Below are 1,153,433 nucleotides of genomic sequence, written 5' to 3' on the forward strand. Positions count from 1 at the left end.
GTCATAAATAAAGAAAATCTTTTTTTAAAAGAAGAATAAGATTAAATTAAAGACATTTTAAGACAAATATATTACCACTAACAGTCCAGCTCAGAGACTTTCTAGATGTTCTTCTAGAAGCAGCAAGATACAAGAAAGAACCATTAGCAAAGTAACTTGGAAGGAAGTGTCTAAATTTAAACAAATAGTGACTACATAAGTGTAAAAAATATAAATAATAATGGTGATGAATAATGGGAGTCTAAAAACCAACAATAATAATTACCATTTTAGGGAGAAATAAAATACTGGAAAACAACAACAAATGGGAGAGAGGAATTGGAGTTAAGGCATTCTAAAGACTTTGTGATGTTCAAAAGGAGAGTAAAGATAACGATTCACTTGTTGTTTTTCTTTTTTTGAGTAATGCACATTAAAATTTTAAAGTAAACCACTGAAGGTATAGAAATGAAATTTTTAACATTTGAATCAGTTATGGGAATAAAGGAGAACCAGCAAGTACTTGTTCAGTCCACTGGGAAGTTTAAAAAAATAAAAGAAAAGAGCCAGAGAAAATCAGAATAAATAAAAATCACACACATACACCCAAAGATTGTAGAAATTATATATATATATATATATATATCAGAAAGCAAAAAAACTGTAATTGAACCTACCTATAGAAGCACAGAGATAACCAGAATGGGGGAAAAAAAAATCCAGCCATATTTCTTACAACACTGTCAAGACTTAAAAATTTGAAAATAAAAGATTGAGAAAACATGTATTATACAGATACCTATCAAAAGAAAACTGAAGAAGCCAGATTAAGCCCCTTAAAGAAATCAGTGCTGTAAGATATAAAAGAAAGTAAGCATCCAATAATTAAAGGAACAAATAACCATGAAAATTTAAAAAAAATTTATGTACCCAGTAGTAATATAGCCTCACATATATGTATTAAAAATTAACAGAATCATGTGGAAAATTGACAAATCCACAATCATCATAGTTGATCATAGCACATATCTCTATTGAAAGATTAAGCAAATGAAAAATTAAAAAGAATGAAAGATTTGAACACAATTAATAGGCTTGATCAAGTGTGTGTGTATGCGTGTGTGTGTATCCCTACACCCAACAATTATGAAACAAGCACTCTATTCAGGCACATAATTTACCAAAAGTGGTAATGAACTAAGCCACAGAGCAGGTCTCAACACACAAAATCCCATATTTACTAGGTGGTTGCCCTGTGCCAGGTGCTGGTTAAATGCTTTAGTGCTTCACATGTATTCGTTTGTTTAATCCTCAGAACAACCCTACTTGAGTATGTAACTATTTTTATCCCTGTTTTTAAGATGAGGAAACTCAGGCTAAAAAAAATTTAGAAAATTGTCCCAGCTCAAATGACAAATTGGAGGACTGGAGTACAAAATAATGCGGTCTGTAGACATGCACGTTTTTTCCTTTAGAGAGAAAATTTTATAAGACACACACAAGCACACATTCTTAACACCCCAAATTAATAAGTTTTGCAATTTGGTCATATTTCTTTTATTATTTTCCTTTTTTCTAAAAAGGACAGTATACTTAAACAGTTAGTCTCCTTTAACAACAACTCAGTTTGGGACGCCCAGGTGGCTCATTCAATTAAGCACTGACTCAGGTCAAGATCTCAGCACCTTGATCTCAGGGTTATGAGTTCAAACTCTGCATTGGGTTCCATGCTGGGTGTGGAGCCTACTTAACACGTAATACTAATAAAATAAATAAAAGAACAATATAACAACTCAGTTTGATTCCCTGCCTCTTTTCCACGATAGAGAGGTTTCCTTCCAGTTTGTATTTTATATACTCATAATGGCCAATACTTGTGATTATTCAAAATGTTTTGTTTTGGTGAGGATGCATATGCAAAAGTGCACACATACATGGGAATCCATTTTAATAGTTATTTGGAGAAGGAAGGAAAGGGCATTTTGTTTGTATGTGTGCATGTATGTGTGTTTGTGTGTGCGTGTGTGTGTGTTTAGATTTTATTTATTTGTTCGAGAGTGAGAAAGCTTGAGTGGGGGGAGGCACAAAGGGAGATGGAGAGGTAGAAGCAGACTCCCGACCAAGCAGGGAGCCTGACACGGGACTCGATCACCAGGACCCCAGGATCATGACCTGAGCTGAAAGCAGATGCCCAACTGACTGAGCCACCCAGGCACCCAGGAAAGGGCATTTTGATGAGGAAACAATGGCTAATGGCAAACCAAAAACAGTGAAAAACTTAATGAGGCCAGAACATGAGCCGTAAGAGAGAAAGTGACTAAAGATATAAATTGTGACCAGCTTTGAAGCATTTTTTTTATGCCACAGGAATGAATTTGGATTTCATCCTGTAGGAAATAAATCAGAACAGTTGTCTTTTTCTTTCCAAAGAAGAAAGTGGTAGGTTTAGATATTTTAAAGTAAAACAGAGACATTACAATGTTTCCCTCCAAATAATTTTCCTGCATGACCCCAATACAATTATTATTACCAATAAAAATTAACAGTAATTCCCTTACTACCAGTGAAGACTCCATACAGTAACAATACTCTATTTTTTAAGTAAGCTCTATGGCCAAGGTGGGCTCAAACTCACAACACCAAGATCAAAAGTCACATGCTCTACTGCCTGAGCCAGCCAGGAGCCCCTTAGTACCCTACTGATAACATCATTTTCCTGATTGTCAACAGTATGTCTTTTACAACTTGCTTATTCAAACCAAGATCTAACCAAAGACCACACATCACTGCATTGCATTTTCTGGGTCTCTTTTAGTCTCTAATTTTAATAAAGCTCTTTCATCACTTTTCTCATGTCATTAAAATGCTCAAGATACTTATGCAATACCTCACTTCTAGATTTGCCCAATTCTTCCCTTTAATATGGTTTTTAACTTTTCCTTCTGCCCTTTGTGTTTCCTAAAAACCAGAATTTAGGTGTAAAACTTGTTCAGATTCAGGTTAAACATTCTTAGCAAGCATATTTCATAGGTGATGCTGTGTGCTTCACATCGTAACACATAGAGGAAGCCCATAATGTCTGGGTGTTGACTAAAAATGGACATTAAGATTAATCCCTGAGTTAAAGGGGTGACATTCAGTTTTCACTCTTGCAATACTATGGTTTACCTTTTTCTCCCAACAAATAATAGACAGGGTGACATCATGGCAACGGATACATTGTCATCTTGTCTCCTATCATCATGTGACCTAATGATTTCAACATCCATGGATGATCCTAGTTTCAATCAGTAATTTCAGCTGTCATTCTTTTGTAAAGAAGAGTCTTTTCTCAGTAGCTAGGATTATGTAGTTGCCCTGATATATACAGCTCTTACTGAAAATGGCTTCATTATAGGACATACACTCTTACCAACCATGATTCCTTGCCTTGCCAAAAAATCAAGATCAAGCTTTCTGATAATAATGCAATTAAATGTTAAATCATTAATAAGATATAACTAAAATATAACTAAAATAATATATATTATGTATATTAAGGAATTTAAAATAGTTTCTAAATAAATTGTGGGTCAGAATTGTATTAAATATGAAAATTAACAGACATTTATAACAATGATCATTTAAAATCTACTAATCAAACATGAGGGATGGTGCTAAAGTAGCAAAATGCCAGATAAACAACTAGTAGGAGACAGCAAGGAAAAAAGGTAAGGGGAAACACCTGTAAGCAATTTTAAGGCAAGAAACAAAAAATGTAGTTAAAATATACAATTTTTGTAGGAAAAACATTATTTGCCAAGAACAAGTAGAAAACCTGGATGTAACCATCGAACAAATTGAAGAAGAGGTTTAAAATGTTCCTCCAAAAAATACTCTCCTCCAAGCTCTGAAAGATTTATAAGAGAGTGCTACCAAACAATCCAAGAACAAATAATCCCTGTTTTATACAAACTGTTCCAGAAAATAGAAAACAAGGAAATAACTCACAACTATTTTATGAGGACAATAAACTTTATCCTAAAACCAGAAAAGGGCAGTGTAGAAAGAAGAAAGAAAGAAAAAGAAAGAAAGAAGGAAAGAAAGAAAGAAATTAATTTAAAGGCATTAGACTGCTAAGTATCCACCAAAACTATTCTTTCCTTTTTTAGGTGCTCAGACAGACTAGAACTCCCAACCTCACTAGCATTTGGGCATGGGAATACAATTGTGTTCCCCAGAGTGGAATCAAAATGGAAGCGATGTATGTCACTGCCACACATGAAGAATAAAAAATCTTAAGCATAGTCCTCCTTACTCTTTTCTTTTATGACTAACTGTAATGGTAACCCTCAGGGCCCCTGCAGGGAGCACAAACTCAAGATGGCAGAACCCCTGTCAGCCTGGACCCCCAAGAGACTGCATATAGCAGGTGAGATGTTTGCATCTCTTATAACTGACAAAGTATTAGTGTCCAGAATATATAAACAACCCCTATATGTGAATAAGAGAAAAACAAAACAAAACAAAACAGTCCATTCGGGGGAAAAAAAGGCAAGGATAGTGATCAGACAATTTGACAGAAGCAGAAAAACAAACTGCCAATGAACAGCTGACAAAATGCTCACTCTTACTACTAGTAAGTGAAATCCAAATTAATACCACAATAAAATATACTTGCATGACCTTCATATTGCCAACAAAATTTAAATCTAACAGTAGCAGATGTTGGTGAGAACATGAAGCAACGAGAACACTCTTGTCTTACTCATTGCTGATAGAACAGTAAGCTGGAGAACAGTTTAGTAATACTAAATAATAGTAATAAAATAGTAATAAAGGTAACAATAAAGTTGAAAATGCATGTTTCTTATAATCCAGCGATTCCTTAGTATGCATTCTGGAAAACAATCACACATGTACACAAGGAAACATTAACAAGAATCTTTGCAGAAGGGGCGCCTGGGTGGCTCAGTGGTTTGGGCCTCTGCCTTCAGCTCAGGTCATGATCTCAGGGTCCTGGGATCAAGCCCCGCATCGGGCTCTCTGCTCAGTGGGGAGCCTGTTTCTCCCTCTCTCTCTGCCTGCCTCTCTGCCTACTTGTGACCTCTCTCTCTCTGTCAAATAAATAAATAAAATATTTAAAAATAATAATAATAAAAAAAATAAAAATAAGAATGTAAAAAATTGGATGCCAATGTAACAAAATGTTAAGATTTGACAAGGCTGGAGGATGCATGGCAAGCTGTTTTAATACTAATACAATTGGTCATTACTATTTGCAGATTCATATTTGTGAATTTCCCTCCTCCCTAAAATGTATTTTTTGCCCCCAGATCAACACATGTAGTGCTGCTGGGTATTTTGCAGACACGTGCAGTGTTGCAAAATTGGAGTCACCTGGTACACATATTCCCAAGGTAGAACAGGGGAACACTCAACCTGTTTGTTTCAGCTTTATACAGTAAGAAGTGTCGCTTTCATGGTCTGTCTCGTGCCTCCTGTTTTGCATCTTTATGCTTTCTATTGATACTTCCACTGTTTAAAATGGCCTCAGATGGAGTACTGAATACTGTCCAGTGTCCTAAGCTGGCTAAGACTGTGATGGGTCTCAGGGAGAAAGAGAGCATGTGTTACAGAAGCTGCCTTTAGGCATGAGTTACAGTGCTGCTGGTCATGAGCTCAGTGTTAACGAGTAAACAGTAGATATTAAATAAGGAGTCATTAGAGAGATACATACATAAAACAAGATTATGTATTGATGGGTTGGTGAAAACTCTGTGACCAAAGGCTCGGAGGAAACTAAATCTGAATTTCTCCTGGAAGGAATGGCTCCTACTTCAGTGTTTGCTAATTCACCAACTCACTAAAACTAATTCACAAATTCATTAAAACACTAATTTAGTGTTTGCAGATACAGTACAGACAATAACTACCATGAATAATAAGAATCAACTATATTTAATTGAAAATATATATGTATTTCTAAGAAAGATGCAGGCTATGGTATCTCCCTAATAAATTTGAAAAAAAAAAAAAGAAAAGAAAAAATGTTAATGTTAGAAAAGACAGTGTTTAGAATGGACCTAATTTAACTATGGAGTGATCTGGACTATGTTATTCATAACCCTTTCTCTTGTTCTAAGATATATTTTTATATTGCACTTTTTACACTTTTGAAACTGGGATGCACCCTATTGTCTATGTGTTTGTTTATGTGGAACTATTCTTTTGATACCCAAGCAGGGGGAGAGGCAGAGGGAGAAGCAGGCACCTCACGGAGCAGGGAGCCCAATCCCAGGACTCTGGGATCATGACCTGAGTGGAATGCAGATGCTTAACACTGAGCCACCCAGGTGCCCAGTGATGTTTTATAGTATAGTAAATATGGTGCATTTAAGTAATTCTGATAAACTTTATTGACATCCAGTGATTTCAAGGAGAGGTGGGTATGTGGCTGGTGGTCAGGGACACACCCTGTATCTTCTATCTGAAACCTCTACCAGCCTCTGCCCTATTTAGGTGGTGGATGTCACTAACCTTTATCATTGTATTTCCCTCTCTCCTGATGGAAGACATGAGAGGAAAGAGGGAACAACCTTGAAGAATAACCATCTCAGGTAAGAGAGGCTGAGGGATGTAACAGCCATGGGGAGTGTTGGCAGATTACAGAAAGGTGGAGTTCTTAAAGGGAAGAAAAAGAACAGGAAGGTGAGATGGTGTGAAAACCAAATCTTGCAAGGTACCTGGTTAATAATTTTTTTTATTTTGGAACCGTGTAAATGCTTTGCATAACTAAAAACAAAGCAAAAGTTTTTAATATTTAATAAAAAAATTCCTAAAAATCAAAAACTAACAAAAAGGAATACAGGAATCCTCTGTACTCCCTTTACAACTCTTCTGTAAGTCTAAAATTATTTTGAAACAAAATTTTAAAAAAAGATGAACCGAAATAAATAATCTTAATTATATATCAAGTTGGTGGCACAATGATAGGAGAAATATCCAGTGTCCATATGGTAGGCAGAACAGCAGCCCCTCATAGATGCCCTCACTCGAACATCTGAAACCTTCAGGATGTTACATTAAAATGGCCAAAGAGATTTTGAGGGTGTGATGAAGATTATGGACCTTATACTCAGGACATTTTCCTGGATTATTTGGTGGGTCCAGTCTAATCCCACAAACCCTTAAAAGCAGAGGACTTCCTCTGCTGGAAACAGGAGAGGTGGAGCAGAAAGGATGTCAGAGAGATTGCAAGCATGACAAGGATTCAACATATTTTTGGGGGGCACCGACACGGAAAGACACATGTGCACGAATGGAATAGAGGCTTTAGGAATCAAGAGTGGCCCCATGCCTGCAACTAGCAAAGAAGTGGGGGACCTCAGTCCTATATTCACAAGGAACCAATTTGTTCAACTGGGATATGGTTGGAAGTGAATTCTTCTTCTCCAGAGCCCCTAGATAAGAGTCCATGCTGTCCAGCATCTCGATTTTGGCCTTGTGAAACCCGAAGCAGAGAAACCAGCTCAACCAAACTGGACTTCTGACCGACAGAACTGTGAGATGAGAAATTTATGTTATTTTAACCTGCTAAATTTGTGGCGATAGGCGATACGTTATGGCAGCAATAGAAAAGTCATGCAGTATAAAACACTATCCTTTGGCTGTATATTCCTGGAGGGATATGTTGTTAGGACAGAAAGAAGTACAATAAACCTCAGACTGGGTAGTCCTATTTTTAGTAATTACATTGGCACTATTAGCTAGAAACTATTAACAGATACATTGGTCATGGTTCTGACAAAAAAGAGTCTTAAACTGGGCTAATTTGAGGAGAGTTTAATGAAAATACTACAGAGATGTGGGCAGATTGTAAGGAAGCACACAAGGACTGGAGCAGGAACCCATCACCTCTAGACAGGAAGGGGCAAGGGAGTCATTCCCAGAATCTGTAAGGAGAGAGCTATGAAGGAAGTTACCTGATAAAAGGAGTAAATATTGGTTGAATGAAGGAATGAACTGGTTTCATTATTTAGAGGGTCTGGGGAAAAAAACAAAAACAAAACCAAAACCAAAAAACCTGCCCCTGTCAAATACATAAGCAGAAAAATAGAACTCTGGGGATCTAGTGTGTTTCTCTAACCTGTCTCTGACTCCATCTCTATGCCCACAGTTTTTTAAATCGGGCCTATTGTCCCAGTTACTCGTTCCCCTCTAATAAAAATAGACATTCACCCCTTTTCCACCTACCTCTGAAATGTCCTCTCTCCATGAGCAGAATGTACTTACTGTCTCACTGATATGATCACAGGCTTTAAAGGTGTCTCCATGGTATGGGGTTAGTCTCTTGCACATTTGTGACTCACCAATCACTGGGAGCTGCAGGTTCAGAGAGAATGTGGAGACGTGTGGAGTAAACCTGAACTCAGCTTGCATTCTGGAATCTGGAGCCTCTCTAAAGTGCTAAGAGAAGGGCTCCTGGGTGGCTCAGTGGATTAAGCCTCTGCCTTTGGCTCAGGTCATATTCTCAGGGTCCTGGGATCGAGCCCTGCATCGGGCTCTCTGCTCAGCAGGGAGCCTGCTTCTCCCTCTCTCTCTGCCTGCCTCTCTGCCTACTTGTGATCTCCCTCTCTGTCAAATAAATAAATAAAATAAAATAAAAAATAATAAGGTGCTAAGAGATAGCTAAACCCAGCTGAATCCAACTGAGCCCAGCCAAGCACAACCAAACTAAAGCCCGAAGCAGAGCCTCCCAGTCAACCCACAGGCTCACTCACGCTGACCCAGAAACCTTGTGCTAGTGGTTCTAGCCAGAACAATTAGGCCAGAATAAGCAATAAAAGGCATCTGGATTGGAAAGAAAGAAATAAAAACATGTCTATCCACAGATGACACCGTCTTTTATATAGAATAAGGTGTCCACTAATAAATTATCAGAACTAATAAGTTTAGAAAATTTGCAGAATTCTATATCAATGTATAAGAATCAATTGTATTTCTATACACTAGTGTTGAGCAATCAAAAAATGAAACTAATAAAATAACTTCATTTACAGTAGCATCAAAAAGAATAAATAGGAATAAATTTAACAACAAAACAGGACAAGATCTGGGGTGCCTGGGTGGCTCAGTGGGTTAAGACCTCTGCCTTCAGGTCATGGTCCTGGGGTCTTGGGATCTAGCCCCACATCGGGCTCCCTGCTTAGTGGGAACCTGCTTCCTCCTCTCCCTCTCTGCCTACTTGTGATCTCTGTCTGTCAAATGAATAAATAAAAATCTTAAAAAAAAAAAAAAGGACAAGATTTATACACCCAAAACTATAAGACGTGGGGTGCCTGGGTGGCTCAGTGGGTTAAGCCTCTGCCTTTGGCTCAGGTCATGATCCTAGGGTCCTGGGATCGAGCCCCACATCGGGCTACCTGCTCAGTGGGGAGCCTGCTTCCCCCTCTCCTTCCACCTGCTTCTCTGCCTACTTGCAATCTCTCTCTGTCAAATAAATAAATAAATAAATAAATAATCTTTAAAAAAAAAAACTATAAGACGTTACAGAAAAAATCTTAAGGAAGACCTAAACAAACAAAAAGACATCAATCCATTAGAAGACAATATTGGGCAATATTCTCCAAATTAATCTGCACATTCGATGTGATGCCTAAGAAAATCCCAGCAGTCTCTTTCATAGATTTTCCAGGTAATCATAAAATTAATATGGAAATGTAAGGGATCCAGAATAGCAAAGCAATTCTGAGAAGAAAAACAAATTTGGAGGAGTTACATTTCCCAGTTTCAAAGCTTACTGCAAAACTACATTAATCAAGACAAGATGATATAGCCATAAAAACAGACCTGTAGGTCAACAGAAGAGAATTATGGGTCCAGAAATAAACACTTACATGTATAGTTAGCTGGTTTTCAACAAGGGTTCCAAGATGATTCAATATGGGGAAAAAAAAATGTCTTTTCTATGAATGGTGCTGGGACAACAGGATATCCATAGGTAAAAGAATGAAGTTGAAATGCTCCTTCACACCACATAGAAAAATTAACTGAAAATGGGTCACAGACCTAAATGTAGGGATTAAAACTATAACACTCCTTGAAGGGAACATCTTCATGAGTTTGGGTTAGGCATCGGTTTCTTAGACATGACAACAAAAGCCCAAGTGACATTAAAAAAAAAATAGAAAAGCTGAAATTCATTAAAATTAAAGCTTTTGTGCCTTAAAAGACACCATCAAAGAAATGCAAGTTATAAGAAGAGAAATTACTGGCACATCACATATTTGATAATGGAAGGCATCTAGAATATGTAAAGAACTCTTACTATTCAATAATAAAAAGGAATCATTCAATTTAAAAATGAGCAAAAGGATAAAGGGAAGAGCAGCAACATGGCAGCACTTGGGAACTGGTGACCCTGTGGATGCTCGGAATGGAATGTCCCCGCTGGCCCAACTGGGACAAGCTGACCTCCGAGGAGTTTGTGCATCAGGTGCAGCTGGCCAGTGACAGGAGACTGCCATGGCAGCAAACTGCAACATGGTAACCCTCATGGGCACCCAGCCCTGGTGTTCGCTATTCATGTTTATGCCTTTTATTCTGTGTCCCAGGAGAGTTTCCTAGATGAGCTGGAGGATGAGGCCCAAAACTGCTCAAGCCCGAGCCCTGGCAAGAGCATCAGGACCCTGAACCAGATGGGCCCTGTGCATCTCCAACCTGCCAGAGCCGGTCACGTCATGGATGATGCCATGACCCTGTGGAAATCAAAGCATTGCTAGCCTCAACCTTGGATGATGATGGAGCCCAAGAAGCCAGGGATTTATGCATTTGGCCACGTCCAGGGAATACTGGCCTCCTCACACTCACTGTGTCCAATCAATGAGCCCTTCTTAAGGAAACAAGTTTCCTTGTTTGAGAGCTGTACGACCTTGGCTTTTCACAGGCCTTCTCCCTTTACAGTTTACCCCCTTCACCTCCCAGGGGCTTCGCTGTTATGGCAGGGATCTGGGGGAGGGTGGGGGTGGGTGGCAGCTCTGTGTAGTGTTGGAGCCGAAAGTGGGAAAGATGGGGTCAGGTTGAGAATCATCACCTGAGTCCCCTCTCTCAGGGAAAAAAATGAGCAAAGGATTTGAACAGATATATCACCAAAGAACATATACAAATATCTAATAGCACGTGGGAAGATGGTCGATATCATTAGCCATTAGGGAATTGCAAATCAGAATTTGAGATAGTATATTACACCATTGAAAAAGAAAGAAAAACAGACATTATCAAGTGTTGTGGAGGCAGTGGAGAAATTGGAACTTTCATACATTGCTGGATGGATTGTAAAATTGGCAGCCTCTCTGGAGAACAGGTTGGAAGTTTCTCAAAATGTTAAAATAGAGTTACTATGTTACCCAGTAATTTCATTTCTAGGGATATATCCAAGAGAATTGAAAACATCTGTCCATATAGAAATTTGGATGCAAATGTTCATAACAGTATTATTCATGACAGCCAAAAAGTTGGAACAACACAAATGTCAAAGAACTAATGAGTGGGTAAATAAATGTGGTATATCCTTATAATGATTATTATTCAGCCATTAAAAGGAATAAAATAAAATAAAAAGACATGTTACAACATGGGTGAGCCTTGAAAACATTTTGCTAACTGAAAGGAGCCTGACAGAAAAGGCACACATTGTATGATTCCAATTCTATGAAACATCCAGAATAGGGATATCTACAGAGATAGAAAGTAGATTAGTGGTTTCCAAGAACTTGGGGGAGAGAAATAGAGATGACTGTAATGACTATTGTTTAAGGCCACATCTACAAAAATGAAAGCTTCACAGTTGTTTGTGCAAATGCATATTATCATGGAAAACCAAAGATCACAAAGCAGGGTCTACTAAAATTAAGTGGCATCTCATCCAGGTTTATTACTCTATCTTCCCTCTCTTGCTTCTTTCCATCCTCCCTTCCTTCCCTCCTTTCTCTTACTTTGAACTTTTCACTTTTTGAAAAAGATTTAAAACAGGGATACATGGGTGGCTTAGTTGGTTAAGCATCTGCCTAGCTCGGGTCATGATCCTGAGTTCCTGGGATCGAGCTCCACGATGGACTTCCTGCTCAGTGTGGGTCAGCTTCTCTCTCTCCCTCTGCCCCTCCCATCCACTAGTACTCTCTCTCTCTCTCAAATAAATAAAATCTTAAAAGAAAGATTTAAAATAGGCAGCACAATGGACTTCCTATTTGTATGATAGTACACAGATAGTCAGATATACCCATCACCTACCTTCAATAGTTATCCATACAGAGGCATTTTTCTCACACGGAGCTCTTTGATCGCTGTGTTAGGTTTGGTACTCCAAGAAGTAAATGCGAAGACAGGATAAGATAGACAAGAGATTTATTGGGGAAAATACCTCTGGGGGAAGGGAGACAGAGGAGACTAGGAGAACTGTAAGACTGCAGTGCAAGGTCTAACCTCTGTGGAGAAGAGAAAGGAAGAAGGAAGTTTGGGTACGAAAAGTTTTAGACCTCACTGTGGTTTTAAGAAACCCTCGGCAAAGCTGATGAAGAATTCTTGAGCCAAAGTAACATGTTAAATGAATCCCCCATCTCCTAGGAATGGACCTGCCTTAGATCTCTGCAGCACGTAGTCACTGGCTGGCTATGCTCCATGGGAATCACAGCCGCAGTGTAAACTGGCGAGGAGTCGATTTCAGAGTTCACATGAGCTGGAAACAGTTTTCTGCATTTACTTAGTATTTTCACAGACAAAATTACACATAAGCAAATGCAAAACTTGATTTTGCTTAAATCATCCCCTAATAAATCAATTGCACTGGAATAATTCGAAGTTTCAAACCAAGCACTATAGAAGAACTGACAGGATAACAAAGGAAATCTCCACCTCCCCTTCAAGAAGCACTGAAAAAAGGCATCGTGAGGTTGTGGAAGCCTGGTACGTCATTGGACTCACTCCCCACTCTAGGAAAGATTATGGACCGTGGATGTTCCTGCGCTGGATATCAATCTCATTTCCTTGATTGTGTATGAATTGATCACATTCCACGTGTTTCAAAGAATGATGTAGAATCAAACATGTCTTTGATATTAATCTTCTGTGGTCAAAACTGAAAGGGAATTCTCTAGAGAAATTTGTGCCATCTGAAGAATTGCCTTTTTCCTTTGATTTTTCAGGTTGTTCACTGTGGGCACTTAATTTTTTTTTTCTTCCTCTTTCCCCCACAGATGGTCAATTTGAAAGAAATTCTAAGTTTCTCAGGAATGGTTAACCACTTAGGAATACATTTCTTTTGTCCTTGAAGACCTTGAGTCCCCTATTCTCCACAGGAAAATAAAAATGATAAAACATTTATAATGTTGGCCATATGGGTGAAGTATCTCCTTAGTGCGGCAAATTTCTGAAGAAAATGTCTTCATATTTCTGTAATTTGGGAAGGAATGGGGCAGTATAGGAAAAGGTGCCAAATGGGCATAAGAGATTGGGTTATGCAGGTTTTGTTATTATTTTATTGTGATATATGTATAACTTTAGGTCTTACAACACTCCCTGGAATGAATACTTACCGGAGCCAATTCCAAAGTAAATTTTAGAGACTGTAGATGCTTCTGCACTAAAATGTTAATTTTTTTTAACTATGTGATCAATTATTTAAGAAATATTAGTTCTCCTTTTAACCTTCATATATGTATTTTATTTTCCTTCACAACTCCTTGTGATTTGGCTTTTTAAGTATGACTGCACTGAACTATATAAAAGGAAAATAAATGTAATATAATTTTATGGCTAATAATTTCACATTTTTGCAAATAAACCTTAATTTGTTGCAATTGATTGTTCGTTTCTTTAATGAAGGATATTCTAACATGGTTCTTAAAGTAATGTTTGCTGCAGTAATATATGATAATTAGTTATTAGTCAGTCAATTATTGCTTTTTGAAACTGTTGTTGAAGATGGTGAATTTTCAGTTTAATTCCTATGTAATGACATAGGAATTACAGAAATAAATTGCATTTTATAGATGGTAATTAAAATTCTGTTTTCCTCTTCTTTCTCCAAGAAGATTAGAGAGTTTCTTGCTTTTAGTTTTGAGAATTTTTACTCTATTTCAAAGAGTAGAAACTTCTTAATAAAAACCATTAAAAATCCTCATTTTTTTTAATTAGAGGGAAAGAATTAAGCATTTACTGTGCCTTTTTAGAAAGAAGTGTAGTTCAGTGCTTGTTAATGAGGACAAATGCTCCTTTACAAAAGAATATCAGCTAATAAATGTAAAAAAGATAATATAATTAGAAAGTCAGAATTCTGTGTCCCCCTGTTCCATGAGATCATTGATGTAGGCAAGAGTCGTCAATAGTTGCTAAATAATTGAGTGGAAAGTTGTTAAAAAACAGAATACTCTCACGATGACAAAGCTTTTCCCCCAGATAAAGGCAAAAAGTATCTTTACTTTGAAGCAACCTGACAGTCATCACCTTAACCCAGTCATCAAATTTAGAAATATAAATAGTAGGCTGTTTAGTAATTGCCTGCAATATGACATGCACAGTGCCATCTATGAAATATATATGCCACAAATGTTTAACCCGAACTGAACTAAGTCTTTAGATCTGAATTTCCAGTTTATAAATACAAGTAAGAGAGAATCAAGTTGAACACACTGTAAGAAAACCATAGATCAAATCTGGAAGCTAGGACATTCTACCACACAACTGCCTGATCTCATAAAAAACTCAACATCATCAAAGATGAGTTGAAACAACATTCTATATTAAAAATATGTGAGAGGTGGCGCCTGGGTGGCTCAGTGGGTTAAAGCCTCTGCCTTCAGCTTGGATCGTGGTCCCAGGGTCCCGGGATGGAGCCCCACATCGGGCTCTCTGCTCAGCGGGGAGCCTGCTTCCTCCTCTCTCTCTGCCTGCCTCTCCACCTACTTGTGATCTCTGTCAAATAAGTAAATAAAATCTTCCCAAAAAATTTAAAAAATAAAAAATAAAAATATGTGAGAGATGTAACAGCCAGTGCACTGGATAGACTTGACTGGATCTTATTTGAAAAAATCAAGTATGGAAGATTTTATGGAATTGTTAGAGAAATTTGAATTTTGACTGGGTATTGGATGATCTTAGAGATTTGGTGTTATTTTTTACATACGATAATGGCTTTGCAGTTGTGTAGGATTTTTTATTTTTATTTTTAGGAAATGCAGATTGAGATATTTAGAGATAAACTGATAGGTTGTCTGCAACTTCTTTTCAAATGGTTTAGTGAAAAGAAATATATATACAAATGTGCATGTAAAAAATATTTTTAAAGGGTAAAATGTTTAAAATTTTTTTTATATATAAATGGTTGGTGTGTGGGTGATTATAGTACTATTCTTTTTCGTTTTGTTTTGTTTTGTTTTAGAGAGAGAGAGTGCGAGCAAAGGGTGGGATGGGGGGAGAAAGGAAAGGGCAGAGGGACAGGGAGAGAATCTCAAGCAGACTCGGTGCTGAGCCCAGAGTCCAACCTCATGACCCTGAGGTCATGACCTGAACCGACATCAAGAGTCAGACACTTAACTGACTGAGCCACCGAAGCACTCCTGTACTATTCTTTCAACCTCCTGCATTTAAAAAGTTTTTCATAATAAAAACATAAGTGAGACACCTAACACTTCAATTTTTATTTGTTAGCCTGCCATTATTTCCTACAATTTATAAAGCCATATCTAAGACTTAAGAATATGTAGGAACTCAGCAGCCCAGAGAAGTGGAAAGGAGGTAAAAGCTTTAGTCTTCGCAGCATCACACACTCTACGGACCAAGCTCCTTGCATAGAAGCGGAAGTCTTATTTGGACTCAGGTACTCTGTGGAGTCCTGCACAGGGCAGTTGCTTATGGAATGAAAAATAATTCTTCAGCATGCTAAAATTATCCAAGAATATAAATACAAATAGACAGGAAGGAAAGACATGCTCAAGACTGAGATGCCACGCTCAAATTGATTCTATTGTCATAGTGCTTGCTCAATTACATAAATACTGAGAATCCTGGTCAGTACTGAGTTGAGAGACCCATAGACGTCATGGTAGCTTACTGAATCCTAGAATGAAGAGATCTTTTTTTTTTTTTTTTTTTTAAGTAGGCCCCACACCCAATGTGGAGCTCAGCGTGGGCTTGAACTCACAACTCTGAGACCGAGACCTGAGCTGAGCTCGAGTCAGATGTTTAATGAACTGAGCCACCATAGTGAAGAGATCTTTTTTTTTTTTTTTAAGATTCATTTATTTATTTATTTGACAGAGAGAGATCACAGGTAGGCAGAGAGTCAGGCAGAGAGAGAGGAGGAAGCAGTCTCCCTGCTGAGCAGAGAGCCCGATGTGGGGCTCGATCCCAGGACCCTGAGATCATGACCTGAGCTGAAGGCAGAGGCTTAACCCACTGAGCCACCCAGGCGCCCCCCATAGTGAAGAGATCTTAAAAATATTAGTTTACAAGTTTTATGAAATTGCTGATGTGTGACCATTTCTGACCAATAAAAATACAAATTCGATGTGGTTGAGCTTATTACTTGACTCTTCTCTACGTCAACAGAGGATCACCCAGTCTTTTCACAATGGAAAGATTATGGAAACCTATTTTATTTTCAGACATCTATCTATCTTTCTTTCTTCCTTTTTTTTTTTTAAGATTTTATTTATTTATTTGACACAGAGAGAAAGAGAGAGATCACAAGTAGGCAGAGAGGCAGGTAGAGAGAGAGGGAAGCAGGCTCCCTGCTGAGCAGGGAGTCTGATGCGGGGCTCCATCCCAGGACTCTGGGATCATGACCTGAGCGGAAGGCAGAGGCTTAACGCACTGAGCCACCCAGGGGCCCCTTCAGACACCTTCCTTAGGATAGTCTTTCTTTAATCCAGATGAAATTTGCCACTCTGTTTGTACCACTCTCTTTCCATGATCCAGCATGGCCCTTGGTTCTCTTCAGATTTTCAAAAGCAGTTCTCAGGCTCTCCCAAGTTTTCTTCTTCTCCATGTTAAACAGTTGTGGCTCCTTCAGCCATTCCCCATGTGCACTATTTCAAGGATTTTTATTATCTTCTTCGAATTTCCTCTGGAGTAGCTTTTGTTCTTCAGTGGCCCAGAGTTCATCAATCTTGGAACTGCTGACATTTGGAATCAGGTAGTTCTTTGCTGTGGGGGACTTGATGTTGGAAACAAAGGCAGAAAAAATTATAAAAGTTCTTTACTACCTACAAGTCCTTTGACAGGTCCTTGAAACAGGCAGAGTGACATTCCTCTAGGGACTCAACTGCCTTGATGTTGACACTTTGCTAAGGGCAAAAGGCAATCCTAACCCTCGTCCCAACCCAGGATCCTGTAAGCCTACTTTATTTTTACTTTTTAAAAAGATTTTATTTATTTATTTGACAGAAAGAGACACAGCAAGAGAGGGACCCCAGCAAAGGGAGTGGGAGAGGGAGAAGCAGGCTTCCCGCGGAGCAGGGAGCCCGATGCAGGACTCGATTCTAGGACTCTGGGATCATGACCTGAGCCAAAGGCAGACTCCTAACAACTGAGCCACCGAGGTGCCCAAGCCTACTTTAACATATAAGAGTTCTTTTGGAAACTTCCTTTATCTCTAAACCCCCAAGATACATGTGTAACCATCCCCCAAGCGTATGGCCCACTGATATACATCTGAAGGGTCTCATGACTAAGGTTTTAGTAGATGGTAATAAATGATCTTTTCCTACAAATGTCCCTTGGGGACAAAATTGCTCTTGGCTGAGAACTACTACTGGTTTAGCCACCCACCCGAACAAACAAATATGAAATTCCAAATATAACAAAGACTTAAACTTCCTATTTGAAAAACAAAAGATCCTACCTGGGGAAGAGCTGATTGCTCACCATAATAAAGGAAGGATTATTTGTAGTTCAGAAGGGAGAAGATGAAGATGAGAGCAGGGAGAGGAAGGGTGTTAAGAAGCAAAATTCAACTCAGTAAATGTGAAGATCTCATTGGCTTTATTCGACGACTCATAAATCAGGCAGCATTCCATCTAACAATTAGAAAGAAGGAGCTGTACAAAATGGAATGCTTTTATAGTCAGAAACTAGGTGGGATGAGGAAGGTTTTCCTAAAAGAAAAGAAAGGATTGTTTCTGACAAGGTTACCTTCTTTTGCGGGAGGGGCAAGGGGGGTTCTATCATGTAAATTACCTCACCAGTGCTGATCGGGGAAATTCCGGATTGACTGGTTATAGGTCACATTCCTCCAATTAAGTCTTGGTTTGCTGTTGAGGTGGTGGTGAGAGAATTCATTTGGGGCCTGGTTGGTTTGTGCGTTTGTTAGTTTTTAACAAAGCTTATGCCAGGTCCTGGTGTTTTCTGCCTGAAGGAATTTCAGTACAGAATAGTCCAATGTGTGATTTTTATTTATTTTTTTTCAAAGACTTTTATTTATTTATTTGACAGAGATCACAAATATGCAGAGAGGCAGGCAGAGAGAAAGAGGAGGAAGCAGGTTCCCTGCTGAGCAGAGAGCCTGATGCAGGGCTCAATCCCAGGACCCTGAGATCATGACCCAGGCCGAAGGCAGAGGCTTAACCCACTGAGCCTCCCAGGCACCCCTAAATGTGTGATTTTAGACCCTGGGGCCTTGTTTACTCCATGACAGACAAGTGACATTTACTATACCCTGGAAAGCTTTGGGTCAGGTTGTATGATTTGTGACCTTAAGAAACGGACTCAGCTCCTCATCTGGGTTGATGTAGCCCAAAATACAGTCTGCGCACAACAGAAGCTTGGAGACAGTGGCATCTACGGAACTCTTGGGAAGGGACTTCCACCTTCCTTCCGATGTAGACTACAGATTCAGCCCCCGCTAACCAAGCTCCTCAGGACCTGGGCAAGGCCAGCTGCAACCTGTGCATTAAGTTGGTGTGGCTCCTAGCCACCAGGGCAGGAGAGGACTAGACTCTCTCTTGTCTGGGACATCTATTAATGTACCCTAGATTTTTTCTCCCAGCCATACATATTACACTGATGATTCATCTCTCTGTGTGTGTGTGTGTGTGTGTGTGTGTGTGTGTATTAGTAAATAGTTGAAAGCACTGACTCTAGGATTAGATTGCTTGAATTCAAATCCTGGCAGAGTCACTGTACCTCTGCGTTTTACTGCGTTACTTTTAAGCTTCAATGTTCTTATTCTCAGATAGGAATAATAATGCTATCTCATGGGGTTACCTGTGAGAATTAAATGAGCCTGTGTACATAGCACATATCAGAATCTGTAAACGCATAAACCATTAACAAGGGTTCGCTACAGGTTTTTAGTCCTTACCCATCTAAAAACATGTTTCCTTCCACACATGCTAACTCGTACACTTCTCCCATCACGGCCTTACGTATTTGTTGTTGTTTCGCTCTAAGTGCAGGAATTCACATTCGTCTCTCCTTAATTTCTTCTTGACGAGAGCATGGCACCCGGAATCAGATAACTTTGGTTTCAATGTCAAATCAACCTGCCTCTTGGGGCGCCTGGGTGGCTCAGTGGGTTAAAGCCTCTGCCTTCGGCTCAGGTCATGATCCCAGGGTCCTGGGATCGAGCCTTGCAGAGGGCTCTCTGCTCAGCAGAGATCCTGCTTCCTTCTTTCTCTCTCTGCCTGCCTCTCTGCCTACTTGTGACCTCTGTCTGTCAAATAAATAAATAAAATCCTTAAAAAAAAAATCAACCAGCCTCTTATCAGCATTATGAGAATTAAGTAAAAACGACTGTGGCAAGAGACTAAATCAGAGGTTCTCGGCTGGGGGTGATTTTGCCTCCCAGGTGACATTTGGCCATGTCTGCAAATATATTTTTGGTTGTCACACCTTGAGCCTGTTACTAACACCTAGTGCGTAGAGGTTTAGTGATGCTGCTAAACATCCTACAATGCAGAACAGCTCCTCACGACAAAGATTTAATGGCCCAAAATATTAATAGTACTGAGGCTGAGAAACCACGCATTAAATTGCAAAATCAGTTGTTAACTGTTTTAGCACCAAACAAACCTGTTGAAATAATTTTGAGCCCATCTCTGATCTCTAACACCATAGCTTCTCCCTGCTTTAGATTATGACATTTGATCAGCACGCCATCTATACCGTTATCCAAATTACTAATAAAAATTGATGGTATAGGATAGGATAAGGACAGAGTAATCAGATTACTGTTGAGGGAGGATGCATGGCAGTTACATGTGAGTGCACTGATATGAAATCTGTTGGAGTTCAAGTCCTAGCTCCATGATAACTAGCTGTGTGACCTTGGAAGTTATTTAACTAATATGCGCTTCGTCTTCCTCATTTGTAAATCAGAGAGTAATATTTCCGTAGAGTTGCGGTGAGGATTAAATGGTATTACCAGGTAAAGTGTTTAGTCTGGTGACTAGTTCATAGGAAGTGTTTGTGTTAACCAATCATCAACACTAACGGAGTAATATTGTTTAGGTGTACTTGTTCAAGAAGTTATATGTTCCCTGCTCTGTACCCCAATACAAACCACATTTTGCCGTTTTATCAACATAGTATTATAATACAACTTGTCGTCTATTTTGTCGAAATCCTCACATTACAAGCATTTTTATTTAAAAAATTAGCTCTAATAATTGTTTTTTACCGAAACCACTGCTGTGCGTCAGAAACAGACCGTGTCAGGCCTATATGTTTATTCACGTGTGTGGGCTGGGGGGCGGGTCTTCCCAAGATGGGCCACTTTGGCGTGAAAAAAAAAAAAAAGCTATCCAAGGCCAGCAGATTCAGAAAAAGCTCTTTACCTCAACTGCCTGCTAGTACCAGGAAGACAGCTGTCCACAGAGATTCCTCTTTACCGAAGAAACTTATCTACCAAAGGAAAAAAAAAAAAAAGAAAAGAAAGAAAGAAAGAAGGAAACTTATCTACATAATAGGGCAATCTTTGTTTCTCAAACCTCTCCTCTCACCTTCCTGATAATGGCCTTCCTTCTGTTCGTATCCTCTGACCTTTATTCCTCTCCTTAGCTCATATAAGTGTCATGTTGCTTGACTGTCCTTGGAATTTCCATGTCTATGTAGAGTCCCTGTGCATATGCTATTAAATTTTTATGCTATTAAATTTGATTTTCTCTTGTTAATCTGTCTCGTGTCAATTTGATTCTTAGTTCCAGCTAGAAGGACCTTGACGGGCAAGAAAATTCTTCCTCCCTGACAGCAGGGAGATGAGGGAAACTGATTATGCCACCTTTATGGCATTGAAAGGATTTTGGATTTTATTTTGAATGAGATAGGAAGTCGTTGGAGGGTTTAAACAAGGTTCCATTGCAGTGGGGAGAAAGTGGATGGGGATAAGGAGAAACAAGAATGACCATGCATTGATACTTAATTGTTGAAGCTGAATGATGAGCAGGTACAGGGTTTTGCTATGTTCTTCTTTCTTCTTTTGTATTTGTTTAAAACTTCCCTTAATAAAAATGAAAGAAATGGAAAAGAACCCTTTAGCTGCTGTGTTAAAAGTAGATGGAAGAGGGGCAAATGTAGAAGCAAAGGGGACCAGTTAGAAGGCTCCTGCACTTATCTGGGGAGAATTGATAGTGGCTTGGGATGGTTAAGGTGAAGAGGTAGAGAAGTAGGTAAGTTCTGGATATATTCTGGAGGGAAGGTAGAAAGAATTGGTTAATGGATGTGGAGGTGGAGTGGGAGAGAAACCAGAATCAAGGATGACTAAAGGACTAGAAAAACAGAGTTCTTATTAACTGAGATGAAAAAGAGTGATGGATGCAGGGAAGAGCTGATGTTCAGCTGTACCTTTTACAGGTTTAGGTGCATATTAAAGTAAGTGTAGATGCCATGTAAATGGTTGGATATAAGAATCTGAGGTTTGGGGCAGTAAGGATCAGAGGTATGAATTTGGGAGTAGGAGTGTATAGATAGCGTTGACGGCCATGAGAGATTACATGAGAACACTGACTACAATTCTGTAATAGTCTGTGATTCTTTTGAAAAATAGCCCTGGGTGGCTTAGTCAGTCTGACTCTTGGTTTGGCTCAGGTCATGATCTCAGGGTCATGGGATCAAACCCCACCTCAAGCTCCCACTCAGCAGAGAATCTCCTTAGGACTCCCTCTCCTTTCTCTGCCCCTCACCTCAAAAAAAAAAAAAAAAAAAAAAGAATAAGTATTGAAAAACAGCCCTTCCTCCTACAAAGCTCAGACACACTCAGGTTGGTTCTCTGAATGTAGGAACAATGGACTATCTGAAAAATGACTATACTCAGTGCTCTGAGTGCACACATATTAATCACTTTTATGAGGACTTCCAAGTATCATTTAATAAATTGTATGGTCCTCGGCCACATTAAATGGAGTCCACTTGTTCTGGCAGCATGAAGAGAAATAATTTTACATCTTGAGGGGCACAATGAACGATAAATTCAGTCATTCTCTTTTTCAATGTCAGCAATCTCAGCGGTTTATCAAGTATCAATTGTTTGGTTTATTCCTATGCTGATCAGTCACCCTTCTAATGATCTGCCAATGAAAATGCCCACAATTATTTAAGCCACAAACCAGTGATGAGGGCTAGAAGAGTAAGATTGTGCTTTCTCAGTCTGGGCCTGCTAATCAAATGTTCCGTGGGGTCTCCTAGATGTTCTCCCACAGATATTTACAGTGCTTTCCCAACAGGTTGATCATTATAATCACCAGCGGGGATTGTCAGGGCCCCACCTTTGGAAACTCTGAGTCAATACGTCTGGGGCGGAGCGCAGGTATTTGTATTTCTAACTAGTGCCCATGTTTGGGAAAGACTGCTAAGCAGTTTCAAGAAGCATTTTATTTCTTCTTTCTTTACCAGTGTGCTTCCCAGGCCCCACCGACCCGCCCTCTTACAAGGTCTTTCTTAAGTCTGATTGTTTCTTGCAGCTAGCAGCAAGGAACCAGAATCTGAGGTCAGTTGGAGCCGGTTATGGAAGTATGGGGTTTGAGTTGCAAGGATTCTTTGGCCCTGACTCCACAGTCCCTCGTAATCTGCTCACTTTCATTTTTTGAATCTAAGCCTTTTAAGTTAGTAGGACTGCAGGGGGTTCAGATGGAAATACTCCCCTAACAGAAAAATGAAAAACTGAAAGAAGAGACTTCCTGTCAAACTGAGATCCTGGGGCCCCTGGGTGGCTCAGTGGGTTAAGCCTCTGCCTTTGGCCTAGGTCATGATCTCAGGGTCTTGGGATGGAGGCCCGCATCAGGCCCTCTGCTCAGGGAGCCTGCTTCTCTCTCTCTGCCTACTTGTGATCTCACTCAAATAAATAGATAAAATCTTAAAAACAAAAACAAAAAAAAAACAAAACGGAGATCCTTCCACTAGGGCGCTGGGGAAACCAGAGAGGATCATTTTGATATTCCAGGAACCGAAACTGGAGAATAAACACAATAGGATAATTTTGAGATGTTTACTCTCCACAGGGTCTGGGCCAGGTGGTTTTCTCCCTTTCAAGGTATAAACCCCTTGAATTCTATCTGTGGGCTGCTTGGGCATGTCTGTAGACCTCCTGTTGGGAATCTCAGCTCTAAATATACTTTCCACAGTAAAGCCAGAGTGAAAATTTTAAAAATACAGATTAGAGGGCGCCTGGGTGGCTCAGTGGTTTAGGCCACTGTCTTCGGCTCAGGTCATGATCTCAGGGTCCTGGGATCGAGTCCCGCATCGGGCTCTCTGCTCGGCAGGGAGCCTGCTTCCCTCTCACTCTCTCTGCTTGCCTCTCTGCCTACTTGTGATCTCTCTCTGTCAAATAAATAAATAAAATCTTTAAAAAAAAAAATACAGATTAGAGGTTGTCATTTCCTTGTTAAAACTCTTCAGTGGCTTCCTGGACTTAAAGGCGAGACTCTGTTGACAGTCTCCTCCCCAAAAGCTCTCTGCGTTGTGTCCCAGGCTCACCCTTCCAACCTCTTAACTCCCGCCCTACCCGCCTCCATGCTAAAGATCCACACCGGCTTTCTTTCTGTATCGACCACAGGGCCTTTCCCCGTACTCTTTGTACTTGCAGTGTTTTCCCTCAGTCCTCTGGGCTGATTTTATCTTCACAGTCTAGTTTCAGACACAATAGTGCCATCTTATTTTCTGTATAACATTTATTACCAGCAAGTGTTTTCCTGTTTGTTCGTTTGTTTACTGGTTTCTTATAGGTGTTCTGCTACTACAATGTAACCCATGGGAATAGAGATCTTATCAGATTTATTTAGCTGTGAAAAGGCTACATTTAGAATAGTGCTTCGCTCAAGGTGCTACTCCATATATTTTTGCTAAATCAATAAATGAATAAGCAAGAGAGAAATTGGCAAGGCTGATAAGGACTAAATTGATGAAGGTGGTTATCTCAGGCATGGGGTTGCTGAGAGTGCAGGGGAGGCGGAAAAGGCTTGCATGTTTTTCTTTATACTCTTTCACACCATAAATGGAGAAAAATGACTAAGGGTGATTTTAAGTTTCCTCTCTATGTTTTTATGTATTTTCCCAATTTTCTAAAATAAATATGTTTTACTCAGAAGTCAGAAAAGTGAAATAAAATGTAAACAGCAATTATAGTTCTTTATCAACTTTTGCATTTTCAGAGAACTCTGGCCTTCACATTCTTGCACAAACACCATTGCTTTCGTTTTCTACCAAGGACTTAATCATCTATCTTGGTGTAAAGCCATATATTAGAATATTTTCTGAGTAGTTATCAGTCTGACTTTTCTTGGACATCATTAAGGAAAAGCACAAGATTTAGATGGTCTCCATGGTAACTAACTCAGGGCCAAGACTGATCCTTGAGGCGAACAACAGTGGTTATTCCAGCACAGGAACATTTTTTGGATTTACCCCAGGTTGGGAAGGACCCTGTATGTTTAGTTATCTGAGCACCAGTCTCTGGAACGTTCTTTAGCCAAAGACTGCCTTACAAATGCAATCTTTTTTTTTTTTTAAAGATTTTTATTTATTTATTTGACAGAGAGAGATCACAAGTAGGCAGAGAGGCAGGCAGAGAGAGAGAAAGGGAAGCAGGCGCCCCGCTGAGCAGAGAGCCCGATGCGGGGCTCGATCCCAGGACGGTGAGATCATGACCCGAGCCGAAGGCAGAGGCTTTAACCCACTGAGCCACCCAGGCGCCCCTACAAATGCAATCTTTGCTCATCTTTACTCATCTTTGCTCCCCCAGTAAGAAGTTAACTCTTCGATGAAGTGAAACCCGCCTTCTATATACCCCGTGTGAGCCCTGGTTCATTCTGCCTTACAAGTAGGAACTCTACATGGTTATTCTGCCCCTGGTTTATTGATGGCAAAGACCAGGGCAGGCAGAGAAACATTAAGAAATGTGATGGTTAATTTTCTGTATCACCTTGACTGGGCCTCAGGGTACCCAGACATTTGGTTAAACATTCTTTAGGATGTTTCTGTTGGGGGTGTTTCTGGATGAGGTCAATGTCTGAACTGGTGGACTGAGTAAAGCAGATTACCTTCCCTAATGTGGTGGGATCCCATCCAGTCAGTTGAAGGCTGAATAGAACAAAAACGCTGAGTAAGAACACTTCTTGCCTGACTGCTTTCAAGCTGGGACATCAGTTTTTTTTCCTGCCTTTGGACTTAATCTGAAACATTGGCTCTTCCTGGGTTTTAAGCCTACTGACATTTGGACTAGAACTACACCATTAGCTACCCTGGTCATTCCTAGCCTTCTCCACTGAGACTGGAACCATACTATCAGGTTTCCTGTGCCTCCAGCTATAGATTTTTATATGTATACACACACACACACAACACACACAAACATATATATACACATATACATATGTATCTCCTGACTAATACAATGAACTCAATTCTATTACGTGTCAGACCCTGGGCTCAGAGGTGAGTTCCCCCTCTCTCTAGCATAAAAGGAGATAATAGACTTACTTCAATGTGGTAAGAGCTTTCAGCTGAATTGCCTACCTACAAGACGTTGTGCGAGCACAGAAGGAGGGCCTACCTGCATAAGGAAATGAGAGGGCTTCCCTAAAGAGGTGACAAGAGCAACATTGTGGAAAATGACCCTGTATTGAGAAGACTGAAGAACTTGAACTCCTAATACATCCACCAACATGGATGAATTTCAGTCACAATTTTGCGTGGATCAAAAAAAATCAGACACGGGGCGCCTGGGTGGCTCAGTGGGTTAAAGCCTCTGCCTTCGGCTCAGGTCATGATCCCAGGGTCCTGGGATCGAGCCCCGCATCGCAGGGTTCTCTGCTCAGCAGGGAGCCTGCTTCCTCTGCTCTCTCTCTGCCTGCCTCTCTGCCTACTTGAGATCTCTGTCTGTCAAATAAATAAATAAAATCTTTAAAAAAATAAAAATAAAAAAAATAAAAATAAATAAAAAAATCAGACACAAAGAGGACATATGAAGATTCTGTGGGCATCCTTAAAACCCAAGCCCTGATACTGAATTTGGGAGGACAGTATCCAAAATGTCATCATTGGTGGTGATTACCTAATGTACAGACAACAACTGAAGAATGTCATTTGTCTTCTTGACAGGACAACATTTTTTTCAACAACAATAATGCAATAAGGAGTAAAACTAATTATTTTTTTTATTGGTCTTTAGGTTAAAAAACAATGAACAATTTAAAAAGAACACATTTCAGCTCTATTGAAATTTAATAAATATTTCATTTATGAACGAAAATTCACCCTTCAAAAAAATTGTACCTCACAGTTTCCAGAGGTTCATTGTGTTAAATTTTAAACACATATAAAAGCTCCAAATGGTCACATGGAATTACAGAATTGAAGCAACTTGAACTCTTTTTGTCTTTATTATGATTACTGCTCTATCGTGTTATTTTGAATCCACTCTTTAAATGTAGGAATATGTGTTTCCACAGAGGTGGAGACAAGAACTATGCATGAAGCAAGCTTGAATGATTCTGAATTAAGAACTTACTCTGTAAAATGAATGCATGTAGCTGAGTCTGTGTATATTTGGCTAATTGTAGAAATGAAGTTCTCTAAGGATGTCTGGGTAGCTCAGTTGGTTAAGTATCTGCCTTAGGCTCAGGTAGGATCCTGGGAGTCCCAGGATCGAGTCCTACGCTGGGCTCTTACCTCGGAGGTGAGCCTGCTTCTCCCTCTGCCTGCTGCTCCCCCTGCCTGTGCGGGCTCTCTCTCTCTTTGACATAGATAAATAAAACCTTTCAAAAAGGAAAAAGTGAAGTTCTTTGAACTAGCTTCCACAACAAATAAAATGCTTATTACAGCAAAAGTTATAATGGTATGCTAACTTGATACTTACATGTAATACTAAAATTCAGCAATAGTAGTTACTGTTGTTCAGAATAACAGTGCTCAAACTTTTTGGTCTCAGGGGAATAAAAAAATCTTTTTGTTCTTAGGATGTTACTGCATTCTTACAAATTGTTGAGCCCTCTGCTTTTGTTTGTGTGTTACATCTATTGATATTCACCTTGTTAGAAATTAAAACTGAAAAAATTTAAATATTTCTTTTTAAACTAAATTTCCATCTTAAAAATGCATAATTCACTGCTTATTAACATACATAATACAAATTTATAAAAAATAATTTTCCAAAACCAAACAAAAATTTTTGATGAGAATGACATCCTCTCATATTTACACAGCTGCAGTCTCATATGTGCTTCTGCATCTAATTTGTTGCAATATGTTATTCCAGTTAAAGTATATGAAAAGAATCTGGCCTCATAAGTATGTAGTTGGAGAAGGGAGGGTCTTTAATAGCCTATGAAATAATTAAAGATATCAAAGACTTGATGCTATACTAAAACTTGACAGTAAATAGTTTCTTACAGGTTAGTTGTAATGTGTTCTGAAACCACATAAACTTTCCATACTCTGTTACATTAAAATCTGTTGGCTTATCTTACATCCCGAGTGCATCTTTTTTCTCATGCATGACTTTGTAACAGTGGGCATTGGTGATTTGGAAAATATTATTTCCTTGAATCAATGCAACTTTTCTAAATGTTGACACATTTCTTTTTATAATAGCAAAAAGTTCACATTTTTTTTTAAGATTTTATTTATTTATTTGACAGACAGAGATCACAAGTAGGCAGAGAGGCAGGCAGGGGTGGGTGGGGGCAGGTGGGGGGTGGGGGAAGCAGGCTCCCTGCTGAGCAGAGAGCCTGAAGCGGGGCTCCATCCCAGGACTCTGAGATCATGACCTGAGCTAAAGGCAGAGGCTTAACCCACCGAGCCACCCAGGTGGCCCATGATCAAATTTGTTAATTTCACCATTGATCTCATCAGAAAAGTGTATGTTTATGGAAGCTTTTAGCTCGCAATAGCAGATACAGATTTCCAACATTCAATTTCGGTTTGAAAGCTCAAATTTTAGGTAATGAATATTTAAGTTGTTTTCTTTGATAATGTTAGGCTTACTTAGATCACTTTTGAGATAATAGTACTAAATAACCAGGTCTGAATAACTATAGTCTATCAGCTATATCTGTCGATATATATATATATATAATTTCTTTATTTTCAGCGTAACAGTGTTCATTGGTTTTTGCACCACACCCAGTGCTCCATGCCGTACGTGCCCTCCCTATTACCCACCACCCGGTTCCTCAACTTCCCACCACCCCTGTCCCTTCAAAACCCTCTGGTTGTTTTTCAGAGTCCATAGTCTCTCATGGTTCATCTCCCCTTCCAGTTTCCCTCAACTCCCTCTTCTCTCCATCTCCCCATGTCCACCGTGTTCTTTGTTATGCTCCACAAATAAGTGAGACCATATGATACTTGACTCTCTCTGCTTGACTTATTTCGCTCAGCATAATCTCTTCCAGTCCCGTCCATGTTGCTACAAAAGTTGGGTATTCATCCTTTCTGATGGAGGCATAATACTCCATTGTGTATATGGACCACATCTTCCTTATCCATGTCGATATATATATTTTAAGTGGGCTCTACACCCAGCATGGAGCCCAGTGTGGGTCTCGAACTCAAGACTCTGAGATCAAAACCTCAGCTGAGACCAAGAGTCAGACACTTGACCAACTGAGTCATCCAGGCGCCCCATCAGATATATTTTTTTTAAACTCAAAATGGTGTCCCATAGAAGTGGCTGGATCAGCTCTCAATTGAAATAATCACTGCAGTGCTCCTCCTTGGGTCAGCAGAGTGCTTTAGGCTTCATTACTCAAAAAAGATGGGTGCTCCCAAACTACTAGAACTCATACAGCAATTCAGTAACGTGGCAGGATACAAAGTCAATGTACAGAAATCAGTGGCTTTCTTATACACTAACAATGAAAATACAGAAAGGGAAATTAGAGAATCGATTCCATTTACTATAGCACCAAGAACCATAAGATACCTGGGAATAAACCTAACCAAAGAGGTAAAGGACTGTACTCGAGGAACTACAGAACACTCATGAAAGAAACTGAAGAAGACACAAAAAGATGGAAGACTGTTCCATGCTCTTGGATTGGAAGTATAAACATTGTTAAAATGTCTATACTGCCTAGAGCAATCTATACTTTTAATGCCATTCCGATCAAAATTCCACCAGTATTTTTCAAAGAGCTGGAGCAAATAATCCTAAAATTTGTATGGAATCAGAAGAGACCCCAAATTGCTAAGGAAATGTTGAAAAACAAAAACAAAACTGGCGGCATCACGTTACCCCGATTTCAAGCTTTACTACAAAGCTGTGATCACCAAGACAGCGTGGTACTGGCATAAAAACAGACACATAGACCAGTGGAACAGAGTGGAGAGCCCAGATATGGACCCTCAACTCTATGGTCAAATAATCTTCGACAAAACAGGAAAAAATATTCAATGGAAAAAAGACAGTCTCTTCAATAAATGGTGCTGGGAAAACTGGACAGCGATATGTAGAAGAATGAAACTCGACCATTCTCTTACACCGTACACAAAGATAAACTCAAAATGGATAAAAGACCTCAACGTGAGACAGCAATCTATCAGAATCCTAGAGGAGAACATAGGCAGTAACCTCTTCGATATCAGCCACAGCAACTTCTTTCAAGATATGTCTCCAAAGGCCAAGGAAACAAAAGCGAAAATGAACTTTTGGGACTTCATCAAGATCAAAAGCTTCTGCACAGCAGAGGAAACAGTCAGCAAAACAAAAAGGCAACCCACGGAATGGAGAAGATATTTGCAAATGACAGTACAGACAAAAGGTTGATATCCAGGATCTATAAAGAACTTCTCAAACTCAACACACACAAAACAGATAATCACATCAAAAAATGGGCAGAAGATATGAACAGACACTTCTCCAATGAAGACATACAAATGGCTATCAGACACATGAAAAAATGTTCATCATCACTAGTCATCAGGGAGATTCAAATTAAAACAACATTGAGATACCACCTGACACCAGTTAGAATGGCCAAAATTAGCAAGACAGGAAACAACGTGTGTTGGAGAGGATGTGGAGAAAGGGGAACCCTCTTACACTGTTGGTGGGAATGCAAGTTAGTGCAGCCACTTTGGAGAACAGTGTGGAGACTCCTGCAGAAATTAAGAATAGAGCTTCCCTATGACCCTGCAATTGCACTGCTGGGTATTTACCCCAAAGATACAGATGTAGTGAAAAGAAGGGCCATCTGTACCCCAATGTTTATTGCAGCAATGGCTACGGTCGCCAAACTGTGGAAAGAACCAAGATGCCCTTCAACGGATGAATGGATAAGGAAGATGTGGTCCATATACACAATGGAGTATTATGCCTCCATCAGAAAGGATGAATACCCAACTTTTGTAGCAACATGGACGGGACTGGAAGAAATTATGCTGAGCGAAATAAGTCAAGCAGAGAGAGTCAAGTATCATATGGTCTCACTTATTTGTGGAGCATAACAAATAACATGGAGGACATGGGGAGATGGAGAGGAGAGGGAGTTGAGGGAAACTGGAAGGGGAGATGAACCATGAGAGACTATGGACTCTGAAAAACAACCAGAGGGTTTTGAAGGGGCGGGGGGGGGAGGTTGAGGAACCAGGTGGTGGGTAATAGGGAGGGCACGTAGGGCATGGAGCACTGGGTGTGATGCCAAAACAATGAACACTGTTATGCTGTAAATAAACAAAAAAAACAAAAAAAAAAAAGAAAAACTCAAAAAAAAAAAAAGATGGGTGCTCAAGGGTTGAGATGTAATAAATTCTTTATTGTTTCATTAGGGACATTCTCAAGTAACACTAGGTTTTTGTTAACTGTGAGTGTCTAGTGGTGAAGAATGAGATGTGTACCAGCACGATTCGTGCCCCTCCCTCATTGCGGAGTGAGCAGCTGTACTCACCATTGTTTCTGGACCACCAGGACACGTAGTCGACACAATGAGAAGGCAGAGAATGTTTTATGTTATTATGAAAATATTTTTACCCCATAGACTCTCTGAAAGGATTTCAGGTTACTTTAGGTCTGTGGATCATATTTCAGGGTTAGAACTTACACCAACAAATGATGTTTTTTCCTAGATGAGTATTTCATTATGACATTGTTTAGCATTTCCAGCCCGTGGTAGTAAAGCACATACCGGCTTTTAGTCAGTTTTATTATTGCTTTCACATTCTTCACAGACAATACGATCTTTTATTGTCTGCACCCAGGGCACACTTTTCTATTGCTCTGCCCTTGGTACACCAATGGATGTTATGTGTGTGTGTGTGTGTGTGTGTGTGTGTGTGTGTGATATGATATGTATATGTGTATATATGTATACATGTATATATGTACTTTTCTTTTAGAATTGATTTCTTTATTAATGTATTTATTACAAACACTTCCTCTCAGTCAGCGGTTTAAGGATGTCTTTTGATGAATATAAATCCTTTTTTAATTTTTAATAAATTTTGATTTTTAGAATAGCTTTATTTTTTAAAATTTATTTTTAAAGATTTTTATTTAGTTGAGAGAGATAAAGAAAGCAGAAAAGAGCATAGACGGTGGGGAGGAACTGGGGGCTTGAGTGGGAAAGCAGACTCCCTGCTGAGTGGGAAGCCTGATGTGGGACTCGATCTCGGAACCCTGAGATCATGACGTTTAACTGACTGAGCCACCCAGGGGCCCCTAGAATAGATTTAGAGTTACAAGAGAGTTGCAATGTGATAGAATTCCTGTCTATCTATAACCCAGTTTCCCCTAAGGTTAGTGTCTTATATTACCATGCGCATTTGTCACAACTAGCAATCGAACACTGACATATTACAATGAACTAAATTCTTGATTTTCTTTTCATTTCACTCATTTTTCTCATACTTAATTAACATAAAACACTAATGTCCCTTTTCAGTTTTAGAATTCAGTTTGGGATACCACACTGAATTTGGTTATCCTGTCTTCTCATATCCCCCGTTCTGTGACAAATTCTTAGTCTTTCCATGTTTTGGATGACTTTGACAGCTTTGAAAGGTACTATTCTGATATTTTGTATAATGTCCCTCAATTTGGGATTGTCTGATGTTTTTGTCATGGTTAGATGGGAGTTACAAGTTTAGTGTGGAAGGTCTCAAAGGTGAAGTATCTTTCTCAAATTTAAAATGTGTATGCTTGCTATTAATGAAATTATATTGGCTTTCATTAGACTTAGTTTTTTAATCCCCTTGTACATATTTTCATACTTTTCTTTTTTTAAAGTTTGTGTAAACATTGAGGTATAATTGACATATATAACATTATATTAATTCCAGGTATACAACATAACGATTTGCTGCTATTTGTATATATTATGAAATGACCACCACGATAAGTCAGGTGATGGGTAACATCCATTACCATACATACTTGTAATTTTTTTTCTTGTGATAAGAATTTTTAAGATTTACTCTCTTAGCAACTTTCAAATATGCAATACAGTAGTGTTAAGTGTAGTCACCATGCATACATTACAGTCCCATGAGTTATTTATTTTATTTTATTTTATTTTTTTTAAAGATTTATTTATTTGACAGACAGAGAGTGAGCACAAGTAGGTAGAGCAGCAGGGAGAGGGAGAAGCAGGCTCCCCGCTGAGCAGGGAGCCCGATGCGGGACTCAATCCCAGGACCCTGGGATCAGGACCTGAGCTGAAGGCAGACACTTAACGACTGAGCCACCCAGGTGCCCCAATTATTTATTTTATAATTGGAAATTTGTACCTTCTGATCTCTCCACCCATTTCACCCTCCCCAGTACTCCTCCGCTGGCAAACTTCAGTCTGTTCTCCTAATTCATGAGCTTTTGGTTTTTTGTGTTTTTTTCTTGAATTTACTTTTTAAAATTTAGATTCTACATTTAATGAGATCATATGGTATTTGTCTTTCTCTATCTCTATTTCAATTGGCAGAATGCCCTCAGGGTCTATCCATGTTGTCACAGGCGGCAAGATTTCATTCTTTTTCATGGCTGAATAATACTCACTTGAATACATAACCATAATTTCTTTATCCATTCATCCATCGATGGACACCTATGTTGTTTCCATATCTTAGCTATTGTAAATAATGCCACAGTGAACATGAGGGTGTGATATCTTTTTGAGCTAGTGTTTCTGTTTGCTTCAGATAAGTCCCCAGGTGTGGGATCGCTGGATCATACGGTAGGTCAATTTTCAATTCTTTGAGGAAACTTCATACTGTTTTCCATAGTAGCTGTACTCCACCAAACAGTGCACAACGGTTTCCTTTTCTCTCTGTCCTCACCAATGCTTGCTATTTCTTGTCTTTTATTTTATTTATTTATTTTTTTTATAATTTTTTTTAAAGATTTTATTCATTTGCTACAGAGAGAGAGATCATAAGTAGGCAGAGAGACAGGGGGAAGCAGGCTCCCTGCTGAGCAGAGAGCCCGATGCGGGGCTCGATCCCAGGACCCTGAGATCATGACCTGAGCCGAAGGCAGAGGCTTAACCCACTGAGCCACCCAGGCGCCCCGTATTTCTTGTCTTTTAGATTCAGAAATACTTAATTTTTTGACATGAAATCTAATTTAACAGTCTTTTACAATATGTTCTTTTATGCTTATTCCAGGATTGCATTCCTGGCATGAATTACACTTGGTCATAATATTTTTATTATCTTTTTTATACAAAGGAGAAAACGCATATAATCATCTCAATAGACACAGAAAGAAAAGTTGATAAAATTTAGCAAGCCTTCATGAACTTTTAGTAATCTAGAAATAGAAGGAAACTGATGTTATGCTGATCTTATAAAATGAATTGAATCTATTCTCACCTCTTTTCTACTCTGTGGGAGAGGTTTTTTGTTTGGTTGATTAGTTTGTTTTGTTTTAAATACTGTGTGTTTTTTTCCTTAAATGATCAGAAGAATTCACTACTAAAGCTATTTTGACTTTAGGTTTTCTTTGCGGGACATTTTTTAAGTAAGGGACGCAATGTCACTGACATTTAATTTCATTCACATTTTTTATTTCTCCTTGTATTAGCTTTGGTAAGTTGTGTTTTTCAAAGCATTTGTCCGCTTCAACTACATTTTTTCATAGCTTTATTGAGATATAATGAATATGCCATTAAATACTCCCATTTAAAATGTAAAATTAAAAATTTTTAGTATATTTTCCAAGTCCTGCAACTACCACCACAACCTAATTTTAGAACATTTCCATCCACCAAACAGAAACTTCATGCCAGTTTGCAATCACACCCATGTCCAACCCCAGGCCTAGGTAACCACTAATTTACTTTCTGTCTCTATAAATTTGCCTTGTCATTTCAAATAAATGGAATCATATATGATGTGGTGTTTTATATTTGACTTCTTTCATTTACTATATGTTTTCATGAAACTTATTTTTTTTAAGTTCACGTGTATTACAGCATGTGTCAGTACTTTTAATTTTTTTAAGCTTTTATTTATTCGCCACAGAGAGAGTGAGAGAGCACAGGTAGGGGGAGCAGCAGAGGGAGAGGAAGAAGCACACTCCACTGAGCAGGGAGCCCAATGAGGGGCTCAATCCCAAGACCCTGAGATCATGACCTGAGCCGAAGGCAGACGCTTAACCAACTGAGCACTCAGGTGTCCCTCTTTTTTTTTTCTTTTTAAAATAAATTTTGATTGAAAAGTATAACCTATTTACAGAAAAATGCACATATTTTTAAAAAATGGAATTTTTTATAATAAAACACTTTCATGAAACCACCAGACACATCAAGAACTAGGGGCGCCTGAATGGCTCAATGAGTTAAAGCCTCTGCCTTCGGCTCAGGTCATGATCCCAGGGTCCTGGGATGGAGCCCCGCATCGCATTGCATCGGGCTCTCTGCTCAGCGGGGAGCCTGCTTCCTTCTCTCTCTGCCTGCCTCTCTCCCTACTTGTGATCTCTGTTAAATAAATAAAATCTTAAAAAAAAAAGAAACCAATATCCTTGGTAATATCACAGAAATTAGTTTAGAATAAAAATGGAATCATGTAGAATGCATTATTCTGTATCTGCTCTAAATCAGCTATATACATTTTTAAAAACTTTAAAAAAATATTTTATTTATTTATTTGAGAGAAAAAGAGAGCAGAAGCAGGGAGAGGCGCAGAGGGACAAACAGAGGGACAAGCAGGCTCATCAATGAATGGGGAGCCTGATGCAGGGCGCAATTCCAGGACCCTGAGATCATGATCTGAGCCAAAATCAAGAGCTGGCTGCTTAACTGACTGAACCACCCAGGCACTCCTGTATTTTTGAAAACTTTTAAGAGCACGTTCACAACATCGTTGAGAGGAAGACAGAGATTTCGCATATACTTCTTGCCCCTACACATACATAACCTTGCCCATTAACAACATCACTCATCAGAGTAGTGTGTTACCAAGAATGAACCTACACTGACACATAATCAATCACCCAAAGTCCATGGTTAACCTTAGGGTTTCACATTTGGTACATACTATGGGTTTGGATAAGTGTGTAATGACATATCTCCATCATTATAATATCATCCAGAGTATTTTCACTGGCCTAAAAATCTACTCGGGGTTTTAAAATTGTTGAATGTCATTACACTGTATAGTTATATACCACACTTTGTTTATCCACTCATCAGTTGATAGACAGTTGGGTTGTTTCCACCTTGGGGCTATTATGAATAATGCTGGTAGGAACAAATATAAGTGTAAGTCTCTGTACAGACGTTCATTTCTCTTGTGTTGATACGTAGGAATGGAATTGCTGAGTCATACGGAAACTCTGTGTTTAACATCTTGAAAGATTTTTCAAAAGCGGTTTGCACCACCTTTTTTTGTATTTTATTGTGTCATATATATGAGGGTGGCAATATATAAGGGTTCCAGTTTTTCAACATTTTTGCCCACAAAATGGGGCAAATGTGTTTTCCCCCAAGTTATAGCCACCTTAGTGTCTGTGACAATCATCTCATTGTGATTTTGATTTGCATTTTCCTGAAGAATACTGATGTTGAGCCTCTTTTTTAGTTTATTAACTAATTTGCATGTTTTCTTTGGAGAAATGTTTATTGAAATCTGTTGTCTATTTGTCTTTTTTTAATTTTCTAAAGTGTATTTATTAGATCCCTTTGGTTGCATGTGACAGAAACCTCTACCTTAGATGAAAGAACAGAATGTACTTTGAGGACAGTGTTGGGGAGAGATATTCATGTTATGCAGTGAAACACCGGAAAGACTGGACACAGACCCCAGGGACTGTAGGATACCCAGGCAATCCTCTACCCATTGTTTATCTCTCCTTCCCAGTTGTTTCATTCCCATCTCTCATAGGGTTTGTCCTTCCACTCTCAGGTCACATGGCAAGACAGAGTTATTGAGAATTATTCCTAGGCTCCCCTCTCTCCATTTTAAAAGCCCAATCAGATATCTCTTAGTCATATTCTGATTTTCTGGGGAAGAGATTCTAATTACCCCAGCTTGGTTTATTTAGCCACCCTTAGAAGAAATAGCTGTGACCCAGAGGGTGGTAGCCCAGATGATAACCATGTAGATTCAGGGCAGTTGTTTACAATTACAGCTCTCTGGCACCTGATGTGTGTGTGTGTGTGTGTGTGTGTGTGTGTGTGCACGTTGAGCGGAGAAGTATTTTTGCATTTTTAAAAAGCTGGGGGTAGGGTGGGGTACTAGCAAAGAAGAATATGTAACAGGGATATATGTGGTCAGAAAAGTATAAATATTGGGGCTCCTGGGTAGCTCAGTCTGTTAAGCACCCAACCTTGATTTGGGCTCCTCATGACCTCAGGGCTGTGAGATTGAGCCTTGCGTTGGGCTCAACTTTAGGCAAGGAGCCTGCTCAAGATTCTCTATGCCTCGGGATGCCTGGGTGGCTCAGTTGGTTAAGCATCCACCTTCGGCTCAAGTCCTAGAATCAAGTCCCGAATCAGGCTCCTTGCTCAGCAGTGAGCCTGCTTCTCCCCCTGCCTGCCATTCCCACTGCTTGTGCTCTCTCTCTCTCTCTTTCTCCCTCTGACAAATAAATAATAAAATCTTAAAGAAAAAAAAAAAAGATTCTCTACCTCTCCCTCTGCCCCTTTCCCCACCTCTCTCCCTATTTTTTTTAAAGGTATATATATTTATTATCTGAACCATTGCAGAAAAAAAATTGCTGATCCCAATGTAGGGGGAGGGGAATAACTTCTCCAAAAGAAGGGTGAGATATACTGATCTGCCAACTAAAAGAAATCTATAGGTTATTCATTCCACAGCATATTAAAATGATCCCATGTTCCATCTGCTTGGGAAACCAGATAGCAAAATTAAAAGGACTTCTGTGTTGCAAGACTTCTCATAGTATTTGATATGTTAGAAAACATTATGAATCTTCAATAATCCTTTTTTTTTTTTTTAAAGTGGGCTCCACATTGGGGAGCTCAATGTGGGGCTTGAACTAACAACCCTCAGATCAAGACCTGAGCTGAGATCAGGAGTCAGATGCTTAACCAACCAAGCCATCCAGGTGTCCATTCAATAATCTTTAAAAGGAAGACACAATGTTTTTTCCCATATATATTTGACCATAGAACTTAATTTCCTCTTAGTTCCAAGGAAATAGTGTTTCATGGAACACACTTTGAGTAAACTTTTATAAAAGAGCTCCTGCATGCTCTAATGTGGCCTTCCAGTCATCCTTCAAGTTGAGTTCAACAATGACTTTGTAGCAGGCAGGGATGCTATGTGTAACGGGGGCCCACAATGAACAACGCATTCTCTGTCTTCAGGGAACTTTTAGTCTAGTGGAGAAGACTGATAAAAAAGATAACCTATTATAAGGCGCTGAAGAGGGTCTTAAAGGATAACAGAGTATCTAGAAACACAGAGAAGTGACACCACCTCAGCCTCATGGAGTAGAGGTGGGAACATCAGGAAAGTCTTTCATGAAGGCATGGTGACTGAGTCGAACCTCAAAGATCAACCAGCAGAAGTTTACCAGGTGAAAAGGAAGAACAAAAGGTGAGTTTTTGCACAGAGGCAGATAAAGGCAGTGGCATTAGATAGAATTGGATCATTTTAAGAGTAACTGAGTAGGACTCAGTCACTGATTACGTACAGCATATGAAAGAAGGGATGGCACAGAAGATAACGTTCAAGGTTAGGAGTTGGACAGTTGGGTGGAAGCCCATAATGAATTCAGTTTTGGATCTTTGGAGTTTGGATTCAGTTTTGGATCTTTGGATCTTTGGAGTCCTATCAGCCATCCTACTGGAGATAGCCTGCAAGGTTGGACATAAGAGGCTAGAGCTCAAGAGAAAGATCTGGACTGGATTACAGATGAAGTCATTGTCATACAGATGATAGTTGAAACTGTTTCCTTATTTTAAAATTAGGTTATTTGTGTTAATATTGAGTTATAAGATTTCTTTACATATTCTGGATACAAGTTCCTTACCAGATAGAGTTTTGCAAATATTTCCTATAAGCTGTGGGTTCTCTTTCAGTTGGTTGATGGTATTTTTTGACATCCAGGCATCAGTGGCTTTGAAAGCTGTCCATGTAATTCCTATATTTATCCGAAGTTGAGAGCTACTGTGCTGGACATCATTTCATTCATTCGTTAATTTAACAAACACTCATTGAAGATTGGCTGAGTTCTAGACACACTGTCAGGTGTTGGGTATTTAAAGGTCAATAAGACAAAAATAGTCTCTGCTTAAAATCTAGCAGGGAGACAGATGCTAAACAAAACATATGAATAATCATTTACTGCAACTGTTTAGTGTTTAAGTGTTTAGTAGATATCTCTGTTCAGATTTCCCAAGTTCATTGTGTCAAAAACTGAACTCCTAATCACTCTGTCCAAATCATTTCATCCTTGTATAGTCTCTAACCTGGTAATGTCCATTTCAGTCATCCAAGCCTTGATATTTACCTCTCTCCTTTATGTTTCTCATTCAAACAGTGCCCATTGCCCCCAATCGGTCATGAATGTAACCAATTCTTCTCTCATTCCCCCTTGCTGATATCTCAGGGCAGGTCCTCACATCTCATGCCTAGATGACTAGTTATCTACACCAATTCTAGAATGGTTCCCTTCCAATCCAGTCTCCATTATATCATCGGAATGATTATGCTCGAATGCAAGTATTTAATGGATCCTCAATACTTAAAAGATAAAATCCAGCTCTTTGCATGTCCCTCTAGGATCTGACAATTTTTGAGGCCTTATCTCCAACACAAAAACTACTCTCCTCTTACGCTCATTGCTTTGGTTATGTTGTTTGCTTATGTATTGCTACATAACAAACCATCTCAAAACCAAGTGACATAAAACAATAACTGTTTATGACCTAAGAATCCCAGAATATAATTTCTACAGTATTTTATTAATGAGGCAAGTCACTAAGGCCAATCCAGGGTGGAGGAATTAGATCCCACCTCTCACTAGGAGTAGCAAAGAATTGGTCATAGCGAGGAATCTGCCATACCAAGGGTACCATTTAGTGAACCATAGGTCTTTTTTTTTCTTTTTTCTCTTCCTTTTTTTTTTTAAAGATATATAAATACATATTTTTTTCTTTCTTTTCTCTCTCTTTCTTTTTTTATCAGGTCTATTTTTTTCTAATACTATTCCGTTTGCCTTTCCCCAGTTTCTCAGCTTGGCAGCCATATGCTCTTCCAGACTTGACTTCAGTGTCACAAAGTCTTTCTTGAGAGACAGGACAACTGCATGAGGTTTTTTCAATGACTTAGCATTTACTGAGTACAAGGCAACATGCCCCCAAAAAGAATAAACCAAGCCCTGGCCTCTGGGGCCTCTGGGATCACCCAGGCAGAGCTGATCCTTCTCCCTTTTCTGCCATGACTGTATATTGTATTTCTGCCTACATCACATTTGTTTCATGGTTATAAATATGATTGCTCTGCTACTACAGGGACCTCCTCAAATTCTCTGGTTTCATCTAAATTCTCTCCATTGCAGGTAATTGAAATCATTGTAAGAAAAAAGAAAAAGTAGGTATGGGAGGAGGACAGTATTGATTATCTGAGGATTATGAAATTGATTTTTTTTTAAAGGGAGGGATGGTGCTGGTATCTGGCATGACGATCCAGGCAGAAAATAATACCAAGTGGTCTTACTCTTACTCCCATTACTCTTTCCCTCTCTTCCTTCCTCTCTCTACTCTTCTCTCTTCTTCTCTTCCTTTATCCCTCACACGCCTTCAGTCTGTGTAGTGGCTTCCTTCACTCCTACTGTAGGCATTGTTCCCCCACATGATGAATCGTCTGGCTATGATGGTACTAGGTTTTCACAATGGTGTCCCCAGAGGTAAATGACAGTCTTTGCTATTAGTCCCAGAAGAAAATTCTTGAAAGGCAAGTCACTAAGGCCGGGGGAATGGAGCACTGCAGTTGGCCAATGCTGCCATGCTGGGGAAGGGCTGGTCTCTTATCAAAAATGTGGTAGAGAATTGTCTCAGGTCAAAAACCACTGGTTACCTCGCTTTCATCTCTGTTTCCCCACAGCTCTGCAGTTATTGACACATAGCAGGAGCTTCCTAAATCTTTATTGCAGGAAATGAATGAATGGAGGTGTTGATGAATGAGTGAATGAACCCTTGACTTGAAACGTTTTCCTCTCTGCACCAAAATCCTAATTCTGTGAAACTCTCTCAGACATTTCTCGCTGACTACAGAAGAAGTCAGGAATTCTGCTGTTTAACCAGTTCATGACCACTCTGTGTGAACCTGCCTTATAGGTACTGACACATGAAAGAACATGACTAAAATACCAAATTGCTAGGCTTTATTTTGTTTCATCTTTAGTCTGGGATTTTGTTTTTTTTTTTCCCCACACAGACTGCTCATTTATTAGCACTGGCGCTACAACACAAGGGTTTCCAGTGAAGACGCTGAGCGGCGTGGAGGTGGCAGAACAAGGTGAGGTTCAGATGAGTGAGTGGTGGACTCCTAGTTCTTCTACTCATCCTTGTCGTAGTCCCACTTGGCTGAGAAGCCCTGAATCAGGCTGACCTTTGTGTCGAGCATCCTCTTGGTGGCTTGGCCACCCACTCCTCTTCAAAGGTGTGCAGGATGGGGCCCTACACATAGTGCTTCCCCCAAATCAAAATCAGAGTGGCGAAGCCGATAAAGAACATGGTTTTGCCCGCAACTGCCTTCTACTCATTCGTGTTCCTCTTCATTTCAGTAAAGCTCTCCTTGAACTTGATGCAGTCCCATTCAACTTTTTCATCAATGGAGAGGCCACTCCAGGGACCCTTCTCCTTCTCTTACAAGACCTCTTCTCCTTCTGGCTGGCAGAGAAATTCTTGGCGTGGGCCACATAAGGCAGAGAATAGTCACGCCAGTCAATGTAATTCAGGAGAGCATAGTTTTCACTCTTCATGACATCTCCATGTGCTCCAACACACACTGAGGTGGAAATTGCTCACTTGCCAATTAGGCTAAACACTCTGGTAGCCAAAGTCCTGCCATTGCCACCTGCCATTGTCCACTGCGACCGCTGTGACCACCCTCTGTGCCCTACTCTGGGTTTTTTAGATGAGGAAAAGTTTGGTAAGTGTGGTATGTCCCTGTGAAAGATCCTCCAGGAAATCAGAGAGCTTCCAGGGGAGTCAGTACCGGGGTTAGAGCTCAGACGCAGCTGTGGGTGTCAGCAGCGTCTCATTACCAGCATCATGAGCTTACCTGGAAAGTTGCTGCAGTTTCTGGAGACCTCCTCACAGGCAGCCATCAATCCATAGCTTCTCTCAAAGGTTGGTGACTGAGCAGCAAGCTTTTGAAACTTCTTCCTGAGATCTTTCATTCACATTCACTGTGTTCCGAGAGATGAGAGAAAGTGGGAGACTGCTCATGATTTCATTCTCACCAGAGGTTTTTCTTTGGCCACTAGTTAGAAGAGACAGTCAGAATCTTACGGAGGAAGAGAAAGAAAGGCTAAATGCTTTCAGTAGCTCTCCGACCTTCTCAGAGTAGGTCTAAGCTCGTCCACAGGTCGTGTTTTTGTTTTTGTTTTTTCAGGACATGCTGGTTGCACTCAGTAAGTGCTAAGTCATAGGAAAAACAACATGTAATACCCTCAACATGTAATAGTCAAAGAAACACTATGCCACTGGTATTATCATTGGGCTCTCACCTCAAGAGCCCAGATTCCCTGATTCATCAAGACACTAGGATAGTGATAAATAAGCCAAGTCTTTGCATTTGGTAGCCCTTTTTTTTCTGGTGGAGGACACAATCAAAGCTAGAAACAATTATGTGGAAATAAGTACCCTGGTGAGATGGTTCCAGCTAATGATAAATGCTTTAAACATGTGATTTATAATGTGTTGAATAGAATAGGATTTAGGGCGGACTTTAGGGTTGATGGCTAGAGAAAATTCTCTGAAGAAGTAACTTTTGAGTAGTGAGAACGGAATGAGAAGAAGGAGTCAATTATGTGAAGACCCGCTGAAGAAGGAAGAACAGATGTCAGAGAGGCTGAATTTGATGTATTCAAGAGACATGAAGAAGGTCCTTGCACTGAGCTAGGGGAAGAGAGTAGGTAGGCCAGACCACGAGAGACCTTGTAAGCCAGGTAGAAACTTTGTATTTTATCTTAATTGTAGTGGAGGATTTTCAACAGGCAAGTTACATAATTAGACTCATGCCCTTTATCTGTGTCATCCAATATAGTAGCCACTAGACTTATGTGGTTATTCAAATTTAAATCAATTAAAATGAACTAAAATTTAGTTCCCAAGTTACACCAGATACATTTCAAATAGCTACATGTGATTACTGGCAGCTGTATTGGAAGTGTAGGCATAGAATACTTCCACTGGAAGTGTAGGCATAGAACATTTCCATCATTGCAAAAAGTTACTGTTCTAGAGAGAGTGGAAGCAGTTAGAGGCTACAGCTAGTTCAAGTTAAAGACATTGATATCTTAGACAAGGGGTTGTAATAGCCGAGATAGTGAGCAGCGTTGTACTTGGGGTAGAGTTGGAAGGTAAAGTCCATAGGACTTCCCAAAGAATTGTTTATGAGGGAATGAATGGAAGAGATGAATTAGCTATATTTACAGGTCTACTTTGACAAAGTTAGGAGGATTAGAAATATTTACATGTGGGGGCGCCTGGGTGGTTCAGTGGGTTAAAGCCTCTGCCTTCGGCTCAGGTCGTCATCCCAGGCTCCTGGGATCGAGCCCCGCATAGGGCTCTCTGCTCCGTGGGGAGCCTGCTTCCTCCTCTCTCTCTGCCTGCCTCTCTGCCTACTTGTGATCTCTGTCAAATAAATAAATAAAATATTTAATAAAAAAAGAGAAATATTTATATGTGGAAGAAATAGATCTCTGTTGGCTCAATGGAATAGAACTCATCCTTCAGGGGCACTTGGGTGGCTCAGTGGTTTGAGCCGCTGCCTTCGGCTCAGGTCATGATCTCAGGATCCTGGGATCGAGTCCCGCATCGGGCTCTCTGCTCGGCAGGGAGCCTGCTTCCCTCTCACTCTCTCTGCCTGCCTCTCTGCCTACTTGTGATCTCTGTCTGTCAAATAAATAAATAAAATCTTAAAAAAAAAATTCATCCTTCAACTGGGAGAGAGCAAGAACTTTTAAAAATCATGGAGATACATGCATGACCAAAAATATGGTTGCAGATATTGGTGAGGAACTAGTAGATTTTGAAAGTTGTAGATACTTGTGATTGACAGGTCAGTGGGGTCTATCACTAAATTAGTAGAACTCATTCTCAGGGAATTTTGATCACTGTTGATGGATGCCCTACAAATCTCATTTCTGATTTCAAAGAGATCATCTTTTTCAAGTCTTCAACAAAACAAAACAGAACAAACAAAACAAAACAACAACTAGGATTTTTTTTTTGCCATTAAAAAAATTACTTTTCTCTAAAGTTCAACTTGATGCTACAGGTACTAAAGGTCATTAACAAGAAATACTTGGGGGGTGCCTGGGTGGCTCAGTTGGTTAAGAGTCTGTCTTCAGCTCAGGTCATGATCCGAGGGCCCTGGGATCCAGCCCCCTGTTGGGCTTCCTGCACAGTGGGGAGTCTGCTTCTCTCTCTGGTCCCTCCCCGGCTTGTGCCCGCTCTCAAATAAATAAACAAAATCATAAAATAAAAAAGAAATACTAGGGCACTGGGTGCCTGATGATGCGCTTTACTGGGAAATTAGTAAATTAAAAACCGTAGGAGCAGATATTCCACTGTGGTTCCTATTCCTATTCATAAAAGGATTTATTTGTGGAGAATAGGCCTCCACTGGAGAAGGATTTACAAGGTCGAATCTGAAATGCTCAGTTGACTCCTTAAGGACTCTGTGATACCAGACAAATTATTTACCACCTTTGGGCCTTCATTTCCTCACCTATGAAATGAGATTAGAAATCTCTGCTGCCTTTTATAAATATTATGAGATTAAAATTAGATGAAGAAGTCATAACACCATTTGACATTTATTCAGTACTTACTATGTGCCAGGTGCTGTGTTAAGCAGTGTGATGAAGCTGTGACACTGGGCTAAACTTAGTAGCTTAAAACAACCACCATTTATTTACTCATGATTCTGTGAGTCAGCAATTTGGGATGGACTTCACTGAACGGTTTTTCTGCTTTTCTTGCCGGTGGTTATGTGGCTGCAAATTAATCTGGCAGCTCTGATAGCCTAACTTGTCCCCTCTCCTATGTCTGGCAATTGGTGGTAGCTGTTAGCCGCTGGGTATAAGGGCCCGCCACTAGGACAGATTGTCTCTCCTTCACGGACCTCTTATCCTCTAGTAGCCAGGCCAGGCTTCTTCATCTAGAGGTTCCAGGGCAGAATTCCAAGAAGTAAGAGCAGAAGCTGCAAGGATCATTGGATTCTAAGCTTAGAAATGCCACATATCACTCCCATGACATTCTACCTATCAAAGCAAATTATAGGTGGACCCAGATCCAAGGGTAGGGTAATAAACTGTATGCTTTTATGGAGGGAGAGGAAAAATCATGGTGCAGATGGGCAGGCGTAGTCATCTCTGTGAACAATCTACTGTGCTTGTCAACATACAACCTCATCTAAGCTGCACAGCAATACCGCTTTCCTCATTGGACAGATGAGGAAATAGGCACAATGAAGTTGAGTAACTTGCTCAAAGTGACATAGTCAGTCAGTGCCTAAGGTGGGATACAAGCCCAGGCAGCCAGACTCTGGAGGCCATGCTCTTTTATTAAGTTCTTACAATGGCATTCACATTATGATAGAGACTACTTGTGTTTCCTTTGTCCAGTTCCTTCCTTCAGGGACACAGGATAGACTACACTTCCCACCCCCTTATAGTTTAAGTGAGGTCACATGACCGGTTCTGGGCCAATGGAGGCATTTAAGAGCAGGTATAAATTCTTTATTCTCCTTTATCCTTTACCTCTATGACTCTAGAAACCAAGGGTTGAAGTGATGGAACTGTAAGAAGTAGATCCAATTGCTGAGTTATGATTCAAAAGGAAGCTGCCAAATCTGCAGCAGAAAAGAAAATTGCATGTGTTAAGCCACTGAGTTTTTGAGATTTATTATTGTAGTGAAGCCAATTCTCTCCTGATTAATACAAGCCTCACTGTATTTTCTACTTGTAAAGCAAAGCCATAATCTTATAAAAAATTTAATTAAACAGGAAAGAATAAAGAAAAATTTAAAAATCTTTCCAAGTTCTACAACCCAGGGTCAACAATTCTCCATCTCCTTGTGAATATCATGAAAGATAATTCTCTATGTATAAGAATATACGCACAATTTATATAAATAAGTTCTTTTGTCATCAATGTAATTTCAGAATTGTTCTTGGTCAAATTAATAGTCACCTATGTAGGAAGCTCTTTAAAATGTGTAACATACAAGAGAAAGGTGTTTGAGAATACACAGTCTAGGGGTTAAGAGTGTGGGTTCTACATCTTGAGTGCTTGACTTCAAATCCTCACCCCACCACTGACTTTGAGAAATGTACTTACTCTTTCTATCCCTCAATGTCTTCACCTGTAAAAGGGGGGGATGATAATAGTACTTATTATACAGTGATTTGTACATTGCACCTAGATGTGCAAAGAAAATATAGTTTCTTTACTTTCTGTAAGAGATCTTTCTCATAACCACTGCTAGATAGCAGAGGGCTGTTTTGAGGGGGTGGAAGAAACCACGTTACTGTCTTCTGGTTTTGAAAGACTTCCAAGGAAGTATTTAGCCAGTCAAAAATCCATCTTCATAATGGAGCTATTGCCCCCCTTCCCTTATATTTTCCCAAAGGAGGTATAAAGAAAACCTGTCTTCCTCTTACGATTCTTTTTTCCTCTCAGGTTGCTGCCTGACTCACAACACCTCTGCCACAGCTGTGTGGGAGTTTTCCTTCACCAAGCAGTTCTCTCAACATCACCTGGATGTCCTATAATTTAACTAGCTGGGACACTATCCACCTGGAGGTAGAATCAGATCTTACAGGTTAAGGGCTCAGCCCTGCAACTGTCCCGACACTGCCTCACACACCACTCGAAAGCCCAGGTTGTCACCTGTACTTGACCCACCCGCTCCAAACCAGAAGTTCTCACAGCCCCCTCCTTGGGTTCAATTAATTTGCTAGAGTGGTTCACAGAACTCAGGAAAACAGTTTACTTCCTGGTTACCAGTTTATTATAAAAGGATATGATAAAAGATGCAGATGGACATCCAGATGAAGGAGAGGCATGTGTAGGACAAGGTATGTGGGAAGGAGCATGGCGTTTCCATGCCCTCTCTGGCCAGCCACTCTTCCAGGACCTCTATGTGCTCTTCACACCCCATGCTTTTGGGATTTTTATGGAGGCTTCCCCAGGTGAGGAATGATTGATCATTAACTCCATTTTCAGCTCATCTCCCCTATCTGGAGAAAGTGGGGTGGGACACAAAATTCTAAGCTTCTTATCATGGCTTGGTCTTTCTGGTGATGAACTACCCATTCAAGAGCCCATCAAGAGTCACCTCGTTAGAACAAAAGACATTCACCTAGAAAATTCCAAGGGATTTAGGAGCCCTGTGTTAGGTATCGGGTCAAAGACCAAAGACCAAACATTAGAACAAAAGATACTCCTAGTGCTCTTTTTTTTTTTTTTTTAAAGATTTTATTTATTTATTTGAGAGAGAGTGAGAGAGCATGAGTAGAGGGAAGGGGCAGAAGGAGAAGCAGGCTCTGTGCTGAGCTGGGAGCCAGATCCAGGACTCAATCCCAGGACCCTGGAATCATGACTTGAGCCAAAAGCAGACGCTTAACCAACTAAGCCACCCAGGTGTCCCATCTTTCTGGATTATTTGCACACCATGCGCACACTGTAGGGAACAAGGAGCACTGTCTTTTCTTCTACTTTCACTCAACCCACCCATTTGAACACTTTGCCAGAGGTTGGCAGAGTCCTTTGCATAGAGGTCTCATTCTAATATTCCAGTTGGGGAGTGTGTCAAAAACTTCGTTTGATTTTGGTTTTTTAGTCCAACCTATATAATAATCTTTTGCTCCCAGACCAGTCTGTTCACATGGCAAATAGTTTACTTTGCTTCCCCACTCTTACCCCTGATTTCCAGGTACTGAGAAGAACAGGCTTTCTCCTTCCTCCTCTTTTCTACGGGGACTGCATTTATGCCACTCAACCTCCTTGCTCAATTGAATGGCAGAAAGGAAAATTTTTTAAAAGATTTTATTTATGTGACACAGAGAGAGAAATCACAAGTGGGCAGAAAGGCAGGCAGAGAGAGATGGGGAAGCAGGCTTCCCAATGAGCAGAGAGCCTGATGCGGGGCTCAGTCCCAGGACCCCGAGATCATGGCCTGAGCTGAAGGCAGAGGCTTAACCCACTGAGCCACCCAGGCACCCCAGAAAGGTAATCTTTACACTATGTGGTTCTTGGTATGACAGTGATAAGTCAGTCGGGAGCTAGAGTTAACTGTGACTAGAAATACATTTATTTAATAATCTCAAATACTCTACCATTAGAGTGTTCTCATCATCACATCACATCATCATCATATAGGAAGTGCTAATTTCTCCTTCAGTGCCCTTCCACTCAAGGCTTTACATTGCCCACCAAATTTTGGAATTTGTAGCGGTTTTGCCTGTTAGGCGGTCGGAAGGCAGTCCACCTGCTGTCTGCTTCGAATGCAGAAATGAGCATCGTACCATATGGGATCCTTAACGCCCACCCACACGGCCCAAGACACAAGCAGCAGATCCTTGGCAACTGTAAGCCAGACACCGCTGGGGTGGCTGCTGTGCTTGGGAATGACAGATCTAAAAAATCTTCTTAATTATATTTTTATCCCACAGCTATACATTAATTTTTGGTCTTTGGTTGTCTGTAAACCAACCCGGGCTGTATGCATAGCCTACAAATGACCAGCATACGTTTACATCAGTGGCAGTTGCATCATCAGCACTCTCCACCCGCAATGCTTGTCTCACACGGATTGAATCAAAAGCCTGTCGAGGAGTGAGGTCGGGGGCTGTCCCAGGACCTCTCCCACTAAGTGTCAAAGCCCCAAATATCACACTTTGGCATTTATTTCTTAGAGTGAAGACATGGTTTTTGTATCTTTCTATCAGTGGATTTACCAGACCATATAAGAACCCGAGGGTTCTGGATAAATCTCACTTTTAACAAGGCCTCCAGGTAATTAAGGGGATTAAATTGAATTGCAGTTCTTCTTGGTGACTGCATATTATTTAAAAACAAAAACTAAACCTGTTACTCATTTGCTTCCTCTTTAAGCTTCAATCATCCCAAGTGAGTCCAATTAAGGAGGCCTCGTGGGTATCTCTTTAAGCTATGGCCAGAAAGAGCCAATGAAAATCTATGGCATCTTTGAGCTCTTTTCTGTGACTTCATTTTATCTGAAGTTTTGCCAAAATAAAAAATTAAGACCTGTTTCTTGGGGCAGAGTTACAGAACTACAACGTGACTCTTGGTTTTCATGCGAGACAACTAGACTACCTTGGTCATCCATGTATTCAAGCACCACAGGTGGGAGTGTGTGGGAGTCAAAGCCAGAAGTTGCCCCTCCTCCTCACCCTCCCAGCCCTGGTGAGATGTGTGCAGTTGGTGTGATCCCCATTGCCCGGCTTCCTGAACCTTCTTTTCCCAGAGACTTGTCGAAAGCAGCCTCCAGGTGCAAGTTCCCAGACAAGATTTATCTACTTTCTTTTGAGTTGGTGAGGACTGCCCTGAGAAGTAGAGTTAGATTACTTCTAACCAGGGGAGAGTGGATTCCATGCCCTCCAAATTGGCAGTGAACGGGTAGCGAATTTCAGTGGAGAGCGTGAATGGCGTATTCTATGTGGTGAGTGCCGGCGCTCCTCCTCTACCTCCAAGTTGTCCCTCTCTGTGTGTTTAAAGTCAGCTACGCTTTCTCTCAAATGCTCTTTGCTATGCTTTCTCTCAAATGCTCTTTGTTCAGTGGTTTTGTTTTGTTTTGTTTTGGTTAATGTGCTACCAGAGGTTAAAATGGTGAGTGGAAAAAAAATGTCAAGCTGCACTTCCAGTAACTAAGTATCATTTGGGGCAGCTAGGAGGGCCTGTTGCCTGCAGTTTCTTTAAAGTAGGGTTTTCTAGGGCCATGTGGGTGGCTCAGTTGGTGAAGCATCTGCTTTCAGCTCAAGGCATGATCCCTGGAGGTCAGATCAAGTCCCGCATAAGGCTTCCTGCTCGGCAGGGAATTGGCTTCTCCTTCTACCCTTCCTCTCTCACTCTCTCTCTCTCAAATAAATAAATAAAATCTTAAAGAAAAAACACAAAGTAGAGTTTTCTAGTCTCATGATACTGAGCTATGTCTTGGGGTCATCAGAAAAGGGGAGTGTTTATGCGTGACGGTGTACCGTGTGTGCACGCTGGGTGGGGGCGGGCTGCATAGATCTTGGAAATGATAGGCTCTGTAAAGTGCAAAGCGCCATCTCACTTTGTCTTCCCACCTCCTCAGCTTTGTCATCTTGCATTTCATTTCTTTATGTTAGCTTTGAAAACTCACCGTAATTTTCGTTATATAAATTATATTTATTAGTTTAATTATTTACTGTTTATTTGTCTGCCCTCTCTTGTTCACCTCTGAAAGTGTATGTTTCCAGAGGGCAAGGACATTTATGCATCACTGAATTTCTAATGCCTAATAGATACTCAGTAAAAATTTGTTGAATGAATGAAGGGTTGAATGTACTAAGCATTTCACATATATTACCTTCAATACTCTTGTAGAATAATTTTAGAATAATTTTCTGTTAGAAATAGTCTTTTTCTAATTTTTTTTTTTTTTTTTTTTTTTTGCTGTTATATATACTTAACAAAATCCTATGGGTGAATTGTAGAAATCCAAGAGTTTAGAGTATGGCATTTGGAATATAATCATCATAGAACCTGCTGTGTACTTTTATGAAAACTACATACTCTCATAAACAAGCAAGGAGTTGAAAATAGTCTATCAAGTTTGCATGCAAGCTATTTTAGGGCTGCTCAGCTTTGCAGTCTGACCACAACTGTTTAAATGTGTCAGTCATTTCAGTCTTCATTGTCCTAAGCCTAGCCCAGAGCTGTGCCTCATTCTTGGCAGAATTCCAGAGTTAAAGATTGTTCCAGGGTCCTCTTCAAGGGCCACATAGCCCACCTCAGACTGTTACTGCTTCCTGAGGAAGCACCCTGTAGATTCACAGTTTGGATACTTGTCTTAAGGACAGATTCACAAAGGGAAGGTAGATACGTCAAGTATCAGAAAAGCCTGGGATATTTTCGAACGGTATTGATTCATAAATATTGACCTTTCTTCGTTGTGACTCTGTAAAACCTCTCAAATGAAATCTCTAGGTTTTGCCTCCTCTGACTCTTACCTTCTGTCTTTCATCAGGTATACCTGTTTTTTGGTGGAGTATAAAATGACAGATTCACATCTTTTTTTAAATTTTATTTATTTATTTTTTTTGACAGAGATCACAAGTAGGCAGAGAGGCAGGCAGAGAGAGAGGAGGGAGGAAGCAGGCTCCCTGCTGAGCAGAGAGCCCAATGTGGGACTGTATCCCGGGACCCTGGGATCATGACCTGAGCAGAAGGCAGAGGCTTTAACCCACCGAGCCACCCAGGCACCCCTTGCATCTTTGTTTTAATGCCTTTAATACCAGCCTTTACTGGTAGGATAGCATGTCCATGCAAGATTACATTCTTCTCTGTAAGTTACAATGTCTAAAACAGGGGAAAGAACTATAAATATATATATTAATAGTGCTAACTTTCAAAAGATCTAGAAACAGAAAAATTACACACTTGGAAGCTTTCATTTTTCTCTTAAGTCTTACTTATTCCTTCTGAAATTCAGATTTTAACTTATATGATATCCACTAAGGTAACATGTAATACCTATTATATAAGAAAAAGAGAAATAAGACGATAGTACCAAAGACAGGATCTCCTGCATGTTAAGTGAAATGTCCATACACATGTACCCACAGTTGGCTGGTAGAGTGACTTGGAATAATTCTTTTGTGAATGGATTTTATATAATACACAGCAAGAGTTGTTCATAGATTTTTGACCCAATAATCCCACTTTCCATTGGGAAAAATTAAAATGTCTGTGGCTCAATAATATGAATTATGAATATCATGTAAATTATATATCTATTGGAAGGAATAGATAGAATTAAAACTACATTTCTGTTTACAGTTCCATTGTATTACTTATATAGCTATTAAATTACATTTATGAAGACCAGGCATGGAGAAAAGCTTTTATTTTCAATACAAGTGACAAAGCAGACAATTAAATCACTGGGATTCCACATGCGGAAAAAATAGAGATACATCAGACGCAACTCTTTATTCCTCACTAGGGCTGTGGCTGGAGTGGCTTTGGTGCTAGTCTCTCTGAGCCATCCAGCTCCATCCTTGTTGCCACAGGGACACCTGATGTTGCCACTGCCATGACTAAGCAGATGACACTTTGTGGTACCCTCAAGAGCCACAATGGCTGGTTGACATGGATTCTCGTTCCTTCCCAGTTCCTGGACATGATACCATCTGCCTCTCGAGAGAAGACCATCATCATGTAGAAGCTGACATGTAGAGGAGACTAACTAGGGCATCCACAGCGGGCTTCCCAGGGTCATCTCCTCGGATGGCCAGTTTGCCCTCTCAGACTCTTGTGGTGGAACACTTCGACTTTGGGATCCACAATGGGTACCACTACACACAGATTTGTAGGTCATACCAAGGATGTGCTTAGTGGGGCCTTAACCTCTGATAACCCCGCAAATTGTCTCTGGCTCCGTAGACAACCATCGAGTGGTAGAATACTCTGGGTGTATGCAAATGTACTGTCCAGGATGAGAGCCATTCGGAGTGGGTGACTTTTATCTGCTTCTCATCCAGTAGCAGCGACCCCATCACTGCCTGCTACGGCTGGGATAAGTTGGTCAATGTATGGAACGAGGCAAACTACAAGCTGAAGACTAATCACTTCAGCTGCACAGGGTACTTGGACATTGTGACTGTGTCTCTGGATGGATCCCTCTGCTTCTGGAGGCACGGGGGGAAGACCATGCTGTGGGACCTCAGCATAGGCAAGCGTCTTTATACTCCAGATGGTGGGGATATCATCAGTGTCCTGGGCTTCAGTCCTAACAGATATGGGCTCTATGTGCCCACGGGCCCCAGCATCAAGATCTGGGACTCAGAAGGCAAGATCACTGTAGACGAACTGAAGCAGGAAGTTATCAGTACCAGCAGCAAGGCAGAAACACCACAGTGTACCTCTCTGACCTGGTCTGCTGATGGCCAGACTCTGTTTGCCGGCTATAGGGACCTCATAGAGCCAGTGACCATCGGTACCTGCTAAAAATCTATGGCAGAGCTTTAGGAAAGAAAAAAAAAAAAGGTTTTCGGACTTTTAAAATAAAAAAAAAGAAATACATTAGGTGCAAACTGGAAGGAAATATTTATTTTAGAAAGGTAGAATTAGGGGCCCCTTGGTGGCTCAGTTGGTTAAGCATCTGCCTTCAGCTCGGATCATGATCCCTGGGTCTTGGGATCAAGTCTCTCACTGGGCTCCTTGTTCAGTGGACAGTTTGCATTTCCCTCTCCCTCTGTCCCCAACCCCTCTCCCCTGCTTGTGCCTGTGCTTGTGCTCAGGTATGCTCTCTCTCTCAAATGAATAAATAAAAAATATTTTTAAAAAAGAAAGGTAGAATTCAATGTGGTTTCTCCCTCTCTCTCTTTTCTTTTTTTATTGTCCCCCCGCTTGTAATAAAATGTAAAAAAAAAAAATCTAAAAAGATCCTAGAAGGTCATCTAATTTCTGGGAAATGACTACACAAACTACATTGAAATAAAGTTGGCAAAAACCTTAGCTCAAACCTGAAATTAAATAAACAAATGCCCATTGGGTACCCATAGTACTCCACTGTTCAACTTCACTCTACCAATGCAAGTATTTGCAACCCAGCTCTGGGGACCTTCACGGTGTATGTCCACTGTTTTCAAAAACTGCTGAGAAATATCTGGAATTCTGTGTAGTACTGTTCAAGGTGTATCCAACAACACAGGAAGAAAATAAAGATCCACATCACATAATTAGGAAGGGATGCTGCACCTAGAAGTATAGCATTCCCCCTTCAGAGGCCAGCTTCAGGGAGAGAAAGCTGACCTGGGGAACCAGCCAGTCTTACTCCTGGAGCTGCCTTTGGAAGACAAGGACCTGAGGAGAGAGGTCACTACTCTGGGAAACCAGGTGGATGCCTGCTGAGTGGACAGGGAGAGACAAACCAGGAAGTGAACCAGTGGGTCCTAGAATGAAACTCTTCTAGGGTTTTTGTTTAGAAGAGACAAAAAACACAGTTCAGAGTATCTTAAGTACATCAAGACTGTATTGGGTTGTGTAACTAGGAAGTCCATAATTTCTAGGAGTTCAAATGACTTCAGCAGGATTTTCCCCCCTTCTCTTTCTCTGTGTCTGTTTCCTTATACATTTTCCAAACCTTATACATTTTCTCTTTGTCTGTTGGCTTCTCTTTCTTTGGTTGGCCTTCCTCCAGGGGATAGACTTTGCTGAGAACTGTCTCAAGTCTATGTCATCCATCTTAGAGATCCCCAAGTAAGAACTCCAGGGGGCTCCTTTCCATTGCATTACACATAAAAGTGGTGATTGGGTTTCCTACACATGGTGGCTGTGAATTAGACTTACAAGGGAATGTCCCTTGCTCCAGACACTGCCTATGGTGCTGACTACCTATTGTGGTTCGTAGGAAATCAGGGCAATCTTTCTATCTGATTAAAAATATTGACATTAAAAAATAAACCCACTGACATTAAGAATCTCTCATATCATTAGTGAAAAATTAGCCTGAAAGTAATAGAAGATTACAAAAACTCCCATTGGGAGAAGTTGTTTTTTTAAAAAGCCCTGCTTCCTAACCATGGCTCTCTATAATACAGAATTTCAGGCAGTAAAACAGAGTTAAGTGAATTGGTTGGGAAAAAAAGCTATTCTTGTCTCAATTTTTCCCTTATATTTTGAACCCCCTGATTGTATAACATCTTCATTTTCGCCCGCTTCCGGCACCTAGTGGTGCCCATGACAACAGCAGCTTCCTGGGTTGGGGCCAGGGCAGGACAGTAATGTGTGTCTGGGTCATTTGTAAGTTGAGTGTTTATAAGGTGGAAACTCTCTGTCCTGCGTTAGTCATTCAGATCTCAGCTTTTAAGCAGGTCAGTTGTCTCTTCTCTAATGAGGAAGTACTTGTTCTCGTAACATTCTGGCAACATTCTGTTTGCTTATTTTTTCCCTGTCCGAGTTATCTCAATGAATAAGTCCATCTTTTGACCTTCAGGTGCTGTATGCAGCAGAAGGAAACCTTGCGGATGGAAAGGAGAAACAAACAGGTGGGAGTGACGAGCAGGAAAGAGCCAGACGAAGGCAGCCAAGGTCTGTGAAGAACGTGAGTAGTTCTGGAGTGTTTCAGTAATGCAGAGTACACGCATGAGCATTACCACCCTCAGTCAGGTTCCGTAGGAAAGGACAATGAACAACGGTCCTCTATTCTAAAAGTTCTTCTAGCAGGCTGTTAGAGGGGCCTTGACAACCTCATTAGTTAGTATTCCTTGGGGTGAAGACATGGAGGATTTCTTTTTGAAAAGGTCATGTCTCACTCATGTTGTACCAGGTCCAGTGCCCTATAAATGTTGAGTAAATGACATGACCAACATTATCAGCTAAGAATAGCTCATAGTCAGTATTTTTAGCCGACTAATTATAGTCATTCATTTAATCATTCATTCAGCACACATTCTTTACTGATGAAGATTGTAAAAATAACTTATTTTGCATGGGCCATAACTTAGGCACTGAGCTAAGTGCTTTATGTCCATTATCTCAATGGACATAGTTGCTATTAGTATTTACCTATTTTATAGGTAAAGAAGCCTGAGCTTGAAGAGGTTAAATTAATTTCTCCATGCAAATGGCTGATAAATGGCAGAGGCAGTATTTGTCTCTAAGACACACTGATGCTTAAAGTCTGAACTTTAAACCCCAGTGCTACTGAGTATTAGGAGATAATCCTTCATGGGTGTCTTGCATTTTTTTCATGCATTAAAGAAACTGGGATGTTTGTTCTGTAAAATTTTCCAGAGTCTGGGTTTTTCTCTTTCTTTATTTCTTTTTTTGATTCTGGGACCCTTTTTTTTTAATTTTTAAATTTTTTAATAATGTATTATTAGCACCAGGGGAACAGGGTTGTGAATCGCCAGGTTTACACACTTCACAGCACTCATCATAGCACATACCCTCCCCAGTGTCCATACCCCACCACCCTCTCCCTACCCTCCTCCCCCCGGCCTCCCTCAGTTTGTTTTGTGACATTAAAAGTCTCTTATGGTTTCATTTATTCTTCTCCTATCCCTCTAACCCCCCATGTTGCATCTCCTCGTCCTCATATCAGGGAGATCATATGATAGTTGTCTTTCTCCGATTGACTTATTTCACTAAGCATGATACCCTCTAGTCCCATCCACGTTGTGGCAAACGGCAAGATTTCATTTCTTTTGATGGCTGCATAGTATTCCATTGTGTATATACACCACATCTTCTTTATCCATTCATCTGTTGATGGACATCTAGGTTCTTTCCATAGTTTGGCTATTGTAGACATTGCTGCTATAAACATTCGGGTGCACGTGCCCCTTCAGATCACTACATTTGTATCTTTAGGGTAAATACCCAGTAGTGCAATTGCTGGGTCATAGGGTAGTTCTATTTTCAACATTTTGAGGAAACTCCATGCTGTTTTCAAGAGTGGTTGCACCAGCTTGCATTCCCACCAACAGTGTAGGAGGGTTCCCCTTTCTCCGCATCCTCACCAGCATCTGTCATTTCCTGACTTGTTAATTTTAGCCATTCTGACTGGTGTGAGGTGATAGCTCATTGTGGTTTTGATTTGTATTTCCCTGATGCCGAGTGATGTGGAGCACTTTTTCATGTGTCTGTTTGCCATCTGGATGTCTTCTTTGCAGAAATGTCTGTTCATGTCCTCTGCCCATTTCTTGATTGGATTATTTGTTCTTTGGGTGTTGAGTTTGCTAAGTTCCTTGTAGATTTTGGATACTAGCCCTTTATCTGATATGTCGTTTGCAAATATCTTCTCCCATTCTGTCAGTTGTCTTTTGGTTTTGTTAACTGTTTCCTTTGCTGTGCAAAAGCTTTTGATCTTGATGAAATCCCAATAGTTCATTTTTGCCCTTGCTTCCCTTGCCATTGCCGATGTTCCTAGGAAGATGTTGCTGTGGCTGAGGTCGAAGAGGTTGCCTGTGTTCTCTTCAAGGATTTTGAATAAATGAAACAAGATGGGATTGGGAGGGAGACAAACCATAAGTGACTCTTAATCTCACAAAACAAACGGGGAGTTGCTGGGGGGAGGTGGGGCTGGGAGAGGGGGAGGGAGGTTATGGACATTGGGGAGGGTATGTGTTATGGTGAGTGCTGTGAAGTGTGTAAACCTGGCGATTCACAGACCTGTACCCCTGGGATAAAAATACACTATATGTTTATAGAAAAAATAAGAAATAAATAAAAAATTTAAATGGAAAAAAAATTAAAAAAAAAAGTCTCTTATGGTTTGTCTCCCTCCCGATCCCATCTTGTTTCATTTATTCTTTTCCTACCCCCCAAACCCCCACCGTTGCATCTCCATTTCCTCATATCATGGAGATCATATGACAGTTGTCTTTCTCTGATTGACTTCTTTTGCTAAGCATAATACCCTTTAGTTCCATCCACGTCGTCGCAAATGGCAAGATTTCATTTCTTTTGATGGCTGCATAGTATTCCATTGTAGATATATACCACACCTTCTTTATCCATTCATCTGTTGATGGACATCTAGGTTCTTTCCATAGTTTGGCTATTGTAGACATTGCTGCTATAAACATTCGGGTGCACGTGCCCCTTTGGATCACTATATTTGTATCTTTAGGGTAAATACCCAATAGTGCAATTGCTGGGTTATAAGGTAGCTCTATTTTCAACTTTTTGAGGACCCTCCATGCTGTTTTCAAGAGTGGTTGCACCAGCTTGCATTCCCAACAGCAGTGTAGGAGGGTTCCCCTTTCTCCGCATCCTCGCCAGCATCTGTCATTTCCTGACTTGTTAATTTTAGCCATTTTGACTGGTGTGAGGTGGTATCTCGTTGTGGTTTTGATTTATATTTCCCTGATGTCGAGTGATGTGGAGCACTTTTTCATGTGTCTGTTTGCCATCTGGATGTCTTCTTTGCAGAAATGTCTGTTCATGTCCTCTGCCCATTTCTTGATTGGATTATTTGTTCTTGGCTGTTGAGTTTGCTAAGCTCTTTATAGATTTTGGATACTAGCCCTTAATCTGATATGTCGTTTGCAAATATCTTCTCGAGTCTGGGTTTTTCTGATTGCATCCTTAAAGTATCATTTAACATTTTCACCTTTACTCTGTATTTTCTGTCAAGTGGTAGATATAGAAGCCTGATCAAGTTTCAGCTCAATTTTGGGGGGCAAACCTGCTAGATAAGTAGTATTGTGTTCCTTCATAGGCCAGGAGACCTGTAATGTGATGTCTCTCTTTTCTACAACGCTAACAGCCATTCATATTGAGTATCTGGCTCAACTAGTTTTTTGAGTTTGCAGAATAGTGATTTCCTATTATCAATTTTATACATATGTAGTGTTGTGTACATAAGAAACTCTTTTTACTTATTAGCTAGAATACTTCTGTACAAAGAAACTTTCCCTTATCCATTATTTGGTTACTTAGCAGTATACTTTGTTAGGGATGGCAGGAAGAACACTTGACTCTTTCCTGTTACTCATATATTTTCAAAATAATGAGCTAATTCCCAAGCATTTTCCCTGGTTATCAATTAATTGTTTTTATTATAATTATGAGCTCAAGGATTTAAATATATTTGATGGTTTTTAATGTATTGCAGTTCTTCTTGTTGATGACAAAATCAGCTCATTTTTTATACATCCGGCTCCTGAGTCATTTGGCTTTAACAATCAAAGTTAAAGAAATTGATAACTTCTTTACTATCGTGCATGACAAGATGTCCCAGCTCATCTTTTTTTTTTTTTTAAAGATTTTATTTATTTATTTGACAGAGAGAGATCACAAGTAGGCAGAGAGGTAGGCAGAAAGAGAGGAGGAAGCAGGCTGCCCACTGAGCAGGAAGCCCAACGCAGGGCTCGATCCCAGGACTCTGGGATCATGACCTGAGCCAAAGTCAGAGGCTTTAACCCACTGAGCCACCCAGGCGCCCCATCCCAGCTCATCTTTTAAAATTTCCTGCCCCAACTTAGAACTGTCATTTCTCTAAAAGAATCTTGGTTCTCCTACATGGAAAATAGTATCTGGAGACCCCCAGTTTTTATACTGGCAACTAATTAAAGAAAGAATCATGTCTCTGGCCTTCATTCAGCCTGTGGCTAGTCTGTTGTTGACCCCTGGCCAGACTTTAGTAATAGTAGTGAGAATTAAGAGAAAGAGATGGATTATAAAGAGATTTTTTCCAAGTTTTTTTTTTATTGTGATAAAATACACACGACAAAATTTACCATCCTAACAATTTTAATTGTACAGTTCAGTGGCATTAAATATGTTCATAATGTGCAACCATCACCACCATCCATCTCTATGACTCCTTCATAGAGAGTGTAGAGTTCTACACTCATTAAACAATAACCTCGCTTTTCCCCGACAACGACATTCTTCATTCTTTCTCTATGATTTTTACTAATCTAGGTATCTTGTATAAGTGGAATCAATCAGTGTTTGTCTTTTTGTGATTGTCTTACTTTACTTAGCATAATGTTCTCAAGGTTTATCCATGTTGTAGATGTATCAGAATATTCTTCATTTAAGGCTGAATAATATTCCATTGTATGAATTATATCACATTTTGTTTATCTATTTGTCCTTCAGTGGACACTTGGCTTGCTTCCACATTTTAGCTATTGTGAGTAACACTGTTATGAATATGAGTATATCAGTATATTTTGAGACCTGCTTTCAATTCTTTTTGGTATATTCTACAAGTAGAATTGCTGGGTCTGTGGTCGTTTTATTATTAATTTTTTGAGGCACTTCCATTCTGGTTTTCATAGCATTGACACTCCTTTTTATTCCCATCAAAAATGTACAATGGTTTCGATCTCTCCACATTCTCACCAACACTTGTTATTTTCTATTTTTTTTGCTGTTGTTGTTTGTTTGTTTTCTTGATAGTAGCCAAAACATAGTAATTGGTGTGAGATGGTATCTCATTGGAGGCTTTTTTAATTTTAATTTTAATTTTAATTCTAGTACATTTAACATAGTGTTATATTAGTGATTCAACAGTTCTATACATTACTCAGTGCTCATCCCAACACCTGCCCTCTTTAATCCCATCACCTACTTAACCCATCCCCCCACCACCTCCCCTCTGGTAAATGTCCTTTTGTTCTCTACAGTTAAGAGTCTGGGTTGGTTTTTTGTTGTTCTTGTTGTTTTTTGTTTGTTTTTGTTTAAAGAGAATTTTTTAAAAAAATATTTTGTTTGTTTTATTTAGAGAAAGAGAGAGAGAGTAGTGAGAGAGATGGAAGGAGAGGGAGAGAGAGAATCTCAAGCAGACTCAGCACTCAGCATGGAGCCCAATGTGGGGCTCAATTTCACAAACCTGAAATCATGAACTGAGCTGAAATCAAGAGTCAGATGCTTAATTGACTGAGCCATCCAGGTGCCCAGAGTCTGTTTTTTTGGTTTGTTGTTTTCCTTTGTCCATTTGTTTCTTAATTTCCACATATCCATGAGATCATATGGTATTTGTCTTTCTCTGACTAACTTGTTTCATTTAGCATTATACTCTCTAGAGCCATCCTTGTTTTTGCAAATGAAAAAATTTCATTCTCTGTGTGCCTGTGTAATATTCTGTCACACACACACAAACATGCACACACACTTTCTTTCTTTTTTTTTTTTTTTTTAATAAATCTACCCCCAACATGTAGGTTGAACTCATGACTGTGAAATCAAGAGTTGCATGCCATGCCAACTGAGCCAGCCAGGTGCTCCATATCACATCTTCTTTATTCATTTATGTACCAGTGGACACGTGGGCTCCTTCCATAACTTGGCTATTATCAATGATCCTGCAATAAACATAGGGGTGCGGATATCTTTTTGAATTAGTGTTTTCATATTCTTTGGGTAAGTATCCATTAGTGGAATTACTTGATCATATGTTAGTTCAATTTTCAATTTTTTGAGGAACCTCCGTACTGTTTTCCATAGTGGCTGCACCAGTTTGCATTTCCACCAATAGTGTAAGAGGGTTCCTTTCTTTCCACATCCTTTTCAATGCTTCTTATTTCTTGTGTTTTTTATTTTAACCATTCTGACATGTGGGAGGTGATATCTCATTGTGGTTTGTTTTGCATCTCCCTGATGATGAGTGATGTTGAGCATCTTTTCCTGTGTCTGTTGACCATCTGTATGTCTTTCTTGGGGAAATGTCTGTTCAAGTCTTCTGCTCATTTTTAATAGGATTATTATTTGCAGGGGGGTGTTGAGTTAGAAGTTCCTTATATGTTTTGATACTAACCTTTTATCAGATATGTCCTTTGCAAATATCTTCTCCTATTGCAAAGGTTGCATTTTGGTTTTGTTGATTGTTTCCTTTGCTGTGCAGAAGTTTTCTATTTTGATGTAGTCCCAGTAGTTCATTTTGCTTTTGTTTCCCTTGCCTCACGGGACCTATCTAGAAAAAGTTGCTCCCGCTGATGTCAGAGAAATTACTGCCTGTGTTCTCTTCTAGGACTTTAATGGTTTTAGATCTCACATTTTGGCCTTTAACCCATTTTGAATTTATTTTTATGGATGGTGTAAGAAAGTGGTCCAGTTTCCTTCTTTCGCATGTTGCTGTTCTGTTTTTCCAACACCATTTGTTGAAGAGACTGTTTTTTTTCCCCTCACTGAATATTCTTTCCTGCTTTGTCAGAGATGAATTGACCATATCATTGTGGGTTTATTTCTGGATTGCCTATTCAGTTCTATTGATCTGTGTCTGTTTTTGTGCCAATACCATACTATTTTGATCACTACAGCTTTGTAATATAACTTGAAGTCCTTAATTGTGATGTCTTGAGCTTTGCTTTTCTTTTTCAAGATTGTTTTTGTGATTTGGGTCTTTTGTGTTTCCATACAAATGTTAGGATTGTTTGTTCTAGTTCTGTGAAAAATGCTGTTGGTATTTTGATGGGGATTGCACTAAATGTGTAGACTGCAAGGGGCAGGGAGGGAGGGAATAAGGATGCTGGGCCTGCTGCCTCCCCCAACACCAGAACTTTCAGGGGCCAGAGCTAGAGGGAGCCAGGGAACGGCAGGACTTTAGGGGCTGTCACTGAGTCTTCTGTGGAGGTCACTAATTCCGAGGCAACACACTCTAGGAGTAGTCTGAGGTGTGCACAGGATCCTCCATCCACATTTCTTCCCTGTGCCCTCTTCTCAGGAGCATGTTCTCCAGTGTCCTGGCTGCCAGGGCCCTTGGGCATCGAGGCGGTGGCCTCGTGGCTGGACTCACCAACACACCAGCTACAGTCTTCACTGCCACCCCCACTGATCCTGGCACAAGGGCTATTTGCTCTGAAATTATTCTGAGGCAAGAAGTTCTAAAAGATGGTTCCCACAGTGAAATTTGGAGAAGATACTGAGCACTTACAGCACTTACAGACCTGCTGACTTGATTAAACAGTACATCCTGACAGGACATTTCATGAATCCATATGAGTTGGCTTCATTTCAAGAGAGAAACATGACAGAGCAGTGATGGTTTCAGAACACTTTAACATAGAAGTTCCCAATTACTTGCCCAAGGAACCTAAAATTCCAGTTTGTGCCAGACAAGATTCACAGTGCGTTGTTTCTAAGCTTTTTTTTTTTGCCTGTGCGCTACTGCTATCATCTGTCACAGAATAAAGATGAGGAAACATTTACTGTGGTCAAGAACCCTGATTTGGGGGCACCTGGGTGGCAGAGTGGGTTAAGCCGCTGCCTTCAGCTCAGGTCATGATCTCAGGGTCCTGGGATCAAGCCCCGCATCAGGCTCTCTGTTCAGCAAGAAGCAGGCTGAGATCATGACCCAAGCTGAAGGCAGAGGCTTAACCCACTGAGCCACCCAGGCGCCCTTCCCTGTAAGTTTTATGGAGTTAAAAGCTTTCTATGAACTTTCTCCTCATTTCAGTTAAGAAAATGAGTACTTTATTATTAGAGACAAATTCTTTTCATTTTGTAAATAAAAACATTTTAATTTCAGTTAAAAATTGAGAAAATCGTTATAAATAAGAATAAAATAATTTGGATGAAAAATGTATAGATTGTTTTGGGTAGTATAGACATTTTAACAATATTTTTTCTTCCAGTCCATGAGCATGGAATGTCTTTCCATTCTTTGTGTCGTATTCAGTTTCTTTCATCAGCATTTTATAGTTTTCATAGTACAGGAGTTTTACCTTTTCGGTGAGGCTTATTTCTAGATATCTTATTATTTTTGTTGCAATTGTAAGTGAGATTTTTTTTTCTTAATTTCTTTTCCTGCTGCTTCATTATTGGTGTATAGAAATGCAACAGATTTCTATATGTTGATTTTGTGTCCTGTGACTTTACAGAATTCGTTTATCAGTTCTAGGAGTGTTTTGGTGGTGTCTTTCAGGTTTTCTATATATAGTTTCATGCATCTGCAAAGAGTGAAGTTTTTACTTCTTTTTTACTGATTTGAATGCCTTTTATTTCTTTTCGTTGTCTTATTGCTGTGGCTAAGACTTAGAGTTGAATGATATGTTTAATAGAAGTGGTGAGAATGGATACCTGTGTCTTGCTCCTGACCTTAGGGGAAAGGTCCTCAGTTTTTCCCCATCGAGGATGATGGTAGTTATGAATTTTTCACTAATGGTCTTTATTATGTTTCCTATAAATCTACTTTGTTGAGGGTTTTTATTATGAATGGGTGTTGTACTTTGTTAAATGCTTTTTTATGTCTATTGAAATAATCATATGATTCTTATCCTTTCTTTGATTGATGTATCACATTGACTGATTACAAATATTGACCCATTCTTGCAACCTAGGAATAAATTCCATTTGGTTGTGATGAATGATTTTTTTAAAATGTATTGTTAGATTTGGTTTGTGGTATTTTGTTGAGGATTTTTGCATCTGTGTTCATCAGAGATATTTGGCCTGTAGTTCTCTCTTTTTGTGGTGTCTTTATCTGGTTTTGGTATCTGGGTAATGTTGGCCTCATAGAATGAATTTTGAAGTTTTCTTTCTTTTTCTGTTTTTGTAATAGTTTGAGAGGAATAGGTGTTAAATCTTCTTTAAATGTTTGCTAGAATTTTCCTGTGAAGGTGTCTAGTCCTGGACTTTCGTTTGTTAGGAGTTTTGATTACTGATTCAATTTCTTTGCTGGTAATCAGTCTATTCAAATTTTCTATTTCTTCCTGTTTCTGTTTGGTAGGTTATATGTTTCTAGAAATTTATCCATTTCCTCTAGATTGTTCAACTTGTTAGCATACAGTTTTTCATAATATTTTCTTATAATGTTTTGTATTTCTGTGGCATCTGTTGTTATTTCTTCTCTCTCATTTGTGATTTTCTTTATTTGAGTCTTTCAAATAAAGTCTTTCCTTTTTTCTTGATAAGTCTGGCTAGAGGCTTATCAATTTTATTGATTTTTTTCCCCCCAAAGTACCAGCTCCTGATTTCATTACTCATCTGTTCTGTTGGATTTTTTTTGTTTGTTTCTATATCTTTAATTTCTGCTCCAATCTTTATTATTTCCTTCCTTCTGCTGGTTTTAGGTTTTGTTTGCTGTTCTTTTTCTAACTCTTTTAGTTGTAAGGTTAAGTCATTTATTTGAGATTTTTCTTGTTTCTTGAGGTAGGCCTGTATTGCTATGTACTTCCTCTTAGAGCCAGCTTTGCTGCATCCCAAATGTTTTGAACTGTTGTTTTCATTTTCATTTGTTTCCATGTACTTTTGGATTTCTTCTTTGATTTCTTGGTTGACCCATTCATTGTTTAGTTACTTAACCTCCATATATTTGTGGTCTTTCCAGATCTTTTCTTGTGGTTGACTTCTAGTTTCATGGCATTGTGGTCAGAAAAGATGCCTGGTATGATATGAATCTTTTTGAATTTATTGAGGCTTGTTTTGTGGCCAAATATTGGAGCTATTCACATATTCCATGGGTGTTCCATGTGCACTTGAAAAGGATGTGTATTTTGCTGTTATAGAATGGGAAATTCTGAATATCTGTTAAATTAATCTATTTCACTGTGTCATTCAAAGCCATTGTTTTCTTACTGATTTCCTGTTTAGATAATCTGTCCATTGATATAAGTGGGGTGTTAAACACACCTACTATCTTTGTATTATTAATTAGTTCCCTGATGTTTGTTATTAACTGTTTTATATATTTGGGTGCTCCCATGTTGGGTGCATAAATAGTTACAATTGTTATATCTTCTTGTTGGATTTTACCTTTTATCATATATTGCCCTTTCTTGTCTCTTGTTTTAGTCTTTGTTTTAAAGTTTATTTTGTCTGATATAAGTATTGCTACTTTGGTTTCTTTTGACATTCCCTCACTTTCAGTCTGCAGGTGTGTTTAGGTCTAATATGAATCTCTTATAGGTTATAGGCAGGTCTCTTTTTTTTTTTTTTAATCCATTCTGTCACCCGTGTCTTTTGATTGGAGCGTTCTGTTCATTTACAATCAAAGTCATTATTGATGTATTTATTGTGATTTTATTACCTGTTTTGTAGTTATTTCTGAACATATTCTCTGATCCTTTTTTGTTTTCTCTCTTTCACGGTTCGCTGGTTTTCTTTAGTGCCATAATTAGACTTCTTTCTCTTTATTCTTTGCATATTTATTAGTGTTTTTAAAAAATTTGTAGTTACCATTAAAAAACATCTTCTGCATATAGCAGTCTATATTAAGTTGATGGTCATTTAAATTTGAACCCATTCTTTGCTTCTTTCATCCCCACATTTTAGGTATATGGTATCATATTTTATACCCTTTTATTTTATAAATCCTTGACTGATTTTTTACAAAAATATTAATTTTACTGCTTTTGGGTTTACTACTTTCATACTGTCATTTTTGGTTTTTCCTTTCCACTCAAAGTGTGCCCTTTAATATTTCTTGCAGGCTGGTTTAGTGGTCATCAACTCCTTTAGTTTTTATTTATTGGGAAACTATCTCTCCTTCTATTCTGAATGATGGCCTTGCTGGATAAAATATTCTTGACTACAGATTTTTGCCATTCAGCACTCTGAATATATTATGCCCATCCTTTCTGGCTCAGAAAGTTTCTTTTCATTTATTTGTTTGTTTGTTTTTATTTTTATTTTTGGTCAGAAAGTTTTTTTTTTAAGATTTTATTTTTTTCAGAGAGAGAAAGAGAGAGGGAAAAAAAGAGAGCATGAGCATGAGGAGGGCGGGAAGAGACATAGGAAGAGGCAGAAGAAGACCACCCTGTTTAGCAGGAAGCCAGATGCATGGCTCGATCCCAGGACCCCTGAGATCATGACCTTGCGCAAAAGTTTCTGTTGAAAATACGCTGATAGCCTTATGTGGGGGATATATATATACACATATATATGTATATATATGTATATGTATATATATGTATATATGTATATATATGTGTATATATATATGTATATATATATGTATATGTATATATATATATATGACTGTCTTCTTTTGTTGCTTTTAATATTTTTTTCTTTATCACTGTATTTTGCCATTTCAATTACAGTATGCCTTGGTGTGGATCTGCCCTTGTTGGGAGCTTCCTGTGCCTCCTGCATCTGCAGATCTATTCCCTCCCCCAGATTAGAGAAGTTTTCAACTATTATTTCTTCAAATAAATTCTCTGCCCTTTTCTATCTCTTCTTCTGAGACTCCTACAACATGAATATTATTACGTTTAATGGAGTCACTGAGTTCCCTATGTCTATTCTCATTTTCCATAATTCTTTTTTCTCTCTTTTGGCCAGCTTGATTACTTCCCATTACTCTGTTAGGTCATTAATTCATTCCTCTGCTTCTTCCAGCCTGAACTTCATTCCATCAAGTGTGTTTCCCATTTTGTTTATCGAGCTCTTTATCTCTGCTATGTTATTCTTTGTCTCGGTGTTAATGGTATCACTGATGTCCTCTACTCTTTTCTCAAGTCCATTGAGTACTCTTGTGATCATTGTTTCCCATTTTGTTTATCGAGCTCTTTATCTCTGCTATGTTATTCTTTGTCTCAGTGTTAATGGTATCACTGATGTCCTCTACTCTTTTCTCAAGTCCATTGAGTACTCTTGTGATCATCATTGTCTTATTATTTTTGGCCATTCTAACTGGTGTGATATGGTATCTCAATGTGGTTTTGATTTGAATTTCCCTGATGGCTAATGATTATTCATTTTCTCATCAGGCATGTTACTTATATCTGTTTTGCTTAGATCTCCAGCCATGGCTTTGTCCTCCTCTTTCATTTAGGACATATTATCCCGTCTTCTGATTTTTTCTAAATTTCTGTCCCTATTTCTCTATGTTCGGAAAGTCAGCTATGTCTCCTGTTCTTGAGGGTAATGGTTTTATTTTTTATATTTTATTTTTAAATTTTATTTTATTTTTTCAGTGTTCCAAGATTCATTGTTTATATACCACACCCAGTGTTCCATGCAATACGGGCCTCCTTAATACCCATCACCAGGCTCACCCATCCCCCCCATCCACCTCCCTTCCAAAACCCTCAGTTTGTTTCTCAGAGTCCACAGTCTTTTATGCATCGTCTCCACCTCTGATTTCCCCCAATTCACTTTTCCTTTCCTTCTCCTAATGTTCTCCCTGTTATTCCTTATGCTCCACAAGTGAAACCATATGATAATTGACTCTCTCTGCCTGACTTATTTCTCTCAGCATAATCTCCTCCAGTCACTGCCATGTTGATACAAAAGTTGGGTATTCATCCTTTCTGATGGAGGCATAATATTCCATTGAATATATGGACTACATCTTTATCCATTTGTCTGTTGAAGGGCATGTTGGGTCTTTCCACAGTTTGGTGGTTGTGGCCATTGCTGCTATGAACATTGGAGTACAGATGGCCCTTCTTTTTACTACATCTGTATCTTTGGCAGTAAATACCCAGTAGTGCAATTGGTAGCACTGTTTTTAATTTTTTTGAGGAATCTCCACACTGTTTTCCAAAGTGACTGCACCAACTTGCATTCCCACCAAAAGTGTAAGAGGGTTCCCCTTTCTCCACGTCCTCTCCAACACTTGTTGTTTCCTGTCTTATTATTTTTGGCCATTCTAACTGGTGTGATATGGTATCTCAATGTGGTTTTGATTTGAATTTCCCTGATGGCTAATGATTATTCATTTTCTCATGTGTCTGATACCCAACTGTATGTCTTCTTTGGAGAAGTGTCTGTTCATGTCTTCTGCCCATTTTTTGACATGATTATCTGTTTTTTGGGTGTTGAGTTTGAGATCTTTATAGATCGTGGATATCAACACTTTGTAATATCATTTGTGAATATCTTCTCCCTTTCTGTGTGTTGTCTCTTTGTTTTGTTGACTGTTTCCTTTGCTGTGCAGAAGCTTTTTATCTTGATGAAGTCCCAAAGTTCAGTTTTGCTTTTGTTTCCTTTGCCTTTGGAGACATGTCTTGAAAGAAGTTGTTATGGCTGATGTCAAAGAGGTTACTGCCTATGTTCTTCTCTAGGATTTTGATAGATTCCTGGCTCATGTTGAGGTCTTCTATCTATTTCAAGTTTATCTTTGTGTACAGTGTAAGAGAATGGTCGAGTTTCATTCTTCTATACATAGCTATCCAGTTTTCCCAGCACCATTTATTGAAGATACTGTCTTTTTTTCCCCTGGATATTTTTTCCTGCTTTGTTGAAGATTATTTGACCATAGAGTTGTGTATCCATATCTGGACTCTCTACTCTGTTCCATTGGTCAATGTGTCTGTTTTTATGCCAGTACCATGCTGTCTTGGTGATCACAGCTTTGTAGTAAAACTTGAAATCAAGCAACGTGATGCCCCAGATTTGTTTTTCTTTTTCAACATTTCCTTAGCAATTCAGGATCTTTTCTGTTTCCATACAAATTTTAGGATTGTTTGTTCCAGCACTTTGAAAAATGCCAGTGGAATTTTGATCGGGATGGAATTGAAAGTATAGATTGCTCTGGGCAGTGTAGACATTTTAACAATGTTTATTGTTTTATAATGTGTATTTTTTTTTAATAAAGAGTAACGGTTTTATAAAAAAAGAGGTCCTATAATGCCCTGTTCTTCAGGGCCTGGTGCTTTTAGGAGAGGCTCTAATGTGTGCTACATACACTCTACTGTTGTGCCCTATCTACTTATCCTTCAGGCCAGTTGTCTTCAGGGGCTTTTTTTTTGCTTGTGGGCAATGTTTGGTGGCACATTTCAACTAGAGGTGCTCTGGTCTGCTTGCAAAATGAGTCCCATTACTGCTGCCACCAGAACTGAGACCTCGCAAAACTCTCTGGTCAGGAGATGGTCATTGGCAGGTGTTTGAGCAGGTCTTCTTGGGAGGGGCCAGAATCACTGGAATAAAGGCAAGGGTGACTGGGATGAGTGGTTTCATTAGACCATGGGAAGGGGGAGCAGGGCTTGGTGTAAGCAAGATAGGTAGCAAGTTCCAGCAGGTGGCTCTGTGTTTATGCTGAGGAAAGGAGAAGGGAAATGGCTCTGGCCAGTTTCCTTCCTTCCCAGAGAGGTCTAGTTATGAACTCTGCCTCCCTGGGACAAGCTCCACGATGAGCAACTAACCTCCCCACTCTGTCACAGGTGCTCTTCAGATCACTGTTTCTGTGCTATGTGTACACAGGTTGTTTGCCCTGTTTTCTCCAAGAGCATTCCCATTGTCCTCTAAGTTCTCTCAGAGCCAAACACACAGACCTTTAACACTCCAGGCCTTAAGCCCTGCTTGTTGTAAGAACTCAAGAAATTTAGGTCCTTTTGCTTTCCATTGCCATGTGGAATCATTTTCCCCATGTACCCTTCTCTGTGTTAATTTGTCTGTCGCCCTTCTCTGTGACCATAATTCCCTCCCCACTGCAGCAGCCAAGATCCTTTTCTCTCCCAAACTGTGTCTCTGCAACTTCCTACCTTCTTTGATGTGGCCTCTTCTCTACTTTAGTTGTGGAGTTTGTTTTGCCAGACTTCTGGTTGACTGCTGGGGTACTTAAGATAATTTGACAGTTATCTAGCTCTGTTCATGGGATGAGGTGAGCCAAGGTTCCTCCTACCCTGCTGTCATCTTCCAACCTCTTCTCAGTCCCTTTTGAAGTACAGTTTTGAGGGATATAGGATATTAGCCCATTGCTTTTTGGTCTCCCAAGTTTATGATGAGAAATCTGCTTATCATCTTATGGAAGATTCCTTGTATGTGAGGAGTTGCTCCTATTGCTGCTTTCAAGATACTCTCTTAGTCTTTTTAAAGTTTAATTATATGCATATCAGTGTGACTCTCTGATATCATCTTATTTGGAGTTCATTAAATATCTTGGATGCTTATAGTCATGACTTTCATCAAATTTGAGAAGTTTTCAGCTGCTATTTTTTTCAAATATTCTCTCTGCCTCTTTCTCTCTTCTCTTCTGGCACTCTCATAATGCAGATGGTGTTCAAAAGGTCTCTTAAGCTCTGTTTGTTTTTCTTCAAACATTTTTCTTTCTGTTTCTTAGACTCCATTATTTTCATTACTTTGTCTTCAAGTTCACTGATGTTTTTCTTCTGCCTGTTAAAATCTGCCTTTGAATCCTTCTAATGATTTTTCATTTCAGTTATCTTACTTTCAGCTCCAGAATTTCTTTTTAACTTCTTTTTAGGTTTTCTCTGTTGCTATTTCAATTTTGTTCATCATTTACTTGACTTTTTCCATGTCTTCCTTTAGTTGTTTGAGCATCTTTATGATGGTGGTTTTAAAAATCTTCCTCTGGTAGATCAGCCATCAGGTCTTTTTCAGAGAATGTTTCTGTTGACTTTCATTTTTCCTTTGAATGGGCAATACTTCCTGTTGTTTTGTTCATTTTTTAAAAATTATGCCTTGTGATTCTTTTGTTGTTGTTGAAAGCTGGACACTTGAATCTAAAAATGTGGTAACTTGAGAAACCAGATTCTCTACCTCAGGGCTTGCTGTGTTTGTTCTCTTGATTGTGATAGGCTGTCTCTGTGCCAAAGATCAGCCTGAGGTGTAAGCTTAAAGTCTTCTCAGGTCTTTTCTGAGCCTGTGACTTTTGCTGGGTGTGCACACTTACTAATTTTCCCCATATATGCAGTTGTTTTTGAATGTCTTCATCTTTAATGTCTGCCTCCCCAAAGAGGGGGGAAAATGCAGCATGTGGATGTGTTCCAGTCCTTTAAATTCCCTGGCAGTTATGTCAGTTAGAAGGGGAGTTGCAACAACAGTGGTTGTTTTCCTCTTTGCTCCTCTGTGATCAGAAGTAGCAATCAGTGGTTGGAGCATAGATCCCTGATATTTGGAGAATAAGATTGTTTGTTGCTGGGTTTTTTTTTTTTTTTAAGATTTTATTTATTTATTTACTTTAGAGAGAGAGAGAGCATATGAGTGGGGAGAGGGCCAGAGGGAAAAGGAGAGAATCCCAAGCAGGTTCTGTGCTGACTGCAGAGCCTGTTGCAGGGCTTAATCTAAAGACCCTGAGATCATGACCTGAGCTGAAACAGATGTTTAACTGATGGAGCTACCCAGGTGCCCCAAGAATAGGGTTTCTTAGGCCCACCTTGACTCCTGCAAGCTGTATGCAAGCTGCTCTAGGAGCATGTGCACAGCTGTCTGCCATGGGGGTGGGGAAGTATGTACTCTGCTAACAGCTAAAATTGACCAAAATTAACCACAATGTACAGATTAAGTTTTCCTCTGGAATTTCATGCCTTCCATAGACTCCAGACTTCTAAAATTGTTAGACAAATTCTGCCAGTGCAATTGTTGTCTAGATGGGAAGGCAGATTCCTATTGCTTCCTACTCTGCTATCTTCCTATAATCTTCTGATTAAGATATTTTGCACTTAGAAATGTAGGAAGGAAAGAACATCTGATGTTTTAAGTGAGAAAATTGTAACTTTTTTAAAGCTATCATAACTGGAAACCTTATGATGACTACTTAATATTAATCATTAATTAATATTAATTAATTAATTACATTAATTAATTACATTAATTAATTAATGTAATTAATTAATGTAATCCTTGCAATAGCACTGAAAGAGAGGTATTATTCCTTTTTCTAGATGTAGAAATCAGGCACAGAGTAGGGGTGTGTGTGTGTGTGTGTGTGTGTGTGTGTGTGTGTGACTTCTGAGGAGGTCTTCTTGTGCTTTCCTTTCTCTTCTTGCCCATACTACTTGGGATATTGGTTTGACCACTTTACAGAGTCAAAATAACAGGGACTCAGTCAGAATTAAAGTTTATTTCTCTCTCACAGTGATGTGATGGTAGGCAGATGGTCCTGGGTTTACAGGAAAGTTTGTTCCTTGAGGACATCCGGGGACCTGGGTTCCTTCGGTTTTGTTGTTCCTCATTCCCTGGGTTTTACCCTCATCCATGTATTTGAAACTGGCTTACCAGTCCCTATGGAAGGGGAAAAGGGGAGTGGAGTCCTGATGACTCACTTTCTAAAAATTTTTTTTAAGATTTTATTTGTTCATTTGACACAGAGAGAGAGAGCAGAAGCACGGGGTGCAGCAGAGGGATAAGAAGGGAGCCCGATGTAGGGCTCCACCCCAGGACGCTGGGATCATGACCTGAGACAAAGTCAGAAGCTTAATAGACTGAGCCACCCAGCCATCCCTGATGACCCACTTTTAAGAAGTTGCATACATTACTCCTGCTTATGTTGTGCTATATCATTTGTAGCTAGCAGGGGAGTTATATTACAAAAATATAGAAAGAGTGAATGGGTTTTGGGGAGACATTTAGCAATATCTTTTATTCTTTCAGTTCATACCTCTCCTCAAAAACATGCCCGTGCACGCTCTCTACTTAAGGGAGAAAAGAAAGTCTTTGTTGTACAAAAAGAGAGAGCCACATCAGACTGTGCAAGGAGGTGATGTTAACAGTCGTGGGGTGGGTCTGAAGGTGCACATCCTTGGAACAATATGTAAGTCCTAGGAACACACCTGGAGGCAGGAGAGGGAGGTAAGCTGGAGGGGTGCTGACAGCAAGATTTGGTCGCTTCACAGGGAACTGTCAAGAACAAGTCCTTTGTCTAAGCCCTGGTTTATCTAGCTCAAAGACTAAAACCATTGTGTCAAAAACATTTAGTCTTCTCTCTAAGATTATAAACAGTTCTAGTCAGTGCAAATGTCCTTATTATGCAGGGATGAGTACATTTTTTTACAAATGACATTGTGCTTCGGAAAGCAAGTTCTACTCCGATGTTTGCCAAGGTAAATAGTTCATTTATTAGAAATAAAGGTCCAATATATCTCATCCTTTGCTGAATTTAAGTGAAGTAAGATGAAATTCCTTTGTTCTTGACAGGGCATTGATACGTATTTTTGTCTCCTTTTTTGTGCTATGGATAGTTTGAGTGTGTGGAATCTTCAAACTTGTTTACTCTTGCCAGTGGAGTCTGAAGCAATTAAGCACATTACTCCTCTATTAATCTTTCACGTATGGGGAGAACAAGAAATCTAGAGAACATTTTCATTTCTTGGGAGCTTTATTTCTAGAGCCCTTATTTTCCATCTGGAAGAAAGCTCTTTGATGTCCTCTACATCAAAAAGAACCAAAGTACGAAGTTTTGTCCAGGATTGAGGTGCTGCTAAAGCTCCTATAAGCTTGAGAACAGACATCGGGAAAGAGTACTGACTTGTCTGGGTTTGATTCTGACTTGGTTGCTTTTATTAATTATGTGAATTTGGGTTAGCCACTTGACCTCTTTGAGGCTCGTGGTCCTTTTTGGAAAAGTAGGCAAAATCATCTGCCTCCCTTTGGGTTGTTATTAGAGAGCTGTGTTGCCTTCATTAAAAGCTGAAGCTTTTCATGTCTCAATGTCCTCATCCATAAAATGGGGGTAATAATAGTACCTACCATGGAAGGTTTTTGAGAAGCACTTGGAATTGTGCCTGGGCTACAGTAAGCTCCATAGAAATGTTAGCTGTTGTTGCTCTTCTGTGACTAGTTAATAGCCACCCATGAACACTGGACTTGGTTGGGACATTGACAAGACTGCAAAGGAAGCCAGTCTCCAGTCTGGATGTTCATCGCAGGCTGGAATTCTTACGGGCTCCTGTGTTTGCAGGGAACAGTATGGAAGCTGCTCAGAGGCCAGACCTACAATAATCTTTCAAGATAGCTACTGCTGATGCATCTGAGAGAGCACAGTGCCACAGAATTTTGCTAAAAAGGGAAAAAAAAAATCTTATAATGAAAATATATTCTTCAGGGCAAAATGCCACAAGTGTGTAGATAGGAGTAATCCCAGAAATAGATTCTAGTGAAAGTCATCCAGTGATGTTTTCTTTCTTTTTAAACATTCTTTAATTATTTTGTTTATTATTATTGTTTTGAGTTTTATTCCTTATAGCCCTTTTTAATGTCAGCCCTGTCTTCCTCTTCATGTGTGTGATTTACTCAGCTTTGCATGTAAGCAGGAAATAGCAGATAACATGTTTCACAGCAGATTCTTTTCACCTCTCTCTCGGGGAGATTTCATTCAATAGGCTGCCTAGATATGCACAATTCTTCTACACTTCCCCCTTTCCCACTCAGTATTCCCTACTTTTCAAATTCAACATCTTCAGAGACGTTTAGTTCAGGAAACAGGCGCAGCATCTGATTTTGGAAGACATGCATTTTTCAGCTCTCAAAACTGTGTTGTCATTTTTCTTCTAGCTTTCTTTACGTTCTTTCCTTGATCCTGGAAGAAGGTGGAGATTTACAATCACATTTTATTGGTACTTTTCTCCATCACACGGATGATAAATTATTGAGAAGCCATTTGGTCTATAAAAATGAAATACAAGGCCCATCCCCTTCCAGCATGTGGCCTGGACCGGCTCCAGCAGCTGTGAGCGGCTAGGGCCCTGCAGTCGGAAAAACAAAGCAAATCCCTTACACATTTTAGGCTTGGTCCTTTGTAGGGGGGATAGAGAGGGACAATGACCTAGTGGACTGTTGGTTCTCTGGATGCTACTGAAGGTCACAGAGTCAGCTCTTTTACCACTCCCGAAGGGTCGTTTGTTCTTCTGAGTTTGGAGTTCAGAGATTTTGTGCCTATATTTTAGCTAATTCTTATTTTAGGCTCCAGTCAGTGACAGTCTCAGCTTCCAATAATGGCCAAGGTTTTATTTTTTAAATTTTGTTATATTTTATTTTTTAAAAGATTTTTTACTCATTTATTTGACAGACAGAGATGACAAGTAGGCAGAGTGGCGGGCAGAGGGCGGGGGGAGGAGCAGGCTCCCTGCGGAGCAGAGAGCCCAATGCGGGGAATCGATCCCAGGACCCTGAGATCATGACCTGAGCTGAAGGCAGAGGCTTAATCCACTGAGCCACACAGGCACCCCCCAATAATGGCCAAGGTTTTAAATTTTTCTCAGACTTTACTACAGTTGGTTTTAACAACCTTGTTCGGGTCACATGCTTCTCTGAGAATCATGTGATGAGCTTCTCTGAATCTCCTCTCACCAACCGCACTCATGGACAAACACACGGAAGACTTCAAAGCGTTCACACATCCCCTGAGCCTCTAACTCCTCAACTCTGTACAGGTCCACGAACCTCACTTACTCAATTCTGTTTTCTCTATGGTTTTTAAGAGCATTTGTTTGATGATAATATAATTTCTTTCTCTCTCTTTCAAAAATAGCAGGCTTATTATTTCAGTGTGACCTTATCTTTTATGTGATGGTCATCTCAACTGAGTTTTTTTGTTTTGTTTTTTTTTTAAATAAGATTGAATTTTAATTTTGTTTTAGGATACCTGTCTTTCTGGAATCTTAGTATTTTGAAACTCAGATTTAGAATCAGACACATGTCAATCTATATGAATTTCTGTAAACTAAAATCTAGGGCATTCCAGGATTAGTCTAGTTTTTCTCCAACTTAAATTTGAATATACTGTTAACAAATCCGCTTGTTGTGTAATATACTGCCAATTATTCTGTCCACCTAATTATCTTCTAGAGCGACATTGAAAGTTTTATAAGAACCATAACAATTCGGATATTTTTGATGGAAAGTTTTTTTTTATATTTTTCAATGAAATTTTTTATTTTAATAACACTATATGAACATAAGCCCTTTTAGATATTTTTTAAAAAGTTCTATTCCTATGTATCAGTATAAGGAGTTTTACAGTAATGCAAATACAGAAACATAGAAATACACTGGTTTGATGGAAATTTTTGTTGCTAACTTGTTTGAACTGGAGATTTGAAGGATCCCTTACCCACCCGTTATCTTCTACACGCATCTGGTGACACCGACATCATCAGTATGGTTTCTAGAAGGGGCTTTGTCACTGGCGGGCACTTGTGGCCGTCTAAATCTTGCTTCTCATTACCAGGCGGGAAATAATTAGCCTCATAAGTGTTCCACGTCGGTGATTCCCTCTTAGACTCCATGTTTTATGCCTGAATCTCATCCACCTGGCTGCCTTCGAACGCCAGACCCCATCATGAAGCTCGGCATCTGCTCTTTGCTACTGCTCTGTTGATCCGTTCCAGGCCATCATTTCCTGCTCTGTCCTTGCCGAGAAGAGTGTTACCGGCTTATCGACAGAGCCAATGAGGCCTAATCCTTGAGTGCATGATCGTTATAAATCTAACAATCAGCACTCTCTTGACACAGTCAGGGTCTCCGAATCAGCCGCTGGAGCAACTGTACTTTGGGTGATACCAATCTGATAAAATTCCAGTTTTCTGCGAGCTAAGGTTGTCTGCCTTTTTGTGTTTGAGCTGATCTAGTAAGTCCGTGGCCTGAGATCCTGGGCTTTGGACCTAAGTAGATGTGAGTTTAAATCTCAGCTGTAACACCAAATAATTCTGTGTGGGGCTCATAATACCTCTTTTGCTGGGTTATTCTAAGATTTGAGATAGTGTCTGTAAAGCACATCTTAGTGCTTAATACATGGTAGGTTCTCACTCTGTGATCTCCTAGTCATAATCCCTACCTCTGTAATGCTGAAGGGAATCAAAAGCTTTTTCTGTTTGATTTGTACAACTGGGAACTGGCAACGTATTTGATGTTGTACTGGGAGAGCCCATCATGGAAAGTGTGAGGGAAGACAAAGGCCTCTGTCCATTGTGAATGCGGTTCTTATTTTGGAACAGTGACTCTTTGGAAACACACAGTACAGGCTTTTAAGGGCTAGATCATCCAAGGTGAATGTTTCTGCTACTCAGAAAAATGCAGGTGAGGTCAGGAGATCATTCACTGAGAGCGGAAGTTCTCACTGGTACAAGAAAAATTTAAAAAGCTCCGATCAAATTATACCCATGAGTACAAATAAACTGCCATTGGTGGATACAGTTAGGGAGAAAATGATTTCTGAATATTTTGCTGTTTCACAGAATAAAGAAGAAAAATGGGTTTTTAGTCTTTCTGTGTGGGGGGAAAAAAACAGCACGCTTACCAGAATGGTGCTCTAATGGAGGTTTAAGGGCAATTACTGGGTCTTTGAGACTCTCTGCTTGGGGAAGGTAGAGATAATCTCTCTGTACTTCCCACAAGGAACAGTTGGTGAACAACGTCCTGTATCTCGGCCTCACCGAACACGCTCTTCCTACCATGGAGGGTGGACCCAGTCTCAGGCCTGCAGAGATTTTGGGCAATTCATTCTGAATTTTCACTGTGTCCCATATCTGGAAGGGAAAGGGCCAGCACGGAATCCTGAGGGTTTAAATAAGGCCCCAAACTCTGACGCTACCCCACATTTAAACTACCTGATTTTTATTCATCATAAATGGACTCAATAGCATGATTGCCAAAAATCCAGACGCCTTCTTGAGGAGCAGCTGTTTTAGTCAGTGTTTGATCAACTTAATCCCCTTGGGAAAGAAAATGCACAGGGACTCAGAGTGGGGTGGACTGTTCTGCCAACTTTGGTTGTGACCTCGGCCCCACCCTCAGCTCAGAGGACCCGGACAATGTGGTTCACACGGACAACTCAGCAGCTCATTTCCGAAGATCTGAAAGGCTAAAGGTTCTTGCCGTGTAAGCTGTTGCACAGAGCTTCTTTCTCCTCACCCCTCTCTGGAGCTCCCACAGGTACGGGAGCTTTTTGGACAGTAGGGTCCAGAGATGTGAATGTGCGTTAGCTGGTTAGTGAGTGTGTGCTGGGACGTGCAGGTGGAAAAGGCATAACCCCAGGGAGTGCTGTCCACACAACTGAGTGGGTTTGGTGCCCCTGGGGGTGGGCACTGCACTTCTGGACAAAGAAGCACCAATATCTGCTTTAAATGCGGAGTGGCAGGCGTCTGGGACTCTCTTTCTGACAGTAATTGCATTATAGAAGTTGGCTTACTTTGGCAAAAAAGGGTGGTCTGGTCCTTAATTTCTACAGAATAGCAGCAGTCAGGTCTGCTCTAAAAATTCTCGGAATTGTACTGTATCTCTGTGTCTCACACCTGGTTCCTGGAGACCTGGATCCATCAGCCACAGGACGGCCTGGGCTCAGGGCCAACCTGCTGAGATGCTGCAAGCTTCCTCACATGATCTTCCGACTTACCCCCTCGGGGAGCTGGAGGGAAAGGCCCCTAACCTCCTGGTTGTCTGAGTGGGTGGGAGGCACACCTGGAGATCGTGTTCAGAGCTGGCTCCGGGCAAGGCTGCGGAAACTGGTTTACTTCTAATACCTCTCCAACCTGCTGTTTCAGGCCAGGCTTTTAGGATAGAGGAGACGGAAAACCACTTTGAATGGCCGCAGTGTAAGTAAAGAGGCTCTGTTGGCCCATTTTATTGAAAAATGCCTGAGTGTGGCTTCAGGTACATGAATGACACCATGACCAACTCGTCTCTCCCCTTCTTCTCTTGTCCTCTGCCCTCTTCCGCATCTCTCAGTGCTGCTTTCCTGGCTCTGAGGCCGGGCTTCTGCAGTGGGTGACCTGTAGGCTTAGTGATTCCAGAGAGGAAGAACCAAAAGCTCTAAAGAACAAAACAAAACAAAAACAAAGTCCCACACTCTGCCCCTCCCCAACAACAAAACCCAGAAAACCAGCTCCCACTAAACCAAACCAAACCAAACCAACCTGAATATGTGAAAAACACACAGAGGACTGTGTGTTCATGGTCTGGTTTGGGTTAGGCTCCTCACTGAAACCATTGTTGTGGCCAAGAGAATGGAATCCTCTGACCAGGCCTGGGTCTTGTGTCCATATGGTGGTTACATTCCCAGCCAAGTCAATTCTGGGGGATGGAAGATTAGGTCTCTAAAGGGAAATCTAGATGTTGCTGGAGGGAAGAGTGTGTGTCTGGGTGCAAAATAGGAGTTATCTGGTCACTTCTACCTCTCCTTTTCTGCATCTACTGTGTGGGCCAGTGGTCCTCTTCATCATGGCCTCTACTAGCCTGTCCTCCTGGGGTGCCTGGGTGGCTCAGTTGGTTGAGGTCATGGTCCCAGGGATCCTGGGATCAAGCCCTACATTGGGCTTCTTGCTTAGCTGGGAACCTGTTTCTCACACTCCCTTTGCTGTTTCCCTCACTTGTGCTCTCTGGCTCTCTCTCTGTCCAATAAATACATAAAATCTTAAAACAACGACAGCAGCATAACTCTGTCCTCTTCTGAGATACATTTCCCTGTTTTAGGGTAATCCCTACCATTCCTTAAATTGGCTTGCATTGATTTTACCAAAACATCCGAAAGCGTTACAAATGTCAGCCAGACATGTTTCTGCCTCTAAGTTAACTTGACGTTTCCATAACATTTCACACTGGTGATATTCATGTCCCTTTAAAATGGTCTCTTCTATTGACTTTCATGACATTGTGGTGTCCTTGTTGTTTTTCTACCTCGTTGATCCTATAGATCTCTTTCAATGGCAGAACATTTAACACTAGGTTAACTCACAGATTTTTTAAAAAGATTTATTTATTTATTTATGTATTTTGAGAAAGAGAGTGTGCACATGAGCAAGGGGAGGGGCAGAGGAAGAGAGAGAATATCAAGCAGATTTCCTGCTGAGCATGGAGCCTGACATGGGGCCCAATCTCACAACCCCCAGATTATGACCTGAGGTGAAATCGAGAGTCAGATGCTTAACTTACTGTGCCTTCCACACGCCTCAGCTCACAGATTTTTCTTTTTAATTTTATTTATTTATTTGACAGTCAGAGATCACAAGTAGGCTGAGATGCAGGCAGAGAGAGAGAGAGAGAGAGAGAGGAGGAAGCAGGCTCCCTGCTGAGCAAAGAGTCTGACTCGGGACCCATCCCAGGACCCTGGGATCATGACCTGAGCTGAAGGCAGAGGCTTTAACCCACTGAGCCACCCAGGTGCCCTCACAGATTTTTTTTAAGCCACTGGTTTTTCTCAGCCTTACTTCCTTGATTGTCCTTAGATCAAGTGTCTGTCTCCGCAGCCACTTCACTTAGGGCCTCATCATCTGTCACCTGTGGTGCTGCCATCCCTTCTACTAACTCTCTTCATTTGCAGTTTTCCACTTCTCAAATCTATCCACTCCACTGCTTCCCAACCCTCTCATTTTCCTGTAGGAAACCATCTGTTGTTCCCCACTTGCCTATAAGAGGTCATAATAGGTGTTCCACTCATTGTCCCTAATCTCTCTCTCTAATCTCATTTCTTTCTGGCTTCCTTCGGTTTTCCACACTCCAAACATCTTGTAGATCCCACCACACACTTAAGTTCCAATCCTACAATCTTTGCCCAGGATACTCACTTTGCCTCAGCTGCGCTTCTCCCACTTACCTGCCTCAGAGCCTCCTTTTGGTCTTTCAAACCCTCTTTAGATGTCATCTTCTCTTGGGAATGTAACACCCTGACACCCCATGCTGAACAAATCTTTCTTTTCTGTATTAACTTATATACACTATATTACATTCAGTATTCTGTATTTAAGTATTTATTTACATATATGCCCTTTTAAATTTCTTCTTTTTTTTTTAAACAGACGACGCTTTTAGGTAGGACTTGTGCAGAGCACCTTCCCCAGTCAATACTGATACAAAAACAGCTTCTTCACTTGTCTGTTCTGCTCACTGACAGCTTCTTGAGGGTAGTAATCTTGTGTCTTATTCAGGCTTGTCATATAGTAAGTGCTCAATGGATAAATAAATAAATGGATAGACGGATGACTACAGTTGTCTGGAATCACCTCAACTTTTGTACATAGTCTTTTGTCACTCCAGCCATGTTGAATACCAAGATGGAGGTTAGGGGGACTTCCTGTGGTCATCTAATCTGTAAAAGGTGAAACCTTGGGCTGGAATATGTTTTTTTTTAATGACTCAAGCTAAGGTTCATCTTACCATAGCACCTGAATTCAACCACTCTCGTGTCTTGGAGAGATTTGGAGGATTTTGCTTTTAGTAATGGCCAGTGATGTGCCAGGATTTTCAACATTGTATACAGGATTTTTTTTTTTTTTTTAAGATCTTATTTATTTCAGGGCGGGGGGGAAGAGAGAGAGAGAGAGCGCAAACATGAGTGAGGGGAGATGGGAGAGGAAGAAACAGACTCCCTGCTGAGCAGAGAACCCTTTTGGGGCTCAATCCCAGGAATCTGGGTATATGACCTGAGCTGAAGGCAGACACTCAACCAGCTGAGGCACCCAGGTGCCCACTATTGTGCTTTTCCTTTAAACCTCAAGAAAACTGATCCAGGAAGACAGAAGAACAAGTTCTAGAAGCCCTGTGGTCTGGGAATGTCCTCCTATACCTTTTCACATTCCTGAGAATGAAAGAAAATTCATCGAAGAGAGGGGGAAAGAAAAACATAGGAAGAAGAATGTGAGGGGAAAATGTAACAGAAATAATAGGGTACATATTTTTTCTTACTTCTTCTAGCATCCCTCTGCCCCAATCTGCTAAGTCCTTTCTAGCCTTGTTCCAGGGCTTCTAAATACCTTTCCTTTATTTTCATATATCCGTTGAATCCGTACCTTTTACTGCTAGCCTCTTTAAATCTTCTCTGAAGGTAGAAAGAGTATATAAACCATAAATGCAAAAGAACGTTTTCTGAGGGGGAACTTTGTACTTTTTTGGGGGGGGGGGATGGCTGCTCCACATCTAAGCCTCCTTCTGTTTGATGAATCTGGTAAGAGGTGGGGATTTTGCCTCCAACTGTGGAAGTTGAAAAGGCTGGATTCTTTTGGCCCCTGGCCGCTAGGTTGCAGCCCAGTTTAGCCTGTCAGACCATCCCACCTGAAATTCTGTGACTAGAATGAGTGTCACGACAAAGCCAGCACAGTGGTAGCGTTGAGCGTGGCTGGCATTTGCAAGGTCTCCTTAGCCGAGCTTTTCTTGTGACATGACTCTGGCTACACTTCAGCATCCCAGTTTCTCTTGGCTTGTGTTTGTTTTCCAAAGCTTTAACCTTTTCCATGATCCTGTGAGCTGCTTGACATTCTTTCATTATTCTTCTTCTTCTTTTTTTTTTTTTTTTTTGCTCAAGTTAGCCAGGTGGATTCCTTTGTTTTCAGCCAAGGACCTGGACTGGTTATCAGCATTAGAAAAGTACAGAGAAGTAATATGCAGCCTAATCTGTGGCATTTCTTATCTAAGTCCCCCTCACTCGCTGGTTTTATTCTTATCTTTCTTCTGCTCCTCCTCCTCCTTGTCATTCTGGAACTATCAATGCCTCCTTTCAACTCCATTTCATTTCAAGCTGGTGGATTAATCATGCCAGATGTTTCAGATATCATATACCTCATATGAATCCTGGATAATCAGCTTTCTTCTATATGGGATTGGCAAATGTGACAAATACTGGAAATCTCTTGACGAGGAATACAAACACACCTCATATATGATGCACAGGGAATGCATTTCCATGACAACAGGATGTTTAGGATTTAAGACAAATAAAGGGATAGAAATACACTTAGAGCCATTTTTTTTCCCCCACTACAGCACAGGCAATAAGCATACTTCTGATTTAATATCAGCCCACGGAGCTCATTTTTGGAAGTCAAGATAATATACTTAATAATGAGTTATCTTAAGCATTATGTATTTTCCTAAGATGAAAGCAAGTTTTTTTTTCTTCCCTTTGGGGGAGGAGATAAAGGTAGACATTTTTAGTTTCATTTGTGAAGAATGAAAAGACCTTTCTCTCTCTCGCTCTCTCTTTTTTAAAAAAAATATTTTAATTTATCCCAAACAATGTGAAATTTGTGTCTTTAGTTCAAAGAGTTTTCAGAACAGTTATAACAGGGCATATTTAAAGATAAAGAACGTTTTTGACTTGCAATCCACTTGTTCCCTGCTCCTCACGTATCCCTTCCATTTGTTACTATCCAGCCGTGTGGCCGTCCGGCCACATCTTTAGAATGATTCATTTGCTATGTGCATGGTGTTCAACCCGACACTGTCAGGGAATGATCACTGAATTCCTGGTCAATATTCTGTCTATGATTGGGGTGCCTGGGTGGCTCAATGGGTTAAAGCCTTTGCCTTCAGCTCAGGTCATGATCCCAGGGTCCTGGGATCGAGCCCCACATCGGGCTCTCTGCTTAGCAGGAAGCCTGCTTCCTCCTCTCTCTCTCTCTCTTTCTCTGCCTGCCTCTCTGCCTACTTGTGATCTCTGTCTGTCAAATAAATAAATAAAATCTTTAAAAAAAATATTCTGCCTGTGATTAAAATAATGCCATTACCAGATAAGAACTTTTGCATACATTATCTTGAATCCCCAAATATCCTTGCAAGGTAGGGTTAGTATTCCATGTATATATGGAAAGATCATTTCCCCAAGATCATAGGGAGTCAGGATTCCAATATGTCCAAATATGTCATACTTGTCATACATACCAATACAATCCAAATATGTCATACTGAAAAGCCCGTGACTATTCTGTTTCTCCATATGGCCTTCACTTGCTTGATGTATTCAGATTTTTAAAAATTGGGATAGAGTTGACATAAAACATCTTAGTGTCAGATGTACAACATGATTTATATAGCTTGCAAAATGATCACAGTAAGTCCAGTTCGTATCACCTCCACATTTCTTGCAATGAGAACTTCCAAGAGCTACTCTCTTAGCAACTTCCAAGTATACAATTCAGTGTTACTAACTATAGTCACCATGCGGTACATTACAGCATCAGGAACTACTTGTTTTATAACTGGAAGTCAGTACTTTTTGGCCCCCTTCACCCATTTTGCCCATCCCCCACCTTTGGCAAGGTGAGTTCTCTGTGAGTTTGGTTTTTATTTGCTTCCAGAAGTAAGTTATCTCTGGCTTATCTCACTTAGCGTAAGCCCTCAAGGTCTATCCGGGTTGTTGCAAATGGAAGGATTTCCTTGTGGTTCTTTGGTTTGTTTGTTTGTTTGTCTTCATGGGTAAAACATACGCCATGTTTCCATTCATCCACTGACGGATACTTAGGTTGCTTCTGTGTCTTGGCTATTGTGAACGATGCAGTGATGAACACAGGAGTGCATGTATCTTTTTGAGTTAGCATTTTCATTTCCTTCAGATAAATACCCAAGAGTGGAATTGCTGGATCACATGGCAGTTCAGTCTTTAATTTTTTGAGGAAACTTCATATCGTTTTCCAAAGTGGCTGCAACCAAATTACATTCATACCAAGGTGTATGAGGGTTCCCTTTTCTCTACACCTTGCCAACATTGGTTCCTTCTTGTCTTTCCTATAATGTGCAATCTGAGAGGTGTGAAGTGATATCACATTGGCTTCTATTTCCATTTCCTGCTGATGAGTGACGTTGAGCACCTTTTCACATACCTGTTTGCCCATCTGTATGTCTTCATGTCTTTTTTGGAAAAATGTCGATTCAGATTCTTTGCCCATTTTTAAATTGGATTGTCTGGGGAATTTTCTTTTGCTTTTGAGTGGTATGAGTTCTTTATATCCTTATCAGATATATGATTTGCAAATATTTTCTCCCATTTGGTAGGTTGCTTTTTTTTTTTTTTTTTTTTCAGATTTTATTTATTTTGAGAGAGAGAGTACATAGGCAAGAGGAGGTGCAGAGACAGAGAGAGGGAGAGAAAGACCTAAGCAGCCTCCAAGCTCAGCACAGAGCCTTAGGACCCCAAGATAATGCCATGAGCCAAAATCAAGACTCAGATGCTTAACTGACTGAGCCACCCAGGTGCACTGGTAGGTTGCTTTTTCAGTTTGTTAATGGTTTCTTTCGCTGTGCGGTAGACTTTTATGGCAACAGAACAAGTTCCCTTTAACCAGTATTTACATTTTATCACGATGTTGTTTTTAAACAGACTTAAGCCCCCAAAACAAGGAAAACTTGCAGCACTTGGCATGTTAGAGAAATCAGGAGAATACAACCTGTGTTCTTGAGGTACTTTGTAAAGGACTGACATCTGAGGCAGGCGGTGCCTCATGATGTTGCTGGAATGAAAGCCGCCACATTTGAAGGTGGTAAGATAGAAATGGGCTCAAGCAACAGGGAAAGCATTTGACAGTAATTGTGAATCCAATTTCCTGACTCACCTCCTATCCCAGCTGCCTGGTCACCAAACTCATCTTTGCTTCTGGATTACTGCTTTTGAAAGCCTCCCTGCATCTTCATGAGACACCCCTCCCCCCCCCCCCCCAAAGTTCTGACTGTGGCCCTGGCTTCGCTGCTGGGACCACGGATCTTTGGTGCCTGGTCTCTCCTGTAGCTCAGTTGGCTCCTGGTTTGGATCGCTGCCCAGCCTGCACATGGAAGAGGCAGCTCTCCATTCTAACAGCCTATTTGATTTTTGTAGGGCATTCACTCTCATTTATGACTTGGTAAGCTTTGAATTTTAGTGTGATTGTGGATGATGAAGAGGTCGATAAATCAAAGAATCAAAATCTTGTCATTGTAATCTCTTGGTGTAACTGTGGGCCCAAGTCAGAAAAAAAACCAGGTTCTGGATACAAGTTTCTCATAACTCTACCTCCACTCCTCACCCCAGATACACATTTCACGCCTCTGTGAACAACAAAAAAGTACTTCTCTTTTCTCATGGAGCAGAGGAAGTGAACTTAGAGAAACAAGAATGAGATCAGAGACGACTGTGTCAAGAGGGGATCTTCTTGCCTTGGAGTGGGAGTTAGTGACTGACTAAGGGGGTGGGACAGCAGCTGGTGATGGTGGGGGAGGGAGGGGAGGTACACTGGTGGTTTCCTGGAAGGAGGCTCACTTTTTGTCTATGGGTGGGGGATGGAGGCCTACCTGTCCAGGGGCAAGGGTGGGAAAGAGCGGGCTGCCGGGGCCTTGGAGGGTGATGGGGCTTGGGCTAGACTGCATAGCCCCAGAGTAGGTGACCATCCCCTGGTCTCTGGAGCCACATGGAGCATCCCAGACATGAAAGGCTGTGTTATGGGCCTCCCGCCTACAATACGACTCACAAACCACAGAGGCCCGGGCAAGGCATTTTCCTCTCTTTCACCTCTCAGCATAATACACCCCCACAAATAATAAAAAAAATAGGTAACATTTATGGAGCACTTTCCTCTCCGTCAGATACTTTTTGAAGTGTTTTACTTGAATGATCTCATTTCCACTATTTGCGGTTGATAAAACTACCACCCCCATTTTCCAGGTGAGGAAATATAAAGGTTAAGTAACTTGTCTGAGGCCATTTAACTAGTACGGCGTGATATAAATTATGTAAAAGCATGTAAAGGGGCGCCTGGGTGATTCAGTTGTTAAGCGTCTGCCTTCGGCTCATGTCATGGTCCCAGGGTCCTGGGATAGAGCCCCGCATCGGGCTCCCTGCTCAGCGGGGAGCCTGCTTCTCCCTCTCCCACTCCCCCGTTGTGTTTCCTCTCTTGCTTTGTCTCTCTCTATCAAATAAATAAAATGTTTAAAAAAAAATAAAAGCATGTAAGCACATGAAACATTCTCCAGTTCCTAAACATCTACAATTTGGGACTGCTCTTAAGAACTCGTCTCTCTTTTGGCTCATTTGGTCGATTGTCACATGCACCATCTAGCAGGCTGTGCCCAGCGGGCTTCACGAGGCGTTCAGGTGCCTGTTGCGGTCCACACGGGATCTGTGCGGGCCGTCCGAGCTCTCCTGCTGAGTGTCTCCTTCCACTCTGGCCTCCTGTGCTTTCTCCTGACGTTCTGACCCAAACCAGCTCTGCTCCCGCTTCAGGGATGCGTTTATCCTTCTAGCCTCTTTGTTCCTTTAGTCCCAGCCTCCTTTCTTGACATGTTGAAATTCCGCTCGTTTCTCAAGTCCCAGCCTCTTCTCCCAGCAGTCTGCCCTTCAGCGGGTGTTTACTGAGCGCCCGACCTGTGCAGGCTCTGCCTGGCCTTCTCAGGTCACTTTGTCCAGGATGATCCTGCGATCATGGTTGTCAGAATAATGTAATCATACTTTTAATGCTCATAACAACCATCGTCGGAGCTGACAGTTGCGGCATTTCCTGTGTGTCAGGACCATCAGTGGGCTCCACACACACTCACTTATTTAATACAAAGCCCTCCCCATATCGTCTTGTGTTCTAAGAACATACCTTGCTTTTCTGACAAGGTTAAAGCCTCCTGAGTCTATGGATTCCAGTTCTTGTTCTTCTTCATTTTTGAGAAATGGCTCTATCTAGGATATATAAGGATATCTAGGACAGTGACTTGGACATAGCATGGGCGAGATAAATAGCGTTGGAGTTGGGTCTGTTAGATACTATACTCCGATGTATCCCTATCCCACTGCCTTCTTCTCATTTAGATTCCAGTGTCTCTTGAAAAAACCGGAAGTGCTGACAAAAGCTGGGCCTGCCTTCCTGCATGGTTAAACAGTTCTTGTGAGCACTCACCTGCGGTTTTAACTGGGGCTTGTGTTCTCAGGCCCTATCCCTTCTCACACCTTGCACCAGGCCCTGTAGCATCTGATTTTTTAACCACGTGAAGCCCTGGGAGAATTCAGATTCCAGTTGTAGGTTGGCCCCACCAGGGTAGGGAGAGTGGTAGCCATTATACAACGTGGTCCCTCAGCTGTGTGAGCAGCCATTTTCCATTTTTGTCCCACCAGCAAGACTCTTGCTTCATCCGGGAAGATGGCTCATTTGTCTAGTACCAGTTTAACAGGGGCTGTGCTGTGCGTTTGGGTGATTCACAGAGTCACTGGAAGATCTGATGCTGTGACACACACCCGATGACTCTAACAATCTTCCCATCACGTCCTCAGCGCAGGACGGAAAAACACCATGATGACACCTGACGGTCTGCAACAAAGCTCTCATAAAATGCTGTAGAGGGGAAGCTGAGTTATAAAACTCTTCTCAGCGAGTCTTCACTGGGTGTGGAGCACAGTCACCCTCAAAGGCCAGCCGAAGTCTTTCTGATCCTTCACAATGAGTCACGGCAGGTGTCGCCGTCTTTCCTTATCACATACTGATGTGTAGGGAATGTTGTACTGCCCTCTGTCCCTTGTCTATTTATTCAACAAATGTCTGAGCGCTGCTAGCACGAGGTCTTGGCATTGGATGCTTTGGAGAGAGCGAAGGATGCGGACAGGAAACTAGTCTACAGAGGAAAGTGTGATCTGAGTGGTGATGTGATGAGGATAATAAATATGGCGTTGTGACGGGGTAACAGGGGAGCCAGAGAGGGGTGCAGGGAAGGCCTGAGGAGGCGACATTTGAGGATTGAAATGAGAGGTTCCCTGGCAGAGGACAAATGGGATGGGAAGGAGATGAGGAGGAACTTGGCACTTTTGAGGAACAGAAAAGAAAGCTGGCGTTGCCAGAGCTGTGCGACGCAGAGCATCAATCTGCAACAAGGAACTTGCACCAGATTGTAAATCTGTGCACCGCTTCCTTCTCAAAAAAAGCCTTGCTGCATGGTAAAAAAGAAAAAAAAAAAGTCAGCTGAAGTAAAGCTTAGTAACACAGTTGGTTTACATTCTGGATCTGGCGTCCTATGTGACTGGGCAGGCAACAGAGAATTCTCAGACGAAGAGTGGTCATGGATACACTTTCTCGCTGGTCTGCGGGGACCTGAGAGGGAAGGTTGGATGGACAGAGTGTGGCCGTGGAGGGGGGCAGGAGCCCCCTCAGGCCCAGATGCACAAGGGAAGATCAGCTCTTCCCTAACAGGCAATAAAATGAGGGTTAAAAAGCCACGGGAACTCCTATAGACCCTTAATGAGAGTGTTAGCACTTGAAAGGTACTTAGAGCACACCCGAGCTGCTCTGAGGTGGGGATGTTAGGTAATCCCTCAGACTGACTCAGGAATTAAATTACTTGCTTATGTGCACCAACTTTATAGTGTATAATTAAAAATCACACGGCAATAAATTTATATAGTGTGATCCAGGTGCACGTCTGTTCTACAAATGCCAAGAGTCAGTTGTAGAGGTAGAGAGCGGTGGCTCACAGGGATGTTTGGTTTGACCTGCGCAATATGGGAAAAAATCAAATTAATTGCTAACATTTTATTCTATTTTATATATATATATATTTTTTAAAGATTTATCTATTTATTTGACAGAGCATGCGTGCAGGCGCACAAACAGGGGGAGTGGGGGAAGGAGAAGCATGCTCCCCACTGAGCAGTAATTCCCCAATGCAACACTGGGATCACGACCTGAGTCAACGGCAGATGTTTAAACAGCTGAACCACCCAGGTGCCCCAACTGCTAACATTTTGAAAACTTAGAAGGGGAATATGCTTACCTGGTACTCAACACCCCTTAAAGTCTTCTCCCTGACTTGTGTATTAATTCCAGGTCATGCTGTGGTCACAGATGACTGACAAATCTCAGACTCTTACTAGAAAGGTCTATTTCTTGCTCATATCGCTTGTCCATTGTGGGGCAACTGTGCCTCAGTTCCACATCACCTTCACTCCAGTACCGGGTCTGGAAGAAGCCTGTCTGGGGGACCATCCCTGGTATTGAACTAGGAGGAGAGGGAGCATGAAGAAGAAAGCACTAGCTCTTAGAGCGCCTGCTCCTCTTTCATTGGCCAAAGCAAGTTGCACAGTTAAGGTGAAAGTGATGGGGCTGGAGGGTAGTTGCCTGCAGGAAGAGGCAGACAATAACTTATATATAACACAGTCTACCATGACCTCTTTGTCTAATTTAGATGACCTGCCTAGGTGCCCACAGATATTTGAGAGTATGACCACTTTGGGCTATGGAACTTGAGTACTCAAAGTTTTACTGAAGCCAGAAGCAGGATAGTTATTCTAAAGTTAGCCATGCTCAGCTACCACCACTCCATCCACCCATCCATCCATCTATCCATCATCTACCATCTACCTCCCTGCCGACATTGGATAGCCTTGACCTTCAAGATTAAAGTTCCACAGGCTTTTTCTTAGATACCGTTTATACACTTCTTCCTTTAGGTTCTATGCAGACAGGTCACACTGACTATGGCACGGTGTTAGCAAGTCGAGCTGAGAGGCAGCTCTACCTCTGCCCTTGACTGTACCCAAGCACTGACTTCTGGAGGCCGGGATGTGTACCCCTACTGAGCCAGCAGTGTGCACTGCCGCAGAGTTGAATCTGCCGAGACTTCATCACAGAGAACTAGTAAATAATTAGAAATGCAAAGCTGAGTATTTATTACTGTGTGTCCATGTCTGCTCCTGGGATGTGGAGAATAGAGTCCTTGTTCTTGAAGAGCAAGACACTCAGAGAAACTGTCAAGGTAGGACTTGAGTGCGGAATCATGGGATACCCATTTAGTTTACTGGAGTTGCCATTGTGGGCTGGCATCAACAGGGGAGGCTTTGTGAAGAGGTCTGAGCTAGGAAGAACTTCATAGACGGAAGTTGAAAAACATCATACATGAATTTAAAGTTTCTACTAATTTCACCTAAATCCAGACTCCCTGGAAGTCCAATAGGCTTGTATTCTCTTATAGAGTTGATCAAATAACTTTGAGGTGTGTTTAAGGTTTTCTGTTGAGGGGCGCCCAGGTGGCTCAGTCGGTTAAGTGTCTGCCTTCAGCTCAGGTCATGATCCCAGGATCCTGGAATTGAGCCCTAGGTCAGGCTCCCTGCTCGGTGCAGAGTCTGCTTCTCCTCCTCCCTCTGCTCCTCCCCCTGCTCCTTCTGTCTCTCTCTCTCACTCAAATAAATAAATAAAATCTTAAAAAAAAAAATAAATAATAAAGTTTTCTGCTGAATTGCTATTTTCATCAGCCCTTGAGTCTCCTTGGATTATGACCAGCAGGCGTGATATGAAAGCGCCGTGGCCATGCTCAGTGGCCACAGGGCTGTTCTCTCCCTCTACATGGTCTCTCCTCATCCTCCAGCATGCGCTCCTTACAGGGTCCTACACCAATTTCATTGCCACAAGTCATCATAGGGTTTTTTTCCTGAGGGGGTTTCCATTTTGACTGCACACAGAGGCTGTTTTTGTACTCCTTTGAAGGTGGGGGCAGAGAACTGCGGAGTCCTGCACCCAGGAGAGCTCCTGGAAAGTGGCCAGTACAGAATTCCTGTTGCTGAGCAAGATGGCTGTCTGGGCGGGTGTGGAGAGCCACGTGACCCCTCTTTCTCTTCACAGTTCCTCATGCCCTTATTCCATCATCCTTCACTAGGAACTGAGAGGATGAAAATGAGGTAGGTGTTTGGTTTGCCAAAAACAAAGGAAGAATTTAAGCAGGATAACATCAATTTGCTTTCTCCTTCCTCCAGTGAGATCTAACTGAGACTGAATAGACAAGAATAAAGTTCACTGGGTCTAGAGACAATAGGACAAGGAAGGGCTATGGTGAGCGTTTGTGAAGCACATGCCTGTCCAAAGGTGGTATGTGCACTTTTGCTCAAGGTGGTTGTTAGAAGGAATTTCAGAAATAGCATTCACTTCTTTAGATTTTAAAGAGAACTCACAATTCATTTCTCATTTAAAATTTCCTGATTTAAAAAAAAAATTATTTTAAGAGAGAGTGTGTGCAAGTGTGTGAGCGGTAGGAGGGGTAGAGGGAGAAGCAGAGACAGAAGCCGAAGCAGACTCCCTGCAGAGCATGAAGCCTGACGCAGGGCTCGATCCTATGACCCCAAGATCATTATTCGAGCCCAAATCAAGAGGTAGTCGCTTAACCCACTGAGCTACCCAGGTGCCCTTAAAATCTGATTTTTAAGAAATGCTGGTCATCTTTTTTCAAACTTCATGTAATCCAAACAAAATCTCTGCAAACTGGATATGGCCCCAGGATTTCTAGGGTATAGTTTCTGGACCTTCTGGGCCTTTACCAGCCCAGCAAATACAACAGCAGTAGGGTAGGAATTTGAGGTAGCGAGACTTTTTAAAAATCTGATTATTGCATCTGAAAGAGAGGAGACCAAGCTACCTTTCACAGAAACAAGGGTTCATGATGGGTTCTCCACACTCATGGCAGGTTTCTTGGTGGCCTATTCGTGATAAGAACAAGGATGATACTTCTGGCCATGGGAAAGACAGCCAGCTCAGCGTTTGTGCAGGGGGTACGGGTATACTTGAGTCTAATTCTTTAAGTCTTTGGGGCTAATAAGGGCATGGTGCAACTGGAAAGAGCAGATTTGTCTTTTTTTTTTTTTTAAGATTTTATTCATGTATTTGACAGAGACAGTGAGAGAGGGAATACAAAGCAGGAGGAGCGGGAGAGGGAGAAGCAGGATTCCCGTTGAGGAGCTTGCCCAAAGTGGGGCTTGATCCTAGGACCCTGGGATCATGACCCAAGCCAAAGGCAGATGCTTAATGACTGAGCCACCCAGGTGCCCCCGAGCAGGTTAGTCCTTGGTGAATGAAATCAGGAGAATCGAAAGCTATGCTTTCCTTCAATCTCAAACTTGGTTGAACCTGTATAGAAAATAGTGCACAAGATGGTGCATGGAGTAACAACTCCTGTTTACTGTTATGGGACCTCTGATGTGTTGTGGATTCATTCATTCAGGCACTCAACCTACCTGTGGGGTGTCAAGCAGTATTCTGTGTGCTGTGGATACAGCAGAGAACAAAACTGGATCCTTGCCCCAGGAAGTGCAGTCTGGCATGAGGACCCACTGGGACTGGGTCTTTTTAAAAATCCAGTAAATCAGGGGCTCCTGGGTGGCTCAGTCAGTTAAGTGTCTGCCTTCGGCTCAGGTCATGATCTCACTGTCCTGGGATCCAGTCCCAGCCACTTCGAGCACCCTGCTCAGTGGGGAGCCTGCTTCTCCTTCTCCCTATGCTGTTCCCCCTGCTTATTCTCTCACTATCTTACATAAATAAATAATATCTTTAAAAAAAAATCTGGTAAATCACTGTTCTTTCCCAGTTCCCAGAGTTATGCCCTTGCTTGACTTAGGGGTCAGAAGGGAAGTGGCAACTGAGGATGTCAGGGGAAAGGAGATAGGGAGAGCACTTCTGGGATATCAACAAGAAGTTCTGACATAGTCTTGGACCAAAAGTCTTGGCAGGTGGATGCCTGGGTGGCTTAGTTGGTTAAGGAGCTATCTTTGGCTCAGGTCATGATCCAGGGTCCTGGTGATCGAGTCCCATATCAGGCTCCCTGCTCAGCGGAGAGTCTGCTTCTCCCTCTCCCCCTTTCCTCTGCTTATGCTCTCTCTCAAATAAATAAGTAAAATCTTTAAAAAAAAAAAAAAAGGTCCTGGCAGATTTTCCTTCCTGGGTGCCTCTTACAGCCTAGGGGTTCCCACCGGCCTTTAGAATTATGCCCTATTTTGAACTGTCTGCATTTAATCCTTTTAAAGAAGTAAAGACTACTGGACTGACTACCAAGGGTGTTCCTCAGAGTCTGTTCTGTTCTTAATTTTGTATTGGTACATTGTCAGCCACGTTACCACATAAGTAAATTACACCATCGCTTCTTGTCACCATTATTGAAAGAAGTCTTTTGAAGTTTGACTCGTGGCTCAATGTCAAAAATATTTGCTTATGGACCATTTGGTCCTGACTTCATGAAAGAGAAGCAGTGCCATGTGACAAGGGTAAAATTATACACCCTTGGCTCAGTGGTTTAAGCCTCTGCCTTCGGCTCAGTCATGATCTCAGGGTCCTGGGATCAACTCCCGCATCGGGCTTCTGCTCAGTGGAGAGCCTGTTTCTCCCTCTCTCTCTCTGCCTGCCTCTCTGCCTACTTGTGACCGCTCTCTGTCAAATAAATAAATAAAATATTTTTTAAAAAATTATACACCCTTCCCTCTCTTAGGGCCTCCTTAACAAACCAAAAATACGAAGACTTATCCAGATAGGAAGTTAGGTTTTGGATTCTGGTTTCTTCAGAGACTCAAGGAATGAGTTATTATTTCTGTGATTTCTATTTCTGGACTTGCCACATATCCCTGCTGCACAGCCAAATGTGACCTGATGCTCATAATAATAAAGGAAATGAGCACTTTTTTATATGTCCTGGAGAAACACAGATGCTTATGTGTTTGGTGAAGTGGATCCCTCTTAGAAATGGTGAAAGAACCATGCACAGTACATTGCTATAACTTGGCAATACAATATGATAATACACTTCAGTTTAACAAACTCAGGAATTTGCTAAGAATATAAAATGAAACACAGAGCAAATATCAGAAATCTATTGTTTTTTGTTTTTTTTTTTAAACAGCAAAGTCAGTCAAGAAAAAGCTTAAATACATTTTTATAAACCTGCAGGCCAAAGACTAGTAGGAATATATAAGGTATATATTCAATCAATGCACACATGTAAATATATACATACACACATATAAATGCAAATTAAATCTTTATTTTCCTATTTTGGACACTTCTGAGCTCAAATGAACTTTTTCTTGAACTGCAGTCAAATTTTTCACTATATAAGTATAATATCAATAATTACTTAATACAGATAAGTATACTTCATTGAGTTTCCAATTCGGGATAAATGTGTAAGTGTCAAGGACGGGGAGTCAGAAATCCATAATTCTTAGATGGGAAGTTAGAATATCTGAATTCCGATCTCAGTTTTACAAAGAGAAGCTTTGGGGGCATCTTTTTTTTTTTAACCTTCTCAGGGGGCTGAGTTTGTTCCTCATAAGACGATCTTGGTGCAGATGTAGAGGCACTTTCCGTTTGTTTGGGATGTCATGCAAATGCGGTCTAGCCCCATTATTCAGGCAGAGTAGGCTCTCTGTACATGTGTTCTGCACTGATACTGAATCTTTTTTGGAAACAACTCATCTGACTCAGCATTTTTTTTTTTTTAACGTAAATTCTACCCACAATATGGGGCTCAAACTCACCACCCCCAGATCAACAGTCACATGCTTCACTGACTGAGCCAGCCAGGCGTCCCATCGGCAATCATCTTTAGTGGACAGAACTATGGGATGCTGTCAAATGGCTCCAGGCACCCATGTAATATTGGTATGGGGCCAACTACTACCAGACACTGTACCTACCTCATAAGGTGGTTAGGAGGACTGAGCTTCTCGAAGCAGTGTTCTTCTGCAGCCGAGCATGTGGTGAGGGTTCCAACTTTAGCAGTGAGAATTGCTAGTATCACCATGACAACGTGCCAGTTTCTGGGCTAGAATGCCAATTAAAACAGCCACGGTCTCTGCCCCTGTTGAATTTATCATGTAGGGTCTGATTGCAAATTTCAGTATGCACCAGGCCGGTCAGGGCCCACAAACATAAGAGGTGGCGGCTTCCCTGTCACCTGGACCCCACACATCTGGTTGATGCCATCTGGAAATGAGGGCTGTTGTCAAATCTTGCATCTTAGGAGAAGCTGGGAATCTGGGTTATCATGTGAAATGTCCGTACTTACAAGCACCGACAATGAATGTCAGCGGCAAACAAACGAGTGCTTTAGAGGCTAAAAGCAAGGGCATACTGGATGCTGGCTGGAAGGGTCTGCGTACAACTTCCCGACATGCGGTTGCAATAGTCCCAATTCCCCACTATTCTGGGGACAGCACAAACCAGACGAGGGCAAAGATCAGTTAATCTTTAATTCCTGGCCCCTCCGCGAAATGCACAGAATTTCTGTAAGCTGGGAGTTTGCAGGGCACTACTGAACGTTAGGGACTCTAGTGACCCCAGAGGCAGAGGCTGGAACAGGAGCGGGGAGGAGGCTGGGGTGGCCAGACGCCCAGGAGTCAGCCGGTTACCTTTTGCCAGAGAACACAAGGACACTGCAGAGCACAGATGGGTGAAGAGTTTAACACAATTTATTTTATGCTTAAATAATCGACTAGGTCATCCAGTGTATGGTTTTTCATACATATGTCATTAGAGCTATGTGTCAATGAATGCTGATTTTATATGAATATAATCAACAAATTAAAGGATTTCACCAAAACCCAAATAAAAATGCCCTTGAAAACACAGCAGCCTTAGTAACCTAATATGACACTGCTAGAATGGTTACAAATGATTGCCTTATTCAAAGGTGTCTACGTCTTATAGCCAGTACACGATACAGTAGGAATTGTACAGCGTGCTGCCATTCTACTAGCTACGAATTCCGGTTCAGTCCATTTAAAATTTTACCCCCAACTGGGGCCTCTTATGAGCACCATCCACCTCTAAAGCGGCAAGCATTACCCCCTTTTAAGCACTAACAGCACCCCCCCCAAAGCAACTACCATATAGGGTTTTTTTTTTTTCATTTTTAGGTCATTTCATTGAAAAATTGGCAATAGCAACAAATATTAGATGAAGGGCTTTGTGTTTACAGATAAAATCTTCTGTGTTGCAGTATACTGTAGTGTTTGCAAAATTGGAAAAGATTTAATCAAAATAAGGTGATACACATGCATCAAAATATTAGTATTCTGAAGAAAAAATTTTTTCACAGAACTACAGAATTCCTCATTTGGGGAATTATTTAAATTGCAGCAGATTTTAAAGATTTGTTGTTTTTCTTTTTTTAAAATCAAGCTAGCAGGTTTGCATATACAAACATTATAATTGCTAATATACAAGAATCAGTGAATATTCCCCCCACCCGAAACCCCTCCCCCATCTTCTAGGGTGGTCACTTGAGACCCCTAGTACGTTAAATGCATTTGCAATATTCTGTTTGTGTTCTAAGAGGCAGTGCCTTATCAACATTTATTCTATTTTTCTGTTAGAATTTATACAGTGTTATTATTTACAGCAAAACTATAGATGTTTTAAAAAAGAAACAAATAGTGTTTATACCCTGACAGTTGGGTCCAAGAAAAATAAGGCGAGCTGTTGTGGAGTTAGTAATTTTAGTGTTTTTCTGGGATTTCATCGTCCCGTCTTCTGTCCCTTCTGTTGGCAGGAATTTCTTCCTTTTGTAAATGACACCAAATTACTTAAGATAAACTGTTAACAGCATGGCTTCTTGTATATACACTGCATTGCTAATTGCACACGGGCCAATCCTGGGAACGAAAGTGAATTTCCATGCTCTGTAAATTGCCTCATGCTAAACTAAAATGTGCGTAGTTTTCTTTTTTTTTTCTTTTTGCATAAAAAAAAAATCATGCCATTAATGTGTGGAAGCAGCAAACACACACACCCTTCTCCGTGAATTGTTACTTCCTGCTGACATATCTTCCATGAATTTCTCAATACTGGCAGTAAAAACACATGATCCTGTGGAAAGAGAGACAACGGGTAGTGAGTTTAGCTTGCTTGCTTGCCTTCCGTTTTTGTTTTGTTTTTTAAAGAATTTGCCTAAGCCTTCCTGCCATTCAACAGAAAAGGCTGAGAGAACCGGGCGGGGCGTCCACTTTCTAATGTGGGGGGTTTCACAAGATTCTTTTAACCAAGGAGATCTGCTAGGACAAAGCTCTGAGGTGTACCTGAGAGCCCTTTGAAAGCAGTGACATTTTCTAGGTAACCCCATGCCCTCCACAGCACACTGCTCCCTGGATTTGCTGTTTTGTCGGAAAAGACCCTCTTCAGGGCTGCCATCTCTGATCAGGTCATCAGGTACTTGGGAAAGCCACTTCCAGCCCGTTGGACCTTGTCTTAGCGATAAAATGAAAAGACTGACAGAGGTGCTGTATGGGATTTCCAACAACATCAAAATATCAGGGGTTTGGGGTTCTCATGAGCATAAAGGACTAGGGATACGGACTCCAGATAGATTATTTCAGTAACATCCGTATGTTTTATAGTAAGTGTTCACTCCCCAAAGTGCAACTCATCTTTCAAAAAGGGAGAACAGCATCATTCCTTCATTACTCTGAAATTGCTTTTCCATCCACAAATTAAAATTAAAGACAGTCTCGCGCTGCTGCAAAGAATACTTTCCCTCCTCCTGCCCCCACATCAGTCACGACAAGATCGACTCATTGTATTTGAGCTTCTTTATGGGGCTGATAACATCTTGTCTTACTGGATAATCATGGCATAAAGTATCCGTGTTTTACCACCAGTCAGTATGGTCAAAATAAACCAACAATTTTTGCTCTGCACTCTTTCTTCATAAAACAAAGGTTTCCTAAGTATAGTCCTTTCTCCTATTTCAGTGTGAAAAGGTGACATGCCTGAATGCTGGCCTGAGAACAAATTCTAACCCCAAGAAAAAATCTGAGTAAGACAAGAACAGTGTTGGGAACAGCCATGCTCACTCATTAGTAAGGAACAGACTATTTCTACAGTGTAGGGACGTCTTCAGAAACTTGCTTCTGTTGGGGCCTTTGTGTCCTCGGTGACCTTGAGGTTATTTACTTACTCCAGACAAGTTTCTTTTCCTTTAAGATGGATCACCCAGGATACCTTGGCTTAGGTCAACATGTTAGTACAGCACTTCCTCTGTCTGTTCTACTAGGTTCTTGCTTCCCTTTTTTGTATGAAAACTGCTACTAACCTCCATGCCCCAGGTCACTAATGCTTGGAGCCAAGAACATCAGAGTGTCAATCAATTCCTTCTGGGGTGATTTCTCTATTGGCCCCCTCCTCCCATGACTCTGCCGAGGTAGTAGAGAAGGAAAGTGACTCATTTGGCCAGACTGTGTCCCAGAAAGTGGGCAAATCCTAGTAAAATCAGGATTTTCACCCCTGTTAATACCACTTACTCCTTAACTTCTGGGCACCAGGGTTCTTAGATGGCCCTATGATAAGGTTACCACAGTGTTCTTCCTAGGGAGGATCCTCAACAATCTTCTCTAGTTGAAGCCCTCCCCGTGCTGCCCACACTCTGTGCAGCTTAACTGATATATAATTTATATGCCATACAATTTATCTATTGTAAATATAGTCTGATAATTTTTTTTAAAGATTTTATTTATTTATTTGACAGAGAGAGATCACAAGTAGGCAGAGAGGCAGGCAGAGAGAGAGGAGGAAGCAGGCTCCCCACTGAGCAAAGAGCCTGATGCAAGGCTTGATCCCAGGACCCTGGGATCATGACCTGAGCCAAAGGCAGAGGCTTTAACCCACTGAGCCACCAAGGTGCCCCTGTAGTCTGATAATTTTTAGGAAATTTATGTAATGCAACCATTACAACCCAGTTGAACTTGTTTTGCATCCTGTCTTCCAAAAGCCAATCCAGTTTCCCAGGTTAATCTTGCAATAACAAGCAAGGTCTTCCTCTTATCACCTTAAGGCAGGCAAATTTTATGTTTTATAGAAATATTGGCTATGTTCCTATACTTTTTAAAATGCTATTCATTATACCCATTTATATTCCAGTAGGATTTAGGTGATAGTTCAAAAGAAAAAAAAAGGTTGAGAGTGAGTTCCCCTTGTAAATCACTCTTGTTCTTGGTCATGCAATCAGAGTGTGGAAGGTCATTGATTGGACAAAAGAATTTATACCAAGTACAGCGGTCTACAAAAAGGATGAGTACCTTTTTGTGACGAGAGCGCCATCTGATGGGAAAGTGAGGGGGCAGAAGCCACCGAAATAGAATTTGAGTCCTTTTCCCTTTGTGGGTTTAGGTAATAAATCTGAGACAGAAGCCTCTGCATTTAGGAATCTGTCTTTGGGTTTTGCATGTTTTTCAAACCCAAAGATAGTAGAAACCAACTCAGAAAATAACTTTAGTCATTTCACTATAATTTCTTTTTTAATTTTAAGAAATATTTTTCATGTATAGAAAAACAGCTATGCAGTGGATTTTCATGGCAGTTTACATTTCACAGATGGAATGTTGTGCTTCCCATACCCATTTTCAAGTCAGGCATTTGCTTGAGCTTACAACCACCATTTCTTTCCTTCTTTTTTCTTTTTTTTAAATTTTATTTATTTATTTGACAGAGAGAGAGATCACAAGTAGGCAGAGAGGCAGACAGAGAAGGGGAAGCAGGCTCCCTGCTGAGCAGGTAGCCCAATAAGGGACTCCATCCCAGGACCCTGGATCATGACCTGAGCCGAAGGCAGAGGCTTAACCCACTGAACCACTCAAGGCACCGAGAACCACCATTTCCTTGTGGTTTCTTTGGCCCCTAGTCCCCATCTGAAAAACACAAATCACCCATCTTAGCTTGATACAGGAAGCTCTTGGCAGTTCAGCCCAATCAGCCTCAGTGCCTACGAATCTTCAGTGAAAAGCTTTGTTTCACGATTTCCAGTGGTTCTCAAACTTGGGTGAATGTTAGAATGAGGCTTTAAAACAAAAACAAAAACAAAAAACCCCAGTAGCCAGGGCACATCCCATGCCAATTTATTTGGAGTTTCTTGGGGTGGAGCCCAACATCAAAAAGCACTGAAAAAACTCTCTAGATTATCTCAATGTTCAAACAAGTTTAAGACCTAGTGATCTATTCTAGAACACTGCTTCTCAAAGCTTAATTTCCTCATGTATCACTGAAGGGATCTTCAAACGTGGATTCTGATTCAGGAGGTCAGAGTAAACCCAGACACGCTGCATTTCTAACACGACTTCCGGGGGGGGGGGGGGGGGGGTCGATACTCCACAGACCACACTAGGAGGAGCTAGACTGTATGCCAAGCATCAACACACTGGTTTCCAACTTCCTTTTCTTTGCTCCTGATTTTGTATCCACCTGGACTTGTACTTCTCTTCCCTAATCTCCGCCTGTATCTAACTCCTCTCTATCCTTCAAGTTTGTGTCAAATGTCATCTCCGTGCAAGTGCAGACTGTGCTCTCCCTAAGGAGATCGCTTTGTCAGGGTAACTCTTACTCATCTTTACTTCGCTTGTCACGGCTTTAGGAAAGAAAGCCTTTCCTGATACGCCTTCCTTAGAGCCTACTGAGAACAGATTTGTTACTCTAGTCCTTCTCTTCCAACCCATCTCTCTTCCCTTCCCTTCTCTTTGTCTCTTATTACAGAAGTCATGCGGCTATGAACATTTCTTTCCCAAGCACTAATTCTAGTTACTTCATGTAATCTTAATAAACTACAGTGCAATTTAAAAATAATTCCAAGTTTCCTTTAGATTTGTTCAACTACTACCAATAAGTGGGGCTTTTTTGAGTTTTTTTTTTTTTTTTTCTAGTGACTTGTGATTTTTAAAATAGGGCCAGTTAAAAAAAAATGCAGGGAAAATATTGATCTGTATTCTGGTTGTAAAAAACATAAAGCACTAATAAAGTTGTACAGCTATTCTTATTAAGTGTTATAGGCTAGGCACTGTTGTAGAGTGGCTTAGCTCATTTAATATTAATAACAATAAGGTACTATTATATCCTCCATTTTACTGATAAGGAAATAGAGCTCAGTGCTATAAAACATACACAAGTTTGCACACTTAGTACACATTACAGCCAGAAACAGAAGACAAGACACCTGACTCCAGAACCCTTGCTCTTCACGTCAAAGCCAAGGCTTTTGGTTAATGAGGGATTTTTTTAAACGGTAAGAAAAATAAAAACATGGGGTGCCTGGGTGGCTCTGTCGTTCCCAGGGTCCTGGGATTGAGCCCTGCATCGGGCTCCCTGCTCAGAAGGAAGCCGGCTTCTCCCTTTCCCACTCCCCCTGCTTGTGTTCTCTCTCTCCCTGCCTCTCTCTGTCAAATAAATAAATAAAATCTTTAAAAAAAAAAAAGAAAAACAAAACTATATCAAATATATCTATGCCAAATAAATTCAGGGAAAATCTTTAGGAGTGAAGAAATTCAGGCTGCATCTCGGACTTCTGGAAAGCAGAATCAGGAGAATCTGCTGGGTTAAAATCCAGACCTGTCATTGACTATGACCACCAGGGTTTTGTCTCTCTCTCTTCATTTGTTAGTAAAGAGGAATGAGAATGCTGGTCTTACTAATTTCCCCAGGAATTTCTCTGCATGGGATGTTAGTTTATACTTCAGAATACTTTCAGTTATCCCTGGTTTCTCAGAGAATGTCAGTGATGCTGCTGTTCCGACTTCTCCCAACGTTCCCTCCAGGGACCCCTCACATTGTTGTCTACCTGCTGCTGATCCAGGCTGGTCAAGGTGCTGTTCCAGGCTGTCTTAATTCTACTAACAGCTGAACTTACCCAGTGCTTATATGGCTTGCCTGTAGCTATTTGAAGTGATTTACTTGTATTAACTCAGTTAATGCTCCCAACAACTCCTCGAGGTATGTTATTCTTATCCCAGTAGAGGTGAGGAGATTAAGGCACAGAACCTGGCTAAGTTCACGTGGCTCGTAAGCTCCCTGGCAATTCCCTCCACTCAGGCCAATTCACTTCTCACCCAAATACCAAACACGACCGCACTATGATCTCTAGCTCAGAGTCCTCTCCCTAACCATTGACGAGTGTCAAGGGTCCTGCGTGCTGACCATCTACAAAGCTACTTCATCACCCAGGCTACATCAAGCCCTAATTTTGTTTTTGCAGTCTTAGGTTCTATGGTTTTGTTAAATGATTACCTACGTACAAGCAACCCTGTTGTCGTCAACTCCCACCCTTCCCTCCCAACACAGCACTCATCTAGTTCCTCAAATCTGTTCTCTCCGTTTCATTCTCTCTGCCCCAGTTCAGGCCCTCCTCGGTGTCTCAGAACCGAGGCCCTTGTGTTCCGACTCCATTCTCCCTCTATTACTGCTAGGGTTACCTACGTCTCATCTGACCATACTATTCTCCTACACAAAGCCTCCAGAAGTGCCCCACTGTATCCAGGACAAGGGCCAAACTCCTGAGTGAAGCTCGCATGACCCTCCACACCGCCCTGTACCAAATGCTATTCTTTCTACAAAAACTAGTTCAAATACGCCCTTCCAAGAAACTTTAGAAGATCTCCTCTCTTGGAGGTAACTGTATCTTCCAGTGGATGCCCTGAGCATGTTGTTTCTATCTTTTATTACATTTATGTATTTCGATTGGTGTGACTTATGGTCCTGGGTGCCCCTTGGACTAGACTGTAAAGTTACAACGGGCAGGAGTTCTCTCAGATGATAACGTCAAACTGGAGAAAATGTCCTACAGCCTTGTACCCTCCCTACCACTTACACAGTGTGTCACAAGCCTTTCCACCTAGTGCTAAGAAGTAAAGGGGCTCTAAATGCACATGGTCACCTATTATAAAAGCTTGTTAGCTCATCTACATTATAGGAACATTTCTCTCATCCATTGCCATGGAACTGCATGGACTGAGGGATCCTGAGGTAAAACCAAGCAAGGATGCTGGAGGGCTGTCGGCGATCTTAGATGAGAGGATATAGAAGAGTCTGGAGATTTCTATAGCAGAAGAAGTCAGGACAACCTCTTAAGTCCTATTCCTCTTCAAAATCTTACTCCTTGGGACTCAGTCCTGAGCTTCTCCTTTGCTCCCCTTGACCCCCTCCCTGGATGATCACGTCTGTTCTATGGTATTCCACACTTCTCTCTTCAGGGAGCACTCTCACGATTTTTAGAGATCCGGCCCCAACCTTTCTTCAGAGCTCCAGATTTGTGTACCTAACACAGTACTTGGATGGCTCCCAGGCACCTTCAGACCCAAGTCCAGCCTGAAAGCTTGATGTTCTTTTTTTTTTTTTTTTTAAGATTTTATTTATTTATTCGACAGAGAGAGATCACAAGTAGGCAGAGAGGCAGGCAGAGAGAGAGGAGGAAGCAGGCTCCCTGCCAAGCAGAGAGCCCGATGCGGGACTCGATCCCAGGACCCTGAGATCATGACCTGAGCCGAAGGCAGTGGCTTAACCCACTGAGCCACCCAGGCGCCCCTTGATGTTCTTTTTAAAACCCATTCTGCTTCTGTTCCTTTCTCTCCTACCTGAATCCTGGGAGTCATTCTTTTTTTAAAAATTATTTCCTTTTCTTTTTTTCTGGGAGTCATTCTTTTTTTTTTTTTTAATTTATTTATTTGACAGACAGAGATCACAGGTAGGCAGAGAGGCAGGCAGAGAGAGAGAGGAGGAAGCAGGCTCCCTGCTGAGCACAGAGCCAGATGCGGGGCTCGATCCCAGGACCCTGGGATCATGACCTGAGCGGAAGGCAGGGGCTTTAACCCACTGAGCCACCCAGGTACCCCTCTGGGAGTCATTCTTGACTCACCCTTCTTCTCATCCTCCTGTCAAGCTAATCCACCTGTTGATTTTCCTAAAAGTACTGCTCAGGTCCTAGCCCTGGGCTTATGGCCTAGGGGGCCTGACCAGTCACCTTCGGTTTATCCTTGTTCCCCTCCAACCCATTCTTGACATTGCCTACGGGCTTAGAAAAACAGTCTGCTCAGGCTCTGGATTATAACCCTTCAGGGGCTTCACATTCTTTTAGAATGACATCAAAAGCCTGTCCTCTGGCCTGTGATGATGCATCCCTCCCTTACGTCATCTCGCGCCTGCCCCAGCCACCACCAGCTCACGGGGCGCTGGGGTGCATATCTTCTTATGTTTCCTCAACTGTGCTGGGCCTTCCCCCCCCCCCCCACCCCCGTCAAGGGCCCTGCACACGTTTTAACCTTCGTTTGGATACTCTTCCGCCTTCTCTTCATGGTTGGTCCCACCTACGAAGTCTCCGTTTAAATGACTTTTTTTTTTTTTTAAGATTTTATTTTTAAGTAATCTCTACACCCAATGTAGGGCTTGAACTTGTAACTCTGAAATCGAGTCACGTGCTGCATGGAGAGAGCCAGCCAGGTGCTCTAAATGTCATGATTTCTGAGTGACCTTCCCCAGCTACCAAAGGTCTAACTAGGTTTCTGCATTACTCTTTTACTGGATCTTGGATTTTATATTTTCAGCCCTCCAACATCTGTCCCATCTAGCTCCCCCTTGCAGGCTGAGACATTAGGAAGGACATCGTACATCTCCCTTTCCACTTTCAGACAGGTGGAAGCTCCCATATTTTTTGAAGGAATGAAAAAAATGAGTCACTTCTGGCTCAAAAGTGTTAAGTAGGGGCCCTGTTGTCACACTCAGCTTCCAGATGGCTGTGAGACGCTGAGCATTTCCCCCAAAAGAGGTTCGGGATACAGCTGTTCCACAGTCCTTGACAGTTTACACCTGGGGACCTTCCCTTGTTACAACCTTACTAATCAGCCTTCTACTGGTGTTCATGAAATAAACATTTGGAGATTATGGCTACCTTAAAAATGAAGTTCTGCTTTATTTTTAAAAAGAACAAAAATGAGTATTTTCATTGTGTAAGATATGAAGACATTTATTACCGTTTGCCTATGGACATCTGTTTGATTCAAATTTGCTTTTAGGTCTTTAATCATCATCAAATACTATTTAACTATGAATATGAGTAATAGTTAAGAACTTAGGTTCTGGATAAGTTCAAGTTTCATTCTTTTGTTCATCAGCCCTGTAGGACTTTGAGTAAATCATTTAACTTTTCTAAATCTCAGTCTCCTCATTAATAAAAAAGAGGTAGTAGTACCTACCTTATAGCATTGTTTGGGGGATTATATGGTGATGTATGTAATGATTTTACCTAGTACCTGGCATAAGTAATCATTTGCTAGAACATGACTATTATTCATAAATAATTTTAGAGTTATTTATCTCTAAATAAATAGAGATATTTATTTAGATATATAAGTGCCACAGAAAGGGCAGGAGGTAGAGTATCAGTCATCTTGAGTTTAAGTCCTAGATCTACCAATCAAGCTGTGTGACAGTAGAAATGTCCTTGACCTCTCTGAGTCCTCAAATATCTCTCTATAGAAAGTAGCAAAAAAATTGGCCTGATCTCTCTAGAGGCATGTTTGAAGGATTAAATAAGACAAAAATGTAAAAGTACTTTGTAAAACTATAAATCACTACATACTATGTACAAATCTGTATAGCGATTGTAAGCCATTTACTTTTCCCTTACATTAAAAACAGGATGGCTGTGACTCAGTATTAAAGAAAAGTGGGTGCAGGGTTCTGATAGCTCTAAATAAAACTGGTTCTAAAATGGAAAAATAGAAATTTTGATGTCACCATCTGAGACTCAGTGAAACTGGGCAGCATTCCATTTGCTTAGTTGTTTTGTTATTAAAAAAATAGGCAGGCAGCAGAGCTATACAAACTCTCAATATATTTGCAAATTGATTTTTCCAGAGCACACGTTCAGTCTCCTGAAATTCCAGGTGGTTTTCTTGCACTCATTTCCTCAGTTCACTTCGGGAAGGTTAATAATCACCCTGGAGAGTAACATGAGGCTTACAGTCAAATCCCTGCGCTTTCTCTCTGACGCATGAAGTTTGCCTTAGGCTGCAGTTATTTTCACATTCCTGTGACTTCTACCTGAATTTCTCTCTCCTTGAGTGGGGGGCAAGTGAGCCAAATCCCTGACAGCTTCTTCACAGGGTAGGTTATTTGTCATTTGAAGGGCTCTTGTACATTTAGTGACCATGTCCTGTCTGTATTCATTTACTCAGAAGGACCTAGAAGAACTGCACGGATGTATTTTTTGGGCATCATTTACTCATAGATATGGGCACACGTGGCTCTGGAAAAATGGCTCAGCGGGTGGGGGCTATCTTTTTGGTTCTTTCCCAGCCAGCATCTGAGGCGGACTGATGCAGCTGGTGAACTCTGAGGTGCATCTTGGAGCTGACTGAACTCTCTTCTAGATTCATTCCACGTATTGCTCACAAGGGCTTATGGAGACTAACTCAAGACCACAGACTGGCGCTCCATGTTTTAGGCAGCTCCTGTGTATGTGTGTGTGTCTGGCCCCAGGCTGGGCCGTAAGGCATGAAGAAGTGGGTTCATTCCAGATGCTGTGGCACTGATGCCGGGGGTCACCTCCTCTCTCACCCTGCGTGAAAAGCAAGCCATGTCGATGGCTCCTGACTCAGCCTGCCTCTTACCATCCTCACAGCCCAAGCCAGTGTCCACAAGAGCTTCGTATTCGGTTTTCTGCCCGTTCGCTCTTGCCACCTCCAGTTCATTCTCTGCTTGCTGCTAGAGCGAGTGATGCTGGACGTACATTCAGTCACACCCTCCCCCCCCAACCCGAGACTTTGCACAACTTTCCTTCTGCCTTTAGTGACAGACCAGAATCCTACAGAGAGGCTCAGGAGGCTTGAAAACTCCTGCCTCTCCTACCTCTGCAGACCCAAGGGCCCAGCTCTCTGCCAGTGGCACTGACGGGTTGTCACAGCTCCTCCTTTTCGGTCCTCCCCTCCCCATCTAGCCTTTGCACAGTGCTCCTGGCTGCCTAGAAGGTGGCCCCAGACACCATCTAACTCCCCTCCTCCACCCTGTCACATCCTGAGCGGTCTTTTACACTGAGCTCAAACATCACCTTCTCAAGGGTGCCCTGTCACCTCAGACCCTGTCACATCTCCCGTCAACATGGTTGAGAGTGTTGGCTCTAGTGGAAGGTTGGTATCCTATTTCTGCCACTTTTCATCTATGTGACATTGGGCAATTTGGGCCCTGTTTCCTCCCCTCTGACATGGGGGTGATAAAGCCATTTCTCCAAAAGGGCTGGCTGTGAGAATTAAATGAAGAGCAGGATGGAACACCTGGGTAATATGTAGTAAATATTATTGTTTCCAGAATGTTCCACAGTTCTTGGTAGTTGTCTCAGTGCCAGTAAATATGGATGTGACCAGTTAGGACTGGTTAATATTAAATCTCCACAACGTAAGCTCAGTGAGGGTAAGTACCACATGAATTTGTTCAATAAGAGTTTCTCAGTACCTATGCAGAAAGCCTCATGAAAGGAAGTGAAATAAATCTTGGAATGAATAAACACATGGTAAGGTTTTTTGAGAGGAAGGGGTTAGGAATTTATCTGGGCCTGCAATATTAGGCACATGCCCTCACCCTAATCTTAAATCTGAGGAAAAAAAAAAAAAGATGTGGTATCTATATACACAATGGACTATTACTCATTCATAAAAAAATGTTTTAAGTCTTGTCATCTGCAACAACATGGAGCTAGAGAGTATTATGCTAAGCAAAATAAGCCAGAGAAACACAAATACCCTATGATTTTACTCATATGTGGAATCTAAGAAATAAAACAAATGAGCAAGTAAAACAAACAAACAAAAAACAAAAGAGAGAGGCAAACTGGAATCTATTTGTTCTTTTCATTGGACCAATAGGGCTGAGACAACTGTTGTACGCAGCCCTCAAGAAATCATGCTACTTCACTTCACAGACTTAGGGAGAAGTTTTCAAATTTCAAAGCTCCATCTGCTTTTTCACCCCAAGTTACCTTTACTAATTGTAACCATGTAGAAAATAATAGGATAACGTAAAACTCAGAAAACAATGTTAAGGAAAATACCCTCATCTATGAAGAAAAGTTCAGACAAATTCACACAAAGCATACCAAACATTTAACTTAAAAAAAAAAAAAAAAGTAGTCCATTAACCTCCTATTTAATTTGCTTTGGTTTATATAAGATACACCAAGTAGTATATAGGGATCCCAGTCATTTCATTTAAATTTGGCAACCGCTCTATTTCACCAAAATTAAATTGTCAGATGCCATTGTGCTAAAATAGTGAAAGGCTCGATCTACACACATCTGAGAGCACATCTGTCAGAATTCTTTGTTGCCAGAAGTTTTCCTGTTAGGTTATAGAACGCTACCACATTGCACTCTTCGAGGGGACTCAAATGTCACCATTTACATTTGCTTCTGCAAACACTATTTACATTTAAATTCCTGACTAATTTGTGAGGAGGAAGTTTATCGGCTGTGAACTGAGTTTTACTGTGCTTAATTCCAACAGCTTCACACTGGGTATTCAAAGCTGGAACTCAGTGAAAAAGAGAGGGAGAGGGATGGGGAGATCTGAATCACTCATCCAGTGAAATGAGAGTTTTCGCAGGAAGTTAAGGCCAACTGTTGCCGATATGAGCACACCTATCGCCTTGACTAACCGTTTACTGTTATGAATGGCTCTTCTTTTCCACATGCCGGATTTCCTTCTTTGTTGTCTTCACCTTATAACCTTCTCCCTGCTGTAAAAAGGAATATACGCATTAAGATTTCATAGTAAAAGAGTTTTAGTTATACAGCGGTTCCCATTCTGGTCCCTTGAGGCTGGATTAAGGTAAGTGAAACACAGTTGAAAGCACTTTGTCACCTCATGTCCCAAAATACACACAATCCATTTGGCTTAACCACACAGCCTAGCGTCATGGAGGCAAGCTAGAAAGTGCCATCAGAATGAATACAGTAACAGAACTATGCTTCACAAGAACTCAATAGGTTAGTAATAAATCAAAGGTTAGTGATAATAAAAATAAATAGTAATAAACAAATTTTTAAAAATGGTTAGTGATAAAGAAAAAAAATAAGTAGCCTGTTCACTTCTTGTAGTGATCATCACCAAAGCCCTCAAGGCACCCAAACCCCAATTCTAAAAAAATTAGTAAATTATAATTTATTTCTTCTCAAGCCAACAGAATTTTAAGGGATCTGTTGTGTCGAGACTAAAATTCCTCAGGAAAGCACTAATCATGAACTAAACACCATGGAAATGTTGCTGATCTGATGAAAATTTTTTTTTTTTTTAATCTGTGGAATCACCAACCCTCTCCTCTTACTCCAGATCAAGAGGACATCCATTGTCCATAAAACAATACCTCTCTTCACTGAGCACCAGCGACACTTTTCTCTGAGAGCAAAGTTGTACAGATCCTCCATGTTCTCCTGCTTTGTTACTGAAACGCAGTAGCCTTTCCACTTTTCTGAGTTAGTCTTGAGAAATTTTCAGTTCACTTTTTCTTAAGTAAACACAGGCTATTGGAGTTTCTACTTTCAGAATGAAAGGGTTGTAAAGATCAGAGAAAAGGAACGAAAGGACTAGTAGCCAGAGATGTTTTGTCTGAGATGGAGACACATTTGCCGAGCTACACTGCCCGGCGGCGAGTTTAGTTCTTTCACCAGCCGCCGGAAATGGGCTGTTATAAACCCAAAGAGGAGAACCTTCCTCAGGTTAAGATGAGGGAATTCCGATTTCCCTGTAGAACAAACTGGAAAGGGAAAATGTTTAGATTTGATGTAAGGATCTTGAACTGGGCTTTTGGCCATTCTAACATTTAAGTCCTGCACCTTTGCTGGAAGTAAGCGCCCTCCATCCTCATCGCCGGTAGGTGGCAGGTAAGGTGGAGGCAGAGGCACTGGGGCCCTGCTCAGGGGGCTGGTGCTGAGAGAGGGTTTGTGTTTTATTCCTCTTACGTGCTCAAACCAGCACATTCTACCCTCCAAAAATGAACTTATCCCTGTGAAAACTCTAAAGACAGTAAAAAATATTTAAGGAATGTTAAGTCCTTTCCCTTCATCCTGATCAAATGCACAGGGTGTCAAAAGCAGTAAATGCTTCAAGCTGCCACACTGCAGACGCCAGCCTGTTAGCAGCATGTTCTAGAAAGTTCACACAGCGTTTATCCTCTACTTTTTCTTTGGCAGCCCCTCTCCATTACCATGTCATCATGCTTTCTCGCTTGTGGGAGAGCAATTCGTCTTATCACTTTCCGAGTGATCTGTAGGAAGGAATAGTGAGAAGTAGAGATTTTGCTGTTTTCTATTTTAAGAGGGGGCGCTACAGCAAACAAACAATAGAAAATCTAAATTCCAAGAGAAGCATAAAATCCCAAGGATGATTACTTTTCTGGTGATGAGGTTGCCTTCTTCATCAGTAAATTGTTCTTCTGTGACAGATTCACCAGGAATGCTCTTTGCTTCCTCTCCCTAAAGGATGTGGCATAGAGATTAGCAGCGTACTAGATGGACAGACGTCCACACCACTCCATACATCACACACATGCTCTGTGGACTTTTAGAAAAAGAAAGTATAAATCCTACTTGTTACTCCGGGGCAAGGGGGAAAGGTGGACTCCTCTGATGGTTACTTAGTAGCCAACAACATTCAAAGCACTAAACCTTACGTATGTACAAGAAAGATGGTTAGCATCTGCTAACCAGAAAGATGGTTAGCAACTCTAAGAAGGAAGAATGATAAAACACAGTTGCACATGGATATACAAACCAAAAGGATTCATTTGTTGAAAAAAAATTGGCCAATGATCAGAGCTCTGATTAGATCATCTCATTTTGAGTACAGTGTCCCTTGATTAGTCCTGCCAAATCTCTCAAATAATTTTTGGGTTGCATTGTGCTAATCTAAACTAAGATGGTACCTTAGTTGGGGTGTTATTTATTGCCCTTGTCAGGTTTTTTTTTTTCATTTAAAAATTCATTTACTAAGGCTAACATAGACATTTTTTTATAAGCAAAGTTCAGAGTACAGAGAAAACCTTTTTATTTTTCTTTAAAACTGAGCCTTTTGTGGGTCTTCAAATAAATGGGAATGACTCGGATGAAGTACGTAGTTTCTGACTACTATGTTCAAGGGAAGGGGTCTTATGTGATGATAGATCATCTAATCTCTATGGCTACAGACAAAGAAAGTATCAGTACTAAAGGAATTTAAGATGATGTTATCTTTCCGCTAGTGACAGCTAACTGATTTAGAAAGGGAAACTGTCTAAGATCTTCCTCTGGTGACTTTCAAAATGTGGAATAAAGTCTTAACTCCCCATGGAAGGGGCTATTTTCCAGCTTGGTGGATTTGAATGGTTCCTTAATCTTTCCCTACTGGCTCTTATGATTGTATAAGAAAAACCACTCAGCCAAAGTAGGGCCGTATTTGCAATATATTACCTTCTTCACTGATATTCAGCTTTCAGTTAGTGCCACATATAGTTTGGGGGAACAGGGACAAACAGTGCAGACCTAGTCTAGGGACTTAGTGACCTGCTAGTCAGACTTCTTGCTGAAAGGGTGGCCTGGATAATGCTAAAGAATCATGTTCTGCAGTTGTTCCCCTGCTGCTGTTTCAGGGGAAATGGCGGATCACAGAGACAACCGCTACATTTCTGGGAGAGCCAGGATTCTAACTCTTTTAGTGTCGTTGGTGTAGAAAAGGTAGTAGTTCTGATCATTTAGTTAGTACCAGCCAGTAGTTAGAAAGTTCTGTGACTGTTTTATGTCACAGCCAGTAGAAAGGTGCACTGTTATACAATGACAGAGTAAAGACTAAAACATTATCTTGTTTGGCTAACAAAATTCTGTTTTCATTCTTTTCTTCTTACAAAGTGACTTTATATACTTAGAGATTGTAGGTCATGACTGGATAAGTCATGGACTCATTTTCCTCACTGTGGTATAGAAAAATAAGATGTGGGATGCCTGGGTAGCTCAGTCGGTAGCACAGTTAAGAGGGCAAAGGGAACTGGAAAAATGTAGAGGGCTCATGCTTAAATGCACTAAAATCTGCAACAAGTTTTTATGGGAGTGTTATTTATATTTCCTGTGGTTGTGAAAAAAAAAAACAACAAATTTTATTTTATTTTAAAAGTAAAGGGAGGGGCACCTGGGTGGCTCAGTCAGTTAAGCTCTACCTTCGCTCAGGTCAGGATCGCAGCGTCCTGGGATCAAGCATCGAGCTCTCTGCTCAGCAGGGAGCCTGCTTCTCCCTCTCTCTCTGCCTGCCTCTCTGCCTACTTGTGATCTCTCTCTCTCTCTTTCTCTGTCAAATAAATAAATAAAATCTTTTAAAAAAATTAAAAAAAAAAGTAAAGGCATAGGGTGCCTGCTGTTTCAGTTAGTTAAGCATCCGACTCTTGATCTAAGTTCGTCTTAATCTCATGGTCATGAGTTCAAGCCCCACATTAAGCTCCAAACTGAGTGTGGCACCTACAAAAAAAGGAAAGGCATAAAGACATCAGAAAAGCCAATAAAGGGTCAGAAATATTTCCTTCTAATTTAAAAATGAATAAATGAGATATTTTTCAGCTAACTCTGGGAAATGTCCAGCTCTTTGCCTGTTAGCTAATTTGAGGATCCCAGGAAAATCCAGTAAAATAAAGTCCTACTGGATAAGTTATGAATGGACTCTTTAGTGGGGAATGATGCCAGTTAACTGTTCGCATGGTTGCTAAGAGGAATGTGAAATAAGGCATATTTATAAACATAGAGAATATGTGAAGAATTTTTATTTATATTAATAGCCTTAGAAAAAAGCAAAGCCTTATTTATAAATAACAAGTCATATAAGTTGTTGAGGTCTACTCTGGCATGTGGGGCATTTTCATGCTTCCTACTTAAAATTCATACTGTTTGTGTACAGCTAAAGATAAAGATACCTCTCTTAATCTTCAGTGGCCATTTTTTATTTTTATTTTTAATTTTTTTTTAAAGATTTTATTTATTTATTTGACAGACAGAGATCACAAGTAGGCAGAGAGGTGGGCAGAGAGAGGAGGAAGCAGACTCCCTGCTGAGCAGAGAGCCCAATATGGGGCTCGATCCCAGGACCCTGAGATCATGACCTGAGCCGAAGGCAGAGGCTTTAACCCTCTGAGCCACCCAGGGGCCCCAGTGGCCATTTTTAAAAAAGATTTTTATTTATTTATTTGACAGAGAGATAGAGAGCACAAGTAGGCACAAAGAGAGGGAGAAGCAGGCTCTCTGCTGAGCAGGGAGCCTGATGCGGGACTTGATCCCAGGACCCTGAGATCATGACCTGAGGTGAAGGCAGCCGCTTAACTGACTGAGCCACCCAGGCACCCTTCAGTGGCCATTAAATACAGTCAATTAGTGCTTTAATAAGGCCAAAGTAAGTGGTGTGGTGATGTGAAAACTCACTAAACTGGGGGATCGGATTAGTTAGGAGCTGATTAGATGAAGAGGGAAGACAGTAAGGAGTCAGGAAACATGTTCTAAAAAAATAATCCATCTTTAATTCCGTCAAATATATTAGAGACCAAGTGTTTCCAAGGGGAGGTCTTTTGGGGGCCTTTCTTTAATGACAGAAATGACAGAAAATCATCTCTAATTAGTTCCTAAAGTTCTAGAAAACAGTTTGTACTTTTAACTGAGCAAAACTTCCCCCCAGGTCTTGTTGATGACATTATTTTTGGCAACACCTCCCCGCCCTTTCTTCTTTCCTATTTCAAAGGAAAATTACAGCACATACGGTGTCACAGTAGCATTCTGGGGGCCACCTTAACGAGGACTAGCTGTTCTTCCCTTTGGTCCTCTGCTGGAAGCACTGCGTTTCATAATTGTTATTCCTCTGTCCTTGAATAAAAGGAGGGAATAACAGCACGAGATGTACCAATTTGCTCTGATGTTTACAACATCAGGACTTAAACTCCCCCCCCCCCCATGGGATGGATATCACAGTTGTGACATATCTAACTTAGCAGGTTATTAAGCAGTATGTGATGGCGTAAGCCATTTTTATATTCTGAGAAACCCATTTGCTGGGGGTGTGTGTGCATGCGCGTGCACGGAAAGTATACGGACAGTTTATACATGTGTCAACACATATACATAAAAAGAATCTGAAACTCATAAACAGTGGTTACCTCTGGGAAATGGAATGAGCAGATCAAACTTTATATGCTTTTGATTGCTTGATTTGGGGAAAATATATATGTAAACTTTTAATTCAAAAGTTAGAAAAAAATATTCAGAAGTAGAAATAAAAATACCGTTGAATTATATAATAATAACTCAGTTATTTGAATCTTACCAAACTCCATAATAGTTTGGCTGTGAGTTAAAGTTTTTCCTTTTGTAATCACTGACTTTGCTAAGCAATACTATATAAAAAGCTCAAAGGACTAGTTAATTTGCTGGTTACTAATTCAAATCCTTCTAAGCATTTGAAACCATTGCGATTTCTCAAATTATAGAAATAAATGGATGTGCTTATAATATCTAAAAATCCCCCAACTGGAAGAGTTTGTTCACTTGACTCATTCCTTAGGGACTTGAAAATAGTCAGTGTAAAAAAAAGAGTCAATGTAAAAAAAAAAAATGTAAATGTAAATTATATGTAATGTAAAATGTAAAGAAAGATGTAAAAAATAGGCAGTGTAAAAAAATAATAATAAAAATGAACTTGATAAGAAGTGGATATGTAATTAAAGAAAAAAAATTATAAAATTATACTTATACTCCCTCGGTTGTACAAACTGAATGGCTAAGACAGATTGGCCTTGACTTGCAGTCATGAGGCCCTGAGCACATCCCCTGCTGGTGTGGACACTGCAGCCCAAGATAGTTGGGGGAGGGAAGGAACAACCCCAAAGTAGTTTTCAACTCTGAGAGCCTATATGCTAGAGGGATGACTACAGCAAACAGTATAAACATGCTGGTTCAGCCCATGGCTAGACAATCTCCATGAAGAAGGCCAAATTCTCAGCATTCCAGTCCTATCAGATAATTTCCAGGAGAGATAGCCCATGACTGCCCTGTTCCATGCCACTGGATACATTTAAAAGGCCAAGTGCCTAATTTGGTCTAGGAAAACTTATTCCTTTATAATTTGTTCTAGAAGAGAAGGAAGGTAGCATTGAGGGATAGGTAGGTAGAAGGCAGTACACTGGAAGGCTAGAGGTCAGATTCTGGGGTTCCAGACTACTTGCTGCTCTCCTGTCTGGTTTTGGGTAAGCCAACTGTTCTCCAGTCCCTCGGTTTTTGTCATCTCAGAAAAGAAGTGATTTTAGTATCAATGATCCCTTTCCATTATAACATTCTCCTTCTATGTTTTTGGCAGAGGCGGTTCCCATGTCACAAGTACCATATACTACAGTAATTTCAAGCTCTTTTAACATTAGAAAGATACCAACACATAGAGTGAAGAGAAATGCAGCAGAAGTGTGATCCTTTCCAAAAGCCCCAAATATCTTCAGAAAAAGTGTAACCAGATTCTTATGTATGTAATTTGTAATGATTTTCTATCATACCTATAGCCTTCAATTCTAATTATAGCTACTTTTTCTAGCTTTTGGTTTCTCCAAGTTTGTTGATTCTATTGTTTATACAGTGCTCTCCTCACTTACAAACCTATGCTCTGATCATTCCACTCAACCTCCCTAAAATTACACCAACTTCAAGAAGTGGGGATTTGGGGAGAACAGACTCCTCTGTTTTATGAAGCCATTGTAGTATAATTTTGTCTTTTAAACTTAAGCTCTTAATAAAAATGTTTATATATTTCACATAATTATATGTTAAGTTCAAATATATAAATAACACATTCTGATAAAATTACTTAAAAGCTAACTTGCTAATACACGTCTAGAATTCTAGAAGACCAAAAGAAATAACCCTCATTGATTTGGTGGGTTTTGTGTTTTTATTGTTTTGTTTTTGTATTCTTCAGAGTAAAACTTCTTTACCCTCTACCTCTCACTTTTTTTTTTTTTTTTGCAGAATTATGTTTTTTTTTTGCAGGATTATTTTCTTCTGCCCTATATAGAGAAGATTCAACTTTTATAATGAGCAGCTTTTACAAGGAATGCATAGATTTGGATGCAACATGAGTATGACGCATGTTAGGCAGAAAAGCACTTTATAAGATGATATGTCTGGTGCACTTTTTCGGATGTTTCACTTTAAAATACCATTTCTTGAAGACCTTGATTCTGGAAAGGGCAAAGCCTGCCTGAGCAAAGAGTATAGCTTTAACTCCTTCAGAAAACCTGTATTAAGTATTTCTTTCCCCTAATCCCAGTGAATGTGTGGGAGGTGACTATGAGGATTTTATAAGCAGGGTGAATAATTGCAAATATGCTGGATACCAATAAGTAATTTGGCTTGCCTACATGGAATTGTCAAAGAAGTGATTCATGCCTTTTTTTTTTTTTTTTAATTTTAAAGCTGTCTATTGATTGATTGGGGGATGGTTTAAGATTTAGACAAGGACTTGCTTTCTTCTCTTATGCTTCCAGACCCTGAGAAAACCTACACTAGAGCAAATTTGGCAGATTTTCTGCTCTTCTTTCTCCGTGAAAAGTACAAACAGGGGGATTAAGAAGTTTTAGCTGCCTAAGTCAACTTCTCCACTCTCTAGGAGGTCTCCTGACATTTTGGAAAGGGATGATGAATCTGATAAATGCTTTTCAACAGATATTTCTCTTCCTTTCCTTCTCTCCAGAGCTGTTCACCAAGGAGCCTCAAGTTACTTGGACCATGTTCAAAGGCCCGTGTGTTGAAAATGGCTTCCGGGTTTCTGCAGTCAGTTATCCTAACATCAAGAAACCTTTCTCTAAAGATAGTAATGAAGACAAGCAGCAGACAGTGGGAAGCATTGGGCTGGACCTGACCAGGCATACAAAGTCAGGGCTTCCAAATGCCTTCGTGGGGGAAATGAAGGTTTATTCCTTGCATTAAACTGTGCTGCAACAGGGGGGAATAATATTTTTCACTTCCAGTAAAAAATGGTTCTTATACTTAAAAATACAGCCTGATTTTCTGTATGTTCGTCAAGTTAAAGCCTTTTTCAGAAGGTTTTGTCTGATTTTGTTTTTGTCACCGATATCCATGCCAGGTTATAACTCCAAATTCTCCGCTACTGATTGGTAATAAAGAACTGATTTTTACTCAAGATCTGTTCAGGCAGTACGAATTTGAGACTGAGGAGAGGGCCTTTTCATTATTTCATCGTCCTTCTCCATCTGACCTCATACCTCACTGTGGCCTCTGACGTTTCCACTGAACATTGCATTTGATACGAACTGTTCTCTCACCAAGATAAAATCTTTGTTCACATACAACGCTTTTTCAGGGAAAACAGGATACAAATGCCAAGCATTCTTAGACAAAATTACAGCTGCCACAAGTCAGACACAGGCCTGGACAGAACACTCACTACCATGCAACATGACCGTTTCCTCTTGGTGGTTGTTCTTACAAGCTTTCAAATGTGCAAAGAAACATATAGAGAACTGCTTAGTTATCAAGCATGCTGAATTTTCAAGACCAAAAGGAAGGACTTTCTAATCCCAGAGCAATGCCCCATCACAATCTGGCTACAGGATACCTTTATAATCAAACGCCGGCGAATAACGCGGGTAGTGACTCTCCGTTCTTCCTCTGAGCTCGAATCACTCTCACTGTCTTTCAAGTCCTGATAAATGCATTTTTAAGTATAATTTTACCATCACATTTAAAAATAAAAGACATTCTGAGAAGGGAAATCAAAAAAGAATTACTTTCACTTGCTGGTTTTCCCTGCTAAGAACATCACGGTATGTATTTGTGAGAATCTTAAAAAAAATGTAAGTGGAAGAAAATTCTGAGCAGCATCCTCAATGAAATGACTCTGTATATGTATTCATATATGTGTGTATGTATATTAATACATATATTTAATTACATTGATCTTTATGTTCATATATATAGTAAAGATCAATGTAATTACATGAATTAAAAAATAATTATGAGACATTTTGGTATCAGAAACTACATGCTACTCATTATTAGTTTGAAAAAACATTAATATTCATTTAAAACTTGTTTTAAATCTCTATACATTTGAGACCTGAATGGCCATGCTTCACTCGATCAACAGAAACAGTTAGGATTTCTGATTTTTGTGAAATCAAAGTAAAGAACTGACATGAGTAGAATCTGTCACATATATTTATATCAGGAGGTTTTTAGCAGCATAACTTTCTCCTAACACACAATAGGTGCTCAGTAAGAGTTTATGCAAATGAACGACGGAATAATGTAAAACATGTAAAAACTTGGAGTTTTATTTTAAGGATCTGACATGAAATGAGGACAGAAAAAACATCTGATAGACAAGAAGATGGTAGACGCAAGAATACAGGAAGTACACAAAATTTTAATTTTTGGACAGTAAGGATGAGACAAAGGAAAACTACCACACAGTTCACAACTCAAAGGGACAAATATCTCTGGCTTCTTCTTAACTGTCATGGGGAAGACTATTTACTGAATGATTTTATCTCTAAATTTTAAAGGTGGAATTCTGAAAATAGTTCTGGCATTTTATTTTCTAAATTTGGTAGTTGCCCCAAATCTGAGAGTCCCAGAGATAGAAACTGCAGTTCATATCCATTGGAAAAATCACTGGCAGTGTTGGTAAAAATAGGGGGGAATAAAGTAAAATTGTTACAGGAGGTACAAGTATTGGCTAAAGTGATTATGAAATGTTGCCAAAAAGATAATAAAGTAGGTCACTATTCACCCAAGTACCACTTAACAAATACTTTAAAATATAACATCAACCTTAACTTTGTAAGAAATTTCACCTGAACAAAATACCCTACTGAATGATATGGTATTAAAAGGGAAGAGTTTTCAAGTTTCTTATTCCATGCAAAGATACTGGCTACTAAGTTCCCTCATCCTGTTCAAATGTTTTAGAAAAGATTATAAAATTCAGAAAATGTACAGGGATCCCAGTATTGTGAAAGGAGGCACTGAAACAGCTCAGAAAGTCAGAAAAAGAGGAATTCATGTTGTGAAAGAAAAGAATTCCCAGTCAGCATTTAGGAATCAACAGATTAGATGAGGCAAAAGCGAAAATTCAATCTGAATTATTCATACACAGAATTGTAAACTGGGGAGAGGTTTTCACTTGGGTAAATTGAAAAGCAGAACATATGTGCATACAAACACGACCAAACCTAGACATGAATTGCATTATAATCCTCTCAAGAATCCTCTGAGACTAGTCCCTTACAGAAAGAAAAATGGCCATTTGGCCAATGTTTCAGTTTCTACTCTCTGCTAATCTGAAGGTGAAAGGCGGAGAGAAGATCCTAGTAGAATCTTGATCACGAATCCTTTTAGAGAATTCTCGAGAACTGGCGAAGAGGGTAACTAGTAGACAGACAAACGGGGTTGTTTCAGTACATTTTACTATGGGTCACTGCATGGACAGAGGTGGAAAAGAGCAGAAGTTTACCTTGTAACAGCAGGCAGTCATCCGTGTAAGAGCCGCACCCGGACTTTTGACCTGATTTTTCAGGGGACAAAAAGGGCGCTGTTTTCTGAGATCGTACATCAGATGACTTACTTGGTTACTACTACTCCACTACCGTCTAGCCACAAAGGACACAACCTGAACATGTTTGGATCATGGGAGATCAGAAACTCCCAGAAACTTTAACTCCGTTAAGAACTTTTATTCTCAAGAAAACTTTTTGGGCATTAGAATAGGACTAGTGACAATACCAAAAGCACAATCTCATAAGCAATTTGAAAACATTTTCTAAGAGTAATTATATTCCAGTACTGATGAGTAATTATGTTCCAGTACTGATGGACTCAGCTGAGCTTCCATTCAGGGTTAAGACTTTCCTTTCAAACCCTCTTTTGCCTTCTCCCTGGTTCCCCAGTGGTCAATATGTCCACATACACAACTGCTTATTTATATTTAGATGATAATTTGATTTCAGAACTTCTCTATGGATTTTTAATTGTAAACTTTCATAGTTAAGACATCACAATGCTATTGCTTCTTTCTGTATTCTGTGGACTCATTTCAAAAGGGAACATCTAAGGTCATACTGCTTAAATATGCTAAGAATTAACTGAAAGAAATCAATACTCAAAACCCATTTGTCAGGAAGTGAAAGGAAGGCCTGAGAACTTCACTTCCTCTCCCATACCCTCCTAACACGTGGGAAAATGGTCAGCAGCTAGCCTGCGGAAGGAACCAGGAAAGGACATGATTAGTTGATCAGCTAGCTTATCATTAGCTTCTCAGTGACTGGGAGTTTACGAATAAAGTTTTTGTAAACCACAACTTCATCATGGACTTGCTATCTTTCAAAAGAATTTTTGTTTTGTTTCTTTTAAATCCCAAACACTGCAGGAGATCTTAAGCACCACTGGATGTTTTAGGGAAAACTGCAAGTGTTACTATTCCAAGAAGTCCACGTCTTGGCCTATGCCTACTGCATGGTTCGGGAAAAGACAAGACCGAGAGAGCAAAAAGCAATAAAAAATGTAGGAAATGGAACTAACTTTTCTTTTCTTTTATCCATCTATGAGTTATAAATTTCAGTTCAAAATTTTTTAATATCTAAAAGTGGTAAACCTCAAAGAATGAAAAAAAAAATCTACCACAAACATACGTTCAAGTACAAAGCGAAAGCAAATAATTCTAGGACACTAAGGCTTCAAAATTACGAAAAACAAATATTAAGATAATTATCAACTTAGATATAAAAATGACTAAAATGATACATCCAACTTCAAATTTCTCAACGCAGTCAAGCAACAGTGGTATACGCCCACCTCATTTCAGGCTTGGGCACTGGGTTTCTTTAATTTTTAAAACACACTTTCAGACAAGAGCCTTTATAGGGTAGAACCCTTAGGTGGGTCACATCTATAAACTCTTTAAGTTATGCAGAAGAACCAGGAAAAGCCAGAATAATTATCCTCTTTCCATAAGACAGATGAGTAGGTTGGGAGTTAGGAAGCCCAAATCCAAATCCTAGACAAAAATTGCCACTGGACCTTAAGCATAACATCTCTGTAGTTCTTTTTTTCTCCTGAGAAATGGCTGAAGGCATGCATATTCCTTTTTCCTACTCAGTGAATGAAAATATAATCAAATAGCATGTGTTCTACCTAGTTCTTTCTTCACCCCCACCATTAGTGTTAGCACTGATAATTGGGAAATAGCAAAGAACCAGCGTTACAAGATTGATTAAAGGACGGGAAGCATCAGTACTCTTGGTTTAACTGACAGTGTATCAGATAACCAGACTGCATACCTTTTGCTCAGACCCACTGGACCCCTCTTCTTCGTGCACGTTAAGCCTTGGCTTGCCATCTGCCGGAGGAGTCCTACTCATCTTTTTCATACTGACAGGCACACAGGGTTTAGGTTCTTCTATTACAAACTTGCTGGTTTCTTCTAGAGCTTTCTGATAGGCTGCTAGCGATGATGCCGGTTCCTCCACACGAACAGATCCATGTATTTTTGGTTTCAGAGTTTCCTTAGCACTCTGTTTCCCTATATCATTTTGGGATTCTGCAAAGTAGGATTTTGTCTTTGCCTCCGGAGTGACTTCTGCATGGCTCCCATTTGCTTCAAATTTTCCAGGTTCTCCTTTGAGATATGAGGTAATAGAATCTCGACACTGATCAGGGCTGCAAAAGACAAAATGTGGAAATTTACGATGGAAATACATGGCTGAAGATGGGCTTCAGAAGCTCTAAATTTTTAACAACCACGTTTGAAGCCACTTTTATAGGCATGAAATAGAAAAGCATGAAAAAATCTAATATGTGAAGGGTGATCGTGGGTTTGGGTTTGGGGCTGAGGCCCCAGGCTTTCCCCACACCCCAATTCCCAAACTGTCTAGCTATGCTGCCCTTGTTTCTGTTTTGTTTTCTTTAATTGCATTGCTACAGCTACTTGGATTTGAGATTTTAAAAAGTCATCCTGAGAGGTTCACGGAGAATTCCAGACCCACCAATGCAAATGAGGAGGATATTGCAAAAGGCTTTCACATTGCCAGTGGAAAAAACTGCTGGCAGAGAATCAAACGCATTCCTGTGATGAGAGCTCTGGCATCCCCAAGTACTGACACTCCAGTCTTTGGATGGGTTTCCAGTTGTGAATCCTGCCATCCTGATTTTGCAACCCTGACACCCTTAACTTGGGTCTCCTCCTTCCCCTCCCCTCATCTCTGCTGACTCCCGCTGGTGAGCGGGTGCTGGTGTTCACCGGTCACTTCTCAGTTCTGTGAGGACTATTTTCCTTTCAACTGTTAACAATCTTTCTCTTCCAATAGTTTCTTTTAAATTGATTTCCAATTTTTATTAGTATCAGTATAGACTTTTATTTTCTAGCTTGCGCACTGTTTTTACTGTCTTTATTACCTGCAGAATTCTGAAGGTGAAAACTAGCACAATATTTTATATGCATGATATATATTTATATCAATATCATATATATATCTATATCATGCATATGTAAGTAGGTGTGTATTCTTATAAATCAAATTCTGATTCTATATAAACAATCCCCAATCAACAGCACACCTTATCCATATGTGTGAGGACAAATGGTCCCAGTGCAGTGTGAAGACACTATAAGCTAAATGTATCTATTTCCTGCTATGCAACTACAGATTATGTTATTACATTAGAACACAGACATCAAAAATAATACTATTTGTTGTCTTTGCAACAGTCTGGTAGGCTGAGTACAGAATTCTTTGGTCTTATTATTCTTCTAAAGGAATCTTGTAGACACCTTTTTGCAAAATGTTATCAACTCCCTCTTTGGGAATTTTTATTGAGCAAGAAGCTTATCAGTAATATGAAAATATTAAATACGGTTATGAAAGAAACAAGTTGGATGCAAAAAACCCTGAGGTTATCCCTAGTTGCTACTGAAGTACAATATATTTTAATCTGATGTATGCATAAGCAAAAACGATAACAACTATTATTGAGAGACTATTTGTACCAGTCATGTCTACAGCCATTCTACACTCCAGCCATTCTACAGGCTTTCTTTTTTAATCTGTTAACCTGCTTGAGGTTCCAGTTTTTAAAGCTGATTAGACGGACATTCTTAGAGTTTAGGAATTCATCCAGAGCCACAAAATGCAAACCTAATTCTGTGGGATATGAACCAATGTCTGAAGGGCCCTAGATTCTCACCTTCCTAGAGTTAAGTCCACTGCAAAAAAGAACCAGATTGGGGCGCCTGGGTGGCTCAGTGGGTTAAAGCCTCTGCCTTCGGCTCAGGTCATGATCCCAAGGTCCTGGGATCGAGCCCCGCATCAGGCTTTCTGCTCAGCGGGGAGCCTGCTTCCCTTCCTCTCTCTCTGGCTGCCTCTCTGCCTATCTGTGATCTCTGTCTGTCAAATAAACAAATAAAAAAAAAAAAATTGCTGATCCTCTCATAAAAAAAAAAAAAAAAAAAGAACCAGATTCATGATTAGGGAATTATTTTGATTGTAATCAAATCTCCACCATGGCAATATTATCTGGAGTGAAGAATTACATATGCAATGTTGCAAATCACATAAAATGTTCATGTAGGAAAAAAGAAGGATATACAATGTTATGTATTTTCTTAGTACGGTAGGAGGACCGATGACTTGACTTTTTGCTTGTCTGCATTTTCTACATTAAGACATTTAGAAAGGTATATGTAAAAGAAATCCACCCAAATTTTAATGGTGGTTATTGCTAGATGATGGGGTTTTGATTTCTTAAATCTGTATTTTAAAGTTTGCCTAATAAGCATCTTACGTTTGAGGTCAGGAAACAATAGAAATGTTCATATTTCTAAAAGACATGGGGTTTCATTTATTACACTATTTTGAAAGCTAATTACTTATTGGCTTTGTGAAAAGACTAATACAAGTAATGAACTAGAAAAGAGCAGTTTTCTAAAGTAAACATAAACATCTTTGGCATGAATGTAAAACTGCATTTTACTTCAGGCTAACAGTAGTTGTTTTTTTAAAGATTTTATTATTATTATTTATTTGAGAGAGAGAGAGCATGAGCAGGGGGAGGGGCAGAGGGAGAAGCAGACTTCCTGTCAAGCAGGGAGCCCGAAGTGGGACTCGATCCCAGGACCCTGGGATCACAACCTGAGATGAAGGCAGATGCTCAACTGACTGAGCCACCCTGACTCCCTTGTTTTGTTTTGTTTTAAGTAGGGTCCACACCCAGGGTGGAGCCCAGCACCGGGTTGGAACTCATGACCATGACTTCAAGAACTGAGCCAAGTTCTAGTCAGATGTCATGTAACTTTCCCTCTCTGGATAAGCAGAATGAACCAACCTTAGAGGCAGGTATTATCCCCAAACTGGAATGGTGATTTAGCAAAAGAGTAATTGCTTAAAAAGCAGGTACTTAAAACAAATGATTCACTAACACGTAAGCGGTGATTCGCTCTTCTTTTTTCTGAAAGGGAGCCATACCTGTCATCCAGCCGTTCTAGTAACCCACCGGTTATTCTTCGAGCCTGAGCAGGGGCCTCTAGGTTTCCACTTGATGTCTCGTTCTGCCAACCTGAAATTGAAGACATTTCCAGTTCTGCTTGCTGAACACGTTTAAGAATAGCCTGTACTTTTTCTTCTGTCATCTCCTCAGACTCTACTCCTTCTTCAAGTTGAACGTCCTCAAATAGAGATTTGAGTTTCTCTTCCGTCATCTCCTCATCAGGACCAGATTTTCCTTTCTCTTGCTGCTCAGAGCATACTCCTACTTTACTAGGCTGTTTCAAGGGCTTTGCTGGTTTACCATCTTTTGGGACCCCAGACATACTTCCGAGGTATTGAGGATACTCACTCAGACAGACATTCTCCAAATGGCTCTCATCTATATCCACTGCGTCAGGCATTTCTGTTAAAGGCATTGAGTCTTCGAGTTTGCTGTCTTCTAAGGAAGTGTCTTCTGCAGTTACCACGGGAGGTCCATCTGCTGAATGTTCTATGTTCCCCTGGGAAGGCACTAGCCCATCACTCAGTCTACTGGGGGTCCTAAGGGGAGACTCTATGCTAGAGATATCGCTAAAATAATCATCTTGCTGGAAAGGGGTGGGTGGTGTGTAGTGCAACCCTGTGGGAGTTTCCAGTTCCACTTGAAGGGAAGGATAACCTATGGAAGACAGTACATTCGGACTGACTGGAATGAATTAGAGCACAGCAAACAAAACACATGGAATGAATTAAATTATATCAGGTATGAAAATGTATGATGAGTTACAGAATAATGTTCATAAATTTATTGGTTTAGTTTAATTAAATGTAATACAATGAAATAAAAGACTAGTGCAAACTATAATAAAACAATACTAATTAAGATATAAATGATATCTATCAATTTTGATAATTTTAATACAGTAACTTAAATACACAGACTAATTCAATGCAATACAAAGTTAGCTCTCGTTATATAAGATATACTTATTCCATGCCAAATTTATTATCTACTTTTAGCATGCAAAATCCATATTGTGGTGGACTGCATACAGTAAGCCGCAAGAAACCAATTTTTATAATAAGTCACTTAAAACTTATTTTAAGAGCTTTACATATGAACAATGCTATCCAACTCTAATTCTTACTTTTTTCACTTCAAATTTAACATGAAGAAAAATAAATTGAATCTTTGGAAGGAAATTATTATTATATCTTAGAGCAGTAGCACTGGGGAAGAAAATCTAAAATGATGTTAGGAAAAGGATTTGAAAGGCAGATAAAGTAGAAAAGATTCCAAGGAAAATTTTCAGGTGTCATAATATGACAGAGATGAAAGGTTTGCGGTGTATATGAAGGTCTTAGTGAACTTGGTGATAGGGGTCCACTCAGAATCACAAAGCAAATAAAGAGAAAAAAAATGATACACAACAGAGACAGGAAGAAAGCCCTTTGCAAAGAGCTCTCTGAATATTCACGACAATACTGTGAAACACGGAGGTTTATTTACCAGCCTACTGAGAGGGGAAGTAGGGAACAATTTCTTTGTTTTAACCTTTGCTGTGGGGACAAAGGGAATATTTTTCTCGTTCAGCAGAGAGAGAAGTCAACAATGGTCTGGTCATGGTGAGGAAAGGAGGTTTCATAAAAGTTCAACGAAGAGGAGAGACAGGAAAAAAAGGCAGCCAAGCACATTTTCTGAATTAATGGTCTACAAAACTACAGCCTAATTTTCCCATCAGTCCATGACAAATACCAACTTAGTTTTGTTGTACATTCAAACTGCTATAGGTAAGTATAGTCACCTATAAACCAGAATGTTGTTGAAAAGCTGGCTGAGATTAGCTGAGGTTGATAATCTGCCTAAGCGAAATTTACTTCATACACACCTTCCTAAAGTTCCCTATGAATTTTTAAAATAAGAAATAAAAAATATTAAGATGTGACCATGAAAAACTCTTGTGAATTTATTTAATATTCTGCTTTTAAAATGTTAAAAATAAATAAAGCTTTCAGTTCTATTGACTATTTCCATTATTTTCTGGTTATTGTGCTTGTTAATTATTTTCCTTCTTTTTTTCCTCCTTCTTAGCTATTTTCTTCATTTTTTCCCAAAGAAGAATATTAAAAGATTCCATAAACTATAACTTGGCAATAATTCAGAATTTGATATAACAATGGTCTACTGCTAGTGCAAAACGAGACTGGCTACCATTACATGGCCTCACCTGCAAGATGAGGGCTTGAAGAGAGCTTTTTTCCAAGGTTCTGTGGCCTTTATAAGTTTAAAATGAAATGAATTTTGACATTATTCCCCATCACCTTAATGTTATGTGGATAATAAGGTATGCTCTAAATTTTCTGTTGACTTTAACTTTAGCAAGCAGAAACTTTTTAAAGAATTTGACAACTTTGCTACATAATATATAATATAATATAATATAATATAATATAATATAATATAATATATGTAGAACTAGAAGTTGTTAAGTTAAGCTAACTCTGCCAGTTTAAAAATGGGGGAAAAAAACACCATTTTTCCAAAACTGAGTAGAAAAATATCCCAAGCTCTTCTTTCTACCTCCACACCATCATCATTTTTTGCTCAAAATTCATTATAGGAATAAATTTCCATTTGTAAAGGAAGACAAGCACCTTGAAAAACATAGCAAGATATTTGTTATACTTTACTTGATACTTTGATTAAAAAAAAAGCCCGAATTTACACAATGAAGAAAAGATGACAATATTATTATATAAATTAAGCTAATGTAGAAAAGGACTTACTATGTTATTAGTGACATCTGTGATCACTGAGTTAGAAAGACACGGACTTTTATACATAACAGATCAGGCAGGATTTTTCCAAACAATAAATGGAACCATATAAAGTTAAAATAATGCTAAATAAGTAAAAAAATGCTTTTGAGTGATCCACTAGACTTTTTCAGTACTTGCTTAAATACTGGGCCCCAGAACAGGAACTCACCATTTTATTTAACAATGTGTACACTATAGGCTTAAACTTGACCCAGTAATTTGGTTGTTTGATCAAAGATAGCTTAGAGTTTGGTCTTATCACTATGTGAATAAAAGAGTTCACTAGTTTTTTAGGTTAATGTGAAAATGACAAAAACAATGCATTCTCTAGACATTAAATTTTCTTCCACTTGGTCATGTAAAATATTTGAAATATCAACTCTTTCAATTAATTTATGCTTTTGTACCCCATTATTTGTATTTTCTGTAACAGACATTTATTAAGTTTGTTCTAGCAGAGTGTTTATTTGCAGACTCTAGCAGAGAAAGAGCTGTGAAAATGAGAAATTAAGTCAAGCAAATCACAATTTAGTTAGTTTTAAGCGACTGCCTCGTCCTACACACTTTCGAATTTTATCAAATGATTAAGTAAATAGGAACATTAAATTCAATTACCATCAACAGGGTCATGGAAAACATTGTTCTCATCTGCAAAACTTCTGGTGCCTGAAATATTTCCATAATCAAATATTGGTCCTTCTAAGAGAGTCACTATATCTATTCGATTAATTTTTGTCAAGACCGAAGTTAAGGCATCAGCTGAAAAAGGAGAAAACAGGGTTGAAACCCGATTAAATTATTTTCTGCCGTCACCACAATATCCACACAAAAGCACAGCGATCTCTACCCTCCTAGAGTTTTAGCTCCTCCTCCCCGCAGCTCTGCCAAGTCACCATCCGGAGGGCTCGGAAAGCGCACCATTACAGGGAAGTCCCGTCAGGGTCTTAAGAATCACTTGGTGAAGCTGTGTGGGGTGACAGCAACATCCATTCCACTGTAGGATGCTGAGCAGATGGGCCTCAAAGTAGCCAGACTCTTTTTAGTTACAAGGGGATCTATTAAAATTTTAAACATGTTCTTCTCCTTTTAGACTGTCAAAATAGATCACCCTCATATTTGACGCTTGGCATTTTAATGACTTACTAAGGTCAGGCTGACACAGGCAAACCCCGCAATAACTTATTCCACACTGTGGTGGGTTGGCACTTGTCATAGTACGGCTACTCTCCCCACCCCCCACCCCAACACCATCAAACCAAAATGAACCCCAAAATATTGGAGACCTCTCTGCAGCACAGATGAAGCTGAACAAAATGATGTGACCCTATCCTCCTTTCTTTCTCTCCCTGTGCATCTAGCTCTGGCCTCTCAGTGCTTCTGACTACTACCCCAGGCTTTAGCAGCTAGAATTCGATTTTCACTTTTGATGGTCATGGAGAGAACTAAAGACAAAAATGCAAAAAATTCACTACCACTTGCTTTCTTAAGAAGCTTCCCAAAGACAGGTGTTTAAAATACTAGTGCTAAATTAAACAAGTACAACTTCAAAAGACTTATTACTTTATGATTACTCTGGTTTATTAACAGTAGGCTTATCTAACATACTGAATATAGGCAGTTTTGAAAGTCAAAGTAATATAACGTCAGCATACTTGTAGCATTTTTTCCGTCTCTGGTAACCCATTTTTTTAATAACATGAAGCTCTGAGAAATTAAAGAATTTGGATTTTCCACACGTATTTGATTGATTTCATCCACTGAAAAATTCAGTTCCCTTGCCAGTTCTGTAGAAAAGAAAAAGAGTTACTAAGATTTCACATTCTGCTTTCATCACCTATGTTTCATTAAATGTAATGCTCAACTGCTACATACACACAAAAAGGAACTGCATTGTAAAACCCAGTCCAGCCTCGAGCATGACTCGTTACATGCTTGCTTTTACAGGGAACAGTGATGACTCACCAGCTGCGACCTCACTCTCCTGACCTAACTGCTTAGCTACAATTACATTCCCTTTCGAGAGATTCTTTTATAAAGATTCTTGAACTGTACAAAGAGGATGTTGCTGGATTCTTTTCATTCAGCCAAACTATTCTTTGTACTTTGTTCAAGCCTCATGTAAGATGGACTGGGATACGCACCCACGGACAGGGCACAAGAGATGCCGGGAGTGTGCCTTCAGGAATTCCCCGTGGGAGGTTAAATAAGGACCACAGTCCAGATTGCTGTCTACACTATGCAGCCACATGTATAACAAAGAAAAAGGAAATAGCTCTGTGTCCATCTAAATGTCTATGCCCATACACTCAACCTTGTTAATCAGAGTGTCTTTGGCAAGAAACGTGTGATAATCAGTGGCTGCCTTGGCAGAGGGAAACCAGGAGTCAAAGATGAGAAGGAGCCTCACTTTTCACTGTATATTACCTGTATAGTTAAAAAAAAGTCCTCAGGTAATTACTTTAAGTGATTCTAGAAATAAATGGGGGGGAAAAACCCTCCCAGGGAAAAGGAATTGGTTAAGATACTACCTGGCTTAACTATTTCTAGCATTTGGGGAAATGCATTCAGAGGCTCAAAAAACTCAAGTGATTTCACTCTAGGAACTATCGTGATGATACATTGGGTTGGGCACAATGCTTTACACACATGAGTGTTTATCTCAGGCTTGTACTACTAAAAAACGGAAAACAATCCAAGTGTTGAACAAAAGAAGAGTTCATTGAGTTAACACAGCAGCTTGTGAGCTGTTCTGATCATAGCCTGCAGTTAGATGTACATTGTAGAGGGCAATGTTTATATAAATGAAACCAGATCTTCAAGAAGCAAAACTTAGCCTTAATACACATGAGACAGACATTTCTCCCCATTCTATTCTATTAAAAACAAAACCAAAGTATGTATTGATTTCATGACTCAGGAGTGCATTGTGACCCAAAGTTAGAAAAACACCATTATAAAATATGTATACTGGATGTTATTTATCCGTGAAAACCAAGATCATAGACTATGCCATTTTGTGGAAACTAGGTAATAACAAAAAAAACAAAAAATTACATGGTGTATATAACATTTTAAAGCTTTTTATACAAAAATCAAGGTACACGAAGATGTTCACAGTGGTTTTGAGGGACAGGATTAAATTTTGCTCTTCTAAATTATAATTTTAATGGTAATCTTCACTGAGCAGATAGTAATTTGAATTATAAAAGTTAATCTTCTTTTTAAGATCTTCATCCCTTTGTACTTTAAGAGACAATACTGCTTACTGCCCAACAAGCCCTTTATGACCCAACTGTATCCTTTGTCTAGTGAGCCAGTGACAAGCAAAGACACACTGTCGCTAAGATTTTTACAGTTTAACAGCTTTATGTCACATCTTCTCCAAAAATTTGCTCTGACAGACTTAATGACTGGATTTGTCTAAGGTAAGTAATCTAATAGTACGGGCATATAACACTGCAAAACCAACATTTGCTCCAATATATTTTCAGATCATAATGTCTGATGTTAAAATATAATTATTATTAATTTTATGTTAGCAAATATTTATACATAACGAATTGCTATTGAGTCTCAACAAGTTGCTAAGGATGACCAACTACTTGTCTTCTCAGAGTACCACTAGGCTCCTGGTCGTTAGCAGTGTGCCTGAGAGCCTGGGTGGAAGGAGACAGGAAGTTGGGGGTGAGGGCAGGACTTAGGCCATTTAAAGGAAGGAAATGTAGCTGACCTTGTTTGCCATTATCTGGCTTCATGTTCTCCCTTTTAATAACAGAGATAATCACTTCCCTGAGCATAGAATATCATGGAGGGTATACAAGATGACTGAGGTATGACAATGTTTAATCTTTGTATTTTAAGCTATTTTGTTTTTTGGGCTATGTATTAAAAACATACACTCAACCTCTAGAACTTGAAATTTCTCTGATTTGTGTGACGTAGGATTTTGGAGGCCCAGTTAACGTGAAATCTACAAAGCAGAATTGTCCAAATGACACAGAATCTTATCTTCATCTGTAATGAAGTGAAATCAAGCTAAATATTCCTTTTCTACACACGGATTATAAATAGTTTCATTCATCTCACCAAACCCAATGACTTTTGTAAACTGAATGGGTTTCTGTACGTGTATTCTATTTAAAAAATTGTAATTCAGATTTTCAACTTCCTCTCATTCCCTTGTTTTCTTGTTTATGTAGTTATTGAAAACGATCTTTGTTTTCCTTTAGCAAAGAGGTAAGATTTCCTTTTAAATAAATCTTTGGGCATAAGAGTGAGTCCACTTAAAGGAAAGTTTCAGGTAGATAAACATACAGATAGTCTGTGTATATCATAAAAACCATGAAGATGACTCAAGAGCAATTAACATTTGGGAAGCACAGGCATTGGTTAATTGAATGGTTTCCTAAGAGAGCTGCTCTAAGGGAATACACCATGTTTAAAACTTTGGATTATTTAAAAGTCATAGGCCTTAGTTGTGTTTTTCTTGACCCCAGAAAATAAATTTACTACTAGGTAAAATGTTACCTTCTATTACCAGAAATGGCAGTGTGAAGAAAGTGCCTACATTTAAGGTAAAGGAAGATTTAAATTTCTATTCTTTCGTGTATATGCATCGAAAAAGCTTTGAAAAACACAGGGTGTAAGGTACTATCGATAATTTTCTCTGGGTAGGTACAATCATGGAAGATAAAAATGTTTCGTTTTGTTTTCTATTTGTTGCTTGTTTCTCTTTTTTATAACGAACCCCTTGTGAGTCAGACAAAGAAATTAAGAAACGGTATTCGTTTCACTCAGGAGCGCACACACTTACCTGTCCAACTAAGTCCCAGGTGATCAGCTACTATTGCCATCCTGATATCTGTCCGTTCACATGGACTCTGTGGACCTACGATTTACAATTTCTTAATTAAAATAATCATCAAGAAAGACACGATACTGGAAAATTGTTTTTTTAGCAGTACTCAGATTTTTACAGAGAGACTAATGCTAACACTGTACACTTACATGTGTCCTAGTCACCTACATGAACACTTGTCTTTGCACATGGCTCCCTTGATTGTCACCTGCCCCGGCCAGATGTGAGACTACATGGATGCTCAATGTGATGGAATCGAACATGCTGACGAGCTAGCTACTGGACAACGGTTACAGAATCATCGCGTCGGTGAAAACACCATGATGGGATTTCAGCATCTGAGCTTTGACTTTGACAGAATCATTAGTACATTAAAAAAAGGAAAAAAAAGCTGCTTATCTTGAATGACACCAATGTCTTCAGCATGCTTCCCTAGCTGCCTACGGTGTCGTTTGGTTAAAAGGGAGAGAGAAGAGTGTAGAGACAGCACACACAGATGACAATGACAGAATGAGAAACTACAGTTAAGTCACCGCACAGGCAATCACGACAGTGCATGCACTAGGCTCTACGAGTCGGAAAGTGTTTACGAACTACGCTCGTTCTCCAGGATGTGAGCAAAGAGTGCTCGAGAGACCTGACTGCCTTCGTCCTCACCAGTCCTCCTACTGCTCCTTCTCTCACTGCCGGCCTTTTCACTCTTTGATTTTAAAGGTGCTGCCTCTGTTTTCTTATCTCTAGCGGACTTCGTTGTAATTGAAGGCGGGCCACCCCGGGAAGTCTCGGACAACGACGTGTTTCTTGAGGTACTGTCTTCCTCATCGGACAACTCGGACTGCATCTTTTTGTCTTCTTCTGAGAGGCGGTCCACAAGCTTTAAGGTCTCACCACTAATTCCCTTAAAATATTCAATGGAGTGTTTACATACTTCCTTAAGCTGACTTTTCCTAACTTTTACTGTGGTGCTGGTGGTGCTGGTGGTGCTGGTGGTGCTGGTGACACAGGTGGGTCTTACCTTTACTGGCAACTTGGACGGAAGCTGTTTGGCCTTGCCTTTCTCGGGCTGCCCTTGCTTTTGTGTGGCACATGCTCTCCTAACTGCGTTATCCCTGTGTGTGTCTTTTACTGGAATTCTGGACTTTACGTCTACACGTGAAGAAGCAATAAGGGTTCTGGTTTTCTCAGATTGACTGACCTGCTTCGTTTTACTCACTTTCATGTTTGGCATATGACTTGGTGGGCAGATATCTTTTGGTGAGGTGGCCTTTATGGGAAGTTTGGATTTTCGCCTAATCCCTATCGGTTCCTTGGTCTTTTGCTGCTCTCCAAGAACCTTCTGCTTATTATCTCTTACACAGTGTCCTTGCAGTACCCCTGTCTTTTTTCCTGATGAGATTTTCACTGGATTAGCTTTCTCTGTGGTACAAGTGGGTGCAGAATGTTCTGTCAGAACTATATTACTTGTAATGTTATCTGTCTGTATAGTGGAAGAATCCAAATTGTTGTTGTTATTAAAGTTATCTTTCTGGAAATCGTGTTTTTCCTGGGGCCTAGTGCCCATGTGGCTATTGGCTGTACTTGGAATCACTGTGATAGTTTCATTCTCTAGTCCCTGACAACTGGTCATCACAGCTTCTATCTTATCTGTCACTTCTCCAGAGCCTTCTTTCTTCATGGTCATGGTGGATGCAGAAATTCCCATTTTTATAGGCGTGCGCGACTTGGGGTCAACTTTAGAGGCGCCAGTGGCTGCTGCCGATCTCTCCAGGGAGCCACTACCGGCTGCGCCTTCCTGACACTCTCCGCTGGTCGGGCTGCTGGGGTTGGGTTCGACTGGAGGTGCCTCTACATTTCTCTCTAGATTGGTTTCTACAGTGGTGTCCCCTGACTGTGGCTGTGGTGTGGCAGTGACCATATTTTTATCCCCTTCCCCCTGGTCCCCTGACTTCCCTTCAGAAGTATGCTCACCAATCTGGAAAAATTGGAGCCTCTCTTCAACAAAATCCCTCTTGCTCATGTCAATTGCACCACTGCGAGTCATCTCAAACATTTTCCCTTCGTGAAATGGGAAGGGGTTAGGCTCACTAGTTGGGGTACTTTCGTCAGTTGGCGTTCGGGCGGGCGTTGTATCAGGGGTTGTTGCTGGAGAGCGGTCTTCCACAGCCAGACCAAAGGGCTTAGTTTCATCTTCCCGTGATTTACCGTCAAAAACTTCATCATCCCCTCGGTTATTAGACCAAGGATCAAAATCTAGACCTTTGGTAGCTACTGTTTTGAAAGGAGTGGCAAATTCTTCATCTACTTTGTAACTGAAGTAAGTATCAGGAAACACTGATCTGTCAGGATGTCTGCCTTCTAGGGTGAAAAACTGGGCCCCCGATTTCTGCTCAGTCTTATCAGGAGTCTTTTCAGATGAGGAACTTTTAGAAGGTGGCTTGTCTTCGTCGGGTCCCACCCTTCCTTCCTCCTCGATAACTTCAAGTTTACTTTGGCTAAAGGAGCGATCGGCTGGCTTCAGAATGCCCTCCGTGTTCCAGACATCTTTCTTAATTTCCATGGTTTGACTTGGGAGTTTCGAATCACTCTCCGTCAAGCCGTCGTCTTCATCCTGTAGGTCGTAGCCATCCAGAGAGTCGATCTCTGTGGCGTCGGTGTCATGAGAAAACTCGGCCGTGGTGGCGATGGAACACTCCGTGACGGACTGGTCGTTGTTTCCATTCTGGGCGGTTTCGTTCTGAGGTGAATCAAGGCCAAGGCCAAATTCGTGGTCTTTTCCAGATCCATTCGTTTCTAGTTCCTTCTGACCGGAAGGCTTGTCAGAAGGAGCTTTGGATTTTGTCATTTCCTTTTGTTCGTCGTCCACTTCCTTCAATTTGAAGGTGTATTTCTTAACGGGGACGGGCTGATAGATGGACTCGTCATCGCTCGAATCACTGACGTCGGCCCCCGGGGGAACTGGCGAGGGCGGCTGTACTCGGATGACGGGTTCGGTCAGCTGGTACTTGTCATGCTCATCCTGCAGACTGACTTCGATCATGTCCACCTCTCTTTCGGGGAGATAATGAGGTTTCTTATCCGGCTCCATCTGGTCTGCATCCAGTGGTGGAGGAGGGGGAAATTCAATATAGGCAACTCGATTACTTTTGGGTCTTTGGTTAGAGTCTTTGCTGACATCGGTAGGCGTTTCGCGGTCAACGGTTGCTTCCTCCACGGTAGTCTGCTTTAAGGAGGCTGACTTGGCCTGCTCCTCCTCCTCAGACTCCTCAGAAACCTCGGGAATTGGGCTGGGTTTGCCTGGTATGTAAGCTATGAGCGAGTCTGGTGTCTTTGACGTAAATTCATAACTCACTTCCTCTGAACTGGGCGTTTCTGGGGTTAAAGGGCTTTTCCCAGAGCTGTCTAGAAAGGAAACTTGCTCTAGAGTGTCGTCTTCTGGACTACCTTGGGGAGAAGGAGGCTGCTTTTGCTGCCTAGTTGTATAAAAGGTCCCCCTGGTCTCTTGTACTGTCTTACACTCCTGACTTATGATCTTTTTTATACTTCCTTGTTGTATCTCCTTTTCATATTGCTTCCCCACCTGTACAAAACTGACATACACGGGTAAGGTTTTTATGTCTTTCCCTCCCTCTGTCTGGGCTAGTGGAGAAACTCTTTCTAATCCGTCAAGGGGACTGTGGTCGAACACATCACTAGAGGGAGATTCCTTTCCTGGGCTAAACTCTAAGGAATCAGGAGATTTGGTGGGAGAGGTTTCGGTTTCATCGAGAGGAGGGCATAAGCCTACGTAACTCTGACGTTTGGAAACCTTGCTGATTTCTGAATAGGTAACTTTTTCGTCTTCTATAGAATTAAAGTGCTGTGCCTCAACCGTCTCTTTACTCATACTGGACCGGGGCAACTTTTGCGATAGTTCATGTTGGGGGAATGTCGACTGCTCGCAAAAGCCATCGGGGATATCAGATGACAGCATCCTCCTTCCCTCCGCAGCTCTGACCGGGATGTGCGACACCGCTGAGCTCTCACTCCTCCTCGGAGCTTGTTCCAGAGGCCCACCCGGCCGTTCCCCTTCTTTCACAACATATTCCCTATATAAGACCTTTTTGGAGGGAGATTTTACAGTCATTTCCTTAATTTCTGAGAGAGAGCCATTTGTTAACAACTTGTGTTCTCTCTCAGTCACAGACATAAACTCATTCCTCTGATCAACAATCTTACTGTCAGGGTGACCAACGTGATTCTCTCTTACATCGTGAACAAGTACATGAGAGAGTTTTTCTTTCTGAGACTTATTGTTAGTGGCTCCAGAACTTTCCCATGTTCTAAAGACCTTTTTGTCCCATGGTCCCTTAGTTGCTACATCTGAGGTCACATGACATGCCAAGTCTTTAGCCTGTTGCTCAGAAAAATAGTCAGGCATGGCTTTACTTGACATTTCAGTCCTCTGTGTTTTCACATCCTCGGAGCCAGAATCATTTACAACAAGCTCGCTGCTCTGCGCGTGCTCATCTTTAGCTCTGAGAACCATCAGATCGTTCTGCACGGATACACTTTCGTCCGAGAGGTCTACGGCCTTCAGCTGCTTTTCTCTAGCAAACACTTGGTAGACGGGCAGCTTGCTCTCCTGGATTTTTTTAACGGGGATTCTCGACTGGCCCTCTGGCTTTCCGTCTTCTTGAGACACGTCCTTGCTTTTTGCCTGTGCGCCTTGTTCAAATTTTAATCTAATGGAACTGAGCTTGGATTGTTTGAGCTGAAACCCAGACTGGGGCCCTTCTGGTGCCTTGCTCTGTGAAACGCTCTCTTGGGTCTCCTCTGTGGGCTTGCTGTCGTCGGGCTGTGGGGACAGAACCTTCTTTTCCGGGCTGCTGGGCGGACTGGCTGCTTTCTGCTCATCGGCTGTGGGGACGCCTTGTCCGTCATGGCCATGCTGCCTTGACTTAACCCACTCGTCACTGGATGCCAACACTTCTGTCAGCAGGACCTTCTCGGGGCTGCTCCCGGTAGAGCTCTGAGAAGAGTACTCTTTGCCATTTCGAGGGCGTGGCTTTTTCTCTGGGGACTGCAGTTCATCATTTAGCTTTTCGGTTTTGTCACGAAAAAACTGTGACACTTCAGTCAGTTTTTCTTCAGCTTCCTTCACAGTCCTGTCCACCCTATCTTCATATATCAACTTCTCTCTACCTCTGTCTAATCTGTCCTCAGTAAAGCGCATCCACATGGCATGTTTTGGACTACTAACATCGCCAGAATAGTGCAACACTGTCACTTTATCAAAATGCTCATCTTTAGACACTTTACCTACACCATTTTCAGACACATCTTTATAGATTTTGGAGAGGATTTCTTTTTTGGGGGCAGTGACTACTTTTTCTCTGGACCGCTTATCAGACCCCTGTAACTCTGAGCTAGGGGGTCCTGCATGGTCTGTAACCGATTCCTCGGTATCAGAATGAGACACATCTAGCTTTTCTGACAGAAGCATTTTCTCAGCAAACCTGTAAGACTCCCCTCTTAGTTCTGACAACTCATCGTCATGGTATTCTATGGAGTGTTGACTCAAAAGCTTCAGTGTTTTATAAGAGTCATCAGATATGAGTTGAGCAGAACTAGGGCGACTATCTTCTTCTTGGGACACAGGAGTGTTCACTCTGGAAGACTCCAGATAAGAAGGCAATGACTCTTCGGCAGTAAGCTCTTCTTCTTCTTGCTGACCCTGCTCCTCTGGACAAGGAAAAGCATCGTGTTTTTCTGGCAGAAAATCTTTTAGGTTAATATCTCCCCGGGATAAGTCTTTCTGATATACATACATTTCCTTCTCTGGATGCTTTTTGGTTTCTCTAATAATGACTTCAGTGGGCTCAGCTTGGTTACCTTTTTCGATGTGGACTTCTATTATACGCTCCAGTTTGGGTTTCATTTGGTTGTCCTTCTCTGCATGCTGGGCTGGGGTTTCAGCCGCAGACTTGTGAACGTCTGGAGGCACGGCCGACTTATGCTCAAACAGACCTGCCAGTTCTTTGGAAGGGTCCCGCCCGGACTGAAAGGCCTTCATGATGTCATGAACTGACATGGTTTCCTCGATTCTTTCCGAGGCACCTTCGCTGCCTGGTGGGGAATGATAGACCATTCTGGTGGTTGTGGTTATGTGGGTCTCTTCTTTAACACGCATGCCTTTGCTCAAAACTCGGCTGTGGTCGTCGTCTTCACCATTGGCTTTCATTTGGAACGCCTTAACTTTCTCCTTAATACTAGAGGTGGTGGGCTTTGGTTCCAGTTCCGTAAAAGTAGGCGACGGTTTCGGTGACACGGGCTCCTCCGGTGGGCCCGGGGGAGCATCTCCCGCTGAGGGCTCGTAGCTCCTGATAACATGCACCACTTCAGTTCTTGTTTCTGTGATGACAGGAGGGATGGGGACTTCGTGAAAGAGTGGCTTAGGACCAGTGCTCTCAGCGCTCTGTGGGGCTGAAGGCGTTTTCTCACTTCTTGTTTCAAAGCCACTGTCAGACAGGGGGCTTTTGTCCTGATCGTGTTGAGAAAAGTCATCCGGAGACTCTAAAATAGTATCTGTTCCGAAAAAGGAGTCGGCCATTTTACACAACTCTTTCTCAGAGGTGGAGGGCCTCATGGAGGCTGGCGGCATTTTGAGTTTGTGTTCCTGCAAAGCGATCGCTGGCTTCAAGATCCTTTTCTGTCGCTCTTCACCATCCTTCTTTGCGTCCTCAAACTTGTACTTTAAATTTGTCAACGAACTACTCCCAATATCGTTTGTTAAGTAATCAATAACTTTGGTCAAGTTATAATCCTTCTCAGAGGCCGCTTTTGCTTTCACTTGCACTCTCTCCGGTAGAGAGGGAGAATGGCTCGCCGCGGCTTGCTGCCTCGCCTCCCTTATTTCTTCCGAACTAAACTCTATCCAGTCGTCTTCGGGAGAGAGTCCTTTGTCACTCTTTGGCGATTTGGGCGGTCCTTTGTTATCTACACACACATCTTTCTTAAGGATTTCGCTCACTTTCACTAAGTCTTCCTTTACTTTCTCAACGATTTTGAAAGGTTCTTCATCGTCGATTCTCCCTTCTTTGGGGAGCTCGGGTTGGAATGGCTTCTCCTCAGGCACGTCTGTTTGTAGGATCGCAGTCATCCGCATGAGGTCTTCTTTCATTTCGGCCACATCTTTTAATATCTCCTGACTGGAAGATAAAGAGGATGGTGTAGACAGCTTAAGGGCAGACGGTGCAAGGAACAAAGACGACTTAACTGGAGATGAAGTTCGATTGAAATGGGGCTGAGGACGTGTCTCCGTAGTCAATGTTTTAATGGGGGACAGCAAGGCTGCTGCTGATTTTGTAAGTGAACTAGAGTCTGGAAGTTTCTTTAATGCTGGTTCCGGCAAAACATTGACTACAGAGTATACTGGCACTGTTATTATTGATGAAGTTACAGATGAGGTAGTTGCAGATATCGACGACCCAAGGGATGTATAGAGTGCACTTGCGGAAGGAGTTCTTAGAGACTGAAAAGCTGATGGTGTCGAAGAAACGTATGACCTGAGTGGGGAAAATGGCATTGCTGTTGTGGTAGAAAACACTTTCTCAACTGTGTCAGTGGCTGCATTAACCACAGAGCTCACAGAGTTTGTAGCTGTAGAAATTTTTTCCTGTAACGTGGCAGTGGCTTTGCATCCGTTAATTAACGTTGACGATGACGGATACTTGAGAGGGGAAATAGAGCCGTTGACCAATGCTACCTCTGCGTGTCCGGGCATCTGTTTCACAGGTGATGAGAGAGAAGAGGCCATCGTGACTTTCGCTGATGAAATGACATCAACTGCTGATTTAGCTGGAGACACCACTGACTTTAGAGGCGAAGATATTAGCGGTGCTGCTGATGTAATAATTGACTTAAATGGCAAACTTGAGGAATACATATTAATGTTTGACTTGGGGGAGGCAGGGGGTGTCATAGTAATGGACGACCTCTCCAGAAGAGACCCTGCTGTAGTCACTGGAGAGGTGCGGGAGGAAAACGTAGAACTGGATGCCAGCCCTTTTAAAGGCGAGGCCTCTGGGACTGTGGGAGCTCTAACGAGGTTACCAGAGGAAACTTGGATATTGTATGGAGATTGTGACACCACTGTTTTTATCGGTGAAGACATTGTCCGAAAGGATCTAATTGGAGATGCCACATCACTAATGGATTTAACTGAAGATGTAGTTGATGCACCTAACGTGGATTTGATTGGAGAAGGAGTCGAAACAGACCATATTGATTTTAACGGAGAAGCTGATGGCGTGTTAGAGGAAGAGCTTGATAAGGAAGTGAAGCCTGACTTGGCCGGCCCAGGCACTGTAACCGGAGCTGTTGTCCAGGACTGGTATGGTCTTGTAGAAAAGAATGGCTTGTATGAGTAAGTGGTGGGGAGGGATCTTGTTGCTCCTGCACTCCGTTCAACTGTTTCTTAAATTTTAAAATGAAATCAAACACAAAAATCAACAAAAATGGTTGAGAAACAGAGAGACCAGAGAAAAAAATTGGTCAGTAAACTTTGAAATATTACAAAAGCAAGTACAATTGTTTGCATGATTTAGAATGGAAGAGGCAAAAGGAACAATTAAAGTAAAAGAGGAAAAAAAAATTCCACGGACACAACGCATCCAAAGTTAAAAAATAAACAAACAAACAAAGAAAAAACAGAGCAATGTGAAATGAAAGACAGAAAAAGCACATTGCAACCAAAGAGGCCAACAATGAGAAACAGAAAACATGAGGAAAGAATTAATGATGAGAAAAATAACCACCATGGAAAACCGTTCCCTTACTTCCTATTGACTTTCTTATGTGCTGGTTTTGAAATATCAGCAGCCACTCTGCTTTGCCTGTATAGGTACAAGTTCGTTTTGTGCAACCGTATAACTTTCATTTTAGCAATGTCTAACGTTCCCTCTGCTCGAACCTTTCGGTGATACTGATTGCATCTACTTAGAACCGTATCGATGTGTCACTATACGTTAAATATCTAGAACTCTTTTTTAGAAAACTACTCAAGCCTATTTCATGCAGAATCCAAGTTAACTTTTAGGTGACAGGCAACTGATGTGCAAACTGTGAAGCCACTGGATTTTAAATCTGTACCTTCCATGCACAATTCGGTTATGCTTCACACCCATAAAAAGCCAATAAGAGCAAGAAATTTTCTGAGTCAGAAGTTTAAAAGAAAAAAAAAACAAAACAAAGAAAAGGAATGTTTGCATTTATTGTTTCCATGCAGCATATTCCTTTTGGTGAGGAAAAAAGAAAATGGAATATGAAATGATTTAAAAATGCATGTGTACATACACACAAAGGGGAAAAAAAGCAGAAAATATGGGTCATGGTTACCATAAGCAAGCAAAGCAACTGAAAACATTTTATCATGCGCAATATATCATGGCAAACAAGCCAATGAAGTAATACAATTTTTATGCCATATTATGCACAATATATAAACTTTAAAAATACTTCCACAAGAGCATTTAGAAAGAAGAGTACACTTTTTCCATGAGATGCAAAGTCTTGGTACCTTTTGAGACTTTAGGAAAATATTTAATACTGCCTATTAAAAACATATCTGCAACTAAATGTGTCCACATCTGGAGTTCTCTTCATTATGGATAAAAGCACATAGTTTATTTTGGATATTTTTTTTTCCACAATTTTCACAATTACTTTGAATTCTCAAAAGGTATCATGGGAAAAATCTAAAAAAGCAGTCATATTTTTAACACCCCACATTTAAGTATCTGCAGTGGGATACGGCATATATCTGTATACGTTTTTATCCATGGCAAAGGTACAAATTCTGGTGCCTTTCCAGAATGTTCATGGGACTCATAGATACCCCAAACACCGGAGCAACCATGAGGCAGACCACCCACTAGGAAAGATGGGTTTAATACCAGCATTCATCTGGCAATGGGACGAGAAACACACAAATGAGGTAAGCACACTCGCCGGGGGAGAGCAAGCACGCACTTGGTCCTCTCTACTTCTACAGCTCTAGCAAACAAACCGAGTTGGTCACAGAGATTTGGAATGCCTGCCAAGGGCTAGCGGTCTATGTCAGAGTTGAGTACAGTTTCGCTCCCAGAAAGCACTGGTGCAGAATAATAGTGACACGCGAAGAGGAAATGAGAATCTGCTTCATCTTTTATGCTCCTCTTCATGCCATGCCCGGGCCAGTGCTATAATCCAGTCCTTGGATTAGCAGCTACTCCCACAAGGGTGAAGATTTTCATTCCTAGTGTACATTTAAATTCAGACATTCAGAACATGTCCTCTTCTAAGCTTACATATTATTCTAAAGGAATGTGGAAGAACTGAGGAAAAACTCACCCGCTTGTTACCCCCTCCTGGTCATAATTCTCAACATTATATTGCTTAACTTTTTTGGAAACACCACAGTGCAAATGGAAGGTTTGGAGATTCCTTCAATTCAGTGACTTGGGCTCAGTTCAACGTCTCATGAGAATTTATTTTCATAACGAACAGAACCTGGCACAGCATCTCACCTTTACCACTGAAGGCTGGCTCCATTAAGCAAAGAAGTCCTCTGGACCACATGTATGGTTTTATACGTCTCATGAAGCCACCAATTTACTGAGCAGTTACACATTTTATGCTTTAATGACACATACTCTGGGATGCCCTTTATAACAAAGAAAATTTCTGGGAGCTTCTGGATGTCAGGCACTGAACTACACCAGACTCTTTCTTTATTTGGGGGGTGGTGTGGTTTGAAAGGGCACTGAGGGAAAATCTGCATCACTTGGAGTTCTAACACCAATTAAGGGGCCATAGCATTTCCTTAGTTTCCTTACAGTCCCATCTTAGTTCTTTCCATTCCTCTGTTTACCACCATTATGCTCCCTTTCACGAAACAGCGAAAAGGACCCTCTTCCTTCTATCAAAAGTCAAGGAAGATAAGCCACGTATTTTACTATAACTGAAACTAACTAAAAAATAGCAATACTTCCACAAGTGGGAAAAATTCAGTTGACTTAGTGTAGACCTCACCTTCAACCCATATATCCCCCCCAGATATCTTAGGGACCAGAATCACATGGGAGCTCACTTGCCCAGAGGTGCCTTGGACCTAAAGGAGCTGGTCATGGAGATTGTTCAAATCTTAAGGACATTGTCTAGGAGTCCCAACCAGCTACCCTGAGAGCCTTAGCTCGGAGGCAAAATAGTATTCCCAAGAAAACTTCTACCTAGCACATAGAGTCATACTGAAAAAACCACTTAGTTATACATATATACTGTCCCTGCTTTGTGATAATAGGGGTTATACTTAGCCTTTGTGGTTCTGGAAGGATTTAGACATTTATGCTAGAGGCAAAAACTGAGATCTGGAAGAACATTCATGAGTGTGGTAGCATTTCATTTCTCTTATGCTTTCCATTTTGTGTCTGAATATAAAAGTTTCCCTAGTATCAAGGAGCTAGACTCAGAAGATTATACTAAGACCTCTAAACTAAGTCTTTCTGCTGCACATTTAATGTGCTATCTTGGCCCACCGAAACAAGAATTCAGGGAAGGTGGGAAAAACCAAAGTTGTGGCTCTTCCTGGTGAATTTCCAATCTCTCCTGAACTCAAGTTAATGGTGAAAAATGAAAAGTAGCTAGAAATCGTCTGCTAACTTAACAATAATTTTTGTAAAAATCCTCTTCTGATGGATCAAACACGGTGCTGCTCTCAGCATTCTTAGCTCCTGCTGGGGGAGGGATTCACTGGAGGGCTGAGGGAACAGGAAAAGATGAGTGGAGAGGGAGACAGATGAATGAGTATGACTGAGTGGATTTATACCTTGATACTTGCAAGCCAGTTAACAATGAACCAAAACAATCACTGAGAGGAGAAAAGGACTTAGCCAGTCTAGTGAAGACTAGCCTTGGAACGGGTTTAATAAAGGGCAGTGGGGGAGGGGTTGGGGTGAGAGGAAGGAGGAAATAAGGAATCAGTATAGAAGTGCTACCTCAAGACGGTAGGAAAATCTAATTCTTGCAAACTGGGAAGAAGGAGAATCAGGACTAAGATATAATGATCTACCTATATTAAGAAAAATGAGATGACAATCAAAGTTACTTTATCATTCATTCTACCATCCCACATATATAAAAATGAGTATTTCCCTTTTGAGAATCTGAAGCAATATTTAGATCTGAATCAATATTGGCCCGTTATCTCCTAGTTAACACACAAAGGGAAATCAAGATTTCTAAAGACAAGTAACGCATAGATGTTTCTAATTTAAAAAAGAGATAGTGCTTTTAAAAAAAACATTTTGAACTTATGAGCTAAGGGAGTTTCTACTTCATATTTTGAACTATGTACAAAAAAAAATCACTTCGATTTCATGATGAAATTTTCCTGCAGGCAATTTTTCTTTTGTCACTGGGTTTTCAAATGACCCCAAATTCAGTTTGTACAGAAAAAATGCCTCTTCTTATAAAAACCCACGTAGATTAGTAGAACGTGTTAGGAAACTCACTCATTCCGGGCTCAGTCAAGTAGCTGTAGCGCTTACGTAAAGCTAAAGATGCGAAGCTCTGTCGTCGATCTGCTTTCTCGGCCTGGAAAGGGAGAAGGGAAAAGACTGTCCAACTTCCTTGGGGCATTTTCACAGTTTTGAAACATTTTGTAGGATGGCATGTGGATACCTCGTTTATCTTTATTTTTCTTCTGATGGATTTTCCTCATGAAAATGTTCATTTCCTATTGTGGGTCTACAACCCCACCCCGATGTCCCAACCAAATTACCATCACTTGGCAAATGTAAGAGCATCAACACAGCAGACTACAGGGGACTACAAATACAAGACGAGCGTTACAGAGACTTCTGATGCTGAGCAGTAAATCTCCCCAAATCTACTGGTATTGAAAGCACATATATCACGATGTACAGTCACTCTATGTGAGTACATTCAAGGAAAAGGGGTACACGGGGTCTCGTTCCGGTTACTGCTGTTGTTTCTACATGTTAGAAGGCATAGAGTGTAGGTGAGGATAAAAAAAGCTTAATGGTTTTGTTAGAAATAAGGATTCTATTTATTACTACCAAGGTGGGAGTTTTAAAAATCCAATTATCCTATAGCTTGGGGAAATAGCAGGAGATGCCTTTGCAAGGAAAAAATTCATTCAAAACCAAATGGAACCACTACACCCTTAAAAATGGCCAGGATAATTTTCTTTAAATAGAATACCAAGTATTTATCAGTAGCCACGAGACACATATTTTGTAGTAAATAGAACAACTTGTTTTATACACTAAAGTTTCCTGTTACTCAGGATCTTGATTTAAATGTTACGCAAGGTGGATATGAGGCAAAAATACAAACAAATGTGTATTTATACATGCCACGCTACTACATTTTAAAAATGTTGGAAGAATGCTAGCTCCTCTTTTTAAATCATTAGCTGGATTATCTTCCTTAATGCCCTGAATTATTCTCGTATATGTGGCAGAGGAGCAAACCATTCTTGACAAAAAATGTATACCCTTCAGCTCACTTGCGCTAAGATCTGCAAAAATAGCATACGGTTCCCACACTTCAGCCCTCTGCAACTTCTTTTATACAGACTTAATTTCTATTCTATCTCTGAGAGAGTAAAAGCAGAAGTGTTCATATTACCTCATCATCTTGATCTGACTCTGTCTCCTTTTGGTTCCAAGATGCATTGCAGAGACAAGGAATATTATAATGGACAGCAGGGAAAAGAATATCAGGATATGAAAAGGACTGAGTAGGGAGCACAAAATGCAAGCTGAATCAAGAAAGCAAAGCAAATCAAACGAAGCCAACACAAAATATCAAGAACTGTACATCCACGGCAATTTCACGTGTGACGTTATTCGAAATCAAGAATCTACGAGCTAGCGGCAGGAGCAGGAGCGATATACAGAGGACTCCACCGTACAGACCGTAAGAATCTGACACCACAGTAACAAGACTCAATCTACACAGAAAGACTAATTAAACTCGAGCTTCAAGAACTTTAATCATGTGACAAAGCATTCCTTAATTGCATACCGAGGGCCCACTTCTCCAAGACTAGGGGAACTTACAATAAACCGGTATTAAAAGATACCTTTTTATGTGCTGGCAGAGTGATATTTAAGTTGCAGACAGCTGTTTGAGGCAGTCCTTTTGTTGTCTTTGGTTCTTTCAGAAAAGATAGACGACCACAGGGCTCTTGGCTGGTGTCTCTAACCTAGAAAAATTTAGGTGGTTGACAGTTATAGAAAGAGACTTTTCTGAGGACTCCCGTGTGTACAAGAGTTAAACAGGTTTATCTGACAGAGCCCTTCCAGAGGCAGGCAGAGTAAAGGGAAAAGATGGCGGTAACCACTACGGATCAACGGTGGTGGTCACGTGTGAACTCAGCGGGATTTAGAATGCCCGACTCCGAGATCAGACCCAGGACGGCTATGCCTACTTGTTTCCCTGGCATTCTGCTGCACAGTCTGGGTTATATGCATTTGCTTCCTGTCCAATAATTTGTTTTCCTCAAGGCCTTGGTTTTAGCAATGATAATAACAGCAAATAACCATCACACTAAACAGTTGTCCCATGTCCTTCTGTTCTCTGAGGAGGGGGAAGGTATCTCCAGAATGTCCTTGGGCTCCATCAGAAATGAAGATGGAACTTAAATACTGAGTTTGGATTTCATACATTATTTGATTACTGGGCATCAACCAGGTATGATGCATTTTACTATTCTAGATTGTTTGGTCTTACAAACATCTGCTTGAACATAAATGATCATTGAGATGTTTAAAAGGTAAAGACTCTTTGTTACCAATTATGAAGCTTTCCTGGCTCAAAAATACACTTGGGACAAAATCTGACCTTGTTGCTCTGAATTCAAGTTTGGTGGGATATTTCAAAATGAATTAATCACTAGACTCTTCTGTTTTTATTCTCTAAGAGCATTTTTTTCTTTTTCAAAATTCAGAGTCTCTGTTGATGATTTACCTTGATGGAAAATGGCAGTCTATTTTCTTTGAAAGCATAAAAGTTAAAAACAAGTTGCTGTCCTCCTTTGGTAAGTGGGGCCAGATTTCCATAACAATCAACATAAATAGGTTTTCCTTCCAGAACCTTTTAGAATAAAAGAAATACATAATTTAATGTTAAATTAAATTGAAAGAATTTTGAGATTTTTAAGTCACATAATATTAAAAGACTGATGTATTTCTATGTCACACTTGTCTCCTTATTAGGAAACTACTTCTATGGTGTTATTTGCTACAAAAATAACTCTGTTGGCTCACAATTCAACTACTGTGATTGGAAACCAGAGCATGCACATGTACGACAGAATTACACATTCAGTTCTATTCTAGCAACTTCAGACGTCTTTGAGAAAGTGCTGACATCACTTCTTCATACAGACTCTGAAAGGGTTTTTTTGTTTGTTTGTTTTTTCACTCAGATACTTTCACTGGGTTTAAAAAAGGAAAATCATAGTAATGTGTAAAAGACGGTGACCATAAAAATAAGAGAACTCAAGTCACCACAGAGAAGTGTAGACCATCATGTGGATTCCTTAGTACTACACTATAACCAAGATAACCTCAAAGATACAAATAATTTGAGAATAAATCTATATCAGATTGTTATATCAAAACCTGAAATCAAGAATGGGCTTGATATTTTTGGTGAGTGCCGTGACGACCTCAAAAATAAAACCCCAGATCTGGGGAATGTAATGGAATGGACTTGTGTAAACAAGGTACCTCAATATCTTTGCTTCTGGCAACTTCCTCAAAATTCTCCTGCTGCTCTAAGGTTTTGTCCACTTTGTCATCTGTCATGCAGAAACAGCGCAGGCAGGATTCTACGGGGTCATTCATTTTGGCAAAAACAACGAACTTGGCCATATATGGAACACATATTAATTCTCTGTACAGTTGTGTGGCTAACCCCACGGTTTCTAAAACTTGATGGCAGTCTGCGAGCCAAAATCTGACAAAAACAAAAACAAAACAGGGATGACAATGAGGTGATTTAAAAGCCAAATCTTAAAGAAAATTATACCATTAAAATGCTGGGGCATATAAGGGAACTGCACCAAAACATTACCTTGTTCATTTAAAGAAACAACAAAGATGTTTACTCTGTTTACAGAAGGTCTATGTTTATTATTTGTTACAATTTTGCTAAGGAAAGGCTGAAGGTTCTTTTCTCTCTCTCTTTTCCTTCCCTTAAGATTCTGTTCCCCACCTTCTTATATTTAGTCATGATCAGCCTTCCTTTCCACTCCTGCTTTAGAGTTTAATGTCTTACTTTACACTAGATGGAGAAAGAATTTTATGAAATGGAAATTCTATCAGTCTTTTTTCCTTGAAAGCGTAACAGTTAAAAACATATTGCCGTCCTCCTTTAATACTTGGGGACAGACTTCCGTAACGTCAATAGAAATAGGTTTTTACAAACTGCTAAGAACTAGAAGAAGCAAGTCTAGCACCGTATAGCTCCTTGTGAGAACTGGAGAAGATGACTTATGCCCGTCAATTTTAAATTTCTGAGTTAGGTCCAATTTTGCCATCAAAATTAAAAAAAAAATAATCATACTAGTATTGAGCACAAAAACTTTCACCTTCCACAAGGTAGTATAATGAATTCCTTAGTGCTTTTTGGAATCCTTTATTCCCATACCTGGCTGAAACGTTGGTTGTAAAAGAGACACAGTCCTTTATGAAGGTCAGGGGAGTCGTTCCCGTGATGTCTTCCCACTGAGCAGGTGAGGTGCCCCCTGGGAGAACAGAGCAGATATGTTGACTTCATCATGGGAGGGGCTCCTGGTAAAGTCTGCATTATCATCCTGTTCTTCCGGCACTGCCGAGAACTTGCAAACTTCAGCGTGTTCAATCAATGGCAGGCTCTACGGTTGGTCCTCCTCTCTACTCTCCTTCTGTGCTTTTACTGCCTTATGGTAATCTCCTTGTAAGACGTTATAGTTTTAAAAAATTACTTTTTGGTTTGTCTGGCTATTAATGGATGGTTTAAACAGACAATCACAGGCTATCAAGTGCATTTTGTAAGTGCAATTTTAAGTGCAAAGAATTGTTGTTCAGAAAGACAATATAATTCTTTCTATTTTTTTATTTTTTAAAAAAAGACAAGAACTATCAAGAAAGTTAAGCAGCAGCGGATTTTGTACTGCCTAAATCATTTAATTTTCCAGGGTAAAAAGAGGAATCGGCCATTAAAACTACTCATAAAAACAAAACAAAGAAAAACAATCTTAATTTAGGACTTTCTGTTAAAAATCGTATTAAGTTGACCAAATGAACTAAGCTCTATTCCAGGTGCTCATCACAAAATGTGTTCTCCTGTCCCTGCAGATTTGGTCTATTGGATTAAACTCGGGAACTGAGTGGTGAGAATCATGTCCTCTGCTCTGCCTGCACCTGGTGCTGTGTGGGGGCTTGTCTTCTCCAAAGTCTATCCAACTTCCTTTAGTCTAAAGGGTGTTACAAGGTCCACCACCTCTCTCTAGGTCCCTGAGAAATGACCTAGATGCTCTAGTAGATTCCATATTATTTCAATAACCTCAAAAGAGCACTATTATTAATACTACTACTGAGTCATGATCTCAGCATCTTAAAGGAAGGTACAGGGATAATGCAGATGAGGTGATGGACAAGTCAAATGCTTTATTTTCTTTCCTAGTCTCATAAAGTGGGCACAGAGGCTTCAAAGGCTTTACGTCTCTGTACAGAATCACTGCAAGTTGCTAGCCTCAGCAGCAGGTGCCGTGACAAGGGGACCCCACCTGTGATGCTACAGAGCAGACGCAGGTTAGGTGTGGTGTCCCCCTTGTACCCATTGGCTACGCCTTCACCCGAGGGCGGGGGTACTGGAATGGTCATTGTAATTGGCTTATGGAATTTCCTTCTTCTTGGTTCCACAGTGACGATTGGGCTAAATGTTGCTTTGTTTCCAAGGATCTTTTTCACAATTTCATCAGGAACAGGCTGGGCCTAAAGACAGAGAAAGGACCTTAGGTGGAAGTTAACATTTTCTCTCATTGGAAAATTGACTTTTTAAGTGAGGAGGAAAAAAAATAAAAACAGACTCCCCCTTCAAAAAAAAAAAAAAAAGTCTGTCTCCCTCATCCTTTCTCACTACTTCAGGAGGGTGTAAAAAAAGAACAAACCACCTTACACTGCAGCAGAAACTGGTCAGTGTATTTCCCCAACAGAATATGGACAACACGAGCTTGTCTGACAGAGAGGCAGTTAAATCTCACAACGGAGAAGTCTTTCAGACTAATCCAAATAAATATCAGCAAATACTGAGTCTAGTGTATCTTAAACCTATGCGGGATATCCAGTAAAAACATCACAGAGGAGATTTGTGCCCAGGTAAGAATTGAGGTGACTTCAGAAGTAAGTAACAAAAGGGCATTTAAGATTTCAGTTCGAGATTACCAAACCTAATGTCTTCCTTTTGGCTTCTTTGCTATTTGGCAAGATACTCAATTTGGGAGACAGCTGAAGGGAACTTTCCGGCACTGAACTATAAGGCAGTCTCCTTAGCTCTGAGTGGGAACTGAAGACCTTCCCAGCGCTTACAGTACTCCACTCTAAAAAATCTCACAAGAAGAACCTCAAACTATTAATTACTATATTAATTGACACAAATTAAATTACTTTCCTTATTATTTTCTTTTTTCAGTAGGTTTAACTGAAACAAATAAATATAAGAAAGACAACTCTTGCCAGGATGTTTAGTTAGCTTTCCAAACCCAAACAAGTTCCAACTGGGTTTGGATAAAACCCAGTATTTATGATGTACTTCCATCAAAATCTGAAAGCTTCCAAGTTTCCTTATTACTGATTTTTATGAAATGGCATCTTTCTTATAAACCAAGTCAAATGTGGTTTGTTTCTTTAATGGTGTATTTGCTCTTTGGAGCTCCTGTCACTCCAAATACCAATAACGTATGGTTAACAGAACAATCTTTCATCAGAACCAAGTGATACTTTTAAAAGAAAAACCCTGAAATACGCACCTTTATTGAATAAGCCACCAAGCTTACTTTATACTTAACACTTTTCATTTCGAAATAGGTTAATGAATCCCCAAATGGCCCAGGGCTTTGATTAGCAATACCATCAGGATGAGTTACAACAACTGTTTTCTGAGTGGAGCAAATACACGCTCTCACACATTTAGCACACGTTACCTGGAGGCCCACTCGAATCCTTTTGGTTAAAGCCCCCTCTGGGAAAGAAGCTTGGACGAGGGGCACAGTGGTACTGCTCAGAATTCCGCCTTCGGGACCAATCTGGTTGCTTTCCTGCTTAATCCGGGAAACCACGGCAAAATACTGGGGGAAGTCCTTCGTAATAATCCTGCAGATCCGCTTCTTCCCCAGCTCTTCTGGGCTGTCAAGTTCTGAAAAGACAAATGAATGAAAAAGCCATGAGAGTAAGCCTATCTTAAGACACCTTAAGATAAACTGGTGTGCAATTTTGGTAGATAAAACGACACATTCAGTAGTCTCAGCGGAGTTTCAAGGATGGAGAGAAAGTGACAGTGACTTTAAAAATAATATAAAGATTTGTAAAGATACTATAAAAGCTACTCATATATAGTATTGTAGAAAAGTGTTTCTACTGAAGAGGGACGAACGTCTTCAAAAACTGAAATTTCACCTCCTATGAACAGACCTCTCTACTCTTTAAGAAGAGAGACCTCCTTCTGTGATGACTTACAATAATATACCCTCAAACGGCCAAAGTAGGAGTGAGAAAAAACAGGGACTCACAAGAAAGTAAGAACTTAAGGATGTCCAAAAGGCTCTAGAACTTTATTTGAAAACTCTTTAAGATATTTTTTAAATTGCCCAAACGATTAATATCGTCATCACCCATCTCTGTCTACCCACCGACAACCCTCATGCATCAAACTCAACCTGGCCCCAAATGGACATGTCTTTCCTTCTGCCCACTTCCAAACTTACTTCTTCCCCTTTGTCCTAACTCTGGTAACGGGCTTAGTTTGTCTAGTTCTCCTGTCTAACAGTTCGACTCACTTTCCTGGATACTTCACACTGAAAGATGGAAGTCCAGCTGATTCCACGGCAATGGCTTGTTCTCTTGCCAGTCCCCATCTGAGCCCTCTTTGCCTTGCCCGGATCACTGAGTCGCCTCCTAACCATCTCCCTGGCACTCGCCTCTCCTTACTCCAACTCATCCCCTACACTGCAGCCCGATGGGTCCTCTTCCGAAAGCCAGATTTTATGTATAATGCTGGTCAGTTTAACTGAAATAAGTGGTTTTTAAAATCATATGAAGTAATAGCCATTTGAGACTAGCCAAGAGTATTTGGGAAAAATAGCTTTGCAAGGGAGAGTTTATCTTGTAAGATTTAAAAACTTATCTAGAAGTATCATAATAAAAGTTATATGGACAGACATAAAAATTTAAGAAATACATGTATATAAGATTAGACAAATAGGTCAGAGGGATAAGGACAGAGCAAGAAATAGATTTAAATTTATATATATATATATATACACACACATATGGTATATATGTAAGTCCATATATATCTACTTCTATATATATAATGTATTTAAAATGAATATATTTAAATCAAAGCCATATATTTAAACTTCAAATCAGTGGGGGAAAGAGGTCTTATTTAAGATGGCATTGACACAAATGAAAATCTATTTGCAGAACAGAGCTAAATCACAATATCTTAGTATGTATAAATATAAATTCCCACTGGATAAGAGACTTAACTACTTAAAAAAATTAAAGTGTTACCATAAAACAATCGAGAGAATGTTTCAGCCACAGTTAGGAGAAATTTTTGTATTCAAAACTGGAAACCCAGAAGCCTAAAAGGTCGTTTTGACTGTAAATATGTAAAGTTTTCCATGGCAAAAATAGTTAGCTTGAAAGACAAAAGGGAAACGAGGAAAAATAAGACCACATTCAACACATCATGGATCGAATGGCTCAATCCCCACGGCGGCTCCTGAGTTGTCAGAGATGACAGATGAGCCAACAGAAAATGGCAAAACACTGTAAATGGGTGATTCACAGAAACTGAAAACTGGTCAGAAAAACATAAAAAGATCAAACTGATAATTTGCATGGAAGTACTGACTTAAACAAGATATGACATAAATATTTGAGACTAGGCAAGGGTATTTTTGGAAAAATAAACTTGTAAGGGAGAACTGGAAGTATGATAAAAAAAGTTCTATGGGGACATCATGGGGGCGGGGAGGGAGAAGTTATTTTAACATGATGATCGGGAAACATGTCTCTGAAGACGTAATAATAGGTGAAAAATGCGAAGGAAGGAGGGAGCCAGGCGGGTAGTGACTGACTGGTACAAAGCATAGAAAGTGAGGAAAGAAGAAGATGCAGAGCAAAATGCATAGTCTGATCCTTTTCAGGGAAAAATGTAATCTGCACATTTGTGTATTTTTATAGAAATTTGCAGAAGAGACATTCTAAGCCCATTAGCAACTGGCCACTTCGGAGGGATGGGCAAAAGGGAGGTGAAGATGTGAGAAGACAGTGGGTTTCCATAGTTGGGGTGGGTTTGTTACAAAATTAAGGGAAAATTCCCAAATTTCAGAGAGGGAGGTTGGTGTCGTTTTTGTTGTTACCCATAACAGCCCTCTCTTCAAACCTCTGACACATACAGTATACGTCCTACCGTTTTTTAACTATGAACATGTTTGCCTCCTTCGTCATAGGACTGAGATCATGGCTTATTTCGAATAGCAATTTATAAAAAGATAAGACGGATGGCTAGATAATTGAATCGTGACATGTTCTCATCTTATAGATTAACCATCAAACTCTGAGGTGGGAACACCAAATTAATTGGCAAATGGGAGAAACAGGGTTCCACCCATATCAGAATGGAACTAGAATTTGGTCTATTTTGTTTCATGACCATCTGCTTCTCCTCTGCTCTGTCCAAAACCAAATACTGCGTTCTTAGTGAAAGAAAATAAAACAAAGGCAAATAATTAAAAAAACAAAAAAGGTTACTATAGAAAGACAGGAAGGAAACAAAGATTTGCTCAGGAAAATATTCTGGGGAAGTTTTCACCTATTCAGCAATGGACAAAATCAAAGTTTTCCATACAGAGCAGATGTATTTCCCTCCCCATGGTTTGGCTTATTTTAAAAAGTCTGAGTTCCCAGAGTTCATAATTCACGCTGCATAATTCACTATCAGAACCGAGAGAGTTCTGATCATGTTTCAGCTGCTGTGTATCCCATCAGCCTCAGCTAAGCAGACATTTTTATTTTTTACCTCAGCCTCAAACTTATGATTATCTTCTCCTTTAGAAATAGTTTCGGACTCCACATAGCGCAACCAGTTTAGGAAGACGCTGCCGTGAAATTACATCCTTCAAACAAGACAAATTTCCTGACTCTGTGTGTAACATGCTGCGTATCCTGAATATGACATTTCCTCAACATCAGTCTGCACCCACCAGGGGCAGCGAGGCACCTTCTGAGGAACTTGGAGCAATACATCCTTCTTAGCTCTGTGTGTGTATGTGTGTGTGTGTGTGTGTGTGTTGCATGTAAAACTGTGCAGAGTTAAGGGGGAGACAGCCGTATCACCCCGGAAACTCTAATAGCTAAGGACTGGGAAGAGTGGCCCCTTTGTGTCATGGGGGCACCCAGGCCACGCCTCTGCTCTATTGCCTTTGATAAAGCATTAAAACCACTGCAAATAGAAAGCGAGCATGTCCATCTCAGACGCAGCAGATGAGTGGGAAATGGGGCTTGGGGTTCTAATTCCGCACCTGACTTTTAACGTCATTTAGGATTTGCCAGTGGTTCTGGGACACTCTGTGTTGTACCCACTCTATTTTAAACCTTCTAGCAATCTCTCTGTCACCATTAAAATTTGCATAATTATTGATCTTCAATGATGTCTTTCAACAGTTTTTTTTTAAAAGATTTATTTATTTATTTAAGGGAGAGCAAGCCCGTGAGCAGGAGGAGGGGCAGATGGAGAAGGAGAGATCCTCAAGGAGACTCGGAGCTCCACACAGGGCTCGATCCCACAACCCATGAGATCACGACCTAAGCTGAAACCAAGAGTCCGACGCTCAACTGACCCACCCAGGAGCCCCTTTTAACAGGTATTTTATTAACAGGTATTTTAAAGATAAGCCTCAATCCAAAGAAGCAACTACTGTGTGAATTTCGGACACTGGAATCCCCAAGCACCATTCTTTACACAGTGGGATACACACATCAGCTTCTTCTATTACTCAGATTCCCAGGCCTCTGCCTGATGAAATGGAGAAATACCTTCCCTCAACCAGGTTACATTCTGTTTCTATGTGTACTTATTTTTAACTTTTTTTCTGAGACTAGAAGTCAATACAAATGTAAAAATTACAAAAAGTATTGGTTTATAAGAAGCATAATCTCTTTAACAACTAGAGAGGAAGCCTGGGCTATTATGCACGGGGAAAGCTGTGAAAGTAAGACATTGATGCAGACAGCAGAGAAACGTGAGAGGCAAAAGCCTGAAGGGAAAACCAGGCAATAAGATTATCATGGAATTCTTACGACCTGAAAACCTATCACAAGATCTTACTGGTCATCATACAGGACAAAGGTTAAATAAATTATGATATATTCATACTACGGAACACTGTGCAGTATTAAAAAGAATGGGGTAGAAGTGTACATTTTAATATGTAAATCTCCAGCCCATATTAAATGGAAAAGTTGCAAAAAAAAATGTGATCACAATCAACTAATCCCATCTTTACATGTCTCTGTATAAATTCATACAATTCATACAAAATTTTGGGGAAGGGGAAAGAAGAGGAAAATTATAATGACTGCATACATGTGTATTACTACATGGGTAAGAATACTAATACTAGTATTTAATAGTATGATGTACATAAATATAATAAATGATATAGCAGAGTATTAATACTTTATAGGTTCAACTCAAGCAATTTTTTCTCTATTTCTTGCTTTAAAAAAAGGAAACTGAAACAGAGTTATGACATGATCTTAGCTGTGTGTTTCAGGTAACTAACAACCCAGCTGACTAGGGGAGCCTGCAGGAGGGATGAGTGCTCTCTACACTCAGCTACTGGGAAACCCTGACCCCTGGCCACATCCCCCATCGTGAGCACCTTATCATGAGGCTTTTTATTCTATTTATAATTTTGATAAACTTTGAATGTATGTTAAAATCAGATTTTATTTTCAGAAAATGTGAAGTGACCAGTTAAATTACACTAAATTAACTGATGCCTGATTGAGGCCTGGTACCTTGTAGGTATTCAACTAGTCTCCACTGAACAAAGACCTCACTGGGAATCAATGAGACTCACACTTTTTTACCAAAGAACACATAATTCTTTAAATCTTGCTTTAAAATATATGTAGTAGTAGAGACCGGTTACCATTTGCTCTTTTAATAGTTTTTTTTTTTTTTTAAATTGTATGTGGAAAGTGACTCTTGTCTTTCTACTTTTTAATTCACAGTAAATTTTATTACATCCATGTATTTATAAGAGAAATTACTGTTGACTTAATGGATGTTTACCCAAAGGGTGTCAGAAACTTAGAAGAATATAAAACTCTTTTGAAAGTTCTATGTTGCAAACTACAAAGGTATGCAGAAAAGTCAGACTTCCAGGCAAAGTGATAAAGTCTGATAATGTAAAAATGAACAATGCCAATATTCTTTCCAGGACTGAATTTATTTGTATTCAGATTTTAAAATGGTTTATTACTTAGGTCAGAGAGCAGGAATGTATTACCAAGGATCTTTGCTTTGCTCCCACTCTTGACATAGATAAACCCCCAAAAATATTCTACAAATGTGATACCTGTGTCCCATTCATCCCCAAAGGGAACTCAGCTTGTGTGTGCCCCAAACTGGCTAGATTATGAGCAACACCAATGATATCTATTAAAGGCACAGATTCCCAGCCTTCTCTTGTGGAGATTCTGACTTGGTAGGCCAGGGTGGGGGAGGGGGCACCTGGAAAGCTACTTTTCACACTCAATTCAGGAAACTTTCTGACTTGATACATGTGGGAGATGAAGTCTTAGTAGACTCTCACCAGTATCTGTCCTTAAAAACTCAGAACCCAAATTATTAAAAACATGACAAGAGGGTCCTATGAAAAACATCTCAAGGATGGTTCACTGTGAGAAGAAAAGCTTATGGGGCAATAATGTCCATTAGTTTTAAACGGCTTTGCTTTTTAAAAAAATTTTTCTATACCCTTTGGTAGCTATAGAATTAAAGGAGAAAATGACATAAAAATAGAGAGCTTCTTACCTGGGGTAATCGATAATGCCATAGACTACAAAAGGACCCTGAATCCCCCTCTGTTTAATCTGCTACTGTTTTCACAAGAAAATAAGATTAAAGAGAAAAGAAAGAGGTACATTTGAAACAGGCAGTTTTGGTCAGGCAGAATGTTAAAATTTACACTTACTGAATGTCTACTTTGTGGCAGGTGAGTTACTATTTCGCCCACATAGCAGTTGGGAAAGAGGATGTCTAAAGTTCCAAGAAAGGAAGTGACTTGCCCAAAGTGACCTGTCTGCTTTAGAGCTTAGAAGCTAGGTCCAGGAAGAGGGTGGGGGAGAAGGGGCGAAGTCACACAGACATGAACTTCACCCAGTATTTAACACAGTGTCTTTGCTGACCAGCTAGCACGGGGTGGTGGTTGATAAGTGGATGAGTAATGGACAGATACACAGATATCCTGGTCCAGAAGGTGACACGGCTTCTTACTAGCCCACTCTATGAGCAGAAAGCCCTGATTATAGTGGCATTTTCTGCTGTGCAAGAAATGGAAGCTAATGTCCTGTAGTTTCCTTAACTTACTGATTAATGATACATTTCTTAAGCGCCTTATATCTCATTTGGTTTCTTCATAGGCAAAAAGTGGGGCAGCTCTCTCTGTAACTGAGATTTTGCAACAGAGCAATAAGAATAAAAAAATGCTTTGCAAATATAAATGGCTATGGAGATCATAATACAATGAAGCATAAATAACAGGACAGAAATCATGTTCCCACTAAATGAGTTAATCTTTCAAATGATCATCCTTGATCAGCTTTGCCTCACCTTACCTGCACATGATTAAATGTCTCAATAACTTCCTCGAATGGGACCATGGTTTTTTTCTTAGATCAAATTTGTTTTCTGAAGGCTGTTTGTGAGTGTGAAGGTCAGGTTTGAGTCTGAATAGCCTGAAGAAGAAATACAACCTCAAGTCTTCACAAAGGATGACTTCTATACCTAGAGTTCAATTTCTTTTTTCTTTTTTTTTTTTAAGATTTTTTAAATTTATTTGACAGAGGTCACAAGCAGGCAGAGAGGCGGGCAGAGAGAGGGGAAGGGAAGCAGGCTCCCCGCTCAGCAGAGAGCCCGATGCGGGGCTCGATTCCAGGACTCTGGGAGTGGAAGGCAGAGGCTTTAACCCACTGAGCCACCCAGGCACCCTACAGTTCAGTTTATAGTTAGGTGAATATTCTGCGCAGCTTGCTCCTCTGAAGAGGAGTATTTGATATGGGGAGTGGGGGAAAACAGAGTCCTAGAATGTTAGAAATCAAAAGGGCGAACTAGTCAGTCTAGGTCTGTGGAAGTCAGTGGAGACAGGTGCCTTTGGTTCAGATCTAGCCCTCAACCCCTGAGCTTAGACTTTGGACAAGTTCCTGACCTTTGAAGCTTATGTTCTTTGTCTCTAAGCTGAGGACAAGAAAAGTTTCCTCTGGGGTAGATAAATCATAGAAAATCACCAGCACAATTCTGTTCATGTAATAATTTAGGTTAAATATTCTTTCCAAGGTCACACTGTTTTAGAGTGGAGAAGAACAAGAAAACCACTCTATGGCAGATCTAAGGTTGGATTAAAACAAAACAAACCCCCATATTACTTACCTCTGTATTTCTACAGTATATAAATATATAAAAATTTTAAAAAAACATGTTACCTTAACTCTGTATTTCTACAGCATATAAATCTTGATTGATATCATTTTAATTTTCATTCCGTTTTTCAAAAGAAAGTTTCACCAATTACAGAAAATTAAGTATAAGAATTTATAGATTAATTGGGGGAAATGAAGGAAATAACTCTGGCTATCGAATATGGGGAAGAGTAGAACACTTATAACATTGTCATTCAATATTTCAGAATATTTCAGAAAATTGCAGACATTGATCTCCATGGAATTCAAGTTCAGGTTCACCTAAATATGCAATTTTGTAACAAGTCTGTCCAAGATGTTGCAGGAAAAAAAACCCAAAACCAAGTGGTACAATTGACCCTTCTTCCTTAATGTAAACGTAATAGAAATCTTTTCAATTTTGCTCAACTTTTATTTTGAAATAATTATAGAGTCATGGAAAGTTGCAAAGAGTACAGAGAGGTCTCACGCATCTATAATTTGAGTAATTTTTTAAAAAGATTTAATGTATTTATTAGAGAGACAGAAAGCAGGGGAAGGCCCAGAAGGAGAAAGAGAATCCCTAGTGCCGTGCGTATGGAGCTCAATCCCAAGACCCTGAAATCACACATGACCTGAGCTGAAACCAAGAGCCAGACACTCAACTGACTGAGCCTCCCAGGCACCCCTACAATCTTAGTAACTTAACTTATATTCTTATTCGGTTCTGGCATCTGCTTTATGCCTGCCTGGATCAGCATGATTTTACATCTTTAACTATGCAAGAAGATGCAACATCTTCGTTACTCAGATTTGTACAATGTATTGAGTGTTAATGATGAAGCATGTCTAGAAACAATGATGTATCTATGTGTTTTCCCCTCCAGTTTTAGCAATCTATGTAATTTCTGACAATCCTATTTCTTGTAAGTATTTTTAAATGAAATTTTAAAAAAGATTTTATTTATTTGACAGAGAGAGATCACAAGTAGGCAGAGAGGCAGGTAGAGAGAGAGGGAGAAGCAGGATCCCCACTGAGCAGAGAGCCCAATGTGGGACTCGATCCCAGGACCCTGGGATCACAACCTGAGCGGAAGGCAGATGTTTTAACCCACTGAGTCACCCAGGTGCCCCTAAACTAATTTCTAATCATTATTTGCCCTTTCCCTGCCACCCAGACCTCTTCTTCTCATTTGGCTGTATCCCTTCCTTTAGGAAGTTGCATTCTTTCTTGGGTATGGGTCACTGAATTATTAAGAAAATGTATTGTTGAAAGTGGGGACAGATGCCTGGATACAAAGCATTCATGTTTCCATTCATTCAACGTGGTGAGATGACAGTCCTGCCCTAAGAGCTGTCCCAGGCACGGGGCATATGGTCAACAAGTAAGAGCCCGTCGCTCTCCACAGGGACTTCACAGCGTATCAAGGAAGACAGCAAAATTCAAAGTTGCTTGTTACAGAAGATGACCGGCCAGGAGTCATGGCCGTATTTACCGGGTGGATCTCACTTACTCTGGGGTTTAGGGAAGGCTTTCTGGGAGAGAAGTCAGGGAACAGGTATCTGGTCATGTCAGAATAATCATTCCAAGGTTTTTCTCCAGGATTGCGGAAACCTTACATTCTCTGCATCTGCTTCTCCATGTGTATTTTCCAGGACAATGTTCTTCCATATTTGCTTACTTTTCCACTTAGATAAATAAAAAAGCATGACTTTCAGGCAATTAGCTCCCTTATGTCACTTTCTTCAACCTTTTGTTTAAACCACTACTAGTATATCCAGGAAGACAAACCATATAATCTTGCATTCAAAATCAGGATCATATATAATGTTTGAAAGCTGAACACCATAAATCAGTAACAGTGTGCCCAGCAGATACAGAAACACACTGAGCTCCAGGGGGCCTACACTTGCTGTCTGGCATACTGGCCACCAGCCACATCCACACTGAAGTAGTAAGGCTTACACCCAATCTCTCAGACTTGCTTCCCAGGACCCCCTTCTGTCTGACTTGTGGGCCAGGGGTTTGATGTCATTGTTTTGACGCACAAATGTTTCATAAAGACATGTAAATGTTGGCAAGTTCACATACACAGGCATCCATAGAACGGCCATTATTAATGCTCATTTGCTTTGGTCCCATTCTCATTTCCCGGCCAGTCGGTGTGGGAAACTGTTCTAGCACAGGTTCCTTTCCTTTCGCAACGTGGTAGGGGTCAAGCAACTGATTTAAACGGAGTTTCAGGGCCACAGATAGAAAGTCAGTCAGTATTTTGTCATAGTTTACCCGGCACTATTTTGTATGCACTGATCCCTCCCCGCCCGTAACACAATTTTGATTTGGTTAAGTTCAATTTTACTTTTTCCTTCAGAATTTTTCAAGTTTGTTAACAGATCTGTCCAACAGATGGTGCTGTGCACAACATTAAACTAGGCATTTCACTTCTCGGGGCTCAGCTATTGCTAAAATCGGGACTTGGGGCTGTAAGGTTACTCTTTGTCTCCTGGCTGATAAATTAAAAACAAGTTCAACCGAGATGAACCAAAATAGCAATTTTTAACTGAGAAGTGTGTGTTTTCTGTAGTTACTGTTGCTACAGTTAGGTAATAAATTATGGAAAATTTGTTTTCTGGTAACATAACATTATAGCTACCAATTTCTCTTTCCCGCTCCAATTTACAAAAAGAAAGAGCATAATTATTTCATCTGAAGTGTATTATTTTTATTTTTTTTAAGATTATTTATTTATTTATTTGACAGACACAAGTAGGCAGAGAGGCAGGCAGAGAGAGAGGAGGAAGCAGGACCTGATGCGGGGCTCGATCCCAGGACTCTGGGATCATGACCTGAGCCGAAGGCAGAGGCTTTAAACCACTGAGCCACCCAGGTGCCCCTCTGAAGTGTATTATTTTAAACTTTCACTCGGTCTCATGGGAAAGTGAAGCAATAACAACAGCAAGGAAACATTTTCCTGGCATTTGTAGCATTGTTTGGGGACTTCCATCCACACTTGATTCCAATACAGTGGCTGGGGTTTTAAAATAACAGCATAATCCTTATATCCTCAAAGCTTTCTTGTGAGGCTGAGGTAGCAATGATCTTGATTTTAAAACCTTATAAATGTGGCTACATGAGTCTACACACTGTCCAGAGGAGCACTATCTTAAAAAAAATATAATGCAAGCCACATTTGTAAATTTAAATATCCTTATAGCCACACTGGAAAAATAAAAAGGAACAGATAAAATTAATTTTAATACTATTTTTTATTTAGCCCAGAATATCTAAAATATTGCCACTTCAACATGTAACTAAAGTAAAAATTATTAATCAGATAGAGATTTGTGGGGGGGGGATATACTTTGTATATCGGCTGTCTTCCGCTCACAGCACATCTCTGTGTATAGTTCCGCGTGCTCTGAGCCACACGCAGCTAGTGGTGACCATAGTGATGGTGCAGGATGGGAGCACTTCTTGAGCTCTGCAATTCTGAGACCTCCAAGGATGAGGGATTCTTCTGCTAGTCAATACTCCTGGTTCCAGCAAAACCGCAAACTACAAAACACCCCTTGGGATCTAACATTGGAGGCACAATTTTAAACACGTTCAACAGAACTCCATGAGTTTAATTAACTGAAGGTTTTAAACAAACTTATTACGAAGTGGATCCAACTTGGTGCCCTTTAAAGATGATGTTTTGGGGGGAGCAGAATGAATATTTCGTGTGTTGCACTATCTTTTTCTCAGCAGAGACATGACAAGTGCTTGAACAAGACCTCTGTCTGCTGTCAAAGAGAAAAGTTGTTCTTGCCACGTGATATCCTAGCGGTAACAGCAGGTTCATCACACCCAGACCACCTGTCTTCTGTCATTCTATCTCTTACTTCAGTAGGCGCTTTGCTAACACACCTGCTTTATTAGAGTAAACATCAATACGCTTTTGTCTCTGGGCTCGCCAGTGGCAGAAATAAATCTTAATTCCACTGTATTTTGCAATGACAGTTTTTTCCTGAATGCATCTCATCTCCTTTTGAGTCACAGAAGAACTAAGATGGTACCTTGATGAGTCACGGAAATTTTAAATAGCAGCTAACATTTATGTAACATTTTTACTCCACACAGAACACTTTCAGAGACATCCTTCATTTGAGAACACAGAAAGGCAAAGGAGTATTACAGAGAAACAGCTAAATTTGGAGTCAGAAGTCTGGATTTTAGAAGTCTAGATCTAGATCTTTTTATATTTCCTGACTGGGTGGTGGTGATGGGGAGGTAAGAACCAGGACCAGGGCTTCCGCTAGCCTTATGTGACCTGGGAGAGGCAGCCGTGGGGGCAGACACCGCCCTGCTGGTAAATGACTTGGGAACATTAAGAGACTTTGTCCTGCAGCCACTGTTGGAACAAATGGCTTGGGAGGGGAAGAGTCAGGATTTTAGCTCCGACCTGCTCTCCTGCACAACTGTACATAGCAGCGGCAATGAATCCTAACATGGACTGAGCGTTTCTCATGTATTGCACCTTGGGTGAAGAACTTTATATACATTAGCTTGTCACTTTCCCCTTCTCTGTGAGGGACCCTCACTTTACAGACTGAAACTAAAGTTTAGGGAGATTGAGAGCTTGATTAGGGTCGCACCGGATCAGGATGGGAATTCCAGTCTACGGGATGTCCGCAGATCTGATCCTAACCACATTACACCAGGGAAATTATCCTCTTCCTCCAACCTGTCTTGCCCCGAAGTAGCTCTGACTACCAAGTTATTCTAACTCCTCAATTCTAACTACTAAATTGTGCGTTTGGAAAGCTTTGCACGTTCTGAAATACTATAGAACCATAACCTCATCTTCATGATCGTGTCTAGTCAAAATCTGTTATCAAAATATTAGTTAAGGGGCGCCTGGGTGGCTCAGTGGGTTAAAGCCTCTGCCTTTGGCTCGGGTCATGTTCCCAGGGTCCTGGGATGGAGCCCCACATCGGACTCTCTGCTCGGCGGGGAGCCTGCTTCCTCCTCTCTCTCTGCCTGCTTCTCTGTCTACTTGTGATTTCTGTCAAATGAATAAATAAAATCTTAAAAAAAAATTAGTTAAGATGATTTTTAAATATTTGGGTTTTAAGATTAGTTATAAAGTTATAGTTATATTAGTTATAAAGCAGGATTCATTTATGTAAGAGGGTTAAAAAGGAGACATTTATGAAGGGCAACTGGGTGGTTCAGTCCGTTAAATGTCTGCCTTTGGTTCAGGTCATGATCTTGGGGTCCTGGGTCTTGGTCTCTCTGCTTGGCGGGGAGTCTGCTTCTCCCTATCCCTCTGCCCCTCCCCACTGCTCATGCATGTGTTCTCTCTCTCTCTCTCAAATAAAAAAAAATATTTAAAAAAATAAGTAAAATCGTAGCAAAGAAACTCTTTCTACTATTTCCAAGATAGTACACAGAATCTGGGATGGAGGGTTAAATCATCATTTCTTTTAAATATCTGAGAGAGGCCCTGAGTTTGGCGGCACTGGGGGCATCACTGACGAAGCAAAGACAGGACTAATTCCTATCTGAAAATTGGTTTATTCAAAACAAAATGAACACAAGTCAGCATGAGATCATGGAAGTCCATTCCATAAATAAACCTTAAGAATTAAAAAAAAAAAATCTACGTGTGACTGTTAGGACATACTATAATCTATATTCAAAAACAAAGGAGAACATATTAGAACTCAGTGTCTTTGCTAGAACGACAGTGTCCGATGAGGTAGTGAGCGGCGATGTTTGGCTATCTGAAATTAACGAAACAAAATTAAAGATTACCCTCCTCAGCGGCACTAGTCACATTTGCAGTACTCCCAAATCACATGACTAGCAATTACTGTTGGACGGCACGCATATAGAGTATTTCCACCATCGTATAAAGTTCTCTCGGACGGCGCTATTTTAGAATGTTCAGGATTCTTCCTAGAATATTGCTACTTTCTCAAAACTTTCCTTAAAGTAAATCCTCCTCTTTAATTTTTTTTTTCCTGGAGTTTAACATTAATGATGTTTGGAGTAGAGGAAATAGACTAATAAGAATTTTCCTCCAGAGAGCTAAATAATTTTAAGGAGGTTCTTCTTCCTGCCCCTCACCGGCAATGGTGGGGGAGCCTAAATCAGTGCAGTGTCTGATACTGGGGGTTCAAAGGTGGTTAAGACACGTGCCCTAGGGGCGCCTGGTTGGCTCAGTGGGTTAAGCCGCTGCCTTCGGCTCAGGTCATGATCTCAGGGTCCTGGGATCGAGTCCCACATCGGGCTCTCTGCTCAGCAGGGAGCCTGCTTCCCTCTCTCTCTCCCTGCCTCTCTGTCTACTTGTGATCTCTCTCTGTCAAATAAATAAATAAAATCTTTAAAAAAAAAATCTCAATTTACCTGCAAAGGGCTCACTTTAAAAAAAAAACAAAAAAAAGACACGTGCCCTATCCTCAGGAGGTTACAGTATTAAGGTAGCTATCCATTAAAAAGAAAAAAAAAATCCTTGTGTAACAAAGGCTACATTTCAAATAACCAGTGATCTATGAAGCTGGCATTTAAGAAACACTAAAAACATGGGAGCATCTGGGTGGTTCAGTCAGTTGAGCAACCAACTCCTGGTTTCAGCTCAGGTCATGGTCTCAGGGTTGTGGGATCGAGCCCTGCATCAGGCTCCACGTTCAGGGGGGAGTCTGCTTAACATTCTCTCTATCCCTCTCCCTCGGCCGCTCCCCCTGCTTATGTTCTCTCTCTCTCTCTCAAATAAAGAAATAGGTAAGTAAAATCTTTAAAAAAAAAAAAACACTGGAAACATGAAAATATTTATATACTCTATTGTCCTTAAATCAAAATAACTACCTTCTCTGGAAGACCTACTTCTCCTCTTCTCTCCATTTTAAATCCTGACTCATCTATATTCTTTTACTATTTTCAAAATGCTAATTCAATTCATTCTCTAGGATGTATTCTTTTCAAAACTTTTAATTGTGTTTTCTTATCAATTTCCTTATAAGAGAATGTCTACACTTCATGCTTCAAATTAAGTAATAAAAATTAGAAATCTTAATTACCACTGCATGTTCTTGTTAGAAATCATTTGAAGTTATAGATGGCAAGTGATCTAAATGTCAATATCATATACAAATACGACTATTCTTCTGGACCTTAAATCTAGGGTTTTGTAGGAATTTTCCTCTTTAAGTTTATTTTCTTCTCCACAGGACACACATTTTTTTTTTTAAGGTTTTATTTATTTATTTGACAGACAGAGGTCACAAGTAGGCAGAGAGGCAGGCAGAGAGAGAGGGGGAATCAGGCTCCCCGCCAAGCAGAGAGCCCGATGTGGGGCTCGATACCAGCAGCCTGGGATCATGACCGGAGCCAACGGCAGAGGCCTTAACCCACTGAGCCACCCAAGCGCCCCATGGACACACATTTCTAAAACCAGTGGGGTATGGTTACGTCTTTGAAAACAAGGTAGAACAAGAAAGATTTCAATGCCAGCATTGCTACTCAGAAATTCAGTTCCCTCACATGTAAGTGTGATTAAAATTACCTACTTTATAGTACCATATTTTTAAGTTTTCATATAAAAAGGAATTTATCACTGCCTCACAAATGGTAAAAACTCAACAACTGTAAGTTTCCTTCTACCCCATTGTAAAAACATCTTTAAATTCCTGGTTGGCTGCGATGAACCGCGTCATATACAGAACCTCAGGCAGGGCAATTCTCCCCTCTAGAATGAATAGTGACAACAGCTGATATTTGCTGACGGCTTATGGAGCATCGAAGGCTGTGTTTCACCAAGTGCTTCACAGAATTTTTTTTTCCCAGTCACAACCTTACAAAGGAAGGAAGGCGACCTCCATTTTACAGAAATGGAAGAAGTTTGCCGGGACCAAAGAATTTGCCCACGGTCATCCCTCCAATACCCGAGTCGGTCCAGCTCCTTTGTCCTTTGTTTGAAACCAGGAGACTATGCAGATGCCTTCCAAAAGCAGTACATTCAATGCTAAGACAGTGAATTTTATGGTATGTGAATTATATCTCCAATAAAGCTGTTCTTTAGAACTGCTGAATTTGTAGTGATTAGGAACTCAGTATAAAGATTCACTCTGCAGTGAACTTGGTCTCTGATTGCCTTTGACCTTTTTAAAGGAAACCTTGCATCAAGTACCTAGTCTCAAAACAAGTCTATTCCCAACGTCTAGTCAGAAAACCTGCTTGGTTCTGAGGGTCAGACAGCTGAGGGAGGTGACATGCTCCGATGACGGTGACAAGCTCAGCCACGTGGGCTTACTAGGAGTCACAGAACACCACCCAGACTCCAATAACTAGCCTGCAACTTATTTTTTTTCCGTGATGATTGCCCAACAGAAATTAAAAATTCGCAAAGAATGTTGAAATCTTCAGGGACAAAACGGAGATACAGGAAAGGATCCGGAAATAATAATTCCAAAAATAAAATGCAAACGTATTTCCTTAAAACTGTCCTGCATGCTTTGCATACCTTCCATTATTATTAACCTCCCCCTTACGCGTCTTGCACTTAGAAGACTCTCTTGGGTTTCGGGAAGATGAACACATTTGACTAAAGGCCGAAAGAATCATCAATGTAATATCTGTACTTTAGTATTGTGAGAAAAAAAGCCTGTCGGATTTAAAGGAGCTTCCTGCCTGAGCTTCAGAAAGCAGCAACAAACGCGGGGGCTGCAGACTCCCAGGTCAGAACACAGCCTTCAAGTGGCATGAACTTCAGCGCGGCCAGGCCTTTGATCATCACCTGCTGACATTTACAGAGACAAGGAGTCGTCATAATTACCTTCGTCCATGCCATTCAGTAGTTCGGTTAAATCTTCGTTTTTACTGTCAAACTGATGCTCCTTCCACGTCTCACCATTTTCACTTCGAAGAACAATGAGTTCTCTCTCTTTTCCTCGCATAGACCCAAAGTGAGGGATTTCCACTATGACAGGGCTGGAAGAAAAATCCACATTATTCTGCGATCAAATGAAATACATTTGTAGTATCCTACTTTCAAAAACAGTGTCATCAACAGTATTCATTTGAAAATCAGAGGTGCCACTAAGGTTGGGAATAACTTCAAAGCTGCAGAATCATTTGCTAATTAAATAATATGTTAGAAGCCTGAGAACATGCCATCATTCATTCACTCACCAACAATTCGTAAGGGCCTACTGCCAGTTAGGCATTTTGATTTAATAAGGGGAAAATATTCAGCACATATAAACAGGATTTTTGAATCAAGGAATTGAAAGTTATAAAAACAGACCATAAGAAAGTCGGTCCATTTTTAAAAACACAATAGCTATATTATATTATGCAAAAGAGCTAATGATTTAAAAGGACACAGTCATTTCTTTGAAAAAGAAATTCTGTAGATTTCCTGCTTTGAAAGATCACAGGTGTTTGTCCCTTAGCAAGCAAATGATCAATCGACATAGTCGTTCACGCCCTCCAACAGTGACTTCCTTTCTCTCGTTTTTAATTTGTGAAATGGTAGTGGGCAACTTAATTTCCTAACTCTAGTATAACCTGCACAGGAAGATTTAAACTTCTGAAAAAGCACTTGTTGGCTTGACATTGTAATATAGCCATACATTAATTTTTGACAGTGTCCTTTTGCCAAAGAATGTGGAAAGGATGGCTGCAAATTGAAGACAGCCAGTCGAGCACAGGAATAATTTTGTTAACTTTTAAAATAGGATAAATGCTAAAAAAGATGGATGGAAGTAAGCAGACCACAATCACACACAGTTTATGTAGTTGGATTGTGCAGCTTTATTTTATGACATTTAAGTAGACAGTATCATTATTCTCCTACAGAGTTTGTATGTAACCTCACCTCTTAACCTATGTGTTTAAGTACATGTGATAATAGGAGACACGGGTTTAAATAGGTAAGAGCATATAAAGGGAGAGGCATTGCAATGATCCAATAACATAAGAATATAGGAGCATTTCATTTATTACAAAAGAATTCACTTAAAGTGGGATGATAAATACAATCTCTCTTTTGGCAAAATAATTACAATTAATTCAAATTAAGGATTTAAAAATTTATATATATATATTTTATTTATTTATATAATTTTAAATGAATTTATATATAAGGATTTAAAAATTTTTATTTTTTGATAGAAACAAAATCAAGTATTCCTGAGAGTGTTAGTAATTTCAAGAGTTAAGATATTTAACATACTTTTAACCATGTCTGATTTGACATTAATTTTTTTTTTTGGAAAACTAGATACAATCTTTGCAGGTTAATGTATCAGATACTGTCTCTGTAAATATTTAAAGAATGTGGCTTTGTGTAGGACATTCAACAATACTGGAGAGAAGGTATGAACCAGGGCCTTTGACCAAGGTGAAAGCCAAGCATAACTTTTCATAACAGGTCTCTTCATGCAGACTGCCAAGGCAAATCCACCAATCAGACAGACAAGCAAACAAACAACAAATACCAACACATTTCAGCTTAAACAAAACAAAACAAGACAATTTAATAACTTCAGTAGAATATTCTATCTGCTGCCTCGTTGGCTTTCTTTACGCATCTTCTATCCCCAACATTTAATCAAATTCAGTTTATTTCTTGAGGACTTTGGTTTCTCAAAGCCCAGAAAGATTATTTAGTATGTATAAGTACGTACTTTTAAAAGTAACTCCAGACACGTACATATATGTATATATATATATGTACACACATATATATTCACACGTATATATCCTTTACAACAAATGTTGATTCAAAGCCTCCAAATACCTTCTCTTAACGCTGCGTTGAAATTAGATCATCAGTCTGTCTTAAAGACTATCATAACCAGTTGAAACATTTCAAAATAAAGAAAGGTTTACAGAAGCACAGAGTTATGAAGCGGAGGGCTCGCAGTGAATTCCACATGCTCGGGAAGCACAGGGGAGGGAGCAGTGCTACAGCTAAGTCAAGCCACTATGGTTCCTGTTTCTTTCAGTGACACACATCAACTGAAAGCATTAAAAACTGAAAAGATAAAAATAAAATTCAGACAAGAAGAAGACCATGGGTGTGACAGAAAAAAATTGAAAATGGAAAAAAGAATTGTAGACATTCTGTATCTTGTCTATAAAGATCCTACCCAATAAATTTTGTTCCTTGAGGCCCAAGCTGCAGGATTCGGCTAACCAAGCTCTCGCCCTCATTTACAGGGGGAGGATTGGTAGGAAGATGCAGTTTACTGAATAACATCCATGCAGCAGGAAGAGAAACGAGAAGGGGAAATCGTGAACACACTGTCCGTCACGACAGAGCCTGCCTCATTTGCACCCAAGTGCCACCTCAGAAAATGAATTCATTTGTTTTCTTTTTTGCAAAAGCCCATATCACCATGGATGATGTTCCCTCAAAAGTATCTTTAAAAAAGACATGTACCCATAGTAGTCATTTATTCAACGTGGTGAGAGAGTTCCGCCATCTATATTTTTCCCTAAGAATGGTGCCTTGACTTCCACGGGGGGCCGCTGGGGTTCCGTGCACTCACTGAGCAGAGAACATGCTTCGTGGTTAGTAAAAGCTTTGACCAGCAAACTGAGTTAAGGAAGTATCAGCCTACTAGCTTTTCAGAGAAGGACACAGCTTTTGGGACCTTTGACACTCCACGAAAGGTGTACTCCATCGCATCGGTCCAACTAAGTAGTTTTAAGAGTTAACTACTTGAGTTTTTCAAAAGGGCAAAGAGGGGCGCCTGGGTGGCTCAGTGGGTTAAAGCCTCTGCCTTCAGCTCGGGTCATGATCCCAGAGTCCTGGGATCGAGCCCCGCATCGGGCTCTCTGCTCTGCAGGGAGCCTGCTTCCTCCTCTCTCTCTGCCTGCCTCTCTGCCTAGTTGTGATTTCTCTCTGTCAAATAAATAAAAAGTATTTAAAAAAAAAAAAAAAAAAAAAAAAAAAAGAAAAAGGGCAAAGAAAATCAAATGTATCACACAAGGGCCAAGACAAAAATCGATCAAATGACTTACCCTAAAAATTGTGCCCCTGCAGGACCCATTTCTACCAGCCTACTGGCTAATCCCTCTCCTTCCACCATGGGGGGTGGGTTGGCCAGTTTATGTCTCTTTACCAAGCGGCAGGTGATGCGGGTGGGCGCCGTACACTTGCGCGGAGGGATGATGATTCTCATCCCGTGGTGACGGCTCCCTCTCATGGAGCCGCCTCTTGCATCCACCATAAAGCTAACCAGGAACCTGCGGGGAGAAGACCGGAGGTGAAGTCAAGGAGGGAAACATGCCATCTTCACAGGAGATTTTGAGATTAGACGTTAGGGTTTAAAACGACAGACAATGTAGCTATCATTTCCTCTCTTTCAAAATACATTGGAAATAAATACGGTGGAGTCACATCAAACATGCATTCGACGTGTGAACTGGGCAGAAAGCGGGGTGTGAGAACTTAGTTTTGGTGGGATGCTGGCCTCCTCACAGAAGCCAGCCACTTTGTCGAAAGCTCGGATTGAGGAACAGTGAACGTTTCAAAGCTGGGATTAAAAACTGGCTCTTACAGGAGTGTCGTGCATGTAAAAACCCGAACTGAGACCGCTCTACGTGGCCTCTGTGAATGCCTTCAGCTGTATTCAAGCGTCATTTTAACTATCGGTGGGTTTAGCCAGATGCTGACTATGGAATTTCTTTTCCTGACAAGTCAGATGAAACTCCACGGTATGTCTTAACATGTACAACTCATAAAATAGATATATACTTAATCATACCGCACACTCTAATTTTTACTACCACAAAGCAGAATATAAGAATAAAAGCAGATGGCTAGTTTTGCTCAGGCAATTTTGATGGAAAGGGATTTAGTCTTTTCCGTATAAACTTGGCATTAATACTGTTTAAAATAGCCTCCACTTGAGTATCTGTACAGCCATTCAGAACTGAACAGCCTTTTAGAAAATGTCTCTAAATGACAGACTATAATTCTGTCATTGGTCTTTCTATTAAAGCTAATGGAAAAAATTTTTTGTCTGCATGTAGACATGAAAGTGCAAGGAAATTAACAGTATCTTATCTGGGTTATAGCATATCCTAATTCCTGATTCTTATCACATGCTCTGAGAGTATCTTCCTTGATTCTCTGGTATTACAAAGCACTCCGGTGAATGTGCACCAATGAGTCCAACACACAGAAGAGTGTAAGTCAGACAGGAGAACATCTGTCCCTCTGCATTCCAGCGTTCACATGTGAAAATACGCTTACTACCGGAGCAGCACCACATGTTGATAAGTAGAAAATTATCTGAATAGCTATAGTATTGGGGGAGGGAATAATCCTCTCCATCAAAATCTTCTACTAAATATATCTCATCTAAAGGCAGTTCTAACATCCTGCAAACAGATTTTAGGACTTTGCATGGAGGTCCTAGCTGGGGACCCTTTTCCTTAAGAGTGATGCTTCTGGACCTCGGAAGAGGAACCTCTCCAACAAAGCAAACTGGCCTGACATTCCCGTGGAGAAAGGCAATAGCACGGGGCTCATTTTTTAGCCAATCAGATGTTCAGAACCAACTCTGGTCATGAGTTAGGTGGAATCATTTTCACACTCTTCTGCTGATTTTAGATTAAGCCATTTTCCTCTGGATTACTTTTTTTTTTTTTTTTTTAAACATTAGACCTACTTTGAGAGGCTGGAACCAGTATCATATTCGAAGTAAGAGGGGAAGAGACTGACCTCCTCCAAAACAAACCAAACACACAGCTCCCAAGTCAAAGACCGAGATCTTTGTTCACTTGTGCAAGTGTCCACACGAATTGCCTCCAGTGCCAAATGGTAACAAGACTCACTTGAAACTGCTCTGGTGAGCCCACATTGTCTTAGACATACACATACTGAGCAGCTACCTTTCCTCAGTAATGAAGACAACAGGACAACTTTATAAAGAAGCCCAAGACAAAACCTGATGCTTCCAAGCAGTCAGTACTGAAAATCAACTCCTGCCTGGGAGTGAAAGCAACAGAATGGATTAGACATGATTCAAGACAAACTCTGGGGGCCACGTGGCTGGCTCAGTTGGTGGATTATGTGACTCTTGATCTTGGGGTCATGAGTTTGAGCCCCACGCTGGGTGCAGAGATCATTTAAATAAAACTTCAAAAAAATAAACTCTGGGTTGGAAAATTTGGTTGTATTAGTACAAATAAACACTGGAGTGTTTACACTACAGCTGATGCCAACCATATAGATGGTAACTTAGATCAGGCCTGTCTTGTTCCCTGCCTGACCTACAGAACTGAGCACAGTTCCCAAATACAGTAAGCACATGATAAATGCTTACTGAGTGATCCACTGAACAAAAACTCTTGTGTTAAGGGTGCTTAGGAACTGCCTAGGTCAGACAAGGTTACTAATACTAAAAATATATCTATATGAAAAAGATCTATATAAATACACTTGTAGCTGAGCAGTCTGAAGGTCATATAAGAAGGTCATCCATGTCAATATAAAATTATCCAAAGTACAGGGGCGCCTGGGTGGTTAAGCCTCTGTCTTCGGCTCAGGTCGTGATCTCAGGGTCCTGGGATGGAGTCCCACATCGGGCTCTCTGCTCAGCAGGGGGCCTGCTTCCCTCTCTCTCTCTCTCTCTCTCTCTCTGCCTACTTGTGATCTCTCTCTGTCATATAAATAAATAAGATCTGTAAAAAAAAAAAAAAAAAATCCAAAGTACAAGGAATATCAGAACCCACTGGAAAAAACAGGTCTTAGACAATTTTAACAACAAATTAGAAGAAGCTCTTTCTCTGGGTTCCCCATAGCACCCACTGCCTCACTGGTATTCATTAGCAATCATTTATTGTTCTAAGGTTTTCAACTTTAAGAGCCAGTTGACTGAGGAGAGGTGAGAATAAATGTTAAGTTAAGCAGGACAGAATCCTATTATTCAGTAACAATCATGAAATACAGTGATTTGTTTTCCAAACTCATTCCTTACATATTCTGTGCAAAATAAAATCTCATGCAAACTAACTTCTTAGCAACAAATCAAAAGGTGATGTTTAATCATATTGATTGCATCTTATTAGTACTTACACTAAAGCAGGAATTCTACAAATGATCCTAAAACTAACACATGAATGATTCTAGTTATAAGAACAGCGGGATGATGAAAGCGAATATACTACAGACATCGACACATCTAACTGCGGGAAAACTTCACATAAATTAAAAATACGAAAAAGGATGGTTCACATCAAAGACGCAGTTATCACCTTGAATCATACTGAGGAAGTGGAGAAGAATAGCTGCAAAATAATTTAGAAGCAAATGGGAAAAATTAATGTAAGATAATTAGAAGCAGGCAACAGAAAATGTCAATGATAAGCAAAGGAAAAATAAAAACCATCAGAGAGTGAAACCAAGGCATCTGGCATTTGTGGGATAACCTGGAGAAATATTTGCTTTACGTGGCTACAGAAGCTACTCCCCAGACCTGGCATTAGGGAATCCTTTCCGAGTGTATGCCACGTCTGTAGTTTCCTTTTCAAATACGCCCACACTAACTGCCATTATTTTTGCTCTCCCGGACATGGCCACTGTCTTCAATAAATTCAAGAAGGAGAGAGAATGTGCGTATTCAAATATTTCATTGTTTCCAGTGTATGGGAAAGTTTACTTCTGATTTTATTATTCTGTGCTCCCTCAACTCCTCCTTGAAGTTCAAACCATCATTTGAAGCAAAGCACAAGGGCTGACTGAATGGGACCCTAGTACTTTTCTTTGCTGTGTGGAGAATACAAGACGCTGGTTCTAGGTCTTTGAGACATGGCAGCAATTCACCAAGCTTGATACAAGGAACTCTTGAACATGCTGCTCATGGAGTGTTCCCCGGTATTTTTTATTTTCCTTCTCAACTGATTTTTTTTTTCTTTTTTCTTTTTTTTTGCTTTTGCAATGTTAGATCCATAAACATCTAACATCAGTGTTGTAAATATTTAAAGCAATTAAAAATTAACATTATTATAATTAAGATTTTTCTGATTGAGTTCAAGAAATGCAATGTTAATGAGTCAAAGACCACCATGTAGTTTATAGTTTATAAAGCCCTTTCATGTCAATTATTTCCATTTGAATGATACTGCAAGTCCTATGCTATAAGCCACAATTCTGTAAGAATGCTTTAAATAACCTGCAGCATCACCCTGGTCTGACTTTTCGTCTACGGAATGGGGGTAATGAGTAAAACCTATCTCACAGTGTCATTTCAAGGTTCAAACAGAAATTAAGTAAGATAATACATGTAAAACATTTAACACAATGCCAGGCACATACAAAGGTAAACATTAGCTGTTACATTTATTTTAATTAAAAGCAGCAGAAATACTTCATGAAATACATACAGCATTTCAGAAATGTTAATTATTGTTAATTTATTTAATTGCAAGCTAATCCACCCTTGTTCTTGGTCACAACTAATTTATGGCCTAAATGCCAGTTTCAGAAGTGATACACCTGGATGTTTTTCATCATCTCAAATATTTGCATTCCATTTGTGGAGATTCAATTACCCCATGTTTTAATTACCAAAACGCAAAGAATCCTACATCAAAATATACAGTGATGATCAGTTCAGCAGTTGGAGCAAGTCACCTCCCACCACCTACCCCAGATTCCGCCAACCAGTGGGACAGCAGGGAGGAGCCTGTCCCATGTGGTTTTTACCACTGTGCCCCTGGGGTACAAACATTGGTACCTTCACTTTTTAAAAGTGAATTCCTTTCTTTCCATTATAAAATTAATTTCTCTTCTTCTAGTTATAATTTAATACAACTTAAGCATAATCTTATTTTAGGAATACAGAAGGAACCAAACTTGATCTGGAGATTTCAGACTCCATTTTCATGCAAAGCATGAAAGCAGTCAGCGAGATAAATGATCAGACAGACCTACATATTGAATTTTTCATTAGAAAGGAAAATCAGGTACTCAGAAATAAAACTTCATTTCAATAAGGTAAAATTAAGGGAAATGACTAGATTTAATTTTTTTTAATTGAAAAGAAAAATTAAAGACCTGGGAATAGCACCAGAAAGGCAAGAAATTTTTATGTACCAATACTCTAATTCTCTTCCTCTCTAACACTGTGCTTTCTTCAACAAAAAACAGATATACCATTTTGCTCAGAGGAAAAAAAAAAATGACTAATGACTTACAAATATACATCACATATACTCACTAATGAAGTCTTCAGAAGACCAGGATTTCATACATATGAAGCTTGTTGATATGAATTTATAAGTCCAAATAATAAATGTAATGTTCATTTAACAGGATAAAGAAAAGTGAGTTTTAGATTACATACCCAGAATGAACAGGACTTGAGACAAGATTGACATTGTCCAAGGTATCTGCAGCCCAGCTATAATGTCTCAGAGAATCTGAATCAAATTCTCTTGTGAATGTTAGATGCTGCAAAATAAAATGATATATGGCATCAACAACCCACACAAGACACTGTTTCTCTGTACCTACAAATATACCTGTATGTCTGTCTAAGTCCAGAGAGTGAAAATAAACAATTTGTACTCTAGGTCTATAGGTCTACATTGAAGTTTCAAGAGCAGGAACCAAAGCTTATTGATATGTTGTATTATTTCAATCTTTTAAGAAAGCATCCTGAGTAACTGGCATGACAAAAGGAATATCACAGATTTCAAACCGGAAGTAGACATAAAGCATGCCTGCTGATTACTAAAGTATGATCATCGGCTGGAAGAAAGGCATTTGAGATGTAACCTGAGAAGCGACTTTTCCATGAAACACAGTATATATGTACAGTATATGCAAATAGTATATAGTATAGTAATGCAAAACTGATAATTTTGACTTCGGTTTTGACATTATTTTCTTGAGAATGAACAGTTTAAGTCTGCCAGTTCAAGGAGAGTAACTGATGGGTTAGTTGTTAATGATAAAATCCGAGGTTTCAAGCAAAAATTAGAATTTCAGAAACCTTATGTCCACGTCTAATGAGCTCAGTGGTGATTAATGAATGTGATATATTACTTTTGGATAAGAAATGTGTGCCAACAATATAAAGATTTGCATTAATTAGTAAAGCAGTATTTTCCGAATCACCAATGAATGATGTTCTATGGGCAAAAGGTACATCAATGTGGAAATGCTAACTATGATTTTAATGACTTGAACATACCTCCCAATTAATCTTACAATTATAAAATTCTTTCCCATATTAAAAAAAAAAAATCGATCTTGAGGACTTTTGTTTTTCCAAGGGGGGCAGAGCCTGGAGTAGAGAAGCCCACTGTGGCTGCCACACCAGATAGTTACAGAAATGGGCTCAGAGTGCAGCGAGCGCAGCTGAGGGAGGGGAAGACCTTGAAGAGCTGCATGGACTTTCTGTCGCCATTTTTAACTTGGGTGCCTTTGTCGATGATCCATACAGACAGAACTGGGGCTTTGTACCGACGGGCTACTACTGGGGAATAGAAGAACCAAGGGGGTTTCTGTGGAGATTTGGGCAGCCTTGAGCATGTTGCAGATTTCTGTGAAGAACATTTGCTCAATTCTGGGGCTGTGCAGAACAGGAAGCTCAAAACCTAACCAGAAAATCTCTAAAAGGCACACTGTCGCTTCTGGGCAGTTTGATGAGGAAAAGATTGAGTTGGGACTCGTCAGAGGAGGGGATCACACAAGATTCTCACATAAGGATCCTCACAAAGACCAGGAACAAAGCCGGGGGAGTCTGAGTTTACCAGGGCTGCAAATGGTTTTGCCTCATTGCAGAGGAACCTTGACTGGGATTGAAATAATCAGCCACCACTCTGCCCAGCAGAGGCAGGGAGCGCACTCTGTGGAGAATGACATCATCATCGGGTGTGTCCTGCCTATGACTTTTTATATACCATGTCCCGCTTGCAGTGAGAAATGCCAAGCATGGGCAGAGCACATGAACAAAAACAAAATAAAACAGACTCCCAGGTCATCCTACATTTTGAAGTAAGCAAGTAAGAACTTCACAATGGCTATGATTAGTTTGTTAAAGAAAACAGGGAAAAACATAGGAAAGAAATTAAAAGGGGGCTGATTTTTTTTTTTTTTTAAGATTTCATTTATTTGACAGAGAGAGAGAGACAGTAAGAGAGCGAACACAAGCAGGGGGAGTGAGAGAGGGAGAAGCAGGCTTCCTGTGGAGCAGGGAGACCCATGTGGGGTTCAATCCCATGATTCTGGGATCATGACCCAAGCCGAAGGCAGCCCCTTAACCACTGAGCCACCCAGGCACCCTGAAAGGTGGCTGATTTAATAGAGCCCTGGAATACATGTAAGAAAGAATCAAATGGGCATTTGTTCACTTGTAAATACAATTCAGTTCTTGATGAGATACAACAGAAACAGGGTTAGAAAACTGGAAGTGTAAATGGAAAAATGTACAAAAGAAAGGATTTAATAAAAGAACGGAAACTACAGAAAATCATTCGAGTGACCTATGGAACATGGTGAATGGTTTTCCCACGTGTAACTGGACTCTGGGAAGAGGAGAGTAAGGCAGAAGCTACATGAAGAGGGAAAAGCCTTCCTTTACTGCTTCTGACAGGGACAGAGCCTCCAGGCAGAAACTGGGAAGTCTTCACTGGGATTTCCCAGTGACTTAGGATTCACTGAGAATTGGGATTTCCCAGTAAAATGTCCCTGGCTCCTCACTTGAGTAGAAATCATGGATGGCAAGCTCTCCACCATGGAGAGAGCTCCCACTGAGCTCAGTGGTGATCAAAGAGCCAAAAGTCACTGCACGGTTGAGAAGTATATAATATGAGGAATAAAATAAACAAATAAGCAAATGGAACAAGAGCAAATTGGAAGAAATAGAGGGATTTCAGGGAGAAGAAAGCTTAAAATTTTTCACTGATGTCCAGAGAGAGATGAGATCTTCTTATACTTATAAAGCAATAAAATACTAAAAACAAACAAAAAACCCATAAGAAAAAATAACTCATAGAAAGTAACAAATATGACAGCACAGAAGTTGAAAAAGATATCTAGAAGTTAGGGGAATATCTTCAAATGTAGAAAACAGAAGAACATACAAGAAAGCAGAGGATCATTTCAGGAATTTCAAACCTATTTCCTACTCCCCCCCCAAAAAAAAGTTCCAGAAAGAGAAAACAGTGAAATAGAGGAGAAGAAATCAAGGAAATAACTCAAGAAACTTCCCTGGAGCAAAAGCCCTGAGTTCCCAGAGTAAAAGGACCCACTTGACTGACTAGTACTATGAATGTGAACGCAGTATAGCCCACCATCTGAAATTTCAGGACCCGGAGACAAAGAAAGAGCCTATAGATTTACAGAGGAAAAATGATTACAGATGACAGACTTCCATCACACTTTTAACAGCAAAAACCGAAGTTTAGGGCAATGGCGCAATTCCTTCAATGTTCGGAGAGGAAATGGTTTTCCACGCAGAATTCTAAAACCAGCCCACCCTCCCAAAAAGTATGAAAACAGAACTAAGATATTTTCAGAAATATAAACTCCCTCCCCCAAATATATTTCTCATGAACCCTGTAAGGGAACTATTGGAAGATGTACTCCATCAAAATGAAGGATTAAACCAAGAAGATGGAAGACACAGTCTAATGGAAGAACACAGGGAATTTTCCTGGTGACAGCGAAGGAAGACCCAGGGGACATCCATGCAGTGGGCCTACACAGAGCCTGATCAGTAAGAAAGCTCAAAGAGAGAGGAATTAAGCAGATGCAATTTATAGAACAGCTGATGAGTGTGAACATATTAGAGGAGATTGGTACAACTGGGGAGGGGTTTGGGGGCTGGACTAGGGATACATACAGAGAACACCAAGTAAATGAAAAACATCTAGGGAAAGCAAAATATTGTGCCCAAGAGAAAATACAATCATAACACACTTCACATCTGCGGATAACATTTATATAGATTTAATACTAGAAGCACTAAATACTGGCACAGCCAAAATAAAACACAACTGTTTTGGGAAAATGGGGGGATGGAAAGTATGCGTGGTGGGAGGGAAGAGGTATCCAAACAGTTAAAACTTCATCTTCCATTTTGGGAAGTCGATAAATAATTCCTGAAATGGGCAAAAGCCAACAGGAGGCCACATATACATATTATTTGGAGACACAGAAGCACATAACAAGATTGTTCGAAAGGTACTTTGAGGAGTTGTCTCTGGAGAGGAGAAACTGGAGGCTGAAGGTGTATGTGGAGATTCTTTCTCTTTCTTAATGAATACATCTTATAAAATGACATGGCTTATTTGTTTGTATAACTTTGATAACAAAACATAAATTTGGGGGTGCCTGGATGGCTCAGTCGTTAAGTATCAGCCTTTGGCTCAGGGCATGGTCCCAGGGTCCTGGGATCGAGCCCTGCCATTGGGCTCCCTGCTCAGCAGGAAGCCTGCTTCTCCCTCCCCACTCCCCCAGCGTGTGCTCCCTCTCTTGCTATGTCTCTCTCTGTCAAATAAATAAATAAAATCTTTAAAAACAAAACCATAAATTTAAAAACTTACTGTGAATTACAAAGTTGCTTTTTTTTTAAAGCCCTGAAATCAAATTGGAAAAGAGTAAGAGACCACAACAGCAAGGTCCTAACCCCAAAAGAATAACACATCATCACTTTAGAAAGTTCCCCAATTCTACATGGATTGACTAAAGGTTATGTGTTGGTGTCAGTCTGGCCTTATTTACCATTTTACTGACTTTTGGAGACCCCAACCAACTAACCTTCAGAATAGGGCAAATAAAAAATGGGGAGTGATGCTCACTGTATTTAATTTTTTAGCAAACTATAATTCCTATCTTTGGGGTCCCGAGGTCATTTTTCACAAAGGACCCATTTTTTTTTTCAAAGTTCTAATAAATAAGTAATACCATTCCTCTTCGGTAATTACAGTAAATTATTTACCTTTGGTACTCTTAGCCACATGCACTGGCAACATTAATTATTGAAACAATGAATTATACCATGCAAGAAGGTATCACCACCATCATGTACTATTTATGGAGGTGAAAGCGTGCCAGCACTTGGATCCCAAGTCCCTGTCAGTCCTTCCTGACTCCTGTACTGTCCAAGCTCTCTGCCACTCATCAAAACGTATCATAATACAAATGAACAAATGTATAATGAACAGATATACTTGGTCAGAAGAATGACCTGTATATCCCAATATTTGTCCCAGTTTTTTTTCCCCCAGAGAGGTTTGCTTAGGCTTATGACCAGACTTACCAATTTTAATAAGCTAAACACAAAAACGTGCTCTTCCTCTGCGGCATCCATAGAGACACAAAATAAGGCAACTGGACGGAACCTCTATTTTTTTATAGAAAGACACTGAATTTGTAGCTTCACTTTAGAGCTCCCTGTCTCCAAATACTTATTTCTACAGATGAGCACTTACTTAAAACTGAAATTTAATTAATTAATTAATTTATTTATTTGACAGAGATCACAAGTAGGCAGAGAGGCAGGTAAGCATAGAGAGAGGAGGAAGCAGGCTCCCTGCTGAGCAGAGAGCCCGATGCGGGACTCGATCCCAGGACCCTGAGATCATGACCTGAGCCGAAGGCAGAGGCTTAACCCACTGAGCTACCCAGGTGCCCCTCTTTTATTTATTTTAATAAACAATATAAATTCCAGAAGGTTCTGGCATGTTACTGTGGATGGCACTATGGTACCAACGAAAAGCTTTCCCTCTATCTGGTTATGGAACGAATAGACATTTAAAATGATAAACAGGATATCACATTATGGTGATGGTTAAAAAGATGAACTAGACTGGCTCTTAAGTCTCCCACAGCAAGTAGGGGTGTTCCCAGGGTTTAGTGGAAAAAGTCGGCAAACTTAGATTTAAAAATTGCCTTTGCTACTTCTTAATGGAGAACACTTCATTCCCTCTCCTGAGTTTTCCACTTTGGCAAGGTAACTCAGTTGTGTAACTACGGGCCTCTTCCTATCCCTTTACATTCACTTGGGCCCTGGAGAGGTGGAGTGATTTATTTGGTTGGTAGATCTGGGAAAGGTAGCTGGGAAGGCTCTGCTCAAAGCTAGTGTTCACTCTCCTGGGCTTGAGCTTGGTCCCAGAGAGCGCACATGCCCCTCAAGAAAGGAAGTTTACTTCCTTGAAGGGTATGCCTGCCCCAGCGTTGGCAATGTGGGCCACCAGAGAGGCTACGTGTCTGTTTCAGGGGTTCAGTTAGCACGCCTACCTGCCTCAGACACTAAGCCAGCCCTCAACCTGGCCTCCAGCAGGAATAAAGGAAATATTTTGCCTTTGACCTTTCCTTATCTTTCTTTATTGAAAGCCCTTTTGGAGATGCTCCAACATGGCTTCCTGGCTTCATGATCCAAAGGGTATTTCTTAGCTTTTCTTAGTCTTAGTTTCCTCATTTGCAAACTGAGGGTTGGTTGCTGTGGAGATTAAATACAAATGTACACCAAAAATCTGGCACCAAGGCCAGGGCTGGCATGGAATCATATTAATGTTTCTTTACATGTGTAGTCATTTCTGCTTTTCAAAGGGCTTTCATTTATATTAGCTCATTTGGTAGAATGTGATAATTTGGGGAAAACACAGTAAAAACAAAAATGTTCCAGAGCCAGCACCGGCCTTTTACAGTTAGATACACAGAACGCTTACATCAAATCAGTGGCGCCCATTCAATTAGAAAAATGCATCTTGTAAATGTGTAGGACTTACTTATTGATTCGAAAATCCTTCAATTCCCATGTTGACAATAGCAACACCAAAACTTACTGTGTGTCAGCTCAGGGTCAAGCCCCGTCCCAGAACTTTACATTCATTTATTCTCCGAGTCCTCGGAACCTAGTGGCACTAGGAGTCATATGATACCCATTTCACAGATGAGGAAACTGAAGTTCGGAGAGAAACTTCAAAAATTTGATGACACAAAATCAACCCCCTGCACTGGGCAGCTTTAGTAGGACACTGTGTTAAGGAAAGATTCACACTGACTTAATAAGACCTTCTACTCCCACATCAAAAATGGTATGAATAATAAGCACACTATTTTTCATCTTGGAAGTGATGTCAAGGACCCTATTAGAATCAAAATGCGTGTTATTCAATAGAGTCCAAAGCCTGACTAATGATGATATCACTGTCTCCATGAGCTTAATACTTTCCAAAAATAGTTTCTCACTAGCCCTATTCATCAGCAGAAAGAGAAGAGCAAGTACACACTGGCTTTACAAGACGACACACCCAAATGCCCAGGTCTGGAAATAAATGTCCCAGCACAGAAGAAAAGAGGCACGGGCCCAGAAAGTATATATGCAAGGAAAAGAAAGAACCACTCAGTTCCCTTCAGTATTAGATACTTTTCCAGGCTGCCAACTGTCAAACCCCAGTACTGGATGACACCTCTGTCAGCTCTGCTGTCCCTGGGAGCCAGCAGAAGGGAGTCCTGTAGATGAACTGGTAGCGCTGATGAGTTATGGTTAATGGCACCAGGTAGACCTCACACTATCAGGTCACATAAAAACCCAGTGCATTTAATCTGAAAAATTCTAAACAGAGTTCACTTGAAAAACAGTTAACTGATGGCATGAGACTAGGAGCCCATGAAAGGAAAGGCTTGCAAGGATAACGTTACCCCTTGGCCACACACTGCATATGACCAGAACAGGGGAACCCATGTGGGTGTCAATTCCCTTAGACCAAGAGTACATGACTTGAGTTCGACTTTGGCTATAGCACTTCACTGCCCAGACAGGGACAAGTCAAACACCTCAATGACCCTCCACTGCTGCATGGGGGTAACCGGCAGATGAGACTACTTGTCCCGATTCACTGTGAGGATGGAATGACCTAAGTACTGTGAAAGTGATCTGAAAATTCGAGGAACAGTGTGGAGGACCACAGGGGAAGGGAGGGAAAACGGAATGGGAAGAAGTCAGGGAGGGAGGCGAAGCGTGAGAAATTCAGGACTCCGGAAAACAAACTGAGGGTTACAGAAGTGGGGTGGGGTGGGGGACTGGTGATGCGTAGCCAGGTGATGGGTATTAAGGAGGGCATGTGTGGTGATGAGTCCTGGGTGTTTATATGCAACTAACGAATCGTTGAACATTACATCAAAAACTAATGTCGTATTATATGTTGGCTAACATAAAAAAAAAGTGAACATTCTAAAATGTAATGCGAACAGAAACACAGATTATAATAATCCTAAACTTTACCTAGAGATTTTATAAGTGGAGATAATTAATCTCTTAAATTGATAGAACATTACAGCCCTCTATGGAGTTTTTAGGAGAGCATCGTCTTATCAGACAGCACGAAGCAGCCTACTAGATTCACCAACAGTGGTGGGGTTTGGTCTGTGACAAATACTTGTGTAAATACCGACTGTTCCCATGGTGAACATGCTCTGCCAGGTTGGCCACGCTTGGTGTATTAGAGCGGCAGCCTAGTGGTCAGCCACAGAACTGGTCAAGTAGCCACCGGACCTAAATTCTAGTCCCTGCTCTGTTATTTAGTGACACTGGGCAAATGAAATACTGCTCTCTGCCCCAGCTTCTTTGTCTGCAAGTGCTAACGGTCGTGCCGAGACCGCAATGAAGCTGAAAGCAGGATGTGAGAGGATCCATCAGTAAAATGCTGTGGCAGGGCCTACAATCAGTATTCCAAGTGTCGTGATCCACAGACACTGAGTGAACCGGCAAACTGCTAGGGGTCTGTTTGGACATGTCGTGCAACTAGTTGGAAATATTCTCTTAAGGAACGGATTCCATCTTAGAAAAAAAAAAAAAAGGTTTAATCCATAGTAACTGGCAATAGAATGGGGGTTCCCAGAGGCTGGAGGGTAGAGGAAGTGGAGGCATTTGACCAGAGGGCACAAACTTGCAGCTGCAAGATTAGTAAGTTCCGGAAACCTAATGTACAGCACGGGGACTGTAGTTAAAAATAACATATTATGGGGCACCTGGGTGGCTCAGTGGGTGAAGCCTCTGTCTTCAGCTCAGGTCATGATCTCAGGGTCCTGGGATCGAGCCCCATATCGGGCTCTCTGCTCGGCAGGGAGCCTGCTTCCCTCTCTCTCTCTGCCTGCCTCTCTGCCTACTTGTGATCTCTCTCTCTCTCTATCAAATAAATAAATAAAATCTTCTTAAAAAAATAACGTATTATATTCTTGAAATTTGCTAAGAGAGATCTCAACTGTTCTTCCTATATACACAAAAATGGTGAGTATAGGAGGTGATGGATATGTTAATTAGCTTAATTATGGAAACCATCTTACAATACATACATCCATCAAAACATCATGTTGTACAACTAGAAAAAATGGGTTCCACAAAAGAAAACCTGATTTAAGCAGAAAATAACAATTAAAGGCTGATTAAAGCAGGTCTTTTTTTTCCCCAAAAGCATTTCTTTTCTTGAAGTCAACTATTATCATGCTTAAGATTTATTTGAGACTAAAATGCAAACCATAGAAGCGGAGTTCTTTGGGATTTCTAAAACCTGGTTGATTTCAAAATAATTTAGCTACCAACTTCCACAAAAGAAGGTGAATCAAGGTCAGCATGAAAGCTGTTAACACAGCATCCAGCTCAAGACATCTAAACTGTCCTACCTTAAGTAAGTTGCAACACCAGCCCGTCTGCCTTGAAAAAAAAAAAATGTGTAATCTTACTGACCAATCTGTGAGAGGTGTTGAATGGATCACCTGAGTAATGCTGGCAAAGCACTCTGAACAGAAAAAGCAGCATATTAAATGTCACCAGTCAAAGGTGTTTATCTTCTAGGGGACTATCTCTAGCAAATCTTTCATCCCAGGCTGGCTACCTTCTACCACCAGGCACATTTCTGAGAACCCTTAGAATTACCTTCACCACAAGAAACAGGAGTGCTAATCTGCTGATGTGGGGAAAGGGAAGCTTGCAGAAGGAGATGGAGTGAGGGGCACAGAAGGAAAAAAGGAGCGTTACCGGCCTTTGGGATTAGGCATTCTTATTTTCTATTACTGAGATAAGTGGAAACGGCCTTGGTCTTAAAGCGACAGACATGCAATTTCTCCTGAGGAACCCTCCTATTTACATATGACTTGCTAATACATCAAGCAGTACATAGCACTTTATACGACTAAGCATACATGAGGTCATCCTTAGCCTAAAAAAGGCGATCTAACCCAAAGGATCTGGAGTCCTGGGCTATGAGATAAATGAGAGAGTTACAAGGTGGAAAGTATGACGGCTGCCTCCGGGTAGGCTCCAGGTATGGGGAGGCTCGAATAAGGCCTCCAACAGTGAAGACAGAATGACCCCATTCAAACAGCCAATGCAACCCTTCCCATACTACTTTAGTTAAACCTTCTAACCTGGTCAGTATTAGAAGTCCTGCCAGTCATCCCAAGATGTAAACCATGTAGGCAAATCTGATCTGAGAGGGGAAGGCTGCAAAATGAAAGCAACCTCCTAAGCCTCCTAAAAGAGGGACAGGGCCTCAAAGCTGCCCCTTTTCTCGTGTCCATGGATGCACTGCCCCTATAGCAATGGAACTGAAAGGAAGTGGAAGGCACTCACTGCTTAGTAATCAATCAGCAAAGAATGGTTTTCTAAAAGTTTTTGCTTAGAACACCCAAATTTATAGATTCTTTTTTTAAATTTTATTTATTTATTTGAGAGAGAGATCACAGATAGGCAGAGAGGCAGGCAGAGAGAGGGAGGAAGCAGGCTCCCTGCTGAGCAGAGAGCCGGATGAGGGGCTTGATCCCAGGACCCTGAGACCATGACCTGAGCCAAAGGCAGAGGCTTAACCCACGGAGCCACCCAGGCGCCCCTATAGCTATTCTCTTAAGCCATAGCTCCGTTCCTTATTTTGTTAAGATTACATTTATTTAGATCTAGAGAGAAAGCATAAAACAGAATCTCAAGACTGAACGGAACTTTAAGATGCTAGAAGACTTTGTGTTGCCCTTGATAGGCGGTTGTTCATGTCAGGTTTGACCACCACCAAGATAAGCATGTTAATGAGGACCCAAACCCCAATTAAACTGGCTTAAGACACTTCCCCCCACCTCCCAGTGTGATTGAATTGACTGAGATCAATTCACCAGTTTATATTGCAAGAAAGTCTGGGAGAGACCAACTTCGGGCATGACTGAATCCAGACATGGCTCATGGTAGGAATCTCGTTTTCATGCTCTATCCCTAGCAGCTTCGGGCTGACATCATCCTTAGAGCTTAGCAACCCCAACAGGCTACAGAAAGTCTCAAATCTGAGTCCATTAGGCTGGCTTAGATTTTGCATTTTAACCTAAAATAAACACTGTAACCCAGGAAAAGAATGCTCTGAAAGGCCAAGTTTGAGGCCCATCATTGGAGGAGAGGAAGGGATTTCTGACCCTTCTAAACGACATTGAGAAATGGACAGGAGTCCTGGTTTGACCATCAGATCCTGTCTGCCAGCTAAGAAAGTACATAAGCAAAACAAACCCATGTCCCTAAGTGATTCCTGTTCTTCTCTTATTTTTGGGTAACTACCAGAAATCATACTGAATTAAATGTTTCTGCTTGCTGTATACATACAGCCCTTGGTCTTACAAATACTTGTAGGGTCATTCAAAGGAAGTGTAATTAATTGGTTAGCCTGCAAAACAATTTTAGACCACTATCGTGCCTTCTACCTCATATCTATGTGAAGGTCAAGTATTTCCATTTCTTTGATGATGCCTTACATGCCATGACTTTTAGCATAATAATTTTCTCCATAATTTTCATAACTTATTGATGAATGTAAGTTGTCAGTTCCTTTTAAGTCACATTAAATATGAAATTTATTATTAGAATTTGGCATAAGCAAAATAGAGAGCACAACTCTAAATATAATCTTTCATGCTAAAAAATAGATTAAAATGCGGCACCTGGGTGGCTCAGTAGGTTAAGCATCTGCTTTCGGCTCAGGTCATGATCCCAGGGTTCTGGGATCGAGTCCTGAACTGAACTGCCTGCTCAGCTGGGGAGTCTGCTTTTTCCTCTCCCTCTGCCCCTGCCCCCTGCTCTCTCACTCTCAAATAAATAAAATCTTTTAAAAAAATTAAAAAAGGATAAAGATGGTATCACATCCATATTAAAAATACTAACAAGCGTGAGGTTTGAAAGGACAGAGTATGAAGTGTGAGAGCTCTCCGATGGCTCTTTTCCCACACAGGGCAATGTAGATGGACAGCTTCTGAGGAAGCAGCCTGGAACCACATGGCCCGTGGCTCTGCACTCCCTGGGGTGAGATACTTAAACTGACTGTGCCTCAGTTTCTTCATCTTCTTAAAGGTCTCAAAGGGTTTTTGTGAAATGTAAATGAGCTGATACTGATAAAACACTTAGAACCGGTTTTACACACAGTAGGAGCTCCATGAACTGTTTTCATCACTATCACCATACGCATCACCACACCTCCTGACACAGTCAGTGTCTCCTGAATGTTATTCCATTTAGATCACGAGGACTGGCTGGTGTGGATCATGCACAGCAATTACATAAGCCATGCCAGACGTGGCTTTCAGGAATTATGTCAGAAGAAATGAAAGAACCAGTCTATTATATTCATCCTAGACAAGCCGGTTTCAGGTTGCAATCATCCCTTGTCTTTGTTACCTTCTATTTGGAAAAGAATGTTTCTAAGCACAGATCTTGTTCCAAAGACAGTCTGACACGCACAAATCAGAGCTTATAAAACAAATACATTAAATGTTGAATAATCGGTATATGAAAAGATCCTAGCCAGAGTGCTTTAAATCAGTGAGTCCTAGCCAGAGATGCATCCCAGAATCACCTGTGGAGCTTTAAGAAATGCACGTGCCAACCAGACATCCCTTCGCCCAGTTAAGAATTCTCACTAGGGGGTCGCCTGAGTGGCTCAGTGGGTTAAAGCCTCTGCCTTCAGCTTGGGTCATGATCCCAGGGTCCTAGGATCGAGCCCCGTATCGGGCTCTCTGCTCCGCGGGGAGCCTGCTCCCTCCTCTCTCTGCCTGCCTCTCTGCCTAGTTGTGATTTTTCTCTGTCAAATAAATAAAATATTTAAAAAAAAAAAGAATTCTCACTAGGAATCAGGAGTTTTCAGTTCTGGGTGCATTAAAAAATTCTACGCCTAGGCCGCCCAGTCACTGGGCAATTGTGTTTGTTTATTTTTAAGTTTTTATTCTAATTCCAGTTACTCAAAATAGAGCCTTATGAGTTTCAGGTGTATGATATAATGATTCAATACTGGCACACGTAACCCAGTGTTCATCACCCGAGAGCTCACTCCTTAATCTCTGATTCACCCATCCCCCGCCCGCCTCCCCTCTGATAACCATCTGTTTGTTCTCTATAACCAAGAGTCTGTTTCTTGATTTGTCTCTTTCTTTTCTTTTGTTTTGTTTCTTAAATTCTGCCTATGAGTGAAATCATGCTGGGAGCAATAGTGTTTTAGTCATTGCTTTAAATAATAAAACCTGACAAATGCAAGGCATGACTGACTTACATATATATTTTCAGAGGCATAGCTACAGGTGACTCTTGATTACAAGGTAAAGGGAAGGCAAAAGTATAGGGAGTTCATGGATAACCTAGTATCACAGTAAAAAGAGTCCACTCTTGATTATCCAAGGGGGGGATTAAGTGGTTTACAGACTGATCATGATTAAGGCTCCGCAGGGCAAGAGGATGGGCTCACTTCTCCCAACTCCCTTCCCAGCCTCCACACCTGCCTTCAACAACACAGGATCTTGGGAATTATCCCGAGCGTTAGCTGCACTTTAACTGTGGTTAACGTGCAAACTGCTTCATTGGCGGCACAGTAATAAAGAGGCAACTAATTATGCTTTGTATTGGTGAAGTCTCTGCTTGTTGAAAACGACCAGCATGTGGAGAGTTCATTTTTATTCATTTTCCACCTTTATGTGTCAATGCAACTTTAACTGGGGGATGAGAGGGCAGTTTTAAATCTGATAAGTCATGTATCACTGCCTTAAGAATTCTAAATATTTTAAGGCTTCTTGCATGCTTTCAGACAAAATCAATACTGTGGAGGAACTCTGATTTGAAGTGTATAAATACAGATTTAGAGGCATGATGGATATAAACTAATGTTTGCCACTTAATTCTAATCTGCCACTTAATAAAGTCTGTGCTTTACATGAAGCATACTTCTCAAGAAAATGCTCCTCATTCGTCTTGCATAGTGTAACTGGACCCTTCTCTCATCAAGCCTCCCTGTGAGGAATTAGTCTCTTCCCTCTTCTGTAATAAATGAGACACTAGAGACTAAAGAAGTCAACACACCTCTTTAGCAGTTTATCTTCCCCTTTCTTCCAAGTTTTTATTTTGAAGGAGTTCAAACAAATAAAGACGTTGAAAAAACTTTATAAGAAATAACCCATATAATACTTCACCTAGATTCAACATTAACATTTCGTGGCATCTGGGTGGCTCAGTTGGTTGAGCGTCTGCCTTCGGCTCGGGTCATGATCTTGGGGTCCTGGGACCAAATCCCACACTGGGCTCTCTTCTCAGTGGGGACTCTACTTCTCCCCTCCCCCATGCTGGTGTACATGCACTCTCTCTCCAATAAATACCTAAAATCTTTCTAAAAAATTAACATTTTGCCATATTTACGCTCGCACGAGCTCTCTCCACACACACACATAACGTCTTTTGGCTCATTTGAAAAGAAGCAGCTGACTTAATGATTACTTCATTGCTGAAAACTGCCACGTGCCTACCCCCTGGAATGGAGATATTCCCCTATATAGCTTTAATAATGTTGTCACTGTTAACAGAACTAACAGTACTTTCCTAACAATATAGCCAGTATGTGTTCAAGCATCCTCAATTTTCCCTAAAATGTCTTTATGTCATTCATACATCTTTTTTCAAATCTCCAGTGAATTTATCATGAAGTTATGTGCCCATGAATAACTGTGTTCATTAAACATGCTAGTTCTACATGGAACACCTATCAGACCATGTGATTCCCTGTGGCCCCTGAAGAAAGCAACTTCCCACCTCTGCAGTTATCAACTTAAAGATTTATTTGTAAAGGTTTCGAGATGTCCTAAGCTCTTCTTTCCCCTGACTACTCTCCAGAGATATCTGTGATGGCCACAGAGGTGCTTTTTGAATTTAAGCAGCAACAAACTCAACTAGAGGACATCAGTTTTACCTTTGAAGTTCTCTTTATTCTTTCTTTCTTTTCAGAAATCATTCATTCTGATTAAAGCTGCCCCTTCCAGCCCACCCGAGTAAGCGGGTCTTGGCAGTAGCTAACAGGTAATGGTGTGAGAACCCTCAGAAGACTGTTGCAGCCTTGCGGCATGGAAAACACTTATATTTTTTAGGCTGACAGGCAGAAATTGAAAGGTAGTGTAACAATGGCCATGGGAGTGGCAGTGATGGTGAGGTCATGGTGCCGATGCTGGTGGTGGTCCCAATTTCAGACCCATGTCCCAAAGTAAATATACATCCAGAAATATAAACCATAATTAGGTTCAGTCAAGCATTTGAGACCCCATTCTAGAACCAGACACACGTTTTATAGATGACTCAAGTGTTACTAATGCCCAAGGAAGCTCCTACCACCGGTGGTTTTGTAAGTTTTGTGGGGTTTCCTTTGTCCTGGAGAATGACAGGTATGTCTACACTTGTGTCTTCATTATAGCCACCAATATCTCATTTTAATTGGGAACCTGAAGAGATCAGGATTACCTGACCAGGATAATGACCACAGCCAACCAACCAATAAAACCAACACAGCCAACCAGGGACAGCTCCTCAGAAAACCTCAACCAATACCTGGGCAACACCTTAGACCCAAACGCTTAGCTTCACTAGTGGACACAAGTGCTTTCTGTAGTGCTAACCCCCCCTTAAACCATGACATGCTATCGCACCAATCATTATTCTACAAAGGGTGCTTATGTCTGACCAAACACTGAACAGCCACTGTATTCACCTCTGTAAAATCTGCTTGCAAAGAATGTTCTAGAGAGTGCAAAGTAGTAAAATATTTATTGCAGGTTCTTGTGAAATACAATGTATATCTGTACGTCTGGAAGTCAGCATCTCTAAACACAGAGGAGTCCCCAAAAATCTGACTACCAGCTTCTTCAACCTCTACCTCGGCGACACTGTTCCTATCACCTGTTCGTCTGATCCGCTGTACCCGCATTGTTCAGTGAATAGGTACGTCTAGCAGAATTTCTCCAATTATTGACATTGGTTAAATATGGTAAGCCACCTTCGAAATTAGTTTTATGGCCTAGGCAGTTTCATCCATTGTTAGCTGCTGACTGTGCGCATTTAAACGAGGTGCTGTGTGTATCTAGAAGAATGAACCACCCCGAGCCCACAGGCGGCAGGACTATGTTGCTGGAACTTCCTGCATTAAACCAGTATCTTTTCAGCCACAATTCCTGAAAAGCAGAAACGGCATGAGCACCAGCAGAGGTTCTGGTAGAAAACAAAATACCGTCACGTCTCGGGAAGGCCCATCACAGGCAGCTTTGATGCTAAGGGATCAAAAACCTGACCAATCTCATCTTTAATCACATGCTAAAAACAATTCTAGCAAATTCCAACATGCACCCAGTATGTTCAAGAAAATAAGACACCCATGTGGGTGATGTCAGCAACTTCAACTACCAATTATTATTAACTCTTTAAAAAAATTGAAATAGATTTGACCTCGAAGTGAGAAAGTGACCCATGTCTTTATAGGACTTCGAGTTCCTCTCTGTGGCCTGTTAGGGATAACCCTGAAGATGAGGAGGCTATTTCTGTATATGGCGCAATTGATATATTTTCTTTTTTTTTTTCCTTTTTTTCCCCTTTTTTAACAAATGATTTTTTCCTTTGTCCCTGGCAGTACAGGTCGATTTATGAATGCAAAGTCAAACGTGTAGAAATGCTGTTTTTGTCACAGGACAAAGAGCTCGACTCAATCATAGCCACGGAAGTTCAACAATCCAAGAATATTTGAAGGAGAGCACGTACCTGCTCTTTGGACGGTACGAGGAGCTCTTCAATCATCATGCTGTCCCGTGCGTAGGAGCTTCTGTTCAAGGTGTACGACCTATCCGAACTGAAGGAGCGGAGGCTGTTGTATTTACAGTTAACCATTCAAGAGTGGTGGATGATGATGAGATGAATAAAATAAAATTAATGCATGCAACTATGAAAACAGGCAAGATGGCTAAAAATATCAACAGAAGTTGTTCTTGAAAAGACATCACCGAAAATAAAATCCCTTATATTTGAGGAAATCTCTTTAGCTTGGACAATCTCATGATCAGATTTTGTTTAAAATTAGACCAAATGGTGTTAAATCTGTGGGAATATGAAATGCATGAACACTTTAGATGTCTCACTATGACAGGTGAACCAACACGGCAATTGAGAAGAACCGGATGCCTCTTGATAATCTGATAATTTGAGAGATTTTTCTATGGTTAAGACCACATGTTAGAGTCTCCTTTATCTCTGGTCCATATCTGTTTACCTTGCACTATTGAATGGGATTCTGTCTGCGGCAAATGGGTCTGTTCATAAGTCTCTGGAAACCAGATATGGGTTTAACCTAGTAAGAGCTCTGGTTTTCAGCTGGACTCATGGAAAACATAAAAAAGGTAGTGTGACAAATAGACCTTACATGATCTTTGCCATCTTTCTGGCCTTGAAAAATTCAAATTTCATTTATGGTTACTTAGTCTTTCCTTGCTCTCCTCCTTCCTTCCTTGTGCCGTACACTGTTCTTCTCTCAAGCCTCTCTTTTTTTTTTTTTTAAAGATTTTATTTATTTATTTATTTGACAGAGAGATCACAAGTAGACAGAGAGGCAGGCAGAGAGAGAGAGAGAGAAATAGGAAAGTAGGCTCCCTGCTGAGCAGAGAGCCCAATGTGGGACTCGATCCCAGGACCCTGAGATCATGACCTGAGCCGAAGACAGTGGCTTAACCCACTGAGCCACCCAGGCACCCCTCTCAAGCGTCTCTTAAATCCTCAGACAGTCCCTGAGTTTCCCAGAGTGTAAGACCCCCAATGTCCTGAAATGCCACTCACACACTGACCTTGAAACTAAGAACCAGCAGAGGGTTGGGGGAGGGGGTGGCAGGGCAGGAGAAGTGGGCCAAGATCGTCCAAAGGTATGAACTTCCAGTTATAAAATAAGTCAGTCCTGGGGATGCAGTATACATATGGGGACTTAGCTAATAATATTATACTGAGTATTTAAACGCTGATAAGAAAGTAGATCTCAAAAGTTCTCATCACAAGAAAAAAAAATTTGTAATTATGGTGGTGATGGATGTTAACGTGCCTTATCGTGGCGATCATTATTTTGTATACCTGAAACTAACATGTTCTATGTCAATTACATCAACTTAAAAAAAAAACCCACAACAATAGAGTAAAAGGGATGCTTGAAAGCCGGCACATGTAGGTACATAGGACATGCAGGCTGACTGGGATTGCCCCTAATCTGAGCCTTGGCAAAACACCTTGGGATTAATCCTCCGGAAACAGAGGACAGGTTTATGAGAAGCTGCTCAGAGGTCATCTCTGTCTCGCCTCCCTATCTGACCTATCATGATAGGCTGTCATAAGGTAACCTAGCATCACCTCTTATTTTGAACGAGGTCTGATACTTCCTGCCCTGCTCTCTTTGGGACAGAGCTTCAGAACAGGAAACCGCTTAGCTGCAGTCCCCACAATGCAGGATCCCACAACTACCATGGGAGGTAGACAGCCCCTTTCATTTCAGTGGCATCCTTACTTATATGGAGGACAAGGACGGTGGGAAGTTGCCACGATCACTGCCCATGTCTGGATCTAAATGTGGCTGCTTGAATCTTTACCAATAGAATGAGACCTTGGTCTTGCCTTGTATGTGTGTGAAGGGAAAAGAGCAAAGAGGTACATAAGAAATGCCTCCTTGCTTTGCACAAAATGACTTCTTTTCTCCCTGCTCACTACTAAAGATTACCCAAGGTGGGTATTTTTATATCAAGATACAGAGGCCCCTGATTGACAGGAATAATTCTAAGGGTCTACACAAATAAATGAGTAGATGCATTCTTCTCGGATTAGAGCCTGGCCTTCCACCAGAATCTCGAGGGGATCTTTAACCTCAAAATAACCACCATTCTCTACTGTATTCAGCAAATATATACTGACTCTTAGAGGTAAGACACAAATATTAGAGACTGGACAGAGAAGCAAGAACAAACCCAGAAAGAACGAAGTCTTATTTCTGCACAGAGTTACCTAGTAAGCCACGGGCCTAGCCACTTGCATGGGCGGGCCTTCCAGGCCCAGTCACACAACACATAACTTCATTTTTTTTTTTCCTGCTTCAGTGGCAAACATTTTTTCCCCTGTTACTCCTGTTTCTAGCCTCTTCCCTTCTCTCAAATACAATATAAATTTCCTAGAAGCAGATACTGTCTTTCTACTCTCTAACTCAACACAGTCCAACGGAATCTTTGGCACTGATGGGCACGTTTTACCTGCACCACCCAAGACAGGTGTGGCTAGTGTGACTGAAGAATTGAACTGAATTTTATTTAATTTTTACTAATTTTCATTAAATAGTCTTTTGTGGCTAGGGGCCACATCATCAGTGTAACTTCTAGCACTCATGGCAAGGCTCCATTTGCCCCCATGATGAGGCACTGGGAAGCCCCACTCTCTGCACTGCACATTCATTTCTAGAAATTGCGTATGCTAACACTGCTTGTCGGTAAGGGCCAATTTATATATATATATATATATATATAGTATATATATATATTTATATAGTATATGGAACAAACACTTAAATGTTTAAAAAATTTATTACCTATTCATTTTAACTTCAGTTTTTAAATATATCTAAAATGTGTTAATATTTTTAAAATATCCTCTTTAACTTCTGTATGAGCTCCAACTGAAGAACAGAGCCTAGAGACTGGGTGCTGTCAATGGAAAAGCCTAAAGATGTCTTCATTTTATATAGTGTCTAAGTTCTTTACTATTCCCAACCAAGTTACATTAGACAGATGGAGCTCATTATGTCCATCAAACTTTGCTCTGAATCCTTAATACATCGGAGCCCTTTCAGCTACTAAAACTAGATATTATTTGCATGGGGATCTGGAAAGCATTAAATTGTTTATAACTAAGGTCAACTATATTATTTGTAGCCATCGCTATACCCTAAGTGTTAAATACAGGAAGTGTTAGAAAAACACATGCCTCAGAAGTCTAAAATCATACTAACGTACCTAGCACAAAGTCAGATAAAACAGTCACCAGCAAACAGACTGCTTTTCAAATCAAGACTTTTTCTTCAAACCCAATCAAAGTTTTCTAGTTACTTCATGCACTATTCAAACTTTGTTAAATAGAAGAAGTTCCTTAAGGAGTCAATTTTGCATTAGTCACACCTCTTGTCATACATTCAGTTACTTGCTAAGTTTCTCAGAATTACAAAAGTGATTTTCTAACACTGAGCAGGAAAAAAAAGAAAAAAGCACATCGCAGCATAGCACAGCACAGCACAATGCTAAGGAAAATAAAAATGAGAATGAGTCATGGAAGGGCAGAAAAACACCGTAAAAGGGACATATCTTCTTACCTGATCTTGGGACTAATTTAAAGTATTTTTAGAAAAACACAGGAGAAGTGGAAAGCAAAAAAATCAGACAGGGAAGAAAGAAAAAAATGTTATGGTTGAATGAATTACACATTGAATGTATTCCTTTTAAATGTTACACTCAGAATATTATATTTGGTAATACTCTAAAATACTTAAAAAAATAAATTGGTTTTACAGATTTTTTTTGCAGATTTGCCTCTGAGCATAACATGAGTTGCCAATGTAAAAAAATGAGTTACATATAGTAGCAACAAATCATAATGGTGCAATCAAGACCAGAAGTGTGGAAGCCTTAGAACTGTCTTGAGAAAAATTATGAAAAAATATATACTGGTTTCATCTCTCACTGGATGTCGGCTTCTACAATTTTCTATATACAAATGATTGGTTCATAAAATGTAGCTTTTACATATTATCTGAGGAAGAGAACCAGCTAGTTATTGGATCGTAAAACCTATTAAGCCTCGAAATAGAATTTTCTCTTGAGATCCTTTGAGATTCTGGCTATTTTCAGTTGTAGCTTGTGGCTCTGTGTGCTTACCTGAGACACTAGGTATTTTTAAAAAGTTATTTTCCCCTTATTAATGATACCTGCTACAAGAAGCTTTTAAGGACTTTTATAAATTTATCAAACAAAAACTCTATGGAGTTACATGTCGTTCCAAATTCCACTAATAAAAAGACTAACTGGAAGGTAAGTCAGTTCAGTATCTGAACTGGCCACATCAGCAACACTGAGAATAAACTCCCAGGCTTTACTTTGTGGGAAGTGCCATTTACTATTAGACAATGAAACTTTTTACAAGAGAGCCTTAAACTATAGGAAAATGTCCTCAGGGTTCTGGCTTAGAAAGTTTAATTATTAGCTTTAAAATAACTTGACTGTCAGCAAACATGCTGTTAAACCAACCAGGGAAAACAAGTCCCCAAATTCTGGACAAGGTCCTGTTTCTTTCAATCAGCGTCAGGTAAGTATGAGCCAAGGTTTTTCACATGCAAAAGTTTTTTACACTTCAGTTTTAAGGATTAAATTTGCTCCCATTCCTGTCCGTGACTTGAAGTAAGTCTGGTAACATTCTTGGTGCATCTCTTTGTAAACAAAGTAATGGCATAGTTTTAGAAGAGATACCCAAACACTTGGTAGACAATTCTAATAAACTATACGTAATTTTTTTTTCAAGAATGCTCTCTTTCTCAGTCTCAATCATGACTGAATTTTGAAACACGGAGACCACACAGGCTCTCCCAGTTCCGTCAGTGGGCCTTCTACTATCACGCTTGAAGCATGGCAGACAGCAAGCTGGGAACAAACCAACACGTGACATGTTCAATCACAGAAAATCAAGGACTGAAAAACCACGAAAGAAGATGGCAGAGCACGGACACTGGCGTTGAGAACATTCTACTCTACCAAATTCACACCCTCATCCAAAGAGGACACCGGAGGGTCATGTGAAACATGAAAATGACTTTGGTTGATGACAAATCATGGTTGGATTAAATAAACTGTGAAAAACGGCAACGATAAAATACCTGGCAGAACGGGCCCCAAGACTAAAGCCCATGTAGCCCTCGGCGGGGAGAGAGTCGTCGCCCAGCTCCTTCAGGTCCTGCGGCCCGAGATACTTGTCCGTGTCCCCTGTCATGGCATCTTCACCTGCCGATGGACAAAACAAGCCAGAATCAGAAGCTTCCCTTTCGAAAACAGGTCTGTTGTGGAGAAAACCACTCTTTTGGTCATCCGCAAACCACCCAGGTTTCTCACTCACTTTCCCCTACCCCCTGGGTAATACGTGTTACTGCCGCTTAAGGAAAAAACAGAGGTGAGGTTAGTTCATAATTTCAAGAATGAATGTAAGTAGCGAAAGGGCTCCTGGCGTTAAGCACCACTTTTAAAACTTTCCCCGAACTCCTTCTCACCCTCAAGCCCTGGCTGACGAGAAAAGTGGAACTTTTTTTTGTCAATGGGCTTCCCACGCCTCACCACGAGGAGGGCAGCTTGTCCGAATGGACGTGGATTGCAAAATAAGAACCACCTCGCCATGACTACTCCAGAAATTATACCTGGGAAGGGAGGGGACCTTTTTTTTTTTTAATGGTCTTCTCACACACAGGATTTCAGTTTGGGGCTTCTGTAAGAAACCAGCAAGTCATTTAATCTGAACTATTACTTCTTCACTAGAGAACCTTTGAAACACATCAATTTTGAACTGTTTCTATACCTATCACATAAACAGCTCGGTCCAGCTGCCCCAAGGACTGAAACGCTGCTTGGGGAGGAGCGCTACCTTCTGTAGAGACCAAATGCAGAGACCAGCAGTTTGAAGGAAGGACTGTATAAAGTGCTCTTGGCTCACCAGTACAAAGAGTTAATTCTGTAAAACTTTTACTAGCTGCACATGCATAACATGACCTCACGGAAAAACCACATTCCAAGAGTGACAGAGCAGGTTTTTCAAATGCCTTTTGCCCTCTGGGACGGTTCCCATCCTTTTCAAAACGTAGCACAGTCCGTGGAAAAGTTCGTTCTGCAAAGCAGGCAAACCTATTTCCTTTTTATGACTCTCCTTACCCTTGCCGGACACAAGAAATTTCAAAAGTGTGCACGTTATGTTTTCTCAAAGGTAAGTGATTCATCTGTTCCAGCTCTATTTTCCAATTCCTTCATTCAGTACCGTTTATAATTTCCATTCATTTAAACCCAGGAAACCGCAAGAGCTTAGCTTTTAAACTACCAATCAAGTCTAAAAATACACTGTCAACTACTGTTTTTGCAAATATAAAAAAGAAACAGATCTGCTTTCTACTACTACCCAGGACCCAGAGAGATTATTTTAAGTAACTACTCACAGCTGGGCTATTTGCACAACCACTGCATACGAAACAAAAACAGCACACACCAAGCACGACTTAAAGAAAGAGCTTACTCTGTGGTAAAGCCATTTCCACAAGGCGGGGCAGATCAAATGTTTTCCTGATGTTTCCAGGAATTCCTTAAGCAGTGATTTAGAGTGTACCTCGGAATCAGCCCAAACAAACCGACCCCTGGGCTGTATTCACCGTCTTCACCGCCGCTGGGGTCTGCTCAGCATCTTCTTCTCCTCGTAGGCAGTTGAAGAAGGGCACATCTTTTCTCTAACTTGTCAGAGTTCAGAGATTTTCGATATTCCAAATCAGAAAAAAAAAATACACGAAAAAAGAGCAAAAGCTGCCTACCCTTAATTGAGAAGACCCTTTCGATCACTCTGCAGACATCCTTTTAAAGCTCTTTCTGATTGGACCAAAAACTCCGCTGGCAAGCCTCTAGCAGGACCGAATGGTGACATAAATGCAAGCCCCTGAGTTATTTGTATGTAAATATGAGGACTGCTCCAGTGTAGACTTTCGGTAATTTGATACCAATGGCCGGTGCCTCACCGGGGAACCGAGGCAGCCTTACATCCAGGGAGAGCCAGGGAGCGGGGTGCTGCGCTCAGTTACGAGGTGACTCTTCTCCAGCATGAATGAAGAAACGGCCAACCCAGGTAGAGGAAAAACAGAAGAAAACAAAGAAGTTGGCCCTGGCGGGGAGTGGCAGGGAGCTCCAGGCAAACTTTCAACTTTGTTCTCGGCTGGGAACACCAGGAGCCCTGGTTATTTATGGTCCCTGTCAGGTGGAAGGAGGGGGAACAAGGAGCCGGAGGGAGGGCCTGCCCTTGAGCCGAGGTGCTGAAAGTGTGGGGCCGAGGGGAGTCGCAGGGATTCCCGAATCTCTGGAAGCAGCGCTGGAGGACACGCAAATCCCCACTGCTTTTTATCAAGAGTTGGAAGAGAGGAGCAGAAGTGAGACGGGCTGGAAAAAGCAAGTGGATGTCTGCTCCACTTTCTGGCACAAGTTCTTTCGGCTCTTCCCCACCCTCACAGGAGCTCACTGGTTCTCCCTCCTTGAGGTGGCTCTGCAGAGAGCGCCCAAGTGGAGGCGAAGGGGATTTTGCTGCAAAGGGCAGGACGCAGCCCAGAGGAGGTGCTTCTGTCACTTTGCTCTGGTCCGTTGTTTCCCTCTCTCCGGGACTCCTGGCCTCCCTTTGGAGCTGCTCCACCCTGTTTGTGTTGGCAGGGGAGGAGAAAACTAGCAGGACTTCTGCATCCTCCATCTGGGCACGCTCGAGAGGCAATGTCAATGGCTCGTTTCTCAGAAGAGCTGGAAAGTTACGCCAGATACTAAGTACAGGGCTCTGAACCATCTTGCTGAAGTCAGTGGTTTCCAGCACTTTTCCGTGGGTGTGTCTATCTCCTCGAAATCTTCATTGTAGAACCCCGAAGTGGGGAACACATTTGCTTCTCCTGGATCAATGAAAGCACGACTCATCGAATAGTACGATGATAGGAGACCCAGGGCTTTAATTGGAGCAGCCTGACTGTAATCAACATGGTACATATGCAGGAATAGAAGGGAAGCCGTTTATAATGCCCAGTATGTATTGAAAAATATTCCCAAGCAAAAGAATAATTCCCAACTTTGTAAAGAAGGGAAGGGGAAGTCGTGGTTCAAATGGATAAAATGACTAAACATTAATCTGTTTTCCACATCTGCCCTTACACTGCAAACTGCTTAGCAAAGCCTTATTCAATGACTGCTGCTCCTTCCTCTTGACTTATCAGTTGGCCTTTCTCTGGCCAGTCTGCACAACTGCACAGTCCTGCACATCTGCTGTCCTTCTGTTATACGGGATTATGTCAGTCCCCAGAATTCCAGAAACTCTTTAGACTTTGAACCATTACATAGGGTGCACTCTTGATGGGACCTTTATCCCTCTTCTTCACCTGTGTAATCTCTCCAAACTTTGACACGAAAATTCCTCCCATCCTGGACTCACCATCTCAAGTTAGTGGTTCTTCATGTGGGCTTCCCTTATCAGAGCGTCCTATCAGGGAAAATGTCTGTTTAGTCTCTCCCACTGGAGGGTGAGATCCACGCTAGATTAGGAACCAAATTCTTCCTGAACCTGGCATATTGCAAGTGCCGCATACTTTTGGATTTCATCATCGCTTTCATTAAAGAGGATGGTAAAAACAAAAACAAAACAAAACAAAGAAAACCAGACTTAAACACAGAGAACAAACTGGTGGTTGCCAGAGGGAAGGTGAGGAAGGAGATAGGGGAGAAAAAACACAAAGAGGCTGGTGGTTGTGCTTTTCTCTGCCTCTACTGGCGGCCGCAGCAACTTAGCACTCTCCGGCATGCCAAGTTGATGACTGGGACATAGGAAACTGTTAATAAAGTTAAGTTTCTATTCTTCTTTACCCATCCTTCTAGACTTCTGAAATGGTCACCGTGAAACCAAAAGATGCCCAGAGTTGAAATGGGGGTGAGAGCTGTCAAAATAGTTGGCCAAAGATTAATTAAAATAGCCTCATGACATGGTGAAGACATTTCTTACAAGGCATGGAAAGCAGAAACCCAGGCAATGTTAGTATTTTAAGGCCATTCTGCATAATTGGTGCTCTTGATTCAAATCCTGGCTTCATTAGTGACCAGTTAAGTGACTTTCGGAACACTGTTTACTCTGAGTCACAGTTCCCACCTCTCTGAAACTGGGATAATAACTCGGCCTCTAAGCTCAGTCCTCTCCAGAGATTCAGTGAAATAATGCATAGAATAAGGGCTTCTTCAGCACGGTTGGTGTTATTCTGTAACACTTTAATACAGGTGTTATTCTGTAACTCATACAGTTAGAATTTCAGTTGCTACTGTTGATACTGGTAAAGGCAAAATCCAGCCATGGCAGCAAATGTCTCTGCTCTCCATTGCCTACAATGCCTAATGCAAGGCCTGGCTCACAGCTACTCAATAAATATTTGTTGACTGACTGACAGACTGAATAATAATAGACCAACTCTCACTCTCCTTTCAATAAACAAAATATTCTATAATTTTGTAGAGCACAACACACTATTACACCAAAAATTAGAAAGGAATGACATGAATTATGTTGTGCAGCTTGTTAACAGCCTCTAATCCATGCTGTAACTCAAAAATATTTTATTAGTAGTAGCTTCTCACCAATAGGCCCAAAGGTAGGTAAGCCAACAAAGATAATTCTATGACTGGACAACTCTGATACAATATCATATATATTTAGTTAAAATATTACATATTGTATATATATGTTTATATATAATTGTTTAATATATTGTATATAATATATTGTTTAATATAATATTATGCTTATATATAAACAAGAACCACACATTCTCACTAAGAAGCACTTGTGTGGGTTTATATTTCTGAGAAGTGTTTGGTGGAGTATTATAACAGTTGTGTTCTAGATAACTCTGAGCATTTTGTGGTGAAGAGGCTGTGGTAGCTAGTGTTTAAAGAAACTTTCTCCCCAGCCCCACCCCCACCACGAACCACATCTCTTTAATTAAATGTGGGCTGGTTCAATTTTTGAACAATAAAATGCAGGGGAAGTGATTTTGTGTGACTTTTCAGCGTTGGTTCCAAGAAATCTTGCAGTTTCTCCTCGGTTCTCTTTCAAACACTAGTTTGGGGGAAGCCAGTCCCCATGAAGATACTTGACTACCATGAACCTCCATGCTGTAAAGAAGGCCAAAGGAGCCATATGGAGAGGCTGCGTGGAAAGAGAGAGATGTCCGGCTCCCCCTCAGCTGTTTCAGGGCCGTCCGAGTGAGGCTGACAGACCTCTAACTGAAGATATCACATCGAACATTCTGCCATATTACTCCCATCCCAGCTGCTACCCGACTGTAATCTCAGCAAAGAGCTCAAGAATCCAGCTGAACCCAGTTAACTCACACAACCGTGGGAGATAATAATAGATTAATCCACTGCGTTTAGAGGTGTGTCATCGCAGCGCAGTGAGTAGTGGGAACAGAGAGGAATGAGAAATGACAAGGTCTAAAAGCAGGCCAAAGAGGTCATGTGCTGATTGCTTAATGCATGCCCCAGTGAATTAAGAGTGAGCTCTGCAGAGTGCTACCTGATTAGTGCAGAACAAGCCCAGGAAGAGTACCCCAGTGAGTGCCACTACGGAAGCCTCATCTATTTAGTATTGACTTTATGTCTCTTAAAATCACGAGCACTGCCGTTCTCACTGTTAATCCATTTCTGATAATAAAGTACCAGACGCTGGAAACTGTTTAAAGGAGAACACAAAACACCCCAGTCTACCTTGATCCCTCCATTCACCAAATAATAAAACTGTTCAGAGTCATTTCACTTCAATTTTCCAGCTATCCCTCTTCCTGGTCCTCCTATCGTGACTAGGGTAAGAGATTTCTCGTACCACAATCAACCTTTCGAAGATCCATACCCTTTGACTAACAGGAAATCACGCAAAATAGAATCAAGAACAAAGGAGACAAAGAAAGAGAATATATGAAATGATTATCAGGACTGTCGCTGGTCAGATAGCTATGCCCTAGGTCCTTTGTACTTACTTATTTTTAGATTTTAAAGTAATCTCTACACTCAATATGGGGCTCGAACTCAAAACCCCAAGACCAAGCATTGCCTGCTGTAGAGGGATCCCAGCCCTCATTCCTTTTTACATTCTGTGTCAACGGCCAGTTGTCAAGATGTGGTGGAATGTACCTAACCCAGCTTCCCCGTGATCTTTCATTGTGCCCACTGATAAGCCTCTTTATGCTCAACAGAGGAAACTGTTCTCGGCTAATATTTAAAAGCGTTTTCATGCCCTAGGAGTACTTTCTTTTTTGCATGTCGTTTTTTTCTAATGTTTTCCATCATCACCAAGGAATACTTCTGTTGCTTTCCTAGGGGTTGAAAGTTGTTTTCCCCTCTGTCTGGAGGCAAGAATCATAAAGAAAGTTCCATAATGTAACCATACCAAGTTATATTTTCTGAAACTTTGCTCAAAAGTGCTTTATTCCTCTGCTACAAAATGCACAATCTTCTTCCCAAGGTATATACTTTGTAACATTATGGAGTCGCAGTTAAAAATACATTACACCTTCAAACGAATTAATAGTAGAAAACCTTCAAATTATGCAGGATTTTTTTTAAAAAAGGCTAGATTAGAAAGAATACAGAGGAACATAGGATCTAAACTCTAGTGATTTATTAAGCATTGCTTTCTTACTAGAACTCAGCAAATAGTCTTATAGACAAATAGTTAATGATTGAAACTTAGTTCCATTTAGTGTGCTTGTTCTGAAAAAAGTGATTGTTTGACCACCACACAGCAAAGGGAATAAAAATGGCTGGGAAAGTAAATCCTTCAAGCATTTCTAGTCTACATTACAGAACAGCAGGATGAGAGCACACCATTATAATCATCACCAGAATCTACTGAGCATTTACAATGTTCTGGGCACGGCGTGGTGCTTTGTAAGTCTTATCTGATACGATTCTTGGAAGAACCTTCTGAAATAGAATTGTCTCGATTTCAGTATAAAGAAAATCCAGTTCAGAGTGGAAGATAACCCAGGATCACTCAGAAACTGGGTAAGAATGGAATCAAAATCAGTTGGTGTGACTACAGAGCCCCGCCTCTACATACTGTCATATGCGATGTTGTCGAACAAATACTTTAAGAAAGGTAAGCTCCATGGTGACCCAAATGTGAGCTCCGTGAGGGCTGAGGTTTTTGTCTGTTTGGTTCCAGATCTAGTGCCCAGAACAGTGCCCAGCACATGGTAGATGCTCAATAAACGTGTGCAGTGAAAATTCAGTGATTGCCTTTGGAGGCAGCAACTACATTACTGGAGTGAGGAGAAGGAGGGAGACTTACTTTTCACTGTAAACTCTTGTACCTTGGGAATTCTATACCATGTGCACCTATCACCTATTCAAAAAATGAATATAATTAACAAAATAAAACAAGATAGAGGGACTGCAGAGAAGTCATACAGGCTGTGTTCCGTACACCAGGTCAAGTGTTTGACTTACACAGGTCTGCCAGGACGTGCTAAGGTGTGTATGTGCACCAGCAAATACTTAGCAAACATGGAGAGGAAACTCAATTCTTTGCGCGGTTTGACCTCACTATTTAAGCAATGAACAGCAGGAATAAGACCACAAGGCAGGAAGGAGATGCACATTATTTGCACTTCTAATAACTACCCATTGTTCTAAAGTGCTGGTTCTGAACCTGGATGTTGCATTAAAATCCCCTAAAAATTTGTATTTCTACAGGTTCCCAAGGGAGTCTGCTGCTTCGGGTCCAAGAACCACACTGTGATAAGCATTGGCTTACGGGATCCTTACAAGTAAGTGACAGTTATCTAATGGCAGTGTTGATTTGAGGGAATTAAGTATCTATTTTCCTGGTAGGAATTACAAGAATAATTAAAATCACTTCAGAAACTGAATTCAGCGAATGGAGCACACGATTTCTAAATTTCCAGGCGTACGCTTGTGTCATCTGAGAACCCTGTTAAACCATAGACGCTGACTCCACGGGTCTGAGGCCGGCCCTGAGATTCTCTGCGTGGGATGAGCTCCCAGGGGATTGCAACCCACACTTCGAGCAGTGAGACAGTAGGGCACTGGACTAGGCTCTGCTCCGAGTACAGCCGACGATTGCCTTAGACGCATTTTGTCTCCAGTAAAGACCAGGACACAAACACTGATATACTGTACTATGTCTCCTGCTGGTTATGATTTGCTTAATGCTTGGCATGTGTGAGACACTGTGCCGAGCACTTTCTATATACATCTCGTTCACTCTTCAACCCCAGGGAGCAAGTACCCTCGTTTCCCTTTTCTAGACGAAGACACAGATTCAGAGAGGTTCAGTCATTGTTCAGAGCTCACGTGCCTCGTCGGTGGTAGAGTCTGGGAAAGCCCAAGGTCTTGGCCACCACCCTCGTGCCACGGGATATGTAAGAGAAATCACAGAAGTATGCAAGAGCTCCCAGGAAGAGGGCATCCCTTTCGATCGAGGCGGTGGGGCAGATGTTGAACAGAGTGGGTGAGTTAAGACAGGCAGAGAGGAGTGGAAGCGGGAAGTGAGCCATCCCCAGCCAGCCACAGGACGTGGCACGAGAAGGAAAGAATGGGACTATCTTGAGAACGGCAAGCAGCCAGCTTTCCTAAAGTGACAGGCAACTGAGCTGTGGGAAGTGAGGGCCATGCCGGGCCATGTTTATAGAGAAGCTGTTTTCTAGTATAACAACTACCATCCCAGTGACAAGCGACATATGTCTGTCAGTGGGTGAAAACACTTTGATTTTTTTGACCCATAGATATCTATGTATATACATATATAGTACACACACACACGCGCGTGCGCACATACACACACTCACTGAAGACCTAAACCTTCAAAGCTCTCCCTCTTCCTCTCACGTTCTTCCACCCAATTCTAATCCCGCAAGAAGCAGAATCCACAGAGAGTTGCCTCTGTCTAACAGCTGCCGCCTATTGAGCACCTGCTCTATGCTGGTCGCCGTTCTAAATGCTTTGGTGTGTTATGTCTTTTCATCTTCTTGGCAGTTCCATGTGGTATAATGAACCCGTTTAGAGAAGAGACAAATAAGACTCAGCACATTTTATTTTTTGAAGGTTCAAATCAGGGACATAAAAATACAGATAACTCTGAAAACATTTTCCATCAATTCAAAGCATTCGTCAAAAGATGTCTCTCTCCCCTAATGTTTAGATGATACATTTCCAGCCTGGAGAACCCACACAACAGTGTTTATTCGTGAGTCTTCTCCCTCCATGCCCCGGTACTTTGATTCTCAGAAAAGCGAGGGAGCGGGAACTGGATAGACGGGGAGCACGGTCACCTTACCAGCCTGACGCTCTCGGACCTCTGTTCTAAGGGTCTGATTCTGCCCTACAGTTGCACAAACAAAGCTCCTCAGATTCCAGATCTGCACGTACTGCAGTTTGGAGCAAGAGCTCGGATTAAGCAAGGTTTCCTGCGGCCGTCTGAGGGACTGATCAAAGGAGGAGGTGACTGGCGGCTGACGGAATTGCACCACCTCGTTCAAGAGTTCCTGCGTGTAGCACAGGCTCTTTAGTGTCGGGCTGGAGGCCCAGGGCGGCCTTCTGGGAGAGTGGAGGCTCAGAGCAAGGCTGCCCATCCCCCCACCCTGGGGCCAGGTGAAGGAGGAAGCAAGCTCCCTCAGCCAGGAAGGAACAGATACGAGGCCTTCAGAAGAACCTGCTGTTTTCTAGCTCCTCCTGACAGCGGTGGTTCTTTCCAACAGCTCGCTAACTACATTCTGGAATATAGTGTTTTCTTGCTTCCCTTCTCAATGAGAACAATGGGGTAAGTTGAGGAAATAGATGAGCCGTGGGTGAGATGGGTGGTCTTAAGGAGGCTAAGGAAGTATGTGTCAGTAAGGGTTGTAAGCACCTCATGCGGGAGGCCATAGCCCATGCTCTCCCTTCCCCCCTCCCCTTCCCTCTAGGGGCTCCCAAGAGCCAGCCCTCCTGCATGGCCAAAAGGAATCGGACTGGACTGGCAAAGTTTGCCCATCTCGTAACCAACGTGGACAAGTTGCTGTTCTCCCACAGAACAAATGCCTCTTTCTGCTCGGGCTAGATTTTTTTTTTTTAAGAGCAAACAAAGTCCATTTGATTCTTTACTCTCGAACATTTATTCTAGTCTTTGTGGCTAGATGTGCTTCTTTTTAAAAAATGGGATCACAGTTTTTAAACTGCTCCTTAATCCAGGCTAGATATAGTTTCTAAATAAGCATGCATGACTCAGGCTTGGAACTCTTCCAGATGTAGCAATGGAAAATGTCCCCTGGGATCTTGGTTGGGTTAATAAACAAACTCATCCCAGAAAGGAAAACGATTTCAGTGTCCTTCCTGTGAAGAGGTAGAAAAAGACAATGTTGGGACAGATGCTATAACTTTTTCATATTCTTATCATTCTTATCAATACACCTTCACCCTCATCCAGAAATTGCCCTCGGGCATCTAAGTCAGATTACCCTGACTTGGTCACATGAACACCTGAGACTCCAGACAGAACGCAGGTAGAAAGAGGACAAAGTTATGCACACTGTTCTCCTTATCTAAAATCTGTGCCACTCCTGAAATAGACTAGACAACGAATGCACTACCAGCCACAGGCCAGCCCTGGGAGATCAGGCACTGACATGGTGGTTCTTACTGAAAGAGAAATGGGGTAGCTTAATTCAAGGCAGTAGTGTGCTCATTAATTCTTCTAATTATTCACTGTTAGCTACTTTTGTCTAGCTTCAACCCCAAATCCAGACCTCGTTAGCCTCGGCTCCTCCTTACACATGCATATAAGGATGGTGTGTGCTCAGCAAGAAGATGTTCCCCACCCCTGGGTGTGCAGGAATATCAGGATCCCACGGGCTTCTGTGGGCAAGCATTTGGCCTCTTCCTAATGTTATACCCAAGTTGCCTTTCCTTGTGTAGCCAACAAACATGCGCTTGTTGGTTTGCTACGTTACCTACCTCTACCTAAAAGATGTGTGCTTACTAGGTGAAGACGGGGGGGGGCTCTGCTGCCAGTTAGCCTCCCTGTGGTTCTGGCCTAGCGGGTCACACCACCCCTTCCTTCTGCAACGTCTTCCCTGCTTCTCTGACCCCTCCTGTTCCTGGCCCTCGCACTCCCCTGCCACCCCCATCTCCACTCATCCCCAGTGCTGATGCTCCACTGTCTTCTCCCTGCAGCAAGAATCCCAACGTGAAGGGAAAGGGTTAGGGGTGGTCAGACTAGGACCCACTTCCACATGAAGCAGGTCAGACCTCCAGGTAGGGGGGCAGGCATGAAAATAACTGGAGGGTGAGGGGTGGGGGGAGGAAGCATATTCAAATTATGATTGTTTTGGGCAAATGGAAAAACCACGTATTGTCCTTCATCAATAAACATGCTTCATTCCCTGCAATCCCTTAAGACAATCCCTGTGTCCATTTATCCCCCCCAACTGCTCTAGCTACTCATTCTGTCACAGCTTCTTGGGGAAAACACACACATACACGCACACACACACACACACAGACTACAATGAGAACTGCTCTATTCTATGTCTATGTCTCCATCACGTCATGGACGTGGCAGCTTCCCAAGATCACCAGGGAGTGCAGACCGCCTGCGCTCCGCTGACTGGACCCTGTCAGGGCTCCTCCCCTGGCTTCTGCTAGAACCCACTCTTCTTTCTGGTTTTCTTCCTCTATTGTTCACCACTCCCCCTCCATGTCCTTTGCCATTCCTCTTCCTCTGTACGTGTCAGTGTTCCCAGACTTTTCTAGAACCGCTTCTCATCCTTCCTATGCCCTTTCCTGGGGTCCCCATTCAGGGTGGTGCTCAGTTTTTCCAGCTCCTGTGTGCCGAGCACTTCTGCGGGGTCACCTGCTTTTCTGTCTGTCTGTCTCTCTCCCTTTGAAGTTTTATTTATGTAAGTAACCTTTATACCCCACCGGGAGTGGAGCTCAAACTCATGACTGCGAGATCAAGAGTCACATGCTCTCCACGGAGCCTACCAGGCACCCCATCTCTGACACTTTCTGAACTTGGAACACTTCTTTCCACCTTCCCAAATCTTGGCTTCTCCACGTTCTATCTATTCCTTGCAATACATCCTTTCTGAGGCCTTCAGTAATCTCCCCTTTTTCTGAATTTCCTTGTCACTTTTATTTATTCTTCTTTACCGCATCTCCTTTAAGTAGAAAAGTTGGAGTGAGAAACCTAATTCAAATTCCAGTTGCCTTGACGAGGTGAACCTGGGCAGCAAATATCTTAAACCCATTGAGCCTCAATTCCTTAATGTAAATTAGAACTAACAGGACTTTATGTCAGGGCTTTAGGTGGAGAATAAATGTAGATTGGAGTGATAATAGTAACAATAATTCTCTCGACTATTTGGAAAAAATTCAGGAAGATAAGGTACCTTGTAACTTCACTGAGCTCTCTGGGCTAAACCCCCTATATAGGATCTCATTTAAAACTTGCAACAATCTAACCTCTGTGAGACTAAATTATCTAAATTACCAGGCACCAGAGAGGCCAGAGCAAAGGTTAAGGGCAGGGATTTGCGCATAATCCCTGGCACCGATCTGCGTAATCTTGATCAAGGTCCTTTAACCTTGCTGGAACTAATTTTTCACATCTATAAAATGGGCATACATTTTCGATGGCTCTAACTCAGAGCTCACTGTGAAGGTCAAATGACATAATGCAGGAAATGTAGATAGATTCATGCCTGGCACAGAGAAAGGGCTCAATAAAGGGTATGTACCTTGTTTACGATGTTTTAAGAGTTCATTTATATGGAATCCCGTCAGGGGACAGACACAAGTAAATGTGTGGATTTAAACCTGTGGATACACTCGCCCATGGGAGAGTGGTATTTGTATACATCCTAAATACCGTGACAGGGATAAAGGCAGAGCTATCAGTCTACTTTAAAAGAAAATGAACAAAATTAATCACAAATTGGCAAACTGCAGTCTGTGGGCTGAATCCGCCTCCCACCAACTTTTTAAGCCAACTTGTTTTATTTTATTTTATTATTTTTTAAAGATTTAATTTATTTATTTGACAGAGAGAGAGAGAGAGAGTGAGCTAGCACACAAGCAGGGTGAGGGACAGAGGGAGAAGCAGGTTTCCTGCTGAGCAGGGAGCCTGATTCGGGGCTCGATCCCAGGACCCTGGAATCATGACCCGAGCCAAAGGCACACACTTAACCGACTGAGCCACCCAGGAGTCCCTTAAATCAATGACTGTCACACAGCCGAGCCCATTTGTTCAGGTCTTGTCTCGTGCTGCTGTTATATCACAAAGGCAGAGTTGAACAGTTGGGCTGGAGAACTACATGGTGTGAAAATCTGAAAATATTTACCATTGACCCGTTACAGAAAAAAAACGTGCTACTCTTGGAAATTAATGGCTAGTACCTCAAGATGAGTATTAGGATGAAATTAAAAAGCGTGGACAGAGAGGACAGTGGAAAATCAGTAGCCAGAGCCACATCACACAGAACCTACCAACCATGGAAGGGCCAGACTTTTAAGCCAAGTGTGACATAAAGCCTCAGGAGGTTTTTATCTTAGTTCAGTATTTACACTCTATGTTATTTGGAGGGAGTGGCTACTTTTATCATGAAATATAGCAACCACACAGATGAGTACAGAAAATGTAAAAGTACGTTTTCACAAACTTACAAAATAAACAGCATCCAGGTCAAGAACTAGAACATCACCATAGAAGCCTCCCTCATCCCATCCCAATCACAGCGTCCTCCTCCCTCCCTCACAGTAATCACTTAATGACATTCTTCCCTTTGCCCTTCTTTTATAGCCTCACTATCTAATTTTATAATCCTAGTTTAGTGTTACCGAGTTTTGATGAGTTCTGTTGTCTCTGCATGATCTACAACCCAGTGACTACAGTCTTTGGTGTGTACCCTATAGAAATATAGGCATACATGTACTTGGGGCAGATAGAAGGTTTGTAGCCGCTTCGTCTGCAGGAGCCCCAAAGTGGAAACCAGCTACATTTCCATGTCCAAGTGGCACGGATAACTTACTTCTGGTAGAGGCGGACAACAGAATATCACAGTGAAATGAAAAGGAAGGAGCTACGCTTATAGGCAACACCATGAAGGAATTTTAAAAAACAGGACTCTAAGCTTTGGGGGGTTTTAAGCTTGGAAATGGGATGATATGATCCAATATTTGTAAAAGACCGCTGGGATGCCGGGTAGAAATCCGAGTCTGCAGAGAAAGAAGTGGACAGAGTGCAGAAGCTCCCGCAGCGGTCCAGGGCAGAACCATAAGGAGTCCGCAGGTGGGACTGGCTTGGGCGGTGGCAGTGGGGCGTGGGGAGGCAGAGAAGGGGGATGTGAGATGAGTTCTGGAAGACTGAACATGAGTGCTAAGAAAAGGGAGATTACACATAACCTCGGGGCTGGCTTTTGTGACGGAGCCACTCACTAGGATGAGGAGCCTGGAGGGAGACACTGTTTGGAGCCGGGGCTCAGGGCATGACGAGATGTCTGCGAGACTCTAGAGGGAAACGGCAGGTATGTGCTGGGTAGGTGGACAGCGTGGATCAAAATCACTCAACAATTCCAAAACCAAAGACAGGATAGCAAGGAGAGGATGGACTGTGTTTTAGGATAAAGGGCTCTGCCCCAGTTCACTGATCTTTTTCTTCTGTTGGAAATTCTTTTAAATTCGTGAACTAGTCTTTGAGACATGGATACACCTTAGGAGAGTCATAATAAAGCTGTTTATTGATGCAATCCACAGTCTAGGTCTGTCTCAGTGGGAAGGTGTCTATTGGAAGGAAGATGGACATGGCAAGCAAATTTTCTCTAATCTGCCTCTTCTCAGAAACTGGTAAAACGTGCTTTTCCTTGAGTCTCCCTCCACTGCAACGGAATCGCCTAAACACAATGAGGATCTCCTGTGTACCAGGCACTGTGCTAGGCTCTTGGTCTCTGCTTCTGGCATTTCATTTTCACTTTATCATTGAGAGAAGCATGTAATTAGGTAATGTCTATTCGGAAGGTCAATTGTAATCAGAGACATATCAGGCAAAAGGCTAGATGTTATGACTGAACAGGTATTTGCAAAATGATAACTTTTCAGGTGAAGAACAATTTCTGCAAAACTACAGCCGCTCCCGGACCACCTGGGGCAGGCTAGTATTCAAGGCTTCCTTCCAGACCTAGAAAGCTAAACACCTTCTAGCCTGATTTATTTATTAGCATGCCCAGGGGATTAGGAGCAGGATAGTCCTAGGCATTTGTGAGAAGGGGTCCTAAAAGTACATCTTCCTGGTAGTTTCCTTGATGCCCATTTTCATGTCTCCCAAAGTAATTTCCCCTATTTTTTTTTTTGAGTTTTAGATTATGCCATTCAAATTCTACTTATTCTTTCCTAATTGAGAAGACTCAGATATGTTTACTAAAACTACTTACTTTGGGTTCTTAAGATCTATTCTAAATTATGTTTATATTTATTTTCCTGGAATTTGCATCTTGGTCTGCATATTTCTTTTACCAAGATGGTCAGAAAAAAGTATACTATTTCTACCATAGTCTTATCAAGGTCATTAAAAGATAATTATTATCTTGTGATAATTTCCAAGAGCATGATCTGCTCCTTTTCCTAAACTTTCCCTTTTTTAAAGCTTAAAAAACAATATATTCTTGGGTTCTGTATATAAGAGAACAGATCACGTTAGAGTAGCAACGAAAGAGAAGGGCTAGACCCAGACTGTCCGATCTGTCTTCCTGTTCAGCTCTGCTGCTAACCTGGTTGGGTAAGCTACTCAACATTTATTTGGGCTTTGCTACCTCATCAGCATAGTGGACAGCGTGGGCTACATGATGCCAGGTCAGTTCACTGGGCACTGAATTTGGCACAAAGGTGACTGAGCACGACTCTCCTCGTGCCTCACACCATTCTAACGTTTGGTGAAATTTTATTGCTTTATTATAGCTCAAACCTCTACCTATCTGATTTTTTTAAAGATTTCATTTATTTATTTGACACAGAGAGAAAAAGATCACAAGTAGGCAACGAGGCAGGCAGAGAAGGGGGGAAGCAGGCTTCCTGCTGAGCAGAGAGCCCGATGCAGCCGAAGGCAGAGGCTTAACCCACTGAGCCACACAGGCACCCCAAACCTCTACCTGGTAACTATTTCGTGTGTACTTAGCCTCTTACTTTTTTTTCCTTTTAACAGCATTGTCTGCATTTGATCCTGAGTGAGATTTTGTAGCCTTATCAAATTGTGAGTAGCTGAGAATTAAATAATTCTCAGTCTCACCCAGTTGTCTCCCAACCCTGTTCAGTAGAGTCTTATTTCTCAGAGCTATCTTTGGTTTTTACTTCCCATGGCTTAATTCCATTTCCCATATTTTAAATCTGTCACTATAACGCCACCTCTTAGAATTCTGCAAGCTAAAACATGTTCTACGTTATTTAAAAATTTACAAAATATACAAAAAAAATTACAAAATATATCTTTTAAAGTCAGCATTGAACCAAACCAACTCTAAAAATCTCTTGGGAGGGGGACTCAAAATAGAAGACAGATGGAACCCTCACCTCAATTTTGTTCTTTCTTTTCTTCTTTCCTCTCTCTCTTCTTTCTCTTTCCTCCCTCCCTTCTTCATCTTTCTTTCTTTTAAATTGCAAAGTGAATTGCAAAACATAAGAATGTAACTGGCACCAGAACCAACATTAATTTTGTACGGATATTAATTTGACATGTATGAGACATACTTTTTGGGAAAGAAGACAAGTGGGGCATTAAGATATCTGTGGATGAGTCTGGCCCTCTCGGAGCTCTGTTTAACCCCCCCCCAGATAATATGTGGCTTAGATAAGGCTGCTTTATCGCCTTTCCTTCTACAGTTCTACTTTGCTGATACTTCAGCCTTCCTTCTGCTCTGTAACCTGGCTCCATTGTTCCTCTAGGTCATTAGTTGATAACATTGTCTAGACTTGTTGATTTTTTAGTGTGTGAAATTAATGCAAACATTTTTTACCTATGTTAGTTTCTCCTAATAGACGAAAGAAAGAGAAGGAGAAAGTAAAGAAGATAAAGGAGGACAAGAAAGACTACTCTCAGTACCATTCCCTTAATATTTACTCAATTTTTATAATATGGTATTAAAATTATATTTTTCCATATTACAAACTCATTCTTCTTTTTCTTTCTTTCTTTCAATTTTTTTTATAAGGTCCTATTTATATATTTGACAGAAAGAGACACAGTGAGAATGGGAATACAAGCAGGGAGAGTGAGAGGGAGAAATGGGCTTCCCACTGAGCAGGGACCCCGATGTGGGCCTCGATCCCAGGACCCTGGGATCATGACCTGAGCCGAAGGCAGATGCTTAACCACTGAGCCACCCAGGCACCCTGTTCTTTCTTGAGAAAAACTGGCAGCATATATTGCTTTTCATTTTTATATGCTTTTAAAAGCTGCTGAGCTCCTCCGTACCCTAGGATACCAGTGTGGTGATCTCTTACTGGTTCATTAGAGACAGATATTCACAACATCCTTGTGGTTACGTGGAAATAAACATTTGCCCCAGTCTGCGAGGGCTTACCGAAAGAAGCAGCTCCAAATCCAACTAAAGTAGCAAAGTGCTGGCAAGACTCTAAGGCAAATGAGTCAGAAGTAAAAGCTATCATTAAAGTTGTAGGAGTCCCTTTAGAATTAAAATTGTGGGGGGGGGAGGATTTGGAGTAATATAGAAATGCTAGTTTATTCATGATAGGGCAGACGTGGCTTACTGGTGCTCACGTAAGCAGTTTAGGAACGTCAGCTGACAGTGATATTAATAGGAGTCAAATTAAATGGATATTATAACCTCAGAATCATCTTAATCTTCAATAGGAGATTCGTAATATCGTCCATGGACAAAGCAATGGCCCTGCCTTCCTCTGCTCTGATCAGACTACACCTGGAATACTGTGTTCAGTTCTGAGGTAGAAACTGACACCCTGAAATGTGCACAGGAGACAATGGTGAGGGAACCACCGTGGTGAGGGAGGGGGTAATACGCCCTGAGAAAAACAGACTCAGGAGAAATACAAGAGGCAGGTTTTGTGTTAAACAGTGCCAAATGTGTCAGAGCCCGAATCAATGAGCAGCAGCTTGAATCATTGAGAAGGACACATTGCGAAATGAAGAATTTTTAAAGTCAGAGCTGTTCATAGCACAGTAAGTGGGCTGGGAATTAGGGAATTTCTGTCATTAAGGCATTTGGGCAAAAGACCTCCTCAGAGAGGATTTTATAGAGATGACTCTAGCATAGATGGCTGAAGTGACCTTTTAGGAACCCCTCCCAACATTAAATTCTACAGCTTTATGAAATCAATAGCCATTTGATTCTCACAGCCTGTGGACACACCCATAAGGCAAGGGCCAGAAAGTTTAAAGAAAGACAAATAAAATGAGAATCAAAACTTACTAATTTCAAACTCCCAAGCCCAGAGAAATCCATAAGAAATCAATGTCATTTCTAGTTAAATGGCTAGATGAATTATCTTCAATGAAACGATTAAAATTTTCTTTTTGGGAAATCATTCAGTTATTCATGTATATAAAGCTGTTATATGGTCCATTCAAACTTGGCCTCTCATCAATGCAACTACTTTGGATATTCTGTCCCAAACTAGCAAATTCTTAGGTCTGTGATTGTCATATTTCATGAAATCGCATTTGAAAATCTATTTTTGACATGATTTGTGTGCATACACTCAATGTGAGAACACTTTCCTTTTGTCTTCTGCCCACAAGAGATTACTCTGCAAACTTTACATAAGAAGGCATTAAAATATAGTATGACAGCAAGGCACATTAAAGATTAAAGATGATACAAATATCCAATCAGGGATAAAACAGAAGTAAATACATAGCTGATGATGTAGACAAAAGGAAAGAAAAATGAGTAAACACCTTTAACATTTACGAAAACAACATTTACAAACAATGAGACAGCTCGGTGCAGGTTCCTAAATGACCATCAAGGCATTAGCTGTTCTAGCTATGTATTCTCCTAGCCAGAGTGCACTTGCAAGAGGCACTCACTGGATGCCAGAAAAGTTAAAGGGACTTTGGATTCTGTAGGCTTCCCACTATTTAGGTGTTCATTTAAATGAGTGCAACTCAAAGGAGAGACTAGTAATTAAAATAGGGACGATTACCTAAACACAGAGAAAGACTAACAACATTGAGTCTGCTCTGTGCGGAAAATACACGAGAGGTGGCAAATACAGGGAGCGAGAAGATAGAAGTCATTTGGGAGAGTCAGGTGGTGCAAGAAAGAACCATAAATATGCTGGAAATTCTCCTATAAGTACACATTTCTTTACTCCAGCAAAATTCCAAAATTTGCCACCTTGATAATATTTATTTACTGTAAAAATGTTAATTTTCCAATGAAACTTTTAAAGATATCATTCATTAGTATAACGATACGCCATGAGCTGGGCAAATGTACTGATTTTTAAAATAGAGCAGAAAACAAGTCGTTTCTTTTAAGCAAATGAAGTATAGCTATAAGAATTTATATTTTGATCTCTGTCAGAGATCAATATTGAAAATTTATATTCTGAAAGCAATTTTGTTCAGGTTGAGTTTTCATTATTGGTTCAAGTTCAAAAGCTGCTTTTTTACTACAAAGCTTAGAGTAAGCCTTACAACGAGCATTTAGCTCTTTACATACAAGATACCTTCTCTTATTTTGGAAAATATTTTAGCTGTAAACAATAATCAGATTTTCTCTTCTAGATTTTCAAATATAAACAATAAAAATCAATTTTCTGCTTAATAGAAACAAATATAACGCAATCCATATCATTAGTGATGCTTGTACTTTCAAGTTGGAAAACGGATTCAAGGAGAGGGGCTTTAAAGCAACCACTAATACCAAAGATACATCTTTTAAATGGTACATAAATTAATAGTTGGAAGTTAGGTGAAGAGTTAGTAATTCAAGGAAGTGTTATATTTTGAAGATAAGAAATGGAAGATAAAGCTGGTAGTTAAAGTTCCATCACAGTAAAAAGTTACAAGTACCTTCTTCAACATCTGAGATATATTCACCATCACTGAGCATTTCAGGGGCGTTGGCTTTACGAACTGCATGATTTAAGTGAACAATGTAAGTGTGTGGAAAGTCACATATTCTTTATATGACAACAAAACACATTAACACTTCTAAACACATTTTTGCAATAAACACATTTCAGGAAACAGATACACAGTCACTCTTAACTATTATGAATACAAATGTGGTTTTCATACCTTCATCGTCAGACATATCAAGAACTTCATTCATCGTTTCTGGAACATTCATTTTGTGCTTCTCTATGATAGTCTAGTAACAACAACAACAAAAAAGCAGTCACTTTAAGGAACGAGATTATTCATTTCCTTCTAAATTAGTATTTATTATGGGACTGATGTGCTGAATATCATGAAGCTCTCACATACAAAATGGCATTAAAATTTTCCCTTAGCATTAAGGTCTCCAGCATATATACTGCTAAGAAGATAAGGTGAAAGAATTCTAGTGGTAAAGCAAACCAGCTTAAAAGATTTAGGTCCCTAATGAGGCCTTTCAAAGGAAAGAGAAGAGAGATATCGCCTCTCCCAGTCCATTGTTACACTTTTTTCATGGTCTGTGGAACGGCCACCTCATTCCACTAAAAGTCTCTGCTGAAGATAAGCCAAATGAACAGCAAGTATTGTCTTTATTGCTTGTGCCAAGCCAGCCATTAATTCTGTCTTCCCCTTCTATACGTACATTTTAATTCCTAGGATAAATATAAAATATGGAGATTGCATAAACTATGTAATTTTGGCAACTATGCCACGCTGAAAATATTTCAGTCATGCATTTACAAGATCATCTTCACCTTCACACAGTTTTAAAGAACTGTATATTACAGAGCAAAGGCCTTAGTGAATTTTTTACTTGTTTTTTGGTGACTTTTTACCTATATAGCTTGTATCCATCCAAAGGACACTGACAACTTTTTAACAATATTAATGACTTAACGTTTCAGACTTAAAACAACTCCTCTTTATTCTGAGCATACGAAATGCTAATGGTAAAAGGGAACACAAGTACTTAAATAAGGCAACTGGAAAAAAAAAAGCTCGGTTGTTAAAACTATGGTACATTTGTCGTAATTGATGAATCAGTACTCACATATTACTATTAATTAAAGTCTATATTTTATTCAGATTTCCTTAATTTTTTACCAAATGTCCCTTTTCTATTCTAGGTTCCCATCTAGGATACCACATTATCTTTACCTGTCATGCCCCCTTCGGCTCCTACGGTTGTGACAGTTTCTCAGACTTGTCTTGCTTCTAATGACTTTCACACTTTGTTTACAGATTCCATTCATTTACTTGAGAGAGAGAGAAAGCACACAAGCGAGGGAAAGGGCAGAGCAGCTGACTCCCCACTCCCGCGGAGCAGAGAGCCCGATGTGGGACTTGAACTCATGACCCTGGCATCACGACGTGAGTCGAAGCCAGACACTTAACTGACTGAGCTACCCAGGCACCTCACCTTCACTGTTTAGAAGTGAACTGGTCAGGTATTTTGTAGAATGTCCCTCAATTGGGATTCATCTCATGTTCTTCTCATGATTAGACTGGGTTACATGTTTCAGAGAGGAAGACCACAGACGTAAAGTGCTATTTTCATCACATAGGATCAAGGCTCCATACTTTCAACAGGATATACCAGTGTTGATGTTGGCCATGGTTGCCTGGCTGAGGAAGTATTCCTTAGGTTGCTCTGCCATACAGTTAGTCTATTTCCCCCCATGTCCCTTTCCATACTGTTTCCTTTGTAGGGAAGCCACTATACTCAGCCCACATGTAAGCAGTGGGGGAATTACATTCTATACCTCCCTTGAGGGTGAGTATTTTTTATAATTTGTTTGGAAATTTTTTTGCCTGATTTTCCTCTTCTTTGCTATTTATTCAGTTGTTTATTTATATCACTAGGATTCATGGAAATTTTTTTTTTAAGATTTTATTTATTTATTTGACAGAGAGAGATCATGAGTAGGCAGAGAGGCAGGCAGAGAGAGAGGGGGAAGCACACTCCCGGCTGGGCAGAAAGCCCCATGCAGGACTCGATCCCAGGACCCTAGGATCACGACCTGAGCCGAAGGCAGGGACTTAACCCAATGAGCCACCCAGGCACCCGGAAATTTGTTTTATACTTTGCGCTACACTCCAATTCTCTCTTCCTTCCTTCTTTCCTTCCTTTTCTTTACTATCTATATGTCTGTCTGTCTTAATTGTTCCGCCTTTGGCCACTGGGTCAGTTGACTCCTGTGTCGACACAGCCCGATAACTGTGTGTACGCATGCTGGTTTACTTACTTGACAGGAGAGATACTCCCTTACTTTCTGGCACCATAAGATGTTCCAGGGTCATCGTGCATATATCCTGCCCCAGATCTAGACTCAGCTATTTCTTGAAGAAGCCCTGATTCCCTTTATTACAGAACAGTATTAGAAACCAGTATCTGAGAGAGAGACAGAGAGGTGTCTTCTGTTCTTTGTAAACGAGGGAACTGAATATTTTAAACAATGCAATTTAAATGCTGAATTCATCTTTTGCATGTCAGCTTCTAGCTCTTCAGTTTCCTACTCTGCCATGATTGCAATGTCACTAACTCAAGCATCTTTTTCAGAATTGCCTTGTCATACATCATACTCACAGGGAAGACGAATCTTTTTAGGGTTTTTTAAAAACCCGTGTCTGCTTATGAACTCACGGGCTGCTGGGACCCCAGCAAGGGGCCGCACAGAGACCCACCCGCCGTGCAGACTGCACTACAGTCAGTGAGCTCAAGATCACGGACTCCACCCTGAACTCTGTCAGCCTTCATCCATGCCAGGTTACACGTAACTGCTAGAGCACAGCTGGCAAGGTGGTGTCTGGGCTTGAAAGAAGGTCTCAAATACCACAATGCTGGACTAAGTCTTGGGGATTCCAATGGACGCTTCTCTCACCTCTGTGAGCACTTCATTTGGGAGAAACCTGATGTACTTCATTAGGCAAACTGGATCGTTCTGTTAGCATGAGTCCTATCTTCTCTCTCTTGCAGAAATTACCAGCCAACTCAGCTGATGACACTGAGGGAAATGGCCTGACTCTCATACTCATTCTGTCTTTCACTTGGAACCAGGGCCTTGAAACCCTTCTCAGGCTATAACTTTAACTCCTCTGCCTTTCACTTTATTTTCTCCTCAAGTTTTTGTTTGTTATTTTGTTTGTTTGTTTTCAAGAATCTCTACATCCCATACGGGGTTTGACCCCATAACCTTGAGGTCGAGAGTCACACCCTCTACCACCTGAGCCAGCCAGGCGCCCCTCCTCAAGCATTTTTGATATTCAAGAGACATTCCGAACTTTCCCAATGGGTGAGAAAATAATTTATATTCAATAAGCAAGATTTACAGGGATGCCTGGGTGACTCAGTCGGTTAAGTGTCTGCCTTCAGCTCAGGGTCATAAGCCCAGGGTCCTGGGATCAAGTCCCTCATCGGGCTCCCTGTTCAGCAGAGAGCCTGCTTCTGCCTCTGCCTGCCTCTCCAACTGCTCACACACGCTCTCTCTGACCAATAAACAAATAAAATCTTTAAAAAACATAAGCAAGATTTATATTTTGAATGATCATATAGGTTTTACATATTTGCTGCAGTGATTTCAAATCTTTTATAGCATTGTGGCACTTCACCACTGTTTAATATCTTGTTCTTCTTCCTCTTTTTTTCCCCACTCTAGAGAAAACTAAATGGAATATCTGTAAGATTAAGGTCAATAAATATTATTTGTTTAAACTCTTTTCTCAAGAACTTAATAACAGATTTTAAAATCATGAAATACTCAAGCGGTATACATAAAAGCAATGTGTAGTAGTTTATCTCTATACAAACTATACCTCGAAGTTAGAAACATGCCCTGGTTGATAACCATTGCCCTAGCCCATTAAAGCTACTGCTTTCTTTCCTGCAAAGTGCATATTTTCTCTCTTGCCATCAGCAGGTTATTTTTTTGTTTTGTTTTGGGGATTTTTTTGTACTTTTGGTTTTTTTTTTTTTTTTTTTTAGCTTTAAAGCCGTACATTGCTAAATAACTCAACCAGTAGGTTGCTACAGAGTCCCTCAACCCATTTTTTAAAAAAATACGAAGCACTGTGTATACAAACTGTTTGCAGATGCTAATTATGCCTCCCTTCATGTCAGAAAGTGGTGGTTGAGAAATGGAGGCAGAGCTGATAATGCCCAGTGTTCCAGAGTAAAGAGCAATCTCAGGCATGTGTGTTGAGTCATGGAGTTAGGAGTAACTCCAGTAAGCCTCTGATATGGTGCAATATCTGCTCATGATTCCACGGTTACCAAACTCCACTGCAGTTCAAAGGCTCCAGATGGTGCTAATAAGAAATGACTTATCCTAGAGGCTGCAGCTTGTAAAAATGTATTTGACGCAATGAGGCCTTCTGGTAAAGATTTATTTATAATTTTAACAAAACATCCTATTGTTTTTCCTACGAAAACTCCAATAGCTGAACGGAAGAGCAGTGAGAGTAGTGACAAAAACCCATTCTGATTCTCTTTCTGAGGTCTTATTTTGACACTGTAAAAAACGCATTTACAATAATGACAACAATGTATCCATTATCATTTGTGAGTTATAACATTTCCAAGAACTATCTTATCTTCCACTTCCTCCCACTGTCACAGGTGGATATTAAAATATTTCTGCCTCCATTTCATTAAAATGTTTTTATAGCAAAACAAATAAGTGCATACGTTTAGCCTTCTTATGGAACAAAACACTCCATAGCTACTAATGCAACTTTTAAGAAGGTATTTTTTAATGTTTAGCATCTCAATATCAGAAATGAGAGTGGCTATGCTGACCGTCGGCAACGAGATGACAGCATTTGGACACATGGTGCTTAGTCTATGAATGGGAGGAAAGTGGGTTCATCTCCCAAAGGCCCCAGAAAATCAACAGCGTGAGAGCAGGCACTCAGGGTGACGAGGTCCGGCGTCTGCTACTTACAGTTGTGGTCATGGTTTCCTCAGTCACTACTTTCAGGGTGTCGACCACTGAGATGTAGCCAAGCCTCCGGGCAATGGCCAGCGCAGTGTTCCCATTCTGGCAAGAGGGAAACGAGGACAAGGAATTAAGAAGTCATTCCCCGTGTCTTGGTGACTGTGTGTTCCCACACGTTTCATCCATACTAAACAGAGGGTGAGTGTCTCATTGGTCCCACCCACTGTCCTACACAAAACACTACTTCATTAGAGAAGTACCTTGCACAAAACCCATCTAACCTGTTCCCCCTCACACAGCAGACACTTGGCTGCTGCCTATGGAATCCAAGAGGCTTTTTAACATTCTAAGTCATCAAGGAGACAATTTTTTTTCTATATGTATTTCCTACTAGGTGGCAGGGGATTTGTAGTTTTTTATTTTCTTTCTTTTTTTAAAGGTTTTATTTATTTATTTATTTGAGACAGTGAGAGAGTGCACACAAGCAGGGGGAGTGAGAGAGGGAGAAGCAGTCTCCCCACTGAGCAGGGAGCCTGATGCAGGGCTCTATCCCAGGACCCCAGGATCATGACCTGAGCCGAAGGCAGACGCTGAATGACTGAGCCACCCAGGCGCCCCAGGATTTGTAGTTTTTAAGTGTGAAACACTAATCACATCTCTCTGGACAGCTCACAATATAGCTACTGTCCTTTGGCCTGAATTCTACTGAATATTCCATTTATACCTTTTAATGAAAACAGCGACCTTGGTGCATGAAAAAAATGTAAGAAGATTCCAGCATCCAGGTCCATCTCCTCCCTCTTCCCTTAGCCTCCCTCTTCCCTTCCCTTCACTCTTACCACAGTGAGTTCGTTGGGGGAAGCATTGTTCTGAAGCAAGACATTTATTATATGCGTGTGTCCCTGCTGAGCGGCTTGATGTAACGGCGTATACCCATTCTGCAGAAGGAAGATGGAAGAAATGACTCTTACTTCCTTGGACACAAAATCAATGACTTTGGTGGTGGATACAAAGGAGAAAAGAGTTTACCTTTGTTTTGGCATTAACTTTTGCAGAATGCTGGAGCAGGAAATTAACAATCTTGATGTTTCCATAGTGGCAGCCCACATGTAAAGGTGTATATCCCATCTGTAATTACATTTTTCAGAAAAGAAACCTCATAAGTATACTTTCAGAAACATTACTATCCTAAATAGAAGCAAAAGTATTATTTAACCTGTCTGTCTGAGCTGGTATAGTTTTTTTTTTCCCCCTACATATATATATATATATATATGATGCCCTTGATATTTCTGAGAGCTAGTGTTTGATATAAAAATTAATACCATGTCACATGTAAGGAGTTATTGAACGTCCCAAAGTGTTCTCTTCTGCATCAGCTCAATTTATTTTTTTTAAATATTTTATTTATTTATTTGACAGGCAGAGATCACAAGTAGGCAGAGAGGCAGGCAGAGAGAGTGAGAGGGAAGCAGGCTCCCTGCTGAGCAGAGAGCCCAATGCGGGACTGGATCCCAGGACCCTGAGATCATGACCTGAGCCGAAGGCAGCGGCTTAACCCACTGAGCCACCCAGGCGCCCCTCAGCTCAATTTATTCTTACACGAACTTTTATTTCTTTTCTTTTTTTTAAAAAGATTTTATTTATGTATCTGACAGACAGAGAGAGATAGTGAGAGAGGGAACACAAGCAGGGGAGTGGGAGAGGGAAAAGCAGGCTCCCCGCCAAGCAGGGCTCGAGCCCAGGACCTCATGACCTGAGCTGAAGACAGATGCTCAGTGATTGAGCCACCCAGGCACTCCTCACAGCAACTTTTCAAGGTAAGAAGGAAACATGGCACAGTCAGCAGCCTGGACAGAGTGATTCAGTGGCTTCTTGTCAAGGGACAGAAAGAATGTTCTGTGGGCAGATGTGGACTAGGATTTATTGAATATTCTATTCTCTAAAAGCATAAAATGGTGGTAGAAAAAACAAAACCATGAAGTGGCTAAATGATAATGCCAGGTACTAGATGATTGTCAGAACACATGGCGGAGATGGGAAGTCGGAAACACTAAAGCAGAAGAGGCTGGTGGCAGTTCAAGAGGTCGGAGAAGTGTGAACTTGATCCAGTATACAAGCTGGAGTTAAAGTCTCCTGCTTACATAGCTAGGGTCTGATAATTTGAAAACAGCTGATTCAGACAAGACAGTAAGATGCTATTTCCACTGACCCCTGAGGAACTATAAGTTGTATCCATTAAAAATATATCTTCCATATATATAATTATATACATATATATGTGTGTATATAATTATTTTTTAAAATAAGGATATTCCAGATATCCTTTCTAGATGGCCACATTGTAACAGACAGCACCATGCAATTTCAGCACTGACAATGAATTTCTGTTTATGAGGACACTAGCAGCACCATACTGACAAAAGGGAGAGGACTGAGTTTTAAAAACATTCTCATTCTCAGTGTGTGGGGGGCAAAGGGGAATCCATGTTTTCAAGGGTCTGTAGCTATTGTATCTTTATGGTGACTCTATGCTATAGACAGAATGTTTGTTCCTCCTCAGATTCCTATCCTGAAACCCCAACCCCCAGTATGACGATATTTGGAGAGGAGGTCTTTGGGAGGTAATTAGGTCATAGGTAATTAGATGGAACCCCCCATAAATGGGATTAGTGCTCTTATAAGAAGAGATAGGAGACAGCTTGTCTCTCCTCTCTGCTCTCTGCCATGTGAAGGTACAATAAGAAGGTACAAGGTGGCCACGTGCAAACCAGCATGAGGTCCCTCGCCAGATAAGGGATCAGCTGGCATTTTAATCTAGGAATTCCCAATCTTCAGAACTGTGAGAAACTAGAGTCTGGTCACTCTCTGCTATTCTTGTCATAGCAGCTCGAACCGACTAAGACGTGCTCGCAAATGGGTCATATCTGAATTTGAAAAGAATGTGCCCGGACCACAGCTGATGGTGGAAGGTGAAGACATCTCAGCAGGATGTGCTATCCTAAAGAATTTTACTCTGGTCAGATTCTGTCCCGCAAACTGAATGGTCAGTGCTGCCTGGACGCCCACTGCTAAAGCTCGTCATAACCGTGTACGTGAGTCTGACTTATGGTCCCTGAAGCTGCTCCACGCGTGGCGAAGGAGATCCCGGCTTGGTAACCAGAATCGACTGGCCAAACTTTGCAGGCTTCTTTCTTGATACTAAGGAACTCAGGATATTGCATTAGGGATCAGAATGCTGCTTAGTGGAAGAGGCATGAAAATAGTTTTCTCCAATCAGTTCTCAGTACACCTAGATTAACTGAAGTAACATTATTCCCAACTTTTGGGGTACAGGATTAACCCCCAGCTAAAAACATAGAGAAAATATTTTTGAAATCTAAATATTAAGAAACTTCTCAGATTTTTAGGGGTGCCTGGGTGGCTGAGGTGATTAAGTTCCTGCCTTTGGCTCAGGTCATGATCCCAGGGTCTTGGGATCGTGTCCCACAGCGGGCTCCCTGCTCAGTGTGAGTCCGCTTCTCCCTCTGCTGCTCCCCCTGCTTGTGTTATCTCTCTTTCTCTGGCAAATAAATAAATAAAATCTTTAAAAAAATAAAAAAGAAATAAAAATTAAAAAAAGAAACTTTTCAGGATTTCAGTCAGTGTGCCTAATTAAGCAATGATGCAACAGTTTCAAAAGGCTGTTGTGCTAAGTATACTAATTAGATTTTTTAAAGATATTGAATCATGTTAAGAATCTTAATGCACAGTTTCTACTCATCCTCAAAGCTTTCCATCTCATTCGTAGTAAAACCCTAAGTCATTATCATGGACTATGGGCCCTGTCCTATCTGGTCCCTTTTCTATACACCCTGCGCATTAACTCTCTGAGCTCATTCCTACTAATCTCTTTCTTGTTTGTTGCACTTGAGGACACTAGTCTTCTTGCAATTCCACAGGCATTAAAGTATTTTATTAAAAAATACATGTGCACAGCCAAGAAGATTCAGCTGGCATTTAGAGAAATGAAATTGGGGCTCTTTCATTCATTGAGGGCTAGAAAATTCCCACATTAAATGGCACCTTGCACATATATGCTCATAGAGATGTGACTTGAGAAATTCTTTCCAGCTAGCAGCAGTCAATTTTGCGAAAGACCAACTCTTCTTTCTGGAGTGATTAGGAAATAGTACTTGATAATACGGCAGGTAAAGATCGATAGAAAATTGTAAGATATTCTCTCAAATAACTTTTTCAAAATTTTAGTTTGGTATAACTAATTGAAATTGAAAAAGTGCATTTCATAACAAACAGGAATTTTCCCCTAGAGAATAAACTCTCCAAAAATAAACTCTCAGTTTAAAGGTAGTATAGTCGAAGGTAGTATAGTCGAAAATCTCAACATACCAAAAGAAAAAAAGAGTTGAACATTTTCCCCTATAGTTTCTTGTTTTATTGTTTACCTCCAAAATCAATGCGGGAATAAACTGGGGGAGAAAAACAAGCAAAATATCTCAGATATTATAGAAGAGTCCAAGTGAATGAATATTTTCAAAATGATAGGAGAAAAATAAGTAAATGGCCATCTCTATCTCTAATGTAGTTTATCCCACTTCTGATGCGTCTTGTCATTTAACCTCTTCTCTTTCTCCGGGCACCCTCCTCCCAGCCGACAAATACGTTTACGTATTTCCAGTCTTAAAAAACAAAAACACCTCTTCCAAATATTTGTCTCTTTTTCTAGGTCTAGATCCTTCCAAAGCGAAGCTTCTTGAAAGAAGGCATCTTCACTCACTCTTCCCTCCCTACCCCCTCCTCCCATATTCCAGGGGACCTGCTTTCCGATCACCCCCGTGCCAACCCAGTGACATGCTTTAGTACTTCTCTCTCCCGATGCACCCTCCTGGTTCATGACCTGGCGTCCACGTCATATTCTTTCCTGATCACCTTCCTACGCTTCGTTAGGCCTGCTTCTACCTCCTTCATCCACTTTAAAATATTATTGATCCCAGGGGGCTGGGCTTTGATTTCCTCCACGCTGTTTCTCAATGATCACACATCTGCATTCCCAGCATCAATTAATACAACCATTCTGACAACTAACAAACCAGGAGCTGTAGTCCAGACCTCCATTCTATACCCTAGAGCCAAAACTTTAGTCATGTACTGGATTTTTCTACCTAGACAGCCCCTATATCATCTGACATACAACACACCCAATATGGAACTCTTGGTCTCCTTTTCCTAGCTAGCTTCTCTCCTTTATGTCCAGTCTCCTTGACTGGTACCTGTGCTCCCCCAGTCACAGGGCTCCATCCTTAGATTCATCTGAATTTCCCACTTCTACTCATGTCTTATTGTTCATACTTCTTTAAGTAGTATTTCTCCAATTTCTCTCTTGTTCACCAATTTCCCATCTGCCCCTAAATTAAAGCCTTCTTTATTCTCCGTCTGGACCTTGGCAGTAGCCTTCAATGAACGGCCCCTGCTCCAAACTCCTTTGACCGACTCGGTCTCTGCACAGTCTCCTAGGATCTTTCGAAACTGGATGTCTGACCTTATCATGCTTCTGTTTAAAACCTTCCAAGGGTTCCCAGTGCAAACAGAATGAAAAGCTGAACGTGCTCAGACTGGCACATTAAGGCCCTCTGAAATCTTAATTTTCTAGCATGCCCCCTACCGTTTTCTCTTGTTTCTACGATACTGAACCAGTTATACCTCCCTTCTATACTCCCCACCTTTGTAAAATAATTCAGTTCATGCCAATATTTCTTAAAATTATTTATTTATATATGGGGTCAAAGTCAGATTTTGTACCAGTTCACTGTGTGACCTTGTACAAGTAACTACTTTCTGTACCTCCATTTCCTGATTGGTAAGATGGGGATACCAACTTCACCCACCTTCTAGGGTTGTTGTAAGGATTAAACCAATGAATAAAGGTAAAGCATGCAATACCTGACACAGAGAAGATGGGTAATATACTTTGCTATTATTATATTATTTGATTATCTTTATTGTCACATATCTTCCTTTCTAGACTATAAGTACTATGAGGGCAAGGGGAAAATCACCCTGTTAAGAATTTGGCAACTAGCAGGAGCTCTAAAAATGAATATGAAATGAGTATCAAATTTTTTTTTATTATTTTATACACATTTAAAGAAATACAACTTAACTATTAATTTGTAATCAGTACCACTGAGAATCAATGTATTTTGGGTGTCTAAATTAACCTTCTAAAAACCAAAAGGAGTAGCTTTATTTCAGTGGAACCACACTGAATATTAAACCCTGTGGCCCAGGACAATTTAGTCTGATCTGATTCAGCAAAACTCAAATACAGAGTTGTAGGTGTAGAAGGTCAGCAAGCGAGTGGGAAGGCTGAGAAAGCTGTTAGCAGGATTTTCTGGTCTTTTCCCCACAACAGAGAAGAGCTCTCAATGTTCTCATGATGGCTATGCTTCAATTTAAGCCAATGAATTGGACAGTACCATATATTACACCTGTAGGCGGCTCAGAGATCATCTTCACCAGTAAGAATCTGGAAGTTCATAGAACATAATAAACTCCTTATTCACAAGATTAGAAAGCAAGCCCCAAACCCCATCTCTTGCCCTTCTGCTCTTCTCAGCAAGGAGACAACCACAGCCTCAGTTTTTTGGATGCTATGATCTTTGCTGAGATGAGAAAGAAAGAGAAAAGAATTTGTTAAGAGACCGGTACTTTGCAAAGTGCATCACTTGTCAAGGGCAGGAAAGGGAACACGCTTCATAAATGCTACACCGAGGAAATGCTGGTAGAGTCCCAAGACTCTTAAGCCCAAGGGCCCTGCACGTAAGAAGGCTCACAGCGCCATGTCCTGCCTCCCAACATGCCCTGGAGGACCGGTGCCATACTTCCTGACTGAATGACGGGGTACGCCTCCGATGTGCAGGGTCAGAGACGAACCAAGAAACCTAACCCTGTTTAGGAGTCCCAGAATTTTTAATCTATAAAGGGAAAGGTAACAACAACAAAAAAATGTGTTTAAGTCTGTGTTTGTGTGTGTAAATGAAACAACACAAGGTGAATATATTTACCTTTAATAAAATAAGGAAGAAGAAAAATCTAAATTCAGTCTGTTTCTTCTTTTTTTTTGGAGAGAGCATGAGGGAGGGACAGAGAATCTTAAGGAGGCTCTAGCACAAAGCCTGACGCGGGGCTCAATCCCACGACCCTGAGACCATGATCTGAGCCAAAATCAAGAGTCAGACACTCAACCAACTGAGCCTCCCAGGTGCCCGTAGTCTGATTCTTTCTTCAGAATTAAAAATGCTTTTATTTTCAAAATGGAAAGTAACAAGAAACCACTCAGCTGCTACCAGGGCTTTTACTGCGAAATACTCAGCTACCTAGGGAAGCAGTCAAGGCTAAGCACAATGAGATTTTTTTTTTTTTTTTTAATGTGGAGAAAACAGAGTGAAGGTACTGCTGAGCATTCTGGCTACAGAGTGAGGCCATGGAAACTGCAAGGGCACAGAAATTCCAGAAAGGGAATTACCTATCCCCCATCCCCGTTCTACCTAGGGCTGTCCTGGCCAGGGACAATGACACTTGCTTTACCATTTTCACACAGAATTTAAAGCACGAAAGGATCGTGCCTGGTCAGCTCTCCTTCAGGCAGCTCCTTCTCAACAGAACACAGTAGGGGTGGAGGAGCCGCAGCCCCAGAGAGCCGAGCAATGGATGTCCTGGGGTGTAGTCTACTCGGGCTGCTCCCTCTGTTTGTCCGGTAAGTCCAGTCTGACTTTGATGTCTGAATACCTTCTTACTCGGCGAATTCCTAGTGATACTTCTGTATTTGTTAATATCTTCAGTATCAATAACCATAGGACACCCAAGATGTTGCATGTATAGTATTTAATAAGCATTCATTTTTGTCAAAAATATGACACAGAGAAGGAAAAGAGAGTTCTATTTTAGAGTAGATAAAACAAGTTTGCTATGAAGTACCAAAAGAAAATGCTTAGAGAAAGGAGATTAATATGAAGTCCATCTCTGATGAAGACATAAAACATCCATTTTTCTTATCTGAGTTTGAAATTGTGGCATTATAGGATATTAACAAGTATTTTTTTTTCTTTTTGAAGAGAGCTATTTGTCTGAGAGAAAGATGCTCACAACCACACAGGCCATAAGGAATTTAGCAAGTGAATAATAATTGAATAAAACTTACTTTATCCTTTTTTATAGATTATATCCGAAGAAAGTCAAAGGTCACAAATCACTGATAAATTTCTCTGTATGCATTAAGTCAGTTACAAAAGCCAAGAAAGGAACAAGATTTTACACTCTGCCCTTAAAGGACAGATCTGTTGTAGCAACATCAACAGTGCTAACACGGATGGGTATCTACAGGCAGCTAGGATAAAGAGCCTAGGCCACCAAAGATAAAAGCATTTGGGACACTGTCACCAGAGACTTCAGTGTCCCTTGCACAGATGTATGTTTGAAATACTACATATAAGAGATAGGATGGAAAATTTGTCTTCCCCCTACCCGCCCCTATCAAATTGTTTCTGTTTCCATATAGAGTCACTAAGTGACACTTTACAGGAGCACATTCTTTTTGTATACCTTTGTCTGGGCATCCACGTTTGCCCCTTGGTTTACGAGGACTTCGGCCACATTCACTCTATCTTCTTGAGCAGCCAAGTGGAGCGGGGTCAGGCCACTCTGCGAAAGAGTCAAAGTACAGTCATCTTAGAGAGCGGAGTGTGGCACACACAGGCATGTTTGAGCAACAATTTAGGAGTTCTAGGAGAGGATACCTAGAATTTGCATGCTAAATAATTCTGCAGGATGCGCTTACATATTAGCACTGGGCAACACTGTTACCTGCAGGCTTCATGAAAAATTTCAGACACCCTCAGAAGTGGAGCGGTGGCCGGAACCTTGTGTCCTCATCACAAACTCAGCAATTATCAAGGTTTTCCTACATTTGCTTCATCCAGCCCTACTTCCTGTTCATTCTTTTCTTTGTGGAAGCATTTGAAGGCAAATCCCAGATATTATATCATTTTCCTACTACATACTACAGTGTTCGTTTTTTAAAACTAGAGTCTTTTTAAAAAATGATATAAAATGATATAATGTCTGGAATTTGCCTTAACATACTTTCACAAAGGAAAAAAAAACTTAAATGAAGAAACAAACGAAAAGCAGAATCAGGCCTGTAAATACAGAAAACCAACTGCTGATCGCCAGAAGGAAGGGGGATGGAGGGCTGGAAGACATGGGTGAAGGCGAGGGGAGGTACAGGCTTCCAGTTATGGAAGGAGTAAGTCATGGGGATAGAGCGATGATAATGTCACAGTGATGTGACGGGACAGAGATGGACAAGTTCACTACACTTGCAGTGAACACAGCACAATGGATAAAGTTGTCAAATCACTAAGCTGCACACCTGAAAGCAATGTAAGACTGTATGTCAACTATACTCAAAAAATAAGTAAGTAAATAAGTATTTAGCAACCCCCCTCACTGGAGACGTTTTTTGCAAAATTATGCAGGAATTCAAGACATTACCATTGGTACAGGCATTAACAGAAATGATTAAATGAAAAATTAGTTATAAATTAAATATGGCAATAATATATTAATGTTAATATATTAGTTATAAATTAAATATGATAAATTAATATGTGATGATAACATTTTCTCCATCAAATATTAATGCTCAAAGCTTATAAATATGTTCTGTATGTTGCTTCTGGGTAGGAAAGATGGCCTGGGAAATGCAAAAATGAATGCTATCTCATGAGAATTTCCAGGTCACTTAGATGGTGTACGTGTTTACTGAGACTGAATATTTGAAACTGAGTCTACCACAGAGTAAGCAGGCTACCTGGTTGTTCCAATGGCCAAGGAAATAATCACCAAGACTGTACTCTGTTTTAAAAATCTTCTGTTGGGCGCCTGGGTGGCTCAGTGGGTTAAAGCCTCTGCCTTTGGCTCAGGTCATGATCTCAGGGTCTGGGATCGAGCCCCGCATCGGGCTCTCTGCTTGGCAGGGAGTCTGCTTCCTCCTCTCTCTCTCTTTCTGCCTGCCTCTCTGCCTACTTGTGATCTCTGTCTGTCAAATAAATAAAAAAAATCTTTAAAAAAATCTGTTGCTGTTAAAGTGTCTTTTCGTGAATAATACTTAAGAGAAAGAAACTTGGTGTTGGTGCTTCCAGATTGTTTTCTTTCCCCTAATCTGAGCACAGAAGTGAATCTCTGTGTCCCAGAGGCCTCTGTCTCCTCCTGGAGCATCCGTGCAGTGAGCGCCTCAGCTGTCCTATCTGTCAGAGGACAGGAGTGTATCAGACGCAGCAGCGAGGGCACAGAGCTCTCGCGCTGCAGAACGTTATTTCGTCAGGGGCCGTCCTTCCATCTGACGGATCCCAGGACTCAGGAAGAGTCACTTGCTCTTGACTTTTTAATAATGTTTACAGGGTTAGGGAGGAAGCCCACTCAAACTGAAAAAAAAAAAGAGAGAAAATATGGAAAGGAGGACTGATACATTCGACTGAAATCCAAGAAAAATAAGCTGGGACCAAACCGGTATCACACAAACGCTGACATAATCTGAGAGTCATGTCCCCTATTCTACTTCATTGGTTTATTAAGTTTTTATTTCACTTCCAGTTAGCTAACAGTGTTCCATTAGTTTCAGGTGCACAAGTTACCGATTCAACACGTCCACGCATCAGGTGGTTCTCATCATGACAAGGGCGCTCCGCAATCCCCACCCTTAGGTCCCCCCATCCCTCCACCCCATCCATGTTCTATTTTAGAGGCAACAAACATTTTTAGCCCTAATATTTTGTAAAAGCATCATGGTCACCTAATCTAAGTCAAAGACTTTCCAAAACTTCTGAAGATTCTTTACTGAGTGGTTCTCAGCAAAGTTTGGGGATGTCTTCTGGCATGTGACCTACACTCTTGCGTCCCCCGTCTGTGTTCACTCTGCCCCATGAGCCCCCCACTCGATCTGTGGCACGGAGGCACTCACAGCTCTCTGGGCCTCTCTCTCCTTCCTCGCCTCTCAAAGGGCTCATTGTTCCATTTATGTGCATGCCTTCTATGTGCTCACCTCTATTAAGAGCATCATAACCCTGCATTGAAATTCTGTTTTCTTGTCTGTCTCCCTCAAACCACTATGAGCTTGTTGAGGCAAAGTTGTACCTTTAAACTTCACATAACTAGTGTCTAGCATCCAGCCCATACTAGGATCTACTAAATAATTAAATCAGAAGAAAGAGCAATCACCTTTAGGTACTTTTGTTTATCTTCATGTTTCCATTAAGAAGACTTTAAAAAATAGTGTGATGGTTAAAACAACCCCATTTGACTTCTGAAGCTACCTGTTAACCTTTTATAAGGTTTCAACCATTGCTCGTTTTAAAAAATGACATTTACTTGGAACAAGAGATCACCACCAACTCAGAATATCATCAGGCCTGTTCAATATTCCATTAACAGGACAAAGGAATGGAGCTACTTGTGGTCTGCAAAATCCAAGCGGGAAGGTAGGTAAGAACATCAAAAGCAAAAACAAATCAAATCAAATGCTAACACTTTGGCAGTAATTGGGGTTCATGGCCTCTTTTCCTTAAAGTGACCAGGAACTCCTGGTGACCAATAATAAGAAAGGAAGAAAGTGAAAACAATGAACTGTTTGGTTCACATCAACTTTCACAAAAGCTCTATCTTTAATATTTATTTTTTAGCAAGGGCATGGAGTCTAGTGTTGAGTGGGAGTTGGGATGGGCAGGTGTTTATTTTTTTTTATTTTTATTTTTTAAAGATTTTATTTATTTATTTGACGCAGAGAGATCACAAGTAGGCAGAGAGGCAGGCAGAGAGAGAGAGAGGAGGAAGCAGGGTCCCTGCGGAGCAGAGAGCCTGATGCGGGGCTCGATCCCAGGACCCTGAGATCATGACCTGAGCCGAAGGCAGCGGCTTAATCCACTGAGCCACCCAGGCGCCCCTGGGCAGGTGTTTAAAACTCGGGCAGTTCGGGACAAATTGACAGAGAATTCTCTGAGTTCCTTATTGCACAATGAAGTCCTACTCGTGTTCTGTTTTCACCTCAAGGCTTATTTAATACTTTCTAGAGCACATGGCAACAGAGAAAGGAAGCAAAGATTTACAAACGCCTTCCCATTAGATCATTTCTAGGTGCTGTGACGTTCTTGCACGTTCCTCGAGCACAGTGCACTCATGGGAAGCCGCCTGATCCACTTTTTAAAACTTCCCTGGAAGGATTTCTGCTGATGTCACGTTTTTTCAGGAAGGTGGCTGACAAGGTGCAAGTTGCCCTGGTTACCCACGTCACCTGGGCCTCAGAATTCCCTCACTAATGTCCAGTCTCCCAAAGCAAATGCTGAGAAATGCTGAAGTATTTTCAGTCTAAAAATTTCTATGATTCTAAGGCTGGATATACACTGCAACTAGCTGACTGGAGTATTTTATTTATTTCTTTATTTATTTATTTTGACTGGAGGATTTTAAGGGAAAAGAAAAGTCACATTGAACTTTGGTATCAAATCTAAACATTTACCTATGAACCAATTATTAAGGCCTACATTGTCTCTGAGAGAATTAGTGAGCTATAGTATTGGGGGCTCTTAAAATAAACTCAGTGGATGACAGAATGTACTTCAATTGGAGAAGACCAGGTCTTCTATCTCATTAAAACAAGTTGAATTTTGTAGGAGATTACTGTAAGCCTGGTCTCTATGTTAGTATTCGAACACTCAAAACTCAAAAGCTCAAAAAAAAAAAAAAAAAAAATCCTGCTAATGACTATTTGAAATTGTTCTGTGATTCTTATTAGTGCAGAGACATGCTCTCCTAAAAGGAATGTTTGAAAAGAAAGCTATGAGAAAATCAAATTGTCACACCAGAGAAATATGAAAAAATGTGTTTGCTCTGCGATGATCGCAAAGGATTTTCAAGACACTGAAACTGAAAAAAAAGGTTTCTCTGTTCTCTCATGTATGTCTTTTCAGCTAAAGGATGTGTTAATTTCCAACCTTGGGAATTCAGATTCGTGCAGAATAAGCTTTTCCCCAAACTGTGAGAAGTCCAAAATTAAAGACAACTATTCTTTTTCTGCTTAAGAAGAAAGTGCTGAATGTTATCTCAATCTTTGTGGCATCTCGGTGAGGTAAATATTTTGTCTTCATTTACAAGAGGACAAAACTGAGCTCAGTGAGGTCATATGACTTGTCCAATCAAGTAAGAGTCAGACTTAGGATTCACACCCAGGAGATTTAAAGCCTTTGTGATTCCAAAACACAGGCCACATACTGGGGGGAAAATAAGTTACTTTTTATTTGTCATCATAAAACTCTTGCTATCTTGAAACTCTCCTCCAGTATCTAAGCTACAGTTGTGTCATCATCACTGGTAGAGAAGAAGCTAGGGAGTTTGGATTATCAAGAATTTGGGGGCACTCTTGCAGGCTTTCATGTTATCTGAAGGGAAGACTTAGAAACATCTGTTCTGTATTTTGAGCAGATCTCGGACTTAGATATTGATAAACAGTTCGGTAAACTCTGTATATGCAATGAGAGGTTGTAGCTTCATTAACATGTCTCTGGCCACTTGTGGGCTGGACTTCTGTTTTGTTTCACAAAATTCTTCACAAAGATTCAGGATGTCAACTACGAAGGCAGGGGAATTTGAAAAATTTGGGGAACAGAGGCTTCATGCGTTCCTTGAAATTGCCAATTCACATACAAAGACTAACAACCTTTCTAATCTGTGAATAAAATAGCTAGTCTTAATTTCTGTTAATGAACTCTCTGAAGGAAGCACTGTTTCCAATATCTGTAATCTCTGACTTAAAACCAGGACAGGCAAGGAGGAGGTGCCCCCAAAATGTTTGCAGACTAAGTCAACGGATGCAATTTACAACTTACTATTTGCTAGGTTCTGGTATGGCAACAATGTTGCTCTTTGAATTAACATTCTAACAAAATTTCATAGAATTCAGAAAAACTTTGTGGACTTCATTTTTAGGGCTCTATGTTATTTAATCCCAAGACTTTCCAATTATTGATTTACCATTCTCTTACTGCTTAACCATATTTTCTCAAAGTTTTTGCTATAATAAATATTTTGGCAAACATCTTTGTGCAATATTATACTTTAAAGATCGATTTGACCTGGATTCTTCATGCTTCTTAGTGATCTTTCTGACAGGTAAGGTTCTGCTGAAGGCTTTGTAGAGAAAAAGGAAGGTTACCTTATTGCTCAGGTTCACGTTCGCATTTCTGCCGAGGAGCAGGGACACCATGTCCACGTGTCCTTCCTGAGCTGCAAGATGGACGGAAGCAATTCCTTGCCGGGTAACCGCATTTGCATCAGCACCATATTCCAGCAGAGTCGTCGCTATGTCCATCTGGTTCTTTTTGGCAGCGATGTGCAGCGGCGTATAACCGTTCTGTCAACACAAATCACTTGGTCACATGCCCAGGAAAGAGATAAAAATGCGTACAGTGCACTCTCAAATAGTATGCTTCCCTTTCTAGTGATTTTCTTCAATGGTTTAAAAACTCAGAATCACATAAGCAAACTGATAAATCGAGCTGTGCCATTAAAGTATTGCCCTCATCCCCCACATTCCTGAATCAGGAAATTATACTGTGGACAGTTTAATGCAAGCAAAACAGAGTGCCACTGGTTTTATAAAAGGAATGTAGAGTTCTTTCCTACCATGTTGGTAGGTGCTCAATAATTACTTGCTTTATTCAATTTGATAATGAGAAGAAACCCAAGTAGGAAACAATAAACACTATGGGCATGTTCAGAGCTGTTATTCTGTCTTCCAATTTTAGTATATGTGCTGCCGAAGCGAGCACTTATTCTGTCTTTAAAATATCCATAATGGTTATTTGTTGCTAACAAGCTGAAAAACGTAATGTTCATGGTAGTCCAGATGCTATTATCTACTCTCAGAGCCCTTTTGTTTTATTATTATTTCTTTTTGAGCAGGTTCCCAATGCAGGGCTCGAACTCATGACCCTGAGATCAAGACCTGAGCTGAGATCAAGAGTTGGATGCTTAACCGACTGCACCACCCAGGCACCCTCCTCTCATAGCCCCTTTGATTGCCTCCTTTACAAAACCCTAGTTTCTACGTTATGCTTCGGCTGAACTGGTTTCCCAAATAAGATACAGCTCATGTTTCTGTTTTTCGCCTCCCTCTTTCAAGAATGTTTATCCCCCACCAGGTCCTCAGGGCCAGCATTTTCCAGCCGAAGCTTCAGCTCAAGGGTCATATTCTCATGAAGTGTTTCTACACCCACTGAGCCTGACTGACTCTAATCAAAGTCTTGGAGATATTTAGTGGTGCTCTTTCCTTTCCACACTTGTGTCCTCTTCCTAAAACACAAATTTGTTGAGGGCAGGTATTGTGTCATATCCGTCTTTCTATCTCTATTAATGCCTCACGGTGACTGGTGAATCTTAGAATGTGAGTCAGACTTACTAGAACTTTCGGAACATTCTGGGATCCTCATCTTGGCTGACCCTTGGTGCTCAAGGTAGCGGTGACCTAAATTTCTTCAGCAAACTGTTAATTAGCTGTGTTTCAGGGTCCTTTAGAGTCCTTTGCTCTGAGAAAGAAAGGTCCCCTGTGCTAGGGAGGGGACCTTGTCCTGCCTTACAGTATTTTAAGAGAAACACGTGATTATATTTTGACTTGGGCATGACTATATATAATACAAAATATTATAAAATATGCAAATGAAAAGTTAGAATGACTTTTTTATAGAAAAGAAGGTTTAGAGAAAAAAAGATAGAATTTGTGGATTTATACTTGGGAAAATGATCCAAATCTAGACAACTATCAGTCGCACTCTTTCCAAGCAATACAGATGGGTCAGAATCAACACAGAGGACACTGGGGGCTGCGGAACCACTCACAGGCTAGCCTCTGCAATCAACCCTCATATTTTAAGTCACTAACATGTCCTAGGAGGACCGTGTTTCTCACTTGACAGACACTCTTCTTCTAATCAGTTGTAGAGGATTTAAGCTGTTGGGTATCAACCCATGTGAGTGGAAATGTGGCTTCCAGACTCTTCTGAAACCACCCTCTGCCAAATGGGATAGGCCAGGGTAGAAGATTTTATATCCCTATTTTTAGTTTGGACTTAGTGCCATCTGGAAACCCCAGCTGACCTGGGAAGCATTTGTCCCTCTGCACAGACACACCCTAAAGAAATTGCCTTCAGAGCCAAATGAAGGGCTTTGGACTGAGCCCAACTCTACAGCGAGTGACAGGAGGGGGAGGTCTGTTTCACTCCCATCCCCACCCCTGCCTAAAAGACAAAATTCACAAAACAGTGCTAAAATAGGACATCTGATTAGTCAATATGTCTAACACTGGCTAAACAGAGCGGTGACAGCAAGATAGTCTCAGTTTAGCTTCTTACCGAGCATCTTATTTCTATTTGCTTTTGCACGGACATAACCTTCACATTAGCCACTTTTCAAAAATTGAAGGCAGGTCAGTGTCCTCTGAGAGGTGATAATCATCTTGATTACTTTTAATTCCACCCCAAAATCCTAGGTTCTAAAGAACACTAATCAAGGGAAGCTCTGGCATTTCTGTAATGCATGTTGATTGCAGACAAGCTACTCATTACTACTGAGGGTTTTATTCTGAGCTCCATACCTGAGCTACAAAGTAAAGTATAAAGCATGGGGGAAACAACTGATGGTATTATTTTAGAAGGGGAAGTTCATGTCAGAAAGACTTAAAATGTGTTTCAAATAATAAACAAATAGTTCACCTTGAGACCTATAAGAAATTTTCTAAATTTCCTAAGTGCTTTCTAATTTCTGGAAAGCCAAATGATTCTTACTTGTCACGCTAAAGGGGACAGATACATTTATCAGAAAAGAAATAGAGATCCAACTACAGAATCATCTTAGATATTTTTTCCTCTTGATACAGAGGACAAAATGCTTGCCAAGTGTGCTTTTGCATTTCAAGATGAAAACAAAAGGAAATGTAATTTTAAATGACCCAAAGTAATATATATGATGCTTTATATTTTTTCTAAGAATTTTCACCATCTCTACAGTTCCACATCAATAGATGCATCGCACATTTTATGGAAGAGAAATCCGACAGATAACAAGCTGTGGCTCACTATCCCTTCCACAGGTGCCCAGGTTATGCCTGAATTCACTCCAATCCTCCTCCTAGTGCAGGGTCCTGCCTCAGGAAACAGATCTGGCTAAAATGGATTACACAAGCCTATCTCCTTTTCCAGCACCTTCCTATCTCTCCCATTACAAGATCACATTGTGTTTCTAAACACGTGTGTGTAAGAAAATATGTTGGCAACTCTACAAAAGAGAAGAAAAGGCAAGAAAACGTCACATATCCTAAGGACCAAGCCCATGAATGGAGGAAGAATTCACACACCGCAGTCACTACTGCCTCAGGCTCAAATCAAGCCTTACTGAAACTTTGTTCCTCCTTCTGCACCTCTACCAGATTCAGAAATGCTAAAGCTTCCCTGGGGTATGGGAGGCTATTTGCTGACCCTATATCATTCTCCCTTCCTTTACAAAAGCGCCTTGGTGCTATGCTGGGCTGAAAAACTACATTTCCCAGCTTCCCTTGCAGGAAGAGGCGGCCAATGGGAGGTAAGGAGAAAGGGCTGTATGGAGCTTCTGAGAATGCCCTGTAGTCTAACTTCTTTCCAGTTTATGGCTTAAAAGAAGGCCTGGCAATCTAGGCAACAACAAACTCTCAAAGGAAAGTAAAAAAAAAAAAAAAAAAAAAAGAAAAAAGAAAAAATCTGGAAACACTGACCCAACATCAACAACTGCCCATCTCCAGACTGCTTATAACCTGAGAAAAATAGAGCCACATCCATTTAAACCAGTCTCTTCCAGTCGATGAAGCCAATCCCTACCTGACAGAACAGGCTTTGCTCAGGCTCACTGCCCAGAAGAAGCTCCCGACAAGGATTGCTGCGGAGGAAAGTGGGTGGACACAGGGCAGAGCTACGCCTAAGGCTAACGGGCTACTAGAACTCTTCGCCGCTCTCTGTTAAAGATGTTCTGCAGACACGGAAACATGGAGGCTTGTTTGGCAAATACAAAGCAGGAGCCCAACGGAAATATACCAACTACTGACCTATTTCAGAGTTATTCGTGGACGGAAAGACAGAATGGATGGATGGAAGGGTGGACTGCACACATTTTGATTCATGTACTACTTTATGAATCTTGTCAATCCTAAACTGCCTGGCACAAGTTGTGTCAAAGCTATGACTCTCATGTGAGCACTGAATCGTTTGCTTATTAATTATTGACAGATTGACCACCAAGAAACTGTTTATTTTTTAATTATAATAAAAGTGGTCTGGGTTGAAAAGGATATTAAAATATACTGAAATGAAATAATCATTAAATTACACTGTAATTTTTTTCATTTTTTTCATTGGGATAAAATATACATTACATAAAACCTACCCTTGTCACCATTTTTAAGTGCATAGTCAATGGCATTAAGTACATTTCACATGGTTTTCCAAGCATTACCACCGTTCATCTTCAGATGAAAACGCTATCCATTAAATACCAACTCCCTGTTTCTTCTTCCCTTTGGTTGCTGGCAACTAACATTCTACTTTCTGTCTCTACATGACTGAAATCAGGCAATACTTGTCCTTTTGTGTGACTGGTTTATTTTACTCAGTATCGTGTCTTTGAGGCTCATTCACGCTGCAGCCTGGGCCAGAATTTCCTCCCTTCTTAAGGCTGAATAATATTCCACTGTATGTATACACCACATTTTATCTACCCATTCATTCTTCAATGGATAATTCCATTCCTTCCATCTTTTGGCTCTTGGGAATAATGCTATTCTTTCTTTCTTTCTTTCTTTTTTTTTTTTCCACTGTATTTTTTTTTCCATTTTATTTATTTTTTTCAGCGTAACAGTATTCATTCTTTTTGCACAACACCCATTGCTCCATGCAAAACGTGCCCTCCCCATTACCCACCACCTGTTCCCCCAACCTCCCACCCCTGACCCTTCAAAACCCTCAGGTTGTTTTTCAGAGTCCATAGTCTCTTATGGTTCGCCTCCCCTCCCCAATGTCCATAGCCCGCTCCCCCTCTCCCAATCCCACCTCCCCCCAGCAACCCCCAGTTTGTTTTGTGAGATTAAGAGTCATTTATGGTTTGTCTCCCTCCCAATCCCATCTTGTTTCATTTATTCTTCTCCTATCCCCCTACCCCCCCCATGTTGCTTCTCCATGTCCTCATATCAGGGAGATCATATGATAGTTGTCTTTCTCCGATTGACTTATTTCACTAAGCATGATACGCTCTAGTTCCATCCACGTCGTCGCAAATGGCAAGATTTCATTTCTTTTGATGGCTGCATAGTATTCCATTGTGTATATATACCACATCTTCTTTATCCATTCATCTGTTGATGGACATCTAGGTTCTTTCCATAGTCTGGCTATTGTAGACATTGCTGCTATAAACATTCGGGTACACGTGCCCCTTCGGATCACTATGTTTGTATCTTTAGGGTAAATACCCAGTACTGCAATTGCTGGGTCATAGGGTAGTTCTATTTTCAACATTTTGAGGAACCTCCATGCTGTTTTCCAGAGTGGTTGGACCAGCTTGCATTCCCACCAACAGTGGAGGAGGGTTCCCCTTTCTCCACATCCTCTCCAGCATCTGTCATTTCCTGACTTGTTAATTTTAGCCATTCTGACTGGTGTGAGGTGATATCTCATTGTGGTTTTGATTTGTATTTCCCTGATGCCGAGTGACGTGGAGCACTTTTTCATGTGTCTGTTGGCCATCTGGATGTCTTCTTTGCAGAACTGTCTGTTCATGTCCTCTGCCCATTTCTTGATTGGATTGTTTGTTCTTTGGGTGTTGAGTTTGCTAAGTTCCTTATAGATTTTGGATACTAGCCCTTTATCTGATATGTCGTTTGCAAATATCTTCTCCCATTCTGTCAGCTGTCTTTTGGTTTTGTTAACTGTTTCCTTTGCTGTGCAAAAGCTTTTGATCTTGATGAAATCCCAATAGTTCATTTTTGCCCTTGCTTCCCTTGCCTTTGCCGTTGTTCCTAGGAAGATGTTGCTGCGGCTGAGGTCGAAGAGGTTGCTGCCTGCATTCTCCTCAAGGATTTTGATGGATTCCTTTCTCACATTGAGGTCCTTCATCCATTTGGAGTCTATTTTCGTGTGTGGTGTAAGGAAGTGGTCCAATTTCATTTTTCTGCATGTGGCTGTCCAATTTTCCCAGCACCATTTATTGAAGAGGCTGTCTTTTTTCCATTGGACATTCTTTCCTGCTTTGTCGAAGATGAGTTGGCCATAGAGTTGAGGGTCGATTTCTGGGCTCTCTATTCTGTTCCACTGATCTATGTGTCTGTTTTTGTGCCAGTACCATGCTGTCTTGATGATGACAGCTTTGTAATAGAGCTTGAAGTCCGGAATTGTGATGCCACCAACTTTGGCTTTGTTCTTCAATATTCCTTTGGCTATTCGAGGTCTTTTCTGGTTCCATATAAATTTTAGGATTATTTGTTCCATTTCTTTGAAAAAAATGGATGGTATTTTGATAGGGATTGCATTAAATGTGTAGATTGCTTTAGGTAGCATAGACATTTTCACAATATTTATTCTTCCAATCCAGGAGCATGGAACATTTTTCCATTTTTTGGTGTCTTCCTCAATTTCTTTCATGAGTACTTTATAATTTTCTGTGTATAGATTCTTAGTCTCTTTGGTTAGGTTTATTCCTAGGTATCTTATAGTTTTGGGTACAATTGTGAATGGGATTGACTCCTTAATTTCTCTTTCTTCAGTCTTGTTGTTGGTGTACAGAAATGCAACTGATTTCTGTGCATTGATTTTATATCCTGACACTTTACTGAATTCCTGGACAAGTTCTAGCAGTTTTGGAGTGGAGTCTTTTGGGTTTTCCACATATAGTATCATATCATCTGCGAAGAGTGATAGTTTGACTTCTTCTTTACCAATTTGGATGCATTTAATTTCTTTTTGTTGTCTGATTGCTGAGGCTAGGACTTCTAATACTATGTTGAATAGCAGTGGTGATAATGGACATCCCTGCCGTGTTCCTGACCTTAATGGAAAAGCTTTCAGTTTTTCTCCATTGAGAATGATATTTGCGGTGGGTTTTTCATAGATGGCTTTGATAATATTGAGGTATGTGCCCTCTATCCCTACACTTTGAAGAGTTTTGATCAGGAAGGGATGCTGTACTTTGTCAAATGCTTTTTCAGCATCTATTGAGAGTATCATATGGTTCTTGTTCTTTCTTTTATTAATGTGTTCTATCACATTGATTGATTTGCGGATGTTGAACCAACCCTGCAGCCCTGGAATAAATCCCACTTGATCGTGGTGAATAATCCTTTTAATGTACTGTTGAATCCTATTGGCTAGTATTTTGGCGAGAATTTTTGCGTCTGTGTTCATCAAGGATATTGGTCTGTAGTTCTCTTTTTTGGTGGGATCCTTGTCTGGTTTTGGGATCAAGGTGATGCTGGCCTCATAGAATGAGTTTGGAAGTTTTCCTTCCATTTCTATTTTTTGGAACAGTTTCAGGAGAATAGGAATGAGTTCTTCTTTAAATGTTTGGTAGAATTCCCCTGGGAAGCCGTCTGGCCCTGGGCTTTTGTTTGTTTGGAGATTTTTGATGACTGTTTCAATCTCCTTACTGGTTATGGGCCTGTTCAGGTTTTCTATTTCTTCCTGGTTCAGTTGTGGTAGTTTATATGTCTCTAGGAATGCATCCATTTCTTCCAGATTGTCCAATTTGTTGGCGTAGAGTTGCTAATAGTATGTTCTTATAATTGTCTGTATTTCTTTGGTGTTAGTTGTGATCTCTCCTCTTTCATTCATGATTTTATTGATTTGGGTCCTTTCTCTTTTCTTTTTGATGAGTCTGGCCAGGGGTTTATCAATCCTATTGATTCTTTCAAAGAACCAGCTCCTAGTTTCATTGATTTTTTCTATTGTTTTTTTGGTTTCTATTTCATTGATATCTGCTCTGATCTTTATGATTTCTCTTCTCCTGCTGGGTTTAGGGTTTCTTTCTTGTTCTTTCTCCAGCTCCTTTACGCATAGGGTTAGGTTGTGTACTTGAGACCTTTCTTGTTTCTTGAGAAAGGCTTGTACCGCTATATATTTTCCTCTCAGGACTGCCTTTGCTGTGTCCCACAGATTTTGAACTGTTGTGTTTTCATTATCATTTGTTTCCATGAATTTTTTCAATTCTTCTTTAATTTCCTGGTTAGCCCATTCATTCTTTAGAAGGATGCTGTTTAGTCTCCATGTATTTGGGTTCTTTCCAGCTTTCGTCTTGTGATTGAGTTCTAGCATCAGAGCATTGTGGTCTGAAAATATGCAGGGAATAATCCTAATCTTTTGATACCGGTTGAGACCTGATTTGTGACCCAGGATGTGATCTATTCTGGAGAAGGTTCCATGTGCACTAGAGAAGAATGTGTATTCTGTTGCTTTGGGATGAAATGTTCTGAATATATCTGTGATGTCCATCTGGCCCAGTGTGTCATTTAAGGCCTTTATTTCCTTGTTGATCTTTTGCTTGGATGATCTGTCCATTTCAGTGAGGGGAGTGTTAAAGTCCCCTACTATTATTGTATTATTATTGATGTGTTTCTTTGATTTTGTTATTAATTGGTTGATATAGTTGGCTGCTCCCACGTTAGGGGCATAGATATTTAAAATTGTTAGATCTTCTTGTTGGACAGACCCTTTGAGTAGGATATAGTGTCCTTCCTCATCTCTTATTATAGTCTTTGGCTTAAAATCTAATTGATCTGATATAAGGATTGCCACCCCAACTTTCTTCTGATGCCCATTAGCATGGTAAATTGTTTTCCACCCCCTCACTTTAAATCTGGAGGTGTCTTCGTGTCTAAAATGAGTTTCTTGTAGGTAACATACTGATGGGTTTTGTTTTTTTATCCATTCTGATACCCTGTGTCTTTTGATTGGGGCATTTAGCCCATTAACATTCAGGGTAACTATTGAGAGATATGAATTTAGTGCCATTAGTAGCCTGTAAGGTGACTGTTACTGTATATTGTCTCTGTACCTTTCTGATCTACTACTTTTAGGCTCTCTCTTTGCTTAGAGGACCCCTTTCAATATTTCCTATAGAGCTGGTTTGGTGTTTGCAAATTCTTTCAGTTTTTGTTTGTCCTGGAAGATTTTGACCTCTCCTTCTATTTTCAATGATAGCCTAGCTGGATAGAGTATTCTTGGCTGCATGTTTTTCTCGTTGAGTGCTCTGAATATATCATGCCAGCTCTTCCTGGCCTGCCAGGTCTCTGTGGATAAGTCTGCTGCCAATCTAATATTTTTACCATTGTATGTTACAGACTTCTTTTCTCGGGCTGCTTTCAGGATTTTCTCTTTGTCACTAAGACTTGTAAATTTTACTATTAGGTGACGGGGTGTGGACCTATTCTTGTTGACTTTGAGGGGGGTTCTCTGCATCTCCTGGATTTTGATGCTTGTTCCCTTTGCCATATTAGGGAAATTCTCTCCAATGATTCTCTCCAATAGACCTTCTGCTCCCCTCTCTGTTTCTTCTTCTTCTGGAATCCCAATTATTCTAATGTTGTTTCGTCTTATGGTGTCACTTATCTCTCGAATTCTCCCCTCATGGTCCAGTAGCTGTTTGTCCCTCTTTTGCTCGGCTTCCTTATTCTCTGTCATTTGGTCTTCTATATCACTAATTCTTTCTTCTGCCTCATTTATCCTAGCAGTGAGAGCCTCCATTTTTGATTGCACCTCATTAATAGCTTTTTTGATTTCAACTTGGTTAGATTTTAGTTCTTTAATTTCTCCAGAAAGGGCTTTAATATCTCCAGAGAGGGTTTCTCTAATATCTTCCATGCCTTTTTCGAGCCCGGCTAGAATGTTCAGAATCGTCATTCTGAACTCTTGATCTGACATAGTACCAATGTCTGTGTTGATTAGGTCCCTAGCCTTCGGTACTGTCTCTTGTTCTTTTGTTTGTGGTGATTTTTTCCGCCTTGTCATTTTGTCCAGATAAGAGGATATGAAGGAGCAAATAAACTACTAATAGGGTGGCAAAGACCCTGGAAAAATGCGCTGTAACCAAATCAGAAGAGACCCCAAATTGTGGGGGGGAGAAAGGGGATAAAAAACAGGTTCTGAAAAAAAAAAGAAAAAAAAAAAAAAAGAAAAGAAAAAAATTTAAAAAATAAAACAAATAAAAAAATATAAAAAAGAAAGAAAAAATATATATATTTAGATGAACTAGTCAAAAAACGTTAAAAAAGAAAAGGGTAAAAGTTTTAAAAAATTTAGCAGAAGAAGAAAAAAGAAAAAAGAAAAAAAAATTGAAAAAGAAAAAAAAATTGAAAAAAGAAAAAAAAATTGAAGTAGCCGCAAGACTAAAGAATCATGGGGAGAAAGCCATGAGTTCCGTGCTTTGCTTTCTCCTCCTCTGGAATTGCTCTGCTGTCTTAGGAATTGAATCTGCTTTCTCCTTGATAGACGAACTTCGTCCTGGCTGGATATTTTGTTGATCTTCTGGGGGAGGGGCCTGTTGTAGTGACTCTCAAGTGTCTTTGCCCGAGGCGGGATTGCACCGCCCTTACCGGCGGCCGGACTAAGTAATCGGCTCGGGTTCGCTTTTGGGAGCTTCTGTTCCCTGAACGCTTTCCGTAGAGTTCCGGAGGACGGGAATGAAAATGGCGGCCTCCCAGTCTCCGGCCCGGAGGAGCCGAGAGCCTGGGGCCCCACTCCTCAGTGCGCCCCCAGAGGACAGCACCCAATCACTCCCGTATCCCCAGCCTCTAGCCACGCTCCGAGCTCACCCAGCCCGCGACCAGTTCAAGGTAACCCCGAGCTGAGAGTTCAGTCCTCGGCTCTGTCTTTGCAGCCGGTTTCTCCGTTCTAATACCTGCGAGCTCTCCGACACTCCGACACCCCCGATCCTTCTGTGACCTTGCGGGGCCTGGGGCCACGCTGGCCCCACGTGGGCTTCACCCCGGTTTAGCCCCTGGAGCAATGTCCCTCAGTGGAACAGACTTTTAAAAGTCCTGATTTTGTGCTCCGTTCCTCCGCCGCTTGCCGGGAGCCGGCCCCTCCCCCCGCGGTCTATCTTCCCGTCGTTTTAGATTCACTTCTCCGCCAGTCCTACCTTTCAGAAAGTGGTTGATTTTCTGTTTCTAGAGTTGCTGTTCTTCTTCTCTTCGCTCTCCCGTTGGATTTGTAGGTGTTTGCAATGTTTAGATAAGCTATCGAGCTGATCTCCTGTTACCTGATGTAGTCTCAGGCTGCTACTTCTCCGCCATCTTCTTCACTGTATTTCTTTTTTTTTTTTTTTTTTTTTTTTTGAAGATTAAGTCTCTACCAGAAGTCAAGGCATGGCTTTATGATGGGGAAAAATGTTTGTCAGGATCAGAAACTATGGGGGGAAGCCACATTTAGATGAAAAGCAAATTTAGGGGTATGATTTTGAATTCTAGACCTCACCAGGTACAATTCTGGAGAGGATGGGATAGGAGATAATTAAGACATATAGGTGAAGAGTTTCTGAGGAGAAATATCTGTCAAAGTTAACCTACTCCCTAAAAGAAGGTACCTAAAAACTTTCTCTTTTAAAATCTCCAAAGCATTCTGGAACATCCCCATTCAGATCTGATCACAACCCATTTGATTGAAACACTAAGGTTAACAGAGAGCCCTAAAGATGCCCCAAAATAGCAGAGTCAAAAAACCCCCAAAACGTAAAATGCTTTAAAATGCTAAAAGTTCCTTCAACAGCAGCGTTTAGGAAAAGCACTGGGCAGCATTATGTAGCGGCATCATTCTAGTTTTCTTAGATCGTAGTCGTCTGCTCAACAACAGAGAGCCTATTAAACCAATAGCACTCAATTAACCTATCTTTAAGTAAACTCTTCTTTATGATTTGCTTCCCAAATCAGCATGTCCGGCTAATTAGAAAGCCACACGCCCTACGTAGCTCTTTTCTGAGAAATGTAGGTTGTGTACTAGTCAGAAATGCTCTAACAAGAGGAATAAAGATTCCCCTTAGGAATAATAAAAATAGATAAATAAAACTCCCAACCTATTTTATTAAACAGAAACAAACAACTTGGAGGCAATGTTTCACGGCCAGGAAAATATAAGGCGTATTTTATAACTTTGACAACTCAGACTTTCTTATTCCCTCAGGCCATGCTGATGTTTTTAATCTGACTGAAGAGTACCTCAACTTCTTTTCCTCCACAGGCCCCAGGATGTCCTGGATTTTTAAGGAAAATCTACCGGCAAGTGAGTATTTATTGAGCATCTGCCACATTACTGACCAAATAGCTGAAGGCACAGAGTTCTGGAGGCCCTTCTATGTCTGTGGCTTTTCCGTGATGTCTAAGGTGGAGAGTGCACCATGAGCAGCAAAAGGGATGGACGACAGAGACCAGCGGACCCCGCCCGCCAGCCTCCCCAGGCAGGCCAATCCCAGGTACCTTTGCGGCCGCGTGAGGTGAGGCTCCTTGGTCCAAAAGCAGGAGGGCCACTTTCTGGTTATCGTAATGTGCAGCCACATGCAGTGGAGTTAGCCCGCTCTGAAAACACGTGCAGAAACAACAACCACGGTCAAAAGTGTCTTAACACCAGAGGCCTAGATGTGGGAGATGGGATTAGTATGGGTTCAACACGGAGTGCAATTTACATGCCAGATTCCACAATGCTTGGACCCCGGCATTCACCTTCCTATATCCAAAGGGCTCTTCATCCTATGAGACTTAATTAACTCGGGACTAGTCATAATTTGGGTGGCTGTTGGTGAAGGAGCAAAGGCTGGTTTGGTTACCCTGGAAGTGGCCTGAGGGCAGTCGGCTCCATACCTTCCCAGCAGCGTCTGGAGAGGCACTTTTCTGTAGCAGGAGGTTGGCTACTTCCAGCTTCCCATACTTTGCTGCCACATGAAGGGGAGTAAATCCTTTCTGAAAGAAGAACCATAAAAATAATGAACAACAGAAATGACACAAAGGCGTTGCTTTCCTGGAACCAATAAATTATTCTAACAATGAAGCACAGTTAAGCCTGCATTGACGGACCCGCACAGGACGATGACAGCCCGGGTCCCTTTATCAACAAGGAGGATCAGGAGTTTTCATCTTCTTGACTGAGCCACCACATGCCACTAACTCTGGGACTTCTGAGGCATCTGACCAGGACGATGGTGGAGAGCTGGGTCTGGGGTGTACTCCTGCTTGTGTTTTAGGGTTTCACATTTTGGGAAGAATAGGTTACTGGGTCTCAGGCCCAGTTTGGATTTGGAGGGCTTGGGAAAATCCAGGACAAGTCTGGACCTCCTGTGATCTCACGTCACCAGACTGGAGCCTTTTGCGTCCACTTCTTCAATTTCTGCGTGTATACACATTGTCTTTTGCTCTGCCCCAGTCCTCAGGAGTCAGAGATTCTCGAATCTTAGCTACCACAGGTGGACTGAGTAACAACACATGGTTCCAGCCCAGTAAATCTGCCAGAGTTGGGTACTGAGAATTGAGTACCTGCTCTTGCTTGCTACCTGCTCCCACAAGGATCTGGAGATCCACCAGTCCATCAGCATGCGCTGCTATGGAGGGTCCCAAGCATGAGTCAGAGACTGGAGGGTCATCAGCACATCTGACCTCATGAGACTAAAGCTGACTAGAGCCAACGGGCAGCTGGCACACTGGAAGGTCTGGGGCACTCAAAACCTAATCCCCACTCACTCTGTTTCACATATTAAATGATATCCAGAAACTGTGCATCTCAGTTCTACTGAGGAGCCTAAAGAATTATAGGGGTAAAGTTGGAGGCAGTCTTCGTTTATTCAGATAGTTTTCCAAGGACTGACGATTACTGTAATTGGCGTGTGTATAGATCACACTTCTCTGCATCCAAACAGGAGAGTGAAACACCCATTTCTAGCTTTCTCAGACATGCCATAGGCCAATTCATCTATCAGACTCGCTAGGTTTACATAGCGCCACCAAAATGTTAGCTCTAAATTTTGCAACCTGCACCCGCAGAGCGACTGAGTGATAGGTTATTGCTCGAAGGCATCGGAGTGGAGATTTTAAACATCAGACCATTAATCACACAAGACAACAGCAACAAAAGAGTAACAACAAACAAAAAGGACCCAAGAGATACCCACCTTCTGATCTGAAAGTGGTTTAGATATGTGGCCTCAGTTGTAAGGAGGATGGCTTTTGGGAGACACAGCAGGATTCCAAGACTCACTTTCCTACCTTTGTTGTTATGGAGAGAGATGCGCCATGATCCAGAAGGAATGCAGCTACATCCTCATGTCCCTCCCGGGCCGAGAGGTGGAGCGGGGTGTACCCAGAAGTCGTGGCTGCATTTGGAGATGCTCCTTGCTGTAACAGCTGTTGCACGATATCTGCCTTCCCCAGTCGGGCGGAAATGTGCAGTGGGGTTTGGTCATCCTTAAGTGGCAAGGCAGAAAAACAAGGCTGATTAGTTGAGAAAACAATGGTGACATTGTGAAACATTCAGAAAACTTTGCTTGGTATCAGAGGCTACCTTCAATGCCTTTCGAGTAACCTATTAGTTTGAAAACTGTGAGAAGCAGTTCTGTCTGTAAATTAACCCACTACCACCTGCCACACTTTACCAAAATTTTAACCTCCAATGGTTCCGTTTTGGGGAGAGAAGGGAATGAATCCTAGTAAAACTCAAATAACTGAGAAGGTATTTTGCCTCCGCCAGCTGTTAGGCCCTCAAATGGAGTGAATTCTTGTATTGGTGCCACCCTGTCATAGTCAAAAGTAGAGGGGGTGGGGTGGGCAGCACAGGGTTGTGCAGGCAGATCTGCACAAAGGCTCCCTGCCAAGGGGGCTGAACGCCAGCCCACCCTCTGCTTGTCAAGTGGTACATTCAGGGCATGGGCGGGATCTGCCTCCCGTAGAAGGGCCCCTTATTATAATTCACCCCCAGGCAAGAGGCACCAAATCTTGCACCCTTAGGATCTTATCCCCAAGGGGGAGAGGTGTCTTTTTTTAGTTTGCCCAATGATGCCCTGTGGGGCCATCGTTTTTCCACTGGCCATCCCATCTCCAAAAGGAAATCCCACACTTGAATGGGAAAAAAGTTCAGGTAAGTGCTTCCTGTAGGGAAGGTGGACAGAAGAGGCTGGAGCACAGGAGACGGCTTTGAAGAGAAAAGTAAGATGAGAGTCAAGGCCAAAGCAAGAGGGTCTATGTAGGAAGTGGAAGAGGAATTGGGGCACCACAGGAAGAAGAGTACTGAAACCAGAACAAGATAATTGCTGCAGAAAGATCTCCCATAATTCTCCTTTGGCCGCCACCACCACTGCACATTTGCTGAGCATCTATATGTCCCAGGCTCTGTGCTAAGTACTCCACCTACATTCATTCATTCATCATCACACCAATCTTATCACCAGCAACTATCAGGATTCTCAGTTTCTGTATGAAGAAACTCGGAAAAGAAATGTGCCATGGAGATGTTAATTCATTGCCCAACATTACAGGGCTGGGAGGTGGTGGATCAAGATTCAAACCCAGGCAGTCTGGCTGAGGAAGTCAGGTTCTTAATCATGATACATACTGCCTCCTTATTGAAATCATCACTATGAATTCTGTCCTCCATTTCAGCTTGTGGGTTAACCATTCTCTGGGTACAATGCTTGGTATGGAACCAACAACACTCAGAAAATGTGAGGTTTCTTATAATCCGTGGTAGAGTATAGCCTTTCTTATCCATGGCTCTTTATTGATGAAGCAGATTGAACCAATCTCTTTAGATCAGGGGTGAGAAACTACAACCCAGGGGCCAGATCCAGTTGCTGCCTGTGTTTATAAATAAAGTTTTATTGGAAACAGACACGCCCATCTGCTTATATAGTATTGCCTATGGCTGCTTTTTGCTCTAGAATGTCAGAGCTGAGCAGCTGTGGCTGAGATGGTGCATCTGGCAAAGCCTAAAATATTTACTCTCGTCCCTTTAACAGAAAAGGTCTCCAGATCCTCTGTAAAATGCACCAAGTGGCACCCCAGTCTATTGGACACTCAGAGTGTGTGTCTGCTGCTCAGAATGTTACAACCTTTGTGCTCATCTGCAGATTTCATGCTTACAATGATCTAGTTGTGTTTGTTCCCACACTAGTATGTTTGTACTAGTCACTTTACTACTTTGTGCTACATTTGCACTAATTAATTATACAATCACAATATGTTAGCAGGTAAAATATGAGTATGAAAGGGAAGGCTCAATTTTTCCCTAAGAATACTAAGTTGAAAGCTTTGGAGAGTGTTGATAGAAGTTGAGAAAAAACAACTGTGATCAAATCAGATGCAGGTGAGACAGCTAAATACACTGGGGGAATATTATAAAAGTATAGAAATATTCTGCATACAAACTGCTTCATGCATGTCTTGGTTTTCTCTCTACCTAACCTGAAACTGGAAACCATAGACCATGCAAATAAATGGCAAATAAATGTACATTTATATACGAAGGTTAAATTAAGCGGTTAAGGAATTTATGTATTTATTTACGATTCCTGACCTGAATTGCCATCTTGATAACCAGACCAAGTGACAGGTAGTGGGTGACAGGTAAGTGGGTTTCTTCTAGAAGTTAAACACCAGGCAGAGAATGAAGCACTCAAACTCAAATTCTTCTATGTAAAGGCCCATCCCTGAAACTATTCCGATTTAAGTCTCAAGGTTTATGGCTTCACAAATTATGAAGAAAAAGTAAAAACTTCCTTTTTTCCTTTTATGACTGTGACCAGTGACACAGAAGTCAACCAAAAGATTTCAGTCGCGCTTCTGAACTGTGCTTGTTCTAGAAGCTTTGGGCCTAAGCCTTTCTCTATGGAGTGTGAAGAACTCTGGACCAAGTCTCAGTTTGGTTCCAAATCTACTAGGGGCTAACAATATGCCAAGGACACAGAGTTCTTTCTGGCACAAAGTTCTTGTTCCATTTAATTTTGTCAAATAATTGAATGGACAAATGTGTTGGGATTTTTCTTTTTCTTTTCTTTCTTTTTCTTTTTTTTTTTTACAATATCACATGGATAGAACTTTCGTCCTTACTTTATAAAAGTATTCCTGGAAGAAAGCATGCATGCGTTTAAAGGCTGTAATAAAATCAGGGTTTTTTTCCCTCAACAGCACATGCTTTCATGGGTTGCACGTACCTTGGCTTTAGCTTCTACCTGAGCTCCGTCTTGCACCAGATACCTCACGACTTCAGCTTGACCAGATCGCGCCGCCATGTGCAATGCCGTTTCTCCTCTCTGGAGAACAGGAGCCAAAGGTAATTAACTACAGCTCTCGAGAAGGGTGGCATATTTTATTTGCATAAAGCTTATGATGGAGGGTTTTTTCTTTTCTTTCTTTCTTTCTTTTTTTTTTTTTTTTGGTAAAAAATAGTCCCAAGTACTTCCTTATCGAAAATGAGGAAGGACAGGAAATTGAATACTCAAGAAGTTCACATCCACCTGATTCATGATGGAAGGGCTGCTGTAACAGTGGGGAGCCCAGTCTCTGGCAGTATCAGCAGTGTTGCTCCGTGTGGCCCCCAGAGGGCTTGACAGGTGAATGCTCACCAGAGCCAAGCACGAGAGGAAATGAGCGAAGGCGGCAGCCAGGGACTGCTCCACGACAGAGCCCCCCCCCACACCCACCCCTTGCCCACGGCGGTGGGGGGGGTGGGGCACTGCTGCCTGACACGTGGAAGGCTTTGGTAGCCGGTAGCCGAGCAGGATGCCAACCCTGGCAGGCCACATCTTCCTCTTTTTCAAAAGCAGTGGTAGTTTGGATATTTGCGTATACTTCTTAAGCCTGGCCCCCCAAATCAGAATTGCAGAACAAAACAAAACAAAAACCCAAATCTGCAAGGGCACTATAGACACACCTTAGGGCCAGACTCAGTTGCAGGCTGTTGGTTTGCTCTCTCTGCTTTACCTCAGCACAACAATATCCTAGTCTGCACATTATCCCACGGGGCCCTCCTTGTCACTGGACTCCTCCAACCCAACCATTCCCCCATTTTCACCAAAAGAACCGAATTCAGATCATCTGTTCATTTATTTAATAAACAATGAAAATATTTTTAAAAAATGGATAGATAGAAACAAATAGTCATAGAAATCAAATGATTCTGGCACCCACCCACAAATTCCTTTTCTAAATCAAGCCTTGCTTTACAGGATAGCCACCTCCCTAGCAGGATATACAAAGACACATTCACGTGTAACTTGTTACTGTGTTTACTGGAAAGGCATCCGGGATAGAGTTTACTGTATTATCCAGGGTCCTCTTAATGAAGGGAAATCTTCTCTCTCTGGCATTAGTTACAGAAAAGATTACCTGTCAGCTGAGAAGCTGGTCTGTATCTTGTGCATGTGCTGATGTGGGCTCCGGAAGACAGAGAGCCTTACTGGAAGCCCACCGTCAGCGGGAGCGTGTGGACCTTGTGGCTGGCCCTCGCTGTGCCAGCGTGTGGTTTATTTGACTGTTAATGCTGTGGTGCTCATGAGTCCAACCAGGTTCTTAGGCTTGTGGTCTGTTATGCTAATAACACTATGGTGTCTAACTTAAAGTCCTGTAAGATAATGTTAAATGCCACACGCAGATCTAGGGTCAGAAGTCACTTCTCTGATACTTACTCTGAAATGAGTCTTATGGTTCTGCAGAGCAATGATTAGTGTGGAAAAACAATACCATCCAATGATCTATGAACATGGATTTGCTGTAACCGTGGCTTTGCTATAACATGGTCAAGAACACTAATGAGAAAAATCATTTTGATTTACTTGCAATTATGATAACGGAGATTTGAGGTGCTTCCTCAAGATGAAACACTAAATGCTTCTATTGTTAAAAAGACAAAAAAAATCTTCCGCTCTACTAAAGCTATTTTTTAGAGTATAATATCCAATAGTAACATATCTGTGAGGTCAATGCACACAACCCATAAATCTTAATGTTTTGCGATCAGCTAGCGATTGAACAGATCTTGCCTTCGAAATAAAGGAACGCACAGGTATTCTTAAATTTTGTCTTTTAAGCAGTAAATAGTAATTAGCAAATAGTAATTAACCTATTATAATAAAAATAAGTAAATAAGAACAATCTTCACCAGTTTCTGAAATACTCATAATTGGACCTTCTTTCTTGGAAGGATACTTACCACATTGGTGGTGTTTGGAGAGGCTCCATGATGCATTAGTTGTGATACGATATTTACATGCCCCATGAAGGCAGCAACATGGATTGGGGTAAGGCCCGACTAGGAAGAAAAGAGGGAAATGCTGGTTTGTGATCTTATCATAAAAAGGTTTTGTCTGCCTGCCTCCCTGCGGCCCTCCACCCACCCACCTTAATAGAACCACTTGAGTGTTCAGATCAAAGACACCAGGGCCCTGCCTATTATTGGCACAGATTCAATAAGATAAACATATCAGGACACGATCATCTTTTCCTTAAAGCAGGTTCGGTGATTATGAAAGACCTACGTCATATCCACTAAAGAAGAAAAAATTCATATATTTTATAAAGATCAATGAGAAAAAATTAGAGAAAAATGACTTAAAGTTTTTTTTCCCTTTGCTACCAAACCTTCTTTATCCATATAACTGTGTGTGTGTGTGTGTGTGTCTAAGGGGGGTACTTAATGCTTGTTCTAATAAACAAGCAAATCAGCATTAAATCTTTAATCAATTTTTTAATTTTATGAATATTATAAATTAAGGTGACATAATTAAGGCAAATAATACAAAGGTCACTAGACTAGACTTTAAATGTTGTTTGTCTCTAATCCTACACACACACACACAGCCATAACACTCGTGCTTTGTATGTGAAATGATGCCACTTACAATTTTTTAGAATTTCATTCCACTTGCAACATGCACAGAGTCATTTGGTAAAAATATTTAACATGGCTAGAAAAAGCTTTTTTTTTTTTTAAAGAGAGTGAGAAGGAGATACCAATCTCAAGAGAAATTTGAGAAATGTAAAAAAAAAATATGTGAAAGGAACTCTGCCTAATAATAGTGAGAAAAAAGGCAGAAGAGAAATAATTCTGGTTGTCCCACCTTCAGAGAGTGGCAACCGAGGGAACCAGGGAAAATCTTTGTGTTGTAATTTGGCACTTTTCTCCATCAGCAGGGGGAGTCCTTAGAACACGTGCAGGGCCAAGCCCTCATCTCAGTCTGCCCTGCCTTTGGGAGCTCTGCGGAAGTACAGGACTGGCAAGAGCCCCTTCTCAGGGGCTGACATCTCTGGATATTTATTCAAACATCAGTCCAAAAAATTTGATCGCAGAACGCACTCTGACTTTAAAAATGGTTGCTGCGCACTGAGAATAAGCTTTTAAAATCACAGGTGCCATAATGAAGCCGTAAGAGTGAAGAAAGAATAAAGCAGTAATAACATTTTCAACCATTTAATCATGTTAAAATTGTGTCACAAATCAAGGCAAGTATTTCATTTGCAGATAAGAAACTCAGGCAAGCAACAGTCACTAAGATAGATCTCAAACTTTCTATTTGCTTCCAATGCTACAGTCTTTACTGATGCATTCAACAAACCTTTACTAAACGCCCTACACTGTGTTGCTGGCATCTACAGACCAGTGGGGATCAGCCTGTGCCCATGGAGCCTAGACTCTCTGGGGGCAGGAGAGCAGCTAGGTCATACATGCTTTGCTGGGAGAAGGCAGTCTGCAGGGGAGCTCCTAGACTAGGCCAGCGGTGAGGGATTTCCTGGAGAAGGTGGCCCCCGACCCATCCTGGCGGGTGTGCAGGATTGGCCGAGCAAAGCAGGGGTGACACATGGAGGGTGCAGAGATAGGGAGGTGAATGAAAGGGTGTCCAGTCTAAGGAATTGTCATGGCTGGCATCTGGGGAGACCAGAGCACTGGGGGTGGAGTAGGGATGGGGAGTCCGGCGGGGGCAGGGGTGGCCAAGCCTGGTTTGCTGTCTTGCAGGCTCAGCACTGGTCCTGGTGGAACATTCCTCTGAGTTCCATGTCAGTTGGTACAACAGAAACCTAAAGCTAGTCCTTTATTAACTTCAGCAACTCTGCATGTCATTCATTCTGAATTTGGAGAGAGAGAAGTGTTCAGTTTACAAACACCCAGAAGTTGGAGTATACCTTGGCAAAGTTGACATTATGCACCAGATAATTCTTTGTGGCAGAAGGCTGGCCTGTATACACTGTCAACTATTCAGTGGCATCTGGCCTCTAGTAGCACCATGTGGCCGTCACCACTGAAAATACCTCCAGATATTGTCAGCTGCCCCCTGGGGGGCAAAATCACCCCCACTGAGAAGCGCTGCATGACAGGATTTCATGGAAATTACGCTTTCACTGATGGTGCCACTCACCCCTGAGCATGAAGCCTATGTTTTGGATGATGTGTTTGTACCCACCCCCCAGACTTCTGTCTGTTCTCCTCCGGACTGGCAGCCCCTTGGGTGAAGGGTTTACAAGGTCATCAGTGGCAATCACACACACAGCACAACTAGCTGTTCGCTGAGGGTGGCTCTGGGACTCCAGTTGTGAAGGTATACTCTGGATACCCGGAGAAGCCTAGAAATCCTACTCGCCTCACCTCGGTTACGGCTTGGATGGATGCACCGTGTTTCAGAAGGAGTTCCATGACTTTAATTCGATTCTTCTTGCAGGCAATATGAAGAGGAGTGAAGCCGTTCTGAAAGGGACAAAGGCACAGATGTACATGACCGCATTCTATGGAGATACAATTCCTCCGAGTGTGGTAAAATGTTTGCGAAATGATGTTCTGTAAGGGTTTGGAAGTAAATGATGCGATGAGGGGTTAAACAGAACACAGATTCTTCCCTGGAAGCGTAGGTAGTCTAGCTGCTCCTAGAAATCCACAGTACTCTGCTGATCACGAACAGGAAGTGAATCACAGCCTCTTGGTAGCTGAGGCAAAATGGCCATGCATTTTTTTAGATTATTTTATTTTGGAATTCACTCTTCCAAATAATATGTCCCTCCCTCCTCCATCTCATTTCAAATACAGACTAAAAACAGCTGGGCCCAAACATTTGTCCTCACAGCCCAAACTCTGCCAATGCCATTCAGCATTCTCTGCTGAATTTTAGGACAACTACAAGACTGGTTCTAGAATGTTTTTGTCCCTTCCAGTTTTAAGGTTCAAATAGGTGTTTACTCCAAGGAAGCAGGAAACACCCAGCATTATTTGGATCATTTGGTTTCACATTTTATCTAATAAAGGAGTCTGCTTTTTCACAAATTAGCTCCAAATCATACCGCTTGATCATTGAGACCACAGAGCATTTTTTCAGTCGCCATAGAGAACTATAAAGTATCAGGGTCCACTATAAAAGCTTACGTCAAAGTCACCATAGGTGTTTCCATAGCCATTCTGAGACCGTTTACCTGGCCATAGTCCATCCCAGGATGATTGGCTCTAACCTCCACATATTGTGAAATCTTCCAAGTCAGAGGAAAATGAGAGTGAATGCACACACCCTGTTTTAAGGCTTTTTTTTTTCTTGTATGGAAAAATGAGTCATGACTGCTAATTTCTTTTCCTCCCTTCTCAGAATTCAAAGATATGTTTGATATACTGGGCAGGTCAACAGCTTTTGAAACGCTATTCGGTAAAAGCTTTTAGTAACAAAGACAGGCTGGGGTCAGAGTGCTCCTCAGTCCTCATGCTTCCTGCCCCCAGAGCAGCATATGCACTGGGGGTCTGTTCGGACAGGGAGACAACACCAGTTGGAAAGGAACAGTGACCCTTTCTAAATCAGTTGATCAGATGACAGCCTTTACCTTAAAATTGCTAGTCAATTTACGTGTCTTCCCTAGCATTTGGTGAGTGATTTTTTTCCTTAAACATGGGTGCTTATTCTGAACTAAATTTAAACAGCTTACCAAATTGGGATTATTTATTTTCCCAAAGACAAAAACCCTATCTCATCAAGAAAATCAATTTATAATACAGCTAGAGGTTAAAATAACAGATCATTTTAGGAGTTAAGACTACAAATGAGACCAAATTTTCATTTTTATCGATAGGAAAAGGAGATGACTGGCCATATGTTAGCTTACATGGTAAACATAACACAAAATTTTAGCTCACAAATTCCTAGACCACTGATGTGTAAGAGAAAGTTTTTTGACCACTTCTCCTCATGTTTTTAGATCTTGGAAAAAAAATTTTTAACTCATATAATTATAACTATACCCTCAGTAAGATAAGTGTGATCACCTCAGTCTTTTTTACACCGACAGTCTTTGGGTCTTATCTATGTGAGAGATTCGCCCGCACAACCATAAAGAGGTTAATGATTTAGCCCATCAGCCTTGTTCACATCAGAAATAGGTTGTTTCTTTAAAGGATATTTGAAAAAAGTTGAGGGGAAGTACACTTTACTTAACTGGACCTTCTATTTTTACCTCCTCAAAGTAATCTCTTCTCATGCGGAGGTCGCATGTCATCAGCAAGACAACATGGACTGGAGCTGTTGGCTTAGCCACTCACCAGGGCTTTGGCATTGGGGTTCGCTTTCTTGTCCAGGAGGACCTTGGCGACTTTGTAATGCCCACAGTGGGCAGCCACATGGAGGGCAGTCAGGTAGTCATTGGTGACGTCGTCCACGGGCACGTTATGCTGGAGGAGAAGCTGGACACAGTTCAAGTGATCCCCTTGTGTGGCCATGTGCAATGGAGACAATCCATTCTGGAACACATAAGAAAATCAGAGTTTATTGTTTTACCTTTTAAATACAAATGCCCAGAACATAAAATACAGCACAAATATGAGAAGAGGAAAACCTAGTTTTCCACAAAGAAATACCTTTTCTTTTTTAAAAGGCTTTTTTAAAAGTTTTATTATCTAAATTCCAAGTAGTTAACATGTCATATTACCTTTAATTTTAAGTAAACTCTATACGACACACGAGATCAAAGATCAAAGTCACATGTTCCACCAACTGAGCCAGCCAGGCACCCTCTTTTTAAAAGGTTTTGATGATAGTTTTGAACTATAGCTACTTTTAAATCTGGTCCTCTCACTTCTTTCATCAGCTGAAAACAATTTTTTCAAGATAATTTCTTTTCTGGTTTTAAAAATGGCATGAATTGGGGTACCTGGGTGGCTCAGTCAGTTAAACATTCAACTATTGATCTCAGCTCAGGTCTTGATCTTGGGGTTGTGAGTTCAAGGCCCATGCTGGGCTCCATGCTGGACATAGAGCCTACTTTTTAAAAAAATGTGAATTGTACTAACGTCCATTATTTATCTTATTCCCAGGGAACTAAAATTCTTTTTTTTCCTTTTTTTTTTTTTTTTAAGACTTTTAAGCAATCTCCATTCCCAACATGGGCCTTAAAGCCACAATCCTGAGATCAAAAGTTGTATGCTCCACGGACTAAGCCAGACAGGCATCCCTGGAATTCTTAATATTTAAGAGTGAAAAGGATTTAAAAAAAAAAAAAAAAAGCAAAAGTAGATTGGTATTCATTGACTGGCTTTTATTTTTCCTTACAAGTTACTAACACTTGATATTCATATATTGATTTGATTAATAAAAAAAGATCTGACTGGGACGCCTGGGTGGCTCAGTGGGTTAAGCGCTGCCTTCAGCTCAGGTCATGATCTCAGGATCCTGGGATCGAGTCCCACATCGGGCTCTCTGCTCAGCAGAGAGCCTGCTTCCCTTCCTCTCTCTCTGCCTGCCTCTCTTGTGATTTCTCTCTGTCAAATAAATAAATAAAATCTTAAAAAAAAAAAAGATCTGACTAAAACAACACATTTCATTTCCTATCAATGTAGAAAGGAAAATTTTCCTCTTCCATCAGTCTGGTGCCCCCCTGTGTCTATGATGAGGAAAGGCAAGGCACTGACCAACTCATCAACTAACGCCTGCCTCCGTTTAAATCAACTGGGATCAATGACACAGTTAATCATGCATGGTAGGAATAAGTCAAAAATTCTTTAAAGAGTTGTGAGAAGAAACGAAGAGGCTCAAAGGTAAGTAGAGCCTTAAAAGCAGGTTGGAGGGACATGTAGCAACCGGTACTTATTTCCCAGTGAAGACAAAAATAAGGCATTAAGATGTCAGTCCTTCCGCGCATGCTTCCTTCAAATATGGAGGCAAAGTGGAGGAGCCTGGGAAATTTCTAGAGAATCCAATTGTCAAGAAAGGCTCTGTTCATTACTGTAACATAGTTTAACATATCTGGGGGTGGGCAGGAATCAAGTGGAAATTCAGTTTCCAAAACACGTGTCATTGGTGAACTTTGAAAATAATGATGTATTAAATAGGCACTGATGACTCCAGGATTTCTGAATCCTCTGGGCCAACTTATTTCCCGTAATTTATCTATTAATGACATAAAATAGTAGATCAAGATAGAAACAGTGCAAGCCTTCCTCTAGCCGCTTTCATGGTACCATTCACCCACTGTGATATATTTCAACACAACACTAGTTGTGTTCCTTGCGAGTAAAATTTCATAGATTATAATTTCCCCAGATTGTGCAGCATATATAGAAAAAGAAATATTCATGTAACTTTAAAGACTTCATACATGGTCAATTAGAATATTTCTGCCTAGGGGTGCCTGGGTGGCTCAGTGGGTTGGGCCTCTGCCTTTGGCTCAGGTCATGATCTCAGGGTCCTGGGATAGAGCCCCACATCGGGCTCTCTGCTCAGCAGGGAGCCTGCTTCCCCCACCCCCCGCCCACCTGCCTCTCTGCCTACTTATGATCTCTCTCTCTCTCTCTCTCTGTCAAATAAATAAATAAAATCTTTTAAAAAAAGAATATTTTTGCCTAAAAAACTCCACTCTAACATTCTTTTTTTTTATTTCTTTTCAGCGTAACAGTATTCATTGTTTTTGCACCACAACCAGTGCTCCATGCACTACGTGCCCTCCTTAATACCCACCACCTTGTTCCCCCAACCTTCCACCCCCCACCCCTTCAAGACCCTCAGGTTGTTTTTCAGAGTCCATAGTCTTTCATGATTCACCTCCCCTTCCAATTTCCCTCAACTCCCTTCTCCTCTCCATCTTCCCATGTCCTCCATGTTATTTGTTATGCTCCACAAATAAGTGAAACCGTATGATACTTGACTCTCTCTGCTTGACTTATTTCACTCAGCATAATCTCTTCCAGTCCCATCCATGTTGCTACAAAAGTTGGGGATTCATCCTTTCTGATGGAGGCATAATACTCCATGGTGTATATGGACCACATCTTCCTTATCCATTCATCCGTTGAAGGGCATCTTGGTTCTTTCCACAGTTTGGCAACCATGGCCATTGCTGCTATAAACATTGAGGTACAGATGGCCCTTCTTTTCACTACATCTGTATCTTTGGGGTAAATACCCAGTAGTGCAATTGCAGGGTCATAGGGAAGCTCTATTTTAATTTCTTGAGGAATCTCCACACCGTTCTCCAGAGTGGCTGCACCAACTTACATTCCCACCAATAGTGGAAGAGGGTTCCCCCACTCTAACGTTCTAAATCAAAGTAGACACTAACGTGCAACAAAGGACAGGGGCATTTCTCAATTTGAGAGCCTGCCACCCACGAGTACAAGTACATCTCCTTTCCTCCCTGCCAAAACATTCCTTTGCTTTATGTTCTGAATGGTGAAATAAACAAAGAAACAAAATCTCAGAGATCAAATGACAGTCGTGGAGAATAGAAATGGGAGGCAGTGCCAACAAGATAAGAAAATTCTCTAACGATACACAAAATAATACATGAGTAGATAAGTTATAGGTCATTGGAGAAGGAGGAGAAGAAAGTAAAGACCGTCTGCCCTAGGAAGAGGGGTCTTATTGCAGACTGCCTCCTCATAAAGCTGAACACACAGATCCAACATGACGGCTTTTCTTAGCTCAGAAAGATGAAAGCCTTTGAGGAATTAGACAGATGGCCTTAAAAGTCAGTAACGCATTCATTCACTTAACATTCATTCAGGAAATGTTTCTGGGAGGTCTACTATGTGCCAGACACTAATTTAGGGGCTTGGGATACCACACCAAAGGAGGCAAAGTCCTTGTTTTCATTTTACCAAGGAGAGAGATAAGTACATAGGAAGAGAAGCTAACAAGGAGGCCTCTGTGAGAACAAAGCACTGGAATTAGAAAATGGGTGGAGACCGCGGAGATCTGGGACAAGCTGAGGGAACTCCATCTACCGGCACAGGACGTGAGCGTAAACCTGGTACATTCTGGAAAGCGGAAGCAGGCCAGCTGGCTGGAAGATGGTAGGGAGCAGAACAAGAGGAAAGGCAGGGAGGTGGTCAGATGCTGGTCAGGAATTTATTAGGGCAGGAGGCTACTTCTGAGCAAACATGGTAGATGTGACCCATACGTATCCATCCTTTCCCAAACTCCGAAGCAATTTAAAAGATAAATTCCACAAGGGCATGTGTGCACACACCCTCAAAACACAGAGGAAAGGAAATAAAAACAGAGGTGTGATGTCTATATATTTTAGAATGTGAAAAGAAGGTTTAGTGTGTTACCACATCCAGTGGAAGAGAGAAGGTAGAATGCTAAGTGTCTGTGGAAGGGTACGTCAGCAGTGTTACTGGTTAATGTTTAACAATGACAGCTCTTCAAAAAAGAAAAACCCTAATATGTGGCATTTGCCAATCCCCCTGGTGCTAAGAACCCTACTATGACTGATATCGAGCCATCAACATGATGTCACCGAATATAGAACTGGAAAAAGATGTACACAATAGGCTCAATGATGTGGCTCCAACACACTGGGTAAAATAGAGACAGGTCATTGATTTCTCAGATGCCCCAAAGGCAGGGCAGATGGAAACACGACACAATTGGAAGATAAAGATGAGGCTTGGAGTCAAAAGTAGGATTGGTTCACCTGTGTATGGAGCTGTCACATTTCCAGGTCCTTTGGACCCAGCAAAGCAAGAGAATTGCCCCCTGTTTTGTATAGGGAGTCAGGAGTTTCATCTCCGGAGAAATTGAAGCAGAGTGAATCTGGGTGCAGGAGCCCGGGCGCTGGCAGAGGTGAGGCTCTGGACTGACACCAGGTGCTCACAGAAAAAGGAAGGCTGCATGGGTGTCAAGAGTGTGATCTCTCCAATTAGACTGCCTGGGTTCAAATCCTTGTTCTGCCATGAGCTGAGCTCTCCTAAGAAAGTTATTTTAACTCTTTGGGTCTCAGTCGCCTCATCTATAAAAAGGGCCTAACCGTAAAATTGGTGCCTCGTTGTGAGGATTCAATGGGTCCATATATGTAAAGTGCTTAGAGCAATGTAAGTATTCGTTATCACTATCGTGATTGATGTATGCAGAGAGAACCAGGAGAATGACAGCCCCCTTTCCTTTTTCTTACTCAGAATGTACTGACACAGCTTCTATACTGCAAAACATTGGCAGATTCGTCTCTCAAAAAAACTGAACTTGCCAGAAAAGAAGGGCAACTAACCGTGACATGGGGGGACGTGTACGGCCCACCACTAGTGGAGCCCTGCCTACACTTGCATAGTGTTCCCACTCAAATGGTAGTGCCTGACATTGACGGTGGGGTACAGACATCTGTGGGAAACCCCAACATGAAAGAGAGAGCCAAAACCAACACAGAGAAAAAAGAAATTGTAGGAATGAAAGACAGAAGAGAGGCAGGAGAAAATTAAAGGGAAATTATCTGGGGTGTTCTCAGAAAGGTAACAGACTATATTACATCCAGTAAACAAGAACTGGATGCTTTAAGAAAAGAAGTTATCAGAGAACAAGAAAATGTTCTTGCCCATTAAAAACACAGAAGAAAAAAAATCAAGGAAATATCTTGGAAAGAAAGAAAAGACAATGAGATGAGCAAAAGGGAGAAAAAGACTGAGACAGCAATTTTATTTTTAGCTATGCCTTTGATGAAATGAAAATTGATTTTGATGAGAAAAGGGGTTTTTAGGCAGGAGGTGACATGGTTTGGTTGACATGATTTGGCTACTTTGACTGTTGTGCACTGGGAATGGGGCTGGAGAGGACCACGGCGGGACGGGCGCACCAGTAAGGAAGCTGTTCCAGGATCCAGCTAGTGGTGGATCCTTTTCGGAAGAAAGCAATAGAGGTGGAAAAAAGATAGATACAGACTTCTTGAAAGGACAAAGCAGAACCGGAAGGGCTTAGATGAGAAGTACTCAAAAGGCCAAGGTGTCATCACATACAATGAAATACCGTGGCTGTTTCATACTGTTGGTAACATCTCGCTTGTTTACTAAAGTAAACCCTGCATTTCAAATGAGTGAGGAAATTGTTTAGACCACTTCGATCCTGGTCCATCTCCACTAGGGCTGTTGAGGAAACACCGACCATAGTACTCGCGAAGAGGAGTAACATGTGTTTTTGTTGTTTTGATGACATTTAGAAGTAAGACTCTTCATAAAGCTTAATGCAGCTTCCAAAAATCACTGATAGGATTAATAAAAATTGTGGGACCTTGGTATTTTGTATGTTTCAAAATTTATTTATAAATATTCTCTTATTAAATAGTGTCAAAGGCTTTATCATAAAAATCCAGAAGACATTTTTTAAGACATTGGTTTTGGGCAATCATCGTGCATTCTTTTTGCATATGTCAACTTTGCCAAAGGCCCAAGCAAGATGCCATCTTTCCAAAGTTTCCAGCCTTTATCAGTTAAACGATATCCTCTTTAATAATCTGTAAGCCCTCAAGAAATAAACCAAAGGGTGGGACAAAGAGAGCCAGCCCCCAGATTTTCAAGACTATAGATCTTTTATTTTCTTTCACAAATAAGCAATCATTGATGAGCTATGGAAATTTCACAGAATAAGATCAAGCAGTGAGTGTTTCCGAAATAAAGCAAAAACAAGCAACTCACACAAAGATGACTTTGTGGCAGGGTGCACTCCATCAAAAGGCTTCATAAACCCAAACTAATATTAAGGTCCTCCAAAGACCTGAACTAGGCTACTCTTCACTGCTATGTTGGAACGGTATCATTTTTCTATGATTCAAAGACAGTTAAATAAGCTCAACAGGCAGTAAAGCCATGTAAAGTGAATTACAGTCCACGTCCAAAAGCTTGGGGAAGAAATTACCTTGGTTTTTGAAAGAATGGGGGCCGCTCGGTCAAGGAGCATTTCCACCACCTGCTCATGGCCGCTCCTTGCTCCACAGTGCAGGGGCGTCAGACCGTCCTGAGGAACAAAGGCAACATCTTCAGTTAGATTCGATGGGAAACTCCATAAATGCAGTGTACTTCTTCAGGATTCGGTGCGACTTCCAACATGTGGTGGACCTGGGACTTTCAACATTTAGTCACATGTCTCAAAATAATTTCCTATTCCTAAGTAGAGAACTAAATTTTTCAAAAGTTTAGGCAGTTGTAAAATGTATAATTTCTCACATATTAGAATGCTCACCATTAAAACTATGATTGTTTCACTACTCTTTCCATATCCAATGGAATTGACATACCATAAGTAATTTGATAACTACCATTTAAGAGTAAAAAATAAACTTTTATTATAGGAATTTGTTTTTTTTAAGATCAACCTCATTTTCTTTTCTTTTAAATTTAAGTTCAATTAGCCAACATATAGTACATCATTAGTTTCAGATGTAGAGTTCAATAATTCATCAGTTGCATGTAACTCCCACTCTCATCACATCACGTGCCCTCGTTAATGTCCATCACCCAACTACCCCATCCCTCACACCGCCCCTCCAGCAATCCTCGGTTTGTTTCCTATAGTTAAGAATTTATCATGATTTGTCTCCCTCTCAGGTTGCTTCCCATTCAGTTTTCCCTCCCCTTTCCTGTGATCCACTGCACTATTTCTTATATTCCACATATGAATGAAACCATATGATAACTGTCTTTCTCTGACTGAATTATTTCCCTCAGCATAATACCCTCCAATTCCATCCACGTCAATGTAAAAGGTAAGTATTCATCCTTTCTGATGGCTGAGTAATATTCCATTGTATATATGGACCACATCTTTTTATCCATTCATCTGTCAACGGACATCAAGGTTCTTTCCATAGTTTGGCTATTGTGGACACTACTGTTACAAATATTGAAGTGCATGTGCCTCTTTGGATCTTTACATTTGTATCTTTGGGGTAAATATCTAGTAGTAAAATTGCTGGGTAGTAGGATAACTGTTTTTAACCTCTTGAGGAAACACCACAGTTTTCCAGAGTGGCCACAACAGTCTGCATTCCCACCAACAGTGTTGAAGGGTTTCTTTTCCTCCACACCCTCACCAACAATTGTCTCTTTGTGTTTTTGATTCTAGCCATTCTGACAGGTGTGAGGTGATATCTCATTGTAGTTGTGATTTGCATTTTCCTGATGATGAGTGTTGAGCATCTTTTCGTGTGTCTGTTGGCCAACTGGATGTCTTCTTTGTAGAAATGTCTGTTCATGTCTTCTCCCATTTTTTACTTGTATTATTTGTTTTCTGGTGTTGAGGTATACATTCTTTGTATATTTTGGATACTATCCCTTGATCAGAGGTGCCATTTATATTTTCTCCCATTCATTAGGTTGACTTTTAGTTTTGTTGTTTACTTTTCTATGCAGAAGCTTGTAATTTTGATGCAGTTCTAACAGTTTATTTTTGTTCTTTTTTTCCTTGCCCAGGTGATGTATCTAGAAAAATGTTGCTATGGCCAATGTTGGAGAAATTATTGCCTGTGCTCTCTTCCAAGTTTCCATGGTTCCAGGTCTCACATTTGTGTCCTTAATTTTTGAGTTTATTTCTGTGTATGGTATAAGAAAGTAGTCCAGGTTCATTCTTCTGCATGTAGCTGTCCAGTTTTTCCAACACTATTTGTTGAAGAGATTTTTCCCATTGCATATTCTTGCTCCCTTTGTCAAAGATGAATTGACCATATAATTATGGGTTTATTTCTGGGCTCTCTGTTCTGTTCCATTGATATATGTGTCTATCTTGGTGCCAGTATCATACAGTTGTGATTACTACAGCTTTGTAGAATATGTTGAAATCTGGGATTGTGATGCCTCTATTTTTTTTTTTTTTCCAAGATTACTTTGGCTATTCGAAATCTTCTGTGGTTCTAGACAAATGTTAGGATTGTTTGCTTTAGTGAAAAATGCTGTTGGTATCTTGATAGGTACTGCATTAAACATGTAGATTGCTTTGGGTAATAAGGACATTTTAACAATATTTGTTCTTCCAATCCATGAGCATGGAATATCTTTCCATTTATTTCTGTTGTCTTCAATTTATTTCATCCGTGTTTTATAGTTTTCAGAGTACAGATCTTTCACCTTCTTGGTTAAGTTTATCCCCAGGCATTTTATTATTTTTGGTACAAACACCATCCCAATGTTTGTTTTTACCAATGTTAGTGCTGAGACATCTAATTTGCATAAGTAAGTAGACAGACTTTGTTAAAGCAGCGTCACTAATTCTTTGCCCAGCGTCACTGGGCAACTCCTGAATTACATGCCAAAATCACCTAATCATCTTTCACTGAAGATATTTTTCAATGATGCATCATAATACAACTCCTTTAGGTCCTTCATTTTTGTTAGCAGCAGCAGGATTTCTAACCATCCAATGAGTGGAAGAATTTGTTATTCAGTCATTAGAGTCACACCGTTGTAAACATGACACTGATATCCTGAACTCTTTGCCTTGCTCCACTCTGTCCCCCTTTGTCCCTAGGTTTTGCACCCTGGGGCCAGGTGTGTGAGAGTTAGGTCTTTCTTCAGTGCTAGGGTAGAACGACTGTTGTACTACAGGTTCGGTGGGAAAGGAGAATTAGCGGGGAGCTGAGGAGTGGAAAGTTATTCACTCAAAACTATCTAAGTGCCCCCAAACTCTATGGAGAGTTTTTACACACCCACCTTACTTGTTCCCCAACTTAAAGATTCCCATGGTTGACAATGCCTACCCAAAAGACAGCCACATTTTAAGGTACATCAGAATGTAATTCAGTGTGTCCAAATCACTTTCTAGATTGTATGAACAGATCTTGAAAATAACCGTAATTATCCTAATGTATATTTGGTGAGGTACAATCCTATTTCTAACCTACCAGCCACATCCCAGAATTAACAGTCCTTAAAAAATGAAATTTGAATCACAAGCATTGCATGACCTCATCTGATCATGCTGTGAGCATGTTTAAATATTCTGCCTTTTATGCTGATTTAAAACATTTGCTCTTATAAACCAAAGTAAAGCAATGTATAGACTTTTAAGTTGGAAACAGCATTTTGCTAATAAAAACAGATTAAAAAAATAAAAATCACTATAATGTCCAAGTGTCTTCCTAGTAATGTAAAACCTGAAAATATCTGAAGGAGAATTAATAATTACCTCTGTCCTCTACCACACACACAGAAGCATCCCACACAGACCCAGTCATATTGTCTTTCATGAACTGAAAGGTCAAATCTGTTTCTTTCATTTTCGCATAAGTAGATTCTAAGACACAAGAGGTGACAGAATCTGTGCAGACGTGTTCAAACTAAGGTCACACAGAAGAAATAATTCTTTTAGCCCAACTCATTTATCCTTGAAGATTACTTTCCCCCAAACAAACTCCTACACACTGAACGCAAAGTGTCTGGCTCGTTAAGTGCAAAATCTTGACTCCTCGATCCTTTGAAACATACTGTTCCTTACAGATGTACATTTTTGCCCATTTCATTTTTTTTTTAAGTTTTATTTATGGAAAATTTCAAACCTATTTTAGACTAAAGCAGACTGAATGGGGTAATGAGCCTCTTGGTGTGTGGTGCTCGGCGTCAGCCGTTACCTCCTGATCAAGCTTGATTCCTCCACGTCCCTGACCTTTTCTCTTCTCTCAGATCATTGTGAAGCCAATCCCAGCTTGAAACCATCTGATCCTCACAACTACCCCGATACAGAAAGCACAATCTTCATGTGATACATGAAGACTCGAAGGGTTCCAACAGGTTCAATGACTCATCCAAGGCGGCACAGGCTGACTGCAGAACTAGGCCACACGGTGTGGGGCAGACAAGGCATGTCTTGGGAGGAGTTATTACGACAAAGCCCCTCGGCTCAAACTTTCAGCCACCCTGAACCTTCCTTTATCTACATTCTGCAGCTGCTGCCTCTGATCTCTGGTGTTTATTTATTAAAAACTCATCCACTCCAGAGACGCGGCTGGGGAAGGTAATTTTTTCATCAGCACAAGCGCTGTGAAGGGCCATTGTCCCCACCCATTGTTCCTGTTATCACCTGGTTTCAATGATCAAGTCAGCTGCTTCCCCAGGGTTGAGATCTTCAGTTCCCAGCTAACTGCAAAGACCGACCTGAAGCACGGCTCTTTTCAACTGGACTTTGACTTGCAGTATTTTTAACATTGATCGTGAGTAGCTGACTCCTTTGGATCTTCTGCAAATTTGCTCTGCAACTTTTCAAAAGTGCAGGATTTCAAACAGCCAGGATCCCGGCGGGAGAGTGCCTCATCAGGGAGCTGTACGAGATGTCATGACTGCCCGGCCTGGCTGCGGGGACATTCACAGGTCAGTGGAGAGCTGGTGCCCAGAGTTAATGCAAGGTCTTCAGCGTCACGGCGTTTACAGTGACAAAGAAGACAGCTGCCGGGCCAGGCTGCAGTGAGACTGAAGGGTATCTGCCATGTACTGCTTCACACTTAGTTCACAGTTTAAAAAAAAAAAAAAAGGAAAATTAGCCAGCACTGACTTGACTTAATACCTATATTTTGGACAAAAATTAAATATTTAAATTTCCAGGGCACCTGGGTGGCTCAGTAGCTGAAGCAGCTGCCTTTGGCTCAGATCATGATCCCAGGGTCCTGGGATCCAGCCCTGTGTCGGGCTCTCTGCTCAGCGGAGAGCCTGCTTCTCCTCCCTCTGCCCTTCCCCTCTCTTGTGCTATCTTTCTCAAATAAATGGTCTTTAAAAAAAATTTTAATTTCAAACTAATTTCTTTTGCTTGGAAATGGGTGAGGTTTATCATTCACGTTTCTGGAGCCCTGCGTTCGGGGATCATCCATAACTGCCACTTGTTCCCCCGCCAAGCCTCAGTTCCCCGGGTTAACAGGGACAGCCTTCCCCGAGTGCCCCTCCTTCCCACCCCGTCCACAAACCCTCTGTAGCTCCTTGTCTTCTTGCTTCTCTGCACTGCCCACACGGGGTACCTGCACAGACTCCCCTTCCCATTTTCTCCAAGATCCCAGTGTGTACCGTTTGAAAGTCCCGTGTTCTTAGGAGGCTTTTCCAAAACAGGACACAAGCATCCCATTTGCAGGGCATCTGCCTTATTTTATCTGTACTTCTTTTGAGGAACCTCGAACTTTTTGCTGAGTCTTAGTCCTTTGTGAACAGGCATTATCCTTTCAACGAGTCTGCTTCTGAGCACAAGGCCACTTAGTTTAAGGGATATTTGACCATCACAGAGAAGGTAACTCAGTACTGTTTCGGTGAAAGCGGCTTAATGGAAATGAGCGAATGAACGCATGGAGAAACCAAGTAAATGGGTTTGGGCGCTAGTCTTTCAAAAAAAGGTTTTCTAGTTAGCTGGTTAAAAATTCCTTTCCTTTTTGTTTAAGACTAGACTTACCTTGTACTTCAGGAGTGATATATTTTGTTTTTCTTTCCAGAAAAATAAAACTCTCAATAAATAAATGATTTTAAAATGTGAAGAAAGACTGTGATGAGTCTTTCTCACTCTCAGAGTAAGAAAAATATCAGAGGAGTTGTTCTAAATAAGGTATTTTCCTCTTACTTAGAATACTACAAGCTTAACAAAGGGAGCTCCTGTGGATCCCGTGGTTTGGAACACAGTGGCCATCCGGTGTACTCCTTTCCCTGAAACTAGAGCAGTGCTTTTTCCCAATACAAAATGAGGAATCTAACCTACTCCCAGCACAGTGTTACTTAGAATGGGTCCGGGGCCAAAAAGCAGTTCTTCAACTGCATATGACAGTGCCGACCTCCAGATGTCAAATGCTTGACAAAGGCAATTCCGGGGGCGCCAGGGAGGCCATCTCACAAATGGCAGCATGTGCGCATGGAGAGCAGAGAGGGAGAGAGGGATGCCGAGTTGCCATAGTAACGTTATGGTAGGGAAGGGAAATTGCATGGGGTTAGGCTTTTTTTTTTTTTTTTTTTTCCCAATTCCCCTGATTTTTAAAGCACTAACATAATGAACAAGTATTCCCTTGGGGAGAATTCTGAAGCAAAGCCAACTGGCTCATCCAGATCTCATATTTCACCTCGGTGACAGTAATCCTATTACTGAGGTGGGAAACTGCACCTTACTAGCGGGACAAAACGCTCTCTCATGTGAGCCTGAGAGCAAAACCTTGCACACTCAAAGATCAAAAAGGCTTTCTTTCAGGTCCTGTTTTGCCGAAAAGCATGGGACAGGGCATGAAGGCATCACTTCTAAGAACACTGCACCCAGAGTATGTTTTTTTTTTTTTTTAATTTATTTATTTTTATTTGCTTATTTACAGCATAACAGTGTTCATTGTTTTGGCCTCACACCCAGTGCTCCATGCAGTACGTGCCCTCCCTATTACCCACCACCTGGTTCCTCAACCTCCCACCCCACCCCACCCCCCACCCCCCCCGCCGCCCCTTCATAACCCTCTGGTTGTTTTTCAGAGTCCATAGTCTCTCATGGTTCATCTCCCCTTCTAGTTTCCCTCAACTCCCTCTCCTCTCCATCTCCCCATGTCCTCCATGTTATTTGTTATGCTCCACAAATAAGTGAGACCATATGTTACTTGACTCTCTCTGCTTGACTTATTTCGCTCAGCATAATTTCTTCCAGTCCTGTCCATGTTGCTACAAAAGTTGGGTATTCGTCCTTTCTGATGGAGGCATAATACTCCATTGTGTATATGGACCACATCTTCCTTATCCATTCATCCGTTGAAGGGCATCTTGGTTCTTTCCACAGTTTGGCGACCGTAGCCATTGCTGCAATAAACATTGGGGTACAGATGGCCCTTCTTTTCACTACATCTGTATCTTTAGGGTAAATACCCAGTAGTGCAATTGCAGGGTCATAGGGAAGCTCTATTTTTAATTTCTTCAGGAATCTCCACACTGTTCTCCAAAGTGGCTGCACTAACTTGCATTCCCACCAACAGTGAAAGAGGGTTCCCCTTTCTCCACATCCTCTCCAGCACACATTGTTTCCTGTCTTGCTAATTTTGGCCATTCTAACTGGTGTTAGGTGGTATCTCAATGTTGTTTTAATTTGAATCTCCCTGATGGCTAGTGATGATGAACATTTTTTCATGTGTCTGATAGCCATTTGTATGTCTTCATTGGAGAAGTGTCTGTTCATATCTTCTGCCCATTTTTTGATATGATTATCTGTTTTGTGTGTGTTGAGTTTGAGAAGTTCTTTGTAGATCCTGGATATCAACCTTTTGTCTGTACTGTCATTTACAAATATCTTCTCCCATTCTGTGGGTTGCCTCTTTGTTTTGTTGACTGTCTCCTTTGCTGTGCAGAAGCTTTTGATCTTGATGAAGTCCCAAAAGTTCATTTTTGCTTTTGTTTCCTTGGCCTTTGGAGACATATCTTGAAAGAAGTTGCTGTGGCTGATATCGAAGAAGTTACTGCCTATGTTCTCCTCTAGGATTCTGATAGATTCCTGTCTCACGTTGAGGTCTTTTATCCATTTTGAGTTTATCTTTGTGAACGGTGTAAGAGAATGGTCGAGTTTCATTCTTCTACATATCGCTGTCCAGTTTTCCCAGCACCATTTATTGAAGAGACTGTCTTTTTTCCATTGAATATTTTTTCCTGTTTTGTCGAAGATTATTTGACCATAGAGTTGAGGGTCCATATCTGGGCTCTCCACTCTGTTCCACTGGTCTATGTGTCTGTTTTTATGCCAGTACCACGCTGTCTTGGTGATCACAGCTTTGTAGTAAAGCTTGAAATCGGGTAACGTGATGCCACCAGTTTTGTTTTTGTTTTTCAACATTTCCTTAGCAATTCGGGGTCTCTTCTGACTCCATACAAATTTTAGGATTATTTGCTCCAGCTCTTTGAAAAATATCGGTGGAATTTTGATCGGAATGGCATTAAAAGTATAGATTGCTCTAGGCAGTATAGACATTTTAACAATGTTTATTCTTCCAATCCAAGAGCATGGAACAGTCTTCCATCTTTTTGTGTCTTCTTCAATTTCTTTCATGAGTGTTCTGTAGTTCCTCGAGTACAGGTCCTTTACCTCTTTGGTTAGGTTTATGCCCAGGTATCTTATGGTTCTTGGTGCTATAGTAAATGGAATCGATTCTCTAATTTCCCTTTCTGTATTTTCATTGTTAGTGTATAAGAAAGCCACTGATTTCTGTACATTGACTTTGTATCCTGCCACGTTACTGAATTGCTGTATGAGTTCTAGTAGTTTGGGGGTGGAGTCTTTGGGGTTTTCCATATAAAGAATCATGTCATCTGCGAAGAGAGAGAGTTTGACTTCTTCCTTGCCAATTTGGATACCTTTTATTTCTCTTTGTTGTCTGATTGCTGTTGCTAGAACTTCTAATACTATGTTGAACAAGAGTGGTGAGAGTGGGCATCCTTGTCGTGTTCCTGATCTCAATGGGAAGGCTGCAAGCTTTTTCCCATTGAGGATGATATTTGCTGTGGGTCTTTCATAGATAGATTTTATGAAGTTCAGGAATGTTCCCTCTATCCCTATACTTTCAAGCGTTTTCATCAGGAACGGATGCTGGATTTTGTCAAATGCTTTTTCTGCATCAATTGAGAGGACCATGTGGTTCTTCTCTCTTCTCTTATTGATGTGTTCTATCACACTGATTGATTTGCGAATGTTGAACCAACCTTGCAACCCAGGGATGAATCCCACCTGGTCATGGTGGATAATCTTTTTAATGTGCTGCTGGATCCTGTTTGCTAGGATCTTGTTGAGAATCTTTGCATCCATATTCATCAGTGATATTGGTCTGAAATTCTCCTTTTTGGTAGGGTCTTTGCCTGGTTTGGGGATCAGGGTAATGCTGGCTTCATAAAAAGAGTCTGGAAGTTTTCCTTCTGCTTCAATTTTTTGGAACAGCTTCAGGAGAATTGGTGTTATTTCTTCTTTGAAAGTTTGGTAGAATTCCCCAGGGAATCCATCAGGTCCTGGGCTCTTGTTTTTTGGGAGGTTTTTGATCACTGCTTCAATCTCATTACTAGATATCGGTCTATTCAGGTTGTCAATTTCTTCCTGGTTCAATTTTGGGAGTTTGTAGCTTTCCAGGAATGCATCCATTTCATCTAGGTTGCTTAGCTTATTGGCATATAACTGTTGGTAATAATTTCTGATGATTGTTTCTACTTCCTTGGTGTTAGTTGTGATCTCTCCCTTTTCATTCATAATTTTATTAATTTGGGCTTTCTCTCTTTTCTTTTGGATTAGTGTGGCCAATGTTTTATCAATCTTATTGATTCTTTCAAAAAACCAGCTTCTAGTTTCATTGATACGTTCCAGAGTATGTTCTTAACAAGCTGAACTTGCTCAAAGCCAATACTGAAGTGATACAAATTCTTGACTTGGGAAGTACTTTTTAAAATGGACATTTATTTTGACTTATATTCTGTAGGTTCCTTTCTTTCCTTCTCTCTAAGCAATAAATAAATAAATATCCTCTCTAAGAAAAAAAAACAAAACCAAAAACCAAAAAAAAAAAAAACCCACAAACCAACCTCACTCTAGAGAAGAAAAAGGAAATCAAGCAGAGAGAACTCTTCCTATATTATGGATGTGATATTTCACTGAAAACTGAAAACAATGAAACACAAAGCAGGTACTTCTCCGGGAGGCGAGAGCTGTAACACGGCCAGAGAGAAGTCAAAGGGCAGCAAATGCCGTCCAACAGTAATGCTCTTCTCATATCTGTATTTTTTACCAAAACTTCTGACTGTGTGTTCATTGTGTGTGTGTTCAGTGATGTAGATTGGACCAAGGAGGGAGTGTTATACCATTTTTTGAAAACCCCTGTTGTTACAGGCACACTGTACTTGTGATCTTACTGAATCTTTACGACTCATGAGAAAGACACCAGAGTTCCACTGGTGTGGAACTCTCTGTAGATAGGAAAGCTACTCCAGAGGGCGAAGGTACCTAATCAAGGTCTCTGAGCCTACTCGAGGTCACACACAAGCGAATGGCTGTACTCTTCATTTATACTTCGCCTCGCCTCCAGCTGAGGGATTGGATTCCCTCTACTGTAAAACAATTCTCCTTTCATGATCTAGAATTCATTTCTGCCATTTATGTATAGGAGAGAGAAGTATCTCTTCCTAATTCCATCCTGCTGTCCCTGTCATTCATTCTGTATGTTTAAATTAAACTAAAATAAGGCAAAATCCTTCTGTTGTTCTCTCTGCTTAGAAAACCATAGCTTTCTTTCTGAGCCTAGAACACACACCCTTATGGTATTTGCTGTGTATTTTCCCACTCTGTTCTTTGTGGGGTTTTTTGTCCCTCCTTTTCTGTCTTCCTTTGGGTTAATTGAGCATTATTTAGTATTCTAATCATTGAATCATTACACATATCATTGGCTATCTCCTCCTTTGGCTTTTAAAATCTATCTTTTTTCTTTTTCTTTTAGTGGTTGCCCTAGGCATTACAATATATATCCTTAATTTAACAGGTCTACATAATATTGTTATCAATCATGTATCACATAGTAATATTATATATGATGTATTGAATTAATATTATATAACTTCACATATAATATGAAATTCTGCTATATTTCCATTTACACTATTAGTTTTATCTTTTGTGCTATAAATATTAGATAATTAACCTCTTCTACAAACCAAATAGATTGATATTTTTCTTTAATCAAATTTTAAAGAATTTCTAAAAAGCAAAAACGTTCTCTATATTGATCTGCTTATGTATTACTTCCAACTTTTCTTTCCATTTTTTAGATCCACATTTCCATTTGCTATCCTTTCCCTTCAGAATGAACAACTTCCTTTAGTATTTCTTTTAGTGTGGGTTTGATGGTAACACGTTTTCTCAAGTATTGCTTATCTGAAACTGTATTTTGCTCTTATTATGAAGTTGTTTACAGGATATAAGTTCTAGGTTAACAGAAAAATGTTCCATTGCCTTTTGGCCTCCAGTGTTTCTTTTTCTCTTTTTTAAAGATTTTATTTATTTATTTGAAAGACAGAGTGAGAAAGCATGAGTAGGGGAGGGGCAGAGGGAGAAGTACTCACCCTTAAGCAGGGAGCCCAATGTGGGACTCACTCGATCGCCGGACCCTGGGATCATGACTTGAGCTGAAGGCAGAGGCTTAACCGACTGAGCCACCCAGACATCCCTGGCCTCCAGTATTTCAGATAATAAATTTGATTACAGTCTCATCATTATTTTTCCATTTATAATGTGTCTTCTTCTCTGGCTGTCTACATTTTTTCCCCTATCTTTTATATTTAGCAGCTTTGGTATGATGTGCCTCTGTGTGGTTTTTGTCGTATCTATCCTCCATGGGGTGTGCTATGCCTCCTGGGTCCAGGGCTTGCAGTTTATGATTGAAGTGGAAATCTTTTCTACTCCATTCTCTTTCTCCTCTGCTTCTTGGGCTGATCATATGTATGTAGTCAGCTTGCTAGCATTCCACAGGTTGTTGACATGGTGTTAACCTGATTTTTAACCCTTTTGCTTTCCGTTCTACAGTTTGGATGATTTTTATAACTTGACTTCAAGTTCACCAATTCTTTCTCACTTTACCTTCAATCTGTTCTTTATCCCATCCAGTGATTTTTTAAAAAATTTTAGATATTGTTTTTTTTAGTTCTAAGATTTCTTTATTTCTCCTGAAATTTTTTTCTTTTTTTGCCTTACTGATTTTATCTATCTTTTCCTTCAGATCTTTAACATATTTATCATAGTTATTTTAAAGTCTAGTAAATCCAACATCTGAGTCATCTATGGGTTTATTTTTATTACCTAACTTTTCCTTTGGACTGCAAGTCAGATTTTGTTTTTCCTCTTATGTGTACTAGTAATTTTAAATTATATGTCAAATTTAAATTAAATACTGGATATTATGAGTAATATGCTACAAAGACTCTGATCTTATAGGGACACGGTTTTAGGTTTTCAATGGCAAGTCTGTTTCAGTTTTGTCCTTATTCCAAGAGTAATCCCTTTAGACTTGGGACACAGCTGTAACTTCTAAGATGCAGTTCTTGTAGAGTTAATAAAAAGCCAAAGATGTTTACCAAGCCTCCCTGATGTGGTGATTGTCTTCCTTGTGACAGGCACTGCTGAACTTTCCTCTCAGCTTTTGATTTTTTTACCCGTTATTTCCCTCTGGCCTCCTTGGTGTTTCAACACCCTCTCCCCTGCAAACACACATAGTTCAGGGCACAGCTAAGGATTGTGGAGAGTTGTTAGATTGACTTCAGTGCTTTATTTGTGGTTCCCTCCTTTCAATGATTCATCCCTGAATATCCAGCCACTCTTACAGCCCCTCTGACCTCAAGACAGTAACATTGTGACTGTCTCCATGAACTGTATGACAGCACCTGCCTTATAAATAGAGATCCCATCTTACGTTATTTAGTTGTTTCAAAAGTTGAATTCACTCCAATTTATGCCAAGTTTGGATTACTTTTCAGTGCCTTCCAAAGACGTTTTAAAAACTATTTTTCCAGAGTTTATGATTTTTACTAGCAGGTTTAGTTTAGTTCAATATAAAATACTCCATCATTACTTCAAGTCAAAACTCTAATAGAGTTGAGTAAGAACATGAAAACGTGACTTCTACACACTCTGCCATCACAGTTTATATTTGTTTCTATCACACACTACTTCAGGAATATTCTTTCTGTAAATAGGTAAGAGACTTCTTGAATTTTCAGCAGGTAGAAAACAAATACCTTATTGTAAACTATGACTTTAAATATATCCAGTTGCTTTTTATATAGTCCTTAGAAGATGTTACATGGAAAAAATTCAAATTAAAGTTGACGCTTTAAAAAACAATAATGACTTATTTATCTTATCTTTCCTTTGGGAAGGAGGATAATTAAAGATACTTACTGTTGATTAACTATAGAGTTCTTGTGTGCCTAATGGATGTAGAGTTATTTAAAAGAAATAAGGTTACTGGGCATTACTGACTTACATCACAGGAAAATAGGAGAAAGAGTAGAGTACTTGCTGGGCACCAGCACTTAGAACCACAGCAATTAATGAAAATAACACCTGTCCTGAGCCTGCTCTGTAGATTCTTCACGACAGTCTGGCTTCAGGGGCACCCCAAATTTACCCAATACTTTTATATCTCTAATTTCGTAAGGGAAATGGGGTTTCCAATATGCTGTAAAATCATTAGGGGAGAGAGAAATAGAGAGACACAGAGCGGGAGAACATGCTCCTGTCATGACCTCAGAACTCTTTGCAACTCTCAAAAGCATTCTTTCCTTTAAAGAGATTTTCATGTTTTGAAAGCTAAGAGCATTTCATGATTACTTGTACTTTCTTTTTTTTTTTTTAATATTAAGACCTAATTTTTTTAGAGCACTCTAAGGTTTACAGCAACATTTAGATGTCATTATGGTTCTTTGAATTCAAATAAATTTTAATTAACTTTTAATATTTGTGATGTAAAAGTTAAAAATTAATCTACTTTCAAATGACATAAATATTTTCAAATTCTTCTTGATTAATGTTCAAACACAGAATATTTTTGTGCTATTTCACATGCTCTTATCAACATGTCCATGTTGGAACTCTAAGGAGAAAGTATTGTATTGGGATGGAGACTATTTTATGACCATAAAATATTTAATATTTTCTTTAAGGATTTATTTTTAGGCAGGGCAATACACTTCTGGAAATAAAATAGAAAGCAAACATCAATAAAAATATTACTTTTTTCTTTGTATTTAACCTGCAAAATAGAACCAGTTGCATTTCTGGGAAAGGACAGGCTAAAATTACAGGGCACCCAAGTGTCCCCTGACACCTTCCCAGAATAGTAAGAATTTAACAACCAACAGATTTGAGGTATTTTGAAAACCCTTTATCGGGGCGCCTGGGTGGCTCAATGGGTTAACCCTCTGTTTTCAGCTTAGGTCATGATCCCAGGGTCCTGGGATTGAGCCCCACATCGGGCTCTCTGCTCCGCAGGGAGCCTGCTTCCCCCCTTCTCTGCCTGCCTCTCTGCCTACTTGTGATCTCCCTCTGTCAAATAAATTAAGAAAAAAATATGAAAAAAAAAAGAAAGAAAACCCTTTAACTACTTGCACACAAATCTGTCTGCATTCTTATAAATCAACTGGAAGTCATTAACTTCAGGGAGCAAAATTACATCATCAAAGGATCAGTATAAAGTCAAGAAAATTAAGACTTTTTGGCAAATTAACACTAAGGAGAGTATCTTTTATTTTTATATATTCAGTGAATACTTATTAAACACCTGGGGTAGGGGCACCTGGGTGGCTCAATGGGTTAAGCCTCTGCCTTCGGCTCAGGTCATGGTCTCAGGGTCCTGGGATCGAGCCACACATCGGGCTTTCTGCTCAGCAGGGAACCTATTCCCCCCTCTGTCTCTGCCTCCCTCTCTGCCTACTTGTGATCTCTTTCTCTGTGTGTCAAATAAATAAAATCTTAAAAAAATTAAAAATAGACACCTGGGGTATGCCAGGAAGTATGCTAAGTGCTACAGGTACTAAGATGAATGTGTGCATCTGAGGGTCAGGGTGGAGCCTTGGATGTGATGTGGTCGCAATGGGACTGTATGTGGACGCCGACAGTGGCACCGGCTAGCACAACTGGAAGCTGGCAGAAGTGTGACCAGAGCAGCGTTCTCGGAGCACTGGCCTTACTGACTCTACCTGGCACTCCGCCATCTTTTCGGAAGCACTAAATACAAGCAGAGCTGCCTTTATTATCAGGTACAGAAGAGCCAGGGAAAAGAGAGAACTCAGAAGATGATACAAAGCCTTAAAATGGTTCTGATTCGGGTCCCCGTTGAGCTTTTGATTTGGCTGCGAGTTGATGCAAAGGAAAAGGAAAATGACAAGACACCACCCCATTGATTGCAAAGTGTCTTCCGTCAAGAAACATGTATGCTCAGCTTTACACAGAGCTAGAGTTAAATGGAAAAAAAAAAACCAAAACCAGCAGGCTATCACGAGTAGCCATTCTTTGCAAAGCATTTTAGTCTATAAATCAAGCTATTAAAATCTTGTTGAAAACAATGAACACATTTCAAAAATTATTTAAAATTAGGATCTGTATATAGACCAGAGTGGAAAAATCTGCCTTGATATTTGTTCATATCTCAGCACATCTGCCGCCATTATTACAGAGATACTCAACGTACTTCTTCTTGTCTATTCTGCGGGCGAATAAGATAACAAGCCAGTTGACATTGGCAGCATTAAGAGGCTGAGAAAATAGGAAAAGCTTTCTTGAAAGGAATTAAATGGAAAAAGGACCACAGGCTTTGTGGCTCATCAGCTCCTAGCTAAACTCTTTCAGGAACATTCGTGTATAAGCCTCTTCCCCAGTGTGTCCCAACTTTACTGAAATAAAATGGACCTGGAACACTGTGCAAGTTTCGGTTATATCCATGATGATCTGATCGCTCTATCTACCTACCTATACATATATGTATACATGTATGTATGTATGTGTACACACACATGCACACACACACACACACACACACACACACACAGAGTGAAATGCTTTCCATTTCATTTCAACCTTTCCATTTCATTTCATTCAACCTTTTCCATTAAGGTTCCTTAACACATTCTTCACCTTACATAAACCTTGCTGTTGTTATGGTCAAGACACTAAAGGTCTACTTTCACAGCAACTTTTGCATAGACAGTACAGGATGGTTCACTATAGTCACCAAGATCAATCTTGGATAACTGAATAACACCCTGTAACTGGTACCCTGTCTGCTCTGGTCAACATCTCCCCATTTCCTCTACCCCTCAGCCTCTGGCAACCACCTTTCTACTGTTTCTGTGGGTGTGATATTTTTAGGTTCCACATCTAAGTGACGACATGTAGTATTTGTCTTTGTCTGACTTATTTCACCTCCTATAATGCACTGAAGGTCCACTCAAGTTGTTGCAAGAGGTACAATTTCTCTTTATGTTTATGGCTGAATAATATTCCACATCCCGGAAATGCAACTTAAATGCTGTATTAAACCTTTATCAATTAATCAATAAAATGCTAGTGACTTTTTTTTTTGCATAAAACCACTGGCTACTTTTTCTTTCATATTTTTTCTTAAAAAAATCCAATTTCTGTTCCCAGGGGCACCTGTTTCTTTGTCTAATTTCTTCCACCTCCTGACCCCTACAACTCTCCAAATTTGTTTGGACTTAATATGTTAAGTCCTCAGTAAGTTGCTCTTCTCCTTCTGGGACTCAACAACGGGTAGATTGTTTTCACATAGTGGTGCCTTTTTAGTCTTGCAGGTTTTCGTCATTCCTTTTCATTCTTTTCCCTTTTGCTCCTCTGCCTGGATAAGTGCAAAGACCCTTGCTTCTGCTTGGTCTGGTCTGCTGATGGAACCCTCTATTGTGGTCTTTGGTTCCATCACTGTCTTCTTCAGCTTCAAATTACTGCTTGGTTCTCTTTTTATATTTTCTATCTCTGTTGAACTTTCCATGTTGTTCTTGTATTTTTGCCCCTAATTTCATTAAATTGTTTTACTATGTTTTCTTGTAGCTCTCTGAGCATCTTTACAACAATTATTTTGAATCATTTGTCAGGTAATTCCTGCATTGCCATTTCTCTGGGGTCCATTCTAGAAGTTTCCTGTGCTCCTTTGGTGGTGTTGTGTTGTCCTGATTCTTCAAGATCCCTGTAGCCTTGTATACAGATGTCTGCACATTTAAAGAACCAGTCACCTCTTCCAGACTTTATGCGTTGACTCTGCTATGGAAAGATCTTCACCTGTGGGTAGGGACATGGTGGAATGTGCGATGAGCCCAGCGCTAGGGTGTACAGTGCCAAATGCCAGGTGTGTCCCAGGGGTATATGATGTCTCATCTGCTCAGGCCACTCAGGTCCACAACACTGACAACTGTGTGGTTCCTGGCGAGCACTGTGGGGGGTCCTCAGTGGCACCTCTGGAGTCAGTGGCTGGGACCTGGGGTGGGCAGGGATGGGGGCCAGAGCTGGTGGTGTGCACACAGCGGTAGGGGCCAGCTGTGAGTCTAGGTAGTGGCAGGGGCTGGTTTCAAACATACACAGAGTGGTGGGGACCAGGCCTAGCTCCAAAGGCCTGGGCCAGCTGCAGGTGTACCAGTAGCTGTGGGGACCATGGTTGTCGGTGTGTCTTACTGGGGCTGCCAGGCCTCCCCACGGTGGGCACCCTGCAGAGGAGACTGGCGTGGGGGGTCAGTTAAGGGGCAGGCAGGTACACAGCTTGAAAGACCGGCTGCAGGTGAGCTGAGTGGCACAGGCCAGTGATGGGAGACAGGGCCAGATCCAGCCCTCAAACAGCTGTGGGGGCCCTGCCCTTAGCGTGCACCCCTGTGGCTATGGGTGTCCCCACAGGTGTGTGCCTTGTTTGGATGCCACCAATGAGGGTTTGGTTGGGGCACACAGGTGCACAGCTAGAAAGTTCCCTGAACGTGTGCCAAGTGGTGAAAGGCAGTGACTGGAGCAGAGACAAATTCAGCCCCACAAACTGCTGTGAGGCCCTGACTAGTTGGGATCTGCCATAGGCATGTGGACAGCAGTGAAGGCCGGGGTAGGGGTCAGGTCAGTGTGGGGAGGGGCTAGCACCAAGTGTACACATGGTGATGTGGGTCCACACGGGGGTCTAGGCCGCCATCTTATACTTGTGCAGCCCCAGAAGCCTGGGCTGGCTGCTGGTGTGGACCCCTGGCTCCAGCAGCAGGGGGTGGAGGCAGGTGGGGGTGGGGTTTGGGCAGGGAGCAGGGAAGGGAGGACTCAGGAGTCTGGAGACTGTGAATGTGAATAAAACCCAGGGAAATCTACAGGGGCCTGCAGCAGTGAGAAAGCTGCTAAGGTCTTCGCAAAGCATGTCACTGGGAGCCAGTCACTCCTGCTGCATGGCTCGTCCTGAAGCCCCTACGTTTCCTTGTTCCTTCCTCTCATTGGACTCTCCCTTTCCTGGTGAGGGAAGCTCTCTCAGGCCGAGGCATTCCCAGGCTGGCTCGGATGATGATGCAGGCAAAATGAAGCTGGTCTTCCTTCCCTTCTTATGCAATTATTCTCAGGGTCCATCCCCCGACCCCGACCCCCTCACCTCCCCACGACTGAGTCACTGGAGATTCTGAAGTGGACTCCTTAAGCTCTCTGCTTTTCTTTGTGGATAGCTGCCTAAATGCTGATCTTTGCTGGGGGATGGAGGCTGAGGTCTCTTACTTTACCATGTTGGTAACACCAACCTAACACAACCATCTTGAATTTGACAGTAACTAATTATTCTTACAGGTGCAATATCCAGCGTCCTTCCATATGGGAGAACTTGTAAAATCATCTGGAACAACTCCTCACCGTGGCGGGACAGAAACTAAGACTCAGGAGGGTGAACTTGCCTAAGGTCACAATTTGACTTGCAAGTCACACTTAAGACTCAAGATCAGGTCACTGAGGTAAAATAAAATCACTCTCACTTGCTTTTCCAGCTGCTAAGACCTTGCGCAGGTCCGAGCTAAACTACTCTGACCATAATTCACGTTTACTTGCTTGAATAAAAGGGCTATAAGAGTCTGCCTTTAATCTGAGTCCTTTAACAGGTCAGCAGCCCACGCAGGGGACAGAGGGAGCAAACCAGGTCCCAGGGAGGGCCGGCCCCTGACGTGAAATCCGGAGATGTTTTCCTGTCTCTAAACGTGGGGGCTTGTCTAAACAGGGTAGACTGTTGCTGGAACAAGGTTGCCACAACCGGAGTGAGGCCTGGTAGGAGGTAGATCAGTAGATAACAATATTTATGCTCCCAAGAGCTATTGGCTTGAGTAGTTAAAACTTGCATTTATGAACAATTTTCTGTTTTTAGGCTCGTCCCCAGCGCTTTCTGACATTTCGGCTGGCTCCCTCCCTTCACCCACACACCCAAGCACTACTCAGTCATTTCAGCCAGAGAGAAGGGAAGCTTTGATGAGAAGAACACAAAATTGTTTACATACTTGGGGTATGTACTACACTTTCTTCCATACAGTCTGCCAGGAATTCAGCCTGTGCCCGACGGACATCCCACCCTCCCCCCACTCCCTGGGAGACAACAACACAAGCAGGACAGGCTTCTCTGTTTTCTGTTTCTGTCTCCTTCATGTTCACACGCCACTCACAGAGCACAGGAGAAAAGAAAATTCCAGCAAAAACTGAATGGATGGGAGAAAGGAGCCTGCGTCTTATTCAAAATGGGACGGCCTTTCAGAACAGGGAGGCAAAGCGGCAGAGAAATCGAGTTGCATCTTGAATTTGCACAGCGTGTAAAGTTGCATTCTACATTATTCCCTATCTCTGATCGTTTCATCCAGAAGAGTTTTTATGTTTTTTCACTCTGGTGCCACTAGATGCCCCATAAACCTGGGGTCTGAGTTCCCCAGATACCCTTTTCTCCTCTCACTGTATTAAAACAGCAAGTGAGTGTTTGGTAAACGATGCAAAATGACCAAAAAGGAATGTTGTCGGGCATTGATGATTTTATCGAGGGGGAAATAAGCGAATTTCTAATCCACTTACCCACTAAAAACCTAGCTAGATATCAGGGTATATCCCTTCAAGCTCCTCTTTCCCGCTTGGCTCTAGGATTCCTCATTTTTCTTCATAAAAATGCTCTCTACTTAAGATGATCCTGTAGCTCTCCACGGTAATCAAGGGGCATAAGCACTGATTCGGTTTTATTCCTTACAACCTCTTTAAATGGCCTGTATGAGCGGAAGACCTCTGCCATTTAAAGCGGCAGCTCTTGCCTACTGGTTATGGCTTCTTATTAAATAATGCAAAGCCAATTCAAAAAGAGCTCTGTTCAATTTACTTGCCAGTCAGACAGTCCTCTGGGGTCAAACTTCATCATTCTTCACTCCTCCTCTCTAGAAAGCTTGTTTCTTTTAAGGCACAGACACAGTTATCAGGTCAATAGTTATCAGGAAAAAGCAGCTTGGATCTCCTGCTGAGCACCTAGAGCGGGACATCTGCAGGTCAGAGGACAGGGGACACACTGCCCATCGGCCTCACGAGGGTAGGGACAGTGTCTTGCCATCTTGCTCTACGGCCTCGCCATGTCTGTCCCACAACAGGCACCTCCGTATTGGTTGGATGGACAAACGCAGTGAGAAAGTGAATCAGTAAATCAAGGAGCTGCAGGAATCAAATTCAGTTTATCTGGCCAGTTTTGGAAACACCAAGATCAGGATTCTTGCACAGAGCAAAAACAGGACTGCGGGGGGCCACAAACTATCCCCCTTGGAAAGGGGGCTGTGTACAGCGAGATCACCTTTTTGTTAGTCTTTGATACCCACTCTTGCTCACACCTTATAACAAACACATGAAATGTCGACAACGATAATTCCTTGTTTAGAAGTTGGGCGCTCGTTGGACCTCTGAATGATCCCAGCAATGACTGGGACTTATTTCTGGCCGACTTCATGCCAACCCAGTTTACAAACATTAACTTGATCATTGCAGCAACGCTTTAAGGTGGTCATTAATTTTCTTCAATTTCAGATAGAGAAATTGCAAACAGAAGATGAGACAGCCTACCGAAGTCAACGGGCTAAGGTCCGCATCTGAGACTTGAGCTTGCTTCTGGGACTCAACTCCTTCCCCACCCACAACGTATGTCACCGAATCAGGCAACGTGCCAGACACCTAGCCAAACAGATTTGTGTGTGTGTGTTTGTTTTTCAATTTCTAACCGGCGGCAAAAAAGCACTATAAAATTTACTCTCTTTACCATTTTTAAGTATACATTTTTGTAATGTTAACTGTATTTACATGGTTAGGTAACACCTCTAGAAATTTTTCATCTTGTAAAATTCACTCTATACCTGTTAAACAACACTTTCCATTCCTCTGTCCCCAAAGCCCCAGGAAAGCAGCATTCTGCTTCCATTTCTAGTTCTGACCACTCTAGATACCCCATAGAAGTGGAATCCTACAGTATTTTACTTTTGTGACTGGCCTCTTTCACTCAGGATAACGTCCCTAAGATCCATTCATGTTGTGCAATATGACAGGATTCCATCCCTTTTCAGGCAGAATAATACTCCACAGCATGTACGCATTACATTTTCTTCATCCATTCATCTGTTGACGGACACTCGGGTGGCTACCATCTCTTGGCTATTGTGAATAAGGCTACAGTTGAACACAAGTGGGCAAATACTGCTTCAAGATCCTGCTTTCGATACTTTCGAGTAAATACCCAGCAGAGGAACTGTTGGATGGTAGGGTGGTTCTATTTTCTGCTTTTCGAGGAAGCTCCATACGATTTTCCGTAGTAGCTGCACCATTTTACATTTCTACCAGCAGTCTGCAAAAGCAGACAGACTTATTTTTAAATAGAAACACTGTAGGTTTTAATATCAAACTGACCAAAGAGCCCAGCCTGTAGCGTTAAGCAGTGACTGAATTCTTACAAATCAAACTCAGCTAAACCTCTAGACCGTAGGCCTCAGTTTTTATAATTAAAGCCACACACCACTTACGCATGCACTGCAGATCTATAAACAGGGACCAGTATCCCATTTTAGGACACATCGGTCTTTCAGTCATTTTCTCAGAGACCACAGCAAATGAAGTCAAAGGTAAAGCCCGCGTTGAACCAGCATGAAGGTATCAGAAGGATTCTTACTTCCTGAGAAGAAGTAGGAGCGTGTACACAAATTGCACTCTTACCCTCGTTTTGGCATCGATTTTAGCTCCTCGGTCAAGCAATAGTTTTACCATATTGGCATTTCCTCTTTTTGATGCAACGTGTAAAGGCGTGATGTCATTCTGTAGAAGAACAGAAAAAAAAATAGTTTAGAATCTTCAGTTCAGCCAAAGCACCGTTTCCTCAACTTCCCCCAACATATTCTCACTTTCTAATTTTTTTTGAACAGTCACTGTGAACAGAATGCTTCCCAAAATTTTGGACAGTAATTTTACTAAGGGGGATTCCCCTCCCCCTCCAAGGGATGAATTTTAAGGGACATAGTCTGTGGGGTTGGGAGCAACTTTCTTTCATTTGAGTAGGTGACTGATGGATGAGATGGCTTTTTTTTTTCCCCTCTAAAATCCTGCAGTGTTAAGCCGCTGTGTCGTCCTACAAGCTTGTGTGATCCGTACTGGCTAACGAGCGGTTGACTAAGTGGCTGATGACGTCTGCTGAGACTGTGAAAGGAGGATCATGTTACTCAAAGCCATCTCTGGGTTCATCTGAGCACAAGATATCAGAGCGACAAGAGCAAATCCAAGTGGGAAATTGGACAGTACCGAAGTCACAGGACTGCCCATGCACGTGGGGCTTTTTTAAAATGTGTTTACAGGCATTCATTAGCAACATCACAGAAAACTGTTTTTGGATTTCCCGTTGAGGAATACACATCTTGTTATGACAATCTGAAATTCCAGCTCACGACCCCGCAATACCACAGGTCTTCTCTCCCATCTTACAGGCGCTAGTTTACTGTGTTTCTAGACTGTCGGGGAAATATATGTATACAGTGAAAACATGATCTATTTGGGCTTCTTATGCCTATGTAGCAGCAATAGGGATTTCAGTCTAAGGCAATTATAGGACGCATAGTGTCGGCTCGTAAGCGGTTACGTCTTTGTCTTTTGATAGCATCACAGCTCCCAGGTCCTGCCTGTTCCCGTGTGTTAGGCACTGTGCTTAGCTCTTTACTATCTCATTTAATTCTCATAATCTTCCCAACATCATAAACAATCTGACTTATAATATCCATTTTACTAATAAACAAATAGCTGGCCAAACCAGGATTCAAATTAAAATACGACTCAACTTGGGATTTTTAGAAAACAATTTATGATGAGAATTTTTAAACAGATTTTTAAACAGGTCTGAGAGAAAGGCAGGAGCTTCATGTACTCCTCACTCTGGTTCAATACCTACCAACTTTTTGGCGACATTACTTGTTCTATGCTCCCGCTATTTTTTCGTGTGTGCAGAAATTTAAGAGAAGGAAGAGAAAATCCTAGGGATCATTTATTTCATCCACAAATACTGCAATTTAGCTCTATCTAACAGATAAGGATTTTTTTTAAACAAGTAATCACAACACCATGATCATATTTAACAAACTAAAAATAATTCCTTCATCACACCGAGACCCTGTCAGTGTTCAAATTCTCGCATTGTGTCCAGTCAGCTCAGCAGTGTTGTTCAAATTAGAAGAGCCACACCTGCATTACTTTGAAATGTCTCCTACGTCTCAATCTCCATAGGTGCCCAACTCTGCCTTCTTTTGTCCATGACTATTTATGTATTGAAAAAACTGAGTAATTCACTGTGTAGACTTTTCTAACATCCAGATGTAACTGCTTTCATCCTCATAGAGGGTTGTCGGACACGACAACGTCGTTTTCCCTGTGTTTTCTACAAACTTTTCTAAAATTATAAACTATAATGCTCCTAGCACTACACTCTCCTATCTGAACAACTCTTGTCCTCATCATTCTTAGGTGCCAAAGTATCAACTGGTTCATTACATGAAAGAAGAAGACAGACCCCGGGAAACCAAATTTGTGGGGAGTACATAGGATAAACATTATTGCTCTAGACCAGGGTAGACAAACTTTTTCTGCATAGGGCCAGAGAGCAAATATTTTCAGCTTTGCAAGCCATACAAGTTTTATTGCAACTGTTCAGTTCTGCCATTGTAGGGCTAAAGCAGCCGTATGACATATGTAAAGAAATGGGAATGCTTGTGTTCCCATAAAACTTTGTTTACAAAAACAGGCGGTGGGCCAGATATGGCCTGGGGATGGTAGTTTGCTGACCCTGCTCTAGATTAACCAGGCTATGGCTAAAGGTTTCAACTATGTGGAACAGTTTGCAAAAAGAGGAAGTAGAGCTATATGCTGTCCATTGTGTGTGCTCTGGCCCCTTTGGTGTGGACTATTTTTGGTGTGAATGAGCGTGGGCAGAAGGAAACAAAATTCCTGATGACTTTGTAATTGTCTTGCTTGTCTCCACTGTCCAAGAGCAGGTGTGGACCCAAGCATTATAGTGGGTGAATTCTCGACCTGAGACAACAGGTGGAGGGGCAGGCGAAGTCTGTAGGAAACATGGTCTAACAGGCAGCTTACTGAGCCCAGAGTGGGAGATGGTGCAAAGAGCTCATCCTTCCCCAGTGGAAGTCAGCATTTACATGTGATTTCCCTTTAAAACCGTGCCCTTGCCTGGCTGAGAAGGACTTAATTAACCTCCATTACAAGTAGGCTAATTTTAGGGAGAGGAAGACTCTACATCTAATTTTGCTCTTTTCCATATTCATGTACTCTCTCATGCGGTGATGCATAGATGTCAAAAGGTGCCTTAAAATTTTAACTCTCACGTTTTTCTACACCTTTCTGACCCTAGAGGAATACTTTATATTTCTATAGTGCTTAAAAAGTGTTGTCAAGGGCTTATGCTTACATAATTTCATTTTATCTTCACCACACTCTATTGAAATAAATCACTAATCCTATGTGACAGATAAACTGGGGAATAGAACTGGTCAGCAATTTGTATATTAAAAGACAGTGAATCAGAGGCAGAATCGGGATTTGAACTCGAGTTTTATAGACCCTTGGGCAGTGGTCTAGAAACAGCTATTTCTTTCCTTCTCTGTTAAATGGAGCTTCTGAAAGAAATACATACTTTCGCGTTCCTGACTCTGGTAGTGACTGCTTCTGTCAATGAGGAATGAATCAAAATGAAAGTGGTGCCTATGGACCACTCAACGGGACATTTATAGTCTGATTCCTCGGTTAACCAATAAAAATGTTTCATGCCCTATGATGCACAAACCCAGGGTTACACTTCCACTGTATAAGTGAGGAACAAAAATATGGAATCCCAGCATATCAAAAGAGACTAGTGATGCTCCAGACGAAAATGCATGCTTCAGAGAACCCTCTTTGCTGCTCATGAAACGCAGGCTTATGCATGCTTCTGGGATGCAGTGTGGCAGTATATGTGAAAAGCCTTCAAACCTAAAAGCACAGATACAAAGCAGAGGTTGACTGCCATAGTCAAAGGGGTAGGAATGTTGAGAGCCAGCCCTGAGGCCTAGGCACAGTCTCTAAGGCCACCGCTGAGCCAGAATAGAAGACCGTCAGTCCCAGCACAAGCCTAGCACAGAGTAAGAGCAACAGTAGCCAGGGGACAAGATCAGATAGGAGCTTAGTGAGAGACCTCCTCCAAACTTCATGTGTGCAGGGAGAACTGAGGGTGGAGCACCAACACCACCAAACACTCCCCTTCCCCCTTCACGGTGCCCCCCAGCCACTACCCTGAGCAGGAGGCAGTGTAGCCCTCCTGTAGAGGGAGCTGAAGTCCCCTCAAACAAGACGTAAGCTCTGCTAACTCTTGTCTACACTGGCTCTGCCTTCCACAGGTATGGCCTGACAGACAAGTATGAGGTATGCCCATTTTTAGACAAAGTTAGTGTTTACCTCATCTCTCTTGCATTCTGTCCAGTGGAACAAGAAAGCTACAGGCATCGAAATTTAGGGAATTTTACCAAAGATACGGGATTTCAGTCAAATAGAAACCCTCGGTAAGAAAAATCACAATTTAAGAAACATAGAATTCCTTAGATGGGCCCATCACCAGACTTCATACAGCTGAAAAAAGCATCAGTGAGCTTAAAGACATGTCTGTATAAATGACTGAAACACAAAGAAAAAAAAAAAGGGTGGAAAAGAAAGAGCAGAGTCTAAGTTTCAGGGGACAGTATGAAACCAAGGACTGGAGTTTCATAAGAAGAGAGGAGGTGGGGCAGGAGAAATGCCAGGAGAGACAATGTTCAAGAATTATCTCAAAATCATGAAATGTATGAAGCCACCTATCCCAGAAGCTTGGAGAACTTTGAGCAAGATAAACTACAAACAACCAAATGTTATAGTCAGACACATCAATCCAATTGCTGAAAATGAAAGATAAAGGAAAAATCATGAAGGTCACCAGAGGGGAAAAGGACATATTTATATAGAGAACAAGGACAAAAATGACAGTCTTAGAAACTACACAATGCTGACAATGAAGTGGTATCTTCAAACACTGAAAAATTAACATCTGTCAGATAAGACTTCTATAGCCAGTGAAAATATCTTTTAAGAAACTGAGGAGAAATAAAGATTTCTTTTTTAAAGATTTTATTTATTTATTTGACAGAGATCACAAGTAGGCAGAGAGGCAGGCAGAGAGAGAGGAGGAAGCAGGCTCCCCGCTGAGCAGAGAGCCCGATGCTGCGGGGCTTGATCCCAGGACCCTGAGATCATGACCTGAGCAGAAGGCAGAGGCTTTAACCCACTGAGCCACCCAGGTGCCCCAAGATTTTTTTTTTTTTTTTAAGATAAATGGAAACTGGGAGACTCCATTATCATCCGACTTAAAATCTAAAAAAAAATATGATACCAGTCGAAAGCTTAGACCCATACAGAGAAACACAGAAATGGCAAAAGTGAAGGCAAATATAAAGATAATTGATTACTTAAAACAGAAACAGTAACAGTGAACTGGGGGCTTTACAAGATATGTGAAAGTAAAATGCCCACCACCCACACATAGACGGAAGAGTGAGACCGACCCTGTTGTCAGTTCTCACACTAGCTGTAAAGTGACATAACTCTGAAGGTACACTGTGATAAATTAACAACATACAAAATATATATGATTAGATAAAAATGTGCCGTCACATTTATGCATAAGTATATGTATACCTACTTTCTAAAAAAGCCGTCAAACTCTGGACGCTCATGTTAATCACCTATCCCTCGCTACTGAGATCATAGATGACATTTGACTTCTTCATGCTTTCCTAAATAACTTCTACTACATTCATTTGTACAATGTACAGTGTAAAATGGTTGTATTTCTTTGTTGTCGTTACCTAATTTACAGCCCGTCATCGCCAGCTCTGTCCTGGCTTGTACCGATTGCATTCCCCACTCTGATAGCCAAGGAGAAGTTTTACCTACCCATCAACTTGCCTCAAAAGGGACCGTGTTAAGCCTAGAGGTATCCTGAAGGTACCTATTTATTACTAACGTAGAAAATTATGCATGGCTAGGGTTAATGGTCTACCTGTTCTTCCTAAGAAGAAACCTGCATTAAAACTTGGATAAAAACACATTCAACCTAGAGTTTTGAAGCTGACCTGAATTTAGTGCGAACAAGAGTAAATGGTACTCGAAGCTTGTGTAAAGTAGCTTATTATTTAAATAAATAAATAAAGTGGCTTATTAGCGGAATTTTTTTTCTTATGCCAAAGGTGCAACATTCAATGTAATAGACTACATTAGTGTTTTGGAAAATTTTGTTAACTGATGAGTGTGTCTGATTTGGTCTAATCACCTATTTTATAGACAAGGAGGAGGCCGGGGAGGGTAAGAGGTTGCCGGGAGTCACAGAGCTGGAGGCTTGGTCATGACTCCGGGTTTCCCGATCCCCAGACACTGCCCTTTCCATCTCACTAAGTTCTCTAGGCTTATTTAAAAATCACTATTTTCATCTCCAGTACAACAGCATCCTATTCCACTAAGCTTTTCCATTAAACTAGTCAATGTAATAATTATTCAATCTAAAAAAAAAGGGGGGGGGTAAATCTGATTAGCTAGTGTCTTTCTTTTTCTGGCATTTACTTCTCCTCAACCCTTTATGGAAGATGGTGGGTAAAGACAACAAAGCAATCACATCACATATATACACATATGTTTAGTAAAACAAACAAACAAAGGAAATTGGCTGTAAAAGTATTTATGAAAACATTAACAGGATTTGGGTGAATATTTAGAATTTTGACTAAAGAAAATTACAGTACTCAGCGGTTTAATTTTCTCAGATTTCTCAGCGAATAACCTGATCAGGTACCTAACAAAGCAACATGGATCATGACTGTATCTGTTCATGTGTGGGCGTGTGTTCTCACCACGGTGTGGCTGCTGGCCTTTTCAGTCATTCATGTTCTTCTACACTAATCTTCTTTTATCTTGATTTTTCAGTAAGACTCCTCACCTACAGCATACCCTTCTTGAAGACAAGCAACCACTGGAGTTAGGGAGTAAAAATCTCAACCCTGAAAAACAGGTTTTGCCTTCCACTTTTAGGGAAAAGAGGGGACTCCTTACAAATTCAGTATATTTCGTCATATACTCACAAGTATTCCATATTACTTACTTAACCCGCACGCCAACTCTAGAAACAGGTACTCTCTAATTCTTGTCTTTATTCTACAGATGAGGAAACTAGAACAAAAAATCATTTTGATTTTTGCGAAGAGTCACAAAGCTGCCATAATTTGTCTGCCCGAAAGTTTATGCTTTCTTCACTAGACCAGCCCATGTTGTTCCTGAGCTTCTAAACAGTTCAGATATAACCAAGTCTCACTATTGGCGCGTTCCTGTACGAGGAGATACAGAAAGCACTGGGGTCAAATACTACGGTAGTTAAGAGCTAATACTCTAGAGCCAGACCTCTTAGCTTCAAACCCCAAATCATCCCAGACTACCTGCCTAACCTTGGGTGAGTTTATTTCTTTGTACCCCAGACTTCTTATCTGTAAAATGAGGCCAATAATAGTATCCATATTATAGACCCATCATGAGGATGAAATGAGTTAACAAGGATAGTCTTAAGAATGTTTCTTGGCATTTAGTAAACAGGATACAAATGTCAGCTATTACTGTTCTTTTTCTTATTTCTCAGATGGATGTTTAAAAATGGATGGCATGGGGCCTCTGGGTGGTTTAGCCGGTTAACTGCCCGCCTTCAGCTCAGGTCATGATCCTGGAGTTCCAGGATTAAGTCCCGCATCAGGCCCCCTGCTGAACGGGGAGTCTGCTTCTCCCTCTGTCCCTCACCCTGCTCATGTTCTCATTCTCTCTGTCCCTCTCTCAAATAAATAAAAAAAAGTCTTTAAAAAAATGGATGACATGATCGCATCTCACAAAGACATTATTATGAGATAGTTTGGGTAGAAAAGACATGAGAGAGCTGAAGTAATGAGTGAACTCTAAGAAGGTCCTAAAGGGGGCATTTCTTAGGAAGGATGCAAACGGTGTTCAATCCGTGTCTGCTTAGCACAGCTCAGCCTGTGAAAAGCTCAGCAGGGGTGTGCTGGGGTGAGTCGTGGTGGAGAGGAAGGGAAGAGGGGCAGAGCGGTGGCTGACTGAACATGATATGTGTGACAAAATGTAATACAAACGTGGAAAGGCATCTTTTTTTTTTTAACTTCCAGGGACTTGGAAGAAACAGCTAGCTCTCCTGGGAAATGGTGGAATTGTTGGCTTCTTTCTTTCTTCTCAGCTGTTTCTGAAAAACCCAGGTTGGGTAGTAGCCAAGGCCCTTTATGAAATTGTCACCATGGCCAGATTTTTTCTGCAACTTCCTAAAGTGAAATCAGGGCCACTTCCAACCTCACCTGTGATAAATAGCAGACGTGTCGTCCCATTTGAATATACAAAGGGCAGCTGACTTCTGATTCCCTGTTCCCTTTTCTCTCTCTCCTTTTCTTTAAAAACATCTCAGAGGTTATTACCAGGTAGAAGAGTAGGTGTGATCACACTCAAGTCTTTCAGGTAATGAAAAAATTAAACAATATGACTATTTTCATTTAGGTTCTTGATATGGTCCCAATTGAGTACCAATTCTAAAATAATTAAATGTTAAATTGAGAGGGAATCTGGTATCTTCTGCTAATTCTCACACTTGTTACTACTATGGTTTTGAAAGTTTGTTGAAATGGCAAAACAAGATATCTGAAAATGAAGTGTTTGATGTATTAATGGCTTGCATTTAAAACACACCCAATTCAAGATTTGTACGTGTCCTTCTGCTAGTCTCTTTATTCAATTCACTATCCCTAGTGTAAGTAGAAATAGAAAAACGGTTATTAAGTAAGTTCACAGAGTGAGCCCTGGGAAGACTTTTAAGCAAGGCCTACTGGCCTTGTCCACCTCTTAGACATTTATTTTTTTAAAAGTCTTACAGCGTCTGAGAGGAGGACTGAAGGAGATCAGAGTATGCTAGCCCACAATATGCCACTTGAGCAGAAAGGCTGTTTTGAGCTTTCCGTCTAAAAGCAAAGCACAGATTTCCTTTTGGGTAGGTGTTTCCCTCTCCTAGGCCAGGAATAAGATACCTCTGAGTGTCTCATCAATGGAGAAGGCACAGCTGGGATCTGCAGCTTAGCATCTATTAGCTTCCCCACCCATATGTTTACTTTTCCCAAATTTACAACCTCTGGAAGCCCAACTTCCCTTTCCTTTGCCGTCACACTTCTCCAGAAAGGTATCACCCTTTGTTAAAATGGTACGTAAGCCCCTGGTGGCTAACTGCCACCAGATGTCGGTCTTCACATCTTTTCTATGAAAGACTCTGTATGCATTGTAAACCTTTCTCCTGTTTATCTGTCTTTTGTTGGTTAAATTTGCAAGACCCTAGGAAATAAACCGAAGAGAGTAGAGGAGAAAGTTTTTTCTTCTACCACAAAGTCATACGTGCCAATTTCCAAACAATATATGCTTGGTCAGTGATATTTTACGGTTACATAGATTTTGCTACAATGTAGAAAAAACAGAATTGAATTCCTGCTCGCTTTCATTTCCTCGAGAGTATAAAAACATGTTCTTTTTAGGACGACTTTTATTGCTTTCCACTGCAAGTCTTCTCCAGTGGTTTATTTTTATAACAGGCTTATTGAGATATAATTTACATATGATAAAATTGGCCATTTTATAGTATACGATTCAGTGGCTTTTAGAATATTCACAAAATTGTGCAACCATAATCAGTATCTATTTAGAATAGCTTATCATCCCCCAAAGAAACCCCATCCCAAGAAGCAGTTACTTCCCACTCTTCTGTCCATCCCTCAGCCCCTGGCAATCACTATTCCATTTTCTTTCTCTCACACATTTGCCTGTTCTAGACAATTCACATACAGGGAACCACACAACATACGGCCTTTTGGGTCTGTCTTGTTTCACTCAGCACGATGTTTTCAAGGTTCACCCATGCTGAAGCACGTCTCAGTACCTCATTTCTTTTCAAGAGGATGCCTGATTTTTTTAATACCTTAAAAAATCCACAAAATATAGGCAAACAAATAATGCTTTCAGTGATAAGGATTTGAGATTTCAAGGACATACCCAGGAGAATTTCAAATATTGGAATCTAAGATAATATTCCAGCTTTCCCAGTCTGACCCATAGTAGGGTTTTTCTTTAAAAAAAAAAAACAATTCAAACTTAGATGGTCTATTATGAACAATAAAAACAAAATAAGCTCAAACTTCCTTCATACTACAGCAATCATTATGAAGATGGCCACCAATGTTAGTAAAAGCTCGTTTTCCTTCTCCTTCGTGATTTAATGAAATGAGATGGGTCTTTTTAGGTGAAGTCTTCTCCTCTTCTCCAGTTTTACTAACTGCTGACTTGATTCTATAGCAGCTTTTCTCTGTCTGTGCTTCCTAGATAAGGAGAGTAAGTCCACCCAGTCCTGCTGAGACTGACGAAAACGCTGATGCCACGGGCACTCCCACCTCACTCCCTTCCCACAGAGACTGACCAGATCCTACTGGATTAGACCCCGGCTGGTGCCGCTGCCTGGCTGTTTGATGTCTGCCGTGGAGCTGAGCTCTGTGTATTTGGATCTGTTCTGCTCTAAAAGCTTCAGGCAATTTATTTATTTTCTTTTAAGGATAAAATGAGACTGTTTATCACTCAAACTTGAATTAATAGCAGGTCTCTTATCAACAATTCAGATAAGGCTCTGCCAGGTCTCTCTCGCTAGCTCCTCAACTCCTTTTGTTTAAACTTTGTTTAACATTCTGATTACTCAATTATCTCTTAATGGACACGGGTTGCTTCTAGAATAATGCTGCTATGAAACGTGGGTGTATAAATTTAACCTCAAGCCGTTGCCTTCAATTCTTTTGTAGACAGACCCAGGCCTGGAACTGCTGGGTCACATGGTGACTCCACACAGCACACTTTGAGTAACCTCCAAAGCTCTTTTCCATAGTGGTTGAACCGATTTACATTTATCCCACAAACAGAGCACAAGGGTTCCAGTTTCTCTAAAACCTCACTAACACTTGTTCTCTCTCCTTTTTTTTTTCTTGATACTAGCCATCCTAATGGGTGTTCAATGTGTGTGTGTGTTTAAAGACTCTTTATTTTGAGAGAGAGAGAGAGAGAAAGTGTGTGTGTGTGTGTGTGTGAGAGAGAGAGAGAGAGAGAGAGAGAGAGCGAGCAGGAGGAGGGGCAGATGGAGAGGGAGAGAATCTCTAGCAGATGCCCCACTGAGTGCAGAGCCTGACTCAGGGCTTAATCGCACGACCCTGAAATCATGACCTGAGCCAAAATAGACAGTCGGTTGCTCTACTGACTGAGCCACGCAGACACACACAATATGTGCCTTTAAAATGTAACTTTCAAGGGCACCTAGGTGGCTCAGTTGGTTAAGCGACTGCCTTCAGCTCAGGTCATGATCCCAGGGTCCTGGGATCAAGACCTGCTTAGGGCTCCCTGCTTAGAGGGGAGTTTGCTTCTCCCTCTGACCTTCCCCTCTCATGTTCTCTCTCTCTCTCTCAAATAGATAAATAAATTAAAAATCTTAAAAATATGTGTGTGTGTGTGTGTATATATATATATATTTTTTTAAAGATTATTTATTTATTTGACAGAGAGAGATCACAACTAGGCAGAGAGGCAGGCAGAGAGAGAGGAAGGGAAGCAGGCTCCCCGCCGAGCAGAGAGCCCAATGCGGGGCTCGATCCCAGGACCCCAGGATCATGACCTGAGCCGAAGGCAGAGGCTTTAACCCACTGAGCCACCCAGGTGCCCCTATATATATATTTTAATGTATTTTAAATATGTATATATCTTTCAGGATACATTTCAGAGTTTCCATAATTCCATAAACAATGACGAATTTTTGACCACTGAACGCCTTTCATCCTATAAGAATGTGTTAGAAAAAAGAATTCTGCTAAAGAAATTGACACCTCTTGACTTAGACCAAGCAAGTCTTTGTTTTGCAGAACAAATGTAATTAAAATGAACAAAAGAAGCTATAAATTATTAGACTCTTATTTTTGCTGGTTCTATGAGCTAGATCTCATTTAATCTCCGTAACAATCCATAAAATAGAAGCTGTTTACTCAAGTTCACAGGTAAGCAAGGTGAAGCTGGAAGGAGCCTCGGGTCCCATGGCTAGAAAATGCCGGAGCCAGGATTAACCTCAATTGTCTGATTCTAAAAGCTGTGCTTGCCCTTTCTATACAGTCTCTTCTTAACTTGGGGAAACATCCATCTGCTCTAGCTCTGAATCCAAGTAGCAGTCTCCATACTAAAAACGCTGCTGGCATACAGCTTCCAACCAAAAGGAAACAGCGTATCTCAAAGCTAATAAAAATATGCAGAGTTAAAAGAGGAACTAGTCCAGCTCTGTCATTTTAAATAAGAAGAACTCATGGCTTTCAGATTTCCTTAAAGGTGTAACTATTAGTGCTCATTCAAAAGTAGCCTGCTCTGTATTACAGTAAGTAATAAAGCCCCTCCCAGCTTGAAATATCTGAGTAGAGAGGCATATAGTAATTGAACTCTACAGCGTATCAACAATTCCATTACAGAGTATCAGCTGCTTTCTGTACATTGAGGAAAGTTGTTTTGAAATTATGTAATTCTTTAAAATGAGTTAACCTAGCAATGTTAGATTTCCTGGTATGTTTCTACCGAATGCTGTCGCTCTAATCAAAGAGTCCACTCCTTTTTCTCATGTTTCACCATCCCAACTGTGAAAAACAAAAATATGAAGGGGCTTTACAGGCACACATTTTCCACACTCCTGTATCATTTCTGATAAATCTGGAATGAAATGCATTTCTGGGTTAAAATAATTTTCTTTCCCATCCAAAAAGTCAATCACTCGCATAGGTTTCTGAGATGTCAGTTACCTTGAAATTGTTAGTTTCTCAAGTATCCTGCCCTCATTTGGTCTTTGGACAAATCAGATCCTTGAGTGGATAAATTAGATCCTTGCTCAAGTTTTAAACGTGTTAAGAAATGAAAACAAGGTCTATCAAGTTTTTAAAGAAAAATGATTTGGGGGGTGGAAAAAAGGTAGTTCTGGTGCAAATGGCCTTCTCTGCAGCGCACTTGTCCTGAGGAGATGGTACTGCTCTTCCGGGGACCACGATGACCTCAGCTACTCAGTGGCCAGTGCCACACACACCCGCAGCTGCCATCTGGGCACCACGGGCGCCGCTGATGGTCACGCATGAGGCACAATAAAATGGGGTAGAAGGTCTAGATCTAAGTCCCTGTTATTCTGTTTTACTCTCAGTAGGATCTGGGACAAATGACTTCTTGGGATCTCGGTTTGCTCATCTGTAAAAATGTCCATTCTGTGGTCTCAAGTGATGCACCGTAGGGAAGTGTTTTGTAAACTGCGCATATAATGTGAGTTCAAGGTCACATTATTAAGGAGTTATAAGGCCAAGCAGCTATGAAGACTCTTATGACTCGCGGCGCCTGCGTGGTGTAGTCAGTTAAGCGTCTGACTCTTGGTTTTGGCTCCGGCCATGAGACTGAGCCCTGCCACGGGACACATGCTCAGTGCAGGGTCTGCTCAAGGGTGTCCTCTCCTTCTCCTCTCCCCTTCTCCTCATATTCTCTCTCTCTCAAATAAATAGTAAATAAAACTTAAAAAAAAAAGACTCCTGTGGTTCAACTTTGGACAATTTACATGACGATTTTCACAGCATGGCCTCAGAGAGTGTTTTCTAATGGTGTCTGATCAGAAGAATCATCCGAGGACCTTGTTAAAAATGCAGATTGCAAAGTCCTGCCCCAAAGGTACTGAATCCGAGAGCAAGGGAATGGGGGGCTGCCGGCCAGCTGGGGAAACTGGCTTCAAGGTTCTGATGAGGTGAGGACAAAGCGGCTTTTAATTTTCAAACCCAGAGGAACTCGCTCCTTGTAGAGACAAGCCTGTCTTCTATTTCTTCTTACCAGAAAATAGGTATTATACATTTTGTCATAAGGCCATTATATTTCTGAATATAAGAGTTCATTTCAAACCATGATCTTTAGGGATTCAAAAACGCACAAGTGAGAGAGAGAACCAAAACGTGGGGGATGAGAATGCGCTATATTTTAGTAGGAATTTGATCATTTGTTAGTTTTTAGGTTTCCAATCTTCCAGTTTAACTGTTCTTAAGTGTGTAATGGGATTTCCTAGTATTTTTTTAATGTCCTTTAAAACCCTTTTTAAAAAAGCATTTAATTCACTTTGCAATCCTGGCACGGGCAGAGAACAATCACCAGCTGGTGCGAGAGAGGCTGCTGTCAGTTCTGGTTTTCCTGGGATAGTCCCGTGTTTGGTGTGAAGCCTGGACACGCTGCCTCCAATGTTCAAATGTTATTAACAAGACAGTCTGAGTGTAGCTTATTTTTTGGTCTGATTTCATTTCATTCACTTTACTGCTTCTTAGCCCCAGCTCCCCCACCTTAAAGCTGTGGGACTTTGCCCAAGAGATACAGCTTCTTGCTTCCTCGTGGAAAATGGAAATCGAACCCACACCTCACAGGATTCCCGAGAGGAATACATGAAACAACATATAGGGAATTTATCACAGTGCCTCATACTAGTAATACATGAAAGCTGTTACCTAAATTAGTTTGAACTTTGTGTACATTTTGTCCACCTCATTTTTGAAACTTTCAGTAATAAGAGCTGAAAGGAACCTTTGGGTCTTCTGGCCCACCCACCCACAGGGGTACGTCACTGGGGGAAACTCAATGCTCTGCCTGAGGATGAACTTCAGGGCCCCTCTTCTGCATCCTGGGATATCCCACCTCCCCACCTTAGCTATAAAGAGCTGTTCGATCTGGCATTCTCAGGGGGCATTGCTGGAGTCTTGGTTGGGATACTGTGATTTGCATGGGTCTGTCCCACACATCGAAGTCCTATCCCACTATGTGCCAGCCATGATGACAACCAAAAATGCCTCTGCAAATTTCCAAATCCTCTATGGAGAATGATGATGCCCCTTCTGCTACTGAGAAACTGTTACTATAGCAAGACTGTAGAGAAGTCATCTCTGAAGAAAGAGCATCATACCAGGGGTTCGACAAGCTTCTCCTTGAGCACAGTTCTTTTCCCTCTGTGACCGGAGCCTGACACAGTTCACAGCCAAGTCCCCTAATTTCCCCTTCATTATGTATGTCCTAATACATTTTAAACACCACTGCCACTATCCCACTTCTCCAGTTTAAGACCAGCAACGACTTGTAGACACAGATCAGAATGGTGGGTACCAGGGGTTGGCAGGCTGGCAACTAGGGAGATGTTCCTTAAGGGCACAAACCTGCAAGTGTAGATAAATGAGTTCTAGAGCGCTACGGAACAGTCTGGTGATTTTGGTCACCAATATTTGTCTCCAGTCTCATTTCACATTGGCAAGTGCGCTAAGCCTCCATTATTTGGACTTGATTCTAATCCCCGTGTTTCCAGTACAACTTACCCTTCAATTTTTTCCCCAACAAGGCTAGTTTATGCTCATCTCCTGCCTGAACTTGTCTCCTTGAACCTCCTGCAATGACTTGGGAGAGAGCCAGTGAGTGACTGTTCATGTTTCTCAAGTTCACCCTTCGCAACCTTTTGGTTCTGCCCAGTCCTAACCTCATTCCGCTAGGTGCCCCTTCACCCTTCTGGAACATTCTTCAAACCACCAGAGGAGGAAGGGAAAGATTTCAGCATGCAAGGATATGCAGGGCTCAGGGGCAGACCAGGGTGCCTCTGGGCTGCTCCAAACGCACTATCTGATGGCAGCGTGGATAGGGCTCTGAACGCCCAGCAGAGGTACACAGGAGCCTTTGCCGCTGTTGGCACTCGCTGGAGGAAATGGACATTCTATAGCTGATGAATAATTCTCTTTTAAAGTGCAGATGAATAAAGTAAGCTCTGCCAATTCCTACCTTAATGGAACCTTATTTCACGGAATTTCAAAACAGGACTTATTTGGGATGTAAAAACGTTCTCAGAGCAACAAGAGTCCTGGAGCAGCAGCAGTGCAGGAAGCAGGGCACATGCCAAAGAGGAAAAGCGAACAAAGAGAAACGCGCACCTTCCAATGCTGATGACTTAATTAGAAGAAGGCTTACTGTCTCGAACAATGCCACAGTAATTGTTTCTTTTTTTTTTTAAAGATTTTTATCCATTTATTTATTTAATTGACAGAGAGAGAGATCACAAGTAGGCAGAGAGGCAGGCAGAGAGAGAGGAGGAAGCAGGCTCCCTGCAGAGCAGAGAGCCCGATGCGGGGCTCGATCCCAGGACCCTGAGACTATGACCTGAGCCGAAGGCAGCGGCTTAATCCACTGAGCCACCCAGGCGCCCCACAGTAATTGTTTCTTAAAGGCCGACCTTCTCATGCTGATAAACAGCACCGCAGACGGTGTCAATCCAACATTCTGGGAAGCCGCATTTCCGGCTCTCGCTAGGTGTCCTCTGGAGAGCTGCCATGACACACTTGCTTGACTGACAAACGTCACCTTCTCCGGCATTGTGGTTACAGAGACGGGTCTCCTCCCAGAAGCAAGCAGTAGTAACCACCTCCACCACGAGCACGGCTGGGGCCCCTGCCCATGTGTTGTGGCCTAAGCAATGGAGGCAGACTCCCTCTTTCAGTCACAAAATGACGTTACACATGAGGTACTCTTACTGGACCCATTTTATGGATGAGAAAGCTGAAGCATAACTGACTTGCCCACCAGTACACAAAGTAAGCCACAGCGCCAGAGTGGGGGCCCAGCAGGCTGGCAGAGATGCTGTTCACTGTGACACTGTCCAAGACCTACCATGAAAGGAGAGGGGAAATGGCTGCCACCACCGTCACACGAGGCGGTGACGCAAAAGCGAAAGGCTTGTGACTGACTGCTGTCTCTCTCATCGGGCTGTTAGGAAAGCCACAGGCCCCAGGATGAGGAGACTTGCCCTGGACCATATCAGTGACAGATGATGGCGCAGAAAGCAAGCCAGGGGTCCAGCACAAATCTGAGGACTCCTTCTCTATGCCGCTACAACCTGCAAACGTCACTTTGTCAGAAGACAACACAGATCCTGTGCCACACGGCAAGACATCAGTAAGACCCAGTGTACTCAGGATTTAAGAGAAAAATGTTCCTTTAACAAATTAAATGGGGGGGGGGGGGTAGGACGCCTGGCTGGCTCAGCTGGAAGCACATGCAACCCTTGATCTCGGGGTAAGTTCGAGTCCCATGTTGTATATAGAGATTACTTAAAAATAAAATCTTAAAAAAATTTGTTTAAAAATTATATACAAGGTTCTCCTTTGATGTGCATTCAGGAAATGAAATGAAAAAGGCAGGAAAGAGATCGTATAGCATGCTAAGAGCAACTCTGTAAGAGGTATATCTCCCACCACTCTGCCCCTGGTTTACTGGTTTTGTTCTTCCTGATGTGTTAATGTCACCATGGCAACAACCTCCCGGCTGAAGCAGTAGCCACTTGGCTACTTTCCCATAACTCACATTCCTTTGCTAATGCTCCCACATCTCCATTTTCATTCCAAACGTGGTTTTTTGTGTTTTTTTTTTTTTTTAAAGTCTTGGTCTCTAATGCTGTAGAGCCTGTACTAGGAACTAAATCTAATTTACTCTACCTTTGAAAATATGGAACAACAGAAATGAATGTGTTTATGTGTGTGTCTTTGGTCTTTGGAAAGAAAGATATTTAATGTTGAAAAAGTTCATAGGACGGTTATGGGGCTTTTTCTTTTCTTTCATTTGCTTTCTTGTATTTTATTTTCAAAACAGATTGTATAGTGCAGGGAAAATATATCAAAAATATATTTTCCTTGGCCCCTCCACCCAAACCAAAGTAGGGTCTTCAGAAGTGCTGCGTCCTTACAACCATTACAAGAGTCCCACTCCTACTGACATCACACGCGCCCTTCTTTGTGGAGCAGCTGCTGTCTTTTCTAGCACCATCTGGTGGTAGCCTTGATTGGGACTTGACAGTCTAGAACCTGAGGCCCTGTTTTTTATTTTATTTTATTTTATTTATTTATTTAAGATTTTATTTATTTATTTGACAGAGCGAGATCACAAGCAGACAGAGAGGCAGGCAGAGAGAGAGAGAGGGAAGCAGGCTCGCTGCTGAGCAGAGAGCCCCATGCAGGACTCGATCCCAGGACCCTGAGATCATGACCTGAGCCGAAGGCAGCGGCTTAACCCACTGAGCCACCCAGGCGCCCGAAGCCCTGTTTTTTAATAAACCATCCTGAATGGAACAAAGCTTGGTAACAGCCATGCGTGACTGGCCCTTTGTTCTAGCCTTCTTGTCTTCCAAGGTCACCTACACTGTCGAATCACAAATCTTCCTGCGCTCAAATAAACTTGCCTCTCAGCACCTGATGTTCAATCTGTGGGTTAGGTACACTCGCTTAAAATCCCAGTATTAGAATCCTGTGGATTTCCCATCTCCCTTCATGCGCTGATGTCAGTTTGGGAAACAGTCCCCTACCACCAGGTGAGTTTCTGTTTGAAATCTGGAGACTAGGGAGAGGGCTATGGCTGGAGGAAAGTGGATTTACACAGGGGTTGTCCGCCCAGGAGTCGGGGCACGGATGCCTGCAAGTTATTGGTTCATTTACTCTCAAATTCAATAAATATATATTGAGTCCTTCCCAGTACTAAGTGCTGAACTATCCCTGAGGGATTCCAAAATGAGTACTAATACACAGGTCTGTCTCCCCCACCCCCAAGCTTTTATTTATTTATTTATTTGACAGAGAGACACACAGCGAGAGAGGGAACACAAGAAGGGGGAGTGGGAGAGGGAGAAGCAGGCTTCCCATTGAGCAGGGAGCCCAATGCAGAGCTCGATCCCAGGACCCTGGGATCATGACCTGAACTGAAGGCAGATGCTTAACGACTAAGCCATCCAGGCATTCCTACACAGGTCTGTCTTTGAGAAATTCAAAGTCTTGCAAGTGTAAGGATGTGGGAACTGCATTTCATTTCACCCGTACTTGGGCCCGCATAGGATTGTGGAGATGGTACACGCCAACTGCTTAACAAAAGAGCTGAAACTGACTACTCAATAAATTGTAACTATTTTAAAAAATCATGATTACTACAAATTTCACCAATAGAAGAAAGGAAGGAAACAAGCATCTACTGAGCCCTTATTCTGCAACAAGCAGGGTCCCACACGCTTTCATGTTGTAACCCCCTGGCTGAATGGGGTGCAGCTGTTTGCCAATGTACCATTTCATCTGAAGCAGCTACAGGGCTCTCAGACAGGAAAAAAAGAGGGGGGGAGGGGAAAGTCCTGCCTTCTTACAGTACAACAACTGAGGAATGGTTCTCTGAAATAAAATACCTACCTCTCCTAAAAAAATTCTACACAGCAAATAGGTGGCTGAGTTCTTCGCTGGAGGATGGAAAAGACGAACTTAATGTGACAGTGTGGTGATCACGGCGCTCAGCACGTGGTGAGTCCTGGGGGAGAGGAGGTCTACCGGGGGGAAGACTCTGTTCCAGGTGAGGCGCTCAGCAGGGAGGGGGATGAGGCATCTTTGCTCCCAAGGGGCTTAGCTGACAAGCAGCGTGAGCCAGACACACCTTAGCGTACACACGAAAGGGTATGCAACGTCTACCGTGCGAGAGCGAGTCAGAGTGTGAGGAGCACGTCTAGGGACGCGACAGGGGTAGCAACTTACTTCAGGGAGTCAGAGAAAGCATCCTGGAGGAATAGGATGCAAGCAGCCTTCACACAGATGGAAAAACTGAGGTTTTCACAAGCGAGGCAACCGTGTGGCAAAATCTCTGGCAACTGGAGACCTCTCTTGAGATTTACCTCATTTCTAATTCTTCTGAAATTCACATAGCGTGAGTTGGGGAGAAATCAGGACTTTAAAGCTTCTAGGAATTTTTATTTCTCTTTTGCAAAAACATTTCAGTTTTATTTTTGGCGGTGGTGTCGATGGTGATTTCTCGTTACATAATGAGAAAGGCAAAATATTCCCTTGGAGCAAAAAAGGGCAAGTCCATCAGGAGGAAAATTGCTCTGCATAACTATTTAAGGGATCATTTTCCTTGGAGGAGGGGGTTACATTTACAGATAATTATTATGTGGATGGGAAGAAGGACCTGAGACTAACAGTATCTCAACTTTGTTCTAAAGAACTTTCTGTGCTGATGGAAGTGTTAGGTATTTTGTGTTAATACATAGCCACAAGCTACAGGTGGCTATTGAGCACTGGAAACATGGTTATTGAGAATGAGAAATAGAATTCTGAATTTAAATTTAATTTAATTTAAAACTACTTCCACTAGATGGTGGCTCCTGAATTAAGATGTCCCAGGTGTAGAGAAAACAGGGTTTTGTCTGTCATTGGACCCAGAGACTAGGTTAAGGTCTTGAGGTCCAGCTGGAAGAGAGATGATAAAAGGGGTTTCTGCTGCGGTGGAGCAAGATAGACTCTGCCTCTGGGGGTTGAAGAAGGGACCCAGAGCTACCCTGGGGAAATGGGTCATAGCCTATGGACTTTTGGGGCAGTGATGTCCAGAACCAGTCCTTCAACTTTGCTTTTCTGATCTGAGCAGTCTCTGCATTTTTAGAAAAGTCATGTTTGGTATTATAGCCTAGACTCTGCCGTACTTTGGGGAGTTAAGAGAGAGGCTATGTTGTATCATTTAGCACTTCAGAGCCTAAACAGATTAGTAGAGTAAGGGCAGTAGGTCCCTCAAGTCTGAATCTCCAGATCCAGCCCATAACAGGAGCTCTTAATGTTTGCTAGTTGAATTCAATTGAGAAAGGAAATGTCCAGATGATGTTTGTCCGTGGGCATTGCTTTGCTCATGAACATGCTGAATCATATTGATCTCTTACGCAGGTAGAGTCTAAGTCTGACACTTTCATATTTTCAACAACAGGTTTAGAGGTTCACTTATGTAAAGTAAAGTAACCTTTCGTACGACTTAATTGAGTTCCAAATATGGCCTGGGACCTGCCAAAATCTTGTTCTAAATATCTGATATTTGAGAAAGGCAGTCCCATGGGCATGTGAACCAGTCAGTGATCTGTGACACACATGCCAAGTTCTATCACATATAATTAGTACATCATCAAGCTAAGGACCTGGGTGACAGTCCCTCAGCCTCCCTGGGCCAGGTGCCTTCGCAGACAGACAGACAGGACGGGGCAGCTGGAATAGAGCTTTTTGAAATATAGTCATTAAAGGTATTGTCAGCTATGAACCTCACTGTCCTTAATAGAAGAATTCACGTGATAAAAATCATATTTGAATTATTCTGCATACACAAAAAATGGTCTCTATAGATAACTGTAAGATCTTCTTTGTCAACAAATGAAAACCATATCATCCATGCTTCCCTTTCTACTGCATATATCAAAGCCCTTAAGGCCTAAACTTATCCTCCAGTTGTATTCACTGGTTCATTCCAGCTGCATGGTAACATTCGCTTTTTCTGTTTCATCCTCAGATGTCTTCATGTGTATACACTTAATCTGCAAATACCTGAAATCCTCTTGGAAACAAATGAAGTACAACACTCAGACCCATAAATCCCTAATTCCTCCCAGAGATCAAAACCAAAAAGTACTAAATGGCAGGACCGAGATGAGGATATTTTATTCAATTATCCTCCCCGGATGGGGAGTTGGATAATCATTTACGGGAGAAAAGTCAATGACACGAGGGAAGATTAAGTTGGGTGGTCCATTATATTTGATGGGAGAAAAACTCTGAGCCAGCAAAGTATTAATCTATCTCAGTCTGTAAAAGGAACTTTGCAGGCATCCACATACTAATTTGGCCTGCAGTTACCCCAGCGCAAAAGGCTCTTTCTGGAATGAGAATCGCTAGCAGCACTCGTGTGTCTTAGCTACATTCTCCTCCCCAGGAGAGCTAGAATGATTTGCTAAGAGAACAGGGTCATGCATCCATTTGGACCGTGTCAATGCCACGTCAGCAGACTCATTTCGCAGGATGAAGAACGCCAAGGCTGCACTGCGGCGTGAAGCAGCCCCTCCACGGACTTCCCACAGTGGACCCATGAGGTTGACCAGGTCTTCATGCAAAATCCAAACGGAAATATTTGGGGTATCTTCCATACCGATCGCAAAAGCATAATACAAAAATCACAACTGACAATATCATATGAATCAAGGGAAGGTGGTAAGCAGGCCAGCACGCTCTAAGCGGTGACCAGAATTGCAGCTCCTAGGTACACGGCTGCCACTGGCGAGGCTCTGCTTTCCTGCTGCATGAATCAGCGAGCCCTGCAGAGAAGCCCAGAAAGCAATCTGCTCTGCGTACTCCCCTCAGCGACACCGCGTTTGTTTCTGCCTCGTATCTGCTTGGGAAACACGTATCTACCGCATGTACGAAATGATTCCAGAAGAGCTGTCCTTGCTCCTGCTCCCCAGCTCTCTGCCTACAGGGAGCCATCGTCTAGGTCATGTCCTCAGCCCACAGAGAGCTACGGAGACTGTATCTGCCTTTCTCCGGGGATCTGTCACAGCCAGCGAGCAGGAATCACAACCCCCTAAGACAAGGGCTGCTGTTGCTTTTTAATTTACCTCTAACCATCTAATCAATATCTCGTTCAGAGCCAGTGCCTGACGCACGTGATTTATGGTTATGATGTGCAGCTAGCTCTTAGCATGTAGGGCTAAATGATCCTTCCTGTATTGTTCTGACCAGGTAAAATCTGTTCCCATCTGCGTTCTGGGGCGGTCTTACTCTCAGCTGCTGTTTCTGCCATACCCTCAAGGGGCATGTGACGCAGAAATTGCCCACTGAAACTGGGCAAGGAGAGGCCCCGGTCCCAAAGTGCAGATGCCGGGTTACTAGATAATAGAACTGTTAGAGATTTGGAAGCAAAAATGAGTTTCTTGAAGCTGTCTACAAAGACTAGTTCATCTCAGACATCCTAAAGCGAGTCATTAATCACCCACGGCAGAGGGGAGCCTAGTGTTGGTGTGTAAGCGACCACGCAGGCCTCCTACGAAGTACAATCAAATTAAACCACAGCCTTCAGCTTAGAGTGCTGGTAGGCCTCATTAATTAGGATGACTGGAGAAAATGCTTCTGTAAATCAGTCAAAAGTCTCAATTTTAATATATATTAAACAAAACACAATGTGATTATTTTAAACAAGAGACACGGTTAAGGGCAACATGGATCTGAGATCTCCATTGATCTTTAATCGATAAATAAGCATTCATTTGTAATTAGCACATTCATTGTCTTAATGTAAATGGATGGTTTGGAACTGCTCGAAGGAGTCTGAAAATACTGTAATTTGTCCTCTTAAATCCCTTAAACATTGCCCCAGTCTTATTTTCAGCAGCATCAGGAGGTTTCTGAACAATGGCGCAAAGACAAACTTCAAACACTACCCTGCCATAAATTTCCCTAATGTCCTAATTAGAAGATGTGACTTAATGAGGTTTTCATTATACTGTGAATTACAGAAATAAAGCCAGAAGAATGCATCTTCAAGACAAGGACTTCAGTTTTCGCACTCACATGCCCCTGTGAAAAAGGTGCTTAACTTTGTCCTTCAAAATGTCAAAGTAGGCTTCAGGACAGCCACGTCACTGACCCAGGGACACCCTCCATGCAGTAAGAACGTAGCTCTGCGGCGACACAAGCTAGTGGGCACTCCTGAGTCATTTAAACCGATAAAGGCTTCCAGCAAGCCGATGACAGAGGGTAGAAAATAGCTTTTTATACTAGTATAATCTGAGTTCTTATTAATTTTTTTTAGAAGAATTTGTTTATTTATTTGACAGGGAGAGACAGTGAGAGAGGGAGCACAAGCAGGGGGAAAGGGAGAGGAAGTAGCAGGCTTCCCACTGAGCAGGAAGCCCGATGTGGGGCTTGATCGCAGGACCTTGGGATTATGACCTGAGCCAAAGGCAGACACTTAACAACTGAGCCACCCAGGTGCTCCAGTTCTTATTAAATTTATAGAACTAATGAGTTATTAGAGAAGAGGGAGAAATGAAAACCTAGACTCTAGAAAACCTAGAGTCACGTAAGGGAAACAGAAGGCTGGAGTGCTTAGGAGCGTTGGGGCTGAAATCCTGCCTTTCCTAATATGCTGGCTCTGGGATCCTGGACCAGCCACTTCTTATTGCTAAGTTTTGGTCTCCTCTTCTCTAAAACATAGATAAATAATACTTTTCTTGATACTGGAATAAATGAGATAAACACACGTAGCCTCACAGGAGTGACCTCAAAGACAGTGTTACTTCTACTGCTATTGCTAAAGGTAGCCCCAGTAAATGGCCTCTCTCCCGTCTCATCTAATCCCCTTTTCCTCCCACGAGTAAGGTTCTAGCAAAAACACCACCTCACATGCTATGTTCGAAATCCCAGTGCCGATGCCATCCTCGCTGATGACGTGTTGGACCCTGTGCCCCATGCTTTGCGTGCACTCCCTCTTTAGTCACCCAGTGCGGGAGTGGTGATATTTTATTGCTATCATTCAATTTCATAATTCACACCATTTCGTCTTACCAATGAGAAAACTGATGGACACTAAGGAAATTTAAAGCCAAAATCGGAACCCAAGGAGTCTGAATCCCAAGCTCACACTTTTGGACTACTCCTCTATCCTGCTTCCTCCTTCCTTTCTGTTTTCGACAATGAGGTGTCTCAGGAGCAGGCCTGGCCCCAGACTGATGTTGACACTCAGAACACGACTACTCTGGACGGATGAGTTGCTATCCAGGGGTACACATGATACTGCAACTCCTTTCTCCAGGAATATGAACTTACTCAGGGTATGGACTCCTGCTACTCATTATGAAAGTCTGTCCAGGAACAGAGGATGAAAGCAAAAGACGGTCTCTGTGTTTTGGGTTCTGAAGTTTGGGTCTCATCCGCATCGTCCACCCTCTTCCCATCTGCAAGGTCAAGACCGTGCCAGCCAAAGCACTATTCGTACCATCTCATCCATTTCTAAGAGTCTCAGAGATTTCTGCTTGGGGAAGCATTTGTACTTTGCAGTCACAATTCCTCGATTCACATCTTCTACATGTTCAGGTCTGTATGTATCCATCCCCGCCTCCCTGTCCCCCATGATCATGGCTTATTCTTCCTATTAGGAAACGACATGCCTGCATAAAAGCAAGAACATGTGGTAGGAGAAGTCGAAAAGCACAGCTTTCGCTGACTGGCAGGCAGGACCCGTAGAGGTCAGCGGTCCCACCCCCCTCCTCGTGCTGGGCAAGGAGGGCTCGGAATGGTTTCACTTGCTTTCAGGGCGGGGCACAGCACCCTGCTCTTACCCTCGCAGTGAAGTCCACAGCAGCCGCCCGGTTTAACAGCAGTGTGGCTACGTTGATATTTCCATAGTGAGCAGCTATGTGGAGTGGAGTGAAGCCACTCTGCAAAGAAAACAGAGCCGACATTCAGCGGATTCCGGCCGGCCCCTTGTCTGACCCGTTAATACCGTAACCCTGCCCCAATCAAAGTGAGGAAGCAAAATATGCTGAGGTCCACATTCCATTCTGTGCTAGGTTTCTTTCAATGACTGCCAATTGTTCGTGGGGCTTCAAATAAATGCCAGACTCATAGGCAGAGGAAAAGCCAGGAAGGAACCAAGGGTGCAGACTGAATAATTTTAGTAATCCAGCAGCAGGACTATACAGAAGCCAACGTTTCAAAACACCAGAATGGGGATGACAAGAGAAATCTATTGCTCACAGAAGGTTTGGTTAGTAGCACTGTTTTGTTATCGATGATAGAATTGTCCATTGAAACTCCCTGTCGAAATTCAATTTGCTTAATATATTCAATATAGAGTAAGTGCCAATTTTAATGACAAAAGCAATTTGGGGGAAGAGAACTACAATTGGTCTTGTATGATGGGTGACTGCATTTTTAGAAAGAATCCACAAGCTGGTCTCTTCATTAGCAAACGCCTATTCGATCACACATTTTTTTCTAGCTTAGTCACACCAAGGTCATTTTACTTCCTTGAAAAATGCTAAAACATGCAGCGATTCACTTAGTCCCCAAAGATTGAAACCTTATAGGAACTAGATGCATTTCTAAGTCGTTAGCAAGCTTCTTAGCCATGCTAGCTATCTTACTGAGTCTTGTGGGAAGGGTGGGAACATTGGCACCATTCAGAGGTAACTTTCATTTTGCTGACACCAATGAGGCTAAGTGTCATGCAGAACTTGGAAGAATCGGTCCTGGACGAGTAGAATGACAGGGTTGTCTGCAGCTTTAGGTAGAGCTGATAAGCATCTAAAGAGTCAAAACTCTTCATCTCACCCAACTCTACTGCGATATCCTTCAGTCTCAAGGATTCCTCGTTCTTCCTTTCCAACACCAGGTTCAGCTGCAGAAAGCCCTGGTAATCAAACTACTATCTTCTCTGGCACATGCTACTTTGGGGGCGGGGGCATAAAGCAGGTATCTAGCCTACAGAGGCGATGCAAAGAAGGAGGGAAAGAAATGAGGCAGCAGCACTAGGTAATGGGAAAATGATGATGCAGGTACAGATTATATGCATATGTTTATAGATATATATATATATACCTCTGTTGTTCTATTCACCACCATCTAGGTTAACACATTTGGAAGCAAAGAGGAGGAAAAAATGAACGGTTAGTTTGCTCTCGGTGACATGGACAGCAGCAAGCTCGTGGCAGCTCAGTGATGAGGATGGAAGTTATGGCGGGAGCACAAGAGGCACAAGAAAGCTAGACCGAATGAAGGGCTACACGATGGCCTGTTCCAAACACCACATTTCCTTCACAGAGACATTCAGGTCATACATGTCAAGGCAATGGGAATGTTCGGCTGGGACTCTGGCTGCCGGCATGCTTTCCACAACTGACCAACACTCAGTGCATTGCCTCTCATCTTAGATACCGATCAAAGGTTGGTTTGCGCACATTGTTGCTAGCGTTTTGTAATTTTCCACCCTGGTGTTTGAGCTGAAGAGTTAGATACGTTCAAAATATACGTTAGAAGGAAGGAAAAACCAGGTGCCTCTAGATTGAGCTTGGACGCACCTCCCCGTTAGCATGCACGGGGCGGCATCCACAGCTGCGTCCTAGCTTGCAACGCTACCGGGGCTGCGGCTTCCCTGGGCTGACTTGGACACGCATTGTCATTCCTCCCAGTGAGGTTAAGGGTTCGGTGTGAGCTTGCCAAAAGGGAGACTGGGCATTCTTAGAGCGTGGGTGCCTACAGGAGAGCGCGTGACCAGCTTCCCTCCTTCGCGCCTTACCTTCGACTCCACGTCGGCGTTGTTGTCATTCTGCAGCAGCAGGGCCGCGGCCTTCGTGTCGTCTTTTCGGGCGGCAATATGAAGAGCTGGAAGACGCACTTTTCCTTTAGTGTCATTTTCTAGCAGGAGGGAAACTACTTGATCATGACCTTGTTGCAAAGCTACCGCCAACGGTGTGAAGCCATCCTGCAAACAAATGGAGGCATCAAGATCGCCCCTAGCGTTCTTTTTGATGAACAAATAGGCTTGCGACCACGTGACCAATTTTTGTTTGAGCTGTTAAGGCTACCATGTTCAAGTAGACAGATACGTGAAAAGATGATACGTGTGTGTGTGTGTGAATACACACATACATATATGTCTTTTATATATATGTCTATATATGTATAGTCTATAAATATTTATGTTTATATATTTACCAAAGCAGAAAATAATAAAAAAAATTTGTAACAAGTTTATGGGTTTTTTTTCCATCCAAAAGTAATACACATTAATTGGGTGAATTTTGAAAATACATAGAAGTACCACATAAAGAGGAAAAAGATACCATAATTTCAATATCCAAAAAATAATCGCCGTGAAGACAATAATATTTCAGGTTAAATCCAGGCAAATTTCCAAAGGATCTTATTCAAGTAAGCTATAAAAATTTCCCCTGATATTTCAAAACTGGGGGAGAGGCCTGTCTGCCTCCTCACTGTGCCTTGTTGCCTAACATGTATCTGGTGGTCAGTCCATATATGTTAATTGATGAACCACAGTAACTGCTGTTTTAAAAAAGGTCTTTATGAAACACTCTTGGATTCTCTGCCCAACGAAGGGAGAAGACACAGGGATCATGCAAAACAGGACTAGAATAAACAGAGATATACACTCAGGTCTCTGCACTTTGTGTCTTCCCACTGTATTGCCCTGGGACTTGACGGGAAGACAGCTACCGATTTCACTGTGGTTAGTAATTTGTGGATGATCTAGAGTTGCTGACAGTGGAACCAAGAGCACAGAATAGAAAATCCTAAGACTGGCTCAAGTTTGAATTCTTCTATACTTTTATTGCCATGCACTCAAAAGAACATGTATATGTTGTTTTTATTAGAGAACTGGCAAGTAAGTTATTTACTTTATTTGGTCATGATATTTTATATTGGTAAGCCTAGTGCTGCAAGTAGAGGGCTACTTCCAGTGGAAGTGCGTTCACACAGGAGAAAGAGCAAATCTAGTGAGTTGCACACTAATGTCTTGTTGGTGTGCCTACAAGATCACCTTCATCATTCTTCTTATTGCTAGTAAACCAGACAAAGACTCCTACCATTTTTTTGACAGAATGCATATCGATGTATTTATATTTAAGGATGTGCAAAATATTGGCTCCAAACCCCAAGGGACAACATTGCCCAAATTCTTCTCATATAAATCCTTTCCTGAAGTCTTCTTATTAACTGTAGTGTGCAAACTATTTCTACCCTGGCTTCTATACTGACACCATGTTCCCCACCCTGAAATGTCCCCCTCCTCACTCTACGTATACAGATTCCATCTACTCTTTATGCTTCGAGATCTGCTGAAGTTCCATCTGCTCCTTTCAACTTTTCCAAGGAGACCCAAAAGAGGGAAAGGATGATCATTAACATAACTAGAAGGACTTTCCCTGCAGCCTTAAGAAAGATAAGAAAGGCTGGATACAACCAAGACATTACCAAAAGAACATCACAGGTTTACACTTCAGGGCATAAAGTTTCGAATGCAATTTAATGTTATGAGAAAAGTAATCCACATAACTGTGTAAATATATAACCTCATTTTCATAAAGATAAATACGTATGTTGTGTACATATACCAAAAGGTCTTAACGAATAAACAAAATGTTATCTCTGGGAAAATTAACAGTGGCTTTTCTTCTTTTAGCTTTTCACTGTACTTTCTGGTTTATGTAATCTACTACTTTTACAAAACAAAAGAAAAATACATGTTTTAAAGGATAGAATGGTAAAAGGAAAATTGTGTGCTAAGAGTGAACGTGGCATCTCATTTTTTTAAAATGTGGACAAAATCTAAGGGGTAAAAATTACAGCCCGCTTCTCGTTCTGGCTATATTTTCTGCCAATACGAACTTCTAAACTCATAGGGCCTTATATATAAAGGCCCTATGCAAACTACTTTGCACCAGAAAATACACTGCAACAGAAACCATCGGCACCCACAAGAATGTGCTTCCTGCAATAAGCCAATTAAAGAGACAAAGATAACAGCTCTAAGGTGTCAATAGCTAAAATTAGCAGCTCCTGATTTTGGGTCCAAACCTAGTTTAAACAGTTTTGTTCGCTCTGTGCAGTTATTCTTAAAAAATACATGGGGCGCCTGGTGGCTCAGTCAGTTAAGCAACCAGCTCTTGATTTCAGCTCAGGTCATGATCCCAGGGTCCTGAGATAGAGGCCCGCGTCAGGAGCTGTGCTCAGCGGGGACTCTGCCTGAGATTCCCTCCCTCCACCGCTCCCCCTGCTTGTGTGTTCTCTCTAAAATAAATAAATAAATCTTTAAAAAAAAAGATGAAATCTACAAGCCCAAGGGAAACATGACTGAAGCCCCATGAGAACCTCCACCCCGTGTGCAGAATCTGGCACACAATAGGGACTTAGTAATTACTCGTGGGGGTAAATGAACAAATACTTTTACCTCATGTTTCAGAATCTTAATTACTACAATAAGGAAGATACACAGAAAGGTTCTAAAAACCACAATCATACCAAAGACTTAGCAGTAAGTTGGACTTAACGTCTGCTTCTAAAGAAGAGAGACTCAGTGATCTGTACATCACAGTCTAAAAAGAATAGTACCTTTTCCTTCACAGGCCAAAAAAGTACTATGAAATCACTTTCATTGGGATATTTATATTATTTAGTATTTCTATCCAAAAATGGGAATGGATTTTTCTCTTATCCGTCAAGTAAGCACTGTTCCATGCCTACCAGATGCGTGTTCTTTTCTTATTTACCAGTAGTTACTTCTTATCTACCCTTAGAACTATTACAAAAACAATATTCTCATGATAAAAATCTTCAACAGTATGGAAGGGTATAAAGTAAAAAGTATATCTCTCTCCCGCTACTCAGAATAAGCCACTGAGAACAATACATTATGATTTTCGTTTATCGGTGCCTATAGTTTTGCCTCATTTTTGGTAATGCTGAATAGCATTTTATTGTGTGAGTATCGCAATATTATCAAACAGCCTTCCTACTGGTGCACATCTAGGTTTATTCTAGTTCTTAAAAAATTGTATTAATTCTGTTGATGAACTTCCTGGATACTGTTTTCGTATCCCCCTCTATCACATCTGTAATATAAATTCTTAGAAGCAGAATTGCTAAGTAAAAAGGTACGTAAACACTACCTTTTGATAGTTACTGCTAAATGTTCTGCAAAAGTGTTACAACCAATGATCGACTTTGCCAACACTATAGGAAAGTTCCCATTTCTTCTACTCTTCAAACTCTTTTTCTCATCTCCTGGGCGAAAGACTGGATCTCATTTTTAAACTGATTAATAAATTAATATTTCTTTGACTATGAGTGAGGATGTGATATTTTCATACATTTATGGTCATTTGTATTTCTTTTTGTGAGAACTGCCTCTTCATTTATTTAGTGGATTCTCCAGAGGGCACGATCTCAAAACCTAGGTGAAGTTATGCAATTCCTCTATCACGAGTTTTCTTGTGCCATTTGGAAAACTTGTCAGAATTTAAAAGGAGCAGTATGATGACAGGATAATCCTGTATCTGTTTTCATTATTTTGTTAAAAATAGAGAATACTCAAATGTTGATCTTTTAATATTAGCAATAGATTTCTAGCGATACACTTCACAAGGGAGCACAATCTTCCATCCAGTTTAGTTTAAAAAATAAAAACTGTGTTATGTAGGACAGTCCCAAATTACTTTAGTAACTTTATTCTAAAACAACTATTCAAGACTGTAAAACTCTCTTCACTACCATGTTTACCCAACATTTAAAAGCATATAATAGTTTTGTTGAAAAGTGTGAATTAAATCTAGTTAACTGAAATATGTAAATTCAATCATTATCATTACAGTAACATATTTGGAAAAAAGAGATTTCAAACTTGTCTTACTACAAACATATTTCAAAACAGTGGATTCTTTTGAGGCAAGATTATAATAGATGGAAAAGTGTTCTAAAGCAAATACATAGATGTTAAACAAATAGCTCAACTATAAGGCAGAGCCAGGCATTTAAGAGCAGAAAGGGTATCTGTGCAATGGAAGATTCTTTAAAGATTGAAAATTGACTTTCTAGTATATTTCATAAACATTGAAGAATCCTCACTAGGACTGTGTCTATGACTGTAACTAAAACTCTAGTGGGACAGATTCCCCATGTTATAACTCCAGGCTTACAAAACGCCCTGCAAGCATGTGAACTCACCCACAGAAAGAACCAACATGTCTTACCTCTGTGGCTAGGCTCTGGCTCGCACCATTGTCAAGAAGAAACTTCACAACTTCCAAGTGGTTTTCCTGGGCTGCCATATACAATGGCGTGAAACCATTCTGCAAAAGAAAAATGAAATGCTTGTCTGTGGCTTTATTATAGCACCAATCTAGTTTTCCACGGTACTGATATTATATGTTCTAGAAAATGCGTGTGTATAATAATTTTAATGATACTTTCATGCAGAGATTCATTTTTATTAGAAAGCCTAAGCAGGACAGTTTAAGCAGAATTTATAATTCAGAATTATAGTTCATAGTTTATAACTTAAGTGTAGCTCATAGTTAATAATGTATAATTCACACCAATAGATCCACTTTAAATAAATAGGTACATTTGTTTAATCATCAGCCTCTTACTGAGCGCCTACCAGGAGTAAAGGAATTTCTAGATGATAAGAGGATATGAAGAAAAATACATTTGGTCAGGTCCCAGTGAGGTTTTTTTCCCCATGCCAATAATTACCTATTTTTAATAAAAGATGTATACTTTCACATAAAATTAAGTTTCTGGAATAGTTCCTAATTTGGAAGGAATTTATATTAATTTAAATAGCTTCAAATTAATCCAGGTGAGGTGGCTTGGAGCAAAGGAAAGAACACCAATATGGTAAAGGGTATATACTTCAATTTCAAAATAGAATTTAATTAGTAGCTTATTTTTTGTAAGTTTCCTGCTTTGCATTTTTTTTTGCAAACACATGGTATTTTCATGTTCAGAATACATACACACATGCATCCATAAATACATATATGTACACACATACTCTCTATATGTGTGCATTTATGTCTCTCTGAAATGTGGCCAGCTGCCCAAGAACCAGTATTCAAATACATGAATGTGTACACTGCATCTTAAGCTTTTTATTAAAATATGTTGCAGGGGCACCTAGGGGCGGCTCAATCCATTAAGCCTCTGCCTTGGGCTTAGGTCATAATCCCAGGATCCTGGGATTGAGCCCCACAACGGGCTCCCTGTTCCTTGGTGAAGTTAAGGAAATGAAAAAATAGGTATGTCTGTCTCCCTCTGCTTGGGCTGTCTCTCTCTCTCTCTCTCTCTCTCAAGTAAATAAAATCTTCAAAAAAAATATGTTGCATATGTGTGATTGCTCTCTAGAACAATTTATTTCACATCTATGAAATATTTTCATATGTAATATTTTAAAATCTTATTGCAAAACATACACATTAAAACATATTTTTCAAACTACAGCAAATTTTCTTTGAATAAATTTTTCAGAATACAGTTCCATTTAACTGAATGTTCTGGAAATTTTATTGTATACATTATATAACTGGACAGAATAAAAGTAAATATATTCTAAATAAAATGTACCAAATATTACTCAAACTTTTGTGACTCAGAAGGTTTAGGTTCATCATTATAAATACCATTTATGATACGATTACCTTACTTATCTATAATTCAGCCTCTGGAAATGCATGTTTTTGGCTTCAGCAAATAATTTAAAAGTAAGTTGAAAAGATCCTTGAGCTGATAAAAGTGAAGTCACGTAACAAATCTGCCATACTTTATTCATCAGAGAGTTCCTCTATTCTGCTTACTCAATTTTACACATAATTATAACAAGCTACGTTATCCAGTTGTAAAGCTCAAAATTACAGACACGAAATTAGAGGAAGGAGAATATGATACAGCATTCAAGCTACTTCCCTTTAAATTAGCCACCTACTAACATCACTGAAGTTCATCGTTATTCTGTTCTACCATGAAAGGTTTTATCAATAATAAACATAGAACATGGAATAATTGTGACACAGTGTATATGTACATATGTGTGTGTGTGCACCTTTGTGTGTATGTCCTGGCATGTTTCATCTCTGTTACTCTGCCCAGACCTACGAGGAAAACTGAAAGGTAGTTTAGGATTACCCTTACATAGCTATTTTTTCATTTCCTTAATTTGACCAAAATGGAAGATCATTTTATCCTTGGTTGAGTTAAATATCCTTTAAAAACCAAAACAAGAAAAAAAAAAAACCTGTTAAAAATATTAAGATAGAAGAGAAAGAAAAAAACCAGGGTAGATTTTGCGATCATTCAGGATCTGTCTTTCCTCATCAGCTGAAATTTCTAGATGGAAGGTTCAGATTTTAGGAGCAAAGTTCTTCAGAAAATTTTTGAAAATGGATGTTATTCTCTCAACTTCCGGACAGAGTTTTGCTGTAATTGACGATTACCTAAGGAACACTAGTCTACCCACCATCTGGCTCCTGGCCCCATGGAGGTAGGCTGTTCTTGAGTTGACCTTCCAGAACCAAACCTTTCATGACCCAGGAAGATAATCCAAAACCAGGTACTGAGGTTTAAAAGATGCTGTTCTTACAGACCTAGAGCTTCCAAAGAGTGATTCTTAGGAATTGCAACTTTTAAATCATCCCATATGCCCTTTCCACAACAGCAGAGTGTGAACTGTGTGGAACTGGAATTACTCAAAAAGAATATGTCGACAAGGATCACAACAAGATTAAGCCCTATAATTCATGGTTTTTCACAATCGCTCCCTCTCTCTCTCTCTCTCTCTCTCTTTTTTTGGAGTGCTTGCCATTGTCATTTTTGGAATGGTCACTTCTTTTACACTTTTTCATTTTTATAAATTTTTATTGATATATAATTCACATACCGTAAAATTCACCCACTTAAAGTGTACAATTTAGTGGGTTTTAGTATATTCACAAACTTGGGCAACTATCCCCACTATCTAATTCCAGAATATTTTCATCACTGCAAAAAAGGAACTCTGTACCATCAGTATTCACTCCCATTCACCCCTCCCTGAGGCCTCTGGCAATCAGTCACCTCCCTTCTATCTCTATGGACCTGCCTCTTCCGAACATTTCATATAAATGGAATCACACAATATATGGTACGATATATTGATATATATTGAATACTGCTGAATGGTCTCATTTTATTTCTGGGTTCATAGTGATAGGATGTTTCTGGAGTTTTTGTTTTTTCCTCTATAATGGAAATTTCCATTTTATAGGGGGTATGTATAGGCTTGTGTGTTTATTTTGTTTTGCTTCAGTTTGGGTCACCAAGCATCTGTTTCCCCTTCTAGCAAAATTGTTCCAATTTTCTTTAAGGGACCTATCTCTTCCCCTGAAATGCAGGTAGCGCATGTCTTGGCCATCTTTGAGACAAATTAGCCTGCCCTTTTTCAGCCACAGGGTGGGCATAGGTGCAAGAAATCTCCTGTTTGCTTTTCCAGGTCTACTCTCTAGCTTTCTCAATTCTGTTTTCTGACAAATCCCTCCTTCCCCCCCTCCTTGAGCTGGTCTGTAAAGACAACATTGAAGGGCCACTTTACCGCATAGCTTCTGATTACTCTCTCACCCCAACTATCTAGTTTTCAAAGCATTCCAAAAGGTTTCTTTAGCTTTCTATACTATGTATTCTCCACATAATTTCAATAAATTCCCTTTTCCGTTCACGTTAGTGTTTATTGTTTTAATCCCAATAACACCAACTAATACAAATCTCATCTATCAAGAAAGGATCAACGTAGCATGAGAACACATAGAACACATATCCACTATTTAGTTATGGTTCTAGGGAGTAATTATGAGCATCCTTTGGGAAGACTGAATAAAAATATTACCATTACTCTCTTGTACAGAGAGGCTTAAAGCACCAATAATTCAATGTGTTGTCACTGCACAACCTACGGCTGAAATGATTTTTTATAAAAGAGCATCTGGATTGGGAGAATGGTCCAATTTTAGAAAGAATGTTATTTTTCTTTTAAAAGAAAAAAATACACCACTTTTTTTTTTTAATTAATTTCCTAACTTAGGAAATTTCCAAAACAAAGAGCTGGCCAAAATGGAACATATGGGTGCCCAATTTACATTTTTTTTTCCTGTAGCAACAATAGATTTAATTTTCAAAAGGCAGAACAGCTCAAAATTGAGAAAGTATGCTTTTTGATACCTGATTTTACCCATTATCTTCAACACCTTCTACTTGGAACATTTACTGTGGTGTTATCAAAAGCATACAAAGATGCAGACCTATAATTTTATAGATCATTCTGAAGCATGCTGCCTAATATCCACCCAAATAAAATAAAATAGAAAGCCCTCCTGTTATTCCATTTAAGTAAGGGTTGACATTTCATTCATGTACTTTTATTATCCATCCTAGGTTCCTACAGGCAGCCTGTGCACATCATAACTGCTCCTCTGAATTTAAACTGTAAGGGCAGGGGACGGACCTGCACTGACTAACATCTGATATTGATTTTTTATGACCGTTGGTTAGAAAATATGTGTGCTATAAAGTCAAAAGACAGAGAGGCTCTATCTGACCTCCCCACCAAAGAAAATATTGAAAAACACAGAAAGACCAAGGAGGCACTGGTTTAATCAAAGGGTCTTGTCCTTTCTGAAACAGATCCACAGAAACTCAGTCCCTGGTTCACCCTTGGGTGGAGATGGGTGGGGACTGAGCAGACGGGGGTTGGGAGTAGGAGGAGGACCTCCACTTTGTCTTTCCATGCATTTTGATGGTAGAACCCTGTGAAGGTATTACCTATTCAGAATTTAAATACACACAATACAAAAAAAACCCACAAAAACCCAAAGGGTCTTAGTCTTTGTTCATACTACTATGAAAAATTATCCACTTAGAATACTTTGATAGTTATGGTAAATATTATTGGAAACAGACTTTGCTTCTTGATAAACACAGTTTGTGCCTTATATTACAGAATAAAGACAGAAGGAGAAAAGTGAGGACTGTCATCTGATGGGGCAGTTTGAGATTTTCCAATTGCAAACGCTACTAATCCTTGTTGCCGTATTTAGTACAAAGTATGAAGGACTTAATCATAGTAGAGTTCTTTATAATCACAATTTAATTATCTAACCTAATTTCTTTCTCAAGGTAGGCCTAAATCATCTCTGGAATGTTAAGTAATATAAGAAAGAGTTAACTAACTTATTAAGACATAAGATCAAGAAAATGTCAAAAATTAACTTAAAGTAACATCTTAAAAATTCTTAGCTTATAGATCCTCAGTTTATAAGATCAGAACTTGATATCGTCCAATTCCATTCTCATTTTCAAGACAAGGAGAACTTTTATGCTTAAGGAAGATGAGGGACTCTCTTTACACTAGTTTTGTTGGCTACTACGTATTACCCATTTGGTTAAAACTTCACTCAGACAGGGATGCTGTCTTTCTCGAACATTAATATTAATACTCCTGTGATGTTTTCTGTGCTGACGCCTAAACGGAATTTAATCTCACGGCATTATTGCTTATCGTTTCTTTGTAAAAGCTCCTATTGAAAAGCTACTACCAGGAGTTACCATGGAAACCCCAGTGTGCTGCCCGGACAGCTCGTTACTTCTTCTGTGCATGGGATGATGCAGCTCAGTAGGCACATGGGGGCACGTGTCCAGACGAGGGGGTGCTCTACTACGAACTGTGGGGGCAGAACATGCCAAGCACAGCTGCAGGGAACAGGGAATTCTGCAGCCCATGTTCTCCGTCACTTCATCATCACTAAGGAATGTGTATAAACTGAAATTTGATTTCAACTGTGGATTCTCTCCGACATCATCAAGGAGGTTTAAAATTACGGCAGCTCTAAACATCAGTCAAGAATGTATGAAATGTTTAAAAGAAGGAGGTTTATTTCCTCTCCCTTGGGGGGATAAAGGAAATGAAAATGGATTAAAGGGTTCTCTCACTCTCTCAGAGCTTAACACTTTTACTTTCCAGTAAAAAGATGTTTTAAAAGCATGATGTTTTGCTTATTATAGTCGGCTGGTCTCTATCTCTCTCAAGGGACTATACTTGTCAATATTCAATTTGATATCATTCCCTTCTGGAAAAGCATCATTACTCTGAGAGAATCAGCATAAGTGGACCACATATCAGAGGTCCAACCACAAGGAACCAGAAAAGAATCAGATCCGATGTACAAGAAATCACACGTCTGGAAGCGCGGTGCGGTTGCTCCTCCATGACCCTGATATATAACAGCATCAGCACCACGTTCCTATGGCGTGGCAACCATGGAGGAAGCCACCCCAATGCCACGGACCCACAAAATATAGGAGGCTCCTGTTAGCCAGAGAGAATCAGTACTGAAGATGGTTGTGGAAATCGAGTACACTTGAAACTTGAAATCAAAAGGCCAGAGTAAATAATGAAAAAGGTTAGATTGAGACTTTCTTCTAAAAGACAAAACTAGAAACCATAAAAGCAAGTTTAGGAGTTAACAAAATATTGGTTATAACCGAAATTCCTGTATGAGTTCTCACAATGAACAAAGACTAAACTAAAAAGGATTTCTGCAGAGGAACGTGTAATTTTTCCGACAGAATTCTGACAGCCTGATGTCCTTCACTTTTTATTCTCACAGTGTAAGTAAACAGACAGCCTTTTTGCAAATGGATTCGCTAACCAAAGACCTCACCTATTTATTTATTTATTTTTTGGTCATTTAATCTTTTGATTTTCAACTCATTCTCATTTGAAACACATACCAAGAAATCATCCTAATTCTTCACACATTGCTAGAAAACCACAACCTAAGCTTAGTTGTGAAGCCAGGGTTCCCCAGCACCCTCCCCCTAACTTCAGGCCATCCCGTGTCTTTTGCAAAACTTGCGGTTTTGTTCCGCAATCCATTTGTTCAGTATCCAACTGCCTGGGGTGCAGATGGACAAACAGAAGGAGTACATGAAGGCATCCACTGAGAAGGAACGCTTGAGTAGGGACCAGTTCTAAAAATCGTCAGGTTCTTAGCAGTTATTTCTGTGTTATGATGATGTTTGCTTTCCTATACAACCTCATTTCTGCGGGAAGTGCAATGATGAAAAATTCGGATTATGAGGACCGATTTTTAAACCTATTTTAAAGTAAATTCTCTTACACTAAAAGCCTACCAAACCATAATCTAATGGTGTTCTTTTTAGAACCTCATGCAAGACTCAGAGCACACAGGACGTCCTACTGAATGAATGATTAGCATATATCCAAATGAAAGAATCTGGAAATTTTAGTTTGGGGAATTTTAAAGTTTATTCTGTTATTTTCTTTTAATCTGTTTCAGGGAACAACAGTGAGGCCTTAGTTGCTAAACAGGAATTAAGCAGCGTCTTCCCTTTTTCAACTAGATAAAGCACTGAAACATAATGGACCTATAAGAGGCATTTCCTCATTTATAGGCATTCTCATCTCCTTTGTAAGTTAATAGGTACGAGATTGGACCTGAGCTAGCATCACAAAGTAGTATAAGACTCTGCATTACAGACAGTCCCCGAACATTTGTGTCTATGAGTGCCAGCCCAGTTTCAAAGACGGATGACTCTAAAAAATCTCTTTCACATGTAACAGAACATATACGAATTTAAATAATTTGCAACAATGTAGCTATTCATTGACTTGTATTCTTAGAGGATACAGGACTTGACCCCCAAAACATCTATCAGTTACAACACTTACTGGCAACAGAGTTGTAGGTTTACCTGAGATTGTGCATTGACATTGGCTCCATTTGTAACCAAGACCTTTACCACCTCTGCTTGCCCAGCCAAAGATGCTATATGCAAGGCTGTGTTTCCTTTCTGTAAAATGAAAAGATACATCAACTCACCCTCTTTATTTCTCTGTTTTAACATTTTATAAAATATGGAATCCCTCTATGTTTGTAAGTTTCCCAAAGAGAACATGGTTGGCAAGTATCTCATGAGATGCTTGCCCTGATTCTTATTGAGGGCTGAATCCTCATTGAATCTGTCAAGTGACACAAAAAGCATTCAAGATGGGATACTGACCTTCGTAGCTGCATCCACATTGGCTTCTCTCTGTAGCAGTTCAGAAACAACTTCTACATGGCCTTCTTTGGAAGCAAGATGGAGAGCGTTCAACCCATTCTGATTAAGAGTGAAGGGAAAGCTTTACTTAGCATGTTGAGAAAAGAGCAACAAACAGTCTACTTAGAATTCTTAAGATCATATCCCACCAACAATCACTTGTATGTGTACAGTGTAGAAACTTGAATTACAAATAAAGGTACTTAAAAGTTAGGTGGGTTGTTCTGGTATCATTAGTTACTAAATTTTAGGAATTATTAAAGGATGCCTACCTACATTTCTGGATGCTTCTTTAACAAAGCAGAGTCATTTGAAAATCTAAGCTGATGACATTTAACCAACTGAACAAACAAACAAAACAAAACAACAAAATAACAGGGGTGCCCGAGTGGCTCAGTTGTTCAGCAGCTGCCTTCAGCTCAGGTCATGATCCCAGGGTTCTGGGATCAGGCTCCATATCGGGCTCCCTGTTCAGAGGGAAGCCTGCTTCTCCCTCTCCTACTCCCCCTGCTTGTGTTCCCTCTCTCACTAGGTCTCTCTCCGTCAAATAAATAAAACCTTTAAAAAACAAACCAACAAAAACAAAAACACCACCAAACTGGCAAAAAGAGAGAGTCTTGGCAATAACTAATGAAAGATTCAAGGAGTTCCACATAGTCTGGATGTTTAAAATCTTCAGTAAAAAATTAAATAGCATCAATAACCACAACTAACCTGATTGCAAATGTTGATGTCAACCCCATTTTTTATGTAGTCAAGGGCCTTTTCCAGGTGTCCAGCTCGAGCTGCTCTTAGGTAACTGGCATTGGCATCAGACTAAAATAAAAAAGAAAGACATTTTGATGAAAAACAAAACTCATAGAATGTTAGAACTATTCAACTTACAGTCCAAACTAAAAGGAAGATTTTTAAATTGAACTATTATATTTCTAACATGAAAATACTCTTAAAGGTCTTTGTAAAGTCACTAGGGAAAGGAGAAATTCTTGAAAAGTTGCTTTCAAGTATACAAAGTTACCCCTTATGTGATGTCCTAATTGATCCTGAACTGGAAGAGAAAATTCCCCATACTATGTAGGTACTTTAAATCAACATACAGTTCCTAGAGAGTAAAGAGAAACCCCATAACTTCCTGTTGGTCTCATTATGAAAATCTCACTCTTTTATTTTGTCAGAAACTTCACATCTATCCCATTCTTTCACATTAAACTATTACAACCAATTTTTCAATTCATAGTTTCACAAATACATTTAACATTGTTATACTAGTTTAAGAGGAATTTGGAGGATGTTCTCTTGGATTTTTCCTACAGCACATAGCCATGTGCTGGAACACTGAATGTATCTGAAAAGCATCTATAAATGTCTATCCAAATTATGAAGCATACTTCCCATATATTTTCAAGTAAGCTAAGGCCACCACCTGAGTATTAGCAGGAGCAAATAAATAAATGCATATGAATTTAAAAACAACAAAAACCAAATCTGTGATACATTCACCAAAAGCTTACAACTCTGCCTCTCTGCTAAACTCGAGTACCCACGATTATGGGGTTGAAACCACCTACTAGTGAAGTCTTTAACAGAAAGACAGTGAGAGGAAAAACTTCAAAGTCAGGTCTGTTCAATTGGGAAAGGAGTTCTGCTCCGTGTAGAACACCACAGAAGCAGGTTTCTCAAAGGAGAGCCCAAACCATCTCGTCACTGGTTATCAAAGCAATCGTGCCGCATATGGCTTAAATAACAGAGGAGAGTGTCTTCTGTCAGCCATTTGGCAAATGCCTTCGAAGCCCTTGTTCACAGCCCACCTCATCTGGAAAGTCTTCCCAGACCTCCCAGGCAGAGATGCGTTGCTCGGTGCTCCCCGAGCATTAATTTCATTAAGCCCTCTTGGTGTTTCTCACACAGGCATTAGAGTTTTGGGTTTACCTGTCCTTCTTCCTCCCTAAATTGTAAGCCCCTTAAGGACAAGCAGAGGCAGATCAAGGGGTAGACAACTGGAAAGCGGACAAGACACCAAGCTTTGAGGAATGCTGATTCATCCCTGGAAATGTAATTGAGCTGAAGCGTCTTTGGTTCTGGTTGGGCCAATTTAGCTAGGATTCAACTTGCTCAGGTCCTCAAAGGAGAGCCCACCATCTCTACAGTGTCCATCCTTCTCATGTATGCCTCTCTGAAGGAGTATCCCTTTTCCTCTAAAACAGGCCTTCCCAATCTCAGCACTACTGGCATTTCTTTTTTAAGATTTTACTTTTTTTTTTTTTAATAATTATTCCTGTCGTGTTTTTTTTTAAAAGATTTTATTTATTTATTTGACAGAGAGAGATCACAAGTAGGCAGAGAGGCAGGCAGAGAGAGTGAGAGGGAAGAAGGCTCCCTGCCGAGCAGAGAGCCCGATGTGGGACTCGATCCCAGGACCCTGAGATCATGACCTGAGCCGAAGGCAGCGGCTTAAACCACTGAGCCACCCAGGCACCTAAGATTTTACTTTAAGTAATCTCTACACCCAACGTGGGGCTCAAACCCACAACCCAGAGATCAAGAGTCACATGTTCCATGGAGTAAGCCAGTTGGGAGCCCCTACTGGCATTTTGATTCAGATAATTCTTTGATGTGGGAGATACTCCTGTTCAGTGTCAATGTTTACTAGTATCCCTGGCCTTTACCAACTATTCCCTAGCATGACTAGTAAAAATGTATCCTCAGTTGCCAAATTTCCCTTGCCGGCAGGGGAGGGAGGGACTTCTCCAGCTGAGAACCACTGCTCTGAATGAGGGGTAAGCTAATTTATTTACAGATTATAGGGTTCATAGGCTTCACTCTTTGGCCTGAGTTACCACATGCCTAGACTTACCACAAGGCAGTGACTAGAGCATAACATTCATCTTTCTGTTTTCCCTGCAATTAGAAGCATCCTGGCCCATTAGCAGGTGCTTAAAAATGTTTTGTGAATGAATGAACCAATAAATAAGTAAATTGTGTGGAAGTAACTGTATTAATTAAAATATCGCCTGCAACAATACAGGAAGGTTTCTTCACAATAACAGTAGCTATTTCAATGGAGAAGCCGCTAGAATACCAAGCTGACTGCCAGAAATGATAAAGGAAGCCACTGAGTCAGGTATCTGGGAACACACGCAGCTGTTGCCAAAATAAAACTGGGACTGGAGTCAAGCATGCAAATCATTTAATCAGAGCTTCAAATACGACAAAGGACAAACCGAAGTTTCCAGGAATTTTAAGAAAAATGAAATACGATTTTTAAAGAGGCTCCCTACTTTGAGATGGTTAGGTTTTTTTTGTTGTTGTTGTTTGGTTGGTTGGTTTTTTCTTTTTGGGTTTTTTCTTGGTCTGGTTTAAAGTTCAGTTAGAAATAAATTAGCTAAGCAAGGATGGTTCATTGTACCATAAAATATCATCTCCTTTGTGCCTGCTCAATGACTTATCAGTGAATTTGCCCAGAAGGGCTCTGATGCCATTCTGGGAACAAATGACATCAGTCTGTCTGGATATTTCAACTGCCAGAGATAACAACTGTGAGTAAGGCATCCCCAGTTCTGACTTAAAAGTGCATAAAAACAGCAGCTAACGAAGTTCAAATAAAGGTATCATGATTCAAGAAAAGCTTCTGCATTCATTCCACATCTGAAAAGTTTGGTGATTGTATATACTGTCCATTTACCTCTTGGAATTTCCCTACCAGACTCCCTAAAGCAAAGCCAAATACAAACAACATAAGCCACATTTTCTAATTCAGTGGTTCTCTACCTATTTGGAGTTCAGATTCTTTTGAGATTAACAAAAATTACAAGGAAATATTTTTCCTTTAACAGTTGCACATGGATGCATCCATACACCAAATCTGTACATACATATCAAATCTGCAGGCACACACATAATTTGCACACTAACGTCATGTGGTTCAGGATTGCCAAGACTTCTCATGGATTCATGTTTAAGGACACCTACTCCAATGATGAAGGGCTTTCTGGTGGATACCTTCATCATATCTATTTCACCCTGTGACCCTGGTACCAGATAATCCTCTGAGGTAGGTAGTTTACCACCTGAGAACTTTAAGAACAAGAGAAAAAACAAAACTTGTTTTTCTTCACTTTTCTCGGCCCTCTGTTACATACAGGTATGCTTATCACACAAATACATAACAATCAGCCACCTTATCCTTCAAAGAAAGAGTATGAAGGGAGAAACAGGGAGGAAAATATAAAGAAAAAGCAAGAGGAAGAACATGAAATCTGCCTGGAAGAAAAATGACGTCTTAGGAAGTGAAGTTATTCATGGCTACAGAAAAGGAGCCAAGAAGATCCTCCATTTTTTCTTAACCACCAGCAAGCAATGCAGCCACATCTTCCTTCCACGGACATTTGTTGAATATTGATGGTGCACTAAGCATGCTGACATCTGGGTGTGCGGCAGCAAACGCAACAGAGCAGCACAAATGAAGACTCACTTGCTTTCACCTCAGTCTTAAGCTTTTCCAAATCATGTTGCTTAGGCAGCAGGGAAATAATGGATTCTTCACTATTTTTTTTTTTCAAATTTTGTCCACAGTACCTTTACAATGTTCTTTATTTCCTCAATGCTAAAATATATATAAGATTTTGTATTTGGCTCAATATCAGTGTATTGCATCTCTCAGCTGGCATTTCTTTAGAAACTAAGGAGTTACTCTTACCACAGGCTACAGCCTGCTTTTTCATCTTAAATGTTCTATCATAACAATGCCCCAGGCTAGTTGTAGACACAGCACTACAGAAGGACATCAGGTCTCCTGAGAAGCTGAGCTCTGCCACATGAAAAGTCCTACAGAGGAGGTCACCCTTAAGGAGTCAACTGACATAAAATGAATGTAAGCAGATTGGTCAGCATTTTTTTCCCCTAGATGATCAAAATCTGAAAGAAGCATCTGGAAAATGATAATATCTTTCATCACCACTTCATGTCTTGTCTACTTAGTCATTTTCCTAGACAGGAAAGAAATATGAACCATGGATGTTTTTCAAGGAAACAGCTTCAAGGATAGAGTCAAGCATTATTATGAATTAACCTAATAACTCAGCATTCCCACCAATACTGGAATATTGATATTATTCAGCAGAAAGCAGTGATTGGAATGAATAAGCATTTCCCAACTCAGTAACCTCAGTAATAAGCCAACACTTCATACCTCTGACTACATGCTAGACACTGTTGTGTGTACTTATAACTTCATTATATTAGTCACTTAATATTCTATATATTAATTGCATGAGTCATTATATTAAGTTAGCCCTTATAATATTTCCATGAAGTAGTGCAGTGAGTTAAACAGTATCTTCCCAAAATTCATGTCCACTTGCAAACTCAGGACATAAACATTATTTGGACATAGGATCTTTGCAGATATAATTAGCTAAGATGAGGTCAGACTGCATTCAAATGGGCCCTAAATACAATGACTGATGTCTTTGGAAGAAGAAAAGATATAGAAGTATAACGTCATTATGTTGTACACCTCAAACTAATATAATGTTGCATGTCAACTATGCCTCAAAGAAAAAGAAAAGAAAAGAAGAGACACACAGATACATAATAGAGAACATGTAAAGATATAGGAAGAGACTGGAAGTAGTTGACAATAAGATACACAATGCCAGGAGCCACCAGAAGCTGGAAGAGTCAAAGAAGAATAACACACCAGAGCCTTTGGAAGGAGTAGGGCCCTGTGGACACCTCGATTTTGGACTTTTGGCCTCCAGAACTATCAATCAATTCATTTCTATTGTTGTAAGTCACCAGGTTTGTGGTGGTTTGCTACGGTGACCCTAAGAACCATTACTAGCTCCATTTTACAGATGAGGAAAAGCAAGAGAAAGAATGCCTGATTTCCCCAGGGACACACAGCTTATGAATGGCAGGAATGCAAATCCAGACAGTCTGACTCCAGAATGCAAGCTGTTCATCACTACTTTAAGAAAAGGCTTAAGGTACCTGGGTGGCTCAGTCAGTTGAGTGTCCAGTTCTTGGATTTCCGCCCAGGTCATGATCTCAGGGTCCTGGGATCAAGCCCCGCGTCACACTCCAGCCTGCTTAAGATTCTCTCTCCGTCTTCCTCCGCCCCTCGAGCACCCACGCAAGCATGCATGTGTGCACCCCCCCTCTCTCTCAAGAAAGGGGGGGCTTAATAAGTGTTTGCTTAATAAGTGTTTGCTCCATAGTTTATGCTTGGAGACTCTCGCTTCACTCGTTCATTCATCTTCTATCCATCTCAGTCCATTCAATCATTAAATTAACTATGTAAGTACTTTCAGGTACAACGAACATTCCCGAGAACATATAATGCATCTGCCACTGCAACTAGGTACTAATGTTAGAGATGTGGGTCATAAATTCCTTTGATTTTCTTATTTTGATCTGAAGATCCCCAAATTTCCTAGCCACTCAGGTATACAACTTTGGTGTAAACCTTTTAACTGAGGTGTAATTGACATATCACATTAGTTTCAGGCATCCAAGGTCATGCTTGATATTTATATATATTGTAAAGGGATCACCACAAGAGTCTAGTTAACAATGGTCTCCATACACAGCTACAGATCATGTGTGTGTGCCTGTGTGAGAAATGAGAGATGTGAATCCTTGATTTCTTGTTTCTTCTTTATTTTCTCCCTCAGACTCTCTTCCAGAAAATGATGTGTATGCTTTCTATCAAATATTCTGTCTCCAGGGGGCTTTTATAGCTTTTATTTCCCCTTAAAAAGTATTTATCAGGGCACCTGGGTGGCTCAGTTGGTTGAGCATCTGACTTTGATTTCAGCTCAGGTCACGATCTCAGGGTTGTGAGATGGAGCCCTGAGTGGGGACCACATTCAGCAGGAGATCTGCTTGAGATTCTCTCTCTCCCTCTGTACCTCCCCCAACTCTTTCTCTAAAAACAATTTTTTTTTAAAGTACTTATCATAATAAGTATCATACATACAAAAGAATGCACGAAACATATATGAACGGTTTAGAGAAAAATAAGGAAAGAAACGCCGGCACACCCGGAAAACTCAAGAATGAAATTTACAAGCAGCTCTACGGACTTCGGATCAGTCCTTCCTTGACCAGCTCTCCAAAGGCATCCTCTGTTCCAGCTAATCATTCTCACAACTTTCCTCATAGTTTTCACATCCATGTAAACCTCTCTAACCAAAATACTATGTAGCTGACTGTCTCTGCATTCTCTGTAGGAGGAATCATACATTTGGATCCTTCTGTGACATGCCTCCTTTGTGTACTGTTCTATTTCTTGGAATCCTCCTTGCTGACATGTGTAACTGCAGCCCATTTATCACGGCGGCTGCAGAGGATTCCATTACGTGATTGTAACACAATCTATTTATCCACTGTGGGGTTGATGAATGTTTGAGTTGTTTCCAGTTTGGGTCTCCTACGAAGTGTGTTGCCGTGAACATTCTGGCCCCAGTCCCGGTGCACACAGGCCAGAATTTTTAAGGCATATACCTAGTATCGTAAATGCTGTGTCATTTGGTATGCATTAACTCAACTTTACTAGTTAAAGGCAAACTGTTTTTCAAAGTGATTGTACCAGGTTACACTTTCTGTGGTTGTGATTATTGATCATTTCATATTCCTTAGGAATTAATCTTTGGGGATTCTTTCAGGCCTGGGTTAACGATGCCACGCTCTGAAAAGGACTTTATGATTGCTCCTTCCAGTCGCCTCGAGGCACTATCAACCCAAGATTATTTTTAAAATAAATGCTTGCCTTGAGCGTTTTTTGCCTTTGTTTTAAAAGACTACACAGATAAATTTAGACTTCCAACTGGTATGGATAGGAGGGATACCTTGTGGTTACAAATTCTCAGGGAAGATTTTTTCCCCCCTTCCAGATGGTGATAAATTGAGACAGGGAAGTTTTTGCTACACTTTCTATGGTGTGGGTTTATTTCCTATCCACCTTTATATTGGGAGCTACACCCTTTGGGGCCCAGTTTATTAGGGGATCTCGTATTAAACTGTGCACTTTGGGCATGTTCGAGGCTTTATCTTCTGTACCCTGTGTTTATGCAGACAAGAGAAACTGGTTCTTGCTTTCATGTCATTTTACCTCTATAGAGCCCTTACTTTCTTTGTGTCAGCTTACAAATACATTTCAAAGGACTTACTTTTATCATTATCCTAACATCTTAGCTTTCCTTACAGCTGGAAGTACACTTAATGTTTTTTTAAGATTTTATTTGTTAGAGTGATAGACAGCACAAGCAGGCAGAGCAGCAGAGGGAGAGGGAGAAGCAGGTTCTCCACTGAGCAGGGAGCCTGATGTCAGGCTCAATCCCAGGACCCTGGGATCATGACCTGAGCCAAAGGCAGAGGCTTAACAGACTGAGCCACCCAGGTGCCCCCGCTTAACATTTTTCCCCATTCACCCTGCTCTAATTGCTCAGTTCAGACTCTAGCCTTGTAATGCCCAGATCATTCTAAAAACCTCTAGGAGGTTGTAGGCAGAACACGCCCCCTAGCTGAATATTCCAGAAGCACTGAACACTGTTCAGGAGCCACTGGGGATTCTGAGAAAATCATGACGAGAGATGCCAATTAAGAGACTTCACTAAGCATTTTATGTATGTAATTTTTATACATGCATTTTTAGTGTTTATTTCTTAAAAATTCAGTCAGGATAGGCAACTTCATGACAGAGGTGAAAAACTAACTTCTTAAAAGTAAGTGGCCTGCCCAAGGTCACATAGCTAATAAGTAAACAGCCAGAACTGAAAGCCATTACTACTTGAGAAAAGCCCAACCTCTCCCCTCTACGCCAGTGGCTCTGTGTGGCCCTAGAAGTAAAAAATCCTGAGATCAAGAGCGAGGCCGATTTCCTTATGCCTGTCTACAGCTTCACCCCAGGTAGATACACTGTTATCTGCTTTATCTGTAGATGTTTGAGGGCATGCTTCATTTGTAAGAATGCTTCTGCTCTTAAACCACAATATGCAACTGCTCTGGGATGGTCTGGGAGGCCCTTTAAAACCAGAGGCGAACAAGCACTTCCAGATTGAACTAAAAACACGAATGCTGATCTTGAAGGCAACCTAGACAGCTTTTTACCCCCCAAGGACTTATTATTTGTAGACAGGCCCCATAATTTCCTGGCACTGTGATGTCAGGCAGCGCATCCCTTTGCCAGTAATGCTGAGCACCAGCCCTCGGATCCCCTCCCCCATTAATAGACTCAGCGACTCAATCCTAGGCCCAGCTCCAATGTCACTTCACCTGTGCAATCCTCCTCCACAAACGCCACACGATCTCCCTCTCGGGGCTCCTACAGCACTTGGTCTGTTCTGCTCGGGTACAAGCTGTTTATCGAGATGGACTGTGATCTCTTGTAGGATAGGTCCTCGTCTTGTTAAGGGCTGCGTTCTACATAACAGAATCCCAGTAAATGCTGAATGAAGAAATGCTGACCCTTGTATGGACCAAGGCTCTCACCACTCCCCGAGGAGCAAACACCTACAGCAACTTAACTCGGAACCCAAACCGTCTGCTCTTTCTTACTATCGCTCCATTTCACCCGAAAAAGGTTAAGGGTCCAGGGACAGACCTGGGTTCTTCACACTTAAAGAGACGATAAAGGGGGCAGTGCTCAACGGGTCTGAGATTACTCTGGTTCCCTAATTCACCCTGGGCAGAGCACCCGATTTCTGTGATGCTTGCTGGGATCACCTGCAGAGGAATGTTGTTTGTTTTCCCGATTTCTGTGATGCTTGCTGGGATCACCTGCAGAGGAATGTTGTTTGTTTTAGCGATACCTGTCAGAAAGTTCGTGCAGGTGAGGTCTGCAATCTACTGTACTTTGTGACTCAGAAGACACTGAAGTGGCCTGGTATCTAAGAACATGGTCTCATGACCAACAACGATTGGACACCTATAATCTGTGGGGCATTTTCCATAGATTGCCCCAAATTCCTCTCACAGGGATGGGAAGTCTGCGTTCCCATCATCCACATTTACAAATCAGAAAGTCGGGTTAGGTAACTTACCCAAGGGCATTTTTCTAGAAACCGGCAGAGGCAAGATTCGAATTCATGTCTCCCTGGTTTTAGAACTCTGCCCTTAATCCCCACTCTTTCAGGCTTCCTTGGCTACATGCTCTAGAGTAATATAAAAAGGAAGAAGAACTTACATTCGTTGAGTAAAGAAGGAAAGAAAGAGCAAGAACATTTACTTAGAGTCATCAGAGTGACAGGTACTCTGTTAGGTTCTTTCTGGGTCCTGCTGGAGTGTGGTCATTGTTCTAACTGACATCTGTCCCTCACCTTTCCTTTTGTCAACACAGGATGGTGCTGGAATACAGACGCCCCCGCTCCGGCTGGTAATCAGTTGTGGTTTTCTTCCCACATGTTTATGCCAGTGGTCCTGGTTGTTGTAATTATGTCATTTAATTACATACTATTTAAAGTATAAAATAGTGTAGAGACAGGATATTTTTATGAAAACTAAATTAAATGCTTTGGAAAGACTTATTAGAAAGAAGTTTCCTAAAAATATTCCTGCTGAATCAGATATGAATGGGATGACGGTAAGAGACTAAAATAACAAGCAGAAGAATCCAGAAAGATTCTGTACTCACATTACTTCACCAATTGCTTTAATCTCAAGCTTTCCTTCGAAGAGACTGAAACCGGGACTCCTAGAAAGAGCATTTATGATATAGAAGGCCAAAGAGAGTTAACAGTCAGGGGATTCATGCTCAGAGAAAAACCTTCATCTTTATATCCACTTTGGGCAAATGGATGTATTTTCCTGTGACTCAGGGCAACAGTCAAATATTTATGAAATATACATACCTTTTAGCATTCCTGACTGATATTTAGTTTTTTAAAGTTAGCCAAATAACTACTGATACAAGTTTTGCTGAATAAAAGGCCTTCTGGTAATCATGCTTTCTACTTCTCAAGAAGTTAATTTCAAGAGGGTTCTCAGACACCTTTAATAAAGCTTCTAATAAACACCTCCGGAAGCATCATCGGCGGGGGCAGATCTAACAGACCAGAAGCATCACCAGGGGCGGGGCAGATCTAACAGACGTGTTGCCTGGCCATGCCTCAGAAAATACGGCCCAGGAGGAGCGCCGCTGTTACGATCTTCTCACACTGGGCGCCTGATTCAGATGTGAATGGCAGCACCAGCTACACAGACACGCCAGAAAATGGGTAAATCTGTTTACTTAAACCCACATTCTTAACTTCACTGTGGGCTTGTGCTAAAAGTGAAATCACAAGTCTGGATCTTCAAGGAGTCAATTATGTAGCTCTCCTGAGCAGTAAAACAGATCCTCAAAGTGGCTCTTGCATTTACTCCATCACTAGGACTGGGAGTTCGTAATCTGCACAGGGTTCGACATCGGGCAGCTCCGCAGTGATGTCAATTTGGCCTTGACTCTGAGGATACAGTTACTGCTTTCAGTGATCGTACAGTCTGGCCGTGCAGGCTGGAGCCGGCATGTGGGATGAGATTTTATGGTAGCAGAACCTACAGAAGACGATGAAGTCCACAGACGCTATTGAGAAAAGCCATTTCTACATACTGAATATGGCTGAACGGCTAAGAGGAGGAGAGGCAGGAATTCTAGAAGGGCCCCAGGAAGGGGGGGAAAGCAGAAAGGAGGGGCCCCTGGGCGGCTCAGTCAGTTAAGCATGAGTTAAGCTCAGGTCCTGATCCCAAGCATGGAGCTCCCCACACAGCTGGAAGGAAGCCTGCTTCTTCCTCTCCCTCTGACCATCTCCCTGGCTGGTGCTCTCGCTCTCTCTCTTAAATGAATAAATAAAATAAGAAGAAGGAGGAGGGGGAGGGGAAGCAGGAGGAGGGGGAGGAGGAGGAGGAGGAGGAGGAGGAGGAGGAGGGAGAAGAAAGGAAAAGTGAGCAGAGATATATAGAAATGGCAAGGTTTCAGGAATGGCAAATAAACAATTTCTACCGGAAAGGGGAGGCCCCTGGAAAGAATGGTAAAGGAGGGGTTCCTAGAAGGTTTGGAATGGCACTTAAATCCGACTTAACTTCATCATAAAGATATCAGTAGCCAGAGAAGGGTTTTGCAGAGTGGGAAGAAATCATTAGATCTATATTTTAGCCCAATTAATTGATAGCAGATTCATGTTGGAGAAAATGGAGACAAAAGGAGCTGTGGACCAATGCTTGTCAATCTATGATGCCTCAAGGATCTCCAGGGGAATATTTAAACAAATAAACAAACAAATAGACACTCAGGCCCCTACCTCCCAGAGGTTCCAGTGGTCTGAGATGGGACATTTTAATAGCTCAAATGAATCTAATGTGCCACCAGATGTGAGTGCCACTGAATTCGGTCACAATAAAATCATGGCTCTGTGTGACAAAGAAAGACAAGTAACATATGATTTCACTTATATGGAGCATCTAAAAACAGACGAACAAAGAAACAAACAAACAAAAACCAGACTCTTGAATACAGAGAAGAAACTGGTGGTTGCCAAGGGGGCATGTGGAGGGAATGGCAAATAGATAACGGGGACAAAGAGGTACAGACTTCCAGTTGCGGAATAAATGTTACAGCGATGGAAAGTATAGGCCTAGGAAATACAGTCAATAGTACTGTAATAACATTGTATGGTGACAGATGGTGACTATATTTATCTTGGTGAGCATAGCGTAATGGATAGAATTGGGGAATCAGTACGTTGTACACCTGAAGCTAATACAATATTGTATGTTAATTATACTTTGATTAAAAAAAGAAAAAATAGGGGCGCCTGGGTGGCTCAGTGGGTTAAAGCCTCTGCCTTCAGCTCAGGTCATGATCCCAGGGTCCCGGGATCGAGCCCCACGTAGGGCTCTCTGCTCAGCAGGGAGCCTGCTTCCCTTCCTCTCTCTCTGGCTGCCTCTCTGCCTACCTGTGATCTCTGTCTGTCAAATAAATAAATACATCTTTAAAAAAAGAAAAAAGAAAAACTATGGCTCTATGCGATATGGATATCTGGGGGCAACAGCAGGTGGAATGGCAAAGAAAGGAATGACGCGAGAGGCATTCTGAAGGTCTGCTGCCAGATTTTTAATTTCACTAAGACAATGTCTCAGATCTGCGTGCCAGATTTTTAAAATTTTGGCTTTCATGTTTGCCTCCCTCCCCTCCTTCTTACTCTTCTATACCCCCCGTTGAAAGCAAACTTTTATACCCAGAAACTACAGATGTCAGGCTGTTCTTGGTAGTATCAGACAGTAACTATTAGTGAATAAAGTAATACAGATTTGTAAATTATTCTCAGGCAGGAGGGGGATTTATAGAGCATGGGGGCTGCTTTTCAAAATCCCAAAGTCCTCTGTGCCACTGCTCCTTAGTCACTGATTTAATGTCAAGTACAGTTTTGAAATACAAGTGGAGCTGTTTCGCAGAATTTCTCAAAATCTAAGACTGATATGTTTATCTGGGATAAAACAATTTTGGACAGAAAAAAGTGGCTCAAGAGTCACATTCTTCCGAATGTTAGGCTTTGAGAGTAGACACAAAGCCATGGGGGTACCCAAGCATATGGGGGGAGGGGAGTGGTAACAAAGGAGGGATTTTTATTTTTTATTTATATTCTTACCCACTAGAGTAGAGCAGAATCGCAGTTTATACCTTGAGACATGGCCATTCAGATAGTTCCCAATCAAAGTTTCCAGATATTTGAGAGTAAGATATTATGTGCTGATATTTTATAGATCTCTTGCACAGTGACCTAATTCCTGACCAATTTCAAAAGAATGTGACGTATTGCGCAACCCACAACAACTGTGACATTCATGCAACAATCTGCCTCCTGTCATTAACAACCACAGATCCTTTGGTACTGGTTTTCTCCCCCACCCCCTCCCCCATGCCTCCAAGGGGTATTAGTTATCTCAGCAAGTAAGTCCTTTTTAGGTGTGTGTTTTGGGGGTGGGGTGCAGAGATCCTAAAAGGGAATTTTGTCTGTCAAGTGCTTGAAAAAAACTCGAACTGTTTTAGTTAGGGAAGATCTTGAGTTCCTAAGGTTTCTTTGTTACCTAGTTACTGGAGATACACCAGGGTTCTCCATCCATAAGTCAGCACTGGGAGGGGTGGGGGAGTTGGGGAGGGCTCAACAAGGCAGGAAAATGCTTCTAAAGGCTATCTGTGTTTGTCATCATCCCTATCAAAACCACCTGAAGGACCAGGGACTGTCTCCACAGATTCCTTCCCATTGCTACAAGGCTGCCTTTGTTTGTAAGGGCTTCGCTTGGAACTAACCTTAGTTCATCCCTGAAAATGAGGTCACTGTCCCTAACACATGTTAAGCATGGTTAGCATCTTTCCACCGGGCCCTTGGCCAGAAAGGCCCCTGCTGGTGCATATTTCAAATCTGCCAGGGCTCCTCTAACGCTGAAAGGCAAAACAACATTTCCATCTTTATCTTTACATAGAGGGGACTGGGAACCAGTTAAAAAAAATAAATACAGTGTTGGACGGCTTTTGTTTTCATAAAGACAGTGTTTTTAAGAGATTTACTTGGCTGTGCCGATAACAAATCCACTCTCGTCAAGTCTGTCCACTACGTTCTGGTTTACATCAAAAGGAAGACCCAGAATCCAGACCCCTTATAGTGTCTTTTCTCACCCAGAATTCAGAGACCTAAAAATTCTCTTGAAGACTGATTAGAAATAAAAATAAATACTGAGACGAAAGAGGTTTCCTATAGGGAGGGAAAAAAAGAAAGCAAACCAACACATGGAGTGTTGGTGGTGGGTGGGGAATTTCTAATACTCCTCAATGTGAAGTTGATTTGATTCAGCTGCAAAACAGGATTTATTTGGGTTTATCTGAAATTTTCTGGGACCATAAAATAAGATTATAACTTCCGTCTCAGGGGACACAAGACCATTTGTATCAGGGGAGGAGAGTTTTGTATATCCTAATATTTTGTGGTCAATAGAATAATCTTATGTTCTGATTCGTGGTAGCCTGGGACAGAATTTCAAACCAATTTCACTTACAACTTTCGTTTAAAAAACTTTCCTTACAGTATAGAATTTTAAGGTATCTTAGTGGGCTATGGGCACAGATTATGTCCTAACACTATTGTATATTAGGCAGAATGCTATAAATGATGTTAGGACTAGATAGTTTAGAACAGTTCAACTAAGTGACGAGTAAAGTCCTCCCTTTCCTAAAAGCTCCCTGATAATGGTGCAACGTGAAAGTACTCTTAGAGCTAAAAACAAGTAGCTTATTCCAAAATGAATAAAAATGGAAAAGTGTTAATAAAAGTTTCATTCTAGCCAGGGTGCTGAACATAAGACGTAGAAAGAGGTGTAGCTCCTTATCCAAAATATTCCTGAAGTTTAAAATGAAAACAAAATGAACTCTTCCCTTACTCCATTTTAGGACATTTTAGTATGGGGTGAGTTTGTCTTGGCAGAAGACTTGTAGGAGAATGCAATTATAGAGCCGGGACCCAGTAACCTTAAAATTCATAAACCATTTATCTTTTGTTACTCTGAAATACAAAGATCCAACAGAAATAAGTAAGCCTGGAAGACAGCCAGAGATGGAGAAATTATTTCTGAAATGTAGGTTTTCCAGGTGGATTCATTAACAGGCATGTTTAAAAACTCTGCTGTGTTTGGACATGTTTCTGGTTATCTCTTGGGATGAGAAAGCACAAGAGAAACGGTAATACGCTGTTTTGGAAAAAACAAGTCTATCCACAGCTCTCTCAGTGCTCAGCAACTCAACATAGAACAGCCCTGGAGAATTTTCCTTTTTTTTTTTTTTTTTTTTCTCTCCATCTTAAGCCACAAAGATGGACTATTAACACGAGGAAGATTTAACTCTTCTGAACATTTTAGTCATTTCCATTTCAGAGAATTATTGTCCCCATTGAATTAAAACAAGGATATAGCTGAATGTTGCATAAAGTAGTTAGAAGTTATTGTTGGTTCGTAATGTGTAAATGTTGTAGTTGCCAGGCTCTCCAAAACATATGACTGAAAGCCTTTTCCATTTGTCAGGCAAAAGGCTAGCGCTGAACAAAAAAAAAAAAAAAAAGGAGAGCCTCTAGCCTCTAGGGTCTTCCACCTTCTCATTATCAGTCATCCCTTCTCTTTTCTTGCTCTGCTTCATCTAGCCTGTCCGTCTCAATTATTTCCCACATGAACATGTCCTTTAAGAAATTCTTTCTTGCTTTCCCATGAGCGAGGCTGCCTATGAGATACTGGCGCCCGAACCTGTACTCCATTGCTCCCCCGGGGAAGTGGCTGTCTTACGAGAACAGGCTCTCTCACCCCTGGAAGGATCACTTGACCTGTACACCCCAACATGTCTTCATTTATAATTGTTAGAGCTGGGAGAGTAATTTAGGTAAGTGCCTTTGACTCACCTCAACGATATGTATTAAATAATCTCAAGAGACATAGCCCTGACCTAGTCAACTGGTAGGTAAAGATTCAATATAGTAATGATTGAATCTTAGTCTTAAAATATAGCTTTGTTTTGTATTATCAAAAAATTGTGCCTTTTAATTTTTCTAAAACACATTTTGGTTTTGGAGGGAGGATGAGGTTACCGCATCATCTCTATTGCAATAAATAAGAAACTGAAGCAAAAAGAGGTAGGATTTGCTTAACTACTTAGGAAATTGCTGAACACAGCAATCAGGATTCCTGGATTTTATGCTCTTCTCCCTACCTCATGGTACAAGAAGAAGGGACTGGTCAACAATCTTATGGTTTGAACTAGTATAAGGACTTGGCTGGAGATTCTCCTGCCAGACTCCAGTAAAAAATGAGACCTCCAAGGTGTGTGCACTGGTTCACCCTTCCTTTCCCCGAACTGTCTTCCATGTTGCAGCTCTCTACACAGTCATCTTGAGCATCCTGGGGCACGGAGATGAATCCACATGCCGTGAGTCCTGCCGCACAGATGAAGAGGGCTACGAGCAGCCAGCGTTGTCCCTTCAGCCATCAAATGAAACTGTTCTGAGCCCCCATGGGATAGTATTATGCAGCCGAAATTTGGGAGTCTGTGCGCACCTTTGTTTTGAAAACAAAAGGCGGGCCGTTGATGTATACCAGGCCCAACCACAACAAAGAACTGCGGAGTCCCTTAGAAACGCTCCTTGTAATAAGAAGGTACTGCGACTTATCACTTAGGAAATACAGAGCAGTTACTTCTGGCATTACGCATGGTGGGTTATATAAGACACATCAACTGTTTGGGATTTTTCCATTTATTTGGTATGTTATGAATCAGAACAGGGCTTCATGCCTAAGGATTCTTATTATGTAGGAGGCATTGGCGTGAGTCCTAAAATATTTAATCCAGCGAACTATTCACATCTTAAATATAGCAACTGAAAACAGTGATAAGCTAAAATTGGTCTAGGTATCAGGAGAAAAGAGAAAGTGTTTACTTGAATACATGAACATTTTTTTTACTTCCTTTTTCTTTCTGAGATTAGAAAATAAATAGCTTGGTTTTTAGTGTGGATAGACTTAATATTGTGAACATATGTAGTTTCTTCCACTGCACAAATATACTTTATGGGGTGGGGATCAGCCAGGCAATCACAATACACTGGACTTAGCTTCCTGGTCAGATAATTAGAGGTCCAGGGCTAAAAGCCCAGAGGAATTAAAGGGTGAGGCCCATGGCATCAGAGGGAGATGAAAGATTCTTGAATGTGTCATCCTAAAATGTTGTGTGCCAGCTGCTGTGGCCGGAACCTTGCTGGTATAGGAAACTATCTGCCTTCTTTGGGGGGCTCATGTGGAACACGGTTCCATATGGACTCTTATCAACATCGAGATACCAAAATGCTATGGCGCCTTCCATTTTAACTTTTCACTGCTACTCACATCTGTCATCAACAAAGGGATTTTAGAAGCCCTTGGCAAAAATATAGCTAAATAAGTTCTTACCCAAATGAATAAAAAATTTATTTTAAAATCAGTTTTGTTCACCAGTGGAGTCAGAGGTAGATGGGTAGGTTTACAGATAGGATGATTTTGGAATATTAAATAATCTCCAGGTGACATTTACATTTTCCTGGACAAGATTTGTAACTAGGAGACTTAACATCTTTACACTGAATGGAATAAAATGGAAGAGAGAGAGAAAAAGCACACAATGCCCAGACGTGCAAGAGGTCTCTTAAAAAGTACAATGAAAACACGTGGTAAAGATAAAGAAGGATGTTATTTTTTATTACTTAAAGTTTCACACAGAAGAGTAGACTTTATCTCAAAGTTAAGGTAACCACGGGAATGTGCAGTTGTAAGTAGTTACAAGGTGGCGGCTGACTTTGAAATGCCTGACTCTATTATAATCAGACGGCTAAGACGTACTGCAGGGATCACGGGAACAGAGAGTCATCTTTAAGAAGCTGCCCTTCATGTATGAAGACGAAGGTGCTAACTCAGGGGTAGAATATCATTTTAAGTTTTTGGAGATAGATCTAATCAATCAGTTTCTCTAATGATCTCAGAGTTCAAACTCTGAGGCCAAAATTCCTCCATTCAAAACAAGTCTCTACAATTTACAAACTGGGTATCTTTGGATAAGAGACTTAAACGCACTGTAGCTTGATTTACTCATCGTAAATGAGAAGAGCAGTAAAATTTACCATGTACAACTCTTGATAAAACTAAGGGAGTTAATATATGCAAAGCGCTAGAAATGGCCTGGCACACAGCTGACCTTTAATTAATACTATCTATTATTATCACCTTAAACATTTCTATTTTTTTTTTAAGAATTTTATTTATTTATTTGACAGACAGAGCTCACAAGTAGGCAGAGAGGCAGGCAGAGAGAGAGAGGAGGAAGCAGGCTCCCCGCTTGAGCAGAGAACCGACGCAGGGCTCGATCCCAGGACCCTGAGACCATGACCTGAGCCGAAGGCATCGGCTTTAACCCACTGAGCCACCCAGGCGCCCCTCACCTTAAACATTTCTTAAGTTAATTTTTTTTAGCTTGCTTGGCTATGGCTATTACCATAAAGAGTCAAGTGCACATAACTGATCACACAGGGACTGAACATATGAACTTGACCTTATTTGACCAATGCTTTCAGCAACTATGCTAGGCATACAAACCAGGCCAGAGAAGGTTCACGCCACATTCCGTCTAGATTAATGGTTCACAAACTTGTCTGTCTCAGGGTCCCTTTACACTCTTAAATACTATGGAGGATCTCCAAAGAGCTTTTGAATAAGAGTCTTATAACAATTGCTATTTACCGCCTTGGAGCATAAAACTAAGAATTAAACAAATATTTATTTTAAAATAATAACACACGCTTCTTTATATAACATAAAACATATATCTTATGGAAAATAGTGATATCTTCCAAACCAAACACAAAATGTGAGAAGATTGGTATTGTTTTACAGTTTGGCAATAATGCTTGACAATAGAAGATACTTAGATTCTTGAATTTACGTCTTCATTCAATCTCTGGCCATATGTTGTTTTGGTTGAAGTATGGGAAGGACGTACAGTCTCAGACAGATAATGTTGTGAGAACAGGAAGGACCTCCTAGGTACTCTGGGAGGGTCTCGGACCACACTTTGAGAGTGGCTGGTCTACAGCAAAGCTGTCACACCTACTTCACGGCACTAAGGCTGATTACCTTCCAACAGAAGAATTTAGGCAACAGGATTGAGTAGGAAGACAAAGTGGAAGGAAATGCAATGCTGCTATTTTTGCAAAGTACAGACCAGAAATTCTCTAACTGCTATCTATTTACTGTTTTTACTGTCAATAAAACTATGGATTCCCCCAACAGTTAAATATGCATTCATTGCCTCTTCACTACCTTGCTTTAACCTTCTTCCTATATAGGCTCTTTCCAAGTGTCCATGTCTACATGCACCAAATACTCTGACACTATGACACGTCTATGGTGGATAACGCCGTCCTCAGAACATCAACTGAACGCTCTTGGAAATGACACGTGAGAAATAAACAACCCATCTCATCGCAAGTCATGCTGCCATATCAGAAAAGATAACATGAAAATTCTTTATAGATAATTTGTCATTATTGTGTAAACACAATTATAGACACGAATCCTGTATTCTGGGAAACTTCTAGCCTGAAAATAATAATCTAATTTTAGTCCCTAAAATGCAAAGTTAGCTAGTACGGTTTCCTGTTTAAAATATTTTGGAATATTCAAATATTTAGAAACATTGTGCCTTATTGTAAGACTAAATGGTGACTAGAAGGCCAACATTTTTAAAATCTAGTTTACTAAATATTTTTTGCTTCTTTTTAGCCATATAGTATCACTTTATTTTCAATTTAATTCAAATATACTGTTGATGAGATGCTTAACATACTCTTTTGAGCAATTACTCTTGATGACAGGCTCTACTCTTCAGAGATAAGGATTCACTTAAAAATTTTTAACAAATACTTATTGAATGCTCAGTATGTGCCAGATTCTGATGATCAAAAGATGAGTAAGACACAGCCTGTGTTTAAAAAGCTACAGTATTCAAAGTATAATTTATCTTATTGACACAAGTATTTTCAAAATACAACAGAATAACTACTGAATTATTGAAACATATAAATCAATAATATATCAGAGTGATGCAGAATTAGAACACAATATAATCAAGAAGTTAAGACTATAATCTGACACATACCCAGATTTTACAAAACAATTTTTAACATTATTGACTTCTACTTTTTAAATTAGCTGCTTCACTCACTTGTCATTTGACCAAAGAAAAATACATTCACTTCTGGAAATGAATATCTATCTGAATGTCTACACAGACCTGTATTTCACGTGAGAGCAAAAAACTTTCCTAAAATAAAAGAATTAAATTCTTTACAGATTTTTATGCTTAATAAATGACTAATTAGCAATTGCAGATATTTACCTAATATGCTATGAAATTTGTGTTGTGTTGTCTAATACTTATTAACAGTATAATTCAAAAACATGATTTAATTCTTACTACTAGCCTTTGCAATATTTTGGGGATGTAGTAAAAACATATAACACATAAATATTTACTTTAGAATAAAGAGTTGGCAAATATATATCCTAATTTGTGACTAAAACTAAAACTAAAACTGTCTTTGTATTATAAAGAGAGTGACTGTTAAAAAGACAGGACACTTAGATTTTTAATTTGCCTTTGTCTTATAAATGTTGCTTAGAGTTGATTATCACCCAAATTTATAACTGAGAGGAAGTAGTATCTTCACACAGAAGAAAGCACACTTAGTTGGTAAATAAATACCATACTTATTGCATAAATAAATGTTTCCATTTTAAAACAAGAAACTATAGAGAAGTCTCAACACCAAAAGACAGGTTTTGTGACTCCTTTCTTGAGTTTGACTCTATGAATTTTCCCACTTGTCCTAAGCTTCCTAATGTGAAAATCATCAATAATAAAACTGCGGATTCTCACAACAGTCCAGTATGTATTTACTAATGAATTATTAAAACACCAGACATATAAAGCAGAACCCCACTGAAATGAAGATAGAACAGAAAGTGATACCAAGAACTTCTATTTGGTAGGATACAGTAAATTTAAAGGCTTTAAAAATAATTCACAGCTATGAAAGATCTTATCATTAGCTGCCTCTGAAACGCACATTCAAATTGTAAAATTTTGGGCTTTGCTCAATATTTGAGTCAAGCTTCTTTCTTTTTTCTTTTGCCTAATCATTATTTAAGAGTTCAAGTTTAAGAGTTAACTTTTCATCAGTCATTTATGGCAAAACTAGTTCTTTCATAAAGGCTTGATCAGCAACCCATGAGAATATCTAAAACTGGCAGAGGCACACACACTATGCCTTTCTAGAAGATTTGGGCTATAAATGTTTCACAATTAAAGGCTGTAAAATCACGGAAAGTTTCTCCCAAAACAGACTAAGCAATCCTGTAGAAAATCTCTAAACAATACTACAGAAATTACAAGCCAAACACAAGTAGCAGGAAGTATTAATGATCATTTGTAAAAATGTAATTATCTACTATACCCTGTTTGCAAGGATTTTATCCATAGTTCAGCTCATGCAGACAAACTGTTCAGTCCTCCATTCAAGGCAGAGATGAAACCAGGAGATGAATAATTCTTATTCATTGTCCAGCTAAACCCAGGACAGCAATAGTATATGCTACACTCTACTGTGATGGGACTTCTGTGTGATCTGTGTCGGGTCAGTACCCTTCCAGAGTCACTGCTTAGGGCAAGATAATTTCAAATTCAGTCTGTCATTTTATTACACGTTTTTTAAACAGCATGCCCACCAAAACAGAAAATGCTGCACATATGGGCTGAGATCAAATGCTCTCATCATGTAGTTGATATATTCTGACACGAGGCAGAAACAAGATGGTCTGCTTTCATTTGAGCTTTCCTTTTGGCTTTTGGATCTTTTCTTTCTTTCTTTCTTTCTTTTTTTAATTAACTCATTAATTCATAAGAGGTCAAAGCTTTTCAAGTACATTCTTTAAGATTTGTTATATTTGCACTTGGCTTGAACCTTCTTAGCAATTAATATCAAAGCTAAGCCTCACTAGGTCATCAGCAAATGTCATTCTGATTATATGTAAAGTGTTCAGTTCCCCAACTAATAGAACAGAATGCACATCTGAAATTCAAGCTCCAATACAGCTTGCAATTTTTGAGGGGGGAATTGATTATTTTTAGGGTGACATAATGTGATTTTTAGGATTCACCTGTCAACATGCTTATGCTACTAGCAAATTATCCTTAATGTCTGGAATTCATGAACAATATTTACATCTTTATGATGAATCTCAAGTTTAATTTGAAAAGGCCTTTCTCTGAGGTACACAGGATATTTGCAAAGTGTCACTGAGATTAAAATTTCATAAATGTCTATGGTAGAACAGAGCAATATTCAGTAAAGGTCATGAAAGAATATTCTTTGCGAAAAGATTAACCTATTTCCAAGAATACAAAGATTAAAACTGAATCCATCTGAAATAAGGTTCAAAATGGTGAGTTCTCTGAATTGTTGTTGTTTTGTTTTTTTTTTTGGTAACACTATGAAATGACAGTTCTTTTCTCAAAACCATTAGCCTGTCTTCCTACTCGATGTTAGAACTAGCACCAACATCCTTGCCTTTCTGATGTCTTCCACTAGACATTACGACCACCCCAGACAAAATATTCATTCAGGACTTAACATACTGTATTAATAGCAAAGTACATGTGTGAGTGCATGTGTGTTCTCAGAAGTAGATAAACTGGTACTAACTGAAAAGACATAAAGAGAAGGAAGAGATCACATGAAATCTTAAACTATGCCATAATCAAAATAGCATTTTATGATTCCCTCAGAATCAAATATTCAAAATTTTATACACATAAAGCAAGTATTTACCTCCTTTCCCCATATGTAACCCTTAAGGGGACAATGGCTTACGATGCTAATTCTTTAACATTATTAAATGAGATTAACGTATTAGGTCTATGTGCAATTCTACTGACACAAAAAATAAAATTACACTCTCCAGTTTCCAGATACAGCCCATCCCCCAACCTACCATTTATAAGAGTTTCAAAAATGAACTTTAACTCCACAGTGTTTTCTCCCCCCACTGTAAAATTCTATTCTCCCCCTTGTCGTTAATAATCCAAACATAGCTGAGTTGTAAAGCTCTCACATTTCTCTTGAGAAAAATGTGAACATTTAATCCTTACGTTCTTGGGTTCACTAGGCCCTTCCCAGACCCCGCGCTGCCCGAAGTCTTTTTGCATTTCATTAAGCATCTTCTTCAGACACTCCTGAGCCCAGCACACTCCAAAGTACATCAAAGGCAAAACATACCTAGGGTCCAGCTGCGAGCAAAACAGAAAGGACAGTGCATTGTCCCACACAGACTGAGCTCAGGCGACCCGTGGTACGCACAGGCTAGCTTCCTTCCCATCTGGCAACACGTATTTTGTAAAAGACGCAACTATTCAGGCCCAAACAGCACTTCTATAAGAAAAATGCATTTCATTCGGAAACTGTAAAGGCTTACTTGCTCTGGGAAGCTCTCTCCCTCTTCCACTGCCATTCTCTGTGGCCAAGTATGAAACCTGATAACTCAATTAGTTAACACTTTGGATTGAGCATCGAGTCTAAAAATATCTGCCCTGGGAAACATAAAGGTTTCCCCTGTGTCCTAGTAAGAAGGTAGGAGCTGGTCAGAATTTTCTTCACTACTGAATTAGGGAGAGGGGAGGGGCAGACAAGAGCAGGTAGGTGCCTTGGTCCTTACAAATGCTAGAGTAGCTCCCAGAATTCCCCACTGACTTACCATATTTGTGGCCTCCAGTCAAGCTCTGTGTATTTAGTCATGATATGTGGAATACCGAAAATAGCAGGGCAATCAGCTGGGAGTGTACCCTTGCTGCTGGAATCACTCATGAAACCGGCTTTTGTCATTCTGCTTATCAGCACTTTCCTCTGTGTGCGGACTACTCTGACATTCCTCCGAAAGACAATACCACCATTTTCTCCTCTGTCTCTGGAATCCAGGCAGGCCTGCCCTTTATGATTTTAATTTCTTTCACTGCATTAGCTTTACTAATGAATATATGGATACATGTACAAGCCCACAGGCGTGCAGACACACACACACACCCCATACTGTGCTGCCAAGGAGAATTCTCTTCCAAACCGAATTCCCTCTTATCCAAGGGCAAAGGCAGTGCATCTTTTTAGAAATACAACATCATATAGAGCTCAGGTGTTTGCCAAGAAAAACAAAGCAAAATAAAACAAAATGAAACAAAATTTCACCGAAAGCTTTTGGGCAGTTTATTTTTATTTTTTTTTTTTCAATTTAGGTGTTTCTATTTCTACAATTCACTGAATTCAGTTTTTCAGATTTGGGACAGGTAATATTCGTGCAACTTTTCACTAGTCTTACGTTACACTTGAGCTCAAGAATCAAAGCCCTAAAAAACCCATCATCATAAGGTGACAATCATCCTTTATGTTTTATTTGGAACAGTTCTAAATCAATAGCTTCCTCAAACCTGTAAGGCCTGAAAGAATGTTTGTGGGGGACTGAATTCAACTCTGGGAAGGCCAGTGTGCAAGTCCATTTGACACATTTTCATAGAGAGCTTTCTACATAATTCTAGGTGCTGAGTGAGGTGGATAGAGAAAGACAATGAACGAGATACAGAACATCTCTGCCTTACATGAAGCTTATATACCAGCCGAGTTGGGGTAGACTATAAACCATAAATATAATAAGTTATTGAGTATAATCAACAGGATAAGTGTTATGGGAAAAACAGAATAGAGGATGGGGGATTGTTAAGTATGTGTTTAAGGAGTAAGTAGGTCAACTTAACATTGATAATAATGGTAAAATAATAATTTTATTATATCTATATATAGTGAATAGGTATATATAGGTATATAGGGTAGGATCTTATTATTATGCCAAACCATAGGAGATTATCCATTTATTTTTAAGATTTACTTATTTATGAAAGAAAGAGAGCGGGGGAGGGGCAGAGGGAGAAGGAGAGACAGAATCTCTAGCAGACTCCCCACTGAGCGTGGAGCCCGATGCAGGGCCCGATCCCACAACCTTGATACCCTAACCCCAACAGAAATCAAGAGTCGGATGCCCAACTGACTGAGCCACCCAGATGCTCCCAAATTGCCATTTATAGGTTAAATCCATGTGTATTCCAGGAACTTCATATAGTTCAATTTAATTTAATAACATAATCAAGGCCATCATTATTATTTAATAATTATTGAGTTCTCTACATGCAAGGTGCTATATTGTTTTAAGATTTTATTTATTTATTTGACAGAGAAAGAGAGATCACAAGTAGGCAGAGCAGCAGGCAGAGAGAGAGAAGGGGAAGCAAGCTCCCTGCTGAGCACAGATCCCTATGTGGGGCTCAATCCCAGGACCCTGAGACCATGACCTGAGCTGAAGGCAGAGGCTTAACCCACTGAGGCACCCAGGAGCTCCTATACTATATTAATTTCTTACCTATGTTCTTTTAGTCCTCATAGCTATGCTGTGAAGCAATCTTCTTCATTTGTGAGAGAGAAATTAGAATTCAGAAAGGTTAAATAACTAGCCAAAGCCACTGGTGACTAAAGAGTCAAAATTTGAACCTAATCCCATATTATTCTACAGGAAAGTTCACACCAGTGTCAAAATAACGAATACAGGTTTTCCTGGCTCTCACTGTGTTTTAAAAAATATTTTAGTGGCCAATCTATCAAAATTGATTAATTTCACATCAAAATCTAGAGTTCTTGTTTTTAAAAAAGTAAAAATGCAAGGATCAGGCAACTCTGGGCTCATGTTTGCACTAGGCTAGTTTCCAGGGATTGAGTGACGGCTTTCCACCTCAGCCCTCAGTATTTCCCCCATCTTACCTTGCTTTGCTTCCCTCCTTGGGGACTAAGCTATCCAGAGGCATTTGAATTTGGGCCTTTGCCCTAAAACCTGTGCTTCTGATCACAGCACTAGGGATTCCCAAGGGACTGTAACAGCCCAGGGGGGCACATGACCCCCGAGGGAGGGTGACAGTCTGGGAAGGGATGACTCTGAGATATCTGGAGGAGTCTGTTTACTACTGACTATACATTTCTTTCTTCCCTCCCTCCTGGGTTCACCACGTACAGGGTGGGCACCTAACATGCTTGAAAATATGCATCGGTGGGGAAAACCAGGAAAACCATCACCTTCTCACTCTGTACCTATTGCCGGATGGACACAAAGTCAGGTAAGGTCGGTATCGTCTCCGAACATAGCAAATCTGATCTGCCTGTGACAGGCACAAGAAGGGTGGGTGACAGACTTAGACAGGAGAAAGGTCCCCTTAGCTGATGTTCTAAAGATGGTGAGGGTAGCACAAGAAATCCTCACCATCCTCAGGTCAAGCACTGCTTAGTTGAGGGCAAACTCCATCAAACCCCAGCCACATCCCCAAGCCCAGCTCTTTCCTCTGGAGCTGCAAACACACATCCTTCTGATAATATTTGTTCTATTTCTTGTTCTCTTCCAGGGTCTTCTTTATGTCTGCGTTAACCACGTCTGGTTTATCAGAATGCTGGGGGCCTACGAGTCCATGCCTGTGACTCTGTCTCCTAAATCTTACGGGCAGTCCCTAGTGTCTGCAACAGAAATCAGAGAGCAAGGTGCCTGGGTCCAGGCAAGGCATCCAAGACCCCTGTCCACCCAGACCTGTCCAGAAGAAACTCACATTGGTGTTTGATCATGCTTACTGGCAAAGAAGTATTCCTCACATCTAAGTTAGACCTCTCCCGCCAACCTCTTCATCCTCTGTCTTCAGTGAGAAGACAGGACACTTGGTTAGCACCTTCCAGATATTTCAGCCTATTACTGAGTTATGCCCTTCCCTCCAGTCTTCTCTTCCCTAGGATAAATAATCCCAACTGATTCAACTTCTTCAGAGAAAAACGCTCTATAATTATACTAAGTAAGAAGAGTAATAATTCCCATAATTGCGTCTTTCAACCCACCCCCTGGCCAGGACATTTTGTCTCCCAAACTAACGCTGCTCATCTCACAGACACTGCAGCTGCAGAAAGGGAAGCAGGGATGGGAGCGAACACCCCCACATGGTGAGTCCGGACTGACGCGCGAGGCTGGCGTAGCCTGACCTGGGAGTCCGGCGGGTCTGCTGAAAATACTAAACGCTCCATGCTGGGATATGAGCCCCAGGTTTTACCACGTCTTTTTTTTTTTTTTTAAGATTTTATTTATTTGACAAAGAGAGAGATCACAAGTAGGCAGAGAGGCAGACAGAGAGAGAGGAGGAAGCAGGCTCCCCGCTGAGCAGAGAGTCCAATGCGGGGCTCGATCCCAGGACCCTGGGATCATGACCTGAGCCGAAGGCAGTGGCTTAACCCACTGAGCCACCCAGGTGCCCCAGCTTTTACCACGTCTTATGAGGACAACTGTGCCCTACCTCAAGGAAACCCAATGTTGAAAAACATATTTTGAAACAAAAGATAAACAGAAGAGTAAATCGCATAATCTCAGGGACTATTTAATCAAACCCCATCATTTTAAAGATAAAGGAATGGAAGCCCAGGAGTAGTTCTTGGTGGCGTACTGTGACTCAAAGACGTTCTAGTGCCTAGTGCTCATGATGGGATCCCTATAACAAGCATAAAGACTTAGGGTATTTACACAGGGATTTAATTTGCAAAATGAGATTTAACTTGTGATTTCAAAGTACACTAATACTGCTCTACAAAAGCAATGCTCCTGAAGAATGATTGTGTGAGCATCGCTTCTGGTATCTGTCATCTGGGGTCACACAAAGGGACAGAAACTCACATCAGGCTGTGTATGGAGAGAGCTACCAGCTCAGAGCAGAGCCTGGTAATACGTTTCTGGATGGATCTTTAAAACACAGAGCAACTCGGGGTGCCTGGGTGATTCAGTGGGTTAAGGCCTCTGCCTTTGGCTCAGGTCATGATCTCAGGGTCCTGGGATTGAGCCCCACATCAGGCTCTCTGCTCAGCGGGTAGCCTGCTTCTTCATCTCTCTACCTGCCTCTCTGCCTACTTGAGACCGCCGTCTGTCAAAGAAATAAAATCTTTTAAAAAATAAAATAAAATACAGAGCAACTGAGAAGTTATGGTCTTTCCCACCAACCCAGGTTCCCAACTAGAAGCCAAGGGTTCAGTGTCTGAGAATGGCAAGCAACCCTAAATCATGAGTCCTCCAGCCAGGACTGGCTCTCAAAGTTCTCCCTGGGAGCAGACCATGAGGTCTGGGTGGGCAGCGTGGAGGGCGATGCTTCTTTCCAACAGGCTGCTCGCCCTGGGTGGGAGCCTCCACGCAGCTCTCTGAGCCTGCTGCAGCCTGTGAGCACTCACGGGCTGCTTGTGTCTTTGCGTCCCCAACCTCTAACCAAGGGCTCCACACAAAGTGTGCCCAACCAATGTTTCAGCAACGTGGGAAGAGGCAGATAGGAACCGAGGAGAGGTCGGTAGCATCTGCAAATTCAGTGGATTTCAGAGATGGTCCCCAGTGTGAGAACCATTTCGAGTAAGGGGAAGAAGGTTTTGTGGCTGTGCTGGAAGTTCCTGAAACCCTTCCCACTTCACAGGTCCTTTGGAGACACAGCAAAATGTCTGGAGAGCGGCCTTCTCCCACGTGTCCATCCTGAAAGCGGGGCCCCCACATACCAACTTCTTCACTGTGAAGATCGGTTTGTCTTGAGATAAGGGTTCTTCAAACCCAGATTGACCTGCTACCTGTTTTGGTATAGCCCTGAACTAAAACTGGCTTTTATATTTTGGCTGAAATAAATGAAAAGAACAATAATATTCCATGACACGTGGAGATCATATGCAATTCAAATTTTAGTGTTCACAAATAAAGTTTTATTCCAGTATGTGGGAGACTGTATGGCCAAAAAAAGCCTAAAATACTCGCTATCTGCCCATTGTCAGAAAAGTCATTAACCCTTAATCTGGAGCCAGGGGTTTGGAGGTTGTGTTCTTATGATGCTTTTCTCTTTCTTTCTTTTCTTTTCTTTTTTTTTTAAGTAGGCTCCACACCCAATGTGGGGCTTGATCTCATAACCTTGAGATCAAGACCTGAAATCCAGAGTCAGACCTTCGACTGACTGAGCCACCAGGTTCCCCACTATGATGCAATTTTGAGAGGCAGGGGAGAATCCTGTGTACTTAGCATGCTATCTAATCTCTGAGATTGGAAAATGGCAGAAACTCCTTATAATCCAGTAGAATGTAGTCACCCGTTAGCTTAATATAACAGAAAACAGCAATATCTTTTTGAAAAGTAATTTAAAATACTAATAATATTCTCTATCCTCTGTGTGTGTGTCAAACGCAAAATATTGAGCACTAGGACCTAGATCCTGCATTATTTTCTCTGTTCAATACTGAACAAAAACATACCATGTTTTCAAAAAGGAAAAAATCATGATAACAGCATTTACATCACAACATGACTCCTGCAAAAGTGTAGTAACAAAGTGCACTCTCTCTTTTCCTTGTTTTTCCCTTCTTTCAAGCTGAGACCATGACATAGGCATTGTTCACAGGGAACACATGGAAAAAGTAGCTCATTGAGCCTGTAAGAGGGCAAATGATCTAATCTACAAGGGAGCTTTTAAACAGCAAAGTAATCTGGATTGGCTGTATTCAACATTTTCCATATCTTCATCAGGGCACATTCTACTCTCCTTTCTGAGCAGAGAAACAGACAAGATAAAGGATAAAAGAAAAGTTGAGAGACCCAGATTAGTCAGGAGACCCCTGATTTTGGAGGGGCCTGGTTTGGGATGGCTCCCGTGGGGCCATGGGGTCAGGAACTCAACGTGGTGAGGGTGGAGAGGCGGCAAAGTGGTCAGTGAGGTGATTCTACCTCCCTTTCTCTCCATTCCCAGGGCCTCAAGCCTCCACCATCCCAAAGCCAGTGATTAGGTCAGGACACACAAAGTAACAATGGGTTACTTTTACTAAAGCAAGGGATTCTATGGTACGAATGAGCGATTCATCAAACCCACAGGAGACTTGCAGAAAGGATACACACATTCCTACAAATTCCTCTCACACCGGATGTCTGGGAGACCTCTGCCTCCCACTGAGTTCACAGCTTCCTACCCTTACCCAGCCATCCCTTGCTGCCTAACCCTGCTCCCACACTCCCTCAAAACCTTGGATGCCAGGAGAAACGATAGGCACAGACTGGACATACTCTCCTTCCTTCCTTTTGCAAATGGTTTTATGTGCAAATGAGGCTGTAGAATAAAAAGGGGGTCCCCTCAGCAAAGGGACAAGAGAAAGAATGCTGTATGGTTACACACTGCCACCAGCCCTTCACATACGCGCATTCCCAACACCTGCATACTTCACAGCAAACAGATTATGAGACGTGCTCTTCACTAACAACAAAGGTACCCTGGTTGTTATGCCCAAGTTGCATTAGGAAAGCCAGGTTATTTCTGGACTTCCAAGGCTGTGTTCAGTGTAGCCTGAAGAAACAGATTAGCAAGACACCTCTGCACTGTGTCATATGCCATTTAATACATAAACATGAAGCATGCAAAATTCAAAACTGATTTTGAAATGATCACTTTCTTCCTCCCCTTTTTTGAAGGTCTCCATTGAGTGTAGTCTTCGCTGGATGAAACGGACTGAGTTTCTGCTGTTGTGCATAATCAAGGCTTGAGATATAGAAACCATAATGAACTCTAGGGGCTTTGAATAGCCCAAGAACAACACCTTTAAAGATGATGAGCTCACAGCTGTGCAATCTCGACACTGACACACCGTTCCAGTCAGGTGTCCATAAATTGTGACATGATACACATTTCCGGAAATGAATTTGAAGGCTGGGATAACTTGCATCGGTAGCTTCCTCTGCCTTCGGAACACTAACATACTCAGTTTAACACTTGAAAGCAAAGGGAAAACAGAAAGAGACCAACTCCTTAAAATATTCTCTATTTGAACCATCAGAACAGGAGAAACCAAAGGTAAGAAAGAGAGAAACTGGACTTAGGTCTGCGAAATCAGTCACCCCACAAGTCAGCCCTTAGCAGCTGTCTAAATTGTGCTTTATGAGGCAGAAGTCGGTGTGCCCCATTTCTTTACAAATCTTAGAAAGTTAAAATGCAGGTGTGCACACATACAGATGCCCACAATGATCTAGGTTTCCAGGAATCTTCCAATGGTTATTCAACTCTAATTGCAACGCTCTCATTCTGGGTCTGATTTATGGATGTCAGATTAATATTCCACAAGTGAAAGGAAGAAGCTAAAACACTGTTTCCAGGCACGGCTTTTGTAATGAACACGCACACACACACACGTATTCTATGAGACGTGTTAAATGTGGATAATTCTTTAAAGAAAATTGCCTCTCTTTTACGAGTGGGGAAACATTTGCTGTATTCCAGAAAATTGTTCCTTGCAAGAAATTACACATGATTTGGCTATATGAGGGAGAAGAGTAAGTAATGGTTTAATACAAAGAACTAAAAATGCATTCATCAACAAAAGTACAGGAGACAGAGAACAATTTAATAAACCAGTGTGACAAGTTGTTAGGAAGCAACTCTAGACTCAGGAGACCCAGCACCTATCAGATATGGACCTGCCATCTGATTGCTATCACACTGAGTCCCCGATCCTAACACAAGTAATGCCCGATGTCTGAAATGGGTATAAAAGATAGAATTACTGAAGCTAGCTGCTTTCTGCTGAAAAGCATTCTTCCCCTAGAAATTCAAAAAGGGGCAGAACTAAATATCTTCATACATCATTCTTCCCGCAATGTTCTCTTCTTCAACTCTGGAACTCAAAAGATCAAGTGGGGCAAGTCACATGACGGTTGGCTGCTCCGCAGAGAGGACTGGCGGGTGTCATGTGCTTTGTTCTAAGGGGTGAGAACACTTAATGTCTCTGGCCAGCATTCCAGCCATCTCTCTCTCTCAGGAGACAGAGGGTGAAGGGGGCTGGGAAGCAGCAGTTATCAGAGAGGGGAATAAGCACACCTCTTCTCAGAGTGCCAGACTTGGTAGAGAAAGGCCATCTTGTGGTGGTGGTGGTTTAATTACAAAGATTTGTGGAAACATCTCAGCTTCTTTATCTCCTAAACCAGATGGAGGTCTGTTGGCTACTGGCTCAGAAGCAACGTGCAGACAAAACAGCACATGGGTGAACTGGGAAGAAAGGGAAGATCATTTGTCCTCACATTCGCATGCTCAAGTAGCAGTTGGACAAGAACACACCCCTTCAGACCTCCTGGGCTACTAGACACACCCATTCTGAATACTCCTAAGTCAAACCACACTGAGAGCAACAGGGTGATACAGAAGACAAAAAAGAGACCAGTCCAATTCGTTAAGGAAATGACACTCCAGCTGGGGGAAAAGAAAATGTATGTGCATAAAATAATTTTTAAGCGTGTATACCTAAACAAATTCTCTGATATCACTTATTATCTTTCTCTGCTCCTCCCAATTTAGGTTTTAGCCACAAAGACTTCCTTTACATTCCTCCCAATGCTAGTTTTATTCCTGCCCCAGGGCCTTTCCACTTGCCATTTCCTCTATGTAGAATGCTCCCTTCTGCCAGGTCTTCCATGGCTAGTTCTAGAATTTTACTTGGTCAAAGCACAGCTGTGTCTGTCTTGTTCACGGGTAGAACAAGACCAGGCATATAGTAGGTGCTCAACAAATATTTTTAAATGAATGAGAATAAGCAGAGTTCAGAGTTTGCAGCCAGAAGTGAAAGAGGGCTGACTTGAGCTGGCTTCCGAGGGTACTTAAAATTGCTTACGAAGATGAGCAGATCCTAGGTTGAGGGGAAAAAGTCAAGCACACAAGAGTTCTGGAAGAATCCTCCATAGAGACAGCCTCGGAAGGTGGAGAGGAAATCTAACAATTATGGAGCTGTTACTCTGAGCCCAGTACTGGGCTAAGTGTCCCGTGTTTCAGAGTTGGAAAGAATAAACCTCTTTATCCATATAAAGAAGCCTAAATGATGGTGCCTGGCACAGGGCTTGGCACAGAGCAAGCCCTCAGTAAGTGTCTGTTTAATGTTGAAAGTGTCTCCTCCCTATTGGTATACTCACTAATGGTCCAGAAAGGCAGGGGCGTTGGAATGCTGTTTCTGCACTTTATAAAGGGACATATGTGGGAAAGGTGGACACAGACCCATAACCTACTGACCTTGTCATACCACAGCAATGCAGCTGTGCCCCCAGAGGCAAACAGGGAATTTTAGGACTGGAAGGGGTCTCACAGACAATGGGACCCAATTTTCCTGAGGTAACAAACCCATAGAGGAAAATGACTTGTCCGAAGTCACAATGCTCATTAGCGGTTTCTCCATCTTCCTTCTTGAAGGCATTCATTCAGGATTAAAAACAACTTTTTAAAAACTCTTATGCCAAAGTTCCCAAAGAAAGAGATTCACACAGAAAGCCGGATTTCTGCCTCTTCTTTAAAAAAAATCAGAAGCTTTGGCAAAACGAGCCCTCCTTCCCATATGGTAACCACTGGCTCTAAAGGAGCCCAAGCCATGCCCTTCAGCTGAACCCCTCCCTTGCAGTGTGATCCAGCTCCCCAGACTGGCCTCACCCGGCGGCTCCATGATGGGGCCATCCACAAGGTCCCCCTGAAAACACCCGGGGCCTCCCCACAACAGACATGGCAAGGCTCTCGCAAAGAAGATCAGGCTTGTAGTGGTTAATCTCCAAGGACAGGTGGCCTATCCCCCTCTGCACCTCTTTTGCTTAGCACAACACCTGAGAGTGAACAGACTGGAACACAAGAGAGCCTGCCCGCTCTGGAAACAGCACCCACTCCCAGGGCTGCAGGGCTGACACGGGCTACGGCTTTGCCGGGGTTAACATGACTGGGAGAGAAATATCCTCAACAGAGTTTGCAGTCTCAAAGTTATAGGAAACGAGTGACTTTTGAGTAATATATGACTCAGAGGAAAACAAATAAGCATATTTTGGTGCAACAACCATACAGATAAAGTAATACGCTACAAGGGAATCAGGATTGAGGGAAAAAAAACGAGCCTCTTGGGGGTTAACATTTTATGCACAGTTGGAAAAACTGCTGACTTGCCTTTATCATTAGTTGTCTCTACCATAGAAAAGGGTAAGCTGGGATATTTAGGTTTTCCTCAGTCTGTCCAGCGCTTATCTCTTTGCCTGCCCTTCGGAAGCCCTTCATTTCCTCCTGAACTTCTTTAACCATCAATCACCTCATTGTCTCCAGTCTTGGGCTGGTCTAGCTTTGACCTTGGCTCTTCCCCAGCAGGTCAGAACCTCCATCAAGTATTTCTTCTTCTACTTTCAAACTGTGTTCGTTAAACTCAGCTAGCGTACCATGTTCTGTGTTTACAGAAACGTGTCTGCAAACAGGAAGTCTCAGATAAACACAGGAATACATAATTCAACAGACGACACTGATCGAGTTTATAATTCACCTCTCATTGATCAGAGCACTCGGTTTCACCTTCTCAGAGATGCCTATCTTACACATTCTAGCTAAATGCCACTTGAAGCCCACCCCACCCATTACTCCAGCCCCTGACTCTGTTTTGATTTTTTTTAAAGTAATCTCTGCACCAAAGTAGGGTTCAGACTCATGACCCCGAGTTCAAGGGCTGCGTGCTCTACCGACGGAGCCAGCCAGGCACCCCCGTTTTCAGCCAGGCACCCCCGTTTTACTTTTCTTACTGGCTCTTAGGTCTATGTGAATTAATATGTCCTCTATTGCTTACTGTCTATCTCCTTGCTAAAGTGTGAAATCCTCCAGGACAAGAACCTGCATGTTCATTAATATAGCCCCTCCCCCTATATCTTGAACAGTGCCTAATAGTAAATCATTTCTGAGCAATTGCATAAATAACAGTTATCTTTGTGGAGATTCTGAAGGGGGAAAGTTTGAGAAAATCAGGTTAAAGAGCCAAAATAATCAAAATTTTCTTTCTTTCTTCTTGTTCTTCTTCTTCTTTTCTTTAAAGATTTTATTTGTCAGAAAGAGTGAGAGAGAGAGAAGCAGGTTCCCTGCTGAGCAAGGATCCTGATGTGGGACTCAATCCCATGACCTTGGGATCATGACCTGAGCCGAAGGCAGATGCTTAAGGGACTGAGCCACCCAGGCGTCCCCAAATTATCAAAATTTCAAATTAGATCATTTTCATCAGATTTTGTGCAGTTAATGTGTTTACTACAGGCAGACCATTTAATGCTAGTGATATTAACTAAACACTTACGATCTATTCCAGATTCCTCATGGGACACCATGCGTTCATTTTCCCAGTTATTTTTCGTAACATTATAGGAAGTCCCTGCTGCTCTGTCAGTGAACGGTGCAAGGCGTCTTTACTGCTGTGTCATTCTGGAGAGAGAAGAATCTCCAGAGCACTACGTCCAACAGGAGTTAACCAAATTAACCCTTAAAATAGCAATTTTTCAACTGTGTTATGTAAATAAGGCCAGGTCTGAACCAGACAAGTCTCAGAAATATATGTCATATGACTAATATGTGACTCACCAGAAAAGGAATAAGCATATTCCTGTGAAACAGTCACATGAATATAAAACTGTAAAATCATAACCAGGGCTGAAAACAGGAGCCTCCCTTTCCCTGGGTAAGTAACATTTCATGCAGGAACCGTAGGCCTCACTGGTGGGAGGGGGGTTACAGGCGCATGTGAATGGGGCAGGGCCCACCCAGCTCCAGCCCATAGGGAGCTGGTGCTTCTCCACCATCAGGGAGCCACACAATAGGTGGGTCTTCTCATATTTCAAGAAAGGATGTGAATCTGAATGTTTTTAAGTGCAATTTCTCCATTTTTTAAAACTTGGCAGCTAATTTAAAAATTGGAAATACATGATAAAGGACTGATGTGAAGGAGAGCACCCATGTCCCAGATGAGGGGCGTGTATGAAAGTTACGTGAGTTGACTTTGAAGGTAAAGCTTTTCTGCTAGCTGTAACTTCTGATACCACACAATTCTAGAAACGCAGAGGAAATGATGCCACAACTCACTTATTTTTTTTTTGTGGTGTTTTTTTTTTTGTTTGTTTGTTTTTTTCCATTTTATTTATTTTTTCAGCGTAACAGTATTCATTCTTTTTGCACAACTCCCAGTGCTCCATGCAAAACATGCCCTCCCCATTACCCACCACCTGTTCCCCCAACCTCCCACCCCTGACCCTTCAAAACCCTCAGGTTGCCCCAACCTCCCACCCCTGACCCTTCAAAACCCTCAGGTTGTTTTTCAGAGTCCATAGTCTCTTATGGTTCGCCTCCCCTCCCCAATGTCCATAGCCCGCTCCCCCTCTCCCAATCCCACCTCCCCCCAGCAACCCCCAGTTTGTTTTGTGAGATTAAGAGTCATTTATGGTTTGTCTCCCTCCCAATCCCATCTTGTTTCATTTATTCTTCTCCTATCACTTATTAAGGGTAACTTACATTAAAGCAGAATTTCCCAGTTTATAAAGCCTATTATCCATCCTATTCCTGTACCCTTGCATCACGGCCTGGCACTGTGTAAGGTGGTGGAAGGTGGGGGTGGGCACATAAGAATTTCAAACGGTCACAATCACTGAGGCCAGAGGAAGAGGGGAGACAAGACATCAGTGCACGAAAAAGTTAAGTAATATCTTTGAGTTCTTTGATAAACAGAATGGACCCCCTACTTGGCATTGCTTTTATTAATACTTCCTAGGATATTACCTTGTTTTTATTTAAATCTGTCATGAAAGTGTTTATATATTATGGTGTTTTAAAAACCCATTGTTTCACTAGGGTGTGCAAATAAAATACACAAGATGATTGCTTGTGTGACCTGAAAAATCTGAGGACCTTCTAAGAACCCCAAAATTCTGGCGCTGAACCCCAGTTGGAGTCCACTAAGATTGCAATAATCCTAATATATATTAATGAAAATGTAAAAACACATTCCAGAATCCCTGTGATTTTTGCCAACATCACTGTCAGAAATGAGTCATTTGTGAAAACACTAGTAATGAAAATGGACACGAAGGAAGTTGTCTAATCTCTCCACCTGTCACTGTGGAAAGAATGTTTGGTACAATTTAATTTGGAGATTTCGTTTCACTGGTTTAAATTTGTTCCACGGTATTTGGGAACATTCTAAAATAAAAATAATACACTGTTACCTCCCCCTAGCTTCCCTTCTTAGATGAGCAATCCACAGCAGTTTTACCGAGCTCGGGGTGAGCTGGCTCCTTTTACCAACCATCCTCTCCCTAACTAGTAAGTTAAGGATTATTTGAGGTGTTCCAGCAAAATTCTACCAGTAGATATTATGAGCAAGAAGGTGATAAAATAGACTATTCCAATGGTGATACTTCAGGAGTGTTGGAAACCTCCCCAGCTTTCACTCTGTATGGTAAGGGAGGCTAATTCTGGTGGAAACGTAAAGAAAAGATTTTGATTTTTCTAATTTACTCAAGTCAGCACAGTAGATAGGATTTCCACAGACTGAGGACTCCCTTGGCATCAGAAGCTGAACAAAATCAAGGTCCCCAGCCACAGCCTCTGTGGAACTCCGGGGGATTCGCGAATTGTCCTGGCTTGGTGGGCTGCAGGGAAACAGAGAATCTGGATTCTTCCAAGTTGCCATTAAGGCAGGTTCTGGGCAGCTGGACTTCACCTAGGGAAAACTGCTAACTGTGAGGAAGGAGAAACAGAACAAGAAATGCTATGTAAATGTATGATTCCTTAACGAACTAGATGTCTTCATAAAGACGTAGTGGCCGCAAGTGTCATGGTTCAGTGAGGTTCAAAGGTCTGACTGACAACCTGGCTTTAAAATTTGCTCTGCTCCTTCTTACTTCTTAATTTTGAATAAGTTACTCAGCCTCTTATTTCTTGGGGTTTTTTTTAAATCTTAAAATGAAGATGATAACAGTTTTACTTTATAGGGGTTTTCTTTTTAAAGATTTTAATTTATTTATTTGACAGAGGGAGAGAGATCACAAGTAGGCAGAGCAGCAGGCAGAGAGAGTGGGGGAAGCAGGCTCCTCACCAACCAGAGAGCCTGATGCGAGGCTCGATACCAGGACCCTGAGATCATTACCTGGGCTGAAGGCAGAGGCTTAACCCACTGAGCCACCCAGGAGCCCCTATAGGGTTTTTATAAGAAATGTTACATATGTAAATATATGTAACATATACAAAGAGGTTGGTTAATATATTTACAGTAGGTATTCAACAAATATATTACAATCACCACTACTAATGTTTACAGAAAGAGAAAATCCTTTTATAATTATCTGATTAAAAACAACAGAACCGGGCGCCTGGGTGGCTCAGTGGGTTAAGCCGCTGCCTTCGGCTCAGGTCATGATCTCGGGGTCCTGGGATCAAGTCCCACATAGGGCTCTCTGCTCAGAAGGGAGCCTGCTTCCCTCTCTCTCTCTCTCTGCCTGCCTCTCTATCTACTTGTGATCTGTCTCTGTCAAATAAAAGAAAAAAAAAAAAAACAACAGAACCCTGTCTCATTCACATCCGTATCATAAATATAGTCCATCCATCCATCCATCCATCCATCCATCCATCCATCCATCTCCATGTAATATAGGGATTTTCACACTGCAGGGGCAAATCTCATCCATACACGTGCATGTCCACCTTTATTGAACACCTGATGTGTACCAAGTAGTTTGCCTCCTCAAGACAGTCTTACCTAGACCATTTAACCAACCGCACGCCTAGTATCCCCCATCCTCCTTAGCCTGCATTCTTTTTCTATGGCATCTGTCACCTTCTTCCATAGTATATAACTTACTTTTTTACATGTGTACTCAAAAAATCATTCATTGAATAAAGTTTGACTTAATACTCACAGAATTTCTACAAAGTAGGTATTACTGTCCCTATCCAATAAATGAGTTAACTGAGGTGAAAAATGTTGACTGAAGGGGCACCAAGCTGGCTCAGTCAATGGAGTACGCAACTCGTGATCTCAAGTTGTAAGTTCAAGCCCCATGTTGGGTGTAGAGATTACCTAAAAATAAAATCTTAAAAAAAAAAGTGACCTGAGCCTCTGCGTTCGGCTCAGGTCATGATCCCAGCGTCCTGGGATTGAGCCCCACATCAGACTCTCTGCTCAGCAGGGAGCCTGCTTCCCTTCCTCTCTCTCTGCCTCTCTGCCTACTTGTGATCTCTCTCTGTCAAATAAATAAAAAATGAAAAAAAAAAGTGACCTGATATAATATCATCAGCTACATACGATGCTATAGTTATGGCCCCAAACATCAGCTCATAAAAGAATTCTGACATATTCATGAGGTCATAAAAATATACAACATCTTTAAAGAAATGTCATTTACCATGTGAAGTTCCCACAAATAATTTACCTTTATCTGGATTACTTGAACCTCTTTCACATATATATATATTTTTAATTTAAAGATCTTACTGGTTTTATTCAGTGACTCATGAATCGGACATCATCCAATCTAGTAGATACAAAGGAGCTCAGAAAAGTTATACAGAGTAAAACAAAGAGCTAGCTGTACATGCAGAAGGGAACAGGAACAGGGAAGTTATATTAGGCAAAAAACAAAACAAAACATAACACCAGACTGGTTATTGCAAGGTTGCTGTTTACTTTCCCTGAGGGATTAGCAGGGGTTTATCAGGTAGATGACCTAACTAGTGTTGATCAAAAGATTCCCGATTGGGGTGTTTAAGACTCCATTTCTGGGAGAGCTAAAACCATAACTACGTCTTGGTGACTTGGGGCTTAGGTTAAGCAATTCCATTTTGGGCCTGTTGTCTTGATTTTTGTTTTGTTTTGTTTTTATTTTTTTACTATTTTTGAATTTAAATTTAATTAATTAACATAAAATATATTATTAGTTTCAGAGACTATTTCATATCTTTAAATCCTATCTACTGAATATCCAATTTTATAAATATCTTTCTAAGTGCTTTCTTTATAATTTACATCACATTATACCCATATAAAGATTTACAGCCTAAAATTTAAATTTCTAAGTTCAGACTCTCAAATCAATGACAACAGATAATGGGATCAACTATCTCACAACCCTAAGCCAGCAGAGCTCTGAGTTACTGTATATCCTTTAGGATAATACCTGCATTGTCTCAAAGAGAAATTCTTTGGTAATATACCAGACCAGGGTTGTAGTGGCTTTCTGAATGCTGAAAAATACGATGCAAATTCTGTTTTTGTGTTTTTGCATATGGGTATTGGGAAGGGGTTCACAACTCAAAAAAACTAAGAACCACAACTCCAGAATGTCAGGAAGAAGAAAAAGTTGTCCCCCTCCCCTTCCAAAATGCTGATACTTAAGTACTTGGTTCAGAAAACTATCAAATACTGTGATAATCTATAGAAGAAAATGGTCCTCCATCTAAGAAACACTGACAATTACCCCAAGCTCTCACGGCAGTTAAGATCAGCGTGCTCCTAAGTGGAAAGCCATTGAATTCCCCCAAGTTCTATAGAAGAATGCAATAATCGGCAACGTGGCCTCACAGAACTTAAGTACTTGGTCATCAAGGCTTACACACTCTCCTTCAGCCATGCAGCAGGCCGGTGAGCTGGGGTTCTGAATACAAGTGACCACCAAGTCCTTCAAAATACTACCAGACTGTATAGTAAATCCCTGCCTTTGAAAACAAAGCACTATATAGAGGCTGTTACAATAGTTACACATTTGCAGAGGGCTGTTAATAGTTTCCAAGGCTTTGTGACATTTACTATTTCATTTATCATCACTAGTACCTGGGATAGGCAGTCCTCTGTGCAGCTGTTATAATCCTTCTTTAATAACAAGGAAACCAATCCTTAGGGAAATTAGCAACCTTTCCCCAAATCAGGTGGCTGGACTGGATCCGAGTGGACTAGGTTAGGTCTTTTAATTTCTAATATCTGCTATTAACATAGTCTCCCATCATTACAATGGAGACAAAACAATGCAACAAATGCCAGGTTGGGGAAAAACAACTGGACGGCGATGTAGAATTTATTACAATGGAATATGTCTTCCATTCTATTCCTAATATTTAGTATATTAATATATATTTTGCTTAACTTTCCAGCTTACTCTAACATGCATTTCTTTATTGATTCAACAAATACATAACAATCATTTGCTAGGTGTCAGGCATCGTGCTCAGAGCTGGGCTAGACAGTAAATGGAGCCTTGTTTCCAAGGAGCTTACATTTTGGGGGGATATATTCCATCCATGGTTAAGTGGCAAAGTCCTTGGAGACATAGATACTATACTATGAAGAAATCTTTCTCTACTTGACTACAAATAGCTATGGTCTTCAGATTTCCTAGATTTCTAGGAAAAAGTCCAAGAGTTCTACCTCTCTGTCGTCTGTATACCATACCTATTCATTACTGACGTTGATTAATTATAATGTGACTCTTCTATATTCTCTTCCTCCTTCACTCCAACTCCCTTTACTACTCTGGACCAAGTGTTTCTCAATCTGGTGCTAGAGGAATTTCTAGAGAAAATCAACAGCATTTTCCTTCAGCCTTTGAAGCTTCCTCTGCATATGGCTCTCCTTCCTTAAATGCCTTAAAGTGAGTTTCTCCCCAGTTCGGCCACTTTCTTTCCTGGGCTAACAAAGGAGCTAGGCTCTGTGGCTACCTTAGTGGCTGTGGCCCTACTACATCTACAGTTTCCCTTTGGGATGGCCTGGAACCATGTGTGTGACTTTAACTCAACTCTGTCCCTTATTTCACCCACTCTGGATACCCTTCAGCAGAGAAACACGAGACTGGATAAAGATCAGAAGTGTACACTGCAGCCCTCCTTGGGCTTGGATTCAAAGCATCATTTGTCTCAAGTCTGCTGCGTGCAGAGCACTGGAGAGTCTCAGTGATTGCGAAGATCCGAAGGGAACAGACAGGATATGGCAAAATCTAGAGGTGGCATTCCTTGTCTATTCTGGGGAGGGCAGTGTGAGTTGAGAGAAAGGGTCTATTTGTTGCACACTTGTGAAATACCACTGAACAGGGTGTACTCAATCCGTGGGACACAAGCCCTCCCATCCTGTTTGTTGTTACTGTTGTTGTTTAGAGATTTTATTTATTTATTTATTTTTGACAGAGAGAGGGAGAGAGAGAGGAGAGAGAGAACAAACAGGGGGAGCAGCAGAGGGAGAGGGAGAGGGATAAGCAGACTCCCTGCTGAGCAGAGAGACCAAAGCAGGGCTCCATCCCAGGACTCTAGGACCATGACCTGAGCCAAAGGCTTAACCGACTGCACCACCCAGGCACCCCTCCTCATCCTATTTGTAAGAGTGGTTTCCTGTGGCAGGAATTCAGAATCTCTAGTGGGCATGTACAGGGTGACAAGATCCTCCCAGCATGCTCCTCTGCAATGTCCCCAGGCTTACTGTAATACCCTATTACAGAAAAACCTTCCGTGCTTCTTACTGAAAGCAGGATCATACATAATCTCCTGATTACAGAGGTATTAGTTTGAATATTAAATGTGGAAAGCATTTAAAAAATAGAGGAAGCAGTATACGAACATAGTAATGATGCTATGACAAAGCACAGCTTACGTCTTAGAAGCTACAGAATAGTCTGGGACATACGAGAGGTAAATATACAGCCCGACCAGAGCAGGAGATTTCACACTTACTCGGGCCTCACTCTGCACCGGGCACTCTGCTCTGTGTTCTGCATGTCTTAGCCCACTTAACCCTCGCAGTGATCTCATTAGCTAGGCACTGCTATTTCGCAAGGCAGAAAGTGACATTAATGAGGTCACGGCGCGCTGCCCATGGCGGTGCTGCGGATGAGCTGCAGAGCTGGCACTGAAGTCAGCGGGCTGAACTCAGAGCCCAGGCCCTCACCTTTACCCTCCCACCCCCCCGCCTTACTGGTTGCCCCTCGTGTACCATCAGGAGCATGATGCCAGCTCAATTACCCTGATGGTAATTTTGCTTCTCAAAGTGGCCCTGGCAATTGCAAATTTGTTCTCAAAATACCTACAAGAACAAGTGCGTTCCTATAAAGCTGATCATGTACAAGTGCTGGGGTGGGGGTGAGGTAGAAAGAGGCAGACTTCTGGATGAAAAATGATCCATTAGAATTTCTCTCCATCTTTGTATCAGAGCATCCTACTGCGGTAAGCTCCCGTAGCATAGACCAGAGGTCTTTGAAATCCTTAGACAGCTTCTTCCTAATTGTACAAGTATTTGAATAACAAAAATGTTTGGTTTGGAGAACAAGTGCATTCATCATCTCCATGAATGCTATGGAGTGCCCTTTCACACCTTCACCCCCAACACCTTCCCTCATGAACCTTTTTTTTTTCCCCATCTATGCAGCTCATTCAGCAAATATTTTTTGAAGGTTGACTATATTACCAGACTCTTTTCTAGGCACTGAGGATACAAGGGCAAACAAACAAAGGAACATGTCATTCCTCATGGAAGTACATTTAACTGTCTGAAGACGATTTTAAAATGTTGAATGTTATACTATGCCAGAGTGCAGTCCTTTGGACAAAAAACAAGTGGATGAATTTTGAAGGCAGATCTGTTGACTAGTTGGGTATGAGGTGTGAGAAAAAGACATGTGTCAAGGTTTTTGACCACCAGTACCCAGCCGAATTCCTCATTTACAGAGGCAGGCAAGACCGTGAGAAGAGAGGGCAAAGATCTGAGGTAAAGATCTTGAGCATGATTTAGGACATGGTAGAGTTGAGATACCTATTTCACTTCTGTCTTAGTTTGGGCTTCCCCACAAGCAGAGCCCGAGACAAGTATTTGAGTATAAGTAGTTTATTTGGGACACAATCCCAGAAAACACTGTAGGGGACTGAAGAAATGTGACAAGCACAGGATGGGCTCCCCGTAGATCATACCACCAGCCAGTTGGCGCCATGGGTAAATGGAGCTCGATCTCTGGAAACCCTGGGAAACAGAACACACCACTAGGCAGGGGCACAGAGGTCCCTAAGGTGAGGGAGTAGAGCATTCACAGATCAACCCCTGTTAGTCACTGGTTGAAGGGTACTTTGAGAGAGAGTTAACGCAGCCTCATACATGCGCCAAGTAGGCCACAGAGACTCTAGCAGATGAGAAAATCTTCTGGCAAAGTCATAGATGTTTGCAATTAGAAGTCAAGCTGTATGTTAACTAACTTGAATTTAAATAAAATCTTGGATGGGAAAAAAAAAAGAAAGAAAGAAATCAGGTCAAAATGTATAGTTCTGAGAAACTATGGAGGGGCAACAACATTGTCTATCCCAACAGGCAAATGGAGATTTTGAGTAGGCTATTGGATATATACACCTGGATTTTCAGGGAGATGTCCAAACATAAATTTGAGAATTATCAATCATCGAAAGATTTTTTAAAGCCATAAGACTGGATGGGATGACCAAGGAAGGAAGGTAAATGGAAAAGAGATGTTATCTAAGGACCGAGCTTGGACATATGCCAATACTTAGAAGTTGAAGAGAGGGGGCGCCTGGGTGGCTCTGTGGGTTAAGCCGCTGCCTTCGGCTCAGGTCATGATCTCAGGATCCTGGGATCAAGTCCCGCATCGGGCTCTCTGCTCAGCAGGGAGCCTGCTTCCCCCTCTCTCTCTCTCTGCCTGCCTCTCTGTCTACTTGTGATCTCTCTCTGTCAAATAAATAAATAAATAAATAAATAAATAAATAAAATCTTTAAAAAAAAAAGAAGAAGAAGAAGTTGAAGAGAGGAGGAGCCATCAGCGCAGAGAATGAGAAGAGGTAGCTAGTGAGGTAGGATGAAAACCAGCAGAGAAGTTTCCTAGAAGCGAAGAAAGTGTCTTAAAGAGAAGGAAGTGATCAGATGTGTCAAATGTCAGGTCAAATAAGATGAGGACTGCAGACCGTAGGACTTCACCATGTAGAGATGTGTGTGTTCTTGTAAGAGCAGCAGTGCGCCAGTGGAGGGGTTTCATGCAGGAGGGACAGGGAGGCTTCGTTCGGGAACAGCTCTTTAGGAGAGCTTAGCGGTGATGGTGGGCGGGGGGAACAGAGAAATGAGGCAGACACTAGAGGAAGGCAGGGGGCAAAGAGTGGTTTTTTGTTGTTTTTTGTTTTTTGTTTTTTAATGAAAGAAGAAATTACACACAGGAGTGCTAATTTGAAGTACCCACAAAGGAGAGGAAAACTAACAGAAGGAGAAGGGAGAATGCTGGATTGGGGACCAACTGTTGGGAAGACCAAAAGGATCTAGTGCACACATCAAGAGGAGAGCCTTAGATAGGAATATGGACAGTTCCTGCCAGGACGGAAGACAGCGGAAGCAGCAGGTGCATAGATGTCGTGGGAGGGACTCCTGAGTATGGTCAGAAACTGACAGTGTTCATCCGGTTCTCCAGCTTGGAACTCTCCTCCAGGTACACTCTGGTGTCCCCAGTTGCCGGGAGGAAATGTCTTCTTCATGATAATAATGTTGCCCCAATTCCCTCATCCCGTGTCTGTTTCCCAGTGACAACTCAGCTTTATGGGACTGTCATTAAGTCACTGAACTTTTGAGCTGGAAGGGCCCTAAGCAAAGCATGTCCCCCATCTCCTTCTCCTCACATAGACTATGCAATCACTCTACAACATTTACAAGAAGTGGCCAGTCAGCTTCGGTTTGCAATCTTGCAATGCAAAGGCCCTGAAGTCTTCTAAAACCTTCTTCTTTTCTTCTCTTTGCAGAAGTCTCACTTTGTCTTCCCACCCATATAACCTTTTTCTATCCCCACAATTCCAGAAGATTGTCCACACCACCAAATAATTTATCAACTATGATTATTTGACCACCAAAAATGTAAGCTCAGTGAACAGGAAAACTTTGTCTCTTGTGCCCACTGCTAGATCCATGGTTCTTAGAAGAGCACATAGTAGGCGCTTCGTAAATATTTGATGAATACCGAAATGAGAGGCTTCCTGGTAACGTCTCCATTGAGGTAGGTATTTCTGCTGTTCAGTGAACACCTCATACGCATATTATAGGCTCCTTTCTTGCACCTTGATCCTCTCTTGGGTTAGCTTTCACCTGTTGTTACTGCCCACGGCTGTGCCCTGCCTACCCAGGTAAAATGGGAAGCACTCAAACCAAGCTGAGCCCGACAGATGCCTTCTCCTAGACATGTGACTCTTAAAGACAGTGACAGAGAGTCGTGATCCATTCCAGCAGAAGCACCTAAAGAGGAGCATCTAAGACAAAGGTTCCTATCGCTCCTGACGCCTGCGTCCTGTTTCCTGCCCATCACAGAGGCACTGAATGCACGCCTATATCTGGTTTTCCTCTCTGTGCTTGTAAGAGGATATTATCTCCATGGATTGTGGGTGGAAATTGCAAGTCATTTTCTGGCTGGAGCACTTAATCACCAGGAGCAGACCCTGCAGGGCTTTCTTTCCCTGCTGCCACAAACCATAAGCATTGGTTAGATGGTCTGAAATAACTCTGAGGGGCAGGTTTTCACACTCTCTCCCCTGACATGTAACAAGGATGACAGACTTTGCATTTTCTGTGGTTTTCCAGTCTTTCCTCAAAGAGAGCTCAGGTATTTTCCAGTAAGTTCCCTATTGCTTAAGAAAGCCAAAGCTCACGTCAGTTTGCTGCAAAAGCTTCCATGTGTCATTTCAGTTAAGATTAAGGGTCAAGTTCTGCTTCTGGCCTTGGAAAGCTTCCACTAGGAGCCTGTACTTTACCTACCTACTTTTATTTCCAGATCTTTCTCTACCCTGAGGTGGGAACCTATCCTTGCTTTTTCCTACTTTGTGATGTTTAAATATTTGGACTTGAGAAGGCATTTTTTCCTCTCTGGTCTCTAATATCACACCGCTCTTCTCCATTCAGTCACAGACAGGGCTCCCCAGAAATTCTCCTATCGTCATCACTTGTGATGTAAGGATCAGCCAATCACAGAATGATCTACCCTCTCCCCGACCTTCCCGCTGCCGCTGTTCAGTGGTTTATATGAACAGGTAGATGTGGACGGCTTCACTGTTTTCACACCCATATTAAAAAGTAACTTTCCTTGGGGCAGAGACTGAATACATTTATTTTTATCTGTGCATATAGCTTTCATACAAATACTCATGGAAGGGGAGGGAGAGAGGAGTAGCCACATCAAGTGATTTAACTATGGAGTTAACGGAATGTGGGCTGTACAGTCATGCCCTCTCTCATGTGCCCATTCTCTAATAGGTGCTCATGGTTCTCATATTCAGTGCATGCAACGGGTTTAACAAATAAATATTTAGAGGGACTGGCCTCTCTCTAGAGTAACAGTCCCTCTCTAGGGAGGGGGCAAATAATTTTCTCTTAGGTAGGACAGCAAGCTCTATTCTTTGTTTTTCTAAGTGGTTAGATACAATACATGTTAGTGTGTAAATTTAGAACAGTGGGAAGGTTGGTAAACACTGCCTTATACAAAATCTTTTTTTTTTTTTTTTTTTTTGGTACTGACTCCCACATCCTACCAATCTTTTTTTCCCTCCACATAGTGAAGCAAAACAGTCCATAAGGGCTACACAACCTTTCAGATCCAGAGTCCCTCTTTGTCCTCTTTAAAGTTCCAGAAAAGAACAGGGGTGAGGATCAAGGGGAATACCATGGGACTTCTTAGAAGTAAGAGAAAAGCTCAAAGGCTGTGCAACCTTACGTCACAGAGTCTCCTGGCTCTTCACGCCTCCTTCCTTTTGTCTGATGTCTTTTTAAATCTAATGAGCATCACAGGATAAAGGCTGAAAGATGTCCTTGGCTCTACAGCTCTCTAATCTGGCCCATCGTCAAAATCAACTGGTCAGATTTAAAAAAAAATACCAATGTTCCAGGACCACCTCTTGTCTCCTGGGACCCAGTGGGCCTAGTAAATGGTATCGTTAAAACATCGTTCAGGGAGCTGGCTCCTCGGGTTTGCCAACAGCTACTTTAGAGTCTAATGATCGATTTTCAGAAAGATGTGTGTGTACACTGAAGTTGAATTTGGTCCTATTTTAAACACACTTTAACCATAATTACATGAACGCTTTAGTGAATCCTTTCTTTTAAAAGAATTCTTTCTAAAACGTGTGCAGTGAAGGACAGTGAGAGGTACAGGCCTCCAGTTATGAAATGAGTAAGTCAGAGATATCAAAGGCACAGCATAGGGAAGAGAGTTTGAAGTGTTGTAACAGCATCATATGGCTACAGGTGGTAGTCACCCCTGTCAAGAGCATAGGGTAACATACAGAGTTGTCAAATCACTATGTTGTATACCTGAAACCAATGTAACATTGTGTCTCAACGCACTTCAAGTGAAAATAAATAAAAGGTGTGCAGTCGTCTTTCGTCTTTAAATCTACCTGTTTTATCTACTTGAATTTAGACTTAACTCATTTAAAGTAGTTATTTCCAAGTCCATGAAGCTATGGTACTTCTCAGAGACAACTGATGAAACAAGGTAAGTGACTACAACAAGAAATAAAATTCTCCGTGACATGTTTAACCCCATATACTTCTCCTATAGTCTCATGTAGGCTTATGAAATCAATTTTAAGGCGGTATCAGTTTTAGACCGTGAGACAAAGATGGAGTTAAAAGTACTATGGCTAAAGAAATTATATTAAATGCAGACAAAGATTTGCCAGTAAATGTTCATTGCAACATTATTCGCGGTAAGGAACAATTAGAAGCAATGTCTAACAATAGAGTGGTGGTTAAATAAAAGAACTATATCCCCGTGATGGAATATGTTACAGGCGTTAAGTCAATTATTTCCAAAAATGAAAATAATTACTTCTTTAAGTTTTGTAACAGTTAAAATGTCAGGAGAGGAAAATCCCACTGTAAAGTTAAACCAGGCTCATTTAGGGAAAAAAGAAACAAACAAAGAAAGAAAGAACAGAAAAGTCACTGTAGCCACTACACAGGGTCATTCACCAGTCTTGCCTGTGAACCAGAATTTGTTTTCTGCTACCCTCTCTTCCACCAGGTGGACCCACACAACTCATCCCTTCTGATAAACGCATTAGCCTGTCCTTGAGTTAGCAGGAACTAAGAAATAAGCCTGATTTTTTTCAGGAGATTTCAAAAATAAAGTTCATATTCTACATTAAAATATACTGTTTTATCCTATCAGTTAAAACTCAGGAGTGACCTGATTTCATTCAGATATGAATACTGAACGCACCTCACTTCTGCAGAGAAACCACCTGAGCCATAGTATAGAGAAAGAAGAAGGAAATTGGCTCATCTCCCCCTTCATCACAGATAGGGTCACCACCTTCTTCCTTTGTAAACCACATTTTCAAGTCTCTTAATAACTCATCAGAACAATTCATAGCATCAGGAAATGCATCCGTATAGGTAACTCAATTTCTTCTTGTTGCAGCCTAAGCTCATTTTCCATTGTGTTGAGCTCAGCGTAGATGGACATCATCTAGTTACCATTCATCTCATGATTAAAACTAATTAAGACACTCCTCCATCTCTGCCATGATAAGCACATGCAAATGGGCCCGTTTCCTTAATGCTCTGCTTCCAAATTGAAAAAAAAAAAAAAAAGATAAAGAAGCAATTTGGGGCTTTATTCAGAATGACTAGGGATTTCCTGTTGTAGACATATGCAGCTTAATTATATGCAAAATACTTTAATACAATGTGGAGAGAAAGTGATGCAGTTCTTTTCCTTTACAAATCTACCTTCAATCAAATACATTTAATTCCAAGTACGGAATTTCGCAAAGGCTGTGTCTACAGGCAGATGTTGGCCTGGTACGTACCGTGTGTGTTCTTTTCTGACTTCTAGAATATCTAGTCATTCCTGCCAGTTGCCCCTTCTTTGCAGTCACCTCATAGTTGGCCCAGCTAAAGGGACACATGGAGGGGGAACAGAAGGGAAGGGCAAGGCTGCTTAAAGTGGCAACTGTCAGTATTGCCACATTTGCTTGGCAGTAGCTACTGAGAGGGGGAAAAAGGAACACAGGCAGACGCCCAGGAAAGACCCAATACAGATACAGAAATAAAAGCACTCTTTTCTAAATTCTAAACCATATTAAATAGAGGCATCGTTCTATTTTGATAATTGCCTTCTGCAAGGACGAGTTGGAGGCTGCGGGCGGTGTGCTGCCTCTGGGGTTTCTGCAGAGGCCGTTTCATTCCCACCCTTCCGAGAATCAGAGCTTTAAGATAGTATCAGAGGAATCACCGAACTGTGAAAAGTGATTACAACACAAAGAGAATGGAGCTGTTGGGAGAAATAAGGAAAAACCACACCATTCTAGTGTTATAACTCAGAGCAAATTTGAGGCTCATTCCGGCAGGGTCTATTTAAAGTACGTATACACATCTATACCCCTTTCAGGATCTGAAGCATAAAAAATTAGACCCAGAGATATTTTTTAAAGGCTTTTTAAATCTTCTAATTCTGAAAAAGAACTCTAAAATGGGGTCATGTGGAGATACATCTGCAGTCCCCAAATCTCCATAGGGTATTTAAAGTAAATTTTCTTTTCTTTTCTACAGAAAAGGCCAAAAAGACAAAGATGTTCTGTTATATTCTTTTTTTTTTTTAAGTTATTTATTTACTTATTTGACAGAGACAGAGAGATCGATCACAAGTGGGCAGAGAGGCAGGCAGAGAGAGCAGGGAAGCAGGCTCCCTGCCGAGCAGAGAGCTCAATGCAGGGCTCGATGCCAGGACCCCGAGACCACCATCCGAGCCAAAGGCAGAAGTCTAACCCACTGAGCCACCCAGGTGCCCCTGTTCTGCTGTATTCTGAATCTGGAATATTATTTAATTTCTAATTATATTGCTCTTTTCTTTATTTCCACCAGTTGCCCACTAATGATGTATAATATATACTGTTTAGCTGTGTTTTGTTTCATTCCCTTAGCTCAGAGCTCAGTGAATTTCAAGAGAGGGTGGAAATTAACACTAACCTATGAAAGGTTAAAAAAAGCAGGTGATAGCAATTAGGTTAATTTCTATTCGTATTCATAGCTCTTACACAATGTTTGCAGTTTGGGGGGTGCTGGGTACCAATTATCTTGTACTTTTTTTTTTTTTAAAGATTTTATTTATTCATTTGACAGAGAGAGAGATCACAAGTAGGCAGAGAGGCAGGCAGAGAGAGGAGGAAGCAGGCTCCCTGCGGAGCAGAGAGCCCGATGCGGAGCTCGATCCCAGGACCCTGAGATCATGACCTGAGCCGAAGGCAGCGGCTTAATCCACTAAGCCACCCAGGCGCCCCTATCTTGTACTTTTTGTCACCTAATAAAGATTTTACCAACACTCAACCCAATTTACATGGCTTCACATATTTAGTTTGACCACATTAATAATTTTATAAATTATTTAATTTTAAAGTGTATGGCAGTGAAAAAGATGTCCCCTGATAAAAATGATCTACATAAAATAGCATCCCAAGGTCACTAGAATTCTCCCCTCCCCTTTTACTTCACAAGATATGTATTTGTGTAGTTAAACTTTTCATCCTTAGCGATCCCGCTTCCTTTCCCTGGTTTCATGAGCCATAAGCCCACTAGGAGTCCAAAAGGTAAAACGAGGTGGCCAGTTCAGAGCAGGGGGAGGTTCTTTCCTTGGGAAGGTCTCTAATGAGTCTGTAAGGTGCTGGCCCAGGGCCTCCCTGGCTCCAGGACGTGCAAAGGAAAGTAATGACCTTGCATGTTCTTAATGCTGGATGATGGATTTCAGAAGTCTTTTATGATCCAGTAAAATTGTTCTGATCTAATTTAACAAGGGAAAGTGAGAAGGGCTTTATCTTAAAAATGAAAACAAGGCCAAGGACTGTTCCCTTCTAGTGATAAAGACATGGGCAAGTCAACATTTTATGAGCATAGAAATAATCATCTAAACTCAAGGTTTTTACTTATTACCTTGGACTCCCTAGGCCAAAGTCAGGAAATTATTGACCTTCCCCCCAAAAATATGTGTCTATAGATATAGATATGGGGATGGAAGGCAGAGTCTGTCACTCTCATCAGATACTCAGAGATCTGAAATGCTGGCCTTATATACCCTTAAATTCCCACTATTAATGTCATTTTCAAGGAGACATTTGGATTTTTATTAAAGTTCAATAATAAAATAATAATAATAAAAAATAAGTCTGGAGACTTTATGCCACTTTGAGGGAAGGAAACATCTGGCAAGGGTTATCTGTGTGTGTGCCTGAGGGCTATTGAGGAAAAAGCACATTCTGGGGTATGAGATGTTTCCCAAGTCGGCAGTAGGGGTCCCTGGACACCCAGGATCAGGCATGAGGTTGTGGGTGATAGGGGAATGTGAGGGCTACAAGTATGAGTCTGAAAGTCAAACTTGTCTACTTTACATCTAACCTCTAAGCAGTTCCAAAAAAGAAACATTTTTGTTTTCTCAAAGGAATAATGCTACTGTCTGATATAATTCATACACATACATATGAACAATTTCTCCAAGAGCGGGAGTTTTTTGTTCGGAGCTCAAAAAATATATTTTGATAGCAGCTCAAAAAAAGGAGTTGTTTTTTATTATTTCTTGTTTGTTTGTTTCAAGTTTTTATTTTTTCAAATGCATTTAAATGTAATTTACACACACACAAATTATATACAATTACACACACTCACACTCTATAGAACAAATGATTTCTGCAAAGCAGAGGATCTATTTTTGGCAGCACTTAACCTGAAAGATGTTCTCTTCCAGGTTCTCCTCCCCGCCAAGGAGAAAAGTCAGACCTGGACCACTTCTCTATGGCAGGGAGAATGAGGAAAGACAGCCCATCTAAATTCTAGCCTTTAGACACAGCTACAGGATAGCAAATAAGGGTAGAGTCAAAACTGTATAACAGAGGCAATGAAGACAGCTCTTGCAAGTTTGACCTTTGAACAATCGTGGATGATGTGATCAGAGTTTTAATGAACGCACCTGTCTTCATTCAACTTTACCACCGTGAAATAAGCAGGTAGAGGAAGACATCAGCACTTTGCAAGTTTTTATAAGTAATTCTATTTCTTGTGGTACTTTGTAAGTAATTTGCAAGTTTTTGTTCATTCAATCCCAATAAAAATCTTATGCGGTAGGTTCTATTATTATCCCTAATTTACAGGTGAGTCAAATAAAGCACAAGGAGGTTGAGACATTTGCCCCAAGTTGCACGGCTACTTCTAGGCGGCAGAGATAGAGTGTCAACTCAGGCTCGGTCACACAGGCCACGAAGACTAGAATTTTAAGGAGCAATAATCCTAAATGACAACTACAGCAGAAAAGCCCCACCAGAAAATATTCTTGGGATTTTGAAGTTTTATGATCACTGGTACATTACTCAGAATATTTTAAATCCAGTTTAGGAGGACAGGGAAACTTGGGGACAGAGATCAGGCAAAAGTCCCATGCAACAGGTTGGGAAGTAAGGCTGCTTCTAGACCAAGGTTGCAAACAAGTGAGGTCTTATTAGAAGGGAGGGGGAGGCACTGGATAGGGGATCCTGGGATGACCCAGGCTTAATTGGAAGAGAACCCAGGCTAGACTGGAAGAGAACTGGGCATATCTGCAGGAGGACAGGAAAGAATTTAGGAGAAAAATTAAAAATGCAAGCATGAGAAGGAAGCCTTAAAAACCAGGGATCTCACTTCCGCGTAATGTATCCCTTGATTCACGAAATGACAGAAACTGATAACTGCCAACAGAGAACAGGAAGTATAAGACCAATACACTGTCCCACCAATGCATTTTCCTGAAGAAATGAATTTACTTCTGCTAGGACACAAACACACAATGCCAAGATGGTGACCGTTATTTCTGGTTTGGTGAGATTTGGGGAAATTTTTATGTTCTTTCTCTCTCTCTCTCTCTCTCTCTCTCTTTTAAGATTTATTTATTTTAGAGAGGTGGAGGGGCAGAGGGAGAGAGAGAGAGAGAGAGACTCTCCGGCAGACTCCCCAGTGAGTGAGGGGTCTGAGGTGGGTCTCGATCCCACAACCCTGAGATCATGACCTGCACCGAAATCAAGAGTCGGACACTCGATTGACTGAGCCACGTAGGTGCCTCAATTTTTATGTTCTTTTTGCTTACCTACATTTTCTAAAATTAACATACATTTTAAGGAAAAAAGTAACACCAGAGTATTAAAAAAGAAATTTTAAATTGCATTTTAAGACAATTGTAAAAGAATAGCTTGCGTATCTACAGATACAAGCTGATGCTTTTGACCCCACAGCTCAGGCCCAGCTGCGGCCCTGGGAATTGGCCGAGAGCACGTCCCAAGCACGGACCATGTATTCAGTGAGGAAAGCACTCAGTGCTGAGACAAAGAAAAGGAAGCCTTCCTTGACCCAGTTTGCCTCATATCAGGTAGATGGCAAGGGCCCCTGAGGGAGGCCCCTGATTCTGGGGCCCACTGGTCCTTCCCTCTTGGTTTCCAGGAACACATTTCACAAGGCTGAAGAAAGGAACCGCTGCTCAGGGGCTTGACATCAAGAGAAGCCTCTAAAAACCAATTGAAGAGAAACAATCTGTCTTGCTAAAGACAAAAATATCCAGCGGGGGCTCTCAGGGAAGATGGTAAGGCAGTTGTGGGGACACTAACAGATGGCTTCATTGTGTGAGCTGGACTTTCCTTTGATGATGAAACAGTGAGACAACAATGAACTCTAAAGTCCTTAAGTCTAGCTGACCAAATAAAATATAAAATTCTCACTCCCACCCCCTCCCCCATGCCTTCTAGATTCTCTCCTACTGCCCATGGCATTCTGATTCTTCTATCCAGTCTTTTCTTGGCTGCCCCCATCTTGCCCCATCCTGTTTTCTGAATGCTCTGTTCTTGTCAAACGCTACAATGAGTTCTCCCCTTCACACACAACACTTTCCTTTTCCTCCAAACACCAAATTTTCCCACCATTTTCTTTCCTTTTTTAAAATCCAGATTCATACTTCCAATCACAGCCTTTTCTCTTTTTGGCTTCCACTAAATATTTTCCCCGTTAACTTCCATGCTTCTCCTCTGACCCCATGATTTCTTAAGTTTTTCTCTCATTTGTGTTCATTGTCTGTTTTCCCTTCAGGTGGTGACGTCATACTTGGCAAGCATGTGACTCCCCCTAGACAGAGTGCCTGCTTCAGTTCCCCGGGTAGCCACTGAATACGAACATGACCTGAGAAATACAGTAGATTCCATTCCAGGCCACCCATGAATGATTTCACAATAAAGTGAGTCAAATGAATTTTTGGTTTTCCAGCACATGAAAAAGTTATGTTTATACTATGCTATAGTCTAGTAACATCTTTTAAAAACCAACATGTACATCTTAATTTAAAAAAATCACTAAAAAAAAGCTAACCATCATCTGAGCTTTGGAGGGTCTCCCCTCAATGTTAATGGCTGTTGATCAATCAGGGTTGCTGAAGGTTGGGATGACTGTGGCAATTTCTTAAAATGAGACAACAGGGAAGTCTGGTGCTTCGACTGAGTCTTCCTTTCATGAATGGTTTCTCTGTAGCATGCGATGCTATTTGATAGCATTTTACCCACAGTGGAACTTCTTTCAAAATCGGAGTCAACTGTATCAAACCTGTTGTTGCGTTATCAACTAAGTTTATGTGATAGTCTAAATCCTTTGTTGTCATTTCAACAGTCTTCACAACATCGTCACCAGGAGTAGATTCCATTTCAAGAAACTACTTTCTTTGTTCATCCATACAAATCAACTCCCCAACCTTCTAAGTTTTATTATGAAATTGCAGCAATTCAGTCACATCTTCAGTCTCCATTTCTAATTCTTGTTCTGTTATTATTTCCACAACATCTGCAGTTACTTCCTCCCCTGAAGACCCGAACCCCTGAAAGTCATCAGTGAAAGCTACAATCAACTTCTTCCAAATTCTGATTAATGAAGATATTTTGACCTTTTCCAATGAATCATGAATATCCTTTTTCTTTCCTTAAAAAAAAATGTTTTAAGTAACATTCACACCACACATGGGGTTCAAACTCACAACTGCGAACAGAGCCATAAGTGAGCAAGCGCTATTGGAGAAATGGCATGAGTGGACTTGCTCGATGCAGGCTTCCCACAAACCTCCTACTGGTAAAATGAAGTATCTATGAAGGGCACCGAAGGAAAGCACAATAAACCAAGGTGCACCCGTACTTCCCACATATCGGGCATATACTAGGGACACCAAAAATTAATAAAGCACGGTATTCTCCGTCTTCACAGCATTGTGGACATATGTGAACAAGTAATTCCCAAGCATCCTGGTAAAGCCTAGTGCAGAAAGACGTATTCCTGAAGGGGCACAGTAGCTAAAAGCAGGTTGCTCGTAACTGTCAATAAAGTAGCACTTCATTTGGCCCCTGACCTGCCTTTATACTTGACTTCCTGTATCCTACTTTGTCTTGCCCCATTTTTCAACCTCCGTCCCACAGCTCAAAAATGCCTGAAGCGCTGCAGTGAACTGGTAGGAGACGGACCTCTTCTACCTGCATTGTGAGGTCTGCGCACCTGCTCCCTCGTTTTTCTCTCCATTGCTGATTTTTCCCTGAATCTTGGATTCCACTTCTCTGCACACTAAGTACGATCAAACAGAGTTAACTAGTATGGTGAAGGGACAACAGGCTATAATAAGCCTTCACCCACCCAGGAGGCACATCAACAGTACTCAGGTTAACTCAACATTAGACCAATAGTTCTCAAATGTCTGTCTGCCTCAGAATCACCCAGAACTCGTTTAGCAAACAGACTCCTGGGCACCTGTCTCAGGTTTGGATTCAGTAAGCTTGGACTGGGGTTTAAGATTGTCATTTCTGGGGGCACCTGGGTGGCTCAGTGGGTTAAAGCCTCTGCCTTCAGCTCAAGTCATGATCCCAGGGTCCTGGGATCGAGCCCCACATCAGCTCTCTGCTCAGTGGGGAGCCTGCTTCCCCCTCTCTCTCTGCCTGCCTCTCTGCCTACTTGTGATTTCTGTCTGTTAAATAAATAAATAAAATCTTTATAAAAAAAGGATTGTCATTTCTGGGGTACCTGGATGGTTCAGTCGGTTAAGCGTCTGACTATGGATTTCAGCTCAGACGCTTAACCGACTGAACCATCCAGGTACCCCAGAAATGACAATCCTTTTTTTATAAAGATTTTATTTATTTATTTAACAGACAGAAATCACAAGTAGGCAGAGAGGCAGGCAGAGAGAGAGGGGGAAGCAGGCTCCCCACTGAGCAGAGAGCTGATGTGGGGCTCGATCCCAGGACCCTGGGATCATGACTTGAGCTGAAGACTATGGATTTCAGCTCAGATCATGATCTCAGGATCATGAGATCAAGCCCCACGTCAGGCTCCACGCTGGGCATGGAAGCCTGCTTAAGATTCTTTCTCCCTCCCTCTTCCTCTGCCCTCCACTAAAAAAAAAAAAAAAAAAAAAAAATGTGATTTCTAACAAATTCCCAGATGATGATGATGATGCTGGTCTAGGGAGCACACATAGAGAATTGATATGGAAAGAAAAATACACATGAAAGTCACCTGCCCAGTTGAATAGCACGTCAAATCACTTTGTTATTGTTGTTATGCAATGTCAGTTGCATCAGGGCATAGATCGGACATGTCAACATGAGCCAGCAATGGGAATACAGTGGTGTTTTCCCAGTCCTGGTGGGGTCCACGCCACCCTGAGTTTCAGGTTCTACTTTTCGTGAAGTTGTAAGGTAGGGAGACTGGGATGAAAGTTCCCTGTCCTTTAGTAAGATCTTTATGTTGCTTTTCTAAATAAATCCCTGATAGAGGTTTGCTTTCTGACCCTTCCTAGAAGAAATTTCCCCTAGGGTTTTAATGCAGAAAAATTTGAAGGCTTTGTTTGTTTGGTGTTTGTCCCCAAATATGTGGCAGTTGTATTTAAGTATGAAACCACCAAATCTAAGAGATTCGAAGCTTCACAGATGCTTGGTGAATTTCCAAAGAGAAAGTCAGTATATATTCCAAGAGCAGAGCGAAACAGAATTGTGTGCTTGTTTCTTTCCTTTGTTAGTACAAAAATAGATTTTTGTTTATTTGCTAGAAAAAAATTTCTAGCATGATTAAAAGGTTCAGACATTAAGTGGTACATTTTGAAAGTGCTGTGCTATATGGCTTCCATTAACATCTGTGGGAGTGAAATCCTCCGCATTGCTATGAAAATGTAATCTACTCAGAGGCCAAGATTATTTCTAGGCTGCAGAATAAAATCAAAACACATCAGAGAGCTAAAACATCAGTGAGCCTTCTCCGAATCCCGCAGCCTCTCCCTCGGGGAATGAAGGACCCCCTGTGACTTCTACCTGAACAGGCGAATGGGAGTTCCTCAGTGGCCACAAATAGATTATAAACGTGCCACCATTTCACAGTCACATCCTTACTTGACCACACTCCTTTCACATGGTATTTGAGTCCGTTCTCCCTGTCACTTAAAGCGAGGATGGACATTTCATCTGGGCAGGTAATATGTGTGTTAACGGAAAACAAACAAACAAACGAACATGCAGACCGTGGTTTAGATTCCAGCTTTATCACTCCAGGGCCATGGGCTCTTCAGCGAGAAGCAGAATAGTTTCATCTACGAAATGCAAAACACAGTGTTTATTCTACGTGGTTTTTGAAAATATTAGATGAGATCATAAAACCAGAGAGACTCTTCTGACTTGTCCAGACAACCTTCTCCTTCCGGGGCAGGGGGCAGGGCTCTGGGAGCAGGGAATGGGGAGATAAAACACGAGGGGTCCCGGGGCGGTGACAACAGCAGCGGTGCCCGCTGGTACTTCACATGCACGCACAATGCTGACAAACACGAGGACTGCGGGTATCGGGAGGCTGTGCTCCTTCTTCAAGGCAACGTACTAGTAACTGTACTTATCTGTGCGGACGAGGAGGCACCGACTCCTTCTGGAGGTGGGCAATGCATACATCGCAGGACAGTAGGCTGAGCCCCAGAGAAGCACTCTGCACGCTTATCTCATTCACCTCTCACCAAAAAAGCCCAGGCAGAGGTACTGTTCTCACCCTCCTTCCCAGGAGGGGTAGCGGTAAACACGGAGGCAATCCTGAGCCGCCAGCTTCCACGAAGCCTTTGGCGCCAGCAAACCCCGCGCGGCACGCCTCACGCACAATATTTCGTCTCATCCTCACGGCAACCCTGTAGAGTCCATTGCTGCCCCATCTTACTGATAAGAAAACTGAGGCTTGGGAGATTACAAAACTGGCCCAAGATTACAAAATGAGCAAAGCCGTAGACTGGGACTCAAATTCAGGATTAATTAGAACAGAAATTCCAAATCACTTCTCTATTCTGGCTGCCTCTTACCCCTTCCAGCATCTGCTCAAAGCCCCTTGGAACCTGACTACTTCCTCAGTCAGGAACTCTGGTCCCAACGACCCGACCTTCCTTTTCTCACAAGCCTTGGCATGGGCTCCTCAGCTCTACATGCTTAGTACTTTTATTCTTAAGCATCTGGGACATGATGCGTCTGATTTCATGAGAAGGTGTCAAAGACCAATGGAAACCAGTAAGGAGATTTTTTGAAATGCAAATCTATTCATCTGGTGATTAATCATGTTCTGCTCTATGACAGCTCATATCTTTTGGTTACCTCTTCAATTATGACCCCAATTTTTGCATTCATGGCTTGTCTCCTGATCTAGTGTTTCAAACCAGGCACAAACCAGGTTTTAAGCTTCTTTATATTCCACCATCTACCAGTTAGGATGCGACATCAATGCACTGGATAATATCACAGGTTCCACGAAAACAACCTAAAGATGGTTATTATTTGCATTCAGAGCACTCCACATCGCCAGCAGGACTGTACTCTTGGTTCTGTTGCATGGTAAGTCTCTGCTTTGCGTTTCACATACCTGTGTGTATGCCTGATGCTCCCCAGTTAAGCAGTGAGCATCTGAGGGCAAGGGTAATGCCTTGCTCGTCTTTCTGTTCTGCTCTTCGCTTGGCAGAGAGCTTCAAACAGAGTGCGCACACAGTGACTGGTTTTTTGAATGAATGGTTACACAGAATACTCAATTTAGTCAAAGGAAACAGGAAGTGCTAATTTTAGTTTAAAAATATCTAGATGGGTTTTTAAGAATCTCATGACTGAGTTAATCCACATGAGACAAAGGTTTCATCTGAAAATGTCAGGTTCCACGGGAGTGTGGTCAGTTTTACAAAACAAAGCATTCTTAGAGGTGTTCAGTCGGGACAATTTCCAGAAAGAAAAACATAAACTTGTTTTCTCTTGAGGAAGAAATAACACATTCATGATGGGGGGTGGGGGGAGAAATTCAAATTGTAGGAACAAAGGAAGGAAGCTTTCATTTATTCAAAATTAATACATATTTTTATTAAACATCTACTCCATGTCCATTTACTGTACTTGCCTAAACTCTCTGATATGACAAGGTCTTTGTCCTGAAGAATGGGATAATTTATTCCTAAAGCATGAATCAGACTGAAATGAAATGTTCTGCTACACTGTCATATTCCAAAACACTCCTTTTCAAAATAAAGGATCTTTTTATTTAAGTAGTAAGAATTCAGATATTGAAACATGAAATCTTGAGTCAATTTGTTTTATTGTTAGATGACTCTGTTTTTTAGAAAGAAAATATCCTCTAAGTAGGCTAGTTAAGGTCACTATCTCTAGGATAAGTTGGGGGGGAAAAAAAAGGAAAGAAAAGAAAGCACGCATTTAGAAATCACACAAATCACAATCATAGTATCTCGTAAAAGAAAATCAGTGAACAAGCACCTTGGCAGGCAAAATGGCGCCCGGCAGAGACCTGACTACAGCAGAGAGCCTACGCACGTAGCTGTTAGAGGCCAGTAATGGCCGCTGAGAGGATAAGAACATTCTCAGATCCAGCAAGCCAGGACGAGGACCTCAGGGAACAATAATTTAATAAGTCTGAGAATCAAACCAGACAGATCAGGGAATAGGCAGGATGCAGAATCTAGGCAGAAAGATCGTGTGGAGCAAGAGGCTTCCAGACCACACAGGGCAGCACTCTCCACAGGATGCTTTACATTAGCCTAATTCCTTGAGATGCTTTATGAAAAAAGGGGTTCCATCTGGAAAATGCTGTATACCAATCCCTCTCTTGAGGACTAATGATTTTCATCAGAAATCAAGGGCTTTGAAGAGTCCTAAAGTAGTGTGTTTAACTTTACCTGAGTGTTTCCCGACTGAGTGTTTGCCACATTTTTCCTTAATGTCTACAGAAAATACTTTGGGAAATCTTGTCATGAGATAAGGTACGACTGTGAATCAAACCCAGGTTAGCAATCAAGGAGGTGACATGCACTGGTGGGCAAGGCATTACATCAAAGACCAATCATACTTCTTCATTCTGCAGTGAATAATGTTTTACATAACCATGCTGTTGCAAACACTATTTCTAATTTTCAAAAGCAATGTCTAAACAAATTAACTATGCAATAATAATGCAACACAGTAAAAGAGAAATGTTGACAATCTAAAATCACTTCGAAGAGAGAGGGAGAAAGGATGGGGTGGGAAAGGAGATGTCAATTTCTTTACTTTACACAGTGCTAAGTTCATTGAGCAAAGACTCAAGAATTGAAGTATGTCATTTAAAGTTATGAAGGTAATACCTGGAAGAACCAAAAAAAAAAAGTAAGAGATGAACATGTTGGAGGAGGCAGGGGAGAGGCAAGAGAGTATAACTAAATCCTTATCTCTCAAAGAAGGTAGCCATAAATACATCTTAATACGTCCTTAAAGAACATATTTTCAATTATGAGAAGCACTACTAACATACCTGAACAGGAAATGGCCAAAAATGGTTCCTCTGAGGAGTCGGAGTGGAGGTAGATCTACGGTACTTTCCTCTCAAGTGTGAACTTGGGTTTTACGTATTATGCCATCATAACAACAGAAAGGATATGCTCGTGGGCAACGTTTCTGTCTTGTAACAGTTGTGGCTGTTAACCTAGAGCACACTTCACAATCCCTGGAGATCTGGAAGAAGCAGACCACTGGACCCACCCAGAGTCCCCGCTTCAGGGTGTCTGGTGTGGTGCCTGGGAATCGGCATTTCTCCTAAGCCTCAAGGTGCTGCTGGTGCTGCTGGTCCAGGGACAACACTGGGAGAACCACTGCTCTAGGGCAAGGGCCAGTTCTGCATCCCCACAGACCTGGGTCTGCTGGAGAGGTTGCTCCACACTGAACAAGCGAAAAGGGCTGAGGTAGAGGCAGATCCTGGTGACCACCTAGTTATAAACCAACACCACAGAAGCTGACACTGCCTGGCTTCCCCACCATTGCCACCAAATCACCGGCTTTCCATATCCCAAGTCCAACAGGTCCACTATTTGTACAGATGGAGAGAAGGCATTCAAAGCAATTGGTGAACTGCCTTCAGGTATGTAACACACATCCATAGCTTCGTTCTCCTCAGGGAAGCCAAGGCAAATATCACTCGGAAAGTGTAGAGACAGAAAAATCAAGGTGAAATATAGCTAATATAGCTATTAAGCTGATGCCAAAGATGCTATGTGTGAGCCCAGATTCGACGGGAGAAGAGAGGAATAGAGATAACAGCTCAACGGGTACCGTCTGAGAGACACTGCACAAGCACACAGAAAACAGACCGAGAGAGCTGTACCCCATGCTAATCTCAATGGCACCGCCTATTACAAAAAAACATTCTCCTCTTAAAAATGTCATCACTCCCTCCTCCTCAACCCTGAACATTTATCTATTACATTTGCCACTGGGTACTAAATACAGAACTTAGAAACTCTTCAGAAATTTTTAGATAACGAACACATAGCTAGAATATTTGAGAAGATGATTTTCCTAAGTCATACAACTCTGAAAACAGAGTTAAGACATGGATAATCAGTGGGAGGTAGTTCACTCCTTCCTATTCCATAGCTGAGAAAGAATTTACAGGTAACTGCAAAAATCTGATTTACTATGTGTTTCATACATTTAAGTTAAGCACTGGGTTAATGCTGAAAGATGAAAGAGACTGCAATACATAGGTTGGGTCTGTACACAAAGAACAGAAAGTAAACATGACTTGGGGACCTCCTCACTTTCCCAAGACTAGCAGAACTTTTGACGTTTGTATAGGTGGGGTTCCAAAGAAGTACCCTGCTTATAGATGTCATTTGGTTTCAGCCATTTCTCATTGCATAAAGCCCTAAAATGCTGAATCAGCAGCCAGTACTGTGAAACAATGCCCAGCTAAGGGTCCTGTATATGTGCCTGTGCCTCAGTCCAGCATTAATTATATTTGCCATGCAATTTATTACTATCCACACACTCCGCCGAGAGTCGCTGCGGGTTCCTGCTTCAACAGTGCTTGGACGGAACCCGGCGCTCGTCCCTTCGCCCTGGCCGGCCGCTCGAGCCTGCCCTCCGCCATCTCCTCACAGCACCCTCGGACCGCTCCAAGGCCTTTATAAACATTTGAAACATTTGAATTATAAACATTTGAAAAATGGAGTGGAGTCCAACGCATCACTCCCAGCACAACCAATCATTTTGATGTTGTTCATTCTAGGCTCTTACCATAAATGCCTATGTGCACTATTTTGTCTATAGTTGGTCTACTATATCCAGATTTTGCTTTTAAGTTATTTTTTCAGTAATTTATTTTATTGTCCATTTTGGTTACTTGCTATCGGTCTCTCCTGATATAATGTTACTATGAGAATTTTTATGCAAGTAATTTACAGCCTCCTCTTTGATTTCTTTCCTTTGGTTAGATTCTTAGAGGTTAAAGATTATGTTCAAGTTTTATGCCTTTTGACATGTTGTACCAAATCCAAAATAGCTGAATCATACCCATGAGGTGTATTACTTCTTTATCTGGATGAAACGTTAATCTTTTAGACAGTGAGAAACAAAGTTAGTATGATAATACCAAAGCACCTATTCATTTATTCAAACACATCTATTCAGAATCTATTCCTCTTCTAGACATTGCTCTAGACCCTCCTAGATCTTACGCTCTTGGAGAATCTATCATTAAAAATCATGAATCTCATATTCTTGATGAAAATACCCTTTAATAATCTTTACATCTCCCTCTTTTTCTGTAAAACACTAGAGGCGGTATTCATAGAAAGCTGCTTTAACAAGTGTGGTCCCTAATTAACTAGCAAGTCTAGAAACATAGACTAATCTGGGGGAAGATATCAAAAAGCCCAAAAAGTGGTTCAAATGTAATGAAACCACTCAAGTAAATTTGGAAGATTAATATGTAACAGAGGTGGCACCTGAAGTCACTGGATTATTTATAATGATAGAGTCTCAAGTACTTGGGTGGCCACTACAAGAAAAAAGTGAAGCTAGATCCCTTCCCCACTCTTTACATGAAATAAAACTTAAATTTGTCAAAAATATGGGATTGGGAGGGAGACAAACCATAAATGACTCTTAATCTCACAAAACAAACTGGGGGTTGCTGGAGGGAGGTGGGATTGGGCGAGGGGGAGCGGGTTATGGACATTGGGGAGGGGAGGCGAACCATAAGAGACTATGGACTCTGAAAAACAACCTGAGGGTTTTGAAGGGTCAGGGGTGGGAGGTTGGGGCAACCTGAGGGTTTTGAAGGGTCAGGGGTGGGAGGTTGGGGGAACAGGTGGTGGGTAATGGGGAGGGCACGTTTTGCACGGAGCACTGGGTGTTGTGCAAAAAGAATGAATACTGTTACGCTGAAAAAATAAATAAAATGGAAAAAAATATATATGTATACAAAAATAAGCCTATAAAACAACTAGTTGAAAACATGGGCAGAGATTTTAATAGTTGTGAAGCATGGAATTCTAAGTAGAAAACGAAATCCCAAAGTCATAGAGAACAGCGTTTATACATTTGTGTATACGAAAATGTAACACTGCTATATGGCACACCAAACTGTAAGATTAAAAAAAGGACGAACAGCAAGAAATATATGCAGCCCATACCCCAAAGGGCTGCCATCTGTATAGTACAAAGAATTTTTATAAAGAAGAAAAGCCTCTTCTGAAAGATAATGGGCAACTGACATAAACAGAAAATAAGCATATGAAAAATCACTCGAACTTATGCAACTTTCAATAAATAGAGCCAAAATAATAAAATATTATATTGCCTACTGAATCGGTACAGATTAAGAATATTGGTAATAGATCTCTGGGGGACAACAAGGAGCCACAAAGACCATCAGACACTGTTCGAGAATGTGTAACTGGACACATAGGAGGCGACTCAGCAATTATTGCTGTGGTTTTACAGGCACATAACTACACTCACTACATGGAAATACATATGCAAGGGGACATACGTACTCTCTCGCTCTCTCACACACATACACTCAGAGTAAGCTATGCCTCATGCCTCTTTGCCCCGGGTCCAGGGTAATAAACTTCAATTTGCTGGATCATACAGATTTATTCTTCCGGAAAACACTCGTGGGTTGAATTACTTATAGGGAATGATGTTCTGACCCTCATTGATCTCACCCTCTGCTCAGCCACTGTTACATCACAGAGGCCCTGATATTCCTTTATTGTTTTCTAATGATTTCATACAAAGAACCTTTTCAGTAACTTGAGACTACCCATTATTTTTTCAGTTTTTCCCCAGTACTTGATACAGTGCTGTACACACTAGACACATGTTTACCAAGTGAATTTGTATGCTAGCTGGTGTTCAGAAGCCTTGTGGGTTTGAAATATAACCACTTACATAGTGTTCCATGTTTATAAAATGTAGGCAAAAGCCTGTGTGTCTAATCTTTTTACCTTATCCCTTGTTGAGAAGGATTTATATGGATTTTTTTTTTTAAAGAACAAGGGAACATTAGTTTGATTCACCCTCTGTTGAAAAGATTAATTTTACTACTATGAATACAAGTATATAGAGACAGAAGGGTTGTAGGGTTTTCTGATTTTTGCTGTGCCTCTGTCTTCTTGCTTGGCTGTGAGCTCCTTGGGATGCAGTATTTTGTCTCATTCTCCAAGCATGTGTCCAGAAACTTGGGTTAAATCCCAAGACAGTACACGCTATGTAATGTGGGACCAGTACCTAACACCTCTGAACCTCTGTTGCCTCATCTGTAAAACAGAGACAAGAGCATCCCCACAGGATCGGAAGGGATGAAACAGAGTGATATCTGTCAACGTGCTTGACAATGAACGGTGAATGCATAAATAGTCAAGTACCAGATAGGTTTAGTGAGACCATGATAAACCAATTCCTTCTGCTTGCTTCACCAGATCAACTTGCAAGGGTGAACCAAGGGAACATTAATCCAGTGGCTGTCACACCATACTGTGCATCAGAATTTCCTTGTTAAAGCACAGGCTGCTGGGACTCAGCTCCTGAACTTCTGATTTTGTGGATGTGGGATGTAGCGTGAGAATCTGTATTTTTATCACATTCCCAGATGATGCCGATCCTGCTGGCCTAGGTACCAAGCTTCGAGAACCACTGCCCTTAAACATTTAAAAATAAGTGACTACTTTGAAACACAGCTTCTTTTTTGTGACTTTTTTGATTTTGTGATTTTTTTTTGGTGTGCTTTTTAAGTGAAAAATAGGCTCTACGGCTTCAGGTGTAACCTTGAATCTCTAAGTCCTGTTCCCTCAGCCCCTTCGCCACCACCATGCTTTGCTTTGCTTGCTTCCCTTACCCTGGAGGTGTCAGCCAAGAAATGGCTTTGTTTCCTACACTGATGTAGGGCTCTACATCTTTCTTAGCCTTATTAGCAACAGAGCAAGGATGAACTACAAATCCTACAAAAGACGAAAGGGGCTCCTCTGTCTTACTTGGTGCTATTCTCCAAGCAAACTCTTGAGTATTAAGTCTTTGTCATCCCAGCTGGCCCATCCCAAGCTGGGTGGTATGAAAACCTGGATCTGTCACCAGCTCCATCCCACGCCCTGGCCTTCGCTGCCCACCTGCTTACGCTCACTACCCTTTGTCTTACAGTATCCCCTAAGCTCTTCTTTCTACTCTCCTCTTGACTTGGGGCAAACGAAACCTGAAACCAGCCGGCAGGTGATGACCACTGCCCTGACAAGACCTGCCAAGGCCCAGACCACCCCTCACACCTGCACAGATGGGCGATGGAGTGACCTCTGGAATGACCCACAATTACCTTTCCCTCACTATCATACCAAAATCTCCGCCCAAGGAGGAACTTCAGCCTCATTTACATGACACACATTGTATATGCAGGCGCATGTACGACCTTCTGCCCATCTCCACCTAGGATGACAAGGTTTCCCTAACGAAATATCCAACCTAAGCCTAAATAAAAGGAACCCATTCACCCTCTCATGAGGAGTCACGGCTTTGGAAGCCACTCCCTGCAATCTCCTTATTTGCTGCAAATAAATAAAAGTTTTCCTTGTGTGACAACAAACCTCGGGCAGTTTCTGACTCACCAAGAAATGAACTCACATCAGTTCCATCACAGTTCCTTGGGCTTCGATTATTCATGCACCTGCCTTCTCTGTTGTATGAAAGAAAAGCTCAGAACCAGTCAGAAATGTAACTGGCTGATTCAGGAAGTATTGGCATCTGACAATCTCCAGAAAATGTAGGAGGTAGTGACTAAAGACACAGACTCAGTGGTAAAACAGATTTGGGTTTGAATTACGCTCTGAGATACATGAGCTGTGTAACCCAGAACAAATAACCGTGAGCCTCGGGCTTCCCAGCTGTTAAAGTGAAGAGATACAGTAGGAATTTCAGAAGGCTGAAATGCTTAAATGGGATACTATACTTCAAGGATTTATAATAGTCCGTGGCATAAAGTCCTTGCTAGTAGTAGTAGTCGTAATAGTAGTAGTAACAATCATGAGATAGTATATTCTACTTTATAGAAGGGGCGTCTCTACAAGAAAATGAGTTGATTTCATAAGCCATACAAGAAATGAACTCCTAGTTTCAATAGATGGTAACTGGCTTACAAGGCCTGGAACCATGTAAGACGCGTGTGATCAGCTCTCCATAACTGCCTGGTGAGTGAAAAGGACCCCAGATAAAGCTAAAAGATCTATCTCTAAAGACAGGAGGGAGGCCGCAGTCACATGTTCACTGTCCACATGAATGTAGAGCTCTCCAGGGTCATTTCCATTTTCCCAGCACAAACTGGTTTCTGGAGAAGGCTTGCTCCAGGGCTGAGTAAGTGATGACAAGCCGGGCTCATGAGAGAAACATGGGAAAGGACGAAATGCCAACACAGCTTTGTGGAGCAAGAGTTGCTCTAAAAGACAAGTGGAACATTTTCAGTGCAAACTGTTTTGGTCTGACACTCGGCCTTTTATTTGCTACTTGAACTTCAACCCTTCATTGTGATCTCATGAATTCAACCAGAGAAGTCAGAAGGAGACCCATTTCTGCAGGATGTCTGTGCAGTCTGAATGTTGGATTTCCCAGCTCCTGGAGAAAGGAGTGCAAAGGCTTCGTGTGTCACAGCTTTGGGGTGAATCCAAACTGAAGGAACTGTCCTTCTGTTCTCATAAAGACGGGGAGCAGAGAGCAGTTAGGGAGAACTGCTTCCTGTGTGATGCTGAGGAGGATAAATGCTTAAGAAACCCATCCATGAAATATTCAGGGCATTTAAAAATCTACCCCCCACACTTTTTTTTAACATACTAAAAAACTCCAAAATATACGAAAATCTTAATCCTTCCTCTTCACTTATAATCATTGCTTCACATAAAAATGGACTCCACGCAAGTTCTTTGAGTACAATTAACTCACTTTGCCTGCTAAAATATCATGTGAACCCTAATTCTTTCTAAATACAAGGAAAAAGAGAATAAACTATAGAGATAATAGCAACACTGGAACAGAAGCTCACATGAGGGTGGAAAGAATCTCTCCTGCTCTGTTCTCCCTTCTAAGAGGCATAAATATTCATGGTAAAATAAGAAACTTCTAAGTAGCAAGGGTCTGTGGACAAATCACATCTTCCCAGAGGTAAGTAAGACAACATAGAGGGAACAGGTGATACGACAAGAATATAGCAATAGGGCAGGGGGGAGAGCCTTATATAGTCTATACAGTTAATAAGCATTTTTCTGGAAACTAATGGAATAGGACACAATGGCGCTGAGCCTACACGCCTAATAACTAACATATCTATTATTTACATTGTTTTCAAATCGATTAAAAACCACAGTGCCGGCCACATTTATTCAGCACTCCCTATGAGCAAGGCACTATTCTAGGGAGAGTCAAAGAAGGAAAATGTCTTGTCTTGGACTTTATGGGGGAGATAAGACAATGTACACAAATATCTATAAAATAATATGCATACTATGGTATATAGTAAACATCCAGTGAATGTACACTAATTAATTATGGAGCATAGATGGCAGCTAAAGGTTCTGGCTTTAAGAAGAGACTGAATGGGCATGAGGGAGGAGCCATGCAGTAGGGAAGGAGCAGCAGAAAGGAACAGAAGATAAGAAAGAGCCCTAAGAGCACCCAGTGAACATGGTCAAAGAACTTTAGAGAGTGAACAGATCTTCACTGCGCCATGAGCAACCAACATGGGGTCTTCTCACTCATGGCATGTGACAAATGTGGGGGGGGGGTGTGGACAGGAAGATATTAAGTAATTTGTGGAAGTTATTCCACCTTTGTCTGAGTAGATGAAGCAGGTCCCTTGAGTTGCTCAGGCCAATCCTCTCAATCCTTTTCCTCTAAGAAAGAGACTTAAGAAATCTAACACCAGGAGACTCTTAAGCCCCAGCTCCTATCTCTAAAGGAAAAATAACTGTAACTGTTACCAAGAAAAAAGGGAAAGAAGGTTGGATAAACAGGAAGAGGAGAAACAGTACAGTGTGAGCACAATTAGGAGAAACCATACAGTGTGAGCTTAATTTACAGTGTGTCCTGAGGAACAGGCTCCGGGCAGAAGTGTTGGAACAGCTGAGCTCATCCCTCAGGATCTTGAGGGTTGCAGCAGCCCTTCACTCACCGGAGATGGGGGACAAGACTCTGCTGCCCCACCGGTGAGTTCCCTGGGCCCTGCCACTCTTCCCAGGCCTTTCACCGGGCTATCTTCCACGGAAAATAATTAAGCTCTAATTACTTAAACTGCTTTATTGGTTTCACATAGAAAAATCCCTTAAATCTACTTTCAAAAAGCAGACAATGCCACTAAGAGGGCACAAACGCATTTCCTCAAATGCTTTTCTCTTAGAAACAATTATAATTTAAACAATGAAAGAGGCCAAGCTGACTTCTCTCAATTCCAAGTGGAAAACCTCCAATCTGAAGGCTTCCCACAGTTAACAGGACCACAAGCATTTAAATATAAAGGTTCATTTAAGGATTCAGACTCAGAAGGTTTTTCTTTGGGGACAATCAGAAAATAAAACAATGAGGGGGAAAGTCCGTGGTACCCCCCTCCCCACTCTCCATCCCTAAGTCTGTCAATAACCACTAAATGACTCCCCAGATGCACGGTAATGGCACTCTCCCAGAATGTACATCTGCTGCGTTTATGAGACTTGCTCTGACATACAACTGCCAAATACAGAAGTATTCACTTCAGTGCTATCACAGACTGCTCCATACATGGGGCAGGGGCATTTGGGAAGTTCCCTATTTAAACAGAGGAAAGAAAAGACCACTTATTTACATTTTTAGTCCACGTTCTCTTCCAAAAATATGCAAGCTCTACAGACCACGTTAATTTTTATTTTGAACTTTATTGCCTTGAGACCTTAGGGGGAAACTGTATGGCAGGATAAGGTGAAGAGAATGCTAACGATAATTCAGGCTGTACAAAGATCTGGGTGAGCTGCAGGGAACTTAAAGGGGCACAGGCAGTCAGAGACAGGCAAGGACAGCTGTTGAAGCTGGCAGGACCCCAGAGAACATCTCAGCAAGCATCATGAATGAAAAGGTACATCCCTATTACTTTAAAAATTGCTTTCTAACAAGGATTATAAAGCAAAAAAGTTCAGAAGCCAATGCATTAAAGGCATCCAGAAATGCATTTAAAATGAAAAAAAAAAACAACACAACTCTACTATTTTATACTTAATGTCTAGGTGCACAGTGGCAATTGACGTCTCCTGTTTATTTGAATCATGACTTCAAGTACACAGCAAATGGAAAAAGGGAGCCTGGGTATTTAACTCTCCCACACCTGATAATAAAGCCCTCACTGAAGGTTTGCCTTTGGACTTCATTCACACACCTACACAGATACCAGTTAGTGAACTAGCTGGAGGAAATGCCCACATTTACACACATGCTGAGTTTTAATTTCACAGTAACTCCTGGACCTAGAGGCAAGCAAGTGAGAGCTGTGCAAGTGTGGCACCAAAGGCCAGGACCCTTCAGTGATGGCATGTGTGGGTAAAAATCATGGACTGAGAGCACAGGTAAGAATCTTATTCCCATAAGTTTCTTGTGGAATGACACCCCTCCCCACCTTTGAATTGCTCCAACTCTTTCAACACTTGTTTCTCCCTTCTTCCTTTTCTTTCCAAAAGAAAAGAGGGTGGGTTATCAGCAACATTTGTTCACCAAACGTTTGCTCTTTTTCATGTTCCTGTGAACTGTACTCCCTCCCTTCAAAGTCCCAGACCCTTACCCCCTTCTCTTTACCTTGGGGTGACTGACATCCCTCACTTGCCTGTCTTTGGAATTTCCATGTCTGTATGGTTAATTCCCCATATGTACAAAATTAAATCTGATTTTCACCTGTTAAGCTCTCATGTCAGTTTGATTCTTAGTCCAACCAGAAGGACCATGAAGGGCAGAGGAATTTCTTCCTCCCTGACAAAGCTTATGAACCACCTACTTTCCCATTTAGCTAAGGTTTCTAAAACTCAGGGATGGTAAATGTTGTGTTGTTGTATGTATACACGGACATGCCAGCTGAATGAGAATCATGTTTAGCTTAAGTAAGTCAAATGGGACTCTCTTGGTAGAGGGAGGAAGAAAGGGATGAAGAGAGGAAAAGAAAATATGAATGAATGAGGGGAAAATAGAAGCTGTGAATCCTAGGTCCTTAACTCCTTTAGTCCATGAGCTCCCTATAACTATTATTATGCTACAGTAAGCTGGGATTGGAACACTGTCTGATTTAATACCTATTTTCATTTATTTCACTATAAGCTTCCCTGTAAAGATTTCCTTGATTATCCCTGATCAACACATCTCCTTGGATTCTCATACTATTTACTCTCTACAGGATTTCCTGCCACACAATCTCCCTTTTTATCATTAATTTTGTTGATTGATGAGTACAAATTTTGTTCATTGATGAGACTACTCCTGTGTGAGGGAGTTATCTGGTTTGAAGATGCGTGACTGAAACCTTTAGGCAATGGCCTCCATGAGCAGCACAGGCAGAACGTGAGCATCCCTTGTTCTGTTTTGTATGTATGTCCCTGCTTGATCTGGGGGGAAAGTAAGGTCAGGAACATTCCACAACCACTGACAGCACAAAGGTCACTGGGGTGATTTTTAGAATAATGACCACTGCTAAAATAAACACTGCCCCAGAAACCTGTTGTTTCACCCCCATGAACCTTTGCACTTATTCATTGTCTCAGGATTTTCCAGGGAGATCCCAGCCTGTTAATTTTTCCCAGTGGAGGTCAGCAGGCAGGGCCAGAGAGCCATGTGCACTGTTGTCATCATGGGCTTGGCCTGGGACCAGGCACCAAGTGGCTGTGCTTGGCTGGGGCATCTCCATGCCCACGTGCAGTCCATGATGTCATGAACATCGTTGTCTCCAGCAGAGTATTGTATCCAGTCGATCAAACTCTAATCAACAGTCCCATTTTCAGCTCCATCCCACCTTCTACAATCAGCTAGACTTGATCACTGAATACTTTGTGAATTGTGAATTGTTCCATGATTGTGAAAATAAGCAGTTGGGATTTAAGCCATTCTTTGCCTCCCCCAAGACAGATGATATATTCCTTAGAAGAGATGTGAAAAGATCTGAGAAACCCTTGAGATGACAGTGAGTCAAGCCTTCTAGATAACAAGTGGTTCTCCTGAAGGTATAGGCGTCTTTAGTGACGAGAGATGGAACATGTCTCTGCTTGTTGGAAAAACTGTTCTCACTAGTAAACTGCATTCATTGCCACAAAAAAGTCAGACATTATCTTCAAACTCAATAGAAAAACTGAATTTGATATTGGTTGCCAAATCCTTAATGAAAAATAACTAGAACCAGCATCATTCTTTAATAACACATTCCAAATAAGCTGGAGTTAAGAACAGCTGTCAGGAAACTCTCTGCCATCTTTTCTCCTGTAAACCCCAGAGATAAAGAACATATAATACAAAAATAGCTCCTTGCCCCAGTTCTTCTTGGCTTTTGCCCGGATACTGATCAAGAGAAGGGACGATGGTGCAAGTCAAGTGTTTAATGTCATTTTTTTTGCATTTTTTCCTCTTTTATAGGCGTTCTCTCCTAAAATGTGGTTGTACCAAAAAATGTAAACTTTTATTGTAATACAAGTTTATCTTCGCTTATGGAGCTTTAAATTAAAAAATACCTTTCCTTTTATACTAAGTTTTAGATACTGATGGTTTTGTGTTCTCTAAAGAGAGAATTCCACATTTTATACTTTTGCTAAAGAAACAGCCCTGAATCAGATCATCTTCATAATTAATTTTAGAAGTGTAAGATCTTGTATTTTGTAGCTTAATCTAAGAACAGACTTCAAATTTATTTTTATCAAGACTGTTTAGAGAATATAACTTAGCTCCCTAAAAAATTGGGGCATGGAAAAAAAGAGTAGAAGAAAATATGCTACAATATTAATAATGGTGAATCCTGGGTGTTAAGACTTCTCATGATTGCTATTTTTGTGTTTCTATAATCTGTATTTTTCATAATCTCAAGAATTACAATTTTCAAGATTTTTGCAAATAAATTAAAAAAAAAAAAAAACAACTACTCTTGTCACAAAGTTTAACTGAAACTAAGCCTTATCAAGAAGTCAACATCCTTGCTTTTCCCTCAAGGCATTAAAGGGGAGGAAATCAATGATTTTTCTCCTTCTTCTTATTCTACTTCTCCTTCTTCAATTCAAGGCTGGCTTTTGTGCTGCTGTCTTGAATAGCATGTTTTCGCGGGGCTTTACTGGCATAACTAGTTCTTACTTAGATTGGCATTGCCCATGCTCTCAGGGAATGAGACTTTGTCAAATGGAGCCTAGATACTGGCAAAATATGCTCCTAAAACTTCATCACATTTAATCTCTGTGAGGCATTTGAGGCCAAAGAGAGTTCAGAAAACATTGCTCTAACTGAGATAAAGGAAAATCCAGCCAGACACCCCCCTGAAGTTTCATCTTCTACATGCCCACAAAAGGCCAGAAAGTACCTCTACACCCCCATAGTAATAGTAAAATATTTCTTTCTTCAATGGATTATAGATTTTAAGACTGTTTCCAACACCTCCTTCTGGCCCCTTCCTTTATATGGCTAAATTGAGTCAATATCATCTTGTCCTCTGATAACTTTAAAGTTTTACATTTCAGACAGAAGTGGGAAAATGAGACCTAGGAGGGTCCCCTTCCTTCTTTTATTTCTGCTTCCTGCCTCCTCCCAGAAAGGACAAAGGAGGAACGGAAAGGAGACATTTCAGAGTGCTCGTCAGGCACTGTAATGTGGATATCATGCTATGGTTCAGACACAGCCTTGCCTTCAAAGATCTTACAGTCTAGCAACAACAAAACATACGTTAAAAAGGTCCCAACAGAGAGTGAAATGCATGTCGGGCTGCTGGTGTGGGAGCCCAGAGAAGCAGCAGTGAGGAGAATGCACTTCCTCAATAGAAATGGTCTCAAGGATGGTGAGCATCGTCATCTCCTTAGAACTCTGGTTTACCCATCTTGTGCATGAACCGTCTTCACGGACTTGCCTGAGAATTTAATACCTTCCACTGTTATAATTGTCACAGGAAATTATTCTGAGTTCACATATATGACTTATAATTCTCTGAAATCATGGGAGTTGAGTATTCATGCTTCTCAGCATGTATTTACACAACGGATCCAGTCTACATATATAGTCAGTGGTACTCCTGCAGCCACGAGGTAGATCAGATGCCCAGAGAGTTCCTCTCGCTGCATGTTTCCAGCAGGTACAGCATCCACCAGCATCTACAGTTCCTCCCTTGGGTACCACCATCTCAGGAAGCTCCTAATAGTGTGGCTCCCTGAAGAAATCCCTGCCCAACTCCTATGTCCAGTGGCTGGGGGACAGAACGTCCGTACGGTGGCCCCAGCTAAATGCTCTGCATTGAGGGGCTACAACCTTCTCTGAGAGACTTCCAGGTGCAGTCCCATCCCACCTCATATCCATGCCACCAGACTCACTATCTGAGTTCAAGTGCCCCAGACACTGTGCACTTTCTGAATGCCCTATATTCTAGCAGAAATGGGCTGTGTCCCTCAGATACTGTGTAACCCTCTCATGTGAAGTCTGTTTTACTTCGATCCTCATGTAATTCAGCACCTGGCAGTGGGAGCAGGTGTCCTTCCTGCTCTCTTTTGCAGCTCTCAAGTCATTTCTCCTTCCTCTTTCAAAAACCCAGATCCTCTGAAGCACCAGTTATCAGCTTATTAGTCTTGCTTGTGTTCATCTGTTCGCCCACTGAAATCCTCCTCACACCCCCTTCACCACGGATGACAGCATCCTATGGCCTGACATCTTTTTCTCTATCACAGTTCCCAGCAGATTTCTTAGCAGTTTCAGCACTGTGGCTATTTCCAAGGCTCTGGCCTCTCAGGTCCTTACCCTCCTTCAGGCCAATCCCCTTCAGCCACATACACACATGGCCATAGGCCATACTTTATGACCAGCTGCTGCATCACATCCAAAATACACAGTGTAAGGTTCTCGCACATCCACTTTTTCACTTCCTGTTACCCCTATCTTGTCTTTAATGTCCTCCATATCAGCTTATATTCCATGCCCTGGCATTACAATCACTCCCTTTATATACAACGGCCTTTCAAACATACCCTTCTGGAAAACCCTAAATAGGTTTAAGCAAACCCAGTTGCACCCTGATCTGATCAGTTAAAGAATCCCGGAGAAAACCACCTGACCCTGCAGGCTAGACTCACTTGAAATTCACTGCCATTTGCCTTGAATGGACTCCATGGTGCCAGGAAGCCTTATGAAACTTCCCTGGCAAATCTGCTTTCGTCCAAGAAAAGATGTCATTCCCAGTCCTTCCTCTTCCTTCTCCCAAACCTCCTTCTGTCCTTCACTTTCAACTGCTGCATCTTCCACAGAGAAGACAGATGTAAGAGGATGAGTACTAAGTCAGCTTCTCGCCGCCACCCCCAGCAACCTTCCTGAATCTGTGGCAGGTGCTCTGGTTCCTCTCCTTCTACAAAAGAAGTGGTGTCCTGGCTCCTCTGTGCAGCCAACCCTCCCATGTGGGCACCGGCTCCCTCGTATCTTTCAGGGCTTGTCCTGACTTCCTAAGAACAACTTAGCTACTGTCATCCTCCCCTCTCTCTTTAGCACTGTCCATTGCTTCATCTATACAATCTTCTTCCCATCCTGAAGATGTCTTCCCCATCTTTCCCATGCTAATGAAACAAAATGAAGAATGTCCAAACCCCAAACACTTTCCCGGGGCTCCATTTCTCTTCCAGCTATTCCCTCACTTCTTTAATCTCTTTCATGAGAAATTGTCTCAATGTAATATCCTTTTGCTTCCCATTCTCTCTTCTTCCTTTAACCCCCTTAGCTCACCAGTAACCTGCATCTTACAAAGTCAGTTGTCAATTTCCGATTTAACACTACAGAGCACCTAACATGCTTGGCCACATCCTCCTCTACAAAGAGCTTTCTTCCCCAAACAACCATGCAGGTGTACCTGGTCGTCTGATCTCAGTATATGTTGCTTCTCAGTCTCTCTTCTGGTTCCTCCTCCTCTTCTAAATCTCTAAACACTGAGGATGGCCCAGAGCTCTGTGTTTGGTCATCCTCCGTTCTTTAGTTGCCCCCAATCAAGTTCCATTAGACAGATGACTGTCTCAGGTCTCAGGTGTGGACCCCTATCACCAAACCTGCACATCTGACTGTCCTGCTGATGTATCTACAGCTGGCTAGAGAGCCAGCATATTAAGGGTTCAGTTTAGCTCTACTTTCTACCCTTCTTCTTCAGTTGACTTTATTCTTGGGATTTGGGTCACCTTTAGGAGAATAGGGCATGCCAGTGGAGACTTCCCCAGGGGCTTTGCACCTACTGTTCCTTCCACTTGATAAACTCCTCGGGGGGAAAAAGAACCTTCTCCTTTTAATAATTCAGATCACAAGTCAGATGTCATCTCCCCGAGTGGTTTCTTCCATCACCCTATAGAGAGCAGCTTCCCCAGTCACTACCTACACATCTTGGCCACACTGACCTTCTTCACAGCGTTTGTCTGGAAAGGAAATTGTCCTCTTTGCTTGCATATTTATTATTTGATTCCCTTCACAAGATGCAAGCTCCAACCTCTGAGCGTCTCAGGCTGTCTCATTCACTGTTGTGTCCCTGATACTTAGAAAGGTGTCTGCACAAGGGAACTGCTCAGGGAGGATCAGAGATTTGATACTTGCCAGATCTACCCGAATGGTAATGAGGATGAAAATCAGTTCATACAGTGTTTTGACTGTATGCTCTTTTGTAAGAACCCGCTACCCTCATTTTCACAATGTGGTTGACAACCCAGTGATCCCAGTGGCCCCCATGGCACTCTTCTCTAGCTGGAACACATGTACCACTTTGACCGAAAGTGCTAGTCAAAAGAGCTCCCTGAGAACAATTTCTCTCTGCAAATATAACCAAGGCTTAATGTGGTGAAGAGCTGATAGCACCCTTTCAAATCAGACTTAAATGAACTACCACTTCTTATCAATGCGTGTACCCTATATTGATCAGTTTGAGGGGCTTGACTCATGCTTTTTTTTTTTTTTTAATTTATTTGACAGAGAGAGATCACAAGTAGGCAGAGAGGCAGGCAGAGAGAGAGGAGGAAGCAGGCTCCCTGCCGAGCAGAGAGCCTGATGTGGGACTCGATCCCAGGACCCTAAGATCATGACCTGAGCCGAAGGCAGAGGCTTAACCCACTGAGCCACCCAGGCGCCCTTGACTCATGCATTCTTAACCCCTGAATTCACTTTGTTAGTGTGATTGATGCTTTCCTTAAATTGATCTTTTTTAGATCCCTTTAATCACAAAGCTAGTTTGAATCAAGAACTCAACCATTCCACCTGAGAGTTTAAAATTCTTAGTGATAATGCCAACAAATCCAATTTGACCAAATTTGGAAGGTTAAGCACAGATCTACTATTTATTTCTAAAATCTCTATTTTATCAGTATTAATAGTACTCTATTACTAGCACTAAATGGTATTAGTAGTAGTAATTGTCTCCGTATTTTTTTTTAATTTATTTATTTGGCAGATAGAGATCACAAGTAGGGAGAGAGGCAGGCATAGAGAGAGAGAGAAGAGGAAGCAGGCTCCCTGCCAAGCAGAGAGCCCGATGCGGGGCTCGATCCCAGGACCCCGGGATCATGACCTGAGCCGAAGGCAGAGGCTTTAACCCACTGAGCCACCCAGGCACCCCTTGTCTCCGTATTTTTGAGCGGTAACAAAGAGACAATAAATTAACTGACAAAGGTCCAAAACAACTAGTTTTTCCAGAATTGAAAAAGCAGTTTTGATACAGGTTTGTTTTTTGTTTTTTAAAGATTTTATTTATTTATTTATTTGTCAGAGAGAGAGAGAGAGAGAGAGCGTGAGAGAGCACAAGCAGGCAGAGGCAGAGAGAGAAGCAGGCTCCCTGCGGAGCAAGGAGCCCGATGCCGGACTTGATCCCAGGACCCTGGGATCATGACCTGAGCTGAAGGCAGTGGCTCAACCGACTGAGCCACCCAGGAGTCCCTTGATAGAGTTTTGTTTTTTTTTTAAGATTTTATTTATTTATTTGACAGAGAGAAATCACAAGAGAAGCAGGCAGAGAGAGAGGAAGGGAAGCAGGCTCTCCGTTGAGCAGAGAGCCCAATGCGGGACTCGATCCCAGGACCCTAAGATCATGACTTGAGTCGAAGGCAGCGGCTTAACCCACTGAGCCACCCAGGCGCCCCCTTGATAGAGTTTTTAATACAGGTTTAAGTCTCAGTGTGTTTGGCACTGCATGTGTGCATGTGTGTGTGTGTGTGTGTGTGACATGAGGGGAGACAACTGCATCTTTAGGCTTACGGTATTTACTTTTTTTTTTTTTTTAAAGATTTTATTTATTTGTTTGACAGAGAGAGAGATCACAAGTAGGCAGAGAGGCAGGCAGAGAGAGAGGAGGAAGCAGGCTCCCTGCAGAGCAGAGAGCCCGATGCGGGACTCGATCCCAGAACCCTGAGATCATGACCTGAGCCGAAGGCAGTGGCTTAATCCACTGAGCCACCCAGGCGCCCCACGGTATTTACCTATTTTGAAAAGACCCTAAAGAATTAGGCACAGACCTAATTTTACTAGAAAGAATTGTTTTATTCCAGGTTGCTGAATGAACATGACTACTCAGCTAAGATTAGGTCAAGAAATGTCGAGTGTGATATTTGTTTCATTCTGTTTTAATAAAGTAGATGTGAAATATTTCTTACCATGTAAGGAGCAAATCAAGGGTACTATCTACAACATTCTTTTCCTTTTCAGTAACAGGAGACCCAAGGAGACAGCTGGATTTATTGAAGCTAAGAGAAATCTTTTGGATGAAAAATCAATTTTAACTTTTGAATCTAATATTACAAAACCTTTATCTAAAAAGAGTAGCTCCTGGTTATTTTTCTTGATTTCTACCTATGATCTATTCAGAAAAGAAAAAAGGAAGTTGCCATTTACAGAGAGAGATTGTTTCTAAGTGGTTCTTCCTAGAAAGATAGATAAAAATGGAAAATACTGTACCTGCTGAAACTATTAATTAAAAACAAAGTCCAGATAGGTCTATTTTATTAAGTAATACAAATTCAAATCTTTAGTCTTAAGCCTGAAAACTGTATGGTCACTTGTAGGCTTTTAAGAAAAGAAAACCACTGATAATGCACATACTCTAGAATTAAAACATTAGATCAATTCTGTTTTTTGTAAAATCTTTCTTCTGGGGCCATCTTTTCTTTCCCAAGCACCTAAGGAAATTATTCAGTATTCTGCAGAACTGATGTGTGCTTGAATCTTTTCTAGTATATTTTCCACCCGAGTCAGAATTTTGTTACTAATAATTAAACTACTGAGGAAAAAAACCAGGACAGTAGAATCATGTAAGTGAGCCACTCTTGGAAGTTTCACCTATAGCCTTTAGTGGCCCTTAATAATTGTAATTTGAGATACTGGAATTTCAAAGAGGAATTTTTAAATCACTTCTTCAAACTTCCTATGGTGAACATCTTGTTAATTGGAGTGTTCAGAGAATGGAATATGAATTTAATTTTTGGTCTAACTCAAGACTTTCTGGCAAATACTTTTTGTTTAGCCCTTAATGTTGAAAATATTTCATAAATGCATTATTAGCTCACTTGTGTTTCACACTGTTCAGCCCCTTGTTCAGTAAGAAAGGAACTAGCAGGAGTTCACAGTTATGGATAATACTCATTGTAGTAGAATAAGGTACTGCGAGAAATGGAGGAGATAAATTCTAAGACATATTTTGACAACTATTATTTACAGTAGGTTCCTGGTTATGGTTTATTTTGTCCTGATTTCTCCCTGTTGTGAACATTTTTAAAAAAGGTCTGTTAATAAAGGTTTCTTACTCTTAGTTTGGTTCCACTTAGTGGAATTTTCTTCCACTATTCTTCCATTAACCTAAAGTGTATTTTTGTGAAAACTACATTTTCTGATTGTACAACCAAGGTACACATTATTTAAAAAATTAAGTCTATGAAGATAGACTTAAGCGCTGTCTACCCTTTTGGTGAAAAAGACATTCATATCTGCATGGAGCACAGCTTTCTAAACTGAGAGGGGATGACGCCTCATAGCCACATAGCCTACTTCATATCCCAGGTAGCATTTCGATGCTATTAGAATATCCTACAGGGTCATTTTTAATGTTTCCATAGTATTCCATTATCTATTTAACCCAGCTCCTAGTGATGAGTTGGAATGCTCCCTAATTTTATTGTAAAACACTGCTACAACCCCACCCCCCCAATCTTGCAGACATAGCTCTGCACACTTTTTTCATCATTCTCTCAGGACAAATTCCAGAAACTATACACTATATTTTAAATTACATGTCTACTCTGGCACAACCAGGAATATTTCCTATGAATAGATAGTTTGTAGACTGTCTCAATTCCAAGAGCTGTACTGATTATTATGCTGAGCTAAGATTTATAACATCAAGAGACCAAATGACGATAACTATTTAAAACTGTGTATAAAATTTCTAGGAAGGTAGAAAGTCTAGTGTCCCAAACTAGAATGTCTCTATCACATATAAGCCAGCAGGACTTTGGCAAAAAGCTCCCCATAGTACCTTAATGAATACAAGTGGTCAGGGTTGCGGTTTCACATTTCACCAAGGGAATGCCCAGGGACAAGGATGGAATGTCAGGTGCAAGTGAGAGTTCCTCATTCAGCATTCTGCATTTGCCTCCAGCTGCTGGCTTTGGACAACATTCAGGGATCCACACACCCCTTGCATTCATTCATTCTTTCAGCAAACCTCACTGAGCACCGTCTCTCAGGTACCATGTGTGGCCATGCGGTCCTTGCCCAGGGAGCACACTTAGTCTAACTGATGACAACTTCAGGGCCAGCTGGACCCACAGGGAAATACTCTGCCTGAGCAAATCAGGACAGTCTTCACACAGGGGCATCAGAGCTGGTTCCGGGGGTGGGGTGGTGGTGAATGGACTGGGTTACCTGGGACAGAAGCAGACTTGTTCTCTCATCACCCACTGAATGACCTGAGCCCCTCCTTCTTTTGTTACCTCCTAAGAAAGGCCAGCTACTCCTTTTTCCAGCCTCCCTTGTCATTGGTGGGAGCTAGAAGAGGCAGTTCTGGCCAGTAGAGAGAAGCTGGCTAGGGACTGCTGGAAAGGCATCTTCTTTTTCCGATAAAGGCACCGCAGAGCTCTATCCTTTACCTCTTTTTGCCTTAACTGAGTATCTGAGGCAGGAAGCAAGGAGTGAAGGTCAACATCACTAAATCTCCCAACTAGCACAGACAGCTCATTTTGTGGGGGAACAGGAACCTCTCTCTGTTTACACCATTTGGAGTCGGACGTACTGCTATTTGCAGCTGAAGGCATTCAGCTTCAATCAATGTATCATTTCTCCAACTAAGACTGTGTCTGGATAGAGGCAAGAATAAGGGGCCAAGATGGGACAAAACAGGGAACAGCTTTCACAACGAGCACCTTCAATGCTGATGCTCTCAAAACATGGCCCTTTCAAGCTCAGGAGGCATAGCTAAGTATACAGGGCGACATTTCTCCTAAGTGTGAAAGCCTGAGAGTGTGTATTTATTAGAAAAATAGGATGACACTCTCTGATAATGAATTTGAAACATGGTTTCTTTGAGATGCAACAACTTCAAAAGTACCAAAAGTAAAACAAACAAATCCTAACATGAATTATAGAATCAACAAGTAAATATAATGTAGAAATAAGAAATGAGAGTACAAAAGGCAGTACGTATATATGTCCTTTCTGCATCCATTTTCTTCTGGCAGAAACTTTAGGAGTTTATGTGAAAACATAAGGCAAAATTTTAAAAAAGCTAACAGACAAAACATTACCAGCACAATGGAGTTAAAAGAAAGTAGCTGGTGTGTGTGTGTGTGTGTGTGTGTGTGTGTGTGTGTGTGTGTGTTAATTTAAAGATCAAAGAAAACAACAGCATCTAGACTATCGTGAATTTGGGCCAAATGAACAGCCTAAGAGATTACTCAAGCCTGCTGAAGATCATAGACATCATGTAAAGAGGGGTCTATGGGAAGAAAGATCTAATGATAAAAATGTGTATAATGAGTCAGAAAAATAAGACAAGGAATATGCACACTGTTGTCCTAACAAACCCAACAGCCCACAAAACTCTTTCCCAAAGTCTGAGAAAATAAGCCAATCATTCTGAATGTGGACAATTTACAAAACCATAAGTAAAGGGGGAGGAACCATGTGTTTTAAAGGAAAGAACAATAAGCACAAGGAAATCTAAATAGGCAGACATTTTCTGTATTCCCAAAGGCCGAGGGACACCGTCCAATATGGCACTGTTTTGTGGATCTATTTCTCTGAAAGCAAACCACCTAAAATCACCACACATCTGAGTGTGAAATAAAAAATGTGTAATAAATTTCAAGGTATGAAAAACATAGGCCTTAAAATCTAAGACACCAAGATGCTGACTCTTATTTACCACAATCTGTTGGCATCCCGCATGATACTTGATAAGTAGGTGTTCAAATATTTGAGGGAAAAAAGAGAAGGAAAAGAGAAGAAAGTAGGAAACTTCCTAAATGAGCAAGATGTCCTTTACAAAGAATACTTTTCCGAGTGGCAGAAGTATCATTCAGTATAAAATACACATAAGTTGCAAAACGATCTTAAGGAAATAAACAACACAGGATACATTCTTATGAGGTAGTTAGAGAGGAACACTTCAAATCGCCCTCTCAAATTGCATCCTCAATTCCATTAATCAAAACCTGGTAGGTAATACGTGTCACCCCTTCACTGAACAGTGTTCAAATATTTGTCGTAGACTACGTCTCTAAAACAACAAAGGGTAACCTGCTCTTAACGGGAAGACTGAATTATACTGAATGAGGTTACAAGCATTTACCACTTGGAGTATTTCTTTCTCGGCTGCCTAAATGCTTAAGAAATACCTTCTGTTGGCTAATATGAGAAATCTCTCTGTGAAACTCTCAGTCAAGAGTTAATCTGAAGTATGTGCTTTACTGGGACAATGAGAAAGCCCTGGATATTTACTGAGCACCTCTGAAACACTTCAGGTTGACCATCCCAGGAGATTGTCCCAACAATCATCTTGAGACAAGGATTCTTGATATCGGTGTTTTGTAGACAACCGAACAGACTTCGTGAGGTGAATTAACTAACTCAAGGCCACACAGGTGAGTAAGGGATAGAGATGAGACTCACAGAGAAACTGGTTGCAGAGCCGAGTCCTGATGACTGTGATGAACTGAAATTGCATCCGTGGTGGTGACAGAGATAATGATAATTGATAATAATACAAATACAGGCATACTTCATTTTAGTGTGTTTCCCTTCTTCATACTTCACAGACACTGTGGTTTTTAACCAATCAAAAGACCATGGCAACCCTACGTCAGGCAAGTCTACTGGCACCATTTTTCCACAGCATTTGCTCACTTCATGTCTCTGTGTCACATCTGGTAAATCTCGCTGTTTTCCAGCCTTCTTGCTGTTATTGTATTTGTTACAGGGATCTGTGGTCCGTGATCTTTGATGTTGCCATTGTAACGGCGAACTTAATTGGTGAATGTTGTGTGTGTTCTGACTGTTGCACCGCCCAGCCGTTCCTCCATCTTTCTCCCTCTCCCCAGGCTCCCTACTTCCTGAGGCGAGCAATATTAAAACAAATGCAGTGAATAACCCTACAATGGCTTCTAAGTGTTTAAGTGAAAGGAAGAGTCCACCGATGCGGCAACCTTCAGTGTTGTCCCACATTAAGAAATTGCCAGAGCCAGCCCAACTTTTTTTTTTTTTTTCAGATTCTTTTTTTTTTTTCCATTTTATTTATTTTTTCAGCGTAACAGTATTCATTCTTTTTGCACAACACCCAGTGCTCCATGCAAAACGTGCCCTCCCCATTACCCACCACCTGTTCCCCCAACCTCCCACCCCTGACCCTTCAAAACCCTCAGGTTGTTTTTCAGAGTCCATAGTCTCTTATGGTTCGCCTCCCCTCCCCAATGTCCATAGCCCGCTCCCCCTCTCCCAATCCCACCTCCCCCCAGGAACCCCCAGTTTGTTTTGTGAGATTACACCATCACCCCAATGAGGCAATACCCACCAACATCAAGGCAAGACTCTCCACCAACAAAAAGACTACGGCTTGCTGAAAGTTCAGATGATCTTTACCAATAAAGCATTTTTAATTAAGGTATGCATGTTTTTTAAGACAATACTAGTATATAGTAACTCTTAGGTGCCCTGGGAAACCAAAAATTCATTAAACTCGCTTCTTACAATATCTGTTTTACTACGGTGGTTTGCAATTGAACCCACTATCTCTGAGGTATGTCTGTAATAAATTACCATACACATAGTTGCTGGAACAATTTCCCCCATATATAATCTTGGTAAGATATATCAAACCTCAGTTGTCTCTTTCCTGCCAAGAGCAAACATGCTTATTTTTTAAGACCAAAGTATTAAATCACTGTACTTGGAAATTCTTTATCAAAAAAAAAAAACAACAACTGTTTTTCCACCCTTTTTACCTCAATTGCTCATGACCCTGCCAGGGAAGGAAACATTTTTTAGCATCTCCCCCGCCCTCTGGGATATGATCTGGACAGGGCTAGATCTTTCTTCACTGGTTTTCTTCTGGTTATATGTCTGAAATTGTTATGTGTCAGTAGTTGTGACCCTGGATGTAGTAGGTATTGTATTTTTAAGTTTGGTGCCAGAGAGAAAATGAATAGCTACTCCAACTCTATTCTCAGTGTAGATTTAAGAGATACTATCTTTCTAATATAAATTATATGGAAACAACAAAACAGATGTGTTCATTCACTCGGCTTACACAAATTCTGGGAGCTGTTCTCCATGTAGCATGTTATGCTGTGGGTCCAAATTTTGTGTTTCCTGTCCTATTTGAAATATTAAAAACCAGTACCTTCTGGGTTTCTAAAATTCTAGTCCATTAATTAGGGAATTTCTTACTTAAAAAGAGACCTTAACTTTAACATTTTCTGTTGATATGAGCTCAATCTCTACATGTTTATGGCATGTTACAATAATATCAGCACCACATGACTGGCCTTCCTAGTTCCTTCTGAACTCAAAGACAGGCATTATTAAAGATAAAGGACAGGGCGCCTGGGTGGCTCAGTGGGTTAGGCCGCTGCCTTTGGCTCAGGTCATGATCTCAGGGTCCTGGGATTGAGTCCCACAACGGGCTCTCTGCTCAGCAGCGAGCCTGCTTCCCTCTCTCTCTCTGCCTGCCTCTCTGTCTACTTGTGATCTCTCTCTGTCAAATAAATAAATAAAATCTTAAAAAAAAAAAGATAAAGGACAGCTGCAGGATATACGTAAGTTATAGGAGCAGGCAATCCAGAAATGATAAAAGCCAATGGCTACCAAATACATCAAAAAATAGTCATTTGCACTAATAATAAAATACTGCAAATTGAAACAATGATAACAAGACCACTGTTCAACTGTGAAATTGGTGAAGAAAACAAAAAGCTAACACTTAATGCTGGAAAGGGGATAATGAGGTCAACACGTTGCAGAGGTCTATACTGGTTCAAATGGTACAGAAAGCATCTTGATGGCATGCTTCTCAGGCATGAAAATTTCTTTTACTCTCCAGTTTTTGTCTCAAAGAGGACACACACACACACACACACACACACACACAATTTATATTTTAAATCTGGGGCCAAGTACTACTCCTTTGTTTCAAGGCTTGTGCTGTTATCCAGAAAAACACTAGAACATAAGGAGGCCAGTCTGCTTGGCCCGAGACCACCCATGTTTAGATGAGGACATTCTATGCTCTAGCATGTTCAGGGAAGAAAGGAAGAGAGGAGGGAAGGAGAGAGAATACCATCCAGGATACAAAGTAACTTGGTAGCTCATTGACCTTGAACAAAGTAATAGACCTTCTTGAAAATGAGAGTATCCTTTTCACAGAATTATAAGGATCAAATGTGATAATGTATAAGAAGGTGCTTCATAAGTACCAAATCAATACACACCTTTTAAGATTTCAAAATTTTTATTTGTTCAGTTTTTCTTTTCAGTGTCCTCTGATGCCCCTCTCAAAACACTATAGCATCTTAGCCCTTCCTTCCTACTTTATATCTGCTTTACCATCACTTCTCTTCTTACTAAATTATATCACCGTATGGACATTGCATTGCACCCTTTGGGTAAGGACACCCCACACCTACCCTGGCCAATGTCATCCTAATGGAGTAACATTATTAAAATTTTCTATTACACTTCAGTTAACTGAGCCAGAAATGCCATAAAGGTGAAGTCTCTCAGGGAGGGGCAAGAAAGCACTGGAACCCCATATTCACGATAGATGTCTGTCTACCCCTCAGATGGATGGCACAACCAGCCTTACATAACCGTTCTTACCAAAGGGAAGCTTGGTGAGACATCTGACAGAAACTCGCTCCTAAAAGAGTGTGCTTAAATTTTTTATCAGACTGCCTTTATAAAAAATTGAAACAAGAGTATTCTCCAAGCAGGGCAACAGTTTGCTTAAAAGATCAGAACTTACAATTACCTTTTAAACCATAGTTTTAGAACTCTATGCTTTCTATGCCTAAAATGCCAAGGAAGTGTTTGGCTTTGAAATCAGGGAAAGAAAGAATGAATTCTCCCTCAAGCCCGAGAACGCCTTTCACTCTTACACGCCCTGGTGGCAATTTCCCACTATTAAAAGCCTTTGTCCTTCAGGCAATGGAGAAAAATGTGCTCAAACGACAATGGGTGCCTCACGTCTGGGCTGATTATCAGCACACCGTGTAAAAATGCCTTTTGCTTTCATTTTCAAGGTGAGGAGGCTGGTGAGGTGATGAAAGCAGAACGACATCAGAATCACCATGCCCGGAGCCCAAGCGTTTCCTTCTGCTGCACTGCAGATCCTTTGCGACCCAACTCCCCTGTCCTCAGTGACATTTACCTACAGAAGGTGTGCTTGCCCTTTAAATCGGACGCAGTAATCTAAGAGAACAGATGAGGAGCTCAGGTCGGGTCGTCGCTGTTAGAAATTAAATACTACGATTCTGTCAGTCTCTAATACTGAAATGTTTCACTCCTGGGTGTTTTAGAGACAAGGGGTTTGGTGGGGGGGAATCTGTATTTTGGATGGTGGGAGCCTGCTGTGAATACAGATGGAAATTTTATGGCTTGTTTAATGCTTGTCTATTTTAATAAAAAGGACTACATTCCAGCAGCAGCACAATTTCCTTGTATACTCCATGGGCTGCAATACTGAAAGAAAAGTTGCCCACCATCCTGGAACCTTTCATCTCTGCAGTGTTCAGTTTACTCCAACCCTGCCTCCGACATGTATTTAGGAAGAAGAGCACATTAGCTAAAAGGGGGGAAAGAAAAATCTCTAGAGATAATATGGAATGCTCAACACATACATTTTTTCTCTCTCTCTCTGTCTCCGTCCATCCGTCTGTCTGTCCAAGAGAGATGTCTGTCTCTCTCCAAGGGAGAGAACAGAAGTACTCTTTGTCTGGTTACAATGAGAACCAAATGACAGAGCATCACCTTGGAGGCAATGGCATATAGTCACGGAGGGGAAGGAGATGTGAAGTGTATATAACTTGTTTTATCACCCTCCAGAGGTTGAGAGGACACCAAGAGCAAAGCCTGCTTCTCTACATTTAAGGAATTATGCCGAACTTGGCAGCTTCACCCATGGCATTCATTGTTCATTCTCACTAAATTTCCATTAATGGGTTATTTATTCCACCCTACAGAAGGGTGAACACAGTCCACAAAGCACTGCTGGTAATTATTACCAGAAGTGGAAATTGATGGAGACAAATTAGAATACAACAAGAAATCAAATTGCTTGACATCTTTTTTGACAGGCTGGAAAGGGACCAGCCCCTCCTTCAGTAACAATTTGACACTTAAGGTACACTCATGTGTTTTGGAAGCACTACACTGAAATTCTACATGGCCAAGTTTTCGATCCCCATTCTTGGCCTTTGTGTGTACTTATGAATCACCACTCCCCCTTAGTGGGGGAAACCTCTCTGAAAGGAAAACATACTATATGCTGGCTAATTGAACATAATAAAAATAAATAAATAAAATAAAAGGAAAATGTAGTTTTAAAGATCTTTCTTTGACAGAGGAGCCTCTAAGAATTAACTTTAAGGTTCAACAATGGTGCTGGGGATCCTAACCCTGGCTGCTTCCAGCGGAGGATGGACACTAACTGGCAAATGGCAGAAAGAAGCTCCCGGGGGCGATGAAATGCAATCCGTCTCATTGGGGGAATGGGATAAACAACGGTGCATCTGTCAAAACTGATTAAATATGTACTCAGGATCATTGCATTTGACTCATGTAAATTAGATCTGAGTTAAAAAAAACTCTTCCTGGAACCATTAAACAACAATTAAGATTCTTCTAAGCACAGGGTTTCAGAATTTTCTGGACATATCATTGTAAGTCCAATAAACAGAACGCCTTTTGCTGAACATTTACGCAAAAGCTGAGGGACTCCTGGGGCCACACGTCTCCGCTTCAGCGCCATGCTTTCCTGAGACATTACCATGAAGATTTTATTGTTACGAGATGAAAGCAAATATCGCTGAGAATGCAATTAAACGCTCTACATTAAATTGCAAGTGCAAGCTAAAAGTCTAGGCTGGGCATTCCTGCCACATTCCCCATGATGACACAAGGGACCTTGGGACTTCCCAGTCACATCTGAAGCAAATGTCCCAGCTGTGGTCCATGGCACAGAACCATAAGTGTAGGAAGGCCTCTCTTGAAAGAATATGTGTGCACCTCATTTTATGATAATTGGATAGCGGACCTCAAACAGATACATCAAGACCCAATTACTCTAATATAAAAGGATCCCTTTCCATTGTCCAGTGCCACCATGTACCTTGCATTGCTCCATCCAGCGAACTTCCTGTTTAACATAACTACCTATAGCACTGACCAGTAGATATAGGTTTTATCTGTAACAAGCCAACAAGTTGTTTTCTCTTGTCTGCTTCGACTCTCCTCTAAGTTCAAGTCTTTCATCAAATTTGATGTCTCTTTACTTGGGCTAGAATTAATAGCTGGAAATACTGATATATAGTTGTCAAGCTAATGAAATTAAAAAATACAGAAAGATATACAAACACACATGAACACAAACATACAAACAGCATTAGAAAAAAATCATCTCACGAATATTGGGGTGATGACATTCCTTACTGGTTATTTGGGCTTTAATATTAAAGCAACATTTTTCATCAAAATACTACGTATGTTTCCCCAAAAGGGTTTTACAAAAGGCCAACTGAGTGCAATTTAATATCCTTGCAGAATTTAAAACCAACTTCAAACTTGAACACTTTTTTTTTTCCAGTAAAAGTAGCACATTTCAGGAAGGTTAAATCTAGTGCATGTTCTCAGAATTCATTTCAGAGCATTCTTACATCTCGCATGTAATCAAGCTTATAAGAATTAATGAACATATTTCTAAGAAAGCCATTCTATTGTTTTTCAAGATATATTCTTCTTCATTTCTCTAAACTCCTGAAAATTAAACCTTTCAAGTTGTGATGTGGAAGAAGTGGATTAAATTGATCCTGCAGTTTATTGCAGATGATTTTCTCCTATTTTTTCACTTCCCTCCTTTAAAAATCACTGTAAATACTTTGCTCACAAAATGGAAAAATACATTAAAACATGCCACTGTTCTAAAAGGTTTACTGGAAATACAGCAAATACTTATACTGGAGGGGAGAACAAGACCGGAACATCACAGTTCTTATCCTAAAGACTGTCATAATCTAAATCTGAAAGGCCTTTCAACTAGCATTTCCAAATTCATCATGCCTGATGAATGACAGCCTAGACAGAAACCAATGGTTTCCATCTTTCTCAAAACAATTCAGTAATTATTCTCCAGGCTTTTCATGTAGCAGCTCAGTGGGTCTCTGCTCTTTCAGGTGTCCCAAGTGCAGAACTTCATACTGAAAACCCAAGTTAAAAGTCAACATAATATTTTTTTGCAAAATAAAAATTATTAAGGATTGACAGGAATCAGGGAAAGCAGGAGAAGGGGCACATCCTACACACGTGTAAGCCAATCCCTCTGCATTCTTTTCTTTAAAAAAAAAGCATTTATTTTTTAATTTGACAGAGAGAGAGAGACAGCATGAGAAGGGGGAGGGGCAGAGGGAGAGCAGCAGAGAGAGGGAGAAGCAGGCTCCCCACTGAGCTCACAAAATGAAAGAATACATACATACAGCCCCATGCAGGACTCAATCCCAGGACCCTGAGATCACGACCTGAAGCAAAGGCAGTGGCTCAACCCACTGAGTCAATCAGATGCCCCTCCACATTTCTTTTTTAACACAAGGTATAACTAGCCTCTCAGATGCTCACATTTTTTAAAAAAAATTTTATTTCTTATTCATTTGACAAAGAGAGCAGGTAGAGGGACAAGCAGGCTCCATGCTGAGCAAGGAGCCTGATGTGGACTCAATCCCAGGACCCTGGGATCCATGACCTGAGCCGAAAGCAGCTGCTTAACCAACTGAGCCACCCAGGCACCCTACATACCCTAACATTTGACAGTTCCTACACATTCTTTTTGGCTCCTTCCTTTCTCTTGCACTCCACATTAAGCCATCCTGTCTGATCAGTCCTACCTCCTTCTACAAGTTTTCTAGCTGTGCTCACACTTATCAGTGTAGAGACCCAGCTTCAATGTCCACCTCTCCCTACCCTCTTCCCTGTAGCCATGCCCTCTCACATGGCCACCATCTCACTTTATACACTTTCTGTGTCAACTGTAAGACTATCTTAATTCTCTCCAACTTGCCCATCTGCCTTACTAAACTACCAGTTCCTAAAGGCCTAGAAGTACATCTTTTTTTCCTTTGGATTCCTAAAGTATATAAATATTTGTTGACGTAAAGTGCTATTGAATCAAAAACAATATGTATTTCATATTCACTGCACTACACAACTATTTCAGAATTTTTTACTTTTACGTCCAAATTAATTTGGCTAATTATTCCATCAAAATAGTTTCACCTAACTTCAGTGTCTAAGGAGTCAGTCCGTAAAAGTCTCTAAGAAGCCAACAGTTTACCTATTAAATTGGTTAACCTGAAATATGAAAAATCAACCTGTGATAAAGCTTAACACATCACATTATTTGTTCCTCTCTTGTATCCAGCGGATATTGAACTATCTGCATCTGGTCTAAGTGAATTTTAGTGAAAACTCTTATGTTTAAAGAAGAAAGCGGAAACAAGAAGAGGAGGGCAGAAGCCAAGTAAAAGAGAGAGAAAGGACCATGCAGGATGTGTGGTTGGTACTTACTAATGACTTAGGACTAGAGCAATGGGAGACCAGACAATGGAAAATACAGAAGGCAAAGTATTGATGGGGACAAGGCTTTTGTATCTTTATAAATCTGTACTTAGCTGCTGTTTATAAATGTCCCAGTGTGTTCATACGTCAGTCAGACGTATGTGTTTCAAAGCCAGCAGAGAGACAAAGCAAAAAGTGAAAGAGGAAGGAGAAAACCCACGTGCAGAACAGCAACAAAGTTCCTGTGAAAAGGGGCTGTACAGATGCTCAATTGTCTTCTCCCTAAAATGACTGTGACCTTGGCCTCTTTTACATAGAGAGGCCACAGTGGAGGCCGAGCTGTGTCAACACAGAATGAGCTGGACGGTCTCCATGCAGAAGACTGTCAGCTCGGGGTGGCATGTGATGGCTCCTGGGGGAAGAATGGGGTCTTGCCACCACATCTCATGAGGACTGGCTGGGGAAATAGGGAGCATTTCACTGGGAGAGAAGACACAGCACCAACACATCACTATCTTCCTCTATATAAATAACTGCCATATGGGTGGACAGAGCAGGGTGCGAGATTGAGTCTCAAAATAAGAGAGCATATTCTAACAATTAGAACTGCCCAGAAATGGGGTGGACTATGTTTAGAGGTAGGACGTTTCCAGTCACAGGCGATTCCTAAGCAGAGTCTGACAAGCAATTCACAGAGCCATCCTCAAGGACAGGCAGGCTCTGCAGGGACCCTGGCTCCGTGACCTCAAAGGTCCCTTCTACCTCCAAGATTCCAAGACTCTCGACACTCTGTGGGGATTTTCCACACAACGCTGCCCTTCAAAACTGATGTGGCTGTCCTTTACGTAAGTCCTATAGGTTTGAATTCAGACTTCGACAGTAGCTCTTCTTTTCACTGAATGAAATTATTCATTGACTCATCCTAACAAAGTAACCGAATCCTGTTTTAATCTGCAGTCCATAAATGTCACTACTAATCCATTAAATACAATTTGAGTGACTGGTATGAAAGTGGGGACAGGATAAATGGCTTTTTTTCCTTACCGAGGTATCACTGTAAAACAGTCTGAAGTCATGTTTGTTATCTCAATCATGTAAATTTAAGTAAAACGTGAGTCTCTTGCATAGACAACACTGTAGTTACGTGGCTTTGTGGTAGGCTGCATCAAAACATTTTCTAATAAAATAACGGCAGGTTCCTTCTGATGAAGACATGAGAAACTAAATGAGAACTAGGTTAGGGGGTAGTAAAGTTCTTTATTGTGTCCAGTCCCCCACGACCTAGTGGAAGGAGGCACCCAGGCTAGGGACTGCTCCCAGGGAGAGAAGGTGGGGTAAAGGCTGATGTCTCTGACCCTTGGTTCAGGAGGCATGGGTGGAGGAGGAGACAGCTTTGGCAAGTCCAAGTTGGGAATGACAAAAATGAGGTGATGGTGGTAGGGTTCTCATCACCTTGCCTCCATTGTAACGCTTTCCTTTGCCCCGAGCTATTTCCCCAAAATCTAAAGAATGTATAAAACTAACAACAAAAACAAAAATCCCTGTAGTTACTGTATAATTTAAATTTGAGTGGTGGTAAAAATAAATTTAAACAAAAGATGCCCCAAAAAGAAAAAAATAAGTAAAACACGTGATCCAAGGCATTGAAGAGCCCATGAAATAAAAGTAAAGCAAAAGCATCTGGGTCCTACTCTGAAAAACAACCTGAGGGTTTTGAAGGGGCAGGGGTGGGAGGTTGGGGGAACCAGGTGGTGGGTAATAGGGAGGGCACATATTGCATGGAGCACTGGGTGTTGTGCAAAAACAATGAGTACTGTTATGCTGAAAAAATAAATAAATAAAAATTAAAAAAAAAAAAAAGCATCTGGGTCCTAGATGAGACCCTTTATGATGAAAGCAGGAGTGGCCCAAAGCTGGGTGTTGAGTACTTCCCCGTACGTGCTATGGCTTGGCATGCAGAAGGGTCCACTGTGCTTGAATGCTTGAGAGAGAAGAGAAATATTTAGGAAGACGTAACACCCACTGATGACACAGGAAATTGTAAAAATGGGTAACAGACTCCTGGAGGAGGACTGTCCTCATAATCAGGGATGGAAGGCAAGCCCCTCAAAGTTAGCAAAGCCAAGAGAGTTTTAGAAGCAGGGAGTACAGAGGACCTCTTCCTTGCTCTATGATCTGTCCTAGCCCCACCACAAGCCACCAGTTCTAATATGTCCTTGGGGTTGTCCCAGTTTTGTCACTGAAAGTGTCCTATCCTGGGAAATCCCCCATCCCCGGACAATGAAGGCTTGCTGCTCACACTGACACCTTCCCCCACTCCCCGGTGTATAAGGCAGAGCCTCTTCTCTTGCCAGTTGAGAGCCACAAGCCTCCAACAATCTGGAGAAAAAGCACAGAGCCCTGGGTGGAGAGCTGTGTGACCACTGCCATTTATACCTTGAGCAGGACAGAGCCAAGGGGGCCTGGAAGAAGACACATCAGGAATTGGGAGGAAGCCTGCTCCAAGGAATCGGTGGTCCAGAATGAGCACAAAGGAACCGCTGGAGCCTCACCACGCACATGTCAGGATCCTCAACAAGTAACAGCCGAGGAAAGAGCAGCTGAAGGTGCAAACTTAGGGGCCATGCCAAGATTCGAAATTGAGACTTAGGAGTCTACGGCCATACCACGCTGAACGCGCCTGATCTCGTCCGAAATCGAGACTTAGGACTTTTTTCATCTAGAGACCTTCATACACAAAGGACTATAGTTCCGTATGGGTTACTAAGAAATAAAAAGCGTTGTAGCAGACAAGAGGAAAGAAACGACCTCCAGCAGGAGGAGAAGGGGGGAGGGTGGGTCCTGCTGTCAGCCAAGCACAAACCCCGGGTGGGACAGCGGGGGTATGTGTGCTCTAGGAAAGGGAAAGGCCATCCCTCCAAAGACAAATAAGGTCAACTAGTGTACTTGTGGAAAACGAGGTGGTGCCTGGGGCTCTGGCTTCAGAATGAAGGACCAAGAGTGCTTGGCTAAGGAGTCACCAGAAATAAGGAGAGCAGAAAGTGAGAACCCTTCAGTTGTGGAAAAAGATGAAGCCCTAATGTCCTTTGCACCACTTTTCACAATAACAAAAACTGAAAGGAACCAAATATGCAAAAATAAGGTATTAGTTGGATATATTTTGGTTCATCCATAAAGCGGAATACCATAGACCCATTAAAAGCCTTACAAAGTTATACTTACAGACATGAACATAATGTTCAAATTATATTGTTTCATGGGAAAAAATGAGGCAAAAAAAGAGAAGGTGACACCATCATCTCCATTAATTTGGGGGTGGGGGAAGAGGAGGAAACAGACAGAAAGGAAGAAAACAGAAGGCAAGCGAAGGAGACATTAAGTATATGCATGCTTAGAAAAATATTGGAAAAACCTATTTCAAAGGGGTAACAGTAATGCTTTCTCTGGGTGACCTTAGCCTCCCTGTGTGGCATGCTGCGTCTACAATGTACATCAATTATTCACATGGTGGGAAAGAGGAAGGTAAGAGGACTGCCAGAATGCCCTAGGATATGACAAGTAATCAAGCAGGGGGTAGAGGTGGCAAACAGGTATTAAATGCTGTCAAAGACTCTAGAAGAAGTCTTCTCTGATTGGACAGTAATATTTAGCAAGCACACCTATCTGCCCACGTTTTGTCTACTTCTGTGCAATCGTCCCGAGGAAACAAATGTCACAGACGGTCTCTGAAGCCCTCTCCCGAGAGCCGCTGAAACAGAACTTTCGCTGACTAGCTTCCTCCAAGTAGAGTTCACTCTGGGAGTCAACGAGCAGCTGCCAGAGGGAGACCTTTAATGCAGAGGTAAATCCATTAAGGTGTACCCAGGGGGAAAAGGACTGGCTCACTCAGTGTAGAAAAGCTGCGGAGATACCTGCATTGGAGGCGGGCGCTGCTGAAGGATCCCCAGCCACACTGAGCCACCCTGGCAGAGCCTTCCCACCTGCCCAGAACCCAAGTGTTCCTATAACCCCCACCACGTTCACTGTTCTCTCCAGAAAGCCCATTTCTTTCTAATAGAAAGTAATCGCAATTTGGCTTTGGATTTAACCACCTTCTATAGAATATATACAAATAATAAATATTTGGAATATATCCAATATATGCACACACACACACATAAATGCACATGTTTGTATAATTCTTAATATTGCATTTTACATAAATGTCTTTTTCTCCACATAACACACATGCATTTATTTACTTTTTACTCTGCTTGGAATGACCTTCAGTGAATTTACTTTCCTCATTTTAACTGACAACTCTCCCTAAATAAACTCAGCATAAAATAAACTCATTTCTTCCAAGTGGACGAGGGGAAGAGGAAAAGAGCAGGGAAGTGGGAGGAATTAACATTGGTTGAATCACTGCCCTGTGCCAGGCACTTCATGTTCAATTTAATTTTGTCCTCACAACATCTCTTTGCACTTGGTGTTATTGTGGATGAGGGCACAGAGGCTCAGAGAGGTTAAGTAACCGACTGGAGACCACGCAGCAAAGAAGGGACAGTGAGGAGACTCAAACCCAAGCCTTCACGACTCCAGGGCTCACACCCAGGCCCATTCCTCATTCCACGCAGTCTCCAAAAATCAATTTTCCTATTATTTCAGAGATCCCCAGCAGCACTTAAAAAAAAAAAAAGCTGGATTAAGCCATATATGCAGATACAGCACAGATCGCATTAATAATTTAGGTCCCGCTAAAGCTGCAAAGCAGCTCTAGGAAAGCAGGTCAAAGCCGAGAATGCCAAATGCACCTAAGAACACTCTCCCTTCCCAACACTGCAAACAAAACCCTAACTAATCCACCAGAAAACAAAAAGATAATACCTATCAGATGCCAAATGGGTGGATATGTAATTATTTTAATCTGATCCCACAGAAAATCCACTGAAACATGTTATGTAAAATCAAGTTACAACCAACCAGGGGAGACAAGCTTTCCAGTGGAGAGCTCGGACAAAGCCCAGGAACTGGATCCACACACGGTGGAGTGGGAGGAAGTGAGACTGCCTTAAATTAAGGACACTGAGCATCTGTGGAAGACCAGACTCCTGTTAGCCGGGTCACAACACAGGCAGCAGGGAAAACACCTGTTTTGATGGATCCGTGGTCCCCCTCAAACACCTAATTTCAGCAGAGGTGCGGTACAATCCAAACCTTTTGAAATGAATCACAGACTGGAATTGGGGAGGATTACAGGCTCGTTAATTCCACACTAATGAAGACGAGTGAATGTGTGAGATTCATATGCCTGGATCACCGGTATTAATATATCAATTCTCTTTGGAATAAATGTGGCTAGAATGAATGTGTACAACAAAACCATTTATTTTTAGATGGCGAAGAAGGATTCCAGCTGAAGAGGCAGAGTGAAGCAGGGATCCTTAACAATGGCCATTCTTCAAAGGAAAAAAATTAACAGCCTTCAGCATTTTTCAACATCAATATGATTATCTTCTTCTTATTTCAAGGAGGGCGAATGTATTTTGAGTGTTGACAGAGCTAAGTAAATACACTCATTATGTTACTGAATCGGGTTGCAGTGACCAAACCACTGCCAGAGGGATAGCAGGTCCTTACAGAACAGGCGGGGGGGGGGGGGGGGGGGGGGGGATGGTGTGGGGATTCGGTGACCTCAGAACCTTCTGGCACATTCTCTCTCATTCACCCCTAAGCAGCTAGGTCATAAAAATGTGGCTAGGAATGACAAGATTGGGCATTTTGGGGACTAATAGAAAACAAAATGCATTGTTCACGATTATGGCTTTGACAACAGCTGCCTCCCTAAACAATGGTAAATCCACAGTACCGAGGTCAATTATGATTTTTTCTGATTCAAAATTGCTCTGTGCTTTGTAGTAATATTTAACATCCCCATGTAACATCTGAAGATGAAAATACAGGTTTAAGTCATACATCATTATTTAAAAAGTACTTCTTATCTAGTATTTGTCACATAAAACAAATGAACAATAACACTGGTAATGGGGAAGCATAAAAATGATTTAACAACTGATTAGAAAATAATGAAAAATATAAGTAAAAGCTTTCTCCAAATGTAAGAATCTGACATGAACAGTGAATAATCTATAAACAGAATAGTGAAAGGGGGAAGGGGGTTCAAATTCTGCCTCTGTCTGTTCACGATTACTGTTAAATTCAGTTTCAGAGTCTCAATCTGCTCATCTGGAAAAGGAGAATACAGCTATCTAACTCAGAGGTTCATGAAGTGTTAACTGAGAGAACAGCCTTTCGCACCTGCCAATTATTTTATCAGTAAGTGGAGCCTAACTTTGCAAGCAGGGTCCCTATTGATTCAAACTCAAGTGTGCTAGTAAAGCCTAAAATCATCTTTTCCAAACAATCAATCCATTTTTATTTGAGATTCCAGTTTTTGCCTACTCCCTTTCCCAAATTTGAGCTTTCTACTCACTGCCCTTACCGTCAAGGAAATAGAAGAAGAAAGAGTATCACATGTAAGGCCAAAGTGGTCTTTGCTCCTGGTTGAGAATCTGGCGGTGCCCACAGTGACTCACTTCCAACGTGTGTCCGTGTCATCAGCTCTAGGAGGGTTTCTGTTTGTTTGTTTGTTTTAATGTTAGTGCTAATTTCTTACCATTCTACAAATTATTTTTTAATTCTAATTTAGCCTCTGAAAATAAGTCTGCTTTGAGTCCCTGAGTGAGTTCTTTAAAACCAGTTTCTTCAACAGCTTTCTTATAAAAACAGTAAGCATGAAACACATCAGGAATATACTCATTTCAAAAACCACAACATCAGCCAACACAAAATGATTTCACATTTACCTTCAAAAAATACCAACATTTTGGGAATGAACTGTATTCACATTTATTTTACCATTAATATAACTATGATTCTGTTGAGGTAGAATGCGTTTCAAGTAAATGTATGACGTGAAAGTCAAATTATTTATCCATAATTATTACCCTCCCGCCGTCCATCCCTCACTGTGTCCTTTTCTTTGGGGAGAGGGACTAGCATCTCATGGTCCAGGAAAAAGTCATCTCACGGAGCCCAGTGTTCTGGGAAAATGGTGCTCTCAGTGGTGTGTTGGAAGTGATCCACCATCTGTTAGGGAATGGTGGGGTGAGAGGTGAGGGAGTAATAAGCACAGGGATGGGAGAACCAGACCCACCTGGGTCTGAACGCCAGATTTACTCTTACTAACCTTGGGCTTGCTGAAATGTTCAAGCATGGGCCTTCCGTAATCCAGAGAACTAGGATAATACCACGCATGCATGAAAATGAAACAGAGGGGCGCCTGGGTGGCTCAGTGGGTTAAAGCCTCTGCCTTTGGCTCAGGTCATGGTCCCAGGGTCTTGGGCTTGAGCCCCACATCAGGCTCTGCTCCACTGGGAGCCTGCTTCCTCCTCTCTCTCTGCCTGCCTCTCTGCCTGCTTGTGATCTCTGTCTGTCAAAGGGATGGGTAAAATTTAAAAAAAAAAGAAAGAAAGAAAGAAAGAAAATGAGGCAGAGTCATAATCTACTGAAAGCATTCCAGAGAACGCCTGGCCCACTCTAGTTCCTCAATAATTTCCAGCTCAATAAAAGAAAGAAAAGAAAAGGTAAATTCCTCTCCATATACTTTTGCTGTTAGGTATCGCTCTGTACTGCCCTTCTCTGAAAAGTGAAAAATCGCTGAGAGTCTACCACAAAAATGTCTAGTGAGAAAGGTCCAGGTTTCAGGTTCCATTTTTTCTCTTTGGCTTAGGGCAAAGAGGGGTGTCTGAACACACTGGTAATTCTAAGTGGCAGTTACCGACATGGGCCGATTTGGTCCAGGGCAGGCTAACATGCTGTGTTTGATTGCAAACTGCCGAGGCCATCAGAATTGGCAGTCTGCGAGACGGAGAGAGACGGGGGTGCGCTGGAAAGGAAGACAGTCCACAGGCTGCTCTGGAATCTGAAACCAGGTACAAACGGTGATAATTCCACATTGGCCAGATCATTCACTCTTCCCTAGGTCCCCAACGACCCTGAAACTGTGCCATACCTCTGGTGGCCACAGAAGATAGCGGGGGTGAAGAACTGACTGGTACTGAAGTGTAGAGATCTTACAGACGTCTTGCATAGCTAATGTTTTTGTTTCAATAAATATATAAACTACCCAGGGAAGACCGCTTTCATTCAGCCCCCGTCAAATACTTTTTCTCCCTCTAAATATTTCAACATTTATGCCCAAGTCTGCAAAATAATGTTCGTTTGTTCAAAGAATCATCTGATACTTCCTCTATCTGTATGATTCTTAAGCTTTCTCTAATATCTACCTAGCCTAGCACTGAACTACTGAGAGCAGCTAATTAATAATAGTGTTAATGAATGGAAAAATGTATTTAACATGTGAGTCTTTGGCAGTATTTCTCAAAATGACAGATTTAATTCCCTGAGGGCTGTAAAAAAAAAAAAATGTCTGCAAAGAACTGAACTGCAGGGCTCAAATGACTTTTCGAGGATACCAGTTGATTAGTAAAAGTTCATCCATCAAATACTTTTCTGAGTGCTTGCTAGGTATAAAAGTCCTTGAAAGCATTCCCTCGTCTATTCAGCTCGTCCATTTGCTTCTTGGTTCCGGTGACCGGTTGACATGTGAGAGCCCAGGCTCCACGGAAGGGAGGTTGGAAGCTCTTGCTAACTTCACCCTTTATGCCAGGAACCTGGCAAAACGCCTTTATAGCATTTCTACTCTTTACAGTATGTACGCAAGTAAAGGACTAACATCCTGGTTTGAACAATGTGGAAACTGAAGCCCAAAGAAATTCAGTTCAAGGCCACGGAGCTAATGAGTGGCACCTGTGATACAAATTCTTATGGAGGCCCAAAGCTCATTCTTTCCATCACTGTGGCTTGTAACCCTTACCTATCCCCACAGCTTTCTCCTTATTACTTACCTGCTCTATTTTTTTTAATCCTCTACTTAACAAAATTTACCATATTTTCCTACCCTCTTCAATTGTATAGGCCTCTTAGAAAACTGTACTTCACTAGGATAAAATAATGCTGTTGGTAGTAATGAAAACTACGAAGTTTTGGGGGATACCTGCATGTAGCTTATGAACATTTTAGTGTCACTGGCTTCCAATTGGACTTACTTCCAACCCTCTATGGACACATTCTCTGTTCCCAATCTTTTCCACACAGTCCATATATCCTTCCTGTCCCATGGTGATGGTACCGGTTGGCTTTCGTTCTGCTGAAGGGCAAGGTGTGGAGCTGGGACGTAAGAACGTTAGTGTCTATCCATCCTAATGAGCTTCATGTAAAGTCAGACAGAACTGATGACATGATCCTAATTCGTAGAAAGTCACCTATAACTGAGAAATAATTTACTGGACCCAGCTAAATCTAAATTGTAATCTACACATTTTACAGGCAGCTCCTAGATTTGACAATGATGGGCCATTCTTTTTCATGATCCCACTTTGGGTCCAGGACAACATAATCTTCAATGAAGGGGATAAGCACCAGAAAAAAATCTGAACTATACGTAAAAGGTCTAGGTTCGTTTCTATTAATTTGCTTTCAATTCTTCCTCCTTTAACTTAGACAAACTAGAAACACCACAGCCTGGGTAAAACTACAGCAGACTCCTTGTTTTCAAATGTTACCTTTCTATGCGAGTATTTTCTTTTTTTTCTTTTTTTATTTGACAGAGAGAGTTCACAAGTAGGCAGAGAAGTAGGCAGAGAGAGAGAGAGGAAGGGAAGCAGGTTCCCCGCCAAGCAGAGAGCCCGATGCGGGGCTCGATCCTAGGACCCCGGGATCATGACCCAAGCCAAAGGCAGAGGCCCCAACCCACTGAGCCACCCAGGTGCCCCATGCAAGTATTTTCTTTTTTTTTTTTTTTTAAGATTTTATTTATTTATTTGACAGAGATCATAAGTAGGCAGAGAGGCAGGCAGAGAGAGAGAGAGGGGGAAGCAGGCTCCCTGCCGAGCAGAGAGCCCGATGTGGGACTCGATCCCAGGACCCTGAGATCATGACCTGAGCCGAAGGCAGCGGCTTAAACCACTGAGCCACCCAGGCGCCCCCATGCAAGTATTTTCTTTAGGATACTATTTGGATTATACAACTGACAGTGTAACATAGTATTTAGACATCATCAGTCAACGTTTAACCTATTCATCAATTGACAGATAGAAGTGAACATTTCTTTGTTTCAATGACTGGACTCCTCTTAAGTTATTTTAAATGCACACTAATTTTGGGCACCTGGGTGGCTCAGTCAGTTAAGTGTCTGCCTTCCCCTCAGGGTCCTGGGATCTGGCCCCGTGTCAGGCTCCTTGCTCAACAGGAAGCCTGCTTCCCCCTTCACCCTTCCCCTCTGCTCCCCCCTTTACCCTTCCCCTCTGCTCCAGATCTGTCTCTCACTGTATCTATCTCTCTTAAATAAATAAATACAATCTTTAAAATAAATAATCACTAATTTAAATGTACATTAATTTAAGTATAATGATTCAGACAATATTTACATTTTGCAGTGAAAGATAATTTATAAAATTTCAGCTACTAAATAACTTTTAACATTCCAACAGTGATTATTGTTCTCACCACATGAGAATTCACTGCTGTGTGAATTAGATGTGTATTAGTAAGAACTTCCCTTTAAAAAAATCTATCCTACAGAGGTTCTGATAGCCCAAGCAAGGACTTAGAACCACGCAGAGCTTGATTCCAAGACCAGTTATTTCTGTGACCGAAGCAAGTTACATAACAAACTTCAGTTCAGGCTAAAGCCTCTAAACATGTGGATAACACTCTGGCATAGTGTTAGCATAACCCAGCCCCCTAAAATCTTTTTTTCCCCCCAGTCCTTCACCCCTACCTGTGTCATGTAGTACAAGCAGAATATAAAAGATCAGGAGGGAGACAAACCATAAGAGACTCTTAATCTCACCAAAGAAACTGAGGGTTGCCGGGGACAGGGGGTAGGGATAGTGTGGCTGGGTTATGGACATTGGGGAGGGTATGTGCTATGGTGAGTGCTGAGAAGTGTGTAAGATTGATGATTCCAGACTTGTACCACTGGGACAAATAATACATTATATGTTAGGGGCGCCTGGGTGGCTCAGTGGGTTGAGCCTCTGCCCTTGGCTCGGGTCATGATCTTGGGGTCCTGGGATCAAGACCCACATCAGGCTCTCTGCTCAGCAGGGAGCCTGCTTCCCCCTCTCTCTCTGCCTGCCTCTCTGCCTACTTGTGCTCTATCTGTCAAATAAATAAATAAAATCTTTAAAAAGAAAAAAAAAACAGGTAGGGGTGCCTGGGTGGCTCAGTTGGTTAAGCATCTGCCTGCAGCTCGGGTCATTGTCCCAGGGTCCTGGGATCGAGCCCCACATCAGGCTCCCTGCTGAGAGACTACTTTTCTCCCACCCTTTCCCCCTTCTTCCCTCTCATGCTCTCTTTCTCTCTTAAATAAATAAATAAAATCTCCAAAAAAAACAAAAAGAGTATGTAGATGGGCCTACAGGTCCTTTACATTACCAGTCCCCAGCATGGTGACAGGCACAATGTAGGTACACAGTACATTTTTATTAAATGAATAGATACTGGTAAAATATGATACGATTGATGAATTTTTCTAATAATATAAATACAAAAATTATAAAGCACTACCAAATCCTCTTTATCCATAAGCATACCTATTGAAAACAAACTTTTTCCATACTGAGTTTCAATAGAACACACATACACACAGAACTCTATCACCTTGTCAAAGGCAAATCAAGAGACAGAAAGACCACGAACCTGAAGAGTATGACGAAACTGTTCAATAGCTATAGAATGTTGCTGACAAAACTACAAAATCTTAAATAATATATTCAGACATTAATAATGTATAATTTAGACTAACATGGTCTTGCACTGATTATAATGGTAATTGATCAAGAACAAGAAAGGTTAGTAAGTTTTTTTTAAATGAACATATGAGTTTGAGAATTAAAAAATGTATCATGATAGGAACAGAGAGCACAGAGAACCAATCAGCTGACAAGTTTTATTCAATTGTTTCCTTATTCCTAAATGCCATGGAATGTGAACGGACAAAGGCTTACAACTCTTCTATGAGTTCTATCCATCCTCTTCCAGATGGAGGAAGCATGGAGATGGGGCAGCAGCTGCTTGTGCTCCTAGGGAGCTGACCTGCGTGGTTTCAGTGAAATGACTTGGCACAATCTCTAAAGGCTCAGGTTAGAAACAGTCCATTCACTCTCCTGTTCCTTATGAATATCAATAACAAAAGCAACAACTACAACTATATGGCCCTTCCTTCTGCCAAGCACCATTCTAATCCTAATTCACTGAAATCTCATCGCAACCCTGTGACAGAAGTATGTACTATTTTTATATTCATTTTGCAGGTGAAAAGACTGGGGCACTGAAAGGTTAAATAACTTCCCCAAGGTCACACTGGCTACCAGCGCTAGCACCTGAACTCAGACACTCTTACTCTACCGTCCATGCTCTTAGTCACTGGGTGATACTGCCTCTCATCTCCACCTCCCTCCCGTCCACTACCTACTCCACAAGCCCCAGTAGTAGGTGATATGATGCCACCGCTGCACTCAGGGGGCTCACAGTCTCCTGGGCGAGACATATGGGAGCTCATGATTATAGTGCAGAATATCAAGGATGCTGACAGACAAATTAGACTCTGTAGACATCTGGACTCCACATACTCAGCAAAGCAGGAAACAGAGTAGGCTCCCTTTATCTAATACAGGTCCACACAATCCTCTCCCTCAAAGGTCCAGTCACTTTAGTCCCAAACCTCCCCCTGCCTGGCATCTTGCATCATGGGTGCCATAGCTGCATTGAGAAGGCACTGAGAAGGCCTGTAAATGTCAGGAGGCACCAAGCATCTATAGCAAGAGGTAAGACTCAATTGTTTATGTCTCCTGAAATTCATCCTCAAATCTCTACATTGTTTCAATCCTAAAAGAGACCGCCAGATTTTTATTATAATAAACCCAGTGGTGGGGCACCTGGGTAGCTCAGTCGTTATGTGTCTGTCTTTGGCTCAGGTCATGATCGTGGGGTTCTGGGATTGAGCCCCACATCAGGCTCCCTGCTCTGCAGGGAGCCTGCTTCTCCCTCTTCCATTCCCTCTTCTGTGTCCCCTCTCTCACGGTGTCTCTCTCTGTCAAATAAATAAATAAAATCTTTTAAAAAACAAAACAGTAAACCCAGTGGTTAAATACAGATTCCAAATGGGGCCTATGACCCAAGATTAAGTGTAGACCCAACAGGTATGAGCCGTATGACCATAGGCAAGTTATTTATTCTCTTGAAGTCTTCATTTAGCTATTAAAAAAATAGGGATGAAAATAATGCCAGTCTCATAAAGAAGCTGTGAGGAAAAAATAGTAGAACAATCCACAGGACTCACCCCACACATCACTGGGTATACAGTAAGCACCTAAGACACTGCTAGGCTATAGCAACGTGTCTTTGAGGATGTGAAGTCCTGGTGTTGGTGACTGTCCATTTATTTTCAAAATTTAAAGGAGAAATTATTCAGATAAAACACTAAAATCTAGTGCAGGGATGGGGGGCACCTGGGTAGCACTGTCGGTTAAGCATCTGACTCTTGATTTTGGCTCAGGTCGTGATTGCATATGGTCGTGGGACTGAGCCGGGGCCAGCCTCCATGCTCAGCAGGGTGTCTGCTGGAGGTTCTCTCTCTCCCCTCTTCCTGTGTCCCTCCCCCTGTTCGTGTTCTCCCCTCCCCATCTCTCAAATAAATAAATCTTTCTAAAAAGTCTATTAACAGAGGAGAAGAAAACCAGACACACTGCTCATACTGCAGTGGGTTAGTTAGAGATATAACGCTTGTTATTTGAGGTTCCCAGTGTCTAGGAAGTAGCTGATCGCTTAGAAGATTCTCTGAATCAAGTCCATTTTGATACACAGCTGTGAAAACACTAATTACATATGCTGTTTTGTGTTGTATGTTAGAGCATGAGCTAGAGTTAGATGTTCCACGCTGGAACCTTAGATGTACCACTAGGCAGTACAGGAACAGCTTAATGGGCTCATGCCTCAGTTTCCTCATTTGTAAAACGGGGATGATAAAAATACTTTCTTTGTAGGGTTGTGTAAAGATTAAGTGAGCCTCTACTTACAAAGCAATTTAAAATCCTACCTGGTACATTTTAAGTGGTCAATAAATGTCCTGGGAGAAAAGACATGAATCCAGGAAATTTAATTATTCATCTTCCGCTTCAAGCCAGGAACTTGGCAGTTACACTAGAATCCGATCTCTCCCTCTCACATCCTACGTCCAGTCCACTGCCAAGTTCTGTTGAGTCTTCCCCTAAATATCTCTTGGATGCAACACCCCCTCTCCACTGTCAAGTCTCTGCCCTGGTTCAGCCCCTCAGCCTCTCTCACTCCTGAATCACCACCAGCACTTCCGGACGGCCGGCCCGCCGGCTGTCTGCGGCACGGCCACCCGAGGGATGGTTCTAAACCATGCAGCTGTTGGTTTCCCTGCCTACCACCACCATTCAAGTTGGTTCAAGTCCCTCTCCTTCAAGAGGGTGATTTCCAGCCCCAGACAAAGTCTTCAGGACCTGGCTTTGGGCTATTTTTCCTGCCTTACACGCCTGTCCTCTTTGCTCCTTATTTATGTTTTTTCTCACACACCCCGACGTTCCCTCTTACTTCCGCCACTTTGGGCATGGGGCTCCTGCTTGCCTATCTTGCTCACTCCTCCTCTAAGGTTCAGCTTCGCCAAGAACCTTCTCTGAACCCATTCGGGTTGAATTGGGAGTCTTCCCGTGGGCTCCTGTGGCTCCCTTTCCATATGTTATGTAGGGGGATTAATGGTGCTCAGATCTTTCTCCTCTCTCTGCAGAGAGTTACTAGACTGTTGCCTCTCTGGCTCCTTTAGCTTTGCCTCCACCACTGGATGCCATGCCAGACCCACAGAAGTCACCCAATAAACGTCTGCATGCTTCCAAAAATGAAGCTATGAATATCCATTCCTGTTTTACCACTGAGTAGCTGTAGGAGTCTGACACCAGTAATTAGAAAAGATATTAATCATAAAATTAACTGTCACTTTATCCCAGTATATATTATCCTATGTTGGTGATACGTATATGTATGTTTTTTCCTTTTTTAGTGTACATATCCTTAGATCACCTCAAAGTTGTTTGTTTGCTTTTTTATAGGGTATATACATACAAGCATACTGGTGAACATTAAGAAGACTATTGAATAAGTTAAGGTCAATTCTCATAACATCCCACATTACTGAAATGTACTTTATAGTTTACACGGACAGAAGGCAAAATGCGTAGGTAATTCCCCATCAGAGGCAATAAGGGAAGTGTGGGCCTGAGAGCATTTGTGACTTCTAGCCCTCATGAACCCATGGTAGTAGCTTGGGTCACCTACTGACCACCACGCGTGGGCCAGGACCTTGCTCAGTGCCGGGGATATAAAGAGTTCCTCTCTGCAACTTGCTCAGCCAGGGCATGGAGCCAATATGAACACACCCAAAGGCCTTCCATCTACCTTGGGCACGCCACCCATTCATGGCCAGCTTCAGCAGCCCATCAGGAGAAGAGAGGGAAGGGGAAAATCTATCAGAGAAGAGCAATGGGAAAGTCTGCATCAGGGAGATTCGTAATTGTAGTAAGAAGAAACTTTTAAACAAAATACGCATGAAAAGATTTTGGGATTATTTTTATCATTATTATAATTTTTTTTTGCTTTAAGTCAGAAAAACCGGTGATAAAAAGATTAAGGGTTGATCCATTCAGGTATATCCTTTAACAAGTAGGAAGATCTTTTTCTTGACACTAAACTTGTTATAGCAAGAATAAAACACATCCTTATTAAAATGAAAGTCATTATAAATTCCTAGAAGTTTCCTATTTTTTGATTGGTAATCACTTATTCATGGTTATCCACATTCTTAACAGACCAAAGGTGGGTTAAAAAAAAAAAAAACACTGATGAAATGTGAATGCAGTGTTGATTTTATGCATGTATTATGATTTGATTATAATACTTAGTAATATCCCATACTGTGTGATGTCATGCCATATGGACAGAATCAGGAAAGGTTCACCCTGAGCTTGCTCAGACCTGAACAGCATGGGTACCAAGAACCAAATTCCTTATTTTACAAATTAGATACTCTTTATGTTTTTCTTAAGCTTTCCTATTTTGTGATTTTAGGAGACTACTCACTATTACTTTAATGTAATTAAAAGGTCCTACAGGATATTCTACATATGAGTGACAGCAACGAATCCCATAATAACCTGCAAAGTATATAAAAGCAGCTTTTCCAATTGACATGGGACCTATAATACGGAGCAAAGTAACCCAAGACCTTAATTAGGATCTTTAGGAAAAAAAAGAAAAAGGAAAGCCCAAGTCAAAACAATTCACTTTATAGAGAGTAAGTGGTAGATTTGCTCTACAACAGAAAAAAGAATCTAGATTATGTCTTCAAAGTCACACAATCTTGACTTTATATTTTGAAAGTAGTCCCTGAAATCACTAGACAGGGAATATTTAAATCTCCCAAAATACATGTATCTTTGAGAGGGAATATACATATCATACTATGTCATGAATCTAGCAGTACAACAGCAATGAAAGTGTTATCCCCGAGCCACTTTCTGGATCAACTCTGTGACTGTCCTGAGAACAAAACATTAAAACACATTGACATAGCGATATTGATATTTCTCCATGTTCCCTTCTGGTTGCTAAGAGATTTACATTAGACAGACTCTGTTGTACTCATAACAAAGCACTTTGGTCCACAAAGCATTTGCTTCAGCTCCGTGAGTCCAGAAGCTCCCTTTGCCTTACTCCTTTCCGATTTTGCTTCCAAGTCAAACAGGGGCCCAGGGCCCAAGGCAGCAGGCCTGTCATCACCACAGGAAACGGTGCTGCATGAGGCTGGCTCAGCCAACAACTCTTACAGAGTGTGAACGGCAACGGTGACGTTGTATCTTTATACAAATACACCTACCCTCCCCCATGGTTCTTAGAAGCCAGTGTGCCACTGTGGGAGTGGGCAAAGATGGGCGGAGAGGGGGCACTCGACAGTGACCTACCCACAGACAACCTGGCACGGTACAATTCGACCAGAACCTAGCCAAATTTGGCAATTCCATAACTCTGCTGTGCAAGGCTTTGAAACATGCACCCTGAGTCTGTACTTTTGTGAAAACGCAGTCAAGAAGTTTATTTACAAGAATATTGAAGGGGGAATGTTCTATATTTACCACCTTGCAGCAAAGCAACTGTAGCCCTCCAAACCCGATCTCGTCAAATCTGCCACGTAACAAAAGGCACAGAGGCTCCTTTTCCAGATCCTAACCCTGAAGAAAATGGCAAAGGCCCCAAAAATATACCCCATCACCCCTGAGGAGAGGTACATGTGGTGGATGAAATCTGCATGTCATTTACAAAGCACATGCATCACTGCTCAGAGCAAATTAAGATTATCTTTCCCTTGGGAATTCTCACAAAGAGACATAAAAATGCTTTATGACCCGACTTTCGTATTCAGATCACAGAGTTTTAGTCAATTTTTATTAATTGCCATGGAGGGAAAGTGCTTTGGGCCCTCACTCCCCACAGGGTACCTAGGAGTCATATTTAAGGGCACAGCCACTAAACACTCAGTAAGTACTTTCAGGTGGTAATAAAACACCACTGACCTAGAATATTCCTCCTCCTCCCCACCACCGCCACCTTAGAATATCAGCTGGGGAGGATCCATGCCTAAGCTTTAATCAGAAGCAATCAGCTAGGAAGGCTTCAGGTCCCTGCTGGGCCACGGGAATTCCTGCATTCAGGATGAGCCCTCTCCCCCAGCCGAGAAAAACAAACCTCAGTGATTTTAGCTTCATGTAACAAAAGAAAGTTATTTCTGGCAGCTTATTTCCATTGCACCAGCTAACTAGGAGCACCTTACAGAAATAAGAGGCAAGAGGAAAGAAAGAAGGTGGGGGGGGGGGCGAAGCGAAGCAGGAAATGACTTTTCTGCTCCGTCTTTAAGGTCACAGATCTGCCCGCGAAACGCACACAAGTGACAGTAGTTCTAGCACCAAACGCTCCTTTTCCACGAGCAAGACCTCTAACAAGTCCAAAAACCGGCTCTCCGGCCTCTCCCTCAAACTCAAGTCCCCCAAGTCCGTTTAACCTTGACGGGGCCAGGAAGAAAGTACTTTTAACTCCCTGGCAACACCTTTCTGTGTCATGCCGGCGTGCCCCAGCCCCTGCGAGCAGGAGGCGCACCTTCCGCATCAGCCCTGCAATCACCCCCACCCGGCATGCAGCCGTCCCCCTGCCTCGCCTGTCCTGCGGCCGGGGTCCACCGGTGGGCTTCATCATCTGTTCCCAATTTATCCCCTACACAGCCAGTGAAAACAGCCCTTCATGCCTCCAACAGACGCCAGGAGGAGATTAAAACAAAAAGAAGCCAGGCAAGATAAATGCTCTGGCAGAGACCACTACCTTTTTCTTCCGATCCCGGGACCGTTTGCGGTGTTTCCTTTTTTTCTCAGTCTCTTCTTCAGCATTGATTTCTAAATCCCTGTTTTTCTTTAACTGGGAGGCTGCATGAGCCATAATGCATTTAAAAAGAGCTTCTCAAGCACGCAGGGCTTCCTCGTAGAAGGTGATCTCCTCAGGCACCTTTAGCCAGGCTTACGGCAGCATTCCAATCACTGGAGAGAAACCTTTGACCAGAAGCAGGAAGACATGCAAAATGCAAAAGATGCTGTAGAAGCTGAAGCTTTTAAAAACCCCAAAGACGGTTCCCAGACTTCATCCTCCACCTTCCTGCACCTGAACCTTTACACGAGAGTGCGGCCATCGTAATGCATTTATCGTAGTGAGAAAGACAGCTGGGACAGAGGAAGCTGTATTATGGCTGTGTCCCCTGCCACCAGCTGGAAGTGTCTAAGTGATTCCTCGGAAGGGGGAATGCTGCAAAGGATGCTTCTCTGAAGGGAAAAAATCCAGAGTCACCACACATGCAGGAGCGAAAATCCAGTACTAATTCTGAAAACCTATTTTAGAATCCTTCGAAAAAAAGACAGGGCTGCAATTTATACATCACCACTAGTTCTGCACCGAGCATAATTTAACCCGTAATAGAATGGAGCCGTTCCTACTTGAGTTTTAACTGCTGATGGGGACAAAACACATAAAATAAGATTTCACAAAATGCACTACATTTCGCTATGGAGATCCTGACCACATTACAGGGGAAAACAATGCATGCATTGCTGGTCTCAACAGTGCATCCTTTATGCTGAACTATGGGCCTAAATGCATTTTGTGGGAGAGGACTACAGAAGGGCCTGTTGTCTTTTAAAAACAACACGCTGATTACAACACATCATACAGAAAGACGTGAGCATGTTGGTGTGTGGAACAGATGCCCGATTCAGAGGAGTTCCCCAGGACTCTCCTCTCATGTGGTCCATGGGTCGGAGGATGGGCAATCTGGGCAGAGATCAGGGTTTCGGAGACACTGACATGGAGATCTGGCTTTCATGTTAGGGTTTGCCTCAATCACCTTACTATTTCTGCCACCTGAGTCCTTGCTGACTGCAGCCTCTGAATATTCATGATGTGAAGTGAAGCAGCAGTGGTTCTCCGGGCCTGCTGAGGTGGCTTCTGCCAAGGTAGCTTCTGCCAGGACACACACCGGAAGAAACGGCCTAAGTCAGGAATCATGTATACACACAGGAGATTCACACGGGTTTAGCAAGAAATGGCTGAATTGAATGGTACACTGGAGGGACCTAAAACACTTGAGCCCTGGTAGGAAACCCTAAATGCACCAGGAAAATGAGCAGGGTCAGTGGCGGTTGGAATGGGGGGCGGTGCAGATGGAGATAATGTTCCACTGGAAAGACTTAGTATGTTTGCTTCCAGTACCATGAGGCCGTGTGCTTCTTCCAATTCAAGAAGTCTGGAACTTTAGAGATTGGTCCTTTTGGTTTTGCAGGGCTGACGGCTAATGCACGTGAGAGCTGGAGCACAAAGGCCAAAGGCGCCGCTTGAAGAGCTGGCTGGCGTTCTCTGGAGCGGATGTTCGACTGCTTAATAAAGAACTTCCAGGGTGAGCTCCTGCAAACAACAGCCACTCACTACATCTCGGACTTGGAGATCAAAAATCTTCCTCCCCATCCTCCTGTAGGGGGCTTCTTGACCCTCTGGTGGGCAGTGATAGGCAATGGGAAGAGAAAGTTGGCGGGCGCATGGCTTTCCAGCCCTGCTGTGAGTAGATGGCACACTCCTCTCCCTGTGACTCCCTGTGAACCGCTTGAAAATCGCGTGGGTCAAACCATTTCCAGAGGCCTACTGCGTGCGCTGGCGGCCTACTGCATGCACTGATGTTCATGGGCTGTTTCCCCACACAAACCATGTCCAGGAAGAAAGATGTCTGGAAAGGTTCTCCCTTGCCTACCAAACCATCGGCTGACAAAACAGAGGAGAAAATGAAGGAGGGGAATGAAATGAGACTTGGATCCAAAAGTGATAAACCACACTTGGATCTTAGTAATAAAAATAAGTGAATGAAATGAGACTTGGATCCAAAAGTCATAAACCACACTTGGATCTTAGTAATAAAAATAAGTGGCTTTTCTACCAGAATAATTTTTTTATTGTAATAGGAATAGGTGGGATGGAGGAAAAAAAATAAAAATTAGAACTTTTGTATAGTCTCTCCTTACATAAAATATCCTGTACTTTTGAGGAAAATTCATACAATTTTCTTTCCTTATTTTCAGCAAGTTGAAGAGAACAGCCAGCTACAGAACTGGCTGGTTTCCCACCAGTTCCTGGACCTTTTTTTCTTCCTTTATAGACACTAATGATACTTTAAAATATATTTATAAGTATCCCTGATCAGAGTAACCTCTTTGGCTGGGGTTATAAAGCTACACCTTCCCATTGATCTCTATCAGCCAAAGCCTTGTTGGAAATTAGGAAAACAGGCCACAGGTGTTTTTTAAAACTAGAATCATTCTTTGTTTCCCCCAAATTACTCAGAAGTTGAGAATCCATCACAACTTTAAGGCTGCCATAACATACATTTTGTGCTATGCTGGATTTTGGAGTATCTCATTAAGTTGTTAACCCATCAAAAATAAATTCTAAGGCTTGTTTAGATTTTCTTTCTTACAGAATATGTGGGCTTTTGTCTTCCATTTCTAAGCCAGAAGAACTTTAAACAGCAATACCACCAAGGAAAGCAGCCCTGTGGGTCTGTGATTTTGACTGTTATACTGCTAATGTCTTAGTTCTTTTCTCCCTGCCCAGCCTACACCCTGACAGGTGACTCTCCAGCTTCTTGTGCCCTTATTCTCCACACGAAGGCATTTATGCATGACAGCCACAAATACTAGGTGTTTTCCTTCCCAACCTGAATTGACAGAGTTCTATCAATAATTCTAGAAAGCAAGCTATTTATAAGAGCTGAAAATGAAACACGAAAAGAACTTTTAAAAACTTGAGTCTCTGGTTGAAGATTCATAAAACTTTTCCACTTAAGTTTCAAGAGTTTGCTCTCTTCTACAAGGTTACAGAATGCAGGAGTCTTCCAATGAAAACAGAGGGCACAGCGGGTACAAGAGTGTGTCTCTGAGCAGGGTGGCCAGTGTCTGAGAACAGGAAGGAAATGCAGGATTCAGTTGTATCAATTACCACCCACATACAGGGGAACTGCTGCAGTCCCACTCCTTGACATTGGCCTTGAGGACATACTAGACAGAACTTACACAGGATGAGGATGGCCTGGGCATGGAATGTCAAAGCTGTTGAAAGTTAAAGAAAGACTATTCTTAAGACACCTCTCCAGGGAAGCGGGGGAGGGGAATCTGTTCTGGTTTAATACAAGTTCCAGCTACAGGAATTCCTAAAGCATCCTTTCAAAAATAAAGTAAAAGTGATCTTTCAAACTTATTAGCAGCAGAAATCCTTCTTTGACTATGTCCTATAGGAAAGGCAATGATATTTAACATAGCAGCTAGCCATTTGGTGGAACTGAAGGCATGGCATCCTAGCGTCCGGCTTTATGTCCCCCACCCTTCCTGCGGAAGGCAGCTTGGCGGAGCAATCTGAAAACCCAGCATCCTGCAGCAAGGAGGAGTCCTGGCCTTTTCCTTGCTTGGAACTTGGTTACCAGAACTTACGTCAAAAACTCTCCTTACGGGCGCCTGGGTGGCTCAGTGGGTTAAGCCGCTGCCTTCGGCTCAGGTCATGATCTCAGGGTCCTGGGATCGAGTCCCGCATCGGGCTCTCTGCTCGGCAGCAAGCCTGCTTCCCTCTCTCTCTCTCTCTGCCTGCCTCTCTGTCTGCTTGTGATCTCTCTCTGTCAAATAAATAAATAAAATCTTTAAAAAAAAAAAAAACTCTCCTTACAATTCTGCCCCAAATAATTCCTGATTTCTTACCAGAAGTGACAAATTTTATTCAGAGCATTACAGCATAAAACTAGTACAAAGAAGTAAAAATCACTTTCTAGCTTGGTGGCAGGAATAACATTTAGATCCCAAATAATTTCTAATCCGGGAACCAAAAATCTGTGACTGACTGAAATCTCACTGAAAACAAAATCAAGTCAACTCATTAGGATGTTTTACAGGCTTGAGAAGTGAGGGGGATTTTCTAAGTGAAGTTCCTTACACCTTGCCAGGATTTTGAGACCAACTCTATTACTTCAGCCAATTAGTAACCTGACCCCTCTGGCTGTCATTCTATATCGTGTCTCCACAGTGGTGAGCTGGGTGGACACACGAACAATGTACACAATTTCTATGAAGAGGATACTGTCTCTTGGTCATTCTGAAGTTACAGTAAAAGTGCCCTTTGGAAAAAATGTTACACGGTGATGTGGAGAAGGGGAAGATGGGGAGTGTAAAGAAAAACGGAGGACGGGAAACAAAGAAAACAGATGAAGAGAGTGTTCTCCCCTGCAGGGAGGCTGTACCTTCCCAAACCCAGCCTGAGTTCTCGGTAATGAGTGAAATGTGCGTTTCGATGGAACGAAAACGGTTCATGCTGCACCCACTTCCGTCTTCTCAGCAGAGCAGGCTCACCGTACGAGTCAAAATATTTTTCCTTCACAAAGAAAAATGGATCCGTTGTCATTTCATTAATTTTGGCATCCTAGATAAAGATGATGTCAAGAGACCTTGAGCAGGTTCTGAACAACGTGGGGAACAAGGAAGAAAACAAGCACTAAACCTGTCAATGGTTACACATGACAAAAAAGCACCCTGGAAAATTCTCAACTCATAGTCACAGATTCGTCTTCATTTTCAGATTAGACACATGAAGTGAGAAAGAGAGAAAGAAAGAAAGAAAGAGAAAAAAGAAAGAAAGGAAGGAAGGAAGGAAGGACGGACGGACTTGCTGGACCACACTGAAAGACTGGTGGTCCTTCCCACACCCTCATGGGGTGGCATCTTCACATCTGTGAGTGCTGGCCTCGGGCCTGTCCGTGTCCATGCTCCGTCTGCCCTCTGTCGTCCCTGGAGGAGACGGTCCGGCCAGCTCACTGGCTTGACCTCAGTGCTGCAGAGCCGGCTGGCCCTAGGCTGCCAGCTGCTTCCGCCACCACACACGTGCAATAGGGACAGGCTTCCCCAGGTGTCTCCGCCACAGCCACATTGGCTGGCAGGGAGGAGGGGATCCCTCATTCTGCATGGAAGAGCCATGCGGGTACATCCCTGCGCCCTCTCTGACCAGAGGAGTAGACCGGCGGTGCCAGGGAGAGCACTGAGCGGTAAGCAAACGAAGCATACTGAACAAGCCACTTCCTCTCGGGGCCCCTGTTCGTACAGAAGGAGGTGGCTGGACCAAAGGACTTCAAACCCGCCCTCTCACGAACCCAAAATGCTAGGACTTGAAGGGGACAGAAGGTTGTCGGTGTGTGGAAATAAAGGGAGATGCAGAGGAAAGGTACACCGAAGAAGAGTTTGTGATCTGTGCTGGTCCACACAGTGGCCACCAGCCGTATGTGGCGAGTGAAGCAGGACTAGTATGTCTGGAGAACTGAGTTATAAATTTAAAAACATACTCAATTCAGATACACACTGCAGCGTGTTTGGAACAATCTGGATACGGGAATCTGCTTTTCTAACTTTAACTTTTATTGGAAAAATACAGATCAAGTATTTCCAATAATTTAGCACCCAAATTAAGAGATAAACTAACACTGGATTGTAAGACTTAATACTAGAAAAAGCAATGTAAAATTCCTCAGTAATAACTGTATACATTGAGTCGTGTTGAAATGGAGCTATTTTGGATATATTTAATAAAATACATTAAAATAAATTTAACTTCCTGAAAAGATCTTTCAATGTGGCTATTAGGAATTTGAAATTATATGTGAGGCTCACGCTACAGTGTTTGTCTATATAAAGAGCTTATACTAGCAAAAAGAGCCCAATTTGTCAGACATGATCTTCCCAAAGGCAGATACTTCTGCAAACGAGCGGGAGAAGACACTCAACAGTCAGGCATTATGCTTTCCGTTTGGAAAGGCGAAGCACAAAGAGGTAGTATGTTCCCAGGTGCCTGTGCTAAAAGAACCATTCATGCACTCGTGGACTCGCCCATTCACCTGTTGGTCACTGTGTTCAGCACCTGGGACACACAGTTGAATGGGACTGGTTCCTGTTCTCACGTAGTCGATGGGAGACAGAGAAGTCACCCAGCAATCCCGGCACGCGTACGGATGTTGTAGAAGCAGAGATGGGCATGTAAAATAGAGCACAAAGATCAGCTCTCATAAGACTACCATCTTGGCCAGGCAAGACGTCTCTCTTCGCCATTGACAGAGCGTACAATTTCACGATTTGGTCCCTCACGCTCTCGACACAGAGCCGACGGCCCGTGCACTGAGCAGGTCATGTGGGATTCCCTTTGCGGTCCAGGAACTGGTGATACCAATGCAGAGTAAGACCGAGGAGGCCTGAAACTCTGCAGCTTTCACTCTTGTGAGTATGGGACAGGAGGGTCAACAGGCAAGCAGATGCCTGAAGAAGAGAATTTCAGAGAGGAACAACACGTGTTGTGAAGAAAATAAAGTCGTGCGACCAAATTCCAAGTGACTAGGTGGGGAGCAACTGCGCATGCTCTGCTTCTTTCCATCTTAGACTCTCCAGGGAAAACAAATCACGATGGTGAAGAGACAACAGAGATGAGTCTTGCACTCTATTAGGGTAGTGATTCCCCAAAATAAGCTCTAAACTAAGACACCGACTGTGGTGGCTGACGGCAAACGTGATGCTTTCTCAAGGACTGTGTGCACTTCAGATATATTCACTACTAAAGATAAGCAACAGATATGCTCTCATATCGCTTATCCCCTACACCATCTGGATAATCATAGCTTCCATCACCTTTTATTAACTTATGATTCAATAACTATTCCAATAAGATTGAAGGCGTATGTAATCCACTCTGTAATAAATTTTCCCATGCTTCTTACAGAGATAAATTTCATTTCGTAGCCAAACATAACATTCTAGAAAAGGAAATTCTTTAGATATTGTTATTTAATGTTTATACATAATCATATTTGAAGTGGCCCAAAGGAAAGATAATGCAAGCAAGCAAAGCAAAACAGCTCCTACCCTAACTGTGCTACATAGAGTTGTAAGACCTTAGAGAAGTCCCTTATCCTTCCTCAGGATTCCCAACCCATAATAAAGGGAAAGGAATTCTAGGGGTGCCTGGGTGGCTCAGTGGGTTAAAGCCTCTGCCTTTGGATCAGGTCATGATCCCAGGGTCCTGGGATAGAGCCCCACATCGGGCTCTCTGCTCAGCAGGGAGCCTGCTTCCTCTTCTCTCTCTGCCTGCCTGTCTACTTGTGATCTCTGTCAAATAAATAAACAAATAAAATAACATCTAAAAAAAGGGGAAAGGAATTCTAAAGTCTCTCTCCCAGACTCTGTGATGACAAAATACAATTACAATAAGGACGCCATGATGGACTGATGTGTGCTTCTACCGTGAGTGTGTTCTGGTCGAGATGTCAGGAAAGTAAGTCTACTTTCAAAACATTTCTCTGAAGAGGAAACTAAAGGTCAAGGTATGAAAGAGATAGGATTTGAAAATTCAGGAATCTGCTGGCCTACCCCATGATCATTTGCTAACAGTCTCTATGAGGGATGGAGTGGCACACAAGAGGAAGCAAAGGTTCTTACTTCTGGAAAATTTTTCATTGACTCATGAGGCCATATACAATGGCCAAGGGTAGTATAGTAACAGCTAAGCACTATGCCAGATGTTGTAAAGGAAATCAGTCAACTATTTACACTACAACTCACGCCATCATTTATCATACTGTGGACCATATCAATCATGCAGAGATTTCTACCTGACAAAAAAGAAAAAAAAATACTTACTTTCTTGGATTTGGCACTGACTTACTGCCGTAGAAAGAGCTACATGCAAAGTCTATAGCCTTTTCCTCTTGTAAGATGAAAATAACAGCATCTGCTTCTTAACTAGTATTTTTCAATAGCTAGCGTTTATGAAAAAATATGATCATCACAGAAGACAAAAACAGTTACATGTAAACACAAGGCATTACACAGGGGCTCCAAGTGCATTTAGGATTTGTCCTCTTCCCACCTGTCCTACATCTTGGTAAGTCTTGGTAGGTTTTCCCTCTCATGTTGCTTCAGAAAGCCAATTATAAATTAGACTAATTAAACTTCCTGTTTAATTACAATGTTTCAAAACATTGTAGCTTTTTACCTGTCCTTTATTATATCATGTTAGGGTATCATCACAAGGGTTAGTAAAGTCTGAAAAAACAAACAAATAGATTCATAAATACAGAGAATGGCCACAGGGGAGAAGGAGGGGGATGGGTAAAATAGGTGAAGGGCATTAACAGGTACAAACTTCCAGTTATAAAATAAATAAATCATGGGGATAAAAAGTGTAGCATAGGGAATATAATCAATAATATGGTAATAATTCTGCTTGGTGACAGATGGTAACTAGACTTATGGGGGGAGTACTTTGCAACGGAGATACAGTTGACCCTTCAACAACATGGGGGTTGGGGTGCCAACCCCCTGCACGGTTGAAAAATCCACCTAGAACTTTTGGCTCCCTCCAAACTTAACTACTAACAGCCTAGTATTGATGAGAAGCCCTACCAATAACAGTAAAAGTGGATTAACACGTATTTGGTATAGGTATTACATACTGTATCTAACAATGAAGTAAGCTAGAGAAAAGACTGTGAAGAAACTCATAAGGAAGAAAAATACATCTACAGTACTGCATTGTCTTTATCAAAGTCTGTGAGTGGACCCACGCGGTTCAGACCGGTGTTGTGCAAGGGGCGACTGCGACAGCTGAATGACCATGTTGCACCCCTGAAGCTAACAGAATAACTGTCATGCTAACTGTACTTTAATTTTTTAAAAAGTGAAGCTTGGATATTCAAAATATTACGTTTAAGATCTAGGGTTGTATGTATGGAGAAAATAAGTTATGAGGCCTTTTTAAAAAAGATCAAAGTTGAAAACAATTTTCTTATCCTTTTCCAATTTCTCTTTTAAAAAAAAGGGCGGCAGGGTAGAGGATAGATCTTTTCAAATATGAGGAGGTGTGTGTTCAGGCAGATTTCCTCCTACTCGTTTTTTGTATTTTCCAAGGTAGGGGTCGGCAAACGTTTTCGTAAAAGGCCAGATAGTAAATATTTTGGGTTCTGCGGGCCAGATGGTCTCTGTTGTAGTTACTTGACTTTGCTATTGGAATGCAAAAGCAGCCAGAGACCACAGGTAAATACGGGAATGTGGCTAGGATCCAATAAAACCTGACTTATGGATACTGTAATTGGAATTTCACATAATTTTCACGTGTTGCCAAGGATTGCTCTTCTTTTGAATTGTTTTCAACCATTTAAACAGGTAAATACCATTCTTAGCTTATAGGTGGATCAAAAACAAGGTTGGATTTGACCCAAGGTCCTCAGTTTCCTGACCTCCCCCCTCTTCCAAGGCATCATGCTGCTCGTGACATACTGTTCTGAGGGTTTCTGAAAAAAGAGTGAATGGACACTACTCTTCAAACCTGATACACATAAATACACATATTTATGTGTATATACATGTACATACATATACGTGTGACCGTGTGTATATTTGCAAAAGTACTCATGGGAATCTACCCTTTGTATCTGAACATAGTTACTGTCATTTGAGTCACAGAAAGACATATTACTATTGGCTTTTCTAACCCATGTACAGACAAGTCAAATTTCTTTATTAATTCACTCACTGCCAATTATTTTTTGGTACCCCTCTTCCTGAAGTAGCATCGCCCTCCACATGTCTTTATGACACCCAAACTCAACAAGTGCTCAGTAGTATGAGAGAGAGAACAATTTTAAGTAGAACAACGGACCTCATATGTACTTCCATTTGAGGAGCACTTACCCTAGAGCGAGGCTTCAAAGAGACCCAAACCATGATATTCTCCCTGTAATGTGTAGGCCACATGGTTCACTATCTGCATTCTAGTTCCTCCCCAGGGTAGGGGCAGGGCAGAGGAAGTTTCATGTTTTATTTGTAATTTACTATTGTAGTCTATGTATTCCCTACCAACTGACTTCAATTCATTTGTAGAGCAGGAATAAACAAATATTTATGGAGTCTCTGCTTTATTTCTAATACTCTACGAAAACCTAACAGAAAATGCATAATTTTTTGTTTTTAATATCCAAATCACGATTACAGATGTACACGCTTCTTTTTGGCATCATTGCACTAAAGGAACTAAACTTGGACATTTGTCAATAGTTAATGAATGGTGTGATTTTCAAACAATTAGCTGGCAAACATGTGGACGCTGTGGATGATTAGCTTAGAGCTATGATCTCTGAGGACTTCTATCTGCTCTGAAAGAGAGTGGATTGTCCTTTAAGAAACTTATGATAGGTCTGTTCCTCTTCCAGCCCCAACCTCCTCCTTCCCCCCAACATACACACTCAACTGTTTCTCAGAGAAAGGGAAAGGCCAGATGGTTTTGGGGATTAGCACTGAGGAAAGGCCCAAGTTTCACCTCACGGTTGTTATTAAATTCTACTGCGGACTGGCAGGGATACAGAATTCAGGCCATCTGAGAGCTCTCGGGGAGTCTTGGTCTGTTTCCTAATGAGCAGGTGTTGAAACGGAAAAAGCTACCTATACAAGAGCACGGCAGGCACAGAGCCGCTCTGGGTCCCAACGTATGCAGAAGCTTCCCCAGAAATCCTCCCACCCCAGAAACCATGGACTTGACTCCGCACACCCAGATGTGTTTGGGGCCTGCCCACGGCATACGAGATACAACACCTCCGTAATGTTTTTTGAACTGTGGTCTATCCTGCAGAGGGGGTGAATTCACAACACTTGGCCTTACTTTAAAAATTCTCTCGAGCACATATTTAATGTAAATCTAATTTAATTTGGGTCCCACAAAATTTTAATACCCCCGGTAGACATGTTGGTGTATTACAGATGGCATGCTGCATTAACTATTTCCTAGATGGAAACTGGTCCCAATAGTCTAGTCAATGAAAATAAAATATATATCAAAATCTTCAATATAGAGGGGTTTTTTTGGTTTGGTTTGGTTTTGTAACCATGGTACTAAAATCTAGTAAAGTTTAGCCAATCAGCGCTAATAGGGAGATTTACTAAGTAGAAATACCAATTTACCTTGTCAGGTTGCTGAGCAGTTAGATTGGAAGGAAAAGCACAGAATTATGGCTAGCAGTTTAACACAGATCCAATACCTGTGTCTATTTTTAACTATGACTTTCCAGCCAACTGAATTTTTTTAAAGACCTGGGAAGCCATGAATACTGATTTATGAGAAAGGAATATGAATGCTGATTCTGCTTCCAACCAAAATGTTTTTGTTATATATTCTTCTATGTCTTTTTTTATGCCTACAAGTATTTACATGTAAGTAATCTTAACAAAAATACAATCCCACAAATAGCTTCATCATCTACTTTTAAATATATCAACTAACTATATATGATGAATATCCAAACAGGTCACTAAATACTCTTCTGTAACTTTCAAATGGTTTTATAGTATTTCTCATGATAAATCATCATATTTTAAAAAATCAACCCCATTCCATTAGACATTTAGATCACCTCCAATTTTTCCGTGAGAAAAACAATGCTATCAATGACTACTCTTTTCATTGGCTGAGTTCACACATACATAAGTAATGCAGGCTAAATTTCCAAAAAGGTAAAACAAATGTGACTTAACAGCAAGATGTAAATATATACTCAGAGACTGGTAGAATTAAACTGTACTTGCATTACCACATGCCCTACTCTATTTCCATTTTCTGTGTCCAAGAATCACTCTATTGACAGACAAGATGAGAAACCCAGAGAAATGTATTTCTGTGCTAAGATAAACTGCTTACCTTTCATACTACCCACAGTTTATCTTTAGCTGAGAAATATCTAAGACTTAACCTATTTTTAAGCCCCAAATCAATATATCCATGATAATTTTCACCACTGCCACACTTTGAATTCTTTAAGTATTATGGACCAAAAAATAGCTTGAAACGTCACTGGTTTGGGGTTGTGCTGATAACCAAAATATGTAATTATGTATAAAACAAAAACACATAAACAATCACAATCTTTCTATGTGTTAATGGGAGAAAAGACATTGCTTTAGATTAGACACCAAAAAACTTAACGTTCTGTAAATTTCAGAAGGATGCATGAAGATTGTTGTATCGCAATACTGATAAGACAACTACTCACATAAAATTTGCCCATAGTAGTATACCATAATATGTAATAAATGGTCAAAATGTTGCTAATTCTCCCCTGCCCAACATTCATTTGGAATTGAGGGTGAAGTCTATTTTTCAACCTTGTAAATCTGGGTTGTTCTTGTGACTTACTTTGGTCAGAAAAAATGTGGATAAAAAGCAATTCTGTCGTATCCCAAGACTAGTCCTCAAGAGAACTTGCACATTTCTATTCTGTCCAGGAACACTGCTGAGCCAGTATACAGGCCTGGCTTAGCCTGGTAGATGATGAGAGAGGTGTGGTGCATTAGCCACATTTCCCAGCCAACAGCCACCCAACCCCCAGAGGCAGAGGGCCTCTCTGTGAACCTGCCTGGACTCTAAGAACTTCCTAGATGATCCTAGCTTGAAAGGCCTACTCATAGATAAATAAATGGTTATTATTTTAATTTACTAATGTTGCGGTGACTTGTTACGTAGCACAAATAATTGATACCAAAAAAGTCAGAGAATACAATTTACAAATACTATGAATAATTACTAGGGACTAGATGTTCAAAGATAAGTGAATATTATGAATAACTTTGTGCCTATAAATTGAAAATTTAGATGAAGTGGACAAATTCCTCAAAAAAAATTGCAACTTACACAAAACTGACAAAAGATAAAAAGGGAAATCTTTAGTTATTTTTAAAGAAACTAAAATCATATAAAATCATACTACAATAGAAACTCCACACCCATATGGTTTCACTGATGAGTTTTATCGAATTTTTAGGAAAGAAGTATCAATATTATACCAACTCTAGAAAATCTGAACAGACCAATAACTAATAACAAAATTGAATCAGAAATTTAAAAACTCAACAAACAAAAGCCCTAGACCAAATGGATTCACAAGCAAATTCTACCAAATATTTAAAGAAGAGTTAATACCCACTCTTCTCAAACTATACCAAGAGATAGAAGAGGAAGGAAAGCTTTCGAGTACATTCTACAAGGCTGGCATTACCCTATGAAAACAAAGACACTACGAAAGAGAAAACTACAGGCCAATATCCTTCATGAACATAGACACAAAAATCCTCCACAAAATATAAACAAACTGCATTCAATAATACATTAAAAAGATCATTCACCATGATCAAGTGGGATTTATTACAGGGATGCAAGGATAGTGCAAAATTTACAAAGCAAAATGGTACACCACATCAACAGAGAATATTCATGGGGAAGACAGTCTCTTCAAAACATGGTACTGGGAAAACTGGATAACTACATGCAAAAGAATGAAACTGGACCACTTTCTTTTTTTTTTTTTAACTTGTAGGTTTATTATTATTATTATTAACATATAATGTATTATTTGTTTCAGGGGTACAGGTCTGTGATTCATCAGTCTTACACAATTCACAGGACTCACCATAGCACATACCCTCCCCAGTGTCCATCACCCAACCATCCCATCCCTCCCAGCCCCCTCTGCACTCCAGCAATCCTCAGTTTGTTTCCTGAGATTAAGAGTCTTTTATGGTTTGTCTCCCGCTCTGGTTTCATCTTATTTCATTTTTCCCTCCCTTCCCATATGATCCTCTGTCTTGTTTCTCAAATTCCTCATGTTAGTGAGATCATATGGTAACTTGTAGAGTTTTTTTTTTCAATTTTTTTTATTAACATATAATGTATTATTTGTCCCAGGGGTACAGGTCTGTGAGAAACTGGACCACTTTCTTACACCACACACAAAAATAAACTCAAGATGGATTAGAGACCTGAAACAATAAAACTCCTAGAAATGAACCTAGGCAGTAATCTCTTTGACACTGGCTTTAGCAACATTCTTCTAGATAGGTATCCTCAGTCAAGGGAAACAAAAGCAAAAAATAAATCATTGGGACTAGCCCAAAATAAAAAGCTTTTTCATAGCAAATAAAACCATCACTAAAATGAAAAGGTAACCTAGTGAATGGAAGATGATATTCACAAATAATATGTCTAATATGGAGTTAATACCCAAAATATATAAAGAACTTACATAGCTCAACACCAAAAAAAGTCCAAATAATCCAATTAAAAAAACAGGAAAAGGACCTGTATAGACACTTTTCCAAATAAGACATCCAGATAGTCAACAAACACATGAAAAGATGTTCAACATCACCCACAATCAGGGAAATGCACTTCAAAAATACTATGACATATCACCCTACATGTGTCAGGATGGCTAGAATCAAAAAGACAAGAAATAACAAGTGCTGGAAAGTGCTGGAGAAAAAGGAACACTCGCACACTGTTGGTAGGAATCTAAGCTGGTGCAGCCACTGTGGAAAACAGAACTACCATAAAATCCAATAATCCCACTACTTGGTATTTACTCAAATAATAGAAAAACACTAATTCAAAAAAATTACTATGATTACTGCAGTATTATTTACAAGAGCCAAGATATGGAAGCAATTCAAATGTCCATCAATAGATGAATGAATAAAGAAGATGTAAAATATACACACATACACACACCTACCCCTAGGGCATTATGCTAAATGAAAAAAGTCAGAGAAAGACAAATACTATATGGCTTCGCTTATATGTGGAATCTAATCAACAAATCAAGTGAGTAAAGAAATAAAAAAGCAGAAACAGACCCATAAAAACAGGGAACTGACAACGGCCAGAGGGGAAAGGAGTCAGGGGATGGGCGAAATGGGTGAAGGGGAGTTGGAGATACAGGCTTTCGGTTATGGGATGAATAAGTCATGGGAATAAAAGGTAAAGCACAGGTTATATAGTCAACGGTATTGTAATAGTGTTGTATGGTAACAGGTGGGAGCTACATTTGTGAACACAGAATAATGTACAGACTTGTTCAAACATTGTTATACTCCTGAAACTAATGTAACACTGTGCGTCAACTATATTTCAATAAATATACATACATATCACACCAAGTGTTTCGGAAAATAGAGGAGGTAGAGACACTCTGACTCATTTTATGAGGCCAGCATAATCTTAATAACAAAGTCTAACTGAAATTAACAACAAGAAATACACAAAATGATCGCTCTCACCAAGATATATGCAAAAATGATTTAGAAGATATTAGCCAGATCAAATTTAGCCATAGAATGAGTTTACTGCAAGAATGCAAACCTTTACAAAAGCCAATGAAGACAATGCATCACAATAGCCAATAAGGAAAAAAAAATCAGATGACTATTTCAACAAATATAGACAATTCATTTTATAAAATTAAACCCCCTTATGATATTTTTTAAAAATTCATGAAGTTAGGAATTAGAAGAAAATTGTCCCAATCTGATTTAAAAAAAAAAAAGTCTATGAAAGACTTACAAAAGCTATTATATATAATGGTAAAATACTGAATGCTTTCCTACTAAGAATAAGAACAAAGTAAGCATGTTCACTCTCACCACTTCTATTCAACATCATACCGGAGATCTTAGCCAATGTAAATAGTCAGAGAAAAGAAATCAAGTCATCAAGATTGGAATGGAAGCATAAAATGGACTCTTCAAAGATGACATGATTGTTTCCATAGAAAGATCCTTGTACAGATCTTTTTTTTTTTTTTTTTTTTTTGTACAGCTAGAAAGATCTAGCTGTACAAAACAGCTAGAACTAATAAGTGACTTGAGCTTGGTTTCAGGATAAAAGATCTATAAACAAAAATCAACTGTATTTTATATGCTGGCTGCAAACAATTGGAAAATAAAATTCAAGAAAAAAAAAGAAAGAAAAAAGAAGAATCCTACCTTTGAAAGCACCAAAAATCACCAAATACTTCAGAATAATTTTTTAAAGATTACTCTACACTCAACATGGGGCATGAACGCACAACCCCAAGGTCCAGAGTCACATGCTTCACCGACTGAGCCAACCAGGAGCCCATACTTAGGAATAAATTTAATGAAAGACATGCAAGACCTCCATATTTAAACTATATTGAAATCATTGCTGAGAGAAATTAAAGAAGATCTAGATAAATGTAGACATATACCACATTCATGCGTTAGAAGTCCCAACATTGTTCAAATACCTATTTTCCTCAGATCTATAGGTTCAATGAATTTCCAGTTACAACTTCACCAGTTTTTAATAGCCAAGCTTACTCAAAAATTCATAATAGAATAGAAAGGACCTAAAATATCCAAAGCCATCTTGAAAAATAAAAACAAAGTTGGAAGACTTACCCTACCACCTTAATGTAAGATTTACTATAAAACCACAATAATTAATAGAGTAGTACTGGTGCTAAGGTAGACAGAGAGATCAATGGAACAGAAATAAACCTACATTCACATCTTTGACTTATTTATAATAAAGGTACAAAGCAATTCAATTGAGAGAAGTCTTTTGAACAATCTGCAAACTGCATACCCATATGGATAATAATGAACCTCTATTCCACTTTACCCTATATGCTAGAAATAACTTAACTTTACCAGATACTTATAAATGGCCAACACATACAAGGCTGCTTGTCATTATTAGTTATCAGCGCAATACAAATTAAATCCACCATGAGATACCAATACCATCCAGCTGGAAAGGGTAAAGTTAAAAAGACAGACGCAAACCAAATGCTTGCAAGAATGTGAAACCACCAGAACTCTAATAACCTATTGGGGGATGGAAGAGAGGGGGTGAAATGTACAACTACTTCGGCAGTTTTTTGTAAGACCACACTATGACTCAACAATTTCAGTCCCAGAAGTTTACACAAGAGATAAGAAGGCATATGTTCATAAAAGACTTGTATAATAACGTTCACAGATTTAGTCATAACAACTCAAAACCAGGGACAGCCTAGGTGTGGATCAACAGATGAATGAATAAACAAACTGATGCATTCATACAATTCATGTTACTCAGCAACAAAAAGCAACCAACCGCTGTTATATAAAACAACACACGGAATCTCAAACCCATTACACTGAGGGAGAAATGCCTGTTGGGAGTGGGGTGAGATGGGAAATGACTGAGAAGGGGCATGAGGGAGTTTTCTGGGGTGATCATAATGTCTTATATCTCAACCAGGGTCCCTAGTAAAATCATCAAAGGGTACACTCAAGTTTATACATTCCACGGTATGTACATTTTACCTAAAAAAAATAAAAATAAACACGTATTGATTGCCAGGTAATTAAACTGGTGTGCACACCTTACTTTGAAACACATAAAAAATAAGATGGATTAATGGGTGGAGAGAGATTGGTAGAGAGATACACAGGTAATAAAACATAGAAAAATGTTAATTGTGGGCTCTAGGCGGTAGGAATATGCTGATTGTACAGTTCTTTCAGCTTTTTTATACATTTGAGAATTCTCTTCATAGCATGTTGGGGAAAAAAACTAAAACAGATACCACAAGGTAGAGAGATCACTATACAATTTCTACACAATTTTCATATATAAGAGATTACTTTCTTACAACTCTGCAAATACATATGAGGCCAGCATCAACTGTGTTTTACAACTTAAGATGCTGTCTCATAAGGGACCTTGCCCAAAGTGTCAGGGTAGTCAACAGTAAACTAGTAGATATTTTCATAAAGGGCCAGACAGCAAGTATCTTAGGCCATACAGTCAATGCCACAACTAGTGCACCCTGCTTTTTGTAGTGTGAAAGCGATCAGAGGCGATTTGTTAATAAATGGGCATGGCTATGTCCCAATAAAACTTTATTTACAAAAACAGGCAGGAGCCCCAGGTTTGGCTGGGAGTTATAGTTAGCTGATCCCTAGATGATAATCCAAGTTTTTTCATTATAGAAAAGGATTTGATTTTAGAGTCAGATTGACCTTGTTTCATATATCCCAGGGTTATAATGACACTTCAGTTAGGTAACTCTTATAAAGTAACTAGCATAGAACCTGTTTTAAAGCAGGTATTTAACATGTTTTTTCATTACCTTGTCTTTTTCTCATTTGTTATTTTTGCCACCATACTTCATGTCCTGGATGAATTACAGCAAGAAAAACAAGCTGCTTAATGTTCGACCAAATTAATAAACCATAGTAGACTTTTTGTTCAGTAAATCTCTAAATGGTTGCGCTGTCAGTGAAAATGCATGATTGTTCCTGCATTTTCTATGTTAATTTTCAGATAGAAATTCAATGAGACCCTCCAGATTTTCTAACCCGTTATATCAGATGGAGGTCTCAGTCACTCTCCCCCATTCCACACTTGAGTAAACAAATAAGTTAAACTGCTTTCTCTCGGGCTACTTCTCTAACCTGCATGACTTCATTTGCTCCCTGGTGCTAAGCTGTGTGTCCCTCCTATAAAAAATCCCACTGAAAACAGAACTTCTTAAGCGTGTGGTGCCTCCCTCTTATCTTTTGGCTTCTCTTCAAACACCTTGAAGCAACTGAGGCAGCAAAATGCTAATTCAAATTTATTCCCTTCTATAGAACTGTGAGGATGTAAGTTACCCAGCCATCTCTTACTCAGTATGTCAGTGGGCAAAGTTGCAAGGGTATAGCCAAACATTAGGTTACAATGTTTCCTCCACTTTCACTAATGGCTGCCTAAATAATACCACAGTAGAGACCCATTAAATGAGCCTTTATTATGTGCCAGACAGTCTGTTAACTGTTCTATTCCTCCATGCACAAATTCATTAGTATGTATGAAATATTCACCATGGGGCAGGATAACATAAATTATCTAATGAATCTATACCAAAGTCATGTGAGGTAGGTGTCATAATTCCTGTTTTCCAAACTGAGTAAATTAAGGTTGAAGAGTAATTGGTTTCCCAATGCCCCTTGGCTGGGGAGTGGCCCAGCTGCCATCTAGCCGGGAACTCGCCCTCTGGAGTCATAACAGGTATCGGGAGGGCATATCTGAAGTCACCTGGTTTGTGTGTTTCTGTGTTGCTTTGCCCTTTTCCAGCATAGTCGTCCTGTCTCTGTAAAGACCGGGTCCAGGAGGCGCCCTCCCTATGACTGCCCCCCATTCCTCCCACGCTGCTCTTCGAGCCGTGGAAGACCAATACTTTCTGTTGCCTCTAACCCGCAGCCCCCACCACCATCTGTGCAGTCAACTCATTTCCCAGCACACCCCCTGCAGGATGGTTTTTTGGGTTTTTTTTTTTTTTTTTTTTTTTTTTTTTGGTTTTTGTTTTTCACTTTATTCCCAGCTTCTCTAGAATTCATCTGCGGAAGGCAAGAGACTCGGGGACTCCCCCTCTTATGAAACACTCCCGCTGCGTGCTACTTCGCCATGACACTTGAGCAAGCAGCTGTGCGGCTCGGATGAGGCAGGGCTCTGCAGGAGCGGCGCCGAAGGAACGAAGGCATCAGCCTATGAGCTCCTTCCGAGAACGAAGCGCAGTCTGGTGCGCCCTCTCCGCCCCGTGCGCCCAGTGCGCAAGCAGAACGCGCCAGGCGCCGGGGCGGACCGTGGTGCAGTGCTCCTGCAGCCCGCGCGGCTTCTCTTGCTTTCTTCCCTTCTGCCCCCCAGCCAGGCTTTGGCACTAACTGGGGTGCTTCTGGGCAGACTCCACCTTCTCAGATGTGCTTCTGAGATCAGCTAATAACACTGGGTACATTAACTAATTAGCGACAATGACGAGTTCAGAAAACAAATAGGCACGGAGCAATGCTATTATTACGTGGCTTCTGCCCGACACTGCTGTCCTCATTAAGCAGGCAGCGATGTCAATATATCTACGAAGGAAGGCAAAGTAAAATCCTACTGCAAGTTGCCAGCTGGGCTCAAATCCCTTTTTCCTGAAACGAGACATGGCTGCAGCTGCGGGGAGCACTGCAGCTGATGTCTCCCCGCCCCCACCCGCCAGTTTCTGAGTTTGATGTTTTTTTTTAAGGCTCTCTTCCCTCTTGTAGCCATGTAGCCTCATTTTGCATTGCCTGAGAGTTAAGTTGATGAAACTTCCCAAATAGCAACTTCTCCCGTTCTAGAAAGACCAAGAGAAAAACCACAGTATGATTTTAACCTCTCTCATCAATTGGATGCACGGTTCTTTTTTGAAAGGAACCCGGAGCAAACATCCCTCATATATCACACTGCAGGTAATACTGGCCAGCTGGGGTGCTACTTGCTAAAATCAACAACTGAGTTCTCTCCTGCTTAAGTAAAAGATGAACACAGAATGGCCTTGGCTGCTTTACTCGCTATTGGTCCTCTCCCTCTTCCCCCCTCTCCCTCCCACTCTCTCCCTCTATCTGACTCTTCCCTTGGATGTCTTAATAACGTCCGAAAGTCAACACATGATGTGCCCGCTCTCCCTCACCGGTCTACCACTGTTTCTTAGCTATGGGAAGGGCACCAGCACCCACAAGACAGAAGCTTCTCTCACCAGCCTTTCGTCATGGGCCATGTGCTCTGACCCCCACCTTGCTGTCGCCCTTCCCTCCACCCTTCGGCTGGATGATGCCTCCTCATCCTTCAGGAGTCAGGATATGGGAAGATACCCTAAAGTTCCATATCCTAAAGTTCCTGATATCCACTGCTGGTTTCAGAGCATCACACACCTCCCTTCAAAGGACTAAGTCTGACGTCCTTACACCAGGTTGTAAATTCCACAGAAGGGGCAATGTGTGTGTGTGTTGTGTGTGTGTGTTTGTTTGTGTGTGTTTTCACAACTGTATTCCACAGAGCTTAGAGTGCTTGACACTTAATAGAAGGCTCTCACTAAATATTTGTTGGAAGGAAGGCAGGGAAGGAGAACAAAAAGGGAAAAACAAAAAACTTTTTTGCTTAGCGAAATAAGTTAATCGGAGAAAGACAACTATCATATGATCTCCCTGATATGAGGAAGTGGAGATGCAATGTGGGGGGTTTGGGAGGTAGAAAAAGAATAAATGAAACAAGATGGGATCGGGAGGGAGACAAACCGTAAGAGACTCTTAATCTCACAAAACAAACTGAGGGTTGCTGGGGGGAAGGGGGTCGGGAGAGGGGGGTGGGGTTATGGACATTGGGGAGGGTATGTGCTATGGCGAGTGCTGTGAAGTGTGAAAACCTGGCGATTCACAGACCTGTACCCCTGGGGCTAATAATCCATTATATGTTTATAAAAAAATTAAAAAATTATAAAAAAATAAAATCTTTAAAAAAATTTTTTTTGAATATCAGACTTTGGTTGGTGCGGCAGACACAGCCCAATGATTCTCCACACAATGTCCATTCTCCTGTCGGCTGCACACCTTGACTTCATTTCCCAGCCTCCATGCAGCTAGGTGAAGCAATGTCACTGGAGTTGGAAAGGGACACAACCGATGTGACATATGGCAGCTCAAAGCCTGGCCCTTAGAAACTTCCACACAACCTCTGTCCCTCTCCCTCCATCCCTCTCTTCTAATAGCCATTAGACCAGTTACGAAGGCACTGTCCAGTTACCAAGGATCCACTAAAGGACTCCAAGGGCCTGGGAGAGATGGAGCTCCAAACCGGAAAGGGCCTAACTCCAAGTAACTGTACAGCCCCTCCCCCAGGCCACACTGGACTGTGATGCGAACCAGAAGTAAACCTTTCCTGGGTCAAATTCAGGAGTTGTTTTAGCCAGTAGACTACACCCACTTGCAGAGTTCAGCAGAGACAAGATAAAGCAGTTATCACCCTCTGTGAATTTTCTTTTTTTTTTTTTAAGATTTTATTTATTTATTTGACAGAGAGAAATCGTAAGAGAGGCAGGCAGAGAGAGAGGAAGGGAAGCAGGCTCTCCACTGAGCAGAGAGCCCGATGTGGAACTCGATCCCAGGACCCTGAGACCATGACCTGAGCCGAAGGCAGCGGCTTAACCCACTGAGCCACCCAGGCGCCCCCCTCTGTGAATTTTCTTACACAGACTATTTTGTTTCTCTAACCTAGAAAAGAGAGACCGTTACACTGTGTTTACGGTTCAAAGTAAAACAGGCTTCGATCTGAAAAATACAGCTGGTGAGCCACAACTGTACCTTCCAGTCGAGGCATCCTAAACAGAAAAATGCTAAGAGAAAATGTGCTGGAGAAAGTCGTTGGGCTATTAAGGGTGCATTCTGCTTTCTCACTGGTTCTTGGGGTGGGGGGACAAGAAGAAGAACTATCAGCACAAAAGCAGCCCTTCTAATAGAGCAGTCTTGGGGAGAAAGGGTCAGTTTGGAAGTGGTCTGCCTGGAGCAGTCAGAAATGGTGGGCATGGGGACCCCGGAAGACAGCCAGACCCCGTTTGGGGGAGGGGCACCTGCGTGCCCACCTTTCCAACCTTGGTTCCAACCTTTCCAACCTTGGTTAATTCTCAACGCAAATGAATTCAGAAGTGGAAGCAGCTAAGAGAATAGCTCTAACAGGTCTTGTCAGGAGAAAAAAAAAATTGTTTTTAACTATAAGAGGTGATGGAGGTTAACAACTTGTGGCAAACATTTCATAATATATTCATAGGTCAAATCATGTTGTATGCCTTACATATAATACAAAATTATATGTCAGTTATAGTTCAGTAAAACTGAAGGAAAAAAAAAGAGAGAGAGAGAGAGATGTCATGGAGTACTAGAGACAAGCCCAAACTCCAGATCCAGACTGCATGGGCTTGATTCCGGCGACCACTTGCTAGAAGAATGGCCTCATACAAGTGACCTGGGCACCTCTCTGTGTCTCAGTTTCCACAGTTCTAAAATGTAGAAATGAGGACAAAGAAGAAACCACTCGTGAGGTTCTTATGGAGATGAGTTAATATTCGTGGAAGGTTTTTTTTTCAGTAAGTACTATATAAGTTACTGATTAAAAAAAAAAAGACTATGAGAGCAAGGGCAATTAATCTCAGCTGTGTACTGTCCACTTTTAATGGGTCCTACAACTTTATTAAAGAGAAACTATTTTGAATCTCTAAAAGGCTTCTAAACACCAGAGAAGACCCACGAGAGAAAAAAGCCTGAAAAATGACGCCGGTGAGAAAGCACGTGAGAAGGGCGACTCCTCTTGGCTGCTAGTCAGGAAGCCTTTGGAGAAGTTATTGCAGCCACCAGGTCGATGAACTGTGCAAGTGTGAAAGGTCTCACTGGGCATTACTACCCAACTACAGGCGAGGTTAAGCCAGAGCAGCATGGGCACCGTCCACGCCTCTCACTGTGGTGTCCTCATGGCTAACGACGGCACGCAGCACAGAGGGAATGTGCCACAAACATGCACTTGATTGACTTTACCTTTCTAATGACTACCAAGACTTTCTATTTAGGATTCTGATTTCTTTTAATGTGCACGTTATTATTTCTCTGTAAGGTCACTTGAGGACAGATTCCATACTTCATTTATCTTTTATTCCCACCCAACACAGTATCTTGTACCTAACAGAAACACAATAAAAAATGGAAAGAATTAATGAATCAATAAAAGGATGGATCATCCACTAAGTGTCCTCATTAATCATCTTTCTCCTCAGTTTGTAGAAGAGTAAAATCTGAGTTTACAAAACTGAAATGTGACGCACAAAATAATGACCACCTTCCGATGGTACTAATCTTAAACCCTTTTGTAAGAGGGGGTAGAGCAATTTTAGCCACTTCTTTCTCACTAAAATTTTATGACCTTGAATGAAAGCTTTGTTTTGGTCCATTTAGTAGAAAGTATACTGAGTTCATGAAAGACGTCTATTTCCTCTTGTGATGCTGTGCAACGTGGCACACAAGTGAAGAACTCGTGGCTGCCATGTTGCTTTATGTCAGTACCTGTTACACTTCTGTGCCGAGTGCCTGAGGTAAAGCTCTACAGAACAAGTTTTGAAAAGATACAGATAAAAATCTTTATTACTCTGACAAATTTCTAATCTAGTTCTCACCATAGTCATGAAGTAATATCTCTTCTCTATGGAGACAATATAAAAATCTGTAAGACCCATCACTTGAATTCCAAAACAGTATCATTTACCATGAACTATCCCATTAACTTAAGGGAAATCTAGAAGGTTCTGCAAATGAAATAAGCATATAATCCTGCAAAAGTATAAAAGCAAAACAAGAGCGATAGAAATCTCTTATTTGGAATGATGCAAGAGTATTTTAGGGATATTTAATAAATAAACTAAAATATACTCTCAGGTGCTATGTAATTCATAATAAAATTGAGCACAAAAGGATAATAAGCATTATTATCTTGCCCCAATTTTGAAAACATTTGCAATTTGAAAAAGATGGTTTCCATTATTCCTACAGCACAAGAAAAAAAAAATGGCATTTTAGCTCAACAACATTTACGTTCATCATGTAAAAACATGCCTACAAGAGACCTGTTCTGCTAAAGACAGTCAGTCGGTTCTCAGCAAATCCCCACATCTAACCCCTGCTGGCAGGGAGGCACTGTCCTGGAGCCCTGAGTTCAGCTGTGGAATGCACTCCTCATTGGCAGGCGGTGTAGACTCCAGCACATAACGGGAATATACAACTCCTGAGTGTTTCTCAGAAGCATACAAGGTTATTTATATAATCATCGATCTTCGGTGCAATTCAACAAACACAAGACATACTCGCCAATTACTACAGTAAAAGATCTCATAAGTAATTACAAATAGAAAAGGTGGTGCACACAAGGAGCCATACGATTTCTGGGGGAGATGACCTTTTGAGATCAAGGAAGGAAGCCACTGTGAAGGAATGGGTTTGGGAAGGCCGGTAGCGTTGAAATGAATCTGCTTTTTCTTCTATACAGGATGGACCGCAAGAGAAAGGTCAAGGGTGTAATGCTGCCAAAATCATATGCGTGTTTCACAGGATGTTAAAATGAGACTGCTTCAATCTCCCTTTTGGCTGAGGGCCTAAAAAGCCGGGGGCAAGCGTGTCCACCTTGCAGAGCGAGGTATCAGATGCCGCAGCAGCATTTGCAAAAGCGCTGTCTGGGAGCCAGTTCTGTGACCTCGGTTTACTGCTCACCTCAGAGCATGAGAGCTTAGAGGAGCTGACAGGAGACAGCTGCAGCCTAGACAGGAATCACCCCAGACGTCAGTGTGCTCCGAGTACCCCCGCCGCCCCCACCCATGACTTCGAGAGCAGAGTCAAGGAATTTCCTCAGAGGTCTGGGGTTCCAGAAGCAGCGTGCATCTCCACGCAAGTGACAGGAGGTGGCAGGCAGGGGAAAGAGGGAACCGAACAGCGTGGCAGCTGCCTACAATTCCCCAGGGCACCTGCAGCAGATCCGAAGTGCCCAGGTGTTGCTCGTGATCGGCTGTGAGCCCCAGGAGTGAAAACAGTCTGTCTGCAGCTACCCAACAGCCAATCCAAGAGAGCCTCCAAAATTCCCAGAGGCTGGGGGAATCAAAAAAATGGGAAGCCAGGCTGTGTCAGGGGAAGTATAGCTGAGTGTTTTCAGAAGGGACCCCTAAAAACTGCAAACGGACGCAGCAGCTTTAACCATGTGCAAAGCACGAGGAGAACTTGTCAATTCCTTAGCAGCCAGAGGGGACCATCTCCAGATGACATCAGCTATCAGTCCGGCCTCTGCTCCCTCTACCTGCTGTAACTGCAGAGGGACAGGAGGCTGGATTAGCTAGTGGGGGAGGAAGGCTAAATCCCCAGTGAGAAAGTGGGACCCAAATTCTACACTTCTGTCACCGGCCACAAGCTTCCAGTTGGGCTCAAGCTGGAAGGAGAGGAAAGGCTTGAACCTTCTATGAAGTTCCAAGTTGTTGCTGTTTTTATTATTATTATACTTGAACGAACCTGTTAATTTACTAAATGAGAATCTTGTGACAGAGTGACCAGAAGCTTTTTGTTACTGTGAGAGTGACCAAAACAAGTTGTGGGGTGAGCCCTAATACTTTGCCTGGGCAGCAAAGAAAACTGAACCTCAGCAAGATTACCATGGGCAACAGGGGCACTGACTACAGCTGTTTCTGATGCTGAAATCCTGCTCATGCAAATACTAGGCACGTAGATTACATGGGCTACTGTAACAGTAATTTACATTTAGGTTTCTACTATGATGGAAAATACGTAGAAATGAACTACTATCACATGCAATTACATACGGATGAATTTTAAAACATTATGTTGAGCAAAAGAAGCCAGACCCACATATATCTCGGAATATAGTAGAAACCACTGAATTGTATATTTTCAGTATGCATGTTGTGTGGTATGTGAATTATAGGTCAATAAAACTGTTTTTTAAAAGCCAGACATAAAAGAAGGCAAGCAACTAGATTGATTTATATGACGTTCTAAATAAGAAAATTCGGCATCAGTGGCACTTGCTGAGTGGAGCTGGGAGGGGGTGCACTGGAAAGAGGAACTAGGGAAGTCTGGGGGTGATGGAAGTCTCACATCTGAGCTGTGCAGTACAGTACCGTCTCTCTACGTGGCCATTTAACCATACACTAAAATTTTTAAAATTTACAAAACTAGAGGTTCATTTTCTCAGCCACACCACCCACATTTCAAATGTTCAACAGCAGCATGTGGCGACTTTACTGGACAGTACAGAATAGAAGGTCTCCATGCTGACCTTATTACCTAACTTTTTCTTTTTTTTTTTCTTTTTTAGTTTTTTTTTATTTATTTGAGAGAGAGAAAGCACAAGCAGGGGGTAGGGGCAGAGAGAGGGGAGATGCAGGCTCTCTGCTGAGCATGGAGCCCGATGCGGAGCTCGATCCCAGGACCTCAGGATCATAACCTGAGCCGAAGGCAGATGCTTAACCGACTGAGCCACCCAGGAGCCCCTAGAACCCTTTTCCTTGTTGTCAAAAGCCTTATCAGGCAGTAAAGTTCTATATCCATATCTTGATTTCACCAGTGGTTTATATGTACGCACACACACGCACATGTGCTAAAATACCCAAATAAAATGGACTTGAAAATAGTTTTTGAGGGGCGCCTGGGTGGCTCAGTGGATTAAGCCGCTGCCTTCGGCTCAGGTCATGATCTCAGGGTCCTGGGACTGAGCCCCGCATCGGGCTCTCTGCTCCGTGGGGAGCCTGCTTTCTCCTCTCTCTCTGCCTGCCTCTCTGCCTACTTGTGATCTCTCTCTGTCAAATAAATAAATAAAATCTTTAAAAAAAAATAGTTTTTGAGACAAAACAGCCCTGACAATAGACTGCTGTCTGAGGTTCAGAGAAGTATAAAGGGAAGTGGATGGTGGTAGAGAGGACATTTGAGAAAAGCAGGAAGACTGGGCAGGTCTCTAGAGGAGGCAGGAAGATCTGATGGAGGACATTTTTGTAGTGTACAGCCGAATGAAAAGAACTGCATTAACTGGACAGAGATGAGTGGGCAAGAAAAAGCTTGAGATCTGAAAGAGACCTCTAGAGAACAAGGACATCCAGGGGGAATGAAGGTCCTGGAAAAGAGGTATTTGACATAAAGGTTCTGGGAGGTATCTGAGACCAAAATGTGGCCAGGATTCAGGTGATTTGAGGAAAAGCAACTTCACTGGGGCCAGCAGAGAAAAACCAAATGCCCAAGGGTTAGGGAAAAAGTCATAAATCCGGCCAAGATCTGAAAACCTGGTATAAAAACAGGTGTAGAAGAGCTGACATGCTTGTCCATCTGGTTTCATGGTGCAGGCCTGTGTCCTGGGAACACGGGAATTCTGTGCAAAGTCGGGGTTTCATGGAATGGTTTTTGAACTTAAAAACAGATGTCTGAGCATGCACTGTTTCGAGGAGGGGGCAGCCGAACAATGGATCCAGAAAGATTTCAGTGAAAGATTGATGTGTCACGTACAAAATGGTCAGCATCCTGCAGAAAGAGTGGAGGGAAACCTGTGTGAGCTTCTGCGGTTTTCATGGAAGGCTTACTGGTACCAGAGGGGAACAAAATGACAGGTGGATGAGGCCACAAGGACCAACAGAGGTAAATTAGACCCTACACCCTAAAGAGAATTTTGAGGAAGGAACATTAAGAAAATGAGAACCACTGTCTTTTTCTTAGACCATTCTTTTCTACCTGGTAAATAGGTATGTATGTGTGTGTGATCAAGGTCATTATATATATACACACACACATATATATACATATATATACACACACACATATATATATACACATACATATATACACACACACATATATATATATGTATGTGTGTATATATATGTGTGTGTATATATATGGGTATATATAATGACCTTAATCACACACACATATATATATGTGTGTGTATGTGTATGTATATATATATATATATATGAACAAGATAATCATCTGAAGGAAAATTAATACATCTATTAATTACCATGGAAAGGTCTTTTAACAACTGCATGCCCTTCTTCCACATACACAAGTCTACTGTCCTGAAGTGAAAGGACCGATGTAGCTGTTGCCTGCTATTTGGGATGTCCACATCTAATCAGCAAGCAAGGACTGGTGATTTTGATCTCTGGAACCTTTGGTTTGGTCTGTTTCTTCTCCTTCAATTATCATAACCCTGGTTCTGACTCATGATGTCCAAGGTGGACTACTGCAGTAGTCTCCATGCTGACCTTCTTACCACCAATGCCGTCCTCCTGAAATGCTCCTTCCAGGTCATGCCAGCATGGTGTGTCTGAAGCCCGACTCTAACCAGGCTTAGCATTCTCTCCACTCTCTCTCTCGCTAGACCCTCAGTGTGTACACACCATGCTCACTCATGCCTCGTACTGTCCACTGCTGCCACTGCGAGCCCAGGAATCGCTCCTTGTGGAAGCTTTCCCTGGACTGCGGGGCTTTGCCCTTAGAGCTGCACTTAGCACAACAGTAACACTTTCTGTTCAGGACTGCTCTCAATGCCTTCAGGAGAAGAGGTATTTTATTCAGTTGTGATACCTTGTACCTAAACTGGGGATGATCTAAATAAATATGAAAATCTTCTCAGTGATCAAAAACCTCCCAAAAAACAAGAGTCCAGGGTCTGATGGATTCCCTGCAGAATTCTACCAAACATTCAAAGAGAAATAATACTTATTCTCCTAAAGCTGTTTCAAAAAGTAGAAATAGAAGGAACTTCCAGACTCTATAGGGCCAGCATTACCTTGATCCTAAAACCAGGTAAAGGCCCCATCAAAAAGGAGAATTTCAGATCAATATCCCTGATGAATATGGATGCCAAAATTCTCAACAAGATCCTGGGTAATAGAATCCAACACTACATTAAAAGGATTATCCATCACGACCAAGTGGGATTTATCTCTGAGATGCAAGTGTGGTTTAACATTCACAAATCAATCAATGTGCTAGAACACATCAATAACAGAAGAGAGAAGAACCACATGGTCCTCTCAATTGATGCAGAAAAAGCATTTGACAAAATACAGCATCTTTTCCTGATTAAAACCCTTCAGAGTATAGGGATATAGGGAACATTCTTCAACTTCATAAAATCCATCTATGAAAAACCCACAGTGAATAACATTCTCAATGGGGAAAAGCTGAGAGCCTTCCTGTTGAGATCAGGAACATAACAAGGATGCCCACTCTCATCATTATTGTTTAAGATAGTACTAGAAATCCTAGCAACAGCAATCAGACAACAAAAAGAAATAAAAAGTATTCAAATTGGCAAAGAAGAAGTCAAACTCTCTCTCATTGCAGATGACATGATACTCTATGTGGAAAACCCAAAAGTATCCACCCCCAAATTACTAGAACTCATATAGCAATTCAGTAATGTGGCAGGACACAAAAGCTATGCACAGAAATCAGTTGCTTTCTTATACACTAGCAGTGAAACTGTAGGAAGAGAAATTAGAGAATTGATTCCATTTACAATAGCACCAAAACCCATCAGATACTTTGGAATAAACCTAACCAAAGAGGTAAAGGATCTGTACTCGAGGAACTACAAACCACTTACGAAAGAAATTGAAGGAGACACAAAAAGATGGAAAAACATTCCATACTCATGGATCAGAAGAATAAACATCATTAAAATGGCTATGCTGCCCAGAGAAATCTATACTTTCAAAACCACCCCAACCAAAATACTAATGGCATTTTTCAAAATGCTGGAATAAGGAATCCTAAAATTTGTATGGAACCAAAAAAGACCCCAAATCACCAAGGAAATGTTGAAAAAGAAAAACAAAGCTGGGGGCATCACGTTGTCTGATTTTAAGATATATTACCAAGATGTGATTACTAAGACAGCATGGTACTGGCTCAAAAATAGACACATAGATCAGTGGAACAGAATAGAGAGCCCATATATGGACCCTCAACTCTATGGTCAGCTAATCTTTGACAAAGCAGAAAAAAATATATAATATTATACAAAAATATACAAAGAGAAAGACAGTCTCTTGAATAAATGGTGTTGGGAAAACTAGAAAGCTATATACAGAAGAATGAAACTGGACCATTCTCTTACACCATACACAAAGATAAACTCGAAATGGATATAGGACCTCAATGTGAGACAGGAATCCATCAAAATTCTAGAGAAGAACATAGGCAGTAACCTTTTCGAAATCAGCCACAGCAAATTCTTTCAAGACACGTCTCCAAGGGCAAGGGAAACAAAAGTGAAAATGAACTTTTGGCACTTCATCAAGATAAAAACCTTCTGCACAGCAAAGGAAACAGTCAACAAAACAAAGAGGCAACCCACAGAAAGGAAAGATATCTGCAAATGACACTACACACAAAGAGCTGATATCCAAGATCTATAAAGAACTTCTCAAACTCAACACCCGAAAAACAGATAATCAAGTCAAAAATTAGGCAAAAGACATGGGCAGACACTTCTCCAGAGAAGACATACAAATGACTAACAGACACATGAAAAAGTCTTCATCACCATTAGCCATCAGGGAAATTCAAATCAAAACCACACTGACATACCATCTTACACCAGTTAGAATGGCAAAAATTGACAAGGCAAGAAACAACCAATGTTGTAGAAGTTGTGGAGAAAGGGGAATCCTCTTACACTGTTGGTGGGAATGCAAATTGGTGCAGCCACTTTGGAAAACAGTGTGGAGGTTCCTCAAAAAATGATAATAGAGCTACCTATAACCCAGCAATTGCACTACTGGGTATTTACCCCAAAGATATAGATTGAGTGAAAAGAAGGACCATATGCAACCCAATGTTCACAGCAGCAATGTCCACAAGAGCCAAAATGTGGAAAGAGCCAAGATGCCCTTCAACAGATGAATGGATAAAGAAGATGTGGTCCATATACACAATGGAATATTACTCAGCCATCAGAAAGGATGAATAACCAACTTTTATATCAGCTTGGATGGGACTGGAGGAGATTATGCTAAGTGAAATAAGTCAAACAGAGAATGTCAATTACCATATGGTTTCACTTCTTTGTGGAACATAAGAAACAGCATGGAGGACACTAAGAGAAGGGAAAAATGATGGGAGATGAACCGTGAGAGACTATGGACTCCAGGAAACAGAGAGTTACAGAAGGGAGGAGTGGGGGAAAGGGTAAGCCAGGTGATGGGTATTAAGGAGGGCACGGACTGCATAGAGCACTGGGTGTTATACACAAACAATGAATCATGGAACACTACATCAAAAACTAATGATGTACTATATGGTGACTAACATAACACAACTTAAAAAATCTTCTAAAAAGATATTGTCAAAAATTAGATATACAATAGAAATAAGGTTGCCAAATTTAGCAAATAATATATAGTTAAATCTGAATATCAGGTATATAATAAATTTTTAGTATAAGTCCCAAATATTACATAGACATTTTTATACTAGAAAAAATTGTTTTTTCTGTTTATCTGAAATTCAAATTTAACTGAGCATTCTGTATTAACCTATCAACTCTAAATAGAAATTTTCAATACTTTAAAAAATTATTTTATTCCTCTTTACTTAGAGCAACACTTTCAGAGATAAAAAGTACTCTGGGTTTCATAAAATTTCATATTCTTAAACTGATCCAAACCCAGGCTCTATATCCTTATTTTTATTAAATTTTTTAAAGGTAAGAATGTTAGAGCTGTATTTACAATCTACTTCAGGAGAGAAGAATTCTCTTCCAAGTGTTTTTATTTCTTTTTTTTTTTTTTAAAGATTTATTTTTTTGACAGATAGAGATTACAAGTAGGCAGAGAGGCAGGCAGAGAGAGAGAGAGGAGGAAGCAGGCTCCCAGCCAAGCAGAGAGCCCGATGCGGGGCTCGATCCCAGGACCCTGGGATCATGACCTGAGCAGAAGACAGAGGCTTAACTCACCGAGCCACCCAGGCGCCCCAAGTGTTTTTATTTCTAAACAATAAAACTTTTAGATTAAAATAAAAATTCTTAATTTGATTATTTTGAGGAGCCAATTTGTGAATTCAATCTTCTGTGGGATATAAACATCTGTATTCTCAAATGAAACATCTATAAATGCTCCACGAGTCTAACACACATTCCTTGAGAAGAGATGAATTTAATATAAAAGTAGTGGGCCAGGAGTTTGGAGACATAATTTCAGCCCCACCTCAGTCAGTAGCTTGAAATGTGAATTTGGGCATGGCACATTCTCATCTATAAAAGGAAGAGGGTTTTTATATGATCTCAGTGGCCCTGGTCTCCAACTCTGACAGCCCATAAATGCAGGAAGCCAAAGCTATGGGACCCAGTGGGAAGGAATGAGCACAGGCGGTGAGTCAGTGGACCTGGACCCACTCCCGTGTCTTCCGGCAACTTTCGTATAAAGGGTGCTCGCCTTCCAGTACAGTTCCTGGTGAACTTAGTGTATGAATACAGTTACATTCCGCCCAGAACAGAGAAAGTGCATGTTCCATAAAGTGAACAAATATGAAGAAAATATTTCCAGGACAACAGTGTATTCTGGATCTGGATCTATTCTGTTGTCTGAATCTAAATGAATTGCTATCTAGGTGACACTTGCCCCTTCTGCCCCCCCCAAACGAGCAGTGCTTATACATAAGATACAGATCCTGAGATACAAATAAAACCATAGCAAAGCTCTAATAACGCATCTGGTCATCTCCAGAGTTGGGGAGAAAAGGAGATGATCCCTTTCCCAAAAGGGAACAAATACAAGGTTACAGTTTCATGGTTCCTCAGAAAGTGAAACATAGAATTATGATACGGCCCAGAGATGCCACTGCCGGGCATGTACCCAAAGGAAAGTGAAAATGGGTTCAAAGAAATACACGCATGTGACATGTTCACTGCAGCTTTATTCCCAACAGCCAAGGGGTGAAAAGAACCTATGCCCATCAATAGATGAACGGATGGACAAAACGTGATACAGACGTGCAGTGGAATACCGTTGGGCTGCCACAAAGAATGAAGTTCTGCTTCATGCTACACGAAGTATCTAAAGTAAGCAGATTCATAAAAATAGAGAATGGAGGTTAGCTGGGATTGGAGGGAGAGGAGACTAGGGAGTAATCGCTTCATAGAAGAGAGGTTATGTTTCCAGTGATGCAAGGGTTTTGGAAATAAATCACAGAGACGTTATAAACATTGTGAATATAATTAATGTCACCTAAAAGTGGTTACAAGTGCAAATTTTACGTTATATATACTTTACCACAATAAAAAAAAAAGGGGGGGGTGGGGAAAAGAGGAAAGTCTTCTTTAGTAAGCGTGGGTTTCCGGAGAAGACAACCTCTCAGCACACCCGGCAAACTACAAGGACGCTGTCAAAAGTAAGGAGGGGCCATTTGCGCCACCTACCAACCTGTGGGATTAGAGCGATCAGGTACTGATCCTTGGGAGGAAATCAAGTAAGGAGCGATGAGTAGAGGGAGTGCATTTCCACCAACAGAGTCTGCAGCTATGACAACTCCTTCCTTCCTCTCCTTCCTCCCCCCAGCTGTTCCCCTGAAGCTCTCGTTCTAAGGGGATAACCAACTGAAACCCTAGCCCTCTCTTGGGTAGATAAGCACTCAAGGAAAGTGCTAACCAGGCACAAATAATCTCAACAGACCTTTTAACATCTATTGTTAAAAATCCAACCATACTCTGATATTGTAAACATAGCATTTGTGCTGAAATTCAAACTTGGTCATTGTAATCAAGTTGCATCAGTCAGGTCTATATTTACAACCCACAGGCTTCAATTATTTTAGGGGACACTCTGGTGGCCGAAAGGAGAAAGTCTGTTGAAATGTGGCTTTTGTTGGAGGGCCCAGACCCCAAAACGGATTGTTAGAACTAGGTAGTATAAACATATAGAAGGGCTTGGACAGAAGTTCAGTGCAGACATTATGTAGCAGGGTTGTGGAAATGGGTTGGGTTTGAGGGATGAAGAAATCATCTATTTTCAGACTTTAATCTATGCTTGGGGTGTCTGTAAATGTTGACTTTGTCTTGTCTTTTAATTTTAAATAACTTCCACCAAAGTTCTCCCCCAAACAATTCTACCTTTGATTACGCTTGGCTGTGGCTTACGGCCATGGATCTTGGCTAATAAAACCCACAGGAAACATTCATTCATTCACTTATTCATTCATACAAATGTCAACAAATATCGGTTGAGCATCTACCTACAAAATTATTCCCTTTCACATGTGATTAGCAGTGTAAATTTTAATTGAGAACGACTGCTCTAAACTCTGGGTGATTTGCCAAGAGACCCAGACCCTGTACTGCTATTTGAGGTTTTTTTTTTTAAGGTTTTATTTATTTATCTGACAGAGATCACAAGTAGGCAGAGAGGCAGGCAGAGAGAGAGAGAGGAAAGCAGGCTCCCTTCTGCACAGAGAGCCCGATGTGGGGCTCGATCCCAGGATCCTGAGATCATGACCTGAGCTGAAAGCAGAGGCTTAACCCACTGAGCCACAGAGGCGCCCCTGCTCTTTGAGTTTTAGTTAATCATAAACATCTACCTAACATCTAAGCAAGAAGTAGGATATCTTTTTATAAGATTTTTTTCTGTTATATTTCAGCTCAGTTTGGATTCAGCAACACGTTATTTCATTCCTTTCTAGGCACAAAGCTTAGGCAAAACATTTTCCTTTTGCCTTTCATTAATTTGGTTCATAAATATGGTCTCCTTTTTTTCTTCTATTCTGTAATGGCCTTTGTATAGCTGTTGCAGTGAGGGCAATTTTAAAATGCAAATAGACAGCAGGTAGATTGCAAAAGGGAATAGTGTTAGTTCTGCCAAATATTTTTTTTTATATTTTTTATTTATTTATTTGACAGAGAGAGAGATCACAAGTAGGCAGAGAGGCAGGCAGAGAGAGAGGAGGAAGCAGGCTCCCTGCGGAGCAGAGAGCCCGATGCGGGGCTCGATCCCAGGACCCTGAGATCATGACCTGAGCCGAAGGCAGCGGCTTAATCCACTGAGCCACCCAGGTGCCCCTGCCAAATATTTTTTAAAATATTGTCAAATACTCACATCAACTAACAATAAAAATGTCAATGAAGAGTAATTTTCAGTGACCTTAAAGCCTAAAGACTTTGTTTCACCATTCACACATATGAAGAAAACAGAATATATGCTATCTGAATCAGGAATATATACTCTCCAAGCGTTGCACAAAAGGGCACTACTGACATATGGGAAAGGACAATTCTTTATAGTACAGGGCAATTCTATGCATTGACGGGTGAAGGGTTCATATTCTCCCTGACCTCCACCCAACTAATGTCAATGGTGTCCCTCTAGTTGCTGTAGCCATCAACACACCTCCAAATAATTCCCAAAGACTTCTAAGGAGGTCATATTAGTCCCGATGAAAATCCATCTAGTGAAATTCTCCAACGGTTTATGTCCTAAATATATCTGTAGGGCAAGAGGAGAATCAAAGAAGATAAACTTAACTCAACTGAGTCAGAAGAACTTGTCTGTGGTCTATTTCCAACTCGAGTATCTGCACATGACCTTTCTTTTATTATTGACAAAGCTGGCTAAAAAAAAAAAGAAAAAAGAATATTCACAGCTGCCTCTGAGCCAAAATAATCTTATACAAGGTAGAATAGAGCAGTAGGGAATTCCTCTCCGCAGTAGCATTTCCCAGTCCTTCTGTTTTCACAGCACACTGTAGTCTAGCTCCCAGAACTACTAGCAATCAAACGACAGCAGAAACACTGGCTAACAGTGTCTCTGATACCATCCGTAGTTGTCCCAATCTCTGCGTGGATACACTTCTGGCCAGAGTGACTATTGAAGACAACTGCCTTGACCGCATCTCTTACATACCAACAAAGCAAACCTCTTGTATATTCCAAGAAAAACACTGTATTTGCCAATGGCTTCATGTTGCCAAATACTTTATCTTTTAACTGAGAATCAGTTGGTCCCTCTCCTCGATTGCATTTCATGACCCATTACATCAGACAGGATGTCAACAGACAGGCGTTCTAGAGAAGGCATGAAGACCAAGAATACACATTTTACATGATGATCCAGATTTGGCAGTGTTCCCATAAAAGGGTTACAGCACACTAGAGGTCCGTAGCTCTGGTTGCAAACAACTCTCCTAACCATCCTTTCTTAAAAATGACCTCTACTGTATGATCTTACTGATATGTGGAATTTAAGAAATAAGGCATGGGGAAGAAAAGAAAAAAAATGAAATGAGATGAAACTAGAGAGGGAGATAAACCATAAGAGCCTTTTAATCATAGGAAACAAACTCAGAGTTGCTAGAGGGGAGGACGGTGGACAGATGGGGTAACTGGAGGATGGAGACACTGGGGAGGGTATGTTTGTAATGAGTACTGGATATTATGTAAGACTGATGAATCACAGACCTGTACCCTAGAAATAAATAATAAAGTATATGTTAATTAATTGAATTTAAAATTTAAAAACTTGTTTAAATTTAAAAAGAATTTTTAAAAGAATGAAAGGCTAAAAAATCCCCCAAACAATGAAAGCCTATATGCTGTTGTAAATAAAGGTGCTATATATAGTTGTATAGTATTAAATACACTATATTATAAACTATTATTTCTTTTATTAACTTTATATCAATGTAGTTTTCTTGGCTAAATAATTTTATTAAATTTCATTAATAACTCGAAAAAAGTACCTCTAGTGGTGGTTTTGCAGAAAATAAACCTTGAGGTACATGCAAGCATAGTGATATTAGTAAGAACGTATGAATGCCTTGACTGTCCCAGATTTCTTCCAGGAATTTTACATTTTGAGAAGGTGTGCTAGACTCCCAGGACTGTTCTACAATATGGGAAACTCAGAAGAGAACACAAGTCTGGTTTAAGGGCCTGGTCCAAAGCACTGGATTAAATCTCTCCTTTCTGTGATGCATCACACTCACGGTGACCACACAAGCTGGTTCGCCCAGGACAGTCCCAGTTGTGTCTCCTCTCCTGACGTAATTATTAACAACATTCCCTTTTATTCTCAAAAAATGTGATCAGTTATGTTGATCACTTCCATTATACCTAGAGTCAATGGAGATAGATAATAAAGTCACCAAGAAGAGGATCTAGAAAGCTAATTTTAGGGGGAAAAGAAACGAATCAAGTTGTTTGAATGTTTGTAAGCCATAAATTAGTGTATAGGGTCTCTTTAGCATATACACATAGGTAGAGATGGGTCCGATATCCAAAATAAAACTAATCAAAAGGGACAGAACAAGAGAATTCAAGTCAATCCCACTGAACATTATTGAGCACCTCCTATACTGGGCTGCAGGGAATGAGAACAAAAAGTTATCATTCCTGTATTTGACCTTCAATTCTGTCCTTAAGACTGGATGGAGCAGACAGAAATTAAAGCATAAATTTGGTATACAGTATGGCTCAGCAGTTCCTTCCCCCATTTCCAAGCTGTGAACCTTAGTAAAGTTAGTGAATCATTTTGAAAATGAGTTTTATCATAGGAAAAATCTAGATAATACTTCTTATAGGCATCGATTCTATTCAACAGCCTTACCTGATTGCTTCCTATGTGCCAAGTGTGAGGTGGTTACAGAGATTGGAGAGAAATTAACCGTGATGACACGTGGTAAACAATGACGTTTATGGACACATATTACTATTTCAGTGTACCATGTCCATGACAGAACAGTGCATGCAAAGGGATATATGATCCCCAAAGAGGGGCTGAGGCCAGCTAGAGACAGGAAAGAGGTCGAGTTCAGGATGACTCCTCAGACCAGCGGCACCTCAGCTGAATCCTGAAGGAGGAGGAAAAGCTGGTCATGCTCGTAAGAGAGAGAACAGATACCCCAGCAGAAAGTCAACAGAAGGAGATATGAAAAGGTGATGTTCCACAGGGGACTGGTGGAAATACAAGTGAGGTGCATTTCCAAGTAGGTGAGTGGCGAGAAGGGAAGCTGGACGGCTGGGTGGAGGCCACATGGTAGGTCTTTGTACATCCAGCTAGAAACTTTGGGTTGTTCCTGTAGGAACTACTGAAGGATTTTAGTGGATAAATGACATGGTCAGACTCATACATCTGGCAGTAGCAGAAAGACGGATTTGAGTTCAAAGGATAATAACGGAGGGCGGGAAAAAGAGTCCGTAGACTACCACATTGATAACACTACACAATAAGTATTGGGAAGTAACATTAGAACGAGTAGTGATTCTGTTTCCTCTTCCACATCTATTTTCAAGTCCTGTGTGTTGAAATAATAGATTCCTTGAAGCACTTACAGTCACTGGTCAGTAGGAGAGGTTCTACCTTTCATTTCACCCTGGGAGCCTTGTTCATTCACCACCGTGCTCTTCATCACCTGTCTTTAACCTGGACGAAAGCCTTCGTTTAAGTAACCAACCCTAACCATAGAGTCATACCCTGAGTGGAAGCTCTTCTTCCTGAGGCAGGCTGTGGCCTTGGTGAAAAGCTCCACAGCAAGCAGATCATGAAAGATTAATGAAGTTAGGGTGGACCCCTGTGGCAGGCCAGGGAATGACTGAGGTAAATCAGCAAAGCCCACATTAAGAACTGGGTCTTGGGTTTCAGTTAAAACTAGCTTAGAGATGATAAGAAGGGTAGGATAGTGAGTGCAAGTTACCAGAGAACCAGCAGATATTAAGTGTGTTGAGTATTCACGCTACTACTTACCATGTGACCTTGAGAGAGCCTCATCTTTCCCATCTGTTAAAATAGGTACAATCTTAATCATCTGAAGAAGAAAAAGGGAAAGGGGACAACAACAACAAAAGAGCAGACTCCTTTGCTGGGCTAAGAAAAAGTCTTAGAGGTTATACAGGGAAATAAAAATACTTTGAAAAATCTTCAGTGGTATGCAAATGTAGACCAATTCCAAACTGGTTTTCTCGCTCTTCAGTTGATTCGTATTTTAACCTTTGCAGCTCTAACCATCTCCAACATTCTCTAACCTTCTCCTCTTACTTCCTGCTTCCAGTGCGGCCAATAACACCTGCACTGTATCACCAATGCTTTACTATCTAACATAAATCAATCTAGTTCCCCCTCTCACCGCCTTGCTCCTATAGAAGTCTGGGCTGTATCCCCCCTGCTCCCACAGCTGGCATGTCCCTATATTTATCTCCAGTGGTGACAATACCGTCTTCCACTTTTCCTAATTTCAAGACCATACAAAGCCTCCCAAAGTTCTCTGTCTTGTCTCATGATGCTATATCCTATTACAACAACCACTCCAAAGCCAGGATCTTGCCTTCTAATTTCTTTAAATCCCACCAACTTTGATTTACTTACGGGAAGAACACATAGTGGGGCATTCAACAAAGCCTTGTTCAAAGTTCTGTTCCTCCAGATGATGAAGTCTGTCCCTATAGTTCCATGAGGATATCAAAGATGAATGTGCTAGTACGTAAGAGGTGCTTTTAGCTCTTGCAGGAAAGAAATTCTATCAATCCAAGAGATTATTATTTCAGCTGAAAGGCCATCAAGCATCTTCCCACAATTACTTATTTATAGCCTGAGAAGCTTTTAGCAAAGCAAAAAATCAGCATGTTCAATTAGGTCACCCAAGTCCTACATTTATGAAGGAAGGAAGACAGTATGTAAAGAACAGTTGATGGGAATTAGGACTGTGAAAACTGTAGGTGTCGTGTGACTATCGTAAGGGATAAACTGCAGTTTGAGCAAAATCATAATAACCAATTCACAGAGAGCTTCACTGGGAATGAAGTCGGAAGCCTGCGTTTTCTCATCTGCAAAACCAGAGGGCTGGATCTGACGCTCTGACTTCCAGTCCAGCTCTAACATTCTGTGCAACCAGACAAGCAAAGTAAGGGAGAAAGGAGACATTACCACATGGGAAGCTAACAGAGCATTTGACAAAGGTCATTCTGAGAATTGCCCGTAGACTCAGAGCAACAGTTGTAGCCCACATTCCAAAGCAGGTAACCAGGTGGATGAAACAGTACATTTACATCAAGAAAGTGATCAGAGATTATCCAAGATGACAGCAGTCAACATTTCTAGAAACTACAGAAAGGTCTCGAGAGAGGCAGACAGACCCATCCTGACGCTGGCCTGTATGGGTGCTGGCATCTTACGGGAGAGCCCAGGGCAGTTCATACCCAGAAAAAAGTGAAGAGTAAAGTGAGTTTTCTTGACATTTTTGTTGATGAACCGTGAAGATAAGAAACACACACACACACACACAGAGTGATTGTTTTAAAAGCATTTTTGTATCAATAGGTCTTATGACATAGGATGTAGGGTTTTAAGCCTTCAGAAACCTCTGGAGTTCAAACTTGGGAAGTGAAAGGAATGGTGTATCAGAATTGAGTCTGTTAAGTATCTTTCAAAAATAACCTATTCAATATGATAGTGTTTTGATTGTACTTACCATGGGCATTTTGTGATTTAAAAAAACACAAGGGCATGAAATTTTAATGTTTTTAAAAGGGTTCATGGCTTAATAAAAGAAAAAGAGCAGAAAAATACTGATGGTGTCCCATCTTCAGATCCAGCGCAGCAAAGTGACTTTCCCAAGGTCATCAGATTAGTCAGTGGCCTCGATGTAGAGCCAGACTGGAGCCCAGATCCTTTCTAAGTTCAAGGAATAGGTGGATACCATCCACGTTCCTTCCGAGAAGCACATGGTTACGTGCGCAGTTCGACAATATGGTTACTGGGGAGCATCTCAGGCTTCTACTTTGGCAGGCACCCTTGTCTTCCTTCCTTGAGGAGATAGTGAGCCCTGATTCAGAGAATGCAATCAGCACCATGCCCTCTCTAGAGCCGGAGCCCACATCAGCAGTGACCAGCTAGATCTCTTCTCCCAAGTGCTTCCTCAGGTACCCAGTTCTGAATGGCTAATTGAGTTGCATTTTCAGGCAGTGAATTTAGACAGCGAACTCTTCAAAGCTGTTTATAAAGTCCCCCAAAAGCCCGTTTGGACCATCACTGAATTAAGCAAGCACATCAAAAACTGAGGCTCAAACAATGAAGCTGTCCGAAACACAGCCAAGTGGAGTACAGTTCTATCGAAGCCTGAGTGTGGAGCCATTGCTCAGCCCTGGGTCCAGCAGTCCTCTGAAACACGGTTAGCTTCTCTGAACACAACTCATCGTTTTTCAGGGTGCACTGACTTGCTCTGCTGGCTCTGTATCCAGACAGACAAAGCCTAAGAAGATATTTATCTAAAATATTCCCCAAACAAGCTGCTCTCCACCATTCTCCTGTTGCTCACAATTAACTTTTAAGTGACTTGACTGCCTCATCACTATACTGTGACATCATTCCCTGTGGTGCCAGAATTGTAAAAATGACACCACCACCCTGAGAACATGGATTTACTGGCAACGCCATGTGACACTTCTGTTTCCAGAAACTCCATCAGCATTGAAATCACTTCCCAAGACTTAAGAAAGGGCTGGATATGAGACGTGCTGAGTTTCCCTAAATAAATCAATACTATCCTCTCCCCATAAATTCAATAGAAAGAGCTGGGTGGTTTCCAACCTTGCTCCCATGGGGACAGAGTAGACTCTGACATTCATGGAAACAGCACCTACTTGCACTAATATGCAAAAGCAATGGAGAAACTCTATCAGGGAGATTATCCCTGTTTGGGAGGAAGAGGACGTCTTAATTCGCCTTCCATGTTGTGACAAAGACAATTCAATACCACTCCCAATCCAATCCCCAGGAATAAGCACTTCTCTTTATACTGAGACTTCCATGTTTTATCGGATAATAATAACAACTGAGGCGCTGGCGGCCCAAATGTTCAGTATTAAAATCTGGCTGTAATTCTACCACCAAAATTTAATGTGACTACAGGCCCCAAGGTCCCCACCTTCGGATATGGAGTCATGTGGTTTTGAAGGTATGATCCTGAATCCTTGTTTTCCACCAGATCCAACTAAGTGACAATCGTTAGTCACTTGTAAACAACATAACTCGAGGTGCTTTTTGTTGCTTCTTCCAAGGAGCGCATATTCCTACCTTCTCTAAAACATTAGGAGAAAATAAGGGAGGAGGTGATAAAGGCTTATGTAACGAGACGCTGAATAGAAGGGAGACGCAAGGTGGGCACAAAAGGGTGTAACCACTCCAAAAAGAAAAGGTACCACTCCAGATAGAGTGGGTATTACTTTCCCCAGAAAATTCTTTATAGATTATTGCTTTACATTTCGTAGGAAAAAAAAAAAAAAACCCAGTAAGTGAATATAACCCAAGTAAGCATGATTTTTAAGCTTTTGGGTCAACATACCAATGAAATGGAAATGAAGAGTCAGGGGTTTCTTTGGTTTGATGGGAGAGACTGGTCTGGGAGGACAGTTTCCAGTTTGGGCCTTGACTTTATTTCCAACTGGTAGAAAGTCACTTAGACTCTCCCCAGCACAGGTGCTTCCTCTATAAAAATAGATAAAATTTCCTATCCTACTTTAATCACAGGAGTATTGGAGGATCAAATAAGGTAATAAATGCAAAACATCTTTGGAAAAACCAGAGCACCATATGCAAATAGGTTATTAATAGTATACATTATCTAATATTTCATCACTTATGAGTTAAAATATAGGATAGTGAAACTAAAAAAACCCCACTACTTTGATCTTCATATGCTTTCCCCAAAGGCAAAACAAAAATTTAGAAACTGCTCGTCCTACTTGATTGATTATGCTGACTGGTGAGAGTATCTATTTATCCAATGCGGTTCCAGATTTGCTCATGTACAAGTCCTAAACAACTGTGTGAAGTTGTAGGAAATCGTAGGAAGTTTTTGGAAATTTTACTCGAGCATCTCATCTGGCCCATAAGATTATAATGCCATTAGGAAAGCCATTATTTAAAGTTTTTCCGACCACTGCACTGAACTCATACCCTTGCGTGGCCAATGTCTCAGGAGCTTGGAAGTCTGAAAGAAAGTTTTGACCTTGACAGAAGTACGAGTGCCAAGAAAATCAGGAAGGGAGAACCGTGCTGTTTAAATACAGGAGGGCAAGTGAAGACCAGCCCAGAATTCACTGATATGCAGTGCATAGCATCTAGACTCAAGACGGTTCAATGACCAAAAGTTGTCACTACTATCAAGATGACTGCCGTGGGGTGGAACGGGTGGTCCACAGGAAAGCAAGAGAGATGGCTACCATGTGCTTCTCGACTCCAAACTGACAGGTCATCTCTCTTCTCAGATCTGCTCTGACAGAAATGAGGTTATACACAGGGTGACCAGCTAATTTGTTGTCCAAATCGAGGCACCACTGAGAGTGGAAGGGGGTGCTTACCAATCATTACATCAGGGCAGCAGACGCGAGCAGAGTTCACCCCTGGCAATCCTTGGGTAGTTCTCCTAATGACCTGTATTATTGTTATGGACTGAATGTTTGTGTCCTTGTCGAACTCATATGTTAAATCCTTCCCCCTAATGTGATGGTATTAGGAGTTAGGACCCTTGGAAGGTGATTAGGTCATGAGGGTGAAGCCCTAATACGAAGAGGCCAGAGAGCTAACTAGCTTCTGCTCTGCCACTGAGGACACAGCAAGAAGGTGGGAGTCTAAAACCTGAAAGAGAACTCACACCAAAATGTGACCACACTGGCACCCGGCTCACAGACTTCCCGCCTCCAGAAGTATGAGACATCATTTCTGTCGTTTATAAGCCACACAGTCTAAGATATTTAATTAGGACAGACTTAAATAAGACATGTTGTCTCCCCAAGAATTTATTAGGGTAGAATATAGTCAATCAACTTGGAGGAAATGAGAGAAAAATCATGAACTCTTATTCCCCCATATCGTAGAAGAATCAGTTTTCTAGAGTTTCAAAAACATCTTTCATAACTCAAATCATAAGTTTGGAATCAAAGATTTGAATTGGAATTCTAAGTCTATATACAGCAGTGTGACTTAGGCTGAAGGACTTAACCTCTCTGAGCCTTAGTGCCCTCATGTGTGAACAAAGGAGGAAAAAATGTGTGCCTTACAGGTCTGTTTTGAGAATTAAATGAGTTTATGCATGGAATGGATTTATCATAGGGCCTAGAATATAACAAATGTTAACCTGTAATATTATTATCATGAAGTATAAATTCTGGAACAATATTTGGCCCCAAAATGTCCCCTCTCCAACCATCTACTTCTCAGTGAGGCTTCTTGTGTCTCTACGTTCCTGACACACCTTACCCATTCCTGTCAGCCTGTTTTCCAAGCCACCTGGACCACGAGCCATCTCCACACCATACTCTATCCTCCCTATCTTATGGATTATAGTAAACATTCAGAATATTCAAAGAAGCCCACACTATGTTGAAAGAGATCATCAGTAAGCACTCTTCTGGTGGCTGTTTGCAAAGTGGGTATTGATAACTTCACAGCAAGTAGGCCTAATGTTCACACAAGGCGGAGCGACTGCTCCTCAGGGCAGGGCTCCAAGGCCGCCATCTTCTCAAATGGGGAGATGGTGTGACAATTACTATGACCACACAGATGCTGATTTTTCTTAAAAACCGGCTTTTCGGGGGAGCGGGCTATGGACATTGGGGAGGGGAGGCGAACCATAAGAGACTATGGACTCTGAAAAACAACCTGAGGGTTTTGAAGGGTCAGGGGTGGGAGGTTGGGGGAACAGGTGGTGGGTGATGGGGAGGGCACGTTTTGCATGGAGCACTGGGTGTTGTGCAAAAAGAATGAATACTGTTACACTGAAAAAATTAATAAAAAGGGAAAAAAAAAAAAAAAAACAAAAACCGGCTTTTCTCCTGCTTTATATGAAGGCCTTAAGAGGTAAGTGCCCTAATTGCCTAGGAGAAAGCTGGTCTAGGTTTTTTGTATTTCCTTGAGAATGAATTTTGCAAAGATTTCCTGTGGAGGGTACCAGGCTGAGAGGATCTAGTACTCTGTAACCAGCACCTCCTAGGCCCCTCCTTTGATGCAGGCTGACAGAACACGTGCCCACACCCACGAACTTAACCATCTTCACTGCACTCTTCATTCCAGGACATTTATTTTATCCCTTTTTAACTCTGGGAATTGACTAGACATGGAAGAAGATGGAATACAGTATTTTCCTTCTCATATAACTATGAAAATGGACAACTTTTTTAAAAATCTGAAAAAGCGGAACGAGAAAAAGTTGAATAAGCATAACATCAAATATTACAGTTCCTGGAGATGAAGTTTGAGGCCTGGGAGGAGGCCCTGCATGGGTTCAGGAATCAACCTGTTATCAGCATTATTCTAAAATCTTACAGTAATGAAGAGCACAGCGAGTTCTTGCCAAGTGAAATCATCCCAGGGAGGCTCCTCCACCTTTCTGAGAAAGTCATTTACAGGATGAACTATCACAGCTTACAAACAAGTTGAAAATCTTCCCCAGCCCTTTCTTCCTGCGTCAGGCCAACTCCACCATCAAAAATCCCCTCCCATTCCCAGCTTCCGCCAATAGCTGGCCATGGAGATGAAGCTTCCGTTGAGACAGTGTGATAAGGACAAGAGACACTAGCCCCAACGCTCTAGAACATCACCCACCAGAAGGCTGTGTGTATATGAGGACAGCGAGCACGTAGAAGATCTCTGTACGTTCTCCTCAAGTTTGCTGTGAACCTAAAACTGCTCTAAAAAATAAGGCCTCAGGGCGCCTGGGTGGCTCAGTGGGTTAAAGTCTCTGCCTTCGGCTCAGGTCATGATCCCAGGGTCCTGGGATTGAGTCCCGCATCGGGCTCTCTGTTCCGCGGGGAGCCTGCTTCCTCCTCTCTCTCTGCCTGCTTCTCTGCCTACTTGTGATCTCTCTCTGTCAAATATATAAAATATTTAAAAATAAATAAATAATAAGGTCTCTTCATAAATTTAAAAAAGCTTTAATACCCCATTTCTGGAACGGATCGTAGCCTAAATGGCCAGAAACTGTATGTAAAAAAGAAACTTAAAAAAAAGACAAGTGAAGAATACTGAAAATGGAAATGTAATCAGTGGAAATGAATCCTTGAGCATCCTGGGGGCGGTAAGGTGGGTGGAGGATGAGGGATGGAGGGTGGGGGTCAGGTGGGTGGGGCTGGGGGGCTCAGCTGTGTGGAGGGTGAGGTAAGTGGAGGATGGGGGGGTGAGGTGGGAGGTGAGACAGATGGAGGGTAGGGAGTGAGACAGGTGAAGGGTTGGGGCTGAGGTCGGGGGAGGGTGGGAGGTGGGAGGTGGATAGCAGGGAAAGAACCAGGAAAAAGGTTTGGGATTATTTGATAGCCCTTACGGAATGTTTTGGAAAAACGTTCTTACTACATCACTGATAGATGTAGATGTAGAGCACATTCAAGCTCTTGATCTGTTTCCAGATCCTGAGTACACATCACACGGAGCTCAGACGAGCACTGCTTTCCTTGGGCAGTCATGCCAGCAGCATAGGCATGGGCTGCAGAATAACCCTACATCTCTCTCACCACACATTATCCCAGCTGATAAAACTTTCTGGACTGGATATGTAACAACTGAGTTTTTTTTTTTTTTTTAAGATTTATTTATTTGACAGAGATTACAAGTAGGCAGAGAGGCAGGCAGAGAGAGAGAGAGGAGGAAGCAGGCTCCCTGCCAAGCAGGGAGCCCGATGCGGGGCTCGATCCCAGGACTCTGGGATCATGACCTGAGCTGAAGGCAGAGGCTTTAACCCGCTGAGCCACCCAGGCGCCCCACAACTGGGTTTTGAAATTCACAGCAAGTATCGGATACATTTATTGCTCAGTAACTTAAAAACAAAGTCAAATGTTTTATAAAAGTAAGGCAAATAAGAGTATACAAGCAAAACTCTGTACGATAAGGAAGGTCTTGGTTAAGCATTCAAAATCTCTGAGCACTTTTGTGCTCACTCATATTTTTTTATTAAATAATATACTTTTACCTTTACTTGTGAATGTTCATCCTAATTTCAACACAATGTATAGATACTTGTAAGAGCCTATAACGTTGGTTTTCAAAATTTATTTTCATTTATGTGACTCTATCACAGCCACATTTGTAACATTGAGAGCCAATATAGTCTCATTGTGCAATGGAGTTATTGGCATGGGGCATGTAAATCAAATCACAGGAACTCACTGTGTGAATGAATATCTGTGGGCTAAAATGAGAACAAAATAAAGCCAAAAGAAATCTGTGATGTGATTCACCTTCCATCTTGAGTTTTATTTTAAAAATTGACTCTAGTGTAAGATCAACCCCTAGTTCAGAAAACAGGCTTTTCATAGGTAGGAAGCCTTAAATTCTTCAGCAGGGCCAAAGTATGTACCAGAATGTTCAGCCCGAATACAATTTCTAACAGTCTATGGCTTTCCTGCACTGCCACCTTGTGGAAAATTCAGAGAAGACAATCAGACCCGAAAATAAATAAATAAATAAATAAATAAATAAATAAATAAGGATAACTTGATAGAAACGCCAGCACTACTCACACTCCCCTGCCCCCCCAATACTTGACTTTGCATTATTTAGTACAGTACATGCATTTTCACAGAAGCTCAAATCAAATGGTTTCAGAATGTATGTATCTGTAATGATTTGGCACTCTGGAATTTTTCACTGTGCATTCTGAGTACCTGAAAACTGACTGATGTTCCATTCTTGATTAATGTAAAAAAAAAATCAGCTTCATGTGAACTTGGATTTCTTTTCAACGTGTTCACTCAACGTGTTCACTGTGTTTCCAAATCAGAATTTATGTAAATCTCTGGACAAATGGAAGAAGTAGCTGAGAGAGTGCAGGAGGCAATAAACTAGAGTTAAATCTTATCTGAGAGGAGACTGAGGTCAGAGATCACACAAACAGTCACCTATTTCCATGGTCCAAACTCAATCCAGAGAACTACCATAATTTTTATACAAGTGATAACTGAAATAGCACAAGAAACAAGGGACTTTTCACAATCGAAAGGAACAGAATGCTGAGACACACTACAGTGTGTACATACGATGCACCTTGGGATATTATGCCCAGGGAAATAAGCCAGACACAGAAGGACAAATACTACATGGTTCCCTTAACAGCAAATGGTCAGGATAGGTCAATCCTGAGACAGAAAGTAGATTAGTGGTTGACAAGGGCTGGCAGTGGCAGAAATGGGAGCAACTGCTGCCCGTAGGCCTGGCACATTTCTTTGGAGTGATGGAATGTTCTGGAATTAGATGATGGCAGTGACTGCACAGCTTCGTAAATATATACAACAGGCTCTTTGCCAAGTGATCTGCAAACCTATTTCCCCTTCTGTGGACTGTCTTTTCATCTTCTTGATGGTGTCTCTTGAGGCACACAGTTAAGGTTGATAAGTCCAGTCAATCTAGTTTTACTTTGGTTACTTGTATTTTTGGTGTCATATCAATACAATCCATCTTAATTCACAAATATTGTCTTGGACTCAGAACAACAATAGACATAACCACAGCATTGCAGAGAATTCATATCACAGTATCTAGTCTGCATCCAGTCAGATGTAGAGTGGGGTCAGAGTGCACAGTCTTCATCAGCACTCTATACTTCCTTCCTTAGCACATGCTATCCCCGCCTGGCACCTGGAACAGTGCTCCTTCTACCAGAGTGAGCGACGGCCTCACAGAGCTACAGCGGACTCCCGAGTGTGTTGAGACATTTGTTTAGGCATTAAAAATTCACAATAACCACCTAAAAGCAGCTGAAAGCAAATGCAGTCTTTAAAGGCATCATGCCAGGCAGACAGTCTTAATCAGAGGAAGTCAAGGCCTTACTTGCATTAGCCAAACAGTAGGTGGGACAGGGTTTCCAGGTGCCATATTTCAAGGAAAATAAAAAATAGAAATGTAACCAGATGCTGGTGGACAGGACAGCGAGGAGGCTACAGACCACAGAAGACACTTCCTACAAGAAAAGAAGCATGGAAGACACTAGGATTATCCTTACCCAGCCAACCGGCTGCCACGTGGGAAACTTGCATTGTTGTGGGGATGAGAAGAGGGGCTCTCAGAGCAGAATTTATAGGAATAGTGACTCTGAATTTGATATAAAGAGCAATGTTTCGCTCAAGAAGGGGCCAATACCTATGACCGAATACAAGAATGAATAAACACATGCAAGGACCCAAAGTAGCAAATGTTGTCCAAAGAATTAATGAGTTCCTTGTTTCTGGAAAGAATTCCCAGAGGAGGCATAATAAAGGCAGGCAGGACAGAAAAGTGAATGTATTTATCTCTTGACCCAGAACAAATACTCATAACAAGCTTGCACGTTAGATGTCTTCATCCTGACTGCTGTGTCAGATGAAGAAACAGATTTAAAAAGGATTGTGTGTCTCATCTGGGACTACGTAGCAAGTCAGGTTTGATTTGAAGTTTGCCCCCAGAATGCGTATCTTTCCATCTCAGCCCACTGTCATGAGTTAGCCCTGAGGTTCTTGTGAACTGCACGATTCTGTGCTCCTAGGACATTTCTGACAGTCATTAAATAACAAAACACCACTTTTTCAAAATGGAAAATCTGAGTTGTCTGCCAAAGCTGAGAGGAGACAGAAACATCTTCTCCAGAAATGCACAATGACTCCTAAGTGTGGTTACTGTGCAGGCTTCTCCACTCTAATTCTCACATTAACCACTGTTTTATCATCATATCTAACTGAAAATAACTTCTGATGTGCCAGGTTCTTCTCCTCCAAAGTTACATGCATGCGCATGTGATCTTGAGAAGGTGAGGCCGGGCGAGGCTGGGATGGGCAAACATGAAAACAGAACAAAACAAAACACCCCCAAACTCTCCTTTCTGGAAAAGTGGGCTCCCAACTGTGCCAGCCATGAGACCTCCATTTGAAGGACAGGATACAAGGCTCCTACCCCCTCCCAACCCCCTCCTCCTCGACTGTATCCCTATGAGCACCTACCCTAGTTCCTGATGTTCCAGCATCTGGTGCTCTGCTTCTTCCATTAAAGCCATAAAAAGCCTAGTCTAAAATGCAAAGTAGGGGAAGGAAGATGGCTAATGTGAACTGGTGAGCCATTGGGAGCCATTAATGACCTCATGGTGATGGGTCTATTAGGTTAAGGGGAGCACATTTTAAGAGAGGAAGACCAAGTAGGTCCCGAGAACCACACCTCCAGGGTCTTGAGCAGCCAGAAATAACTACTCAGGGAAGGAACTGCTGAAGAGTAACAATGTGCTCTCTATAATTCACCGTGAGGAAAACTGGAGCAGAGCTGTGGGATCCTTCCCTGATAACACTTTGCTTCTCATTCCCCTCAAGAGCAAATGACTTAGTCCCTTGCGCTGGGAGTAAGCGAGAAAGAAGCATAGAAATGAGGAAAATCCCTTTGGCCCTGCCACAGAATGAGCGTGATTCCCAAGCCCCCCCCCCCCCCCCATCAAGTGAGCGGGAGTCTATCGAGCCCTCCGAAGGCTTCAGGATCTTGAGGATGTGGGAACCCTTCTGATTCTAGTGTCAAAAATTGTATTTTTTTTCCCCCTCATAACACCATCCTCAAACACAAACCAACTAATTCCATGGAAGAAACAAAGACCTACTCCCAAGCTGGAGGGAAAATCAGTATTATTGAAACAGAGAGATGACAGGTTATCTAAGTGCTTTTCCAGGCACATTTTGACATGCCTCGGCTTTTAGCTCTTAGCCACTGAGTAGGATGTGATGTTTGAGTAAAGAGGATTCAATGTGCTACAATCTGTTGTTCCAAATTCCCCTTGAAACACACACACACACACACACACATATAAACACATGGTTATAATACATTGGTTTGAGAACACAGAGTTGGGGTTGTGAAACCCTGAAACCAGGGAGCTAAATGGTAAACCCTATAAGCCTCAGGGATGCCATCTAATCCAGGTTCAGAACACAGTAGACAGAGGTGGTACCCTGGGGTGAAGTTCAAGTTCTGGATCTGACTCTGACCATAACTTGCTGAGTGGCTTGGACTGGATACTACACCTCTCTGGGCTGTAGTTCACTTCTCCATGAAATAAGAACATTGGTTCCAGTGATCTTCTCCGAAGTTCTCACAGCTCTGACGCTTCATGATTACACTTTAATTTTGTCCTAAATTCCCACCTTAGTTGGATATCCCTCCTTCCAGCAGCTGAATAAACTGTGTGAAAACCTAAACAAATTGTAGCGAAGTTCACTTCCCTGAAAAAAATCAGTAATTAACACATTCCACACACTGCCTTTTTCAATCTGTACAAAATACATTTCCCTATGCCCTTCCCTGCTCAGGGCCCCCAGAAACGTTGTATGTTAACAAAGACTCAAGCTGTCAGGTGGTATTCACAAGCTTGGCTGCTCCAACAATGTATGCAAAACAAAATGAAACAAAACAAATTGAAAATGAAACAAAATTCAGGGTGAGTGGGAGGAAGAGAAAGAGAGTAACAACTTCATCCATATTTACCTGCTTGCCCTTGACTTTGTGTGGAGTTTCACCAACCTGAAGCTTGGGGCCAGCTGTACCAATTACTTGGGGTGGGGGGTGGGCTGGGAACCAACACAGATTCCTGATCTGCTCACCCAAAGATCCCCTGATTTGGGCTTTCCAGAAGTGGGGACCGGGAATTTGCATTTCATCTCGCTCCCTGAGGATTCCTTTGCACTATAGGAGAGGTCCCAATGTTTGAGGGACTAAATGGTAAAAAGGACCCTGAATTTATTCCAGTAGCCTAAATGAATGTTGGACACACATAGTAGGAGTCTGGCAGATTGCCTCACCAATTGGAACCAATATTAGAGACAGCGTACGTGAAAAAATTAAAAAGAAATCGTTCTCTATAACTGGTTTTAAAATAGTATGGATTTTGAAGAGCCTGTGTGACATTCATGTGGACTCAGGAGACAGATTTGAGTTGGTAATGTGGATTTAGGGTTTACTGCCTATAGGCAGGAAGGTGCGGAAGAGGGATGGGTCCAAGCCACTAGGCAAGTTATGGTCAGAGTCAGAAGACAGGAAAAAATTTAGAAAGATATTCACCAAAACATTAGTAGTAGCCATGTCTAGGTAGTAAAAGAATTGTGGACCATTTCTATTCTCTTTATAATATCGTTACTCTTACATTGTTTGAATTTGCTTTTCAATGAGCATTACTATTTTTGTAATCGTTAATCAAATTATCCCATGCCTGATATTACAGAGATCGGAAAAACTGCTGCAAATAGCCTGAAAACAAATAACTTCTTGAGAACTTACAATCCAGGATCGCAATATGAGCATACCTAAAAAACAAACAAACTTTCTAAATCAAAGCATGAGTTTTATTAAGGTACCATGAGTTAGTATACAGTGAAACCTCAAATTCATGTTCTTAAAAGATTCTTTTTCCCTCTGTATCTTTTGCTAATAAATGAAGTTTCTACAGTTGAATCTCTGCTTCCTAAATTTAACATTTTTCTTTCAGAAATGCTCTATGTAGGTCCCTCACATGTACAACAGCAATTACGTCAGCAGAAATTCCTATAAAAATCTGTTTGGTACTTAATTTATTCAGGCTTAGAAAGTAGTTATATCTAACATAAGTAAATAAAATATTTTACCAGTACAATAAAATCTCCATTATAAATTCCTTCCTGTGTTCTTTTGCTATTTGCAACACTCCCCCCTAGTGTCCAACTGGAGGAAAGGCATAGAGGTGGGGAAACAAAGGAGGCAGGTTAGAGGGAAGCATTTTATATGTGCGCCTGCGTGTTGGACTAGGGGAGGAAGCCAGGTGAGGATGGATCCTTGCTGTCTGATGGCCTAGATGAAATGCTTAGCTTTTTTCTGGCCTGCTTCTGATTCCTCACTAGGACGCCAAGACAATGATGAAAGTGAAAAAAAGATTTTGCACAAGCCTTTCAAAGATAACAAACCACAAACTTCCAAAATTGCCCAATCACATCGTTCAATGCTCACTTCCAACCGTAACTCCTTCATTTCAGCATGCCCAACGTTATCCATCACATTTCGCCCAATTTATTTCAAGTAAAAACATATCCCTTCTGGGAGAAATTGGACTAAAGAGAAGATTAAAAATAAAAGCCTTTGAAATTTTCAAGGACAGTGCCCCAGTGAGATCCCAATAGACCCTGGGGGCACACAAAGGAGATGTCCCTCTTGGGTTAGTACGTCACGAAAGCTCTAATCTACAAAATTCTGATTTAATAGTGAGACTACCCGATTCATTCAGCAAACAGTTAGTTAGTGATTTCCTGATGGTTGTCAGGCAAGGTGGCAGACACTATTTACTTGGAGCCCACATCCATCTCAGCTGCACATACATCAGAATTAGCTCAACCCAGCATTTTACCCCCACATCTTATGCCCTTGAACTCACCTTCAGGCCACCGGAGAGCCACCCCAATGCTGCTGCTGAACAGACATTTGGCATGAAAATGGCAGTATTCTTCATTTAAAAAATGATAAAAGATACATCTGTAGGTCAAATATTAACACTAATATTTCTGAATAGTGGGATTGTGTTTATTTTCTTTTGGTAGTATTTTTTTTTCTACTTTTACCTTATATCCATTTATTGTGCATGCCAAGTACTGAAATTCTGGCCAGTGATTACAGTACCAGAACTAAAATATGTAATCCTAACTAAAGAGCACCGAGTATTACTGAAGTTGAAAATGGGGAAATAACTCCAAAATCAATCTGCAAGCTTGTACATTTGAACCTCTTCACATGACCTAATACTTCTCAAAAAAAAAGAAAGAAAGAAAACAAACAAACAAAAAAAGAAGGTAAAAACTAAATAAAAGGAGAGACGGATTGGACTATTAACACTTAAAAACAGAAATCATTTCCTACTCGCCCTTTTTTTTTTCACATTTCAATCTACTGATTCTTTTTTTAAAATATTTTATTTATTTATATATTTGACACAGAGAGATCACAAGTAGGCAGAGAGGCAGGCAGAGAGAGAGAGAGAGAGGAGGAAGCAGGCTCCCTGCTGAGCAGAGAGCCCGATGTGGGGCTCTATCCCAGGACCCTGAGATCATGACCTGAGCTGAAGGCAGAGGCTTAACCCACTGAGCCCCCCCAGGGACCCCTCAATCTACTGGTTTTAGTCATAACTCATGTTTCCTCTGAAACACAGGGCTTTCCTTCCAAGGCATTTGGAATATTAACCTAATGGCATTTCATTGCTAATTTATGATTCGTCACTAGAGGGCGTGGTGGTCCTTTTTTTCTTTTTAAATAAGTTTTTTTAAAGTTGCTCAGAAAAAACATTCTTATTTTTTCTTTAATGAGTTTAACACACATTTAAGCTTTGAAATGTGACTATGTCATAAAGGTCATGTGCTATCAGGACCTTCTAATTTTCTGCATTGATTTGGTTGTAGTTATTTTGTAGTTACGTCAACCAAATCCAGTATATTGTTGATAAATTAAATCTCATCATATATAAGGTTTTCTAGCATTTACACTGTTTTAAAAATGAAACTCTCCTGTGAGTATCACAATGATATAGCTTGAAAGTGAGAGTATGATAAGAACAAGTCTGTTTATAGAACTAGTTTTTTCTTTAATAAACTTGATTTTCAAGTAATTTTTAGGTAAAACACGGTGGTCCAGATTAGAAGAAAAAATTCATTTGTAATTCTGTGTTTAGGAAAAAGGTAACACGTGGTCCTTGGCACAAACTAGGATCTCAATAACTAAATTAATAATTCAGCTGAAATCACTGATTTAAAGAAAATTCAGTGGTGTGTCCCTTCTACCTTACTGTAAAATGAAAATTAAAATTCAGATGTAACCACCACTCTTGGTTTTACAAGTCTCACTATCAAACAGCAGGATTCCCACATCATCAAGCACAATTTCACAAGTTACTACAGTAACAGCTTCAAACAAGAATTTCTGGATAACTTCCAATCGAAACAGTAACCTAAACAATGCACCAAATTTCTCAAGCCTTGTGGCCCACCAAGTTATCAGAGAAATTTCTAAGGGGCTGATGCAAGGTTAGCTACATCTTCTTTACCAGGCTTGTCAGCAACAGATTTCATCAATGACAAAAATACAGACACTGGGAAGGGGAGAGAACACAAATCCTGAAAGCTAATGTGTTTGCTAACTGCCCGAGGCAAACAGGGACATTTATCCTCAACATTTTTCTCTATTAATGCTGCTCTTGAAATTACAACCTGTTTGTTCAGAGGAACAAGGAGGAAGGGAAGGCAGAGGCAATCAGGACCTGCTAATAAATACCCAAGGAGAGCACAGCAAGCCCCGTGCCTGGATGCTTTGATGTCTTGGTACTCTTGACGACAGCTAGCCATTTGGAATTTTAAACCATGGAGGGTTTTGTATTTCTCAACCATGAAGAGGTATATTTTAAGGAGCAATTTTTCTTGCCTGTGGTGAAGGAAAACACTCCCAGGAAGCAAATATCTCATCCATCAGAAGGGAATGCATCCATCCAACGCCAACTGAATTTGAGAAAATTGCATCACTTGGTGCACCTCCAAGACTTAAGCAGCTTGAGTCCATGCACAGTACTAATTTTGGGTAGCCCCTGATACGCTCTGTGTGCTCCTCTACCCTCTCCATCCTTCCCGCTTACAGTTAGTGTGAATTCATAGGAGTTCCCAGTCTGTAGATGAATTCAAGGTTTAGAGACTTGGGAGGGGAGGCTTCTTTGGGTTTGGAATGATGACATTTGGTGACAGAGCTTTATCAAAACATTTTATTCTCCTTTCTCTCCCTCATTTGTTCTTTTGAGCTTTTCTACACAGCCAAAGTAACATGTGCAGGCTCTCGAGTTTGATCCTGTTTTTTCAAATAGCAATGGCAAAGTTGTTTTAAAAGCATCTTCAACTTCAAAGGTTAATCTGGAGGCTTCTCTATGGGAACAAGACTAGGTTACAGTAAGGTTTTTTTTTTTTTTTTAATTAATAAAAACAAATGAAGCCTTGCTCAAAACTACCATAACTAATGAAAACACCTTTGAAAAAAGTCATAAGATGGCACCCAAAAGGTGTCTGGAGGTAAAGTGCCATTTGAGATGAATGTACTTAGTGATTTAGTCATTCTGTTTGATCCTTGGGTTACTCTGGGTCTTGTACGTGAGTAGCTCTGCGGAAGCAGGAAGTCTGCTTAAAATACAAACCCACAGGGGTTAGCAAAGGTGATTGGAAACAAATCCCACAAGTGACAGGAAATACCCGGGGAGTGTGAGACCGGGTGCTGTCCCAGTGCCCACCGGTGCTGCCAAAATGCCACCCAGACACATCACAGGTGGCCGGGTGCCGTGCTTCCTCCAGGAGGGAAAAGGGAGATGTTGTGTTCAAAGACTAGGGGGCTTCCCCTAGGTAGAAGAGACCAGGAAGAAAATGAGGCGTTTTACTTTAAAGCATTCTAAAAATGTAGCAGTCTGTGACCCAGGGGGGATCAGGACAAAGGGAGAGCAGAGACCAAGTATCAGCATGAGGGTGGGGAAGGTGCGGGGAGGGGACGGTGCCAGTGCAGGAAAGGCAAAAACAGAAGCATTTCTATCGCTGCTGGAGAAGTAATTCACCCCAAGGAAACATACTTTTTGAAGGATCCTCAAGTTCACGTTTTCCCTCTTTAAGAGGAGAAAAGCCAGCTCCTCTCCAGGAGCAGCCCCTCCGTTCCTGTCATCTGCATGAACAGAAACAAACAAGCTCTGCCCGTGAAACGGAGGCAGCTAGGAATTCCAAAGTCACTGTGAGACTAGGTGTTCCCTGGGCCGAATACATCATGCACACGTTTTCGCATTTTATGCCAAAAACGGACAGTCACATTTGTTTCTGACCTTGATTTAAAAGTAGGATACTGTCATCCAGTTTATTCCTGTGACTGCAATGAGGGCTTCCTGGCATGGTGGGGAGGGGGCGAGGCTAGGAGCACCAGGACCTACGCACATGACCCTGCTAGAGGACCGAACCTGGTCAGCTCGTGAACTTTAAAAATTAGGGAGCAATGAGATGACTTGAAGAATCTTTACCATCTCTGAAGCTGTTATGGTTTTGTTCTTAGAGGAATGGTATTAACAGATACGGGAGACCCCTGAAACTCACAAGGGGCTCTGTAAATGAAGCAGGGGCAGGGGGGTCCCTGCCCTGCCAGAGGAGATCCCCCTGCCAGCCTTCACAAAGCCCCGCTCATTCCCAGCAGAGGAGTGTACACAGGACTCCGTTCCATGTCCAGGGGGAACCTGGAGAAGACGGGAGGGAAACGCCCCCTACAGCGTTCTGCAGCTGCTAGTCAGAGACCACACCACTGTCAACCTCGCAGCTCCGGCGCAAATGGCCAGGCTCCTTGCCTGAAAGACCAGTGAGATTCACGAGGCTTCCCGGGCTTGACAGAGAAACTCAGAACCCCAAACAAAAATCCAAAATAATTACATGAAACTGCAGCACTCTGGAGAAACATAAAAATGTCATCCCGGCATCTTCAGAATTTATTTCTTCATTAGAAAGGAAGGAAAATGAGGGCTCCAATATCTCTTTCCTCTGACTCAGACTGGAGCGTGTGAGAACTCCCCTGGCAGAGAAACAGAAATGCAGGGAGGCCAGTGGATTCTTCTGACTGACATCTACTGGTGTTTCCTTTTCTCTTTTCCAAAGGATTTGACCTATTTACACAAATCATACATCTCCCTTCCTTCCTGTTTGCCTCCTGTGATAACCTGGTGGGGAAAGAATGGCTCAGTCTTAGTTACTTGCTTTTGTCTCTTTTCTCCACTCTTCTGTTTGGAAGTGACTGCCCATCGCTATGACCTCAACCTGCTAGCTGGGAAGAGCTGTGGCATTCTAGCATGGCTTATTTTGTGCTTACGGGAAGCAGCTTCCTGCCCTCTAAAGGAAGAGAGGAATTGATTACTAATTCCTTTGAAATATCTTCTTTGGAGCTGTGGCTCCCCTCCAACCGAGCAGACACAAGATTTATTGTAACCGATACTCACAGATTATTTGGAGATAATACTTAGGCCAATGGCTCCAACCTTGTTCCCTGACTCCCTGGATGCCTGACCTTTCCCCAAAATGCCAATGTGACTGAGGCACTGCCCTTTATCCCTTTATCCCTAGCAAATGCCTCTGTATCAAAGGGTCAGGGCAAAGACCAAAAGCAAATTCCGAAGGAAGTTAGAGCCCTGTGGACTAGTCTCTGAATGATCAAGTCTTGGCCCTACCTAGGGAGACATCTCTGGGTATAAAAATGCTACAGAGCAATGCAGCAGCTAAAGCCATGTCCCAGGTCCCGGGAAAGTGCTATCTCTATCTCTACATAAATATAACGAAGCCACATGTATTGTTACAATTGTCTAGCAGTCACATTAAAGAAGGAAAATTTTATTTGACCCCAAATACCTCACTATGAAATATTACTATTTTAACATTTCAATAGTTAATATTCATTTTTTCTCCACTAAGTCTTGGATATCTGGTGCTTTGTACTTCAAAATTCAGACAGCCACGTCTCAATGGCTCAACAGCCACATGTGGCTATGGCTACCCTACTGGATGGTGCAGGTCTGGGACAGGAAATTCATCAGATTCAAGAACACATGTGATACAGTGTTTAAGAATTAGTCTATCCAGGGGTCCCCGGTGTGGCTCAGTGGGTTAAGCCTCTGCCTTCAGCTCAGGTCATGATCTCAGGGTCCTGGGATAGAGCCCCACATCGGGCTCTCTGCTCAGCAGGGAGCCTGCTTCCCTCCCCCTTTCTCTGCTTCCCTCTCTGCTTACTTGTGATCTCTGTCTGTCAAATAAATAAATAAAAATCTTAAAAAAAAAAAGAATTAGTCTATCCAATCAGACTTTGGGCAAACTACTGACATTTCTAAGCCTCAGTGACCATCTATAAAACGGGTCTATTAATGGTACTTGCTTTACAGAGTTTCTAGTGTCTCTTCTTATAAGGACCCCACCTTTAGGATGGTACTGGACCTTAGTGACCTCATGATATGTCCTGTCTCCTCCAAATATAGTCACACCGGGGGTTAAGGCTTCAACACATTCACTCTGGGAAACACCAGTCCAGAGCAGGTACTGTGACATAAGACAACTCTGCAGAATAAAGCATATTTCTTTGGTCTCAAAGAACCCAAAATCTACCAAGCTTATGACTATTCCCATAGTTAAGAATAGACAGATCATGTTTAAGAAGCTAAAAGGGGGGCAAAAACAACATGCAACGGAGGTGCAGAGAAGGGGAAGATTCACTGGTGTGGGCTAGGAAAGAGAAAGAAAATGCTCTCCTTTGAGGCACTTGCCAATTTCCATGATGGAAACCCTCCTACTGTGGCTGAATTCAAGCTGCCAGAGCTTTACTGAATATTTAACCATCAGCACTGGGCTCTCTCTAGGCAGTGTGAGCTAGCTTCAGTACATCCCTGGAGAAATTTCAACTTCAGGGAAGAGTCAGCCAAGGAAGTGGGCTATCAGCCCAGCCCTGAAAGATAAGGAGGAGAGAAAAGTGAGTGCGAAGTGAGGGGGCAGGAGAAGCGGGGGAAATTAAGAGGGTGATGTGCGGAGAAGTCAAAAAATAAGAAATCTTCTGAGGCCAGAGGGTAAGATGCTGTAGGGAACGTGGTAGGAAACAAATCTCTGGAAAGATCCAGCTCAGGATCAGCTCCTAATGGCAACGGCATACAAGGACAGGGGAGCAAAATGGGGGGCATTCTCAGCGGCCTCTGAGCCGAACAGTGACAAGAATAAAATGTAGCACTTGACCGCTCATAAAATGCTCCCGTGAGGGGTAGCTCCCTGTCCCCTAACACGAACCTGTGCAGCAGGAGACACTGCCACGCCTGTAGTGGTTTGGACACAGAACAAGGTATGTCCACTGGGACCTTCAGAATGGGACCTTCTTCGGAAGCAGGGTCTTTGCAACGTAATGAAGGTTGGGATCTTGAGATGAGATTGTCCTGGATGAGAGTGGGCTCTGCCTCCAGTGAAGAGCATCCTTCCAAGGGACAGAAAAGGAGACATACGGAGATGCACGGAGGGAAAGGCTACGTAAGGACAGAGGCAGAGATGGGAATGGTGGGACAATCGTCCAAGGCAGGCCGAGGGTCACCAACAACCTCCTAGGAGAAGGGTGTGGAATAGATTCTCCCGTGCAAGTCACCAAGCTTGCCAATGCCGTTATTTCCAACTTCTTGCCTCCAGAACTGTGAGAGAATAAATTTGTGTTGTTTAAGCCACCCACTCTGGTAATTTGTTACGGCAGCCCTAGAAAATGCCTAAAACCTCTGAGAGGAGAGGAGTGTTAAGTCAAAGCTGCAGAGAGGTGAGGTTATTTGTCCGAAACCACTGGTGTAGAACTCGGTGAGGCTGGAACTGGGCCCCACAAAGCTGGGCCACTGGTCTAGTTCGCCGCCTGTTGTTTGACAAGGCGTCGCCTTCCACAGGACACATGGGGGTCCAGGAAAGTCCAAAAGCTGCACGAGGGGAGAGGGAGAAGCAAGAGGGAAACTTCACCCTCTGCCCAGAATACTGAATCATGCTTTTGTTCCGGTCTTTTCCGAATGTCCCCAATTGCCTGTACACACGACTGTGTTTCTAAGCACCCAGACCTGGGCCATCTGCGGGTTCCTCGGCAGGATTAGTTGGCCTTGTGGTGTCCTCGGGCCTTCAGGCGGCTCCAAGTGCAGCTGTCTCTGGGCTGTTTGTTCTCCCAGCTCCCACTCTGCTGGTGTGTGTGGAGTCAACCATTAGCCTTGCCTGAGAGAGAGAAGTCGCTTAAGGAATGCAGTGATTTTTGCCATCACTGAAGGATCTGACAAGTATTCCCCAAGGGATTCTACCATCTTCTAGGACACTGAACACACACTGGGGGCCCAGGGGCAAGGTTGCACTGGAAAACAGAGCGGAGTCACCAGCACACAGGTGTCCGTTAGACCCTCTCTGTCTTGCTTCATAAACTCTGCCCAAGGACTTTGTCCTCTAGGGAGGAAAACAAAAACAGCCTGGCACGTTCCTGCAAATTCACTGAACATGTTCTCTTTAAACTTGAAATCTTGCTAGGTGTGGGGTAAGAGAGGGGACATCCGTCCCCTAGCAGAGCACAGCACGAGCCCGCAGAGTGGACAGATCAATCACCGTGACACTTTTAGCTACCTTCTTCCAGGGACAAACTTCAAGGAACTGTTTCCCTGCCGGTCACATTGCCAAAAACGTGCCCTTATTGATCTCCGCGCAACCACACGGCTGCAGCACCACGGATCGCCTATGTGGTTTCCTCTCAGCAACCAGTGGTGTTCCTTTGGGATGAAGGTCTGGCAGGATACAAGCATGGCTGCTCACTGGCAGCAGCCACGGTGAGGGGCACCTGGGTGGCTCAGTTGGTTAAGAGTCTGCCTTCAGCTCAGGTCACGATCTCGGGTTCTGGGATTGAACCCCACATCGGGCTCCCTGCCCAGAGGGGAGTCTGCTTCTCCCTCTGCCTCTGCCCTCACCCCACCCCGCCCAGGTGTGCTCTCTATCGAATGAATAAAATCCTAAAAAAAAGAGCCACACTGATCTTGTTCTTCCAACAAGGTCTCTGGTGTGCAAATAACATCAGGCAGCCCAGAATTTCCTCTCCTTGTGCACAAGACTCTCCCATAGACACAGGCAAGCTGATAGAAGCACCAACAAGAAGGGGCAACCTAGAGCCTGCAGAGGGGAATGCAGGAATGGCAAAGTCACTCCAAAGGAATAAAGCAATGGCGAAAGAAACAAAAACAGTGAAAACAACCCTCAGGGGAAAATCACCCATTATACTCTTTTAGTGTTAGGGAATATTCATCCTGCCTGCCATGTCTTGAAAGTCTTAAAAGGACGAAGAGCCCTTGTAATGAGCCTGCCTAACACCACCAAAGAGTGATGCATGCCAAATATAATTCACAAAGTGAATTTTCTGATTGTAAGTTCTTCAGAATTTTATGGATACCCAGAAATTCAAGCTCAATTTGATTATACAGGGTTTTATTTTTTTAATGAGGTTCTCAAAGATAATACCTTTGATCTAAATTACATACAGGTTGCCCACAGAATTTGGATATCTCTTTTAACTTGTCCTTTTACAGGTCTTTTTTGGGGGGGGAAGAATGTTTCTTATAGGACTAAAGGAAAGCTTAACATAAGCTGAATGAATTCAAGAAATTCACATGTTCACAGCTTTGGGGAGAGGATGGCCTCACATATCCCTGGACACAAACCACCTGGACACATTCCCGTGGCACCTGGGGACCTGAGGACATGTCAGTGAGAGGTCTGTTTCGTGGCACACAGCAGCATGGGCCGGAAGAAACTCAGCAAGTCAATTTTGTCTTTGGCCTCACAGAAAAGGTAACTTAGGAATAGGATCTCTAGAGGAAATGGCATAGCGGAGCACTTTTAGAAACCCAAAGATTTGAATTAGAATCTTGGCTCCAGCATTTGCTAGCTGTGAAAACCTGGGTGAAGTGCTCAGCCTGAGAGTCTGCCTCACTCCTACATCAAGTTCATTAGTAACATGGAAGCTACGAAGTAGTTGTGGAGACTGAACACACACACACACACACACACACACACACACACACACACACACACACGCCGGGCAGAATGCCAACACGTGGCAGGCGCTCCCTTCCCTCCCTTCCCTCTTCCCCTGCCCCCCCATCCCCCCTCCCGCCCCCAGCACTTTGCAGATACTTTCTGGAGAATAAAATCCTCTGACCCATTTCCATAAACCATTCCAGCTCCTTCAAGTTAAGAGTTTGCGCTTTAATTTGAATACATTTTCCAGCCATTTGAATTGTTCTCATGATGTTCTGTTCTCAAAGGAAATTAAAATATATCTCCAGTTATCTCTCTGTAAGTGCTGCCACCAAATTCCCCATGTCTTAGAGACTGCAAAGACAAACAGTAAAAGGCCTTGGGATTTGGATGGGATCTAGAAGACATCAAGGACAATGGCAAATAAATGTCTGAGAATGTTGAACTCCCCTTCACATTTTCCCTTGTTCTCCCTCTAATTCTGACAGACGATGGACCTTTTGTGACACTAGACCCAACCAACGGGAAACAGAAAAAGAAAATTAAATGGGAATTTCCCAGGTTGTTCTTGTTTCTGAAGTAGTTATAATTTCTGAAAATTTACACCTAAATATTAGCAATTACCTGGGATATTCCCATTAGCAGGAATTTATAAGAATCTGGTTGTTATTGGTAACCAGACACTGCACACAAATGAAATATAAATTTACAGCCAGACTGAACATGACTGGTTTATGGGTTTCTCATCATTTAAGTCTAACAATGAATCAAACACCTGGCACGTTTTCTTCCTAACACGCAAACTCGGTCTTTTTAAAGCCATCTTTTAATCCACTGCGCTCTTCCCTTCTATTCTGAAAGTGTGGATTTAAATTCACAAGAAACTGGATGCATCCTTTGTATTTTTGTTCCATCTACAAAATCATAATAGCAGTTGGAATTATAACTACTGAACTGTCATGCTGATTCAGAGTAGAAATCTCTCAAGGACTGTATCTTTTGATAACCTCGTTCTTGGTCCTCTCTGACATTAAAATGTTCTGTTTTGTATATGCTGCAAAATGAGAGGGGGAGAAAAAGCACAATCCACAGAAAGCCAGTAGAAGCACAATCTAGAATGACACTTTTTTCCTTCTCTTTTCCTACCCACAGAATGCCCTGAGACACTTTCCTTCGGTTTCTATTAATGCCAGCACAGGCTCTTAGGATCTCTCACGGGTCTCGTGGCTTCAGCGTCCCCCCTTGAAATTGTAACCCCAACACTGATGAGGACAGGAAGAGCACTTCCTTTGTAACAGGGAAGAAGGCCAAGGAGGTTGGTTTACAGGATGGCCCCTGTCACAGAGAAGCCCCATTCAATGTGCTGGGATGAAAATAGGCCACCCTCTGGCTATCCTAAAGTAGGACATCCTGGGGTGATGTTTTTATTGAATACACAAAAATGGTTCCTCTGTTCTGCTGGACTCTACCTGAAAATCACAGATAAAGTAATCTCCCTCCATACTTGAAGTTGTCGGATTCACAAATAAGCTTGCTGGGCCTGACACACTAATGCAAGGGGTTTTTACTAAGAAAATCGAGCCACAAAAGAATCTAATGTTAAGACAGTAAAACTTCATATATGTTCACAAATTATTTTTTAACCACTCAAAATATATTGAATACTTGGGAAGGGAAGGCTGCATTCTCAAATTTGGAAAAGTTGTAATTGTAATAATTGTGAAAACTACCTTTCTGGATCATAATATGCAGCATTAAGTAGTGTTCTTTGGTGTGTGTGTGTGTGTCTAAACATTTGTTGTGAAAATGTTTTTAAAGTAACCGTTTTCAAACAAAATCTTAATAAGAAACCCTCAATGCAGAGAACAGACAAGAGGTTTTTAATTATTAAGAAATATTTCATCAAATCTAATTTTTCTACCAAATTTGCTTACTCTAAAGTTGATTAATGAGAATAATGGTGTTACTAGATTTGTCTCCAAATTTCAAACTGAGCATTATGGATCATATCTGTTTCAGCATTCACATTAGGTCCATGTTTTCTTTTGGGGTGCGCAGCACTGAAAAATGTGCAATTAATACTGACAAGCTGTTTCAAATAATACTGTTTTTTACTTTGAGTCACGATATTTTTGAGTTAAACAGAGATGATGATATAAGCTTTATTCAAAGTATGTACAAAATAATTCAACCAGGCAACAGAAGTTAATGCACTGAGAGGCTGCAATGTGCTAACATACTGTACTGCCTTGCAGTTATAAGTAGCTTATAGTTGGTTACTTTAAAACCATTATGTCTATTGTTTAAACACAATTTAAAATGTATTCCCTTTACTTTGCCTATAAATGTAAACCATTTGTCTACATGCATTCCAAAATTACTTTGACTTTAATAAAATGTTAACTCTGATTTTAGTTCCATGCCTGCCTCATTATATATCCTTCTGGTTCCCTACGTTTGAAGCACTGTGACTCCACCAACAGGTTGTCCCTGTTGCAGGTTCCTTCTTGGCCTTCATCAGGCAACGTCTGAACTCCGTCTTGGCTGCTGGTTTAAGAACAAATTACTTCTTAGGTCTGATGGTGTCCATCCTCTTTCCACTCTAACTTTAAGAGTCACTCCTCTTGGGAGACATGATGATGATATATGGCGAGAGCATCTGCAAAAAGATTTTTAAAATAGTTTCCTCCTTGGGGCACCTGGCCAGCTCAGCGGGAAGAGCATGCAACCCTTGATCTCGGGGTTGTGAGTTTGAGCCCCACGTTGGATGTAGAGATTACTGTAAAACAAATAAACTTTAAAAAATAAAAAAATAATAAATAGGTCCCTCCTCTCTCTATCTAAGTCCTCTTTGGTTAAAGGTGCTTCTGTCTTGGACCCTCTTAGGCATGGAATGCTAAGTCTTCACAGCTGGCTTGTCTCAGTGTGTCATCTTTTTAAAATGTCATGCATGCAACATAATTTGGAGATCCATCTATATTCAAAGACTGAATCACTAATCCAATTAGCGGAGGACACCTGCCAGGGGTTCCTTCTGAGAGCAAACCCTCATTTCCTGAGTCTAACCAAGGAAGTAAATGCATGTCAGGAGTTGTCAAAAAATTCCAGTTAAGAGCCAAGCCACCAGTGCCCTCTGTGAATAAACAAAATTAGCTCACCTTCTCCAGAAGATTCTGATTCACTTCCTTGGAGTGTATCACTGTATTCCCTACCACTAGCCCAAAAGATCCCATGGAGCTTTAGTTTCCATACCCTGTATTATAAAAACAATAGGGCTGCCTTCCCCCCTGAGTAAAAAAAAGTTAAAACACTGATCAGTATTTCTTTTCTTTTTTTTTTAAGATTTTATTTATTGATTTGACAGACAGAGATCACAGGTAAGCAGAGAGGCAGACAGAGAGAGAGGAAGGGAAGCAGGCTTCCTGCTGACAGAGCGCCCAATGCGGGGCTCGATCCCAGGACCCTGGGATCATGACCGGAGCTGAAGGAAGAGGCTTTAACCCACTGAGCCATCCAGGCACCCCTGATCAGTATTTCTTTTCAGATACCTACCCCCTAGCCTGATCTCACAGAGCGCAGAAATACACCCTTCCCAGCACAACCTCCATCTTCCCACCGTCTCCCCTATGACTCACCTACCTGAAGAACCAGTGATCAGACTATAATGTGATAAGGTGTAGGAACGAAAGTAACCGTAGTAATCTCGGCTACATGTCTGTCTCCTTACCCTGGTCCCGTCCCTCTGACTCCTTACATCGAGGCACTGTGATCTTCAACAGATGACATGTAGCAGGCTCGGGTACCACCCCTGGCGCTCATCAGCCAACATCAACTCAGTCTAGCTGCAGCCCTTGCTTTAATCTGCTACCCAAGTTCCTCCAAAACTCAAGTCTTACGTTGTGAGAGTTAACTCAGGGATTGCTGTCTGACCCCAAAGCCCCGTCTGTAGGTCTAGGTCTGTACTTCCTGTCAAATTCCTGGTGCTAACCAACCTCAGCCCTACTGCCTTACTGCCCTCTACCACTAACTAGGATTCACTGACTCACTATGCTAATGTACACTGGATAATGGATATTGAAGGAAATGGGCAGAAAGGAAAGCCAGGTGAAACAGAAGCCTGAAATTTAAGGACTGCCTTGCTAACAGGTTTTAAAAGTGTGTTTTTATCAGTTTTGTTCTCCTGTGGCATCTAGCAAGTTCCAGCAGTTTCTGCTATGTTAATGGAACCGAAGGAGGGCATCATCTCACATCATCCCTTAAGTCATAGGATAAAAAGATCATCAGTGTCTCCCTGAGGCAGGGAGGTGGCTGAGAAACAGGAAGGAAGAAGCCCTGTGGAGAAGGTGAAACTGGAAGGAAAAGAGTGAGTGCCTCAGGGTGTCCTGCAGAGAATCTCCTTAAGAGTTCTGGTTTCTGGGGGCGCCTGGGTGGCTCAGTGGATTAAGCCGCTGCCTTCGGCTCAGGTCATGATCTCAGGGTCCTGGGATCGAGCCCCGCATCAGGCTCTCTGCTCCGCGGGGACCCTGCTTCCTCCTCTCTCTCTGCCTGCCTCTCTGCCTACTTGTGATCTCTCTGTGTCAAATAAATAAATAAAATCTTTAAAAAAAAAAAAGAGTTCTGGTTTCTGTCTTATTATTTTAAAAAGCAGCTTTCCCTCCACATCTGCCTAATCTCTGGGTCCTCACTCTTCCTAGCCTCGTGAATCCTGGCAGCAAGGGTTGAGTCTGAGAGAGAGAATCAGTGGCGGAGTGAGGTGGGAGGCGGGGTCACATAGATAGGAGGACGTGATCCGGATCAGAAACAGGCTCAGTCGTGGGTCTCTTGTGCTCTTTCTAGCGTGGTCTTAGGTAATAACCCCTCTCTATATTCTCACATACAGAAGAATACACAATCTTTTTCATAAAGTTATAAAGATTAAAAGAGGTAAGGGATAGAAAGTATCTTTGAAAATATCTAGTACATAGCATGAACGAAAATCACTGGTTGCTATTATTTCCTATATGCAAAAATTTTCCAGGCAAGTTGTGCTATTCTGTGCAAAAATCATCTTCACTGAATTGGCACCCTATTGGTAAGGAAGGGAATTTCTTGGAAATGAAACTATACTCTCTTCTGTCATGGTCTTCCATTTCAAACTACTTTCTTCCAATGATCTCATATTGCTATCAAAGTAACTTGAGAAAATGAAATTTGCTAGCAGCCCACATGCTCCATATTCCATAATTATGTCCCATAACTCCCCTTAAAGGAAGATACAATTCAACATTTCTTATGGTCCTACCATGTGTTTGGTACAGCTTAGGGCACTGTGAATGATAAGAAGATATTCACTCCCTCAAAAAAGGAGTTCATAGTCTAGAGAAAGAAAGGGACAAATGCCAGCTGACTATGACATCACACACAACAGTTGTAGGTGACAAGAGCTGTACTGAGAAAATTCAACAAGAACCTGCTGGAGAAGGAGATTTGCTCTATCCTTTGGGAGAAGAGGAGATTAAAACAGAAAGGTTATCTTTCCTTATGAACTTGTAGTATTATTTTGGAGTAAATGAAAGAAAAACAGAGAAAAATAAGCTTACCTAAAAATATCTGCCACACAGCAATGTGCAGTGTAAAGGATAGTAACAGAACAAAACTATTCGGCCAGACTTATATGAAACTCCCAGTTTTTTCAGTGGAGTTCTGCCTGCATGAAGAAGGGAAACTGGTCTCATAGTTTAGGGTCTACAAATAATGCAATTAAAGTAAGAAGGACAGGTAAGTTATTCATATCCCCCCAAAACAGAGACTGTGGATATGCATTTCCTTTATCAAAGGGGATTGGATTGGCCTTAATGCTACTGGAGGGGAAAAAAAAAAAAGTAGATGACATATTTATTCTATTTAAAATAAGGGTGAGGTTTTTTTAAACGAAATGAAAGGCAAATTAAAAAGTACCACAAAATACAGTGATCAAAACAAGCGACGGCACCTATATCATAAAGAGCCTCAGCTGAAAAATCCTTGGGACAACTGGTTTACAAGAACAAGCCTAGTCATTTTTTAAAGGACAGATGTGCTATATAAACCGTGTGATATTCTGTCCCTGTGACATCTAATAGACTTTTAAATCATTTGGTCTGAGAGTCGAAAGTTTTTGCCAATATTTTCAGTGTTTCCTTTACATAAAAGCTGTCCACATCTTCAACAAACAGCACATCGGCCTGTCTCTTGCCATATACCCCACTGTCAGAACCTGTAAGAGCTGGCAGGTTGGAGAAACAGGCGCTGGGTCCTGCACTAACGAGAAGCTTCTACTAGACAATCATAAACCTGGTGAGATGAATGAATGAGGTACTGTGGACTCCTCCAGACCCTGCAGCTGTAGCTGGTTTTACCCTTGCCTGGGACCCTCCTCTGCCTTATCTGCTTTCAACGTTGAAGAACTGTTCTAGGCCTTTTCTCTTTCTGATTGCTGGCTTTGTCAGCTCTAATTAATGATGCATAATGATGTTTCAAACTGTTTCCATAAAGCTTTCCCAGTCTTCATCGCCCAGAAAGTAAAATGCAGCCACTTTGTGGAGTATGACCTTAAGTAACCCGAGTGATCTCAGATCCATCACCCTGATTTTCCTCAGACTGTCCAGGTGAGGACATCTCCAGTAATTTATTGCTTCTGGCACCTACACACTCTCTTGGATATGTTTCTAGTTGGTCTCTATAAACCCCTCTGCACCTGTGTCTCTGAAATATACAACACACCTGGTGGCAGGAGCGTCACAAGCAGAGCCAGGTATATGAGCCTGGGGCCACAAGAAACCCTCCGCTCGAAAGGGGCAGATGGCAGAATGATTTTATCACCAATACCCTCTGACATCTGAAACAAGGTCTGAAGAGAAGAGCCAGAGAAGAGCCTGTCACCAATTCCTTTGGGCCCATCCACCTTGAAATCGGCTCTTCCTAAGCTTGGCTATGTACTTGCTCTGAACAACTGTGATTTATCAAGAAAGGAGCCCAAGAGCAGAAACACCTAAGCTGCTAATATGTAGGCAATCACTTCTCAGCAGGGGTGAATCCTCTGGGAAATAACCACATGTCTCCCAGAAGCATAGGCAATGATTCAGCAAACTAAAGAAGCCAGAAAAGCAATATTAAGAAAGCAAAAATCATTAGAAACTCAGGGAGAAAATATAACTTTGCATGGTACTTACCTAAGCAATTTAAAGGCACAAAAAGATCATTACCATAAAGTACTGCATTGGAACAAAAAAACAAACATATCCGGTCCAGAAAAGGTACTGTTTTTGAGAATTATTTTAAAACAACAGCAATAACAACCATCACCACCACCAAACAAACAAAAAAACAAAGCATATCTGGGTCATTTTGTCAGTTGTCCTGTTGGATATGACCAATTCAAACTCTTAATTTTCATGGAATTAAAATTGGCAGCCACCCGGGCTGTAGGAAGCTGTTGTTCAAAATGCAATATGAATCAAGCAGTTTCAACAGAGACATCATCTCATTTTTCCTATATCCTTGGATATTTCATAAAAAAAAAAAATGAGTTGTCTCCTTAGGCACTTACATTAGACTGACTAGTGTTTTCAGGGCTTTCTGAAGGGCACTGTTCCAATTTTATCCAATCGAGTTATCTATTTGTATTATTTGATACCTGTATGTTAAAATTTACTTTCTCACTAATATTTTGAAATGTCTAAGTACTTAAAGGTGGCGGTGGGAGGGCAAATGTTTTCATTCTCCTGATTTTGAAAGTATTACAATTCCCAAAAAAACATACCGAGAGTCCCAATTAGGCCCAAAACCCTAAGAATTTATTTTCTTTTCCATGTAAAGATGCCAATAAGACCATGTAAGAAGAACAGCAAATTTGTAAGTATACATAATTACTCCTAAGTCTTATTAACATATAATATGGCATAATACTATTAATTAGTGGGATATGGCTTTATAATGATAATACCACAGAGGTTTCTGAGTGACAAGAGATTGTAGAATTATTCTGGTCAAATATTCTCATTTTACAAAGACACGAGTTTCCAGAAAAGTTGTGGCTTCTAGTCATTGACCCGTCAGAAGCAGGGACACGATCTGAGCATGGTTCACAGAATTCTCCGTGCACGTCCGTCTTTAACTACGCATAAATCCACTCTGAATGCTCTCACTGGTTTTTCACGTGTGGCCCCTCCTTAGCAACATCTCCTTTCACTGCCTGCTAACATTTCATTAAAATGAAGGCCCTGATTTCTGGCCCATTCCCTCATGGAGCAGGCATTCTTACTCAGGTACTACACCTAAGGAAACTCTTTTCTCAAATCTGAACAAAAATCAGTGAGTGCTACTTCTTTACCCTGACAAACAATAATGAAAATAATACATGTTAATAATGCATGACAGTTGTTAAAATAGTCACCATAAAAGTAACCAAATCAAAATGATAATTTCAGTGCACAGACTCATTGCTAATGGATAGGAATGTCTAAACATCTGTTATAGAGAATTTCACCTGCTGATGTTGTAGACACCAGAAGGCACAATAAAGACTGTCAGCCCAGGAGCGCCTGGGTGGCTCAGTGGGTTAAAGAATCCGCCTTCAAATAAATGAAACAAGATGGGATTGGGAGGGAGACAAACCATAAATGACTCTTAAGCTCACAAAACAAACTGGGGGTTGCTGGGGGGAGGTGGGATTGGGAGAGGGGGAGCGGGCTATGGACATTGGGGAGGGGAGGCGAACCATAAGAGACTATGGACTCTGAAAAACAACCTGAGGGTTTTGAAGGGTCAGGGGTGGGAGGTTGGGGGAACAGGTGGTGGGTAATGGGGAGGGCACGTTTTGCATGGAGCACTGGGTGTTGTGCAAAAAGAATGAATACTGTTACACTGAAAAAATAAATAAAATGGAAAAAAAAAAAAAAAAAAAAAAAAAAGAATCCGCCTTCAGCTCAGGTCATGATCCCAGGGTCCTGGAATCGAGCTCCGCATCAGGCTCTCCGCTCGGCAGGGAGCCTGCTTCCTCTTCTCTCTCTGCCTGCCTCTCTGCCTACTTGAGATCTCTGTCTGTCAAATAAATAAATAAAATCTTAAAAAAAAAAAGACTGTCAGCCCAGATGGGTCCAAAAATACATTCTTTCAGGTGCACTCTGTGTATGTTAGACTCGGCTAGGCTGCTTAGTCTAGGTATACACTCAGACTCCAGCACCCCATCAAAAATCGCAGCAAAAATGTCCTCAGGAAAGGGCTATCAGTGACTTGAGGCCAAGTTAATAACAGGGCAAATATAACTGTCATTCAAGTGGCTGAATATCAACACAAGTGTTCGAAAGGACTCCCTTGCAAGCTTAGACTGGGCAAGGTCAAGAATCATGCAATCCAATATCAATTCACACATTTCAATTCTGACAGAGTAAAGAGATTGAAGTGAAAATAACCTCTTCTCACAATCTTCCCCCTTCTGTCCTCACCACACCAGTCCAAGCTGCCTACCTCAAGATGGAAGAGAAAAGGGGAGGTTCCTGAGAATATGGCTCAGATGTGAAAGAAGCACTCAGCGGTCTGGGTGCCCAAGGGAACTCAAGTGTTCTCAGAGAAGACCTACGTCTTTCCACCATTTTCATCTTGTTCTTCCCTTTTTTCCTGTAATACTCTAAATACGGTCTTACTAAGCAAGAAAAATTTAGGTTTTTAAGAGAGGTGGATGGTCACATCTGTTACTTCCTAGCCAGCTTTATAATCTGCCTACATAATAAACTCCATTGCTCTCTACCTTGGATGCACAATAAAATCACCAGGGGAGGCTTCTAAACACACCAATACCTGCACCCCATCCCCAGAGACTCTGCCTTAATTGGCTAGAGTGATGCCCAGGTATTGGCATTTTTTAAAAAGCTTCCCAGATACCCACCACACGATCTGAATGTGTAACCAAAGCTGAAAACTTCTGCCCTACATTTTTCCCTGAGGTTCCACAGCTAAGAAATTTCTCTTTTCTTTTGGCCTGGTTCCACAGATTCTCTTGAACCTTACATTTATGCCCATTAAGATTCATCTCGTTGATCCACTTTCCAGATCTGGTTATAATATTTTTTGTCAAGCAGCATTCTGTTTACACTTTATCCTGGCCACGGACAAAAATGGTGGTTAGGTCAAGACCCAAGACAGAACCCTGTGGCATGTTTTTATAAAACTCCCTGTCATCTTTTGGTGGGATCATTCAGCTGTTTGCCATTCTTTGTCTTCCTAAAATTTCTCCATCTCTCCCTTAAGAATGCCAAGGGTGATCTTAGCCAACACAGACTGAATTTTCCTGATCTACCAGGCTAGCTACCCTGTCAAAGGAGCAGCGAAGGAAATTCTGGCATCATCATTTCCTGGTAGACAGTTATATTTGCCCTGTTAAGAAACACCAAAGACCCAAGAACTTTCCAGATTCGAGACAGTTGACTGGGAAGTATTCAGAAAGTCTTTTATCTTTTTCTGAACCTAAATTTAATGAACATCATAAATTAGCCTCAATTCTTCCTCCTCTAGGAAGATTTTGTATTTGTTTGGAGGAGAGTATCTAGTGCTCCCTGGGGAGTGATGGCTTCATTCCCTCAAGGAGACATTTTAATTCTCTGCTAGGGAACGAAAGATTCCTTCTTCTTGGCTAAGAAAGGCACTCCACTCTAACTTTAAAATGATCCAGAAACACAGAGAAGATTAGCTATTGCTTAACATGGAGAATTGATCTCCAGACTGTGTTAAACTTTGCACTTCCCATGTGGGAACTCTAGGCACTAACATTAAGGAAGAAACAGCTAAATGTCTACCAGGAAATGATGATGCTAGAGGTTGCTAATTGGTACTTTTTCACCATACATTAGAACAGCCTGCACGATGGATCTACTCAAGGGGTACACACAATCCGAATGACTTATTTGGGAAAGAAAAATTCTATAAATGAAGTTATTGAGGGTTTTTTCCTTCAGTTTTTACATTTTTAACTACAAACACTGTTGTTCAGTTCTTGCTTTAAAATGTGGTGCTTCAAATCAACAAATAGTTTTACCTTAACTAATTTTTCTGGAAACCAGGTAATAGTGGACAATGATATAACGTCTAATTATTACAAGATTTCTGCCATAATTTGTCAGATTCATAAAGTTTTGTTTTATGAGGGTAGGGAGATAGGCAGTCTTTTCTGACTAAAACTTCTTAAACATTATCTAAAAGTGATCCCCTCACAGACTGTACTGAGAACTACTATTTGCCAGTGTCTTTGTTTCTCTCCTTTAGCATATGAAGGTGGGACATTTTTTTTTATTTATTTGACAGAGATCACAAGTAAGCAGAGAGGCAGGCAGAAAGAGAGGAGGAAGCAGGCTCCCTGCTGAGCAGAGAGCCCGATGCGGGGCTCAATCCCAGGACCCTGGGATCGTGACCTGAGCTGAAGGCAGAGGCTTTAACCCACTGAGCCACCCAGGCGCCCCCCCCCCTTTTTTAAAGATTTTCTAGAACTAATTTTATACCCACAGTATTTAAAAATGCAAGATCTCCACCCTAAAACATTAAAAAAATATAATGCTTTCAAAAACATTTCCTTCACCTGCTGCAGTCTGTTCTCTATCTAGAAATCAGTGAACCACACACTATTATCTCTAGGGCTCTTCAAAGCAAATGGAAAAGAGCTCTATTTTCTTACCATGTTTCTATGGTAAACTAGATTATCATGAGAAGTTCTTTTTTTTTTTTCATTTTATTTATTTTTTCAGTGTAACAGTATTCATTCTTTTTGCACAACACCCAGTGCTCCATGCAAAACGTGCCCTCCCCATTACCCACCACCTGTTCCCCCAACCTCCCACCCCTGACCCTTCAAAACCCTCAGGTTGCCCCAACCTCCCACCCCTGAGTTCTTAATTTCCTATTGAGACCAGGACAGGAGTTCTACTAGTGAATTACAAAATTCCAAGAAGTATTTGAAGGAGTGTTTGTTTCCCTTGGGTCTAATAGGGAAGACACTCAGAATTTCTGGAGTCTATGTGGACCATGAAAATTCCTATATACCTGCACAAAACTGCAGGGCAATTTTTATGGTTTCCAAGTTACTTGGGGTAACGTAAATCTACACCTACCTTCTCAAGGTCCAGTGAAATATATTCCTGACTAATCATCAGTCATTGTGTCCACAGGGCAAGAAACTGTTGAGTGCAGAGGAAAAGACATTGCTCTAGAAGAATTCAGGGTATAATTAAATGAAACTCAAATGAGCAAAAGAGTGAGATCAGAGGGAGAGAAAGAAATGAGGCTGCTTCTGCCTCATTATGCCAGGATTCTTCTATTAGAATGCAGGAAAACTTCTTCTCAAATGAACTCTGGATTCTGGCATTCGACAGCAAAACTTGACAAAATGCTCTACAACAATGGAAAGGTATTTCATTTGGAAGAGTCCACATGTGTAGATTGAAGCTATCTTTTGTGTGTGTGACTATATTAAAATCAAAATGTCAAGTAGAGCTGAAAGTGATCCTAGGGACCATCTCATCTGAATCCTTGTTTTGCAGTGTTGCTGAGTAATAATTCAAGGACTGATAGCGGCAGAGACGGAAGCTGGTTCTAGACAAGAGTTCTCACCCTTTCATCACAGTGAAGGTCAGGTCATTCACTCTTTGGTCCTCTTGAAAGCTTCTGTAATTATATAAGAATACATGTGTCCATGTATGTACAAGGTAAACCTAACAGAGGAAGGCTGAGTTTGTTCAGATAAGGTCTTTAGTTACCATAACCGTCTTCCAGTATCCAAAGGGCTACTTTTGGTGGAGGTACTAGGTTCACTGTTTCTCTTCGGCTGATTTTTTCTGGCTCAAGGTAAGAGAGGTCTTTCTAGGGATGACAAGCCAAAGAAGGACACATTTACTGAGCCCTCACCCTGTGCATCAAAAGCACCCTAAACCACATCACATATGTTGCCTTATTTAATCTTCACAACATTTGTGGAATAGGCCCTATTATTCCATTGTACAGATATGAGAATCCTATCCACTGTGGACAGGAATATAAAATGGTACATTTGCTTTAGAAAAGCCTGGGAGTTCCTCTAAAGATTCAGTACAGAATTATCACATGACCTCGCCATTCTACCCCTCAATATATACCCAAAATAATTGAAAACTTGTCCTTGGGCATGAATGTTCACAGCAGTATATTTTTAAGAAGTAGAAACATTCGTGGAAACATCAAATGTCCATCAATTGATGAAGAGATAAACAAAAGGTAGTACAGCCGAACAATGAAATATTATTTGGCCAATTAAAGAGTAAAGTACTGATACACACTGTAACGTGGATGAAACTGGAAAGCATTATGCTAGGTAAAGGAAACCAGGCACAAAAGGCCACAGAATGCATGATTCCCCTTATATGAAATGTCCAAAACAGAAAAACCTTCAGAGTCAGAAATTAGATCAGTGGTTGCCTAAGGGGATCATCATGAGATATACAGAGAAGTATGGTTCCGTTCCTTATAAGATTTCAAAAGTGACTGCCAAACAGGTTTGTGTTGGTCACATTTAAATATCAATTATCAGTGAATGTATATTTTTTAAATTTATTTATTTACTTTTTCAGCACAGTATTCATTGTTTTTGCACAACACCCAGTGCTCCATGCAATACGTGCCCTCCCTATTACCCACCACCTAGTTCCCCCAACCTCCCACCCCCGCCCCTTCAAAACCCTCAGGTTGTTTTTCAGAGTCCATAGTCTCTTATGGTTCGCCTCCCCTTCCAATTTCCCTCAACTTCCTTCTTCTCTCCATCTCTCTATGTCCTCCGTGTCATTTGTTATGCTCCACAAATAAGTGAAACCATATGATACTTGTCAGTGAATGTATATTTAGCTGTAGCTGGGCATTACTAATCTTTCTTGAGAATTTTTCACCTAAATATTTATAAGAAACTTTTAAGACACATATATTCAATTTTTGCATAGCTTGAGTAAAAATGGTCCAATTATTTTATATCATTTTTTAAACCAAAAGTATTTCCCAGGAAATGTAAAGTATCTATTCCTATTGTTTCCTCATAGCAGAGAGAATAGGTATAGGAACAGGAATCCAGTTTAGAAAGAAAAATCAAATGGTAATTTTATTCCTTTAAATTTTTATTTATTTTTAATATTTTATTTATTTGACAGAGAGAAATCACAACTAGGCAGAGAGGCAGGCAGAGAGAGAGGAGGAAGAAGGCTCCCCGCGGAGCAGAGAACCCGATGCGGGGCTCGATCCCAGGACCCTGAGATCATGATCTGAGCCGAAGGCAGAGGCTTTAACCCACTGAGCCACCCAGGTGCCCCAATTCCTTCAAATTTTTAAAGGCTATTTGTTAATAAATGAGTTGGGGGAAGCTACAGAGTGGCAAATCAATGAGATAAACTAACTGAATTCACGTATTACATGACCCTGAAGTTAGTAACACAAAATTAAAGCAATTATAGATAAAATGGGAAATATATATAACATTTTTTTTTAAAGATTTTATTTATTCATTTGACAGACAGAGATCACAAGTAGGCAGAGAAGCAGGCAGAGAGAGAGGAAGGGAAGCAGGCTCCCCGCTGAACAGAGAGCCTGATGCGGGGCTTGATCCCAGGACCCTGGGATCATGACCTGAGCCGAAGGCAGTGGCTTAACCCACTGAGCCACCCAGGCGCCCCTATAACATTTTTAATATATGTAATCTAACACTATATGTACTTAAAATGGACCATGCCCATAAGGTTGTAGAGAAACACATTAATGAATTAAACAAAACAGATTTTAACATACTGTATTTCTGAAAGAAAAAGGAATAGCAATAATTTGGCTCTACTCATTTAAGTATGGGTATCTGATATTCCACAAATGTGCATTTCAAGTAAAACAGCAAAACATCATCATATAGGTCAGACTGTCTCTCTTCATAGTCAGTTCCCAGTAGTCCTCCAACCAATTTCTTGCTTACTATGCTTATCAATTCATCCACAGAACATTCTAGCCTGGCTCAAATCCTAGCTCTGCCACTTACCAGCTGGGTGAACTTCGGCAGACTTCTTTACCTTTTAAAATGGAGTTAAAGACAAAGCTGACATGAAGCTGAGAATAAACGGGAAATCGCAGTTCAACTAAAGCACATGACACCTTCCGTGACTCAGTGAACACTGGTTAGTATTATTTGTTATTACATGAATATGCAATCTTTTTTTTAAAGATTTTATTTATTTATTTGACAGAGAGAGATCACAAGTAGGCAGAGAGGCAGGCAGAGAAAGAGAGCCCGATGTGGAACTTGATCCCAGGACCCACTGAGCCACCCAGGCACCCCTATAAACAAGCAATCTTTAAAGATAATGCTACAATGAAATTCTAGACAGTCTTGTCTTGATCGATATTGTTTTTAATATTTCTTGGAGGTCATCATCCCATATACTACTAAGAACTCACATTGAATGTGAACCAGTCTTTCTTTTACAATTGTGTACTTTTATTACATTTAACACTGGGTATATTTAAGAACTGGCTATAAACTCATTGTCGATGAGTCAGTCGCATCCTTTCATTTACTAGACTGGGGAAATACCTGTGCCCAAGCAACCAATTCTCAGACCTAAGCGAGGGTGACACCTATATGGGACTGGGACACACTAGGCATCGAGCTTTACAAGCTAGATTGAAGAGTCACAGATAAATTCTATGATAACCTATTTATTCATGTGGAATTTCTTTCCCTAAGCTCTTAACTTTTGCCTTAGTGACAGAGAAAAGCCAACGGGGACCAAAATCAGAGTTGAATACTATTTCCCTTGTGTAGATAAGGATATATTTATAACAATCCCCCATATTAGTATGCAAAGTACTTGAGATTTTCTTTGCTTTCCCAGTCAAGTGAAAAAAAAAAAAAAAAACTCACAGAAATGGTAGGATATTAAGCACTTGAGCATCGAGAATTGTGAAGTAACACAGCACAAGTATGCATTTTATAGCTCGGTGTTGTTCAACTGGATAAGGATTAGTCAGTTTGGGTAACTGCAGGCCTCAGCTGTTCATTTATACAATTGCATAGTAGGAGAGCTATGTTTGGTAAGTTAATCATGACAAAAAATAAACCCCAATGATATCTTGCAAATCAATATTTTCTTCTACCATGCACTATTTCACATTTTCTGAAATACCAATAAAGTATCATGATCATGCAATTTCACAGCCAGTAAAAAAGAAATCCAGCAATTTATGTCTCCTAATATAAGGCTAGACGACATCAGAATTTGTTGATTTAATAAGGATAAGTACAGGGGCGCCTGGGCAGTGCAGTCTGTTAAGCACCCGAAGCTTGGTTTCAGCTCAGGTTGTGATCTCAGGATTGTGAGATCGAGGCTCCACAGGGCTCTGAGCTCAGCACAGAGTCTGCTTAAATTTCCGTCTCCCTCTCCCTCCATCTCTACCGCTCGCTCTCTCTCTCTAAAATAAATCTTTTTTAAAAATTACGAAAATACAAGTACACATTTCAGGAAGTTTGAAAGTCAGGCTGCTGGAAGGCATCAACCCTGTGGCCGGCCAGTGGCAAGGGCTTGAAGGCAGCTGATGCCAACACCCAAATCCCTGCTCATCCCTGTGGTCTGAAGGTCAAGTGAGCACAGCCAAGAGCCACATGGACCCACGACCGAGAGTGGGAGGAAAATATATCAGCACAGAGTAGAGATGGAATCCAATAATAAAGAAACCAAAGAATAAGGTCGAAACACAACTACAAATGCATAAGATGTGCAGAGAGAACGAAACTTTAAAGTGAAGAAACTGTAGTTAGTAAAGCTTTTTTTTTTTTTCTTTAAAAAAGAAAGCCACCTTCCCCTGAACTTCCCAAACAAATCTTTCTTCTCAAATCTCCTCCCTGATTTCCACCCCTGATTTTCCATGGCATGTTCTCTCTCATCTCCTGTGTCCCTTATTATTTCAAAATAACACTGATTTTTAAAAACTGCATTGAAATTATCAATGTAATACTGCTCTAGGTTTATTTACATGTATTATCTCATTACCAAAAAGACCCCAAATCACACCATACAGAGAACTCCCATGGACAAAACAAAACAGTAATAAATGCGATGAGTTAAGAATTTCAAACATAAAAAAAATGTAAAAAGCAGAAGACAAAACCCCTAGTCTCTATGCCCAAAAGAAACATAGCCAACAGTTCCTGTGTGTAGTTCTTCAAAACAAAACAAAAACCAGAAAACCTATATACACACATACACGAATGTGTGGTATATATATATGTGTGTGTGTGTATGTATGTATAACTTTTTTGTGTTATTACTTTTAACTAAAAGGCATCACTCTGTACAAGCCACTCAGCATCTGGCTTTTGCCCACTTAGTATTATCTGCTAGAAATTTTCCCATGCAGATATAGTTATACTTCTTAATGGCTGCCTGGTATTCAGATGCATGGATGTAACGACATTTTTTTTAATTTATTGAACTTTTTTAATACCTTACAGGAAGACAGAGCTGAAATGATTCCTTGTACTTGACCTAGGGCTTTCTTTCTAAAAGGATGTTCAGTAGAGAAATTCCTAACAGTTTAATTGTTCAGTCAAAACCAGTATACATTTTACTGCCTCTCCAGGATATGGGAATAACTTAAAACTCCCATCAACAGGGGCACCTGAGTGGCTCAGTGGGTTAAGCTTCTGCCTTCGGCTCAGGTCATGATCCCGGGGTCATGGGATCAAGCCCCGCATAGGGCTCTCTGCTCGGTGGGAAGCCTGCTTCCCCCTCTCTCTCTGCCTGCTTCCCCCTCTCTCTCTGCCTGCTTCCCCTTCTCTCTCTGCCTGCCTCCCCTTCTCTCTCTGCCTGCTTGTGATCTCTGTCAAATAAATAAATAAAATTAAAAAAAAAAAACTCCCATCAACAGTATAAGAAACTACCAATTTCCTTATACTTTGTTTCAGATGCATCAAAATACATTTTTTACTTATGGCCTGACAACAGGTTATATCTCTGAAATACTGCACAAGAAGGGTATATTGAATAAGCCAGCAGAGAAGGAAATTTGGCTTATAAATACCATCAGTGTTGCTTTCACTAAATAGTGCCATCCCTGGGTGATGGAGCTGGTGTGCACCGCTGTTAAAGGCTCTTGAGAGAAGAGTTACAAAAGAAGCCAAAAGCAGATTAATAATAATATTAATATTTGATAAGAAGTCATTATCAGTGAAAGCCCTTGTACGCTTGGAATTTATTTCAGAGATATTTAATAGAAAAAGTTTTAGAGAAGGAGATTTTATCACATCAAGTGGTTTCCAATTTAGCATTTCAAGTCATGCTATGACAGATATCAAATAAACTTAGAAAGAGGTCTTCAGAGATTCGAGGCAGAATATAATCGAACTATCTTCAAGTAGACACACGTAGCTAAGCCCCACAGCAGTGTTCTGTAATTATCAAGCAATGCTAACATCTCAGGATAGCACTTTGGCATTGATGGTCTTTATGCTACAATTTGAGACAACTCAAGACAAGGAAGAATGGCCATTGGTAATTTATACCCCCCATTGATTTTTCCAATAACAACCCAACCTCCAGACCTAAAACAAATAAATGACTTCATAAACAAATAGAAACAATCACACAAAAAATATAATGTGGTGCTAAGTGATTTACCACACTCATGAAGAAAATTTAAGAGAACCCTAGAGTGATGGGATAACGATTTTTGTGGGTAGATTCAGTAAGTAAAATGCTTTATTTAATAAAGCTAGCTATCGGGGTGTTTTCCCCCTGCGAGCTTGCTTAAGGACTTCATAAGCTCTGTAAGCCTGCAAGAGTAAGACATAGTTGCAACATTTTGCAAACTTAGCAGGTCGATGAATTTTCTCCCCTTAAAATACTCAGGCACTGTTACTTTCCACAGTGATTCAGTCCAGCAACTGCAAACTTCTGAGGCTAGGACTGTGTCTCTTTCCTGCTCTACTGCTCACACATTCCCTGGCAGGTAGTGGAAGCTCAAGAAATAATCTGGTGAAAGGATAACTCTTCATTGTAAAGAAAACCAAACTTTTGAATTTACCCCGCATCTGTGAGATCATAGCACTCATTGCCAGTGAGGGCATTGTATCTTCAGCAGCAAGCACACAAAACTTCCAGAAAGCAACCTGAAAATGTTTTGAAAATGGAAGCAACAACCATTTACCTAGCCTTCCACATACCTTTCATAAGACTGTCCCACCCTCTCCCCACATAGAGCTGTAAGACAGGTATTACTTAATATTTAAGTAATCAGGTACACAATTGAGAATATTTTCAGCACAACTGAGGAACATTTAATGATACCAATGAATGCTCACAATACAGCAAATAAAAAGCAGAAGACAAATATAAACATAAAACATGATTACCATTTTGCAGCACTCACAAACATGTCTATACACACCCACAGACATTCACACTCATCTCTGAATGGAAAAAATTTCTGGAAGGAAATGCCAAAGAACGTGATTTTTTTTTGGTCTCAGTGATGGGATTGACACTAATTTTCTTTTTATTTCTATTTCCTACATTTTTACAAATAATTACATTGAAAGTCTATATTTATCCATTTATAAAGAAAAACTAGGATACAAATCTACTTGCCAATGCTCCAAAATTTCCAGATGCCTAAATATTCTTTGTCTACGTATTAATTCCACCTTCAAACACAGAAACGTAACTTGAGGGTTTTGTATTTACTAACATGGCTCCAAAAGTATTGAGGCAATGATGCTCTTGTCTCAAATGTGACCTACCTTCAGAATAACAGAAAGGGTGAGAGCATGAAGGTTCTCTTAAGGACGGGCGTCACTTTTCCCCACATGTTCACACAGGAAGAGCAGGTGCTGGACGTAAATGAATGAATGTCTTTCGGGGCCTCTCAGCCTCACGCTGGAGGTAAGGAGACTGGAGTATAACAACCCAGGGGTGAATGTGGACATCTCCCTGGAGGGCCTGTTTAATCAAGGGAGGAGTGGGCGGTGAAGGCTGGGCATCCTCTCCTTCCATCAGAACAAATGTTGACTTATGACAGGCCGCCAAGCTCATACTTCTAACGTAAAAGAAAAATTTCCAAAACATCCCAAGGAATGTCAAGCTTGTTGCAGTTCGGTACAGCTAAGAACTCAGTGCCCTCTAACAATTCTCCAGAAAGTCTGGGGAGCGCGGGAAGGGGAAATGAATACACACCCACAACAGATGGTGAGAAACTAACTTCTGTAAGGGGACTGGTCTCCCCATCCCCCCATGCACAGGCAGTGTTCGAGCTCTTTCAGGCATTCCAGTGCCGGCGGGGAGAGCCAAAATCTCTCCAGATTGCTTATGTCCGTCTGAAGAGAAGGCAACCAGCCAGGGAGAGTGGGCTCAAGCTGGCTTTGCTTCTCTCCGCGAGCTGGAGGGTCCGTGACAGGAGCAGCAGGGTCATCAAATGAAACATTGTTTCCCAGCTTTACATAAAAACCACAGGGGTGTGCAATGGAACAGGAAGACTGAATGATTTCAGGGTCTGGGAGTTCACACTTTGGCTTTGGCCCCCAGCAATCATGACTTTGCAGAGGGCTTAGACATGAATTTTTCTTTTGATTAAAAAAGAATAGGACTTCTCAGGGATGTAAAGTACAGCATAGGGAATACAGTCACTAATAACGTAATAAGTACGTGGTGACAGATGGGAACTGTACTGTATTGTGGTGAACACATCACAGTCTACATAACTATCAAATCACTATGTTGTACACCTGAAACTAATGCAATCAGGAAGGAAGGAAGGAATAAACAAGACTTAATGAGAAGCTCTGTAGGATTCAGGGGATTTTCCAGCATGAATCTAAAATCTAATTATTATGTATGCAATTATACTGTCTTTAAAATAGTCCATGCTTATTTTGAAAGAAATACATGCATGTCTGTGTGTGCACCTCTTGAGCACATATCCTACGATGTGACTAGCAGTTTTTTCAAAATGGGGGGTTGGGGAAGATTTTTATTTTCTTCATATTTTTCTACATTTAAATTTTTTTCTATAAGGTTTTTATATCTAAAGCATGAAAAAGCGAATCTGGCTATTATACATACATGTACCTAAGATCTAAATATTCCTTTGTTCAATAATCCCAAACTGTTACTGCCTTATGTGCTGAATTCAGAAGCTCCCACACAAATCTAGTCAGAAATTAAAAGACTCATATCACTTGCGGGCAGCAGGGACTCATTTGGAAGCGCTGAGGCACGTGGACTGCCATAGACTAGTGCTACTGAACGAAAATGAAACCTTGAACACAAATCTTAACCTCTTCTTCATTAAAAGCAAACGGACCCCACTGATAACCACGTCTACTGACCACAATCCTTATCAGAAAAACATACACGGGTAAGTCATGACAAGACAAGCTTTGCCATCTCTCTGTGTTACACAAATTCAAGCTGGAAACAACAGTCACGCTGCACCTATGGCTACCAACTGTAGGTAAGACTTGCACTTCCTGGTTACTGGTGTCAGCCGTGCCCACCAATTTGGGCTTCAGTCTGTTGCACCGCTGTACAGATCTGGTTTAGTCCTATTCCAGAATTAACAACAGAACTCATCTTACATATTCAAGAGAGAAAGTGTACACATTTTTCCTGGTCTAAATGCATCTGGAAACTGTTTTCCAAAAGGAGGCCATATAGTTTAATTCTGAAATAGTCTCCCAGCTCTGTAAGCAAAGCCCAGTTTTTAAAGTTTACAATGATCTCTTCTTCCTTGAAAAAGAGAAAACTTTTAGCAAGTGACCCTCACTCCCAATTACACACAGATGCATTCTCACAGGTCCGAGAGCCTGACTCAAAGACCAGCCACGTGCCCGACAGTGTGCCTGTCCACTCTGCCACCACATTCACGCTGCTCTCAGGACATGCAAGTGCTTTTTTTTAAACTCTGGTTCTGGAGTAGCCAAGAAGCACTGCAGACTCACACAGCCTGCCAACAGATGTTCTAGCTCAGCCTATAAGCAGGAGCTTTAAAAGTAAGCATTTATAATCCCAAACATCTCATCTCTGACCAAGGTGCAGAGAAAAAAAAAAAAAAACAAGTAAAAGAAAATTTCTCCATTAATTCAAAACAATTGGACTGAACAGAGACCACATCTTCCTGGTTTGTGGTTGTGTCACTATTCGGTCTTCAGCTGTGGGGCCAAAAATTGAGAAATAACATGATACCTAGAGGTTTGTTATAAATGTGGATCTCACAGTGAAAGATAAATAAAACATCTTCAAGCGGGAACTTGAAGAAGAACAAGAGGACAGTGAAGATCTAAATGTGCTCTCCAGAGTAGTTTTCACAGCGAAGAGGAAGAGAGGGAGTAGAGTTGAGGGAACAAAGGGAATAACCCTAAGAGCCATCAACATTCAAAGCACAGGATAGCCCCCACGTGAATGGATAATGAGAACTGTATCGTTCGAGGATAAGAAATACTGTAATTTCTCCAGGCACTGATGATTATGACCTCAACTCTTTAAATGCCTTCACTTATTCAAGAAACAATGAAAAGGATGTAGAAAGCAGTTTTGTTCAAACTAACAAAGGACTTCATATAAAACTATAAGCTCACAAGGGTAGTTACTCTGCTATTTTAAACCAGCTTATGCAATGCCAAAAATTATATAGACTCACCATATGCTAAGTTTAAAGGGGCAATTTTCAAAATTGTAACTCTTCTCCGCTGGTGAGAATAGGTTTATACTCAAAAGTCTAGATTTGAATCTTGGCTCTGTTATTTAAAGGCTACCTCAGCCTGAATCAGTCAGTGAAGTTCCGGGGAATTCAGTTCTTTCATCTAGAAAAGAAGGTCCTCACTTTATTTTTTTTAAAAAGATTTTATTTATTTGACAGACAGAGATCACAAGTAGGCAGAGAGGCAGGCAGAGAGAGAAGGGGAAGCAGGTTCCCTGCTGAGCAGAAAGCCCTATGCGGGACTCAATTCCAGGACTCTGGGATCATGACCTGAGCCGAAGGCAGAGGCTTTAACCCACTGAGCCACCCAGGTGCCCCCTCACTTTAAAGTTAAATTAGATTATAGATACAAAATGAAAAACAGCAGTCATCCAACTCTAGTTGGAAACCCAAGATTACCACGAATGGGACATTTGCTTTTCCTCCTAAGTTACCATGAAAGGTTGTTGGTGAGCATTTTTCAGCTTCGGGATTGCTAATGATAGCACACTCTAGGATACCAGGCCCACAAATATTCTTTCAGAACACTCAGCAAAAAAAGCTCATTTCTAGCCTTCAGGTGACTCCCCTTTATAAAGCATACGCAATTCCACAATCTTGAAAGCCTCAGAAAATTATTTCTTAAAATACACATTTTAATTGAAAGAATTGGGGGGTAGGAATAGGTAGGGGTAAGTGGGTAACAGAGGGCCTTTGATGTTCCCAACTTTGAAAATAAACTTTTCCCCCTGGAGACTTCATAATTATGGGATTTAGTGTGCAGCAAAGAAATATGGCAACAATTGAAAAGCATAAGGAAATTAAATGAAAGAATTACAGAAATCATTTTCCTGTACTACTGGGTCCTTAACGATACTCTAACTTCATATATTTTTTATAGAAACAAACAGGTCTTGGGGATATAAAGTATAGGTGAATGCAAAGCAAGAAGTACAAGCCTGCACACACACACACCCCAGAGAGCAGAACACACGAAGTGTTATAGGACTTCTACACCTACAAGAACACTAAGATACTGCATCCAGGATGGTCACTTCAAGCTAGGAGCTAGAAATGCGTAAATAGAAATAGAAATACCTTAGACATTCGTTAAACTATCACATAAAAATTATCAAAATGACTAAGGAAACAGATAAGCAAAAAAGATGGATTCTGAAAACCATTTAGAGAAGGGTATTCTTCCCATAGTTCAAGAACAATATTGAGAGACCGGTTGAAAACGGACAATCTGAATGGACATTTTCATGTAATTTTTAATTATCCCATAGAAAGGACATCTCAGAATAATACAAAAGTGAGTTGTAAAGTTTAAAATTCATACTTGATAATTCTGTAAGATTTTCATTTACTGAGAAAAGAAATACAGTCTTCATTTGGGGAAAGAGATTGGGGATGAATAATGAATTCGTCCTCCCCCACCAAGAGAGGAGTGTCTCTCTTCTGACACAACACTTAGGGCAGGAAATTTTCCAAAGAATCCATCTGTAGAATAACCAATACTCAACCTTTTTAGCAAATGAACCTGGGTAGGTCACGACCCTGAGCCCATGGGGTCCTTTTCATGGTCCTATTAAAAATATAGATTTTAACTTTAGAAAATTGCCATTTTCTCATATTTCTGTTTCTGTTGATAAGGGTCGTGCATTTTCAGCAATGCTAAAAAAAAATTCTATAGCTATATTAGCAGGTTATACGGCAGAGAATTTTATACAGTGGTAAAAATGAAAATCGAACAGAATGAGGACTAATGGCACTTCACAAAATTACCATTACAGCTCCACATTTCTAATCTGACATCAGCATTTAAAATAATTGATGATGGAATAAAAGGTATTTTTTTCAAGTATATACAGATCATTTTTAATATGAGCAAATTCTGAGAACAAAGAAAAACTACAAGAAGGATATAAGTTTCTGATAATTTAACCCACTTGACAATAATTGTTAGTTACGATAAGCATAAGGAAGGTAAGAGGAGAACATTATGTTTTAGAGCTAATGATTGTCATTGATGGAATCAATAAAAGAAGCAAAACTTAATAGATACATTTCATTAACACAAATCATGGAAAACCAAATAGCAGAGCGTTAGCAGTTAAGAGCACAAATGTTAGGGTCAAAAGTTGTGCAAAAAGAATGAATACTGTTACGCTGAAAAAATTAATAAAAAGGGGAAAAAAAAAAAAAGAAAAAGAAAAAAAAAAAGACCTGGATCACAACTGACCTGAAACTTAATTTTCTCATTTATAAAATAAAGATTATAAAACCTGTTATGAAGTCTCAATAGGGTAGCACATGAAGAATACATACTATTCTTGGCACATGAAAACAGTGTTATTATTATCAAAATTGTTAGTTTTTAAAGAAAACAGCTGTTCCTAAACCAATATCTCACCTATATTAATCAAGTATCTTTAGATATATGCAAGTAAGGCCATTTCCAAGATTTACATTATTTTATTCACCATTTTTTAACAAGTTGAACTAAAATTGTGACTAGTTATACTGGGAATTGGTTAAAATACAGGTCATAACAGATCATCGCAATTGAATGATTTTTTTTCCCCTTAAGAAACAAAAGTGTACATAGAAAGGATATGCTATCTACTTCATTTCTGGGTTTTGATGGTTTTAGAAAACACAGGATCAAATTACAGAACTACATATCCACTAAATATTTTTCAAAGTCATCAAGTAAAATAATGTCCTTCCTACTAGGCAAAAAATTCGTTAACTATTTAGTACATTTGAAGGTCAGTCAGAAATACAAAAGGTGGCAGGCACAACTTGGGTGAAATAAACATTTGTGTAGGAAACATGGCTACTTTCCAACACTGACACACCAGGATTAATTAGATGTATACACAGAGAGGGATTAAGAATTATTCCTGGGTTCCAACATGAGCACCTGAGCCATAACTAAAGTGGGAAAGTTTTAGAGGAGGACATTTTTTGGGTGGCTATCAAGTGTTCACTGTGATCATGTTCAGTTTAAAGTGGCCATTAGAGCTCAAGACCTATAAGCAATAGAAATCATCAGCTTTTGGGGGCACCTGGGTGGCTCAGTGAGTTAAGCCTCTGCCTTCAGCTTGGGTCATGATCTCAGGGTCCTGGGATGGAGCCCCGAATCGGGCTCTCTGCTCAGCAGGGAGCCTGCTTCCCTCTCTCTCTGTGTCTGCCTCTCTGCCTGCTTGTGAACTCTCTCTCTCTGTCAAATAAATTAAATATTTAAAAAAAAAAAGAAAGACAGAAATCATCAACATTTTAAAGGTATTTAAAAACCACGGGAACAGAAAAATTTATGTAGAGAGAATGTTTAGAAGAAAGAGAATGGGAGGCACCTGGGTGGCTCAGTCAGTTAAGCAACTGCCTTGGGCTCAGGTCATGATCCCAGGGTTCTGGAATCGGCCCCACATCAGGCTCCCTGCTCAGTGGGGAGCCTGCTTCTCCTTCTCCCAATCCCCCTGCTTGTGTTCCCTCTCTCACTGTGTCTCTCTTTGTCAAGTAAATAAATAAAATCTTAAAAAAAAAAAAGAAAGAATGAAACTTGAAATAATTCACACCTAATAGACAAGATAACATAGAAATCCAATTTGTGGCCCAGAAATGTGGGAACATTCAATTCCAAACAGAAGAGACAAAAGAAAAAGTGCTGTGAGAACTAAAATAAAACAGATTATTATTCAATTTCAACAAAATTCAAATCACCTACCAATTCATTCAATAATTCAGCAAATATGTGATAAGCACTTCACTAGAAATGGAAATACAATGGTAAGACAGAGTTCATATAAATGACGAACACAGAAACAGGGCAGGGGAAAATGATCACAGGCAGTTCCCTGGTCAGTCAGCTTGGATACCCAGTGCTTTGGATAGATTTGTGCCTGAACTAGATAATCACAACTTAATGATACTGGCCAAGGAAGTCATTCAACTACGTCTCCAAACTCTGTGCAAACTCTGATAATAATGACCTGTCCAGGTAAATTTTCATTTGGACAGAAAACAGTTGGCAAAATTTTTGAATCTATTCATAAGTTTCATTGTAAATCATCATTTTGGTTTATACATCAGCATCTTGTAGATTTTTATTTGTCAGGAGCAGTTTCCCTGAATTACACTGTCAACAAATGCACTGGCAAATGATGCTTTTGGACACTCAGACTAAACTCCTGATTTTAGAAGCTAATGACCTTGTTAGAATACTGTTGTTTCGTGAAGCTCTGCCAGAGTTATGAAACCTTCCTCTAAAGTTTGCTCGAAGTGACCTTAAAATGGCTGAACAACAGAGATTACTTACAAAGAGTGGCAAAGAATACTTTACTGTTACATACTGATCTTTCTACCTGTCTGTGTCCAATCCCAGATGGTCGCGATGAGGATTTTTGGAAATTCTTCAAAGGATTGGCATCAGGCAACATAAGCAACATGTTTTAAAGTGATTTTGTCCTATCTGCCAGTATGACTAATATCAAGCCCTCCAGCAAAAGCCACATCTTACATTCGGCTGCCTGGCTACCGAGTGCAATTCCGTGGTTCATACTGGCTGTCAACACAAGCCACATTTTTTTTTTTTAAAGATTTATTTATTTGACAGAGAGAGATCACGAGTAAGCAGAGAGGCAAGCAGAGAGAGAGGAGGAAGCAGGCTCCCCGCTGAGCAGAGAGCCCAATGTGGGGCTCGATCCCAGGACCCCGGGATCATGACCTGAGCTGAAGGCAGAGGCTTAACCCACTGAGCCACCCAGGTGCCCCCACAAGCCACATATTTGAAGCTCTGATTAAACCTAAGAGCAAAAGCCATCACACCATACTTCTGTTTGCATCCTGCCACAGACAGCAGAACCCACGATCTTTCTCTCCAATGAGCTGTAAAGAGCTGGAGTTTCCCCAGAACTGGGGTTTATAGGCTACATACTGAATACTGCATTAAAAAACAAAAAACAAAAAACATGTATCAGAGATAATAGTGGACACTGCTAGAAAATTCCTGGTACTGCTCTCCTTTTCTGTTCTTTAATTCTCTGACTTCCTCCCACTCCCCATACTGCTCCCTTCATTCTGAAAAGTAATGCCTTCTGTCATCTCCTGGTGTTCTTTCGTTCCCAACTCCCACCCATAAGCCTTGCTCCTGGGTTGCTCTTTCTCATTCAGATGATGAGCTCTACCTTCCCAGCGATAATCACAGGATGTGCCAATGGAAAACACCTGTACCATCACCTATTCCAAACCCCTCCTTCCTAACAGAGGACAGTGGTGTCCAGAGAGATGAAGGAAATGGCCCGAAATCACCAAAGTGGTTCGGGGCAGTACCGAAAGTACCTCCAGTCTTTCCTTCATCTAATCCCCAACCATTCTAAAATAAAATCTCCTTCATCCAATTTGCAAGTGTTCTCAGAAACCCAATCAAAACCATCACAATCATTCTGCCAATATCTAGAAGGTCTCACTTATCAAAGCAAAGGAAAATAAAAATACAATTTACTCAAGATAAGTGACTCTGGTCCCAAGGAAAACAACAACAAAACACATGGTACAACCCATTATGTAACAGAACCATGCTCACTGAGAAAAGTTAAAGAAAGAATCACATTGTCCTAAGGCTTGATTATCCAGGAAGAACATGTGATGGCCATGTCTTTTTGGTGTTTCATATGGATGTGTTAGCACTAGTCTCTATTAGGTAAATCTTCTGTATAATTCTTACAACAATTTATAGTATTTTCTCTATACTTTGTATGTGGAATAAACAGAAACTTGGCAAAGGTGTCTATTTTATCAGTCCTGAGAAATGTTTCAAATCCCAGCTCTGCCACTTGCTAACAAAGTCTGTTGGACCCCAGGACCTAATCTTCCAATCACTCTAAAATGCATTTCTCCTGGCAAAAGAATACCGAAAATCATGATTCATAGTAAGCAAAATGACTTCTGCTTCTAACATCTCTATCACAAAACATTAATTTTGAAAACGAAAATACCTAAATAACGTTTCCAAAGTATTTTTACATGCAGTATTCCATAGAATCTTCAAATTTATAGTTATGGCAGCCCAAGTTTGTAAACAACAGTATGACCCCCCACACACACACAGAGAGATTTTGCCCATTTTCTCCCTCCTTCATGCTCGTGTTCCTTCAAAGATATTTTTCAGCATGGTGAGAAATGGAATGAAACATGACTTCGATTTAATGGACTTCATTCACCTCTTTTTTTTATGCTTTCAAAAGGTAACTAGTATCTTTTTCTTCCTTTATCTTTGCTTTTATATCGATATGTCATAGCAATTTGAAAATAACAGAATACATTTTGTTATGCCTCTGATTTTAATGATGTAATAGTTTTTTTGTTTTTTTTTTAATCTAAATGCTTCACTGCTGATTTCTCCCTTTGGCCCCCAGAAACTATTATGGATGGATATGTTGTAACCATGGACCCTGTCAAATACACCATCTGCATTTTCTATCCCCTGACAAAGAACTCAGAAGACAAAGAGAATTTTTCATTATTCATCCTGGAGTTTAGGTGAAATATAACTTGTATACACTTGCAAAAGCACATATAATAGGACATGAACAATGGCCAATGACTGTTCACATATCACAAGTAGAGACTCAAAGTGACTAAGAGAATTGCCTGGGTTACCACCATTAGAGTAAAACTAAGGTAAAGACCCTAGACTTTTACCTCCTGACACTACATACTACTTCTAGAGATACCCTTTTTTTTTTCTTATTAAACTAACATCCTAAGAAAGCAATAAAGTATAGCTAACACTCACCATCAACAGTAGTTAAAAAGGAAGGTACTAAATATATATATATTATTCAATAAGATGTAAGATGGGCAGACTGAGAAAGAGAGAGAGACCACAAGGAAAACAAAATTAGTGAGGAAAAGACAATGAGGAATATTGCAGGGGATGTGGGTGGCTGCCAGGCTTAGGATGCAGTGAGAGTGAAGCCTTATCAAATTAATAAAAGCAGAAAGCCAGTCTAAGGGATTCACTATTTAAATCTTCAAATCCAATCTTAGAAGTTTGATTGGATGGATATTAGAGGATATCAAAGAATTATTTTTTATACAAAATAATGTTTTTTTAAAAAAATACTTTAAGTCCATATCTATTACACATGTATTATTTACAGATAAAATAATATGATGTTTGGGGGTTGTTTTAAAGTACTCCTTGATCAGTAAATGTGTGATGAGAGAAACAAATGAACTAAGAATGGCAATGAATTGATAACTGAAAAGTTGGATGAAAGGTAAGAGGGAAGTTCATAGCAACATAGGCCTACCTCTAAAAACAAGAGAAATCTCAATTTAAGTTTATACTTACAGGAACTAGAAGAACAAAAAAACCTGAAGTAGAAGGATGGAGATAATAAAGACCACAATGGAAATAAAATAGAGACTAAAGGGGCACCTGTGTGGCTCAGTGGGTTAAGCCTCTGCCTTAGGCTCAGGTCATGATCTCAGGGTCCTGGGATTGAGCCCTGCATCCATCTCTCTGCTCAGCGGGGAGCCTGCTTCCTGCCCCCCCCCACCCCGCCTGCCTCTCTGCCTACTTGTGTTCTTTCTCTCTCTGTCAAATAAATAAATAAAATCTTAAAAAAAAAAAAAAAGAAAGAAAGAGAGACTAAAAAGTCAATAGAAAAGATGAAATCAAGAGCTGGGTTTTTTCTAAACAAAATTAACAAACCTTCAGCCAGACTCATCTAGAAAAAAAAAAAAAGGGGGAGAGCCCAAATAAAATCAGAAATGAAAGAGGACAAGTTGCAACTGATACCGCTGAAACACAAATCATAAGAAATTATGAACAACTGTGCACCAACAAATTGCACAACCTAGAAAAAATAAAGTCCAAGAAACATAATCTTCCAGGCTGAATCATGAGCAAATAAAAAATCTGAATAGACTGACTACCAGGAAGGGAGATAGAATCAGTAATCAAAAACCTCCCAACAAACAGAAATCCAGGCTCAGACAGTTTCCCTGGTGAACTGTACCAAACATTCAAAGCTTTCATATTTACCCTTCTCAAGCTCTTTCAAAAAATTTAAGAGAAAGAAACACTTTCAAACTCTTTTTGTAAGGCCGGCATTACTCTGATACCAAAGACAGGAATACCACACACACACACACACACACACACACACACACACTATTACAGGCCATTACTGCTGATGAGCATACGTGCAAAAAACCCTCTCGACAAAATATTAGCAAACTGAATTCAACAATACTTTAAAAGATCATAAATCAAGTGAGATTTATTCCAGGGATGCATGGATCCATTAAAAAAAATCAAAGAAATAAATTACATCAAGATGAAAGATAAACATCATATATTCATCTCAATATATACAGAAAAAGCATTTGACAAAATTCACTACCCATTTATGATTAAAAACTCAACGAAGTGGGTATAAAGAAAATGCAACTAAACATAACTAAGGCCATATATGACAAAACCACAACTAGTATTGTACTCAATGGTGAGAAGCTAAACATTTTTCCTTTGAAACCAAGAACAAGATAAGGATGCCCCTCTTGTCACTTTTACCCAACACAGTATTAGAAATCCTAGCCAAAGCAATTAGAAAATATAAAGAAATAAAAGTCATCAATTTGGAAAGGAAGAAGTAAAACTGTCACTATTTGCAGATGACACGATACTATATATAGAAAACCTTAAAAACTCTACCAAAAGAACTGTTAAGACTAAAACACAAATTCAGTAAAGTTGCAGGATAAAAAATTAATATACAAAAAGTTGTTACAAAACTAGACACTAATAACAAACTATCAGGAAGACAAATCAAGAAAACAGTCTTTTACCATTGCATCGAAAGGAGTGAAATACTTAGAAATAAATATACCTAAGGAGGTAAAAGACCTATACACTGAAAATCCTAAAACATTAATTTAAAAAAATGGAACACACAGATAAATGGAAAGATAATCTTCTGTGCTCATGGATTGGAAGAACCAATATTGTTAGAATGTCCATACTACCCAAATCAATACACACAATCCGTAGCAAAATTCAATAGCATTTTTCACTGAACTAGAACATATAATGCTAAACTTTGTATGGAAACACAAAAGACCTAGTAGTCAAAGCAATCTTGAGAAAGAAGAACAATGCTGGAGGTATCCCGCACCCTGATTTTAAATTATACTGCAAGGGTACCATAATCAAAACAGTCCAGTATTGGTTAAAAAAAAAAAAAAAGACACATACATCAATAGAACAGAATAGAGAGCCCAGAAGTAAACCCATGAATATACAGTAAAAGGTGGCAAGAATGTACAATGGCGGAAGGACCGTCTCTTCAATAAATGCTGTGGGGAAAACTGAGCAGCTACATGCAAAAGAATGAAACTGAACCACTACCTCACACCATACACAAAAATTAACTCAAAGTGGATTAGACTTGAAGGTAAGATCTGAAACCATTAAACTCCTGGAAGAAAACAAACAGTAAACTTCTTGACATTGGTCTTAGCAAAGTAGTTCTGGATCAGACTCCAAAGATAAGGGCAACAAAAGCAAAAAACAATAAATGGGACTAGATCAAACCAAAAAGCTTCTACACAGCAAAGGAAGCCATCAACAAAGCTAAAAGGCAACTGAACAGAAGAGGATTTTGCAAATTATATATCTGATAAGGGGTTAATATATGAAGAACTCCTGTAACTCAACATCAAAAAAAATCTGATTTTAAAAATTGGCAGAGGATCTGAGTAGACAGCTTTTTCAAAGACAGAGGGACATGGGATATATATATATATATAAAGATATATAACATCACTGAACATCAGGAAATGCAAATCAAAACCACAATGAGCTATCACCTTATACCCATTATGAAGGCTGCTATCAAAAAAGTAGAAAATTACAAATGAGGTGAGAATGGGAAGGAATCAGACACTTGCGATGGTGGGTGAGAATGTAAAATGGGACAGCCACAACAGAAAAGAGTGTGAAGTTCCTCAAAAAAATTAAAAATAGGGCACCTGGGTGGCTCAGTCAGTTGAGCGTACAACTCTTCTTCTTCTTCTTCTTTTTTTAAGATTTTATTTATTAGGGGCACTTATGTGGTTTAGTGGGCTAAGCATCTGACTCATGGACCTCAGGCTTGTGAGTTCAAGTCCCAGCATGGAGCCTACTTTAAAAATAAATAAATAAATAAATATTTTTTTTAAAAAATAAAGATTTTATTTATTTGAGAGAGAGAGAGAGCACATGAGAGGGGAGAGGTCAGAGGGAGAAGTAGACTCTCCGTGGAGCTGGGAGCCCAATGTGGGACTCAATTCCAGGACTCATGACCTGAGCTGACAGCAGTTGCTTAACCAACTGAGCCACTCTGCCACCTGAGCATACAACTCTTTATTTCATCTCAGATCATGATCTTGGGGTCATAGGATCAAGCCCTATGGTGCACTCTGTGCTGGCATGGAGCCTACCTGAGATTCTTTCTCTCCCTCCACCCTTCCCCGCTCCCCACTTGTGCTCACTCCCTTTCTCTCTCTCAAAAAAAATCAAATAAATTAAAAAAAGACAACTATCATATGATCAAGCAATTTCAGTACTGGGTATTCATTTGAAGGAAATGAAAACACTAATTTGAAAAGATATGTGCACGCCTATGTTCCCTGCAGCATTATTTACTAAGTGTCCATTGATGGCACGACTGGATAAAGAGGACATGGTATATATGCACAATGGAATACCATCCAACCACAAAAAAAGAAGAAAAACTTGACATTTGCATAGACATGGATGAACCTTGAGGATATTGTGCTAAATGAAATTAGAGAAATAAATACTGCCAGACTTCACTTACAAGTAGAATCTAAAACAAAATAAAATAAAACCTAGACTTCTAGATACAAAGGACAAACTGGTGGTTTCCGGAAGGGAAGAGAGCGGGCTAGAGAGACAAAAGGAATACAGGAGATCAAGAGGTACAAACGTATTATTATAAAAAAACACAAGTCATGGGGATGTACAGTACAGCATCAGGAATATAATCAGTAATAGGGCATGAACACTGAATGGTGACAAGTGGTAACTTGACACGAGTAAGGATCATTTCACAATGTATACAAAGATCAAATCACTATGCTGTGCACCTGAAACTAATATAATATTGTAGGTCAATTATACCTCAATAAAAAAAAATTGAGAATTTTCCATTTCTAACTCTGAGTTAAACTTTTTAGGAAAAAAAAAATACTAGTTCAAAGGGATACAGGCCCCCGATGTTTACAGCAGCATTATCTACAATAGCCAAATTATAGAAATAGCCCAACGGTCCATCAACTCATGAACAGATGAAGAAGAGGTAGTACATATACAGTGCAATATTACTGAGCCATAAAAGAAGAATGAAATCTTGCCATTTGCAATGACATGGATGGAGCTGGAGAGTATTATGCTAAGGGATATCAGTCACTCAAAGAAAGACAAATCCCACATAATTTCACCCATTTGTGGAATTTAAGAAACAAAGCAAATGAGCAAAGGAAAGAAAAGAGAGAAAGAGAAAGAGAGAGGCAAACCAAGAAAAAGATTCAACTATAGAGAATAAACTGATGGTGATTAGAGGGGAGATGTGTGGAAGGTGGGGCAGGACGGGTGAAACAGGTCACGGGGATCAAGGATTGCTCCTCTGATGAGCACTGGGTGACGTATGGAAGTACTGAATCATGATATTTGACACTTGAAACTAATATTACACTGTATGTTATCTAACTGGAATTTAAATACTTAAAAATATATATAAGAAATTATTACATGGTTACATCTAATAAATTTAAGATGACCCCAAATTTACTTTCCCCTTTACATCAAGTACAATAATGATTTTTGAAACTATACATACACATGTATATTTTGCATTTATAAAAATGGCATTTAACTGTATAACAGTGGTATAGTTAAATCTGGGGATATAACACATGAAGCTCACCAAAGAAAAACAGTAAAAGGCCACTACTTTCAGAAAGCAGTATGGTCAGAAAAAAGAGCACTGGAGGAAACAAAGAATTAAGAGACGTAGGTACTATGCTGAACCAAGGCAATTCACTTGGCTCAGGAATCCCAGACTCATCATCTGCCCTGTGACTGGGTTCTGTTCCATGCCATCCAAGGTTCCCTGGGTTCTAACATCCTACATGCTGCAATCTGTTTCTCTTTATGTCTACACCTGTTCAGGAACTCAGTGCTCACCACAGATTATGACACCTCCCATTCTAGAAAGGCTCCACGTCTCAACACATCTGCCTGAAGGAACAGCAAAGAGAAGTCTATTTCTGGTCTTTCTCATCCGATGTGAATGAAGCCATGCAAACAGGCAGGGAACCTTAGAGTCCCAGTCACGGGGAAGGGATTATCCTTATAATTTGCTCAGTTCTGTGACAGAGTTTTGTATAAAGGGGTTCTAGGAAGACCAACAAGATACCCACGACTTCTGGGGGAGACGGAGGGAGGTGGGCAGGTGGGGAGGGTGCTGCCGGTAAAGCTCTCCCATGGTGGGTTAGATGTCCCCCACCTATGTTCCCACAGTCCCGTGAACAAATCTAAGCATTTGTCACATGGATTTATAATTAGCTGTGTGAGCTGTTGGGGCAGAGCCTGTGGCTTTCTGATTCATAGTGTATCTTCAGCATTCAGAAATTTCTGGCATTCTTCACTTGTGTTTGCTGGGAGAGTAAGGATAACCTGAAATGGCATGGGAAATATGAACATGAGAGTCACGTTGAGAACATTCTACCTAAAGTAGATGTAAATTTTAAGCAGTACATTTAAAAACGGGCTTTTGGATACTAAAAAGGGAGGGATCAGGAAAGGTATAATTCAAGAGAACATAGAAGAATGAGTTGGCAAAATGAAGGAGAAAAAAAGGAACCCATGAAGCAGGAAGGCGGCTCTTGAAAAGGAAAACTTAACTCAAACAGGACAGAATCTATCCTGTAGGCGGGATGTGCCAGGTGTCAGTCATGCGTGTCAGCATGCTGGCAGCAAGCCCTCGGAACCGGAGTTCCTGGCCGTGTTCCAAGTACATGCGATGGGAAGAATTTATTAATCACAATATAAGTGAGAATTAACCAAAAAAATAGCAAGAGTTGTTTATCAGATTTAATGAAAATATTAAACCTCCATTAAAATGTATGGTTATTAATAAAAGTATGACCCAGTCTTATAAGCCTACTTGAATTTCAAGCTTTGATTTTATTTTGTAATCTATCTGCAGTTGATACTTTTAAAACTCCAAGCCATGGAAAGTTAAGATAAAAGTTCTTTAACAATATATATTAAAATAAATTAATAATTTCTCTTATTGATTTATTCCCATAAACACAATAAATGGGTCTCTCCAACTTTTAGTAGCATATGCAGTAATACTTATAAAAGATGTTTTTCGGGGCACCTGGGTGGCTCAGCAGGTTAAGCCTCTGCCTTCAGCTCCGGTCGTGACCTCAGGGTCCTTGGGATCAAGCCCCTCGTAGGGCTCTCTGCTCAGCAGGGACCCTGCTTCCCTTCCTCTCTCTCTGCCTGCTCTGTCTACTTGTGATCTCTGTCTCCGTCAAAGAAATAAATAAAGTCTTTTTAAAAATTTAAATAAATAAATAAAAATAAAAATAAATAAAAGATGCTTTTCAGATTAGACTAATTCCTAAAAGTTATGTGGCAAATGTTAGTCTGTATTCTAGTCTTAAAAACAAAATTCAATATTTTAAATTAAATTTCCATGTTATTTATGCTTAAAGCTAAATTTTTAAGCTGAGGAGTTACATTTTTTCCCAAATTTAATAATGCAAATATATTAGTTCTATAAGTTATAGCTCTGAGCAGTTATGTGGCAGGGTGGGATGATTTATTTAAAAAAAAAAAATGACTAGGGCACCTGGATGTCTCAGTCGGTTAAGTGACTGCCTTCAGCTCAGGTCATGATCACAGGGTCCTGGGTTCAAGTCCCATATTGGGCTCCCTGCTAGCGGAGACTCTGCTTCTTCTCAGAACCCTGGGATCATGACCTGAGCCGAAGGCAGAGGCTTTAACCCACTGAGCCACCCAGGCGCCCCAAGACCAAATTTTTTTAGAGGGGAAATGAAACTCAAACATGTAGTGAGAAATCTACACCATAAGTCTCTGAAGACATCAACTAAATTTTATACATCCCGGAATACTCAGAATATCCCGTATTCAGAACATATCACCTAGAATCACCCAATACATTGTATAAAAGAAAAGAAACAGGGAGAGGTAGAAAGGAAGTAGAGGGGGAAAAGTGCAAGCAGTCTTCAAGAGCAATTCAAATGTATCTCAGATAAGCATTTTGCCTATGATCGATAGACAGTGTTTTTAATAAATTTGTAGTGATTTTCAATTTTAGTGTACATAAGGGGGGGGCAGGCAGAGAGAGGACTACATGGTAAAATGCATATTTCCAGGTGCCAGCTGATCAATTCTGATTTGTAAAGTATATTTGGTGACCCCCCCCCAAAATCTCTGGAAATTGGATTTAGGGTCTCCATTTTTAAATTCCCCAGATAATTTCGATGCTGTTGGTTCGTGGGTTATCCTTTGAATCCTTGGGCATCTGATCATAATTTATTATGAGAAAAAAATATACCTACGAATAGACTTCAGGTTGAGGGTGTTTTCTATTACACCAGAAAAAATTAAAGCACAGGGGAAAAACGATGTGTGGGAGAGAGCAGAGAATCTGAAACAAGTTTTAAAGTGTTTAATTACAAGCGATAGATACCATCTGGATTTTCTCTGCTTATCAGCTAATTAAAATGTTTGCCAAAAGTAACTCTGTTTAAGAAAGTCCCTTAGGCCAAGTTCTCTTTCACTTCTCTTTCTACTTCAAAGTATAAATGCTCAGATCAGTTTACACATGCCACAGAAGGGTGGGAAGGTGGGGGGGGGGGCCACGGGAAGGGGGGGGGGGGTGTTTGAATGGAAGTCTTTCCCGGTGCTGTAAATTGGTCATCCAGGGAAGATAAAGATGCACCAAACCTTACACGAAAAGCTCTTCAAGACTCTGAGACTTGTGTAATCATTTCTGTGACAGTATTTATTGAAATATAATTCACATACCATACAATTCACCCATTTGAAATGTACAATTTAACCATTTCAGCGTATTCAGTGCTGTTCATTTTTAGAATTTATCACCCCAAAAAGAAACCTCCACCCATCAGTTAATACCCCTGATTAGCCCCCTCCACTCCCAGCCCTAGGGAACCATGCATGAATCTACTTTGTCTTGATTGATTTCCCTAATCTGGACAGTCCACAGAAATGGAATAATATGTTAAGTCTTTTGTGTCTGGTTTCTCTCACTTAGTGTAAGTTTTCAAGGTTCATCCACATTGTAGAATGTAGCATGCACTTCATTCCTTTCTACTGCCAAAAAAAAAAATGTATTTTTAAACCAAATGTTTATAAAAGAAGAACCCTTATAACAGCTCTTGCTTTTTCATGCATCAGACTAACATAATGTCAGTGGCTACGTTGTCTAAATCAGAGTTGATCCTATTTGATATAATCTGACATTACCAGGCATATACTTGGCATTCCTTTGCTCATACTTAGGAACAGACTCCCACCATATATATACGTTACATATTTTTTACTAAAAAATGCACTTAATAATTTATTCTAGGCAAAATTACAGCACTTTCATTCTTAACATGGTTGCCTTTGTAACAAATAACTTCTCCAGGGGCCATAGCCCATAACCTCAAAAAACATGAATAACGGTACTTCAAACGAAAATATTAAAGTGCGACTAGCTTATTCTGAAATATCCACTAGGAACAAGAGCTTCACTGAGATGCAGGGAGCTTAATCATTAATGTTCGAATGTATAAACTCTACAAGAACAGGAACATTTCACTTGTTTACTTTTGGATAATATCGCAAAAACCCAAGCTCCCAAGCCAGTGAACTAAACAAAAATATTAATTTCATTTTTGTTTAATTATTATGTTACATGTTATAGGTTATTGCATTAGTTATTATAAATACTTTTTAAAATAAATTTCTTATGAAAATAATTTATACTCAATTGAAAGAGATGAAAAAACATGGAAAGACTAAATCATCATCTGTGGTCACACTACTTAGAGAAAAGCCACAGTTGTATTTAGCATATCACCTTTTAGCCTTTTCTCTATATAAACAGTATATTAATTATTGGTGTGTGTATGTGTGTGTGTGTCTATATAAATATATAAATATAAATATATATATAATTTTTTTAAGACTTTACCTATTTATTTGACAGAGACAGACACAGCAAGAGAGGGAACACAAGCAGGGGGAGTGGGAAAGGGAGAAGCAGGCTTCCCGCCAAGCAGGCAGCCCGATGCGGGGCTCGATCCCAGGACCCTGGGATCATGATCCAAGCCAAAGGTAAATGCTTAACAACTGAGCCACGCAGGTCCCTACTGGATATATCTACTGTGTCAATTTCACTATTGCTGTTCAATAGAACTTCAATATGTATGTTCATAAAATTTAAAAGGCCTTTAAATATTTCATGAGTATTTTCACAATCATATTCACATGATCTTACTTACAACATGCATGATATATAATACATACACTGGGTCCAAAGGAAAGCATGTGTTTACAAATGAAATCCCAGCCTTCTTAAGAAAACAGAACATTATTTCCATCAATAAACTTTCTAAAATTTTCCTCATAGGTAGAAAGGAAAACAAAGTGCTCTTAAGATCTGAAGTTATGCTCCTGTATACTGAACAGGACAAATTCATTTTTTTTGCCCACATTTATTCATCGAGGCACAGTAAACCAAGGTGACCTCGGTTTAGCAAGATTCACTTTGGTAATCCCAGCTTCTCCCTTCTCCACCTGTCTCTCCTGGTACCCACCCTTCTTCACCTGTGGCACCCACTGCTCTCCACCACTCCCCTTTCGGAAGCCAGACAGGGCGGTACTACGGTGATCCTGAGCTGGAGGCAGGGGCCTTCTTCCTTGTCACAGTTCTAGCACCGGAGATGAACTGGTTTGCGACTGAAAGCAGTACTGTCTCTGCAACGAAAGGGAGAGCTCTCTTCCATGGTTCTCAAGGCCACAGTCTTATCGAGATCTCTCTAAAAACTTGTCGGCCCATTCTCAGAGCGTTTCCCAGTCCTAGTGAACCAGAAACTCCGGGGCAGGGGCCAGCGAATTAGTTTTAACATGCATCGTGCTTCTGACAGAAGTCTGATGACACTGCTCTGCACTCCAGCTCCCAGCATCTCCTCCAAGACCCTCACCGTGAACTGCTGTTCTGGCTTCTGACTTCTGAGAAAAATCAAGCAGAGACTCACGTGGACTCAGAACAACACAACCAAGCGTCCCCCACGATCTGCGGCTACAGACCGCAGCTCATCTCTATCCCTTTCTAAAGCTAGTCCCTCGCCTGTGCACTCACCCCACGCTCTGTCCTATCCAAGCACATCACTTCAAGTATTTAGCAGTATTTTTCCCTTCAACTTTACCATATTAGCATATAAACTTGCTATTATCCACTCCCCCCAAATAAATCCTTTTGATCTCCATTTCCCTTGCTAGCTACTTACGCCATCTTTTTAAAATTTTTATTTTATTTCTTTACTTATTTATGTATTTGAGAGAGGACATGATAAAGAGCATGAGCTGGAGGGATAAGTAGCGGGAGAGGAAGGAGCAAACTCCCTACAGAGTGGGGAGCCCAATGCAGGACTCAATCGTGGAAGAGTCCTTGGACCGTGACCTGAGCCAAAGACAGATGCCCAACCAACTGAGCCACGCTGGTGCCCCTACTTCCACCATCTTTTAAAATTGAAGTATGATTAACACACAGGAAGATGCACATTCTAAGGGTTTGGGTTTGAACGTCGTCATAACTGTCTAAACCCATGTAAACACCACCCAGACAAATTGTAAAGCATTTCCATCACCCAATTGAAAGTTCCTTCCTGCCCCTTTTCAATCAATTCCACTTTACCCACTCAGGCCACCACTGATCTGATTTATAGAACTAGGGGTAATTATGCGTCTTCTATAGCTTCATAGAAATGGAGTCATCTAGAACATTCTGCTGTATCTGGCTTCTTTTGCTCAATATATTAGATATTCACCCATGTTGTTGCACGATACTGGTTGTTCACGCCTTTTTATTCTTTATCGTAATATTTCATTATGTGACTCTACATTCTGTTTATCTGTTCGCCTGTCGGTAGATACACAGACCGGCTTCCGTTTATATTATGACCAAGGCCACATGTAAGTCTTTCTTGAGACTGGTTTGTGTTGGATAAACATACTCACTGAGGGAATCTGGGTTATGTGCCCTGAAAAAGTCATCTGTTTTTAAGTTTCAGAATCAGCAAAAATGCAGGAATACCTTTGCCCTAAGGACATTAAACTGTTCAATCAATGCCCTGCCACTAGGAATGCAAAGCTCTTTACAGCTCTGAAGTGTTTGGGAGAAGTGCAGAACTCCTTTCTTGATCTCTAAATATGACACCAAACAAACATTCTTTCCATTCTTTCCTATCCTCACCCTAATAACACTCTGTGCCTACTGTGTTTGGGACTGGGTGTGCGTAAGAATTGCTCAGGGAACTTCTAGCATAGAAGTGGAAATTAGACAGGAAGGACAGTGCAGTACAATACTTATAGTGCAAGAATAAAAATATGTCCCAAGTAAAACGCTGCCTGAGAAAAAGTGGACCAAATGACTGAGACACAGGAAGGCACAGTGACTAAGAGCACAGACCCAAGGGCCACACAAAGGTCAAATCCCAAGGTCATTGCTTACAGCCCTTGGGCAGGTGACTGCATGCATCTCTGTGGTTAGATCTCCTCTGGAAATAGAGATCGGAGTGTCGACTCATAGTGTTTTTGTACTGCTCCATGTGTACAAAGCACTCAGAACGGTGTTTATACAACTTACGTGCATACTTTATTTCCCTATGCTGAGATATTAGTTGTCGTTATTAATCATCATTGCCCACAACACCATCGCCGCCTCCTCTGTTCTCCTGGAGATAGAAAGGGAGTCGAAGAATTCTGAAGTCTTTAAAAAGGGGATAATGATTGCGTGGAGACATGAAAGTAAATGAAACAGCAGGAACACGGGCACAATGAAGAAGAGCCAGCATTGCATGTTTGAGGGAAAAGTCAGAAAAGCAAACTGAAATACAAGGCACGAGACAAGGCTGGGACACAGCAGAGGCTGACAGGTCATGGAGAGGAATCTCACTTGACAAAGGGGCGCGGCGGACAGCAAGTTAGACATGATGAGCTGTATTTGGGGGCAGGTGACTGAGCACAGGGGAAGACATGGCAAGGGGCTGTAGCATGGATGGAGACAGAGGAGTTAATGACCAGCAATGGTAAGATCTCAAAAGGGCGGCCGCAGAAATTGGGAAAAGAGCAGGAAGAGGTCAAACCAAGAGAAAATAATGAAGAATCGACAGATTTGGTTATTAATGAATTGAGTGGTCAAATAGGACTCCCGGGGTTTCAGGTTAAGTGACCTGTCAGGTTAAGAGTACAGAAGTTGGAATTTTTAGGTAAAGACCTTCAGCTCCATTTTGGACTGTATGGATTTGATACTTTGTTGGCAGTTTCAGGTTGAGCTTTCCAGGAATTAACTAGATGTACAGACAGAAAAATCTAAAACTACTTTGGGTTGAGCGTATAGATGTGGGAAATATTTTCACACACCAAGGTGGTAGTTAAGCCATGGGGATTGATAAAATTACACACACCGATTATACAGTAAGACTAGATTCTCAAACACAAAGCTGGGGAATATAAAATTTTAAAGTTGGCAGAGAAAGAGGACAGTGGACCCTGATAACCCACCATCCATTGTGTTACCATAAATGATCAGCATATGCCAGTCATAATTCTTGTTCTCTTCTAAACTGGATATTCACGGACCCAACTAAGGGAGAAGTATGGTAGGAGAGTTCTGGGAAGTTTTTCCTTATTTGAGGAGAGGAAAGTACCTGACCTTTAATGAAATTGCTGAACTAATGCATCAACCAGATCAGAGGAGTGTACAGCTTCTAGACTTCAAGTTAGGTGAGAAAATAGCGGTTTTTAATGTGTGAGCCAGACTGAGTCAGGGTTTCTGTTATTTGAAGTAGAGAACACCCAGACTGATAAAAGGTATCACTGGAGATGGAAGGAAATCATTAGAATGAAAATAGGAAGAGTGTGCTGTTATTGAAACCAAGAGGGGGAAAAAAGCCTCCGTATGGAAAGACAAGCACAAGAAATATGATCTGATCCATGAATCATTTGTACATTTGATTATCTTATCGATATATATTTCTATATACATCAACATAGGCGCTCTTCCTCTTTTGATCATTGTATTTTATCAAAACATTAATAAGAATAATAAAAATTCCAAATATTTATTCATTCTCTCCCTAAAGTCTAACCTGATGCCTGTTGTTATCTAAGTTTGCAGTAGGATAAATAAAAATTGGTTCCAATGAAGTGTGTAATTTTAGGCTCCATTTTAAAAATCTGATCACTTATATTTTTAATTAGTTACTACAGGAGATGGCCACTTGATTACCTTCAAAAGAGACATACTTTAAAATGTAGGAAGCTTGGGGCGCCTGGGTGACTCAGTTGGCTAAGTGTCCGACTCCTGGTTTTGGCTCAGGTCGTGATCTCAGAGTCATTAAGATCAAGCCCCGTATTGGGCTCTGTGTTCAGTGCAGAGTCTGCTTGAGACTGTTTGAGACTCTCTGGCCCCTCTTCATTCGCCCCTCCCACCCCACGCATTCTCTCTAAATAAATAAATCTTTAAAAAATAATAAAGTTGGGGCGCCTGGGTGGCTCAGTGGTTAAAGCCGCTGCCTTCGGCTCAGGTCATGATCTCAGGGTCCTGGGATCGAGTCCCGCATCAGGCTCTCTGCTCAGCAGCAAGCCTGCTTCCCTCTCTCTCTGCCTGCCTCTCTGCCTACTTGTGATCTCTCTCTGTCAAATAAGTAAATAAAAAATCTTTAAAAAAAAAAAATTTTAAAAATAATAAAGTGAAATGCGGGAATCTTGCCACTTGGGTCACAATTTCATATTTCTAAGTACTCCTACTTAAAGTTAAAGTTATGTATAACTTAGTTTGACATCATAAATACATAGATAGCCTAATGCAAACAGTGACCTTACCATTCTAAAACATCACCACAGAAAAAGATTAATTCTACTGGGATGAGCAACGGTACTTACAAGCCTAGATTCATCTAGCTTTAAAAGAACTGAGAAATCTTAATGCTTTGTCCAAAAAGTCAGAAATAGCAGAAAGCAGAAAGAAACCTGTTCCTCGTTCTTTCGTAAGAGAGAGAAACCACTATTTCCTATAAGAAGTATCCGCAACGTGGCAAAAGGTTCATATCAACAGCGAATTGCAATGGTCTTATAGTACAGACTGATGGGGCAATTTTAAGAAGTTCTATCTAAAGCTTTACAAGCCAAAACTAACACTGCAATGTCAATTCCTATAAAACTATATTAAAACCCCTAAGGTTAAGATTTATGCCATGGTTGTAGAACCTTACTATTCAAAGTGTGGTCCATGGACCAGCACCATTGACACTGCCTAGGAGTGGTGGAAAAGGGTATCTGTGGGCTCCAATCAGACCTATGGAAGCAGAATCTGTATACTGACAAGATCCTTAAATGCTGGTAGACACATGACAGCTTAAGAAGCGTAATTCTGGAATATTCTCCATTCAACCTCTTGCTTGAGTTCTCATGGAAATAATATGGAGGCCCATGACTCACAATAACTCATCTAAAATTCTAGTGCAGTGCTCAGTTGTTCATTGTGCATGAGGGGTTCCAGCAAAAAGCAAAAGTCCAACAGTCTGATTCAAAATCAAACGATAATAGGACAGCTAACTTCTTAGGAAGTACTCTGAAAAACACTGGGTGTGATTTTTAATACTCAGATTAAAAGAGAAATCCTATCATCTTACTGCAAATTCCAATATGGTAGAGGGTGGAAAAGGAAAAATATGTTTGCAATTGTGTAATTATAACATGCAGTGGGGCAAAGACTGTTAAGACTCAAACAGAGAGATGGGGCACCTGGGTGGCTCAGTGGATTAAGCTGCTGCCTTCGGCTCAGGTCATGATCTCAGCGTCCTGGATCCTGCTTCCCTCTCACTCTCTCTGCCTGCCTCTTTGCCTACTTATGATCTCTCTCTGTCAAATAAATAAATAAAATCTTTAAAAAAAAAAAAAAACGTTTAAAAAAAAAAAGGACTCAAACAGAGAAGTAACCATTAGTTATGACTCTCTAGAAGACTCCAGAGGCTTGCCTTTAATAATTAACTTATCTTTGCAAATCCCTGTTCCAAAAGGCCTTTAATAGGTGTTCTTATAACTGATGTAATCTAAATTGAGGACAGATCCCCCAGTGTATCCCTGTTTCACTTTTTTTCCCTTTCTTCCCCACCTCTCAGCCCTATGATTTCAATAGCAAAATTGCCTGCTCCTATTTAAAAAAAAAAAAAAAAATTAAGCAAACTCCACCCCCCCAGCTCAAAACAAATCATCATTAAAAACAAGCAAGGCAAAATTAAAGGTATTCTACTCCCTACTTCTTTATAATTATGATATCTTCACAATTAGAAACCTGTACCATATTCCATCTCTGGGGAAATCTAATCTGCTCACTTTTCTCCAAAATGACTTTAAGAAGGAAATCTTTCATATGAACATTAGCTTTCCTTTTTTATTGTAGCTCAATTTATTCAATTTTAGTTACTCTAAAAGCAAGACAATCTTCCTTCCAAAATAAAAGACATGTTGCACTTCTACTTGATATCTCTTGTACAGTATCTTGACACAAAAAAAAAAAGAAAAAAAAGATCATCCTAATTTACAAGGGAGAAAAACGCAAGGCAAAGCAAGGCTGAACTGTTTGGCTAGCAGATAGCTCAGACGTAGACGAGGAATGAGGTCTGGGTCTCCAATTTCTCGTCCGTTTGTACCACATCTTTCCTCGCCATTTACAAACATTTAGAGAGACTACCACAATGTTCTCTTCTGAGAAAGGACTTCACAAAGGAAAAATGTGTTTCTCTTTGAATACAACACAGGCTTTGGAGAAAAAAAGAAAAATTGTCCGAGTGATTTGAAATAAATGTGCCTCTGGTATCAGTTCTCTCGATGGCATTTTCAGAGTGGTTGGTGGTCGCCCTCGTATTTACTTACACTTAAAAATGCTCAGTCCCAAAGGCCAACAATAGATAACCTACAAAACGCAGTCCTAGGAAGCCCCGTGGACAGAGTTTGCTCTTCTGAGTTTGTGATCAAAATAAACATAACCACGCATAAAGCAAAATCCTAGAGGGGGACTCAACACATCCATGACCAATCTTTTAAACTTTGAGGGGTTTTTTGTTTTGTTTTGTTTTGCTTTGCTTTGCTTTGCTTTGGTATTCCTACACACAGCTCTCAAGGTTCTTCTAAAGAACAATAACAAGGCTCCTTTGCTTGGGATTTTGTGTCATAATATTCATTAGCACGGCAGCTGTCGATTTTAAATTCCAAAGTTCAGGTCCCCTTCACAGCTTGAACAAACTACCCAGGTGGTTCTGCTGCCAGGCCTCAAATCACAATACAGGGGTCAAGATGTACCAGGCAAAGCACAACAAACTCAGCGAGACAAAATATGGGTGCCCTAAGGGAGCAGGAAGATTCCACCCCCTGGAGCTCAGACAACAGAAACTTCAGCAGCTCTCAGTAAAACAAAAGAAAATTTTAAAGATTTTATTTATTTGACAGAGAGACAACAAGAGAGGGAAAAGCAGACTCCCTGCTGAGCAGGGAGCCCAACACGGGGCTCGATCCAGGACCCCAGGATCATGACCTGAGCAGAAAGCAGAAATTTAACTACTGAGCCACCCAGGCTCCCCAATAAAACAAAGTATTTTTTAGAGGTTTTATCTGCGGTTGTGTCTTCCCCTCAAGGGAGCATTTGTTATCACCATCAGACTCCTGACAATCCCCCTACAACCTCCTACCTCCAAACCGTCTCTCGATCCCTTTGCTCCTCCAGTTTTTTCCTAAGCTTCTTGCCCATCTTCACCTCTCTTCATCCTCACCTCCTCTGTCCTTGAACTGTCGGGCATGTCTAGTCTCCATGTGGGATTCGGACAGCTGCTCCTCCACTCCTGAGCTATTGTAGCTCAAGGAGAATTTCCTAAGAAAATACTATTTACAAAGCACTGTTTGTGATGTGCAACTCTTTAAATATGTTGAATCTGGGTATATTACTGTTTTGCAGAGAGAATGTGGGAATAAAACCACAAATCTGAGGTTATCTTATTTTCATATTTAACAATAAATTTTGCAATGCACACATAAACTCTTATTCAACATTCTAGCCCATTCCATTTTCTTTAACCGACTTGCCTGATTTTGCCAGGTAGACTGTCATTCAAAAAACTAGTTATCACTGTATGCTATTAAAATACCAAATTTCAATGTGGCCAATAAAATATATTTATAGAAAGACCACTATAGCCATGTTAAGGATAAAGAGTAGAAGCATTTCACACTAACCCAATGAGAATGATGGATTTCAATGCACATATGCTTGCCACAGCAAGTGTTGTCAACAATCTAGCCACGTTATCTTCTCAGTCACAGCAGAGCAGAGTGGCAGGACTTTTGACGACTGCTCATTTATTCATTGTTATAGTCCAAGTCCCTGTTACATGGTCTTCCAGGACGTTGCAAGTGAGGCAGATTAAGACACATTCCTGCCCTCACAGGGTCCAACGGCCCAGATATGTTTATAAAAATTAATTAGTCAGGATCCCAGTTACCTGACAAAAATAAATAGTCTCCTTCAAAAAGGTCATGAATAAAGCCAACCAAATTATTTCTGCGAAGTTACAGGACTCTTAGACCATGCAAAAGGAAATTTAGTTAGCTCCTGCCCATGAGCAGCATTTAACAGTCTTCCATACAGAATATCATAGGACTTCGTGTTCTAGTTATGTACACGTTTCTATACACACGTTTTCACAAAGAGAAAGGAAAAGATACTAAAAAGTTCACCTCTTAAAAACCTTACAATTCATTAGACACCAGACATGTCCTAATCAAGGAGTCAAACAAATACCCAAATTGTATCAATTTGGATTGACCTTTTCGGTCCAGATTAAAGCGTAAGAGACATGGAGGAAAAACACCAGTTTAATAAAGGCTACTTAAAACAAAATGTTCCCCCAAGGCTGGTACGTCTTGCTCCCCTGTGTTCAGCCTGCAGCGCGCAAGCGTGGTCTGTAGAAGCCCAGTTCTTGAGAGCATCTGAATGCTACAGTTCTGAGGGACTAGTTCAAAGACAGTAAAACTTGGAGCTTGGTCCAATTAAGTGGAATATTTTAAGCTCAATTTATTGTCTTATTAGTAAAAAGAAAAAATCTCAAACACACATAGTATTTAGTGAAGCTAAGAATTGGGCGCACTGTGGTCACCAACAGAAAAACACTCTCGTTTGGGCCACACTGCTCACAATCCCTCCCACAAGGACACCCACTGAATTAGTTTAAAGAAATCAGAAGCATCTTTCAGAAGCATCTAGGTTAACTAAAGGCCACCTGTTATAAAACAGACAACTGTATCATTAATCAAAAATAAGAGAGCTTGACTAGATTACCCAAGTTGCTGCTGCATCCCTGATGGACGGAAAAATCTACCCTGTTCTTTGATTTACCTGCTGGTAACACAGCATTACAGAAAAGAAAGGAAGGTCAAGTCTTGCATTGTGCAATCAGAGTAGTCCCCAGAAGAATGATCCCGAACCCCCACTCTCCTGTCCACCCCCCGTGCCTGTCTCCCAAATCTGTCTTGTGAACTAAATTTTCACCATGAGTGTTATTCATCTGGGTTTGGTAAACTGAACTTGGGGAGGGAGGAGACACATCAAGCAGCTGCCAATCACATGTATCGAACCTCTAACGAATCTTATAGCTTTTTTTGGAGACCACTAGCTAAGCATGATAAAGAAACAAGAGTTTTGATGTGTGGGAAGGAATTGGGAATATATTTGAAACACAGATAAACTGAGGATACCAGATACCTTGTGCACAGAAAAAAAGTTGGGGGGAGGGGGTGGAAATACAGAAGTGGTGGGAGAGCTCCAAAAGCTACTCAGGTGTTCACCATCCCCCAGGCCCAACCAGCACAGGAAGTGCAGGCACTGGTAACTTACACCTGAAAACAGAGCAGGCCCAGAGCATTCCCACAGATGGTAAGGGGATTCCCAGCACTGACACAACTGGGATAGTTTGCAACACAGAGCCCCAGGCCCTGCCCCATACCCATTCAATCGAATCTCTACCGGTGAGTTCAAGGAATCTGCATTTTATAACAAGTACTTCAGGCAATTCCTATAGTGCGGAAGTCCGAAAACCACTGCTCTAGAAGGTTTTAGCACCTTTTCTTGAAGGACTAATAGAGTCAACTTGAAGGCTCTCTGCACACATATGTAATATAGCACCTCTCAATTAGATAATTGACTGCGGCAATTTTATCCCTTTACTAAGCAAATATTACTATTTGAAAATGCTATCTACCTTGAGAGATGCAAAGACTATATAAATATTTTGCCTTCCAGGACTTTACATTCTCAATTTAATTATGTAATCATTTGGGGTCACTATGAAGAGGCAATGAAGAACACCATTTTTTAAAAAAAGTAACATTCAAAATTATTCTTTATCAATACATGAATTCTCTGCAAGTCAAGATCAATACACTTCTGAGACCTCTGACTTTTCAGTAAGCCAAGGGGAAAGGGGTTGGGGAGGGCAGGGTGCTGAGAGCAGGCAGGAGATGGGAGGAGAGGACAGAGTTTCGATATCAATGCCGAACACTCCTTCTAATCTACATCTTAGAAGACTGCCAACTGTATTACAGGGAACTCCCTTTCTCAAGGAGAGTGCGTTCTTCTTTCCATATCCTAAACCTTAGTGCTGTCAAACGAGGATATAGTTCTTCACCGAAGGGGCAGCATTTCAAAATGAAGAGTAGTCCTTTAGAAGAGGACACGTTTCAGATGTTGTCCTGGATGACTAGAGAAGATCTTAACTCCACCAAAATGATAAACAGAAAATGGTTATCTAGAACTTTTGGCTAGCTCGGAAGATTCAAGCATGAGCTGTCCACAAACCAAGTACCAGAGCTGAGTTCAAGCCAGCCATAATCAAAATGCTCCGACCACAAGATGCAAACACTTATTCTTCCTTCGTTAGAACATACCACTCTAGCAAAGAGAAGGCAAGAAGAACCCTCTAAATTCACAACAGGTTCTGAAAAGTGGAGAGTTCATACAGAAGAGAACACAGAGCTCCAGAGTTACACAGACCTAACATATCCTGTATCTTCCCTCTTCTAGTAGCGTGACCTTGGGCTGCAGTATCTTCATCTGCGAAATGGGATAATAATGGCACACACTACACAAATATCTACATAAACTATTTGGCAGAATAGTTGGCCCTAAAGAAGGCTCTCTGTTAACTAATATAACTGCAACCTTACTGTTTCATCACAAATATTTATTAGAAATTACATAGGCATGCTTAAGTATGTAGCCTTGTATATGTAACTTTATATATTTAGAAGTTCATATCCATTTTTACTCATGTGTTAGACAGTCTGCAAAGAGGCTGATTGAATTTTGCTGACATGTTGCTCTTCAAACTTATTAAATTTCATTTTTATTATTAGAGGTCTTTGACATACAAAGAGCACATTTTTGAATAAATAACTATCATTGTCAAAGAAACCAAAAAACAAGGGAGTCCAACTTATAGATCTGACAGAATTCACTATGAAGGTTTTAAAAGGAGCAACTAGTTACCATCAATAGTGAAAGAGCAGTGATGACATCTTTGATCATTTCCTACATATGAGAACTATGAAAGCACTTATGGGAACAGCCTCACTAAATCCTCATAACAATTAAGGTCTATTATCACCATTTTACAGATCAGGAAACTAGGGCTTCTCACAAAGTCATGCAAATTTTCTGAGATCACATGCAAGAACAGCAATCTGGAGCTACCCAATGTGAAGCTGAAGCCTGTGTTCCTGACTAGCAAGCTATACTGCTTAGACTTAGAAACTGAAGCTCCCTATCTCCAAATCTACTGCTCATTCCATGTGCTATGGAGCCCAGGATAGGCACTATCAATGTAATGCAGCTTATTAGAAACTAGAGTCAAAAGCTTCCCATTCTCCTTTTAAAGTCTCCCCACTTCTACTATGAGACTAGTCCATCATAAGGGTCTAGTGACGTTTCCCTTGTCCCCCAAGTGTCCAGTGCCCCACGCATTATTTCCAGATGAGATGCCCATCTAAGGTTAAAACATTCCTCTGACGGTATCCACTGGAACTATCATTTGGTTGGGTGACAGTGAGTCTTCTGTTATCCTTCCCAGATAATGGGATCCTTTCATTCCATTCTATTACACATTTTGAAAAAGCCCATAAAGAATGATCCTGAAAGTGAGAATTTCATACTTTATGACTAGAAGTAGAAGAGATACTGAATTAAAATGTCAAAATAAGGGCAACAGAATGGATGTACCAGAGTTTGGAAGCAAACCAAATACTCATCATGTTTTCTTGTGATCTATTTTATTCCTAAGTGATATGTTTTAGATATTCATCCAAAACCTGAACACATGAACTTTAAATGTAGCAATGGTAGAAAAACCTTGATGAACCAAGATCCGAGTGGCAACTGCATGTCACTCAAAGCTCTCTATAGTGTGAAGATATCTGCTCACAACGTGGCAGTGTGTGGGCAGCAGTTTCCATCTGACGGGTCATTTACAGTTTATGACAAATATGGGGAGCACAGTTTTCTTTATGCATGGTCAAACTGAGAGGCATTAAGGGTCCACTCTGCTTCACATATTTCAGGCATCAATTAATTGAAGTTGACTACTCCCTCTAAAGGATTTAATTACAATAAAGACATAATGAGAAGGAAAAGGCAATTTTTTTTTTTTCTGAAAAGACTGCTTTTAAATATACACAGTAAGTTAGAGAACAAATCGATGGTTACCAGAAGGGAGGTGGGTAGAGATATGGATAAAATAGGTGATGGGGACTAAGGGGTGCACTTATCATGATAAGCCCTGGGTGATGTATGAAATTGTTGAATCACTATTTTGAGTACCAGAAATTAACACTATATTATTGATGCTGGAATTAAAATTAAAGCTTTAAAAAATTATAGTAGGATGTCCACTTGAAGAATGGACTGAAATAAAGTTAGTTACTAAACAAGTGTGGTTGAGATACTGAGAGGATCTACCAAGACATCACCTATGAAGTATTCTCACTGGAAATATTGAAAGTGAATGTAGTCAATCCTTTAGATCCAACTTTTAGTTTACAAGTATTGGGGGAATAGAGGGACTAAAGTAAAGGACACCAGCAAAAAGAAACCAGAAAAATGGAGAGTACAGAATGTTCTATAGGATGCTTGACAAGTTTCGTCAACAAGTCAATGGCAAGAAAAAGTAAGAGGAAAGAGGAGGTGAAATTATTCTGAATTTTAAAAAACTTTGAGTGATAAAACCAAATGCAATGAGTGGGAACTGGTTTGAACCAGATTCAAACAAACTAGCAACAGAAAGTCATTTTGAGCTATATGAGAAATCTGGATATAGACTATGGTATTAGAGTCTATGAAGGAATGATTATGAAGTTTCCAGGTGTGATAGATAATATATTAGTTATGTAAGCAAAGGTCCCCTTTCCTTGACATGCATGTTGAAGTAGTTAGGAGCAAATGACAGGTCTAAAATTTTTTTTTAAATAGGTCATCAAACTCCTCCAAAGATAGTACAGCAAATTACAGTAAAATGCTTGCAACTAACAAATCTGTAATGATGATATTTAGAAAATTCTCTTTTGTTTATGATGAAATTCATAGTGAGAACTTTTACTTAAAGAGACTCTAAGAATGCTAGATGTATAAAACTATTATATACTGTTTTGAATTGCCATGAATTATAAAATACATTGTTGAAAATTTTAACAGGAAAGACATTAAAATTATGCTTTTGAAAGAACTGACATTTTACTCAAATTTATATCATTTATATCATTTGATTAAAAGTTTGTTAAATGTAAATTACTTGTTTTGCCCACCAAGATATATTTTCCTTTAGTTTGTCTTCAACATTTTAATACATGAGGTTTAAGTATTAGCTATTTTTCTGGAACACTACAAGGGAAATGCAACTAAAAGTTATTGTCATGATTATGAATTAAACCTTCATTTACTGACATTTCCAAACTCAGAGGTAGCTTTTGCTATGCCATATATATAGTTACTGAGGATGAAAATCTGTCACAGTTAGAGTCAAGGCCCAGATGTACAGTAAATGTCCTAATTATCTCCCAACTCCAACTCACTCACAATCTTTCAGTTTCTTTTAGATGCCAAGATTCAATATGTACATCGGAAAACTCTGAAATGACTTAGAATTTCTAGAAAAAAAAATTCTTCCAATTTAACGAAATTTTAACTTCGTGTGTTCCAACCACAGCTGAAAAAATATATTCTAATTCCAAACAGATCAAGTAATCTATCTTGGCATACACAGTGAAAAGCTGACGATCACTTGGAATAGGTTCACACCTGTCCAGTCAGCCCTCAAAAACAAACTGCTTCTACAGCCCCCTGGCTCAAGTTTCTTCATCCAATTAAGTAATTATTCTATTCAGAGTAGACCCTAAAATCTATTCCTCAGAGGGCACAGCAGAGCATAAAAGAAAATGGGTTATTACTTCAGGTTTCCAAACGTAAACACTAAAACTGATGAGAATGCTCACTGACCTAGCAAAAATTCAAATATAATTATTTCCTTCTCAGCCAGTGGCATTATTTGAATGATAAAGGAAGTCACTGTCCCACCATAAAGGCCACCAAAATGATTCAGCTCCTACAGAAGAGTCAATGGGTCACCATCAGAACCATTTACGGAAGAAGCAGCACACTGCAGACAAAAGTCACTCCAGGAGATTTCAGAGTGGCTCTGGAAAGCTCCCCCAACATCAGTAACTTGGGCTATTCCCGAATTTCTAATAAAGAGAAAGACACAGACGGTGCATTGCTAGGACATAAGATGATACAGTACGAACCATACACTCCAAACAAACACAATTTACTGAGATTTTAAGGTATCTCCAAGCTGCTTGGAGGGTTCTAAAGAACACTTGATTTCCCCAAAGTCCAAAGGCTCTGGATTTCTGCGGCTCAGTGAAGCAGACATGATTCTGCTTCTAATCAGAACTGAAAACTTTTGACCAGGCAGGAATGCCCTAGTGAAATCCATGAGAGTAGCAACGGATCTATGACATTTATGGGTCCAAGCATAATGTCGTTTGAGACTGATTTCTGATAAACAAAATATTAATAAAATTTACAACATACAAGATGAAAGGTTTCAGAAGTCTGAGATTCGTGACTAATTCAAGGCTTCATTTGTCAAAGTTCCATTTTTAGGTCCTATTTTTTTTTTTCAAGGATATTTCTCATTACTACTAAAATAAGTTACATTGTCCATGGTAAGATAATATTCTACTTATTTACAAAGCAGAGGTCTCGTATTTGTGACATGTAAAAGATAACATCTCATGGAGAACATAACCGCCATTAGAAAAATGAGATGTATTCTCACATCCATCTAGCATTTAGAAATTGGGTGGTTGAAGTGTCAGATGTACAAAACTCGGTGCTTTCAGAGATTTATTTTCTCCTAAAGTAATCAACCCCAAAGATTAATGTCACAGCAGCATAACATCTAAGAATTACTAGGAATCATTTTCAAATAGCTATCATCTAAACATACCCTTCTAGACAAAAAAATAGAACTGATCAGCATTTGCAATCCTTTTAATGTTAAGCCCCACTGGAATAAAATTTCTAAAGGTAATGATAATATTTCTATTCTCTTATTCCTGATGAAGCTGTAAAACGACCAATAAATTCAGGTACTTTCCATGTCAACGTGAAAATACACTTATGCCTATCTCTGGAAAAAAATCTGTATGGACTATTTGTTTTCTCATGATAAAAACAGAATAACCCACCAAGAATTTATATTTAAATAACTTTTTTTGTCTAATTTTAGTCAGAGTGAAAAAATAATTAATTCTCAACAAAAAGAAATGGCCAGCAAGTGAACTGAACCACAAATTTCCAAAAAAAAACCTCGGAGGTATCACTAGACTTGTAACTCTTAGAAATTAACAATGGAAATATATAAAGGATTTAGCTATAACGGTCTTATAATATTAAAAAGCTATTTAATGCTCCAAAGGTCTTAAATGACAGTATATCTTTGCAATAGTGAATCGAAGAGAAATTCATATTCCTATTCAGCTTAAAATGCCTTTAGATTCCTTTCTAAATATAGAACTAATATTCAAACATCTACCTAGTAAATACAGTCTTCAAATATTTAAAAAGAAAGCTCCAATTATACTTCTTTGATTTAGAACTCTGAGTTCCAAAAAAGGAATCTAATAATACTCTAGTCCTCAGGCAGCTATTAATTTAGTGTTTTACTTTGGCTGGGACTTTAGACCCTTCTGTCAGGCTAGAGTTTCGTTTCTTGAGCTACGCAGACCATCCAGTACATTACATTACCGTAGCATCACGATACTCTAAATTTCATTCCAACCTGGCCATAGATGAAATACAATGCACAGTGATAGAGATTCATTTAAAATACCAACACCACCGAATGATTTTAGGGTTTTTTTTGTGTTGTTTTTTTCTCAGTTGTCGTCCAGAAAGCACATCCGAGAGGCCTGCAACGTCAGTCTCATTTTTCACTCTTTTAGCAGTGCCAACTAGAGATGCTTGTTAAACCAACGCAGCCACTCTTGTTAGGAGGGGGAACGGAAGAGGGTCCCCAGCTTGGTATCAGGAGGGATGGTTAAAATGAACACCACACACTTACCATCTCTCTCAGAACATACACTCCAAGAGTATCCACAGTACCTGCATCTCAGTATTTTTTTTTTTTTCTTAACTGCCTCGTTGAGGTTTAGTCCATAAACTGACAGCACGAGGAAAAGCCAGATGGGAAGCATAATGAGCAACGCCCAATGCCACGTTCACTTACCTACAAAAAGAAAGAGCAAAGGTTTAAAAGTCTCTAATCACAACTATCTTCCCACATGTCTACTAATTAGCTTTGACTTAAAGCAGATTATGCGATAGAGAAAAAGACAAATATAACCTTGAGGCCTTTAATAACAACATTTGAAAACGGATGGTCCCTCCTCCCATGGACAAACTAGGACTTCTTTAGCAGACACGAGACGATTGCATACAGAAGTGGAGTCATTATTTTATGATGAGTCGGTAAGTCAATTCCTCTACGGTGTGGTGACGAGCAGATATGGCATTAGAACTGTGAGAGACACAGCAATCGCTCGAGATCTGGAGGGTGTCTCCCCAGGCAGACTCTAATGATTATTACTAGATCAGTTGCAGCTCTCTCTTCATAGGATAAAATGGTGCTAGTTATTGCTAGGATTTTGCCAATGATCTCCTAGGCAACTGACAGCTTAAAAAGCCATAAATAGAGCAGCAAACACCATCACTTTGCCCTTATCCACTTCAGGGTGCACATTTGCAGGGGCACGTTTTAGCAGGAGCCCTCATCTTGACCTGAAGCATAGGGAACGTCTAAAATATGGATGCACCAAGGACACCGAGCTAGCAGGGGGGAAAAGGAACCTAAATAAATGAGCTAGATAGAGATCCCTGAACCGTAGTAACAGCTAATATCTGGGCTAGTCTCACGTGCCAAGTACCAAAGCATTGTACAGGCACAAACTCATTTTATTTTTTAAAACAAGTCTTTGAGGGAAGAACTGGTATTAATCTCATTTCCTGTCCATCAGTAAGTTAAGAAACAAGAAATTTCAAAAACTTGCTCAAAGCCGCATGGCCAGGAGTGACAAAGCTAGAATAAAGAGATGTATTTTATCGACTCAGATTTCACAGATTTCTGAGTCAAGACATCAAGTTCTTTCCCTCCTGGGATTCATTTTGACATGTTACTGAAAGAATGGGGAAGTCTGTAATTGTGCGCGTCAGAAAACATCACAATGACAATACGGTTTTACAGCTGTTTTCTGTAAGATAAAGAACATCATTCCCTTAGAATAAAGTATTAACAATATAAGCTTGATAGAAATAAAATGCTTCCACGGATCAAAGTTTGCAAGTATCAAATCATTATCTGTCCTTGGACAGGTTCTGTAAAACTGGCCTCACGAAATGCCTTCAGGGATTGTTCACAGAATTGACACTTGGTATATTAAATGGCACATAAGAGATCCATAACAGGAGGGGCGCCTGGGTGGCTCAGTGGGTTAAGTCTCTGCCTTCAGCTCAGGTCATGGTCTCAGGGTCCTGGGATGGAGACCCGCATTGGGCTCTCTGCTCAGTGGGGAGCCTACTTCCCAACCCCCCCCCCCCCCCCCGCCTACTTGTGATCTCTGTCAAATAAATAAATAAAATCTTTTAAAATACATATATATATAGAGAGAGATATATCTCCATAACAGGACCTTTCTTAGTCAAAGGTGTCTTACTTCCTTTCAAAGCACCCTATGTGCTTCCCCCACTGCGATAGCTACTCCTCTATTTTTAGAACCCTTTTTTTTTTTTTTTTTTTTTTTTTTTTTAAAGATTTTATTTATTTATTTGACAGTGAGAGAGAGAGATCACAAGTAGGCAGAGAGGCAGACAGAGAGAGAGAGAGAGAGGGAAGCAGGCTCCCTGCCGAGCAGAAAGCCCGATGTGGGACTCGATCCCAGGACCCTGAGATCATGACCTGAGCCGAAGGCAGCGGCTCAACCCACTGAGCCACCCAGGCGCCCTAGAACCCTTTTTTGAAGTTCTGTCAGACATAGGAAATCTACAAGACAATGGTCTCATTACTTTAAGGTAACATTTTTTACTACAAACCGTATTACTTGATGGGAATAGTCCTTTACCTAGTGCCAAAGAACATTTTCAAAAATGAAATCCACCCTTACAAAGTATGCCCATTCTCTGAAGTTATCACCCAGATAAACAGGCAGGTAGGCAGACGATAATTAGAGCTGTACACATGCATCTAGATATCAAGGCAAGTTATCTCTGGGACATGCACAGTACTTTCTAGAGTGAAGATTATGAAGGCAAAATAGGTCTTTGAACGTTCTAGTGTGCATGTGGTTTTCTCCTCCACTAACGTCCTTCTCATTCAGGCCAGTCACAGAAAGGACCTAATTCAATTGGTAGTCATTGATTACCTACCATGTGCCAAGTATGAGGCTAAGCATTTTTATACATCAACCGAATGTCCCTTGGCAAAAATCCTCTTTACAAAATGATTCTTATTTCACAGCTAAGGAAAGAGAGACTTAGAAATGTAGAATGAAAGGCTAAAAGCCAACATGGCCATTCACTGGGATTTAACCCCAGGTGTCTAGACCATGAGATATTCTCTGGACCACCTTCCTCCATCTAGCTGCAGGACTGACCATCTGCTCTTTATAAGACAATGTGAGACACGGGTCTATTGAGTGGGAACACTTTTCACTAAAAGGGAGAAAATAACATTCATCAGGCCTAGTCACCTTCTGTCTTAGGAGTTGTATTTTAGATCTCTGTCCTACTCAGATTTCTATTCTGGATACTACCTGAATGGTCTGGAGAGAATTTAGACCTGTATGCTCACATGCCACTTCTATTTGAAACAGAAATGATCGAAATTGTCCCAACTTTATCTTGTCTCTTTTGTGCCCTAAATTTGTTAGCAAGAGAAAGCCAGCGACCGACAAAAGTCTGGGGTGGGTATTTTGTCACTATGGCTCTAACTTCCACTACTGGGGAATTAGAGTGGGAATCAGACAGAAAAAGGAGTCAGACTAAGGAATAAAAAAAGCAGCTCCAAAAGTTGTGTTTTTCACGAATTCCACAAGACTAGAAGGTAATTGTTGTGATACAAGAATAGCACTAATGACACCTGTGCCTTGCTGTGCTAAAAAAATGTTCCATTCTGGAATTGCATAATAAAAGCCATTAGCAGCTAGAAGATGGAGGTTTAGTGCATCTTATAGAGATTATCTTTAATACAGGCGTGGTTTTATGCAAATTGCTATTCATGTGTCTCAGAACCTTATTTTCAAAGCATTTGCAGATGGCGACACATGGCGTCAGCTCCTTATGCACATTCAGAAGACCTCAAATCTGCAGACTATTGGAATGATAGACCCCGCCGGCCCCAGGGCCAGACTGCTTCCCTGCTTTTTACCTGCCACTTCCTCTGCCGTTCACACAATCATCGGCAGCACAGAGGTGAAGAACTTTTTTTTTTTTTTCTTAACAGCAGGAGACTGTGCAATTTGAGTAGTGTACAGACTGGTTTCCATTCTAAACAAGGATTCAAGTGTTCCTGGTAGTGACATCATTTCTGAGATACTTGAAGGTCTTGACCCTGAGTGTAAAGAAATCTTGGGCACAGACCTACTGAGTCAAGACTGAAACAGCCAGCCTGGAGTGCTCTGTGCTCTGGAAGCATTAGCAGCACCCCAGGCAGAGCAGAGCGCGTCCGTCTTCATTGTGGGTGACACCGGGGGCGCTCACCCTTCACGCGCAGAGACACAAGTCACTGGTTTCAGAGAACTTTCGCCTTTGCCAACAGTTCAAGTAAGGACCCCATGCAGACATCAGTCTGAGTCCTTCCCTGTGTAGAAAAAGGTCATCTTCACCCCCATAGAGACAGGGCCGTAAATAAAGACCAAAAAATGAAAAAACAAGAATCGAATAGGGTTGTTTTGCTCCAGTTTTCTTAGTGTAGTGATTAGAAACCAACACGCACTCTGATCTTGAGCTCTTTTTGCCCCCAACATCAAGCAGTGCAATATTTCTTGGAATTTTTTTTAACTAAAGAATAAAAAATTCTGAAAGGAAATATTTATCCAATTAATGAAAAAACCCTACTGGTTTTAAATGTTAAAGTTACCCCCAAGTGGGGAAGTGTCATACCGTATATGCCAGGGGTTATTTTCACACTGAGGAAATAGCAAAAAGATCTTTCCATGGGAGAAAGGAAAATTCTTAAGCAAAATCAATTATTCATTGCAACACAAGGAAAACGATTTTGCTGCTGGCCTAGGATGCTATCAATAATTTCCTAGCTGTAGACACTCTTAGTCTCCTAATTTAATGGGAAGATGATTCTTTCAAAGACTTCTAACAATCTAGAAGAACGGTTCTTTAGGGAACTGAATTTTATATAACAATATTACTGACTACAGTTTTGATGCAAATAAGAGAAATATTAGACTTAAGAAAACTGTTATTTGGGACACATGGATGGCTCAGTCGGTTAAGCGTCTGCCTTCAGCTCAGGTTACGATACCAGGGTCCTGGGCTCCAGTCCTGCACTGGGCTCCTTGCTCAACAGAGACCCTGCTTCTCCTCTCCCTCTGCCTGCCACTCCCCCTGCTTGTGCATGTTCTCTCTCTCTTTCTCTCTGACAAATAAATAAAATCTTTTTTTTTTATTTTTTTATTTATTTATTTGACAGACAGAAATCACAAGTAGGCAGAGAGGCAGGCAGAGAGAGAGAAAGAGGAGGAAGCAGGCTCCCCGTGGAGCAGAAAGCCCGATGCGGGGCTCAATCCCAGAACCCTGGGATCATGACCTGAGCCAAAAGCAGAGGCCCTAACCCACTGAGCCACCCAGGCGCCCCATCTTTTAAAAAAAGAGAGAGAGGGGCACCTGGGTGGCTCAGTGGGTTAAAGCCTCTGCCTTTGGCTCAGGTCATGATCCCAAGGTCCTGGGATTGAGCCCCACATCGGACTTCCTGCTCTGTGGGGAGCCTGCTTCCGCCCCCCCTCTCGGCCTGCCTCTCTGCCTACTTGTAATCTCTGTCTGTCAAATAATAAATAAAATCTTTAAAAGAGAGAGAGAGAGAGAGAGAGAGAGGGAGAGGGAAAAAAGAAAACTGCTATTTGGATTTCATATATATATATATATGTTAATGACCAGGTAGAGTGAAGTATTGTGGGCACAGCTGGGAAACAGCAGTCATGGTGGACTGGCTGTATTAGAGGAGATCTGGGCAATTCACCTGAGATAAACTAAAAATAGAAACAAGGAGGAACAATTATTTCCTTAATTTAAGTAATTCATATTTACTACTTTGTTAAAAAATTTTATTTATTTATTTATTTACGAGAGAGAGAGAGAGAGAGAGAGAGAGAACACCAGCAGGGGGTGGGGCAGAGGGAGAGGGAGAAGCAGACTCCTTGCTAAGTAGGAGCGAGCCTGACATGGGGCTTCATCCTAGGACTCTGAGATCATGACCTAAGCAGAAGGCGGATGCCCGACCGACTGAGCCACCCGGGTGCCCCCACACTTACTACTTTTCATGGCAAACATAAACTGAGGAGTTTTCTCATGACAGACTTTAGTGTTAAAAAGAATAGCTGTGTCTCAACTCATGACATAAGAACTTAAACATCAAAGAAATCTGAACTTGTTTCAAGAGGGTGCGCACATACCTCTATTAATGTCTAAGCTAGAGGTCTGTCTCCCTCAGGAAACTGCCGATCATGGCTGGAGAGCAGCTTGTTCACCTTTTGTCTGTGGTGTCTCAAGCAACACTTGGCCCACAGGGTGTGTTCCGTTAAGTGAACAAACACACATCTAGGTGTGAGGTGCTATCATGGGCACAAAGATGATAAGATACAGCTACTACTCTCAAAACTTTTAAACTAGTTGGGGAGGGGTGCCTGTCTGCCTGTCTGGCTCGGTCAGTGGATCATGTCATTCTAGATCTCAGGGTTGTGAGTTTGAGCCCCATGCTGGGGGTAATTAAAAAAAAAAAAAAAAAGCTAGTCAGGGGTAATAAAGCATAAAAAGCCAACTACCAGTCAGGATTCTACTTTGTAAGCGGTTAACCGCTCTGATGATAAGCGCTATCATCTGAGTGTTCAGACCAGGAAGAGACCACACTCTTCTGGCTGAAGAAACCTGGAAGGTTTCTTTGAGAAAGTGAAATTCAAAGGAGATAAAAGGGGACAAGTCTTCAGAAGCTGAAGGATGTGTGGCTAAAATGGGGGTTAGTGTTAAGAAGGAGGGGGTGGTGAAAATGAAAAATGGGTCCAAATGTTAAAGTCAAATGACTTCAAACTGGTAACATACCAACCTCCCCCTAAATATGCTTTCCTGTTTGCCTTCTACCGTGAAAAATTAGAAACTCCATCTGTATAATATTTTAAAAGTAGTGCATAGCATTCACGGAAGGGGAAACATTTGTTTTTTAACAGATGATCTTATGTATAGCACCAACTCAAGTAGTAGTAAGAAGTGATTATTATAGAATTAGAATAGTCTTAAAAAGTATATCTAGACTAGTCAGCAGATTGACATAATAAAAATCATTCCCCCCCCCCCAAAAAAAATGCTCACCAGGGATGATATTCAAAATTTAATTAGCTGTAAGGTTCAGGCATGAAGCAATCAAAATGGCCCCCAGAGCATCAGAACGGGGCCTGGGCTTCATTCACCTGGTGGATTATCACCCAATTCTAGCACAGCTTTGCTCAAAATTGCCCACTATCAGATGCAAGATCAATTCAAAAAACATTTCACACACACACACACACACACACACACACACAATCAAAAAAGGACCTCTAGTGCTCTGCCTGACTGCGCACATCTGTGCATACAGACATCGGTGCAGCTGTACAGTGACCAGGGAACCGGAACTCCATGTCTGCCAGGCATACTGGTCTGGCCTGACACCATCACCTCCCACATTTGAACCTACTTCGTCACCCACCAATCAGAATATAGATATGCAGCCCACACCAAAGCTCTGAGCACTCACAGAGATACTATATAGGAACATTCTGTGTAATTTGCAGCATCCTATTCAAACATAAATTTTCAAAGACTAAAAATTACCAAAACTTAACCAACAATGCTGATCTTTGCCTCTTTGTGCCCATATTTCAGAAAGATCTCCTTCCACCCCAGGCCCTCCTGGAAAGGTGGGCCTGGACAGCCATATTTGTCCCAGATGCCCCAAAACCTACCCAGAGGTGACTGGAACCAAAGGGATATGTGCTCCATGCTAACCCAACTTGAGCTAAAAATGTTGAGACCAAGTCAGTCCACCACTGGAGGAGGAGGTGTCCATTATGGGAGGCTATATATGGGGCCCTGTGGAAGTGGGTGAGTGAGAAGAAAAGTCTATCCAAAAAAAAAAACCAAAAAAACAAAAAACAAAAAACAAAACAACAACCACAAAGCAGAGGAACAGAGGAAGGTTGAGACCGAGATTATGCAGCTCAGAGAGACAACAGAGCCACCTGACAGTTTCCCTGTTTGTCAGGGAGACAGTGCTATTTTCTTGCAGTTCAGTTCCCCAGTATCCATTCCTTTAGTGCTTTGAAAATAAGTTCCTTCCTATCTGAGCTTTCTTGAGTGGGTTTCTCCTCGTTGAAGCCCAAAATGAACAGAGAAAACACAAAGCAAATTGAGGTCCTTTTCTCTCTCCCTCGCTGTCCATCAACCTTGCTCTGTGATGGTCCTTTCTTCTCTGAGATCACCCCTAAACAGCTCTCCAAAGGATGAAGTATGTCACTAGTCTAGATGTAGGTTTCTAAGTTGCTTACAACTATGTCAACCTCACTGAATCAGAAATTTAACAACAAAAACAGCAAATAAATACATGAAAGGTACATCTAACAAGCTACTTCTCCCAGATATTTCATATAAAATGTCAAAATGTACTGTAAGGAATTGTATGCTTGGTTGAGGACCCTAAGCGATCTTTAAACAGGCTCTAAAACAACAAGACTTAATTTTTTTAAAAGAGAAGAAGACTACTCTCATTAAATAATTGTAAATATGTTGCACTTCCAGCTAAACAGGTTTAATAATAAATGAGAATGCCAGACCACCACTATTTATTTATTCAAAACATTCGGACCAGGAGCCCACAATAGGTAACGTATCGTGCTAGACATTCTGGGGTGATACAGATATGAAGATATCCAGAAAGCAGCTGATATCATAGGCCAAACAAGGACAAAATGATTAAACTGCTCTCCAGTTCTCTTATTACTTAGGGAATCAAGTGCAAGTGCAGGAAGCATTGGCCATAAATGCTCCCTGGCAGGTCCAGCCTTTGCACATTAAACAGGGTCTAGCCTGGCCTGGCTTAAGATGAAGGTGAAGTTAAGATTTTACAAGAAAGCAATATATCCCCAAAGAGGATGGATCATCATGCTCACCTAGGACCGTTCCTGGACCACCAGAAGAACAGAAGATAATTTTTCCAAAATAAATGAGTGCTAGGTTTACTAGACTAACGCTTCCTTAGTTCAGTAGTAGAGTACTTTGATAGAATCATAAATCATAATTAAAATGGCAGCGCCTTAGAGTTCTAGGAGGCTGTCTGTATCCAGGGGTTCACAACCAGCAGGGCATTTCAGAACCACCAGTGTCTCTTAACAAGGCCAAGTTCTATTCTCAAAGGAAAGAGCTACAGGATTCATGGCTATAGCAATGACACAGGAGAAAGCCCTCTTTCCTCCTATTCTGTTTTGCTTAGAGTTAGAAGTCACAGTAAGCAGCTAAACAGAAAGCTAGAAGCAAACCAACTGTCAAACGCAGACCAGTAATACTGTGTCATTATACTGGGAGAGAGGATTGGGCCCCACAATGTGCCAGCAGAGTGCTCATGCTGGATGAACACCAGGGAATAAAGTAAATATGTCCTCTGCCTTCAGGGAGCAAGAAGCTAATATACATGCCAGTCAGGAGTGACTAGTCAGTGCTCACAGTGAGGCTCGCTAGGGCAGGGGTAATGTGATACATAGGGAACCAGAATCCAGATTAATGGGGAACCCCTTGGGAGCAACTACTTAAGGTAGCCAAGGAGGAGGTGAAATGTACAAGGTCACCTTTATCCAACAAAGGACTTAATTCCACAACCCTGAAGAAGACCCGTTTCCATAAAAGCATAGAGTGTTGGCGCGCCTGGGTGGCTCAGTGGGTTAAGGCCTCTGCCTTCGGCTCAGGTCATGATCTCAGGGTCCTGGGATTGAACCCCGCATCGGGCTCTCTGCTCAGCTGGGAGCCTGCTTCCCCCCGCCCCTGCCTACTTGTGATCTCTCTCTGTGTGTCAAATAAATAAATAAATAAAATCTTAAAAAAAAAAAAAAAAGCGTAGAGTATTGCTTTATCTTGAGCCAGATGTTTGTAAGGGTGGATCTGGAAAGGAGAAAATATCAAGCACCCTTTGCCCAAAGAGGAGGAAAAACTACTTCTCACGTAGTTTCATATGACTAAGGGGCTAAGTATTGAGAGCCACAGGACCCGTTCTACTAAATCTCACTTCATCTTCACAATCCTACCAGTTTCACAAGTGAGGAAACTGAGGGTCAGAGTGGATCAGAGAACTTTGCCCAAGATTACACACAGCTGGGGGACTCAAAGCCTGGGGATGCTCTATCCCAAAGCTCGTTCCACTGACCACATTTTCCCAAGATCTGGAATCATTACAGAGCTCGAAGAACAGCATTATTCCTTCTCACATCTTTTTTTAGGAAGAAAAACTCTTCATTGTGATATATTTGGGTGATCGCTAAATTGGCAGGTTGGCACATTGGTGCCTGGTGGCAGTGGGTAGAGATGGTGAGAAAAGATTTGGCAAAGCAAGAAGAGCCACATTATTTTATTGATAGGAATACTTTGTTACAGTCCTTCAAACTATAGGCCCTCGACTCATCGAAATCCAACTTTGCAGTGACAAGTCCAGACAGGAGGTTACCCAGAGCTCCGCCGGCAGAGACCTACAGAGCAGCGGGGGAGCCATAAGACTGGGGTTAGCAGAGTTGGTTTCCAGCCCCAGATTTACCCCTGGGGAAGGAAACAGGGTGCTGGGAATGCAGACCCATAAAAATGCATCTTGTACCCTGGGTATATGTTAGCTATACCAAAAGCTTAACTAAGTTTTTATTAAAAAGAGACAACAGAACATGACCCTGGACAAGTCATTACCGCTTTAAGAGTCTGCTTTTCCTTACACAGCTGGTCTCTCAAGATAGCTGGGAATCACACAAAATTTGACATTTGGAAGTACTTTGTAAGATGTAAAATATACGCCAGTCCAGAACAGGGTTTTTCACAAGAAACAAAGAGAAATGCATTCTGGGTAAGAACAATTAAGATGACTCCCAAGGGTACCCGGGGACCAACCACTGGAGATTCCCTCTTTAGTGTGCAGGGGAGAGTACTGGCTAAGGGCAAGGCTGAGTCAGAGAACCACATTAGCTAGCTGGGTAACTGCCGACCAGCTGCTCAACCTCTCTGAGCCCCCATGTCCAGCCCAGCCTAAGAATACTGCTACGTCTCAGGGATGTCTTGAAGCCTAAGTGGCACGATTTATTTACTTAGCAAAGTCCTAGAACATAGCAAAATATGATAAATATTTGCTATTAATTAGAATAGCCAAAACACCTTAGCCAAATGCCACACCACCCTAGAGGGCCCCTGAGTCAAATCTCCATCTAAAGCCTGGGATAAGAAAGAAATCATGGAAGAAATTATTTCACTGTCGCCAGAAGTTTCTGGTATAGTCATCAAATAATTTATGTAAAATTCACTTACTTTCCTATCTGCAAATAACACGGTGCGTACCAGCAAATGTCAAGAGCGAAAAAATAGCAAGCTCCTATTCCCTAAAAAATGAGACACGCAGGGCGACTTCTAAAAGAGCTAAACGGTTGCTGTTCCAGGCTCCATCCCAGTCACAGGCTCTCCGGCACGACATACTTTAAAGACCCAGGCAGAGGCACTTAGCAAGGTTCTGCACACTTACTGCTTTGTAAGAATCACCTGGGGCACTTGTTAAAAATCCAGGTTCCCATCCCTACCGCAGAATCCCTGAATCTGAATCTCCAGGGGAGAGGCCTGAGAATGTGTGCCCCAAAGGAGTCTCACGGTCCTCCTGCCTGTTGGGGACATGCGGCACACAGTGGCCTCGCTGACTGCTAGAGACTAGTCAGTATTTGGTTTCCACTTTCCCCTCCCTTCCAAACCTCAGTCTCACTGTGTGGGAAACCATTCTCTCCAGCTTCCTCAACAAACACACAATACTAGTTAACCCCAATGATAGGAAGACTATTTTCACCTGAAGACTACCAATGGGTTGAATACAAATTTGTTGATTGGAAACAGCTTTTAATTATCCAAGTCAACGTGCAAATCTGGTTTACGATACCTGTAGGCATTTTGATAATTCGCAACTGATCCAAAAGGATAAAAGGACCCAGCCCCAGTTTTGCTGGGAAGTATTGGATGGCTTCCCAATCCCCTCCTTGGCTCACTTCCCAGCCTCCTTTTGACCTGGTTCCCTCTTGCCTCAGGGATAGGAAATTAAATTTCTTCCCTCACCTCCCCATCATAATAAGCCTTTCCTGTAGATGCTAGAGAATACAGTAAGAGAATCTTGCCTTTGCCTCCCTCCTTGCTGTAGGCATAAGAAGAATAAAGAAAAGCAAGGTTGCCATATCTAGGGAACTGAGAGGAGCCCTTGGTCCAGACCCAATGCCCTGGGTGAGACATTAAATGACAGGCTCCAGCAAAGAGGCTGACAAAGTTGTGTGTGTGTCTCCGGGCTTCTTGTAATACAGACAAGGTCCATCCAGAAACTCACTTACAACCTCCCAGACTGTCTCACCTATCTAAGGCTCCGGGCAGGTGCTACAGGGAATGCCATCCATGTTGCAGAACCTGAAGGCCAACCACGGCTGAACAACTCATCAAAGGGAAGGATAAACGGAGGTTTGTTCCAGAGGGTTGGAGGAGGGGGATCACTTCCCACTCGCCAAAGTGCTAAACACTGGAGAAACCTATCTTGCTGTGGCCCCTCATGTTACCAATAGGAAAGGTGCCTCTCTGAATTCTGCTATCTTTAAAGGGATCCTCAGAGAGGATGCGACTTGACCATCAGCTAAGAACAAGCCTGGGCATTCATCCCAGGTAGTCTACTTCTATATAAGCCAACAAACGTACATGCAACACCTCCGGTGTTCTGGGTACCGGGATGCACGGTGAAAAGGACTGAATCACTGCCTTCAAAGAGCTTACTCTCATGTTAATTTCATTATACCCACCAAGGTCCAAACAAAGGCCTGGAATCAGAAACATAACGCTAGGAAATGTGAATGCCCTCAAAGCCCCAGGCGTATGCAGGAGCAGGATGATAGGTTAAAGGGGCAATCAGTGATGAGAAATCTCTTTGTCGTGAAGTGAGACGGTGTTGCGTTCTGATTGTGGGTCTCCACTTCAGCACTTTTGTCGGCCCAAAATCACAGAACTCAACAACAGAAAACGGTGGGCCAAGTTTCAAGCCCAGGTCAATGGATTTCAAATCCCATTCCCATTCTGACCTGCACAGGGATTAAAAAAGAAATTATGAAATCAAGAGGCATTTCAACGAAGTAAAACAAAGGTGAGAGGGCCCCTGGGTGGCTCAGTGGGTTAAGCCTCTGCCTTCAGCTCAGGTCATGATCCTGGAGTCCTGGGATGGAGCCCCGCATCGGGCTCTCTGCTCAGCAGGGAGCCTGCTTCCCCCTCTCTCTCTGCCTGCTTCTCTGCCTACTTGTGATCTGTCTGTCAAATAAATAAATAAAGTCTTAAAAAAAAAAAAAGGTGAGAAAAATTTTCAACCAAGACATCTTTAGAAGCCTGCCCAATGTGTATACAATTTCCAATATGCTAATAATATTGTAATACTTTGTCCTCTGAATTTTTTGTCCATTTTTTCTGCCTTGCCATCAAGGTCATAAACTACTCCAGTAAAAGCACAGATTTTTCTATTTTTTGTATTACTCCCCGAGTACTTATACCGTTTCTGCCCACTGCTGTCACTTAAATCATACTGACTGGCAAACAGAAAAGTTGTCCTTCTCAAAACTTGTATGAAATGACCCCTTAGCGAAGGTAAAAATCAAAAACAGTTTTTAGATATTAATAGACCAATTACACATAGAATGGCATGTTCCAAATTCTCCTAATTTGTACCTGACCAAAAAGTTGATTATTTTTCTACTTTGCAATTTTGTAATTTTTTTCTAATTCGCTTCAATTTCTTTTGTTCTTCAAAATTTGATTCACAGAGCAGCTAAACACTATATCACGAGCACTATGTTTCAGCAGCACACCAGCCATTATGTTCTACAAAATGCATTATTTCAAATTTTAAAGTATAAAAAGTGGTAAGGGGTGTCTAGGTGGCTCAGTCAATTGAGCGACAGACTCTAGATTTCAGTTCAGGTCATGATCTCAGGGTCACAAGATGGAGCCCAGTGCTGGGCTCTAGGGTCAGCTTGGGATTCTCCCTCTGGTCCCCCACTCCCACCATTCACAGGGCCATGTATGCTTTTTTTCTTGAAAATGAAAAAATAAAAATAAGTAAAAAGTAAATAGATAAAAATTTTAAAATGAAAGCCCTTTGGTGAGTATAGCCAAGTTTCATCTATTTGGGGGAAATATAAATCATGCCTGTGAATAATGAACTTCTTACCACCTTCTTCATAGATCAGCTGTAAAAAAATTATTTTTTTCTTTGTAGGAGACCACCAGTAAGTTTACATCTCCTGAGTTCTAATGAATCTGCCTCATGATTGAAGTCACAGCATATTATTTTAAGAATGAATTATATCCTGCAACAGACAACTTTTTAAAAATATCTCATCCAGAGACTTCCATCATTTGTATTATACAATATGTAATGTGAAAAGCTAATGTGTCTAATTAGATTCTTGATTAGAGAAGATGGGGGGGCGGGGATCATACTTGTATTAAATATCTTAGAGTTTAAATAAAGCCTGGAGTTCTGAGCAGAGGTTAAGATCTGGGCACAAAGAATAATGAGTAAATTCCTGACAGATCTGATTAAAGTTCATTTGTAATCATGATGAGTTACCTTTGCAAGATCTCCCAGATAAAATTAGAGATGAATGCAAAACAGTGACTGCATCACCAGACGATGGTATGGAACAAAGCACCCAAATTACTTTAACATCGCACATTTTAAACAGTTTCTTACAAGCCATGCTGGGCCTACTCTGGAATCACTTTTTCCCCCCTTTGAATAGAATCGATCAAAGCTGTGAGGAGGACTGCCTTAATCTGAAGATGGTCCTACCCAAAAAAGTAATTACAAAATTTCCACATTTCCTGATCACTTCCAAAACATCATCAGTTCCTGGGTCTTTGCAGCCGAAACACTGAACCTATGAAACCATGAAAGCTACCAAAACACCGAACCTCCTTCCACATTAGAACGGGAGCGAACACAACTTCAGGAATAATTTCAAGTGGGAAAGCAAAACCCACAAAAGCAAAGACCAGGTAATGTTGCTACCATCAAGAACAGTTTGGCTGGAGAAGTTTTTTTTACTCTGAACACAGTTTGATTCATCAGAGCGGCAAGAAAATGTCAGCTCCATGGGGATTTGGGGAATGTATGCAGTTTTCTGAAAGAAACCACATGGCTAAAAATCAATGCAATTCCTTGCAGCTGAGCCCAGCTGAAGGCCATTGTCCCCATCTCCTTTGCAGGAGACCCTGCCGGCCTCCCCCATCTCCACAACCAGCTCCCTCCCTGGGCCAGGTGCTTCCAATTTTATGCTTAGTTTAAATACCCAGGCTGGAGTTGTTTCCTGCTGACACAGGGCCACAAAGGGACTGCTAAGGCTCAAGACATTTTTTTTGGAAGCAATGCATGCTTTTTGGCCAGGTTTCTGCTTGGATCAAGAGTCAAACTTTTCAGCTAATCTGCCCTATATTCTACAACTATTGTTTGTTTTAATCTTTGACCCTTGACTTTCCATCCTTGACGCAGGTTTTGGATTTCTGCGTCCTGTCTGGCTGTGGCAGGAGCCTCCATACTAAACAGCTTAGCTCCAGATCCCGTGGTCCAGCACAACCAGAAGCTCCTCAGTACTCATCCAGATCATCTGGGCAATTCACGGTTCCTAATTCCATCCACTGGCTAAAATTTCCCCATCTGTTCAACAGAGATAATAATGCCCATAAGGCTTAGTAAGAATAATAGAAGCTAAAGGATAATCTTTTTAAAGGTTAACATGATGCTTCTTACACGAATATAAAAAGAACAGCTTTTAAGGGTTTTATGGAAGCCATTAAATTAACGAAGGAACCAGGAGGCTGCTTCAACCATATCAAAGAGCAGACACATTCGTGAGCAATTTGGAATGCTAAGACTAATTAGTAGATACCAAGCCAGCCTCTTCCACCAAGAAGATGGGTGGTGTCAACTGCGTCTCTGTGAGACAAAAATTATTTGCCTTACTATCAGTTTTCTACAACCCGTGTCAAAGCTAAGGAAAGACGGAGACCTCTAGAGAATTACAGGACTTGGAAGAACACAGTAGATATCACCTAATTTTCCCCTGAAAAGACACCTTGTAATCTTTTTAAAAATTTTTTTCCCATTTCAAAGTACTTTACAACTGTGCCTGGCATATACAGAAGTAGACAGCTTTGCATATTAAAATAGTTGATCATTAAAAGTAAATTGTCAGAGACCTGCCTTTTCTAGATAAGTAATCTAGTACATGATTTCTGAATGGATTCTTTCTGTCACCACCATAAGAAAAAGCTGCTGTAGCATTAAATGAGACGGCATCTAGGACCTCCTGGGTGCTTACCCCTTTCTTTCTCCCACTCCTCCTATCTGGGTTATCTCTAGGTCTACCAACCGCCTGCTCTGGGCATGGTGGTACAGCTAATGGGTCATACACCGTGATGACCCCAGACTATCTTCTGGGCTAACTAAAATCTTGTCTCCGAGAAAAGGTCTTGGGAATTTTAATCAGACATCCCAGGTAATTTGAACGATCGGGTAGGCGGAAGAAACACTCGATCAGGCACCATCCTGGAGCGTGGCGACAAAGCAGGTCGTCCACAGAAGAGCAGAAACCAAGCCGCTTCGGGCTGAATCAAAAACCATACAAGCAAGCAAAACTGAGATTGGGGTCAAGCGAAATTCTATTAGTCTCAAACTCTTGTGAGAGCACAGTCTCAAGGCTGAAGGACCAAATCACCTCGAGAGTAATGCAAGTCCACATCGTACAGCTCACGTGATGAACTAAACCCACAAAGTGTGATGTTTTGCAATGTAGTTAAAGCTGAATCAACAAAGCAAACAGTGTCTTTTGTAGTGTTCATTCATTTAAAGCATTGTGATATTCAACACCAAAATACATATAATTCAAATACATTATTTTCCCTCTAATAATTCCATCTGACACGAATTTCTTTGTAGAAACCCCACCCCAGGGCGCCTGGGTGGCTCAGTGGGTTGGGCCGCTGCCTTCGGCTCAGGTCATGATCTCAGAGTCCTGGGATCGAGTCCCATATCGGGATCTCTGCTCGGCGGGGAGCCTGCTTCCCTCTCTCTCTCCCTCTGCCTACTTGTGATCTCTCTCTCGCTGTCAAATAAATAAATAAAATCTTTAAAAAAAAAAAAAAAAAGAAACCCCACCCCAAAGAACAAATACTGTAATGGGAAGTTGTAGGAGGAATTGTTTAAGTATAAAATGATAACAAAGTTTACATATGTAAACAGAAGCTTCCCATTTGAGGAAAAATGTCAGGAGATTCTATTATAAACATTCATCTTGAGAAGAAGACGTTACCACTGTCACTCCCAGAAACCATGTAAAAATTTTAACACATACTGTTTATTGAGATAAATGCAAGGTGCATCAGGAAAAATCAAAGCACACACTGTTTCGGGAACAGACAAAAACTAGAAACATTCAAGAAAACGCTTAGGACCTTTTTAAAGAAAGAGAACATGACCTTAAAAGAGCTCAACATTAGATATCTTTGGAAAGAGAGAACATACTAAATGCTTTCCGAAAGCCTACTGTGTGCCCTGAACTTCGGTGCTTACCAAAATTAGAGACGTAGGTTTTATCCTTTGTAGTTGCAATTCTTTTTGGGTGGAGACAGATTCGATTTTGTTAAATGCCAGAGCCAACAAAAAGGGATTTCTTTGCCCCTTAGTATGTGTTTTGGTTCTATCTGTATAAACTGTGTGGATTTTTATCATCATTTAGCTTCCTGTGCCCCACGTGCAAGTGGGAGAGAACAGAAAGCTTCCATCATTAGTGCTGTTGCAGGGAAAAATGGAACAATGCATTTTGTAAATAATCAGGCACCTCACAAAGGCTAGTTACTGTCCATTCAATTATTCTCCACAGCTGTGGCTCAGTCGGTTAAGCGTCTGTCTTCGGCTCCCCATCGTGATCTCTGAGTCCAGGGATCAAGCCTCACATCAGGCTTTCTGCTCCGTGGGGAGTCTGCTTCTCCCTCTCCCTTTGTGCACTCTCTGGCTTTCACTCTCTCTCAAGTAAAATGAATAAAATCTTAAAAATAAAAGGGGGGGATGGGGTGGACCGGGTCCAGACTACCTGACGCTGGGGGTCAAGGAAGACCAGGCCAAAATGGTCAAGTTATTTCAGAGACTTCAAAGAAAGGATATTTGAATCTCAAAGAGCAAAGAGCTACTCCGGATAGATGGGATTTGTCAGAAGCTCTGACTGCTCAGGACAATATGAAACAAGTCAGCCATGAAAAAACCTGCCATCCTAATGGTATTTTTTCACTTGTAAACCTTCCTTAGTGCAATCAAATACACTCATCATTCTATACAGAGTGACAAAAATTAGAAGGGCTTTCTGAAACGTTAGTTTTTTGATTAGACAATAGATGTATTTAATTGACTGTTCTCAGAATTCCGTAGAATGAATTCTTGAGAATGATTCCTAAGTGTTACTGGAACAGTGAAATCAGTACAACTTTAAAGACACTATCCATCTCTCTGAGGCAACTGTAATATATAACATTATTCTTGATACCCTGATTCCACACATTGGAGTCCCTTTTATTGTGCATTCCATCAGAGAGACATTCTTTGAATTTTGCAGTGACTCATAAAAATGTCAGTAGTGATTACTGCAGACCATTGTGATAAAACAGCTCTTTGATATAACATGCTTGGCCATAAAGAATTTGAAACAAAAAATGCATTGTGTTAGGAAAACATTAGAATCTTTCTGAAGAGACTATTAGGAGACATATAATCAGCTTTTTCTCAATGCCAAATTAATATTTTCTTCAATAGATTTCTGAAAAAATAATGTCAGTTCAGTAGAAAAGGAATGAGAGACCTATGACAGAGTCCTTAGGAAAAAACTAATATGAAGAAACAAAAAATGTAGATTGGTGGGAGTGCTATTGTTGTTTTGCTCTTGCTTTAAAAAAAAAAATATGCTCATGGGAGAATGTGCAAACTGAACAATTAATGTCTCTTCCACACACACACCCACGTATACACATTTATATCCGTACCAGGATTTTTTTCCCACTTGAATATATAGATATTGAAGACCTTTTACATAAAGTGCTAGATAGACAATTGTATTAAAAAAGAAGTTGCAGGGCACAACTGATATCTAACTTCTAAATCAGTGTCTCTCAGCTCTAACTGAAAGCTAGAATCACCTATGGACCATTTAAAAGTAGACTAATGTTAGAGACCTACCCCAAATCTGGTGTCTTCATTTTTTTAAAAAAAGCTCCCTATTGTTGATCCATTGCTGGTGTGCTACGATGATATGCACTGAATTTCTCCAACATGCTTTATAGGATCAATGCACACCATGTGACCATATGCAGAATCCTTTTGTTTTTGCTAATCCATATTCATTGCAGGGAAGTTAAGAAAACAAAGACAGACGGGGGATTCAGAAACACCCACACCCACATGAGCGCTTAATAAATACCACCTGATAAACCTACCAAGTAAAAATAGCATGTAAACCTCCATAAGAACCTTGGGAAAATCTTTTTTCAAAAGATGGTATTAAGAGGAAAAAACTCTCCTCTATTCAAAGTACTTCTCTACTCAAGTAGAACATCCTGTGGAAATCATGCAGAAGAGTGTTTATTGAGCAGCTACTATGTGCTATGTACTGAGGATGCAGAGAAAGAAGATAGTCCCTGCACCTCAGAAGGTCACTGTCCAGTGCAGTGGTTTATAGAGTGTAATTTTGCCTACTAAACCTTCTCCTCAAATGCAATTTACATGGAAGTTCAAGATCTAAGCCATTGCTAAGAAGAGATGCTCTGCTTAAGGGGGCAAAAAGGATGAGAGCCCAGATTTCTGTCGCTCTGCCCTCCAAGAAGCAGCCAGTCACTCCAGACATCACGAGAGAACTCCTAATTACACCAAAGGGCACCATGGAAGACACTCTAGCCTAGTAAATAAATCAACGGCAGTCACATCAAACTCGAGATCAAACTGAAGTCTAGAGCAGTATTCTCCAAGGTGGAGTATATGCAAAATTATCTACAGGGACATAAGAAGAAAATATTAACACTCTCTGTTTCAATAGCCTCTTCAAAAGACACTATTCTGTGAATTTTATTTTGTAAATAATTTATTGATAGCGTAGTTCATTAGTGTGATTTATAATTATACCTATTACGGTGAAATGTATGAAACTGGCATTTTTAAGTACAAGCGAATAAAATGTTAGCAGTTTCATATGGTTCGACCTATACGTATAATTAGAAGTTGTGTGCCATTTGATATAGTTCAACCCGTATATCAGCATCGCTCAACCTCAACAATACTGGCATTTTAGTCCCAACAAGCTCTCTTTCGGGAGGATGTCCTATGCATTTAGTATTTACCAGCATCCTTGGCCTCCACCTACTAAACATCAGTATACCCTCTCCCCAGCTGTAACAAACAGAATGTCTCCAGACATTGGCAATTGTTCCCCAGGGGGGGCAAAACCATCCCCTGTTGAAAACCACTCCAATATAAGGGCACATGTTGATTTTTTACTAATGAAATAAATGATCAAAATAGTGTGGACACCACTGGCCTAGAGAACAGAGACGACCGTCATTAACATTTATAATAACGCCAAGATGCTAACTCTGTATCAACATTTCCACGAGTTCCCCATGTGAGCCATCTGTTAAAAATAAGACAGGTTTGGTATTGCCATGAATGTTATGACCTATCAACCCACTGATGATGTTCATGGGAGCACCATGAAACGTACAGAAGGCTCGTGCAAAGACCCGTTCATGAGTGAACGGTGACGCAGCTGCTCTCCCAAGCTAAACTAGGGATAGATGGTAAAGGTGAGAGAAAGCCTATCTGTGAAGCACCGAAAACAACAGTCACAGATAAGCCAGCCTCCCACACAGTCACCAGGCCTGGGTATGCTTTTCCCAAGCAAATGCTTTCAGAAGGGTCTGAACACCAGATCACAAAATGTTCTCAACTGCCTAGTCATAAACACAATGAGAGTCGCAATCAGGAGCCAAAGGACTGTCTTCCCAGATGCACACAATGGAAGAGGCTGGCTGTTAGTCACAAACCAATCTCTCATGCCACCCCCACACATCGATGGAGGTCTAACCAATACGATTTATTTTCGAAAATTAAAATTGATAAAATACAGGTTCATGCGCGCACTCTGGGATACGTACATAGAAAATGTGGTCTAGCCGAGCTCCCTTTTCTCCCATCCAAAGCAAAAATGGTGAAGTTTAAATGTTCACTTACTCACGATAGCCAAACTGTGGAAAGAGCCACGATGCCCTTCAATGGACGAATGGATAAGGAAGATGTGGTACATATACACGATGGAGTATTATGCTTCCATCAGAAAGGATGAATACCCAACTTTTGTAGCAACATGGACGGGACTGGAAGAGATTATGCTGAGTGAAATAAGTCAAGCAGAGAGAGTCAAGTATCATATGGTTTCACTTATTTGTGGAGCATAACAAAGAACATGGAGGACATGGGGAGATGGAGAGGAGAAGGGAGTTGAGGGAAAATGGAAGGGGAGATGAACCATGAGAGACTATGGACTCTGAAAAACAACCTGAGGGTTTTGAAGGGGCAGGGGGTGGGAGGTTGGGGAACCAGGTGGTGGGTAATAGGGAGGGCACGTATTGCATGGAGCACTGGGTGTGGTGCAAAAACAATGAATACTGTTACACTGAAAATAAATAAATAAATAAATAAATAAATAAGAAAAAAATGTCCACTTACTCATGCCGTCTGAAGGCACGTTCATTCTTGAAGAAAAAAACGTGCCTTAAAATATCAATTAGACAGCTTTCAATCATGAATCAGTTAATCTTGGTTCCCAATGGCATATATAAGATAAAACAGCAATCAGACATCATCACTATCTATACACGAACACCAGCCTCATTATTTCTTAAACAACTTACAAATATATAAAAACACATGACAGACATTTTTGAAGTACTTATTGAAAAGCCTTAGAATTCAATTTATTTCTCAAGCATTAATATTTTTGGGTATTGAGTGGGAGGAAGTGTGGGAAGGAGGGAATTCTCAAAAGGAACTGAATAAAAGCTGGCATTAAATCAGAGTTGGGATTCCCCCATCCCACCTCCTGCCTCGAAAGGGGGAAGAAAACAGAACTTGAGTCACAAGAAAGCTGGCCTCTGGCTTGACCCCTGGGCAGGCCACTCTTTCCCAGAGTCCTGCCATCCCACCCCATGCCCTCGACACAGAAGCCAGCTCCGTGCCCAGACAGTGGTCTGTTGGGGAGAGCATTAGAAGCTGATGACTTTAAAGGAGATGTCAGGATCCTCCTGTGTGAGTTAGGTCATGAAAGCAAGCGCATAAAGAGCTATAAAAATATTCCTTTGTTCTTTTTAAAACCAGTTTTTAGCTTGCAAAGTCCCAGTTACTGAAGCAGGATTATGACTGTTCTATGTAAGTGAATAATTAAGAAACTGAATTTTAATGATAACTAACTTGAACTTACTGTAGGCCTGGCACACTTTTAAGTACTTCATGTGTGTAAACTCCACTAATCCTCATTTAGGAAAACAAACAAACAACAACCACCAAAAAAAACCAACTCTATGGAGTAGGTGTGATTTATATCCCCATTTTGTAGATAAGGAAACTAAGGCACAGGGTCTGACATACGAGGGCATCTGCGCATGACTCCGAGAGTGAGCTTCTCCTTCAATCTTGCGTCTCAGGGGCTTCATCTCACTCGAGAACCAGCTCTATCCGAGGGGCTCCTGGGCCACACAGTGGGAGTGCTGGGTCTGGGATCGAATCCCCATGGTCTCCGGCACACCACCAAACTGAAGATAGTCACGAGGGAAAAACAGGGTGCAGGCATTCGTAACAAGTGAGTTAACTAGCTCCACTATTTACCAGCTGCAAACCTTAATTTCTCTGAGCCATGGGCTACTTCTGTGAAAAAACAGGATAATATCTATTGAAGTGTTGCCTTCTAATGACTGAGTATGAGACTATGTTACCGAAAAAGCCTGGCCCCCAAGGTGTACACAATAAATACGACTCTCTACTCTTCATTTCCCAGTAAAAGTCTTCGTTTAATATTTTAATGGCAATTTTTAAAAATTATATTCCATGCTGATCAAAACTAAACTTTGTTCTTGTTTACCTAAAATCAATGGGAATATAATTATCGGACAAGGCCCAAAGTCATCTCTTCAGGGGCTAATGGAGAGTATAAGGCAATTTGCTCAAAGAGGAGGTTTTGGGACTTTGGATGTCTGCTCCTTGGTTTACTTGTGGACTGCATGACTGGAAACCCAATTACGTCCATCAAGAGGAGACTGTTTAAATAGATTATGGGCAGTCACACGATAAGTCTTACATAGCCGCCCCAGAGAAACAGGGAGTCCTCCATGTACGAAGGAAAGATTCACACGACGCATCAGGGGAGAAAAGCAAGGTACAGAGCAATGAATGCTAGCATTTTAATGAAAAAGGAGGTTCGTCTTGCGTACACTCATCTATGTATGTCCGTAAAAACACAAATGTCACTGGAAAGATACATAATTCACTACTAATGCTACTAGCTCTGGAGAGGAAAAATCAGTGGCTGTGGACCCACTATATATCCTTTTATACTTAAAAATTCTCTTATTTATATGAATATACTTCTATTTCAAAACTGAAAAAAAAAAGTCAAAATAAATAGAAGGCTTGGAGGGGACAGCTACAACTTAGAGACAAGCTCACGGAAGTCAAGTATGATGCCTACTTGGGATCTGGACGTCCCTGTCACAGCATTCTAGACCGGTGCTGTGGGCCAGAACCAGCATCACCTGAGTATCTGTCAGAAAAGCAAACTCTGTGTCCCATTCCAGATCTACTGAACAGGAAGCTCTGGGAGTGTGGCCAGGGAGCTGGTTAAAGGAGACTTCCAGGTGATTCTAACGCCCCCTCAGAAGCCCAGCAGCCAGAGCAGTAATTCACCATCACTTTGCAGACCGGTTGTCTGTTGAAAACAGGCTCCCAGGCCCCAGCTTGGACTGAATTACAATATCCTGGATGAAACACAAGAATGTGTATCGTTTAATAGTCTGAATCTGACACGCAGCCAGAGTTTGAGAATCACTTCCTAAAACCAAAGTCTGTTGTGATCAATCCAAATGCTTTCCTGAGATTAATTTGCACATGGCAGACCAAAGAGACCCAGTCCCATGCCTGCTTCCCCCAGTTAAGTGCATGGATGGAAATAATTCTTGTTGTATAATGGATCCCAAACTTCAGTGCACATCAGAATGACCCAGACAGCTTGTTAAAACACATATTGCATTATCCCAACTGCAGAGGTTTTCATTCAGCAGAACAGGGGGTGGGGGTGGGGGGGACGACTGATAATTTGCATGTCTAACAAGTTCCAGCTGATATTGCTACTGGTACTGTTGGTCTGAGGCCCCTGGGAACCACTTCTCTCTCTAGTTCACTGGTTCTCAGCCAGGGTGCCACAGGCCCTTTCCAAGCATGCTCCCAAATATGGTCCCTGCGTACAATAATTTTTGCATTCACGGAAGATGCAAAATTTGATGGGAGTAAGTGTGAGACCAAATTTTGAGCTGAGCAGGTCGTGCTGTGCAATGTTGGGTAGGAAACACTTCAGTAATAAGAGGCAGGTACCTGTTTATCAGGTACTCTCAGGAGTATCTACAAAAGCCTGGTAAAGGCTACAGACAGTTCTTATCCAGCTGAAAAGTAATAACATAGAGTGTAACATGTAGGAATGCAATGACATCTTTTAAGGTGTTTCCCCAGCATTTCTTATATGTGAAACCGATCCTTGAACTTTAAAGGCTGAGAACCACTGCTCCCATCAGCAGTCTGTCCTGACAAGCTGGCTGCCCATCTGAACGGGGCGACGCAACCCAATGCAGACGGCGTCAGGCCCTAGGTCATACAGTGGCTTCCGGGTTGCATAAATGATGGAGTGACTCAAGATCAACAGAATTTACCAAGACTCACAATTTTAGGAGCTGAACTGTATCTGTGCAATCCAGGAAAATCCCACCACCGTCCAGCAGAGCAACCAATGAACCACAGGAGATGAGGCGCTCGGCCACTCCGCAAGGGTCAGTGAGAGCCCATTTTCCCTCCAGGGTGGGGGCTCCACGTTCTCTACGCTCCACATTCTCTATGCTGGGCTCTTCTGCATAGGGTTCTTATTCTCTTCTCCTTTTCTAATCCACAAAAACCCTCTCAAACATGTCGATAAGGGCTTCACAGGGACAAAAGATAAAAGAGCATATTATGGCTTAGTGGCATCCCAGAAGGTGGAGTTAAGAAGACTTTTCTGTGGGTTTGGGGGGGGGGGTATCTGTGACATTGGAAAGAGCAACAAGAGTGGGGGTGGGCATGAGGGGGAACAAAGCGCAGTGCCACACAGAACTCGTTTCCGACCCCACTATTTCTAATGCAAGTTATTTTTGTCATGAGCTGGCTAAGTTAGGTTTAGAAAGGGTTGTTTCATGTTCCAAAGGTAAATTTATAATGTAAAAAGATTGGGGCACCTGGGTGGCTCAGTGGGTTAAAGCCTCTGCCTTCGGCTCAGGTCATGATCCCAGGGTCCTGGGATCGAGCCCCATATTGGGCTCTCTGCTCTGTGGGGAGCCTGCTTCCTCCTCTCTCTCTGCCTGCCTCTCTGCCTACTTGTGATTTCTGTCAAATAAATAAAATATTTAAAAAAAAAAAAAGATTAGCTGGTAGGAGAGAAAATTAGAGAGGAGGAGAGAGAGATTGCCCCTTTAGACCATACTACTTTATCTAATTGCAAGGACTTATTTAAAAAGTCATTCCACATTCCGCCATCTAAATATCTTCTTACCGCATGGTAACACTATCTATATGAAAATATTTAAAAAGAAATTACGGAGTTTTGTTTCTATTATTGTATTTTTTTTAAAGATTTTATTTATTTATTTTGACAGAGAGAGATCACAAGTAGGCAGAGAGGCAGTCAGAGAGAGAGAGAGAGGGAAGCAGGCTCCCTGCCGAGCAGAGAGCCCGATGTGGGACTCGATCCCAGGACCCTGAGATCATGACCTGAGCCGAAGGCAGCAGCTTAAACCACTGAGCCACCCAGGCGCCCTCTATTATTGTATTTCAAGCCTCCTTCAAGTGGGTTGCCTTTCTGCCCTGACACACCTGAGGTGTTGCCACAACCCCATCGCTACAGAAGTGATTCTCAGGAGGCCTGTTGGAATCTGCAGCTGGTGGCAAGAATCACTGCTCCACAATTACCAAAGAGTAACAATTACAACAGAGTGCTGATACGTACGATTAGAAGAGCAAGAGACATCTGTCGCTCCCCAAAGTACAGGGATCCCACCCGCATATAATTTCCTCCACACATGTAAGCAACAAAGAGTACAGGACAGGACAATGGAGGTACAGGGGCCGTGGACCCGGAATGGATGGATGAACTTGCTCACTAAGTCCCTTGCTTCTGCACCCCAGACTTCTGGAACTCTGCACACATCCAACTCTCAGCAAAATTACAGATTACTCCGGGATGGTGCTGTTAAATTTGCAAGGGTCGAAGGTCAGCTATACAATAACAAAAGATAAATGAGTGTTCTAAATTGCAGTAACAAGTCAAAGAAGTCTTTAAGATATATATCTTTTACTACTTGAAACTGGTTCAAAGAGTCCTACATATAAATTATAGAAGCACTCACGAAAAATAATACATCTCATTACAGTACCTTAGGGCATTAAATTTACAACAACCTAAATTTCCCCTAGGGTATATATAAAGTTTCCATTTCTCAGAAGCTTATCAGTTCTACCTGAGAGTGTGATTATTTAAAAAATTCTAAATTAGAGCTATTAGGATAAGTGAGAAAACCATAATTAGTCTGAAATCACAGCCATAAGCCAGCTGTAACAGTTCAAATGACAACTCCCAATCTTCAAGTATGGGGGAAATGCGTGTGTCTTTTTACTGCAATTGGTGAACTCCTGGCTTGTGGCAAAAGTCCCAAGGCTGTAGGATGGAAAAATACTTCCCTGGCCTTTCAGCAAGGAACAAACTCGCAGCAGGATCAACCAGTGTCAATTAGCCTCCAGTGTTAAGCCTCACAGACCCTCCAACCCAAACCCCATTTCATCCCAGCTGGGAAAACAGCCCCACAGCGGCTGGAGGCTGGCAGCGCGCACAGTAGCTAGGGCTGCAGAGCTGCAACCTCGAGACACATTCTCCTTTTTGTCAAATCGCGGACCCTTAACCTAGGAGGATAGGCGGGTGACCTGACACCGCTGCTTCTGGAGGTTTGAAAACAACGAAACTTTACCTGGGCTCTGATGTTTGCAGTGATGTCATCACTCAGCATCAGTGGGCTTTGAGATTTAGCCCAGATATTAAATTAAGGTACTACGTGAGCCAAATCCAGACTGGGAAATTCCTTACTTTTCACCCCTCTAGTTTCTTAGCAGTAGAAGAAAATAAGGTCATCTGAAATTTCTGAGTCAGTGGCATCCAGCCAAATGAGTCCTCTCTGGGTACAGGATCCCCTTACTTCAGAAGACTCTGAAAGCCCCTTTATCTGAGGAGACCGTCATTATTTCCCCTTTGAGTCCTAAGTTGCAAATACTAATTAGCTCTATGTAGTGAAATAATATGACAAGGATGCCTCCTGTTGCAAGAAAACTAGGTATCCTCCACTTTACAATAAAGACAAGGGGCCGTGATTTCTTGGCTTAACACTGATCTTATTTAGGACTGAGTGGGGTCCACCTTACTTTTTTTTTTTTTTTTAATTTACTTATTTGGCAGAGAGAGAGCACAAGCAGTCGGAGAGGGGGAAGCAGGCTCTGCTGAGCAGAGAGCCCGATGCAGGGCTCTATCCCAGGACCCCGAGATCATGACCTGAGCCGAAGACAGAGGCCTTAACCCACTGAGCCACCCAGACACCCCTGAGTGGGGTCCACTTTAGACCACGTATTCTCAATGGTGCAATACTGGCACCCACAAAAAAAATACTGGGTCTTGTGGATGCAGGGCAGGCGGCAGAGGGAGGTAAAATGACCTTAGACATTACACGTTATTTATAAAGATTATGCACAGATAGAAATATAGTATATACAGAGTATATGGAGATATGCAGTATATCTATCATATTAAAATTTCATTGAGGGGATCTTTTTAAAAAGTCTAAAGAGATTCCTAAGGTAGGAAATAATGCTTGAGAAACAATATTCTAGATATTGTCAAAGCAAATGCTTGAAGCCTCCAACCAAAATGATCACAATTATTATTCTGGAAATAACAATTCATTATTTAAATTCAAGCTTTCAATAAAATCAAATAATTTTCTTTTTGCAGATAATCACTGTAAATTGCAATAAAGCAGGAAAGAATTCTATATGTTACAAACATTTTTTTTAAAGATTTTATTTATTTGACAGAGAGAGAGATCACAGGTAGGCAGAGAAGCAGGCAGAGAGAGGGGAAGGGAAGCAGGCTCCCTGCTAATCAGAGAGCCCGATGTGTGGCTCCATCCCAGGACCCTGAGATCATGACCTGAGCCAAAGGCAGAGGCTTTAACCCAATGAGCCACCCAGGTGCCTCATATTACAAACATTTTTTTAAAAAGCTGTGACCTCGTTATGAATTACTAAAAACTACTAACAAGTTGATCATATCATTTTTCAAGAATTCATATTTCTCTTATTAAGCCTATAGTAATATCTTCCATCCAAATCCTAATCACAAATAATTTTTAAATTGCTGATGAAAAATTAACAGTCTTATTTTTTAACAATCTTATTTCAAAGATGTAACAAACTGCATCCCTTCTTTAGACTCCAGAAAGCTGCTTTGCAGAATAACGCACAATTTAAAAAACATGCATAACAAATTAACAAGCCCTGTACTGTTACGATGATGTAATAGCAAGAAATGAGACAAATGCCACCTGCAATTCATCCACTTTTCCCCAAAAAATTCAAATAGCACTCTATGAGCTAATCATAAAAATAATTTCCTCATTCTTTTCCCTTTTTTTAATTTAATTTCAACTAACATGGCATCTGATACTTTCCTCACTTTAAAAAATTAGTAATTGTGTAAGTTTCTACAACATTTCACATTCAAGGAGAGGAACAGTCTTTTCTAAACATCCTGAAATAAATGCAAAATAAGTTTATGCATAAAATCCTTTTTCCTGGGATCTTCTCAAGCCACTTCAAAAAAGACTAGTTTTATAAACAACAAAAAATGGTCATTTCTGCATTAAAAGGAAGGGTAAGAGTCTTCCAACCAGTAAACTGTGGGTCTTTTGGTGACAAAGATTTCCACCACTGAATCTGTCTCATCTCTAATGATAAGTCATGTCTTCTTTTTCCAGTTCCTTCTTCTTGAAGTAATAGTGCATCCAAGAATTTAAAAGCCAAGAAGACAGGTCTGCTGGCCATAAAAACTTTTAATTTGATTTATGTAAGAATAAATCACGCTCACAAAAGGGACTGGCACTTTTCTAAATTAAAGTAATCCCAATAATTACAATCAAAGTTCTTCAGTTGACAGAAACAAAGCCAACAGCAGCATTAACCAAAATGTCTGCTTCAGCAAGGGCCAGAAAATGCTAATGTTGACATTCAGCTCCAAAAAAAAAAATTATACAGGGAAAATAATGGCATACAAAAATATCACATATTGGTGAAAGGACTTAGAAGAAACGAAAATCTGGGGAAAGGATTTTAAATTCTATAACCAACTAAATATGAATTTTGTTTTCATTAGGGGACTGCCATTTTGTAGAATGAAAACAGTTATCTGATTTTCTGAAATGGCATTATTTTAGCTCTTTAGCTTTTTAATGATTGATGTAAGATTTGGAGAAAAAATTAAAAAGGGATGTGGTAAACATTTCAGCCATTTCAGTGTGATGTAAATCTAGTTTTAGATTTTCCACGTATCTTTTGAAACATAGTAATTATTTTAAGACCATGATATAAAAATGCTTTTAAGGAGAACAATGGAGATCCTTTTCAGTCGAGAACCTCAAAGTGCCACACGGGTTTCACGCACACAAAACAAAAGAAGGGATGGCACGGAGTAACACTTCCACCACAGAAACCACCAGATTCATCAGTTATTCTTCATATACATTGCTGTATTTCATGAATATGTATGTAGTATGATAACTTCATAACATCCCAAGCCCCTGAAAAGTTTGCTTTTGAAATTACAGAAGAAAATGGAGAGTAGTAGATGTTACGGAAATGAAGTGAGGTTGCAACTTTTTGTATTGCGAAAATAAAGAATTGATCAAATGGAATAAACGGAATGACTAAATAGAATAACCATTACTAAGCAGGCCTATTTCACAGAAATAAAATTTCATATTTGATTTTCAAAAAATGTGAGGGAAGTGTCACCGTATTAGCCATATGATACAACCTCAAACAAAATCTGTACTGTAAGTCATACTTAGTACTGTGTAACAAACAAGGTGACATCCCATTGTCTTTCGTGTCACCATTTCATTCGTGTACAATGACTAAGAGGCTCCTATAATGTGTGATTCATGATGACTCATTCTTATACGGGAATAAAGTGAAATGGTATTAGCGTAATGAATAAATTCTAACCTCGTTTTTAAAATAACTAAGGAATCTGAGTGCATCAAAAATACTTTCAGTTAAACATCATTTCACTTTGAGCAGGGTAAGTGTGGTTATACTTAATTCTGTGTTATTCTTTAACCATGAAGCCATGGTTCACCAGTCCTGGTCTTGTTAGACCACATGTCCTTGGATGGGTTGGGTTAGATCACATGTCCTTGGATGGTTGTTTTTAGAAGCCCAGTAGATATTTCAGAATCATGGTTGAAATTGAATAAGGCAAAAGAAAAGGAACCAGTGGTGAACAAGAATAACAAGTAAGGGGAAGTTTACTCCATAGATTTCCAAATTAAAACAACTTACTATAAGCTACTTAAGAAAAGTCTTGTACGCTAGGCTCATCCTATTGTCTATCCAATAATCTAGTATACAAGATTCTGAAAGGCCAGCAGCTCACACATAATGTGTCTGTCAGCAAGTTTATGTCACAGTACATGATCTTTTGTTTCCTTGGAAGAAGAAATCATTACTCATATTCATTCCTCATGCCTAAAATACCCCCAGTCTAGCCCCTGGATTGCCTATGAAAAGCTGACACCTTCCTCAGCCTTTTCCTTTAAACACTCTGCTTGGAAGTGTGTTCGATTATTCGGTTATTCATTTATTTAGTCATTCAACAGACATCTACATGGTCTATTCTATATACTATGGAATCCGCTAGATACTACATCAAATATGAAGAAGGAATGTTCATATACAATTAACATATAATGTAAATTCTTCAATTAGTTTTTAAATGTAACTTTTCCTTCTACATTTAAAACTTCCAATAGCAGGGGCTCTTTCATCCTGTACAGAAAGTAGTAAATAAATCTTTACTGCTGGATGGGACACACACCAATGAACTACTTTTACACATCCTCAGAAGAAGTGATTTGTTTAAAATTATAATCTCTGTTATAGTCGCTGGAAAAATATTTTCTAATAGAATTACTTGGCATATGCATTTCAATTCAGTGTTTATCTTTGGTTTTATACATTTCACTGATTCAAGTTGTGTCCATAGAGTTCCTTAGACATAGCACACAGCAGTCTGTCAACAGCAAGCAAAGCTAAATGAAGGAGAAAGCCAGTATCTCAGCCTTTGTTCTTTGGTAATACATCTTCAGAGATCCTTAAACAAGGGAAGCATAAAATAGGCCATCAATACAAACATATTAACACTCTGCAATTAAAATGTTGCAATTATATTGACATGATATTAAAAAAATTATGAAAATGACTCTTACAATTAGAAATTTCATGTTTATAAAATGATTCCACAGAATTTTTATTTTAAAAAGGTATATAATACCATTGATTTTTAAAAATATTTTATTTGTTTATTTTGAGAGTGAGGATGAGAGAGCGAGCACACAGAAGGAGAGGGAGAGCTGACTCCCTGCTGAGCAAGGAGCCTGATGTGGGGCTTGATCCCAGGACCTTGGGATCATGACCTGAGCTGACAGCAGACATGGAACTGACTGAGTCACCCAGGTGCCCTCATTGATTTTTTTTATATGGTACCTTGCTTTACCTTATTAAGAAATAGCACCTTTGAGTCTGAACTAAAAACTCCTCATTAACTCCACATCATGAATTCTAAAGCTAGGAATTACTGAGATTAACGCTAGTATAGGAATCAGGAGACCTGGGTTCTAAGATCCATTATCTCCCAGTTGTTCAGTTTTGAATCAAGTGTGCAATCCTCCAACATCTCAATTAATGCTTCTACCAAAAAAATGATACCTACTTTCTCATCCAGTCCAGGAAACCATCTAGCAAACCCTATTTAAAATCGGAGGTACTGAAATACATAGTTCTTTTAAATAAGAAGAGTAGTCAAAAACACATATAGAAGAAAACACCTCTCAGAGAAGTTGAAATGTACAATTTCACTACCACTAAAAGTCCCCAAGGCACAGCTTACGCAAGATAGAGGAATTTCATCTAGGTCTGCCCATCTGTGTCTTCATTCAACATGTATTTATTGAGTGCCCACTGTGCACCAGACACCCTTCTAGGCGCTGGAATTATAGCAATGACTATAATCAATATGTTCCCTTATGCCACAAAGCTAATATTCTAATGAGGGAAAAAGACAAAAAATAAGTAGCTCAAGATTAAGTGCCATAATCATGCATAATCACGAGAGGGAAAGTCACCACGCAAGGGGCGTATTTTGGGTGGGTGACAAAGCAATGATACAGTAACATCCAAGAAGGAGGAAGTGAATGCCAAGAAGAAACCATCAGCCATGTTGATGCTCCTTTACCTAATACCCTCTCCCAGGGACAGACGCATTGACTAAGCCAATCAATAAAAGATTCTATCCTAGGAATGTGGAATCAGAACTCCAAGAATACTCTCTTTTAAAAGGTTTGAACCAGCGAGTGATGTAAAAATGCCATTTTTTTTCTTTCTGTCTTATGTCTGTTCAGTGGGCAAGACCACTGATTATCTGAAAAATGGAGATGGGCACAAATGAGTAGAGATCAGAAACCACGCGGTCCTGGGGAGGTGGAGGGACATTTCCAGCTCCTGGTCCTAGTCTCTTTTTGAGCTACAATTGTGTCTTAAGCTGATGAGGTCCATGAGGTCCAAATGGATCCTTCAGGTAATTTTCCAAATGGGTGTAGCTTTCTAAAACATGGTTACGACAACTAGATTAAATACTATCGTGGCTCCATTTGGAAGCACATTATATACGAATGAATTTATCGAATTCATACTAAATACTGTCTACTAAGAGAAAGTGCGGTATGGTGGGAGGGGTACATGGGATAAAGATGCAATGACAGTGAGTCAAGGGACACCATGGTGAGATCTCCACAGAGATATTTAAAGAAGAGCTTAGAATGTCTCTAAAGCTCAAAAGAGTTCCTGCATGGTGGTACCTTGAATGGCATCTTGGATTGACAGGACCTATCACCAATGTGGCCATGGTTTTAGGCTCTAAAAGAACCCCACCTTTGAGAAAACTGTCATGACAGTGCCAATTTGCTCACTTAAAGTCTTCAGTTTTTTTAATGTATGTGTCAAAGTTCCACTCCAGGGGCACCTGGGTGGCTCAATGGGTTAAAGCCTCTGCCTTCGGCTCAGGTCATGATCCCAGCATCCTGGGATCGAGCCCCACATTGGGCTCTCTGCTTCACAGGGAGCCTGCTTCCTCCTCTATCTCTGCCTGCCTCTCTGCCTACTTGTGATCTCTGTCTGTCAAATAAGTAATAAAAAAATAAAAATCTTTAAAAAAATATTCCACTCCAAACAGAGCAATATTTACATGAGTACGCGTTCCTACCTGTACAAGGATGTTGACTGCAGCAGTCTCTAAAGTGATCACATAAATCTACCAAACAACAATTGGGTTTACTAAAATATGGCATACTCCTAAGCAGACATCAAATACTTAAAAACTAACTAGGTAATTCAACATGCACTGGCATGCATTGATAATCAAAATACGCTGGCAAATGGAAAAAAGCAATGACTCAGGAAAGAACATGTAGTATTGTCTGAGGTTCAAAAAGAAGCAAAGATGTGTGTACGCTTCGACATGTAATGAGATATGCCAAGAAAAGTTTGTCGGGCTCTCCTTCAAACTCTTCATGAGGAGATTTGGTCAGATTGGGATTCAAGGGGCATTTTCATTTCCACACCTGCCGTTTCCTGTGTTGTTACATTTTCACAAGTACGCACACCCCGCTGTTCTAATCAGCGGGCCAAGGGAGGTATGTCACTCAGCCCATGCCTGTGCAGAGAACGAAAAAATGTTCAACTCTATGAAAACTGTCAGCAAGCCCACAGATTTAGAAATGTGCGGGAAGAGAAACTTTCTTTCTTTCTCTTTTTTTAACTGCACTACAGATCCGTAAAGAGAGAAACCTAGTGATTTTACATCTTGCTCACAGAAGCCGGCGGTTTTAGAAAGGCGCAAAGTGCGGCAAGTACTAAAAATACCCCCTGTGCCACCACAGCACCCAGCTTTCATTTAACTCTCTTTGCTATAAATAGTGTACGAATAACACCCATACTCCCTAGAGTACTCCCAACAGTGTGGCTAGAGAGGAAGTCACACTACTTTCTAGGCTAGACTATGGCTTTGGCAAAGGAGGGAGCTCCTTTGGGGAGGAAAAATAGGGTTGTCATGGCACCCTGACAGGCTTTCCCCAAAAGGCTAAATTGGGAGATGCTTGGGTTAAAAATAAAGCAGAGACTTTTCCTCAGAAACAGGTGACTGGAGTTTTGCCTTCTTTGTGAGGTTTCTCTCATCTGGCACAGCCAGCAAAGCTCCTTGTGGGAGCCTTCCACTTGTGAGCACGCAACCACCCTTGGGACTGAGGTGCCATGGACTAGTGTGCTCTTAATTGGTAAACACATGTGTAGTTTATTTAGAAATATGACAGTCATGCCAAGAAACGTCCTCTCACTTTCCCTCATACTTGTGAATACCACACACCAATTACCAACTGCCTGGCTGTAATTTTTTTAAAATTTCTTTTCTCCTCTTCCTGCGAATTTTGGACTCAATTTGATGTTGTTAGAAAAAAATACAAAAGTTCCCATCCCAGCAATAGTCTGTTTCCTGTATCATGTCTGAGGTCCACACCACAGTTATGAAATTTACCCTAAAATCCCCCCCTTAATCGTACTTACTCGGGGGAGATGGGCGGGGGGCAGCATTTCCTTCACAACATGAAAAATGCTAAGTATGTTTGGACTGGCTGTATTCTACCTTGAATGAGGTTTCTTTTTCGTTTTCTTTTTTTAACTAAAAAGATAAATCCTACAGCTATATTAAGTTTCAAAATGCCTCACAGCAGGCGTGGATAAAAAGGGGCCGGGGAGCGGGGGAATCACACAAAGAAACCCAGAGCCAGAGGCACCTGGGTGGCTCAGTTGTTAAGTGGCGGCCTTCGGCTCAGGTCATAATCCCAGGGTCCTGGGATCCAGCCCTGCATCGGGCTCCCTACTCTGCGGGAAGCCTGCTTGTCCCTCTCCCACCCCCTCTGCTTGTGTTCCCTCTCTCTCTTCCCTGTCAAATAAATAAAAATTAAAAAAAAAAAAAAAAAAGAAAGAAACCCAGAGCCATTTTATCTATAAAATACATTTATGATTTCTGGACATCATGGGTAATATAAGGCATGTTCCTTAGTTCTGTCCTAGACTGCTATTTGGGTGGAGAGAATTAAAATAATTAGGTGACCAGAAAATAAAATCAGAACAGGAGGTGTGTCTTCTCAACCTTTGAAATCTAACCTGTCTAAAGGTTAGGATTCCAGCTCACTCACTGGGTCAATTATCCAGCCAGTCAAGCCCACTCAGGGTCAGGTTGAAGTCTGAAACACTACATTTCCTTTTACTGGTTTTAATGGCGTTTAAAACTGTGGAAGCCAGAAAAATGTAGAAGTAATTTGCTGCCCACATACCCACAACACAGAGACAATTTGTCCCCCGCATACCCAACATGATTCAGCTTGCCCTTAGCTTGACTTTTTTAGCTATTACTGAGACCTTAACCAATGAGTAATCCTTCTAGTAAAAAATTTACTGCAAATCTTTTTCAAATGTCCTGTTTTAAATAGTCCATGAGAAAACATGCTATTTATATTACTTAAGATCTGTTGAAACTAAGAAGTGCAAATTTAACTCCAGTGACATACATTTTCACCTTTCATATTGAAAAGTATCCAAAAGTCTTGACAATGTTCTGACATTGGCTTCCCTCACAGGGAAGCCAGGAAACACAAATCCCATACATTATTGATAGGCAAATATGGGATAAAATGGGAGATACTCTGTGGAGGGAAATTTGGCAATACCTACACATTGACAACGTCTTTTGCTCCCAGAACTCCATGTCTAGGAATGTATCCCACAAACCCACTGACACATACACACAAAGATAAATGGGCAAGATATTCAGTGCTGCAGCATTTGAAAGAGCTAAAGATTAAAACTAAGCCAAATGTCTCTCAGTAGGTAAGGTGTTGAGGCCCCTCAAATATACACTTCCAAATAATGGAATGGGCTGAAGCAAAGAACAAGGTAACACTGTTTGGAAAAAGTTGGAAACAGGATTAAAAAAAACACAGACAGCTTGATAGATGGATCGAGACAAACACACACACATTTGAGTACACACAGACTGTCTCTGGAAAGAAAACTGGTGCGAGTGATCCTTCCCTGCAGGAGACTGTCTTGTCACCATGTATATACTCACTATTTTTACACTTTGATTTCCTTACCATGTACATGTAGGGCTTATTCTGAAGGAAAGAACTATGTTTCCTAAAATCTCACAAAATCTTATCTAAAATTTTTAATTGCTAACTCAACATGCAAATACCAAAATAATGTAAAATAAATACGTTTTTTAACCATTTGCCCTTCATTTATAAGGCTGTCTTGATCATTTTGTGTTAATCTATAGCATTGCTTATGGACATTTTAAGAAGACTAAAGACTAAAGACTCATCAAATTTAGAAATTTCCATATTGCTTGTCTCAACAGATAATATTTTAACACACTTCATTTAAAATTCTTTCTTTTTTAAAGATTTTATTTTTAAGAGATCTCTACATCCAACATGGGGCTCGAATTTAACAACTCTGAAGTCCAGAGTCACATGCTCCACCAACTGAGCCAGCCAGATGCCCCCATTTAAAATTCCTAAGGAATGTAGTGCCAGATACAGAGTTATCTGATTTTTGTAGTGAACTCAGCTTTATGAGGCTCAGATAATGTTTTGGAAAATGGAAGAAAGCACCCCCTTATTTTGGCTGAGATTGGCTCTTCTTGATTTTTCCCTGGAAGTTTCTCTTAATTTACCTGCAAAGATCAATGCTCTTAAAAAAAAAAAAATTAAACCATAATAAGTATGAAAGATATATTAATGATAATAATAATGAAATAATAAATTTAAAAAGAAATACACATAAAATAGGAAGATCACTCTTGTGATGAAACATGATGGTATTAGGGTGGGAAACACAGCAATCAGAGTGCTGAAGAATGACCAGCAAGGTCCGACCAACAAGAGAAGAGTTGGGAACTCAGCACTACAGGAAGGGATGTTATAGGAAAGAAGAGGAAAGTGAGATTAAAGAACTGGCAGCCTCAGAAATTATCTGACCAGGGACAGCAATTTTATCTTCTGGTCCAGCCATGAGTCTCAGGAGAGAGTACTAGTGTCTTTTATTGAACTAAAATTTTTTTTTCTAGGTACTTCCAAACTGAGGTTCTAGGGTTCTGAGTCAGATGAAGAAAAAAACAGTTCGCGTTAACCAGGATTTCCAGTCAGTTCTATGCCAGCAGGTGTTACAGAGCTTGGTTCAAAACGCAAAAAACAAATATTCAAGGAGCCTTTATACCTGCCAAGTATGATGATGGCAAGAGATGTTCTCACGATTCTCATGAATGTGTAAGATTTTCAAGGAACTGAAAGAAACACTGTCTTTAGCTTAAAGCATTCTCAAGTCAAAGCAAAAGATCTTGTGTGTCCAGAGAGAGCCCACAAAGTCAGAGATCACGAAGGAAATATGGAGGGCACTATAAATTAAGAACTGGCGATATGATACTTACTATTTCCTCAAATTAAGGGCATTGCACAATAGCAATATTATCTCAGTTTGTCATTAAAATTTTATGATGGGCACAATCCTAGATCCGTGTCATTATCCACTTAGAAGACCAGACGATACCATCATGAGTTTTCATAAAGAGGCTTCAGCCCAGAGGGACTGAGAGATAAACAGCTCTGTAAACCAACATGTGAGGCCTCGAAGTTTCTTCTAGAAAGCAGATCTCCCCGACATTTCAGTTATCACACAGTATCACGGCGATCATTCTGCTTCTTCTTCCCAAAGAAACTGTATTTCTCTACTTGAGAGCCTCTCTCTGAATGTAAGAGGATCCACAAAAATAACCAAGGTAAACAGAAGGAGATTTGTGTGACTTCAGGGGAAACTATTATGTTCTGGTGTAGTCTGTATGAACCATAACTTTGCAATAACCCCCACTCCATTCCATTCAACTGCCTAGTTACTCCTGCATTGTCTTTATTTCCTTCAAGAAAGGCTCTCTTCTATTCAAACTTGAAAAAAGGGTAATAAGGATTAAAAGACTTTAGGAACCAGAAGCAATCAGGAAGAGTGAGTCCATCTCAACTTCACCACCCTAGGTTTGATCTAATTTCTAAAGAAAAAGAAAACAGTATACAAAAAGGATATTTTTAAAAAGAAATTTAAATAAACTCTACTCCCAACATAGGGCTCGAACTCACGACCCCAAGATCAAGAGTCGCATATTCTACCGAGTAGGCCAGCCAGGTACCCATAAAAAGGAAATTATAAAATTACAAGCCACCACAAAGGGAACAGAGGAGTCTGAAATGGCATAATGAGCACCAATTGCCCTGTGGGAAGTTTCTAATTATTTTCTCCCAAAGAGGAAAACTTCCCAAAGTAAGTATTTAAGAACAGTCACAGAGGACATTCACAATATCCAGTAATAATACATAGTTTCAGAAAATATCAAACCATCTGTTTTATATAACCAATGTGTCTCAAATCCATTTTTATATGGCTCCCAAATAACCTTAAGTCTGACGGTTAAAAATGAGGGCTAGGCCTTGATTCATTAACATCCTTACTTATGTACTGAAATAGTTAAACTAGGTAACTAGGTCCCATTGACTGTAGAAGTTTATTATTCCATTTCTCATAAATAGGTACTTCTTAAAATACAGTAGTATAGGATTATTATGGAAACTTTCATTTGTTCATTCATTCAATTATTCACTTCTAAATATTTTATTGTTAAGTAATCTCTATACCCAACATGGGGCTCCAACTCACAAACCCAGGGACCAGAAGTCACATGCCCTAAGGAGGGAGCCAGCCAGGCACCCCTAGAAACCTATATTTATACTCTTGTTCTACATTATAAACCAGAGAACATGTCCACATATACGGTCTCACTTCATTCTTAAAACACTCTCATGAGGGGATACCTGGGTGGCTCAGTCGGTTGGGTGTCTGCCTTCAGCTCAGGTCACTATCCCAGGGTCCTGGGATGGAGTCCCACATCAGGCTCCTTGTTCAGCAGGGAACCTACTTCTCCCTCTGCCTGCCTCTCCCCCTACTTGTGTGTGTGCGCGCTCTCTCTCTCTCTGGGTGGCTCAGTGGTTTAAAGCCTCTGCCTTCAGCTCGGGTCGTGATTCCGGGGTCCTGGGATCGAGCCCCGCGTCGGGCTCTCTGCTCGGCGGGGAGCCTGCTTCCTCCTCTCTCTGCCTGTCTCTGCCTACTTGTGATCTCTGTCTGTCGGATAAATAAATAAAATCTTAAAAAAAAAAAAAAAAGAAGCATTCACAAGTCATATAAGACATCATCTTATCCCTATTTTTGCAGATCAGGAAACTGAAAGTGACTGGAGACTCAGGGCATTCTACAACCAGATTTTGTAACTTCTGCTCACTTAATATACAATTTAAACCCTACAAAAGCCAAATCACACACTTAACAGGAAGTATCATTGTCAAATTCACTAACTGCAATCCATGCATATTCTAATTCTAAAAAAAATTGAATGATAAACTAAGTCCTTATTACCAGAGCTTCCAAATAATGCAAGTCTCTAGGAAACCAAGCTAATCAGACATTGCCACGCATATAATCCAGAGAGAAGGGGCTGTTCCAAACACACACACACACACACACACACACACACGGTGACTGACATGCATGCAAAAACACCATGGTTTTCCAAGAGATGTTATACACCACGAGTCTGAAATATTTAACCACTTTGAAATAGGTTTCAAAAATGACAGTTTAATAATAATGGCTTACAACTCAATAATGTTACCCTCATCTGAAAGTCCTTAAAATATTGTTTCTACTACTAATTTATTATGGTTTAACATTTTGTTCTTGTATAATAATGCAGCATTTCTCTTACAACTAATGCAAGTAATACTCAAAGACCCTGATTCTTATTTCTTCTTTGGAGAAAAGATCTAATAATACTTCTCCCTAAAGTTCATAATTAGTTGAACTAGTGCTTACAATGTATTTTAAATTCATTTAAACTTTATTCCGTGCACAAAGTAGACTAATCTGCCCAAAATTTTAAGCAATTTGGCCATTAAACTTAGATTTTACTGAGGACTATCACATTTCTTATTAGATCAGGTGGAAGGAAATTATATGTTGAAATTTCTTTTACATACAACCCAAATATTCTTATCATAATTGAAATTTGAGAATACAAATAAAAGAGAAGATCCAAAGCAACATGTATATAGGTGACATTCAAAAGCAGTTTGATAAAGACCTATACTGTGAAATGGCTTTAATGCATGCTGGATTGTTGACTGAAAATTGTGAATTCTTAATGGGGTCACTAGGTGGCATATTACTCTAGGTTGTCTGAACAGGTACCTAATAAGGAGCTTGTTATCAAAGAGATTGGTAGTGGACCAAAAAAATAAGAAGAGTACTTACCATACTTTCATATAGAACCTCTGTTTGTGTTGACATGAACTACAATTATTCCAACTAAAACAACACAATTATTCAAGAATCTGCCATATCTTGTGAAAAAGGAAATTACTGAAATTAATTTCACACCAGTTAAAATCATAGGTGAATTGTCCCATAACTAACATTTGTCTAAATAATTACACGACTTTAAAACAGTATACATATATATAAATATTTTATGTAATATTTATATGTTATATATAAATCTACCTTATATATTTATATGTTACACATTTATATTTTATTTAAAACATTCTTGTGTGCTAGGGATAAATGGGTTTGATTAAGGTAAGATATAGGAGCAGCTTTTATTTTTATCATTAAGTAGCTTTTAATTGTATCATTAACAGATTTCTTTCTTGTAAGTAACAGAATTAAGAGGCATTTACTTGGTATAAATGTAGTCTAAAAAATTTCAAGCTAGTATACACCCATTTTACACAAAGGGAAAATCCATGTGTTTAGAATTTTCTAAATAGTCCAAAAACGATGAGAATTTCTATAAAGTCTAAAATATGCAACTGAATTTTCAAAATGTTTACATAGCTTTCTTCTATTTTTTGCTGTTTTTTATTTTCTGGTATTTCTAAGACAAACGGTATGCTTAAAAGACAATAAAATATATTCTCTACAAGATAAACATAAAACAAAATGGCAGACGGACAAACAAGAATATAAAGGCTTCTATGTCCAGCAGAAAAGCAGGAACACAGAGTGTTGTAGCAGCTGATCTATCTTTGGACAAGCATTGCTATCATGCCGTGAAGTTTTCTTTATAGTTCTCTGATGTTTTCATAAACTAACAAGGTTTTTGGTTTGTCCTTTTCAATTTACCTCTGCATGAAATATTATGCCTTTTTATACTTTTGATTACTACACCAACCACATCATTGCAATACTGTTCAGTGTCTCTTCAGAAGTGAAGTGACATCACTTCAGTACATCCGCAGTTCCAGAGAAGATTAAGTAGTGTTCTTGTCGACTTGTCTACACATCAAGTTAAATTAAACATTCCCATGTATTACCAACACCATGACAATATATCATACAGCAGAATGCCCATTTGGATCTTTTGTTGTCTTGAGCTTTCAACTTAACAATATCTAATATATAAATTTAGAAACTGAAACTGAGTATTTAAGGACATCTAGTGCTGTCATACTTTATGTGTGCCTTATACTAGGTGTTATACGTAAGTTATACGTAACTAGGTGTTATACTAAATTCTACTCCTGAAAACAATTATTACACTATATGTTACCTAACTAGAATCTAAATAAAAATTTAAAAGAAAAAATAAACCACAACCTCACAAACACAATTTATTTCTCCATTCACCTGTTGATGGACTTTGGACTACTTCCAGTTTGAGACAATGATAAATAAGGTGCTATAAACATTTTTCAAAAGGTATGCTTTAAAAATGAAAATGTATGGCCAATTCAGTCAACAACAGATTAAAATAAACTGTATTTTCCAAAGTAAGAATGAGATTAAAAAGAAAAGAAAGGCTATTATTGGTGAAATATATTTACTGAGGGAATTACAGTGAGAACCAACTAACTTCCAGGATGTCCAATTATGTTTTCACATTTGATTTGGTCTTATTTACAAGCTGAAGTTGGTACATATACACCGCAGACTCCTGAGCTGCCATTTACAAAGCAGGATGAAAGAACTTGAAAAGAAGATGTGCACAGTCCCTATCTTTATTTTGACTTTAATTTAACTTTGAAGAAAAATATTGTTTTCCAGCACTAAATAGCATTTTAAAGATCATAATTTGGAATCACAGTATTATGACTGCACCAAACGACACTTCACACCATGAAGTTTCTAATTTTAGTCCTAAAAACGCAAGCTATTTCTGAGCTCTGACTTTTAATTTGGAAAGTCAGTTTTTCACTATTGTATTTCATCAATTTAGGATGCCATTGATCCTGAGATGTGCCATTTTGAATGTAACATAAAGAAAGAAAAATGCTGTCATGAAATTGTGACACAAAGCATTATCACAGGAACTTTCAAATTTATCCTTTTTGAAAATAATTACTTACACTCACTTATACATAAACTTGTATCATGAGTGGCCTTTATACATACAAAAATACGAAGATACAAGTGAAATAAACTGGTTAAGGCATTCTTAAAACTTCACGCATTCAGCTCTTAACTCTCCTTATCCTGAGGATGAGGTTGGTTGTTGGGGCACCATTGAGTCTTCTATACATGATACATTTCTGTGTGTCAGGATGGTGGTTGACAAAGCATTTCTTAAAATGCTCCACCTCTACCTCCAGGATATTCTTCCAACCCAACTGTCACCCTTTCTGCAAATTCCTCCCTCAAAGGATCCTTAAGCACCTTGCTGACTGAAACCTTGAGGCACTGCAGTCACGTCACCCGGAATAACAACCAGGTTTGCACATTCAGCCCATGGCAATTACATCTTGGCTGCTGTCTGGACGACAGCAGAGATGAGAATTCCTGGGTTGTGAAATGCACCCCAGTTCAGGGAGATTTAAATGTGTAAGGTAGTTTGCCATGTACAACTGAGGAAAGACAATATTCATATTCATTTCTCACTAATCAGCCATTAGAAATAGGAGTCTTCGTACAACTCCTATCCTATAATCATAAAATCTAAGCTAATTATTGTGCTCTCAACTAAGTACTTAATAAGGCTGAATACACAACGCTTTTTAAATATCCATGCCTGAGCTTTCACAACCAACTAAAATATGTTAAAATATGTTGGGTTTCAACAAAATGCTTTTTATTACAACAGTAAGTATAAACATCACTGGCATTAAATTTTACAGTGTGACCACACAGTACAAACACATGTCTTTGCTAAGAACCCTGTATACCCATACCTTGTGAATTTGGTACAGATTTTAGTGAAAATGGGTTTCTTTGCTACAACTGTACATCTACCAGTCCTGAGCTCTAACTATATGAGATCTGAGTTGTGTTCATGAATCTAGATTGCTACAGGATCCAAAATTTGCTGTTTGTAGTAATAAAGCATAAAAAATTAAATTATTTTGCTAAATCTATGAAGGCAGGTATTTCTACTGCTTTTCCCCTGGGTTGGGGATGGGGCAAAATCTGATCTGAGTATCTGAACGATCAAGAGTAAAACAAAGTTTTTTTTAACCAATAAAATAAAGGAAAATAGATTTACATTGGATAAATGTTTACCACAGAGATTCTCTAGAGACCCAGGAACTCAGTTCTAAAGTTCTATCCAGAGAGAACTGGAGACAGTGGCCAACACAGCTAAAAACAAAGGTACAAACTAGGAGTCCCAGAGACTGTCCTGGTTGGGTGCCTGTTTGCTTGTTTTGGCCACAAATGAGTTTTTTCAAAAAATACTATTAATTACTTTCAATATTTCAATATCAAGAGATTTAACCTAGAAATCTAGACTTCTGGCTCTTCTTACAAAATTATAGAATCTCCAGTGCCCCCCATTTATTCATTTAAATTACTTCTCTGGCTTTTTCGTTGTGAGCTTGCTGCCCTGGTTCAAACAAGCTCTCTCCAGACAACTTTTACCCCTGAACACCAAGTCACATACAATAGTATAAAATACACTCTTAAGTCTGTGTTCTTATTTTTTAGGTTATCTTTTTATTTTTTAAATGTTATTACCTTTTCAAACTGTATCACTCAGAGCTCCTTCTCCAAATAAACCTCTAAATGTGGTTGCCCCGTGAGAGGACAACTCCCCAGAGGGCAGGACAGCACCCACAGAGCCCAGGACGTGTGCCTCACCTGACTGCAGGTGTCCACGGCTCTTTCTGCTGGGCTCTAACCTGCTGGCAGCTCACGGAAGAGACCTGATGTGCTTAACACCAAGCCATTCTTTCCCAGAGCATCTTTCGACAAATGAGATCTGCTGACTGCTGACCAGCTTCAAAAAGATGAAGACACAAACTGCAATGATTTGAGTTTTCAGAGTCCAGTCAAAGGGAGTCAATGACGTTTTAAAGTATATGAGACGACAAGAACCACTGTGAACATCATTTAAAAATCCAAAACCCACCCAACAGACATGGACATCATCAATGACAGGTGTCAAGGTATATTCCCAGGTGGACTTTCTCCTACGTCTCTGTGTTAGTAAGCATATTTTCCTGTAAGATCAACCATACCTTACCATCACCAAAACTTCTAGATGAGTCTCCCAGCAGGAATATTTCCAACATTTTAGTTTTGTATTTCTTCCCTTTTTAAATAAGACCTGAATCCAAAATTCTTACAGAAAAGGGTATGGAATAAAAAGAAGGAAATAAAAATAGAAATTGTTAAGATTTCCAGTTATAAAAAATTTAAAGCAAGACATTTTAAGAAGACAGGAAGATAAAGAGGCTACATTTTAATGGAATGTATCCTCTTAGAATTGAAATTTATAAAAATTTTCTAGTATAAATAAATTTAAAGAAAGAAAAAAATTTTAAAGCATTCAAGTAGTAAGGCTACATTGTATTCTGTATCTGAAGACCACACAGCAGACTTTGAATGCCTTTCCTGAATACTTCATTCTAAATCTTCAATATGTAACACATGTCAGGACCAGAAAGTACTCTCTGGGGTAACCCCAGTTTTGCTCAGCAGAGTGTGGAATAACTTGACTAACCGCATATTTTCATGAGGTTGGGTATCACCCAAAAAGAAAGAAAAACAACAAACTACCCCACCTAGAAAAAAGCTCAGAACCTAATATTTTAGGACTCTTCCTGCTTCTTCTGTAAAGATCATGCAACCCATACATAAGTCAATGTTTTCCTGATACTTTTTTTTTTTTTTTTTTTTTAGTGTTTACTGCAAAGCAAAGCAGTTAATACCTGTTTGTGGTGACGTGATTACAGTCTACATATTCAGAAGCTCAGGAGGAAGGCTCAGTGCGGCAGCCCACCTCATTTTACCCACAAAACAGGAACCAAAATAGTGGCTACCATTGTCAGTTACGATCAACTTGGCTCAGAAACTTCTCTGTGACTTTCGCCCAGGAGCATATTCTCACTTTAAATATTAAAAGAGAAACAAATGAGAAAGACTGATGCTATACTATGAGATAAGAATTATATAGTATTTGCTCCACAGTAAAGTTAACCACAAACATATGCAACAAAGAGGACATCTGATACTTTAAGCCTCTAACTTTCTTCTCTCTGGAGAAACCTTACTCCAGGTGCCGCTAAACGCACCAACTCTTTTTCTGGCCTAGTGCTAAGAACAGAGTCCATTTCATGCCCTTTGTTCTGGGATAGTCAATAGCTTGTGCTCGGGGAGAGAACACAAACTGCTGTCTTCTTGGTTCTGCCCCTGTTCAAAATTTCAGCTTCAAGTAAAAGTTCCCATCAGGAACGTTACCCCAAGAATTGTACTTGTCTCCTATGCTCAGATCTACCTGCAGCCATTCACGAAAGCTCACGAGGGGCTCCTATCTCTATTTATCTCAGGGTCACAGTCTCTCCACAAACCCCTTCCCACCACCACCATCTCTCTATGATGAATAGACATAAAATTTCACTATATTTTACTCCTTAAAAAAACCTCACAAGTAAGAAGTGACTAGATAAGTAATAAGATACAGAAATACGACTACAACAGAAATCAAACTATAAAAAAATCATAGAAGAAAATCTCCTGGCAAGTTCTTCAATAATTTTTGTGTTTATGGAATTATTACATGACCGAAGAATTCCACTCTTTGGGATAGACAGGTGTTCATATAAAAACCTGTCCAGAAAAGTTTGTTGCAGCTCTACTCACAATAGTCAAAAGATAGAACAACCCAAATGTCCTCCGACAGATGAAGAGATAGACAAAATAGGGACTATCCATACAATAGAGTATTATTCAGCTAAAAAAAGGAATAAAGCACTGATACATGTTACAGCATGGGTCAACCCTGAAAACAGGCCAACTGGAGGAAGCCAGACCCAACAGGATACATATCATATAAACCACAAACCATCAGATGAAATGCACATTATGGGCAAAACCCACAGAGACAGAAAGCAAAGTGGCTGTCAGGGGTAGGGGAGGAGGGAATATGGAGTGACTTCCCCGTGAGTACAGGGTTTCCATTTCGGGCGATGAAAAAGTACTGGAACTAGATAGCGGTGACAGTTGCACAACACTGTGAATGTGGTTAATGCCACTGAGTTGCATTTTAAAATGACCACAATGCTACGTTTTATGAGTATTTTACCAGAGTCAAAACAAAAACCAAAAAATGCCAAAATCATCTGTGCTCTAGATGTGAACAATGTACAAACTGTCCCTGAGGGGACATCTACGAAAGGCCCAGGAATGAAAGAACCCAAGGACCGGCTTTGCCATTAAATAGGGTGTTCTCTCTAAAACGACTTCAGATCCCATACATAAATTTAGAATGTTTTATGTGGTGGTGGTGTAAAATATAATCGCAGAAGGGCAGCTGGGATTCTATGCAAAAGGTGAAAAGATCAGTAACCATTCCTTGTGTTCTTTATACTTCAGTTATGAAAATACAAAAACTAGAATGCAAATTAGTAAATGAGGCGGCTAGGTCGTTAGGGACAAAATCATCTAGCGGTGCTGAAGGTGACGACTACACAGAGGAGGTCCTCTTAGGCTTCTGTCCTCTTCAGCAAACACACAGCACTGTTCCAGACCTCACCCATTATACTACCGCTTTCAAAGTATGGATTCAATATTGTTGCTAGAAAATGGTGTCTTAAAAGCCACAAGCGTCATAGGTATCAACTGTTAGAACTACATTTCAGAGATGAGAAAAGGGGGGTTTCAGTTCAATGTCACAGTGGTAAACACAATGAACGCTTTGATATTTTCACATGAATTGTCTTAAACATCTTCAATGTAATTACCAGCTGATTTTGAATCTTACGTTCCTTCCACTACACTTCCTCGTGCTGCTGTTTTATGAGTCGAGAAGAAAACCCACAATGCGTTATTCTTTCTGATACACCACCGTGTTGGTATATGCTAATATGCCAACCTGTTCCCTCATTCTAAATGGTTAAATACAATACAAAGTGCAAGGATTTTTCAAGCACAGTTACTAGAGTAAAATATCCACTACCATGCTAATAGACGAATGCTAATAATCTAAATCTTATCTGACATGTACCATTAGAAATTGACATAATGCCAATTTTTACTATTAAAAGGCAGTATATTCCATAAATCTGTTCCTAAATCAGAATTTCACTAGAGGTAAATATGCAATTTTCTAAAACAATTCAAAATATAATTTTTATACAGACTGTTATATCTGGATGATAAATTTCTAAGTTTTTTATTAATGAGCAAGGAAGTCAACATTATAAATAAATTTAACCATCGGGGAACAGGCTATTCTGATTTACAAAGAAGAAAAGAGAACAAGTCATATGAAAATGATACACAAAAATTCTGATTTAGGGAGACAATGAACTTAGGGCACATAAATTCTGCTTTTCTTCAGAGGCAATAAGTAGTACCAAATCTAATCTTCTGCAAGCAATGCTTTTAACACTAAGGACAACAACAGCTACTCTATGACGTACGCCTACTTTTGGCCAAGAGCTGCACCAGGCACTTGACATACATATACAGTTTGTAATCCTGACATTAAACCTCTACATAAGCAATATATCCTCATTTTAAAGAGCAGGAAACCAGGGGGCGCCTGGGTGGCCCAATGGGTTGAGCCCTCTGCGTTCAGCTCAGGTCATGATCACGGGGTCCTGAGATCAAGCCCCACATCAGGCTCTCCACTCAGCAGGGAGCCTGCTTTCCTCCCTCTCTCTGCCTGCCTCTCTGCCTACTTGTGATCTCTCTCTGTGTGTCAAATAAATAAATAAAATCACTTAAAAAAAAAAAAAGACTAGGAAACCAGAACTTAAGACATGTAGGCAACCTGACAAACTTTGCATAAGGATTAAGATGCACAACAAGGATTTAAACTCTGGTGTATGTGATTACATTCTTTCCTTGACCAAAGCCCATGATCATAATATTTTTCAGAGAACCTCTCCTTTAAAGATTACAGAAACGCTTTAAAAGCAGAAGATAAAAGGCACATATTGACACATTAGTTTAAGGCAGCTACATTAGTACATCTACTTTCTAAAGACAAACACTAGAATTGGCATGTTTATAATTTACATGAAGCGCCATAGCATAATGCCAGAAGTTTAACCCCTAAAAGACCTTTAGACAGAGATGAAAGACTAACATTAAAAGCACTTTCAGCAGGTGAACTAAGGAGAGAAAATGTATCATTAAATCTAAGCATTTAAAATTGCTGTTTTGTAGGTTTTACACTTTGAAAATGCAGAAGACAGTTCCTTTTTAGTTTTGCTCTAGAGATTCCCTAAAATAGCAAAAATCAGTGAAAGACAGCAAAAACTTCACAAGCACCCATGTGTTGCTGCAAGTTCCTAGCACCTCTTTCAAGCACACTCACATAACTGAATTCATCAAAAGTCGCATCTAACAAATTCTTAAAAAGGAAGTCTGGAATTCTGGAACCTATTAATTGCTACCCTCACTTCATAAATAGTCTGTATTTTTTTTCTAATTTGAAGACATAAAGAACAATTGAGGAAGATGAGCCCTGCTTCATGGATCAGAAAAGGGAATTTCAATATCTGAAACCAAGCTGTTTCTTGTGCTTCTCAATTTGTCCAAAACAACAGACTAAGTGAAATAATCCCACATGTGTGGTAGGAGGCCGTCCATTAAATTTCTGATAAACATCTCTGTGGGGGCCGTGGGGTGGGAATTCCTGAAATCATAACCATGGTTGCTTTTGTTTTTAAAAAGAAACTTTGAAGTTATTCATAAATATTTACTTGAACACATGATTCACTTAATTACCTGTAATTACACAGAAAATCTTTTTCATTAATATTCAGACGACCGTGGTTCCACTTCTGTATGTGGTTTTGATGTTGCATCTATGTGAAAATGACTGAGATTTACAAATGGTGGAAACGGTATTTAAGATAGCACGATAAGGTTCCAAAGAGATTTTCCAATTTTGTACAATGCCAAGGTAAAGTGGTGAAGTCACTGCAAGTAAAGACTGAATAAACCAGCATCGTGAAAATAACAAAGGAAAATTACACAATGTTCCCAGATAAATTATCTAGAGGTTAAGCATCATGTCAAGGAATTAACTTGGTTTGCTATAATTACCATTTAATTTTTCATTAAGTACTCACAAAACACGGACATTAAATATGACACTAATGCTCAGAATTAGGAAACCTATATTGTAAGACAAGGGATATTTCATACGCCTTATTTGCAAAAAGTACTATGCACAATCCTCATATCAAGGTTTATCAAGTTTAGTTTCTGATGTGTGTCTTTATTTGTACTTCTAACTTATTATAGTGATAAATTAGTAGACTGTGGCTAAGTGGGGGGGTGCAGGTAGTGTTAATTAGAGGCTCAAGAGATAATGGGTTTCTGTAAGTCTCTAAATTCCTCTCTGTACTTGTCACAACAGTTAATGAGCAGCAGTGAAGGGAAAGTGAAAAGTAGGATAAAAGTTCATCATTCTTTCAAGTTCACTGGGTGCTACCCTGCAGAGGTTCCATATGTCATCAGCTGACTCCCTCAAATCTTGCTCTTTATCCTTAAAACTCGGAAAACATTGATCGAATTCCAGGAGGAAAAAGACATTTGAGAGCAGTGTATAGAAGTCTTTAAAGTTCATGCCAGCTGGGAGAGTCCATTAAAGTGTTCCTTCCTTGGGACCCAAACACGACAGAGGTTCCCCCCAAGCATTTCCTTCCACCTAAAATGTCCTCTTCAGAGCTGATAGAGTCCCTATCAGGACTGAGCTCACTGATCAAGGATCCCCACTGTGAGGCCTTCCCTGCTACCTCCCCTCTGTGTTTTCAGTTTCTTCCCTGGCGACAATGGTCACCTCCTCTCTGAAGACTAGTTTTTCTCTGGAGTAGAGGCCTCTTGTGGACTTTTCACACTGAGTTATGACTAGTTCCCACTTTGTATGTTTACTGCTAATCTTGTTCCCCGGTGACTGCCTCGTACCTAGAATACTAGAATAGTGAGTGCTCAAGAAATGTTGGTTGCAAGAACAAATGGTATGGTATCAAGGCAGAATCAAAATAGCTTGACGTGATGATAGTTTGGTTTAAGACACACACACACACACACACACACACACACACACACCAGTAGAAATGTGAGGCCAGCATAACTCATGTGCTGTGAAAAATAATTTAAAAGACTAGTGAGTTGGGAATGAAAGATATAGGGCAGTGAGCATTCAGTAAACTGCTTAACAAGGCTCTGAGTTTTATGAGCATTAAAACTTCAGATATGATTTAGAATTTTGGCTTTCTTAAGGACATTGTTAAAGCAAGTTATCTCCAATAGTATTAATGACATGCCTTGTGACAGCACGTTTCCATTAATTCCCTGGTAGTGGGAGAACTGATAGATTTCAAGGACCAAACTTATACAATTCATAGGAGAGTAAGTTGAGAAAAGCATCTAGATTTTCAACTGTTAATACACCCATGTAATAAATTACTTTATACTTCCATTTATGTGTAACTGTACGGAAAAAATGGAATGAAAAGTTTTTAAAAGTAAGTTGCATAATATATACATAATTGAGTTGTATAACATACCCATAAATGGAAATTTTTATGTAAGATGGATGACAGAGAAAGACATTTTATGTGCTAATTGTGGGGAATTAATTATCCCTATATAATTATCATTGTTTTCTCTGCAAGTAGACACAACGATCCGATCAAACAATAATTTACCCCAAATCCAAATCTCTATTTTTTCTTCTACAGAACATATATATACCAGTTATTTTTCATGACCTAATCAAATGGTCATGAACAACAATAAAAACCCAAGAATTTCCTAAACGATATATTAAGACTTTTTTTCTTCTTTTTGGTAAGTCACAATTCATTGCTTAAAAACAAACAAAACAATGACGACGACAAAAAGGCTTTATAAATATCATCTTCAAAACCACCCTGTCAAAAGGTTCAGATTTACTGCCAAACAAGCTAAAGTCTGTTAGACTGCACCTGGAAATAATTGAGGGAACTTTGGTATTGTGCCCAGCCTTACAAAACGCCACGTTTTCTGGAAGTGATTAAGGAAAGAAAGGAGCCCCTTCCTCCTCACTGCAAGCTAACATTTTGTCATGCTGGCTCATCACCACTCCCAGCTGGGCACTCAGTGTGGATTCACAATCCCTCCTCTCAAGTACCTGCAGCCAGGAAAGCTCTGGAATTCAGAACTTGTCAAATTTTAGAAAGGGATGTACCAATATTACAAGCTCCTCCCCCACAGTATCCCCCAAGCAAAGAATTTTTACTTCTGTAGCAGAACATATGAAGGTTCCTACAAAGGTAGATAAATAAAGACTATAAATAGCTTCACATAAGGTCAGAACGTTTTCCTGCCACATGAGTTCAGGTCGGGTCAGATTTTGTCGCCAAAGAAGCTAGAAAATATTTTCGGTTTTCATTTTGAATCTTGAAATTACGGAGAAAGGCCTTTGGACCTGTGGAGTATCACAGCCTCTCTTTATGGGTCATGTTCAGTCTATGCCCCAAGCCTGCTACATATACAATAAATTTATGCCAAGTCTCTGCTGGTCTTTTTCTAACATGAAAGAAAATCTCCAAATAAATGTACCTCACTAAATCTGATTTTTAAAAGGTGGTATTAAATTGAGGGGTTTTTCCCATGAAATTCTGATATAACGAAGTAACCTGTCAGGTTCTCTTAATTCATTCAATCTCTCCCTGAAAAAAGAAAGTTTCAAAAGTACAAAAACTGTAGGCCAAGATAACATAGAAATTTGCGCGCTGAAATGAGCAAACTCCAACACAAAGTTCGAGAAAATACCATCACAAATTCATTACTGGAGGTGTCAAAATTTCTGATTCATGGATATGGATGCACAAGATACTTAAATATTTTAAATGTTTTTTAACTACGAAGTTGATAGTACTTGTGAAAATAGGAGTAACAGTCAAGAGAAAAATGATTAAGAAAATAAAAAGTGTTCCAAATTTTCTATTTATACAAGAATAAGAGAAGAAATATCTGATAGTAACACATATAGTGAAATGGAAAAGGATATAAAAGCTTTCAGCATGCCATGTATGTTGGCCCCCAGGAGTTACAAAGCACTGGATACGTGATTGTGTTCAGTGAGCCATAACTCAACTCACGCCACTCATCGACGAAAGACTTTGAGAGGTTCTGTGCTTATAGAGCAGTAGTGGGCAATGTCCAAAAACACAAATGAAAATTACAGGTCAACAGAGATGCCATGTGTTCAATGTGCCCACAGGCCATCACCTCAGTTTAGAGGGAACTTGGTATTCAAGGCATCCTGATCAAAGACCCTACAACCGAAAGACAAAACAAAAATTCCAACAATGAAAACTCCAGCATTAGGAATAATGGATGAAATTCAGAAATGGACATTCCCTTGACTCTCCCTCAAAAAAAAAAATTATACACATTTGGATAATTTAAGCGTCATGAGACAAGTACAGCTCTCACACATAAGGCAAGCACATGGGGAAAAAAAGAGTAGAAAAGAAGAAAGTTATGCAGTCCACCCTCAGAAGAAACACAAACTGTCAAAACTAACTTAAAGTAAGTTATTTTGGATTCTTAAGATGGAAAAGGCAACTGAACTAAAATGGTGAAAATCCTTTACTGAAGTTCCCTAGAAAACAAGCAAACTCATTGCAATGGAACTCATTACCAAGTGGAGTCTAAATATCTAAGTGTTTTTTCTAATCTGCCACTAGGAAGGAAGGAACGAACGAAGGAACGAACGAAGGAAGGAAGGAAGGAAGGGGAAGGCGGGAGGAAGGAAGAAAAGAGAAGAGGAAAGAGGAAAGGGAAAAGGGGAAGGGGAGGGAAAGAAAAAGGAAAAGGAAAAAAAGCAAAAGAAAAGGAGAAGAAAAAAGAGAAAATTCATTCAATGAAACACTCAAGAAACTAAGTTTTTGGTAATCATCAGCAGTGAAATATATGACCTATATTTCTACCAGATGGGATGTCAGTGTAAAATAAAGACCTAGCACTTCCACCAAATACTAAGGATGTTTTTCTAAAAACTAAATCTGATTTCAGTCGTCATCTGCTCAAAGCCTTTTGGTGAACCCCAGGACAAAAAAGAGACCCATAGCTCAAAGTTCGTGAGTTGGCCCTTTTCTTTTTTTACATCTTTATATCTTGCAATGACACGTCCCTGTGCACTGCACTCCAACTACACAAAACAATGTTTAGATTCCTAAGCAGGAATCAGGCTGCTTCGAATGCTTTTCTCTCTTTCATCCTACACTCTATCTGGAAGGCTCTGACCCTCTTGGGGAGCACCTGGAAACACGTATCTTCTTAATATCAACTTAAGCATGCCTTTCTCTATCTCTCCTTTCCTAACCTCAGCCCCAGATGGAATTTCCCCCTCCCTCATTCTGCCACCAATAGAACCTGAATTCACATTTATTTGGTACCCTTAACACTTCCAGCATAGATTGGTTTTCCATAGCTGGCTCTGGCCCAGTATTTGAAGGTCTTCTACTACACAGCATCTGCTGAATAAATAAATTAATTGAAAGGACTTCAATCACCATCATATGTTTTATTAAGCATATCTACGTTGGGAATCTGGACAACACAGCCTCCTCTGGACGCTCCTATGGACTGAACCGCACCCCTCCCAAACTCCCAATGTTAATTATTTGGAGATAGGGCTTTTGAGGGGTAATCCGAGTTAAATAAGGTCATGAGGGTGCAATGCTTACCCAACAGGATTGATGGTCCTACAAGAAAGAGAGAGATATCAATCTCTCCCTCCCCACCCCCACGTTCACTTGCACATGGCCAGGAAAGGCTATGTGAGCGCACGGAGAGAAGGCAGCACTGGAAGTCAGGAGGAGCCCTCCTTACCAGACCCCACCACGCGGACACTCTGACTGCAGACTTACATCCTCCACAACACCGAGAAAACACATTTCTGTTATTTAAACCATGCAGTCGATGGCATTTTGTTATGACAGCTTAGGCTGATGAAATGCAGATGCTAAATAAATTAAGTCCCTGACGGACACCTTTCACACTTATTCTTTGGCGGCTGACAAAGCTAAGCCCTTCTGGCCGTCGGTATAATATTACAGGGGTAATACAGCCTTCTCTGTCATTTCTTCTTTAGAATCAGTTATTCTATAGCAAGTTTGAAATTCTACCGTGACAACCACTTTGAGTTTAAGTGTTGTCATTTTTAAAATCTCTTGAAAATATGGCCCTAGTGGTTATTTTTATTTTACTCTCATAATATCCCTGATGGTTCTGTCAGGCACATGGATTCCATTTTCTAGTGAGAAGGTTTGATTGTTCTATCCAAGACAGGTTAGAAGGTTAGAAGCTGGGCTATATAGGAACCCAGTCTCCTGACTTTCAGTAAATCCTTCTCCTGTAAGCAGCACAAGGAGAGATAAATAGCTACAGGATATGGATACACACACACACACACACACACACACACGCACATTCCCTCTTCACATTCAGAACAAAATATACAAATTATTAGAAAAAAGCATTTCCTAACATCAGTTTGAATCCCTATATTCCTGAGCAAAATAGGAAAACACTTGCTATGTGCTAACAAAGGAATAATATAATGATTCCATTACATTTATCTTGCTGACTCCAATATTAAATATGTCTCCTGAGACACTTTATACCCAAATGCCCTTAAGCATGTGATCTGTTCTGAAAACACTCAACAACAACACATAATTTTTAAGGCCATTTTGAGACATATCCCTATATAAGAAGGATTTCACACTGAAGTTTATATTAAAATAATTCCCTAAGTAACTAGGAAATAGTTCAAATATTTGAGGAGCTTGTTGCAACAGAATTTTGGCAGTTTGCATATATTTCCCACCTGAAATGCTGTCATTTGACCACACCCACCAATGCTGCAGTGTAGGTCATCTAGAACACCCGGAAACCTTCTAGAATATTTGGCTCAGAAGGAAATGGCACACACACACACACACACACACACACACACACACGCCTGCACATACGCAGGTGTGTATATACATACACATTTTCTTTAAGAAAACAAAAACTATTTTATTTTTTACCCAGAAAAATTTGGGGAGAAAAGGCCTGTTCATTAAAAAGATATCTCCTACTTGATATGTGTCTGCTCTGATACTGAACATTCTTGATGAACTCTGGTCAGTAAATGAGAGAGCTATTTCAATGGGACATTTATTTAGTGTCAGCTGCACATAAGGAACATGCTGAGGGCCTCCTGAGGTGAATACCAGTAGTTCAATGTGGACAAGAGAACAGAACAGGTACACGGTAACTTGAGAAGGCAGCAGAATGTATTACGTTAAGTAGAAGGTACGGTGTCAATCCAGAAGACTGAATGACTTCTAAGTAGGGTGAACTGAAAGATTTCAGGGAGAAGGCAAGAGCTGGCTTGGACCTTGAAGGATGGGTAGGATTTCACCAAGTGGGCTGGCACAGAAATGCCTTCTCCATGGACAAAGGACAAGAATCAGATGAAGGGAATTAATTCAGGGGCTAGTCAGATCTCCAGTTTGGATGGAGTCAAACATGAAAGAAGTAAATGGTGGAGGGGAAAAAAGCCTGGGAGATGCAGGTGCAGACCAGACTGGGAAAGGCCTCAAGCTCTGTGGTCAGGAATCTGGACTTCACTAAACAGGCCGGAGGGAGTCTGGAAGGTCCTGGGGCAGAGTGTGATGATGAAGGCTTCATAAAGGGTACCCTGGCAGCCCCGGGGAGAGGGCAGCATGTACAGGAGAAGGATTCAAAGCAAATGACTTCATACTGTCTCTAAGGATAACCTCAGATGAGGAGAAGCGGGACACAGCTGGGAAAATTTCAAGGAAGAGAGAAAAAAATGCCCACGTTAAAGGATTCCACATAAAAGCTCAATGATTTACAATGGACCCAGCCACTGCTCACTTTAATTTGGATTGCACTGTCGTGGCTCATGTCTGTCTGGGCTCTCCATGACACTCCATGTTCGGAATCATGGTGGAGCCTGTCAGACACTTCAGGCCACATCTCATAAACATGAGCCAAGCCGACAGCTTTCCTTGAGACCAGCACCGCTATGCCAAGCATTAAACAAATCGTTTGTGCTGTGCAGCTGCAACCAGCTCCCTTAGGAAATCAGAACAGCACCTTCGCACCGTCATCAGCCCCTGCGGACACAACGGACCAGAAGTCCAGGCTGACTTCATGACAGAGAGTAGTCTGCTGATACTAGCTCCTTTAAGAGCACCATATCCCAATGAATCTTTTCATAAATAATAGACAGACTGTGAAAAAAATTTTACATGCTGACAATTCAATGAGGACTTGAAATCTTTATCCTCTCTTCTATAACCATCCCTTCTCTATGGACCCATTGGCTGAGCAGACATTACACTGGGTCAAGGAAGCATTTTAAAGAGTCACTATTATATATAACAGTCCTAGTAATTAATACACAGTAGCTGAAGATTTTGATTGTAGATTTAAAAAATGAAGGACACATTTTCCTTAAAAAGCTATAAACTATAATCCTATTTTAGGACCTGTTTTTCTTTGTTACAGATATACAGCTGGCTTTTCCATTGCTGGCACACCCTATGGAAGCCCATTTATTAACCACAATGGATCAAAAGCAAATGCTGGACCTAGGGAATTACCTCCCCCACCTCCAACCCCCAATTTCAAAATGTACCAAAAAGTTCGGAGCACATTTTAAGATACCCACATTCGAGACAACCAAAATGAATCTACAGGTTTACAATAATCATCTATCAATATGTGGAAGATTCCTCACTTTACACGGAAGACAAAACTGATTTTATAAATGAGGCATACGGCTGTGCAACTGCAGGGTCTGTTGCAAATTGAGATTTGTCAGCCATAAGCTGATCAATAATTAAAATGGAGTTCACCTCCATGCTGTAATTTTAAAGAGTGACTACAGGTTTCCCTAAGTTTGCCTGAAATATGTGTTAAAGCTAAACATCTATACCATAATAATATTCATTAGTAACTGTACCCTGTTGATTAACAAGCATTCTGGAGAATTTAAGGGGGGGGAAAGCACACACACACACACCCACATAATTAGGACATGTGTTTACTTAATAATCCTGAATATCACTATGAAAAACACACCACTTCAGTGAAATCTAAATGACTATATTTAACCGTTAAAATATTTTCGCAATGTATCCGAGTTGTGATGTTTTTCTCCAGCACAGAACACACCCATTATTAATAGACCAGAAAAACAAAAGCAATCTGATTCTAGCAGCTTCTTAAAATCCAGTCTCTTAAAAAAATCCAGCCTGAAGATCACTTCCTCCCCAGAGCCAGGGAACAATACAGAGAACATGTTGCTTATTCATTTCTTACCTTTTTTCCTTTCCTTTTCCTATGAGCAGGTTTTGCATTTTTCTCCTTTGGTTCTTCACTCATCTTTCCTTTAAATCAGGTGAGTTTATAAAAGACAAGGGATCACCGCCCGTATTCCAACATCCAAAACCACGACAAAGAGTCAAAGCATTGAGACCAAAGTCCATTTACGAGAGCTCCCTAGGCAGGCGGTGGCCGTTTCCACCCAGCCCTCGCCGCTGGGAGTGTGCCACTGCTCAGCTCTCCTCGGGAAGAAACCGGGTGTTCTCTACATCCAACAGTCAATTATTCTCACAACGAAAATCAATGTTTTAGTCTTTCATTTTTAACTGATCATTACCCTGAGATAAAATCTTGACAACACTTTGTTGCTTGTTCCTCCACAGTGATTCCAGCCTGTAAATGGTGAGCCAGAGAACGAGAGAGGGAGACACACACACACACACACACACCCCCTCACACATACAGAAATAAGCTACAGACTGCTGACAAGTCTCCCGGAGCCTTCCCTGAGGCTGATTTGCTGCTTCTCACAGGCTGCGAAGCCGAATGTAAATTGCTCTGAGTGCTGCTAGCCTCCCATTCGAACACATGTGTTGAATGCATCAGGGCATACCAGCGGAGGAGGCGGTCCAGGGAGTGATAAAAGATCAGGTTACCGGTTCTCAAAAAAAAAAAAAAAAAAAAAAACACTCAATGATTCAGACAATAAAAGAGATCTACTACTACCGGAGAAACCAAAGGTTACACTTTCTCCATGATTACTTTTCTTTTTTTAATGGGATAAGCAAACGGACGGGCAAATTGCCAATCTTCAGCTCAAGATTTCTAAAGAAGGGCTCATTACAGAAGGCCCCACACCTAATGTGCCATCATTCGTATTTAATCATTGTTTTCCTGCCATCAACCCGTCAACCAACCAACACTAGCAGTGTTGGAATATTCAGGAAACATGAAGGGCAAGGCTGCGGTCTGCCACATTTAGGGTAGTGTTGCTCTCAGATCACATCACACACTCCATGCAGCACACGAGCATACCCGAGGCTTCCGGGGTGTTTTCTGGGTACCTGGGGGGGCTTCACGCCTAAGTAGAAACTCCCTCTCCCTGCTCTCCATCCATTTAAACATAGCTGAATTACCAGCAGAAACTGTCACGTGAGCATCTCTTTGAAGAGTGTCAGTTACATTCTGATTTGGGAAGGAACGAAGTTCTGAGCCCTGCCGGCCACCACTAAGATCGAAACAGGTCTCTGGAAGCAGATACCTTATCCAGGGGTAGGGTAAAGACAGGAAGAGTGGACAAGGGAGGAGAAGGAGATGGACAGCAGGGTCAGAGTCATCCTTAGGGGTCCAGGAGCCAGAAATCAATCATTTCCTTGCTCACGCTAACATTTTTCATTCAGGAGAAACTGGATTAACATTAACATCTTCATTCACGCAAACTTAAAATGATATAAAGCCCAGCAATATAGGGGAAAACATATCAAAAGGGCTAATTTCCAGTGTTGTGCGGGGGAAGATTTAGTGCTGGTTTGAGGAAATGATGCTAAAACATTGAACCTAAAGGGCAGGTATTTATATTAAAATATTCCCTCGTTCTTTACCTATCCTAGAAAGGGGGTTTGTATTTATGTGCAACAAACATTTCTTCTGCCCCATCTTGAACAACCACTCCCCCAGCCTGAGTGTGAGGGGCGCTTGAGAGGGTCCCCCATGGCAAAGCTGGTGGGGGACAGGGGTGCAAATGACCCTTCCAAGAACGACATGAATTTTATAAACCATGGGTTAGCTGCTGGAGCTACTTTTTTACTGTGAGGTTTCATAGTATTTAATCACAATAACGTACATCTTAGTAAGTCTGGTGTGGCCAGAATTCTGAATGGTGTCAGGCACGTAATCCCACGTGGCAAGTTTCTTCTCAGACTTTGAACTGCTACCTATCCGTAGTCCCCACTTTCTAAAGCTGCCATTTCTCACGATCCTTCTTATCACACAATAAAAGGTAAAAATTCCTATTATGGCAGAATAAGCCTTTCGACCTCTTCCCCAGATCAGCCCTTCCTCATCTTCAAAACACAGGGAAACCCAGGGACCGGGCAGTTTCTGACTGCTTCTCTCCTTCATATACTTCAACTGGATAAGCCTAGGTTTGTTACTTGTGGACCTCTTGAGGGACAAGGGTGAGGTAGGTGCTTTATACAAATTCTGTATAAACTAGAGGATATAAGCAGGTGGACGGAAGTCAGACTATCTAAATCCTTACATTTTCACTAGTTAAGCAAAAGAGATAATGCATCCATTTATAGTGGAATCCTGACATTTTGACTCCTAGTATCAAAAGAAATACTGAGTTGAATCTCTTTCCAAAAAAGTCGTTGTCACTAATTATTTACCTAGTATCCAGAGTAAAGCCTCCTTAAAAAAAAGAAAAAGAAAAATCAAAGGTGTACAGAAATTGAGAACATTTGTGGGAAATTTTACAAATTAATTAGGACTATCAAATATATAGAATAAAACTAACATGAATATTTCTGGTCAAGTAAATAGCACAAGAATGTGTTTGGGGTAAAATGTCATTATAATCATTTTTTAAACTATGAAACTGTGTTTCAATGTGATGAAAATTTTAGGAAATTGATGGGTTACACTGGAAATGACAGGAAAGAATGAGGTTGTGAGTGATGACAATTGCCCATTTCTTTGATAAATCATGATCTTGACTCTTCACTTAAATATTCAATGCTCATGTTACAAGCTAAAGTGCTCTCTGCTGGTTAGATGGGAAAAAAACAGGACTTTTAAAGATAAAATTACATAGCCAAAATCTATAAAAGATCACTTTAGGAAGGAATTATCCTTACGGATAAGGAATTCATAAATCTGATTGAATAATATTTCCAGGTGTCACAATGTATAATCACATCTGCAAGAAAGCCCAGTTTCAAAAATTAACTTTAAAATATGTAAAAATGTATACTTAAGTAACAAAATGTATTAAGCTATAGTTTAATAATAACAGTATGTGATGTATATAACATGTTTTATGTTCATTTTCTGGAACTTGTTAAGTTCAAGACCTTTTAGAAAGAATAAATCTCTAAAAATCTGTAAGGCAAAAAAAGTTTCCATGTTAAAATTAAGGCTGTAAAACATCACAAAATCAACAGTAATTTAATTCCTCACAATACAAAATATTTCACTTCATAAAATCAGATAAATTTCACTTAAAGGTTGAAAAATTAAAACTTAGATATAATAAATAGGAAAATTGTTCCTTCTTATTGGTTAATGGTCTTTTCTACACTTGTACTCTAGAAATATGCATTCACAGAAATACTGGTTGTTTTTAATAAGTCCAAAGTTGTACCAATGCATATTAAATTAAAATTGCTCTGGGTAAAAGAGTCATTTGATTGATCTAAAACCAGTCTAGGCATGATTCCTTGTTCCAAAAATGTTAAATGTTAACTACTTTCTAATGGTAATCTGTTTGCATCCAAATTATAAAATTCCCCCAACCCTTGAGGAAATTAAAATTAGCCTAAGAAAAAATTATAAGCTAAACACAACATAAAATTATCAACTTGGAAGCAAAGCTCTGTTAGATCACCAAAGAGGAAAGCGTAACTGGAGAGCATTGCGCCCAAACATGACCCGAAGAACTGCCTGCCTAATTAGAGCTTCCTCTAGATAGAAACGATCCTAAACTGGTTGATACAGATCTACTGAGACAGTTCTATTTTTAAATTAAATAACTCGCATAAGAGGACAACAACCAGGGCCAAGTTAAGTGTCGTAGAACAGATCTATTTTTAAAATGAAAGTGGCTTACCATAGGAGAAATCATGGGGCCGGGGCTATTAGGAAGCAAATGTTTTATGCTATATTCTGCATAAAATTCACTTGAAAACACGGACACTGATACAGTTTCTTGCCTAAAATCAAAGTGCATCAAATTAAAAGTAAACAAATGAGACTTTCCATGTAAGTCCAGCAGAAACACCTATATGAAGAGACTAATTTTATTTTTAAGGCTGGGACATCATGTACTTACTGTAGTCACACTGCTGATTGGCAAGCTAAAGTAGCTGCTAAATCTTACTAATAGCATCCCGCTGATACCGTTCATTAGTCCTCAATGTTTACGATGCTGGTAAAGCTAAAGACAAAACTACAGGCAAATAAGCTATTTTCTGAAAACCCTAGGATCTTTAGAGCTGAGTGAAACAGGGTAGTGATGTCCTCTCTCCCCCCCCACCAGCGGCCTGACACGTTTTCCCTGAGGTCCACTCTGCCAGTTAAGAGCAGAACTGGGAGCAGAGGTAGTTCTATCAACTCCTCCACGAAGGGCTTTCTTTCCACTACACCGGTGTCTCCCAGAGAGAGTAAAGTGAACCCACAGTGCGATCTGCGAGCATCTTCAGTGGTAAGCAAATGTGCCTTCAACAGTGATGCATGTACTTTAAATTAAAACACACATGCTTGTGCATGCACACACACGCGCACACACACACACACACACACACACACACACCAAATGTTTGTTGGAAGCTTCTCTGTGAGGTTCTGGTATTTACCTTGCCCTATTTGGGATGAGTGCCAGGAGAGAAGAAACAGGAGAAAAAGGACGACAGAAACAGTGGTCACTTCGTAAGTCACACTGGTCACTCTCCTTCTCTAAGATTTGGGGTTACCTCAGGCAAATTTCAGGCTGAGGCTGCTCCCACCATGACCACCACTGCCTCATCTTTCCACACGTCCTCGAGCCCCTGAACTTCTCGGCTGTCCCTAGAGATGATTTATCAATATAAAATGTATCACAGAGAAATTTTATGTATCAAAACCATTATTGTTACACAATGTCTCGATATTTCTATTGTGACTGAAAACATCCGAAGGAACACACTCTGCATTAAGCCGCTAGTCTTCTGTGAGTCTCCATGTCATACAATGACACACAGTGACATCCCTACGTTCGCTCAGAGCATTCAGGCAGGCGTGGCATGAGCTGAAGGAGGATGAGAGCGTGGATTGAGTCTCAGTTTTCAGCCCCTTCTCAACGACCACCATGATTTCTGCCAGATCCAACAGCCATCTGTATTACTCATTAGTGCTTTTTTGTTTCAAATAAAATTCTTTAAACCTCGCTTTGCTCTAAGCAACATTGTCTGTGAAATTATCATTTTGATATACTAGCCCCATTTTTGACAATACATCAGAACCCCTCAGGCAGCTTCAGAGCAGGAGTAGCCTGTTTTGTTCCGCATATTCTTTCTTTCCTGATTATTTAGTAATGTGCCCATTAAAATAAAATGACATAATCAAAGTGGATTAGTGAAACAGGGAGAGACAGAATGTTCCAAAAAGATAGAGGCTATAAATGAGAGGTTTGGATTTTGTTTGTTTTCTTCCCTGAACTTCTGCATTTCCATTGGCGTGATTTTCTGAGCAGGGCAATCGTCTTGCAACAGGCTAACAATCTGGAGGCCTCATAGTGTTTACATGCCAGATACCCCTCCTTTCAGGAGGTGAGGACTGATGAGTCATTCCTGTGATCTTCCCTAAATCCGTGTGTTTTATTTAGTAACAATAGAGATCCTAAGTGATTTTAAAAGAACCATGGTGACAGAGTCTAAAGAAATTCCCTTGCTTTGTACAAGATAATCCCTAGCAATGCAAATATTACAACAATTAAGAACTATGGATGCTTATGTTTGGGTCCACACCCAAATGGGGTCAGAGATTCTGCTGGGTTTTCTTTCATTGCTGGGAAAATCTACACAAAAGACGACCAGGGGCACCTGGGTGGCTCAGTGGGTTAAAGCCTCTGCCTTCGGCTCCGGTCATGGTCCCAGGGTCCTGGGATCGAGCCCCGGGGCAGGTTCTCTGCTCAGTGGGGAACCTGCTTCCTCCTCTCTCTGCCTGCCTCTCTGTCTGCTTGTGATCTCTGTCTGTCAAATAAATAGATAAATAAATCTTAAAAAAAAAAAAAAAAAGACGACCAGATACAGCTCTAGGGGTGCCCTTCCCCATCAAATGTCCACCCGAGACTGCTTCTCACTCTTCATATTCCAAACAACATTGTAATATGGAGATGCTTACTCTTTCAGTGGCTGAAATAAAAGGGTTTAGAAAGAGATTTTGATCTTTAGAAACTATGACTTAAGCAATATCTCATGGTAGCTTAAAAGCTTTTACTAACTTAATGCTGCCTTTACCAAAACTATCATGATATAGTGACAACTTTGTCTACACCTGTTACTTGATATTTCATTTGGCTTAATAATTTTTGGCACAAATGCTTGAAATCATTTTGTCATGGACTAGGAGAAGAAACGGGTTTGAGATTTTATTAAAAAAATATAAATAAAGGAGGAACTACAATAAAAGAGGGATTGGTTATTGAAGCAGAGAGCCTGTGACACGAAGATCATGACTGCTGCTCAAGGAGCTTCCTGCAGACCTGTACCCACACGTGTGAAACCAGGACGCCGTTTCATTTAACCACATTTAACCACACGGTCCAGGGTAATGTTGGAACTAACGCCAGGCCGAGACTCCAGCCAATAATGCTTTCATCGTGTCATGCGTGGCTAATCTTCAGATTCGTTACAAGAATTACAAAATTAAGGTAATACCTTTAATTTTACAATACATGTATATCGAATGCCACACAGTACACTCTGTATCATGGCATCTGACCCATATTCCTCCAAGCAAATAAGTGAAAAACATGAACTCTTCATGAAGTGAAGGATTCCAGAGAATATCAATGCTTTTCTTATTTTTCTTATTGACACTTTTGACACAAAATTATGAAATTAGGTCTCTAGTTTTATTTTTTAGGATTTTATTTACTTCTTTGTCAGAGAGAAAGGGAGAGAGAGAGGGAGAGTGAGAACAAGCAGGGGAAGCAGCAGGCAGAGGGAGAAGCAGGCTCCCCACTGAGCAAAGAAAGGAGCCCAGTGCGGGACTCCGTCCCGGACCCTGGGATCGCAACCTGAGCCAAAGGCAGAGGCTTAAACTGACTGAGCCACCCAGGCATCCCTATGCCTCTAACTTTAAATAATTTACACATACAAGACACTGTAAGGGGCGCCTGGGTGGCTCAGTGGTTTAAGCCTCTGCCTTCAGCTCAGGTCATGATCTCAGAGTCCTGGGATCGAGCCCCGCGTTGGGCTTTCTGCTCAGTGGGGAGCCTGTTTCTCCCCCTCTCTCTCTCTGCCTGCCTCTCTGCCTACTTGTGACCTCTCTCTCTGTCAAATAAATAAATAAAATATTAAAAAAAAAAAAAAGACACTGTAAGGTGGCTTAGAAAATCACCTCAGGATAAGCAGTAAGAGAAACATTCACCCAAAACATATCATTCGGAACCAATCAACAACTCCTCCGTGATGTATAAATATGCATGTTTACTGATACCATTGCCAACGTAACCCAGCATTGGTCTTTTATATTATTTGCCAAATTGACAAGGGAAAAATATTATCCTGCTGGGTTGTAATTTGAATTTCTTTGGTTGGTAGAGACCTTGAATCTCTTTACATTTATTAATCGCCATCATTTCTTATTCTGTGAATTCTACTGTTGTGACTGTACCCAAGTCTGTTAGGATAATCAGTAAAGGTGAACTTACTTCTGGGCCTGAGAATCTGAGGACTAAGAGACCCACAGTTTTGGGGCACCTGGGTGGCTCAGTGGGTTAAAGCCTCTGCCTTTGGCTCAGGTCATGATTCCAGGGTCCTGGGATCGAGTCCCACATTGGGCTCCTTGCTCAGCAGGGAACCTGCTTCTCTCTCTGCCTCTGCCTGCTTGTGTGCTTGCTCTCTCTTGCTCTCTCTCTCTCTCTCTGACAAATAAATAAATAAATAAAATCTTAAAAAAAAAAAAAATGAGAAGGGAGGAAATGACCAGGGAACCACAACTGCTACCTAAATCAGCTTTTCTAAAAAGTCCCATTTGATGACAGACAGACAGACAGACAGACACACACACACACACAGAGGCAGCATTTTCTGGCACACTGTCTTTTAGTTAACTCAAAGTGTGCACTGCAATAATAGACATATCCAAGTTCTGCTCCTGCCTCACCCTCGCTACAAAAGGTTTTTTAAAGAACAAAAATTTTTTCCATGTAAATTAAGGTCAGCTCGATATAATTGATCTTTACAGTAAGATTCTGTTTTAAAATGTAATTATTCTCTAGATTACTCACTACAACAGCTTACAAAGTTATTAAAAAGCGCTCCAAACAATTAACCCAAGTATGAAAGCAATCTTCGTTATTCAACTTGTGTAACAGAGTCTGTAAAAAAAAATATTCACAAAAGGAAATGCAATGTTTACACTTAGATGTAAATACCACAGATATGCTCATCTAGAAACTGAAAACATCCCCCAAATAAATGCAAAGAACACCTTCACAGGGAATCTGTTCTATACTATCTGACCAGGACTTTTTCAGGCTTGAAGGACAGAAAAAATTCCCCAAGAAATGAACTACAGGCTTCCCTTCTCTACCTACATGGGAGTAGACAGAGCACGGACAGGCCTCATCTTACTGCCCTTCACTTTTTTAAGCTTTGCAAATATTGCATTTCTTACACATTGAAGGTCTGTGGCAACCAACCGTGCCTTGAGCAAGTCTGCCAAAGCCATTTTTCCATTAACATCTGTTCCTTCCATGTGTCTGGATCCCATTTTGGTAATTCTCACAGTATTTCTAACTTTTTCATGATTATTATATTTGTTCTGCTGATCTGTGATCAGTGATCTTTGCGTTGACTACTGCAATTATTTGGGGGTGCCACAAAACACACCCCTATAACATATCAACCTTAGCTGATGAATGTGCGTCTTCTGACTGCCCTACTGATTGGCCATTATCCTGTCCTACACCCTCTCCTCAGGCTTCCCTTTTTCCTGAGACACAATGATACTGATATGAGGCCAAATATAAACCCCAACATGGCCCCTAAGTGTTCAAAAGAAAAGAAGAGTTGCATGTCTCTCACTTTAAACAAAAGCTAGAAATGATTAAGCTTAGTAAAAAGATACATCAAAAGCCAACACAGGCCAAAAGCTAGACTTCGTATGCCAAAGAACCAAGTTCTGGATGCAAAGGAAAAGTTCTTGAAGAAAATTAAAAGTGCTATTCCAGTGAACATATGAATGATAAGAAAGTGAAACAGCCATGGGCGCTGCCTTTGGCTCAGGTCATGATGCAGGCGTCCTGGGATGAGCCCCATATCTGGCTGCCTGGTCAGTGGGGAACCTGCTTCTCCCTCTCCCTTTGCTCCTTCCCCCTGGCTTGTGCTCTCTTGCACTCACTCACTCTCTCTCTCTCAAATGAATAAATAAAATCTTTAAAAAAAAAAAAGTGAAACACGTGGTCTAGATAAACAACCAAACCAATCAAAACATCCCCTTAAACCAAAGCCTAATCCAGAGCAAGGCCCTGACTCTCTTCAGTTCCGTGAAGGCTGAGGGAGGTGAGGAAGATGCCCAAGAAAAGTCTGAAGCCGACAGAGGTTGGTTCATGAACTTTAAGGGAACAAGCCATCTCCAGAACATACAAGCACAAGGGGAAGCAGCAGGTGGTGATACAGAAGCCACAGCAAGTTATCCAGGAGATCTCGCTAAGACAACAAGGCAGGTGGCCACACTCCACAACAGATTTGCACGGCAGACAAACAACAGCCTTCTAGTGGAAGAAGACATCATCTAGGACTTCCACAGCCACGCAGAAGGCAATGCCTGGCTTCAAAGCTCCCACAACAGGCTGACTCTCCTGTTAGAGCCTAACACAGCTGGTGACTTCAAGTTGAAGCCAACGCTCACGGACCCTTCATTCTGAAAATCCTACGGCCCTTAAGAATTACACTCAGTAGAGGAGAACATAGGCAGTAACCTCTTCGATATCAGCCACAGCAACTTCTTTCAAGATATGTCTCCAAAGGCCAAGGAAACAAAAGCGAAAATGAACTTTTGGGACTTCATCAAGATCAAAAGCTTCTGCACAGCAAAGGAAACAGTCAACAAAACAAAAAGACAACCCACGGAATGGGAGAAGATATTTGCAAATGACAGTACAGACAAAGGTTGATATCCAGGATCTATAAAGAACTTCTCAAACTCAACACACACAAAACAGATAATCACATCAAAAAATGAGCAGAAGATATGAACAGACACTTCTCCAATGAAGACATACAAATGGCTATCAGACACATGAAAAAATGTTCATCATCACTAGCCATCAGGGAGATTCAAATTAAAACAACATTGAGATATCACCTGATACCAGTTAGAATGGCCAAAATTAGCAAGACAGGAAACAACGTGTGTTGGAGAGGATGTGGAGAAAGGGGAACCCTCTTACACTGTTGGTGTGAATGCAAGTTAGTGCAGCCACTTTGGAGAACAGTGTGGAGATTCCTCAAGAAATTAAGAATAGAGCTTCCCTAGGACCCTGCAATTGCACTGCTGGGTATTTACCCCAAAGATACAGATGTAGTAAAAAGAAGGGCCATCTGTACCCCAATGTTTATTGCAGCAATGGCCACGGCTGCCAAACTGTGGAAAGAACCAAGATGCCCTTCAACGGATGAATGGATAAGGAAGATGTGGTATATATACACGGTGGAGTATTATGCTTCCATCAGAAAGGATGAATACCCAACTTTTGTAGCAACATGGACGGGACTGGAAGAAATTATGCTGAGCAAAATAAGTCAAGCAGAGAAAGTCAAGTATCATATGGTCTCACTTATTGTGGGGCATAACAAAGAACACGGAGGACATGGGGAGATGGAGAGGAGAGGGAGTTGAGGGAAACCGGAAGGGGAGATGAATCATGAAAGACTATGGACCCTGAAAAACAACCTGAGGGTTTTGAAGGGGCGGGAGGGTGGGAGGTTGAGGAACCAGGTGGTGGGTAATAGGGAGGGCACGTACTGCATGGAGCACTGGGTGTGGTGCAAAAACAATGAACACTGTTATGCTGAAAATAAACAAATAAAAATTAAAAAAAAAAAAGAATTACACTCAGTCTTTCTGCACAGGCTCTGAAAGTGGAACAACAAAGCCTGGAGGACAGCACGTTTGTTTACAACACAGTTTACTGAATATTTTAAGCCCACTGCTAAGACCTACTGCTCAGCAAAAAGATTCCTTTCAAAATATTACTGCTCATTGACAATGTAGCTGGTCACCCAAGAGCTCTGACGAAATGCATAGTGAGATTAATGTTTCCTGGCAGCTAACACACCATCCATTCTGCAGTCCATGGATCAAAGAGTAATTCTGATTTTCAAGTCTTACTATTTAAGAAATTTATTTCATGGGGCACCGGCGTGGCTCAGTCAGTGAAGTGTCTGCCTTCGGCTCAGGTCATGATCCCAGGGTCCTGAGATTGAGCCCTGCATGGGGTTCCTTGCTCAGCGGGGCACCTGCTTCTCCCTCTCCTGCTGCCCCTCCCCCCAGTCATGCACACACTTGCTCACTCTCTCTCAAAAATATATAAATGACATCTTTAAAAAAAGAAAAATATTTCATAAGGCTATTGGGGCCATACATGGGGATTCCTCTGATGGATCTGGGCAAAATCAGGGCAAAACCTTCTGGAAAACATTCACCACTCTAGATGCCATTCAGAACATTCATGATTCACTGAAAGAGGTCAAAATATTAACATCCACAGGATTTTCGTAGAAGTAGATTCCAACCCTCATGGATGACTGTGAGGGGTTTGATATTTCCATGGAGGAAGAAACTGCAGGTGTGGTGGAAACAGCAAGAGAACCAGAATTAGAAGCAGAGCCTGGAGATGGGACGGTGGGGCTGCAATCTCATGACCAGACTTGAACAGCTAAGAATTGCATCTTACTGATGTGCAAAGAAAGTGTTTTCTTGGGGCGCCTGGGTGGCTCAGTGGGTTAAAGCCTCTGCCTTCCGCTCAGGTCATGATCCCAGAGTCCTGGGATCGAGCCCCACATCCGGCTCTCTGCTCTGCGGAGAGCCTGCTTCCTCCTCTCTCTCTCTCTCTCTCTGCCTGCCTCTCTGCCTACTTGTGATTTCTGTCTGTGAAATAAATAAATAAAATCTTTAAAAAAAAAAAAAAAAGAAAGTGTTTTCTTGAGATGGAATCTACTCCTGGTGAAAATGCCATGAAGCGTGTTGAAATGACAACAAAGGATAGAGAATACCACATAAACTTGGTTGATAAAAGCAAGAGCAGGGCTTAAGAGGCTTGACTCGATGCTGTGAAGTGTGTAAACCTGGTGATTCACAGACCTGTACCCCTGGGGATAAAAATACATTATATGTTTATAAATATATATATATATATGCTGAGTGAAATAAGTCAAGCAGAGTCAAGTATCATATGGTTTCACTTATTTGTGGAGCATAACAAATGACATGGAGGACATAGGGAGATGGAGAGGAGAAGGAAGTTGAGAGAAATTGGAAGGGGAGGCGAACCATGAGAGACTATGGACTCTGAAAGACAACCTGAGGGTTTTGAAGGGGCAGGGGTGGGAGGTTGGGGGAACCAGGTGGTAGGTAATAGAGAGGGCACGTATTGCATGGAGCACTGGGTGTTGTGCAAAAACAATGAAACTGTTACGCTGAAAAAATAAATTAATTAATTAAGTAAAAAAAAATAGAAGTAAAGAACCCATGGGTGCTATGTATGTGTGCCTAACTTACAGAGACATGCACACATACAAATATCTCCGAGGATATCTACTTCACCTTCTATAGGTTCTCCCCCCACCCCAAGCTTTATTGAGATATAACTGGCATATAATATTTTTAAGTTTGAGGTGAACAACATGTTGATTTGATGCACTTATTTATTGCAAATGATTACCACCTAGCAAAAGCTAACACCTCTATCCCATCACATAATTAACATGCCTTGTTTGTAGTGAAAACCTTTAAGATCTACTCTCATAGCAACATTAAAATATATAATACCACATCATTATCTATAATCTTTGTGGGTTCTTTTGATACCAGTTTGAAAAATATTGTCTCACTTTTGATCATTATAAATATGTACTGATCACCTAATAGATGCCAGATGGACTCTGGGAGGGGCTGGTGATAAAACGAAGACCACTGACATGGTTCTGATCCATGTGGTATATATATCCCAAGTGGGTAAAAAATTCAATGTTGTACCTTCCATAAAGAAGTCCTGGATATTCTAAATTAACATTGCTTTTACAAAAAGAGTGGAGGTTTAGAATGATGCATTTGTATTAGAGGTTATACTCTACTCACTACTGTCTACTCATTAAGGCAGAGAGGCATGCAAGGTATTTTAGGCATTATCCCAGTAAAAAGGGTAGACACTTTCTGGCTAACTTCAGTTTCTCAAAATGCCAGTGTTCAATTCTCTGAACACTAACATTTACAGAGTTATCCATGCAGAAGAGACTTAAACCAAATACATGGTTTAAAATACTTGTTCTTGGGACACCTGGTTGGCACCATCAGTTGGGCCTCCAACTCTTGGTTTTGGCTCAGACTGTGATCTCAGGGTCATGAGATTGAGCCCTGTGTTAGGCTCAAGCAGAGGATGGAACATAAGGCTCTCTCTGCCCCACCCATCTGTGCTCCTGTGCCCATGTACTCTCTCTCTCTTAAATAAATGAATAAATAAAATACAAAAAAAAAAAAAAAGAGGCTTGACTCGAATTCTGAAAGAAGTTCTACTCCGGAGAATGTTATCCAACAGCATCACACACTATGGAGAAATCGTTCATGAAACGAAGAGTCAATCGATGCAGCAAACTTCACCACCGTCTTATTTTAAGAACTTGCCACAGTCACCTCAACCTTCAGCAACCATCACTCTGATCAGTTGGCAGCCATGGACATGGGGACAAGATCCTCCACTGGCAAAAAATGATGACTCACTGAAAGCTCAGGGGATCATTAGCATTTTAAGCCACAATGTATTTTTAATTGAGGTATGGACATTGTTTCTTTAGACATAATGCTCTTGCATACTTAATAGACTACAATGTAGTATAAATGTAACTTTTATATGCACTGGGAAACAAAAACGTTCATTTGGCTGCCTTAGCGGCAGTATCTGCTTTCTTGCAATGGTGTGGCACCAAACCCGCAGTATTTCCAAGTTATGCCTGCATTCAAGAGGATTACACATATGTCCCTGAAAACTTTTATTACCTTCAAAAATGTGATGCCCAATATTATGGTCCAGTAGAATATTCTGGAATGTAATAAATTATGTCACCCATAAGCTCCTGGCATGACCCTTGTATCACATTGTGCGTATATCCTACGTGCTAGTATGGAGTCTGGGGGAGAACAGGTGCTTCAGAAATGCCACCTGGATTAACGAATGACAGAATTATAGAGCCCTGCCGCATGTCAGACAGTGTCCTACACTAAAAGTGTTATGCTATCTAAACTTTGCAGTCCTATCTTTAAGTTCTGATGTGGTGTGGGAAAGGAAAGTGACAGAGAAATCTCAGCCGGCTACTACCCACATGGCACCAAAATATAAAGATGGTGGCTTTTATTTCCTCAAACTATCCCTCTTCTTAACCCTGGCCCATCTCATTCTGAGCATGATCAACCCCCACTCGTCCCACACCAGAAGCTCAGAGACAGAGGAAGACAGGGAACCAGAACTAAGGGGTCAGTTAGCTGGTAGTGGTTTTTAGCTAAATATTAAGTAGCTTATTATTAAGACTGTATCAAAACAGCCCTCTCAAAACTACGTCATCGAAATGTCCTTAGCATTTCGATTAAGATTTAAAGCATAAAAATGTGCCAAAGATAATACCAAAGTCATAAAGGGTTTTGAGTCTATACTTTTCTTGAGGCATTTTACTTAAGTTCAATTGTTCCCTGACCTTTCCTTGTTTCCTCTCTCTTCGTCTGAGCCTCAGTGAGGCCCTAGTAGAGTCAGACTTACACATTCCCAATTCAGTTTGAGATATTCATTAAGCCTCTGGTATGCGAGACTGAGCTACAGGCTAAAGGGCAAAAATCACCAAGGCCTTGCCACACTGCTCACTCTATGGCCTCCGGGTCCCTGTGTGGCTCTGCGCAAGCTCCAGCTGTTTCCTGTCTTGGCTCCTGATTCTTCAAATGAAGAGGAGTTGGATACACTACATGATCTCGAAAGTCCTTTTTTAGTTCTGAATTCTCTAATTCTGTGACAGTCTTTACTACCCTCGCTAGCATTACCCTGATGAGTACAGAAATTAGTACCTTCAGTGAGGTGCTGCCGTAACAGATACCTAAAATTGGCCTAGCCGTCAGGCAGCAGGCAGCGAGGAAACCAATGCTGGAGGCTAGAAACCTGGAGATCAGTGGGGGAGCTGATAGAGAAATACATGGTAAGAAGTACAGAGATGTGTGAACTTGCAAGCACGGAAAGGCAAGGCGAATGCCTCAAGAGACCCTAAACAGAGAGAAAGAAAACTTGAGAAAGACCTCCTAATGGACAAAAGTCCACTGAGACTCAGCTTTGGAGCAAAGATCAGATTAAGAAGATGGTCTTCTCTCTATTTTGAGTGACTCCTCAACAGCCACTCCTAAATGAGAGATATAGCCAAAGGAATGAGAAAGAAAACCAAAAAATTTGACAGTTACACCTTGACAGACCTTTGGATGATGTTACTGGCACATGGAACTAACTAGAAGGACCATCCCAAGGTTCCAAAAGAATTGTGTTGCTAAAGAAATGAGAACTTCTACTAAAAACATGTAGAGAGTTGAGCTATGAAAAAAAATTTTTGCTGGGGCACCTGGGTGGCTCAGTGGGTAAGCCTCTGCCTTCGGCTCAGGTCATGATCTCAGGATCCTGGGGTTGAGCCCCACATCCGGCTCTCTGCTCAGCGGGGAGCCTGCTTCCCCCTCTCTCTCTCTGCCTACCTGTGATCTCTGCCTGTCAAATAAATAAATAAAATCTTAAAAAAAAAAAAAAAAAAGCCTCTGCCTTCGGATCATCGAGCCCCGCATCAGGATCTCTGCTCAGCAGGGAGCCTGCTTCTCCCTCTCTCTCTACCTGCCTCTCTGCCTACTTGTGATCTCTTTCTCTACCAAACAAATAAATAAAATCTTTAAGAAGATTTTTTTTTTTTGCTTTAAGCTTTGAATCCCCCCAAATTACCTTCCAACCTGTAAGAACAGAATGCAGCCTACATGAAATTTATAACTCCCAAGGCTGGCAGAGTCTATAAGCAGTTCAGATGTGGATGGGTATGAAAATGAAGATGAACGAAACTGCCCAGGCATGGAGGCAAGAGCCGTTGAGAGGAATGGGCAGGGACCTGCTTGCAGCGACTGAAAGTAGAAATCAAGTCTAATCAAGGAACGGTATCCAACAACAGAGCAGAAAGACCTCGTGATATATCCCCAGCAGTATTTCAAAATTTCTATGGACCAGCAAACTGTGCTCAACTCCTTCTTCTCTTTTTGACATGGGAGCGATTATTGTGGTCGTCCTCTGCTCTACCACTATATATTGACTTAGGGTGACTGAGACTTTGGATTGTCCCTTTGGAGGAAGGAAGGGGCAGCACATGATTGTGGACGGCCTCTAGCAGAGAGAGTCTGACATTAACAAAGAGGTATGTTCTGCTGGTGCTGGGGTCCCTGGCCAGCAGCTACCTCTACCACCTTTACTAGGTTGGGCTGAGGCAGGGACATAGACTAGTTTCACTAACAGAATGAGAGTAGAAATGATGTGTATCACTTCCAGGCCAAAATCGTTAAAAAATAGGTGCCCTTCCATTTTTCCTTTTTTCATCTTTCAGCTGAAAGAAGAGGAATCTAAGGCACTACCGGTTATTGCTGCTACAAGATAAAAGGATTCCCGATTCCTAAATCACTGCATGGAGGGCTGTCCGCCAATGTAATAGGTAGAAATAAACTTGGGTTGCCTTAAGCTGCTGACATTGGGACTAAGTTCACTACAGTTTTCCTAATATAGACTCCAGATTGAAAATTCCTGAAGCTTAAGACCCACGGTATTCAGGTGTGTTCTCCAAATATCATTTATTCACTTAAAGAAATCAGAACCGCTTGGAGAAATGGCTGACTCGAGATCCGGGGTAGGGAAATGTTAGATCAGTCTGGAACATCTTGGCATCCCAGGAAGCGAAGAAGCTATCAATATCCACTGGGGTCATGTTAAAAAGGACTCAGAACCAAGTAAAAGAGGCTTCCACTGACCAGAAGTGGAGCATCAAAAAGAGTAATAAATAGAATGCATTGAAACACATCAACTATGTTTAAATCCATGAATTGTGATAGTGGGAGAAAGAAACATTATTTACCTTTGGAGGGACTTTAGGAAACCAACTCATTCTGAAAACTACTAAATAAGGGAAACGAACCAAATATTAATCCTGTCTTTATAAACTGCACCTCAACAGTTTATAACAACAAATTGACAAGTAGTTGAAAAAGGAACATTTCTCTACGTAGAAATAGTTCAGCTAATGAATTATGAATAACAGAGTTTGAATATTGTTATTTTGCAGTTCACAACGAAACGATGGATCAAAGCAATGGCTGCTAAAACTATTTCCTGAGAAGTGGATGGGCAACTTTATTTATTTATCTGTCAGAGAGCAAGCGAGCACAAGCAGGCAGAGTGGCAGCCAGAGGCAGAGGGAGAAGCAGGCCCCCCACTGAGCAAGGAGCTCGATGCGGGACTCAATCCCAGGACACTGGGATCATGACCTGAGCCAAAGGCAGCAGCCTAACCAACTGAGCCGCCCAGGCATCCCAAAAGATTTTATTTATTTATTTGACAGAGAGAGAGATCACAAGTAGGCAGAGCAGCAGGCAGAGAGAGAGGGGGGAAACAGGCTCCCTGCTGAGCAGAGAGCCAGATGCAGGGCTCGATCCCAGGACCCTGAGATCATGACCTGAGCCAAAGGCAGAGGCTTAACTCACTGAGCCACCCAGGCGCCCCTGGATGGACAACTTTATAATGGCTGGCAGGTCCACAATCACATTCATCAGTGTTAACACAGTGGCAAGAAAGATAGCCAGATAGTATGTACTTGTACTTCCACACAAAAGTACACAACAGCACCTAGGAAACAGTCTTGCCAAATAAATAAATAAATAAATAAATAAATAAATAGATAGATAGATAGATAAATAAATAAATAAAATAAACCTGACTCTAGTCAAAAGTCTCAATCTAATCACCATTTTACAAAAATACAGAGGATAGAGGCATATGATAACCAGCATCACAGAGATGCAACCAGCAAAATCTAGACCATGAGAAACTCTACAGAACAAAGTGCCTAGATTCTCAACAAATATATTACCGGGTGGTGGGGGGAGGGGAAGGAGAGGAAGGAGCTTAAGGATTGAGCCCATAAACCAAATGTAATATGTATATTTATTATATCCTGATTCAAAGAAGCTTCTTATTTTTAAAAAAAAGCCAATTGTGAAAATATGAACACTAAATGATATTAAAATTTTTGAATTTTAGAGGTGATGTGGTATTTTACTGAAGACATTAAAATTACTGATGTGCTGTCAATGATTCTAAAATTATGCCTTGAGGTAATTGGGGATAGAGCTATAGATGGAAATAAAATTATCCACTAGTTAATAATTGTTAAAGCTGAGCTAGAAGGGTCCATGAAAGTTCATCATTCTATTCTAATTCTGTATATATATGTTTTCTATAATAAGAAAGTTTAGGCAAAATTAAAAAATGATATTAATCTCACATGAATCCTTAATAATTCTGATCCAAAAATCAACTGCCTAATAAATTAAATGTTTATGCTTCTTCTATATGTAATGACATGTCATAAGCATGGTCTGTGTGACTAGTATCATGAATTACTGGGAAATTAGGGAGCTTTCTCTTTTAAAGTTTCAGGTGGCATGTTAACTTGGATCATCAACCACGTGGATGACAAGTGAAGTCCCAGATGACTGCGGCAGGAAGCGTGACAGAATTCTGGCAACAGGTGGCATGAAAGAAGAGAGTGCCTTACTCTCCACATAACTGACTTCATTCCATAGTAAACCATACCAGCAGTTGAAAGAAGAAATGACATTGGAACTCCCAACCCGAAAGAAAAAATTCTATAATTTCTCCCTTTAACAGGGATCATGTTCTGACTAAAAGGTCTCAGATGGAAAAAAAATTTCATGGACTATTATGGGTAATTTACCAAACTCATTTTCAAAAATTTACAATTTCCACCAGCTTCCTTTCAGCATCACTAACCAGTTGCTGATCTTTTTCCCAATCAATAATAACCAATGATGTAACCCTCCTTTAAGGTTCTTCAAGTCGGGGCGCCTGGGTGGCTCAGTGGTTTAAGCCTCTGCCTTCGGCTCAGGTCATGATCTCAGGGTCCTGGGATCGAGTTCCGCATCGGGCTCTCTGCTCGGCAGGGAGCCTGCTTCCCTCTCACTCTCTCTGCCTGCCTCTCTGCTTACTTGTGATCTCTCTCTGTCAAATAAATAAATAAAATCTTTAAAAAAAAAAAAAAAAAAAAAAAGGTTCTTCAAGTCAGCTCTTCTCTAACAATCATTAACTGCTATTTGGGTTTCTGAAAAATAGCCAACATGGTCTTGAATCCACAAATTCTTTATGTTTACCCTGGATGAGTTTTATAAAAAGTACATATGGAAAACGCAACCTCAATTCATTCTTTCTCTTTCTGTTTTTCTCCTTCCAGGTGAGGATCTGAGAAGAGTCCAGAATTGTTTAATGAAGAATTCACGGCTACCTCTTGGGATCTGGTGACAACTTAGCCCCTCTCTGTCCACTCTAATAGCAACCAGACACGTGTGGTTACCGAGCACCTGAAATGTGGCAAGTGTGAACAGAGAGGTGTTACACGTGTGAGATACATACTGGACTCCACAGGCGTGGTGGGGAAAAAGGTAAAATATCAATAATTACTTACATTTATTAAATTTTGAAATCCTGTTATTTGGCTATGTTAGATTAGGTGAAATAATTAAAATTAATCTCATCACATTCACTTCCCTTATCTATGAAGCTACTAGAAAATTTGAAATTACAGATGTGGCTTACATTCTACTTCTATTGAACAATAATGATTTAGTGTTTAAAGACTTCACAGAGGCTAAATTTTAGTGCAGTGAAGAAGCCAGGATAGGAAGGACCCCAGATGGGGGGGTGGGGACAAACTTTTCTGCACACAGCATCTTACAAGAACCTTTTCACTATCTGTGTCCTCTAGCAATGGCCAATAGGAACCTCAGGTCAAGGTGAGCACATCATGTAAAAACCAGCATTGATGCTTTGCTCATAGTAGGTATTTCAGAAATATAAGCTGAATAAATGAACTCCAGAAGACTAGCACCACAGATAATCCAATATGGAAATAAACAGAATTGACATTTGGTATTACTTCTTATTTCCATTATTCAAAATTTTAAAAGCTTTTAGAAATATACTAGCTAACATTATTAAATGCTCAATATGTGTTATGATTTTTAGCTTATTATATCCATGCAAAAAGCTTCCAAGATACACACTATTTCCTCCATTTTATAGGTGAAGAAATAGGATCAGAGATTTCAATGATCTGTCTGAGGTCACACGGCCAGTAGGGAGCAGATCTGTGGTTCAAGGTCAGGCCTCCCAACCCAGTTCTTACTCATAGGCAGTATGTCCCCCAAACCTAAAGCTTGATGATAAGCGAGTTGAGAGAAATAATAAATCAGCTTTGTACAGATGCAGCTCAAAGGAATGAACCATAGAGCAGCGGGGCCGTTGTCCATCTCCTTTACTCCTAATTTCTTATTCAGTTGCCAGGAATAGAAAGCACCACCTCCCTAGGAGAAAAGAGCCGCCAACTTATTTGGAAGAAAGGAAGGAAGAATTAAGTAAAAACTTTCCAACTTTCTTCTAGGCTAGAGCAGAAGTAGGTCCCATGTTAAAAAATTACTTGGGGGGAAGAAAAGAACGGCTTGAAAAGAGTTACCAAGATAAATGGAAATGCCAGTCAATCCACACAAACAATCGGGAACAGAGTCTTTCAGATTTAATGGTTCTATTTTATTTTTAAGATCAACTTGAAAGCAACAAACAACACAAATGAAAGTTTAATGTATCTTCAGTAACATCATAAACGCAGTTCATGAATCTTCTGGCTAGCCTTCCTCAAAGGACTTTGTGGCCATTTAGACACCTGGACATTGTAGGGATAAAAATGTCCAGGCCTCTTAGGAATTACTGGGCACCGGCTCTGAGCCAAAACTAATTCTGCACATGACACCGCAGTCCACCAGCCAGTGTGGAGGTTGCTGGCAGTCAAGTGACAGGTCAAGTTTTGACTCAGTCTAGCTTACATCTAGCCCAGTGGCACCTCAAACCCAGGCTGTGGTTACTTTCCCCATTTTCAAGTGCAGGCTTAACAGAGATATTCCTAAGAAGAAAACCCATGGACCCATGAGATGGAGGTTATCTTGGTGGGAACAGCCAAACACCCTTTGAGCTGCCTTTCCTTGTAATCAAAAATCACGATCCAAGCAAGACGACAACCCTGAAGAATGGCAGAGATCAACGACAGCACAGAAGACAGGACTGATGCAGAGGTTGGTGATTCCCAGCTTGTGTGCATAATCACGTTTAATCAGGTGATGAATGGATTGCTACCTGCCACTTTGAACATGGTCCTCGGACCAGGACAAGACGACGCAGCCCTGAAACCCTCCAGGCTACCGCTGATGGTACCAATGCTGGACCCTAAACTGCAGAAACACCAGAAGCAACCTGCTTACCTCCTAAGGATGGCTGGCACACCCCCGGTGTCTCGCCTGACAACCACACCCACTCTCTCACTGTGTTCCACCTGTGTGTCTGCAATTTTGATCATCTAGCCAAACTACAGGATTACAACAGTTACCCAAACGGAAGAGCTCCTCCTGCAAGTTCCTGAAGAGCCAGCAGTCATCCTAGATGTCTCAGATGACACGTGTGTGGCAGGGAGCAAGAGATAAGAAGCATCAGCGCAGTGGCCGGCTGGTCACACGAGGGGTGGCTGGGCTTAGTGCCCGGCAGTGATCAGGGCATGTTCCATTAGCGCAGCCCTAGCTAGAACATCCTTTGTGGCATGACTGGATGGCCTCTATTGATGACTACTGGCTGTGTTACTCAGCTTGCCCACGTCCCCATTTCTGCCGTAACTCCTTGTTCTCCAGGCTTCCATTCGGTTCTGCAAGCTGTCCGATATTCTTCAACATGTTCTTTTTCTGCTTACGTTAGCCAGCATCAGTTTGTTGTTTGCAACTAAGAACAATACAGTAAATGAGTGTAGATTAGAGAATCTATAGGGCTATGAACCAGAAGGTAAGCACGAAGACGACTGTGCTTAATTAATTGATTAATTGTGCCTGAGTACATACCATGTTCAGTCAGCATACGAAGTAAGGCACGGAGATCGGAGAGAAGTCAAGTGAATGACTGAGGAGGTGAGTTATCTCAGACTAAACTATTTCAAGACAGACAGGGATCTGACAGTGTAACAGTCACACATTCTTTGTAACAGTCCTAGTAGGCTCTCGGGGCTGCTGACTGGCTAAATGGTACAAGAAGCTGCCCCTGAAGATAACATTCCAGGACTAACCTAGGGGAAATGTGTTCCACCCTTCTTTCCAAAGGCATATATCCTGGTGGGGAGAATGTGTGGAAAGAAAACTGACTCTTCCCGTTGCTTCCTATCACTGGAACCTCCTTAGCATTTCTGTCAGCCAGGTGGCATGAATGACCCCTATGTCTTTGCTGAGGTCACACCACACAGAAAACTTTTTAGAGTTGCCAAGGGCTACAGCAGTACTTAGAAAGATAACTGATACTTAAGTAAACACAACAATTAATCTTAAGGAGTTTGATGCACCTATTAATTAACTCTGGCCATTATAGGTTTGATGCACCAATTAAATAACTCTCACCACCCAAATCTAAGGCACTGAATGACCGTTTTTTTCTTACCCCTTTAAAACACTGTGTGACTGTCTTGCAGCCAGAAAATGAAGAAATGTGTTTTAATCGAAAACAATCGCTGTCTTATATAAAGTGTTATTCCTGGATTTCTTTCACAGGATGTCTTGCCTTGATCTCTACAAACTTGCTATTTGGAGAATCAACACCTCGAGCGTGCCCCCAAAGTGCAGACCGCAGCTGGGGGGCCAACAGCCCCAAGTCTTTTTCATGTAGCAAATGAAATTCTTTAATCTATCATGAGGAAGAGGAAAATAATACCAAAATCATGATTTTTTAGGTTCCTATTGCTCTCTGGGTATTCTCAATATTTCCACAAGAACAAACAATGTTTATTAAATAGCTTCCTCCTGGGCCTTGAAGTCTAGCTGGCCAAATCTGGGTTTACTACAAGAAAATTAAATATGTACTAAAAGTAATTCTGACTAAAGTATTCTAAGAAAAACACTGTTGTTCCAGGGAACTGTGGTGAACTGCGGGTTTTCCTCACTCGGGTTTCAATCCCTTTTATTTTTCTGCTGACATGAAACCTGGACCCTGAAGCAAAAATGAAAGTGTCTGTAAGGTGTCTCTGAGTAAAAAGCCCGTGACCTTTGCCTCAAAAGCTATTACAGTGGAAGCACTTACTTAGTGTTTTACATTATGCATTAAAGACAGAGGGCCTGGAACCAGTATCTGTTTTCCACGAGCTCTAAAATACAAATTTGGGTAAGTCACCTGTTGATACAGTCCCACTGAGACTTGTTTCCTACACTCTGGCATTGTTCACATGACCAATATCCACAGAGGAGATGTATCTAACTCAGAATTATCGAGGAATTGCCTATTTTAATTTTAATATGGAACATAAGAAAAATCTAACAGTTTGTCATCTCTGCCCCCACCCCATCCATCACCTATATAAATCTTTCTACTGACCTTTCTGTTTCTTTCACTATCATCCCCTCCATCTTTCCATCCACAGACAGTTAAAGCAAGGGCTAGAGCCTCAGAAAGACTCACACAGTCTCAGACCATCCTGGGACTGCAGCTTTCACTTCTGTCGGAAGAGGCAACATTTAATAATCTAATGTATGTAGCTTGATTTTTCTGGTGCTCTCTTTAAAAACAAATCCATTTTTCAGTTTAAGACTTTAACAACTTCTTCGGAGAGAAGAGATCACAACATGTACCTGGTTTCCCATCTCCTTCTTTCAAAAATATGTTAAGTCATGCATTACCACACATTTTGCAAAACAACGTATTAACCCTTTCACTGCCACCCATTTCCTGCACGCTTTTTGCCTTTCGCCTATAAGAAGGAGCATATATATTTGCCTCTTCTGACACGGATATACCTCTATAAAAGTAAAATGAAAACACAATTTTTTACAGACCTTTGCCATTTTGTGCGCTGTATTTTTATCTGCAGATGTATATAGACAGCAAGCTGATTTTTTTTAAAGATTTTATTTATTTATTTGACAGAGAGAGACACAGCAAGAGAGGGGAACAGAAGCAGGGGGAGTGGGAGAGGGAAAAGCAGGCTCTTCGCTGACCAGGGAGCCCGATGCAGGGTTCGATCCCAGGACCCTGGGACACAACCTGAGCTGAAGGTAGACACTTAATGACTGAGCCACCCAGGCGCCCCTAGCGAGCTGATTTTTATTCTAGGTATGCTTTTGTTTGGACTAGGATGACACAGCAATAGCCTTACAATGATGAGGTATCTGAAGCTTGCAGGGTTAGTCCTTGATTCTGCCTGAGAAAGGCCTGCTGTCTGGTCTCTTCACAATCACCTTACCAGAACGGTAATTGCTCCTTTTAGGTAATCATTAGCAATCGATTGCAGGCTGACTCTGGCTTAATGGCAGCCTTTAGATTGTTACTACTTCCAGCAAGGTGAGGACCCACTGGAATCTCTGGTGTCTAAGTGACTAGAACATTCTAGAGAAAGAAATAAAAGGTCCGGATCCTGGTATCTTGCATAGGGCCTGTCAGCTCAGACAGATCCTTGGAAGATTATTTTTTTTTGTTAAAGGCAGGTAAAAGAACTCCACATTTACCCCAAGATATTGCCAATAAGAAAGTCAAAACCTAAAAGGCAAGAGAGGACAGACTGATATGACAGCTCATGTTGAATCCTTTCTTTCTACATAATTCTTCAGCATGAGGTTCTTAGCCTTTTTAGTATTCTAACAGCATGCCTGCAGTATCACGGACAGCATCCCTGCGAAGACGCTCTGTGACGGAAAGGAGCGAAATCTGAGAGAAATATATAGATTTGACCTGACATGAAAAAGACCATGATGTAAATAAGACTAGAACATTTCTGGGATTGTCAGTTTTGCTCATGTGAATTTGTTTTGCATACTGTGTGTTCCCTTAATAATGAGATACTGGGAGAGTGTTCAGAAGAAGAAACAAATGCTTGAAATAGATCTTTAACAAGCTGTGAAATGGCTGAGCACTCAACATAATGAAACAGCAACAATGAAATTAAAATCTACCCCCCAAAACCCATTATGATCATTAATAACAGCAATATTTTATATGTCAGAAACACTTGTTCTAATCAAACACGCAAACAGACCTGTGGCTTATCGTGGACTCCATCTGAACAAACTCATTTTTATACTGTGTCAAAAATAATTTTCCAGATTATCTATTTTCCAACCCTGATAGAATTTTAGAGCAAATAATGAGGTACCCATAGATTTTTCCACTGGATGCTGTAACAGTCTCGGTAAAAAGTCAACAGGATATTGAACATGTTCCACTTTAAGCAAATCCAATATATAAAGGTACAACATTTTTGAAACCAGTAAATCATACAAAAACTATGTAAGTTTAAAAAAAAAAAAAAGAAGAATCCATGCCATATGAAAGGATTCATTCTGAATATGGAGTTCTTCTAATTAAAAAAATAAAGCTAGTAAGTGTCTTCTTCAAAATGCATATTATTCGGGTTCCTACCACTAAAGTGAGTCCCCGGACGTAAGAAAATAAAAGCATTAAATCAACTGCTCATATATAGACTCCTAGTGGACCAGGAGATTAGAAACCCAAAGCTTAAGTCAGATGGATAAGAAACCAAGTTTGTTAAACCAGCAAATTATAAAAAAGACTATTTACACTAAAAAATGGACTTCATATCATATAAAAAAGATTCACCCTGAATATGGAATTTTCCTAATTTAAAAAATTCAACTTGTTAAATGTATTCATCTAAAATTCATAGCATTCCGCTCCTCAAAGGTGAGCCCCCAAAGGTTGGAGAACAGAACATTAAAACAGCTGCCCTTTTGCAGACTTCAAAGACGAGGATACCAAAAACCAAAAACTTAACTCAGAAATGTCTATCAACATTTAGCCCAAGAAATTCTTCATGAGCCAAGGATGTTCTTTCTCCTTTGGATTTGTAGCAACTGAGTCGGGAAATTGCAAGTGAGATGTGAAGCGAATACAAGAGACTGTCGAGTTCTCATAACATAAATACACTTGATGTGATCATGCTACCCTGTCCAACTGATTGAAAAGCACGTTAGTAATCTGTGCGCTCTCCATGTTTAAGTGTGCTGTCCACCCATGGGATTCCATCTGTTCGGCAGCCTCTCTGTTCAGGGCACTCTGCGAGCTGTCCAGGGAGCCATAAAGTGACAGGCACAATCCCCAGCTAGAACAGAAGAGCCAGGATAGGTGCTGTCACTTCTACCTCCAACGCGTTCCTCAAGGCTTCACTCCTACCCGTTTAAATTCTGCAGCTCCTTCAAGAATCAGTTCAGACGCCAAATTCCACATCCCTCTCACAGCCGGACGGAGTCCGTTCTCGGCCTGACCTCCTAGCGTGTTTTATGCACTTGTCTGGCTGGGCACAGAACGGGACCGAGCTGGAACCTGAGCAGGACTCTCATGCCCAACGACACCTAAATTCTTAGGAAAGGGCTGTTTCATTGACATCTTGATCTCTATCGTGCCACTTTTTACAGAGCTTTCCTCTTTGCTCAAGTAAGTGTATCAAAGGATCAACATTAACTCCAAATGGCAACTTTTGGTTTGGTTTTGGTTTTTACTCTGTCCTGCACTGGGAACACAATCTCCTGGGGCTACGAGAACCTCGATTCTTTCTTAAGAAGAACCAGCTGAAATACCAAAACATGCTTTTCTTACAAGGACTGAAGCAATTTTAACACTTCTTTTTAATTTATTTTTTAATTTTTGGAAGTGTGTGTTTCAAAGTAGCTAGTAAAACTTGGTTCCTGTTTCCGCACTTCGCTCCCAAAAATCCTCCTAAACCTTCAGTGAGATGATGCTGAAGAATATTCAACACACAGAGTGAATTACATTCCAAGAAATAAACTTGGCCAGAATTCTGGGCTTTAAACTAACTTACATCCTGAGAGGCAAACCCATTTCAACTTATAGCATCTTATTCTTTAAAAAAAAAAAACACAGACATCCAGTTAAACAGGAACATGTGGTACATCATAACACAAGTTAACTAAGTGTTATCTAATAAAAGTACAGCTATACCTGAGCTAATAATAAACAGACAAGAACTACAGACAGTTAACATATCAACACCCATGTGTTTAATTTTGGTGACATCCATCTATTTAGGCAGTGAGTTTTTTAAAGATTTTATTTATTTTGAGAGAGAGAAGGGGGGTGGGCAGAGGAAGAGGGAAGGAGAGTCTTAAGCAGATTCCACACTGAGTGTGGAGCCCGATGTGGGGTTTGAACTCACGACCTTGAGATCACAATCTCACTGAAACCATGAGTCAGATTCTAACTGACTATGCAACTCAGGTGCTCCATACTTACACGGTGCTTTTTAAAGTTCATTAAAGAGGCAAATATTTCCCTTCTCTTTACCTTCTCTTTACCTCACCAGCTCCTTAGCAAATCCTTATTTTTAGAATACAAAAATAAACTGTCCCTATCTTATCTACCTTATCCCAAAATATTGAGACCAACTAATGAGGTTGTTACATTGAAACAATATTTCTTCATACAGCAAAAGAAAATATTACCTTGAAAATTTAAAACAAATCAATTGTTATAATATTAAATTCCAAGTTCTCATAAAATGAATTCTTGTATTTGATATGAGTCAAAAATGTCAAGACTGACTACATTTTGAGATCCATTCCAAGGAAAGCTTTGTAAAACGCTTTTTCAAAAGGCATTTTGCATGCAAGTAATAGCTACACAAATGAAATGTTTTCTCAGTGATTTCAAAGTTAAACATTAATGTATGATTGAAACATGTTCTGCTTTGCTGATTATTACAATCATTATGGCATAAAAGGAATTCACAGTGACCATTACATCAGAAATATTATTACTAAGATGAGAATTTCTTGAGGAATAATAATCTAATAAATGGGATGCTTAACCACTGCAGTTTATTATTAACCCCTAAAGACAAATTCTTACTGTTGTGGGCTTGGTAGTTATGACACTTACTAGATAATAAAAATCAAGAGCTCATTAATCTAGTAAGCAGGTTTCCTCTCCTGTTATGATGTGTGAATTAAGTTAGGGAGGACATGACTCCCTAATGTCTTCCTCGTGTGTTAATATGATATTTGAGACCACTCTTCTTTTTTGTTGTTGTTTTAATGTTGTTTTTATTTGAGTCTAGTTGACACACAATGTTGCATTAATTCCAGGTGTACAACATAGTGATTCAACTTCTTTATATGTCCTGCTGTGCTCACCACAGGTGTAAATACCATCTGTCACCACACAACATTATGACAATATCACTAACTCTATTGTCTATGCCAGGTCTTTTATTCCCATGACTTATTCATTCCGTAATGGAACCTGTATATTCCACTCCCCTTCATTGACTTTGCCCATCTCTCTAGTCCCTTCCCTCTAGCAACAATCATTTGTTCTCTATAGTTACAGGTCTGATTCTGCTTTTCGTTTCTTCATTCATTTGTTTACTTTGGATTCCACACATGAATGAAATTAAATGGTATTTGTGTTTCTTGGTCTTATTTCACTTAGGATAATACCCTCCAGGTCCTTTTACATTGTTGCAAATGGCACAATCTCAACCATTGTTATGGCTGCGTAACATTCGCACGTGCTTGTGTGTGTGGTCACATCTTCCTTATCCATCCATCTACCAGTGCTACCACTTTTCTTTTAAAGCATTAATTGAAAACATAATGCTGATGATGCTTCTCTTATGTCAAATTTCTCTAACATTAAACTTATGTGCAATGCAATCTGTTTGGAGGCCCTTTATATGGCCAGCGTCATCCTTAACTATCTTCTTCTGCCCATCTCACTGACAGTCCAACCCATCACCCATCTCTCATAGGGACTCTTACATGGTCTCCGAGCTGGTATTCTTGCTTCCTCTTGTCTCCCCGACAGTGCCTACGAAGCAACTAGAAAGGTGCTTTTATTTTTATTTTTTTAAACATTTTATTTATTTGACAGACAGAGATCACAAGTAGGCAGAGAAGCAGGCAGAGACAGAGGAGGAAGCAGGCTTCCTGCTGAGCAGAGAGCCCAACGCAGGGCTTGATCCCAGGACCCTGGGATCACGACCTGAGCGGAAGGCAGAGGCTTTAACCCACTAAGCCACCCAGGTGCCCCAGGGAGGTGCTTCTAAAATGTATATATCAGATCATGTCACTCCCTGCTCAAAACCACCCAGAGCCTTCCCATAGGAGGTAATGTGCTGGTGAGGCCCTGCAGGGGCCTGGCCCTGCCCACCCTCCCAGCCTCACAGCCTCACTCTCACTTACACCACCCGGCCTTTTTATTCCTAGAAGTCGCCAATCCCCTCCCGACTCCAGATTTTGCTAGAAGCTCTTCTCCCAGACTTTCAGATGTCTATCCTCCTGCGTCCTCAGGCTTCAAATCAAGGGCATCTCTTGAGGACTGCTCTGGCCACAAGCAGAGAGCAGCCCGGACATGGCCACGATGACCAAGGGATCCACAAGCATGTCACTCTGCTTTGTTTCCTCAAAGCACTTCTCAGTCTCTGGAATGATCTTCTTTACTAATTTTCAATGCGTTTATTGTGTGTCTCTCACTAGAACTGATCTGCCTCATGTCAGGCATCTGGTTTGTCTTACCACGAAACCGTGGCGAAAATGCAGCAGAAGCTCCATAAATAAATACTTGTTAACTGAATAAAGAGCCCAAAACTATGTGAGTACACAAGGAAGTTTTACATTACAAAGTTCAATGTAACATTTGGTAAGAGAGCAGCATCTCTAGATATTAATTTCAAAAACAAGGCTCTACGAAAACTGCTTATTGAGTCACCTGGAGCAAATTACTGTCAGTAAGTAGCTTAGCAATTATCATCTACGAATATCTACAAAACCATTATTAAAGTACCATATTGTTTATTTTGAATTCAACTGTATGTACAAACACAGCCAAAATAACTAGAAAATTACAAACAAACAAAAAGAGGTCTTTGGGCAGCTAAAGAGAGGTGTCCCAAAATAAGAAATATATGTGAAGGGAGAGGACGGATTTGGGAAGGACTGCTTAAAACTCTAGATCTGAGTTTTTGTCTAGAAACATGACCTAGAAGTCAAAAACTGACGTTTGGACACCTGGGTGGCTCCACTGGTCAAGAGACCAATTCTTTTTTTTTTTTTTTTTAAATTTATTTAACAGAGAGAAATCACAAGAGAGGCAGGCAGAGAAAGAGGAAGGGAAGCAGGCTCTCCGCTGAGCAGAGAGCCCGATGTGGGACTCGATCCCAGGACCCCGAGATCATGACCCGAGCTGAAGGCAGCGGCTTAACCCACTGAGCCACCCAGGCACCCCAAGAGACCAATTCTTGATTTCAGCTCAGGTCATGATCTCAGGGTTATGGGATCAAGCCCTGCACTGGGCTTCATGCTGAAGATTCGCTCCCTCCTTCTTCCTCTGCCCCTCCCTCCCCGCATGTGCACTCTCTCTCTAAAAACAAACAAACAAAACATAGACTTTCATATTAGAAAGTCATACACACACACACACACACACACACACACACACACGGCATCCTTTATAGAACTTCAGTCTATTTGAATGTGGACTGCACTCCATGAGCTATTCCCAAAAAGCAGAATATGGAAAGGGAGGGAAAGTAACTTTATAGAGTAACACCTGGCAAACACCACCTTGTTCAGGTGACCAAGGTCAGCAACATCAAATATAAACCATGTTGACAGCTTGTGCTCTTGACATTGGTGATAAAAAAAGGGGGGGGGGGGGTACTTCACCTCATCCTCCCAAAACCTATAAACCCAGACTAATGGTGAGAAAACACCAGCAGACTCAAATGCAGGAACATTCCACAAAATACCTAGCCAGCATTCCTCAAAACTGTCAAGGTTGTCAAGAACAAGGAAAATTTAAGCAACTATCACAGACTAAGGAGACCATAAAGGACAGGATAACTAAATGTAATATGGATCCTGGAAGAGGAAAATGGGCATTAGGGAAAAATTAGGGAAATATGAATAGAATGTGGACATTAGATAATAATACAACAATACTGTCTCCTCAGTTCAGGCAGCTGTACCACCGTAAAGTACGAAGTTTACCAGTGTGTCATATATGAGAACTCTGCACTATCTTTGCAACTTTTTCAGTAAGTCTAAAACTATTCTAAATTGAAAGTTTATTTTAAAAAAACAAGACAACTCTGATCTATGATATATTTACTGATGTACTGTATATAGCATGGAATCATCTCTGCATTAAAAAGACTATATGTGGGGGCAACTGGCTGGCTTGGTCAGTAGCACATGAGGCTTTTTTTCTTTTTTTTAAGATTTTTATTGATTTGACAGAGAGAGTGAGCACAAGCAGGGGGAGAAGCAGGCAGAGGGAGAGGGAGAAGCAGACTCCCTGCTGAGCAGGGAGTCCGATGCGGGACTCAATCCAGGGACCCTTGGGATCATGACCTGAGCCAAAGGCAGTCGCTTAACTGACTGAGCCAACCAGGTGCCCCCAGCATGTGACACTTGATCTCTGGGGCATCATGAGTTTAAGCCCCATGTTGGGTGTAGCACTTACTTTAAGGGGGGAAAAAAAAAACCCAAGACTGTATGTATATGCAAGTAAACTGGCAACGATATGCATAAAATCTCCCTTTAAAGATAAATTTAGGCACACCTGGGTGGCTTAGTCAGTTAAGTGTCTGCCTTCATTCAGCTCAGGTCTTGATCTCCGGATCCTGGGATCGAGCCCCACATCAGGCTCCCTGCTCAGCAGGAGGTCTGCTTCTTCTCTCCCTTTACCTCTCCCCCCACCTTGTGTGCACTCTCTTTCTCTCTCTCTCTCTCCTCAAATAAATAAATAAACCTTCGAAAGAAAAAAGGATAAATCTATTACTTTTATATATGACACATTGCCTCTGGGAAGGAAAACTGGATGACAGGGATAAAAGAGAGCAAAAATGATTGACTTTTCACCATCTATATACTTCTATATCATTAAGATTTTATAAAATGCTCATGTACTATCTAGTCAAAAAATAAGTTAAAATGTCCATGATGTTGTCCCGCAGCCGTGGATCGGGGAGCCCTAAATGATCGCTGTTGTCCAGGTAAATATGGTTCTTTGACATGAGAAAGCTTTACGGCCTCCACAACAAACCTGGAGAACGTTAACAGTAGTAACTTATGCTGAAGAGCAGGAACAGCACTAACACAGGCGCCCTGTGTGCAGGCATGACTCGAAGTGTTCCACACACCCACGAACCCACAGACCCCTACGAAATCAGCGCTGGTATCGGCACAAAAGATGTCCCATATGACTACTAGCATTACTCATTTATGAGCTGGGAATTTTCCCTTGGCCTCTCATGCAGGTTGTTTAGATAAAATCTCTCCACTTAAACTATGGCTTCATTTCTTCTGCTCCTTCAAAAATATGATGGAAAACTGGCAAAGGGCCCAGCCGTTTGGCATCTTCCGTGAAGATTTACCACCCTAGTCTACTGAGGATTAGGTCACATAGACAATATACATGCTTGAAACTCATGTGTCTCTGCTACGACACAGGCTTTATATAGTTTAACCCACACATGCTACCTGGACTATCCACAAGGATTCTAATCCCAGAGATTTCTGAAAAGAATGTCTCATCATGTATTATTATTCTACTTATGAATATAAGTATTAATAGTATATTTTACTGTTTTTAAGAAAATCACTTTTGTGAACATTATAATTATACTGGTAAATGTATAAACAGGTGTATTTTAATTGGGATATATGGACATCCCCCACATGGGTCTGCGGACAGACTCCAAGAGAAAGTATATCTTTATTTTCACTGGCATCTAACCGAAATCTAGCATCTCCTTGCATTATAAATCTAGGCATGATACGAGCCACAGAGTATTTTTTTTTTTTAAGATTTTACTTCTTTATTTGATGGAGAGAGACACAGAGAAGAAACACAAGCAGGGGGAGTAGGAGAGAGAAAAGCAGTCTCCCCGCTGAGCAGGGAGCCTGGTATGGGGCTTAATCCCAGGACCCTGGGACCATGACCCCAGCCAAAGGCAGACACTTAACGACTAAGCCACCCAAGTCCCCAAGCCACAGAGTATTAACAGTCCCGGTGACTCTGTCACCAATAGAAATAATGACTCCTTTTCTATCACTCTATAGTTAGGCAGATACGCTATTGCTTAAGCACATCATGATTACAAAACTACAGCTGGTGTTAAGCCCGCTGCTGGATTGTATTACCTAATGTTTAATAAGTATATCTATTACTTTATCATAATTTTTAATCTTGGATAACTACTTTAAGAGAATTAATCCCTCATATCTTACGTATTTAAAATTTTCTTTCTGAGAAGGGATCTGTCAGTTGGCCAAAGGGTCTTTAAAAAAAGGCCAGTGGGAGAATTTAGCTTGTGACAGAATGCATGTGCCCCACCTGTCTTCAAACCCTTGAAGGCACTACTCAGGAAACGCTTGTGGGTTGAGCAAATGAAAAAAATCAGCATTCCTCAGCACCGGTTTATGGTTTGACTTAAAATAGTTCACTTGCCACTCTTGTACAAAGAGCTCAAAGGGAGTGTGGAAACTAAGATGGGAAATCAGGCCTCTTTCCAGCAGTCATTGACACTTTATATGCAAAACCCCAGCAGCGACAGAGGCCCAAACTGGAACCCCACTCACTTGCGGAGGGCACAGATGGTAAAGATAAACTCATCCTGACGGGGCTCTGTGAGCATGGCCTCACGCAATGAAATGCTAAATACAGACTTTAAAAAGATAAAAAGCAAAGCTTTTTTCCCACAGCAGGCCCAATTATAAGGGGGAAAAGCAAACGGTAATGCTTATATGCAAATGTTACGCCCCTGAAGTTCAGAAACATTTGTATCAGTTTTAATGTTCTGTGTCATGTCTTCAAATTTTTTACATAGAGAGTCATGTGCAGGAAAAAAAAATTGCTAAGTGCTATTTTAAAGCATAAAAGTTAGAGACTGCTGCAAGGAAATGTTGATTCCCATAAGAAATTTCATCAAACGTGTTACTAAAATCCATATCCAGTGGCTACAGAATTATATGACTCACCAGCATAGTAAAATCATCAGGAAGAAAACAGGTTTAATTTTACATGAGTTTTCCCTACTGAAATCAGGTTGGCTCCAAATTATCACCACTTCTTAGTCATCCCGAGCTATCAGTTCAATAACCCAAACTGCAGAGCTGCCAGATATCAATATCGAGCTCATTGATATGCAGTTTCTATAATCCATCTTTTCTCCTTTGGGACCCTGGCAGAAAATCTGCATTATTTTAGTCTTCCTATCTCCTCTTCTCTACCTGCATGAGTATTATGAACAGTCCTGAGACACATCCCTTGGCCTCGCTCAATGAACAATCCAATTATCAATGGATAATTAAAAATGGATAATTGAAAACACAAACATTGGTTATAAGCATTTACCCAAACATTTGTTTAAAAGCTGGTTTGTTCGTATTTGAAAGACAAAAATCGGTACAGGTCAAGAAGGATTTACAAAAAAGATGGCTCCAGAAAATTTGGTCAGAATAATCCTGATTACAAAGATTTAAATGGTCTTCTATTCAGAGATGACTTTCAGGGACAAGAGAGTTGAAGGAACTGCAGATTCAAAGCCCCCGATGTAGGTCAGAAAAGTACACAATATATGGAGACCAGAAGCAGAAGAATACAAAGCTACACGGATGCTTTCTTACTCAAAGAGTGGCTGAAGCTGATTTGACTCCACCATGTTTTTAGTAAGAACTACTTTATCTGCTTCAAGACCTAATTTCAACACCTACTGCCTGGGAGGTGGCATTCACCTTTTCATCTCGCAAGATCAAAAAAAAAAAAGTCTTCAACAAATAAAGTTTCTTTAGAAAAGGCATTTCCACAAATAAAAACTCCCGAAAGGATGTAAATACACAATCCCCAAAACAAGGGCAGACAGAAAAAAATAAATAAGTAAAACACATAATCGAAAGAAAATACTGTCTCTCCTTTGATTGCTGGCTGGTGACAAAGCTTGTGAACTCCTCTCCTGGTTGCATAGCAACCGTGGAAGCAGCAGTTCCAGCCTGTAAGAAATTTCCATGCCAGCGCCGTGGAAACAGGAGCTAACTACTCAGTCTGTTTGTCAAGGTTACCTGTATTTGCAAAAGGGGAGGGAAAAAAGGGGGGGGCATAAAATAATGCTCCTGAGGTGTATAGAACCAAAGATCTGGAAGGATGTTCTCAATGCTTTGAACACCTCTACAATCATTCCTCACCACCTAGGCTCTATGGAGGAAACTCCCATATGGGAAAGAAAGGCTCCAAACCTGTAGGAAGTGTGCCTCATCACTGAAACAACATAACCAAGCTCCACAAAACTAAATCACTAAGTTCAAGAGTTAGAAGGTAGGGGCGCCTGGGTGGCTCAGTCATTAAGCATCTGCCTTCGACTCTGGGCATGATCCCAGGGTCCTGGGATGCAGCCGCACATGGGGCTCCTTGCTCAGCGGGAAGCCTGCTTCTCCCTCTCTCACTCCTCCTGCTTGTGCTCCCTCTCTCACTGTGTCTCTCTCTGTCAAATAAATAAGTAAATAAACTCTTTTTTTAAAAAAAGGGTTGGAAAGTAGACAGTGGACTTCACAAGCATCAACAGTCAGTCCTCTCTGTGCTGCTCCCAAGATCACTCACCACTGAACAACACAGGAAGATTTATTTTCAGTTTTGCTATCTTTTTTTCCAATAAACACATTATCATAACTTGAATTCGGGTGCACTGGGGTGGCTCAGTTGGTTAAGCATGTGCTTTCCGCTCAGGTCATGATCTCAGAGTCCTGGGATCGAGTCCCACATCAGGCTCCCTGCTTGGTGGGGAGTCTGCTTCCCCCTCTACCCCTCATCGTGCTTCTGCTCACCCTCTCACTCTTGCTCTCTCTCTCTCTCTCAAAAAAATAAATAAAATCTTTTTAAAAAAATTACAACTTGAATTCTTTTTCTATCTTCCATTCTTGAATGTGGCTGAGCACAGCACTGGACACTTCCCTAAAATGAGCAATTCATTTCCACAGAGATTCGTCTTAATGCTTGAGCCTGGTAAACATAGTCAGTAAACTTACTGGCATCAGCACAACTGATAGGCTCAGACCAGCTTTCAGTCCATCCCCATCCAGGTTCCACACAGGAAAAAATAAACGACCTACATTAAGAAACCTGACGAGTCCAGACAAAAATGTTCTTACAGGGAAAGAGGAGACATACATAGAATGACTCATATGCATTGGTGAACCAGTGTTACTTTCTTTATACTTAGTTATGGACTCTATCCATTAATGTTTAATGCCCAGCCCACCAAGGATCAGGGCTTGACTGTTTCTCACAAGGAAATGACTTGAACGGGGGCACGTGGTCCTTCTCATGAGTGACCTGAATAGTGGGACAGTGGAAGAGGCACGGAACCACGGGCCAGGCTCTTGTCACAAGCAGCTCAGCTATGGGACTTTGTGCCAGTAAGGTCAGTGAGCTGCCATTTCCACGTCTAGAGACTTACATTAAGAGCTTTGATGCCCACTTCATAAGGATGATCTAAAAATCAAATAATGTCCAAAAAAGGAACAGAAAACACATACAAACTTCTGAGTACTCTTTCTGACTTTATGCAACACTTTCTGCTTCCCCAAGTCATGTTAGAAGGGTATCATACTGGTGCTGATTGTCTATAAAGAAGTGCTTAGGGAAATTCAGATGCAACTTTATCATTAGACTTTAAACTAGCAGAAAATTCAGTGCTCGCTGTTGATGGGCAGCAATACTGACAACTAGCAAAGGAACATAAAAAATGACAGTCATTCTTCAGTTCCTTCTATTTCCCATTTAAAAAATGATGCATTTCCTAGATTTTTGATGACTGAATTAGGACGAAAGCACAACTGTCAAGTGACGAACGTTTTCTTTTGGAACACTGATAAGAGTACCAAGAAAAGGTATTGTTAGAGCTTTTGATTAATGAAAGTAGTAGGTCTCATGAGATGCTTTAGAAAAAGTACGCATCATCTTTTATAAAACTATTTCTTTTTTTTTTCTTTTTTTTTTTTAAGATTTTTTTTTATTTATTTATTTGACAGATAGAGATCACAAGTAGGGAGAGAGGCAGGCAGAGAGAGAGAGAGAGAGGAGGAAGCAGGCTCCCTGCCAAGCAGAGAGCCCGATGCGGGGCTCGATCCCAGGACCCTGGGACATGACCTGAGCCAAAGGCAGAGGCTTTAACCCACTGAGCCACCCAGGCGCCCCATAAAACTGTCTATTTCTGTAGAGAGAAAGTTCTTCTCTTATTTGGTGATTAAAAATATTTACTTTTTCATTAAAAAGTATACCTTGCATATAAAGTTATTCATCTGTTGACTTAAAAGTAAAAGAACAGTAGTTAATTTTAATTTTAGATACCAGACAGTATCTAATTGCTGATTAATTTACAGCAAAAGCTTGCTAGACTTATACTCATTAACTGTTAACCTTTGAGCACATTTAAAATTATCTGTAGGAATGGTTGCATTTATTTAATAAGGCAGATGGTATAGGCAAGTTTTTATCAGGAGCACAGAATTCACAGAAGAGAGAAAAAGAATGTGAGATGAACCCAATCTCTTCCCCAGCCAAGAAGTGTTTTCTCCTATGGCTGTTAGCAGTGACCTACCGCATTAGTCATTTTTGCTTCCTGCATAATTTCAAAAGCATCACCTATGCTGATAAACGTGCTGGAATCATCAATCGCTAAGTCTAGCAAAATGTGCCTCTCAATGCACTGCACCCCAGATCCGGCAGGAAGAACACTTGTGCAGAACAGATGTATGGAATGCACCCAACTAGTTGTTGTATATTGAGTTCAAGTCTTATCTCATGCAGAGGTATTAGGGAAATGAGAGAGTTTAAACCTTTATTTAAAACAGAACGATACGAACTATAAAGGGAAGACAGTTTCGATAGGAGGAAAGGCTTATTTAATCAGTCTTCCCTCCATATACATGCATTCACTAAAGGCAAGAACTGTAAAGAAAGAAAAAAAAAAGCATTACCTTCCCGGTCAAGACGCAGAGAACTAATATTTACTCAGTGATGCTCTATGCTAGGCACTGTACTAGGTGTTACAAACAATGGCAGGTACAGCCTCCGCTTTACAGATGGATAACCAGAGAACCCCAAGAGGTAAAGTGACTTGTCAGGGACAAGTGAGAGATGGGCCTACAATTTAAGACTGCACCTATCATATTAAGGAGGGCATCATATGTTGCGATGAGCACTGGGTGTTATATACAACTGAGTTGAACACAACATCAAAAACTAATGATGTTCTATATGCTAACTGGACTTTAAAAAAAAAAAAAAGCCTGCACCTATCAGACTCTTAAGCTTACCTACTTTTCCTTCTACCACACACTTCCTCCCTTTCTAATATAAAAAAAGAAGAAGAAATCTACGAAAGGCTGAATCCAGCCCAGAATACCCAAATCATTGCAAAAGGCTGCCTATCGAATCCTGGAAACTTTCTGCTAAAGAGCAACATATTTATACGCCAGAAGGTTTTAGCATATGTCCTATCTATATCATTTCCAAGTACCTATCAGCAGAGCGCTTAGGAATCCTGACAGGGCTGACATCTTAACTGGTGCCTCTTTTCTCAGGAGGTTATACATGCCTCAAATTATCGCTGGATATTCAAAACACTGGATCCGAGTTGAAATAAATAAGTGAAGTAAATAACTGTCACCAATATGGCTTTACTAGTCGCAAAGCAAATCTAGCGAATGTTAACATTTTGGGAGGTGGGAGGCAGGTTAGAAGTCAGAAAGCCAAGGTAAACAGAGAAGACCAAGGCAGTACCCCAAGCCAGAGGGCAGAGAGATGGGGGACTCTTGGCTGAGAAGGAAACTTGCCTTCCAGGGTTATTCCTGCCAGCAAGCAGCTACCTGCTGTTCTCCTGGGCGTGCATGACCAGGGCCAACACTGGAAACGGGGAAATCTCTGAACAATTTTTCCAGTCTCCCTTATTCATAATGGAATGTAGCAGCAGACAGCATAGCCCTGGAAAGAGCGTGATTTGGGGGATCAGGTGCACCTGGGTTCAGATCAGAACTCTGCTGTTTACCAACTGCTTTGAGCTTCAGTTTCCCATCTATAAATTGGGAGAAATCCAACCGGCATCACAGAGTCCTTGGAGAATCAAATGAGTTAAAATCATATAGCACATAATGGCCATTCAATAAATGTGAGTTCCTTCCCTTTTACTGCACTATTTGAAGTGATTTTCAGCAGAGTGGCCATAGGCTCAAAAGACAAACCACAGGGGGAGTGCCTGGATGGCTCAGTGGGTTAAAGCCTCTGCTTTCGTCTCAGGTCATGATCCCAGGGTCTGGGATCAAGCCCCGCGTCGGGCTCTCCGCTCGGCGGGGAGGCTGCTTCCTCCTCTCTCTCTCTTCCTGCCTCTCTGCCTACTTGTGATCTCTGTCTGTCAAATAAATAAATAAAATAAAATAAAATAAAAAAGACAAACCACAGGGGTGCCTGGGAGTCTCAGCTGGTTAAGTGGCTGCCTTCAGCTGAGGTCATGATTCCAGAGTCCTGGGATCGAGCCCCGAATCAGGCTTCCTGCTCAGCAGAGAGGCTGCTTCTCTCTCCCTCTGCCTGCCACTCTGCTTACTTGTGCTCTCTATCCCTCTGTCGAATAAATAAATAAAATCTTAGGAAAAAAAAAAAAGAACTTAAGTTCAAAAAAAAAAAAAAAAAAGGACAAACCACAGTCAGCTACATCAGGAAATCTTTTTCTCCTCCGTGAACCTAAGAAAAATACATGTGTATCCTTCTTTCTCTCTGGCCTGAGACAGAATCACTTTGTATTCCAATAACCTCTTGAGTTGGGAGCTACAGACTGAGCAGTGGGGGTACCCATTACATTCCACTGAGAAGAAAGAAACCCATCATTGTAGCTTAGAGTAAACAGTATTTAGCACACTGAAGCTCCTCCCCAGGTCTTCCCCCTGGGATGAATTAGCAGAGTAACTCCTTAGGAGAGGCTCAGCAGGGATCTGGAATTATGGAGACTTTTTCAAGCTCTCACTTACGTAATGTTATATATATTATACAAAGAGCGTGTATGCGTGGGCACGTATGAACTTGTCTATATGTTCATGTCACATACAATAGCAACTACAGACATATATTTAGTGATAACACACAGATTAGATAGATCAACATACACCATCAAAGACCAAAACAAGACTAACATTGTCAAATCCTGTCCATCTATTTTGATCCAACTTCTAGAGTATCACAAATGGGCTTGGAGGGGGTGAGACGCGGGCTGCCAGACCAGTATCCACAGGAAGAAACCAGGATCATCTTGCCATTAGATTTTTTTTTTTTAAAGATTTTATTCATTAGAGAGAGAGAGAGCGCGCACAGGCAGACACAGTGGCAGGCAGAGGCAGAGGGCGAAGCAGGCTCCATGCCGAGCAAGGAGCCCGATGTGGGACCTGATCCCAGGACACCAGGATCACAACCTGAGCCGAAGGCAGCCGCTCAACCAACTGAGCCATCCAGGCATCCCTTGCCATTAGATTTTAAAGCATCATTTCCTGGTCCCATCACCAATCTCTTGTCTACTGCATTATTACTACACTATTAAAATGTTGAAGTCCTCATAATTTTCTGGGTTTTAGCCTCATTCCCTCTGAACCTAGTTCATAGAAGATGGGCTCAGAGTATCATGAGCTGAGGAAAAGGAAAGAAAGGGCATCTGCCTGCTGCTGATGGGGACACTGACATCTCTCAAACACGTATAATGTATACGTATAACGTATAATTCCTTTTCATAAAAACTCCATGAGGTACATACTTGTTCCTACTGCCCATCAGAAATGAGAAGGTTGAGGAATACAGTGGTCAAGCAACGTGTTCACAATTCCTAACTAGCAGGTGGGCCAGACACCAACCCCGAGGTCTTCTGCCCTCCAGAAAGAGGTGGCCCATGAACAGGAACTATAACATTAGCCTAGTTAGGGCCACATCTTTCATCATCAAGAAGAGAGCATAGAGCAAGAATTTACCTTAGAATTCCAGGATACTAATGTGAGTCCTAGAGACTCCGTGAAGACATATTCACACATGAAACCTTTTTAGATGTGATCATGGATTTGGATGTGATACAGATAAATCCACTTAAAAAAAAAAGTCTGCCACAAAGGGTAATTCCAAGAGAGTTTAAAAAAAAAACAAAATAACAGTGGCTGGGTTGGCTCTGGGTGGCTCAGTTTGTTGAGCAGCTGTCTTTGGCTCGCGTCATGATCCCGAAATCCTGGGATCGAGCCCCACATCAGGCTCCCAGCTCCACAGGGAGTCTGCATCTCCCTCTGACCTTCTCCCCTCTCATGCTCTCTCTCTCTCAAATAAATAAATAAAAATCTTTAAAAAAACAAAGAAAAAACACCACAGTGAAATAATATAACAGTGTTCTACCACATGGCATCTCCTCCACCTGCCTCCAAGGAGACTCATATACACTGATCCCTTATCATACTGTGACCCACAACTGTATCCAACTTAATATGAAGCACATCTATACCAGAATGATCTCCTTAGCTGAAAATTCAAAGTCCCCAACGTGACTCTTGCCTGTCTTTTCAGCCAAATCTACCACCTTTTGATTTTTGGTTTTCAGATCAAAAATACGATCTGAAACTGTGTCCAAGCATGTTTTCTAAAAATTACCATATTTGAAAATAATTCTACAAATAAGAGTTCCACCATAGTTGCCAAATAAATATTTGTCTGCTAAATTTTCACATTAAACTCTCCAAGCTAAACATAAAGAGAAGTAAAAGTCAAAAAAACTCTATAAAAATATTTGCCCTCAAAATAGAACTTAAGGACTAATAATATTAATACATAAAAAACTTTCATAAATTGATGAGAAAATATGAATACCCTTATAAAATATTGCCCAACAACGTGGAGAGGCAATTTCTAAAAGAAGATGTTAAGCAATAAACAGACCACAATCAGATGCCTAGGAGGGAACACTGTGATATCAGATTTCATTTCTGAAATTCTTTTTTTTTTTTTTTTAAGATTTTTATTTCTTTATTTAACAGAGAGAGAGATCACAAGTATGAAGAGAGGCAGGCAGAGAGAGAGGGGGAAACAGGTTCCCCGCTGAGCAGAGAGTCTGATGTGGGGCTCAATCCCAGGACTCTGAGATCATGACTTGAGCCGAAGGCAGAGGCTTAACCCACTGAGCCACCCAGGCACCCCCATTTCTGAAATTCTAAACAATTTTGTACTCATACTAGAAAACAGAAAAAAAATTGAAAAAATTATATTTTCTCTTGAGTAGGACGAGAGTAGCATTTTCTGAGAGCATGACATTCACAATATTTGGTTATGAATCTTTCGCTCTGCTGAGCCAGGATTCTAAGCTCGTGGGTTCAAGCTGGGTGCTACTTGTATGTGACAACTATACATTAGTAAACCGATAACTTGTCATCGTAAGATGATTTCTAATATACGGAAACTGTATACTTCCATAAATATCCTGAGTGATATTTTTTAATCCTCCCGATCCACACCCCCAACTGTCTCACATGCTCTTACTTGCATTCCTAACACACGTTTTAAAGGGCCCGCAATAACATTATTCCATTGAGAACAGAAATCAAAGCAAACATGTCTTCCTTGAATGCCAAGAAAATGTGTTTAAGGACTGATATTCCCAAATGAAAATGGGAGTCTTCTCTTCCTACAGACCACACGCCTTCAAGAAGCGGTGCACTTGAGGGAGCAGAGAGGAAAGCGTGTCTGTGTCGTCAGATCAGTCCTGAGGCTAAGGGAAGGGACAGATGATGAGGCCAGCACACTCTCACATCTGACCCTGATATAAACCAGTCTCCCCACGTAAAGACCTTCAGGGCAGCACCGTGCCTGCACTGTGGCAGCACTGATTTATTCTGAAGGTACAATGAAAACAAACTTTGGCAAGCCACAGCAAACATCCAAGTATTTTTAGTCAGCCTCTCGGTAACCCACACCCTCAAACTGGGCATGAGTCAATTCTGAGAGTTCTTCGAATTGTGTCATCGGGATTCAGACTTTGCCTGACACAATGCGGCACTGTTCCTGATTACTCATATTCCAGAGTTCAAGACAAAAGAATTCTATCAGAGAGGCTCATGCTTTCCTTCAGCTCCTCTGTGAAGTAAATCGAACGTTCTGACAGCGCACCTATCTCAAGTCACATTTACAAACATCTAAATCAAAGGCTTGTCTAGGCAAGTCTTCGGTGTACGATATTGAAAAAGTGACCTTGGTTTCTTTAAATGCTGTCCATTCGATTCACATTCTATAAAAAACACATAATCAAAGTGGTGGGGGAAAACAAAGAAAGAATCAGATACCAGGATTAATAAATGGGTTTCCTTTCACTTGTACTGATGATCTTCTCATTAAACTCAGAATCCTTCCAAGACACCCCTTCAACTGGTACACGATGAAGTCATAGCTCCTCAATCTTGAATATCTTAAATATTTTAAGTGGGTGAGAGGATTCAATCACAAAAATTCGGAAGAAGGATTGTGTGTTCCCTCTTGAGGCCCCAGACATCCCCTTGCTGGCAAAGTGGGTTGGACCATTAAGTGACTGGAGATGGAGGAGCGGGAGTGAGTGCCAAGTAGCGAGGGACCTCTTTAAAGTTCAGATCTCTGACTTCTGGTATGTTCTTTGAAACTGTGACAGGAGAGAAAGGAGGCAAACTGAGCTGATAGGCCAGTGAGGGTTCCAAAGAGCCAAGGCAGTTGAGTTTATACCCAAACTGAAAAGAGGTCATGAGGCACTCCCAAGATACCAAAAATGTAAATCAGAAGAAACCTTTCATTCTGGGTTAAAAAAAAAAAAAAATGCAACAACTCCCAGGCTCTTTTTGCCCCCAGTCAGTTTTACTCACTCACCTGACTTAATTCCTGTGGCGTTAGAGCCTTTAGGGAAACCGTTTCAGCTTGGCAATGCCAATGTCTTCTGATGTCATGTACAAAGTCCGAACTTCAGTAAGGACAGTATTTAAGCTACATATAAAACACCGCTAGAGAAGGGAGCATAAGCACATTCCGGAAGGTGTTTAAATGGCTAAAGGCTTGGTAAAGGAGGTTGGTTTGTGCGCAGATAAGTAAGACAGAATAAGAAAGTCCTAAATCTACACATGAATGGTTGTTTCGTTTTCGTATAAGGTTCAAAAAAAAAAAAAAACCTAAAATATTTCAATGTTGAAATATGATGACATGTATTTTCATTCTTCATCAGAGTACTGGTGAAATTCATGTTTCATTCATTCTAAAAATGGCATCAATTATTAACTATCTTGGAGTTAAAACTCTAAAACATGGTCAGATAATGCTTTTGAGCAACCACTGATTACCAGAAATATAATAGGAAAGGAGGAAACTAAAAGATACCCATTTTTGTTTTGATTCTGCCATTATTATTTCAGACAGCCTCTTAAGATTTTTTTTTTTTAAGATTTTATTTATTTGACAGACAGAGATCACAAGTAGGTACAGAGGTCAGAGAGACAGAGAGAGGGAAGCAGGCTCCCCGCCGAGCAGAGAGCCCAATGCGGGACTCTGGGATCATGACCTAAGCCGAAGGCAGAGGCTTAACCCACTGAGCCACCCAGGCACCCCTCTTAAGATTTTTATTTACCCAACTATATAAATTGAGAATTTTAGGTGAGAGCTAGAAAAATCCCATCTTAGCTTTGAAATTATGAAGACCTCTGCTCAACTAACTAGATTACTAACTAAATCTTGGTCCAATTATTCAACATATGATTCTATTTTTTTAACTTTAGAAAACAAAGGTAATCATACTTTTGCCCCTCAAAATTACTGGAAAAGAAAATATACCTGAAAAATACAAACTTTCTTTAAGAGGTAAGACATAATACACATGGGTAAGAAGGAATTATTAATAGGATTCCAATGAATTTTGTTTTCATTTATTACCAGTGACACAAATAACACTTACCGGCAACATCACGAAATCCTGCCGAGCTGATGATATGATGAGAAACGCCTACCAAACCAATGTGAAAATCTCAAAAGACTACATTATCATTTTTATGAGTAGTTCGTGACAAAAAATCAGTATTATTCTACCATTTCACTGCATAACAACCAAAAAAAAAACCCCATCATTTAAGGAAGATGATCCAAGTGTATCTGCATTTCAAAGGATAAGGGTAATGATATGTGTTAAAACAGTAAAATAACTAAAGATTCCATAGATGGGAGAAAGTTATAAGTTAATTGTTTAGCCACATAAAGTAGCTGGTATTAGACAATTTCTGAAATTCTAAATGGCAATTATGCATAATACACCCTAATAAAATCTATACATAAGAGTGCAAAAGTCACCTTAGGAAGAACAATAAGCCATAATAACATGAATTGTATCATTTGACCTTTTTTTTTAAGTACTTTTTTTTTTTTCAAATTTTGTTTATTTATTTGACAGAGAGACAGAGAGCACAAGTAGGCAGAGCAGCAGGCAGAGAGAGAGGGAGAAACAGGCTCCCCATTGAGCAGGGAGCCCAAAGTGGGGCTCAATCCCAGTATCCTTGGGATCATGACCTGATCTGAAGGCAGTCTCGTAACTCACTGAGCCACCCAGGTGCCCCTCATTTGGCCTTTTTTCGAGCTCTTATGATGTCACCAAGTAAAATGTTTTCTCTCCCCACAAACTTATGAGAGAGGTGCCATTACTAACCTATTTTCAGGTGAGGAAATCGAAGCATAGGGTGATACCGTAAATTGCCCAAGAGCATGGAGCCAAGTAGGGTTGACGTTCAAATGCAACCTATCCTAACCCTTCCTTCAGTCTGGCTGTTGCAAAGAACAGATACTTCCCAGACTAAGAGCTGGAAGACAGTGGCTATTAAGCATATGGAAAGGTGAGGGCTGGAAACTCCAGGAAGATGGGAAGGGGACAGGGAGAGAGTTGTAGCATTTACCCATCGTTGTACAGAGGAAAGAGGAAAGGCAGTCTGCGGGGCCTACGGAGCAGAGCACCCCTCAAGGTCAGACGGAGGCACTGGGTTATCACAGTTAAGAGACTTTCACTATTATAATCATCGAACAGGCTCTCCTAATTCCAGATCAAGAAGCATTTGATCATAATTAAACGTCCACTCAGGCTTTTCAGACAGAGAATGTGCTACAGAACTGAGCCAAGCATTTGGTTTTCATGGCATTATAAATGGAGAAAGTGATGTTGCATCAGTCTCCAGGGTACAGGGTCACTCTTGGATGCCATAAACGCAAATCTCCAACTGCACAGCTGAGGACCAGATGTGGCACACAATTAACACCCCCAAGGTACCATTCTACCGTCAGCACACGGCCAGGCGACCAGGTGGCCCCACGAGGCAAAACCATAAAAGCTTTCAAAATGTTCTCTAATTTAAATTTTTTAAAGGTTAAAAAATAGCACCTGATATATAAATAATTCATTTAAGTCCATGTTTATAATTATAACAAAGAAGGAAAACCAAAAAATATATATATAGATATAAATATATAGATATCTATAGATATAGATATAGATATAGATACATGGTCTTCAGTGTTAATTTTTTTTACCTTTCTGGAGCTCCATGAATAGTGGAATCCACAGTCGCCCTAGAAACAAAGAAATGAATTTCAGCAAACATGAAAGAATTTCATATTTACCGCGACAACAGTTTACAAATGATTATTATGAATGGACTTAAAAACTCAGGAAGTGCCTTAAAAGGGACACAAAGTAAAACAAAGGAAATGTAATGGGGCATAGAGAACAAAGGAATATGCAGGAAATGTTCATACCACTAACGCCATAAAGAAAAGCACACCGAGGGGCGCCTGGGTGGCTCAGCGGGTTAAAGCCTCTGCCTTTAGCTCAGGTCATATTCCCAGGGTCCTGGGGTCGAGCCCCGCATCGGGATCTCTGCTTAGCGGGGAGCCTGCTTCCTCCTCTCTCTCTCTCTGGCCTGCCTCTCTGCCTACTTGTGGTCTCTATCTGTCAAATAAATAAATCTTTAAAAAAAAAAAAAAAGAAAAGCACACCGAGGGGCGCCTGGGTGGCTCAGTGGGTTAAGCCTCTGCCTTTGGCTCAAGTCATGATCTCAGGGTCCTGGGATCGAGTCCCATATCAGGCTCTCTGCTCAGCAGGGAGCCTGCTTCCCTTCCTCTCTCTGCCTGCCTCTCTGCCTACTTGTGATCTCTCCCTGTCAAATAAATTAAAAAAAAACAATTAAAAAAAAGAAAGAAAGAAAAACACACCGAGTCAAAGGCACCAATAATCTGAATAAAATTTTTAAAAATGAAGTTGTGTCAAATACATAAAAAGTGTGAACCTGAACTGGAAAGGAATACGCCCATGAGATACAATTTCAATGGGGTAACAAATATACTGTGAAAACAGTCTTTCCTGTGTGAAAATGTTGGCACAGGAAAAACACTTTTCTCCTACCATTTCTCTTCGCAGCTATTATGAGAAACCAATGTTCTCTCTCAAACTTCATTTCCCAAATATTGTTTACCAAAGGCCAGAATAACAAAGCAGATAAAAGCCAAATGCCAGATTCTACAAGAGATGACATGGTTCCTCTCAAACTCTTCGAGCCTCAAAAGAGAAAACTACAGACCTACTCTGAGGGCAGGCATGCCAAGACCAAGCACAAGGCTGACGTTTTGCTTGTACAAAATGCGAACTTCATTTCTGTCGGGAGAAAATGCATTTAGCTCATTTCCTGTTAGGGTACAGTAACATGGGCAAGATGCAAATATTCCAACTGGTATCGAAGATTAAATATATAGAATGTGAGGAAAGGAACATTGTACTTTGTACCTTTAGCTATAATGATGCTTGCCTATCAGTTAATGCTACCAAAAGCTATATAAATTGATGTCACAAGAGTTAGTCTTACCAATTTTTTAAAATTCAAATCAAATCATAAAGAATTAAACCTGAAATCTAACATTCCTGAGGTTCCAATAAAGGAAAGTGGGAAATTCACATTTCGAAAACCTTACTTTATTCCCAGCCATATTTTCATATTTAATCTTCACAACTTCTAAAACAGCGACTTCAATAACTTTTTATAATCATAAAAGCAATATGCATTTATTATAGAAAATATGCAAAATACAGAAAATAAAAACCAATCATGATCACACCACTTAGCACAGAATTGACATCTTTTGCTGTTCCCTTTCAATATACACAGACATATGCACAGGGCCTTTTAAACAAGATTAGGGTTAAACACAAATTCCCTTAACAGTGACACATTTTTACCTCGGATCGTCTTTGAGAACACAATCCTCACAGTTACATCATAATCTTCACATTTGCATGCACCATTTGTTCAAACGTTTCTGATATTTACTTAAGGTGTGCCGTTTTTCTATTTATCTAGTCCATCTAACACTGCAATAATATCCTTGCACAGAAATCTTATTGTATCTGCGGGTTTCCTTAAGTGAAATTCACCAAAATAGAATTTCTGAATAAACGGCATAAGCTTTTTCCATGGAACTTGTCCATAGTTTGCCCACCGAAAGATCAAAAATCAATACTGGCACATTTTAGTTTATTGTGCCTTGCAGATACTGTCTTTTGTTGTTGTGTTTTTGGTTTTTTTGTCTTGTTTACAAGTTGAAGGTTGGTGGCAACCTGCCATGAGCAAGTCTTTTGGCAACATTTTTCCAACAGTATTTGCCCATTTGGAACTTGGCATCACACTTTTATAATTCTTATAATATTTCAAAATTTTTTCACTATCATTATTATTATATTTGCCATAGTGATTTGTTTTCAGTAATTTGGGGGCACCATGAACTCTGCCCAAAGGAAGACAGTAACCTAATTGAGAAATGTTGCACGTGTTGCTCCACGAACCAGTCTCCCCTGACCCTCTAGTGCCTCCATCTCTCTCCCTCTCCTCAAACCTCCCTACTCCTTTAAGTTCCAACAATACTGATATTAGGACAATTAATAACCCTAAAGTTCCCCTAACTGTTCAAGTGAAAGGAAGAATCACAGGCCTCTCACTTTAAATCAAAACCAAGAAATGACAGAGGTTAGCCAGGAAGCCATGTCAAAAGCCAAAATGGGCTGAAAACTAGGCTTCCTATAGCAAGTTGTGAATGCAAAGGAAAAGTTCCTGAAGGAAATTTAAAGTAACTACTCCAGTGAACACATGACTGATAAGAAAGGGAAACAGACTTATTGCTGATACGGAGAAAGTCTGAGTGGTCTGATAGATCAAGCCAGTCAAAACATCCCCTTAAACCAAAGCCTAATCCAGAGCAAGGCCCTGACTCTCTTCAGTTCTGTGAAGTCTGAGGGAGGTGAGGAAGATGCCCAAGAAAAGTCTGAAGCTGACAGAGGTTGGTTCATGAACTTTAAGGGAACAAGCCATCTCCAGAACATACAAGCACAAGGGGAAGCAGCAGGTGGTGATACAGAAGCCATAGCAAGTTATCCGGGAGATCTCGCTAAGACAACAAGGCAGGTGGCCACACTCCACAACAGATTTGCACGGCAGACAAACAACAGCCTTCTAGTGGAAGACGACGTCATCTAGGACTTCCATAGCCACGCAGAAGGCAATGCCTGGCTTCAAAGCTTCCACAACAGGCTGACTCTCCTGTTAGAGCCCAACACAGCTGGTGACTTCAAGTTGAAGCCAACGCTTACGGACCCTTCATTCTGAAAATCCTATGGCCCTTAAGAATTACACTCAGTCTTTCTGCACAGGCTCTGAAAGTGGAACAACGAAGCCTGGAGGACAGCACATTTGTTCACAACACAGTTTACTGAATATTTTAAGCCCACTGCTAAGACCTACTGCTCAGAAAAAAGATTCCTTTCAAAATATTACTGCTCATTGACAATGTAGCTGGTCACCCAAGAGCTCTGATGAGACGCATAGTGAGATTAATGTTTTCTGGCAGCTAACACACCATCCATTCTGCAGTCCATGGATCAATGAGTGATTCTGATTTTCAAGTCTTATTAAGAAATACATTTCATGGGGCACCAGCGTGGCTCAGTCAGTGAAGTGTCTGCCTTCAGCTGAGGTCAGGATCCCAGGGTCCTGGGATTGAGCCCCACATCAGGCTCCTTGCTCAGTGGGGAGCCTGCTTCTCCCTCTCCTACTGCCCCTCCTCCCAGTCAAGCACTCACTTGCTCACTCTCTCAGAATAAATAAATAACATCTTTAAGAAAAAAAAAGAAATACACTTCATAAGGCTATTGGGGCCATAGATGGGGATTCTTCTGATGGATCTGGGCAAAATCAGTGCAAAACCGTCCGGAAAAGACTCCCCACTCTAGATGCCATTCAGAGCATTCACAATCCATGGGAAGAGGTCAAAACATCAACATCCACAGGAGTTTGGTAGAAGTAGATTCCAACCCTCACAGATGACTTCCAGGGGTTCGATACTTCCATGGAGGAAGAAACTGCAGGTGTGGTGGAAACAGCAGGAGAACCAGAATTAGAAGTGGAGACTGGAGATGGGACGGCGGGGCTGCTCAGTAAGTCAGTGGGTGGACACCAGATTCAGGGCTGTCTGTGTGTCTTCCTCTTACCATCTGTCCATTCTTGTGCTCACAGGGTAAATCTGATAGTACACATAACATTCAGTAGGAAAAGTATCTCTAATTACTTCATCGAAATCGCCTTGGCTGTTCCCACCATGACCAAACTTACAAGGATGAGTTGCTTCTTACGGATGAGCAAAGAAAGTGATGTCTTGAGATGGAATCCATTCCTGCTGGAGATGCTGTGAAGACGGTTGAAATGTCAACATAGGACTGAGAATGTTATGTATTTAGTTGATAAAGCAGGGTCAGTGTCAGAGAGGACAGAATCCAATTCTGAAAGAAGTTCTACTGTGGTTAAAATGCTGTCAAACAGCATCACAGGTACAGAGAAATCGTTCATGAAAGGAAGAGTCAATCGATGCAGCAAACTTCACTGTCGTCTTATTTTAAGAAACTGCCACAGTCACCCCAACCTTCAACAACCACCACCCTGATCAGCAGCCATAACAAGGCAAGACCCTTCATCAGCAAAAAAGATTATGACTCACTGAAAGCTCAGATGACGGTTAGCATTTTTAGCAATAAAGTGATTTTTAATTAATGTATGTATATTTTTTAACATAATGCTACTATACACTTAATATACCGCAGTATTGGGTAAACATAACTTTTATATGCACTGGGAAAGCAAAAAATTAATATGATTTGTTCTACTGCAATATTTACTTTATTGCAGTGATCTGGAACCAAGCCTACAATATTTCTGAGATATGTCTACGGATTCCCTACCCAAAAGACAATTAGCTGTGTATCTCAGGTCCTATTTCTCAAATGTGTCTTAACAATTTCATAAAATACTTTTTACTTCACAGTGAAAATGGTATCTACTTTTACTTTTAGGTATTTTTTCTTATTAGTGCTTCTGAGCAATTTTAAAAATTTATGGTAATTCTCCTATTTACTGCCTTTGACCATTTTTACTTAGGACATTTGTGGGTTTTTTTATTGATTTGTAAGAGCTCTTTGCACAATAAAGATATTAATCATTTGTGTATCTTAGTTGTATATTTTCATTTGCCTTCCTAGTCTTATTTGCATTCAGGTTTGGCTCTTACTGGCTTTCGATGCACAGAAGTTTAAATTTTATGCAATCAAACTTATCAATCATTTCTTCTGTGGTTTCTTCCATGGTTTCTATGCTTAGAAAGTTCTTCCTCAGTCCAACTGCAATTAAATAGCTATTTCTATTTCCTTTACTTGCCCTCCAGCTCCCACCCCACCCCCCAGCTTTTACCCTTTCGATCCAAGTACAATTTTTGGAGGTATGGTAGGGTGAGTACTTACTTAATGTGATTTCTGACAACCCCCTCCCTCAGCCTTTTCTCCAGCACCACTGGTAAAAATCATTCACTCCTTCATGGCTCATTTGCGTAAGACTCACTTTGAAAGCAACTGCTTTGAGGTATAATCTTTACTCTAATGTCAGCTTTGGCACCTAGGTCAGTTTTTTTTAACTACTCTAAACCTTAGTTTCCTTATTTGTAAAAGGGGTATCATAATACCCATCTTACAGTTTTGTGGTAAGGATTAAATTTGATAATTTACCGAAAACACTTAGTTTAGTGCCCACTATAGCATTCCAGCTCAGTAAGTCAGTGGCTGGACACCAGATTCAGGGCTGTCTGTCTGTCTTCCTCTTACCATCTGTCCGTTCTTGTGCTCACAGGGTAAATTTGATAGTACACATAACATTCAGTAGGAAAAGCATCTCCAGCTACTTTATTAAAATCGCCCTGGGGGCACCTGGGTGGCTCAGCGGGTTAAAGCCTCTGCCTTCGGCTCAGGTCATGATCCCAGGGTCCTGGGATCAAGCCCCACATCAGGCTCTCTGCTCGGCAGGGAGCCTGCTTCCTCCTCTCTCTCTGCCTGCCTCTGCCTACTTGTGATCTCTGTCAAATAAATAAATAAAATAAAAAAAAAAAATCGCCCTGGCTCTTCCCACCTGTCTGTTTTTACACAGGACCACGTCAATCTTCATTTCAGTTATTCTTAGGATGGTCTTACCTTTCCACAATCATCTCTCTCTCACTAGCTTTTTTTGGCACACGCTATTACATTAGCCAAAACTTCCAAAACAATGTTTAAAAGTAAGGGCAAACGTAGATATCCTTGCCTTTTAACAGATTAAAATACTAAAGATTCTAGAGTCTCATCATTGAATTTGATGTTGATCATGCGTTTAAACCAGTCTTTATAATACTGAAGACTTTATAGTACTGAGGTCTTTACGATACTGTTTTTTGACATTATTTTTTATTTCCATCCCACAGAGGAAAATGAAGTTTTCTTAAAGATTTTATTTATTTACTTATTTGACAGAGAGACACAGCACAAGCAAGGGGAGCGGCAGGCAGAGGGAGAGGGCGAAGCAGACTCCCTGCTGAGCAGGGAGGCTAACTCGGGGCTCCACTGCAAGACCTTGGGATCATGACCTGAGCGGAAGGCAGCTGCTTAACCAACTGAGCCACCCAGGTGCCTGGAGGAAAATGAATTTTGAGGAGGTAACATGAGCTACCCAAAGTCATACAGCCAACACATGGGCCCTGAATGCAAGCCCAAGTTGTCTGGTTCCATTTTTATCTTCCTCTGCAACAATGCTACCACCCTATAACCAGTCATTTGTGTTCGGGGGGGTTTTCAAAGATTTTATTTATTTGAGATGGGGGGGCAGAAGAGAGCATGAGAGAGAGCATGAGCTGGGGGGAGGGGTAGAGGGAGAAGCAGGCTCCCCGCTAAGCAGGGAACCTGATGTGGGGCTCTATCCCAGGGCCCTGGGATCCTGACCCAAAGCCAAAGGCAAACACTTAACCAGCCGAGCTACCAAGGTGCCCTACAGCCATTTGTTTTGTTCCAAGTTTAGCCATATGAATCCATTTAGATCTTATAAAACATCTTCTTATAAAAGTAATATAAGAAAGGATGGCTAATTTCTCAGCTGAGCTAAAGAAATGTAGATCATCAGTTATAACCTACAGAAATAGTTCAATATTTATCAGTGTGTGTCTGAGAAAGAGAATTTAGTAGGAGGTACCAGAGACATGGCTGTAAGTCCTCCTTCCTTATCTCCTATGGACAGAAAACAAAGAACTTCCATCGCTCTTGCTAAGGGTAAAAAAGGGTTAAGACTTTGAAGCAAAGCAGAAACTCTGGGTGGCAGAGGACTGGGACTTAGCAGATGACATGCAGGTGGTGGTAGAAAGCAAAGCAGGAGGAGAGGGTTTAAGTGGCACATCCTGACCTCTTCCTTCTCCTCAGACCCATGAGGGCCGAATGCGCCTGTTAGAGCAAACGCCAAATACAAATACGATTTGGCCCCTCTGCTTTTGTTTTCAGATCTGATCTGAAGTTTTCCCCTCCCTCTGACCCCCACTGCATTTCAGAAAGGCAAGTTTTCCGTCTACCGGCCTGATTCCAAATAAATACATGTCTTTCTGCTCTAGGATAATTTAACTTTAGCAAATGTTGGGAAATTGACAGGAAATAAAATGCAGGTAAGAAGAAAGTTGCAGTTTCAAAGAAACCTCGAAGTTGACCCTGGTTTTTCCTAGAATGTAATTATCCAGACCACACTCTATCTCTATGCTAGTTCTACCAGATTTCTACCAGATGGGCCAGATTTCTCTCTTTTTCCTGACAGGAACCACAGATGCTGTCTGTCCCAAACCTCTCTGTACTTGGAAACATATAGGGCCAACCATCTTTTCCCTTAGTCCCACCCCAGAAGAGGTCTGAGAGTCTTGCTAAGACCTCATCTGTAGAACAAGAGCTTAAGAAAACCTATCTACGCATTATCTGGCACACAGTAAGAACATTATAAGGATTAACTCTTATTTCTTTAAGTAGGCTCCATACCTAGCATGGAGCCCAATGTCAGACTTGAACTCATGACCCCTTGTCCTTCACAACACCCTCTCCTCTCCTTTAATCCAGCCCCCAACCTAAGCTGCTCCTCTCTGTTCCCATTCTGCCAACCAGGTCAAAATCATACGCTGTCAGGAAAAGTGATAAAATTAGATAACTTACATTAAATTAATTATGGTTTAAATTGAATAGATCTAAATTTATAGAATAGAGGTTAAATAGAAAATACCCCTTTTCCTTTTCTCTTCACATAGTCCAAGTCATGATTCCACAGAAAAACACAAACACTTAGTTCTTAACATTGTCTTGTTTTGACATTAACAAAAATGGAATGCTCAGTCACATACATGTCCAGTGACTTCACATGTTAGATCATCGGACCTACAAAACAATCCTGTGAGAACCACACAGTAGAGATTATCATTATTTTGTAAAAGAAGAAACTAAATGAGCAAAAAATAAGTGAATTACCTTGAGTTATATGTTCATAAGTCATAGCAATAAGATTCAAAACAAGGATGTCTGTTGTTAAATCCAAAATTCTCCCTGTTTCCTAAAACTGACAGTCTCTAGAACCCTTGGTTGCTAAACTTTCATCATTTCTATTAGGGCAATCATGATTCACTTCTCAGCAATTGTTCCCCAAAAAACTATTGTGGGGGCGCCTGGGTGGCTCAGTGGGTTAAGCTTCTGTCTTCGGCTCAGGTCATGATCCCAGGGTCCTGGGATCGAGCCCCACATCAGGCTCTCTGCTCAGTGGGAGCCTGCTCCCCACCCCCCCACCCCGTCTGCTGCTCTGCCTACTTGTGATCTCTCTCTCTGTCAAATAAAGAAATCTTAAAAAAAAAAAAAAAAAGACTATTGTGAAGTTCATGGTAATCACTTTGAGACTGTCCTACACAATTCTTCCTTGTTCCTTGACTGAATAATCTCTTGAGGTAACAATCAGGAAAATAAAGGTCAAATCATGTCTGAGTTTATAAAGGCAGGATTGGAGGTTATTATATTGCTACAAACGCTAAAAAGAAAAAAAAGACTGTTTACAATAAATACATATAATCTTATCGTTTCTTTTAAATAATGACTCTTTCTAAGGAGATCTTGAATTTCTGACTTCTCCATGTCTAACATATTTCTGATGTATATATCTAGCTAGTCAGTGTCTGCAATAATAATTAGTCCATCCATCATTTAAAATGCATGTCCAGGGGCACTTGAGTGGCTCAGTCAGATGAGCGTCTGACTTTTGATCTCAGCTCAGGTCTTGATCTCAGAGTCATGAGTTCAAGCCCCATATTGGGCTCCATGCTGGATGTGGAGACTACTTAAAAAAATAAACAAATGAAATAAAGTAAAATGCATATCCAACCTTATGGTTGTATGAAAATCAAGTTTAGCTATGTCAGTACCATCAATACAAAATAACAAGAGTTAATCCTTATATAGTTCTTACTATGTGCCAAATACTATTCTATAGGCTTTACAAGTATCATCTCATTTTGTCCTCACCTAACATCCCTATGAGATAGGTGCTTTTACTATCTTCATTTTACCAAGGAAACCAAGAGAGAAAGTAACGAATTTGCCCAAAGTCATTTTGTAAATATGTAACAGAGATTAGATTTGAACCCTGGTTGTGTGGCTCCATAATCTGCAGAATATCAATAACTTGTGGTTTCCAAAAAATTTTCATTTGCTACTAAGAACTCGGTATAAATGCAAAACTCTTATATGGTGACTGCTAGAATCAAGTTCAGCATCTTGAAAACAAGCCTGTTGAGAGACCACCATCTCTATTATATTTAGTTCTTCATTGTCATGGCCCTTTTGTATTTAGCAACAATACTAATTACCCAGACCACTTACTGTTTTATACAGTGGTGACTTTTTAAATAAGTACAAAGAAAGAAAACTGATACTTTCTCCAATAAAAATAAATAAAACAGTAATTAGCCTTTTAGAGCTAGAGGTCTAAATACACCCAGCACAAAATACGTTTATCCCACTAAATAATGTGAGGTATGAATTATTATTTAACCCACTTTCCTGATGAAGAATCTGACACTCGGAGAGATTAAAATGCCCAACATTCCACAGCTAACACGTAGCAAAGGTAACACTCAAACCCAGTTTTGTCTTCAGAGCCCTACACTTAGCCGTTCTGCCAACCTGCCCCCCATCTACTCTACTGCAATAACACCGGTTAAAATAGAAAAAGAGCAGTATGAGCAAATATTTCTCCATTTCAACTCTGCAAGCCAACGCAATGCAGTGTGTTCACTTACATTTACAAATGCACCTGTCAATATGTTCAAAAGAAGTGTCTATGGTTTGTAGCACTTTAAAGACCTTTGGGGGAGAGAGGCTAGAACAGTAAGACATTTTTTTAAAGTATTACTGTTGTACTCATTCATTAAGATAATTACAATTCCAGGGCCACCTGGATGGCTCAGTGGATTAAAGCCTCTACCTTCAGCTCAGATCGTGATTCCAGGGTCCTGGGATCGGGTCCTGGGATTGGGCCCTGGGATTGGGCCCCATGTTGGGCTCTCTGCTCAGCAGGGAGCCTGCTTCCCCCTCTCCCTCTGCCTGCCTCTCTGCCTACTTGTGATCTCTGTCTGTCAAATAAATAAATAAAATCTTTTTTAAAAAAAAGATAATTACAATTTCAGATTGTTTTGTCCTCAATGGACATTTCTTTCAAGAAATTAAGTCTTTTATAAAGCTCAGAAAGTATAGGTCTCCAAATACATTATTTCAAATATACTCAAATAAATAAACTGCAGTGCTCAACATTCACAATACTACTGCCTTAGAGAACAGCGCAACAATTCACTACTGACAAGCAAGCCTTCCACACCTTCCTGCAGTCATGTGATTCGCTGCAGGTTTGAGAAGCTTCATGGCAACAACCAACTTGCTGAGAAAATTCTTAGTCCACTTGTCCAACTTAGCTCAACTAACATACTTACCATGAACTACCAGAAAATCCCAAGTGGCGCAATTATTCTTAGCAACTTGTAGCTATTTTTAAAAATTTCTAATATCACCTATTCCTTTTTTTTTTCCAAGATGATATTCAGGCAATATAATAAGGTTCTGTAAAGAACAAAGATAAGTATTACTGTTACGGAGAGTTAACAGTCTTGATCCATTCATTCAGCTGATCATGCAGTAACAACTCGAAGTGAGATTTTTTAACTCGACAAGAGCTGTGTTTGATCACTGAGCTAGAATAACAATGCAAGATCATGGTGAACTCCCGCTGAAGGTAGCAGAGCTTCCCCCACCTAGTGGTAGTCCATCAAACAGGGGCACAAAGTGCAAGTTCTAAAGCAGGCAAGCCTCAGCTTCCTCTATAATGTAATGTAACATTATGTATAATGTATAATGTAACAATAATTAGGTAGCAATATATATAATGTAACAATAATTAGGTAGCTGCCCAATGGGTTGTAAGGACTGAGGTAATAAATATATAGAGTGCTTAGTTCCTGGTAAGTGCTCAGTTAATATTAGCTACTGCAGATGTTATCCATTCCTGTTTGACAGACCTGTTAAGGAAATTAGTGAGTTGAAAGTTAACTGAACTACCAGAAAATGAGCCTTAGTTTTTAAAATCGTTTTTTAAAGATTTTATTTATTTATTTAACAGAGAGAGAGAGAGCACAAGCAGGGGGAGTGGAAGGCAGAGAGAGAGGGAGAAGCAGGCTCTCCACAGAGCAGGGGGAGCCTGATGCGTGACCAGATCCCAGGACCCCAGGATCAAGACCTGAGCCGAGGGCAGTTGTTTAACCAACTAAGCCTCTCAGGTGCCCTTAAAATCTCTTCTAAGGGAGAAAATGAGGACAAGGGCTAGCTAGCTATTTCTGTCTTGTTACCACTGTATCTGGAACACCTGGCACAGTGTCTAATAGGTACGTGTTTATTAAGTATACACTGAATCAGTATAAATATTCATTATATGAATCAATCTATTAAAAGAGTTGTCTCTCTCAGCATAAGGCAAACTGAAGTCACAGCTGGGGGTGATAGAGGGTTAAATATGGGACACAGAAGTAGTTAAATGAATTCTATACATTTTTCACACTGGGAGCAAGATCCCATCAGATCCTTTAGGGCAGAGTCTCCGAACCCATAGTGCCAAATGCTGCAGACTGACCAAGGAACTCAGTGTTAGTGTTTTTGTACTCATGTGAATTCAGTCCTTTAAAAATACAGCTAACTCCTCAAAAGGGGCTCCCTAAACAGCCCAGCCCAAGATGGAGTCCAAGAGGGTGTATTATCCACAGCATTCCTTCAGCACTTAAGTGCAGTGAAGAAGCCATCATATTAAGGAGTCTGTTCTTATGACATTAAATGTTTGGTGGATCTTCTCTAAAAGACAGGAATTAAATTCTGCACATATTCTGTCCCTTCCAGGGTTCCAGGCATTATCTTGGCCTCTATAGGGAACATGAAGAGGAGTAAGGCACCATCCTTACACTGAAGGAGCTTCCTGTCTAAAAGAGAAAATAAGACAGGTACAAAAATAACTTCAATGCAAGGCAGATCATAGCAAGTGTCATGGAGATGTACAAGGAAAGAGATCCAAAGAGGAATCAAATAAATCTATTTTAGGCAATTAAGGCTTTATGATAGTGGGGCACACGAATGAGACCACAAAGATGTTGAATGGGCAAGGGCACTGCAGGTTAAGAAGACAGCAGGGGTGAAGACCAGTTAGGAAAACATAGGCTGATTATATAATTTGGGACCACTTTGATATTTTACTGGTTTATGGGGCCAAAGAAAAAAAAAGTATTTATAATCAAGACCACCTGTAAACTCTGGAACATAGGGACAAAGTGTAATAATACACAGAGATTGTTGAGAAGAAACTGACATGGCTAAGACGGTTCGTTAGAAATACTTACCTGGCAAGTGCCTGTCAGGTGGGTTGGAGAGACAAAGACAAGGCAGCTCTGCAGTGAAGGATTAACCTTTCCTAGAAAGTGGTCTAGCCTTTGCCCTTGCTCCTGGGAAGTGGCCAGCCATGAAACCCTTGGAATAGTCTGCCTGCTAAGTGTCTTTGTTGACCTTGGGGCTCTGGGCTGTTCCACACATGCTAGACTGATGATGTGATCTGCGGTGGGTGCCTGTGGCCACGTGCTACCAGCTCCACCCCGGGAAAGACTGGAGGCTGAGGTAAACCACACAAGCACTCAACAACGTCTGTGTAGCCAACCCAGTTTGCAAGGGAGCCTCAGTGAAAACTCCAGACACCCAGGCTCAGTGAGCTCTCCAGTCCGCAGTGTTGTGTGTGGGTTCTCAGGCACTGTGACTGGAAGAAGTGTGTGTGGCCACGGGACGCAGGACTGCGTGGGGATGGCAGAGCCGGGCACTGGGAACTCTCCTGGGCCCTGAGTTGTGTGCCTCCTCCCTCTGCGGATCCGAATCTGCACCCTGTCACAGTAACAAATCCCGGCAGCCTTTGAAGTAAGGGGAGTCTTTCTGGTGGCTTATCAAACCTGAGGGGGATCTTGGGAACCCAAACTTGCAGTTGGCATCAGAAGTGAAGGTGGTCCTGGGGTTTCTGAATCTAAAGCAACCAATAAGAAAACCCTCTGTGACACGGTGGGAGGAATTTACAGACGCCCAAACAGCAGTGGTAGAATTGAAAAGGCACTGATGCTACAGCTCTAGAGAGGAAGAAAACAAAACAAAAACAAAAACAAAAAATGGATAGAGACACGACTACATATAAGAAACTAAAAAAAGGATTAATTAAATTATTAAGAAATAAAAATTGAGGGACACCTGGATGGCTCAGTCGGTTAAGTGTCTGCCTTCGGCTCAGGTCATGACCCCCGGGTCCTGGGATCGAGTCCTGCATCGGGCTCTCTGCTCGGTGGGGTGCCTGCTTCTCCCTCTCCTGCTCCCCCGTTTGTGCACACTCTCTCACCTTCTCTCTCTCTTTCTCTGACAAATAAAATCTTTTAAAAAGGAAATAAATAAAAACTGAGAAATGAGAAACAAGGGCTAGTTTGAGGAAGAAAGCAAGATGCGGCAGGGGAATGAGGAGTGTGGGTGCCTGCAGCTCCTTCTTCTCTGTACAAACACGTCAATGCCCCCACTGACCAGCGGGGTCTGGTCCCTTTACCCCTTGGGCTCTTTCCTTGCCAAGAGAACACAGCATAAATGCTGCTGTGCACGCGGTGATTCCAGCCTTACAGAGAACAGGCAGACCCCCCCACCCCTGCTTCCTGTCTCCCGGCACCTGAGCTTCTGTATAAACAGTCCAGGCAATTGCTGACAGAGGGGTCTCAAAGAGAAGCACGAAGACACCAGACATGGGACAAGAGAAGGCTCCGAGATCCTGAAGAGCTGTGGGGCCCCCAAGGAGAGCAACAGCGCAGGAGACCCCCGGTGAGAACCCCGCAGGGCCGTGAGAGGTAAAAATACAGTGTCCTTTCAGCCACCAAGCCTTGGGGCTGTTAGTGATGATGTAATAAGATAACTGAATTTAAGACAGTAAACATCACATAACTAATCATTTTCCCTAGCTAATTTCTTTATTTAGAAAGCATATGATTCCCCAAGATAATGGAGGTCAAAAGTAAAAAATATAACTAATTAAAATCTCTAAATGACCCAAAGAGCTTCAGGACATTTTGCTATGTGGCTACGGATGATCAAAATCAGTTCTCTTCTGAAGCACCTCGTTGCCTGGAAGGAGGCACTCAGGAGCACGTGCTCAACGAGGTCTGACGGTACCTGGCTCACCCTCCCCCTCACCTCCAGCCCCCCCTTCCAGCTTATTAATATCTCCTAGTTGAGAAACTGCCAGCAGGCTTGCTCAGTTCTGTGTTACCTGCAATCGCTTGAGAAGGCAACGTGAACGTGCACAAATTAACCTTTTCCTTAATCTTTTGTCCCGTATTAAAAATACTTGGAATGAACCCATGGTTCCTGTTAAATCACAGCCTTTTTGTTCAAAACACAGAGATAAAGTTTTGGCTAACATAATACCAGATGCATACAGAACTGTTTTTCAAATGCTCAAGGAAAAATAAATAAGCAAGGAAACTAAAGTTGGGCAGCTCCGGCCCTGCCCTCCAGCCCCAGACGCACCCAGGGAGGGTGGCCCAAAGTGTAACCACTGCCATTTCAGTGAGTATTAAAAACTCTTACATAAAAGCCATGTTTCCACACTTCAAAATAAGCAGAAAAAAGTACGCAGTACCATTCAAAGCTTATAATGGCTATCAAATTTTATACGATATGTGATATCATACAAACATGAAAACAGGGGTTCTGAATCCAGACGGTTAATCTTTTGGACCGTGGACCCCTTTGGCAGAATGGGGAAGCCTCGAAGGCCCTCTTCAAACCAGTGCTTGTAAAGCATAAAAAAAAAAAAAAACCAGAATTGCAAAAGAAACCAAACACAGCAAATCACAGTAGTCAAAAAGAATTTTTCTTTTAACCAATTGTTATTTAGCTTCTTCGAATAGAACCTGATGTTGAAGTACAACAGCAATCAAGACAGACATAGTGTCTCTCCCGAAAGAGCTTATGTCATTTTTAGTAACACCTTTTCTTTTTAATTCAAGTATAATTCAGATACAATGATCAGTTTGGGGTATACAATATAACAACCCAACAATCCTATACACTACTCAGTGCACATCATGATAAGAATACTCCTAATTCTATTCATCTATTTCACCCATTCCCACACCCACCTTTTATTTGATAAAAATACCAAAATATTTTAAAACAAATTTATAATAGAATAAGTGCTTCTTTATTAATGCATTAACTGTATGATCTCATAGCAGATCTAATAATTAATTTTGAAGTAGTTAAGCATAATGGTATTTCATGATATCTTCAACAACTGTAATATGAGAATATTCATAATTTTTTTGATGACAAAGTGATAGGTATTAGTAGCACTAGGGTGATTTCTGACCCAAATTCCCATAATTAAATGAAAAGGTAAATTTTAACCTAGAGATTACTGAAATGAAGTAACTTTTTCCCATCCAAGTTCAAGGGTCTTATAGATTCTACTCCCAGCCATTTAGTTATAATTCCCTGCCTGCAATAAAGCACTGAGCATGCCTCTTGTTAATTATACTGAATTCACAGAACTCCCAAAACACTGGGAGAAGCTGGAACCCTGACCGAATTTCAAAGGTAAGAGGAACCTGGTTTTAAAGTACAGCAGAAATGGGATTACGTGGTACAGGTGGGCATGGTTAAGAGGTGGTACAAAGGTTTGGGGTCATAGGCCTGTGTCTGAAGTTACAGCAGGGTACTTACCGAAAACACTGGTGTACAATCAAACAGAGGACCAGCTAGAAAGAAATCGGGATGATGGCAGGATAGTTTTCCAAGATACCCACAAAGAGGTAAAATGGGGACTGAATGAGGATTGGATGAGATGGGATGGGGGGAGTTACCTGGAAAAGACAGAGGAGAGGAGATGAGAGCCTTGCCTTGAGATTTACCAAATTCAGGAAGGAAGGCAAAGGACTAAAGGCAGAAAAGCAAGAAAGCAGTGAATGAGAAATAATAAACAGTTCATTCAGTCCAGAACCACCAGACAAGAAACAAGAGAGTCTGACAAGAGAGTCTGACTCGGGGCTGTGGATTAGCTCCGATATCTGATTTAAACAGACAACCTTGATCCATTACAATAAAAGGAATTTAACTATAGCAAGAATATATTTACCAAATCAAACTGCAACCTCTGGTAAGAACTATATTTATCTTCTGTTTAATTTTTCTGTTAAGTATTGACTCAAAATCCATCAAGGGGAAAGAAAAGGCAGGTAAGGGAAGGTAATAGATCATGATAAATTCCATTTGACCTCATTATCTTCCGCCATTAAAGAAAAAAGAGAAGGTATCTTCTGCTGCCAAAAACCTCTATATAGGGACTGAGGATCATAAAGGTCAAGGTTAATAAATCCTTATTGCATTTGAGTGGACTTGCTGGCAAACGGAACCTCGGTATACAGTGTAAAAAGCTACTGATGTTATCCCAATGTCTTGCATGTAATTTTAAATACGAAAAAAGTGGAACAAGTGCACTATTTATGCTACTGTTGAGCTGACTTCTCCAACATGAATTAATCTTTGATTCAGTCTGGAGTTGACCCGCTGGTCAACCATCACCAGCTGGGGAACTGTGAACCCCAACCTTCCTGCTTTTTTCCACTTTAATTACCATACACCTAAATAGCACTTTCTGTCTTTCAGGCCCTATTCCAAGCACTTTACAAAGGTAAATCCCTTTAATCATCATAACAACCTATACCATAGTGACTGTTATTATCCCCATTATACAAGGAGGGAACGGAGTCCCAGAGAGGTGAAGCTGTCCACTATCATCGAGCCTAGTAAATGATCAAACCAGGAATCATACTCCAGCAGCCTGACTCCAAAGTCTGTGCTTTTAAGGAAAGTGCGGTTTTTCTGCCTCAGACCAGCGTGTCTGAGGCAGAACAGCATTCTGTGCTCTTAACTGCAGCCCTGCTCTGAGATACCCTGTGGCAGAGAAAAGGAATGCACACAGTAACCTTTCGAATGCATCCTCAACAATAAGCCCTTAATTCATTAAATGCCAAATATTTCATTTTATTCTTTTCCTAAACTCAGTACTCCCATCCTAGACTGATGCTACCCATTAAGTTACTCATCCCCTTATGCGTACAACCAGAAGGACAGGGTCAAATGCCGGTTACAGATGAACAGTGCTGTTTGAGAACTCTGTAGCTTGGCAATCCCAAGCATTTCATTCTCAATTTCACTCGAAGCTGCTCCTTGCAAGGGAGTTACTTGATACAGTAACATCCTGGATTAGAGATCAGCTTTTTATATATTTCCTATCCAACTCTACAGACTTCCGCCATGCAAGCTGTACCTAATAAAACACTGTTTGGTTTTCCATTTTTCTCTCAGACACCCCTGCATTACCCAGAAGCAGTACTCACTGCCCAAGGTTACCCAGAAGCAGTTCATGTACTCAACAATTCTCTGAATTACTCAGTTATGACTCCATGACTCTGAGCTGAGCCTCTGCTCTACTAGGGAAAAGGCTACCTTCCAATGCTCCAGAAGAAAAATCTTCAGGGGAAGACCACTGGAGAGCTACAGCACTACGCAGCTTCAAGAAAACAAAATAAGGAGTCAAAACATCCTATCTTCCCACAACTGCAGAGAAAGGCTTGGCGATACTCTCAGTTCATTCAAACTGGGTGGTTTATAAATAGCAAATATTTGTCTCCGCAGCTGTGCAGGCTGGGAAGTCAAGATCATGGCGCTGGCAAATTCGGTGTCTGGTGAGGACTCAATTCCTGATTCAAAGATGGCTGTCTTTTGGGGCGCCTGGGTGGTTCAGATGGTTGAGCCTCTGCCTTCAGCTCGGGTCATGATCTCAGGGCCTTGGGATCGAGCCCTCCATCGGGCTCTCTGCTTGGCAGGGAACCTGCTTCCCCCTCTCTCTCTGCCTGACCTCTCTGCCTACTTGTGATCTCTCTCTGTCAAATAAATAAAATCTTTTTAAAAATTTAATTAATTAATTAATTAAAAGATGGCTGTCTTTTCACTGTGCCCTCATGCAGTAGCAGGGTGTAAGGGAGCTTTCCAGGGTCTCTTTAATGACACTAATCCCATTCTTTGATAAGAGACCTAATCACCCCTCAAAGGTCTCACCTTCTAATACCATCATACTGGACATTAGGTTTCAACCTAATGACTTTGGAGGCAACACAAGTGTTCAGATCAGAGCAGCAATTTACAAAAAAAAAAAAAAAAAAATTAAGCCTAGATCATAAAACTAAAATTGTAAAACTTGAGGTTCACTCATCTTTTTAAAATCTCTAATATATAAAGATCTAATTTGATGAACTGTTAAACATTTTTTCCTACTCGCCCCTATGACAAAATAATGGTGTGTCACTCTATCAAGATAAAAATAACAAAGGTTATTTGCAGGTAACTGACATAATATGCCTAACAAATAGGTTAGGAATCTCAAAATGACTGCTACAGGTTTGGAGGTATCAAAATGTTTTCGAATAGTATGTTTAAAACTTCTCTTCAACCAAGGGATTTGCCATCTTACTGAAAATAGTTTCTCTGATTTTTTCTTTCTTTTGAAAAGCTACTTTGAGCCATGAGTCACTGGGTGACTTCCTTTCTTTATTTCTGAGTTGCATTTCAAAGACAAAAATTACTCTTCCTCCTCTTTGTCTTCTCCTATGTACCTGAGCTGCTATTATCCAAGGTCAGGAAGAAGCCAAGCTGGTTAAAACAAAAACTTAGGCATACTTTATTCCAAGGGAGTTTATATGCATGTCAAACATTTAAGGCAATTAAAATTTTTAGTATCTCCAGAGATGAAGCTAGATGGCTGCTAAAAACTAGCTTTCAAAGCAGCTTTCATTTCTATTCAATTTCTTTCATTTCTATTCAATTTATTTGCATAAAGGGTAACAAGCATCATATTTAAAAGTATCCGTGGGAGATAACCAGGATATTAAAACATTGCATTTGTTTTATTTTTCAATACTGGATTCCTAAACAAATATTCGGATTCCCTATCATCTCCAGCTAGCTGATACTGAAAAACATAATGGCGGACTGTTGCCATGGCAACTCCTCTACAACTACACATTTTCTATGGCAACCCAGGCTCCATGGAATACTAATGAAAACCCATAGCAACAGAGAGTTAAAGAGGTGATGTCTGGAAATCAAAAAGCTCATGTAACATCTATTACAAATGTTATGGATGCTTTTGTATATTTAGCAAGCAATATCACAGTTCGAAGACATATTAGCTAGAAAATTAAAAGGCATATTTGAAGTATTTTCTGAAAAAAATCACTAATGCCTATGGGACTTAAAGAATTTACATCAGTATACAATTAAGTGTGAAAATACAGAAAATATGGTACTCATATTTTAAAGCACAGAACCATAATTTTTTATAAGCGTGGCTATATTCTCCCAGCTGCAGAAGACTTACATGCTATCATGCAACGTGAACCCTAGAAGCATGGCAGGGGCGCTGTGTTTAGATCTTATTCTCTTCCTGGTTCCTACTCTTTTCAAGAGTTCCAGCTGTGTAACCTTGACCACTTAACCTCTAAAAGCCTCAGGTTCTCTTTCACAAAAGGATGTTACATTTAAAGGACACTAAAGCCTCTGTGATTCCTATTCTGTCATTTACCAGCAAGTGAATGTGCACACGTCATTTAATCTGAGTGTCAGTTTCTTATCTTGTCACAGGGCATGATATCTACCTCCTCCTCATTACCAGTTTGCTGCAAAATGTGCTAGATATACATAAGCACTCGGGGAAAACATTAAATTTATTGTCTTAGCTTCAAAAAAAGGAGAATAAAAATGATCCTCTTTATATTTTTATTTTAAAATATTGGAATTAATGGGACGCCTGGGTGGCTCAGTCGGCTAAGCGTCTGCCTTTGGGTCAGGTTATGATCCCAGGCTCCTGGGATCCAGTCCCACATCAGGCTCCCTGCTCTGTGGGGAGTCTGCTCCTCTCTCTGCCTGCTTCTCTCCCTCCTCATGCTCACTCGTGCTCTCCCTGACAAATACATAAAATCTTTACAAAAAAAAATTGGAGTTAATGATAAAGATTGATGTAAAACTCCACTCGCATTATGAATTATTTTGATGCACAATTATTTTACTGAGCTCCTAATACACAGCCAGTTGTGGGTGTTACAGCATAGAACAAGACAGATATGTTCTAGCATATTATGTTCTAGAGGATAACGTCAGAAAATAAGCAAACAAAGATGACTAAAGAAAGTGGCATAGAGGAAATCATCAGAGTGAAGTGAATAGAATGGGTTTGTGAAAAGAAAGGGCTAGTTTAGCTTAGGGTGTATCTAGTCAGTCCTCCTGATCGTGAGCCATCCAAGGAGCCAGCCCTGGGGAGAAAGAGACAGCCAAGTAGAGAGGACAGCCTTGGTAAGGCCTTCAAGTAGTAGGGCTCAGTGGATCAAGCGACTCTTGATCTCAGGCTCCTGTGTTCAATCCCCATGTTAGGGGTAGAGTTTACTTTGAAAAAAGAGAGAGAGAACTTTAAGTAGTAAAGGCTTTAATGTGGTGGCAAAATAGCGCAGATGTCAGTGGGGCTGAACAGTCAACAATGGGGACAGAAGAAATGATAATGATATGAAAACCAGAAGGGAGGCAAGACCAAAGTAAGGCTCTGGTAAGACTATAAATGTGGTGACTAGTAGAAAAGGTTTTACTGACAGAGGCACTTGTGTTTATGGCTGTGTGTTGAGTGGCTTGGACAGGGAGACCAGAGAGGAGACTGCAGCACTGTCCAGTTTGGAGAAAATGGTGTGACATGTACTACGGCAGTGACAATGGTGACAGCAAGGAGCGGACATCTCTGAGATCTTCGTCACATTTGCTGATGCAGACAGGTACAGGAGCTTGGGTGGGACTCCCAAGTTTCTGACACAAACAACTGGAGGCTGATGATACAGTCAGGTACTATAGGGGATCTGAAGGAGCCAACAGGTTTGGGGTAACAAGAAGGGATGGACAAGAATTGGGACTCTGTTTTGTACTGATTTCCCTATTAAATGTTTTCCCAGGCCACAGTCACAAATTTCCTTAAAAATACTTAATAATATGGGGGCGCCTGACTGGCTCAGTCAGTGGAGCATGACTTTGGATCTCAGAGCTGTGAGTTCAAGGCCTGTGTTGGGTATAGAGGTTATGTAAACATAAAATCTTAAAAAAATACGTAATAGGGGCACCTGGGTGGCTCAGAGGGTTAAGCCTCTGCCTTCAGCTCAGGTCATGATCTCAGGGTCCTGGGATCGAGCCCCACACTGGGCTCTCTGCTCAGCAGGGACCCTGCTTCTCCCTTTCTCTGCCTACTTGTGATCTCTGTCAAACAAATAAATAAAATTTTTTTTGAAGTTTTTATTGATTTATTTGACACAGAGAGAGAGAGAATGCACAAGCAGGGGGAGGGGTAGAGGGAGAAGCAAACTCCCCGCTCGGCAGTGAGCCTGATTGGGGCTTGATCCCAGGATCCTGGGATCATGACCTGAGCCAAAGGCAGACACTTAATTGACTGAGTCACCCAGGCGCCCCCAAATAAATAAAATCTTTAAAAAAATACGTAATAATATTTGATTAATTAGTGCCCACTATTACAAAACTTATAAAAATCCAAACACAGGCTCTTCTTTCAAAATATGCATCAAAATTATGCATAAAAATTATGAAATCACCATAAATATCAAAATGTTAAATTTTATGTTAAAATGTTAAATTTTAGAGTAGACTAGGAATACCTGTGTGATAATGAAAGAACATGGGAAAGAATATATACCCAAATATATACATTTTGTAGTATTATCTTTTCTATGGTAAAATACAGACTCATCGCAGAAATTTTGGAAAACAAGGAAAAGTTTAGAGAAACTAACAATTACCCCTAATCCTATCCTCCTGTCAATATTTTGGTGACTATAAGACTAATTAGTTCATCTTTGTGTGTTTAGTTTTGGTAAAGCTAGAGAAATCTAAAATTCACATTTCAAAACTATTTGAATGATCTAAGGGATAACACCTTTGTGCCTAGTTATTAAGCTTCAAAGTGTAGTCTTGACTATTCAGTCTAACTCCAGACATAAAGGTGGAACATGTCCTTGGAGAGGACAGAGCCAACCTTTTGTGATGTCTGTCTTCCCTACGACCTGTTCCCCACCACCACCACCACCAGTCCTCTTCAAACCCCACATCTACCAAATTAAACATTCAGCTAAAATAAGGTGAGCTTTCTTTTTTCAGCCATAATTTTTATTTTTTTGAGACAGCATGGAACCAGAGGGGTGTAGGTAGAAGGGCATAGAGGGAGGCGGAGGGAGAAAGGGAATCTTAAACAGGTTCCATGCCCAGTGCAGAGCTGCAGAACCCCACATGGGGGCTCGATCTCACAACCCTGAAATCATGACTGGAGCAGAAATCATGAGTCAGATGTTCAATCAACTGAGCCACCCAGGCACCTCCTCAACCACCATGTAAACTTAGGTTTATATTGCTTTGTAATTCATATACCACATATTCATTTACATGAAAGCCAAATTGTTCCTATACCAGCAAGGTACTAACCCTTCAAGTATGTTTTTAATCTGTTATTTATTTATTACACTTACATATAGTATTTAAAATTCTGTATCACAATTAAACAGAATTTTAACTAATTGCTTTTTAAAACCTTGACTGTAAACGAAAGTAAAAGAAAAGGCTTTAAAAAGCATAATGTTCTCCCAGGGTCCTGGGATCGAGCCCCACATTGGGCTCTCTGCTCAGCAAGGAGCCTGCTTCCCTTCCTCTCTCTCTGCCTGCCTCTCCGCCTACTTGTGATCTCTGTCTGTCAAATAAATAAAAATCTTAAAAAAAAAAGCATAATGTTTAAGACAGTATGTATTTTAGTTTAAGACTACCTAATGTCACATGATAGCTAATTTTTATTTTATAAAAGTAAAGCTCTGGGAAATTTTAATACTTTATTTTGGGGTTACCCTCTCTATTATTTCCAGACAAAATAGTATATATAGATTCTACAGTAAGCTCAAATTTAATAAATTCAAATAAAATCATGTTTAGAAGTTTATTATTATTCACATAATGTGTAATAACAACAAAAAAAAACAAGGTAATTTCTACCTAGATGAAATCCAGTTTTAGCAGGTATGCAAAACAGTACAGTCATCACAACACCCTTTAAAATAATCATTAGCAAAAAAAAAAAAAAAAAAAAAAGGGTGGGGGAAGGCGCCTGGGTGACTCATTTGGGTCTGACTCTTGATTTCAGCTCCAGTAATGATCTCAGGGTTGTGAGATCAAGCCCCGAATCAGGCTCCTCACTAAGTGTGGAGCCTGCTCAAGACTTTCCCTCTCTCCCTTTTTGCCCCTCCCCACTCTCCCTCTTTAAAAAAAATAATAATCATTAGCATGACTAGTGAAAGAACAAAAGAGAGCAAAGCTTAGGATACTGTATTTCATGCAATAACTGGACTTTAAACACATCCTAAAAATATACTCCCCGGACTGAAAAAAAAAATTAAGTCATAGAGACACCTTCAAGGTGATTTTTAAGCGCTATCTTATGGCTAGGAACAATTTATTTCTAACAATAGACTGCTAGAGTTGTTTTGTTTTGTTTTTGTAAAGAACTAACATAAGGAATCACTATACAGTAGGTTAAAATTAAAAACTAACACAAAGAAAACACTAATTATTAGAGAATTTGAAAGCACATAAACTTATGCAATAGAGATAAATATTTAAGCTAATCTAAATAAATGTATAGATTCGGATGCAATCCTAAACATGGTCATGGCCACTGCTTTAAATTTTGGCTGGCCACGCAGCAACATCTTCCTAGGAACACCGGCAAAGGCAAGGGAAGCAAGGGCAAAAATGAACTATTGGGATTTCATCAAGATCAAAAGCTTTTGCACAGCAAAGGAAACAGTTAACAAAACCAAAAGACAGCTGACAGAATGGGAGAAGATTTTTGCTAACGACATATCAGATAAGGGGCTAGTGTCCAAAATCTACAAGGAACTTAGCAAACTCAACACCCAAAGAACAAACAATTCAATGAAGAAATGGGCAGAGGACATGAACAAACATTTCTGCAAAGAAGACATCCAGATGGCCAACAGACACATGAAAAAGTACTCCACATCACTCGGCATCAGGGAAATACAAATCAAAACCACAATGAGATATCACCTCACACCAGTCAGAATGGCTAAAATGAACAAGTCAGGAAATGAGAGATGCTGGCGAGGATGCGGAGAAAGGGGTACCCTCCTACACTGCTGGTGGGAATGCAAGCTGGTGCAACCACTCTGGAAAACAGCATGGAGGTTCCTCAAAATGTTGAAAATAGAACTACCCTATGACCCAGCAATTGCACTACTGGGTATTTACCCTAAAGACACAAACATAGTGATCCGAAGGGGCACGTGCACCCGAATGTTTATAGCAGCAATGTCTACAACAGCCAAACTATGGAAAGAACCTAGATGTCCATCAACAGATGATGGATAAAGAAGATGTGGTATACATACAAAATGGCATACTATGCAGCCATCAAAAGAAATGAAATCTTGCCATTTGTGACGACGTGGATGGAACTAGAGGGTATCATGCTTAGTGAAATAAGTCAATCGGAGAAGGACAAATATCATATGATCTCCCTGATATGAGGACATGGAGAAGCAACATGGGGGGTTAGGGGGATAGGAGAAGAATAAATGAAACAAGATGGGATTGGGAGGGAGACAAACCATAAGTGACTCTTAATCGCACAAAACAAACTGGGGGTTGCTGGGGGGAGGTGGGGTTGGGAGAGGGGGAGGGGGGATATGGACATTGGGGAGGGTGTGTGCTATGGTGAGTGCTGTGAAGTGTGTAAACCTGGCGATTCACAGACCTGTACCCCTGGGGATAAAAATACATTATATGTTTATAAAAAAATAAGAAATAAATTTTAAAAAATTAAGAATAAATTTTGGCTGGCCAAATCCAGTGAAACAGAACCAAGTAAAAGGAATTGAGCTGGGGTGGGGATGGGTGATGATGTTCCAGGTTTTTAATTTTCTGGGTAACACTAGGTGATATTTACAAATGTGCAACATGGTAAAAAGTATCATTGGCAGACTAATGTTCTAAAAGCTTATACCACCTGAAGCATTCAGTTCTGATTCTATCTTTTTCTAACTTTCAAATGTTCTTTTGCTCTTAAATTGAAATGCCCACTCTTTCCACTGGATATTGGCTGTTGTTTCTGCCTAAAAAATTCTGCAAATGTTACCTGCCTTAGAGTCAAATACAAAGAACATCATTTAACATAACATTGGAGCAAAGAAATAGGACAGGAGTCTCATGGAACTTGAAGGAACTCTAGCGCCTACATCTAAATAAGAGTTCTCTCTCTCACCTATAATATGATCTACATCAAGTTCAATTATAACTACTTGAATGGGGAGTGGCTGGCTGCAATTTACTCACTCATTCTGCATATAAAAACCTTACTGCTAAAGAATAATGTAGAATCTTTAAAATTACTTTGAAGGGTTTTTTGCCTACTATTTCTGTTTGGGTTTTATTTGGTTGGACTGAAATTTCTCAAGGCACATGATAACTCAACAAAAGGAAGGAAACAGGGCCATCTGGGTGGCTCAGTGATTAAGTCTCTGCCTTCGGCTCAGGTCATGATCTCAGGGTCCTCGGATCGAGCCCCACATGGGGCTCTCTGCTCAGCAGGGAGCCTGCTTCCCCCCACACCGCCTGCCTCTGTGCATACTTGTGATCTCTGCCTGTCAAATAAATAAATTAAAAGAAGAAGGAAATAGTCTAAGACTGTCAGGTATTCCAAAACTGTCCCACAAACCAATTTTAATTTATGATTTATACCCTGAGTAGGTAAGCCATCTAATAAGGAATCTGATTGTTTGAATATTAAACTGTTTTGTTATCATTTTGACAGCTCAGGCATTTCTAAAACCTTAGTACCCCAGGGCTCATACAGCAGCGGGCATAGTTTAGTCTCCCCAACACCCTACTCTGCTCCACACCTCCAGATAGAGTCTCGGTGGAAACACCACTCCTCATTCAAAATGGTGGTTACACCTAAATTCTGTTCTCCTATCTGGAGAGGGCGTTCTTTCTGAGACTTCCTCAGATTCTGTCTCTGATTGCCCTGTAATTTAAGTAAACTCCAGTAACTGCAGTCCCAGTGCAAATTACATCGGAAGGAGTCCTAAAAACGTGAAAGCAGCAAACATACCGAAGACAAAAATCGGTACAATTAGATGAAAAGGCTACAAGTATAACAATTTAGGGCCACTCCTTTTAAGGACTGGTAGACCTAACGGCCTCAATAGTTTCTGCACCCCGCATCAGTTTCTAACTGATTTCACACAGTGGCTCCAGATCATTCATAGGACATTCAGACATACTCTGCGGACAAGCAGTCTCCAGGTTAGGAAGGAGCTTGTGCCCAAAACTCAAGCACTGGACTGTTACTTAGGACCGAAAGAAGGTTTCTAATCATTAAAAAAAAAAAAAATTATTACAGTTTATGCCCAAAATAACACCCAAAAAAGCCTACTCAAGCCAAAAATAACTAAAGTATCGGATTAAGAGTACTTGAAACAAAAAATTATAATACACAACCTCAGAGAGCCTTCTCTCTCATCTCACAATGCAAGACAAGCGAAAGCCTCAGAATTACAGAAGTGGAAATGGAAAGAATCCACGGATGCCCACAACCAGGACAGCTATTCTGAGTTTAACTCTGGTAATTTGAGGTCTCTTAAAAAAGAACTGAATACGCATTTAAGCACTTTATTTTAACTATAGTCCTGGCGAAACATCTCGAGTGTAAGTATCTGCTATGCATCGAAGATAAATGAAGAGTAACCCAATATATTCTGCTCAGATATCAAGCTGATGCATCACGGTTAAGAGAGAATTCATTAAAAAATTAGAATTACAGGGGTGCCTGGATGGCTCAGTCAATTAAAGCATCTGATTTTCTTTCTTTTTTTTTTTTAAGATTTTATTTATTTATTTGACACAGAGAGAGATCACAAGCAGGCAGAAAGGCAGGCAGAGAGAGAGGAGGAAGCAGGCTCCTTGTGGAGTGGAGAGCCCGATACAGGGCTCGATCCCAGGACCCTGGGATCATGACCTGAGCAGAAGGCAGAGGCGTTAACCCACTGAGCCACCCAGGTACCCCTAAAGCATCTGACTTTCAATTTTGGTCAGCTCAGGCCATGATCTCAGGGTTGTGAGATCAAGCTCTCATTGGACTCCAGCCTGATCTGGAGACTGCTTACGATTCTCACTCTCCTCTCCCTCTGTCCCTCCCCACTCCCACTCTCTCAAAAAAAAAGAATTGTATTTACTAAAGGTCTTTGGTAATCTGGAAAAAAATTTCATAACTGAATATGGCTAAATTCTGCCTTTAAGATAAAACACAAATCTAATTTCTGTATCGACAATGATGATTTACCCTTTTAAACTTTTTTTAAAAATCCTTGCCTATACAAAGTTTAGAACTAGTAGAGAATGTAAAAGTCATTTCATTAATTCAGAAGCAGAAACCAAAGAGCTAAGTGAGTTGACCAACATGATTCAACTCATTAGTCATTCAGCAGATTGGAAATAGCTCTATCTCCGATGTCCCTGATCAACTCTGCTCTTGACATTTTTCCACTTCTTCCTTTTGGTGTGATGGCTGAACTATGCTCCAAGTACATTGGTTTTATAGTACAGCATGCCTGTGGTTTGCCTTTGTTCTAATGAGGCAGAAAGCCAAAATGAGACCTTCACCCTGAGGGAGCCTGAGTTAGCAAAAGCCAGCTCCAGAGAGAGTCACCCAGGATAAAGAGCAGATCATATGTTCAGCTCAAAGAAGACTGCTCCAAGCAGGGCTGTGTGTGCCCAGAGCGCAAAATATGCTGTTTAAAAGACAAGAAAGAATCAAGCCCACTGAATTTACAAGAACAGACAAGGCCTCAACCTGTTCACTTAAGAAACAAACAAACGGAAAAGGTTGCAGCGGGACTTAGAGGCTGAGTGTTAATCCTCGGGTGAAATAGGACCTCCGGTTATGAAAACACTTTAGAAACCATTGTAAGAAAATTTAGGAGGAAAAAAAAGCCCATGGTAAGAAACTGAGTTTTACTACATATAAGGATGCAGTACACCTTGGAACGTAGAAGATCGGGTACGTCCTCCTCGGGACCCTACAAAGCCCTTCACTATCAACTTTCCGCCTCTAGATCCTTCTTTATTTCCTCCCACTTTCTCACTCCAAACCCACACTTCAGTCACCTTAAATGTCCTAGTAATCCTTCGCATGTTTTTTTTTTCTCTGTTTGACCTTATTACAAATACCTATCCTCAAATATTTCAAGAAAACCTCACCTCGGTGGGGTTTTCCTAGGCAAAATTTGATCACTCCTTCCAAAGTGTATCACGTGGTGATGATTAGTTTGCTGTTTCTCTCACTCACCAATGAGCACTGGAGGGAAAGAGACTGTACTTAACGCTTCCCGGCAACGGACCTCGCACTGTAATGCATTCAGTATGTGTTCACACAAAGAATAAAACAGGTAGTGCTCTTAAGGGTCTAGCAAAATGAATACTCTCATGCAATGCCAATGGGAATTTGGCACAATCTTTCCAGAAAACACTTAGTGATACATTTGTAGGGTGTTAATACTCTCAAGTCCTTCAACCCAATATTTCCACTTCAAGATATGTATCACAAAGACATAACTGAATGCAAAGAAAGATTCATATCCAAGGATGTTTAAGAGACCTTTGATGTAGCCAAGGATGTTTAAGATAGCCACTTTCAAACAATCAAAAACTGGAAACAAATGTAATATCCTAAAATAGGGAAAGAGTTAAATAAATTATGGATCATCCTCAGGATGGCATAATAGGACATTATAACCATATGGGGGGAAATTTTATGACATAATATTAAACAAAATTTGCATTTATAAAATGAATCCAATTACACATTTTTTAAAAAGATTTTATTCATTTATTTGACAGAGAGAGAGAGTGAGAGACGGAACACAAGCAGGGAGAGTGTGAGAGATAGAAGCAAGCATCCCACTGAGCAGGGAGTCCAATTCGGGGCTCAATCCCAGGACCCTGGGACCATGACCTGAGCTGAAGACAGACGCTCAACGTCTGAGTCACCCAGGTGTCCCCACAGTATTTTTTTTTTTTAACTTCTGCTTCCACCCTAGAAGGATTAACTGCTACAGGAATTTCCTTTCTGCTGTAAAGTGGACAAAACCCATGAAGCAATGTCTTTCAGATATTGGAAAACAAGCCGTGCTGAAATATGATCTCTGAGTGAAGGAGGAAAAGTGAGTTCAGTCCTCTAATAGCCACGACTCACTCTCTGGGAGTAGTTTCAGGCCACAGCACAGGAAGAAAGAGTGCAAAGGCATCACAGAAGACTTAGTGAAGGAAACACACGGCTAGAATTTGTGAGGCTGAGTACAAGAGAGGAAGAAAATGCACAAAGCTTCTGTAGATACGCAGCAAGGTTCACTGAATCATTAACAAGTAAGGATCTACAAAGCATGGGGTGGAATTCCAAGAGGTGGACGAATGAACCAATACGCTAAAAAATTCCCAGCCTATACGCAGATCTGGGAATAGTTCATGATTCTTCCAGCCAGAGTGGAAACAACCTGCAATCCATGGGGCATTAGGTAAGTTCCCCAGGGCAATGATGCCTTAGTAAGTGGGGCTTAGGGCAAGAATAAAGGTTACTCTGGACCCATTCTAACAAAGCATTACAGAAGCCTCAAAAGGTTAAACTGGGGGCACCTGGGTGGCTCAGTGGTTTAAGCCTCTGCCTTCGGCTCAGGTCATGATCTCAGGGTCTTGGGATCGAGCCCCGCATCAGGCTCTCTGCTCAGTGAGGAGCCTGTTTCTCCCTCTCTCTCTGGCTGCCTCTCTGCCTACTTGTGACCTCTCTCTCTGTCAAGTAAATAAATAAAATATTAAAAAATAAAAATAAATAAAAATAAATCACCAGGCATGCCAACAAGCAGAAAAATATGACCGGTGACCCACTACTTGGGGGAGGAGGTGTAATCAGTAGAAACCAAGCCAGATTATGACAGATACGATGGAATTAGCATGGGAAAAATATAACCATAGTAAAGGGAGAAATGGAAAGATAAAGGCAAAGAGAATTTATACAGATGAAAATATGCTGGAGGATTTCTAGAGTCAAAAATATACTACATGCGATTAACAGCAAATTAGGCATTGCAGAAGAAAAGATCAATGAGCCTGGAAACCAAAACAGAAACTATCCAAAAAAGCACAGCAAAAAAAGATTGAAAAAGTGAACAGAGCATCAGTGATTGGTACAACTGTAGTAAGTAGCCTATCATATATGGAACTGGAGTCTTAGGAAAGGGGGAGAAGTACAAACATATCTGAAGAAATAATGGCTGAAGATTTTCCAAATTTGTTGAAAACTATAAGCCTACAGATTTTAGAAGCTCAAGGAATCTCAAAAAATAAACATAAAACCCCACAAAGATACATCATAATCAAATTGCTGATAGAGTAATAAAGAGAAAATTCTAACTGGAGGTAAGAAGACATATTAAGTGCAGAGACACAAAAATAAGAATGGCAGTAGACTTCTTATCAGAAACTAAGCAACAGGGCCACCTGGGTGGCTCGGTGAGTTAAGCCTCTGTCTTCTGCTCAGGTCATGATCTCAGGGTCCTGGGATCGAGACCTGCATTGGGCTCTCTGCTCGGCAGGGAGCCTGCTTCCCCCTGTCTCTCTGCCTGCTGCTGTGCCTACTTGTGATCTCTCTCTCTGTCCAATAAATAAATAAAATCTTTAAAAATAAAGAAAAGGAGAAAAAAGAAACTAAGCAACAGAAGACAGTAGAACACTGGCTTTAAAGTTATGACAGAATGGTGAGTGCTGTGAAGTGTGTAAACCTGGAGATCCACAGACCTGTACCCCTGGGGCTAAAAATACATTATATGTTTATAAAAAATTTTTTTAAATTAAACAAATAAATAAAAATAAAGTTATGACAGAAGAAAACTGTCAAAGATTCTGTATCCAGAAAAAATATCTTTCAAAATTGAAGATAAATAAAGATATTTTAGACCCTACCCTCTCCCCCCACCAAAAAAAAAGTAAGGCTAAGAATTTATCACACTAAAACATGGAAATTTGGATCTAACCAAAGGAATGAAGTACACTCACGATGGTAAATATAGGGACAGGGGGAGGGTGTTTCTAAATATTTTAATCTGTGTTTAAAATAAAAGTGGCCGGGGCGCCTGGGTGGCTCAGTGGGTTAAAGCCTCTGCCTTTGGCTCAGGTCATGATCTCAGGGTCCTGGGAAGGAGCCCCACATCTTGTTCTCTGCTTAGCAGGAAGCCTGCTTCCTCCTCTTTCTCTCCCTGCCTCTCTGCCTACTTGTGATCTCTGTTTGTCAAATAAATAAATAAAATCTTAAAAAAAAAAAATTAAAAAAAAATTAAAGTGGCCATTTGACAACAACAACAACAACAAAAAGAATAATAGACTGTGGAGTTTATAACATACGTAGAACTAAAATGTATGATAACAGCACCAAAAACTGGAAGAAATACATGGAAGTATATGGTTGCTAAGTTTTTTTATACTGGTAATATATTATTATTTGAAGATTTACTAGGATATATTAAATATGCATATTATAATCTCCAGATTATAATCACTAAAATAAAGTCTATAAAATAAGGTAAAACAAAATAAAGAGGTATTTCTAAAAAGCTAATAAATGAGATAAAATCGATTTTAAAAATACTCAATTATTCTTCTAAATAAAGGGAAAAGAAAAAATAACAAGAATATATGTGTCAAAAATTAACAAGACAAGAAACAACAAATGCTGGAGAGGTTGTAGAGAAAGAGGAACCCTCTTACACTGTTGGTGGGAATGCAAGTTGGTACAGCCACTCTGGAAAACAGTATGAAGGCTCCTCAAGATATTAAAAATAGAGCTAAACAGAGCTACCCTATGACCCAGTAATTGCACTACTGGGTATTTACCCCAAAGATACAAATGTAGTGAAAAGAAGGGCCATTTGCACCCCAAAGTTCATAGCAGCAATGTCCACAATAGCTAAACTGTGCTAAGAGCCAAGATGCCCTTCAAAAGACAAATGGATAAAGAAGATGTCCATATACACAATGGAGTATTACTCAGCCATCAGAATGGATGAACACCCAACTTCTCTATCAACATGACTGCAGGAGATTATGCTGAGTGAAATAAGTCACACAGAGAAAGACAATTATATAGTTTCATTTCTTTGTGGAACATAAGGAATTGCCTGGAGGGCATTAAGAGAAGGAAGGGAAAAATGCAGGGAGGGAATCAGAGGGAAGACTAACCATAAGAGACTATGCCCTCCAGGAAACAAACTGAAGCTTTTAGAGGGGAACAGGATGCGGGGATGGGTCAGAGGGTGATAGGTATTAAGAAGGCCATGGATTATGTAGTGTCCTTCTGTATCTCTGACTACAGTCTTTAGTTTAAAATCTAATTTATCTGATATGAGAATCGCTACTCCGGCCTTCTTTTGAGGCCCATTGGCATGAAAGATATTTCTTCATCCCTTCACTTTCAGTCTGGGTGTATCCTTAGGTTCAAAATGGGTCTCTTGTAGACAACATATGGATGGGTCCTGTCGTTTTATCCAATCTGCAACCCTGTATCGTTTTATGGGCGCATTTAGGCCATTCACATTGAGAGTGATTATTGAGAGATAGGTTTTTATTGACATCGTGTTGCCTTTGAAGTCTTTCTGTCTGTAGATTGTTTCTATATTTCTGTTGGAAGAGATTATGCTGAGCGAAATAAGTCAAGCAGAGAGAGTCAAGTATCATATGGTCTCACTTATTTGTGGAGCATAACAAATAACATGGAGGACATGGGGAGATGGAGAGGAGAGGGAGTTGAGGGAAACTGGAAGGGGAGATGAACCATGAGAGACTATGGACTCTGAAAAACAACCAGAGGGTTATGAAGGGGTGGGGGGGGGGGTGGGAGGTTGAGGAACCAGGTGGTGGGTAATAGGGAGGGCACGTACTGCATGGAGCACTGGGTGTGATGCCAAAACAATGAACACTGTTATGCTGTAAATAAACAAATAAACGAATTAAAAAAAAAAAAGGCCATGGATTGCATGGAGCACTGGGTGTTATACACAAACAATGAATCATGGAACACTTTGAAGTCTAATAATATACTGTATGGTGACTAACGTAACATAATAAAAAATTATTTAAAAAAAGAATATATGTGTCAAATTGTACACAGCAAAATAATAGATACAAACCAAATCATATCCATATATTTAGCATAAATCATTTAACATTCCTGTTAAAAAGCGGGGATTGTCAAGTATAGAAGTATAAAAGATTCAAGTATATGCTGTCTGTGAGAGATCCACTTGAAATTTATGGGCACAGGTTAAAAGTAAAACAATGAAGAAAGTTAGATCGTAGAAACACTAACCAAGAAAGGGGAAAAAAGCTAGAGGCACTATATTTGTAACTGTAAGTTGACTTCAGAACAAGGAATATTACCATGCATAAAGACATAATAAGGAGGCAGTGCATCAAGGAGACACAGTAGTCCACAATGAGTGTGCATCCAATAACAGAGGTTTAAAACACACGAGAGCAAAACCTGGCAGAACTGGACAGAAACACAGGAAATCCAACTACATAATAAATACACACTCATATTTTTCTCCAGATGGTGAGATTAGAGGTCACGTGTTTTCCTTCTTCCTTATGCTTTTCTGTATTTCCAGAATCCTCTTCAACAAGAACATATGACATGTTAACAAAAATGGTGTCCTGGCTCTGTCCTGCTTTTGTCTTTCAATCCTTCCTTGATCTGGTTTCCTTCTAGGATCCAACCCTTCTTACACAGTAGAGCTCTCAGTATGAAGACTCAGACCTCTGCCAGATAGACAGTGTGACCTCATACCCCTAGACCAGGTAATGAATCCACAAATGGAAAATGAGCCAACAGAGTTCATCAGCCTCCTTGCTCAGGAAGGTGCTGGCTGGAAGATCTTCCTCCCTGTCTGAGGGCCTGGTACGCCTGGACCAACAAAAGCATCTTTGCCTTTCATGGAGAATGCCTTCCCAGGACAACGGCCAATCATGAAGAAAGTTGTGCTGAGTGTCAAAGAGATAGAAGCATCTGTGATGATACAATGTGAGCCCCTGTCTGCAGCCATGCCTAAACACATGTCCTCCTGGACTTTCAGTTACAGAGCCAAGTCTTTTCCATTTTTTCCTTAAGCTAATTTGAGTGTGTTTTCTATCAGAGGAAACCATAAGAACCCTAATACAAATAATGCAAAAGAGTTACTTCAATTCTTTTGAAAAGAGTAATGAATTGTAAGATGACTTTTCTTTCTTTTTTTTTTTTTTTTTAAGATTTTATTTATTTACTTGACAGATAGAGATCACAAGTAGGCAGAGAGGCAGGCAGAAGAGAGAGGGGGAAGCAGTCTCCCTGCAGAGCAGAGAGCCCTATGTGGGGCTCGATCCTGGGACTCTGGGACCATGACCTGAGCTGAAGGCAGAGGCTTTAACCCACTGAGCCACCCAGGTACCCCTGTAAGATGACTTTTCTTTTCTTGGTTTTGTTCATGCCCATTGTGCAGGCACTGGATTATCAGCCATGGCCATTCTCTTAAAAGAAGCTCCCAGAGAAAATAAACTACCTCTAGGATGCACATTTTGTCATTGAACATGAGAACATGGTATCTACCAAAACCAATAAACACACAAGGTAGATTCTTCTAAATGTTATTTCAGCCTATGGGGCACCTGGGTGGTTCAAATGGTTAAATGTGCAACTCTTGATTTTGACTCAGATCACGTCTCAGGGTCGTGACATTGAGCCCCACATCAACTCTGCACTCACAGGAGTCTGCTTGAGATTCTCCCTTTCCCCTGGCTCCACCTGCTCTCTAAAATAAAAATCTTTAAAATACATATGTATATATATATATATATATATATAATATATACAATTATTTATATAAATATAAATATTTATATTTATGCTCATTTGTTAATTACATATAGCATGAAACTTTTTTTTTAATTTCCATGATGGAGCCACAAAGGTTTTCCCCCATGTTATACAGATTTCTAAGTAAATAAATATGCTACTAAATAAAAACCAGGTTTGAAATTACTCTGAACCAAATGAAGGAATAATTATCTTTACAAGTACCACATTTCTCTCCTGGAAAAAACAATGTAGCAATTGATTTAGGAGTCAAATCATCAGAAGAGGGCTCGGAAGCATTTGCAGCTTGGTTTATAAGATCGGCTTACACACTTCTCGGTAAGTAATTCTCCTCCAGCCGCACAGTGATCCTCTTCACCCACCCCCTCCCTCTTCTCCTAGATTAGATCAAGGAATAGATTATGCATCTTACAAAATTGTGTGATTTTGAGTTGTGTAGCAGGAAGGTATTCAATACCTATTATTCTGACAATTTTATAATCAATAAGAAAAGCTATCTAAGGAACTTAATTTAGACCAAAAAAAAAAAAAAAAAAAGCAAAAAGCTCTCAGATTGAGACCTGAATTACTGCTGGTTTTAGTTAAAAAAAAAAAATGATGATGATGAGTCATTGCTGCTCTTCCTTGGTGTTCAAATTTAGACAAAAACTCAGGTATATTTTTAGAAGTAATTCTGGTCTACAAGGTGGATTAGGAGTAAAATTTTATTTACTTTAAAAATGATGGGGTTTCTATACAAGTAAATGCCTTTTTCATTTAACTTTAGAATACATCTGGAAGTGAGTGTTAGGTTATATATAATTCTTATATATGTAAATTAAAAAAAACATTTTTTCCTAATAAGAGGCTTTTTTTTTGGATGCCTAGAATTTGAAATCCTCTTTTATCATCTAATTTATATGACCCACAGTTACAATTACCACACACACACACATACACACACAAGAGAAAAACCTGCGGTGTATATTCTGTAAAAAGAGAGAGAGAGATTTGATCCACAAAAAGGACAAACTACTAAAGCCACTTCTTAAATGTGCACAGATATTCTAAAAAGTTCAGTTTGACATGAATAATTTTCAACAAATTTCTAGTGACAATTTTCTTACCAAAGTTACTGGTCTCATAAACTGATACACAATCTATGACTTTAGAAATCTGAGCTTTAGAAATTGAGGGTGGAATGTTTGATTCTGAGGTTCCTGAGGCATTTATTAAATGCTATTTATTGTGTTTGTATGAGCCCAACCTGTTCCGGGAATTTTGTTATGAATCAGAATACAACAGAGTATCAGGTAGTAACAGCTTACAGTCGAGGCAGGAACATATCATTACCTAAAATTTCATTTACAGAGCTGTAATAAAGGCTCTGAAATAAATGCAACATGAAATGGTAACTTGTCGCAGAAAGAAGACCTAATGTAGTCTCTCCAGGGACAGGGAAGAAGTTCTTGAGGGAGAAGCATTTAAAGGACGCTGGGCTGGGGGCCCAGCATGAGCTCTGGTGCACAGATGTCTGCAGGCAGGTAGACATGGGGAATTCCTACTGTGGCTGGAGTGCACCGAGTGAAGGAGAACAGCTCAAGATCGTACTGAAAATGAAGGTAGGACTGGCTTGTAGGTAGGCCTTGCTGGAGTATACAATGCAGTGATAAGAATTTGAGACTTTACCCTGAGGAGTAACGAAGAGCTTTGGGAGTGTTCTCACTATGAGAAGTGAGATCGCTTTTGGAAAGCTCTTTCTGGAGAAATATGGAGAAGGGATTGGTGGCAGTGAGTCTGGACAAAAGAAAATCAGTTAGGAGCTGCCTAGGTGATGCAGGTGCAAAGGCCCCGTGGCTCGGCCTGGGGTGGGAGCCACTGAGACGGAGAGAAGTTGGGGGATTCTTTGAGGGACATGAAAGACAGATATCCGACATAACTGTGACCTGAGGAACTTCAACATTTAGCTCGGGCAGAACAGGAATTTAAGGAATACTAAGCAGTTCCTGCTGGAAACAAAGGGCAAATAGGAAAACAGAGACTGGTATCTTATGAGCCAAGGAAGCCCAGTGCAGGAAGCTGCTGAGAGCAAGGTCGTGTCCCTTGGCTTAGCAACATGGAGAATCCCTGGTAACCTGAGCAGAAGCAGTGTTGGTGGTGGGATGAGGGCAAAAGCCAAACCGAAGAGGACAGCAGAGCCAGTGGTAGGTGAGAAGTGTGGACAAAGGTGGGCAAACAGCACTTTATTAAGTTTGGCTACAAGCAGAAGAGAAGTAGGGTAGAAGCAGAACATGGATGACTCGCCTGTAGACTTTCCAACACAAAGTTAGATTATGCAGCCTGGTCACTAAGGAATAGTTGTCTCTGTTGCGTGTATGCACCTGTCTTCACAGACTACACAGGACTTTGGGGGGGACTATAATTTGAATAGAATATATAATAACAGTGAAACATTTTAATCATTTCTGAACTAAAACTCTCACGATCTGGGGTGCCTGGGTGGCTCAGTGGGTTAAGCCTCTGCCTTCAGCTCAGGTCATGATCTCAGGGTCCTGGGATCGAGCCCCGCATGGGGCTCTCTGCTCAGCAGGAGCCTACTTCCTCCTCCTCTCTCTCTACCTGCCTCTCTGCCTACTTGTGATCTCTCTCTCTCTCTCTGTCAAATAAATAAATAAAATCTTAAAAAAAAAAGATAACCCTTTAAAAAAATAAAATAATAAAATAAAACTCTCACGATCAAGAAATTGAGCAATTATATGCCCAGCTCTGTGCTGAACATTGTGGAAAGGAGAGAGAAAAGTTACAGCATGTTATTCCTGACCTCAGGATGTTTGCTGTCTGGTAGGCAAAACTAATACAGAACAGCTGAGATGATATGATACCGGTTATAAGCAAGGAAGGAACTGCTTGCTTAGAACTCACTTAAGAGCTATTTTGTCCTTGATTAAAATGTAGTTTTCCAAATGAAGTATGAGGTCCTTCTGCCTTAATAACACCAAAGTGCAGCTGCGATACAACGTCTTTGCACAGCTTTACTTCAGGTACAATGTCATGCTGCCACCTACTGGCTATTTTTTAGATTGTCTTTGACAGTTTTAGTCCTATCACAAGACAACTCCATTCACTATTGGGGCAGTAAGACAATGACAAATGCCATATAACAAAATTTAAACATAATTCAAATATGTAGACGTTATTAAAGAAAACAAAAAAGCTCAACTTCAATAAATTTCCAAATTCATAGTATTTGAAAACAGAAACGGAAAAACAAAAAAGAAAAGAAACCCTGCTGCCTTGCATGCACCCTGTGGACTTTGAAAGGCTGGAAAAAGCACCGGGTCCCCATTCGCCAGGGACTTTCCAGGGTGTAGCACGTCCTACATACCAGGAAACCCCTGGGTCCCAGGCAAACTCGAAAGGCGGATCGCCCTATCCCAGAGTCTAAAAAGGATTTAACTCAGCCGAGAACTGAAAGTCCAGGCTTGGAAAGAGTCACGAAAGAAAGAAGTCAAGAGTCAGTTACAACAGCAATGTTGCTAAAATGCAGTGTCACTTAGCTATGCTTCCAACAATTAGATTATTAGGCCTTGAGTTAAGAGGGTGGTAAGGGGACGCAAAGGTTGATAAACCACAAGCAAACTTACAAAAGAGAAACCGACAGAACGTGGTGAGTGCAGGGATATGAGGGGAATGCAGAGGGTCAGTGCTGATTCTGATTCACTGTCATCTCAAGATACATAATAATGTCCTCTCTCAGCGTCAGTCCTGAATCTCTCATGATGCTTCCACCTAGGGAACACTAATTGGTCCTTTGCAAAATTATTTCATAATTTACAAGTTTCATAGATGCTACATACAATATTTCCCTTTTGGAAAGTATTTCGCATTATTCAGTTAAAGGCAGTAAGAAAAGCTGAAGTTTAAAAAAAAACCTAAATTTTTCAAAATTAAAATTTTTATCTTAAAATTTCTCAAATGCAGTTTCTCTTTTTTTTTACTTAAAGATTTTATTTATTTATTTGACAGAGAGAGATCACAAGTAGGCAGAGAGAGAGTGGGAAGCAAACTGCCCACAGAGCAGAAAGTCCGACATAGGACTTGATCCCAGAACCCTGAGATTATGACCTGAGCCAAAGGCAGAGGCTTTAACCCACTGAGCCACCCAGGTACCCTTCAAATGCAGTTTCTAATTAACAGGTTTTATTATTCTGTTTGGATGGGAAACAGGGGCTTACCATGATCATAATGATTTTCCATGGAGTGAACTTAAAATACTAACAGCTCCTCCTATCATCCAGCAATTTCACTACTGGGTATTTATCCAAAGAAAAAGGAAACATGAACTCGAAAAGATATCTGCACCCCCATTTTCACTGCAGCACTGCTTACAATAGCCATATATTTTTCTTCAGCTATTAAAAAGAATGAAATCTTACCATTTGCAATAGCATGGATCGATCTAGAGTATAGTGCTAACTGAAATAAGTCAGTCAGAGAAAAAAAGTACCATATGATTTCACTCATATGTGAAATTAAGAAACAAAACAAATGAACAAAGGACAAAAAAGACAAACCAAAAAACAGACTCTTAACTGTAAAGTACAAATTAACGGTCCAGAGGGGAGGTGGGTGGGGGGTGGATGAATGGGTGAAGGGAACTAAGAGAACATTTATTTTGATGAACACTGAGTGATGTATGAGAAGCAATGAATCACTGGATTGTACACCAGAAGCTAATATAACACTGTATGTGAACTATAGTGGAATAAAAAATAAAAATAAAAAATAAATAAAAAACATTTTTTTTTTTAAACGCTAAGCTCATAGATACAAAGAACAGACTGTTGGTTGCCGGAGGTGGGGGTGGGGGATGTAAAATGCATAAAGGGAGTCAAAAGATACAGACTTCCAGTGATAAAATAAGTCATGGGGAAGTAACATACAGTTAATAATACTGCACTGCCTATTTAAGAGTTGCTGAGAGAACAGATCTTAAAAGATCTCCTGAGAAGGAAAAAAATTCTGTAACTATATATGGGGACAGATGCTGGCTGGACTTACTGTAGTGATCATTTTGTTACAGGTAATTCGAATGTTCATCTGGTTGTACACCTGAAACTAATACAACGTACGTCATTTATATCTCAATAATAAATAAAATACTAATGGTTCTTCAAAAAAGAAAAATTATATCTTTGCTAGTGCTAATAATGATCAGTTGCACCAAGAAACAAATGATGTGATGAAACTGTCAAGCTCACTATATAACAGACAATAAAGGAAAACCTTTCCTGTTTCAACTGAAAACTGGTTTTAGAAATTTTAAAGAAAGAAAAAAATACGTTACCTTTGGGGAAAAGTTTCTTAAAAATTTGGGGGAGCCCACGTGGCTCAGTTGGTTAGGCATCTGCCTTCAGCTCAGGTTGTGATCTTGGGGTCCTGGGATTGAGCCCTGCGTTGGGCTTCGTGCTCAGTGGGGAGTCTGTCTCTCACTCTTCCTCTCCCCACCCCTCTCCCCCTGTTCATCTTCCCTCTCTCTGTCTCAAATAAATAAATCTAAAAAATAAAAAATAATTTAAAAATAAGAAATATGAAGTTTTTGAAAAGGGGGGGGCAGTGGAGGTACTCCTGCCCCTTTCCGCAGTCCAAATACACCTGAGTGTTGCCTGCTCCTGCTTCCCTCAACCCTGGAGAATTTGCTAATCTTATTGGCCAGAGCCACAAGCTATTATAACCAGGAGGGTCAGTGTCCTTAAGAAGGTAAAAAGCCATGTTCCCATGTCTCTTTTCCTTGTTCTATAAATCAGGGAATGTGATGAGACTCAATATTCTTCTTAAGAACTGGACACTCCTGGCTAACTTTCTGTGCAGGACCACCTAACTCTGTCAGTCCCAAGACACAGATTCAAGCTGCTCAGACACAGTCTCCTAGTTATTAAAGATGACACTTTGCTTCTCAGATTGCCATTTTTCTGGCCTAGGCTGTCGCAGAAACTCCACAGGAAGGGGGAGCATACAGCCAGTCGATGGTGAGCCCCGCCATCAAAATACCATCCATATTACCATCAACACCTAATACCTAAAATAAAAAGTACAAAGTTCCAGTTATACAAGTGGGAAGTTATACTTCCAGAAACCTGCTGAACAGTATACTGCATACAATTAACAATAAGGTCTTGTGCACTTCAAAATTTGTTAATAGGCTAGATTCATGTTCAAACAAAGAAAAAGAAAACCAACCAAGCATTCAGAGAAATCTTTGCAGGTGATAGATATGTTTATTACATGGATTATGGTGAAGTTAACATGAGTGTATACATGTACCTAAATTCACCAAATTGTATAAATTAATTATGTGCACTTTATATACCTATTATACCTCAATAAAGCTGGTGGAAAGATTAAAGTAAAACTTAAAAATTTAAAAAATAATTTTAAAAGTACACTGTCTCTACAGTTCTTTTAACAATGTAATTGGTTTATCATAGTAATCATTTAACCTATTAAAGCATAGATAATATCAGTACTTTTATAGTAATATGTTTCCCGTAACAGCCTCACTAAGTCTCTTAAGACGAAGAACCAAGAGTAAGAATTAATATAAAAGTTCAACAAACTGAGGCACTTTGGGTGGCTCAGTCAGTTAAGCATCCAACTCTTGATTTCAGCTCAAGCTATATGATCTCAGGGTTATGAGATCAAGCCCTTCGTTGGGCTCTGTGCTCAGTGGGGATTCTGCTTGAGATTCTCTCTCTTCCTCTCCCTCCACCCATCCCCCTTGCTCATGTGTGTTCTCTCTTTAAAAGAAGTAAATTTTAAAAAATTCCTCAAATTTAATTAATTGCTCCAAAAAAGACAATATCTAACGTGAAATTAGTTCAGCTCAATGTATTTTTGGTGTACAACCTCTGAAACCTAGAACTCCTTCTCCCAGTATTTAGGCTGATAATCTTCTTTAAAACAAAGACTTTCCAACTATAATCTGTGGAGCTCTAGGACACACCCCCCTCCCCAAGTACCTCAGGGCTCTAGGTACCCATCCCAGCTTCAGCCTGAGTAACTCTCATTTTTATGTTTCACCCTGTTTTATCTGTCATTTTCCATGACAGATTTCTTGGGCTGTTCAAAAATATTCCATTTTCTTCCTTCTAGGTTCATAGCAGCATCGCATCTCCTTTTCTTTTGAAGTTGGCCATAGGACGTGTTTCCGCTGAGGTGAAAGCTTTAAGGAACAGTTTATGACCTGACACCTTCCCCTTCCTTTGCTGCAAGGGAGCCCAGGATTAGATGAAGCCCCCCGGGAGCCTGGGAACTGAGTGTCTAGAATAGGCAGGAACATCCTGCCAATTCCCACTGGACAGAAAGTATGAGCAGAACACTAACTTTGGTGGATAAAGCTACAGAGCTATCGGGGTTCTCTGTTACCACAGCGCAGCTCATCCTTCTGACTGGCACACATGTTCAGTGCTCCAAGGCAGGGATCGGCAAACCATGGCACAGGAGTCAAATCTCACCAGCTCCCTGTTTTTGTAAGCAAAATTCTGTAGAAACATAGCCACACCTGCTCATTCACTTGTCGCCAATGGCTACTTTCCAGAGACCGATGCAGAGCTGGGTGGCTGTAACAGACAGTAATATGGCCCACAATGCCTTAAATACTTACTATCTGGCCCTTTACAGGACAAGTTTGCCAACCACTGCTGTAAAGCCCCATGCTGGCCAGCACAGCGAGGAAAAGATGAGTCAGATCGATCTGTTCTCTGGGAGCAGGTGCTATGTCTGTGAAAATCAACAATGTGTTCACAGGAGACCAAAGGCATCTGGAGTCTTAATATTCACAGTTATGACTATTGTCTGGCATCTATTGGGGCACTGGAAAGAAATGGAATTTTGTCAAGGCAGGACCTTGGGTCAGAGTGTGGAGAAGGTGCTGTGGGGGAGAGAAATGAAGCTATGAAGGGACCTTCCTCAGTAGACTGCTCATCAATCCTACCTCATCACGACTTTGTTCTCCTCCTCTCAGCTTCAGTTTTCTCTCCTTCTTTCTTTCTTTCTAAGATTTTATTTATTTATTTAGTCATTTAGTCATAGAGAGAGTGAGCAAGAAAGGGAGAGGGCACAAGCAGAGGGAGCAGCAGGCAGAGGCAGAGGGAGAAGCAGGCTTCCCAGTGAGCAGAGAGCCCAATGCGGGGCTTGATCCCAGGACCCCAAGATCATGAGCTGAGCCCAAGACAGATGCTTAACAGATGAGCCACCCAGGCGCCCCTCAGCTTTGGAGTTTTTAAAGTCACTCTCATGCCAGGTCAAAAACACAAAAATCTATCTGTATAAAACTAGCTTTGAATAAAATTACCTATTACTGTTGATGGCAAAAGTAACAAAGTCTTAGAAAATGTTCTCAATCTGAAAGCAGATGCTCTCTATACGTAGAAGCCAGCAACCCCAGCTCCGTGGCGGCGGGCGAACCACCTCAGCAAGGGCCTCAGTCAGTACAAAAGTTGCTTATCATATAAGGGCCGAAACTTTCCGGAGAGTCACAAACACACTGAATTGGACAGATCAAGGACATACACAAGAAACACATTTAATTTTTTTTAAAGATTTTATTTATTTATTTGACAGAGATCACAAGTAGGCAGAGAGGCAGGCAGAGAGAGAGAGGGGGAAGCAGGATCCCTGCCAAGCAGAGAGCCCGATGCGAGGCTTGATCCCAGGACCCTACGATCGTGACCTGAGCCGAAGGCAGAGGCTTTAACCCACTAAGTCACCCAGGTGCCCCAACACATTTAATTTTTGATTAAAATGCAGTTCTTCTCCTAATGCATTCTGGCGCTAACACTGTGAATAAATATGGCTGTACTGCTATATAATACAACTTAGGTAGAACTTGGAGCCAGACTCTGGCTCCAGGGGCCGGCTCGGCTATTTGTTAGCTATCTGGCCTTGGCACACTTCCGCACTGCTCTCTGCCTTGCTTTCTCACTGGTAAAATGGGGATATGATAGTGCACCTATGTCGTGGGGTTTCTGTGAAGGTTATATTAGTTCTATTTTTAATAGTGCCAAGTTGGTGCCTGGCATAGGGTAGGCACCATGTTAAGTGTTTGCTAATTAAATGCCCCAACAGTCCCTTCTGATACAAGCATTCTGGCCTCTCACACACAAGAAAACAAATACTCAAAATACACTCAATTAAAACCCCTCTAGCCTAAAAACTAGATGATGTAATCTCATAAAATATAATACTCAATAAGGGGCATCTGGGTGGCTCAGGGGGTTAAGCTTCTGCCTTCGGCTCAGGTCATGATCTCGGGGTCCTGGGATTGAGCCCCACATCCGGCTCTCTGCTCAGTGGAGAGCCTGCTTCCTCCTCTCTCTCTGCTGCCTCTCTGCCTACTTGTGATCCCTCTCTGTCAAATAAATAAATAAAATATTTTAAAAAATAAAATACTCATTAAGAAAAAAATGACTAAATTTACTGAAAGCTATTTCATTCCTATTTTTAAAAAATGGAAAAATCTCTAGAAGAATTGGCATTGAGGGAATTTGCAGGCTAGCACACGAACAGAATTAAAAGAGAGACATGATTAAATAACTTCAGAAAAGGAAAATAAAACAGGCAGAGGCACTAAGTGAAAGCATGATGGTATAAAGCATAACAATTAGGAAGTACTAGACTAGCCCTAAAATCCTTTATGAAAAGCGATGGTACCAGCTTGATTCCATGTTTTTGCCTGAGGGGTTATTCTCTTCCAGTAAAAATGTACAAAAATCTACGTTGTTGGTCCCAACAGGCCCCGGTCTCAGGGCTTTGAGCCAGGAATTATCAAGAAGTCAAAACAAGGACAGGATCAAAAATCCAAGATATCATAAACTATAGTACAGGAAGGTTGGGTGGGGCTCCAGAGAACAGAGAGGAGGCAGAGCCTGGATAAGTTCTCCAGATGAAGACCTTCACATGCTTCCATTTCCCCAAATCGCTCGTGTTGAGTATCTTTCCATATCCTATTGACCACTCATATATTTTTACTTGTGAAGTACATATTTCAGGATTTTTTGCCACTTTTGTTAGATTATTTGGCTTGTTATTTTTGACTTCCAGGAATTCTATATATTCCAGACACAAGTCCTTAGTCAAAATATATATTATGTCTCCTTTTCTATAAATTATCTTTTTAATATCTTTCAAAGAGCAAAAATTTGATTTTGGTAATAGTCTCTTTCTGAATTATATTCTCTTATGATCATGATTTTTTTGTGTCCTAAGAAATCTTTGCCCTTCCCAGAGTCACAAAGATTTTTTCCATTCTTCTTCTAAAAATCTTATAGCTTTAGCTTTGATATTTAGGGCCACAACTCATTTTGAGTTAATGTTTTAGTATAGTATGAGGTTACAACAGATATAACTTTTTTCCAGTAGATTTGCACTTGTTCCAGCAGTTATTTCTTGAAAAGACTTGTCTTTCCCCCTTATATTATCTTAACCATTCTTGTTGAAAATTGATATTATGTATATTGATAATTATATACAATAAATATTTTTTCTGGATTTTATTACTAGTCCACTGATCTATATGACATCCCTTCTCCAGTACTACCATGCCTTGATTAATAGTTTTATAGTAATCAGGTAATAAAACTCCTGCAATATCTCTCTTCTATTTTAAACTGCTTTGGCTATCATAGGTTGGAAGTTTTGCAGCACTGTGCCAAAACTACAGACCAATTTAAGGATAAAACTTGGTGTTCTGGGACGCCTGGGTGGCTCAGTGTGTTAAGCCTCTGCCTTCGGCTCAAGTCATGATCTCAGGGTCCTGGGATCAAGACCTGCATCAGGCTCTCTGCTCAGCAGGGAGCCTGTTTCCCCCTCTCTGCCTGCCTCTCTGCCTACTTGTGATCTCTCTCTGTCTCTCTGTCAAATAAATAAATAAAATCTTTAAAATAAAAAAAAATTTAAAAAAAAACAACTTAGTCTTCCAATTCATGGACACGATATACCTCTACATTCATTTAAGTGTTCTACTTCTCTCAGCAATGTTTTTGTACTTTGCATTTATAGGTCTTGTGCACGGTTTAGTATTTCACGGTTGTAGAAAATGATATAAACAGAATTGAAGTTTTACTTCATTTTCTAATAGTTAATCGTTTACATACGGAAACACTCTTAATTCTGTACATTGTTCTTGTATCCTGCAACTTTGATAAACTTGTTTCTTTGTTCTAGTAGCTTTTTTATAGACTTTGTCTTTTTTTATTCAGTCTGAGTAGACATTTATCAACATGATTCATGTTTTGCCTTTGGTTTCACTGATTTTCCTTTGTCTTTTTTCCTTAACTTATTTCTCTGGATTTACTTTTTTTACTTCCTTTTATAGTTTACTAAAGTGCAAAGGTGTGAGCTTTGATCAATTACTTTAGACTTTTTTTTGGTTTTCTAATATAAACATTTAAAGCTATAAATATCCCTGCTATAGCTGTGCCCTACATAATTTATTTTCTTCTAATTTTGATACACTGTATCTTATCATTCAATTCAAAATTATTCTAAATTTCTTGACTCATGAATGTTTAGCAGCATGATATTTAACTCCTAAAGATTTAGGGCTTTCCTGGATGTTTTGTGGTTGTTGATTTTGAATTTAATTCCATTGTAGTCAGAAAACATATTCTGTAAGTTTTCAATCTCTTGAAATCTATTGAAACTTGTTTGATGGCCCCATATACAGTCTACCTTGGAGAAGATTCTATATGCGCTTGAAAATAATGAGCATGCTATAGTTGTCATATATAATGTTCTATAAATATCAATTCGATTAAGAAAGCTGAGTGCTATTCTGATCCTCCCTATTCTTACTGATAGGTAATTGTCTCTCTCATCTCCCCCTGTTTCTAAGGGACCCCTTTAACTAGGCTTCCTGGAACTTCAAGACAGGTATGCAGTTACCTATAAACACTTCCTGTGGTTTTGCTGCTGCCAGGATTTCCTCTTTCAATGTCCACATGCTTTTCCAGACCTGATCTCTGATCCCTGCTACCTTCAGTCAGTAATGCTGCAGTTTGCCTTTGGAAGGTTTATCAAGAAAAAGGGCTATTGGGTCAGAAAGTTACAAATTCACAATTCCAATCAATCTTTTTAGATTAAATTTCCCTCTAGATTTTTTGACTGCTCCGTGATACTTTCCAGCATCTTTAAGTAACTACAGTCCTAATTTTTAATGATCACTTTACTCTGTTCTTATCATTGTTATCTGCAAGAGGGTTTGTGTGACCACATCACGCCTAAGTCTGTTAGAAGTTGTTGGCAGTTGTACAAGTTTAAAGCTCAAGGGGCCCCTGGGTGGCCCAGTGGGTTAAGTGGCCAACTCTTGGTTTTAGCTTAGATCATGATCTCGGGGTCCTGGGATCGAGGCCTGTGCTAAGCAGGGAGTCTGTTTCAGGAATCTCTCTTCCTCAGCACACCCAAGAAAAATAATAAGTCTTTAAAAATAAATAAATAAACCTCAAAAGTACATAATAGCTATATGTACCTTACAAAATGCCTGCATACATAAAATAGTTTAAACACCTTTAACAAAAAAGAGTATGCCCTTAGTTTATCATAAATATAAAATTATATGATGATCATTTAAGTGAATGGGGACTGTTTTCAGGTACATTGTCATAAGTATAAAATTAGTGGGGGGAAATTAAGAGCAGGAAAAAATAATGGGCTGACTGGACACAAAGTCAAATTAAGAGTTATTAAAAAAAAAGCTTAGGGGCGCCTGGGTGGCTCAGTGGGTTGAGCCTCTGCCTTTGGCTCGGGTCACGGTCCCAGGGTCCTGGGATCTAGCCCCGCATCGGGCTCTCTGCTCAGCGGGGAGCCTGCTTCCTCCTCTCTCTCTGCCTACTTGTGATCTCTGTCTGTAAAATAAATGAGTAAGATCTTTAAAAAAAAAAAAGCTTAGAAAGGGGTCGGGGTAGGGGTGGGGGGGACCTGGGTGGCTCAGCCAGTTAAGTGTTGGACTTTTGGTTTTGGCTCAGGTTGTGATCTCAGGGTCATGGGATCAAGCCCCATGTCAGGCTCTACGGTCAGTGTGGAGTCAACTTGATATTCTCTCTCCTTCTCTCTCTGCCCCTCCCTCTTGTGCTATCTCGCTCTCTCTCTTTCTCTCTCTCTCTCAAATAAATAAAAAAATATTTAAAAGGGGGTCAGGGAGTGAGGAAAAAAATGATAATGGGCACATGTCCAAGAGACTTTGCAACAAATAAGAGATAAATATCCCCAAATCTTCTCTCTGTTAAACTATTGGGATTTGCTTCTACTTTTTTAACTTAATCAGTGATCTGCCTATTCTTAAAACTTAGTCATACTGAAGATTACTTTTGTTATATGGATAGAAAAGCAGGTAGGTGGATGTATATGTTGGTATATTTCTCCTTCAGGACTCCTTGAACTCCTGGTATATGCCTCTCCTCTGGCATCTGTTTTTCTGATTAGATGATTAGTTATCTGCATACTTGGCTTTGAGCTGCATTAGAACAGGGATCCTCTCATATGCTTTCTTACATACTGAAGCTCCTACCACACATAGGCACGAAAACCTTTCTTGCATACACACATCTCTGTATGAGTATATCAAATGCTCACTGCAAAACCAATCTGTATATGACCCTTTTCTGGGATGCAAAGAGGCATCAACTAGCAGCATCTCCCCTCAGTCTGGTGGAGATACGGTCACGCTTATAGTAAACTACCTAAAACACCTGTCTGGTGATGATTACTATCCTAACAGTAATCATGTTTGTGTTTATCTACATATTTGCCATTTCTGGCACGCTTTATTCTTTCCTATGAATTCAAACTGCCTCTCATGTCATTCTCCTTAAAACCTTCGCAAATAGGAGCAAAAACTTTAGAGTAGTGTAACATTACACACACACACACACACACACACGCACACTCCACAACCAACCAACTTGGAAAGCAGACCAAGGAGTTCAGGCTTTGCTCTGTAGAAAATAGGGAACTACCGGCGCCTGGGTGGCTCAGTGGTTTAGGCCACTGCCTTCGGCTCAGGTCATGATCTCAGGGTCCTGGGATCGAGTCCCGCATCGGGCTCTCTGCTCGGCAGGGAGCCTGCTTCCCTCTCACTCTCTCTGCCTGCCTCTCTGCCTACTTGTGATCTCTCTCTGTCAAATAAATAAATAAAATCTTTAAAAAAAAAAAAAAAGAAAATAGGGAACTACCAAGAAAGCCAATTGAAGAAGAAAATAAACTAATCAGATAGAGGACTGGTGGCAAGGGGAAGGATGGACTATGAAAGAAGTAACAGGGGTGGGTGGTGGTGCGGCAGAGAAAGGGAAGTTGGTTTTTTCTGGAAGATGACTGTGGCAATGGAACTGTAACCAGTGTCTAGGTTAAGTTTTATTTTTACCTGTCAAAATAACATAAATATATAAGAAAATATTATTGGGATAGTATATCTACATTTCTAAAAATCTTAATCATAAAACTAGAGTTTCCTAGAAAGGGAAAGAACAAGGGCCAGAAGTAAAACTACCATGATTTCTAGGCATTCCTGTTTCCTTCTACCAAAATAATGCTCTTAAGGGAGTCTCCCCAGTCCATAAATGCACTGCACACAAAGATACAGTTTAGAAGGACCTAATCATCTGCTCTTCTAATTGCTTTCTTTTTCCTGACCCTGTAAGAGCTTCATTGCTTTTGCCTGTCTGTCCTACACCTTGGCTTATGGATACCAGCTGATACCAGGGAGATTCCATTAGTTTTTCTCTTATTTTATCTCCCTTTGTCTCTTAGCTTTGGATTCTGAACTCCAAGCACAGTAATGACCTGCTCATTGTATGCACCCTTGCAAACTTAAAAGAACCATTTCCCAGATGAATGGCAGTTTCCAGGTGTAGCTGTAAGAAAAAAGACATCCCAAACAGCATCGACGGGAATGATGCCCCGCTAGCTGCAGGGAGCCCCTTGGCACCCTCACCTTCCATCTGGCTTAGCTGGGCTACAAAAGCATTATTACTTCTTCAGTTTTTTGAGCTGACTCTAACACCAGTGGACTCTTTTATTCCCCAAACAAAGCCAGACTGGGAATTGAACCAGGTCATCTGGTCCCAGTCTCAGCTCTAAAGTGCTGTACCATACATGCTGTCAAGAGCAGGAACCAAGACTGAACAGATTTTCCTAAGTCAACCCAGTGAAATTTCTGGATGAAATTGGTTATACCATCTATGTCATCTCCTAAAAGAATATGAATTATAAACAAATCAGGAAAACTGTAAATATACTTTTCACTTCCTTTTTTTTTTTTTTAAGATTTTATTTATTTGACAGAGAGAGAGATCACAAGTAGGCAGAGAGGCAGGCAGAGAGAGAGGAGATCCCAAGACCCTGAGATCATGACCTGAGCCGAAGGCAGCGGCTTAATCCACTGGGCCACCCAGGCGCCCCTCACTTCCTTTTTCATTGGCCTCTTGAGTTTGAGAAAAATAAGGAAAAAAATAAAAAAGACTGAAAAAACTGATGACACGGTAGCCAAATTTAATTGTGGGAATGCCCTGCAAGGAGAAGGAATGAAACAATGTTTTCAACTGTCCAAGTCACACATTGAGATATAAAGTTCAATTACAGCGTGCTTCATTCATATCTCATGAGTGTATTTGTTACACACTAAAAGATTAATGGGTAATCTGGGGAACCAATGAATCTTTTATTAATCTTTCTGCCACAAAATTCCATAGGAAGCTGAAAATGTAAAAGCTGTATGCTCCCCAGAACCAAATCCTAACATTCGAATTTACTGGTAAATACATATAGACACTTTCATACACATTCATTATTATCATCACGTCATAAAATGTACTCCAAGTCACTAAGGTAAATATATAAAGTGTACTGACAATTTCCTCAAGCAAGCTGTAATTAGAATAAACACCTTTACCAATTAACTCCTTCCAAATGTTTTTATTTTTTAAACTAAAACATAAAAGCAAGCTCCTAAGAGAGTAAAAATCTGTTTTGTTCACTACATAATTCTGTCTCTAAAACAGCGTCTAGCATACCACCGGTGCTAACCAAAGATTTGTTGAATAGATGAACATATTTAGAGTACAATCCACAACTAAACTAGCCCTCAAGATAAACTATTAGACTATTCCAGGACTTTCTCCAATGTTTTATTCATTTAGTCATTCGGATATTTCCAGAACACCTGTGTAAGACCTCGTGGCTATACAAATAAGCCTTACATAAGGTCCTTGAAAAGTCCTTTAGAACAATTTACTTGGGGAAATAAGGCAAATCAAATAATGTAAGAGTTCACAGTAATACCAAGTCTTCCTATCCCCTCTTCCTTCCAGTAACTCCCCTCAGCAAGTCCCCCGCCCAAATAAATGAGCAATCCAGGTAAAAATAATGTGTTTGCTATGCAAATAGCATATATCCCTTCCCCCCCAATCAGATTGTTATCAATAAGCCCTTCCTATGCATATATTCTTGGCTACCAGGAAGTTTAAAATTGTGATTCAGTAAGTTAATATAATCATGATATGGGGAAGGAGCACTGGCCATGATTTTCTAGAAAGGTCAAAGGTCGAAGTTAGAGACAGATTCCACAGAAATGGCCCCGGGTTTGAAGCAATTGGTCCCCGGGCCCCTTGTATGTTGCTTCAACCCAACCAGCTCTACCTTCACCTATTCACAGGACTAGCAAAGAGGAGGTGACATGAAACCAGCAAGCCATGACTTTCTTCCTATATTCACGACCATGAAGAGAGAGCAGACTGGGACAGTGGTCCTGAATCGTAGAGAAGCCCTGGGATCTTAACCTTATGTCTGCGTCTCTTGGCCCTGGACTTCAGTCCCCTCATTACCAGAATAGAGCTGATAATACCAGCATCTCCTCCTTCACAACGGTATAAAATGTGCAAATGTGACCTATATGTAAAAATCCTTTGAAATTATAAAGGTACCTTTTAACATAAATTACTTTCATTCTTTCATCTTAACTAGGTGACATTTTAACTCACTTCTCCAAATTAACACAAAAAATTATTTTTGTATTGGGGTCTGAATTTATAAAGCCTCTGCTTTATAAGCCTCCGTCTTATTTATCCTTGCAACAATAAGCAGGGAGGTAGTTAAAACAGGGTAGATGGCACTAATAAGAATAAGGAAATAAAGAGAGATTAAAGAGCTGGGGGTCATCTGCCTTTTAAGGTAGTGGTCTCCCCGTCCTGCGTTCTGCCCAGCTCACAAGGCCAAAGGGCAGTCTGTGCTGCGAACCAACCTTAAATGCAGCCTAAAGTTTCCCCACTCACACAGCTTCCCACGGTGCTGTCAGGGAGGAAAGCAGAATAGGACACAGGAGGTAGCTTGAACCCTGAGGCTAACAGCCTAAAATGCAATCCAGTGCTTCCAAGAAATTCTAATCTTGATGTTTGGGATTAATAAACAAGAAGAGTTTAACATCAAATTTCATATACTAATGCTGGCAAGTCAGGGCAAAGTACAGGAGAGGTTTTATTATGCATGATTCTGTAATTGTGCCTGAAATGACAGTTGTCATCACATTCTGTGAAACAGGGAGCCAAAAACTAAGAAACAATGATCCCATCTTAAATCTAAAATACAATCCGAGATATTCAGATTAAAGTATTTATGTATGTGTGTGTGTGTGTATATATATATATGTATATATATATATAGCAGAGAACATTCGAGAAAGAAACATTTAATCAAATGTGTTGAGAATCGGTCACCTTGATACACCAGATGGTCCTAGTGTAAGCTTGTTTCATGCAAAGTTAGCCATTTAAAGTCTCATAGCACAGAGAGAAACCGGAATAAATTAGCTTAAAAGAAAACGCTGCAGGCCAAAATAGTTAGCAGAATGCTCATGAATTCAGAAAGACCTGAAATCTAAAAAATCATTTACTTGGGACCTATTTAAAAGCATAAAATTCAAAATTCCAACAATGACCTCTGTTGAATAAGGTACCTATAAAATACTTCTAAAAGGCATTGCAGAGATATTTGCTTCATACCATAATGAAAATGCTCAATTTCATCACAAAGTAATAATTCTGAAATGGAGTTGAAATATTTTCAAGTCCACAGAAGCCAAATGTTGATTAAAAATATCTAAGAGGAGTAAAATATGAGGAATTTAAATTACTTTTCTATCCAAAATGCAATTCACTCAAAAAAGAATAAGCCTTAAAATAACCACGGTATCAATGATAAATTTTTATGGGACCACGTTACAAAATAGGAACATGGAAAGTATTTCCCATCCAGAAGAGGAAAGAGTAAGAATGCTAATTAGGATGACTCAGGAGCCGATTAGAATGACTTCTGGTCAGGTGCTCAGATTAAGTCTGTGCAAATCTCTGAGCGCCAAGCCTCTATCTTCTCATCAATAAAATGAAAAGAAAGTTCCTGTTCTGAGGATTGCTGAATACTACAAAACAGTTAGAATTTATTTTATACTGTTTTTATGATTTCAAGAAATAGGGGTAGTATCGTTTTCTTTTTTTTAACTACTAGAAACAGTACAAAACAACAAAAACACCAAAATGCAATTCTTTTCATAAAGCATTCCCTGAGAACATGCTCCTCATCAAGCCTGAGGAACCTCAACCAGAATCAAAGCATGCTGTTCTTTCTTTGTATCCTTAATACCAACATGGTGCCTGGCACATAGCAGGTGCTCATTAAACATCGGTTGAACAAATTCTTTGAGACTTGAGTCCCATTCTTGATGTCAACACATTGCCACAGTGGAAAGTACAGTATTTCAGACAAAACACCCATTGGGATCCAAGCATGGATTGGGTTTCTAGTATTTGTTTTAATATATACACAGTTGAAGATCTGGGGATTTGTGAAAAACAAAAGAAAGAAGCCATTCTATTAACAGTTTCTTGAAAGATTCTGGAAAAAGCTATCCAGCTTCCCCATCCTAATCCCAGCACAAATTTCTTCTGCCAACCAATAAATCACAGAAGTTCTCAACTACCAGATAACAACACACCAAGACCCTTGCGGCAAGTAATTCATCACCAATAATCAAGAACTACATTATTCCGTGATTTATTTAAATAAGGGATGTCACTTCACACCCATTAGGACAGCTACTATCAAAACAATCCCAAACTTGACAAAGGTTGTTGAGAATATGGAGAAAACTGGAATGGCTGTGCAGGGCTGGTGGGAAGGTAAAATGGTGCAGCTGCTGTGGGAAACAGTACAGCTGTGCCTCTGAAAAAGTCAACACAGAATTACCATCTGATCCAGCAATTTCCCTTCTGGGTAGACACCCCGGAGAACTGAAAGCAGAATCTCAAAGAGATGGCTATGGGTACATCAATATTCACAGAATTATTCACCAAAGCCAAAAGGTGGAAGCCACCGAAGCTCCTAGAGCTATCAGCTAGAGGCAGAAAATAAAATGAGGGAAGCCAGGGGCTGGTGGGAGGGCAGGATGGGGAATTGCTATTTAATGGATATGGAGTTTCAGTTTTGCAAGAAGAGAAAGTTCTGGAGATCGGTGGTGGGGATGGTTGCCCACTAATGTGAATGTCCTCAATACCACTGAACTGTACACTTAAAATAGTTCAGATGGTAAATTTTAAGTTATGTGTATTTCAGTATAATTTTTTTAAAAATACACCAATAGATCACTTACTATAAACTTAAAAATGCTGAACGGGGGAAAAAGAGGTAGTAAGTATTACCTTTTCCAAAGTTGTATCGTAAAAGATGTAGAATGTCTTCAAGATTATCCCTCAAAGTATCTCCCTCATAGTCACTGCCTTCTAGTGGGATTCCTTGAGGAGACTTCCTCTAGAGTGCCAAAAACTGTACACAGCGCATAGCAACTCTGAGCTAAGGCCATAACTATCTCAAGAAACTTAAAGTCTAAAGCTAGGGGGCGATGTTGAATGACTATAATGCTTACACATCATAATTTAGTTATTATGAATTTAGGGTTGTCAGATGAAATACAGGACACCCTTTTAAACTGAAATCTCAGATAAAAAATGAATAAATATTTCCCAAATTTTGCATGGGACATACCTCTACTTAAAAACACCAGGCACCCTGTTTTTTTGTTTGTTTGTTTGTTTTTTGTTTTGTTTTTGCTGAAACTGGAAAACCTACTCCAATTTCTTCTTAATTTTATCCTGGTATAAAAATTTTAATAAGGAAAAGATCAAAAAGAACTTAAATTCAACCATGGTGAGCTACCATGTTGAAAGCAAGGCACACACTCTTAACAGGGTCACACTTTGGGGCGCCTGGGTGGCTCAGTGGGTTAAGCCTCTGCCTTTGGCTCAGGTCATGATCCTGAAGTCCTGGAATCGAGCCCCACATTGGGCTCTCTGCTCAGCGGGGAACCTGCTTCTCCCTCTCTCTCTGCCTGCCTTTTGCCTACTTGTGTTCTCTCTCTGTCAAATAAATAAATAAAATCTTTAAAAAAAAAAAACAGGGTCACACTTAGCAAACCAAAGGTGGCAGAGCAAGGACGCAATACTCTGCTCTGATAAGAAAATACACAAATGAATTCTTGTGGCAATAATCCAAGTTGACTTATGCATATTTTTAAAGAATGCATATTCTTCACTTAGGTTATTGCCATGAATTGGGATTTCTGGGTGTGAAATCAATGTTCACTTTTTAGATTTTTTAAAATTTACATTTGCCAACAGTATTTTCTTTGACAAGTTGCTGAAATCTTTAAGGATCTCATTTCATTACCTATGCACTTTGAAAATGCTGTTAGGTAATCCAACCCTTCCCTTCCTCCCTAAAAAAAAAAAAAAAAAAAAAAAAAAAAAAAGCTGCCGCAGCAGTTATCCTGATTCCCTACATGGGGTTCATTTATGGGGTTCAAATCTGATCACACCCATGGAACCAGGGCATCCACATGGTTATTACCCATTTTAGATGAGTACAGAGAGGAGAACCACCCCAGGCCAGGGAAGAACCAGACATTGGAGACAAGGGAACTCCCCTTCCCTACTAACAAGATGTAGGCAGGCCTCTCCTAAGAGTTCTCCTGGCCAAACAAGAATGTTCCAGACTACAAATAAAGAAAATAAAAAACGTGTTATAGATGTTGTTGTGTTAAATAAAAACATCAACATGTGCAAAGTACTTCTGGCTGACCAGAATGATTTTTATCTATTTTTTTTTTTTGAGTATTAAAAAAGAAAACCTAGCAAGTGAAATAAAAAATTTCACAAAAATTGAAGCTCTCAATCTCTTAGGACATGTTGAAGTCTTAGATGTGGGAAGGTGGACCATCTTTTGGAAATGTCTTTAATTTACATTTTTATCCTTCACAGACCCATCATTTCTCTGTAACCCCTTCCCAAGCTACCTGCATCTCTGCCAGTCTACCTTCCCACCATGACTCCCTCCCCCCCCAACTCCTTCTTTCTTCTCCAGTGAGTGCAGGGGTAGACCGGGGACACGGCCAGGACCTCAGAGGAGTGGGTTCAGAGACAGCAGGTCTGCAACCCCCCAGGCCCAGTTCTAGCCCAGTCACTTGCATTCATTTCCCCTATTCTGAAATGGCCATGAATCTCTGTCCCCTATTGGGGCAGTCCCTCCCAATCTTCACCCCGCAATAGAATCATCAGGAGAGCTTGTTAAAACAGATTACTGGGAACCACTTCCCAGTCTGAATACAACAGGTCTCTGTTAGAGAGAGAGAGGAAAAAAATGCATTTCTAGTGAATTCCCAAGTGGTCCTGATGCTGTTGGACTTGGAAGACTGCTGCACGAGGGAATGCGTGCGGTCCTGCTCCTTCAGCTCCCAACAACTCTAGTTCTCTTCCTGAAAAGAGGGGAAGAAGGAAGCTCAAGGAACACAAATTCTCACTCTACCACAGGATGGACCATTCAGAGGAGACAGAAATGAGTCCTGAGATAAAGGGTCTCACTTGAAGTCCAGACTGTCTTCTCTCCCAATTACTCAAAACAAAATTAAGCTTCTGAGTAGAGAAGTAAGTGAGGAAGTTAACTAACTAGTCATAGAACTGGGGACCTCTTCAGGGTGGGACTGATGATAGTACTTAAGGGACACAGTAATTCACCGAGGCTGACCATCTCACGGATATAAATACCCGCTTTCCAATATAAAGATTTGGTGGACCATTTTCACATCATGGACATCCGGGGTGGGGGGGCTCTTCTTGCTGCCAGATGTGAGGAATTTCTTAATCACAGGGAAATGACTCATTCCTACTGGACAGAAGAACTGTGGCGAGAATACTGGGGACCTTCTCTTTCACTGCACAAAAAGGATTTCTAGCAGGTGCGAATCTGCCAGGCTCGGCTTGTCCAAGATTCTCTTAAACAATTCAAACACAAGAAATGTGATGCTGCGGTGGCTTTGGGGACCAGCAAGTCTTGGCTTCTGATCTCCTGGCTTTGAGAACAGCCTCAACGATCAGATTTGTGTTGTTGGCACAAATACGTCAAACAGGTTTTTCTCCTTTCAGCCCTTGTGTAAATAGATTATACTTGTGGGCTACCAGCAGAGAAGGGCATTTTGGGGGAACAATTTCCTCACAACCAGGTCCACTCCTGACAACTGTCAGCACTGGTGAGTGTTCAGTAACTTGACAAACTGTTCCTTTGTTTCAAAATACATTCCTGAGCTGCATTCCAGCACACAGCAGCTTATGCCCATTCTATGGGTTCTTTCCTGCCTCTTCCAATTGTCTGGGAAGGGTTTTCATTTTCCTGTTGTGATGAACCCCCCGTTTTTCAGAGACTTAAGCTCTACAGACAGCAGTCGGGTACTGCTGGGCCCCGACTCATATTTGAACACATTCCCACCTGGCTTCCAAACCCACAGCTCCCTGGAAATGTTCTTATGAAGGGCACCAATGTCCATACCCTATCCAGCCTCCCAGCAGTGAAACACTCCATCTTGAAGCCTTTCCAGGTTTCCAAGACACCACATCCCAGGATCTCCCTTGGCCATTCCTTCTCACTTTCTTCCGGTAACAGCTCCTTCCCTACCCAACCTCTAAATGTTAGCAACTCTTGGAGCTAAGTCACAGCCCGCCCTTCCCTTCCCTCTCTATACTCTTTCCCAGGGAGGTTTTAAACATTTCTTTGGCCACAAACACAATGGATACACTCTGATGTCCTCTTTGAACTCCTGAAATATATAGTCAACTGTTGATTCAACACCTCCCATAGATATCTCAACCCTAACATACTCAAAATCAACCTCCTAAATTTCCCTCCACACTTGCTCTCTAGCTGGTCTTTCTTATCTCCATGATGGTACCACTGCTCCCAGAGTGGCTCAAAGAGGAAACCTGGCTTTCATTCTCAATTCCCCCCTTTCCTTCATACCTTACCAAGACGTAGATCTGAGCTCCAACATACAGCCCGGACCCACCCACTGCTATCACCAATGCTACTCGCCTAGTCCCAGCCCACTATCTACCCCTCAAACACTGCCCCAGGCTCCTCGCCTCCACTCCTTCCTCTCTGTAAGCCATTTTCCACCATGAGCCACAGGAATATTTTTTAAGGCATCACAAACTCCTGGTTTTAAACCCTTCAGTGTTTGTGGCACAGAGGCTGGTTGCCTACCCCACATCCACTTTCCTTCCCCTTAAGTAATGGGACCAAAAATAAAAGTTTACCTTCCCCCCTCCAGCTGAAGAAGGCCATGTGAATGCGTTCTGGCCAACTGAGTCTACGTGGGAGTGTCATATGGGACTTCTAGGAAGGCCACACAAAGGAAGTGAGCAGCTGGGAGGAGGTCATCATTTTGCCTCTTTGACTTTCCGTCTTCTGGGCTACAGCAAGGATGTAATGACTAGAGCCATAGCTGCCATATTAGGCCATGATGTCACCTTTGGGATGGAAGCCACACCAAAGGATAGCAGAACCAAAAATAGCTGAATGAATAAATGAATCAATAAGAGCCCGGGCCCCTGGATTTTCTACTATAAGACTCCTTTCTGGGAGTCTTATTTATTTATTATATAAATATATATTTATTATATAATATACATTTATTTTATTTATTATATAAGTATATATTTATACATATATGTGTGAGATATAGATATAGATATAGATATAGATATAGATATATATAATGACCACCTGTCTAAAATGTGGAACACTTCAAAGAGTTCATGTGGTAGGTTGATAAAATAATTGTTGAATATTTTAAAAATGTATGCTGTAAGCATATTTTGCATAAAAAAATGTCTTTAATAGGCATGAAGAGAACGGGCACTCAGAAAAGATTATACAGTCCCATCATTTATCCTTAACAAGCTGAAAAACTACAAGAACAGGAAATAACTCAAAGAATATGGATCTAACTTTAATTTTGACCTCTCCTCAAAAAATGTCTTCAATATTGCCCACTGCCACAAGTGTTCACTATAAAAATACAGAATTTTGAGGACAAAAGCAACTAAGAAACTCTAATCCTCTTTTGAGTGCTGCTCTCTTGAATCCCTTTTTCTGTACACTGTTCGGGTTATCTTCCTCTCTATCTCCCATGTAGCCACTGTGACTATTCCCTTCTCCCATGTGGCTATGCAGGGGGAAGGAGGAATACTCAGAGGGGTATTAAAGAATAAGAAGGCTGAGTTGGAATCAAGATGGCACAAGGGACTTGGTGGCATCAGTGCTACTGTTTAGGCTGCCTCCGATCTTGACACGGAGTCTTCCCTGCTCATACATGGTCAAGTTTAGTTCACCCGGGTAGGAAACAGCACATGTGTTTGGGCCAAAGCCCTATGTAGTCACAAATATTGTTCAGTGGCTGAAGTATCTTCTTTGATTGTGGGTCCCAAACTACAGTAAATGGACCTATTCTGAGAATATGAAAATTCTTGTAAAAAATTTCAACTAACCCAACAGGAGAGGAAAATTAATAAAGATGAGAGCAGAAACCAATGAAATAGAAACCAAAAGAACAACAGAACAGATCAACGAACCTAGGAGTTAGTTCTTTGAAAGATATTAAGATCGATAAATCCCTGGCCAGACTTATCAAAAAGAAAAGAGAGGAGCACCTGGGTGGCTCAGTCAGTTAAGTGGTTGCCTTCGGCTCAGGTCATAATCTCAGAGTCCATCGCATCAGGTTCCCTGCTCAGTGGGGAGTGTGCTTCTTCCTCTAACCATCCCCCATCTCATGCTCTCTCTCTCTCTCTCACTCTCTCTCTGTCAAATAAATAAAATCTATTAAAAAGAGAGAGAGAGAGAGAAGACCCAAATAAATAAAATCATGAATGAAAGAGGAGAGAACACAACCAACACTGAAGAAATACAAACAATTATAACAACATATTATGAGCAACATATTATGAGCAACCAACAAATTAGGCCATCTAGAAGAAATGGATGCATTCCTAGAAATTTATCAACTACCAAAACTGAAACAGGAAGAAATAGAAAACCTGAACAGACCCATAACCATCAAGGAAATTGAAGCGGTAATTAAGAATCTCCTAACAGGGGGCGCCTGGGTGGCTCAGTGGTTTAAGCCGCTGCCTTCGGCTCAGGTCATGATCTCAGGGTCCTGGGATCGAGTCCCACATCGGGCTCTCTGCTCGGCAGGGAGCCTGCTTCCCTCTCACTCTCTCTGCCTGCCTCTCTGCCTACTTATGATCTCTCTCTGTCAAATAAATAAAAAATCTTAAAAAAAAAAAAAAAAAAAAAAAAAAAAAAAAAAAAAAAAGAATCTCCTAACAACTCTACCTCTGAAACTAATAATACATTATTTGTTAATTAATCAAATTTAAATTTTAAAAAATAGTAAAAAAAAAAAAACAAACACAAACTTTTAACTATTGTGTCTTCATTCCTATTAAATGTTTTCTTTATTAAGATAAAATCTACATATAATGCATTCAAGTGTATCATTTGATGAGTTCTGATAAATGCATGCACCCATAAAAATACCTAAATCGGGACATAAAAAGTTGCTATCACCCTAGAAATTTCTCTTATGGCCTTTTCCAAGTAATCTCCTCCTTAGAGGCAGCTACTATTTTGATTTATATCACCATACCAATTTTAATCTTTTAAAAATTAATACAAATATCTTCTGAATCATCTTGATAAATGTCTCATAACTAAACACTGTGCCAATTTTTGTTCACAATCGAATTGACATTAGGTAATAATAGATTGTGAGCTGATAAAAACAAAAAAGAACAAAAGCATAAACAATACATTTGAGCTCCAGTAGCATAGGCATGTTGAAATCAAGAGAACTTATGACATAATGGCCAGTACCATATTTGTGTCAGAAGTGGTAATTTATTTGCACCAACATATCATTATCATTGTTGGTGTTGTTTTGTTTGTATGAGATGTGTAACCAGTTTTGGGGTTTACACTTGACAAGAGTTATAAAGTGGTCGGGCCAAGTTTTGTGTTTTCACATATTTATGTTATGTTAAATAAATTAAGGTCACAATAATTATTTTTTCTTTTAAAAACCATCATTACCTAACTCAACTTTGAAAAACATTGCTTCAGTCACACGTGCATCCTGATGGAATCTAGCTATCAAGGATCTGAGGTCATCACTAAATCTTTGCAGTCAGGCTAAGAAGACTCATTTCTTTCGGCCATCTTCCCAATCGTCTCAAGCCTAATTCAACCCAATGTACCCAAGAACATTCCGGTCCACACAATTTGTTCTTCTTTCACGGTGTGCAGCAGACAGTATAAATTTGTGTCTCACTGAGAATTATTCCTGGCTTCTTCACAACACCTAAATTCTATAACAAGTACAAAATTGATAATAAATACTTTTTGAGTGAATACAGAATAGTTCTGTAGAAATGAGAAAATAACATACTAAATTTGGGTACTCAATATCTGAAATTAAAAAAAACAGAAATAGTATCTAGGTACAGGACAAGGTTTCTTAAATAGGAGTTTTAAAATGTCTAGAAATGTATAATAAACTTTCTATTTATAAACTGTTATAATGTATATTGTGTTATAATAAGTTCTATGTTTTGTGTTTTTTCTCAAGAGAGGGTCCATGTCTTTCTTTCTTCTGATCTCAAATGGAAATTCAGTCTTAAAAGACAGTAAGAAATTATAAGGTTATGCAAAGGTCAATTGGCTGTCACATTTCTCCACACATTAAAGCCACCACCTCCCATGAACATGGCCAACAAGGAGATCGAAATATTGAGATAACTGGGGAGAAAAAATAATAACAGGAAATAGTAAACTAAAAGTTAAATTGCACCATTTATTTATATCTAAACAGGTTCAACTCAAAACCAAGAATATTCCACTTTTTTCTATCTCATCTGTACACTAGAAATTATAAAAATATGACTACCTCAAAAGGTAAGGCTTATTTAATTTTGACATAGAACCCACATGCCTGGGCCACCCAGTTGGTTAAGCGTCTGGATCTTGTTCAGCTCAGGTCATGATCTCAGGGTCCTGGGATGTAGCCCTGCATCAGGCTCCCTGCTCAGCAGAGTCTGCCTGGGATTCTCTCCTTCTCCCTCTGTACCTCCTGTTCATGGCCTCTCCTCTTAAAATAAATAATCTAAAAAAAAAAAAACAAAAAAAACCACCACGAAACAGTCAATAAAATCAATGAAAATGCTACAATGAAGCAAAATACTTGAAAAAAATTTAAATTACTTGTCCACAAACAATAATTCTTACAATTTGAAAATATTTTACTTTTAATCAATAAAATGGAATGAACAAAGAGAAATGAGCTTAAAAGTGTCTGTGTGTTCATAGGCCTACTAAGACCATCACTTTGACATAAGCTTCTTACTCCACTTTTTTTTAAATCACTGCTAACAGCATTGCATATGGTATATGCTAATAGAATCATAAATTAATTTATATTTTACACATTTTCAGTAGCTGCTTTCATGATACATAGCAGTCATTACATTTATTAAAAAAATCCATGTCTGCATTTCTATAATAAAAATAATATTCACTAATTATAAAACACTAGCATAAATAAGTTCCAAATCTCAGGTTATGATAGACTTATACAGGATCATTAAGGGTCACTAATGACCATGCGTCCTTCAGTGTCATGATGAAATAGGAAACCAGAGAGGGCACAAAACATTAAGAACTTTAAAAACCACAATATGGAGGCAACCTATGTGTCCATCAATAGATGAATGGGTAAAGATATGGTAATGTATCTATAACAGAATATGACACAGCCATAAAAAAGGATGAGCTCTTACAATTTACAACAACATGGATGGGCCTAGAGGGTATTATTGTAAGTGAAATAAGTCAGACTGAGAAAGACAAATGTCATCATATGTGGAGTCTTTTTTTTTTTTTTTTTTTTTTTACAAGTAGGCAGAGAGGCAGGCAGAGAGAGAGAGAGAGAGAGAGAGAGGAGGAAGCAGGCTCCCCGCTAAGCAGAGAGCCCGATGCGGGGCTCGATCCCAGGACCTTGGGATCATGACCTGAGCTGAAGGCAGAGGCTTTAACCCGCTGAGCCACCCAGGCGCCCCATATGTGGAGTCTTTAAAAAAAATAAATAAACAGGGCACCTAGGTGGCTCAGTCAGTTAAGCATCTGCCTTCATTTCAGGCCATGATCCATGGGTCCTGGGATGGAGCCCCACATCGGGCTCCCTGCCCAGCAGGGAGTCTGCTTCTCCCTCTCCATCTGCCTGCCGCTTTCCCTGCTTGTGCTCTTTCTGTCAAATAAATAAATAAATAAAATCTTTTTTTAAAAAAAGAAGAAACAAAAAGCTGAATGAGAATGATAAATATAGAGAACATTGCCAGAAGGGAGATGGAGGGATGAGCAAAATGCGTAAAGGGGAGTGGGAGATACAGCCTTCCAGTTACAGAATGAATAAGTCATGGGAATAAAAGGCACAAGTAGAGAATATAGTCAGTGATATTGTAATAGCGATGTATGGGGACAGATGGTGGCTACACCGGTAGAGAGCACAGCATAATGTATAGAGATGCTGAATCACCATGTTGTACACCTGAAACTAATGTAACATGGTGTGTCAACTAAACTCAATTTTTTTTTTTTTTTTTAATTTTTAAAGAACTAAAGTCAGGGCTCCTGGGTGGCTCAGTTTTTAAGCATCAGCCTTCGGCTCAGGTCATGGTCCCAGGGTCCTGGAATCAAGCCCCACATCAGACTCCCAGCTCGGTAGGAAGCTACTTCCCCCTCTCCCACTCCTCCTGCATGTGTTGCCTCTCTTACTGTGTCTCTCTCTGTCAAATAAACAAATAAAATCTTAAAGAAAAAAAAAAGGGGGTGCCTGGGTGGCTCAGTGGGTTAAAGCCTCTGCCTTCAGCTCAGGTCATGATCCCAGAGTCCTGGGATCGAGCCCCGCATCAGGCTCTCTGCTCTGCAGGGAGCCTGCTTCCTCCTCTCTCTCTGCCTGCCTCTCTGCCTAGTTGTGATTTCTCTCTGTCAAGTAAACAAAATATTAAGAAAAAAAAAAAAAAGAACCAAGAGAAAATACAAGCACAGTGATCCCTTCTTTATTCAAAAGTATCAGAAGGTTAAGTGGTGTCACTGTAACACTTGCCCATGGCTGCGGCAGACCCCCAGCGCAGCGGTGAGAGTGCAATGGTAAAGTATGGTCCAGAGAAAAGGGATCAGCAGCGCTCCTCAACCAATCAGGTAGAAAAAGCAGCAACACTTCATTTTGTTTTTTCAAAGAACTGATGCAATACAATGAGACACACCAGCAAGGAGGCATTCAAGTGGAAAAGGAAGTAAAAAGAGAAAACAAGAGGGACTGTATGTATTTGTAGTTATATGGCAGTAAAACTGTATCACTTTTTTTTCTGGTTTTAAATCAGCACACATTACCATTGAAAGATATTAGTATACACTGTATCATTTAAATGTATAAGATCTAGGGGCACCTGGGTGGCTCAGTGGGTTAAAGCCTCTGCCTTCGGCTCAGGTCATGATTCCAGGGTTCTGGGATCGAGCCCCATATCCGGCTCTCTGCTCAGCAGGGAGCCTGCTTACCCCTCTCTCTCTGCCTGCCTCTCTGCCCACTTATGATCTCTGTCTGTCAAATAAACAAATAAAATCTTTTTTAAAAACAAATAAATAAATAAATGTATAAGATCTACCAAAGAAAGAAAATCTTAGGTTGGAGGCTGTGATATAACTTCTTAAAACCCATTTTAAATATTTCACGTGGTTTCCCTACTCAAATAAGCGGCTTACAAAGTTGCAGCCTTGCCACTCCAGCTTTCAAAGAAGTGTATTTGGAGTATCTCAATGCCTTAGATTTGGAAATGGTTATGGAGGATTTAAAATTATTTATAAAGGATAAAAGCACCAGCCTTTGCAACCAAGCATTAAGTTTGGTCCCTTCAATTCCAAACTGTTTCTCACAACCTTACCTAGAGACTGAATCCCAAACTAATCCATTCCCAGCTACAAAAAAAGGGGGGGGGGGCGGGGCAGGGGGAGCAGCGCATCAAACACTACTAGCTTTTCCTTACATGATCAAGCACTATACTCTTTCCAAAAGCCAGACTCTGCTACACTTTTCCTCGTCCATTGTCACAGGGCCTAAATGCCATCCCAGTCACCCAAATCCACTGAGACTGCCCTACTTACAGACAGAACTCTGCCACGCAAAGTTAGGGAAGAAATGGCAATGAATCAGCTATCTGTAAGCGGGTGGTTTTGTCCTCACTAATGGAGACTGAATGACGTAAAACACAGGCTGAAGAAAAAAGCAATGTAACTTTAGAATAATTTTCTTACTCTCCACAAACACAAAGGCAACAAAAAGAGCTCTAAGAGTTAGCTTTTAATATTTCAAAAACCCTACAGAAATTTTATTGTAAAGTATATAAAGGTTGCAGAATCCAACAAGAAAATAAACTGATAAGGCTTTTGTGAGAATTACATTGTCGGCTTAGGAAAAAAGCTCACTCTCACAGTTACAGCAGCTTTAACATGGGGGGAAATGGGAAAACAAAGGCCTACTTAAGAAACAATTTAGTGGGCAAAATTTCAAAACATTGGGTCAGAAGATGTAAAAAGAAAATCAGGACTAGCCTTAAAACCTCAATGCATGAGGGGCACCTGGGTGGCTCAGTGGGTTAAGCCGCTGCCTTCGGCTCAGGTCATGATCTCACGATCCTGGGATCGAGTCCCGCATCGGGCTTTCTGCTCAGTGGCGAGCCTGCTTCCCTCTCTCTCTCTCTCTGCCTGCCTCTCTATCTACTTGTGGTCTCTCTCTGTCAAATAAATAAATAAAATCTTAAAAAAAAAAAAAAAACAAAACCTCAATGCATGAGAGTATATATCTAAGCAAAGCACAAGACTTACCCTATTATCTAGCTTAAATACTAAATACGAATTTCTTCTCCTTAGCTCAAAAATACCTATTTTTTAAAAAATATTTAATTTATAAAACGCCTATTTACTAGACTATATATCCAATATCATTTCTAAATAAAATCTATGGGACTCCTGGGTAGCTCAGTCGGTTAACTGTCTGCCTTTGGCTCAGGTCACAATCCCAGGGTCCTGGGATTGAGTCCCACATCAGGCTCCTAGCTCAGCAGAGAGTCTGCTTCTCCCTCTGCCTCTCGCTCTGACAAATTAAATAAAATCTTTATTTTAAAAATGTTTAAAAATAAATAAATAAAATCTAAAAAAGCTATGACGGATAACGCTATCAGGCCACTTGCAATCCATTATTACTTTATGTTTCATTCAATACTCATATAAATTATTCAGTTATGGATTATTGACTATTAAGACAAATTAAAGACATGATTAGGACTTCCAACGTTTCAAAAATATAAAACAATTTTTTGCAAGTTGAATCAGTGAAGTTCCGTGATTTTTTCTTCACATATCGTTCTGAGGCCTAGAAGAAGAAAATAAAGGAACAATCCAGCCATAGATCTAATCCCAACAATATGGGACATGGCCATGGAAGTGGATTAATGAGAAAAGCCCAAGATTGGGTTGTAAAGGTGGCTCATCACAGAAAACAGGCTGAACTGAAAAGCAAGAACAGAGATCACAGAACAAAGGGTTTAGGGGAATAGGAGAGATGGCGGGTAAGGAGACTGTTGAGGGTAGGGAACTGGAGGGTTCCCAGCCTGATACACTTAAAACCCAGGTCTTTGGTTTACAAGAGCAATTAACAGAGTAAGAGCAGTGGACTGCATGTATGCTAAAACAACCAGAATGATGCGTGAGACAGAGCAAACAACTTGGCCTAAGGGATGGAATAATCCAGTGATGTGTAGAAGAGATACAACCACCGCAGAGGATGGGGATGCCCTGAGGGCCAGAAAGAAGGTAGTAAGTACTAGGCTGGTCCAGTGACTCCGAGTTATTGAGGGGAGGTGGGACCGGAATCTTTTAAAGTTTTTCCATGAAGAGGTCATTGAGTAACTACCCCGTAACAGTCTCCTGGTTTTCTTCCCAAATCTGCAGTCTTGCCTTATGTCAGTCTTCTAGGAATGACTCTATAACACTGGTGTTCCCAAGAAATGTTCTCCTCTCCTTTCACTCTTCCTCTTCTTCCTTTCACTGTTCAATTACTGTGTACCAAAAATATTTCCCAAATCCACATGCGCAACCTTAATTTTTTCTAAACTCCAAACAATTTAGATGTCTTGATGGTGCCTCAAACTCAGCATAACCAAACTGAACTCCTCCTCCTCATGGATCCTGGGCCCAGACTGCCTGGTTTAAATTCTGGCTCCCCATTTTCTGGTCATGTGTTTGTTCTGGGGCAGATTACTAGTCTCTCCACACCTTTGCCTTTGTTTCCTCATCTATAAAATGGATATTGAGGGGCACCTGGGTGGCTCAGTTGGTTAAGCATCTGCCTTCAGCTCAGGTCATGATCCCAGGTCCTGGGATCAAGCCCTGCATCGGGATCCCCGCTCGGTGGAGAGCCTTCTTCTCCCTTTCCCTGTCTGTGTGCACACTCTCTTTCTCTGTCAAATAAATAAATAAAATCTTTTAAAAATAAAAAAATAAAATGGGAATCAATTCTAGTTCCTACCTCACGGAGCCATGGTGATAATTCGACAGGACAGTGCATGTCCAGTGCGCACAGGGCACATCTTACCTGGGGAGTACGCAGTAATACTGTTCTTCCCCTCCCGACATTCTCTGTCTCAGGCAGTTACCACATACTGTGCAGGCGACCAAGCCCCAAATCTGGACAACATTCTCCCTCTCCTCCAGTTTCCATGTCCAAGCTGCCATTCTACAATTTAAATATTTGCTAAGATATTTACTACTTCTTTCTATGACCTCTACTCTAGTTTGGGCCCCCCATAATCTCTTGTCGCCAAACTGGCCTCCATTCTTGTCCTCCTGATAGCTGTTTTTCAGACAACACGGAAGAGTACAAACCTCATCACTGGACAGTGTCCTTAAATTCCTTCAGTGATTTCCCACCGCCCTCAGAACCAGGTCCAAAACCCTTTCCGTAACTGGCAAGGCCTTTCAGGAGATGCCTCTGACACCGCTCCCACCTCGGTTCTCACCACCTCCTGTAAGTACAGGATGAATGTCTTTCGGTTCCTCAAAAACACCATGATCTCTCATACCTCCTGCTGTTAGCAAATAATTGTTTTCTCTCCCTAAAGCATTCTTCCCCCTCCTCTTCATTTGCTACATGCTAAGCATCCTTCAATCCTTCCACAGTCCAGGAAGCCTCCCCCACGTACCCAGCCCCAGCAGTCTCATGTGCCGTTCTACGCCTTCCAGTAATGCCCTCTGTGTTTACCCTCACTGTTCATGCCACCATATTAGAAGCATCCCCAGTAAACTGGAAATTCCATGAAGGCAGGGAGAAAGGCTGTCTTGTTCAGCAGAGTGTCCCCAGCGCAGAGCAGATGGGCTGCACATATTAAGACATCAGTAATGATGATGGCAGATGGAAGGAGAGGAGGAAAGAGGACAGGAATCTAGAAAAAAAGATTTTTTTTTTTTAATTTTATTTTTTTATTTGACAGAAAGAGATCGCAAGTAGGCAGAGAGGCAGGCAGAGAGAGAGAGAGATAGGAGGAAGCAGGCTCCCCACGGAGCAGAGAGCCCGATATGGGGCTCGATCCCAGGACTCTGGGATCATGACCTGAGCCGAAAGCAGAGGCTTTAACCCACTGAGCCACCCAGGCGCCCCGAAAAAAGATTTTTAAAAAAGGATTACCATGTCCGTGTTCTTGATGAGAAAAGAGAGACTTGGAATGCTTAAATAACTTGTCCAAGGTCAAGGTCATGGAGGCAGAATCTAGAAACCATATTATTAAGGCCAATGTCTTTCAGTGGGAAGTCCATGCAACTCTACAGCAGATATCCTGATATCTCTGGTCGTACCACTTAATACATGTTGGTTTGAAATACCGGCACCTCTATTGGCCTCTCTATTTTGTTTTCCTTTACAGTGGTTAAATGGTGACCATAATTTCTACTTAGGAAGGTCATTGTGAACATTGAAAAAGTGACAAACAAGAATTTCTGGCCTTCATAAAGTGCATGTAACTGCTGAAACTATCCAACAATATCTGGGACAGTTGTCAGCTTTGGCCAAGCACAGCCCTTTCTGGCAGGGTTACAGTAAGAGACGCGGAGCCAACAGTATCAAACTTGCTAATCAGTGGGGGGGAACCACAGCCTATCGCCCTCCCTGTCTGACGGAGTGCAGTGCCCTAGCCTTATCTCCAAAAGGGAAGACGAACTTAAAACACATTCCTGAATTTCGCTCTGAAGATAGTTCACAAGTGGGGTTTCCGTTTAGAAATGCAAAGTTTGCCTTTTCCCAATTTCACCTTAAAATCCAGAAAGCTATGAAAAGTATGTTTGAATTTATAAAGGGCAAAATCCAGAATGCTCTTCCCTTTTATACTTTTCTAAATTCCTTTACACTCATTTCTTCATTTAGTTCCCATAAGCATCAGTCTCATTTTCCACATTAAGACTGCGGCTCAGATAATAAAACTGGCTAAGACAGGACTTCACACAGACATCAGTTCGCACATCAGCACGCCTTCCTGCACAATCACACTGTGGAATTCTTCATTTAAAAAAAAAAAAAAGTGAAAGGCACCTTGGTGGCTCAGTCGTTAAGCATCTGCCTTTGGGTTAGGTCATGATCCCAGGGTTCTGGGATCGAGCTCAGCATCGGGCTTCCGGCTCAGCAGGAAGCCTGCTTCCCCTCTCCCACTCTCCCTGCCTGTGCTCCCTCTCTCGCTGTCTCTCTCTGTCAAATAATAAATAAAATCTTTTTTAAAATAAATTAAAATAATAAATAAATAATATGCTTACTTCAGAAACTTATTCTTTAAAATTCATGGAAATACTCTAATTCTCTAAGGATATTTTTAAGTTATGTGTCATCAATAACTTTTGTTTGTATGCTTGGTCAATGCTAACCAGAACTATCTATCAAGTCATTATGTGGGGTTAAAATAAAGGTGCAGTCATGGATGGAGCAAGGAAAGTATTAACACATTAAATACAGAGGGAACTAACAATCGCTCTCTTGGAAGGGTGGAGGAAGCAGTCTGACAAATATGAAAACCCTTAATGTTGGCTGATATTCGTTCTTATTACTGTACTCAGTCCCTTGGACCGAGTCTTGCAGAACAAAAAGCTCAGGATGTTCAAAGATACACAGCATGGTTCGTAATGCCCTTCCATCAATAATTAGAAAATGCTTATTAATGGTCCAGACTGAGAGGATGTTTTAAATCATTTAGACTTCCCTTGTCAAGATTGCTCAAAGCCCTTATGGAGAAATGCAGCTGCTCTGTCCACTTAGCTAAGCCACAGCTGCCTTAAAAATGAGCACAGAAAATGTTCTATTGTCTTCAGGAGTGGACACACAATCATGACCTTAAGGATACTGTGTGTGTTCCTTGGTGCAGAAATTTGGAGATGGGTCTGAAAGTCTAATCTGTTTAGGATACCTAAGGGCCAAACACCCTTTCTAAAGCCAGTAAAAAGGCAGGGCCCAACAACAGTTGATGTGCAATTGCTTTCATTTCTCTTGCTAAAAGACCTTGTAACTGTACCAACTTTAGTCTAAGAGGCTTTGAAGTACAGTCAATCTGAAGTTATTAGCATTTGCTAAACATCTACTACATATTTATTACATAAAAATGATCCACACTAATGAAGAGGAGTCTGGCAAAACTCCAGCCAGTCTAAAAAGCACTGATTGGACATTTTAGAATGAACAGTGTTATTTGTAATTGAAAATGGGACTGGAAAATCAGTGCCTGGAATAATGACCTGAGAAGGACTGCAGAAGCTCTGAAGAGGCTGAAGTTTGACTTACAGAGAGCTGGAACCTCACAGCTAATGAGATCTGTCAAGTGGAAAAAGTAAGGAAAGAAGAGAACTTCGAATGAAGACATAAACCCAACTAACCACTCCTGGCTCCAAACACATAAACATGACAAGTATTACATAAACAGAATTTGTAAAATGCAGAACAAAGAAAATTATGATATAAATAGAGCCAGAAAAATGACCTCAGTAAAAATTTTCTCATGGATGAGAAAATCTAATAGCATTATCTATGCTCCCCAAAATTGGTCTATAAATTCAAAATAATTCCAATCAAAATGAAAATAAAATTTTCATGACAATTGACAAGCCGATATCAAATTTTAGAGAAGACCATCAATAGCTAAAATAATTTTAAATAAGGGGGGAAACTTTACCCTGAGTATCAAGAAGATTTATAAAGTCATAGTATTTGGTATTGAAACAGGGATACAAAACAGGCTACTAAAACCAGATAGAAAGCCCAGAAACAGACCCAAATATATAAACATAGAAACTCGCTATGTGACCAAAGCAGAATTAAAATAAACAAGGGAAGAACAAACAAAAATACCCAATAGAAATATATATATATAATTGAGGGGCACCTGAATGGCTCAGTTGGTTGGATGTTGGACTCTTCAGCGCAGGTCATGATATCAGGGCAGTGAGATGGAGCCCTATGCCAGGCTCCACACTCAGTGGGGCGTCTGCTTGAGATTCTTTCCATCTCCCTCTGCCCTGCCCCTCCCACCCATGCATGCACACATAAATTCACACTCTCACATTCTCTGTCTCAAATAAATTTTTAAAAATCATTTAAAAATAAATAAATAGGGCGCCTGGGTGGCTCAGTGGGTTAGGCCTCTGCCTTCGGCTCAGGTCATGATCTCAGGGTCCTTGGATCAAGACCCGCATCGGGCTCTCTACTCAGCAGGGAGCCTGCAGCCCCCTTTCTCTCTGCCTGCCTCTCTGCCTACTTGTGATCTCTTTCTCTCTGTCAAATAAATAAATAAAATCTTTTAAAAGTAAATTAATTAGAAAAAATTTTTAAAGAAATATATATATAATTGAATCCCAATTCTACTCCATAAATAAAATCAATTCCTGGTGGATTAAAGACTAAAAGGTCAAAAGAAAAACTTTTACACCTTTAGAAAGAAACAGAGAATATATTTGTGACCTTTGATTAAGAATTTCCAAAGCTAGATTTTAAAAAGCATAAAACAAAGGAAAAAATTAAATCAACCATATGAAATGTTAAAATTCTACTCATCCAAGGACACTACAAAAAATCTTTAACTGAATGCCACAGTTGAAAATGCTGACGTGCAAGTCAAACAGAGAAAGGATACAGATCCTGAATATATAGATGTCCAACAAGTCAATGAGAAAAACACAAAGAACATTATAGGAAACAAAAATGAGTCAATATAATTTGGCAGCTGTGTGTGGCTCAGTAGTTAAGCATCTGCCTTCAGCTCAGGTCATGATCCCAGGGTCCTAGAACTGAGCCCCACATCGGGCTCCCTGCTCTGTGGGGAGTCTGCTTCTCCCTCCCCCCCCCCTTCATTCACTCTCCCTCTCTCTCTCCTTCTCAAAAAAATAAAATCTTTTTTTTAAAAAAAGAATATATTTGGCAATTTATAAAAGACCAAACTAAAATGGCCATTACATATAAAAGCAGTTCAACCTCATTTGAAATCAGGGAAATGCAACAAATTAAAACCACAGTGAGATTCATTTCACAACCAGAAACTGACAAAAACTTAAGAACCTCATAATGGGGGCCTGGGTGGCTCAGTGGGTTAAAGCCGCTGCCTTTGGCTCAGGTCATGATCCCACGGTCCTGGGATCAAGCCCCACGTCGGGCTCTCTGCTCTGAGGGAGCCTACTTCCCCCTCTCTCTCTGCCTGCCTCTCTGCCTACTTGTGATCTTTGTTTGTCAAATAAATAAATAAAATCTTAAAAAAAAAAAAAACCAGAATCTCACAATGCAGAGTAGTGAAAGAAACTAGAGAAATGTTATCTTGCATACATATTTGGGTAAGGAGGTTTGTAAACTTAATTAGCACCAATACTTTGGAGCACAATCTGGCAATATCTGATGAAGTTGAAGATGTGCGTGCCCGTCAAACCATCACATTGTGCACCTGAAATACAATTTTTATTTGTCAACTATGCCTCAGTAAGGGGAGGGGACCCTTAAAGGTTTTTAAAAAAGAAAAGAAAAACCAAAAAATGTGCAAATTCCCTGAGACTCAGTGATTCTACTCACTCCTAGTTACATATCTAGAAGCACTGAATCTCGAGTACCCAAGAAGAGATTGTTCAAGAACCTTTATTTCGTATTTTTATATGACAGATATCTCTGCAGTATTCACTGTGTGCCAGGCACTATTCTAAGGGTTTGTGTTTTTTTAACAAATATTAACTCATTTATGGGCGCCTGGGTGGCTCAGTGGGTTAAGCCGCTGCCTTCAGCTCAGGTCATGATCTCAGGGTCCTGGGATCGAGTCCCGCATCGGGCTCTCTGCTCAGCAGCGAGCCTGCTTCCCTCTCTCTCTCTCTGCCTGCCTGTCTACTTGTGATCTCTCTCTGTCAAAGAAATAAATAAAATCTTTAAAAAAAAAAAAATTAAAAAAAAAAAAGAAACAAATATTAACTCATTTAATCCTCATTACAACTCCATGAGTTAGGTACTATTATTCTCACCTGTTTACTTTTTATTTCAGTTTTGAACCTCAGGTCAACAACAATGGATTAATCAGTATATATATATGTGTGTGTGTGTGTGTGTGTGAGTATATACACACACATATACATAATATACATATATTTTATATTATATATTTATATATAAAATTATATATAAATATAATTTCAAAATCATGAATTTGAGCCCAAGAAAAGTGCAGAATAATATGCAGAGCCTGAAATCATTTTAACAAAATTTGAAATAATACTATACTATAAAAACACACTTGAAAATAGCAAATACCAACTTTAAGAATGTTATTCTGGACATGCAATGAGGAAAAAAAATCATACTAGGAAGGGGTGAAAAAAAAGAAATATATAGTATTTGTATTATTTATTTTTTTAAAAAATACCAGAAGCAAACATGACCAAAAAGAAAAATAAGACTACATAAAGATGACTGTAAGAGTCACAGGTAATTATTATAATATTCACTACAATTTCATATATTTAAAAAAAATTTTTAAAGGAAAATGAGTTAGTGTGATATAGCAAATATTCCCAACCCGTCGTAATAATTAAGGAAGGACTATCATACAGACTTGAATTGTGCAGTGATTTCATAGGTTGGGTTAGGGTCTTCTTTGGTGAGTGACCATGTTAAACATTTTGTTTTGTTTTGTTTTTCACTGACCACATATAAAACATCTTGTGAGGACAATATGGATACACCAGGTGGTGTAAGCAATACTGGTATGTTTAAGTTTTCCTGAGCATAGCAACACCGCTCCTGCTGACCTCTGGCTGTTGTGTTTCTTTTTGTTAGATGGACCAACGTACCCTCAACTATTGTCCCTTCTCTCATGGGCTGCCTGGAGTGGGGGGCTTCAAAGTGGGGCTATGTACTCTACGAGGTTCAGAATACAAACTGGAACGGGGATATTTTTACATATAAATATCCAGATTCTCAATTTCCATGTCTACTCTTACCTAAAATTGATCTGCTGCAGAATATGAGAGAGTACCAGTCTTCTTCCTTTTCCCCTTCCCTTCACATGAAGTCCCTCCCCTCCCAATTTCAAAAAAACAAAAAAAAAGGGGGGGGAAAACTATTTTCATACTCTGTATCCTTCTAGGATGCATGGTGTCAGGCTACACTGATCCCTGGGATTCCAAGTATAAGCACAGTTCAAATTCTATTGCTGTCAGTTCAAGAAAGTAAATGACCTTACTGTCTGATTAACAAATTCTTTGGCAATTGAGGTGATTTCCAACTCTTTACTTTGAACAAAACCAGAGAAGGGCATCATCTAGTTGTCCAGCTGCTCCTTAAAAGCAATGGTAATACATTGCTATGTGCTTTTGGCATGTGACATGGAAGCAGGTCAAAGAACTGAATGACTGGTTATAATAAAACCTCTTTTTATTATCATCAATTACTCATGTGAACCAAGTTTCTCCAGACTATAGCTATAAAAAGAAAAATAGAAGTGGAATTATTGCTAAACCCTATTTATTCTGGTGAGAAGTATTATTCAAACAAGAAGAAATAAAATCAGTCTTATTCATCTAAGAAATAGCATTTCCAATAAAACATTGCTTTTAAAAAAATATAATGATTCTCAAATATTTTAATACATTTGTGCTGTTTGGATAAATTTTATACTGCTCATAATTGTAATAGTAACAATCCAGTAGAAAATGTCTTAGCACTTAAAGCCTATGATCACAGAAAATTTTTAAATAATTATTTTAAATTTATATGCATTTTTATTACCAAGACATACGATACAGTGGTCAACAACAAACCAGCACCAAAGTGTATTTCAATACAATGTAATTCTATGCAGGAAGGGGAAGGAAATGCACATTTAAAGAGAAAAATAATGTCAAATTTAGCTGTCAAAGATCCTGTTTATATTTCTTTAATGCATGACCAGAGGTCTTAAAAATGCTGTTATTCCAATTCCACTGGCTACATTCAAAAGAATGATGTAATGATATCATTTTTAAATGACACTGCTTACCACCAACAGGAAATCACATTATTTGCAACAGTTTAAATTTATAGTAAAAATGTTAGATGTCAACTAAAAAATGTGTGAGGAGGCAAATAGCTTTCCAAAATTCTTTTAGGGGATAAAAACACTACAGGCTTAGGAATTCATATAAATGTTGAACTTAACTGTAGAACCATCCACAGCCTAAGCTTCTCAACAGCTCTCTCCCTCCCCTACCCATCACCTCCCCTAGTCAGCCTTTGGTTTTTGTTTTATTTTTGTTCTTCTTTTGCTGGACCAAGGTGTACAACTTTCTGCCTTCTAAAGACAGGTGCATTAAAAATGACCTGAAGTAAAGAAACTAAATACAAATACAAAAAATCTACTACTACAGTTAATATCAATAGCATTAATAATTCCAATACAGAAAAAATGCAGGTCCCTACAGTAATAATCCTCAATTTTTCTGCTTACTGTAGTAAGTTTTTAGAGATGTCTTATGACTTAAAAAGTCTTTGCATAATTTAAAATGTCCAAAACTTGGGGTGCCTGTGTGGTTCAGTCAGTTGGGCTGAATCTTGGTTTCAGCTCAGGTCATGATCTCATGGGTGATGAGCTCAAGACTGTGCCCCATGTTGGGCTCTGCACTGGGCAGAGAATCTGCTTGAAGATTCTCTTCCTCTGTCCCTCCTCCACACACGCATGCTCGCTCACTCTCTCTCTCTCTGAAATAAGTAAATAAATCTTCTGTAAAAAATAAAATAAAATGGGGGCACCTGGGTGGCTCAGTGGGTTAAAGCCTCTGCCTTCGGCTCAGGTCATGATCTCAGGTCCTCGGATCAAGCCCCACATCAGGCTCTCTGCTCAGCAGGGAGCCTGCTTCCTCCTCTCTCTCTGCCTGCCTCTCTGCCTACTTGTGATCTGTTTGTCAAATAAATAAATTTAAAAAATAAAATAAAATAAAATGCCCAAAACTTAAATAAGACAATAATACAAAACACACTTGAACGTCATGAAACCAAACTTGAACTGGAAATGGAAAAACACGTCTTGATTAGGAAAATTCAACATCACAAAGATGTTCAGTTCCAAGTTAATGTATTAATTTAAAGCAATCTGAATAAAAATACCATTTTGGTTTTTTCCTGGAATTAGTCAAGTTAGTTCTGAAGTTCATCTGAAAGGGCAAACATACAACAAAGCCAGAAAAATCCTGCAAAAGAGCATGGGAGTTGGGGGTGACTGAGCTAGAACACATTATGAAGTTGCTAATATTAAAGTATGAATTGTTGGGAGGTGCCTGAGTGACTCAGTTGGTTAAGCTTCTAACTCTTGGTTTCAGCTTAGGTCATAATCCTAGGGTTATGAGATCAAGACCCATGTTGGCTCCACACGCAGCCTGGTGTCTGCGTGTCCCTCCTCCGGACCCTCTCCTTCCCTCCCCGCTGCTAGCTCTCTCTCTCAAATAAATAAAATCTATTTAAAAAAGAAAAAACATGAACTGTTGGTATTGACACATGAATAGGCCGACCAGTCAGGCAAAATAAAATCCAGAATTACTTCCAATTATAAATGCAAATATGATATTTGATAAAGACACTCTTAGTTGCAGGAGGGCATTTCAATAACTGGATTAAAAATATACAAAATCAGATCCATTCCTCATACACGAAGATAAATTCCAAATGGATAAGAAATTTAAAACTAAAAATATGAAATCATGTAAACGCCAGAAGAAAATTTAAGTGACTTCCTCTATAGCCAATGGAGAAAACTTTTCTAATTATGATCAAACCCTAAAAGCAGTGAAACAAAGAGATAAATTTGATTACACACAGACAAAAAAAAAACCCACACACAAGAAAAATCAAAAGGAAAATGACAAGAACATTTACAATTTTTACCACAAATGATGGGAATGTCAGTTATCTATAAAGAATTTCTAAAAAATGGAGGAAAAAAGGACCAATGATGATATAGAAAAATGGACTACAGAAATAAACAGCTGACTTAAAAATAAGTGAAGTGGTTCTTAATCATATGGGGACAAAGCTCAGCATTCCTCATAGGAAAACTGAAATTTAAACCACATAGATATGTGATTTTTTACTCATTATATTGGTAAAAATATGTTTGATGATATACTCTGTAGATGAGGCTATGGGAATATCATTCACATATGTTGGAGAAAATGCAAAATAGAGCAGCCTCTACAAAAGGAAATTTGGCAACATTCAACAAAATTACATATTCACTTGCCCTTTGACCCATCAACTTGCTTTTAGACATTTATTTCAAGGATACACTAGCAAGAAGATAAAGACATACATTGGTTAAAACAAAACAAAACAAAATACTAGGAGAAAACAAGGTAATTCATAGAAGACTATAATAGTCAAAAACTGGGAACAATCCCAGTTGCTACTTCATTAAGAAGTAATGCAAACTAAGGTGTCTGGGTGGCTCAGTCAGTTAAGCATCTGCCTTTGGCTCAGGTCATGAACTCTGGGTCCTGGGATCAAGTCCCGAGCAGGGCTCCATGCTCAGCAGGGAGCTTGCTTCTCCCTCTCCTCCCCACTCATGCTCTCTGTCACTATCTCTGTCTCTGAGTCTCTCAAATAAATACATAAAATCTCAAAAAAAAAAAAAATAGGAAACTAAATAAAAAGGCACATTCACACAATAGAGTTCCCTACAGCTCTGAAGAAATCTCAATGATATCTTGTTAAGGTTGTTAAGGAAAAAAAGCAAGGTCAGGGAAGTATGTATAGTTTGCTACCATTTATCTAATAAATGGATAATATACCCAAAATGGTCTATAATGTTAAAAACAATGAAAAGATTAAACTAAATTATAAACTTAAAAACAGTTAATTAAGCGGAAGAGAGAAGGGACACCTAGGTGGCTCAGTCAGTTGGACGTCTGCCTTCAGTTTAGGTCATAATCCCGGGGTCCCAGATTAAGTCCTGCATCTGGCTCCCTGCTCAGCGAAAAGCCTGCTTCTCCCTCTGCCTGCTGCTCCCCCTGCTTATGCTCTATCTCTGCCAAATAAATAAATAAAATCTTTAAATAAATAAATAATAAAGGAAATAATAAAGGAGAAGAGAAGGTACAGGGTAGAAAGAAGATAAATAATTTGTGTGATTATAAAATTAAATTAGGGCGCCTGGGTTGCTCAGTGGGTTAAGCCTCTGCCTTTGGCTCAGGTCATGATCTCAGGGTTCTGGGATGGAGTCCCACATCAGGCTCTCTGCTCAGTGGGGAGCCTGCTTCCCTTTCTCTCTCTCTGCCTGCCTCTCTGCCTACTTGTGATCTCTATCTGTCAAATAAATAAATAAAATCTTTTTAAATAATTAATTAATTTTTAATGCAAAATTTAATTTAAATTTAATTTAAAGTTTAATTTAAAATTAAATTTTAATTTTAATCCTAAAAATAAATGGGTGGCCAGTCGGAGGCCTAACTATACAGAAACTACACGAAAAGACTGAACACAAATAATTTATATATTCTATGTGAGATACACATAAAGATAAAAAGAACCAGGGAAGGAAACACACTTGACAGAAATCATATTGTTGGTTATAGTACTGGTATTATTTTGAGACTCAGTGCATACTATGATATAAATCAAAAGAGTAATTATTTTATAGTCTAGTCCTGGGGGCCTAGAAAACTGAATCTTGGAGTAAAAAAGGGGATATACATGTGAGACCGAAGGAGACAAGTGAACTAACTCACGATTCTGAAAATTTCCTATGTAAACGGTAACAAAAGATGAGCAAATGGGGGATTTAAGCCTTTTTCTCCTTATGGCAGTATTCCCGCCAATAAAAGAAAATGAATTAGAAATTTAGAAAAGGAGGGCGGATTCCAGAATCAGAATATCACCATTTTGCACTTTCTAAAAATTAGTGGATATGTGCATTTTTCTTCAATAAAGAGACAAGCATTCATTATTTTGCATCCACATGAAAGAACACACCACACAACCTAAGAAGTTCTATCCAAAAACAAATCGGAATCTGACAGAGCTGCTAAATTTAACTCCCAATATATACAGAATAATAAAACCAACTCAATGATATTAGTGAATGTGATACAACCAGGGGAAAGCAATCAGCAAACAAGGACTTGGTCTCAAGTCCTTTTTTTAAAATTTGTTTTATTTTTTTTTATTTTATTAAAGTTTATTTGTTATTTATTTAACAAATAAACTGAAAAGAAAAAAAAAGGAGAAACCAATGATAGATCAAAAGAGATTCAGGAGATATACTGATCAATTACAATGTATGACTCTTTATAGGATCTTGATCTTAAAAAAATAAACAAAAAATTGTGATATTTAATAGACAATTTAGAAACTTGAACTTCCTGGTTATTTAATTAAATAAATCCCTCAAATAAAGGGATTACACTACTGAAGTTTTAGGGATTATTTAAGATTTAGATACTATGGTTAGATTAGTAACGTTATTATTATTTTTTTTAATTCTTATTTCTCAGAGATATAAGGGAAATATGTAGATCTGAAACGTGATAGTGTCTTTAATTTGCTTCAAAATAAATGGGTGGGTGTAAATGAAATCAGATTAGCCATGACTCCATGTTTGTTGAGTGACTGGTAAACAAGAGTCGATTCTACTATTCTTCTTAATTTTATATATTTAAAAAAAAAATTTTTAAGGTATTTATTTGACAGAGAAAGAGAGAGAGCATAAGCAGGGGGAGCAGCAGAGGGAAGGGAAGAAGCAGACTCCCTGCTGAGCAGGAAGCCTGATGCAGGACTTGGTCCCAGGCCCCTGGGATCATGACCTGAGCCAAAGGCAGACACGTAACCAACTGAGCCACCCAGGCATTCCCTATTATGAAATATTTTAAAAGCACCAAAAGTGGGGGAGAGGGGAAGCTATATACAGCTACATATGACAAAATATGTATCAGAAATTTTATTTTTCTTCAATTATATTTCCCTTTCTAATTATCCTTACCCTCTCCAAACGGGACCAGTTACCTTGAATTCATGAAAGAACGCCCCACATGGTAACGAGTCTTCAAAGACAGCTCTCCAGTGAATCACACCCCTAGGTGTTCATGTCCTTGTGAGGCCCTTGAATTTGGGTTAGCCCTAACAATTTCCTTTTGGTCAACAGAATGTGGTGAAACTGATACTGTGTGACTTCTTAGGACAGGTCCTAAGAAGCCTCGGCACTTCTACCTGGGACTCTTGGTTCACCCCGTCCTGAAGCCCAGCTGCTACTCTGTGAGAAGCCCAGGCCACAGGGATAGGCCATGAAAAGACAGAGCTCCCCACACCAGCATCAACCATCAGCCACCAGAGCAAGTCATCTTAGAAATCCAGTGCATGTGAGCCTTCCAATGACTCCAGCCCAGCACTGGCCGCTGAGTGAGAGAGCTGAACTGCGTCTACCAAGAGAAATAGGAGAGAGAAGAAAAAACTGATGTTTTAAGCCTCTAAGTTAGTGAACGATTTTTCACACAGCAATACATAATCAGAAAACCACACGTCATACTTTTATTACTTATTAATAAAATAAAGTACTTCAAAGGCGCAAAAGCTCATAGTAGAAATAACATGTAGCATTTATGGATACTTTATCAACATTGCCCTTATCATATAGGTAAGACACCAGACCAGAAGTCCACAGGCAACAATGCAGGCACCAAATCGTGCATTATCTCTGGCTTTATTCAAGCTACAACAGAGTTGAGTAGTTGTGATAAAGACCCTGCCCAACCTAAATATTTACCACCTGCCCCTTTTGCCAAAAGTTCACCAACACTTGCCATAAACTTACTTACCAAATGCTTCCCATGCAGAAGAAAAAACTCATTAAGATGAAGAAAGTAAGTGAGAGAACCTGAAAGGGACTCACAAGAACAAAGTAGAGAGGAGCCTTTAAAATACCACCTAAAACAAAGTCTGGTAAGAAAAAACAATCATTACCCTATCACCAGGTGAATGTATCAAGAGGTTAAAAGGTGGGTAAAGGGAAAATGGTTTCAAGATCATTTGAACTCCTTATTCACCGGAAGATAATCGTCAGCTTGGGTCTTACAGAGTGTGCTAAGTAGGGTTTCCTCCCAGAGCAGAAGGACTTCAAGTGGGCAGGTGAGTGGGGAGGTGGAGGTAAGAAATCTGGGGAGGGAGAGGTACACTGGAAATCTGTTATTTGCAGAAAAGGCATTTTTTTTTTTTTTTACAAAAGGCGTTTTAAACATGCATCCTAAGTTTTACAAAATGACTATATGCATGAAGTACTCTGCAGCTGAGTAATAAGCCCTTAAGTACCAACAATTTTCCAAACATTTATATCCATTATGTCCATGTAATTGTAGGACAGACATTACCTTTAATACCTGATTGTTTCCTCACCATTAAAGGTTGACATTTCTCATATGAGCTCTTGTGACGTTCAAGCAAAGCTCTAAACTTAGCTTTGGTTTGGGAATTTGATGTGTAGACCAACGAACCGCAAGAAAATGAAGTCGCTGTATAAGTTTAAAATAATAACAACAATGGTAAAAACGGGAATACAGTTATTTCCATTTATTGAGGATTAGCAAAACTAAGTACCTGCTCAAAGTCAGAACAAACACATGGCAGAGCCTGCCTTCCATCCCAGACAGTCTGATTCCAGGGCTGTGCTCTCAACCCCTAAGACTTACTGCCTCTCCAAAAGTTAACCGTAATAGCTTTAGTATATGACTATTCATAGGGAGTCAAAATCAAACAACATGCCATTAGCATCCAAGAAGTTTAAAGTCACTACAGGTAAATGTCAAGTACACTATTTTTATCACTTCTTTTCACTTCAGTATTAGTTTTGTTTCTCTCTATATACTATCTTAATTTAATACCAGTTGAAATAAAAAACCTAAGCTCTACAACACATTTTAATCAAGGCTGACTGAGTACTTAACCTACATAAGTAGCAGCAATCATCATGTGCCTAAACTCTGAAAGGTTAGTGCAATTATACAAAAAACAAGTATCCAAAAAAAACAGAGATTTTATTTATTTATTTATTTATTTTAATATTTTATTTATTTGACAGAGAGAAATCACAAGTAGGCAGAGAGGCAGGAAGAGAGAGAGGAGGAAGCAGGCTCCCCGCGGAGCAGAGAGCCCGATGCGGGGCTCGATCCCAGGACCCTGAGATCATGACCTGAGCCGAAGGCAGAGGCTTTAACCCACTGAGCCACCCAGGCGCCCCCCAAAAAACAGAGATTTTAGAGCAAAAGGCCTTTATCCTGAAACTCAAAAGAAAAGATGACCTCAGAAAAAGCAACATATTATAGTGGTGAAGTGAGAGAGATCTAAAGAATTTTAATAACGTTGTCCTCCTGACCTTCTCCAACAAAGAGACTCTACAAAAAGGAAGTACAAAGGTCATTCAAGGAAATGAGCGTGAATGAAAGAAGGAATATAGATGTATCCAAAAGTTACTGTTCCACTCAGATTTCCAATTTATTTTAATTCGGTGGGTGTGGATACCAGCCAAACAGATATTTTCCCCACAATATGGAAACTACAAGGAACGCCAGTGCATTCCCTGGAGCAAGCAGCCACCCATGCCAGCACGTGGGTCACAATGACAACCCATCACCAGAGCCATCATGGTGCATGACGGTTTGTAAGCTCTGGCACATGGTATCTTCCCAGTTTTGTTGTCTAATAGAGCTTCTTCCTTCCTCACACTGCAAGAGTCTGAACACTGCTTTACTCTCCTCATATTGTAAGTGTAGTGTGGATATAATTGATTTAATGAAATGTTAGATGTTCGTGAATAGTAAATGAATTTTTTTTGTACAGACTTGTTTGTTCTCGAAACTGCCACAATTGCTGCCATTGTTTCTGGTGGACCAAATGTTCAAATTTACTAAACTTAATTAACAAAATCAAGTCCAACAACTTGTAGAACATGTCACAAATACTTAAAGCACAATAAACTTGGGCCTGTAAACTTGGATACAGAAACATGCTGAACATAATTTGACTATATATTTTGAAACCAAAGCCAATAAAAATTGTTGCATTACTCTGGAGACATAAACAAAGGCAGTAATCATGGCAGTAAATATTCTTGAGCATGAATACACACACATATCTATATTCATATACACATACTCACATATGTTTCACACCTGATTAATGTGTTCAAATAGGTAAGAAGTCCTTCACTGTAAATTCTAGGAGTTCACAGTATTTTTTTTTAAGATTTATTTATTTGAGAGAGAAAGTGCGTGCACACATGCAAGCAGGGGGAGAGAGAGAGAGAGAGAGAGTCTTCAAACAGACTCCCCACTGAGCACGGAGCCCAACGCAGCTCCATCTCAGGACACTGAGCTCAGGACTTGAGCGGAAATGAAGAGTCGGAAGCTTAACCAACTGAGCAACTCAGGCGCCCCACGATCAATATTTAATATAATGCCATTTTTGTCAAAACAAAAAACAACAAAAAGTAACTGCTAACCTTCCAGTCACAATCACTATTATAATGGAATAATTAGAATCACTGTTATGAATAATTCAGAACGTATAAAATCTAATTTTAGACTATAGGAGTTCCAATGTGAAATTATTAGGAGGCTACAATAAATTATTCCACTTTTAAAATCTAAATTCTCTTTTTATTTTTTTTTAAGTTTTTTTTTTTAAATTTATTTGACAGAGAGGGAAAGCACAAGCAAGGGGAGTGGCGGGCAGAGGGAAAAGAGGGAAAAGAAGGCTCCCCACCAGGCAGGGAGTCTGATATGGGGTGGGGCTCCATCCCAGGACCCCAGGATCATGACCTGAGCCCCAAAGGCAGCAGCTTCACCAACTGAGCGACCCAGGCGCCCCCTTTTCTTTCTTTAAAAGATTTTATTTATTTATTTGATAGAGAAACAGCTAGAGAGGGAACACAAGCAGTGGGAGTAGGAGAGGAGGAAGCAGGTTTCCCGTCAGGCAGGGAGCGGATGCAAGGCTCAACTCCAGGACCCTGGGATCATGACCAGAACTGAAGACAGACACTTAACAACGGAGCCATCCAGGCACCCCTAAAATCTAAATTCTCAGAAGTCACCATGAAACTCTCTATTTAAAAGAGGATGTTTTAGGGGTGCCTAGGTGGCTCAGTGGGTTAAAGCCTATGCCTTTGGCTCGGGTCATGATCCCAGGGTCCTGGGATCTAGCCCCGCATCGGGCTCTCTGCTCTGTGGAGAGCCTGCTTCCTCCTCTCTGCCTCTGCCCACCTCTCTGCCTACTTGTGATCTCTGTCAAATAAATAAATAAAATCTTAAAAAAAAAAAAAAGAGGATGTTTTAACCATTCACTTTAAAATCCAGGTTTTTACATTTCAATTGATCTTGGTTACCTGGAGTTCATACATACATAAGTATGGAGCAGGAATATAAAACCAAAGTACCAATTCTAAACTTTCTAAAGTGACTTAATTCTAAAATCATCAAACAAAAATGCTACAATAATTATTAGAATGTGACAGAACTGCGGATACCCTGACTTGAGCCAGCCTAGAAGGCTTTCCTGAAACTTAACAGAACACAATTCTGATAAAGCTTAACATAACTGGGCACCATTATAGAGTTTAAATTGCAATTAAATAATACTCAAATTGGGGCGCCTGGGTGGCTCAGTGGATTAAGCCGCTGCCTTCGGCTCAGGTCATGATCTCAGGGTCCTGGGATCGAGCCCCGCGTCGGGCTCTCTCTGCTCCGCAGGGAGCCTGCTTCCTCCTCTCTCTGCCTGCCTCTCTGCCTACTTGTGATCTCTTTCTCTGTCAAATAAATAAAATAAAATCTTTAAAAAAATAATAATAATAATACTCAAATTGATTGCATAAGATTTTCTGTGCATTTTTTTTTTTCAAAGCTAGCAACCTGCACATTTTGCTGTTTGTATTTCCTTTTCCAGTCAGAAGCTCATCCCAGAAATTACATAATCTCTAACTCTAATGCTGCCAAGATGCCCAAGCTTTGGACATGCCTCGAAGCCCAGTAACTAACCACAGTTTCATTTTCCATCTGCCTTTGCTGCCATTACACTTCCAAATCCAGCCTACCTACATAGGAATCCCTTTTATAAGTCTAAACACAAAAAAAGGACTGTAATTCAACACATTCCATGTTTTTAGATTGCCAGCATTAGGGCACCAAAGGAGACAAAAAACAAAACCTATGGAAATGAGGTTGGTCAAAACAGAAATTCACAAGGGAGAATGAATGCATGTGAGATGACCCTGAAGAATGAGCAGACTTCCAAGGGGCAGAGATAAAGCAGAAGCTGGACTTCGCAGCTAGAGATAATGACATAAGCCAGGACCTCCAGGCAGACATCGCACCTTGCTTGAGGGGAGCACAGCCATGGTGACGGCCAGCACTGATCTAGAGCTTACTGTCTCAGATACTTAATGCTTTCTATGCGTCCAATCGTGTAATGCTCACAATGACACCACAAGGTTGTTACCTCAGTTTTACAGAGCAGGAAGCCATAGCATGGAGACATTAGTAATTTCCTCACAATGGTGTGGCTACTAAGAGACCACAGGACTGGCAGGTGAGAGCCTGCAGGGGTGAAGTGACAGAGTGAGTGAATCACGAGAAGGTGGGGAAAGTAAGTGCACACTCCTCCTCCAAGAAAGCCTCTGGTCCCTTTAGCCAACAGTCCCTTCTGAGTAATAGGATTACTTCCATTTTGCCTATGCTTTATGTACTTGCCACATTTCCCACAGTGAAATATGTTAATTTACTCATGGGAAGGAAGGAAGGAAGGAAGGAAGGAAGGAAGGAAGGAAGGAAGATATTTTTAAACAGTTGTGACTAAAAGAAGGAAATAGGGTGATAAGAGTATACAGTATAGGAAACGTAAGCCCTACTGAGTGTCACCTGCAGCATAAATGAGACCACATCTTACACATCCACACATCCCTTTCCCCTTTGTCCTGTTAATTCCAGATGGTACTGTATAAGCAGTGAAGAGGAGTGCTAAATAACCTAGGAACATGCAAATTAAAAAAAAAAGAGAGAGAGAGAGAGAACCGGGGATATTTAAGGTCTATTTGTTTTTCTTCTATCTGGTGAAGTAGAAATATCTGTTGTATATATGGAAGAAGAATGTGTCATCTGAAAGAAAAAAAATGACGACCTCTGGGCTAGGTTAACCTAAGAATTATAAATCCTAACAAAATTATTTTTACGAGCCAGTCCTTATGTGTAATAGGATATCTGGATTTTAACAATAATGATAACTACCATTTAATAAATACCTGTTTGCGTATGTGCCACTCACACGCACTTCTGGGTGCTGAACGATACACTGCTGCATTTTTAGAACTAAATTAACAGGTGAGTAGTTTCTCCAGAGTCAAACAGAAGGAAGGAGACTTATAAAAACTGAATCACTTTTTCTCTTGTCAATATTCTCTGATTCATTCTTATTACATCAGGAAATGTAATTTAATTTGGAGACTTTGACACTTCGACAAGTGCAGTCTTGCCTTTCAAAAAAGAAAAAAGCAGTTCTTGAATCAAAGTTTTTTTTTTAAGATTTTTATTTATTTATTTGAGAGAGACAGACAGACAGAGAGCACAAGCAGGGGAAGGGCACACGGAGAAGCAGAGTCCAGGATCATGAGCTGAGCTGAAGGCAGATGCTTAACCAACTGAGCCACCCAGGCACTCTTGGATCAAGTTTTGAGCAATTTGTTTTTTGCAGCATTGTTTTATTTTCATCAAGATGTTTATATTGACTTTCTGTTTCAGTAAAATTATGATGATTTTCAATTTACAACAGTGATGTCAAGTTTCCTTTCAAAAGGAATTTATATTTGTAAAACATGAGTTGACTTAAAGAATAATACTCAAATACTTAATACTTAAATACTTAAATAAAGTGGTATGTGGATATAGTAAAGAAAAGAAAAATCATAAATCCTGGAATCTGAGCCAGACTGCCAAGAACTGAAGTTGAGCTCTGTTTTTTAATGTGTGACCTTAACCCATTGTTCTAATCTCTCTAATCTTCAATTCCCTCATCCATAAAATGGGATCAGTAATTACACATATCTCACAGCAGTGTTGTAACAATCAAATAAGTTAATAGAACTAATGATTTTAAAACTACAGTTGGCACATAGTAGAGTTTCAGCAAATGTGAGCTCTTAACATCCAAAAAAAGAGGGAGAGAAATGTGGTAAATTTCAAGCTATTTGTTAAAATCCTGTTTCTCAATTGGAGCAATTTAAATAGCTGGATAATTGTTTTTCTTTCCTGGGAAAGCACACAAGAGAGGAAATGGTACATTCAAGGAACATGAGAGGCCATGAAAACAATCCACGAAATACAGTTACTTGATGGATCCTACAGTAAAACCATCCCTTAGCAAAGTAGTAGCCCAAATTTTGTACTGAGAGAAAGGGTGGGGCAAAAGGAGACAACCACAAACCTGGGAAACTTATCAAATGGCTACAAATTAGATGCTTTTACCTTCTAGTATCCCTAATCTAGGCAAGTAATATAGTCATAGTCACACCTTAGTCAGGGTTCTGGGCAGGTTTGAGAGTTTAAACTTCTAAGGGTCCCAGCCTTAATAGAGCCCCAATCCCTCCATGATTTTCACTTCCAGGAATTCCATCAGGTTCTGAGGATAACTCCCCTCACACTTCTGAGAGGGAGAGGGGACAGGCAGTCACTTTAAAACACATCCTTAGCTCTGTTTTCCTTATCAAAAGTATGCCCTTGGGGAAAACTAATTTGCAAAAGCCTGAATGACCCTTGGGTTTTTACCTACCTGGGCACAATGCTCAATGCCAGTGGGGCTTCCTTTCTCTCCTAAGGTGGAAAAGAAAGGTTAAGAAGTACTTTGAAGGTCACAGTCCAAGGGCTCCTGAAAAGACTAAGACCTAATCCATCTGGCTCTTGTCTGGTAACAGGAGATTATAACTGATGAACTGCAGACACTACAACACAGATCCAGGAAGCTCAGAGAATACCACGCATGATAAATACTAAAAATCTACACCCTGACATATCATATCCAAAACTGCAGAAAATCAAACACAAAGAGAAAAATCTTGAAAGAACCAAGAGGAAATGAACGCCTTACATAAAGAGGCACAAAAATAAGAATTACATCCAATTTCTCTTCAGAAACAATGCAAACAAGTGAGTGGCATGAAATATTTAAAGTCCTAAAAAAAAAAAAAAAAAACTACCAAAAATTCTGTATCCAGTGAGATTATTGACAATAGTACTGAGAAATAAAGGGAAATGATATAAATCAGAAGCTCAGATCCAAATTAATAAAAGAAGGTTAGAGAAGGAATAAATTAAGGTAAAATAAAATATTTTACTTTTCTTATTCTTAACTTATCTAGCAGATAAGAGTTTGTTCAATAACAACTCTTGTTCAGTAAATATAGCAACAATATATTCAGTGATTACGTCTACAGATAAGTTAAATGAATGAAACGATGTTATAAGAGATAAGAGGGAGGAATTGGGAACACTGTATTATAAGTTATTTGCATTACTTGTGTAATGGATGGTGTTATTTGAAAGTCGGCATGCATTATCTATAAATTGATATAACCAACTCTACAGCAAACATGCAAAAAAAATTTTAAGGAGCATAATTTATACATTAAGAGAGGAGAGAAAATGGAATCATTGCACAAAGTACTCAGTTAAAACCAGAAAAGGGAAGAAAAAAAAAAAAAAGAAAACCCACTGGAAAACAAAAAAGAAACAAATAACAGAGCAACAAATTAAAAAAGAAATCAAAATATGGTAGATATTAATCCAGCTATATAAATAACCACTTCAAACATGAATGGGCTAAATACATAAATTAAAAGACAGAGACTAATAGAATGCACTTCCAAAAAAAAAAAAAAAAAGTCTACCAGAGTACCACTTTAAATATAAAGTACACATAGAGGGGTGCCTGGGTGGCTGAGTGGGTTAAAGCCTCAGCCTTCAGCTCAGGTCATGATCCCAGGGTCCTGGGATCGAGCCCCACATCAGGCTCTATGTTCAGCAGGGAGCCTGCTTCCCCCTCTCTCCCTGCCTGCCTCACTGCCCACTTGTGTGAAATAAATAAATAAAATCTTTAAAAAAAAAAAAAGTACACATAGATTAAAAATAAAAGGATGAAAAAAGACATATCACTGATAACATGAAACAAAAGAAAGCTGGTACAGTAACATTAATTTCAGAAAACCTGACTTCATAGCAAGGGAAAATATCAAGGATAAAAGGGAGCATTACATAATGATTTAAAAGGTCAATGTTTTAGAAAGATATGACAATCATTAATGTGTATGTGTCTTAACAACAGAATGTCAAAATATGTGAAGCAAAAACTGCTAGAACTACAAGGAAAAAGAGATTTTAAAAAAATAGAATCAACTAGTATTGTGGAGACTTCAATATTCTTATCAGTAATTGACAGATCCAGCTGGCAAAAAAATCAAGGACACAGTTGAACCAAGTAGTACCATTAAACAATTGGATCTAATTGCCATTTATAGAATACTTAACCAACAACTGCAGAATACACATTGTTCTCAAGCTTACATGGAACATTCACTAAGATAGATCATTCTGATAAATCATAAAACACACCTTAACAAATTTAGACAAAATAAATGATATGAACTTTGCTCTCAGATCACAATGGAATTAAACTAGAAATCTCAAATTAGCTTTAAAATCTCAAATTAGAAATTAAACAACACACATTTTTTTTAGTCTTTTACTTATTTATTTGACAGACAGAGATCACAAGTAGGCAGAGAGGCAGGCAGAGAGAGAGGAAGGGAAGAAGGCTCCCCACTGAGCAGAGAGCCCAATGCGGGGCTCGATTCCAGGACCCTGAGATCATGATCTGAGCCGAAGGCAGAGGCTTTAACCCACTGAGCCACCGAGGCACCCCAACAACACACATTTAAATAATACATGAATCAAAGAAGAAATCTCAAGAAAAATTTAAAACATAGTGAACAAAATGAAAATACAACATATCAGAATATATGTGATGTAAGGAAAACACTGCTTCTTGAAAAACTTGTAGCATTAAATGCATAATTAGAAAAGATCTAAAATAATCTAAGCTTCAATCGTAAAAACCAGAGAGCTAAGAACAATATAAGTCTAAAGCATAAAAAAGGAAATAATGAACAGAAATTAAATCAATAAAGGAAATCAACAATAAATCAACAATACCAAAAGCTGATCTTTGTAAAGATCAACAGAGTTGATTAGACTCCAGCCAGGCTCAGAAAGAAAAAAGAAAACACAAGTCACTAATATCACAAATGAAAGAAGAGTCATCAGTACAGATTCATAGACTCCAAAAGGATAATGAAAGAATATATGAACAGTTCTATGCCTACAGATTTGAGAACCTAGATGAAATGCATCGATTTCTTAAAAGATACTTTTCTATCTAACAAAAGTCACACAGGAAGAAATAGCTACTCTGAATAGGCCTGTATCTATTAAATAAATTGAATCAATAATTAGTAATATTCATAAACAGAAATAATAACCTTTCAGAACTGTTCACTGGTGATGTCTATAAAACATTATTGAAAGGAACTGTACCAGTTTTCTACAATTTCTTCCAAAAAATATAACCAGAGGGAATATTTCTTTTTATTTATTTTATTTTTTTTTTAAGATTTTATTTATTTATTTGACAGAGAGAGATCACAAGTAGGCAGAGAGGCAGGCAGAGAGAGAGAGTGAGGGAAGCAGGCTCCCCGCTGAGCAGAGAGCCCGATGCGGGACTGGATCCCAGGACCCTGAGATCATGACCTGAGCCGAAGGCAGTGGACTAAGAGGGAAAGCACAAGTGTGGAGGAGGGGCAGAGGGAGAGGGAAAAGCAGACTCCCTACCAAGCAGAGAACCCCATGTGGGGCTTGATCCCAGGACACCAAGATCATAACCTGAGCTGAAGGTCTAACCAACTGAGCTGAAGATCTAACCAACGCCTAACCAACTGAGCCATCCAGGCACCCCAGAGGGAGGATAGATGGCCTGCATTACTCCAGGACCAAAACCAGAAACATTACAAAACAGGAAAACTACAAATCAATACCTCTCATGAACACAGATACTATTACAAAACAGTAACAAATCAAGTGTAACAATGTAAAAAAATAATTATACATCTCAACCAAGTAAGATTTATTCCGAATAGCAAGGCAGGTCTAACATTTGAAAATCATTTACTGGGATCCATCACATCAACAAGCTAAAAAAGAAAAAAAGAGAGAGCGAGAGAAGTTATGATTTTATCAATAGAAACAGAAAAAGCATTTGACAACAGTCAAAATTCAGTTATGATTAAAAAACGCTAGACAATTAAGAATAGAGAACTTCCAAATTTGATTTAAAAGCATCTACAAAACACCTACAGCTAACATCACTTTTTAAAGGCTTTATTATTTCTTTTAGAGAGAGTGTGTGGGAGAGAGCAAGTGGGAGAAATGGGGAGGGGCAGAAGGGGAGAGAGACAGAATCTCAAGCAGACTTCCCACTGAGTGCAGAACGCAACACAGGGCTCAATTTTACATCTCTGAGACCACGACCTGAGCTGAAACCAAGAGTCAGACACTTAAACGACTGTGCCATCCCAACATCCCTAACATCATTCTTTTTTTTTTTTTTTTTAAATGTATGTGCTTATTTGAGAGAGAGAGGGGAGAGGAGAGGAGAAGAGGGAGAGGGAGAATCTCAAGCAGTCTCCCCACTGATTGTGGAGCCCAAAAGAGAGCTCAGTCTCATGACCCTGAGATCATGACCTGAGTCAAAATCAAGAGTAGGACACTTAACCAACTAAGCAACACAGTTGCCCCCGCAACATCATTCTTAATGGTGAGAAATCATATACTTTCTCCCTATGATCAGGAACAAAACAAGGATCATCACTCTTGTTCAACATTGATCTAGAACCCAAAGCTATTGTCCTTGGACACAGATGATATAAATTGTTATGCAGAAAATACTAAAAATCAAAGAACAAACCAAAAATAAATAAATAAAATTTTAAAAAACTCCTGGAACTAATAAGCAAGTATAACAAGGTTGCAGGATACATGATAATTATACAAAGCTACTTGCTTCTATATACCAGCAATGCACAACTGGAATTTGAAATTAAAAATACAACACCACTGGGGCAACGGGTAGGCTCAGTGGGTTAAGCCCCGGCCTTCAGCTCAGGTCATGGTCTCAGGGCCCTGGGATCAAGCCCACATTGGGCTCTCTGCTCAACCGGGAGCCTGCTTCCCCCTCTCTCTCTGCCTGGCTCTATGCCTACTTGTTATCTCTCTCTCTCTCAAATAAATGAATAAAATCTTTAAAAAAAAAAAAAAATACAGGGACGCCTGGGTGGCTCAGTCGGTTAAGACGCTGCCTTCGGATCAAGTCAGGATCCCAGAGTCCTGGGATCGAGTCCCACATCGGGCTCCTTGTTCAGCAGGGAGCCTGCTTCTCTCTCCACGCCTGCCTGCCACTCTGCCTGCTTATGTGCGCGCTCACGCGCGCGCTTTCTCTCTCTCTCTCTCTCTCTGATAAATAAATAAATAAATAAAATCTTAAAAAAGAAAAAAATACGACACCGTCTTTGGGGCGATCTGTGGTGGACGTTTTGAGGGCAGCTGACCTGCAGCCTGCGCGTCCCGGACCGCCTCCCATGGAAGTGAGCCGGCTGTGTAGCTTTCTCCCTTTGTCTCATAACCATGTCCACCAACGAGAATGCTAATTCACCAGCTGCCCGCCTTAATAGATTCAAGAACAAGTGGAAAGACAGTACAGAAATGAGGTGACGTCGAATAGAAGTTAATGTGGAGCTGAGGAAAGCTAAGAAGGATGACCAGATGCTGAAAAGGAGAAACGTAAGCTCGTTTCCCGATGATGCTACCTCTCCACTGCAGGAAAACCGCAACAACCAGGGCACTGTAAATTGGTCTGTTGATGACATTTATGTCAAGGGCATAAATAGCAACAATTTGGAAAGCCAGCTCCAGGCTACTCAAGCTGCTAGGAAACTGCTTTCTCGGGAAAAGCAGCCCCCCACAGACAACATAATCCGGCTGGTTTGATTCCAAAATTTGTGTCCTTCTTGGGCAGAACCGATTGTAGTCCCATTCAGTTTGAATCCGCTTGGGCTCTCACTAACATTGCTTCCGGGACATCAGAACAGACCAAGTCTGTGGTGGATGGAGGCTATCGCAGCATTCATTTCCCTGTTGGCATCTTCCCACGCCCACATCAGCGAACAGGCTGTGTGGGCTCTAGGAAACATTGCAGGTGACAGTTCAGTTTTTCGAGACTTGGTTATCAAGTATGGTGCAGTTGAACCACTTCTGGCTCTCCTTGCGGTTCCTGATATGTCATCGTTAGCATGTGGCTACTTATGGAAACTTACTTGGACACTGTCAAACCTTTGTCGCAACAAGAACCCCGCACCCCCGCTAGATGCCGTCGAGCAGATTCTTCCTACCTTAGTTCGTCTCCTGCATCACGACGATCCAGAGGTCTTGGCAGATACCTGCTGGGCCATCTCCTACCTGACGGATGGTCCAAATGAACGGATTGAGATGGTTGTGAAAACAGGAGTTGTGCCCCGGCTTGTAAAGCTTCTAGGAGCTACTGAATTGCCCACTGTGACTCCTGCGCTAAGAGCCATAGGAAATATTGTTACTGGGACAGATGAACAGACTCAGGTTGTAATAGATGCCAGAGCGCTTGCTATCTTTCCCGGCCTGCTAATGAACCCCAAAACTAATATTCAGAAGGAAGCCACGTGGACAATGTCAAACATCACAGCTGGCCGCCAGGACCAGATTCAGCAAGTTGTGAATCATGGATTAGTCTCATTCCTCGTTGGTGTTCTCTAAGGCAGACTTTAAGACTCAAAAGGAAGCTGTCTGGGCTGTGACCAACTATACAAGTGGTGGGACAGTTGAACAGATTGTATACCTCGTCCATTGTGGCATAATAGAACCATTGATGAACCTCTTAACTGCGAAGGATACCAAAATTATTCTGGTCATTCTGGATGCCATTTCCAATATCTTCCAGGCTGCTGAGAAACTAGGTGAAACCGAGAAACTTAGTATAATGATCGAAGAATGTGGAGGTTTGGACAAAATTGAGGCTCTACAAAACCATGAAAATGAGTCTGTGTACAAAGCTTCATTAAACTTGATTGAGAAGTATTTCTCTGTAGAGGAAGAGGAAGATCAGAAACTCCCTCTGAAGGCTACACGTTCCAGGTTCAGGATGGCACTGCTGGGACGTTTAACTTTTAGCTTGTACAGCCGATGCAGAAAGTTGTTTGTGGTGTGCTCTGTTTGGTAGAAGTTTGTCTTACTGTTTCTCTACTAAGAACTCTTTTTAAATGTGTTTTGTTATCGTAGCACCTTTTACAACAAAACTCTACTTGACCAGTTCCAAACTGTACAAACTGTATGAAGCTCCTCCTCCCAGTGGGTTTCTTATTTCTATGTGGAATCTCCTCTCTTGCAGTGTCTGTAAATAAAGATTAAATTCCACCCTTTTCTTTAAAAAAAAAAAAAAGGAAAGAAAAAAATACAACACCACTTACATTAGTACCAGAGAGAAAGGTTAAGAGGGAGGAAGGAGAAGGACTTGCTGACTTGGGTATAAACCTAACAAAATATGTACAAGATATTTATCAGGAAAATGCAAAACTCTGATAAAATAAATCCAAGGAGACCTAAATAAATGGAGAGATAGTTCATATTCATAGACCAGAAGTTTGTGTAGTTTTTATTGTTGGGTTTTTTTGTTTGTTTGTTTTTTAGAGAGAGAGATGGAGCCGAAGCAGGGGGAGACGTGGGAGGGGCAGAGGGTAAGGGAAAGAGGGAGAGAATCCCAAGCAGGCTCCATGACCAGCATGGAGCCCAACATGGGGCTTGACCCCACAACCCTGAGATCATGACCTGAGCCAAAATCAAAAGTAGGACGCTTAACTGACTGAGCTACCCAGGCACCCCCATGGACCAGAAGATTTAATATTATTGGGATGTCAATTCTTCCAACGTAATCTACAGATCTGATATAATCTCAATCAAAATCATAGCAAGTTACACCAAAAAAACAAATATTCCAATTAAAAAACCAGCAGAGGACCTGAAGAGACATTTTTCCAAAGAACACAACAGATGGTCAACAGACACATGAGAGGATGCTTAACATCACTCACCATCAGCGAAATATAAATCAAAAAACCACAGAGGTACCATGTTACACCTGCCAGAATGGCTGGTATAAAAAGGACAAAAAATAACAAGTATTGCAAAGATGTGGAGGAAAAGAAACCCTCATGCACTGCTGCTGAAAATATAAATCTGTACAGCCACTGTGGAAAACAGTATAGGGTCAAAAAATTAAAGAAAGAAATACTACTCAATCCAGTAATTCCGCTACTGGGTATTTACCCAAAGGAAACAGAAACACTAATTTGAGAAGACACATGCACCTCTATGTTTACTGCAGCATTATTTAATATAGCCAAAATATGAAAGCAAGCCAAATGTCCACTGACAGATGAATGAATAAAAAAGATATTGTACACACACATACATATATGTGTACACAGGAATATTATTCGGCCATTAAAAAGAATAAGATCTAGCCATTTGTAACACTTTACAACCATCCATTACAACATGGATGGACCTAGTATGGCACTATGCTAAGTGAAATAGATGAGATACCAAATGATTTCACTTATATGTGGAATCTAAAATCAAAACATACACACAAAAGCAGAAACAAATCCATAAATACAGAGAAAAAACTGGTAAATGACAGAGGAGAAGAGGGTGGGAGACATGGCAAAATAGGTGAAGGGGAGTGGCATAGGCTTCCAGTTCTGGAACGCATAAATCACAGGGATGAATATAGGGAATGTAGTCAATGGTATACAGCACCGTAAAGCATTGTATGGTGACAGAGGTTACTACCCTTCTCATGAGTATTGCATAAGATATAGAGCTGTCAAATCACTATGTGGTACTTCTAAATCTAATACTTCAATTTAAAAATAAAATCCCAACAAGTTATTTCATGGATATCAAAAAAGTGATTCTAAAGTTTATATGGAGAGGCAGAAGACCCAGAAATAACCAGCACAGTATCAACAAAGTGACATTTCCTGACTTGAGGACTTATACAGAGCTACTGTAATCAAGACAGGCTATTATTGGTACCTGAATAGACAAATAGATCAATGGAACAGAGTAAAGAACCCAGAAACAGACACACACAAATATTATTCAAGTCTTCTTTAACAAATGAGCAAAACTGATTTAATGGAGAAAGGCCAGTCTTTTCAACAAATGGTTTTAGAAAACTGCACATCCATATGCAAAAACATGAATCCAGACAAAGACCTTATACCTGGCACAAAAATTAACTCAAAATGGATTGTGGCCCTATCACTGTAAATCTACAAAACATAAAACCATAAAATACAGAACTATAAAACTTTTAGAAAATACAGGGAAAAAAATCTAGACATACAGGGTTTGGTGATGAGTTTTAGATACAATATCAAAGGCATTATCATGAAAGAAAAATTTAAGTTGGACTCTTAAAATCAAAAACTTCTGCTCTATGAAAGACACTATTAAAAGAATGAGAGAAGTTAAGCGTCTGCCTTTGGCTCAGGTCATGATCCCAGGGTCTTGGAATCAAGTCCCACATCAGGCTCCTTGCTAAGCAAGGAGTCTGCTTCTCCCTCTGCCTGCCACTCTCCCTGCTCGTGCTCTCTCTCTGACAAATAAATAAATAAAATCTTTAAAAATAAATAGATATATTAATTAATTAAATAAAAATAAGTGAATGAGAGAAAATATTTGCAAAGTATCTATCTGATAAAGGACTTGTATCCAAATTATACAAAGAATTCTTAAAACTAAGCAATCAGGAAATAAACAATCCAATTTAAAAATGGAGGGGATAAATAAATAAAATAAAAATAAAAATGGGCAAATGATCTGAACAGGAACTTCACCAAATAAGATATATAAATGGCAAATAAGCATATGAAAAGATGATCAACATCATATGCTATCAAGGAATTGCAAATTAAAACAATGAGAAACCACCAAATACCTATTAAAATGGGTAAAAATCCCAAACACTGACAATACCAAGTGCTGACAAAGATGTGGAGCAAAAGAACTCTCATAAGGCTGACAGGAATGCAAAATGTTACCATAACAACTGGTAGTTTCTTACAAAGCTAACTATAGTCTTTTTTCTTTCTTTTTTAAAAGATTTTCTTTATTTATTTTTTTTAAGTATTTCTTTTTTTTTTTTTTTAAGATTTTATTTATTTATTTGACAGAGAGAGATCACAAGTAGATAGAGAGGCAGGCAGAGAGAGAGAGGGGGGGAAGCAGGCTCCCTGCGGAGCAGAGAGCCCGATGCGGGACTCGATCTCAGGACCCTGAGATCATGACCTGAGCCGAAGGCAGTGGCTTAACCCACTGAGCCACCCAGGCGCCCTAAAAGATTTTCTTTAAAAAAGAGAGCATGAGGGGCGCCTGGGTGGCTCAGTGGTTTAAGCCGCTGCCTTCGGCTCAGGTCATGATCTCAGGGTCCTGGGATCGAGTCCCGCATCGGGTTCTCTGCTCGGCAGGGAGCCTGCTTCCCTCTCACTCTCTCTGCCTGCCTCTCTGCCTACTTGTATCTCTCTCTGTCAAATAAATAAATAAAATCTTTAAAAAAAAAAAAAAAAAAAAAAGAGAGCATGAGAGGGGAGAAGGTCAGAGGGAGAGGCAGAGTCCCCATGAGCTGGGAGCCTGATGCAGGACTTGATTCCTGGACTCCGGGATCATGACCTGAGCCGGAGGCAGTCTCTTAACCAACTGAGCCACCCAGGAGCCCAAAGCTAACTATAGTCTGACCATACGATCCAGCAATTAGGCTTCATGATACCTAACACAAATAAGTTAAAAACTATGTCCACCCAAAAAGTACACATGAAGTTTTATAGCAGCTTTATTTATAACTGCCAAAACTTGGAAGCAACTAAGATGCCCTTCAGTAGGTGAATGGATAAATAAACTATGGTACATCCAGATAATGGAATCTTATTCAGCTATCAACACACACACACACACACACACACACACACACATACACACACATAAAATAAAAAAGAGGAAACTTAAATGCCTATTACTAAGTAAAAGAAGCCACTCTGGAAGGCTACATACTGCATAATTTCAACTATATGAAATTTGGGAAAAAGCAAATCTACAGACAGTAGAACAATCAGTGGTTGCCAAGGCACTGGGGGAGGGAAAAGGGATCAATAAATGAAGCACCAAGGATGTTTAGTATGATACTGCAATAGAGATGACAGATATTACACATTTGTCAACACAAAACCTGAACACAATGTAATCTATGGGTTTTAGTTAATAACAATGTATCAATACTCTTCATCGATTGTAACAAAGGTACCACTGTAACATATCAGAAGAAACTGTGTGGGGTTGGAAAAGAGGGTGGTATATTGAAGATCTTTGTACTTTCTACTCAACTGTTTTTTCTGTAAACCTAAAATTGCTCTAGAAAAATAAAGTCTAGGGGCGCCTGGGTGGCTCAGTGGGTTAAGCCTCTGCCTTTGGCTCGGGTCATGATCTCAGGGTCCTGGGATCGAGCCCCAAATCAAGCTTTCTGCTCAGCAGGGAGCCTGCTTCCCCTCTCTCTCTGCTCTGCCTCTCTGCCTACTTGTGATCTCTGTCTGTCAAATAAATAAATAAAATCTTTTTTAAAAAATAAAGTCTATTAATCAAAAATATACACTGGTACTTGAGAGCAGAGACAGTGCTTTACTAGCCATTGTAACGCCAGTCTCTACAGAGTGACTGGCATGAAGAAGTGTGTCAGTATCAGACAAATTAAAGGTATAATGCATAAAGGCATTCAGGCCCTGAAAACACATATGCACACACATCTGGTGGCGGGAGAGACAGAGATACAGTTCAAAAAGCCTTTACAAAAGAGGTGATAGTCAAAGGATAGGCATAAATTACAGGAGACCTTTCCAAAGTTGAAAAGGGTGGAGAACACACAAAGGAGGATCGGAACAAAAGCACAGAAATAGGGAGAGGCTGTGTATTTAGATAATGGTAAGAGGGTAAATTCTGGGGAGTTTTTGTTTGGATTTCCTCCTAAAGCCAGCATAAAAAGTTGTTTTAGATACCATAACTAAAGAGCTGTATTGAAAATGTGAAAATTGATAAAGAGAAGTCTCACGGGAAGTGGAGTCCGCAGGCTTAAAGAGACAGCCTGTATCATTCCATGTCATCACAGACCCGAAAAGAATAGTCAACAAAAAGAATCACTAATTATAGGCCTCAAAAGGGAAAGATGCACATTGCACCTCCTGCAAGAAATTAACTACTCTGGCAATTCCGCCAATGAGAAACCATCATCACCCTGAACGCCCACTTTTTTCCTTCTCTCCTTTGTTTGTTAGACTTGTCCGTAGTGCAATTCCTTGTTATTCTTGAGGAAACTCATTTTTGCTATAAAATAACAGTTTTATTTTTAAGATTTATTTACTTATTTGAGGCAGAGAGAACAAGAAGAGAGACAGGGCTTGTCTCAAGCCAACTCTTTGCCCAGAGCCCAGTGTGGGGCTTGATCTCACAACCCTGATGCCATGACCTGAGCTGAAATCAGGAGACAGCCACTCAACCTACTGAGCCAGCCAGGCACCCTTGACTGTTTTACTTTTAAGATTAACAACAGTTTAAGAAATTACTTCTTATGGGGCGCCTGGGTGGCCCAGTGGTTAAAGCCTCTGCCTTCAGCTTAGGTCATGATCTCAAGGTCCTGGGATCAAGCCCCGCATCAGGCTCTCTGCTCTGCGGGGAGCCTGCTTCATCTCCTCTCTCTCTCTCTGCCTACTTGTGCTCTCTGCCAAATAAATAAATAAATATTTAAAAAAAAAAAAAGAATTACTTCTTAAATGGTAGTTTTATATATTTGCAACTCTGTTCTAGCATGAATGTTATGGTGTGTTTTCATGATTTTTTCTTTTTTTTTTTTTAATTCAAGCTTTATGATGACTTTCAGCCAAAAGATACTAAGGTTCTGACCTGAAGATCAGAGATTAGAAATTTGAGGACAATGTTGACCACATTAGCATGTCTCTATCCCTTAACAAACAACTGTCCCCAGTACAAGAAAAACTAGGAAAATGTATGTACAAATTAAAATAAATCTAGCTCCAACATTAGGAAATGTACTTCAGATGGTTAGTTAGGAATATCATGTATTCCTCTGAAGAATCACACACTATTCTTGCATATAATACATGTATTTAATTTTTTTTGTTACAAGAAATGAATATGACATGAAAATAACAAACTTTATCAAGGAATCATCAATACCATACCCAACAAAAATTGGATTTTAATACCAAAATCCAAGAAAGCTAGAAAATGTCATTCTAAGTGTTGAATTCACATTTTTACTAATTTCCTTGCCATCTCTCCAGGAAAACTAAGGGGAGAAAAAAAAGGTGTGAAAAAGTGGTCAATGTAACCTAAGTATATCTTCTCATAAATAAAGCAAGCATTTGGAGAAACAAACTCAGTGTTGCCAAAGTAAACAATATGATTAAATATTGCTAAGAAAGAAAATGTCAAACATAGTAAGGACAATTCTTTGGATCTCAGCCAGGAAAATAAGTCTCAACCTTCCACTCAAGTCATGGGTAGTCCTCTATAGTCTCTTGCAATTTCACACAGCAGTATTAAAAGGGAAAAATTTTCAGAATGGAGATTTCCACGTTGAATCTCAATTTAATAACAGATCACACAACTGTCACCGGAAACACAAAGCACAGCAGTGTAATGTGCTTCTAGGACAAGTGTAAATAAAGAGCAGAGACCAACTTCTTCTCGCCCAGCCAGTGACTTACAAGGCTGCCACGTATTGGTGCCTCCACACTTATCCCCTGAGGAGCACCATCTTTTCTGAAAACTAGTCCTCCATATTTTACTTTTACATTGATCAAAAATGGATAACCACAAAGTAAGACAATGTGGGGCCGCTTTTCACCAATCATGTTCATAAAGGTGAAGAAAAAAATAATGCTCTGCTCTAGGAAGCTCAGGACACAGGCACTCCTGCACACGTTGGTGGGATGTCAATTGGTACAACCTGTCGTCTGAAGGCAGATTCGGCTGTACTTAAAAAATAAAGGGGACATAAAAATGTCCACATTGTTTGTGTATGTTCCACTTCTGATTACATACAATAAGCCCAACATGGGTCATAAGTAGGGGGTTATTCACTCTCAGTCTTTAGGGCAATGAAGAAGGGCCGAGAGTCCCCACAGTCCCCCAGTGCCACCTGCATCAGGGAGCAGCCAGGTACTTCGACTCCAGGGTGCCGTTGTTATAAAAAAAGATTCAGAACATCATGACTGACATTGAACATATACACTGAACATACACATTGAACATACACACTGAATATTTATTACCTGCTCAATAAAAACAATATTACATATGAAACCTTTAAACATAGCAATAAAAGGAACTTATTAAATATTAAATAAAGTGAACCCAGCACTGGCCTTTACTATGTCGTGCTAGCAACAACCCTATGGTACTAGTTATTATGCCCCTTTTCCAGATAAAATGAAGATGTAAACCAACCGGCTCTAGGGATGGATATTCAGATTCATCTGTGCATTGCAAATGTTTTAAAATTTCTTATTTACCTGATGCATCAACATCCCCACAAACAGACCATGAAGACCCGACCCAGACAACCAGGCACAAGTTCCCCTACTTGTCCTCTCCTGACTGTGAATTAGTGATATTCAAACACACCAATGAAATCCTCTCCTGTCTCTGGCTTGTGTACTCCACCCTGCTCCCTTGAAAAGTCCTGCCAAACGGGCCCCTGCGTTTTCTGCTGTGCCCCACGGGTCCGTGGAGGTAAGGAAATCTTTCACTTTCATGGGCCTCTCCAGTGTTATTCCATAACCATGCCCAATATATCATCTAAAAACCCACTTTCAAATACATAACTATTCTTTACAACAAAGTCTGATCTTCATGATTACTTTACAGAAAATGCTCTCAATGAACAGTTTGAAAGGAAGTTATTAAGGGATTGAAACATTGATATCAAATGAGTAGGGTTTGCATGATTTTTTGCTTTGGAGGCAAGGAGTTGGGTTTGTTTGGTATTTACTTGACTGTGTTCCTGATTTTTCAGGAATGAACAACATTTGTTCTTGTAATTAAAGAAAAAAGTTAAAGAACTTAAACTTTAATCAAAAGCAAAGCAGGAATTAAAAATAGAAGGACCCAATAAGGCAAGAACTCAACTTACCTGGAAAGAAAAAGGATGAGGAAGATAGGACTACTCTACTTTGGGGCATGAAAGAAGAAAATTAGCATTCTTAATTCCACCCTCTAAAAACATGATTATGGTATCAACATCCAAACAAAAATTCTTTATAGCTCCAGCTCAGTTCAAAATGTAATTTCTAAACCATAGGCCTGTGCAAAGGAACCATAAATCTTAATTAGCACTGAGAAAATTTCCACAAGCACAGATATCGACTGTTTTTACAGAATTGAGTTCTGTGACTATGAATTAGGAACACTCCTAAGATCAAATGTACAATAAACGGTAGTGTAAAAATGTACACAAGGGAAAAAAGTCCAAGAGAACAAGGGTTTCTGCTTCTCCTCTCCCTTAAATTTTTCTTTACTTGATTTTGGTTTTGCTTTATTGGATTTTTTTTATTATAAAGTATATCCTCATTTTAACATATTGAGTGAAAAGAAAATTTAATAATTCCCCTTCCCTGAAAATCCCATCCCTGAGGTAACCAAATCAATCAATGACCTATGCTCAAATATTATGACTGTCCTTTTCCTTTCTGTTTTCAAACTTGGGTCATGCTGCACTCTTAAGAAATAATGCACATCCTTCCAGTTTACCATGTGTAGCTCTAACTTAATGTTAAATTACCTTAATCATATTCCATATAATAGAGGAACCATAATACATTCAATGCGTCCCATTAAGGTTTAAAATTTGTTTGTTTCCAGTATTGTTGCTTGACAAACATTATTGGAATAAATATCCCTGTAAATATGACCTCACATACTTTGTTGTTGTATTTTTGAGGTTTTTGAGGTTTTAGCTTCCATAGCGGAATTTCCTAAATTGGGCTGCTAAACCAAAGGATAAGCATGTTTTTTTTTTTTTTTTTTAAATATCTTATTTATTCATGAGAGACAGAGAGAGAGCATAAGCAGGCAGAGGCAGAGGGAGAAGCAGGCTCCCCAAGGAGCAGGGAGCCCTATGCAGGGGTCCATCCCAGCACCCTGGGGTCCTGACCTGAGCCGAAGGCAGAAGATTGCTTAACCTTATGTGAGCCACCCGGCGCCCTACGCATGTTTTATTTTAGCAGATAAATAGTATACCTAAGCTCCTCTTATCCTCCCACAAAAAGCTGTACAACTGATACTCAAATCAGCAACACTCAGAAGGATCCATATCGTCAACACCCTAAAGAGGACTTTTTTTTGGCCCATCTAGTAGGTAAAGTGCAATCAAACAGGAAGTAGTCCTTTTAATCTCTTAAAGCTTGTGAATTTAACATCTTTTCATATGTCTATTGGCCAGCTGCTTTTCCGTTTTTTTTTTTTTAAGGGGGGGGAGGGGGAGAGAGAGAGTGAGAGAAAGCAGAGAGAATCTTTTTTTTTTTGCCTTTTGCTTTTTTTATTACTCAAAAAAACTTCATTTTTTAATTTAGCTTCCTGACTCTGTGCTTGTGCCTTCAACATTTTCACAACAATTTTCTGCTCCTCATAAGAGCACACTCGATCCTGTCAAGAACACACATGGAACCACCATAGGTCCTGCTGACGTGTTTTCTCGTTTTTAGATAACCTCATAGGGACTTGAGTTCTCCCAGCACAAACTCCTCTTCAAAGTCGGCCTAGGCACACACCACATGCACATTTTGGTGTTTTCCCACCCTCCTTGGTATAAAGGTAAATGATCCTGTTACCAGGTGCTCAAGACAGCCTATTTTTATTAGAGCCTATATTATAGGATAGCCTACTGCGGAATGTCAAACACTGGACCATTGTGAACACCTATGGACACAGTCCCTAAAAGCCGCAGAGAGAGAAAATCAGATGTGGGGCTTGATCTCATGACCCTGAGATCATGACCTGAGCCAAAATCACAGATTTTAGCTGCTACCTATCATAAGCAAGAAAGAAAGATTAGTAGCTTTATTTTATCATCAGCTAATTCTATCAATAATCTCTATTTTTAAAAATCACTTTTAGAGACACCTGGGTGGCTCAGTCGTTAAGTGTCTGCCTTCAGCTCAGTCATGGTCCCAGGATCATGCGATTGAGCCCCACATCAGGCTTCCTGCCCTGCGGGAGGCCTGCTTCTCCCTCTCTCACTCCTCCTACTTCTGTTCCCTCTCTCACTGTCTGTCTCTCTGTCAAATAAATAAATAAAATCTTTTTTTTAAAAAATCACTTTTTAAAAAGGGGTGCATATGTGTGCCACAGAGCTGAGAGTATTTGTACCTCATTACATGAGAAGGGGAGAAAGGTCTCTTTAATGACTCAGATTTCTAACTTAAGCAACGATCACCAACAGATAAAAGGCTTCTTCAGGAATCCCTGTACATTAGGCATTAACTCAGCCCTCCAGAGTCTTCATCAGTGTCTGGGCAAACCTACAGCTTAGAATTAGTGCGCTAGGAGGTTCTGCAAAACAGCATGTACTGATTTTTTTTTTTTAAGATTTTATTTATTTATTTGACAGAGAGAGATCACAAGTAGGCAGAGAGACAGGCAGAGAGAGAGAGAGAGAAGCAGGCTCCCTGCCGAGCAGAGAGCCTGACTCGGGGCTCCATCCCAGGACTGTGAGATCATGACCTGAGCTGAAGGCAGAGGCTTTAACCCACTGAGCCACCCAGGCACCCCCAGCATGGACTAATTTTGATGGAGAGCCTCACCACAGTCTGGATTTCAGAACATGGAGACTGTTTAAGTGAGAGAAATCTTACCAGTTAAGAGGACATTCTGTAGAAGTGACGTGATCTGACCAAGCACATCTACATTGAATAATAGACTAAAACCAAATTTCCCAACATAGAGGGCAATTCATTAAACTGACTCTTCAAACACCTGGAGAATTTCAGGCTGTTAAGTACCACATACTGAGGGACTCTGCACCAATCCGAGCCATGCCATTTCATACTCAGTACCAGCTTTGCAATCTAACCAGACTTTGCAAAACGCAGCATTGAGTGCCAAGATTTTAATTATTCTGTATATACCTGTTCTGTGGAACCAGCAAACTAAAATAGCAGCTTCCAGGCACAACTAATATTTAATTAAAAATTGCCAAAATCGGGGCGCCTGGGTAGCTCAATCCTTACGCAGCTATCTTCAGCTCAGGTCATGATCCTGGGGTCCTGGGATGGAGCCCAGCATCAGGCTCCCTGCTCAGCGGGAAGCCTGCTTTTCCCTCTCTCGCTGTGTCTTTCTCTGTCAAATAAATAAATAAAATCTTCAAAAAAAAAAAAAAAGAGAGAGAGAGAGAGAGAGAAAGTTGCCAAAATCTCAGAGATGCTAAAAATCTCAAATGTCTTAAGAGATCAACTTTAAAGTACCAAACCATCACTGAGATATTATTTGCTATAAGTTATCATATTTACCAGGACGCTAAGTTTGTTCAATGGCAAGCTATCATAATGAAAAGCAACACACTGAAAAAAACTAATAGGTTAGGGGAAAAAAAAAACCAATATGTTCACATAGCACTAAGCAATTTGAATTAAATAAATTACCTAATCATATAATTTGATCCTTACAACTCCGAGGTGGATAAAGTAGGCATTATCATTAACCCCATTTTGAAGATGACAAAACTAAATTGCAAGACAGCTCAAAATCACACTTACAAATCTCACTTTCACATATCCTGACACTGAGCTTGTTTTCCTTCTACTGGTTACCAATGCTTCCCCTTTCTTACTATTTTATTTATGTTGCTGAGAAAGACAAAACAGCATTAAAATCAAAGCTTGGTTGTCAACCTTTTATTACATGGTACTGTAGATGAAACTCTTACACAAGAACTAGGCCTTCCTCTGTGTATTCCTGGTAAACCTGAAACTCTTGTCTGCACACCACTCACAAACAGGTGGACACTGGGAGCACCAAGGATGTAATCAATTTTTCTCCAGCTTCTATACCTATCATTAAAATAATTGGGTGTCCTTCTTGTCTTAGCAGAGTTTGCCTACTGAATACCAGCAACGCCTTCACAGTAGTGATAGATGAACACTTTGAAAGGCTGATCATTTTGAGCTGAATTTTTAACCATAATGACTTCTTTAAACAGTCAGGATCATTGTTAGAAAACCCTACGACATGCGGGCGCCTGGGTGGCTCAGTGGATTAAGCCGCTGCCTTCGGCTCAGGTCATGATCTCAGGGTCCTGGGATCGAGCCCCACATCGGGCTCTCTGCTCCGCAGGGAGCCTGCTTCCTCCTCTATCTCTGCCTGCCTCTCTGCCTACTTGTGATCTCTCTCTCTGGCAAATAAATAAATAAAATCTTCTAAAAAAAAAAAAGAAAGAAAACCCTATGACATGTGCAAAACATAAGACTAGCCATTTTACATAATTCTCTTTCAGAAATATCACAAATAGTGAATAGAAAGGTAAACTAAAAAGCAACCTATTCAAAATGATGATCAAAGCAGAGGTCAACATGATACACAGCCAAGAGCCTCAGATGGGCTAGAAGCTGGAGAAAGTAAAGAAAAGAATTCCACCATGGAGCCTCCAAAGGAATGAAGGCCTACCAACCCATTTTGGGCTTCTGAACTCCAGAACTGCAACGGAATAAATCTGCACTGTATTAAGTCATCCCACCCCACCAGAAAAGAGATCTACCATACTTCAAATTTAACCTGGAAAACAAATATGACAATAGAAGGAGATATGTCTGTCCAAAAAAAAAAAAAATCACATGTCAATCCTTTGGAGAAAACATACAGGTAGACAATCCATGAAGAATGATAAGGACAGCTTATCATTTTAGAATTAAACATTTAGTAGATGACATTCTAAAAACTGTACCATATGACACATCAGTCTCTATTATCCAAAATACAAAATTTAAAAGGAACTTAATTTTTAAATTATACCAAGTGTACCACATTATAACTTTTATTGCAGGGAAAAAAAAAAAAAGGAGTTGCTCTCTGTGAGAAACTTTACTTGAAACTTCAGAAACCAATCCAATTTTTATTTCATTTGGAATACCCATCGGCATCCAGTGGCATGACAGCAGGGCCTCTCTGGTCAAGCCTAGTGGTAACAGACAGAGATCACAGAAAAGTATTCAAATTCTATCAAAAACTGTTTTCTTCTGTTTTTAACTTCACCATTCAGCAGGTGGAGTGCGCCACCCTTAAGGGCTCAGGGCACATTATCATTTCTCTTTATTTATTGATCAGTTCCTTTTTCCTCTCCATAGCCTACCGCCATGAGCTGGGTCCTACAGGCAGTCATTCTAATGCACTTAATAAGCATTTTATGTAAGTGTTCCTACAAGATGTGTACTGTGCAATGCTTATGAATGTTTAATTCATATGAACAATATACCTCTCACTCTTGCATTTTTCACCAAGCACCCTTCTTAGAGTCCTTTCCTGTTGCTTTTATCTAATCTGTTGCCTCTAATGGCTGCAGACAACCCCATGCTGTGCATCCAGGGCTCTCCCTCTCCCTCCCCCAGCGGTCTCCCAGTTACCTCCCATTTCCCGCCACCACCAGTCACACAGGGAAAAACCTGGGACGCGTTCTCTCGGGGACTACCGGACACATGCCAGTGTCTACCTGCAGTAATGAAATGGTTGTGAGTAAACAGCTAATTTGCTTAAGTAATGCCAGATGTTTTCCCAAACAGCTGCCCCAGTCTCAGCTGCCACCAGCAATACGCAAGGCTTCCCATCTATTGCCCCCTTCCCTCATTGGTTCTGCTACTCCGAGAAGTCCTCCTATAGCAGTTTTATCTGAACCTTCCCTTTCTTTTCCCTAAAATGACACTATTTACTCCCACTGCCTATCATGGTTGTTGAGAAACAAATTTAAAGAAAGAACATGAAAGTCCTTTAAAAAGATAAATAGCAGTTTACAATGTCAGCAATTACTGTTGTGATTTTTGTTCTTATGACTATTTCTAATTAGCATGCTCCCCAATGCCCCTCCCCACCCTGCCAAATAGGAGGTGATAAGTGAAAAAACTTGAAGCATGGGAAATGAAGCTGTATCACAGACACCGAAACATTCAGGGAGACTAAAACAGTAAGCAGAAAATGCTTTTTCTTCTTTATTTATTCACCTATGCATTCATTTGATTCAACATTTTACTAAGGACTATGTATCTAGCACTCCACTAGTACTAAAATACAAAAATTTATACAGCAAATATGCATGTCGTACATGAGGAAATTTTCCATCTATAAGGCATAGATTTCTGTACATAAATTTTACCCCTAGACAGGAATACTTCAAAGACGGTAGCTTCTGATATCACAGGATAACACTTCGTACATATTGAGCACCTACTATATCAATATGTCACATATATTCCCCAACAACTGAAAATAATCCTGCCAGGTACATGTTACTGCTCTAGATCTTCATATAAGGAAACGGACACAGTTAAGTGATTTGCCCAAAAGAGCAATTAAATGGAAGAGCCAGAAAACCTCAGCATGTCACTCCAACGTCCTTTTTCCTCTCCACCTCATTTCCTCCTCCTAAAAGATACGTTCAAAAATATCCTTAGTAGAGAGTAGACTACTGAAGCTGTTATAAGGATATGAACAAAATACCACAGAAATTACAAAATACAAGATTATAAACATGCAGACACAGTTCAACAACAAACACAACCATTTGTTTAAAAATTATTAAGTTTAATTTAATAATTTAATTTTATTTATTTATATTTATTTTAATAATTATTAAATAAATTTTATTAAAATATGTTGCGGGCACTACTTATAATTCTCATTAAAAACATTGCAAAGGAGGTATCTCCATCTCTTTCAAAGGTGTAGAAACTGAAATTTGGCTTACCAAGGTCATGCAATTGCTAGTAAGTAAAACTGAGACGAAAACACAGGTCTTTTTTAACTCCAAAACCATGTTGTGTGTTTTTTGTTTTTTTTTAACCATAAGTGAGCTCTTCTTGGAGGGTAATAGAAGTGTTCTAAAATTAGATTGTGGCAATGATTTTCTGACTCTGTAAACATATTAAAAGTTATTGAGTTGTATACATTTAGTGAGTGAATTTTATGCATATAAATTATATCTCAATGAAGTTATTAAACTTACGGTTTTCTCTTTGTAACTATGCTTTCTTTTATGAGCTTATAAAGTTTTACTTAACATCAATTTTTTTCTCAATATGCACCTAGTTAAAATCATATTTTCAAAAATTCTCATATTAAACATGTCAAACAAACAATTTCTCCGTGTACTTTCCCCTTTTCTCCCCTTCTGATCTGAGATCTATCTTTCTTTTTTTTTTTTTTTTTTTTCAGATTTTATTTATTTATTTGAGAGAGAGCATGAGAGAGGAGGTCAGAGGGAGAAGCAGACTCCCTGTGGAGCAGGGAGCCCGATGTGGGACTTGATCCCAGGACTCTGGGACCATGACCCGAGCTGAAGGCAGTTGCCCAACCGAGCCACCCAGGCGCCCTGAGATCTATCTTTCTCTAGGATGTGAAGTAAGACACAAGTGGTTTCTTGTTCAGTCAATTATATACCACCTTTTTACACTACAGTCTTATTCCTAGGTATTTGACCTCATTCACACATATACGAAAAGGGTGGAGGGAGATATATGTGTCAACAAAGAGATACATACAAAAATGTTTATAGCAGTTTTATCCATACTAGCCAAAAGCTGAAAACAATGCAAACATCTGATGAACAGCTGAACAATTTGTGGTACAGTCTATACAGTGAAATACTATTCAGCAATAAAAAAGGAATAATTTACTAACAGCGACAACAGCAAGGATATCAAAAACCATTCCACTAAGGGAAAGAGACCAGGTACAAAAGAAAACAAAATGAATCCATGGTGAAAGAAATCAGAGCAGCATTCACCTGGAGGATGGGAATGGGTCTAACTGGGAAGGAACACAAGCGAACCCAGGATGATAAACATTTTGTTGTGACGGGGCATATCATTTGGACACTTCACTGTACACTTAAATATGGTGAATTTTAGATCTCAAGTTATAAATCATAAATCTCAAATTATAAATTATATCTCAATAAATGTGATTAATAAACATGCATGCATACCAACGCATACACAAGAGGAAGAAAAATCTATTGGGCTGAACTTGACTTCCAACGACACAAAGTCTTCAAAATCCTGTTTCACCATTCTACATCTAATAATCCAATTACAGACCTCAGTTCTCTCTTCTAATTTAGGTATCTGAGGATCCACTTGGTAATTACTTTGTTCTCAGTGGACAACAGAGAATTAACCAATCCCAGTACAAGAGCCCTTTCTTTACTTACAAATTCATTTAAGTAGCCAGCTAACCTATGACATCCTAGAGAACAAAACTAGTTCTTATTCACGCATGTGTCCGCATGTCTGCCTGGGCCAAATACATTATAGATAAACAACCATTGATTCAACCCAAAAAATGCAGTGCATTTCACTGCATGTAAATGGTGTGTTGCAACCAGCCAATACCAGCTTCAATACACGTCTTCCCACCTCCATGTTCACCTCCCACTAGCAGCTTTAAACCAGTCCTGATGGAAGTACTCAGTGCTATTGTAAGTAACATATATATTTGGTCTTCCACCGGGTTTCTGGTGTGAAGCTCCTAAAAACCCTTAGAATTTCCTAAGTGATAAGAGAAGGAAAGGTCTCTTGTTATGTTAATGAGGTGACTTTCAGAAAGCTCCTAAGGCTGGGGACTGGCTGCCAGTAGAGTCAACTGTGGGATTAGAGGGTTGGAAAGTTCTACCCCACCCCCGCCCACCAGACCCCTCCCCGGCCTCCAGGGAGGAGAAAGCTACTGGAAGTAGAATCACTTAACTACCCGCCAATGACTTAATCAATCATGCCTGTGTCATGAGGCCTCCTTTCTTTTTTTTTTTTTTTTTAAAGATTTTTTATTTATTTATTTGACAGACAAAGATCACAAGTAGGCAGAGAGGCAGGCAGAGGAGAAGGGGGAAGCAGGCCCCCTGCTGAGCAGAGAGCCCGATACGGGGCTCGATCCCAGGACCCTGAGATCATGACCTGAGCCGAAGGCAGAGGCTTAAACCACCGAGCCACCCAGGTGCCCCATGAGGCCTCCTTTCAAACCCGAAAAGAGAAAGTTCTGGATGGGTGAACACATAGAGATGGGGTAAGAGTGGCACCCAGAGAGAGCCTGGAAGCTCTGAGCTTATGGGATGTTATGTTAGGGAAGCTCTCCCTAACATTTGAAGAATTATCTTAACGTCAGGAATGCCAAAATGTGAGGGGGAAAATGCTTCTGAGAGATAAAGAAATGTATCACTTGATTACTAATTATCTATACCTCTCTCCTAGAATTCAAATTTTTTTTTTAAATCATAGGCTAATTGATCTGGAATGAACCTTAGAAACTGTTTATATTCCCACTCTCTCTTTCCAGGAGAGAAAGCAAAGCCTAAGAGGTGGGAAGATTCTGTTACAACCAGAGTATGGGGACCAGAGTGGGGACTTCAGTCGTGGCCTCCTGATTTCATCATCATCATCGTCGCCTGCTTGCGGCTCAAGCAGACAGGGGGTCCAATCCAGTTGCGGCCCTTAACCAACTACAACGTGCATAGCCTTCCTGAGAAGCCATGAAAGGTCGGTTTCTTTGTGTATAAAATGGGGTGAGGTAATAATTCCTACCCTATGGTTTGTTTGGAAGTAGACAGTTCCACCATGAGAGGCACAAGAAATCATGGCTGTTATTATCAAAGATAGTTATATCTTCTCTGTCCCACTGAACTATGAACTTTTTTTTCAAGTAGGCTCCGTCCCAACATGGAGCCGGACTAGGGGCTTGAACTCACAGTCCTGAGATGAAGACATGAGCTCAGATCAAGAGTCAGACGCTTAACTGACTGAGCCACCCAGACGCTGGGATTATGAACTTCTTTATGTATAAGGATATTTATCTGCAGCATTGGCTATAGAGCTCAAAACACTGGAAGCAAGGTAAATGTTTATTAATAGGGAAAACTAAATAAATTATGGTCTCCCCACACTGTGAATATTAGGCAGCTGTTACCAAAAATAAATTAGAGCACCTTTCCAGACAGTTTTCTGTGCCTTTTCACATGTTTGCATCCTGAGGCATTCTTCAGTGGAGAAACTAGGAAGTATAAGAAGTCTCTACGTTCCTGATGCACCTCTCCTAAAATTCTTAGGTGCTTTTGTCTACATTTTCTCTTCTTGTTTATACACTAAAGCCCAAACTAAATTGAGGCACGTGATTAAATGAAAATCTAGGCATGGAAAACTGCTACCGGTTCTGTGTGAGTTTTGTACTATGTAAACGATAGGATTATGAACTTCTTGAGAGTAAAAACCAAGACTGTGGTGCCTTTACCGGATAGGAGCTCAAAAGTATTGTTCAAACGGTTAAAGCTGCTCCTAAATTTGAATGCCAGATCCTTTTCGTTTTCATCATTTATTTGATCATATATTCAAGAAACATTAATCGAACGCCTACTGCATGCCAAGCCCTGTGTTCGAAGCTCACAAGCAAAGCTGCACTCACAGAACTGCTTTTGGCCAGGTTCCATACAAAGTGTCATTTCATGAACAAGGGGGAAGACAGTAGCCCCACACTTGTATGGCAGACTCTTGGCATCAAGCCTTAACGTTACCCAGAGGAGCTGCACAGAACAGAAATGCAGTTCCACGCTAGAGGGGCAAAATACCTACTAATGAATCACCGCATTATCTTGAAAACACTCCGGTAGCGTCCTTTCCAATTCGGCAACATGCAGTTCTTTATGCCACAATGGCATTTAAATTAACCTCCATTCTGCAGCTTTCCTCTACCAGGGCACATCCAAATATTCATGCCCTACCCAGAAAGCAAAATGAACGTTAGATCCAATTATTCCATATTTCCTATTTCTTGGTAGTTTCTGAAAATGACAATAACTAAGCATCATCTGATGAAATACCAAATGATTTCTCTCATCTTAAAACTCCAAGTCCATGGGGCGCCTGGGTGGCTCAGTGGGTTAAAGCCTCTGCCTTGACTCAGGTCATTATCCCAGAGTGCTGGGATCCAGCCCCCCTATGGGGCTCTCTGCTCAGCAGGGAGCCTGCTTCCCCCACTCTCTCTCTCTGCCTGCTTCTCTGCCTACTTGTGATCTCTGTCAAATAAATGAATAAAATCTTTAAAAAAAAAAACAAAAAAACTCCAAGTCCAAATACTAGTTCACGTCATCTCCCGTCTACTAATATACATTACAAAGTACTAAAGACAGTTTATTCCCCACCCCCCAAAAAAATACTACCATGTACTCAGATTTGAAAACATGTAACTTTCCTGTGACTGCTTTCTGCAAGCCTAACATAAGATATTTGCTAATTATTCCACACAGGACCTTCCCAAGAGAGGAAATTCAGGAGTGATTTCCATAAAATGTCAAAGAATTGACTCAATTTTAGTGTCATTGATCTCATTCCAGTCAAACAGGAACCTGATTGGTTCCTGGGCAAATCACTGTCCTTTTGAATGTAAGTTTATATTCAAGATATAGTTTGCCTGTTCACACACTCTGAGACAAGTGTCCAGGAGCACTTCAACCAGGACTAAAGATTTTGAAGATGTTACCATAACCATTTAGGGTCTGGTCAGAACAAATACTCAAAGCCTGCACTTACCTTTGACAGAACTTGAAAGTTCTTGAAAGCTATAACAAACCACAGTTGGGCTTCTAGTACTTAAAAAAATACATCTCATACATAAAAATAATAATAATAAATTTATATTAAAAAATACAGATTTGGGGGCGTCTGGGTGGTTTACTGGGGTTAGCCTCTGCCTTCGGCTCAGGTCATGATCTCAGGGTTCTGGGATCCCGAGCCCCACATCGGGCTCTCCGCTTATCAGGGAGCCTGCTTCTCCCTCTCTCTATGTGCCTCTCTGCCTGCTTGTGATCTCTCTCTCTCTCTCTGTCAAATAAATAAATAAAATCTTAAATAAAATAAAATAAAAATAAAGACTTTAAAATGTCTCATTGAAAGTAGATAATACCTAATTAACCTTACAAATTATATCATGGAGAGGCACCTGGGTAGCTCAGTCAGTTAAGCACCTGCCTTCGGTTCAGGTCATGATCTCAGGGTCCTAGGACTGAGCCCAGCATCAGGCTCCCTGCTCAGCTGGAGTCTATTTCTTCCTCTCCCTACCCACGCTCATTCTCTCTCCCTCTCTCACTCGCTGTCTATCAAATAAATAATAAAATCTTTTAAAAAATTATAGCACAGAAGGTAATGTTAAAATTTAAACTGTTTTCACAAATTAAGTTGTTGACAAAGGATGAATGAAAAATCAAAATTAAATGGCCCTATTCCGGGTACTTTTATTGTTCCAGCACTAACCCAACATCTTATGGGCATTCACACTGTGAGATCTTAGAGTTAGGTGATCAACAGTCCAGTCAATACATACAGGGAAAGGTTACTTCAGATCTGATTAGATCATTAGTAACCTTGATCTTCTCAGAAGGGTAAACTTTGGTAAGTTTGGAGACATGGTAGCAAGGCTCATAAACGTTCTTGTATAAAAGTGTTCGGTACCTTATCTCATCAATTTCAAGTATTTGGTTTATTCGAAAATATAAAAACGCCACTTATATAGACTAGAATTTCACATGACCTCCAATTGGAATTATGTCGATATCCTATAACTACAGTAACATATTCTACAAAAATATACAAACATTTTGTGCATAAAAAATGGGTAACTTTGAAACAAATAATAATTGGAAATCATCCTACAAACAACCACTGAGAGTCCAGAACAATTATATTCTTTTCAATTACCAAAACATTATTCTAGAATTAGGCAGACTCACTTGCTCCATTAACACTGTAAAAGGGAAAAATTTTTTTTTGAAATATTGAATAAAGGAAAACCACAGTCCTAATGTAACCACCACCACAAAAATGCAAACAAATTCAGAATCCACAGTGTTTCCTTGGATTCCAAAACACACCACTGGTCTTTATATTGTCTGAAGGACATTGAGCCACATTCTCTACTATGGAGCCTAACACATAGCTGTGCAGGTTACGAAACAGATATTTATTTATGCTTTAACAAAAAGAACACTGAGAACCATCATAAATGGTTTGTCATAAATAAACATTCTTTAAACACAGCCCAGATTCACAGCTCACTTACTCATCTTCCACTGATTTGAGAACTAAGAGAAATCAATCCTGGAGATATTAGTAGCTATGTTGAAGATACTCAATAGATCATTTTATTTCAGTTTTTGTTTTAGAGCTGTGATTCTCATTTTACATTCACTTTCAATATTGAAAAATCTGCTTCCTTAAAGATGCACCCAACTGAGCCCAGGTCAGCAGATTATAAGGAAGCCAGAACTGCTAAAGCAGCAATCCATGTCAACTCTGAGACAGTCTCCCTCCAGTTTTCCTACTATGGCCTGCCTGCTGTGGCCTACCCTCCTGGAATAAACTTGGGTTATAAACCTAGGGGTGACTCCCAGCTATGCTTTTAATAGAAAGTGGTCTCTTGGGCCACTTGGGTGGCTCAGTTGTTAGTGTCTCCCTTCAGCTCCAGTCATGATCCCAGTGGGATCAAGCCCCACATCGGGCTCCTTGCTGGGCTAAGAGCCTGCTTGCTTCTCCCTCTCCCATTCCCCCTGCTTGTGTTCCTCTCTCACTGGGTCTCTATCAAATAAATAATTAAAATCTTAAAAAGAAAAAAAAAAGAAAGTGGTCTCTTCCAAAATTAGACAAACCACATTTATTCTAAAACAAGCAAAATTAAAATCAGCATCAAGGTAGTGATAAATAAAACACCAATTCACTTTGCCAAGACTGAAGAGTCTTCTTTTGAGGACTACTCCTTGACTCCCTGAGGATTTTGACAACTCAAGATATAAGGGCTTGAAGATCTGTATGTTTCAAGCACAATTCCATTTAACTTGAAACCAAGTAAATTATTGCTTTCAAGGCTACTCCAACATACCTGATTTTTTTAAAAGGCAGTTTTCTTATTTTCCAAAAATAGATCGTGCAAGCTCATGATTTTTAAAAAAAGGCGGGGAGGGGGGCGGCTGCCTTAGTGGCTCAGTCCTTAAGCGTCTGTCTTCAGCTCAGGTCATGATCCCAGGGTCATGGGATCCAGGCCCACATCAGGCTTCTGCTTCTCCCTCTCCCTCTGCCTGCTGCTCCCCATCCCCCAACTTGTGCTGGCTCTCTGTCAAATAAGTAAATAAAATCTTTAAAATAAAGCCAAAAGTTTTAAAAAGTCCCAAAAAGAAGGGGAAAATAAGTCTCTCTTCCACCCGTCCACCTTCCAGGTCTCTCCCCAAGGACAACTTGCTATTTCTTGAGGCCCCTTCCGTAGACATTCTATGAACGCGCAAACCCGCTCAAGTATTTTAAACCAATTATCCTCTATTCTACACCCAGTGGCAGCCGCAAAACTGCCGCTGAAAGCCTCTGGGCGTAAAGGTGGCAATCTGCTCCAGGGTGTGGGGTGGAAGAGACTTATCTAGAAGCTGTGGTTTTGCACATCACGCACCCGGTTTTTACTTCGTGTGTGCTCCCCTTGCGCTCCTGGCTCTCAAAGAGGGCAAGGGGTAAAAACACCACAGCCACCCCCCCAGAAACTGCCACTATATCCCTACTGGTCTGACTTTTACCTATGCCCCAATCTTTACGTATGTTTTGTATTCTGACCCGATTAAATCAAGTATCTCAACTCACCCCCCCCCCCAAAAAAAGGCGTAATTCTGAAGGTAACTTTCAGCACCAGGTGATTTCCTCCCCGCCAAACCTGCAGCCTACTTGGGTCGTGTCCTTAGGAAGGGTTCAGCCTGGCACGGAGTCGGAGGCGCGAGCCAAGAACACAGAAGCCCAAAGATGGGAAGCCCGAAAAGGTGAGGGCGTCCCGAGCCCTGGGCCGCGCGTTTCTTAGAGACAAATGTTTCGAAGCAGAAGCCCCAAATCCTTGGGCCCTTTTCGCTCCTTCCTCGGGATGCTCGCGCGCTGGCGCAAAACACGAGCTCACGCCTCTGCCCCGGGCCGCAACTCCAGTCCCGCGCAGCCGGACCCCCGCGACCCGCAGCCATCGGGTCCCCCACCGCTCGCCCTGCCGGCGCCGCCCCGCACCCCCAGGAAGGCAGGCGTCCGGGCAGCCCCCTGCGCCGCACGGCTCCCGGGACCCCCCCAGCCCCGGGCTGCCCGCCCGCCCCCGCCGCGAGGGAAGCCACAGGTAGGGGGGCGGGGCGGCGCTCACCTGCGCAGAAGGGGTGCTCTCGGCGCCCGCGAGAGAGGAGGAGGTGCAGGAGGCCATGTTGTTGAGCTGCTGCTGCCGCTCCTTCCAGGAACTCCGCTCTCCCCTCCCCGCCCCGCTCCTCCTGCCCCGCAGCGTGGGACTTCTGCGGGAAAAGTTCGGCGGCGGCTCAGCCACGCCAAGCGCGGTCCCGCGGCGCCCGCCCCGCGCTGTCTCCTCCCCCTGCTGTGTCCGCAGCGCCCGCCAGGTGCCCGCCCGGGCCGGTGTGCGGGGGGCGGGCCTCGGCCCAGGTGGAGACGCGGCGGAGGCGCCGGCCGGCTCCCCGCGGAAAGCCCGCCCGGCGAGCATGCCCAGTCGGCCGGCGCTCGGGGGTCTGCGCCGCGGCGGGCGAGGGAACGGGGGCGGGGGACTGGGGGTGGGGGGGTCTTCCCTCAGGAGGAGGGGAGCAGAGGTAGCTCTAGCAAGGGAGGGAGGGCACGTCCTGGTTCCCGCGGGCTTCTGAATAGAGTTCCCTTAGCCACCTCCATGATGAGAACAAAATAAGAATAATATTCTCTGATTATTCGATTAATTGAACTATTCAAGTGCAAGTGAATAAAATCATTGAGCAATGTTGCTTTTGCCTTAGTATTATTAATCTATAGCATACAACCCATATAGAAGCAGTGTTTGCCAGGCAGATAGCTTCAAAACAACGTCCATAGCCTCCCTTCCTCTCCACAGAGGTGCCAGCAGCACGCAGATTGCCTCAGCTAAGTGTCCAATTAAAAAATAAAACTCCAGAGTCGTCCGGGATGTGAGGTAGGCACTGAGCCTGATCTAGCAAGGAAATAGGGGACAGGACCTCTGAGTGTCCTTTTTTCTAGGAGCTTAAAGAGCAAGGCTTGCGGACCTCTTGTCCTGGACCAGGCTGAGGGACAGTTGGATTCGGGATGCTCACAACACTTCTTATTCAGATCTGGGTGTGGAGCAAGGCAACTACCATCCCTCACTAATGTCTTGCAAAAGGAGAGTCTCTCCTTGGTGTCAGGGGAGATGCGTTCAGTCCGCATCAGCAGGTCCAGGACATTAAAGGACCGCGAATCACATTGGCAAGAAAGTTATTCCCTTTTCAATTCTCTTTCAGTTCTTCTGACTACTACAAGGAGAAAGTTTTCTGACCCTAAATTCTCTGTTTATCAAAGAGCGGGTCCCACGGTCAAAGCCCTAGGTAAGCACTGGTATCTAACCAGAATTTATAGCATTGTTAAATTTTCATTGTTTAGTTTCATTGTTTATTGTTACTTTCTATTTAGGGCAAGTGAAAGTGGTTTTCTGTTTAAGGTAGAGACCCACAGTTTCCTTTTTAAGCAAGTGTATGTAAGTTTTTAAAATTACATAAATATAGTAATAATTCAGATGGGACTGAGATAAAGCAAAATTCCAGAGGTTCGTGAGGAATCACTGAAACAGTGTTTTCATCAACTAGTGACAGCTAAACACAAGAGTAAGTCCTTCACCAGAAAGTAGTGTGTTAGCTCTACCTCTGATTTAACTCCTAGCTCACTTCCTCCGGAGCACACAGAAAGCTGAGATAGTATTTATTGGCACCAGCTCTGTGTTGGGCTTTGTGGTAACCATCTTACTCGTATTATCACATTTAGTCCTCCCAAAATCTTTGCAAGATGGGCAGTAGGATCTGGAAATCGAATCTCAGAAACATTATTTTGGCCAAGGTCACAAAATAGAGCACCAAAGACCCCAAAGTTTGAGCATTCCTAACTTGATTTTTAAAAACCACTTCAGGGGCGCCTGGGTGGCTCAGTGGGTTAAGCCTCTGCCTTTGGCTCGGGTCATGATCTCAGGGTCCTGGGATCCAGCCCGGAATCAGGCTCTCTGCTAGTGTGGAGCCTGCTTCCTCCTCTCTCTGTCTGCCTATTTGTGATCTCTCTCTGTCAAATAAATAAATAAAATCTTTTTTAAAAAAATAAAAATAAAAAATAAAACCTCTTCAGAATTTAGCGTGTCCACACCCCCCCTGAAATTTTATATCAAATTCAACATTTCACAGAGATCCTCCAAAAATTTAAGAGCCACTGTTATCATTATTTACAAAACACTCCCATGTCTTGGATTATAATGTCCATGGAGGCAAATGCTCTGTCTTCTTGTATCTTTACTGTACACAGCTTGGTGCTTTATTTCCTCGGCCACTCGGGAATTGGTTGATCCCAATCAGGCACACAGTTCAGTCTACAAGAACGGGCAGGGGGCGGCTTAGGGAGAGTTTCGCTTGGGTCAACCCTGCATGCACATGGGTAGTTTACTAGCCAGCTCCCTGGCACACACAGCCATAAGAGCCATCTTAAACTAGTGGCAAGCAGCCAACCAGGTAGACAAAGGAGGGAGGAAGATACAAAAACCTGGCTGGAAGTTAGCACAAGAAGCAGTACCTGGGAGATGAGCCCAGAAAGTCGTGCTTTCCTGCAGAGCTATTCCAGTCCAGTCTGCTTATCAGGCCGCCTGCTTCTGAGAAGCCCTTGTGTTCAGGTAAAACACACTTCTCCTCCAGAAGCAGGCTGCAACACCTGTGAAAAAGCTGACTACAAGAAGTGACTGGGAGTCTGGCAGCACTCTCCTACCTTTAAAAACTAAAATTAAAACAAAAACTTTCCATACTGCCCATGACTGCCTCTAATTTTGGCCTTCTTCTCTCTGCCCCTCCTTTCACAGCCAAGTGTCTTAAAAGGACAGTGGTGCCTTGCACACTCCTCCATTCAGAGTTACTCTCTGCCCCTCCTCACTTACTGAAACTGCTCTTCTCAAATCACAGTTGACATCCTTTTGGCCACGGCCCTTGTGGAGTTTTCCAGACCTTATCTCAGCTGATCTTTCTAGGGCACTTAACATGGTCCCCGGTTTCCTTTCCTTCCCCTTAAGTAATTTCTAGGACTTCAGTCTTCCTTTCTTCTCATACCAGGCACTGTCTGTGATCTCAGCCACATTAAGGCTTCAGCTCTCACGTTAAAAACTCCCAAATCCAACTAAGGTCATTTCCTTGAGACTCAAACTCATACTTCATCATGTCCAAAAGGGAATGCCAAGCAACACAGATCTGGAAGCCAGGAGAGAAGACTGAGAGGTCCTGGAGGGAAGGAGGCTCTGTACCTCCTCTCTCCCAGTCCAATCAGATACTGAGTCCTAATTCCTTAAAATCACTCTCAATCATATCCTCTTATCCATCACCACCACATCCCTACCTTTGCCCTCCCACCTACTGCAAGTTCTTGAGCAATTACCACGTGCCAAACCGGGCCAACAAGACATTTTCTCATCATCTCTCACTAGACAACTACGGTCACCTGAGTTTTGTGTAGCGCATCAGCTCCGTCACCCAGTATTATGATTTTTCTAGAATTTCAGATCTCCTCACAGGACCACACACTGTTAAAATATTGCAAGAGCTGGGGCGCCTGGGTGGCTCAGTGGGTTAAAACCTCTGCCTTCGGCTCAGGTCATGATCCCAGGGTCCAGGGATGGAGCCCCGCATCCAGCTCTCTGCTCCATGGGGAGCCTGCTTCCTCCTCTCTCTCTGCCTGCCTCTCTGCCTAGTTGTGATTTCTCTCTGCCAATAAATCAATCAATCAATCAATCAATCAATCTTGCAAGAGCTTTCTTTGTGCTTCAGGGTAACAGTTACAGCGGCCTCCACCTGGTCTCAGCTGCTCTCCATCAGCATCTCCATCCCCATGCCCTTCTCCATCTCTGTCTCAGGCACAGCATACAGACAGCCATCCTGAACTATTTGCAGTTCCCCACTCCCAAACACCAAGTCCATTGTCTTCCTACAGGCTGTCTCTACTGCCTAGAAAACCCCTACCCCGTCCTCCAATCCTTTGCCTCCTCCATTGTCTCTGTGGAGTGAAGTCCTATTCATCCAGCAAGACTCCATTCAGAAAATACAACTTTAAGGAAGACTTCCCTGACAGATTTTCAGTTAAAATGTGATTCAGGGTGGCCTGGCTGGTTCAGTTAGTAAAGCCTATGACTCTTTATCTTGGAGTCATGTGTTTGAGTCCCACATTGGGCATAGAGATTATGTAAAAAAATAAAATAAAAAATTTTTAAATGTTCATCACCCTCTCTTTGTTCTTCTAAAACACCCTACAGTGCGACTGTAGTTATTTTGAAGAAAGGCCCACACTTTTCTGAATTCAGAAATCTTAAGCATGACAAAAGCCAGCAATCTATACCAAATTGATGTGAAGCCATTTATAGTCTTCATTCCATTTAGTGTGAATAGTCGCAGGTTTTAATTATGAAGTACTACCCCAGACTCTTTTGTGGGTGTTATGCAGTATATAGTATGTGCACCATATTAACATTCTAAAAATTCAGAATTGTGAAACACATCTGCCTTAAAAGGTTTCAGATAAGGTATATAGATCTATAAGCATTGCTTTCTTTGTCTGCCTCCCCTTTTAAACAAAAGCTTCTTGAAGCATCCAACTGTATGTTTTTCATGTCCAAATTTCCAGTATCTAACACAATGTCAGGTTCCACAGAAGTTTGCTGAATAAATCTAGGATATATTTATGAACTTGGACTGTATTTCATAGGACTGATTCCCAAGGTCAAAACCCGATACCTTTCCTTGCTTTCCCTCCTCTGGGCTACACTATACCTTGCATGCACATCAGATTTCTCCCTGTATAATCATTGTTTGCATAACTGTGTCTGCAGTGAGACGGAGCCAGTTGAAAGTGAGGATGAGGATGTATTAATCTCTGTATTTCTGTGTTCACAGTAACCAGCACAATATCACACGCTTTACATCCTGGCTCAATACGCTGTTGAATGATAAACGGTAGAAAAAAAAAATCAAAGGAGGAGAGAGGAAGAAGGAAAGATGAAAAAGAAGTTGGAAGAAGTTTGGGTGAAGATGATTAATCTCTATTAAGAGAACTCTAAAGAATATTCTGACCATCAGTCCATCACAATATTTGTCGTATTTGTGCATCAACTTTATTATTTAATATTTTTACTTACATCACCTTACTTTTTAATCTAACAAATTTATTTTTAAAAGAAACATTACGTTACCATGTTAATGGAAAATCACTTTCACTTGCACCCAACAGATATGATAAAAACAAAATATTGTAGATTTGCTCATTTATTCTGTATTCTGTCTGAGGCTCTCTCTCATCAAATAAAAAAAATGTAACAAGGGTTAAGAGGACACAAACACTGGCATTATATGCCAACTTTCTCCTCAATGTTAATGGAAGGAGTGAAAAAGAACTAAAAAGGGACAATCTTATACAATTCAACATTATTTAATACTTTGTCCTTAAGTCACCTAAGGTTACCTCAAGAACCACCGTTGTAAGGACGATATCAACTTTCTTATCCTCACTCTGCTTCCACATTTATATATTTCTCCACAACCTCAACTAGACACTCTATTCCTTCCAGAGCAATTTCTACTGCGGTTTGACTCTAACTCACAATTGTGTTTAAGCAGTAGGAATTTCCCACCTGGGCATTAGCAAAAGAGAAAAGTTGATTTCTTACACGGTTTTACAAAATCTGCAATAAACAGGGAAATAAGAGGGGTGCCTGGGTGGCTCAGTGGGTTAAGCCCCTGCCTTCAGCTCAGGTCATGATCCCAGGGTCCTAGGATGGAGCCGCATCGGGCTCTCTGCTCAGCAGGGAGCCTGCTTCCTCCTCTCTTTCTCTGCCTGCCTCTTTGCCTTGTGATCTCTCTGTCAAATAAATAAATAAAATCTTAAAAAAACAAACAAACAGGGAAATAAGAGTTACTACAGGAAATTATTGCCTGTGAGAAAAATTTTTTTTAAGTTCAAGGGATTATGGTTAGTGAATATGTGTTTGTTTCCTAAGATTAGCAAGTAACAGAAAAACATTTCTCAAATAAAAGAAACATATTTAGTTACCACTATCCATGGAGACTGTGACTGTGTATAAGAATATGTCCCTTAATTTGTAAATTTTATGAGAGAAAGCGGCTCACCAAGCACAAAGTTGAACCAAAATATTTTCCCTCTTGTGTCTTTGGCCTTTCTTCCCATTTATGGTTTCAACAGTGTAGAAACTCATACCTCTAAATATACAATAAAGATGATGGCTTAGCCATATTTTTATCAAGGTCAATTGGAGTGAGAAGACAATGTTTATTTATTGAGTAAGTTTTGCAGTCCCATGTAAAATATGGTTAAATATCTTATTTTAGTCTCCACTTCCATTACTTAATTCTTTAAATTTATTTAACATTTGAAAGGAAATAGAAATTATTCAGGTATCCCCTATGAAATGAGAAACACTGTTTGACTCAACGAAGTATTTGAGATAACTAAGTATTAATTTTAAAAACCCAATCACATGGATGCCTGAATGGCTCAAGTCAGTAGAGCATGAGACTCTTGATCTCAGGGTTGGGAGTTCAAGCCCCGCTTGGGTGTAGGGATTACTTAAAAATAAAATCTTGAGGCATCTGGGTGGCTCAGTCGGTTAAGAGACTGCCTTTGGCTCAGGTCATGATCCCCGCATCTGTCTCCCTGCTAAGTGGGGAGCCTACTTCTCTCTCTCCCTCTGCTGCTCTGCCTGCTTGTGCTCTCTTGCTTTCTCTAATAAATTAATAACATAAATTTCTCAAATAAATAAAAAATCTTAAAAAAAAAGAAACCCAATTACATAGTAGTTTACAAAATGGGATAATAAACTTCATAGTAGGGGCGCCTGGGTGGCTCAGTGGGTTAGGCTGCTGCTTTCGGCTCAGGTCGTGATCTCAGGATCCTGCATCGAGCTCTCTGCTCAGCGGGGAGCCTGCTTCCCTCTCTCTCTCTCTCTCTGCCTGCCTCTCTGCCTGCTTGTGATCTCTCTGTCAAATAAATAAATAAAATCTTTTAAAAAAATAAACCTCATAGTAATAATAAGTTTCATAATTGTAATAAACTTCATAGTAGAGTTGCAAAAGAGAATAGACCAGTGTGGTAAATTCTACCTTCTCACTACATTCTGAGTATGACAACTTTTCATCGATTCCTCTTAGCTTTGGTCTGGGATTTCAAAAACATATAAAGTGATGGTAATATGAATGACTGCTAACATCAATGCTCAAGAATACATAGAAATACCCCTGAAACAAATAATACATCGTATGTTAATAAAAAATTGAAAATTAAAAAAAAAACATAGAAAAAGTTTCCATAAAGCAAAACTAATTAACAGTAGGAGATAAATTGGTAACTTTCAGCCCCATATTAAGAAGGCAAAGCGGGGTGCCTGGGAGGCTCAGCGGTTTAAGCCTCTGCCTTAGGCTCAGGTCATGATCTCAGGGTCCTGGGATCGAGCCCCGCATCGGGCTCTCTGCTCAGTGGGGAGCCTGTTTCTCCCTCTCTCTCTGCCTGCCTCTCTGCCTACTGTGACCTCTCTCTGTCAAATAAATAAATAAAATATAAAAAAAAAAGAAGGCAAAGCAAGCTTTCCTTATTACTGTTGCCCAACTTCCCACTAAAATGATCTGTGTTGATTCTAATTGAGGGTGCTTAGGAAAGTAAAGGAAAGGAAGACTTTGAATTGTTCATTGGTGTAGCATCTAGGTCACAAGAGGAAGATAATAAAAGAAAATGATACCTGAGGGACGCCTGGGTGGCTCAGTCAGTTAAGCATCTGCCTTCGGCTCAGGTCATAATCCCAGGGGATCAAGTTCAGCGTAGGGCTCCTTGTTCCGTGGAATGCCCACTTCTCCCTCTGCCTGCCCCTCCCCCTGCTGGTGCTCTCTCGTATCTGACAAATAAGTAAATAAAATCTTGGAAGGAAGGAAGGAGAAAGAGAAAAGGAAGGAAGGAAGGAAGGAAGGAAAGAAGTAAGTTAAGAAAGAAAAAAAGGAAATGACACTTGAGAACAAGATTTGGGAAAATAAAAAGGAACAGACTTTCCTTTACAATGTTTTCTTTTCCCCCCACATTCTCTTTTTAGTTCCCTCTCACTTCCTTTGCTCTTCTCCATCCTGATTCTGCTAAATCAGAACCAAGCTCTCTTAATTCAGGTGTTTTCATCTTTATCCTGAGCCAAGGGGAAAAATAACCAAGGAGCTCCTTGACCTACTCCATGCACGCTTTGCTCCCGACTTCCGTAGAATTACCTGTGTTTTGTAAACTCTTTCTAGTGGCCTTGTTTGGGACTTCTCCATCAAGGAATTCTAATTGTATACCACAGTGTGATATAAAACCTTGCACTTCAAATCTGAGTTTTTAAACCCAAAAAGAAAATAGGTAAATAGGTAAATAGGGGTGCCTGGATGGCTCAGTGGGTTAAAACCTCTGCCTTGGGCTCAGGTCATGATCCCAGAGTCCTGGGATCGAACCCTGCATGGGGCTCTCTGCTCAGCAGGGAGCCTGCTTCCCCCTCCTCTGTCTGCCTCTCCGCCTACTTGTGATCTCTGTCTGTCAAATAAATAAAATCTTTAAAAAAAAAAAGAAAATAGGTAAATAACTAAACTCAATTTGCTGAAAATGGAAACACACCAGCACAACTCCCCAACACTGTCCCCAACTTCTGCACCCTCTGAGATCACCAAAACTTTTTGGTTGCTAGGTCAATCCTATAACTGATCATTTGATTTTGTCCACTCTCCCCTTTGTCCACTTGTTCAAGAACAGTGTGTGTAGCTTGCTTAAATTTTATACTGAAAGTTTTAGAAAGCCGTATGAAATACTTGTGGATACTCGGGATCCTATAGAACCAGACTCAGGGATTACTGACTTAGTTAAAACCGATAACTACTGAAATAGTCTTCACGATCTTTGGTTCAGTCCTATCCCTTCTTTATAGTATTTTCATCGGTTTCCCCCTTGGAAAACTGGTGCTTCCACATATAATTGAGCAAGTTTCTCTACTGCAAAAAGGGTGCCGCACCCAAGAGCCATTCACATCACAGAGTAGAGTTGAATATTTCTATCACATGGTTTTGGCAGACAGCCCTAAAAAAAAAAAAATTAAAATATATTTCCTACAGATGGAGATACAGTATTATAAAGAAGAAGAGGGTCTGCTTTTTTTTTTTAAGATTTTATTTATTCACTTGAGAGAGAGAACAAACAGCAGAGGAGGCAGAGAGAGAAGCAGGCTCCCCACTGAACAAGGAGCCTGATATGGGGCTCTATCCCAGGGCCCTGGGTCATGACCTGAGCTGAAGGCAGATGCTTAACCAACTGAGCCACCCAGGCATCCCAGGGTCTTCCTTTCTTCACACGAACATACTCACATGCTGTCCTGCAGGTCTTCTCCAAAAGGGAACATCAAACTCAAAGTACCGAGAAAGCAGGAAGTGGTATATATCTACCCCCACAGGTCCCAGCAGCTAGCAATGGCTCCAACACAGGCTTAATGCTAAGTTAATACTTGTGGACTGCCTGACTGAACTCTATTTTCCATATGGATTCTCCAGTTCACTGAAATATATTACTTTGTAGGGATGCCTGGGTGGCTCAGTTGGTTAAGTGTCTGCCTTCGGCTCAAGTCATGATCCCAGGGTCCTAGGATTGAGCCCCACATTGGGCTCCCTAATCAGCGGGAAGCCTGCTTCTCCCTCTCCCACTCCCCCTGCTCGCGTTTCCTCTCTCTCTATCAAAATGAATAAAATAAAATAAAGAAATATATCACTTGGTCTCTCCATTACTTATCCTCTCTTACACTGAATTTATATATCCACAGTGAACAATTTTAACAAGACTGGTTTTTTTTTCAACTTTGATGCTTCTGCAGTTCTCTTTTAGAACAGAACTGGATGATTGATACCAGGTTTCATGGCTTTTGTGTTTCAAAACATTCCACTGAAGTCTGCATTTTGAATCGTTTTATAAAATGACATTTACATGATGTAGAACAAAGCCACGAATTCTTAAGAAATAATGACAAGTAACACAAAGAACAAAGGCTAGTACACATACATTTTCACTTTGTGGACTTCATTGTCATCACACTTCCTCTCTTTGTTGTAGTAATAGAAAGTATTGTCCTTTCTCTGGAGTTTCTTCACGTATCCTGTCTCTGGCCAACTGATCTACCATAAAAACTTGTTTCACCTGTTTGTATTCAATTTCATCCCAATAGCCTGCTTGCTGAAATCTGTACAGATTTCCTATGTCTTCTGACCATTTTTTGGCACGACTTACTGATTTCGGTTTCACGTCAGAACTAGCCATAGCTAAAGAAAGAAGTCTTACTTCCAATTATTTCTCCTGGCTGTTCCTGGTCCAGCTTCTACATCGACACCTCAGTTCCGACTGCTGCCCTCTGCCCGGAATCATCGTGTTCCATTTACTCCCATGACTGGCTTCCTCATCTTGGTCTTTGTTAGTATCAACAAAACTATTGATAAATAGCATGGAAACATAAAGACGTTATATATATAAATAATGTGATGTTAATTGTTGGTTTATAGGACAATGACGTGAAGTTTATTTTAAAAGCTTGCCTTTTGTTAATCACTTCTTTACAGGTGGGTCTCCTCTTTTGCAGAGCACTTGAAAAATATACCACATGACGTGCCACTAGTATTTCTATGAAAACACTGCTTCCTAGGTGTCTAGATAGAGTACATGCATCTTACATTCCTCCTAGTCTTCGTTACAATCTAGACCAGGGTCAGCAAACTTTTTCTGTAAAGGGCCAGAGATTAAGTATTTTAGATCTTACAGACCATGTGGTTTCTGTTACAAGTTGGGTACAACCTCACTGTTGTGCAATGAGAGCGGTCATACCTAACAGGTGGGCATGGTTATGCTCCCAGGTACTAACGAAAACAAGTGGTGGGCCACACGAGCTGGTTTGCTGACTCCTGATCTAGACTGCCAGCATGCTATCCTTTGACTTTGTATTAGGCACTTTGTTTCATCTCAGGTAATTCCCCAAACAAATCTCCAAACTCCATAGAACGGGTGAGGAAATTAGCGCTCAGCAAGCTGACTTTACCAGCTTTGCTTTGCTGGCGAGTCAAGTAGTTGGGTCTGTCTGGATCATAGGTCTCTCCTTGCTCAGAAGTCACCATCTCTGACCCAGAATACCCGCCCCTGCATCCTAACTGGTCTTCTTGCTTCCCTCCTCCTTCCTAAAATTCACTCTTGTCACAACATTGAGAATGTTCTTTTTTAAACATAAATTAGAATACATGACTCCTCTGCTTAAAACCCTCCAGTGGCATCTATTGCTTTGAAATTAAAACTAAACTCCTTATCCTACCTATGAAGCCTGCCATTGGCTTGGCCCCTGCCTGCCGCTCTGTCCTCACCCCGTGCCCTATTTCTCTTCTTCTGCGGACTCCAGCCCCACCAGCCTAAATTCTGTTTCTGAAATGTGCCCAGACCCTTCGGCTCGTGGATTCTCTACCTGACGCACCATCTGCCAGGAGCATCTTCCAGGCCCTTCCCCCAGGTCTTCCTGCTACCTCCTTCTTGTCAAGTAGATTGTAACCTCAAGGTCATTTTCCCCAGGGGCACCTGGGTGGCTCAGTAGGTTAAAGCCTCTGCCTTCAGCTCAGGTCATGATCCCCGCATCAAGCTCTCTGCTCAGCAGGGAGCCCACTTCCTCCCTTCTCTCTCTCTGCCTGTCTCTCTGCCTACTTGTGATCTGTCTGTCAAATAAATAAATAAAATCTTTTTAAAAAAAAGATCGTTTTCCCCAGAAGCCTTCCAGGATCCTGCAGCCTACACTTCCTCATCAATCGTGTTTCTCTTTGTACAGCGCTCCTTCCTATGCCAACTCTCTAGTTCTCTGTTCATTGCCTGTCTGTCCCTCTAGAATATAAGCTCTATAGTCTTTTTCCTTTTTATTCACTGTTATATGATCAAAACATCCAATGGTGCATGGTATTTATTAAGGACTCAAAAATATTTATAAACATCTGCTTAATGAAAGTTTATTAACAAAAATCCCATGCTCTTCCTCACAATTTACCACTTCCCAGGACTGGCTGAGGCTGTTTCTCATGAGTCACATACTAACAGTTGGTTGGGAAACCATTTGGTTTGTGTTGTTCCATCCATATTCCTTAACTTGTATTTATTACCACACGAACATAAGCAGACAAAAACAAACCATGCCAACTACGTTGGCCAGTTAGTACAATGCAAAGATGATGCTATGCTCCCTTTAAAGAACAATACTGTTGAAAGTGACAGCCTCATCTTAAGCGCTTAAATTCTGTTGTTTAAATAAGCAGCTTCTCCATGCAGTTTAACCCTTAGAATGCCATTCTTCAAAGGTCTCATTAAAAAATGAAAAAGTTATGGTCTGTATGGGGAAAAAAAAACTTTCATTTCAAACCAAGTTCAGATTTTTTTCCATAATTATGTCTTGCCATGAATATGATCATATATTTCAATTCTTAACTGGATTACAGGTCTTCATGAGTAGGGACCACATTTCATTTCATTTCATTCCCGTGATGTTCAACACACAGACATTTAATAAATACTTAATGTCTAAAATAAAAAATCAGGAAGGGGAAGAAACAGTGGAAGTGATTGATTTTAAGGCAGTCGAAAGTCTTCTGAATCACCAGCCTGTTAAAAGGAAGCAAAAACCCTTTGATTTGGGATACTGAAGAGCATAGTTAGTGATTAAAAAAAACAAAAAAAAAGTCAGGATCAAGATTTAGAGGGGGTCCCTCTCAGGGAGCAAGAATTCTTGTCCCCTCACAGGTCCTTCTGGCTGGACTAAGAAACAAATCGACATGAGACATATTAACAGGAAAAAAATCAAATTTAATATTCATACGTATGGGGAATCCACACAGACATGGAAGTGCCAAAGACAGTCAGGCAAATGAGGTTATACATGTCATTCTGAACTAAGCAGAAGGACGTAGGGATCTGGAACCTCAGAGAAAAAGAATGCATTTCTGAGCAACAGAAGAGCAGATATTTGGTAATTAGATGTTTGCCCTGCGATCCCGGTAGGTCACTCAATAACATTTATCTCTGTTAAAAACTCTTATCTGAGAAAAGACCTCCAATTTGGATTCTTCTGTGTAGTTAAGTGAGGGACAAAGTTTCCCTTGAACCAGCAGGGTGTCAAATGCCTTTAGCTCAAAATAATTTGTATGTCCAAGTGCCACATTCAGAGGGTGAGGGGTCTGAACCCCTCCAGCTCCCTCATCTGAAACTTCCACGGGAGTTTCACAATTAAAAGTTGAGCTGGGGGCTCCTGGGTGGCTCAGTTGGTTAAGCGTCCACCTTCGGCTCAGGTCATGACCCCAGGATCCTGGGATCAAACCCCACAACCGGCTCCTTGCTTGATGGGGAGCCTGCTTCTCCCTCTCCCACTCCCCCTGCTGTGTTTCTTCTCTCCCTGTCTCTCACTCTCTGTCAAATAAATAAATAAAATTTAAAAAAAAGAAAAAAAGTTGAGGTGGTAGGTTGTTTCATCTTACTGATCCAGTCTCTTAGTTCTGACAATAGATCAGTTCAGTCAAACTCATTTCAGGAGGCACGGTGTAGGCACATTCTTAGACCTATGGTTCAAGTACTCAGGTATTAAAAAAGAGGCATTTCTATAAAAACAAAAGAAAAACAGTGGTTAATGATGAGACCAAATGTTAAGACAGTTTCTGAGTTCTGAGGGCAGCCCGTTGAGAAGACTACTAGATGTCAGACTTGAAGAATCTTAGGACAGAGTGGGGGTGGGTAGCGCAATCTGGCAGATCTTCCTGGTTTATGGTTCAAATGTCTCTAGTGATCTTTCTGAGTGGCCCATAGAGCAATAGAGCAGAGATTGTCTATGCGTGAGTTCTCATGGTGATTGCTTCGCATCACGTCATTTATATTTAGCTTGCAGGGTTTCAGGAAAAAGACAGTTCTAGTCCTCAACTGATTCCAAGTCAGAAAGGTAGGAGAAAAATCAAAATGTTAGATGGAGATTTGTAGCTAGGCATTGAAGAACACTAGAAGAAATCAGGATCTAGTCCATTTTATAATGAATTGTAATAAAAATGTAGTATCTACAAAGAAGTGCCAATGACATGTATTTTCTCTATATAAGCACTCTCATTTTTACCAAAGATAGCCAGATTAGCACTAATTTGCTTGCAAAATAAGTCTAGTTGCCAAAAAACTTCAGCCTAATTATTTACAAGGTGCATCGAGAACAGTAATTGACCATACAGACTCTTTAGAACTTGCTTTGTTGGAACTTTTCATAAGGAATCTCTAGATTGAGTTTTTTTTTTTTTAAGATTTTATTTATTTATTTGACAGAGAGAGAGATCACAAGTAGGCAGAGAGGCAGGCAGAGAGAGAGGAGGAAGCAGGCTCCCTGTGGAGCAGAGAGCCCAATGCGGGGCTCGATCCCAGGACCCTGAGATCATGACCTGAGTCGAAGGCAGCGGCTTAATCCACTGAGCCACCCAGGCGCCCCTAGATTGAGCTTTTAATAGCCTCTCAAGGCCAGAAGCCAAGCCACATAGTTGCCATCAGATTTCACCTGCAATACCTATGGATTTGGGTGAATTTCTCTCTTCTCAAAGTCCCCAATATCCTGAGGTTCCTGCACCTGCCAGGAAGTGACCTTCTTTACTTTCCTGGTAAGACTGCTAGGAACTCTATAAGCAAGGTGTAAGTCTGATATTTCCAAGGAGGCTTTATTGGCTCCATAAAGCCAATCCTAGTTCTTTGAAACTGTCTGGTCATATCTTAGCCTGTGCAGGTCCTTCACATATGACCTTCCAATCAAAGCCTTGGGAATAATAATATTATTCCCAATAATATTATAATGTTATAATAATATATTAATATATATATAATATATATAATGTATAATGTATAATATATATTATATAATATATAATGTTATTATCTTATGTATAATATATATAAATGTATAATGTTATATTATTATATTATGTAAATATTATATTATTATATAATGTATAATATATAATGTATATATAATGTATAAAATATATATTATTATAATGTTAAAATAATAATAACAAATGTTATCATTTGTGTCTTGTCATAAAGATAACAGATTCTTTTTTAAGATTTTATTTATTTATTCATAAGAGAGAGAGAGACAGAGAGAGAGAGATCACAAGTAGGCAGAGAGGCAGGCAGAGGCAGAGGGAGAAGCAGGCTCCCTGCCGAACAAGGAGCTTGATAGGGGACTTAATCCCAAGACACTGGGATCATGACCTGAGCCGAAGGCAGCCGCTTAAACAACCGAGCCACCCAGGCGTCCCAGGATAACAGATTCTTATTGAAACTTATGCAAATAGGAGATGCCTAGGTGGCTCAGTTGGTTGGGCATCTGCCTTTGGCTCAGGTCATAATCCCCAGAATCCTGGAATTGAGTCCCACATTGGGCTCCTTGCCCAGTAGGGAGCCTGCTTCTGCCTCTGCCTGCTGCTCCCCCTGCTTGTGATCTCCCCCTCTCTCTGATAAATAAATAGAGTCTTTAAGGGGAAAAAAAAAAAGAAACTTACACAAATAAATATATTGCCATAAAGATACTCACTGAGAATACTTACTGAGAGTTTCTGAATTCTAGAAGGATCTGGCAGGGAGAAAAGATAAATGTTTTAATTTGCTTAAAAGGTATATTTGATTAAATTGCTATAAGTCAGTTAGCTTAAGAGAAAAAGTTTTCTTAAATCTGAGGAAAAATTTTTTTAAAAGGTCAGCAAAATCTCAAACAAAAAGTCACTGGAAGTATAATTATCTTCCTCAGTTCACTGAGTTTCATGTTATTAATTCTTGTTCTGTGTGAATCCAGTTTTTCCACTACGTCTGGAAATTTTTAGCCAGTTCAGTTTTCTGATCTTAAGCTTATCAGAAAACTTTTACTGAGAGTTTTTTTCCCATGGATCTCATTGAAGATGAAGCACATTTGCAGGAATAGAGGCATCTGAATAGCAGTATAACTATTAATGATAAAAGACTTAAAAGTAGCCATGGTTAAAGATCTGATTTTTTTTTTAATTTTACTTATTAATTTGACAGACAGAGATCACAAGTAGGCAGAGAAGCAAGCAGAGAGAGAGGAGGAAGCAGGTTCCCTGCTGAACAGAGAGCCGGATGCAGGGCTCGATCCCAGGACCCTAGGATCATGTCCTGAGCCGAAGGCAGAGGCTTTAACGCACTGAGTCACCCAAGCACCCCAAAGATCTGATTTGACTATACTCTACACCTGAAAATAATATAACATTATTATTTTAACTCTACTGGAGTTAAAATTTAAAAACTTAATAACAAAAAACACAACATACACAACAACACAACACACACACAGTTTACACATATACCATTCACACTCCATACAAGAACACAAATAGAACACAAAGACACACACACATACACATACATACATCTGATTCAAGTTCATTATAATGCAACTGACAAGGAAATCTGGTTATTTTTGTGGCATATACACTTCAAGATAGTAACATACCAGGATAGGGGCATCTGGATGACTGAGTCGGTGCAGCCTGCAACTTTTGATTTCGACTCAGGTCATGATCTCAGGGTTGTGAGATCGAAACCCACGTAGGGCTCCTCCCTGGGCATCTCTCCCTCTCCCTCTGCCCTTCACCTCCCTCCCCCACCTCGTGTGTGTGCTCTCTCTAAAAGTAAAAATATGATAATAATAATAATAATAACAACAGCAGCAGCAGCAGCAGCATACCAGGACATCAGAATTCTAGGAGTTTCATATAATTTTAGAACACATGTTTTGATAATATACCTCTGTAAATATAATCTAATAGTATTTGATACCACTTATTTGACAATGCTTCCAAAAGTAATTTACCATACCAAGTAAGCATAGTTAGTTTAATTTCTCACCAAATTTTTTCCTCTCGAAATGTTCCAGGGGCCCGCTGGAAAATTTCAGTTAGATTGTAGTGAAAAGACTTCTTTCTGGAATTTGATGTTGGAAACTATGTCTAAAAAAAAATCAACAGATTTGAACATTTGATTAGGTAGAATCATGATTAGGAAACAATATTTAATTATCCATTTCATCAAAGTGGCAATAAATGATATCAAAGGCAAATACAGACGGTCATATAATTGTGAGTAAAATTTAGCTTTTAATATTAAGACTCTGTTTTCTTAAGTAATCAAAGACCTGATAAATATAGGAAATTATTTTGGCAAACCTAGAGTTATTGTTGTTTAGGCAGACAAAGGGTAAAGAAAAGCTTTTGTTTACAGTGTCTTATGAAGAGCAGACCAATAGTTTAAGAAAACGTTTGTACTTCTTATGAAGAGAAAAACTGAGTCTCAGTCTTACACCAGCGTACTTTCAAAACTCTTCCAATTCTTAGTCCTGATCATGCATAAAATTCTTTTTCAAAGATTTCCCTTGACAAAACTTCCACAACTTTCTTTTTCATTCAGATTTTGCCCTAAGCCTTCTCTCTAAATAACCAATCTCATTTTAGGACAAAATTACTTTCTTTTCCCTCAACAAAAATGTATTCCCATACCTCATATCTTTCTTGTCAAAACACATCTTATTTTCCTTGCATAAAGTTGCTTCCCTTATCATTTCTAGCAGTCTCAATTACATTTATAAGCACATTTCTTTTAGGGGCACCTGGGTGGCTCAGTCAGTTAAGCGTCTGCCTTTGGCTCAGGTGATGATCCCAGGATCGTGGGGCTCAAGATCCGAGACTGTCTGGCTCCCTGCTTAGCCCCTCCTCCCTCTCATTTTCTCTCTCTTTCAAAAAAAAAAAAAAAAAGAATATTGTTTTTTAGAAACCTCAGTCTCCAGTGGAAACTAAGAAGTAACCAACTGCAAACTGTCTGTTACATTAGAATTCTTTAGACTGGCAGATTTATTGATATGTTTCATTTCGTAATTTTTGGAAACAAGTATTTTTTTCATAGTACAGTCTTCCAGTAAAGCATAAAATGTGTTTATTAACACATAAAATGTGTTTATTAACAGACCCAAATTTATCTGTAGTTTTACTACAGATAAACTACTGTAGTTTACTGTAATAAGACAAAAGTAGATAAACCATGTTTAGTACTTAATGTTTAGATAAGATAAAATATTATCTAGAAATAATCTAGATTATCAACGAACTTAACTTTACTCATCATTTAACTTGGCAAAATTTTAAAATTTTAGGTTACCAAAGATTCTGGAAGCTATTTGAAAGCTTAGCTACAAACCTTTTTACTTTTTTACATCTATTTAATTTATTTGTTTTAACAGACTACCCACAAAAACTTCATGAGGCATTAGGCAAGTCAACCATTATTCTAAGTTTCTTTTTTCTGACAAATTTTGCAACAAAAATACCATGAACTCACTTGACTTTTAGTAAACACAAAGAAAATAAAGTGTTGTACTTAATGCTGATAACTCTAAAGACATGTCTATTTTATTTAAAACATGTCTATTTTATTTAAAACATTTTAAATAAAAATAAAATTTATTTATTTAAAAAAATAAATAAAATTTATTTAATTAAAATTTTTTTATTAAAAAATTTAAATTTTAATTTTAAATAAAATAAAATTTTAAAATTTTAAAAATAAAATTTAAATTTTATTTAAAAAACTGTCTATTTTATTTAAAGCAACTTTAAGTGAGCTTTAATACCAAATATTTTCCCAGATCATATGAGGTTGAAAAACATTTGGGTTAATTTCTACCCTTTTGAATTTTAGAATTCCCAATCCTTAGAAGCTCACGTCTTCAAGCCAACTAAATAGAGCTCTTTTACATATTAATTTTAGCAATACCACCCAGAGGTAGAGAAAATATCTCATATTTACAACATACATAGACACACACACACACGAACACAGACATACAAACTCAGACAAGATGTAAACAAAAATCTTAATTTTGTTTCTACCAATATTTATGGAAAGGACAGGATAGGCTCAATTTTTAAATATGTCCCTCTATTTATTTATTTATTTATTTTTATGAAAAACTTTTCTCTAAAGTTTGCATATCAAAGATTGACTCTTATAATCCTGGAGAAGATATTTGTACCAAAATTGTTATCAAAGACAGAGAGAGAGTATCTAAATTTTTTGCAAGGTGCATGTTTGTAGCTTATCTGCCTGTTATCAGAGGTGCTAGAATCTGGGCATAAGAGTCTTCTTAGCAATTTGCATTTTTAGAAGGCCTCTTTCCCTCTTTTTTTTTTTCTTCAGTCTCAGGAAATTGTGGGCTGTGTTTACATTTCAAAGACATGATAAGATTTATCATTTCAAGGGACAGAAAAAGAATGTAAAGAAAAAAAATTTTCAGAGTTTCGGGGTAATTGCAATTTAAAGTTTACCCTTCTTCTTAAAGTACAGATAATTTTGATCCATTGACCCATACCCTGATTGGTTTTTTTATTTAAATTCAATTAATTACCATATAAGGCCTTACTGGTTTCAAAGGTACAGGTCAGTGATTCATCAGTCTTATATAACACCCAGTGCTCATTACATCATCTGCTCCCTTAATGCCCATCACCCAATTACCTCATCCCCCCACCTCAACCCTCCAGCAACCCTCAGTTGGTTTCCTATGATTAAGAGTTTCATATGTTTGGGCTGCCTCTCTGATTTCATCTTGTTTTATTTTTTCCTCTCTTCCCCTATGATCCTCTGTTTTATTTCTTAAATTGCACATACGATTGAGTGCATATGATAATTGTCTTTCTCTGACTTATTTCATTTAGTATAATAACCTATAGTTCCATACACGTTTTTGTAAATAGGAAGGTTTCATTTTTTCTGATGACTGAGTATTATTCCTTTGTGTATATATACCACATCTTCTTTATCCATTATTGGGATTATTTTATTCACAAACATCTTGAAAGAAATAGGCAAGGTTTAGAGATTAATAAGATGGGTGGGCTTTAACTTGTTTCTAAGGTTGTAGTTTGGTTTTGTAGAGATTTATAAGATAACGACAGTCATTCCTAATTCCCCAAAGAACTGGATTATACCTTGAATGTCAATGAGTATCAAAGGTTTACCTGATCTTTTTAACTAAATTTACTTCTTTCTTCTTCTTTCTTCTTTTTTTAATATTTTATTTACTTATTTATTTGTCAGAGAGAGAGAGAGAGAGAGAGAGCACAAGCAGGCAGAGTGGCAGGCAGAGGCAGAGAGAGAAGTAGGCTCCCCGCTGAGCAAGAAGCCCAATGCGGGACTCCGTTCCAGAATCCTGGGATCCTGACCAGAGCTGAAGGCAGCGGGTTAACCCATGGAGCCACCCAGGAGTCCCTAAATTTACTTCTTTATATTAGGGAGAATTATAACTAAAATGAGAGCCAAAAGATTTATGCCTTTGTAAAGTCTGTATAGAGCATTTTACTAAAAGCCCTTCTTCTGGGTACACAATTTAACGTTGGCTTCTATTAGCCCTTGAATATTGATCTTAGGTAAATCAGTTGTAGGAGGGCCCAGGAAGAATTTTGTACATCTATTTCCTCAGAAGGGAAGGTAGTGAATATGGCCAAATAATCATTCTAATTACTCTCTAAATTTAGTAGGATCCTTTGGAAAGTAAAAGAGCTTTATAATTTAAAAGCTCTACTGTTGTCCAAGGGACATAAATTTTTTTTGTAGTGGGAGGCCTATGATACTCTTGCAAAGGACTTTGTATAGGAATGTCTGAGGGTAGACACAGCCTGATGTTAGAACCCCAGAAGGCAGGAGCAAAGTGAGCCAGCTTCAAGTGCTTTCTTTAATTCATTTTCTGGCTTTTAGCATTTATGTGAGCAACCTATACACTTCGAACCTAAAGTTTAGGCCAGAATGATCTCTGTAAATCCTGTAGGGAAACAGAAGTTCAAGCAGACAGATGCCACCTGATTTTTAACAAGGGGAATTTATATTGGATGTGGACATTTCTTTTTTTTTTTTTTTTTTTTTTTTTTTTTAAAGATTTATTTATTTGACAGATAGAGATTACAAGTAGGCAGAGAGGCAGGCAGAGAGAGAGAGAGGAGGAAGCAGGCTCCCAGCCAAGCAGAGAGCCCGATGCGGGGCTCGATCCCAGGACCCTGGGATCATGACCTGAGCTGAAGGCAGAGGCTTTAACCCGCTGAGCCACCCAGGCGCCCCCTGGACATTTCTTTTTGTCTAATGTCTAATTTCTGTTCTTTTATCTTGTCAAGGGAGTCCCTGAGGCAAGCTATTCCACTAATAAGACAATTAAGAACTCTTCATAATATATATACATACATGTGTATGTGTGTATTTTTTTTTTAATATAACCAATTTAAGGGATCCATTTTCTGGCCATTGACAAGTAGGATCTCTTAATAGTAACTCAAACCAGTAAGCCTTTTAAAGGCTTAACCAAAGACATAAGAGGCGTCCAGAGAAGGCATAGATGATCCAGCCCTCATGATCCAAAAGTTTACTCCTGCTATGAGTCTAAGAAAGCAAAAACCTTCGTTGCACAGGTAGTAAGGACCGTGCAGTGAAATCAGTGTCCACAATCTCCCACGAAAACGTGTGATGTCTCCAGTCACAGACCCACTAATCTGTGACATCAGGCATGTGTTTCTGGAACTTTTTAACAATAATAAGCAGCAAAGGTTGAGATAACCAAGGTTCCTATGGGCTGGAAACTCTCATGACAAATGCCCCTGAGAGCTGGCGTAGCCAAACACAGAGAGAAACTAGGATCCCACTCTATTTGACTGACCACCAAAGGGCACCCCAGTAAGTGCACTCTCTGAATAGTGGAGATGGCAAAGAATATTCTCATTGGTCACAAAGAACAAGACGAAAGGAAAAGTCTAGCAGCTTTATTTAAGCCTTGGATCTCTTGGAGCCACACTAATACTTGAAGGGATGTACCACAGGTGGGAGACTGTGTGTGTGTGTGTGTGTGTGTGTGTGTGTGTGTATGTGTTTAAAGATTTTATTTGGGGGCACCTGAGGGGCTCAGTCATTGGGCGTCTGCCTTTAGCTCAAGTATGATCCTGGAGTCCTCGTATCAAGCCCGGCATTGGGCTCCCTGCTCAGTAGGGAGCCTGCTTCTCCCTCTCCCACTCCCCTGCTTGTGCTCCCTCTCTTGCTCTCTATCTCTGTCGAATAGATAAACAAAAAACCTAAAAAAAAAAAAAAAAGATAAAGAAAATAAAAATTTTATTCGTTTATTTGAGAGAGATTGCACAAGTGGGGGAGGGGCGGGGAGTCCAATGCAGGACTTGATCCCAGGACCCTGGGATCATGACCTGAGCCGAAGGCAGACATTTAACTGCCCGAGTCCCCCAGGCACTCGGAGGCTGTGTGTTGTTCTACAGTGAATCGCACTGCACGGAGGTTCTCTTGGAATAAGTAAGTGACCTAGTGTCAATCTAACCCATCTGTGACCAACTTAAGTTATCATGGAAGTCTTCTTGAGGTGAAGAGGCCTCTCACAGCTTTACAGTGGCCAACTTGTGACCACCAATTTTGTGGCTTTGGCTTCCAAGCTGTCCCTTAGCAACAAACAACATAAAAGACACAGACAAAGGAAAACAAAGACTTTCTCTGGGAGGAAATGGATCAGTAACCAGAGTACTGGGCCAGATTTAACCAACGAGTCACCAGACTAGTTCCACAAATATTTTCTCCTGCTAATCTAAATTTAGAAAGAGAGAAAAGATTCTTACCCCTCTTACTCCATTGGGCTCCGCAGAGAGAGATTCCAGGACACTGACAGGAGACTGACCTGGTAAGAAACCTCACCTTCTGCCCGCTATACATCTAGAGGTCCCAGGATCTCAGCTGCAACAAGGCCGGGGCAAGCCGGGTCCCGTGAGTTAAAGTATCTTGGCAACCATGCCGACTGCTGGGAGCAAGAATTCCTGTCCCCTCACGGGTCCTTCTGGCTGGACTAAGAATCCAATTGACATGAGACACAGTAACAGGAAGAAGATCAAATGTAATAGGCATACCGACGGGGAATCCACTTAGACGTGCAAACGCCAAAGACAGTCAGGCAGACTGACGTATATATGTCATCCTGAAGGAGAAGGGGCTTGGGGTCTGGGATTTCGGAGGAGAGGAATGCATTTCACAGGGTGATAAGAAGAGCAGATGTTCGGTAATTAGACGTTTGCCCTGCCGTACAGATGGGTCACTCAGATAAAACTGATCTTGGTTAATAGCCCTGACTCTGGGAAAGACCTCCAAATTAGATTCTTTGTGTGGTTAAGGGAGGAACAAAATTTCTCTTGAGCCCACAGGGTCTCAAGTGCCTTTAGCTCAAAATAATCCACATGCCGAAGTGGCACATTCCAGGGCAGGGGTCGGGGGTGAGGGGCATCTGTCCTGAACCCCTTCACTACTCTGAGGCCCCGGATAACTTTTTCAGCCTTGGCTGCCTCTATTAAAAACGAAAAAGGATTAAACTATGTAATCTGTAGGGTCCTTTCCAATGTCAGCATTCTGCAATTTCACCAAAACTTCAATCCCATGGAGCGCCTGGGTGGCTCAGTGCGTTAAAGCCTCTGCCTTCGGCTCAGGTCATGATCCCAGGGTCCTGGGATCCAGCCCCTGGTCCATCTCTCTGCTCAGCAGGGAGCCTGCTTCCTCCTCTCTCTCTGCCTGCCTCTCTGCCTGCCTCTCTGCCTACTTGTGATCTCTGTCTGTCAAATAAATAAATAAAATCTTTTTTTTAAAAAAAAAGAAAGAAATGTAGGGGGGAAATGGAGCAATCGGAATATTTGAACTTGGACTTCCATTCTTCATTCACTCACTTCTACATTCACTCTTTTAGAAATACATTTTTGAAATGTCACAGATATTTTACTAGATGTAGTGAGAGGAATGAATCCTGGAGATATTTTTTAAATACCCAATGCATTTTAAGCTTTCTAAAGAAAGAGGGAAGAAAGCACAAGGCTTGGAGTATATGCACCTGGTTCTAGTCCTTAGAGCTCAGAAAGAAACATTCCTAACTTAGTACTCCACAGAAACTGCCCAGTTCCCCCTGCCGGGACATGATTTGCGTCAGCCACAACATTTTAGATATTTAGATGTATCCTTACTAGAAATGAAATTTAATGATATGAGGGCAAAGGGGACAACCGGTCAACAAACGTCATCAATTATAAGGCTATTTCTGATTAGACGTCACACAGGAAGCTTGAAATGCCCTGAAATCTGAGAGCTCATGTATGAAAGAAAATTGATAATGGTTTTCCCAAAGTAGAGAACATCCTGAAAAATTTACAGGACATTATCAATAATTAGTATGAAACCAACATAAACTTTTCTAAACAAATTCAGATGAACCTGGGGGAAAAATTGAATTCTTTCCATTTTCTCTACAGAATATTTTACAGGGCTGTTGTCAGGATTCAGTCTCCACAAAATCTAGATTCTTCCTTGAATTTATCAGTAGAAGAGTAATTTAGGGAAGACAAACATCAGTATAATTAGGGAAGGCTTCTCAGATTGTGGGCTTTAACAAACTGAGGGTTTTGGAGCGGAGAGGGTGGGGGGTTGCATGGGCCTGGAGGTGGGTATTAAGGAGGGCACATATTGCATGGAGCACTGGGTGTGGTGCATAAAAAATGAATGCTGGAACACTGAAAAGAAATAAAATAAAATGAAAAAAATTTAAAAAAAATAAAAGTGTAAAATACCATTAGAAAGATGATGGTTCACTGTAAGCATTTTTTAGCAATAAAATATTTTTAAATTAAAATAAATAAATAAAGGGTGAGTAAAGGGCACCTGTACCCCAATGTTTATAGCAGCAATGTCCACAATAGCAAACTATGGAAAGAGCCCAGATGTCCACTGACAGATGAATAGATAAGGAAGATGTGGTGTATATATACAGTGGAATATTATGCAGCCATCAAAAATTTGAAATCTTGTCATTTGCAATGACTTGAACGGAACTAGAGGGTATTATGCTAAATGAAATAAGTCCACCAGAAAAAGGCAATTATTGTATGATCTCACTGATATGTGGAATTTGAGAAACAAGGCAGAGGATCATGGGGGAAGAAAGGAAAAAATGAAGCAAGACAAAACCAGAGAGGGAGACAAACCATAAGACACTCTTAATCTCAGGAAACAAACTGAGGGTTGCTGAGGGCGGGGCGGGGGGGGTAGGGTTAGGGTGGCTGGGTGATGGACATTGGAGAGGGTTATGTGCTATGGTGAGTGCTGTGAATTGTGTAACACGATGATTCATAGACCTGTACCCCTGAAACAAATAATACATTATATGTTAACAAAGTGGCATGACCAAGAACCATGGGCACTAAAGGAAAAGAAATCCTGCAACATATATAAAATGAAATATCCCACAGCCATAAAAAAAAAGATGAGATTTTGGCATTTGAGATAACATGGATGGAACTAGAGAGTCTTACGCTTAGTGAAACAGGTAAGACAAAGACAAATACCATATATTTCTTTTTTTTTAATTTTTATTTTTAAAATTTTAAATAAACATATAATGTATTTTTATCCCCAGAGGTACAGGTCTGTGACTCACCAGGTTTACACATTTCACAGTACTCATCATAGCACATACCCTCCCCAATGCCCATATCCCCACCTCCCTATCCCATCCCCACTCCCCCCAGCAAACCTCAGTCTGTTTTTTGAGATTGAGTCTTTTATGGTTTGTCTCCCTCCTGATCCCATCTTCTTTCATTTTTTCTTTTCCTACCCCCCCAAACCCCCCATGTTGCATCTCCACTTTCTCATATCAGGGAGATCATATGATAGTTGTCTTTCTCCGATTCACTTATTTCACCAAGCATGATACCCTCTAGTTGCATCCACGTTGTCGTAAATGGCAAGATTTCATTTCTTTTGATGGCTGCATAGTATTCCATTGTGTATATATACCACATCTTCTTTATCCATTTATCTGTTGATGGACATCTAGCTTCTTTCCATAGTTTGGCTATTGTGGACATTGCTGCCATAAACATTCGGGTGCACGTGCCCCTTCGGAGCACCACGTTTGTATCTTTAGGATATATATCCAGCAGTGCAATCGCTAAGTCATAGGGTAGCTCTATTTTCAGTTTTTTGAGAAAGCTCCACACTGTTTTCCAGAGTGACTGCACCAGCTTGCATTCCCACCAGCAGTGTAGGAGGGTTTCCCTTTCTCTGCATCCTCGCCAACACCTGTCATTTCCTGACTTGTTAATTTTAGCCATTCTGACTGGTGGGAGGTGGTATCTCATTGTGGTTTTGATTTGTATTTCTCTGATGTCGAGTGATGTGGAGCACTTTTTCATGTGTCTGTTGGCCATCTGGATGTCTTCTTTGCAGAAATGTCTGTTCATGTCCTCTGCCCGTTTCTTGATTGGATTATTTGTTCTTTGGGTGTTGAGTTTGCTAAGCTCTTTTTAGATTTTGGATACTAGCCCTTTATCTGATATGTCGCTTGCAAATATCTTCTCCCATTCTGTCAGTTGTCTTTTGGTTTTGTTAACTGTTTCCTTTGCTGTGCAAAAGCTTTTGATCTTGATGAAATCCCAATAGTTCATTTTTGCCCTTGCTTCCCTTGCCTTTGGCGATGTTCCTAGGAAGAAGTTGCTATGGCCGAGGTCAAAGAGGTTGCTGCCTGCATTCTCCTCAAGGATTTTGATGGATTCCTTTCTCACATTGAGGTCCTTCATCCATATATTTCACTCATATGTGAAATGTAAAAAAAAAACAAATAAACAAAAACCAGAAACAGACTTACATAAAAAGAATAAAGGGTGAATAGTATTCAGACATTGTTTAAGTGAATTCACAACTCGGAAAGAGTTCACAGGGCAGCCCTGTCTTCCAAGCCATGCGGGACTATAGGCATGCCAAATGATGGTCCTCCAGAGTGCCATCTCTAGCTGATTGGTCTGGGTTCAGTGGAGAAGGCTGTCATGATCAGCCAGTGATGCAATCAGAGACGGGGGAAAGGAACCATGTGTACCACACGCTTGTCTTACCTGCTCACATTTCCCAGGGACCTGTTTTTCCACCTCACAATGAGAACATTTTGTCCCAATTCAAATTTTATGTATTTTTACATAAAAATACCTTCTCCTTAAGTTATGCCAATTCTGAAGTGTTCTACTACCAAGATGGGAGAAGAAAATAAGAATGGGTGTTTGTTTTCAGGAAAGGGTTTTTTCACGTTCTCCCCAAATTCCACTACCCTTCAACTGCTCTGCTTCCTGGACAGCAGGATGTGTGTAGCTGAAGGTGAGAATGTGGAAGTTTCTATATTGTGCCTCTAACACAGTCACAGAGGTCTGTATGAGGCCACTAAAGGGATACCTGGGTGGCTCAGTCAGTTAGGTGTCTACCTTCGGCTCAGGTCATGATCCCAGGGTCCTGGGATCAAGTCCCACATGGGGCTCTTTGCTCAGCAGGGAGACTGCTTCTTCCTCTGCCTGCCACACACACACTCTCTCTCTCTTCCTCTCTCTGACAATTGGATAAATAAGATCTTAAAAACAAAACAAAAAACTGTATGAGGCCACTAAAGGGAGCAAGACAGGGAATCAATTTGGCAGGATGCTAGGTAAATAGGGGCTCAGCTTAAGGGCCTCTTTATGCATGTTTTTTCCCCCCACTTACTCCTAAGAACAACAAAAAATGTCCTCCTGGGGCCTTGACAAGGGTACCTGGCCAGAGGGTGGATTTGGCAGGAACTCAGGGAATGCAGGAAGTGAGCATGAACAAAGAGTCAACTTCCTTCCAGACAGTTCCCTCTCCCTTCCCCCAACACTAGTTTTCATGGGTACTTGGCCCTCAGCTGGGAGCCAGTTGTAATAACATGTAAGAAATGCCTGGGGCTAAACCTGTGTGTGACTGAGGCAGAGTTCTTGTCAGAGATATTGCCACTTGGACAGAGGATCAAGAGACTGTATGAACTAAAGAAAGGCAGCTCTCATGTCAAAAGGCAGGAGATGCGAGTCATTGGAACAAACCTGCAATTTACCACCTGTGGTCAGCTCTGTCAAAGGCTCCCAATTTGGGAACCAGGGGCGCATCATACTGGTCTAAGTTTGGTGTCTCCTATGGCTACCCTGTGAAAAATTACCACAAACTTGATGGTTTAAAGGAGCATAAATTTATTTTCTTGTAGTTTTAAAGGGCAGATGTTTGAAATGAGTCTTATGTTGCCAAAATCAATGTGTCAGCAGGTAGTTCCTTCCAGATGCTCTAGGGGAGAACCTGTCCCTTACCTTCTCCAGCAAGAAATGCCGGAGGCCACGGACATTCCTTGGTTGATGGCCCTGAGTCACATCGCCTCTTCTCCCCCTCCTCTGGGCTCCTCTGTTGTCGTCAAATCTCTCTTTGCCTCTCTTATAAGGACACTTGTAATTACATTTGGGACCCATGTGGATAATCCAGGGCAATCTCTCCATCTCAGAATTCTTTAACTTAATCACATCTGCAAAGTTCCCATTAGGTAACATTCACAGGTTCTAGGAATTAGGATCGAGATACCTTTTGAGACCATTTTTCAGCCTACCAGAGTGGTTATGTTTAAAAAAATGGCATGTACTGCTTCATTTTTAGGTGTGAAACAGTAGAGACATTTGAGCCAACCAAGGGAGACCAGTCAATTGAGTAAGGTGTGTTCCAGTCGTAGGGTCAGGATCTTAAAAGGTTCCTTCGTAAGGAAGAGTTTCTAGAATCATAGCACTCGATCTCTGTGAAGAGCTCGAGGTCCTTCATTGTAGAGATAAGACTGAGTTTTTGCAAAATGCCATGAAGTAACTTGACCAGATTATTCAACCAGACTAGAGCCCAGATGTTTACACTCCAAGCCTCATGCTCTCTCCTCTATTTCTTGAGACAACTCTCAATGCAATTCGTTTACTTAATAAATGTCTGTACACTTTGTAAGCTTGCAAATGTTATTTCTTTCATGGAAGGAGCATGGCAAAACAGCCCTCTGAAAGCCCATGCAGGTAGAAATTCACCCATCTGAGCACCTGAAATGCATAGGAGATGTAGTGTTGTGTTTGTGTGTGTGTGTGTGTGTGTGCATATATATATATATATATATTTCCAAAAAAATTATATATATATTATTTTTTTGAGCCCACCTTTGTTCCCTAACATCTGGAAACTTTCTCATAGCCCTTTTCAACCTTAGTGGGCATTTCTTGTAAGATGGAACTTGTCAAAAGATACTGATGTCTGTAGGGGGAGGGGAAATAAACCAGGGGCTCTGCACTAAGTGGATCCTACCCCTATCAGAGTCACTTGGAGGGCTTTCCCTCTGCCCTCAAGGTATACAGTGCCTGGAGCAGAAGCATCAGCATCACTTGGAATTTGTTAGAAATGCAAATTATTGGGCCTCACCCCAGGTCAGATCTGAAACCTGGAGTTGGGGTTCAGAAATCCATGTTTTGGGGTACCTGGTGGCTCAGTCAGTTAAACATCTGACTCTTGATTTTGGCTGAGGTCATGATCTCAAGATCCTGGGATGGAGCCCCAAGCCATGCTCCCTGCTGTCTGCTTGTCTTCTTGTCTCCCTCTCTCTCTCTGTCCCTTCCCCTGCTCTCTCTTTTTCTAATATGTAAATAAATCTTTTTTTTTTTTTAAGAAACCTATGGTTCAACAGGCCCTCCAGATGATTCTGATATAGGCTAAAATGAGAACCATGTCCTTAAGATAAAGTCAGCCTTCTCTGGGTAAAGGAGGTGATGAGCAGGAGAAAAGAGGAGAGCAGGGCTCACTTCCTAAGTTGAGATTGACCATGGCAATTATGATGGTTAAGGATATATTTTCTTCAAAGTTATGTTGGAGTAGAGACCTCTCTTCGTGATGATCGACAGGACAAAAGGAACTGACAAAGGATTAAACCGTGTGGATAACGCTGTGTGGAAAGGATTCCAGAAGATTCAGGAGCGTAATTTTGGGTGACAGCAAGAAAAATTTCAATTTCAATCAGTATGATAGAGAAAATTGAAATGTATAGAAAAAATGTCTTGCTTCCCAGTAGTCCAGAGACCTAAACACTTTTTTTTTCTTTTTTCAAAGTTCTATCTTTGAACACAAGAGTAAGGAGCCTGATGGTGGGTATTAAGGAGGGCACGTATTGCATGGAGCACTGGGTGTGGTGCATAAACAATGAATCTTGGAACACTGAAAAAAATAAAATTAAATTTAAAAAAAAAAAAAAGGAAATGAGTGGGGGGGGGGGAAGTAAGGAAAGATAGATGGATTCCCAGCAGCAAAATCATCACCAGAGGAACTGACAAGTGACAGGGTGCACAAGCAGAAATTTGTTTAACTGAGGAACAATTTGGCAGCCTCCTCCTATTGGAGGCAGCTTGAGTGCAGTTTGGTTATAGGTGGGAGAAACGGCGGAGAAGGATTCCTTTCCCCTCTTAGGTCAGGGTGTGGAATATGAAGAGAGAAGATACAACTTCAGACTTCCAAGGAGCAGAACTTCCATCTGAAGGGCCATGGCTCTAGGACAGTGGTTCTCAGCGGGGGGCTGTTTGTTCCCTGGGGTACATGTGACACTGTGGAGGCATCTTCAATTATCACAGCATGCACATAATAAATCAAGGCCAGAGAGTCTCCTGAACACCCTCACCAGCACTGGACAGCCCTCCACAGAATTATTCTGCCCCAGAGGTGGAGAGTGCCAAGATCAGGAAACCCTGCTCCAGGATAAAGTGTCCCGCAGACCCCTCCACCCCGTCCCACATTAGGTATCGGGCTTCCCAGTGAAAACCTCACGTCTGCAGGCGGCACAAGTTGCACCTTTGTGCACTTAGACTGAGTCAGAGTGACTGAGAACAATTCTAAGTGGTTGGGAGATCTGGGAGTAGTGACGGAGACAGAAGTAAAGACTGAGGGCTGGAATCCAAGAAGAGAAAATCAAGTGAACAGGTCAGAGAGACACCCCCTAATCTTCTCCATCAGGAAGTCACCTTCTCTTAGCCCTTTCCCTGTGTGTGGGCAGTGGCTGTCTTCACAATGGCAACGCCAGCCTTGCAAGGGGGCGGGACCCGAGGACACATATAACTTTGGGATGGGAACTGTGCTATTTATCTGCTCTGAACACCAAACACAAATTACACCAGCCTGAATCACCAGGACGATTTCATCATTTAACTAGGGAAAGTATAACCTATTCATTATAAAAGGAGCCCTGTAATAAACGTCTCCATGACCTTGTGTGATGAGAGATTCAGGAGGCTACTATTTTGCACTTAATGCGTGCCAAGAATGCATTGTGTATTAAATATTAAGATCTATCTCCTTCCCGTCCAGAATCACCCAAGGCTTCCAGATGTTCAGTTAAGAGAGACTTGAATGCAATTCACTAAAGTTATAGAAGAAATAAAAAAATCTGATTTTACCCATCTCTGGCATCTTTCCCCCAAACCGCTCATACTTCACTACCTGCCCCCCCTTTTTGGTCTACTTAATTAGGTAGTGATGATGTCAAAATTTGCAGATAAAATATGTTTATTGGATTCCTTTGTTGATTTTTACTGCTCTCCTAATTAGAGTTGTGTAACATTTCTAAGTATGTCTTGTTTTTTAACCCCTTAATTAAAAAAATTGCCTGCAATTTAATTAACTTCTAATTAACTCCTCCACTTCACAAAGTGGTCAAGATAAAGAAATCTGGGGTATGGCTCTCAATATGTAAATTGTAATTACCTCAGCTATAGGGGTGTGTGTGTGTGTGTGTGTGTGTGTGTTTTAACTGGGTGATTTGACTAGAAGACTAGATTTGACAGTCTCTCTCAGGACATTTTTTCCTGTTTCCCCACCTTTCAGAGCCCCTGGTGGAAATTTTGCTGTGGCCTCAGGACCGCTGGAATCTATGAAGGATGAGACTACTTACGTCCCTTGTTTTTAAAAGAAGGTTTTAGAATTGGAAAGAAGAAATGCGATTAATATACTCGGTTATGTATTTATTTGGTCTGATAAAATCACAAGGCTTAAAATTCTTTTTGGATATAAAACAGACATACTTTGAAGCTTGTTAATTTTTTCCTGGTCACTGAGTAATGAGTAATAATGAAGAAATTACTCTGGCTCTGCACAGGGCTACCAGAGTCAGGGAAAGGAATTCATGTGCCTAAGCCAGCACAGAGGGGACCAGCCTAGTCACAATTAATGCAATTACTGTTAAGAATGTCAGAAAACAAAGACGTGATCTAAAAATAAGATTTAATCTTCCACTAAATGGAACCATTCCTTTTTTCTCTGATCACAATCACACAGGCAAGCCTGTGTGCAGCACACACAGGTTGCACAGGCAAGCACATAGGCATACACTTCTCCTTATACAAAATTTCTTTTTTTTTTTTCCTTTTTTTTTTTAAGAGAGAGAGATTGTGGAAGCAGGGGTTGGTGGGGGTTGTTGCAGAGGGAGAGAGAGGATATTTTATTTTATTTTTTAAAAATATTTTATTTATTTATTTGAGAGAGACAGACTAGAGAGCCCGAGTGGGGTGGGGTGGGTAGAGGGAGAGGGAGAAACTGACTCCCCACTGAGCAGGAGCCCAATTCGGGATTTGATCTTAGGACTCTGGGATCATGACCTGAGCTGAGGGCAGATGCTTAACTGACTGAGGCATCCAGGCACCCCAAGAGAGGATCTTAAACAGGCTCTGTGCTTAGTGGAGAGCCAGATATAGGGCTCCAGGCTCCTTCTTGCCACCGAGACAACAGGACCTGAGCCCAAATCAAGAGTAGGACACTTAACCAACTGAGCTGCCCAGGTGCTCCTCCACACAATTTCAAAATCCCCATTCTCCTGACTACTTTTATTGATCCATCCACATATACGTTATTAGGATTCTTAGCAGGAAGTCTTTTCTTAAAACTGTATTGGGGTTGCCTTGACATCAAGCTCCTAAAAGTATTGCCTGATTAGCTCTCCTTCTGCCCACCACTCACTGTCAGCTCCATTCTTAGTTATTCCTTAAAATTCAGTTCAATCACTGCCACCTCCTCTGGGAAGTCTTCCAGGATGCTCCACTCTCAGCTGGAAGGAGTGGTTCTCCCTCTGGGCTTTCTGGTGACTTGTGTATCTCTCCCTCTCCATTGCAAAGGAGTGATAACTGACTGGGGTGACGACCCTCTCCCTTGCCTTTTGCCCCAGCCTATGAACTCCTAACAACTGTCTTTTTATTATCTTTCTACAGCTGGTGCCTAGGACAGATCCTGCTACATGGTGGGTACCAATTCATGTTTTATTAATTTTTCTTACTGTTAGAATAAATAGTCATCCCTCAACTTTACAGTACAGGAATGCCTAGCTATCAAAATCATGGAATTCACAGTAACAACATCGAAGAGAACCAACCAACATGATTAGAAACTGCCACAGGAGATAATATCCAGAGAGCTGCTGCAGTCGAACAACAGCTCCAGCTTAAAATAAACTCATTTGTTCATTCAATAAACATTTGGTGTGTGTTAAAAGCCAGAGGCTGAGCAACTGTGCAGGGAACCAAAGATTAAAGAGAGTGTCGAGAGTGCCGAGACTACACAGTCGTAACAAAGTGAGATAAGACCCAATAAATGTTCATGTGAGATGATTGCACAGTGACGAGATCAGAAGCTCCAGACTCAGTGTCCGTGTTCTAGATCCTCACCACTCGTGAGTGTCTGTGTGGCCGGGCGGGGTACGTATTCTACCAAGCTTCGGGATCCTCATCTGTAGAATGGAAACCTAGTAACTCCTGCCTCATATCGGTGTTCTGACTATTAACTAATCCTTCTAAAGTACTCATAATAATGCCTGGGACATCGTAAATAATCAATTGCCACTGCCATGACTTCAGTAGTATAAAATAAGGAAGGACATCTTGCTTAATGAGAGAGAGGGACAGTGAGAGGTGATTTTTTAGAAACGTTTATTTACTACTTAAAAAACCTCGGGGTGCCTGGGTGGCTCAGTGGGTTAAAGCCTCTGCCTTCGGCTCAGGTCATGATCTCAGGGTCCTGGAATCGAGCCCCACATTGGGCTCTCCGCTCAGCGGGGAGCCTGCTTCCATTCCTCTCTCTCTCTGCCTGCCTCTCTGCCTACTTGTGATCTCTGTCTGTAAAATAAATAAAATCTTAAAAAACAAAAACAAAACAAAAACAAAAAAACCCTCACTGCTTCACTGCATGAGACACAAAGTTTAAACTAAAATTAGCTGTATTCTCAAATGAACATTTTGGTGTGTACTGTTCTACAGGGCTTTATATCTCTATGTAGAAATCATGCTATACATACTATTTTGTATTGTATTTTTCCCACTATTACTGTCCACAAATATGTATTTACCTCGTGACCATTGACAGTTCCATGTGTTCATTGTACAATTGCAAACTATTGCATTCAGATACTTGTCTATCTGAGTTTTCTTTGTTGTATTAGAAACAAAACTGTAACGAACATTTCCCTCTCTCTTCCACCTCCTTCTCCCTGCGTTGTCTGATAATCAATTGTCTGATCATTTCTTTCTGATTTATTTCTAGAAGGTAACAAATATACAGCAACAACTAAACTTATTTTATTTTATTTTTTCAATAGATAAAACATTTGTACTTTCAAATATGAAAACAATGTGAAAAAACATAGTTAAGATATCTTATTAACACTGAATCCATTCATCTTTTTTCCCATTTCCTTCCATCGTAGGAAACCAGTTTTATTAAGTTATTATGTAAATTTTAGTGTTGTTATGCAAATAATAGCTTATATATTCGTATTTTTTCCCCATTTCTATAACAAAAGCTAGCATAGTACACTCAGTGCGTTGCATTTTTTCCATTGGAGATGATACCTTTTTTGTACATAAAAAACTTTTTCTTTTTTTCCCTTCCTTTCCTCCAGCTTTCTTTTTTAAATAGTAGCATAGATTATATTTGGGGGAGATATCATTTAAATACGTTTCTTATACATTGGCTCCCTGTTGGAAACCCCAGGATAGGTTTGGATAAGTTTGATCCTGTCCTCTCCCTGCCACTATCCCTCCTTATTGAGTAATGGAAGGATGGGAGGAGCAGTCAGTGAGCAAACTGCCTGGATTGTTACAAACCCATGCAGGACCGTGAGTGTCTACCATCTCCCCATCCAGGTTCTTGGTTTCTGGGGTTTCCTTCCAAACAGAAACATGCGATTAGACTATGAGAGACATTTACAACCACATGCTTTATTAGTTTACACGGACTCTGACCAAAAACAGTGGGGAAAACACAGGTGATGATACCAGAAATCTCTCCCAAGCACAGGATCAAGTTAATCCTGTGTATACATAAACCATTTTCTTCCCCTCTGTGACTTCATTCTTTGTTTACAGCACAGATCCCTCCCAAAATCATCCTCTACTGGCTTCCAAGAAAGGGTAACTAGTTCAAGATCCCTAATTACTGTTTATTTCATTTGTATGTAGATTTTCTTATTATGGTACAATTACCATTAGACAATGATCCCATTGCCAGGTCAACAAGAACTGGATAATAGACAATGAAACTTGAACTAATAGCTTTATTTCCTCTCCTTGCCTCCCACCTTCAAATTGCTCTCTCTCTTGTGTTCTGGATGACCTTCAACTTCTCTTGAAATTATTGAACGTAGTTTTTCCATTTCTACCAGCTAAACTTGCAGCTTTTCTCCTCTTCTCCGCCAGTACACTGGCTGACCCTTCTCACCCAAAAAAATGTCAACAAAGCAGGGAGACATTGCAGATAGAGAGAATGCAATATGATATGTTTTGAAGAATCAAAATTTCTTTGAACCTCCAGGACCACAGAGTAAAGCATGGGTGATATCAGGAGATGTGACAGATCAAATAGATTGGGACTGTACTGTGACGAAAGTGGAGTAGTATGCTAATTGGCTGAGGCTTTATTATCTCTGCGATGGGGAGCTCCTGAATAATTTTAAGGAAAGTCATCACATGGCTGTGGAGATTGACAAGAGACTGGGGGGAGGACAACCAGCTAGGCATTTAATGAAATGGCACACTTCGCAATTGATGAGAGCCCCAACTAAAAAAGTAGCAGCCATAATGAAAATGAAGGAAAAGGTAGAACGGACATGTTGAATTAGGTGTGGCTGGGGCGGAAAATGTCAAGATCAACCTTGAAACTTCTGGAGTGGAAATGGAGAAATTGTACTTGGTTGGGGAGGATTGTTGAGGTTAAGATGCCAGGAGGAGGACCAGGTGGAGCTACCCAGTAGATAGTAAGCCTGCAGCTCAGAGGACAAGTGAGGATTAGAAATGTGCATGTGGACATCACCATTAGATGGGTGATAGCTGTGACCTTGGGGTTCAACAAGATCGTTCAAGGAAAGAAAACAGAGTGAGAAGAGAGTGCCTAGGATAAAATCCTGGGAACCAGGAGGGAGAGAAAGAAATCAGCCAATGAGAGACATGGGGAAGCAGAAACCACTGGGTAGGCGGAAAACCACTCACCACAAGGAGGCTGGTGTTAGGAAGGATGCATCTTTTAAGACAGTTTCGAAAGAAAAAGTTTTGCCAACAGCATCAAATGCCTCATAGAAGTCACATAAAATTATATGTATGTTTAGTAAGTAAGTACATTTGTCTGACTTTTCTGTGTGTATGAATAACAAACTAAGTTAATTTCTGTTTCTGTAAAGTAACCTAATGAAGCTAACATTTTTTTTTCAAGTTCCTGTTGAGCCTTACCCTCTATCTTCACTCCGGTAGATAGCCAATATGTATTTGTAATCAATATGCAAATACTATCCTTGTGCTGTCCTCATCTCACTTACCACTATTTCACTACAAAATGATATGTTGGCCCCTTACCTTGTGTTAACCCCGTCCTGTGCCTGGGATTCGAGATAAACAGTCCTGTGTCCAGGCTTACCTAGTCTGTATTCTTGTCATTCATTCTTGTCACCTTATACCAAACAACTAGAAGTCACAAAGTCGCTGTGGGGGAATGTTGGACCAGAGGGCGGCATGCAAGAGCTCTGCAGGTGGAGAGCAGAGAAAACAGTGGGAACCAGCTTGTCTGGAGCAGATGCTTCCCCATGGCTTCCCCTTGACACTCCCCAGACTCACTTACCCAGGCTAAGGAGTACTTCCCTTGAAAGCCGATTCATCCCAGCTTTCATGGAGAGAGAAATAATTCATTGTGATGTTCTGGTGCCAGGGCTCTCTATCCTGGGGCTTATGCCACTTCCCAGCACCCCATTAGGGATGGACTTTGGCATTTCCCAGCACATAAAGCAGGCAGTACTTTCAGGAGAGTAGGAGCTCACAGGCTAAAATAACCAGAGACCTATTTGGAAAGAAAAATAACAAGTGATTACAGATTTCTTTAGAAGCGTGTGTTAGAACAACAGACAAAGAATTTAAAATAAGTCCAAAACATACCCTCACGAAAAAGAGGAAAACAAAGAACAGTGTAAAAAAAAGAAACCTATTTTAAAAAGAAAAACAAGTGCTAAAAATTGTTATGAGAAATACAGTAGATGGGATAAATAACATACTGGATGGGATAAATACTAAAGGATCCAGCTGAGGAAAATAGTATATGGAAAGATCATATTGAGGAATTCTCAACAAAGGAAGGAGGAGAGGAAAAAAACAAAAGAAAATGTAAAAATAAAGCCAGAGGATATGAAAGAATTTAATTGTGGGGTGCATAGTTCTTTCAATTGGTGGAGTATACGACTCTTGATGTTGTTTTTGTGAGTTTGAACCCCATGCTGGATGTAGAGATAACTTAAATTTTTTTTTTTAATCTGAAAAAAAAAGAAAGAATATAACCGCTAACAAAGCAGTCACCAAAATAGGGAAAAATAGAAATAAGGTGGAGTGAATATTTGAAGAGATAATGGAGACAAAATCTTCAAATTAAAAAAGGATGAAAGACCCGAGTCAAAACGCCCATATATCTTGCAGGAAGAATATATATATATATGTGTGTGTGTGTGTGTATTTTTTTTTAAAGAAAAAAGACTAAGGATCTAGAATTTTTTAATAGCTAAATATAATGGCTTGGTATAAAGTTTCTCAGATGTTTAAGGCCTCAGAGTATTTATAACACAAAGACCCACTCTTGAAAATAATTTTAGATAAAGTACAAATAAAAGGAAACAAGTCTAAAAAGGATACGAAACGTAAAGATCTCCAAATATTGGTAAAGTTTGTGTTTACCTTAAAATACCTGTACTAGGGGCGCCTGGGTGGCTCAGTGGGTTAAGCCTCTGCCTTCAGCTCAGGTCATGATCTCAGGGTCCTGGGATGGAGCCCCGAGTCAGGCTCTCTGCTCAGCAGGAAGCTTGCTTCCCCCTCTCTCTCTGCCCACCTCTCTGCCTACTTGTGATTTCTGTCTGTCAAACAAATAAATAAAATCTTTAAAAAGAATAAAAATTAAAAATAAAATAAAATGCCTGTACTAGTTTTCTCTTGCTACTATAGCACAAATATAGTGGTTTAGAATAACATAAATTTGTTATCTTACAGTTCGGTAGGTTAATAGTATAACACATGTTTCACTGGGATGAAATCGAGGTGAGAGCAAGGCTGCATCTCCTTCTGGAGCTCTAGGAGAGAATCCATTTCCTTGTCTTTTCCAGCTTCTAGAAGCTGACACTGCATTTCTTGGCTTGTAAACCACCTTCAAAGCCAGCAGCCTTGTATCTCTCTAACCATCTTTTCCTCTGGTCATATTTTCCTCTGACTCTCTGACTCCTTCCACCCTTAGGATGTTGGTTAATGACAGTTGATTAGACTGAGATTATCCAGCTAATCCAGGATAATCTCCCCATCTCAAGGTCCTTCAACTTAATCACATTTGCAAAGTCCCTTGTGCCATGTAAGGCCAAAACACATTCATAGGTTTCAAGGATTAGGATGTGGACATCTTGGGGAAGCCATTATCCTGCCCACCATAATATTTATATATGGCAAGGGAGGGCAAGAGAGAGAGTATCCATAAATATCCCAGATTTAATATTCTAGATATTAAAGACGTGTGAGAGCATGCCAAAATGGCAAGATATATAATGAGAGGGTTAAAAGAAGCACAGAGAAAGGGGATAGATTTTGAAATAATAAATTGCAATTATAGAAATATCATTTAAATAATTAATAATTACAATAAATATAAGTGAACAGAACTTGGCCATTAAAAGAGGTCATCATATTGTATCAAAGCAAAACTGAAATCTAGAGACCTTGTTTAATCAAATATAACATGCCATGGAATTGAAAAGGTATATTATATTTCGTAAATCTAAGTAAAAAAGAAGAAATGTTATCAACTAAATTACAACAGAAGCTTTCTGATCACTTAGACTTCAATGCTAACTTAAAGAGCTCTTTTAGATTTATTTAGACATGCAATTTATCATACATAACTACTATGTGCATATAAAAAGTAAAATAGAAGCAAAACACATTGATTTAAAATGTTTCTAAAATTTCATCACGTCCATCCAAAAAAGTAAAATAGAAGCAAAATACATTGATTAAAATGTTTCTAAAATTTCATCACGTCCATCCAACCCTCATGAATCACCTTTCCATGTGTCAATATCTATACAATATTATGGTTTGTGCCATCAAGAGCATTGGTGACTCAGCACTTCCTAAAATAATCCAAAGAAGAACTGAAAGCCAGGGTTCTGGCTTTTAGCATTGCTTTGCAATTATGTATAGTCTAGTCTACTTTGTTTACTCTTATTTTGTGTATATTGCCAAATATGTCTGATTCACACTTTCTCACTCCTTTCCCACAACCATTTAGTTCTTAGGGACTAAAAGAAAGTCCCACTATGCTCTCTTGGGATTTGATTCTGAGCCACTGACATCCATTCTTCAAGTTTTGATATGGGTACTTTTTTTTTTTTTTTTTTTAAACTAAGCTCTAGGCCCAATGTGGGGCTTAAACTCACAACTCCAGGATCAAGAGTTGCATGCTCTGCCAGCCAAGCCACAGAGATACAGGTACTTTTGATGCTTGTGCATGTTCAGACAATGACAACTATGATGCAAATATCACCTGGATGACAGAGATTGTTAGTGCTCCATTGATTGTAAGGTGAATCCTGATTTCAAAGTAGTTTAAATGCCAGATTTTCTATATATCTTAAACTCCATAAAACAATGCATATGGCTTTTACAAGGACATAGGGCTCATGAATACAGAATGTTTCAAACTAGAAGATGAAAAAAGGAGTTACAGACAAATATTAAACGAAGGTAACCTGGTACTCACATGTAGACCTGCATTGTCCAACATGGTAGGCACTAACCACATACGGCTTCTGAGCACTTGAAATGTGGTTAGTCTAAATTGAGATGTTCCATAAGTGTTCTACACATGCCAGATTTCAAAGACTTATCACAAAAAATAAGAAATGTATGATATCTCTCTGATAATTATTTCTATTATATGTTTAATTTGATAACATTTTAAATATATTGGGTTAAATAAATGTATTTTTAAAATTGATAGCCAAACTGCAGAAGAAGCGAAGATACCTTCAACAGATGAATGGATAAAGAAGATGCGGTTCATATACACAATGGGATATTACTCAGCCATCAGAAAGGATGAATATCCACCATTTGCATCGACATGGATGGAACTGGAAGGGATTATGCTAAGTGAAATAAGTCAAGCAGAGAAAGGCAATTATCATATGGTTTCACTTACATGTAGAACATAAGGAATAGTCCAGAGGACCACAAGGGAAGGGAGGGAAAACTGAATGGAAAGAAATCAGAGAGGGAGACAAACCATAAGAGACTCTGGACTCTGGGAAACAAACTGAGGGTTACAGAGGGGAGGGGGGAGTGGAGGGAGGTAGTGATTGGATGATAGGTATTAAGGAAGGCATGTGTGGTGATGAGCACTGGTGTTATATGCAACAAACGAATCATTAAACACTACATCAAAAACTAATGATGTACTATATGCTGGCTAATTGAACATAACAATAAAAAATAATCAATTAATTTTAAAAATTTTGGTTTCAAAAAAAATTTTTTTGATTTCAATTGCCAAGTAAACAACTTTCTCAGGGAATGGAAAAAAATAAAAAGTAAAATAAAGTAAATTTCATCTGTTTCTTTTTACTTTTTTTTTTATCTTTGTTTTTCTTTCCTTCTATCCTTTCAGTGTGGCTACTAGAAAATTTTAAAATACATGTTATTTTTCATATAAAACTTCCATCAGACCATTTAAGAGCAATAACATTGTTAGGAAAAAAAATATGGTTACTACATAATGATGAAAGTTTCAATTAACCAAGATGTAGTATAACTAAACATGTAAGTACATAATAAAATATCCCCCCAAAATAAAACAAAATTTAATAGAATTGCAGGTAGAAATTGATAAATCCAGCTCTCGTATTGAAAGATGTCAACACATTTATCTCAACTATTGATAGATGTGGTTGTCAAAAATTTAACAGTGATTAAAAAGTCAGATAAAAAACACAATTAGGGACGCCTGGGTGGCTCAGTTGGTTAAGCGGCTGCCTTCGGCTCAGGTCATGATCCTAGCGTCCTGGGATCGAGTCCCACATCGGGCTCCTTGCTCGGCATGGAGCCTGCTTCGCCCTCTGCCTCTGCCTGCCACTCTGTCTGCCTGTGCTCTCTCTCTCTCTGACTAATAAATAAATAAAATCTTTAAAAAAAAAACACAATTAATGAGCCCAAATTTAATGAATGTGTATGTAAATCTACATCTAAGGTTAGAGGATACCCTGCATCCTCTAATTCACATGGTACATTTATTGATCCTGTACCAAGCCAATAAAACAAACACAACAGGGACGCCTGGGTGGCTCAGTGGGTTAAGCCGCTGCCTTCGGCTCCGGTCATGGTCTCGGGGTCCTGGGATGGAGTCCCGCATCAGGCTCTCCGCTCAGCGGGGAGCCTGCTTCCCTCTCTCTCTCTCTGCCTGCCTCTCTGTCTACTTGTGATCTCTGTCTGTCAAATAAATAAATAAAATCTTAAAACAAACAAACAAACAAACAAACACAACAAATTGAAAGATTAAATATCATTTTAAAATATGTTTTCTGTTTTGTTAAAAAAACTAATTTGAATTGGGGTGCCTGGTGGTTCAGTCGGTTAAGTGTCTGCCTTCAGCTCTGGTGATATTCCTGGGGTCCTGGGATCAAGTCCCACATCAGGTTCCCTGCTAAACAGGGAACCTGCTTCTCCCTCTCTCTTTGCCTCTCCCTCTGCTTGTGTTCTCTCTTTCTCTGTCAAATAAATAGACAAAAATCTTTTAAAAATTTTAATTTGATTCATTTTTCCACCCTACTCTCCACGACCCTCCACCCTGCCTCTCAAATTCTTCATATCAGAGAGATCATATAATTGTCTTTTTCTGATTGACTAATTTCACTTAGTATAATACCCTTTAGTTCCATCCACATCGTTGCAAGTGGCAAGATTTCCTTTCTCTCTTTTTTTTTTTTAAAGATTTTATTTATTTATTTGACAGAGATCACAAGTAGGCAGAGAGGCAGGCAGAGAGAGAGGAGGAAGCAGGTTCCCTGTGGAGCAGAGAGCCCGATGCGGGGCTCAATCCCAGGACCCTGAGATCATGACCTGAGCCGAAGGCAGCGGCTTAAACCACCCAGGCGCCCCAATTTCCTTTTTCTTGATTGCTGCATTGTATTCCATTGTATATATATACCACATCTTTATCCATTCGTCTGTTGATGGAATTGGGAGGAAGACAAACCATAAAAGACCCTTAATCTCATGAAACAAACAGGGTTGCTGGGAGGTAGGAGAGTAGAGATAGAGTGGCTGGGTTATGGATACTGGGAAAAGTATGTGCTGTGGTGAGTGCTGTGAAATGTGTAAGCCTGATGATTCACAGAACTGTACCACTGGGGCAAATAATATGTTAATAAAATTTTTTAAAAAATTTAATTTGAAAATGATAAATGAAAAGTCCTTTCATATTTAAAATTTTAAAAACCTACTCTTCGATAACCCTGAGTTAAAGAGAAAAATCACACTGGAAATTTGAAAATAAAACCTGAAACATTGTACGGGCTTCCTTGTGGCAACCTGAAATAACAAGGTCCTGAATTTATCCTCCCACCTAAAACACCAAAAAATAATAAAAAATAAAATGTATGAAACAACAGTTTTCAAAACCCTTGCCATCAGGCAACTTAAGATGGTGATCCATGAGAGACTGGAATCAAATGGGATAAACACAAAGATTGTTTCAGTTCACTGCCTTGAGAGTTTCTAGTCTGTGGTGCAGGGAAAGGAGACACAGGTGGAGACTGGGAGACTCACTGAGTCAAAGAGATAAAGCTGGGAGTTCTGGAAGTCAAATAACACAGCTGGCCCTCCCAGGACTGAAGCCTCAGCGGAGACACATGCACAGAGAACCCTAGAAATCTGCAGACTGTCTTCCTCAAGGATTCAGTAGAGTATGGACAGCACATGCATGCGTGGAACCCATAAAAGGGCAAGACAAGAACCACTATGATGCTTAGCTTGATGTGTTAACTTGACTGGGCCACAAGGTGCCCAGTATTGGGTAAAACCTTACTCTGAATGTGTCAGTGAGGGTTTTTCTGGGTGAGATTCACATTTGAATGGGTAGACAGAATAAAGCAGATTGCCCTCTGCAATGTGGGTAGGCTTTGCATAATCAGTTGAAGACCTGATTAGAACAGAAGACTGACCCTCCCCAAAGGGGAAGTCTTTTCGTCTGACTGCCTTCGAGCTGGGACATTGGTCTTCTCCTATCGTCAGACTCAAATGCAAACACTGCCTCTTCTTCCATCTCTAGCTTGGTAGCTTTCAGACTGGGATTTACACCAGTGGATATGCTGGGTCTCCAGCTTGCTGACCACAGATCTTGAGGCTTCTCAGCCCCCATAACTGTGTGAGTCAATTCCTTATATTAATAATATAATTACATGACATAAAAATAATTAACTAATATAATTATAATTCCTGACAATAATAATATATATCATATATACATATACATCCTATTTGTTCTATTACTATTGTAGTATTACTCTGTATTATATAATCACAGTATCATTGTGTACAATAATCCATATATACATCCTATCAGTTCTGTCTCTCTGGAGAACCCTTATAAAACTACCCATCAAAGGGTTAAAAGGTATTCATCCAGGCCCTGCCAGACTGGAAAACCTCATGATTTCTGGGACAACAGGAAGAGTACTCCAAGGGACCTTGTCACAGTAGTGGGGAATAATTAGTCCCAGACTAAACTCTGTTCTGGTCCTGCCTAACAAACCATAAAGGCAGCCCTGGAGAGGATCAAACTGTTTCCAAGGAACTTACTGCAGCCTAGAGCAATGGTCAGAAATGTTTATAGAAATACAAAAGTGTTGAGCCCCCAGCAATGTAAAATTCATAATGTCTGACACAGTGAAAAAAAATTACCAAGCATGCAAAGAAACAGGAAAATACAACTCGTATTGTGATCAGAAAAATGATCTGAAACCAAAATAGGACAGACACAGGTATTAGAATTAGCAGACAATGACATTTAAACAGTTACTTTACTGTATTCCATATGTTCAGAAAGTTGAAACACTATATGTTGAAGCTTATAGGATAAAGAGTTAATGATATTATGAGGGATGATTTTTTGTTTTGTTTTTTAATTCTAGTATAATTAACATACAGTGTTAGATTAGTTTCAAGTATACACATGAAGGACATTTTATTTTTTTACTTTTTTTTAAAAGATTTTATATCTTTGAGAGAGAGCACAAATGAAGGGAGGCACAGAGGGAAAGGGAGAAGCAGACTCCCCACTGCGTGGTGAGTTGGGCTTGGATGTGGGGCTTGACCCCAGGACCCTGCGATCATAACCTGAGCTGAAGTCAGATGCTTAACTGACTGAGCCTCCCAGGCTCCTGAGGGATAATTTAGATATGAATACTTGTATTAGAAAGACCAGACGCTAAAAGTTAATGAGTTAGGAAGAAAGATGTAATATAAATAAGAGCAGAAATCAAAATATAAAACAAAGATTATAATGGACCACCTGGCTGGCTCGGTGAGTAGAGCATAAGACTCTTGATCTCAGGTCCAGGAGTTTGAACCCCACACTGGGTGTAGAGATTACTTAAAAAAAAAAAAAGAAAGAAAGAAAAAACAGAATGTTAAAGCCAAGCATCAGTTCTTCAAAAACAAGTAAAATATTTAAATATCTGACAAGACTGCACCCGAAAAAAAAAAAGAGGAAAATCACAAACAGTAATTGGAGAGAAAATATCATAACAGAACACTACTATAACCTATGCCAACAGTTTGGAGAATTGGACCCAGTAAACAAATTCCTTGAAACATACAACTTATTAACCAAGTCCTGAGAGAGTACCCACTTCCAAGCTCACCTACTAGCAAGGCTGTTAGGCAGAGACTTAGCTCCATCCATGGCCTGAGGGTCCCCATGCCATGGCAGCCAGGGGTGGGAAATTAAGATCTATCTCATGAGCAGAAGACTATAAAAGAATTTATGGATATATCTTTAAAAAGGAAAAGAGTTAAAAATTATCAATGACATGAAGTGAGCAACCTGCCTTATGTCTGTCTTGACACGATGTGACACGATGTGACATGAGGTGACATGAGGTGTACAACTTCCTTATGAAGTATCCTTGCTGAAAATGTTTAACCTGAATTTAATCAAGCTTCTAGATCTAACTGCCAGGTACAGAAGATACTTTACATAATATAGGAAATGTTGGAACAAGGTAAATGACACCATGAAGAAACTATCAGATATATCATGGGGATAGTATCTCAGGACAACTGGCTTACAAAAAATATCATCGAAACCAAAATAAAACAATGTGGAAAAAGCCCAGATGTCCATCAACAGATTAAAGAAGTTGTATATATTCCATTCTATACAATGGAATAATTCTCAGCCACCAAAAGAAAATGGAATATTATTCAGCCATCAAAAAGAAAGAAATCTTGACATTTGTAACTACATGAGTAGAACTAGAGGATATTATGCTAAATGAAATAATTGAGACAGAGAAAGACAAATATCATATGATTTCACTTACATGTGGAATTTAAGAAACAAAACAGATGAACATAGGGGAAGTGAAGGAAAAATAAAATAAGAGGAAAATATAGAGAGAAACAAACCATAAGAGACTTTTAACAATAGGGAACAAACTGAAGGTCGCTGGAGGGGATGGGATAGAGGATGGAGTAACTGGGTGATGGGCCTTAAGGACGATATTTGATGTAATGAGCACAGGTTTTGTATTCAAATGATGAATCACTAAATTCTACCTCCGAAACTAATAATACAGTATATGTAAATTAAATTGATGTATTTTTTTTTTAGATTTTCTTTATTTATTTGACAGAGAGAGAGAGACAGCTGGAGAGGGAACACAATCAGGGGACGCAGGAGAGGGAGAAGCAGTCTCCCCACCCAGCAGGGAGCCTGATGCGGGGCTTGATCCCAGGACCCTGGGATCCTGACCTGAGCCAAAGGCAGATGCTTAGTGACTGAGCCACCCAGGGGCCTGGAAAACATTGTTTTTAAGAGATGCATGGTGAAGTATTTGGGGTAAAGTCATGGGTCTTTAATTTATGTGAGAATGAATAACTCAGTAAATGGAAAGAAAGAGAGGGAGTGGGGGATGAAGGGAGAGAAAAGATAAGATAAAGCAAATTTGGCAAAATAATAATAATTGATGAATCTAGGAGAGGAATATATAGGTTTTATTATTATTACTCTTAAACTTTTTTGTAGGAATACCAGCAAAAGAAATGATGATTAAGGATGTCAGTTACCTGGCGTTGGGGTGGTGGCAGAACAAGATGACAGGGAAAAGAGGGTCCCATACGTGTAGAGTACTGTTAAAGTCGAAGTTTTAATGTTGGGTTATGGTTTCATGAATGCTTATTACATTATTACTATAAATTAATAATTATATGAATAAAGAGTGTCATAAGTGCACCAATGATGAGACTGCGTCATGAACCAAGCATTACATTATTCCACTTCTGTGTTCTTAAGTCACCACCAGCCTGCTCCTCCGGAAACACTGAAAATAACCATGTACCTTGGGTGGAAAATTCTAGTGATGGGAGAAAAGCTGGACCTACAACTATTTGAGAATGAGCTCTGAATTTTTCATCCCTTTCATCTGAAGCTAATAATTGCGGTGTTCTGAGAATAATGAACAACTATTTTAAATACTCTACCATTAACCAATGATTCAACCTTGTTTAATCACATTCTTATTTAAAGAAAATGATACACTTCCACTGTTCTTTAAGGAGACATGAGTAAGGATGAAATTATCACGAAGATACACAGTATAAGAAGACTAAATATAAACTTCTATTTAACAAAATTAGTGTTAATAATATTTCCAATAATTTATCATCTTAGAGTGTATATTTATTTTATTGCATCTAAGTGGAAGATTGCACAGTGGTAGAGAAGCTGTGCTTTGGAGTCAGCAAATCTTTGGGTTCAAGTCTCCACGCTACCTCTTTTTTTTTTTTAAGCTTTTATTTATTTTGACAGAGAGAGACACTGTGAGAGAGGGAACACAAGCAGGGGGAATGGGAGAAGCAGGCTTCCCACTGAGCAGGGAGCCTGATGTGGGGCTCGAACCCAGGACCCCAGGACCCTGGGATCATAACCTGAGCCAAAGGCAGATGCTCAACGACTGAGCCACCCAGATCCCCCTCCATTCTACCTCTTACTAGCTGTCTGACACTGGGCAAATATTAGGTCTTTCTACAACTCATTTTCCTCATCTGAAGCAGAATCTTTATCAGAAAGATTGTTCCATCCTTAAAGATAGTCCATTTAAAGTTCTTTGCTCAGCTCATGGCATGGCTGAATGTTATAAAAGGTAAAAGGTAGCTATTGTTACCATACTGAAACATTTAAATTGATTTACTTTATCTGTCTATTAATCTATACACACACATATTTTAATATATACACATGTGTATTTCCTACATACTGACAAATTTACTTAAACAAATAATAAAATAAATGTGTGAATTTAATAAAATAGGAACTTAAAATAAATATGTGAAACTCTGAACACTAGTAAATGTAAACACTGAATTTCCTTAACCCTTTTCTCGCTGGATGATCTCTAATTCTCATTGACTCTACCATTTTACTATTTAAAAATCCTATGATTATTGCCATTACAAGTATTTAGAAGCCATTAAAATGAAGATGAGTTTATTTTTAGTTTTGGATTTATGTTTTTAAAGATGGAAGAGAATGTTCAACTTGGTCATTTTCATGACTGAATAAGTCTACAGAGCTTCTGCCCTTACCCCAAGACTTGTCTATTTTATATTGAAATATGGAGAAATTCCATTTTACTTATTTATTTTTATTTAATTCAAGTTAGTTAACATATGGTGTATTATTAATTTCAGGGATAGAGTTTAGTGATTCAACAGTTGCATACAGCACCCAGTGCTTATTACATCAAGTGCCCTCCTTAATGCCCATCACCCAATTACGCCATCCTTCCACCCTCTCCCCTGGAGCAACCCTCAATTTGTTCCATAAAATTAAGAGTCTCTACTGGGTTGTCTCCCTCTCTGTTTTTATCTTATTTTATTTTTCTTTCTTTTTACCTACGTTCGTCTATTTTGTTTCTTAAATTCCATACATGCAAGAAATCATAGGGTGTTTTGCTAACCTCTTTGATTTCCTTTCCTTAAGCTATCAAGGAAGGTATTCACAGATCTTTTAAAATGCTATATTTTACTCCAGGGATATTTTGTTTATAGATACAAGAGCAGGTATATTTGAGAAGTCTCATTTTAGTTCCTTCCATTCCTTTCTTCCTCCCTCCTTTCTTCCTTTTTTTAAAAAATTCTTTATTCTTTTTTTTTAAATTTTTTATTTATTTCTTAGTTTTTTATAAACATATAATGTATTTTTATCCCCAGGGGTACAGGTCTGTGAATCGCCAGGTTTACACACTTCACAGCACTCTCCATAGCACATACCCTCCCCAATGTCCAAACCCCCCTCCCCCTCTCTCAACCCCCCTCCCCCCAGCAACCCTCAGTTTGTTTTGTGAGATTAAGAGTCACTTATGGTTTGTCTCCCTTCCAATCCCATCTTGTTTCATCCTTTTTTTTTTTTTAAGGTAGTTGAAGAGAGTTATTCTAATTAAAGGTTTAGTATATAATGATCTTTACACTGTGAAGTTTTGAAAAGTGTTAGTGAAATAGCAGTACCTTGAAACTATAAGTAAAATGATATGGCAACATATTCTTCCCTTTTGGTGTGTGGTCATTGTAAAGACAGCACAAAACTAGTTGAAGATTTATTTATTTATTTATTTATTTATTTATTTATTTATTTGACAGAGAGAGAGTGAGAGAGGGAACACAAGCAGAGTGAGTGGGAGAGAGAGAAGCAGGCTTCCTACAGAGCAGGGAGCCTGATGCGGGGCTTGATCCCAGGACCCGGGGATCATGATGTGAGCCGAAGGCAGATGTTTAACGACTGAGCCACCCAGGCATCCCAGCACAAAACTAGTTGAATGGCAATGTTTTTAAATGACCACACATCCCTTTACACTAAGAGAACAATCTGTGTCTATTTCCTTCTAGTATAAGTCCATGCTTTTATAAACTTGCTGTCACAGTGTTTGTGTCTGAGTGTGTGGTATTTGATTAAGGGAAATACTATAATTTAAGTATTTAACCATTTCCCTATTAGACTTCTAGGTTGACTCTAAATTTATGTTATTACAACATAGCAAGTTTTTTCAAGCATATGACTTATTCGTATAGCGTTATTTCCTTATGACAAAATAATGTTAGAGGAATATTAAGTTTAAAAAAAAAACAGAATGGGCATTATCATTCTTCATTGCTGTATCACTTTCCAAAAGGAAGTGTGTGTGTATATATGTGTAAAATATAGCAGTATATATTTTAGGATCTTATCTGAAAATGAGTGTACCAAAGATATGCTTTTTTCAACTTAAATTATCTAACCAAGACTACATGTTGAAATTAACTTGACCAATCATACTTTTGTCTTCTTCATCATTGTCATCTTTTTTAAAAAAAAGCACAATCGATTAAGAGACTTGGATGTACGATTCGGGATTCAATTTAAAAGGAGAGTTTCCACTCAAGGCCATAATGAGATATTGGTTATTGTCAAAAGGTTAAATCCCAACTAGTTTCCTGGTCTGGCCAGTTCAGCTTTATTGCCGTCTGAAGATGGATACGTTGAATTTATTAAATTGTCTAGAGCTACAACCCACTAAATGTACTTGTCATATTTTCCTCAGTTACGGGATAACTGAATTAAGCTGCAACCTTTACGAAATATAGGTAAGAAGAGAAATACTTGGTTTGTAGCTGGTAGGGATGAAAGTGGCTTCATCTATTTTACCAATTTGTCTCTACTACCCTCTAGTGGAATCATAGTCATAATATCCTCACAGCTTTGCCTCCAGATTACTAATACACCATGTATACAGTTTTGTCAATTTCAGCTTCACAAAGGATAAACTCCTGGAGGGAGTTACCTTTCTGCTGGCAATCTTGCATCTCTCCTTCCCACACTGGTCCTTTCTGTATAGTACTGCCAGATTAATCTGTTTAAATACAAAATGTGATCCTGTCACTCCCTGCTCAATCAAATAAAAAACCTTTTGTCCTTCCCTTTGCATTGTTTGAAGTGCTGTAGGTAAACTTCCTTGCAGTGACTTTTTTTTTCCTGCAGTGACTTCTGAAACCCTTCATGATAGGAATCTAACTCTTCTTTCCCCTCTGTCTCTTTACCTCCTATCCCACTTTACCCTCCAGCCAAATCTCACTGCTGGATGTTCTCCAAACCTGGCGCCTGTTTTTCTTCTTTCTGCCTAGAATGTCTCCCACCTGATCATTCCCACCAATATCCTTCTTCCATTTCTCTTTGCCAAAGTTGGGCTTGTATTTCAAGAATTAGTTCAAATGCGCCCTTTGTTCAGCTTTACCCAGCTCCCTTCCTTAATCCCTTGCACGCCAGGTGCCTTTTTGACACTGAGCTCTCTGCATATGCTGTTTCCTTCCCAGATGTTCCCGGCAGGCGCCCCTCCTTCATTCGCATTTAAACAGATAATATCAGCTTTCCTATCCGACCCAAAGCAAGGGTCACAGCATTAATGAAGCCTTATCTGCCTCCCCCAGAGTCTTTTTCCCCCTCTCCTATGACCCCATAGCAGCGTATTCCACTGCTCACCACCAGAGCAATTTTTGTGAGAGATAGACAGTGATAAATCACACCTGTGAAGTGCTTACTGGGGGTTAGGCATTGATCTAAGGAAATAGTAGATGGATGACCTCATTTTATACTCAAAAAGGTACAACTAGGTACTATTCATATCTTCATTTGAGTAAATGAGGCACAAAGAAATAAAGTGATTTGCTCAAAGCCACAGATAAATTAAGGGGGAGAACCAGGATTTGAAAGGATTTGAGGCCATGCAGTCTTGATCCTGAACTTTTTTTTTTTTAGAGTCAGAATGAACACACAAGCATAGGGAGGGCCAGAGAGAGAGAATCTCAAGCAGTCTGAGCCAGGAGCCTGATGTGGGGCTCAATCACAGCACCCTGAGATCATGACCTGAGCCAAAATCAAGAGTTGGCTGCTTAACCAACTGAGCCATCCAGGTGCCCCAACGATCCTGAACTTCTAACTACTGTGATGGTACGTACAGCCATTCCTGGAGGGCTTTTGTTGGGACAGCACAGCTTCAACATTTCTCCTCCTGCCTCACATTTTTTTTTAATCTGTTCATGTCTTCTGCCTATTGCTTGATTGAATTATTTTTTTCTCTGGGTTTTGAGTTTGGTAAGTTCTTTATAGATTTTGGATACTAGCCCTTTATCTGATAAGTCATTTGCAAATATCTTCTTCCATTCTGTTGTCTTTGGTTTTGTTGACTGTTTCCTTTGCTGTGCAAAAGCTGTCTATCTTGATGAAGTCCTAATCATTCATTTTTGCCTTTGTTGCCCTTGCCTTTGGAGATGTGTCTAGTAAGAAGTTGCTGTGACCCAGGTCACAGAGGTTGCTCCCTGTGTTCTCCTCTAGGATTTTGATGGATTCCTGGCTCGCATTGAGGTTTATCATCCATTTTGAGTCTATTTTTGTGTGTGGTGTAAGGAAATGGTCCAGTTTCATTCTTCTGCATGCAGTTGTCTTATTTTCCCAACAGCATTTGTTGAAGAGACTGACTTTTCTCTATTGGATATTCTTTCCTGCTTTCTTAAAGATTAGTTGACCATAGAGTTGAGGGCCCTACCTTACATTTTGAGTCTGTGGTTGGGGTTAGGCTGTGGAAAGACTCACATAGGATCCCTGGAACAGGAAGAAGTTCTTGTTTTGTCTTTGAATTTTTTTTTCTTTCTACTTTTTTCTCCATCTGGACCCTGAAGCTTTGAAGGGCAGGCTTGGGTCTGATTCTTGTTTGTATACCCATTATTTAAGCCGCACTTGGGACATAATAAAGGCTCCATATAGTTACCAAATGTTGAAACAGTAGGTATCTTTCCTTTTTATCTTATCTGGTTACCACATCACTATATTTTGTATTCCCTTAGTACTTGACTGTAAGCTATCAGCTAAAGGAAGATATTTAACTAGTGAGCCTAAAAGAAGTGTAATCATTTGATGTATTTTTCTTATCTTGGCCCTTCCTCTCAAGTCAAGGAGGACAGGTAGTCTAATTCATCTTTGTGTCTTTAGTGGCCCCCAAATAATGCCAAGAGAACAGAAAACACTCAAATATTTGGTGAGTGGAACTGAAAGACTTTAATTTCCTGTCATACCTGCAAGTGCCTGTCTCATTTTTGAAGAAAGAGTAAATTATGTTTCATCGCTATCATTTTAACAGGAGGAGTGTGTTTTTGCCGATCTGCTCTTTGGAATCTGTCAATTATAGTAAACATTTAAAAAGAAGCAGAATATTGCAGGTGAAACCCCATGCCTGTATCATTCTAGATGACAGTTTATTGAGTTAAATTAGAACTTCCTTTGTTTAACACTATTAGAAAATAAACTTTAATATTAATTCCTTAACTTACTCATCCATAATCCATTGCCCTGGGACAACTTTACGAAGATCAAGATTTAAAGAACTACTTCTCCCTCTCAATTTTTAGTTCTAGCAGAAGGGCCTATTTTAGGCATAAGGAGTATTGTCATAAAATTTAAGAAGTCCATAAAAAATTATCAAAAACACCTCAGAGATTCAACTAAAACAAGAACCCTGATCATCTCAGTAGCCCTACTTACTTCTCCTGGCCCCGATTATGTTTAAAATCTTTTACAGTTTAACACTTAGACACTAACACTTAGACAATTTAACACCGTGAATCTCACGAAGCTGAAGTGTCAAGATCCTGCCTTAGCATAGGCCCCTTCCTGGCCTCTGAGAGGGGTGTTCCCATAATCACAGGTTTTTGATAAAATGCCGACACTAAGGTAGGTGAGCCACAGGTCTTTAAGGTGGTTATTTCTTTCCAGTTCAACTCCCCACTAGTCGAACTTCCCCATCCGCCCAGTGGTACTGGCGGGACCAGAACATTGTGGGGATTCAGCTCAGGGGAAGTTGAGCTGAGGATACATTTAGTTGAGGATTAGCGGTATCTAGTTATTCATCTCCAACGCTTCCAAGTCATTACCAGCAGTCCTAATATAGCAACAGCTTCTGGAAATATTCCTTCTACCCATTCTGTGAATGCTCCTGGCATGTGAAAATGAAGGTGTAGGGTCTGAGATCTTATCTGAACTGGAAGTAAGTGGGTAATAGAGGAGAAGCTAACCTGTGGGAAATTCTTCCAATTAGCAGATGTGTAAAATTCTTATCATTACCTCATCCAAACTGAACTTCTCTTGTGTCAGGAATGCACTTATTAGCACACACGAACAACAGAATGCATCAGACAATTTTTGGAATCTGGAATCTTTAGAATCATGCAAACAAAATTTAACATAATACCTGTGTTTGTAGGACATAAGCTTAGAGCAGTCATAAAAACAGCTCATATGTGAAAAAAACTTGATAAATATTTTCTCAAATTTGATAGAAAGTCTAAATAATCTACATAATGTTATCAATAAGAGGGTAAGAAGTCATAAAAACTTTTAAAAAATAATTAATCATAAAAAGCATATTCGAATTAACCATGTTAAAGGGACGACTGAGTTATCTTTTTTCTCTTCATAGTAAATAGCACAAAATTGTGTTTCATATAACGAGACAAAGATAAAAAATTTGCCAGTTGGAAGGATGAATAAGCGTTTAGAATATGGATTCCAAAAGTTGTTGCTCCCCACAAATGTAGGACAAAAAGCATTATAAAGATATGTCAGACAATTAATAAAAATATAATTTTCTATGAATTTTGTGACTTTATGTTACTTTTCAACTAAAATTTTGTAATTTTACAATTTCTTATTCTCAAAATATATTCCCTATCACACCAAAAACAGCATCCTTTTTCTTTAAAACAGCCCCCAAATGATAGATACTTCAGGCCTCATGGATCCTACATCTGCCTTTGTCCATCTGAGGACACATGGATATTATATTGGCACCTCACAATCAACATGACCAAATCAACACTTTCCCCCCTGACCCACACTCCCCCTCCAACCATAAGTATCCCTCAATTTCTCTCCAGAAATGTAGTGGCATCCATCCACTGTCAAACATATATCCTAGTCATCCCTGATGACTCTCCCTTAGTCACATACCAAATCCACGCCTTAGACCTTATAGTTCGAGCTCATCATGATTTCCTCCTCTGCAAACTGACTACCACTCCCCCAGTTCGGCTTCTGTTGGGATAGAAGCAGAGCCCTCCTCTGGTCTCCCGACTCTGATGCTACCTCATTGTCCCTCCTCAGACCTCCACTTCAGCTGACTTTTCCCTCCTAATCCCTCATCTAACTATGTCACCCACTATTCACTTTTTTTTTTTTCCAATTCCACCCTTCATCCAAATCTTTTGGGGGGACCCTGAAAGGCCTTCTCAGGCAGGGATATTGCCTTTCGGCATAACATCATTTCTCTGATCCTTTCTCTAGCCCCGCCCCCCCAAACTCCATTTATGTTCCAGGAATACTGAATTAATTTCAGTTCATCAAAGATGCCTTATTATTTCTTCTCAGTGGACTAGAAATCTCTCCTCATGCATGTGTCTGCTTGGCAAACTCTTCATTCCTCGAGACTCAGTTTAGAACCTGCCTCTGCTGTGAAGCCTTGCCTGACTGCTCTGCCCTCGACCACACTCCAACTACTAGTAACCAGAATGTTCTGCACAGAGCAGCCTTACTTACCGCACTGTAAGCATTTGCTCCGCACCTATACGGGAAGACACATATCTGTTCACCTGTTGTCTTTGATCCTCATTGGTTGATGAATGAATTTCTCCTCTCTACCCCATCCCCAGGTCTCAAATTTCCAGTGAAAGACTGAGATAAGTTGACACATGTGGATTTAAAGTATGGATGCCAAAAGCTTACCGTGATTTCTCTTTCTGTCTCTTTAGTTGGAGGAATGAGGACGGGAGCTTAGAGATTATATATGACAAACTTTTATTATGGAATTGTTTGAACATTTTACAAAAAAAAACCAAAACCATTACTTTTATAATTCAAAAATGCCTAACTCAGGAACAGCCGAGATAGTTCCATGTTTTCAGCTGTGATGAAAAGATCTTGGAACTTGATGTCTTGCTTTTTTCAACCACTTTACTTTCTGAATTATGTAAAGGGAGATCGGTCTTCTCCTTTTGAGTAAATTTTGAAGCAACTTCCAAGAATTTTATCCAGTAGCAAAAAAGAGGCTTTGGCCTCATCCATCCATCCATCCATTTTTACGCTAGGTAATATATTCACATAGTTCACACTTCAAAGGATACAACAGTCTCCCTCCCCACCTCTGTGCCCCAGGCACTCTTCCTCCAGGCACACTATTATTTGTAGCATTTCTTTCTACACTCTTTTATGTGTTTACAGACAAGTGTTTCTTAACCTTTTTATCTGAAAAAATACTTGTTTTAGTCTGCTTGGGCTGTCATAACAAAATAGCATAAAATGGGTGACTTATACATCAGAAATGTATTTCCTCACAGTTCTGGAAGCTGGAAGTCTGAGACCAAGGAGCCCACTTGGTGAGGTCTGGTGAGGCTTCAAGTTTATACATGGCACCTTCCTGCTGTGTCCTCACAAGGAAGAGAGAGTGACCCTGTTCTCTAGATTTTCTTCTAATAAGAGCACTAATCCCATAGTGAAGGCTATATAATGAAGCAAACTTATTTGCAGTGACACCTGCTCTTTTTTTCCTAAATGGAGCTTACCAAAATATAAATATAACATTTTTTGTAGCACATGCCTTTCCATCCTCTCGTCCTCTGTTGTTTTTTTCATAGCACTTAGAGAATAGTTTTAAAATAGTTCTACACCTCTCCTGTGCAAACCCCTTAGGACTATTCAGGACTCTTGAAGATTCTCGATCCAAACTCTCTTCATTGCTTAACACTGGGGGACACCCTGCTCCCCACAATGGCAGCACACCTGCAGATGCCCCACACCCTACAATGGCGGCACCCTGAATGTCTTGGGCAGACTTTAAATGCTTACCTCATGGAATTTCCTCTGTTTGGAAACCACACCCCACAATCTTTCACCAGTGTTTGTTCGAATTAGTAATTTGCCCCTCTATGTTCTCATTTCACTTTACAGCATAAGTTACAGTGTAAATGTCAGAATAAAATTCTAAGTATCCTGTGTTCTCCTGCCCCCATCACCTACAGATCAGAATTGTATCTGATTAATTTTGTGTCTCTAAAGTACTTGAGAGACACTAAATTCAAGTTGGCCCAAAGAATTAATAAACTGTATTTGGGAAGATGATAGCATGAATTTACAAAAACCCCTGCAAGTTTAAAAACAATTGAGATAAATTGAAAAATCTAGCATCACAGCTGTGGAAGTTTGTTGTCTTCTTTATGTTGAATGTAAAATGGGTATAATGATTTACCAGCTGTTTTTAGATGCTATAAAATGAATGCCTCGCAGAGAGATATATATGTACTCATTAAAATCAGTACCCTGAGCTGGCAGAGAACAGTCTTCTTCCCTAGAGCACTTCTTTGGAGCAGTCAGTTTTCCTTTAAAATGGAAAGTGAACTATGGGGGCACCTGGGTGGCTCAGTGGGTTAAACCATTGCAGATCATGGTCTCATGGTCCTGGGATGGAGCCCCACGTCCGGCTCTCTGCTTGGCAGGGAGCCTGCTTCTCCCTCTGTCTCCCCTGCCTCTCTGCCTACTTGTGATCTCTCTCTGTCAAATAAATAAATAAAATCTTTAAAAAACAATAAAATAAAATATGAACTGGGGTTTTAAAAGTAAGTTTTTAAAGTCCTTAGGTCCAATTAGAGACTTCAGAACCCCCTACCTCCAATGTGAATCCCAAATATTCTCTGTTCACCCAGGAGCATAAAATTGTTAAGGCCATGTGTTTGTACCGCAAATAGTGCCAGATGACAGATGCTACTCACTGTGTAAGAAGGTACTAAACACTTAAATACCTGTGATATACCAGCTCCATTCTTTATCCTAATCTGGGTCATTTTTTTATTTAAATGTGGAACGTTTCACCAATTTATGTCATCCTTGCATAAGGACCAGGCTAATCTCTGTATCATTCCAATTTTATCAATTGTGCTGCCCAAGCGAGCACCTAATCTGGGTCTTCTAATATGTATTTTGCAGAGTTCATAGTAACCAGTCTTTGTCCTACATCCCATTAAGGATAGTGAAAAGAGCAGCCCTTATTAGAGGACTCTTCTTACCACCACTTCTATTTCGCTCTTATTTTCTTAGAGACTTAAAGAATGATGTTCAAGAACAGACATCTCTCTTAAGATTATGGTGGAGGCAATGAGAGAGAGAGAGAGTTTTTGATACTGTATTATTTAAAGTATAATTTAGATTTCTTTTTCTTCCTCTCATGGAACTGAGATTTTTTGTGTTTTAAAAAACAACTAAAATTCTGATGTGAAAGTGACTTAAAGCTAAAAAATGTAAAATTTTGTTTTTAATTTTTAAATAAATAGAATTTCAAATAAATAAAACATTAAAAAACTTAAAAAGTAATGTAAAAATATGTGTGTGTGTACTTGTGAAATGCGTTCCTTTGGCAGAGCTGGAAAATCACCCACTTAGAAAAACATAAATATACAGTAGTTTTAAGTATTAGAAGTGAAAGTAATGGAAGTTGAATGTCAATGTAGTGTTACTGTTGTGATGAGATATTGAGTGCAGTACGTTTTAATTGTGCCAATACTGGCAGGGGGAAAAATCCCGACCTAGGGGAACAGTAGATTTCCGAAGAGCAGAAACAGTAGGACGACACTGTCCTGCGATGAAAGAAAGCGCCTGCGCTCAGACTCAGTTGGCGCCCGCCCTCCTGCTTTTTCTCTAGCCGCCGTTTCCTCTCTCTTTCGCGCTTTAGCTACCGGGGAAGCCCAGCCCCAAGCGTCGCTGGGCTCCGATTGGCTCCTTTGAAAGTCTACGGGCTATCTGATTGGTGGGTCCCGGGTCCTTTAGCGCGGTGAGTTTGAAACAACTCGCACTTAGCTTCAAAGCTGGCTCTTGGAAGTTGAGGCCAGAGCGACGCCGACGTGGTAGCCGCCGCCGCTTTCGTCGCGGGATAATAAGCCGGGTAGAGTTGCTGAGGTCAGGGTCATGCCTACGGGGCGTCTGCTCGGCGGGGCCGGCTCGGAGGCCCCGGAGAAGAAGTATTGAGGAACCGGGTGGTGTTAGGAGGCCGGGTTGGGCAGCAGGGGTCTGCGCGGGGCCAGGCCGGGCCTCTGGAGGTTAGGCCGCGCCTTCACTCGGGCCCCGGGGCCAGCCTTTCCAGGAAGGCTCGCGGGAGCCCAGATCCGGCGGGCGTACTGTGGGGAGGGCAGGGGCTGCCCTGGCCTCGGAGTTGCTGTCTGGGGTTGCGGTCGGCAGATCTGGCGAAGAGACCACTGACTTAGCTGAGGAAAACCCTTGCATTGGTTCGACGACGCGGATTGCCAGGCTCCGTCCTAGGCCCTGAGGCTCCGGCCTGTCCCGCATGCGCCTTGCTCTAGCCTCCTCGGCGGCGGAAAGCCAGAGCGCACCTGGGGCAGGTACCCGCGCCGGTTCCCAAAGCCAGGTCGTCCCGGGACACCGATCGGATGAACCAACTTGTGGGCCTTCTCGGGCTTCCCTCCGTGCCCAAGGCCCTTGTGTTCCCAGAGCTTTTAAGAACACTTGGCCAAGGATAAAACCAGAGGGAATCTGGATTTGTTTGTTTTTACTTTGCGCTTGGTAGCTGTTATACATTGTGCAACTGGCCCAATGTAGTAAACTAAGAAATGCCGAGAGATATTTTTGTTTAATACTGGGGTTACCAAGGTGCACGTCTTGCTTCCTTTAAAGCCTGGAGGTCTCTGGATAGGAGATGAAGCTCTTGGTGTTTTACATCCTGCTGCTAGTAGTACAGAGCCCCAGAAGGCATTCAAAAGACATTTTAAAGCTGCATCCTTTATTTCGAATTGTTAGAACAGGAAAATGGAGAGAGGGTAATGAAACCCAGCTTGGAAATTAAGTTATTGTTAAAAGCGAGCTCAACATATTAGACATATTAAATCTGGATATTGTAGAATCTGAATATTGTAAATAATCTGGATATTGTAAAAATCTGGATATTTTAGAGCTCAATTTTACTGTTCTTTGGGCATATTAAATGGATATTGTAGAATCTGGATATTGTAAATATTATAGATACTGTAAAAATCTGGATATTGTAGAGCTCAACAATTTTATTGTTTGGGCATATTAAATCTGGATATTAAAAAAATATGGATATTGTAGAATCTGGATATTGTAGAGCTCAACAATTGTATTCTTTGGGCATATTAAATCTGGATATTGTAGGGAAAAATCGATATTAAATCGATTATTCTAATTGTTTCCATTTTGTAAAATTAAAAAAATATTAAAGATTGGCACGTATAGCCAGCGTAGTGCAATTTTGTTCATTTAAAAAGATTTGTCTCTACTTATGGAATGATTGTGAAGATGAATGAACTAAGTGTCAGTTACTCAGAGTGATCTTTATATATGATCTTATCAGTGAAGAGTGTGTCAGAAAATCAAGGTAATTATGCTTGGGCTTCTGAAGATACGTTTCATTGGCACACTTCTCAGCTGAGGAAGTCTTGAAATGTCTCATTGTCAGCATTTCAGCTGACATTTGAGCAATCTTGCTAATGGTTGAGCAGTGTGTCTACATTAGCTCTCCATTCTGTGTCTTTAAAATTTTTCCTTTTGAATTTTCAAAAAGAAATCATAAAGTACAAATTCAGTCGAATAATATTATTTGTGGAAATGTTTGGGTATAACTGACACACACTGGTGCTCCTTAGAAGTATTACATAAAACATACTTATGGGTTTTGTTGGGAAGGAGAGATGAATTGATAGCTGAAGTTGAGAGTTAATTTGATTGGAAGAAGCTAAATGTTAACACTGGCTAAGATATACAAATCCAGTGTTTTAAGAGCTAAGAAAGGTAGAAAAATCTTATTGCAGAAGTTCTTTCCTTTGTAAATGTTGTTTTAACATAACTAATACTTAGGGAAAATTAATACTGCACTAGACACTGGAAAATGCTTTACGTATTGTATCTCATTAAAAACTTAAAACCATCTTTTGAGTTAGTGGCATGAGATCAAATCAGCTTTTCCTCTCATTTTAGGATCTACCAAATCTGCTGATTAACTATGGAAGATTATACCAAAATAGAGAAAATTGGAGAAGGTGAGTGGTTTTAATAATAAAAAAAATTTTTAAAAAATAATTTAGTAATGCTATAAATCTGGGACATGAAAACATGTAAATATTTATTAAAATCCAATCTTTAAGGTATCCTGTGCTAATACGCATTTAATTATATGTTCTTTATATGGTAACAAAAATGTTCAGATTTTAAGAAAATTGAAATTATTCTGATATGATTCACTGCCATCCCTCTCCATCCCCCTAATAATCTTACATTTTAAAAAATACTAAACACTTAACAGTATTTGTATTTTGAGAAGACTATTGATATCTTGTATGTGTGTTGGTGGGGAGAGGTTAGGGCAGTAGAATTATGTTAAGTTTACTAGTGTACTTTTAGGGTCCCTGGGTGGCTCAGTTGGTTAAGCCACTGTCTTCAGCTCAGGTCATGATCCTGGAGTCTCAGGACTGAGTCCTGCATTGGGCTCCCTGCTCAGCAGGGACTCTGCTTCTCCCTCTGACCTTCTCCCCTCTCATGCTCATTCTCTCTCTCTCTCTCATTCTCTCTCTCACATAAATAAATAAAATCTTTTAAAAAATAGTGTATTTTTAGTCTCATACGATTATTTTTAAAAGCATTATTTTTACCTAAACTTTGAAAGTTTAAATTATTAAATTATTATTTTATTTTTATTATTTATTTATTATTAAATTATTAAACCAATTTAAATAAATTTTCTATTAAGTTTCCCTAGATTTAAATGACCTGTCATGTGTACATGTTTAAGCAAATCTAAAACCAGTAACTCTTGTATATGATCATTCATTTCCTTTCTGTAGTACTTAAAGTTTTTAAATGTTTATATGGCATAAGTGGAAGAGTAAAAATATCCCTTTGCCTTTTTTTTCCCCAACAGAATATCTAAGTTTCTATATAAGAGTTGGTATTTATATTGTACACTCTAGGAACAAATGGTACAACTTGTACAAAGTAATTTGCTATTAGAGTCCAATTTATGTAGGTTCTGTTTGAGGGGCGTTTCTGACTAGTATATTTTTAGTGTGTTCCAAAACCATGCTTGTATAAGGAATACTACTAAAAATCCAGGGGTGGAGTACTGGAAAGAATTTAGTAAGATAGTAATGATAAGTTTAGGTGGTGGTTGGTTTAGGGATCTATTCTTTTTCTTAACTTACAAATATATGATTTTTTTTTTTTTTTTCAAAAAATACTCTATTGGGGCGCCTGGGTGGCTCAGTGGATTAAGCCGCTGCCTTCGGCTCAGGTCATGATCTCAGGGTCCTGGGATTGAGCCCCGCATCAGGCTCTCTGCTCCACAGGGAGCCTGCTTCCTCCTCTCTCTCTGCCTGCCTCTCTGCCTGCTTGTGATCTCTCTCTCCGTCAAATAAATAAATAAAATCTTAAAAAAAAAAAAATACTCTATTAAACCCGCTCAACTAAGCTAATTTTGTTTCTGAGTTGAAAATAAGTTTGATTAACAAATCTACTGTCTTCTGCATTGAGGTTTTTCTTAATCCCCAGAGAATTAAATGAGTGCTGATTTTTAGTTTGGAATAAAAAGTTATTCTTACAGTGTAAATGTGTTTCTCTCTCTCTCTTTTTTTTTTAACATTTACTTTAATCATTCCACTATAGTGACTTTTTTTTTTTTTTTTTAAGATTTTATTTATCCATTTGAGAGAGAGTGGGAGAGAGCATGAAAGGGGAGAAGGTCAGAGGGAGAAGCAGACTCCCCGTGGAGCTGGGAGGCTGATGCTGGAACTTAATTCTGGGACTCCAGGATCATGACCTGAGCCAAAGGCAGTCGCTTAGCCAACTGAGCCACCCAGGCGCCCTCAATGTGGTTTTCTTTAAAACTCTGGAACTCCAAACATGCAGGAGACTACAGATTTGACTCTTGAGAAAAGTACTCTAATTGAAATCAATCAGTGAAGAGTATAATTTCAAATGTGGTCTTATTTCCTGGAGTTAAAAGACTCCTGTTCTACTACATGATTTTCTTTCATATTCCCTATATGTTGATCCTTGGGCTTTTGGCATTGGGCATTCTTTCACCTTGTTAACCACTCTGCTGCCTTCACTTTCATCTCATTGTTCTAGTCCAAGTGCATTTTGTAGTTCACTTTTTGTTATCCTTATATCCTTTTTCTTTACTACACAGTATGTAAGCTTTCTGAAGTTTGGGATTTTGTCTTATTCATAAGTGTTTGAACAGGGCTTGGCAGTAGTGTCTAGCACCACTGGAGATATTCAAATGTTTGATGGTAACGTTATGTTTCTTTTTCTGGCTTGTATTGTCTTGACTACTCCAGTGCTTGGTTTTGAATTTTGTGGTAGACATCGTTTTTGAAAAAATAAATTGTATGAATATTTAAGGCCTTTCACACAGTATTTTCTTTTGGTTTGCCAGATACCTGGTCAAATTCTAGCATTAAAGTACCAATTTGAAAAGTTAAATTTCTTTCCCTCAACTTTATTTGGATTATTTCGAAACAGGGAAGTTGAAAGATAAATTCAATGAACCTATAATACCTTTTACTAAGATGTTAATTATGTCACATTTGCTTTATTATCTGTGTGTGTGTGTTTTTAACATTTTGTTTTTCTTTTGACCCATGTAAAGTAAGTTGTAGAGATGTGCTTTACTTCTATTTTTTTTTTTTTTTTAAAGATTTATTTATTTATTTATTTGACAGAGAGAGAGATCACAAGTAGGCAGAGAGGAAGGCAGAGAGAGAGAGAGGAGGAAGCAGGCTCCCCGCGGAGCAGAGAGCCCGATGCGGGGCTCGATCCCAGGACCCCGAGATCATGACCTGAGCCGAAGGCAGCGGCTTAATCCACTGAGCCACCCAGGCGCCCCTGTGCTTTACTTCTAAATACTTCTGCATGTATCTTCTTGAGAACTAGCCAATGTCATGCATTGCATTTGGTGACTAGTATCTCCTTAATCTTTTTCTAATTTAGAATAGTCCTCCTGACTTTTCTACCTTGATACTTGAGTTTTTTGACAACCTGATTCATTTCTTAAATACATCTAGACTTTTCTTGTTTCAGTTATTACAAAGGTGTTCTCCGGTTTCTTCGAAATTACAAATATCTGAGTGTTACATTCTGTCATAAGAAAACGTCTTTTTCGATCATAGAGAGTACCTATATCTATGATGGAGGACCTAACTTGGCCTTTATTCACTCAATAAACATTTGGTTTAAGTTTTTGTGCTTAACATTCAGAGTCTCCAGAACCTGACCATAACTAACATTATTATTATTATTATTTTTTTTAAAGATTTTATTTTATTTATTTATTTGACAGAGAGAAATCACAAGAGAGGCAGGCAGAGAGAGAGGAAGGGAAGCAGGCTCTCCGCTGAGCAGAGAGCCCGATGTGGGACTCGATCCCAGGACCCTGAGATCATGACCTGAGCTGAAGGCAGCGGTTTAAACCACTGAGCCACCCAGGCGCCCAACATTATTATTTTTTAAACTTAATAAAGTATAGTTCAGGACATTTGGGTGGCTCAGTTGGTTAAACATCTGCCTTTGGCTCAGGTCATGATCCCAGGGTCCTGGCATAGAGTCCTGCATCAGGCTGCCTGCTCAGTTGGGGACCCTGCTTTTCCCTCTCCCTATGCCTGCTGCTCTCCCTGCTTGTGCTTTCTGTCAAATAAATAAAATCTTTAAAAAAGAATAATGTATAGTTTATTTCAGAGTATATACTATGCATTTCATAAATAATTTTTAGTGCTTAACCAATAGAATCATTCTGCTTTGTTTAACTAGAGCTCCATCCTAGTAGTTATGAGTGATAATGGTTCGAAAAGTCAGAAAAGAGACAGAGCACTTGTGATGTCTAAAATTGATTAAATACTAAGTGTTAGATATAAGTTAGTTTATTGTTATGAGTAAATTTTAGGCCCAGATGAGATTATACACTTGAAGGAGAGAGAGGAATAGTAGGGGAAAAAATTAGTTAGCTGATTAGACTACATTATGCAATTGATGAATCTTGAGTTTGCTTTAACAGTGTGCCCAGTAATTGTGCTACTGACTTACCTACTTTTGTGTTTGTTTGTTTTTTTTAAGACTTTATTTATTTATTTGACAGAGATCACAAGTAGGCAGAGAGGCTGGCAGAGAGAGTGAGGAAGAAGCAGGCTTCCCGCTGAGCAGAGAGCCCAATGTGGGGCTTGATCCCAGAACCCTGGGATCATGACCTGAGCCGAAGGCAGAGGCTTTAACCCACTGAGCCACCCAGGTGCCCCTACTTTTGTGTATAGCAAGTATAATTTATATCTGAAAAATGGACAGATTTTAATTGAACAGAGGTTATTTTTAAGGATGGTTGTGAAGATCAATAAAATCAGGGTTTTTAAAAAATCTGGAATAACTTTGGTTATCCAAAAGTCATATTTAACCCAAATTTAATCAAAATAATGTTAAATGGCTCTTAGGTCAATTATGTCTTTAAAACGATACCAGTATTTAGGAAGACACAATTGTATAGAATTTCTGTTGAAAACAAACTTAGAACAAAGTTTATTTAATATCACCGAACCATCCTTAATATTCTTATTAAGCCAGGACATAATTTGATAGTAGTTCTTAGCCTTTTTTGAAATACTGCTACCTTTGGAGAAACTAATAAAAGCTTTAGAATAGGTCTCCTTAGAAAAATGCACTCTAATCACTTCTAAAGTTAAACCATTGTTACAGAAAAATAGCAGGTTATTCAAAATTTTATGTAGAGTCAAGAGGTTCAAGTTTGATATTCCTATATTTTCCTACCTGAATTTAAAAATTTTATGTATTTGTTTAATTAAGATTTTATTTATTTTTTAAGTAGGCTCCACACCCAACATGGGGCTTAATTAACCTCACTACCCTGAGATCAAGGTCATGCTCTGCCTACTGAGCCATCCAGGCACCCTCCCAACCACAGTTAAAAGAGCACCTATCTGGGGACTAAGTGTGTCCTGTTTATGAATTTTTTTTAAAATTTAAAACTTATTTATTTGTCTAGAGATGGGGGACACGAGCAAGCATACAAGCAGGGGGAGTGGCAGGCAGAAGGAAAAGCAGGCTCCCTGCTGATCAAGGAGCCCTATGGGGGGCTTGCTCCCAGGGTCCTGGGATCCTGGGATCATGACCTCTGAGTCTCAGGCAGACCGTAACCAACTAAGCCAGCCAGGTGTCCAGTTTCTTGTTAAACTAACTAGTTCATCTCCCTTAATATTGCTCCTTCTGTTCTCTGTATCCACCCTCCTCCTGCCCAAGATCCCTTCTGTTGACATTATTGCTCATTATCTGAAGCTTCTATATCAGAATCCATGTTCTTGTTAACTTCCAAATGGGTGTGAGACTTTTATACTATATAGTAGATATTTTGAACTTTAATAGATTTACGAGGTAGTTAGTAAAATATTTTAGCCCCATGTTTTTCTAGATGAGGATTGACTATTTGAAATGCATAAAGCACTCTGTACAGTTTTCTGAAAGTGTCACAGTGGCTCCTATTAATAATTCTTCAGCCCAAATTATCTTCACCCTTTATTTTATACCTGCTTTATTGTTGGGTTGGGTATTTGAAAGGAGATAAATTCCAACTGGCAAAGGATCCATCATTTTCTTCTCTAAAATGTGCTGGGAAATTACTGGTAGTTTAAATGTATGGAAAATTGTGACAACTATATGCATTTTTTTTCTATAGACATCATAGGTTGTAGTTACCCTCAACTTCTTTTTGGAAGTGATGAGGGTATAATTTTGAGTAAGACACTTCCTATCTGGTCACAGTAGACATTTCTATCATGTGACACTTCATGGGATTCAGTACTTTTTTGAAATCTTAGTTTGTTGAGGGTGTCATATAGTAGACATTTACTTTGTCTATTTCAGGTACCTATGGAGTTGTGTATAAGGGTAGACACAAAACTACAGGTCAAGTGGTAGCCATGAAGAAAATCAGACTAGAAAGTGAAGAGGAAGGGGTTCCTAGTACTGCAATTCGGGAAATTTCTCTATTAAAAGAACTTCGTCATCCAAATATAGTCAGGTATGGTATATCTGAATTTAAACCATTTTCCGCATACTATTTCAAATGTGAATTTCAATGAGGAAATTTTTACATTTGCTTAATATCTGGTCTAACTTTGCTGAGCGGAATAGAACTCTATTATTTTTGTGAAGTTGGAGGGCCAGGCATAGGAAGAATAGGCTTAAATCAGGAACAGAGTTAGAGGAGCTTAGTAATAAGAGATTAGTATTGGGGGCTGGATAATCAAGGTAAACTGGCCAAGGGAGAAAAGGAAATCCTTTTTCACAGACCTTTATCTCCTACACCAATCTGAGCTCCGGTCCTTAAAGACCGCTTAATCACAGTTGGGTAGCTAGGTCAGATGAAAAAGAAAAAAATTATTTTTCTTTCTGTAAGTATTTGGACTGGTGTTTGAGGGGTTTGTTTTCTAATAGTCCAAGTTAGGATTTAATTGCATTTTTCTGGGACTGGAGATAGCAGCTTTTAAGGGTTCCTAGTAAATTTTAATATTTATTTCTATAATTTACTCCACTGAAAAGACAAGATCTATGCAACAAGTAGTCAACATAGAAATGTTCTAAATGTCTTTTTTTTTTCTTAAGAAATGTTCTTTTGAAATATAAGTGGTTTGTTAGCACCTTCAGCATAATATGACTTAATTTTCATTTGCTGCCCTGAATTTCCTTTCTCAAATTCTATTTTAGTACTGAGGTTTTCACTACTAGGGAAGCTACCATCTTTTCTTTCCCAAAACAGAATGTATTTTTTATTGCAGAAAATTTCTTATAGTCCCACTTTTTATGATCGCCATTTTTGAATTTATGGAAGTTTTATTTTATGAGAGGTCAGAAGTGGTAGATTTTTTTTTTCACATGAGTATTTTATTCTCTAGTCTCCAAGATGTGCTTATGCAGGATTCCAGGTTATATCTCATTTTTGAATTCCTTTCCATGGATCTTAAGAAATACTTAGATTCCATCCCTCCTGGTCAGTTCATGGATTCTTCACTTGTTAAGGTAAGAAGCTTATTTAATTTTGTTAGTATTTATCCACTTACTAGATACATTAGTACTTATCTTACTTAATTGTATTAGCATGTATCCACTAAATGTTAAGAGTCTACTACATAGAAGTTCTGTATTTTGGGGAATATACTTAGAAAAAATGTTAATAGAATGAGGAGGAAAAGAATATTTTATTTTTCTCCCATAGTCTATAGATTAAAGCTACCCCTTTTATTATTAGATAGTGCTTCTAGTTATAAAGTGAAAAGTAGTGCCTGGGATAATATAAAACCATTAAGTATGTATTCCATTGTTGGAAACTAGGATATTTTGGTCTTTATTTGGCAGTCAGATATGTGTAAAACAATGTAACAAAAGCTTGGTAAGGTAATGACAGGAAGTGGTTTTATTTTACTCTGGTTTTGAATGTTTAATTTATTATTGACATTATATTTCAGTTAAATGATAAATGTATAATTTTTTTAAAAGCAAAGAAGTCTATATAAAGTAGATGTGTCTTTCCTTTAACTCTACCAGTACTGAGCCAGTCCTTGGGGTTAGGTAGCCGTTATTAGTTTTTTAGTAGTCTTATACATATTTGTATGTCAGCTTTGTGTATATAAACACACTGTTGTAAAACCCTTTTTCTGTGAGACCTTCCACATATAGGTTTGCCTGTCTAAATACTTGATCTAATTATTTATTTATTTAAAATATTTTATTTATTTCTTTGAGAGTGAGCACGAGCAGTGGGGAGAGGGAGAGGGAGAAACAGACTCCTATCCGAGCAGGGACCCCAAGGTCTGGCTCAATCCCAGGATCCTGAGATCATGACCTGAGCCCTGAGCCAGAGGCAGATGCTTAACGAACTGAGTCACCCAGGCGTCCCGATCTAATTATTTAAACCAATTCCATACTGATAGACATTGAAGTTGTTTTCCAGCTCGGTGATTTGTGCTCTCATGAACCATGCCCCAGTGAATCCTTATAGAATAAATTCTTTTTTTTTTTTTTTTGGATTTTATTTATTTAAGAGCGAGAGTACCAATCAGTGAGTGCATGAGAGTGGTGGGGAAGAGCAGAGGGAAAGGGACAAGCAGACTCTGTGCTGTACTCAGAGCTGGAGTTGGGGCTCAGTCTCACAACCCTGAGATCTTGACCTGAAGTGCAACCAAGAGCCAGCTAGGTGCCCTAGAATAAATTCTTATGATTTTAATCAGTGGGCTGAAGATGTTTATTTACATTTAAAATCTTGATAATGCCAGTTGCCTTCCAAACAGTAGCAGCAGTTTACTCATCATGGCGTGTGATAGTTATTTTTTTTAACGCCTACTTCTAGCAATCTTATAAATATTTTTCAGTCCCTGATGTGAATAAAGCATATTATCATTTTGTATCTCATCTAATAAGTTTTCATTTTTGGCTATTTATAAGCCTATACATAATTCTTTTTAAAAATAGTATTATTTAAATAATCTGTACATCCAATGTGGGGCTCAAACCTCAAGATCAAGAGTCGCACCTGTTCTGACTGGGCCAGCCAGATGCCCCAGTTACCACATAGTCTTTTTTGTTTTGTTGTTCTAACAGTTGATTTTATGTATTATTTTATAATTTTGAACTTTATAAGTCAATACTATGTATACCTTATATTTCTATAATACCCATGTTGCTTCAAATGACAATAACATTGTCTTGGCAACACCTGTCTTGTATGATATTTTTCTCTGAACTACTAAGTTGCATGTTATGATAATTGCCTTTATTTAAATATATAATCATAATATCATATTTGTCATTTCTTTTAGAATCTGTAACCAATGTTTCCAAAGAAGAAATTAATATGTAGTAATAAGAAATAGAAATGAACCAGCCTTATTAAAAATAAAAAGTTACTATAAGTACATAGACAAAAGTTTAAAAAACTCTCTGGGCTGGCTGGGTGGCTCAGTCGGTTAAGCATCTGCCTGTGGCTCAGATCAAGATCTCAGGGTCCTGGGATTGAGCCCTGTGTCCAGCTGCCTGCTCGGTGGGGAGTCTGCTTCTCCCTCTCCGTCTGCCCCTCACCCCTCCACTTGTACTCTGTCTCTTACTTTCTCTCTCTCAAGTAAGTAAAATCTTTAAAATAAAATAAAAACTGTACAGAACTTAGGACTTCAGAATTGGGGACAAAAAAATAATAGAAGACTAAGAGTTCATATGGATATGGATGTATCTATAAGAAAAATATCTTTGTCTCAGGTATACCAACATGATACTGTATATCAGTGGGCTTCCCACCCCCAAATACTGCTTGTTAGTCTCAAATGCCTGAAAGTTTTTGTGGCAGTTAAATTATTTCCCTGCATTATAATTTCTTATATCTTAGAAACAAATTCATCAAGATTAATTAGTAAATCATTGTGTGGGACTGTTAAGTTTCTGACTTATTTCCTTCTTCCAGAGTTATTTGTACCAAATCCTACAAGGGATTGTGTTTTGCCACTCCAGAAGAGTTCTGCACAGAGACTTAAAACCTCAAAATCTATTGATTGATGACAAAGGAACAATTAAACTGGCTGATTTTGGCCTTGCCAGAGCTTTTGGAATACCTATTAGAGTATACACACATGAGGTATGTAGACTAGTGTGTTTTGATGTTTTTGAATATGTGTGATTACTGGTTTGTTTTCTGTATTTGTTCATTAAGTCAAGAAACACCCAGTAAGAAAGACTTCTGTCCTGCTAGCATGAATTTAATGCCTCTCAGTTCCAAACTCACTCTTCATTGCATGCTATGTGAAAATCTAACTGGAACCTTTAAATATTTTTTTTTTGCCAGTAGGTGTGATGGCAGTAGAAGGGGCAGGAGAGGGACTACAGAAGTAAGGGGTTTTCCTTGCTACAGTTCTAAGAGTTATTCCTTATTATTCTCTTTTCCTAACCCTCTATTATTTAATAATCCTTCTTAGTAAACTTTCCCCAAGCAAATCACCATGTGGTTTCTGTCTCCTGATCGGATCCTCTCTGGTACACAATAAAATTTGTAAAAGAGAGGTTTTGTTGCTTATGGGTTACTGTTTCAGATATATTTAGAAACTACTAAATATAATCAAGTTTTGTCCATGTTCTACAGATAACTTGGCATTTCATTGGTTACTTTCAGAGGGAAAAGGGAGGGTTGACTTCTATAGTAAAGGACTTCTGGATGATGGTTTTCTTTGGCATTGTCTATCCCTGGGCGCAAAGACTATCTCCAGATGAGAACTTAACAACATTGTTCATTTGGTCAGATGTACTGGCTTCTTTTCATCATTTTTCCCATAGCTGTATAAAAAAGTAAAAATTATTTGGTTCCCATTGGCTGATCTCATTAACTTAGAGATGGTATTTTTACCATCGTGATAATTTATAGATACTAAAATAGTAGATCAGCCCTAGACCACTAATAAACTGTTATTTGATTTACTCATGTTCTTTTTTTTTTTTAAAGATTTTATTTATTATTTGAGAGACAGATCACAAGTAGGCAGAGAGGCAGGCAGAGAGAGAGAGAGGAAGGGAAGCAGGCTCCCTGCTGAGCAGAGATCCCGATGTGGGGCTCGATCCCAGGAATCATGACCTGAGCCGAAGGCAGAGGCTTTAACCCACTGAGCCACCCAGGCGCCCCTGATTTACTCATGTTCTTAGCATGTGAGCAGTATATGTACATGCATTGTACAGTGTCATGACCAAATCTCTTTTCAGTGGCTTTTTTTTTAAAGTGATTGTTGTCATGACTATTTTGATTCTTGCATTTTAATGACTTGAAAAGCAAGAAAAGAGCTTGTATGCTTTTATCTGATGTTTGTTTTGTTTTTTCCTTAACCCCCTCATAACTAGAACTTACAAATGAAATATTTATCTTCCATTTATTATTTTGTGTATTGTTAGTTGACTTTCAAACAATACTCTCAGAGGCAACCATGGGACCTTCTAAAGGACAGTGCTACTGAAATATGTTTGTATTTAAGCACATTTATGCATAAATATGCACTACATTTATTCAGTGTAAAAATTTGCTTTGTAATAGGTGGTAACACTCTGGTACAGATCTCCAGAAGTATTGCTGGGGTCAGCTCGCTACTCGACTCCGGTTGACATTTGGAGTATAGGCACCATATTTGCAGAATTAGCAACCAAAAAACCACTTTTCCATGGGGATTCAGAAATCGATCAACTCTTCAGAATTTTCAGGTATTTTTATCTTTTTAAGAACTTTTAAAATTTCAAGTGAAATAATAAAGAAGGCAGCATGTATGTAATATTAAGATTATAGTTATGCTTAAACTAATAATTTTTTGTTTTGCTCTACCCTTTTAGAGCTTTGGGTACTCCCAATAATGAAGTGTGGCCAGAAGTGGAATCTTTACAGGACTATAAGAATACATTTCCCAAGTGGAAACCAGGAAGTCTGGCATCCCATGTTAAAAACTTGGATGAAAATGGCTTGGATCTGCTCTCGGTAAGGAGACTCTTTATACTGACTTCAACCTCTTTGATTCTGAATGTACTCAATTCATTTCCTTTACCTGGGAGATAGAACACCAACATATATTGAGCTAGGCACATAACTGTTATGCCTGTTATATTTATTGTATTACTAGCTCTGTTTTAGATACCAAGAAATATGAGTGGTTTTCAGAGGAGGTTTTAGCATTAGTTGTTGTTTGATTTTTTTTTTTTAAATCTGTGGTAGTTATAGATGCTCTGTGAAGGAAAAGGCAGGGTTAATACGACTTCATTGTTTTTAAGTAGCTGGTTCATAGTAGCCTACCTTTCTAACTTTTTGTCTCTGTGTTTACTACTTTTTAGTTTATCTGAGACATACGTGTTTTCCTTATTGCTTGATATTTTTAGTTATTAAAGCCTTTTACTGCATGAACTATAATTTCTCGCTTTGTGCCTCATTTGTACATCAGAAAGATAGGAGAAGGAATAACATAGTTCTTAAAAATCTTTCCCCTTTACTACATTGCCATTCCCAACTAACAGTTGTTTTCTTTAAAAGCAAGATAAAAAAAAAATCTATTAGGATAGAATATAAATTGTCCTAGGTAGGCCTGCTTTAAGAAAATTGTTTTAGAACAGTATTTAAATATTAAGCTTTTAGACAGACTTAATTTTTTTGAATCTCAGCTAATGTAATTTCAAAAGAAAAGGTTTGGGTAGGTTACTGAACAAAAGAATATATTGCTCTATTATCCTGTAAACCTTCTAATTGGTTTTGGGCTCCTTTCAGAATTTATAAATCATTATTCCATCAAATTCAACTCAGATTTCCAAATACTTGAAGTCCAAAGTCCTTTATCTGTCATTGAGATATGTTATATATTAGTGTTGTTGATTTGACTTAGAAAGTCTTCTGTATCCTGGGCCCAGTCTGTCTTGTTTAACGTCTATAATTCTTGAACACAAAGACTTTCACTTCAGTCAATGAAACAAAAATCAAACACTGTAAATCATGGTTCCTTAGTCTAGCTAGTATTGACCTCTTGGACTGGATCATGTTTTGATACTAGGGCCTGTCCTGTACATTGCAAGACATTTAACAGCATCCCAGTCCTCTGCCCCATAGGTACAGGATCATATTCCTCTCAGTTGTGACAACCCAGACACTATCAAATGTCCCCTGGTAGGCAAAGTCTCACCCAGATGAGAACCACTGCTGTAAATCCTCAGACTTGATTTCAAATTTAAACTCCTTAGTTGTAAGAACTTGGGCAAGTTACTTAACCTCTGAGCCTCAGTGTCCTCATTGTAAAATGGGACCAGTACTTAGCATTTGTTGTGAGGATTAAGTAACATCGGATGTGCCAACCACTTAATATAGTGCTTGATATATGATAAGAGCTCAAGGGGTTACTAGATACTAAAAGTATATCTAGTCTGCTTATTGATTTGGTTTTCTTTAAGATTAATGTTTAAGATAAAATTTAAGATCAATATTAAACATTATACAGTCTTTCTGGTGATGTGTAAATTAAAACTTTAATACTAGATTGTCTGACTGTAATTCATTTACTGACTCATTTTAACTATCTTTATAACACATTGTGCTCTGGTTTTGTTTTTGTTTGGAACTTGCTGGAAGCTATATTAGAAACCACTATAGTTAATTGCCGCCATTTCAAGAATGTTGTAAATAACTCAGATGGCCATTTAATTCTCAAAGTAAATATAATTAACTAGATATCTTTCTTAAATTTATGCCCTGGTTTTAAAGCTACATCTGAATGTTTGTGTCTTAGAGCATAATTTGTAGCAAAAAGGTTATTGAGATATCCATAATTTAAGGAATAGGTTATTTTAGAGCTAGAGGGTGAAGTATGGAGGATGAGGCATTTTTGTGGTTTGGTATTGAACTGATGGAAGTGTTCATTTAGAAGTTTTTTATTAACATTATTAGCTATGGCTTATTGGTAGAAAAATTAATGCTTTATGGAAATTTTTTTATGGTTCATTTCTTAAATAAATAAAAACCTTTTTTTTCTTTTTATCTCCCCCTCCCGCCCCCCCCCCACCCAGAAAATGTTAGTCTATGATCCTGCCAAACGAATTTCTGGCAAAATGGCACTGAATCATCCTTATTTTAATGATTTGGACAATCAGATTAAGAAGATGTAGCTTTCTGACAGAGTTTCCACGTATCAAGAACAGATAGTTATATTTTTACTGTTAACTTTGTCTGTTTTTGTTTTGTGTATTTTTCTTTTCTTTGTTGTAAACTTAAGCTGTACTTCATCTTCTGATTTCAAAAGTGTAACTTAAAAATGTAAATATTGTTCTATATGAATTTAAATATAATAATTCTGTATATGTTTATAGATCTCACTGTAACAACTATTTGTTACCATAATAAAACTATAAATCTAGTATTGATGTCAGGAATTGCAAAAATTTTGAGTTAGTTTAAATCATCTCAAACGTTAGAGTCTGGCTTTCCTGTAGTTGGAACCACTAAAATTTAGGAAAGTGTGCTAAGTTCAAAGTTCATAAAGCTTTGAAGTGTTCTAATGCTCTGAATGTTGAATTTTGTCAGTTTCTTGCCAGTTGGTAACTGTTCAACCTGCCTAAAGATGAGTTTTTTTCTGCTGGTATTTCAATTTGTGACCTAAATGTTGAAGCATTCAGAATGAGAAAACTATCTGGATTTGAGAAATGATGCTAAATTTATAGAGGTTTTCAGTAACTTATAAAACTAACATTAGAGCAAGCCAGAGTTTGCTAAGTTTTATAGTCAGAGATCAAGGGCTGCTCACAGCAGGGAAGAGCAGTTTAGAAAATTTATGAACTAGCCTATTTTTAGGTAGGTTATGAAAGCTATTTGTCTAAGTGAATTCTTATGCCTTGGTCAGAGGTAATAACCAGAAAAAGGAGTTGCTCATCTTGGCTTTCAAATCTGACTTCAAATCTATTTGCAAATTTTGACATAATTTTGCCTTTTAATAGCCTTAGAAGGTTCTAATATACAAGTATTTAGCTAAAATCACTAGCTTTAGGAATTGTTAAATTAATAATGCTGCTTGTTGTGATTCCTATCTATAAAGAGCCTAATTTAAATCGTTATAACCAAGAGAAATGTCTATAAGAAGTTTTATCTTTTTTAGTGTACATCTGTCTGTCATCTAACCATAACCATCTGTTTTTCTTCCCGATTGGTTGCATATGTAATGTGTGATCTACCTAATCTATATTGTCTTGGAGTTTTTGCACTCTGCAAGAGAAATTGTGGGTTATTTTCTTTGGCAATGGGATTTGTAAGATGAGAGGTTTGGTGGCCTTGTTCTAGGTCCTTTGGTAGAAGCCAGCTTGCAGTAAGAGAATGCAGAACCTAGAAATGGAAGTTGTTTGGGGTCACATTGTAAAGAGTTAAGATATCATGGTGGGAATTTGGTAAATGAAAGGTCACACAAAAGATTTAATTGAGATGGTGAAATGCCATACCTACAGACTAGAGTTTTCTTACCTACAAAGTGAAATGTTGAACTGGCTCTGTTTTTCAAATTGTGGATTGCAATCCTATAGTGGTTCAGAACCAGTATTAATCATGACCTTCCCCAATGTAGACCAGAAACTCATTGTATCTCCTACAATTATTTCTTTGTACTTCGGCTTTCAGTAATGTATAGATACATGAAGATTACAAATGTTTGGGGCTTTGTGGATTTGGTAGAAGCAGCATGCAGCCTCACTGTGATTGCTCTGCTCCATGGAGCCTAATAGTTTGAAAAGTCAGTAAGCCATCAATTAGAATCTACTTTGTGGACCAGGGAAATGAGATGGTAGAACAGCGTGATCGACTGCTACAATGAGAGTCCTACTTACTTGTGGAATCCGGTGAAAGAGTTCACGTCAACTTCCGTGGCTGGGTGGAAAGCTACTGAACTGGGTCTTCCTTCATCTCATGCATTTTTTTTTTTTTAAGATTTTATTTATTTATTAGAGAGTGAGCATGAGAGAAGAGAGGTCAGCAGGAGAAGCAGACTCCCTGCTTGCGCCGAGCAGGGAGCCCGATGTGGGACTAGATCCGGGGACTCCAGGATCATGACCTGAGCCGAAGGCAGTCGCTCAACCAACTGAGCCACTCAGGCGCCCCTCATGCATATTTTTTAATTGGCTTTTGCTATGGTGCTTCTGATTAATTTTAAAATGGAGTGTGTCTCTGGGCCAATAGTTCTTTTTTTTTTTTTTTAAAGATTTTATTTATTTATTTGACAGAGAGAGAGATCACAAGTAGGCAGAGAGAGAGGAAGAGAGGAAAGCGGGCTCCCTGCTGAGCAGAGAGCCCGATGCGGGGCTTGATCCCAGGACCCTGGGATCATGACCTGAGCCGAAGGCAGAGGCTTTAACCCATTGAGCCATCCAGGCGCCCCAGTAGTTCTTAAATCTGTTGTACACTAGAAATACCTGAGACTGATTCTAGTCTTACCATGAACAATCCTGAAGTTGAACCTGGGAAATGTAGTCCAGGAAACTATTTTTTAGAAGTTTCCCAAACTAATTCTGATGCCAGTTATCAGTCGGTGCTGAGTTTAACAAATTTGAACCTACATTTAGTTTTATTTGTCTTAAAACTTCATCACATCATGCAGTATCTTTAACTTGTTCTATTTCTGTTTCACTCTGTACTGTTTGGTGAGGGGAGATGGCTATATATTTTGTCACCAGTGTAAGATTTTCATATACTTGAGCATAGCACTATGACAATTGCCGTATGTTAGCATTGTCCCTAGTCTTTACAGGAGGTTGTTTTTTTTTTTTTAATTTTTTAAGTTTAAATATATAAGCATTTAATACAGAGGTTAATACATAATGTATAATAAAATCTTGGGGACATGACATATATAAATTTTAATGTTTTGGAAAAAAATGATAGTATTTTAGAGTTGAGTTAATGGCCCAATAAGAGGTCTTTTGGGGACTTGGACTGATTAGGCTTAAATAATTTTTAATTAGAAAGTAATTTTTAACTGGGAAATTCTGTTGTATGGAACTAACTTTTTACATCAGTGCCTTTAGCAAACTGTACTTTATAATAGGGTCAGACTCAGGCCCATCTCTTAAGTAACTGCCACATTAAAACTAGAGTCAGTAGGGCTCCATAGGACCATGGAGACATTAGCATGTGGATGGAACAAGAGACAGCTAGGAAGATGTGTGGAGTGAAGAGAATAGTGGACATTGTTTAAATAGGTTTGGGCCAAAATGAATAGAGTATTAAATAAAAGGGAAAGGGAAGGATGGAGAGATAAAAAGTAAAATACCTTGAAGAGGGAGAGGTATTTCCGACTTAAAAAGTAACATCTAAGAGAAGGCAAAGGTGGGGTAGTAATGGTATTGGCAAGCATTGTAATTTTAGTTCATTTGGTGAAGTTTAATGAGGTGTTGGGAAACAAAAGAAGATACTTTAATCTTGCACCTTAAGAGTAAATTTCAAGTTTTTAAGATATCTTAAAAACTTCAGAAGAGGGGCACCTGCATGACTCAGTCGATTAAGCATCTGGCCTTTGATTCAGGTCATGATCTCAGGGTTTTGGGTTTGAGCTCCGGGTCAGGCTCCTTGCTCAGTAGCGAGTCTGCCTCCCCCCCTCCCTCTACTCCTCCCCACTTGTGTTCTCTCAAATAAATAAAATCTTTAAAAAAAAAACCTTCAGGGACACCTGGGTGGCTCAGTCAGGTAGGCATCTGCCTTCAGCCCAGGTCATGATCCCTCTCTGACAAATGAATAAAAAATCTTTTTAAAAAAAATCCCACAGGAGTTCAGAAAGAATGTATTGCGAGTCATATACCTGGTTGTTGAGGAGAAAGGGTATCATGATGGTAGCATTCCTTCAGAATGCTGAAGGTCTGCTTTAGCAATTTGCATTAGGATCTCCTGGAGAGCTTGTTAGAACCGATTTCTGGTCTATGCCCAGGTTTCAGTAGGTTTTTTGTGGCAATGAATATGCTTTCTCAGTAAGTTCTCAGGGGATGACGCTGATGGTCCAGGAACCGCAGACTGAGAATCACTAATGAGTAGTTCTCAGAATTCCAGAGAACTGAAGAGAAACTCAGCTATTTGGCCAGCGTGTTGGGTTTGTAGAAGGAAATTCAGGAGGTGCAGAGGAGAAATGGACCCAAAGTCAGGCATACATTTAAAGGTCAAACTGGTGTTTGAACCTAAACCTTCCATTGTCATTGTTGAGAAAAGTGAATGGTGTGATGTGAACATTCCAGGCTTTAGAACCAGAGAGGTTAGGGTTTGGCTCCCAGTTCTGCCATTTCTCTGTGACCTTGCATAAGTTACTCAGTATCTGAGTCAGTTTCCTCACTTGTACAGTGGAGATCATAGAACATATTTATGTAAATATATGTAATATATTTATATAAATATAGAAATCGTTTTGTAGCATTGTCAGGGAAAGAGGTAGGCTTGCTAGGCATTCTGCATATATAGGACATGTCCATTTTTGTCAGGATGCCCTAAATGTCCTTTTTTTCAGTATATTACAAAAAGTTGGGCAGAAAAATAGCAGTGGTATTTTTCTGCTATAGTAATTGGTGCTTAAATCCACTAGATAGCAACACTAGGTGAGGGAGAGGGTATAGATGAGATTCCTAGTACATGATAATTTCTTTGCAGGCTTAGTTAGCAATTTTTCTTGTTCCCTCTTAAAGCACTTTTACTTTCTCCTTCACTGAAGTGTAAGTCCAGTGAGGGGCAAGAGCCATGTCTTGTTCTTTCATCCTCTCACCTCTTGGTCTAGTACCTCGAGCATTAAACATTCCAGTCCTTAAAGTTTGCCTGTAAGTCCTTTAAGATATGTAGAACCTGCTGAAGTAACTTCCCAAAGACTACAGGGCTAGTAATGCCAGAGCAAGGAAGGATCTGGGCTTTTGACTTCTAGCTGTGGTCTTTGCACGGCATCATATTAATCCCCAAGATAAATCCATAAAGAAAACATGTATCTGGTTTCAAAAATTTAGGAAGAAATTGCTGAAGAAGGCAGGCAAATAACTAAAGCCAAGGCAGCCCAGATGCCAAGAAGCACCAAGCCCGGTGTTGTCAAAACCAACACGAGGGGCCTGCAGGTCTCTTCATTAGCACTAAAGCTCCTGACATTTATCTGATACCTCCATCTCAAGGTTGAAAGGACCAAGGACACCAGAGTAAGATAACAGTTTTCAGTTCAGTCCATTTTCCTATCCCATTTTGGGTAGCGATATTCCCTTCTATCAGGGGAACTCCACTACAAATAGGATGTGGTCCTATTGGGGTTCTTAATTCTGGTTCTCTACTGGTTCATAAGGATGACCCAGATTGGATCAGCTACAGTATACCATAACCCAGCTGCAGTAATGGTTCCAAGAGTGGACAAGTGACCTGAACAAGACCCATTAGCGTCCCTTTTGCAATAGAAACCTTGAGAGAATGAAGCCCCCCTTTCTGCTGGTATTGTTAACCTGGGAGAACATGACTGGAAGCCTGAGCCATCTTCACCCCAACTCTGGAGCTGTCTGAGCTGACAAAGTGATGAATAGATTCCTGGGACCATGATGTCCCTGGTTCTGATCCTAAAGCCCTGGTTTCTGCCAGGCTGCTTTAAAATTGTATGAGCTACTCAGTATTCCTTTGTCGGTGTAGGGATTGTGGGCTTTGTTTTGTTCTCAATCTAATCTAGTTTGAGTTGGGTTTCTGTTGTTTAAACCTCAGAGTCCTGACTAATTCAGCTGTCAATATCAAGACAATTGGATGAATAATTTTAAAGGAACCTTCAATTTAAGCACCCCTGTAGTTATAAATTCCTGCATAATTAAATATCTTCCTTTGAAAGCTCCTTATTGCTCATAATCATAGTTTTGACTGCGGCTTCTCAAACTGGTTGTATAGGATGGTACTGATATAAATGTATGCTTATCGACCTTTCAAAGAACCTATAAACTTTGGGGGGGAAATGTTTATATTATGGATACCTACTCTATCAGCTAGAAATCTGTAAAATCCACTTTTCTACAGGCAGTCATTCTTTTCCTTGAGATAGGATTTCACAACCATGCTGTACTTCTCTGCTAAAGAAATAATGCAGTAACAAGAGTAGAATGTATTTAGAAAATTTATTTGCTAATGAGTATTAGTAGTTCTTTTTTTTCTTAAGATTTTATTTATTTATTTGACAGAGAGATCACAAGTAGGCAGAGAGGCAGGCAGAGAGAGAGGAGGAAGCAGGCTCCTTGCGGAGCAGAGAGCCCGATGCGGGGCTCGATCCCAGGACCCTGAGATCATGACCTGAGCCGAAGGCAGCGGCCCAATCCACTGAGCCACCCAGGCGCCCCAGTAGTTCTTTATATTTGCAAAAAGCTTTAAAGTAATTAAGTAGCATATGCTATTTCACTAGACAGAAGCTTCATATACTATAAAAGCGCCCTGAACTATAAAACCACAAGAATAATTATACCATAACACATTCTTTATAATACAGAAAGAAAAGATACATTTCCCAGCTGAACATAGCCATTTGTCTCAATGGTTCTGGTATTATGACAAACATATTTATGTGCAAGAAAATATAAATGTGTTCTTCATGAAGTGTGTTCACTGCTTCCAGGATCCAAATGGGAGGCAGAGCATTTGCTCCATCTTAAATCTTGCTAGAATTTGAACATAGTTCTAGAAGTGCGTTTTGGTTTCTTGTTTAAAATACTTATGCACAAGCACTAACGGAAAACAGCTCAGAACATAGAAAGATTGCAAATTCCCAGGTGTGCACAGAATGTTTTTTGACCCATCACCATCAATCTGAAGCCCCGTGCACTGGATGATAAATGCAATGTGAATTATATGTTGGGAGCTCTTAATTAGCCATGCTAACTAGAGGGTCCTAGCAGTTAGGATAACTCTAAAGAACAAACAAATCTCACCTTCCTTGCCCCAAATTTTGTCATTCACTGTGTGACCCACCCACTTTTAGCAGTAAATTATATTAATTAGTGAAGTAAACATGTAGAATTGAATGAGATCTCTTGGACATCAATTTAATCCTTATTTTCCCCAGGAGAAGCCTGTGGATTTTAGCAGTAGAGTGAGAATTAGAACCTAGGCTTTTCTGATTTCCAGTTTAAAGAGATTCTACTGTTCTAGATTGGCTCTGTCAGTGAATTTGAGTCCATAATGGAGTCAAGAAAGAAATGTATTTTAAGGATGAAATATTCAGGCAGGAGAAAATCCAAGTAATCAGGAGAAAATTGTAGTTGGATCAGAGAAAGTTACATACTTCTTCAGGTCCTAGAAATTAAAAAGGAAATAGCCAACAATGCAAGCCAAGTACACGGTGCATGATAGGGACTGAGCGTTGTTTGCATAAGTAATCTCATTCACGACTCCCCTTCAGAGGATAATGCGGGACTTAACTCAGGTGCTACAGGTATTTTTAAATAGATAGTTTTTAAAAACAAAAAACTCAATCCCACTGCAATTTAAGTATATATTAGATAATAAACATTGTGCTAGTTAATATTACATATTCATAAAGGTCTCTGGCCGTGGAATAGCTCATATATATTAGCTGACATGAATAATAAAAGAAAAAGGCAAAGAGTTCAACTTCATCTCTTCTATCATTTTTTAAAGAGAAATATCTCATGTGTTACCATGTTTGGAATATTTCCTAACATGGCCCACAAGTGAGGAATAAACAATTCAATGTGCCTAATGGCAAGAAATAAAAGAATTATTCGCAAACAGAAAACTGGACTTCTGAGCAGATGTTTATTTAAATCCAAACAGCAACTCCTACTTTTCCTGTTATCTCCAATTATGTGATGTAACATATTTACCAGAAGAAGCACTTTTTAAAAACAGCCTTCCGGGGAGTGAATAAACAATACTATATTTGGCTAACAGCTGCTTTTGGAAAATGAGATGTCAGCAAAGCTGAATGTTGTTTAAAGAAAACTAATTATCCAACTACCTTTGACTTGGATCAGAGTAAATAAAGCACTTCCCTATTTCGCTGAAATGTTTTGTCTAGGATTTAAATATTAGGTATTAGCCAGATATTTTACTTCCGCCTTTTGCCATATGGAGCAAATGAATTTAAAAAAAGTATTCCTCTGTTTGATTTTGCTGCCAAAACCACTTTCGGTCATCTGGTGCTGTACAAAGCTATTGCTTCTTTGTTTATTCACCATCTACTGTTTATGGTGTTGGGTTTAAAGCAGTGTTTATGGACACGTTAAAACCCAGATAACCTAAGTGACATACTTGTGGTTGCCTTTGTGTGAATTTAATTATGCAAATGTCACAAGTATACTATGAAGTTATGGGTAAACCCGTGTGGAATTTGAAATAATGCAAATTCTTGAAAATGTATCTTAAGGTTGGCAAGCCGAGTAAAAGGTAAGACTGGTTTATGCTGTTTGCTGCACTGCACTCTGGCCGGGAGCACAGAAACACGTGCAGCCCTTTGTCACTGTCGCATGAGCCAGGCTGGGGTCTCCCTGAACCAGAACTTCTGCAGGTGGAGGGGGGAGGGTGTGTATGATGCTGTACTTAGTTTAACATTTACTGTTTATAATTTGAAATATTTTTACGTCCTGTAGCAGTCTCATCTGCACACTCATTAAATGGGGGTCCATGGCTGGTGCTGAAAATAGGCCTAAAAATTAAGTGTTTTGTAATGAACTTGAGACGTGCTTTAATGTCACCAAGAAGGCCAAACAACCCCCATGGTGCATTTTCGAGCAAGCATTCCGTAAATTGTTAGTGGTACTCTTGAAAAAATACGAATAGTTAAAGAAAAATATATATTAGTTGTAGCTTTTGAGGAAGCATCTCCCTACTTCATACTTACTTCTGTGGAAAAATCAGGATTGTATTATGCAAGTTCTTCCAGAATATATCCTCTGTATAAAATCTGGCATGAGATTTTCACATAAAGTTATTAGGTGTAATATTTTGTAAATGTTCCTCCGACAAGTACTTATTAAACGTATGTTATGAGCCAGATACTGAGCCAGGACCTGAGAACACAGTATTCGACTTCATGGACTTTACATTTTCTTGTTGAAGAGACAGATTATAAGCAAATAAGTAATAAAATGAGACATGAGAATGGGATGCCACCTGCCGGTTTGATGTAAGTCAGTAAGATAATTATCAGCTATGGGGGTACTCATCAGAACTCCATAGTTGATACGCAGATTTATAAGGAAATGGCTCTCGGAACCTGTCCCACAGCTTCTAGGCCTTTCTGAGGCCCAGTGCAAATTGAAAATGCGGGATCTCTTGCTCAACAATTCTTAAGAAATTCCACACAGCAACAGCACAGCATCAAACCGAGCACAGGGCGCTTTGAAGCGCGGGGTCCTTTGTGACTGTACAGGTCACAGGTGGGTGAATCTGGGCCTGCTTAGATCTAGCCAAAGGAAAAAAAGTAACAAGGCTTGGAGTGGAGAAGAGAGACTTGGGGATGGTGATTTTAGAGAGCTGCGCCATCGTGCTTTGCGAATGCTACCATTTCACCCAGCCCTAATGGACGAGAGACACAAAGGGACCCTTTGAAGAGCTCCGAAATGTGTTTCTTGCCATCGTGAGACAGAATCAGGGCCTGGGTGAAGTCTGAGAAAACTGAAGCCACCTGACTGGGAGCTTAACTTGTACCCAGAATATCTACAGGATAGTCAGGAGAATACCACTTCTGGTTCCCACCTGCAAGCCTAGAGATTACAGGCACAAGGGCTGATTGTTTGCCTAACTGGAGTGGGTTCAAGCAGGAAAGAAAACTCGAAGGGGGTATCTTGGGCCGGTCTTGCCAATGGCATCCAGCCCGACCTCCGAAACAAACACAATGAAGTGTCCTCCCGCCCTTTAGAGTAACCAGTTCCATACTGCTCATTCTCCGCCAAGCTCCTTTGTAAGACTAAAATTTAATGTATTAAGAAATATATTTTAGGGGCGCCTGGGTGGCTCAGTGGTTTGAGCTGCTGCCTTCGGCTCGGGTCGTGGTCTCGGGGTCCTGGGATCGGGTCCCGCATCCGGCTCTCTGCTCTGAAAGGAGCCTGCTTCCCTCTCACTCTCTCTGCCTGCCTCTCTGCCTACTTGTGATCTCTCTCTGTCAAATAAATAAATAAAATCTTAAAAAAAAAAAGAAATATATTTTATATAAACAGCAATATTCATTGCCCCATGTATCCATCACCCAGTGTCTCTATTATTATATTTGGAACCTTCAGAGTATCACTTCCTGTTCACATATCCATTTCTCCCCACAAAAGATATATTTCTTTATACTTTTTCAACTTTTCTTTATACCTGTACAACATGTCTTCATCTATCATCATGTTGCATGCTTTTGTGCTTTATATGAATATTAAAGCTTCTGAAATTTCTTTTGTTTGGCTTCGTGAGATTCATCCGTATTGATAAATGTAACTGCAGTTCATTTGCTTTCTCTTCTGTGGAGTATTCCATTGCATGATTCTACTGCAATTTGTTCCTCTCCTCGTAATAAACAATTATTTCTCATGTTTTGATTTTATGCACAATGTCGCTGTAAGTTTTGTTATGTGTCTCTCCATTTGCTGGTGTGCAAGGTTTTTGGGTTGGTGTTTTTTGGCTTTTGTTTTGTTTTTGGCAGATCCGTTCCTTGTGCTTTTCCTGCTCCGCTCTGTTTTCTCAGGAACTTGACCCACGTAGGTTTTCTGGCTCAGCCTCCTGGGTCATCTGCCTGCTTTCTGGGTGTAGCCAGTGGGAGGCACTGGTGAGAGAGTGGGAAGGGAGGGAAGAGAGAAGTGAGAATGATCATCGCCCTCTTGCTCAGACTGGGTCCCTTCTGCTCCTCCGACTCCCATCTCCCATGTTGCCCAGGTTTCTGCTTCTGCCCAGAGCCTCACTAACTCCTCGTCTTCAGTAGTCCCTACTGTTGGACTCTGTAGCCTGGGGTGGTAGTTGTTCCTCAAGTGGCCTGTCCCTGGCTGCCTCACTGCTCTTTGGCTTCTCAAGGCTTTCAATCCCCAGGTAACCCATTTCTTAAATTTAATTCCTCCTGTTTCAGTACTTGGAGTAAGTTTTATTTTCCTTGTACATTCTAATATGTAGGTTGTGCATGTTTGTCTTCAAATTGGTCTCAAAAGTGGGTGCACCCATTTCTACTAACAACAGTGTATGTGTTCCCCTTGTTATAATCTTAACCAATATTAAGTCTTGTCAAGCTTTTTAAATTTTGCTAATCTAATTGGTTTGAAATAATATTTCCCTGGAGTTTTAGTTTCCTTCTCTTGAGACTGAGGGTCTTTCTATATAGATCATTGAGATTTTGTTTCTGGTGGATTGTTTGCCTATTTTTAGATTGTTGGGTTCTTTTTGATTTGCAGGAGTTGCTTATGTTGCTTATGTTAATTCTCTGTTGGTTGTGCGTGTGCCAAATATCTTCTCCCGTTCTTTGTCCCATTTTGCCATTTTTCAGTGGATGGGGTTTTTTTTTTTTTTTCATAGAAGTTTCTAATTTTAAGGTAGTTCTCACAAAGTTGTAATGTTTTTCTGAGCTTCATGGAACATCACTGATAAGATCCACCTTGAAAAAGAAAGATAGAAAAAAAAAAAAGACAAGATCAACCGATCATGAGCTAAGTTGTATGACCAGATGACTTGTACTTGACAAACTTCTACAACCCAAATCCCCCAGACCAGACAGGGCATCAAGAACCACATGGTGTTTCCCTTTAGACTAGATGGATGGACTCGAGAGAGGAGGTTTGAGGGTATATTTGCTGCATACTCTAGTTGGAGCCTGGGGAATGCAGGCTTCGTTGGGGCACTTCCCAGGCTTTTCTAGCTCGACTGTACTTCAGACTCAGTTGCACACAAGCCTAGTTTCTTTCAGTGACACTGAGCCTGGCTTAGAAAGTTTACTGGAGGGGGCAAGTCCCTGCAATGTAACCAGCTGGGTTCAACGTAGCCAACTGGCAACCCAGAGCCATGCTGGGTTGGAACAGACAACACACAGGCAATGTGGAGCTGGAGCCTTGCGCTCCCCCAGAAGCAGAGAAATCCAAGCACGACTACTCAGCAGGCTGAGGAAAATGAGCTCAGGATCAGCTCGGCACTTCCCTGGCCCCACAGGCCCGCACATTTATCTCTCCACTGGCAATGGCGACCTCTGGCACAAACCCACTGTGAGGACGGAGTCAGGAGCTCTTATGAGACTTGTATTTTAGAATAATTATTACTCGCATATGGTATTTTAATAATTCAAACAATATAACAAAAAGTACACAAAGTTTTGCTTTTTAGCTTCATATGGGGGTTGTGACATCTCACACCCCTCACCACACCTTTCCCCAAACATTTCAAGCAAAAATGAATGTATGTTGTTACATTTCCGTTTTTTTTTCCATTTTATTTATTTTTTCAGTGCAACAGTATTCATTCTTTTTGCACAACACCCAGTGCTCCATGCAAAACGTGCCCTCCCCATTACCCACCACCTGTTCCCCCAACCTCCCACCCCTGACCCTTCAAAACCCTCAGGTTGCCCCAACCTCCCACCCCTGACCCTTCAAAACCCTCAGGTTGTTTTTCAGAGTCCATAGTCTCTTATGGTTCGCCTCCCCTCCCCAATGTCCATAGCCCGCTCCCCCTCTCCCAATCCCACCTCCCCCCAGCGACCCCCAGTTTGTTTTGTGAGATTAAGAGTCATTTATGGTTTGTCTCCCTCCCAATCCCATCTTGTTTCATTTACTCTTCTCCTATCCCCCTACCCCCCCATGTTGCTTCTCCATGCATGAACAGACATTTCTGCAAAGAAGACATCCAGATGGCCAACAGACACATGAAAAAGTGCTCCACGTCACTCGGCATCAGGGAAATACAAATCAAAACCACAATGAGATATCACCTCACACCAGTCAGAATGGCTAAAATTAACAAGTCAGGAAATGACAGATGCTGGCGAGGATGTGGAGAAAGGGGAACCCTCCTCCACTGTTGGTGGGAATGCAAGCTGGTGCAACCACTCTGGAAAACAGCATGGAGGTTCCTCAAAATGTTGAAAATAGAACTACCCTATGACCCAGCAATTGCACTACTGGGTATTTACCCTAAAGATACAAACATAGTGATCCGAAGGGGCACGTGTACCCGAATGTTTATAGCAGCAATGTCTACAATAGCCAGACTATGGAAAGAACCTAGATGTCCATCAACAGATGAATGGATAAAGAAGATGTGGTATATATACACAATGGAATACTATGCAGCCATCAAAAGAAATGAAATCATGCCATTTGCGACGACGTGGATGGAACTAGAGCGTATCATGCTTAGTGAAATAAGTCAATCGGAGAAAGACAACTATCATATGATCTCCCTGATATGAGGACATTTCCCTGTTTTTACACAAAGATAGAATATTAGGGGGGTTTTTTTACACAACAGATCTGTTACACAACAGAGCTAAGAGGTTTTGATCAAGAATTTTTATTTTATTTATTTATATATATATATTTTAAATATTTTATTTATTTATTTGACAGAGAGAGAGGTCACAAGTAGGCAGAGAGGCAGGCAGAGAGAGAGGGAGAAACAGGCTCCCCACTGAGCATAGATCCTGATGTGGGGCTCGATCCCAGGACCCTGAGATCATGACCTGAGCCGAAGGCAGAGGCTTAAACCACTGAGCCACCCAGGCGCCCCTATTTATTTATATTTTTAAAAGGTTTTTATTTATGTGAGAGAGAGAGAGAGCATAAGTGGGGGGAAGGGTAAAGGAAGAAGGAGAAACAGACTCCCTGCTGAGTGTAGAGCCCCATGTGGGACTTGATCCCAAGACTCTGGGATCATCACCTCAGCTGAAGTCAGATGCTTAACTGACTGAGCCACTCAGACACTCCTGGATCAGGAATTTTCAATCAGATTTTAATTTAATTAGATATTCCCTACAAATTGATTATGTCATTTTGATAAGTTTTTCCTTACCTTATCTCCTACCATGATTTTTTTTTCTCTGACCACTATTTTAAAAATCTGTGGTCAGCCACCACTCCACAGGTGATTTTTTTCTTTTCTAACATTTCAGAATCAGAAAAAAGGGTTGTATGTTGTTATTAAAGAAAATTAGAGGAATAAATACACAAAGAAAATAAAAGTTGAGAGTAATTCTACTACCCAGTTGTCACTATTTAAGTCACTAAATAAATAAAAATTAATAAAATAAAATAATTATAATTAATAAAATAAACAATTAATAAATTATTAATAATAAATATATAAAATATAATAAATATACTTATATAATATATAAATATATAATAATATATAATAAATAATAAATTATTAATTAATAAATAATTAATAAAATAAAATAAAATAATAAAATTAATAAAAAGTCACTGTTCACATGACAACTACTCTAGTGTTGAGGAACCAATATTTTATAATAGATACATTACATGTCCAATAAAACACAAACAGGATTGGGCACCTGAGTGGCTCAGTGGATTAAAGGCTCTGCCTTTGGCTCAGATAATGATCTCAGGGTCCTGGGATCGAGCCCCACATATGGCTCTCTGCTCAGCGGGGAGCCTGCTTCCTCCTCTCTCTCTCTCTCTCTCTGCTTCTCTGCCTATTTGTGATCTCTGTCTGTCAAATAAATAAATAAAATCTTTAAAACAAAAACACAAAGAGGATTAACATATACCTTATTTATTTATTAAAAGATTTTATTTATTTGTCAGAGAGAGGGCATAAGCAGGGGGAGAGACAGGCAGAGGGAGACTTGATCCCAAGACCCTGGGATCATGTACTGAGCCAAAGACAAACACTTAACCAACTGAGGCACTCAGGCATCCCAGGGTTAACATATACTTTAAAGTGTAAAGTGGAAAAACATCCATTAGTACTTGTTTATCTATCTTTAAATCATAAAGTTAAAAATTTTTAAGTTCATTAGTGATAACAATGTATTGTGTTGATGTGTTAACTTGATCTCTACTTTTCCATTTTTTCTCTATATATTCTCTCTATAGACGGTATTTTTTTTTTTTTTAAGATTTATTTATTTAACAGACAGAGATTACAAGTAGGCAGAGAGGCAGGCAGACAGAGAGAGGAGGAAGCAGGCTCCCTGCTGAGCAGAGAACCCGATGTGGGGCTCGATCCCAGGACCCTGGGATCATGACCTGAGCTGAAGGCAGAGGCTTTAACCCACTGAGACACCCAGGCGCCCCTAGACGGTATTTTTTTAAAAGAAGTCTTAAACAGAGGCACATACTGATTCTGTAAAGAATTATATCCCCTTTCTATTCAAAGCATTCCAACAGGTATTTATTCACTACTTGAATTTTCATTGTAATTCCTTACCTTTATATACAGTATCCCAGTTTGCAAGACTTGTCTGTTCTTCTGAACATCGCTTTGAGGCAAGTAGTGCTATTCTCATTGGCTGGCTGAAGAAACAGCATCACAGAGGTTAATGCTTAGTCCAAGGCCATGTAGCTAGTTCGGTAAGAGAGTTGGGTTGGAGGTTTGGACTCCAAGTCTAGTATGAATTCCATCAGACCATTGTGGGGACAGAAGGAGAAACACCCTACCTTCCCAGACCTCTTTAGGTTTATAATGTAGTTGATGAGACATGTTGCAAAACCATTCGACACCCAGAGAAGAAAACATGGTCACCCTCGTTAGACCCTATGCATGTTCCACTTAGCCTGTTTCCACCACTTCCCCCTGTTGCTTTGGCTGGTCTTCAGGCACCTGTGGTACCTGCCTAGACCTCGAAGGTCTTTGAAGAGAGCTCTTGATGAGAAGTTAGAACTTGGACTGAGTTAAAGGCAAGGCAGAAGATGTGCTTTTCCCTCCACATGGAGATATTTCACTGACAAGTGAGAATTATACCTTCATTGCACTTTTCCTGTGGCTTAAAATATTTTTCACATATCCATTCAATGTTTTCAGTCATTTACTCATTCATGGTTGAATTTAACAGGCATTACTGGGTACCCAGTATGTCCTCAGTGTAAGACACCCTGTTAGCCCTAGAGGAGGACCGATAAATAAAACATGACTTATCCCCTAAAGGAGCTCTGTTTCCACATGATTCTTGTGGTTACTCGGGCAACAGACTTCAATAGAGCATGCAATCCACACTTCCAACCTAGACACAACTGGGGGGCAGCTCTGTAAAGGTATCTCTTTGCTAAAGCACAGGCCAGCAGGTTTTCATCTCTTTTTGATACCATAGTTACTCTTGTGAAGACCAGATCTCTTTTTTGGGACCAGGATTAAAGGTGTTGCACATGGGGGTGTAAAAGACAAAGCATTTGGGGCACAGAAAATAAGTATTTTGATGTATACTTATAACATTTCTTTTATTGGGAATATGTTTTGTATGATCTCAGATGTGTTAGTGTTATACACAATAGCTCACACACATACTTTGTAAATCAATAAATACACATATGTGCTCAGTAGTATTTTATTGATGGGGTGGGCAATCAAGAATTTGGAGTCAGTGCTCTAAAGCCACAGCTACACTGCTTCTCCTTCCTGCTGAAAGGCTCCTTTGGGAAGCTTTCCTACATCATTGACTTGGGATTTGGCCTGATGGCTGAGAAGAATTATACAAGGTTTCTAGAGTGTGGAGTTCAAGTAAGTTCCTACAGACGGTGCCAGACTGTGTCTCTAACACAAACAGAGGAGGGATAGATTTCTTCTTCCCTCAATAAACTCTTCCTTCCTGTTAGGATCCTGAGCTTTAAGAACTTGCTTTTTCCCCTCACACTTGGAGTATCCACTTTGTTTGTTGCTGGGGCTTCCGTAGTTGCTTTTCACCTATTTTCCCAAAAAAGTGCCCGTCATTCCTCATTCTCACCTAGCTGGAGCTGGAGGAAAATCAGCTGGAGTCCCAAGTTCCCATCTCTTCGATTGCCAGGCACTTACATTTGGTAACAGATGCCCAGCAGGGCCCCGTGTGTGTCAATTACAGAGCATTCTACCAGCTTCACGGACAAGTGTAAATTCTCATTAACCCAGTGTCTGCACACAGAACACTCGCCTGCTTTCTAGCCTAGGCATCCTTTCTGCTGTACCATGGGGGATTTCTGGACTGTAGATTATTTTTTGCTTTTATGTAAGGGTTCTATTTTCTTCTTTCTCCATCCTACCTCTGCTTGCATCTTGTTTATCATTGAAATCATTGATAGCTTATGCAAAATATAGGTTATGTTTCACTGAAAGGATTACCAGTCTGTGATAATTCAAAAAATACTTAGGGGATGTGGATTGTGATTGTTTGAATTGCAGAAAAATCTTTAAAGACAGATTCTTTTTTATCTTCTTGACAGATGATCAGTTTGATAATAATTTCAATTTTGTGTTTTCCAGAAGCCCGTCTGTAGCATAATATGAATTTTACTCTGGAGTATCCTTTCCCTCTGGTTCTAGTGTTTACTAAAGTCCTTGCATAGAATATCTGTGTTTTGAGATGGAATTTGAAAGAATTGCTCATCTACATCAAAGGTAAACCAGACGATCCTTGCAAACATCCACACCTAGCTTCAGATAGGAATCTGAGCTTGTCAATTACTAGGGCTTCCTGAGGTCAAAGACAGGGGGCAAAATAGTTTTTGGGTAGGTAGGCCATTCTGGGGGATCTTTTCTTCCAAAGCAAATGAGGGACTCCTGTCCTTGATGCTAGGGTCATGACATGTGAATGACGTCAGTGACGCGGTAGGGAAAGCTAACTGCAGTAAGAGACAGACCTTATAATGTATAATGGCTCAAACACAATAGAAGTTTATTTCTAGCTCTGATAGCAGCACAGGATAATGAAAAGTTAATGCAGAACAGCTTTCCTGAAGGCCATCTTTCAGGGATCCAGGCTCTCAATGCTCTTGTATCTTCAACTCAGGGTTTCCAGAATTGCCTTAGGGGGCATCTCCATTCCAGCCATCCAGAAGGCAGATACAAACATGGAGAAATGGGCATGGCCAGGTCTGGACGTGGCACACCTCCCTTCTCATGTCCTGTTGGCTAGAACATAGTCCCTTGGCCATGCCTAACCACAAGGACAGCCAGGAAGTGAGGACCAGCTCTGCGTCAGGGAGGAAGAGGAGAATATGGGATCAGTATCTGCCACCACATTCTTACTCCTTGCCTCATCGAAAAATTTATTTCCAAGGTTCCCTTTACTAAGCAGTGAGAATCGATTATGTATTTAGGGGTAGCTCTGGGATCCCTTTCCCAGGCAAGGAGGGTGCCCTATCATTTTACAGAAGAAGACAAATCCCTTCTAATGGAGTTATGACAGTGGATGTGGGTGTTCTGCAAAGGATTTTTGGATAATCAGCAAATCTCCACTGGAGGAAGGAGCAGGGGTGACCTCCCTGGAACCATACACACAAGTCCGCATATCTAACTCCTCTCTGGAGCTCGTGACCCAGTGTTTCCAAGCGTCTGAAAAGCTGATATGCCCTGCCTTTTCCCTCGATCAGGGGAAAATCAGGTCATATCTTTGCAAATAAAAATAATTCTTCCACTGAAATTGCCTACTTGTTATCTGCTAAGACAGCAGGGGTTCTTTAGCAAGGAAGGCCCAGCAACCTGCCTCGAACACGGGCCAATCTACGGTCTGCACAAAGGCTGCGAGCCTTTCATCTTTTGGAGAAATTAATACATAGGGCATTAGCTGAGTTTCCATTTCAGTGCAACTTAAGTCTGAGTGATAAAGGCTGCCGTGGTCTGTGAACCTTGTATTACATAACCCTCATGTGATCGAGGGCTGCTATTTATAGTTTTCCATTGTGTGGGGCTCTGGACTGGTTATAGGATGAAGCTTCCTTCTCCAGCCTTCCAGAGGAGATCAAAATGACTCCGCATTTATCCTGAACTCCCACCTAGCCCGGGTCTTTCAAAACTGCTCTTGTCTTATTGTCAATTATTGCTAATTTCCCCCTAAAGTTCGCACATTTGTTCATCTTTGATCCATCTACTCATTCATTCATTCATTCAACATTTAGGGAAAGCCTTCTAAGCACCAGGGGTACAAAGTTGAGTGAAACACATTTGGAGTGGAGGTAAGCGGTTGACAATTCTGGTTCCTAGACTCCATCCTAGACCAGTTAAAGCACAGCATCTGGAGGGTGAATTTGTGTTCAAATCTTCCCAAGAGTCCAATGTGCAGTTGGGCTTGATAACCACTAGAATCTGTAGATGCTGCAGCTGAAGGAATAAGGTTTAATATGCCAAGGAAAAAGACCAGAAAGAGAACCAAATAAAGACAGAGTCCTAAGTGGAGACTGAGAAGAGTGTAGAGAGAATTGGGAGTTGTTAGATACAGAGAAGGAAATAATGATCCATCTGTGGTGGAATTTCAGCCTTTCTACTTTTTAGCTTGTGTAATGTCAGACGTTCAATCACTCTGGGTTTCTTCCTCCTCATTTTAAAAATGAGGATAGTAATAATCTTTACATCCTAGGATTGCTGTGAGCATTTAATCAAAGTGCCTGATGTGCAACAAATCTGTTATTTTTGTTATTATTTGGAATTTAGGAGGAAATATCAAGCATAAAAACGTGGGTAGTTAAAGGCGTGAGTATGTTGGTGAATTCTACCAAATATCCAAGGAAAATTTAATACGTCTTTCTCAAACTCTTCTGAAAAATTGCAGAGGAGGGAACACTTCCAAACTCGTTTTATGAGACCAGCTTTACCTTGATACTAAAGCCCTACAAGGATATCACACACGTGAAGGAAAGAAAGAGAAAAAGGAAAAAAGAAAATTATAAGTCAATATCCCTGATGAATATAGATACAAAATCCTTAACAAAAAATTGGAAAAAAAAATCAACAATACAACAAAACAAAACCAAAACAAAACAAAAGTCAGCAATACATTAAAAGGATCATCCACCATGATCAAGGTTAAGGATCAAGTAGGATTTATTTCAAGAATGCGAGGTTGATTCAACATTTGCAAATCAATCATTGAGATACACCATATTGACAGAATGAAAGATAAACACCGTAAGATCACCTCAATAGATGCAGAAGAAATCTTTCAACAAATTCAGTAGTCATTTGTGATAAAAACTCTCAAGAAAGTAGGTATAGAAGAAATGTACCTAGACAAAATAAAGGCTATAAATGACAAACCTCACAGCTAATATCATTTACTCAATACCACTGGGTAAAAAGCTAAAATCTTTTCTTCTAAGAACAGGAAAAAGACAAGGGTGTCCACTGTTGCTACCTTTATTCAAAATAGCATTAGAGGGGTGCCTGGGTGGCTCAGTGGGTTAAGCCTCTGCCTTCAGCTCAGGTCATGATCTCAGGGTCCTGGGATCGAGCCCCGCATCGGGCTCTCTGCTCCGCAGGGAGCCTGCTTCCCCCTCTCTCTCTGCCTGCCTCTCTGCCTCCTTGTGAGCTCTGTCTGTCAAATAAATAAATAAAATCTTTTAAAAAAATAGCATTAGAAGTCCTAGCCACAGCAATTAGGCAATTTATTTATTTATTTATTTATTTTAAAGATTTTATTTATTTATTTGACAGAGAGAGATCACAAGTAGGCAGAGAGGCAGGCAGAGAGTGAGAGGGAAGCATGCTCCCTGCAGAGCAGAGAGCCCGATGCGGGACTCGATCCCAGGACCCTGAGATCATGACCTGAGCCGAAGGCAGCGGCTTAAACCACTGAGCCACCCAGGCGTCCCGCAATTAGGCAATTTAAAGAAATAAAAATCATCCAAATTGGAAAGAAAGAAGTGAAACTGTCATTACTTGCAGATGACATGATACTAAAACCTTAAAGACTTTACCAAAAAACTGTTAGAGCTAATAAATAAGTTCAGTAAAGAATATACAAAAATCTGTTCTATTTTTAACACAAATAACAAACTACCAGAAAGAGAAATTTTTAAAAATCCCATTTACAATTGTATCAAAAAAGATTAAAATACCTAGGAATAAATTTAACCGGGGGGTGAGGGGGGAAGACATATACACTGAAAACTATAAGACATTTATGAAAGAAATTGAAGGAGATATAGATAAATGGAAAGATATTCTGTGTTTATGGAAAAATTTATTTATTTTTTATTTAAAATTTTCTTTTCCAAAGATTAACTTATTTGTCAGAGAGAGAGCAAGCACGTGCACACAAGCAGGGAGAATGGCAGGTAGAGGGAGAAGCAGGCATACCGCTGAGCAGGGAGCCCAATATGGGACCTGATCCCAGGTCCTGGGATCATGACCTGAGCTCCGAAGGCAGGCGCTTAACTGACTGAGCCACCAGGCATCCCAATAATTAATTACCTTTTTTATGTTCATACTACCCAGAGCAATCAGCAGATTCAATGCAATCCCTATCAGAGTTCCAACTGTGTTTTTCACAGGGCTAGAGCATATCTAAAATTTGTGTAGAATCTCAAGAGACCCCAACTAGCCAAAGCAATACTGAGAAAGAACAAAGCCAGAGGATTCATGTTCCTTGGTTTCAAACTATACTACAATATCTAATAAGACAATATGGTATTGGCATAAAAACAGACACATAGATCAAAAGAAGAGAATAGAGACCAGAAATAAGCCCATGCATATATTGTCAATTTATAAGAAAGGAAGAAAGAATATACAATGAGGAAAGAACAATCTCTTCGATAAATGGTGATGGGAAAACTGGACAGATACATGCAAAAGAATGAAAATGACCACTATCTCACATCATACACAAAAATTTACTCAAAATTAAATCAAAATAGATTAAAGACCTGAACCTAACACCTGGAACCGTGAAACACTTAGAAGAAAATATAGGCGGTAAACTCTTTGACATTGGTCTTAGTGATTTTTTTTGGATGTCACTCCAAAGGCAAGAGCAACAAAAGCAAAAATAACCAAATTGGACTACATCAGACTAAAAAGCTTCTGTCCAGTGAAGGAGACCATCAATACAACAAAAAGGCAGGGACACCTGGGTAGCTCAGTTGGTTAAGCCTTCAGCTCCGGTCATGATCCAAGGGTCCTGGGATCGAGTCCCGCATAGGGCTACTTGCTCAGCAGGGAGTCTGCTTCTCTCTAGGTCTCTGTCTGCCACTCTGGCTGCTTGTGCTCTCTTTCTCTTTGACAAGTAAATAAGTAAATAAATAAAATCTTAAACACAACACAAAACAAAACAACAACAAAAAACCCCGAAAAGCAACGTTATGAATGGGAGACAATATTTGCAAATCATATATCCAATAAGGGGCTAATGTCCAAAATATATAAAAAGCTCATCAACTCAATAACAAAAAAATTTGATTAAAAATTGGTCAGAGAATCTATATAGTCATTTTTCCAAGGAAACATTTAGAAGGACAAGATACATGAAAAGATGTTCAACATCATTAATCCATAGGGAAATATAAATAAAAACCATAGTGAGTTATCTCTTCACACCTGTCAGAATGACTAGCATCAAAAAGACAAGAAAAACAAGTATTGGCTAGGATATGACAGAAAGGGAACCCTCATACATTGTCAACAGGAATATAAGTTGGTGCAGCCACTGTGAAAAATAGTATGGTAGTTCCTCAAAAAATTAAAAATAGAATTTTCATATGATCTATCAATTTTACTTCTGGATTTCTATCTGAAGCGGTATCTGGGTATCTGGTATTAGGAGAAAATGGAAACACTAGTTTGAAAAGATACATACACTCCTTTGTTCGTTGCAGCATTATATACAATACCCAAGATATGAAACCATCTGATTGTCTATGAATGGATAAAGAAGACACACACACACACACACACACACACACACACACACACACATTAATATTACTCAGTCATAAGAAGTAATGAAATATTGCTATTTGCCACAACATGAGTGGAACTTGACATTATTGTACTAAGTGAAATAAGTCTGATGGAGAAAGACATACCACATGATTTCACTTATAAGTGGAATCTAAAAAAAGAGCAAACAGAACAAAACCCAGACTCCTACATGCAGAGAACAGATTGGTAGTTTCCAGAGGGGAGGAGAGTTGGGAGGGAGGGCAGAAGGGATAAAGGAGATCAAGCGGTAAGCCGTACCGGCTTCCTGTTACGAAGTCAATGAGTCATGGGAAGTAAGGTTGGCAGTGGGGATACAAGCCGTAACAGTGTATTCACTTTGTGTGACCACATATGGTAACTGGTGGTGACCGTGTCACAATGCATTCCAGTATCAAATCACTGTATTGTACTCGTGAAACTAGTATCGTGTGTCAGTTACACTTCAATAAAAAATTCATTATCAAAAAAGTAAATGAAAGAAAATTAGATACTTAAAAAAAATAAAGATGTGAGGATGGATCTTAAGTGATTGTCTGATGCTACCAAAACTGGGAGAAGGCTCAGATATCTGTGGGCATCTGTGACCTCTGCTCCATAGGGTGCGTCTTCCTTGAAGAAAAAGAAATAATTATTTTAAAATTACTTAAAAGTAATGTAAATAGGGGCATCTGGGTGGCTTAGTCAGTTAAGCGTCTGTCTGCCTTGGGCTCAGGTCATGATCCCAGAGTCCCAGGATCGAGCCCCGCATCAGGCTCCCTACTCAGAGGGGAGTCATCTCCCTTTGCCCCCTCATCCCACTCGTGCTCTCTCTCACTCTCTCTCAAATAAATAGATACTAAATTAAATCTTAAAAGAAAATTAATGTAAGTATGCTGTTGACTAGAATGGCAAATTTGTGTCAATTAATTAAGATAAAAATAAAAGTTCATATGTTTTGGGTGGGAGGTTGGGGGAATAGGTGGTGGGTAATAGGGAGGGCACGTTTTGCATGGAGCACTGGGTGTTGTGCAAAAACAATGAATACTGTTACGCTGAAAAAATAAATAAATTAAAAAGTTCATATGTTTTGAAAAGCACCCCCTTTTGGAGGACATGTCAGGGACTGCTCAGGCCTCTCAGACGGTACCACTCCCACATCTCTGCTATCGCTGTCCCCGGGACTTTGGGTGGAGAGCACAGCTTTGAGCATCATGAAAATCTCACCATTACTGAATGAGATGGAGTGAGAGATGGACACTCAGGTCATTCTTTCTAGACATTTAACTAAGCACAATCAGCACTTTTTCCAGTGATGGACTATATATATATAAGTAGATATATATATCCAGTATATCCCTTTTTGATTTGTAACAAAGATGATAGAACATCCCCCACCTATTTTAAGCCCTGAATTTTACCTTAACAATATATCTTAGAGATTATCTGTATCAATCTATAAAGTATTTGATCTTTTTTTAATTTTAATTTTTTTAAAAAGATTTTATTTATTTGAGAGAGAGAGATCATGAATGGGGGAAGGGACAGAGAGAGAGGGAAAGGGAGAAGCAGGTTCCCTGCTGAGCAAGGAGCCAGACTCCGGACTCCATCCCAGGACCCCAAGATCATGACCTGAGCTGAAGTCAGACGCTTAACCGGCTGAGCCATCCAGGTGCCCCCATCTTTTTTTTTTAAATAGCTGTGCAAGTGTTCCGATGTACTATAATTTATTTAACCAATATTCTGTTGAGGTTTTCAGCCTTTTGCTATTTAAACACCACTGCAATGAATGATGTGTACATAGGTTATTTTGCAAATAAGACATCTATTGTTCTAGAAATTCTTGAAGAGGTTAAAGGATATGTGCATTTGAGGATTGCCCTAGAGGTAGTTCTAATTCCCACTTCCATCAGCAGTATAGGAGAAGGCCTGCTTCCCCATACCCTCACCAGCTGAAGTTTGATTTCCACCAACGGAGTAGGTGCAAGATGATACTTCCTAATAGTTGTAAAGTGTCTCGCTCCGCCTGTGAGTGAAGTTGAGCCCATTTTCACGTTTTAAGACTCATTTGGCTTTTCTTTGCTGGGGATAGCTTGTTCGTATCATTTGCCTGTTTTTCAGTTGGGTCGTTGGTTTGTTCCTTGTTGGTTTCTAGGAATTCTTTATATACTTAGGTAAACCAGCATGGAGTCTATTGCAAATATTTTTCCCTTCCAGTTCTGTCATTTGTCTGTTTTTTTTTCCTGCAAAACATTGTGACTTCTGCGTTTTATGTATGTCATAAATACAAAGGTATTCTGCACTCTGAGATTATCAAATACTTCTTCCATAGTTTCGTATATCAATTGTAATACACAATTTTTTAAAACTTTTACGGTTTTGTACCACTTGAAATTTTTCCTGGTGTACAATGTGAGGTATGGGATCCAACTTTATTTTTAGATGGCCATGTAAACCTTAAAATTGAATAATCCATCAGTTGACCTAAAGCCTTTAATTGAATAATCTATCTTTTCTCCACTGATTTGAGATATTATTCTTTAAACTATATTAAACTTATCACATATTAAATTTCCAGATGTTTTTCAGTCTATGTCTGGACTTTCTATTTTTCTTTCTTTGATCTCCCTATTCATGTATCGGTGCTATGCGTTTTTAAATTTTTTATTTTTTTCACATTTCACCTCTACCTCCCTTTATTTATTTTTTTATTTTATAGCTTTATAATAGATTTTAATTTTTGATTTGGAAAAATATCTGGCAATTATTCTTTTTCAGAATTTTCTCGACCACTGTTGCTTATTTTTGCATCTAAACTCCAGAATCAGCTTATTTAGCTTAAACAGATAATGTATTATTGTCTTTGTATAACGTATTGATTAACATAGAGGGGACTGATGGTATCATGTGTGTTGCCTTTACCGTGCAGTGGTCCTGCCCCTTGGTTAGTGTGATCCAATGGATGTCAAATACTCATAAATATCACCAATCAGATATAACACTTCTCTACCTATGGGGTTGACTGAGTGATGGGGAAGAGAAGCAACCAGAAGTATTTACCACTCTTTCCTGGAGGTAGAGCAGAAAGCCTCTCCTTCCATGGAACGATGAGAAGCAGGTGGATAAAGGTGTTCACCATTGACAGTGGGATTTGAGGGCACCTGCTAGGGATTCCTTGTGGGATATTTCAGTGACTCTTAAAAGAATTTGGTCTCAAACCATAAGAGACTCTTAATGTCACAAAACAAACTGGGGGTTGCTGGGGGGAGGTGGGGTTGGGAGAGGGGGAGGGGGTTATGGACATTGGGGAGGGTATGTGCTATGGTGAGTGCTGTGAAGTGTGTAAACCTGGCGATTCACAGACCTGTACCCCTGGGATAAAAATACATTATATGTTTATAAAAATATTAAAAAATTAAAAAAATTAAAAGGAATGGCCAAAGTTAAAAAAAAAAAAAAAGAATTTGGTTTTGTGATTCCGGAGATCTGAGACACTAAAGGTGTATGTGGAGTTATTCATCTGCTGAAAAGGATGGTGAGAGGCAGGTGTAGGATAAAGACCCTGGGCTCAAAGAGACTGAGTTTAAACACCAGTGTGGCTGCCGGTTGTATGATTTGGGGCACTTAATTTCTCCAGCTCTCGCTTTTCTCACCTTTATAAATACCTTGCGGAATTGTCAGTATTAGAATAATACATGTCAAGATTCTAGCACAGCACCTGGCATTCGGTATGTAGTGAATAAATAGTCTGAGGCACGTTTTGAACCGAAGACAAACTGCACAGTTTCTCTGAAGCTCTTGGCAAACTTCTCCGGCAGTGAGGGGTCTTATACACCAGAGAGAGAGACGCTGTTCCCTTGGATCCACAGAGAAGGCACCTTAAGACAGAAAAAGCCTTTCTGTTTCTGGAATTCTAAGCGTTTCAGCTCTTGCGCTTGGTCTGTGACCCACTCACTCGGGTTCTCCCGTCTCAGCCCTTTGCTGTGCATCTCACTGCACAGGCATTTTTTTTCATGCTTCCGGTTCATCCTCAAATGGGGATATTTACATATAAACAAATAGAAACTTGATCCTTACGAAAAAGTGCTGAACGTTTTTCCAGATTATGATTTTAATATATGCTCATTTAAGAAAAAATAAAAAGTGGAGAGAAACATAAGGAAACAAACATTACTTATAATGTCGTGAAACAGAAAATGTTTCTTACTATCTATATTTCCTTCTGGGCTTATTTCTGTGTCTACACCCTCCTCCATGGACCTTGATAGTGACATTTACAGCCACATTGTGTAGACACGTACACCCATAGTCACACTGATATATAATTGGATCATACTTTACATATTTGGTGTCTTTTTAAACATTATATCACATCTTCAGTGTTTCAGGAAGTTTCTGTTAAAAGTAGTTTTTTACTACTGCATAATGTTTGGTACATTTTTCTTTGAAAAGTCAGGAATTAGGCAAGCAGATTTTATCTCCATTAACACTACTTAGGGAGCGGACAAAAAAGATTAGAGTTATTGTTTATACATTTTCATTTAAATACTAAACAAGTGAAGTGAGCAAACCATCAGCTAGTTTCTGAAAGCTGAGAATAATGAAAGCCCATTTAAAAAACCTCCCATTGTTTCTACACTGTTTTTTGTCCTTTTTTAAAGAAAAAGTTTTGAATATTTTTCAGACTCATTACTGAGTAGCTTGCGCAACACTATTTTTACAAGGGGCCTGACAAAAAGCTAGGGTTACGGCCTTCCTTTCCTTTCCAGAACATAATGTTTATCCTTTCTATGGGGGCAAAGTTGATATTTTCCATAAAGTACAACAACCTGGAAATCTAGGGTGATTTACTTGAGCCAAATGGTAAATAAAAAGCAAATAAAGTAAATTGAGAAATACTCGTGGGAGAATGAACTGGATCACATCTGTCATCCTACCATGACCCCTTTTTGCTGTGTCTCTGGTGGTTGACCACAAGATGTCACTATGGCTTTTTTAATCCTAGGAATCCTGTAGCCCGCTGGGGGGTGGGGAAAGAGCGGAGAAAGAGAAAATCTTACAGTTCTATGCAAAATGCAATAGTATTTTTTTTTCCTGGCAGGCAGCCAGGCTAATAAAAAAAATGTTTTTAAAACCAACACTATGAATTCAAAAGGCTTTCAAGAAACATCTGCACAGTGAAACTGTTAACTCCAAAGAAGTCCAACATTGTATTTATCCTGTATAAATTAAAATGGAAAATAAAAACCCATTTGGGCCAGTGTGCAAAATCTCCAAAGCAAGAGAAAAATACTTCTGAAGTCAATCCATTTTCAGAATGATGGCATTAAATACAGAGGATGTAATAGCTGAAAACAACTGAAATCCTGCCCAGCGAAGCTTCAAATAACCAGTTTCCAAAAACAAATATTGTTAATTAACCAAATTTCCCTTCACGGACTCAAATTTTAGGGGAAAGAAACAAATCATTCTTTTTCTTAAATGCAAGCTGCTCTCATGTTACTTGGGTAAGATGGTTTTCACATCTAGCTAGCACGGTCTGCTGTGTTCCCTCCATAAGGCACATTTACATGTAGTCAGACCTGGTGTTCTGGATTGTGGTTCTGAAGGACTGAGAGTTCCCGAGTCAGCACAAAAATTATATTTCTTATTTGCATAGAAGGCAAGAAAGTGCTTTAGGAAAGCAACTGGGAACACAGCAAATCCTTGGATGTGAATAGACGTCTAATGGATGCTCTCCTGGGCCCCCCACTTGTATGCAGGTGTCTGCGTGCACCCCTCTTGTCACGTGGTCCTAGTGCAACTGGCATGTGATGTGACCACCCAGTGTTCTCAACAGTGGCTAGCAGCCTGACCCAGATCCCTCATCAGGAATTTGGGATTGAGTCAGTTGAGTCTTTCTTCAGATGACCAGACAGTAACATGCTAAGTCTGGAACTGTGGGTCACCATATTTTCCACCCTGCCAAGCAAGAAGCAAACACATAGGTGTCCCAGGAGAAGTAAGGGTGAAGGGGGCACTGAGGAGCCCTGGCAGAGAGGGAGCTTTGATGGCATCCAATTCCAATGTGTCTTTGAGGTCCAGAGTCTTCCTCTCTGGTTTCCAGAGAAAGCTTTGTATCCTCATAGGAAAGAATTACTTTGTTCAACCAAACCACTCTACTCTGGTGGTTGCAATTCACTGCAATGAAAGTGTCTATGGCTTTTCAGAATGATCCGGAGCTCAAGTCATTGTAATTTTTTCTCTTTGCACTCCACTGCTCCTCTGTTCCTCAGCTGTCTTCTGTCCCCCACCATTTATCCAGACATTTAGGTTATGGGATATTTTATTGTTCTTTTGAACTAATTCTCCGGGCTTGTTGAGTGACAGTGAGCATAATCTTGAAAGGCCTTATGGAATGCTTTGAAAGATGGCTTTCAGCTGAAAACAACTGAAATCTGTGATCTTTGGGTGAAATGGGTCTGTACATTGGTATTCTACAATAGCACTTCCTCAAATTTGTTCTTTCAAACATTAACCCTGAAAGTGTTAAGGAAACAAACAAAGTATTCCAAAGTAAAATAAACTTGGGGGAAAATGTAGAGGAAAATAAGTTTGGGGGAAAAAAAGTCTCTTGAAGGCTTGTAGTTCACATTAATATAGTAAGGGCTCTGACAAGTCCTGCAATAGAAAAGGAATAGAAATTATTTAGCTCAATTTTCTAAATTTATGAGATAATAGATTTCTTTTGTGTGTGTGTGGGAGGGGGTGTTAACCCTTATTGGTAACATTTTAGAATGTTACTTAAGATGCTTTATGGCCAAACTGAATTTGAGGTGGGCTCACCTTGGGAATTTTTATAGAAAAGGCCCTGGAAAAATCTCAATCCCTCATTCTCCTACCTCATAGTCCTTAATTAATCAGGCAGTTAGTCTGAAGGCTAGGGAAGTGTCCAGACATTCAGTGCTATAGGAGAGACTGCCTTATGGCTTCTCTTGCAGCCCTTACATTAATTACCCAGAGTCTGGAATTTAAGCCTTCTTTTTTATACCTTTTCCAAAATAGAATATATACAAAGGAAAGTATATAAATTACAAGTGTATGGTGATGAATTTTTGCAAACTGTTTCACACACTACTACTGCAACTACCACTAGATTAAGAAATGACATCACAAGCTTCTAGAAGCCCTTTCCTGCTCTTTCAGGCGCTTCTCCACATAAGAGTAAACATGATCTGGCTTTATGCCTTTTCTTCCCAAATAAATGGATGTATTCTGGAGGACAGGGATTGATCCTTGATTTCTTTGTATCCCTGCAGTGGCTACCATGGGATTTAGTTCATTGGATTCATCTATAAGCACGAACCATAGAAGCACAAGAGCCCACCAGACTCCTGTACAGGGTAGAAGGGTCTTGCGGTCCTGGGCTGGGTTCAAACTCCCCAGCACAACCAGCAGCTGTCTGACCCAGGGGCACTGATTTCATCTCTAAGGACTTCAGTTTCCTGATTTGCAAGGAGATTTCGTTGAATTACCTAGGGGGCCTTGAATGCCACCACAAGGATCCTTCTAAGAGAGAGCCAGAAGGAGATCCGATGCCCACACAGAGGAGAAGGTAATGTGAGAACTGACAGAGCGTTCTGAAGATTGTAGTCAAACAGCCACCAGCCGCAGCATGCGGGCAGCCACCAGAACCTGCAAGAGACAGAGCTGATTCTCCTCTAGAGCCTCCGCTAGAGGTTGGCCGAGAGACACCTCGACTTTGACTCAGCGAAACTGATTGCGGACTTCCGACCTCCGGAAAGTCCTGAGGAAATTCTTTGTGCATTTTCTCCGGAAATGTAAAAGAATACATTGCTGTCGTTTTAACCCATCAATGTTGTTACAACGGCCATGAGGAGCGAGGATGCTCATCACGTGACAGGTGTTGTGCGCTTCCAGTGGAAAATGAACAGTCCCTGGAGCTTATATTCCAAGGCGAGACAGACAACGAATAGATGCACAAATGCAGAACTGAATGTGAGACAGTGACTCTGTGGCTAACGCCAGAGCAGGGTGAGCCCAGGGAGCCTAGGAGAATGGTAGGAAATGAGTTGGGTGCGGTATGCAGGGCTCTGCAGGCGACTGCACAGTAGAGGGAAGGGCTCTGTATTTTCTTCTAAGTATGGCTTTGGGATTGTGGGCTCCGCTTCAGGCTATCCCAAGAGGGGGCTCTGGACTGGGGTCAAGTCGACTGCTGTCCATGTGCCCTCAAGAGATTTCTTTAACTTCCTTAGATTTTAATGTACTTAACCCAGGACACATTAGCGACTCTATTTTTTTTAAAGGATTTTTTAAAAAAAGATTTTATTTATGTCTTTATTAGAGAGAGAGCACAAGCAGGAAAGAGGTGCAGAAGAAGAGGGGGGAGAAGCAGACGTGCCACAGAACGGGGAGACCAACAGGACCCTGAGATCATGACCTGAGCCCAAGGCAGACACTTAACCAAGCCACGGGGCGCCCCAGATTGGCTGCTTTCTAAGACTCTCGCTCTTAAAACAAGAAAGGACCCCTCACAGGCCCTGCCTGAACAGGAAAAGGCCGGCTCAGAAACACAATGGTCCCTCCGGCCGCGGCGATCCTCCCTGGGACCACTAGGGGGAGGTGGCAGAGGCTACCTCCTCGGACCTGAAATTAGAGAAGACTGCAAGCCTGTGGTTTTAAAAAAAAGCCCTTCTCTCCCTCTCAAGATCTGCTTCTAATTATACCCAGGGCTAGACTCTTAACCACACACATTTTCAGCCAATCCTAGCTGGCCCGGGCTCCTCTTTCACCCTCAAAGCGGGAAGCCACAAGCGAAGCGCTCTCAGACCAGAGAAGTGGAACAAAGAGCCGCGGATACCGGATCCCACCCCCTTCCCAGGCGTCAGGAGCCCCCGGGAAGGGAGGAGCAGCTTCTGTTCACATTCCCACCCCCCCCCCCCCAACTGTCCTAACTCCCCAGGGCTCAAGTGAAGAGTGGGTGCAAGTGTCTTTCTGATGGCTTCCCCGAATGGTTTTATAATTACCCTTGCTTCTTCATGGTCCGAGTTAGAGGCTGGCAAACGAGCCTACCCCCAGCCATGAAAGTAGAAACAAAATGATTGGGAGTTCCTGTCATCAAAATGTCAATTTCAGGGGTCTAAGACCCTTTCCAAGAGATATTACAAAGAGAGGTAAATTTTGGAGACACTCTGAGCGCATATTCTTCAAACAAGATAAAGATACAATAATAACCATTAGGACACTTCGCTTTCTCCTGTTGAATCCTTCTAATCTCTAAAGCTGGAAGCTGAAGAAGGTGGAGTATCAGGAAAAGATTCATTTATGCATTCATTTAGTGAACTTTTTTCCTTTTTAATTTCTTATTTTAAAGATTTTTATTTTAAAGTTATTTATTTAATTATTTAGTGTGCAAACTGGGGGGAGGGCTAGAGAGAGAGAGAGAATCCCAAGCAGACTCTGCACTGAGCACGGAGCCCCACACAGGGCTCAGTCCCATCACCCTGACATCATGACCAGAGTGGAAATCAAAAGTCAGACACTCAACCAAATGAGCCATCCATTTTACATTTTAACTCCTTGTTTTGATATAATTTCTAACAGAAAAGTTGCACAAATAATGCAAAGAATTTCTGAATTTCCTTTTCCCAGATTGCAAATATTAGCATTTTACTATGTTTGCTTTTTTTCTCTCTCCTCTCTGCTCTCATATTATTTTCTGAACCATTGGAGGGTCAATAGCAGAAATGATACCTTTCCCCTCTTCACTGCCCATTTCCTTAAAACAAGAACACTCTCTTCCATACATAAATGCTATACGATGATCAAAATAAATAAACTAACATTAAGACAATATTATTTAATTTACAGACTTTATTCAGTTTTTTCCAACTGCCATTAGTGGGTTTTTTTTTAATAGTAAAAACTTAAAAACTTAATAGTAAAATCTTCCCAGATGATATGTGGCATTCAGTTGTCATGCCTCTATAGTTTCCTTTAAGCTGAAAGCATTTCTTGGTTTTGCTTTGTCTGTCTTGATATTGACATTTTTGAAAAAGTACGAGCAAAATATTTGGTAGAATGTCAATGTTTGGGTTTGTCTGATATTACTTCATGATTAGATTTAGGAAGTGTGTCTTTGTTAGGAATACCATAGCAATGCTGTGATGTCTTTCTCAGTACATTACAGGGAGAAGCACACAATGTTGATTTGTTGCATCATTGGTGTTACTAACTTTGATCGCCTGTTAGGGTGGCAGAAAGCATGTTTTGAAAGCTATAATAGATATTATATGTAATATATGAGGTAAATATAAGAGTATGAAATGTGCTAGGCTACTCCTGGTCTTGGGAATACTTTTCACTCTTAAAAAATATAAGAGGTTTTTTAAATTTTAGTTATAGCTATCAGTATTTCCTGTATTAGAAACAAAAACTGAGGGGTGCCTGGGGGTGCTCAGTGGGTTAAGCATCTGCCTTGGGCTCAGGTCATGATCCCAGGTTCCTGGGATGGAGTTTTGCACCTGGCTCCTTGCTCAGCCAGGATCCTGCCTCCCTCTCCCTCTGCTCCTCCCTCTTGCTCCTGCACACGGGTGCTCTCTCTCTCTCTCAAAATTAATAAAATCTTGAAAAAAAAGAAATGAAAACTGAGAAATTTAAAAATATTGACTTATCAATGTATTTAAAAATAACAATGATAAACCTGTTACATAGTAACATGAAATGCATGTCTTATGAAAAATAACTCTATGTTTATAGTAACAATGTCTACAATAGCCAAACTATGGAAAGAACCTAGATGTCCATCAACAGATGAATGGATAAAGAAGATGTGGTATATATACACAATGGAATACTATGCAGCCATCAAAAGAAATGAAATCTTGCCATTTGCGGTGACGTGGATGGAACTAGAGGGTATCGTGCTTAGTGAAATAAGTCAATCGGAGAAAGACAACTATCATATGATCTCCCTGATATGAGGACGTGGAGATGCAACATGGGGGGTTAGGGGGGTAGGAGAAGAATAAATGAAACAAGATGGGATCGGGAGGGAGACAAACCATAAGTGACTCTTAATCTCACAAAACAAACTGAGGGTTGCTGGGGGGAGTGGGGTCGGGAGAGGGGGAGGCGGGTTATGGACATTGGGGAGGGTATGTGCTATGGTGAGTGCTGTGAAGTGTGTAAACCTGGAGATTCACAGACCTTTACCCCTGGGGATAAAAATACATTATATGTTTATAAAAAAATAAAAAAATTAAATAAAAAAAGAAAAATAACTCTATTTTCCCAAACAAACACAAATGAATAGAATGACATCGTTTTACATTTTTGCAAACTTCTTTAATATCTACCTTAATAGGGAGCACCTAGATTCTCATACCTGCTTCTGGATTCAATCAGTGGCAATATGTTTTTGGTTGAAATGTATGAAGAAAAGAGACGCATATGTAATTGGAAAAAGAAGGGGTATTTTAGTAGCTTTTTCACATGATTGAGGATAATCTTTGCTTTATGCCAAAACTCAGTGAGTGATAGTTTCTTAAAGGTTAGCTGCAGTGTAAAATCTAAAACCATTATCAATAAACATTTTGTTGTCTGTTAGAGTAAAATCTGCTGGTTCTGAATACTGTTACGCTGAAAAAAAAATAAATATTATTAGTATATTAAAAAAAAAAAAATCTGCTGGTTCATCGTGCACTCTAAATGGATCTTTGACCCTGCATGATTTTGTTAACATCATACACTGTCACTTGAAAAGGAAAGTCACTCCCAGGGAGAACTACATGTGTCTTCTAAATGTTGCCATTTCTTGGAGTGTTGGGGTGGCTCACTTGCTTACGAGTCTGCCTTGCGCTCAGGTTATGATACTGGGGTCCTGGATAGAGCCCTGCATAGGGCTCCCTGCTCAGTGGGGAGTCTGCCTCTCCCTCTCCAACTGCCTCTCCCCCAGCTCACGCTCTCTCTCCCTCTGCTCTCTCTCAAATAAATTAATAAAAAATATTGCCACTTCTTTATAGAATAACAACAACAAAATCACATTTGTTAATATCACTGCTGACCCTTTCAGAAAAATGTATAGATATTGAGAAGCTGTGAAATTCAGAGTGGTGGATCCAAATTTCCTAGAATTTTTTTTTTCCTCGAATGCTCAAATTTTTATTATTGGCAACAAACATCATCACTTGTTTTCTTTGAAGAGACAGGTTTACTTCATTTATTTTGAGAAAATGTCCACTAAATTCCCAGTTCTGAATAATCAGAGTGTGTCAGCTGTTCTTTCAAGCAAAAGTGGCGTTTCACGAATAAGCCGCTAGTTCAGCTCCCAACTCAGACACAGGTGCTTTTCTGGGACAACAACTGTATCTGGGTGTGCAGCGGAGTGCTGTAGGCACAGTTCCCTTCTGTCATGCAGAATGTCAGGCATTCAAGGCATTCAGGGATCAGGGTTTAATAAAATTAATACATTTTATTGCTTAGGGATATTTTAAAGTAAAACTAGTGCATCTTTTAAAATTTTTATTGATTGATTATTTTTTAAAAATGTTTTATTTATTTATTAGAGAGAGAGAGAGAGAGAGAGAGCGCATGTATGAGCAGGGGGAGGAGCAGAGGCAGAGGGAGAAGCAGACTCCCTGCTAAGCGGGGAGCTGGATGCGGGGCTCAATCCCAGGACCCTGGGATCATGACCTGAGCAGAAGGCAGGCACTTAACAGACTGAGTCACCCAGAGTCCTCTGCACTTCTTTTTTTAAACCCAAAGTGAGTAGCACTGAAGACTGCGGTGGCTGCTCTCCGATATGGGGCTACTGCCTTGATTTGTGCTAAGGTGCCAACAGCTTTACCCACCATTGTCTTTGTCATTTGTGCAAATGTCAACATAGTGCAAAAGGCAAATAACGTCTTCATATTATTATATAAATATTCTGAGCTGAAAGTGTCTCAGGAACTCCCAGGGTCTGGGGGCCACACCTTGAGATGACAATAAAACACAAGCATCTATACAATGTACATGACTGTCCTCCATGAACTGAACATCGGATCGAGTCAGCAGATCAGCTGACAAGAAGCAGGCTGAAGGAAGAGTTTATAGGCATATATAAGTTATCGGTAATATTTTAGTTCTTGTTTTGCTCCTGTGTGCTCAGAGGGTGGTCATACTATAAATCTGTGCTGTCTACTGGTCCCATGTGACTATTGATCACTTGAAATGGGACTAGATCTAATTAAGATTTTCTGTAAATGTGGAATACATACCAGATCTTGCAGGTTTAATACAGAAAATAATGAATGTAAATATCTGATTAATAACATTCATATTTATCATATGTTGAAGTGATCATCTTTTGGATATATTAGGTTAAATAAAATACATTATTAAAATTAATTTCCTCTGTTACTTTATACTTCTTAAAATGGAGCTGCTAGAAAATTTAAAGCTATATATGCAGTTTCCATTGTATTTCTACTGGGCAGTACAGTTATAGATAAATATAGACAAAGGCAAAATTAAAACCTGATTATAAAACAGGGTCGAGTATAGACCAGGGACGATAATGCATTACAAACCAAGGATTATTTTTCAACCGATTTTGTGCATATGAGGTCAAGGGTAAAAGAGAACTTTATTTAAACAAAGTAACAAAGGTTATCAAAATCACTGGATAAAGATTCAGGCTGCTAAGGGAGCACAAAGGAAGGGCGGCCAACCCAGTCTTGGGAAGATCACAGAAAGAGCTCTTCCCAGAGAAAGAGATGTCTCAGTTGCAACTAAAGGAAAATGAGAAAACTTTCAGTCCCCTCGGAGAACTCCAGAATTGACAGGGGCTCTGGCAAACCCTGTTTTCCCCAAGGCACTTCTATTTAAAGGGGAGGTTTATTTTACTTTCCTGCATTTCTCAAAAGAATCATGAATTTAAAATTATATACTTTAAAATCTGGGAAACATCCCGGCTCATACTAAGAGATACTTTGGAATTACCATTTAGTTTTATAGACACACATGGGGTTTCGCTTATCCAGGTCTTGCCAAAAATGTGACCTTTCGCATCCAGGATAGTAAAAACCTGACTTCGGAGTACACGGAGTTGCACATGACTCTCAGCGAGAGGGGGAGAAAAAAATCAAAGTCTGCAAAGATATCAGAACGATATTATGGTTCATTCTGCAAAGACATTATATCGGTATTATGGTGAATGCCAGACCGAGCCATGGGGTCACCCTGGGATCTCAGGACCTTGATCCTCAAGGCTCCTCCAGCCTAATTGCTATCATGTTGATGGAGAGAAGGGTCCTGGTGAATAGTGGAGACAGGATTCAGACTCGTGTACGTGCTTCAAAAACTTCAAAAACAGAGAGCAGCCTCATCTGCTCTGTTTGTGCCTAGAGCTCCCGTGCCAAGGACAATGTCTGGCATCCAGGAGGTGCTCCAAGAGTGGGCTCACTGTCACGCTTGTGCGGCTCACCTGCAGGGTCTTTCTTGACGGGAGAGCTACACAGAAATGGCCCCGGGGAGCTTCGTTGAGAATGATAGGCGGTCCACTCGCCGCAGAGGCTGTCTGTCGCGCAGGAGGCCAAGAAAGGACAAGACTGGGGAACAAGCCTTTAGTAGTTAAGCCGCCCACAACACAGGGCAGCGCAGGAGCTCTCCACCAACCACTCCTGTCTTTTGCCTCATGGTGACTTCCGTGGACCTGGTGCTTCCCACTTCACAAACGCCATTTCCAGTCCTTACAACAGCCTTACAAGATGGTGGCCATCAACATCATTATCATCATCTCCATCTTCTCCACCTTCCAAATGAGAAAACTGAGGCTGCTTGCATGAGTCCATGCTGTTAGGATTAATGGGCTTAGCTGGGATTTGAACCCTGCTCTGATTTCACCCCAAGTCTGGCCTTCCTCTTCCATCCAGAGGGAGTCTGGTCTTAGGTTCTGGAATGCCAGCAGCTGAAGGAGGAGAGTTAAGTGTGTTTGGGACACCTGGAGGAAGGTACTACCTGTGGCTCTTAACACTTCCTGAGTGTTTGCCACGGCCAGCCCTAACCAAACACGTTCCTGGTGTATCTCAGCTACTTGTGGATAAGATTTCTACAGAGAAAGGAATCTCAGGCTTGAAGAAGTCACAAACTTTTTATAATTCTGTGCCAGGTCTTGATGCTAGTGAGTGGCAGAACTAGAGTATAGACCCTCCTGAATCCTAGGTCCATACTCCCTTTTTAAAAAACGAACTTTTTGGAGCAAAAGGAGCTCTTATGTGCTGTTGGTAGGAATGCAAACTGGAGCAGTCACTATGGAAGACAGTGCGGAGGTTCCTCAAAAAGTAAAAAATAGAATATCTTACAATCCAGCAATTGCAGTACTGAGTATTTACCGGAAGAATTAAAAAACACGAATTCAAAGGGATGCGTGCATCCCTATGTTGATAGCTGCATTATCTACAACAGCCAAATTATGGAAGCAGTCCAGTGTGAATCAGCTGATAAATGGACAAAGAAAATGTGGTGTGGTGTGGTGTGTGTGTGTGTGTAATGGAATATTACTCAGCCATAAAAAAGAATGAAATCCTGACCTTTGCAATGACACAGATGGAATTAGAGGATACTATGTTCAGCGAAATAAGTCAGTCGCAAAAAGACAAATACCATGAAGTTTCTTGCATATGGGGAATTTAAGAAACGGAACAGATGAGCATAAGGGGAGAAAAGAGAGAGGGGCAAACCAAGAAATAGACTCTAAACTATCTAAACTATAGGGAACAAACTGGGAGGGGAAGTGGGTGGGGGCTGGAGGGAAATAGTGGGTAGGGATTAAGGAGCGCAGTTGTGATGAGCACGGGGTGATGTATGGAAATGTTGGATCAATATATTGTACACCTGAAACTAGCATTACACTGTGTGTTCACTAACTGGAACTTAAATAAATGCTTATAGACATAGGGGCACCTGGGTGGCTCAGTGGGTTAAGCCTCTGCCTTCAGCTCGGGTCATGATCTCAGGGTCCTGGGATCGAGCCCCACATCCGGGCTCTCTGCTCAGCGGGGAGCCTGCTTCCTCCTCTCTCTCTGCCTGCCTCTCTGCCTACTTGTGATCTCTGTCTGTCAAATAAATAAATCTTTAAATAAATCTTTAAAAAAAAAACCTATAGACACAAAGAAGTAAAAAAGTAATTTTTATTTGAGTAGGCACTAAATCCATGGTTCAGAAACATCAAAAGATATTCAAAGATATGTAATTAAAGAGTATACTCGTATCTGTGTCCATATCATGCCCTCTCCTCCTGCAGTAACCACTCTCATTAGACTGTCATGTATCTTTCCAAGGCTCCTTTGTGAGAAGAAAAGCAAATACAAAACCAGTTCTTATTTCCTGCCATTTCACTCACAGAAGGTAGCTATTCTGCATCCCCAAATTTTGCTGTTTTCTTTTAATAGAGTATAAAAGTAACTAATAGTTATGTGCTGCTTCTCTGCTCTGTGCCAGACCCAGATTTAAGCATTTGATGACTATTGACTCATTTAATGCTCTCATCAACCCCATGTAGTAAGAACTATAATTATCTTCATTTTATAGATTATATTGAGACACAGGGAGGTTAAGTGACTTGCCTAAGATCACACATCTAGGCAGAGGCGGAGCCAGGCTTCAGACCCGGGTAATCTGGTTCCAGAGTCCGTGTTCTTAACCTCTACTTGAGCTGCCTTTCTCATATAACATGTGAAGATACATTGTGAGTATATAAGATCACATATTATAAAAAATCTGTTCTCTGTCACATAATATGAATTACATATCTCTGTATCTAGTGTTAAATGTCTACTATATCAGTAGAGGGTTCTCCTGCTTTTAAACATCTGCACAGTATTCCATTATGCCAACATAGTGTAATTTATTTAACTATAATTTGGTTATTTCTAAATCTTTTGTTATAATATATATTGTGTGTATATATATGAATATATGATGTATACTTATATGTAACATACAATTATAATACGTAATTCAAATGCAAATTAACACAGAATTAAAATAATATAAATGTGCAGTAAATATCAAACACATGGTTATTCTTATGTGTGCAGTCTATTTGCAGGAGAAATCCCAGAAGTGGGATTACTGCATGGAAGGCTATATGCATTTGTAATTTCGGTAGATAGCACCAAATTGTCTTCCAAGGAACGTGTACCCTTTCCCATCGCCCCAGCCATGGACCAAAGTGCCTGTTTATTAATGGCTGCACTCACACAGTGCGTGGTTATCATGCCCATACCCTTAACTATACAGCACCACACTGCCTCCGAGAGCAAAGTGGTTTGACGGCTGTGTGTGAATCCAGGGAAAACTATGTTGCATAAGAAAAGGTCAGAAACCTGACTTCAGTCAAATGTCTGATCACAAGTACTACAAACCAGAAGCAAAACAGAAGGTGCTTGGAAACGTTCCTCAAGGGAAACAGTATAGAGAGAGACACGTATGCCCATAATGGAGTTCCCATTCTGAAGAGCCTGGGTTTCTAAACTGTCCCTTCCTCTGCAGAGAGAGGAAAGTCTTTGAATTCCCGGAAATGCCCCTGGATTCGGAACACAGACAGGAAGCGTGCTATCTTCTAGGTGAGGAGGAGGAAGAGCGCTGGTCTGGGCTTCCCAAAGCCTTTTGAGCTGACATGGGATAACAGTCGCCTTTTCTGGTTCCAGTTCTAGGGACCCGGTTGAATACGAATTTCTGGGAGCTGATCCAAAAGGAACAGGCAGGCCCCAGCTTCCCCCCGTGGGCCACAGACTCCACTGGAGCTTGAGATGAGGGTATGGGGTGTTCGGAAGCTTTCAACCAAAGCACATGGAGCTGGGGATGCGATCCTGGAGACTTAGCTTTTTTCCCTAATTCTTTCGGAGGTAATTTTTTCCAGACTTTTAATAGGGAGCATATATTACTTTTATAATCAGGAAATAAATAAAGGTCATTAAAACGAAAACAATTCTTTCTTTTTTTGTATTTTTTTTTCCCTCCTCTGAAACAATTCATTCAAAATGGGCCAGCAGCCTTCTATGTGGTGAGATTCAAGAGCCCCGGGAAGTTCCTGGCTGGCCCCAGGCCTTTCATCAGCTTTATAGCTCCCAGGAATATTGCAGACGCAAATCCTCCCGAAAATGAGCTCACCTCCTCTTTTAGCCATTCCTTCCTAAATCTGGCTCCAGCAATTAGCTGCTTACTGGAGTGTGCAGGTCCAGTAGGGATTTGGGTGAAGAAGGCAGAGGCACTGCAGGCCTGAAGGGGAAGGGGCACAGGGAGGGAGGTGAGAGGTGGATAGAGGTGACCGCATGGACAGGAATGAAAAGCAAATGATGTAACACCACCGACATTCTTCTCTAGCTTCTCCAGATTGTCTACAGCCAGTCCTGTAAATCACAATTGAAAATAGGGGCGCTTGGGGGGCTCAGTCGGTTAAGCGTCTCTCTCTGGTTTAGGTCATGATCTTAGATTCCTGGGATCCGAGTCTTGTATCCAGCTCCCTGCTCAGCGAGGAGTCTGCTTCTTCCTCTCCCCCTCCCCTTGTTTGTGCTTTCTCGCTCCCTCACTCTCAAATAAATAAATAAATAAAATCTTAAAAAAAAGAAAATAAGAAAATAATCCGGAAGAGAAAAATCTCAGTTGAAAATGTATTTTTGGGGCGCCTGGGTTAAAGCCTCTGCCTTCAGCTTGGGTCATGGTCTCATGGTCCTGGGATCAAGCCCCACGTTGGGCTCTCTGCTCATCAAGGAGCCTGCTTCCCTTCCTCTCTCTCTGCCTGCTTCTCTGCCTACTTGTGATCTCTGTCTGTCAAATAAATATCTTTAAAAAAAAAATAAAAGAAAATGTATTAGTGAACCCCCATTGCCGGTAGGAATAGCAATCAATCCAACCTGTAGGGAAGTTTGGAAATACAGAGAAAGATTGTAACAATGTACTTCTATTCTTGGAAATTTACCCTGGGGACATAATTTAAAATATGTAAAGAGTTGTTTACTGAAAGATAATTACAGCATTATTAATCTGAAAAATAAGATATAACTTAAATGTCCAGTAATAGTGAACCTAATTATATAAATTAGGGTCTGTACACACAATGCAATATTATGCAGCCATTAAAGAGTTTAAGTTATAATTTAAAATGGGAAGCAATGTGCAAAAAGTGATTTACTTTGTGATTAAAATTATGCAAAAATATGCATCAAAAGAAGACTGTAAGGAAAGGTACTAAAATGTTAAGTGTCTTTGTGTGGTTGGGAATATGCAATGTTTACTTTTTCTTTCTAATTTTCTTTGAGTACGAATATTTAAAAATTTAAATGATATGCTTCTGCAAAAGCATTGGTAGATTATAGATTTAGCTTAGATGTGTATATGGTGTGTGTGCGTGATTAATTGTATGTCTCTGTGTGTACCTGATTAATATAACTGTGAGTGTAAGAATGGGTTAGTTTTCTGCACCACCAGTGAACTCACTAAAGGTTGACTGAGTTCAGTATATAGTCCTGAAGTCAGTGCCAAGTACCAATAAAATGCTTCAAGGGGTCTTATTGGAAGTATTTGAAGTAATTGAAGATTTGCTTTAATCACTATAATTTGCATATGAGCAATAACAGATTCAATAAAACCCTTAATTTTTTCTTTCCTGCTAAATAGGTTAGAGCAACTCCTACAATCCATTTAGACTGCCTACTTTGCTTGGCAAATATACACTCATGGAAGAATTATTAGGTGAGTTTTACACTGGGCCAGACTAGCTCTGGTTAGATAGTAAAAATTAGTAAGATTTTATTGTTTATATACATGTAATTTTTCTAAAACGCGCTAAACTTGAACTTTTCTTGGGCTAGTGACGGGGCATCCAATTCTATAATCTGTGCACCTTACATTTAGTTAATTATGTCTGCTACCACTTGCTAATGGCTTTGTATGTGAGATCTTACCTCCCTGCGATTCCCTGGAAGACCTAGATTTGACCTTGTTTGAACTGATTTCAACCAATGGTCCAATACAAGACTGCACTTGGGATTTATTAGCTGCTAAAATGAAAAAACAAATAAATAAAAAGTTCAGGAACACGTTCCACAACACAGCTCTCTTGTAAAGTAAGAAAAGTAACAGTTCAGGGTTATTTATTGTGCCCGTGCTACTTATCAGGTGCTGTCTAGGTGGTACGGGAGTGCAGGCATGAATGAGACATGGTTCTTGCCCATGGACGGTTGTTGCTTACAAACTGTAGTATGCTACCTTGTGCAGGTGGCTTCAATTAGTAAAGTGAGCTCCATTAGGAGACAATAGGGAGAGGTAAGGACTGTGGCAAGTGGGAGAGGGCTTCCCAGGTTGAAAAGTTTTGGTTGAATCTTTTTTTTTTTTTAGATTTATTTTTATTTACTTGAGAGAGCTAGTCAGGGGAGGGGCAGAGGGAATGGGAGAGAGAGAATCTCTAGTAGACATGCTGCTGAGTGGGGAGCCCAATGTAGGCCTCAATCTCATGACCCTGAGGTCATGAGCTGAGCTGAAATCAAGAGCTGGAAACTCAACTGACTGAGCCACTCATGTGCCCCATGGTCAAATCTTATCAGTAGGCCCTCTGAATTTCAAAACAGGTTGTCAAAAAAAAATCTCCAGATTTAAAAAATGTTGTCAACTGAAGTTTTTATTTTTTTTTAAGATTTTATTTATTTATTTGATAGAAATCACAAGTAGGCAGACAGGCAGGCAGAGAGAGAGAGGAGGAAGCGGGCTCCCTGCTGAGCAGAGAGCCTGATGCGGGGCTCGATCCCAGGACCCTGAGATCATGACCTGAGCTGAAGACAGTGGCTTAACCCACTGAGCCACCCAGGCACCCTCAACTGAAGTTTTTAGAAACATTGTGACTTTCTTGTGATGAGCACTGGGTGTTGTAAGTAAGTGATGAATCACTGAAGTCTACTCCTGAAACCAATATTGCACTGTACGTTCACTAACTAAAATAACTAAAAACAAAACAAAACATTGTGACTTTGAATCAAACCAAAAAAAAAATTCCACTGGACCAATGAGGTGTGTGGGTCCCATAGTGTAACTTCTGTCTGAAAAACAGTCCTGTGGGTTGGTAAAACACTTTGGAAACTGCCTAGTTGCAAAGTGATATGCCAATAACACTTATCTCACACACTTATTGAAAATATTAAAAAAAAGAACTGGATATGAAGTATTTGGCAAATGACTGCTCGTAATTGTGATAAATTGATGATAAATTTCGTGCGTCAAGGATAGAGGTAATGAGAAGATGGAATGACAGACTGGGTTCGAGAAGTCAGAGAGAGTTTCCCGGAGGTGGTAATGCATGAGCATTGCTTTTTGTAACTGTGTTATTGAGAGATAAATGATATACCTTATAATTCACTCACTTAAGGTACACTGTTGAATGGCTTTCGGTATCTTCATAGAGTTGTACAGTCACCACAATCAATTTTAAAACACTTTCATTACCTCCCAAAAGTAATTCCACACTGGTGAGGCAGGTACTTTCCCCTGCCCCAATCCTTCGAGCCCTAGGCAACCACTAATATACTCTCCGTCTCTATAGATTTACCTACTCTAGTCACTTAATGCAAATGGAATGTTGTAGGGGCACCTGGCTGGCTCAGTTGGTAGAGCATGCTACTTTTGATATCTGGGTCATGAGTTTGAGCTCTACGTTGAATGTGGAGATTACCAACAAACAAACGGAAAGAAAGAAAATTAATGTGGTCTTTTGTGACTGGCTTCTTTTGCTTTCATGTTTTCAGGACTCATTTGTGTTGTAGCATGTAGCAGTGCTTTATTCTTTTGTAGTGTTTAGTAGTATTCCACTGTATGGCTAGACCACCTTTTTATTTATTTATCCATCAATGGACAACTGGGCTTCCAGTCTGGGGCTGTTATGAATAAAACTGCTATGAACATTCATGCACAGGTTTTTATTTTTTTTATTATTTTTTAAAAAATGTTCTCTTTTTAAAAAAATATTTTATTTATTTGAGAGACAGACAGAGAGAGAGAGAGAGCAAGCACACAAGTAGGGGGAGAAGCAGGCTCCCAGCTGCACAGGGACCCCGGCACTGGGCTCGATCCCAGGACCCCAGGGTCATGACCTAAGCCAAAAACAGACTCTTAACCGATTGAGCCACCCAGGCGCTCCAGCACAGGATTTTAAATGGATATGCTTTCATTTCTCTTGGGTATGGATCTAGGAGTAGTACTGCTTGACTAAGCGTTGCTTTGACTGGTAGATAGGGTTTTAGGCTGAAGAGGCAGGGAGAGTCAGAGGAAGGAGACAGGACAGCTGAGAATGAGGGAAGATGTCTGGCATTTTGAACAAAACCATTTATAAAATAAAAAGACATATGCAGGGAACTTGATGTGGTTCTGTAAGGAGAAAGTGGTGGGATATAAAGCTTCAGAAGAAAGAATAGTTCAGGCTTTTGGCGGGTCTTGTTGGTCTAGACATTATTCTGGAGGTACTAGTGAGCCACTGAATGGCCAAAAGCAAAGCAGGGGCAAGATCATTCCAGAGGCCTTGGGGAGGGCGGATTTGGTTTCACAACGGGGCTCCTACCTGGCAGGCAGCTCTGATCAACATCTTGCTACCTGCAGAGAATTTTGCTCTTCAGAGCGGTCCACATTAAATATTTGGACTGGCTTCTTGCAACCAAAATAATGTAATACGGATTTGTGATATGTGATCTATTTATAATATGGAAGGAAGTTTTAAGATAAGCCCTTTTGTTGCCTTAAAAGACATTGCAAAGTTGGGCGAGGCTTATTTATGTTGGTACCAAAATGTGTTTGGATTAAGTTTTTGAAAGTGTTTGTGCCAATTTGCTTCAATTCTTCTTTTTTTTTTTCTGCAATAAAAAAAATATTCATTTTAACCAATCAGAAGTATACCAGGATTGTGATTGAAATGGAGACGACAACTCATGATTTGAACTTGAATCTTCTGAAATTAAAATTCCTTCTGCACTGGTAGCTCTTCACAGTAAGACATTCAGAGGGTGCTCCTTGTTTATTCCAGACTGGAGGACAAGAACCTGAACTGAGATGTTGTCATTCAGAATGAGTATTAGTTTGCCCCTATGCCATGGGAATTACTAGGCATTGTTAAGAATGCTGTTATGTATTTCTTCTTTCAAAGATGCTAATATCAGGCTGTGGTTGATTCTCCTCTGAGTTTTAATACATTTTTCAGTCCTTTTCAGTTAAGGGCCTTCAGAAATAAAATTTCTCTGTGCTGATTCCAAATTGAATTTAAGTCTGGCTATTAAAAGGGCTTGTAGTTGCTTTTTAAATTTCCTTCTTCTCTTGGTAAACGGTAGAAGAGGAACAATATGAAAGGACTTGGAAAAGTTGTATAAAGCCTTCTAGTTTCCATTAGTTAGCATTTAATTTGTTGGATTAGCTTCCTGTCCTTTGAAGTTAAGTACAAGTTGGGAAAGTTTAAAACGCTATGGGTATGTACTCAGTCCACGAATATGTACTGAATACCTACTGCATGTCAGACAGGATGGAAGGGTTGGTTTCCAAAATGTGATCAAGGTGACATGATTACGATAAAGGTCTCTGCTGCAGGAGAGGAGAAACTCACGAATGGTTCTGCCAGAACCGGAAGGGGGTGGGGCTGGGGGCGGTGCAGCTGAAGCTTGGGGGGAGTGGTGGCGAGTGGGTGGGGGAGAGGGTGGGGGTGGTGGTGGTGGATGTGGGGTGTGGGCGTGGAGCCCACTTTTATGGGTGATTTAATAAGGCTCGTGCAGAAAGGGGGCCTGGGATTGAATATGTTGGGGAGCCCTGGTTTAAGCAAAATCAAAAGGGCAGTGTAGTGCCATGGCTAAGCCTATCTGTGTTCAAAGCCTGGATCTTTCATTGACAGATCGCGTGATTTCCGTCAAATTTATTAACGCTAGAGTTTCCTTATCTGTAAAATCAATGTATTCTGTAGAGTAAGTAGGGAGGGTTAGATACGACACGGAAAGATAGCATTTAGAACAGCCTGATCCAGAGTAAGCTCTCAGTAAAAATTATTCTTCCCGTTCAGGACTCCTCAGACCCTAAGTGCTAGTACACCTTCTAAATCTGAGGGAGAGAGACTGATGGGGGGGAAGGAGAGGGAGAGAAAAATCATGCAACTTCTCTCCAAAAAGAGAACCCCTTTCTTTTCTTTTTTCTTTCTTTTCTTTTTTCTTTCCTGTCCTTTTCCTTATCCCTTTCCTTTCCCTCCCTTTCTCTTCCTTTTCCTTCCTTTCCTTCTTTCTTTCTTTCATTTTTGATAGCGCATCTCAAGGTACTAATGTTGTTAAGGAAGGAACCGATTTTGAAAGCCTCAGGACAGGGAGATGAGAGGCAAAAAAGACAGCAGTTGGGCTGGGCCTGGTGAGATGGGAATGACTTGGTCAGATCAAGATGGGGTACGGGATCTTCCAAGCAGAGCAGAGCAAAAGCAGAAACCAAAGTTATTAACACTGAGGCACCAAATATCATTTGTAGAAGATACATTTAGTTGTAGGGGGATAAATGGAGTTGATGGAAGGGATGTAAGTCAAATGATTGCAGTAGACAGCTACTGTTTGGGCCTACCAGAATCCATTCCCCCTTCTTCGGCAAACAGCATCAGAATTCCTCTGGAGTCCCACCGGGGGTGGGGACCCTGGGAAGCTCCTGAAACTTCAGCCTCCAAGCCTGTCATTTGCACAGTCCCTTCTCTTTCCCTTCCAACCTTCCTCATTCCCCAAACCCCTTGTGTTCAAGGTATGCAAAGAGTCATAGGCTTATTTTTGCACCCAGCTAAGAGGAAGTTGAGTCGAGAATACATTTAGCTTGTGTTTCAATGGACGTATTTTTGTGGTTCATAGTCAGTTACAGTTCAGTGTTTCCTGGCATCTGCATGTGATCCCTGCCTCCTAAGGTGGCTCCTCTTGCTCACTGTCGTGGCTGATGCCAGACAAAAGGACATTGACATGTCCACTGATTGATGAATGGATCAGGAAGAGGCGGGATGTTTATACCATGGAATATCATTCCACCATCAAAAAGAATGAAACTTGCCATGTGCTGTGATGTGGATGGAGCTAGAGAGAATTATGCTAAGTGAAATAAGTCAGTCAGGGAAAGACAAATACCATATGTTTTCACTCGTATATGGAATTTAAGAAACAAAACAAATGAGCAAAGGGAAAAAAAAGAGAGAGAGAGAGACAAACCAAAGAACAGATTCTGAACTATAGAGAACCAAATGATGGTTACCAGAGGGGAGGTGGATGGGGGATGGGTGAACTAGAAGATGCGGATTGGGGAGGGCACTTGCTGTGATGAGCACAGGGGGTTGAGTGGAAGTGTTGAACCATTATATTGTACACCTGAAACTAATATAATACTGTATGTTAACTAATTGGAATTAAAATAAAAACTTTAAAAAAGACACGGAGGGGCACCTGGGTGGCTGTTGGTTAAGTGTCTCCCTTTAGCTCAGGTGGTGATCCCAGGGTCTGGGATTGAGCCGGCATTAGGCTCCCAGCCCAGTAGGGAGTCTGCTTCTCCCTCTGCCCCTTCCCTCGCTAGTGTGTGCGTGCTCTCTCTCTCCTTCAAATACATAAATAAAATCTTTAAAAAAAAGGTGGACGCTGACAGCAACTGGTAATGAGTGTAAAAATTCAGAGAATTCAAGATGAGTCAAGTTTGGACAAGAAAACTTGAAATGTCTTGAAACCGTCCAGCTCATATGTACAAGAAATTTGAGAAAAGTCCCAAATTTGGCAATAATCATAAAAATACACAGAAAATCACTAATACCACACTGTGAAGTCAAAAGAACATTTTAAAACTATGAGTAATAAAAAACCCAAATATTGATTAACCGTGGTAGAAGTAGAACTGAATTATCTTTCTATTCTCTTTAAAAAATGACATTTTGAAGTCATTATTGTATGAAGAAGTGATCGAAGAGTATTCAGCCAAAAAGTGCAGTGGGCCAAAACAACTACAGAGCTATGTTAGGAAGGATTTTGTGATGATTGTGATATCGCTCAGCTTTTGGGGGTTTGGGATTTATTATTTCTTTTCTCATTTGAAAATTTTTTTTTTCAGTATCTAATTTTGAATTTGTATTTTGTCTTCTTTTTCTTTTTAAAGATTTTATATATTTGACAGAGAGAGCACAAGCAGGCAGAGCGGCAGGCAGAGGGAGAGGGAGAAGGAGGTTCCTCGATGAGCAAGGATCCTGATGCAGGGCTCGATCCCAGTACCATGGAATCATGACCTGAGCCGAAGGCAGATGCCCAACCAACTGAGCCACCCAGGCACCCCATACTCATAGTCTTCTTTTTCTTAAAAATCTCCCCACGTCCTGCACTCCCCGCCTGAAATACTGTTAGAACTCACCAACTTGATCTGCCCCTGAGAACAACCCTTCTTATCACACTCACTCCCTTACATTCAGGTGGAGCCCATTCTATCCTAGACTCTAGGACAGGATTTTCCAGGCTAGCCAATGCAGCATTGCCTGTAGCTGTTCAGAGAATGACTCAAAGATTCAGGGTCAGGTGACCCAATCAGAACTGGAGACTCTGTTCTGGGGCTTCTGTTGGGAAGGAGATTCTCCCCTAACATGTGCAGAGCATGGAGGTTTTATACCATATATCTAAAAATGGTGAAGTCATGGAAATCTCATTTTTAGGTGGATTCCCCATACATAGGAAATTAAATTTGATCTTCGCCTATTAAAGATAAATAAAAATAAAAATGATGAAGTCATATATCAAGGTACCAAGCTGGTCATTAAGATATATTCTCTTCTTCCACTGTGACAAATATATCTTCATAATAACCAAATTAAAACATGTTTAAAGCTTTAGTTTTTATGGGCACCTGGGTGGCTCCGTGGGTTAAAGCCTCTGCCTTCGGCTCAGATCCTGATTGGGATCGAGCCCCACATCAGGCTCTCTGCTCTGCAGGGAGCCTGCTTCCTCCTCTCTCTATCCCTGCCTCTCTGCCTAGTTGTGATTTCTCTCTCTCAAATAAATAAAATATTAAAAAAAAAGCTTTATTTTTTTATATGATTGAAAATTGTCAAATATTCAAAGACAAATGAATTTTAAAAATATTTTGAGCACGATTGAGCATTCTGTTAGTGGTCTGGTGATGATTAGATGAGTAATTATAAAATAAACGTACCTATATATATATATATGCCATTAATTATTAAGTATTTATTCCATACAGTTTATTTTTCTTTTATTATGTCAGCAAAAATTACAATTAAAGTTTTCACATAATTCATGTTCTATTATAGTGATGATCTAATGGATTAAAAGAGTGAAGTTTGAATATGTTTTCACCAAAAAATATAGAATTAAGATAATGTGAATTTTAAGAAATTAGCAATATTTGTATATTTTCAAACATTTATTTCGCTTTTAAGTTTTAAACATGATCTATAAAAAATTAAAAATGCATGTTATAGTTAATTAATATCAAAAATTGTATCAAAGATACATAAATATAGCTTCAATTTAAAATTAATTTTGGAATTTTAATTAAATCTTATTAAATTAAAAAACACCTTTTCACAATTCTAGTATCCAGTGGTCTAGTTGCACTGCGTTAAGTTAGGAACCCATTTTGTGCATAATCATCTAGCCGGTGTGTAAAAACTTGAGTAACGTAAATCGTAAATCGTGTAACATTGTAAAATGTTTTTCAGCTGCCATGTGTAAACATTGCAAATTCCTCTGTAATTCTTGGCTTTCTTTGTAACTATAATTTGGGACATGAAGAAATGCAAGAAAAAAGAACGCTGGACCCTTCTGCGAATTCATACTTCCTTTGCAAGATTTACTGCATTCATACTAACTGAAAGAAAGGACGTGACCAATAATATTAACTTGTCTTTTCTCTTTCTTCTCTTCAGTCCTCCCCACACTCCCAAGCAGTGTGCCTCTCTGACTTTGACAGGACAACCCACAAAATTTCATGACATTCAGATGCAGTTAATTTGAAGAAGTAAAACAAGAGATGGGGAGATGTATTTCCCTGAGGCCTAAAAGTGGTCAGGCACAGAGGATACTTAGAATGTTCTTTACTGAATATAGATGTAAGTTTGCATGTATAGGTGTATAGGTGCTCTTGCCTCTGGGAGCAAAGATGGGGCTGGGTGACCACGGTTGCACCGCTACCCAGAATTCCTGGGGCTGTGTCTCCTAGATTCACTTGGCCCCAGGCTTGGAGGGTGGAGAAGGGGACAGCTGTTATGTAGGGAAGGTGATCTTCCCCTCACTCTCACTGCTCTCAGAGGCTGTTTTCTCCTCTCTCTCAGGGATAATTTGTATCTTTAACCATTTCAGTATGTAGACAGACTTCAACTTCAGCTAGGTTTCTGTTTCTCAGTGGGAGGTGGGGAGACAATCCCCAAGGCAAGGAATTGTGAAGGGTGTGGCCATCTGCTTAAACTAGCAAGAGGGAAAGTTACAGGAAAAACAAACTAATGTCTCAGTGACTTACCCGGCCACAGTGGCCTGGCCACTTAATTCCCCTGTGGTGGGAAGTTGGTTTCAGTGTTACTTACCTTTAGGCCCTGAACGACAATGCGGGCCATTTTGGAAATCTCATTTGAAAAGCGGAAACGGCTATTTGAGGGATCACCTGCAGGTCCCACTACCGGAGAGTGAACAGCTGACAGGGCTCCAGGTGCAATGGAGATCAGGAGGTCCTCAGTACCCCCCAGTCAGGAGGTCTTCGGTCCACCCCCCTCCCCCAGATCTCCCCTTGGAGCAGCTCAGAACCAAACTCTGGCTCCAGAAACTAACTAGCCAGGTTGTGGGTCAGTAAACCGGGTGTGAACAGAGAGCATGCTTCACATCAGACTGAGCAGGCATAATTACAATACGGGTTAGAAGAGTGGTTAAAAAAAAAAATTAGCCCAGAGGAAAAAATATCAAAAGTAAATTGTAATTTTATGTTTTGAGCTAATTGGAAGCTTTCAATGGCAATTGAAATTCTTTCTGGGCCTAGGGGAGATGAGGCAGCCTTCTTCAGGATGTTTGAACTTAATTACCAGGTGCGGGAAGAGCGGAATGGATTTTGTAAAATTACTTAAAATAATCATGTTGGGCACCAGAAATGCTTATATTTATCTAAAGGCCTTAGCATACCTTTCAAGTTGAAAGATAATTTATATCATTGGAAATTTAGTAGAATTTTAATGAGATTACAGATGAGTGGGAGAATATCTGAAAAATGTGCTCTGTACCCGGTCAGAAAGTCATTTCGGTTTAAAAATGTAAATGGAGGGGCCCCTGGGTGGATCAGTGGGTTAAAGCCTCTGCCTTGGGCTCAGGGTCCTGGGATCGAGCCCCGCATTGGGCTCTCTGCTCAGCAGGGAGCCTGCTTCCTCATCTCTCTCTGCTTGCCTCTCTGCCTACTTGTGACCTCTCTGTCAAATAAATAAATAAAGTTTAAAAAAAATGTAAATGGATACTTCTTTTGTGATATATTGGTATTCTGGCAGCACACTGTTTTTATATTCTTAAAAATATTTTTTAAAGGCTAAAGTAATATAATTAATATTACAAAGTTTTAGAAAAATGAAAAAAAAATTCATCCATAATCTTACCAAAAACTCATCTTTTTATAATCCTTTGTGGGCATATGGTTTTCATATTGTTATGCAATTTTTTATCATGCTCCTTTTTTCCCTTATTATAAAATAAGTTTTTTCTTATGTTGTTACATATCCCACATTTTAATTTAAAATTTTAGTGGTTACATGGTATTCCTTCTAGGAGATGGGCCAAAATTTACTTAACTCTTGTCTGTAGGCTAAAACATTTAGATTTTCCCCAATTTTTGTCATTAGAAATAAAAACACAATAAACATATTCATGTGGAAAGTGCCTCTCCTTCATCTCTTGTCCTGGTTCCAGACTCTGAATTACTTCTAAGAAGTGGGAGTAATGGGTAAAAGGGTATAGGACATTTTCTTGGCTCTGAATATATATTGTTAAATTACTTTACAAAAGCATCCTTCCAATGAAATAAAATGCTACAATGTATCAGACCAGCATATCCATTGTACTCGTCAGCATTTTGTCTTTCTCTCTTTTCTCTTAGTTCTAATTTAATAATAGCCATCTTTTAACTTATGTTTCTTTAATTGTGAGCAGAGCAAAATGTTTTTTCTTATGTTTTTTCTTCTCTTTTGTATTTAAGACTTAAAGATTAACCCATCTCGTGGGAGCTTAAATTCAACCAATGACAAATTCATTGCAAGTTTTTGAAAACTTGTTACAAGAAAGTAATTATACTTCTAACTTAAGGGAACAAAAATTTTAGTTATATTTGAATTAAAAATGGAATGTTTCTAATGAAGGTTATTTACTACTTTTTCTCTGGTTTTCTCTGGTAACTATTTTCTCTGGTTACCTCAGTCTTAATGTAATTTCCTTCAAAATTTAATAAGAACTCGCTGAAAAGGGTTCCATGATCAAGTAAGCTGAGATGTAGCCCTCAAGGAGGTTGTGGGTAAAAGGAAGATCCCTTCCTCTGATCAGTGCTAAAGGAGCCCTAGAGAAGCTGAGTCATATGATCCCATATTCCTAGTTTGTATAATTCCCGGTCTCTGTTCAAAGGGAACCAGACTCCAGTCTCCTCCGGGGGCCCAACAAAGCACATTAGCGTGCGGACAGCTCTGTGAGGACCTCTGCTAAAGAAATCTGTTTACCAAACCACTTGATCACACTATTTGCATTTTTCGTGGGTGTGATCATGAGAGGTCCCCAGGACCTTCTTCCCTTTGAAAAGAGGCATTTTCTCTCTTGTGACTCTGGTTTCCTACCAAAGCCAGTTGAAGCGGCAAAGTGGGTGTGGGAGCAGGGATTGTGTCATGAAATGATCTACAGTGGTGGTAGTGGTTGGGAACTCTTGGGGGTGCAGAAGAACATCCCCTCCATCTTTAAAGGAATGTGCCAGAACCTCCAATTATGTTTATTTTTCATCTTATCTTTTGGATATTTCTATTTCTATGGGTGTTTTATAAGTACAATAGTATGTTTACATAGACATTATATGTTTTATCAGTACCGTGTATGTTTACAATAACTAAATGAGTATTAGGGGGGCACATGCTCAAGTTTGATCTAAAATAGCTAAGAATAGCTTGTAAGCTTTAAAGGAAATAAAGAGGATGTATATTCATTAAAAAAATATTTCTTGAGCAAATACTGAGAGTCAAGCCTCTTTGGCTTTGAGGATATTATAATAAACAAAAATCTTTTACCTTGGAAAGAGGACTCTAACTACCTCCCTTTGACCTCAGACTTTCCAGTTAAGTCCTTCCTTCCAGCTTATTTCTTGGCAAAAGAGCCTGCAGTGAAAGCATCCCCTGACGTTCCCCCAACCCTTCAAGCAGTAAGGACATCCTGAGCCAGCAACACCCCACCAGGGACAGTGATCACCTGACCTTCACTGCCCACCTGCTTGGACCTACTCACCTTCGTCCCACATTTTCCTTATATAAATCAGGAAGCATTTTCAGTACTTTGGAGACAGTCTTGAGACAATAGCCTGCTGTCTTCCTGGTAGTGGTCCCACCAAAATAATTATTTTCTTGTTTCACCACCGCTTGTCTCTCTGCCTTTAAATTTTGTCCATGGTGAGTGGATGTGTCGTTCTGCTGTCTGCCTTCATGTATCACGTGACATTCTTTCTGTATGTCTGTCTGTCGCTGTGTTCAGGTTTCCCTCTTCCATAAGGACATTAGTCATATTGGGTTAAGGCCCACCCTGATGACCTCAACTTAACTTGATCATCTGCAAAGGCTTTCACAGGTATTGAGGGGTTAGGACGTCATCGTCTTTTAGGGGGACACGATTCCACTGATGATAGGTGGTTAGGATGTGCTGGAAGATGGAAGAATGGCTTGACAGATGCCACCATGACATACAATGATTTTCTACCATAATATTTCATATGTTAGGTTTAATCAACTTAACTTCTTTTTAGGGACCATATTTGTTAAATATGTAATTCCCGTATACTTAGATAGAAACTGGGTGTTGATGTGATTCCAGTTAAGACTATGCAAAGCTTTGAAATTCTGTTTGTGCCTGTGGTCAGACAGAAGGCTGAGCAGAGGCAGAGCTCACTGCGCCTCCATAATATCATTCATGCAGAACGGAGTCTGACTACAGTGTGGGACCACACTACCCATCTGACCCTGTCAGTTCAGGCTCAGGGCCCTTCCCGTTCCAGGCACCTAGGTCTGATAGCTTTAAATCTTAATCCTTGAGTTTTATCTACCCCTTGGAGGAATTCTTACTAATTGCTTCCTCTCTCCTGGCCTCTAAATCATCCCCAAATCTTCTGAGACTTTCTGACATGCTTGAAAATGAAGAGAAACAGATACACAGAAAAGCATGTCATCTGCTCATACAGTCCCTAAAGGCTGCCGTGGGGATTGGGTGCGGCAGAACCGCTGGAAGGAATGACAGGAAGGATGCCCGGCCTCACCCCTGGAGACTGGGGTTCCACACGCCTGGGGTCAGGCCTGGTAATATGTGGTGCAGGAATTTCGGAGAAATAGCTTGCTTGCTTTCTGCTTCCTGCTTAGCTCCTCCTAGTGACAGAAGCCATCTGTCTCACTCCATCTGGAGGTTCTTTCCCACAGGCTGGGACTCCTAGAAGTTTAGATTCTAGACTCTGAGTGGTGCAAAGAGCTGAGAATCCCCAGCCTGGCAGTATGGTGTCCTGGTTCAGAGGCCGAGTAATGGATTCTGCCCCTAGCTGGGTGATCTTGGGCTTGACTTCTCTGGGTCTCCGTTTCTTCATCTCTAAAAGGACTGAGTACTACCTCACACATTTGTGAGTTTTGAATGAGTACGTGTACAGGACTTAGGATAGTGCTTGGTATGTAGCAATGTCTCACTTAGTTTTGCTCGTGCTATCATGATGATTATTGTCCTTCCCATCCAAGGCTCACTGTCTGACTTAGAGTGTCCCGTCTGTGGAGCCACCCCTTCCTGGAAGTCTGACAACAGGAATGACTCACTTGAGTTCAAATATCAGCCCTTGCCACCGGATAAATTAAACAGTCGCTCTACTCCCCATCCGGGAGTGTGTAGACTTAGACCAACGTGGCCACAAGGAAACCGTGTCAGAATGTCTAAGATCATGTGTCTCCTAATCCACACAGGGAATATGATTGCTGGGGGCTGTTTCCTCACAGCTGTAGTGTGGATCCCTGATTTGCTGTGCAGACTCTGAGACCCACTGCACTGGGGTGAACTTCTCCCCCCTTACCTGTACCCCATGCCACCTACCCCAGTCCTCGTGGATGTTGCTCTCCAGGATGATGAATCTCATCCTTGTCATCCTGGCACCGATCCTGAACTTATTGGAAAAAAATGTGCTACAAATCGGGAACCGGGGTAGTGATGGGAATTGCAGGGGATTGCTGGTAGCTTCTCAAGAGATTTGGGAAGCTACGTATTGTTATTGGAAATGGGATGGATATGGAAAATACTACAAAAATATATTGCCACCATAAACGCAGAGGTGACCTAAGACAAGACATATAGGTAAGTGACAATGATTTTTATCTTAGAGGGGATGTGTTACTCAGTACTTTCTGAAATTGTCTCTGCATTAAGTATTCTCCGGGGAATCCTGCCATTCATGACCAAGGATTCTTTTTTCATATGCTGTATATACTTTTATTGCAGGCCTGACTTCACTGTGTGTTTCTTGACCTGCCTGTCCCTTTGCAAGACCGTGGGGTCCTCAATGATTCACTGTTACGTTCTTATCACCTGATATTTAATTGGTGCTCAATAAGTGTTTGATAAATAAATAAACTCTTTATTAAACCACATGATAAGGGTATCAAAAATTAAAAATGGCAGGGGCATCTGGCCTGCTCAGTTAATAGGGCACGTGACTCTTGATCTCGGGGCCATGAATTCAAGCCCCACACTGGGCAGAGAGACTACTTAGAAAAAAAAATTAAAAATGGCAAAAAGGGAAACAGCCCTCCCCCCCAGTAAAAATCAGGGAGTGTATATATTAGATTTACAGGACTAAGACAGGAAAGACACAGACTCACATGTGATCTGTGATAGCTCTGTTTGGTGGACTTGTTTTTACCTGCTTTGATAAAAGTATCTGTATTTATATTACAGTGTCTGCATGTATTTTTATGTTCTGGGAGGAATTGATAGTCTGCGTTAAAGACTAAAATGCGAGCTAAGAAATCCTGGTGAGGAGCTGTGAAGGCTGTTCTCATGGGGAGTGCCAAGGGGCCAGGATCGTTCATTATTCCAGGTGAAGTTAGAAATGTATCTTCAGGCCCTTGGGGCCTTAAAGGAAACCTTGGCTGGCTCCTTAGTCAAATTACCTCTGAGGAAGGAGCCCGCCTGCCCTGGGATGACCTGGTCAGCCCGGCCAGGGCCTCAGGAGGAACAGCAGCCGCTAGCTGCCGATTGTGTTGTGTTCTCCCTGTTATGATCCAAAGCGCCATAAGGACATGAGCTCTCCAGAGAGCTGTCCCCTAGTGGTGGCCTCCCTTCTTGTCCCACGGAGGCCAACTCCTCCTGTGCCTGGGCCTTCTCGGGGGCAGGCGTGGAAAACCCAACACACAACGTAAACCTTCCAGCAAAAGATTTCTCGTTGAGAAAGAAAAGAATTATTAGGCAGATTCCTGAATAACGGCTATTGACAGATTCTGGGCAAGCTTGCTAAGGGGTGGGGTTGCAGAATTGGCCCTGAAAGGGGAAGAGGAGGACTGGACTGGAAGCTTCTGAAGAGAGAGGTAACCAAGGAGAGCCGGAGCGGAGGCTAAATTTACACTCGTATCTAGGTCAGGCTGACCCGCTTGGGAGAGGGAAGTTGAGATGGGGGCTGAGTGTGAAGGGAGAGGCAAACCCAGAAATAGAAATGGCTGAGGCCAGTGCTTCTCAGACCTCCACGTGTGTGCAAATTGCCCAGGGCCTTGTTAAAAAGCAGCCTCTGATCCCCTTGGTCTGGGTGGGGCCTGCCCAAGAGTCTGCGCTTCTAACAGGCTGTCAGGCGATGCCCATGCTGCAGAGCGCACTTGGAGAAGCACGGGGGACGCCAACAGGATTGTGTGGTTGACCACCCTGTCGGAGCCCGAAAGGCCAGCAGGGACTTCCTGGTGATAGACGGTGTTTGATCGAGTAGGAGGCCGCCTGCCTAAGCCATGTGGTGTGGTGGAAAGGAGATCGGGATTCTGAGTGGTGCCGACATGGGTGTGAATCCCAAGGAACTTGGTGTTTATTCTGTTAGGGGATGCGGAGGCTTTGAAGGATTTAAGCTCTACTGGTCAGCTCCTTCCATGGCCTCCTGGCTAAGTGCCTCTTTCGTGCTTGAGACATGGCCAGCCTTCAGCGGAAATGGCCCATTGCTACCATCCTGGTCAGGCTGAGCCATGCCTCCAGCCCAAAGCTACTTGTCCCGAAAGGGAGAGGGTTCGAGAGTCCAGATGTCTAGCTGCACTCAGGGTCCACCCTGGGCCCTCAAGGCCCCTTTCCGTGGTGAGATCAGCCTCGTGCTCTGTGCTACCTGCAAGCTCTCTCTGCTCAGTGTCTGGTCCAGGTACCAGAAGGATCTGCATCCCCTCGTTGACAATGCACAACCGCACAATCGTTGACTCTGTCTGCATCTTAACAAGATCCCCAGGTGATGTATGCGCGTATTAAAGTTTGAGAAGTACTGCATTATGTAAGTCTTCCTCCAGCAGCCTTCTGTCCGGGGGAAGGAAACTCAATCAATTAAACACACGCTTACACAGTCTCACTCTTGGCCAGGCAACATTCTGAGCACCTTTCAAATAGTAACTCTTCTCATAACCCATCAGCCACACCCCTGCGTTCTTCTGGCCTGATGTTGGCGCCACCCTGCGGTGTCCCAGCAGGGGGCAGGCGCCCTGTTCTGTGGAGCCCCCACACCAGCCTGGCCACCTTGAGAGGACCAGAGCCTCTTTCCGGATCTCAGCAAAAAGCAAAGCCTGGCATGCGAAGGTGGGAGATTTGGATGTGAGAGAGCACTCTATCTCGAAAAGTCCTTTCCAAGGATCTTGGAAAGCTTTCTGGGTTCTGACAGCAATTGCATTTCAGAAATGGGGTTGGGAGGTTGGCTTCCACTCTCTTTCCAACTGCTCTTCAACCTCCAGAAGGAGGGAGATATTTGCTGTTTTAAATTTCAAGTCATCCTAGGGGCTGGGTCTCTGGAGGGGAGGCCCTGAGAAGGCCCATCCTGCAGCTCACTGTCAGGGTGTGGGTCTTGTACCCTGTAGAGCAGAGGTTTAAAGCTTAGACTCTGGAGTAAGGCCTCCGGGCTTGAAATCTGCACCCTGACACTTGCTAATGGTATGGAACTTGGGCAAATTACTTACCATGTCTGTGCCTCAGTTTGCCATCTGTGAAACGGGCATATGAAGTACCTACTTTGTAGATTCATGGCGAAGGGGGAACGAGTGAGTACACGTAATGTACTTAGGCACTCAGTGCCTAAGTGACTAAGTGACTGCTGTGGTTCTGTCCCAAGTCAGACTCAGCTCCCCTTCTCCTCTTCTTCCCTTCTCCCGACAGGGTTGGGTGGCTCTGCTAGTCTGTGGGGCCAGAACCAAGCTGAGTGATCCTGGGGATCCCCCGGAATTTGAGGGTGAGATTGGCAGATCTTTTAGGGTGAAGAGGGATTAAAGGCTGTATTAGCTTCTTGTTCCTGCTATAACAAATGCAGTGGCTTAAAACAACTAAAACAAATTTACTATGTTACAATTCTGGAGGTCAGAAATCTGAAATGGGTTTCACCAGGCTAAAATCAAGGTGTCAGCAAGGCTGAGTTCCTTCTAGAGGCTCCAGGAAAGAATTCACTTCTGTGCCTTTTTCATTTTCTAGAGGGCTGCCTGTATTTCCTGGTTCATGACCCCTTCCTTTTGCCTCAAAGCTCACAGCCTGTCATCTGCCACTCTGTCTTGCACGACTCCGATCTCTGCCTCTCCTTTTCTGACCTTCACCTGTCTGCTTTCACCTCTAAGGACCCTGGGGATTACAGTGGGCTCACCTAGATCATCTGGGATCGCCTCCTCTTCCTCCCCACAGACTTTCACTTCATCACTTCTGCAAAATCTCCTTTGCCGTGAAAGTAAAACGGATCGTTTCAGGGGAGTTGGCCGTAGGTATTTTTGGGAGAGGGGCCTCTTATTATACTTCCTACAAGGCCAGCAATTCAGCAGCAATTTACTGTGCGGAGTCGATGGAGAAAGCCCTCGTTAATGCTCAGAAGAGGGTGGTAAGAAGTTCTTGGTAATCGAGGGCACTACCGTTACTGGGGGTGTTCATACGGGCCACCTCCAACTGAATGGGTTTACTGTTTCATTTGCACACTAGCCTATTTTATAAATGAGAAAACAGGGGTTGGAAGGGTTGGGGTCACTTCTCTAGTGGCAGAGCTGGTGTTTGAACTCAAGTGTTCAACTCTAGTTGCGAGGCCTCTGTCCCCATGCCTTTCATTCAGAGGAAGTTGAGCCTAGAGAGGCACACCTATTTGAAGGCTTACCCTTCTCAATGGAATCCATTTACACAAATATTGTTTTACTATTTCTATAGCTGAAAGCTGGCCAGAGTAGAATTTGGCAGTCGCCTTTGGAGTTTCATTATCCAGGGCAGGCAAAGGCATTGAGACCCCCTTGGGGAGGAAGCCTCAGTTTCCTATGCCCTCCTCTCACATGGTCTCTGGCCTTGTCTCAAAGCTCCATGGTTTTCATGACAATGTGGCCCAGGAACCCAATGCCCTGCATGGCCTAGCCCAGCCTGACACCCAGCCCAGGGTAGGATCCTCTCAGATAAATAGATGAGTGTATCTTATAGCCTGCAGAGCACTCTGCAAAGTCAGTTCTGGCAGCTTCTGGAATTAGGAATCTTGGAAGAATTCAGGAATGATGGAGATCACACTAAATGGCAGGAAAGAGAGTAACATGGTTTGGCAAAACGTGGTCTTGTCCTCAGAGCCTTTGGAAGTGGAATATTCAAGAGCACAAGTGAACTTGGGTGAGGACCCTCCCTGCTGGCATCATGGGCAAGGGGAGAAGCTCCAGGGGCTCTGTGATGGAGATGGTCTCATAGGTCCATAGGAACTGGAGAGCATCCCTATGTGGTACCCACTGGAGCAGCCCTGGGAGATCCCAGTGAGCAAACATCCTGGAAGGGGGGAGTGATAGAGAAGCAAACTTTTGCTTTAATATGAGAAAGAGCTTCCAGCAACTAGAGTTGCCCAAGAACGGGATGGATCAACACGGAGAGCAGTGAGCTCCCTGTCTTCAGAAGGAGTCAAGGAGAGGTCACATAGAAATCTGTTTGGATGCATAGAGAAGGAACATCTACTGCAACCTTGAACTCTCTAGCTTGTGGGTTCAAAGGAGGCCTCATTACCCTTGAGCTTCACGTTGGATTGGTTGACCTATAGAAGTTTCCCAGGTAATTCCTGGGGGCCCCTAGTGTTTCACACAGGCTCACATCTGTTATCCTAAGTTCTTTTGAATCACCTTGCTTATTGATGTCACCTGCCTACCAGTTGTTCGAGGATGGCACCTGATACCCATCACTGCACCTGGGGTCCTGCATGATTATGCAGGTGATCGCCACATGTTCTATGTGCCAGATGTGCTATATTCCCAAAGGATGGGAAGAAGGCAGTGGGGTGCTGGCAAAGGTTTAATCATGGACACTCCATACACACACACACACACACACACACACAGAGTCACGTGGCTCTGATCTGTTTTCTCATTTCTGTGGTATACATACTCTCAAACTCATCACAAGCTTCCAACTTGTCAGATGGCTTTCAAAAACCTTGAAAAAATGCTACACCCAGGGGCGCCTGGGTGGCTCAGTCAGTTAAGCATCTACCTTCAGCTCAGGTCATGATCTCAGGGTCCTGGGATCGAGCCCTGAATTGGGCTCTCTGCTCAGCAGAGAGCCTGCTTCTCCCTCTCTCTCTGTCTCCTGCTCTGCCTACTTGTGCTCTCTTTCTCTTTCTCTCTGTCAAATAAATAAATAAGATCTTACAAAAAAATAGAAAAGAAAATGTAACACCTAGTTTTCCTCAGCTGGTAGGGGTCAGCTCGGTCACCACTGGCAGAAAGTTTCCATTTCTGTTTACTATTCAGAGCCCTTGCTGCTTGTGACCAGATTGTAAGCTGAGAGCAGCTGCTTGGTTTCTGCGTGGAGCACTCTTTTCCACCAGGGACCACAGGAGGGGGCAGGCCAGGGGACTACATGCTCTCCGGATCTTCTTCCTAGCCAACCCCTGTGCTGTGTGCTTGAGGACCCTTGCAAGAAAACCCTCCTGACTGTGAGCTGTGGACTCTGCCTGTATTTCCACCTTGTGACCTCGAGGATCTTGACCAAAGGTTTGGAACGTCACGTTCAGTTTTAACTCATCTTCCCAAAATCGGGACGTCAAGCACCGTATACCAGATTCCCCAATATGACAGTGCCCGAGGGCGTGCTTGCCAGGACCAGGCTGAAGGGGAGTCCGTAGGGGTTCAGGGTCTTCACCCAAAGTAAAAATGCTGACCCCAGGGCTGTGCCGTCCACCGCTGTATACAGGAAGTACTGCATATAGAAAATGTGTTTGGGGAGAGGCTGGGGACCAGCTCTTTCGCCGCCCCTCTGACTTGGCACTGTGGAGCCTGGGTCACTCTGCTTCCAGTCCTCCTGTCTCTCCCCTCCGGCACCGTCCTGGCCAGACACACTGGCATGGACGACCTAGGCTTTCCTACTTGGTTCGCACTAGAGCCTCCTGAAACCCCAATGGTTGGTTGACCACGAACGTGCCTTCCTCCCTTCCATCTTCCTAATTTCCCTATTTGCTGCCAAGACTCTTGAGGGCAGGGCATAGGTTTTCTGTGTCGTTGTTATCCCTCCCAACGAGGTGTTTTTTAAAACAGGGTTGCGGGGGAGGGGCGGAGACGCACAGCATCCAGCTCGCCTCTCGCGTCTCCAGAGAACAAAGGTGGAGTCCCGCTCTGCCAGACTCGGGGCTCCTGTGTTACCTATACCTGCAGACTACGACACTGCTGAACTTTGGACGACTTTGGAGTCCCAGCCCAGGTTAAACTTTAGCCAGCGAGGGTGGAAATCAGAGGCGCCTTTCATTCACAGGACCCTGGAACCTGACACCCACAGACACAGTGATCAGCCGGCTCCGGAGGCGTGAGAGACAGCCCACAGATACAAACTCGGGGACAGAATGGGGGGTGGGGGTTCTCAGAAGCCTGAGAGATTACGGGGGCAACACGGACAGATGGGTGTGCGAGGCCAGAGAAACTGGCCCGAGACTCAGTAGCTCACGCCCGCTGCATGTGGGTTGGGATAGGTCACACCCCGGGGTCCTCAGGAGCCTCGCGGATACATTTCTCATTTGAATAATTGAAACTGTCCCTTGTTTCTTTTGTTTCCGGAAGCCTGGAATCAGTCATGAATGTTGTCCTCGTCTCGAGAGACTCACCCACAGTGTTGCGTTAGTTCTGTGGTTCTATTTGTTTTGTTTTTACACTGAGATCTGTGAAGCCACAAATGACGTGGCGGTACAGATGCGCTTCCTTTCTTCTTCTTGAATGGCTGTTCATGGTCTCAACACCATTTATTAAAAACCCCGTCTTTTCCCCACCCGTGTGGAGCACAATTTGAATCACAGGGTAAACATATTCCGCGTGTGTTTATTTCTGTACTTTCTATTCTGGGCCACTCTCCTGTGTGTTCTTGGGCTGGTATTAACCGCTTGAATTGTGAAGGCCCCTTAGATATTTTAATATCCAATAAGGCTCTTCATCTCCTCTTTTTTTCCTCCTGTTTTTAGAGCTCTCTTGGTATTTTCGTCTGCTTGGGCTGCCATAACAAAAATACCACAGACAGGGTGGCTTATAAACAGAAATTCATTTCTCATGGTCGTGGAGGCTCTAAGTCTGAGATCAAGGTACCAACAGATTGTGCGTCTGGTGGGAGCCCCTTTCCGGCTCATGGCTGTCCTTGCTCTATGTCCTCACGTGGCAGGAGGGTGGAGGGAACGTTCTGGGGTCTCTTTTCTTGGGGCACTGATCCCATTCATGGGATTCCATCCTCATGAGCCTCAAAGGCCTCACCTCCCAATACCATCCCATGGTGGGGGGTAGGTTTCCACTTATGAATTTTAGGGGGCAGGGGGCAAAAACATTTGGTGCAGAACACATGGCCATTGCTGTCTACCTTTGAGAGCTTTAGAACAACTTCGTCTAAATCCAGTAAACGCCCAAGCCAATGGAGGGCGCACGGGGAATGAGTGAAGGAGAACTGAGGTGGGGACGAGTCCCTGCTCTGGCACTGAGCATAGACACTCTAGAAACTCCTCAAGTTCTTTAGCGTCTCTGGGTCTGCATTCTCATTTGTAGACGGAGCGCTGCAGAGTAGACTTAGGAATCAGACTGATCAGGGTCTATGACCTCGGGTATGTGGCGTCTCCTCCCTGAGCCCCCACCTCCTCACCTTGAAACACGGTTAGCAGCAATGCCTTGCTCTCAGCAAGTGGAAAGAAGAGAAGGCAGTAGCTGTGTGCTTGCAGAGGTCATATAGTCATGTAGAACCTGCAGCCAGGATCTAACCAGCAGAGTAAAGGTAGAAGCAGCCAAAAGGCGATCAAAGTCTCAGTTTATTAATGGGGTGAGCTGCCCAATAATCCTGAATTTCAGGGTTTTCTGGTGAAGCTGGATTGGAGAGCTTGTCTGAGGCCTTGGCCTGAGTGAGGGGGCACAGGTGGCATGGCGGGCTCTGGACCTTCTTACTTGACCACTGCTGGCCAAAGAAAGAAGGCCCCTGAGAAAATGGTGGCCTGTGGGCTGCCTTTCAAAGTCCTGACCCAGAGGTTCTCTCTGTTGAGCAGGGAATACGAGAGTCCTGGTCTTCCTGCACTTTCTCGAGGTAAGGATGAGCTAGCCTGAGCACCCCTGCCCAGTGATGTCACTTTCCTGCCAACCATGTGGTCACTGCTATAGGGGATGAGCCAACAGGGGTATGGAGGAACTCAGGAAGGGTTGTGCCAAGACTCCACTGTCAATTAGAGGGATGTGAAAATGCTGCTCAAGCAGGGACGGGAGCTGAGGGTTCCCTTCTAAGATGGTTGTGCCTGTGGTGATGAAAATGACCATTAAATCATTGTGAAGAGCTTAGCCTCAGGGTATTTGCAAGTCTGGCAATCAGATGGTTCCTGGAAACCTGTTGGATGAATATCTTTTTCAGCCCCTGGCTCAGACACAGTCTGCCTTGCTCCCATTTCCCTTGAATGGTTTGAGTATCAGTTCCTGTTGAAAGTTTGTGAAAGCAGGACGCCTGGGTGGCTCAGTCAGTTAGGTCGCTGCCTTCAGCTCAGGTGATGATCCCAGGATCCTGGGATCACGTCCTGCAAGCCCACCGGCAACCCCCCCCCAACCCCCCCCCCCCCACGGCAGTCCTTTCTCAGCAGGGAGCCTACTTCTCTCTCTGCCTCTGCCTGCTACTCTGCCTGCTTGTGCACACGTGCACTTTTTCTCTCTGCAAAATAAATAAATAAATAACAACTTTTTTTTTTTTTTAAGAAAGTTTGTGAAAGTAAGATCTGGAACTTTATAAGTGCCAGAACACCTATGAGTTGGTGATTTTAATGAAAAGAAATAGGATGCCTATTTTTGGAACCATTACCCTGCTGGAAGGGAGTCCTTTCTCCTCACGGGCCCTCCTCTCCTCTGGCTTCCATCGCTGCCCTGGAGCTCCTCACTCGTACCCCACCAGCTGCTGCTTCTGACAAGCCATAGCCTCCTTCAAATCAAAGAGAAGGAGCTGCCACAGGTTGGTTGGGGGTGCAGCCAGGCCTGAGGGTTTGATTGAAGGTAGAGCAACAAGTTTTCCTAGGAACCATCAAGGGGCTGTTTCCAGAGAAGGAGACAAGCGCTGCTTCTTTGCTCTGATGATAAAACAGACAAACAAACAGTGGCAAAACTTCAAGACTGACTTCTTCTCCAACCGTAAGCCAAGATGGCTGCCGGCCGTGCCTTGAAGGTGGTTACATGCATGGATAGATACTCACAGAAGCCCATGTGGTGGGAGAGAGTGCTGCTTCCCGAAGATCTGCAGTCCTGCTGCATGTCCTGGAATTGAGGGGTGAGTCAGGCAGGTCACTGGGGAAAGAAAAACTGCTGGCGGAGGGAAAATCATGTGCAAAGACCATAGCACAAGAATACACTGGGCCTACTAAAGGCATGTCAAGAAGACGTGTGGGTCTGGGGCACAATAGGCAAGGGGGACGAGTGGCGGAGATGGTCAGGAAGGGAGTTAGGACAGAGACCATTATAATCATCCAGCGTGCTATAAAAACTCAAGATACCCTCACACCACCCCGTTGGTATTTCATGTTGACTTTTAGGCGCTCTGGTTTCTCCACTGAAAAAGACTATTGAAGTTCAGACCCTGTCTGGGGAGTCTGTGTGAGGAGAATGAGAGAGCATGCCTTGAAAGAGATGTTTCTTACCTGGGAGATCCAACAGGAAAATAGCTGGGCCTCACAGGGCTCAGTAATCTTCTGAGACTGTTGAAGCTGCAAAAATATGGTGCTGCCCTTCTTGGCCATCATGATGAGGTTGGGTGAGACGGAGAGAGTTCCTGATGGTTCCATGAGCATGACTTCACGTAGGAGTCAGGCAGGAAAGGCTCCAGCAGTAGTTTTGAGTGTTAAAGATGTCAAATAATAAAGTAAGTGGTGGCAGAGCTTTTCCTCCTTGCTCTGAGCCGTGACCCTTTTCTCTCTTTGGGTGTCGAGAATGCTTCTTCGCCTCTTTATCTCCTCTTTCTCCATCCAGTCAAATGCCAGCTGTGGGACACCATCCAACTTTCACTCTTGAATATGGTGGCAGGTGGCAGCATGGTGTCTCCCATTCCCCATGTTGTTCTTACAAGTTGACCATGACACTCCTCCCATGGGATGGTGGAGTGTGTGCTCTCTCCACTGGAACTTCCACAGACTTTTTTTTTTTTTTTTTTAAGATTTTATTTATTTATTCTGCAGAGAGAGATCACAAGCAGGCAGAGAGGTAGGCAGAGAGAGAGAGAGGAAGGGAAGCAGGCTCCCTGCCCAGCAGAGAGCCCGATGCAGGCTCGATCTCAGGACCCCGAGACCATGACCCGAGCCGAAGGCAGAGGCTTAACCCACTGAGCCACCCAGGCACCCCACAGACCTTTTCATTGCCTCGACCAACAGAGTATAGTAGAAGAGACACCACATGACTCCCGAGACTAAACAAAAAATAGGCATGTACTTCTCCCTTCTTCTGTGGGGACACTCACTCCTGGTGAGCTGCCATTCTGTGAGAAAGCCCAAACAAGCCCAGGCAGAGAGATGCCATGAAGAAACCCCCCCTAGTTGTCCTAGTCAACAGCCCTGCTGAGGATTTAGTCAAATGCCAGCATTAACCATGCATATGTGAATACAGCTGCCTTCACATGCTTCCATCCTTGGCTGTTTACTTACCCCTGGCTTCCAGGTCATAGCTGATACTCCAAACATTGTGAAGCCATGTTCTCTCCAAATTTATGAGTCACTTAGTTCAAGGCTCTACTTAAATAATACCTCTTTGGAGAGCACTTCTTTGACCCCTTTGTCTAGAACGTTGTTTTTTAAAAATTGAGATATAATTGACATATAACATCATATTAGTTTTAGGTATAATGATTCAATATTTGTATGTATTGCTAAATGATCACCTCAATGAATCTAGTTAACATCCATCACCACAAATTGTTACAAAATTTTTTTCTTGTATTGAGAACTTTTAAGATCTACTATCTTAGTGACTTTAAAATACACAATACAGCATTATTTTTTCTTTTTAAATTTTAAAATTCCACTGTAGCTAACCCACATATTATATTAGTTTTAGGTGTACAGTATAGTGATTCAACAATTCCATACAACACCCGGTGCTCATCACAAGTGCCCTCCTTCATCCTCATCACGTATTTCACCCATCCCCAGCCCCCACCTCCCCTCTGGTAACCATCAGTTTGTTCTTTATAGTTAAGAGTCTGTTCTTGGTTTCTCTCTCTTTGCCCTTTGCTTGTGTTTGTTTGTTTCTTAAATTTCACATATGGTATTTGTCTTTCTCCAACTGACTTTTTCACTTAGCATAATATTCTCCAGCTCCAACCAAATCATTGCAAATGGAAAGATTACATTCTTTTTGATGACTGAGTAATATTCCATTGTGTAAAATGCCTTATTATTGACTCTCATCACCATGCTGTCCACAGCATCCCCAGGGCTTACTTATTTTATAGCTGGAAGTTTGTATGTGTTGACCACCTTCACCTATTTTGCTCTAAAATGTTATTATTATTTTCTATCCTCTTCTTTTTTTCCTGTATAGGTAAGAACATGTATTTGTTGGTTTCCACTGCAGGCCTCCCACAGTGGAATGTAGGGAATGTTGGCAAGTGTCTATACATATTAGATAGATATCTGTGCAATAAATGTTTGTGGAATAAAGCTTGATGATTACTACTAGTTAATTCTCCCAGAATTGTGTTGAACATTGATAAGCAGCCCCAGCACTCTCTGCCCTAGAGCCTGGATTGTGGCTCAGAATACGTCTTAACACAGTCATTCATTACTGATCTGAATTAGCAGACAGTAAGCCTGGTTCCTATACTTGATCTATAGCATTAATTTTGACACGTTCATTTATTATTTTATTGTTGTTATTTGGGTATGTCCAACCAGACACTAGATATTCTCTGGGGCCACAGACTGAGTCACATATTATTTTTAGCACATAGTAGAAGTTCAAAAATCCTAGATTAATTGAAGTATTTGTAATAAGCATCAGATCAACCCTTTGCCGAGGCAGGAGGAGGACTTAATCAGCATGTGATCCGGAGGTTTTCCAAGGTAAGAGGTTAATACTTTGCACAGCAGTACAAGAAATTTTGAAGACTGAATGAAAGGAAACTACTTCCCTGTGAGTACAGTGGACAAAAAAGTCAGTTCTGATGCCAGAGATTTAGGGTTACTAGGATTTGAAAAGTTAACCTTTTCACCTAACCCCCCCCAAAGCATCCAGATGTTCATTTGCATCATCTGCTTGCTTTTGGTATGAGGTGGAGCAAATGGAATTTCTACAGTGCTAGGCCTAGAGGCAGGGTCAGGCTTGGGGTGAGGGAGAAGGGGAATGGAAAAGTGACAGCTGTAATGCATTCCTCTGGACTTGAAGATCAAAGGGACCCAGTTGACAGATTTTGCTGGGAATGGGTGATCTGTTTTAGGAGAAATGAGATCTGGGATAATCCTCAACCTGGAAGGCCCTGACATCCTGGGTGGATTTTGGGTCAAGACATTGTCAATAGAAGCATGGTTTCATGGCTGTCATGTGAGGGCCTCACTCATGCCAGTGTTTTTAAGACAGGAGATATATGTCCTAATTGGCTATGAATGCAATCATTTTTGCTTCAGGACATGCATAATCAAGAAGAACCTCCTCTCTGAAACTGCGGATGAATACCATTTTTTTGGAAAGAGCTAGTTTCAACAGAAATGACCATCACACACAGAGACATCATCCATCCCTGTTACGAATACATCTGTCCATCAGAAACAACCCAAACTATGAAAAGAAAAAAAATGTTATGCCAGTGGGTGGAGCTCGGATATTTACCCCTCCTGGATCTCCTCGTCGGTAAGTTACAAGAAGATATACAGATCAATGAAACCATTTTCTTTCCCACAGAACCGTTGGAATAAAACCAGAACAATGATTCAGGGGGAGACACTGCCCTGTGGCTGCAGCTGGACGGGTTCCTTTGCATGTGGGCATTTGGAGGGACGCTCTGTTAAACTCAGGATTCAGGTCTGATGCCAATGCTTAGGTTAGGCAATGACTTTACCTCAAGTAGCCTCAATAAAAATCAGGCAGTGAATGCCATCAATATCAAGCAGTTTATATTGACGTAAAAATTGGAATGTATCTCTTACATCTCTAGTCTGTGATCCTTTCTCCTAGACTGATTCTGTGTGTGTGTGGCAGGCTGTGGTGGCGCAGTGGGGGAAGATGGGGATATTGAGAGAGAATCAGAATTGCTATCCTGGCCCTTTTCCAGAAATTGCTATAAGTCTATAAAATGCTGTGTGGCAGAAATTTGTTTAGGTTCAAGTAAATAATTATTAAATTTGTTTTGCACAATCTAGGGAAAATTCAATGATGTCCTTTCAAATAAGGTCTTCTGTACATTTTGAGGAGGATGATTATGTTTGAGATTCTCTAATTTTGGCAAGTTAATCAAGATGAATTTTTCTTCCGGTGGTCTTCAAGATGATTTCAGTCGCTTTCTGACACAGAAAAAAGAGGATGCAAAGCTTTTCATCCATATTTACTCCCCAGCATAGGAAACACCCATCAGATTTTCCAGGTGTTTTTTCAGAATTTCAAAATGGAGGTTAATGGGCAGATGAGTCTCTTCTCCCCGATGCTCTTGGGTACTTCTTACTTTTCTGAGTCTCCCTCCATGACTTCTGTTCTTCTGTTTACCTACACCTGTGACTCTCATGGGAGGATTTTCTGTGTTCGTCTGGAGCTAATTCCCTTAATTCTCCAATGGTTGAGAGCCTTAAATTGCCAGGGGTTTACACTTACCTCCTTCCCCTCCCAAGCCTGGGTCACTTAGCCTTTGCACCATTGCAGGGATAAGAAAGCCGACCTTGAGGTGCAGTTTCTACTCCAGGCATGCATTGAGGTCAGGCTAAGGGTGGGACTACCTGAAACTGTCCCTGCTCAGCTTTGTAGCTCCCTCCTTCCTTCCTCTCTCTTATTGGTGAACTGAAGGCACTTCCTAAGTGAATCACTCCAATGAGAATCTTCATCTCAGGGTCTGCTTCTGGGGAACCCATTACCTCCCCCATAAGGTAATGTGATAATTAAATGAGATGACTGTATGTAAGCACTTCTCATAGTGCTTGGCCATAATATATATACGAAAATGTGAATTATTATTATTATGACCCTCATAGCAATTTTCTGGACTCTGGTAGATTGGTGTCAAGGTTTGGAACATCAACTCAAATGATGGCATTATGATGAAACAATTGAATAAGATTGAAAGAGCACGTGAAAGCTCATCTTAACATACCAAGGCCTCACTGCCCAGGCTGTCTACAGAAATGTAAGCAAAATGAGAGCAATGCTAACTAGCAGTACAGAATTTGCTGGGGAGGTAGTCCAAATGATTATTGTCATTAAAGACTGGCAAGCCCACCTCCGTAAGAGTTGAAAATGTCAAATATTTGGCCATTAAGTATGACTACTTATTTTTAAAGAAATATCTGCGATCCGCAGAGTAAAAGGGCCCTGTAGCAGTGGTGACAGTGAAGTCCCCGCATCCCAGTGGGGGCAGGGCTGAGGGAGAAATCACAATGGTCTGAGCACTCTCGTCTGATGAATTAGGAGGTGTTGCTCTTGATTTACCACCCAGGGTGGTAGACTAGGAAACTAGGACAAAGGGAAGTTTCATATTCTAGTTGAGAGGTTCCAGAGAATTCAAGAGTTGTAAAGAATCTGAAAGTCCTCCAGAACAGTTTGAACAATCTATCCAATTTGTACTAGCATGTTATTCTTTCTTTAGACCTCATGTGACATAAAATGAGTGTGCATGCCAGATCACTAGAGATTCTTTAAATGCAAAACATCAGGAATGTTGGTGTTCAAGGGGTTCTTGAGAAGCCTTTTTTTTTTTTTAAGATTTTATTCAGCTTTTTTTTTTAAAGATTTTATTTATTTATTTGACAGAGAGAGAGATCACAAGTAGGCAGAGAGGCAGGCAGAGAGAGAGGAGGAAGCAGGCTCCCTGAGGAGCAGAGAACCCGATGTGGGGCTCGATCCCAGGACCCTGAGATCATGACCTGAGCCGAAGGCAACGGCTTAATCCACTGAGCCACCCAGGCGCCCCTTATTCAGCTTTTTGACACAGAGAGAGAGATCACTAGTAGGCAGAGAGAGAAAGGGAAGCAGGCTCCTCTCTGAGCAGAGAGCCTGATGCAGGGCTGGATCCCTGGACCCTTGGATCATGACCTGAGCCCAAAGCAGAGGCCTAACCCACTGAGCCACCCAGGTGCTCCTTGAGAAGTCATCTTGTTCCCTTTTCCTTCATGAGGGTCACATGACACAAAATGCCAGAGGCAGAGGGAGATGATGAACTCATCCTGGTATGCAACAACTTCCACCATCCGGAGCGCCTCATAAAGCCCGTTGGGTGGCAGGGAGGTAAGCCCCATTTCTCTTCGGATGGGCCAGAAGACAGCCAGGCTCTGGGCTGGGTCGGAATGTTTCGCTTTTTTTTTCTTTTTTTTTTTTTGTCTTGAATTCTCTAGAATCATTTCAACGGAGTGCAAGGAAGGATTTGCATCACTCAGTCCACTCACCAGTGAGTTCTCATACATGTCCTTTAGCTCAGAGGCGTTGATTCTATCTGGAGTGAATCCTAGAATCTGTTTTTTTTAGATCTCGACCCCAGGGTTTGTGCAAGACGGTTCGTTGGCAGTGCCCGGGAGTGAGAAGTGGCTGGTGTTCCCATCAGCAGTGGGACTGGAGAGTGTCGACTGAGCACAGAGTGCGTCAGTTAAGCGTCGCACTCTTGGTTTCAGCTGGGGTCCTGATCTCAGGGTCATGAGATCAAGCCCTGAGTTGAGCTCTGAGCTCGGTGTTACAGGTTCATACACTGAGTGCTTACTATGTGCCAGACACTGTGCTGAGTGTTATACTTAAATAGTCTAATTTAATCTGCACCAAAGCCTCAGATTTCCGTGTTTTAGATGACCAAAGTTTAGAGAGGTTGTGGATCTTTTCACACAAAGGTTAAGCTTAACCTCTGGGTAAATACCCATTCTGACCGGAACTACCATGAATCATCCAATCAAAGGGATGTTTCTTTTTATTAGTTTGGGAGGGAATAAAAAAAAGATGTCCAAACTTTGGTTGTGTCAACCTTAAAAATAAAATAGCCAGTGATCTTATTAGCAAAATGAGTTTATTGAGGAAGGGCAGAGGACTTGCCATTCAGCACATGCAACTCTGAGGAACCACAGGCGAGTTGGGAGAGACAAAGGAAAGGACAGCTTTTTATAATTTTTAGGAGGAAATTGAAGAGCGTTGTTTTATTTGTTCATTTATTAAAAGATTTATTTATTTGGGGGGAGAGAGGAGAGAGAGAGAGAGCGAGCGCTCACAGCGGGAGGGGCAGAGAGAGAAGGAGAGAAAATCTCAAGCAGACTCTGCACTGAGCACAGAGCCCACTTGGGGCTTGATCTCACGAGCGTGAGATCAGGACCCGAGCTGAAACCAAGAGTGCGACGCTTAACTGACGGTGCCACCCAGGTGCCCCTGAAGAGCATTGTTTTAAACCACAGTTCATTGGAGAACATGAGTTTAAGGTCGTGATGGTTTCTCATTGGCTGCAGATGGGAGGTTAGTGGGTTGTTGCTGGGACAGAGAGGGAACGTCCTTGTTTTTCTTAAAGGGGACAGATGAAATTCCCATGTTAGAAATGTCCTCTTGTCAAGATAATTCGTTCTGTTGTTTATGCAGGTTGCACCCTTGCTTCCTGACTCCATTTTATTTATTTTTGTTTTTTTAATTGAAATTCAATTAATTGACGTATAGTGTATTATTAGTTTCAGAAGTAGAGTTCAGTGATTCATCTGTTGCATACAACACACAGTGCTCATTCCATCAAGGGCCTTCCTTAATGTTATTAAATTACATTATGACCCAGTTAATTCTTTTCCCCCGTCCACTCCCCTTCATCATTCCTTAGTTTGTTTCTTATGGTTAAGAGTCTTATAGTTTGTCTCCCTCTCTGATTACGTTGTTTTATTTTTCCCTCCCTTCCTCTATGCTCCTCTTTTTTCTTAACTTTCGCATGTGAGTGAAATCATGTAATTGTCTTTCTCTGATTGACTTATTTCGCTTAGCTATATTCTATTTCCATCCATGTTGCTGCAAATGGCAAGATTTCATTTTTTGATGGCTGAGTAACATTCCATTGTGTGTCTGTATGTTTATCACATCTTTATCCATTCATCTAGACTCCCATTTTAAATGAGGTTTCCTTTATTTATTTTCACAGTGGGTATCTGAGCAGAGAGAAGTGAATCAAAAGTCCTTTCTTCATCGATTGCTTGCAAAGTCTAACTGTTCCAGTCTTTGGGGTTGAGAATGTATTCAGACTCAAAGAACTGAAATACTCCTTCCATGGGGCCACATTTGGGTACCACCCTTTACATCTACATTCTACTGGATATCGAGTCACCAAGATGGTGTGGTCCTAGAAACATTAGTGAGCAACAGGACCTATGGGCGACAAGTCACTTCATGTCTCCCACCATTGTTTCTACCACTTTCATGTCTGTGGTTGTACAACTGCATGATTGACTGGTTTCCACCCAAGAGTTACTGCTCCTAAATTATTTCCATATTTTGACTATAGTCTGATGATATCTAATTGATGAGGCACCTGCACAGGAGCCCAGTGAAAAACCATGCACCTAAGTTGCCTAAGTAAAAACACACAATTTAAAGGCGCTTTCAGCACAAGAGAGAATTTTCAAACCTAGGCAGAAGGAATCAGCACAGCTTTTCCAGAGGCGTTGCCTTTTCAGGTCACAATGCCTTTTCCTGTTGCATACATTATGTTTTTTTTTTTTTTTTTTTTTTTTTAAAGTAGGCTTCAAGCTGGGAACCCAATTTGGGACTTGAACTCATGACCCTGAGGTCAAGACCTGAGCCAAAATCAAGAGTTGGACACTTAACCAACTGAGTCACCCAGGGGCCCCTACATTGCCTGCCTTCTAATTGGAAATCTAAGGAAATTTTCTTCCTCTGAAAATAAGCCATGAGAGATGGAATAATGTCAGAACTTAGCATTTTGGAAGAAAGAGACAACATCTGTGTCTCAGAGTGCTTAATGCAGCCTCTATCTTTGGTCAGTCGTCTATCTGTTTTTCTTCCTTTTTTAAATTGTCCTTAGCTTTTTTTTTTTTTCCTTTGTTGTGTTGCTTCTTCCTTATTTGCCCATATGACATAAACACATTCTTCTTGGCTAACTTTTAACTCTGTATTTTTAATGTAATGGTCACATTCTTTTTTTATTTTATTTTATTTATTTATTTGACAGACAGAGATCACAAGTAGGCAGAGAGGCAGGCAGAGAGAGAGGAGGAAGCAGGCTCCCCGCTGAGCAGAGAGCCCGATGTGGGGCTCGATCCCAGGACCCTGAGATCATGACCTGAGCCAAAGGGAGAGGCTTTAACCCACTGAGCCACCCAGGTGCCCCTGGTCACATTCATTTAAGAAAAGAGGAGTTACTGCTACTTGCTCACTCATATCCACTTAGGGTATTTGATTAAATAAATACCCAATTCAAGAACAAACCTGGTAAATCTTTAGTTTGCTGAACAGCATTTATTTCTGAAATGCTGTGCTCACAGAATAGTTTCCAAACTCAGGATTCATTTCGTTTTCTCTCTGACTACTAGAAGTGAATGTCACAATGATGAAATTCAACTGATACGCCATACAATGGAAGCAAGTGTGAAAAAAATTCTTAGAAACATTGGGTTCTTGTTTTTGAATGTCCATCAAGAAAATACTTGAGTTACCTCGAAACCAGTAGGACTTATGGTTTCTATAATGCCAGTGTAGGGTTGTTGAAACTTTTGATGATTTGGCAGGCATTGCTCTGGGAGAAATTTAGACCAGTGCTTTCTATAGGTAAGACTCCACCGGTATGCGTTATGTAAATGGTGCCGTGACCTGGACCACCCACCTCTGAAAGATGTGGGAAGGCATTGGAAATCTCACAGTCTTTCCTCTGCTGTTATTCTGTATAGATGTCAACCCCCTTCCATGGAGTTTTGGGAATATGCCACTCAGAAGAGTGCCCCTGTGAGATCTGCTTGGAGACCCTTCTTCCCCCCCGAGTTTGGGTAAACATTATGCGACCTAGAAGTCCAAAAATTGATTTTCCCAAAATCTTTCTTAGATCTCCTTTGAAAGAAAAGATCGACTTCATGAGCCCATGATGCAACCCTTCACATCATTGCTGGCAGAACTGTCCAAAACCAGGATTATAATAATAAGTCTTTTCGGCTATGGACACCACTTCCATTTCTTCCAATGTTCTACCATGGCTAGTGGGCTAGTGGCATAACTGTATTATCCAAGAGCAAGAAGCCAGACCCCTCATGTGTATGGTGGTGTTGGAAACCCTGCTGGCAGTACTGAAAACAGAGATGACAGTCACTGAAGCTGCCTTGTTACGGAAGCATACATAGCCCCCCTGACCCAGCACCTTTATGGTTTTGACAGTTTTTAGAAAAAGCTATTTAAGTCACGCACATGATATCTTGGTAGTCCTTTAAAAAAAAAAGGAGGCATTTTATAGCTAAACATTTTTATTGGCTTTTGGGAAATAAAAAACACAACACAAACCACCATGGTTAAAGGCCATAATCAGCATCAACCAAATGAACCAGCCACTTGGTCATAGTAGCTGATAACAAACACTAGGTGGATATTATTGCTTATACCCCAGGTTCATTTACATGTCCATTCTGTTTTGGCAAGATTACAATCACATGGGAACTTTGGTTGTATAAATTCGACGCTGACCACTCACTAAAAAATCAACTTTGACAATCGTATGAAGCGGTGTATGTCAGTTCTTCCCGAGTCTTGACATTTATCCTCTCATTCTGTCTCCTATGTCCTTCTGCTAACGATTTACAATACTACTGATCAAAACTTAAAGTAGCATTTACAACTATCCATTTCTACTCCACCGCCCTCTCCTTTGTCGTGAGAGGGTGAGGCATTCCTGGACCTCTCCAGACTCCTGGGTCTGGTGTGTAGCCACGGCCAGGAATAAACGCCCATCTGTCATCTGGATAGATTTTCAAATGCATATGGTTGTCAACATTGGGGTTTGGACTCAACTGTCTCTTTTCCAACTTCTGAAAGCTAGGAAAAAAAAATCAACAGCCTTTAGCATCAGTAAGTTGACCTCCCCACAAAATCGGCCCCGTCCCCGCCATGCCACATCCCACGGCAGGCGCGGCGCTGTGGCCTTAAAATGTTCTGCGTGAGTGCTGTAACCTTTTAATGTACAGAGAAGCAACGACTGACTGCTTCTCCCAAGCTCCCCTGCTCGGTACTTTCTGTTTTAACACTGAAAACTCCAAACGACAAAGGGTCAGGCAGGACTCACTCGCAATAGCACCATTTCCTAGACTCTTGGAATAAGATTCCTGTCCGCGCTGGAGAATGCAGGGACCCCAGACGACCCAGCCTCCAGCTTTGCGCCTTCACAGGCCCCGCTGACCTTCAGCGGGGGTGGGTTGGTCTGCCTAAGCCTACTGCTACAGTGGCCTGGATTTTCCCTGGGAAGAGTTAAAAACGCGTGTCTTACAAAGTGAAGTTGGCTGCAGGTGAGAGACCTGAGGAAGCCTGTTTCCGGGGTGAGATGTGACGGGCCTGCAGATGATGGGCCGAAGGCTGGGGATCCCTCCCCTGCCCATCTCAGTTCAAGTCTTTGAAGAATCTGTGCACAGAAGCACGGCAAGATCCAGGAACACGGAGAGACGCAAACCCTCCCACAGCCACCCAGACACCAACGCTCTTCCGTTAGCTCTTGTGTTCAGGTCCACCGGTGGGTTTGCCCTGGCTAATGCTGGGATTGAATAAGCCCTTCTCGTGATTATGAAGATTATCCGTTTGAATCTGGACATTTGAAACAACAGAAGACTCCGTATTACTATATTTTACATGGCACAGAGAACCATATAATTACTAGCACTTACATGGCAAATACTGTAAAATACACATTCTTGGAGTTGACTTGGTAATTATACCAGTGTTAGTCGGCAGAACAAAGATTAAACGCTAACTTGCGCTCGGGGGAATTTCATTCCAGCCCTGTACTTTGCAACGAGAGGATAACCCTCTAATTATGCAATAATGCCTGGTGGTCATGTGGGCAAAGAGGATCACAGGGCGAACTTCACGGTTAATTTGTGGCCCGTAAAATAAAGTAATACATAGTATTTTCATTTCAACAAAATACAAGAGATCATATAAAAATATTTTCCAATTTGGACTCTGAAACTTGAAAGCTGGATTTTTTTTTTCCTTTGTATAAAAAGAAACGGAATAACGGACTAAAGTTTATTAAGCCTTCTAACAAAAAAAATATACATATAAGTTTAAGGAATGCAGTGAGCATCAACTTCCCTTTTTTTGTCCAGGCTCATTGGTGGGGAGCTCGTGCTTTGATCCCAACAAAGTTATAAATGCACAACCGTGGAGGGAGATCAGTGCCTGAAACCTGAACTACGACTTATCGCTAATAATACGACTAACTTTACAGTAGTGCCTTTAAAAGTGGTGTGTCAGATTACTGATTTTTGTCTCTCTTCCTCCTCAGGCGACCGCTGGAGACGAATTCCAGAAGCACCACTTTCGTCTCGAGTGATGTTTATTTAGTGCAATATCTTCCTTCTCGCGTTCCCTTTTCACACGCTGGTAGTGGTCTTCTTCCTTCAGATACCACACCGGCGGCCAGCGGTGCCGCTCAAAGTATTCCTGGTTGTCTGGGGAAGGAAAGCATGCAGGTATTGAGGCCTGCTGTTGGCTGAGGGCTTCTGCGTTCTAGGTTCTGTGCCCCAGGCTTCTCATTTATGCTCCCGTGTACATCCTCCCAACAAGCCGGTGTGTGGGGCTTACGGGTCAGGGACAGGACCATTTGCAGATTGTGACACTCAGATTTCGAGAGTTAGAATCATTTGCCGGAAGGAGCTGGGCACGGAGAACCTGAACCCAGGACCACTTGGTTTCTAAGCGGAAGCCTGCGCCTTGCCAGGGCTCCCTAGACAAGGGAGAGCCCACCACTTCCACATGCTCTGTGGCAGGGAACCTTGGATCCCACTCCACCCAAACCCCCCAAGCATGAAGTTTGTCATAGAGAATATAGAGAATCCCCACCCCACAATTCCGATGTCATGTCACAGGCATGGGATGGCCAGCCAATCACAAGGACTTCTCCCGGAGCTGCCTGCCGCCTGGACACCTGCTCAGGGGCATGGGGAGGTGGTCAGTCAGAGGCAATGAGACCCGGACCAGTGGGCACCCGTGGTCTCACCTGCAGATTTCGATTTGATCTCCTTGCGGAACTTGGAACACACACTGTTGTAGTTCGTGCAGATGTGGTGCAGACACCAGGCGGCCAACTGGTGGGCATTGTGGAACTACAGGGAAGTGACCAAAAAGGGGGTCAGACTCTACTTTCTAAAGTGGGCCTGCAGAGAAATCATCAGCCCACCTAGGGGTGACAGAGATAAAGGGCACGGGCAACTGATTCAGCAAATCTCTTGTTTTGACTACAGTGTTAATGACTTCGGCTATGGTGCCGATGCCAGCCCAATATAGCACTTGGCACCCCCCCTCCTCACCCCTGTGACAGGTGCACCAAAAATAATCACCGTATCAGATCAGGAGGTGAAAGCACCCCTCACCTCCCAGCCTCCCCCACCGCTGGCCTGAGAGTGATACATGACTGTGGCCTCTGGAAGGTGCCAGCCGACCCCAGGGCAGCGACATGGACTCTGGTTAAGGAAGCCAAGCGGAGCGCTCTGTGTGGCAGGTCAGAGCTTGCCTTGCTGGGGCCAAAGACCTGAAAGAAGAGACTGAGGAATGTGTGACTGTCCTGTACCTGTCCTTTGGTTACATAAGAAGAGCGGGCGGTGTGGGCAGGGGGGCAGGGACCCGACTCACCACAACGTCTCCTTTCTGAGCAGATGCTCGGGGGGAGGGAGCAGCTGAGGGAGTTGTGACCAAAACAGACTTGGTGCTCAAAATGCCACAGTCACCTCCCCAGTCCTCCCTATTTGGCAAGTCTCCCCCACCCCACCCCACGCTCTGTCTGTGTCCTCAGCTATCCATTCAGTTTGTGGGTCTTGGGGTTTCTTTCATCAAGCGAAACCCTGAAACCTTACAGGGTGCTTCCTCGGAGGCCCACATCTCAGCTGTGAACAAAGGCCCATATAAAAGCAGATGTCCTCAGAAAATAACTCAAGAAACTCTGAGAGTTGCAACCCCAACATGTTGGATCATTTTTGCTGGTGCTTCCAGCCTAAGACTCTTGAGATCAGATTTCTTTCTGAAAGTGAGACTTGGGCACCGGTGTCCTGAAGGTGGCTTGGACCTGCCCAAGAGCGTCAATGGTGCCCATTTCTTCCCTACCCCGAGGCAGGCAATTTCATGTTGTTCAAATCGGCCAGCCGGGCGTATTTATACTATGGACATTGGAAAATGCAACAGATCGGGTTCCACCTGTCCGCACGCTGATGGCTAAATAAACCTGGCATGCTAGCAGGTGAGGGTCTCCCAGAGAGTTCTTCCTGCTGAGGCTTGTCAGGGTGGGGGACCCAGAGCAAACAAACACAACTGCAAATCACTATCTCAAGTACATGGGCCCTAGATGCAATGCTGGGTCATTTCATTTTCCTGCAGGAGCAGTACTTACGGGAGAGAGCGCAAGTCATAAACTGTGCCCCGGACCTGTTTTGAGACTGTAACCTCTGTAAGGCTGTTTTTCACGTTGGATTTTAATAACGTGGCCTTCTTTCTATTTCTCTTCCTGTCTATGATTGCCTTGAGGGCAGAGAATCTGCCATTTATAGCCACCTGTCCTTTTGTCTCGGGCGGTGCCGGACACAAGAGGGAGAAAACAACAAAAACTTGTTGTGTAAGTCCGAACCAGCGGGTTGCTGTCGAGTCCGATTCTGCCTTTTCCCCGTTTCAGTCTGAACCGTTCCTAGGGCCACAGGTAGAACAGCAACTTGGCCTGCTACTTGCCTCCCTCCTCTCTCTGAAGCCACCTCCTCTCCCTTGACTGAGAAAGAGTCATTCAAATCACCTGACCTAAGGCTTAGTAAACCAAGGCCCTAACAGAGAGGGAGCAAAGAAAAAAGAAAACCAAACCCGGTGGGCTGAAGACAGGACTGAAGAATGTTTTCTTCGTTCCTTCAGAGTGTAAACTCATTGCCTGTTAAGTCTATGCCAGGAACAAAGCACCCTGCTCATGTGAGGGATTCTACGCTTCACCGCTTTTCTTGAACATTGTCTCCCACTTGATTCTCAAGATAATCTGTAAGGCTGATAGGATGTGAATTATCAACCCCACTCCTTATAGATAAGGAAACGAGGCAGAGTTTAGCTTGGCACTTTGAGGAGGTTATTTGTGACAAAGCTGAAGTCGGATCTCGGGGCCCTTCTGGAAGAGTGCAGGTGTTTACAGGGATTATGGAATCACAATATTCATATTAAACAAATACTGATTTTGGAAAACCCCAGGAGAACTACAGTGAGAGGTGGGGCATTACAGGGCTTCTTGGAGTTCTAGAAACCATCTGATCTTGGTCAATACGTGTCCAAGAATTCAAACAAGGAGAGAGAGAACCTTCCCCTATCATGCCCCAAGTTGTTCTCCCACATGTGAAGCTGGTGCCTCGGGGGACAATGGGGCTGGCGTGGGGTAGGGTCCGTGTTGTTTTCTCAAACGAAGCCCAGCAGGGGGAATGGTGCATGAAACGTGAAACTCTCAGATCTTCTCAGTGTACACAGGGCCCTCTGTGACTCGGTGGTGACATCTTTATTTAGACAGATGCAACCGTGGAATGATTCATCAGCATTAAATGAACTGGTTGAACACACTTAAAAGGTGAAAGGCAAATTGTTACAAACCTGGGCCAATTCCAAATATGAGAGCACTTCGCCGTCAATGCCCACGCCACTCATCGCGGCCTTGGTCAGCTCCTGGACAGCATACTGCTCTGGGGAAGAAAGGGAATAGTAGAAAGTTGAACCATACCCTTGCAAGCCAGTCACCTCACCTAGACAGTCTCATCCGGGACCACCTAAGAGGAGAAGAATATGTGACATGGCTCTGGGCAGTCACATCTGAACGGAACTCAGGGCCCACTGTGCCGGAGGCCTTTCGGCATGGGTAGTTCTGGTCTCTGGCCACTGCACCGATGATTCTGGGATACTTGTTGGCACTTCTGGAATAGCCGGACTCCTGCAGACCTTCATTGTCCAGTATGGTGACTACTGGCCAGATGAGCGACTGAAACTCACATTAAAATTGAATAAAACTAAAAAGTCACACCCTCAGCCACCCTAGTCACACCGAAGTGCTCAACAGCCACACCTGTATTGGGCAATGCAGACACAGAACATCTCCATCATTGCGGAAAGTTCTATTGGCTAGTGTTGCTCTAGACAGTCCATCCAGTGCTTTCCTAGAATCCTCTAGACTCTCCAGCATCTTCCCATTTGACGGTTTCCCCACTCGTATCACTTCAATTCTCAATAGTCTCTAAGAGTGGAAGGACTGAGTGACAGGAATGAGTCCATATGGGGAATTAACAAGATGTGAACGCAGATGTCTTTCTCAACAGCTGCGGATGGGTGACATATTGTTCAGCCTGTTAGATTCTAAAGACTGGGGTGGGGGGGAGTGGGGAGCGGGAAGCTTTCAACAGGAAGTAACAAAAATCTAGCTGGGAGAGCCACTTCTGCCTGGGAGCTGTGCCCAGGACTTCTAAGCTGAATTTAAACTGTGGTTCTGAGACAGAGCGGTCTCCTGCCTCTGGGACTGACGCATGTGGACACAGTCTAGGTCCACGTTCCTAGCTCCTTGAGGTCGAGGCACTCTTTTCATCTCTAGCATTGTGTCTGTTCTTCTAATCCAGTAAACTGTCCTGACCCCGCTTACCTTCTGTTCTACGTGCTTGGGTCAATATAATATCTAGATGGGAATGGTTCCCTGGGCACAGCTTTCGTCTGCTGGATTGACAAAGAACTATTGGGACTACATTTTCCGAAGAAGTCATCAGGCTTATTGATTCTAGGTAACAGCAACATTTCTTGATCCTTAGCTAACACGTTGGCTTGCAACGCATTTTTACCCCAGAAACTGATTTTTTAAAAACCATGTTCTGAACACTTGATACTTACCGAACATTTTAAATGATGACAGGGATCCTCTTAGGCAGCTGTATATGTAACCAAAGCAGTAGTAACGGCTTTTAATAACAAAAGGAAACAGTCGTGGAAGTCTGCAGTTCACCCCAGAACCTCTCTTTGATCCAGTTCCTTTCACAGAGAGGTCAGTCTTGCGTTTTCCTCACCTTTACTTCACGTTTAAGCAAAAACTGCACTAGCTCAATATTTATCACAACCCCTGCTCAACACATTTAGTTCCAAATTGTTTTTGGCCTTTAAAAAAAAAAAATCAATTTCATCCTCAAAGGATAACACTGTAAACACTGGAGAGTCAAACGGATCAGAACCTCTACCTGAACAGCAGTGCCTCGATGAGCTCTTTCTATCTTTCTATCCAGTGGGGGAAGAAGTGAGGCAAGGAGAGAACTTGGGTCTCCAGCTGGCCGAGGTAGCAGAAACCTGGAGTCCGGAGAAATACATTCCTTTCTAAAGATACTGCTGGAAAGTCAAGTGTGGAATGACCAGTTGGTTTGTTCAAACATTCATTTTCATTCACTTTGTGATTCGACAGGTGTTTATTGGGAAGCTAATACGCTCAGGCACTTTGCTGTGGGGTGGGGACAGGTAGACCAGTGTCCAAAACTGCCACTATCTCTGCTTTCACGGCTAGCAGGAGTCAGCTAATGTAGTGACAAACGCCCAGACCGCTAACTGAGCCCTCTTGTGAAGGAAGCTGAAGGCTGACATTTAAGAAACAGGTACGTGAATAATACATATGTATCCTTTGCAGACCTGCTTCAGCCTAACAACTGAACAAATCCAGAAAGGATGCATAGGATTTTTGGGAAGGGAAGCCAAGTCCCCCCTTTCTTCTTTCTCCCAAAATGCTCTTGACAATGTCAGAACATTTTCTAAAATAGCTTTAAAAAAAAACCCACTTACATAATGCTTACTAGGTGCCAGACACTGTTCCGAGAACTTTATATATATCTTAACTCCTTAATCTTTGTAACAACTCTATGGGAGAATAACATGATCCCCATGCGAGAGAGAGAGAGAGAGAGCAGACACAGAGTGGTGAAGCATGAAGTCATCCCGCCGGTAAACGGCAGAGTCGGGATCCGAACCCGGGCAGTCTGGTTCTGCAGCCTACATTCTCCACCGCGGCTTCCTTCTGCTCTTCTGAAAGACCGTGTCTGAGCACACATCAGGGGAATAACATGGACACAGTGGTTTTATTTCCAATCTCATGTCCCACAAATGAGGCAGAGAGCACAGCGTGTGGGTCTCCAGATAACTGTGTCCCCCCCTACAGGGTCTACCACAAAGTAGGTGCTTAAGAAACATTTGTGGAATTGAACTGGGCTGTCTGATATATTTGATCAATTTATATCACCCTGCACAGGGCAGTCCTATACTCGGTGATAAAAATTAAATTTTTATTCCCCGGAAATGTTATTTTTGCCTAAATGTGATTTTGATAAATTTGACAGTCGGACCCTGCATGGCCCCGAGTCATCACACTTACCTGCAAGTGCAACCAAGTGTGGCAGGCAGAATCTGTTTGCCAAGGCAATTAATTCCAGTGGGTCCAGGTCCAAATTAGGTGACAACTGCTTGGTATAAAGATAATCCAAGACCGCTTGCATTGACATCTTGTTTATGTTCGGGAGATACACCTGTAATGTTATTTGAGAAGCTCAGCTCTGCTGAAGAAAGAAGTGGGGGCATTTCCAGGCTCTACTGCTTATAAATATCCCAACCTTACAATCCGGTATCGGCAAGTCTGGGACACCTGCTTTGAGGCCATGCGTCGAAGTCCTTCGCTGCTTACTGCTTTAAACATAACAGTTTGATTTGTAGATGACAAAGGAGTGGGGCTGCCCGACGAAGCCTGATTTGGAATTTTTAAATGGCTATTTGGACTCATAAATCAGACAAATGGGCTGTAAATGTATGATGACATTATGGGCTCTCCTTGCCAAGTACCTTCTAATACCCTATTGTGGGGAAAGAAATCTCCTAGCAACATGACAGGTGAGGGGGAGCTGCCGACCATACTGTTGCTGACACACGAGAGAGCCCTGCTCTCCAAGATGTCAAAACACGGGCTGAGCAACCCTAGTTGCCACAGTGACTGGCTTGAGTCCAACGTTCTATCAATATATGCAAACACAGTATACACAGTTCATTATTTTTCCTGTGGCACAACCGCATGGATTCAAAATGACTGGAACATTATCAGGTTATCAGTAGATTCCGAGAATCTGGAGAACTCCTTACCTGGCACACGTGGGGAAGGGTTGGTGGGGACTGGTAAACTCTCCTTTGTAGGAGTCACCTAACTCGAGACCTCCTGAGCACCTGTAGTTCTCGCCAACACAGATACCTGCTAGAGTGCGCTAGAGTGCCAGGGTGAGGGATCTTAGCAGCATAGACTCAAACGAACCCCACAGGATGCGTCCTGGTATAGTACAGGACAGCCCCATTGACACTGACTCCTGGCATCACGATGGTGATAAAAATTAACCTTAATGGAAGCCTTCCTACACACATGGTACTGTGCCAAGCTTCCCACACACAGTATCTAATCAGATCCTGATATTCTCCCTCGGAGAAAAAACTATTATTTTTGCCATTTTACAGGGAAGGAAATTGAGGTTCATGGAGGGTAAGTCCCTTATCCAAGGTCACGAAGCTAGTAAGTGACTGGGAGGTGAACCTAGGGAGTATTATAATTCTAAGGTCTCTGCTCAGGACTGCTGTCATACAAGAAACTCTGCAAGGCATGGAAGCAAAGGTTTGGGTCATGGTATAATAAAGTACCATATCTCACTAACAGTTCTCAAGAACTAGACTTCTACATTCAAAAGGATGAACAGTTATTAGCTGCCTATTTCTGGTACTTAATAAACCTCTACATACCATATGAAGATATATGAGTATATCTCTTTTACACATGATTATATCTACATTATATATCTAATCTTTCTCTTTACATATATATTACCTCCACAATCTACATGGGGCTTATGGCCAATGAGTTCTTGGGTCGTGGTTCCAGAATCATTTAAGCTATGGCAACCTACATTATCCTTCTGCACAGTCACCAGCCACCTCAGAGGGAACATCCTGGCAGACCGAGCTTTCTCTTAATGTATCAAAGGGAAGTCCCCCCGCCCCCAAACCTCCCAGAATTAGTAAGAAAATTGCACATCCACCCCCTTTCATAGTCAATGAGAACAATTATGATCTGGTACATAAGCTGCAGGGGTTATAACCATCAAGGATTTGACAAGTGTCATCATTTCAAGTTTCTAGCACAGCCTCGACAATAGATATAACCTGGCAAGAAGAAACTGTTACTGAGGCTACTTGAAAACAAACAAGCCATTGTATTATAATTAATTGCTGTTCCAGTGACTCTAACATCAGTTACCAGTCACACTTGTGTATATGCTTACGCACATATACGTTGACACACGCGTTTATCTCATACAGCTCAGATCTGGATTAGTACAGTTTTCTAGATAGCCGAAGTTGTGAAACTTTAAAATCTGGACCATTTTGATAGCGAAAAGTATATACGTTTTACAAAGTCCTAAGTGCTATAAAGTATTAGTGATCGTAAATATAAACAGTTTCAGAGCTTTCCGTGAACACCCGCTCTCCGCTATGGGGACGTCTGCTGTTTTGGAAAATAGTGGCTTGGAAGACAAGGTAAGAGCCTGGGGCTCTTACCTGGTAAGATGCCAGGGGCAAGGTAAGGGCCCTGGGGTTTGTCACTAGAATGGGTGTGACCTCTGGCAAATCAGTGGCCCTCTCTGATCCTCAGTCTCCTCATCTGTTACCTGGGGGAGGGGGATTTGAAAGAGGTGATACCTACAGTTTTTTCTTCTCCACTGAGACTCTGGATTTTGAAGATACCTGGACTACCTTAGCGTTATTTGGTAAGAGTGTGTTCTAAGTCACGACAAAATGAACATCCTAAGTGAGAAGAAATTATTCCTGGCAGCAGGAGATGACAAATTCCTGTAAGCAGCCCCACCCCGATACTTCCAATGTCCTCGGCGTGTTCTGACGTTTGTAGTCATCCATGACCTGCTCTTTCCTTCTTGCACAACACGATGCTAACAGTTTTTCTGAAGCGATGGCTTTGTTGGGCAAATAATGCTCGGGATCCTCAGAGCGAATGAGAATACACTAAAACCATGTTCAGAACCTGCACCTTTTTTCCTCATTTTTTAAAAAAAGACCGTTTCTGTGATTTTAATGTTTACGTATAACAATGGAGAGATCATTTCATGGAACTTTTAAAAATAACATAAAGTTACATAAGAGATGGAATTAAGAATTTTGCATGCTACACTGCTGGGTGTACCTTAAAAAAAAGCCAGCAAAGAGAATATAATGCTATCCTAAACAACTTCCCATATTCCAGTTCTGTTGGTTTAAAATTTTATTTGTGAAGATCAGCTCAGACTATTAGGCTTATAATTAGAGGCGGTCTCATAGAGAATGAGAAAGTATTCCAAACCCAGAGCATTGCTTACTACAAGCCAGGCATGCATTTTTAATGAACCACTTGCTGAGTACCTCTGGGGAGAGAATTATGCTTACTGCTACATTAAAAGTAATGAGAAAAATATAAGTGAAATACAATGTCTTCTTAAATATTAAGTGAAAAAAATGTTAAAGTAACATCAATGTATATTTTATTCCTTTCTGGATATGCATGAGAATTCTATTAATGCAAAAAAACCCCAAAACTGAACTGTGAAGGGGAAGTCTTCACAAGACTCCAAGTCTTCACAATTCACTTCACAATTTCACAAGACAATGAAGAGTTAATAGGTGTGCTAGAAAAGGACAGATCCCAAGTGCCAATACAAGGCCATACCAGTCGTGAAATATTAACTGAAATTCCTCCCTCCCCATGATCCCTCTAACCACACTTTGCTAGTTTAGGAAGGGATCCGGGGGCTTTTTAACTAGGGCTTTCAGGGGACAAAGATTTTTAATCCCTCATGGAAAGAACTGAGCAAGAATCCTTCACGACAATAGTCACCAATATTTCTTGATGTTTCAAGCACCAAATTCTATGTTTATACACGTGTTCTCCTGACTAATCTGCCTTTGAAGACGCTTCTCTTGTTATCCCCCATTTCACAGGTGAGCACACAGGTTTGGAGAGGGTCGGCTGCTTGCTCAAGGTCAAGGTGGGAAGAGAGTTCATAATGACATAACCATTATAGTCTACAGGGGAAATCAAGGGAAGGGGCAGGCAGCGGCACACGTGTCAACAGCTCATGACATTCTCAACACACTGGCTACAGGGATTTGGCACAGACCTTCGGTTGCTTGGGTCCATGGTCTCTGTCTTCTAAGTTGGGTAGAACCACCTATCCATACCTATTAGCCTCAGCCACCGTGCTAATGACCTAGTCTTTCTAGGAGGTCATGCTCCACAGGGGGCCCCTCCGGGAGAGGCTGTTCACCATATACGTATACGTTCACATTCACTGCCAAGTTTTTGTTTTGGTCACCTCTCCTGCACATTTTAATCTGGAGACGATTACGGGCCATTCTGGGAAGGGATAAAGGGGATTAGCATTTGTGAGGTCAGCTCTGACAGTGTCCCTTTGTGCCTGGATTCCTGACCTTGATCAACTTCTCTGGTCTGTTAATAGCGGGTGCTCTGCCGTACAATCGGCACATATTTCAGTGAGCTGGAAAAGTAAGGCGAGCAAGCCTCCCCAGGCCTTTTATCTCCAGAGACGACTGCAACAGGTGAAATGCCATTTGGATAAAGTTTTGTTAATCGGCAGCTTCCCCAGATTTTCTTGGAAGTAAGAGTGAAAGAACATTAACCCTACCAACATCCCAATAAGACTAACAGCAGCTACAGTTACTGAATGGTCCCAGGGGGATTTGCAAGGACCGACTTTTGCACCTCGCTTCCACAGTGTGGGTTATCCTCATGCTTTCCAGACAGGGATATCGGAGCTCAGAAAGGGGGTCGTTTGCCCAAAGCCACACAGCTTGTAAATGGAGGACTCAGGATTCGAACCCCATGTCCTTCACCGGGCAGCCCCCACGATGCTGCTGCCGTCTCGGGGAAGAGGCTCTGAAACCCCTCTGATGGCCCGGAAAAGACTTTCTTAGTTACAGCTGAGGACCTCCTGATTCAGAAATCCAGATCACCTCTCTCACCAAGAGAGGTGATCTGGCTAATTCTGACACTTTCCCCCCACACAGCAGACAGTCTTTTGCCGGGGCTTGGTTTAGGAGCAGCTGCAGTTTGTTCTGGAAGCAGGAGGTGGCCTAGTGACCTCCTCGGCCCCAGCCACCCGGGTTTGGGATTCTGCTTCCCTACTCGGAGAGGCAAATGCAGGCTCCTGGGTCACAATAGGGGTGCTCAGATTTCTGGGGTGAGTGCCCTTTTGAAAAGTTAGCTCTTGTTTTCCTTATTTCTTTTAAAAGTGTGGAGAGATGCTGAGATATGCAAAACAAGCCCCTTAGGACAATAAACTTGATGGGATGTCCCCGTGTTTTTTTTTTTTTTTAAAGACGGTTAAAAAATACTTTCAAAACTCAACAAAAATGGTTGCTCTTGTAGACTAAAGTTAGAAGTGCTTGAGTGGAATTTTTCTTTCTTTTCCGACTGAGTTCGTAAAAAGATGAACATGGAGGGTCTTCAAGACACTGCTTGGCTGGCTCTAAGAAGACCCTTTTTCTGGAGACAGGGCTGGGGCCTGAGAGGTGACTCAGTGGCTTCCACCAGACCTAAGGGACGCGTGTTCAGGGGAGTGACCATTGGCTCCATTACTGTTTCCCTCCAGTTAGCAAACCCTTGGAAAAGGCAGGTCGGTGCTGTACCTTGGGGAGCGCTGCCACTCGAGCAGGCCATCCCACGTGTCCCTTGTGGGGCAGAGGAGAAGACTGAGGCCCAGAGAGGCGGTTTCATAAGGCCCGCTGTCTGGTCAGGGGCTAGCTGAGCCCAGGACGTGGATGACTGAGGAAGCTTTTCACCTTGAACTTCTGGAAGACGGACTCTGCCCCTGTTGTATGTGATTTTGACAGTATCTTGCTTTTGTTAAAAAGCAAGATTTGACATTTGTTAAAAAGGAGAGCCGATGGATCATGGCTTACAAATGAAAGCAGTGAGCCAGACAACAGCTCTTCCTAACTGCAAAGTTAAGAAGAGGGTGACCTGATGCACAGACATGGCCTAAGGAACTGATTCAGGGAAGCAGTTACAGAACGGAAGCCGTCTGGTTAAGGAAACACACCCACTTTCATCAAGATAGCACGTGGGCTTTTCAGAAGGCACATACCTCACTGTTGGCGCTTTCCACAAACGAGCCCCCGAACATGGCCGCCATCCACCTGCAGCTACAGATCAGCAACGGTTTGTGGGCACTGATGGCTCCATCGTCCAGCCTGAATGTCACATCTGCCCGGGGATTGAGGAAACGGAACCATGAGCCAGCTTTGCGGACAGGTCTCCCCATATTCATCAACCCACATCTCATACTCCCTCTTCCTCAGCTTTACTTGGTGATTTTGCATCAACCACCACCTTTGGAACACCCAATTCCTTCTATGTCATCCGAGGATTGGGGGTAAACATTTAAGATTATGCATAAGCTCCCAACGCAAATTCTCTGAACCATACAGTAACATGAAGGAGAGGAGTATTTTTTCCTCCCTACTTGAAAAAATTTCCAAAATAAAAGACCAGTGGAAGAAACACTATGTTGTTAACATTTCTCCATGTTTAATTTCGCTGTGCGTGTGTATGGGTAGTGAGTGAGTGTGTATAGGTGTGCACTTTTCAACAGATAGCATGACACTGCCAACTACTTGATCACAAGTTTTCTAAAAATAAGAACGTTTCTCTAGATAATCATATCATTACCACGCCTAAGAAAATTAGCAACGATTCCCCAATTTCATCCATTATCTAGTTCATAGTCAAAATTTTCCAACTATCTCTAAATCGTATTTATAGTTTTTTCTTTCTTTCTTTCTTTTTTAAAGATGATTGACTTGATGTTCCCCTTTTTATTTGGTCACTGTGCCTCTGCATTAAGAGGAGGGTGATTCAATTCATTCCACTTAAGGTACACTGTTGAATTTACTGCAGGTTTGCAATACTGCTTTTCATTATCTTTCAAGATGGCTTCTATTTCAGGATGGTCCATGTTCAGGTAAATATTATTTATAAGCTTTAAAATTAATGAACAGACTCAGTAATCAACGACTACATGTACAGTACTAAATGTGTATTATCAGGACAGGCATTATGAACGATAAGGACAAAACAGAAGTGTCCACATAAGTAAAAGTCAGCAAGTCACATTTTTACAATGAAATACACACACACAAACAGAGGGCAATTTCAGAATTTAGTATAAGTCCGTGCAAGCAATTGTGTGAGGATGCTGTGGGCAGCCGACTGCCTGGATATCAAGGACAAAGAAGGGACGAGGAAAATGTAGACGAGCAGGGTAAAGGAGTGTGAGAAAGAAAAGGAGAGGAGGTGGGAAAATGAGACACCCCTGATGGGAACACAGAGAGTTGCCAATATCATCTCAAGGATTTCAGGGCCAAAAGGGTCAGTGGAGAGTAGACTCGGTCAGGGAAAGGACTCCGAAAGGGAATCGTGGGCATCAAGCTGACTGGATCTGGTTCAGGCTCAGGTGCAGGGGTAAGGTGACCTACCTTTGAGAAGCATGTGATACCAGGACACTTCAGAGGAAAGCTTGCGTGCAAATCCTACCTCTACCATTTACTATCCGTATAACCTGGGACAAGTTACCTAAACTCTTTGTCCCTCACTTTCCCCATCTGCAAAATGGAATAATCTTTAGCCTTTAAGTCTGATAAGAATGAAATAGATGGATATATGCAAGCTAGAAGGGTACATGAAAAAAATTAGCATTTAGTGATGGTTATTCTCTGCCCTACTCATGTAAGGCTAATGTTTAATAAAACACAACCAAGGGGATGGATGACTTTACTGTTGGAACCACTTACCTGAGAATGTCCCTTTGCTGAGACACTCTTTTATCCGATTGGCCTTCCTGACATGAAACGCTTTCGTAATCTCCTGGTTCATGAAGGCTTCCTTGTTCATGATGTTTTCCACCATCATCCTCAAATCAAACATCTCTAGAACCTCTGCAATCTGAGCCAGGCCCACTAGGTCCTTCTCCTTTTCATCCAGTTGTCCCGTGTACAGAAACTGGAGCAGGGTCCGGAAAGGGCCTGGCTGGACGGAGGAGTCCATCCTGACCACGGTGATGGGGCCCACCCGCTTTGAAACGGGGTTGACTTGCATCTCCCTGTGCATGCCAATGAACCCCTTGCTCCAGCCTGACAAAGTCTGTGTCTCTGGAACCGAGCTCTCGCCTTCCAGCCCCGGACTCTCCTGCTGGGACAGGTTCTGGCTTGAGGACTTCCACTGATTGGTCTGAGGGGTCCTGGGCGTGCCTTCCTCCCTCTCTTCGTCGGGGTCAAGGCTCCAACCCCGCCCCTGGACATCCCTGCTCTGCTTCTCCTTCTCACCAACTCCTTCACTCCCATTTGGGGCTTCTTCACATTCCATTAAAAAAAGATCATAAAATTTGGAAGAGGAGGTAGCGAGGTAAATTCGATGTGCAAAGATGTGCTCCTGGTCCTGAAGGATGAACAGGACGTCGGCACACAGAGGATTGTCCAGTAAACAGGCAGCTTCACTCGTCCCCGTGGTGGGACATTCTGGAACTTTGATGACCGGCGGAGGGGCTTTTGGAGGTAGGAATGGTGCCTGAAGTAAAGGTTTCTGAACCTTCTTTAGGTGGGATTTCCAGAACTGCAGGTGTCTGCGAGAAATCAGCGCTGCTCGGATTGCGTTGTCAAATACATCCTTGATGCCGAACTGGTCAAAGACACTTGTCTCGTAGTACGGTATACCGAGTTCCTTCGCAACCTCCCGGCCTTTCTCGGGGGGCAGAATATCCCCTCTCTTTATGGGCCTAGAATGGAGGATTTAAAAAGTTACAATCAGCCTCATTTTAGGAAAAAAAATGATAATGAGGGCCTACCAAAGCATCTAATAGAACTGAATCTTTAAAGTCCTATGCAGGTAGGGCTCGTGGGTGGCTGGGTCCTTAAGCGTCTGCCTTCGGCTCAGGTCATGACCCCAGGTCCTGGGATGAAGCCCTACATCATCGGGCTCCCTGCTCAGTGGCAAACCTACTTCTCCCTCTCCCAACTCCCCCTGCCTGTGTTCCCTCTCTCGCTGTCTCTCTCTCGCTCTGCCAAATAAATAAATAAAATCTTTAAAAAATATGTATTAAAAAAAAAGTCCTATGCAAGCCTTTTTTTTAAAAAAGATTTTTATTTATTTATTTGAGAGAAAGAGTATGAGTGATGTGGGAAGAGCAGAGGGACAGGCAGAAGCAGATTTCCCCCTGAGCAGGGAGACCGACATGGGGTTGTAACCCAGGACCCTGGGATCATGACCTGAGCCAAAGGCAGCCGCTTAACCAGCTGAGCCACCCAGGCACCACCCCACCTCCTGCAGGTTTTAGTAGTAACTACGGTAACTGAAGTATGAGCCATATTTACTAGCTATAGGATCCTGGGCAAGGTACTTAAACTCTTTAAGCTTGGTCTTCCTGCTGGTGAAATAGGAATAATAACAGTAAATACCTACATTTTAAAGGACTCCTGAGAAGTTGAAGTGAGATAATATGTTCAGCATGGCACCTGGCCCACAGTTAGGATCTGACAAATACCAGGTATTACCACAGTCACCATCCTCGCGACCTTCGTTTTGGTCACCAGCACCTTATGCTTACATTTCGCATTATAACCTTACAATGAATCCATATGCTTTTTTTTTCTCATTTGAGCCTCACAATAACCCTGCGGGGGCAATTTTCATTCACCATCTGAAGAAACCGAGGCAGGGAGTTTTCAGGTTTTGCCTCGGGTCACATTTGCAAGTTGTCAAGAGAGCTCTGCCAAGGAAGTAGAGTCTAGAACCCCGTAGTTCTAAACTGGTTAAATGGTCCACATCCAATAGCCCATTAAGTCCCTTCCATCACATCTAGAGCCTCCTTTCATGTCTAACGGCTTCTCTTCTCTTCCTCCTCTGCAGTCACACCCTCATCCTCTTTTGCTTGGACTAGTGCATTAGCCTCTTCCCTGTCTGCCTTCAGATTCTCCACCTTTTATGCCAGAGTGCTCACTGCTGCAGGAAAAATCCTTATATAACACAAGTATGACTTGCAGCTGTAATTCTTTTTCAAGATTTCCTCTGGTTCCACAAAGCCCATGCACCACAAGCTATGCCTTTAGGCCGGCACACAAGGCCCATTATAATCTAATCAAACCCAGGGAGGCCAAACTTCTGGAATTAGTGCAAGCAAGTAGTGCCATGACTATGGCATAACACGGTAAAAGACAGATTCCGGAATGTGGGCAAGATATGATTTGTTGTTCTACTCTTCACAAATACACTCTTGATTCTGAGACATACTGTTAGGAATGGATCTTCCCAGGTACACATTTGGCTTTCAAAACCAAAGGTCATGTGCGTGACAGGCGCTGGTCTTAGGAAAAATATAGTATTTGGGAGAAATATAGTATAGAAATACAGTTAGACTTTGGATTTGAAGACCTGGATGGAACACAAGGAAAAATGGTAGGGTGTGGTAAAGGCAGAACCGGGAATTAGCTTCAACATTGGCTCCGCTGAGCATTCTAGGCTCCTGGTTCCTAGGCCTGACCTGAAAATTACTAACTGGTGACACTCTTCAAGGCTCAGTTTCAAACGTCACCTCCATCATGAGATCTCAGAGCTGCCCTACAGAAGGGACTGTTCCCTCTGCATCCTCTAGCGCCCATAACTCTCCTCTAGTCCTCTGGTCTCCTCCAGTCTGTGGTTGTGAGGACTGATTATCTTGGCCGATTCTTTCCCATGGAAAGTTCTGGATGTCAGAGGCACTCTCTTTCACTGTGAGTCCCCCGCCACCCCCCCCCAACGTGGCTTCTAGCATGCATGCCTAGTCCACACATTTAACAGAACTGGAAAACCCAACATGAAACGTTTTCCGAAAATTTACAAAATGCGCCAAGAACGTCAGAAATTGTCTAAAGAAAGCACCGTTTACTTTTGCTGTGAGAGTATAAAAAGCTGTCTATACAAAATTTTTCTAATTAGCCTATTAGGCAAACAACAAAGGAAGGTATAAATATCAACATTTTTGGGCTCTTCAGCAACAAATGTTATAAAACACAAGATATATATAAAACTATTTTTTTATGAAGGGACGGAGCATGGGTTTTTAAAAACTCTTTTTTCCCCCTAAAACTGGTATTCCACATTTTTTTTTAAAGATTTTATTTATTTATTTGACACAGAGAGATCACAAGTAGGCAGAGAGGCAGGCAGAGAGAGAGAGGAGGAAGCAGGGTCCCTGCAGAGCAGAGAGCCTGATGCGGGGCTCGATCCCAGGACCCTGAGATCATGACCTGAGCCGAAGGCAGCGGCTTAATCCACTGAGCCGCCCAGGCGCCCCGGTATTCCACATTTTATACAGAGTCAAACAAATCCTCCTTCAGGCGGATTTTTAAACTTGTGGCACTTTAAAAACATAACTACTAGAGACATTTAAAACACAGTGTTGCTGTTTTGCAACTATAGGTCCATATGACTTTTAAAAAACTAGACACTGCCATTTTGGGAATGAAGTATTCTCAGAGGTTGGACTGAGGAAAATGAGAAGACTGAAAACACTCGGATGTGTGTATGTGCAAGAACCCGATATTCCCGGGGCCAGAAACTGTGGCTCAACACTCTGGACATTCATTAACTTTACTATAATAATCATAATATCAAGAATGACATTATTATGAGGGGCCCATGTTTTGTTTAATGTTTTACAAATTTCAAGGCACTTTTATTCACCCCCTGTCACTGGTTGGAGAATTCACTTCCAACACTGGTCCACCATTTTACAAAAACGGGTTCCTTACCTACGAGGGGATGGTGAGCCCAAGAAGGGTCAGGATTAACGAGCTAACTTAAAGCACATGGCTGGTTGATAGGGTCCCACCACCAATGCAATCCTAGGCTGCAGAGACATGTTACCTCTAAATTTTAATTTGACGAGCACAGAGAAACAGAGTCCCTTGGCTTACCTTGCTAAAGGGCGTCTGGCTCGATTAACAGCTTCAAGATCAGCATAGCGGAGATCTAGCTGGCAGCCAACTAGGACAACAGGTGTGCGAGGGCAAAAGTGCTTGATTTCTTGATACCACATGGTTTTCACATGATTTAGGGAATTGGGATTAGCGATCGAAAAGCAGAGGACCACAACATCAGACCTAAAAGGAAATCACAAAAGAAGCTGTATTGCCTTCTCACTTTTCTTTCTCTTTTATCATTATGGTTCCTCCCTTCTCCACCCCGCCCCCCACCAATCCATCTAAGGCCATATCATGTCACAATAAAACCAAACCAAACCAAACCAAACCACGATATTAAAAATACGTCTCGGAGTCATGCAAACAGCCTGAGAAGCCCCCACATTCCGGTACCAACACAGCCTGAGTTTATTGTCATATCGCACTGCGGAACGCCCGTGTATCGTGAATTTTCTGATGATGTTATTTTACAGTACAGATGATTACTCAAACTCGATTCAGTCCTGGAGCCACAACATGCGGAACTATTTCTGTTTGTCACAAGAAATAGTTGCGAGATAAAATAAAACAATAAAAACTACCTTTTACCCGTTTAAACGTAAAGGTGATGAGTCAACCCAATGAGATAAAGCAAACAGTTTAAACATTACTGAGAACATAACAGGTCTTTGCAGTCCAGGGTCAGCAAATACACAAAAGGATTTCTGCCCTTCTTCCCACTTAAGCACACATGTAGAGAGCACAACCACTTATCTGTTTCTGAAAAGAAAATGTCCTGAATTTGCAGGGATTTTGTCTCCTTATTAGGGATATAGCAAGAAGGTCATATTTAACAGAAAGCCAGCAAGAGTTAGGTGGATGACTAATACGAGAATGCGGAAGCAGATTTCTCAAAAGTTGTATATGACACACAGCAGGTAAGTGGGGAAAGGAAAAAAGTACTTTATAGTCAATTTTGACAGAAGGATCTTCTATTTTTATATAATAACTTACCATTCTTGAAGCCAAAGAACCGTTTTACAAAACAGTTGTTCAATTATGGTGTTTGACAGCTGCTAAAAGGCATTTTAATAAGAATTACAAACCAATCATTCTAGGTTAAAATATGCTGAATGGTGACTTTGAAAACATTGAGGCAGAAGAATAGAAAGAATAGGAAAAATTATGCCCAAGGATTCAAGACTATCTTGCAGCTAAATTCAGAAATAAGCTCTTACAATTTTATTAGATGTTAATTTATTGCCTTTATTGTTTATGTAATGAGAAGAATCAAGTCGATGAATCAAAACACCTTCTTTTTAAATCATTAATGAGATTTCCCCCCTACATATCAATGAAGACAAACAAATATATCCAGGCAACCATAAAATTTCTAAAAATAATCATTTGCAATGCAGAAAACTGCAGGGTGCTTACATTAAATGTAATTCACAAGTTGAATCTTTAAATTTATATCCCAGAAAAACTGCATCAGACCCTAGCAATCAGAGGGGAAAATCCTGAGATTAAAATATTTACAAATTATAAAAGAGGACCTGGGACTCAAAGTGGATGAATGTATTAATCTGCACGTTTAGAATGTCCTTGAAATAGATATTATCAGAGACTCGTAGACACTGGAAAATATATTATTATGTGTAAAAATATGCATAAATATATAAATGAAAAGGAAGCATGTCTTGTCTTTAGGATTCTGATTTAGTTAGTGGAATATTCTGTGCACAGCCTTACTTCTAATCAGCATAAATAACGGTACCCGGGAAAGCCAAGAATGCTTTGAATTTTACATTTTTTAGGAGCTGAGTTTTCTATTATTCATAATCCTATTTATATAGGATATCTGATGCAGCTCCTCTCTAAGCTTCATCCCGATCATAAAACAAAGCCACCATGAATTTTGGCACAGTGAGATTAACATGGCATTCTGTGAGGTTCAATATTATAGAGAAGGAATTGAGGAAATGTATCCAGCACCTAAATGTGGAAGAGTATGTATATGCATAATATTGTTCTAATTGGTGCCCATTTCCATATCGAAGCACATGGCTATAAAGGAAATAGTCTCAAAGCTTAATTTATATGACAGACATGTAGCTAAATGTCAATTCTGTTATCTAATTTTATGATACAGCGTGTGAGGTTTTGAAATCAGAGCTGGCTCCGTTGCCAAGGTTACCGTGATAACACTCAAGCCACTGAACACATACTGGTTACTATTCAGCTGACCTGTAAACAAGTACAGACAGGACCTTGGGGGCTGGAAAAAATGGAATCTCTTGATGATAGTCGCTTAATGCCATCACACAATACAGGTCCGGAGGGCCCAGCCTCTAACTGTGTCACATCAATATCTCAATGCATGAAATGCTGTTGGAAAGCTGGAAAAATAATTCGATGTTCCATAAATATTTTGTCTCAAAAGGATGACGGTTAAAAGAGAAGAGGTTGTACTGAGAGCCCTACTACCTCTGAAGCTAGAATAACTTACTGGATCGACATTCTATTTGTGTCCTTGGAATCAAGTTTTTTTTTTTTCCTTTTATTAATGCACATTTAGGGGCTAGGAGACTGCATCGCCATTGTTGTACACTGAAAACAGTTAAAAAAAAAAAAGATCCTGTTTTACCTACCAACTTGCTTCAGTGTCTTTGGATTTAACCCTCGTTGATCTCAATACAAATGCAAGTGAAGGAAATGTTATATACCAGTTATGGAGAATCCCATTCTTCAGGCCTGCCCTAACAATGCAGTACCCTGACCCTGATTTTAACCAAAAGGCTGGGAATCAATGGATGTGGTGATGGATGGAGCGACGGGAAGATGCTGTTTTGACACATTCCTCCTTCACCCAATATTCTTTTCGAACCCCGAACGCTTCACACAGCAGGATCCTCTATGATATAAACACCTATACAATCAAGTAACTATTTTGAGAATGCCACGTATTCCCTCTAGATTTTGAGCCGCTTTTCTATCTAGTCAAGGAAGGCACGAGACCTGCAGCTAAGAATATCTCCAGCTTTAGGCAGGATTCCAAGGACCTAGAGATATTAAATAACTTTTAATCAAAACTTTCATTCCTGTGTGGAGACTGTTCAGTGTCTGACACAAGCTCATGTTTAAAAATGCCATGCCTATGAAAGATAAAAAGAAAAAGGCAGCTTCTAGCATTTCCACTTCTGTGGCTCTGTTATATTTTTTTACTTGGAAGGGTTGAGTTTAAAAATAATTGGGAGGGGAGGTATGACGAGGACATTCTCACATACTATGAAGCAGGGTTAGCCCAGAAATGACCTCAGGGTTCCTATTTCAGCTGTAAAAAGAATCTGATAGGGTTTAAATGGCGTCCTACAGCTATTTGGAATAGAAAGCACAAGAATTTGAAAATGCAGAAGCAAAGCACAGAGTAGACAGAACTCTAAACTCCAGAACTCGAATATCAAGAAGGGGTAGGAAGATGTTTAGATTTTTTTTTTTTGACCCAGCTAAGTGGCTTTTTTAAAGAAAACCAGGATTACAAAGGATTTAAGAGGGCAGGGTCTCAGTTGCTTACCTATGGAATGTTTATTTTGGGGGAGAAAAATGTGATTTCTTTTCCCTAAGGGGAAGATATTAATATAAAAGTCTCACTACTGTACTAGCATATCAAGTAATGCCCACGGAGTAATGTTTTGATTAGTTAAGTAAAAAAGAATCCAAAGTAAATTTGTGTGTTGAAACAATTGTGACTCACTCTTCAGAGAATGGGGGGAGGTGGGAGAGGGATCAGAGGGGGCCCGAGTCATCCAAAAATGCTTGAGCTGATAAAGCCAACCTCTGTTGTATCAGTTTTTCTTCAGATATTAAACAAACAAGACAGCGTGTTTTTTCAGTTATCTTTCAAGGAGACCATGGGCTAGAGAGAGCATGTAAAAAATTGGCAAAGGAGTCTATGCAAAGTTGGGACCAATCTCTGTCGATGGATGCAAGAAAAAAAGTCTGAAAACAGTTCATCTTACTCACATATCTTGGCTCAAGCTAGACTCAAGCTAGACTTGAAACAGCAAAGGCCATACACGTTCCCTGGGCCTATCTTTATAAAGTCTACAGTGAAATATAGCAAATGTGGTGGGAAAAGATCAGAGAAGCAACCAGAAGGTAAACTGCTTTTCCAATGTAAAATACCAAACTCATCCTTTGAAGAAGTGGTTGAAAAATGGGTTAGACAATAACTATAACACTGCATTGTTCAGAATGGATTTCCAAAGTTCCTTTCTATCACAGAAGTGCTCTTATCTTCTTGGTTCATTTCGCCTTTCCTGGTCCCATCCACCTTGCCATGACTGTCCAGCCCAGGAACTCCTGTAGGCCTTGTGTTGTCTTATCTGGTTAAAGTGAAGTGAAGAAAAAAAAACACCCAAATTATCCTTTATCTAAGAGCCCAACCTTAGGCGAATCTGATAGGCCACCATGAAGGTTCTGTGGTTCCAGCTCGTCCTCCAGATAGCTGTGAGTGCGACAGCCAAATGCCCTTCTCCCACAGCCAGTTCTGGTCTTGTCTCTTGCTGACACATACTTGGTGACCAAGAGTAAACCAACAGTTCTATTTATTTGAGTTTCACTTGGAAGTATCCCCTTGTTAACATAACCTTTTAAGTCTTGTTCTACGGTAGGACCCTGACTCTTTACACATCAGTACTGCCTGCCATTACTTTTTTTTTTTAGTAGAGACTCCTATATCCTTCATCTTGGTAGAGATCATGATCACGTTTTAATGGGCTTCTTTTCCTTTGTCAGTGCGCACAGGTCGCTTCTGGCCAAGATTCAAGTAGGAGTCCCTGACCTCCCCCCTTTGGGACTTCAAGCTTCCTTCTCCCCCTGGAACCTAGGTAGGTTCTTTACAGAAACATTTTCAAAACCATTCAATGTCAACAACACACCTTTCATGCATATAGTCTGACAGCGCTATGCAAACAGATCAAAACAGCACAAAACAGCTGGGAGCATGGCAGAGAGAGGGAATGTGTCACACGTGGCTTTGGAAAGTTTTAGTAGGGAAGCAGCCCGGTGTGTATGAGATGCAGAGGGAGTTGTCAGTGATCGGTGAACATAACCATTGGGAGATGAATGGCTCTGTAAGCTCATACTCATGGAAGATGGAGAGGTCTGTAGGGGAGTGCCTGGCAGGGGATCTGGGGAGAGCAGGGCAGTACCATGCAGTGCCCTGATGTGAGCAGAGAAATCAAGTCAATACTTTACCAATAGCAGTGAGGCTTCTTAAGTACAGATGTTATGTGGGGAAAACTGTCAAAACACCCTGCAATATATCCAGATTTGGGAGTGATTAGCATGCGTGACTATTTCTTCCAAGCCCATAACTGCATAACTGCATGTTTAGTAGGAAGCAACACTTTAAACCGGTCTACCCCCACCCTCCAAAACTGAGGCCAAAGCAATGCACTCTGTTAAGGGCAGAAAAGCCAGATCAATGTCCCACCAACGGCACCAAACCCTGAGACAGATACAATCTGAGTCTTCCAAATGGTTGGTTCTTTGATCATGATACAAATATCACAGGGGACAGTGATCCTGCTATAGAAGGTTCTGGGCTATCATCCAGTAGAAAGGGGCTCTTTTTCACTCAACATCCCATTTTCTCTGCTTAGCAGTCCATGCTCCCCGTAGGATATTCTTACATCTCACACAATCATCAGAAAAAGTTGAATGCATGTGAAATTGGGTGAAGCACAAGTAATTTATTAGAAGAAATAGTTTAAGCAATCTTATTTAACTCCTGGTCAATGAGAGCAGGAAGCACTGACATAAAGAAGGCTTGCTTAATAGGAGAAGGTGAAATTGTGGCAATAAACTCCCTCCCAACACCACCTCTCATTCTCATTCCTCTTTGGCCTTCCCTGAAGCTAAATGACGGAGGAACTTTCCATACTCTTCACCTTTTCTCCTGAGAGCAAGATTAGCTATAGATAGAAGCAAGCCTCCATGTCAGCCTGGATGCCAAATGGGAGGTCTCTGGGATTAACCTCCCTGACTCTTTTGAAACAAATGTGACCAGCAAGATCATTCCACCAGAATAGGAAAGGGACTTTACCCAGACCTCTCAGCAATCGTTCTTGAATCAATAAAGGGACAAGGACTTGTAAAGTCAGTTATCCAACAGCAACAAACAATCAGTCAATCACCTCTTCCAGCAACATTAACTGATAATGTACTATATACTGGGTACCCTCCCAGACATTGAGGTTACAGCAATTAGTTAAAGACACAAATCATTGTCCTTGTGTTTAACTTCATGTTCATATTCTAGAGGAAAACAAAGACAACAAGCAAGAAGAATAAATAAACTATGTGGTGTGTCAGGTAGGGACAAGTGTCAAACAGGAAATATAGCAGGGAAGGTGTCAGAAATATTAGGGAGCAGAAGATGCTTCTGGATTGCGGTGACCAGGGAGGGCCTCTCTGAGCAGAAGACATTTCAGTAAAGACCTGAGGGAAGTGAGGGAGCTAACATGCTACTGTTTGCAGGGGGAACACTGTGGAAAAGGAAAGAGCTAGTGCAAAGGTCTTGAGGCAGGATGTCTCCCTTAGGATGGGGTGGGGGGAAGCAGGAGCTGAGCTTGGAGATATTGCTGGACAGAGGTAGGTAGGGTCTCATGGTATCTGGCTCTTACTTTGAATGAACTGGTGAACTGTCAGGGGTTTTTGAGCAAAATGACATGATACAATCTACGTTTCAACAGGATTGTCCCACTGCTATAATGAGAACTGACTAATTGATGGTGGTGGAGGGGAGGAGGACTGTCGGGGGTGAAAAGGCAGAAGGATGGGACCAGTGAAAAGGTAACAAACGTGAGAGATGATATGACTTTGGCCTGGGAGCAGCTGTAGGTGGTGAGAACTTGTCGCGTTCCGAATACACGTGCGGGGTGGTGGGGTGGGGTGGGGGAGCTGGCAGGGTTTGCTCAGGGGCCGAGAGTGGGATACGAGCAAGAGGAATCAAGAATGGTGCCAGAGTGCTGGTCCTGAGCAGTTCTCTCTTCCCTGTTCCTGGTATGGACATCTAAAGTTCAGCGTTGCTAATACTGAATTGTACTCATTTGTTGCTGTCTTCCCCCGGCACACCGAAAGTTTCATCCTCAGGGAGTCAGTCCCATTCCTATTAGCTCTCCCATTGTGTGCCACACCATTGTTTGCGACAAAAGAGGCCCCGATGACTTTTAGAGAATTAAAAGCCTTATAGGTATCGAAGGATAAAAGATGTAGAAGCAAATGTGTCCACAGTCCTGAAGTCTAAAGGAAATGAGGTGAGGCCCCAAATAAGTGGGTTAAGGAATACATTAGGGTCTTGATGAAAAGCTGAAAACAGTTTGTGAGCTATTGTATTTCTTCAGACAATCAGGGCTGAAAGCCATGTGATATCTCTGGTATACAGTAGAGATTAACCAGTTAATATGTATTTTTAAATTATTGGAATTTATCTAAAAAATCCGTTTACCCCACCTAATCGGATGCTTTCATAACACCAAGATGATAATGGATTAATGATTCATGGAATTAGATTATCTCCAGAAGCAAAGGAAGTGTAAAGAAACAGGCCAGTTACTTTCGGTAAGTAACACAGAATTCAGGCTGAAGGGAGCACCCTCCATTTCACAGCCCATCTTGTTTTTTAATTTTTTAAGATTTTATTTAGTTATTTGAGAGAGAGAGAGTGAGAGCAAGCACGCGTGCGAGCGTGCAGGGGAGCACAAGCAGGGGGAGGGGCAAAGGGAGAAGCTGACTCCCCTCTGAGCAGGGAGCCCAGTTTGGAGTTTGATCACAGGAACATGACCTGATCCAAAGGCAGACATTTAGCCAACGGAGCCACCCAGGTGCCCTGACCATCTTGTTTTAAAAAAAACAAAACAAAGCAAAAACAAAAACAAACAAACAATTCAGTAAAATAGATAGCCAAGATGATAAGTTGAAAAGACAATTTGCTAATTTGCTTGATCTTTCTGTAGTTCAGCACTTTGTCCTTCTGACTATATTCTCTAGGCTGGGGACACGGGAGTTTCAGGGACAGAATAAAGTGGTGGAATAATTTTGAACACCTAATGAATGGCCAAAATTAAAAGTTACTGATGGGATTGTTGACAAAATGCATTAAGAAAAATATCTGTGAAAAGGTCCTGTGAACTTTATAGTATCAGTTATTGTCAGGCAAACATGATTATAGGTTCTGAAGTCACCAAGGATATACCTCGTATGTTGCAGCTAGTAAGAATGACAGGACATTCTCATCAAGAGAGGTTTTCTTTTTGGCTTCCCAGCTCGTGTCCTTTATTGAAATGTAACTGCTAAAAGCTAGTGATAGATTTATCCCCTGAAGACACTGCAGAATTACTCAACAGCCTCTTTCTTCTTATCACTTAATTTAAAAGGGAAAACTGTATGGGCTGAAATATATTTCTTCATCAGAATATTCCAATAAAGAAACACCACAAACTGGGGCGCACCTGGGTGGCTCAGATGGTTAAGCGTCTGCTTTCGGCTCAGGTCATGACGTCCAGGCCCTGGGATCCAGCCCCACGTCAGACTCCCAGCTCAGTGGAGAGTCTGCTTCTGCCTCTCCCCCTGCTTGTGCTTGCTCTCTCTCTCTTTCAAATGAACAAAATCTTAAAAAAAAAAAAATGTAAAAAAAAAAAAAGAAACACCACAAATTGATAAAAAGTCAACGCACTTAGCTATTATTTGACCTGACTTGTCAAGCTTGCAGTTAAGTAGTAATAGAAAAAAGGTAAAAAAAAAAAAAAAGACAGAACGCAAGACATTAATATATTGAACAATGCATATGTCCCTTATTCTCTTTACCCAACGTGGTGGCCTTATTGTCATGTTTCTATGGCACCTTGTGGGGCCATCAACGCTTTTCTGAACCACGAGGGGCTGTCCTTCCCAGCCTCGTGAACAGTGTTTGGGGAGCAGCCAGCATCCTTCCAGGTCCTGGAACAAGAGTGATCCTAGCCATCAATCGAGCCTTGTTGCTATCTCATTTGGCAATACTGTTTCCCATGAACAAATTCATCCTAGGGACAGGGGTCGGTTGGACCAAGAAACCCCAGCTTTCTGATGCTTTGTCTTCTGGTCACCATACAAGATACAGCAGTTCAGAGCAGGAAGGACAGTGTGGGGACAGCAGGCCGAGGGTGGTACAGAGCGTGGCACATTTTTCTGGGCGCTGGAGGATCTGGCCTCACTGCAATCCTGGGCTTGAGTGTTTTGGTGCAGAATCTATATATTTCCACCACGTTTAAGTGTTTGAATTGTTTGCATGCCTTCAGCAGAATGCATTTCTGTTTATTTATTTTGGATAAGCACAAAGCAGTAATAATCCACCTTTGATTCTTCTAGTTAATATCCTCACCATTGGGCAAATGGATTTAAGGTATTTAAATAAACAAATATACTAGGGCGCCTGGGTGGCTCAGTGGGTTAAGCCTCTGCCTTCGGCTCAGGTCATGATCTCAGGGTCCTGGGATCGAGCCCCGCATTGGGCTCTCTGCTCAGCAGGGAGTCTGCTTCCCCCTCTCTCTCTGCCTGCCTCTCTGCCTACTTGTGATCTTTCTCTCAAATAAATAAATAAAATCTTAAAAAAATATACTAAAAAATGATGCTTATAAAGATCTTGGAAATGACACTCAGATAGGAAACCTACAATTGGAAAATTGTTAGTATTAATACATATAATTTTCTTTTTAAGAAAACTCATTCAAGGGGGGGCACCTGGGTGGCTCAGTGGGTTAAAGCCTCTGCCTTCAGCTCAGGTCATGATCCCAGGGTCCTGCGATTGAGCCCCGCATCGGGCTCTCTGCTCAACAGGGAGCCTGCTTCCTCCTCCTCCTCTCTCTCTGCCTGCCTCTCTGCCTACTTGTGATCTCTGTCTGTCAAATAAATAATAAATAAAATCTTAAAAAAAAAAAAAAAAGAAAACTCATTCAAGGGCACCTGGGTGGCTTAGTCAGTTGAGCATCTGCCTTCAGCTCAGGTCATGAACCCAGGGTGCTGGGATTGAGCCCGAGGCAGGCTCCCTGCTCAGCGGAGTTCTCCTTCTCCTGCTCCCTCTACCTTCCCTCCCCATCCCCCACTTTGTGCTTGCGCTCTCTCTCTCTCTCTCTCTCTCTCTCAAACAAACAAAATATTAAAAAAAAAATAATCATTCAAGCAAGGCTTTATGAAAAGAATTTACAAATCAAAAATCTGGGGGAAAATGTGGTTTTGGGGAGGTGGCTCAGTGTACCTCCCTCTTTTTTTTCCTGGCCTCACAGCTCATCTTTTCATTTGCTAATCTATTAAGGAGAGGCTAGGCACCAGTTTTCCATCCGTATCACCCTCACCGTGGTCCACGATTTGTGCTTCTTACTATAAAAAAGTGCAAATATAAAATTCAACCGAGTGAAACAGTTTGGAGTTTGTTACAGTGCTACTTCCCTGTAAATACCTCATAAGATCCTGCCATGTGTAAGACTGATCGACAGATTCATGCAGGCGTTCAACTAACATTTGTGAAGCTCCTCCTCTGTGCCAGGCCCCCAGCACTGGAGACAGAGAGTAAACAGACAAAATTCCTGTCTTACAGATACCAGGAGCAGTAGCATAAGGGCACCAGCAGATGATGAAGGATCCAATTTTCAGATAGTACGATCATGGCTATGCTAGAGAGTTGCCGGGGTGTCCTGTGGAACATAAGGGAGAGACATTTCACCTGGATTCTAGAGGGGACAGGTAAGGGGAGAGAGTACGAAGGGGACTTGTGGGAGTTTGTGACTCTTGTCCTAAACTCTTAGAATAGTCGTGATAATTAACGAGGTAAAGAATAGGCGGGCAGGGGTGTGATTTCTAGGTGGATGTAATGCACGTTTGTGGGTCAACCGCCCACAGAGAACCCAGAACAGCAAATACTGTTATGTCTGGAGCAAGAGATGAGCCGGGGCAGGCAGGCTGGGCCTTGGTCCAGAGAAACAAAAAGGGGTGGTGCCTCATAACCAAAAGGGCAGCGACTTCACCCAGGGGAAGGACACTCCTCGTCCACCTCTGCACCCAATCCTCAGCCAGGGTGACTGAGAATGAAAGGGACAAGGTCATTTGTATACTCCCACAGGTTATCACTGCCCTCCCCAGTTCCAAAAGGAACCAAGCACAAAAACCTACATTGTTATTATTTGAGTGAGAAATGGAGAAACAGGAAACTTTCAGGGAATGCGAAGTCCTCTATTAGGTTATCACAGGGTACCTCGGCCAATGTATCTTCTTAGAAAAAGATACAAAGAGAACCACAGCCAGAGACACAGGCCCCTTGGTCTGACTGATCCACATGGCTGAGGGCTTATCTCTGGGAAGAGGGAGTCAGCATGATTTGGGGAAAATTTGATAGTATTCCATCGTTGAGCTTTGAGATTCTAGAACCATCCCGTTTCTCACAGTCATCTATTCAGGATTTGGTCCCATTTTCCCCCTCTAAGTTCACACAAATGATTTGTATTCTCAACGTGAATTAACTTTAAGTTCTATAAATAATGAAAACACAGATTGTCTACCATGCACATTTCCTCACATTTCATAGATTAAACTGTCCATAAAAATATTTTTATTTAAAAAATATTTGAGAGATAGTTTAAATACAATAAACTTCGCAGATTTAAAGGGTTTGGTTTGATTAGTTCTGACATACATATGCACTCAATACTCTCCTCCCAATCAAAATAACAAACATTTCCATCACCTCCAAAGTTTCCTTGTGTCCCTTTATAATCCATCCCTCCCCTCCCTCTTCTTTTCTAGGCAACCAGTGGTCCACTGTCACCATGGATTGCATTTTCCAGAATGTTATAGAAATGGAATCACACAGTATGTGCTCTTTTCCCTAGTTTCCTTCACTCGAAAGCTCTGTCTCTAATCTTTAAGAGATTGTTCCCTTTTGGCTGAGGTTCAGTAAAGAGCACGATAATCATGATTCCATGGCAGTGTGTAACAAAGCATGGCTTGAGGACCACCAGCTTTATAATCATCCAGGGACCGGCTAAAATTTGTTGATTTACCTCTCCCTAGAACTCTGACATCGGAACAACCAGCATGGGCAGGTCTGCTCAAACCTGCAGTTTAGTCCGACCTCCTGGGAACAACTAGTCTTGTTCCTTGGTCCAGCTAGCTATTCTTCCAAGTCTTTCTACTTTTCTTTCTTTCTTCCTTCCTCCTCTCTCTCTCTCCCTCTCTTTTCTTTCTCCCCCCCTCCTTTTTTTCCTTCCTTTCTTTTCTTTCTTCCTCCCTCCCCTCCCTCCCTCTCTTTCTTTCTTTCTTTCTTTCTTTCAGTAGGGGCCGTGGAATACCCATACCCACAGAAGGCTTGAACTTACTACCCTGAGATCAAGACCTGAGCTGAGATGAATAGTCAGATGCTCAACTGAGCCACTCAGGCGCCCCCTTTCTCCTGTTTTCTATAACCAGGGCAAATCTCAGTTCTTTAGGCCACAGCAATACACAGGACTAAATAGCTTTAGGACAGACGCTGCGATAACTTCCCCAGATCCTTTGGTGCTCACATTTAGAAGTGCGGTTTGGGTTACTCTTCCATACAGTATGCACATTGTGAACTTGCCTCCTCTTGCTGCTTTGCTGCCTGTTTCTCAAGTCTATCATCCGGGCCAGGACTCAGATTAAGAGGGTCTTGAGAGTGAGAAGGACGCTTTTATCTCAGGTGCAAAATTCAACGAGGTACCAAAAACTCTGTAATCCAGATGCCTGCTTTATTTTTTTAAAAAATAAAGCAAAAAAAAAAAAAAATTCACGGTGAATAAAGTATCAAAACTTTAAATAAAGTCAGGACCAGTAAGAGTGCCATGCTGAACCCTACCAAGATTGAAAGAAAAAAAAGGGGTGCCTGGGTGGCTCAGTGGGTGAAAGCCTCTGCCTTCAGCTCGGGTCATGATCCCAGGGTCCTGGGATGGAGCCCCACATCAGGCTCTCTGCTCAGCAGGAAGCCTGCTTCCCCCCCACTCTCTGCCTGCCTCTCTGCCTACTTGTTATCTCTGTCAAATAAATAAATAAAATCTTAAAAAAAAAAGAAAGGAAAAAAATCAGGTCATAGACTTGTACGCTTGGGGCTAATAATACATTACGTTAATAAAAAAAAATAAAAAATTAAAAAAAATCAAGGATCCTATCTTTTAAAAGTTATTACTATTTACATTTTATGTGCAAGGTGAGAGTCTTACTGCCTCAGCTTAGTCTTGGCCCAGGCCCAACTCCACTTGATAGATTTCACAGTCCAACAGGCTGAAATCATCGTCTGAATGTTACTTCTGGCCCAGCGTTTATAACCTGCCGTGGACAAGAAGAGCTAATTCAAAGCACTCTTTCTAGACACATTAGATGCTTCCTACTTTTCCCCTTGCCATTAGCCACAAGTACAGCCAATCCTAGACAAAGACATAAACACGGGTCACCCATAGTCCTGAATTTTTTAAAAGAGCCTCAACCGAGCATTCAAAAAGGGAGGTATTGATGGTGTATCTGATTTCATGTGCCTTCACTGTGAAACCAGACCTATCTTACCTAAATAGACACACACAGACCATGGCTCTGATTAATGCTGTCATCTAAAACACGTACCGTACCTCTCACAGGAACTGACAACATTTGAGAAAAATCAGTGTGAAAGAATAATCTGTATTAATCAATGAGTTCCAGCTGAACAGAAAATATGCCCAGAAACTGTGGGGTGTAAGGACAAGGTTCTCGATACGTTAGTTAAATTTTTAGGGGAAAGCATGCCATCTAAACTGCCCAGGGCTGCTCCTCCCTTTCAAAATGCTCACTTGGATGTACCATGTTTACTGAAAGTGAGATCACTCATGTTTAGCTATTTAAGGAAATAAGCTGTTCGTTATGTATTAAAGAACTAAAGAGGCACAATGGCGTATTAGAGCTGGTGGTAGATGGGAGAAGGCTGGTCTTTCCCCTACACAGAACAGCATCAACATCAGCCTGGACTAGGAGTGCCCTTAAGATAAGTTGGTTCCCAGTCACCATTTCCAGCCACAACATGGTGGAGAGGGAAGATGCGGGCTCTGGAGTCAGGCAGAACTCACAGGAAAAGTTCCAGCCTACTCTTTCCTTGCTGACTGACCTTGGCCCCATTCTGCGCCTGTTTGCTCAACTGTGAAATGAGCCTACTTCGCAGGGTCACCACAAGAATGAAGTGGTAGAGCATTGGGCGCAGGCCTGGCTCACAGGAAGCCTCGCTGCTGTTTATCCCTAACTTCCAGCCTCATAGGCTTTAGGATGTGTCTGAAGGTTATTTGATCCTGAGTCAGATCAATGGTGGAGGTTTTCAAGGAAAGGAAACAATAAAATCGGTAATTATTTGTGGTGTGACTATAGGAGAGGGGCAGGGGGGCCAGATGTCCTGTGGAAAGGCAGAGCCCATCCTCCCTGTCTGTATTTTCCGTGCCAGGTACCTAACTGTGAACATTCATCCTTCTAACGGTTCTGGGGAGAAAATCTGGAGCGATAGCCCTTTAAAAAGAGGCTGTCTTCTTGCCAAAAAGGAGCAGTTAATCACAGTCATGGTTACTAGGTACAGTTCTGTTCTTGATATTTTAAAAGATCCAGCAAAGAGCTTCAAAGGGTCACCTGAAGTGGATAGAAAGTAGGTGGTGGGAAGAAAGGCTACGAGACAGTTGGAGTCATTCACTCCAGACAAGAGAGGGTTTGACAGATGCCAGATGTGCTGTGTGTTAGGGTGCTGATGCTGCTCTGCTGTCTTTCCTCTCCATCGAATAGTAGAAGGACTCCTATCCTCGATATTTTTCCTTGGGTCGATGATTTCTCTTTCTGAAGCAGAGAGGTCAACCAGGTGACACGGTGAGATCTCTTTGAGTTCTTCTTCTTCTTCTTTTTTAAGATTATATTTATTTATTTATTTGACACAGAGAGAGAGAGAGAGAGAGAGATCGAACGCATAAGTAGGCAGAGTGGTAGGCAGAGGCGGAAGGAGAAGCAGACTCCCTGCTGAGCAGGGAGCCCGACTCGGGACTCGATCCCAGGACCCTGGGATAGTGACCTGAGCCGAAGGCAGATGCTTAACAGACTGAGCCACCCAGGTGCCCAAGATCTCCTTTAGTTCTAAGCCTTTGAATTAATAGGGAAGAGCAAAGAGACACCCAGCTCATCAATGTCGGGGTGGGTTCTAGCTGCATCTGTTTATAGTGAGATTGAGGTAGCCTGGCACAGAAGGAGGAGTGGGGGCCAGGAGTCCGAGGTGGGTTTGACTCTGCTTCTGAAACTCACTCTTGAGCAAGTTATGGTAGTAAAAGAACTCAACTCTCTCCTCCGCTGTAGCATGGAAATCATCTCTGCCTTCTAGGGTTCCTGAAAGGATTAACTGAAATAATGTTGGCAAAGCACCTAACATATAGACTGGCACATGTAAGCCTTTGATAAATTGGAACTATTATTCTGGTTGGTTAAAAAATGGGTTGAAAAATTAATGCCCTTCTGCTTATACTTCCGTCGTGCTAGGAAAATTACAGATTCAAGTAGGCAGACCAACAGCACCTTGGCCCGCAGGATCCACACTGCAAGCAGCGCCTGTCCATGCCAGAGAATGTTTGAGGGGACAACTTATCAACTACCCTGGTGCTAGGAAGGAGAGGAAAAGGTCTAAGGCAACTTTGGTTTCGCTCACTATCACCACAAGAATCAAACAAATGGTTTTAAAGAGGTTCCAAATACATTTCCAGGAATAAGGAATACATCACATCCTACTGATTCGTCATTCACACCAAGCACAGTAAAAAACATCCATCAAAAAGCAGGTGTGCAAAGCAAACTGATTGTCAAAAATTATAATTAGGATTTTTTTTTCCTTCTTGAAGGATAGGAAGCTAAAAATGGAAGTCACAAAGAAATTAATCAGCTCTTGCAAAGCAATGAAATGCGGTGGCCTGAACCCTATCCCAAGTAAGAGGAACTCCTATTCCTACTAGACTTTTCCACAAAATGTACTGTTTTGGTGTCACATCGATGTGGAATCCCATAATTAGCAACATGGAAAGATGCTGGAGGCTGGGACGGAACAGTTCTGGGATTTGTTCTTTACTGTGATGGGGTCTGCGGCAGGACGCCTGCAGGCTTCGGAGGATCGGAGAAGACAGAGAGAACACAAGGTACAAACAAGCACATAAACTGAGACCCACGGAGAGCTGGGCTAGAAACACCCTGTGTCCCGAAACCCCCTGTGGAGGATCAGACTTGAAGAACACATCCTGTTTCCATATCAAAGGGGGAGCAGGTTAGAGCTGATAGAACCAAACGCTACAGACAGGGGAGCAGAACAACGCAGTCGGAACTGATGGAGTCACGTGACAGAGCAGCTTATTTCTGTTGGGAGGGAACAGACACAGGCGTGACCCGTTGTCCAATGACTCCAGATACATCACGGGGCTGCACGAGGCCCCGTGGGGATGCCTGTCGAGGTGAGGTGGAGGCGGGCCGTCACTCAGCTGGTCCTCAGCAGGAATCTCATATGACAGGGGAGCAGCCCTTCTATCACCAAGAGAGAAGAGTTACACTGTGCGGCCGAATTAAAACTCGTTCTCTCAACTGCCTCAAGTTCACGTGACAAGAAGCCACCGAGCCAGGGAAACAGTTCGGAGCAGGGAAACCCAAACACCTCCCTAAGCTCAGCACGGGCCCATCGTTATCAGACAGCTTTTCAGAAGTGAGAGTACAAAATGTCCACAGAAATCTGTTGCATCCGTCCTTACTGCGCTTAAAGCCATTGTTCTGTCACGCTGGCCAACCACTAGAGAGATTACAAACCCAACAGCCTGGTACTTACGTGGTCCTTTGTCATTATTTTTTTCTATAGGTGGAGTAATTAGATAAAAGGGAAACCTAAATGGCAACTACCGTAAGAATCAAGAATGCCACAGAAAGAAAAGAAATCACAGAACAGGAAATTCAAGGAGAAGAAAAGTGTCTACAACACTGGATACCAACCTCAAAAGTCCTCATGACCCAGAGGACTTGAAAATCAGTGTTTTACTTCCCATACGCCTCTCTGCTGAGTCCCCATGAACAAACTGGTCTAAATGGCAGAGTCTTTCAGTGTGTGAACTTCTTCTCAGGGATGGGACAAACCCTTTCAGCAGCTTTATTCAGTATTTTAGACCAAGTGAATAAATGCCAGTAAAAGTCTGTTCAGAGCCTTCAGAGAGCTACTGGCTTGAAGAAAGAGAGGTAACTTTAGAAATGCCTGTCTCAGTACCAAGGAGGAGCTCAGGGCCTTGAGTACCTAATCCAGTCCTGTGAGGTCACATGACATTCGATGTCAACAAGGCACAAGGGAATCTGTGACTCCTAAATTCTAACCTTAAGATCAAATGTGTTAATTTACAATTAAGGAGTAAGGAAATATCCTTATCTAGATTTTGATAGCTTCTAACACATTCACTGAGAGACCTTAAGTTAGGGTGACAAGAAGAAATTCCTAAATACTTCAGGCACTTCAACCATGTTGCTCGTCATATCAGTGTCCTAGACTCACTGCAGGGATTTCACTGGATGTTTCCTTGATTTTTAATGTAAAATTAGACATCAGTGCCTCAGTTCATTTTGGAAATGTGCCTTGTGAAGGATTTCAGAGGTATTTTTCTTTCTTTTTAAAAAAACGACCTTCAAATAAAAATAATAGACTTTTCGGATAACAAAGCCCAAAGCAAATAACACCAGACTCTGCTAATATGGCTACGAAAAGACCGAAGAGAACTTCTGAAGTGGGATGCCAAGTGCTAAAATAACTTAAAACATTCTAGCAAAAGGTAAATAACATACCACTCAGAAAAAACAGCAATCAAAGCAGCCCAGGACCAGAGCACACCAGAATCCTCTAGAAATCGTCCCACTGATTGTTTTCAACGAGGGACGTCCTGGGAGGGACCTAGTGTCAAGGCAGACTGCTTTTCTTGACATCAGAAGACAGTACCAATTTTATTTTATTTTATTTTATTTTGCTTTTTCCTTAAACACAGCGCAGAACCCAACTCATTTCAAGGCCATGTGTTGTGGCTTTTGTTGAACTATGAAGCAGCTGCAGGTTTCAGAAAGGAAATTGTGCTCAAGCTCAACAGCACGGCACCGGCCTCGGTTTACCTGCCATATGCAAAACGCCTGTCCTTGTGGTGATCGCCGAAAGTATCCCAGAGCCTGAGAGAAACGCTCACTTCATCCACAACATCCCGGGACCGCTCCAGGACCTGCAGGAGAGAGAGCACATTCCTGCTCAGCGTCCTTCTGAGGCTCCTCAGGAGAAGGACGCCCAAGTCAGCACCCTCAAGGCCCACTTGTCCCACCTGCATCTTCTCGTCCCATCCAACAGGACTCGAGCCAAGTCCAAATTCTCCTCTGGGACTCTCGACTCAAACACCCCCCACCCCCTTCATTCAGGAGACGGTAGCCAGACTCCCAACGGCACATTCTGCTTTTGTTTTCTCTTAGCGGCACCAAGAACATTAGCCTGACTTTGCATGCACTAATTACCCCGACCCCCTGGTAGAGTCAGCCTGGCAGTAGCAGGGATGCGCCCTGAGGAGCCTAGAGAAGCCCTGCACACCTTACCTCCTGGCACACTCGGTACTGGTCGATCGCCCACACGGTAGGCACGTGGGTGGCCAGCAGCTGATACTGCGTGAGGGTCGTGTTACACGCTCGGGCACAGATCAAGCGCGTCTTCCCCACGGCGTTGTCTCCCACGACCACACACTTGATGGTTTCGACGTTGGGCCTTTCGTAGTCCATGTCAGTGTCCATTTATAAAACTCTGTGAGGAGAGAGGGACGGGGCAGTCAGAGACGAGAGGGGCCCAGCCAGCCACTTCTCCGGAGGTGCCCAAGCATAAGCACGAAGTTCGGAAGTTCATACAAAACCTAACTCAAACTCGAGTTTTCTATTTATGTCTCACACGAGTACAAAAACATCGGCTGGATTGTTATTTTGACCCCAAACGGTTTATTCCCGTTAACATGTTATTTTCTCCTTGGTTTTCTCTAAACACAACCTGCCTACTGAAAATCCAACCAGGCAAGTCAGGATCGCTGGCACACATTCATAGCTCACTAGCTACTCATGTGGACCCATGAAAGAGACCGGTCACCTGCAGCTTTAACCCTAGACATCGGGGTGTGAGCTGCTCGGCGATATTAGCATCTACACCATCACAATCTTCCCCCGACCCCAAATCCCCCACTGAAAGGCAGTTTAATGGAGGTTCTCCACTACCACCGTGACTTTGAGGGGGATCCAAAGGGCAAGCAGAAAGGATTCCTCGGCTTTAAAGAAGGGTAAACTGTAAGACTAAATTTTGATACATTTGTAAAATTAATTTATATTCATTCACCGATTTTAAAATCAATCAAATTCATAAAAATGGTATTCTCAAGAGGGGCACCATAAAGCAACAAATTTTAAAATTCTCTGTTTTCACCAAGAAATCTGGAGCATATGGTAAAGAATGATTTTTTCCAGGATGAGGAGCTAGTTTGGAATGTTCCAGAAACCATCAAAAAGGTTTAAGAGGGTTGCTGAGTGAGGGGTCAAAAGGAAGAGAAAAAGCTGCTGCCAGGTCTCCACACCCCCCCCACCCCCCGCCACCACCCTCCTGGGAGCAGGAAGCTCCATAAAATACAGCGCAGACTGCTTCCCGGCAGCAAGCTGGATGGGTGACCAACCATGGAACATTTTAAGATTTTAATGAATTATAATCACCCTTTTGAGAAAGCCTATTGTTAAACAAAGAAAACTGGTTAGATAGTCAATTAAAAAAAAGATTTATTATTTTAGAGAGAGTGTGTGTGAACAGGAGAGGGGCAGACAGAGAGGGAGAGAGAGGGGGAGAGAGAGAGAGAGAGGGAAGCAGACTCCCTGCTGAGTGTGGAACCCAATTCGGGGCTTGATTGCAAGACCCTGAGATCATGACCTAAGCTGAAATCAACTGTCGGATACTTAACCAACTGAGCCGCCTAGGCACCCCTAGCTGGTCACTTTTAACAAGTTGATAGTGGTTTTAATGGCCACAATGGTCAAGAAACTGTTCAGAGTAGGGCTTAATACATACCTGGGACTCAGTAAATGTTTAAATCATCTGCCTGGAGAAAATGGATGATTTGATTAATATGAGATTAAGAGTGTAGAGGGAGAGACAGAAAAAAGGTTATTAAATAGAATGAAAACTTTTTCCCAGTTAGGACCATCTGAACACGAGACTGTCTCCTGTAACACCATCATAGGAGGTGTTAAACCTGAGGCTAGAGACTATTTGGTGAGAATTGAGTGGAGTGATTCAAAGAACAGATGTGTGGTGAGGTTAGGATCTGGTCTATGGTTCAGATGCCATAGAGAGGCTTAAAATACCTGCTCCCCGCCTGGCAAATGCAGATTCTGAAGGTCTTGGGTGGAGAAAGAGGCATAAGAAAACCTCCAATTCAATTCTGATGATTACCCATGTGTGGTGACTCCTCAAACTGATCTCTTTAAAATCTAGTCTATGGTTTCATTAGTTCACGATTTCATGGTATAAAGCAGCATAAGCCTGACTTTGGGATTAGGCCAGTGGTCCTTAAGTATTTGCTGGAGGACACTTAACAAAGTCTAGAGATATATTTGGTTGTCACAATGGGGTCGGGGAGCGCTACTGGCTTCTAGTGGGTAGAGGCCAGAGATGCTTGGAAACACAGTACAAGGGACAGTCCTCAACACAAAGAATAATCAGGACACAAATGTCAGAGTGCTGAGGTTGAGAAAATCCCTGCCTTGGAAGGGATGTGAGTGTGAATCCTAGTCTCTCCGTTTTCTAGCCATATGCCATTTGGGCTTTTAGCCTCAGCTTCCCCATCTGTTAAATGGGAACTCTAGTACCAGTCTCCTCAAGCAGTGAGGGGTAGGGAAACTGACGGAGCTGACAACCGATGACCCCAGAGATTCTAATCGTGATGATGAAGATGAATTCCCTGAACTGAGTCAGGGGAAAGACCAGAGATAGATGTGGAATCAGAAACCCAATAACCACAAAGATCTATACAAAGGATACATTTTAGTAGAGTAACTGAGGAGTAGTTCATCGAAAAACAAAAAACATAGGTATAAGCAGGAGAGTATCTGATGTTACATAAAGAAGGCAGAAAAAGTTCTGAATGGGAGTTGGAGGTAATTAGCTAATCGATGATACAGTTGGAAAGGTAGGTTAAATCTGTTTTGCTGGGGTATTTCCAGATTCTAGAACAAAAATGGTACCAGTAGTTATTGATAAGAAACTGGGTATGTCTCTGTGGTGATACTACCAAGGAGCACCCCGTGTCCAGAAAAGCAGGATCTGCAACCTGAGGTATACTATTTTGACTGTGCTAAGTGGTGGAAAACTTTTCTCCTTTGGAAGTCATTTTTATTCTTTTAGGCAGATATAAAGTCATAGAGAGCCAGTCCTTAAAATTTGGGGGCATGTTTGGATTAAGTCAAAACTGAAACAGACTAAAAAAATACACGGTTGGTTTTCTTGTTGGCTTGCAAAAACTAGCTTTGAGAGCAGTCACCAAAAAGGAACACCCCCAAATAATTTGAATCATGACAGAGTTGGTGGAATAACTGTGTAGCTTTCACAGAAGACTACTCTGAAGGGGATAAAAGCCCTCCTGGTTTAATATTAAGGCTATGATTACAAAAATATCATTACTATTTATAGACATATCTCAAGAAGAATTTCTGTGTCAAAGGTGAGAAAAACATCCGTGAGTCCTCTAATCTCGAGCAATCTGCTCAAAATTGAAGTGACTGCCAAAGGTCTTGGGCCTCATACAAAGGGGAGAACATTTAACAAAGGTTTTAAGGGGACAACAAGTAAGGGAGATAAAAGGCAGCACGGAATTCTACACTCGTAGCCCAGATCACTCACTTGAGACATGGAATTTCCAGGAAGGGTTTTCTGGATTTCCAAATACTGAGAATCTTTTCTTTCGGGTAGAAATTTTATTTAGTGGTAATCTGAAAATACATCTACATGTGTATTGTAAACCGATTGTTTATCTGTTACACATAAACAAATATTAAATTGTGTTATCACAATTTGATAAAAATATACAATTTTATCCTTCTTTACTTGTTACGGGCTCTAATTTATTCCTATATAGCACTCTTATGGTTGAATGAGCTCTTAGGACCATCTGGTTAATGACTATCCAGTTTCTGATTTTTATTTATGCAGAATGAGAGCAATAAATATTATTCACTTAACTCTGTTAATAAATTTCACCACCATGACTACTGCTGATCAGGGAAGACACCATTTTGCCCTTAGATCCATATCTGAGGAAACAAAGAAAGCATAAAAAGAAAAAGAAAAGAAAAGCTAACCTGTTACTATGGCAGCTTTGTATCTTACTCACAAGCAACTTGAACTTTGTTTCATATTTTCACTGAGTCCTCAGGCCATGGACGCTGACCAGGAGGTGCTGAAGAGTGTATCTGCACGTTCTGGGCGTCAGAGAGGGATGTTTATTTAAGATGGCAAGTGAACAGGACAGTGTGGGGGCTGGGGAGAGAGGACTAGGTGAGGATGCCAGCCCCTGGGTGCTGATGCCTACCGTCCCCCAGACGGCTTAGAGACTGTGGTCATGACCTCCGGGCTGCCCAGTTGCCCCAGGTGTCTACACCATGACTACTATTACCTTCCGGATGTCATGTCCCTCCTCCACGTTTACCACCAACTCAGCCTTCTTTGTGTGTCCACAGCGTGATGTGTCCCACGCTCTAGCCCCACAGTCCCTCCACCTCTACAGCACCAGTGACCTTCCCTGCACCTTCCTGGAGCCCTTCTCTTGGTCATGTGCTGGACATTGTCGGCCAGAAACATTTTACCCCTGAAATCTCGAGTTTCAAAATCCTACTCTTAGAGTTAAAAACTCCTCTCTTGGGGCGCCTGGGTGGCTCAGTGGGTTAAAGCCTCTGTCTTCGGCTCAGGTCATGATCCCGGGGTTCCGGGATCAAGCCCCACATCGGGCTCTCTGCTTGGCAGCGAGCCTGCTTCACCCCTCTCACTCTGCCTGCCTCTCTGCCTACTTGTCATCTCTCTGTCAAATAAATCTTTAAAAAAAAACCCAAAAACAAACAAACAAACAAAAAAAACCCTCCTCTCTTCACTAGGGGAAATGCAGTCATGATGGCAACTCTCATCAGGAGACGGAATTGATTTCCCACCATCTAGAATTTGAGTTAGCCTTGTGACTGTGGCCCAATCCAGGAGAATGTGGTGGTGATGCTGTGTGGGTCCCAGAGTCAAGCTTTCCAGAAGCCCTGCAGATCTGCTCTCATGCTGCAGGAATGCTGTCCCGAGGCTGTTGTGGAAAGAAGCTGGCCAGGCATAGCAGAGGAATGGGATTCACAGCGAGAATAATCGAGGAAGCCCTGCCTATGGTTTCACCACATGCCAGATTGTGCTCCTTGCACCTTCCGGCCTGGCCAACTCTCCAGCTGAAGGAAGCTTCATGAGTGAACCCAGTTAAGAGAATCACCTACAGATTCATGAGAAAGGACAAATTATTGTATTAAACCACTGATGTTTGTGGTGATTTGTTATGTATTAGTAATTAACTGAAACATACCCATTGCACCTTAGAAAAATGACCAGGACCTTGACACCTTCTCTTATTTAAAAAAAAATATCAGATTATAGGTCCTTTTTGGGTGGAAGATCTTTCCTACCTAGGGCTGGTGGATCATGCCAACTTTCTCTTCTCCATCACCCTCCACATCTTTATTGTGTGTGTGATATGCAGAATAATGTCCCTCAAAGATGTTCATGTCCTCATCTCTGGGATCTGTGAATGTGTTCTGTTACATGGCATGGGGGCGCTGGGGTAGCAGATGGAACTAAGCTGCTAATCAGCTGACTTTGGCCTAAGGAGGTTATTCTGGGTTGTCTGGGTAGGTCCAGTGCACTCACTCCGGTTCTTATGTGGAAGAAAGAGGTGAGGGCCATAAACCAAGGGATGCAAGTGACCTCTAGAAGCTGGACAAGAAAAAGAGACATATTTTCTCCTAGAGCCACCAGAAGGGACACAACCTACCAACATCTTCATTTTAGCCCAATGAAACCCATTTCAGACTTTTAACCTCCAGAACTGTAAGATAATAAATTTGGTTTGTTTTAACCACCAAGTTTTTGGTAATTTTTAAGAATGATTTTATTTATTTAACAGAGAGAGAGAGAGCAAGTGCGCACAAGCGTGGCCACATGCGTTTGCAAGCAGGGGAAGGGGTAGAGGTGGAGGGAGAGGAGAGGGAAAGAATCCCAAGTAGACTCCATGCTGAGTGCAGGGCTCCATCTCATAACCCCGAGATCATGACCTGAGCCAAAACCAAGAGTTGGATGCCTAACTGACTGAGCTACTCAGGTGCCCCAAATTTTCAGTAATTTTTTACAACAGTGACAGTATGCTTCTGCCACACAGAACGGCCTCCTAAATTCTAAATGTTGTTTGCCACCTCAGTGCCTTTACATGTATTATTCCACAGTCAACCCTCTACCATTTCTTGTCTGCCTGGCAAATTCTGTTCATTCCTTAAAACCTTATTCAGTCAGATATGACCGCCTCTAAAAAGTTTTCCTAATTGCCCTGCCTCTACATAGACTGATTTACTTCCTCCTTTGTATCATAAATGGTTCTAGGAGAATCAATCACAATCACAAAGACACATATACACTCAGTTTTTCCTATATTAGCAAACCATAGAAGGGTGGTTTGTGAACTTTGTATTTTTCCTGTGGCTACACCTTCAAAGTGCCCATCTCATGACCTTAATGAATCATTATGTGTTTCTGGGGTACTACCATGTGCCAAAGTACTTGGAATGCAAGCGTATACCATGCCTTACTTCAGCAAATTTTTTTTGTCTATTCATTCGGGTCCACAGGTCTCCCAATCTACTTGTGACTCTCTTCTAGGGACAACCATAAGCCAAAGAGTGACACAGCCAAATGTGAGCTCAGCTGCCCTGGTCTCCTTTTCAAATCATTTCTCTTCCCAGAGTGGTACTCTGTTCCCACCTTTGGGCTTGAGACGATGGCCTTCCTGATGTCCGTTCCTCTTTTAAGATCCAGGCTCTTAGGAAGGGTCAGGCACATTCACGATGGATCAATCACACTATGGATAGATGACCATCACAGTCCTCTCTCCATAATTCAATAATTCCAAGGCACTATGGCTGATAAAGTTCAAGATACTCTGGTTTCCCCTGGTTAGGCGCACTTTAGTACAGAGCCACTCTTTGAGTCCAGCTCAGGGTGTGAGTCTCTCCTACCACGAGAAATCCAGGTATTAGGGAGGGTAAGCAGGGAAGCCTTAATCATTTGTCCACAACATCTTACTAGGCATCTTCTAATTGCTCCAAATCATCCCCCCACTGGAACACACCATCTCTTACCATCACCTGTGTTGTGTTTCTTGTTATGTTTGCTATTTGAATCAAAGCATGGTGAGCAGTCTGCTTAGAGACAAAACTCTAAGGGCCACAGAGGGCCCTCTGTACTTTTGGTTCATTCAGTTGTTCCTAGAGGGTTTGATCGGGGCGTCGCACAGCCACTAAATTTTCTTGACCTTTAGAAAAGCATGTAATCTGAACTTTAAGAAATAATTTAACTTGCTCATTAAATAATACTGGTGGAACACATTGTAGTGTATTTGAAGAGTGAGCTCACAAAGAAAAACTGGGAATTTTATATTATTGACAGAAACAAAGGAGAAATGTTAAGAGTTGCATAATAACCATAGCCCACAGCCAAGTTCCGACTGCAGATTTCATTATCCTGAGCTCTTAATCACCAGTCCTAGGCAGGCGGGAGCTGCTCTGTGCATAATATAAACATCTCAGCTGGAATGGAGAGTGGGTCCAGATCTGGGAAAGAGACAGTTGGGTTGGGCTGCACTTCCCTAAATCAAAAGTTTACAGAAATACATCTCCAGGATAAAATTGCCTTTCATCGCTCAAATCAACAATATTTTTTTCAACTGAAAGTTTTGATTAAAACAGAAAGACAAGAGTTTAAGTAACCGAAAGGACAGTGCATATAAATCCAGGATTACAGATAATACAGAGCGTACTTTTTTAAACATCTACTCGTTATCCTCACCAGCGTCCTGTGATAATGGAGACCGACACAAGATCACACCCTTTCTCTCTTTTTTTAAACTCAATGTCAGTGGGGGAGGTGAGCCAGGATTAGAAATAAACTTGCTATCTATCCACTGCCCTTAATAAATCCTGTCCCAGTTGAAAAATAAAGGACGGATAAAACATGTAGCTTAAAAGATGCATAAAAAATTCAGGATAGGTTTCAAAACCACTATAAGTAAACTGTGTGTTATGTTCTAGATATACTGGGTGACTTCCGTCTGCAAATATGCCAGGTAACCTCTCCTTCGGTGACTCTGCTCTTGCCACTCTGCTCAGATGTCCTTTCTCATGGCCCTGATCCACCACTGAAATTGTGCTGCACCTTTAGGACTCAGGCAGTCTTAATTAGTTCAAGAAAGAATACACTGTGCGATTAGTGAGCGCCAGGCCGATGGTACAGGTAGACAGTGGTAAGCAAGCTGGGTATGGTTCTTGCTCTCACGGACCCTCACAGGCAGGTGGGAGAAACAGGTAGATGTAATCATAAACTTGACTTAAATTCCTTGAAGATAAATGAAAATAATGGGTAGGAGGCCTGCAGGAAAGACAAGGGAGGCCTCTTTGAGGAGGCCCCACCTTCTTGCTACCTGAAGAATGAGCAGGGCCCAGCCACGAGCTGGCAGAGAGGCAGGCCTGCCAGAGCTGCAGCAGGGGAACAGGAGAGGTGAGGTTGGAGAGGAGGCAGGAGCCACATCACACGTGGCCTTCCAGGCCACAGTAGGGAACTTGGGTTTTATTCTAAATGCAATGAGAAGCGACTGAAAGGTTGCAGACAGAAGAGTCACAGGGTCTGATGTGCTTCTGAGAAGCATCACTGACATCGCCAAGATCGCTGTGTGGGGAGCAGTGGCAGAAGGACCCGTTAGGAAGTTCCTAGGTCCTCCAGGGGAATGGTTGGACCAGGAACCAGCAGAGATGAAGCAAAGTAGATAAACACAAATTTTGTTTTGGAAAAAAGATGCACTTAAAGCATTCTTCCTTTATATTGTCTCCCAGGGTATTTGCCAAATTCTGATTTGTAATATTGACTGTTCCACTGACATGTATGTGCTTGCTTCCATCTCACTAAGACCGCGCATTTTTGACAACAGAGACTGCTATTCATCTTTAAATCCTCAAGTCTTTCCAATGCCTTGTCCATACGTGGTTTTCAATTCATATTTGCTCAATAGAATCTAAAAGTATTGCTGTTCCACCTTCCTCAGGAAACCTTCTACCTGGGTCTGGCAGTGAACTTGCACTCAGCTAGCTCTGGTGACTGATCACTAAGCCCGTGGCCTCGAGAGCAGCAGCATGTGGCTAAGTCCACAGTCAGTGAGAGGAACACCTTGAGGGACATCTGTGTGGCCCATCATGAGAGCGGCATTTGACAGATGGCATCACACCAGCCGTGGATCCCCATCAGGAAGAGCATCAGTAACCATGGGAACACCAGGGACTAAGGCCCAGGGCTCTCCACCAAACAATAAGGCAGGGGGCAAAAGGGAACCTCAATACAGGCAGGCAGGAGCTTAGGGCTGAAATTCATTTAGGGAAAAAAAAAAAGGAACGTGATCATTTATTGTGTTTTAGTGCCTAGAGCCAATTTATGAATCTTAATAATATTTATATATAAGGGTCTTATAAAATTCCCATCTACTTTTGGACTTTAACATCCTCATTCAAGGGATTTCTAACTCTTTGGGTGAGATCAGTAATTGGCTGAGAAAGAAGGGGAGAATTGAGGCACCTATACCCACTCCCTATGGAGAAGGATGTATCATTGACCTGAAAGTGAATCTTGAATGAGGAAATTCAATCTTTGCTAGAAGATGTCACAAGAGGCAATTAGCTGGACTTAAGGCAGGACAGCATTGGAAGAATACATGCTTTGGATCTCCCGCTACACGGCCTCATTAAAATTAACTTTATTCTCCACAGATAGCAGAGTCTACAATAGTACCAGAGTTAGGATAAGGAGTAACCGTGTACCAGACGTTGGAAGGATTTCTGCCACATTCACTGCCTTTGTGCCAAGTCACTGAACACCAGCAGACTGCCCATTACCACAGGGAAAAGGTCTGGGCTGGGGGGTAAGCAGGACGCTCTTCACCACAGACACCTGTGGTATGGAGTAATGAGAGCTGGCTTGACTTGGGACCCAGATGGAAAGCAGGCTGTGGAGCCATGGAAAATCATGGAAAGTCATGAGGAACCATGCATGCTGTCCTGGGAAAGGAGAAGTCCCCATGATTGGCCCTTACTGAGGATAAGCCAGGTAGATAGCACTAAGCATGGAAAAGACTCATTTCAATTTGTTTTTCTTCCCCCAGCCTGCTCCCCCGGGCTGTTTCAATTCCGACAGTGCAACAGAAGTTAAGGGGAGAGGGATGGGAATGGGTTACAACCTCTAAGACCGACCACTGTGTATCTTCAGCGGTGACTTCCCGCACTACCCTTCTCCGGTACATGTCGACCGGTACAATACTGAATAGCTTGGTCTGTCCACTCTGGAACTGGGTGGGTTCCCTACAGAGCCCTACCTTGGTCTCCAACAGAGCCCTGGTTATCCAAGCACTGAATATCCTTCAATCCTTGGCCACCAGGAATCTTCTTCTACATGGATGAAGTTAACAGAGACCATTCAACATATGGTCTATTAAAGATCCTGACATGCATAAAAGGACAAGCAGTTAGTTAGCCAAAGACATAGACGAAAGGTCTTCTATGGAAGTAGACGTGCTATAAGGAACAGCAGAAGAAAAAAGTTTTTAAAAAATATCTGAACCATGTCGTTGATCATGCAAAAGAAAATAATGCAGGTGTGTAAACTAACAGCGGAGGAGGCTATCGGGGGCAAGAAGACAAGCAAAGGCCACGTATAAATGAAACACAAGACAGCCAAATTAAAAACCATAGTGACAATGGTAAATAGCCTTGACAATGTAGTAGAGTGGATTTGTAAGGGACAGGCAAAACATGAGAAGCTCTGAGTCTAGGAGGAAGGCCATGTGAAAATGATGTTGCAGAAGATGATAAAGAGGCTGACAGTTGATAAACAGTCCCCGGAATACTACATGGCTTCTGGAGGAACTCAAGGAGTAAAGTGTGATTTTATAAACAAAACTTTCCCAATACAAAAAGGAGGATGGGGCGGGGAAAAGGAGAAAAGAAACGGAGGCTCTACATCTCTACATTTTTCGGTAAAACTTTTAAAACATGATGCCAGAAAAACTGTATAATAATCCTACAAATACCTTAAAAAAACACCTTCTAAAACTAGTGGTCAAAGACAGTTCTTTCTATAAAGTAGTAATAATATGGATGACCACACACTTCACCAATACACTATTTTAAGACAGTAGAAAAACACAAAGAGACCCTTCATGGAAGAAAGACCTAATCACAAGTTTCTGAATCTGGTCAAATTGTTATTTATGTAAAGGGAACATAAAGCTATTTTTAGATACCAAAGACTCAGGGAGCAAAACCTCAAGATTTCTTTAAGGAATTTAACTACTCAAAGATATTTGACAAAACACCCAGAGATAATTCAAATTTTAAAAAAGCAATTCAGTGTAAAAGGACCGTGGACTCCTGGTGGGAATGCAATCTGGTGCAGCCACTTTGGAAAACAGTGTGGAGTTTCCTCAAAAAATTAAAAATAGAACTACCCTATGACCCAGCAATTGCAACTACTGGGTATTTACCTCAAAGATACAGACATAGTGAAAAGAAGGGCTATAGGTACCCCAATGTTCATAGCAGCAATGTCCACAATAGCCAAACTGTGGAAAGAGCCAAGATGCCCTTCAAAAGACAAATGGATAAGGATAATATGGTCCATATATACAATGGAATATTACTCAGCCATCAGAAAGGATGAATACCCAACTTTTACATTCACATGGATGGGACTGGAGGAGATTATCTTGAGTGAAATAAGTCAAACAGAGAAAGTCAATTACATGGTTTGCTTATTTGTGGAACATAAAGAATATCAAGGAAGACATTACAAGAAGGAAGGGAAAAATGAAGGCAGAGAAATCAGAGTGGGAGATGAACCATGAGAGACTATGGACTCCAGGAATTAAACTGAAGGTTTCAGAGGGGAGGGGGTGGAGGGAATGGGTGAGCCTGGTGATGGGTATTAAGGAGGGCACGTATTGCATGGAGCACTGGGTGTTACACACAAACAATGAATCATGGAACACTACATCAAAAACTAATGATGTACTGTATGGTGACTAACACAACATACTAAAAAAAAAAAAGAAGAAGAAAAAAAAAAAGGACTATGAAAACCGAAACCAAAACCAACTGAAAATATAAAAGTCGCCTTCATTGTTATTTTGATTTTGGCTTCAATGTGGTATACAAAAATTATCTGTAAAAGAGAATCTAGACAGTAAAAAAAAGGGCAATTCATAGTAAAAAGAATAACAGTAATAATGAATCTTCACAAACCAAAAGGCGTACAATAAAAATGAAGTAAAGCTCTAGAAGGAGGAATTAATGAAAATAAGTGACATGTGTGAGATAAAGAATCAGAATCAACATCAGATTAAGAAAGCAAAAAAGAAAAACAACACACGGAAGGCTTGAATATCATAAAAAGTAGTGATAAACAGGTAGGTAACTCACATTAAAAAAGAAAACTTATTATGATAAGAGAGTGAACTTTCTTTTCAAGTGGTCTTGGCACATTTATAGTTGACTAACCCACCATAAGGACAAAAATCCCCCAAAGCATAGATAGTATCAACCAAACTCCCTAACAACAAAAAAGTAAATGAAAAAGTTAAAAGGGAAGGTTTCATTGACAGCAACAACCAAAACCTGAACCTGTCAGCAATTTAAAAAATACTTCCTGATACATCCATCTAAAAAAATGACTTCATAAACAGAAAATGTTCTAAAGGCAAATATATTAGCGGTGCCTGTGTGCCTCAGTAGGTTAAGCATCTGCCTTGGCTCAGGTCATGATCCCAGTGTCCAGGAATCAAGTCCCAAGTGGGACTCCCTGCTCAGTGGGGAGTCTGCTTCTCCCTCTGCTCTCCTTCCTGCTCACTGTCTCTCTCTAATAAATAAATAAAATCTTTTAAAAACCCCCCAAATATATTTATCACATCTTTATAAAGAACAAGAAAAATATGAAAACCACCCAAATCTATGACAATTAAAGTCTTGCTATCTGATCTTGGGGCAAATACTTAATCTCTCTAAACTTCTATTTCCTTATATGTAAACTGGGATAATTGCTTCGTTGGATGTGTTGTTGTAAAGATTAGATGTTGCTTGTAAAGTATTTTAATCACTATGCCTGTCATCAAGAGAACACCTCAAAAGTCTTATCTATTAAGTCGGTCATTATTCAAAATCATGTTTATGTTGAGTTCGCAATCATATGGAGAAATGCTAATGTTACACTATCAGGGGGCAAGTGCAGGAAAGCGATCCAAGAAACAGTCCATGGAAACTAGATAAAATAAGCAAACATGTGTAACTCGAACAGAACTGGTCCTCTTCACTCTTACACACTAAGTACCATTTTAACACAGGGACATGGCTAAAAGAAGCACAAATGTGAGTTTTGGAAAGCTGGGAAACAACATGAGTATTTAAGAATAGAAGGGCGCGGTTAATGTGACCTACCAGCTACCTTGCAGCAAAACTTCTAGCAAGATTCTTCGGGAACCTGTCCCTGAGGAGTCCTACCTCTCCTGGCAACTGGTCAAGTCTGTCTTTCCGCTTCTCAGGACCCCAGCTACTTTCCAAACCTCAGATGCCTCTCCCTTACCTCTGACAGGGCAGGCCACTGCTCTCTGCTTCTCTCATTTGTATCTCCATCATTATTCCCCTGTGCCATTTAAATGGATCTTCCTTGGACCCACCCTTTTTTATTTTCGGGGGGAGGGGCAGAATGGGTGGGTATCAATATGCGAATACTTAACATTCAATAATGGTTTCTCCATCATCAAAAGGGAAGCTGTTCTTCCTGCAACAGCAATATATGGAAGGTAAACTGGAAGGGAAGGGAGTACACTCCACAGGTACCAGTGATTGTTAATAGGGCTGCAACTTGTCACTTTTCTACTTCCTTTAGTTTCCAAATTTTCTATGATGAAATCTATTACTTTAAAAAAAAAATTGAGACAAAGGTCACCTGTCATAAAACTCACCTTTTGAAGTACACGATTCCAGGGTTTTTGTTTTGCTCACAAAGCTATACAACCATGTCCACTATCTAATTCTAGAACATTCTCATGAACCCAGAAAGAAACCTTGTGCCCATTAGCAGCTATTCTGTTCTCCCCTCCCCCTCTGACCACTAATTCACTTCCTGTCTTTATGAATTTGCCTATTCTGGACATTTTAATAAATGAAATCATACAGTATGCAGTCTTTCGTGTCTGTCTTCTTGTATCGAGCACAATGCTTTCAAGTTCACCCATGTTGCAGCATGTATTCGTGCTTCATTACTTTTTATGGATGAATAGTATCTTCCAAGTTGTATTCTATAATGGGAGAGATATTTGGCTTTTTAAAAACTAATGACTACATAAGTATAACCCTTGATTGTTAATTCTACTAAGAGTACAGATATTAGCCAAAACTAATAAATGATTTTTGATGATGTATACATTGTTCTTCACAATTATATATTTATAAAGCTTTGTGAGGCTGCTAAACTTGTTTTTTTCTGACTCAGGCTCTCAACTGAAAAAAAACCCATAGGAATCTAAATGGTAATCTAGCTGAACATCAGACAAAGAAATTGAACCTTATAGACAGACAGCTGTGGACACCCAGGACAGATATATTTCAAACAAGAGATGAAAAATTCTTGACTGTTAAATTTTGAGTGTTCAGAGGCAATATTATAGTAACTGAAATGAACAATTTTAAGAAATTGTTTGGAAGCATATCGCTTGAAATATTCTATGACAATCAATTGTAGTTAAGATATTTTAAGTTTGGATCAATATAGTATAATTCAGCTTTCCATTCATTAAAAGGAGAAAGAAGTTCCCAATTTGTTTGTATCCAGGTGGTGCATGTATTTGTGTACCTGCAAGTCACAAATGTATAAATACTGATGCACATTGAGGGCATGAATTTAATGTTATCTTTACTTGGAAAGGCAGACTCTACATATTTTTAGTTACAAGGGGGATTATCTTGATCAAAACTCATTGCAGCTAGCTCTTATAAAGTTAAGGGTTCAGTGAAAAATCAAATTCTATAAATGAATGACTTACCCAGGGCATAAAATTTGGAGCATCTCAAAGACACAGAGGGTACCACGGGGTGGCTACCAGAAGTGGGGTGCTTGGTGATACTGACTTCTTGAACTACATGCTGGTTACACAGGTATGTTAGTTTTCACAAATTCATCAAACTGTATGGCTGGGATCTGTATACATTTCTCTATGTACGTTATACTTAAATATATATTTTTTAAGTTAAAAAAAATTGAAACAACAGAAGACATCACGCATTGGTTTTGGAGGGTCAGTGTGTGAACCTCAGCTAAATGCTGGATCAGGAAGCTTTGTCAAGAGATAATAATTAAAATACTGGTTAAGTCTTCAGAGAGATGTCAGAGTTCTAAGTGCTCATTTGAGAAAGCTACTATCAAGTCTGAAGACTAGATATACTTAATAATCCATCATAATGAAGAAAAGTCTCTGCAGTGCTCTGCAGTAACATGTTCATTGAAAGCATTCTCTAAAGATGTCACTGGGTCAGCTTCTGGTTCCAGAGAGACCCTTTGCTGGGAAGCCTTCACATAAGATGACAATGAAGCAACTGCATTTAATCATTTAGGAGATTCTAATATGCCAGTTAGGATTAGGTTACGCTCTGATTCAGACAAATGAAGAAAACTGTCTCCCCCACCCGCCCCAAGGATTTCTTAGTAAAACTGGATCATCAATACAAAAGTGTTGGTGGACAAAAAACAGACTCTTTAAAATCTCATATTTTGTTGGCGGTTTCTGGCTGACATCAATGCCTAGACTCCAGCTAATAATTTCAGGACATGTTTCTACACCCTCTAACTCTAGGTAGGAGTTATTACATGAAAGATTGTACATTTTTAAAAAGTGGAATGTGGCACTGTTTGTGGGAGTGGAAAATAATACCATTATTCTGGAGTGGGGACACCTGGCCCTCAATGTCCGTAACTTTAAAATGTCCATAACTTCCATCCAATTATGAGAACTTATTCCTAAATAATTAATTAGGGGAGACAAAAAGATTCCATTAAAGGAATGTTATACACCACTATCTGCGGAAACAAAATATTGGAAACAAGTTTACAAATCCAGCCGGGTGGGGGTGGGGGTTGCTTAAAAAAACTGACATCAATAAATGTCCACATAATAGGGGAGTATATAGCCAACCAAAATGTGTTAAAGGAATGCATTTTTTGTCATATATGTTCGTGATAAACATTTAAATGAAAAAAGATGACAGAAGAATTTACAGAATAACACCAGTCCTTAAAATTTATGTACCTACATATACACAGCAACATTCAGGTTAGAGAAACATTCAATATTAATGCCAACTGGGATTATAAATGGATTTAATTTTTTTCTTTTTTCTTATCTATATATTCCATCTTTTCTATCTTAACAAAGAAATTTTATAACAAAAAATTTATAGAAAATGGATGGGGAGGGGGAGGTAGGAAAACTAGGAACTAGAATATTTATGTGTGGGAGCATACGTTCTTCATTATGTAGAATTCATGTGTCCTCTTTGCCTCCTCTCTGCATACCTTGGGAAGTTTATGTGAAATGACTTTCAGTGCCTGCTGAAACCAGGAACCTTTCTTTTAATACGGAGCAGCCATCCGACTCATCAACAATATCATGCTGGAGCTCCCGGTCATTCAGCTCCCTTGACTTAAATCAAAGGAATTAACATCTCAATAGACTCAAACACACACACACACACACACACACACACACACACACAGCTACACACACACACACACACACACACACACACACACAGCTACTCAGCATAGAATAATGTAGCAAGAATACACCTGCTGAACACCAGGTATTGGAAGAAGCCAAAGGGAAAACCTTCTTCTCTAATCTATCCAGATCAAGTCATCAGACTTTGAAAGATTTCAGTTCTCTTTCACATGAGAGTTGCTGGTCAGACTGAAAGATTTCAGTTCTCTTTCACATGAGAGTTGCTGGTCTACTTCAAATAAATGGATTTTTAAAAATATTAGAATCTGAAATATTCTCAGGGTTCACTGTTGATTTTTGTTTGATATACACAAAGGGAAACAATTCCCCTTCTTTGAAGCCTCTTTCCAGGAGCCTTAATGATCAGCTGCCAAATTTAGCCTTGGCTGCATCTCCACTGTATCTATTATTCCTCCATGCTATTGATGTGAGGCCAAATCTCATCCCTTTTTAGAGTGCACAAGAGCCGGTGTCTTGATGAAAGGGGGAGTTGGTGAACGTAAATTGAAAAGAGCCCGGAGAACATACTGTAATGAATGGAAACACACAGCTTCATGGCTTAGGGTACTAAAATTACATTCACACAAAAGAATCAATAGCCTTGGCCATATTATATGAGAAATAAGGGAGGAGGGGAGTTGTAGAGAAGGCAGTCAAGAGATCAGCTGCTTATTAGAATCACTGGGGGAATCTGTTTAGTTTTACTTTAAGTACTGCTGCCTGTACAAGAATATTCTCTTTTTCTAAGGTTTATGCATTATTTTTTAGTAATCTCTACACCCAGTGTGGGGTTCCAACCCATGACCCCGAGATCAAGAGTCACAAGCTCTTCTGACTGAGCCAGCCAGGCGCCTCAAGAATATTCTTAACAGCACTATTCATAATAGCAAACAGCTGGAAACAACCCACCAGCAGTAGAATGGATAAATAAATAATAAATTGAGCTCCAGTCATAATGGGATACTACACAGCACTATGGTAAAATGGGTGAACTCCTGTTACATACATTATGAATAAGCTTCCCAAACATAATATTGAGGGGAAGAAGCCAGACACTAAAGAGATTTTGTTTACATAAACGTTCAAAAGCAGGCACCGTGAGTCCATAGTGTTAGAAGCCAAGATAGTGGATACCTTGGCTGGGAAGTGACTGGCTAGGGATTTATTTTTTATTTTTTTATTTTATATTTATTTATTTATTTATTTTAAGATTTTGTTTGTTTGAGAGAGAGATAGTGAGAGAGAGCATGAAAGGGGAGAAGGTCAGAGGGAGAAGCAGACTCCCTATGGAGCTGGGAGCCCAATGAGGGACTCGATCCTGGCCTCCGGGATCATGACCTGAGCCGAAGGCAGTTGCTTAAACAACTGAGCCACCCAGGAACCCTGGCTAGGGATTTAAAAAGAGCGTCTGGGTGCTGGTCGTTTTCTGTTTCTGTATGTTGGTGCTGATTACCGGTGTATGTTCAGTTGGTGAAATTTCATTTAAGTTATAGACTTCTGATTTTTGTATTTTTCTTTAAATAAGATACATGTCAGTAAAAATGTTTTAAATTCAGATTCTTAGGCCCTAACAAAGATCTACAGACTGTAGGTTATGGTTTTCCTGGGGTATTCCAGTGCAAAGCAAAGGCTGAGAATCACTTGACAGGAGGATCTACGTCCAATAGTGGGCTGGAGGCAGCCCCCACCAGCTCATGAGAACTAGTTGTTAAGTTTGCAGGATTTTTGCAAGCCTGTTAAAGCATAATGGACAGAGTTGTCAGGTCACTGTGTTGTACACTTGAAATTAATGTAACACTGGGTGTCACTGTACGTCAATAAACAAATAAACACATAAATAAAATAGGCTCAGTATTAAAAATTAAATTCCACAGTTTTGATTAAAGAAATTATACTAAAAACAAAGGTGCTAAGTGCTCAAAACTCACCATTTTCTAATTATCTTACTACATTTTATTGTTACCTACATTTTGAGGTTATTTATGCTAATTTTATCTGTATGGTGGAAATGTTGGATAGCAGTGGGCTACTGGGCCATCTCTCCCCAACTCCACACTCAGTCACAACGGTGGCTTGAAAATGGCCTTGATGGGCGTCTTTACACCACAGAAATTGGCAACCACTGGACTTTAGGGCTTGCTTTGTTGTTCTGTTGCCTGTCTTAAGAAAATGATTAAAAAATGTTAACAACACAAATTAAACTTAAAAGTGTGTTACATGTGGAGCTGTTACATTGTGAATAGTACATGTAAGGAAATATCTTTACACCATTTAAAAGCTATTATCCAGTTCAGCAGAGAAGTTATTCATATCTTTGATAAATGAGTACAGTTCTGACATGTCTTTGTTGTTGCAATTCTAGCTTGCTTATTAACATAATGGAAAATATCAGCCAACATTTATATGGGAATTACACCCCTTCATCAACTGTACCACAGGTAGGTTATGGATAAAACGGTTCAGCAAAAACCAACCAGCCTTCTGTAAAACCCAACTGGCTTTATGGAATTTACAATAAGGAGTATTGTCTATTTTTTTATTATTTGCAAAGTGTATGCCTCATACATTCTTTATGTCAGTAAAATTTATAATCGACTTATGTATGCACATAAATGCCTTCTTTTTTTCCGGGAGAGCTGGTTGATTTACTAGCACACTGCCATGTATGTACCTCCCTTCCATGTTTAAGATTCCACGACTGCCTATTATGATTTAAGAAACAAGCAAACAGAATAAGGTGGGAGTCTTACAGCCTGGAAGGCGTGAGTTTCAGCCAAAGCTACAGTAACACCTAGACTTTAGACCTTTCCTGCTCAAAACGGTGTCCTTAGACCAGCTGTTTTGGCATCGCTGGGGAGCCTTGGAGAAACACATCATCTCAGGTCCTATCCCAAAACTCCGGAATCAGAATCCGCTCCATATCAAGATGCCCAGGTGATCTGAATGCACATTACAGTCGGAAAAGTACTGCTTTACAAATAAACTCCTCGGGGGCACCTGGTTGGTTCAATGGGTTAAGCCTCTGCCTTTGGCTTAGATCATGATCTCGGGGTCCTGGGTCCGAGCCCCATGTCAGGCTCTCTGCTCAGAGGGAGCCTGCTTCCTCCTCTCTCTCTGCCTGCCTCTCTGCCTACTTGTGATCTCTCTGTCAAATAAATAAATAAAATCTTAAAAAAAAAAACAACACACACACAACAAATTCCTTGGTGTGAACTAAAATTTATACAACCAATTTGAGACTAGTCATCAGGTAAGGGGCAATCTAGCAGTTGGTAATCTTGGAGCAGCTAGCCATGGTTCAACCACTTCTAAACCCCAAGAAAAAGACATACATCTTGCAATTTACCTTTGGAAAACACTGAAAGGGAGACTGTGCCGCTAGGAAAATAAAGGTGATCCTGGGCCCCTTGGATTATTAATTTAAAAAGGGGGAGAAAGTTCAATAAGAAAAAAACCATCAGAGCAGATTTCCTCCATGTACGTGACAAATAGGACGTGCTGCCAAAGACTTGGCTCCAAAACCCCGAAGCAGGGCAGCGAGTGCCACATGACACAGTGTGGCAGCTGGGGAGAGGAATGTGATGAAACACTTCCCAGAGATGTAATTTTGGCCAGGGTAGTTATCAGGCACTGAGGGTGAAAGGGGAAATTGTAGTGCTTATGTTTTTCCTATCGATAGATTAGTCAGCAACACAGGACGAAAAGAAAAGACAGGGCCAGAACACAGACAGCCCTTCACGCTCGAGTTAATTGAAATGATGGTAGGCAAGTCTCATGTATTTTGAAATTGAAAGCAAGAATGTTCTACTGGCAATAATATTCTCTGGAAGTATTTCTTAGTTACTTGGCTGAAAATACAGTAGTTGCTCTGGGATGCGAGGGTCTAAGTGGAAAACACGTTCAATGCTTCAACAGTGACTGGAAGGAAATGGGAGCCACAAATCTCCCAAGAAGAGCTTGGTATTACTTTGCAGCAGATACTGAAGCAATAAAAATCATTCAAGAACGCCGTGGTAACCCTACAGTGCAAGGAAGACCGATGTAATTGTGAATGGGCCACTGGGACCCCAAGAGACCACTGGGCGCATTTTTACCCAAGAAAGGAGGTTACTATAACAACCCCTTGCAACGTCAGAATTCAAACAACTCAAGTTCGTTTAGGTGAAAAATAATAACATTTTCCCTTGAAATACTCTAGGAAGGCGAAGAAGAGAGCTATCCCCTACTGAGCACCAACTATGTGCTTCCTGTGTGTGATTTCATAGCATCTCTAGAATTCTCTAAGAGATGTGATACTGTCCCCACTTTGTAGATGAGAGAAATGAGGTCGAAAGACGTATTTCCCTGTAGCATAGTTAGTAAAAAGCCAGAAGTCCATAGAAAAAATCGAAAAGCTCCATACTTGATTAAAAGAAGGTTCCACAAAGACAAGGTGGAAGAGATGGGAGTGGGCTGCTGTGCTTTGAGTCAGTGGGAAGCTAGCCCTACATTGGTGTCAGTGCAGAAAAGCGAGGTTTCTCTTAGGGCCCACTGTATCTTTCTTTACACTGCTAGAGTCCTCTTACCACCCATTTCTGGGTGTGTCATAGGTTTCTGATGGATTTTTTACATGTAGCTCCAATTCTGGCTACATGGAAGGGTTTGGAAGACTTGGCACTTTTCAGGCCGTGTTATGTACTAGAACTGAGTGCTGGGCTAGGACTTGGGAACCCAGGTTCACTTCCAGCTGCCTCCATTACTAACCAGGAGAGTGGGTAAGCTAGAGCTCGTCTCTGGGTGGCAGGTGTTTTCACTTACATGAGATTGTCTTAAGTGTCTCTAAGGACTTTTCTGGATGCATGATTCCATCCCCCATGACTCAACTGCTTAAGATTTGACTTAGTCAAAATACATTAGAAATGACCTAGAGAGTTAACAAATTTGTCCAGACAAGTCTATGTGGTTCGAGTTAGATCAAAAGCAAAACAAACAAAACAACCCCTTAAGAATAATTATTTAACTCCTGTGTCTACTATCTGCAAAAATAACCTGGAATGAAGTGGTTTAAAGTACTTCTCTCCCCTGCCCTCCAGGAGTAGATTTAAAGCAAACACTTGTTCAAGTTCTTAGGCAGACCTGGGTGCTCTACCTTCTGTTAGCTCTTAATTTAACATATCTGAGTTCCATTTTTTTTTGCTTTTGTAAAATTGGAATTGATAATTTTAGTTGAAATGCAGTAAAATGTGTGGCATCTAGTAGGAGCATAATAATCGCTGGTTATTGATAGTCCAGTGCTCGTTAGGGGTTTGGACTATGGTTGATTAACAATTCAAAGAAACTTTCTTCACAGAGGAATGGAGCCTGAGATGGGAACCTCATTAGCATGGGAAACTTGGCATTAACCTGTGTCTATGCAATAAATAAACACAGGTGCAGAGTGGAGAAATGTAATTGCTTCTTGTGTACCTACTGGCATCTCCTTCTTTCTTTGTAAAAGTTCCGAATTCACCTCTTAGTCCCTTAGTGGATGGAACCTTACTCGAGACATGCTAATGTACTTGATGGGACAGGTAGAGGGAGTATTTGGAGACAGAAGTGTCCAGGGACATCTGGAAGGAATGGCTGTCATACCCACCATTCATGTCAGTTTTTTTACTTGCCTATTTCCCAATTTCTGCCCTATGTGCACAAGGAACACAGGATTTCAGGAAGAGGAGGCGGCAACTTTGTTTATAAATGAAAAAAAGTAATTTGGAGGCTGATATATAACTAACCAGCCCATACACATCCCATCCATTTGAGTAACTGCCTCTTGACCCTCCCAGCAAAGCTTCCCTCCCTCTCCCACCTCCTGCCCCTTTCTACACAATATAAACCATTTTTCGTGACTTAAGTTTCCTTCCTTCTCCAAGTTTTGTTTTGGTGTTGTGCCGTTGGTAGGAAGACTGAGTGGAGGAAAGAAGATGAACATAAAAACCAAGTTCAGATCTTTGAACCCTATTACATGAAGCAAGAGTGAGGCCTTCAAACAATGAGACTGAACTTCCTGTTTTCTAAGAGAATACCAATAGGAGAGATTTTAAAAAATTCCTCTGTTTTCTACAGGCAAGTTTCCTGGGTGAAGAACAATAAAATTTCAAGCGTTTCCACCCATGTTTCAAGATAGGTCAAACATATGAACCAAAGCCTTCTGAAATTCAATAAAGCAAATGAATGATTGCTATTTAGATTATTATTAGGGATAACATACTAATTATAAGGTCTTGCTAACATATAACTCAGAATATAATTTTACTTTTTATTTATTTTTTAGATTTTTTTCTTTAAAGTACATTCTATGCCAAACACGGAGCTCGAACTAGGGCCCCCAAGGTCAAGAGTCACATGCTCTACAGACTGGCCCAGCTAGGTGCCCCCAATTTTACTTTTTAAATAACTACAGGTCTATAGTTGCTATACTGGTATTTTTATGACATAGCACTGCCACAGTTAACTAAGTATCAGTTGATGGTGAGGTCTTAACCTGCAATGGGATCTTCTCAGTGTTCTTATGATCTATTCTGTAATAATACACTGTAGAACCACTTGTACAGAACAAGTGGTTATAGGACAGTTTATAACAACCCCTTAAATGCTTAAAAGTATCTCTTAGCTAATTAAGCTTCTAGGGTTATTAGCTTGAGTTGGGGATATCAGTACATTTTCAAAAAAGATAACACATTAAGGTTTTCTTTACTAATTTCATTTTTTTATTACTCCTTCATATAATACTCCCTGAGAAGGATTGACAACTGTTAGAAATTAGTCTACAAAAAGTAGACAAGATGGGAAGAGAAGGCTGTCAATCCTGGTAAAAATGGAAAATGTCCTGCTTAATCTTTACTGGCCATTTTCAGGACTTTGGTTGGGATTTATCTATTATGCATCCAAATTTATCTACATGGCACATTTTAGACAAATTAAGGTTCCAAAAAGAATTGAGTGCTTTAAAGTATCATCCTAAATAGTAATGTTTTCTCAAAGATGCTGTGCAGATTCAAACAGCTCACAATTTTGTTACAATGTTTTTGAAGCAATAACACCTTTGAGTTTGAGATACTGTAATTTAGCAGTTCTAGATGACTGCATAATCTTTCCCTGTTGGGTTGAAATTCTACCTTCTGTCTTTTCCTAGACTCTCACTCATTTATCATCTATCCAGACAAAATATGTGCTTAAAATTTTTTCCATGCAAACATGGAATCACAAAGTAATCTCATAGAGTGGAAAATGCTGAACTTCTCGTAAATGTACCATTGACCTCCCAATTCAGCCTTTTGGCATGTATGATCTGATTTATCCTCTAATTTTTTATACATGAATGTTTACTATCTTGCCTTTTAAATCTGTTTGTAAGATCCTTAAGACCAGAGATCCCCTGATAAAAACTTTCTTAAATCTTAGTACTATGTCAGAAAGTACACAAGGATACTTATTATTATGCCATTTTATTTAAGAGAAGGTATTTATTTTTTTTGCAACAGTTGGGCCATTTCATGGTATTATATTAGCTGTAATTACCAAGTTATCTTAGACAACTTACTTAACCTTTCTTGGACCCTATTTCCCTACTAGAGAAGAATTTTTCAACTAGAAAGTCTAGGTTTTAGTGTAAGGCAGATTAAAAAAAATACTCTTTCTTTCATTTCCTAGAAGTAGGAATTGAATATATTATTTAACCTCTCTGAACTTCCAATTCTTCACCTGCCTTTTGCAGCTCAAGAGAGTAGTTTCTCCTCACAGGGTATTTGTTTTAGATGCAGAATGAGAACATAAATGTAAAGGATGCAACACATTATCCAAACTTCGGTTCATGCTAAAAAAAAAATATGAGCTATTATTATGCCAAGTTTCTTCTAGCTCTAGAGTGCTAAGATTCGGATAGAAGTAAAACCTTAATTATCAAACACCCAGATCCCCAGCATCCTCAGTGACTCTCACATCCGTTTGATCCCCACCGTTCCAAAAAAGTCATAAAGTACAAACCGATTCAAAGGTCCATTTTAGTAACATTTTACTCAAAGAGTAAAGAGGATAATTTTGTTAATCACTGAAACTGTGATGTTCATAACGGAGTCCATGAAAAAAATCGTAAAGACAAATCATTTTGAGACAAATGACCAAGAAACCTGTTCTGAAATCCATGCTCAGAATTAGACACAAAATGTTATACATCTACGGTCATGGGTTTGCACCGAGACACTGACCTGGCTTTCTGGAAGTGAAGAACAGAGCACCCTGCTCACAGCTGGACTTACCTACATAAAAGAGAGAAAGACTTGTAAGTCCTAGTGCTGCCCAGGAACGCATGGGGAGCCACTACAATTTTCAACACACAGTTTTCCCCCCTCCATCCCCAAAGGGCAGAATCTGCTTTACTTGTGCTAAGTGCCAGTGTTGAAGTGGCATTTCTTTGGGTCAAACACATCCTGAAATAGCTAGGTTAACATTTTGTAGCATTTGTGAAAATGTATTTCTGAACATTTGGGGATGATATAAAAAAAGCACTTGGCCCAAACCCACAGATGAGAACAAGGAAAACCTTCCAGGCATTTTACCATAGAGAAGTCATAGAAATGGACACACTATTCCTCCAAAATAACATTTTGGGGCAATATCATCGTAAGTAAGAGATGAAAGGATTCTGTTTTCCCCTATTCGATATTTGTATAGTTTATAAGTTGTGATATTGGGCCAATGGCATCAAGTTACCTGTGTTCTTATTTTCACTTCTGTGATCACACACAGCCTCAAGTACTTAAATTTACACTACCTTTAAAATTTGGGAAAATAACCAATGGGTAAGGTTAGAAGAATGCTGTCCATGATTTTATTGCTCCCCAATGGTTATTCAAAGTCTTCCACACCGAGAGGAACTGGTTAAATCCCTTTCCCACTAGTATGTCTAAATATGATCCAGAAGTCTCAGAGGCAACTTAATATAATAATTTACTGCCTACCCCACCTGCAGAGCAGTAGGCAGACATTATTTATATTGAAAAGAACTTGTGTTTATTTTCTAGCAACCAGAGACTCTTAGGCATCTACAGAGTTATTGGAAAGGAAATGTAATTCCAAATTTCTAAAGAGTGTTTGTAAACAAACTTACGAATGTATGTTTAGAAAAGCCTAGAGCTTGCTGGAGGTCACAGGAACAGAGCCTATTGGCTATTTATATCTGCTGATAGTGAGAGGACTTTATACAAAGATGAGAGCTACCAATAACAATATTTTCTTCAGTTTAGAGAGGATACACAGTACAGTGTAGAATATGCAGCACAGCCCTGGTTGAGGAGGGGGGAGCCCAAAACTGGTGAAATCTCAAGTTGAGCCTCTGGCTGGGGTCCAACAGAACTGTTGGGGGGAGTTCAAAGTCAAGGCGACTCTTCAGGTCTTAACTTCCTAGAGTTTCCTAGGTCTGGGTGCCTTTGTATATATATCAACCTTCATGCAACCCCCCCCAACCCCCCAGCAAATGTGTACAGTCAGCTCGAAAGGCACAGCTTGTGTGCTGACGTGCAAAGCCAAGTCAAAACCCTGTGCTTGGCGCTCCCTTCTAACTTTCTGGCTTGTCCAAGTCTAAATATTGACATTGCTCCTCAGTTGAGATGTTTGATACTGCTGAGGATAGAAAAGGCGCAGCTAAAAGTAGGATCTAATGATATATTTTTAAATAGTTGTGCCTTTCTTCCACTTCCTTTTTTTTTTTTTTTTGAGAGGGGGTTGCAGTCCCTTGTCTGCAACATCTCCCCTCTCCACCCCTCTCCCCATTGTTCTTTCCTAAAGCACACAGAGACAAGGTAAGGTGTTTTGCAAGCCCCTCATGGCAGCTCCTACTGTTGTCACAGCAACTCACAACAGACTCCATAGACACGGGGTTGGGGGTGGGGAGCGCCAAACTGTGGGCTGACCGACCAGTCAACTCTCAAGGGGGTGCAAGCTCTAAAGGGACGAGCGATCCACCTTTTCGAGTCCTCCGGCTCCCCACCACTGTTCTTCGAAGGAAAAGAGCCCTCTTGCCGACGCGGCACCACCCCCTCCCTGGCGCAGCCAGCCCTCTAAGGGTGCCTGTTGTACATTTTCTCAGCTCCAAGAAGGGGTGCGGCTGTGCGGGCGCTCCTAGAAATCTCTTCTGCTTGCCTCTGATGCGAGGGTTCCCGGCCTCGCCGAGAGGCGAGGGCGGCTCCCACAGCAGCTCGGTCCCACAACTCTCTGTCGGGACGCTGCTGGCCGCGTGGCGCGGCCCGGCGCCCCCCCTCCCCACGCCACCCGCTGGGGGCCCGGGCGGTGGGGGCTCCGCGGCGGCTGCTCGAAGAGTAAGTTTCATACCACAGCGCACTCACGACACAGAACCTACCCTGAAGCCGAGCGAGACGCGAGCTCTCTCCGCCTTCAAGGGTTGGGGGGAGCGGGGGGCTCCCCGCCACTCAGCAGCAGCCACGACTGCGCGCGGTCGCGGGTGTGCGGGACCCCTGCGCGCCGCGTGCCGCCCGCCGCCCAACTTTGCACAAAGGCAGCATGGCACTGCCTCGCCTGTTGGGCTCGCCCAGCGCCGCGGCCGCTCTTCCCCGTCCGGGGGAGAGGGGCTCGCCCTTTCCCACCCCAGCCCTCCCCTTCTCTTCTTGCCCCCACCCCGCTCCCAGGCGGGCCAGCCGGGCGGAACCGAGCGCCCGGCCCCGAGCTCCGCCGCCGTGGCGGCCGCCGCTCGCACTGTGACGTTAGCAGCCTTCGCGGCTATTTATATCCACACGATTGGATTTCATTCATGAAACCGGGGCCTGGTGTGTCTGTGCGCTGAGGCGCCGGTGGCAAAGGTGCCTCAGCTTTACGCAGACCCGGGGGGCCCGGAGCTGGGAGGCGGACAGCCCGGGACGAACATGCGCGGAGCACGGGAGACCCTGACTCTTCTCCCAGGCGGCCGGGAGGGTCGGGTCAGGGCGATCGGGGCCCCCGTCGCTGTCCCTGGCGTCCCACCCACACCCGTACAACTGCTGGCCCTTTGTCCCAGGCTCTGGAAAAGTAAGTTGGGCCACTAACCGGCTGGGCAGCATGGCTTTCTTCTCCCTAGGAGCTGACCGGCCGCGGACTCCGAGGGAGGACATTGGCTTTTGTTTCAAAAAAACGAGCCCAGCTGCTGACTAAGGACTGCGTTAGCCCAGCCTCCTCCTCTCCTGGGAGCCTGCACGTGCTGGCGGGCTCCCCCCTCTGGGTTACCTTCCTCTGTGACTTGGGGTCCCCGTAGGGGGCGTAAGCAAGACGTGACTGTCCCCCCACCTGAGGAAGGAGGGGATTTACAACCTCCTGCAAATGGCTGAGTGAGGAAGTGAAATTGGCTTTGGGTGTTCATGGGTTGTCAGCATTCTTGAAAGCCCAGGACAGTCCTTCCCTCCTGGTGAACTTTTCTCCTCGCTCTTCAAGGCTCACTGACCTCTGAGGACAGGGCCAGGGGTAGTGTGTATGCATTCACAGAACAAATACGTACTGTGTGCCCACAGTATGTTAGATACCCTGTCCAGCTCTAAGAAAGTCACAATGCACACAACCAGCTTTGTCCTAGGCCCTCAGAGAGCTTTCAGTTAGTCTGCTAAAATTAGTGTGCCTTAAACCTCCTCATTCCCCGCCTATAAAAAAGGCAAGGCAACTCGGCGATAAAGGTATTGAGGTGTTTTGCTACCTTATGGAATTCATTCATTTAATAAACCTGTTTGGAGGCGCTGCGTACCACGAGGATACAAAGAGGGCAACAGTGTGTCCTTAGTCCCCAAGGAGTTCTCAGGTACTGTGTTCCTGAGATGCTGAAGGGCTCGGAAAAAGGGAGCTTTTTAAGGGTAGCCAGCTTTATTTAAGCCATCCCTGGTGAACTGTCTTTGGAAATGGAGTTATTGGTCCATAATCTTTGATGCCCAGAAGACAGGATAGTGAAAAATCAGGTATGGGGGGTCTGCTCTAAGAATTACAAGACAGAGACAAAAAAGGGTGCGATCATTTACTGGGCACAAAACAAACTTCCTTAGTCTATTTAAAAGTGACCCCATTTTGAAAGGTTTAATCAATACAGATTCTTTTCAGGAACACATTTCTTGGGAAAAGTTAATTAACCCCGTTATTCCTAGCAATCAGTCCTTTTTATTGCAAGCTATTTCTCTTTAAACTGCCCTGGGGGCTAAGAAATAGGGTAGAAACTCAAAAGAAGCAGAATGAATATGCATTACAGTGCGCATATATGGCAGGCAATGGTCTAGGAGGTTTAAAACAATTTTCTCAATTAATACAACAACTGATGAGGCAGATGCTATTATCCTCAGAACAATTTTGTACATCAGAAACTGAGGCATACAGAAGTAAGGCTTTTTTGTTGTTGAGATTTTGACAGCTGTATTTGCACCTGTGTTGTTAGCCTATGCCAAAGCCTTCTTTTATCACTAAACTGCTTTTTGACATCCTGCCTCTTTTCACTTTCTTTCATTTTCTCAGTTATGAATTAAGAGTTAAATGCCATGCTTAAGCAGCAGGCAGGTGCTAGGACCAGAAAGACACCTATGCACATACCCACAGTTAGCAGGCTACCATTTGCCATCCATTCCCAGGAGGCAGTGAGGCTCAGCTCTTCTAGAAGGTAATTCTTCTATATGGCCCAAAGAACAAACAGTCACTATATAGGACTACCCAGTTTGATGCCTCTGAGGGAAACTGATAGGAAGAACTTCCAGGAAAATAAATCGGTGTAAATGGTAATTCAGATAAGGCAGAGGAAAAGTCACAGTTCTAGGAAGTCCTTCCAAACAAAAAAAGGGATCTGAGGATGAGATTGCTTCAGTGGTGCTTTGTAGTCCCCAAATTTTACACACAAAATCCCTGATTCTGGAAAAGTGGGAGAAAATGAGCAAAAAGCACAGACTATATTATGCCAACAGGAAAGGAGAGAAAAGGAACAATACAAAGAGTCCTGCGAGTCACTGCCATGAATGTATCCGTCTTCCTCTTGCTATTACCATAAAATAATCTACATTTGCATACTAAAATTGTTGCATGCTAATAAAATCAATATTATTAGCTTTTAATAAATATTCAAAATTGGTATTTAAGCTTAATTAAACCAATACTGTGTATTTAAACACTTTTGGAACTGCATTGTGGAAAAGCAGTGTAGAAATTTTTTACTGGCTTTTATGGTAAATATTTACCAAAGTCATAGAATTAAAAAAAATTCCCACAAGACACAGAACGGTTCCATTATCACAAATGAACTTCCACATGCTATCCTCTTTGTACGTGCATCCCCCCAACATTAATCTGTTCTCCACCTCCAGACTTTTGCCATTTTGAGACTGTTAATTAGTGGGGAACATATAGTTAATGTTGTTGTTTTTTAACTACACATAATGCCCTTGAAGTTCACCCAGGGAGTTGCTTGTATTACTAGCTTGTTCCTTTTCATTACTGAGCAAATTTCTATTATATGGATATACCAGAGTTTTTCATCTGTTTGCCTCTTAAAGGATGTTTCCAGTATTTTGCTATTACCAGTAACATTTCTGTAAAGGTTCCTACATAGTTTGTATGAACATAAATTTTTATGTCTTTGGGATGAATGCCAAAGAATACAATTGTTGGGTCACATGCTAAGAAACCATCAAGCTATGTTCCAGAGTACCATAAACATTCCCACCACTAATGTATAAGAAGTCTAGTTTCTGCACATTCTCACCAGCATTCACTATATTGTTAATTCACTTGTTCAGTAATTTTGTAGGGACAGCTCATTTGTTTTAATTTTCATTTCCCTAATGGCTAACAATTTTGAACATCTTTTCACGTTGATTGTTGCTACCCATATCTCTTTTTGCTGCAATATCTGTTCATGTCTTCAGCCTATTTTGTAATTGGATTTTTTTTTAACTATTGAGTTTTTATAGTTTTTTCAAAAATATATTCTAGGATTATAGAATTCTCAAATTGCAAGTTATATACGACCTCAACATCGTTCTATTTTCAATTCAACCACGTGTTCGACATTTCTGTTACCATCAGTTTTATAGAGAATAGTCTCAGATACTTACATAAAGTATTCCCAAGGACTTACATAAAACTTCTATAGAGAGCCTTCTCAAGATCATTTTATACACCTGCATTTCAGCGGGCGGTAACAGACTCCCACAGAACTGCCAGCACGTGGCTGCAGCCCAAGGGGCCGAGGCCCCGCCTCCCCGCAGGCGCAGACGCTCCTCAGCGCCTGCGCCTGCGCTCCTCCTCCTCCTCCTCTTCTGGGCGCCTAGGCCTAGTGAGGCAGCTGCGTTGGGCCACAGGACAGGAGGAGTTCCTTGCGGAGTCCGTCTCTTTCTCCTCGGATGTAGTATTTGGTGTTGTCATTGGCTGTTTAGAGGGGAGTATCTTGGGTGTTAGAGAAATTTCACGGAAAGTACCACCAAGGCTTGAGCACATGGAAGAGAATCCGCTCATCCCTGTGCCTGGTTTTAAGTACAGATGCGTTTGGTAGAAAGATGTTAAAAACCAGCTGTTGGTGCAGATTCCTGGAGTCACCACGGAGGCTTTTGTGACAGCCAACAACCATGGCACTGTCAAGGTGCAGTGACTGGTGGCACAGTGGATCTGCTGGCCCACATTTGTGGGGTTTTCTGACTCTTAAAGAAACTCTTCTGGACTCCAGAGCAGAAGGGCTCTGGGCCCTGGACTCAAGCAGCGGTTTCGTGGCGGTTTGCTTGGACAGATTGTCTTGCGTGCCAGCTCTAGCTCCCACCACCAGGCTTCCGGATCTGCAGGAAGGGCTGTGCGTGGCTCGGGCGAATGGTGACAGCCAGGTAAGACTGACTCTATTCTGGGGCTCTTCATTCATGCTAAGCATTGAAGGCCCACGATGGAAATGACCCGACCCTCCAGGGACCTCTGCGTCTCCTGAGACCTTTCCTTGTATACAGGAATTCTAGCGCTTCTGCCACGGTAGCTGTTTCTCCAAGATGTCCGACTACTCTGGGGCCAGATGTTGCACAGCATTCCATATGATCGGGAGGGGCCCTTCCCCAGCTTTCGTATAGTTCATATATCACCAACATGGAGACACCTGCCATCACAAAAGCTTTCTGTCCCGAATACTACAGGAAGACTTTGAGTGAATCTGTATGTGTTTATAGCTTTTTTCATCTGGGTGAGACCCTGAAAACCCTTAAGTCCAAGTGGCTAAGCTGTGTTGGTTTTTGACTGCTTGGGTATTTACCTGGGGTATTTACCTGGAGTGTTACTCAAACTCTGGAGATCTCTGAATCTTCTATTTTCTGTTCACTGTTTTGGGGAAATCTAAGCTAGTCTGTGGGAATCAGCTGGAAGAGATGTCCCTTTACCTGAAAATTCCCAAGTGGAAATGAACTCCTAGCCTTGGGTTTGTAGTCTAGTTATCACTGTCAGTCCTGATTTAGTCTCTGTGACAAACTTTTCCTGAAGCACCATTTAAGTATAGATAGATCCAGAAGGTATCTATGGTAGATGGGTCCATCCACCTACCATCTGTAGGTAGATGGATGGACAGATGAATGCATGAATACTCCAGATAATCTAGTGGCTCTAATTTTGGAATTTTTGTGATTACCCTTTTAGAGATAGAAGCATTAAATACTATTTTTCTATGAAGGCAAAAAGGTTTTTCATATTGGAGTTCCTATCTTACCAGGCACTAATGGTTATAGGTCCTGTGCTGGAAACCTACACAAAGGTATTCTTTTTTTATAGTATGGTAAATGCGTTTGTGCAGGTTTACATAAACTGTATGAGGACGCCTGGGTGGCTGAGTGGGTTAAGCATCCAGCTCTTGATTTTGGCTCAGATCATGACCTCAGGGTTCTGAGATTGAGCTTCGAGTAGGGCTCCATGCTCAGCGGGGAGTGATCGTCTCTCCTTCTGCCTCTCCCTTTGCCCCTTTGCTTGCTCGTGGATGCTATATCTAAAACAGATAAATAAATCTTAAAAAAAAAAAATCTTTTCTGTGTAGATCCATTCATTAGGTTTTCTGTTGGGTTGGGGTGAGTTTGATAAAAATATGATTTTGCAAGCTCCACAAATCTGACTACATTCTCTTCCTGTCAGAATTTCTCTCACTAAGATGGTGTTCCACTGTTCTAGCTCAGCATGTGTAAGAGGAGGTAGTAAACAGATTTTATGGTTTTCTACACCTTTGTTTAGTATGGTGTTACTAATTGGAAGACATATGTCATACCTTTAAAAATTTTTTTTATTTCTTAAAGGTTTTATTTATTTATTTATGAGACAGAGACACGGTGAGCGAGGGAACACAAGCAGGGGGAGTGGCAGAGGGAGAAGCAGGCTTCCTGCTAAGCAGGGAGCCGGATGTGGGGCTTCATCCCAGTACCCTGGGACCATGAGCTGAAGGCAGACGCTTAATGACTGAGCTACCCAGGCATCGTATGTTATACCTTTAGAAAGAAAAAAAACACAACAAACTAATGTACAATGTTTATCTTTGATTTTTTTAAGTAAAATATGATTTTAAAAGTAAAAGTGTGATTCTTTCATAAAAATATGAAAACATATATCATACCTCTACAAAGAAGAAAAACACAACTGTCTAATTATGATGTGTATCTTTGAATTTTTTTAAAATAAAAATATGACAAAAATCTGCACGTGAAAGGGACATTTGTTTCAGGAATAAGCTATATTCACAATATTAAAAAGGTGTTAATGCTAGATTTCAACTTTACTTAATTAAAAACAAATGACAAGATTTATGTGTCACAGCATATTTAAGGCTATCTTGCCTGACCAACTGTTTCATACAAAAAATACAAATGGTGTTCTTTTTCATGAAACAAGTGAAAAAAAAAACCCACAAAAAAACAAACAAAAAAATCCAAACACACATTAAAGGTAGTAGAAACAGCATGAAAATAAAATTATATTTTGACTATCCCACTAACGAGCCATGTAATTCTGTGCTAGACCCTTAATCCATTGCACCTCAAAGTTCCATATGTGAAATGAAGCTAAAAATCATAACTTTCTAAAAAGTTGTTAAGAGGACTAGGTGAAAAAAATGTTTGAGGAAAATGTGAAGTATGAAACCCTACACACACTGGGAAATGTGAAAATGGACTCATTATGAGGCTGTTTAAAACCAGTGTGCCCGACAGGGTATCCCTTGATTTGTGAGTACCAAAGATCAATCACAGAGGAACTATATTATTCACACAACTCATCTTTCAAGTGCTGACTGTAAATATTATACATAATAGTCTCCACCAAAATCTCTTTAAGTCGGAAGTTTAATATTTGAGATTTGACGTTTTTGCTTTGCCAGTGACTTGCAACTGCTGCATTTTCTCCCTCATAGAAGTGAGCTAAACTACATGCAGAAACTAGAAAAATAAATAGACTATACCACACACACACACACGCACAGCCCATTTCATAAGAATAATTTGCCTACGCATAGATCACATTTTTCTGCTTACCCAGCATCTCTAATACACGTATCACTTAATCTTCATGACAAGCTTGAGAATTATCTCAAGTATGGGAGACGGGGAAATGAAGTTTCCTAGAGGGTGACTTGCTGTCTGTGAGTAGAGGGGGAGTGAGAATTCTTCCAAACCCAGAATTCTAACCCTGATCATCAGACCGTGTGAAAGAAACTATTCAGTGCACAGTAGACTAACTTAGGCACAGATGCCGCTTTAGAAGGAATACAGTTTTTTTTAAGAAACACCAGTAACCTGGAAGCCAACTCACCAGTCAGCCCCTAGGAAGAAAGCTGAATCATGGAGACTTTTCCTTAGTTGGCATTAGTCGCCTTTTCATAATGGTTCCTTATCTGAAAGCACCGAGGAGCTGATTCCTGTCCCTGGAGAAGAGAACATCTGTCTTCGCGCACACAACTGAGACTCTCCTGAGTTCTGTAAATATTTATGTTTACCGTCATATTTCATATGACCTCTAATTTACCACTTGGTAAACTCCCCTTTATGGACAAGTAGTTAACTGCGTCACATGTGAGTGATATAAGCAGTTAAACAGGTTAAGATCAATATTGAAGGAGCACAATCCCTTAGCTTGTAAACATAAGCTGTGGACTCCTGGGGTCAGGCACAAAATCTCACTTCCCATCCTTGTGTCCGTCTTAGGAAAAAACTGGGGGGTGCTAATGGGCATGGTAGGGTCATTGTGTTTCCATACCCACAGAGCTTGAACAGCAGTGTGGGCAAGAAAGCCCATAGTGAATCATTTTTAATAATGGTGAATGATAAAACTGGTATAAGACATCGTAGTTCTAACTTCTAACTACTCACATATACAGGCCACCTGTGTTACTTGTGAAAAGACTGCCATTTTAAGGGAAAATTACCCTTCATGATTTCATTTGTTCCACTGTCATCACTGCCAGCATCACATTGGTCATCCATGAAAAGGCACTTTGAGATCACAAAAACGGTTTGCAGAGATTAAAGTGTAATAAACAGGGAAGGTAACTAGCGGGCATAAACAATGGTAACAAATACCAAGATTGCCACCGGACATTTTAATCCATAATTATGTTAGTCAGTGTTGAGTAAGCACCCACTATGTGTGGGGGCGTGGTGCTAAATCCTGGTGAAACTCCTTACAATGTAACTCCTTACAATGACTCCATGAGGGAAGGACCACTATCATTCCCATTTTATAGAAGAGGAGACAGAGGGGGCGCCTGGGTGGCTCAGTTGGTTAAGCGACTGCCTTCAGCTCAGGTCATGATCCCAGAGTCCTGGGATCGAGTCCCACGTCGGGCTCCCTGCTCCTTGGAGAGTCTGCTTCTCCCTGACTTTCTCCCCTCTCATGCTCTCTCTCTCAAATAAATAAATAAAATCTTTAAAAGAAAAAAAAAAGAGGAGAAGAGGACTAGAGAGGTCAGGTCACTCACCACAGGTCAAACTCCTATTTAAATATTATTCATTTTAAAATAGGTACTCCTGATAGAGAAAGATTCCACTTTGATGTAATTTGGACTTCACACTTAGGATGCCTTATTCATTCAAAGAATGCTGATTACAGTGTAGGACATTGCATTGTATAATTGGAACACTGATGGGCTACAGCTTCTCTTAAACTCTGACATCAAACTCAGAGAAACTACCTCATTACTCTGTATTTTAGAAACCCCAGGTAGGTTAAAGGTTGAGAAGAGTTGGAGAGAGCTCATCTTTATGAGGTGACAACTTCAGGACTCACGGGGTCCTTGACAAGATGGCCAACACCTGGGGGTCAGGTGTCTGTGAGAGACCTGGCCTTACTGCCACCATGGCACAGAAAGCACATAATTTATGGAAAAATATACAATGCAATCTCTAGCTCATTTCTTGATATTTCTTGAAATTAAATTATTGCTCTACTTCCTAATGGAACAAGTGCCATGTTATAATGGTTTCACCTTGTGCTGGCAATGTCAGGTTGATGAGATAAGAGGGGAAGGTTATGCAGAAAAATCCCAGCCCTTTTTAACAGATGATGTGATTATGAAGTCTGATATAAATATATGGATAATACAGATAAGGCTGGGACTTAGGCTCCTAGTAAGCATATCATTCTTAATTACCAAGTGAAGAGTATTGCTTGATGTTTGAATATCCACTCTATCTAGTGGATCTATACGTAAGCATTCATTAGTTTGAAGGTGATTCTTCTTTCTTCCTAATTGTTGGCCAGTCTGGAATTCCTGTTGAAAACCCTGTGTACTTCATTCCTTTCTAAGTTACACGGCTCCTGAAGGGACAGTGATATTTGTGTGGGGTCCAATCCAAACAACATCTCTTTTTATTTATATTTTAAAAATTTTATTTTTTGAAGCCTGAGAGAGAAAGAGCACACAGAAACAGAGGGAGGGGCAGAGGGTAAAGCAGGATCCCCACTGAGCAGGGTGCTGGACATGGGGCTCCATCCCAGTACCCCAAGATTATGACCTGAGCTGAAGGCAGATGCTTAACTGACTGAGTCACCCAGGTGCCTCCAACACCTCTTTTTAATCATAAAGATGATATATCCTCTACTGGGATACAGGTAGTTCTGCTTTCTATAAAACAAAACCTCTTGCTCTTATAAACATTGCTGCTTGTACTGTGAGGTTATTGCTGGCCTTGATGTGTTTTCTCAACAACACATTTGAGGTGGCTAATGGATGAAAACAGCCATATGTATCCTGCACCATAGTTTATAAATAGAAACAGGCACACAAAAGACACTGGTATTCTTTGTAAATTTGCACTATTGCATACTATACAGTAATGGGGGACTGAGACACTGGGAGATAGCGAAGCGTCTTCTGAATGATAAAGGAAACATTAACTTCTATCTAGTATAATTGAAGCTTTAAATTTATTTTAATGTATTCCATTATATTATGATTTTATTAAACTTCATTGCTAAAATGTAGCTGACTTAATTAGGTAAACTGAGCTAACTGTAATTTAGAACACTTGATTAACCAGTTCATCACCCTTTTTTAGCACTACCAAATACAGTGAGCAACGGTAAAGGTGGCCTCATTGTGAGTCCAGTCCATTGGCTTGCGAGTTAGGTAATGAGAACTCTAGACTACAGTTGATCAACTCCTTGTGGGAGAATTTCCTTGGGCGAGTCAAGTCACTTCAGTCAGGGCTCAGTTTCCTCATCTCTATAAAATCAAAGTGCTCACACTGGAGTGAAAGAGTTTATTTCAGTCTTGAGTTCCAAAGTGATTCCACTATTCGTGTTGAAATCATGATGAAAGGAGCAACGATACAGTTGTCAAAGAGTGCTTCACACTTTTTGTAGTATGAAAGATTCGAGAAACATATTCAGCAAGTGTTAAATGAGTTCCTTGCATGTACTTACTACTTAGTTAAACTGAGTTTCTTTAATGACTGATAGCCCTCATTTGGCTTGAAGTTAGGGATACCAGATAAAACACAGGACACCCTATTATATTCTAGTGTCCAAGGCAATGTTTGGGACAGTCTTGTATTAAAAAATTAGTCACTGTCTGAGATTCAGATGTAACTGGGTATCCTGTTTTTATTTTATTTTAATTGATTAATTAATTTGCTAAATCTGGCAATGTAATGAGTTGGAAAGGAAGAGGAACAGGGAGAAAAATTAGATGGAAGAAAGTAGACAAAAGCATTTTTGGAAGTATTGAATAATGAATTTAATAGTAAACAGGAGATGAATTAATCAAGTAGCATATCCCAAACTATCGTATTGGATGAACCCTGAGTGAAACTCTGTAAATAAGAGGGAATAGTCTTTTATTTACTTATAAAGGGTCAAGTTTGGGAAATACTTTATGTTTCATTTTAAAGTTATAGTTCTTATTGTGAGACTTCTCAGGATGTTTATATGTGACAGTGAATTATGCGTTGATAGGAGGGAAGAAGTCAGTGTTGCGCTGTCCAAACTTGTTTGACGAGGCAACTCTTCTTTTGATATTAGAATACCTATCAGTAATCCACATGTTCCAGTGAATACACATTGTGAGCATCAAAATAAGTGGCACCTGGGTGGCTCAGTGGATTAAAGCCTCTGCCTTTGGCTCCGGTCATGATCCCAGGACCCTGGGATCGAGCCCCACACTGGGCGCTCTGCTCAGCAGGGAGCATGCTTCCCTTCCTCTGTCTCAGCCTGCCTCTCTGCCTCCTTGTAATCTCTGTCGTCAAATAAATAAATAAAAATCTTAAAAAAAAAGAGTAGGTGGGGCCATTCATTCTCACGAACTTAACATGGAGGCTTCCTTCTGATTAGGCAGACATGTGGGTCATTGTGGTCAATTATTTAAGGAGTAGCTATCCTGGGTTACCCCAAACCACAGATAATTGCCAGCTACCATTACATAGCACATTACATGCCACATTACATAGCATTACATAGCACAAATACACTCCTTAAATTGCCAGCAGTGCTGATTATAAAACACTGTAATTATTTAGGGTAGCATAGAAGCAGTGACCCTGTATTAGCATTCTCTAAGTCTGAATTTGTCATCTATAACTTGTGGTCACTGACAGATACTCAGAAGGGCCCAGTTTTTTTTATTGCAAAGGAGATAGGAACCCATAAGTGTACCAACTTCGTTTGATGTTTGCAAAGAATGTTGTTACTTTATTTTATTTTTTTTAAAGATTTATTTATTTATTTATTTGACAGAGAGAGATCACAAGTAGGCAGAGAGGCAGGGAGAGAGAGGGGGAAGCAGCTTCCCACCAAGCAGAGAGCCTGATGTGGGGCTCGATCCCAGGACCCTGAGATAATGACCTGAGCCAAAGGCAGAAGCTTAACCCACTGAGCTACTCAGGTGCCCAAGAATGTTGTTATTTTAAACATGAAGTCCATGCTATCAGGATTGATGAGGTATTTTTCATTTACACATGATTTTAAATTCATAATATTCATAATAAGCCATTCATTTTCTCAATGGACACATTGAACTACTTTCATGTGGGATTCTATGGACGTTTTCTAGTTGGGACTCAGTTCTCTTCTGAGTGATTCAGCTGTTCTCAATTTGGTGGTGTAACACCACTAAATCTTAGGAGTCAGCTCAAATTCTGGCCTCCTCCCATCTTCAAAGCCAACCTGAATCAAATACTATTTGATACAGAGAATGCTAAAATGGAGGTCCAAGTGAGTAAGTTAAGTAGAAGGGGGGGAAAGATGGAACCAAGTTTTTGGATAATCATAAATTTTATAATCCTGTTCTGAGAAACTGAAACAGTACTCCTAATAATTTGTGCAGTGGTAATAACACGCCAGTCTTTGCTGAATGCTCACTCATGGCTACAAACTGTCCAGTGCTTTGCATGCTTTGTCTCATTTTACCCTCGCGGCAGCCCTGAGAGGTATTATTACCCTCTTGTACAGGTGGGAAAGCTGAGGTACAGTGAGCAGCCCTGAGAGGTACTATTACCCTCTTGTACAGGTGGGAAAGCTGAGGTACAGTGAGGTTCAGTCAGTTGTGCAAGATCACATCCCTAGCAAGAGGAGTTCAGGGATTAGCATTCCACGTCAAAAATTCAATCCCAAATTCATAACTGTGGTCCGGTACTGCTGCCAAGTGGAAGGACTTACTGTGAGCAGACACCACTTGTAAGTGTATTTTCGGTGCTTTCCCAGACCAGACACAGATTTCACTGTTAATCAGATTAAAAAGTCGGTAATTGGATGCTCAGAACATGTGGTTAAAAGACTCAGTACAGGGAACAAAAAAGCTAATGCCGAATTAAAGAAGGTGGAAAAGTCAAGCACCTCTGAGGAAGAAATCATAGGGAACTTGCCTGGATTTCATTTTTATATGCATAAAGTTGAAGCCTGAAAACATTTAGTTTTAAGCACTGTGTATTATAAGAATGCTAATGCAATCCTAAGTTTTCTAAAAAATGTCAAACTCTCACTTAAGAACCAAAATTTCTGAGTTGGCTGTCTTGCAAAAGAAACTCAACAGGATTTGGTTTTAAAGAGTTTGGGACTTTGATATTACACAGGTCAGAGGAGCTCCATTATTTTTATTTGATGAGTAAGCATAACTGGATCTTTAAGGCAAAACTTGGAATTAAAATATTGTCTACATCAAAAACTAATGATGTACTGTGTAGTGACCAACATAACATGATAATAAAATAAAGTAAAAAAATAAAATACTGTCTAGATACAAATTTCTAACATATTTTTATTTTAGATAAACCTCACAAAATATCAGCCATCGACCATATTGTCACCCGAGAGCACAGACTAGGAGTGCCTACTGCGATGGTAACACAGAGAAGGGACCAAATCCTTCTGCTTGTGGGTGGGGAGGGCATCAGAATCTTCTAAGAACAGGCACCTGGGTGGCTTAGTAAGTTAAGCCTCTGCTTTCAGCTCAGGTCCTGATCCTGGGGTCCCAGGATCGAGTCCCGCATTGGGCTCCTTGCTCAGTGGGGCCTGCTTCTCCCACTGCCTCTGGTGTTCCCCCAACTTGTGTTCTCTCTCTGACAAATAAGTAAATAATATCTTAAAAAAAACCCTAATGAATAAAAAAAAGAGTCTTCCAATAAATGTCCTAGGAGGAACATCATTTATGTTAAGACTTGAAGGATGAAAAGAATTCTCACAGGTGGAGAAAGAGGTACACAGGAGAGACATTCTGTGCAGAAGGAAGAGAATTAGCAAAATTCTGACAATTTGAAAGAGTACAATAGTTTTAAGTAACTAAAAGGAGTCTGTGTGACCATGGGGCAAGGTGATGTAACAAAAGATTACCTACCTATCCAAGCAAACAGAAGCCTTGGATATGATACTAATGAGTTTTGCTTAAGGACAGAGTGAAGCCGTAGGAATGATTTTTTAAAGTAGCACTTAAATGAGATATAATTTACGTACAGTACAATGTCTACAACTTGGGTTCAGTTACTTTAAAAAAAAAGATTTATTTGAGAGAGAGAGTGTTGGAGGAGTGGCAGAAGGAGAGGGAAAGAGTGAGAGAATCTCAAGCAGACTCCCCACTGAGTATGGAGCCCAACACAGGGCTTGATCTCATAACCCTGAGATCATGACCTGAGCCACAATCAATCAAGAGTTTGCTGCTTAGCTGACTGAGCCACCGGCGCCCCTACTTTTATTATATGTAAATGCCCACATGACCACCACCTGGATCAAGATAAAGCCAGCATTAATACGACAAAACCTGACCAGGACATCATGAGCACAGACCCAAAAATCCTGAACAAACTATAAGGAAATAAAAAATATCAGCAAATCTAGCAACTTAACAAAGGACAATAAATACATCAAGACCAAGTGGACAGGAATGCAAGGTTGGTTTAACATTCAAAACCCAATAAAACAAATCACCATATTAGTAAAATAGAAAATGATATGATCATCTCAATAGATACAGATAAAGTAATTGATAAAATTTGACACCGATTCATGATAAAACCTTTTTATCTGAGTATTTAAAGCAAGGGAAAGGCATGGCCAGACCAGTGTTGTTTGGAGTGGATGACTTTTTATGAAACACTCACAGTCAACAGTACTTGGCCTTGGAATGGGAAGCTACAGGATGACATTCTCTAAGAGAAGTTTCCAGAGATATAGGAGAAAGCAAAATCCACAGACATCCAACATTACCACTTGAGGAACAGTGCCAAATGCTGACTGCCAAGTGAGCAATAGATTTACTCCAGACCTCTTTAAGAGCTATGCAGACAAGCATAGGACTCAGACAGGGTCCATTAAAAATGTGATTGCTCCACACATCACAGGCAGCAGTGCTAATGGATACTGCTTACATGTCTCTGAGCTTGGCTGCTGTATGCCGTAACAGAAATAAGGCAGAATAAAAAGCTGAAGAGCCCAGGCCTGTAGTGGCCCATGGCAATAAACATAACCGGGGCAAACCCGAGTCTTAGTTTTGTCTGCCATTAACCAGCTCTGTGCCCTGCAGAAAGACAGGTTTCTCCCTTGGGTCTTTTTCTGTACCTGTGAAATACATGGGTTAGTCTAGGTGGGCCACAGAATAAGTCTAGGTTTCAATCCTGGCTCTAGCCTTTACCGTCTATGGGACCTGTGCCTCAGTTTCTATATCCATGTAATGAAAAGAAACCTCCAAGTGTTTCTCTGCAGATTCAATACACTCGTGTAAATGGAGCTCTTAACACACTCGCTGAACATACTGAGCTCTCAATAAAAGTAGATGTTATTAATGTTTTTAAGAATTAGCTACTAGCCTTTAAAATGCCATAATGATAAACAGTACATTGGAAATACTAATTTGTTCTGACATGGAGATTGGTAGGTGTTGCGGAAAGCTTTGAAATTCTGCGTAGCCTGCCTGTCATCACAGGTGGTACGGTGAGAAGTTTGATAATTTTAGCAGGAAGGAAAACAGAAGGGTAGATATTCTTTCATGATTTAATCTTGGTAATGTACCAATGATTTCATTACCATGTGCAGAAAACTATGATGGCATTTCTTATACTCTGATAAGTACTAAGTGAAAAATCTAATTAAATGATGCATCCATAGCATTTCCATAGAAAGTAATTAATGTGACAACCAGAACCCCCTATTGATTATGGTGGTGAATTAAATCAAATAGTATGATTATCTAAGTAATCCAACAGGGTTTGACGTCCCTAGACAGACATGTGGTTTTGCCAGTTGTAAGTAAGCTGCTCACAGGAACAGAGTACCCCCTTAGAGAACTAGAAATTTAATATCTGCATTTGCAGCTTCATAAACTGTACTAAATAAATGACTGCTTTTCCTGAAAGTCATTTTCATTGGACCCATCTGAGAGTTTGAAGGACTTGCTTGGACCATACTTCAAACTGAAAATATTCACAAGAGAGATTTAAATGATATTATTTTGGATCATGGCCCTATCATACACTGGATTCTTTAGTATTTATGGGCAGTCATAGCCCAGGTCATGAAGACTTTGTGATGATATAGGCGGGTGGCATTTTCTGTGGTCTTCTGGGCAGTACTGGGGGCTTGGCAACTTCCACGGGCCCATCCCCTGGGTGCTGCCGGCTCCTACTCTATCGCTTATCACTTCCAATGCCCATGAACTTGCCATTTCAGGAAGAAACCCTACATTGTGTCCACAGGGCTGACAGTGGGACTGTGGAGTCTTTTTCAAACTTTTTTCTGTAGCCCTTCCTCATTTTTCTATTGACTTGGGATGGTTTTGTGGGTAGGGGAGTCAATAAGTCTGTCCTGTTCTCAGAGTGAAGTGTGCTTTACTCAGGCCCTCTTTTTCTTAGAACCCTGAGTCAAGCAAAGAATGGGGAGGGGCAGCAGCCGTTCTTTTTTTTTTTTTTTTAGAAAAAAAATTTTTTTAGGATTTTATTTGTTCATTTAAGAGAGAGGGAGAGTACAAGCAGGGAGAGCAGCAGGCAGAGTGGGAGGGAGAAGCAAGCTTTCTGCTGAGCCAGGAGCCAGATGTGGGACTCCATCCCAGAACCCTAGGATCACGACCTGAGCCCAAGGCAGCCCTTAACAAACTGAGCCACCCAGGCATACCCAGCAGCTGTTCTTAAAGAGCCCTGGAGCTTCCTGGATTATTTTGGTTATCCTCTGTTGATGTTCAAGGGGCACTGGGCCATGGCCAGTTTGAGGCAGATGGGAAGGCTTGTATTCAGCAAAAATATGCAGCAGTGAGGCAAGGCATGGAACTGCCTGACAGGTTTTTTCTTTTCTTTTCTTTCTTTCTTTTTTTTTTTTTTTAAGATTTTATTTATTTATTTGACAGAGAGAGATCACAAGTAGGCAGAGAGGCAGGCAGAGAGAGAGAGGAGGAAGCAGGCTCCCTGCTGAGCAGAGAGCCTGATGTGAAGCTCGATTCCAGGACCCTGAGATCATGACCTGAGCTGAAGGCAGAGGCTTAGCCCACTGAGCCACCCAAGCACCCCTGCCTGATAGGGTTTTAAAGTAGAACAGTTAGGGGAGTGAAAAGCCCAGATTAGAACAGTGAGGGTGCTGGAAAGAAAAGTGCTCTTCTGGCTGCAGTGTGGCTGTGGAGCTGGACACACCTGGATCAGAACCCTGACTCCACCGCTCACCAGCAGTGAGATTCTGGATGCATCGTTTCGCCTCGGTGAGACTCTGCTTCCTCCTCCCTAAAAAGGAGACCCGTGTGTTGCCTGTATATAGTAACAGCACCCCTGCGTGTATGTTACATCAACATATAAGCAGGCTGCCTCGTAAAAAAAACGAATGCAACCATATGGTGTAAATGCAGCCTCACTGGAATGTCCTGGAGACCTAGACTCCAAGTGAGGAGACCTTGCCTGAGAAAGGGCTCAGCTGTTTTCTAGCTATGTGATCTTGGGAAACTCCCCCTAGCTCTTAATTCTTAGAAATGTCTGGAATGGACTTAACTACCCCTACGTAGGATCAGCATGAGTTCAAATGCATTGCTCTCTTTGCAAGTGCTTTTACAAGCTGTAGAGTCTAAGCAATATAGGTTATTCTAGGAAAGTGCTATTGCGGTGCCATTCAATGTAGTGATCATTTATAATTTTTAAAAGGAACTGGCCATTTTTCCGCCCCCAAGATCCAAGGGTAGGACTACTGTGAATGCAGTTAGTGGTCTAATTCTTGTTGGAACCAACATGAAAATCATCTGGTTATCTCAGGCATCCAATATAACTCTTACCTATAGAAAAAGGAGACACTTTCCTACAACAGATAACACATCAAAATATATACAAGGGTTATATGTTCCTTTCAAACATAAGCTCACAGAAAGAGCAGAGGAAGGAGGAATGATTTATGTTTACCAGTAGCCATTTTATAGACTCCTCTCAAACTGCAAATGCAAAATAAAGTTAGGAGTCTAAATTGGCTCTTACACCTACTCTTTCTACAAACAATTTTTTTTTCCTTTTAGGGGAAGTTTCCACACCCTCGGGAAGCAGCAAATTATATAGTGCTTTTTCTCTTCCTCATAAAATATCTAGTGTAAATGCCTAGATCTTTTTCAAACAGTTAAAATTTTCTGTTTTCCTCTAAGGAAGTTTTCCACTTGACAAGTATTTAGAAGCTTATCTGTCCTTTGATAAGGTCTTAAGATGATATACAGTAGCTCTGGAAATAACAGTTGGTTTAGTTGGTTCTGGGCAAATAGAAATAGTTTTAAATATGTTGTGGTTCCTGGTCCAGTGGTAACAATTTTTTTCCCTTCCTGGGTCGGTCCTGGCTTCATCAGTCTAACTGTCACAGTACTATGATCCTGCTACTTTACCTCTTCAAAGCAATGTCACTTCAACTATCTACCAGTTTCACCGTACTTAAAAGAAATAATGTCATTCTTGGGGCGCCTGGGTGGCTCAGTGGGTTAAAGCCTCTGCCTTCGGCTCAGGTCATGATCTCGGGGTCCTGGGATCAAGCCCCACATCGGGCTCTCTTTTCCGTGGGGAGCCTGCTTCCTCCTCTCTCTCTGCCTGCCTCTCTGCCTAGTTGTGATTTCTTTCTGTCAAATAAATAAAATATTAAAAAAAAAAAGAAATAATGTCATTCTTAGTCTAGAGTTGGAACGTTATGAATGATTATCGGACATAGTGTTAGGACTGAAAGTCCCATTTTCTAACATCTCCATAAAGTCTTGGTTGTAATGCAGACCACAGGTATGGCTATGATGGTAGAATTCTCCCAGGAAATATCGCAAATAAGTATAATTTCCAGTCAGAGTGATCTGCATAAACAAGCAATCCCACAAACAAACCACATCATGTGGTTTGACTAAAAGTTATGGCAGGAAGTTCTCAGGGCCACTCACTGCTGTAGAGGTAGACCATTTTCACTACCCTCTGCTCCATACAGAAAACCCAAATAGCTCAGCAAAAATTGGCTAAATTATAATTCTGACATTAATCTTTTTCTTCACATACTTGAAATGCATGTTGCTCCCAATTTCACAAGATGAAAGTGAATAAAGAAGTTTAATCAGCAAATAATCCGAATACAATAAAAGAGATCCCAAAAGATAAATTCAGAGGTATTATAAGAGGCTTTTAGGGCAGCCCTTGCAAAGTCTTTTTTGAAAGTTGCACCCTTTGCATAAAAATGTCTCTGAGAAGAATAAAATATTTAAACAGCAACATTAACTAAAAAAAGAAAGCCTCAGTATCAGAAAAGTGCACACTCAAGCTCTCCCTCCCTATTTAGGAAGCTTCCTGTGGTTCGTCATCACCTTTTAAATATAAAGTTATGTGTTCTGTTGGAACAGGACAAGGGTTTCTTCAGACCTGTGGGTCTCCAAAAGAAATCCAGAACATTTGTAAAAGGAGCAAAGAGTTTTACGTTACACTGCTCCCCACAGTTTATAGCTAGGTGGACACATTCCTGTGTCATCCTTCCCTATATCATGTAATTTAGTATCCCTTTCTTAAGTATAAGTTCTCTGCATTAGCTTCTCTGTTCCACACATTACTAAGTGCAGCATCTGACACATGGTTCTTCCATATTAGGTAACTCCCAACTGAATAAATGAATAGGCATTCAGTAATACGATAGTCTGTTTCAAAACCAACTGAAGGAAAAAAAAAAACCCTTTGATTTCCTTGCTTTGACACATCTTATAATTTTTTTCCAACTGTCTCAAGCCATTGCCTATTCTAAAATTGCATGAAAGATGTAATGATTTTGCTAGTTAGGTATTCAGATATAAACACTCAAATACCACTGCCAGCCTGTTTGCTTACAGAAGACAGGTCTGGGAGGGATGGTAGAGACTGGAGTAAAGGCTGGCACCAGAGGAGATCTAAGCCAGACTGAGAAAATCCTTTCCTGTTTGGGCCACCGCTGCCCTCTAGGGGACACACGGAAAATAAGCAAAGTCTCTTCAGCGGCCAGAAATCTGAGAAGACTTTAGAACATCATCCCATCCATCCACCCACTTTTTATTAAGGAAGACATAATTAAAAACTAATTAAAATAACTTCAAGGATAGCTGTAGAATCCTAAAAAGATTTGCATGTTGCAGGCTTTCCTAGAATCACCTGAGTTAGAGTTACTTTCAGCAGATAAATTCTTTCGTCCCTCCTAATTTTCCTGCAGCAATTTAAACATGTTCTTTCTTGTCCTGTTAAGAAACAGCTGCTTACTGTGACTAACATGTTAGTCACTGTTTATACTTGCAGCTTTTAGGTTTCAATGCCGCTGAAACCAGAAACCCCAGCTCCTTCGGCCCTTCTTTATAAAGTTAGTTTTTACAGGGGGAAAATATGTGAACATTTCTAAAGTTGTGAAATTGTTACTTATTTCTGGACAAAGAAGCTTTAGTAATTTGAAGTGAAGCACAGAGATCAACTTGTGATTTTTACATGGCAGGTCCAATTTAAAATTCCCTCAGGTCACTCAAACTTCTTCATATAAAACTTGAAAAATTGGAGATAATATCTATTATAATCCTACTTTATAGGCAGAAATTAATCTGCTCTTTCATTTCTAAAATCTTAAAGGAGAACTGATATGATTAATACTAAAATGAAATTTCTAGAAGTAACCTTATTTTGCCTTAAGAGCGAATTTCATCATTTTAGGGCAATATAGTGGGAGAATTACTTATAAAGCATCTCTTTGTCATGTATGTGACATTTGTTGAGTACTCAAATACTCATAAGATACTACACTAAGGATTCTAGGTGTACAAAGAAGTGTACTACACTATCACATTTTGCCCTATATTTAATCGTATTCAATAAGTATTGAAATGCTCAGTTTTTCTGTGTAATATGTTCGAGGTTTCAGGTATCTTGAGAATAGGGAATTTCGTTCCTCTTTGGATTATAGTACCGTGGATGATTTAATTTCTCGTGTCTAATAGTAGTCCTTTAAGTCTTGTTCTTATTCTCAGTTTATAGATGAAGTAAATTATTAAGCATTTTTTTAGGCTAGCACGTAATAGAGATTTAAACCCAAATGTGTCTGTGTCCTTGACATTAGGATTCCTTTCTGCTTATGTGCCTAGCATCGCCCTGGTACCTAGTAGGTATTTGGTAACTATTTGTAAAATAATTAATTGCTGTGCTTTACCTGAGTGGTGCACACTGTTAATGACATTTTCTTCTCCCTAGCTCACTTTATTGTAAGAATACAGTATATAATAACTATAACTTACAAAATATGTGTTACTTGACCGTGTCATTGGTAAGGCTTCCAGTCAGCAGTGGGCTAAACGTAGTTACGTTTTTGGGGAGTCAGAAATTACACGTGGATTTTTGACCCTGTGGGGTGTTGTTGCCCTTCACTCCTGTGTTGTTCCAGGGTCAACTGTATTCTTTGCCTTCACTTTGGTATTTCAAGTGCTTCAATCTGGTGTTTGGCACATAATGGGTCTTCACTAATCATTGAATGGATGAATGAATGAAGATTTCTTGGGAAGTCTTTATTGAGTATTTTCCCATTACCTTAATTCTTATGGTATATCCATAACAGTAGAATAGTCTTAAGACTGAATAAGACAATTGTTTTTTGTGAGGTACCATAGTGATGATGGTCTCTAACCAGCTATCCTGGAATTCATTTTTAGTTAAATTCAGGATGTCTGCTAGGTTACTAACCCACCTTGTTGGCAATTTTATTGTCTAAAAATTTGAAAAAAATGCATGAGGGAAGTGATATTTCAAAAAAAATCAAATTCTAACTTGTAAGGGGGAAACTGGCTGGCCATGTGGAAGTAACAGGAATTTTATAGAACAATAAAAATATAGTTTAAAAAATGATGGGGATAGAAATTCTCAAAAATATCAGACAAATATGGCAAATTTATGAGAACAGATTTTTAAAAGTTCAGGGAACAGATTAGAAGAATTCTACAGCATAAGAATTTGAAAGAGAAAATGCCTTGAAAAGATCGAGGAGTTTGCAGAAATTCTAGATATACCCCCAAACTCTTAAGACCAGTTTTCTCTGGTAGTATTAGGATTATGAACAATTTCTTTTAAATTTTACCTTTCTATACTTTTAACTTGTCTTAAATGACTTTCAGATGATCGAAGCAATTCTGATTATTTATAATCTACAAAATAAGGCTTACTTTAAAACAAGCTACCCTAGAGAAATTAGTTGCACATAATCCGGAAGTGAAAGTTATAGAATATAAAGAAGAAACCACTCTGGTGGTTCTTTTTTTTTTTTTTAAGATTTTATTTATTTATTCGACAGACAGAGATCACAAGTAGGCAGAGAGGCAGGCAGAGAGAGAGAGGAGGAAGCAGGCTCCCCGCTGAGCAGAGAGCCCGGTGCAGGGCTTGATCCCAGGACCCTGGGACCATGACCTGAGCCCAAGGCAGAGGCTTTAACCCACTGAGCCACCCAGGCGCCCACTCTGGTGGTTCTTATGTGACCTTTTTTTCCATTTTCTGTGTATTTCTGTCACTTCAATCGTTGGGCATATATTTACTGAGAAACTTCCGTGTGGCAGCACTGTTCTGGGCACGGGGGACACTGATGCGAACAAGGCCAAGTCCTTGTCCGTGGAGGGCTTATCCTCTAGTGGGGGAGAAGGACGAATAAAGTGCATCTTTAATTCTAGACAGCAAGGGTGCTTTTAAGAAAAATCGGGCTTATTTGTGGAGTGTAAGGAATAACACGGAGGACATGGGGAGATGGAGAGGAGAAATGAATTGGGGGAAATCGGAGGAGGAGATGAACCATGAGAGACTGTGGACTCTGAGAAACAAACTGAGGGTTCTGGAGGGGGAGTAGGGGGTTAGGTGAGCCTGGTGGTAGGTATTATGGAGGGCACAGATTGCATGGAGCACTAGGTGTGGTGCATAAACAATGAATTCTGGAACACTGAAAAGAAATAAAAAAAATAAAAATTAAAAAAAGAAAGAAAAACCGGGCTGAAAAGGGGAGAAGGAGCAACGCGGTATGGTTGCTTCACAAGGCGGTCAGTGAGGCCCTCTCTGAGAAAAGGGCAAATCTTGATCAGAGGATTGAATGCTATGAATTGGCCTTGGGAGAAGTCAAGCGAAGAAGAGCCATCCAGAGGAGGATAGCAAATATAAAGGGAAGCCCGCAGATGACCTGCGACCTGTCGAAAAGACTGTCAGGACACGTACAGTTTCTGTTTGTTCACTTTGTTGGTGGTGGTGGGGATGGTGTTTGTTTGTTTGCTTTTAAAGTTCAGGGAGCACACTGTTCCAACAACAGATGGACCTGCAGCTTAGAGAGGATGGGATCACTGGTGGATCAGAAGGAGAACAGAATTGTAAGACTTCTGTTTTCTTTGTCTGTGTCAAGGAGAGACTGGAAATGATAGACTGCTATTGCTGAGAGGGAAGAGAAGATGAGTCCAGAGAGGGGAAGAAGGTGCCAAATTCTGGACGTCTTCGAGGATTCTCAGTGCTGGGAACTGTGTCCCTGCATGTCCGTCTTTTCACTCCCTTAGAAGTGACTACTGCCCTGGGGTGAAGAGACAGTGTTGGTGTTTCTATAATTCCTTTGAGTAATCTCAATTAATTACCAGGACTTTATTGAAATGTGAGATTTGGTCATCATCACCCACATAATAAGCTTGTTCCACCTGAAATTCTCATTTCCTTCTGGCTTAAATTTCCTTGAGTCTGGCAAAAGGAAAGGTGTAGGTTATATTGTGCTAGTGGGAGGAGGGGCAAGATCCTAAGAGAGTTTAGCCCTGGAGGAAAACCAGAGAGCAGTAGAACAGGAAAAGGGAGCAGTGCTAGGGGAACAGAGGGCTAGAGCCTCAAGGGGCGGTGAGGGGGAAATAGCAGCCTCTGCCAACACCGGAAGCTTCCAGATAAGGCGTAAAGGCCTTTTGTAATGGAAATCACATGAGGGTTAATCTTCTCTTGAGAATGGCGGTCAAGAAATGAGATGGTTAACTTGACCACTGAGCAGTTACTCCAAGAAGAGCGTCAATGAGATGACTGAGCCAGAGAAGAAAGGGTTGTGATGGTAATGGTATGGGGGAAATGAACTTGAGTTTTAAATTTGATTTGAGTTACAGTGTCTCTGAATTGAACATCCCATGTTGGAAGAAGATACATTTGGGGGCTCCAGGACTGCAGTAGAAAAGTATAGAGCAAGCAGTAAAACCTTCTAGTAAAAACTTACATGCAGGACAACAAAATGATGAAAGATAACCAAATACCAGATAATCCACCAGGAAGGCTTTTGTTTAGGAATTTATTTCAAGAGGAACAAGGGATGAGGGAGAAAAATCAGTTTTATCCATCAGAGTCAGTAATACAAAATTGCCTACTAGGGTAAAAGAAAAATGTGAAGACTTCTACTACACAAAGAGCAGGAGTTCAGATGGCTTAGAGGAATCTGACACCAGCCCAAGAACAGGGAGAGTTGAGCCCATTGTAAGTATCATAGAAAACATCATAGAAAACATATGGAAACATAGCTCCCTTCTCCAAAGCCCTGTTTCACCTTCCTCTTATACTCTTTAGTGTGTCCACCTCTCCCTCTTCCCACCCCCAAATAATTCAGATATTGCTCCCTCTGGGCCTCAGCAGGAATACTAGTGCCCAAATGTCTCCAGGTGAAATTCAGATCGTCTTTCTGGAAACCTGGGAAATGTCATTTACCATCATGGGAAGAAAATTCGGAAGGGTGTTCAGTAAGTGTGGCATGTGATCAGTTGTGAGACTGTTCTTGGTTCTATTCAAAAGTCTAATGTAATGTATAAATGAATATAATCTTCAGACATACGTGATTCCTATTTCAGGGTTTTATTTTTTCCTCTTTTTGAAAAGATTTTATTTGAGAGAGAGAGAAAGAGAGAGCATCAAGGGGGAAGCAGAGGGAGAGGGACAAGCAGATTCCACACTGAGGGCAGAACCTGATACGGGGCTTGATCTCATGACCCTGAGATCATAAACTGAGCCAAAATCAAGAGTCTTGGATGCTTAACTGACTGAGCCACGAGGTGCCTCCCTATCTCAGAGTTTTAAAATATGAATATAACCACCAAAATACCAAGTTTTGAGTGTTTTGATTCTTGAAGATAATAGGATATCTCTTGTGTTCTAGATACTGCACTATGTTCTAGGGACAACAAATAAGCTGTGGTCCCCATAGCAAATGAAACCTGCCACATGACTGCTGACCATTTTGAGGGACTGCGGAAAACAGGAGAAGTGGAGGTTGGCAAATTGTCAGAAGCAGGGGCTCGGCAAATGTGGATCTGATTCCTCAAAGGGGGAGGGGCGGTTTCTTAAAACCTACATATCAATGAGCCTCAAATCACTGTGGTAAGGCTCACAACTGGATTCCAAATGATTTATCACGGTACCGAAACAAGATCACATAGATAATGAGCACCATTACCTTCTCTGAAAGGGTTAATAGATGAACCAGTGGGGGTAACTTGGGGAACTGGATTTCTGCAGGCTCTCTGCTGAGGCCTTGAAGAGCATCTGTGTGGCTGAGACAAAGACATACGAGCTAGAAATCCAGGGTGCTGGCAATTTGTGAAACAGCCACACCTGGAGGATAGAATCGAGTGATCAGTGGCTGTCTGGAAGGCCGTTTCTAATGGTGATGCCTCAGTCCTGTTATTGTCAACATTTTAAAAGATCAGGTGTTAAAATTATAGAGAACGTGCTTGTCGGATTTCTGATGGGACAAGTTAGGATTTTACATAGTGAACAAGTGAGATGATAGGAGTAGAATACATTCTCCATTCCAAATGAAAAAAAAATTCAGTTTGGGATGGAACACATTTGGTGAAGTAACATTAATGGAAATAAATGTCAAGTCAACTATGACGGTCCAAAGCAAAGATATAAAAACCCAAGTACACAGGTAGAGGATGAGGGGCATGTGACTCAGCTTAGATATTTAAGAAGTACTTAGGAATTTCAAGTATCCCTCTGATACAGTTGCCACAAAAGCAAATTCAGTATTAATGGCAAGCCAGTAGCTTGGAATAAGGCTATTGCTAATTGTATTTTATCCTGTGCAAGTCAGATCATCCTCTGAATTTGAAAAATATTAAAAAATTGGACCATGTTCAGAGGAAAGTGTCTAGAGCATTTAGGAAGGAAACCAGAGAGAATGCGGAAGTATTAAAAAGGAGCTTCTTAGGGCATCAAAGAGGACGTAAACATTTCATTAGTCCCAAAGGTTATAATGGGGATTTACGGGGAGCTACATTATAGTAAACATAAGGACTTTCCATCAACTAGGGGAGTCTGTGGTTGGGAGGTCAAGAGACTCATTCCTATCATCAGTGGCGTTTCAACATCACTTCAGTCATCAGAAGAGCGGTAGGGTTGTCGTTTATGACCTTGAAGGTTCCTCTCAACCTTAAGAGTCTTTAGTTCTAGAGCCACTTGCTAACCATGTATTGTACAAAGACACTGACGTAGCTTTTTTGATCACTTTCAAGTTGTGCTTTTAGAAGTTGGGGAAATGGGGCGGTGCCTGGGTGGCTCAGTGGGTTAAGCTTCTGCCTTTGGCTCAGGTCATGATCCCAGGGTCCTGGGATTGAGCCCCACACTGGGCTCTCTGTTTAGCAGGGAGCCTGCTTCCCCCCTCTCTCTGCCTGCCTCTCTGCCTACTTGTGATCTCTCTCTCTCTGTCAAATAAATAATAAAATCTTAAAAAAAAAAAAAAGAAAAAGAAGTTGGGGAAATGGAGCAATTGAGACCATATAATCTCTTCCTCCATACCCAAGTAAAAGCCCCAGAAAGCAGACTATAGGACTTCAGACATTTTTAACAGTCTTATTCTAATGTCAGCAAGGAAAGAATGGGTAAACTAGGGGAAATGCTTGTTTGGTATACACAAGGCCAACTGGGTAAAACCTTCACCGGGAAACTGCATTTCCAGTGTGGTCTCCGGTGGTATCTGGCAGACAGCTCATTCAGTGCTATGGATGAAGCTTGCTTCGTCCTGTCATTTAGCAGAAGGGCATGGTCATCTGCGATTGTCTGCCTGTAATTGTCAATACCAACCCTTCTCTCACTGCTATAATAAAGAAAACAGACAGGTTGTGGTTGTTGGCAGTTCTCTCCCAGTTATGCACATTGCATAAAGAAGGCTTCCTGGGCTTGAATACAGTGGGGCTGGGTGATGTGAGTGGTAGTCACAGCTTATATTTGGCACAACCAAATGCTACCCTCTTTAGGTATGTAATAAACCCACCACTCTACCCATGAGACATGTATTTATTCAAGAGACAAGGAATATGATGATGACAATATATGACTTTTTCTTTTAATCACCTTATGCCAAATATTTGCTGATCAGTACAACTCAGATCCATATTGAATATTAATTCTATATTTCTTGGTTCTTGGTAATTGTTCAGTGCTGCCCATTTACTGGAGGAACCAATGCATTTTTGATAAAAATAGTTCACTATGAAACTTCAGACTCGTTTTTGAGTCCAGTATAGTTCTTCCTACACTTGCGGTACACACAATAGAAAAACTACCAAACACCACAAGAGTTAAATATTTTCTAACAATACTAAGCTCGAAAAGAGCTTATATAGCATTTTCTCTGCTTGCTTTACATTTATATTTGTGTCACAATACAAATAGGGCTTTTACAGTTCAAGATTAATGCTATGGTTTTCTGTGTTCATTCTATATCATCCAAACTGCAGTTGGACCAAACAACAACAAAAAATAATCAACTGAATGCTGAACAACTCATTGTGAAAATATTCATGGACGCTCCAAGTCAATATCAGGAAAAAATGCCCTAGAATATATGCATAACTCACCATTTTTATTTTGGTAAAACTTCAGGGAACTCGTGATGATTCCCTATAAATAATCTATGGACAGCTCTGCCAGAGATTGGCTCTGGGCAGCTAGTTTTTATGGAACGCTCTTATTATCATCATCATCAATAGTAGTGATAATGTTATTAATAATATTAACACCTGAACCTAGAGTCAAGGAGATCATCTCTTTGATATGTAGAGGGCTGTTTTTCACCTTATATCTGAAGTCTTCCATTGGTTCAAAAGCAGTTGATTAAAAAGTAATGAGAACTAATAACCTAATTGCTGTATCTCCAAGTATCATCATCAGCTTAACGCACACAACCAGTAGTGGGGGATTAAATGGCAGGCTCAAGGTCTGTTTAATCTAACTTTTGCTAATCTTTACTAAACAGCCTTGTCAGATGTAATTTGCTTAATGGCAACCCCGCTCAGAAAGCAGCCTTGTTTGGAAGTAAAATGTCTACTGGTGTTAATACAGGTCTCCTTTTTAAATAGAAACAACTATGGTACAGAAAGCAAGAATGATTTTAGGTTTAAGACAGTAGAGTTCATGAATCCTTTAACCACGTCTATGGGAATAAATGTTTCTAATGTGGAGCAATAAAGGCAAAAGTCAAGAAATAAATTGCATATCATTATATAATATGTCTGCTAATTTTTCTTTTATGATTTTCTTTGGATTTAATGATTCAATATAGGCTGCCTTGAATATAAATGTAAGCAATTGTTAAGAAAATTACTTCTAAGAAAACAAAGAGAATCTTTCCTCCATTAAAAGGTTTTCATCTGTTAAACACTCTCATATCTTGGGGCAGATTAGATTTTAGTGTTTAGAGAAAATGAGATGCCGGAAGCTAAGATTATCACAAAATCACAGGGCTGGGGGGATCATCAAGAGGTCATTTAGTTCATCTTCCTGTCTCCATTCAAAATAGCATCCAAGAGAGAAAAGTGATCATCCTTTTTTTTTTTGAAAATAGTCAGCATAAACTATATTCGAATTTTGTCTATATATAGCCCTCTTTGGTTTGGCCTTTTTTTTTTTTAATATTTTATTTATTTATTTGACAGACAGAGATCACAAGCAAGCAGAGAAAGAGGGGGAAGCAGGCTCACTGCTGAGCAGAAAGCCCGAAGCGGGGCTCGATCCCAGAACCCTGGGACCATGACCTGAGCCGACGGCAGAGGCTTTAACCCACTGAGCCACCCAGGTGCCCCGCTGGCCTTTGTTTTTAATAAGTACTTCATTTCTGAAAGAAATTTGAAAAAATTATTTAGGGGGGTATAGCATAGAAACATTGGAATAGTGAGGAGGGCAACACCCTTTGGGTTTTGCACTCAAAACAAACAAACCTGACATTTCCAAACTCGAGGAAACATAAAGAAAAGAGGACTGGGAGAATGGGAGAGATTATGGATTCAAACCAAGCATGAAAGGGATGAAAAACCAAGTGTAAGGAGAATAACTTAGTACTATGTGACTTGCAGAGGAGAAGGTATGGGCCATTTTGGGAGAGACTTTACTTAGATATTATGAAGAATTTATTCACATGAGGAGGTATGCAAAACACTGCAATGAGTTCCTGTTTGTTTTACACAGTGTCAGTCTTCAGCGATGGTCTTTTCTTAAAAGTTTTAAGGTTAGAACTAGCTTAGGCAAAGTAGTTTACTGGAAAATGGAAGGACCGCCTCATTAAATGAAATCAAACTGACCTAATAAATACCATTTGATATCTATGATTCTTTAAGATGAAAACATCATCTCCAGAATTTTCTATCCACCCTCATAATAGGAAATATAATATTCCTTTTTAAAAAATATTTTGTTTATTTGAGATAGAGAGTGAGAAAGATAGCACGAGTAGGGGGGAATAGAGGGAGAGGGAGAAAGAAGCAGGCTCTCCGGTGAGTAGGGGAGAGAGACGCGGGGCTTTATCCCAGCACCCTGTGATCATGGCCTGAGCTGAAGGCAGACACTTAACTGTCTGAGCCACTCAGGTACCCCAAGAAACGTAATATTCCTAATACCTAACATGCATGGTCAAAATCCAAAATATTTCATCTGTGTATCACTAAGCTCATAACTAGTTAGAAGTGCCCTCACCTCTATCCCTACCAGCTCCAATTAAATGGGCTTAAGACCTTTTTTTCAGATTAGTTTTAGGTAAATACTATAAATGTATACTTGGAAACAATTAAACCTATATTTCAATTAACATTTTGTTATAATAAGAACTGGGTTCATAACTACGTAGCCAGACCCAATAAAGAGAGGAATAGACAATGAAAGACAGCTACGAAACTGCTTGGTCAAATAATGATCATTTATTTCTTTTTGCTTTTCCAGACCCCTGGTAGGGAGTATACGATGAATTTTTAAGTTTACTGTGAACAAATGTCTTTGTGTTGCATGAATTTAAAAATCTGATTCCAAGATCTATGACCAGGCAAGGTTTTTCCACATGTCCATGAAGATAAACGTGCCAGGGACAGAACACACGTCTTGGGCATGAGACTGGGATTTAGGCTTGTTTAGAGGAAAGAGCCAAAAGGCCCAGTATTTACTCTCCAGCAGTCAGGTGACATTGATCTGCTTCTCCTAGTGAGGGCCTGTGTTGCTGTTAGTGGATTCTAAGTAAGACAGAAGTTTAGTTGAAGGGGCATTTATCAGACCTGAGTCTTATCTCTATTACTCACTGGCTTGGTAAACCTGTCCAGGTTAACTTTATTTCTCTGAGTGTGTAAGCCTGTCGTTTCTTACGCACATCAGTTCCCTTTCCTGTGGGGTGGGGAAGGTTTTGTGATAGCATGTATGGGAGTGGCTATATTTTAAAAGCAAATATGGATGAGAGATGACTCTTTTAGTCTCATGTTCCAGAAGTGGAACTTTTCTACCTTTGCACGTGTGGCTGAGAGTTTTATGATTTTAAAATGATGTAATTGACGACATTTACATTAATTAAAAAGCTTCTTTCGAGCAAAATGCCAATATATTGACTTACAATAAGAAATAAATCCATCAAACTAATGAGTTATATTGACTGATTGCTGTATTTTCTCTCTGTAGCTATAGGTATATAGATATAAGCATCTGAAAAGAAGAATTCTCGTCAGTGAACTGACTACCAAGTGAATCTGGGTTCATAAGCTGGAATCTGGAACCATTTTCATAACCTGGAAAATGTAAATGGCTGATGTTTCAAAGCCATGACAACCTAATAGATTTTTCTCTTTTCAGGGATACATTTGCTGCATGGTTTAGAGATCCCTGATCTTGGGTCAGGATCTGCTTATCCCATTAGGGCTGGAAAGGCACCTCCCATATTTGCCCCTTTGAATTTCCTTTTTCTGTACCAACTTCTGATGGACAAGAATACTTACTTGTCAGAGTTTTTATTTGTAAGAGTCTTAAAGTATAGACTAACAGCTGAAATTTTAAGCTGAAATACTTTTTATTAGTTTGCATGGAAATGCTAGGTAACAATTGTGTGAGTGCTGTGTTGATTTTATCTGGAAGCTAGATTGAGTTTCAGCAACTTGTCCATATAGGCAGTGCTGGAAAATCATGATATTTGGTGAAAAGTTCTCTCTTTAAAAATGAATAAGTGCTTTTACTTAGCATGAACATTGTTTTTCAGTTTTTCCATATAAGAATCCCTCCTTGAAATGTTTCTTTTTGGCAAAAGCTAACAGAATTATATAAAGAGATGACAATCGATGAAAACAGAAACACCATAATAATGGATTCTGGGATTACAAGACTGAGAACTGGGAATCAAGCCCAGTTCAACATTTACAATAATGGGATGCTCACTTGTATTTCATGTTCTGTGAGGGGTGGTGGAATATGAGGGGGTGTGGGGGAGTCTTATCTGGTCTTCTGCCCATTTAGTTCACTGTTGCATCAGAAAGTGATATAAATTCACAGTTCTCCTGTAAGGCTATGTGAGGACACTGAGTTCTCAGGGGAAAAGGATATATCCAATTTAGAAGCTGCAATATGGGTCAAATAAATGTAAATGGGAATAATAAATGCCATTGGAAAAGTCTCAGACTGGGAAAAGCTTTGGGGTGTTAGATACTGGAACTGTGGCATGTAAGGAAAGCTATAATAGCATTTCATTTGGATATTTCATTAGCTGGAAGGATTTTTAAAAGGATGAAATTTCTGTACTTCATACATTTAGCTTATACTCTGGTATTTGGAAAGTTTTTTTTGATTACACATTTTTTTTTTCTACTTTTATAACAGAGGAGATGGCTAAAATCTCCCAATTTGTATATTTATATTTAATATATATTAATATATAATATAAATATATAACTATAAATATAACATATTTATATATGTGTATATATATTTATTTTCATATAATGAAAACTATACACACACACGAGTTTTCATTATATGAAAAGAATCCACTGTGCTCATTTAAGGGCCATGTGCATCGAACTCTGAGACAGAAAGCAGCACACTGGAGTGTGAATTCCTTTTCTAGCTGGTCTCTAAGCAGGAAGCCTGAGGACGGTATTTCAATGATACTCCTCTGTACTAATGCTCCTTGTTTTTATTTTTTAATTTTTTATTTTATTATTTATTTTTAAAAAAGATTTTATCCATTTATTTGAGAGAGAGTGAGCATGACCGGGGAGGGGGTGGCAGAGAGCCAGAAGAAGGGAGAGAAGCCGACTCCCTGCTGGGCAGGAAGCCCCACAGGGCTGATCCCGGGCCCGTTGGGATCCAACCTGAGCTGAAAGCAGACGCTTAACCGACTGAGCCACCCAGGTGCCCCAATGCTCCTTGTTTTAAAAAATTTATTTTTAAAGGTCTGTGCCCTGATAAGTAGACAGTGTTCAACAGATCACACAAACTAAAAGCAAATCACACAAGCTAAAAAATATTACTTCATTATATATTATCTTACTGGTAGATCTGATGTGATAGAGTTTATATTTCAATATGTATGAAATTTTTAATAATAAAAATATTTTCACAAAATTGGTATCACTTCCTGGATCTTTAAGTACATTTTAATTTTGAAAGAGACAATTTCTGGATTCTGGAAGCATTTAAGTACCCAACATACACAATGTGTTTTAAATCATCTGCCTTTGACAGCTAACATGCCAATATTTAGACTTTATCAGAAATTTTTGCATGTGAAATTAGGGCTGGAATCTTTGCCATGAATTTATAAAATTCTTAGCTTTATTGGCAAAGTTTAAGAGTCTTGAGATCAATAAACAAGGGAAAATTATGTTATAAATGACTATGAAAAGAAAAGTATATTTCTAATTAATTAAAAATTTGACTTATGAATGAATAAACTTTCTGGTGCTTTGTCCTCTACAGGATTAGAGTATGAAATGATATTAGAGGGGTGTTCCTGGGTTGTGCTTAGGGAGCATTTTGAGAACCTTGGACTTCCCATCCCACAATCACTGAGAAGCCATTTTGCTGACAACTCAGTAGAGTGCAATTCGGAGATATGATGCAAATGATAGAGTTGTGGGGACGGCATTGTTTTTATTAAACCTTCACGCATCACTCCTGTGTGGCCGCGTTTCTCCATACTAGCAGCCACAGCGACCTTCTCAGTGACACAAAAACTGATCCAAAAAGTGAAAGGGAGAAACGAAGGGCCATAGCTGCATGTTATGCCACAGGCGGGTGTCAATGATCGGGTTTGTTTACTCTTCCACTTTCGCCAGATGTAGTTATAAACCTTTGGTTCTTTATTTTACAGTTAAGATTTTAAGCTCTGAAAATCTCAACATATCTTTTCCATGTCGCTGGACGGGTGCCATGTGGTCATTTTATAGACGGGCCGTTGCTTACCCACATGGATGAGGGCAGGGAGGAAGGGGGCTGGTTGATTTAAATACCCTAACTGAGAATTTACTGTGGATTTAAAATCTCTGACTTAATGTTGCATTAACTACTGGTGGCTGCTTTACTGCCTTTAAAACATGCATATATAATTGGATACTGTAATGCTTTGCGGGTAAAATAAATACCAACTCACACTAAAATAAATACTCTGCATGATGAAGTTCATGCAGACATAAATTAATCATTTACCAGTTAACCAATATGCACAGGAAAGAAATAGATCACTTATTAAAGGTTGCCTCATCTATAAAATGGGAAAAATAAAATGCTGATATATTTTACAGTGGTGCTGTGAGGGGGAATATATAAAATTATTGCTGAGCAGTTTATAAACCATAAAATGCAGTATGAACATTAAATTAATAATATTTGTACTAATTCAGATTCAACACCCTCTGCATTAAATATATCTTTTTGCCTATTGAAGCATATACAGAACCAAGCTGAGGCTCCTTATTTAATTTTTAATGTGTCTTTGGAATTCTGCAAGGCATGGCAGAAGTCGCGGGTTATGTCAAAAACTTTTTGATGGCTCACTCCCACCATTTCTAAGATAAAGTACTTGGCCATTCACATCCCTGGTCCCATTTTTAAAATCCTCTCCCAAAGAGCTTTATGTCTTTCACTTGGACGGAAATGGTAGTTGTGAAGGGAACATAGGCTTGAATTTTTTAATCAGGCAGAAATTGTTAATATGCTCTGTGCTTCGGTTTATTCTAAATGACAGGTTGAAATAGGGAAGCATTGTTAGCCTGGGGGCAGGGTGAGTGCGTTGTGCCTCTGCAGTTTGCATAACCAGGGTAATCCCGTGCTGGGACAGCAGTGTGGCCCAAAGCCGCTGGGTCTCAAGGCCATCTCACTGCTCAGAACTTAACAGGCTTGAGAGATAAATCAAGCTTCTATTTCTCAGTTCCGAGTCCAGAAATATCATTCAGGGACAGGAGGGAGAACTAAGCAACACAGCACATAGTTCCTTTCTTCTTATTCTACTGTGTTTTTCAAGGGAGTCTTATTGTTTAGAAGACCAACTTGTACAAAACCTATAATCTACTCAGCACATTTTTAACATTGTCAATATCCCTTTGACTCTCAATGATAAAACACATCAGATGTTTCTTCACTCACTTCCTTTTATAGGGGCTGTTAATATAGAAATACTCTTCATCTTCCACTATGAGATGATACATGGCTGACTGGAGATGTCTGAAATATTGCCCAATTTCCCTAGTGTATCATATGTCACCAACAATAATAAACAGTGACTAATCTTTGGTCATGAACTACATTTACGGCTTTCTTGTCATCAGGAAGTTGGTATTTTCTTGAATCATGTTTAAGGATCTAATATTTGTGCTAGGAACATGTGTGCTAAGAAAAGTATACCTAGATCCAAAGAAAAATAACTCCCCGTATTTTCTTTCATTTGGCCATTTATAGATCTTAGCCTTTCCATCTGTATCTCTCTCTTCCTGCCCCTTTATTTTGGATCAGGATTCACACAGGAGTATTCTGATCAGGAATCTAGTTTATCCCAGTCAGTTCACCATTTTGGTGATTACAATCTTATCTAGTAGGAAAGGAATATGGCTAAAATGAAAACTTATCTCAGTTAAAGCTCATCAGTGATCAAAAGGAAACACAGGGGCGCCTGGGTGGCTCAGTAGGTTAAAGCCTGGTCTCAGGGTCCTGGCATCAAGCCCTGCATCTGGCTCTCTGCTCGGCGGGGAGCCTGCTTCCTCCTCTCTCTCTGCCTGCCTCTCTGCCTACTTGTGATCTCTGTCAAATAAATAAAATCTTTAAAAAAAAAAAAAAAAAAAGGAAACACAGTGAAACTGTTTCTTCCATTTCCAAAATCCAGCTGGGGGTTGGGAGATCAGAGTTTTCCTAAAGGAGGTATAGTGGCAGAGGAGCAGGAGATAAAGGCTAATAGAAGGTGAATGAAGGCTTTGAGGGAAATGCAATAAGGTCAGTAAGTGTGTAATTCCACTTCAGTTCAATTAATATATATCAGGTGCCTGCCAGATACCAGGCTTTGGAGTAGGTACTTGGGATACACCAGTCAAAACTCATAAAAACCGCTGCCCTCATGAAACTTACATTCTAGTGGAGGGAGACAGAAAATAGATAAATGAGTAAATTATAGAAATTATTACAAGGTGACAAGTATTATGGAGAAAAATAAACCAGGGAAGGAATAGTGATGTGTGGGAAGGTTTTGCATTTTTAGAAGGATCGTTAGTGAGGATCCTTTTGAGAAGCTGATATTTGAGCAAAGACTTGAAGAGAAGCAAATCATGTGGATTCCTGGAGAAGACTGTCTCAGACAGGAAGCAGCAAGTTCAAAGGCCCTGAGGCAGGGACATGTCTGGTGTATTGGAAGAACTGTAAGGAAACCAGAGTGGTTGGAGGGCAGTGAATGTGGGAGTCGGGGTAGGAGATGATGGTCATAGTGGGCTAAGGCATATACGGCCTTGAGGACCATTGTTAGGCTCTAGCTTTTAATCTGATTGAAATGGATGTACTGGAGAGTTCTGAGTCAAGGAACAAAATGATCTGACTCATACTTTACTGAAAATAGACTGCAGGAGGCAAGGGTGAAAGCAAGGAGATCAATTAATTAAAATAAACAGTTCACCTCTCCTCTCTGCATACGTTTAATGGCTATGAGCCAGAAATTAATGAGAGACAATAGTTTACAATTATATGTAAACATACTGAAGTTGTAACTACACAAAGCTAAAACTGGTTGGAAGAGAGAATTCAATAAAGCAATCAATTTCATTTCTATAACACCAGTTGGTGAGTTTGAAACCCTTTTAAACTAAGGTCATGAGCAATGATAAAAAATAACCATTAGGGTTTGGGAAATTCAAACATCTATTGCTAATTAATAGATTAAAAAAATCTCCCTCCTTAGTACATTCTGGGTTGTGGAAGTAAGTAAGTGTGGATTGAGATGGTCCCCTCACATGCCTTTCAGTCCCTTGCCTCTCAGGAGTTGAAAGTAAGGGAACCTTGAGTTAAGAAAGCAAACCACCAAGAAAATGAAGGGAGCCATAGTGTAGACTATGCATAAATGTTTTCGCTTTCAAATATAAAACATTTGAATGATGGGAAGATAAAAAAAGAGAGTTGGTTCTTCTCCAGGGAACAAAGAAAAGAGAAAAATAAAAATACTAATAAAAGGTGAATTTAGCCTTATAGTCAACTTTCCTGGCAGTCAGAATTATTAGGTTATGAAACAGAGCTCTCCCTATCTCTCCTGAGCCAGTTAGGCTTAGAACAAATTGAACCTAAAAAAGTTAAAATTCACAGTAGGAGTGCCCACTCAGAGCTCCATTTCTCTCTCTGAAGTAGGTTACTACATTCACCTAGGGAAATTTCTATTGAATTATAATTAGGTGGCTAATTAAAAAGTGGATTATCAACTATATTAAAATATGCCAGAAAGATGTGCACATCATTCATACTTTAATTTAGGAAATCCACCTTTTCCTTGAAAAAAAAAATTCTCACTGGGAAACTCCAGGTATAAAATGTACCTTTCTTTTTTCTTCTTAAATCACTGTTACTGAAGTAAGTCTAAGATTTTTTGTTCGTTGAGGTAATGGATGTATGTTGAGATTCCTCTGTTAATAAGAAGTACCTACATACAGTTACCATTCTTAGGAGGAGAACCAAGGGCTATGATTAGAACCCCAAGGCAATGCAGGCTCTCCAGAAGAAGCAATAAGTACCATTTATTCACTTCTAACTTAAGTCAAATGCTGTATCATTGAATTCTCTCAACAACCCTATGACATAATTTTCTGCCTATTAGATGAGGAAACTGAGCTCAGAGAAGGCAAATTATTCAAGGTCACTCAGCTTGAAGTTTATAAAGCTGAAATTCAAAACTCAGGTCTGTTTGACCTTGAAAGTCTTGGATTAAGCCAGAGTTTCCCCTCTCTAAACTGTTTTAACATGAAGCTAAAACTATTTTGTCTCATTTGATTCATTTTGAAATTGATAGTATTTGTCCATAATATAGTCAAGATCTTATTTTAACCAGAAGACCATATTTCCCAGCCATTTGTCCAGAAATCAGCTTATTTTGTAAAGGAAATGATCATCAGGAGACCCCTGAGCCCTTTCTAACAGCAGGAGTTAAAAAGTAACAGTCCCCTGGTACTGTAGGTTACCTTTTACTTGTCTCTTCCTATTTGTTTCTAATTCCTAAGAAGGTAAAAATTAAAGGATAGCCCACGAACTTTGGTACAATCCTGTCTAGACCAGTCTAGTATTAAGTGGGTCAGTCCATTCCTGAAGGCCCCTAACAAAGGAACAGTTCATCTGGATGACCTAGCAGATAGGCATGACTGAGTCCACTTGTGGTGGACTTGCTGAATTGCTTATAGGACTCAGTCCTGATATGATGAGGGTGATTTGGAGTTCCTGTCAAACAAATAATGACAATAACAATGGAATTCTACAAACATTCTCTGAGGGCCTCCTGTGTGTCAGACATTATGCTGACATTACAGACATGATGTCACTGTTCTCTTGGGTTTCTCAGTCTTGCCAATATTGACCTTTTGGATCAGAGGACTTCTTGTTATTGGGAGGGCTGTCCTGGGCATCCAGAATAGCAGCATCCCTGCTGGGACTCCCCAGACACCCATATCATGCCCACGGCCCCCAGTTGTGACCTCCAAAAGTATCTCCTGACATTACTTAATGTCTCCTGGTGGGGAAAAGCAAAATCACCCCTAGTTGCAACGAATCTCTGTTTTACCTCCTTAACAAGTCCAGGAGATTGGTACTGTTAGGTTAGTAATTTTATTGACGAGGAAACTGCAGCTCTCCAAGTTTTAGGTAAAACTCCGCAGGTCTCACAGGTGGGAAATGAGAGAGCTGGCACGCACAGAGGCTGCCTACCTCTTTCGAAGGCTGTTAATGGTGTGGTTGGAACCCACAAGTCATGATGTGCCCTCTCCCACCCTCCTCATTCTAGATCTCATCGTGGGGGTGCAGCCCCGGGAAGGAGGAAGGCATGCACGTGACAGTGCACGGAAACTTTATTGTACCATGGCCTTTTATTTGGCAGATTTACTCCATTTTAATTGGAATTCTGGAAACTAATGAAAAAAAATTACAAGTGTTAGATGGTCTGTTCTCAGGGTTTTTGAATCTGTCTGATTTAATTCTAACCAATTAGCATGCTATTACGGAGGAGTATTATGTTGAGAATCAATATTACACTAAACACTAATATTTTATTCAGTATTAAAAATTTATACAAGTGGTAATACAAGTGCTTTATTCCTACTTTGTCTAAATGAGAAGAAATGTTTCTTTAGGGCGATTCCAGTTACCAAGAAAATGTTATCTTCTTAGGATACTATTGGCATTATAGTTTACAGAGATCATTGCTTCAAAGAATTAATAACATTTAATTGAATGAAATTTGTTTATTTTATTATAAAGTGTATGAGTCTTTCAGCATATCAAAAATATATTCCATTTTATACTTATATCTCATGATAAGAGGTCAACAAAAGTACATTATTGTCCAATATTGCCAGGAAGGTCAAAATAACTCATACTTATCTTGGTTTCAGGCTATCTGTCCTCTTTCCCTCCCTCCCTTGCTTCCTCTTCTTTTTTTCTCCATTTGGATACTCTATTCTTATTTGATTAAGATATAATCTTGGGCTGGAATTGGAACCTAAATGTATCTAGACACTGCATTCCGTATCTTTTTTGCACAGAGGAACGACTAAGCTTAGATAAACGGTAAACTAGATAAACGTCTAATAACCACCTAGAGATAGTTCAGTTAGGTGTGATTTCAAAATTGGGTTTCAGGTCAGCTCTCCATATTGTGCCCCCAGGTGCCCTTCCCAGCATCTGGCCTTGCCATGCACTTTGGTTTTAGAGCCTGGGCACAGGGCATGGATTCCATGGCTCTTCCTGACCTCTCTTCTGTGTGCCTCCACTCTCCTATATTTAGTAGCTTCTTCAAGCTTCCAAGCTAGGGCAGTTTGGACCTAATGAAGGTATTTACAATTTTTATTACTTGTGTACTTTAATTCACAACTTCTCAAGTATCTGAAAGCTTTGAGAAAATGACACTTTTAAAAATAGCCCTATATCATGCTTAGTGAAATAAGTCAATTGGAGAAAGACAACTATCATATGATCTCCCTGATATGAGGAAGTGGAGATGCAACACGGGGGTTAGGGGGATAGGAGAAGAATAAATGAAACAAGATGGGATCGGGAGGGAGACAAACCATAAGTGACTCTTAATCTCACAAAACAAGCTGAGGGTTGCTGGGGGGAGGGGGGTCGGGAGAGGGGGGTGGGGTTATGGACATTGGGGAGGGTATGTGCTATGGCGAGTACTATGAAGCGTGTAAACCTGGCGATTCACAGACCTGTACCCCTGGGGATAAAAATACATTATATGTTTATAAAAAATAATTTTTTAAAAAATTAAATTTAAAATTTATTTTCAAAAAAATTAAATTTTTTTAAAAATTTAAAAATAAATAAATTTTTTAAAAATAGCCCTAATTTTGTGAATTGTTATACTCTGTTCCTCAGATTTAGAAAAGTTTTGCTTCATGTTTTAGTGCTATCCTAACCAGGCTGGCAAGATCAACAAGTTAATATGCATATACCTTGAAAAAGCTACTCTTTGGGAAAAGGTTGTTTGTAATTCTAAAGGCATATTAGACGTTAAAAACTGCCATGCAAAATCAAAGCAAAAAAAAAAAAAATCATTGAATAAATTAAGCTAACCGAAAAATTAGAAATTGGAAATAGGTTCAGCATAGTAATCACCATTACAAATAGGAAAATTCAAACTAAAAAAATAACATTTAATGGGTTGACTTTTCTAAAATATTGATTGGATTTCATTAATAAGCATTTTATGCATATGGCTATTTTGAAAGTTCCTTTAAAAATGAAAGACTAATGCCTTAATGAGAGGTATTATTACAAGAACATATTTGAATCTGGCTTATGAAAAATAGGACTTGAGAATTTAAAATGTGTGCATAAAATGCAAATGGATTTAATTAACTGAAAACCCATAAGACAGAACTTCTTCAAATAAGCAATTACTTTGGGGACTAATAGAGTAAATAGGATCCTGAATCATTAGCACAAATATCCATATGAGAGAAGGATCAGCAAATTTTATTCTTTAAGTTATTTATGCACACATGGTAATATCTCATTAATTTATGGTTTCAATAAATTTAAATCTTGATAATTTTTTCATGAGCTGGGCTGACGTTTACCTTTGCTTTTGCAAACACTTTATTTATAAGTAGATAATATATGGTGTTTTAAACATTTATTTTCAATCTTGCATACACTTTTTAGACACAGAATAAACTATTTTCAGTGAACCTCAGGCACTTTACAAGCTCCTACATACATCCAATCTATATGCTAATAACAAAATGTTCATATGATTTATTATTACAGGTCTCCTTAAGGATTTTTACTTTGTAATGTTTTGTTGGAGTTACTATATGTAGTTTAAAGAATAAAGGCCACATTTGTTTGAGAGTTATCTCTAATCCAGCCTGCCCACAAATTAGGAGATGCCCACCTTCCTAACTTGTTAGAATAAATGAAATGTATTAATGAATATTCACAACTTTACATAATAGACTTTTTCTTTTAAACATGCATTGGAACATAGAAAGAAAAGTAAAATACAATGAAGGGTGAAAATAAATGATTTTGTGGGTGGACAAAGGGACTGAACTGTTTCAAATCATTTTAAGTCCTGCAGGCACAATATTCTGGTGAAAGAACTTAATAATGTTGCCCTTTCTTTAAGAGCTGATTTTGCTCACGTGGGGTGACTCAGTTCTTGTCACTTGCAAAGTGAGATGTTTTTCCAGTTAAAGACAGTCAGTGCCAGGCCAAAAGGGTGGCTGCTCCAAACTAGGGCTTCTGGAATGAAGAGAAATGCCACTGCCCAGCAGTCTGGCATTTCTAAATCTTTCTTTTATGTGGCCATGACTTTTCAGAGTCCACATGTCAATTTGCACCCAAGAATTAAAAGTGTGTATCAAGTGGGTAGAAGAGTTATGTTATTTTAATCATCAAACACATATGTAGTTCACAATGACTCCAGTTCTAAGCGAGATAAAACATATGAAACTAGAATTTATAAAAACCACAATTTCACCAAATTCTCCTTTTTAATGAAATATTCTGAAGACAGATCTGGATAGGATTCATAAATCATGCTACCTTCACACCAGAAGCATTTCCATTTCTTTTGTAAATATTGAGAGGAAATCAGGAGGAGGGGAAAGGCAAATCTTACTCCAATTAGTAGTTACTTACCATATGAAGGGGGAGAATGAACTTCCGTTCCATTTTCGTAACTTAATCAAGAATACTTGATGAGAGAGTTCCCTTTCATGTGCTTCTTGAATGTTATAATATCTAGGGAGGAGACAGAAACATGGACTAGTTCATCGTAAAGAAGAAAACTGCCCCAAACTATACTAGCTTCTCATGTCAGTGGTTAGTTCTCATCTGGACGAGAGCTGTCACAGCCAACTCTGTGCCCAGCTGCCCACAAATTCTGAGCCAGATAGACTGAAACGACCACTGTCACAAGAGAAAGAAGACCGAGGGTTGAATCCCACTCAGTACTTGTCTGAGTGAATTTTATGTCCTTGACTTCACCAAGGTTCCACTCCCTCACTGCTCTGGTGGGAGTAATAATATAGTCAATGGCTTGTTCTGATGATCAAAGGAGATGATGTCTGGAAAGACATTTAGTTAACAGTGGAAGTGTTTAATTTATTTTCCCTGACTCTTCATCATGAGGATTTGGGGTGGCTTCCAAGTAGAGAAATAATGAAATATGAATAAAAATAACAGTGTTGAGAGTAAAAAAAGGAAGATGGTCATATGCCACCTACATTGGTCAACATTTGAGATAATTTAAATTACTTTTTGGATTTGAATTTCTTGGTAATTTAGATAAAAGGAGAACATAATTTCTTCGATAACTTCTATTGTTAGAAAGGAGAAAATATGTTACTCCCCCGAAAGAAATTGTCCTCATACAAAATTCCTAGAAAAATTTTTCATGGAAAACACAACATTCGAACAGTGAAATAAAATGAACTACTTAACAAAGTGGGCCTGACTACCTACCATGAAAGCTGAAGGGCAAAACACTACTTATGCTTGGAGGTAGTTATTATCACCATAAAATTGTATTATTCCTAGAGACAAACATGAAGCTTGAATTAGGATAATACTAAATATAAGCCCACTGATACCCAGCTAACAAATCACCCAGCACTTCCCCCTTGTTGTGCCTTCCTAACACACACACATGCACGGAGCTTCTTTCCTTAAGTTATGTTCTTAGTAGTTGGGGGGTGGGGAGCTTCCAAAGGAAGTCACTGATGGATGGTGACTGTAGGCCAGTCACTGCTTAATAGGGCATGGAGCTGCAAGGATGAAGTGTGAACCTAGACATGATACAGGACTGACAGCTGCACCCATTCCACGGGACCAATCCAGAAGGGAAAGGAAGAGAAAGATACAACCAGATGATTATATAGTTGACCCCTGAACAACGCAGGAGTAAGGGGTGCTGACCCTGCATGGTCAGAAATCCACATATAACTTTTCACTCCCCCAAAATGTACCTACTAAGAGCCTACTATTGACTGGAAGCCTTACTGATAGCATAAGCAGTTGATTGACACACATTTTGTAAGTCCATGCATTACATACTATATTCTTATAACTAAGTAAGCTAAACAAAATGTTATTAAGAAATTCATGAGGAAGAGAAAATACATTTATAGTACTCTACTGTATTTATCAAAAAAATCTGCTTGGTGGACTCTGCATATCAAACCCATGCTGTTCAGGATCACCTTTATAGGTGAAAAAAATCACAGCTTGAGTCCTCATCCTTGAGATCCCATGTTTTTTCTTGACTTCCTTGAATCTCACTTCCAATCTTGCAAGAAACTCAATTTTCCTCTTCTGGCTCTTCTCCCTTCCTTAAATGTGGGCCTTCATCAAGGTTCTCCACTTGACAGTAATTTCATGCACACCCATGGCTTAAATGTCTTAAATTAATACCTTTTTCTCATGCTTTCTAGGCTGGATCCTCATCCCTATTATCTCCTGAATTTGCTTTTCTTTCTGTCCCTAAAATCAGTGGGATTGCCACTCTCCCTGGCTTGAACATGTGATGTCCTCTTCATTCTCCCCCATCACTGTACCTTCCAAACACACACATCTAACTTATCATGACCACTTTGAGCACAAGAAGTTCAACTTCCCTTGACATTCCAAGGCCATCATCTTGGCAGAAACTCATCCCCTGTCTACCATCTTCCATCCAGGCAATGGCCTCCCATCTCATGTACTCTCCGCTTCCAGTCCCCATTAGTTCCCAGCTCTCCTGATGATCCCAGTTTTCTTCCTAAACATCATGCTTCTCCACCTGTTTGAAAACTTCTGACACTTCCAGTGAGTGTAGGATCAAGTCTAGGCACTCCTCAGCAGAGCTTCCCAATATCCCAGATCAGTGCATTTACTACTTTCCACATAACCTCTCCAACCATACCAAACCATTTCACTTTACTCTTCCGCTCCTCCACAAAGTGGTTTGCCTCTGTGATTTTGCTGACTAACTTTCCGCTGTCTGAAATGCTCATTTTTTAACATCCAGTTCAAATATTACCTCTTTCAGGGATATTTCTGAATTCTTGTGTAAGAATTTAGTGTACCGTTCTCTGCAAACCCAAGGATCCTTAATTGCAACCTTACCACAAAAATCCCACTTATAGTACTCTGACTATATGGTCTAAACACAGTAGTCCCCAAAACCCTCATAAGACTTATAGTCTAGGTAGGGAAACCCTGCCTTATTCACATTTCTAACTTCCATGGGGGTAATAGCCGATATTTCATTATGTGGGTGCTCTATAAATTATAGATCAGATGATTTTGAAACATCCAATAGCACTATGAGAGGCTCTGAATGTAGGGTTAAGAACATTCTAGAAAATATTTTCTGAATAAGTGACAATAGCAAGACTGTCCAGATTTGGGACACTAAAGGAATGGAAGGAGAGAGGATGAGAAAAAAGAAGTACAGATGGGCACGTTATTTTTCTCTTTTTTAATTTTAACAAATTTGATCATTTTACAAAGATCAAGTAAGGTGGTTTGTATCTGAGGGAAGATGTTGCATTCGTTCCAGTGAATCAGATCACAAAATATTTAGTCACTCTGCATTTGAGATTATCACATGAAATATAGTTTATGGAAGATCTCCCATTAGGGCTGGAAAATACCTTCCTGGTACCTGTCTTAGTGCCTGGCACATGGAAGACATTTTAATATTTGTTGACTGAATGAGTGTGCTTGCTCATCCAGTGACCTCTCTCCAGCTGCCCTCCAATCTCCTGTTTCCCTTTCAGAGCCAAACTACTGCATATAATTACCAGTAGTCATCTTCCTTTTCTTACTTCCCATCAGCAGCGCACACCTCTGCAGTCTGACCTTTGCCTCATCACGGAGCTCACTGGCTGACGTATCAACTTCCACCTCCACCCCCGCATGCGCAGACCATTGTGGTGTAGCCCGTGCTAGGAGGGAAGCTGAGGCTGCAGCTCACCTCAAAGGAGAACGGGCTGTGCGATGCGTCAGCCCACAGTCTCCTTCTGGGATGCCTGCAAGTGGGTGAGGCGAGTCCATACCGCTTCATGAACATTTGGTTTATTTACCCTGGGCGCACGTATCCCTGGATGGAGGAACAGGCAGTACTGTGTTCCTAACATTCCTTGCTGTCAGGTTCACGTTTTCTCTCCAGTCAGACCCCAGGACTTCAGACTCTCCTGTGCTCAAATTCCACCCCAGTTCCACTCTATCGTGGTCACCAACATGTCAGAATGGCTTTCTTCTCTATCATGTTAGCTCCCTAGGCATCTCGTTAGGAGAGATGTAAAATACGAAATGTAAAATCTTCTTGAATAGGCATGACTGCAAATAGACCCAGTTAGAACTCTATTTCCCATACATATCACTTAGCGATTTTTCTTTAATTCAAAACAATTCTCTCCTGATCGGTGCTCTCCACGCTTGCTAAATAGAAAAGCAGTTCTCAATATTGTACATTCAAGCCAACTGACCACTCCCACCATCTTGAAATGAAATCCCTGCTCCCGTGTCCCCCTCCACCCCTGCCCCCATGATCCAGCAATTTCCTGGGTTTCCTTCTATTAAACTACTCCTTTCATCCTTTACAAGCTCACCATTCACTACTTGGCTGTTCGAATTCCTTAAGACTTTCATTCCACTACTCACTCTGTTATCTTCCTGTAGGCAGTCAAGTCCATCTACGGATCCGTCAGAGCCAGAACTATGGATTAAAGATGAGTCACAAGTTTACATCCAAACCCTAGAGCTTTCTGACAAGCTCCACACCCACAATCCAGAGTCTTTTTGCTCTGTCCTCTAATGTTTCCTACAGAATTCAAACTCCACATGTCTAACTGAACTTAGCGTCTGTCTTTGCAAACCTGTTCCTCCTCCAGTGTTCCCTTACACTTCCGCACGGGCGCCATGTCAGTATTGCAGAAGACGACCCGTCCATTTACCTCCTCCCTGTCCCTTGAATCCATTCATTTTTAGGAATCACCACCACCTCATCCTTCCTCCCCTAGGTCATATTACCAGTATCTCTGTACTGAAAAATGTTCAACTGGTCTGCATGAACTTCTCACCTTGCCACCTCATACTCTGCATTGTAGCCAGAAATATTTTTTTGAAATAGCAAATTGACGATGTAACTCACTACAATCCCCCCTCCCCTCTCCCAACCTTCTCACTGGTTCTAGGATGAAGACATATTTTTTGCTATGGCTTAAGAGCCTTTCATGGTGACAGCCCCTGATCACATCTCCAGACTCATGCTGTTCACCCCTGCTCTCGGTACTCCGGCCACTTGATCTTCCTTCAGTCTCTCCCATTGCTTTTGCTCTCTTCTTGCCATACGTCATAGCTTTCTACACCTTCCACGTCATGCCTTCTGCCTCTACTCCTTGTCTGGTTGACTGCTATCTGTTATTTAGATCTCAGTTTCCAGAACTTTGTATCTCTTCTCTGTGGCATATTTACAACAGTTTCAGTTTCATACCGATTTGTGTCATTCCTTTACTGTCTCTCTTCCCCACCAGCCAGCCTGTAGGACAAATGAGGGCAGGGATACCTGAAGACATTCATTGTATCCTAATAGTGTCTGGCGCTTAGTGGGTACTTGGTAAAGCTGACTTTACTGAACATGTGTATAAAATGAGCATGAAAATAAACACATATAAATTCAGTGTGAAAAATGTACCCATTGCGTAGTGTTTGAAAATTCTAAAGATAAGCACAGCATTGAAATCAGTAACAAGAACATTGGGAGCTTTTGGAGGATTTCAGAAATTAAAGTAGGAGGGCTTCTTTTCTCACACAGTTTGAGTAGTGGGTTGATGCGACTGATGGGGATTTTTTTTTTAAAGATGTTATTTATTTATTTGACAGAGAGAGCAAGCACATGTACAAGCAGGGGGAGGGGGAGAGGGAGGAGCAGATTCCCCATTGAGCAGGGAGCCCGATGTGGGAGTCGATCCCAGGATCCTAAGATCATGAGCTGAGATGAAGGCAGATGCTTAAGCGACTGAGCCACTTGGGCGCTCCAGTGATGGGGATTTTTTTAAATGAAAAATTTCACTTGGGCCGAAGCAACTGGTTTCAGCATATAAGAAATAAGCTAAGGTATGAAAATAGTGCCTTCAACCTTATTCTTGCCATTTTGCCCCTACATATATTGAACAAGAGCCATTATAAGGAAAGGAAGAGATGATTGAGACCAGGGACATGCTGGAGAGGCAAAGGGGAGAAGAGGTTTCAAAAATGTTTTAGTCTCCGGGTTGTGGGTATTCTGCTGGGTATGTCTTTTTATATCCTTGCTTCTAAAATCCATGTCATTACATGCAATATAATTGTCTCTGCTTCCATATGGCGACAAAATTCTAGCAACTATATCAGGATCTCAATAAATAGGCAAAACGAAAATGTTGCATAAGTTGTTTTCCTTCAGTTACTTTGCAAATAGAAACCCCCCAATAATAAAACACAAATTTTGTAAATTAGAATAGTATCAGTTATGAATGCCATTTTGCAATTATGAGAGTAAAAACATTCCACATTGAAATAAGAAATGCCATCTGATTTCAATTTAACTCAAAGGGGGAAAAACACATTCCATTTAAGAATGACAAATAAAGCTGTCAATGTGATCCATTTATAGCCCTTCTGAGAATGCCACAAATCCACATAATGTTCTGAGAAGCTAGTTATTGTATTCGCTCTTTCAAAGAGAGAAGGCGTAGAAGTCCCCATGACAGACTGTTATCCAAGGAAACTAAGGTTAGGGGGAATAACTCAATGTTGTTCAACATCCTAGGTGCATCCGCCTTCAAGGGGGAGAATGAGAGCTTCAGGCATCGTATTTAAATAGTGTGCGGCAGTGGAAAGGGTGAACTGCTGCAGGGACTGATGGGGTGTGAGACAATGCAGAAAACCCTTTGTTTTCCTAGTCTGTCCCCCACCCCTCCTCTGAGCTCTGCCAGGGCCTCACTGACCTCACGAGGCCTCTTCCTTCAAGGAAAGCCATAACATCTTCATGTAAACGTCCAAAGTGTCAGTTATTTTTGGACATTTATTATGGGTTATTTCAGGCTCCAGGACAAGGACACTTGACACAAATGAACATTGGAAATATAATCCATTCTTTGTTATGATACTGAAACTTCCTTCTTTTAAGAAGCAGTTTGCTATTAAATACATATCCATGTATTCATATAAAAGTATATATAAAACACGACCCTCTGCAGGACATAACTGATTATATTTTTCTCCTTTGCATTGGCTGATAAAAAACTGAGAACAAAATTTGTTACTATCTTCTAGCAAGAGTGTTGAATTTCATGGCATAAATTTTTAGTATGAATCTCTCTCCTGGCCCCATCTTATGTTCTTAGCCTTATTTTTTTCCTTTGACTCATTTTTTCTTACCTCTTTGAAATATATTTTATATTGCTGTACAGTATGTATTTTTATTAGCCTTTCTCTATAAGCCTTAAATCCTTTCCAGCATATAAATAAAACATTCAACATTTATAGATGCCCTTTTTTTTTTCCTTTGGAGGGTTGCAGAATTTTCCCGAGGCAACATATAATTTATTGCTATAGATGCATGAATATTAACACATTGGTATTTATAGTAATTAAATTTTTTGTGATATTTAGTTTAATATTTCAGTCAGATTTTCTTAGTATTTACATATATACCTTTAGAACTGGGATTCCTAGACTGAGGTCCAGGGACTGAGATCATATGCAAAATTTTGAGCATGTAAAGTTTTATTAATGAGGCATTTCGTGATTTTAATCCAATTCTGAAAGGTGGTTTTGATCCAAAAGATAAAAAAAAAAAAAAAGAAGACTACTGCTTTGCAGTGGAATAATTGCATAAGACCAGCTGTCTTATGTCATTACTTCTGACACTCAACTAATTGACAGCCTATTTATTGATTACCCACTAAGTGCTTAGCGCTGCAATAGATACTCTGTAGCTGTTTATTGCAGTAAACAGCAATAAATGTGTAGGCTTGACCTCTAACCTCAGGGTGCTTCTAGTCCAGTGGAGGTAGGGTAGACTATCAAAAAAACGAACATAAAACAAGCAATATCCTAGGGGAGAATATTTGAGATAAAGGGACCAGCTAATGCGAAGAAGGGAGATGTTATAGTCCATAGATATCTCTTCTAGGAAATATCAATGGTAGATCTCCAAATTCACTTTCAGTACTTCAGTCTAGAAATATCAGACTCATGCTCTTATGCAGGAAAGTCAGAAGTCTTTGCCTTGTTCTCATTTTTTTAAAAGTTAGATTTCCTAATGTGAGGTAAACGTATTTTCAGAAAAAGAATGCGAGGTATTTCGTTACACATTAATTTCATTCAATAGATAGTTGAGTCTCCCATCTTTAAGGCACTGTGGGAGATGCCCTCAAGGTGTTCAGCACAGACCAAATAAACCATAACTGTCATACCTGTAACTATAATGTACCGTAAACTAATCCTGTATTGTTCCGTGCCATAGGTTTATGAGCCAAGTAAATTCTAGTGCTCAGACGCTTTAATATACAGTTTGAAACCCAAAGCTTTTAAGAAAAGCACCAATCACCCTGTAAAAGTTGAAGATGGATGAGCTGGACAAAGTGACACATCATGAAAACTGGGATTAAACATTCTTTGGAATAAGAAGCCTGGACTCTGGTTTGGAAAATGTTCTCAATAGCCCTGGCTGTGTAAATCAATACATTAAGAGGTGACTAAAGATCATAAATATTTCCCACATTATTAGATGTTTTCCTAAATTAAATTCTTTATGCATATATTAAAGAAATAACATCCCGATAAGATGAAGATGACAATGAGGTCACAGAATTCTGTGGGATGCCTACTGGGAACCAGAAACTGCGTGAGAGCTCTGTGCGCATGCCCTGGGAGGGAAGGCTGTTAGGAGGTTTGTTTTACGGAGAAGGAGAAACTGAGGTCTGGAGAGGCAAAGCGATTTGCCTGGTCACAAAGCTGCTCACAGGAGACGGCTAGGATTGGAACCTGAACAGTCGGACTCCAGAGCCCCTAGGAGCCCATTTTCTGCGTTATCAGTCAACTCTGAGAAGGCAGGGTGTTGCTGAATTCTCTCCGATAAACTCATCTGCTTTGTGTTTAAATGGCTTTGGGGAACAACTTTCTGCATGATGAGTCTGAGCTTATCATGTGCAAATTAATTTAAATATTAGACAACGCGAGGCAGTTACTATGGCAAATCTGCTATTAAGAGTAACACAGTTTCCTTGACCCTGGATAGGAGTATGTGATTGAAATTGTCCATAATACGCCCTCTCCTGGGAAAAATCAGGAAGGGGTTGAGTGTATTTACTTTAAGTTCCTCAGTTAAAAGTACAAACATTCTTTTACTAACTTGTTTCTGCGCTTTACTGTTTTTTGATAATGAAATTTTAACTTGGAAAAGGGAGATGTTAAAGCTTTCTCTAAATCCAGATCAAACAATATTTCACCATTCTTGTAGGCTTTTGGGCCACTGATCCCCCCTAAATACTAAGGGCGGCAACAACAACAACAACAACAACAACAACAACAACAACGGTGTATTCTAGCCTTAGGTACCACCGATTTACTATGCGCTGTCAGCCACTATGCCAAGCCCTTCCTTTCACCCTCACAACCACCCTGTTAGAGCTCCCTATTATTATTCCCAATTTGCAGTGTAAGAGATTGGGGCCCACAGAACTTGCGCACACACCAAAGGCTTCCCAGCTTGTTAACGGAGGAGCTGACACCAGCCTATTGACCCTGGAGCCCAGGCCGCCTCCAATTTCACTCTACCATCTCCCTTTGATCACCTTCTCATTCCTAACGATACATCCCTAAGCACGCACTGTTTCCCAATATAGGCAGTCTGAAAACCCTTCAGAATTTAAGGCTGTCACAGTCTGGACTTTGCGAGAAACCAGTCCAAGCTAATTTCTCAATATTCCTTACTAAATATCCTCAAGGCCTAAGGGAACCTGCCTTCTGTCAAAGCCTTGAGAAGTCTCCTAAACCCACAATCCAGCTAAATTCTCCTGCTCTTAAAGGCCAAGTCCAGGGGCATTTGAGTGGCTCAGTAGGTTAAGCACCTGCATTCAGTTCAGGTCATGATCGCGGGTGTTGGGATTGAGCCTCACATCGGGCTCCTTGCTCACGGGAGAGTCTTTTTCTCCCTCTTCCTCTGCTGCTCCCCCTGCTTGTACTCTCTCTCTCTCTCTGTCAAGTTAACAAATAAATAAAATCTAAGAAAAAAAAAAGGCCAAGTTCACATTCTACTTTTGCAAGATACCTTCTAGACCCACCAGCCCAGAGGAAGTATTTGAAGAGCTGGCCTCTACTGTCTACGTTGCAGATGATCCTGATGTCCCCAAGAGCTTTGGCAGCCTGGATCCATGCAATACTATGAGAGTTGTGTTAGAAAGTGCTATTGGGCACTTTCCTCAGGAGCATGTTCAGAGCTTTTATCAGTTTCTCAAAGCTTAACAACCACTCAGCATTACCATCCCCTCCCCCACCTGGCCCCCAACCCAGCCCCAAGTTCTGGAAACTAATGACATTAAATGCTAATGTTCACTGAGCATGGTTGCCAGATTTAGCAAATAAAAATATTATATGGGACATGCCCATACTAAAACATGATTTGTTGTGTATTTGAAATTCAAATTTAACCGGGCATCGTGTACTTGATCTGCAGCCCTTTCCTTGAATGTTTTGTGGATATTAATCTTTTCTCTCTGCTATACTGAGTGTAATCATCTGGAGGGCAAGGGGCTTCATTACTGCTGCACAGAACTTAACACTTAAATTTATTGCTAATTACTGATTTACTTTTGTGGTCCAACAGAAACATTTTGGAACATTCTTGATTTGGGGGCGTTATCAAACCCAATAGCTATATCATGATTATATATATATGGCTTTTGCTACAAGGAACACAGATTCCCATCATACCTAGTACACTATTTGCTAGCTTCAAACACATTGAACTTTCCCCCAATTATCTTTGTTTAAAAAAATCCTCTTATAAGGAACCTGGAAAATTTCAAAACATACTAAGAATAATATTGAATCTCAAAGTGAGATCTTCAGACTATTTGATTGAGAAAATCACCAAAGGTGTTAAAAATGCAGTTGTCTGGGCCCAATCTCAGACCTATTAATTCAGAAATGTGCAGAAAGGCTCTAAGCAATCTGGGTTTTTAAAAGCCTTCCAGATGATTTTTATGCCCTCTAAAGCTTAAGGACTGCTTTTTTTAATGGGATGTAATACTCTAGCAAGGATTGCTCTTTAAGTTAGAGAAGAAAAGTTATTTTAGTCCTTAAAAACAAGCCATCATCATTTGGAGTTCAAAATATCAGTCATCTTTTAAATGTATCTTGACTCTATCATGCTAGTGGTAAATGCTCAGCCCTGTAGATTTGCCATTTGGAGCTCCTCAGCATTTAAACAGAGCTGGTAAACTATTGATAGGTATTAAAAGGCTGCCTGATAGACCATTAAAATAGTAAATGAGTCACTGAAATTTATACAGGCCATACAAAATTTAAAAAATAAGATTATCTGAAGTAGAGTGTTCTACTGAGTACTAATGTTGCTATCCAGGATTGGTCTGGGAAACCTAAGGCTTTTTGGGATTTCTGGGAAAAAGAAGTGTCATTTCCTAACACTCCCTGCCGCTGTTGACTGGGTAATCCCTGGGATTTTTGACTGCTTGGTGAGGCGTGTGCTGGTCTGGAAGTCAGGATGCACAGGGGTTCTCTATTTTATGTTCTGTGTCCTCATCCATAAAATAATAGTTTGGACCATTAGTTGGTCTCCAGTGTGTCGTCGTTGTCGTCATCTTCTTCTTCTTCTTAATAATAGTTTGGAACATTAGTTGGTCTCCAGTGTGTCGTCTTCTTCTTCTTCTTCTTTTTTTTTTAAGGATTTTATTTATTTATTTGTCCGAGAGAGAGAGAGAGCGTGCGCATAAGCTTGCACAAGCAGGCAGAGGCTGAGAGAGAAGCAGGCTCACTGTGGAGCAAGGAGCCTGATGCAGGACTCGATCCCAGGACTCTGGGATCATGATCCTAGCCGAAGGCAGCGACTTAACTGACTGAGCCACCCAGGCATCCCTCTAGTGGGTCTTCTGAACCTAAGTTCCTGTTATCATTCTGAGGTTCAGTTTTCTCTGTTGTAAAATATGGGGCTTGGACTATATGCAGTGTGTCTGCTTGTCCAGGGAGTCCCGTGGTAGCCGTGTTTTCTCCATTACTGTACTTGGATTCCCATTCATAACTCAGGCTCACGGTAACAGTGTAAGATTGATGATGCTTCATTTGGGTTTTCCCAGGGATGGGACAATATATCGGCCATTAACACATGTCCTTTGTAGGAGATAATTATTCATTATATAATTATAATCATATAATTCATAATCATTCAAACACACTTACTGATCACAGCTATGTGCTGTGTGTCACTGTGCTAGACCCTGGGAAGACAGTAATGAAAAAAATCAGGCAGAAAGAGCTCTGGACTCATGTGGCTTACAGTCTGATGGGGGAATGATGGAGAAGATAAAAACAATAGCTACATGTAAACAGACGTGTAAGTAAAATATGTGCAGTTTGTAATCAGTGTTTTAAAGGGATCACTGGGCCTGAGATGGAAAATAACAGAAGAGTGTTTGGGAAGAGCCTCTTGGAGGGGGCGATATTTACTGGGACCAGCAGGAAGGAAAAAGAGACCAGGGAGGAGGTTGGAGGAAAGGCCAGGGCAGGGAAGAGCATATTCTGGAATCCTGTGGGAGGAGCTGTTTATGTGCTTGGCATCCAAAGGTCTCTTCCATCTCTGGGAGGGAATTTAATTCAAAACTAGAGAAAGGAAATCAGAAGCCCAAAGGGTTGAAGGGACTGATCTGAGGTCAAATGGCCAGTCAGTCAATGGGAGAACTCTTCCATGCCTCGGTCCAGAATGTGAGCCCTTCTGAGGGATCAGGATCACAATGCAGCAGGAAGCACCACAATGCTTTGGTTCAAATCCTCACTCTTTGACTCATCAATTGCTCGTCCTTGGGTACCAGAGCTTTTTTGAGACTCAGTTTTCTTTTGTGTGAAACACAGATGACATCGACTGCATCAGATTGTTACAGGGATTGAATAAGATAATGTGGCTGATTGCCTGGTACATCATAGGCACCATGCTCAGTAAATGAAAACTCCTTTGATTTTTCACCGAGTGCACTTTCACCCAAACCAAACTGTTGGAAAATAAGTAGGGCAGAGGTTAAGTGATTTGGATAAAGGAAGAGTGCTAGCAGTGGGGAAGTTCTGGAATACCAGGCTGGGGCCCGTTCAGCAGCTACTCATCTGAGGGCTGAGTGGAGGAAATGAGGAAGGGCCACTGAAGGTGGGAAGATGTCAAGAAAAACATCTCCAAATTTGTGGTTCTGCTCACAGCTTAATCTGCTAGTGGGGAAACTACAGTTGTCTTCATAAAACAAAAAAGACCATCCTTAGTTATATTTGTACTTACAATTAGCATATAAGAAACAGGTTTTACTCTAGGAAACCAGTAAGCAGAAAAATAAGACACTATTATTAAATACACGTAAAGAGAAAATGTGATGTTAACATGTCACTCAATCCACTGGGAACAAATTAATTTAATTATCTGCAGGATATTAAAATGATTACCAGTATTAAGGATACTTAAAAACCAAGCCCATGGTAGTAGAAGAATGAATAATTTATCTAAGTAACTGTGAAGATTTTCTTCATCGTGAACAAAACCACAGATTGAACTTCAGCCTTAAAATACTGAGAGACATATTTCATGGATTAAAGTGGACAGCTAGCTCTAAGGCCATCCCACAAAAGCTGTTTGCTCTCCCCTTAGACATACCCAAAACATGAGGGAATATTTATGGGTCAGGCACACTTAAACCAGGGCTGAATATTTCTTAGTTTCAGAAGTTCACTGGGTCCCTTTTCCCCCAGCCATAAGGTAAATGCTATTCCATATACAACTTTTTGAAATGCTTACTTTATGATACTTTGCCGATGGTGCCTTATGGGAGAAATTTTATTTCAAAGTTTCACAAGATGTGAACTGAACTCATTATTTTACTCTAAACTCATTGTTTAATTGACAGGAAACATGCATTCTAAATCATCTTGTATGCATGGCAGAAGCAGCTACATAAATTTAACAATGGGTGGATTATTACTATTTTGCATATTTATGGAATTTTATATTCAGGAAGCATTTTACAAATCTTTTATTAGTTAATCCTTACACTTACGAGTGAGTCTGACAGGTGGTAAACAAAGCTTTGGGTTTTAAATTGCCAATACGTGAGAACTTTAATGGGGGAAAAATCTACTGCATTCCTCCTTGCTCCCAAACTTGCCAAGAGCACATTTTTGATACTTTTTCCCCCTCACCAGAGACCAGGGCTAGAGGCCTGCAAGCAGGTTGGTGTCCACCTGAAACACAAGAAGGGGGCATACTGGGTTCTGTCCCAGGTCAGGTGGACAACATCAGGGGAGACCTCAGAAGACACCAAGGTGATACTGACAGCATTCCCAGCAAAGACACATCCCAGTAACAAAGCACATAAACAGACAAATTAGGAAGCAATTTTTCTAAAACTATACAGTTAACTTGGTTTTCAGTTCTAATGATGCCATACTTACTGGACTCACTCTCTAATGACAGCACCAGTTCTTTCCAAATGAATGCACGTATGTTAAAGAAATAAAACCTAACTCAAACTAAGAAAGTTTGTATTTTCTTTTTCAAAAAGTCACAAATTGAAAAACACTTAGCAACTTTGAACATTCCTTGCAAAGTTTTTAGGATCCTCCAATGTACCCCTCCTCCAGATACGAGAAGGTGTTGAAGAGCAGGGCAAAGAAAGCCTGTATGGATTAAAGTCTCATTGTTGACCCAAACCTTTTACAGCCTAGGGCTTTCAAAGCTACCAAACCAAGAAAAATCCATCACGCATCACCTGGGGGCTGGAAAGGAGAAGCTGCAGATGCTGCACCCAGTTTCTGAAGATTCCAGCATGGACACGTCGTCCTGCCCAGATTCTAATCTCTTCTGAGTGACAGTGTCTCTATCCCTCTAATCCCTCAGGCCTCCGCCTCCGTGGTGCATTCGTGTGTGTGTGTGTGTGTGTGTGTGTGTGTGTGTGTGTGTGTGTGTGTGTGTGTTGGAGGCCAGTTGGGTTGGAGGGTGCAGAGAACACCCCAAGTATATTGGAAGCTAGCACCCTGTGGGGCCCCGTGCGTTCTCAGTGCCGCTGGGCAGCTGTCAGGAGGTCAGCTTAAGGTAACCAGGTCACCCCTCTTCCAGGGGTGCAAAGGGATGCTCCAAGCCCTTGCGTCCCCTGGGTGCGCGGGTACCGCGAGAGCGCGCACGGAGGGACCCTCTGAGTAACACCTCCCACCCTGGCGCGTCCCCAATGCCCCCAGACGCGGCCCCGCCCCGCTTGCGCTGACTCTACCTGCAGACGCCGGAGGCGCGGCAGCAACGTCTGGCGGTCCTAAGGTTGGCCGAGCGAGCGCTCCGTCTTTGTAAAGGCGCCCGACCCCACCCTCTCCCACCTCTGGGGCCCCCAGTCCGCCAGGAACCTCCCGGTTGGGCCACCGCGCTGCGGCCGGTCGCTGCCTCTCTGCGGGGCGGGGGCTGCCGGGCCCTCCCCACCTCGCGGCCTGCTTCGAGACCTTCGGGCGGGGCCCTGGGCCGCTCAGATCCCCGCCCCCCTTCCCCGGAGCTGGCACCCCGCGGCGACAGCCCCACCCCCCACACTCGGGGTCCCCAAGCCCCGGTCAGTCCTAGTGCCTGTGACCCCGCCCTTGTCTGCTCCTGGCGGGAGGGACCGCGCCCCGATGTCACCGTCCCCACGACTCACCTCTGGGATTCCCGTGGGGTGCCAGGAGCGGGGCGACTCCTTCTACTAGTGGAGGCCAAGTCTGGGGAAAGTTTCTGGCGGAGTCAAGGGTCAGCCTTTTCTTGTAGGGACGTTCTCTAGCCAAGAGATAGAAACCCAAGCGATTCTATCTGCGGTTTCTGCTGACATCACAAACCACACATCACTCGGTGTCGAGTTGGGTAGTTTACACAAAGACTCCCTATCATTACTGCAGCCATTTGCACGTTTGCCCTTCAGAACCCCAGCCGAGTGACATTTCAGCGGAAGGGTTAAAGGAACTTAATTTTTTAATAAAAACTTAATGCTGGAAACCAATACATTCATTATATGCTAGCTCTGCCCCAAGCTCCAAGCATGGTCTCATCTGGATAATTCAGACCTTTCGGTGACCAGGATTACATAGGTCACTATCTCGCACTTCCAAATCTCCAGAACTTTCCCTGTCTTCAGTCGCCTTTTTTATTTCCCTGGCTATATGGAGGAGGGGTGAAAATGAAATGCAACAAAAACAATTTGAAGAGCTTTTAACAGCTGGTATAAAAGTTTATGGGAGAGATAGTCTGCAATCATTGAAAATAAGATTCGGAAATTATCTGTAGATCTCACTCTTCAGTTTTGCCATTTTGCTTGAATTTGAGTTATGGAACGCTAGTAGTATCTATTATTTTTAGCAGAAATAATACTTTTCTAAGAATTATTAAACAGATTAAATTTATAATATGTTGTCGGATCATCAACATCAGTTATGATGGCGGAACATGGTAAAACCCCCTTTACAGAAGAATGTGGTCACCACCAGCTGACAGGAGACACAACATCTTTCTGGTGAGATAAAATTGGTTTTGTCTTAGATTGTTAAATGATAGAGAAAGGTAAGCGAGAAAACAGAATCTCTCTAGTCCTACCTGCCATCTAATGAATATATTGCCTTTTAGTTTCCCTCTTTTTTCCAATTGCTCCTAATAAGCTGTAATTTAAAGATTGCTCAAAACTTTGGTATTCATTCATTCTTTAAAGTGTTTAATGAGGACTGGAAAACTGCCTGGCATTGAGTTTGGTGCAGGTGATATAAGGGTGGACTAGACAGATAGATACAAGTTCTCCCATCTAGGAGTTCACATTCTGTGGGTGGAGACACAGTCATTAAACAGGCAAGTGCAAACATAATTAATTGTGCCTGTGAAAAGTGTGTGGAAGTATGGAGCGCTAGGAGAGGAGACCTTCCAAGTGGTCTGACTTTTACATTCCTATTTTGTTTTGAACTCTAGAGTTATTTCAGTGCTGCAAAGTTTTTTGGTTTAGTTTTTTTGTTGTTGTTTGTTTGTTTTCTTTTTTGGCTATCCTTTCTTTCATGTCACATATTCAGTCCATCAGGAAACCCTGATTAGCTCCAGCTTCAAAACGCTTTCCAAATCTGACTCTAACTACCACTCTCCCAAAGCAGCATTGCCTATTTGGATTTCTGAAAAAGGCTCTGTACTTGTTTTCCTGCTCTCAATCTTGCGCCTATGGTCTATTACCCATGGAGAATTTAAGGTGACCCTTTAAAATTGTATGTGGTGAGTGCTGTGAAGTGTGTAAGCCTGATGATTCACAGACCTGTACCCCTGGGGCAAATAATACATTATATGTTAATAAAAATAATAAGTAAATAAATAAAAACCAAAACAAAAAGTGTATATATTAGCTCATGTCAATCCTCTGCTCAAAACCCACTCAATGGCTTCCCATAACTTTTTTTTTTTTTCAAGATTTTATTTACTTAGAGAGAGAGTGTTTGCATGCACCTGTGAGCCTGGGGAGTGGCAGAGGAAGAGGGAAAAGCAGACTCCAGGGAGCAGGGAGCCTGAGGGACTGATGGACTGACAGACTGATGGATGTGGGGCTCCATCCCAGGACCCTGGGATCATGACCTGAACTGAAGGCCGATGCTAAGCCGGCTGAGCCACCCAGCTGCCCCCCCTTCCCATCACTCTCAATCACTTCCCATTGTGACAACACAAACTTGACTCTAGTTAACCACCAAAACCTTACATATCTGATGCCCCATCTCTCTTTACCTCCATCTTTGTCACTGTCCCCTCCCCACCCCTGCCACCCTCTCTAGTCTTTCTGCTATTCTCTCATTCCTCAGGCTCCTGCCTTTTGGTCTTCGAGCCTGGACTCTTCCTCTCAATATTCTACTGAGGCATGCTCCTCAGTAACATATATTTGCTCCCTCATGCTCCTATCAAGAGAGGTAATCCCTGACCACCTATTCTAAAATAGTCTCCTCTTGCAACCCTCTCACTCTTTATTCTACTTGAGTTTTCCTTATAATATAATTTTCACACATATACATGCACACATTTATTGTTTGTTGTCTCTCCTTTAGAATGAGAACAACTTGGTTATAGTGTCATGCATATAGAAGATACAAAATAAATATTTGGAAAGAAAGCATATAAATTGGGGGAGCTGGGTGGTTCAGTGGGTTAAGTGTCTGCCTTCGGCTCAGGTCATAATCTCAAGGTCCTGGGACTGAGCCTCGCGTGGGCTCCCTGCTCAGTGGGAAGTCTGCTTCTCCCTCTCCCACTCCCCCGCTCATGCTCTCTCTCTCTCAAATAGATATAATCTTTTTTTTAAAAAGCATATGAATTATGTTACAGACTGAATGTGTCCCCCCAAAATTAGTATGTTGAAGCTCTAATCTCCAATGTGATCAAACTTGGAAATACTTTATGGAAGTAATTAAGGTTAAATGAGGTCATAAGTGAAGGGCCCTGATCTGATAGGATTAGTGTCTTTTTAAGAAGAGACACTGGAGAGTTCACTGTAGTACAGAGGAAAAGCCATGTGAGCACCCAGAGATGGCAACTGCAAACCATAAAAAGAGTTCTCACCAGGAACCAAGCCCACAGACACCTTGATCTTAGACTCCCCAACTTCTAGAACTGTGAGAAAAAAATGTCTGTTGTTTAAGCCATTCCATCTATGGTATTTTGTTATGGCAGCTTTAGCCAACTAAGATAAATTACATACAATGTAAAAGAAAGAGTTTAGATACAATATATACTCATACATTATAGCCAATCATTTCAAGATCACTAATGCATGAAATGGTGTGATGGTGTGATCTTCAGACAATTAACAAACTTTGCGGGATCTCCTGGAATAACTGAGGCTTGAAGATTAATCTTATCTGGAACCAAGAATAGAGTAAGTATTTAATGTAAACATTAAATACAGCTTTGTACAGCTTTGTTTGTTTCTGAGGTCATGAATGACTGAAGCTCATAGGAGTAAGGATGGTCTGGTCATGATCACTATGGTGAAAAATGCTGTTTCAAGAGAGCACATCCTCTAAACTCCATAAAACTTTCTGCTGGTCCAGGGAAGGGCTCTTATGTTATGGTGTGCCTAGAACATAGTCATGGCCCATTGATATTCAAGCAAAGCATCAGATATTTCCGATAATAGCTTTCCTTACCTACCACAGTTGCTTCTACCTTTCACCTCCAAAATAGGCTGTGGGCAGTAAACTTAAACTTCCTTTTTTTCAGTTAAAAAAAAAAAAAAAGCCCTAAGCTTTTGCAAATATATAACATACAGATTGATACTGGCTACCTTAGTTGCTGATAGGTCAGGTGGTCTCCTGTGCTCCCTAGCAGAGGTATTTTGAGGAAATACTGGGAGATCCCACAGCATGGAGGGGCTAACATGTGATCCTTACTCTTTTTTTTTTTTTTTTTTCATTTCCATTGTGTTGTATCTTACTGATTTTATATGTGTTCACTTAAGGAATTAAGGGTTTAATTATTCAGTATTAACCAAACCAGCAGTCACAAAATAGAAAAGTGTCTTAAAAGGATTTCAGTAAAGAAGATAATGCTAATAGTACAAGCATAAACAAATAACAGGAAATTGATGGAATTGAAGCTTTTCTGACTGTAGTAAGAATTCTTTGCCATAATGGGAGGTTAAAAATGTTGATGATTTACTTAATTCAGTCTTACCAGAAGTCGGCTTCTGCCTCTCAATGAAATGATTAAGAAGACATATGAAATACGGATTTGTATCTAATTTTATTACCAATGAGCCTTACCTTGAGTATATATTACACTTTGAGACATAGGCTAATAATGTGAAGCACTGTGACTTAGTAAGAAAATAACAAATATGATCTAGTTCATCATTGATTTTTAACAATTCTATTTGTGTTTATGTTTTTATAATGCATAATGGCATATGCAATACATCTTATTAATAAATTAATAGATGAATAAATATTGGGGATATATACAGAACATTTTTTTTTTAAAGATTTTATTTATTTATTTGACAGAGAGAGAGGTCACAAGTAGGCAGAGAGGCAGGCAGAGAGAGAGGAGGAAGCAGGCTCCCTGCGGAGCAGAGAGCCCGATGCGGGGCTCGATCCCAGGACCCTGAGATCATGACCTGAGCCGAAGGCAGCGGCTTAATCCACTGAGCCACCCAGGCGCCCCTATACAGAACATTTTTAACTGATGGACTGTCTATCAGAAATGTTTGGAAACACTGATTTACATAACCAGGGGTAAAATAATTCATTAGAACCCAAAACCCTGCTCTTGAAAACAAAACAAAACAAAACAAATAAAAACCAACTTCTAATCAGAGAATACCTATTCAGGGTATGGATTTTCCAGCAACTTTTCAAATTTTATTTACTTATATATTTATTTGAAAGAGAGAGAGAGAGATCATGAGCAGGGAGGAGGGGTAGAGGGAGAAGCAGACTCCCTGCTGAGCAGGGAGCCCTATGTGGGTCTCCATCCCAGGACCCTGGAGTCATGACCTGAATGCATGAGCTGAAAGCAGATGACGCTAAACCAACTGAGCCACTCAGGCGTCCTATCCAACACCTTTAAAAAATATCTTTCTTCTCTTTTCTGTCCTGTGATCGTTCTGTAATTTCAAGATAAATAAGAAGACCTTCTTAATTTACTATGGGATTTGGCAGAGGAGATTAAACTTGCCAAATAGAAGTAGTCTGGGGTCTACTTAGGGGTGTTACTTACCCTGCAACTCTAGAATTACTCCAGCTCATAAGAGTCATACTCCCCTGTCTTCTTTAAATTAGTTGACTTTTCTTTTAGAATGGAATGTACTCACAGAACCTGAGGTTTGAAATAATATGAAAACACAGTCAGACTCTTCTTACTGCTTACACCCAAGAAAGGTTTGCCCTATTTTTTTCAAGCTCTCAGTGACTTCCCTTCTCCCTGCTCTAAGACTTAACATGTTTATCTGCAGGATGAATTTATAAATTTTCGGTTGCTCACCACAACATTGTGTAACGATTGATATCAGCATGTCGTTAGTAGGAGGACTGTCTGTTTAGTTCTGTTCTCTTAGCTGAGTATCATGACACCATAGCATTTGGAGAGTCAAGGGAGGCTTGACACAGCTCCTTGCGTGAATAAAGAGGCTGAGGCTTGGTCTACCTACCACAGGACCTGCCTGTGGTCAAAGCCCCGGATCCTGGCAAAGACTAGATTCCAAACCTTCTGACTTGTCATTCTGAGTACTTTTCACTGTGATATGCTACTGTAGAGTGACCTGGGTGAGAATGTCGTTTTCTTTGCAAGTATGAGTTAGAGAAAGTAAGACACGTTGGACTATGCCTCACTGTGTCCAGACACACGTGTCTGGCAGGCCAGGGTGTTTTAATTCCCCAAAAACCCCTACCTGAAAGGGTGCCTATGAAGGAAAAGGGATCATTCTTTCTTAGAAATTTGTTTCCTTTGCAATTAATAAAGGTTGAGAGGAGACCTTAGAGATTATTTTATTTTTATATTATTTATTTTATTTTTCACCTTGGGGGGGGGTCTCAGAACTTAACTCTGCACTAAGTCACTGCCAGCTCCTATTTTCCTAATTAGAACTTTAACCTTCACAAAATAATATTATTTTGGTAATACAGTCTTAATGAAAAAAAAAAAAATAAAAATATCAGTAAGACACAGGCCGGCAGAGTCCTTTAAACCACTTGGTGGGGATTATTGGTTACTACTTAGCAATAATATCTAATAGTTTGGTAGAAAATATTCAAGAGTGATGGAAACCTAATTTCCTGAGGTACATAAAATAGGACCAAATAAAATAGTGAAGAGTGTATTGTAAAGATAATCTTGTTGCCCAGATGGCCTTTCCTTAGTTACAGCTTTTATGGTTCTCAAAATGAGTGTGTTCTTTATTCTTTTATGAGAAAATAAAGATTTTCTTTTTCCCAGGGGCATGAAGTTACCCTGAAGTTTAGTTGTTAAAATACGCTGAGTATTTTTTCTTTGTTACTTCTAGGACACTTATATTTATTCTGGAACTCACCTTATTTCTTGTGTTTTCTGCCTGTATTTGAATTTCTGGCTCTAGACTCCAGATTTTAAATTTGTTAGCTGTATTTCTCATGATATTCCTGATAAGCTGGTTAATATTAGATTTTATGGCCTATGAATTAAAGGAAGAAAATGCTAAAATTTGATTATAATCTCATCTAACTTGGATATTTTCCCTATCTCAAACTTGGAAAGTTGCAGTCGGGTGGAATGGAATATTTCTGAAAGGAATTTGGAAATTTATCTGTAGTCCTATCATTGTGACTTGTAAATTATATAACCAAATTCCATGGATTATGAAAAAATTTTATTTAATTTTCTTATTAATAAAGTCTCAATTTGTAAAGTTTTTATTTTTACAGTACTGTGCCTTCTGGGCTTTATTACAAAAGAAAACACTGGATGATAAAATACATTGCTATAATGTCTGTCCAGATACATTTTGTACAAGTGGCACCATCTTTTTTCCGTCCATAAGAGAAGACAAGTCCTTGATTGTAGGCTTCTCTATGTTTCTCTTTCTCAATGTGCAGCACTTAATAAAATTATTTTATGGTGATCATGTATTCATTTTCCACCTATAGCATGCTTTGTGAATAGAAACAGTAGAGGCGGGGCGCCTGGGTGGCTCAGTGGGTTAAAGCCTCTGCCTTCAGCTCAGGTCGTGATCCCAGGGTCCTGGGATGGAGCCCCGCGACAGGCTCTCTGGTCAGCAGGGAGCCTGCTTCCTCCTCTCTCTCTGGCTGCCTCTCTGCCTACTTGTGATCTGTCTGTCAAACAGATAAAATCTAAAAACAAAAACAAAACAGGACCACAAATTATTAAGGAAAAAAAAAAGAAACAATAGAGGCTGGAATTTATTGTGGGGGCTATCTTGAATTTTGAAACCATAGTTTTACAGTTGCCAATACAAGAGAGGACATTTCACCTTGAGAGGATATCCCCAACCTGAAGAGATTACACTCATAAATATAATTAAATATGGTAAATTAAAATCTGGTGCTACATTTCCCATGAACTGCATATTTCCTGGTATAGAACTGATTGAAGAGGGTGCAGAAAATCCATTTGCTTTTAGGGTTTTTGTCCCTTGGCCTTTTGGAGTCCCTTATGCATTCAATGCCTTTCTAGTCTCTCTCTCTCCATATTCATTTTTAAAAATGGCGCATCATCTGTGCTTTAAAAAACTACGTTGTACTGTGTCACTTCCCTCCTTCAAATGTGGTTCCCATTGCATGTAGGATTGAGTGCTCTTAGCCTTGGCAGCTAGGCCCTGTAGGACTTGGCTCTGCAAACCATTTTCATCTCTCCCATATATCTCCCCAAGTCCTCACCTGGGTCACTAAGCTCAGTGACACCAGACATCTTTCTGTTTCTTAAAGACAGCATCCTCATTCTTTATTCTGCACCTATGAGTGGAATGTTCCTCAGCCTGGAATGTTCCTAGCCCAGACTTTCAAGTGACCGGTTCCTTTCCAATGTTCCGTTCATCCTCCTCATCTAATGTTGCCATCCACCTCTCCAGCCCTTCTCCAGCACTTTAACTTATGTTTTTCTTCTTAGCAATTATCACTTCCAGGAATCATATTATCTGTTGCTGCTTTACAATATGATCTCAAGGAGAACAGAGTTGCTGTGAAATTAGGGTCCCTGTCTGTATTGTTCACATCTGTCTAGTTATTCTTTAGCACAGAACCTGGAACATAGTAGGCACTCAGTAAATATTTATTTTTAATGAAAATATGGATGTAGCCATACTATAAGCGGTAGTTAAAAGCATAGAGCTGAGGGGCGCCTAGGTGGCTCAGTGGGTTACAACCTCTGCCTACGGCTCAGGTCATGATCTCAGGGTCCTGGGATGGAGCCCTGCATCTGGCTCTCTGCTCAGCAGGGAGCCTGTTTCTCCCTGCTCCCCTCCCCCCCCACCCCCGCTCTCTGCCTGCCTCTCTGCCTACTTGTGATCTCTGTCAAATAAATAAATAAAATCTTAAAAAAAAAAAAAGCATAGGGTTGAGATCTGCACTTAAATCCTGGCCTCTTGCTGTCTAAGGTTTCTCAAGTGCCTCGGTTTCTTCAATCACAACTAGGTGATAAAAGTACTTATCAGTGAGATGCCAGGGTCCCTCAGTCAGTTAAGCATCTGCCTTCAGCTCCAGTCATGATCTCAGGGTCCTGAGATCTTAGGCTCCTCATTCTGTGGGAGTCTGCTTCTCCTTCTCCTTCCTGCTTATGCTCTCTCTTGCAATCTCCGTTTGTTTCACTCTTGCAAATAAATAAATAAAATATTAAGAAAATACTCATTGGTAAAGTCTTTTGGGGTTATTAGTTGATGTGATGTTTATAAAATGCCTGTTGCAAGCCTAACATGACAGTTACTCCCTAAATAGTAGCTATAATATTATGCTTTTTCTTCATATGGGAAAGGAACAGGATGGGCTAGATACCAAGTATACCCTGAATCCTGAGGTCAAAAGCCAGGAAACAAATTCTTTGATTAAATTCAAAAGCCTAAACCTCCAAAGGTCAGAATTTGGGTAGAGCAGATGAGAGCAAGAAGCAAGGAAGAAACAAAGGTAGAAGGCTTAAGACAAGTGTCACCAAAGGGATCAATTGGAGTGCCCTGAGCCCATTTTTATTGGCAGGATTGCACATGGGTAATCTTATCAGCTTAAAACCCCAGGAGCAAGGCTAGAAACAGATTGTCTTCGTAGCTGGAACTTATATTACCTTGTTGGTTATATTTCAAACTATTTTGGATATTACATGTATCCTGTTCTAAACAATTGAGCCCAGTTGATTATTCTGTAAACTATCCTCTTATATTTATTGTCTTTCTAATTTCATTCTGAAACTTGAAGGTCAGATAAACCTAATGTAATCCCTTGACAGTGGTTGGTCCCAACTTAATATAGGCACTAGCAAACAATGGGCAAACAAAGCCCGAATGAAAAGAATTTAATCTTTGATGTTGAAAAAAATGAAAAAGAAAAAGAAAAAACAGTATGATTATTATGGGAAAGAAGTCAGAACATTGTTGGAATTCCTTACACATATGTAGGACTTTGCTTTGTGATATCCGGTCACCTATGGGTGGAGGAATCAGGGCCAAACAAAGTATCTCCAGGGTGTGGGCCTCCAAAGGTTTTAATTCAGTCCTCTGTAGACATTTTTTAGAAAGCATGATTGAGGGTTTTAGGTCTGTCTTAGCTCCCAGTTCCAAATTTTTAGCCTCAAACCTTAAATAACTTTTCCCTAAAACCACACTAACTATCCAAAACCATACAACCACAAAACCAAATCTTTCGTGGAAGGAGTGTATGTGTTAGTGGTTGCTAGGAGAATGTTACGTGTTACCAATTTTTTCCCCAGGTGTACAACGTTATAATTGGGCATCTGTGTGTACTCCAAAATGATCACCTCTGAAAGTCTAGTTACCGTCTACCACCATACAACTGGCCCCCTTCACCCATTTCACCCACATCCCAATCTGAATCCCGTATGGTAGCCACCAGTCTGTTCTCCATATCTACAAGTTTATTTTTGTTTTGTTTTGTTTGTTATTTTAGATTCCACCATATGGGTAATGTCCTATGGTATTTGCCTTTCTCCATGTGACTTACTATACTTAGCATAACACCTTCAGAGTTCATCTGTGTTGTCCCACATGGCGAGATTTCATTGTCTTTTAGGACTGAGTAGTATTCTGTTGTCTATCTACACCACATCTCCTTTGCCCGTTCATTTAAGTGGGCATTTAAGTTCTTCACATTTCACTGCAGTGAACATAAAGGTGCATTTATCTTTTCGAATAAGTGTCCTTGTATTCTTCAGATGAATACCCAGAAGCAGAATTGCTGGATCATATATAGTTTTATCTTTAATTTTTTGAGGAATTTCCATCCCATTTTCCATGGTGGCTCCACCAATTTACATTCCCATCAGCAGTGGATGGGGGTTCTCTTCTCTCTACAACATTGCCAAAACTTGTGGTAGCTTGTGTTTTGATAGTAGATATGCTAACTGGTGTGAGATGTTATCTTATTGTGGTTTTGATTTGTATTTCCCTGATAATTAGTGATGTTGAACATCTTTTCATGTGCCTGTTAGCCATATGTATGTCTCTTTGTAAAAATGTCTATTCAATTTCTCTGCCTATTTTTTAATTGGGTTGTTTGCTTTTTTTGTTGTTGAGTTGTATTTATTTTGAATATGAATCCCTTGTTGGATATATAATTTTCAAGTGTCTTCTCCCATTAAGTAGAAGACACTTTTTTGTGTGTTTTGGTTACTGTTTTGTGTTTTGGTTTGTGATGGTTTCTTTTGCCGTGTAGAAGCATTTTAGTTTGATGTAGTTCCATTCATCTTTTGCTCTTGCTTCCTTTGCTTTTGGAGTCACATCCACGCAAGTTTTGCTAAGACTGATGTCCAGAAAGTTACTGCTTTTATTTTTCTTTAGAAATCTTATGGTGTCAGGACTTACATGCAAGTCTTTCATCCATTTCGAGTTAATTTTTGTGTTTGGAGCAAGATAGTTCTAATTTCATTCTTTTGCGTGAGAATGTCCAGTTTCTCAGCACCATTTATTGAAGAGACTGTTCTTTCTCTGTGTATATTCTTAGATCCTATGTCATAAATCAATTGTCCACATATGTGTGGGTTTAATTCTAGGCTTTCATTTCTGCTCCACTGATCTGTATGTCTGTTTTTATACTAATGCCATACTGTTTTGGTTACTGTAGTTTTGTAGTGTAGTTTGAAATCAGGGAGAAATATACCAGCTTTGTTTATTCTCAAGATTGTTTTGGCTACTATGGTTCTATACAAATTTTAGAATTATTTGTCCTAGTTCTATAAAAAATACCATTAGAATTTTGATAGGGATTGCATTGAATCTGAGAATTGTTTTGTGTAATATGGATTTCTTGACAACATTAATTCTTCCAATCCATGAGCATGGAATATCTTTCCATTTATTTGTATTTTCTTCAATTTCTTTCACCAGTTTCTTATAGTTTTCATTGTGCAGGTCTTTTACTCCTTTGGTTAAATTTATCCCTAGGTATTTTTATTCTTTTTGATACAATTGTAAATGGGATCTTTAAAAAACTTTTTTTCTGATAATTTGTTGGTAGACTATAGAAACACCACAGTTTTCTGTATATTGATTTTGTATCCTGTTACTTTGCTGAATAGATTTATTACTTATTTATTATAATAGTTTTTTCTGGTGGAGTCTTTTGGGTTTTCTATATGTAGTATCATGTTATCTATCTCTAAATAGTGGGTTTTACTTCTTCCTTTCCAAATTGGATGCCATTTCTTATTGTTCTTTTTTTGTTTGTTTGTTTACTTTTCCTAACTATTGTGGTTAGGACTTCTAATATTGTGTTGAATTAAAGTGATAAGAGTGGGACTCCTTGCCTTATAGGAATAGGCAAGGAATATAGAGTAATTCCTCTTAGAGGAAAAGTTTTTGGTTTTTCACTGTTGAGTCTGATGTTAACTATGGGCTTGTCATTTATGTCCTTTGTTATGTTTATATGTTCCCTTTATACCTAATTCATTGGCAATTTTTATCATAAGCAGATGTTGAATTTGCCTATTCTCCACCTATTGAGACCACTATAGGATTTTTTATCCTTCATTTTGTTAATTACACTAGCTTTCTTTTCATTTCCATTTGCATGGAATATCTTTTTCCTTCTCTTTTTGTTCAGTCTGTGTATGTCTTTCCAGCTAAAGTCAGTCATTTGTAGGCAGCTTATAGATGAGTCTCTTTTTTTTAAATCCATTTACCCACCCCTTGCCTTTTGATTGGAGAATTTAGTTTATTTACATTTTAATTACTTTTGATAGTGTTTACTTAATTTTCGATAATGTTTACTAATTGTTATTTTGTTAATTGTTTTATGGCTGTTTCTTTCTTTAGTGTTCTCTTTGTCATCTACTTTTGTGTACTTACTATACATTTTTGCTTTGTGGTTATTGTTAGGTTTACATACAGCTTCCTATGTATATAATGATCTGTTTTGAGTTGATAGTAATTTAAATTTGAACATATTCCTCATGTTATTTTTATATATGTGTGTATATATACCTATATATATATTTATTTATTAATTTGTGGGGGGCATGAGTTGGGAGAGGGAGAAAGAGAGAGAGAAAGAGAGAGAGAGAGAGAATCCTCAAGTAGACTTCCCACTGAGAGTGGAGCCCAACACAGGGCTTGATCCCAAGACACTGAGATCATGACCTAAGCTGAAATCAAGAGTTGGACACTTAACCAACTGAGACACCCAGGTGCCCCTCTATGTTTTATATTTTTGATGTGACATTTTACATCGTTTTATTTTATGCATCCCTTAATTAATTATTGTAGTTTTAGTTAATTTAACTATTTTTTTTTATTTTTATGCTACCTTTAAAAGTGATTGGTCTACTGGTTTTATTATGTGTTTACCTTTTCCAGTGAGATTTTTACTTTTGTGTATTTTCTTATTATTAATTAGTGCCATTTATTTTTAGTTTAGGGAAGTCCTTTAATGTTTCTTGTAAAGCTAGTTTAGTGGTGATGAACTAGTTTTTGCTTATTTGAAATTTAGCTTTTGCTTATCTGGAAAACTCTTAACCTCTCCTTCAATTCTGAACACCTAGTAGAGAATTCTTGGTTGGACTTTTTTCCTTTCATTGCTTTGAATAGGTTGGGCTACTCCCTCCTGGCCTGCAAAGTCTCTGCTGAAAAGTTTGTTGATCATTTTCTAGGTTTTTTTTTGTATGTAATGAATTGTTTTTCTCTTGTTGTTTTTAAGATTCTCTATCTATAACTTTTACCATTTTAATTATAATTGTCTTTGTGTGGATCTCTTTGGGTTCATCCATTTTGGAACTCTGGGCTTTTTGGGACTATGCGTATTTCTTCTTCAGATTAGTGAAGATTTCAGCCATTATGTCTTCTAATATGTTTTCTGGTCCTTTTTCCCTATCTTCTCCTAGGACGCCTATAATGCAAATATTATTCTGCTTGGTGTATTCCCAAAGGTCCCTTAAGTTATCCCCTTTAAAAAAAAAAAAATCTTGTTTTCTTTTTGCTGTTCTGTCTGGGTGAGTTATATTGTATTATCTTCCCATTCACTGATCTGTCTTTCAGTTTCATTAAGCTGTTGTTGAAATCCTCTAGTACGTTTTCAGTTATTGTATTCTTCAGCTCTACAACTTCAGTTTGGGACTTTCTTATATTTTCTGTCTTTGTTGAGGCTTTTGCTGTGTTTGTACATTCTTCTGAGTTTGGTGAACATCTTTATGACCATTATTTTGAATTCTGATTGCTTATCTCCCTTTCATTAATGTCTTTTTTTTTTTTTTTTGATGTCTTTTCTTGTTCTTTTGTTTGGAACATATTCCTCTCTCTCCTCATTTTGCCCGACTCTGAATTTTTTCTATGTATTAGGCAAATCAACCACCTCTTAGTCTTAAAGGAGCAGCTTTATGTAGGAAATGTCATATGGAACCCAGAAGTGCAATCCCTTCCATGTGAACTGGGCACTCAGAGGGTATCTCTTGTGCCCACTGTGCCCAATGGTCTGCTGTGGAGGGGCTATATTTACAATGGGAGGATTGAGTAGGGCTCTAGCGCCTGGGGGTGAGTGGGGCTGTCACCTGGTCTGGTCACAAAGTGGCTGCAGCCTGGAGGTTGACAAGGTTGCCCCTGGCCAGGCTGTGATGCACTACTGTGATGGGGGTACAGGGGAGGTCTGGTCTGTTACCAGATCCAACTGTGATGTGTGATTGCCCTGCAGGGGTGAGCCCACTTGCACTAATGGGTTAGAGATTGTTCAAAATTGTCCCCACCTGTTAGGTTACATTAGGCTCTTCTGTGGTAATAAATAACCCTAAACTCTCAATGCTTTAACACCATAAAAGTTCATTTCTTGTTCAAACAAAGACCCATTGGGTTTGGGTGTCTTTTTGTGGCAGTTAACCTCTATGAGCTGACTTGGCAATCCAAACTCTTTTGATCCTGTGGCTCTGTAATCTCAATTCAGCACCTCCTTGATTATTGCCATGCAGTAAGGAGAACCATATGGGACTTTGACTTTCTTCAGCACTGAGAAGTCATATTTATTTTCTTGCTCATACTTTGTTGGTCAAAACTATCCTTGTGGTCCCACCTAACTGCAAGTGCATTGGGAAGTAGGTTTTTCTGTGTACCCTGGAAGAGTGAGTGAGACACCTGTGTTAGTGTGGACTAGCTATGTGTATTATCCCCTGAAACTGATTTTTTTTTTAAACAAGGGATTTAGCTCAGAGCTCAAAATTATTCCAAAGAAGGCCTTGACACTTTTGTAAATTTATAATTGGAAAAATTTGATTATTGGCCTCTCTAGCATAGTTGGTGGTTCAAGGATTACTCAAGGATTGGACTAAAAATGCATTTTTATGGCAGATGTGAAATAGCCAAGTCTGCTTTCATAATGTCACCTTACTTACATTCCTTTGCTTCCTTTAGAAAATTGGTTTTGTGTTTGTTATTTTACCTAACCTCCCCATTTTGTAGTGATTCTGAAATGAGTCAGAGGTTTAAGCTATTCCACATTCTGCTATAGTAGCCTGGCAAAGCTACCTTGAACTTAGAATAATATGTCATGATAACCCTCAGAAAATTAGACTGAGCCTTATGAAATTATTGATACTTAATTTTTTTTAACTTTCAAAAGCAGTTTTATGTGGTTCATTCTTATAGTTAATCTTAAGTATGAAAAATGGTTACGATATTGTCATTTCCTGTATTTAAAACCTGCTTGCCTTGGTGTAACCCTAATTTAGATCTTACAATAGGGTCTTTGAGGTCATTTCAAGTAAGGAATTTTGTACATAGAATTTTGAATTGTAAGCAACATCGTTTTATACAAGCTCTTCAGCCATGACCAAGTGGTTCGCAACATGACAAGTGGTTCATTTTAGTGAATTATTTAGCAAGTTAATTATCCACAGTTTCCTCAGAGCCTGTGGTTCTTCCTTAGGTCAAGTACTCATTGCACATCTCTCCTAACTGCATGGCTAATGGTGATAAAAGATCCTTGTACTTCCTTCTTTAGTCCAACCCAAATTTAGTCATTTTATAGTAATACACCAGGGAAGGATCAGCTGCTACCTAATTTATCTCTGTTATGGGTTTTTTTTGTTGTTACAACATCCATAGAAAATGATATATTGGCTTTACCTGTTGTTGTTCACCTCTTTTCTAACTGTGAGTATATCTACCATTTATTGAATATGTGCTTTGTTTCCAGCAGTCTGCTAAGTGCAGCTCTACTAGGGAAATGGCATAATTATGTCCATTTCATGGATGATGAAAACCAAGGTTTAATGAAATTAAATGACTTACTCAAGGCTGTGTATCTAGTAGGTGGCAAAACCAGTATTGCAATCTGGCCCCACTGTAATAGACCCCGAGTTCATACCACTCACCCTGTTACCCCTGCTTCCTTTCTTCAGTTTCTTCTTGTGCTCATGGAAAATCACCCTTGTTCATAAGTACCATATCTATTTCAACTGAAGGGAAATTTTAGTAGGAGGTTTTGCAAACCAAAATGTAGTACTCCCATAGGCCTCAGAAGGTCTGAATATAAGGAACTCTAGATGAAAAATTGAGTTATTGGTTCCAATATCTCCACTTGGATTTTTATGTAATGAAAATAGGCTAAGAAATACTAGTCCTTTTTTTAAGTATTGTGAAATAGGTGTTTGTTTTATTTTCACGAAAATTAAAAACAGATAAAAGAAACATAACAGTTCCAAAGATAGCTCTTTGAGGACATTTCCTGTAGAGTGTGCTTTATAGGGTCTTGAATATGAAAAACCCTCAAGAAGCTTTTGATTTGTAAATACAGGGGCAGTTGTGAAACGGATCACAATGAAGGAATTGTTTTGTTCTAAAAGCTATTTGGGTGAATTCTCATAGTCTCAAAGTACTTATTTGCTTCCCAGTGTAAATATTGAAACTTTTTAGGTTTCATAGTTCTAAAAACAGGGAGCATATGGCTCTTAAGTTTCATATAGTTGTGGCTTTAGGTCATAAAGCCAGGAAATATTTCTGATTTCTAAGCTATCTTTCTTAGGATAAGGTGTTAGGCATATTTTTTAAAATTCTCATAGATTTTTTTTTAAACTTCCAGAGAGAATGTAGTGTCGTATCTATTTTATCCACATAATCTTAATGAATGTGATACTAACTGGACTACAGCAAATGGAAAATAATGAAGGAAATGAATATCAGATTTTACGTATTTGCTTTTTTACAAATATCAATTCATAAATGGATGGGATGTAATGTGGTACTATAAAAACCTTTGTGGTTAAATTTACTTTTAATCATTTATTATCTTTTGGCAGCTAGAAAACATTTAATCTTTGTGGAAAGAAATTAAACTTTAAACCTTACACACTAAAAAGAAAAAGCTGTTAAGGTGGAGTTTACTAACTATAAAATTAATCAGTCAACACTAGCAAATTTCGCAGAAAACTATGCTGATAATTATATAATGCTTATATTATTCTTCTACTTTGATATAGTGTATTTGTTAATTTCATAGTAGTCATGCTCATTATATATATATTTTTAAATATTTTATTTATTTCACAGAGAGGAAATCACAACTAGGCAGAGAGGCAGGCAGAGAGAGAGGAGGAATCAGGCTCCCTACAGAGCAGAAAACCCGACGTGGGGCTCAATCCCAGGACCCTGGGATCATGACCTGAGCCGAAGGCAGAGGTTTTAACCCACTGAGCCACCCAGGCGCCCCATGCTCATTATATTTTTGATAGCCTGTAATTTCTGTTACAAATATTTCAACTTGCATTCTGTATATACTTTTGCATTTAAGACAAAAATTGGAAATGATATGTAAACTTGAGTTTAGAGAAATAATTATACAATTACAAAAAGTGAGGCGTCTTCCAAAATGAGCAAGTTCATCTGCTATGCCAACACAGTGATCTGGAGTGAAATTGGGTTCCAGTTCTATCTCCAGCATTTATTATCTCTAAACATTTGAGTAGTTATTTAACATATATAAGCTTAGTTTTCTTATCTGTAAAATGGGGCTAATGAAAGCTTCTACCTCATAGGATCCTTGGGAACATTAATGAGATGAATCTGTGTTAAAACATTTAGTGCTCGCACAATAACTGGCACAGGACTGGTACTCAGTAAATTCTTTGCGATTATTTTAAAAATTTTTAAAAGATTTGGGCGCCTGGGTGGCTCAGTGGGTTAAGCCACTGCCTTCAGCTCAGGTCATGATCTCAGGATCCTAGGATCAAGTCCCACATCGGGCTCTCTGCTCAGCGGAGAGCCTGCTTCCCTTCCTCTCTCTCTGCCTGCCTCTCTTGTGATTTCTCTCTGTTAAATATATAAATAAAATCTTTAAAAAAAATTTTTTTTAAAAAGATTTTATTTATTTACTTGACAGAGAGATAGGGAGCATAGGGCAGAGTGGCAGGCAGAGGAAGAGGGAGAAGCAGACTCTCCACTGAGCAGGGAGCCTGATGCGGGGCTCGCCCCCAGGAGCCTGGGATCATGACCCGAGCCAAAGGCAGCCGCCTAACCAACTGAGTCTCTTAGTGATTATTTTTATTAACATGACAGTAATTTTTTAGGAGTAAGAAATGATCTGGTTCCTTGGAAGTTTATACAGACATAAAAATGCGCATGTGGATTATGTGGGACCTGATGAAACAAATAGTAAATACATTAAGGGTGTTTCTAACAATTATGGTTTATTGATAACATTTATAACAGTAATGTACTGTTTATAATAATGAAGATCCCCATGAACAAATCATATTTGTAATAATGAGTATAATTATAATGGATTAATAGCATAATTAGAATTGTGATGACTATTTAAAAACTGAGTTAGAAAATATTAACTTTATGTATGTGTTAATATAGATTGTTTATGCCAAAATGAAATTGTGAATCTTTGAAAGTTATGAGATAGCAATCGAGAAACTTGTGTTGCTTGAAAACGAGAACCACTGTAAGGAAAGCCTTCTTCCACCCAGAGAAATGGACATACCTGGGAACAAAAAGACAGCTTCCTAAAGTAAATATCCTGTAATCCACAGGGTAATAAGTCAAAAGAGGGTAGTACATCCCACCAGGAGTCAATATTCTGGTGCTATTCTGTATCACTCTTAATTGTGTACTCTTAACATTTGACAAAGAATCTATTGAAGCAACATAGAGATAATTTGCATGCAAGGTCCAGGGAATACTTTTGCCCTCCCACTGGATTTCATGTAAACTGAAACTGTGCAAATACAACTCTGTCTTAACTTTGTTTGCAATTGTAGCTTTCGCGCTTCTCCTGTGACATCTTACTAGGTTACGTTAGACCTAATTATATTAGGTTAATTATGACCTGACCATAAACAAAGCAAAATAAAGTCACTAAGAAGGTATGATTTTTATAGGGGGTGAAAATTTGAGATTAATAAAGGGTAAAAGGAGAAAAAAAGTCAGAATTTTATTATCATAGACAACTTGCTCCAAACCCTTTCCCTGAAAAGATTTTTACTTTGGTACAAAATATGTCATTTATTTTATTTGGCTACTATTGTACTGAAACTAATTTTAAAAATTCCTTTAACTAGTTAACATTGATGGAAGCCTCATAAGTTCAATGAGTAGGTACAGAATGGTGGGATGAATTAGACAGAGATCTTTCTCTCAAAAGGCTTATTGTCAAGAAGGGAGGTTAGGAGTAGATTAGGCAAGAAGAGATCAGGTTATAAGAGCCGTACTATGAACATTATGCTGTAAATAGGCAAAATTACATATAAGTGCTAGTTCTTCTGATAAGGTTCAAGATAATGACCTCTGGGCTATTTACAGAGATAATGTAAACTTTTATTTAAGTTCTCCTTATTGCTATGCTGTGGCAATCATCCATCCATCCAACCATATATCAAACATTTATAGAATGTCAACTCTACCAGGCACTAAGCCTATAAAAATGAATTAACCTTTTATGGAGTTCACAGCATAGTAAGGGAGACATCACATTTTATCGGAGTTTATTTACTTTTCTCAGTGGTGGGACCGAAATATGTGCCAGAAGTAAGTGAGTTGGAAGTTTAGGGTTAAAGCATAATAACTATTGTTAAGGTTGGCTTAAAAACAATTAATTTATAAATGCAAGGTTTTAGATCTTTGGGGTCATGAAAATGACCTCGTACATTTCACACGTGGAGAAAGGTTCAAGGAAGATAAATGATTTATTCAAGGCAACGTGGTTTACCGACAACTCAGCTCAGAGCTGGATCCCACCACTGGTTCCTTCCGCTCCACTCTGTTCCTCTTTCCATCAAGTCCGTTGCCTCAGGAGGGTTAATAGTTAACATAAATGTTTTATGTAGTGCCTGAGCCAAAGAAAACATGCCCAAATTGTTGTTTAAAAGGGAATAAATGGTTATACGAGCAGCTTAATTGCAGGTACCGGATTAGAAGTAGATTTATTCTGCAAAGACCAACAAAAGAAATAATGCAGCTTTAGGAAGAGATCACCTTACAAATTAGGGAGTCATCAGGACTCCACACGACTCTGATGTGAATGCAGAGACATTTTAGAAAACATCAAAACATGTAAAAACTGGGGCACATTCATAAAAGCCAAAAGGAAAATATTCATTCCCAAGGAAGGATAAATATAAATGTAATCGGATTCCTTGGCAATCTGGAATTCCTCGTGATAAGGCTGAAGTAGACTTTTAATAAATTAAGGCTCTTCCTTGGCCATTTCTCTTTCTTTTTCTTTTTTGTCACACAAGACTATGTAGCCTCTGTTCAGTGGCTACTGCTGAAATAATGTTTGTACTCCGGGATAGTCTACTGTCACAGGAGATTTTAGGAGGATGACATCTATTCAGCCATGGACGAGCTGTGGACCTAAGGACAAGTTACATAGCCATTCTGAGCCTCAGTTTCCTTGTTGATACTATGAAATATGAAATATGAAACCACTTAGGATTCTTTACAGCTCTAAAACTTTATGCCTTTCCAGTAGGTAATACTTGCTTGTTCACAGAGTATAACTGCAAATGGTTAGCTGAGCTTTGTGTTCTACTTAATATGCACTGGTAAATAAAGTTGTTGATAACTAGGAATCGAAAGAAAAATGATAGCTCACTCATTTTAATGAGAATGCTGAAAACATATGCAGTGGCTTATTATTAAACTATTCCACTAGTGGAGAAATTGGAAATATCACAATAAAAATTTTCAATTTTCCATTCCAGTAACTTTATTGAATTGCCAAGGCATATAACAACAGCCAAAGTTGATACATTAAATGTAGATGTTTAAGAACAAAGTTAATATGTGATATTATTGTTTCTCATTTTAGTCCCTTTCTGCCAGCCCCCTCCAAAGTTAAATAAATCTTCTTCCTTACTTATTGCCAAAACGTGTCTTATGATTTCTGATAGTCCAAAGAGTGTTTCACCTAATTCTTTATTCTTTTGTAAAGGTAGTAAATCACTATATATTTCATTTCTTCACTGTCAAGTGTAATGCAACGTTAATATTCTTTTAGTTTCCACTGAGTCTGTCTTCTGGCTTCTATTTTCAGTTTATGATCCTTGTTTCTATATTTGGTAAAAGTCTGCTTATGTTTTTCAAATATGATGTAAGGCAATCTTTTAACAAAATGTTTCTAAGTGAAACCTAAAGCAATCTGAATTATTGTAATTTTAGATATATGCTTCCCAAGAAAGCAATATAATGCTTTCTTAAAGGACAGAGCTGCTATTTGGCTTCAAGTATTGTTACATTTTATGTATTTATTCTACAGTTAATAATATTCTCATCCTTTTCTTTGATGCTAATGTTGTGGTAGAAGCTGTCTGCCTTCTGACCCCGATTCCCTCTTTGTATGTCCCTGCCAAGACAGATGAAATCTCTTCTGGCTCTCTGTTTTCTGCATCAGCTGTGGACCTTCAACCTGGCCACTAAGGGACTTTGATTTTGATCATATTCCAAAGATCTGGCAATTAATTAGCATGAGCAGTATTGTTAAGAAGTTGCATAAAGAGCTTGTATGTTATGACCCATGGTCTTTTATCTTAAAACAATTCTGAGTGTATGAGTATGATCCATGGGGTGACATGATTTGTTAACCTAAGGATGATCACTGATGACCTGGATATTTGCTAGTATTTGGGGAAGGGTCAGCTGTATTGGCAACATTCTTCAAAGAAGCCATGGTTTCCAGTGGGCCTCAGTGGTAGCCAGGCTAGAGATGGTTTTGCTATTATTGAATTCCACCTGTGGTGGGGTATGATTAATATGATTCTTGACTTTGAAGAGGAAAACTTCTCCATCTAGAGTGTAAGAAACCCACTTGAGTAGTAGAAGACATCATCAAATTGCCTGAAATCTGGCTTTATGTAAATGGTTTAGGGCTGTGATGGGTTATACAGAAAATAAAATATTAAATCTCTGTCTTTGGGTAGGGGATGAAGCTCAGGGGAATCACAAAGCACCTTTCCATTTAATTCTTCAATTTTAGGACAAATGTTTAGAAGAGGACTCAGTATATGACATTGTAGAACCTGCCTGGAAGTAACAGCTCTAACCTTTGATAAGATCAGTCAAGCTTTACCTTAGGAGCCTAAGGACCAGGACCACCACATTTGCTTCAGCCTGTGCTGTGGAGGTCGCTTCCCACACAGTTTTTGTATCAATTGGTTTCTAATTAGCCTTTCAGCCACAGTCATGGCATAAATCCTAGCACAAAGGTGTCATCTTCCAGTGTTCTACTATTATTTTACTCGAAAACCCCTGCCTGAAGAACATGTACCTTTCCTGACCAGTAATTACATCCATCCATGGTCTGACAGGCATGATTTCCATACGTGTGTGAAAGAAATGTTTATTGATCCCCTAACTGGTACAGTCATTAGAGATGCAAACATGAGCAGGAAACAGCCCCTATATTCAAGATGCTTCCAGTTCAGGGACCAAAAAAAAAAAAAAAAAAAAAAAGTGAATAGGTAATTATAATAGCATCTACGGTAATGAGGGAAGCACGTTCATGTTATAAGGACCCATGGGAGGAGCATTCGTTTCAATACACGGTCTTAAAGAGTCTAGTGCAGAGGAACTGTCTTTATTTCTGTTCTTCAAAATCAAGGTCATCATGACCACTATATTTGACTGACCGAGTTCGTTGGATGCCAGAACCCCCCCACAGGTGACTTCTTCCATGACTCCTAGGCCAGTAAGTAATGGCCAGTGAGTAATGGTGGCCACACGCTGTGGAGGTGTCGCGGCTCCCAGAGTGCCTCCGGCTTTACTTCCCCTTTCTCCTTGCCCTAGGTTTATTGCATGACGGGTTAAAACTCCCTGGTGATAGCTAGTCATTCTTTCTGGTGGCTCTGCAGAACTGTGACTAGAGTCGCGCAGTTAGGGAAGCAAGCTGCAACCTTTTTAAAGGCAGCCCCTCTGGAGGGGGCTGCCTGGGCTTCTGCTGCTGAGATTCCCCACATCTCAGCCCCAGTCTGTCCTCTCCAAGACTTGTTCCTCGTTTTGAATTCTACAAGACACTCCCGGATTCCTCTAATCATTTTTTATGCTTAAATGATCCATGTTTTGTGTTTGTAGCCCAAGAACACTTAGGATGTGTTTATATATTATTTTGCTCTACTTGTGTAATTCAGAAAAACACATTACTTGTGTTCAGATAATACACACCAGTTCTGCCGTCGTTAGCTGTAAGTGCTGAGGAACGCACTGACTTCCTGCAGCTCTGTCTCTTTAGTCAGAAGAGCAGAACTGAATGAAGTTCCCTGTTTGCTAGGTCCAAAGGTCGGCTGAAGACAGAAGTGGTGTCAGGGCATCTTCTAGAACTTCCTCTGCTGCCTAGTCCGTTCAAGAGTGAAGGATTTTGGGGAGAGGAGGCCCAGTCCTCATATTTTGCGTTTCCAGTGTTTCTTGGCAAGCCACGACTCTCGCTCTTGGTTTCTGAAACTGATCTAGCTCTGGTGTTTGCCTTAGCTGGACCAGGAGCCCCACCCACACTGGCTCCCTGTCCAGCCCTTCAAGTCTCTGCCCCTTCACTGGGAAACCTCCTCCTCTCCTCTGAGCTTTCTGTTATCTGTCTTGTGTCTGTGTACATGGTTTCCCTATGAAATGATGACTGGAGGGATTTTGATATGGCTCCTCTCCAAGATGATGCCTCTGAAATTACCCTCCTCGCTGTCTTGCTCTATGTCCTGTGGGCAAGTGGTGCTGTCCCCTCACCAGCTCCTTCGACTGCCACTTGTTTAAGCATCTTAGTGTTTTTATATAACCCCTAACCTGGAAACCTGACTCTCCAAATCTTCTACCTCTGGTAAGTCTTCAGCCCTCTCCCACCAAGGAAGCTATTGACCTCACACTAGGTCACAGTGATTACACTACGGGATTTTGAAATTTAAAAATTTATTTAAAATATTAAATTGCAGCAATGGCTACGGTCACCAAACTGTGGAAAGAACCAAGATGCCCTTCAACGGATGAATGGATAAGGAAGATGTGGTCCATATACACAATGGAGTATTATGCCTCCATCAGAAGGGATGAATACCCAACTTTTGTAGCAACATGGACGGGACTGGAAGAAATTATGCTGAGCGAAATAAGTCAAGCAGAGAGAGTCAAGTATCATATGGTCTCACTTATTTGTGGAGCATAACAAATAACATGGAGGACATGGGGAGATGGAGAGGAGAGGGAGTTGAGGGAAACTGGAAGGGGAGATGAACCATGAGAGACTATGGACTCTGAAAAACAACCAGAGGGTTTTGAAGAGGCAGGGGGGTGGGAGGTTGAGGAACAAGGTGGTGGGTAATAGGGAGGGCAGTACTGCATGGAGCACTGGGTGTGATGCCAAAACAATGAACACTGTTATGCTGTAAATAAACAAATAAAAAAAAAAAGAAAGAAAAAAAAAGAAAAAAATATTTAAATATTTCAAATATTTAAAAATATTTCAGTGGCTTTTTAAAAATATAAATTTAAGATCCTTTCTTGATGTGAAATTGTATGTGAAGATCCACTATACAAAGTTAAAAAAAAAAAAAGACGGAAAACAAAATCCAAAAACACAAGAGTTACTCTGGTAGGGGTAGAAGTGGGGATGTAGGCTGGGCCAGGAGGGAGCTTCTCTTTTTTTTCTGCTGCAGCCTTGAGAGCTCCCCTCAGCAGGATCCTTAGGGCTTCCTAGAGCACTGTTTCTAAACCACTAGTCTTTTTTTTAAAGAAAAAATTTTAAATATTCATTTATTTGAGAGAGATGGAGAAGATGAGAGAGAGAGCATGAGCGGGAGGAGGAGAGGGGAGAAGAAGTAGAAGCAGGCTTCCCTGTGAGCAAGGAGCCTGACATGGGGCTCGAACCCAGGACCCCCGGGATCAGGACCTGAGCCAAAGGCAGATGGTTGACCGACTGAGCCACCTAATCCATTGGTCTTAATATCATTCCTTTAGCATCTACTCAGTTGCTGTCTTTTGACATTTCTTGCACTTCAGCCACATTATTACATTTTGCGTGGTCATTTAATTTTCCAAGCATTTGTTTTGACTTCCCCACATAATCTCCTCAAGAGTAGGAAAAGTATGTCATCTCGAAGAGGAGCCACATTCAAATCCACATGGATAAAATCAGTTCTCAGCTTGTGCAAAGGCACTCCACCAGCAATCACTGATAGACTGCTAATTCTGTCTGGTGTCTAACACACATGGGAGGGAGCAAACCAGTCAGGAACCTGAACAGAAACAGGTAGCAGGTCTAAGTAGCACAGTCACGTGGTGAGTTGGGCTTTGGTTCTGTAAGGTTCAGATATTGACCCCTTACTGCTGACATTCTTCTAAAAGAATGCTATCAGACACAGTGATTCAGAAAACAGTGTGTGTTTTTTAGTGACGACAATGTTTACTCGATATACCGGGACTGATATGCTCATAAAAGGCTTAGAGTTCGGCCCCACCTATTATTCCAGGTGTGACGTTCATGCCAGCTAAGTTTCAAATCACAGGCAGAATTGAAAGCAGGTGGGGTTCTCCTCTCCTCACAGAATGCTGTTCAGTACACAAGCAACCAGAAAAGATAGAGGAAGGCAAACACCCTTATTGAAGCTAGCAATGTGACTAATTGTATGGAGAATGAATGGGCAGTAGCCTGGGCAATTCTTCAACAGTCAGTTTGGGGTGAAATTTTTCATTCTGTTCATTGGTGTTACCACTGATTAATAGCCAGCATGACTCAAAAAATATATTTGTATCCACAGTTGTTGGCTGACTTCTATGATTGAGTGTTATTTATCCAACATAGACTATCTGATGATGGTTGTATTTTTCAATATGCTTTATAATCAGAAACCACTTGTTTCTCCCAGTGTGCACCGAATGCTTTATAAAGGAAGAAAAAGCTTATATAATATCTGCTGTAGAAAGGAGTTTTTAAATTAATACCTGTTTCAAAGCTCCAACTGATTATTTAAATAAAGTTAAAGCTGACTTGAACAAGTCTCTTGAAAATATTTAGTAGAGAATAATTATGAAGTTGCCTCCTGTTGCTTAAAAATACCTTCACATTTCCAAAGCCTCGCTGGTACAAAGGCCTGACATTATTACGGAGGAATTACCCTTCCCTGGCCTTTTGACAAAGGTTTCTAAGCAGACTTAATGAATCCAATTTTTATTATGAATAATATAAGGTATGCAAATGTTCTCTTTTGAACAGTGTCTCCGTGCATTTGATCTCATTCCTCTCTATGAGTTCCCTCTGCAGGAGAAATGGACAGAGATGACCATGATCCTTTCAGAGCTGGAGCAGCTCAGGAACAAAGAAGGGGATGATCTGCCATGGTCACAAATGGATTGAGCTGAGATTATGACTTCTGGTTTCCTGGTCTGGTGCTCTGCCTACCAGTCATGGATTCCCGGTCATGATTTCCCACTGGCATCACTCCTGTTGGATGAGACACAAATTGCATGGATCACAACACCAGTGACGTTCATGGGATATGGGTATGTGTGAATGTGGGAGGACGAGATTCTGAAGGCTGGTATCAGAATTTGGGTGTGGTTATAGAATTGTGGTATAATTTTAACATGCTCTGAGAAGAACTCTGAAAAACATGGGTAGTATTTTAATGTATTTTCTGTACTTTTCTAAATCTTTCCTTTTCTACTTCCTATATTTTCCTAGGAATCCAGAAATCTTTTACTTTAGAAGCTTAAATCCTTCCTTGGTAGACTTAACTGTTCAACCTCTCTCTCCTGACAGATTAGGTGTGACTTGGCTCCTGGCCATACATTTCCCCACATCCTCAAAAGAGTGTGAGTGGTCCCCTCCGATCTTCTTTCTATTCTGTTCACTCTTTGGATCCCAGCTGAGTCAACCAAATATTTCCCATGTTAACAGTAGTAACGATTACAAGGTAGACCAGTGCTCCTGAGGGAGTGGGTTGAAGGTGAGGAAGGGTTGGAGAGAATGCAACTCTGTCTATTGCTAGGACAAGTGTCCTTCTGCTTAAGATATGCCTTGGTGGGATGTAGAGACTCCAGGGGAATATGTCCGGATTCAGAAGAATTGTGGAAAGGTGTAAGGAAAGCTGTGGTGTGGAATGATCTGAGATGGATCTGTGGGCAATGGGAGGAGGTGTCCTATTCATTACTCCATACTACCCATCTTCTAAAGGAAAAAACCCCCTTTTTAAAAATATTTTATTTATTTGACAGAGAGAAATCACAACTAGGCAGAGAGGCAGGCAGAGAGAGAGGAGGAAGCAGGCTCCCTGCGGAGCAGAGAACCCGATGTGGGGCTCGATCCCAGGACCCTGGGATCATGACCTGAGCCGAACGCAGAGGCTTTAACCCACTGAGCCACCCAGGCACCCCCCAAAAAACATTTTGTAACTGTCAGAAACATGATACAATTGTCAAAGCATATGCAATTATATGTTCATTCAACAAATAGTTGTTGAGGATCTACAAAGTAGTAAACTTAGTGGCTAATGTTGACAGTGTGCCAGGAAGTGTGTAGAAAGCTTTCCATCGTTTTTTTTTTTTTTTTAATTTAATTCTTACAGGGAACTATCAACTGTGTCACTGCATTGAAGTTGAGGAAATTGAGACTCAGAGAGGAAGGGTGAAATGCCTGAGGTTCCACAGCTTGTAAATGGGATCTGGTTTTGAGCACGTGATGTTTGACCCCAGAGCACCCCATATCTAACCACCACCCTTCATTCCTAGAGGCTCCACAGTAGAAAGCAGATACCTGGTTTTGGGGGACTCTCCACTGTTAGGGTGGCCAACCATCCTGGTTTGGGAATGTCCCAGTTTTAGCATCAGAAGTCTTCTATCCTGGGACCCCCTCAGTCCCAGGCAAACCAGGTCAGTTGGTCACCAGTCCTGTGGTGCAAATCTGTGTTTCCTTCGGGCCTGTCACAACCTTCTCTGAGGCATCCGAGCTTCCCCTGACACGTGAGTTCTGTGAAGCCTCCACTGAAGGGGAGTCAGTGGTGTGGAGGAGCCCAAGACTCTTCAAAGTAGAAACAACACGGAAGTGTGGCTTCAGGGCAGAGCAGACTGAGTATAGGGTAGGAGGAGTATTTTCTAATCTTTCCTCATTTTCTGCCCTCTCCCTTTCACAACATATCACCCTCTTCTTTCTCTACTTGTGCCTTTTCTTTTAGAGAAAGATTTTACTGCTTAATAGCTGACTCTCTCCCGTGAGCTAGGTGCATCTTGCTATAGCTACCTCGACATACACAGGTGTAGTAAAGGGGACTGACTCTGGACATGTTTAATTTCTATGAGGGGATCTGTTAGTCCAGAAAAGGAAAAAGTACCTCTGTTCTTGCCCAACAGCTATTCCGGGTGCCACGGACTATAAGCACAGGCTTAAACTGATGGAAGCTTTGAATTTTATGTCTGTTTTACATGGGTTCTTTTCCTTCCTTTTACCCATCGTGAGCATTCTCATTGTGCTTTATTTATAGTTTGAGGTCCTCCCTGCTAGACTGTAAACTCTTTGAGGGTAGAGACCACACTGTCTTATTTTTCACTACATTTAATTATCGTCTACAAAGCATGGCATATGGTATGTCCTCAATAAATACTTCTTGAATGAATGAATAAATTATGTCAGAGAAGTATTAGCATTAAATTTAAGTTCAACTTTTTAGGTTTGCCTTGTGAAAAGCAAGAAGGAAGAACTTACAAAATAAAGTGTGTGACGTTCAGCTGTGATCTAGGGACTGTTCCAGGGTGGAGAAGACCACTAACATGAGCATATAAGAAGTGCCAAATGTGCATGTGTGTGTGTGTGTGTGTATATATATATATATATATATACACATATATATATGTGTATATATATATATATAAAATACACAAACTCATCTATTTCTCCCCCGATTTCATGAAAGATGAAACAAAGACAGAAAGAGATGAAACGACATGTCTGATATTAACTAATAAGTTATACGAACATATTAGTGACCAGAACTTGAACTTGGGAAGGCTTATTCCAGCTTTTGAGCGCTATGGAGAACTGTCTTGTCTGCATACTTGGGGGCTGACTTCATGAGTATGGTGGCCCAGCATGTTGGTCTGGAGCCATGCACCAGATTTCTTATGAGACCCATGATGGAAATGGGTGGGTCAAGAGCTACCCTCTTCCATTCCCAAAAGACTCTGTAAATATGCGTATATAATGCATTGATGAGAAATGTACTTTAGGCCCAAACAAAATTTGTCTTGGTGCTCATTTAGGAAGTGAATGTTTAGGCTCCTCTGTAAAGCCTCCAGAAGCATGACTGACTGACAGTTGCAGAAAAAGGAAAGGTTGCAACTCTTCAGAGATGTGAAGAAAGTGAGGCTGTTTAGATAGGACTACTAGAAAGGACTGCGTGATTAGGACTTCAGATTTGAGGCATGTTAAATCTAAATACAAAACTGTGATGGAGAGATCAAATAATACTTTAGTTAAAAGTGCCCCCAGGTGGTCACTCCAGCTCAGGTTTTTCCTGGGCTCCAGTGAGCCCATGGCCTAGCTTTCTATGGAGCTGATTACACTTCCCGGTCTTAGAATCACAGGTACCCAGTGATGTTGTAGCTGATGCTATCCTTGGTCGTCCCCCGTATCCTGGGGGTAAATCCCAAACTCGCCTCTTCCAGCCATCATAAAGAGCCCAAATAACACAGCTATGCACTTAGTGATGGACATATACTTTAAACAATTCTAGCTTTCGAAGGCCACAGCAGGAATGTTAGTGATGGAATTGGATGCACAAATACAAGAGGCAATTATTTATTCTGAGTTTTATCCAATAGCTGAAAGGTTCATTGATCCTTTGCATCTTGGAGATACTGTACTTTCTTTAGGATGGAAAGTAACTGTGAAGCAATAAGATCAACTATATCATGTATCAAATTTTGGTTACTAATTGCTATAATAATGACAGTGGGCTGTCCTACTTGATATTTTGGCAAAAGACTCTCAAATAGGACAGACAGTGGGCAAAGCAAAGGATGAGTAGGGTATATCAGAATCAGTATATTCTAAAACCCCATAGAAAACACTGAAGTTTTGATTACTGGTATTTTAATAAACTTTTCTGAAAGCACTCTGTGATACTTTGCTTTTGACTGATTAAATATTCCTTAAAATGGTAGCATAAAAAACAAAATGAAAATCAGTCAACAAAAACTTTTCCCAAATCTTCAAAAATCTGAAAAATCTCATCTGGTACTAAGTGTTGTAAACTTATAGTTAAGAGAAAGAAATTATAAACAAACTGATAAATTTGGTGAATTGCTTCTTTGATTAATTAATTTTTCAGCAAGATGATGTTTTGAAGATGAGTCTAGTTATCAAAAAGCCTCCTTTTCCTAGCTGCCATCTGAAACATGTCGTGTGTCATATCCAATGGTTAATGAATGGGAACCGTTAAAATTGCCTGGTATTATCAACCTCAGGAAAGGTCTTGCCATGCTGACAATTGCTCTCTCTTTGATGTGCCCTTGAAAGGAGGAATGTGTGCTTTCTTCTTTACTGAGTCTTCCACACAATGTCTCAGTGTTTCCTGGTCTGTGCTTTATCCCTTGGATATTCTTTTTCTTTATTTGTTATATTCTTTCTTAATCTAATTCTCAGTTTCTTCACATTTCCTCCCCATCCTGAACCTATGACCACTTTCATCCATTTTTACAGACACTTTTCTTGGTACTTCATGTTCCACTAGCCAGCCTTTGAGCTACTTACTATCTTATTTCTCTCTGTATCTTGAAAATATTGTTTGGTGTTCACTATGCTGATTAACTACTGCTTATTAAATTCTCAACCAACTGTATTTGGCTTCCATTCTGCTCTACTGAAACTATTCTTAGGATTTTTTATGATTTCTTAATTTCCAAACTCTATGTCCTTTTATTGGTCAACATCCTTCATGGTGCCTGTGCAACCTTCGAATATCCTTTTTCCTTCTTCCTTTAACATTGTTTTCTCACAGTTCTCTTCCATGCGGTTTGGCTATAGCTTTTCAGTTGTTTTTGTTGGATTTTCTTCCACAGTTATCTTCTTAATGTAGAGTTCTACCCAAATGTAAGTGGAATTATTGTTGGCTAATTTTTAATTTTAAAAATTCTAGTGTAATTCACATGGAGTATTGTATTAGTTTCAGGTTTATGATATAGTGATTCAATGATCCTATACATTACTCAGTGCTCATCATGATAAGTATACTCCTCAATCCCCTAACTTATTTAACTCACCCTTCCACCTACCTCCCCTCTGATAACTACCAATTTGTTCTGCACAGTTGAGTCTGGTTTTTATTTTGTTCTCTCATTTTACTTTGTTCATTTGTTTTGTTTCTTAAATTCCACATATGAGTGGAATCATATGGTATTTGTCTTTTTCTGATTGATTTATTTTACTTAGAATTATGCCTTCTAGTTTATCCATGTTGTTGCAAATGGCAAGCTCTCAGTCTTTCTCATGGCTGAGTAATATTCCTGTGTGTGTGTGTGTGTGTGTGTGTGTGTATCACATTTTCTTTATCAATTTGTCTACCAATGGACACTTAGGTGGCTCCCATAATTTGCTATTGTAAATAAAGCTGCAGTAAACATAGAAGTGCATATATCCTTTCGAATTAATGTTTTTGTATTCTTTGGGTAAAAACCCAGTGGTGTGATTACTGGATCATTAGGTAGTTTTATTTTTAATTTTTTTGTGGAACTTCTGTACTGTTCTCCAGAGTGGCTTCACAAATTTGCATTCCTACCAACAGTAGGAAGGTGTTCCTTTTTCTCCACATCCTTAACAACGTTGTTGTTTCTTCTGTTTTTGATTTTAGCCATGCTGACAAGTGTGAGGTGATATCTCATTGTGGTTTTGATTTGCATTTCCTTGCTGATGAATGATGTTGAGCATCTTTTCATCTGTCTGTTGGCCATCTGTATGTCATCTTTCGAGAAAGATCTGTTCATGTCTTCTGCCAGTTTTTAATTGGATGATGATGATGATGATGATGATAATGATGATGATGATTTTGGTGTTGAGTTGTAGAAGTTCTTTATATATTTTGGATATTAACCCCTAATCAGATGTATCATTTGCAAATATCTTCTCCCATTCAGTAGGTTATCTTTTTGTTTTGTTAATTATTTCCTTTGCTGTGCAGAAGCTTTTTATTTTCATGAAGTCCAAGAGTTTACTCTTGTTTTTGTTCTCTTGCCTGAGGGGACCTAGAATAATGTTGCCACAGCCAATGTCAGAGAAGTTGTGACTGATTTATTGTTGCTTAAATGCAAACAAGGAACTGGAAGTCCATTGTCTATATTGAGAAGAACACACACACACACACACACACACACACACACAACACTTAGAAACGAGTAGAAGAAGAAAATCACTCAGAATTCTACACAGAACTCTCTTTTGTGGCTCCTGGTTACTTAGGCAGTGGTAGAAAAGTAAGTGGAAGTAACTATTTAATAGCTTCAGAGACATCATGGACCCTGGGATCAGAAAGAAGTCATTGAATTCTAAACCTGATATGGGACAACAGGTTTAATCAGAGGTGGTGTGTGAAGGCAAGTAGTCAGATTCCTGGATTTCAGAGTGTTATGGGCCAAACTGTGCCTCTCCCCTAAAATTATATGTTGAAGTTTCATCTCCCAGTTCCTCAAAATGTAGTAGTATTTGCAGATAGAGTCTTTAAAAGAGGTGATTGAGTTAAAATGAGGCTGTTTAGGGTGGGCCCCCATCCAATAGGATTGATGTCCTCATAAGAAGTGGAAGAGACACGAGGGTGTGCGTGCAGAGGGACAGACATGAGAAGAGGCTGCAAGAGGACGACCATCTGTAAGCCACAGAGGGGCCTCAGGAGAAACCAAATCTACCAATACTTGGTATTGGGCTTAGAGTCTCCAGAACCAGGAGGAAAGAAATTTCTGTTGTTTAAGCCACCCAGTCTGTGATATTGTGTTATAGCAGTCCTAGCAAACTAATTAATACATAGAGGAAGCTAAATTCCCGGATAATCAGCTCGGTACCGCAAAGCTGAGAGGCTTACTGATAAAGGAGTTTGTACCATAATAAGGTTTGCCTGCTTGAGGTAAGAAAAATCCTTGCTCATGAATATTTTCCTCCAAATCAGGAGGTTGGAATTTTCTAATATTTCCAGAAAAGTAAAGTCACTCCCCTCAATACCTTATTAGCTTCTTTAGTTGGAGCCACTAGCTACATATAATCTTCACATAAAGAGAATTCTTTGTGATGATGATGTAGCAAATTTCAAAATCTGTCTCAGCAAAGAGCTAAAAAGCAAAGCAAAACAAAACAAAATGCCCAGGGTTTAAAGCGCTCACATCCGTTATTCCAGAAAAAAATTTATACAATTCAGACAAGTTTCCCACATCAGGATTTGTGCTAGCTTCAACAGAAGACATACTAAAATTGGAATAGGGCTTTAAATTGGTTTCATGACAAAGGCTATAAATTATACTAGGTGACTCAAATTATTCATGAGAGAGAGAGAGGAGATCTTGATTTATGCACTAGTTTTGTGTAAATTTCATTTTTGTAAAGTAAATCACTTTTCCCATTGACTCACATTACAATTTGAGATATGCTTTATCTCCTTTTCTGAGTAATCTTCAATTGACAGAGGCTTTTTGCATTTCTATGCAAGCATTTAATGACCTAAGTGCAAACACTTAAATGAAGCATATCTATTTATAGAAATGGCAAGAGAACCATGTATTCATCCAACACACACATCAAACACTTACCAAAGGCCAGCTCTGTGGCAGGGACTGTGGATTCAAGGATAAGGACCCCCCTAGCTTCAGGACACTTACTGTCTTTGGTAGATTGGAAAATTCTTTTGAGATGCAAACAATCAGATTAGCCTCCAAATGAGAATGCCCAGTAAGATCTGGATAATGGATGTCCTTAAAAGGTGAGTCATGTAACATTGCAAAGAATTTTGTCATCCTTTGCTCAGTATTGCTCACAAATATTTCCAGGATCATTTTGTTGCATTGGAAGGCCAGGGATCCTTAACCTGGAATCGGTTATGCAATCGGTTTATGGACCCACATAAAATTTTATGTAAAATCAAATCTGTGTGTGTGTATAAATTTTTTCTAGGCAGAGAGTTCATTATTTTCATCATTTTCTCAAAAGGATCTATGATCTTAAAAATGATTAGAATAATAAACAATGAATTTATTGTCTAAGTCCACTCTACAAATAGTATTCTTATGAATCCAACTTTACCAGAAGGAAGCAATCTTGGCTACAGTTATTAGAGAGGATTCATTCCTACACATGAAGCATTTATTGAGCACCTAACATGTTCACTGCATTATAATCAGCTTGGCAGGGTGAATAGACAATGCTCAGATAGAGCTGAAGAAGCCATGGCATTTTTTTTTTTTTAATTGGTTACTATCCTCGTGTGGGGATGGGTAAGTCTAGCTTAGAGGAATAGGATCAAGATGGACAGTTGCCATGAACAGCTAATAGAGCCTTCAGGGACTGTGTAATATTTGTGCAGAAAATCCCATTAAACAGAGATGGCCAGTTATGTAAGGGATTTTTCTTTAATATTGTGCTGGTCTGTAAGTAGTAAGCACGTTATTGACTTGGAATGCTTTATTGCATGGAAAGCGTTACTAACAGAGTATTTTCCACTTTCTATTCATGTTTTTCCTCATTATTTCTCTTGGGCTAATACTGTTTGGACACAATGAGCACATTAACAGTACCCACCCTTGAATGCTCTTTAGAAAAACACAAAGTATTTATTGATTCTTTATGGGTTTTTATACCTAATGAAAGCTAGTTAGAATCAACAACCTTAACAACAATGTGTTGTGTTCGCCCTGCTGCTACAAAACAGCAGGAAAACATTTTTTAAGCAACAGAGTCATGCTGCAAGTTAGAAGTAAATGAGCACTTTCCAACAATAAGATCTGCTAAATTACTGCATTTATATCCTTTCCTTAATCCCCATTATGAGGATCGCACAATGAAGAATATCTCTGTATAATGAAGACTGTTGCTAACTCGAACACGATAACACAAAGCAGGATGCCATCTGTTAGAATAATGTTGGAACCTCTAATTTTACAATTGTTGGGAGCCCATCATTACTTTTCTATTTATTTAAAATATATATTCAAAAACCTAATGCTTCACGCTTTGTAATAAGGCTTTGGTGATATGTTCTATAAAAACATGTCACTATACTTTTCTCCGTGCTTGTCAGGCAGTGTCTTTTCCAAGGGAACAAAGGAAAGCTTTAATACTGAATCCAAGACAGTCAGAACTTTCAGAAAAGAGACTGACAAAAATAGTCTATGAACTGTATTTATGGTGAGTCCTGGTACTTGGAGTAGATGCTTGGACTCCATTCCAGCGGTGGAGGATTTTGGGATTTCTGAGAATTCTTCGATGTTACAGCTTTCTGTCCTGAATTTTTAGGAGGTGTATGAGCACTTTCATTCTGGGTCCCTTGCAAGCAATTTGTGGCCCCAAAGGCACGACAGACAGGAACTCCCGTTATCTCAGAGAACTTAGCAAAATGAGAAATGCTGGTTGAGATCCAGGGGGCTTCTGCTGCTAAGGGTAGCTTCTAGCTCACCGAAATCCATGTCAGCTGCATGAAGGGAGACTCTAAGAGCTCAATTCTGCTTAGCTATTAGGTTTAAATATATTTCAGTGATGCGCAGAGCCTGAGGGTTCAGAGATAGAAGGGGGAGGAGACTTCCATTCTTCGGCAAAGGACCCTAGATCCAGGAGATGTTTCAGACGTTGTGCTCATGGCTACACAGACCTCGAGAGGAGCAGAACTGGGATTAAATTCTGGGCCCATTTGACTTTTAGTCCAATTGTGCTGCCTTTGTGTTAATAACGCTCAACCTCGGGAGACACTCAACCTCAGGAGAGCTCGTTCTATCTCTTCGCTTTCCGGCAGATTCGAGCCACCTCTCCAGGGAGCTCCCCAGCACAGAGTTGGGACTCTATATCCACCAGTTGGCCAATTTACTTTTATGCCAACTCTCTCTTCCCCCTCTCCTCCACATTTATTTTATAATTCCTCTTACACTTCCTTTCTTGTTCTTTCCTGCCCAGGACAGTCAATCACGGTGAGTAAAGTGAGATGGGAGAGAAGTTCAAGGGACCATTTCTGCTTCCTTCCTTCCCTTTCTTGGTTCTAGGGGTAAAGGCTTCAGAAGGAATGAAAATGTTCAGGTTTTCTCCCTCTTGGTTGCAACAGTGACTGCCCACAGTTCAGCTGGCTGGTCACATTGCTGAAACCTCTTTGTTTTGGTTTCTTCATTTCTGAGGTAGAGATAATACTTTGTATCTCAGTAGAATGGCAAGGAATTTAACCAATAATTGTCAACCATTTTTCCCTCTTGCCTGGGTGTTAAAATTCCCCTGTATATTAGGGACGGGTTATAGCTTGAACAAAACAATAACATCCCATGGCAATGCCTGAAAGAAATGTATTCATAACAAATAACATGGAGGACATGGGGAGATGGAGAGGAGAGGGAGTTGAGGGAAACTGGAAGGGGAGATGAACCATGAGAGACTATGGACTCTGAAAAACAACCAGAGGGTTATGAAGGGGCGGTGGGAGGGGGTGGGGTGGGGTGGGAGGTTGAGGAACCAGGTGGTGGGTAATAGGGAGGGCACATACTGCATGGAACACTGGGTGTGATGCCAAAACAATGAACACTGTTATGCTGTAAACAAACAAACAAACAAACAAATAAATAAATAAATTTAAAAAAAAAAGAAAGAAATGAATTCGGCACGAAAAGCTTTCCTTATACTCAGAGGCCTTCTCACAAAGGCTGTTATCTTTCACAGGTCTGTGGGTTGTGCAATTGAATTTCCTAACAGAGCAACTGGGAATTCTGATATACAGATGTCCCAGGAGCCGGGTAGTGGCGAAACGAGGGGAGCAGGGTCCAGGAGACTTACAGAGGTCGCTAGGAAATACCTTTCCCAGGTGCTGGGATGGCCTGGGCTAGAGAGCTACAGCTCTCCCAGGCAGAGCTACCTCCGAGTGAGGAGTAGTAAGGAGCGCTCTCTGCAGTTCTTAGCTGCAAATGTGAGGTGGTGAAGTATTCTAGTATACGTGTGAATTTTAATTTTTCTAATATTCTTTGCTTCTCTGCTGGCGTATATATGTCTTCCCTTCCACAGTCAGCCACCTTGGTTCCTGTTGCTCATTTGGCATTGCTGGCTTCATAAATATAAATTTTATGGTTTACTTCCTTGACTCTATCTTAAATGCTTCCCACTCTGTCAGTTTCCCATGCATTTTTGAGCTGCAGCCAGTTTTCTTTAACAAGCTGTAAGTTCCTTCACAGTCTGTTAAAAACCGTTATTTCTTTACTGCCGTCCTATAGACTCTTATCAATATTTCAAATCTTGTGATCACCAAGTTGCCCGAGAATAGCATCTGCAGTTAAATTAACAGCGATAAAATTACAAGATCTATCAATCTCCATGCTTCACAATGTAAGGAGGTCATTAGCTGAGGTCAGAAGAAACTTTCCCCTGACAGCGAGCTCCTTCAGAGTTAGTGCATTATGGGAACACTTACAAATTAGTCTCATTATATTTAGACGCATCTAGTATGAACCCCTTGTCACGATCATGATTCTGCGAAGGCAATTAAAAGGTTCTAGTGAATTCTCAGTAACCTCCAGCCTCATTTAAAAAAGAAATTTGGATGAATTTCCACTATTTTATCCAAAAGACCTCCTCTCTTACCCCCCACCAGTTGTTAATCCAGTGGCCCAGGACTTTAGCGGTACTACCACGAGTAATGTTGGTTAACTCAAGGTGACAGCGCCATTACTTGGCTTTTAGACACGTATGTCCTCTGCCTTCCCACTCATCACTGTCAGAGTCGCAGAAAGCTAGAGCTGGAGGAGACAACAGAAGTCCTCTTTTCCAGCTTTTTTCAAAGTCTGTACCATGAGGAACCACTTCTTTGCAAGGCTGTAATATGTTTAGGGGAAGGGGGCATATTTTCGTGGTCATACCGTTTGGTCACGTGACTTCTCAGAAACTTTGGGTCCCAGTTCGTTTGGATCAGTGGTTGGTGTGAGTAGGCGTAGGGGAGAGTATTTATTCCCCTGCTTCTTCCTTGCCATCATTGCTGTAGGCTGTCTGCCTCCCTCAAACGCCACACTCCTGGTCAGCTGGCATATGCCATACATCTCCTTCCAAGCTAGCTGTTCTGGAATCTTGTCTTGGAACTGCTGGTTTCTCTTGCCCTTTTATGGCTAGGGGTGCTAATACCACTCACTGTTGCTGGTCCTAGAGTACTGCACTATACATTTTTGTTTGTTTGTTTCCTTAGGTCCTGACCTTATTTCTATAAACAATTCCTTTACTTAAATTCTCTTCAAATTCCCCAGTTGAATGTTCCCTCTGTTTCTTGCCATGATCGTGACTAATATAGGCACTGTGCTCTTTTGGGGCTAGACTGACTTCTACCCAGGCAAAGGGATGACATGGCTTAGCAGGATGCTGTGAGAGCAAACAGATCCTGTAGTTAAAAACTTCCTTCTCTTCTTCAGGGAATGACGACCAGGGAATGGACCTCAGATGGCTTGCCGCCCTGTAACACTGGTGATTGGTAGTAGTAATTTCTGCTCCACATAACTCTGGACTAGGGGCTATTCAATTTGGAAGTTCAGATAGATAATTGTGTAGTAATACTTTGAGAAGTGAGACTTTCTAGTCTACCAATCATTCTAAGGCTGACAGAAATAATTGGGGACCTAACTGTCTTTGTAGCACCCTACTTTTAGATAGGCTTTATATAAAAGTTAGACTTGAAGACAAAAACATCCATCTGTAAGCAGCACAAGAGGAAAGGGGCCATGGATTGGCTCCCCTCCAGCCAAGCCTTTACTTCTGGATTTGAATTTATCAGTTGCCTGGTGCGTGTCCAGGAAGCCTTTGGCAGCTGACTCAGAGTGCTGTGCTGTAACGTGACCTTGCCATTTGCAGGGATCAGATGTCCAAAAAGTCTTGAGTTTGGCCCCATATTCATGAACTATGCAAGAGGCTCTCTAAATAATCCTGACCCAGAACCTCTTTTCCTAAACCTACACTTGGACATAGCTTCATGTTAGCCCCAGAACTCAAGTTAGGTGGTTAGTTCAGACTATGTAGAGAGTTTTAAAATATTCATTTATTCAGCAAATATTCATTGATTTTGACTATGAGGCAGTTAACGGTGCTTAGTGCAGGGGAAACTACAAGGATCAAGATAGGCAGTGCTTTCCAGGAGAGAATGTTCCAGTGGGGCTGTCTGACAGAAACAAGAAAGAAAATAATTACAAATTGTGATGAATGCTAGAAAGATATAAGCAAGGAACAGAAAGAGAGAATGAGGGAGAAGAGACACTTAACCATAGAGGGGCTGCTGGGAAGACCTCCTAAGCACACAGCGTTTAGGCTCAGAGGGTAACGAGGAAAGGGCGCCAGCAGGGGAGAGTTCTGTGGACAAAGAGAACATGTGCAAAGGTACTGCCGTGGCAAGAACTTCTGAGGGACTGGAAAGCAGCAGGTGTCTGGAATATGGGCAGCAAATGGCTGAGAGGCCCAAGAGGCAGTGGTGAAAAACATGGCCAAATTCTCTGGGTGTGAATCTTGGTTCCAGTATCTCCTAACTCTGTGACTTTGGGCAGGTCTCTTACCCTCTCTGTGCCCAGTTTCCTCATCTGTATGATAAGTATAAGAATTGTATCTACTATTCTTTTTTTAAAATTTTATTTATTTATTTGACAGAGAGAGATCACAAGCAGGCAGAGAGGCAGGCAGAGAGAGAGAGAAGGAAGCAGGCTCCCCATGAGCAAAGAACCCGATGTGGGGCTCCATCCCAGGACCCTGAGATCGAGACCTGAGCCAAAGGCAGAGGCTTAACCCACTGAGCCACCCAGGCGCCCTGTATCTACTATTCTTGATAGTAATTCAGATTATTAAGTTCACCTTTGTAAAATGTTTAGGACTTTGTACGTAAGAAGTGCTCCTGTCACTACTGTTAATATGAGGTTGTGTATCTATCCAGACCCCGAAGGCACATGGGATTTCACACAGAGAAATAAACCATAGCTATGATATTTTAAAAAATAAACATAACAGAACACCTTTTTTACCCCCAAGGCATATCATAAAGATATGCCTGATGATGGGATGTGCAGTGTGCAGGTTACTGGATTTATTTTTAAAGACAATGTCCTCTTATCATCTTCTGAATTCATCATGGATAGATGGGTCTCTCTCTTATCCTCCCCCTGCCAATAATCCTCTCCGGTATATATAGACTATTCTTCTCAAGGAGATTTGAAAGGATGGATATATGAGGTACTATTGATTATTTTTACTAAGTGTACCATGCCTGTCATTTTATCTTGCTTTTATACCTCATCAGAATTTAAAACTATTTTTAGCTCCATGTGGGCATAATTGTATGTGATCTAAAAGGATCGTGGAAAGAATAATGCTAGAAGAAATCTCAGGGGCTTGCTGTACGTTGTATGTCAATTGAGTTCCTTGCAAGGTTTTTTATGTTAAGTCCTTTAAAGAGTACCACTTGTTAGCATATTTTATTTTCCTCATATTTTGAAAGAAGAAAACCCCATACCATTTTCATACATGTCTGTGCTTACAGAACTGGAAAACAAGATGGTGAGGGAGAAAGAGAAGATAGAGCAAATGTCCTGAAGCCATATGGTCAAAAATCTGCTCTAGACAGACGGAAGAACCAGAATAAATATTTTGGTGAAACCTCTGAATGTGGTTGCACACCAGAAGTTTTCCAAAGCCTTGCGCTTATCTCGGTATCTTTCTGCACATGGTCCTACAGAAGTTATTCTTCCCCCTGCAAAATAACATTTTCTGGACTAGGTTTCAGAATGGGTGTATATTCAGGCCGACTGTCTGATCTGAATTCAGAACTGGGGATGAATAGTTTAGAATATTGAATATGACATTCTTTCCAGTCTTGGCCAAGGGGATGCACACTCTAAAGGGCCTTGACCAGAAAAGCCAACTGGAATAAATAAGAGTTGAAACAATGCCTTATACTGTCTTGCATTTTAAAAGTGCCCTTTTAAACAATAGAGATCTCAGAGATATTCCACGTTGTCAGGAACCAGTGACTGCATTTCTTTGTAGTTTTTAGAAAAACGGGAGCAAAATGTGAGATAAAATAACATATTGGATACTAAGCTTTGACAAATTTCTTTCTTTAAAACTTTTAAAATTTCTTTTTAAAAGTCAAAGTATACTTGACATATAACAATATATTAGTTTTGGGTGTACAACATAATGATTCTATATTTCTATACATTGCAAAATGAGCATCACAATAAATCGTGTTACCATATGTCACCATACAGAGTTATAAATCTTTTTTTCTTATGAGGAGGACTTTCAAGATCTATTCTTAGCAACCTTCAAATATGTGATACACTGTTATTTATTATAACCAACATGTTGTACATTAAATCCCCATGACTTATGCATTTTATAGATGGAAGATGGTACCTCGATCTCCTTCAACCGGTTCATCCACCCTTCAAACTCTCTTCTATCTGGAAACCACCAATCGGTTCTCTGTGTCTATGAGTTTTATCTTGTTTTGTTTTTTATGTTTAGCTCCACATATAAGAGAAATCATACAGTGATTGTCTTTTTCTGTATGACTCCTTTCACTTAGCATTAATATCCTCAAGATCCATTCATGAAACAAATGGCAAGATTTCATTCTTTTTTATGGCTGAGTAGTATTCCATTTACCCCCCACCCCCACCATTGTCTTTATTTTGTCTTCATTCATTCATCCATTGATGGACACTTAGGTTATTTCTAAATTTTGGCTATTATAAATAAAGCTGCAGTGAACATAGGGGTACATATATCTTTCCATAGTGTTTTTATTTTCTTTGGTAAGTCTCTAGAAGTGGATTTGCTGGAAAATATGTTAATTCTACTTTTAATTTTTTGAGGAATCTTCATATTGTTTTCTTTAGTGGTGGCATCAGATTTCATTCCCACCAACAGCACATGAGTGTTCCTTTTTCTCCACATCCTGCCAACACTTATTTTTTGTCTTTTTGACTATAGCCGCCCTAACTGGTGTGGAGTGATATCTCATTGTGGTTTTGATTTGCATTTCCTGATGAGTGATGTTGAACATCTTTTCATGTACCTGTTCGCCCTCTGTATTTCTCCTTTGGCAAATGTCCAGATCCTCTGCCCATTTTTAAATCATACTGTTTGTTTTTTGTTACTGAGTTGTATGAGTTCTTTATATATTTTGGATATATGATATATATGATTTGCAAATATCTTGACCCATTCAGTAGGCAGTCTTTTCACTTTTTTGATGCTTTCCTTCACTGAGCAGAAGCTTTTATGTTGTATAGTCCCATTTGTTTCTTTTTGCTTTTGTTGCCCTTGCCTTTGAAATCAGGTTAAAAAAATATCAAGGCTGACATTAGGTAGCTTATCACTTAAGTTTTATGGTTTCCGGTCTTATATTCAAGTTTTTAGTCCATTTGGAGTAAGTTTTTATATATGGTGTAAGATAGCAGTCCAGCTTTATTCCTTTGCATGTAGCCATCATCTTTTTCTAGCACCATTTATTGATGAGACTGTCCTTCACCCATTTATATATTCTTGCCTCCTTTGTCATAAATTAATTGACTATGTAAGTGTGGATTTATTTCTGGCCTTTGTTTCATTGATCTGTGTGTCTCTTTTTATGATAATACCATTCTGTTTTGATAAGTATAGCTTTGTAATATATTTTGAAATCAGGGGCATGATGCCGTCAGCTTTTGTCCTTTTTTCTGAAGATTGTTTTGGCTATTTGAGATCTTTTGTGGTTTCACATAAATTTTAGGTTTATTTGTTCTTTTTCTGTAAAATGTGCTTTGGGATTGTGATAAGGATTACATTGAATCTATAGATTGCTTAGGGTAATATGGGTATTTTAATAATATTAACTCTTCCAACCCATGAGCATGGAATGTTTTTCCATTTATTTCTGTCTTTTTCCATTTCTTTCATAAATGTCTTATAGTTTTCAGCATACAGGCCTTTCACTTCCTTGGTTAAATTTTTTTCCTAGGTATTTTATTCCTTTTGATGCAATCGTGAACAAGATTGTTTTCTTACCATCTCTTCCTGACAGTTCATTTTTACATTGATTTTTTACCTTGTAACTTTACTGAATTTGTTAGTTCTTTTTAAAAAATATTTTATTTATTTGACAGAGAGAAAGATCACAAGTAGGCAGAGAGGCAGGCAGAGAGAGAGGGGGAAAGCAGGCTCCCTCCTGAGCGAAGAGCCCAGTGTGGGGCTCAATCCCAGGACCCTGAGACTATGACCCGAGCCGAAGGCAGAGGTTTAAACCACTGAGCCACCCAGGCGTCCCTGAATTTGTTAGTTCTAACAGTTTATTTATTTATTTTTTTGTCACATCTTTAGAGTTTTCTATATTTAAAATCATGTTGCCAGGGCACCTGGGTGGCTCAGTGGTTAAGCATCTGACTTCGGGTTAGGTCATGATCTTGGGGTCCTGGGATCGAGCCCTGTGTCTGGCTTCTTGCTCTGTGAGAAGTCTGCTTGTTCCTCTGCTCCTCCCCCAACTCATACTCTCAGTTTCTCAAATAAAGAAATAAAATCTTAAAAAAAAAATCGTGTTGCCCACAAAACAGGGAGAGTATTACTTCTTCCTTTTCACTTTGGATGTCTTTCTTTTTTCTACCTAATTATTCTGGCTAGGAATTCCAATACTATCTTTTTTTTTAAGATTTTATTTATTTATTTGACAGAGAGAGAGAGATCACAAGTAGGCAGAGAGGCAGGCATAAAGAGAGGGGGAAGCAGGCTCCCCACTGAACAGAGAGCCCGATGTGGGGGTCAATCCCAGAGACCCTGAGACCATGACCCGAGCCAAAGGCAGAGGCTTAACCCACTGAGCCACTCAGGTGCCCCTCTGATACTATCTTGAATAAAAGAAGCAAGAATAGGTATACTTCTTTTGTTCTGTCTTAAAGAAAATACTTTCAGCTTTTTACTGTCAGCTGTAGGGCTGGCATATATGGTTGTTATTATACTGAGGTGTATTCCACTTATACCCACTTTGTAGAGATTTTTTTTTAAATCATAAAAGGATGTTGAATTTCATTAAATGCCTTTTCTACATCTTTTCAGATGTTTGTATGATTTTTATTCTTCATTTTTTTAATATGGGTTATTATGTTGATTGATTTGCAGATGTTGAATCATCCTTGCATCCCTGAAATAAATCTCCTTGATCATGGTATATGATCCTTTCAATGTATTGTTGAATTTAGCTTGCTAATATTTTTTTGAGGATTTTTGCATCCATGTTCATCAGGGATGATGGCCTGTAATTTTTGTGTGTGTATGTGGTGTTCTTACTTGGTTTTGGTATCAAGGTATAATGGCCTTGTACAATTAGTTTGGAAGTGTTCCCTCCTGTTCAGTTTTGGAAGAGTTTTGGAAGGATAAGTATTAAACCTTGAATGTTTGGTAGAATTAACCAGTGAAGTTGTTTGGTCTTGGAGTTTTGTTTGTTGGGAGGTTTTTGATTACTGATTCAGTCTCTTACCAGTAATTGTTCTACTTAGATTTTCTGTTACTTAGTGACTGAGTCTTGGAAGATTGTGTTTTGGAATGCATCTATTTCTTTTGGGTTGTTCACTTTGTCAGCATGCAATTGTTCATAGTGGTCTCATAATCCTTCGTGTTTCTTTGATGTCTGTGGTAAAACTTCTCTTTCATTTCTGATTTTATTTATTTGAGACCTCCCTCTTTTTAAATTAATGAGTTTGGCTGAAAGTTTTGAATTTTGTTTCTTTTTTCAAAGAACTGGTTCTTGGTTTCACTAAAGTTTTCCTATTGTCTTTTAGGCATCTATTTCATTTATTTTTGCCTTGATCTCTCTTTTTTTTAAAAAGATTTTATTTATTTATTCGACAGAGAGAGAGAGAGATCACAAGTAGGTGGAGAAGCAAGGGGAGGGGGGAATCAGGTCCCTGCTGAGCAGAGAGCCCCATGTGGGGCTTGATCCCAGGACTCTGGGATCATGACCTGAGCTGAAGGCAGTGTCTCAACCCATTGAGCCACCCTTAATCTTTATAATTTCCTTTTTCTACTAACTTTGTGCTTCATTTGTTCCCCCTTTTCTAGTGTCATTAGGTATAAAGTTAGATTTTTTTATTTGAGATTTTTCTTGTTTCTTCATGTAGGCCTGTATTACCAGAAACTTCTCTTTGAGAACCTCTTTTGGTGAATCCCAAGGATTTTGGTATGTTGTATTTCCATTTTAATTTGTCTCAAGCTTTTTTTTTTTAAATTTCTACTTTGATTTCTTTCCTGACCCATTGGTCATTCTATAGCACATTGTTTAATCTTTATATATTTGTGCTTTTTCCATTTTTGTTCTTGTAATTGATTTGTAGTTTCATACCATTGTAGTGGGAAAAGATGTGTGATATGATTTCAATCTTTTAAAATTTATTTTGAGACTTGTTTTGTTGCCTAACATATGATCTATCTTGGAGAATATTCCTTGTGCACTTGAGAACAATGTATTCTCATGCTTTCAGATGGAATGTTCTGTACATTATCTATTAATTCCACCTGGTCTAATGTGTTACTTAAGGCTGATGTTTTCTTATTGATTTTCTGTCTGGATGATCATATATTCATTGATATAAGTGAGGTGTGAAAGCTCTCTACCATTATTCTGTTGCTGTCAATTCCTCCCTTTAGGTCTGTTAATATTAGCTTTATATTTTAAGGTGAGCCTATGTTGTGCACATAAATGCACAGTGTTATGTATGTACACAATATTATCAATGTTATGTCTTCTTTTGGATTGACCACTTTATCAACATTTAATGTTCATCTTTGTCTTTTATTACAGTATTTGTTTTAAAGCTAATTCTATATATAAGTATAGATACCCCAGCATCTTCAGATTTCCATTTGCGTGGAATATCTTTTTCCATCCCTTCGATTTTAATCTATGTGCCCTTATATCTAAAGTGCTTCTCTTATGTGCAGCATATAGATGGGTCTTTTTTTTTTTCACTCCATTCATTTTTTTAAATCTATTTGATTGGAGAACTTAGTCTGTTTATACTTAAAGCAATTTGATAGGTATATGCTTGTTGCCATTTGTTAGTTTTTTAATATCTATTTTGTAGTTCCTCTCTGTTTCTTTCTTCTTCTCTTATGTTTTTCTTTTGTGCTTTCATGACTTTTTAGTTTTATGTTTAGACTTCTTTTTCATCTTCTCTTGTGCACTTACTGTAGTTTTGTTTTTTGTTCACATTTATGATGTTCACATTTAGGACGTATCATCCTTGTACATAAAAATCTATTTTATGTTGACAGCAGTTTAAGTTTGGGAGCATTCTAAAATTATGCATTTTTACTATCTCCATTTTATGTTTTTGTTTTTATTTTCTTCATTTTGTGTTTTTGATGTCACATTTTACATCTTTTTATTTTATGTATCCCATAACTCATTATTGTAAATTTAGTTACTTTTAGTGCTTTTTTTCTTTTAACCTTCATAGTAGCTTTATAAGTGATTAATTCACTACCTTTAGTATATGTTTACCTTTTCCAGTGAGATTTTTACTGTCATATGTTTTTATTGTTACTAATTGATGCCCCTTTTCTTCCAGTTTAAAGAAGTCCCTTTACATTTCTTGTAAGAGGGTTTCATGGTGACTAACTCCTTTAGCTTTTGCTTGTTTGGAAAATTTTTTTATCTCTCCTTCAATGCTGAATGTTAATCTTGCCTGGAAGAGTATTCTTAATTAGAATTTTTTTCATTTCAGTGCTTTGGATATATTTTTCCACTCCCTTCTGTTCTGCAAAGTTGTGATGAGAAATCTGAGAGTTTTATAGGGGCTCCCTTGTATGTAACAAGTTATTCTTCTTTTGCTGCCTTTTTTTTTTTTTTTAAGATTTTATTTATTTGACAGACAGAAATCACAAGTAGGCAGAGAGGCAGGCAGAGAGAGAGAGAGAGGAGGAAGTAGGCTCCCTGCCGAACGAGAGCCCGATACAGGGCTTGATCCCAGGACCCCAGGATCATCACCCAAGCGGAAGGCAGAGGCTTTAACCCACTGAGCCACCCAGGCGCCCTCTTTTGCTGTTTTTGAGATTCTCTTTTTAACTTTTGACATTTTAATTATAATTTGTTTTGGTGTGAGTCTCTTTGGGTTCGTCTTCTTTGAAACTTTCTGGGCTTCTTGGATTCCCCAGGTTAGCAGAAATTTCAGTCATTGTTTCCTCAAATAATTTTGTGCCCCCTTCTCATTCTTTTCTCTTTCTGGAACTCCTGTAATGCAAATGTCATTCTACTTGATGTTGTCTTAAGCTAGCTTTACTTTTTTGTAAAATATTCTTTTTTCTTTTCTACTGTTCTGTTTAGGTTAGTTCCACTGTTCTATCTTCCAGATCACTGATTCTTTCTTCTTCTTCATTTAGTCTGCCATTGAACCCCTTTACTGTGTTTTTCAGTTCAGTTTTTGTATTCTTCAGTTCTTTGACTTCTATTTGGTCTTTCCTATATTTTCTCTCTTTGTTGAAGTTCTCACTGTAGTCATCTGCTCTTCTCCTAAGTTCAGTGAGAATCTTTAACACCGTTACTTTGAACTCTTTATTAAGTAAATTACTTATCTCTATTTCATTTAAGGTTTTTTTCTTGAGGTTTTCTCTGATTCTTTTATTTAGAACATAGTCTTCTCTTTCTTCATTTTGCATGATTTTCTGTGTTTGTTTCTGTATATTCTGTGAAACACCTATCTCTCCAAGTCTTGAAGTGGTGGCCTCATATAGGAGATGAACTTTATCTTTAAACCTTGGAATAGCTCTTGGTTGTCTCTCTTGAACCTTTGTGATTTTCTAAGGTGCCTGATTTATTCTTGGTAGGTCCCAGTTGTTGAAGGTGCTTCAATCAGCATCTGCTTTCAGGCTGTTTGGAAGTTAGTCTCTCAGGCAGCAGCTTTCAAGGTAGGCAAATATATATAGTCCTGTGGGAACACAACTAAACTCTGTTGGATCTCCAGGCCATATGATCTGGAGGGTGTCCCCTTGGTGACATTTGCAAAAACCATGGTTCCTGATGAGCATATGAGCTCCTTTCTGGGAAGTACCAGTGTACTCTAGTGAGGCCTAGGGAGAGCACAAAAATAGTATCCCTTAGCCTATGTTCCCTGACAGCACTTCCATAACCTCTAGATGCATGTTAAACTGAAGTCTGGCACCAGGCTGAAGCTCTAGGATAAGTAACTCATTCTTTTTCATGGGAAGACTGAGAGTGTGTTTTACTGCTGTCTGTGTAGTGCCCTGAGGGTGGTACTCTGCCAAGAACTATCTCTCTGATTGTTTCAGACCCATGAGACCCAGAAATGTAGTCCTCACTGGGCATCAGAGCCAGGATCTCAAGGATATCCCTGTGGGCTGTGTGTGCCTACTGATTTTGGCAGCCCTGTAGGAGCAGTGCAAAGGTGGGGTACTTGCTGGGTGGCTTTGGCGGACCCACGGGAGTAGCATGGGGGGTGGGTGGCTGTGGGTGAGTATGTGCACCAGCACTAACAGGTTCAAGGGAGAGTCAAAAATGTTACTGCCAGTGCAAGCACTAGCAAGGTAGAGAATTTCAAAGTGGTGTCTGCCAGCACCTCTGCCCCACAGAGAATCCCAACAGATTCTCAGTCCCTGGCAGATGCTTTAAGCTTAGCAAATGAAACTCCATTTGGTCTAGGTTCTTTTCAAACTGCTGATTTTATGATGGTCCTAGGGTAAATGAGTCTGTTCATCGGCCTTGTAAGAGAGGAATCTCTGTTTGCTACATGGCATCTCCTGGTTATAAGCCCTGTTGTTTTTCAAAGCCAGATATTTTGGGGGCTTGTCTCTGTGGTGCAGGTCCCACGGGCTGGGGCGCCTGTTATGGGGCACAAACCCCTTGCTCCTCAGGGAGAAGTTTTGTATTCCTCCTGATTGTGGGTTGCCATGCTGGGGGTAAGGTTTTTGGTGAGACTGCATCTCTGTCTCTCCTACCTTTTGATTTGGTCCTTTTGCCCTTTGTTGTGGAGGAGCTGTTCATCTAGTTTTCAGGTTTTTTTTTTTTAATAGGGAATTGTTTTATTATAGGGAATATATGTTTTATTATAGGAAATCATTTAACTGTAGATTTTTTGTGTCTCCAGGAGGAGGTGATTTCAGGATCTTCCTACACTTCCATCTTGAACCATCTTTTTGACAAGCTTCTCAACTTTTCCATGCAGACAGGGAGAATGCAAGGCATTAATTGGTTGGATAGAGCAGAAGAGTTATAAAATTATATTTTTTGATGTTTTCTAATCTTCTTATCTTACCTCTTTACCCACCCATTTTATCTTGCTGTTGTTTTTCTGCTGTGTACAATGTTCTATAAAAAACCATTGGCCATCAGAGACAGAAAAATATGTTTTTCAGCCTTTCCTTAGGTTTACCTCTTCTGACCTCAGTGAAGGGGGTAATGTAAAGTTGATAGCTGGCTACTGAAAAAATTTTAACTGAAACATTTTAAATTTCCTATGATTAAATAAAATGTGATTCACATTTTAGTTTTTTTTTTTTTTTCCGAAGTATTATATTTCAGGGTGACCAACTATCCCTGTTTGCCTGAGACTGAGGGCTTCCCAAGACATGGGTCTTTCAGTACTAAAATCATGACAACCAGAACAGCTGGTCATATATAACACCATATTATAGAATCCCCCACTCCCTTCCTTTCCCTTTCTGGTTTTTCTCCCATTCCAGGGCTGCTGGGAAGATGTTTTGCTTTAGCTCCAGATCTGTTAGAATGTGGAGACTTTTTACAGGTATTGTATCTGTTTCCCTCAGGCATCCAATGATCTGTCTGTTAGGTCAGTTGAACTGGAGAATCATTACGCTTAGCACTTTTCATAGCAATTTCACATTCCCTGTGTCCTTTGATTTTTCACAGTTCAGACAGGCACCAAAGGTATCACTTGACCAATAAGAAAACAGGGGCTCAGAGAAGTTGCTATTAATTTCCCAGGAAGTTACCCACAGATGAACATTACCCCAGGTCTGACATCAAAGGTCCTTTCAGTTCACAATGCTGAGTCTTCCAAATTTTTGTTATGGACAGCTGGAGGATAGTCTTAGGATAAGAGTCAGAGCTATTCCTGGGGTTGGTAAATTGGATAGTGGAAAAGAACATTAGCCTGGAAGTCATGAGATGTGGAGTATGTTCCTAAGCTCTGGCCTTATAAACATAGTGTCACTGGACAAATCATCATTAACCTGTGCCTCATTTCCTTCATGATAAAATAATGAGGTTGACTAGATGATTCTTTCTATTTCTAAATTATATCCTATCTCCTCTTCACTGCCTCCTGCCCCCACTGGCTTTCTCAAAAATCATTCGAAGGTATTTTACCTGGATATAAAGTTGGAGGATGGTGGGAAATCCATTGTTGGCTGGCAGCCAGACTGTCAAGGTTAATGGTCTACACTTCCTATGTGTCCCAGATCTCCACCCTTCTGGGGATAACTCTGATAGGACACTTTAGGTAAATGACCTCTCTATCATACCTCTCAACTTGGAAAGCCAATTGTATTGAGGTATAAGAATGAATGGGAAACAAAGAAGGTAGACATATAAACTGGAAGAACAACTGCCTTCAGAAAGAAATGGGAGGTCCATGACCTTTGGTATCGTCGAGTTGAAAACTACAAGTTCAGGTTGGATGTTCTACTAGAATATAAGGTCAAATTTGGAGTGAACTGAGTTTCTATATATTACTTAGCATGAAACAGATCTCTGCTGAGAAACAAATGGGTCTTCCAAAACAGTCCCAGAAATCTCTGTCACTTCATGAGAAAAATTTATACTAAGGAAATATTGGTCCATATTTACTAGGTCTTTGGCATACTTTCTAAGTATGAGTTTCTAGATCTGTGCATAGGAGATAAAATAATGCTTAGAAGTTTTCTTTCTTTCTTTTTTTCTTTCTTTCTCTCTTAAGGATTTTATCTATTTATTTGACAGACAGAGATCTCAAGTGGGTGGAGAGGCAGGCAGAGAGAGAGAGAGAGGAGGAAGCAGACTCCCCACTGAGCAGAGAGTCCGATGATCCCAGGACCCTGGGATCACAACCTGAGCTGAAGGCAGAGCCTTTAACCCACTGAGCCACTCAGGCATCCCAAGAGTTTTTTATGAGAGTTTACAGAGCTTCAGGAAGAAGGAATTGGGACAAATGCCCTCTTACTTCCATTCTGAGGCATCTATAAAAGGAGGCAGGGCAGTATTCAGGGAAGGAGACACCAACACTTTCTTGAAGTTCACTCTACACAGTTGTGGTCTACATAATTCAACCCCCAGGCTGATGAGACAAAGGCATGGGTGGTAGAAAGTTCCAATCCCTTTCCACAGCATCTCCTGATGTTGAAGGACTTCCCTACCCCATTTCATTGCAAATAAATAAAATACCTCTTAATCCCTCTCAAACTCTACACCAAATTTAGTGCTTGCAGAAAAGTTTGGAATTTTTATGGAAAACTGTATGTGGGTAATTGACAGATTGTGATTTAGAATTAAAAAGAAATAAGTGGTTTGGTAGGTGGACAGAAGGTTATGTCAGACATTTTGGATGGAGCAGATGTCTTTGGGACTGAACAAGTTCAGACACTTCCTTAACAGAAAAATCTGCTCTTTGGGACAACTCGCGCAATTAGACAAGAGAGAAAACATCCTGCTTCTCACCCTGAACCCATTTGGATTTTGTTGGTTATCATTGCAACCAGGACAAATTCCCAGAAACAGAATCAGTACCAAGTAGGAATACCATTTGTGTTTAATCAGTGTATAGGTATAAAATTGTTTAAGGTTATATCTCTGTGCCCTTTGCTGCCCACTGTTGCTCCCAGTGAGTTCACGGTTCACAAACCTCTTCTCTAATTTCTCGGGTTGAGATCCTTGTGAAGCAGGGAGCGCTTTCCCAGGAGTCAGGCTTAGCCATCTGCGTCATAGCCTGAAGAGGACGTCACTGGAGACCTTCAAGCTGTGTGCTCTTTTTGGAAAAAGAGCTGCAGTACAAAGGCTTGAAGCTACTGCTATTTGAAAGTATTAGGGCATTCCCTTCAGAATCTCAAATAAATCTTTCAGAAGCTTCTTTAGTTCATGATTATATATACTTGGGGATGTGTCAGTTCCTAAAAGGAGTTATTCTTTAGTCACAGGGAAAGGGTTTAGTGACTAATGAATGCTTTCTAATTTTACCATTGCCCCCATGATGCCCAACGGAGAACAGATTTGGTTGGGCCCCAAGGTGAGGAGATTCTAGTTTATAGAAACATATCAGTTCTATCACAGAATAAAGGATAAAGGGTCATCTTCACTTAACCCCTGGATGCCCAAGGACTTTAGTAGGATCAAACTCCCCATGCCTCCGCTTTCCAGGACAAGAGTGCGGTGTAGCCTCTTTTAAAGTGAGTTCACATCTGCAAGTGTATAGCATTCTGTGAGGGGCTTCCCTTAGCTCCTGGGGTGGGTACTTGCTCCACATCATCTCATTTAACCTTTGCAACCCTCTCAGCATGTACTTTAATGCCATTTCTTCATATGAAGAAACTGAGATTTAGAGAGGGCTGAGATTGCATAGCTCAGGATCACACAGCCTCTAAGAGGTGAGGTGGAGACGATGCAAACCCAGGTCCCTCCGACTTGTGGATATGCACTATTCCACCGTCTCTCTGAGGTCCTCTGAACCACGAACAAAAATGCTTGCTAAGCCATTAAAGAATGTAATGAGTAAAACTAACACTCAGTAATGAAGAGGAAGAGAGGAGAAGGGGAAAGGGATGAAGGCTTCCTCCCTTTCTAAACACCAACACTGCTGTTGAGTAACCGTGCTGCCTGCGGGCAAACTTGAGGCTTTGTCAAACACTTGATGGCGGTGATTGCATTTCTCCAAACTCACTCCTCCTTCCGTGAGCCACTGAGTAATGAAGACCAGCCGGAGCAGGGTAGCAGAGACATCACACATCTGCTGGGAAATCTGTTTTGCTTGTGCTGTGTACTGTGGGGGACGATGACAGAGGACACTGTACAGAAAGAGCTGCGGATTTGAAACATGAAGGTGGGCGCTTTGGTCTCCACTGTCTTTCATGCTGGAAGTCCTTGGGCAGGCCCTCACGCTCTCTGGGCCTTCGTGTCTTCATTTGCGCCATGGACACTGTGTCATAGTTTTATATAGAGTCATGGAGAAGATGAAATGGAGTGATATTTGTGATAGTTTCTAAAATAATGATTGGTACCAGATAAATCCATTACAGAGCCTGAATGACATTTCAGGGGCGCCTGGGTGGCTCAGTCAGTTAGGCGTCCGACTCCTGGTTTTGGCTCAGGTCATCATCCCAGGGTTGTGAGATTGAGCCCCAAATCAGGATCCGCACTCAGCAGGGAGTCTGCTTGAAATTCTCTCCCCCGTCCCTCTGCTCCTGCCCCCTGCTCTGTCTCTTTCACTCTCAAATAAATAACTACAGCTTAAAAAAAAATAAAGGTAAGTATTTCAGTGTCTAGTAAAAACACACATCTCAAGTCTGCTTCACTTCAGGATTTTGGGGCTTGCTGTTCCCTCTTCCAGGACCATTCTCACAGAGCAGTGACAAGTTCCCATGTCTTACATTTAGTCTCAGGTTAAATGTTCCCTAGGTTTACAGATTTTCCTGACCACCTTATCTAAAGAAAAATATTTAGGCACAATTTTCTGTTTTATTCTCTTCACAGCACTGTTATGAAAATTAATTATGCTTGTTTATTATTTCCTGCCTCCATTAGAGAGCAAGTTCCATACGCCCGGGGATGTGTCCCATTTTGCTAGCTGCTAAGCTGCCGGGACCTAGCCAAGGGCTGTCCACTTACAGAGTGTAAGGCACATAAACAACCTAACGTCTTCTTGTAGCCACATTAGAAACAAGATAAGAGATGAGTAAAATTAATTTTAATAATGTATTTTATTTAACCTAGTATATGCCAAATATTACTGTATCCATACATAATAAATATAAAATTACAGATGTATTTTGCACTTTTTTTTCATACTAAGTCTTTCTTTCTTTTTTTTTTTTTTTTTAATTTTTTATTTCTTTGACAGAGAGAAATCACAACTAGGCAGAGAGGCACGCAGAGAGAGAGGAGGAAGCAGGCTCCCCGCCAAGCAGAGAGCCCGATGCGGGGCTCGATCCCAGGACCCTGGGACCATGACCTGAGCCGAAGGCAGAGGCTTTAACCCACTGAGCCACCCAGGCGCCCCTCATACTAAGTCTTTCTAATCGGATGTGTGCTGCACACTGAGAGTGCATCTCAGGTGCTCCATAGTCGCACGAGCCTCACGGCTGCAGGACTGGACAACACTGGCCTAGAGAGCTGAGCATGTCAGGAGAGTCAGCATTCATTGAAGAATATGTGTGGTTTTCCATCTTTGTGTGAAGTACTCCAAGCTTTTGCTTTTATCTTTATTTATTTATTTATTTATTTTTTTGCTTTTAAAGATTTTTTTTTTTTTAAATTTGAGAGAGAGAGTGAGCTGAGGGAGGGGAGAGGGAGTAGAGGAGGAGCAGCGTAGGGGAGGAGTAGAGGGAGAGGGAGAAGCAGACTTCCTGCTGAGTGGGGAGTTGGGTGCAGGGCTCCATCCCAGGACTCCAGGATCATGACAGAAGCTGAAGGCAGACTCTTAGCTGACTGAGCCACCCAGGTGCCCCAGGCTTTTGCTTTTAAATCGAGGAAATTTAGACTTAGACCTTTAGAGATTCCCTTACTCACTTCCTCCCATTATAGATGACTCCAACCTTGATACCCAGATGGGGAATGTTAGTTTCCACACCTTCCTACTCAGTGTTGTAAGAGGTAGTATAACCAGGCCTGGACTCCTGTCATTCTAAAGTGAATGCTGTTTTCAAATATTCATGTGGATCCAGAGATTTAAAAACACTCTCCGTGATCTAAACTGCATCATTTTCTTTCTCGACACACCAAATGATTATATGCAATAGTCCTTGACATAAATGGATGTAATTTCCAGAGTTTGGGCTTCAAACAAGTGGTGAAATTTTAGGTACCATTGTAACAAGAAATCTTCATTCATACCTTGCTTAATTAAATCATTTAATCTGGATAACTCTGAAATCTTCTTAAGATTTCAGCTTTAGCTTAAGAGCCAAACTATTCATTTTCTTTCCAGGATTTTACCTTCCAGGATGTGAAAAATTCAAATGTCACCTACACACTTGCAGAACTTGTGGTCACCTTATTCACATGCCTTCCTCTCTCAAATCATTGGGAAGAAGGCTAGCAGATGCTTGTGGGATGGCATAATATTGATTGATGGTGTCTACAGGAAATCAGCTCAAGACAATTAATTTTTACAGCGCCAGTTCTGTACTTTCAAGCATTCTATTAAAATTATGCATTGTTAATTGACTCTGCTGGGAATTAGGAGCCAAGACCAGTTAGCCAAAAAAAAAAAAAAAAAAAAAAAAAAAAGAAAGAAAACAAGACACAGCTCTGTTGTATATTCATATTGACTTTCTCCTTAATAATCCAGTGGGGAGGGGAAATCGGGGCTGTGATCTATCAAACCCATTATAGATGAAAATTATTGCCCTTTTCTTTTATTTTAAAGTCATGAACATTAGGGATTGTGTTCTAAGATAATGAGTTGTTGCTTCTGCCAACAGAGTATGGTGCATACTTTGTCAGTCTTCCACTTCTGAACCTCTAGGGGCAGATGATACAGAATCCCTGGCGGTGGTGTGTTTGCTGATTTAATTCTCTTTTAGTATCTGTTTGCGTCTCTAGAGCACTGGCGAACATGGTGTCGCTGCCATCTTCCCTGGGCAGCGTCTGGGGAGTGAGACCTAAGAGAGACTTCCATAACTGCTGTGCACATCTCCAAGGCACTAACCAAAATATGTCATAGAAAAGGTCAAGTTGAGTGTGGATCCAAGGAGCACTAATTTCCTTGGCTCAGGGAAGAATCATTATTCTTTGTTTTAAAGACTTCATTTTAAGAGGTCCACAAATCAGGGAGAAATAAATCTCTTAAAAGTGGTGGAAGTAGATTGAAATCCTGTGTTTTACTGCTGAAATAAAAATGTCTTTATTTTGAGTTGGGCATTTCTTTTAGTTGCTTTAGATTCCAAGTGTTGTTTTTGCATTTCGAAATTGTTAACTGCTCCTTTTTCATAGCTTCATTTTTTTTTTAAACTGATGTATGATTGACATATGCTATTCTTTTAGTTTAAGGTGTATGTCCTAGTGATTTGATGTTTTAGATATTATGAAGTGATCCCCACGATAAGTCTAGCTGCCATCTGTAGCCATACAAAGTTATTACAATATTATTGACTGTATTCCCTATGTTGTACATTACTTCTCCATGACTTATTTTATAACTGGAAGCTTGTACCTCTTAATGCTCTTCGCTGATTTCCCCTGCCCTCAACCCCTCTCCTTTCTGGTAACCAACAGTTTGTTTTCTGTATCTGTGAGTGGGTTTCTGTCTTGCTTTGTTTGTTCATCTGTATTGGTTTTTCTAGATTCCACGTACAAGTGAAGTCATATGGTATTTTTCTTTTTCTGACTTATTTCACTCAGCATAATGCCCTCTAGGTCCATCCATGTTGTCACAAGTGGCAAGAATCCATTCTTTTTTTGATGGCTGGGTAATATTCCATTGCATATATATTCCACATCCAGTGGGCACTTGGGTTGCTTCTCTGTTTGGCTATGGTAAATAATGCTGCAGTGACCCTTTATTTTTTATCTGAAAGGAGCCATTGGGTCTCAGTGAGATTGGAAACAGGGACTAAACATGGGTAAGAAATGCAACTGAAGGAATCATTTTTGGACATCTGGCAGGGTAGAGTGTGCACTCAGAGGCTGTGCAAGGTGAATTAAGATTTCAGACCTTGGAGTCTCATGGGTGGGGGTCCCACCCCTTGCTAGCTGTGTGCAAGGCACTTACTAGGCACTTACTCTTCTTAAGCTTGTAAAGTTGGGATGATCTTAGACCCTATCTTAAATGGTCATGGGGAGGTTTAATGAGAAAACACATGTAAAACTTCTGGATTGTTCTGAATGTCCACTAAATATTAATGACTATTGGCATTATTGATGTTCTCATTGCGTGAAAGTGCCTTTATCCCTGTGCAAAGCAACTGATGTTTGTACACCAAAATAACTGCATATTTTTGATATATTACTGTGCAGTGCAGACTTTTACCATTTTTTCATTGTCTTGATTGAATTTATTTTTAGTACTCGTGTGTATCAGATTTTGAATATGTACCATATTTGAAAATAATAAAACCATCTTTTAAAATGATTAAAAATATAGCCTTCCACCAACTCCTTGGCTTTCCTATCCCCAAATTGCTGAGACTTTTAAGAGACGGTATTGTGATTCTATGTCATAGGAGAATGACAGCTCTAATATAATTGCAATATAAGGGTCAAGGAAGAATGTCACAAATTCGTTATTGTCTGCAGGCTCAGTCTAAGATTCTATCTGTACAATACCATGACAACCAGTTAGAAAGAGAAAAATTTAGTTAATCGCACAGTTGTTTTAGCTACATGAAGCCAAACAACTGGTTTCAATCTTATTTTCTTCCGCTTCATTGATTGATGAGATTCAACCCGTATTTCTGACATCGTGTGTGTGACCTAAATCACATTCTTGTACATTCTGGAAATGGCTTTAATTGAGTATTTAATGGATTATTTGCTCCATTCGAAAGACCTTTCTTTGCACATGTGTATGTGGGGAGAATTATAATCCAGTGATTATGTGTGCTTGGAGGGGCTCTGCTTTGTGGGAGCTTTATTTTTCTTGTGGTTGGATGGGGGTGGGTGACTTCAGGTTAGGCTCCCCAGAGTAATTTCAGGGCAATGAAAGCCTGTTTTGATGATGGCTGTTCGTGCATATTTATTTCTTGTTTAGAGTTCTACCTGGATCCATCATGGCTACTTGCTATATATTGTTAGATAGGAATGGGTGTTCTGAAGTTAAATAGACTCTTCTAAGTTTAAGAGGAGAGACTCTTAGCAAGATCCCTCATTTTCCTCAGCTTCTGCTTCCTTATCAGTAAGGTGGTTCTTTGGTTAGGAGAGTAGAAAATGTGGTGGTGGCTTTTATTAAGTTTTCTGTGCTCATACCAATGGACCCAGCATGCAGGACACACAGGCAAACCTTATTTTCCCATTAATGTCCACTAATGTCCACTAATTTCCCACTAATGAAAACCTTTAAAAGAAAAACTCTTTCATTCGAGGGGAAAGGGAAACTGCTAATAGCGTCTGGCATAATTTTTCTTTCCAAAAAAATGCTCATCTCTTCTTGTGCTAGAGACTTGGGTTCCAAGAAGAGCTGTGCACGGGCCTTCTGATCTTGGGTGAAAGAACAAGTGAGCAAGGCTCTTGGAGATGAGCTGAGGTGAGACGCCCCAGGGTCCTCTCCTAGCATCTCCAGGGCTTGGTGGCAATGACAAATGGCTACTCACAGGCGTTTTCCAAAGGCATCTTTCAAATAAGCCCGAGATTTCCCATTTAATTTGGCTGTTTGCTGTCATTCTTACATGAAAAGAAAGGTTTGGCAAGAGCAGATTTCAGAATACTGCCAACAGGGAGCTTCTAAGAGTCCGTGTGTCACTGGGTAGCCATTCAATCTGCCAGGAAGCATCACTGAAACTTAGCTTGAATAGTCCCCATTTCTCCACAGGCTGCCTCTCTGAGAACAGCTATTTCGATTCACACATGGGTTGCAAATACATTCACATCCTTATAACTGTTTTAACTTTTATTTTGAAATAATTTCAGACTTACAGGAAAGTTACTAAAACAGCATAAAGAGTGGTCCCCACATTAACATTATATATAACCACAGAGAATTGCATTCTTATTAATTCAATACCTATTATGAAACTAGAAATATTGTTGGCAATAATATTCTTCTTTCTTTTTAAAAATCCCATGACTAGGTAGAATGAATATTTTCTTCATGTTTCTGAATGAGGAAGTTGAGACACAGGTCATAGAGGCAGCTAAGGCTGAGTCAGAACTGAACTTGGTGTACGTGACTCCTGACCTGGAGGCCTCTTAATCAAAATGCAATTTTTTTTTATTATGAGGGAGATATAAATAAGTGTACAGAGTGAAAGAAATCATTATATATATGCTATGTGAATCATTGTTTTGGTTGGTGGGCTAATGAAATGCTGAATGAATCCACATAGCCTTCTTTCACATTTAGCTCCTCCCCCTCCTCTAAATATCTCTAGAACCCATTTCCTGCTTCGAATACTACAGTTGCTACCTGGAATACATTATCTTCTCCTTCCTTTACCTACAGTTGCACAGGAGTTCCTTAATCGTCTCCCTGACTCCACGCTGTTGTCAGGGAAATCTTTCTAAACCACAGGTCTAATCATGTCGTTCTTCTGTTTAAACTCCTTCAGTGAGCTCTTCTGTTCTGTCCCATCATACCATACAGGGCATTAAATCCATCATCACCTTCAGTCCACACAACCGTAGAGAGTAGGCATTTTGTGATTCCCTTGATATGAGAGGTTCATGCATTGGGATCAAGTAGTAGCTAAATGGTCAAGCCAGGATTGAACTTAGGACTCTAGGGAACATCAGATCACCCAGTCTTCCCATTGCCTGTAGGATAAAGTCTGGTGTCCTGAGCCAGTCAGCTCTGGTTCTGGTTTGACTTTAGATTGTCTTGGCATCAGCCTGGTTCTTTGTACCCTGTGCTAGGCTTTATTAAACTTCGTGCCCTGCATGTTTCTTCATACCGCCAGGCTTGATCAACTAGAGGACTGTCTCTGTTTGGAATGACCTTCCCTGTCTTCTCTGTTTAGCAAGACCTAACTCAAATTCACAGGGGCATGCCAGGGTGGGAGTGTCATGGTTGTGGGAACCGTTCACCTGGGTATAGGCAGAAATGCAGTTTAACACAAAACAAAACTAACTAAAAGTCATCTGATTTTTATTAGTACCACGTGCCAGCAATTGCAGAGTGTCAGGGACAAAATACTCTTTTCTGTGGTGTACTCCATGGCAAATCACCTCTTTGTCTTTTTTTTTCCAGATTTATTGAGATATAAGTGAGATACATACACACACAAATATACACACATATATTTACACAAATATATTATATATATGATGCATATATATACACACACACACATATATATATATATACACATATATATATTTTAAGTAGGCTCCATATCCACTGTGGAGCCCAACATTGGGCTTGAACTCATAACTCTGAGCTCAAGACCTGGACTGAGATTTAGAGTCAGACGGTGAACTGACTGAGCCACCCAAGTGCCCCTGTAATTGATATTTCAATAAATATTGTGTATCTCATTATAACATTGTCTAACTTTAAGGTGTACAATATTTTGATTTGATACACTTATATGTTACAATATGATTATTACCATTGTGTTAGCTAACACATCCATCACATCACATAATTACCATTTCTTTTTTTGTGGTGAGAATATTTAAGATCTACTCTCTGAGTAACTCTCAAGTATATAGTAGAGTATTCTTTTTTTTATTTAAGATTTTATTTATTTATTTGACAGAGAGAGATCACAAGTAGGCAGAGAGGCAGGCAGAGAGAGAGGAGGAAGTAGGCTCCTTGCTAAGCAGAGAGCCCGATGCAGGGTTCGATCCCAGGACTCTGAGATCATGACCTGAGAGGAAGGCCGAGGCTTAACCCACTGAGCTACCCAGGCGCCCCTATAGTAGAGTATTCTTATCTATAAATCCAATACTGTGCATTATATACCCAGGGTATATTTATCTTATAACTGGAAGTTTGTACTCTTTGACCAACATCTCCCCATCCTCACGCCCCCAAGCCTCTGGTAACCACCATTCTTCTTTGCACCTATGAGTTAGGCTTCTTTAGATTCCACATATAAGTGATATCGTACAGTAATTGTCTTTGTCTATCTGACTTATTTCACTTACATAATGCCCTCAAGATGTACCTATGTTGTTGTAAATGGTAGGATTTTATTCTCTGTAATGGCCAAATAATGTTTCATTGTTTATATGTATATATACACCATATCTCCTTTACCTTTGGTGGACAGTGAGGTTGTTTTCATATCTTGACTATTGTGAATAATGCTGCAATAAACATGGAGTGCAGATATCTCTTCACTATCCTGTTATCATTTCCTTTGGTTATAGACCCAGAAGGAAGGGGGATTACTGGATCATATGGTAGTTTTATTTTTAATTTTTTGAGGAAACTCTATGTTTTTTCTATAGCTGTACCAATTTACATCCCCACCAAGAGTGTGTAAGAGTTCCCCTCTCTCCACTTCCTTGCCAACATTTCTTATCTCTTGTCCTTTTGATGATAGCCATTCTAATATGTGTGAGATGGTATTTCATTATACTTTTGATTTGAATTTTCCTGAGGATTAGGGCATCTTAGTTGGGCATCTTTTCATGTACCTGTTGACTTTTTATGTCTACTTTGAAAACTGTCTGTTCAGTTCCTCTGCCCATTTTTAAATTGGATTGCTTTTTTGTTTTTTTTGGTTACTGAGTTATGTGAGTTCTTTATATAGTTTCAGATATATGATTTGAAAATGTTTTCTCTTATCCCTCAAGCTGTCTTTTCATTTTGTTGATTGTTTCTTCTGCTGCGCAGAAGTTTTTCAGTTTTATGTAGTATTGCTTATTTATTTTTGCCTTGTTGCTTGTGTTTTTGGTGTCAGATCCAAAAAATCATTGTCAAGACTAATATCAAGGAGCTTCCCCCTATGTTTTCTCCTTGGAGTTTTACAATGTCAGGTCTTATGTTTAAGTCTTTAATTTATTTCGAATTAATTTTTGTGAGTGGTGTAAAATGGGAATCCAATTTCATTCTTCTTTTCCTAGCACAGTTTTCCCAGCACAATTTGTTGAAGAGACTATCCTTTTTCTATTGGGTATTCCTAGCTTCCTTGTAGAATATTAATTGGTCATCTATGCTGGGATTTTATTCTGGGCTCTCTATTGTGTTCCACTCGTCTACGTGTCTACTTTTATGCCAGTATCAAGTGGTGTTTTGATTATTATAGCTTTGTAATACAGTTTGAAATCAGGAAGTGTAGTGCCTCCATCTTTGTTCTTTTTTAAGATTTCTTTGGTTATTTGGTGTCTTCTGTGGTTCCATACAAATTTTAGTACTGTTTTCTCTATTTCTGAGAAAAATGTCACTAACATCTTAATAGGGATTTCATTGAATCTATAGATTTGTAGTTTTCAGTGTACAGATCTTTCACCTCCTTAAATTTATTTCTAATTACTTAATGTTTTTGCTGCAGTTATGAATGGGATTTTCTTTTTCAGATACTTCATTGTTAGTAGATAGAAGTACAACTGATTTCAGTATGTTGACTTTTATATCCTGCAAGTTTATTAAATTCATTGATTAGTTCTCAGAGTTTGTTTGGTGGAGTCTTTAGGATCTCTAAGATCATATCATCTACAAATAAAGAGATTTTATTTCTTCCTTCCCAACTTGGGTGCATTTTTTGGTTTGTTTTTTAAACTGAGGTGTAATTGACATACACACCAGTGTTACATTAGATTCAGATTTAAAATATAATGATTCAACAATTATATACACTACTCAGTGTTCATTATAATCAGTGTACTCTTAATCCCCTTCACCTTTTCCACCCATCCCCCAACCTACCTTTCCTCTGGCAACCACCAGCTTGTTCTCTGTATTTAAGAATCTGGTTTCTCTTTGTCACTTTTTTCTTCTCTTTTCTTTTTTTTTTTTTTTGACAGACAGAGATCACAAATAGGCAGAGAGGCAGGCAAAGGGAGAGATGGGGAAGCAGGCTCCCTGCTGAGCAGAGAGCCCGATGTGGGGCTCGATTCCAGGACTGTGGAATCATGACCAGAACCGAAGGCAGAGCCCACTGAGCCACCCAGGCGCCCCCCTTTGTCATTTTTTCTGTTTGTTCATTTGTTTTGTTTCTTAATTCCACATATATGTGAAATCATATAGTATTGTCTTTCTCTGACTTATTTCACTTAGCATGATACTCTGTAGATCCATCTATGTTGTTGCAATGGCAAGATTTCATTTTTGTGGCTGAATAATAGTCCATTATATATATATACTATATATCTATATATATTATAATTATATATAAAGTATATATAAATTAATTTAAATATATATAAAATAAATCAAATATATAATATATAAATATATTATTATATATATATTATGTATATATATATCTCACCTCTTCTTTATTCATTCATCAGTCCATGGACTCTTGGACTTCCATATCTTAGCTATTATAAATAATGCTGAAAAAAAAGTAGGGGGGTATATATCTTTTCAAATTAGTGTTTTTGCTTTTGTTGGAAAATATCTAGTAGTGGAATTACTGGATCATATATTTTTTAAAAGTTTTATTTATTTGAAAGAGAAAAAGCACAAACAGGGGGTATGGGCAGAGGGAGAGGGAGAAACAGAATCCCTGCTGAGCAAGGAGCCCAGTGTGGGTCTTGATCCAAGGACTCCAGGATCATGACCTGAGCCAAAGGCAGATGCTTAATGGACCCAGGTACCCCTCTATTTTTAAGTTTTTGTAGAACTTCCATGTTGTTTTCCACAGTGGTTGTACTAGCTTGCATTCCTACCAGCAGTGCATGATGGTTCCTTTTTCTTCACATTCTCAACACTTGTTTCTTGTCTTTTTGATTCTAGCTATTCTGACAGGTGTAATGTGATATATTGTGGTTTTGATTTACATTTCCCTGATGATTAATGATGCTGAGCACATTTTCTTATGTTTGTTGGCCATGCGTATTTCTTTCTTTGAAAAAATATCTATTCAAGTGTTCTGTCCATTTTTATAGATTGTTATTATTATTACTGTTATTTGGTGTCAAGTTGTATAAGTTTTTTATATATTTTGGATATTAGTCTCTTGTTGGAGATATCATTTGCAAATATCTTTTTCTATTCAGTAGGTTGCTTTGTCATTTTGTTGATGGTTTCCTTCGTTGTGCAAAAAGCTTTTTATTTTGGTATCATCCTGAAGTTTATTTTTGCTTTTGTTTCCCTTGCTTGAGGAGACAAATCTAGAAAAATGTTTCTGTAGCTGATGTCAAAGAAATTACTGCCTGTATTTTCTCCTAGGAGTTTATGGTTTCACGTCTCACGTTTTAGGTCCTTAATCCATTTTGATTTTATTTTTGTGTTTAGTGTAAGAAAGTGGTCCAATTTCATTCTTTTACATGTGTCTGTCCAGTTTTCGCAGCATCATTTGTTGATGAGACTTTTTTTCCCACTGCATATTCTTTCCTTCTCTGTCATAGATTAAGTGACCATTAAGTGTGGTTTTATTTCTGGGCTCTCTATTCTGTTCCATTGATCTATATGTCTATTTTTGTGCTGGATGCTTTTTATTGCTTTATCTTGCTTGATTGTTTTCATAAGGACTTCCAGTACTCTGTTGCATAAGAATGATGAGAGTGGGCATCCTTGTTTTGTTTCTGATCTTAGAGGAATAGATTTCAAAATTTCACTGTTGTGTACGATGTTAATTGTGGGTTTGTCATCCATAGCCTTTATTATATTGAGATATGTTCCTTCCAGACATTTGTTGAGGGTTTTCATCACCTCTGGCTTCTGCAGTGTTTAGGATGGATCTCTGTTAGAACTGCTAAACTATCATGTTATAACTGCTTAATTATCTCTTCCTCACCCAGACCATGAGCTCCTTGAGGGCAATCATACTGTCCTAGGCACCTCTGTATTCTCAGTGCTGGGTATAAATCCAGAGTAGGTATTTGTACGAATGAGTTAAAAATCCCCAAATTATTCCTTTTATATCTTTCCTTTGAAGTACTTTATTTTTTTTCTGAAGTATTTTCTTATTAGTAATATGTATGTGTACTTTTCTGTTCCAAACAATTTTTGTGCAGGACCATCTAGTACTTTAAAATTATATAACTGCATGTTATAACCAGTGACTTAAAAAGATTACACGGCGCCTTTGAAGAAAGATAAAATCTAGGTGTTCTAATGACTCTGGGATCCTTAAGTTGAGTAGCATCAAACTAATATAATTTGGAGGCTCTTGATAGCATTGTGTTGATGCTCCAGTTTTGGAGCTTAAGAGACCAGAGGCCAAATTCTGGCTATTGCCTTTCATGGTATTACATACAGTGACTGCAGGCAACTTATTTATTATCTCTGGCACTTAATTTTCTCAGTTATAAAGTGCTGTGAAAAATAACTATAAATGTAGATGGTGTGTCTACCTTTATTAGTATGGTCTGGCACATAAAATTACTAATGATTATTACTTCTCAAAATTTTGGCTTAGGAAGGAATATTTCACAGATTTATAGAACATAATTCATTTTAGATAATATAAAGTGATTTGATGACTTTATCTTAATTATGAAACAAACATATACATTTTTATGAAATCAAGGAGAAAAAAGCAACTTCATAGTGGGGAGTTTCCATAGATATTACTTTGATTTTGGTCCACTGGAATGCTAACTTTACAAATGGTTGTTATGCTAGGATGTTAGCCTAAGGAGAAAATTTCTCTTCTGACAATAGTTTAAAACCCAAAGGCTACAAATGTCATAAATTTTGGTAGAAGTGTTACCTTGTTCATATTGAACATAAGGTTTGCTTGAAATGACCATAGTAAAAGCCCTACTATCTGATGTGACTGGCACTGACCAATAAATGTGTCAGTAAATTGAAAAGAGATCACAATTAGTGATTAGTCAACATCACTAATTATCAGGGAAATGCAAATCAAAACGACTGGAATAACTAGAATCAAAAAGATGTAAATGTTAGAGAGGATATGGAGGAAAAGGACTCCTCCTACACTGTTAGCGGGAATGTAAATTGGTGTAGCCACTATGGAAAAGAGTAGGGAGGTTCCTCAAAAAATTAAAAACATATATACTATATGATCTAGTAATTCCACTACTGGGTATTTACCCAAAGGAAATAAAGCACCAATCCAAAATGATATGCCTTATGTTTATTTCAAAATTGTTTAAAATAGCCAAGATACAGAAACAACTTCAATGTCTATGGAGATGAAATGGATAAGAGGGATGCAGTATACACACACACACACACACACACACACACACACACACACACACACTGGAGTATTACACAGCCTTAATAAGGATGAGATAATGCCATTTGAAAAAGGACATAGGTAATGCTAAGTGCAATAAGTCAGATTGAGAAAAGAAATACCATATAATTTCAGTCATATGTGAAATCTAAACAGACAAATGAATGAACAACAAAACAAAAAGCAGAATCAGACCCATGAATACAGAGCACAAACTGATGGTTGCTGGAGAGGAATAGCAAAATGGGTGAAGGGGAGCGGGAGAGATAGGCTTCAGTTAGGGAGTGAACAAGTCATGGGAATAACAGATACAGCATAGGGAATATGGCCAATGGTATTATAACATTGTTGTGTGGTGACAGATGGTAGCTACACTTGTGTGAGAATAGGGTAACATACAGAGATGCTGAATCACTATGTTGTGCACCTGAAACTAATGTAACGTATGTCAACTAGACTCAAATAGGAAAATAAAAGAAAAAAAGAAAAGAGACTCATGAGAAGAATATATATGTGTTTTAAATATATTCATGTTGTTCCCTAATATTATGATGAGTCAAGGCCTCTCCTTCGAGTGTAAGTGCACTGAGGAGAGCTCAGTCAGCATCCTGGCATCCAGCCCATCCACAATGCATTGTCTCCTATGTCTCTTGCTTTCGACTTACTAAAAGCAGATCTAGGAGCTGGAGTTCTGAGGTGGTCTGAATGCAGAATCTGTCTGGATTTTTCCAGATATTTCACACTCTTTCGCAAATATTTTACCCATAATAATTGTCTTGCCTTTATCAACTCTTTCTAAAGCATTCAACTAGGTTTTCATAGAAGCCCCAAACTCTCCCCACTCTTATTTTACCAGTTTGTGTAACATTTAATTAAATTATGTAATTGCAAACTAGCAAAGGAACTGGTATAAACTGACGAGAAAAATGTAGGGAACTCAAAGTGAACATAAAACGAATGTGTGGGCCTTCTAGAAAATAACCTACCTAGTGGTAATTGCCCAGTGTAAAATCAATCAGACGTTTTGCAGAGGAAAGGCGCCCATGGCTCAGTTAGGTGGACTGGTTAAGTGGGAAGTGGTCAGGATTGTCAGCTGGATTTAATCTTGAGAGTTTAGCTTCCTTCTGTGAACTGAACTTGGCTAATTAGAGATGGTGTAGGATTCTGAGTCTTTGACCTTTTAAACGTTTAAACTTTTCTAATCTTGTTGTTAGGTTATTTCAAGGCAATTCAATTTAAGATGTTGCTTGGTATTTGAATTTTATCTCTTGCCAGCCCATTTCTTTTTCTCATGATCTCCTCTAATCCATGAGCCCCACTAAAAATACAAGTTTCATTTTAAAATTTGAGATAAATGAAGGGACTGGACAATCCTATCCTATGGAAACAGTGTCTGCCAAACACTGGTTGAGGACAAACATCAGTAACATCCTGACACCCAGCTGCACACTCGTATCCCTAAATCCTTCCCGAGCAGTCAAGCTTTTAAGAACACCTCCTGACACTTTTACCTAATTTGATGTCAAAACTTTTAATGCCAGCCACAGAAAACTGATCTTTTGTCAATGTACAAAAAGTCTCTTTTGGCCTCATTTAGTACAAATATTTTCTTACATAGAAAAATTCAGGATCCTTTGTTTAGACTCGCATCCATATTTCCAAGAATTATGAAATAAATGTTTGATCCAGCAGAGATAAAAAGAAGGCCTCCATTTGAAAATCTTGATATAATTGATCTGATAAATTCTTAACTCCTGCTGACGTTGGTGAGAGCGAAGTACATGCCAGAGGTCACGTTTGAGGTCCTTGAAATTTGGAACTGTGTCCCAGAGGGCTACCTAAACCTTCCTGATCCTGCTCTCCTCCTGAGGAGCCATTTGGTTGGCAAAGATAACAATTTGCGTGACTCCCTATAAGGGGGAGAGTCCTGGTTGGTTTAAGTGTACAGATTTTTCTTTTTCCTTTCTAGTGTTCTAAAAGTTGGGACATTGTATGGTCGAAGAACAAAACATAGGGTGACAAGAGGCATATGCTGTTGCATGATAGCAATTGGTTGGAACAAAGTAGTTGCTGCCCATCCGACTGGATCTGCTTGCTCCGGTTCCCCATGGTTCTCCTCTCTCCTGTGCCTGCCTGTGGCCAGTCATTGAGGTTACTGCCTGACTCCTCCAGGCAGGTGAATTTGTAGTCTCTGTTAAGGACTTTAACTATTTCTTCATGTAAGCTTTGTGTCCACGGTATATTGGTCTAGAAGAATTAGGTTCCTCCAGCGTAGTAAATTGTACCCTCTGCTATCAGCATGAACACTTTACGGCCGTTGAGCTGTCCCTTAATGTGCTGTAAACACTCAGGGTAGATGGTGCCCCAAATGTTTAGAATCCCAGTTCAGCCAGATTTAAAAATATAGAGCTTTAGGGGCATCTGGGTGGCTCAGTTGGTTAAGTGTCTGCCGTCAACTCAGGTCATGATCCCAGGGTCCTAGGATCAAACCCGGAGTTGGGCTCCCTGCTCAACCCAAAGCCTGCTTCTCTGGTGACGGGAAATGCCTTTCTAATATTGGCACCTTTCACAGACAGGCCACTGGTCTCCCCTGTTCATGCTTGCTCTCTCTCTCTGTCAAATAAATAAAATCTTCAGAAAATATATATACAGCTCTAATGTGAATGCAAAGTCTTGCAAACTTTTAGATGAATATCTCCCCAAGCCAAGTCACACGGGGTCATTTATTTACCCTTGACTGTTTTACTCCTGGGTTACCTGATTCCTCAGGTTTCATGTGATATCATGGAGGTGATTCTGAATAAAGGAAGAGGGGAAGCCCAGAACTGACTCTCGGCTTTTATCCCAATTTTCTGAAATAGCTGAGTGGGTTTCAGCAAGTTTCAATTGGTTTCCTCAGCCATTGTCCTTGTCCCAAGACTTCTTAGGTTCTTCCCCCGTGGTTTGGCTTAAGGAACAGTAGGGTTGTAAATCATCCTGGAAGGAGAAGTTATCTGAGAACAGAGACCCTGCAAAGATGATAGGGAGTTGGAGGAAGTGTGGCAGGTAGGATCAAGCAGTGGGGGAAGATACAGCTAAGGGTAATGGCTAGAGGAGTAGTGAAATCAGGAACCAGGAAAAAAGAATGAAAAGTTTCTTGGTCTCTTGCTTTTATATTCATCGTGCAGGTTGGAAATTCACTTCTACTGATCAAGAAATGTATGACCAGCATGATCCCTAAGATTATATGGAGGCCAAAGAGAAAAGAAAGATTTCACAGTAAATACGCATTTATTCTCAGTTATGTAGAACACTTCAAAGTACTTATAAGGTTTTATTCTTGGTCATTAGCAAATGCAAAGGTAAGTTGGCTAATGTGAGTCTTATGCTGAAGTGTCTTCTTAATCCTTAAATTCTCTTAGTTTGCAGACCAGTGGCCTGTCTGTGAAAGGTGCCAATATTAGAAGGGATTTCTCATCACCTGTTTCCAGCTCCTTCTGTGGGAGCCACGGTGAGACGTTTGTGCCTGGAAGAGGGCAGGGAGGTGGGCTGTGGCTTGACTGGAGGAAGCACAGCTTCCTTGGGTAAATAGCCAACCTTTAAAATCCTGATATAAATAATTTTTTTTTTAACTCTTATTGTTTGACTCATTTCCCAGGTAAGTGCCTGAACCACATATCATTGACCTTTGATCTAAAATATAGACTTTCATCTTTAAAGAATTTGGGATCATAGGTTAGAGATCATAGGTTGTTTGAGCTGGAAAGGATTTAGAGATCTGCTGGTCTACTCCTTTATTTTATGAATGAAAATATTCCCAAACTCTGTCACATACAGACCTCTCTCTTTTTTCTTGTCTTTAAAAATTCTTCTAAAAAAATGCTCAAGCTTTATTGAGATACAATTGACAAGCTATTATATAAGTTTAAAGTGTATAATGCTTTGATATACTTACAAATGGCAAAATGATTACTGTCATATTATCAGCTAACACCTTCATCACGTCACTTAATCACCATTTCTTTTTTTGCAGTGAGAACGCTTAAGATTTACTTTCTTAGCAGCTTTTCTTTCTTTCTTTCTTTCTTTTTTTTTTAAGATTTTATTTGTTTGAGAGAGAGAGATCACAAGTTGGCAGAGAGACAGGCAGAGAGAGAGAGAGAGGGGGAAGCAGGCTCCCTGCTGAGCAGAGAGCCTGATGCAGGGCTTGATTCCAGGACCCTGAGACCATGACCCAAACCGAAAGCAGAAGCTTAACCCACTGAGCCACCCAGGCACCCCTCTTAGCAGCTTTTCTTTTCTTTAAAAGACTTGAGAGAGAAAGCAAGTATGTGCGCATATGCACGAGTGTTGGGGGGTATAGAGGGAGAGAAAGAATCTGACGCAGGCTCCCTGCTGACTGTGGAGCCCCACACAGGCCTCCATCCCATGACTCTGAGATCATGACCTCAGCTGAAATCAAGAGTTGGACGCTTAACTGACTGAGCCACCCAGGCACCCCTCTTAGCAACTTTCGGGTATATAATATAGTATTATTAACTATCCCATCTAAATAACTCTAAATACATTGAAACATATTAGGTAATATGTCAGTTTTAATTACTCTTTTTGGAGAGGGAAATTCTGGAGAGCTCTGTTTGCTTTTGCTGCCATTGTGGGCCTGGACTCAAGGGTCACTCTGGACTTCCCTTTTTTACCATGCGAGGACACATTTTGCCTTGCTTTTTTGTGGGATCCTGAATTTCCTTATTTCCATGTCTTTTTTGGTCTATCCCTTCATTCTGGTGGAGCACGTTTTTCATCCTGTACTTTCTAGAGCACGGGCCACAGCAGGTAAATTTCTTGAGGAGTTTCAGACTTAGAAAGTCCTCATGAGGGGCGCCTGGGTGGCTCAGTGGGTTAAAGCCTCTGCCTTCAGCTCAGGTCATGATCCCAGAGTCCTGGAATTGAGTCCCGCATAGGGTTCTCTGCTCAGCAGGGAGCCTGCTTCCTCCTCTCTCTCTCTGACTGCCTCCCCGCCTACTTGTGATCTCTGTCTGTCAAATAAATAAATAAAATCTTTAAAAAAAAAAAGTCCTCATGATCACATTTAATTGATAATTTGGATCGGTGTAGAATTCTGGAAATTATTCCTTCCCCTGAATCTTGAAGACATTATTTTTTTAAATTTTGTCTTCTGGTGTTGATACTGAGCCATCTGATGACAATCCAATTCCTGATTTCTTCTCTATGACAGTGTTTTTTTGCTGATGTATTGAGGATGGGTCTTTGATTTGTCTTCTTTATTGTCTGGGGTACTAGATTAGCCCATTAAATCTGGAAACATTTATTTTTCAGTTTTATGAACTTGGCATACATTACTAATTTGATAATTTCTCCCCTTCAATTTTTTTGTCTGTGCAGTTTCTTTCTGGAACTTCTAGACAATTTCTCTAGTTTTCTGATGCTTTCTCTTCTTTTTCCACGTTTTTTTTTTTTTTGCCTTTTTTGTCTATTTTCTAGGAAATTTCCTTAAGTTTCTCTCCTGAGCCTTGAGTTGAATTCCTTCCACTCCTGCTCTCATAGTTTTCATTTCCAGGCATTCTTTTATTTCTCTAAATGTTTTTTCTTTTTGTGGTGCCCTGTACTTTGATGGATGCAATATCTAGTTTTATCACTGATACTGTCATAATAGTTTTATAAGTTATCTTCTGATAATATTTTTGTCACTTTTCATCTTTGTCTTTTTTAATGTGCTTTTCCACTTTCATGTTACAGACTTTCCTTATGATTCTGGTTACCTTAGTTTTTCTCTTCCTAGTGAGGACAGGGGAACTCAGACTCATTCTAAAGTTGGTGAGTATGAGTGAAACTTGTGAACTGCTGGACTTGTGTGTTTATAATTTGTCATTGTGTTCATGTGCTTAGGGAGGGAATAAATGTAAATGTATAGGTTCAGTACACAATATTTACCCAGATGTTCTGGTTGCTACATTTTTCTACTAGGTACAATGTTGCAGGGGCCTAATTAAGCCCTGGTGCTTGTCTCTCTACTTCCTTCTCTCTTCCTCTGTCTCCCTCTTTTCCTTGTGCATCCCTTCTGCCTTATCCATACCACATCCAGGGGCCACCTGTTGACTAGATCTGTTTTCTATTAGCATCCTGAGCAACTTGGAAAAAGTCATTATGGAATATCTCTGGGTGTCTGGGTGCTCAGTTGGTTGGGTGATTGCCTTCAGCTCAGGTCATGATCCTGCAGTCCCCCGGTGGAGTCCCCCGTCAGGCTTCCTGCTTAGTGGGAGTCTTTTTCTCTCTTGGACCCTCCCCCATCTGATGCTCTTGCTCTCTCATTCTCACTCTCAAATAAATAAATCAATAAATCTTTTTTTTTTTTAAAGGAATACACTCCAAAAAGTAGTAAGATCCATGTGATTATGCCTAAGCTCAGGCAGTTAGGTTAGGGTGATATCAGGCATTAACAAGGTACCTTCCATTTAATTCAAGAGCTATTTATTGAGCTCCATTACATGCATGACATATAATTGCCACTGAAAGAGAAGTAAATAAACAGAAAGAAAAATAGTCCACTCTATTTCAAAAGGCTTCTCTGCTAATACTTTCTGCCTGAGCCATGGCATTGGACCTGCCATGATTTCAATGGGAACTCTGAATCAGTTCATATAAATGTCAAATTAATTAAAGTCCTGTTATCCTTAGAAGATTTTCAGAGGTACCAGCCTTCCCTTGCACTTTCCTGCGTTTTCTCCAACTGTCCTGCATCATGCTTTACCTGGCAGATACGTGGTGTGTGTGGCTGCAACGCTGCCCATAGAACTCCGGTCACCACGACTACAACCTGTAAGATTTTGATAGAAACATCAATGACTTGCTTATCCTTGGGAGGTAGGGAGCAGACACAAAGATTGCCACCGTAATTGCCTCCCGTGGTGGGCAGATTCTAAGGTTACACCCAGGTTCCAAGAAAGGGAGCATGGTGGTGGTTAGGACTTGTACCTTGTTTTGCTGTTTCTCAGGGAACCAGTTGCCATGGTTCCTCAATGAATACCATTACTGGGACTCATGAGGGAAGCAGGGATTAAGTGATCAAAGTCTGTTCTTTGGTCTCTTCTGTCCACTGCAAGATGGTTCTGCACGAGATGTTTATAGCCTTCCTATCTGCTGGAACTGGAGGGAGCAGGCCCTGAATGTTCTCACCGCAGCTTGACCTCTGGACCGTCCGTTTGACTATGGGAAGGGTAATGCAGCCCTTCCCCTAAGAAATGACTATTTGAACGGAGGTCTGTCTGTACACAATGTCAGTGAAAGGTGTTTGTACATCCACAGTAATCTATCTACGTATTGTCTATATTTGTACAGCCAAGTCTCATTATTTGTGCTAGTTAGGTTTTGTAAAGTCACTGAACCATTGCCTCTAGGGAAAATATGGGGTGAGACTCCTATGAGGCTCTGGTCACAACATTGTCATTAACGGATCAATACATAACCTTGTTTTATGGGACAGGTTATTTAGCATGTATTCTTGATTCATTAACATTGAATTCACAGTCAACAATTTGATCCCTGGTACCTGAACAAAGCTAACCACACACATTTCTCCATAAGCTATATTGCTTATTTGTGTTTGGGAAAGCTGGACAACACTTCAGCGTCCCATGTGGGGGTCATTTTAAGCAGTAAATTCATCCAAAAAACCTCACAAAAATGTGAAAAATGTGCCACTAAATAGACCGTGAAAAGGACACTTGTTCATAGCGTGACAGCTGCAGTAAGAAGGCAGGGCATCACCTTGTTTACCTGGGGTGAGAACATGTATGGCTGACATTTTTTGTCTACTCTGTGCACGTCTGCAAATGTTTACCAAGCACCCTGATAAGGATTTTGGGGTCACAAATGAATTTTTGTAAGTAGACAAATTTGCAAACACAAAATCTGCAAATAATGTAGAGTGACTCTGTGTGTGTGTTTGTGTGTATTATGGACAAATGGAAAGCAAAACAAAATTAATCGCCAAAGCTTCATGGCCTTTTCAACATCACATATGGGTATTGAGAAGTTGACCTTGACCATTTAACCAGTAGACGGACAGATGCTATTCCTATCAGCTGCAGCAGTTACTAGCCAAACACTTCATGTGAGCCTCTATGTTTATTTCCTTTCTCTTTGTTTTGTTAAGTTCTCTTTTATGGAAGAAGCCAAGTGAGGATCCACTGACCAATAAACTGAGCTGATAATGGGTAGGTATTATTATTATTATTATTATTTTTAAAGATTTTATTTATTTATTTGACGTAGAGAGAGCACAAGTAGGCAGAGCAGCATGAAGAGGGAGAGGGAGAAGCAGGCTCTCCACTGAGCAGAGAGCCTGACGTGGGGCCTGACGTGGAGCTCAATCCCAGGACCCTGGGATCATGACTCGAGATGAAGGCAGCTGTTTAACTGACTGTGCCACCCAAGCGCCCTGTGGGTAGGTGTTATTGAAGAAGCTGAAGCAAGCCTCCTCCTGCCTAGGGCTAAGATCTTAAACTCTTAACTACTGAGGGCTGCCTGAATTTCTAGAACCCGCTAGAATGCATCTGCTGTTGCATTACTTAGGCCACATAGATTTTTATCTGTTTCATTTCTTTGTCCTTGTTCGTGACATTTAACAATTGTATTCTGCTTGAGTAATTTCTGTTTTTGTCACATGGCATAGTGACTCACCTGAATTGGGAAGGGAAGACCAAAACAATTTGTTAACATGAGGGAAAAAAAGTAGTATGGGGAATAATGGGAGATCATATTCACCCACACTGTGGATAAGTAACATTGTGAGAGATGTCAGTGTTTGGTCAATTTATTTCAACTGTGTTGAATATATTTGTAGCAAAAGTGTACTTAAAAAAGAAAAAAACATTGGCTAAGTTATTTTGAAAGTTGTTTTCGTACTCTCCCTAAGCGTTGCCGTAGGAATATTGGTGTTTTGTGATGCTGTGTTGAGGAAGAGTAATGGTACAGGGAGCATGATGGAGAGGGAGAACTAGCATGGTCCTCCAAACCTTCTCCATCTCAACTTCCATGAGTGAGAGATGGGTCATGTAACAACCTTAACTCCCACTGATATTATTAATCTTTGTGAACAGAACCTTTTCTTTTTGAGATGGAAAAACCTATTTAAGTGGCTTTTTTTTTTCACTTCCAGTTTTACTGAAGTATTATGACAAATACAAATTTTATGTGTTTAGGTTGTACAATGTGGCTATAAGAGGCACAATGTGATGATTTAATATACATACACCTTGTGAAGTGCTTACCGTAGTCATGTTAATTCACATGTCCATCACCTCATATAGTTATTATTTGTTTGTTCGTGTTTGGTGAGACCATTTACTACTCTTAGCAACATTTACTACTCTTGGCAAATTTCAAGTACAATATTATTAACTATAGGCACCATGGTGTACATTAGATTCCCCAGAACTTATTCTAACAGAAAGTTTGTATCCTTTGACTGACATCTCCCCTTTTCCCTCATCCCCTGGTTTCTGTCAACCATCATTCTGCTATGAGTTCTACTTTTGTAGATTTTGCCTATACATGAGATTACACAGTATTTGTCTTTCTGTGTCTGGTGTGTTTCACTTAGCATAATGCATTCCAAGGTCATCCATGTTGTCATAAATGGCAGGTCTCCCTCCCTATTTTATGGCTGAGTAATATTCATATAAATATGTGTGCATGCATGTGTGATACACATCCATCTTCTTTATTCATTCTTTCATAGATGGAAACTTTGGTTGTTCCCATATCTTACCCACTGTGAATAATGTTGCAGTCAACAGGGGAGAGCAGATATCTCTTTGATATCCTGTTTTCATTTCCTTTGGGTTTATATCCAGAAGTGGGAATATTAGATCATATGGTAGTTCTATTTTTAACTTTTGAGGAGGCGCCATACTGTTTTCCATAATGGCTGTACCAATTTACATTTCCACCAATAACATATGAAGATTTTTCTCCACACCCTTGCCAACACTGTTTTTTGTCTTTTTGATAATAGCCACTTTAACAGGCATGAGGTGATATCTCTTTGTGATTTTGATTTGCATTTCCCTGATGATTGTTGATGTTGAGCACCTTTTCGTGTACCAGCCAGCCATTTGTATGTTTTCGTTAGAAAAATGTCCATTCAGGTCCTTTGTCTGTTTTTTAATTGAGTTATTTTATTTATTGATTGTTGTCAAGTTGTAGTTCTTTGTATTTTGGGTATCAACCCCTTATCATATGTATAGTTTGCAAATTTTTTTTCCATTGTGTAATTACATTTTGTTGATTGTTTTGCTGTACAAAAGTCTTTTTCATTGATTCACTTATCAAAAATGTTCTATGTAGGCTTTAGGAATGGCTGGATCCAGGAGTTCAAATGATGTCATTAAGAGTCTTTCTTTTTTTTTTTTTTTTTGCCTTTTTCTCTCAGTTCTGCTGTCCTCCCTCTTGGTTCTTCCCTTGTAATGCGAAATTAATTTACATCCTAATGTCACAGCGATTTCATCAGAAATGAGTTATTTTGTTTTCTTAACAATTTCATGGAAGTCCCAGAATTCAGTTTTTTCCACTTCCTTTCTTATTCTTTCTCCCTCCCTTCTTTCCTTTCTTCCTTCCCTCTTCTTCCTTCCTCCCTTCCCCTCTCCCTCCTTCTTTCCTTCTTCCCTCCCTCCCTTCCTTTCATCATATACACATCTCTGATTCAATCACCTGAGTCTGAGGAATGTTGTGTCCTAACAGGCCACCCATCTGTCACATGACCATGTGTGGAACCAGGGCTGGAGTTAGTATCCTTGTATCATTTGGAATAAAAGAAGTGTAGGTATCATTCATCAGGAAAAATCCGAGTGCTGGTATCCAAAGAAAAGTAAATGAAAGTTGGGCAGGTAAAATAACAAATGGCCATTTTGGATTCACTTAAACCATTGGGTTGTCATATGTTTTAATTAAGATCATGGATATAGAAGTGCTTTGAAAATAACACATATAAATATAGTATATTTTCTTTCTTATTGTATATAAATAACACCAATTTAATTAAATACACATTATATGTCTATGTATTTGGGGCTAATGCCCACTGTTCACCAGGCATTATGGAAGATATCAAAGTGAATAGGAAATAATCTTTGTCCTCAACGAATTTAGAATTTAGTGGAATATAGGCAGGTAAAAAATAATTAACTATAACACGAGGCAGGAGGAATGCCTCATGTTATAATGAGGAAATAAATAAAGAACAGTATATGTGGGAAAGCACAGAAGTTGGGAGATATTCCTTTTTTTTTTTTAAAGATTTATTTATTTGAGAGAGGGAGAGCTCACAAGTGGAGGGTGGCGAGAGGGAGAGAATCTTAAGTAAAACTACCAGTAGAGCGTCCAGACCTGTGTGGGCTCGATCTCACAACCTGAAGATCAGACCTGAGCTGAAACCAAGAGTTAGATCCTCAAGCAACTGAGACATGCAGGCGCCTGGGGAGATGCTACTTTTGAGCAAAGTAAATTTAGAAGATATATTAGTGTCTTAAAAAAAAAAAAAGAAGACCCCAGAGTTGTTGAAGAGAACACTGGAGTTCTACAAAGCCTAAGGAGGAGAGAAGAGAAACAGAGGAAGAAGAGGACAGCCGAGTTGGGGGTGAAGAAGAGAGAAAGGAGAGGAATAGTAATCTAGTAAGAGGAAAGGGCTCCTGCAGGGGGTGATAACCTGGAGGGGTTAGATCCTTGTGGTTTTCAGCCCTTGTTCACCATTGACTAAGGAAGTTTAAAAACAGAGGAGGTATTGCTCTTCCCTTGACTTGGAAGCAGAATCTCCAGCTGGGGCCCTGGCGTGCTTGGACAAGCCAACAAGTTCAACCTGGGACTTCGAAGTGCCTGGCTGGTTTAATTCTTTGAAGATTCATTAGAACAGTGTTTGTTAATATGTCGCCTTTTCGTCTCTCCCCAAACATTTGTGATCCCAAATTAATACTTTGCTTTTTAAGCGTTAAATTAAGCTTTATACTCAATAATATTTTATTTTCATTACACTTCAAGGTTACATAATTTAGAATGGAAGTAAGCCAGTCTTGAAACTTGAAATGTTTTCTTAAATATTCAATTGAAAAGAATTTATATAATACCATGCTTCATTAATACCTCATTTATCAGCATATGACCTAACCAGCCATATAGACTCTGCGAGCTTAGCTAACAACCAAGGGAAGAGAGCTCTGAGAAGTCAGAAATGTGGCTGTAGTTTCCAGTAACTTGAAGTGCTGCACTGTCGTCTTGGGAAAGTCTTTAAAGGCTGGTTTACCATCATAACACACACACACACACACACACACACACACACACATTCACTCTTCCAAGAATCTAATCCATTTGTCTGTAGTGAATTAGAAATAAGAAATTAGTACAAGATGGATTTTGGGTAGCCGAGAAAGACTATACCCTGCAATGGATACCAAACAGATGAAGTTAAAAAAATTTTTGGAAAGCCAATCAAAGTACATGGCCATATTAGGATACTACGATTATTGTATACACACAAGTTCCTGATCAGGGCCCTGTGTTATCAAGAAGCACCCATGTTCAATACCTTTTGCTTTAGAAGGCAAAAAAGTGACTCATAATTAATATGTATAATATTTTAATATATATTACACTGTAAAATTATAATTTATATACATTTGTATTACATATAATTTATATATCTACCTGGTAAGCTTTTAAAAGGTTGATGCTTAATGTCATCAAGTTCAAGTTATTTGGAAAATTCACTCACCTGTAACTTAATACCCTCTGTTGAATGAGACATACAAGACATAATGGCATTTTATAATTTAATTTCCCTCTGAGATCTGATATCTCATATACGAAGGAGTATGGCTAGGGAAGAAACAGTGGTGGCTATATTTTAAAAAAATTCACTTTGTTCTGTCAGCTAAGATTATTTTCTAGCAAATCAGGAACTGGCTTAATCACCTTCTCATTACTGAGTTCATTACTGTTAGTAAAGTATACCTAACATTTTGTCACAAGCACTCCCTCCTGAGGATAGATATGTCTTTCTTTGTGGGCTGAGGCTGGGGTTCTGGGATTTGGACCTCAGTGGAGACCTAAACCGAGGCCTACAGGTTTCTTGGATATCTAAAGTTGGAACCCGGCCAGGATCACAGGGTCATATCCCAGGGGGCTCCTAACTATTATTCCTTGTGTGCTGGAGTCCCTTATTTCTCAGTTGGCTAAAAATGAAACAAATACCTAGCAACAAATCTGTATTTCCTCAAATGGGGTTATAATTTCAAGTTCTTTGCAAATCTCTGTAGTGATGAATACAAGCAGACATTTCATATTCAGTGTATAATGTTAAGATGGTTGTAGACTGACATTACAGTGCAATGAAAGGGTCCGATTCCCGCCAGATTCTTGTGCAGTGCCTTTTAGATGTACCTTTAATTGTAATCCCAAGTCAGGAATGTTAACATTCAGTATTCTTGCTGGAGAATGACAGTTCATGCTGAATCAGCTCACCAGTGTTTCCTTGTGTCCAATGGAGACCTGTAGAGGGATGAATTGGATAAATGTATCTATCCTATTTTATTATTATGTATTCAGTTCTACTTACTATTATTCCATTTTATTTATTATTATTAAGAATGAAAATAATGTGGTTAAAGGTTCAGTAATATTGACTGTGGTTAAAGCTTGGCTGCACCTTTAATTTGAGTTAGTGTTTGAAATTCACAATTTGGAATATTTCTGCCAAGAAAGATGTTATCTTGATAAATGGAGGCAGTGGCATAGTTGATTCCTTGTCCTCCTGCCTCATACAAGCCTCGTCTTGGAAAAGGTGGGACATTCTTCGTTAGCCTGGAATTCGTTCCATTCTGAGTTTAATCTCCTGAACTCAAGTGGTAAATTGGAAAAACACATTCCAGTCTTATGAACGAAGACTTTATTTTGTCAAATGTGTTAGCTTGCCAGGGATTGGGCTCATTTGAAAGATGCTAATGGTTCAGATGAAAAGCTTTAAAAAAATTAAGGGTGAAAGAAAACATTCTGCTTCTTTACAAATAGTCTTCCAGAAGCATCCACTCTTAACAAAAACATTTCCTCTGTGTTTTAGTAAAAGCCGAGGACCTCACATTTTCAAGACTTTGGAGATTACTATCTCCTTTGTGGCCCCATGTGGTTATCCTCACTGACCCTGAGTTATTCCAAGGCACGTGAAAGGGGGAAGAAGCCTTGGGAACCAGCAGGTGCTCTGAGCCTGCATGCGTTGCTATCCAAAGGGCAAAATACCATGATTCCTCGTTTGCTTCTTCAAAACAGTTTTTCAGGGCCCCCAAATGCACACCATCTAATCGGCCTGTAAACCAGGCAATTTCATAATTGGAGATGAATAATTTTAATGTTCAGATCAGATCCTTCATCAGATCCTTCAGCCTCATGGCTTGTGTTTGGTTTGGGATAATGATGTGGTGTCAAAGAATCTGCAGAAAAAAATTTTTTTTTCTAAAATGGATATGTCTAATTTAGAAAAAAGAAGGTTTTCTGGAGAAATGAGGAAGTTTTGATTTTTCGAGCTTTTATCCTTTGCTACAGATGTACTGCTGAGGCAGATGAAATGCCCGGTTCCTCAGGCACCAGCATTACCCTTTAATGACAACCCATTAACTTGAGTTAAAAAGGGATGCTCGGGTGGGGGTGCAGGAAAGGGAGAGAGCCTTGCCTGTACTCGTATAAAGAACCAGGAATCAGACCTTCAGAAGCAGGCAAAGGAGAGGGAGAAATTCAGAGTAGATCTTTTAGAATAGGGGGTCAGGAACTTTTACTCCTATGGGGGCCAACACAGTAGGGGAAAGGAACACGGCCGGCCAGGAAAGGTGCCCAAGCAGGGGCTTCCCAAGGGGCAACGGATGTGAGCTGCAGGGGGCGGGTTGTGTCTAACGGGGTCAGCGGCTCTGCAACTCCAGCCAGTTCAGGCCTCACAGAAATGCGGGGCGCTCAGATGCTCAAGCTACGGAACAATTTCAAAGGAAGATAAGGATTCAGATTTTATGCCAAACCTGCCACGTATAAATATTTGCCCAAATTGAGGCTGAAATGAGGCACATGGGGTCCCTTTTGCTCCTTCAGGTTTAGAATGTCATTGTTCTCACACCAAACTTAATATGAAGTTAGTTGTCTTACGGTGCTCAAGTCAGGCTGTGGGCCCAAAGAACAAAAACTCATGTAGATATATTTTTTATTATATATATGTTTATTGTTACATATATATACTTCTTTTTTTTTTTCCTTTTTTTTTTTGTGTGGGGGGGTAAGACTACAATGGCTAGCTCATAAATATACATGATGGACAAGAAATTGCCCCAGGATTTGTGGGGACAGGACTGAGATCCAGAAATCGGAGATGGCGGTATCTCTGTGTATCTTTCTGAGGACACACAGCCCCGTGTTTCTACCTTTCCCGGCACCTACCTCCATTTCTCCCTGCAGATTGGCATCCTCTGTCTTTTTCTGGGGGTTGCTGTCCTCTGTCTGCGGCCTGTGGAAGGCTTTGTTCAGCTGAGGCGTTGACTCCGACTCTATGACTTGTGCTTTATGACTTTTGAAAACAATTGAGATGTAACTGACATATAACGCATCAGTCTCAGGTACACAACACCTGATTATTAGTAGATATTATGAAATGGTCACCATACTAAGTCCAGCCAACATCTGTCACTGCACCTAGTTACAGAATTATTTTTTCCTGTGATGACAATTTTTAAGATTTACTTCCTTAGCAACTTTCAAATAAGCAATACAGTGTTAGTCACGATGGCGTGTGTTATGTCTCCGTGATTTATTTATTTCATAGCTGGAAGCTTGTACTTTTTGACCCTTTCACAATTTTGTCCCTATCCCCCTTGCTTCTGGAAACCACCAATTTTTTCTTGAAATACTAGGTGTTTTTTTTTTTTTAAAATACATTCTACATTTAAGTTAGATCATATAGTATTTGTCTTTCTCTGACTGACTTATTTCACTTAGCATGATCCCTTTCCTATATGATGTTTAAACTCCAGAACCCACCAATTACTATTGACAGTCTCTATGCTGGAATTAGAAAATCTGATTGACAGAGCCAGGCCTATGGATTGGTTCCCTTTGGATGAGGAGGCTTCCACTTTTTCAACTGAGAATTGAAAGTATCAATTTCAAAAAACTGAATGTAATCCTCTCAAAGGTCCACGGGCAGCTTAGAGTAAGACAAAAGAGGAAGTTAAGTGTGGAATCAGATTGACACTGTATAAACTATACACATGAATGCTGAAATTTTAGATTTTAAATTTTGACAAATGTATTATTTTTTATTTTTTAAATTTAAATTAAACTGATTAACATATAGTGTATTATTAGTTTCAGAGGTAGAGTTTAATGATTCATCGGTCTTATATAACACCCAGTGCTCTGAATTTCTCCCTCTCCTTTGCCTGCTTCTGAAGGTCTGATTCTTGGGTTCTTTATACGAGTATAGACAAGGCTCTCTCCCTTTCCTGCACCCCCACCAGAGCACATGCTCTCCTTAATGCCCATCACCCAGTTACCCCTTCCCTCCACAGCCCTCCCCTCCAGCAACCCTCAATTTATTTCCTATGATTAACAGTCTCTTATTGTTTTTCTCCTTCTCTGATTTCATGTTGTTTTATTTTTCCCTCCTTTCCCCTATGTTTTCCCTCCTTTCCCCTCTGTTTTGTTTCTTAAATTTCACATATGAGTGAGATCACATAATTGTCTTTCTCTCACAGACATATTTTGCTTAGCCTAATAGCCTCTACTTCTGTCCATATCAATAAGATTTCATTTTTTGATGGCTGAGTAATATTCCATTTTATATATATATATACACACACACATATATATATACCACATCATCTTTATCCATTCATCAATAGATGAGTCTGGGCTTTTTCCAAATTTTGGCTATTGTGGACATTGCTGCTATAAATATTGAGGTGCAGGAGCCCCTTCAGATCACTACATTGATATGTTTGCATAGATACCTAGTAGTGCAATTGCTGGGTCAGAGGGTAGCTCTATTTTCAACTTTTTGAGGAACTGCCATACTGTTTTCCAGGGTGGCTGCACCAGCTTACATTCCCACCAACAGTGCAAGAGGGTTTCCCTTTCTCTGCGTCCTTGCCAATAAATGTTGACAAATTTAAATCAAAGAAGGAATATGTGATCATAGAGAAAGTTTGAGAAAGTCTGTGAAGGGTAAATAACAAAATCACCCATAATCTCATTAGGCAGAGTCCAATACAGACATGTTGGTATATTTATTTCCAGTATATTTGGTGTATTTTCTTGCAGTCTTTTTCTAGGAATCAATTTCAAAATGCTATATTTAATAAGGGCATATCCTGAAAGGATGAGATGGTGTGGATTAAAAACAAAGATGGGGATTAAAATGAATGTAATGAATTAAAAAGATTTTAAGTAATACATTTTATGAAGGACTTAAAAATATGGCCTTTGTTCTAGTAATTTCATATTCTCTGAAGTAAGTCTCAGAGCTGTGTACAAAAATGTATGTATAAAGATATTCACCAGTGCATTATTGAGCATAGTCAGAAACTGGAAACACTTGAAATATCCAACAATAAAAGAGTAAGAAAAGTTTAAAACAAGTACCAGATGGAAATTTTGTAACCATTGAACAATTTTGGGAGAAATATATTTCCCGAAGTAAGAATTGTCACAATAAATTGCTAAGCAGATTGCAAAATTGAATGTGCTTTTCACTACTTTCTAATATTTCTGCATGGAGCATGTATTACCTTTATAATGTGTAAACAAATAAACCCAGTACACACAAAGAAGTTTAAAAAAATGAATCTAGTGACATGGAACTGTGTGAAAATGGGGAGGAAAATTATGGCAAGAGAGATTTTAGCACTTGCCAAGCTCAGTGAAGGGGAAGGTTGACACAGGCTTCTTGACCAGAACTTCTTTTAGGAAGCTGTCCCACTATGCAAGTAAAAATCAAAATCATGCACCGTTTTTGCCTCATTAATACATCATATGGAATTGAAATGTATTGAAGTGTATCTCCCTTTATTTGATAGTTGAGATCTTTCAAGTTTTCCTTCCTAGCTCTCCACCAACTCCCCTAGAGCTTTTGTTTTCTTTTCAGCTGCTGAAAGTAATATGTCTACATTTTGCAAAATCGGGACAATATTAAAAGGTGCAAAGAAGCAGGGGAAAAAAAGCCTTCTAGTTCTACATGTTACCTATCTGAACCTTGGTGAGTCCAGGGAAATTGATATGAATCTATACTGGGAACTTAATTTTTCACTAAATCAGAGCTGGAGAGAGATATGTACATGTTTGTTTCCTTTCTCCTCTTGGATAAAATTCAGCAAAGTAGCAATTCTGATTAAGGATTCTAAATGATCAAGAGTTTACTTCATTTGTAATGAACTCAGCATATTTTCAAAGGCTAAAAACTGAGATCCTTCCTGAGCATATCTGATTCTGTAGGTCAGATGAGATTATTTCTGCTCATTTCTCTCCACTACTTGTCTTTAATTTGGAGATAGATTGCACTCTCAAATGGGTAAATATGGCCTTATCATACAAAAATGGCTAGAAAATGACCCCCACAATGCTGAAATGCGGGAATGTTGAGCATCCACCAAAGAAATACATTTTTTTGTATTTGAGGAGGGCAGCTTCTCAAATGGTTTGAGATTGAGGTAGATAGAAGCTGTTTTGCTTTTCTAACACTGTATTAAAATTAATGTATATATTTTATTTAATGCTTATGGTTTAAAATGTCAAATACAATAGAAACACTTAGGATGAAAAGGAATAATTCTTGGCCTCTGGTAGTTTCCTTACTCCAGTCCCACTTGTCAGAGGCAACTGCTCATCATTGTTTTTGCTTTTGTCTATTCATGTATTTTTTCTCCATTTCTTCATATAAAATTGCTCATATTGCTGTTTCTTAATTTATTTAATTTATTAATTTCTTAGTTTATTCATGTTCTATCTATTACAATATACAAAGAATTAGCTTAATAATATTGTGCTTCATATCTTTCTCACCACTTCTATCCAAAATCATTCCTATTCCTTTGTAGGTCAGTTTTCCGGCTCCCAACAATAATTAGCTACTGTTTCTTGTTGCATCATCATGGAGAATATTCACTGACTCCCCACCGTGAAGGAACCAGTGTTCCCATGCTTTCCTCTACCTCCCTTCATCCCATTTTATCCTTGGTCAGTTACAACTTTCCTTTTACACTGGTGGGGTTGAGAATGCATAAATTCTGATTGATAGTTATAGCAAAGTATTCTGCAGTTTGTCTACAAGTTGATTTATAAGAATTGAAGGTAAATAAAAATGTTTATTATTTAGTCAATGTGTAACAATGTCTTCTCTCTCAATCTCTTTGTCCTACCCTCTGAGAGAGTTGCTTGACTTAATACTACAATGTGTTTGTCAACTTTTTTTAATGTGACAATTTTTGGTTTCTGAGGTTTTTTTGTTTGTTTGTTTTTGTCTTTGTACTATTTTCATATCATCCTTTTCTTGGTTTATGGTTGCGATACCGTCTCAGTCTTCTGTGGGAACACCAACTAGACGTAGTTTTTTTCTCTCTTTGGCTTCCTCTTGTCCTCTCTCCCTGAATTATCCTGGCTCATCTTCAGTCATTTTTGCCTATTGTCTTTATGTTGCATGTTTCAGCCATTCTTAAATGCCATCATAAGTGGGATTAAAAACAGGACAGTGAGCCTTGTGTATGTGGTTGGAACTTGGTGAAAGGGACTGAGACAATGATGGTAAGGGGCTAGAAAAGCAAAAGTGATGCATTGGGACTCCTGAATGCTTGGAGGATGAGGGATTTGCTCATGGGTGCTGGTTCCTCTACTGACTGCCCCATCTCTTCACAGATAACTTATTCAGCATACCCAGAGGATGCCTGTTTCCCCCTGGGAGATAAATATCTCACTTTGGTGTGTTCCGGTGGGAGCAGGGGAGAGGAGGAGTCTTGACTATTCCACCTGTAGACTCTCTGTTAATCCTCCTTTCAAGCCTATTCTTTAAATTTGTCCTCCGCAATACCTGGTGTTTCTGAGTATTCCAGGGAAAATCTGTTTTCTCTTATTGACTGCAGTCTGCTTCATTAGTATTCTTGCTTGTGGTTTTCTCCATCTTTCTCCTTTAGTCCTCAGACTCATCCATCTGTTTTTTGTCTTAAGGAAATTTTGAGATCTCTTGCTCGCTGGTGATTACGTTGTCATTCCCTTTGTTGTTGTGGGTTTATCTGATTTTTTTTCAGTATCGGTATGATGGTGTCTCAGAAGGGAGAGGAGATAAATGCAGATGCCATATGGAAATGTAAGCCACCACTGTACTTTTTACTAAGACATTTTCTGGGCTCTAAGTTCAGAAGGACCACAGGCTATCAATATTCTAGCGAGATGAATACAAAAGAAGATTTAATAGATACATAGATTTCATATGGCATTAAGCTTCTATGTATTGTCCTAGAAAAGGAGGATATAATTTTTGATTAAGTGAGTCAAGAGATTTATGGAAAGGTGAAGGATTGTGATTTAGAAATTTGTAGCCATGAATTCTATCCAGCTGATGCATTCAGAAAAGCAATAGCTGACAATTGAGGTGTATGCTCTATTGCAAAAATAGAGTCATAAAAACGTAGGAATGGTGTTTTTAGGAACAGAATAATAGATTTGGGTGTTTTTAATAGATTGTTGAAACCAACCAAAGAGAATACACTAGTATATGCTGACTGAAATATAAAAAAAAAAAAAAAATCACAGTTGCCTAAAAAGAGAATTAGGGACTGAAAAATATCCACAGTTGACATAAGTGGATTTTCTAATAATCATTTAAAAGTTAAATACACCCCCACCCCAGCACTGAGATAAAATGATTTCTTTTAGAATGTCAGACATGTTCCAAGGTATGTTCCAAAAGAACATGCCAGCACTTTGCCAGTTTAACTATACTCTGATTTTCCACAAAGTATTTACTAAGGCCAGCTATCATTTTCTGAGTGTTTACTTTATGACAGCATTGTACTGGATACTTTACACATATTACTAAGTATCTAGTATAATATATGCCTTCCCAACATATCTTAATAATTATTAATAAAATATTAATTCTATATATTTATTTATTCATAGAATTCATTGTAAATCCAATTAACAACCTCATTCTTTCAGATGCGCCACTTAAATCCAACAATCAAACTCTTAAGAGAGCAATATCCAGTCGTTTGAATGAAATGAGGGTTTGTTAGGTACAAGCAGATTTTTGTCAAATGTCTGTTCCTATGAGGCCTAGGTGTGCATAGAATTTTTATACAGATTTTTGTGCATTTTACCGTTTTCAAAATCGGAGATACTATTTTAGTATCCCAGTTGTGGGAATTAGAAGATTGGATTTTTTTTTAAAGATTTTATTTATTTATTTGACAGAGAGAGATCACAAGTAGGCAGAGAGGCAGGCAGAGAGAGAGAGAGAGAGAGAGGAGGAAGCAGGCTCTCTGCAGAGCAGACAGCGCGATGTGGGACTCGATCCCAGGACCCTGAGATCATGACCTGAGCTGAAGACAGAGGCTTAACCCACTGAGCTACCCAGGAACCCCAGAAGATTGGATTTTAAAAATTAACTAATAAATAAATGCCAAGAAAAACAGATTCTTCTTTTTTTAAAGATTTTATTTACTTATTAGAGAGGGAGAGAGCACAAGCAGGGGAGGGGCAGAGGGAGAGAGAGAGAAGCAGACTTCCTGCTGAGCAGGGAGCCCCATGAGGGGCTGGATCCCAGGACCCTGGGATCATGACCTGTGCATAATGCAGATGGTAAATGGACTGAGCCACCCAGGTGTCCCAAAACAAATTATTCTTAAAGCAACCCCTCCTTTTCATCTTCTGGTGCTGACATTAGAGTCGATGGGTACAGTTTTCACCTTAATCTGTTTTCATTGGCCATGTGATCTCCAGTTAAATCTTCTGGAATCAGTGGAAACTGCATGTAGATATGTTTAGGTTTAGAATCTCCCCAACTCCCCACAAAATAACTTTACTTGTTTTACAAAGGGGGAAGGAGATGCTTAGAGAAGTCAGGAGGTTTGCCAAGGACATCATTGGTAGTTCGGCGATGGGATCAGGATTCACATCAATGGCAGCGCAAGGAAGGCCTCAAACCCAGATCTGGAACTAGCTTGTTTGGCTCCCCTACCTGGATTCTACAGACAAGTGGCTGTCTGAAGCCATTTGCCTCCTTGAGAGGCCTCTCATTTTATTTCACAGAAGAAAGGTAAGAAAAAACTCTTATTTTTACGATTGACCAAAGTTCTTTACACAGCTACTTGGTAGGTCAAATAATGCATTTCTGCATTAGCTTCCCTTCCCTTGAGTCCACACCACATAAGAAAGATGAGCCAGCAAAGCACTAGTGAAGTACAGAGAAATTCTTCATCAAAATATTGAATTATGATTGCTAGGAAACGTGCCTGTCAGCATAATATTTTAAAATTCATCTAATTTGAGAAGTGTAGACAGGATATAATTATTCACCATCAGCTCACCTGAAAGGATGGCCCATCTCCTTTTGGAACTTGAGTCTGAAAACCCAAAGTTTGAGCTTTCAGGGCATATCACTGCTCTGCGCGGAGATGTTCTTCCATTTCCATTTTTCTGAACGTCACTCTATTTCTCTGATCTCTGGTTTTCCTTCTTCTGTGCATTCTTGACAGGAAGAAGGTCTGTGCACACCCGTCCAGGCAGAATATCCCAGTTCTGTCTTGGCAATGCTCAGGTCTCCTAGTGACACTAATAATGGCTGTCCTGGTCTGTCACCATATCGCCCGTGTGGTCCTCAGTCTGTCTGGCCGCAGTATGACTTACTTTGCAAGGTTTCTCGGGCTGGGGTGCCAGATGTGGACTCCCGTTCAGGTGTGCTAGTCTCTCAGCTCCGCTGCTTTTAAGCTGTCCCTTAACACAGAACTATTTCTTCTTAGAGTATCTAAATTTCATTAGTGTTCCTCTTCTCATTAAATATTTTCCCCTTGGAGGGTTCGCTCTTGATCTTCAAAGAAAATTTAGACTTGGATTAAATACATAATGCTTTTGTGGCATGAACAGTTTAAATCAGAGTGAAGGGCCTAAGGTTGTTCTTTTTTTTTTTTTTCTGAAGTTATTCTTAATATGGAATTCAGCTCCCAACAGATGTTAGTTTGCTTATTTCCTACCAGATTCAGACACTGTGCTAGAAGTGTGCATATGTGTTGTTATTGCTGTTTTAGTTTTTATTGAAGTTCCAGTTAGATAACGTACAGTGTAATATTAGTTTCAGGTGTACAGTATAGTTGCCGTACACCACCAGTGGTCATCACAGCAAGTGCCCTCCTTAATCCCCCCCACTCTCTACCCTTTGGTAACCATCAGTTTGTTTTCTGCAGTGAACAGTCTCTTTCCTGGTTTGCCTCCTTCTCTTTTTCCTCCTTTGTTCGTTTCTTTTGTTTCTTAAATTCTACCTATGAAGGAAATTCTATGGTATTTGTCTACCCCTGACTGGCTGACTTCACTAAGCAATATACTCTCTGGCTTCATTTGTATTGTCGCAAATGGCAAGATTTCATTCTTTTTTATGGCTGAGTAATGTTCTTCTTTTTCCATTCATTAATTTACGTGTGGGCTGTTCCCATAATTTGGCTGTTGTGGATAACGCTGCTATGAACAGCAGGGTGCATGTAAAACTTTGAATTAGTATTTCTGTATTCTTTGGGTTAAATACCTAGTAGTGTGATTGCTGGATCATAGGGTAGTTGTATTTTTAACTTTTTTTTTTGTTGTTATTTAATTTCTTAAAAGATTTTATTTATTTATTTATTTGTCAGAGAGAGATTACAAGCAGGGGGAGCAACAGGCAGGTGGAGAAGCAGGCTCCCCGCTGAGCAAGGAGCCTGATGTGGGACTCGATCCCAGACCCTGGGATCCTGACCCAAGCTGCAGGCAGATGCTTAACCGACTGAGCCACTCACCTCAGAGTGTTGTTATTTTTTAAAAACAGGTTCAGAACTCAGATTGAATTCTGTAAGGATGTAGTGTTCAACCTTACATGTGTGTGTGTATGCATGTGTCTATGTTATACCATCAGGTGAAACTTACCTTTCTGTATAGTAGGTTATTACATAAGAACTCTGCAGTGAGGCTGACCTGAGTCTCAGATTCCAGCTCACAAAGTTGTCGGTGATAATCCTGAATAAGTGTGACTGAGCCAAGAGCCCTGTGCTGGTCCAGGGCGTGCCCTCCTTAGGGGTGAGTTTCTTCTCTGGAAGCGCGGAGGCTGGGCTGACCTGCGATTTGTTTCCTGCTTCAGGGCTCGTCCAACTAACGGCCGAATGTTCTTACATATGTCACCAGTTTGGTCGGAGCAGTGTGGTTTTTTGTACGAGTATCTGCGGACTTGTACTTGATTTATCACAGTCGGTGATGGGCCGGCTGGGAAAACCCGGCTCCGAAATGGCGATTTTCCCGCCAACCCTCTCCAAGATGGCGGACTTTCCCGCCACCTTCACTGCGGCCTCCATGTCACCGTCAGGAAACGGAAACTTTCCACCCAGGAACTTTCCAGCTGGGAACTGCCTATCACGGACCCTCCCCGCCCTATACCCTCTGATCACCACAAACCTCACCATATATGGATGCGGGCCCGTGCCCTACCCTGACCTGGTAAAAGACCCCCGCCAACTCCCTCCCAGTGCGGCTTCCTTGACTCCCCCTTTCCGAGTCGCCGAAGCTCGCCCGAGGGTGCCCACCCCCTCCCGCCGCGACTTTCCCGGCTCCCCTTCTCCTGAGCCCTGAAACTTCGGGGGAGAGTGCCTTTAATAAATCTTGCCTTGCGCCTACCGTGCCTGGTGTCGTGTTTACCTCGCCTGCAAAACCTTACAGCAGGCACGTAGTAGGGAGCTGCCAGTATGAGGTCACCCTCGAGGGTGCCTGGCATGTCCTCAGAGCCACGTGCTGTTTGAACTCTGAAGACAGACCCCCTCTATTTGATCTGGATTCCAGCTTGACCACTTCTCAGCCGTGTCTTTTTGGCCAGTTCTGAGGCCTCAGTTTCCGCATCTATAAAATGGAGACAATGAAGAACTGCTTCACAGGGTCTCCTGAGATTAAATGCATAAATGTGCAAGATGCTTCAAGTATTGCCCAGCACATAAAAATGTTAGCTGTATTTTATCAGTCGTTCTACAACGGCTGAGATCACCGAACGGTTTGCATTTGTCTGTGGAGCCCACATAGCACTACCCTCCCTGCTCTCTGTCCTCCACGCCCACTTCTGGACCCTCCTACTAAAGGGACCCTTACCTTCCTCAGGCTGGCTTGGGAGCAGCTCCTAGTTCCACATTCTTGGCCCTGCCTGGCCGTGCATATTTCAGGCTCTAGACCATCTTTTTGCCTTTAGCTCTTCCCTGTCAACTCCAGGGACTTCCCTTTTGAGATTTTTCCTTGCTTCCTAAACCTATCTTTACGCAGAAAAGTTTCCTTTTGCTTCAAGTATGGCAACATCAGATCAGCTCACAGACTTCCTTGTGTGACCTGGGCTCCCAGACTCGGGCCTGGGGGCGCTTCTGGACCCCTTGTTGGCTCTGCTGAGAGATGGGAAAGGGGGGCCAGATGTACAATCTGCTTTGCAAAATGCTGGCTGCCGCCTTTACTGGTGAACTGTGGAGATAACTTGAGTGGTCTCTGTCTTTTGTCCTCGCCTTGCTTTTTTTTTTTTTTTCCTGCTCTGATGAGCACTCTTTGCAAGCTGTTGCTCTTCAAGAAGGGATGTTTTAAACTCTGTTTTGCAAGAAGACTTACTGACTGGTATGGTCCAATCTGAAGGTGGCTCCCTCCTGGTACAGTGTGAGAAACTTTCTGTGTGATGTGTCTCAGCACAGCCGGCATGGCTTTTAGGCACCATATCCTGTGAGTTACACTTGCAAGTGTCATCCCATTTAATTCTCAGAACAGCTAGTCATAACAAGTGCTATTACTATTTAGTAATAAATGGAGGGCCAGACTGGGAAATCTGTGTGGTCACCTCTGTATTCTAGCTGCTTGAGAGCATGGCTGTCTGAACTCTCTCCTTTCCATGACTCCTTTTATAGCAAATAGGTAGTCGAAATGCTCACCTTCAGCTTCTGGGAGAATGACCCTGGAATCAACAGCTTGGGAAGAGGCCTCAAGCACAGTCATTTAAAAAGTTTCCTTTATAGGGAGTTGCTAAAGCAAGTGGTATTAATATCTGTCTTGTTTTCACGGTTATGAGAGAGTCAGAAAATAAATGAGAGGTGTTTTTCTCTAGTCTACCTTCCATAAAGCAAGCAAGCTGGGAGTCCCAGAAGTTGGACAATTACTGCCCTCAGGGGGAGGTTACCAATTCTTTGTTTTTTGAAAATCTGGACTCACTAAGAGAATGGACTGTTTGAAAGGGAGGGGGCATCCTTGAACTGAAGGAGATGTGGTTTGACCTTGGAGGGAGAGAGGTGGATTTCCTCACTCTCATCCCAAAATAGCTAAACCTCAGATGGGAATGATAGTATAAATGCCTGAAAATCTACGTACTAGTTTCCAGCCATAGCAAAAGATCCCGTGGCTGAGCTTGGCAAGAGGAAGGGGAAATACTTGCCTTCAGATGGCCTGGGTGTCTGAGTGTGTGTGTCTTGGATAATGAGCATCTCAAAGATAGTCACCATGGTCTGAAGACAGAGGTCTCTTTCTCCAGTGTTGAGGATTGGATACACTCTTTGGGACTATTTAATAATCCTCCAGAAAGAGGAAGGGTGTCTATAAATATGTCTGAGATTCAGTTTATGTACACTCTGGAAGTGGGGGGCCTTAATATTGGTATAGTTTTAAGAATATAGGTGAGGTTGGGTGGGGTGAGGTCCAGAGCTGTTGACTAAGAAAGAATTCTTGAGACATCTTTGTAGGCAGAGAGGCAGGCAGAGAGAGGAAGGGAAGCAGGCTCCCTGCTGAGCAGAGAGCCCGATGCGGGGCTCGATCCCAGGACCCTGGGATCATGACTTGAGCTGAAGGCAGAGGATTTAACCCACTGAGCCATCCAGGCGCCCCTTGAGACATCTTTGGTGCAAAATGGTAGTTTTATTGAAACATCGGGGACAGGACCCCTGGGCAGAAAGAGCTGCAACCTGGACATTGTGAGAGGTGGCTGATAAAATACTTGGGAATTGGGGGTAGGGAAATAGGGAGGTTTCAAAAGAACTTTCATATGCTAAAGATGACCTAAAAGATACTGGAGGCCTTGCCATTGTCAAGCTAAAGTTGTTTTTCCCTCTAGCAATGCATTAACCTTAAGATAGTTGGGAGCTTCTTGGAAGAATGTCACAGGTATCCCATCCAGGACTTCGGTGGAGGGCTTGCTGGGTGTCAGCTTGTGCTTTGTCCTCAGGTTGCCTTCTGCTCCCTCATTAGTCCCAGAGCAGAATTCTTGCTTAAGTGTCAAACATATTGATACCTATCAGGTATCTTTCTATAAAACTTGGCCGCCACTATATGACATATTCTGTACAGATCCAAACTTTGTTCTGGAAATGAGGGCTAATGGACTCAGAAATGAAAGAAGGATAGAGGATATTGTAAAGGAAAGTAGATGGGAAAAAAGAAGAGAGGGAGAGAGGACACATGCCAAGAAGGATAGGTAAGGACTTGTGGGGTGAGTGTGTGTGGTATATGTGTGGGAGTGACTAGAGGTATTTATGATGTGTGGGAGAAGAAATAGAAAAGACAATAAGCTTGGCATCATATTCTAATTCTGGAAGTGGTTGAGAATTTCCACGGTTCCTCGGGTCCTGAGTTCATAGGCCATTTCTAGCTTGCTCATAATTTGAGAGACATGATGGCTATAGATGCCCACTGGCCAACAGACCTGGGCTGCAGTCTCACTGAGGCCTCCAGCTTCTTGATAAATAAAGTGACATCTTGCTGAGATGATTGAGTAGATCTGCTCTGAGGTGCCTGCCTTGTGCCTTCTTCCTTCTTTTAGAACTGTCCCTCGTTAATAGTGTTTGCTGAGAGGATGGGCCATGGGCTTCCTGGTGCAGTTGCTTCTCCTGCTTCCCATTCCTGCCATAGCCTCTTGTACCAAACATAAACCCAATTTGCCAGAGACGAGCCACATTTTCTGTGGTGAGAGTCTGTTGTCAAAGACAGTGGGTATTCACAGGGTGGTGGGTGCTTGAACACGGACATCACGTAGCAGCAGGCTTGGGACGGGGTGCGTTTTCAGCCATGTGCCTTAATAGGCGAGAAAGCTTGCCCTCACAGAGAAAGCAGGTGAGGGAAGGCAGAAAGCAGAGAGAAGCACGAAGAGGCCAGTAGGCCTCTGAGAGAGGCTCAGAGAAGCAGACTAGCTGCCTTGGTCACTGACAACATTTGAGCTTCCCCACATCCTTCAGCTGTCCTCCTTTGAGCTGTTTTGAGTGAGCATCTGTTGCTTGTAATCTGCAATCTCCGATGAGGAAGAGAAGCTATTATTTAATGAGTGGGTTTTATGAATAGGAGATTTACTGATAATGGCTGACTCTGCCTGAGGTCTCTGCAGACATACGGAAATCACACTTGTGAGGAGAATTCTAGTCATGGGGAAATAAGTGTTTACAAAGACATATTTTGGTGTTGGTCACAGTGCTACATGCTTTACTAATCTCCTTCATTGGGATGCCTGGATACTCAGTCGGTTAAGCGTTTGCCTTCGGCTCAGGTCATGATCCCAGAGTCCTGGGATCGAGTCCCACTTCAGGCTCCTTGCTCAGCTAGGAGTCTGCTTCTCCCTCTTCTCCCCCACTCTCATGCATTCGCTCTTGCACTCTCCAATATATAACTAAAATCTTAAAAAAAAAATCTTTCACTTAATCCTAACAATAACCCTGCAAGATGTATAGTTTTCCCCATTTCACCGACGAAGACCCAGAGACGAAGTAATCATTCACTTTACGTGAAAGACCCAGAATCAAAACTTTTTTTTCCCATTTTATCATGCTCTCTCATTTGACTTCATTTAAGCTGGGATATTGAAAATTTTCTCTCTTCATGGTATTGCTTTAAGATTCCACTCCGTTTGCTTGCCTCGTTAAGTAAGTAAGGGCTATTTTTGAACTTAGAAATATTATTCATGATTCTCTGGGAACATACGAAGAATTTTTATCTGTACTTCTAATCTGACTCCCCCAGACTCTGAAGACTTCTGACACTACTGAGAAAGTATTGTTGAAACCAAGGAGAGTCAGAGGACGCCTAAGGAATCGGGTGAATTCAAGAATACAAAGTAATTATTCTGAAGAGCCCAGTAATTTTTAACAGTGGATCATTAGCTGAAAAATTCTCAGGTGCCACTTGGTTGGCTGTGATTATATAATTTAAGAAATTACTGGAAGAATGTAAGACATTACTTATGACACTTAAAATTTAGAGGGGGAAAAACATCTTGGAATCTGCCCGGAGGACATTCTGAACGGATTCCAGGCATACCATACTGTTCCTTACTGATTGATGTTCTGTTTAGTTAAATTCTGCTGTTCTGAGTTTCTGTGCCATCCTATATCTTCATCGAAATTCCCAGAGGCAAAATTAGCATCTGTCCTGTACTCTCCATCACCTTAAAGAACTGTTGTTGAAGACGGTGAGAGAATGTTTTAGAAAATTATGAACTTCTTAAATCTGTCCATCAATCAGAACTTTCTTTAAAT

General features: G+C 40.7%; 3 protein-coding genes, 1 long non-coding RNA gene, 1 other non-coding gene and 4 pseudogenes across 26 annotated transcripts; 3 read left to right on the forward strand and 6 right to left on the reverse strand.

Moving 5' to 3' along the window:
* Positions 1-41,316: 41,316 nt before the first annotated feature.
* Positions 41,317-41,926, reverse strand: LOC123955026 (annotated as a pseudogene).
* Positions 41,927-52,380: 10,454 nt separating this feature from the next.
* On the forward strand, positions 52,381-53,294 carry LOC123955027 (annotated as a pseudogene).
* A 42,985-nt stretch (positions 53,295-96,279) lies between these two features.
* ANK3 (ankyrin 3) lies at positions 96,280-784,137 on the reverse strand. 5 transcript variants are annotated; one of them, XM_046026933.1, is made up of 48 exons: positions 783,881-784,137; positions 664,599-664,637; positions 329,743-329,844; positions 328,990-329,088; positions 328,681-328,779; positions 321,132-321,230; positions 316,661-316,846; positions 315,964-315,987; positions 314,703-314,801; positions 290,024-290,122; positions 268,235-268,333; positions 261,661-261,858; positions 259,738-259,836; positions 257,311-257,409; positions 255,314-255,412; positions 252,375-252,572; positions 250,980-251,078; positions 250,599-250,697; positions 238,281-238,478; positions 232,619-232,717; positions 225,047-225,145; positions 224,857-224,955; positions 224,024-224,119; positions 219,225-219,297; positions 218,997-219,059; positions 206,247-206,300; positions 199,024-199,147; positions 193,851-193,953; positions 177,162-177,268; positions 171,829-172,053; positions 168,632-168,786; positions 152,060-152,271; positions 150,644-150,851; positions 149,524-149,620; positions 148,602-148,830; positions 147,838-147,963; positions 146,951-147,073; positions 146,494-146,520; positions 145,353-145,434; positions 133,483-141,279; positions 132,781-132,855; positions 129,620-129,751; positions 128,583-128,726; positions 125,148-125,238; positions 121,968-122,346; positions 120,146-120,196; positions 111,016-111,099; positions 109,373-110,891 (listed from the first exon to the last, which is right to left on the reverse strand). In XM_046026933.1, exons 1-48 carry the CDS (start codon positions 783,935-783,937, stop codon positions 110,793-110,795), a joined length of 13,344 nt encoding a protein of 4,447 aa, XP_045882889.1. In that variant the 5' UTR covers positions 783,938-784,137; the 3' UTR covers positions 109,373-110,792. The 5 variants fall into 5 exon arrangements, with proteins under 5 accessions (XP_045882890.1, XP_045882891.1, XP_045882889.1 ...); XM_046026934.1 differs by lacking the exons at positions 109,373-110,891; positions 111,016-111,099; positions 664,599-664,637; positions 783,881-784,137 and adding exons at positions 96,280-97,696; positions 109,284-109,364; positions 440,414-440,951; XM_046026935.1 differs by lacking the exons at positions 109,373-110,891; positions 111,016-111,099; positions 120,146-120,196; positions 664,599-664,637; positions 783,881-784,137 and adding exons at positions 96,280-97,696; positions 109,284-109,364; positions 440,414-440,950.
* LOC123955201 lies at positions 770,030-770,401 on the reverse strand (annotated as a pseudogene).
* Positions 783,461-789,494, forward strand: LOC123955202. The gene is made up of 3 exons (XR_006821224.1): positions 783,461-783,521; positions 785,004-785,087; positions 788,664-789,494. It is a non-coding gene; the product is annotated as an uncharacterized LOC123955202 (long non-coding RNA).
* Positions 789,495-793,820: 4,326 nt separating this feature from the next.
* LOC123954924 lies at positions 793,821-794,088 on the reverse strand (annotated as a pseudogene).
* Positions 794,089-841,501: 47,413 nt separating this feature from the next.
* Positions 841,502-841,603, reverse strand: LOC123955869. Its single transcript, XR_006821412.1, has one exon. It is a non-coding gene; the product is annotated as a U6 spliceosomal RNA (small nuclear RNA).
* An 889-nt stretch (positions 841,604-842,492) lies between these two features.
* On the forward strand, positions 842,493-858,768 carry CDK1 (cyclin dependent kinase 1). Of its 2 annotated transcripts, none has more exons than XM_046026261.1 (8): positions 842,493-842,601; positions 844,654-844,715; positions 850,594-850,750; positions 851,625-851,748; positions 854,180-854,350; positions 855,788-855,951; positions 856,078-856,219; positions 858,283-858,768. In XM_046026261.1, the coding sequence occupies exons 2-8, from the start codon at positions 844,679-844,681 to the stop codon at positions 858,379-858,381; spliced, it is 894 nt and encodes a 297-aa protein (XP_045882217.1). In that variant the 5' UTR covers positions 842,493-842,601; positions 844,654-844,678; the 3' UTR covers positions 858,382-858,768. The 2 variants fall into 2 exon arrangements, with proteins under 2 accessions (XP_045882217.1, XP_045882218.1); XM_046026262.1 differs by having other exon boundaries at positions 842,510-842,587.
* A 77,541-nt stretch (positions 858,769-936,309) lies between these two features.
* On the reverse strand, positions 936,310-1,057,453 carry RHOBTB1 (Rho related BTB domain containing 1). Of its 17 annotated transcripts, none has more exons than XM_046027454.1 (13): positions 1,057,374-1,057,391; positions 1,056,966-1,057,004; positions 1,042,099-1,042,200; positions 997,819-997,869; positions 973,020-973,221; positions 972,555-972,658; positions 954,360-954,545; positions 950,205-951,184; positions 948,500-948,618; positions 942,691-942,841; positions 939,900-939,988; positions 937,297-937,402; positions 936,310-936,748 (listed from the first exon to the last, which is right to left on the reverse strand). In XM_046027454.1, the coding sequence occupies exons 5-13, from the start codon at positions 973,209-973,211 to the stop codon at positions 936,579-936,581; spliced, it is 2,097 nt and encodes a 698-aa protein (XP_045883410.1). In that variant the 5' UTR covers positions 973,212-973,221; positions 997,819-997,869; positions 1,042,099-1,042,200; positions 1,056,966-1,057,004; positions 1,057,374-1,057,391; the 3' UTR covers positions 936,310-936,578. The 17 variants fall into 17 exon arrangements, with proteins under 17 accessions (XP_045883410.1, XP_045883409.1, XP_045883412.1 ...); XM_046027453.1 differs by lacking the exon at positions 1,057,374-1,057,391 and adding an exon at positions 991,561-991,749 and having other exon boundaries at positions 1,056,966-1,057,108; XM_046027456.1 differs by lacking the exon at positions 1,057,374-1,057,391 and adding an exon at positions 991,561-991,753 and having other exon boundaries at positions 1,056,966-1,057,108.
* Positions 1,057,454-1,153,433: the final 95,980 nt, after the last annotated feature.

The sequence above is a fragment of the Meles meles genome, chromosome 13 (genome assembly GCF_922984935.1).
Source record: "Meles meles chromosome 13, mMelMel3.1 paternal haplotype, whole genome shotgun sequence".
Taxonomy (NCBI): domain Eukaryota; kingdom Metazoa; phylum Chordata; class Mammalia; order Carnivora; family Mustelidae; genus Meles; species Meles meles.

Excerpts from the sequence above, each read along its gene's own strand:
- ANK3 (XM_046026932.1), bottom strand. The coding sequence starts at position 440,527 with ATGGCTCATGCAGCCTCCCAGTTAAAGAAAAACAGGGATTTAGAAATC. Across the intron at positions 129,752-132,780 it reads CCTGGGACTTAGTTGGACAG|AACTGGCAAGGGAACTGAAT; the intron begins GTAAGTGTGTGC and ends TCTTTTCTACAG. Across the intron at positions 120,197-121,967 it reads CCAGTGGGTCTGAGCAAAAG|GTCAAAAGTCCGGGTGCGGC; the intron begins GTATGCAGTCTG and ends CTGAAAAATCAG.
- RHOBTB1 (XM_046027458.1), bottom strand. The coding sequence starts at position 973,211 with ATGGACACTGACATGGACTACGAAAGGCCCAACGTCGAAACCATCAAG. Across the intron at positions 972,659-973,019 it reads AGTACCGAGTGTGCCAGGAG|GTCCTGGAGCGGTCCCGGGA; the intron begins GTAAGGTGTGCA and ends TCTCTCCTGCAG. Across the intron at positions 951,185-954,359 it reads GCCAGACGCCCTTTAGCAAG|GCCCATAAAGAGAGGGGATA; the intron begins GTAAGCCAAGGG and ends CCTCCATTCTAG.
- CDK1 (XM_046026261.1), top strand. The coding sequence starts at position 844,679 with ATGGAAGATTATACCAAAATAGAGAAAATTGGAGAAG. Across the intron at positions 850,751-851,624 it reads CGTCATCCAAATATAGTCAG|TCTCCAAGATGTGCTTATGC; the intron begins GTATGGTATATC and ends TTTATTCTCTAG. Across the intron at positions 851,749-854,179 it reads TGGATTCTTCACTTGTTAAG|AGTTATTTGTACCAAATCCT; the intron begins GTAAGAAGCTTA and ends TCCTTCTTCCAG.